General features: G+C 42.6%; 1 protein-coding gene across 2 annotated transcripts; it reads left to right on the forward strand.

The window, feature by feature from the left end:
* Window positions 1–224,755: 224,755 nt before the first annotated feature.
* adarb2 (adenosine deaminase RNA specific B2 (inactive)) lies at window positions 224,756–973,516 on the forward strand. Of its 2 annotated transcripts, XM_043690659.2 has the most exons (11): window positions 224,756–224,933; window positions 517,061–517,180; window positions 590,690–590,776; window positions 639,895–640,847; window positions 798,905–799,019; window positions 840,215–840,383; window positions 858,010–858,161; window positions 871,087–871,255; window positions 938,313–938,494; window positions 949,758–949,936; window positions 969,923–973,516. In XM_043690659.2, exons 1-11 carry the CDS (start codon window positions 224,834–224,836, stop codon window positions 970,133–970,135), a joined length of 2,439 nt encoding a protein of 812 aa, XP_043546594.2. In that variant the 5' UTR covers window positions 224,756–224,833; the 3' UTR covers window positions 970,136–973,516. The 2 variants fall into 2 exon arrangements, with proteins under 2 accessions (XP_043546594.2, XP_043546597.2); XM_043690662.2 differs by lacking the exon at window positions 517,061–517,180.
* The last annotated feature ends 98,313 nt before the right edge of the window (window positions 973,517–1,071,829 follow it).

The raw sequence follows: 1,071,829 nt of genomic DNA on the forward strand, positions 1-1,071,829 counted from the left end.
AATCTCTTCTGAACCTTCTCCAGCTCAACAATATCCTTCCTATAACTGGCTGACCAGAACAGTACACAGTATTCCAGACAAGGCCTCATCAGTGTCCTGTATAACCTTAACATGACTTCCCAACTCCTATATTCAAAGGACTGAGCAATGAAGGCAAGCATGCAAAACACCTTTCTCACCACCTTGTGCCGCAAACTTCAAAGAAATGTGTACCTGCACCCTTAGTTCCCTCTGTTCTACAACACCACCCAAGGCCCTACCATTAGTTGTATAAGCCCTATCCTTGTTTGTTGTACCAAAATTCAATATCTCGCATTTATCCAGATTGAACTCCACCTGCCATTTTTCAGCCCATTGACCCATTTCATTAAGATCCCTTCATAATCTTAGAAAACCTTCTTCATTGTCAACTCTGCCATCAATTTTGGTGCCATCTGAAAACTTACTAAACATGCTTTCTGTATTCTCACCAAATTATTTATATAAATGACAAGCAAAAGAAGGCAACCAACAGAACGTACTGTTGATTTACCAGTACTTCCAAACTAAAGTCTCTGGCACATATTTGATTCTAGTGAGTATGAACGCTTAGTTCCTCTTCATTTGAGAAGTCTTGATTCACCTCAAAATTGTGAGCTGTATCTTTGTGGAATTGCTACTTTTCATTATTGCTTTTCTGCTTTGACCTTTGCAGAGCAGAAGTGGCAATATGGCCTTTCTTTAAGCAAGTAAATTTGGCATTTCTGTTCTGACATGTAGCGTGTTGTTGCCATTAGAGGAATAACAAATCACTGAACTGCTATCAGGAGCATTATTTTGATTGAGTCTCCCATAATTAGACTTGATGGATGCCCTCTGTTAGTGGACAGAAGCTATACAGGGTAATTTGCATAGGAAAAACAGCCTGACTGTTTTTTGATGTCACCTCCACGGTAATAACAGTTTTATGCAGTATGAGTTTGCATGTTGAATTACTTTGATTGGATTTGTTTGTCCATAATCCATGCATAAACCTGACTTAGGACATAATACCAAAAGATCTAAGAACAAAAGTAGACCATTCCAGTCTGCTCTGCCATTCAATGAGATCATCACTAATCTGATGATCCTCAACTCCACGTTCTTGCCTTTTTTCCATAACCCTTGATTTCCTTACTGACTAAAAATGTATCCATCCCAGTCACGAATATACTTAATGATCCAGCCTCAACAGCCCTCGTAGTAAAGAATTTGACAGATTTACTAACCATGAAGTGAAGAAATTCCTCCTCGTCTCTGTGTTAAATGTGTGACCCCCTATTCTGAGATGACGCCCTCTAGTCCTCGACTCTTTCACAGGGGACACAAACTTTCTACATCTCCCTTATCAAATCCCCTAAGAATCTTGTACATTCAAATGCCTTGGACGCCTTATAAGGAGTTACCTTGTCATCAATAACCTTGTAAAGTGCCTTATTTTTGAATCTGCATCTCTTCACGTTCAACTTCAATTTTGAAGATGTTTATTGTGCTAATACATATGATTATTCCTTTGAGAATGGAATTATTTTTTGAGCTTACTCATATGTCCCTGGCCTCGTGATGCAGCTATGTTTTCCATTTTTAATGTAAAAGTGACATAGTTCCCTTTGTTGTGGCACTCTGTGCACATTAATAGATGTCTAAGTCTGCCAAGAATCTCGACTGTGCAGATCATGGCTATTCAGCCTATTGACTCTGCACCAATCCTTTGAAGAGCATCTCACCAAGACCCACCCTATAATGCCACATTTAGCGTGACCAATGCACGTAACCTACACATCTTTGGACAGTGGGAGGAAACCCATACAGGCACAGGAAGAACACTCAAACTTCACCCAGATAGTGCCCAAGGCTGGGATTGAACCCAAGTCCCTAGTGCTGTGAGGCAGCAGTACTACCCACTGAGCCATTGTGCTTAGACAAAGCAAGTCTACCCAAAGTCAGTCCAGTCAATAGTTGATTGAAGTAAACACTAAGGATCCTGCACAGGTCAGTTGACTGAGTGACACCATGCAATCCTAGGGTCAGTGACGCTCAGCACAATCCAATTGAAATCTCTGCAAACTGAGCAGTCATTGACAGCCAGCTGATTTCATTCAGCATAGTTCGTTATGTCATTTGCTGCCAATATGCTTGAACTCACTAAAATCTGTACATATCAGGAAGCTGTCTAGGAAAGATAGACACCAAGATTGCCAGCTTGCAAGCTCCATGACGGCATTGAATACAACACATGCTCATAGTACATGAATGCAATATAATGTCATTATCAGCAACCTTGTGATACAAATTACCTGAGCATAGATCGGCTCAACTGCGTAAATCTCATAATTTCAGGTCATGCAATAAATTTCAATTGCAAGGCTTCTGGCAAGGTTGCAATTTGTTCAGTTCATCAAAATTAAATGTGAAGCAGCTCAAATTATTCAGCAACTGGTACAGAATCAAACTCATGGAACACATTGATTTTGTTTTAATTTACTAAGAATAGCAAACAGCAAAAATTAGCCATTTCTTGGGAATGAAGGGACAGGAAGAGGCTATTCAGCCATTGAACATGTCCTGCCGTTCAATACAAAACTCTTGAAGACCCGACATGGGAAGGAAATGTTGCTTCATCTCCATTTCAGATGAGTGAGCCCTTATTTGTAAAGAGTGAGCCACAGTTACACTTTCACCTGAAAATGCTGAAACTCATTATAATGTCACCACCTTGTTCTGGTACAAGTAGAAATCCTGCTGGCTTGATTCCACATCATAAGCAGTGTCTTGCTAAGCCCCTTGTTGGGGTTCTCAGTAGTGGGCTGTAAGAGCATGAGTGACCCTTTCTGCTAACTGAACAATTCAATGCCTCTTAACCACCCCATCCCATAATCACGCATGCTACCGGTCATCAGAAATATATCTACCTTTCCCCTCAACATTCTCTCGACTGAGCCTCCACAACTCTCTGCAGAGGTGGATTCCAAATGTTCAGAACCCTCTGAATTAAAAAAATGTCTCCACACTTCTGACTGAAGCAAATCCCCCTTATTTTGAAACTGTGCTCCTGGTTTTAGAATGCCCAACCAGGGAGCACATCTCACCTGCATCTAACCTGTCTAGCTCTTCAAATGTTTTGTTGGTTTCAAAGAGAAAACTTCTGTTTGTCAAATCTCTAGGGAATACAAGTTCAGTTTGCCCAATCTCTCTCTGTAGGACAATCCTGCCATCCCAGGAACAAGTCTAGTTGTTGCATTCCTCTATGGCAATAAGATCATTCCTGAGACAAGGAGGCTATAACTGCACACAGTAGTCAAGGTGCAGTCTAACCCACTCGTATATAATTTGCAATCAAATTCTCTTTTCCCAGTAATTTCTAGATCAGTGGAACTACTTAAAAGCAACAATATTTTATTAAAATTAATTTATTGCTTTACTTTTGCTGTTTGTTATGTTTTTCACTCTTGATATGCTACCAGTACTGATTCCTAACCAGTGTCTCAATCATGCTACTCCAATTTTTATTGGCCACCAACGAATAAAGACTCCAAAATTCAGAAAAATGCAATTATCATTCCTATGTCATGCATGTGCCTACATCCATATTGACTTATGAGGAGTTGTTTCACGAAATCCATTTCAGGCAGCTCGCAGCTCACAGTCCAGCAACATTGTTAGGAATGGAAAGAGAAACAGTGATCCCTGGAAGAGTCCATTATCCCCACTAAAGTAATGTTCTGCCCTCATTCCCTAAACACGTAATCAATCTGACAATTGATTGACGCAGCATAAGCTTCCTATCCTGAGAAATATGATATAACAATAAGTGCTCAGGGACAGGGGGTGATTGTGTTCAGTTTATGACCATCAGCATTATACGCCATGTCGTCATTTTTTAAAGCATGAGTTTAAAATATAACATTAGAAGATAATGCAATTATGGGATTTATTGCAGAGATCCTTAAGACCGTGCTCACTAAACGTCATATCCACATGAGCTTTCATGTCATAGTCAGATAAAGCAGTGGGAACCCTGACTGCTACAAATATATCAATAAGGAGCAGCAGTAATTCGGGCCTCCGTACCATTCTATAAGATCATGGTTGATCTGACTGCAATCTCCAATCCATATTCCAACTACCCCGGTAACCTTTCACCTCCATCCCCCCCCACCTCCCCCCTCACTTATCAAGAAGTAAACACTTTGTTCTGAAAAATATTCAAAAACTCTGCTTCCATTGTCTTTTCAGGAAAAGAATTCCAAAATCTCAAAGAGCTTACATGGAAAGGAAATGTTTCAGATGAGTGAGCCCTTATTTGTAAAGAGTGAGCCACAGTTACACTTTCACCTGCAAATGCTGAGACTCATTATAATGTCATCACCTTGTTCTGGTACAAGTGGAAATCCTGCTGGTTTGGTTCCACATCATGAGCAGCATCTTGCTAAGCCCCCTTGCTGGGCTTCTCAGTGGCGGGCTGTAGAGGCCATGAGTGACCCTGTCTGCCTCTTTCAAAAAAGGCCCACGAAACCACCACGCATTTCAAAATTGGGATCCTTTGAAAACTGCATTTTCCTTGTAGTTATTGCGCAGCGTGGGATTTCATTTAACAGCTATTAATAGCAGTAATTAACTTTCCAAAATTCTAGCATGGGAAAACAACAAGGAGAATTACAAAGGTCACAATGCACACTGAACAAGCATCAACAATTTATCTGCTGCCAAATGCACCCTATTATCAGTGTGCTGTTTTTGGAAATAACAAGTATTTGTTCTTGGAAGGAATTAACCTTCAAATGGAGGTTGGCACAAAGGCAATGGTCATCTGATGTCATGAGTTGTTGTCCCATGGTCACTCACCAAAAGGGTTCAGACAATTGATTGACGCAGCATAAGCTGCCTACCCTGAGAAATATGATATAACAATAAGTGCTTAGGGACAAGGGGCAGACTTTGCAGGCAGAGGGGAGTTCTCTTCAGGTAGTCCTGAGAGAGCTGTCTTCTCCAGATGAATGATGGACCAGAAGAGGAGGAAGAAGAGCCAAGGACATGTCCCTAACACTTTGGTTAAAACGCAGGATACAAACTTTAACGTTTCCGACACACTCCATGCCAACAGCTTGAACATCCTCTGGTATTAGTTAGCCATCCCTAGTTGTCACATTTGTCTGCTTATTTTGTCTAATTATAAATGAATCATATATAAACTGCTGCCTCTTAACAAACTCAATAAACTGTTGGAAAGTGCCCACAAGTCATCAACTACCTTTATTAAGCAACTGTGATCACGAATCACCTAAAATCAACACACCAATCAGGCATTAGCAAGGCCACTTGAATTGAGACCCTAAGATATAAGTCTTGTCCATCAGGAGTGGCTGATATTATTAGAGGCCTCTAATTGAAGGATCCTCTCCCCATGTCTCCCCTTCCCTGGTTCTACACATACACTTCATGTAACTTGGAGGGAGGAAGTGAGGGCTGCAGATGCTGAAAATCAGAGTCGAGAGTGGGGTGCTAGAAAAGCACAGCAGGTCAGGCAGCATCCGAGGAGCAGGAGAATTGACTTTTCGGGCATAAGCCCTTCATCAGGAATGAGGCTTGTGGGTCAGAGCTGAGAGATAAATGGGAGGGGGGCGGTGGTGTTGGGGGAGGAAACTGAGAAAGCAGTTGAAATTCCTATCAGTTTTCTGAAAAGACCATTCCCTCCGGGACTCCCTCATCAGGTTCACGCCCTACACCAGCCCACACCCCATCCCGGCAACTTTCCCTGCCACCACAGGAAGTGCAAAACCTGTGCCCACACCACTCCCCTCACCTCACCTCCGTCCAAGGCCCCAGTGGGATCTTTCCACACTCCCCAATTGCTGCCGGGTTATCCCAAATAAGGCCTGATGTTCTTAGCTAGCCAGTTAAGAGCCTGAATACAGAGGAACCTCGATTATTCGAGTTGGGCGGGCAGTATTTCGTCTCTCCTCTGGGGCTCGGAGTTTTCTGAAGTTTTCTTTTTCCTCACCCTGCCTGCGTTGCTCCCTCTCTCTGTCTCAGGGTTTGTTTACAAGCAAACACACAGTTGTACCTCCCCCCACCACTCCATCAGTTCAATGGGATTGACACAGCGAGCACTTGCTAAAATTGCTCCCCCGTTCAGGAGACTAGGCAGCAACACACCGTGCACAAGCTCCCGTGCCCACGTCTAAAATCACACCCGTCCGGTGACCCCTGCCCCCCGTCCAACCTGGCCGTCCTGCCTGCCGCGGCTTGTCCAACCCGGACAACCCACTCCCCGCGCACGTCTTCCTGCTCCTGCCACTGGGGCAGCTGGACTGGACACTAACAGCAAGATTGCTGCTGCCTGTGGGAGATGAGGCTGAAAATAGCACACACACAGACACACACACATACATACAGACACACACACATATACAGACACACACAAAGACACACACAAAGACACACATACACACACACACAGGCACACACACAGACAAACGCAGAGAAAGTATATTCCTGTCAGGGTGAAAGGGAAGGCTGGTAGGTATAGGGAATGCTGGATGACTAAAGAAATTGAGGATTTGGTTAAGAAAAAGAAGGAAGCATATGTCAGATATAGACAGGATAGATCAAGTGAATCCTTAGAAGAGTATAAAGAAAGTAGGAGTATACTTAAGAGGGAAATCAGGAGGGCAAAAAGGGGACATGAGATAGCATTGGCAAATATAATTAAGGAGAATCCAAAGGGTTTTTACAAATATATTAAGGACAAAAGGGTAACTAGGGAGAGAATAGGCCCCTCAAAGATCAGCAAGGCGGCCTTTGTGTGGAGCCGCACAAAATGGGGGAGATACTAAATGAATATTTTGCATCAGTATTTACTGTGGAAAAGGATATGGAAGATATAGACTGTAGGGAAATAAATGGTGACTTCTTGCAAAATGTCCAGATTACAGAGGAGCAAATGCTGGATGACTTGAAATGGTTAAAGGTGGATAAATCCCCAGGACCTGATCAGGTGTACCCGAGAACTCTGTGGGAAGCCAGAGAAGTGATTGCTGGGCCTCTTGTATCATCGATAGTCACAGGTGAGGTGCCGGAAGACTGGAGGTTGGCAAATGTGGTGCCACTGTTTAAGAAGGGCGGTAAAGACAAGCCAGGGAACTATATACCGGTGAGCCTGACCTCGGTGGTGGGCAAGTTGTTGGAGGGAATCCTGAGGGACAAGATGTACATGTATTTGGAAAGTTAAGGACTGATTCGGGAGAGTCAACATGGCTTTGTGCGTGGGAAATCATGTCTCACAAACTTGATTGAGTTTTTTGAAGAAGTAACAAAGAAGATTGATGAAGGCAGAGCAGTAGATGTAATCTATATGGACTTCAGTAAGGCGTTCAGCAAGGTTCCCCATGGGAGACTGATTAGCAAGGTTAGATCTCATGGAATACAGGGAGAACTAGTCATTTGGATACAGAACTGGCTCAAAGGTAGAAGACAGAGGGTGGTGGTGGAGCGTTGCCTTTTAGACTGGAGGCCTGTGACCAGTGGAGTGCCACAAGGATCGGTGCTGGGCCCTCCACTTATTGTCATTTACATAAATGATTTGGATGTGAGCATAAGAGGTACAGTTAGTAAATTTGCAGATGACACCAAAATTGGAGGTGCAGTGGACAGTGAAGAGGGTTACCTCAGATTTTAACAGGATCTGGACCAGATGGACCAATGGGCTGAGAAGTGGCAGATGGAGTTTAATTCAGATAAATGCGAGGTGCTGCATTTTGGGAAAGCAAATCTTAGCACTACTTATACACTTAATAGTAAGGTCCTAGGGAGTGTTGCTGAACAAAGAGACCTTGGAGTGCAGGGTCATAGCTCCTTGAAAGTGGAGTTGCAGGTAGATAGGATAGTGAAGAAGGCGTTTGGTATGCTTTTCTTTATTGGTAAGAGCATTGAGTACAGGAGTTGGGAGGTCATGTTGCGGCTGTACAGGACCTTGGTTAGGCCACTGTTGGAATATTGTATGCAATTCTGGTCTCCTTCCTATCGGAAAGATGTTGTGAAACTTGAAAGGGTTCAGAAAAGATTGACAAGGATGTTGCCAGGGTTGGAGGATCTGAGCTACAGGGAGAGGCTGAACAGGCTGGGGCTGTTTTCCCTGGAGCGTCGGAGGCTGAGGGGTGACCTTATAGAGGTTTACAAAATTATGAGGGGCATAGATAGGATAAATAGACAATGTCTTTTCCCTGGGGTGGGGTGTCCAGAACTAGAAGGCATAGGTTTAGGGTGAGAGGGGAAAGACATAAAAGAGACCTAAGGGGCAACTTTTTCATGCAGAAGGTGGTACATGTATGGAATAAGCTGTCAGAGGGTGTGGTGGAGGCTGGTACAATTGCAACATTTAAGAGGCATTTGGATGGGTATGTGAATAGGAAGGGTTTGGAGGGATATGGGCCGGGTACTGGTAGGTGGGACTAGATTTGGTTTGGGATATTTGGTCGGCATGGACGGGTTGGACCGAAGGGTCTGTTTCCATGCTGTACATCTCTATGACTCTATGACACAGACACACACACATGCAGACACACACACACACACACACAGACACACACACAGAAACACACAGACACACACACATACATACAGACACAGACAGACACACACACATACACACATTCATAGACACACACAGACACACACACAGAGTCTCTCACACACACATATAGGTAAAACCAATGACGGCGGATGCTGGAAACCAGAGTTTAGATCAGAGTGGTGCTGGAAAAGCACAGCAGTTGAGGGCAGCATCCGAGGAGCTGGAAAATCGACGTTTCAGGCAAAAGCCCTTCATCAGGTATTCCTTGATTTTCATGCTCCTCGGATGCTGCCTCAACTGCTATGCTTTTCCTGCACCACTCTAATCCACACACACACATAAACACACACACACACACAGACACACATACACAGACACACACATACCCACACAGACACACACACACATATACACACCTACAGACACATTTACAAACACACACACATACACAGACACATTCAGACACACACAGACACATGCACACACACACACACACATATATACGCACACACATACATACAGACACACACAGACAAACACGTACACACACACACATATTGGCACACACACACAAACAAATACAGGCACACACACACAGACAGACACAAGGCACATACAAACACACTCAGACACACACACAGACAAAATTACACACAGACACACACACACTCACACAGATACACACATAAATACAGACAGACACACACACACAGACAGATACAGACACACATGCCCACACAGAGACACAGACACACAGACACACATACACACAGACACATGCCCACACAGACAGAAACACACACAGCCACACAGATGCACACATTCACACACACAGACACGCACACAGACAGAAAAACACCTACACATATAGACAGACACACACAGATAGACATGCACACGCATATAGACACATATACACATGCACACAGATACACGCACACAGACACACACCGATACACATGTACACACACATGCACACAGACACACACATGCACTCGCACACAGACACACGCACACTCACAGACACAGACACACAGATACACACACACTCATACAGACACGCACTTACAGACAGAAACACACTTGGACACACACACAGACACACACGTACACATTCACAAACAGGGACACACACACACACAGATACACACACGCACAGACCCATACACACATAGACACACACAGAGACCCACACATGCACACAGACACACACACAGGGACACACACACACAGACACTTGCACACACACACACCGATACACACGCACATGCATACACACACAGACACATATACACATGCACACAGACACAGACGTACGGATACGCACACAGGCATACACAGACACACCCACACACACAGGCACACAGACACATATGCACACACAGACACATAAACGCACACGCCCACAGACACACACACATACACACACAGTTCGGTATGGTGGTCTCTCAGTTCAACAGGGCTGTCCCTCATCCCATCACAGCGGTCTCCCAGTCCAACATGGCAGTCTCTCAGTGTGATGTAGCAGTCCCTCATCCCAGTCTGGCCTCAGCATGCATTTCCAGCCTCAAGGTGATTCCAGAGCAGTTCCCCCCATCTTGAGAGCCTCAAGGTGAAGCCCGACATCGTGTGGAGTCAGGGCCCAGTGCAGAGTGGAGGCTAGATATTGGCATGGACTGGGTTGCAAAGGTTGTTCTCCTGAACTTTATATTTCTGTATTTTCTAATTTATTCCTATGATCTCTAATGCTAGATATTTAATTGTTTTATTTTTCTAATTCCTTTTCCCTAAGAATTTGTACTTAAGAATTAATACCACAGTACCTTTGTACTTGTGCTGTAAGAGGCAATCTGTAAACTTTTCATTGCTACCATTTGAGTACATGTGGCAATAAAGCTAATTCTAATTCATTAGGAGCACATCCTACCATGAAATAGCTACTGCAATCCTTCAGAAACTAACTTTTCCATTCACATATAGTAGGAAATGAACATACTGATACAAGGAACCTCAACAAATGATACGCTGTAGCTGGGTGAGGGAACATGATTGAGCACATTACTTGTATGTGGGAACAGAGCAGCTCTTAGAATCACACAGAACAGAAGGATGCTGTTCAGCCCATCCTGCCTGTGCTAGTTCTTTCAACAAGTCATCCAATTAATCCCACATTCCATTATCCCTATAGTCCTGCCAATTCTTCTTTTCTAATTCCCTTTTCAAAGGAAATTCAGGATTCAACTTTCACGTCCATACAGGGTGTGTTTTTCATGTTGTTGCCATCATATTGAATCAGAAGGAGATGCTGCTCCACATTTCCTCAGTGAATTTGACATCCATTCATGACACCTCCCAGTAGATTTTTGGCCTTGCCCCCTAGGTGCTGATGTGCTAAAGCAGATCACTTGTCCATTGATGAGCTTGCCTGGCTTTCAATCTTTTCAATTCAAGTACAACGAAACCTGGCAGCTTTGACAAGACGCATGTGATCTATCCATCAGAGTCCTGCTCAGGCAGCACGGGCAACAACTACCTCGGTCAGTGCATGGAGAAAGCTAAGCCAAGCCATAAGCAGCATGACAGTAAAAAAAACTCAACTATTTTAAAGTGACAAAGATCATTTAATGATGCAAAGCATCTGCTGTTCATAACAGACAAATGCGTTAGCGTGACTTTCAACACCAGTTATTTTATTGGAAATATGACCCCAGATCTAATTTTAATTTCTCCTCAGTTTTACTTGAGAGGAAAGGAATGTAAGTGGTGAAACTCAACTTCAACAAGTGATAATACAGAGGAATCAATTATCCGGCATTTGATTATCCGAATATTGGATTATCCAGCAAGATTGTAAGGTCCGAATGCTTGGCTAAACTATGGTATCCGGCATTCGGTTGCCCGGAATTCGATTAACCAAACAAAATACTCCCGGTCTGTGTCCTTCGGATAATCCAGGTTCCTCTGTACATCGAATGGTAGTTTTCGATTCCAGTCAATTTCCCTGTAGGCTGTATATGGGCAGGCATTGTGCTACCATTCATTTTGTACAATGGATTTCTACAATTAAAACTGAGGAATTACTGTTTGTGAAATGACTGAAAATGCCTAATGTTTTCTTGTAACAAGCTTTTATCTTTACATTAGTGGAAACGCTGACTCATGTGGGCCAAGCGCAGGGAAATGGGATTAGCTTGGATGGACATTTTGGTCGGCATAGACCAGTTTGGGCCAAAGGGCCTGTCTCCATGCTGTAGGACTCTATGACTCTAATTGGTTTAAATAACTACATGCCTCTGATAAAACAATATACAAAGGTATAGCATACAGGAACTTTATCCGACAATTTCACTTCTAAACCCAAATTGCTATAAAGCCAAGCAAGTTACAGTACATATCAGAGTCCAAGTATTATGTTTCTTAAAAATCTTTCCCCTTATGGTCATGTTCATTTACAAGAATACTGCCTTGTTTCACGGCACATTCATTTGATGGGACACTTGAGAATATGCACACTCCATGCTTCCCTGTTAAACCATTCCTGCTTGATTAAAAAAGACCAAAGATCTGCAGATGCTGAAAATCACAAACATTAAACAAAAACTAAAATTGCTGGAAAAATCTCAGCAGGTCTGGCAGCATCTGTGCATAAAGCGCAGAACTAATGTTTCAGGTTCCCTGCCCCTTTGTCAGAATAGACCTACTTTTTCTTAGCCTTCTCAGTCATCATTAACATTTTCCCAGTTAATGCAAACTGTAATTTACATTCCAGTGCATTTAATCAAGTCTTGCATATTTTATCTTAAAATTAACATTTCTTTAAAAAAGTTATTCTTGAATTAAGATGTGAAATACTGTTGAATGATAAAAAGGGGTATTTTGTACCTAATTGTGTGCTCTAGGTGCAGCTTTACTTAGATGACATAAGAGAACATTAGACAGATAGTTCAGCAGTGCATCTTTCACCCAAAATGATATGACACTGTGACCAGCTATAATCTATTTGTACTGTGCTAATTTTGTTCCATGACAGTATGCTAAGTCTCACTGGATAAATCTGAGGCAAATAAATCACAATGATAAGACGTAGTGTTTCACAGGGTCTGCATGCCTGTTGTTCTGCTCTTGAATCAACATGCATCATTTGTCAAAAGGATGAGGGAACATCTTCCATTTTCAGCATGATAATCTTCAGCTCTTCACAGACACTCCAATGAAAATGACTGAGTGTGTTTGCAAGACATTTGTTTAGTTTCATTCTATTCCTGTCTCGCAAAAAAAACACAAATTAGCCAGCTCTTCTCAGGACCTCGCCCACCTGCAGCCTACTAAAATGCAAAATATAACCACCTGGATGTGTGAAAATGCAGCCCCTCCCCCATCCCAAATGCATGCATATTAAGAATAATGTTTTTTTTTAAAAAAAGACTTCGCTGTGTGAGAATATGTTTTCATCAAGCATCAGTTCTTCACAAGCCATGGCTAAATAATTAATTATTCTATTAAACTTTTTAAAATCTGGCTTCCTTAAATAACTGCTATTATTTGCATTCTAAATTCCTGCTGAGTGTAACGCCCTGCATTTTGTCCTGGTTTGACCTTTTAAGCATTTGTTCGGATCATTTTTGCCTGAACATTCTCTTGTGACAAAATGTAAAGCTATGCACTTTGGTATGAAAAACAGAAAGGCAGGGTGTTATTTAAATGCTATTAGTGTGGATGTGCAAGCCATCTTTGTACAAAGGTCACTGAAAGTAAATAGGCAGGTGTGGCAAGCAACGTGGGTGGCCATTGGTATGTTGATCTTCAAGGATTTGAATTGAGAAGTTGGGATCTCTTACTGCAATTATACAAGATCTCAATGATACCACACCTGGAGTATTAAGCTACCTGATAGACAGGGTATAGCAAACATTCACTAGCCTGTCTTCAGGGAAGGCAGGACTATCATATAAAGAGAGATTGGTTGACTGAGTTCAAATTTCTGTTTGATTATTCATGCAGGGTAGGAGGGGTTGCTGGCTAGGCCAGCATTTATTGCCCATCCCCAATTGCTCAGATGGCAATTAAGAGTCTACCACATTGCTGTGTATCATATGTAGGCCAGACCAGGTAAGGATGGCAGATTTCCTTCCCTAAAGGACATTTCTTTTTCCAAACAAACAACAATGAATTCACAGTCAACATTTAGACTCTTAATTTCACATTTATTTTTAATGTTCCATATTCCCATATGTGATGGGATTTGAACCCTGGTTCCCAGAATATTATTTGGGTCTTGGGATTAGCAGTCCAGTCATAACACCATTAGTCTATTACCTTCCCTGATGCACTTGAGTTTAGAAGAGTGATAGAGATTTGGACTGAAATGTATAAAATTCTAACAGGGCTAGGCAGAACAGATGCAAGGCACATGTTTCCCTTGGCTGGGGAGTAATAAAACCAGGCGTATCAGTTTCAGGATACAGTCTAGGCCATTCAGGACTGAAATGAGGAAATGTTTTTCACTCAGAGGTTGGTCAACTTATGAAATTCACTACCATAGAAGGCTGTGGAGGCTGGGTCACTACATTTTTCAAGAAAAAGATTGATAAATGTTTAGATATTCAAGATTTGGAGATGCCGGCATTGGATTGAGGTGTACAAAGTTAAAAATCACACAACACCAGGTTATAGTCCAACAGGTTTCATTGAAAGCACTAGTTTTCAGACCGCAGCTCCTTCATCAACCATTTGCTGAAGGAGCGGCGCTCTGAAAGCCAGTCCTTCCAATTAAACCTGTTGGATTATAACCTGGTGTTGTGTGATTTTTAACTTAGATATTCAAGACATCAAGGAGAAGGCAGGAAATGACATTGAGATAGAGGATCAGACATGATAATCCAGAATAATGGAAGAGACTTGAAGGCTATTGGATTTCTTCTGCTCCTAATTTCTATGGTTTTGTGCTCAATGTATGTAAAGTTTATTAGTTCCCTGATAAAACTTCAAATATTTCAAACTAAGGAACAAAATGTAGACTCCACTCAGTAATTTGCTGTCTGTGAATTCTGCTAAGTAGACTGCTGATGTGTAATATGTATATAAATTGGAATGAATTGTGTCAGGAGGCATTAGCAAGAGGTGAGGAATAAGTGATCCTTAGGGTAAAGTATTGGAACATTTTATTGAATGAGCTAAGAGCCCATGCAATTATTTATTTTTTGAAATAAAAGCTGCAAACACCTCGATTGCAGTAATCACTGATGATTGAGAGACAAAAGCCTCAGATGCCTGAAATCTGATTTGGAAAAAAGGAAAAAAGATGGTACTGCAGCAAGTTGGAAATATTAAAGTTTGGGTATGGCTCTTGGTAGCTTTGATAGATTCCATTGGAAGCTTTCCCAGCACTAGAGTAGAGGAGTCCAAAACCAGAGGGAATACACGTAGGGTGAGAGGGGAAAGATTTACATGGGACCTGAGGGGTAACTTTTTCACACAGAGGGCGGTGCGTGTATGGATTGAGCTGCCAGAGGAGGTGGTGGAGGCTGGTTCAATTACAGCATTTAAAAGGTATCGGGATGGGTATTTAAATAGGAAGGGTTTAGACGGATATAGGCCAAATGCTGGCAACTGGGACTAGATCAGTTTAGGATATCTGGTTGGCATGAATGAGTTGAACCAAAGGGTCTGTTTCTATGCATATGTAACCAACCTGGTCTACATATTACATTCAGCCATATCAATGCTGCTTCCTTATTGTGGCGCATACAATGATACTAGAGATTGAGCTTTACCATAGAATCATACATTTATAGAATCACAGAATCATAGAGTCCCTACAGTGTGGAATAGGACCATTGTCCATCAAGTCTGCACTGCCCCTCCAAAGAACAACCCACCTGGACTCAGCCACCCACATTTACCATGTAATCTTACGTTTCCCATGGCTAATCTACCTAACCTGCACATCTCTGGACACTATGGGAAATTTAGCATGGCCACTTCACCTAACCTGCATATCCTTGGACTGAGAAGGTTTATACTGAGAATGGAGGGACTTCCATTAGTTGGCTTGAAGCCAGAACCATGCCTGTCTCAACAATGAAGGACTGAGGACTCGAGGAGTCCCCAAGGGAGGTGACTTACAATGGAGTCTATATGAAAGTAAGCCCATAGCCCATAAGCTTTGTAGAGAATTAATCAAAGTTTAAATATTCATTATCATACACTAGTATTTCAAAGCTGGAGTAATTTAGCCATTGCAAGTTAACATTCGATGACAGTACAATCACTGAATACATCTCTAACAACAGCCGACTTTACCAGAAACTGAACTTGACTAATTCTGGGTTGCAAGAGTAGATCAGAGACAGAGAATGCTGCGATAAGTAACTTACCTCCTGACACCTCTAAGTCTGTCCATCATCTACAAGATCCAAGTCAGAAGTGTGATGAAATACTCCCCAGTTGTCTGGATTAGTGCAACTCCAACAGCAATCACGAAGTTTGACAATAGTATCCAGAACAAAGCAGCCCCCTGGATTTGCATCACATCCATAACCATTCATTCCCAAAAGCACCAATGCTCAGTAACAGAAATGTGTACTTTCCAAACCTATGACCACTACTGTCTAGGACAAAGACAGCAGTTATATGAGAACACCACCACCTGCAAACTCCCCTCCAAGCCATCCTGACTTGGAAGTATATGACTGCCCTTTCAGTGTTACTGTGTCAAAATCCTGGAACCCCCCCCCCCCCCCCCCCCCCCCGCCCCCCTTCTCTAACAGCATTGTGGATATTCCCACACAAAAACAACTGCAACGGTTCAAGAAAGCAGGTCATCACCGTCTGCTCAAGGGCAATGAGGGATGGACAAACACGCTGGCTCATTCAATGATGCCCATGTCCCATAAATGAAAAGAATTGTGCCATTTAATTGCATACCAAATGAATGAGAAGGATCTGTTTTAGTAAACTTTATGAGCTAATGTTGCTAATTTGTCTCACTCGGTAAAAAACCTGAAGTGGCAATATGACACAAATTGTATCCTTCACAATTTTTCACATCCTTCAGTTTCTTGTTAGTTTAAAAGGATTTGAAGCAGGAATATGTATTTTGGACAATGATGCAATTTTCCAGATTTTGAACTCCTAGATTGAATTGCCAAGGTTATAGACAATATGCAGAGCCCCCATTTAACATTGATTTCACAAATTTCTCGCTGTGATACAGAATGAGCTTTTTGTGCTCACTGGATCCATTATCTGAACATCGCTTTGGCTCTGCTTCACAATTCTCATCAGACTCCACACAGTCCAGTACTGTGGACTATCTGAGTAAAACTGATTAATACATTGGGCATTTGTCATGAATTATGGGTAATTTTGTTTGGAGTTCATTGTCCAATAACTTCCAGTTGATTCTGCCCAATAAAACATTAGTGGTGATTATGAAGATCAATTAATAATAATATCTGACAAGATGTGAAATAACTCCACAGAGGCCAGTATTCCATCATCAAGTTACCATTTATTTACATGTGGAAAATCCTTGACACTGATCCAGCTCCCTCAGTGCCAGCTTTCAGAGCCTGGCATTTCTGTGTTTTTTTATAGTCCAGCTCCCCCAGAGCCAGTGCTCAGAGTGAGAAGGATGTCTGATACTACTCTTTTGGTTTAGAACCCCGACACTCCTGTTTATTTGTTTTCTTTTTCTTTGCTTATTTTCCCCAGCACCCATGTTGTGAGTGTGCACGTGTGAGACACAGTGAAAGACACAAGGCGTACAAATCTTTATTCAATTTCCACCACCAGAAAGAAAAGAAACATCCAAGTGGCCAGTAACAAGCAGTGCCCTTCTCAGAGAGGAATGCCGTGTGATCAAACAGTGAAGGGGAGGGCAGGGACTAAATCAAAATAGGGTTGGAGGGGGAAATAATACACTCCACTCCCTGCAGTGCCCACCCCGCCCTGAGCAGCTCAAGGGTGTTGGTGGACACCGCGTGCTCTTTTTCTAGAGACACTCGGACTCTAACATAACCGCGGAAGAGGGGCAGGCAGTCGGCCCTAATGACCCACTCCACGGCCCGCTGCCTGGAAGCCGACCCATGAGGAGGTCCTCAGACCTGCCCTCCCCTCTCCATACAGAGTGGCATTCCGGTTTTTACCTGTCAGCCAGGACTTCCTGATTGGACCAAATCAACAGCCCCAATTAGGGAACTCATATTCTATGAGGTCCATCTGGCTGACCTTGTTACAATCACTACATCCCTCCCACTCTGAGTCCGAGGACATAGGTGGTCCCTTTCCTTGTAGCACCTTCTGGAACATTTTACCGCCAGGTCAGTTTCATCTGACTCTGTATCAATTACCGGCAGTGTGTAATTCATAGTAGCTCAACTCTTGCACCAGGAGCATCTCGGGAGAAATTGACTCTCTTTTTCTGACGGCAAAAGCATCGATGCAGCGAGAGTCACCAGGTTCATCTGAGGTTCAGAGGTCTCTTCAACACTTGACGGAGAGGGAGAACCCATGGGTTCCAGCAGCTTTTCCCACTGTTCCGAGGAGCAGGGCAGGTTTTGCTCCCACACCATTTGTGAGTGCATGGCTTTCATATGGTCCATTGGCTTATTCAGGATTGTCGCTCCTACCCAAACTTTATATGCCACTGGACCTTACCTCGCATCGACCATGTCCCTTGCCCATGCAGGGCCATCCCTGTAGTTCCGACACCAAACTTCATGCCCTGTAGTAAATTGTCTCTCTAGCTTGCTTGAGAGGTGCTCCTGTAATCAACTAGAATCCAGGACAGCTTGGTATCTGTGTCTTTAAGACTGCCTTCACAGTTTGGACTGCTCTTTCTGCCAGACCATTGGATGATGGATGGTATGGAGCTGTCCTTGTATGTCGAATCCCATTTGACTTCCGCAAAATACTCAAATTCCCCACTAGTAAATGATGGACCATGATCTGTGAGTAATATTCCCTGGAGTTTGTGTATTGCTAAAGATGCATGCAGTTTTTCTATCATCATCCTAGTGTTTGATGAATGAACTCTACACACGTCCAATCACTTTAAGTGGGTGTCTCCAATGACAAAGAACAATGAGCCCATGAAGAGACCTGCATAGCTGACGTGTAACTGAGTCCAGGGTTTACCTGGCCATTCCCATGAATGCGGGCGGGGCAAGCTGCTGGTGATAACTTTTGTCCTCGTTGGTACTCTGGGCACTGCCTCACCAACCCGGCTATGTCTGCATCCAATCCTGGCCGGACACAACTTCTTGCCTACATCTTCATTTTGGAAACCCCTGGATGACCCTGGTGGAGTTCAGCCAGTATCTGGTGGCAACCTTTGCTCGGGACAATCACTCTTGCTCCCTACAATAATGTGCTGTCCAAATTCTGCACTATGAAATGACTATTTAAATAGGAATTAGGGAAAACAGTCTAATTGTTGCATTTGTACCTCACAAAACAGGTAGATTTTATAAACGTCAAAAGAGATTAATTATCTCAGGCAAAGGCATTGCTGAAGAGTATTTAAATAATCTGGGCTCTCTGGGTCCAAAAAGCATTCAGTTCTGGTTGTAAGAACCCTTTGGTATCTCCCCTCACTACCAGCTTCAAATTTGCCAGGACTGGATCCTTCTGCATCCAAAGTCTGATATTGTCAGCTGTGACTGGACATGTGTCCAGAAAATTTAAAACCGTCACAGACTCTTTCAGGGGTGGTACTACCAGTGGTGTATCGGCCAGTGGGAGGCAGCTCAATACCCAAATTCTGCACTATGAAATGACTATTTAAATAGGAATTAGGGAAAACAGTCTAATTGTTGCATTTGTACCTCACAAAACAGGTAGACTTTATAAACGTCAAAAGAGATTAATTATCTCAGGCAAAGGCATTGCTGAAGAGTATTTAAGTGTCCTGCTGACTATAAGACAATAAGACAGAAAATAGGCATTCAAACCATCAAGTCTGCCATTCAAAGAGGACATGGTTGAAGCTAAGATGATTACTGGATAAATCATATCCGAGACTGAAATCCAGCCTCCTGGATCATGTTTCTTTTCTGGTTTTAAAGAAGCGTTCTCTCACTGAAATATAAGCACGTTATGCAGCACATTTGTTTTCAACAATAAAACATCACTTTATTATCCAAAATGAATAAAGATAAAATAAGGTAAATCAAACTATTTACATATAAGACACATTTAAAGATTTCAAAACACACAGTCAAAATGCAATCCCACTAATCCCAACAGCATCCTATTAGAGAACTCAAACACGAGAGAGAATATCCTTCTGTATTCTGATATAGAGCTGTGGCTTTAATTCCTAGTCATGAAAATCTGGTAGTCTCTTTTCTTATTTCCTAGCCAAGGGTGTTTCTCCTCAGCTTAATGCACTACATCGCTTAGTTTAAATTAAAACAGAAGATGCTGGAAAAACTCAATAGCTCTGGCAGCAGATGTGAAAAGAGAAAGAGTTAACATTTCAAATCCAATATAGAGTCATAGAGTCATAGCAGTGCACAGCACAGAAACAGACCCTTCGGTCCAACTTGTCCATGCCGACCGGATATCCCAACCTAAACTATTCCCACATGACCTCCCAATACTCAGACCAATAAAGGAAAGCATACCAAACGCATTCTTTACTATCCTATCTACCTATGAGTCCACTTTCAAGGAGCTATGAAACTGCACTCCAAGGTCTTTTTGTTCAACAACACTCCCTAGGCCCTTACCATTAAGTGTATAAGTCTTGCTAAGATTTGCTTTCACAAAATGCAGAACCTCACATTTATCTGAATTAAACTCCTGCCACTTCTCAGCCCATTGGCCCATCTGATCAAGATCCCGTTGTAACCTGAGATAACCTTCTTTGCTGTCCACTAAACCTCCAATTTTGGTGTCATCTGCAAACTTACTAACCATACCTCTTATACTCACGTCCAAATCATTTATATAAATGATGAAAAGTAGTGGACAAATCCATCTAGCTCTTTTTTAAGTACTTTCAGTGATCCACCCTCCACACTCACTAGAGTTGAGAACTTCAGACATTCACTCCTTCTGGAGGGGAAGAAATTCCTTCAGTTTTAAATTAGTGTCCCTTTTTCTGTAACTATATCCTCAAGTTCAAGATTACCCCACAACTAGAAACATCAAAATCTCCCTGTCAAACCCTCTCGGGATCTTGTACATTCAATAAGATTAATTCCTAATTCTTCTAAACTTAAATGAATAAAAGCCTAAGCTGTTCAGCTCTACAACTCAAAAAAAGGTTCCAATCAATCTCAAGGTATTTGTCTCCTAACTTTGCACAGTACTGTATGTAGCACAGTTGCCTTCTCTACTCTTCACTGCATGCTTACTATTTGAAATCTGTTTGTGTGTTTTCCAATCAAGGAAACACACTACAGCCTGAGAGAGGAAAGCACAAGTCAGTCACTTATATATTGCCGTCTCTATTTGTGCTACGATGTGGTCATTGAGCATTCAGGTTAGCACATCCACACAGTGTACCAGAATCTAATAGAAAAGAACAGAGCCAAATGTCATAGAGCACAGAAAAGGAAATGAAGCCAGAGGGAACAAAAATAAACCTGGGATCACACTGTATATATGAGCATTGTAACAATGGTGAAGTCAAAATGTTTACTGCTGAGCGGTGCTGCTAATCTACTCTACTGTTGTATAAGTTGGGAAAGTTATTGTCAGAAGCTGTAGGCACAGACAAGTTGCCTGAAGGTGCACTCGCTGGTTTGTGCAACAAACAGGACTGACATGTTCTCCAAAGTACTATAAAAGTAACAAACCGAAAAAAACTCATTTAGGCCCTTGATTCCAAAACACAAAGTTTTACTTTCTCAAAAACAGAAAAAAAGTTTCAGCAGAGTACAACCTTGAAAAAATAAAATTTCCCATCTCTTTGCCACAGGTGCCAGAAGATTGGAGGTTGGCAAACGTGGTGCCACTGTTTAAGAAGGGTGGTAAAGACAAGCCAGGAAACTATAGACCGGTGAGCCTAACCTCGGTGGTGGGCAAGTTGTTGGAGGGAATCCTGAGGGACAGGATGTACATGTATTTGGAAAGGCAAGGACTGATTAGGGATAGTCAACATGGCTTTGTGCGTGGGAAATCATGTCTCATAAACTTGATTGAGTCTTTTGAAGAAGTAACAAAGAGGATTGATGAGGGCAGAGCAGTAGATGTAATCTATATGGACTTCAATAAGGCATTCGACAAGGTTCCCCATGGGAGACTGATTATCAAGGTTAGATCTCATGGAATAAAGGGAGAACTTGCCATTTGGATACAGAACTGGCTCAAAGGTAGAAGACAGAGGGTGGTGGTGGAGGGTTGTTTTTCAGACTGGAGGCCTGTGGCCAGTGGAGTGCCACAAGGATTGGTGCTGGGTCCACTACTTTTTGTCATTTACATAAATGATTTGGATGCGAGCGTAAGAGGTACAGTTAGTAAGTTTGCAGATGACACCAAAATTGGAGGTGTAGTGGACAGCGAAGAGGGTTTCCTCAGACTACATCAGGATCTGGACCAGATGGGCCAATGGGCTGAGAAGTGGCAGATGGAGTTTAATTCAGATAAATGCGAGGTGCTGCATTTTGGGAAAGCAAATCTTAGCACTACATATACACTTAATGATAAGGTCCTCGGGAGTGTTGCTGAACAAAGAGACCTTGGAGTGCAGGTTCATAGCTCCTTGAAAGTGGAGTTGCAGGTAGATAGGATAGTGAAGAAGGCGTTTGGTATGCTTTCCTTTATTGGTCAGAGTATTGAGTACAGGAGTTGGGAGGTCATGTTGCGGCTGTACAGGACATTGGTTAGGCCACTGTTGGAATATTGCATGCAATTCTGGTCTCCTTCCTATCAGAAAGATGTTGTGAAACTTGAAAGGGTTCAGAGAAGATTTACAAGGATGTTGCCAGGGTTGGAGGATTCGAGCTATAGGGAGAGGCTGAACAGGCTGGGGCTGTTTTCCCTGGAGCATTGGAGGCTGAGGGATGACCTTATAGAGGTTTACAAAATTATGAGGGACATGGATAGGGTAAAGCGGCAATGTCTTTTCCTTTGGGTCAGGGAGTCCAGAACTAGAGGGCATAGGTTTAGGGTGAGAGGGGAAAGATATAAAAGAGACCTACAGGGCAACTTTTTCACGCAGAGGCTGGTACGTGTATGGAATGAGCTGCCAGAGGAAGTGGTGGAGGCTGGTACAATTGCACATTTAAGAGGCATTTGGATGTATATATGAATATAGGAAGGGTTTGGAGGAATATGGGCCGGGTGCTGGTAGGTGGGACTAGATTTGTTTGGTATGTCTGGTCAGCATGGACGGGTTGGACCGAAGGGTCTGTTTCCATGCTGTACATTTCTATGACTCTATGATTCTATTCTCTAGTCACCTGAGGTCAGCTTGTTTGATTGGCACGATTTGTAGTCTATAATTATTTCTGGTATTAAACCAATCATATTCCAATAAAAATGCACATATCTCTTTAATCTTCTGTGGGCGGGGCATGGTGGCCTGACATGGGATTCCAACGGCCCAAGATTCAGTGGCTTCCAGTGGGGAATGTGGTTCATGTGTTTTCCGCAACCATGGGAACCCAGGAGCTATGAACTGAACAAAGGTGGACTTTGTCTTAATTTTTTTAATGATTTCTATTATTAATATCGGTGCCGGAGTATGGCAAATTAAACACTTTTCACTGGACTTTTCATGAAAATACAATTGACAATAAATTGCTGTTCTATTCTAATCTCCAAACTGCCTCATCAAGAAGATACATTTTTGAAAAAATAATTGGAGCTCTTTAATTAAGTTGTTCTTATGTGAGCCAGGATTCTGTAATTCTATATGAGCATAGATCTTGATTGGTTTTAACAGAGCCCTTTAGGTGAAATTGCTTAATAATGAATTCCAATTAGGCCAAGCAAATGCAACAGTGGTGCTTCTTTAGTGGTGAGGGATGTTGGATCATCTTGCCTGGTTCACCTGCAAAATTTCAAGCCTGCTTTTTGTTTTTGCTGTGGAAAAGGTGCTTTGGCTAATGCATTAACAAGCTTTCATAAAATCAGGTCGGCCATAGCTCAGCTTAATCTCAGAATCCAAAAGTTGTCACATCACATAGACTTCATGTGGCATTGACAGCATCCACCCACTCATAGCCTTTGGGGTTGTTGAGGTAAAAAGGTGAATGTTTTTGCTGGAGTGGATAAACTAGGCAAGCGGGAGTCTGTGACATAAGCTCATTGTTCTTAACAGCATGGTGGCGAATGCTTTGTGTAACTAGCTGGTGAGAAGCAGCCATTTGAACTGCCAGTTCCTCACACATCTACACAAATTAAACAAAATGCTTAGAACAAAAGAATAATAGAAAAATATAATTCTCTTCTGAAAAGAAATAAATGATCAACTAGTATGTTTCAGATAAAATGGCCCTGTTTTGTCAAAAGTATGTTTTCCGCTTTTATATATAAAATGTGTAGTTTTGACTTTGGATGCATTGAGTTTCTTAAATGTGCATGTAATAGGAACACTTTGCATGCTGCTCTTTCCAGTTTCAGGTTAAGATAAAATGGAAAACAGCAGATCTTAAAATTGCGTCAGAGTTCAGAAGAATATAAAGGTATCACCCTGGAATACAGAAGGTTAATTTAATGTCTCTTACAGAATGAATCAAGCATTACTAATTCAACAAGGCATGGCAGAGGTATTTTAAGTGCCATCGAGGGTTGGGGATGCCACAGAGTTATGGCAGTGAGAAAGAGACTCACTCAGTGCACATATGAGGGAGACAGAGAACTTCTTCAAGGTGGGCACCCTTTGAAGAGACTTTGCAGTGGAACAAACGTGGTTAGAGACACTTGGTGAGTCCCTTTCTCATTGCAAAATAAGTGACAATACTGGAGCTTTTAAATTCACCATTTCTCCATTTAAATCTGTCTGTACCACAAATGTTGCTTACCCGTCACTTTACTGAATCCCCTCAGGTTTGTTTAACTGCTGGAAGTTTCCCAGGAGATTCAAGTTTGTTCTTGATCTTCCCTCTGGTCTCTCTAGAGAGAGAGAAAAAAGAATACTGTCCCATGTTATTCTTGCCCTGTGTGAAGAGGATTTATCTAAGTGAGTCACCAGTGTAAACAACACTAACAAATTGTTCCAAGGATTAAAGTATGCCTAATGAAGTAAACCTGGGCAGATTATCCCTCAGCAGGCTTCACTCAGCTGAAAGACTACTCTGAGCTTATCAGGATTTGCAGTATTGGCTGTTTGAATCAAAATAACCACTGGAAAATGAAATAATTCTCATGCTTAAAACTGGTAAGTCTCTCTCCTGAATGAAGAAACATTATACCACACTCAATAACAACACTCAATTGCAAGAGATATGTTGGGGAATACATCCTTCCAGGATGTGTATGAATTGGTTGTAACATGATTGATGAATAAGGAACACTGTTTCTAAAGCTTGAACTTTTAAAACATGTGTTGGCTACAATTGCATCTCCAACACTTTAAGTGTTATTTTTATTGTGTCTTTTTTATATAGCGTGGGTTCACACAAGAACTCAACCATCATGTTATCGCTGAATTACCTGTATACTGTAGTATGGTGTGCAGTTTTACATTTCCCTGTCTAAGATAAGATGCACTTGCCGTAGCAGCAATGCAGCAGAGGCTTATTAGACTAATACTATGGATGACAGGACTGTCCAATGAGGAGGGATTGGTTTGACTGGGCCTGTACTCAGTAGAGTTTAGATCTGATTGAAATATATTAGACTCTAACAGGTCTGGACAGATTAGATGCAGGGAGGATGTTTCCTCTGATTGGGGTGACTCGAAGCAGTGGAAATACTCTCAGGACACAGAGTGGGCCATTTAAGCCTGATATCTTCAAAAGCTCGTGTCTGTGGAACTCTCTACGAAAGCTGGCTTGTAGGCCAAGTCACTGAACATATATTTAAGAAAGACTTTAAAGGCATTGAAGCAGGAATATGACATTGATGTAGACTACAATCATTTTGGCAGAGCAAATGCATCCTAGTTGCTGTCTTTCTTCAGCTGAAACTTTATTGCTGGAACAGCACAGCAGGTCAGGCAGCATCTAGGGAACAGAAGATTCGACGTTTCGGGCACATGCCCTTCTTCAGGAATGAGCAGAGAGTGTTCAGCAGGAGAAGATAAAAGGTAGGGAGGAGGGACTTGGAGGAGGGGCGTTGGAAATGTGATAGGTGGAAAGAGGTCAAGGTGAAGGTGATAGGTCGGAGTAGGGTGGAGGCGGAGAGGTCAAGAAGAAGACTGCAGGTCAGGAAGGCGGTGCCGGGCTGGAGGGATTCGGCTGAGACAAGGTGGGGGGAGGGGGGATGAAGAAACTGGTGAAGTCCAAGTTCATCCCCTGTGGTTGGAGGGTTCCCAGTCGGATGATCCATACCCCCCACCAACCCAACCTCCACTCCCGGCACCTTTCCTTGCAACCGCAGGAGGTGCAACACTTGCGCCCACACCTCCCCCCTCACTTCTCTCCAAGGCCCCAAAGGAAACTTCCATATCCGCCACAGATTCACCTGCACCTCCACCCACATTATCTACTGCATCCGCTGCAGCCGGTGTGGCCTCCTCTATATTGGGGAGACAGGCCGCCTACTTGCGGAGCGATTCAGAGAGCACCTCTGGGCCACCCGGACGAACCAACCCAATCACCCTGTAGCACAGCATTTCAACTCCCCCTCCCACTCCACCGAGGATATGCAGGTCATTGGACTCATCCACCGCCAAACCACAACAACGCGACGGTCGGAGGAGGAGCGTCTTATCTTCCGACTGGGAACCCTCCAACCACAGGGGATGAACTTGGACTTCACCAGTTTCTTCATCCCCCCTCCCCCCACCTTGTCTCAGCCGAATCCCTCCAGCCCGGCACCGCCTTCCTGACCTGCAGTCTTCTTCTTGACCTCTCCGCCTCCACCCTACTCCGACCTATCACCTTCACCTTGACCTCTTTCCACCTATCACATTTCCAACGCCCCTCCTCCAAGTCCCTCCTCCCTACCTTTTATCTTCTCCTGCTGAACACTCTCTGCTCATTCCTGAAGAAGGGCATGTGCCCGAAACGTCGAATCTTCTGTTCCCTAGATGCTGCCTGACCTGCTGTGCTGTTCCAGCAATAAAGTTTCAGCTTTGATCTCCAGCGTCTGCAGACCTCACTTTCTCCTCGCTGTCTTTCTTCAGACCTGATTTTAAAAGCGGATGCATTTGGTTGCACCACAACTGTAGAAAGTGCACTCACCGCCCATGTAATCACCACCTATGTAAACCCTGTGCCACCATTGTCCAGAGGGAGCCTCCTGAACCAAAGGCCAATGGTCCAGATGCCTCTTGAGTGTCCACTTGCTGTCTCAATTGCCTCCATGCACCATCCCTCTTTTGATGCCCAGATTGACTCATTCACAACCCCTGAATCCTCAATTGCCTCAGTCACTTCCACGCTCCCTGAGTGACCTGGCAGACTGGGGAGCAAGAGATGCAGCAAGGGGGCAGTGAGTGAAGAGGGAGATGGAGAGCTGTTCAATGAGTGAAACAGAGAGTACAGTGACAAATGTGGTGGAGAGTAGGGTGCAGCAACAACAGGCACACAACAATGATGGAATTGGTATAAACTATCAAATAGTTTTTGTCTGTGCAAGCATAATGGGCCAAAGGGCCTTTTCTGTACTGTATGATTCTATGAAGTTCCTGTTCCAGTGCAGAGCGAGAGCACAATGATGAGATCATAGAATCATAGAATCCTTAATGTGGAAGCAGGCTATTCAGCCCCTTGAGTCCCCACCGATGTTCTAAAGAACAGCTCAGATGCATGCCCCTACCCTATGACTCTGCATTTCTCATGGCTTGCCCATCTAACCTGCACATCCTTGGACACTATGGGTAATTTAGTATGGTCAATCCACCTAACCTGCACATAGAGTCATAGAGGCATAGAGATGTACAGCATAGAAACAGACCTTTCGGTCTGACTCGTTCATGCTGACCAGATATCCTAACCTACTCTAGTTCCATTTGCCAGCACTTGTGATCTATATGGACATCAGTAAAGTATTCCACAAGGTTCCTCAGAGAAGACTGTAATCCCTCTAAACCCTTCTTATTCATTTACCCATTCAGATTCCTTTTAAATGTTGTAATTGTACCAGCCTCCACCACTTCCTGTGGCGGCTCATTCCATAAATATACCACCCTCTGTGTGAAAATGTTGCCCCTTGGGTCCATTTTAAATTTTTCCCCTCTCGCCCTAAACCTATGCCCTCTAGTTCTGGACTCCCTCACCCCAGGGAAAATACTTATCTGTTTATCGTGTCCACGCCCCTCATGAATTTAAAAACCTCTATAAGGTCACCCCTCACCCTCCAATGCTCCAGGGAAGACAGCCCCAGCCTATTCAGCCTCTCCCTGTAACTCAAACCCTCCAACCCTGGCAATATCCCTGTAAATCTTTTCTGAATCCTTTCAAGTTTCACAACATTCTTCTGATAGGAAAGAGACCAGAATTACACACAATATTCCAAAGGTGGCCGAACCAATGTCCTGTACAGCCAAAACATGACCTCCCAACTCCTATACTCAGTGTTCTGACCAATAAAGGAAAGCATACCAAACATCTTCATCACTACCCTATCTATCTAAGACTCCACGTTCAAGGAACTCTTTGTTCAGGATATTACCATTAAGTGCATAAGTCCCCAGGATATTACCATTAAGTGCATAAGTCCTGCTCTGATTTGCTTTTCCAAAATGCAGCACCTCACATTTATCTAAATTAAACTCCATCTGCCATTCCTCAGCCCATTGGCCCATCTGATCAAGACCCCATTGTACTCTGAGGTAATCTTTGCTGTCCACTACACCTCCAATTTTGGTGTCATCTGCAAACTTACTAACTATACCTCCTATGTTCACATCCAAATCATTTATATAAATGATGAAAAGCAGTGGGCCCAGCACCAATCCTTGTGGCACTCCACTGGTCACAGGCCTCCACTCTGAAAAGCAACCATCCACGACCACTCTCTGTCTTCTACTTTCAAGCCAGTTCTGTATTCAAATGGCTAGTTCCCCCGTATTCCATGAGATCTAACCTTGCTAAAAAGTCTACCATGAGGAACCTTGTTGAACACCTTGCTGAAGTCCATATACATCACATCTTTGGACTGTGGGAGGAAACCAGACCACCCAAAGAAAACCCACACAGACACGGGGAGAGTGTGCAAACTCTACACAGACAGTCACCTGACAGTTGAATCAAACCTGGGTCCCTGAGGCTGAGGCAGTGCTAACCACTGTGATGCCCCTATGGCACTGACTTCCTCTTCCAATGTGGCAGGTGATATGGAGCTGATTTGACCAACAATTAGCTAAATGTTAATTTCAGAGAGTTTCTTGTAGTGTTTCTGGTGTACCCCCCCATTCCGTTGTGTAGGTACCACACCCCAATGGCATTACTCTTATATCACCTTGGAAGCAAAGATACTCATGAATGCTGGGATGCTTTGGAATTCGCATCATTGAATCATATTGAAATGCCAGCTTTGCAACAGGACAAACGGCGAGACTGTCTTGCACAACATATTACTGAACAGTTTTTCATGATATGGATGAGAGAAGGAAGTTGGCAATCCATTTACCAGGGGTCCTGGTGTTTCTGGTATAGAGGATGGTCCTGCAGAGGGCCAATTCTTTCCTCAGGATCACCAGAGAACATGCCACCTGATCCTGGTCCAAAGTTGGGCCAGTGAGATATCCGCCATCTCAGGGAATGCCCAGCAATGCAGGAGGAAGTCCAATGATATTCTGTAGTCTGCAAAGACAAGTGCCAGGGTCTTCTCTGTTACCTCACACTCACTCCAACTCTGCAACCGCAAGTCTGACTTGGGGTTAATAATCTACCACTCCCAATATTGCTTGCAGTATTTCCCTCAACCAGTCTCCCCACTCCAGCTTCCCACATGACTAACCCTGCATGGCCTCGGTTCTGAGGATGGGTCACTGGACCTGAAACGTTAATTCTCATTTCTCTTCACAGATGCTGTCAGACCTGCTGAGCTTTTCCAGCAATTTCTGTTTTTGTGTATGTAATTCTGTCCTGAAATATCTTATGTTTTGAGAGGCACATTTTCTTTCCTCAGGATATTGCAAAGTGCTGTGCAACCAAAGAATAGTTTTGGAAATAATACACTTGGCATGTAGCAACCAAGTTGCTCACAGCAAAATCCCACATGGAGGAGAAAAACAAAGGATTGACTGATCTTCTGTGATGATACTGGCCAAACACTGGAAGAAAGGAGAGGTCTTGAATGAGTACTTTTCTTCAATATTTACAAACGAGAGAGACCGTATTGTTGAAGAGGAGAGTGTGAAACGGACTGGTAAGCTAGAAGAGATACTTGTTAGGAAGGAAGATGTGTTGGGCATTTTGAACAACTTGAGGATAGACAAGTCCCCTGGGCTGGACAGGATATATCCTAGGATTATGTGGGAAGCAAGAGAGGAAATTGCAGAGCCGTTGGCAATTATCTTTTTGTCTTCACTGTCAACGGGGGTGGTACCAGGGGACTGGAGAGTGGCGAATGTTGTGCCCCTGTTCAAAAAAGGGAATAGGGATAACCCCGGGAATTACAGGCCAGTTAGTCTTACTTCAGTGGAAGCTGAAAATGTTGCTGGAAAAGCGCAGCAGGTCAGGCAGCATCCAGGGAACAGGAGAATCGACGTTTCGGGCATAAGCCCTTCTTCAGGAATGAAGAAAGTTTGTCCATCAGGCTAAGATAAAAGGTAGGGAGGAGGGACTTGGGGGAGGAGCGTCGGAAATTTCCGACGCCCCTCCCCCAAGTCCCTCCTCCCTACCTTTTATCTTAGCCTGCTGGACAAACTTTCTTCATTCCTGAAGAAGGGCTTATGCCCGAAACGTCGATTCTCCTGTTCCCTGGATGCTGCCTGACCTGCTGCGCTTTTCCAGCAACACATTTTCAGCTCTGATCTCCAGCATCTGCAGACCTCACTTTCTCCTTACTTCAGTGGAAGGCAAAGTAATGGAAAGGGTACTGAGGGATAGGATTTATGAGTATCTGGAAAGCCACTGCTTGATTAGGGACAGCCAATCACGGATTTGTGAAGGGTAAGTCTTGCCTTACAAGTCTTATTGAATTCTTTGAGGATGTGACCAAGCATGTGGATGAGGGTAGAGCAGTGGATGTAGTGTACATGGATTTTAGTAAGGCATTTGATAAGGTTCCCCATGGTAGGCTGATGCGGAAAGTCAAGAGGCATGGGATAGAGAGAAATTTGGCCAGTTGGATAGAAAACTGGCTAACCGGTCGAAGTCAGAGAGATGGCAGATGGTAAATATTCAGCCTGGAGCCCAGTTACAAGTGGAGTTCCGCAGGGATCAGTTCTGGGTCCTCTGCTGTTTGTAATTTTTATTAATGACTTGGAAGAGGGAGTTGAAGGGTGGGTCAGTAAATTTGCAGATGATACGAAGATTGGTGGAGTTGTGGATAGTGAGGAGGGCTGTTGTCGGCTGCAAAGAGACTTAGATATGATGCAGAGCTGGGCTGAGGAGTGACAGATGGAGTTCAACCCTGTCAAGTGTGAGGTTGTCCATTTTGGAAGGACAAATAAGAATGCAGAATACAGGGTTAACGGTAGGGTTCTTAGTAAGGTGGAGGAGCAGAGGGATCTTGGGGTCTATGTTCATAGATCTTTGAAAGTTGCCACTCAGGTGGATAGAGCTTGTAAGAAGGCCTATGGTGTATTAACGTTCATTAGCAGAGGGATTGAATTCAAGAGTCGTGAAGTGATGTTGCAACTGTACAGGACTTTGGTTAGGCCACATTTGGAGTACTGTGTGCAGTTCTGGTCACCTCACTTTAGGAAAGATGTGGAAGCTTTGGAGAGGGTGCAGAGAAGATTTACCAGGATGTTGCCTGGAACGGAGAATAGGTCGTACGAGGATAGGTTGAGAGTGCTAGGCCTTTTCTCTTGCCTTACAAGTCTTATTGAATTCTTTGAGGATGTGACCAAGCATGTGGATGAGGGTAGAGCAGTGGATGTAGTGTACATGGATTTTAGTAAGGCATTTGATAAGGTTCCCCATGGTAGGCTGATGCGGAAAGTCAAGAGGCATGGGATAGAGAGAAATTTGGCCAGTTGGATAGAAAACTGGCTAACCGGTCGAAGTCAGAGAGATGGCAGATGGTAAATATTCAGCCTGGAGCCCAGTTACAAGTGGAGTTCCGCAGGGATCAGTTCTGGGTCCTCTGCTGTTTGTAATTTTTATTAATGACTTGGAAGAGGGAGTTGAAGGGTGGGTCAGTAAATTTGCAGATGATACGAAGATTGGTGGAGTTGTGGATAGTGAGGAGGGCTGTTGTCGGCTGCAAAGAGACTTAGATATGATGCAGAGCTGGGCTGAGGAGTGACAGATGGAGTTCAACCCTGTCAAGTGTGAGGTTGTCCATTTTGGAAGGACAAATAAGAATGCAGAATACAGGGTTAACGGTAGGGTTCTTAGTAAGGTGGAGGAGCAGAGGGATCTTGGGGTCTATGTTCATAGATCTTTGAAAGTTGCCACTCAGGTGGATAGAGCTTGTAAGAAGGCCTATGGTGTATTAACGTTCATTAGCAGAGGGATTGAATTCAAGAGTCGTGAAGTGATGTTGCAACTGTACAGGACTTTGGTTAGGCCACATTTGGAGTACTGTGTGCAGTTCTGGTCACCTCATTTTAGGAAAGATGTGGAAGCTTTGGAGAGGGTGCAGAGAAGATTTACCAGGATGTTGCCTGGAACGGAGAATAGGTCGTACGAGGATAGGTTGAGAGTGCTAGGCCTTTTCTCTTGCCTTACAAGTCTTATTGAATTCTTTGAGGATGTGACCAAGCATGTGGATGAGGGTAGAGCAGTGGATGTAGTGTACATGGATTTTAGTAAGGCATTTGATAAGGTTCCCCATGGTAGGCTGATGCGGAAAGTCAAGAGGCATGGGATAGAGAGAAATTTGGCCAGTTGGATAGAAAACTGGCTAACCGGTCGAAGTCAGAGAGATGGCAGATGGTAAATATTCAGCCTGGAGCCCAGTTACAAGTGGAGTTCCGCAGGGATCAGTTCTGGGTCCTCTGCTGTTTGTAATTTTTATTAATGACTTGGAAGAGGGAGTTGAAGGGTGGGTCAGTAAATTTGCAGATGATACGAAGATTGGTGGAGTTGTGGATAGTGAGGAGGGCTGTTGTCGGCTGCAAAGAGACTTAGATATGATGCAGAGCTGGGCTGAGGAGTGACAGATGGAGTTCAACCCTGTCAAGTGTGAGGTTGTCCACTTTGGAAGGACAAATAAGAATGCGGAATACAGGGTTAACGGTAGGGTTCTTAGTAAGGTGGAGGAGCAGAGGGATCTTGGGGTCTATGTTCATAGATCTTTGAAAGTTGCCACTCAGGTGGATAGAGCTTGTAAGAAGGCCTATGGTGTATTAACGTTCATTAGCAGAGGGATTGAATTCAAGAGTCGTGAAGTGATGTTGCAACTGTACAGGACTTTGGTTAGGCCACATTTGGAGTACGGTGTGCAGTTCTGGTCACCTCACTTTAGGAAAAATGTGGAAGCTATGGAGAGGGTGCAGAGAAGATTTACCAGGATGTTGCCTGGAACGGAGAATAGGTCGTACGAGGTTAGGTTGAGAGTGCTAGGCCTTTTCTCATTGGAACGGTGAAGGATGAGGGATGACTTGATAGAGGTTTATAAGATGATCAGAGGAATAGATAGAGTAGACAGTCAGAAACTTTTTCCCCAAGTACAACAGAGTGTTACAAGGGGACATAAATTTAAGGTGAAGGGTGGAAGGTATAGGGGGGATTCTGGATCAATGGTGCTGGAAGAGCACAGCAGTTCAGGCAGCATCCGAGGAGCTTCAGCAAAATCGACGTTTCGGGCAAAAGCCCTTCATCAGGAATAAAGCAGTTTTATTCCTGATGAAGGGCTTTTGCCCGAAACGTCGATTTTGCTGAAGCTCCTCGGATGCTGCCTGAACTGCTGTGCTCTTCCAGCACCATTGATCCAGAATCTGGTTTCCAGCATCTGCAGTCATTGTTTTTACCCGGTATAGGGGGGATGTCAGGGGTAGGTTCTTTACCCAGAGAGTGGTGGGGGCATGGAATGCGCTGCCTGTGGGAGTGGCCGAGTCAGAATCATTGGCGACCTTTAAGCGGCAATTGGATAGGTACATGGATGGGTGCTTAAGCTAGGACAAATGTTCGGCACAACATCATGGGCCGAAGGGCCTGTTCTGTGCTGTATTGTTCTATGTTCTATGTTCTATTTAAAACATTGGTGACATGGTGGCTCAGTGATTCGCACTGTGCTCGGAGGGCAAGAGACTTATGTTTGATTCCACCCTCAGGTGACTGTTTGTGTGGAGTTTGCATTTTCTTCCTGTGTCTACAGATGCTCCAGTTTCCTCCCAACATCTAAAGATGTGCAGGTTAGGTGGATGGGCTGTGCTAAATTGCCCGTAGTGTCCAGGGATGTGCAAGTTAGGTGGTTAAGCCATGGGAAATGCAGGAATACAGGGTTAAGGTAGGGGAGTAGGACCGGGTGAGATGCTTTTCAGAGGTTTAGTGTGCACTCGATGGGCTGAATGGCCTGTTCCCACACACTGTAAGGGGATACTATGATTTAAAGTCTTGGGGGTGTTCTTCAACTATTTATGCAGACAGGTAGAACTTTTCTTCACAACTCAACAGCAAGCCAACACTTCCATCTGTGTAGCACTCCAATAGTGCACTACCAAAGTATTAACCAAACCTATGCAACCATGCCATAGGTGGAACCGCACCTTGTGTGCCAGAGGCAAGAGAGCAATTTTTGAGTCAAATGCATACTTCAGATGTGTAATTGAAAGAACCAGTACATGCAAAGTAAAATCTTTATCTTACAGTTATTTTCAGTAATGAGTCTTGTTACATTTTGAAGCTATATTAGTATTTGCATTGCAAGAAATTAGAAAAATTAGTAAAATCATTGGATGCATCCAAGACCATGTAACAATCTCATGAATTGATGATAGGCAAAGAATGTGTAAAAAAGTAATGTAATAAACAGGAAGTTGATGCTAATGAAATTTGTACAGCACACACAATGGAAAATTTCTGTAAGCATCCAACTCTAGAATATTCAGAAACATTAGTCAGGATGATTTTTAAAAGTTCTTTCATGGAATTAGATTAGATTACTTACAGTATGGAAACAGACCCTTCGGCCCAACAAGTCCACACCGCCCCGCCGAAGCGCAACCCACCCATACCCCTACATTTACCCCTTATCTGACACTACGGGCAATTTAGCATGGCCAATTCACCTGACCTGCACATCTTTGGACTGTGGGAGGAAACCGGAGCACCCGGAGGAAACCCACGCAGACACGGGGAGAACGTGCAAACTCCACACAGTCAGTCACCTGAGGCGGGAATTGAACCCGGGTCTCTGGCGCTGTGAGGCAGCAGTGCTAACCACTGTGCCACCGTGCCACCCACGTAGGCAACACTGTACAGACTGATATTTATTGTCCATCTGTATTAGCCCTTATGGAACTGCTGCACTCCAAGTGATGTATGTATATGTACAGTGCTGTTCCAACAGGAGCTCCAAGTGTTGAAGAAAAAAAATACAAAAAAAATCTTTCTACCAAGGACATGGACTACAATATAGGTAGTTCTTCTAGATAGATACTTGCATTCCTGGCACCCTGCGAAATACAAAAATCATGCAATACAAACAACACATAAAGTGTTGGTGATTTAATCGTGTTATAGCCAACACATATTTTAAAAATTTACACTTTAGAAACAGTGCTTCCATTCACCCAATCGTGTTACAGTCAATTTGCGTTAACAAAAGATGCATTATAGCAGAACTGCCTGTAATGTGAAGTAAAGGTTCAATGAAAAATAGCAACAATAGTCGAAGTTCCTCTGTCTTGCCTCCGGCACATAAACTGAGGTCCAGCCAGTGTTGGCACCTGGGTTGGGTTAGCAGGATGTAAGACCAGTCGCTGAATTCATTTCAGTACAAAGACAACTCAGTCAAACCAGAAGCCAAAAAATTCAACTTTACTGTTTGTGGTTATATTGAGTCAGTGATGGAAATCTTGCCTGATGCAGAACACCATGGATACAAGTTCTAACTCACCTAACCTTCCTTTGTACTTGCTGCACACTGTTCTCTCAAATCTAACCCTTACATCTTTATTGAAATTGCTGACTTTTAGAAGACATTTTGTTTTGGTAATGCTAGAAGTGATGTACAGTCATGTGCAGAGATCCAATCTCTGGAAACAAAAGGAATATATTCAAGTCTCAGAAGTTTTGCGATGCTTATAGATAACCTCCCCTTGCTTTCCACATGGCAACCAGCACCCTTTTTTTCTCCTGCAATGTAAATTGTTGTGGTTGTGTCAAATCTGCATTCTTGCATTTGTCCTGATAAGACTTGGCATTTTGTGGCTGCAGTTACCCCAATCACAGCTGATCACACAGATATTGATGGAAAGTAGCAATTCATGTACAAATCTGAGCTGTTATTTCCAATGAAGTGTCACCTCTGCCACCTTGGTGCCCTCAGGCGTTGTTTGTTTTTGTTTCCCTCACGTCGTATCAGTGTACTGTGAAGAACTAATAGAGGTTGGCAGCAATCGATCGGTGCATATCTTAGCTTTAAATATGGCAATGATTAGAGAAGTACTGGAAGATTCTGGCAATACAGGGTGCTTCAGCTACTGTTGAATGCAAAGTAACTTGAGCGCAGCACCATAGAAATGTGCTGCATACAGAATGAGATGAGCACTGGAGAATTCTGTGATATAATTCAATCGAGTTCATTGTGAGAAACTCTCCACGCCATTCCATGCAATTGAAAGTTGACTGATGTTTGGTAAGATTCAGCCAGATATCACTGTTCTTTCACATTTGTGGAGTCATTATTGTGGATATGGTGTGTTAGCTTTTATTGGTAGAGGGATTGAGTTTCAGAACCATGAGTTCATGCTGCAGCTTTGCAAAACTCTGGTGCAGCCACATTTGGAGTAATGCATACAGTCCTGGTCACTGCATTATAGGAAGGATATGGAAGCTTTGGAAAGGGTTCAGAGGAGATTTACTAGGATGTTGCCAGGTATGGAGGGATGGTCTTACAAGGAAAGGCTGAAAGACTTGAGGCTATTTTCATTAGAGAGAAGGAGGTCAAGAGGTGACTTAATTGAGACATATATGGTAATCAGAGGGTCAGATAGGGTGGACAGTGAGAGCCATTTTCCTTGGATGGTGATGGCTAGCACGAGGGAGCATAGCTTTAAATTGAGGGGTGATAGATATAGGACAGATATCAGAGGTAGTTTCTTTAGTCAGAGAGTAGTAGGGGTGTGGAACGCACTTTCTGCAACAGTAGTAGACTCGCCAACTTTAAGGGCATTTAAGTGGTCATTAGATAGGCATATGGACAAGAATGGAATAGTGTAGGTTGGATGGTCTTCAGATTGGTTCCACAGGTCGGTGCAACATCGAGGGCCAAGGGGCCTGTACTGCGCTGTAATGTTCTATGTTCTATGTCCTATCAGAATTCCTAATAGCACCTACCCCACAAGGACTGCAGTGATTCAAGCCAGAAGTTCACCGCCACCTTCTCCAGGGCCAATAACAATGGGCAATAAACAATGGCCTTGACAGTGATGGTCACATCTTAAAAATAATTTTTTAAAGAAAATGTGCATGGCTCAATTTAAGGCAAAATGACATACTTTTGCATCTAATTCTTGTAGATTGTTTTCACACTTGTAACTCATGTTTCTCTTGCTAATCAAAAATCAACCAATATAATCAATGATCAAGCCTTTACAGCTTTCTGGGGAAGTGAATTCTGAGGTATTATAAGAGGCAAATAAAATTGCTCTTCATCTTCATCTTAAGAAGGGAGTCCTCTAACTTTTAAGCTCCTCATTCTCAACTCGAGAACTTATCGAATACAAACGTAAGCTCAAGAGGCCATATGGTCTACTCCTTGTTTATTTATTTGTATGTTAGTTTGTTGCCGCCACTATCTTCTTCAAGTGCAGGAAACCACAAGGTTTACTTGGTTTATTGTGGTACAGAACTTTGCTCACAAGTCTCTTATTGGTCACATTATCAAATATTGCCTGAAAGCCCATGTATACCAACTACATCATTGCCATATCAATGACATTATCTTCATCGACTTTGTTTGTGTCATTTTACCAGAAAATGCAAGCAAATGAATGGAAAATGATTTGCCCTTCAAGAACCATGTTACCTTTCCTTAATTAATCTGCATTCGCCTAATGACTCTTAAAATTGTCCTGAACTATCATTCTTAGAAGCTTCCATGTCACTGAACTAGTCAAGCTTTTGAGCTGATTTCACATCCCCTTTTTCTGAACAAGGGTATAACATTTGCAATTCTTTAGTTCTCTGGACTGGGGCAACCTTTTCACACAGAAGGTGGTGCATGTATTGAATGAGCTACCAGAGGAAGTGGTGGAGGCTGGTACAATTACAAGGCATCTGGATGTGTGTATGAAGAAGAAGGGTTTAGATGCATATGGGCCAAGTGCTGGCAAATTGGACTAATTAATCTAGGGTTTCTAGTTGGCATAGACGAGTTGGACTGAAAGGTCTGTTTCCATGCTGTACATCTCTTTGACTCTCTGCCTCTGTCACCATTGTAGTTATTTGAGGAGGTTTTGAAGATTATGACCAGTACCTTTACAAATTCATCTCTTTGTCTCCTTGGGTGCATCTTATCCAGTCGTGGTGACAATCGGCTTCAGGTATTGTCAGTCGATCAAACATCATCTCTTAAAAAGATTTTTAGCCATCAAGCATGTCAACCATCTTCCTTTTCCCTTTAACTTGGCAGCATCAGTTTACTTAATAAAGACAAATGTGAAGTTAGTGTTCATTTACTATCTAATTTAGCAATGCATAACCTCTTTCCTCAAACTGGGAGCTTTGGATTAGTTTCCCCTATCCAGCCTCCTCAGCGAAAGCACTACTTCATGAGTGCTGTGTTGTTTCTCCTCCCGGAGCTCGTGAATAAGGATGGAGATACTGTGGAAACAGGAAGACAGCAAGAGAAGCTTGTTGTGAGGGATGATGTTGTTTTGGGAAGCGAGACCCACGGTTACACCATTTACAGCATGTCCCTCATGGCCAAAAGCAACTTGACAGTATATAAGAAGTTGAGATGTTAAGGAGGAAGATGCCACAATCCTTATAGTTCTTAGCAACCTGGGTACAGTGAACCCAATGACAGTGAGCTCTAGGCTTCAAGGTTCATGTGCTCCCACAGATCAGGAGATAGGATTTTTTTTGTCCTCTGTCCGTTCTCTTGTAAGAAAAAGGAAAAAGAAATGTCAGTGATGGTAAAATGATGTGCTTGAAAGATGTTCCTCTCACAGGTGCATAACTGTATTTGTACCAAAGGAATGAGAGGTAGATATTAGCTGACAGTATTGGTCGATGTGTGAAGGTGAGGCAGAGTATCTGAATGTTAGGTGTGAGTCTTGAGTGCCAGGGAATGCTGCTGGAGAATTGTGAGGAGATGGTTTATTCATCAGCATGAGAGGTTGGCAGGAGGTGGGAAGGAAGCATTGCAATTCTTATGACACTATCGCTAGGTTTTAAACTTCTTTCAATGACTTGCCTGGCCATTGGCTCCCATTTCAAATGGAAGATAATTCTTGAAACGGACCTTTTCAGAAACAAGGCTTCTTCCTTTCCATTAACCCTAATGCTGGTATTACACACTTGAATCTAGGAGTCTTCTATCTATCCAAGTGTCAGTACTTTTGAATTGCAGCAATTTCATTCAGCAGTGGCCCAAATTCAATTTGAATTCCCTTGAAGAGGGACAGACTGCCTTTAAGAGGAGCAGACAGATTCTCTGCAAATATGTTCGGTCTACTCACGAGCACAAAGACTGCCAGTGGTGGACACTGTTTGGATCAATGCTATCATCAGGTCAATGGGGAGAAATAAAACAACATATTTCCATGTGGCTTGCCTCAATGGCAATGAAGATGGGCTTATTGTGAATTGGGATCCTGGGCCCAAAGGTTGTCCCAGGCTCATTTCTAGTTCATTGTTTTGCTAAACAGATCAATCATGTCCAATCAGCGGACAAGCAAATTACATTCTAACAGTTCCCTCATTATATGTGTTAATCTGCTTCCCTGGTAACATATAATTAAGTATAAGTATATCAAAATCTAAATATTTATGAGTATGTATAATCATGGAAGTTGTCTTCTTTGGCCTTTCACACCAGCATCAGTATTGTCGGTGATATTGGACATCTTTTGCATCGCTATTAAAGAGCATTGTTAACAATCCAGATAAACATGGTTTCCAATGATGTATCTAATTACCCGCTTTTTGTTTTGAAGGCATCTCCCTTCACAGACAAAGCTATTATTTTCCTCTCCAGTCAATATGCCAAGGGGCTAGGAGGAGACCGTTGTCTGATCTGGAAATTTAACAACAAATGTAATGCTTTAAAGGACAATTTTCAATCACAGGCTGATTTTAGTTTGCGTCTCGATCCGCATGAAGGGGATTAGCAATGTCAAAATTGTGTGAAACCGTGTCAGATAGGCCGGGCACACTGCCCAAAGATTGGCTTCAATGAATCCAGTCAAAATTCATATTCGCATCACATTAAATAGTGAGGTTTTTCCTAACAACACCTGTGGACGAATTCATGGCACTCTGCAAAGAATTTATATGGAACACAGGCAGAAACAGGGCAATGAAAATGATTGGATCACCAAAGTTTGAGTAAAGATGATCCTAATTAATTAACCTTGATTCTTCTAAATGGTGTTTGCTTTGTACATTTCTGTATGAGGCATATGATTGAATTGCATAAAATCACTAACTATTGCATCTCTGCCATTCTAGAAATAAGATTTCATGTTTAATTAAATACTCTGTGAAAGGCCTCCAGTACCAGCGAGAAGGAAACAATTGGATGAGAATATAAAATTAACTTAGTGCATCATTAAACATTTTAAATGTAAATTGACAGCAATGCCTCCCCAGAGAATGCAATTTAATGTGATGTCCTGTTAGCATGCAACAGAAGGCTGAAACAAATTATTTGGAGCCATTTGAACAGTAAAATGAATTAAACAGTACAGAAAATGCTACTGTACTGTGAAATTAGAAACATTTACTGCTGAATTATTAGAATCAATATTTAAAATAATTTTTATTTTCTGGGATAATGATGCCAATTGACTTAAGTATTTGCACTGTTTTGGAAGCCATGATGACACAAAAAATACTTTTACTTGCAGATCAAAATTTCCAATTCTAAATACTTACACATTTTAAATCCAGGCATTTTAAGTTTCAATATGCTTTTCTATTTTGCTCTCTCCCTTGTCTTGGCAGATACTCACTGTCAGCACAGCACTCATTTATATTATGTAAGCTGAGGGAACCTTCCTCAACTGTCAATTAATCAATTCTGCTTCTTTGAAACAAATATTTGCATGACTCCACTGTCTAGTTCCCTACCAATGAACATCAGACAGTTTTGAGTTTACTTCCTTCTGATGTTCAGATAAATCTTCTCATTAGCCAAAGGATAATTTAATTACAGTGGGTGTTTAGAGACAAGAATAAAATTAAAGCAAATCATTAGAATGACCAGCTCACAAACTGACAATTTGGATCCTGCCAGGTCCACTTGGCTCCTGACCTCATTGCAGTCTTGACTTAAATATGAACAAAAGAATAGAACTCAAGAGGCCACTTCAGAGTGACTAAACTTGACATCAAGGCAGCAGTTGACAAGGTGCGCCATCAAAGACCTAGAGTTATTGAGAATCAGGAAAACTCCCTATTGGCTGGAGTCACACCCAGAAAGCTGGTTGTGGGTTGTTGGAGGCCAATCGTCTGAGTTCTGGAACTATGATGCAGGAGTTCCTCAGGGGAGAGTTTGAGGGCAAACCATCTTCAGCTGTATCATCAATGATTGTCCTTCCACTAGGTCAGAATTTGAGGGTGTTCACCAATGTTTGCACGAGGATCAACATGACTTGTAGCTCCTCACATATTGAAGCCGACCATGTCCACATGCAGCAAGGCCTCGACAACATTCGGACTTTGGCTGATAAGTAACAAGTGACATTTTCACCACACAAGTGCCAAGCATTGAGTATCTCCAGCAAAAGAGAATCTACCCATCTACTGTTGACAATCAATAGCTTTACCGTTACTGAATCACACACCATCAACACAAGAAACTGAACTAATCCAACCATATAATTAATGTGGCAGGTTGGAGACTAGGAATCCTACATCAAGTAACTTACCTCCTTTCTCCCAAAGCCTATCCATCATCCACATGTGACATGTCAGGAATCTGATGAGCATGGGAAAACTCCCCACTTACCTGGGTGCGTGCAGCTGCATCAAGACTCAAAAAGCAGCTCACCAGATTGGCACCTTATCTAACACCTCCAACATTCACCCACTGTCACACAGCAATATGTACTGTAGTAACTAACCAAAGATCATTCAATAGAACTGTTCAATTTTGATCATCTAGAAGGTGCATGCAAGTTATCCTCTAAGCCGCTCACTATCCTGACTTTGAACTATATTGCTGTTCCTTTATTATCATTGGGTTAAATTCCTGGAATTTGCTCCCTAATAGTATTGTAGATGTACCTCCACCACACGGTCTGCAGCGGTTCAAGAAGTCTGCTCATCACCACCTACTCCAGGACAATTCCGAAAGGACAAGAAATGTTCACTGAGCCAGTGATTGGCACACCCTGTGAAAGAATTTAAAATCAACATTTGGTTGGTGCCATTGGTTCAGCCCATCGAGTCTTCTCCATTATTCAATGAGATCATCACTGATTTAATAATCCTCAACTCCGTTTTTCTGCCTTTTCCCCATAATCTTTGATTCCCTAATTGATTAAAAGTCTGTGTATCTCAGCCTTGAATGTATTCACGACCCAACCTCTACAACCCTGTGCGGTAAAGATTTCCGCAGATTCACCACCAGAGAGAAGAAATTCCTCCTCATCTCTGCCTTAACTTGGTGATCTTTTACTCTGAGATTATGCCCTCTGGGTCTAGACTTTCCCACAAGGGGAAACAACCTTTCAGTATCTACCCTGTCATGTCCTCTAAGAATTTTCAATGACGTCACCAGTCATTCTTTCAAATTCCAATGGGTACAGGCCCAACCTACTCAATGTCTACTCCTAACACAGTCCTTCCATTCCTGAAATCAGTCCCAATGAACCTTCCCTGTACTACGTCAATACTAGTTTATCTTTCCTACAGTAAGGGGCCCAATACTGTTCACAGTATTCCAACTATGGTCTGGCTAATGCCTTGTATAGTTTAGCAAGACCTCCCTGTTTTTATACTGCATTCCCTTTAAAAAAAAGGCCAGCATTCTTTTTTCCTTCCCTATTACCCACTGAATTTGTCAGCCATCTTTTTGTGATTAATACACAAAGGCCCCAAAATCGCTATGCTCTAGCTTTTTGCAGTCTTTCTCCATTTAAATAATATTCAACTCCTCTCTTCTTCCTGCCAAAGTAAAAAACTTCACATTTTTCCACATTCAGTTAACCCATAATGCATTATCTGAGTCAATTTTCATCTGAAAACCACACTAAGACAGAAATTACAGCCGTTATATTAGGCTATGAGCAATATTGTTCATTGATGATATCCCACAATGAACTAGAAATAGTTAGCTGAGGGAAACTAAAATGGTGAACCTTTGCTGCGAGAAGGTAAAGAAACAAACATGGTTTCATAACAGCTGGTGACTGGCTTCCAAGTATCCTTCAGTAACTAAGGTTGTGTGAGGATTTTGCTGATTTGACATTCTTTGAGACAAATGTGCTTACTATAAAGTGAATGAAGACTCAATGTGATTTAGACTGCAGGAGTAACAAAAAGAGTTCAGTAAATTCCTGCGTGAGCTATCTGGTTGATTTATGCAAGTGTGTCAGATTGTGCTAATGAGAAGCTTCTGGCGGACTTATGGGTTGTCAGTAATATTGTCATCACAGTGTCTCCCATCAATTGGGAGCATTGCCTCTCAAAGCTGCTTTAGAGGCTCCAAGGATGTCCTGAAGCTTGGTCATGCTAGTGGCATCTCACCTGAAAATTCCAGTGTGTTTCCCCAATCAAACAAGCACGAGATGATTGAACACAGCAGACAGTGGAAAACTCGTAACGCAAACAACACAAAAACGAAAAACACTTCAGCAGGTCAAGCAGCACCTGTGTAAAAGCTGTCACCATTTTACACTGTTGGCCTTTTCTCTGGATTTGCAACAATCTCCGCAATCCATTTTTATCCAAGATCAGTGAAGAGCAGAGATCAATACTTTCCCAGCTGCTTTGCACTATTAGCTACTGGGAGTGATACTTATTACCAAGGTTCTCAAAGTGCGGTTATACTATAAATAAAGAGTTATGAAGCTGTGACAGAAGAACTTGGAGAATAATAAATTCTCCCTTTGTCACAAGATGATTGGCTATTTTCAAAAACAATCAAACGAGAAAAGATCAAAAAATTCCAGGGAAAAATATTATCAATGAACACAGCTCATCGATCAAGCTAAGACATGGGCACATCCCACCCAAAAAGGGAGCAGTAGATAAACCTGAAAGATTTCACAGCTTATATCTAAGCTACTTCAAAAATCCTTGTTGCATACTATATAGCGTCCTGTTTAGTGCTCTCTTTCCCCTCCTTCCTCTCTGTGACCTCGGCTCTGGTTAGAAGATAACAGTGGAGTAGGACTCTTCAGCCGAAACTCGTACCTCTCTTTTCTTTTTGTTTCTGTTTTCTACTCTTGTGTTTTTTTTAATTTTCTTTCTCCACAGCGATGTCCTGAAGTCCCAGCCTTAACGCAGATTTGGAGTCTCAGCCTCAGCATTGATCTGGGGCATGGCGATGTCTCAGCTCGGTGTGCCTTCCCCTCAGCCCATCAAGGCAGCTTCTTGGCCTAGCATAGCTGTCTCCCGGCCCAGTGTGGTCTTCTCTCGGCAGCCCGGCATGGCCTCAGCGTGGACATCCAGCTTTGATATGATTCCAAAGTGGTCTCTCAACTTCGAGAGACTCAAGGTGAAACCTGGCATAATCTGGAGTCAAGGCCTGGTGTAGACTGGAGACTAGAGGCCAGTTATCCTCAAAAACTGTTATTCTCAAATTTATATTTCTCTATTTTTCTAAATTATTCCTATGATATGTAATGCTAGACTTTTTACTTCTTTATTTTTCTCATATTTTTCCTCTAAGAATTTGTACTTAAGCATCTGTACCAAGGTACTGTTGTACCTAAGATGGTGTCATAAGTGGTGACTTGTCAACTTTTCACTGCACTCTGTTGAGTACATGTGACAATAAAATTAATTCTAATTCTAATTCTCCATCTCTCTCTGATACAGTAGGCACCAGGAAATTGCAGCTCCTACTCATGTGATTACAAACAATTGGGGCAGTTGAGAATAGGCAACTGTTTCCAAAGGTCCAGCTCCATTCCTTTCTTGCTTTCTCAAATTCTGTTAACTCCCCCAATAAAAGCATTCCACTAACTAGGCCGCAACAAGTACAAAGGCAAAAGCATTCCTCTCATAACTGAACATATCAGCAATGTGTATGTGACAGAGGGTGCTCCATTCTCCCTTATCATCAAAATTAACAACACCACAGAACCAGATTTCACAGTCCATCATATGCTAGAAACCTAGGAAGCTAATATTATAGTCATGATTTGGCGATGCTAGTGTTGGACTGGGGTGTACAAAGTTAAAAATCACACCTCGATCCCCCATCACGAAGGACTCAAAGCCCTCCGCTTCTTCCTTTCCCGCCGTACCAATCAGTACCCTTCCACTGACACCCTCCTTCGACTGACTGAACTGGTCCTCACTTTGAACAACTTCTCTTTCTAATCCTCCCACTTCCTCCAAACCAAAGGAGTAACCATGGGCACCCGCATGGGCCCCAGCTATGCCTGCCTCTTCGTAGGATATGTGGAACAGTCCATCTTCTGCAGCTACACTGGCACCACCCCCCACCTTTTCCTCCGCTACATTGATGACTGTATCGGCGCTGCCTCGTGCTCCCACGAGGAAGTTGAACTATCCATTTTACTAACACCTTCCAGCCCGACCTCAAATTTACCTGGACCGTCTCAGACTCCTCCCTCCCCTTCCGAGACCTCTCCATTTCTATTTCGGGCAACCAAATCAACACGGACATTTACTATAAACCGACCGACTCTCACAGCTACCTAGACTACACCTCCTCCCACCCTGCCCCCTGTAAAAACGCCATCCCATATTCCCAATTCCTTCGTCTCCACCACATCTGCTCCCAGGATGATCAGTTCCAATACCGAACAACCCAGATGGCCTCCATCTTCAAAGACTGCAATTTCCCCCCAGGCGTGGTCGACGATGCTCTCCACCGCATCTCCTCCACTTCCCGCTCCTCTTCCCTTGAGCCCCGCCCCTCCAATCGCCACCAGGACAGAACCCCACTGGTCCTCACCTACCACCCCACCAACCTCCATGTACATCGTATCATCCGTCGTCATTTCCGCCACCTCCAAACGGACCCCAGCACCAGGGATATATTTCCCTCCTCTCCCCTATCAGCGTTCTGAAAAGACCACTCCCTCTGTGACTCCCTCATCAGGTCCACACCCCCTCCACTCCCGGCACCTTCCCCTGCAACCGCAGGAAATGCAAAACTTGTGCCCATACCTCCCCCCTTACTTCCCTCCAAGGCCCCAAGGAATCCTTCCATATCCGCCACAAATTCACCTGCATCTCCACACACATCATTTACTGCATCTGCTGCACCCGATGTGGCCTCCTCTATACTGGGGAGACAGGCCGCCTACTTGCGGAACGTTCCAGAGAACACCTCTGCGACACCCGGACCAACCAACCCAACCACCCCATGGCTCAACACTTCAACTCCCCCTCCCACTCCACCAAGGACATGCAAGTCCTTGGACTCCTCCATCACCAGACCATAGCAACACAACGGCTGGAGGAAGAGCGCCTCATCTTCCGCCTAGGAACCCTCCAACCACAAGGGATGAACTCAGATTTCTCCAGTTTCCTCATTTCCCCTCCCCCCACCTTGTCTCAGTCCCAACCCTCGAACTCAGCACCACCTTCCTAACCGGCAATCTTCTTCCTGACCTCTCCGCCCCACCCCCACTCCGGCCTATCATCCTCACCTTATCACCCTCACCTTAACCTCCTTCCACCTATTGCATTTCCAACGCCCCTCCCCCAAGTCCCTCCTCCCTACCTTTTATCTTAGCCTGCTTGGCACACTTTCCTCATTCCTGAAGAAGGGCTCATGCCCGAAACGTCGATTCTCCTTCTCCTTGGATGCTGCCTGACCTGCTGCGCTTTTCCAGCAACACATTTTCAGCTCTGATCTCCAGCATCTGCAGTCCTCACTTTCTCCTAAAAATCACACAACACCAGGTTATAGTTCAACAGGTTTACTTGGAAGCACACTAGCTTTCGGAGCGACGCTCCTTCATCAGGTGGTAGTGGAGGGCTCAATCCTAACACACAGAATTTATAGCAAAAATTTACAGTGTGATGTAACTGAAATTATACATTGAAAAATTGATTGTCTGTTAAATCTTTCATCTGTTAGAATACAGTGATAGTTTCACTTCTTTCATGTGTAAATCATAAAACCTTTTTTTAAAAAGTTGCATTCTCGGGTTAGCTGTTAACAATGGTGATAGCTAGACAATATGTTGAAGGTGTTGGCCCCCTGTGTTCTCTGTCTATGCCATGATGTCGATTGATTCTAATCTAAAAAGTGAGATAACGGAGTTTCACTTAAATTCATGCAGTTTTTGAGCTCAGAGTTCTACATGAATGCCTGCAGTTTTTGAGCAAAGTACAATGTAAACCTGCAAGTACAAATTCACCCCACAAAATATATGTGTGCATGTGGGTCTTTGTCTGTGTGTGTGTGTGTGTCTGTCTGGGTTGGGAGTTGTGAGTGTGAGAAAGTGCATATGTGCGTGTGTAGTGAGGGCAGAGTGTCTTAAGTCTGTGAGGGGGTGCATGTGTGAGTGTGGGAGTGTGTGTGTCTGTAAGGGTGTGTGTGAGTGTCTGTGTGCGTATCTGTGTGTAAGTGTGTCCATGTGTATGTGCGTATAGGAGTGCCTGTGTGTATGTGAGAGTGTGTGTGTGTGTGTGTGTAGGAATATCTGTGTGTGTGTGTAGTGCAATGGTGATCACCTGTAATGTGACATGAACCCAAGGTCCCGGTTGAGGCCCTCCCTATGGGTACCGAACTTAGCTATCAGCCTCTGCTCAGCCACTTTCCTCTGCTGCCTGTCCCGAAGTCCACCTTGGAGGATGGTCACCGGAAGATCCGAGGCTGAATGTCCTGTACCACAGAAGTGTTCCCCAACTGGGAGGGAACCCTCCTGTCTGTTGATTGTTGTGCGGTGCCCATTCATCCGTTGTCGTAGCCTTTGCTCGGTTTCCCCAATGTACCATGCCTCCAGGCATCCTTGCCTGCAGCGTATAAGATAGACAACGTTGGCTGAATCACATGAGTATCTGCCATGTACAAGGTGGGAGGTGTCCCCACGCATAATGGTGGCATCTATGTCCACACTCTGACACGTGACAGGGTTGTATGGAGTTGTCCTGTGAGCCGGGCAGCTTGTTATGAACAATGATTTGTTTGAGGTTTGGCAGTTGTTTAAAGGCAAGTAGTGGAGGTGTGGGCAAGGTCTTGGTGAGGTGCTCATCCTCATTGATAATGTGTTGCAGGTCACGAAGAACATGGCATAATTTTTCAGCTCCTGGGAACTACTGAACAACGGAGGGTACCCTGTCAGTTGCAGCCCATGTCTGTCTCCTGAGGAGGTCATTACGGTTCCTTGCTGTGGCATGTCGGAACTGGCGGTCGATGAGTTGAGCATCGTACCCCGTTCTTGTGAGGACATCCCTGAGTACTTCCAAGTGCCTGTCATGTTCCTCCTCATCTGAGCAGATCCAGTGTATGCGTAGGGCTTATCCATAGGGGATGACTGTTCTAGTATGTTTTGGGTGGAAGCTGGAGAAGTGTAGCATTGTGAGGTTGTCTGTGGGTTTGCGGTAAAGTGTGGTGCTGAGATGTCCATCCTTGATGGAGACGCACGTGTCCAAGAATGAGACAGATTGTCGAGAGTAGTCCATGGTGAGTTTGATGGTGGGATGAAACTTGTTGATGTCACTGTGTAGTTTTATCGGTGACTCCTCGCCATGGGTCCAGAGGAAGAAAATGTCCACGAGTGAATTAAAAGTAAGTAAAGAACAGATTAACTCTCCTGCTATTTTACTAAGTGCTTATCCCTTAGCCAACATCACTGGAAAAAAAGTTTACCTCGTCATTTGCCTCGTTGCTTTTTTTTGGGCACCTTCCCTGCAAAATCATAGAATTTCTACAGTCTGGAAACAGGCCCTTTGGCCCAAGAAATCCACATCGACCCCTCAAAGAGTAACCCTCCCAGACCCCATTATCCTATATTTACCCCTGACCAATACATCTAACCTGCACATCCTTGAACACAATGGGCAATTTAGCATCATTATTTAACCCAACTTACACATCTTTGGACCGTGGGAGGAAACCAGAGCACACAGAGGGAACTCACACAGACAGTCACCTGAGGCTGGAATTAAACCCAGGTCCTTGGTGCTGTGAGGCAGCAGTGCTGACCACTGAGCCACTCTGCTATCTCTATGTGAGCTATTTGGTAGGCATGTTTCTTATATTATGATATCAAGCAGAACTTTCACACTACAAGGAGCGACAGGCACAACACCACCGATACAATATGTTCAATCATCAATAACAGCACCGAATGCCAAATATACTGGAGGCATAGCAGCTTACATGAATAATGCTTGAGCAAAGAAACCGAATTGTGATGCTTTCTGAAAGAATCATAGAATCCCCGTATAGTGGAAGCTGGCCATTCAGCCCAGTGAGTCCACACTGACACTCCAAAGAGCTTCTTACTCAGACCCACCCTATCCCTGTAAACCTGCATCCACCTTGCCTGTCCATCATTGGATACTATGGGGCAATATTTCACCACCAATCCAATTAACCTGCACAGCTTTTGTCTATTGAAGGAAACTGGAGCACCCAGAGGAAACCCATGCAGACATGGGGAGAATGTGCAAACTCCACACAGCCACCCAAGGCTGGAGTTGAACATGGGTTCCCTGGTACTATGAGGGAATATGTTAACCACTGAGTCACCATGCTGCCTGAAAGGTGTTTAATTCAAGTCTAAGTGTTGATTTTTAATTTTCCATAGTTATACAAAATCTGTAAAAAAAAGAGTAATTATCAGAATGTTTCCTGAAGAAGGGCTTATGCCCGAAACGTCGATTCTCCTGCTCTTCGGATGCTGCCTGGCCTGCTGTGTTTTTCCAGCCCCACATTTTTCAACTCTGGTCTCCAGCATCTGCAGTCCTCACTTTCTCCCTGTTTTTGATTGATGTAGAGAGAGTATGGGCTTTTAACAAACCAAAGATGTTATATTGTTATTCTATTCTGAAAGAGTTCAGAACTAGTTGTTATGAGACTGAAAGTTAGCTTACTGTTCAATGTCCTTAAGTGCCAAGCAACAATATATCAATCAAGGAAAAAAAGTTTTAAAAAGTGTTAACAAACACATAGACCTGGACCCAATATACCGGCCACTACAGCGGACAGCTGAAACTGACAACCGGAAGCGGCAGGGACAGGCCACTATAAATGCCAGAGGAAACACCACAGAAGCGCTTCACAGGAGGCTCCCAAGCACTGAGGATGTCACCTAGACAGGGGACGAAACATTTGCAACAAAAACTTCCAGCTCGGCGAACAGAACCACAGCAACGAGCACCCGAGCTACAAATCTTCTCACAAACTTTGAGTGTTAACTTAGTTGTACCAATTAAGCAGCCAAGTGGAGATCTGTAAGAATTACACCCAATAAAGCTCCAACATTTTAAATTCAAATATTTGATTGTTTTGAATTCTGGGAACCAGAAGATATGAATGGGACCAAGTCTCCTGGTGAAAGGTGAGGAGAATTTACCTTAAACAGTCATTTATAATGACCTGGGATAAAGTATTCGAATGGATAATGGAAGGACACGGAATCGTAATTTTTTGATATATGCATGAAACCAAAAGTACACAGGGCAAGAACAGAGAAGTGAAACTATTTGGATAGGTTTCTCAAAGAGCCAGTGCAGGTATATTGATCCAAAAGGCCCGACGGTCGGAGGAGGAGCGTCTTATCTTCCGATGGGAACCCTCCAACCGCAGGGGATGAACTTGGACTTCACCAGTTTCTTCATCCCCTCTCCCCCCACCTTGTCTCAGCCGGATCCCTCCAGCCCGGCACCGCCTTCCTGACCTGCAGTCTTCTTCTTGACCTCTCTGCCTCCATCCTACTCCGACCTATCACCCTCACCTTGACCTCTTTCCACCTATCACATTTCCAACGCCCCTCCTCCAAGTCCCTCCTCCCTACCTTTTATCTTCTCCTGCTGAACACTCTCTGCTCATTCCTGAAGAAGGGCCTGTCCCCGAAACGTCGAATCTCCTGTTCCCTGGATGCTGCCTGACCTGCTGTGCTGTTCCAGCAATGAAGTTTCAACTATTGATCCAAAAGGCCTTGTTCTGGTTCCACATCTAATAGTGTTAGTGACAGTGTGTTTGCAATTTAATGCCAGTCTTCTCAGTTTTATGCATAGAATAGATTTGGACTGGGTGAAGTTTAAATTTGTATATCTGAGGGAGCAAGTCAGAAGGTGAATGGCTTAAGGGATGTGTTATAAATCTTCTGCATTGTTGATTGTAAACCAATTTTCTGAAGTATATACATTGGAAAATTGGAGGGTGGAGTTATATCCAATAATCGCTGGATTCCACATTGCAGTTTGCAATATTATACTTTTTACATTTGAAATTTAACATTCATTTGTGTGATTTGATGCAGTTCCAACATTAGGAAAATTGACAATCTATATTGCATTATGGCTAGGAATTTTTACGGGTAGGATTCAGTTGGCACTTCTACCAAGGGTGCTCCCAATAATGAGACTGATCACTTTGAGGCAGGGCATAGCTTACAGTGGTTTGTACATTGAGGTATTCTCTATATCATTGCTACATCAAATGAAAGTTAGAAGTAATTTAACATTTACATAAAAATCATTTAGGTTTTGATAGGTTTATGTATTCAAATTACATACTTTTTCCTAACAATTAAAGTTACACAAAGTCCTGTTTTCTCACAAACATACCAATTATGAGCGGGAGTAGTCCATTTAAACACCATTGCTGCTCTGACCCTCGTGACTGTTCAGTTTGTAGCTGTAATTCCACATTTCTATCAACTCTCGACAATGACTCTGTCTCTTGTCAGTTAAGGATATCTCTATTCACCTATCTATGGCTGCCTTTTTAAAAATTCTCCATGCTTGCTGAGGAAGGATGTTGCAAAGGCCTAAATCCTATTGGGGCCTGAACACTTTGGGTTATGGTGAAAAGTCTGGGGGAGTCTTCTGAGAAATCAGATGATGCCTTTCTCAATGTTGGGAGAAACTTGTTGCATTTTAAAAACAGAGTTCCAGGCATTAAGGTGACTTTCTCATCAGGGGTAGTGAGATGCCTATTAACGGAGATTATTGCTTGTCCTCAGCCGAATTAACTGCAGAGCCCACCTAATTAATTGGAAATCCCACCACGACCGCCCAGTGTATGAGATAGACAGGATTCCTGACTTCAAAATCTGAGTGACAGTTCCCTGCCTGTTCCTCAGATCTTATTCTTGGATATGTAGCCCCAGTATCTTGGGTGGGGGCACTGTCTGCCGCTGCAGAAACTACAGATCTATGGATCTTGGCTACATCATCATGGCCCAAGTCCGATTCACATGAACCTTGCTGCTGGAGGCCATCTTTCACATCGGCGGACACCAACAATTATCATTGCAATGCGTCTGTAGGGATGTTTCAGGTGCATGTTCAAGCACTTAGCATGTGGATTAGACCAGGTGGTATCTTAGGACAGCTGGCTTCCTCTCTTACTGCTCACCCACCTTTAGGCTACTCACAGTAGCCCTGCTTTGCCTTGTCTTCATTTTTTAAGCGCTTTTTTTAAAATCAGAAATATCAGGTTCACTGTACTTCTATCTGGCCTTGTTGGTTAGAGTAGACACAAAGCCAGGAAGGTTGCCATGGTTGTCAGCAGTTGTCAGTCAGACACCCTTCAGTCTGGGGGTCCTTACACAGTAGTTCTAGGACAGCCTTAGATACATGTTCAGGGGATTGAGCATGGTCAGTCAGTTGCTTGGGGTGGTCCAGCTCAGGATCTTGCCCTCATAAGAGCTGAGGAGCTGGATATGGGGCTGGCCTCTTTTTGTCTTGGCTCTTTCTGCTGTATTGTGGGCTGTTAAGCTACTGGAATAAGATTAAGGGAGATAACAGTGGGTGACTCAGGTGATAGCACCAGTACAGGTTGGAGAAAGGAGGTGAGTAGTCTGCGAGCATGAATAGACAGGGCAGAGACCACACAAAAGTTCGCAGTGTGGAGTTTTGGGAGGCGGAATGGAGTGAGTGAGGGTGAGTAACGGAAGCTATTGCATGTAATAGAGAGTGCAGAAAAGCATGTGCCTTGGTAAGAGTGGGAGCTGTATCAGTGAGATTGAATGAGTGTGAGGTAGCAGAGAGATCATGATGGCACCTGTCCTGGTAGAGGTGAGAGGGACATTGACCTTCATCCTACAGGGTTGGGCACTGACCCAACAGTATCTTCAGACCAGGCTGGCAGCCTTCCTCTGCATCGCTCTCTCCGCCAGGACCTCCATGTTTCTATTCATAAAGCAGGGAATAGAATTCCACTCATTTACCATGTAAGGGACAATTGTCCCAAACTATGCACAGCAGCTCCAGACTGTCAATGCTTGTCCACATGCACAACAGCTTCTTAAAGTTGATGCCAGTGCCAAGGAGCCCATTCCATTCCAGAATATCCGGACAGTGATGAGCTCTTCTGGTTGTGGCAAGTGAGAGAATCAGACTGCTCATGGACAAAAGGGAGCCACAGGACTGGGTCAGGTAGTTATTGAGACAACAGAATGAAGGAACCCATTAGGTTTTTCAAAGAGAAACTTTCCTCTCAACAATGAAACTCAATAAATTTTGACACATAACTAAGTCAGAATGAGGAAAGTAAAAGTAAAAAATTAAGATTCAGCCCAAAGGCTCATGACTCTCTCGCGAGAAAGAAATGCTCCTCATCTCCATTTTAAATAAACAGTGACTCTTAGTTGACTTTTTATTTCTCCATTTGACAACAAATAATCCTTTCTAGAGAGACAGTATTTTAATTCACCTTTACCTAGCAATGAAATTGAATCACATACAAATAAATGAAATGATATATAAAAGCTCTGGAAGAGAAAATTTCAGCAAAGACACTTACAAATATTACAACTTCTTTAATAATGTGTTACTGAATGGGAGAGCAAATGAAGACTGGGACTTTAGAATGAGATTTTGCTGCCTGATTTTTAACAATGCAAAAACTAATCTTGGTGTGCTTTATTCAGCAATAATTAGATTCCTTGCCTTTTTTATATTGCTTTAACAAGAGCAAAATGATTTTCTGTAAAACTAGATGTCCGGTCTGCAGGAACAATACAATCACTGAGTTATCATAGACATTTCTAAGCAGTTTCATATGAAAAGGACAGATTGTAGAAATATGACAAAAATAACAATGAAATTGAGATTTGCTTTTCACAAAAGTATTTTCGTGGTTAGAATCAGCAATCACTTACACTATGTAACTGACACACAACACATACAGACATTTATAATCACTTCGAAAAGATTTTTTTCAGATAAATGATTGACCACAATGAAACTATATTAATTCATTTGGCGAACCTCAAAAAGGCACAAATCAGATCTTGTGGGCTGAACAAGACAAGATATGTCAGATAATTAGCAAACTATTCAGTGCTATGGTAATATTGTTCAGCAACAACTTGCAATACCAATAGAATGTTAAAGTGCATAAACAGGTCTAGGAGCCACGGAGGAGAATTGCCTTATGCTCTCTAAACCTTCTGAAGAAGCTTCAGTGAGTGACTAGTTTAACCAATTTCAGCAGGGGTTACATTGATGGGTCAGCCTGCTGAAGTCTAATGATGATCATGAATCCACTATCAATTGTTGGGAAAATCTAGCTGGTTCACTCACGTTCTTACGGGTAGGAATTGCTGTCCTTACTTGGTCCGCACTACATGTGACTCCACAATCCACAGCAGTATGGTTGACTCTTAAATTGGCCTCTGAACAATTAGGGATGTACAATGAATGCTGGCTTAGATAGCAATGCCCTTATCCTGTGAATGAATAAAAAAGAATTCTCGTTGTGCAAGTTTACAAGAGTTAAACAGACAGTGTTGGCTCAGTGATTAACACAGCTGCCTCACAGTGTCAGGGACCTGGGTTCAATTCCAGCCTCAGGCAGCTGTCTATGTGGAGTTTGGACATTCTCCCCGCATCTGCATGGGTTTCCTCCCACAGTCCAAAGACGTGCAGTTTAGGTGGATTTGTCTTGGGAAATGCAGGGTTACAGGGATAAGGCAGGGGTTGGGATGCTGTTTAGAGGGTCGGTATGGGTTTGTTGGGCTAAGTGGCCTCTTTCTGCATTGTAGGGATTCTATGAAATAGGGTTAAGGAGAATGCAAAGGAATTCTCTAAATATATTGAGGCACTTTGGCAGGTCAGTGGTTAGCACTGTTGTCTCACAGAGCCAGGGACCTGGGTTCAATTCTAGTCTCGGGCTACTGTCTGTGTAGAGTTTGTACATTCTTCCTGTGTCTGTATGGGTCACCTAAAGGTGCTCTGGTTTCCTCCCACAGTATAAAGATGTGCAGATTAGTTGGGTTGGCCATGCTAAATTGCCCATAGTGTAGGTTCGGTGGATTAGCAGGGTTACACAGATTGGGCAGGATGTCTTTGGAGAGTCAGTGTGGATCTAATGGGCCGAATAGCTTGCTTCCACACTGTAGGAAATCTGATTTCATTGTATAAAACCTATAAGATGTTACCATGAAAGCTTCTCCATCTCCACCTTCTGCCTTGCCTGATTCCGAGGCTTAACCACCATCAGTCATCTCTCTTTCTCTATTGTGAGAGTAGCCGATAATAGCGATTTTATATTTTGTCCGAAAAGAATTGGTAATGCTACACTTAGAACATTAAGTTTACTTTTGCTGCAATTCGATGAATGGTAACACAGATGACATTTAATCATACCAATGTTAGGAAAACAGCATTTCACTACTTGAATGTAGAACATAGAACATTACAGCGCAGTTCGGCCCTCGATGTTGCGCCGACCTGTGAAACCAATCTGAAGCCCAACTAACCTACACTATTCCATGCTCTGTCAATATGCCTATCCAATGACCATTTAAATGCCCTTAAAGTTGGCGAGCCTACTACTGTTGCAGGCCCTACTACCCTCTGAGTAAAGCAGCTATCTTTGACATCTATCTGATATCCATCACCCCTCGGTTTGAAGCTATGCCCCCTCGTGCTAGCCATCACCATCCAAGGAAAAAGGCTCTCACTGTCTAACCTATCTAACCCTCTGATTATCTTATATTTCTCAATTAAGTCACCTTTCAACCTCCTTCTCTCTAATGAAAACAGCCTCAAGTCCCTCAACCTTTCCTCATAAGACTTTCCCTCCATACCAGGCAACATGCTAGTAAATCTCCTCTGAACCCTTTCCAAAACTTTTACATCCTTCCTATAATGTGGTGACCAGAACTACACGCAATACTCCAAGGGCGGCTGCATCAGAGTTTTGTACAGCTGCAGCATGACCTCATGGCTCCGAAACCCAATTCCTCTGCTAATAAAATCTAACACACTGTATGTCTTCTTAACAGCCTTATCAACCTGAGTGGCAACTTTGAGGGACTGATGTACATGGACACCGAGATCTCTCTGCTCATCTGTACTACCAAGAATCTTACCATTTGCCCAGTACACTATATTTCTATTATTCCTTCCGAAGTGAATCACCTCACACTTTCCTGCATTAAACTCCATTTGCCACCTCTCAGTCCAGCTCTGCAGCTTATTTATGTTCCTCTGTAACCTACAACATCCTTTGGCATATCCACAACTGTACCGACCTAGTGTCGTCCACAAATTTACTATCCCATCCTTCTACGCCCTCATCCAGATAGTTTATAAAAATGACAAACAGCAGCGGACCCAAAACAGATCCTAGCAGTACACCACTAGTAACTGAACTCCAGGATGAACTTTTCCCATCAACCACCACCCTCTGTCTTCTTTCAGCAAGCCAATTTCTGATCCAAACCACTAAATCACCCTCAAACCCATGCTTCGATATTTTGTGCAGGAGCCTACCATGGGGAACCTTATCACACACTTTACTGAAATCGATATACATTAAATAGATGGCTTACCCTCATCCTCAAAGAACTAAATAAAGTTTGTGAGGCATGACCTACCCTTCACAAAACCATGTTGACTATCCCTAATCAATGTATTCCTTCCAAGGTGATTATAAATCCAATCTCTTATAATCCTTTCCAACACTTTACCCACAACCGAAGAAAGACTCACTGGTCTATAATTATCAGGGTTGTCTCTACTCCCCTTCTTGAACAAGGGGACAATGCTTGCTATCCTCCAGTATTCCTGAAGACAATGATGGCATAAAAATCACAGCCAAAGGCTCCGCAATCTTCTCCTTGGCTTCCCAGAGAATCCTAGGATAAATCTCATCCTGCCCTGGGGATTTTCACACTTTCCAGAATTGCTAACACCTCCTCCTTGTGAACCTCAATCCCATCTAGTCTAGTAGCCTGTTTCTCAGTATTCTCCTCAACAACATTGTGAATGTATTCCAGTGTGAATACTGACAAACTATATTCACTTAGTGCTTCCCCTATCTCCTCTGACTCCACGTACAACTTCACACTATGTTTCTTGATTGGCACCAATCTTATTCTAGTCATTCTTTTGTCCCTTATTTACCTATAGAAAGGTTTAGGGTTTTCCCTGATCCTATCCGCCAGCAACTTCTCATGTCCCCTCCTTGCTCATCTTAGCTCTCTCTTTAGGTATTTCCTATTTGTAACTCTCAACCGTCCTAACTGAGCCTTCACATTTCATCCTAACATAAACCTTCTTCCTCCTCTTGATAAGAGAATATTGCAACAATTTAAATGTTAAACTTAGCTGTGCTAAAAAGTGGAACATTGAGCCATTTAGGCATTCACAATTTCTTTATTTTGCCTATTTATTAATTCACAAGATATGGGATGGCATGGTGGTTCAGTGATTAACACTGCTGCCTCAAAGCACAGGGACCCTGGGTTTAATTTAGAATGGTTGGGATCCGCTCCACCCTCCCCTTTGACCTATCACCTCCATTCCCATCCCCATTCACCTATTGTACTCTTTGCTACCTTCTCCCAAGCTCCCCCCCCCCCCCCCCCATTTATCTCTCCACCCTGGAGCTCCCTGCCTCTATTCCTGATTAAGTGCTTTTGCCCGAAACGTCAATTTTCCTGCTCCTCGGATGCTGCCTGACCTGTTGTGCTTTTCCAGCACCACTCTAATCTAAACCCTGAGTTTAATCCCAACCTTGGGTGACTGTCTATGTGGAGTTTGTATGTCCTCCCCGTGTCTGTGTGCGTTTCCTCTGGGTGCTCCAGTTTCCTCTCACAGACCAATGTTGTGTAGGTTAGATGGATTGTTCATGCTAAATTGCCCGTATTGTTCAGGGATGTGCAGGTTAGGTGGATTAGCCATGGCAAAGCCAGGAATAGGGTGGGGGACTGAGTATGGGTGGGATGCTCTTCAAAGGATTATAGATCTAAGCAGACTTGATGGGCTGAATGACCTCTTTCTGCACTGTAGGGTGCTGTTGGAAAGATGGACATTTATTGCCCCACCCTAATTGCCCTTGAGAAGGTCATAATGGGCAACCTTCTTGAAATGTTCACAGTGCTTTAAGAGAGATTTCCAGGACCTTTACCCAACAAGGATTAACAAACAACGGAGGTTGTGTGACTTTGAGGACAACATGTAGGTGACAATGTTCCAAAGTAACTGCAACCAGTGAAAGCCCAAGGGAAATGATTAGAATTCCTCTAGTTCGAGATGTTCATTGTCTGGCACTTGTATGGTGTTATTGCTATTGGCCAAACAAGGTAATTGCACGGATCTTGTTACATCCAGGCACAGACTGCTTCAGTATTTAAGGAACTGAAAATGGAACTAAGTATTGTACAACCATTAACAAACATCTCCATTTCTGGTCTTATGATGGGGGGGATGGTTCAATAAAAAAAAACAGCTGAAGACTAGGGACAGAGGCTAGGGACTGCCACTAATGATCCCCTGCAGAGGAACCTGTGGTTGATATGATCAGCCTCAAACAACCACAACCACCTCCATTTGAGCCAGGTATACTCCAGAGGCAACTTCAAGTATGATTCCTATTGATTTCAATTTCACTAGTTACATGTTTTGGGCTCAGCCCCAATGCTGGACAAACAGCCTTTGCTGGACAAATGTGACAACTTTCCATTTCCTGAAAAGTCATGATCGGGCTGATTTAAATGTCCATTAGTTCCAAATGAAAGCAAGTTGTTCCAGTCAATATGGGACTGAAACTGCTCAACAACATTGCCCTTAAAGCTATGGACAGTGGCAAACGTCAGTACGACAGTCTCTGCATTTGAACCGAGCTGCCAAGTAGAAGATGCAATGTCATGCTGATGGTTAACTTTCATTAGGCCATTAAAGATGTTGAAGCAAAAAATAGAAAATTTTCTTTTGCCAACCAGCTTTTCCTGTTTTCTCAATCTATCTAAGGGACTCAGTCAAGTTTTTCACCCTTTGTTGTCTTAATATCAAGCTGCCATTTTTTGAGCACTTTGAGTTAAGGGTCCATCATAAAAAATCTTAGCTGAGTTACCACTTACCATTAATTTACAATGCTTTTGAACAGCACATCTGGGTGATGAAACAGCCCCAGAAGCTACACAGATAGACATCTGAAGCTGTTTTGTTTCTGTCATCATGGTTTGCACCAAAAAGTGAGCACTCAAAATAATTTTAAATTTAAAAATTCAAGTTTCTTTAACTTACTCAGTTATATACTCACCAAGTCATTCATTGTCATTTTCCCAAAGGTAAGTCTGTGCAAAAGTAGACATTGCTTTTTTTCTTTATAGAAATCTTGCCTTTTAACCATCTCCCTGAATGTTCAGAGTCCAGTCCCCTGGTCTGGCCAACATTAAAATTACCCTGTTACATGTTAACTTCCTTTTTTTGTGTCATCTAATTAATTATCATGCCAACCACCAAAACATCCAACTTAAGGTCAACTGGTAAAATTCTGTTTAATCTTTCTGAAATAATGTTCAAGTTCCAAGTTCACAAACTTATTGCTCTGCAAGTTCTATCCTTTCATAATAAATCAGTGTGCTTGTTATGATACTAAACCACAGAAAATCAGCATAGTCATTGATTTGAAATTGTGCATATACAACAACACTGTTCAAGTATAAAAAAACAGATACCGGAGTTGAGGGATTCTGTGCTGTAGGATATGACAGAGTAGAGTCATGAGATAGTATTTTGCAGTCATGAACTCCAAGGCACCAAAGGCAGCTGCTGATCTGGGGAGGTAGTGGTGGAATGATAATGTTGAATCCAAGAAAGTCTAAAATTAAAAGCTAGCTGCCTGGCGTCCATGTAACCATTGTCAAATGCTGTGAGATGAAAAAGATCTGGTTAGCTCATGTCATTTAGAGAAGGAAATCTGGCACCCATACCTGGTCTGGCCTACATGTGACTCCAGATCCATAGTGATGTGTTAGACAGTAAGTCTGCTCAGTGTATTTAGGGGTGTAATAAATGCCCATATCCCAGGTATGAACTAAAACAGCTTTGAGGCCATCTTAAATCGTGGAGTTCTCTTGGCTGGCACAGCCTGGTGGACTGCTTTCTGAGGCCCAGTTGCTTTTGCAAGGTAAGTCTGTGCAAAAGTAGACATTGCTTTTTTTCTTTATAGAAATCTTGCCTTTTAACCATCTCCCTGAATGTTCAGAGTCCAGTCCCCTACCTCCTCCCTCTTTCTGGCACACAGCAAACTAACTCTTCCCCTGCCAACTCAACAACTCAAATCTTTCCATCCCATTGCTTCCCCAATCCCAACCTGCTCAACGCCACTCGTATCCCATTAATTTTCACTCTGGAGCCACAGGAAGTCTGAGCATCTCAGCAAGAAAAAACTTTGGGAAGTGCAGCTGTCATCTAATACCACGGTAAAAGACAGCAGGAGGTCTTGAGTGGCATTCTGAATTTTGAGAGGTTTGTTCTGCATAGTTACATTTGGAAATCCTATGCACACTGGCAGCATTTTCATTTCCTATTACTGTCATCCCATCTTAGTATCTTGCTGTTGTTTTTCAACATTCATTCACAAGAAAGCAGGGCAACCAGTGGGTTGCAACACATGCCTCAATCACAAAGTTATTGGTGTTCTGTTATTTTTCATTCTGAAATAACAGAGAGGGTGTAGGACCCAGTCATTATAAATAAGTCCGTTCCACTACAAAACAGACAGAAAACATGGTGTTCACAGTAGCGTTAAACAGCAGATGCCTCAGATGAGGTGTCCTGGAGAGAGGAAGCAATAAAAAATAAAAGAACTGCTCATGTTGCTGTGTGTGACAATCCCATAAACATGCTGATGGAAGTTTCTCCAGCTTTCATTTCTATTTACAAAATATTAAAAACACTTTAGCAAGCACAGAATATCACAAATGGACAAGTTCATAGAGCATCACAACACTGCACAAATCTTAAAAGTTACTCAGTTCTTATGTGAACATTGTTGCTGTTGGGTCTGGGTCAGGTACATGGTACATCCAAAATGAAGGATTTTTATATAACAGCAGCCATTGACATTACTCAAAACAACCCAAGGGCTGAATTTTCCCATTTGCAGTTAAAGTGTGTGGTGGATAAATTTCATGGTGTCTGGATCCCCTGTGACCTCCTGCAGTTCCCTCATGGAATCACCCACTTTCTCAAATTAATCATGCAACCAAGTCATTGGACACATTTCTCAAGAAATCGCACAATGAACGAGATAAGGTGGTGAGACCTTTAATCTTGTACTCCACTGCTGCCATAATTAAAGCTAAGCTACACATCATTTCATGCACTACAAGTCAGAGTCAGCCCTCATATTGCTGTTTCTGTCTCTCTGTCTTCATTTCTCTTCATTCCAGTTCTCCTTTTGAATTGCAGCCTTTTACCTGTATCTCAACATTCTCACCAATTTGTTAGCATGTATCCTCCATTTTCTATCATTTCACCAATTTCCCCCTTTGCGTTACAAAGGCTGTTGGAAAAGAAAGCTTTCTTAGGTTTTCTTTTATTGCTTCTGACATTTGTTCTGGCAGTGTACATTATTGATAAATTTATCTCCCAGAAAAAATACTATAGCACAGCCTAATAATTTTAATGATTTGGAGATGCCGGTGTTGGACTGGGGTGTACAAAGTTAAAAATCACACAACACTAGGTTACAGTCCAACAGGTTTAATTGGAAGCACACTAGCTTTCGGAGCGACGCTCCTTCATCACCTGGTGAAGGAGCGTCGCTCCAAAAGCTAGTGTGCTTCCAAGTAAACCTGTTGGACTATAACCTGGTGTCGTGTGATTTTTAACTTAATAATTTTAAACGCTAGCATGGTTTGGGGCAATTTCCGAATGAAATTTCTGCAGTCTGGCAAGCAATCTATTGAATTCCATTGTGTACTCTTCCATGGTACAAGCTTCAATCTTTCTCGATGTGTCAAAATCTAACCACAATTCCTAAACAGTTGATAAGTCATTGTGTTGATAAATCCTACTAACGAAAGTTAACAATGATCCCAAACCTTCATCTGTGCTCAAATCACCAAGCATCAGCTCTGAAAAAGAGCATTTATTCTTATCTTGCTTCTGTCTGAGTGATGGAAGTATTAAAGCCATACTTTGCTTCCTCGGTGGTAAAATAACAATTCGGGTCCATATGCCTATTTCAATAGACAATAGACAATAAACAATAGGTGCAGGAGTAGGCCATTCAGCCCTTCAGGCCTGCACCACCATTCAATATAATCATGGCTTATCATTCCTAATCAGTATCCTGTTCCTGCCTTATCTCCATAACCCTTGATTCCACTATCTTTGAGAGCTCTATCCAACTCTTTCTTAAATGAATCCAGAGAATGGGCCTCCACTGCCCTCTGGGGCAGAGCATTCCACACAGCCACCACTCTCTGGGTGATGACGCTTCTCCTCATCTCTGTCCTAAATGGTCTACCCCGTATTTTTAAGCTGTGTCCTCTGGTTCGGCACTCACCCATCAGTGGAAATATGTTTCCTACTGCCAGAGTGTCCAATCCTTTCATAATCTTATATGTCTCAATCAGATCCCCTCTCAGTCTTCTAAATTCAAGGGTATACAAGCCCAGTCGCTTCAGTCTTTCAGTGTAAGGTAATCCAGCCATTCCAGGAATTGACCTCGTGAACCTACGCTGCACTCCCTCAATAGCCAGAATGTCTTTTCTCAAATTTGGAGACCAGAACTGCACACACTACTCCAGGTGTGGTCTCACCAGGGCCCTGTACAGCTGCAGAAGCACCTCTTTGCTTCTATACTCAATTCCTCTTGTTATGAAGGCCAGCATGCTATTAGCCTTCTTCACTACCGCTGTACCTGCATGCTTGCCTTCATTGACTGGTGTACAAGAACACCCAGATCTCTTTGTACTGCCCCTTTACATAAATTGATTCCATTGAGGTAGTAGTCTGCCTTTCTGTTCTTGCTACCAAAGTGGATAACCATACATTTATCCACATTAAACTGCATCTGCCATGCATCTGCCCACTCACCTAACTTGTCCAGGTCACCCTGTAATCTCCTAACATCCTCATCACATTTCACCCTGCCACCCAGCTTTGTATCATCAGCAAATTTGCTAATGTTATTGCTAATACCACCTTCTATATCATTAACATATATTGTAAAAAGCTGCGGTCCCAGCACGGATCCCTGCTGTACCCCACTGGTCACTGCCTGCCATTCCGAAATGGAGCCATTTATCACTACCCTTTGTTTCCTATTAGCCAACCAATTTTCAATCCAATCTAGTACTTTGCCCCCAATACCATGCACCCTAATTTTACTCACTAACCTCCTGTGTGGGACTTTATCAAAAGCTTTCTGAAAGTCCAGGTACACTACATCTACTGGATTTCCCTCGTCCAACTTCATAGTTACATCCTCATAAAATTCCAGAAGATTAGTCAAGCATGATTTCCCCTTCATAAATCCATGCTGACTTTGTCCTATCCTGTTACTACTATCCAGGTGTGCAGTAATTTCATCCTTTATAATAGACTCCAGCATCTTTCCCACCACTGAGGTCAGACTAACTGGTCTATAATTTCCTGCTTTCTCTTGCCCACCTTTCTTAAAAAGTGGTATAACATTAGCCACCCTCCAATCCTCAGGAACCGACCCCTCAGGGAGATTGCTTGTGTCTTCCCCAGTGAACACAGATCTGAAGTACCCATTTAATTCCTCTGCCATTTCTTTGTTCCTAGTAATATATTCCCCTGTTTCTGTCTTCAAGGGCCCAATTTTTGTCCTAACCATTTTTTTGCCTTGCACATACCTAAAAAAGCTTTTACTATCCTCCTTTATATTATTGGCCAGTTTACCTTCGTACCTCATTTTTCCTCTGCGTATTTCCTTCTTAGTAATCCTCTGTTGCTCTTTAAAAGCTTCACAGTCCTCAGTTTTCCCACTTATCTTAGCTATGTTATACTTTTTCTCTTTTAACTTTATATGTTTCTTTACTTCCCTTGTCAGCCACGGCCGCCCATGCCGCCTCCTGGGATCTTTCTTCCTTTTAGGAATGAAATGATCCTGCAACTTCTGCATTATACACAGAAATATCTGCCATTGTTCCTCCACGGTCATCCCTGCTAAGGTATTGCACCATTGAACTTTGGCCAGCTCCTCCCTCATAGCTCCATAGTTCCCTTTATTCAACAGAAGTACTGTCACTTCCGACTGTACCCTCTCCCTCTCAAATTACAGATTGAAGCTTATTGTATTATGGTCACTACTTCCCAATGGCTCCTTCACTTCGAGGTCTCTGACCAATTCTGGTTCGTTACACAATACCAGATCCAGAATTGCCTTCTCCTGGTCGGCTCCAGCACCAGCTGCTCTAAGAATCCATCTCTGAGGCACTCCACAAAGTCTCTTTCTTGAGGTCCAATACCATCCTGATTCTCCCAGTCTACCTGCATGTTAAAATCCCCCATAACAACTGTAGTGACATATTTGCGATAGGCCAATTTCTGCTCTTGATTTAACTTACATCCGACATCCAGACTACTGTTTGGGGGCCTGTAGATGACTCCCAAGAGGGTCTTTTTACCCTTAGTATTTTGAAGCTCTATCCACACTGACTCTACATCCCTGACTCTAGGTCCCCCCGCGCAAGGGACTGAATATCGTCCCTTACCAACAAGGCCACCCCACCCCCTCTGCCCGTCAGTCTGTCCTTACGATAGCATGTGTATCCTTGAATATTCATTTCCCAGGCCCTGTCCACTTGAAGCCACATCTCAGTTATCCCCACAATATCGTATCTGCCAATTTCCAAAAGAGCCTCAAGCTCATCCATCTTATGTCTAATGCTTCGTGCATTCATGTATAGTATTTTTAAGTTGTTACTGCTCTCACCCTTCCCATCAACCCTTATTTCACTCAACCTTACAGCATGATGCCTTTCCGAGTTTTCTGCCTCATTGATACAGTTGTCTTTCTTGACTTCTCTTGTTCTAACTTTCCCTTCAATTTCCTTTTTAAACATCCAGCTTGTCCCCTCCCCCCCCCCATACTTGTCTGAAGATTCACCTTTAGAAAACAGGACTGTGGAATCCAATCCCAAAACTTTGAATCGACCATTCTCTGCTACCATTGGTATATGCTAGAAGATGAACATTTATCGAGAGAGCTTTATTTTAGCTAACTACACTATGTAGAGCTCACACCCAACCAATGACTAGCTCGCTATATTTCTCCAACCAATTCCTACCAATTTAATCCTTCATTAATATATCCATCATATGTTCCCTCATTCCATTAGACCTCAGGCAGCCCTTCAGACCATTTTAGACACTGATAACCTGCTCTCCTGCTCCTGCACCACCAGTAATTGCTCTGGCATCTACTTTCATCATATTTCAAACCTCCTTTTGTCTCATTGCAGGGAATCTAGCCCATTCTGGGCCCGAGCAGTCCGGCATTGCCAAGGAGTTGCCTGGATGTCATTACGGTTGTCACTCCCTACAAGGAGAAACTTCTGGATTTGACTGGAAAAGAGCAGGACTGCTCACATAGGGACAGAGGTACACCAGTCAACAGCAACTCAGTCAGCTTCATTGTGCTGTGCTACTATCAGAGAGTGGTGCTAACTCATTCTTAATCTGCAGAAGCTTCTACCCATCTCTTCGGCAGTGCAGGCATTAGAGGCACATAGTAAACCTCAACAAAGTGGCCAGTGCCCGGCACCCCCTCTGAGGAAGTAACCATTGAAGCTTCAGAGAATGCGATAGCAAGGTTTTCACCTGCACTCTCCACTTGGGATCAGCATCTGCTGAGCACATCAATGCCATGTGTCCATAGCCAATCCAGATGGAAAGGTCCCAGGACATTGGCACTTAGAGCACTGTTGGAGACCAGATGCCTCTCATCATCAAGATGGTAGCAGAGTAGGGCTCCTAAGCCAGGGCTCATCCACTTCACACAACTATTTTTTCTTTATTTTCTTTTTCTCTTTTCTTGTTTTCTTTCTCTGTTCCTTTATGTACCTCTTGTCCTGAGCTCAGACAGCATCAGTGAGGGTTTCCAGCCTGGGCTCATGGCAATGGTGTATGAACCCCATGCAGTGTGGACCCCATAGAGGTGAGGGATTCCAGCATAGGCTCATGGCAATGGTATATGAACCCAGCGCAGTGTGGACCCCGTAGAGATGAGGGATCCTAGCATGGGATCATGGCAATGGTGTATCAACCCCACACAGTGTGGACCCCATAGAGGTGAGGGATTCCAGCATAGACTCATGGCAATGGTATATGAACCCAGCGCAGTGTGGACCCTGTAGAGGTGAGGGGTTCCAGACCAGACTTGTGTGAGCCCATCAAGGACCTCATAGCAGCAGCGAGGGGGCTCAGTCAGGACTCAAGTGGGCCTATTGCTGTCAGAGACCACAGTGGACTCCATTGAGCCCTTATGTACTTTTCCGGGTAGAGCACAGGACCTGGCATTGGAATCATCGGCTGCTTCATCGGTGGAGGCAATGGCAGCGAGGTAGGCCCAGTGGCAAAAGATGGCGCCTGAGGATCAGCAAGTTCACCATTGGTTACGAGTTGCATTGGTGGCGGTGAAGCGATGGTAGAGGAGAATCAGCCCTGCAGTGAAAGATGGTGCCTGAAGAGTGGAGACTTCACCATTGGTTGGGTAGGATGTAGGTGGTGGTGAAGCAGTAGAGGGGAATGGTGGTGCTGAGCATCATTGATGCTGAGCTCAGGACTGATGATCACTCCTTAAGCAATTTCTTTTCTTTCCTCCTTTTTCTTAAACTATTCAAAATGGCACCAGATCATGGCGACAGTGGAAAAGCCTTTCACTGTATTTGACTGTTTTAATCACTGTAAAATACACATGACAATAAAATCATTGTCAAAAAGATCATCAGCCACAAATGATTGGTCATGTTTTTCCCTTGTCTGCATAGGTTTCCCCAACAGTCCAAAGCTGTTAGGTGGATAGCCATGGGAAATTGCTCTTTTGTGTCCACAGGCTAAGTGGATAAGCCATGGGAACTGCAGGGTTACACTCAGTGTCTCTGGATAGGTACTCAGATCTGCACTCCATCACTTTAGCCCTGAATGTTCAGCATCAATAGCAAAGCGAGAGGGAGAATAGGGACCTTGAGCTCACTCGAGGCCCCTCAACTTTTCAGGAAAACAGGGTGTTGCCAACATTAACCCACAGGGAGGAGGACCTACACAAAGGACATCCCAAACTGCCCGCCTCCCCTCTGCCTGTGACCCACAAGCAGAGGAGGGTGAGCTTGCTCCTCTGGTGTCATTTTCACTGCCAGCTGGTTAAGTCCCACCTTTGTGAAAGATGAGCAGCCTCTAGCCATCCCAAGGCTGCAAGAAGTTGCACTGACCATACATTACTCATATTTCCCAAGCCACAGACTCCCTGACTGAAGATAGCCTCAGATGTCAGAGATCCTTGAATTGTGACATTGAGGACTGCGGCTGCAATCATATTGTGAATAACACTGAGTATAAACACAGAGGGCAGAGAATGTGCTAGAGCCTGACCTGCTCGCATCCTTCCTCATGTTACATCTACCTTGTGAGTGACAGCGCAGAATCCATGTGGGAAACTGGGAGGTTTTGCACTTTGGCACAGAGAATAGAGGAGCTGAATTTTGCTAAAATGGGGAAAGACTTCAGAAAGCCACAGTACAGGGGGGTTTTTAACGTCCTCGTCCATAAATCACAAAAACTGATCACATCCAAGTTCAGCAGGTCATAGGGAAAGCAATGAAATGTTGATCTTTATTTCAAAGAGGATGGAATATAAAAGTCAGGAGGTTTTGCAAAAACTATGCAAAACTATAACACATCTAAATACTGTGAATAGTTTTGGGCTACTTATCTGAGAGAGAAATCTTGGCCTTAGATACAGAGAAGATTTGTTCACTTGATTCCAGGTGAGGAGGGACTGTCTTAGATTCATGAATCATACAGTACAGAAGAGGTCTTCAACCCATCGAGTCTGCACTGACTCCATTGACTCTCAATCGACACGACATCTCCTACTCGGAGAGATTGAGTCGGATGGGCCAGTACTCATTGGAGTTTAGAAGAATGAGTTGCAACCTTATCGCAGAGTGGTAGTTTCACATTGTGGGAGAGTTTAGGGCCAGAGAACATTATTTCAGAATAAGGGATCACCCATTTAAGAATGGGATAAGGAGGAATTTCTTCTCTTAGGACACGGTTGGTCTGTAGAATCCTTTACTGAAGAGGGCTGTTGAGGCTGGGTGGTTAAAGATAATCAATGCTGTGATAGACAGATTCTACATCAGTAAGTCAATTTGAGGGTTATGGGGAAGAGGCAAAAAAAGTGGAGTTCAAGATTTTCAGATTAGCCAGGATCTGATTGGCAGAGCAGGCTCAATGGGCTGAATGGCCTGTTTTGGCTTCTACATATAATGATATTATGGTTGTGGGTCCATATGTCATTGTAGGACCATGGTAAATCTAAGTATCAATTTTTCAAGATAGTTTCCTGCCATTCATGACTGAGAGATGGGCAATGGGCATCTCACACATCCACTGTGGCTCACAGTGCATTGGTCTGCGGGGAAAATCTCCACAAATTACTGCCTCCTGTCCTAGAGGATACTCAATCAAGGAACTCAATAGTCCACGTACACACCGAAACATTGAAAAAAGGGCTAAGTAGAGATTCCTTCAGATTTCCATTAACCAAGTGGCTATCATAAGGAACTTCACTACAAAACAAATGTCATCTCCTTAATATGCATTAAGAGCTATCTAACTTTAAAGGGCTCCGTTCAACCAGTACGGCTGGACAGCTGGTTTGTGATTGGGGGATACCAATAACATGAGTTCAATTCCTATACTGGAGAAATTACCATGACGGTATCTCCTTTGAAAACTCACCCTTTACCTGAGATGGAATGACCCTCAAATTTGACCACCACCAGCCACCTCCCTCCAATGAAAGCAGCATTATGGTTGACTGGAACTGTGGCAAATTTAGCACCTTGCAATGTTAGTGCACTGTTAGTACACCATTCCTGATGAAGGGCTTTTGCCCGAAATATCGACTTTTCTTCTCCTCCGGTGCTGCCTGACCTGCTGTGCTTTTCCACCACCGCTCTAATCCAGACTCTGATCTCCAGCGTCTGCAGTCCTCACTTTTGCCAATGTTAGTGCACTGTCCCAATGTCTGCTGCTTTTTTCCCTAAGGGTCACATGGGACATGTTACACATCGATACTTTCAAGAGGATATCTCAAAATATCTGTTTTGTTTTGTAAGTGCAGACTTGATGTGCCAAAATGACTCAATGACTCTCTAACTCTATGTCTATAATTGCATGGGTGACAAGACATTTACTCAGCAACAGGAAAGGTCAAGGTCTACAAGAATTGTGGGCAGCACGGTGGTACAGTGGTTAGCACGGCTGCCTCACAGCGCCAGAGACCCAGGTTCAATTCCCGCCTCAGGCGACTGACTGTGTGGAGTTTGCACATTCTCCCCGTGTCTGCATGGGTTTCCGACCACACTCCAAAAATGTGCAGGTTAGGTGAATTGGCCATGCTAAATTGCCCGTAGTGTTAGGTGAAGGGGTAAATGTAGGGGAATGGATCTGGGTGGGTTGCGCTTCAGCAGGTCAGTGTGGACTTGTTGGGCTGAAGGGCCTGTTTCCACACTGTAAGTAATGTAATCTAATGACAAGGTGTTCTCAAATAACAGGCCTACAGGAATGACAAGGTCTAATAGAATATTAAGGTCTACTAGAATAACAGGTCTACAAGAATAATATGGTCCACATGTTTCTTATACTAAGCAAGAACTGCTTGCCAAGTTAGCCACAAAATCACACACAATGAAAAGAATTCATTGCCGAGCTCATTCAACCTGGAAGGGCAATGTTATTAAATCGTCTCTGGTCTCTCGGGATCTGTGATGCATTGCTCTTTCATAGGAGAAAGTGAGGACTGCAGATGCTGGAGATCAGAGCTGAAATTGTGTTGCTGGAAAAGCGCAGCAGGTCAGGCAGCATCCAAGGAGCAGGAGAATCGACATTTCGGGCATGAGCCCTTCTTCAGGAATCTTTCATACTCAAGCATTGCTCCTGGTCACTGTCCTGGCCTCATCATTTTGCTTATCTTCATATTCAGAAGATTTGTACTGATTCTTAATTTCATCTAAATGGAAAGTGGACCCCTTTTTAACTCCAATTGGAAAGTGGACAGCAAGCCACAGTGATGCGCAACATCCCTTCTGGGCTATTAGCCAGGTATCGAAATCTCATCGTCATGAGGCCTATGCTTTGTTTCAGTAAGGTTATTGTGGAAGGATGAGTGGCATTGTATCGTCTTTCTGCACCAGTTTGAGAAAATTGGATGTTTTCACTCTCATACACAGAATTTGCTGGAAAAGCTGAGCAAGTCGGATACTTTCTGTGAAGATAAATCAAAGTAAGCATTTCAGGTCTAATCACCCTTCCTCAGAACTGATGGTAGCTAGGAAAATGTTAGTTTGTATGCAGAAGGTTGGGTGGGGGGAGGTGGGTAAGGAGTGAACAATAGTTAGGGATAGACGTAAAGAGAGAGAAGGACAGTTGGACAGAGAAAGGAGTAGATAACAATCTGTCCGGGAGGGTGAATAGCTGTTAATAGAGACTATTAGTGGCTAACAACAGCCTCCATTAACAGCTATTCACCCTCCTAACCAGATCGTAATCGACTCCTTTTTCTGTCCAACTGTCATAGAACATAGAACAATACAGCGCAGAACAGGCCCTTCGGCCCTCGATGTTGCGTCGACCTGTGAACTATTCTCAACTCATCCCCCTACACTATCCCAAAATCAACTGGGTGAAAACAAGGACTGCAGATGCTGGAAACCAGAGTCTAGATTAAAGTGGTGCTGGAAAAGCACAACAGGTCAGGCAGCATCTGAGGAGCAGGAAAATCGACATTTCAGGCAAAAGCCCTTCATCAAAATCATCCTTGTGCTTATCTAAGGATTGTTTAAATCTCCCTAATGTGGCTGAGTTGACTACATTAGCAGGTAGAGCATTCATCGCCCTTACCACTCTCTGTGTAAAGAGGGCTACCTATCGTTTACTCTTTACCTATCTTCTGCATATAAACCAACATTTTTCTAGCTACCATCAGTTCTGAGGAAGGGTCACTGGACCCGAAACATTCACTTTGATTTCTCTTCACAGATACTGCCAGACCTGCTAAGCTTTTCCAACAACTTCTGTTTTTGTTTCTGATTTATAGCCTCTCCAGTTCTTTCAGTTTTTGTTCTCAGCTTTTACTTTATTACCATACTCACCTTTGCTCTCACTACATCAGAGAGGAGAACATTCTCTCTCATTGCTGATATCTGTGAAAGTCCTTCAGTTGGCATGAAGTCTATGAACACCTGAATGAAATAGTGCAATCATTTATGGCAATTGCCTTCCCAGATAACTGCGGAGCTTCTGTTGAAGTAACAGGGGAGACCTTCTGAAAATTCGAACCCCTGCAAATCATCAGAGGCCATTTTGTCTTTTTCAGATTGAAGCATATCACTTCTGTGAATAATTAATTGTGAATTGATTGCTATCATAGTCCAGCGGAAATTGAAAGTGCTGCATTAAATATTTAGCAGGTTTCTATGAATAAGAAAAGTATTTTTTCCCTCATAACTTGAAGAAACATGCTGGATAACTGAACCAATCACCATCACCCTCATCTTAAAAATGATGTGTTTCCTGAGGCTGTCTTCTTCTGCCTGTCCAAAGCTGGAAAACAATCCCTCTCAAAACAGTGGAAATATTCTGTACCTGTTCAATGGCACAGGACAGTCAAGTAATTATAATGGAACTTGTGCCTTTCATTTATGCACTGACCAGTGAGAGATTGTCTGCTACAGATTGAATTTGACATGCCAAGGTGTTGGAAGCATGAACCTGACTTAACTACCAGCAATCGTATGGACGCTTGAGACACTGTGGTAGTGTCTCTATCTCTAAGCCAGGAGTCTCTATAGATTCTATTGATTCAGGATCAGTTCCTGCAGATTGGAGGGTGGCTAATATTGTCCCACTTTTAAGAAAGGAGGGAGAGAGAAAACAGAGAATTATAGACCAGTTAGTCTGAGCTCAGTGGTGGGAAAAATGCTGGACTCAATTATAAAGGACGAAATTACGACACGTCTGGATAGCAGTAACAGGATCGGTCAGAGTGAGCATGGATTTATGAAGGGGAAATCATGCTTGACTAATCTTCTGGAATCTTTTGAGGATGTAACTCTGAAGATGGACAAGGGAGATCCAGTGAATGTAGTATACCTGGACTTTCAGAAAGCCTTTGGTAACATCCCACATAGGAGGTTAGTGAGCAAAATTAGGGCACATGGTATTAGGGGCAAAATACTGACATGGATTGAAAAGTGGTTGGCTGACAGGAAACAAAGAGTAGTGATAAACGGCTCCCTTTTGGAATGGCAGGCGGTGACCAGTGGTGTGCCGCAGGGATCAGTGCTGGGACCGCAGCTTTTTACAATGTACATTAATGATATAGATGAAGGCATTAAAAGTAATATTAGCAAATTTGCTGATGACACAAAGCTGGGTGGCAGGGTGAAATGTGAGGAGGATGTTAGGAGAATACAGGGTGACCTGGACAGGCTAGGTGAGTGGACGGATGCATGGCAGATGCAGTTTGATGTGGACAAATGTGTGGTTATCCACTTTGGTGGCAAGAACAGGAAGGCAGATTACTACCTAAATGGAGTCAAGTTAGGTAAAGGAGCAGTACAACGAGATCTAGGTGTTCTTGGACATCAGTTAATGAAAGCAAACATGCAGGTACAGCAGGCAGTGAAGAAAGCTGATAGCATGCTGGCCTTCATAACAAGAGGAATTGAGTATAGAAGCAAAGAGGTCCTTTTGCAGCTGTACAGGCCCTGGTAAGACCGCACCTGGAGTATTGTGTGCAGTTCTGGTCTCCAAATTTGAGGATAGACATTCTGGCTATTGAGGGGTTCAGCGTAGGTTCACGAGGTCAATTCCTGGAATGGTGGGACTATCTTATGCTGAAAAGTTGGAGCAACTGGGCTTGTAAACGCTTGAGTTTAGAAGGCTGAGAGGGGATCTGATTGAGACGTATAAGATTATTGAAGGATTGGACACTCTGGAGGCAGGAAACATGTTTCCGCTGATAGGTGAGTCCCGAACCAGAGGACACAGTTTAAAAATAAGGAGTAGGCCATTTAGAACAGAGATGAGGAGAAACTTCTTCACCCAGAGAGTGGTGGGTGTATGGAATGCTCTGCCCCAGAAGGCTGTGGTGGCCAAGTCTCTGGATACTTTCAAGAAAGAGTTGGATAGAGCTCTTAAGGATAGTGGAATCAAGGGTTATGGGGATAAGGCAAGAACAGGATACTGATTAAGGATGATCAGCCATGATCATAATGAATGGTGGTGCTGGCTTGAAGGGCAGAATGGCCTGCTCCTGCACCTACTGTCTATTGCCTATTGTCTATTGTCTCGGGTTCAAGTCCCACCTAGAAGTTATAACATCTTTGAGCAGGTTGATAAGAAAATATCTCCAGCAACATCCGTTACATTGGGGTAGATAGAGAAAAGGTTGCTTTCCCCTTTCTGAGAGAGTCTTGGATCAGAGGGAAACATCTCAGAGTAAAGGGTCACTATTTAAAACAGATTGAAGGAGGAATTTTGTCTCAGAGCGCAGTGAACCTGCAGAGTTCTTCACAACATTCAAGGCTACAATAGACAAACTTTTCATCAGCAACAGAATTAAAGATTATGAGGAGAAAGCAGCAAAGTTGAGTTGAAGGTTATCAGCTCAACGATGGTCTCATTGTATGGCAGAGGACACTAATGGACTGAATGGCCTATTTCTGGTCCTATGTCTTTTTGTCATAAAGTCCTGGAATTTGTTGATGTTGAATGACTGCAGTCCTGTGAGGGCTTGAAATATGTGATGGAACAGTGAAACTCTTGCTTTTCATACCTTCAAGCATGCTCCATAGTGACTAGTATGAATTTGAGGATGGTTTCAAAGACTGATGAATAGTCTGACAGGCTATGTTCCTTACATTGTTGCAACCGCCATTTAAACTAGCCAATGAGGTGGTTCATTCAGTAGGGAGGAGGATTATGTTGACTCCAAGAATATTCAATAAGGGACAGAGAGATCATCCACATCCACCAGTCACTGAGGCAATCCAGAATTCAGAGTCAAAAGTTCTGATGTCCCCTCATGATGACTGTCTGGAGCAGGATTTCGGTCTGAAATCAGTTCAGTGTCACAGCAAGATGCACAGACCAGGTAAATTGTAGGTTTATACTGCACTTATTAATCTCTGCTTGGGCAGGTTTGTGTTCATTTCTACAAAGAGGAATCAGCCATGGATTGTGCTCGTAGTCACCATTGGTTTAACTTTACAAGAATGTGCAGAGCAGTGATTTTGAACACCTCTTTCCAGCATAGGCTGGGGGTGTGTGGAGTTAAAATGCCTTGCGTATTTCTCTGCCAAGAAACCATTCTGACACAATGCGTCCTTTTGATTCTGGATAGGCAGCTGAGCCCTATATCCGAATACAGTGGGGTCCTTCTTTTAACATGCAGATCAGGGTCCAATCCAGAGATGTCACCAGCCCTCAACTTAGGTTTCACTTGGGTCTGAGCAAGGAAATTGCTTTGTAATTTCTAAGCAGCTAAAGAGAATCAGAACTTCTTGGAATGATGAAAAAACACATAATTGTACTTTCCATCCTTTCTAACTTCCTTTGTGAGTCAGAAGGATCAAGTCTAAGAGAAGGATATGTGTAGTTCATGACAGCACTACGGAAAAGAGGGGGACAAAATCGATTGTCACAACAGATTGCTGTCCAGAGTCCTGTCAGGAATGGAACATATAGACATTTGATGAGGACAGGGTCAAGATCTGTTCTGATGCCCCTGGGATCCTATTGCCAGGGTTTCAAATATGAACCTCACCTAGGGCGAGACTTTCACTGCCAAGGTAATGAGCACGAGTCAGGCAACTTCCTATCTCGGTGGAGTGCCTGGTCACACATTATTTTCACTCTGAGGACTAAGGTGTTCAATGGAATCAGACCGGCTACCCCAGAAGCAGATCTCCTCGTGACTGGGTGAGTGCGAAGGTGCGATGCTTGGAAGGTCCAGCTGGGACTTTGTCCTCAGCCCTCAGCCTCACACCCCTTTCACCTTCCACCGCCTCATGCACATACAGTGGAGAAAGCCTCACTGTTCCTTTCTAATGTTATTATAGCTATGATCAAGATTCATCTTACCTTCTTTTAATGGCTTCAGCGGAAGGCATCGCCCAGTGACAAGGTGGCCTCTAGTATCCTGGCATGGCGGTCTCAGCTTGCCGTGGTGGTCTCCCAGTGTGGCGATCTTTTCCATGTCCTTCCTCTTGTGGAGGTCTTCTTTGGCCTAACTGTCCTGGGATTCCAGCAGACCAGGGTAGCAGTCTTGTCTCAGAATGACAGTCCCACGAGATGTTTGCTGAACTGTGATGAACTTTGTCTTATTTTCACTTTTGTTTTATTATTATGTATGACTTCTGTCACTAATGTAGGCCCCATGGTTAGCTGACTAATAAAACTTTTCAATGTATTTTCATGTAAAAGTACAAATGACAATAAACTTCTATTCTATAAATTTCTATTCTATTCCAATTCCAACCCGTGGGTGCTGCCAATCTCCTTGACAATGCAATGCCTACTCACGTCCTCCCAGCCATTCTCCATGGGGCCTCAAAACATGCATGCTAACTCAAAAGATGCCAACGCAAATATTCATGTTTCCAGTTGTCCTCACATATGTGTTTGACTGTGTACCCTAACCAATAAAAGAATGAGCTCAGCAAGGAATCTGTTTCGACAACTAAAGTGAATTGTTGACTTTGCTGATTGACATCTTTCAGTGGCTATAAGCTGTTTTCTCTCAGTTCTCTGTGTTAATAACTCTGCTTATTTAGGCACAATTAAGAGAGGAAGTGTTTGAAGCCTATTGTCGATATTTTAATTCTCTATCTGATTGACAAGTGCTGTGGAAATTGCAGCACCTTTTTTCAAAAAAATAGTTGTAAACGGGTGTGTATTTTTTTATTTTTGCAGTTCCATATTTGGAATTGCTACACTATCGCTCACTGCCAATGGACACCGTCCATATTGGGGAAAGAACATTGAGCTGCCGTGGAATATGAGGGGTCGCTGGCAGTGGCTACAGTCATGAACTAGTATTGAGGTGGCATGAAGGTGTTGAGAACATTGAAACATCTGTTTCTAAAACCAAACCTTTGCTCATGAAACCTCAGAGGGGCTATGAATCACAAATCATGAAAAGATGGCCAAAAACCACAAAGGTTCTAGGGGACTTGGAGATACTTTCCCTGCAATGAAAGTAGTCAGGCTGGGAGCACAGGCTTGACATGGGCTTCACATTCTCATTCATCCCACACTGGCAAAATTGCTGACATTGGAAATTGCAGCACGAATTCCAGAATTGGAATTTGGGATTCAAATGGCTCCAGACTTGTCTCAAATCCATGAAGGGCGGCACGGTGGCTCAGTGGTTAGCACTGCAGCCTCACAGCACAGGGTCTCAGGTTTGATTCCAGTCTCGGGCAACTGTCTGTGTGGAGTTTTCACATTCTCTCTGTGTCTGCGTGGGTTTCCTCCCACAGTCCAAAGATGTACAGGTCAGGTGAATTGGCCATGCTAAATTGCCCATAGTGTTAGGTGCATTAGTCAGAGGGAAAATGGGTCTGGGTGGGTTAGTCTTTGGCAAGTCGGTGTGGACTTGTTGGGCTGAAGAGCCTGTTTCCATACTGTAGGGAATCTAATCAAGATCTGGCTCTAGTTTTCAGGAGGGACACCATTACCCAGAAGGCCATGGTCCAAACTGCAGGAGGGAAAGAGAAGAAATATGTGTGAATTATCAACATGGAGTCTTCAAATTTCCCTGCAGAGTTACATTTGATAACAGAATTGAGGGTTTATACCTTTTAGGAAAGATTTTTTTTTCTCAAGAACAGAAAGTTGAGACGCATTTTGACAGCAGCTTTTTTTTTAATTTTGAAAGTGGAAAATGGGATAAATGCAGACAAAATGTTCTTACTTTCTGAACAATAGAAAATGGGAAGGCATCAATACAAGATAATCGTTAATTAGCTCCAATAAGAATCCATTTGAAAGATTTTCTTTTGTAAAGCAGAAGCCACTGCAGATCCTAAAAGCTTGAAATAAAAGATGACAGGTACTGATGGCAGGACTTCATCATGAAATATTAACTTGGGTTCTCTCTTCACAGAAGCTGCCTTGCTCTGCTGATGATTGGCAATGCGTTCTGTTCCTGTTTCCTCACCCAGAGTGTTAGAATTTGACATTTTCTATCACAAGTGGTTGAATAGCACAGACCTACTTAAGATAAAGCAAAATTAGAATGTGAGAGAGAAAAGGAAGGGAAGAATAAGCTGATTGAGTTTGTCTATGGGAGTAGGAGTTAAGACTCAGACAATTATAAATGCTGGCATCGACCAATTTGAATGATCTGTTTCTGTGATGTGAATTCTACGTAGACACCACAATGTCTCTTTCTCGTATAAGGATGATTTAATTCAATGAGTCCACTTGTCAGGAAATACTTTGCCAAACAATCAAACGTATGCAGTAGTTTCATAGAAGTAGACCAAGTCATTTTAATTGGATCTAAATTCCTGATTCATTTATTATAAGGAGTGCTTTTGGGTGTTTAATTCTTTGTTCTTCTGCCTAGTTCAGAGTAGTGCTATAATTGTCCTTTTCTTTAGCCACTTATCTTGTACTTGCATTCGTATGTGGTTTGCAAAAGTCTTTTCCGATTTCAAGAACAAGGAATGGTTGGGATTTCCATCAAACTTAATATAACTCTGACAGATCATTGAAGTTTGTTGAACAGCACAACCAGCAATGTAAAATCATGCACTGTTGATGCTTCAGCTTGGCACAATTTCATCCTGTATTATGTTCCAGTTTTAAAAAGATTAATTAGGAGGCTCGAAACCAAATATTTTTCATACGTTAGTCATTCTGTTGGCTTGGGCTGATTTCAGCTCACAAAGGCAACCTTCCCCTTTTCCAGATGTTGCCACTTAGTAAAGTTGGTTTTCAGAATCTTACAGGAGCGCCCTTTATCAGCAACAGATAGATGATTGGATTAGAGACTGATTTCTCTCTAATAGAGACATGGCAGCTTGTTGGTGAATGGGGATTTTTTTTGCTGCTCCTGGCATGCCCTCCTGCACTCTCCATTGAACCTGGCTTGATCTCCTCGCTTGATGGTAATGGTTGGGTGGTGGATATGCTGGGGTACAATTCTGCAGCTGTTGATGGCTCACAGTGTCCCATGGGTGATTAGTCTTGAGTTACTAGATCTGTTTGAAGTCTATCCCATTTAGCACAGTGATAGTGTCACACAGCATAATGGGGGTTAGTCTCAATGTGAAGGTGGGACTTCATCTCCACAAGGACTACATGGTGGTCGCTCTTACCAATTCCTATCATGGAAAACTGCATCTGCAGCCGGAAGATTGGTAAGGAAGAGATCAAGTATGTTTTTCCATCTTATTTCCCTCACCACTTGCTGCAGACCCAGTCTAGCAACTATGTCCTTTAGGACCTGACCAGCTCAATCAGTAGTACTACTACTGAGCCACTGCTGGTGATGAACATTAAAATCCCCCATCCAGAGTACATTCTGTGCACTTACCATCCTCAGTGCTTCCTCCAAGTGTTGGTCAACATGGAGGAGGACTGACTCATCATCTGAGGAAAAACAGTGCATGGTAAGCATCAGGAGGATTCCTTGCCCATGTTTAACCTGGAGCCATGAGACTTCATGGGGTCTGGAGTCAATGTTGAGGACTCCCAGAGTAACTCCCTCCTGACTATATACCACTGTGCCGTCACCTCTACTGGGTCTGTGGTGTATGCAATATTGTCTGTAAGGTATGATTCCATGAGTATGACTATATCAGGCTGTGGCTTGACTAGTCTGTGAGACTGCTCTACCAATTTTGGTACTAGGCCCCAGATGTTAAAGAGGAGGACTTTGCAGGGTCGACAGGGCTGTTTCTGTCACTGTCTTTTCTGGTGCCTGGGTCGATGCCTAGAAATCTGTCCAGTTTCATTTCTTTGAGATTTTGTTGCAATTGGGTACAACTGAATGGCTTGCTAGGCTGTTTCAGAGGGCAATTGAGAGTCAACCACATTGCTGTGCATTCTGGAATCACATATAAGCCAGACCAGGTGAGGATGGCAGATTTCCTTCCCTGATGGACATTAGTGAACCAGATGGGGTTTTTCTGACAATCGACATCAGTAGATTCTTCATTCCAGTTTTTTTTTATTATTGAGTTCAGATTCCACCATCTGCCATGGCAGGATTCAAACCTTGGTCCCCAGAACATTATTTGGGTCTCTGGATTAATAGTCGAGTGATAATATCACTTAGATTAGCATTTTCTTCTGTTTTAAGTAGAAAATGCAATCCCTTTATAATAGATAGGTTGATATTTACAGGATATGAGGTAGGCCATTTGGGGCTGACTTGAGCAGAAATCTCTTCACCCAGAGAATGGAGACCCTGTCACAGAAAGTGGTTGAGGCCAAACATTGAATGTTTTCAAGAACATTCTTAGGGCTAAAGGGATCAAAGATGTAGGGGAGAAAGTGGGAACAAAGTATTGAGTTGGATGATCAACCTTGATAATCTTGAATGGTTGAGCAGACTCAAAGGGCCGAATGGCCCACTCCTGCTACTAATTTCTAGAGTGATTATTGTCAGGATTATAACATAGAAATATTCATTTGGGATCAGGAGTAGACCATTTGACTCTTCAAGGCTGCTTCACCATTCATTGAGAACAAGGTTAATATAATTGTGGCTCCAACTCCATATTCCTGCCTACCATGGCCTTATAAATGTTCAATGACCCTGCTCCCACCACTGTTCAGAAACCACATGTGCTGCAAACACATGAAAGAAAGTCAATTCCATCATAAACATGTATGTTTACAAGTTTCCTACTGACAACATCGCAATGGTTCAGCAGTGAGATAGCATACCAAAAAGAAATAAACAGCTTAGTGACATGGTGTAAAGACAACAATGTGTCAGCAAAATGAAGGAGCTGGTCATTGACTTCAGGAAGTGGAGTGGAGGACATGCCCCTGTCTGTATCCAATGGTGGAAGTAGTCGAGAGTTCCAAGTTCCGAGGAGGAAATATCACCAACAATCTGTCCACATCGATGTTACAGTCAAGAAAGCACAACAAGCCCCTACTTCCTCAGAACGCTAAGGAAATTCAGCATGTCCACAATGACTCTTACCAAATTTTATAGATGCACCATAGAAAGTATCCTATATGGATGCATCACAGTTTGATATGGCAACTGCTCTGCCCAAGACCACACAAATTACAGGGAGTTGTGAACACAGCCCAGTCCAGCCTTCCTTCCATCTACACTTACAACAGCCTCAGGAAAGCAGGGTCCACAACAAAGACCCCTTCCAACCCGGTTATACTGTCTTCATACCATAACTCATTGACCCAGTAACTAATTACGTGAGCGTTCTATAAACTGCTTTGAAGCAATTATGTCTTTTCTTCAGTAAGGAGACCAAAGCTCTTGTGGTCTCATCAACATCTTGTACAACTGGAACAAAGCATTCCTATTTTCATTTTCCACTTCCCTCACAATAAGCAACAACATTCATTGTCCTTCTGAATTATTTTCTGTACCTGCTATAAACTTTTTGTGATTCTGATACCTGGACACCTAGGTACTGTTCCTGCCAAATTGACAAGTTCACATTCATCCATGTTATACTCCATTTGCCATGTTTTGACCCATTGACTTAACCAATTTATATCTCTTTATCCTCATTGCAGCTTAGTTTCCTACCTATCTTTGCTTTTTAATAGAAAGGGAGAACTGAATGTCCTTCTTTCATTGTCTGGGGGCATGTTCAAGCTAGAACTTGAGTTTGCATTCGTACTTTTTAACTTAGATTGTCATTTTAACGGTTAGAAGTTTATTAAAGCTGTGTATAGTTTTTATTCTCAATCAATTCTTAATGGAGTTCGAGTCAGCAAGTGTGAAGTGCAGAAAGCTGTGAGCAATCATTTTGCTCATTCATAGAAAAACCTCATTTGTGAAACTACCACATGGTAAGTATAACACCGACATGATAATCATAACAGAGCAGTTCAGAGTGGGTTAACACGTAGTGAATGTTCTGAAAAAGACATGAGTGAGTCATACTGAGGTCAAAGCGATCTTTCATGAGTTTCACAAGCAATATGGCAAGATGTCAATTGACTGGGATTAATGCCTTTTTAACAATATTCAAAGTCCCACCTAGCAACTTGCCAGGTACACTAGACATTGTGAAAACTGAACAAGGGACCAGAGCCCCACTGGGGGGGTTGGGGTGGTGGTGGTTGGCACAGTGGCTAAATCGTTAGTGCTGCTGCCCCACAGCACCAGAGACCTGGGTTCAATTCCAGCCATGGGCGACTGTCTGTGTGGAGTTTGCACGTTCTCCTCATGTCTGTGTGGGTTTCCTCCGGGTGCTCTGGTTTCCTCCCATAATTCAAAGATGTGCAGGTTAGATGAATTGGCCATGCTAAATTGCCCATCATGTTAAGGGATGTATAGGTTAGGTACATTAGTTAAGCGTAACTGTAGAGTAATAGGGTAGGAGAATGGGTCTGGGTGGGTTACTCTTGAAAGGGTTGGTGTGGACTTGTTGGGCTAAAGGGCCTGTTTCCATACTGCAGGAATTCTTCTGCAGTAGAGCAAGCGCTTGCGGATTTAGCTCGTTGCTTGCACCGAAAGACATTCACGTTGGAAACCAGGCACTGACAACTTATGGCATGCCCCATGGGCCCCAGCGACATACACCCTACATCCATAGACATTGGCATCTATCAAATACTGTGTGCAATTCTGGTCTCCCTGCTATCTGGATGTTGTGAAACGTGAAAGGGTTCAGAAAAGATTTGCAAGGATGTTGCCATGGTTGAAGGATTTGAGCTACAGGGAGAAGCTGAGTAGACTGGGGTTGTTTTCCCTGGAGCACTGAAGGCTGAAGGGTGACCTTATACAGGTTTATAAAATTACGAGGGGCATGGATAGGATAAATAGATAAGGTCTTTTCTCTAGAGGGCATAGGTTTAGGGTGAGAGGGGAAAGAAAAGGACCTAAGGGGCAATTTTAATGCAAACAGTGGTATATAGATGGAATGAGCTGCGAGTACAACATTTAAAAGGCATCTGGATGCATATCTGATCAACATGGACTATGATGCTACTAAGTACACTCAGGGCACATCTCTAATCCACTTACTGAACGCTTCTGCACTTCAATGCTGTACCTGAGACTGCATCAGCAACTACACTTGTGATGCAGCTGCAAGTACATTACATGCTCAGGGATATGTACCAGCTCCTGGACTGGACCAGGCTGCAACTCTGGGCTCTTCATGCAGTGTAATAGTACTCACTTCCTTTGAGCCACTTGGATGTTCTCAACATCATTATCTTTTGTTGCTTTGCTTTGTCTGATCCTAGTACAGTAGGAAAAGGGCAGCACCTGATACCGGACCAGGTCCTGCTCAGGGTGGTCAGAGCCAGGATCTTCTCACCATAAGAAGTTAGGAAACAAATGACCGGCAGCACACTGCCTGTCTTAACTTTTTTGACCCTATAGTGGGCTTTTTACTCCCGGAAAGAGTGAGGTGCTGATATTATAGGAGATGAAAATGGGTGGCAAAGATGTTATTCTTGGTGCAGGTGGGGAGATATCCCAAGTGAGTTAGGAGACCACGCAGAGGGCATGCAGGGTGCTGAGGTTTGGTGTGAATGAGAGCAGACAGGTAAGAATAAGAGTAATAAAGCATGAGCCTTGGTGAGAGGTGGGGACAGTAGAAGAGATAGAGTGAGTTTAAGTTAACAGAGAGGACATGATGGCACTTGTGCAGTGGAACTGAGCAGCACATTGATCTTCTCCTTAGTACAATGCTGTGGAGTCCTCCAGATGGCTGAGACTGTTTAAATCTGGGTGGCATTGACTGGAGTCATAGAGTCATAAGGATGTACAGTTTGGAAACAGATCCTTCAGTCCAATCCATCCACGCCGACCAGATATCCCAACCCAATCTAGTCCCACCTGCCAGCACCCGGCCTATATCCCTCCAAACCCTTCCTATTCATATACTCATCATGATGCCTTTTAAATGTTGCAATTGTACTAGCTCCACTACTTCCTCTGGCAGCTCATTCCAAACACATACCACCCTCTGCATGAAAACGTTGCCTCTTAGGTCTCTTTTATATCTTTCCCCTCTCACCCTAAACCTATGCCCTCTAGTTCTGGACTCCCTCAGCCCAGGAAAAAGACTTTATCTACTTACTCTCTCCAAGCCCCTCATGACTTTTTAAACCTTTATAAGGTCACCCCTCAGCCTCCAACGGTCCAGGGAAAACAGTCCCAGCTTGTTCAACCTCTCCCTGTAGCTCAAATCCTCCAACCCTGGCAACATCCTTATAAATCTTTTCTGAACTCTTTCAAGTTTCAAAACATCCTTCCAATAGGAAGGAGACCAGAATTGCACGCAATATTCCAAAAGTGGCTTAACCAATGTTCTGTACAACGGCATCATGCCCTCCCAACTGCTGTACTCAATACTCTGACCAATAAAGGAAAGCATACCAAACAACTTCTTCACAATCCTATCTACCTGCGATTCTACTTTCAAGGAGCTATGGACCCGCACTCCAAGGTCTCTTTGTTCAGCAATATTCCCCTGGGACCTTACGTGTATTGTCCTGCTAAGGTTTGCTTTCCCAAATTCCAGCACCTCATATTTATCTAAATTAAACTCCATCTGCCACTCCTCAGCCCATTGGCTTATCTGAGTCATGGTTTCCATTGGTGGTCTTGAAGGAAGAGGAAATCTTGCCTGAATACCCGCATCAGTGCAGGGCAACTCTGCACTGCCAATACTTGCCCGAGTACCCAATGAACGTTTGAAGATGGTGCAGGGGTAAGAGAATTCCCAGATATCCCAGCAGCAGCATGTTGTTCTAGCAGGAACATGTGGTAAGATGGGGCACAAATCAGAGACGTCCTCGGGACATGGAGGGTAATTAATGAGGTGAGTTGGATAAGATAAGGCAAGAGATCTCATTCAGTCTTGGAGTGAGAAACCCTCCAAAAAAGTCAGATTTAAGTAAAAAATGTATGATTCAGCCAATAGCTTCAGAGTTTATAGGTTTTGATACTGGATAATAGAGCAATTCCTATCCCTACCTGTTTCATGGAAGGCAGGATTTCAGTTCCCTGAGGAGATGAAAGAATTTTCAGTGAGTTAAATTGTGTTCATATTTCTTCCCATTTGTCAGGTTTCTTGCCCTGGGGGACTTGGTGAGTAAGGGGATTTGTTGCAGTGAAGAAAGCTGTTCTTGTGTTTTTGCAGAACAAGAAATAAGACTGAGAAAGGGAGTGAGAGACTCCTAACCTGAGGAGTCATGAATACGACTTAAGTTCAGGGAGATGATTGATTTGCAAGTATTTTGCTTTTCTCTAAACTTGGGCAGTAATTTAAACCAGGACTGGGAAAATATAAGTGCTATATTGCATTCATGACTTAATTTATTAAACTACTTGATCAAATTGCAAATATCATTGTTGAAAGACTTTTAGCAACTTAAATAAATAAGATGAAGTGAATCTAAGATATGGCAGAACAGATTGTTTGTCTGGAATGTAGGATGGGGAAGATTGTGAGCAATAAAGCTGTCCCAAATAAACACAGCAGCAGGAAATGTCTTCACTATGACCCACTTCAAGGGAGTGCAAGGAGTTTCTGGACATTTTATCCCACTGCATGTGGAAATACACCATTTTTGATTGGGGCAAGGAAACTTTAAACAAGACAATACTAGCCATAGTTTCTTCTATGAACCTGATGTCATTATATAATGATGTAGTTGCATTCCGTAACTAAATTAGCTCTCAGATTACTATAACAATAAGGACATGGACATTTTATAATATTAGCATTGATAGTCTGATTGGAATATCTCAATTCAATACAGGTGAAATGGAACGTAGAAATTAATCATTTTTATCATCTTCAGACTCAAATTCAAAAATGCGAATGAATACTTTCTTCAATTTTGATTGAATCAGCGACAAGCCATTTCATATCCAATCTGCTTAGGGAGCATTTCTGGATCATGATATTATTTTAAAGCTTCCCTTATAGCTTATAATAATGGAATAATGCAAAATTGTCAGGGGTCTTCTGTTTTGTTAAAATCATTGGTGGACTAGTGCTGTGAAATGAATTTTTGTTGGAAATGTTGCACAATTTTAAACTTAAAGGCTGTTAGATTCCTGGTAGATAATCCACTTTTGATATTACCATTTCCACCTCCTAGCAGATGGTAATATTAGGATGGCAAATCTGATTTCACTTTGACAAATATTAATTTTGCTTTAAAAATTCATTCAAAGCAAGTCATTATACTGGTCCATAAAGCTGTTGTTATTACAATGTTGAAGTACAATTGCTTGCCATGTATTAGACACATTACATGTTTCACAGTCATAACCACAATGAGAATTCTTTCTCCAATGGAATTGGAAAGGATAACTGAAAATAAATTTGTCTTAATTTGATTCTGAGCAATGTGCTGATGTGCTGTATGAAATCAACTGCCACGATGATCAATATAAAAATATCAATGGCAACAAAGTGGAAACACTCCAGAGATGTATTGAGTATAATTGCACTGTGCAAACTCGATGGGCTGAATGGCCACTCTGGCTTGAATTTATATGTTTGTGTTCTAATGTGATGCTGAACACTTTGAAAGCAAAATTACACAACCCGAAAAAAACTTGCATAGGGATTATACTACATACTAAGGGTGACATGCTAGCTCAGTGGGTAGCACTGCTGCCTCACAGTGCTGGGAACCTGGGTTCAGTTCCACCCTCAGGTAAATGTCGGTGTTGAGTTTGCACATTCTCCCCATATCTGTGTGAGTTTCCTCTCATCCAAAGATGTACAGGGAAATGTGAGGTTACAGGAATAGGGTGAGGGGTGTCTGGGTCTAGGTGGGATACTCTTTGGACACTTAGTGTGGATTTGATGGGCCAAATGGCCTGCTTCCACACTGAAGTGATTCTATGCATTGTCAACCTATGCCTGATGCGTCTGATGTAGACAGAATACAACAATAAAATGAGACTAAATAGTCTGGAATTGTTTTCCTTAGAGCAATGTAGAAAATAAGAGTTGGTATAGACCATTTGAGCCTGCTCTGCCATTCATATGATCATGGCTGACCATCCAATGCAATGTTCCTGCTTTTCCCATATTGATCCATTTAGCCATAAGTGCTATGTCCAATGCTAAGGCCACGGGTGAGGGAGGAACTTGATTATCTGATTGAGGTTTGTAGCTAAAAAGAACATTTTCCCTTTGGAAGATGGGTGAATAATCAGGGCACACAGTTTTAAGGGATGAGTAGGGAACCCAAGTTTGTTTCAGGCTGACACCATTTGAAGACATCCTATACAATTTAGGCATAATCAAGAGCTTGAGTTGGTTGTGGAAGAGCCCCTGAGTCAGATGAGTGAATCATGACAAAACATCAACAGAGAATATGTTTCAAGGTTCCACAACTCTCCAAGTGCAATCATTGTGATAGGGTTATGCTAAAGGTATCCCAATAGCCAGCAGGAGATAGAGGAACAGATATATAAGCAGATCATGGAAAGATGCTATTGTAGAGAGTGATTTTAACTTTGCCAATATTGATGGGTGACTTAGGCGCCAGGGGCTTCAACCAGGAACAGAATTTGTTCGGTTTAATCAGGATACAACATTCTTGAAACAATATGTAGATAGTCCAACTAGGGAGGGAGACATATTAGACCTTATATTGGGGAATACACCTAGCCAGGTGATTAAAGTTTCAGCGGGAGAGCATTTTGGGAAGAGTGATCATAATTCTGTAAGATTTTAAAGACGTTGCAGATTAGATTGGATGAAAATGCTAAATCTGGGGAAAGCTAATTGCAACAGTATTAAGCAGGGACAGGAGAAATTAGATGGTGGGGGGAATTTGTTTGAAGGTAAATCCCTATCTGACATGTGGGAATCTTTTAAGGCCAATTTCAGGACCAGCATGTTCCTGTGAGGATGAAAGATAAGGATGGCAAGTCTCGAGAAACTTGAATGACATGAGATATTGCAAGTTTAGGCAAAAAGCAAAAGGGAGCATATGTAAGATTTAGGAAACTGAAATCCAACAAGCTCCTGGAGAAGTATAAATGAAACACAAAAGAAGTTAACCAAGAGATTAGGAAGGCTAGAGGGATCCTTAAAATGTCCTTGTGTGGTAGGTTTAGGGAAAATCCCAAGGCATTTTGTATGTATATTAGGAGCAAGAGGGTCACTGGGGAAAGGGTACGTCCACTTAAAGGCAGAGGTGGGAATTTATCACATGGCTCCAGAGAAAATGAATACTTTGCATTTGTATTCACCAAGGAGAGGGACACAGATGATGGTAAGATTAGGGAAGAGTATGTTGAAATGCTAGGACATATCAGTATTCGGAAGGATGAAATCTTGGGTATCTTGAAAAACACTAAGGTAGATAGATCCCCAGGACCTGACAGGGTCTACCTGAGGATGCTGAAGAAGGAAAGGGAGGAGATTGCTGGGGTCCTGACAGAGACTTTTGTATTCTCATCAGCCAAAGGCAAGATCCAGAAAACTGAAGAATAGCCAATGTTGCCTCTTTGTTTAAGAAGAGGAACAGGGATAATCCAGGAAAGTAAAGGCCAATGAACCTTACATTAGCGGTAGGGAAGTTATCGGAGAAGAGTATTAGAGACAAGATTTACTCACTTTTGGAAAAGAATTAACTTATTATGGATAGTCAACAGGGCTTTGGGTGGGGGAGGTCTTGTCTCACAAACTTGATTGAGTTTTTTGAGGAAGTGACAAAGATGATTGATGAGGATAGGGCAGTGGATATTGTTTCCGTGGACTTTACTAAAACATTTGGCAAGATCCTTATGGTAGGTCGGTCCAGAAGATTAAGTCCATGGGATCCATGGTGATTGGAAAGTTGGATACATAACAGGCTTAGTCATAGAAGACAGGGGATGGTTGTGAAGCATTTTCCTGACTGGAGGTTATAGATTAGATTCCTTACAGTGTGGAAACAGACCCTTCGGCCCAACCAGTCCGCACCAACCCTCCGAGGACCCATTTCCCTTTTGACTAATGCACCTAGCACTATAGGCAATTTAGCATGGCCAGTTCACCTGGCCTGCACATCTTTGGACTGTGGGAGGAAACCGGAGCACCCAGAGGAAACCCACACAGACATGGGGAGAACGTGCAAACTCCACGCAGACAGTCGCCTGAGTCTGGAATTGAACCTCAGACCCTGGTGCTGTGAGGCAGCAGTGCTAACCATTGAGCCACCGTGTCACCCATTGGCTTGTAAGTAGTGGTGTTCCACAAGGATCAGTGCTGGGACCTCTGTTTTTTGTAATATATATATATATATATATATACAGGACAATATCAATTATCCAAATGAGACGGCGGGTAGTATTTTGTTCAGATAACTGATTGTTTGGATAACTGATCTGATCGTAAACAAAGGAAGCCATACTGAATATAATTACATAAAAAAGCACATTGACAAGAGTTTTTATTTCAGTCATATAAAATGTGTACAAACACTGGATGGTGCTTAAAACATTCATGATATTTTACTTAATAAAATCACTTTTTGGCTAGAGTTTGACTGAAGTCTGTGAAATTTTTCGCTGACATTTTCCTCGGTTTTATCTCTGTCCTCGACAGTACTGACATCTTTCTGTTCAGTGTCGTCCCGCCATCCAGACTAACCAAGTGCTGTCCCTCCCTCCTCAGCGACTGCCGAGCCCTCGGAGAGAGAAAGAGAGGTGCAAAATACAGAGGGAGCACGAGAGAAAGGTAGGATTTTTTCTCTGACTTCAGTTTCCATCCTCTTATCAATTCCTTTTTAGGGAGGTAATGTTTTCCTTGTGTTTCCTCCCGTCAAGTTTTCCTCCTGTTTATTTTCACTTGTACTAACTCACTACGATTTGCTCTGTAAATGCATAGGCTCACTTTGCCACAATTGCAACACCAGGGGATGAAGTGGAAATTGAACCATGGAGGGTGAGTAATTGAAAATGCATTACCAGAAATACAAGCATTTTTTTCCTCAACTTTAGGACGGGGAGATAGGGGATGTTGGAAGATTCGAGAGATAGTTTTAACGGACGTAAAAATTACAATAGCAAAACTTCACTTTTCATCATTCACCACCTGGTTTAACCAGCGACCAGACGTCTGTAAAACAAGAAGCCAAATATCTTCAGAACTAGTTGAAAATAATAATGTGGGGTGAGAGGATTGAAATAATTCAGGCATCGAGAAAAATAAACTTCATCAGAAACCTGTGTGGGCGGCTGAATATTTTACAGTCAGCCCACCATTGAAATGCTGATTCATTGCAATAGGACAGGATAGGATCTGTATTACAGGGACCTAGTTAAGATAATCCGAATTAATGTTCAGATAACCAAGGTTGTTCTGTAAATAGTTTAGTTGAAATGTAGATCATTTAAACAAATGTTCCTGGAATCGTGAATAGTGAGGAAGGTTATCAAAGGATGCAGCTGGATATGGACCAGTTGGAGTTGGGTGGAGAAATGGCAGATGAAGTTAAAATTAGTATTAGAATTGGCAGGTAATGTTTAATTTGGACAAGTCTAAGGTGGTGTATTTCAGGAGATTAAATGCTAAAGTATACAAATATATACAGTAAATGGCAGGACCCTTAGGAGCATTGATATACAGGCTTGGAGTCCAAGTCCATCACTCCCTGAAAGTGGTAACACAAGTGGACAAGGTCGTAAAGATGGTGTATGGCATGTTTGCTTTCATCAGTCAGAGCATCAAGTATAAAAGTTGTCAAGTCATGTTTCAGCTGGATCAGATTTTATTGAGGCAACATTTGGAGTATTGTGTGAAGTTCTGGTCACCACACTAAAGGAAGGATATGGATACAAAAGAGGTTTACCAGGAAGATTGGAGTGTATTAGCGATAAGGAGAGGTTGGACAAATTTGGATTGCTTTTGCTAGAGTGTCAGAGGCTGAGGGACGACCTGATGACTATATGTAAAATTATGAGCGGCATGAATAGGGTAGATAGTTGGAATCTTTCTCCTTGGGTGGAAATGTCAAATACTAGGGGGCATAGGTTTAAAGTGAGAGTGGGAAAGTTTAAAGGAATATGCGGGGCAGGTTTTTTTACACAGAGGGCAGTGGATGCCTGGAACATACTGTCAGGGGAGGTAGCAGACGCAAACATGATATCAACGTTTAAGACACATGAACAGGCAGGAAGTAGACAAATATAGACCATGTCCAGGGATTAGTTCAGAATGGCATCATAGCTGGCACAGAGCATAATGGCCAGAAGGGCTGGTGTCTGTGCTGTATGTTCTATGTGCTCTGTTCGGTTTCTATGTACATTGCTGCCCTTGATTCAGGAGTTGTAGAGGAAGAGATAGAGAACCAGAGGAAGTTAGGAGGCAAACTATATACTGCAGGGCAAGTAGTTGAAAAGTCTAGTACAGGGTACAGTGCCACAAGGCATTCAATATCTCATAGAAATCGTAAAAGTGAGTAAATTCATCTTCAAATGCCACTGCACCATGAACCCCAGCCACAACTCAATGAAACATCCTTCCCATTTCTCACTCAGCAATATTCTGGTAGGCAAGGTTAGATCTCATGGAGTACAGGGAGAATTAGCCACTTCAATACAGAACTAGCTCGAAGGTAGAAGAGGTAAAGGGTTGTTTTTTTTAGACTGGAGGCCTGAGACTATTGGAATGCCACAAGGATTGGTACTGGGTCCACTACGTTTCATCATTTATATAAATGATTTGGATATGAACATAGGAGGTATAGTTAGTAATTTTGAAGACGACATCAAAATTGGAGGTATAGTGGACAGCGAAGAAGGTTACCTCAGAGTACAATGGGATCTTGACCAGATGGGCCAATGGGCTGAGGAGTGGCAAATGGAGTTTAATTTAGATAAATGCGAGGTGCTGCATTTTGGAAAAGCAAATCAGAGCATGACTAATACATTAATGGTAAAGTCCTGGGAAGTGTTGCTGAACAAAGAGACCTTGGAATGCAGGGTCATAGCTCCTTGAAAGTGAAGTCACAAGTAGATAGGATAGTGAAGAAGGTCTTTGGTATGTTTTCCATTACTGGTCAGAGCATTGAGTGTAGGAGTTGGAGGTCATTTTGCGGCTATACAGTACATTGGTTAGACCGCTTTTGGAATATTGCTTGCAGTTCTGGTCTCCCTCTTAACGGAAGGATGTTGTGAAACTTGAAAGGTTTCAGAAAAGATTTACAAGGATGTGGCAGTTTTGGAGGATTTGAGCTGTACGGTGAGGCTGAAGAGGTTGGGGTTGTTTTCCCTGGTGCGTCAGAGACTCAGGAATGACCTTATAGAGGTTTATAAAATCAGCAGGGGCATGGATCGGGTAAATAGACAAAGTCTTTTCCTTGGGGTGGGGGATTCAAAAACTAGAGGGCATAGATTTAGGGTCAGAGGGGAAAGATATATAAGGTACCTAACTGGCAGCTTTTTCACGCGGAGGGTGGTGTGTGTATGGAATGAGCTGCCAGGGGAAGTGGTGGAGGCTGGTATGATTGCAGCATTTGAAAGGCATCTGGATGGGTATATGAATAGGAAGGGTTTAGTGGGATATGGGCCGGGTGCTGGCAAATGGGACTAGGTTAGGTTAGGATATCTGGTCAGCATGGACGAGTTGGACCAAAGGGTCTATTTTCTTGCTGTAGATCTCTATGACTCTATAACTCTATGACCACTCCTCTCACCCCTGCCCCTATTTCCAGCTCTGGCCCACAATCTCATTTCATTTACAAGCTGCAGATGGTTTAAGTATGTATCTCCTGTCTTTCCCTGCCTGCTCAGCACAGACAGCCCCTTGTGTCTTGCTCCTTTCAGATATTCAATAGCTGCCTTAACCAGACAATGATTGGGAGAAGAAGAAGAAGACTGTGATTAAGAGAAACCTCCTCACACATTCTCACACACAGCAACACCAACCTAGATATTGACACTGCATTTACTTTAGAGCTGGGAACTACATGCAGAGAGTTATCAGGGCACAAGTAGCCTATAGTTAGGGCGTGAATAAGAGTGGGCAGGAAATAGGGTTTACACAGGTGTCAGCCCTACAGAGAGTAACCTCGCAAGAGAACTTAGATGAACACTTTGTGCAGATTACTCAAGAAGGCGATGTCTGTGCATAATGGAATATTTGGTGAAAATCAGCTGGCCTGCTCAAAATCCATGTGAAGGGGTGGGTTCCAGGTCCAGAACCCGGCATGTATGGCCCATTGCACAGAGCTTGGAACTAATCATTTACAACGTAGAAATGGTGGCCAACTACATTAACACATTTGCAGACCCAACTATCATATTCCAACGATGACTGGTGGATCAGCATCCACTATCATAAAACAGAAGAAACCCAACATCTGACTGCTACAGTGAAGCTCAGGTTCCTATAATCCAAGTTCAGATTGTAGTCACTATCGCTTCAGAAACCAATGTGTCAAGGGGTTTATGAGGTGTTGTCCGGGAATGGCTGTGGTAGAGGACAAATGTATGGCCCTCTCTCACAATGACAAAACTTGCCCTCCCACTCCTGCCATACCACTGGTGTGATAGCTGGTGCCAATCAGGCAAGCAGATGCCACCCATGCCAAGTTGATGCAATCAGGCTTTCTCATCCTCGAGCTGCTCAAGGTGATCTTCCAATGATGCCTGAATTCTCCCTCAATGGATGTCAACACTGTTCCACCAGCTATCCTGTAGCCACTGGTGTGGGACTGTGGAAGAACGTAGATTCATGCAATCACTCATCTGGTCCAGGCATGAAGGAATACACAAGGCCGACTATGTATGTTTGTATGTGAGGTGGCATCCTTCATTTGTGGATTTTGTTTTGGAATATTTGTTTTATGTCAGCTATTAGTGTTGCACTATGGCCACGCAGAAGCTGTGATTGTAGCACAGAGGAAATTATGCCTTTACTCCAAGTGCAGCTGCTGAAGATTTGCAGTGAAACAATATCATCGTGATTTTGGATGGTATGGAATTGGAGGAGAAAGTGAGGACTGCGGATGCTGGAGATCAGAGCTGAAAATGTGTTGCTGGAAAAGCGCAGCAGGTCAGGTAGCATCCAAGGAGCAGGAGAATTGACGTTTCGGGCATGAGCCCTTCTTCAGAAATTGGAGCCTGACTCTGCAGCATTCCAGGTTAGAGGTTCTCACTTACCATTTCTTAAAATTCATTCAATGGTTGTAGCACCTTGGGCTGGCCAGCATGTATTGCCCATTCCCAGTTTCCCTCAAACCACTGCAGTCCATGTGCTGTAGCTAGTCTTAATGCCCTTAGGGAGGGAGTTTCAGGATTTTGAGTCAGCTCCACTGACAGAGCAGTGATATATTTCCATGACCAACTGGTGAGTGGCTTATAGGGGAACTTGTAGGTGATGGTATTCCCATGTATCAGCTGCTCTTGTTTTTCTAGATGGTGGTGATCATGGGTTTAGAAGGTGCTGTCTAGGAAGCTTTGGTGAATTTCTGCATTGTATTTTTAAATAGTGCATGATGCTGCCACTGAGCATTAGTGCTGGTGGGATTGAATGTTTGTGGATATGGAGCCAATCAGCCAGGCTGCTTTGTCTAGTTGTTCAACAAGAACAGCTGCTGTCTACTCACATGAGTGTAGATATCACTACGTGTTAACAGCAGTGAACTGACCTTCAGAACTATGGAGCAATCTGAATCCAGAGGTGGGGGAAACATTTTAAGGAGGCTCAGCAGTAGTAGGCAGAGCGAGTGACAGGTTCAATGCTCCATAAGGCACCGAACCATGGAACAGGGAAGGCTGTGCAGAAGCTAAAAAAGCACAAGAGAAGGCCAATGGCAGAGTACGTGGTGAGCAGCAGCAAAACAATCACACACTGAGGAAAGTTATCGTTCAGGTATCATCACTCCATTCAAGAAGAAAGGGAGGCAGAAAACAGGAAGTTATCTGTCAGTTAATTTGACGTCCATTGTAGGACATGTGTTAGAATCAATCTCTAAAGACATTGTAGCTGAGCACTTAGCAACTCTCAAGATAATCAGAAAGAGTCAGTATGGTTTTGTCAGAAGGATATCATGTTTAACCAATTTATTAGACTCCATAGTGAGAGGAACTGACTGGGGTTTTTGTGGCAGCAGATGGGACTTAAGGATGGTGTGTTGCCTTCCTGGTGCCAGGGTTAAAGACATCACAGACAGAGTGCAGGAAATCCTCAAGGCCGAAGGTGAAGAGCCAGAGGTGGTGGTACATGTCGGCACAAATGATGTCGGGAAGAAGAGGAGGAACATACTACAGTGGGACTTCGGAGAACTAGGAAGAAGGCGGAAAAGCAGGACATCCAGGATGGTTATCTCTGGTTTGCTTTCAGTTCCTTGGGCTGGTGAGGCCAGAAACAGGGAGATAATGAACTTGAACGTGTGGCTGGGGAACTGGTGCAGGAAGCAAGGTTTTAAATTCTTGGATCACTGGGGTATGTTTTGTGGTAAGCATAAATTCTACAAGACAGACGGTTTGCACCTTAATAGGTTAGGGACCAGCATTCTAGCAGCCAGGTTTGCTACTGCAACCCAGCTACGTTTAAACTAAGTAGCGGGGGGGGCGGGGGGGGGGGGGGGGGCAGGGCACGAACTGGATGTTTAAGAAGGAAATTGAAGGGAAAGTTAGAACAAGGGAAGTCAAGAAAGACAACTGTATCAATGAGGCAGAAAACTCAGAAAGGGATCATGCTGTAAGGTTGAGTGAAATAGGAGTTGATGGGAAGGGTGAGGGCAGTAACAAATTAAAAATACTATACATGAATGCACGAAGCATTAGAAATAAGATGGATGAGCTTGAGGCTCTTTTGGAAATTGGCAGATACGATATTGTGGGGATAACTGAGACGTGGCTTCAAGTGGACAGGGCCTGGGAAATGAATATTCAAGGATACACATGCTATCGTAAGGACAGACTGACGGGCAGAGGGGGTGGGGTGGCCTTGTTGGTAAGGGACGATATTCAGTCCCTTGCGCGGGGGGATCTAGAATCAAGGGATGTAGAGTCAGTGAGAAATACTAAGGGTAAAAAGACCCTCTTTGGAGTTATGTACAGGCCCCCAAACAGTAGTCTGGATGTCGGATGTAAGTTGAACCAGGAGCTGAAATTGGCCTGTCGCAAAGATGTTACTACAGTTGTTATGGGGAATTTCAACATGCAGGTAGACTGGGAGAATCAGGATGGTATTGGACCTCAAGAAAGAGACTTTGTGGAGTGCCTCAGAGATGGATTCTTAGAACAGCTGGTGCTGGAGCCGGCCAGGAAGAAGGCAATTCTGGATCTGGTATTGTGCAACGAACCAGAATTAATCAGGGACCTCGAAGTGAAGGAGCCATTAGGAAGTAGTGACCATAATACAATAAGCTTCAATCTGCAATTTGAGAGGGAGAATGTACAATCGGAAGTGACAATATTTCTGTTGAACAAAGGGAACTATGGAGCTATGAGGGAGGAGCTGGCTAAAGTTCAATGGCGCAATACCTTAGCAGAGATGACAGTGGAGGAACAATGGCAGATATTTCTGTGTATAATGCAGAAGTTGCAGGATCAGTTCATTCCAAAAAGGAAGAAAGATCCTAGGAGGAGGCATGGGTGGCCGTTGCTGACGAGGGAAGTTAAGAAACATATAGAGTTAAAAGAGATAAAGCATAACATATCAAAGATGAGTGGGAAAACGGAGGACTGGGAAGCTTTTAAAAAACAACAGAGGATAACTAAGAAGGAAATACGCAGAGAAAAAATGAGGTACAAAGGTAAACTGGCCAATAATATAAAGGAGGATAGTAAAAGCTTTTTTAGGTATATGAAAGGCAAAAAAATGGTTAAGACTAAAATTGAGCCCTTGAAGACAGAAACAGGGGAATATATTACGGTGAACAAAGAAATGGCATAAGAATTGAATTGGTACTTCAGATCTGTGTTCACTGGGGAAGACACAAGCAATCTCCCTGAGGTAACAGTGGCTGAAAGACCTGAACTTAAGGGAATTTATATTTGCCAGGAATTGGTGTTGGAGAGACTGTTAGGTCTGAAGGTTGATAAGTCCCCGGGGCCTGATGATCTACATCCCAGGGTATTGAAGGAGGTGGCTCGGGAAATCGTGGATGCGTTTGTGATTATTTTCCAGAGTTCGATAGATTCAAGATCAGTTCCTGTGGATTGGAGGGTGGCTAATGTTGTACCACTTTTTAAGAAAGGTGGGAGAGAGAAAGCAGTAAATTATACACCAGTTAGTCTGACCTCAGTGGTGGGAAAGATGCTGGGGTCTATTATAAAGGATGAAATTACAACACATCTGGATAGTAGTAACAGGATAGGTCAGAGTCAGCATGGATTTATGAAGGGGAAATCATGCTTGACTAATCTTCTGGAATTTTTTGAGGATGTAACTCTGAAAATGGACAAGGGAGATCCAGTGAATATAGTAGGCCTGGACTTTCAGAAAACCTTTGATATAGTTAACATAGGAGGTTAGTGAGCAAAATTAGGGCACATGGTATTAGGGGCAAAATGCTGATATGGATTGAAAATTGGTTGGCTGATAGAAAACAAAGAGTAGTGATAAACGGCTCCATTTCGGAATGACAGGCAGTTACCAGTGGGGTACCGCAGGGATCAGTGCTGGGACTGCAGCTTTTTACAATATATGTTAATGATATAGAAGATGGTATTAGCAATAACATTAACAAATTTGCTGATGATACTAAGCTGAGTAGCAGGGTGAAATGTGATGAGGATGTTAGGAGATAACAGGGTGACCTGGACAGGTTAGGTGAGTGGTCAGATGCATGGCAGATGCAGTTTAATGTGGATAAATGTATGGTTATCCACTTTGGTGGCAAGAACAGGAAGGCAGATTACTACCTAAATGGAATCAATTTATGTAAAGGGGCAGTACAGAGAGATCTGGGTGTTCTTGTACACTAGTCAATGAAGGTAAGCATGCAGGTACAGCAGGTAGTGAAGAAGGCTAATAGCATGCTGGCCTTCATAACAAGAGGGATTGAGTATAGAAGCAAAGAGGTGCTTCTGCAGCTGTACAGGGCCCTGGTGAGACCACACCTGGAGTACTGTGTGCAGTTCTGGTCTCCAAACTTGAGGGAAGACATTCTGGCTATTGAGGGAGTGCAGCATAGGTTCACGAGGTCAATTCCTGGAATGGCAGGATTACCTTACACTGAAAGACTGGAACGACTGGGCTTGTATACCCTTGAGTTTAGAAGACTGAGAGGGGATCTGATTGAGACATATAAGATTATGAAAGGATTGGACACTCTGGCAGCAGGAAACATGTTTCCGCTGATGGGTGAGTGCCGAACCAGAGGACACAGCTTAAAAATACGGGGTAGACCATTTAGGACAGAGATGAGGAGAAACGTCATCACCCAGAGAGTGGTGGCTGTGTGGAATGCTCTGCCCCAGAGGACAGTAGAGGCCCAGTCTCTGGATTCATTTAAGAAAGAGTTGGATAGAGGTCTCAAGGATTGTGGAATCAAGGGTCATGGAGATAAGGCAGGGACAGGATACTGATTAAGGGTGATCAGCCATGATCATATTGAATGGTGATGCAGGCTCGAAGGGCAGAATGGCCTACTCCTGCACCTATTGTCTATTGTCTATTGTCCTTCAAAGAAGGAAGTAGAGTGCTGTGGATAAGCTGATAGATGCACTGTACTTAGATTTCAAGAAGCATTTGAAAAGATGCCATATCAAATACTATAGCAGAAAATAAAAGCTCATGGTGTGGAGTGTAACATTGACGTGGAGAAAAGATCGGCTAGTTAGCAGAAGACAGAGAGTGTGCATAGATTAGTCAGATTGGCAAGAGGTCATAAAGTGAATCCCACAGGGGTCCATACTGAAGCGTCAAATGACTGAGATGAGGAGAGCAAAAACAATGTAACTCATTTCACAGATGATGCAAAATTAAGTAGGAGAGAAGACATGAGGAGTTTATGAATGGTTATAGATAAGTTGAATTAATGGGCGAAAAAATTTGTCAGATGGAATATAAAGTGAAAATGTGAAGTTGTTCACTTCGGGAGGAAGAATAAAAAGCATAGTATGACTTACACGGAGAGGGACTGCATATTTTGAGGTGCTGAGTGATCAAGGGTTTCATTGCAATCAGTTAGAATGCAGGTACAGCAAATGGTTAAGAAGGTGATTGTGATGCTGTGCTTTATTAGGAGAGGGTACAAATATATAAAATTGTCCATAAAAGGAAGGATGTTATGCTTCGGTCATAAAGGGAATTGGTAAGACCAAATCTTGAATAATTTGAGCAATTTTTCTCTCCTTATAAGTATTTAAATATTTTAGAGACGGTTGAAGGCACGTTTACTAGATTGATACCCGGAATGATTGCCTTATCTGATGAGGACAGATTGCGGGCTTGTTTCAGCTGATGTTTAGAAGAATGATGGGTGAGTTGATTGAAGTGTATATGGATCCTGAATGGCCCCGAAAAGGTGCATACAAAAAGTATGTTTCCAATTGTGGGTAATCCAGAACTAAGGGAGGAGAAGTATTTTCTCTGTGAGTTGAGCAACTTTGGATTCTCTGTCTCAGATGCAGTTGGGACATGGTCATTGCATATGTTTTAAGGCAGAAGTAGATAAATTCTTGCTATGGAAGGGGGTTAATGGTAATCGGGTGGATTGGAATGTCAAAACCCAAACAGTTCATCCATGATCTTATTGAATAGGGACAACTCAATGGACTGAATGGGCAACTTTTGTTCACATTTCTTATGTTCATAAGTGATTAATATAGTGATCAAAAATATTTATAGAGGTACGAAAACATTGACCAGTCACAAAAGTCACCTTTGGCAAGTACGCACAAAAACAAGGATAAATGGATCTTGATCAGATGGGCCAATGGGCTGAGAAGTGGCAGATGGAGTTTAATTCAGACAAATATGGGATGCTGCATTTTGGGAAAGCAAATCTTAGTAGGACTAATACACTTAATGATAAGGTTCTCGGGAGTGTTGCTGAACAAAGAGGCCTTGGAGTGCAGGTTCATAGCTCCTTGAAAGTAGAGTCTCAGGTAGATAGGATAGTGAAGAAGACGTTTGGTATGCTTTCCTTTATTGGTCAGAGTATTGAGTGCTGGAATTGGGAGGTCATGTTGCGGCTGTACAGGACATTGGTTAGGCCACTGTTGGAATATTGTGTGCAGTTCTGGTCTCCTTCCTATTGGAAAGATGTTGTGAAACTTGAAAGGGTTCAGAAAAGATTTATAAGGATGTTGCCAGCATTGGAGGATTTGAGCTATAGGGAGAGGTTGAATAAGCTAGGGCTGTTTTCCCTGGAGCGTTGGAGGCTGAGGGGTGACCTTATAGAGGTTTACAAAATTATGAGGGGCATGGATAGGATAAATAGGCAAAGTCTTTTCCCTGGGGTGGGGGAGTCCAGAACTAGAGGACATAGGTTTAGGGTGAGAGGGGAAGGATATAAAAGAGACCTAAGAGGCAACTTTTTCACGCAGAGGGTGCTACATGTATGGAATGAGCTGCCAGAGGAAGTGGTGGAGGCTGGTACAATTGCAACATTTAAAAGGCATCTGGATGGGTATATGAATAGGAAGGGTTTGGAGGGATATGGGCCGGGTGCTGGCAGGTCGGACTAGATTGGGTTGGGATATCTGGTCGCCATGGACAAGTTGGACTGAAGGGTCTGTTTCTGTGCTGTACATCTCTCTGACTCCATGACTCTATGACTCTAAATCCTAGGCCATGAAGGAATTCCACTGAATTGAACCCAACTCATCAAAGAAGATCTCAAGTAAAAGAGACAGATCAGGGTACAATTAGAGTGGCAGCGCAGAGAACCAGACATACAGCACAGAGCCTGAAAGAGTCCCAGCAGTGTAGGAGACAGAGGGACTGCATGAACATTTTTGGGGAGATAAGACAGCAAAGGTTTGGCTCCCCCGGTGATACCGACACATGGGGTGAACTCTGGTATACAGAGACTAAAGTAAATTACAGGCAACCTAGATTTAAATAGAATGCAGTGCTTTATTAGCTGTTCTCTCCATTTATCCTGTCTTTTTCAATGATCTGTGCGCATAAACACTTATTTCCTTCTGCTCCTGCATTGAGTTTAGAATTGTACCCTTTAATTTATATTGTCTGTCTATTTCTTCTGACCAAAATGCATCACTTCACACTTAACTGCATTAAACCTCACCTGGTACCTACCTGCCCACAATATCAGCATATCTCTATCCTTCTGGAGCTCTACACTGCCCTCCTCAAGGTTTGCAATGCTTTCAAGCTTCGTATCTTCTGCACATTTTGAAACTGTCTGCACACCAAGATCTAGATTATTAGTATATTATCAAAACAAGCCAGAATCCCAATACCTGTCCCTAGGGAATTCCATTGCAAACCTTCTGCAGCTTGAAAAATATCCATTGAGCATTACTCTGTTTCCTAACTTGTAAACATCCTGGGCACATAGGATCTCCTGTTGCGAGCCTTTCTCCTAGTTCCCTTCCTGCTCCTGGTGTGTTATGTGATATACTTTCAGCATCCTCATATTATGGCATGTGACCCAAAAGTATAAAACTCTCAGTCCCCATCTTACTGAGCTCATTTCTTCTGCAGAAGACATATTCGACTGTATATCCAACTTACTTAGCTTGGACTCGGACACACAAGTGAGATTGTGGTGTTCATACGTAAATACGAGGAACTGTGATAAAAGTTCATTGAATTCTTCAGTACCATGTAACCCATGTCTCATATTTATATATTGTGAGAGCTCAATTAAGTATCATAGTTGCAGATCATCAGATATCACCCCACTACCATCACATCACCTCCCTCTTCCAGTAGCTTATCCTGTTTTTTGTCACCTCTGATCATTCTCATTGTCATGCTGGGAAATGGCCACTATTGCAGCCATGTCGAGGAGCAATCAGATTGTGGAGAACACTTGAACTCAGGTCACAATATTTGAACATGTGTCACAACACTCCTTGTAGACATTAACAACTTCCAATAACTCTCGAAACCACTAAACACTTCCATAATAGCAGTAACAATTAATAGAAGTCGATCAGCAATCAAAATAGTTCATGGTGTCCTTTAACTTACTTTGGTGATGGTGATAAGCTCTTAAACGTTTGTTATTAAGACACAGCATTAAGTTGCAGAATTGTGCTCTCGCATGGCACCACTGGTGTAGAACCAGTGTCTCCATGTTTGTTAATGTCACAATCTGCCTTCAAAGCTCAGTGCATGCACATTCATCCCATCACGAGGGTGGCACTTGACACGGCTCACGTTGGAGGTGTGTGGGTATTCAGGAGCTAAAACTGCATGATAGTACCAAAAAAATCAGACACTCAGGATTTGTGTCAATTTACATCTTTTTGTTCCAGATTTTGCAGCGTGAGCCTGCAGTTAGGGCTAATAGAAACCGTCAGGATTGAAGAATGTATGGCAGGATGTTAAGCTGGTGTTCTTACGTTTCACCCTCTTTTGCTTCAAATATTGACAATTCCTGAATCTTCTTTTATCTGCTGTCTTTTTTCAAATTTCAAATCAGTTCTAAACCAATTATCATTCTTCACCAGCCTATTGTTTGTCACTGTTTTAAAGCCACAATACAACTGCTCTATGGAATGAAGGGAATTCTTTTAATCTCCGGTTTAGTGATAGGTTTCATTAACTGGGGTCCCTGGACAGTAATGTGTTGATAAGAGGCACCTGGAGAATTCATACAGTCATTAGATATTCTCGACTCAGGGATGTACCAGCACCTTTTCTCTGTGGCTGCTGCTAATTTCAAAAATAAATAATTTCTGCACTCTTTCTCTTGAATGTATCTATTGTCCCTGGAGGAATATCAATCTTATGGCTTTTCTAAATATGATATTTCAAAGTATTGGTTTTGTTTGAGGCCAGGCATTTTTGTCCCACAGTTGCCACCAAGGCTAGATTGAGTCTGACTAAATTTTATTTTGTGTGTGAAGACCACTAGCGTGGTAGACAGGATTATAGTCCATGTTAACTTCCAGAAGGTTCTGTACAATAGATAATTTGCAAATAGAAAGCAAATGGGGAGTTGGCAATTGATTCAAAGTCAGTAGTACCAGAATAGGAGTAATCGGAGCGTGTAAAAATTGTCAGTATGGAATGAATAATGTTTACAAGAGATTTGTATTGGAGCTTCAGATTTTCCCACTCTTGATTAAGAACATGGATGTTGCCCAAAGTTGCTGCTTAAAGCAAGTTGAGAGGCACCAGAAATTATGGAGATGGAAGAGAACATAGAACATAGAATGTTACAGTGCAGTACAGGCCCTTTGGCCCTCGATGTTGCGCCAACCTGTGAAATTAATCTGATGCCCATCGAGCCTACACCGTTTCATTATCATCCATATGTATGTCCAATGCATGTTTAAATGCACTTAATGTCAGTGAGTCTACTACTATTGCAGGCAGGCTATTCCATGCCCCTACTGCTCTCTGAGTAAAGAAACTACCCCTGATATCTGTCCTCAATCTATCACCCCTCAAATTAAAGCTATGTTCCCTTGTGTTAGTCTTCACTATCTGAGGAAAAAGGCTCTCACTGTCCACCCTATCTAACCCTCTGATTATCCTAAACATCTCAATTAAGTCACATCTCAACTTTCCTCTCTCCAACGAGAACAGCTTCAATTCCACCAGCCTTTCCTTGTAAGACCTTCTTTCCATACCAGGCAGCATCTTGGTAAATATCCTCTGAACCCTTTCCAAAGCGTCCACATCCTTCCTTTAATGCGGTGACCAGAACTGCACGCAATACTCCAGGTGCGGCCTTACCAGTGTCTTGTACAGCTGAAACATGACCTTGTGGCTCCAAAGCCCAATCTCCCTACCAACAAATGCTAACACACCATATGCCTTCTTAACAACCTATCAACCTGGGTGGCAACTTTCAGTGATTTATGCACTTGGATACTGAGACCTCTCTGTTCATCTACACTGCCAAGAACCTTACCAGTAGCCCAGTACACTGAATTCCTGTTACTTCTTCCGAAGTGAACTACCTCACACTTTTCCGCATTAAACTCCATTTGCCACTTCTCCACCAGCTCTGCATCTTATCTATGTCCCTCTGTAACCCACAACATCCTTCTGCATGATCTACAACTCTGCCTACCTTACCATCATCCGCAAATTTACTAACCCTCCTTCCACACCCACATAAAAATGACAAACAGCACTGACCACAAAACAGATTCTTGTGGCACACCACTAGTAACTGAACTCCATGACGAACATTTCCCATCAACCACTACCCTCTGTCTTCTTTCAGCTAGCCAATTTCTGATCCAAACTGCTAAATCACCTTCAATTCCAAAACTCCATATTTTTGCAATAGCCTACTGTGTGGAACCTTATCAATCACGTTACTGAAGTCCACTTACACCAAATCAACTACCTCACTTTCATCCACAGTTTTGTCACCTTCTCAAAGAACTCAATAAGTTGTGTGAGGCACAACCTACTCTTCACAAAATCATGTTGACTATCCCTAATCAAATTATTCCTTTCCAGATGATTATAAGTCCTATCTCTTACAACCTTTTCCAACACCTTACCCACAACCGAAGTAAGGCTCACTGGCCTATAATTACCAGGGTTGTCCCGACTTCCCTTCTTAAACAAAGGAACAACATTTGCTATCATCCAGTCTTCTGGCACTACTCCTGTTGACAATGATGACATAAAGATCGAAGCCAAAGGCTTTGCAATCTACTCCCTGGCTTCTCAGAGAATCCGAGGATAAATCCCATCCGGCCCCAGGGTGATATCTATTTTCAGATATTCCATAATTGCTAAAACCTCCTCTTTGTCAACCTCATTCCCATCTAATCTAGTTGACTGTATCTCCATATTCTCACTAAAATTGCCATTTTCTAATGTGAATACTGATGAAAAGTATTCATTAAGCGTTTCCCCTATGTCCTCAGAGTCCACACACAACTTCCCACTACTATCTTTGATTGACCCAAATCTTACTCTAGTCATTCTTTTATTCCTGAGATAGCAATAGAAGGCCTTATGGTTTTCATTAATCCTATCCACCAACTACTTCTCATGTCCCCTCCTGGTTCTTCTTAGCCCTCTCTTTAGACCTTTTTATGGCTAACTTATAACTCCCAAGCCCCCTAACTGAGCCTTCAGACCTCATCCACACATAAGCCTCCCTCTTTCTCTTGACAAGTGCTCAAACTTCTTTAGTAAAACATGGCTCCCTCTATCGACAACTACCTCTCCGCTTGATAGGTATATACTTATCAAGGACCCGCAGTAGCTGTTCCTTGAATGAGCTCCACATTTCAAGTGTGTCCATCCACTGCAGTTTCCTTCCCCATCCCATGAATCCTAAATCTTGCCTAATCGAATCATAATTGCCTTTCCCCCAGTTATACCTTTTTCCCTGCGGTACATAGCTATCCCTGTCCATTGCTATTGTAAACATAACCGAATTATAATCACTTTTGCCTAAGTGCAAATCTATCTCCAAATCTAACATCTGGCCAGGTTCATTCCCCAGTATCAAGTCCAATATGGCATTGCCCTTTGTTGGCCTGTTGACATACTGTGTCAGAAAACCCTCCTGCACACATTGAACAAAAACTGACCCATCTAAACTACTTGAACTATAGCATTCCCAGTCAATATTGAGGAAGTTAAAGTCCCTTAAAACAACTAACCTGTAACTCTCTCTACTATTGAGAATTATCTTTGCTATCCTTTCCTCTACATCCCTGGAACAATTTGAAGGTCTATAGAAAACTCCCAACAGGGTGACCTCTCCTTTCCTGTTTCTCACCTCAGCCCAAACTACCTCAGTGGATGAGTCCTCAAACATTCTCTCAACTGCTGTATCACTACTCTTGATTAACAATGCCATGCTCCACCGCCCCCGCCCCCACCCCCACCACTTTCTCTGCTCTTACTGAAGCATCTAAACCCTGGAATCTGCAATAACCATTCCTGTCCCTCCTCTATCCATTTCTCTGAAATGGCCACATCATCGAAATCCCAGGTACCGACCCGTGCTGCAAGTTCACCCATCTTATTCCGGATGCTCCTGGCATTGAAGTACACACATTTCAAACCAACATCCTGATTGCCAGTGCCCTCTCGTGACCTTGTAAACCTATCCCTGACCTCGCTACCCTCAGCCTCCTGTACACTGGAACTACAATTCAGGTTCCCATCCCCCTACTGCATTAGTTTAAACACCCTGAAGAGCATGAGCAAATTTCCCCCCAGGATATTGGTATCTCTCTGGTTCAGATGAAGACTATCCTTTTTGGAGAGGTCGCGTCTTCCTCAGAAAGAGGTCCAATTATTCAAGAATCCAAAACCCTCCCTCTTGCACCATCCCTGCAGCCATGTGTTCAGCTCCACTCTCTCCCTGTTCCTCACTTCACTAGCACATGACACGGGTAACAAGCCAGAGATAACTCTGTTTATTCTAGTTCTAAGCTTCCACCCTAGCACCCTGAATTTCTTAAATCCCCATCTCTTTTCCTACCTATGTCATTAGTGCTTATGTGGACCATGACTTGGGGCTCCTCCCCCTCCCCTTTAATAATCCCAAGAACACCATCAAAGACATCACGAACCCTGGCACCTGGGAGGCAACACATCTCGTTCCCACAGAACCTCCTGTGTGTTCTCCTAACTAGAGAGTCTCTAATGACGAAAGCTCTTGTCCTCTTCCCTTTCCCCTCTGAGAAACAGGGACAGACTCTCAGCATAAGAAATAAGGTGGGGTGAGTTTGAGGCTCAGTTGGAAATTGGCAGGTACGATGTTGTGGGGATAACTGAGACATGGCTTCAAGTGGACAGGGCCTGGAAAATGAATATTCAAGGCTATATGTGCTATTGAAAGGACAGACTGATGGGCAGAGGGGGTGGGGTGGCCCTGTTGGTGAGGAATGATATTCAGTCCCTTGCGAGGGGGGACATAGAATCAGGAGATGTAGAGTCAGTATGGATAGAGCTGAGAAATTCTAAGGGTAGAAAGACCTTAATGGGAGTTATCTACAGGTCCCCAAACAGTAGTCTGGATGTATGATGTAAGTTGAATAACGAGTTGAAATTGGCCTGTCACAAACATATTACTACAGTTGTCATGGGGGATTTCAACATGCAGGTAGACTGGGAGAATCAGGATGGTGCTGGACCCCAAGAAAGGGAGTTTATGGAGTGCTTCCGAGATGGATTCTTTGAACAGCTTGTACTAGAGCCTACCAGGGAGAAAGCAATTCTGGATCTGGTGCTGTGCAACAAACCGGATTTGATCAGGCACCTCGAAGCAAAGGAGCCATTAGGAGGTAGTGACCATAATATGATAAGATTTAATTTGCAATTTGAGGGGGAGAAGAGAGAATCGGAAGTGTCAGTATTGTAGTTGAACAGAGGGAACTATGGAGCTATGAAGGAGGAGCTGGCCAAAGTTCAATGGTGTAATACCCTAGCAGGGATGGCAGTGGAACAACAATGGCAGGTATTTCTGGGTATAATGCAGAAGATGCAGGATCAGTTCATTCCAAAGAGGAAGAAAGATCCTCAGGGGAGGCAGGGGCAGCTGTGGCTGATGAGGGAAATTAAGGACTGTATGAAGGTGAAAGAGAAGTATAACATAGCAAAGATGAGTGGGAAGCCGGAGGACTGGGAAACATTTAAAGAGCAACAGAGGATACCAAAAAGGCAAAACGTGGAGAGAAAAATGAGGTATGATGGCAAACTGACCAAAAATATAAAGGAGGATAATAAAAGCTTTTTTAGGTCTGTGAAAAGGAAAAAATAGTTAAAACTAAAATTGGGCCCTTGAAGTCAAAAACGAGTGCATTTATTATGGGGAATAAGGAAATGGCAGAAGAGTTGAATAGGTACTTTGGATCTGTCTTCACTGTGGAAGACACAAGCAATCTCCCAGATGTAATAGTGGCTGAAGGACCTAGGGTAATGGATGAACTAAAGGGAATTTGCATTAGGCAGGAAATAGTGTTGGATAGACTGTTAAGTCTGAAGGCTAATCAGTCCCTGGGACTCCAGGTACTTAAGGAGGTGACCCTAGAAATCGTGGACGCATTAGTGATCATTTTCCAATGTTCTATACATTCAGGATCAGTTCCTGTGGACTGGAGGTTGACTAATGTTGTCCCACTTTTCAAGAAGAGAGGCAGAGAGAAAACAGGGAATTATAGACTGGTTAGCCTGACGTCAGTGGTGGGAAAGATGCTGAAGTCAATTATAAAAGATGAAATTATGACTCATTTGGATGCCAGTAACAGGATAGGTCAGAATCAGCATGGATTTACAATGGGGAAATCGTGCTTGTTGAATCTTCTGCAATCTTTTTGAGGATGTAACTATGAAGATGGACAAGGGAGAGCTAGTGGATGTACCTGGACTTACAAAAAGCATTTGATAAAGTCCCATAGGAGATTAGTGAGCAAAGTTAGGGCGCATGGTATTGGGGGCAAAATACTGACTTGGATTGAAAATTGGCTGACTAACATGAAGCAAAGAGTAGTGATAAATGGGTCCCTTTCAGAATGGCAGGCTGTGACCAATGGGGTACCACAAGTTTAAGTGCTGGGACCACAGCTGTTTACAATATACATTAATGATATAGATGAAGGCATTAAAAGTAATATTAGCAAATTTGCTGATGATACAAAGCTGGGTGGCAGGGTGAAACGTGAGGAGGATGTTATGAGAATACAGGGTGACTTGGACAGGCTAGGTGAATGGACGGATGCATGGCAGATGCAGTTTAATGTGGGTAAATGTGTGGTTATCCACTTTGGTGGCAAGAACAGGAAGGCAGATTACTATCTAAATGGAGTCAAGTTCGGTAAAGGGGAGATCTAGGTGTTCTTGTACATCAATCAATGAAAGCAAGCATGCAGGTACAGCAGGCAGTGAAGAAGGCTAATGGCATGCTGACCTTCATAACAAGAGGAACTGAGTATAGAAGCAAAGAGGTCCTTCTGCAGCTGTACAGGACCCTGGTGAGACCGCAACTGGAGTATTGTGTGCAGTTTTGGTCTCCAAATTTGAGGAAGAACATTCTGGCTATTGAGGGAGTGCAGCGTAGGTTCACAAGGTCATTTCCAGAATGGCGGGACTATCATATGTTGAAAGATTGGAGCGACTGGGCTTGTATACACTTGAGTTTAGAAGGATGAGAGTGGATCCGATTGAGACACATAAGATTATTAAAGGATTGGACACTCTGGAGGTAGGAAGCATGTTTCCGCTGATGGGTGAGTCCAAAATCAGAGGACACAGTTTAAAAATAAAGGGCAGTCCATTTAGAACAGAGTTGAGGAGAAACTTCTTCACCCAGAGAGTGGTGGGTGTATGGAATGCTCTGCCTCAGAAGGCTGTGGAGCCAAGTCTCTGGATACTTTCATGAAAGAGATGGATAGAGCTCTTGAAGATAATAGAATCAAGGGTTATGGGGATAAGGCAGGAACAGGATACTGATTGTGGATGATCAGCCATGATCATAATGAATGGTGGTGCTGGCTCGAAGGGCCGAATGGTCTACTTCTGCACATGTTGTCTATTGTCTATTGCCAGAGACCTGTGTGCCCCATTGCTTACCCCGGTAAGTTGTTCCCCCTCCCACCAGCAGTATCCAAAACAGTATACTTGTTGTTAAGGGGAGTTGCCACAGGAGATCCCTGCACTGCCTGCCATTTCCCTTTCCTATCCCTGATGGTTACCCATCTACCTTCTTCACGTGGCTGTGGGGTAATTACCTCCCTGTAACTCCTCTCATTAACCCCCTCCACTTCCCAAACGATCCAAAGTTGATCCAGCTCCAGATCCAATTGCCTAACACGGTTCTCAAAGAGCTGGAGTTGGGTGCACTTTCCACAGATGCAGTCAGCATAGACACTAGAGGTGACCCTTACCTCCCACATTCTGCAGGAGAAACATTCAATTGCCCCAACCTCCATTCCCACTATTCTAAATTCCCAAATAAATTGCTAAAAAAATGAAACACAAAAGAAAACACTTGTCACCTACCAAACAAGGCACAGAACGTTTTTTGGTTAGAGAAGGAGAATCGGTGGGAGACACTACCTGAGTAGTGTTTCGGGTAAAGCAACCACACAAATATGTAACCTTGTGACCTCTCTGGCTGCCTCCAGGAACTGATCAACACCTGAGCTAAAGGTAAATAATTTATACCGTATGCTCATGCATGCCGACAGGCTCCACAGCTCCCTGGTGACTTCGTGACCTCTCCGATTGCCTCCAGGAATTGAACAATATGCAAGCAAAAGTAAGTAATTTATACTGTATATGAAGGATGTTAATTGACAGAAAAAGATGATGTGAGGGGGCAAAGTTCCAGCTGATGATTCAATTGGGGATGTGTGAGGTAATTAACTTCAAATCTGAGAGAAACAAGTCAAAGCTCTGATATATACCGACCTCAAACAGGATACAGCAGACAGCTGTAAATGAACAATAGCAGAGTTTAAAAGGTGAAAGATTTAAGGATCGGTTGCATAAATGTGTTTTGTATTCCCTTGAAGTTAGACATTTGAGGTGTGAACTCATCAAAATGTTCAAAATCATGTTGGGAGTCAAGGAGGTAGGAAGCTAGAGATCATAAAAAATAGGAAGAGTAGGCTATTGAGACCCTCAAGCCTGCGTCATCGTTCAACAAGATCATGGCTCATCTGCCCCGAGACCTCTATTCCTCTTTTATATCAGTTCAGCATATCCCTCAATCCCTAACACTGCAAAAATCTATCTATCTTCTGTGAAAATACTTTCAGTGATCTCGCCTTCTACTTTCAGTCAAGATGGCAGCAGAATAGGATGCTCCACCTGGAGCTCCTCTGCTCCTTCTGTTTCTTTCTCTTTTGTCGCCCTTTCCACAGTGGTCCTGGGTCTGGTCTCTCGGTGAGTTCTGGGCCTGATCTCTCAGTGGGTTCTGGGTCTGGTCTCTCAGTGGGTCTTGGGCCTGGTCTCTTGATGGGTCCTGGGTCTGGTTTCTCGGTGGGTCGTAGGCCTGGTCTCTTGGTGGATCTTGGGCCTGATCTCTTGGTGGATCCTGGGCCTGGCCTCTCGGTGGATCCTGGGCCTGGTCTCTCAGTGGGTCCTGGGCCTGGTCTCTCAGTGGGTCCTGGGCCTGGTCTCTCAGTGGGTCCTGGGCCTGGTCTTCAGTGGATGTGGGGCCTGGTCTCTCAGTGGGTCTTAAGACCATAAGACATAGGAGCAGAAGTAAGGCCATTCGGCCCATCGAGTCCACTCCGCCATTCAATCATGGCTGATGGGCATTTCAACTCCACTTACCCGCATTCTTCCCATAGCCCTTAATTCCTTGTGACATCAAGAATTTATCAATTTCTGCCTTGAAGACATTTAGCGTCCCAGCCTCCACTCCACTCTGTGGCAATGAATTCCACAGGCCCACCACTCTCTGGCTGAAGAAATGTCTCCGCATTTCTGTTCTGAATTTACCCCCTCTAATTCTAAGGCTGTGTCCACGGGTCCTAGTCTCCTCGCCTAACGGAAACAATTTCCTAGCGTCCACCCTCTCCAAGCCATGTATTATCTTGTAAGTTTCTATTAGATCTCCCCTTAATCTTCTAAACCCCAATGAATACAATCCCAGGATCCTCAGCCGTTCCTCATATGTTAGACCTACCATTCCAGGGATCATCCGTGTGAATCTCCACTGGATACGCTCCAGTGCCATATGTCCTTCCTGAGGTGTGGGGACCAAAACTGGACCCAGTACTCCAAATGGGGTCTTGGGCCCGGCCTCTTGGTGGATCCTGGGCCTGGTCTTCAGTGGGCCCTGGGCCTGGTCTCTCGGTTGGTCGAGGGCCTGGTTTCTGAGGGGGTTCTGGTCCTGGTCTCTTGATGGGTCCTGGGCCTGTCTCTCGGTGGGTTCTGGGCCTGATCTCTCGGTGGATCCTGGGCCTGGTCTCTCGGTGGATCCTGGGCCTGGTCTCCTGGTGGGTCCTGGGCCTGATCTCTCGGTGGGTCCTGAGCCTGGTCTCTCAGTGGGTTCTGGGCCTGGTCTTTCAGTGGTCCTGGACCTGGTCTCTTGGTGGATCCTGGTCCTGGTCTCTTGGTGGGCATGAGTTAGACAACGTTGGCTGAGTTGCACGAGTACTTGCCACCATGTACATGCAGGCAAGGATGCCCTGAGGCACGGTACGTTGGTGAAATTGAGCAAAGGCTACAGCAATGGATGAATGGGCACTGCGCAACAATCAACAGACAGTAGTGTCTCCTCCAGTTGGGGAACACTTTAGTGGTCCAGGACATTCGACCTCGGACCTTCGGGTGACCATCCTCCAAGGCAGACTTCGGGACCTGCAGCAGCGAAAAGTGGCTGAGTAGAGGCTGATAGCTAAGTTTGGTACCCATGGGGATGGCCTCAACCGGGACCTTGGGTTCATGTCACACTACAGGTGACCCCATTGCACTATACACACACACACACATACACACAGTCACAAAACCACACACAGGCACTCCTATACACACACACACATCACTCCTATACACAGACACACACACAGACACTCATACACACTCCTACAGACACACACACTCCCACACTCACACACGCACCCTCTCACAGACTTAGACCTCTTTACACTCACACACACGCATATACACTGTCTCTCACAGATATTCACAACCCCCCCACCACACGCACGCACACATACCCTTATACATTTGTGGGGTGAATTTGTACTTGCAGACTTACACTGTACTTTGCTCAAAAACTGCATGAATCCATGTAAGATTCGGTTCATTCATTTTTTAGATTAGAATCAGTCTAAACAGTATGGCACAGACAACAGCACACAGGAGTGCGAACACCTTCAACACATTATCTGGCTGACACCGATTGTTAAAGTTAACCTGAAAAAGTTTTGTGATTTACATATGAAAGAAGTGAAACTAACACGATCATTCTAACAGATGAGAGACTTAACAAACAATCAAGATATTTTTTATTGTATAATTTCAGTTACATCACACTGTAAACTTTTGTTATAAATTCTGTGTCTTACAATTGTATACTCCACAACTACCTGATGAAGGTGCAGTACTCCAAAAGCTAGTGCTTCCAAATAAATATGTTGGACTATAACCTGGTGTTGTGTGACTTTTAACTTTGTACACCCCAGTCCAACACCGGCATCTCCAAATCATGACTGTTTGTGAAGTTAATCTCTTCTTTCTTTCCTAAAGTAGGATAAGATTTGTTCACATGATGGATGTCTTGATATTGAGCCTGAAAGCCGAAGGTGAGCACACCTCTGCTTTTGTCATGTTTTTGAAGGTTAAGACAACTGATAGGATGCCATGGCAGTGGCCATGTGTTTAAAGGTCAGCTCCCAGGAGCAGTGGCAATAGGAAGGTTGGCCACTCATCCAAAATGGTGGCCATTGCTGCCACTGCAGCTGAAAGAAGAGGACCCCACAGAAGGTGGATCCAACCAAGTAAGTGAGATAAGAGTTCTCAAGGACAGTCAGACTGTCCCCTCTGTGCAGGGCGGTGTTATGAGAGTAGAGATTGTCACTGCAGATCTGGCCAATTTTTCTGTTGTCCTTTCTGTGGAACACAGCCTGAATAGGCAGACATCTACCACTGGGCATCACCAGGCAGTCTCTCTGAGTCAGGGAAGGTCCACCTTCTGCTGGGCAAGAGCATTTAGCCTTTGTGGCTCCATTGACTTCTGGACATCTAGTCCAATGATGGGCTGGCACCAGGAAGATGATGGTGCCCAACCTGCCTTTGTTGACCCATATGTAACCAACTACCATCTCTGAATCTGTCCCTTAATGAGTGGTAGAGGCCACCGCAAGTTTGTCCGTGTTCAAGAAGCGCAGAGCAAGAAGTCATAATCTTTAAATAAACCTAGACTATTTGAGAGAGGAATTAGGAAGAACTTTCTCATGCAAAGGCTTGTGGACATTTGGAACTTTCCCTCTCTCAAAAAGCTGTGAATATCTGTTAATGAAAATTCCCGGACTGAGTTTGATAGTTTCTTGTTGGTTAAGAGAATGAAGGGTTTGTAATGATTGAGGCTTGCTACTTTGTTAAAACATTCATGACTGGATTCATATCATCTGAAAACCCAAACACGAAACATGAGTAGGTCACTCAGCCTTAACCCCCTACTCCACCATTCAATAAGTTTAAGGCTGATCTGACTTAAACTCAACTCCACATTCCTGCATACCCTGACAATCTTTTATCCCCTTGGTCATCAAAAATCTATCAACCTCTGCCTTAAAGATATTTAAAGATTCTGCATCTGCTGCCTTTTGAAGAAGAGAATTCCAAAGACCTTCAATCCTCTGAGAGAATAAAACATTTTCTCATCTCTGAGCACCCTGTATTTTTAAACACTGACCACTAATTCTAGATTCTCCCTCAGAGGAAACATTTACCCAGTTCCCACAGGATCTTATACGTTTCACTTTGCTCTCTTATCAGCTACAGAGGACACATTCAGAAGGAAATCCACTAATTCCAGGTTAGTCTCCCGAGAGTGTTGAAATATGGCCTTCAACCCAACCAGTGCACACCCACCCTCAGAAGTGTAACCCGACCCGGAACCATTTCCCTCCGACCAATGCATCTAACACTTTAGGAAATTTAGCATTACCAATTCACCTGACCTGCACATCTTTGGACTGTGGGAGGAACCCGGAGCACCCGAAGGAAACCCATGCAGACATGGGGTGAATATGCAAACTCCACACAGACAGTCACTCAAGCCTGGAATCAAACCTGGGTCTCTGGCGTTGTGAAACTACAGTGCCAACCACTGAGCCATTGTGGCTCGCTGGTATTAGTCAAGTAAACTTTCTCTGAAATTCTGTCAATATATTAATATCCTTCCATAAGTACAGTGACCAGCACTGTACACTGTAATCCAGATAGTCTCACCAATGCCCTGTATAACTATACAACTGCATAACTGTAATGATATAAGCATAACCTCCCATACCCTTGCATTCAATTCCCCTCAAAAAAAGCAGTAACATTCTATTAGCTCCCCTGATGACTTGCTGTACCTGATTAATAAACTTCTATGGTTCATCTCCAGGACACCCAGATCTTTCTGCTTTGCAGAGCTTTGTAAGCTCTCAAAATATGTTTCTTTTCTATTCTGATTGTCAAATGTACAATTTCACACTTTTTCACATTGTACTCCATTTGCCAGTATTTTCCATTCACTTAAACTATCTATATCCCTTTTAGGGTCCTTATCTCCTCTTAACAACCCACTTTCTCACCTATCTTGGTGTCATCAGCACATTTGGCTACCATACCTTCAGCCCCTTCATCCAAATCATTTGCATCAATTATGAAGAGTCGAGATCCCAGCATTCCCCGCTGCGACTCACCACTCATGACATCTTGCCATTCTGAAAATGACACGCTTAATTATTGCTTCCTGTTAGCCAGCCAATCTTCTGTCCATACCAAAATGTTACCCATCCCAGTCATGAGCTTTTATTTTCACCAATAGCTTTCGATGTAGCACTTTATCAAATGTCTTTCAGACATCTAAACGCAGCACACGTTACATCTTCAAAGAACTCCAATAAATTTATTATCTATGATTTCCCTTTAATTTTACACAGAATAAAATGTCTCCTGTATTAGTCTCAAATGATTTCCCTTAGGCATATTATCTCACTACTACAACCAAATTAAAGAAATGGTTTATTCACAATAAAACTATCAATTTTAAAAACTACAGGACTAATAACGGCATATCGATGGAGTTGAGATGCAGGTCAATCATGATCTCATCTGACCAAATAGCAGAACAATTTTAAGGGGCTGAATAGCCACCTTCCTAATTGTATTCTTCTTGTGTGTGCTATCAGGCATTGATGAAAGTCACATCCACAGCATCATCATCAACGTGGCCCAATGCATCATCCTTTTCATCTTGATGAATGCTCTGAATAGCAATAGAACAAGCACAAGGTCACATGGGAATCTAAACTTCACAGCTTCTAGACTGTAATTACTCATGATAATTTATTACGCACTCCATTGTAAGAAGGTATAGTGTTGCCATCTAGTTAAGAACTGAAATTATTGATTTGGATATGAAAGTGATGATGATGTAAATAAAGAGGAGGCACATTATGGTCTTATTCCCTTCTTAATTTTTCTAACACTTTGTATCACTATTTCACAATTCGTGCTACCTGCACAGTTAGATTAACTCCAAATGGACTGGATTGTTTCACAGAGGCAGTGGCTGCACTGAAAAATCGGGAATTTGTCTGCCTCCACAAAGCAGGGAAATCCACAACACAATAAGGTCATCTGGCTGTAGCGTGACTAAGGTCACAGCTTCTGCCACTAACTTTTGGCTGGTTGTTCTCCAGGCCCAGCTGGTGGCCACTGCTGGGACTGCAACCATCTCCCTAACAAGGAGTTGCATGAATGCTGGGACTGCTGGGCAAACAAGATTGACCCCAGTGAAGGGAGCAGGGGAAGTTCAATGAATGGGACATGATCAAGAAATTTGTAGGCCATATAAAAACTGGCAATGTGGTTAGTAGTGAGGAGGGAAGCTGCAGACTGCAGGCAGACATTAATGGACTGGTCAAGCAGGCAGAAAAATGGCAAATTGAATTCAACCCAGAGAAGTGTGCAGGTAATGCATTTGGGACATCAAAAAATGTTAACAAATAGACAATCAATGGGAGGTCACTGACAGAAGTGGAGGTTCTGAGGGATCTTTGAGTGTATGTCGACAGGACCCTGAGGGTAGCAGGACAGAATGATAAGCCAGTTAAAAATATGTATAGAATATTTTATCAGCCACAATATGAATATATTGAATGTAACCAACTGGGGTATTATGCTGAGGATGCATCAATACCAATAAAGCCAAAGATAGTGTACATCTTGCAGTCGAAGTAACTCATTCCAGAAAGGATGTAATTGCACTAGAGATGGTGCAGAGGAAATTTATAAGGATTTTGCCAGTATTACGCATCAGTTCGCCTGTAAAAAATAGTTCAGATCCTTTGGAATAGTTCTTCCCACTGAGATATAATTGACTGTCTCTGGGATGAGTGTTATTTTAGATCTGGTACAATTCAAAAGGGGCTCATTAACACCATCTTATTGCAAAAGATGAGTGCCCACAATACGATTGAACTTTACATTATGTTTTGAAGATGAGGTAGTTCAAGGGTGTTAAATTTGAATAAGGGAAATTATAAAGGTATGAGGCATAAATTGGCTGAGGCGAATTGGGAAAATACATTAAAAGGCAATGGAAGGACTATTACATGTTTTACAATAACTATACATTTCCATCGTGGTACAAAAACTCAAAAAAGTTGTTGACCAAGGCTGACAAAGCAAGTTCAGGATTGCATGAGATTAAAAATAAAGGCTCATGAGTTGACGAGAAATAGAAATAAATCTGTTGATAGGTAAATTTTGGAATACGGTAAAGAAGAACCAAGAAACTGATAAGAAAGGGGAGAATAGAATATAAACGTATACTAGCAAAAGATGTTAAAAACAGATTGTAAAAGCTTCTGTAGGTACATAAAAAGCAAATCCTTGACTAAAACAATTCATTAAAATACAAATCATGGGGAATTTATAGTGGAGAATAGAGAAATGGCAGAGAAACAAAATTATTACTTTGTGTCTGTTTCTTTGAGGAAGATGCAAGAAATATCCCAGAAGTGGAGATCCAATTGTCTGGGGAGAATGAGGGATTGAAGGCAATTAGAATCAGTAAGAAGATTGGCCTGGAGAATTCAATAGGACTGCAAATTGATAAGTGCAGAATTTAATCATCTACATCTCAGAGTGTTGAAGGAGGTGACTATGGAGATAACTGAGTACTTGGTGATTATCTGAGAAAATTCTGCAGATCTTGGAATGATTCCTGCAGATTGGAAGGAAGTGATTATCACCTCATTAGTTAAGAAGGGAAGAGAGAGAAAAAATAAACTTGAGACCCATTAACCTGACATCAATAGTAACAGAAAATGTTAGCATCTATTATAAAGGATGATATAAACTGACACTTCAATGATAATGAAATACATGGGCATAGTCAGCATGGATTTGCAAATGTAAGGTTGTGTTTGAAGCTATTGGAGTTTTTTGAAGAAGTCACTAACAAAATTGATGAATGAGAGCTGATAGATATTGTATGCATGGATTTTCAGAATGTTTCTGATAAAGTCCCCCACGGGAGGTTGCTTAAAAATCTATAAGCACCTGAGATAGGAAGATTGGTATTATGGACTTCAGAACTTTAATAACTGTTCATGGATCGAATGAATCAACAAAGATAAACTGTTATACTCAAAAGAACCAGCAATAACTCTGTCTGGAATAATGGACCGGGTGCTGGCAGGTGGGACTATATTTGGTTTGGATTTCTGGTCGGCATGGACATGTTGGACCGAAGGGTCTGTTTCCATGCTGTTCATCTCTATGACTCTATGACAAGACAAACTTATACAGGAATTGAAAGCAATTCACCATGTCTGGGAAAATGGAAGATTAGAGGCAACATGAACAAAACTGTCTTGACACTTGCATGATAAACTGGGTGTTTTATTGCCACTAAGGAAAAGGAATGCCCTGCAGAAGAACTTAAGGAGTTAATCACAGGAAAGCTCCTAACAGACAGTTAAGGCCAACTGGAACAAGGAACAACAGAAGTTACTTCTGATGTGAAGGCAAGTTGCAGACTTGCAGTAATTCAGATGAAAGAACTTAAAGAATCATCCATAATGACCTGAAGGATGAAAATCTGTAAAAGAATCGAACACCAGAACTCCCACTACAGCAAAACTCTGAAGAACAACTTTGCATAAGTATCATGTCCTGAACAAAGGCTACTATTGGTGGGATCATGGCAAAGTTCCATCTATTAATCAAGTAAGAGCCAGGTTGGGTTGTGAGGCTTAACTTGCTTACTTGACTGGTCTTATTTTGATTGGTGCATGCAATAAAGTTGAAATCATTGTTTCAGCATCCGATTGTCTGTGAGATTTCTTAATAAGTAGCTGAATTAAAGGTAACTTGTGGGGATTTACCCACAACAGGAGGTAATGTATTGTATGAACTAATGTTTGCTGACAGTCAGAAGACAGAGAGTAGGAATATATGTGTAATTCTTACATTGGCAGCTGTGACTAATGGGGTACTGCAAGGATCTGATCTTGGTTTCCAGTTGTTCACAATTTATATCAATGGTTTGGGGGTGAGAACAAAGTATAATACTTTCAAATTTGCAGATGATACAAAGGTAAGTGGGAATGTGTATTGCAAGGAAGATATAACATGGTTCTAGGACAATTTGGTCAGGCTTACTGAATAGGCACAAACATGGCATACGGAATATAATGTGGAAAATGTGAGGAGAAATAATGTGCAGAATATTTCTTAAATGGGAAGAGGATGGAAAGTGTAGACGTACAAAGGGACCTAATTGTCCTTGTTGATAGATCACAGAAGGTTAACATGCTGATGCAGCAAGCTATTTTGAAGGTTAATAGAATGTTCTCCTTTATTGTAAGATCTTTTGAGTACAGGAGTAGGGAGAGCTTGCTTCAATTATTTGGAACTTGATTGGACCATGGCTGGTGCACTGTTGCAATTTTGGTCTCCTTACTTCAGGAATGATCTTACTGCTATAGAGGGAGTGCAATGTACGTTCATCAACCTTGCTTTTTAGAATGTGTGAGTTGGGGGCGGGGGTTCTGGCCTGTGAAGAGAGATTGAGAAAAGCAGCTCTGCATTCTCTAGAGTTTCAAAAAATGAAAGGTGATCTCCTTGACATTTACATTTCCCTAAAGAGATAGGCAGGGTTGATGCGGATAAGATATTTCCCTCAACTGAGAACTTCCTGTATAACTAAGAAACACAATTTAAAAAGAAGGGAGTTGCCACTTAGTTTTGAGATGAGAAGAAATTGTTTAATTCAGAGGATTGTGAAACTTTAGAATGCTTGATTATACAGTATATTTAAGATAGAGACTGTCAGATTTCTGATTATGAATGAGATATAGGGTTATGGGAATGGGGTGGATAAAAAGTATTGATCAGCCATGCTCACGTTGAATGGTGGGACAGGCTCAATAGGCAGAATGGCCTGTTCCTCTGTTCCTACGCTCCTTCCTAGTCATTTCTAGTTTTCTGTTTTTCTGTTCTACAGCCAAAAACAATATAACATACACAAAAACAGAAGAAAGTGAGGACTGCAGATGTTGGAGATCTGAGCTGAAAATGTGTTGCTGGAAAAGCGCAGCAGGTCAGGCAGCATCCAAGGAGCAGGAGAATCGACATTTCGGGCATAAACCCTTCTTCTGGAATGAGGAAAGTGTGCCAAGCAGGCTAAGATGCTTGGCACACTTTCCTCATTCCTGAAGAAGGGCTTATGCCCGAAATGTCGATTCTCCTGCTCCTTGGGTGCTGCCTAACCTGCTGCGCTTTTACAAAAACAGAAGATACTGGAAAAGCTCAGCAGATCCAGCAGTATTTGTAAAAAGAAATCAAAGTTAATGTTTCAGGTCCAGGGACCCTTCCTCATAACTCAGGTTGAATTCTCTTCACAGATGCTGCCAGACATGCTGAGCTTTTCCAGCAACTTCTGTTTTAATTTCTGATTTACAGCATCGACAGTTCTTTCAGTTTTAACGATATAACGTTGAGCTAGTGACTCAGGACAAAGGCTGGTGACGATGAGTGAACATCACATTTAAGCAATATGGGATTAATTTGAAGTCATGATCCAACACGGAAATTACATTTCCGAAGAAAAATTACAAAATATTGTACATGTACCACACTATTCTGAGCTGGGAATCTGGAAAATAATGTAGAAACTGAAATTACTTAAAGCTGATAAATTCTTTGACAAGCTTTGAAGCAATTGAATTGTAGCTAGACTTCAAACTTGGTGAACAAAAGTTGTTGATCCAGCAGAATTTAATTAATTTTTAAAGGCTTTCTGAAGTTTAAATGTGGAACATAATTTAAACAAAGAAGTAGAGAAAGTCATTGTATTTCCAGTTACAGATACCTCAAGCAGGGAATTAATCAAGTTAGCATGGAAGAAACAATTCATGAGATAAGCAGAATTGCTTCAGATTCACACGACAAATCATAAGTAGCACAAGGCAATAAACTGGGTGACCTTTGGCAGACCATGTTATAAACAGGCAAAAAGCTAAATAAAATGCTGAAAGATGTGATGATACACAGACATATTATGGAGAGATCAAGATTCAATACAGGAAAACCACTTCCTGGAGAACTTACTGGCAACTTCATCAATGATCTTAATGCATTGTCTGAAACTTGTGGCTATGAAGCGTGACAAAGAGAACTAAACAGGGATTTAATTGCCATCAAATTTTTTGACTCATTTCATTCAGACTTTTAACAATCAAATGAAGATCTCACAATTGGAAAAGGTTATATTAGTAGCTGAGATCTAGGAAACACTGCAGAAATATCTCAGGAACCAGAGGAAAAGGTTACACCAATTAGAAAATTAGAATCTACCAACTTCGTATATAGAAAACACTCCAAACAATCATATGAAAAAGCAATGCAAAGAATGTCCAAAATGTTTGATGTTAGAAGTCACGATAGAAACGTGAATCAAAATAGCCACATAAATAAAAACCATACTCAACTCTATCAGAAAATTTTCACTTTTGCAAGAAAGAAGGGCAGTTTCAAAAGCAGGCGCAACATTAATCACATCTGCAAAGACGTCAATACTTTATACCAAACTCATCATCAGCGTAAGTACCACCCTTTCACAGTTATTTTCTGTTCTGACAGAGTTACTGGACTTGAAAAATTAATTGCTTTTCCCTCTACAAATGCTGCCAGACATGTTGAATTTTTCCAGCACTTCCTGATTTTGTATCAGATTTCCAGAATCTGCAGTTCTTTATTTTTATACCATTGGAAATAATTCACTCTAAAGATATACTTCCATTAGAACGTGCATTCTTAAATGAAGAAATATCCAGGACAGGCAATAAATGTTGGCCAGCCAGTGACACCCATATCCCACAAACAAATAAATTTTAAAAAAAGTCAGTCCTAGGAGAAATAGACAATCCATCTGATCCAGGCATGAGAGTTCATCAATGTTAATGGACATCACAATCAATCGATGGTTGATAGAGGAGCAAGGGTCTGTGTATCATCTGGTAAAATTCCTTGATTGAAAAATATAAGGTTACAGCCTCATGAATTGATGTTACACTGAACAAGCAGATCAACCCCTGAGATTGAAGGAATATTAAAAATTAATTTAAAATTAAAGATCATCATTTCACACAACATGCATGTGTCATTCAGAACCAGAAGAATTGTCTTTTGGAGAGGTAGTTTGATTTCTCTTCACAGATGCTGCCAGCTCTACTAAGATTTTCCAGCAACTTCTGTTTTTGATTCTGTGACAATTTATCCAACAATCTTAAAATTTGAGGAAGGATTCTAGCAATCCAAGGAGACATATACCATTAACCAACTTGATGTATGTCAGCAACACGAAGACTTTTTGAAGAACACTCACTGAACCCAGGAAGAAGTACACAACAACTGAAATTAGCCGAGATTAGGGAAAGTTTAAATGAAATGTGAGGAGCAAGTGTTTTTACACAGAGCTTGGAACGAGCTGCCAGAGGAGTTAGTAGAAGCAGATACAATAGCAACATTTAAGAAGCATCGCGACAAATAGATAAATAGGCCGGGAATAGACAGGGAGCTGAGGGATACGGACCACATAGAAGCAAAAGGTTTTTCCTGTGGAAAGACATCTTGCGTTGGCACAGTTTTGGTGGGCTAAAGAGCCTGTTACTGAGCTGTACTGTTCTTTATTCTAGCTACACCAGTATTAAACAACTGCTTCACATTACCACATAGATTTCACTACCAATTTCACAAGTCTGAAAGAACTATTTGCTTACTTCTCACTTAAGAAAAATCCTTCAGGATTTGATCTGCAGAACATTCTGGAAGAACCATCACTTGAAACCATTGATTAATTTAATACAATCAGTCTAGAGAATATAACTGTTCAGAGAAGAGAATTCCTATACAGGTATTGTACAGTCAATGCCACAGACAAAGGCAAAAACAAACTAAATGATGTCATCCATGGAAGATCTTCACCTGAATTATAAAGTCAATAGTGGAAGGCTATTTCTTTCATCAACTCAATTGTTTTCCATGACACACTTTGAAGAAATGTGTGATCCTCCAGACAGGACAACAGTTCACGATCAAAGCCAACAAATATATGCCACAAAAGACATTCAAGAAACAAAGGACCCACCAGAGGCAAAAAATCAAAAAGAGTGACATCAGAATAGATCATTTTAAAGCAAGTGATGACATACTCATTCAAGTCAAAAATAATTTTTAAAGGTAGGTTTGGGGGAAAAAAGGACAGTGCTAAAGTGGAATATATTTGTTTGAGCATTTGTTGAATGGGTTAAGCAAGAGAAGAAATTTTGGCAGGAGTGAAGTTGTCCAAGGCTATTGGTCTAAAGGGTTAACTCTGAAGCATAGCTCTGCCCACTGATGTGCTAATGCCTGTCTCGAGGAGGAGATGGTGTGTTCTAAATAGTTGATTCTAGTTTGCTGTTTGTGGTTAATCTATTCTACACTTGACAGCAACGTAACACAGAAGTACGGTGGAACATTACAGAGGCATGAGAAACATGGGTTATGATTTGTGGCAGTATTGGCAAAATAGTTCAATGAGGCCTATCTCAATGGGAGGGACGTCTTTTATGCATTTTCCAGGTGGTAAAGTGAATTTCTCATGAGGCAATGCCAAGTTACCAGCTAAGGGAGGTTATAGCTTATCAAACACCTTTGAATGCTGCAACTTGCCTCATTAGAGATGCAAGGAACTGCAAAACAAAGTCTCTAAGGCGAGATCCAGGCTTTGCAGACCCGTGTGGAGGAAATGCAGTAGGTGTTATCAGGTCTTAAAGTGCAGTTTTATGCAAAGTTCAGAAGCAATATTAATCTTGAAGCTGATGACAACTGAGTTGTTTATTCTCACCAGTCACATGACACTCAATTGAATGATTTAACTTCCCAAGTTGGACAGCTATTACAGATTGTGTCAGGAAATGCAAAAACAAAACAGTCATCATTTTGTTCATGATTTTTGCATGAAATTTGAAGATTTTTGTCCTGCAGCTCCACCTATTTGATGAAAACATGAAAACATTGCCACGTCCTATCTTACCAAAGTTGCTGTGTAAAGTAAATGTTGAGAATGCTTGACACGGATGTCAGAGTGGGTACCTGGTGACTTCACCATTGGCTGCAACCTTCTCCACAATCAGCATGAAATAGCATCTCAGGGCACAGTGCCCGGGCACCAGCCACATGCGCCATACACTCACGATCATTCTGACATCTCTCTGATCCACTTACAGGTTGCCTAGGAAGCACAGAGCTGCATTGCAGGAAGTACCGGCAACTAACATTGAAAGGTTGTTGCAAGGACACATTGTGGACAGGAACAGGCAGGAGTCTGAAACTCACTGTTGTGAAGGGTAGTCAAAATAAAAACTGTCAACTCATTGAAAAAGTGTCTGGATATACATCTGAGGTCCTACAAGTTCCAGGGATATGATACACGTACTGGAGAATGGGATTAGATTTGATGGTTCATTTATTGGTAGGCATGAAAACAGTGGGCAGAGTGGTCTCCTTCCTCACTGTGCATTTTCTTGATACTTCCTAAATATCTGAAGGGGAGCTTGCGAGTGGGGATAAGGAAGGGGAGTGGCAGTGCATGGATCACTCTTTTGAGGGTCAGCCCAAGTAAGATGGTTCGAGTGGCCTTCTCCAATTCTGTAAGAATTCTATGATTCAATTAACAAAATTGAGAGGCGAGTGGAAGGAGAAGAATTGGTAATGGCCTCAGTGAGAGATCAGGTTGATCCTCTTTACTTCTCTCCCACCTGAGCCCACATCCAGATTAGGAGGCTTTAACTGGTACATGGCATGGGCATACAACTGGTTAATAAAATACCATCAGTGACAGAAAGAGATACATCCTTTACAGCGACCAGTACAACATCCATGGAAATTCCAGTTTCAGTATGTGGGTCTAGTCTGTTAAATACTGCGAGGTGCCTGATGGATTTTCAAACAAAGTACAATTTTTTAAAATAAAAATAAAGCTATAAGTATGGTATTGTCAGAGATTTAGCACTCAATCTATGTTGTAGTACTTAACTGAGGCTTTTTATTCAATGATGTGACAGTCCTCAACCTTTAGAAGCACGTTCAGTTGTCTTGCAATTATTTTTGTTCAGAATAACGAGTGGGTACAATGATGAAATTTCCACTGATGTTTCTGTAATTACACAGGGTATGCTCAAGGCAGTCTTTTCACACAGAAGGCAGACTCTACCTTGTTTAAAATAATGCTTAAATATTCACAAGGCGAGATGACTTGAGTCTTAAGTTTGATAATGTGCAGATAGTTTAAGAGCAACATGAAAGCTTACACTTCAGATAGAAAGAGTAAACAAACTGAGCATAGAGCTGCATTAAGCTTTATTCTTTGCTGGCTAAAAGTGCTATTTCCATCACACCTTGTGTTGTCTCTGTGTTATTCTGAGTTGATTAATTTACAGTTGTTGTCACATCAGTGCTGAAACGAAACAAAGTGCAAGTTTAATTTATTTGACTATCAAGCAGGATGTGAAGGTTACTGCAATCCTCTTTGTGATTGTTATGTATCCAGGTACGAAAGAGAAAACTTCTCCCATTTGTCAATTCAGAATCCAATCAAAATAAATGCATTCTGAACAAATATGTTCTCTAGGTCTGTAATGACACCATAAGTGCAGTCCATAAGACTCTTCCTGTTAGATCAGCTTGTGAAATTATAACTCCAGTCAAAATGACTTTTTATTGATATTGATCGGAATCTTTGTGAATCTTTTTTTTCCAGAATTACTTTATAATAAGTAATCAGAGCACCCATACCTTAGATTCTTTCTGCAACACAAGTTCAAATGCGAGATGTTATGTGAAAATCCATCGATGCCACTCCACTGATGGGATAAGGGTAACAGAGAGCTACTGGTAGTAGTTGCAATCAGGTGGATACAGCCAGAATGGATATGCAGCTGTATGTAGGTGGAAAGAGAAAAGAGGAAAGAAAGGAAGCAGATTTCCCTAAATAAGATGTTGATAACTGCAATAAATATTTATGGTCATCTTTAGCATGACAAAATCCTAAAAGTGTTTTTTGAGTGCATCATTAGAGAAAATCATGGCACCCAATCCCAAAAGCTTTGTCACTGAGATAGGCCTTAAAATGCATCTTAAAGGTGAAAAGTGAGGGATAGAAGTGGAGAAGTAAGGTTTTTACTTTCTTTATTAATTCATTTACAGGATGCAGGTGGACAATAAATGCTGAGCCAGCATTTACTGCCCACTGCCAATTGCTCAAAGAGCAGTTAGGTGTCAACCGCACAGCTGTGGGTTCTGGAGCCACGTCTTCACCAGACCAGGTAAGGATGGTAGTTTCCTTCCTAAGAGGACATTAGTAAACCAGATAGGTGTCTCCTAACAATTGTTTCATGCTCATCATTAGACACTTAATTCCAGACATTCATTGAATTCAAATTCTACCATCTGCTTTGGTGCGACTTGAACCCAAGTCCCCAGAACATTGTCAAAGTCTCAGGATTAGTAGTCTAGCAACAATACCACTAGGTCATCATCTCCCCTCAATAGTTTAGAAGTGGCCTTAGACCACAGAAGGCACAGCAATCAATGGTGTAACAATTAAAATGGCCTTTTAATGATCAAGAGGCCAGAATTAGATCAGCATAGATATCTCAAAGGATTGCAGGGCTGGAGATGATTGCAGAGATAAGGATGAACACAGCTATGGAGGAATTTGAGAAAGAGAACGGAAATGTTAAAATCAAGACGTTTCTTACTTGGGAGCCAGCGTAGATCACAATACACAGGGGAGATGGGTGAATGGGACTTAGCGTGAATTAAGACAAAGCAACGGTGCTTTAAAAATTCTCTTTGGAGGGTACAACATTGGAGACCATCCAGGAGCATACTGGAAAGGGAGATCGGAGGGGCTAGTTTTCAAGGGTGAGAGGGACAGTACCTAAGAAAGAGAACCATTAACAATATTGACTAACATAAGAGCCAGGAGGGGAAGTTAGGAGGTCAGCAGTTTAGTGGGAATTGGGTCAAGGGAACCGGTTATGATTCTCAAGGGCTAAATAAGTTCAGAGAATGCATGAGGGGAGATGGGAGAAACAATGGAAAAAAATAGAGTTAGGGCAGCAAAGAGCAATGGAGAGTATTTGACTATTGGGTTAATGGAAGAGAGGAACATGGCAGACGCAGATAATATGTGATCTCAAAGATAAAATCAATAGACAATAGGTGCAGGAGTAGGCCATTCTTCACTTCGAGCCAGCACCACCATTCATTATGATCATGGCTGATCATCCTCAATCAGTATCTTGTTCCTGCATTATCCCCATAACCCTTGATTCCACTATCCTTTAGAGCTCTATCCAACTCTTTCTTGAAAGTATCCAGAGACTTGGCCTCCACAGCTTTCTGGGGCAGAGCATTCCATACACCCACCACTCTCTGGGTGAAGACGTTTCTCCTCCACTCTGTTCTAAGTGGCCTACCCCTTATTTTTAAACTATGTCCTCTGGTCCGGGACTCACCCATCATCAGAAATATGCTTCCTGCCTCCAGAGTGTCCAATCCTTTAATAATCTTATACGTCTCAATGAGATCCCCTCTCAGCCTTCTAAACTCAAGCGTATACAAGCCCAATCGCTCCAATCTTTCAACGTAAGATAGTCCCGCCGTTCCGGGAATTGACCTCGTGGCCTAAGCTGCATTCCCTCAATCGCCAGAATGTCTTTCCTCAAATTTGGAGACCAAAACTGCACACAATATTCCAGGTGAGGTCTTACCAGGGCCTGTACAGCTGCAGAAGGACCTCTTTGCTTCTGTACTCAATTCCTCTTGTTATGGAGGCCAGCATGCTATTAGCTTTCTTCACTGCCTGCTGTACCTGCATGCTTGCTTTCATTGACTGGTGTACAAGAACACCTAGATCTCATTATACTGCCCCTTTAACTAACTTGACTCCATTGAGGTAGTAATCTGCCTTCCTGTTCTTGCCACCAAAGTGGATAACCATACATTTATCCACATCAAACTGCATCTGCCATGCATCTGTCCACTCACCTAGCCTGTCCAGGTCACCCTGTATTCTCCTAACATCCTCCTCACATTTCACCCTGCCACCCAGCTTTGTGTCATCAGCAAATTTGCTAATATTACTTTTAATACCTTCATCGATATCATTAATGTACATTGTAAAAAGCTGTGGTCCCAGCACTGATCCCTGCGGCACACCACTGGTCACCGCCTGCCATTCCGAAAGGGAGCCATTTATCACTACTCTTTGTTTCCTGTCAGCCAACCAATTTTCTATCCATGTCAGTATTTTGCCCCTAATACCATGTGCCCTAACGTTGCTCACTAACCTCCTATGTTAACTTTATCAAAGGTTTTCTGAAAGTCCAGGTATACTACATCCACTGGAGCTCCCTTGTCCATCTTCAGAGTTACATCCTCAAAAGATTCCAGAAGATTAGTCAAGCATGATTTCTCCTTCATAAATTCATGCTGACTCTGACCTATCCTGTTACTGCTATCCAGATGTGTCGTAATTTCGTCCTTTATAATTGAGTCCAGTATTTTTCCCACCACTGAGGTCAGACTAACTGGTCTATAATTCTCTGTTTTCTCTCTCTCTCCTTTTTTAAAAAGTGAGACAACCCGATTTCTAGAGCCACCTCCTTCTGTACCCTGGGATGCAAACCATCAGGTCCCGGGAACTTATCAGCCTTCAGACCTATCAGTCTCTCCAACACCATTTCCTGCCTAATATAAATTTCCATCAGTTCAGGTCCTTCAGCCACTGTTACCTCTGGGAGATTGCTTGTGTCTTCCCCAGTGAAGACAGATCTAAAGTACCAATTCAACTCTTCTACCATTTCTTTGTTCCCTGTAATAAATTCACCTGTTTCTGTCTCCAACAGCCCAATTTTAGTCTTAACTATTTTTTTTCTTTTTACATACCTAAAAAAGCCTTTACGATCCTCCTTTACATTTTTGGCCAGTTTACCTTCGTACCTTATTTTTTCTTTGCGTATTTCCTTTTTAGTTATCCTCTGTTGTTATTTAAAAGCTTCCCAGCCCTCCGATTTCCCACTCATCTTTGCAATGTCATACTTTTTTCCTTTTGTCTTTATATGGTCCTTAACTTCCCTCGTCAGCCACAGCCGCCCCTACCTCCCCTTAGGCTCTTTCTTCCTTTTCGGAATGAACTGATCCTGCACCTTCTGCATTATACCCAGAAATACCTGCCATTGTTGTTCCACTGCCATCCCTGCTAGGGTATTGCACCATTGAACTTTGGCCAGCTCCCTCATAGCTCTATAGTTCCCCTTATTCAGCTGAAATATTGTCACTTCCGATTCTACCCTCTCCCTTTCAAACTGCAGATTAAAATTTATTGTATTGTGGTCACTACCTCCTAATGGCTCCTTCACTTCAAGGTCCCTGATCAAATCCAGTTCGTTGCGCAACACCAGATCTAGAATTGCTTTCTCACTGGTAGGCCATGAAGTCCATGAACAACTATTGTTAATCGTTGGAGTTATGGATCATTGAGACAATGAAGAGGCATTTAAGAAGATGGCTTGCAGAAGAGAAAGTAAGTCGAGGGCTATCTTTGCATTCCTAGATGATCCTGGCCAGTTTTAGCAGACAAGTAAATGGCCCAGTCAGATCTGTTTGTGAACAGCTAAACACTTGTCTGCCACATAATTTCAAGTTTGCATTCCATGGAATTATGGACCGGACAGAGAGAAAAGTGAGGATAAAGATCACAATAGTTTGCTGAGGATTATATGAGGCATTGTCAATGTGGCATTGAAGAAATTAGTAGCTGCCAAAATGTTATTGCTGCTACTGTTGCTAATTTTAGGCGAAAGTGAGTTCTGCAGATATCAGAGTCAAGATTAGAGTGGTGCTTGAAAAGCACAGCAAGTCAGGCAGCATCTGAGGAGCAGGAGGGGCTCCTCGGCTGCTGCTAATTTTAGCCTAGTGGGACTCTGAAGAAGAGTCATTTTGGAGTCAAAGCATTAACTTTGTTTCACTGAAATGCAAAAAATTGAAATTATTGGATGCTACGAAAACATTTTATGTAATAAAGGAAAAATGCTGACAGTTTGCATTTACCTTCATACCCAATATTTAAGTCCCTCCAATGCAGGCTATGCACATGCAGACTATTAACTTCATATTACAAGACCCATATTGATGGTTAGCTGTTTAGATGTGATATAAATAAAGGCCTGTAACAAATAGCACCTGCACCCTCTGTTGTACATGATTAAACAGTCAAATTCCTGTGATAATAAATGTTTGCATTTATTTCCAGGCTCTCTGGAATATTTTGTCAAAAATGAACGAAGCAGTAGAACAGAAGAGTTTGGCATGTTGTTGCTCCAATCTGCTTCTCTCATCAGGGAGCCATCTAGTGTTCAGTTAAATATATGCATGTACCAATACAATTCAGTCCTGAGACATGTGAACCCATGCTGCCTATGTTGTGGTTCATGACTACATTAATAGCTGCAAGCTTTTCCTGGAGTTCTGACAAGGAGGCATACTGACTTGGGAAAGTGAGACAAATGAATATTGCAACAAGAATAGCCAAAAATATTCATCCATCTTGCTGCCCTTGCATGAAAGAAATCACCAGAAAGAAAACATTAATATTGATTTCTCTGCACAGATGCCACCAGACCTGCTAAGCTTTTCCAGCAACTTCCGTTTTTGTTTTTGCAAAAGAAAATTGGTATCAGTAGAGGCAGCAATCACAGTATTTTATTGTATTTGCAGACAGAGTTTAGATTAGAATACTTACAGTGTGGAAACAGGCCCTTTGGCCCAACCAGTCCACACCGACCCTCTGAAGAGTAACCCACCCAGACCCATGGCCAATTCACCTGACCTGCACATCTTTGGACTGTGGGAGGAAACTGGAGCAAATCCACGCAGACACAGGGAGAATGTGCAAACTCCACACAGACCGTCGCCTGAGGTTGGAATCGAACCTGGGACCCTGGTTCCGTGAGGCAGCAATAGTAACCACTGAGCCACCATGCCGTCCCCATGTTGTAATGTGAATGGAAGAAGGAATAGTTTATCGGCATTCTATTGACCCCAACTCAGATCCCAAAAATCTGAGCATTGCACATTGGTCATACATCGAATAAACATTGTTAGATGAGAGCATGTCAAGTATAGACACAGCACTGTTCAGTGTTCCATAATGTCACTGAACAGTGTCACAGTGTTCAGTGACATAATGTAAATACTCTTCAAATTACATTTGATATTGTACCTGCTAGACTAAATCTCAAATGAGGCCCAACAGGTTGATTGGCCTTTTCCTGTACCTATTTCATAGAATCCCTTTGAGTGTGCCCATTGAGTTCACACCGACCATCCCACCCATCTCTGTAACCCTATATTTCCCATGGCTAATCCATGTAGCCTGCACGCCCCTGGACACTATGGGTGATTTAGCATGGTCAATCCACCTAACCTGCATATCTTTGGACTATGAGAGGAAACCAGAGCATCTGAAGGAAACACAGGCACAGGGAGAATGTACAAACTCCATGCTGACAGTAACTCAAGACTGGAATTGAACTTAGGTCCCTGATAATGCAAGGCACTGTGCTAACTACTGTGCCACTCCATATTTCCTATGGCCTAAGTAAAGTGTTAGTGCCACACAACACAATGGAAGGTAGTCCCAATGTGAAGGTAGGACTTCACCTCTATAAGGACTGTGCTTTGGTCACACTTATTATCATGGATAGATGCATTCGCAGCTGGTAGATTGGTAAGGAAGAGGTCAAGTTAGTTTTTCCCTCTTATTGGTTCATTTAGGATCGGCCAGGTCAATCAGTAGTGCTACAACCAAGCCACTCTTAGTGGTGGACATTGAAATCCTCCACCCAGTGTGCATTTTGCACTCTTTCCACCCTCAGTGGCTTCCTCTACGTGTTGTTCAACATGGAGCTGTGCTGATTTGTCAGCCGAGGGAGAACGGTACATGGTAAAGAGCAGGAGATTTCCTTGCCCACGTTTAACCTTGAGCCATGGGGTCTGGAGTCAATGTTGAGGTCTCCCAGAGGAACTCCTTTCCGATTGTATAACACTGTGCCATCCATCTGCTGGGTCTGTACTGCCAGTGAGATAGGGGATATCCAGGAACGGTGAAAATGTTATCTGGGACTTTGTCTGTAAGGTTTGATTCCATGAATATAACTAAGTCAGACTGTTGCTTGACTAATCTGTGAGAAGCTCTCCCAGTTTTGACACTAGCCCCCGGATGTTAATTAGCATGACTTTGCCGGGTTCTCAGGGCTATTTCTGCAGTTGTCTTTTTGGGTGCCTAGATTGACAACACGTGGTCAGTCAGGTTTCACCTCTTCGTTGAGATTTTGTAGAATTTGATACAACTGAGTGAATTGCTAGGCCATTCCAGAGGGTAATTGAGAGTCAACAACATTTCTGTGGGTCTGAGGTTAAATGTAAGCCAAACGAGGTGAGGATGGCAGGTTTCCTTCCCAAAAGGACATTAATGAACTAGATGGGTTTTCCAAGCAATTGACTACAGTTTCAGGTTTTAATTCCCTGTTTTTTTTTAAATTGAATTCAAATTTCGCCATCTGCTGTGGTAGGATTTGAACCCAGGTCCCCAGAACAGTACCTGGGTCTTTGTAGTAATAGTCCAGCAATAATGCCACTAGGCCAAGACCTCCCCATTACAAAGGGTGCAAGCACAAAGGGTTGTGGGTGGTTGCATGAGTTGGTATCAGTTGGCATTCGGTTGGCATAGAGACTATGAAGAGATTGGTGAGTGGGTGAAAGGTCCTCGGATGGTATGGGGGATATGCGGAGCCATAAGACAAGGCAAAAGCCCATAGGTGGGCTTCAATGGTATGAAGGGCATTGATTATTTGGTTGAGGCATATGGCTATGGGTTGGTATCAATAGGGCTTGGGGAGTTTGAATGATGAGGGCTGAAGAGATTTTTAAAAACAAATTATCATTCTGTTTTCATCTGCAAAGAAGTCCCGGCCTTCCCACCAGATTCCCTGCATCTGCTGCCATACATTTTCCAGGGGAGCGAGAAAATGGATAAGCCCAGCTTTAATTATCACCTTCCACCCCCTCACCACCTCCATACAGTTGCTTTTAGGGTGCTTTCTTCCAAGTTAGCTGTAGGAAAGCAGAAGTTCATCAAACAGCACACTCTCAACTCAGGAACAAGAGATCAGGTCCGGGTCTTATTCCAGATTTATCCATGCAGAAATTGAAATTGAAATTATCCAGGTAAACTACAGGTGAAACATGCATTGAATCTGGAAGTTAGTTCTCAGAGAATAGTTTTTTGCCACACGACAGCTGTCCAGTGTGAAGTGGTTATAATCAGCAAGTTTTAAAGGTTTCTCCAATTCTGTTTTGCAACAGAATGTTAAATATTTTGGCTGCGGCAGAAAATCCCATTTATCAGCTCCCTCACTTCATTTTTAAGGGTTCTTGTTGATTGTTTACAGTCAGAGTCAAATGTAAATCTGTCGCCGGAAATTCATGTGGCAGACTCAGCTTAAAAAGCAATATGTGCAGGTGTTCCAAAAACAGTTCTAAAGGTTTTCATATATTCAGTTTGAGTGCATTTCATTAAGGAAAGATTGTGAGTGGCTTCAGATACATTGAGCAGATGTTGCTTGAAGTCAGTCCCAGTACTGAACTGGTCAGCATATTAACATCTCTTCATACACAATGATTTGTAATTCTAATATAGTTTTTAAAGCCTCATTTATCCTTTCTCACATCAGCTAAAACTTGAACTCCTATAAAACGGGAATCATTTAGTCAGTGCTTTGTTATGCTAATACTGTAAATTACTGTATCTGTTTAATTCTGTTGCAGCATATTTAGTTTGCTTGATCATCCTTGATTCAGTGCACAGTGCCAGAAATCTCAATGTAGGCGTACGACTCAATAGCCTACAACCATTCCAAGTGCTTCTGCTTCACTCAGGGCATCACTTAATTTAGGAAGATAGCAACGTAGGAACATGGGCCTTAGCAGCAGGAGTAAGCTGTTTGGCCCTTTGTGCCAGTTCCATCACTCAATAAGATTGTGGCTGACTTTGTTGCAGTCATTTTCCTGACTGTACCCCATCGCTGTCTATCAAGAATCTATCTAAGTCTAGCTGAAGTAAATTTAAAGAGCCAGCCTTTACTATCTTCCAGGGAAGAGAGTTCCCAAATGACCCTCTGATAGAAAAAGATATCTCCTTATTTCAGTCTCAAAAGGGAATTAAGAATAATGTTTTAATCTCCTCTCCCACCCCCATCGCATAAGCGGAATTCTCCTTCAGATATCTCAGTTCAAGATCTTATATCTTTCAATGCTTCTAAAATCCAGTGGATACAAGCCAAATCTGTTCATTCTTTCTTAATAACGAATCAGGAATGGAAGTGACCATTCTTTTCTCACCTCTCTTTGGCCTTGCACAATTTACCCCTTTGTCAGCGAATCTCTCTTATCCTTCACTTGATCACACACTTTCCTATTTGTTTGTGTCCTATCCCTCCTCACTTTACATTTTTCCCATCTTGATGAAAGACATGAAACATTATCTCAGTTTCTCTCTCTGCAAATGCTTCCAGGCCTATTGAGTTATTTCCACTACTTCCCGTTTTCATTTCAAATATCCACCATCTGTAGTACTGCAAACGTTTTATTAACCAGCTCCTAGGGACCAGGAGTGCGCCAGTTGGTCAAATATTCTGGATAATCAAGAGGTCCACATGATCAGTGTAAAAACACACAGTAATAGAAACATAATACAGGGGTGTACACATTACTGTTGGCACAAATCATTTCAATAATAATGCAACTTTGTCTCAAATAAGACTCATCACCTTCTCATTCGCACCTACAAGTGACCTCATAGACATCGTGGAGATCATGATAACACCATGAACTTCTGGTATTTGAGGTATATGCATTTTGCTGGTTAAGGTGCCAGTTAAAACAAAGCTTGCTGTATTTGGCTTTTGTTTGTTTCTTCTATAACTGTCTGTCAACAGAGGACTTGCAGTGCAATGGGCAAAGGGTGAGGGTGTTGGGGGAAGTGGAACCAGTCCCGTTGCTCCTCCAGAGAGCCATCATCATGACAGGCTGATCGTTTTTGTTTGGTGTAACCATTCAAATGTGAGACAGTGGATTGACATCGGGCATGAAAGTATACTGGGTGCGCTAATCCATGCAGCGGTTTTACGTTTCTGCCACAGATCGCTGTTGGCTGCCTTTAATAACCAGAATTCAAGTGTCTGAAAGGCTGGGCTGAAGTGTAACACTAGTGTCACTGTGTTTAAGAACCCACCGCAGCCATTTTGGGCCCCATATAATTGTTAGATGATACTTGATTCAGAAACGGAAGGGACTGACTAGGTAAATACTGTAACTATAAGAACAGGTCAGACGGTGCATCAAGTAACTCATCCCCTGACTGCCCGAAGCTCATCCACCATTGTCAAGCCACAAGTCAGGAATGTGATGGAATACTCCCCACTTTCCTTGATGGGTGCAGCTCCAACAACACTCAGAAAGCTTGACACCATCGAGGACAAAGTAGCTTGCTTGATTGACACAACAGCGGATAATATTGTCCACCACCGACATTTAATAGCATCAGTATGTACCAAAGCAGAGCCAGTAGATGTGATCTATTTGGATTTCCAGAAGACCTTTGACAAGATTTCATACAGAAGGCTGATAAATAAGAGCCTATAAGTGTTAGGAGCAACACACTGGAAAGGATAGAAGATTGGCTGACTGGCAGAATCATAGTATGGAAGCAGGCTAGCCAAAGACCATCCCATCCAGACCCATCCCATTTCTAAAACCCTGCATTTCCCACTGCTAATCTGTCTTCCCTGCACATCACTGGACACTTTGGACAATTTAGCATCACCAATCTACCTAACCTGTACATCTTTAGATTATGGGAGGAAGCCGGAGCAACGAAAGGAAACCCATGCAGACATGGAACGAATGTGCAAACTCCATACAGACAGTTACCCAAGACTGGAATCAAACCTGGGTCTCTGGTGCTGTGAGGCAGTAGTGCTGACCAGTGAGCCACTGTGCCACCACTATTGATTGTCAGAAAAGCCCATCTGACTCATTCATTTCCTTCAGGGAAGGAGATCCGCCAGCCTTATCAGGTCTGAACTACATGTGACTCCAGACCCATAGCAATGAGGTTGACTCTTAACTGCCTTCTGGGCAAAGAGGGATGGGCAATAAATGCTTTACCAGCCAGTGATGCCCACATCCCATGAATGAATAAAAAAAAGCTCCTGCACTGATGTCCTAGACGTGAGACAATTGACCTCCAACAATTGACCATCTTCTTTTGCACAAATTTGACACCAGCCAACAGAAGGCTATCCCCTGATTCTCATTGTCATTTGCAGAGAAACAGACAAGAACAGGCACGGATGGGAATTCATTTGTAAATCTGTGGTGTACTGAGAGTTTAAAAGAACACTTTCAACTTTGTTTGAAGTCAATTCGAAAGCTAGGGGAGTGATTGCTGGGCCTCTTGCTGAGATATTTGTATCATCGATAGTCACAGGTGAGGTGCCAGAAGGCTGGAGGTTGGCTAACGTGGTGCCACTGTTTAAGAAGGGTGGTAAGGACAAGCCAGGGAACTATAGACCAGTGAGCCTGACTTCGGTGGTGGGCAAGTTGTTGGAGGGAATCCTGAGGGATAGAATTTACATGTATTTGGAAAGGCAAGGACTGATTAGGGATATTTTGTGCGTGGGAAATCATGTCTCACAAATTTGATTGAGTTTTTTGAGGAAATAACAAAGAGGATTGATGAGGGCAGAGCGGTAGATGTGATGTATATGGACTTCAGGAAGGCGTTCGACAAGGGTTCCCATGGGAGACTGATTAGCAAGGTTAGATCTCATGGAATACAGGGAGAACTAGCCATTTGGATATAGAATTGGCTCAAAGGTAGAAGACAGAGGGTGGTGGTGGAGGGTTGTTTTTCAGACTGGAGGCCTGTGGCCCATGGAGTGCCACAAGGATTGGTGCTGGGTCCACTACTTTTTGTCATTTACATAAATGATTTTGATGCGAGCATAAGAGGTAGTTCGTAAGCTTGCAGATGACACCAAAATTGGAGGTGTAGTGGACAGTGAAAAAGGTTACCTCAGATTACAACAGGATCTGGACCAGATGGGCGAATGGGCTGAGAAGTGGCAGATGGAGTTTAATTCAGATAAATGTGAGGTGCTGCATTTTGGGAAAGCAAATCTTAGCAGGACTTATACACTTCATGGTAAAGTCCTAGGGAATGTTGTTGAACAAAGAGACCTTGGAGTGCAGGTTCATAGCTCCTTGAAAGTGGAGTTGCAGGTAGATAGGATAGTAAAGAAGGCATTTGGTATGCTTTCTTTTATTGGTCAGAATATTGAGTACAGGAGTTGAGAGGTCATGTTGCGGCTGTGCAGGACATTGATTAGGCCAATTTGGAATATTGCGTGCAATTCTGGTCTCCTTCCTATTGGAAAGATGTTGTGAAGCTTGAAAGGGTTCAGAAAAGATTTACAAGGATGTTGCCAGGGTTGGAGGATTTGAGCTACAGGGAGAGGCTGAACAGGCTGGGGTTGTTTTCCCTGGAACGTTGAAGGCTGATAAGTGACCTTATAGAGGTTTACAAAATTATGAGGGGCATGGATAGGGTAAATAGGCAATGTCTTTTCCCTAGGGTGGGGGAGTCTAGAACTAGAGGGCATAGGTTTAGGGTGAGAGTGAAAAGATATAAAAGAGACCTACGGGGCAACTTTTTCATGCAGAGGGTGGTACGTGTATGGAACGATCTGCTGGAGGAAGTGATGGGGGCTGGTATAATTGCAACATTTAAGAGATATTTGGATGCGTATGTGAATAGGAAGGGTTTGGAGGGATATGGGCCGGGTGCTGGCACGTGGGACTAGTTTGGGTTGGAATATCTGGTCGGCATGGACGGGTTGGACCAAAGGGTCTGTTTCTATGCTGTACATCTCTATGACTCTATAATTAAAAATAAAATTAGAGAGTTAAATAATAGATCTCATCTGCTGATCTGATCTTAACCATTCAAGACAGTCACCCAAGGTCCAAATTACCCCAAACAGCCTCTGTGCAATTTGATTTTATGCAGTTACACTCAATGAACATAGAACAGTACAGCACAGTTCAGGCCCTTCGGCCCTTGATGTTGTGCTAACCTTTTATCCTACTCTAAGATCAAACTAACCTGTACACCCTCCATTTTACTAATATCCATGTGCCTATCCAAGAGCTGCTTAAATGTCTCTGATGTATCTAACTCTCAAACCACGTGTATCTTTATTCACAATAATGTGTCCAATCCTTCTCATTCTGTTTCAAAGGGTTTATTGTGTAAAATATCAGTAATTACATCCTTGAAATACACGTGTGTGAAGAGAATAGCATGTTCTATGTATGAATGCCAAAGACAAGATATTTAAATACATATGTTAGAACACACACTTCCACTGAAAAGAGTAATAAAAAAAAAGAAATCCTGTTGAATTCTTAATTACATTCCAAAATTTGCTAACTCAAAGCTGCTTAAAACCTTGCACTTCATCACAGTTCACCACTCACAGTATGTACCTGCTTAATTTAAAGTCCAAAATGATTGGAGATCAGTCAGTTCACTGGTAGCTTTCAAATCAAGATCTGGAATGATTGTGACTAAGAAATTTTCATGAAATATTAGAAGAACCCTTCTCATTAACTAATGTCATTTTGGAAGGAAATCTACTGGCCTTACTTTGTCTGGTCACACATGATCCCAGATCTACAGCAATGTGGTTGACTCTTAATAAAAACTGAAAGAACTGTGGATGCTGTAAATCAGAAACAAAGACAGAAATTGTTGGACAAGCTCAGCATCTATGGAGAGAAGCCAGAGTTAACCTTTTGTGTCGAGTGGGTTCTGGTTCCGGGAGAGGTTAACTCTGGTTTCTCTTCACAGATGCCACCATTGAATTTTTCCAGTTTTGTTTTTGTTTATGGTTGACTCTTAAACGGCCCTCTGATCTAATCGGATAAACCATTCAGTTTAAGGAAGCTGGTGACATAGTTGTAATGTCACTGGATTAGATCACTTCAAGTCTTACCTTGGCAGACGGTGAAATTTGAATTCAATAATGTCTGGAATTGAAAGCTAGCATCATGATGACCATATAGCTCCTGCCAACTGTTATCAAAACCCATCTGGTTCACTAATGGCCTCTAAGGAACCTATGGATAACTGGTCTGGCCTACACGTGAATGCAGACTCACAGCAATGTGGCTGACTCTTAACAGTCCTGAAGAAGGGTTACACCTGAAATGTTGACATCTCCACCTCCTGATGCTGCTTGGCTTGCTGTGTTCTTCCAGCCTCCTGCCTGTTTGCCTTGGATTCCAGCATCTGCAATTTTTTTAAATCTCTTAACAGCCTGAGGCAGTTTAGGATGGATACCAGTTTAATCTACATACTACCAAAGAATCAGAAAGAAACTTTATTTTCTGTGCACAAACTTTGTGATTAACACAGCAATAGTCATGATGGCGTTAATCAGCTTTATCTGCTGCTTTATCAATGGTAAAATCTGTTTAAACATCATTAATGAAGCAAAGAACATATTTACACTTCATAGCTGTTTGCTCAGCGGGGGCTAATTTCAAAAATATATGAGTAGTGAGTTGAAAGAATTTTATATTCCTTTATCCACTTAGAGAAGTGAGAAAATTAAGTTGTGGCTCGCTCCAGGGCTGAAATCTCGACTGCTGCATTAATTCCTTGCTTCATTGTGAATTCTAAGGAATGATGTTTACCTTAGAAATTCATTTGAAAATTTTTAATGTTAAGGTACGGTCTTTAATCTGCCAGTACTATGGAGTGTTGTCATTTGTCAGAAGGGGTTGCTATCTTTCTTGCCTTTTCTGGTCCAGTTTTCTCCTCAACATTAAATAAACTTTATCAAGAAAAAACAAAGAATTGTGGATGCTGGCAATCAGAAACAAACACTGAAATTGCTGGAAAAGCTCAGCAAAACTGGCAACACCTGTGAAAAGAAATCGGAGTTAACATTCTGGGTCCAGTGACCCTTCCTCAGATCTAAATAAACCTTGTTTTGTTACATGTAGGTTACATTGATAACTCCATAATGATCCAGGGAATGGGTTGCAAGATGAGTTGGAAGATTGCCCATTGTTCCAGAAGTCAAGCCAAGGCTGTTTTGGCTCTTGGGCCTCAGTTAAATCCTATTGATGCTAGATGGCAAAGTAAGAGGAAGTGACAGGAAATCAAACATTCTGGAGGGCATCTCCCAGGTAACATGCCAAGATTGGGCTTCAGGAGATTTTGTGCAGATCACAAGTTCAGAAATAGATGAAATAAAACAAGTGCAAAATTAGCATCTGCCTAGCAATATTGAATATTGTTCAGCTATATCTTGTCTGAAAAAAGCAGGACTAATTCAAACTGGTAAATTACCATCCCTCCAAGATATTCTCAATCACAGCAAAGTAATGGAAGATATTCTCAACAGTGTTATAAACAGGTGCCAACACATTAATGTTCAGATCGGGTTCCACTAAGACCATTTAACCAAAATATCATTACAGCCTTGGTCCAATTATAGAAATCAGAGATGATTTATCGAGGCTTTCTGTTTATTCTTGCATGGGATATGGACATCAAGACAAGGTCAACATTTATTGCCCTTTCATTCCTTCCTTTGAATGGATTGGTTTGTAGATTGTTTCAAAGGGCAGTTACAAGTCAACCACAAGGCAGAATTTATCCAATATCTCCCTAGAAAAGAGTAACTACATTTGACCTCAATGTATTTGACCAAGGGTAACATTGAGAAGCCCTCATAAAATTGAAGTCAATGTAAATCAGGTTTCATGAGGTGGAATCATTTTCAGCCACAAAGGAAAATATCTGTGGTTTATAGAAACCACATAACACTGACTTCTGCCAGAGTGTGTGATATGTCACTGGACAAGTAAACCAGAACACCTCCAGGCTAATGCCCTGAGGACATGCGCTCAAATTTCACCATGGCAGCTGGAGAAATTTTAATCACTAATCTTGGTAGTGTAGATGAGCAGAGAGATCTCGGTGTCCAGGTACACAGATCCTTGAAAGTTGCCACCCAGGTTGTCAGGGTTGTTAAGGCATACAGTTTTAGCTTTTATTAATAGAGGGATCGAGTTCCAGAACCATGAGGTTATGCTGCAGCTGTACAAAACTCTGGCGCGGCCACACTTGGAATATTATGTACAGTTCTGGTCACTGCATTATAAGAAGGATGTGGAAGCTTTAGAAAGTGTGCAGAGGAGATTTACGAGAATGTTGCCTGGTACGGAGGGAAGGTCTTATGAGGAAAGGCTGAGGGACTTGAGGCTGTTTTCGTTGGAGAGAAGAAGGTTGAGAGATGACTGAATAGAGACATATAAGATAATCAGAGGGTTAGATCAGGTGGACAGGGAGAGCCTTTTTCCAAGTATGGTGCACGAGGGGGAATAGCTTTAAATTGAGGGATGATAGATATAGGACAGATGTCAGAGGTAGTTTCTTTACTCAGAGAATAGTAAGGATATGGAATACTTTGCCTGCAACGGTAGTAGATTCGCCAACCTTAAGTACATTTAAGTCGTCATTGGACAGGCATATGGACGTACATTGAATAGTGTAGGTGGGATGGGCTTCAGATTGGTATGACAAGTCGGCGCAACATCGAAGGCTGAAGGGCCTGTACTATGCTGTAATGTTCAATGTTCTATGTACTAAAAGAAATCCTGGAATCAAAAAGCTAGCCTAATGGCAATCATGTAACGATTATCGATGTTGGTTTTCAATAACTTGCCTGATTCATCAATATCCTTTCTGGAAGAAAATTTGCCATTCTGCATGTGACTCCAGACCACAAGCAATGTGGTTGCCATTGGGCAATTAGGGTTACTCACGACACCTACATTCAATGAATGAATCAAATAATTTCAGCCCTGGAACATGCTCACCATAAATATTTTCTGACCAACCTAAGCAAAGATACCTCCAGAGGTATTGGGACTTGAAACAAGACCTCTTGTCCAGAGATAGAGACACTACCGCTGTGCCAAAAGAGCCCTCCCTTCCTCAGCATCGATATTTTCTAAGCAACCTGTTCAGAGATTGTACTACATACCTCTGGAACAGGTGGGACTTGAACCCTGATCTTAAGAACTCCTCATCCCCCAATTTCTTCAGCATAAGGTTCTTGGCTCAACTATCTTCAGCAGATTAATCATTGCTAGTTTTTCCAGCAATGCCTACATCTTAGTGTGATGATACTGTGGCTTTAAGAGGTGTGTTTGTCCTGATTTCCTTCCAAAAGAGATTGGGGAACAGGTGCCGAACAGTTAATGAGAAGATAAACAACTTGTGGAGCACTAGGTTTTTTTTAACTTGGAATAATAGAAGCAGCCTGAGTGGGTGTGTCATGCTCTCACGGATCAAGTATTTTTAATTAGCTTTCAGCTAACTGTTGGAGTCTCAGCCAGGTTGGAAGCTGCAGTAAACGTCTGTTACTCTATCTGAGTGATCCCTTGATTTTTTTTTCTCTCTCTCTGATGCTGGGTTGCATGTGAGACAATCGAATTCTGACTTTGCCTTTTTGTCAACGGGTGTGTTTATGGGATGTTATTATATTGAAACAGTTAATTGGTAATAGTAACGCTATCTATTTTACTGTAAAGTTTTCCATCAGAACTAGGGGTTCTTCTACGTTCTTCTTTCTTTTGTTGTATTTCAACAATGACAGAAGTCACACAGCAGCAGATTATTCTCCAACAGGTCTGTTTGAAATCACAAACTTTTGGAGTGCTGCTCCTTCATCACTTCAACCAATGAAGAAGCAGCGCTCCAAAACCTTGAGATTGCAAATAAACCTGTTGGACTATACCTTGGTGTTGTGTGACTGCTGATGTTGTCAGCCTCCACATCATGTATTTTAAACATAGTATTGGAATAGATTGTGTTTTGCTCAACGTCAAGTCATTTAAACCAGTCGAATTGTATATGGAACAGGGCACTTTACATCTACCTTTAAAATAAGAAAACGTTTGGGTCTAGGCTACTTCCTTAAAATATTTTGAGGGAGTCTGGTGTGGTCCATAACATGAGTAAGAAATGAAGCAAAGAAAAACATTGAAGGAAAGACTTGTCAAACACTTAGGGGAGATAGGAACAGCAATTTACTGAGAGGGCAAGATGGGATATAGAGGGAGGATGCTGATGTGAAACATAAACACCAGTATCTACCAGTTAAGCCAAATATCCCTTTTTTTGCTACTTAAACCATGTATTTCCATAAATGAGAATGGTTTCAAGAACGTAGCCACATGGGGTTGAAGATGGTGAGTGGTAGAAAGCAGGAAGATATAGAAGTTTGGCAGGTTAGTTGAAGTTTGAAATTGGAATTGGCCAGATGAATGTGAGCAGTTCAGGTAATTTACAGAGTACAAGTTGTTGTGTGATTCTAATTTCCTTTTCTCGGTAAACAAAGATTGCCTGGAGAATTGTATCCATTTCCCTGAGAAGTTTTGACCAATGGTGAAAGAATCAAAGAAGAAAACTTTGTTGAAGGCTGCTTCAAGTTGCTTCCATTCATGACAATTGGTGACATTAAATTTGTGGCTCAGTGCCGATAATATTTTTAGTATGAGAATGGATCTACTGAGTGTATAAAATCATACAGACAGGATTTTCAAATTGGTTCATGAACTATTTTGGAGAGAACTCACAGGATTCGCACATGCAGAAACTTTTGTTGCAGATACTTCAAAATAAAAAAAGTACTCCTACAATAATTGTCCCATTAAAAACTATTGAATGCTTACGATTGGAATGGCATGCTCAATAGGAAACCACAGAAAACAAAGCATATTCCACCACCAAGAAGGACCTTGACAATTCACTGATGACTTTGTCACTTAAGTCAACCTTACTGATGGAACAGATTCTGTATTCCTCACACTTCTTTTGAATATGCATTGTTTATGTCAGTGACTATTATGTTAAAGGGGTAATGGCAATAACCTTTGGGAAATGGCTGCAGTGTATCAAACTTGAATTTTCTGAACCCATATACTTGTAGAAATGTTTTCTCTCCTTCCCAGTCCAGTTAATAATAGAGTCTTTGTTCCATTCCCTCTGTTCTCTGCCCGCTGAGACACGTAATTCTCTGTCCCTGAGTTTTCTTGATAAGCCACTGTGCTGAAGGAAGTACAATGGGACTATTGTTCCAAATTACTGAGCTGATAATGCTATATGACATCAAGATCAATGATGTTGTTTGTGAGTGGAGGATTCTGATTCAAATTGGATGGATTTCTTGCGAAGAAAAGAATCCATATTAAAAGTGTGAATTTTCACTCGGTTGCTGGTTTATCTTCTATTTCCTTAATGATGGCATGTTTTTGTTGAGGTGATTCCCATGATCCATCTTCTTCTTCTGAGTCAAAATCAATTGAAAATTGCAAAACAGATTAATAGATTTTGTTAGGCAAGGACTTAACGTGTGACAGAAGCACAGAAGTTACGTGTAGTTAAGTTACAGATAAGCCATAGTCCAATTGAATGATGGAATAAACTCAAGTGTCTGGAAGGCCTGCGCCAATTCCTAAACCTGTTTTCATGGACCCTACCTGCAACCTCCAGCCAGATAACTTGAATTACCAGGGAAAGCAACCTGCTTTAAATCAACCTTCATTTAGACCAGTGAGTCTGACATCAGTCGGAGGTAGGTTGTGGAGGGAATCCTGAGAAAGGATTTATGCACATTTGGAGAAGCGAGTAATGATTAGGGATAGTCAGCATGGCTTTGTACATGGGAAATTGTGTCTCCCAAAATTGATTTGAGCTTTTTGAGGACATAACCAAAAAGATTGATGAAGTTGTTCTCTTCATGGACTTTTGTAAAGCCTTTGACAAGGTTCTGCATGGTAGACTGTTCAATAAAGTCAGATCACATGGGATTCAGCATGAACATGCCGACTGGATACAAAATTAGCTTAACAACAGGAGCCAACTGGGGATAGTGGTGGAGAGCTCTTTGTTGGACTGGAGGCCTGTGACCAGCGGTATTCCAAAGGGTCCATTGTTGATTGTCATTTATATCATTTGCACCATTTATACAAATGATTTGCATGGTTAGTAAGTTTGCAAATGATTTTTATTAAAATTAGTGACATAGTCACCAGTGAAGAAGATTATTTAAGATTAGAATGTGATCTTGATCAACTGGGTAATGGGCTGAGGAGTGCTAGATAGAGTTTAATTTGGAGAAATGTGAGTTATTGTATTTTGATGAAACAAACACAGAAAGGACATATACAGTTAATGGTAGGGTCCTGAGTAGTAGAAGAACTAAGGGGTCAGGTAGATAGCTATTTGAAAGTTGAGGCAGGGTAGAGCCGTGGAGTCATAGAGGCATACAACTCAGAAACAGACCCTTCGGTCCAACTCATCCATGCCAACCAGATATCCTAAATTGTTCCAGTCTCATTTGCCAGCACTTGGCCTATATCCCTCTAAACCCTTTCTATTCACATACCTATCCAGATGTGTTTTAAATATTGTAATTGTACCAGCCTCCACACTTCCTCTGGCATCACATTCCATACTTGACCACCCTCTGCGTGAAAATGTTGCCCCTTAGGCCCCTTTTAAACCTTTCTCCTCTCATTCTAAACCTATGGCCTCTAGTTCTGGGTAGATAGAGTGACTAAAAAGACACCTCCCTCCCCTTGCTGGACCTCTCCATCTCCATCAAAGGTGACCGACTCAACACTGACATTTTCTACAAAGCCACCGACTCCCACAGCTATCTGGACTACACATCCTCCCACCCTGCCTCCTGTAAAATACTATCCCTTTTTCCCATTTCCTCCGCCTGTGCCGCCTCTGCTCCCAGGAGGACCAGTTCCACCACAGAACACACCAGATGGCCTCCTTCTTTAAAGACTGCAATTTTCCCCCCCACATGGTTGATGATGCCTTCCAGCACATCTCATTCACTTCCCGCACCTCTGCTCTTGCAACAAGGACAGAAACCCGTCCGGTCCTCACCTTCCACCCCACCAACCTCCATATACACCGCATCATCCTCCGCCATTTCTGCCACCTACAAACGGACCCCACCACCAGAGATATATTTCCCTCCCCACCTCTATCCGCCTTCCATAAAGACCGTTGCCTCCGCGACTCCCTCGTCAGGTCCAAGCCCCCCCACCAACCCACCCTCCTCTCCCAGCACCTTTCCCTGCCACAGCAGGAATTGCAAATCCTGCGCCAACACCTCCCCCCTCACCTCCGTCCAAGGCCCTAAAGGAGCCTTCCACATCCATCAAAGTTTCACATGCAATTCCATACATGTCATTTACTGTATCCGTTGCTCCTGATGCGGTCTCCTCTACTTTGCGGAAACAGGACAGCTACTCACAGAGCGCTTTCAGAGAACATGTCCAGGAGACCCACACCAACTAACCTCACTGCCCTGTGGGCAAACACTTCAATTCCCGCCCCCCCACTCCGCCAAGGACATGCACGTCCTGGGCCTCCTCCATTGCAACTCCCTTACCACTTGATGCCTGGAGAAAGAATGCATTGTGTTCCACCTTGGGACCCTCCAACCCCATGTCATCAATGTAGATTTCACCAGTTTCCTCATTTCCCCTCCACGCCCACCTTATCCCAATTCCAACTCTCCAACTTGGCACCGCCCTCATGACCTGTCCTATCTGTCCATCTTCCTTCCCACCTATCCGCTTCATCCTACCCTCTGGCCTATCACCTTTACCCCCCACCAGCATCTGCTCATCGCACTCTCAGCTACCTTCCCCTCAGCCCCATCCCCTCCCATTTATCTCTCCACCCCTATGCTCCCAGCCTCATTCCTGATGAAGGGCTTTTGCCTGAAACATCGACTCTCCTGCTCTTCAGATGCTGCCTGACCTGCTGTGCTTTTCCAGCACAACACTCTAACTAAAAAGGCATTTAGCATGGTTGCCTTTATACCTCAGACCATTAAGTGTAGGAGTTGGGTCATCATGTTGAGGTTTACAGGACATTGGTGAGGCTACGTGTGGAGTGCAGTCTACAGTTCTGGTTGCCTTGTTATAGGAAGGATATTAGTAAACTGGAGAGAGTTCGGAAAAGATTTACCAAGATGTTGCCAGTGGTGGAGGATTTGGGTAATAAGGCGATGTTGGATAGGCTGGGATTTTTTTTCACTGGATCATAGGAGGTTTAATGGTGACCTTATAAAGGTTTATAAATTCATGAGGAGCATAAATAAGATGAATAGCAAAGGTCTTTTTCCCAAAGATGGGAGATCAAAATTAGTGGGCATATGTTTAAGGTGAGAGGAGAAAGATTGAAAAGGGATCAGAGGGGCAACTTTTTTCTCACAGAGGGTGGTTCATATGTGGAATGACCTGCCAGAAGAAGTGACAGATGCAGTAATAGTTACAACATTTAAAAGCTATTTGGATCAGTACATGAATAGGAAAGGTTTGGAGGGACATGGACAAAATGCAGACAAGTAAGACTAGTTTAGTTTGGGAAACATGGTTGGCATGGACAAGTTGGATCGAAGGGTCTGTTTCCATGATTCTATGACTGTGCTTCTCCTGTCTCAATATTTGCTTTTGGATGGGAATTAGATTAGATCCCCTACAGTATGGAAACAGGCCCTTTGGCCCAACAAGTGCACACCGACCCTCTGAATAGAAGCCCCTCCAGATCCATCCCCCGACCTTATATTCACCCCTGACTAATGCACCTAAGAGCAATTTAGGATGGCCATTTCATCTGGCCTGCACATCTTTGGATTGTGGGAGGAAACTGGAAAAGACCCCCCACAGACACGGGGAGAATGTGCGAACTCCACACAGTCACCTGATGCACGACTCAGCATCTGGTCCCTGGCGCTGTGAGGTAGCAGTGCTAACCACTGAGCCACTGTGACGCCAAATTCAATGGGATGATTTGCTTTTATTCCTGTCTGACTCTCTCCATTCTGTTTTTTTTTCACCAGCGCTACAGCATAAAAATGATCTCAATTAAAGTCACAAATTATAACTATTGTGACCATGGTACACTCCTCATTCTCCTTGCCCTCTCTTCAACCTTTGATATCGTCAATCAAACCATTCCCCCCCAGGGCCTCCACTTAGTTACTCAGTTGAGACTGCCATTGTCTCTTTCCCTCTCCAGCTTCCAGTTGAAGATCCTTATTCCAATATATTTCCATGTTCAACCTGACTACATTGACAAATTGCATCCTCCACCATTTGTCTCCTCTAGCACATAACCAGCAACTCTGATGCATCCCACTGCCCTGAGCCAACCCTTCGAAAGAGCATCTCTCATCCTTATATGCACCTTTATCCACAGCCTGCCTCTTTTGTGACATTGCGCAAAGGCATGGAATGTAAATGTCAGATCAGTCACACTGCTGAAGAGTTGAGTGGGGTTCCAGTCACTTCTGTGTTGCCCCCTCAATTCCTCTTGCTGGGAAAGGGGCTCCCCACGTATTCCTTGCAAACTACTTGCTTGCCATTCACCAAAGAACATTTGCTCAGGTGCAAGAAAGGTGAACAGTAGGGTTCTTGAAAAGGACAGAGACCCACTTCACAGCTGAGATAGAGTCATGGAGTCATAGTGATATACAGCACGGAAACAGACCCCTCAGTCCAACTTGCCCATTTTCCAGCCCTAAGGCCACATTCCTCTAAACCCTTCTTATTCATGTACCCATCCTGGTGCCTTTTGAATGTTGTAATTGTACCAGACTCCACCACTTCCTCTGGCAGTTCATTCCAAATATGCACCACCCTCCTTATGAAAAGGTTGCCCCTTAAGTCCCTTTTAAACCTTTCCCCACTCACTTAAATCTATGTCCTCTTGTTTTGGACTCCCCTACTCTGGAGAAAAGATCTTGGCTGTTCACCCTATTCATGCCCCTCATGATTTTATAAACCTCTACAAGGTTCCCCTCAGCCTCTAATGCTCCAGGGGAAAAAAAAAAGCCCCAGCCTATTCAGCCTCTCCCTATAGCTCTGGCAACATCTAAGTGCTTTCAAGTTTCACAATTGGAATATCTTTGACACCTCCAATGTCTCTGGGAGAGCCTGAGAGGGTTTCTGGAGGTGAGTTGCTGGATTTGGCAGGGTGTTTCTCTATAACACACAGGCTGGATAGATGATTTGGTGTTGATGTGGCAGCTCTGTATGATGCCATCGGTCAAGTGGAGCCAGATTCCTCTCCATGCCCCTTGGCACTGACAGGAAGTTGTACAGCAATGCAACCAGAACAGCCGGAAGATCAGTGTGCACTATCTTTAACATTCTCTAGATGCTGCCCTGTCAAATTTCTCATTTTACTCTCCTGTGGCCACCTTGCCCACTGGATGTTGGCACGTAACTATCAGTCCCTTTCTTGCGGCTCATGCCCCATTAGCGCACCACATGTAGATTTCAATTCTGTACCAGCCTCTAAGATGTGTGCAGTCCCAGCTTCTGAAGTGGTGACTGCGAATTAAATTGATTATCCTTGTTGTGGAGTTGCACATTCTCTTCCTTCTGTCCTGCTCCAGCATGACAGCCAGTAGATTGTCGGTGTTTGAAATTAGAAAACCAGAAGGGGAAGGCAGAATAGAATCATAGTGTCCCTACAGTGTGGAAACAGGCCACTTGGCCCAACAAATCCACACTGACCCTCTGAAGAGTATCCCACCCAGACCCATTACCCTACCCCTATTACTCTACATTTACCCCTGTCTAATGCACCTAACCTGCATATCCCTGAACATTATGGGCAATTTTAACATGGCGAATTCACCTAACCTGCACATCTTCGGACTGAGGGAGGAAACCGGAGCTCCTGGAGGAAACCCACACAGACAAAGGGCGAATGTCAAATTCCACACAAGCAGTCACCTGAGGCTGGAATCAAACCCGGATTCCTGGCGCTGTGAGGCACCAGTACTAACCACTAAGCTACCGTACAGGGGTAAGAGAAGCAGTAGAAAGGGGTGCAGAAGAGGATTGGTGTTTGGGTGGATGGACCCAACACCATCTGCAGCTTGAACATCATGCCGGGTAGCCAGCTGAGAGTGAACTGAGGTAAAAAAGGGGCACAGGGCAGAGATGTATCATCTCCAGTATTCCCAGAAATGACGGATAATACAGATATTGTCACTGTTAGCCCCATGTTGCAAAAAGAAATCCCCTCCACATGGCTCAGTATATAGAAGCATCCTTATATTTCACTAGGTCCACTTTCCTGTCTCCACTTATCAACCACCAAGAAAAAGGTCAGTGTTGGTTTTACACATGGATGACCACATAGCTGACTAGCTGGAGGTATATGGAAACAGCAAGAGCTAGGTGTGAGGCTGATATCATTTGAACACGTGTGACAGTGACGTGGAGAATCCAGATCTTAGACCTGAGTGATGAGTGCAGGATTTGTTAAGTGATGTAGGTATGGTGTATTGAACAATTTGAGAGGTTGTTGGTATGAAATGCTTTCCAATGGTGCATTCACTAATGTTGATCACATTTGTGAAGATCATTGGTCTTCTTGTGGTACAGTCGGACCGAGATTCCAATGATTTTAGTCCCCTGCCTGACTGCTCTCAACCCTTCTGAGAGTGTCCCTTGAGGACCTCCTGGCCCTTCCAGTTGGACAGATTACTTTTTAATGGAGGAGGCTGGATCCTCTGTGCTCTCTGCTGAATGCTGCTCCAACTACTGTTGAGGGAGCCAGTACCATGGGCCCCACTTGGATCAATGTGATTGATAAAGAGGTAAAACCATGCATGCACGCTGTCTGGATTATGAATGCAGGCTAGTCATGACTAGAGATCCACATACCCTCGCCTTTGACCTTATCCTATCTTCTCAACCACAGGCTCATGTTGAACTGGGCAATGAACAACCTTAACAACTTATTCAATGCCAGGCTAATCTTCCAACTATGTATCTCAAAATCTTCTACATTTATTTCCGTAAAACTTCCAACCTCTGCCCTTCTGTCAGTTCAAAGCCTCATCCAAAGTTTTGTTACCGCCAACTGACTGTTATTCCTTTGGCAGTCTGGCCTTCTAGCCTTCGCCCTCTGCAAACTTTAGTTCATCTAAAATTCTCCATCCAAAATCTTATCCCACACCAAATCTCATTTACCAATCCTTCCCATTTTTATGTTACTTTAGGACCCCAAATCCTTGTGACATAAGATTCTCATCCTTGATTTTACACCAGTTTCTGGCCTTGTATTCCCTAATTCCAAAGCTTGCAGCAGCCATACAATTCCATCCTCTTCCTTTTTGTCAACTCTAACTCCTTGTACACATCGCCTCCCCTTTACTTTCCTCCAGTATTGGCCTTCAGCTATCTGAGCTCCACAGTCTGCAATTCCCTCCTTCTACTACTCTATCTTTTCACCCTAAAACCAGAGAAAACATATGGCACAAATGGAAGTTATACAACACTTTGTGCCTCTTCTGGTCCAAAAAGTCAAAAACAAAACAACTAGCTGCTCTAATTCCACCTTCCACCCCTTGGGCTATACCTTGCAAATTACAGGTCTTTCGCTGCATAAATTGACTGGGTTGAGGGTTTCTGCCTCCACCATCACCAAACTGAGCTATGAAATCCAGACACTTGGCACACTCTCGACGAAAAATCATTTCCTCATGTCCTCTTCAATCCTGCAACAGTCATCTTAAATCTGTGCTCCCTAACAAGTGACTTCTCCACTTGAGAAAACAGAACTTTCCTGCCTGCTCTTTCTCGCCCATTCATAATTTTATACACTTCAATTAAGTCAATGCTCAGCCTCCTCTGTTTTGAGTAAAACAACCCTCGCCTATCCAATTTTGCCTCATTGCTGCAATTTTAAAGGCCTATGACAGTCTTGGAAATCACTTTGTAACTTTATGTATTGCTTGTAAACTGGTGACCAGAACTGTGCACAGAATTCTAGCTGTGGCCTTACCAAAATTCTATACGGTTTCAGTCTTATGTCTCTGCTCTGTCCTCTATACCTCATACAACAGAGGAAAGCATTGCATATGATTTATCTACCTATCCTGGTATCTTCAATGACCTATGGACATACACTCACCTTCTTTTAATCCCTCCTTCTGTTTATTGTGCACTCCCCCCTTGCTTTGCTTGCAAGTCTATTGCACCCCTAGGGTTAGGATCATGGCTAGGTTTAGGGCTAGCATTATGCTGAGAGCTAGGATTAGGGTTGGGGCTACACAGACACATACAGAAATCAGTTAGTTCATTGTAATACCTACTTCATAACTTGAAATGTGCTTTGCTAGATTAAAAAAAACATGCAAGGAGTCAATAATAGACTCGTGGACATTTTACAGTATAGAAATAGGTGCTTCAGCCCATTGTGTTTGAAGAGGCCAACAAATTCTGATACACCAGTCCCATTTACAGACCTTGGCCCATAGACCTGGATGCTATGATAATGCCACTTCAATGGTTTGAAAGTTTCTGACTCAACCACCATTTGAAACAGTGGGCTCCAGACTTTTGGTCCTGTTCAGACGTAACCCAGCCAACTTGTACATATCCCCTAGACACCATACCAGTACTTCAGGAATCTAAAGCACTTCTTCCTGAACCAAATCTCCAACCATATTCTCACCACTGCATAGCAGTCAGACTAATCTGGGGATATTTACCTTTGATGTCCCATTTTTCAAATTCCTACCTAACTCCCTCAAGTCTGCTTGCAGGACCTTATTTCTCTTTCTTCCCAAATCATTGGTTCCAACAGAGACCACAATCTTTAGCTGTCCACCCACTGACTTCAGAATGTCCTGCCATTGTTCCATGGCATCTTGCTTCTGACACCCAAGAGGCAACAACCATCTTACGGCCACAGAAGTTCCTGTCTACTCCATTCACTAATGAACCTGCTACCACTTTTGCCTTTCAACACTTCTCCCATTCCAAACCCCAGCCTCCCCAAAGAACAAAAGGGCCACAGCATTGGCTGTGACTGGCCTCTTGATTTCCAAGGAAGAGTGAGTGAAATGCATTCAGGGGATTCTCTCACTGCCTGTTTAGTTTCCTCCTTCTGGCTGGCAGTCATCCATTCCCTCGCTACCTACAATTTGTTGAGCTGCAGGGTCACCATGTCCTGAAACATGCTAACCATGAACCACTCAGCTTGATGAATACTCTAAAGTGCCCCCATCTGCTGCTCAAGCTCCAATACCCAGAGTCTGAATTGCTCTTGTTGACCTACAGATGGATAAGGTGATGTCTTGGTAGGTCATGTTCCTGAATGTAAAGACTATGCATGGTCATCCAGACCACCAGAAGCATCAAGGATTTCCCACAATCATATGCCTGAGCTCGGCAAACATATCTTAACAAAATAGAATAAGGACTCTTGTTTCCCCTTAGTCTAGATTAGAGTGGTGCTGGAAAAGCTCAGTAGGTCAGGCAGCATCCGAGGAGCGGGAAAATTGACATTTCGGGCCAAAACACTTCATCAGGATGAAGGGCTTTCCTGATGAAGGACTTTTGCCCAAAATATCGATTTTCCTGCTCCTCGGGTGCTGCCTAACCTGCTGTGCTTTTCCAGCACCACTTTAATCTAGATTCTGATCTCTAGCATCTGCAGTCCTCACTTTTGTCTTGTTTCCCCTTATTCCTATATAAAAATAGACAAGAAAAATCATAGTCATGTTTGTTTCAGATAAACTACCAGAACCTGTTAACTCAAGTGAAAAAAAATGTAGTTTTGAAGTTTGACAATATTAATTATCTCTGTTAAATTTTTAAGCTGCACTGATTTTGACTTGTTCAATGTCCAGATACAAGTGAGAAATATCTGTGAGTTACTGACTTGCTTTCTTGTGATGTCAGACTTTTTGATTTTGCTGTCACACAAGTCTCTCTCCTTCTGGGATCTCTTCAAGCTCCCTCTCCTTTTAACATTTCCCAGGTCCAACATAAGTCCACCAGCTCTCCACCCTCACTGCTCCTTCTAACCTGACTACCACCTCTCTCTAGTCCCATCCCACACCAGCCTGCTGCCAGTTTGTCTGTTCCTGAGATGTCTCTGCTTTTAGTATTCCTTTTAATGTCATGGTCCCCACTCACAAGTACCACACAGTTTTGCCATTGTCCATCTGCTTCTGTCTCACCTCTCACCTCTCCTGCCCCCTTGATGTTGTTAACTGGATGTCTTGATTTTCTCATCTATCCCACTATCAATCAATCCCTGATGTGCAATTGATTATTTTGGATCATTATTGTCAATATGATGTTGCTATCTAGGGAGACTTGGTGAGTTGTTGCATCAGAACTTACCTGGAGAGCAGCCCAAACACTTCTGCAAAAAACGTGGCTGGACCTGGAGCAGCAAATTTGCAGCAACTGAAACCAGGAACTTCTCCATTGGATCCGAAGCAAACTCCCTCCGGAAAAAAAAACCACACTGTAAATTACCTGCTACACTGGGTCTTAAGCAGACCCTTTGCAAAAATACACCAAACTGCAACCTACATGCTCCCCAGGGTCTGAGGAAGGATCACTTAACTGGAAGGAGTCAGAATCCACTCCACCAGACCATTCAAATGTAAGAAACTTGTGAGGAAGCTGGGTAAGCATGCTGGCCTGCTAGTAAGATTGAGACTACGTGGTTTCAAGACCCTCCTTCCTAGCTTACACCTAGCAAATGTACAATCTCTGGAGAACAAGGTGGTCGAACTCAGATCACGGCTCAGCTTCCAGCATGAAATGCGGGACTGCTGTGCACTCTCCTTCATAGAAACGTGGCTCAATCCATCCATTCCTGACTGATAGTTTTTCTATCCATCATATGGACCGTATAGCGTCCTCAGGTAAGACAAAGGGTGGAGGGGTTTGCTTTTAAATCAACAAGCTGTGGCGCACGAACATTGCAACCCTGGGCAACCATTGCTCCCCAAACCTTGAACTCCTCACCATCAAATGCCACCCCTTCCATCTACCACAGGAATTTACCACTGCTATACTAACCGTGGGCGGCACGGTGACACAGCGGTTAGCACTGCCTCACAGCGCCAGAGACCCGGCTTCAATTCCTGCCTCAGGCAACTCTCTGTGTGGAGTTTGCACATTCTCCCCGTGTCTGCGTGGGTTTCCTCCAGGTGCTCCGGTTTCCTCCCACAATCCAAAAATGTGCAGGTTAGGTGGATTGGCCACGCTAAATTGCCCGTAGTGTTAGATGAAGGGGTAAATGGAGGGGAATGGGTCTGGGTGGGTTGCACTTCGGCGGGTCGGTGTGGACTTGTTGGGCCGAAGGGCCTGTTTCCACACTATAAGTAATCTAATCTAATCTAACTGCCGTGTACATACCGCCACAGGTAAAGGTTGAGGAAGCTCTTTACTCCACCGCTAACACCCGGAGGTCCTGTTTATTGTGACTGGCAACTTCAATCAAGCCAATCTAAGGAAGGTGTTGCCCAAGTACCACCAGAACATTACCTGCCCCACCAGAGGGCTGAATATTTTAGACAACTGGTACACCGCTGTGAAGGATGCCTATTCCTCCATTCACCGCCCTCATGTCGGGAACTCCAACCACAATGCCGTGTTTCTTCTCCCAGTTTACAGGCAAAAGGTCAAGCAGGAGACCCCCTCGCAGATACAGGTCCAGTGCTGGTTGGAGGGGGCAGCGGATCAACTCCGGCACTGTCTGGAATCGGCTGATTGGGCCATGTTTAAACAGTCCACAGGTGCCTTGGACGGGTACGCCACCAACATCACAGACTTTATCAGCAAATGTGTGGAGGACTGCATACTGAGGAAGTCAATTCGGGTGTTCCCCAACAGGAAACCGTGGATGAATCAGGGCATACAGAACCTGATTTAAAACCAGGCGTGAGGCCTTCAGATCAGGAGACCACTCAAACATAAGGAATCTAAGTATGACCTTCACAGAGCCATTAAGACAGCCAAGGACCAATACCGATCCAAACTAGAGACCCAGACAGACTCCCGGCAAGAACTGAATGACATCACAGGTTCTAAAAGAAGACAGTGTAAGATAGCAGACGATGACAAATCCCTCCCAGATCGTCTCAATGCTTTCTATGCTCGCTTTGAGCAGAATTTCGACGGAGAGGTAACACCTATTCTGACAAGTCCTGACAAACTTATCCCAACAGTCACTGCAACAGAGGTCAGATCAGTATTCCTCTGTGTGAATCCAAGGAAAACAATGGGACCAGATGGAGTACCAGGCCGTGCACTCAGAGCATGTGCAGATCAACTGGCAGAGGTCTTCTCGGACATCTTCAACCTCTCCCTGAGGCAGGCCACCGTCCCTGCCTGATTCAAGAGGGCCAACATCATCCCTTTGCCTAAGAAGGCTCATACAGCATGTATCAATGACTACCGCCCAGTGACCCTAACCTTGGTGATCATAAAGTGCTTTGAAAGGCTGGTCATGGCATTAATCATCTCCGGCCTCCCCACTACTCTTGACCTACTCCAATTTGCCTATCGGACCAACAGATCCACGCCAGATGTCATATCACTTGCCCTTCACTCCTCCCTAAAACATCTTGACATCAAGAACAGCTGTGTAAGAATTCTACTCATTGACTACAGTTCTTCAACATTGACTTCAACACTATTATCCCCTCGAGACTGATTACTAAACTTAGTGATCTCAGACTAAGCCTCACTCTCTGCAATTGGATCCTCAGTTTCCTGATCAACAGTGAAGATTAGGGACAGTATTTCATTCTCGCTAACATTCAACACCAGAGCCCTGCAGGGGTGCATACTCAGCCCCCTATTGTACTCACTGCATACCCATGACTGCGTCGGCAAATACCAGACCACTGCCATTTACAAGTTCGCTGATGACACCACCATAGTCAGTCAAATCTCAGATGGCGACAAAATAGACTCCAGATGGGATGTGGAAGAGCTGGAAAAATGATGCACTGAGAACAACCTAGCTCTCAATGCCGGCAAAACCAAGGAACTCATTATTGACTTTCGGTGAGATGTTTCTCATGCCCCCCTACACATTAACAGCACAGAGGTGGAATGAGTAGAGAGTTTCAAGCTCCTGGGAGTGGTCATCCACAACAAGCTTTCTTGGACTCTTCATATGGACGCACTGGTTACAAAGGCCCAACAACATCTCCTCTTCCTCAGGCAGCTGAGGAAATTTGGCATGACGGCAAATACCCTTGCCAACTTTTGTAGGTGTGCCATCAAGAGCATTCTGTCTGGCTGTATCACTACCTGGTATGGCAACTGTACCATTCAAGATCGGAGACAGTTACAGAGAGTGGTGAACTCGGCCCAGATAATCACAAAGGCCAACCTCCCATCTATAGAATCCATCTACCAGGCCCGCTGTCAAGGAAAGGCCACCAACATTCTCAAAGATCCTTCCCACCCTGGCAATGTTTTTCTACAACCTCTACCATCAGGGAGAAGGTACAGAAACCTGAACATACGCACCAGCTGGTTTCGTAACAGTTCCTACCCTCCTGTTGTTAGAATACTGAATGGACTCACAAACTCTTAACATTTGCCTGTACCTGTGTTTTTGTTTTTGCCACTGTTTATCTATTATTTACTATCTATGCTACTTAACTCTGTGATCGGCTTGTATAGCTCGCAAGACAAAGCTTTTCACTGTATGTATGACAATAGATTCAATTCAATTCAATCCTGTCGAAGATACACAATGTTGCCATTGGACATCAGTGATTAGTGTGGCAATGAGTAAAGGTTTTAGAGCAATTGCCAAACAAGCAGGCTGCTTTTTTATTAAATGTATCCACATTTTCTAATCAAGGTGCTCAGATATTATTACACACATCTGGAGAAAGTAGGACTTGAACCCTGGCCTCCATTCTAGGGGTACGGACACTACCACTATGCCACAAGCAGGCTGCATTATCCTGGCTGGTGTTGAGCTTCCTTAGTGTTGTTTGAGCTAAGCTCCTCCAATCAGCTGTCTTGTGTCTTTTGTTATGCAGGATTTGCAGAGTTAGGAGATGAATTATTTACCACAGAGTTCCTAGCCTCTGACCAGCTCTTGTGACCACAGTATGTACATGGGTGGTCCAGTTCAATCTCTAGGGAAAGGTAATGCACAGCTGAAGATCATTGAGTATTCAGTGATAGTAACACCATTGAATATCAGGAGACAATGTTAGATTCTCTATTATGTGGCATTTGTGTGGAGCAAAGGTTTTTCTTATCAGAATTTGTAGCAGCTGGATACAACTGAATACTTGAACATTGTACCTAGCAGTGTGCCACGGGGTGAACCAAGAAGGCTTATGTTAGGATGAGATGTGAAGGCTCAGTTAGGGTGCTTGAGAGTTGCAAGTTAGCCAGGAAAGACCTAAAGAAAGAGCGAAGAAGAACCAGGAGAGCACATGAGAAGTCATTGGCGGACAGCATCAAGGAAAACCTTAAAGCTTTTTCTCAGTACATCAGGAATAAAAGAATGACCAGTGTAAGATGAGGGCCAATCAAGCATAGTAGTGGAAAGTTGTGCATGGAGTCAGAGGAGACAGGGCAAGCGCTAAATGATATTTTTCATCAGTATTCTCACTCAAAAAAGACAACGTGGTCGAGGAGAATACTGAGATACAGGCTAGTAGACTAGATGGGATTGAGGTGCATAAGGAGGTGGTGTTAGCAATTCTGGAAAGTGTATAAATAGATAAGTCCCCTGGGCAGGAGGGGATTTATCCTAGGATTCTCTGGAAAGCCAGGGAGGAGATTGCCGAGCCTTTGGTTTTGATCTTTATGTTGTCATTGTCTACAGGAATAGTGCCAGAAGACTACAGGATAGCAAATATTGTTCCCTTATTCAGGAATTTATACACCTGAGAGCTTTACTTCAGTTGTGGGTAAAGTGTTGGAAAGGATTATAAGATATAGGATTTATAATCATCTAGAGAGGAATAAGTTGGTTAGGGATAAGCAACATGGTATTGTGAAAGGTAGGATGTGCCTCACAAATCTTATTGAGTTCTTTGAGAAGGTGTCCAAACAGGTGGATGAGGGTATGACAGTTGATGTGGTGTATATGGATTTCAGTAAGGCGTTTGATAAGGTTCCCCATGGTAAGGCTATTGCAGAAAATACGGACACATGGGTTTAAGGGCGATATATTGGTTTGGATCAGACATTGGCTAGCTGAAAGAAGACAGAGGGTGGTTGATTGGAAATAGTCATCCTTCAGTTCAGTTACTAGTGGTGCACCGAAAAGACCACTTCTGTTTGTCATTTTTATAAATGACCTGGATGAGGGGGTAGAAGGATGGGTTAGTAAATTTGTGAATAACCCTAAGGTTGGTACAATTGTGGAGAGTGACAATGGATGTTGTAGGTTACAGAGAGACATAGTTAAGCTGCAAAGCTGGGCTGAGAGGTGGCAAATGGAGTTTAATGTGGAAAAGTGTGAGGTGATTCACTTTGGATGGAGTAACAGGAATGCAGAGTACTGAGCTAATGGTAAGATTTTTGATCATGTAGATGAACAGAGAGATCTTGGTGCCCAGGTACATAGATCCATGAAAGATGCCACCCAAATTGATAAGGTTGCTAAGAAGGCATACGGTGTGTCAGCTTTTATTGGTAGAGGGCTTGAGTTTTGGAACCACGAGATCATGCTGCAGCTGTACAAAACTCTGGTGCAGCCACATTTGGAGTATTGCGTAAAGTTCTGGTCACCGCATTATTGGAAGGATGTGCAAACTTTGGAAAGGGTTCAAGGAAGATTTACTAAGATGTTGCCTGGTATGTAGGGAAGATCTTATGAGGAAAGGTTGAGGGACTTGAGGCAGTTTTTTGTTAGAGAGAAGAAGGTTGAGAGGTGACTTAATCAAGACATTTAAGATAATTAGAGGGTTAGATAGGGTGGACGGTGAGAGCCTTTTTCCTCAGATGGCAATGGCTTGCATGAGGGGACATAGCTTTAAATTGAGAGGTGATAGATATATGACAGATGTCAGAGATAGTTTCTTTACTCAGAGTAGCAGGGGCATGGAATGCCCTATCTGCAACAATAGTAGACTCGCCAACTTTAAGGGCATTTAGATGGTCATTGGATAGTCATATGGACAAGAATGGTATCGTGTAGGTTAGATGGGCTTCACAGGTTGGAGCAACATCGAGAGCCGAAGAGCCTGTACCGTGCTGTGATGTTCTTTGTTCTATGTTCTATGTTCAAAATGTTTGCTCAACTGCCTTAACATTTCTTCTTAGCTCGGTGTCAGTTAATTTCTGATTGAAGTAACTTTGAATGCTTTCCTATATTAAAGACATGACAGAAATGCAGATTCCTATGTTGAAGGTGCTACAGAAATGCTGGTTTTATAGCAGCATTGGACTTGCTGTGTTTCACTCTTAAGGCTCAAAGTTTTCTAAATCTATGGCCCCCTGAGGTGTAGAAACAAAGTGAATGCATAAGTCCCAGTCTGCATTCTGCAAGCTGAACTGAACTTATTCTAGTCCCAATGCAATCATTCAACTGCTTCTGTATATTACTACCGCCCCGTTACACAACTGAATTCACAGTCAGTTTATCAGCAACACTCTGCTAGGTACTGAGAGACATTTGTGAGAGAGACGATTTAGAGTTAACACCAAGTAACAAGTAAGGCACTCTTTTTTTTATGGATTCGGCTACAATTAGTTCAAGCTCATGAACAAGGAATCAATCTTTTTGAGGATGGTTTGATTCCTAGCTGGAGCCCGCGATGTTTGTATTGTATCCTGAGGGCAATCAGGCAATTCTTCCCATTTATAGCACTGTTTGCATCATTTGCATTCATTATACATGCATTTTCAGCTCAATAACATGATGGAGTAGCAGTGCTATGTGCACTGACACAAGGCATAAAATAGCAAATATGGAACATAAAACTAAAAGGATACACCATATGTGCCACATTTACATCAATACACATTGAAATACTAGTGCAGGAAAATGAAGGTTTTAATCTGGGCGAGAGCTTAATACAAACAGCTGTTTGGTTTTCTAAGTATATGTTAGAAGTGCAACATGCAAAGCATAAGGTTGGCACGTGACATATTTCACAAATTTGCTTCCCTAATATTATTGCTTCCATTGTTTTTTATCTCTTGTGAAATCCAGGCTGAATTGTATGATCCCAGCAGACAATGCAATTTTTTTTTTAACTTGCTTACTGGATGTGAATATTACTGATTAAGCCAAAATTTATTGCCCCTGCTTAATTGCCTTTGATAAGGTGGTGTTGAAACACCTTCTTGAATCACTTCAGTGCATGGGGGTGTAGGAATACTCACAATAATGATCAGGAGGGAGTTCCAAGATTTTGGCCAGGTATCAGTGAAGGAGCTGTATTATAAGTTAGGATGGTCTTGAGTGTTGTTAGAGCTGCAGTTATCCAGGCAAATGGAGAATATACCATTACACTTCTGGTTTGTTCGTTATGGCAGTCAGGCTTTGGGAAGTTGAGTTTTAGATCAGATTACTTACAGTGTGGAAACAGGCCCTTCATCCCAACAAGTCCACACCGACCCTCCGAAGAGCAACCCACCCAGACCCATTCCCCTACATTTACTCCTTCACCTAACACTACGGGCAATTTAGCATGGCCAATTCACCAAACCTGCATATTTTTGGACTGTAGGAGGAAACCGGAGCACCCGGTGGAAACCCATGCAGACACGGGGAGAATGTGCAAACTCCACACAGTCAGTTGCCTGAGGAGGGAATTGAACCTGGGTCTCTGGCACTGTGAGGCAGCAGTGCTAACCACTGTGCCACCGTTACACCCAAAATTGGACCTCAGAATTCCTAACCCCTGATGTCTTCCTATATCCACATTGTTTATATCATCATCATCATCATATCAGAGTCATACAGCATGGAAACAGACCCTTCGATCCAACTGGTCCACACCGATCAGGTTCCCAAACTAAACTAGTCCCACTTGCCTGCATTTAGTCCATATCCATCCAAACCTTTCCCATTCATGCACTTATCCAATTGTCATTCAAATGTTTAACTGGCAGTTCATTCCATACACGAACCACTCTCAGTGTAAAAAGAGTTGCCCATGTACTTTTTAAAATCTCTCCTCTCACCTTAAAAGATATAGCCCCTAGGTTTGAACTCCTCCACCCTAGGGAAAAGACTCTCACTATTCACCTTATCTATACTTCTCAGGATTTTATAAACTTCTATAAGGTTTCTCTTCAACCGCCTACGCTCCAGTCAAAAAAGTCCCAACCTATCCAGCCTCTCCTTATAACTCAAACTCTCCATTCCCATCAACATCCTGGTAAATCTCTTCTGAACTCCCTCCAATTTAATAATATCTTTCCTACTGCAGGGCAATCAGAACTGCACAAGTACTCCAGAAGAGGCGTCACCAATGTCCTGTACAATCTCACTATGACATCTCAACTCCTACAGTCAACGGTCTGAGCAATGAAGGCAAGCATGCTAAAATGCCTTCTTACCCACCTTGTCTACCTGTGATGCAAAATTCAAAGAATATCTACCTGAACCCCTAGGTGTCTCTGTTCTATAACACTACCCATATGGCTGGTCCTGATCAGTTTACAGGTAAAAACAATGACTGCAGATGCTGGAAACCAGATTCTGGATTAGTGGTGCTGAAAGAGCACAGCAGTTCAGTCAGCATCCGAGGAGCAGTAAAATCGATGTTTCGGGCAAAAGCCCTTCATCAGAAATAAAGGCAGAGAGCCTGAAGGGTGGAGAGATAAGCTAGAGGAGGGTGGGTGTGGGGAGAAAGTAGCATAGAGTACAATGGGTGAGTGGGGGAGGGGATGAAAGTGATAGATCAAGGAGGAGGGTGGAGTGGATAGGTGGAAAAGAAGATAGGCAGGTAGGACAAGTCATGGGGACAGTGCTGAGCTGGAAGTTTGGAACTATGGTGAGGTAGGGGAAGGGGAAATGAGGAAACTGTTGAAGTCCACATTGATGCCCTGGGGTTGAAGTGTTCCGTGGCGGAAGATGAAGCGTTCTTCCTCCAGGCGTCTGGTGGTGAGGGAGCAGTGGTGAAGGAGGCCCAGGACCTCCATGTCCTCGGCAGAGTGGGAGGGGGAGTTGAAATGTTGGGCCACAGGGCGGTGTGGTTGATTGGTGCAGGTGTCCCGGAGATGTTCCCTAAAGCGCTCTGCTAGGAGGCGTCCAGTCTCCCCAATGTAGAGGAGACCGCATCGGGAGCAACGGATACAATAAATGATATTGGTGGATGTGCAGGTAAAACTTTGATGGATGTGGAAGGCTCCTTTAGGGCCTTGGATGGAGGTGAGGCAGGAGGTGTGGGCGCAGGTTTTGCAATTCCCGCGGTGGCAGTTTATTGTCAATGCTAATGCCCAGGATGTTGACTGTGCAGAATTCAGTGATAGAACGCAATTGAATATCAAGGGAGATGTTTGGATTTTCACTTGTTGGAGATGGTCCTTACCTCCCACTTTTATGGTGTAAACATTACTTGTCATTTATTAGTCCAAGTCTGAATTATTTACACATCCAGCTGAATAGGGACAGAATGGGGCTGACCATTGGGCAATCATCAGAGATCATCCCCACGTCTGATCTTATAATGGAGGGAAGGTCATTGATGAAGCAACTGAGGAAGGTTGGGCCTAAGTGTTGGAACTCCAACACAGATGTCCTAGAATGGAGATGACTGACCTCCAACAACCACATCCATTTTCCTTTGTGCTAGGTGTAGCTCCACCTGGTGGAGATTTTCCTCCTGACTCCCATTATTTCCAGTTTTACAAGGTCTCCTTGTTGCTGCCCTCAGTCAAATACAATGGCAAAGACACTGTCACATCACCTCTGGTATTTAGCTCATTTTTCCATGTTTGAACCAAGATTATAATGACCTCCAGAATGGCAGAACCCAAACTGAGCATCAATGAGAAGCTCATTCCTTTCTAAGTGCTGCTTCATTACACTGTAAGCAGCTCACCACCACTTTCTCAAAGGCAACGAAGGATGCGCAGTAAATGCTGGCTGAGCCAGCAATGCCAACATCCCATAAATTTTAAAAATCCTGTTGATGACCCCTTTCTTCACTTCACTGGTGATTGAGAGTAGACTGACAAACCCCCAATGAGCCAAGTTATACTTGTCCTCATTTCTGTGGATAGAATTCCTTGAGAAATTTCCACATTGCCAGGTACAGTACAGTGGTAACAGCTTAGCTAACGTTGGAGCTAATTCTGGGCACAAGCCTTCGATATTTATGCTAGAATGCTGTGAGGGCCCATAACCTTTGTAATATCCAGTCCCTTCAGTCAGTTAGAGTCATAGAGTCACAGAGATGTACAGCACGAAAACAGACCCTTCAGTCCAACTTGTCCATGCCGACCAGATATCCTAAATTAGTCCCATTTGCCAGCACTTGACCCACATCCCGCTAAACCCTTCCTATTCATATACCCATTCAGGTGCCTTTTAAATGTTATAATTGTACTAGCGTCCACCACTTCCTCTTGCAGCTCATTCTACTCTTTGCATGAAAATGTTGCCCCTTAGGTCTCTTTTAAGTCTTTTCCCTCCTACCCTAAACCTGTACCCTCTAGTTCTGAACTTTCCCACCCCATGGAAGAGACTTTGCCTATTTATCCTATCCAAGCCCCTCATGATTTTATAAACCTCTATAAGGTCACCCCTCAGCCTCCGATGCTCCAGGGAAAGCAGCCCCAGCCTATTCAGCCTCTCCCTATAGCTCAAACCTTCCAACCCTGGAAGCATCCTTGTAAATCTTTTCTGAACCCTTTTAAATTTCACCACATTCTTCCGATAGGAGGGAGACCAGAAGTACACATCATATTCCCAAAGTGGCCTAAACAACATGCTGTACAGCTGCAACTGCTACAGTCAATGCTCTGACCAAATACCTTCTTCACTATCGTGTCTACCTGCAAGTCCACTTTCGAATAACTATGAACCTGCACCCCAAGGTCTCTTTGCTCAGCAACACTGCCCTGGACCTTACCATTAAGTGTACAAGTCCTGCCCCGATTTGCCTTTCCAAAATGCAATACCTCACATTTATCTAAATTAAACTCCATCTGCCACTCCTTGGCCCATTGGCCCATCTGATCAAGATCCTACTTACTAACAATACCTCCTATGTACATATTCAAATCATTTATATAAATGATGAAAAGCAGTGAACCCAACACTGATCCTTGTAGCACACCACTCTTCACAAGCCTCCAGTCTGAAAAACATGCTTTCACCACCATGCTCTGTTTTCTATCTTCAAGCCAGTTCTGGATCCAAATGGCTAGTTCTCCATCTATTCTATGTGATCCAACATTGCTCACCAGTCCCCCATGGAGTAAATCAGATTAGCTGAAGAACGGCATCTATGAATAGAATCAAATGGCCTTTACCGTCACATTCATTTGAATACATCTTAGGTAGAGAGTACCTGAGTACAGATACTTTCAGTGTTGTTACAGAGTAAAAAGAAATATAAGTTAGCATGGGAACCGAGTTTAACAAGTCCAGAATGATAATAGAAAGTGACGATAAAGTACTTAAGTTCCAGTCCCTCTCCAACATGACTCCTTGAACAATAACCTCGGAACACGAGGCCACGCTATCTCCACTTATTGGCCACCATCCAGGACTCGCTCAGCTACTGCTCCGGCTCTGGCCTGTGCCCATTCTGCAACTACTCCATCTCTGGCACACTCCACCACATTTTGGGGAATCAGCAAGCTCGCTCTGCTGCCACAGGATTCAGTCCGTGAATCGTCCCAGTCACTCCGCTGCAGCCATCGTGTGACCCAGTCCGTGAATCATCCCACTCGCTCCGCTGCAGCCATCATGTGACCCAGTCCATGAGTCGTCCCACTCGCTCCCCCATGTGACCTGGTCCCTGAATCAGCTCACTCACTCTGCCATGTGGCCTGGTCCTGAATTGGCACACTCGCTCTCCCATGTGACCTGGGCCCTGAATCGGCCCACTCACTCCGCCATGTGACCTGGTCCCTGAATCAGCCCACTCGCATCGCCATGCAACCCAGCCCTTGAACCGGCCCACTCACTCCGCCATGTGACCTGGTCCCTGAATCTGCCCACTCACTCCGTCATGTGACCTGGTCCCCGAATCGTCCCACTCACTCTGCCATGTGACCTAGTCCCTGAATTGGCCCACTCACTCCGCCATGTGACCTGGTCCCTGAATCGTCCCACTCACTCTGCCATGTGACCTGGTCCCTGAATCAGCCCACTCGCTCTCCCATGTGACCTGGGCCCTGAATCGGCCCACTCACTCCGCCATGTGACCTGGTCCCTGAATCAGCCCACTCGCTCTGCCATGTGACCTGGTCCCTGAATCGTCCCACTCACTCCGTCATGTGACCTGGTCCCTGAATCAGCCCACTCACTCTGCCATGTGACCTGGTCCCTGAATCAGCTCACTCGCTCTGCCATGTGACCTGGTCCCTGAATCGTCCCACTCACTCCGCCATGTGACATGGTCCCTGAATCAGCCCACTCACTCCGCCATGTGACCTGGTCTCTGAATCAGCCCACTCACATCGCCATGCGACCCAGTCCTTGAATTGGCCCACTCGCTCCGCCATGTGACCTGGTCCCTGAATCAGCCCACTCGCTCTGCTATGTGACCTGGTCCCTGAATCAGCCCACTCGCATCGCCATGCAACCCAGCCCTTGAACCGGCCCACTCACTCCGCCATGTGACCTGGTCCCTGAATCTGCCCACTCACTCCGCCATGTGACCTGGTCCCTGAATCGTCCCACTCATTCTGCCATGTGACCTGGTCCCTGAATTGGCCCACTCACTCCGCCATGTGACCTGGGCCCTGAATCGTCCCACTCACTCTGCCATGTGAGCTGGTCACTGAATCAGCCCACTCACTCCGCCATGTGACCTGGTCCCTGAATCGGCCCACTCACTCCGCCATGTGACATGGTCCCTGAATCGCCCCACTCGCATCGCCATGCGACCCAGTCCTTGAATCGGCCCACTCGCTCCACCATGTGATCTGGTCCCTGAATCAGCCCATTCACTCCGCCATGTGACCTGGTCTTTGACTCGGCCACTCACTCCGCCATGTGTCCTGGTCCCTGAACCGGCCCATTCACTCCACCGTGTGAGCTGGTCCCTGAGTCGGCCCACTCGCATCGCCATGTGACCTGGTCCCTGAATCAGCCCACTCGCATCGCCATGCGACCCAGCCCTTGAACCGACCCACTCGCTCCGCCATTTGACCTGTATCTGCATCTGCCCACTCACTCCGCCATGTGACCTGGTCCCTGAATCGGCCCACTCACTCCGCCATTGGACCCTGTCTCCCTCTCCTCTGCTCTCCAGGTAGAGCAGCGCAGGCAAAAGTTGAGGAGGGAAGAAAAGAAACTACAGTGAGGAGAAAAAAGTAAAGATAATGGAAAAGGAGCAGGTGAGCAAAGGAGTTCTGACTGGAGTGTCCTACTCTGCTGCCATCTTGGACTTAGAGACAAACAGGCAAGATCTCAGGGAGTCAGAGATAGATTGTCCATTCGCTGCTTCTCGCTGAAGGTTAGTATAAATGCTTTAGTCATGTCTTTTGCGCTGATGTTCTAGGCTTTGCCATCATTGAATCTGCAGATGATTGTGAAGTCTCTTTCTCCTGTTAGTTATTAATTTTCCACCATCATTCATAACTAAATATCTATGCAGTTGTTTGCATATATCATGTGGATGCATATTCATATGGAACTTGGGACTTTCTTCTGCATAAATTAAAGCAAGAACAATGATTTCCAGTAACTTAAGGATCATTATCAGGAAGACCAAGGATGCATTAAAAAATGTTAATCTCCTTTCACTAGGCCAGTGTGATCTCTCGGTGCATCTTACCAAATCTGTCTCATTAACTACTTATATCTTCCTCCCCCATAGCAACCCTCAGGTCCAATTCTTGCCCAACTTACCATCTGCCATTCCCACTTGGCCAATATCCGCCAAATGACCCTTATCTCTTGTGTCCTGCCCATCTATAAGAAGATGTTTTGCACTTGGTCAAGTCTTGGCAATTGCCATTACCTATCACCAGCTGCTACAAAGCCACACTGCCCACAGTACATAGCTGGTATGGTTGATATTGTCTCACACATGTGACATTTTTCTCTCACCCAAATGGTCATTTGACCACCAGGGCCATGCACAATCTCTCCTCAATCTGATCTCACCTGATGGCCCTCTCTGAGCCCCTGCTGCTCTTTACTCAATGCTCAGTTGTCACCCCCATTTGCTGTGTCATGTAGAACATATCAAAAAGGAAAGCATTCAGACAAGTATAAACATGACCTCTTGTTGACAACCAGCAAAAGGGAACACAAAGAAAATGAGTGCAGATTCAAATAACACTCACAATGTAAACCAAATGCTCCATCATGGTCTGCTGTATCCAGCTCACAATCTACTGGAATCTGGTGTGAATCAGGTCCTGGCAGCCTTGACCAATGGACTCGAGCTCTCTTATCCACAAGGAGAGATGCCTCCAGTTTGATGGTCTCATCCTTCTATTTAGATGACTGTTCTCAATCCCCCCAGTTCCTCAGCACCTATCACATATCGAATTGTGCAGACAACAGCAGGAACAATGTGGCATATTCTGCCTGGACTCTGGTGGAGGGGACCCCAGAACTGTCCAAGGAGTGGAACCACATCTTCAGGAGCATTTGTAGCTGTTCTCTATTAGACGTGGTCACAGCATGTGCACCAACTTGGTAGAGGAGCCACACTGACTGGGTGACTGACACATTGCATGCAAAAGGAGCTGCCAACTGCACTCTGAACCCTTTCCCTTCCCTGACCCTCACCAACCGTTCAACCTATGCAAAGAAATCCTTCTAAAACTATTATTTGTGTTAATTTTTGTACTTTTCAAAATCTTACCCCAACTCCCAGCCCATTTGTCCTGGGCTGAACGACAAGTAGAAGCACCTTCTCTAAGTCTACATCTCAAGGCATTTTTTAATCATCATTGGTATTGTGAATTATAGGATTCAATAGTGAAAGATTTTGTTATAAAGTAATATGCAAATCTCTCAGATCCCCTTTAAATGTGACAAACTTAATTACTGCATCATGGGAAAATTATTCCATTTTAAAGCCTATATTAACCTTATAGGTCTCCTGGGACATAAATATGCCATAGACGTCAATGACTTTTTCCTCCTCTGATGAGAGTTAAAGTATAATATCACGAAGATGTAAAAAAGCCCTGTTACAAACTGTGAAATGCACGAAACTAAATGTCTAAAAGCAACATTTTCTGGAGGAGGAGAAGACATGTTACAGTCACCTAGGAAACGTTATGAACCTTCAACCTTTCTATCCCACTTCAGAATTTCATGTACTTGTGATTTATTTCCACAATGCAATCTGAGTGCATAACGTTAGCTTTGCTTATGTCCCATTTTTCACAGCATTTTCAGTGTAATTATTTGTTGTCATATGACATACGCTTATCTTCAGAGTCATGGTTGAATTGTTGGCTTCTTTGGACAGCGCCAATCTCTTTGAAACCAATGTCCAGCTTTCACTAATTTTCTGTATTAACAGTAGCAGGGCTCACCTGAAGCTGAGATTAAGATACACTCAGCAGATAAAGCAATTATAGGTTGCATCTTCTTGAATTTTGTGTAACCAGGAAATGTTTGATACTGAGAGCCCAAGAAGCTTCCTAAAATAACTCCACAGAAGCCAGTGTCCTGTCACCAAATTACCATTTATTTACCATTTTTGGCAGTGATGCAGCTCCCTCAGAGCTCTCAGAGTAAACAGAATGTCTGACACTGCTTTTCTGTCAGCCTTATGATTGAACTATGTTAATTGCCCCAGTCAGGGAACTAATTCTATTAGCTCCACCTGACTGACCTTGTTACAATTACTACATTTCCCATAGTCCAGCACTAGCATCTCTCACTTTGGTGAGGGATTAATATCTAACATTGAAATTAAATACAATTCTACAGGTAACTGATAATTTGGTATATCCTCCTCGGTTTTGGAATCCTCACATGAGAGAGAATTTACAGTCCATGGATAAAGGGCAATAATGTTTCCTCAGGATGATGTATGGAGTAAAGCGACTAAATTATGAAGAGAGATTGGGCAAGATAAAAGAAAGTTCAGCATTTATATAACTCCTTTCATAATTTTCAGATACCCAAAAGTGCATTACAGTCAATGACATCTTTGAAACGCAGTCACTGCCGTGATGTAGAAAACATTGCAGGGAAGTTACATAGAACAGGTTTCTACTAAAAACAATGTGATAAAGATTTGATACTCTCTATTTAATCATAATATTGATTCAGGAATAGGTTTTGGCAAGGACTTCAGCAAGAACACACATTTTGTTCTTCCAAATAGTGCTGTAACATCTAATGCACCCATCTGACAAGAGAGAAGGAGCCTTGGTTTAGTGCCTGATCCAAATGATGGTACTCTACTGGAAGCCTCCTCAAAACTTTCAACTCGACCAGTGAGACATAATTTATCCTTCACGAATCCATATTCACACTCTATGATCAACTGATCCATGTGCAAGTTCTCAGTCACTCTGTTCCTGAAAGACTCCTGGGGTTTATACATAAAGATGTTAAAGTGAAAGGTATATAGTTAGCTGATTTCTCCCTCCAGCTCCTTACTAAATAGTGGAGTGGTATTTGCAATTTTCCAATCTAAAGACACAATTGTTAAACCTAGAGAGCTTCAGAGAATTATGACTAATGCAACTGCAATTTCCTCTCCACATCTTTTAATATGCTGAAGTAGCAACCATCAGGCCCTGGAGATTTGTCTACCTCCATTATCATTTTTTTTACTTATATCAAATCCTTTAAATTCTTCCTATTTTTAGGTTCTCTTATAGTACTGACATTTTGTCATCTTCCACTATGAAAAAGATATTGATTTAACAAGTCTTTATTATCCATTATAATCTCACCTACCTTCATCTTTAATGGGCACACAAACCTCTTTAACACTGTCTTGCTCTCAATATATTTATTAAAACTTTTGCAGTTCCCTTCATATTCCTTATAGGTTTTTTGATGCAATTTTACTTGTAGCTCTAGTTGCTTCCTTTGTATGCTAAGGAATATGTCCTTTGTTGTTTTCTATAGCTTTCACAGACTGCAGGATCACTTACCACTTCTCCATTAACTTTTGTTTTCACTTTCTTTTAGCTGCACATTGATTCATGATTGACCACAGTTGCTTACATACATATATGGAATTGTTCTTATTTAGAAGTATGCACTGAGTTTTCATGGTACAAAGTACATTTTTAGTTACTTCCCAATAGAGTTGGGTGCTAATATTTCAGCACGTTTTATTGTTCTCATTTAATTTCTCATCCCTTCAATATTGCCTCACCTCAGGTGCATACTTTGCTTGCAATTTCCCCTTTTTTTGTCTCAAATGTAACATCAAACTCAATCGTATTATAGCCAAAGTTTGCATTTGCTGTCAAATTGTTAAATAATTGCAGTTCATTGCTCATCACTAAGTCTGTCAGTTCGAAAGAATGTTGCTCTAGAAATGTATCCCAAATGCATTCCAGAAATTCATTGCCTTCACAGTGAGACCCATTCTGTTTCTTTCTGTCTATGTGAGTTTGAATCTCCCATTAGAACCATAGTGAATTTGCCATATGCATCCCTGATCTTCATTTTTATATATTTCCCTCATAACATTTGAATGTTTTGGAGGCAACACATAACAGAGATCTGTTGCCTATTAGCTCTATTCCTACATTTCTTCTCCTCAACTAACCTAATGGAGATCCCTGTTTTCTCCTTTGTTGACAGTTCCAGTATCAATATTTCCATTGCCCCATCTTTCTCATTTTTTTCTATCTTCACTGATGTTTCTATAGCCTGGAATTTGCATCTCCAAATCATGCTCAGGTTGCAATCAATCTCTGTGATGCCTATTATTACATGACTTGTCTTACTTCTTAACATATGTACATTTGAGTACAGAGTCTTTGTTCAATAACTGTCCTCACCCTGTTCTTGTATTTTCCCAGACTTTCTGTTTTATAATGTGCTGGTGACTGCTTTAGGGTGTTTTGTCATATTAAAAAGTCAATGCAAGTAGTGATTGTTCTTCAACTTCTAACATTATTAGCAGTTTGGATTTTCCCCATCCACCTCTTTAATTAGTTTAAAACTTGCCTCACTGGTCTATTTCCACAAAACAGGTGTTTTTCTGTCTTAACTGAAGGCTAGCTCATCTGTACAGTCTTCTGTGGTTCCAAAACTAGTCCCACAACAATCTGAGCCCCAGGTTCTACAAAAATTCTCATTCCAGGTGTGAGCAATGCTATCCGTGTGCCTGTTCCAGCACATTGCAATGAAAGCACTCCAGACATTTGTTTCTTAATTTAGAATTCAGCTCCTTGAAGTTCATTTTCAGACTTTCAAACCTATTTCTATTATATTATCGGTTCCCACATGAACTATGACCTCTTGCTGCCCTGCTCTGCTGATTTGAAATCTTTTGTACGCAGTCTGATGCCCAGCACCCCACAAAGCCACACATCATTTGGTTCTCTGCATCATACCTGTAAGAAGGACTCCCCAGAGCATCAAGTGCCTCAAAATCGCACATTGCTACCTGCTTTATTTACCCCACGATAACAATGTGCTGACCTGTGCCATGTGATGACTCATGGTTACCCTCCGTAGTGTTAGCTTCTTTGCCCTCATCACCACACCTGAATGACTATAAGATAAATTCCAGCTAAAAGGAAGGTAGAGATCAGGTTTGAGAGCTGGAGAATTAATTTATTTCACACAAAAACAATCCATTTATATTAAGCTCCAAAAATGTTAGATACTATCATTAAAAGCTGGAAACTAAAAGCCTGCAAATGTAGTTGACAATGCATACCTGTGTAGAGGTCAGAAGCAGCCTGTTTTCTAGGTCAAACTATATTTGCTTACATTTAGGTCAAACTTCAGCAGTGCTTTTGTATGCCTGGACATGCAATTATCTGTATTATAGCAGTGTAGCCGTTTATGCTTTGCTAATCTTTTGTACCAGCTTTTGTAACCAGAAACAGCAACATTTTCTGTTACTCATCAAGATCAGGGAACATCAGATAAAGATAAATATCAAGATAGTCTGGATCACCTTGACAAGGACAGGTGCATGGATTAATGCAGCCAGCAATAGTATAAGAGCAGTAAAAGCATAGACATAAGGCAGAAAAAGTTGGAAGAAGAAGACAGGGAGAGAGAGGTTAAACCCAACTTACTGCAGCATGTGCTCTTCAACAGAGAAGCAGCGCTTGTATTCTGGGCATTAATGCTGAGTACATGTTCATTTAGCTCTTAATAAAGGTGCAAGAACATGGCTTCCGAGCTCAAATTCATTTTTAATGCATAGCAAAGCTCTGTGACCTCTGTCGACATTATTGCAGAAATCACAGTAAAAGTCTATACATCATGAAGTGACTTCCGAATATTCAGAGATTACATTAACTGGCTTTTCCTCATCTAATTGTTAAGCTACCTCTTCAGTGCACTCCAGCAGATTTTATGGCACATAATCAGTTCAAATCTCTCCTGACTATCTCTTATAGACTATGCATATCTTGGATGAGCATTTATTGCTTCCCATACCATGATTTTGAGCGCTAATCCATTATTGATATTTAGCAAATATGGTCGACAATTTCAGATTCAGGCGTCAACATATTTTCTGAAATCCAAGATGCCGAATGATTGCTATCAGTTTGCAATCATTGCAAAATTCTGTAATCAAACTGTAAATATCATTTTTTAAAGATGTAGTTGTGTATTTCACTAAAGAAGAGCTGTTTTACACTATTTGCAGTAGCCACACAATCAGATAATTTTGTTTACAAAGGTTAAATGGTACCATTTCAGATACGAAGATTTTAAAAGATATTAATACATATAATTTCAAACCACATTGAATACTTTAACTCACCATCAATGGTGAATAATCATGAGTTCATGCAGAAATTGATACCTTTCTGGCTCTGCGCTATTGGTTTGCCGATGTCTTTTAATTGCAGTAAAAATGTTTCATTACTCACATATCAAAAAGCAAGCAGATACCACACTTGGCAAAGTAATTTTTCATTCATCATGTCCTAGTCAGGTGAATGTCACTGGCAATGTAAAACATTGCTGTTTCATATTTAAGTCTCTCCAATCAGATTTCAATGCCTGCCATAGTGAAAGATGCTGATGATATCCCGCATGACTAAATTGTCTCTCCTCATCCTTCTCAACAGGATGTGCTTTTTGACTCAATTGACTATGAAATTCTGCAGCAAACCCTCCCGATCATTATCTTGCTCAATGGGAGGGCTGTCATCTGGATTCATTCTTAGCTATCCAGTCACAGCCAGAAAATCATCCACAATCCATTCTCTTCCCACTCCTACACTATTCCAGGAGTTGTCATTGGTCCCTCCAATAATAAATTTATGTTCTGCCTCTTGGCGATGTCATTCAAAATAAACCGTAGTTTTTTGCTTGAACATTGTCTACCTCAGCATGATCTCTCCCCACTCCGCCAGTCTTTCTGGACCACTAGATTGCTTGTCTGACATCCAGTGGTGGATAAGCAGAAATTTCATCCAATTCAATATTGGGAAGATATAAGGCATTGTTTTTGGCCCCTTTCCAAAACCTTTCTCCTTGCTACAACTCTGTTGCTCTCCCTGGCTACTATCTGATGTTAAATCAGGCTATTCAATATATTTATGCTATAATTGATTCACAAGAAGAGCTACTCCCTATATTTTACCATCCTTACAATCTTGCTACTTTATTACCTCCATCACATAACCTGAGTCTTAGCACATCTGCTGTTATGACTCTCATCCATGTTTTTATATCTCTATGCCTTTCTGCATTCATGGTAGGTCTTCCTAGTTCTACCCTCACAAGTTACGAGGTAATTTAAAATTCTGCTGCCTTTGTCCCAATCACAGAAATCCTTCTTATTCAACTCCCTCCGCACTCACTGATCTGCTCTGACCTCGGATAGGCGACACCTCAATTTTAAAATTCCAAGCGTTATTTTCAAATCCCTGCATGGGTTCATTCCTCCCTGTCTCTGTAATATCCTCCACCCTTATACATATCTCCTAGGTCATGACATTTTTCAATTTGCCAGCATTCAGAATTAATATCCGTGAGTGTGCCTTCAGCCACCTGGACTCAGCCTCTTGAATTCCTTTCTTAAGTCCCTCTGTCATTTTCTACATTCCATTCTGACTTTAAGATGCTCCTTTACACCTACCTCTTTGGCCATTTTTGATCATTTAACCTGGCTCAGCGTCAAATTTTGTTCTAAAGCAGAGTGGTGAGCTTTGGGGGATATTTTATTGTATTTAAGGTGCTAAATGCAGCTCATTGTTGTTCTTTGTAGGGACTAACGTAAACACTGGATGGAGCAATGATTAAGATCACACAAGAAAGCAGAGTAGGAGAGATCTCACGGAGGTGAAATGCTTGACCAACATGTTAGCAATTGGCCTGCAAGTATGACTTGTCAATGAGCTGTTACTTTTGAATGATAATACTTCTAAAAATGTCAGAATTTGCCACAATGATAACATTCAACTCCACCTGCTAAACAACCTTGATGTTGCATTGATGACAGGTCAACATGGCAGTAAGTGCACGCTTTCTATCTTGAGTGGGCTTTCTGTTACACATCCTGTCTGTCTTCATGCAGAGATACTGCACAATCAGACACTGCTTTCCATGAAATCTCAGAATTATCTTGCACTACCATCCAATTTAGGATGTCAGATGGTAACTGCCAAAGGGAGTTCAGAATCATAAGATTAAAAGATGTATAGAGAGGTCAGAAATAGAAATTAATCTGAGGATTGGGAAGTGTTTAGCTTAAAGCAAAACAGTAAGAAAAGAAACTGATGAGGAAATGAAGAACAGAATATTGTGCAATCTAGCAAGAAACATAAAAATGGACTACAAAAGCTTCTAAACGTACGTAAAAAAGAAACATTTGCTAAGATAAGTGTGGATTTATCAAAAGCAAAGTCAGGAGAATTTATAATGCGGAAAACAGAAATGGCAGAGAAGCTAACTGACTTCAATCATTGAAGAAAATATCAGCAATCTTCTTGAATTAGTGATCCAAGTGTAATGTGGTGAAGGAGCAGTTAATGGAAAATAGTACTAATAAGAAGGTTATACTGTAGAAATTAATGTGATTGAAAGTCGATAAGATTCCCAGAGCCTGACATCCCAGAGTATTGAAGGACGGACCTATAGAGGTAATCAATACAGGCTTCGCAAGTGGGTAAGACTATGGCAGATGAAATATAATGTGGAAAAATGTGAAGTTATCCACCTTTATAGAAAGAACAGATATACAGATTATTTCTTAAATGGAGGGGAGTTGACAAGAATATAACATAGAACATAGAACATAGAACATTACAGCGTAGTATAGGCCTTTCGGCCCTCGATGGTGCACCGACTTGTCAAACCAATCTAAAGCCCATCTAACCAACACTATTCCATTTATCATCCATTTCTCTATCCAATGACCATTTAAATGCCCTTAAGGTTGATGAGTCTGCTACTGTTGCTGGCAGGCCATTCCACACTTCTAGTACTCACTGAGTAAAGAAACTACCTCTGACATCGTCTTACATCGATCACCCCTCAATTTAAAGCTCGTGCAAGCCATTACCTTCTGAAGAAAAAGGCTCTCACTGTCCATCCTATCTAGCTCTCTGATTATCTTAGATTGAAGGACAAAGAAACTTGAGAGTCACTGAAAACTCATATGCAGGTGCAGCAAACTATTATGAAGATTAATTGAATGTTATCTTTTATTCTGAGTGCAATTGAGTACAAGAGCAGTGAAGTCTTGTTTCAATTGTATGTGAACTTGGTTGGATACATCTGGAGCACCGTGTGTAGTTTTGGTCTCCATTTCTCAAGAAAACTATAATTGCCATAGAGAGACTGCAATGACGACTCACCAGACTTGTTTCCAGGATGCTGGGAATCTTTTCTGAAGAGAACTTAAGCAAACTAGGCTTGTATTCTCCATAGTTTTGAACAATGAGAGGTGATCTCATTGAAGTGTACAAGATCTTAAAGGGATGGACAGGTGATGTGCAGGTAAGATATTTCCCTTGTTTGGGGAGTCTGGAGACCAGGGTTAATATTTAAAAGTAAGGGAGATGTCATTTAGCACAAAGATGAGGATTTTTGTTATCAAATTATGACGAAGATTCATACCAGACTTGAAATGTACTATCTATCCCTGACAAGAAATTTTATTTCTAGTGGAAATAAAATAAAACTATGGACACTAGATATCAAAAACAAAGAATTCTAATGGTGACTTCTGAGTTTAAAGAGCAATTCATGTGAAAGCTGTGTAGACTTAATTAAAAATAAAGGTCGGGCACTATAAATTGATGGGCATCTTCCAAAGATTTGCAACCTATAATATAGTCTTTAATTTTTTGAATTTCTGCCTACTTTGTGAATTAATAAAACTGTGCATCATTAATTCACAATTATTTGTCCATCAAGATCCAGCTTAATATGATCTAGAAATCCACACAAAATCCAAATGTACTTCCATATGAAATGCCAAAGACACATAGGAAATCAGAGTTATTGAGGGGTACTCTCCTCTGGTTGGAATCATACCTGGCACATAGGAAAATTATTGTCTTTGTTGAAGGTCAGTCATCTCAATTCTAGGACATATCTGCAGGAGTTCCTCAGGGACAACCATTTTCAGCTGATTTGTTGATGATATTCACTCCTCGTAAGGTCAAAAGTGGGGATGTTCATTGATTACACAATGTTCAACACCATTTGCGACTCCTCAGATACTGAAGCACTTCATGTCCAAATAACCATTCCCTCAGCGACTCCCTCATCAGGTCCACACCCCCCACCAACCCACCCTCCCTTCCCAGCACCTTCCCCTGTCACCGCAGGAATTACAAAACCTGCACCCACACCTCCCCCCTCACTCTGTCCAAGGCCCCAAAAGAACCTTCCACATCTATCAAAGTTTCACCTGCACTTCCACCATGTCATTTACAGAATCTGTTGCTCCCGATACATTGTGGAGACAGGACATCTACTTGCAGAGCGCTTCAGAGAACATCTCTGGGACACCTGCACCACCAACCCCACCGCCCCATGGCCAAACACTTCAACTCCCCCTCCCACTCCGCCAAGGACATGCAGGTCCTGGGCCTCCTCCATCATCACTCCCTAACTACCCGACGCCTGGAGGAAGAACGCCTCATCTTCTGCCACGGGACCTTCCAACCCCACGGCATCAGTTTCCTCATTTCCCCTCCCCCCACCTTATCCCAGATCCAACCTTCCAACTCAGCACCGCCCTCATGACCTGTCGTACCTATCCATCTTCCTTCCCACCTATTCACTCCACCCTCCCCTCTGACCTATCACTAATATCCCCACCTCCATCCATCCATCACATTCTCAGCTACCTTACCCCCAGCCATACACCCCCTCCTGTTTATCTCTCCACCCCCTAGGCTCCCAGCCTCATTCCTGATGAAGGGCTTTTGCCTGAAACATCGATTCTCCTACTCCTCGGATGCTGCTTGACCTGCTGTGCTTTTCCAGCAACACACTCTCAACCAAAATTCTTGACGTCCCTTCCTAACAGGACCTCTGCAACAACAAGGACAGGAACAGTTCAGCAAAACACCTCACCAGCACCTTCTCAAGGACAATTAGGGATGGCCAATAAATGAAGACCCATCCAGTTGCATAAAGCAACATAAAAATAAACAAACTTTTTTTTCCCTTTTTCCTTTCTAATTGTAGATTGATCAATTATAAATTTCCAGCTGCTCCAGCATTTATTATTGTTTTCCAGTTTGTAGTTTGTTTTATTTCTCCTTACATGATATTCAATGGATATTGCTGGTTTAGATTTCCTCATGCCTTGATAAGAATGATGCCTCTCGAATAATCTTTGGCTTCAAAACTTAAAATTGAAAGTCAGGATCTTTTAATTTAGACACAATCATTCCTTCATGTATCTTCGTGACATCCCAGTAGGATTTTCCTATTATTGAGACACCATTATACAGTCCTGTCACCACCTACATACACCTATCATTATAAGGACCATCATAAGCTCAGATGCTGACTACCTATGCATCAATATCTGTTTTGCCATTGAGACAAATCACAGTTGCTGTTATGTTCCAATTGGAAATATTCATCCAGAAGCAAAGTTTTATTCTCAGTGGTAAGAACTGCAAGACACGGTTGGGAAGCTAGTTTGTCACTGTCGATGAGTCATTCAGTCTAATTGAGGCCGAGTTCTTTCAGACATCTATCGATATTCTGTGCCCTTTCTCCTTTCATTTGAGCTTTTCTGTAAACTGTGTTCCAAAGTGAAATATTAATAATTCTTTATTGTGATACAAGCAAGAAGGATCCTAAAAAGGAGATGAAGCTGGGTTTCAGACTCCCTGAAGCCCTTAGATTTTAGTTCCTATAGATTGGAAGGAAATAAATGTAATTGAGTCATTCAAGAAGGAAGGAAAATAGAAACCAGGTCTATTCTTCAGATGGCCTCGCATCAATACCAAATGACGAACATAAAATAGATTCTATAGATGGAAAAGTTATTAATGATGAGGGAACTGGGCATTTGGAAAATAATTTATTATTTGGCAGAGTCTTGGATTTAGGAAAGAGAAATTGTGTTCAACTAATCTATTAGCATAGTTTGGGGATGTAACCAATCGTACGGAAATGGGCATAACAAGTGATAATAGTGTATTCATATTTTCAAAAACATTTGATATGTGTCACACAAGGTTCCACAAAATTAAGATGTATGGGACTCGGGATTGGTTAATAATTACCTGAAAGTAGGAATATACTGACAGTTGTCAGGTTGGTTGCTTGTAAGAAGGAGGGTACCATGAGGATCATAGAGTAAGCCTCAGTTATGTACAATCTATAACATTGTCTTAGGAGTGGACACTGAGTGTAATGTATCCAAATTTGCTAATAATACTGTACACGAAATAACCAAACTAATCCAGCAATGAGGGTGTTAAATTTAAAACAGAATCGAAGTGGGATGAGAATTTGACATTTTGCCAGGAGCAAGTTCTCAGACAATATTTCAGATGGAGTTGAGATGTGAAATGGCCTTGCTCACCTTTGCTAATTCGCATCCATGAGGCCTTTTCCTTCCAAAATAATCTCTTGAAAGAAGGGTTTAAAGTCATCCTCAGGAACTGTTTTCTGCCATCAGATTTAACAATAAACAATCACAGCCTGATGGTGGGCTGCAAAGGGCCAGTTTTAACACTCAAATGAAATCTTTGAGAAAACATACATAGCAGTTGAGAGTTGAGGTTATTTCCTTGAGACTTTGGCTTATGGGTTGGGGCAAAGACATACCATCTTATTAAAAAATCATACTGGAGTGTGAGTATACTCTTCGTCACCATATAGTTGATTATCCAATTGCTTCTTACAGTGGATTTAAACATTATATGTAACTTTAAGTTACAAATATCATATTAAAACTATCTTTAATGACTATATACTCTATAATGCAATATCTATTACTACAATGTAGCCAAAATTGAATCTTGTAATAAAATATTTAAAAGTAATTGCTAAAATGTCATAGTCTCTTGGGTCTGGGTGGGTTACTGTTCAGAGGGTCGGTGTGGACTTGTTGGGCCAAAAGGCTTGTTTCCACACTGTAGGGATTCTATATTCTTCTCTTCTTCTTCTTAATCCTTATGAACCCACCAGTAGATAGCAATATCGTAGAATTGTTAAATTAGACTTCTGTGTACTGACACCTGTTCTATAGTGTACCCGTTGGTACATTCTAACCTGAGGTTAATTTGATGGTGTGAAAGCTCTTTACAGATAGGATATTCATTTCAGGACCCAGGCTATATCTGGTAACACTGACTAAACTTCTTTAATGAGCTGAAATTTCTCTTAGTTGAGGTTTAAAGCTGTCACTAAGCTTGGCTCGGCAGGTGTACCTTGCTGAGGAGTAAAGATACTATAATCATTGATAGCTGTCACCGAGTTCATGAGTAACAACAAAGCTAACTGGGAATGCATGCTATGAAAGCACAAAGAGGCTGTAAAAGGTCCAAGGCAGATGAGGGATGGGCAGAAACATGACAGATTGGGGCCCATAATGTAGGAAATGATCAAAGTGTTCCCTTGGGAAAGGAAAATAGAAAAACAAAGTATTTTTTGCAGGATGAGAGACTTTGATATGTTTGTATTGTGATGATACTATGATTTTAAGAGCTGTATTTTGACCTGCTCTGTTTTTAAGAAAGGTTTAAGAAAGTGGGCGGCACGGTGGCACAGTGGTTAGCACTGTTGCCTCACAGCGCCAGAGACCCTGGTTCAATTCCCGCCTCAGGTGACTGACTGCGTGGAGTTTGCACGTTCTCCCCGTGTCTGTGTGGGTTTTCTCCGGGTGTTCCAGTTTCCTCCCACAGTCCAAAGATGTGCAGGATCAGGTGAATTGGCCATACTAAATTGCCCGTAGTGTTCGGTAAGGGGTAAAAGTAGGGGTATGGGTGGGTTCGCTTCGGCGGGTCGGTGTGGACTTGTTGGGCCGAAGGGCCTGTTTCCATTGTAATGTAATCTGTAATCTGTAATCTGTTTTGAGACAGAGGTGGTGATTTGTCTCTTCCAAACCAATAAACAGCTACAAAAAGAGAAGTTGCTGGAAAAGCTCAGTCTGGAAGCATCTCTGAAGAGAAGTCAGAGTTAACAGCTTGTGAGATCCTGAGTTTTTTTTAAGTTGGAATAATAGAAGCAGCATGAATGGGTGCAATGAGGCTCCCACAGAACCAGGATTTTAGTTTAGCTTTCAGTAGTTGGGGTTTTGAAATTGGTTGTGGAAACTGCTAAACATCTTTCACAGCCATAGCAAAAACCTGAAGCTCTCTCTCGGCCAGAATTTTCTATTGGTGTTCTTTTCTCCTAGAGAAACATTGTTTGTAAGACCATCTATGTTACTAAATTTGCCTTTGCCAAGGGTGTGTTTATGGTATTTTGTTTGTGCTTTAACCGGGTCTAAGAATCAAATCAAGTAGCATCATAGAATCATAATGTGACCAATTGAATTACATCAGGAACACAGCACCTTATACCTGCTTTGAAATAAAATAAAGGTTACAGTGTAGGCTATCTCCTTCATATATTTGAAGGGGGTTTGAATGGGGTTTGGTCTGGCCCATAACTGTATTTCAAGATACATAGCGTCATGGAATATGAATCACAGCAATTTAACATGCAGTTACAGCAAACAATTAACAAGATAAATGCTACATTATTCTTTATTAAAATGGGTCTTCAAAGTCTAAGAGTGAAGAAATCTTACTGCGGTCATATGGGGCTTTAGTGAGAATAAACCTGTGAGCAGTTTTGTTTTCTTCAAGTAAGAAAAAACATACTTGCCCTAAGCGTTATGTGTGTTTTGTATTGTATCTTTATCTGATGCAACAAATTTTATGTGATCCCTTGCAACATAATGTGGTTAACATGGTATGCAAGATCCACTAGATCATTACTACTGCTCAGTGATACATACTGATATCACACTCACAGACCCTCATTGTCTATGCTAACATTAAGTAGTTTGTTAAAAATCACAAATATACCTATTATAGTCCAACAGGTTTATTTGGAAGCACTAATATCGGAGTGCTGCTCCTTCATCAAGTGGTTGTCCAAATCATTAAGTAATTCAGTTACAAAGTGAAGCATGCTTCTACCATTGTGACTTCCTTCAGGTTGCCCATCTCAACATGGAGTCTGAGATCTTTATATCCTCAGTTCACATGCTGTGATAAAGTGATGATAGTCAAAAGTGTGATGCTAGAAAATCACAGCAGGTCAGGCAGCATCCAAGGAGCAGGAGAATCAACGTTTCGCAAATAAGCCCTTGATTAGGAATGAGCATTCCTGATGAAGGGCTTATGCCTGAAATGTTTATTCTCCTGCTCCTCGCATGCTGCCTGACCTGCTGTGATATTCCAGCACCACACTCTCTACTCTGATCTCCAGCATCTGCTGTCCTCACTTTCTCCATACAGTGATGATCTAATGACTCTACTTCTGAAATGTATACTGACTGAAATGGAAAGCAATAAAAGGAATACATTGAAGGTTTATCAGAATTATCCCTGGAATGAGACTGTTGGTCTATGAGGAAAGATTTGGTAGACCAAGCGTATATTCTCTGCATTCTGAAGACTAAGAGAAAATCCCATTCAACAATATACAATTCATAAGAGGTTTGGTAGGCTACATGAAGGTTCTTGGGAGGAGGCTTCCTCTAAGTACAGAGTCTACAACAATGAGTCTCAGAAGGAAGGTCTTGAGGCACAGATGTAGTAATCTTTTGGATGCAAATTCTAGCTCAAATTCCACCTCAAGGTTTGTTGGTCGCAGAAGAAGTATTATGACATTGACAAACAGATTGATTATCAATTTGTAAATCGAATGAGCTGCCAGAGAAAGTGGTGGAGGCTAGTATAATTGCAACATTTAAAAGGCATCTGGATGGGTATATGAATAGGAAGGGTTTGGAGGGATATGGGCCAGGTGTTGGCAGGTGGGACTAGATTGGTTTGGGATATCTGGTTGGCATGGATGAGTTGGACCAAAGGGTTTGTTTCCGTGCTGTACATCTCTATGACTCGATGACTCTATCCAGTTGCCCTTCTACAGGAATGATGTAGTTAAATTTGAGAGGGTAGAGAAAAGATTTACAAGGATAATGCCAGGATTGGAGAGTTTGAGCTATGGGGAGAGGCCGAATAGGTTGGGGCTGTTTTCCCTGGAGTGTCTGAGGCTGAGGGAGTGAGGTCTATAAAATCATGAGGGGCATGGATAACGTGAATAGCTAAGGTCTTTTCCCCAGGGTAGGGGAGTTCAAAACTTGAGAACCTATGTTTAAGGCAAGAGGAGAAAGATTTAAAAACGACTTGAGGAGTAACCTTTTCATGTAGAGGGTGGTGTGTGTATGGAATGAGGTGCCAAAGGAAGTGGTGAAGGCCGGTACAATTACAGCATTTAAAAGGCATCTGGACGGATACATGAATAGGAAAGATTGAGAGGGATCTGAGACAAATACTGCCAAATGGGACCAGCTTAGTTGGGAAGTCTGGTCGCATGGACAAATTGGACTGAAGGGTCTGTTTCTTGCTGTAAAACTCTACGACTCGATGACTCTGTTTGGGGTAAGCAATAAGAAGGGAAGGGTTTCCTGCACAGCCAGATTCATGTGATAGCTGCAGCGAAACATCCTTTCAACGTTAAAAGATTTCAGACACAGAGTCTTACCATGAGCTAGTAGTGTTATCCTTGTTTTGAGGGACTGCCGCACACAGTGTCTCAGAATAAGAGGTCAATAATTTGAGACTATGATGAGGAGAAATTTCTTTACTAAAAGATTGTGGCTCTTTGGAAATCTTTACCCAAGAACTGTGAATGCTTTGTTGTTAAATATATTCAAAATGGAGTTGGAATGTTGACAATTAATTGAATGAAGCGATATGGGCTTGGTGCAGCAAAGTAGAAATGACTTAAATTTGTCATATTGAACACCAACCCCGTTCGAAAGGCTGAATAGCCGACTGCTTCTCTTCTGCCTTATGTTCTTAAGTTGTCACTTGATAGACAATAACTAAAATAAATAATTTACTTCATAGTAGATATTTATTTTAAATAACTAGTAGCTACAAACAGACTAAAGTTTGATGCCAGAAACTTGCATGCTCAAGATGTATTTTTGATTGGAGGTTAGTGGAAACAGCGCTATGCCATTTGATTTTCATGTGATGAAGTGGGGTAGCACAGTGGTTCCGTTGTTGGCACTGCTGCCTTACAGTACACGGAACTGGGTTGATTTAAGCCTTGGTTGACTGTGTAGAGTTTGCACATTTTCCCTGTGTCTGCGTGGGTTTCCTCTGGGTACTCAAGTTTCCTCCCACAGTCCAAAGATTGGACTGGCCATGCTAAATTGCCTGTAGTGTCCAGGAATATGTAGGCTAGGTGAATTAGCAACAGTAAGTTTGGGGTACAGAATAGTGTAGGGGTCTGAGTGGGATGCTCTTTGGATGGTCGTGCAGACTTGATGGGCTGGATGGCCTCTTTCTGCATAGTCAGGATTCTAAGCCTGCTTTCCTGTAGTGGTGATTTCTGCCTGTCTGGACAACAGCAGTGACTGCCAAAGAGCTAACACTCCTCGAACATATTTCAAAATGGCTAATTTGGCAGTCTGTGTTCAGCACCTTGGTCACAGCAAATCTCATTAAACATACTGTTAATTTATTGGCAAACACTTAAAGTGCACAAGTTCCTGATGGCTGATTTGAACTCACTGGCACTAATAGTTTCGACTTGCCAGAAAGTGCATCAAAATTACATTATTCTGTGGCTTCTAAAGCATTTTATTCTCTGTAATGAGTAATATTTTAGTCCTTTGATCCAAAGAATATTTCACAGTAGGGATACCAATTAAACTGACAGAACAATAGCACATATCTGTCCTGTTAACACATCTCTCTAGAAGGGCATCATTTATAGAGATAAGAACATTTGCAAAGGCACCATTTAATAACATGTTCAAATGGACGTGACAAACATATATAGAGAGAAAAAACACAAACACAATATTCAGTGGCATATCATGCAAAAACGTTATTTAATTCCTGTGCTAAAAAGGTACTGTGTATTGCAAGCCTGAAAAATAATTGAAACTCCGGATATTCCGGAGTGTATTAGGTGATGATGAGAAGCTTCAATAAAGCTCAGGCTTGGGCACAAGAAAAGGATGTGAATTGACCCACACTGAGAGCAACAAGAACATCCTGATCATGAATGAACACATTATTCCTGCAGGATTTGTGCCTGATGTGGAGGACAGATGTATGGACACACACACACCAGCTTAATAGTATGATGTTAACTATTTCTAAGTTGTGAAGTTTAAATTTTAAGTAATTGTACAATCTGCCCTTACATAGTAGCGAATTTTATTAAAATAAATTGACTGAGTGGCTATTTCAAGGAATTTCCAAGAGAGTGATTCCCTCTGTCAGCCTTAATGAGTTTCCTCAACAATTTTGTGTTGCTAGCTTTGTTATATATGCACCACGGCTCCGTGGGATCACTCTCACAATATCATGTGCCGGTCAGGGTAGAGGTACTGGGAGAAAGTGAGAACTGCAGATACTGGAGATAAAAGTCGAAAGTGTGGTGCTGGAAAAGCACAGCTAGTCAGGCATCCGAGGAGCAGGAGAATCGACATTTCAGGCATAAGCCCTTCATCAGGAATGTGATGAGTAGAAGTGATGGGTAGAAGTACTGGCCACTACCACAACCTTCCAGGATTCACGCTCCAGGCACCATTTTTAAACCACACTACGCTTTTCGACTATGATCTCCAGCATCTACAGTCCTCACCTTCTCCCAGTACTTCTACCCTGACAGGCACACGGTAGTCTGAGAGTGATACCATGGAGGTGTGGTGCGTTTATAACAATTCCTGATGAAGGGCTTTTGCCTGAAACGTTGATTCTCCTGCTCCTCGGATGCTGCCTAACCTGCTGAGCTTTTCTCGACCATATTTAAACCCCAACTGTGCAGCTGATCAAGCACTGTTGACCAGGGGCTGCCCTTCACGGTTTCAGTGTGGGAAGAATTGCCCAAGAGATGGTTAACAAAGGGAAGTTAGCACCACAGTTTGTCTACAGGGACCTGCTGGACAAGGTGGCAGAAAGGAGGACATCCTCTTTCCTTGGCACCATCAGCGGAGATCATGCAACCAGGCCTTGCCAGCCTGGTCACAGGCTGCAGCTTGGATAAAGTGGTGCCCGATTCCAGAGGCACACCAAGCAATGCTGCAAGAAGAGAAATAACCTTCTCTGCTCCACAGGTGGAGTTGAAGGTAGGAGGTGATGACCTAGTGGTATTATTGCTGGACTGTTAATCCAGAGACCCAGATAACATCCTGGGGACAGCAGATGGTGGAATTTAAATTCAACAAATTGTTTTAAAATTAATTTTTGTGGGATGTGGGTGTCATTGACTAATTAGCATTTATTGCCCATCCCTAGTTGCCCTTAAATGTCGTAGTGAGCTGTCTTCTTGAATCGCTGCAGTCTACCTGCTGTGGGTTGATCCACAATGCTATTAGTGAGGAAATTCCAAGATGTTGACCCAGCGAAAGTGAAAAAACAGCAACGTATTTCCAAGTCAGGATGGTGAGGGGAATTTGAAGGAGTTCACAAATCCTGGAAAAATGAGTCCAATAATGATTATGGATCCATTGCCAATTGTCAAGAAAACCCATCTGGTTCACTAATGCCCTTTAGAGAAGGAAACTACCATCGTTAACTGGTCTGGCTTACACATGACTCCAGAGCCACAGCAATGTGATTAACTCTTAAACTGTCCTTTGGGCCATTAGGGCAATAAATACTGGCCTAGCCAGTGGCTCTCTCATCTCATGAATGAACAAAAAGAAGCTAAGTGCCACTACTGTCTCTTAGCAACCACACATTCTCTATCTCTGCTACTGTATACATTCTCCATATTAACCTGTATGCCTCCTGTGTATTAACTCTGTATGTCTTCTGCATACTGACCCTGTACAGTCTGTTCTGCTAAAATGCAGTAGTTCTGTTCTCGTGCAACCCCATGTTACAAGAAAATTGTTTAATAGCAGCACCATTTAAAGCAATGAGGCCAGAATCGCATTATAACTAATATATGCTTTAAAAGGTCACGCTTTAGAAACAGTGTCCCCAATTCATCAATCGTGTTACCGTGAACTTGCATTAATGTAATGTGCACTATAGCAGAAAGACCTGTATTCCTTCTGCATTCTAACCCTGTATACCTTCCGAATACTGACTCTGCTTGCATACTGTGTACCAACATTGCTTGCCTTCTGCGCTGCCTACTCACCCATTCAGTACATCTCCACCTGCACCACCATGAACAGTTGGGCCAGCCTCTTTCATCCCACTCAATCCCTCCCTTGATCACATGACAAAACATCTCATAAACAGGCGGAAAAGGCCAAGGCAGGTGGCAAGGTGCCCACCATCCATCCCCATAACCCACTAGAGGAGGGGGTCCTAGCTCCACCCAGAGAGGACCATGACTGACTGTACAGTGATACCAATGGTAAGGTCCAGGGGAGTGTTGCTGAACAAAGAGACCTTGATGTGCAGGTTCATAGCTCCTTGAAAGTGGAGTTGCAGGTAGGTAGGATCATGAAGAATGTGTTTGATATGCTTTCCTTTATTGGTCAGAACATTGAGTATAGACTTGAGAGGTCATGTTGTGGCTGTACAGGACATTGGTTATGCTATTTTTGGAATATTGCATGGAATTTTGGTCTCCTTCCTATCAGAAGGATGTTGTGAAACTTGAAAGAGTTCAGAAAAGATTTATAAGGATGTTGCCAGGGTTGCAGGATTTGAGCTATAGGGAGAGGTTGAATAGGCTGGGGCTGTTTTCCCTGGAGCGCGGAGGCTGAGGGGTGACCTTATAGAAGCTTATAAAATTATGAGGGGCATGGATAGGGCAGATAGACAAGGTATTTTCCCTGGGTTGGGGGAGTCCAGAACTAGAGGGCATAGGTTTAGGATGAGAGGGAGAAAACATTAAAAGGGACCTAAGGGACAACTTTTTCACACAGAGGGTGGTACTTGTATGGAATAAACTGCCAGAGGAAGTGATGGAGGCTGGTACAATTACAGCATTTAAAAGGCATCTGGATGGGTATATGAATAGAAGGGGTTTAGAGGGATATGGGCCAAGTGCTGGCAAATGGGACTAGATTAAGTTAGGATATCTGGTCGGCATGGATGATTTGGACCGAAGAGTCTATTTCCATGCTGTACATCTCTATGACTCTATGTCCTAGCAGCCAAGTAAATTTATTGGCACGTACTGTGCTGTTTTCCCATTACCACCACTGCAAAAGTATACTTAACATGCCCAAGCATCTAGTTCTTTTTCACCCCTCATTCTCTCTCTCTCTCTCTCGTCTCCTGCAGGTACCAGTGGAATGTAGGAGAAAGTGAGGACTGCAGATGCTGGGGATCAGAGTCAAAACATGTGGCACTGGAAAAGCACAGCTGGTCAGGCAGCATCCGAGGAGCAGGAGAATTGGCGATGTCGACTTGCCTGATCCTCGGATGCTGCCTGACCTGTTGTGCTTTTCCAGCACCACACTTTTCAACCAGGGGGATCTACACAGTCCCTGCCCTGAAGAGAGCAGACCCTTAAGACATAATTCATTCCTCCATTTCCAAAGAAAAAGCCACAGACCCCTTATGGGAAGCAGCAGCAAGGCTAATCCATGCTCTAAGTTCATCGCTCTTATTCCTGACACTCCTTGCATTGAAACAGACACACTTTAACCCATTCCTTTGCCCTATCAACAGTGTATCCTTCATAACAGACTCTCTGCATTCTATTTCTGGCCATTCAATAACTACCCTCTCCTCTGATCTGCAGCTCTGGTTCCCATCCCGCTGCCAAGCTAGTTTGAATGCTCTCAAAGTGCTCAAAAACATCTCCGGCCCCGGACAGTGGTGCCCCTCCAGCTTGAGTGCAACCTGTCCTTCATGTACAGGTCCCACCTTCGCCAGAATGTACGTCAATGATCTACGTATCTGAAGCCTGCCCTCCTGCACCAGCCCTGTAGCTACATGTTTAGCTGCACTCGCTCCGTGTTCCTCACCTCACTAGCATGTGGCATTGTTAGTAATCCTGAGATTACGACTCTGCTTGTCCTGCTTTTTAGCTTCCGACCTAACTCCCTGAAATCACTTTTTAGATCGTCATCCCCTTTTCCTAGATGTGTCATTGGTGCCAATGTGCACCACGACTTCTGGCTGCTCACCCACCCCCTTCAGAATCTTGTGGACTCAATCAGAGACATCCGGGGCCCTGGTACCTGGGACATACCTTCCGGGATTCCTGTTGGCGATCACAAAATCTCCTGTTCGTTCCTTTAACTATTGAGTCTCCTTCCACTAGCTCTTTTCTATTGTCCCCCTTTCCCTCCTGAGCCACAGAGTCAGGCTCAGTGCCAGAGACCGGGCCACTATGTACACCCCCACAACAGTATTCAAAATGGTCCACTTATTATTGAGGGGAATGGCCACAGAGGATTCCTGCACTGTCTGCCTCTTTCTTTTCCATCCCCTGGCTGTAACCCATCCACCTTTTTCCTGTACCTGAGGTGTGACTACCTCTCTGTAACTCGTCTCTGTTACCCTTCTGCTTCCTGAATGATCCGAAGTTTATCCGGCTCCAGTTCCCTAACGTGGTTTCCGAGGAGTTGGAGTTGGGTGCACTTCCTGCAGCTGAAGTCAGTGCGGCCACTAGTGGTGACCCTTAACTCCCACATGCTACAAGAGGAGCATGTAACTGTCCTAACATCCATTCCCACTATTCTGAATTCCCAAAGAGACTATTGAAAAATGAGTAACCCCACCAAATCAGCACTCAGATGTTTTTTTTTGGTTAGAGGAGGAGAATGGGTGGGAAACACTATCTGAGTAGTGTTTCGGGTAAAGCAACCACCCAAATATGTTACCTCACTTACTCAGTAGTCCTATGTCCACTCCTGCTCAGCATGCACTCCGCCTATTCACGAGATAAGTTATTAAAGGACCCTTTGAGAGAAGTAATTTCTCCTCATTTCAGTCTTAAATCAGTGCTCCTTTATTCTGAGACTGTGCTCCCTGGTCCCAGACTTCCCCGTGAGGGAAAACATACTCTCTCTGTCAAGCCCATTAAGAATCCTATTTTGCCTTACCAAACTGATCAAGGAGATCATCAAGTGGATGGGTAAAGAGAACACTGTTGACATTACATGCCTGAATATTCAAATAATCTTTTGACAGTGTTCGACACAATCCGGCACAGTAAAATATAGAGTCCTGTGGGATTGGAGGGAAAAACCTGAGGGTAGACTACAAACTGATTACATAGGTTAGTGAGTAATTGAAGTGATTTTGCATGGAAATAAGCTATTAGTCAAGTCCCTTTGAGCAGTGATTCAATGTTACAACCATTACTCCTCGTTCACCATGTTAATGATCTAGATGAAGGCATTGGGAGAATATTCCACAAGTTTGCAGACGATGCAAACCCTTGTGCCAATGTTGGAACCTTTCTCAAGACACAGTTGCTGCATTCAGATTATTATGGAATTGAGCCCATAGCTACCAGGTGGCTTTCAGGGAAAACAAATGTAAAATGATGGTACATGGTCAAGGATATATCAGTGCGAAATTTGGAATAAAGCTTGTTGAGCAAAGAATGAAACCTAAATGTTACTGTGCACACATGTCTAAGGGTACAAGGTTGAATATCACAGCAGAAAGCAAAATCAAACAGAAAACCAGAGTCTATTATAGAGTCATGGAGTCATAAGGCATGGAAACAGACCCTTTGGTCCAATCAGTCCATGCCAAACATAATCCCAAACTAAACTACTCTCACCTACCTGCTCCTGGCCCCTATTCCTCTAAAATTTTCCTAATCATGTTTCTATCCATATGTCTTTTTAAACATTTAATTCGATATAAAATGAAAAGCCCTAAGCGCATCCTTGCACCTAGCTTTGGTTAAGCCACATTTTGGATATTGCCTGCAACATTCCAATGGCTAGAGAGTTGTTGAAGCAGCATAGACTGAAGTTACTTGTTGGAATCATGCAGAATCCCCATCTGAATTTTACAGTTCCTTGCATCTGGAACCCTCCATAAAGTGCATTAAAGTCAGAAAATCTGGAGGTTTCCCCTTATTTTAGGTTACCAGTTCCCCAGAAAGCTAGTTGAAAAATGTACAACATCAATCTCATGCTATAAGAGTGCTTGATTCGGGCTGAGAACCAAGCCCTTCCTGATGAAGGGCTTTTGCTCAAAACGTCAATTCTCCTGCTCCTCGGATACTGCCTGACCTGCTGTGCTTTTCCAGCACCACACTCTCGACTTTAATCTCCAGCATTTGCAGTCCTCACTTTTGCCTAGGGCTGAGTCATAGAATCACAAAGATGTACAGCATGAAAACAAACCCTTCAGTCCGTGTTGCCCAGATATCCTAAATTAATCTAGTCCCATTTGCCATCATGGGCGGCACGGTGGCACAGTGGTTAGCGCTGCTGCCTCACAGTGCCAGAGACCCGGGTTCAATTCCCACCTCAGGCGACTGACTGTGTGGAGTTTGCACATTCTTCCTGTGTCTGTGTGGGTTTCCTCCAGGTGCTCCAGTTTCCTCCCACAGTCCAAAAATGTGCAGGATAGGTGAATTGACTAAGCTAAATTGTCCGTAGTGTTAGGGGCAGGGGTAAATGTAGGGGAATGGGTCTGGGTGGATTGCGGGTCAATGTGGACTTGTTGGGCCGAAGGGCCTGTTTCCACACTGTAAGTAATCGAATCTAATAAATAAATTATTTGGCCCATATCCCTCTAAACCCTTCCTATTCAGATATCCATCTAGTTGTTTCTTAAATATAATTGTACCAGCCTCTACCACATCTTCTGGCAATTCATTCCATGCATGCATCACTTCTGTGTGAAAATGTTGCCCCCTCCGGTCCTTCTCACCTTAAGCTTATGCCCTCCAGGTTTGGACTCCCCTACCTGAGGGAAAAGACCTTGACTATTCACTCTATCCATAATCTTCACATTTTTATAAATCTCTATAAGTTTTGAGAATCGAGCAATAATATCTGGGACAGAGAAGCAGGTCAAATTTGAGATACTTAAATGAACAGTTATCATTTTCAAGATGAAACATGTATAGCGGGTGAGTTGAGTAGAGATCTCCATGTCCTGATGCATGAGTCACAATAGGTTGGCATGCAGGTATGACAAGCAATTAGAAAAACCAATAGAATTGAATTCAAAGATTGGGCGATTACGTTTCAGTTATACAAGTTATGGAGCGACGGCACCTGGAGTACTGTGTACAACAGGGGGAGATAGTGGTGTAATGGTCGTGTCATTGGATTAGTAATCCAGAGACTAATGGGTTCACCTCACCAATAGAGATGGTGAAATTTGAATTCAATAAAAATATGGAACTCAAAAGCTAATTTAATGGTTACCATTACTAATTGTTTCAAAAAACCATCTGGTTTATTAATGCCTCTTTAGATAAGGAAGTTTGGCCTACATGTAACTCCAGACACACTGCAATATGGTTGATTCCTAACTACCCTCTGAAATTGGCTAGAGCACCACTTCATCCAAGGGTCAGATGTCTCGATGGGGTAGATATGGAGCGGATGTTTCCTCTTCTGGGATAAAATAAAATCAGGGTCACTGTTCAGCAATTAGATTAGATACCCTACAGTATGGAAACAGGCCCTTCAGCCCAACAAGTTCACACTGACCCTCCGAAGAGTAACCTACCCAGACTCATTTCCCGACATTTACTCCTGACTAATGCACATATGGGCAATGGGCAATTGCCTATGAACAATTTAGCATGGCCAATTCACCCGACCTGCGCATCTTATTTGGATTGTGGGAGGAAACCGGAGTACCTGGAGGAAACCCACTCAGACAGGGGGAAAATGTGCAAACTCCACACAGACAGTTGCCTGATTCAGGAATCAAACCTGGGTCCCGGGCACTGTGAGGCAGCAGTGCTAATCACTGAGCCACTGCGAGTTCATTTAAAACAGAGGTGCAGTGATTTTCCTTTTCCAGTAGATGGTCCTGAGTCTTTGGAATGTTCTTTTTGAGGAGATTGTGGAAGCAGCGCACTTAAATATTTTTTAGGCAGATTTTTGTTAAGTAAAACAGTGAAAGGTCATTGGGGATAGGTTAGAATGCAGAGTTGAGGTTTTAATCAGATCAGCCATAACTTAAGTGAATGGTGAAGCAAGCTTGATGGGCTGAATGGCCTACTCTTACTCTTAATTTTATGCTCGTGTATGTAAGCATTTCTCACATTTGGCAATAAATTGGAGGACAACAAATTATTCCACTGAAAACTGCTTGTTTGTATTTTGCTGTTAAGGGAAAGAGTTAATTGCTGAATTTGGTGTTTTACACTGTGGGATCTCATTACATGAGAAAGAATGTTCATTGTCAAAGTTAGAACTGAAAGGATGTGCTTTGTTCCTATTTATTGTGGAAAAGCTCACTTGAGACATGAATCTGCCAAAACGTTTAATAGGCACTGACAGCAGAATTAACCTCATGAGTTAAAGCATCAGTGAATTATGGCACTTCCGAATGAATTCCCTAGCTTGGGTTTGGCCAGTCAAAATAACATTAACAATCAATTCTTGCTTCCCATAAAGATTTTAAATACTTGACTCTTGAAATTTCAAATGTTTTAACAATATTGCCATTCTGATAGCTTACTTGTGTGCAAATTTCAATCATTTTAAAATTTGAATGCTCCAAGTTTCTGAGATATCAATGCTCTCTCTAAACCAACACAAAAATTCACTCATAGAACGTTCTTGTATCAGCTCCTCCATTTTAACACACCTGCATGACCATGCAAAATAATTTAAAGGAGCCATGCACTTTAGTTGTTTGTGCATTCGAAAATTAAACTTCAGAGTGAAACACCAGTGAAAACATCAAGTTAAAAAGAACTTGACTATGTTTTAGCACATCGACCCACTGGCATAAAAATGAAGATATTGCTCAAATCACACACACAGGAGTAAGAGCGGAATTTTCTATTTTTGAGAGATGGGATGGCATTTTCTGGAACCATCTGCAGCTTTGAGAAAGGCAGGTGAGGAATTTAGTTGGGCAGAAGACAAAAATTCATATTCGTGATGGCAGGTTAAAGCTTTTGGTATTAAGTTCTCAGAAGCTTTCAAATGGTGGGCTCCAATGACTTTCATGATCGGGAATCTTTATTCTGCATTTTTTAGAATGTCATGAAATACTTATGCTCACAGGTGCAATCATGTTCGCCAAAAATAGGAAGTATGTGTGTTTACAAATCTGACTGTATTGGATGAGCAGGATCAGTGTGAAGGAGACTTCACCTGAGTGAAACACAAGCCAGTGAGTGAACGTAGAAACTTGGTTCAAAGTGGGACTTCAGTGCAAAGGGAGACAGGGAGGCTTAACTCAGGTTCACATCAAAAAGTAAACTCTTTAGAACAAGAAATGAGTAGGAGAGGATAAAGGCATGGATCGAGAGGCAGGGAGACGAGCAACTGAGTAACTTCACAAACCGCGGAACAATGCAAGTTCAAGGGCAGATGCCATTTAGTGATTGGGGGAATATTGGTAAATATTTCTAGTTTTTAAAGTTAACAATTAACTGCATTGCTCTATTGAAATTTGGCAGTGATTAAACAGGCCAAATTACTTCTCTCTGTGCCATAATGAATCGAAGACTCATTTCTGTAGCCTGTGCTCATAATGTAACCCTTGATCAACCCTGCTTATAATCTTAGCAAAGAACTCTGGCAAAGTTGTCTGGTGTGATTTCCCTTTCAACAAATGATGTTGACCCAGTTTGACTGCGATCATCTTTTCTAAACATCCTGCCATTTCTGCCATTACAATGGTCTCTAGCTTTTTCTTCAGATTTATGTTTCAGTCTCCAGTGCTTTTCTTCTCTCTTTTTCTTTAAAAAATATACTGACACTGCTGTTCATTTTCTCATTTAAAAAATTACAGTAAGGTGTAATGGGCATCTGGATAAATTAAGTGATTAATCGAATGAACCTTGCAAATGTGAGGTCTTGCATTTTGGTAAGGACACAGGCCAGGACTATTTTATAAATGGTGAGACAGTTCATAAAGCCAAAGTACAAAGGGATCTGGGAGTGCTTGTTCAGGATTCTCTAAAGGTTGACTTGCAGTCCGTGGTTAAGAAAGCAAATATAATGTCATTTATTTCAAGATGGTAGCAATGTAAAAGCGGTGAGGTACTACTAAGACTTTATAAAGTTCTGGTTAGGCCCCATTTAGAATACTGTGTCCAGTTTTGGGCCCCACACATCAAGAAGGACATATTGGCACTGGAGCGTGTCCAGCGGAGATTCACATGGATGATCCCTAGAATGGTAAGCCTAACATACGATGAACGGCTGAGAATCCTGGGAATGTATTCGTTAGAGTTCAGAAGTTTAAGGGGAGTTCTAATCAAAACTTACAAGATAATGCATGGCTTAGAAAGGATGGAAACTGGAAATTTGTTTCCGTCAAGCCAGGATGCTAGGACTCGTGGGCACAGCCTTAGCATTAGAGGGGGTCAATTTAGAATGGAAATGAGGAGACATTCCTTCAGCCAGAGAGTGGTGGGCCTGTGGAATTCACTGCCATAGAGTGCAGTGGAGGCTGGGACGTTAAATGTCTTCAAGGCAGAGATTGCTAAATTCTTAATCTCGCAAGGAATTAAGGGATATGGGGAGAGTGCGGGTAAGTGGCATTGAAATGCCCATCAGCCATGATTGAATGGCGGAGTGGACTCAATGGGCCGAATGGCCTTACCTCCACTTCTATTTCTTATGGTCTTATGGTCTTAAAACAATAGTGATGGCAGGATAGGTGATGCGTTGCTGCAACAGCATGTGGAAACTACTGGACAGTAATGTGATACAAAGCGAACACATCTATGGTAAGTATCTGCAGCCAGAGGAGCTTTGGATCCAAGTTGAGGAGCTGGAGTGCAAGCTGCAGACACTATATCACATCAGGGAAAGGGAATGTCACCTGAAACTTTACTGCAGGAGGTAGTCGCACCCTCTAGATTCCTATAGCGGCATGAAAATTAGGTCCATGTTATGACTCATTATTTCATTAGGAATTGTCCCAGCTGGCTCAGAATTCAGTCAGGACAGTAAGCAATATTCAAGGTTGTTGGTTAAGAAAGTCAGCAAGTGGAAGCTGAGCCAATCAAAGTATAATTTAGGAGCGAGACAAAGAGAAAAAGAAGCTGAAGGCAGGCAAGAGAAAGTCAGTGATTTCTACTTTCAATAGGTTTGGACTGCCCATTGTAGAAGTGCTGTCTAGTGGAGAGGGGTGTTTGCAATCTCAGAGAGGAGCTGTCATATTAGCTTTGTGGGGCACACAGGAGCCAAGATCTTTCGCCAATGGAACTGATCAGAGGATACCTGGCACACACTCTTGACAGTTCCCTCCAAAGAAAGTAGTGGGTCTTCCATGTACATCACAGAATTCCTTTTTTCAAATTCAAAGGAGCCTGCCGCTATAAGCATGCTAGTTGATCAGTCACCCACATGTAGACCCATTTCAAAACGGTGCAACATAAGAACATTACAACCACGAGCAGGGGAAGACAACTCAGCCCCACCAGCCTACTTTGTCTTTTAATCATCTCAGCTTCAATTCCACTTTGCTTCCAGCTTCCTGTTAACCCATTACTAATTACAAATCTGTCTATCTCCTCTTTAAATGTATTCAGTGTCCCTGTGTACACTGCACTCTTGTGCAGTAAATTCCACAGATTTGCAATCCTTTGAGAGAAGTGATTCCTCCTCATCTTAGTGATAAATCTAAGTCTAAAACTATGATTATTTTTTCTTGATCATTTCATAAGAGGAAACATCCTATCAATGTTGTCTTTGTCAATCCCATTTAACATTTTAAAAATCTTAATTAGATCTCATCTCATTTTAATAAACTCCAGAAAGCATAGGTCTAATTTGCACAATGTTTCCTCAGAGCTATAGACAGGGCAATGACTACTCCGCTCACCATTTTAACTGCACTGATTGCCTCATATGTGCCGAACTGGACAAGTTAAAAATGACAAAATGTAGCTGAGCAACACTATTCACAGCATTTTGTTTTCATCTCTACTTTCCTATGACCTCTCTGAGAAAAATTATGAAGTTCAGAAAGGTCAGCAGCCTGTCTAGTTCATGCTTCAGTGGAAACTTATGATCATTGCATCCATTTTCTTTTGAATGGCTCAAGAATTTCTGTTCCTGTGTTGTCGATTTCTGTGACTGTGCAGAACACCATTCTACACATTAATCATTCTTTCTGTAGAGAAGTGTTTCCTGACATCAGTCCTGACATTACCTTTTTATCAGTTTGAACTTGCACTTCCTTGCATAGTCATGCTTTAACTTGAAGTAGTGCTCTGAATTAGCTTTCTCTACTTCACTGTATGTCAGTCTATGTTCTAATATGCTTTGTTTTCCCAGACCTTAATGATGGTGTGTTCACTTGTCGTATCTTATCTCTAGAAATAGTGCTTGACTTTTGACAATGAGAGTGGCAACGACATGAAAAATAGACATGTAGACATTGAAAAGCTGAAAGAAAAGCAAATAAAAGGTGAAAGTACTCTATGTGTCATTCTGTATTTGAGCAGGAAACAGTAAAATAAATGCATCAAATGTGAACACAGCAGAGACTACAAACAACTTTGAAGACTATGCTCCTTGTTTAGGCTTGGTTGGGTTTGGAGAAACAAAACAGTATAGTTGTTACTGTTCAAGATATGGATTTGGAAAATATTTCCCTTCCAGTATTCAGACTGAGGCATTAACCCATTTTATTTAACATTTAATAATGTCAAAAGCAACAGTTTTTGTTAATCCTTGGTTTACACCTCCCAAATCCACAACCTCTACAGCCTAGAATAACATGGACGGTAGTCACATAGATGAACACCATCAACATGCTCCCTGGGGGATTAGTGGCTTAATAGTTAGCAGTGCTGCTTCACAGCACCAGGGATTCAACATCAATACCAGCTTCAGGTGACTGTCTCTGTGGAGTTTGCACATTCGTCTCGTGTCTGTATCTCCTCTGGGTGCTCCAGTTTTCTCCCACAATCCAAAACTATGCACATTAGGTGGATTGGACTTGCAACATTGTCCAGAATTGTGCAGGTTAGGTGGATTAGTCATGAGTCAGTGTGGACTCGCAGGGACAAATGGCCTGCTTCCACACTGTACAGATTTTATGATGATTGAAAGTCCACTATCTTACTGTTCCTTCATCATCACTAAGTCAAAATCCTGGAATTCTTCTCTTCCCATTTGTTGTATTGTTGCATGGATTACGGACCACATCTTTAAGACAGTTGCATGACATCATAATATAATTCCGATATCAATGTGCACACCAGGTACCAGTAGCAGTTCTGAGAAAGGGTCACTGGACCTGAAACATTAACTCTGTTTTCACTTCACAGATGCCTCCTGACTTGCTGAGTTTTTCCAACAATTTCTGATTATGGTTCTAATTTCCAGCATCTGCAGTTCTTTGCTTTTTTTTGTTTAGGAAGAACAAAAGAGAAGGTATGAAATAGAGTGGATACTAGGGAAGATGAATTAACAAAAGATTGCATGATGCAACAGTAAAAAAGAGCAGTCGTTTCTCCTACTGCTCTGATGAAAGGTCATCAACCTGACATGTTATCTCTCTTTTTGCCCTCTGTTGCTGCCTGACCAGTTGAAACAAAAAGCTGCACAACACTGATTGAAGAAGAGTAGTTCACCAGGTGCCCTGGCCAACATTTCCCCTTCAACAAACAACTCACAAAAAAGTCAGATTACTGGCTATTTATCTCATCAGACATGTATTGTTCATCTGAACTAGCTGTGTGCAAAAATTGGCTGCTCCATTTGCCTACATAGTGGGACGGCACATCAAGAGTAATTCACTGGCTGCAAAGCATTTTCAGACCTCATAATGTCAGGCATATAATGCAGGATTATATATATGCAAGTATTTTTCTTCCAACCATGAATGAAAGAACCAGGAATATCATTGTTAGTATTAATTAAGATTTTTCTCCCATTCCCCTCAAGTGCTGTGAATGTATATAATCACCATCACTAAAGAAAGTTAATCCACCACTTGTGTCAGAGATTAACCGCATTCTTTCCTTAAAGTGAAAAGAATAAATCTACGGCATAGGCTTAGATCTGAGTACTCTTCAAAAATTTGGCTTGTTACTATTGAATGTCCTGTAGATAAATTTAAATTGGATCTTTATGCCGCTACAACTCTGCAAATTGCAAGGTAGATCAATTTGTACTTTCTGGGCTATAATCTTTTTGTGTTTCCTGCAAGAGCTAATGCAAAAGTTTGAACTGACTGCCAAGTATTGATGTAGGAATTAGCATGTCTAATATTTTTAGGCCTGAATAGTACTTCTGCATACATTATCTGAAAATCTGAATTGTCAGTTTCAAAAGACTTTTCCACAGTACGGGCAGCAACTTTTGCAAGTTGTGCTGTACTGTTGTCAAGATAATGTGTAAGATTTGTATGCAAAACTTCATGGCCAAAGGTCCTAGTCAGACAACAAAAGTGGTGTCTTCAGTTACTATGCAGGGTCTAACAGCATGCTGTTAAGTGAAACACTAACTAAAGGGGATAACCCTTCAGAAAAGGACTCTGTCTATAACAACCTATGTTCATCACTTCACAAGGTAAGTTAGCCTCATTACAGAGATTGTCTTTTTGCCAAAACTGAGCACTTATTGATTTGTGATCTTTGTGTGCTCCACTTAACCTGCATGTTAAATATATTAAGTGGTTTCCATAGCATAGAATCTGTGGTTCAAATCATTACGTTGAATGCAACATCCATCTTGAAGTATATGATGGTTTTTAAATAAATATTGAAGACTAATTTTTTTTGGAGTTGAGAAGACACTCAGATGTCTATCCATTAATTTGTCATAACCTGCTTAATTGTCTCATGGTGTGAAAACAAGTCAATCCTCAGGACCAGACCTAGCAGATTGACAGATTAGCTATAGTGGTCTGCAACATCCCAGGGCATTTTTGAGATTGAATGCTCTGTTTTCTTCAATAGTGTGATGTGAAGCTGTATACCTGTTACATACTCTTGCATTCTTACACTCCATTCCAGACAGCTTCACAAGTCTCCTATTAGATAGGGAGATCCTAATGAGCCCTGAAAGAGAGCATGCCAGCATGCCTCGTGTTAGTAAGCTGGATTAGTCTGTCTAGTTAAACTCCTCTGCAAGTTTGAGGACTGGGACCTAGCAAGCTCTTGATAGCAAGCTCTTGTTGGATCGTTAGCACTTCAAAGGCCACAACAGTTATTTTGCCTGGGAAATGACTAACTTTTTTGTAATTTATTCACAGGATGGGGCTGTTACTGTAAGCAAAGCATTTATTGCCAATCACTAATTGCTCTAAAGAAGATGGCAGTAAGTGGCTGTCTTGAATCGCTGCATTCCACATGGTGTGGGCACACCACAGTGCTCACAGTGGTGTTGTTGGGGCATTCCAGGAGTTTTAGAAAACAACAGTGAAGAGTGCAGATAGGGGTACAAAGGGATAACCTAAGAGAGGTGTTCACAAGCTCTGCTGTAAAATCAAACCTTCATTTACATCATTTTAATGCTGTCTGGCTTCTGTCCTCCCATAATGGTGGTCTTTTCCACAGGGGTGAGTGTTTATAGAATTACAATATCAGTTCTTGTGTTTGCCGTTGTACTCCTGTTGCTTCAAAAACAAACAATGTGGTTACGTATTAGTCATACCTTTCTGCAGTCTTTCTCCATTGAAAAATTCAGGTCCTCTATTCTTCCTGCCAATGTGCAGAGAGCTGCCAGGATTTTGCTCACTAAGTTAATCAGGCTACATCCCTCTGCGGACTGTTTATGTCATCCTCATTACTTACTTTCCTACCTCTGAGCTAGCAACATCAGAAGTTCAGCATGGCAATATATTACCCACATCTTTTCACTGTGCTGGCAACATTTGCCAGAAACAGAATTGTGGTGGGAATCACAGAATTAGGTCTTACCCATTATTCTCAATGTTAATGTAACTGACTCCACAGAGGTCCAAGGTCTTGTGTCCCTCCACTGACTTTGACTCTCCTTAACTACAGCGTTCTTCGAAAGCCCTATGTTTGTCTAACTCTACACTTCTGTTAATATTTCACATCTGTTTACATTGAGGTCATGCTGTTTATGTTATAATGGACTAGGCCAGACCACTCAAAACATTCTTGAGTTGGCAACCCAGACCATAACTTTGCAATTTGTTTTGGTAAGTGTACAGTGAAAATTACCCAGAGTAAGCTAGCTAGGTTGACTACTAGGTTTTAAAACAGACAGAAATTTATTCACAAAATTACACAATGAATCTCAAAGAATAGAGTAAAGAATAGTACAGAACTCAGTCTATCCAAACTAGACTTAATTAGGCTATTCCAAATATATATAACAGTCCCAATAAGCAAATCCCCTCAAAACATAGTTTAAAAAGTGGAACAGGAGCTGACAGGTTAGGAGAACAGAAAGAGAGAGAGAGTTTCCACACAGCTCACTTTGAACTCCCAACTAGTTCTGGACTGAACTGCTCAGCTAGAGAGCTGACCACACCCCTTTCATTATACAGGTCACTTCTAAAATATGACCACTTTGGCCTGAAGTCTCATTTGTTTGCACATAACTAAAAAGGCCTCTCTGTACCCTTTAATCTCTGTAGTAAATCAGTCTATTCAGCTCCAAGAGCATTTACAACCCCTCTGAAAAACCCAAGGACACAATATCCTTGAGAAAAGGAACAGCTTTTAGGAAAAAAGGAACCAGCTTTGTGACAATATTCAGAACCCTGGTATTGATTAAACCCCTTTGTCTGTCTCCCATTCTCTCCTATAAGACCCTTCCTATAGCCTAACTAATTAACTAAGCTTTAGGTCACCCAACTCCTCTTCACCTTGGAGGGTGAGGAGTGGACTGCTCATGAGGGTAGGTCAATGGCAGCTGATTGACTCAAAAAATGCCTGCTCCACAATCCTGAAGAAGAGTCATACTGAACTGAACATGTTAACTCCACAGAAATTACCAGACCTACTGAGGCATTTTCTGTGATGTCTCTGCTCCAAAGGACTGCAGGGGAGCTAAAAACAAAGTGCAAAATGGGACTTCTGCACCTCAGATACCCCACTCTCTAGAGTTGCCAGCAGAGAGATTGGATGACAGGTCCAGCAGTTCTGACAGCACCAGAGCTGTACTAGATGCTTGTGGGATTGCAAGCAGCTCCAAATAGAAGGTCCAGTGGAGCCCTGGACCCAACTAAATTGGGGGCTTTAAGCAGGGAGAGTTTGACTACTTTAGAGAGGGAGGAAGGAGGTCAAAGAGTGTTTTAAAGTCCAAGCAGAAAGGAAAGAGAGGATGTACTATCTTCTGGAATGTGCTCCAATGTACAGAGGACAACTTCTGAAGGTAGTGTATCTTCCCCTTGTTACCCATATAAAATCTTTTTCAAAAAACAGGCTGCCCATGTCATCTCAGCTGTCCATGTCTATTGTGTTGTGTCATGGGCAGGAAAATATTGCGGTCAATTGAGCTTTTAACAAGCTCATTCATTATTAATTAATGAGTTAATTATTTAGTATTATTAATTATCATTATTTATTATCTAATTACATATGGCAGGTCTGCACACTGTATTTTCAGGCTGAGATTGGTGGTGGGTGGGATTTTGGGCTGGGCACATGCACTATTTTAAGATTTTTTTAAAAAAACACCCTGTGGGAACATGCAAAATCCAGAATTTGGAGTCAATTTTTATCTGTTGTTTTAAGTTGTGCCTTGGGACATTTTCAACTTTGACGATGCTGCATAAATGGAGATTGTTTTTTCTGACGGCAACCATCCAATGATAAATTCCAAATGGGCATGCTAACCGCCATTTTCTTAAAAGAGTATGTGCAAGTGGAACATAAAGCTGATGTCGTAAAGTTAAAAGAAACATGATACTTTATTTTCCACCTTGTCTTACTTCACCTTTTTTTATTTTAGAAGGTTTGTTAGGTTTTTATTATCCTATATGTCAATTTATTTCAGAACTTTGACTTTCACTAAACGTATTCCCTTGGTGTGGCAAACGTGTCCATAAAAATGCAAGTTATTGCTGTAAGTAAATAATAAAATGTGTGTTAGCTAGGATTTCCATCTTGCCGTATAAAAAGATGCACCAACCGATGTTATGATTGCATAATACATATATTTTTGGAGTTAAAGACATAAAAGTACATCGAAAGTAATTTGAATCGATTCTAAGAATTGCATATAATGAGTAACTTGCTACATTAAGCTAAATGAGCAGGTGGATGCATTATGCAGTTTTAAAGGGGTTTCCTGGTATTTTTAAACTCTGGAATTTTTCTGACATTGTGAACAATCTGGAGAAAATGCTTGAGAGAGAGAAAATTACGGGCATATGAGGAGAGAGCTGGTGAGTGGGACTAATTGCGCTGCTCATTTTAAAAAACCAACTCAGTCACAACAGGCCAAATGGGCTCCTCCGCTACAAGATTCAGTGATTCAACGGAGCAGCGTATAGTTTCAGGACCATGGAGAGTGGCCAGCATGCACTCCTTCCGGCATCTCTGGCAGACGCGCTATTTAAATATCAGTCTCAGGTATGAAATGAAGCCACGTGACTCACCAATCTGCATTTTAATGTAGTAAAATGTGAATGAAAAGGGTCGCTGACACCGAAGATTGGTTATTAACAGCTTCGGTAGCATTGTAATTCAGGGTGTATGAGTGCTGAATACATGCCCTCAACTTATTCAGCAGGGCTTCGCTGCCACTTACAATTACAAAGGACAAGAGCGAGAGTCACTTCAACAGCAGAGAGGCATGACCTGAGAGCTGCAGCTCATTTCACATTGCGTTTATTCAATACAGCAATGTCCTATAATTTCCCAGAGCATTGTTAGTTGTATTTTTACAGTCACACACCTTCATTATGTTCCCAGATGCTGGCATTGGCAGCTTGTCACATCTATTGATTGCTCTTGAGCTGCAATTTACATGAATCTTCTGTGACTTTCTCCCACCCTCAATCTACTAATGTCCCTTGGGTGAGACGACGGCTTGAGAGAGCCAGGCACCTCGCGGCTCAACTGGGAGAAAAAAAATGCAAAGACAGTCGAGCAGCCCTACCAGCAGCTAAGGAAAGATGCTGCTGTCAAAACAGCAACTCCATGCACAGAGCGATTCCATAATCTTAAATGTCTTGTTTGTCACAGTGATCTTTTTCGATTGCCTACGTTAACACTGAGCTGCCCAAGGTTGTTGCAAAGGTCAAGAAAATTCCACTGCTTTTGTCCACTTTACATTTTGCCAAGAAGAGTGGGATTTCAAATTGATTTCCAAATGGGTGAGTGTGTTTTCCTAGTTTCTTCGATATAAACTGCAGCTGACAACAAGATCAATTCCCATGTAATGCTGTAAAAAGAACAGGAAACACTTGCAGCCATCTCGTTTTTTTTTTCAGAGCAATGCTCTGTTGGCCCTGTTAATTCAAGCACATTGTTTAATTAACACTGATTAGTATATAATTCCTGAACAGCTACTGCAGAATTGCCAATCAGTTGCTATTATAAAACTAAGACCGACTGTGCAATTAGTGATCAGCAGTGCAAGACTCGTAAGCAAAGCAAGTGGCCCGCATTAAAACATGCAGAGACACAACTTCCAATGGACTTGTGCAGTGAATGTTCCTGAAACTAGTTCCTCTCTTTTTTTGCAGTCGTGTTAACCAATTGTTTGGCTTAAACGTCTGAACTATCTAGTGCCAGGAAACTGTTCTCAAGTTAATAAGACAGAATATTTATTTGTGTTGTAATGACAACAAACTAATAGATATGATGTGCAGTGTGAATAAAGGATTTTTTCCTGCCCCTTGCCAGAAACAGTAATCTATGTCCTTTCCTGGAGCTTATTATTTAAATAAATAGATGGAAAATCTGCCTTTTTAGTCAGGGTGCTGGTGCCAACATACCAGAGGACGAAAAGGCATTAAAGGATCCAGTGAAGTGATTATATCCCCTTGTTGCTCACAACATTTGTAACTTTGGCTTATTCTTATCACAATTTTAATTTTAAAAACCTCAAAGTGCCATTCAGCGGGTAAGAGTAACTACATTTGGCCTCAACATTTTGCAATAGTTTCCATTCACTGTTAGTCACCCTCTTAAAAAAATGTGCAGATGTGGACACAGGGCATTGATCAGCTTCAGCTTCAGCCTCCCTGGAAGTAAGCATCTTGCTGATTCATTACTTCGATGGCATTAGGAAACCAAAGCTCAGAAGTATAGAGCACCATCGAAGTTGAGAAATTTAGGACAGAGGATGAATCATAAGTACCGCGTTATTAAAGGCTATTGTAATTCAGAAGGATTGGGGGGAGCAAGGAGATCCATGAGTTTGTATTGCTTCATGTTCAAACTCAAAGTCAATGAATCTTGATAACAACCCTGAGAAGGTGCAGAGAGGGTAGAATATATGGGATGATCTATTTCAAGCTTAAAGGGACAAACATGGAACATGGAATATAATGTAGACAATTTTGTGAGGTGATCCGCTTTGGCAGGAAAAAGAGGTGAGCAGAGAATTTATTAAATGGTAAAAGGTTGAAAGTTGAAAATGTACAAAGGACCTTGTGTCCTTGTCAGTAGGTCATTGAAGGCTAACAAGCAGGTGGAACAAGCTATGAGGAAAGAAAATGGAATGTTATCTTTTAATGTGAGAGTTTTTGAGTACAACAGTAATAAATTCTTGCTTCAATTGTGGAGTTTGGTTAGACTGCACCAAGAGTACTGTGTGCAGTTTTGGTCTCCTTATCTCAGGGAAAATATTTTCTGCCAAAGACAAATTGCAATGAATTTTCACCAGGTTTTTTCCTGCTTGGACTGTTCTTTGAAGAGACATTGGAAAAACATGTTTTCTCTAGAGATTCAAAGAATGAGAAGTGATCTTATTGAAACTTACAAAATACTTAAAGAGATAGAAAGGAGAGATAGAAGATAAATATTTCCCCTGGTTGGGGAATCTAACCTCAGGCAAAGCAACTTTAATAAAAATGGGATGAGACTTAGGTCTGAGATGAGGAGAGTACTCAGAGGTTGTGAAACTTTGGAATCCTCTACCACCAGATGATGAAGAAGTTCTGTATTTAAATATGAGAGATTGATAGATTTCTGACTACTAGTGATGTGCAGGATTATGAAGATAGTGAGGATAAAGGGATTTGAAATGCCTAACCAGTCATGCTCATATTGAATGGCAGGACAGACTCAATGGGCTGAATGGCCTTCTCCTGCTCCTATGTTTCTATCAAGAAGAGTCTAGAGGGAAAAGAAAAGGACCAACTGGAACATTGGTTCTTGGCTTCAGAATGTCCAGAAGTGTCTATGACCTATCCAGGTATAGGGCTGAGTCAGCACAGCTTCATCAAGGGGAGGGCATGTCTGACAAATCTGTCAGAATTCTTTGAGGAGGTAATAAGCAAGTTGGAAAGGAGAGAAAATGAACATAATCTATCTGTATTTCTAAAGGCCTTTGACAATGTATCACACAGGAGGCTGCTAAATAAGATAAGTGCCCATGATGTTTGGGCAAGATACTCGTATGGATAGAGAATTGGCTGACTGTCAGAAGGCAGATAGTAGGGATTAAGGAGTCATTTTCAGAATGGTAGTGATGACCAGTGGAATTCCACAGGGGTCCATTTTGGGATCACAACAATTCACATTATACATTAATGATCTGAAAGAAGGAACTGATGGCAATGTTGCTAAGATTGCATATGTCATAAAGATGGGTGGAGGGACAGGCAGTGCTGAGGGAGTGGGCAAGCTGCATGGACTTGGGCGGTTAGGAGAGTGGGCAAAGAAGTGGCACAATTGGATACAATGTGGGAACATGTGAGATCATGCACTTTGGTAGGAAGAAAAGAGGTGTAGAATATTTTATAAATACAGAAAGGCTTCAGAATTCTAAAGCCAAAAGAGACTTGGGAGTCCTAGTTCAGGATTCTCTTAAGGTCAATATGCAGGTTCAGTTGGCAGTAAAGAAAACAAATACAATGCTAGCGTTCATTTCAAGAGGGCTGGAAGACATGAGCAGAAATATACTGCTGAGGCTTTATAAAGCTCTGGTCAGACAGTATTTGGAATATTATAAGCAGTTTTGGCTGCTGCATCTAAGAAAGGATGTGCTGGTATTGGAGGGGGTCTAGAGGAGGTTTACATGAAGATCTAGGGATGAAGATCTTGTCATATGAGGAGCAGTTAAAGACTCTGGGTCTGTACTCGATGGAGTTTAAAAGGATGAGGGGGGGTATCTGACTGAAACTTACAGAATAGTGAAAGGCTTGGATAGAGTGGATGTGGAGAAGATGTTTTCACTTGTAGGAGAGATCCAAGGGCACAGTCTCAGGGTGAAGAGATGGCCCTTTAGAACTGGGATGAGGAGGAATTTCTTCAGCCAGAGGATGGTTAATCTTTGAAACCTATTGCCACAGAAGGCTGTGGAGGCCAAGTCTTTGAGCATATTTAAGAAAGCGATAGGTAGGTGCTTAATTAGTAAGGGGAATCAAAGGTTATGGGGAGAAGGCAGAAGAATGAGAAACATATCAGCTATGATTGAATAGCAGAGCCACTTGATTGGCTTACTTCTGCTCCTATATCTTATAGTCTTTGGTCTTATGTATGGAAGAGATGTACTCAGAAATTAAACTTGTATTTTAAACTTTGATATCAATTTGGATAGTGTAGGGTTCGTTGTTATGGGAGAGAAAAGTTTGGGCACAGTAAAAGTTAAGTTTGTCAGAATCAGTACAACTGAGGGAGAGTTGAGTTTGGAATTAGAAAACTTGATGGGTTTTACAAAGATGATAGGAAGAGCAGAGAGTATAAGTAAAAACATTGGAGAACCTGAATGACCTTCTGAGAGAAATAAAGAAACAATATCTTTAAAGAATTGCAAGAAATAAGGTTTTCATTTTCTTATTAAAGGGCATGGATGAGATCAAATTTATTGATTCAGCCACTGTATCTGTGAAAGGAATGGAGGTTGAGGTTGCTTGAGGCGTGTATTCTGAAAGTTGTTGGTAAATGTAGAACAGATGCATCAGCAAAAAAGGAGCGTATAAGCTAGATGACAAGCAGAGAGGTCAAAGTGAAGGATGGTCACTTGGGTTACTGGCTCTTCTGGACCCATACTCTTATTAATTACTATTGCCTTCAGGAAACAAGTAAATGAGACATTTGAAACAGCATCTCAGCAAAAATTTTAGGACACCTTCGTCAAAAAATGACCTTTGTGAAACAGCAGCATCCTTTTATTATGCGACAAAAGCATATTCCAATGTTTTTTGAGAAAGAGTTAACTCACTTTTCAAATGATTAGAGGATAACTTCATAATACAGCTTCAGCTCAATGCTGAGAACAGCATTGAATGGTCCTGCAGGCAAAATTTGGTTTGATTGAGTTACATTGCTTACTGATGACTGTACACTTCTAGCACGGTTGCCTATCCTGAAGACTATAGAATGAGAAGATAACAGGTGATCATTTAAACTGATTTGATTCAAGGTCTGGTGTTGCGCATTGAAAAGTATTGCTCATTGAATGTGAATTGCTGGCTCAATGTAAAATTTTCCATTGGAACCATCGATTTTCAGCCAGTCACTGTGACATTTCAGCTAAACAGTGCCTCCTGGGTTTGTGTCACTTTTTTTTTAAAGTTAAGAGAGAAATGAACACTAGATTGCTCCCATTTAACTGTAGCTAAATTCAGGAAGGTGTAGTTATGTTAGGTTCTATCCCACACAAAGAAATCCTTTGGTTTTCCAGGGCACATTTGCTGGCCTAGCCAGGAGTGCCCATGAACCAACATAAGAAACAAAATAATCAATTATCAATTTTTTTTTAAATAGTGAGGGACAAGTAAACACAAACTGACAGACAGGAATGGAAAATGGAGGAGGAAAGCCTGTTAAGAGATAAAATAAATTGCATTGTCCTCATAGATGGAGTGAATTCTTATCTGGAGTTTGTGCTGGGCAAGTGTTTCATACATGTATACTTTATGTAGCAGAGCTTTATCAACTAAGTCATGTCAGTCACTACTTTTGGAGAATACCGTTATCATAATGGAAGGATTTTATATTATTAGTAATTATATTTCTAATAAAGACAAATGAGATTCTATACAGCAATTCTCTAAAAATAGAAAGCACAGGAAAATTCAAAACTATGTTTGCAATATTTACTAATCAGGACTTTTTTGTTGTTGATGCATTGAAGTGGAACATGTGAACAGCAGGCACAGTTGACAGTGGATATTTTCATTTAGCTCAATTTTTTTTTAAATGCGTGGTTATTCAAGTTGCTCTTGTCAAGGGGGAGGGGATATTTTGCTCAAGCAGAAAGGCAGATTGTTCTGAAGAATAGAACTTTTTTTTTACCTTTATCTCACCCAATACCTGCAGCAAAGCATAATTGGTTCAGGGTAGATTCCACAATAGTACAGGCAAGCCACAGGCTCAGCAGTACAGCACCCCCTACTGCCCTGAAGCAGCATTTTCACTCCCCAGACCATAAATATGGATATGGGCCTTTGTCTGTGAGAGTGATTCGTTAGTGGAATTAAGTTCCGAATTCTCAACAATTTCTTTTCTCAACAGTGAGCTGAGTGATTGATGTTGTTTCATTCAGTATTTTTCTTGACTGGCAGGGAGTGAACCTTCATAACCTCTTTTTCAGCAACACTTAATCTCAAATCACAGAGGTGAAAACAGGAGAGTAGCTGCATACTTGCCACATCATTGCTTTATAGTGGTGGAAATAGCATTGATGTTCACCGAAAAATGAGCATAAAAAGGCCGACTCTGTTGCTTGACATCTCTCTACCTGTATGTAAATATCAGCATTTCTCACTGCAAACAGTGGAGGAGAAGTTTCTGATTATTATTAGTTTCTGATGAGACTGCTGATTTGTTGGCAAGATTACTATAATTGGTAGAAGCGTGGATGATGCACCAGTTAATGATGATTGACAATTACTGGTTCAAATTATAAGACAGGAGGGTTGATTCGAATTAGTCAAGACTGTGTCCAGAGAAATGAATGAGCAAATGCCCCGTCATCTATTTTGTTGAATTGGAACAGACATTAGTGAGTGCACATGGTCTTTCTGATTGCAAAGGCAACACTTGTCCTTGCTAACTGATCAGCACTCTTCTGTCATATGGTATAAATTTGACTTTCCCCCTTTTAAATTGATTTTCTTGAAAATTGGTCTGATGAGTGCAAACCAAAATGCTTTGACAAACTGAGTTTTCCTCAGCATTTAATAAATGCTTTGAAATGAATATTATGTCAATTGATTTCAAAATCAGTGGATAACAATGAATAATAACAATAATGGTAGTGAGCACAAATCAAATCTGGAAATTAATACTGCTGTGAATGTAAGAGTGACTTACCTATTGGATAGATATGCCTATGTAATCCATGGTTATAGCTACAAAAAGGGGTGACTTACATTTACATAGTCTTGTCAAAACCGCTGGAAGTCTCAAAGTCCATTACAGCCAGTGAGGTACTTCTAAAGAGTAATCAGCATTGCTCTGCAGGGTTCGTGGTCAAAAATACAGATTTACAGATAATTAATTTTAAGAAAATAACAAATAGGAACAGGAGAAGACTACACATCATCAAGCCTGCTCTGTCATTCAATATGATCATGGCTGACCCCAGGCTTCCATTCCACTCCCAACCTCACTCTCCACAGTCCGTAATTCCAACAAATACCAAAGATCCATTTCTCTCAGTCTTAAATATTTTCAATGATAGCATATTCACAACATTCTGGAATACAGAATTCCAAAGCCTCACAATCTTTTCAGTGAAGGTATTTCTCCTCTAAATATTTTAAGGCAGAGGTAAATACTTTATTGTTAAGCAACAGGATGAAAGATTATCAGAGGATATGCAGGAATACAGATTGAGGATAAGATCAGATCAGCTATGATCTTATTAAATAGTGGAATGCTCTTGAAAGGCCGCATGACCTACTCTTGTTCCTTGTTCACATATTTGTATCGTCCTCATCTCAATGTTATATAATTGGTCCCTTAAGCTGATTCAATGCCCCCCAGCAAGTGGGAAACAATGAGTCGGATTTCTGCCACGAGGTAAGCAACTTGAGTTGAGAAATTTCCCAACTCAGCAGAAGTGCTTGAACTTGCAACACCTGGTCAAACACATTTTTCACTCAGGGTGATGGGTGCAGGATGACGACAGGCTCTATAACAATGTTGATCACATGGAGCAAGAGAGTGTCAGTTAGAAAAGTTTCAAACATTTCAAAACCCTTTATCTGCTCCAAATAAATATTGTGACATTGACAAAAGAGATCACAGAAAGAGCAAATTATTATAACTACTTAAATTTGTAGATTAAGCTAAGTCTACACTGCCTCACCAATGGCACTGCCAAGCAATGAAGTGTTGCCAGCCTCTGGTTGACAGCTCTTGATGGACCAGTCTTCCACACCCAACCTTGAACTCAGAGGATTAGTTAACTGTCTGATGGGCACTTAATCCAGTGGAAATTCCTGAGAAGAGGTGACGTAATGAAAAAATTAAGAGCGGGAGTAGGTCATTCAACTCTTCGAATCTACTGCCACTCAATTCCATCATGGATGCTCTTTATCTCAATGTCATCTTTTGACTTCCTCCCCATACTCCTTAATGCATTTAAGGTCTAGGTAATTATCGACCCACATCATGAATGTAGTCAGCAATTTGGCCTCCACAGCATTCCACGGTCAAGAATTCCATAGGTACATTACCTGTATCCTGAGTCTGTGATGAGGAATTCCACAACCCAGGAACACATCTTCCCTGCATCTAGTCTGTCCAGTTATATAATTAATCAAGTCTCCTGTCATCCTTCTAAACTCCAGTGAATACAAGTCCAGTGAATGAACCCACCATCTTCTATATTAACTGTGCTATATCATTCAACATAATTCATTGTCTTTGTTCTTGGGAATATTCTTGTTGATTTTCACTGTTCCCTGAAGGAAACAGCATTTCAGTAGTTAAGTAAACAGGACAAATTCCAAGTGCAATATGACCACCACAATGTTAATCTTTCAAACAGGTTTTGGTCTCCTGATGAGGTATCACAGCATACTAATCACCTTATTTTGTAATTCATTCAGTATGCTGTCTAGACATTGCAAGGGCAAATCTCTCTCTGATTCTCCATGAACTTTTTTTATTCTTTCACCCAAGTACAATTCTTTGCACATTTCAATGTTAAGTTCCAGTTCATTTATTTTCCCCATAAGCATTAATAGGATGTGGACCTTGTTGGTAAGACCAGCATTTATTGCTGCTCCCTAATTGCGCTTGAGAAGGTGAAGCTGTATACTGTATTACCAAGATACTCCCACACCCTGTTAGGGAGGAAGTGCAGAAATTTGACCCTGCAACAGTGAAGGAATGCCAATATTTTTCCAAGCCAGAATGGTGTCTGTTCTGGAGAAGAACTTACAGTTGATAGTGTTCACAAAGTGTCTGCTTCACCTATTCTTCTAGCTTGTACAGGTCATGGCTTTGGGAGGTAATGCCGAAGAAGTCTTGGTAATTCGCTGCAGTGTGTATTGTTCAGCAGTGAAGATTTAAGATGGTGGGTGAAGTGCCAATCAAGTGAGCTTCTTAGCTCATCCAGGCAAGTAGAGGGGACTCAACACAATCCTGACTTGAGCAAAGTAAATGGTGAATAGACATTGGAGAGTTAGGAGGAGATTTTCTTATTGGTCATGGTGACTCCCAGTGTCCACGGCAGAGGACTCAATGTTCATAATATCATTGAATGTCAAGGGGTGGCGGTTAGACTCTCTCCTGATCCAATTGTATTTCTGATCTAAATCCTACTGCCATCCTTTAAATGCATCTTCTCTCTCTGCTGCTTTCTTTATTTTAGTGTCATTGACAGACCTGACAAGCTTACAACTGGTTTTGACATCTATGTTATTTATGTCAATTAGAAGCAACAGGAACTCGAAGTGCTGACCTCTGCAGGAGTCCATTTACACTATCTCATTCAGCCTCATCGGCTAACTCAAGCCCAGAGTGTACAATTTCTGTGTCAATCACCTAAGCAACAGTGCCTATTATGAAATTCTGACACGATTTAGTATATGCTGAATTCACCACAAAATACGGACTGGATGTATCTCAAACAGAAACTTAAAAAAGACTACTGCTACTGTTTGCTCAACATATTCATGATCTGACCATTATGTAATCCTGTTGATTAGTCTTCACTAAGTCTGTTATGATACCCATTTCCACTGGAGCATGACATTATCTGTTATTCCAAAAATATCCTTTTCTCTCCTAATAAAAACATGAAACTTACTACTTGCATTTTAACTGGGGATTTACAGCATACTGACAGTTGGACATCAAACCTCATGGGGCTAAAATGTGCATTTTTTGGGCGAAACACAAATTGTCTCAAGTTTGGTGGAGTCAGTCTTGCTGTGAGGCCGAGCAGTTTTCCCAACAAACTTTACAGAACTCACCTCATCAACTGTCATTCTCACCCCAAGGTGTGTGCCAAATTTCCGTCGTCTCTTACAAGGCACTATGCCTGGAGTTACTCGCCACACGCAAGATATCCTGGAATTGACCACCATCTCCTTCTTCAAAGGGCCATTGTGTGCTTAGACAAACACTGTCTGTCCAGAGCTGCCCTGCACAATTCCTGATATTTGCTCTGGACAAGCCAGACAGGGGAAATTGGAATCCCATTTTGCAGGATCTTTTAGTTCCTGGTGTATGGGATAGTGCAGAGGTCCAGGATGAAGCATGGATGCCCCTGAACACCAGACCATGCTAACCTGCTCCAAGGTTGGAACCCAAGTTCTAAGCCAACTGGAGAAATGCCCAACACTATGTAAGAAGAAGGTCTATGAACTTCTTGACTCTGCCAGCATAAGTTCCACCATATTCTCTGCAGTACCTCACACTCACTCTATCTCTGCTGCTATATAGACCTCCAACCAAAACTCAAGATCAATTACTCTTACAATTGCTCGCAACGCTTTCCCTGCTTGTTTTCACCCACCCCAACCCCTAACAGCCATAAACGTGCATGCCCTCTGCATTGCCTACCCACATGTTTGGGGCATCTTCCCATCAGTACTGACGGTAATGGATGTGTCACCCACTATCGTCTCTTGTAATGCACAGCTTTCCCTCTTTCCTTCATCCTTAATAGGGCAGAAAGAGTCAAGACTGGTGGTCTGACTGCAATTCAGCTCCTCACCATTTCAGCAGAGGATCCTGACTCCTGAGGGTGTTGCATTTGTTGATAGTCTACTACCAAAAATAACTCAGTCATGCTGTATGACCACCCAGATTGTGCCATATTCTTCCAGGTCTCCACACTGCTGTCTTGTTCACCCTTTCAGTTACACTTCTGTAAGATTGTGTTCTTGCTGCACACCAGTCAAGAGGAATAGCAAATGAAGGTTGTTTCACTAAGAGTGAACTCATGCTGAGACATTACAAATAACTGCAGTGATTTTAAGATTGTAATTCAATATCAGGGTTATTTTAGCATGCACCAAACAGCTGAATTCCATTCTCTATTCTTGCATTTAACATATTAGTACTGGTTTGAATTACTAAGAGATCACCAAGCAGTTATTAATCTTTGTTTAACTCAGTAATATTATCATTTCTAGGTGCTTTGCCTGCTTGATGATGCAGTAAAGAACAATGTAATCTTTACGTGGTTAACAAAGGAAAAAGTCAGGTGAACTGATGTCACAGGACATCAATAAAGCAGCTCCTAATAAAAGGCAAAAAGATCATGAGAGAGGAAGAGGATAAAATCGGCAAATAAGGGAACTGAAAATCAAAATGACTGGAAATTTAGTGGGTCCCTCAGCACTAAGTAGAAAAAAAGGGTGGCTCTATGTTTCACTTTGATTTCATCAGCTGCTGACAGGCCTTTTCAATATTCTCTGTTCTTCTTAGAAGTATCATATGGATGTTATAAAAGTATGATGGAATTAAAAACAGAATCAAGTAGTTTAAGACAGAAAGAACTTGTATTTAATAGTGCTATTCATGTCTCAGAATTTCCCAAAGCATTTTACAGCCAATAAAATATTTGTAAGATGTTGCCAATGTTGTAACGTTGGGGATTTGGCCATTATATACTATTAGCAATTAAATAAACCAGATAATCAAGTCAAGTGTTAGTTGGAGGGAAAAATGTTGACCAAGAAAACATGAACTGATCTTTCTCCTCTAATTGCTTATGTGTTCAAGACTCTGCTGAAATGCTTAAATCTGCAACCTTCTCATTCAAAAGTGAGAATGCTATCATCAAGCCAAAGCCGACTTTTGGTGAGACTACCATTGGGCCGAGCTAGACCAGGGCTCTGGTATATGCCTTTAATATCATGGACAGGACGCAGCTCTCTTAAGCCAATGAAGTTTTAACACTTTAACAACATGGCAGACTGAAGAGCCCACATATTCAGAATGTTACAATGAATTGATTTTATATTTGCAAAGTTTTGGACTGTTCAAATTTATTAAAAAAAACTTTATTTTGAACCCAAGTTGATATTATATCTGAAGTGAAGCCAGAATTGCTTATAATTTTTCTGGCAAAATTTCTCATGACAGAATAAAATCCTTGATTTGATGGAAGTGACATTTTGCAGGAAATTTGAAATGAAAACACAAAATACTTGACGTTCAGCAGGTCTGTCAGCTTCTGTGGAAGGAGAAAAACAGAGTTAGCATTTCAGAACTTTAATATAAAACCTAAGTTATATTATCAATACTGTAAAAAAAACAATACTCTAGTTGAAGTTGAGATTGCATTTCAAATGAGCATCTACAACATAACAGAGAAATCACTGTGCTATTTCTCAAAACCAGGTCCCTATACTGTGTAGGGAACTGTTTTGCTGTGTTTCACAGTGACATTTTTTTAAAATTTGATTTACCTCTCTTTTTCTTCAGTAATTTAGGATTTGTTTGAAATGTAAGAATGAGAAATGTATATCCTTATACAAAGGTCTCAGCAATGCATTTTCCATTAAATGAGCTCAGCTTTAATGTATTGTAAATTTAAATCTTAATTGATAAACTACAAGAGCAATAACTGATCTGACAAACAAAAAAACAGCTCCTCTTCTGTGGCTAAGTAGCTCTGTCTCAGCCAGAGTATTTAACCAACATGGGAACCATTTATTGTCTTAGACAGACCTGACAAGTGCAAGTTCTCACTTTGTGTTATTATAAATCATACAAGCCACAATCTTCCTTTATGTTATAAATCACAGGTAAAAAAAGGAACGAGTTTGACAATGAGATAATGCAAAAGCAAGTAAAATATGATTCTGATGAAAAAGTAATAGCCATCTGTACTCCAGTGTTTTATTAAGCGAAAATATGACTATTAGTACAAGCATGATGGTAGAGAAGGAAACTACGAACAGTTGCAATGAAAGGTCTGTTACTTGTATTTTTTTTCATTTGCTGATCCACATACTGTGTCTCATCGCATTTTCTGCCTTTATTGCAAGCTTTTACCTTTCCATTTTAAGCAGGTCAGACATAATAGATGTCACTGGATTAAGAATGGTCATGAGCAGGGCTGTTGATTATGATGTCCAATTAAACTAAATTGCCACTTTTATTACCTGGACCTGTGAGAATACCAACAACAGTATTGGGATCAATCTCATCCAGATATCCATAAAACTAATTCAGCAGGGGGTATGGGAACCTAAATTGTAGTTCGAATATAGAGCAGGTTTCAGGATCGCAAGAGGGCACTGGTAAGCAAAAGGTTGGTTTGACTTGCGTCTATTTCAATGCCAGGAGCATCCAGAATAAGGTGGGTGAACTTGCAGCATGGATTGGTATCTGGGATTTCAATGTTGTGGCCTTTTCAGAGAACTGGGTAGAGTAGGGACATGAATAGTTATTGCAGGTTCCAGGATGTAGATGTTTCAGTAAGAACAGAAGAGATAGTGAAAGGTGTGGGGTGGAGTGGTGGGGTATTATTAGTCAAGGACAGTATTACAGTTGCAGAAAGGACGTTTGAGAACTCATCAACTGAGGTGGTATGGGCTGAGATTAGAAACACGAAAGGAGAGGTCACCCTGTTGAGAGATTTTTTTAGGCTTCCGAATAGTTCCAGAGATGTAGAGGAAAGGATAGCAAAGATGATTCTTGATAGGAATGAGACCGACAGGATAGTTGTTATGGGGGACTTCAACTTCCCAAATATTGACTGGGAATACTATAGTTTGAGTACTTTAGATGGATCAGTTTTTGACTATTGTGTGCAAGAGGGTTTTCTGACACAGTATGTAGACAGGCCAACAAGGGGCGAGGCCACATTAGATTTGGTACTGGGTAATTAACCCGGCCAGGTGTTAGGTTTGGAGTTAGATGAGCACTTTGGTGACAGTGACGACAATTTGGTTATGTTTACTTTAGCGATGAAAGGGGATAGTATATACCGCAGACCAAGAGTTATAGCTGGGGGAAAGGCAATTGTGATGCGATTAGACAAGATTTACAATGCATAGGATGGGGAAGGAAGCTGCAGGAGATGGGCACAAAAGAAATGTGGAGCTTATTCAAGGAACAGCTACTGTGTGTCCTAGATAAGTATGTACTGGTCAGTCAGGGAGGAAGTTGTCAAGCGCAGGAGCCATGGTTTACTAAGGAAATTGAATCTCTTGTCAAAAGGAAGAAGAAGGCTTATGAATGGTGAGATGTAAAGGCTCTGTTAGGGTGATTGAGAGTTACAAGGTAGTCAGGAAAGACCTAAATGGAGAGCTAAGATGAGCAAGGAGGGGACATGAGATGTTGTTGGCAGATAGGATCAGGGAAAACACTAAAGCTTTCTATAGGTATATAAGGGATAAAAGAATTACTAGATTTAGATTAGGGCCAATCAAGGACAGTAGTGGGACGTTGTGTGTGGAGTCAGAGGAGCTAGGGGAACTGCTAAATGAATATTTTTTGTCAGTATTCACACTGGAAAAAGACAATGTTGTCAAGGAGAATACTGAGAAACAGGCTACTAGACTAGATGGGATTGAGGTTCACATGGAGGAGGTGTTAGAAATTCTGAAAAGTGTGAAAATAGACAAATCCCCAGGGCAGGATGGGATTTATCTTAGGATTCTCTGTGAAGCCAGGGAGAAGATTGCTGAGACTTTGGCTTTGATCTTTATGTCGTCATTGTCTACAGGAATAGTACCAGAAGATTGGAGGATAGCAAATGTTGTTCCTTTGTTCAAGAAGAGGAGTAGAGACAATCCTGGTAATTATAGACCATGAGCCTTACTTTGGTTGTGGATAAAGTATTGGAAAGGATTATAAGAGATAGGATTGATAATCATCTAGAAATGAATAAGTTGATTAGAGATACTCAGCACGGTTTTGTGAAGGGTAGGTCATACCTCTCAAACTTTATTGAGTTCTTTGAGAAGGTAACCAAATAAGTGGATGAGGGTAGAGCCATTGATGTGGTGTATATGGATTACAGTAAGGTGTTTGATAAGGTAGGCTACTGCACAAAATACAAAGACTTGGGATTGAGGGCAATTTAGCAATTTGGATCAGAAATTGGCTAGCTGCAAGAAGACAAAGGGTGGTGGTTGATGGGAAATGTTCATCCTGGAATTCAGTCACTAGTGGTGTACTGCAAGGATCTGTTTTGGGTCCACTGCTGTTTGTCATTTTTATAAATGATGTGGATAAGGGCGTAAAATGATGGGTTAGTAAATTTGCAGATGACACTAAGGTCGGTACAGTTGTGGATAGTGCTGAAGGATGTTGTAGGTTATAGAGAGACATAGATAAGGTGCAGAGCTGGGCTGCAAGGTGACAAATGGAGTTCAATGTGGAAAATTGTGAGGTGATTCACTTTGGAAGGAGTAACAGGAATGCAGAGTACTGGGTTAATGGTCAGATTCTTGGTAGTGTAGATGAGCAGAGAGATCTCGGTGTCAATCTACATAGATCCCTCAAAGTTGCCACCCAGGTTGATTGGGCTGTTAAAAAGGCATAGGGTGTGTTCACTGGTATTAGTGGAGCTTCAGGAATAAGACGTCATGCTACAGCTGTTCAAAACTCAGGTGCAGCCGCATTTGGAGTATTGCATGCAGTTCTGGTCACTGCATTATAGAAAGAATGTGGAAGCTTTGGAAAGGGTTCAGAGAAGATTTACTAGGATGTTGCCTGGTATGGAGGTTTAGTCTTATGGGGAAGGGTTGAGGGACTTGAGGCTGTTTTCAATAAAGAGAAGAAGATTGAGAGGTGACTTAATTGAGACATACAAGATAATCAGAGGGTTAGATCAGGTGGACAGTGAAAGCCTTTTGCCTAGGTTGGTGATGACTAGCACGTGGGGGCATAGTTTCAAATTGAGGGGTGATAGATATAGGACAGATGTCAGAAGTAGTTGCTTTGCTCAGAGTAGCAGGGGCGTATAACGCACTGCCAGCAACAGTTGTAGATTCACTAACTTTAAGGGCACTTAAATGGTGATTGGATAGGTATATAAATGAGAATGGAATTCTGTAGGTGAGATGGGCTTCAGATTGGTTTCACAGGGCAGCGCAATATCGAGGGCTGCAGGGTCTGTAATGCACTGTTATGTTCTAATGTTCTATGTTCTAATAGTCTCAGTCATGAGTTTTAACTGCATTCTTCCCCACCCTACAACTTCAATACCTGAGAGTCACAAGGTACATGGCAATAGCAGTAGGCCTTTCAACCCCCTAAACCTGCCCTTCAGTTCGATTATGACCGACCTGTACCTTAACTCCATCCACTTGTCATGGTTTCATAATGTTTAGTATCCTTACAGACATGAAATGTTATGGTTGCTGGAAATCTGCATTAAAATTGGAAAGTACTGGAAACACCAAAAGGAAGGGAAAAGATGTAAATTTGTCAATGACTGAGAAGATCCAATCTGGTTTGTCCATCTTAAAAGACAACTCACCAACTATAAGACCATAAGACATACGAGCGGAAGTAAGGCCATTTGGCCCATCGAGTCCACTCCGCCATTCAATCATGGCTGATGGGCATTTCAACTAGGCAGCATCTGTGCAGAGAGAGGTATGCTTCACAGCCTTTCATCAGGCCATATACCCATTAGACAGAGGAGCAGATGTTGGCCATTCAGCCCATCTGGATGCCATTCAGTGAGATCATGACTGACCTGATATCCTCAAATCCACTTTCCTGCCTTTTCCTCATATTTCTTGATTCCTCTATTCATTAATAGTCAATTTGAATACTTTTTAAAAATACTTTTTATTCTTATTCTGGACTTTGAGGAATTTGAGTACTTTTTAAAACTTTGTATTCCTATGCGAGATTCATTTTTTACTCCTTCAATTATATAACAGACACTTAAACTATCTGTGTCATGAGTGTGGTGCTGGAAAAGCACAGCAGGTCAGGCAGCATCAGAGGAGCAGGACAGTTGACGTTTCGGACATAAGCCCTTCATCAGGAATGCTAGAAAAGCACAAGATGTCAGGCAGCATCCGAGGAGGAGGAACTCCTGTTCCTCAGATGCTGCCTGACCTGCTGTGCTTTTCCAGCGCCACACTCTCGACTCTGATCTCCAGCATCTGCAGTCCTCACTGTCTACTACTTAAAGTATCTGTACCTAGGTACCCTGTACCTAAGATGGTGTCAAAGTGGCGACATTACAAACTTTTCACTGCACTCATTACAGTGCACTTGACAATAAAGGCTATTCAATTCTAATCTGAAAATCTCAGCCTTGAATATTCTTAAAGACACAGCCTTACAGCTTTTTTGGGGTAAAGATCTCCACCACTTGAACACCCTGTGAGAACAGAAATTCCTTTTTATCTCCCTCTTAAGTGTTTGTTTTCTTTCTTTTTTTTTTGCATTTGTTGTGTTTTGGTTATTATTTATTTCATATTTAATGGTATATTAGTGTTTATATTTGTTTGCATTATTTTGTAAGTTTGTAAAAAATGTTTAAAAATTTTCCTTTTTCTTCAATAAAAGTATCTATTAAAAAATGGGTGACCCTTTACTCTAAGATCTTTTCTAAGTTTCAAAACTATACTTTATTCAGAAAAATATTGATGTACATAATCTCCAAAGCAGTTCGGTTCTGTACAATAGCACATGAAGAAACAGACATTGGAGTTTTCCTCCATCTGGTAAACAAACCGGAGGTATTTGTGCAAGACTCTGAGATTATACACTCTCATCCTAGATACATCCATAAAGGAAACCATTTCTCTGCATCTACTCTGTCAAACCCCCTAAAAATCTTCAACATTTTAGTAAGATTGTCTCTCATTTTTTGTAAACTTCAAAGTTTACAGTCTCAACCTATTCAACCTCTCCTCATAAGGAAATCCCTCCATACCCTGGATCAACCTAATGAACTTTCTCTGGACTGCCTCTGCTGCCAGCAAATCTTTCCTTAGATAGTGGGATCAAAGCTGGTCACAACACTTTAGGTATGGTTTGACAATGCCTTGTATAGATTTAGCAAGACCTCCCTAGTTTCATAATCCCTTCAAAATAATGGCCAACATTCCATTTATCTTCTCTATTATTTGCTGAGCCCAGATACTAGCTTTTTGTGATCATGCACCAAATCCCTCTGTGATGTAGATTTCTACTGTCTTTCCCCATTTAAATAATATTGAGCTGATCTATTCTTACACTTTCTCAGTGTATTCCATCAGCCAGTTTTCCCCCCACTTACTAAACCTGTCTATATCCCGCTATGGACTTTTTAGGTTATGATCATTACTTGCCTTCAATATTTTGGTGTCATTAACAAATTTGACAACAGCACACACTCCAAACCACCCCTCATTCAAATCATTTGTATATAAATGTACATTATAAGGGTTCAGTTAGCTGGATGGATGGTTGGCAATACAAAATAAAGTCAACTTTGTGGGTTCAATTTCCCACTGATGAAGGACTCTCCTTCTCAACCTCTCCTGTCACCTAACCTTCAGGTTACACCACCAGTAGTCCCCATTCTCCAATAAGGGAGCTGCCCTATTGTCCACGGGGGCTCTGGTGATGTTACCTTTCATTTTAGTAGAATGTAATCCAGGAACCAAAAAAAAAGTGGGATTTTCAAATGATCTCCAGTCTCAAAAACTTTGTTTTATTCAGTTGGAGAAGAGGGACAATCGTGTTCCAACTTTCAATTCGTAAACTTTCATCGACCATGAAAAGCCCAAGTCTTGACCACTCTGTCCACCCTGGGGTGGGGGGGGGGGGGGTATTGTGGAGAACGCTAACTCAGAGCAGGAGAAAGTGACTTGGAATACTGTACCCTGCAGCTGGATCTCCAGGAAGTTATTTCCCGCTGAACGAACAGACGGCGGGACCGAAAAGCGGTGCCCGGAGTTCGGTCTAGTTTTCTCTAACCTGTTTGGAATTTGAGGCAATGTATCTCTCGAGGTGCACAGGGTCAAAGTCAACCCTCCGAGGCGAACTAACCGCTAAAACGTTTAGAGAAATTGCTGCATCTGTGTGCAAGGAAAGTGGATCTCGGTTTTAATGACTTCAAGCCGGTTTAAAGCAGCGACGGCAATGATATACAGAGCCTGTGAAATCCTTCGCCCTTTCTGCCCTGGTATACGGTGCCTCGGGCTTGGCGTTAGCTCAGGTCCCGGGCACCCATCAGTCTAATGAGACCTGAGTTTGCAACTGAGAAAGGGAAGGGAGTTTGGGCTGGGAGGGAGGGAGCTGATGCTGAGGGTGGGAGGGAGGAATGGAGCTAGTCGCTGTTGATGTCACAGCCAAGAGACAGTCATGATTGGGTCTAATTATAATTTGAGGCAGCAAATACACTGGCTTCGCCGCACGATTGGCTTCAAAGTGGATAGTGCCGAGAGAGAGAGAGAGAGAAGCTTATAGAAAGTAAGGCTTGTTCCGTTCAAAGCCCGCCAGAGCCAAGCCGAGGTTGCAGCTTTTGAGAGGGGCTGACTGCTGGCTTGTAAATCAGTTGTAGTCAGTACGCCCTCACTCTTCTCAAGAGTTTAATGAGGGAGAGCGTAGCTTCCAGGTATAGAGAGACAGAAACTAGTGCTGTGTGAGTGGAAGTAAAAGGAAGGGGGAGGGGGGGGGTGGGGGGTGAGGGAGTCAATCCCAATAATAGACAAAAAGTGGTGGGAAGGAAAGAGAGAGAGTGAGACACCCATCAATCAAGACAGCCTGTATCCTCTAAACTGCGGCAATGGCTTCAGTGCTGGTGACCAACAGAGCTTCAGGAAGTCCAGGCAGCCAGCTGAAATGCAAGTTCAAGAGGAGGAGAAGGAGAAGGTCGAAGAGGAAAGGTAAGGGTTTGTTTGCTAACGCTGAAAGAACGGTTCTCATTTCAGATCCGAGCTGCGTTAGACGCCGGCGGCCAGGGTGAGTGAGTGAGCCCTGGGTTCCCCTCCAGGCATTTTCCCAGCCCGTCTCAACCCACCCACCCCCCTTCACACACATACACACACACACCTCGACCAGCTGCAGATTCCAATGAGACCGGCGCTAGATCAGTGCCCCTGATGGATCACTGAGGTGAGGAGGGGTGATCACTAATTGCCAGCGGGGCCATTCTGCTTGCCGCTCCTGGAGGAACACAATCCGGGCCAAGTGCCGGCTTTTCATTCATTTCCTCCCTCCCTCACTCCGAAAGGCGGTGTATGTTGTTGTCCACCAAGAGACGAAGCAGGCTGGCTGTGTGAGGGAGCCGCACGTGTGTGTATCTGTGCTGGGAGCATTCATCTGCCTGCCCTTCTCGCTGACAGGTCACATCCGAGCAGCTTTGATGGATTCTGCCCAGGTGTGACACCAAAGTTGACAAGTGCATGCCCACCCCCTTTTTGGATATTTATGAGCCTTTTATGAGGAGACTATATATATATGTGTGTGTGTGTGTGTATTCTTTATACATTTGGAATGACTAAAGCTGACACAGTTTTTAAAAGAAAGTTAAGACGTGATTTCGTGTCTGCTAAAACACACATTCGGAGTGAACCGTTGAGGCAGACCGCTACGATTGAAGTGCTGGGAGAGAAGTTGGAAAGACAGAGGAGGAAACCGCGCGTTGCAATCTGAATTCGCTCTGAGAGCATGTCCGCGGAAATGGCCTGATAACGGGCAAAGTGCTCCCCGAGCCTCAGTCAGTGTTCCCTGCACAGTCCAGTAAAACCGCATGTCACTGGAACCAACTCGTGTGTCTATTGCTGAGACCAGAACTTCGCCATAGCTGTTGTTATTTGTTTTGGTGGATTTTTTTTTTACTACACACGAATTACAAGCAAAAAAAGATCACATTGCAAAAACACGAGCTCTGAGTTGCCATGGAAGCACTACAAGCATGGAAGTGTTTTCTCCCCCAGGCGTTTTCTGGTCAAAGTTGTGGGGTTTTGTTGTCAGAATAATGATGTCAAGATTGAGTTGAAATCTCTGCATATATTAAGTTTTGAAGGAATAATGGTTCCCTTCCCGTGGCAGTGGCTGTGTATTGGTTCATGAGCTAATTGAAACAAAACTCTTGCTCTTTCTTAAAGGGCCATGAAATGAACGCAAGCCCCTGAATTGTATCCAGCAGTCTGACATTTACAAAGGTTTAAGTGAATCCCAGCACCGACTGGAATGAAATGACAGGAACTTCCCAGACTCTGTTTAAGGAACAAACACACACACACACGTCCCGGAAAGATGTGCACTCCGCTGTTTTACACTGGCTTTCAAATCCCTCAAACTTCCAACCGCTTTCCCGATAGAGCTCAGTGTGCATTCTGCCCAGAGTGGTTCTAATTCACTTCTCCCGAGTTCAATAGAATGTGGTTTGCTGTTTACGTGTGAGATTGTAACAAGGATGTGCAGCCAGGATTTTGCTTTTAAAACTGAATTGTGCAATTGTTCACAATGTTGGCTTGCGTTTCGAGCGATGTTAGAAATATATATAGGCTGTGTATAAATCACACCGCAGTTAGCCGCAGTCATTCATTCACGGTAGCCTGTTTTTTTTTCTTTATTGTTTTATTATAATTTTTCCTCAAAATGAAACAAGAAGCCGCGAGAGGCATTTACAACTTAACAGGGGGTAGGAAGCAAATCATAACGAAAAGAGAGGAAAGTGAGAGGCAGAGAGAAAACAAATAACATATCCCAGAGGGGGTCATCGGATAGGGAGAAGTAGACAACGGGTTGCTCTCTCAGAGAAATGAGGAGAACATAGAACACATGCCGGAGGGTAGGGAGACTGAGTGGTGGTGTGGAAGGAGACAGCGAGAGTTGAAATAGCAATAAAACCAGACGAAACGGTCTAGGGAGAGAGGAGACTTGGAAGTGACAGCATGTCGGAAGCGTTGAGAAATGAAGAATAATTTGGAAAAATCGCACCTCGGAGCAGAGGAGCCCCGCTTTCGCCCTGTAGCAGAGCTGGGAGATGAATGAGATTCTCTCTGTGAACTCTCCCCACTGGGGCAGCCCGGCCTGAGTTCTCGCAGACCGGCGACACCCACTCTGCAGGCGTCTGAGGAGGGCAACGGATGGGTTTGACGGTAAAATCCAATCGATTCCATCGTTATCCTCCGCCTGCTTGCTCCGAGCCCTTCCCCGAGCGCCCTTCACCCCCAGTGATCCGTGTAATGAGAGCAATTGGAGATTGCATCAGCAAGTGTCGACAGAACTCTGCAAGGGAGAGAGAGGCATAAATGCGGGTTGGAAAGATTACTCCACGCCGCCCTATTCGTTACTGATTCCAACCCAGTTTCTCCCAATCTTGATTCCTTAGCTGAGAGAACTGCATTCTCCAGCCGGGATTTCCACAGGGAACAAGGCTTTCCCTAGTACACTCACTCAGGCTCCTAATTGCCTGAGCTGAACATATCCTTTGCTGTTCCCATCATTGTCTCCATTGCTATGAAAAGACGATTCGTAATAAAGGGGAGAAGGACTCAGTGTCTGCAAGTGATGTAGTTCTTTTAAATGGATGAACCTTAACTCCTGCAACTTACTCAATAACAGTTGTGAAGGAGTAGTTTTGGTTTGAGTGACTGTCCCCCCGCCCCGGTTAGCCGTTCTGGAAAAGTAAAGCAATGTCTCAGAGGAGCAGTTAGCCCAGAGATCCTCGCCCCTTCACAAACACAATGGAAACTCCAGAGGTTTGTCCCGGATTGTGAGGGGTCTGGGTGGCCTGCTTAACGAAGGGGAAAGGACGGTGGAAACTTGTGAATGAGCAAACACACACGCACACATATGGCCATTGAGTGGAATGGCCCTAGAGAGTGCAGTAAATGCAGAGGGGTTTGGGGGTAGGAGAGGAGAGCCACATCAGACCGTGAGGCTCCAGTCCAGTTGGGGAAAGGCAAGGAGCTCCTGAAAGCTTAAAGCCCTCAGAAAGCAAGGCTGTTAGTGTGGGGGTTCCCAGGGAAGCCCTTCAGAGAGAGTCTGGGCTGGGTGAGGGGATTTTGGAATCTCAGTGGGACAGGCTGCAAGAGTAAAAGGGCCAGGGCTTGGTGAGGGGGTTTCGGAACCTCAGTAGGACAGGTGGTAGGAGTGAGAGGGCCTGGGCTGGGTGAGGGGGTTTCTGACACTCAGTGGGACAGGCAGTAGGAGTGAGAGGGCCTGGGCTGGGTGAGGGGGTTTCTGTCACTCAGTGGGACAGGCGGTAGGAGTGTGAGGGCCTGGGCTGGGTGAGGGGGTTTCTGACCCTCAGTGGGACAGGCTGCAGGAGTGAGAGGGTCTGGGCTGGGTGAGGGGGTTTCTGACACTCAGTAGGACAGGCAGTAGGAGTGAGAGGGCCTGGGCTGGGTGAGGGGGTTTCTGACCCTCAGTAGGACAGGCGGTAGGAGTGAGAGGGCCTGGGCCGGGTGAGGGGGTTTCTGACCCTCAGTGGGACAGGCGGTAGGAGTGAGAGGGTCTGACTGGTCCTGAAGAGAGCTTTAGAGACAGTGAGGTGTGAACAGTATTAGATGTGAGAGTGACACCGTTACCAAGTCAGAGAGAGTCATAGAGGTGTACAGCACGGAATCAGACCCAAGTGCCCCTGCTTCCCCAATTCCTTCTTGCCTTTATAGAGGCCGTCCTTAGGGAAAGAAAAACATTCCTCTCATTGGCTTTTTATTCTTGTGATCTGATGTTATCTTTAACAATTGTACACCCCTTGACACTGCTTAGAAGGCTTCACAAACAGAAACAAAGACAGAAATTGCTGGAAAAGCTCAGCAGGTCTGGCAGAGTTTATGGAGAGAAGTTAACGTTTCGGTTCCAGTGACCCGATTTCACAATACAGCAAAGGGCTCTATAACCCCCAAGGGCTGTGAGAAATTGAGGGTCATGCGTTCCCGCTTGCAGTTTTGGGAGCCGCCGGGGCTGCTCTGCTCTCTGGGGGAGTGGAATGAGGAAGAAGGCGGCAGTAGCCGCCCTATTCTACACAAGAACACCTCCCGCCAGCCAGGAAGGTTAATCATCATCTCCTCTCTGCTGAAGGCGAGAGGCCAGGCCGCAGCACAGAGACAGAGAGAGAAACTGGCAGGGAGGGAGGGAGGGAGAGAGAGAGAGAGAGACAGGCAGGCAGGGAGGGAGAGAGAGAGGCAGGGAGGGTGGGAGGGAGAGGCAGGGAGGGAGGGGGAGAGAGAGGCAGGGATGGAGGGAGAGAGAGAGAGGCAGGGATGGAGGGAGAGAGAGAGAGAGAGAGGCAGGGAGGGAGGGAGAGAGAGGCAGGGATGGAGAGGCAAGGGGAGAGGCAGGGAGAGAGGGAGAGGGAGAGGCAGGGATGGAGAGAGAGAGAGAGAGGCGGGGAGTGAGAGAGGGAGAGAGAGAGAGACAGGCAGGCAGGGAGGGGGAGAGAGAGTAGGCCAGGCGGATAGAACATGAGGAACAGTGAATACACTTTCACTTTGTTGAAACAAGCAGTAACCAGGTAGGACTAAGACAATGTTGTGCTTTAATGCACGAACCTGGTGCAGGATGTGTACTGGGGGAAGAAGTCAACGCGCAGTGATCTTTCTGATCCGCTCATGGTGAGTGAACACCGCTTAGACAGGAGCATTCCTGTTCAGGCCGTTCCCTGAGCTGGAAGCTTTGCCGGAGGAGCAGGGGGAAATTCCACACTCACTCCCTGTGGTATTCTGTGCAACAAGAGCTAGGGAATGGACGGTGTGAATTCTGTGCTGCCAGCGGGTAACATTCGGCGCTGATAGTGCAATCTCTTAACTGTGTTCCTACTTATCTAAGGTGCTAGATATGCCCACGTAGGGGTTTGATTTTCAAATGCACGATGTTGCATCTCTCTCCAGGACCCTGACTTTGAATATAACCTCCCTTCTCTTCTCCGTACCCATGGATTTGTGTGTACAAACTGTACAGACACACATCAGAATAGGTACAGTTCAGCAGAGTGTAATCCAACACAGGCCCGGCTGTTTGCTGTCAGCCAAGCGCTCGGTCAATCTCAATCCACAGCAGTTTGCTTTAGACTGTCCATTCGAAAATGAAGTGGGGCCGAATCTCTCTCGGGCCGATGGGGTTTTCTCCCTGAGACTCTGTGCAGTTTGCAGATCAAGTTTGCTTTCCACCGAAGTGCCTGAACCAACACTGAACAGTCCTGGAGATTCATGTCTGCGCCAAATACAACCACTCTCTCTCACTATCTCTCTCTCTCTCTCACACACACACATTTCTGACTGAAAGCAGCCAGCCTCTGTTCCACGAACACAGCAACAGAAGTATGTCAGTCGCCATTCAGTTAGACCAGGCCACATCTCCTTTCTTAAGTTAATCTGGGTAGATACTGTCACCCTGACCTTCATAAAACTCCATCAATCATCAGTTATGAATTGTTCAATGTATCCAGCCCCAATAGCTTATTGGCTAGTGCACTTCCAGATTTGCAATATCTTTTTTTTTGTAGCAACTGGTACAGACCGGGAAGTCGGGCGCTATTTTAAAGGAAGACGCTATCTGAGGATGGCGTTTGGCCCTTTCTCTCCCCCTTATCAAACGCCTCTCTATTCTATCTTTTATCCAACCTTTATAATTGTCGTTTACACATTTGCTCTTGTCGTTCAGGGTTTTCCGGGGTGGGGAGATGTAGGATATGGGACAGGAATGTAGCACTGCGATTGTGTTGTGAAATTCACACGGATGCGTTCAATTCCACTCACTCATTAGGCAGTCACAGTCCTGTTCCCGAGGGGAGGAGAGGGCTTATATGTCTCCGGCAGAAATGAAAAATCAGGCCTTCGATTGTGTCAAAATGTTACATATTTTCTTTGAATTAGAAAACATCCCCCTCTTTTTTTTCCTGTTCAGCTACAAGTACTGGTTGTAGGTGAGGATTTTCATCACGGGCAGGTATCTGTTTAAGTCCCCTTTCTGGTTCAGGCGTCAAAACTATGCTCCAAAGATGTTCCCAGGACTCTGGAGGCGAGCAGTTGGTAAGGGAGGAAAAGGCAGGCTTGGAGCGATCTCAGATTCTCAAGGGCTCCTGTTGCCAAAGGGGGACAGCATTATCATTTGTACTCTGGCTGCTAAATCAACGTGACTTTCTAGATCCCAGCCCTGTGTACCAGACGTTGTTGGAGCGGGCAGTAACATTCTTTCCGAAAGCGCGATCTCATTTTAAAATCGGTTTTAGGCCAATGTACTATAACGAACAGACTGGCTGCAACTACATCGACTCTGATATTTTGTCTGAAAAGCAACTAAAGATTCCAACTCACTTTAACTGCGAGACTTGACACCAATCCGCCGTTTGATACGAGGTGGGTGTGATGGACACAGGTCCGCGGGGATAGCGCTCCGAACTGATTGCACTCTTGCCAAGTCTGCTTTGATCAACTTCTATTACAATAATGCAGTTTAAATATTAAATCTGCATTCACGCCATTTAACTAAACGCACATTCAGTCACTTCCAGCGAGCAGCTATGTGTTAAGGTGTGTTTTAAAAAAAATACAAGGACTTATCTCCGAGAAAATGGTACGGATTAATGTGACAGGTTTGGCAGAGAGTTGTGAACGGATTCTGTGCAGATTTTCTTTCATTTTGGGGGATGACTCCTTGTCATCCATTAGAATCACCTTTGCTATTAGTTAAGGCAGTTCGGCTAGCCTGGCTGTCGATATAATTTTAAATAGATATCATTGCTTACTGTCTACCAGAAATAGTCATTCATGGGCATTCTATGATTAAGTGAGAACATCATGCTGAACCGTGATGCCCCACTCGGTCGAATTGCCCGCAAACGCTGACGTCTAGGATCACACTGAAAAACAAGATGTTAGCAATAGGCGGCGGTCCTTATCCACCGGTATAAAAACCGGGCCTTACACGTCAAAGGGAAGGAAGCTACACGCTTGACACGCCCTAACTGCACACAGTGCCTGAATACTCAGGGGGACATGGTCTGCTCCTCTCATCACCAGAAAGCCGGAGTCCTCAGGACTCAAACTCTTCAAGATCATTTCAGCTCCTCGCTGAGAAAGAGAGTTCCTAATGAGCAAAATGAAACTACATTGCCAACAGTCACTGGGCACCAAACAAAAAACTCGTCTTAAATCCTTTCGCGGTGTTTCAACAGAATTTGTGCATTCCATTTTCATGAACTGTTTAAACATTCAATCGGACTTGTGTCGATTGCATCTATCCCACCATTGCTCCTGTATAAAAGAGCTGGGAGAAAAATTGTTTCACCGCAGGGTTTGTGTAATCTTCCCCTCAGCGTGTTACATTTAAAATGAAGAGTTTAATTAAACCGGACCGAAAGGTCTGTTTCCGTGCTGTACATCTCTATGACTCTACCGGTACCATTCAAAATAAAATAGACTTTTAAAATAAATCATCATCTTGGAACGACACAAAGGTACATTACTGAAGGAGTTTAATGGGCTGACGTGAAATGTCTTAGTCACTATCCTTAATTCGTCTATTAAACAGCTCCAGTAAAACATTAGGATCTCACCCTTTGTTTTTAAGAAACAAAAACGTACGAAATATGCCACACAAGTTCAAACCCAATATGAAACGAGAAAGCGTGACATTGGCTCCGCGTGAGTTATTCCCAAATCAGTTCACTCATGGGAAAGAAATTGTGCGGAATATTCCTGGTCATTTCACTCTTTAAATCTATGCAGCAAAACTATGTCGTGAAAGTGGGCGAAGGCAGTACAATTTATGAAAGCTGAACTGACTCCTGGACCAACACACTGGAATACGGGCGTTTGGGTCCGAGATTTTTGAACTTGTTACTCATTGTTTCCTGAGCACGCGTGTGCCTATTATCTTGGAATTAAAGTTAAAGCTAAGTAACGCATGTGAGACTTATATCTAAACACGATGTATTAAATAGCAGTTTCCAAAGAAAAAATAACAACTTTTTCAAAACTATATTGCACACACCCTATTGTGACAATACACTCATTTGAGCATTGTTCGTGTCACATGAACAAACCGCATAATTAACCCAACAGCAGCTGTTTCAACGTGAAATTTAGTAGGACTAACATAAATTAATTTTCATTTTTTTCAAGAAAAGGCGCGAGAGCTGGGCGGAACGTCGGACATTTCTTATCTTTTCCTAGTTTTGAGGACTGCTGAATTGTCAAAACTGCTTGCTGCTCAGTTGACCAGCCTGCACGCAGTCAATGGCAGAGGGAAGATTAGGTATTTTCTCATCAACCTGTACAGAGGTGTTAATGCATATCTTCCGGGGCGGATGGAGCTGAACCTCCTGAATCCAGAGAGGCGATTATTCAAAGCGGGGCGGACTGGACTCACATGAAATTTTACCTCCGAAATTCCTGCAAGAAACAGCGTTTCTGAATAAAAGTCGGTTTTGCTGAAGCTTAAAAAAGGACAAGCGAGTTATTTGCCATCGAGTCAAAGAAAACAAAACCATTCCCTCCGCCATGAAGCGGAGTTGTGTGTGGTACATGATCAAATCAAATTTGGGCATATTTGCCTTACATTGTTTTGCTTTCAACCAGACATTCAGAGATTGCAGGAAAGAAGCTTTGCGTTAATAATTATTTGGAAAATGACATTTTTTTTTTTAAAAAAAGGTTGAAACCACTCCTCAGCTGCATCCAGGATTAATGTAGCCTGGGAGTCAGGAACTGACACCGGCTTGTTCACTCTGTCTCCTGCAGCTCACTGGTTCCTGAACGACACACCGAAATATCCCGGACAGACTTGTAACAGCAAGACAGAATCCCTGCTCAGGACAGGGAAGAGAGGACACACTAGTTGGTGTACACTGTACAAAACACAGACAACAGGGTGTTATTCTTTATCCGAACATTCAAACAACAGAAACAATAAAAAGAATCAGGCAGGTACCTCACAATAACGTCTGTACTGGGCGACGGCTCATTTATAATCGATTTCCACTCATTTCCCACAACGCCAGCTTTATTTTACACCATAGGTCATTAATGGGACGCAGTTTAATGGAGATTGTACAGACCATCAATTGCAAATGGAGGGAAATTCCGTTGATTAACAGCGGAATAAAGAAAACCCGCTAAATTCCGCAAACGCTCAGCGGGTCAAGCAGCAGGTATGGAGAGAACAAATTAGTTAACACTTCAGGGTGAATGAAACATCAGGGTTTCATAATGATTACCGTCGTGGTTGAGGAATCCTGTTGAGAGGATTGACCGGATCCCAATTCTTTCTCCCTCTCGCACCTTGACATATTTAATGTGGTCATTGTTCATTTCACCCAACTCCAGTTCAAATCTAGTCAATCAGCGTAAATCTAAAAGCAAAGATGCTTTCATTTTAATGTTACACAAAGAAAGGAAATGACCCTCAACGTAACACCCTTTTCTCACTTAATTGCACAAAGTTTCATTGTAAATATTTATTTCCTATTGGCCCCCAATGAACAAACTAAGTAACTAGTTCACCCCCTCAGAGTACCCTTCACTTGTTAAAGACACTTGTGGTGCAGTGGTAGTGTCCCTACGTCTGACCCTAGGGGTGGAGGGAGGGGGGGCAAGGTTCATGTCTCACCTGCTCTGGTGATGTACCTGAACAGGTTAATTAGAAATTAGATGTACACTGCACTTGCTTGATCAGACATTATGACACACCTCAGCAGCAATTGGGTTCAAATCCAGACACTAACCCCTGTGTCAAAAGAGCCCTCACACTGGTCTTGTTAACATGTGTGTTTTTTGACTTCTCTCAGATTTCCTGCAATCCTTCTTCGCACTCTCATTCAATTGAATGGACTAAACCAGATTCTAGGGTTGCATGGTGGCTAGCACTGCTACCTCACATTGCCAAGGACCAGGGCTCGATTCTGACCTTGTGTAGAGTTTGGGTCTGGGTGGAGTTTGCATGTTCTCTCTACGTGCTCTGGTTTCCTCCCACAGGCCAAAGACATACAGGCTAGGTAAAATAGCCATGCTAAATTGCCGATATGTAGGTATATTGTTTGGGAACCAGTGAGCTGCAGGAGACACAGTGATGATGAACAAGCCAGTGTCAGTTCCTGACTCTCAGCCAACATTAATCCTGGATGCAGCTGAGGAGTGGTTTCAACCTTTTTATTTTAAAGAAAGACATTTTCTAATATAATTATTAATGCAAGCTTATTTCCTGCAATCTCTGAATGTCTGGTTGAAAGTAAAACAATGCAAGGCAAAAATGCCCAAATTAGTCAGGGTAATAAGGTAGGGCAATGGGTCTGGGTGGGTTGCTCTTCAGAGGGTTGGTGTGGACTTGTTCAGCTAAATGGCCTGTTTCCACGTTCTAGGAATTTTTTGACTCATTCTTACCTACACAAAAATAGCTTCTCTTCCTGCTCCCGTACCATTATCTCTGGCATCCCTTGACGATCTATTGATGATTCCCTATCATTTTTCATCCACATGCTCTTCTTTGATGACAATATCTAAAAGCAGGGTGTAATTTTTACTTGTATGCTGATGATACCCAGTTTTACGTCATCACTGCTCCACATCATCTCTTGGTCCCTGCACTATTGCTAAATTCACAGTCATCCGTTTAGTCACACTTATCCATCATCAAGTATTGGATGAGCAGAGATTTCCTCAAGTTAATTTAGGAAAGACCCAGACATTCTCCTTGGTTCTACCTCCAAATTCCATATCAGAATTGTCAACTCTATCTCTCTCCCCCAAACAGCTGTCTGAGACTGGATCAGACTGTAAACAAATTATTTTCATCAATCACACATTTGCACCTTTACCAAGACCCCCCCCCCCCCCCCCCCCCCCCACCATTCCCACCTTTATATCATTCCTTGACTCTGGTCCTGCCTTATACAAGTTGATGCTTTATATATACTCAGCCAGGTGTTTGTTAACTCAAGACTTGACAATTTCAACACAATGCTTACAAGCCTCCCACATCCTACCATACATAGACAATGGCCTCAAACAAACTTCTGCTTCAAAGATTTACCTTTCATGTATCCCATTGATTACTGACTATATTTATTTCCTGTTAAGCAGAACCTCAATTTTAATGCTCTAGGTTTCCAAACTTCTCTACTGACTCACTCTTTTCTTTCTCTGCAATCATCACCAACACACAGGTCCCTGAGATATCAATGTTTTTCTATTCCTGTTCTCTTGAGGATCTCCAATTGTAATTCCTTCACCATTGACATGTCTGCCATCAGGTCACTATGCCATAAACTCATGAACTCCCTCCCTACAGCTGTCCACTTCCTACCTTCCCTTCTCCCTTCAAACCTATTTCTTTAAACAAGCATTTGGTCACCTGTCATAATACCTCCTCATGTGGCTAGTGTCAAAAGTTGCTTTAAAAGGCTCCTGAGAAGCATCGGTGATACTTTACCCGTTAAAGGTAATTATATACGCATTAATTGTGAGTGCGTGCTGATCGTGTTTGCATCTCACAGCAGGAATTTTAATTAATGGATTAAGTTGATGTCTAGTAAAGTGGAGGGCTAAGGTAGTGGGGGGTAGAATAGCAGTGAAATCACAAGCTTTTGAAGCGCAACCCCTTTATCAAGTGAAGTGAGACAGAAGGGCACACAGACACAGAATTTATAGGCTGAGAAATCAAGGGCAGAGAGATGAAAAGACCATACAACTGGTGTGAGTGGAGTGTTGAATAATAGTCTTTGCAGGTGACCAAGGGTGTTAGACGGTGTGAGTACATAGTCAACAGCTGAATAACAAGCAAATAATTTAAATGAGGCAGAGAGCTAATTACAAAAAAATTAAAATAAGGTGGTGCTGGAGACAAACCAAATGACTAGAATACTATGATAGGTATAAGATCTGCATGCCAAGGGTCTATCTAAAGTACAGTAATAAGTAATTCAAAACTGTACACAATAATGAAGGTAGGGAGGTCATAAGTTATCAAGGTAATGGTGTCAAAACAGTAAGGAAGATTTTACAGATACAGAAGTGTAGTGGGGTCACATGTAGTGCAACATGAACCCAAAATCACTGTTGAGACCACCTTCCTGGATAGGAACTTGGCTATCAACTGCTGCTCGATGATTCTGCATTGTTGTGTATCTCAAAGGCCACCTTGCAGGATGCTTACCTGAAGATCGGAGGCTGAATATTCTTGACTGCTGAAGTGTTCCCCAACTGGGAGAGAATATTCCTGAAGGCAATTGTTGCATGGTATCCATTCATCCATTGTCATAGTGTTTGCATAGTCTCACCAATATACCATGCCTCGCGGCATCCTTGCTTAGTGTTATGAAATAGACAGTGCTGGCTGAGTCACATGAGTATCTGTCATGTATGTGGTCGGTGGTGTTCCCACATATGATGGTAGTATCCATGTTGATGATCTGACATGTCTTGCAGAGGTTGCCATGGCAGGGTTGTTGTGGCTGGGAGTTGAAGTAGAAGGATGTATTAAATCTGCTCACAGAATTCATGTGGAAAGTACAGATCCCACAACATCACTCAAAGACAACCCTGGTCTTCCCCTAGTGCAGTGATCAACATTCCTGCTCTAAATAACTGCACCAAAATAAACTAGCTGTAATTCTTGGTTACAGGGGCTACATGTTTGTTGTATTTGCCTGTCTCGTAACAGTCATTGCACTTTAAAAGCAAATCATTATATGAAAAGCTCTAAAGCACTTTGATGCCTCTATAAAGGTAGTATTGAAATGCAAATGTTATCATTGTAGCTGTGTATCACACACTCTGAAATTTCCCAGCTAAAGGATTAGAACTCTGAAGAAACTTCGGTCCACAAGCAATCACCTTTTTGCGGAGAAGTAACATCACAATGTAAAATTGCCCAGAGAAACAGGGAACTAAATTTAGGTCTATTAACACTGTTTTGAGAGCAGAGAGAATTTGACACTGTACTATTTTTAAAGCAGGTATTTTCTAGAATTGTCAAAGAGATAAATTATTCATCTTACCTCATATATAAAATTAAATATGCAGCAGTTATGTTGTGCAAATATAACTGATTTCCTATTAAGCAAATAACATATTTGCTAACAACTTGGGTTCACTTTATCAGGATTATAAAGCATCAAAATCCTGCTTTCTGTGGTTGAAAGATAAGAATTGTAATAATTCAATCGCTTAAACTCACATTTGGGATGCATTTGGGCTTTGAAGATATTGATTTTTTTGGTGATAGATTGATATCTCACACTCGTGCTTATGTTTGAAAATGACTGTTACACCAGTCCTGTGAAACTAGATCTCAAATCTCTTTGATGGGGAGGAATCAGCAGCGAGATGCTCATCTGTAAGAATGGGTGCATATGAGAGACCGTGATGACCTTGTAAAATGCTCACAAGTATCTCAAACAACCAACTGCTTTCTAATATGATTTCCATTAAGGAAACTACACATGGGTAATAGATGACTGGCAGTGAGTTCCAAGGCAGTAATTCAATCCAGTGGTTCCTATGGATATCATAAACCTCATGATTAAATTACTGCCTCAAACTCACTGCCAGATAGGTTGCATGTGCTCTCTCTTATAGGTAACTGCTTATTTTAAAAATTATGTGCAATATTTTGCATTTTCATATTTTTCCTGACAGGCTTGATTCTGAGAGCCTTATTTGAAAAAGTGATCAAGATGATAAAATAGTGACCTTTATGGGCCTTTTAGCATATTTAACCAGTTTTTATCTCTCCAACCAATTAATGTAAAATATAAATGGGGCGGCACGGTGGCTCAGTGGTTAGCACTGCTGCCTCACAGCACCAGGGTCCTAGGTTCAAATCCAACCTCAGGCGACTGTCTGTGTGGAGTTTGCACATTCTCCCCATGTCTGCATGGGTTTCCTTCTCCCCACGTCTCCAACTTATTTCTAGCTAGGCAAATTTGTGGCTCTAATCCTTAAAGTAAAGAAACAGGAAGGTGGGTAAAGTCACACTAACACAGGTTGTGTGGTATGATTGTGAGGTCGGTGTTTAACTGGATATAAAGTGTTATTTTCTTTCTACTCTGATCTGACACCAAGTACAGTAAAAGAAGTCGGCTACATTCCCAAACTGTCTGCTCACATCCCAATGATTATAGAACAAATTCATGTTAAAAAGAGAGAAAAGGAGTGACTGACTTGATTCTTAAAGGTCTTGATAGGATTAATTCTGAGAGGATGTTTCTCGTCATGGTAGAGTCTAGGACCAGAGGGCATAGTCTCAGAATAACGTCACCAAATTAAAACTGAGATGAAGAGAAGGCTCAAGGGGGCGAATGGCCTACTCCTGTTCCTATCTCTTATGATCCTGCTTCTGATTCAAGGAGTCATCTTATTATTGATTACAGCAAGTATCATCTCCACTTCTTGCAGAGTTATCCTTTTACAGAGTAAGCTAATAAGTGTCTCTTGCTAAAATTTCAATAAAAACAATGAGATTATTTCATCTTCATTTTGATCTTTTAATTCGGCAGTGAGTGGTGAAAAATTCGGGAGAGATGGACCGCTATACTAAGTGGTATAAAAATCATATTTATGAATATATTTATACAACCTTTACAGGCAATGACCAAAGTAATCTCAATCAGCCCCTTCTACAATCCTGTAAAACACACCTCTCCCCAACAGCATTAAGGGAATCTGATGGGGAGATTAGGGAACGAAAGAAGTGTACCATTCAAATTAATATAAGGTGATGTGATACAGAAACCATAAGACCATAAGAAATGGGAACAAGACTAGGCTCTTTAGTTTCTCAAGCCTGCTCTGCCTTTCAATAGATATTGACTTTCCTGCATTTTTCACAAATCTTTGATTCCTCTACTGATCAAGGATCTAATTATCTCAGCCTTCAGCAAGTACTCTGGCTCCACAGCTCTTTTTGGCAAGGAGTTCTGAAGACTCACAACCTTCTGAGGGAAAAAAAAATTGTCATCACTCCAGCATCTCTTTAACCTGAATTGGCATCCCTTTAACCTGAAACTAAGCGCTCTGGTCATAGACTCTCCCATCCTCTCACCACCTATCCTTTAAGAATCCAATATGTTTCAAAGAAATCACATCTTAGGGGTTTAGATAGGGTTGACCGTGAGAACCTTTTTCCACGTATGGAGTCAGCTATTACGAGGGGGCATAGCTTTAAATTAAGGGGTGGTAGGTATAGGACAGATGTTAGGGGTAGGTTCTTTACTGAGCGAGTCGTGAGTTCATGGAATGCCCTGCCAGTAGCAGTGGTGGACTCTCCCTCTTTATGGGCATTTAAGCGGGCATTGGATAGGCATATGGAGGATAGTGGGTTAGTGTAGGTTAGGTGGGCTTGGATCGGCGCAACATCGAGGGCCAAAGGGCCTGTACTGTGCTGTATTCTTCTATGTTGTATGTTATTCTTCTCAACCCCAGTGAGTAGAGTCCCAATCTGTTTATCCTTTGCTCACATGACAATCCCTCCATATTCAAGATCATCTGAGTGAAACTTCTCTAAACTGCCTCCAATGAAATGATATCTTTCTTTAAATAAGGGGACCAAAACTGCTCTCAGGACTTCAAACTTGGTCTCACCAACGTCTTGTGCAGTTGCAGTAAGACTTCCCTATTCATATGCTCCAACCCACTTGATATAAGGGCCTAAATTCCATTAGCCTTTCCGATTGAATTAAAGCTGAAAATGTGTTGCTGGAAAAGCGCAGCAGGTCAGGCAGCATCCAGGGAACAGGAGAATCGACGTTTCGGGCATAAGCCCTTCTTCAGGCCGAAACGTCGATTCTCCTGTTCCCTGGATGCTGCCTGACCTGCTGCGCTTTTCCAGCAACACATTTTCAGCTCTGATCTCCAGCATCTGCAGTCCTCACTTTCTCCTCCGATTGAATTAAAGGCCAAACCATCTCTATCGCTATAAGATTGATTTCATCAAGACCATTTTGTTGATGGCGTTGTCATGTACTCATAAGGTAAAGAATAAAATCTGTGTTCTTGTCCAGTCAACTTTAACCCAAAAACAAATTCCATAATTGTTTTTAACAAAGCCATTAATGCTGTGGTGTTAGCTATAACTATGGTTGGGCGTACATTTTATTTTGCCTGCAAATGTAATGACAAGAGACCTTGTTGAAATAAATGCTCTCCCCTAAAACAAAGTCAAAACCTCTACCTGTAACAGGGTGCCCTTTCAAACAGAGCTGCCATAATTCAACGGTCCACCATTTTTATTCGAGGAAGTGACAATATTAGAAATAGACAGGGTGACTGGGTCTGAGACGTTATCCCTGCTTTCTCTCTACAGATTCTGCCAGACCTGCTGAGATTTTGCCCTGCGATTTCTGTTTTTGTTTTAAATAGATAGTAATGGAATGGCCTTTTCAATCTGATAAACGTGATAAAGGAGATTATTTTAAAACTTCACAAAAGGTTCAAACTGAAAGGAACACTGGATCGAAAATCTTTTCACTCTCGTGCACCCGTCGGTATCTCGCGCAGAATCTCTTTGACATTTTTTTTTGTGCATTGGGCGAGAGGAAGAACAACTTAACATTCATTCTGGTCATACGAGGTGTTAGTTTGATCTCTATCATCGCATTATTACTAAGAACATAGAAAATAAACTTCACTTCCGAAGAGATTCCCCTTCGTTATGTCTAAGGTATTGAAAAAGCTGCTTCGCTTCGCTGTTTTTTTTTATATATCATCCATTCCCGTCAAATGAGCCGCTCGTGTTGTAAACTGTTGTTTGTTTGAACACACAGTCTGTCACTTTCTCGAGTAATTCCAAGTTTCATTGGCCATGGAACAACATGACAGCATGTGAACGTGTTAATGCCTTTATTGGCTGTTTATCGCCCCGTTTGCAAATTAACGCCTCCTTCAAAATAACAGGCAAAAGAACTTCGGCTGAATTTATTAAACTTATGTAACCCCCATAGCAATGATGTTTGTTGCCTTCCGTTTGTAAAGTCCCGCGGTACCAATTGGCGAGTATCCAGATAACCTGATTCGCGCTACGGCTTGCGTTTTTTTTCCAACACTGGCATAGTTAAAGCAAGCTCCCGGATTAAAATGCTAACTCTTTCCTCCCTCTGTGCAGACCCGAGAAGACGCAAAGCCCCATAACTTACTGGAATTTAAGGCGGATCCGCTGCTTGAATGAGTCCTGAAACAGGTGCTTGTGTCGAAGCACAGCAGTATCACACTTGATACATGGGTTTCCCTCCCTAAATAGACCATACCCCGCCTCATTTGTAACGCCAATGGTACAAGAGCTGCACAGTCCATTTACACTATTCGATAAAATTCTGAACCAATGCCTTTAGTATTGACACCTGACGTAAAAAGTTTCTTCCCCTCCATCTACTGATCTGTACATGAGAAACGCCATAGAGCTGAAGTGAGATTAACATTCCTTCTGGTAGGTCAAAAAAAAGCACTCTGAAAGTAACTCTTCACCCCCATTATTATGTGTTCCACTACTTCTTTGGGGTACTGATACTGAGCTAACTGTATTAGATCTAGCTTTTCCTTTATGAATGTGGAAGTCCCAAACCAAGGAGAGGAAGTTTGTCTTGCATTAAATCAAAGTGGTGCGCTCCACTCATTCACTGTCTAAACTGTTGCCCTAAGTTAATTGTCACTTGGAAAATATTGACCAAAAAAATGACAGGACAGACTTGTTAAGCGCAAATCATGTTTGACTACTTAATGTGTTTTGTTGGAGAATTGGAGACAGTTGATGAAGGGAGTGAGGTTAATATTGTGTGCAAGAACTTCAAATGGTGTTTGACACAGTCCCCTCATGAACTGTTAGCGAAATTGAAGACTATGGGAGTGAAGAAGCAGTGACAATGTAAATGCAAATATAAATGTAAATGATACCAAGACCCGGGTGAACCGTTGTTTTCCATAATGGCGGGAAATTTCCGGTGATGTCTCTCACAGGGTGGTATTATCACTATTGCTGCTTTTGATATCTTTTAGTGACTTGGAGATGTGTATAAGAGGCATAACTTTGAAGGTAGCAGATGATATGAGACATAGAAATGTGTTTCTATGCTGTAAAAGCCTATAATTCTATGATACGATGCCATGAAATCACTTTCTCTCTCCCTGAAACTTTGGTTTAAATCCAATTCCTTCTGCAAGCCTAAAACAAAAATCTCAGATTGCTGTGAAGATCTGTGAATTAAGTTTGAGTTTGTTCAATTATTCCTAAAGGACTGGGGTTGACAGTACAAAATTGAATTTAATACACTGACAGTTGGCATTAAATTGGCAATCTTACTTAGAAGGTCCAGAGAATGGCTGGTGCATTTTAATTATAAGGTGATTTCATCACTTGTGACCTGGCTAGTTGACCCCTTATTAACATATGGCCTTGCCATAAATTCCAGAATCGATGGAGATATTTTTGTGGTTTGTTTGTCCACATGAGCCTGACATCTATGCGTGGTCCCAAACCAACCAGCAGCAGATATCTGTGGTGTGCACGCCTTTTAATTAAACAAAAACTTACACAGCAAACAGTATGAACAAATAGTGTTTACAATTCAGAACTTCTTGATTTAATAATACAAGCAAAGTCACCATAGTCCTGATGTCTAACTAGAGAGAGATGATTGGTGGTGGATTGACTTGATGCTTACAATATCTCAGACAAAGGGAGAGATTAAGAGGAAGGATATTCATGGTAACCTCAGCTGGTGTAGGAACCAAACTATGCAGTCAGCATCAATTTGCATTGTAAATCAGCTGTCCAACCAACTGATTCACCCCCATACCCATACAACCAATACAAACATTGTTAATCAGAATATTTTCATAAATTAATTAGCAACGTATTTACAATTTCTCTCATTTGAAATAAACACAGCACTTGCTGAAGAAATTCAGCAGGTCTGCCACATCTGAAACACTTTAACATTTGAAGTCTGGCATGACTTCTTCTCCTAGGCGAAAGTGAGTACTGCAGACACCAGAGATTAGATTCTGGATTAGTGGCGCTGGAAGAACACAGCAGTTCAGGCAGCATCCAAGGTCAGTGAAATCGACGTTTCGGGCAAAAGCCATTCATCAGGAATAAAGGCAGAGAGCCTGAAGCGTGGAGAGATAGGCTAGAGGAGTGTGGGGGTGGGGAGAAAGTAGCATGGAGTACAATAGGTGAGTGGGGGAGGGGATGAAGGTGATAGGTCAGGGAGGAGAGGGTGGAGTGGATAGGTGGAAAAGGAGATATTGGAAAAGGAGATAGGCAGGTAGGACAAGTCCGGACAAGTCATGGGGACAGTGCTGAGCTGGAAGTTTGGAACTAGGGTGAGGTGGGGGAAGGGGAAATGAGCAAACTGTTGAAGTCCACATTGATGCCCTGGGGTTGAAGTGTTCCGAGGCGGAAGATGCGGTGTTCTTCCTCCAGGCATCTGGTAGTGAGGGAGCGGCGGTGAAGGAGGCCCAGGATCTCCATGTCCTTTGCAGAGTGGGAGGGGGAGTTGAAATGTTGGGCCACGGGGTGGGTGTGGTTGATTGGTGCGGGTGTCCCGGAGATGTTCCCTAAAGCGCTCTGCTAGGAGGCGTCCAGTCTCCCCAATGTAGAGGAGACCGCATCGGGAGCAACGGATACAATAAATGATATTAGTGGATGTGCAGGTAAAACTTTGATGGATGTGGAAGGTTCCTTTAGGATGAATAGGCTAGGCCTGTTTTCCCTGGAGTGTTGGAGGCTGAGGGGTGACCTTATGGATGTTTATAAAATCATGAGGGGCATGGATAGGGTGAATAGCCAAGGTCTTACCCCCAATAGTGGGAAGTCTAAAACTACAGGGCACAGATTTCAGGTGAGAGGAGAAAGATATAAAAGAGACCTAAAGGGGAACTTTTTCATGCAGAGGGTACTACATATGCGAAATAAGCTGCCAGAGGAAGTGGTGGAGGTTGGTACAATTACAACATTTAGAAGGTATCTAAATGGGTAATTGAATAGAAAGGGTTTAGAGGGATATGGGCTAAATGCTGGCAAATGGGACTAGTCTAATTTAGGTTATTTGGTCAGCATAGATGAGTTGGACCATAGGATCTATTTCTATGATGTACTTCTCCATGACTCTACAACAAGACTTGATCTGCAGTGAGAAACTTCCATTAGGTGGATAAGTTGGAGAAGAGGAAGTTGAGATGAAGAACCATAGAAGTATTCAAAATTGAGGGATCGAGACAGAGTAAATACAGAGATTCTTCCATGTTGGAAGAGTTGAGAACTGGAAGATGTGGATTTGAAGTGATTGGCATAAAAAAGGTAACATGAAGAAATAGTCCGTTTTTTATGTATACAGTAAGAAGTTGCCATGTGAACGGCACTGCCTGAAAGTGGGATGGAAAAGGTGTGAATTGTGATGTTGAAAAGGGAATTAACAAATATCTCAAGAAAAATAAACTGCAGAGCTACGAGGAAAGGGGAGGGAGGTGGGCCTAGATAAATAGCTCCAAACAAGAAAGAGGATATACTGGACAAGTTGAATGGTCTCTTTCTTGCTGTAACAATTATATAACTCAGTTTCATAAAAGCAAAATACCACAAATGCGGAAAATTTGAAACAGACAAAGGGACCACTAGAGAAATTCAACAGGTCAGGCAGCATTTGAAACATTTATTATTTCAAGTCTGGCGTGACTTCTTCTCCACAGATCCTGAGTTTCTCCCGCCTTTTTGTCTTTAATGGATATAATTCAATATAAAATATCCAATACCAATACTCAACATAAAGTTTACAAAAAAGGATGTACTTTTTTGAACTGATTCACTGTTAGAGTCATAGAGTCATAGAGATGTACAGCATGGAAACAGACCCTTCGGTCCAACCCGTCCATGCCGACCAGCTATCCCAACCCAATCTAGTCCCACCTGCCAGCACCCGGCCCATATCCCTCCAAATCCTTCCTATTCATATACCCATCCAAATGCCACATCCTCTGGCAGCTCATTCCATACATGTACCACCCTCTGCGTGAAAATGTTGCCCCTTAGATCTCTTTTATATCTTTCCTCTCTCACCCTCAACCTATGCCCTCTAGTTCTGGACTCCCCAACCCCAGGGGAAAGACTTTGTCTATTTATCCTATCCATGCTCCTCATGATTTTGTAAACCTCTATAAGGTCACCCCTCAGCCTCTGACGCTCCAGGGAAAACAGCCCCAGCCTGTTCAGCCTCTCCCTGTAGCTCAGATCCTCCAACCCTGGCAACATCCTTGTCAATCTTTTCTGAACCCTTTCAAGTTTCACAACATCTTTCCGATAGGAAGGAGACCAGAATTGCATGCAATATTCCAACAATGGCCGAACCAATGTCCTGTATAGCCGCAACATGACCTCCCAACTCCTGTACTCAATACTCTGACCAATAAAGGAAAGCATACAAAAAGCCTTCTTCGCTATCCTATCTACCTGCGACTCCACTTTCAAGGAGCTATGAACCTGCACTTCAAGGTCTCTTTGCTCAGCAACACTCCCTAGGACCTTACCATTAAGAGTGTAAGTCCTGCTAAGATTTGCTTTCCCAAAATGCAGCACCTCACATTTATCTGAATTAAATGCCATCTGCCACTCCTCAGCCCATTGGCTCAACTGGTCCAGATCCTGTTGTAATCTGAGGTAACCCTCTTCGCTGTCCACTACACCTCCAATTTTGGTGTCATCTGCAAACTTACTAACTGTACCTCTTATGGTCACATCCAAATCATTTATGTAAATGACAAGTATTGAAATTAAGCATTGAACAGAAGACTGTTCAAGTCAATTCTTTTTGTGTTTAGTTATATAAGTTTTGTGTTCAACAAGGATGCATCTGATACATTGAGTTATACTCAATGAATCACTAGCAACAAACACTATCATTACTGTTGAGTGGGAAGAGGCAGAGCTTGCCATTTGCAAAATTAGTTATCAGCATGTCCTCCTCAATAAACCAGTAACAATGAAGGAATTGCCAGATAGTCCAGATGGCCTAGATGGTGTAGTTGATGGTGATGGTGAGGGCTGCAGATGCTGGAGATCAGAGCTGAAAATGTGTTGCTGGAAAAGCACAGCAGGTCAGGCAGCATCCAAGGAACAGGAGAATCGATGTTTCGGGCATGAGCCCTTCTTCAGGAAGGGCTGAAGAAGGGCTTATGCCCGAAACGTCGATTCTCCTGTTCCTTGGATGTTGCCTGACCTGCTGCGCTTTTCCAGCAACACATTTTCAACAGTTGATGGTGATCCCTTACATCTTCCACTTGTGTCCTTCAAGGTCTCAGAAGGCATGGGTTTGGGAGGTGCTGCTGAAGGAATCTTGGTGAGTTAATGCAGTGCGTTTGTAAATGGTGCACATTGTTGATACATTGCATTGATAACAAAAGGAGTGCATGTTGAAAGTGATGAATGGGGTGCCAATCAAGTTCGTCGCCTTATCCTTTCTCCTGAATAGTGTGAAGCTTCTTGAGTTTTGATGGAGTTACATTCATCCAGGCAAGTGGACAGTGTTCCATATCACCCCTGACTTGTATCTTGTCGATAGTGGAAAGGCAGGAAGTAAGTTGCTCATCTCACAATTCTGAGCCTCTGACATGCTGTTATAGACACAGTATTTACACAGCTGGTCTAGTTCTGTTTCTGCTCCAAAGTTCAGAGTATTAAGTACAGAAGTTGGGAGGTCATGTTGCAGCTGTACAGGACATTGGTTAGACCACTTTTGGAATATTGTGTGCAATTTTGGTCTCCTTCCTTTCAGAAGGATGTTCTGAAGCTTGAAAGGGTTCAGGAAAGATTTACAAGAATGTTGCCCTGGTTGGAGGATTTGAGCTATAGGGAGAGGCTGAACAGGCTGGGGCTGTTTTCCCTGGAGTGTCGGAGGCTGAGGGGTGACCTTATAGAGGTTTATAAAATCATGAGGGGCATGCTTAGGATAAATGGACAAAGTCTCTTCCCTGAGTTGGGGTAGTCCAGAACTAGAGGGCATAGGTTTAGGGTGAGAGGGGAAAGATATTAAAGAGACCTAAGGGGCGACATTTTCACGTAGAGGGTGGTACATTTTTGGAATGAACTGCCAGAGAAAGTGGTGGAGGTGAGTACAATTGTAACATTTAAAAGGCACCTGAATGGGTATATGAAAAGGAAGGATTTGGAGGGGTATGGGCATGCATGGACGAGTTGGGTCTGTTTCTGTGCTGTACATCTCTATAACTCTACACTCAATGGTAACCCAGACACTACTGATGGAAAATTATTCAGCAAAAGCAAGGTTATTTAATGTCCATGAGATCATAAGCCAACAAAGTGACCTGGTTGGATTTTCATGTACTGTCGATAGTCATTACCTGGCCCTTGTGTGGTGTGAATGTTACTTCTCAAGCCTCAATATTGTCAAGGTCATTGTTTTGAGCATCATCAGCGAACATCCCCACTTCTGACCTTATAATAGAGGGAAGGTCATTGATGAACCAGCCGAAAATGGTTAGGCCTAAGACACAACACTGAAGAACTCTTGCAAAGGTGCCCTGAGGGTGAGATAATTGGCTTCCAATAACCACAACCACCTTCCTTTGTGCTTGGTACAACTACAGCAAGTGGAGAGTTTCCTCTTAATTCCCATAGACTTCCGTTTTTTTAGTGTCGTGGTTGGTCAAATGTCAAGGGCAGTCACTTTCACTTCATCTCTGGCATTCAGCATCTTTCTGCATGTTTGGACCAAGCCTCCCTGGAGATCAGGATCTGAGTTGCCTTGATGGAACACAAACAGAATGTTAGTGAGCAAGTTATTCCTTTGTAAATGTTACTAGATACCATTGTTGACAACTTATTTCATCACTTTGCTGAAGATTGAGAGAGATGGAGTGATAATTGAGTGGGGTTTTTTGTGAGCAAAATATTCCTGGGCCATTTTCCATATTTTCAGGTAGATGTCAGTGTTGTACCTGTACGTTTGGAACAGCTTGGCTAGGCATCAGATAGAGCACAATGTGGTGATGAGCAGATTTTATTGCCTGTGTTTGAGCTAATGCTTTGAGATCTAATGGGATCTGGAGTCAATGCTGTAGAGTCAGAACATTATCCCCCTTGTAAGCCACTGCGCTACTACCTCTGCAGAAACCACCCTGCCAGAGGGCAGGACATGCCCGTGGCAGGGTGTTGATAGTGTCTGGGACATGGTCATACTCATGGAAATGTACCTTACAGACAATGGTAGGATGTTGCTTGAGTAGTGTATGATTTAGGTCTACCAATCTTTGGCATAAGCCCTGTACTTTTACACTCCATTGCTGCATCCCAATATCTGGAATTCACCAAGCAGTCATCCCTGGTCCACTCGTATTTTTCATCCACATGCTGTTCCTTGAGTATTATTTGAGAATACTATGTCAAGTTTCCAGTCCATGGTGATAACATTTAGTTCTGCATTACTTGAAACTTTATTGATCCTGCACCTGTCTCTGATATGTCATGCTGCTGCTCTTATAACTTGGCCAGAAATTTTGTTCAACTAAGTATTAAGGGTTCAATCACAGCCAGGCCTTCAGCTGCTGTCACTATAAACTCTGGAACCCCCTCCCCCAATGCTGCCTCCTCCCTCACACTTTCTCCTCCTTTCAGAAGTAACTTCTTAATAAAAAAACACATTTTGTTTTACTGAGCTTGCAGTAACCAGCCCCAATATCTCCTCATATGACTTGTAGTCCCACTTGTTGGAAAGCCACATTTTAAATTTGGAGTATTTTGTAATGATTTAGGTGGTATATAAATGCAAGTTTGTGCTGTTGTTATTCAATGTCCACAATACCAAAACAATGTCAACGAAGCACTGGAGTCAGTAAAATAGCAGGATTGTGCCTCACAATAAACCTGATCGGATTATAATGCTCACTGCTTATAGTAACACTTAAATTCTGTGGGCAGGTCCTTTGCTTTGTATAAATACAACACTATGTAAATAGCCATAAGCTGTGCTCCATGTAAAAAGATCTTCCATCTTACTGCCTACATTGATGAACAAATATAAATTTGCTGATAAATGATCTGGACGAAGATTGTAATGAAGTGTACCTTTGAAAGGTAATTTGCTGGTGCTACGTCACTCTATTAATCAAGATCAAATACTTATGGTCTTTGGAAGGTTATTGAAGGCCATTTGCCTCTGCTTTGCTGTGTTCATGCAGAAAGCCAGTTTCTAATTCACAGGCACAACTAGATTAGCAGTAAAATATTCCTTGGTTTAGGACTCTATGTCCTTTACCTAATGTTTAGCATAAAAGGTTATTACTGGTGAATGGTGACTACTCTCTGGAGAGTTGGAGATAAAATGACCAGGGAAGAAATAGCACAACTTTGCAAATTAGCATAATTAGTAATTATCTTCTAATAGCCCCTCTTGGATTTAGAGTCTTGGCACTTGAATTTCTGTTTAAAGTTCAGTGAGGAAAAACAAATTTCACGCTGAAATGTCTCAATAACACAGCTGAGCTACTGGGGTAATCATCTGTTTTAGGCTTTAAAAAAAAAGCTGTCCATATGAGCAAATGAAACTGTGTCTGCCTGCTTGTGTATGTGTTTGAATTAGTGAATTAGATTTTATTGTCACGTGAACTCAAATACAGTGAAAAGTGTAAACCATCATCATTCCCGGCTCCGTCTTGGGTGCAAAAGTACCTAGGCACAAAATCTTAGGTATAAAGTAGAAAATAAGTAAATTAGTTAGAAATTCAACATTACAGTCCTAACTTAAGGGCTTAGCCATGGATCTCGATTCGGGGTCTTCCACCCCTAATGCAGAGACCAACAGCAGCCCGCCAGCCTGGAGTTCCTTCACCATGGTACCGTTCTTCCTTCATAGACGTCGTCGCCGCCATAAGTCCACACTGGGTCGATCTCAGCGATGTAACTGAGCTGAAAGGTCTGAGGCTGTTGGGTCCTGCATTGGGGCCCAAACTCGATTGCCTCCACCGCTGCCAGGGAGAAACCTCCATCAGACCTGCTTGAAGACACTGAGCTCTCCACAGAAGGTAAATAAGAAATAAAAAGCAGTGAAAGAAGAAGAGAGTAAAAGCGGATGGAGCAGACGAGCCCACATGCTCTACCATTGTCTCCCAGTTGGAGTCTGCTTTTGTTTCTGTTCATATGAGAAAAAGTGGTGCTGTTGAGTTGAAAAATAAAAAAAGCTTTAAAAAGATTGACAAAATGAACAGAAAGAAACAAGAAAGGGAGAAAAGATATTCAATATTGAGACACATGGAGACACAGACACTGTCATGCAGTAGAAGAGCAAGACAAAGAAAAAAGTGATGGGGAGAGAAAGAGACCAAAGGAATGAACAAGTGGAAAATAAAGAATATGGACAGAAAGGACCATGGAACAAAGAAACCATTGGAAAACTTTCATTATGCTTAATTTTGCAATCAGTCATGAAGGATTGGTATTCACAATTCCTGCTGTTAACAGGTGCCCACAGAGCTCTTTTAGGTGGTAGTTTATGATAAATAAATTACTCTCCCCTCCACAGGGGATCGGTAGTTTGTGTGGCCATGCTATACAAAAGTGGGCTTAACTAATCATTCACATAGTAGAAAGACCACCTGAGATAGTCAGAGTAACTAGAAAGTATAAATTAAAGCATTTAATTCAAGTGGAGAAAAATCAGAAATAACAAAAAATGGGAGTCTATAGTCAAGTGTTATTATTTCTGGACTGTTAATACAAAGACCCAGTTAATGTTCTGGGGACCCAGGTTCAAATCCTGCTACGGCAGATGGCAGATGATCATAAATCATTTGTCGATTGTTGGAAAAACCCCATCTGATTCACTCGTCCGTTTAGGAAGGAAACTGCCATCCTTACCTGGTCTTATCTGCTGCCTGGGTGATTAGGAGTGGACAATGAATACTGACCCAGCCAGTGATGCCTTCATCCCTTGAACGAATAAAAAACGTTAGGAAAGAAAGAGCTTAACTTTTTCCACTTTTTTAAATAAAAAGTCTCCAAAAACAACTAAAATCTGAAGGAGTGAGACTGCACAATTGTGAAAACATGCTTTCAGTAGCGGAGGGGTTCTTTGACAATAATTAAGTCTTGTCACAGCTTTTAATATCAATTGCATGAGAATACTCCAGTTCTAGGTTTGCTATCTGTCTTGGATCACAGAATGTATCCAAGCAGTTCTTTTGGATTTGGTTAAATGTGGTTAAGACTCAATAGCAGCAATTTGCTTAAATGTGGATGTTTATTAGGTAATAGTAATAATTATAATAATAAATGGAAAAGAAAGTGAGAGAAAAGCAATAAGTCTCACCCCCTTCTGCCCATCGGAAACCTGTTGATCAACTGCCTGTCCTGGCACTGTTTGCGATATTGGTCTGAGGTGAAGTCCAACACTGATAGAAACTCTCTCTCTCTCATACAGTGTAACCAACAGCCAGAATAGAAAACCGGCTACAATAAAACAAGCTGCTGGTGCTGCCTTCGGCCCGTAAAGGAATGTTCACAGGACTCATTCATGGTTATGCAGCTGTTGAACATCATCATTAACGTTCCCAGCGTATTTTCCCATCCTATACACTATCATGTATCAAAAGCATCACATGGACAAGTCTCTCAATCTCACAAACTTTCTTCATTTAAATATCGTGTCTATCAGGGACGTACCAGCACAGTGACACATGTTGATAGGGCATTTCCTCATGTCCATGTTTGGCTGTGTATGAGCAGTTGCTGGAAATTACTGTCCAAGATGCACCATAATGATGCCGCAGATAGTTATCTTTACTGCAGAATGCAAGCCAACATTATTCTGATTACCTGGCCAGTCAAAAATAAATACTTTAATTGTGCTAATTTTATTTCTCAAATGTACATTAGTGCTAATGTCACAACACTCCTCTCCAAAACATTTGTGCAGGAACCTGATGCATTTGTTGCTTAGGAACTCTAGGTTCAATAAAAATAGATGATAATGTTCATTGAATTGTAATCTACAGTTGAATTATGGATAAGCATCTCTTTGGTTTACCTTGAGTAAATTCGAATATTGCATTCCTTCATTTCAGAGGTTTTCTTTCACACATTCTTTGCATGTTAGAAGAGTGTGTTCTTTTTAGTAATTCTCATAGAAATGAATGATTCCTGCAGATTTCTGTTGAAGAATGAATAATTCAGTTGAAATAAAAATTAAAAGATATTAAGGGGTGACGGAAGCTGAAACAACTCTGGGTATATGTTTCAATACTCAAGTAAAATTCTCTGATAAAAATTGAAACACCACACATTATGAAACATTTATGTGACTGAGAAGTAACTGAAGGGATCGCTCAGGAATCTCTTTGTCATTTGAATGTGCTCCATGTCAGTCCAAATCTTCTATTTACATAATTAGAGTTGCCATGAAAATTACGCTGTTCATCATTTTCTCATGGAACATTTATAAAGGATGTTACCAAAAGAAATAATGTTGGAGTAGCAGGGAAATGGAGACAGAATAATGCGTTTTGAGCTTTCACTGTTCCATTTTAACATTTGTAAAAGCATATTTGATATTCCTATTAATAAAACAAAATGTAGACTCACAGGCCAATTCACAGCACAAGGCACACATTAATTCACCATATCTTTGAAGGATACCAAAATAACATGGTATAATTATTATAATACAGAAATTATACAGCTGCTTGCTTTCGGCACTGGTAGAGATCACGATGCCATTTTGGATTCATAAGGTATAGCTTAAGGCATAATTCATATATCAAGATAATCATTACACCAAGTGTCTAGATCATCAAGCTATTTCACCAAGAAGTCTTGGGAACTCCGCATTTTCTGTAGCCTTTATAATAAAATGTATTTGTTCATTTCAAAATGTTCAGTTGAATGCATTGTCAGAACATTCACAATTGTTCAATTGAGCTCTGAAGAAAGGTTATATTCAATTTAAAGCAATGACTGTTCTCCCTCTACAGAGGCTGCCAGACTTGCTGAGTGTTTCCTGCATTTTTTTTTGACTCTCCAGAATTTTATTTTTGTTCAGTTGAATTATTTGTTGGAAAAAACACAATATGAAGAGCTATTTGATCACCGATTACCCTTTATCAGAGTTGTCTGCTCCCTATTTGGTCAGCTTGCTTTCATTCATTTCTGGGTGCCAACATTCCTGCAGCACTTGTTATTTTTGATCTTGTTTCAAACTTTCAATGCTTCCTCTTTTTTGTTTACTCTCATTGTTGTATGCAATAACATTTTTGATTTGATTTGTTATTATAATAATACAAAAGTTATGCAGCCGCTTGCATTAGGCACTGGTAGAGATCACAATGACACAAGGTCACATGTACCTAAGTACAATGAAAAGTAATTTTGTTTGTGTACAGTACAGCAGATCATAATATATAAAGACACAAAACTGACAGAGTGATTGAACAGAATGAGGAATACCAAGTTATGGCTGCACAAAAAGTGTACAGAAAGCAAGATTATGTTAGTGAAATTTTCATAAACTGTTTTAAAAATGCTGAAGTTCAAAAGAATTGTGTCAAAATTACTTATGTTTACTTGTACCTGTTTGGGAGAAAGCTTTGTAAAGTTTTGGTAGTTCTGACAATATCAAGGCTTTATGGATGAAGTTTTTCTAAACCTGACCAGGTCAGTTGGTAGTTAATAGGACTCTTCATGCTGGTGATATAGCCCTGCGTCCCACGTTGGATGACTTTTTTATGTCATATTTTGTGTCAGAACGTGATACAAATGAGATCAATTAGTTGAGCAAAAAACATTTGCACAACAATGCAAAAACAAAACAGCACGGATGTTGCGAAATCTGACATAGAAGCTTTCTGGGAAATCTCAGCAGGCCAGCCAGCATATGTTGAGAGAAACAGTGTTAACGTTTTTCAGGTTGAGTGACCTTTCATCAGAATCATTTGTCTTCAGTTCGAAGGAAAGATGACCTAAGCTGAAATGTAAACCTTTAGACATATTAGTTTGGGAATAGTTCAATGGCAGATATGGTTTGTCCATCCTGATATGTTGCAGGTGACATACTCATTGAAAGGCATTTGGATTGTAGCACCTAAGGAGTCAGTTATTTGTGACAGCATTGTCACGGGGTGGCACGGTGGCACAGTGGTTAGCACTGTCTGTGTGGAATTTGCACATTCTCCCCGTGTCTGCGTGGGTTTCCTCCAGGTACTTCGGTTTCTTCCCACTGTCCAAAAATATGCAGGTTAGGTGAATTGCCCATAGTGTTAGGTGAAGGGGTAAACATAGGGGAATGGGTCTGGGTGGGCTGTTCTTCACAGGGTCAGTGTAGACTTGTTGGGCCGAACTTGTTGTTCCACACTGTACGTAATCTAATCCAATCATTGCATTGCATTTCCCATGTTATTCTGGCTCAGAAAGAAACAGTTTTTAAAAAGATCTATAAAACTAGAAACTGATTGGATCTGATGACTGAATTTCACCAGTCTCATTGGGGTGGACTTGCTCCCACCACCAGGTGATCTTCCTGCAGACTAGTCATCATCAGCAGACGTAACCTGCTTGGTTATTTAGCAAAGCAAATCTAATAATTAACTGCCATTTGTGAGCTGATTCAGGGACCGATCTTTACCGAAGAGCAGCTCAGCAGGTAGGCCACAATGCCGAGAGGGAGAAACCAGTAAATAAACCAGTAATTCTTGAAAATTAAACATAGAAACAAAAAAAAATAGAAACTGCTGCAGGCCATGTGGTCCTTCAAGCCTGCTCCACCATTCAGTATGATCAAGGCTGATCACTCAACTCAATATCCTGTTCCTGCTTTCTCCCAATACTCTTTGATCCTTTTAGCCCTAAGAACTATATCCAACTCCATTTTGAGAACACGCAATGTTTTGGGCTCAAATGCTTTCTATGGCAGGAAATTTCACAGGCTCACCATTCTCTGGGTGAAGAAATCTCTCCTGATTGATGTCGTGGTCATACTGAAGCTCAGTTTTGAAGTGCACAAGAGAAGTCAGGCTAGAATATGTTATTCACCAGTTTTACTTTTGGACTCACTAGGTCTCCTATTTGTATATCTCCTCCATAGCAAAACCTCTGGGCAGCAGCTCAGAGCAATTCTGATCCATGAGCCCACAGCCTCAGGAGTCAACCCACCATTATTAATCAGACAGAGAGTCAGGAGTCCACCTCTAGGTTACTGTCGCTGTGTGTAACTGCATGTGCATGAGACTCAAGCAACCTTCAGCCCTCCTGCTCTGTGCGCCTTTGAATCCAGTAGAGATCAGATTACATCTCTGTTAACTTGCAGTATATATCTGCCTCTTTCCTCTTCAAACCATGAATTGAGATTAAAGAGAAACTTAATAAACAGCATCACAATGTACAGAGTAAAGACCAAGCACTGTAACAAGAAAGCTGTGCTGAAAGCAGCTTCTAACGCTATTAACAGCCAGCAGATAATGTTTGCCATCTGAACTTTGAAAGTAATGGAACAATAAAGGTAGCAAAAAGTGATATCGAAATAATCTGGTGAAGTGCAGGTGCCAAAGATGTTGAACTGCAGGACAAAGCATCCTCTCTTGGATTTGCTTTCTTTATTAAACTCAAAATGCTGATCCCTGGAAAGAAACAAAGCTTATAATCGAGAGCAATTGTTCCAAGGTGTAATAGAGAAGCAGCTGATGGTTGACCCTGTGCCAAACCTACATTCCATGAGAGACATTGATAAGAACTTGTAAATTCATTGCTTTTCCACAATGAAGTAACTTGGGCGGTAGATTGAATTTTTTTTCTCTCTGAACAGGATTTTGCTGTTAAACCTGAATGGAGAATATACAGGTCAAAGAGGTTGTTGATGAGAGGGGAGAGAAGGGTTGGAAAACAGTAAACACAGATTTACGTTCAAGTAACCTGATTGCTTGCTTCCTGTTAGCTGTGGCCCGTGAGCATTCTTTTTGCCTCTCAGTCACAAAGTTGTGGGTTCGGTACACCATCCCCACCATCGTCGCCAGTACTTCAAGACTTGAACATGAAATGGGGAGGATTTCCCTATGAGGAGAGGTTGAGTGTGTTGTGAAACATTACTGTTTAGAAGAATGAGAGGGAGCCTTATTGAAACACACAAGATTCCTCTGGGTGTTGAATTATGGGGTGGATGCTGAAAGGTTGTTTGTCCGGGTGATAGAATCAAGGACCAGACGGTACAATCTCAGAGTATGGAGTCACCCGTTTAAGACAAAGATGAGGAGGAATTTCTTCTGTAAGTGATTAGAGAATCTGTGGAACCTTTCACTACAGAGACCTGTAGAGTGAGGGACATAAAGTATAATCAAGGCTGAGATAGATATTTTTAATCAGTAAGGAAATCAACAATTATGGGGAAAAGACACAAAAATGGAGTTGAGGATTATCAGATCATTCAGATGTCATTGAATGACAGAGAAAATTCGATAGGCTGATAACTGAAGTTTTCCATGTGCAAATTCAACAAGATCTGGACAATATTCAGGCTTGGGCTGACAAATGTCAAGTAACATTTGTACCACACAAATGTCAGACAATAACCATCTCCAATAAGACACAATCTAACAACTGCCTTTTGACATTCATTGGTGTTACCTACACTGAATACACAATGTCAACATGCTAGGGGTTGCCAATGATGAGAAACTCAACAGGACTCTCCATATAAGCATCGTGGCTACAAAAGCAGGTCAGAGGCTAGGAATATTGTGATGGGTAACTCATCTCCGGACTTCCCAAAGCCTGTCCACCATTTAAAAGGCAACTGTCATGACTGTGATAGAATAGTCCCCAGTTGCCTGGGTGGATGTAGCTCCAACAACACTCAAAAAGCTTGACACCATCTTGGATAAAGTAGCCCATTTGATTGGTACCACATCCACTCCCTTTACCACCAACACTCAATAGCAGCAGTGTGTACTATCTACAAATTGCACTGCAGAAATTCACCAAGAATCCTTAGACAGCATCTTCCAAACCCATGCCACTTCCATTTAGAAGGACAAGGGCAGTAGTTTTGTGGGAACACTATCACCTGCAAGTTCCTCTCCAAGCCACTCCCCATCCTGACTTGGAAATATATCACCTTTCCTTCACTGTCACTGAGTCAAAATCCTGGAATTCCCTCCCTAAAGGTCAACCTATAGCACATGGACTGCAACGGTTCAAGAAGGCAGTTCACCACTACCTTTACGAGGACAAATTGAGATGGACATAAATACTTGCAACACCCATGTGCCACGAATGATTTTAAAAAATGACCTACTTCTTCTCCTATGTCTTACTGTCTCTGGCCAGCCATCTACTATATTTCTGAGGGAGTGCTACATAGTTGGACATGCTGTCTTTCAGGTGAAATGTTAAATTAAGAACCCATCTATGAACAGAACATTTAGCTCATCAAGAAATCTGAGATGAGCTGTGACAATACTCCATATGCCTGCTTTTGCCACATATTCCTTAATACCTTGGTGAACAAAGATCTGTCAATTTCAGTCTTAAAATTAATAATTGATCCATTACCAATTGCTCTTTGATGAACAGAGTTCCAAATGTCTGACACCTTTTATACGCACTGTTCCCTAATTTCACTCCTGAGAGATCTGGCTCTAAATTTGTGACAATGACACCGAGACTGGGACTTGCCAACAGAGAAATTAACTGCTCTCCTTTCATATTTTGAAACCTTTGACCAAATCACTCTTTAACCTTCAAAAATCCCGGAGAATATGTCCCAGGTTTATCTATCCTAACTTAAGCCTTGGGTTCAGATGTCATTCTAGTAAATGCTGACTGCAATACCTCGAAAGACAGTACGTCCTTCCTGAGGTGTACTGTGCAGAACTGTACGTAATGCTTCAGCTGTGCTTAACAAAGTTTGATGTAACTGAAATGTGACTTGTATTCAATTCCTTTGGATATTAAACCCAGAATTCCACAAGCCTTTTTGATTATTTTCTGTATATGTTCAAGATATTTTAATGATCTGTGTACCTGGAACCAGTCCCCTGAAGACTGTTTGGACCTCCACTATTTCTAGCTTCTTACCATTGACTAACCCAGGATGTGAAAGATTCCATGCCACTCTTCAATAAAGAGCAAGGATATTATCTGAAGTCTCTTGTTCAACATATATCCTTCACACAGCATCTAACATTGATAGGGTATTCATTTCATTCTCCAAAGTGGGAACTGGCTGTCTGCAAAGGCTAGAGACAATTCCTCAATAGGCTGTAATGCATTGTAGGACATTCTATGGGCATGAAAGGTATGACATAAAGGCAAATCTCTCTTTCTTTAGTATTATATTGTTTAAAGGTAAGATTTGGGAGCCTCATTCCTCTGAGTACTCTGTTCTATCCTAATGCCAATAAGATGAAGATTTGTGCTGGCACAGTGTTCTAACGCAACTAATCTCTAAGTGCATGTTGTTTAAGCCTCTCGAAGACCCGTTGAATGACTTCGAATATATGGCTGGTTTAAATTAGAACACTGAGCCACTTAATTATAGAAAACGAAAGGATGTTATTGCCTAGCAGAGGTATTGAATTTACAGTCCAGTACCTCTGTAGTTTAAAAGAGTCGGTTGTCAGGCAATACAGACTGCATCTCTCAATTACTCAACATAAAATCTGCACAACCTTCCTTATCAATGTTCACCAGCCTTTGCAAACATTTCAGTTTATTTTTCTTCAAATAGCATTTTCATTACTTGCTGTCAATTTCTCTAGGAATATTAATAATAATGCAAAGGGATTTTTTTTTGTAAACGTGGTTAAGAATGCCGAAAGGAACGTTGTCATATATGTCATGTCTGATTAGTCATTTTTATAAAGTCTGCATTTGCAAAAGCCAATTGGACCCCACCCCCATTCTGATGATGGGAGAGATCAGAGAGGTCTATTGACGCGTGAATTACAAACGTACTGTGTGCAGCCGATACCGATCAGTAGTTAATTTCATGCAGATTGAGCCTTATATTTAAATGGTGCTGTAATAAAGGAGATAATATTAATTAAACTTTGTTACAAGTGGCACTATTCACTTTAAGCAAAGATATGGCTGCTGGCAGATCCATTCTATGGAAAACATGTACAGAATTATTTGAGCCTTTCATTTACGGAGTAAGAAATTTTGAAATAAAATGGCAACTTTTTTAAAGCACAGATGCGAATTCTGAAAGATAAATTAGAAACACAGTAACTCTGGAAGTCTATAACATGTCTGTCAGCATCTAAATAAAGAGGAAGACAGGTCAATGCTCTCTGCAGAGGCCTATCATTCAGATGGGGAACAGATTCCAGCCAAGGTTTCCTACTTGCTCACACTCTATTCCATGTAATATCCCATCCCATTTGTTTAATGGTCAGGAATACTGCTGGCTCACTAAGCAGAGGCAAGGAAAGTCCCTGTCTTCCCTCCACAGTAGGCATGTCTGTCATGGGCAGCCTTGCATCACATGCAGCTAAACTAAACAACTTATTCATCAACTTATCCCATTCTGCATTTAATTGCTTTCTTTCAGTGACAACTGTCTTTTATTACAAACCACAAGTAAAATATGAGATGGGACCTGAAATATTCCCATCTTAGAGCAATTGTGCTGGAAGAGGGCAGGATGTGACCAGGACTGCCCATTGGAGAACACTTAGTAATCGTGTAGACCCATTATTGTTCCAATTAGCATTTTCTGGGCTATGGCCAACCATTACTAACCTCCACCACCTCTTAACCTACACCCCATCCAGCCAGTACTGAAGGCCAACCCTGCAGTTCAACTAGCTATTCGTGATGAGGTTCAATAATTGGCGGTTGATACTAATTTTAAGAGTGAGATTGACAGATTTTTGTTCACCAAGGTATCAAGGAATACAGAGGAACCTCAATTATCTGAACAACATGAACAGAGAATAGTTTGTTCAGATAATCGAATGTTTGGATAATTGAATACCAGATAACACAGTTTAGCCAAGCGTCGGAACCTTACGATCTTGTTTGGATAATCCAAAATTCAGATAATCACTGTTCAGATAATTGAGGTTCCTCTGTATATGACAAAGGCAGATAAATAGAATATGGTCACAGGTCATTTATGATTCTATTGAATGAATAGACCTGTTCCTTGAAAGTGGACTTGAAGGTAGAAAGGATAGTGAAGAGGGTGTTTGGTATGCTTACCTTTGTCAGTCAGTGCATCGAGTATAGGAGTTGGGAAGTCATGTTACGCCTGTAGAGGACATTGGTTTGACCACTTTTGGAATACTGTGTGTAGTTCTGATCACCCTCCTATCGGAAGGATGTCGTGAAATTTGAAAGGATTCAGAAAAGATTTACAAGGATGTTGCCAGGGTTGAAGGTTTGAGCTATAAGGAGAGGCTGAATAGGCAGTTTGTTTTCCCTGGAGCGTCGGAGGCTGAGGGGTGATCTTATAGAGTTTATAAAATCATGAGGGACCAGGATAGGGTAAATAGATGAGGTCTTTTCCCTGGGGGTGGGTGAGTCCAAAACTAGAGGGCATAAGTTTAAGGTGAAAGGGGAAAGATTTAAAAGGGACCTAAGGGGCAACTTTTTCATGCAGAAAGTAGTGCATGTATGGAATGAGCTGTCAGAGGAAGTGGTGAAGGCTGGGACAATTACAACATTTAAAAGACATCTGGATGGGTAAATGAATAAGAAGGGTTTAGAGGGATATGGGCCAAACGCTGACAAATGGGACTAGATTAATTTAGGCTATCTGGTCAGCTTAGACGAATTGGACTGAAGGGTCTGTTTTCATGCTGTACCTCTCTATGATTCTGTAATAGTGTTCTCCAAGTTCAGAGGCGTGGAGTGGTGTACATATTAAAAGCTCGGTCCAGGAGATGATTTGTTCTGTGCGAGGTGTTGGCCATCCACATCCACGTCTGGAAGAGTTTCCTTTTCATGCTGCCAATCTGCCTACTGCTGAGAATCACAGAATTGTTGCCTTTCTATTATGCTATATTCGGACTACTGGATCTGCACCAGCCCCTGAGCATTTCACCGAGCACCACTCCCTGCCTTCTCCACATAGTCCTACCTATTTTTCCTTTTGAGAGACTAATTTATTTCTAACCTTTTACAGTGCTTCTTTTGCCAATTACCTTAAATCCTCATTCTTCATCCTTCTATGTGTGTTGGGGGGAGGGGGGCAGACTTTTTTCCCTATGTATTCTGTGCAGAACCTTGTTATTTTGTCTTTCCTAAGCCTTCGCTTCTCCAAAGAAAACATTCCCAACTTCTTTAATCAGGACTGAAATTCTTCATCCTAATCTGGTAAACCTTCCCTGCATCCAATCTAACGCCACCTTATGTTTCGTAAAGTTTGACACCCAGGTAATCACGAGGGGCATAGATAAGGTGAACAGTCAAGTTCTTCTCCCCAGGATGGGAGAGTCATAAACAAGAGGGCAGAGGTTCAAGGTGAGAGGGGAAAGATTTAAAAGGGACCTGAGGGGCAATGTTTTCACACAAAGGGTGGTACCTGTAAGGAACAAGATGCTAGAGGAAATGGTAGAGGCTGGTTCAATTGTAACATTTAAAATACATTTGGAAGGGTACATGAATAGATGATTTGGAATTGGAGAACAAGTGTAGTGTGTCAAAGTTCACAGATGACATTACAATAAGTGTGAGGGAAAAGTGTGCAGAGGACAAAGTCTGTCAAGGGATAGAGATAGGTTACGTGAATGGGCAAGGCTCTGGCAGATGGAGTATAATATTGGTAAATGTGAGGTTATCCATTTTGGTAGGGATAACACCAAAATGGAATATTGTTAAAATGGTGAAAAATTACAGCATGCCGTAATGCAGAGGGAGCTGGGTGTTCTTGTGCATGAATCACAAATGTTGGTTTGCACGTGCAGCAGGTAATTAAGAAGACAAATGGAATATTGTTCTTCATTGTTGGAGAGGTGGAGTTTAAAAATAAAGAGGCTATTTTGCAGCTGTGTAGGGTGCTGGTGAGGCTGCACCTGGAGTACTGTGTACAGTTTTGGCCTCCTTACTTGAGAAAGGATGTATTGGCTTTGGAGGGGGTGCAGAGGAGGTTCATTAGCTTGATTCTGGAATTGAGAGAGTAGAAAGATTGAGTAGACTAGGACTATACTCATTTGAATTTAGAAAAATGAAGGGGGATCTTATAGAAACATAAAACCTTGAAGGGAATAGATAAGACAGTAGCAGGGAGGCTGTTTCCACTGGCAGATGAAGCTAGAACTAGAGGGCATTTCCTCAAAATAAGGAAGACCAGATTTAGGACTGAGTTGAGGAGGAACGTCTTCACCAAAGGGTTGTGAATCTATGGAATTCCTTGCCCAGTGAAGTAGTTGAAGCGACCTCATTGAATGTTTTTAAGGCAAAGATCGATAGATATTTGAACAGAAAAGGAATTAAGGGTTATGGTGAGGGGGTGGGTAAGTGGATCTGAATCCATGAAAAGATCAGTCATGACCTTATTGAATGGTGGAGCAGGCTTGAGGGGCCAGATGAATTACTCATGATCCTATTTCTTATGTTCTGATAAAGGTTTAGAGGGATATGGGCCGAACATAGGCAAATGGGACTAGATTAGTTTTGCGTATCTGGTCGGCATGGGCAAGTTGGAATGCAGGGTATGTTTCCGTACTTATAATTCTATGACTTAACGACCCACCACTCTGAACCAATGTTTCACATAAATTAAACATAACTTCCTTGCTCGTGTGTTTTATACCTCTATTAATAAAGTCGAGGATACTGAATACTTTATTATTTTTATTTTTAAAATCCTTTCAGGATGAAACAGCTTCATTTTGAGATTCTCTGGCAATCTCCTGTCTATGTCTGTAGCACCCAATTCTCCTGGTGGGACTGCCACCAGATGTTACTGTCCCCACTCTTATTGAGGGAGAAGTAAGAACTGCAGATGCAGGAGATCAGAATCGAAAAGTGTGGTGCTGGAAAAGCACAGCCAGATTGGCAGCATCCGTGGAGCAGGTGAGTTGACATTTCAGGCATTGAGCTTATGCTCAAAATGTCGATTCTCCTGCTCCTCAGAGGGGCCTGACCGGCTGTATTTTTCCAGCATCACACTTTTTGACTCCCCTCCTATTGAACCAACTAGTTCCTTTGTCTACTTGGTGAACTTAATTCAGTGGAAGTCTTAGAGACTGCTACTGATTGGCTACCTCCAAGTAACACACCATCATGCTCATTCCTGACTTCTTGAAGAATCCAGCCTAACTAATGTGGGCAGTGTCGCATGATTGGGAGAACAAGATAGTTCCGAACCAAGGGTATCTATCCATAGATCTTCAGCACTGGTGGTGTGTTCACCTCCTGCCTGGGTCTATTGTCAACTATAGGACGTCAGACTGAATGGACAGTTGCTATTTTCTTTGTTGAGCATTCCAATTATTCCTAGTACAATAGACAATATAAGGGCCCTTCTCAGCAATATTGACTCTAAATCCTAAATCAAAATCAACATCATCAACTCAAAATTACAGTGAAAACAAATTTAAATTTTATGTGACCCTAAGACTCCATGTAGCATATTAGGCAGCTTACAATGACAAACTGTATATCTGCTTGACTATGGGGCTGGGGCTGGACAAGAATAGGGAAAAGGAGGAGATAAGTCACCTGTCACTATGCTGAACACTGGTACAAAGAGGGGCCTCTGAACAGTTTTAATGTTACATTCAGGAAAGCGGTGACAACTGCTTGATGATATAGAGAAAGCATCTCAACCAGACTGCCAGAAGCCATGAGGAAGATAAAAGGTAAACAAAATGGCCTGCAGAATGGAACGGACTGAAAATGAAAAGGAACTGGCAGGAAAATGGAGGAGACCAAAAAGTCGAAAGCTGCACTAGTTAATATTCAGCTGAACATCTTTCTAAATGGCTGGTTCTGACCATTTCAAACCTCCTTGTTGGAACCTGCTTATATGGTTTTCTTTGGCCCCAGAATCCTTTCAGAAGCAAAAAATGTGTAAGATAAGCTTCACAAATAATAGTAGGTCTTTCCTTTTCTACAGCTGTTTAATAAGTAGCAAGAACTATTCAAAATGTGAGAGACCTTATAATTTGTTAGGAAAATACACTCTTGGTTTGGAAGCACCTTTTCTTTGTTCTGGAGAAAGGGGCTATTGCAATGAACATCATTGCCTATTACTGGTATACTTGGTTTTCAGGAGCAAAATCCACTAGAAAAAACAATATGAAGGATTGAGATCAGCTCAACAATAAGAAAAAAGACATGGGAGCAGAGAAGGCTGCAATGAGATTTTATCGAGGTGTTCCAATCTTGGAGGGTTTAAATAGAAGTATGGAAAGAGAAATCATGTTTTTTCAGTGGTTGAAAGGTCGATAACAGAGGCCAGAGGTATAATGTGATTAAAAAAGAACGAAAGGTGAGAACAGAAAAAGTGCTTTGACATAACGATTGGTTTGAATTTAAAATTCACTTAGTGATAGCAATTTGTGAATCTATTTCCATTACCCTATCAAAAATCAGTTTAATAAATATTCAAAGGAGAAACCATTACATAGGGAAAGAGTGGGTCAATGTTACCAGCAGGTTTGCTTTTTGAAAGAACTGACAGTCTTGCTGGATGGAAGGGCCTCGTTCAATTCTGAGTCTACTGCAATGTAGAGGACGCTCTGGTCCACTTTAACTACAGTAATGGTCTTCCTGGTGTTTTCTTAAATAGGGTCTTGGAATGTGAATAACGCAGACAAAGCCTCATGTGTTGCCCTTTGCATCTCCTCACGATTAATGCCACAGTGCGTCTGTTCTTTGAACCCTTCAGCAATGGTGATCCACAACTTTCATATCTCTGAAATTGTTCTTTCCTAGACTCATAGTGTTTGGGGAAAATGGCTGCTGCGGATAATGTTTTCCCATTGATTCCTGTACCAAATTCATTGCTTTATATTGGAATATTAACACTTCTGCAGCCCCTGATGAATTAGAAGGTAAGAGCAACCACAGGAAAAGCCATAGAAACCAGGAGTGGCCCAGTATTAATCCCTCACTGGCTGAATTGGCTATGTAGCTGTGGGTAGCAGTGAGGATTCTAAAATGGAACTAAGCGCCTGGGCTCCGAACGGCTGTAATTGCTGTGCGATTACCTTTGAGAGGGAATAAAATGTTCACGTATGGAAGTTGGGTGAGATTAAAATGACATTTAGCTGCAACACTCCTATTTAGCTCAACCTGTTGGCACACATTACATAGATAATGAGCACTTAAAACATGTGCTTTGCGGCTGCTGCTATCTGTCAAATTGAACTCTTGCAGGAGTCACCATCTGCAGAAGAGGAGGCCAGGAAAGGGGATAATACTGTGGAGATAAATAATTCGAATCTCTACTTTGAATACAACTGGTAATTCAGGCACAACTTGTGTCCAAAAATATGCCTGTTTGGAAAAAATGATTACTCTGTACCCACTTCAGCCAACAAACCATACCTAATTCCTCTTCACCTTGCTGAGTGTCTGCTTATGCTCCCTGCATTTTACACTGAGCCAGTGCCTTTGGACAATGTTTTAAACATCACAATTTTTTTTTGAAAATGTCATTTTAAATCTTCCTTGGTACCGAGCATTATTTAAGAGTGGTAACTTGTTAAAAATTTAATTAACACAGCTGAAAATGAGTTTCACAAAAATCAAGTGTTTTAAATCAGATTGTCAACCATCACTTGTGAATCACCTCACTTAAAATTACTTATAAAATATACGCAGCACTAGTTTCTTGCTGGAATCAATTACTGGAGTCATTTCTTTTGAATATACTTATTAGTGTCCTCATATGGAGAATTTCCGCTCAGTATTTGCAATCTCCTCAAAAGCTTACAAATGAGAGTAATTAGCAGCACCTCTCAGTGATGAATAATTCACCCTAAGGATGCAGTTGGCTTTGTATGTGGCATTGTACTTGAGTGTTAATGGCATCACCATAAGCTCGACATGGGTTAATGTTGATATTGCAGAGATCATGGATGGCGCTTCAAGCAAAAACATTTGACTTGTTTTGGTTGGGATTGCAAAGGGTTACTCTGGTATATCTCTCAACCAAGTCCAAAAAATCATTACCTACTCGACAGCAATGCAAAAGAGTAAGATAATCTCCATAAAACAGACTTGGTTGCTATAAACTGAGGGTGTGAAGAAACTTTTTTATCAGGAAAAAGATGCCAAAATCAGTCAGACATATGATAATTTTCTTGTGAACAAGAGACAGAAAGTAAACTTGTTGTTTACAAGACATGGAAAAAAAAGCTTACGTGTAGAGACTCTCCTGAGATAAAACAAGTCTTGACACACTGACTGCACTTCTGATATTCTGTATTAGTTCTCATGAATTCTGCATCTGTGGTTAAGCAAGTGAAGTTGGCAGTTGCAATGTGCTGAATCCCCAGAAAATAACTGTGGTTATTGATAGATCAGAGATGCAGTTAACAATGGTTTTTGTTGTCAGTCAGTAATTGTTAATTTGATCCATTTGATCTCCTAAACTGACATTTCTTTCTGATTAAACAAGTACTTTGGAACGGTGCTGTGTGTATTCATTAACAGCACTAAGTCTGTATGAGATTTCATAAAAATGTATTAAGTATTCACACACAAATTTCAAGGCAAAAGATTTCTTTTCAGCTACACATTTATTGTTTTAAACTCCTAGAGGTTAGGCATCATCCAATGTAACTGATCTAAATAAAGCCCATTGTTTACATTGAAGCCATGAAGTATAATCATTTGCATTATACACAAGTATGAGCTGTATCTAGATGATTAAAGGTTTGTCGTCATTTGTCCTTGGATATCGAAGTAGGTAGCTTGAATCTCATTTAATTTTTTGTAGTAAGTGTTTTGGTGACTGATGTGACTGAATATTGCTCAGAGTGTCCACAGATTGAATAGTAGATCCTGAAAACAGCAGCTCAACATTTCAACCGAGACCTTCCCAGCTGGTGTTTCCATTCCGCAGCAACAATGTGATGGGTGGCATGATAAGAAGCACTTACACAAATTGTTTCTTACCACATTTCTGTTCTCATTTACGGATAACTATTTTGAAGTCCTTTTTTTTTGCTGCCCACCATAGAATCCTCCCAGTTGCCAATGCACCGTAACGGATCTTCTTCAGGATTTCCAAATCAGATATTCACAGCGTACGACCTAACCACCTTCATGATCAAAGTATCTCTCCTTTTGAAAAATCAGCTTTCCTTTAAGAACTGCAACATCAGGGATCTTGTCTTGACATCTGAACCTTATTAGTCATCTCAGGGAACCTAGATGAAAATGATTCAGTTTTTTAATTGCTGTGAATCATGGTGATCTTATTAACTGGAAAGTGGGCATTAATGTGCGCCTACAGTGCCCACAACAAACTACATTACTGTCTGCTTACTAATGACCATAATTAACATATCACATCCTGTTCAGTACTGGAATGTAGAATCTCAAGCAGAGCTGCAGCATTCTGTTCCACTTTCCCAGTCTTTCCAAATTTTCCTGTTTTTGCTGCAGACATTGCTGGATGCCCACCAGCATTTCATGTGAATGACTACCCTGAATGGTGATTTTACCAAGTGGGTGCCACATTCAAATAGGATCCTGATTGGAGAATGAGAGCATAGGTGGTCCAGACACCCCGCAAATATTAACTACAGAATATTTTTTTAAAATGCGGATTTTCTGCAGTTATCTTGACTAGTGCAAAGCCACAGCTACAAAGCAGGGAGTGAGACTGGGAATAATCAGTCAGGATTTGGCTGGGACAGTTCATGATCACGGGAGAAAGATTGCACTGGGGAGGAAGGAGAGTGCCTTCCTCCTCACAGTTTCCCTACAATGTGCAAGGTGGGATTGGATAATCATATGGAAAGTCATGGAGTCATAGAATCATAGATGTACAGCACAGAAATAGACCCTTTGGTTCAACTTGTCCATGCTGACCAGATATCCTAAACTAACCTAGTCCTGTTTGCCAGCACTTAGCCAATATCCCTCTAAACCTTTCCTGTTCGTATGCCTTTTAAATGTTGTAATTGTACCAGCCGCCACCACTTCCTCTGGCAGCTTATTCCATACATGCACCACTCTTTGTATGAAAACGTTGCCCTCAGGTCCCTTTTAAATTTTTCCCCTCTCACTCTAAACTTCTAGTTCTGAACTACCCCACCCCAGGGAAAAGACCTTGTTTATTTACCATTTCCATGGCCCTCGTGATTTTATACACCTCTATAAGGTCACCCCTCAGCCTCCAATGCTCCAGGGAAAACAGCCCCAGTCTTTTCAGTTTCTCCCTGTAGCTCAAAACCCCCAAACCCTGGTAACATTCATGTAAATCTTTTCTGAACCCTTTCAAGTTACACAACATCCTTCTGAAAGAAAGGAGACCAGAATTGTACACAGTATTCCAAAAGTGGCCTAACCAATGTCTTGTACAGCAGCAACATGACCTCCCAACTCCCGTACTCAATGCCCGAGCCAATAAAAGAAAGCATACCAAACACCTTCTTCACTTTCCTGTCTACCTGCAACTCCACTTTCAACGAATTATGAACCTGCTCTCCAAGTTCTCTTTGTTGAGCAACACCCCCCTGGACCTTACCATGAAATATGTAGGTCCTGCCCTGATTTGCCTTTCCAAAATGCAGCACCTCATATTTATCTAAATTAAATTTCAGCAAGGCATTTGATAGGGTTCCCCATGGTAGACTCATTCATAAAGTCAGGAAGTATGAGATACAGGGAGATTTGGCTGTCTGGATTCAGAATTGGCTGGCTGACAGAAGGCAGAGAGTGGTTGTAGTTGGAAAGTATTCTGCCTGGAAGACACTGTTGAGTGGGGTCCCGACAGGATTCTTGGCAGTGTGGAAGAACAGAGGGATCTGGATGTGAAAGTACATAGATCCCTCAAAGTTGCCACCCAAGTGGATAGGGTTGTTAAGAAAGCATATGGTGTTTTGGTTTTCGTTAACAGGGATATTGAGTTTAAGAGCCGTGAGGTTTTGCTACAGCTCTACAAGTCCCTGGTGAGACCAAACTTGGAATATTGTGTCCAGTTCTGGTTGCCCTACTATAGGTAAGATACAGAGGCTTTGGAGAGGGTGCAAAGAAGGTTTACCAGAATGCTGCCTGGACTGGAGGGCTTGCCTTATGAAGAAAGGTTGAATAAGCTCGGACTTTTCTCTCTGGAGGAAGGAGGAAGAGAGGAGACCTGGTCGAGGTGTACAAAATAATGAGAGGAATAGATAGAGTCAATAGCCAGAGACTTTTCCCCAGGGCAGGATTGACTGGTACGAGAAGTCATAGTTTGAAGATATTAGGAGGAAGGTATAAAGGAGGTAGGTTCTTTACGCAGAGAGTTGTGAATGCATGGAATGCATTGCCAGCTGAGGTGGTGGAAGCAAAGTCATTGGAGACATTTAAGCGACTGCTGGACATGCACATGGATAGCAGTGAGTTGAGGGGGGTGTAGGTTAAGTGACTATATTTTACATTAGGATTAAGTCTTGGCACAACATCATGGGCCGAAGGGCCTGTTCTGTACTGTACTTTTCTATTAAACTCTATCTGCTACTCCTCAGCCCATTGGCCCATCTGATCAAGATCCCGTTGTAATCTGAGGTAACCTTCTTCGCTGTCCACTACATCTCTAATTTTGGTGTCATCTGCAAACTTACTAATGACACTAGATATGGCTCCTCCTTCTGGTCCACAAGCAGAGCTACATATGCATTTACCTCATGGATCACATACGTTTGCCTCTTTTTATCCATTGGCTTTTCTGTAATGCAGGAAGCTTGGCTGGAATGTGTTTAACAAAATACATGTGAAAATGGGAGACATAGGAGTTGGATTTAACCAAGTAACATACTGTCATTTAAAAAAAACATTGATTTTGGGGGCATGGGCACCGCTGGCTAGGCCAACATTTATTGCTCATTCCAGTTGTCATGGAGAAGGTAGTGGTGAGTTGCCTCCTGAGACTTCTGTATATCTGTTTGTTGTAGGTACGTCTACAGTGCTGTTAAGAGTGTAGTTCCAGAATTATGATCCAGTGACAGTGAAAGAATGGGAATATAATTTCAAGTCTGGATAGTGTGCAGCTTTAAGGAGGACATGGTGATGGCGTTCCCATTCGTGAGTTGCCCTTGTCTTTCTATATACTAAAGTGGCAGGATAGTAAGCTGCCGTCAAAGGGGCTTTGGTGAATTGCTGTCGTACATCATGTTGATGCTGCAAATTTCCGTCACTGTGCACCAGTAGTTAGTTTTAACTTGGTTATCAGATGGGGACATCTGAGTCAGTATTTGTTGCCCATCCTTAGTTGCTCCTTAAACTGAATAGCTTGGTAGGGCATTTCAGAGGAGGAGTTAAGAATCAAATACATTGCTGTTGGCTTGGAGTCACATGTAGGCCATTAAAGATGACAGATTTGCTTTCCTAAAGAGTATTAGTGGATCAAATGTGTTTTTGCATCATTATATGGTTCCCATTTGGCTAGCTTTTACTTTCAGATTTTTATTGAAATCCAATTTCACCACCTGCCCTGGTGGAATTCATACCCATGTCCCCAGAACATTAGTCTGGCTTTCTACGTTACTATTCCAGTCCATTACCACACCTACAGCTTCCCCTTAGGGTAGTGGTGGGAATTAATATTTAAGGTAAATGATGTTGTGCCAATCAATGGGCTGCTTTGTCCTGCATGGTGTCAAGCTTCTTGAATGTTGCTGGAGCTGCACCCATCCATCACATTCCTGACTTGTTCCCTGTAGATGGCGGACAGGCTTTGGGAAATCAGCATATGAGATAACTCACTGCAGAATTCCCAACCTCTGACCTGCTGTTTTATCCATTGTACTGTGGGTCCCCTATTTACGAACGTCTGACTTATGAATGCTCATACGTATGAACACGATCTCATATGAATGTATTTTAAGGTCCCAACTTTGAACAATCCTTACAAATGGCTCCTTTATATTGTCCTGCAGTATATTCCAACTTGGGTACAAATCAACTTTCAAGCTGACCCAAGAACAGAAATAATTTGCAACTTAGGAACTGCCTGTATTTATGTGGCTTATCCAGTTCAGTTTCTGGTCAATACTAACCCCAGGGTGGTGTTATTGGGAGATTCAGTGATGGTGATCATCATAGAATCATCATAAATTGCTTTTGGTGTGGAACAGGCCATTTGACCTAACGAGTCCACACCAACCCTTCGAACAGCATCCCCTTACCCCATCCTTGTAACCCTATATTTCCCATGGCTAAGGCACCTAACTTACAAATCACTGGATGCTACGGGGGTTATTTAACATGGCCAATCCATCTAACCTACACATCTTTGGACTGTGGGAAGAAATTGGAGCACCCAGAGGAATGCCACTGAGTGTCAAAAAGCAATGGTTGGATTCTTTTATTGGAGATAGACATTACAACCAGTTTTCCATGAGGTGAACTTGGATTGGAATTTTTCTGAAATTAACTTCTCACCTGTCCTATACTGACCTGTTTTTGTGGGTGTAAAGTACAGTTAGTTTTGCTGCAACGTATCTTTCGTTAATGCGAATTGACTGTAATGCGACTGGTGAATAGGGAATACGGTTTCTCAAATGTGAATTTGTAAAATGTGTGTTGGCTATAATGCGATTGGATCACCAACACATTCAATGTTACTTGTATTGCATGATTTTTTAATAGTGCGAGGTCGCACATGAATGCGATGATCGCGTTATAGAAGAAATAACTGTACATGAGCAATGTGCTGATCATCTGGATCAGATCCCAATCCAGTCCATAGCCAAGTGGCCCAGTTTCGCTCCTTGCTGGTCTAGGATTGGCAAGGCCAATTTTAGTGAGTCAGGTCCCTATTCCAACTCACATTTGTATGCAAGCATTCCCAGTGGTAACTGGTTCCACCTGACAAAATGATGGCTGCAAGCTGGTGGCAATATGTGTTGGAACAGACCTCGTCCTAGTAGATGATGTTCTTTGCCAGTTGTATGCGTTTTAAGGTCTTGTAGTTGAAGACTTCTTCTTCTGCAAGTTGAAAGTCTTGGTGCTTCTCATTTATGGTGAAACCACATCTGGAAAGCACATCCCATAAATGGTATCATTGAACTGGTCTAACAGAGTGGGATATAGAATATGGGAATGCCTACAGAGAAGATTCCATTCTTGGGCCTGTGCTTGAGGAAGAAAATGTATGTGATTTTTTATTACATAAAATCAGTAATCCAAATTATCATGCCAGCTATTTTATTGTACAGCTACAATAAGAAGAAGAATTCTTTAACAATCTATCCTCTCACAGTTGAAACAAATTGTGCAAAAGTAATTGAGAAAACAAAATTAGTTTGGAGGTTTGTTCCAAGACCTGAAAAAAAGCATTGCTGGCAATGTATTTGATCTGTGTGTAGTCTATCTGATAACTGTGTGTTGCATTATTAAAAATTACCCAAATGTCCGAGATTTACACTGTACCAATTGAGAATTGTAAAGCTGGTTTGCCAGTATATTAAATGGACCTCCATCTGCAAGATGTTGCTATATGTATTAGGTTAAGACCTTGCATTATCTTCATTTTACAAATACAAGATGAAACCTTGTTATCACAGTATTTTTCCAGTTTTGGTACCAAAATACAAAGGGAATAATGTTGCACTAGCACATAACTAATGGAGTCTGAGCTGTACTTTAAAGGAACTCATTGACTGGTCTCTGATAAATTACTTTTCAAAGCCAGAGATGAGTAAAGTTTACCAATCCATAATGCAGCACCCTTTGATCTACTGGACTTTCCATAGAAGCAGTACCATACCAAATCAGCAAATCCTTTCAATGAATCATGTACTTTAGAAGGAACCATGTTGACTCAAACATATACCAAATTTTATGCAATTAATATTGATCCTGCATTTGTCTGAGGTGCATGATTATTGTAGCTGCTCCTTTGCTTTTAGATTAGCAACTTTGGCCTGATAAGTATATAGAATTATTGAATGTGTTAATTTTTTTAATTATTAGACCAGATTTCATTAATGCAATTGTAAAAATATGTTCTGAACTATTTAGTGGACGTCCATTAATTGCTGGTTTTTTCAGAGTCATCCAAGTAGGAGCACGGATTATTGCCATTTTTTATGGTTTTTTAATTCATTTTTTTTAAAAAGCTTATATTCAGAAAGAGGAGATTTGAAGTGATGTGACACTTTTTATATTCTAGTGAAAGAAATGACAATTGTGAAACATTGCTGTCATCAATATCTTTATGAATTGACGCCTAGCTGTTGTAATTGCTATAAATACTCCTCTGTTTTAAGCATAAGGAGCCATGGGGTTTGTAAATAAATGCCTTTTAAGCTGGACTAACAATGAGTCTAGAGTTACAGCGAACCATTGAAAATGGTAAAAAGACCACTGAGAGGCAGCTTTTGTAAAGTCCTGGCACACTGAAATAGTGAGCATGCCACTCAAAGTGTGTTTTCTCTCTGACTACACCAGGAGTTGGATATTCATTCTAAGGGCTGCATTTTCGCATTTTGAGTTAGTGTTGTTGAATGAGCTTTACTGATCGCAGCAACTTCTCTTGTGCAAATTCTGCTCTCGATCTTATCACAGACCCACAGACACATACACACAATCGTAGAATCCCTTCTGTCAGATAGAGACCATTTGGCCCATCGAGACTTCACTGACTCTCCAAAGAGCATCTCATTCGAACCCAGCTGTCACCCTTTACCTGTAACCTTGCATTTACCATGGTTTATCTACCTAGACTGCATATCCCTAGACATTATGGGGTAATTTAGCATGAGCCAATCCACCTTAGCTGCACAGTAAGAGAGAAGGAAACAATGGTATACTGTGAGGTAATGAGTGATACAACACGCAATAATATTCAGTGATGAGGTTTTCAAATATCATCTTACAAAGTTCATAACCTCTAACATCTGGAGAGACAAAGGCATGGGAACACCACTACCAAAAGTTTCTCTCCAAACCACTCACAATCCAAACTTGGAAATACATCATTCCTTCAGTGTGGCTGGGTCAAACTCCTACAACTCACCTCTTGTGACAGCACTGTGGGTGGGATCCATAGGTCAAGAGGACCTCACCATCACCTTCCCAAGGGCAATTAGGGATGAACAATAACTGCTGGCCTGGTCAGCAATGCTAAAATTCCATAGACTAAAAAAGAAAGAGACGAAGGAATAAAAACTTTGAGTGTGTACGTATTCAGCTAATAACATGCGAAAGAATATAAGAATTGACAAAAAATTGTTATTTCCCTGCAACGTCAGAGACTGAGGAGTGACCTTATAAAGATTATAAAATCATGAGGTACATAGATAGACTGAATAGTCATGCTCTTTTTCCCAGGGTAGGGTAGTCCAAAATTAGAGGACATAGATTTAAGGTGAGAGGGGAAAGATTTAAAAAGGACCCAAGGGGTAACTTTTTCACACAGAGGGTGGTATGTGCATGGAATGAGCTGCCAGAGGATGTGGTGGAGGCTGGTACAATTACAACATTTGAAAGAAATGTGAACGGATAAGTGAATGGGAAGGGTTTAGAAGGATATGGGCCAAATGCTGGCAAAGGGACCAGATTAATTTAGGAAATCTGGTCGGCATGGATAAGCTGGGCCGAAGTGTTAATTTCCGTGTTATACAAATCTATGACTCAATGACAATATTCCCACTTTAGAAACAAAGACATTAATCTATGGCAAAGGCAAACAAAACACAGAACATACCTTGTTCATCAAATATCTGAGTTCAGATCCTGAACTGTAGAAATTAAACTCTGAAGTTTAAAAAAAGAAAAAAAAGTTGAACTCCTATCCACCAATGGATTTGTTCATGAGGAAAATCATAAAGAATAATTTGCTAAATTGTTCAAGCTGCATGATCAGTCTTCAAGGCATCTAAAAATACCTGTGAAGCACATTGTGCATTTAACCATTATCTGAAACAGTCATTGCTACCTTCCCGATACTGGAGTGTGGTTGATTGCTTAATGTAGATAATGCAGCCTAACTGACAAGAAGAGTAATTAATTAGTAGTTGTGAAAAATGAATTTCTCATCAAGAGTTCTCCTGACCAACATTCCTCCCTTGTCTAACATGGACTAACTCCTTATTCATTCATTTTTTTCAGATTTTGTTGTGTACAAATTAGCAGCAATGTTTTCCTGCATAACAACCGTTGCACTTCAGAAAGCAGTCTATTACTTTAGGTCTTCCCGAAGACAATGCAGGATATCATGTAACTGCAAGTTCTGTTTTTCTTCCATATCCATATTATCATTTACAAGTAAATATTTTAAGTCATTCGAAAGGTAGTTGCCATTTTTCCTGTGTAAATGTAATTCTAATTAAATTCCTTATTCAGCATCACACAGTCATATTAAGTCTAAAAGTGGTAAGATTCTAGTTTCTTCAGTTAAAGAGCTTGAAGAGTTAAAGCCTGGAACTGTGGGATGGAAACAGAAATTGAAACAGAATCATTACAATTCTCCACATTGTTATAGGCAGAAAGCCTGGTGAGAAACACTGAAGACTCGTTTTAACCAGAATGTGCAAATGGAATTGCTGCCACAAAATGGCTTACGTTGTTCAAGAAAAATGCTCACAACGTTGTGGGGATTAAAGTTTTATTATTTGAACTAGTGTATGCACTTGGTCTGCATATAAGGTCAGAAGTTTCAGTCAATTGCTGGATGGTGAAGAGGAAAAATGTTTGAAGCCTCTTTTTGATGAAAAAAAAATCAAGGGAAACTAAAGATGGGCAAGAGACAGCAGGCTTTACCAATGTTGCTAGTTTTCCCCAGGTTCCCCAGGACACGATAGACTGCACATTGCTGTTTCATCGATGACCTTCCCTCCATCATAAGGTGAGAAGTGAGGATCTTCACTGATGACCGCACAATGTTCACCATTCGTGACTCTCTCAGATACTGAAGCAGTCTATGTTCAAACACAACAAGATATGGACAATAGCCAGGCTTGGGTTGATAAATGGCAAGTAACATTCATGCCACACAAATGCAATGACCATCTCAAATAAGATACAGTCTAACCACTGTCCCTAGACAGTGTTACCATCACTGACTCCCCCACTATCAATGTCTTGGGGTTAGGATTAGGTTTAGCCATTGGTCAGACTTTTAACTGGATTCACCACATAAATACAGCAGCTACAAGAGCAGATCAGAGGCTAGGAATACAGTGACGAGTAATTCACTTCCTGATTCCGCAAAGCCTGTCCATCATCTAGAAGGCACAAGTCCAATGTGATGGAATACTCCCCACTTGCCTGGATGGATGCAGTTCCAACAACAATCAAAAAGTTTGACACCATCCATGACAAAATAGCTTGCTTGATTGGCGCCACATCCACAAGCATCACTCCCTCCACCACTGACATTCAGTAAACACTAGCTCCAAGATGCACTGCAGAAATTCACCAAAGATCCTTAGACAGCACTTTCAAAAAGGCCACTACCATCAGAAGGACAAGGGTAGCAGATATATTGAGAACAGCCCCACTTGCAAGTTCTCCTCCAAGCCACTCATCAGCCTGACTTGGAAATATATTGCAGTTTCTTCACAGTTGCTAGGTCTAAATCCTGGAATTCCCTCCCTAATGGCATCGTGAATCAATCAATAGCAGGTGGACTGCAGTTATTTAAGAAGGCCCCTCACCACCTCCTTCTCAAGGGCAACTAGGGATGGACATTAAGTGCTGGCCCAATCAATGATGCCCACAAATCAGAAGTGAATGAAAAAAACACATCATGTTGAGAGTACCATATGATAACGTGAATGAGTTCAGCACTAAAAAAGGACTTCATTTCATCAATGAGCTCATGATTTGTGATCAAACGGGACTTAATTGACACCTGGTTGATTCATTAACTGTAAAATACTTATTACTCGGTGCATCAGTAGCCAGGAGGGAAATGCAATGTTGTTTGTTTGATTTCTGGTCACTTTTGATTTTTGTAAGTAAAAGTAAATGTTTTGCATTGCCCACAGTGAAGCCTTCAAACAACAATTAGATCCAGTGCTGCAATGTGCATTGGGGAATTGGTAACATAGACCTGAAAGTGTGACAAGATGTGATGGGTATACAGACTGGTTAGTTATGCGGCCTGGTGGTTAAACAACAATTGGGAATAGGAATACACAGATGTACACACAAGGAAGTGTCAGTTGTGCCTCCTTTGTGTGGTGGGGAGAGCTGGTTTTATGCCAACTCTATCACCATGTCAGTAAGGAACACTGGTTCCAGTTCTTCTGGCTATAAGTTGTGGTAGAATCTAGACATAGAGACTGAACAAGCACCAGAGAGGGGTCAGGAATAGTTAAAGAGATTGGTTTGGGACAATCAAGTGAGGAAACTCATTTGGCTTCATGGAGAGAAGCCCTCTGTCAATCTTGATGAAAATGACACTTAGTCAAAAGACTAAAGACTCAGAATGTTAACAGGTTTTAACCACCAAAGGGTATCACAACTGAAAGCAACTTGCTTTCTCGTCTGGCATGCTCACACTGTTTCCAACAGGGAACCGAATAGTGAACTAATCACTGAATAATTATCTGAAGTAAAAAACCAGGGCTTGTCCCCTTTTGATTCTGGGAGTAATGAGGCTAATTTTAACCCCTCACTACATCCCGGTTTTGTAATCTCCTAACCCCTCCATCAGTGCATTCCGAAAGGCTCATATTTTGTTGACGGAATGTCTGAGCTGTAAGGAAATTGGGAGAAATGAGTTGTGTAAAAATCTACACTGTGACCAAACATGCAGGTCTGCTATAACATCTGTAATAGTGTTCCCTGTAAAAAAATTAGTTCTTTTGATCGCATGCTGAAACCTGGGAAAAATAATGGGTTACGTGGCAGAATATGGTGTCGGCCTAGGTAATTGCAGACAAATGATCATTTTGTTAGGTGGAACATGAAGCAGCCCACACTCCTACACATCTCACAGCTAAATGGTGCCTGAATAACTCAATAATTACCCAGGGCCCATGGAACTGACGAAATAAAAAATCTGCATCTTTTCAATATCCAACTCTTTCTACTGTGCGCTGAAAATGCAGGACCCATTTTCCAGTTGCTATCTTTAGACTCATCAGTTCCACTCCCAGGGATTCTCGTAATCTTAAAAACAAAATCTGTTTGTTTTTGGTGTAAGATTGTATAAAAGCTCCCAGTACCCTGCTGGCTCGGCAGAAGTGAGTCTGATTGGCGTAAAATACCCTGCAGCTAGCCACTCAAGATACACATTATAATTTATTAAGCAGGTGTTAAATTTTATTGCTCTGTTATCATGATGCAGACTTCTAGTACATTAAAGCGACTGGCTTTTAATTTATTGTACTGCTCTGCCTAAATTAGCAGCTGCACATTGATTTTTCCTTTTCTTGCAGTCCCCTTCCATATCGTCCTCACACCTGACAGCAAAACTTTATTGCTGAGCTATTATTTGAGGTTACAAACAGTATAATTAGCAATTCTTTAATTAGACTGACAATTAACTGGAGATTTACAGAACTGCTAATTTGATGTGTCTCTGTGGTGTTTTGTTAACTACTACTTAAGTGATTTTTCTCCTCGATGCCAGTTTTTGTTATTGACAGTCATCGAGCGAACCCACACTTGCTCAAAAGGGAGAGGGAGGTGAAGGAAGAGGGGTTGCACCAGCCGTTTGTAACACCAAACGTCTGAGGTTCATCTGACGGTTAAAAGACTCTCAAGGGAATCAAAGCCCAAATCAATACCTCCCTGATGTGAAATATTGACCTGGATGGTCACTCCCTATTTAGGTGCCATGTGCTGGGAAATCTCCCAGCCCACTGCACACTCCTCAAGAGAAAGTGTTGGGATGTCCTGGTCCAACTAGGGGTTAAATATGGGATAGAATCAGGCCTACTTGCCCCTGGGGCAGATGAGAGTCTGTGCTGGCCTTTTAGATGCTGACAGGAGATGTTGACGATGCCTGCCCAGTTCTCTGGAGCTTTGTCCCTTTTGTTTTAGGCCCTTTAGCCTTCACCCCATCCCCAATTATTCTGCATGCCCATGCATGGCACCTCATGCTTCCCCATCAAATCCCATGGCCATTTATAGCTCCTATGCCATCTTAATACCAATTCACAAGACCATCTATTCACACGGCTCATAGCCAACATAATGCCATATCCCATAGTACGGAATAAGGCCTTTGCTGCAGTGCAAATGGTGACTATTTGAACTCAGCATGGAATACAAATGGGCAAGCTGAACTTGTGGTTCCCACATGTGGTAATTACATCCCATCTCCTCTGCAGCCCCTGGGGAGAATGATTTCAGTCAGATGTGGGAGCGGAAACGCTGGATCTGGGGTCCATCCACCATTTTGGATGCAGACTCTGCGGGCTCTCCACAAGTCCCAGTAAATCCCAACGCGATTAGCTTTGATTCTCTTTTCCGATATCTGCAGTGATTTTGCCTCTCTCTGATCCATGTACTTTGAGTGATCTACATTTCTGAAAGTCAGCAGCTGTTCTGAAATACTTTGCAAGCTGCCTGAAGCACAGGTCAGTGCAGTTCATCCTAGACCTGATGCTATCATCCTAAGCAGAGAAAAAACAATAACATACATACACATCTCTGAAAGCACTTGACACACATTCAATCCATTTCCAGGTCATAATACTAACAGACCTCAATCCACAGTGATTTACTATTTTCAGATTTTCTGCTTTCTCCAAAGTATGTAGGTTAGCACTGAATATGTATTTCTTCCATTTTGTTTAAGAGGTTAAACCAAATGGGATCTTCAGACAGTTGTTACACAGTCACCATTAGGCTAGCTTTTTAATTCCAGACATGTTACTAAATTCACTAGCTGCCTTAGTGGGATTTGAACCCAAGTTGCCAGTTTTCTAGACAGTGTGATGTTACCACTAGACCATTGCCATAATTGCAGCCAGTGCCAGCACCGCCACCCGCGTACCAAGGCAAGTGGAGAACTTGTCACTGGAGATAATCAGGCAGGCCTAGGTCATGGGGCTGGGGAGGTGATTAGTAAGGGAGGGGATGTTACCATGATACAAGTCCCACTGCCAGATTCAACCTGCAGATCCCAAGGTGTCTGATCAGGAGGGTTCTACCTCAGGCCCGCCAAGCATACACTGCATGGTTTACCAATGTGATGAACTGCCAATGGTGGCAGGCAAAGGACCATGACTGCCCCTTAAATGACCACTTGATATGGTGCCTGGAAAGGGTCACATTTATTCCCCATCTTCATGCAAAGTCCGGGAAATGCCACATGATTTTTCTCAATCCTCCAGCCAGCATCATAGAATCCCGGCACATGTTCCACATTAGCTTTCTCCCCACCCATCTTTGTCTAACCCCTAAAGGTAAATCCTTTCCCAACCTTGTGTTTGTCTAGCTTCCTGTTGAATATATCAATATTGCAGGTCATTCTGCTATAATATGACAGTTCCTCTGCAACCTCACGCTATAGAAAATCACGCTGTAGAGGATCGCTAATAGAAAATCGCTATACCTGTTCAGTAGAAAGTTTGTGTTATACAAACTACGTCCTCAATTCCTCAATCATGTTGTAGCTAATTTGTGCTGCTGAAACACACATTATAGCAGAACAACCTGTATGAGCAGCAACTACTCCTTGTGGAAATTCTACATTTTCACTGCTTTCCATATAAAGAGAGTTCTCCTGAATTCCCTATTGCATTTATTAGTGACTATCTGATATTTCTCACCCCAGTTATGGTTTTCCTCACTGTGGAAAAACCTTTTCTATGTCCACACAGACATAATTTTGTTGATGGTAGGTTTACTTAAGAGTAAAGATCATTAATGAGTTTTGAGAAGACTTGTAGCTCAGATTCTGGATGTAAATTTGCTCGCTGAGCTGGAAGGTTCATTTTCAGATGTTTCATCACCATACTAGGTAAAATCATCAGTGAGCCTCTGGTGAAGCGCTGGTGTTATGTCCTGTTTTCTATTTAAGTGTTTAGGTTTCTATGGGTTGGTGATGTCATTTCCTGTGTTGATTTTTTTGTGTTGGTGTTGTCAGTTCCTGTTCTTTTTCTCAGCGGGTGGTGGATGGGGTCCATCTGAGCAATAAACCCAAACAAGCAAAATGCACCCAGAAACTCTAGCCACTCTCCCCTACATCAAAGATATCTCAGAAATGACTGCCAGACTACTCAGATCTCTTGGCATCATGGTAGCCCAAAAACCCACAAACACACTAAAACAGCGGCTAATTAACTCAAAAGACCCTACACAGACAAGCAAAATGAATGTCATTTACAAAATACCTTGCAAGAGCTGTAACAAATACTACATTGGACAAACAGGCAGAAAGCGAGCCACCAGGATACATGAACATCAACTAGCCACAAAAAGACATGACTTACACTCACTAGTATCCTTATGTGCCGATGAGGAAGGACAACACATCCATCCTTGGACAAGTTAAACAGAGACATGCATGGGAATTCCAAGAAACATGGCATTCCAACCAGAACTCTATCAACCAACACAATGACTTGGACCCCATCTACCACCCTCTGAGAAAAAGAACCGGAAATGGCATCACCAACACTGTAAATGATGTCAACATAGGAAATGACAACACCAACCCAACAAAACCTAAACACACAAATAGAAAGTGTGGTATAACACCAGTGCTTCACCGAGGCTCACTGATGATGTTACCTAGTCTGGTGTTGAAACATCTGAAAACGAACCTTCCAGCTCAGCGAGCAAACTTAAATCCAGTAAAGGTCATTCCCTGCAAACTATTAGAATATGATGACAATGTAGGAGGGCCAGATCCAAATGCTGCTATTGTTTTCCCAATCCATTCAAATAGTCAGCGACTGTTTAAGCTGCTTCCGGTCCATTGCTGCTCACTACCCATTGCAGTCACACATCTGCTCTGAGGTAGAAGGGTGGATATTAATCTTAAAACAGAGATGGTTGGGGAAATGTAAAAAGCATTTTGCATCTAACCCTGCCTCACTAAATTCCGCATTTATTGAATTGGGGATGGAGGCAGAATAGCCCTCTATCACCTGCACGTTCCCCTCCAAGCTGCTCACCATCCCAAGCTGGAAATATATCGCTGTTCTTTCACTGTCAAGGGCATGGGTAATAAAGGTGGCCCAAACAGCAATACCCACATCCCCCTTAATGGTTAAAAAAAAGTTTACTCCCCCTGAAAGGTTTAGTTGAATTTCCCAGGCATTGGGGGAAATCTAGCAGTTGATGTGAGGCAAGGACCACGTCCGGGTAAAGGTAGCCATCCCTACAGCACTGTTTGTGGGCCAAGGACAACAGGAAGGCTTCAGTCCTCACTCACCCATTTCCCTGAGATGATGAAACTTCTGGGTTGGGGTGCAGACCTCCAGCTGATGCTACCAGTCACAATAGCAGCATCTGTAACTCACTGAAGAGTACTTCCTGTGGAACACAGAGTGCCTGTCAGAGGCCCTAACATTCAGATTAAAGTCCTGTGAAAGGGAATAAGCATGCAGTGGAATGAAATCCCCAGGGCAATTAGGAACCACCAAACCTCCACATTTCCCAAACAAACTCTTACATTCCACATTCACAACAGCTATCACCATCAATATTACAATAGGACGAATGGAAAGGTGGATAATATAATGAAGTGCTCACATATTTAATGACTATTATCCAAACAAGGATTGCAACTATCTCTCGTTTCTGTGTAAAGCTATGGCCACCACATCCTTTAACTTTCAATGGTACATTTTTGTACTTGTCACAACAACAACTTTCAACAATTCAACACCTTTTGAAGAAGAAAAAAAACCCAAGTGTTTCACTGAAACAGGAGTGCAACTGACAAAGAGTAAGGGTTTTGAACAAGGAGCGACAAGTGGGGTGATGGGGTGTGGAAGATGGGGTGTGGGGAGGGCGGAGGAGTAAATGATAGGTGGCGATGGAGCCCAGAAAGAGAGAACAATAATTGGGCAAACAAAGGAGTGGATAAAGATCAGCCTGGTGGAATCAGTGGTTTAATATTTAATTCACTGTCACCTCTCTTCCAGGTATGTCCACTTGAAGGAATTCTGCTCCTCTGTCTGACAGAAGTTCTGTTCTCATTGTTTTCTTGTTCACCATTATTACTTTCATTGTCGCTCCTGTTGTCTGCCCCGTTAGCAGTTATTCCTTCCCCCAGGGTCACTTTTACCCCTTCCTTTGTCTATCTAATTGTCATTCTCTCTCTCTGGGCTCCTTCGCCATCCCCCAATTCCACCTTCTGCATATATACCAACCTTTTCCAAGACACAATAAGTTCTGAAGAAGGATCACTGGACCCAAAACATTCACTCTGCTTTTTCTTTATGATTGCCAAATGTGGCGTGAAATTGTACAATGGTTTCATCTGAGGCATTGTTGGAACCGGGAATCTTGGGGCAGAATTTTGATGATCTGGGCAGCACTGTTTTAGACCAAGTGATGGATGGAGACTGGGTGGTCTGCAAGGAACTGAAGCAATTGAATCTGGCAGTAGCTAAAGCCTGAATATTTTAGCAGCAGATAAGATAGGAGTCGAGGTGTGTATTGTTGATGAATGGGGAATAGGTTCACTTTGTCCAGAGGAAGAATATGGAATTGGAAGCTCAACTCAGCATTGAACAAGCTACTGGGTCTGATTCATCCTGAGACAGATTCATCCTGAGACAGTGCCCATGGATAAGGGAATGGGAAATGGAGTCAGTTACCAATGCAGGGGATTTATACTAGGCATAATAGATCCCCTCGCACCCCACCCCATGATTACAATTGTAATCCCAAACTAAAAATGATCACCTACTCAACTGAACATTCAAGCTCATTGATGATTGTGCTCAGAATACCATAACTTCAGTATAGTTACAAAAAGAAATACAACAAGAATTATCAACAGTAGATAAGGACTCAGTATGAGGTTTGCAATCCTAAATACCTGAGGTTTACACCAGAAGTAATAGCAGTTACAGTTTTTTTAATGGCCACTTTTCTTCTTTTGATGACTTCCTTTATTGCACTTTGACTTGCTTCCTGGGGAATTTGTTAATGTTTCCTTATTTCACTCTCTCAGAGATCAAAACAAATAGTGAAAGATCTCATAGGTAGAAGCTGTAGAAAATGCCTTTTATCATTCAATATGTTAATATTCAAAGCTTCTATACCAAGTTTTGCAATTCTTTAAGAATCTACCTTGTTGACCAAAACATTAACTGTTTTGGTTACCTGTCTTCATCTGCTCTCCTTTGTGTGCTTGGCAGCTACTCTTGGGACATTTTTCTGCATCAAAGATGCCCTGAAAATGTAAGTTGTTTGTTATATTGTCTTTGCATGATTTGTGGGCTCGATGTGAAGTGTGTTACAGATATGCAGAAGCTCATGTTAGCGATTTGTGAGAAGATTTGTAGCTCAGGTTGATACCACCAGCGGGGTTTCCAGCATCTGCAGTCCTTGTTTTTACCTCGTTGATTTTAACCCTACTGCAAATCCTCTTGCAAGGATGCCTGCCTTGAAGAAGTTTTCCTCCTCGCTCTACAAGAATCTCAGTGAGTCCTCTCTGACCTATCACCTCCATCCCCACCCCCATTCACCTATTGTACTCTATGCTACTTTCTCCCCACCCCACCCCCCTCTCATTTATCTCTCCACTCTGCAGGCACTCTGCCTCTATTCCTGATGAAGGGCCTTTGCCCGAAACGTCGATTTTCCTGCTCCTCAGATGCTGCCTGACCTTCTGTGCTTTTCCAGCACCACTCTAATCTAGAATCTGGTTTCCAGCATCTGCAGTCCTTGTTTTTACCATACCACAAGGGCTTCACCAGCGACTCTCACTGATGATGTTACCTAGTATAGTGACGAAACATCTGAAAACAAATCTTCAAGCTCAACGAGCTAACTTACTGACTTAAAAGTTCATGTTACTTGAGATGCTAGGGAAAACACAGGCCACACTTGTCTATTTAGATACCTATGAAACTATAGATGACAGCTTTTGACTGTGGTCGTTATCTATTGATTGAGGAGAAGTGAGGCATGACAGTTAACTCTCTTCAGGTCAATGTTACAGGTTGGTCTTCTGTACCATTAAATTAAAAAGTGATGAGGTGTTGTAGTGCCCAGTGAAACACTTCAATTTTTAACACTTTAGTCAGTATCACTGGACACATTGTGGGCATAAGGAGCTTGTGATAAGGGTCCTGGCATACACCCTATTTTGATTGAATCGCACATTTACAATGGGCATCCTTTGTTTTCCACATTAAGGAGCAGCACTGTGGCTCAGTGGTTAGCACTGCTGCCTCACTATGCCTAGACCCAAGTTTAATTCCACCCCCTCTGTGTGGAGTTTGCACATTCTCCCCGTGCCTGTGTGGGTTTCCTCCGGGTGCTCCGGGTTCCTCCCACAAAGATGTGCAGGTCAGGTAGATTGGCCATGGGAAATTGCCCCAAAGTGTTCAGGAATGCATAAACTAATGGATTCATCATAGGAAATGCAGGGATATAAGGATAGAGGGTGGGTAGGATGCTCTTCACAGGGTCAATGTGAACTTGTGCTGAATGGTCTGCTTCTGCACTGTAGGGATTCTATGACTGATATATTTGCAGGATAATTTGCAACCATAAACATGGGCTCAACATTTAGCCATTAGTGAGCTCTTAGGATTTATCTGAAGTATATCCTTGAGGTGACAGAGAAAGCATTTCAACTAAACTTTAGAATCAGTTACTAACCTAAAAATGTAATTAGTTACGTATGTAATGCAAGATTTCCCCAACTGCTTTCTATACCCTGCCAACTATTAAACTGCCTCCTAATTCACCCACATGACAAAGGGCATGAGGACCTGTGATATTTTAAGAAAAATTTCATGCTGAGGAAAAGAAAGAACATAGATCATTTTAAATACTTAAAGTGGTGTTTAAAATATGCTACACATAGTATCAAAAATACACAAAACAAATTCCTCACTGCCTCTCTCCTCTGTAATTAAACTAGTTTGCCTCCTGTCATTAAGAGGCTGCTTCTATCCCGTGCAACAATCACAAAGGGGGAGGGAGGTACGTTTGTGATAGGAAAGGGGGAGCTGTTTTGGGGGTGAAGTAGCCACTGTCTGCTCATGAGGCATCATATTTAGCAACTGTTTACTGTCACCTGCCAAGAAGGCTCAATCTACCCAGTTTATAAAAGTCCTAAACAGCTCAAACCATAATCCACTCTCTTGCCTGACTGCAATATCTGAGGTATTGCTGGGCAGTGAGCAATGTGTCTGTTGAACTCTTTAATACTATTTGGTAAACTACTGTTTTGCAGTTTATTTAAGCGCTAAGTGATTCCTAATGGAGCCATCATACCTTGCTCATTGGCTAATAGTTTAATTAGGCACATCTGGTCGGGGTTGAGAAAAAGCCTTCCCTTTTCTGATACTAGTGAGAATGTAATTTGTCATCCGGCAGTCAGATGACTGGCAAGCGAGTGACTCCAAACCAAAGAAGAGTATCAGCAATCTGTCTTACAACATAATGGCTGTATGCCATGGAAGTATTAGAGTGCATCAGCACAGCATATCAAGTAGGGAAGTTTCCTCAGCCTGTTGTATCCTTCAAACAACCTCACCAGGAAATCTGTCAATCACTTCCTTTTTAATTCACATTTGAAGACGTGTCAGATTTGCAGCAATGTTTTGTTTTGAAGGGTAATTATTTGCACAACTCAAGCCATTTTAAATTCTGATAGCAGGAGTTTCACTCAGTATCCAGTTATTTGTTTATTACTTGAAAGAAAAATATCAGGCTTTAAGTCTTTCTTTCCTGGTGTTATGCTATTCACTGGCAATTTGCACTGAGGTTCTGTCACTTCCCTAAGCTTTGAACATTCTAGGGGAGATGTCTCAATCACAGCAGTATGCATATCACTTTCTTAATTAAGGATGTAACTAGATTTAAAATGATTTGTGTTCTTTATAAGTCAAGTTCCACCAGAAATATTTGTGAAGCCATTGTTGTCAGCACTTATACATGCTGGCAATTTGGTTAACAAAAAATCATGCACATGTGGGAAAGAGAAGCAATCACACATTGAGGCCACTCTGCCCATTGAACTGTGCTCTCCCAAAGACCCATCCACTTAAACCTTTTGGCATGTACTTTCTTTTTATGCTTCTCAAATTTTACTTCTTCAGATCTTCTTCATTCAACTGTTTTTAAAAGCTATTATGGGTTTGTCCTTCTCTAACGTCTATGGTGTTATGATTCATGTGCCAACAGTATTTTACACAAAGCTAATTCTCTATCCTTTCTCCCTTAATTTATGGTGTTGAAACACAAACCCTCAAATTATTGAATGTCAAACTGTGGAAACTTGTTTACTTTCAGTTATTCCACATTACATATAAATATTATTTTTCTAAATTTATCACATTTGCTTTAAGTGTAAAGGTGACAATGAAACCTTGTATTTAGTCTTTAGGGAACATTTTCAGCATCACAGCAGACACTGGGAAAGGCAGTCGTTTGTACATGTTATTCAAACAATATTGTCAGTTCAGACCTATTGTATAGATCTATGTATTTCAAAGGGTGCAGTTAACTTATAAATGGACGAGTCTATATTATTGATTAATTCAGCTCTAATCATCCTTATGACTGTGGACAGTGTGAAACACAGACAGCATTCATAAAGGACATGAAATGTTCCATTGTCCAACAGTACAAGAATACACCAGTTTGAATAGCAAATGAACTTCCAGGGTGGTGTGGGCTTTTCTTCCAGAAGGGCTCTTGCACCTGATTCTGCAATGTTTATGTTAGCTCTTGTGTCATAAGAACCAGACCTGCGTAATGTGGTAATGAAAGATTCTACAGACATTTTTACATATGTTACAGTCAAAGTCAAAGGCATTTCAGTATTGGCCAAACATCAAGCTATTTGGTTACAAATAGTAACACGCTTCAGTTGGTTCCAGTTAATGTAGTGTGAGTCCTTTATACCCTCAGGTCACAGGCTGTGATGTGACCGTGATTTCATGAGCCCATCTCAAAATACATAGATCTATACAATAGGTCTGGACTGACAATACTGGTTGAATAACATTTACAAACGGTTGCCTTTCCCAGGACCTGCTGTGATGCTGAAATGTTCCCTAAAGACTAAATACAAGGTTTTATTGTCACCTTTACACTTAAAGCAGATTTGATAAATGTAGAAAAATAATATACATATGTAATGACGAATAAATGAAAACCTTAGGGCAGCATGGTGGCTCAGTGGTCAGCATTGCTGGCTCACAGCACCAGGTTTGATTCCACCCTTGGGTGTGGAGTTTGCACGTTCTCCGAATGTCTGCATGGGTCTCCTCTGGGTCCTCTGGTTTCCTGCCATGGTCCAAAGATGTGCAGATTATGTGGATTCTGGATTAGTGGTGCTGGAAGAGCACAGCAGTTCAGGCAACATCCAAGGAGCAGCGAAATCGACATTTCGGGCAAAAGCCCTTCATAAGGAATAAAGGCAGTGAGCCCGAAGCGTGGAGAGATAAGCTAGAGGAGGATGGGGGTGGGGAGAAAGTAGCATAGAGTACAATGGGTGAGTGGGGGAGGGGATGAAGGTGATAGGTCAGGGAGGACAGGGTGGAGTGGATAGGTGGAAAAGGAGATAGGCAGGTAGGACAAGTCCGGACAAGTCATGGGGACAGTGCTGAGCTGGAAGTTTGGAACTATGATGAGGTGGGGGAAGGGGAAATGAGGAAACTGTTGAAGTCCACATTGATGCCCTGGGGTTGAAGTGTTCCGAGGCGGAAGATGAGGTGTTCTTCCTCCAGGCGTCTGGTGGTGAGGGAGCGGTGGTGAAGGAGTCCCAGGACCTCCATGTCCTTGGCAGAGTGGGAGGGGGAGTTGAAATGTTGGGCCACGGGGCGGTGTGGTTGATTGGTGCGGGTGTCCCGGAGATGTTCCCTAAAGCGCTCTGCTAGGAGACGCCCAGTCTCCCCAATGTAGAGGAGACCGCATCGGGAGCAACGGATACAATAAATGATATTAGTGGATGTGCAGGTAAAATTTTGATGGATGTGGAAGGTTCCTTTAGGGCCTTGGATAGGGGTGAAGGAGGTGGTGTGGGTGCAGGTTTTATAGTTCCTGTGGTGGCAGGGGAAGGTGCCAGGATGGGAGGGTGGGTTGTAGGGGGTGTGGACCTGACCAGGTAGTCACGGAGGGAACGGTCTTTGCGGAAGGCGGAAAGGGGTGGGGAGGGAAATATATCCCTGGTGGTGGGGAAATGTCGGCAGATGATTTGGTTTATGCAAAGGTTGGTAGGGTGGAAGGTGAGCACCAGGGGCGTTCTGTCCTTGTTACGGTTGGAGGGGTGGGGTCTGAGGGGGGAGGTGCGGGATGTGGACGAGATGCGTTGGAGGGCATCTTTAACCACGTGGGAAGAGAAATTGCGGTCTCTAAAGAAGGAGGCCATCTGGTGTGTTCTGTGGTGGAACTGGTCCTCCTGGAAGCAGATACGGCGGAGGCGGAGGAATTGGGAATATGGGATGGCATTTTTGGAAGACGTGGGGTGGGAAGAGGTGTGTGGATTGGCAATGTTAAGTTGTTCCATAATATCCAGGAATTTGCAGATTAGGTAGATTAGCCATTGTAATTGCAGGGTTACAGGGATAGGGTAGGGGCCTGGTAGGGTAGCAGGTGGATGCTCTTTGGAGGGTTGGTGTGGACTTGATGAGCTGAATGGTCTGCCTCCACAGTGTAGGGATTCTATACTGTGTACCGTGGGACCTGGCAACAGCAAATACTGCCGAGGCAGTAGTTTAACTCAGTCGACTGGACATCTTGTTTGCAATGCCGAGTGTCACCACCAGTGTTGATTTATTTTCTGCACATGCTGGGGTTACCATGAAGGATTCCCCTTCTCAATCTCTCCCCTCACCTGAGGTATGGTGCCCATCAATCTAAGCTATCACCAGTTGTCACTCTCTAATGAAACAGCAGCCCCATGGTCTGGTAAGACTATGGCAACTTATCCTCTCTAGCACCAGAAAGGTCAATGGACAGCCACTCTCAACAGTTAGATTTTCTCCAGTCAATTGGCTTATGCTTATAAAAAGAGCTTCATCTCTCAGTACTTCCATATTAAGATATGGCTAATTTATTCCTCAAGGGCTAGATTTCCTACATACTGTGAAGATAGGAATAGATTAGAGTGATTTACTTTGTGGTTTAGAATTAGGGAATTGTCATCCATTAAAAGTCTCAGTTTTTTTTTCTTCCAGTGGTCAGTCCCGTCTCAATTCCTCACTGCAATATTCATGGTTACACTTGAGTATTTAAGTAGAAATTTACAGAGAATGCTATCCGTCCCGCTATAAATCGGAAAGCAATTTGTCGCGACAAGTGATTTGTTATTGCTAAGATCAGCTAGGAAGCCAACACTTTTATTGCCTCTGGGAACTTTTAATGCAGAATCCCTGACTTGGGCAGCAAATCATCCAACATGTGGCTAGCAAGCATTTGTAGGATGTTTGGTGGCTCCAAATGAAGTGTCCTATCCACATGAACCAAAATATTGCATGCATCTTAAACAATGTAAGGCGATTCAGAATTCTGATGTTTAATCTAGTTTTTTAAAAAATTTAAACAAAGTTTTCACATCAAAAACCTTCCTGAATGCTTTATTCAGATTTCATTCATGTATTCAACTTATTTTGAAGTAAATCTTTGTCTGTCCCACCTCTTTCTAACACTGATAGCTGGAACCAGACAGATCGATGTGGTCAGTTAATCGGTCTGTCAAGTGTATAGGATTAGACTGTCTACTTCAGGAAAGTCAAGTATGCAGCTCTGAAGACAGCATTCCTCCTTCCAACCGGGAGAAGGTGTAAAAGCTACCTTTTTAGATTTTCAATTTAAAAAAAATGCGCTTTCCCCATTTCTCTAGTTAATTAGACCGTGAACAGTTTCTCTTCTGTTTAAAATAAAATCCCTGCAGTAGTTAACTTGTCAAATCATTCATTAATGTTACAGAGGAAATGGCATGTCATAACGTGAAAGGAATGTTGACTGAACCCCAATTGCACAGATAGTCTGACAGCAAAGTTAACAATTTTTAATATTGACTGTATCTAGAGACTGTGCTGAATGACCTTTAGGGAAGGTTTTTCCAGGTAAATATTCAGCAAGGCCATAAATCAGTCTCTTTTACTCCTGTCAAACTTTGACATCAAACAGGAGCCTGCCACATGCAAGTGGCCATAGCTTGAAGCAACACACCAAGTGCAGGTTCTTTCTATATATGAGATTTCACCTTTTTGAGTGTGAACAGGTCCTTTTGAGAACAATTACTTACTGCATTTGAGAGTGCTTCGCAATACTGAGAGCATTTGAAGCAAAATGCAATGAATAGCAAACTGACTTTGGTTCAATTGTATCTCAGCAGAATTAATAGAAAGCCTATCAATCTTTCGAGGCTGAATCCCCACCTCTGCCAACACAATGTCCAACACCAAAATGGCAAAGCAAATTAAAGGCAGCAGCTCTCCCACTCCCAGTTAAATAAATGGTGCCTAGCCAAATCCACAAAGGCCTTGAAATTATGCGATGTGATTTCTTTAATATGTTTATGTGAAATTCCCTATTTTTCTTTTCCCAGCAAGAAATTAAGCTACTTACTTTGAGCAGTTTAGCATCAATATAAAATGAGCAGACAAAGAAATTTCACACAATTGCATTAAAGCCTTCTTGTGTTGATCTCATACAGGATACATCCAAAGCCTGTAGACGTCTACTTTTATTCTTGACGGTCCCAATGCATTAATCCTCAAGTTTTTCTGCAAACCATTTTTATTTTTAATTTTAATCTATTCAGCTTTTTTCGAAGAAAAATGGGATCCAGGTGCCTCCAAGAGTATGTTTGCCCTGGAAAACATAAGTGTGGCGAATGAAATTCAGCAAAAACAGACAAGGAATCATTTTATCAAGGGCAATGTGTACATCTGAAAATAAAGGTGCCAGAAACAATCCATTCAAAATCACAGGGAATGGATTTCTTTTTCAAAACATGTGTCACTTTGGTAAATGTTAAAGTGGCTGAAAGTTACAAGATATTACCTTGACAGGCATTATGAAGCTGAATAAGAAAGATAGGTAGGTATCTCTTTGTCCTGGACAGTTCCCAGGATCTGAAAGACTTGCTTTCACTCCAGGTTAAAGGTTTCTGAAGTATCTTGGAGGTGCATTATGTGATCTGCAGACTGCCACATGCAGGGTAGGTGGTGCTTAAAGAGTCAGGTGTCTGAGCTGTTTGAAAGTTTGTGCACTTGTTCTAGTGTCTTGACATGACCCGTGCATGTGTTACCGACAAAGTCTTGTGAAAGTTTTGTTTCCTTTCCCCAAAAGGTCAATCGTGGTCAGTCTCAAGTCAGGGACTCGCATAAGGGCAAGGATGACACACTTGGACAAATAGGCTTAGGGAATATATGATGAATGGTCACACCCTGAGGATGAGAGCGCCTTAGGGTGCATGTCCACCAAGGTAACAAAATGTGATCAAGGAGATATATACGTGCTCTTATTAGCCAAGACATAGAGGTTAAGAGTATGGAGATTAAGCTGGAACCAAAACAGTAATTGCTGGTGAAACTCAGAAGATCTGAAAATATCTGTGGGGAGAAAGCAGATGAACAATTTGAATCCACTGAGTCTTCATCACAAATACTTAAGATCCAGCATGCAGAAATATGCTAGAGTTGTGGGTAATTTTCACATATAGCTGCAGGTTTGTAGATGCATCACCGGTCCCCACTGCTAGGACCAAGACCAGTGGTGACTCTGTTTCCACAAGGAGCAGGGCCTTGAGCCACATTTTCCTGCAGCAGCAAGTTAACTGCCCCTCCAAGATCTGACTGATCAATCGAAGATGAGCAGCCATGTGACCTCAGCCACACTGCAACTAGTGACGGCCTTTTCTGGGATTTCGCTGTGAGGCCACTAAGCTTGAAGTGAGTGAGACTGGGTCAGGTCTTGGTGTACAGGCGTTATGTTGCTATGGAAACATCCAATGCTATTGGGAGGGTTTGGGGAGCTATTGTCTCTGTTGGTTAGAGTGCCCATAAAAGAGGACTACCCCAGCACCTGGCAGTCTCCCCATACAGAGGTAAGACCTTCTCAAACCAAGCCAAATGCTTAGGGAAGTGGGAAGTGGTCCTTCGTTGGCAATGTGGGTGGCTTGATAAGGTTAGCTCCTGGCAGTCAGCTGATCTGTCAACTTGCCCCACTGCTGGCAAAATGGTACAACAGGAGGGCCAGGCGTACAAACCCAAGTCTTCCCACACCATTTTGCTGGTATAATGGAACCATAGACAAAATACTGCTCATTTTAGCTGTCTCCAAACAATAATATTGCATGATGTTACTTCATTTCCCTTCATAATTGCACATGGCTTCACCCATCCAGTCCATTTTCAAACCAGATGAATGTCTTCTCTCCCTTTTAAATTCACTCGAGTACCCTGATGACCTCAATGTACTCACTAAAGTTACAATTCAACTATAAGTTATAACAGCAGAATTAGGCCTTTCGTCCCATCAAGTCTGTTTACCATTCGATCATGGCTGATATGCTCCTCACCACCCCCTTTTCTCCTGCCTTCTCCCCATAACCTTTGATCCTCTTACTAATCAAAAACCTATCAATCTCTGTCTTAAACACACTCAATGATGTTGCCTCTGCAGCCCTCTGCAGCAATGAGTTCCACATAGACACCATCCTCTGGCTGAAGAAACTCCTCCTCATCTCCATTCTAAAGGGTTGACCCTTCACTCTCAGGGTCTGCCCTCATACCCTAGTATCTGTTACTAGTGGAAACATTTTTCCACTTTGACTCTATCCAATGTGCTGTCAGTTTCAATGAGATCCCCCTCGTGCTTCTAAACTCCATCAAATATAGACCCACAGTCCTCAATCACTTCTCGCATGACAAACCCTTCATCCCTGGGATCATTCTTGTGAATTTCTCCTGGACGCCTTCCTGCACCTGCACATCCTTCCTTAGATATGAGTCCAAAACTGCTCACAATATTCCAAATGCAGTCTGACCAGAGCCTTATATAGCCTCAGCAGTATATTTCTGCTATTGTATTCTAACCCTCATGAAATGAATGCTAACATCACATTTGCCTCCCTAACTGCCAACTGAACCGGCCTGTTAACCTTGACAGAATCCTGAACTAGGACTCCCAAGTCCCTTTGTGCTTCAGATTTCCAAATCTTTACCCCATTTAAAAATAGAATACACTTCTATTCTTCCTACCAAAGTGCATAAACTCACACATTTCTACATTGTAATCCATCTTCCACTTATTTGCGCACTCTCCGAGTTTGTTCAAGTTCATCTGCATTCTGCCTGTTTCCTCAACAGTACCTATCCCTCCATCTAACTTTCTGTCATCTGCAAAGTTAGCAATAATACCCTCAGCAATAATAACCTCAGTTGCGGAACTCTGCTAGTCACTGGCTGCCATCCTGAAAAAGGCCCCTTTTGTCTCCACTCTCAGCCTTCTGCCAGTCAGCCAATCCTCTGTCCAGGCCAGGACCTTGCCCCTAACACCATCGGCTCTTATTTTATTTAGCAGCCTCCTGTGTAACGTGTTGTCAAAGGCCTCCTCTTATTCCAAATAGATCACGTCCACTAGCTCTCCTTTGTCTAACTTGCTCATTGCCTCCTCGAAGACTTCTAACATATTTGTCAGGCATGATCTCTCATTGATGAAGCCATATTGACTCAGCCCTATTTTACCATGCACTTCTAAGTGCTCTACATTCTTATCCTTAATAATGGACTCTCGAATCTTCTCAATGACCAAAGTCTATAATTTTCTGTCTTCTGCCTCTCTCCCTTCTTAAACAAGTATGTTACATTAGGCATTTCCAGTCCCCTGGGACCCTCGTTGACTCCAGTGATTCTCAAAAGATCATACCAATGGCTCTACAATCTTCTCAGTTGTCTCCTTCAGAACTATCCGGGTCTGGCTGATATATCCACCTTCAGATCTTTCAGCTTCCCTAGAACCTTTTTCTTGGTGATGACCTCTACACTCACCTCTGCCCCCTGACTCTTTGATATGCTAGGTACAAACAATGACTGCAGATACTGGAAACCAGATTCTGGATTAGTGGTGCTGGAAGAGCACAGCAGTTCAGGCAGTATCCAAGGAGCAGCGCTGGTGTCTTCCACTGAGAAAACTGATGCAAAGTACTTATTCAGTTTTTCTCCCATTTCTTTGTTCCCCATTACAACTTCCCCTGCCTCATTTTCCAGTGGTCCAATATCTACTCTTAGTTCTCTGTTACCTTTCAGATATCTTAAAAAAACTCTTGCAGTCTTGTTTTATATTACAACTAGCTTACCCTCATATTTCATCTTCTCTCCCCCCACTTACTGCTTTTTTAGTTGTCCTCAGCTGGTCTTTAAAGGTTTCCCAATCCTCTGGTTTCCCACTGATCTCGACCACATTCTATGCTTTGTCTTTAGCTTTTATGCTGTCTCTGACTTCCCTTGTCAGCCATGGTTGCCTCGTCCTCTCCTTGGTATGTTTCTTCTTCCTTGGGATGAATTTCTGCTGTCCTTCCCAAGTTACTCCCATAACAACCTGCCATCTTCCCTGCCTGCGTCCCCTTCCAAACAACTCTGGTCAAACTGCAGACTGAATTCTATCATTTTTTATCTTTTCCCAAGGGTGGGGGAGTACAGACCTAGAGGGCATAGGTTCAGGGTGAGAGGGGAAAGATCTAAAAGGAACCTAATGGGCAACCTTTTCCATACGTGTATGGAATGAGCTGCCAGAAGAAGTGGTGGAGGCTGGTACAATCACAGTGTTTAAAAGGTATCTGAATGGGTATATGAATAGGAAGGGTTTAAATGGATATAGGCCAAGTATTGGCAAATGGGACTAGATTAATTTAGGTTATCTGGTCGGCATGGGCGAGTTGGACTTAAGGGTTTGTTTCCATGCTGTACGTCTCTATGATTCTATGATCATGCCCCCTCAGAGTTCATTCACCTTAAGCTCCCTAATCATTCATTACACATCACTAAATCTGGAATCGCCTGTTTCCTCATGGGCTGCACATTTGGCATGCCTTCCCATCACTTGGCCAAAATCTGACACACCTTTTCCTTTTATGGAATACCAGCTATAAGCTTGGCCTCACAGTCTGAACTCGCCATTAACCGTCTCATGGGGGAATGTTGTTTCCTTGTGCTAGCCTCAAACACCGGTCAAAGGATCTGTAATTTATCTGGGCTCAGACTGAGTAAAGCATGTAAGCACATCAAGATTGGCATTGGTTCCCACCTGGGGTTTAATAAAAGATGTGCTGCCAAATAAATTAGAGATGCTTTGATAAATGGGGATTAAGCAATTCGAGGAGAGAGAAGCTTTAGTTCATGCCCAGTCTCAATATCCAGAGTCAGAAAAACAAGCCTGAGCTTCGCTAAAATCTGGATTCTCAAATACAAAACTTTCAAATCTGTTATTAGGATTCTGACCCACCATTTAGAAAATGGCCAAATGTAATATGTATCAAGCGTACATTTAAGGCCGATACTGTTGTATTGTGGACAGACTGCAGGGAAAACTCATCTCTATCTTCTGAACACATTGTTCAACATCAGGTATACTCTCTATAAAGAGATGTGGGCTGACCAACATTCGAAGGCAATTGTCTCAGTTACACCTTTGGCTCTGGAACTCTGGCAACCCAGTTCTGTAACCCCAAGCAATTAATTCTCATTTGTGCTTATATTCCCTACTTGGTGTTTCTTTACCAGGTTGTATTTTGCGGGTTTCAAGAGCTGTATTGGATAAATCTCAGATCAGAAACCCCAGATCTGTTGAGATCAGCAGATAAACTAAAATGAACATTGTTGTAAAGGTTCCTTCATGCTGCCACTGGATGCACTATAGAACTGCTTGGATGTCCTTGTCAGCATATTAGAATTAGAATTAGAACGGCAATGCAAGATTCTCAACTAGTTGAACCAAGCCTCCAATAACGTGAGGATTCTGCTGAAACATAACATTTTCTATTGATCTGAAAGTTTAGAAGTGGCAATGTTTCACAAAGTATTGTTCTCCTCCGTGGAACTGTCTGCTGTTTTGTGCGCAAGTTTACAGAAGATAGTATTTAATGGTCATCCTTAAAATAAAAGGCTTGCTAGGCCATTTCATAGAGCAGTTAAGAGTCAACTGCATTGCTTTGCATCTGGAGTCTCATGTAGGCCAGATCAGCAAAGGAAATACTTCACTAAATTGTATTTAGTGCGCCAAGTTTTTAAAAAAATATAGCAATCGTTGATAGTTTCATGGCCACCGTCACTGAGAATAGTTTTTTTAAATTGAATTACAGTTCCACCCTTGCAAAAGTGGGATTTATATCCATGTACACAGGGTATTAGCTAGGTTTACTGGGGAAATTGATATGACCACTGTGTCATCAGCTCCTCCTTCCATTACTTTATTCTACCCTGAATCTTACTAAAAGAAGAGTACATTTGTAAGATGAAGTTTAAAAATCACACACCACCTGATGAAGAAACAGTGCTTCGAAAGCTAGTGCCTGCAAATCAACCTGTTGGACTATAACCTGGTGTTGCGTGATTTTTAGCTTTGTCCAACCCAGTCCAACACTGGCACCTCCACATCATTTGTAAGATGAGTCTATCGGGGTCAACTTCACCTTCACCATGTAGTGTGTCATGTATGAAGCAGGCAATGCATTCATGCACTGAAGACAAAACATAATTCAAGACGTTAGCAAAATACTATAGATGTGAGAAATCTGAAAAAAATGTTGGAAATACCCAGCTAATTGAGCAATAATCCAGATTGACCTTTTACCAGCGGAGTAAAATGATATCGTCATTTGAGTCTGGATAGGATTGTCACCTGGAACCTGATTTCTTGTAGATAGTGTTATGAAGATGTGGGCGTACTGTGCCCTTAAGGGAGTTAAAAGTGAGCAAAACTACCTGACACAGCACCATGTGTTCTGAATAAGGTAACATTTGGTGAAAAGCTAAATTAGCTGCGTTGCCTGGAGATGCCAAAACAAGTTCAAATTTGGCCAATCAGTTTAAATAATACCCCAAAAAATACCAAACTCCAATCAAGTTTGAACTTAGGATATTAGGTTAAAATCCAATGACGCAATCCCCTGCTTTGGGCTTTTAAGACCGGGAAAACCTGAACAGTTGGGAGGAGAACTGCCAAGCCACAAGCATCTGCAGACTGCCCGGAGAATAGTTCTCTTAAAGGTACCTTTATTTAGCAGTGACCCATGAAATAGAAATCCCAAAGAAGAGGAGATTTGAAATCTGTCTGGTTTTGAAAACTTAAATTTTTCGGAAATCTTAATTGGGGGGTTTTATAAGACTAATATCATAGAAGAGGAAGCTAAAAGATAGGTTAGAGGAAGGAGTTGTAAATAGTTGTTAGTTAATTATTCTCTGTTATACCTTAAGAAATAAAGTTGTTAATTTTTACTTTAAATAGTTCTTGGCCTCTCAAATTTTCACAAATTACTGCAGGGGATAAATCTTTTCTGTGTTGCTGGTTTAAATTAAGCAGGAGGGTGTATCCTAATTCATAACAGTCCGGGGGCTCGTCGTTGGGATTTGAACAATTGAGTTAAAGAGCAAAGTTAGCTGTTGTTTTTGGCACATGCATTAGACTGAACACAAAAAAAAATCATTCAGCCAACTGAGCCTTCTCATTCCACAGGCCATGGACAATCTCTTCAAGTGTGGACTCTGAGCCCACCATATTTAATCCCCGAGATGTAAAACCTCTGAATTAAGTATTCCCTAATCCCCAAAGGTAATCAAGTGAAACATACAATTCATGTCCTGTATGGTATCAACATTTTAAAGTATGTCAAAGGTTGAAAAATGATGTAAAGCTGATTTGCAATAAATTTTAAGCTACAAGGGTTGAAGAAATTACCTTGCAATATTGCATTTTTCCTTTGGAAATCCGCCCAAAAACTTTTATGGCCTAGTTAAGTTTCTGTCCAGTTTGACTAAGTCAGCGGAGTTTGTACTGGAGCAATTATTTCTGCAGGACTTGGTCATGTACCTACGACAAATAGTAATGCCTTCTGTAATTGGCATGCAATATAATCTTTAATGTTCCTTAGTAGGATTACAGAAATCAATGCAAAACTTCAATATGTGCGCCAAGAGGAGATATTTATTAAAGGGGACATCAGAAAGCAATTCCTATTCCTTTTAGGCAGCTTCTCAGGATTGAAGATGCCTTGCCTCTACTCCATGATGGATTCTGTGATTGCTGATAAGCCCAAATTGCAATCTACAGGCTTATCACTTTCATAGCAGGTTGTGCTGCGGGGTTGGGTAGCTGGGTTTTTGGAAGGTTTGAGTGCTCTCTCCAATGCTTTGAGTTTTACATCTGTGTGTCACAGCAAACTCATTTGGTATGGTTGATGTCTTTCTGAATTAACCTTCTCAGTTTGTGTCAATCACTGGCCCGGGGGTCTTCCAAAAGTTAGTGAGGATGTTTCACTCTCTTCAGGGATTCTTTGAGTTCATCCCTTAACCATTCCTGCCTCTACCCAGTTCTAATGACAGCAACAAAAACAGACGTTGCTGGGAAAACGCAGCATCTGAGGAGAGAAAACAGAGTTAACATTTTGGGTCCAGTGACCCTTCCTCAGAACCCAATGAGAGCGAATTGCTTTCGGATTCCAGGGTCAGGCACACAAACATGTCCTGCCCAACCAAACTGATTTTGTGTGACTAAAGGCACAATGCTGGACATCTTGATTTGGAACAGGATGTGATGGTTTAACTGCATTGGATTTGGAAGATTTTGCAAGGCATCACTCATGCCAGTTTGCATTGAGATGCTTGCTGTAGGTTGCCCAATTCACCAAAACCCATTGGAACCCGGGCTCAAGCTGCGCAATAGCAGTGAGCTTTGTCTCGGCTTTGAGAGTTTGGTCCTTAAAAGACTCCATTTGGCACAGTGGAAGTGATAACAAATTCTGTTGTTTATTTCAATTCCAAATTGAAGCTCACATCTGTCTTCAGTGGCCATTTCCTAATTTGTCCTATCGGTTGCACATTTAAATCTGGCTCAGGCAAATCTGAACCTCTATTTGGACTCAAAAAGGTAGATTAGGAGCACAGTATTTTAGGAGAGCAAATCAAAGCACGACTTACACACTTAATGGTAAAGTCCTGGGGAGTGTTGCTGAACAAAGAGATGTTGGAGTGGAGGTTCATCGTTCCTTGAAAGTGGAGTCGCAGGTAGATAGAATAGTGAAGAAGATGTTTGGTATGCTTTCCTTTATTGGCCAGACCACTGAGTATAGGAGTTGGGAGGTCATGTTGCTGCTATATAGGACATTGGTTCGGCCACTTTTGGTCTATCGGAAGGATCCCATGAAACTGAAAGGTTCACAAAAAGATTTACAATGATGTTGCCAGGGTTGAAGGGTCTGAGCTATAGGGAGAGGCTGAATAGGCTGGGACTATTTTCCCTGGAGTGTCGGAGGCTAAGGGGTATCCTTATAGAGGTTTATAAAATCATGAGAGGCATGGTTAGGATAAGCAGACAAGGTATTTTCCCTGGAGTGGAGGCATTCAGAACTAGAGGCCATATGTTTATGGTGAGGGGGGAAAGATTTAGAAGGGGCAACGTTTTCATGCAGAGGGTGGTGCGTGTATGGAATGAGCTGCCAGAGGAAGTGCTGAAGGCTGGTACAGTTACAGCATTTAAGAGGAATCTGGATAGATATATGAATAGGAGGGGTTGGGAGGGATATGGGCTAGGTGCTGGCAAATTGGACTAGATTAGGTTAGGATATCTGGTCAGCATGGATGATTTGGACTGAAGGGTCTGTTTCCATGCAGTACATCTCTATGAGGTTACTTGAATAGTCATAAGTATATGAGTTTGAGGAGAGTCCTTGTGGTGCATTAATTTGTCCTTACCTTTCGGCCAGAAGACCTGGGTTCAGGCCCCATTTGCTCTAGAGGTGTATCATAACACACTTAAACAATTTGCTTAAAAAAGAGGGTTAGAACACAGAACATAGAACGTTACAGCACAGTACAGGCCTTCTGCCCTCGATGTTGCACCGATGTGTGAAACTGCTCTAACCTACACTATTCCATTTTCGTCCATATATCTATCCAATGACCATTTAAATGCCCTTAAAGTTGACAAGTCTACTACTGGTTCTTGTGGTGCATGTGGTAATGTCCAAAAATGTGCAGGTCAGGTGAATTGGCCACGCAAAATTGCCCGTAGTGTTAGGTGCAGGGGTAAATGTAGGGGAATGGGTCTGGGTGGGTTGCGCTTCGGCGGGTCGGTGTGGACTTGTTGGGCTGAAGGGCCTGTTTCCACACTGTAAGTAATCTAATCTTAAAAAAAAAATCCCCGTTTCTGAGCCAGGAGGCCAGTGTTCAAGACCCACCAGCTCCATATTTGTGTAATAGTATCTCTGAACAGTGTGAACAGAAAATATCTATAAGAGTTTGAGGTGTGATCTTAAACAGGTATTTCAGAAGTTAGAAGGTGTGGCTTGAAGTGGATAGAGAAAAGTTTTATTTTCTAATGAGGGAAGCAAGCTAGGAAAGTAGGGAACACATTTTGATGCAAAGTAATTGAAATTTAGAATTTTTTTTTCTTTAAAACATGGATGTTGAGTCAATTGAATCATTCATGGCTAAAATCAGTAGATTTTTGTTGGATAAGGATATGGACCAAAGGTGGGAAATAAGTATTGAAGTTCAGTTGATTTATGATTGAATTAAATGTTGGGGCAAGGTCAAGAGACTGAACATCCCACTCATGTCCCAGTGCTATTTTGTTAAAACCTCTCCTCTTAACAATTACTTGGACTGGCATTGCAGTTCCCTCTGACACAGAGAGCCGCTGGATCATATCCCAGAGAAAAACTGAAATCTTTAATTTGGGCTGATGATTCAGTGCAGTGAAATCAATAGAATGAAATCAGTCATGTGTTGTGAGACATGGGATCCAACTATACATGGATTTCTTTCAGGAACATTGTTGACTCCAATTTATTATTTCTTGGGATGTGGGTGTAACTGGCTGGCCGGCATTTATTGCCTATCCTTTGAGAATGCGTTAGTGAGCTGCCTTCTTGAATCGCTGCAGATCAGAAAAATAATTCATTAGCTGCATAGTTTTCAAGGAAATCCCAGGAATATGAAAGGTGCTATAGCAATGCCAGGTCATTCTCAATTAGGGGAACATTCTCAAAGTAGATTACAGGAATTTGGATTTGCATTCTCTTGGGTATGAGTCGAGTAAGATATTGCTTCTAAGCATGATTTTTTGTGAGGCCTTAGCCAAGGTGTTTGGCACCAGCACTTGTAGCTGCATCAATTAAACCTGAACTCCTCCTCAAGCTGCTCAAGCCATAAAATGGGCTTAAAGAAACTGCCCCTGATAACCAGGAAACACATGACCAAGCATGGCACCAACGAGCCCTAACAAAGCTGGAGTTGGTCGAAATTTGGGAAAACAACTAGCACAAAATAGATTGTTGCAGGTCACTCAGCTCTCCTAGAACATCAGAGCAGGAGTTTCGCAGGATAATGTCCTTGGCCCTACCACTTTCAGTTGCTTCATCATGAGGTTAGAAATGGGGCGTTCACTGACAACAGTACAATTTGTGTCTCCTCATGTGCTGAAGTAGTCTGGACATCATCCAGGCTTGGGCAAATATGTATAATATTCACACCACACAAATGCCAGGCAATGACCATCTCCAACAAGAGAGAATCTAATTATCATCCTACGACATTCAATGGCATTACCATCACTGAATATACCACGTTCAACATTACTATTTACCAGAAAATAAACTGGACTATCCATATCAATACTCTGGCTGGAAGAGCAGGTCAAAGGTGTGGAAGTCTACAGCAAGTAGCTCACCCAAAAACATTTCCAATACCTAAAAGGCAGAAATCAGGAATGTTATAGAATACTCCCAACTTGTCTGGATGGGTGCAACTCCAACAACATTCAAGAAGCTTGATTCTATCAAGGACAAAGCAGCCTGCTTGATTTGCACTGCTTCCACAAACATCCACTCCCTCCACTACCAACACTCAATAGTGGCTGTGTCTACCAACTACAAGATGAACTGTGGAAATTAACCAAAGATCTTTGGATGCAACCATCTAGAAATCTATAGGAGTGAAGATAGAGGCCATTTGGCCCATCGAGTACTGACTTTCTGAAGAGCATCCCATCCAGACCAATAATCCTACATTAACCATGGCTAGTCCATCTAGTCTGCACACTATGGAACAATTTAGCACAGCCAATCTACACACCTTTGGACTATGGAATAAACTGGAGCACACACAGAGAGAAGATGCAAACTCCACACAGTCATCCAGGTTGGAATCGGACCCAGGTCTCTGGCACTGTGCCGCAGCTTTGCTAAACACTGTGCCATCATGCTGCCCTATTAAAGTAATGATGTAAATGTTTTAGAGGCAATTCAGAGATGTTTGAGTCAGTTGTCTTACCAAAGAAAGGTTGGACTTGTTTTTACTGCATTTTAGAAGAGTCAGGATTGAAGTGTACAAAATCCTGAATTGTCTTGATAAGGTGGAAAATGATGTTTACTCTTGTGGGTGAGTCCAGAACTTTTGTGTTGAAGAATTAAGGGTTGTCTTATGAGTAGCGTGTGTGGAAAAAGTTTTTCTGTTAGCTGGTGGTGAATGAGCAATTGAATATTTTTAAAGCAGAGGGATATGAAATTATTTGTCAGAAAATGGAACGAAAGGGAATGGATGGAAACATGGATTCCGAAAACCAAACAGATCAGGCATGATTTTATTGAATGGCGGGGCAGGCTTGAGGGGCTGAATGGCCTATTTTAGCTTCTGAAGCATATGTTCACATGATTCAAAATGCAAGCTTGCTGCTCATCATGGCTCTTTAAATCTGCAATGCCCTGTCTTGGTTACTATCTACCTTTAGAAAGAAGACTGTGTCCTACTTGGTTAGTTTTTTTTTGGGAGAGGAAGATTGCAGCAATGTCTATAACAGATAAAGAATGCAGAGTGAAAGAGCTGAGGGAATGGCAGCAAGAAGAATTGCTTATGGGCTGAGGTAATCATAAACTGTCGTTTGTAGCAGCATTGTGCTGGTGGAAATGGTAGAGCTCCACTGACAGCTCTGTGATCAGGCTACATGTCTCCTTGTCAACTCCAGTGATAACCCGTGGCATTCGAAGCCTGTGTCTTCAGGGATAATGCTTTGTGTATATTTTCCTGGGCCCAGTAGCAGACTTGCCCTGATAAATTGTGGCAGCTAAAACTAGTGTGCTTTTATATATGAGCAGGTGAATAAATTGCTGCTGTAAGCAACTAGCTAACGGACACAAAAAAACCTGATAGTTGTGGCAGCTTATGAGCCAAGATGGAGTGCTGCTCCCCGCTCAGTAAATCAGAGATGGATGTGCGTGGCAGGCTTGCAAATACTGCTGCATTCAGAGTAATATACCTCAACATGTCAAACCACTCTTTGGCTGGCTATCATTTACCTGGATCATCCCGTAATTTACCCAAGAAGGTTAGGAATAAGGGGCACCATCCAGCACTGTCAATGACATTTTTACTCATGATGGATTGTTTTGGAGAGCCCTAACGTGGATGATGCTCCCACTAAGCAGCAAGGAGTTCAATCCAGTTTTGGTTGGCCCTTGAAAAGTAGTGTTGAGGTGGCAGGGGAAGGAGTCAAACAAATAGACATTCTGTGGATGTCACAAGGGGGCACATATGTGGGTGAGATCGTGGGTCCTCTCTCTTGTGTAACTCTGCCCCTTATAAAAATTCGACTAAAGTCATAGAGCCATACACACGGAACAGACCCTTCAGTCCAACAAGTCCATGCCTGCTCCTGGCCCATGTCCCTCCAAACCTTTCCTCTCCATGTACTTATCTCAATGTCTTTTAAGCGTTGCAATTGTACCCACATCCACCACTTCCTCAGGACATTCAGTCCAGACACGAACCACCCTCTATGTCTTTTTTAAACCTCTCTCCTCTCACCTAAAAAATATGCCCCCTTCTTGAAATCCTACATCCTCGGGAAAAGACAATTATCTATGGTCCTCATGATTTTGTAAACCTCTAGAAGGTTGTCTCTCAACATCCTTGTGAAAAAAGTCCTATCTATCAAGCCTTTCTTTATAACTCAAAACATCCATACCCGGCAACATCCTGGTAAAACTCTTCTGAACCTTCTCTTAGCTTCATAATATCCTTTAGCTGGGCGATAAAGCATCAGATTTTTACATGGGGAAGCCAATCGTTTTCAGAGAAGATTCTGCTTAATGGGTGCTCTCCTTTTTATGTCAAAATTTTTCTCTCAGTGCAATGTTGTGCTTTCTCATTCCAGCAGAATTAGCTGGCCCTCGCTCCCTCGGCTCCCACCCTCTAATCACCTTGTTCAGGAGGCCATTTCTCCACATGGAAGTACTATTCAGCTGTGGAAACCTTCTCAGTTTTCACCCAGCAGCCACATTAATGAGACCACTGGAGCGAAACTCTGGTCAGCAAACAAATCCAGCCCTCATGCCCCTCAACAACGTATTTCATCAGCAGATTTACTGCCCTCTACCAAAAGTAATACATTTCACCTGTATGTCAACTCCTATTGATTTTCTAAGCATTATGTAAATTCATAAATCTGCAGTTTTTTGCAGGAGAGGCTCCAGCAGATCGATTTCTTGTTGTACCAATCAGTACAATTTTTCCTGCATCTAACTGATTCTTACATATAAAAGTCACTGACAGTTTCAGATGCCTGACATTTGGATGTTAATGAAAGGACCTAAGATCTTTAAAGACATCCTGGATTCATTGTAGCATGACTTTCAGTTTTTTGCTGTTTGCTTTATTTTAATATTTATTCAAATGTCCAATGTAGAAAAGGATTGTTGAGTTTTGGAATGTGATTATTGCATTACTATTAGCTGTTCGAGTACATTATTCCGATATCAGCATCATTCACAACAGCTCAATGAACCAAATTTTAAAGCAACTCGAGTATTGTGTGTGGTTCTAGAATCTATTTTATGAGTGATGTTATTGCACAGAAGAGGGTGCAAAGGAGATCACTGTAATGTTTCCTGGACTGGAGAGTTTTAACTATGAAGTGGGATTGGGAGCAGAGGAGACTGAGGGCAGAGATGATTCAGATGTTATACAAAATATTATGAGGGACATAGACAGATTAGATAGGAAGAGATTTCTCCACTTGCTGAAGGGATTAATGACCAAGGGGCATAGATTTAAATGAAGGGGCAGGAGAGGCTTAGATTCCCTGCAGTATGGAAACAGGCCCTTCGCCCCAACAGGTCCACACTGACCCTCCAAACAGTAACCCACCCAGATCCATTCCCCTATCCTATATTTACCCATGACTAATGCACCAAACACTATGGGCAATTTAGCAAGGCCAATTCACCTGGCCTGCACGTCTTTGGAGTGTGGGAGGAAACCAGAGCACCTGGAAAAAACCCACACAGACACAGGGAGTATGTGAAAACTCCACACAGACAGCCACCTGACGCTGGAATCAAACCCAGGTCGCTGCCACTGTGAGACAGCAGTGCTAAAGACTGAGCCACTATGCTGCCCATTCAGGAGATGTGAGGAAAAGAGTTTTTCACCCAGAGGGTGGAGGGGAGGGGGTTAGGATGGTAGAGGCAGAAACCCTTATAACATTAAGAGGTACTTAGATGTGCATTTGCAATGCCAAGGCACAAAAGGCTAGGGCTCAAGAGCTGGTAAATGGATTAGAATTGACAGGTGGTTGGTTTTTGACTGACACAGACATGTTGGGCCAAAGGGCCCTTTTCTGTGCTGAAGACCTCTGACTCTTAAAAAGAGATATTTACCCCATTCCAAGATTTTGTTTCTTGCTGAGGTGCAGCATGAGAAGATTTGCCTTTTCTCCAGAATCTGATTGTCTCAATGAGCTGGGAAAATGTCAGCCAGCAAACAACTTGGTTGAGGACAAAGCTTTCTTCACACAGCATCCTACAAGCTCATCTTTTTTTAATGATGATCATTGGATACAATTCAAGAGCTAGAATCCAGGGTCACATTTGCCTCCCCTGTGTTTAGATTCCAATTGCAGTTTTATAGGCTGTTCTGAGATCAACACCAGGCACTGAACATGGTTTGCATCCTGTCTCCACCCTCCCTCATTGCTCGCTGTCCTACGTTAGTTCCTGACCTACAGACAACTCCATCTTTAAAATTCGCAGCAGTTCAAGTTGCCCTGCAGATTTGCCCTTTCCAGTCTTTGGAATCTCTTGCAGTGCCGCTACACAAAATCCAAAAATGTCCTCAATTATTACTTTTTGCTTCGCAATTGCCCAGTAGTATTGTCTGCATCTTCAGCAGGCCTAGGTCCCAATCTTTGGCATTCTCTTTTTAAACTGTTGCACCTCTCCCTCTTCAGATTAGATTCCCTACAGTGTGGAAACAGGCCCTTTGGCCCAACAAATCCACACCGACCCTCCGAAGAGTAACCCACCCAGTCCCATATCCCTCTGGCTAATGCACCTAACACTATGAGCAATTTAGCATGGCCAATTCACTTGACCTACACATCTTTGGACTGTGGGAGGAAACCAGAGCACCCGGAGAAAGCCCACACAGACACAGTGCAAACTCCACACAGACAGTTGCCTGAGGCTGGAATTGAACCTGGGACCCTGGTGCTATGAGGCAGCAGTGCTAACCACTGAGCCACTGTGCCGCCGAAAGATTAATTAAATCATATCCACTTTGACCACCCTGTCCTAGTAATTCTTTTCTTGCCTCGACATCAATGGTTATGTAACTATGCTTCCTGGAGACTCCTTGGGATAATCTGTAGCATCAAGGGTCACACATTCATGTGGCATCAAGATGTCTCAAGGTTCTTTGCTTTATTTCAATTAGAAGAGTAGTCACTGTTGTAGAAAACATGGCTGCCAATTGATGAACAATAAACGCCTACAAACACAATGAGGTAATGATAAATTATCATTTGTTTCTTGGGATGCTGTTTGAGTGGTCAAGCAATGACCAGGAGAATTGCACTGCTCTTTGTCAAGGTGCTGAGAGGGCAAACAAGGATTTGGTTTGACATCTCTGACAAAAGGAGAAAGTGAGGGTGCAGATGCTGGAGATCAGAGTCAAAAAGTGTGGTGCTGAAAAAGCACAGCCAGTCAGGGAGCAGCATCCAAGGAGCAAGAGAGTCAATGTTTCGAGCATAGGCTCTTCATCAGGAAGAGCTTATACTCGAAACATCGACTCTCCTGCTTCTCGAATGCTGCCTGGCCGACAGATCTCCTACAAAAGGAAGAGCGCCTCCAACAGTGCAGCATCCACCTAGCATTGCACTAGATTGCAGATTATGGATTCGTGTCCAGTCTCCTTCTAGCTCACTGATGAGAGCCCTATCTGACATTTAACTGCATGCTAGTAATGTTACACCATGCAGAATACTATGCTATCACTGACAACAATAATTCGATCAGCAAGGTATTTGCCTTATGTAATGTAAAATATGCTGTCACCAAGTAACATAATATTTCAACATTAGGGTTTGTTTAAATGAGAGAATAACTATTGAAAGATAACCTGTGCATCGTGTCAATTTGCCTGAGGATGTGCACCATCACTTGAGAATCCAACAAAATTAACGAACATGTTTCAAATCATCTTCTGGCGCTCCCAGATTCAAGCTGTAGTTCATACTCTGAAATATTGACTTGCCCATCCAGCCTGACAGCTGCTGTGAAAATTCGGCTGGTATGAGGGAGTTATTATTGCCATGTTGTTTCTCGCAGGGTCAATTCCACATTATTGCTAATTAAGGTGTCAGCCAGGCTCAGCTGGAGCACTCTGTCCAACTCAGAAGATTATAAGTTCAAGTCCCATTCCTGAGACTGGCACAGTACTGAGGAAGTGCTGCACTATTGGAGGTGCTCTCTTTTGGATGAGATGTTAAACTGTCTGTCTTTCAGCTGAATGTGAAAGATCACATGGCCATTTGAAGCTGAACTGGTAAATTCTTCCAGTATCTTGACCAGTAGTTAAAATAATAGACAAAATACTTTGGAAAGGAAGAAGGATAAATATGATGAATGATTAAACTTAAATAGAAGCTAGGAAAGAAATCACTTGGGATGGAGAGCAGGAAGTTATGTTGATTAATCTGTACGAAAAGACCCAAAAGATGCTCTTTTATAAACAAGGATGTAAGTAGAATAAAAGGGTGGCACAGTGGCTCAGTGGTTAGCACTTGCCTCGCAGCACCAGGGATCTGGGTTTGATTCCAGCCTTGGGTGACTGTCTGTGTGGAGTTTGCACATTCTCCCTGTGTCTGTGCGGGTTTCCTCCGGGTGCTCTGGTTTCCTACTACAGTTCAAAGATGTACAGGTCGGGTGGATTGGCCATGCTAAATTGTTCACAGTGTCTAGGGATTTGTAGGCTAAACACATTAGCCATGGGGAAATCCGAAATAGGGTAGGACAGTGGGATATACTTTGAAGGGTCAGTGAGGACTCAATGGGCTGAATGGCCTGTTTCCACACAGTAGAAATCCTAAGAATAAAGGAAGGCAAAAAGTCTGAACCTATCAGATTGATTAGATAGGCTACAGTTTAAATATTGTGTTGACCTTTGGAGATCCCATTTCAGAAAAGATATTAATGCCTTGGAGAGGGATTTCCAAAGAGATTACACTTGTGAGGAACGTTAGAGAATTAATTAGATCAAGAAAGTTAAAAAGGAGGGGATTCCAAAAAGTGATTTTTAATAAGTTTGCTAAGACAAACTGTTTTCAGACAAACAGATTTGTGATTCAGTTGCTAGAGGAAGTAAGTAGATCATCAGTTTTAAAAAAATGAAAACAGTTAAAATGCAAAATAAAGTGGAGACATATTTGAAAATGAAACAATTTAAGGTGAAAGGACTCTAGAGTGGGTCAATTTTTCCTAGAGCCTGAACCAGCAGGAATGTGGGCTGAATGGCTTCTCTCTCTAGTGCGAAATTCTACGATTTGTGTTCTGATAAAGGGTCACTGCCTACATGGAGTTATACAGATATACAGTACAGATTTGGCCCTTCAGTCCAACTCGTCCATGCTGACCAGACATACCAACCCAATCTAGTTCCATTTGCCCATTTTCCTCTAAACCCTTCCTATTCAAATACCCATCCAGATGCCTTTTAAATGCTGTAATTTTACCAGCTTTTACCACTTCCTCTGGCAGATTATTCCATACATGCACCAGCCTCTGTATGAAAATGTTGCCCCTTAGGTCCCTTTTAAATCTTTCCCTCTCATCTTAAATCTATGCCCTCTAGTTTTGGACTCCCCCACCCCAGGGAAAATACCTTGTCTATTTACCCTAGCCAAGGACCACGTGATTTTACAAACCTCTATAAGGTCACGTCCCAGCTTCTGACGCTGCAGGGAAAACAGCCCTAACCTATTTAGCCTCTCCCTATAGCTTAAACTCTCCAACTCTGGCAACATCCTTGTAAATCTTTTCTGAACCCTTTCAAGTTTCACAACATCCTTCCAGAGCAGACACAGATGCTGCCAGATCTACTGAGTCTTTCCAGCACTTTCTGTCTTTGTTCAGCTTTCCAGCATCTGCAGATCTCTGTTTTTTATTTACCAAAGATTTGTTATTTGGTTGGCTCAGGTGGCATCATTCTGATTGTTGGGTGAGAGGGTTCAAACCCCACATATTCCAGACTGTCACCTCAGTGCAATACTGAGAATGCTGCACTCATGTCAATCCTGTCCTTTGCAAAAGATATTTATATGAAAGTCCCCAGCAAGTCCCTATCAGGTTCTTATGGATATTAAAGATCCTAATGCAATTTTTTGAAAAAGAGCAGGCACCAACAGCCTAGCCACGATTACCCAACATCAACCAGAAGGGGATTGTCTGCTCAATCATCTACAGGCGGCATGGTGGCTCGGTGGTTAGCACTGCTGCCTCACAGCACCAGGGACCTGGGTTAAATTCCAGCCTCAGGCAACTGTCTGTGTAGAGTTTGCACATTCTCCCCGTGTCTTCATGGATTTCCTCCGGGTGCTCCGGTTTCCTCACACAGTCCAAAGATGTGCAAGTTAGGTGAATTGATCATACTAAATTGCCCGCAGTGTTTGGTGCACTAGTCAGAGGGAAATGGGTCTGGGTGGGTTACTCTTCTGAAGGTCACTGTGGACTTGTTGGGCCAAGTGGCCTGCTTCTACACTGTAGCGATTCTCTGGCAATTCTGTCTCATTGTTGATGATGCTCAGACCCACTTTGCAACACAGACTTAGTGGATCAATGTGATTCCATCCATCATATGGTCCATTGGGATTTACAAGCTGAGACAGAGCGAGAGCTTTGAAATGAGAAACCAGCATAGACCATTCAGCTGCTTGAACCATTCCAATACATAACAAATGCTCTATGACTCAATTCCACTTATCCAACTTCGATTGAAGACATGATTGTAATAAAGATATAGACTCAACAGTCAGAGTAGCTTTCTCTATATCTTCGCTTCCTGTTGTTTGCTCGCCATACTGATGACTTAACTACCCACACATTCATAGAACATCTTGAGCTGAAGACAGCCTCTTATTCATTTTTATAGAGTCATGTTCTTTAGGAGGAAGTAAAAGATAATCGAAGGTAAGCTGTACCAGTCATTATCATAAAGGACAGTCTTATAATGGTACTATCATAGTTCAGATTTGGACCAGGTACATGAGTGGAGTGAGACGGATGGGTGTTTGTAATGATACCTTCTCGTGGATTTAGAATCATAGAATTATTCCATGTGTTGTGGAGAATTTTAAATCAGCACTCATCACACCCTTACCTGACAAAAACGCCCAGAGATCTAATTTTTTTCAAATTTCAATTGACTTTAGCATCTGCCACCTCTTGGATGAGTGATTTACAGATCTCTTCCAGGATTTTTGTGTCACTTCTTTCCCAAAAGGCCTGGCTCCAATTTTAAAGATTTGCCCTCTTGGTAAAGATCATCCCCCTGATGAATCCTTTCACTTTAAAACACCTTGATTGGACGTAAATCCTCAAGCTGATAAGCTCAAGGGAGTGCAAGCCAGGCAGATGCAACGTGGCCTCATTGCTTATGTCTTTATTCCTTTAGTATCTGACTTACTTAAATGGGTTGTGAGGGATCCTTCTAAGAATGTACATCCAGTCCCTACCAAGACTCAACACATTTTGTTTGTACTTGAAGAACTAAATATCTCCTGCAGTTTTCTCTCAATGCTTGCATCTATGATCCTCTTGCTGGGCTGAAGGAGCAGGACTGCTGGATTTCAACTCAGGATTGTTGAGCAACAACAGTGTCCATTCAATGGCTAGTAGTCTTGTCTCTGAGTTGAAAGGCAGTGGATTTAAGTCTTGGACCAGGCACCTTGGTTACAAAAGGCAAGACTGACATTCCCGTGCTGAGCAGCTACCATGTGATATCTCTTTCAGATGGCTCATTAAACCAAGAGCCCTGTCTGTTCCCTCAGGTGGATGTCAGAGATTCCACACCAGTATTTCAAACAAGAGCAGCCAAGCTCCCTTCCTGGCCAATATTAATCTCTCAATAAGCGTCACAATCACAGATTATCCTGCCATTTTCACATTGCTGTTTCTGGAACCTGGCAGTGTGTAAAAATTGGCTGCTGTGATTCCCACGTTACCAAGATTACACTCTGCTAGCACTTCAAAAGCACATGTTGAAAGTCTGAAATGAGAACAGGATATACTGGAAATACTCAGCAGTTCTGTGGCTGAGATGATGATCTGAGTTTTTTCAAGGGAGCGGTCCTGAGCCAGCACCTGACAGCAGGAGCCAGCAATGTAATCTTCCATAAGACTGCCTCTGGACTACCCTGTTAGAGACAATGAAAAGGCTCCTAATGCTGGCAACCCAACAGAGAGAGGTCAAAGGGCACTTCAATGTTAAGCATATTATAGAGTCAAATTAAAGGTTTCAAGGCTACAGCAGTAATTCCCTTGGAGAAAATGGTTGACTACTCACTTTCACCTACAGTCGCTACTGTCCATGGAGGATATCAATATTCAAAGTATTTCTAGGAAAGGTATTCTAGAAGTTTGACCCAGCGTCAGTAAAGGAGCGATGCTATATTTTCACGTCAGGATGCTGAGTGTCTTGAAGGAGAACTTGCAGATGGCAGTGTTTCCATGTATCTGCAGCCCTTGTCCTTCTATGTGGTAGTGTTTTCAAAGGAGCCTTGGTGAGTTCATACAGTAGATGGTGCCCATCTGTCGCTACTATGTGTTGGTAGTGAAGTAGTTGGATGTTCAAGGTTCTGGATGGGTTGCCAGTCAAGTGGCCTGAATGTTGTGAATGCTATTAAGCTTCTTGAAATTCATTGGAACTGCACTTGTCCACGGAGGTGGACAGTATTCCATTCCTTACTTGTGCCTTGTTCATGGTGGATAGGCTTTGAGGAGCAAGAAGGTGAATTACTTATCACTCAGACCTGCACTTGTAGCCATAATGTTTATATGGCTGGTTTACAATGCAGTTCAGTTTAGGTCACTGATAACCACCAGGATGTTGATAGCGAGGGATTTAGTGATGGTAATGTGATTGATCATCAATGGGTGATGGTTAGATTCTCTTTTGTTGGAGCTGATCAGAGCCTGGTACATGTGTGACACTAATGTTATTTGCCCCATGTCAGTCCAAGGCTGAATGTTAGGCAGGTTTTGCCACATTTCAACCCAGACTATCTGAGGTCAAGTGAACAGTGCTGAATGTTATGCAGTCATCAGTGAACATCCCCATTCTGACTTTATGATGGAGCGAAGGTCATTGATAAAGCAACTGGAGATGGTTGGGCCTAGGACAATACCCGAAGGAATTCCTGCAGAGATGTCCTGGAGCTGAGATGTTTGACCTAAACAAAATCATCTTCCTTTTTGTTACAATGCAGAAAATAGTCATGAGAATAGTTTAAGGATTTGGGGAAATTCAGTTACATAGATAAATTGAAAATGATTTCCATTTCCAGTGAAGACTGAGAGGTGATTTAATAGATCTTCAAAAGATCATCAGGAGTATGGACAGATTAGATGGGGAAAATTGTACATATTTTTGGGAAGATCATTTACATAAATGATTTGGATGCGAGCATAAGAGGTACAGTTAGTAAGTTTGCAGATGACACCAAAATTAGAGGTGTAGTGGACAGCGAAGAGGGTTACCTCAGATTAAAACAGGATCTGGACCAGATGGGCCAATGGGCTGAGAAGTGGCAGATGGAGTTTAATTCAGATAAATGCGAGGTGCTGCATTTTGGGAAAACAAATTTTAGCAGGACTTATACACTTAATGGTAAGGTCCTAGGGAGTGTTGCTGAACAAAGAGACCTTGGAGTGCAGGTTCATAGCTCCTTGAAAGTGGAGTCACAGATAGATAGGATAGTGAAGAAGGTGTTTGGTATGCTTTCCTTTATTGGTCAGAGTATTGAGTACAGGAGTTGGGAGGTCATGTTGCGGCTGTACAGGACATTGGTTAGGCCACTGTTGGAATATTGCGTGCAATTCTGGTCTCCTTCCTAAAGGAAAGATGTTGTGAAACTAGAAAGGGTTCAGAAAAGATTTACAAGGATGTTGCCAGGGTTGGAGGATCTGAGCCTCAGGGAGAGGCTGAACAGGCTGGGGCTGTTTTCCCTGGAGCGTCGGAGGCTGAAGGGTGATCTTATAGAGGTTTATAAAATAATGAGGGGCATGGATAGGATAAATAGACAAAGTCTTTTCCCTGGGGTCGGGGAGTCCAGAACTAGAGGGCATAGGTTTAGGGTGAGAGGGGAAAGATATAAAAGAGACCTAAGGGGCAACCTTTTCACGCAGAGGGTGGTACGTGTATGGAATGAGCTGCCAGAGGATGTGGTGGAGGCTGGTACAATTGCAACATTTAAGAGGCATTTGGATAGGTATATGAATAGGAATTGGAGGGTTTGGAGGGATATGGGCCGGGTGCTGGCAGGTGGTTCTAGATTGGGTTGGAATCCTGGTCGGCATGGATGGGTTGAACCGAAGGGTCTGTTTCCATGCTGTACATCTCTATGGCTCTATGACTCTCAAATGGTTCAGTTTTAAGTGAATTAGATGAAAAGGAAGAGTGTACAGTGCTATGAGAGTGTGGCTCTAAGTAAAGTGTTCCTTTGGACAGCCAGCACAGAGAGAATGGGCTGAAGGGCCTCCTGCTGTGTGCTGTAACAATTCTGAGATTCTGTGATCTCTTTTTTGTTTCAATTTTTAATGAAAGGTGTTGATGTGAAGCATTGACTCTATTTCTCTCTCCGCAGACCCTGCCAGACACTGCTGAGTATATCCAACATTTTCTCTTTGTTGATTTCAAAAGTATCCATTGATTAAGACATAAATAAATGCAAATTTTTATTTTCTTTGTTTTTAAGTGTATAAAAGCTGTGAAATTTTATTGGCAAAAGTCTAGGAGCAGGTTAAATGCAATTCCACAGTTTATTCACTAAACATCTCATTATCTCAATTTACCTCTTTCCCTGCTTCTCTCTATGTACATTCGCAGGTACTTTAAATCTGTTTTTGTTTAATTCTCTTTTTCATCTACTGGTTTATCTTCCTTGAAATTCTCCGTTCAACTTCCTTTGTCGTGGAATATCTTAAATTCTAATGTTAATGTCTATTAAATCCTCTCTTTGTTATGGAGATTTTTGAGTATCGCTGTTAGTCTCTGATAATGGCCTTCTCTGCCACTGGTCGAAAAGCTAATGAATTCATAAAATTTTGCAAACTCTTAAAAGCTTAAATATCTGCAAAGCCCAATTTTGTTTTTGAATAAATTTTCAGCGGATTAGTGCTCAAAACTTTGTGTACACATTTATCCAGACTTCCTAAGCAAAGTATGCAGTTTTTTTCTGCTAATCCCACCATTTCTGTAAAAACCCCCAGAACTCTTTTTTTTAACAAATAATAAAAGCATAACATTTTGTCAGCAAAGTCATATGTATGTATTTGTTCATGTTTTCCTGATGGCACTTTTTCATAGCACGACTGTACAAATATTCCAAAAGCTTGCATTTATATAGCTTCTTCTCGCAAGAATCCCAAAAAACCTGCATAACTGGGAAGTGAATTTTGAATTATATAACATTCGTTCTCATGCAGGGAAGCCTGCCAGAGAGTTTTTATTTATCGTAAAATCCTATATATGGTAAATGAGAATTTTGTTTTATTCATTGATGGGATGTAAGCATCGCTGGTTAAACTAGCATTTATTGCCCACCCTAACAGCCCAGAGGACAGTTATGAGTTGACCACGTTGTTGTGGGTCTGAAGTCACACGTACGGCACACCAGATAAGGATGTTAGTTTCCCTCCCTAAAGGACATTAAATGACCAGTTAATCTCGTTATTTGGTGGTATTGGTGACTACAGAAATTTTAGCAAGTACATGGGGATAGCTGTAAGTTTGTGTATTGCATTATGAAAGAGAGGTTAAGGATACCACATATTGTTTGAATGAGAATCTAAATAGGACAGAGAAGTAAAGGGACCTTAGGTCCATTGACTGAAAAGGAAAACATGGAGCAGAAGCTTTTTGTTTTGCAGTCATCAGGACAAATGCAAGAATGCCAAATTTCAAGCAATCACAATAATTTATATTACAGGAGAATAAGTGGTTTTAATTGTTTGAGAAGTTGATGCTTAATGGCTGAAGTGTTGCCACAGAGAAAGCAAAAGAGAACTGTAGGCTCCCTATGCTTCTGGATAATCCAAAAGAGGTGCAAGACTTTGATGTATCCTTTTGTTTAAGAGAACAGGCTCCAATGATCGAATGTATGTCACTTCTAACAAGAGTAAATGAGTCATGTGACAAGCTCAGCTAATTGAAGGTGATGGCCCAGTGGTATTATTGCACTGTTAATCCAGCGACCCAGGTAATGTTCTGGAGACCAGGTTTTGAATCCACCATAGCAGATTTGAATTGAATTGAATTGAATAAACTCTAGAATTAAGAGTCTAATGATGACCATGAATCCATTGTCAATGTTTGGAAAAATCCCACTGGTTCACTAATGCCCTTTAGGGAAGGAATCTGTCATCCTTACCTGGACTGGCAAACATGTGACTCATACCCACAGCAATGTGACTAACACTTTTATTTTTCTTTCTTTTTCTCTTTTTCTTTCTTTTTTTAAGAAAAAATGCACCAAGTGGCCATTGACAAGCAGGACCCTTTGTGAATGACTCTTAACTGCCCTCTGGCAAGGATTAAACAATTTGGGGACATCTATCCAGAGGCGCCCTCATCCCATGAATGAATAAAAAAATTAAATTGATTGGTGTAAGTGTTAGCACAATCAGAATTGTTCAGCAAGTGTTGTTGAATATTCTGTCGCTGACGTAGAGAATCACTGTAACTCGCTGCTCCTCAAATACTATTAGCAGGCCTTTTACGTGGACTGTGTGATCTCATCAAAAGACAAACCTCCAACAGTGCCACAGTGCTTATTTATGGTGCTGATTTGGAGTTTCAATGTGAACAATCTAGATTTACAAACAAGCAAAATATTTTCTGGTTAATCTGATTAATATTCATATCATTGAAAACAGATTAATTGCTTCATTGTGATGGACTATCCCCTTTGAGAGCAAATCCTCCCCTAATTGGTAAACTTCTGATGTCAAGATTTGCATGTGAGATAATGGAGATGGAAGTATCAGTGTCAAAACACTTGGTACTGGAAAAGCACAGCCAGTTAGGTAGCATCCAATGGAAGGATCAGCTTCTACAGTGAATAGTTCTCCCCTTTTTCTACTCCTTGGTTGAGCTGCAAAGGAGACTCTCTAAGCTTGGTATCTGATGTCCTGCACTTCTGTCCTCGGACAGTCACCATCCACCTCAGTGAAAACTCTGATGAAACCTCAAGAGTAAATACTTAATAGATGTTTAAATAGCTATTTAAACAGATACAAAATTCTAAATATTTTGGTTTCATTTATCATATAAAGTGGGAACATGAATCCCACACTATGCTGGAATTTCCTGAATGGACTTATAAAGTCAGAAAATAAATGTAAATGGAAGGCATGCTTTACTGAGATGAACTGTCCAGCTGCAGTTACAAACCTTGCTGTAAGAATCATTGGAAAAATATTGGAACACATATTTGTGAAGTTTAGGAAGTAGAAATGGGACAAATACTTCATTCTACTTTAAAATCTGGTTGAAAATGTATCTTTTTCAAATGATCACAGTGATATGTATTTGGCAGAGAAAGTGAAAAAGATGGCAACAAGGAAAAATGTCAAAATACCAATGTTTCAAATAGACACAGAGGATGATGACAATTTAGACAACATCTGTTTTCTGGAATAAGCACACTTCTGGTAGACATCTCTTTTATATGTTTGTTCACTTGGGAGTCACTGGCTAGGCCAACATTTAGTACCCAGAAGGCAATAATTCTCCAGGTGCTCCAGCATCCTCCCATAGTCCAGAGATGTGCAGGTTAGGTGGGTAGGCCTGCCACATTGCCCAAAATATCCAGGGATGTGATGGCTATGTGGATTAGCCAAGGGAAGTGTGGGGACAGGGTAGGGGGGTGAGTCTGGTGGGATGCACTTCAAAGGGTTCATGTGAATTTGATTGGCTAAATGGCCTGTTTCCACACCATAGGGATTCTATGAATATGGGACACTTAAGAGTCAACCACACTGCTATGGGTCTCAAGTCAGAGATGGGCTAGAATATAGGCTAGACCAGTTAATTGTGGCAGTTTCCTTCTCTAAAGGGCATTAGTGAACCAGGCAGGTTTTGCCCTAACAATTGACAAAGGTTTCATTCTCATCATTCGACTTTTATTTCCAAATTTTAATTGAATTCAAATTTATATTTGAAAATTTGAATCTGGGTCTCTGAATTAATAGTCTGGCAATGTTATTGGCTAGCGATTTGTTATAAAGAATTAAAAAGAGTGCTGCTATGGGAGGGATCTGAAGAACCTTCTGTATATTTCCAGTAAAAACTTGCACTAAAAGAAAGATGTAGATAAGGCCATTTGAATTCGGAGCAAAGTCATAGCTGATTTGATTGTAACTTGAAATCTGCCCAATCTGATAACGTATTACCTCCTTGCTTAACAAGAATCTATCTCTGCCTTAAAAATATTCAGGAGTTCCATTCCTGAAAAGGTGATGAAAGTAGAGTTTTTTAAACAGCTCTTGTTCTAGAACCTAGCTGGAGATCATCCCGTAAGAAGAAGCATCCTCTCCATATCTGTCCATTCCGTTTATTTCACCACCTTTTCACAGCAATCAGAACTGAATTCAAGTACATTGGAAGGCTATATTATATCAAATAGCAAGATTCTGCAGACAGAATTGAAGTCAACCATCAGTTAATTATAAGTAATAACAAGCATAATACATAGAGTCTGCTAAATATAAAATATCCAAAAACCTCAGGATTTGTGTGACGTTATCAGTAAATGTTGATGAATTGTTCTCCATGATCCCTCTTCATGTAAGTACTTTAGGAGTATTTCAACAGCTGGGAAGGATATGTCTGGAGATCAGTCGAGTTTTGATGTGTTGGTGATCACACATGTACGCACTTAGTCACTGCACGTCTTAAAGGAAAGAAGGATCGTAAAGAACTGCTCCTCATCTTTTAAGCTGTCGCACTGAGATGACAGCGAGCAATAAAGCACATCATCCCAGGGTGACAAACGGGAGCCAGAATGCTGATTGCTGTACTCCATGAAGCTCTGGCACCAAACTACTTCAAAGCATATGCTCAGCTCTTCGGTTCAGTTTTGCATGAACTAATCACTGAAAGTAGATTGCTATTATGTGAGCTGACGTTGCTACTGTTAAGTCTATCAATATTTGCATTAGCACTTGGCAGAACACCTTAAAGTGATTAAATGAATGTAATCACAGGAATGTTAGAATGCTGCGGTTAAAATATTAGACTAGGAATAATGAGTGTCATACTATCAGCCTACCTCTAATTGCCCTTGAATTGAATGGCCTGTAAGGGCATTTCAGAGAGTGGTTAAAAATCAACCAGATTGCTGAGGGTCTTGGGTTACATGTAGTAAGACCAGAGGATCTCAAGGGCATCAGTGAAACAGATTGGAATTTTATGACAGTCAATCATAACATGGCACCATTTGGAGGAACTAGAATGTATTAATGGAATGTACATTCTAGTAGCCGCCAGGGTGGGATTTGAATCTATGTATCCAATGTGTTAGCCCGAACTTGGAAGATTACTAGCCCAGTGATGTAATCATTATGTTCAATATGTTTCCCCATTTTACTTACCTAAAAACAAATTTCCTCATATTCTTTTTGACAACTTCTCCCTATCTACTGTCCATATCTCACAAGATTTAGATTAGATTACATTACAGTGTGGAAAAAGGCCCTTCGGCCCAACAAGTCCACACTGACCCGCCGAAGTGCAACCCACCCATACCCCTTACCTAACACTACGGGCAATTTAGCATGGCCAATTCACCTGACCTGCATATCTTTGGACTGTGGGAGGAAACCGGAGCACCCGGAGGAAACCCACGCAGACACGGGGAGAACGTGCAAACTCCACACAGTCAGTCGCCTGAGGCGGGAATTGAACCCGGGTCTCAGGCGCTGTGAGGCAGCAGTGCTAACCACTGTGCCACCGTGCCACCCAAGATCTTTGAAGTCTGCTTTGAAGTCTGTTCTCAATTCTTTTTAATACACACAACCTAAGCTTCTCAAATCTGTCCATGCAACTAATCACCTTCGTCCCTTGAACCATTCTACTAATTCATATCTGCATCATCTCTAGAGACTTCACACACCTCCTAAAGTATGGTTATATGGTAAAGGGTTGGAAAAGGTTATAATCATCTGAAAAGGAATAATTTGATTAGGGATAGTCAACACAGTTTTGCAAAGGATAGGTAGTGCCTCACTAACCTTATTGAGTTCTTCGAGAACGTGAGAAAACAGATGGATGAAGGTAAGGCAGTTGATGTGGTGTATATGGACTTCAGTCAAGTGTTTAATAAGGTTCCACACAGAAGACTATTGCACAAAATAAGGAGTTTTGGGATTGAGGGTGATTTAGCAGTTTGGATCAGAAATTGGCTAGCTGAAAGAAGACAGAGGGTGGTGGTTGATGGGAAATGTTCATCCTCGAGCTCAGTTACCAGTGTTATGCCACAAGGATCTGTTTTTGGGGCCACTGCTGTTTGTCATTTTTATAAATGATCTGGATGTGGCTACAGAAGGATGGGTTCGTAAATTTGCAGATGACACTAAGGTAGGTAAAGCTGTGGATAATGTCGAAGAATGTTGTGGATTACAGAAGAACATAGATAAGATGCAGAGCTGGACTGGGAAGTAGCAAATGGAGTTTAATGCAGAAAAGTGTGAGGTAGTTCACTTCGGCAGAAATAACAGGAGTGCAGAGTACTGGGCTAATCGTAAAATTCTTGGCAATGTAGATGAACAGAGAGATCTTGGTGCCCTGGTGCATAAATCCCTGAAAGTTGCCACCCAGGTTGATAGGTTGTTAAGAAGGCAGATGGTATGTTGGCGTTTATTTGTAGGGGGATTGAGTTGGTAGGCGGAGCCACAAGGAGCTTCAGCTGTACAAGACACTGGTAAGGCTGCACCTGAAATATTGCATACAGGTCTGGTCACTGCATTATAGGAAGGATGTAGAAGCTTTGGAAAGTGTTCAGATGAGATTTACAAGGATGTTACCTGGTATGGAAGGAAAGTCTTACGAGGAAAGGCTAAGGGAACTGTTTTCATTGGAGAAAAGAAGGGTTGAGAGGTGACTTAATCGAGATGTATAAGATAATCAGAGGGTTAGATAGGGTGGACAGTGAGAGCCTTTTTCCTCGGATGGTGAAGGCTAACACAAGGGGACATAGCTTTAAATTGAGGAGTAATAGATTTAGGACAGATATTAGGGGTAGTTTCTTTACTCAGAGAGTAGTAGAGGTGTAGACCGGCCTTCCTGCAACAGTAGTAGACTCGCTGACATTAAGGGCATTTAAATGGGCATTGGACATACATATGGATATTAATTGAACGGTGTAGGTTAGATGGACGTCAGAATATTTTCACAGGTTGGCGCAACATCGAGGGTCGAAGGGCCTTTACTGTGCTGCAACGTTCCATGTTCTATGTTCTATGCTCTATATGGTGTGCAGAATCAGACAAGTTACTTGTATTAGGGCCAAACAAGTGTTTTATAAAAATTCACTGTAATTTCCTTGTTTTTAAAGTCTGTGCTTTTATTTATAAAAACCCAAGATCCTAGATGTTTTGTTAATTAATTTCTCAAACATCTCGGTCATCTTCCATGAATTTGCACTTAAATCTTTGATTATTTTAACACCTTAATTGCATTCCACTCCTCCCATCTCCATTTTTCTGTATCCTACGGAATAGACACTGAGAGTATACATTCCCTTATAATTTAACTTTTTAGCTCCAATATTCCGATGAATGCATGGGTGTTATGTCAATTCTAAGTAATATATCCTTCTTGAAGTGTAGAGCCAGAATCAAACAGTTATCCCATAATGCTTTGCGGTAGAGCTTTCCAAAACTGAAGGAAAACTTCTACTCCTTTCTGTATCAGAATAAAGGACTACAGATGTTTAAAATCTGAAACAAAAGCAGAAAGTGCTGGAGAAGCTCAACAGGTCTGGCAGCATTTGTAGAGAGAAAAACAGAGTTAATGTTCCGAGCCTGGTGACGCTTCATCAGAGTTGAAATATTAACACTGTTTCTCTCTCATTTGGAGCTGCCAGACCTATTGTGTTTCTCCAGCACTTTCTGTTTTTGTTCCACTCTTTTCTGTTCCTTAAATTAGCAGCTAATATCCCACTAGCCTTTGCATTTTGGTCCTGTCCGCCAACTTTTAGAGATTTATGTCCATGATTTGTGACCTTCTCCAAATTGTGAACATCAAGAAAAACGTGTCAGGTTCATATTAGTGGTGAGTTGGTTACTGCCTGTCCTCTCCCAGAGCAGCATTTTCATGAGATTTCCAAGGTGGTGGTAGCTGGGCAGTAAACTATGCCACAGGGAGTGGGGGATAAACCACTCAGCAGCCTATAGTACATGCTGCTGCAGTTAGTTTCCATTGAAACCACAACTGACACTAAAAATTTCAACTGGTTCCAAGAGGTATAGAAAGAATTAATGGTAGCTGTCTTCTCTCGAGGATGGGAGATTTCAAGATGAGGGGGTACATTTTTTAAGGTGAGAGGAGAGAGATTTTAAAAAAGTTAAGGGGCAAATTTATTACACAGAAGGTGGTTCACGTGTGGAATGAACTTCCTGAGTAAGTGGTGGATGCGGGTACAATTACAATATTTAAAACACATTTGGGTAAATGTATGAACAGGAAAAGTTTGGAGGGATATGGGCCAGGAGCAGCAGGTGGAACAAGTTTAGTTTGGGATTATGTTTGGCATAGATTGGTTGGACCGAGGAGTCTGTGTCTGTGCTGTATGACTCTATGACTCTGACTCTATGATTCACAAATGATCTATTTTCTGGGCAGGTAACCCATGCATGATCACCACAAGAAAAATGTATGAATTTATTTATCAGTTTAAGATTACAGTGGAGATACACATGTACACATGGGTGAATGTCATCTCCTGTAACAAGTTTGTAGTTTGAAAATGACTATGTATAAGGTGCAAAGCTTGAAAGTATGTGTTGATTTGATTAGAAATACGTTTATAATGTTAAGAGTATTTCCTAGTGTCCTATTCAATGCATATTTCTGTTACATAGATGATAAGTTTCCAATTTAGGAATATAGGGCACATGGGAACAGCAAATCTAGCCAGAGGGCAATTAGGTGGGTCTGGAGTCACATGTAGGCTAGACAAGGTGAGGACAGCATTCTTCTCTGAAGCACATTAGTGAACCAAATGTGTTTTTCCTGACAATTGACAATGCTCACCATTAGACTCTTAATTCCAGATATTTATTGAATTCAAATTCCACAATCTTTGATGGTAAAATACAAATCCTGTTTCCAGAACATTATTAGAGTCTCTGGATTAATAATCAAGTGATAATATCACTGGGCCAACATCTCTAGATTTATCTCAACATGATATTTCTGTGCTATCTCCATATCCCTTAGTTCCAGAAATCTATCAATTTCTGTCTTGGGCATGCTCAGTAATTGTGCTTTGACTGTTCTTTAGGTAAACTATTCCACAGATACACCATCCTTTGGATGCAGAAATGGCTCCTCATTCCAGTCTTAATTTCAGGAAAAGGAATAGGCCATTTATGTGCCCTGGTTCTAAACTCACCAGCGAGGGGATCTTGGAATCAACAGCAACACATTCCAGACCACACTCTAATTTACTTTGGAAATGGAACATTCCCAGGTTGAGAATTTCATGTGATTTCTCCACTATTGTCAATTACAAATCTACCTTCACTGGACAATCATAGAATCCCTTCAAATAGAGGCCACAGTGCAAATAGAGTCCATTCAGCCCATCGAGTCTGCATTGACCATTCAAAGCGTATCCCACCCAAACCCATGCTATCTCTGCAATTTAGTATGGCCAATCCACCTAACCTACGCATCTTTGGACTGTGGGAGGAAACTGGAGCACATACTTGTTCATTTTCCAAGATCAGTGCAGAATCATAGCTATTCTGTAGGACAATGATCAGGGGTTGCAGTACCTTATCCAAAATCACAAATGGTCCAAAGACTGCAGTTTTTCGGTGCCTGAGGAGTGCCCAGTCGTCTTTAACTAACCCGGCAAAGGTAAACTACCTCAGATTTGAACAACCAATTAATCAAGCTATTTTGTACTTAACACTCAGTGGTAATGTGAATGGTGTTTTCCCTTCTTAGAACCCTATCGTTTATCAGAACAATGTTCTCAGCCTGCCATATAATTGGCTAACATCAGAAATGAATTTCAATGCCAGTGTGATGCCGGGAATGTAGGCTGCACATCCCAGTGATTGACTGAATGAAAGAAACAACATGCTTCAACAGCTGTTCATAATAGGCAGAGTACAGAATACTCCGAACTGGTCTGTCCTTGCAAAACCTCTCAAAAATATTGACTATTAGATTGATTACGCAATTGGGTAGCACTTACTGAGCAATCCTGGGTAAGCTATTAGCATGCCACTAAGCAACTTCAGAGAATCAGATGAATTAAGCTGGAGAGGGATAGATTTCCTTATGTTAGCTCTGCTTCTTTTACCAATCACATTCAAGTCTGTGCCAGTTGGTTACTGACCATTCTGCCACCACAAACAATATACACTCCATCAAAACCATTCAGAATTTTGAACATCTCTATCAACATTTCCCTGTAGTAATGAAACATCTCTGTGGTAGGCCGAACAATCTGATTTCTTGCGCAGACAATGATGGATTCACCCTCTCATTTGATGCGAGACGTTAACCAGGTAATGGCATTGTGAATCTAGTAATCTAGAGCTCAGGCTGATACTCTGGTGCCCGTGGTTCACATCCAACCTTGGTAGCTGGTAGAATTTGAAACCAATTGATAAATATGGTGCATAATATGGCTTCTGCAACAATTCCTTGACAACTACAATCAATTGTTACAAAAACCACCTGGATCCCTAATGTCCTTTATCAAGAAGGAAATCTGTCACTCTTACCTGGTTTGACCTACATGGGACTCCCAAGTCTACAGCAAGTGTCCTTAACTGCCCTCTGAAATGGTTCAGCAAACCCCTCAGTTCAAGGGGAAGGCAAGGAGGACTTAGCTACAAATACTGGTCTGACCTGCAATGCCCGTGTTCCATGAAAGAATAAGAGAAAAAAAAGCTAGCTGCTGAAACGCATGACTGACACTTGTCCTTGCGCAGTCTATTTCCCACTGTTAGTACTCTGCAAAGTTTGGTAATGTTGAAGTAAAACAAAGGCAGCGAAAATGAATAGGTTCCTCAGCTCTCAGTTGAAATATGAGCTTGATCAATCAGTAATTTATCAAACTTCCAGTGCACGTCAAGCATAATTCCCTGGAGCTAGCAAAGTCAGTGACATGTTGACATCTGAGGCATTTTCACATTAAAGACATTTTTATAATTTCTTACATAAAATATGATTTTTCTTTTATCATACATTATGTGGTAAATTTATGACTTTGTGTGTTTCTTATTCATGACAGATTTTTAAGACACACTGGTATAATTTTCGGCAGAAAGCCAATCATTTAGCCCTTGCAGAGCAAGTAGTCTATCATAGTAACAAAGTCAACACAAGTTATTATTTGGCTAGTTTCCAGCATGTACTGTATGAAAAGGTCATATATTTTAATAGCTTTGTACACCATGGTAATCAAATTTGTAAGCCTGAAGAAATAAACTACTTGGATACATCAAATTCCTTCTGAATGTTTAACCTCTGGTGTGCTGCTCTCAACATTACCAATCTACAGTCTCACACTACTGAGATTTGACTGCACTCAAATTTATTCACAAACTCTTCGAAAAGGGTAAAAACTGCTCGATTAGAAGCATCATGTTAAGAGCAAAGCATGTCATGATTATTTAATTATTCAGATGGTAAGTGCCTGCAGCTGCAACTGAGTACCAAATCTACCAGCAAGGGATCAATCTGACACCATGCTCGAAGAGTTGAATACACAACAGCAAAATTACCCCTCATTTCCCTATTAGATTTGGTTTTGGTTTTCAGTTTCCTCAAGAACTAAACAACAAACAGACTTTGGCGCAGCTGATGGACCCTATCTGTGTGATTCCTTCTCCCTTTGCTCTGAAGTATGCCGTCACTAATAAAGTTGTACCCGTGGAGGTGAAATTATAATTAGTATGTAATATCAAATGAGCAATAGCAAATAGACAATAAAAGTCTTTAGGGTGTAGAACAGGCTTGAATTACCATTAGCTGAAAATGTGTTGCTGGAAAAGCGCAGCAGGTCAGGCATCATCCAGGGAACAGGAGAATCGACGTTTCGGGCATAAGCCCTTCTTCAGGAATGAGGAAAGTTTGTCCAGCAGGCTAAGATAAAAGGTAGGGAGGAGGGACTTGGGGGACAGGCATCGGAAATGTGATAGGTGGAAAGAGGTCAAGGTGAGGGTGATAGGTCAGACTGGGGTGGGGGCGGAGAGGTCAGGAAGAAGATTGCAGGTTAGGAAGGCGGTGCTGAATTCCATGGATTTGACTGAGACAAGGTGGGGGGAGGGGAAATGAGGAAACTGGTGAAATCTGAGTGTGGGAGGAAACCGGAGCACCCGGGGGAAACCCACGCAGACACGGGGAGAACGTGAAAACTCCACACAGTCAGTTGCCTGAGGCGGGAATTGAACCCGGGTCTCTGGCGCTGTGAGGCAGCAGTGCTAACCACTGTTCCACCGTGCTGCCCACGGGTATTTCTTGCCCGTCCCTAGTTGTCCTTGGGAAGGTGATGGTGAGTTGCCTTCTTGAACAGCTACAGTCCATCTGTTGTGGGTTGAGTTACAATGCCCTTAGGGAGGGAATTCCAAGATTTTGACCCAGTGGCAGTGAAGGAACAGCGATATATTTCCAACTCAGAATACTGAGTGACTTGGAAGGGAACTTGCAAGTTTTTATTTTTCCATGTATTTGCTATCCTTGTCCTTCTCGATGGAAGTGATTGTGGGTTTTGAAGGTGCTGTGTAAGGATCTTTGCTGAATTTCTGCAGTGCATCTTGCAGATAGTACACACTGCTGCTACTGAGCATCAGTGGTGGAGGGGGTGGATGCTTCTGGATGTAGTGCCAATCAAGTGGGCTGCTTTGTCCTGGATGGTATCAAGCTTCTTGAGTGTTGTTGGGGCTGCTCCCATCCCAGACGAATGAGAAGTATTCCATCATACTCCCAACTTGTGCCTTGTAGATGGTGGACAGACTTTGGGGAGTCAGGATGTGGCTTTACTCACTGCTATATTCCTAGCCTCTGACCTGCTCTCGTAGCCACTGTGAGTAGTTGAGTTTCTAATCAATGGTAACCTCCAGAATGTTGATGGTGGGAGAATTCAGTGATGGTAGTACCATTGAATGTCTAGGCGCGGTTGTTGGATTCTTTCTTATTGTAGATGGTCATTGTCTGGCATTTGTTACTTGGCACTTATCAGCCCAAGTCTAGGTATTTTCCACATCTTCTTGCATTTGAACATGCACTGCTTCAATATTTGAGGAATCATGAATAGTGCTGAATGGGTGTTGAAATGGGTTACTTTGGCCTGGATTGTGTTGAGATTCTTGTGTGTTTGGAGACATGTTCATCCGAGCAAGGGGAGAATATGCTACAACATTCCTGACATTTCCCAGTGGTCAAGCTTTGGGGATTCAGGAGGTGGGTCACTTACTACAGAATTCGTAACTTCTAACCTGCTCTTTTTGAGACAGTATTCAGTTGACTGACTGAGGTAAGTGACTTACTAACAGCAATATGTAGATGTTAATTGGGTGACTTGGTAATGGTGCAACCTAAAACCTTTCTCCCATGAAACAATACATACTTAGGAGTGGGTAGTAATGGAGATACCTTGTCAAATCTTAGACCAAGATTCACCTGATGTACTTTTCAGATGTGGCTCAAATCAATGTTTCTGCAGGAGTTTGCAAACGAACCTGGGCAGATAAGGGGTCCTTGCCAGTTGTGGAATCCTGTCTTTCAGTATCAGTCAGTGTGTGTGTTTTGCTCCTCCTATTTACATTAAATCTGAACAGCAGCATAACCAGCAGTTTTAAAAGGGACAGCCATAGACTGCTTCAAAAAATGACCAGGAATTGTTCTGGGAGCAACTTTTGTTGAGCCAGGAGCAGATAAAAAGCTGCTGTTCTGTTTTAACTGCTGGATAATCCCTAGCTTTCTGTCTCTTCTCACTTCAGCTTGACTCCCTTAAATTCACTGGATTTTTTTACTGCTCTCTCACCTTGCCAGTGTGATGAGTTAAAGACAATGGCAGGGACTAGAAATAGCAACACAATGAAAGCTCAACATTAAAGCAGTCCTTACCAAAGCTGATATTGCTAGCATTCAGGGAGTACTGCCTCGTTACAGGTGTGATTGTTTTAAAGATATGTTATACTCAAGACTAAGTGCTGAATTGCAGAGACAAGGTGAAAGTAACAGCGCTTGATGTCAAGGCTGCATGTGACTGAGCGTGACATCAAGGACCCCTTGTAAATCTGGGCATCAGTCTCCACTTGTGGGAGTCATAATTGGCACATAGGTTGTAGTTGTTGGAATTCAGTCACCTCAGCTTCAGAGCATCTCTGCATGGATTCCTCAGAGCAGTGTCCTAGGCCCAACCATCTTCAACTGCTTCATCAATGACCTCCCCTCCATCATAAGGACAGAAGTGGAGATATTTGCTGAGGATTGCACAATGTCTAGCACCATTCAGGACTCCACAGATACTGAAGCAGTCCATGTCCAAATGCAAAAAGATCTGGACAATATCCAGGCATGGGTTGACAAGTGGCAAGTAACATTTGCACTGCACAAATGCCAGGCAATGATCATCCCCAATAAGAGTCAATCTAACCACTGCCAGTTGATTTTAAAAGGTGTTACTTTCAGTGAGTCTCTCATCAATATCCTGAGGGTTACCATTGATCAGAAACCCAAGCCAATCACCATCAACAAGGCACACGTCAGCAATGTGATGGAATTCACCATCTGAGGAAAAAGGCTTTCACTGTCCACCCTATCTAACCCTCTGGTTATCCTATACACTTTGATTAAGTCACCTCTCAACCTTCTCCTTCTCCTCTCCAACGAAAACAGCCTCAGTTCCCTCAGCCTTTCCTCATAAGACCTTCCTTCCATACCAGGCAACATCCTAGTGAATCTCCTCTGAACCCTTTCCAAAACTTTCACATCCTTCCTATAATGCAGTGACCGGAACTGCAGGCAGTACTCCGGTGCAGTGTCTTGTACAACTTAAGCATGACCTCATGGCTCCAAACCTCAATCCCCCTACCCTAAACGCCAACACACCATATGCCTCCTTAACAACCCTGTCAACCTGGGTGGCAACTTTCAGGGACTCATACACCTGGACACCGAAATCTCTCTGTTCATCTACACTGCCAAGAATTTTACGATTAGCCCAGTACTCTGCATTCCTGTTACTTCTCCCGAAGTGAACTACCTCACACTTTTCAGCATTAAACTCCATTTGCCACTTCTTGGCCCAGCTCTGCATCTTATCTATGTCCCTCTGTAACCCACAACATCCTTCAGCACTATCTGCAACTCTGCCTACCTTAGTGTCATCCGCGAATTTACTAACCCATCCTTCTTGGCCCACCTTCAGATCATTTATAAAAATGACAAACAACAGTGTCCCTAAAACAGATCCTTGCAGCACACCACTGGTAACTGAGCTCCACCTTAAACATTTCCCATCAACCACCGCCCTCTGCCTTCTTTCAGCTAGCCAATTTCTGATCCAAACTGCTAAATCACCCTCAATCCCGAAACTCCTTATTTTGTGCAATAGCCTACCATGTGGAATCTTATCAAACACCTTACTGAAGTCCATATACATCACAACAACCGCCTTCCCTTCATCCACCTGTTTTGTCACCTTCTCAAAGAACTCAATAAGGTTAGTGAGGTACGACCTACCCTTCACAAAACCATGTTGACTATCCTTAATCAAATTGTTCCTTTCCAGATGATTATAAATCCTATCTCTTATAACCTTTTCCAACACTTTATCCACAATTGAAGTAAGGCTCACTGGTCTATAATTACCAGGGTTGTCCCGACTCCCCTTCTTAAACAAGGGAATAACATTTGCTATCGTCCAGTCTTCTAGCACTACTCCTGTTGACAAAGATCGAAGCTAAAGGCTTTGCAATCTCCTCCCTGGCTTCCCAGAGAATCCAAGGATAAATCCCATCCGGCCCCGGGGTCTTATCTATTTTCAGATCTTCCAAAATTGCTAAGAATTCCTCTTTGTCAACCTCATTCCCATCTAATCTAGTAGCCTGTATCTCCGTATTCTCACTAACATTGCCCTTTTCCAATGTGAATATTGATGAAAATATGTCCTCAGATTCCACACACAACTTTTTACTACCATATTTGATTGGTCCTAATCTTACTCTAGCATTCTTTTATTCCTGATATACCTGTAGAAGGCCTTAAGTTCCTTGATCCTTTCTGCCATCAATTTCTCATGTCCCCTCCCAGCTTTTCTTAGCCCTTTCTTTTGATCTTTTCTGGCTAACTTATAACACTCAAGCCCCCTAACTGAGCTGTCACATCTCATCCTCACATAAGCCTCCCTCTTCCTCTTGACACATGCTTCAACTTCTTTAATAAACCATGGCTCCCTCTCTTGATAACTACTTCCCTGCTGATAGGTATATACTTATCAAGGATCCACAGCAGCTGTTCCTTGAATAAGTTCCACATTTCAAGAGTGTCCATCCCCTGCAGTTTCCTTCCCCATCTTATGCATCCTAAATCTTGCCTAACTGCATCATAATTACCTTTCCCCCAGTTATACCTCTTTTCCTGTGGTATCCTGCCCTTTGCTATTGTAAACATAACCGAATTACGGTCACTATCGCCCAATTGCTCACCTACCTCCAAATCTAACACCTGGCTAGTTCATTCCCCACTACCAAATCCAATATTGCATCGCCCCTTTTGGCCTGTCTACATACTGTGTCAGAAAACCCTCCTGCACACATTGGACAAAAACTGACCCATTTAAACTACTTGAACTATAATATTCCCAGTCAATATTGGGGAAGTTAAAGTCCCCCATAACAACTACCCTGTTAATCTCGCTCCTATCGTGAATCATCTTTGCTATCCCTTCCTCTACATTCCTGGAACAAACTTCTAAACATTTAAGGCAACCTTTCACAGCACCTTAAACTGATGAAATTGCTTAGCTCTTTCACTGGGGTCCTCCTCCATGTATGGCGTTATTTAGTCATTATATCCTGTTTTAACTTGTCTTCACTGTGTCTTCCCAACTTCCCTTAACTTTAACAATTTTAAAAAAAAGTTCTGTGAAGATCAGATTAGTTTCACAAATAGAATGCCTGGATTCTTGATAAAAATCAAAGGGCTTTGTATTTTTTAAATAGGTTTATGGTGAGTCTGATGGCAGGATATTAACATTTTCTGATTGGCAATTGACTTAGCAGTGTATTGAATGTTGTGATTTACATAAATAATAATGGAATATAAATTCTATGCAGTTTGCAGAAACTACGGAGATAACATGTCAGTTGATGCTCAAATGCCATGAAGGATATAATGCTCTGACTGCTCAGTTTCAGATCTGCATTTAGTGGAAAGAGCTAAGCATTACTGCTCAGTAGGGTGCAAGAAAGAATGGAGCTGAGGCATACACTTGTATTGTTTGGCTCTCTGTCATTGGGTTAGAGGCGACATTAGTGGCATAACACCCACCCTTTCAACAGCAGGGGAAAAAAATGCAGGGGATATTAATATGAAAAGTACAGAGTGAATTTGCCTGAGAAATCCTGTGGAAGTAAAAAGAGCTGCTAATGCTGCAGATCTGCACTATGCTTGTTTTTGAACTAATAACTTTCCTATGCAATACTACTCACATTCAATTTTAAGAATATCACAAAACATTGTGGAATGATGTGAAAGAAAGTTCACTGAAAAGGAATGCTGTTCTTTTAATCTTTTATTTCTATCCTGCTTTTCATCCTTCCTGTGTGAAAGATGACGTTTTAATCTGTGGATATAACACTGTAGGAAGTGGAGACATCACAACCATACACATATGACAAGGATCCCTTTATCCATTCACATTTTAGCTTCAGAGTCATCCATTTCTTCTATGTATTTTCGATTATTAAAGGAAACCTGGAGAGCCAATATTTCTTGTTGAACTAGTTTATGTATGACCACATCAAAAATTCTGAAATTGAGATAAATATATTTTTTGTTACAAAGAACTCATATCAGACTCGAAGCATTAACTCTGTTCCTCTCCCAATAGATCTGCCAGACTTGCTAAGTTTCTCCAGCATTTTCTGTACTTATTATAAATGGATGCAATTTTGCCTGTTTGCAAAGGAAGGTTAAATGTGATTGAATGAAATTTGGTCCCATTATTGAAAAGTCTTCTTGCTAGCCCCTTGGATTACACCCCACAGTCTAGCCATTAAAGTGTAGCCAATCAAAAAAAATCGCCAAAACTGAGCTCTTGCTATTTTAAGCCTGGCCATTTTCACAACAGCAAATATAGCGCAGTGACATCAGTTCCTCTTCCTCTTCTCTTTATCCTATCTGAGATCAGGAACCCTCCCAGAAAGAAAAATCAAGAACCTCAATGGTATAATTGCCAGGGCAATAGTATTAATAAAAATGGTAAATTTGTATATGATTCCCCTCCATCACACTAGAGGTGATCACAATTTGAAATTCGTAATCTATGCTTGACTTAAATGTGAAGAGTGTGAAAATCAAATTTAATAGGTGCGCAAAATAAGGACCATTTGAATTGCCTGCTGAACAACCTTCCTTCTTATTACCTGCAACTGAAAGGAAAACCATGCAGGATGAATGACAATCACAACTTTGCAATCCTGCTCTCATTCCACCTTGCCCCCCTGCCAAACATATTCCTAAAAATGCAACAAAACAGAATTCTGAAATATCGATGAGTAATAGAAAGCAACCAATTATAAAGCACTTGAAACAGTCATCCTCGATCAGTATCTTGTTAATATTACATTGTACTTTACATAATATAACACTGTCCTGTTATAAAGTACAATATCCTTTGACTCAAACGATTAATGTAATGGGAGATCCTCAGTGTTAATATTAGAGACATTCTTGTATTTGTATTCACAAATATCTCTAATCTTTTAAAAGCAGCTATGAGTGCTGTGTGATAAGCAAAATAAGCTGTTTGCTCACACCAATGCAGAAATCTAATTTAAACACCATAATTAGAAACTGTAGCATGTGTTTGCTTTTCTACTGGGTAATGTGTACATATAACAACATACTTAACTAACCCTCAGGCATTTAAAATACCAAGGTAAATTCAATTAAGTTTTATCTGCCAGAAATGACATTATGAGCTACAGCCTTGTGACCTTGTGCAGTGCTCTGTGCAGCTATCCAAAGATTTTAAACACACTTATTTTAAGGCTGCAAATGAAAGAGTTAAAATCAGGGGAAGACAAAACCCACTGTGACCAGCATGTCTCTGTGCAATCATCAGAAGAACTAGCTATTATAGCCAATTTAATAGCTTGAAAATGAACTCATTAGCGGTCTTTTATCAGTGGAAAAAGTCTATTAAATCCGGATGTGTGGAGAAGCAGTACAGAGCCTCATTTCCATCCCACTTGTGACCTGAACAAATCAGAGAAATGCTTTGTAAGGAACAGGGTCAGGGATGAATGCTGAAAGATATTTTCCACACTGTGCCAAACCCTGCCTTACCTTTTGGATTCCTGATGCAGTTAATTTTAATTTATAATCAGCTTTCCATGCATTTGTTCTGCACAGAATGTCAAACGGAGCCTGGATGAAGTTAACGGTTTAAGATCTTTGGGGGAGTGGGGAAGTAAAACAGACAATAGCTCCTTTGAACTCAAAGGACGATGGCAGGAAGTAATGATGAATGAATGGGGGCTGAGGCATTTGGAGTTAGAAGAAATAGAACTCAATTCCAACTTTTTTTTATTTGAACAAAGTTATAATGTTGCAATGTGATGATGAATACACCCTACTGAAGCACAAAAGAATTGATTGATCTTTTCTGCTTTTTTATTCCATTGTGATGTCTTACCTTATCAATAAGAATTTTAAAAATTCATTTACAGATGGATATGGGGTCCCTGGCTGGGATAATATTTGTTGCCCATTCCTTGGTTCCCTCGAGAAAGTGGTGAGATGCCTTCTTGAACTATTCTAGTCCATTTGTCATAGGTAAGCCCCCTGTACTGTTAGGCAGGAAAGTTCCAGGATTTTGACCCAGTCACAGTGAAAGGACAGCAATATATTTCCAAGTCAGGATGGTGTGTGGCTTCCAGGCGAAGTTGGAGGTGGTGATGTTCCCATGTATCTGCTGCACTTGGCCTCCTAGATGGAGAAGGTCACTGTTGTAGCAGGTATTGTCAGAATGACTTTGGTGAGTTGATGCTATGCATCTTGTAGATGGTACACACTGCTGCCTGTGTGTGTGTGTGTGTGTGCGTGTGTGTGTGTCTTGAATGACATCTGGCGTGACTGCTTAATCAAAATCCTTCTCATTCCCTCAAAGGACAATTCTTCAATTGAACCAAAATCACATGAGAGCCAGGTCATGCATTGATGTTAATACAGAGTGGTCTGGAATGAATAGAAAGTGCTGTATGTATTCTGCAGATGCATCTACCTGTGACTCTACTTTCAGAGAACCATGCACTTGAACTCCAAGGTCCCTCTGTTCCACTACATTCCTTAAGGCCCTACTATTCACCATGAAACTCCTACCTTGATTTAACTTTCCAAATGCAAGACACCACACTTATCTGTACTGAACTCCATTTGCCATTTCTCAGCCTATTTCCCCAGCTGATCAAGATCCTGCTGCAATTTCTAATAACCTTCCTCACTGTCCACGATACCACCTATTTTACCATCAGCAAATTTACTCATTATGCCTTGTACATTCACATCTAAATCATTGATATGGATAACAAACAGCAATGGGCCTAATACAAACCCTAAGGCACACCACTAGTCACAGGCCTCCAGTTCAACAAGCATCCTTCCACTATTACCCTCTGCTTCCTACCATCAAACCAATTGTGCATCCAATTTACCAGCTCCCCCAGATACCATGTGATGTATTTACAGCATTTTGCTTTTACCTGTAGTGAGGTCACTGTGCCTTCAAATTTAGTTAGAAAGAAGATCTCTCAGATGTATTCTTCACACAATGAACAGATATCATTATTAATACAATATACACAAAGGAAGGAAGTCAGACTATTGCTCACTATAGCAGACCAGTATTGTGTAAAATATTGTCCTGGAGTGATTTTTTTAGGATTCCAGCTTATACTACAATACCAAACAATATATAGCACAAGCCCCCAAAAATGTCCAGTTTAAAATTTACAATAACTGGTTTCTTGATATTCCACATTATTGTAATTATCTCAGAATTAGTCATAGAGTAATACATCACAAAAGCAGACCATTTGGTCCAACCAGTCCACGTTGAACACTATTCTAAACTAAACTAATCACACCTGCCTGTGCTTGGCCCATATCCTTCCAAACATTTCTTATTCATGTACTGCAGTTCATTCCACACATGACCCACTCTCTGTCCCTAATGTATTTTCTAAATCTTTCTCCTCTTAAGAATATTCCCCCTAATCTTGAAATCACCCACTGTAGGGAAAAGATGCCCACCATTCACCTTTTAAAACCTCTATACAGTCACCCCTTAACCTCCCTACGCTTCAGAGAAAGAAGTCCCAACTTATCCAGTTGTGTTATCTCCCGATAACTCAAACCTTCCATACCCAGCAACATCCTGGTAAATGTTTTCTGAACCCTCTCCAGGTTGGTAATATCCTTCCCATAAGAGGATGACCAGAATTCCAGAAGAGGCCTCATTAGTGTCATGTACAACCTCAACATGATGTCCCAATTCCTGTATTTAAAGGTTTCAGCAATGAAGAGGGGTGTACTAAACATCTTCTTAATCACTCTGTCTACCTACCTCTGTCTAACTTCAAAGAATTATGTACTAGGGGCTATTCAGTCCATCGTACCTGCACCATTCCTATTACCCAGTATTGATCTGCCTTTTCTCCATATCCTCCACACCATTTATATACAAAGAAAATTCAGTGTTCTCTTGAATGCCTCAGCTAAATCTTCCTCCACCAAATTTCCAAGCAGTGCACTCCATAACAATTATTTCTTTATGTGCACATCACATTTAATGATCATATCATTTTTTCCGGACCTTTATTAATTAATTATCATACCCAACTAAATCCTATCATTGAACCCTTGCCCTTAGAGTAGAGCTCATTGAAATTATAGTGAAGATTAACTAGGAAGTCTAAGTAAAGTACTGGTTAGTGTGGAAACTCAATCAAACAGCAACCTCACTCCCTGCATGGATGACACCCTGCAGATTAGAGAGCACAATAGCAGATAAAATCCTCTTTTCATCACTTCTGTTTTGTGTCAGGAATTGAATAGATTGTTTTATACAGTACGTGATTCAAGGGTCTGCAGCTTGACTTACCCAAAGCCTTTCTCTCCCAATATACAGATAAAAGCACTGAGTTCAAGTTTGCCTATGCTACAGGTTAGAATAGGGAATGATTGCATCTACGTCCAATGCGTAATTAAATTGTAAACTGGAAGTACTGATTAGCGGAAATCTTCATGAGACCCTTGCAACATCACTTCAAACTTAAATTGTTCTTCGGCTTATGATTAAATGCTCTTCCTACAACCACAGAGAAAGGCTCTGTCAATATAATCAGACAGTCATGATCATTCAGAGGTAAGTTTGCTCAGGACCATATAATTTTTAGACTATTGTAGAACCAAACATAGGAAATAATTCTTCTAAGACACAGAGCGTTTTTCTTATCATGCAAACCATTGTTGTAGAATGCAATGGCAGAAAAAGGGCAGTGGAGTGCAAACCTTTTAGGGTTTAGGTTTAAGATGAAAAGGGAAAGATTTAAAAGAGACCCGAAGAGCAACTTTTTCACACACAGCATGGCGCCATATAGAACGTGCTGTCAGGGGAAGAGGTGGAGGCAGGTATAATTACAACATTTCAAAGACATTTGTACAGAGTCACAGGGATGTACAACAAGAAACAGACCCTTTGGTTCAACTCGTCCACGCTGACCAGATATCCTAAAATAATCTAGTCCCATTTGCCAGCATTTGGCCCATATCCCTCTAAACCCTTTCTGTGCATATACCCATCCAGATGCCTTTTAAATGTTGTAATTGTATCAGCCTCCACCACTTCATCTGGCAACCCATTCCATACACGAACATCCGCTGTGTGAAAACGTTGGCCCTTAGGTCCCTTTTAAATTTTTCCCCTCTTACCCTAAACCTATGCCCTTTTGGTTTGGACTCTGCCATTCCAGGGAAAAGACCTGGTCTATTTACCTTATCCATGCCTATCATGATTTTATAAACCTCTACAAGGCCACTCCATGCCTTTTCTCCTCCCTCCCATCCTTTAAGATGCTCCTTAAAACCTACTTTATTGAGCAGGCTATCCTGATATCTTTTCATATTGCTCAACACTAGATAAAGCCCCTGCTTCAGTTGCATCAATATCACACAATGACCTCCTTATTCTGACATTGTTTATTATGAATGCAATTAATAATATGATAATGATAGATAATCTATGTTTGTGATGTTTCTCAAGGGATAGATGTTGACCCAGGGCATCAAGTGCCCTTAGATCTTATACATCCATCTGAACACGTTGATGGGGTACAGTTTATCATCTCGGACTTCAGTCAATGCAATGGTCCCTGAGTACTACACTGAACTGTCATCTTGCTTGTCAAGCATGTAAATTCTAGAGTGTGACATAACTCTAGGACTTTATGGTTACCAACTATGTCAAAACGGATCAATTCAAGTACTTTGTGGAGGTTTTGCTATGTTAAAGGCACCATACCAATACAAATTATTGTATGTAGAACCTGTCAGTCATTTTATTGCACACCATCAATTTCCTTTCATTATCCAGTTTATATAGAAACCTATTTATATAGTGTGATATAAAGTGTGAGATTTATATGTATTAATATCATATATTTTAGATCTTAGATTTTGAACTAGTGGCAAAAGGGATTTAGTAATGAAGTTGTCAGTATTGTTGAAGCCATGATTTTGAATTAGTATGTGTTGGAAAGCAGGGGACTGGGCCCTCCCTTGAGAAAGAATATGAACTTGGTTGCATTGTGAGAGCTTTATGATCAAACATTGAAAAGCATTACCTGGTGTTTAGTTAATGAAAATCAAGAAGTGATTTTTGTTTAAGAAAAACTTATAGATTGGAAAGTTTTTGTGTTTAGTTTGCAGAAGAAAGGAATTAGCTCAGAATAGTTAGGCAGTAGATTATCTCAGCGTAAAAGTTTTAGTTTTGAATTTTAGGCCAGAACTGTTTGGTTAGAAACTTGAAAGGGTTTTTTTTAAAGTTAAGAAAAATTAAGCTCAGATGTGTGAAAGATCAAAGAGAAAAGTTCCAAGCTCTCAAAACCAGAAATTGAGAGGAAGAATTAAGATATAATAGAGAACTAGCATTTGAATATTATATAGTGATATTGGGATAGATGGATTTTGTTTTGCTGTGTGTTTTTAAATCTTTCAAACTGTGTAAAATGTAAATAATTTGGTTTATTCTATTTCACCTTCATTGCTTTTGTGTAATAAAGTTATGGTTTATTGTTCAAACCAAATCTGCAGAGTTTTGTCATAATATTTCAGTGAAATAAAAAAAATAAACAAAATATGATCCATCAAGCCAAATTTCAGTCTGTGATCTGACGAGTAATGACATCAGCTGGGATCATAGCAGTAGAAATACATATTCAAGTTATAATACAGCAGTAATCAGCAATGGACATAGGAAAATGGGAAGCTAATCACAACACAGCTGAAATGTATAAGAAACACCAGCTGATGGAAATAAGAGAAAGGAGGATTTAAAAGGCTGGACAATGGCTTATCAAATGACAGATAGAGTGATGTTGGTTAGGGAGACATGCAAAGTCAGTCATTTGAGGCATGATGAACAACTGCGATAAGTGTGTAAGTGTGACATTGACATTTCAATTGTACAAAATGATATTTACTAAGGTCGTGTTACAGACTTATTTGTGAATCTGAAGCCAGTCTTTGACCATTTTTTACATAGGAATGTTGGAACACTGTCAGGTCATTTAGGCCTATGAGTCTGTTCATTGTGATCACATTTGATCTGCATCTATACACCCAACTTTGTCCTATCTCCTTTAGGATGCTTGTTGTCAAAAAGAACCTATCAATCGCAATTTTAAAATTATCCAACATCCATTGCCATTTGCAGTAAAGAATTCCAAACTTCCACCATCTTCTGCATATTCCCATGAAAGGGACATGCCAGAAACAGCACCAGGAATACCCAAAAATGAGGTGTCAAGAAAACTGGCAGTATCCCTAGCTAAGATGTTCCATTGCAACCTCAATCCTGACATCAAACAACAATGTGGAAACTTTCTCAGGTTTGTTCTGTTTACAAAAAGCAGAACAAATTGAATTGAGCCAATTGTAGTCTATTCTTGATGATTAACAAAATGATCAAAGGTATGATCTATAATAGAAAGCAGTGCATCCACAGCAATAATCTACTCACTAACACTTGTTTCAGTTCTGTCAGGTCCACTCAGCTCTGGACTTAACTACAGGCCTGGCCTAAATATGGCCAAAAGAGCAACTGCCACTAATATGAAGGAGACTGAGCAAAACAGAAATCAAAGGGATTGAGGGGGAAAGCACTCCACTAGTGAGCATCAATTATGGAACAAAGGAACATTGATACAATGGTGAATGAGGATCTTTCTCACATTCAACAAAACATGGTGCATTTTCTTGCAGGCTTTTTAGAATATCCCTTGGTCAAACGTAATTTGTGTCTAATTGAGGGAGTTGGCATGGGGAAGGGAAGCTGCTGCTGAAACCACCTCCCCTTCCCAACACCAACACCCCACCCTCAGCACCTACAATCTCTAACACCTATCCTTTCATGACTCTGCCTGGGTCATTCCTTTGTGAGGATGTAGGCCATTCAGCCCATCAAGACTGCACTGCCATCAAATTTTATTTTTAATTCATTCATGAGATGGGGGCATCACTGGCTGAACTAGCATGCATTGTCCATCCCATGTTCATGTGGCTCTGGAGTTGCATGTAGTCTAGACCAGGTAAGGATCACAGGTTGGTGGAAGTAGGTACTGCAGATGCTGGAGTTTAGAGTCAAGATTAGAGTGGTGCTGGAAAAGCACAGCAGGTCAGGCAGCATCCAAGGAGCAGGAAAATCGACATTTTGGGCAGAAGCCCTTCATCAGGAATGAATCCTGATGGTCTTGATTTCTGGATTGATAGTCTAGTGATAATACCAGTAGGCCATCATCTACCCAATATGACGAGGTTGGATCAAACACTTGTATGTCCTTTACTCACTCCATTCCTATAACCTTGTATGCAGCAGGTAATCAAAAATTTACCAATCTCTATCTTAAAGTCAAAGACCAAGCTTCCATAGCTCTCTGGTCAGTTCTGAATCTTGCTATTTTGAAGATTGCTAGCTTTAAAAATAAATCAAATTATTTAAGCTATGCATGGCTCATTGTTCCCAGCTATTGAATGGAACTTGTCTTAAAAACATATTTGGATATTCATGAATATTTGCTTCATAGCCCAAGTGCTAATTTTAGCTAATCACTAATATTTGTCCAATAGATTGAAAATAATTTGAGATGTAGCATTTTCAGTGTGATGCTTTGGAAAAGTGTTGCTGTAATAGACAATGCTTATAACAGTTAAGGTTTTCAATTATCTTATTGATTTAAGAGCATTTCTGGTCACTGTACATAATGACATTTGGAAATGTTTTTGTCAAGCATTCCTCTGGTGGTTTTAGTTGACATTTTTACATTGTTTCCCTCAAAAACTTGCATGAACATATTGCGTAGTAACTAGATGAACTCTTACCAATTAGATGTTAATAATTATTGCATTTTTAAAGGCTAAATGTATTCAGATCAACGTTTAATAAGATATTGGATATTAATACATCAAAAAGATGGAATGCAATATTTGTGAAATGTGACCTTGTGCGAAAGTCAATTTTACCTATTTTTAGCAGATTTTTAATGGCATAGAAATGCATGCACGTTTCAGCATTCAACATCCAGCAGGAAATATCTCGAAGCGACAAAAACTTGGAAGTATTTTAGCATCGATTCAAAATTTATGTACTCAAAAGAATCCCCCCTGAACCATTAATATTAACCTTTTGTAATGAAAGGAAGTACTGAGCCACACGATATTTTCTGTGTGAAGAAACCTGACAGCCACAATCATACTATCAGTCTGGAGTAATTTGCCCTTATCTTTATGCATACATCTTTTCTAATCTATCGCTGAGGATTAACATTGATCATGTAGACTTGACAGGTAACATTAGATTGTACCTAGAAAATGAGAGCATATGAAGTAGTACAATCTATAAGAACAAACATAATTGGCCTAGCACTCCACTCACTTGTTGTTCCATTTTGTCAAAGTCACATGAGCATCAGTTGAATCACATTATTGGTCAGGACTTTGGCAAAGATGATGCCTCCCATCCAATGGCAAGAAAGTTGGAATTGCAAAAGGACACAGACATAAGAAATGACAGGGTGCACCTCCCAGATGTCAGCAGTGTGGCAGGTGTTGTCCTTGAGCCAAATAAAACATGAGTTGGTCCAGTGCCCAGTCATGACCCAAATTTAGATTTGCCTGAGGTCACTGCCTCTGAACACATGAGGCAGCAAGTCCCACTGCCAAGAACTGTCAGCCACTCGGGATAGTGGCCATCTTCTGAGATGGCAATCAGTCCTTGATAGGAATGACATGGGCTGGGAGGAAATGGGCAGCCTCACCATGGTCTGTCTGTCAGGCCTTGGCAAGGTGAGGGTGGCATGATTGTGGAGAGGAGGAAAGGGCATTTTGAAGTGGAGATGGCCCTTTCTGCTGGGCATTCCATTGGATGCAGGGTGCCCGAACAGGAGGCTGCCATGATGTAGCTGCCTGTCTCACTGTAGTAACTGACAGCTGAAGTATTTTTTTTTGGCTCAAGGACAACACCTGCCGCCCTGCTGACATCTGGGAGGTGCACCCTGTCATTTCTTATATTTATGTCCTTTTGCAATTCCTCCCCCTTACTCAAAATGCATACTGCATCCAGAAGAGGAAAGGGCGCAAAATTTTAACCCCTGAGTTTTCAGATCAGAAAAGGCCATTCGGTCCAATTGATCTATGATATGCTTAAGTCTCCTCCCCGTCCCGTCCCTCCTCTCCCCACTTTTCTCAACCCTCTCAACATGTTCCATGTATCTTCCTCACTTTTCTGCTGACCTTGTATATCTTTAAATGCATCTATGCCATTTGCCACAATTCCTCATTGCTCTGGTGAGTTCTATAGTCCTACTAGGAAAAAGTGAGGACTGCAGATGCTGGAGATCAGAGCTGAAAATGTGTTGCAGGAAAAGCGCAGCAGGTCAGGCAGCACCCAAGGAACGGGAGAATCGACGTTTCGGGCATGAGCCCTTCTTCAGGAAGGGCTCATGCCTGAAATGTCGATTCTCTATAATCCTACTGTCTGGGGAAAGTTTCTTATGAGATCCTTTATTGGTATTCTTAATGACCATCTGATCATTATTTATGACTGTAGGATTTAGTCTCCTCGATCAAACCCTTTCTTGATTTAGATGCCTTATTCAAGTCATTCAGCAGTCTATTATTACTACAATGAGAGTCCCAACATGGTTAATGTAACCCATTTTAAGGGGATTTAACACATTCCACTCATTTGCATTGCTCTTGCCAATTCGACATAATGCTAAACAATGACAGTGCCATTCCCAGGCCAATCTTTGATGTGTTTAATTCCCAGCAGGCTTGCTAGAATCTCTCAATATGTAAATGTAACAGTGTGCAGAAAAAACCTACAAGAACTGTGATGAGAAATCATGTTCCTCCAATGAATGACAGCAGATTTCGAATGATACGAACAATGATTTAAAATAGTTATTAATACGCTGATTTATACATTGGAGGAAGCCATGTTATCTCACAAATCTGAGCTATTTCTGAAACAAGAGAATTACTTATCCCAACAGATGATGATGTCAAATTACATCATTCATTTTGGTCATTCTTGAGACAGTTTGGTTCGTTGTTAATTCAGCTTTTGAATGGGACACAAGCCAATACAAGAAGTCCTCCCAAAACTGAATGCTTTAAAGGAGGCATTTAGGGACCCTAGACCTCCCCTGCTATCTGCAAAATGGAATCATAATATCTTTTAAAGAGGATACAAGGTTTTACATGAATGACTCACCCACCAAGGCAACATCTTTCTCTCTGACAGCACAGTACTGCTTCCATAATACACTGAAATGTCAGCCTGGAATTTTGCTCAAGCCCTTGGATAAAGGAATTTCACAAATCCTGGCAAGCCTCATCAAACTTCAGCCCTCTTCTGAACACAATAATATTTTGCCCGAATCTTTTATCCTAATCTGCATCTGCCAGCAGAAACTTTAAAGGAAGTAGTCCAGGATAGTAATGGATAAAATTGTTCTTTCAGAGTCTAATCTTGTTTCTACCTCACCTCTTACAACTGCCTCGAAGAGTCAATAACTGTGCTTGCTGCTAAAGCAACAGCTTTTCTTAGGTCCCCAGTTTGTTCTGCTGAGTTTTAGTGACTTTTTAAATGATTATTGATTCTCTGCCTTGGGTTTTTTTGGATTTCAAAATGTTGAAAAGTCTGCTTTGTATAATAATCCAAAAATTAATACTTTTAACAATCTTAAAGGAACATAGAAAATACATCGCAGGTCTGTCAACATCTAATGGCAAAGGTAAGTTATCACCCTGGATAGAATCACTCCATCAGAACACATGGAGTGTGCTCAACAATGCACTAAACATGCTGACCTTCTGTCTATCACGCAAATACATTTTGTGACATATTTTCACCATTTTCCGCTTGACTTCAGGCTTTTACAAACCACATTATTTCCTTTTATTTGTTCCTATACATAAAATGAGATAGGGCAAAGTATGATTGCATTATTTCTGTTTTTTTGAATTAGAGAAAAATAAAGATGTTCATAGAAACATAAGAACATAAGAAATAAGATCTGAAATAAGGACAAAATATTGCAGATGCTGGAATCTGTACTGAAGACAACAAATGCTGGAGATCACAGCAGGTCAGACAGCATCCATGGAGAGAGAGTAAGCTAACATTTTGAGTTTACATGACTATTCATCAGAGCTCTGAATCATTTAGACTCAAAACATTAGCTTGCTGTCTCCATGGATGCTGCCTGACCCGCTGTGATCTCCAGCATTTGTTGTCTTCAGAGCAGGAGTAAGCCATTTTTGCTCCTCAAGCTTGACCTGATTTCGATAAGATTATGGTTGGTCTGTCAAAACTCGTGCCAACTCCTCTCATAGCTCTCTGATATTTCAAAAATCTTTCTCCTCTTTCGGTGATCCAGCTTCCACAACTCTCTGGGATGGAGAATTCTAGACATTCACTACTCTCTGGGACAAGGAAATTCCTTTGCATCTCTGTTTGAAATTATATTCCCTTATTCAACACCAAAACACAAATCTCACTGGCATGAAGAGATCTCAAGTCCAGGATAAAAATATCACAAAGCCTTATTATTTCTTTAACAGCTGCACCTCCCCTAGTTCTACAAAACAATAGTTCAAATCAAGGTAAGGATACAGCAAGACTTTAAAATGCAAGGAAAAGTCGATAAGCAGTAATACATTCAGAGTGTCCTTGTCAAGAATATTTTACAATAAAATAAAACAACTGATTGATTCAAGAGAATAAGAATTATGTACATACAAAAGGGCATGATCCAACTGGTTCACCTCTAACCATTTCAGTATTTCTGCAATATAGTGATGAGAGTATGATTTCATAGTGACCAGTAATCCAGAGGGTCAGACTAATACTCTTGGAAGGTGAGTTCAAATCCAACAAGGGCTGTTTGTGAATTTGAAAACAGTTAATAAAATAAATTGCAGAATTAAAAGCAAGAATAACTAATAGCAAACATGAAGCTTGCTGAATGTCATTTTTAAAGAAAAACAAATTTTCCCTTTAGGGAAGGAAACCTGCCTGTCTTAAGCAGTCTGGGTGTAACTCCATATCTGAAGCAATGTGGTTGACTCCTACCTACCTTCTGAAATGACCAAGTGAGCCAGGCAGTTATATCAGTTGTGACTGGAAAGTATGGTAAGAATAAACCTGATGATCATCTCACCTTAACTGACGCATCAGGCTCCAATGTTACAAATGCCCACCAGCCCTGCAAAGTACTTGACGGGAACTAGAGACTTGCTTTAAATTGGGAGAGCTGCCCATAAAACCATCAAGTATCAACCCAAGTGACAGCACCATGTGATCAGGAGAGAGGGAGCGCCACCTCCCTCCTGTTAAAGAAGGCTTGGAGGGGCAGGGGCACGCCATGGAAGGAGGAGTGAGCGGACTTTTGTTCTCAGGGTACTCTGTGCCTGGTTGAGGATGGGGCTCAGGAAAGCCGTGCTCCCTGCCATCCTTGCCTTTGACCCCTCACTCTCAGCTGCCATCTGCTGTTCTGGGAACCTCACCCGGTCCCAATTACCTGACCCTGGAGGATCCATGGACTACACTCGTGTAGGATCCAGTCCAGTTACAGCCAGAGGTCACAGTTTCCAGTTGCATTGCATGACAGCAGTGCCAGCCTCTTACTGGCCAGTTGCTCTCAGTGTCGGAATTGGGATGTCTGCCATATTGAGCTTTTATGGAATCATGTCGTGCAGAAGAGGGCCTTCTGCCTATCAAGTCTGCACCGCCACTTCTTAGGGAGGTCTATTGCTGTCCAGCTGTGTCTGAATGCACTGAAACAGCTTTCAACCTTCCCTGGAAAAGTGACAATAGGCTTTCATCACTTCTCCAAACAGTGAGCAACCTATACTCCCATTACAACAACTAAACTCTGCTCAATATTAAATTCAGCAAAAGTGTCCAAATGGTTGCAGCATATTCACCTTCATTATACATCTGGGCGCTTTATGCTCCCAGTTGTTTCACTGAGTCTATTATGGGGAGATGAGGGGCCCTTTTTCCCCCACTTTCAAAGTTGACTTCTCAATTTAGCACGTCATGAAGGGGTAAAGCAATCTGTGAAATTTGGCGAAGAGCAGTGTACGTCCTTTATTAATAAATTCCCAGGCTTTTTTAAAATTTGCAATCACAGCAGGTGGGTGAAGAAAATCAATTTCGATTCCTGACTTGAATTTAACTGCTGTACAAACAAAATTAAAAGGCTGAATCGGGAAAATAATGAATGGGAATTTATTATTAGGAATTGAACACCATTTCTTAGCATGTATGTACTCCCAATCTTCCATCAGAGTGCAGAGTTCTTTAATAGGAATAATATGTCGTACATACCAATCAATTAGGCATTCCCGCTAAGCACACAATATCTCGCTAAGATGTATCAGTGTTGCAGTCTATTCTCCAGAGTTAGTCTGATTGTCATCTATTGAAGACCCACTAATAATCCCTTCATATTATAAATTCTGATAAACAGATCAGACAAAATCCCAAGCAAGTTAAAAAGGTCGAAGGTCATTTAGCCTATTGTAACTCATCTATTTATAAATAAATACCAGTTTCTCGCTTCCAACTATATCCAGCTGTTTCTTGCCTTCATTCTACATGTTGGTCCGTTCTTCAAAAATGTGGGCTGGATTTGATGTTTCTCCTCAGGGTGTGGGAGACAGAACAGACACTGATCCACTTAACCCTGCCCCAGTCACATTAGATCATCAAAATAAGTGTCAGACGGAGAACTTAGTGACTGTCTGGTGGGATGACAGCTGTCTGGTAGTGGAAAGTGGGCACCCCCTGTGCCCTATTTTGGAGTCTAGGTGGGACATTGTGTGGCATAGAGTTTATGCTTTTCGCAGGAAGTCTATTTAGGCTCAATTAAAAATGGGGCGGCACGGTGGCTCAACACCAGGGACCCAGGTTCGATTTCACCTTTGGGTGATTGTATAAAGTTTGCACATTCTCCTCATGTCTGCGTGGAATTTCCTTCAAGTGCTCTGGTTTCCTCTGCACAAAGCTGTGCAGGTTATTTGGTGGTCATTCTAAATTACCTCTAGTGTTCAAGGATGCGCAGGCTAGGTTGATGGCCAATGGGAAATGCTGGGTTGCAGTGAAAGGGTAGGGGATGGGTCTGGGTGAGATGTTCTTCAGAGGACCAGTGTGGACATGATGGGCTGAATGGCCTGCTTCCATAATGTAGGGAGTCGACGATTCTCAATCCAGTTAAAACATCAGTTTGAAACGAAACATTCACACACTGACACCTTCACTGCAGGCCCCCCAGGGATAACCCTTTAAAATGTGGGACAGTTGGTCAACTTGCATAATGGTAATATTTCTCAAAGACATGAAGGTGGTAGTTTTAACTAAACTCCATCTTGAGGGGACAGGGCAGCTTTAACACCTTACCTGATTTTACATCACACTGAAGTCAGGCAAGCAATGAATGAGACATCAGACTGGAATCTGGCACATATCCCACAAGGAGGGTTGAGGTAACAATTGCCCCACACTATCTCACCACACAGCAATAATTGGAAGATGCAGATAACCTCCAATGGCAAAAGTAAACAATCAAAAAATGACAGGACATTAAAAAATGGGAACATTTGCTGCATAATTAGTGGGCCCCTGAATCTCAAAGCAATGCCATGCAGACATCACAGGAGATGGAAATCCAGCCCATCATGTGCGTGCTCTCCCTTTGGTAAAGCTAGTCAATTCATTGCCTTCCCCGCCCTTTCCCCAATCACTATAGATTGCTGCTTTTCCTGCATTTATCCAGTACCCAATTGAAAGGCTTTATTGAATTAGATTTCACATCATTTCAGATAGTTTCTTTTAGATCAGAACTTGCTGCATAAGAGGAAATCTCATCTCCCTCCTGGCTCTTCTATCAATTACCTTTTGTTACTTTGGTCCTTTAGTTATAGGCACATCTGCCAGTGGAACTAGATTTTCCCTTAACTCTTCTACATTGTTCTTCCATGTGACCACAGTGAAGATAAAATCAAGCAAGAAGTAAAACAGACTGTTGATTCACTATCACTCACTTCGTACCACCAAACAAAATCAAAATCTATAAATAATTTAATGCATTCTGTTAGGTTGTCTAGATTATAGAAGCTTGTGCACGCAATGTTTTATTACAATTTAACCTTTCGCACAACTGACAGACAACAGGAACTCATCTGATGTCGCATGGGTAGTTCAAAACAGCTATCTTGTTGAGTTTTGAGTCACGTGTTTGATACATTTCAAACTAATCCACCTTGGAATGTGAAACATTTCCTGTTCCTGCAGATGTCTGAAGTCAAAAGATTTGTGCGAAGGCCCCAATATTTAACTCAATTCAATTCAATTTTCATTCAATTTAATGTTATTACATGAGGCGTACCAATGCCCACCTTGCCAAAGGCAATTTCAAAGGCTCAGTCAATGAGGTAAAGACAAGACAGACAAGATGAACAATACAAATAGAATTGCCAAAAGTTTTGTTGAGATTAAATTACATCTTTTAATGCTGTACGAAAATAATCCTACTAGAAATTTAGCAATTAGAGATTTTCTAGTAGTGATTGATTCCAAGGTATCTGAGGGAATTATGAATTCTTTTCTATCTGAATAGAGTATGAATTCTTTTCCATCTGAATAGGTTATTTAAAAAACTCTGTCTTTATTCTATCATGTAACATGATCTGTAGGAGTTATTAGTCAGCTATAAAAAGCCTAGCAGTTCTTTAACACCTTTCATGACCTCTCAACCTCCCAAATGCTTCACAGCCTATGAGGTACTTTTAATGTGTTGTCACTGTTATGTAAGAAATGTGGCAGTCAATCATACACCAGAAGCTCCCACAGATAGAATATAGGATTCTGATATTAAGCCAATTTTTTGTTTGTTTTCAACAGTGCTGATTGGAGAATAAATATAGGCCTGGAGATCAGGGACAAATCTCCTATCCTTCTCTAAGCTATTGTCATGGTATCTAATACCCAAGGACAGACAGTCAATACTTTACATATAGAATTGGCACTTACGACAGGGAAGTGCCAGTACCACACTGGAGTGCCTGCCTAAACTTTTAGGCTCAGGCCTCTGGAGAGGGGCTTGAATGTAGAGCCTCTGACTCCATTGTGTGTAAGTATCAAGTAAGCTATGGCTGACATCAGATGAAAGCTCTGACCCCACCGACCACTTTGAAAACCACAAATGAAATGAGCTTGGGATGAGCATGAAGATGTATGTGTAACTGCAAATAATTTGGAACTGACAGATCTTAGATTGGCAAACTAATTTATAGAAGGCATAGGATCAATGGCTGGTTGTGCATAATGGAAATTTGTTCAGGAATTCATGTCTAAATTTGAGCATAAAGCAGGGCCAGAAATTGTATTTATTATTGCCTGCAGTAACATCATAATTGAGTATAACTTTTTGAATGGAGTTGTAAAGGTATATAATATCTCAACATTCAAAGAGCAGAAATCTATTAACATGAATTGAAAATATCAGTATTTTTACTAACCCAGCTAATGTCAGTATTTTTACTAACTCCATTGTTGAAATTCAAGAGTGTGGTGCTGGAAAAGCACAGCAGGTCAGGCAGCATCTGAGGAGCAGGAAAATTGATTCATTAATAAGCATTGTCTGAGCTGAGGAATCACCTTTTTTTATAAAACTTTACATTATCTCGGGAATGAGACATGAAAGAAGTTCTGAGATTTACATATTAATGAAGTGAAACCTGCAATCCATTCTAAAAGATAACAGCACTCTCGGTTTCATGTTCGGGAAACTAGTCATTAATGTCACCATTCTTTATTCCGAGAGTAGTCAGGGTATGGAATACTTTGCCTGCAGCGGTAGTAGATTCGCCAAGTTTAAGTGTGTTTAAGTCGTCATTGGACAGGCAAATGGACGTACATGGAATAGTGTAGGTGGGATGGGCTTCAGATTAGTATGACAGGGCGGCGCAACATCGAGGGCCGAAGGGCCTGTACTGCGCTGTAATGTTCTATGTTCTATGTTGTTTGTCTATTTTAACTGCAGTGAATAGAAATTCTATTTTCCCATTGTTGTTTTCAATTTTTGGGGGATTTTGTTAGTTTATCTACAAAAACTAAGCAATTGTGACTTGGTGGCAGTTTATTGCAATTTAATCAGTTGAATCCTAAATCACCATGGGTTGGCCTTTCTGGGTAGACAGTATCCACTGAACCAAGTTATTTAACATCTACAAGAAGATTGGTTTAAAGAAATGCTGTGTCAAAATGCTTAACTGCTCAATTGTGGGATTAATGTCTGCTATTGCACAGATGAGGAACTAATATTTACAGAGAAATGGGGTTGATAAAGGAAGTGGAATGATCTGGTAGCTCTCTAATGGTGTTGATACAATTTGAATGGGCAAAATAGTCTTTCTCTGTGCTGTCTGATTCCTTGAGCAGATCAGTAACCAGCTAGCTGCTAAATTTAATTCCTCCCAGTGAAAAGATGCTGCTTTGTCATCTGAAACGTTCTGAAACAGATCCTACCAAACACCCATTCCCCTTTTGGAGAGGGCAGAAAACAGAGGGCAATGAAGAAAGGGAAAAGGTGGTAGTCAGTTGACTATACTTTTCAATCCTCTGCACATTTTAACAGTGCACTTTTTCCCTTGGAAGACACCAGCATAACTGATTCCCTCCCCCCTACCACTTTGTGTCTATGTTGGCTGTGGTCTACATTTTAATTATCAAAACTCTGACAAAAGTTGAATGTGTTTTATATACTTTGCTAAATAGTTGAGTGGATGAATAATGAAGTCACGAATTTATCGTTTCACAGAAAGAGATCTGAGTCTTCAAAAGCCCCAGGCAGGTTCATAGCCTCATGGAGACAGAGCATCTTCCCAGTGAGCACAATGTACACAGACACATATCCATTTAAGTCATCTGCAGCAGGTGTAGCACGAGAAATAACATGACTCCATTAAAGTAACTAACAGCCAGGTGAATCTACATGGACCTGAACTTCCACTGATCACTATCTCTTGCAGCACAGGCAAATCAAAACCGCCAGCTACTTAGAGGTGGCATTGTACTTAATTCAGTGAGTAATGATCTGACAGCTCTAACTTTTTACCAGCAGCTGCTGACATTTCCTTTCACGCTCCTGCTGAGTGGGCGTTATAGCTGACGTTAAAGGGCAGGCAATTTGTGAGGCCAATCATTAGATTTTGGGGCACTTAATTCATGCCTGGGAACAAGACAATGAAACAGCTATCACATTTTCTGCTATTGGGTTAATCAAGTTAAAGTTCTTGCAAAAGTCTTTGGACTTAAATATGAATTAATTCACTATCAAGTGCTGCATCTCGTTAGATTGACTTGAACAGAAAATATTTCTCACAATATGTAACTTTTGATGCCAACACCAGTAACCTTTAATCTTGGTCTTTGAAGGCTGTCCATTATTTTCTGTATGTTTTCAGATTCAACAAAAATTAAACTTAGAAACCCAGGTTATTTGAAAACTAGATTAAAACAAAGTATAAAAACAAGTCATAAGGATTTCTATAGATATTTTTAAAAATGAAGACTTAACAAAGTGAATGTTGGTTTTATTGGAAGTAGGTCTGGAAATGTTCATAAACTGGGAAAATAAAGAGTTGTCAGATGAACTGAACAAGTATTTTGCAGTGGTCCACGCTATACAGGATACACATAACATTTAAAAAATAGCTTTGAATCAGGAAATGGAAAGGAAAGCTGAATTTTGATAAAGTTAAAATTGCCAGAGAAGTGATATTGAGAAAATTGTTGGAGTCATAAGCTAACAAATCCTTGGATCCTCATGGACCTCATCCTAGGAACCTAAGAAGAACTGGCTGGTGAGATAGTTGATGTATTGGTTTACTTTTCCAAACCTCCCTAGATTCATGGAAGATTCCAACTTTGGTATTCTAATGAATACCAAATTGGAAAGGATTAGTATGCAACAACAGCAAGCAATTAGAAAAGCGAACAGAATGTTATTATTTATTGCACCTGGAACTGAATACAAACGTAGGGAGGTTATGCTTTAGCTATACAGAGAACAGGTGAGCAGGTCAGGCAGCCTCCAAAGGGCAGGAGAATCAATGTTTTGGGCAAAAGCATTTCAGATGAAGGTCTTTAGTCCAAAACGTCGATGTTCCTGCTCCTCGGATGCTGCCTGACCTGCTATGCTTTTCCAGCACCACATTCTCGACTCTAATTTCCAGCATCTGCAGTCCTTACTTTCACCTAGAGAACAGATGAGTCCACATCTGGAGTATTATGCACAGTATTGATCGCCTTATTCTAGGAGGGGTTGAAATTTATTGAAGGCAGTTCAGAGGAAGTGCACCACGCTGATAGCTGGAAGGAATGGCTTGTTTTATAAGGAAAGATTGTACAGGATAGGCTTGTATCTATTGAAATTTAGACAAGTAAGTTGTCACTTACATCCGAGATCCTGAAGGGTTGTAAGGTGCGCGTGGAAAGGGTGTTTGTTCTTGGGAGGAGAATCTCGAACCAGGAGACCTTTTAGAAATAAGGGATTGCCGATTTAAGGTAAGATTTAAGGTGGAAATGAGGAAAATATTTTTTCACAGAAGGGGAGTCTTCAGAAATCTCTTCATGGGAAACAATAGAACCCATTCTTTGATTTTTGTGAGGCAGAGATGGATACATTCAAGGGCTAAAAAATTATTTGGGACAAGCAGGAATATGCAGTATCATGATCTTTTTGATTGGTAGAATTGGCCTATTCATGTTCCTAATTTTTATGGTTGCGTTTTGATCTGGTTTCACATTTGTTTTGATAGGGAGAAATTAGAGAAGGATGCATAGTTTATTTATAGACTTCCTAAAGTGTGGAAGCAGGCACTTCAGCCCATCAAGTCCACACTGACCTTCTGAAGAGCATCCCACCCAGTTCCACTCCCCTACCCTATCAGCCCACATTTTCCATGGCCAATCTACCTAGCCTACACATCCCTGGACACTATGGGCAATTTAGCACTGCCAATCTACCTAGCCTGCACATTGTTAGACTGTGGATGGAAACTGGAATAGCCAGAGGAAACTCACAGAGACACAGGGAGAATGTGCAAACTCCACACAGTCACCTGAGGCTGGAATCGAATCTGAGTCTCTGGCGCTGTGAGGTACAAGTGCTAACCACTGAGCCACCCATGTATCAGACAGGAATACCACAGATGTATTAATTGTTTTCCAGCAGTAATTTACAGTTTAAACATTGACACTCAAAATATAAGAAGCTTTTTCTGCTTTTCAGTATGATGCTTTTCACCTTAATGCCTGTTATGATCACCTTGAGAAAACTGTGAAGAAGAAGGCAATTGAGCATGATGAAAAATCATTTGATAACACTCTCTCTCTCACACTGCTGAGTCAGAAGTTACTGGGATCAGGGCATTCTCCAGGACTTGAGCATGTAATCTCAGCTGACAACTTGGCACAGTCTGAATTGATGAGATGTTAAACTTAAGGCTTATCTGCTTGTTCCAGTTGCTTCAGGTGATATAGAAGGTTCCTGGAAGGGATCTGTTCTGCCTTCCAAACTCCAGCAAGAATTGATTATCTGGCTGTTCACCTCATTTCCTGCCTTTGGGACTTTGCCTGCATGCAAATATTCTGCTGATTGCACCCATGTGAGAATTGATTGCATTTCAAAAGCAAATTACTGGCCATTGCTACCTAACATGGACTAATCAGCAATGCAGCAAGGGAGACAAATGCATTTTATAATTCTCCCCACTGGCACAAGCCAACCAAAATGACCATCATGATCTGGCATCTCGGTTAACTGCACAAGAGAAAGGGTGGGTTGCTGGCAGTAGTATTATGCTAAGGCTCTATTATTAGGGTTCTCTTTCAACTTCCCTGAACACAAGCTGACAATTTTGTGTAGGAAGGTGCATTGGTATGCTCAGTACCCCGGACAATAAGCATTACCACTGTGCACACACTGTGTTGCTTGTAAGGAGCTGTCCTTTGAAGCCACACCGGATGCAGATTGCCATGATAGTTGGAGAGAGAGGCCAGGTGGGAAACATTGTGAGGTGATGGAGGCACCTCTTAGGCATGATGGATCAGGCTGACAGTGCAAAGATCCAAGAGAAGCAGAACCATCTGCACGACATTCCCAAGTGTTAGACCAAATGTTGCTCTTTTATGTTCTGTGCTTGGCCCTTCAAAACTAAGGTGGTCCTTGTGAAAGAAACAGGAACATGTTCCAAAAACAAGGTTTGTTTTATATGGGGTACAAATCTCGGTAAAAGACAAGTTGAGCTGAAAACATTTACCTGATGCTAAGCTTTCAGAACATCTGTAAGTAATTTAGGTATAAGTACTATAAGATGGATGTGATTGAACTGGAAGGGGTGCAGGGGCGATTAACCAGGGTGTTGCCTGGGGTGAGCATTCTAGCTATGAAGTGAGGCTGGATAAGCTGGGATGTTTTCTATGGAACAAAGAAGGTTGAGTACGTATCTGATAGAGGTATATAACATTATAAGGGGCATAGATAGGATGGATGGATGGAGAGTGGAGTGTCTCCATTGTTGAAGTGGCAAAAACAAAGCGTATACTTTTAAGGTTTAGAGGGCACTTGAGAAAAAGAATGTTTCTCACCCAGAAGGTAGTGGAAATCTGGAATGCACTGTAGTTGAATGGGTAACCTCACCACATCTAAAAAGTACTTGGACGAGTACTTGAAATGTCACAACATGCAAGGCTACTGGCCAAGTGTTGGAAAGTGGGATTAGTGCAGATTTAGTATCGTTTTGGTGATATAGACTCGATGAGGCAAAGGGCCTTTCTGTACTGCATGACACTGTGATTCTATGAAATCAACCATTTAAGAGACCACATCAATTGTACATTATATTACTGCTCTTTCTCATTGCACTTGCGAGATATTAATAGCTACTGCTTTGACCATTGTTGCAGTTTTTAATTCATTGTCAAGAGAAGAGTCTTACTGTCAAGGCCAACATTTATTAGCCAGTCTTTAGGAAGTTGAGGACATATCAGTGCAAATTATTTGAACCACTGGTAAAGCCATTTCATCCAAGACAGTGACTTCATAGGGCACTTCAAAGGGCAGCTAAGGATCAATGACATTGGTGTGGGGTTATAAAAAGACAGGAGCTTGCATTTGTATAGCGCCTTTCAAGACTTCAGGATGTCCCATTTGCAGTCAACGAATTATATGATTGAATTGTACTGTCATCATTATTGTATTATACAGTTGTAAGTGAATTTAAGGGTGTGATACACAAATTTCTGGTCTCTCTGGGATTCGAGGACATGGGGATCAAGTGGGAGAGTGGAGATAAAGCCATTTTCCATACATATCATGTGCATTCTTTTTCCCTTGGGTGAACAGCAGGCAAATGGTGGAAAACTTCACAGGCTGATGAGTCTATTGAGCCACATCATGAACGCTGCTTCCACAGCCAACATGATCCAACAGGGTCTTAAACCTGGGGGTTCTGGCCCAGAAGTAGAGATACCAACACTGCACCACAGGACACTGTAAGATCAAACTGCATGATAATATTGAGGAGCAAGCTTGATAGGCCACATGGTCGACTTCTGCTCCTATTTCTTCTGTTCTTATGTGCTCTTGAAAGACAGCAGGCAATTTTGTGCACAGCGTGAATCTGGAAATAGTGAAGAGATAACGACCAGACCCCTGTTTCAGTAATCTTGGCTGAGCATAACACAAAGGAAATAGGAGCAGTATTAGTCCATTCGACTCTTCAAACCTACTCTACTCAGCAATAAGACCATGGCTGATCTGGTGGGAAATTATTTTCAGTTTACAGACTGCTTATCTCAGCCTCAAATACATTCAATGATCCAGCATCCACCATTGGCAGGAGAAGGAAATTCCGGTTCATCTTTATCTGAAATGCGAAGTCACTTATTTTGAAACTGTGCCCCAAAGATAACTAAATATAAATCAGGCACCAGGAAGAATGCCCCACAATTCTTTTAAAGTAGTGCTGTTGGATAGTTTATGTTTAACTGAAATGAGCCCTGGGTTGAATGTTTAAACGTGAAATGTGTCATATTTAGGCAAGACCTTTGAGGCTGGCAGGAATATTTCACTAAAGGACATTATTGAAGCTGTTGTTTCTTTTTGGCAACAATTCATGGCCACTCTTACTGATACCAGCTTTTTATTTCCAGATTGGATAGTGCTCCTATCTATTGATGGCCCTTTTATCCATCCCAGTTTGCATTAATGACTTCAACAGTATCTGGACTTGTCAGATTGGCACTCATCAGCCTGGATAAATTGCACAGCAAGGATAAACTATTTTATCGGTTATCGTTCAAAATGCCACCAGCACTGATCTTTGCTCCGATTTGCTCCCATTATCAGCGAAGTGACTTTGTTTTTTTAACAAAAGACAAATGTCATCAATACAAAGCTATTTGGCTGTTCAAATGATGGTGCGTTTTATTATAGTTGATTTTTATCAGCATAATAACAGCAATAACTGCAGTTACACGTCCACAGATTTTGTCTGAGTTTCAAATCACTTTAAACCCTATCTTTATCAGAACAATTGTAATGAGTCTGGACAGTTTCCTACAATTAGCATAAATTAATCTGTGCATGAGACAATCTCCCAACTATTGTCTGTTAACTAGGCTTCGATGAATAATGATTTAAAGTCAATTAATAACATATCATTTTTCCCATAAGACAGCAGCAAATAAATTATTCTGATAATGCATTGCTGCCAAATAATCACTGCACTTACTGCTATATCAGAACATCTTTGTCATTTTTTAAACAACGAGAAAGCATTGCTGGGGCCCATCTTTTGTACTCGTCTGATGTGGGAGCATGGTGCAATTAAATAATATATATGGATCTGAGAATTCCATCTGGAGAGTTCATGATGTATGAGAAAGGAGAGCGTGAATATGTGGTTTATGTTTGACAGGGACTCGCATTCTTTCCATGTAATTGATTGATTTTGTTACGTTTTATTTTCCCCTGGCTATAATGCAATGATGGATGAATTGTATTATTTCTATTCCATGCTTTTTACTTCAGTAATATTTATCCATTAACCCATTAAATATCCTTAGTATCAACTTCCATTGCAGAGACATATTCCACTTTGGTATTTCTGCTAAACAAGCAGTTCCATATACATTTCTTCCTTTTCAAAATGGGAGGGAAATAATCCATATAGAATCAACGTTTACGAGATGTGATTTAATACAAAAACACATTTGTTTATGTTAACTTAAACAGCATCAAGCCTCTGAACAGTTTATTTTAATTCTCTATTTTGAAATGGTGTTTAATTAAATGATGCTGATTTTGATGAAGGAAGTACAGTAGCGCCTCAACTTACGAAATTAATCCTTTCCAGGACCCGGTTCGTGAACCGAAAAGTTCGCGAACTGAATCAATCTTTCCCATTGCTCGGATAGCGTAAGAATGCTTGGTCGGCTGTTCACAGCGCACGCGCCAAAGACAAACTGAATGGGCCCAAGAGCTTTTGCGTTCAACAAGCGCGTAGCAAAGCAGAACAACGAAACCACGTGGTCGCACACGGGCTTTTTGCGTTCGTACCTTCGTTCGTACCTTGAAGCAAAATTTTATGTACGATCCTGTTCGTAAACCGATTTGTTCATGAACGTGGTCGTTCGTATGTCGAGGAGCTACTGTACTAGAATTAATATTATCAATCATAGGCATCTAGGTGTAAAGGTCCATAGTTTCCTGCAAGTGGCAACACAAATGCGTAAGATGGTCAAGAATGTGCATAAAGTTAAAAGTCACATAACATCACATTATAGTCCAACAGGTTTATTTGAAAGCACTAACTTTCAGAGCACTGCTCCCTCATCAAGTGGTTGTGGAGTTGAGATCATAGATCAGAAAATTTATAGCAAACGTTTACAGTGTGATGTAACTGAAATTATATATTGAAAAAGACCTGGATTGTTTATTATGTCTCTTAACTTTTAGAATGTCCATGCTGGTTTCAGTTCTTTCATCGGTAAGTTCCCTCCTGAAACCAACATGGTCATTCTAAAAGATAAGAGACTTAACAAACAATCCAGGCCTTTTCCAATATATAATTTCAGTTACATTGCACTGTAAACCTTTGTTATAAATTCTGTGTCCTAAGATCTCATACTCCACAACCACCTGATGAAGGAGCCGCTCTCCAAAAGTTAGTGCTTTCAAATAAACCTGTTGGACTATAACGTGGTGTTGTGTGATTTTTAATTTTGTACACCCCAGTCCAATACTGGTACCTCCAAATCAAGAAGGTCCATGGCATGCTTGCCTTCATTGGTTGGGGCAAAGAATGTAAAAATGAGCAAGTAATATTGCAGCTGTATAAAACTTTAGTTAGGCCACGTATTAGAATATTGCATACAGTTCTTGTTGCTACACTACTAGAAGGATGTGGAGGCTTTGGAGAGGGAACAGAAGCAGTTTACCGGGATGTTGCCTGGTTTGAAAGGCATTAAATATATTCAACAAACTCAGTTTATTTTCACTTGAATGTCAGAGGATAAGGGGTGACATGATAAAGGTTTACAAAATTGAGAGGCATGGATAAAGTATTTTTCCCAGGGTAGAAATGTCAATTATGAGGGGACGTAGGTTTAAGGTAAAAGGAGGCAAGTCTAAAGGAGATCTGAGAGGCAAGTAATTTACACACAATGTGGTAAGTGCCTAGAATGTGATGCCAGAGGGGATGATAAATGCAGATATGAAGCAATATTGAATATAAATCCTGACAGATACATGCATAGGCAGGGATTGAAAGGATGTGAACCGTGTAGAAGCAAACGATTTTTAGTTTAGAAAGGCATCGTGGTTAGGTGGAGGCTTGGTAGGCCAAAGGCCTATTCCTGTGCTGTACTGTTCTTTGTACTGCACATTTTAGAATTTTATTACTAAATTGTCTGAGCATTAGATAGTGCAGGGCTCAGATCAGTGGTGACTGTTTTTTCTCTCTTACAGCTAATGAAAGGAAGCTGTCACTTTAGAATTTCATAAAAATGCTTTCTTAATTCTGTGCAATTTTGTTGTGAAGACAAGAGCATGGCTCTGATGTCTGAATGTGGAAAGATGATGCATTAGCAGAACAACTCAAAACATCAACTAGCCTCTTCTCTGTTTCTACTTTCAATGCTTTGTTGTAATTTAGATCGGATTCATTAGTTTACAGTTCAGATTTGATGTGGTTTCTCATCAGGCTTGATTGGATTGCCACCAATGATAAGATAATTTTTATTTTACAATACTCACTAAACTGAACACTGCAACATAATCCCACTGTCTAATGGATTCAAGATCACCAAACTCCAATTGCTATGAATTAGTATGTTGTTTAAGTGTAAGGATGATTGCTGTTGGATAGATCTTGGTATCATTTGGAAGTTAATTACTTTTTAGTTTACCATTTTTTTTCTAAGATGTTATTTATGGATCAGATTTGCTTTTAGCTGCAACTTTTGTGCATAAGGATTTAATTTTAGCCAGTCAGGTAAAAGTGTGACTGCATTCATTATATGTTCACTTTTAACCTAGAGACTATATACATGACAGAACGAAGGATCAGTTATTGTCATTGAAGTTAACTTTGCAGCCACTGTAACAGTGCTAATAAAACAGAAGAAAACCTTGTTTACATAATACTTTTCATTGCTAGAGATCCCAGGATGGTTTAAAGCCAATGAGTTGCTTTTGCAGAACGAGCCATTCAACCAATGTAGGACTTAATATTAATGTACCTGGTGGGGTTGGTGGTTTTTATGTAACTTGCTCAACCTTAACATGATATAAACAATAAATTCTACATAATTGTTGTGTGTTTGCTGCAACAGTTCATCACTATTCTCCCTACCCATGGCTTACAATGTGCTGAAATAGTCAAATTTCATCTTCCTCAGATTCTTGGCATCTATTTTTCAAACTGTGGTTGGCTCATCGTCCTAAGAAAGAAAACCACATTCAATCCCTCTGTCGCTTCCTGCACTAACTACAATCTCCCTTTTCACTCTAAGTTCCTTAAATATGTCAGCTTTATTATCACTTATCCAGTCTCACCATTTGATCCTTCTAATAGTTCGAAGGTTGTCTTGGTCAATTTCACTAGAACATTCCTTTTGTGACTGTAACCTTGTGAATGTATTTCTCCTTTTCTTAGAGGGACGTAATTTTCCCCTCCCACTTTCTCCGCCATCAAGAAATGGTCACTTTAAGGCTCTCAACATGCAAGTCATGAATTACTTGCCTCCCCCTTGCGAAGAAAAAGTGGCTAATTTCCCAACTGGAAACCATGCTAATCTACATCTGGGGAGGTGTGAGGCCTTCAGTTGTCCTAATTTGGTTACACATGGAGGCACAGATAGAGTAAAGGGTTGATCTCTGAATGTCAACGCCTGTTCTTGCCTCAGCCTCCCGATTCTCTGTCTCTGTGAGTCCCAGCCCATGAGAAGGTATAGAAATCTGATGGCCTCTGATTGACTTGCAGTTTCTGATGACCGAGAATTCCAGTGTCAAAGCCTACAATAGGTCAAGAAACTACCCAGTGCTCTGCATATCAGCTTTTAATAAGCTTATTGGATGTCTTAGTGGATGTAATAGTGCACAGCTCACGTCCCGTTTGACTCTTTTTTTTTCAAATGCTAAACCCTATCCAAAATGAATCATTATAGTTAACATCTGGTCCCAACCTATACCCTGAGCTCCTGAATCAGAAATAACCTAAAACCCTCAAACTGGTGCAAAAATAGCCTCAATGCCCATTCCTCTTATAACTCCATGTGCCAGCATGTGGCTCTATTTAGTCCCTGACCACTCCATTCCAATCTTAGATGACAGAGCCTTCATCGGCCTTGGCTCCACAGTCTGGATTTCTGTCCTTAAACCATGCGTGCTTTCACCTAACCACATCTTTTCCATGTTCCAGAATCTTTTATAAAATCTGTCACTTTAACCATTTTGATTGCTTTTCTGAATTCTTCACTCAGGCCTTGCTCAGGTCCAGTTCTGTCTTTATGAATGACTTGCGGTGTCTTACTGAATGAAAGTAGGCTGTTCTTACTCTAGAAACCTCTTAAATAATCATGCACATTAAACATGGATAATTGTTGTTGCCTTCCACAAATGGTTGATGCTAGATCAGTTGTTTGTTTTAAATCTGAGACTGATAAATTTTTGTTAAGCAAATGGATATAGGCTAAATGCAGGTATATGGAGTTAGGCCACAGATCAGCCATGATCTCATTGAATGGCAGTACAGATTCGAGGTGCTGAATGGCCTACTCCTGTTCCTATGACTATAGCCATATCTTAAATTCTTAATGGGCCATTCAGTGAATGATGTGGTAACCATTCATGAGATGCATACAAATCGATAAATGTTGAATAATGAAAAGTCCCAACCTTATGTGTGAACCAGAAGATGGCTTAGAAGTGCATCATCACCTTTCATATTCTAGAGTGCCTGCAGTACTTTCCAGTTGTTTTGAAGTCTTGTACTGCAGAAGAGTAAGGAACCAATCCTCCTCAAACAACAATGAGATGATGACATGTTCAGTTTCTGTTTTAGAGTCATAGAGTCACAGAGATGTACAGCATGGAAACAGACCCTTCAGTCCAACCCGTCCATGCCGGCCAGATATCCCAACCCAAACTAGTCCCACCTACCAGCACCCAGCCCATATCCCTCCAAACCCTTCCTATTCATATACCCATCCAAATGCCTCTTAAATGTTGCAATTGTACCAGCCTTCACCACATCCTCTGGCAGCTCATTCCATACACGTACCACTCTCTGCGTGAAAAAGTTGCCTCTTAGGTCTCTTTTATATCTTTCTCCTCTCACTCTAAACCTATGCCATCTAGTTCTGGACTCTCCGACCCCAGGGAAAAGACTTTGTCTATTTATTCTATCCATGCCCCTCATAATTTTGTAAACCTCAATAAGGTCACCCCTCAGCCTCCGACGCTCCAGAGAAAACAGCCCCAGCTGTTCAGCCTCTCCCTGTAGCTCAGATCCTCCAAATCTGGCAACATCCTTGTAAATCCTGTCTGAACCCTTTCAAATTTCACAACATCTTTCCAATAGGAAGGAGACCAGAATTGCATGCAATATTCCAACAGTGGCCTAACCAATGTCCTGTACAGCCGCAACATGACCTCCCAACTCCTGTACTCAATACTCTGACCAATAAAGGAAAGCATACCAAACGCCTTCTTCACTATCCTTTCTACCTGTGACTCCACTTTCAAGGAGAAAGGAACCTGTACTCCAAGGTCTCTTTGTTCAGCAACACTCCCTGGGACTTTACCATTAAGTGTATACGTCCTGCTAAGATTTGCTTTCCCAAAATGCAGCACCTCGCATTTATCTGAATTAAACTCCATCTGCCACTTCTCAGCCCATTGGCCCATCTGGTCAAGATCCTGTTGTAATCTGAGGTAACCCTCTTCGCTGTCCACTACACCTCCAATTTTAGTGTCATCTGCAAACTTACTAACTGTACCTCTTATACTCACATCTAAATAACTTATGTAAATGACAAAATGTAGAGGACCCAGCACTGATCCTTGTGGCATTCCACTGGTCACAGGCCTCCAGTCTGAAAAACAACCCTCCACCACCACCCTCTGTCTTCTACCTTTGAGCCAGTTCTGTATCCAAATGGCTAGTTCTCCCTGTATTCCATGAGATCTAACCTTGCTAATCAGTCTCCCATGGGGAACCTTGTCGAACGCCTTACTGAAGTCCATATAGATCACATCTACTGCTCTGCCCTCATCAATCTTCTTTGTTACTTCTTCAAAAAACTCAATCAAGTTTGTGAGACATGATTTCCCACGCACAAAACCATGTTGACTCTCCCGAATCAGTCCTTGCCTTTCCAAATACATGTGCATCCTGTCCCTCAGGATTCCCTCCAACAACTTGCCCACCACCGAGGTCAGGCTCACCGGTCTATAGTTCCCTGGTTTATCTTTACCGCCCTTCTTAAACAGTGGCACCACATTTGCCAACCTCCAGTCTTCCGGCACCTCACCTGTGACTATCAATGATATAAATATCTCAGCAAGCGGCCCAGTAATCACTTCTCTAGCTTCCCACAGAGTTCTCGGGTACACCTGATCAGGTCCTGGGGATTTATGCACCTTTAACCATTTCAAGACATCCAACACTTCCTCCTCTGTAATCTGGACATTTTGCAAGATGTCACCATCTATTTCCCTACAGTCTATATCTTCCATTTCCTTTTCCACAGTAAATACTGATTTTGATTTCAAATCTCCAGCATCCATAGTGTTTTGCATTTATTTTAATGGCCAATTAATCCCTTTCAGTGATTTTGGTTGCACAGTAGCTGCAGACATGAAACAAGGCAACTTGCCCTACTTTTCTAGAATCCTTCTCCCCGAGGTGTTTGAAAGTTCAGTCATTGTGTACTGGTCGTTCTGCTGTAACACGTGCTTCATTAACGCGAATTGGCCGCAATGCAAATGATGAATTGTGGACATTGTTTCGATAATGCAAACTTTCTACTGAATGGGTACAGCGATTTTCTATTAGCGATCTATTACTGCTGATTTTTTGTCATGGTTTTCCATAGCACAAATTTCTTTAGCAGAAAGTTGCAGAGGAACACAACTATCGCTTTATAGCAGAGTGACCTGTACAGAAGACAGAAACTGATAGGTTTATGGATACTATTGGCTTCAAGGGATATAGGGAGGGAGTGGAAATGGCATTGAGCAGGTGATGATCGAGAATGGCAGAGCCAGCTGAAGGGGCTGAATGGCCTATTCCTGCTCCTACGTTTCTGTAATGTCAGAGGTTCTTTATATTCATATGAAAGAGCAGTCAAGGCTTTACACATCACCCAAAAGTCAGCACCTTATCATAAATATGTTACTGTTGAGTTAACCTGACAGACAGATCATTCATTTGGCCTGCTGAAGTAGACAAAGGTTAAATGCTGTTATACTGATTTTCAACTGATTTTTCATTTGAAAATCTCTTCCATTCCTCAATGACTTTTCCAAGTGTTTCAGTTTCTATTCACACAAAGTATCAGGTTAGGAAAATCAGTCTTTGATCACCCAGTAATTCCTAAGTCCAGAGAATTTGCCTTCTACCATCCTGGTAGGCAATCCCATGATGCTTTGTTGGCTAATTGTAGCAATCAATCTCAAGCCATGCTCATGAGATTTTGGGAAATATATTAACTGGAGTAGAGAATTGGTTAACTGACAGAAAACAAGGAACATGAATAAATAGGTCATTTTTAGGATGGTAGGATGTGAACAGGCTCAGTGCCAGTGCCTCAGCTATTTATAGTGCCTCAGCTAGATAGATATAAGTTTGTCTCTGTGGCACAATCAGTTAGTGTATTTGGCTATTAACCAAAAGGTTGGTGATTCAAGCCCACCTAGGGTGCTCTTCATGGGATGGCTTAGTGGTTAGCACTGCTGCCTCACAGCGCCAGAGACCTGGGTTTGATTCCTGCCTCTGTGTGGAGTTTGCAAATTTTCCCCGTGTCTGCGTAGGTTTTCTCCGGGTGCTCCAGCTTCCTCCCACACTCCAAACACATACAGGCCAGGTAAATTGGCCATGCTAAATTGCCCACAGTGTAAGGTGCATTAGTCGGGTGGGTTACACTTCAGAGGCTCAGTGTGGACTTGTTGGGCCGAAGGGCCTGTTTCAATATTGTAGGGAATTATAATCTTTATCAATGACTTATTATATATCTGTATTACACCAGGTGAGAAAGAAATCTGTGAGGAAGCTGCGAGGGGATATCAACTAGTTAAGTGATTGTGATTGGGCACAGTATAACATTTAAAAGGATTTTTTAAAAAGTATGTTTAGAAGGTGAATTACTAGTAGATGTTGATATTTAATGGCATTTCCTGTCCTTTTGCATGTATCTGAGAAAATTAACACACAGGCACAGCAATCAGGTGGAAAGCAAATGCTATGTTCGGATCTATTACCTATCACCTCCATCCCCACCCCCATTCACCCATTGTACTCTTTGCTACCTTCCCCCACCCTCCTCTCTGACCTATCACCTCCATCCCCACCCCCATTCACCTATTGTACTCCATGCCACTTTCTTCCCGCCCCCAACCCCACCTCCCTCTCACTTATCTCTCCACTCTGCAGGCTTCCTGCCTCTATTCCTGATGAAGGGCTTTTGCCCGAAACGTCGATTTTCCTGCTCCTCGGATGCTGCCTGATCTGCTGTGCTTTTCCAGCACCACTCTAATCTAGACTCTGGTTTCCAGCATCTGCAGTCCTTGTTTTTACTTTATTGCATAGTATTAACTTGCAATGTAATAGTAGTGTCCCTGCCTTTTAAGTGATTTTAAGTATTTGTGTCGAGGTACCTTTGTACCTAAGATGATGCAGTAAGGCAATTACCATAAACTTTTCACTGTACTCATTTGAGTACATATGACAATAATGCTAATTCAATTCAATTTTGGGTCAGAGTGTCTGGATTCATGTTCTTCCTGCTGTGGAGGTATGTCTGAATAGATTCTGAAAAGTAATTAGATTGCAAGGTGTTGGAGATCAAGAATAAGGAAGTTTTGCTCTAATTGTTGGTGAGACCATATTGGGAGTATTGTCGAGATAAACATGACTTGGGGTGGGGGGGAAGGGGTGGTGGAGGGTGTGTGTGTGGGTGTGTGAAGTGATATGAGAGACTATCCAACATGCAGACTTTGAGTTTAATAAGTCAAATTCTCTGCAGTTTCGGAGAATGAGTCATGATCTTATTGAAATGTATGAATTCCTGAGAGCGTTTGATGGAAGTGGGTACTAAGATTCCTTTCTTCCCTGTGACTGGAGAGACTAAAGCCTATGGTTACAATTTCAGGAAAGGCTTTGGATAGTTTGAACTGAGATGATGAGAAAGTACTGCACTCAGGAGTCTGTGAATCTCTAAGTTTCTGTATAATTGAGGGCTGTGGAGGTTCACTCATGAAAAGCTTTAAGAATGAGACTGATAGGGATAGACAAAATCAAGGGATATGGGAATTAGGTGGGAGAGTGGAGTTAGTGTAGAAGTTCAGCCAGGATAAATGGGTTAAATATCCTAAGCGGACTCCTATTTCTTATCTATCAGTCTACACAGACACAGACACAGACACGCGAGAAGGTAAATGTTTTTGATCAGAGTCCAAAAATGTCAATATTTTTAGTGAAAGCTTTATTTCCGTTAACCATCTTCCACAAAACACACAAACCATTTGTCACTAGCTCCCCATGTATATGGAACCAACTCACACTGAATTAACTTATTTAATATATTCATCACCTATTCCCTCTTTCAGACTGTATTGGATGATTGCAACAGACCTGAGCCATGAACAAACTGTTATGGGGTAAACAGAAGCCTACAGCACACAAAAAAGACCCTTCAGGCCATTGTAGAAACAGCTCCCTAACTACTCTGATCCCATTTTCCGAACACTTGACCCACAGCTTAATTGGGTTGGGATATCTGGTCGGCATGGACGAGTTGGACTGAAGAGTCTGTTTCTGTGCTGTACATCTCTGTGACTGTATGTCTTGGCAACACAAGAGCATATCTAGATGCTTCCTACATGTTATGAGGGTTTCTAAATCCACTGGTCCTTACAGGCAGTGAGTTCCAGATTCCCACCATCCTCTGGGTGGAAACAAAAGTCATCACATCCCTTTTAAATCTCCTTCCCCTTCCCTTAAATCTATGCCCCCAGTCACTATTTCTTTCAAGGGAAAAAGTTCCTTCATATCTACCCTATTGATGCCCCTTAGAGTTTTATATATCTCAATCATGTCCCCCCTCAGTCTCCCCTGCTCCTTGGAAACCAATCTCAGTCTGTCCAATCTGCATGAATTTGAGTAGGCTGGGAGCTAACTTAAAAAGCAGAACCTGGGAGACAAAAAGCTGCTTCGGAATTATGGCCAGGGCTCAGGAAAGGAGCACATACCCCATGAGGGAGTGCAGGCAGCAGGAAAGAGGAACATACCAGAGTCAGACAAGCGGAGAACGTCTGCAGCGTCACAAGCTGAAGGCCGATGCTGCCAGGTCCTAGAGGACTTTGAAGGTGAGGGTAAGGATTGGAATGAGGTAAAAACAATGACTGCAGATGCTGGAAACCAGATTCTGGATCAGTGGTGCTGGAAGAGCACAGCAATTCAGGCAGCATCCAAAGACAGGCAAAATCGATGTTTCGGGCAAAAGCCCTTCATCAGGAATAAAGGCAGAGAGTCTGAAGCGTGGAGAGATAAGCTAGAGGAGGGTGGGGGTGGGGAGAGAGTGGCATAGAGTACAATAGGTCAGTGGGGAAGGAGATGAAGGTGATAGGTCAGGGAGGAGAGGGTGGAATGGATAGGTGGAAAAGGAGCTGGGCAGGTCGGACAAGTCCGGACAGGTCAGGGGATCGAGTTGCTGGAGGTTAGAAGCTAGGATGAGGTGGGGGAAGGGGAAATGAGGAAACTGTTGAAATCCACATTGATGCCCTGGGGTTGAAGTGTTCCGAGGCGGAAGATGAGGCGTTCTTCCTCCAGGCGTCTGGTGGTGAGGGAGCGGCGTGGAGGAGGCCCAGCACCTCCATATCCTCGGCAAAGTGGGAGGGGGAGTTGAAATGTTGAGCCACTGGGCGATTTGGTTGATTGGTGCGGGTGTCTCGGAGATGTTCCCTAAAGCGCTCTGCTAGGAGGCGCCCAGTCTCCCCAATGTAGAGGAGACCGCATCGGGAGCAACGGATACAATAGATGATATTAGTGGGTGTGCAGGTAAAACTTTGATGGATGTGGAAAGCTCCTTTGGGGCCTTGGATAGAGGTGAGGGAGGAGGTGTGGGCGCAGGTTTTACAGTTCCTGCGGTGGCAGGGGAAAGTGCCAGGATGGGAGGGTGGGTCATAGGGGGGCGTGGACCTGACCAGGAAGTCACGGAGGGAACGGTCTTTGCGGAAGGCGGAGAGGGGTGGGGAGGGAAATATATCCCTGGTGGTGGGGTCTGTTTGGAGATTTGACTCACCCAGGCACAGGGAATCTGAAAACTTAGTAAAGAAAGGAGTGATGGGGATGCAAGTTTTGAGCAGATCAGAGCCTTCTTGCTAAGTTGCAGTTTGTGCGGGGAGGAAGTGAGATATTAGGAGAGCATTCGAAAGGCACATTTTTGATGTGCTGAAGGCAAGGCTGAATATTGTGAACTGTCATTCCAATCTGTCCTGTTAATCAGTCTATTTTCAGAGCAGTTAGATCTTCTGATATCAAGTTAAATCATGTCCAAAATAGTCAATAACCATCAACATTTTAAAGTAAGAAAAAAATTACTGCAAATTCAATTTATCAATTTCAAATCTTCAGTTTCAAAACTGCTTTGTGTACAGTATTTCTTCCAGTGCACATTGGATTTGAAGGGAAGGGCCCTGATTTGCTGCATTATTAAAAGTTCATTTGAATATTAAAGTTGCAAAAGCGTTGTCTTCTTAAATGACAGGAAATGCACTGACAGGAAGAAACTTACAGGCACTGCAAGATCTGCTGCTCTGCACAGTTATTTCAAATCAGACCATCTATGAATTACAGTGGACTGATTAACACCATGTGCAAGGGTCTTGGGATTTCATTTTGAACAGTCAAAGTTTGAGTTCAAACATTAAATTCTTTAAAGTACATTCTATTAGTAACAGTTTTTTTTATGTGAAAACTATTTAATTATAAGGAGGATTGATCTCAGTAAAGCTGATCTTAAATGAGTATCATAGAAAGTGTACCTTGACATACCCTTACTGTACATTCACTATGATTATAATTGCTTCACTGCGATCAGGTAAGGACCAACCTACAGCTGACCTTGACTCTTTCTCAATCAAATTACACAGGTAGAGAGCAGAAATAGCTGAGCAATGACGTCAGGCTTCCACACTGCTTTCCTTTGCAGACTGAATAAAGAAGTCACAGCTGAAGATCAGTTTAACTGTAGACTGAATCTGCACTTAATAACATAATATTGCCAATTGTCTCACCATAGTAATGTGTCACACATTTATATTCAGCCACCCAGATTTTTCCAAAGCTAAACCTGTGGTATTTACATGCTGGGATAAATTTGGATACAACAAGAAATTCGCTAACAAATTATTGGCCCAAATCTGGTACCCACATCATTGGAGTCCAGACAAATCGCAATCCCTCCACCTTCTGATTCCAACCATTATGAGCTGTATTACAAGAGTCAAAAGTCCTGATGCAATGTCCACACAGGAATTACATCAAAAACTTAAGCTTCCACTCGGAAAATGCCGTGCACCTGGAACCTTTGAGAAAGGTCTCCAATGCTGAGTTATAATTGGAAACATTGGAGGATCCCAACTTGGTTACCTGAGTATTTCCCAGGGAATATTAAGATGGTTAAATCCAGTTCTAATCCCTGGCTAACTATTGACTGGCACCTGCTAATGGCCCATCTCATACTCCTGCCCAACTTCCTGATTATCGCTCCAACTGCCTTGACTAAAATCTCCAAATTCCATAAATACCCTTACTGACCTCCAAGACTAATTCCCCACACCCAATCTTCCAACTAGACCCTCTGTACTTACCCAACTATACCTGACCACCTCTTGACTTGTCCTTTCTACTGAACCCATCTATTCCCTCAGCCACTCACTGTCATGTTGCCTCCTCACTTCATTGTCAACTTATTCCTTTCCCACCTGCCCCCTACCCCTTCACCACTTGCTCCCTAACCCTTCACCCACCTACCACCCCACCTTCTCACCCAAATGCCACCTTAAACCCTCATATACCTGTTCTAACCCCTCACCCCTTGCATGTTTACCATCTCTTTTAACTCTTCAAACAGACTTTGGTCATTGAAACTCTTTTCTTATTGGAAAACAGGACTAAGTAACTTTTGCGTCACACAACTGCCAGGTCATGATAGTCTCCAGCAAGAGAGAATCTAACCAGCATTTCTTGGCATTCAATGATGCTACCACAGCTGAATTGCTGATATATAGGAAGAGCACTACCTTCATGTTTTCCTCCAAGCCACTCACAATCCTGACCAGGAAATATATTTCTTTTCCTTCTCTGTCACTGGGGTCAAAATCCTGGAACTCTCTCTCTCAGGGAATTGTGGTTGACCCACAGAAGGTGGACTGCAGTGGTTTAAAAAGGCAGCTCACCATCACCTTCTTAAGGGCAACTAGGGATGGCCAACAAATGCTGGCCAGTCAGCGATGCCCAGATCCCACAAATGAATAAATTTTAAAAATCCTCACTGTTAATATCCTGGGGTCACCATATTCTAGAACCTGAACTGGACCCATATATAAATGGTTGCAAAAGAAGGTTAGAGGCTGAGAATTCTAGCTCACATCATGATTCCCCAAAGTATCTCTACCAGAAGTCAGGAGTGTAATGGAATACTCCTCATTTGCCTTGATGAGTGCAGCTTCAACAACACTCAAGAAGCTTGATGCCATTCTCGATAAAACATACCAGTTGATTGGCATCACATCCACAAATATTCACTCTCTCCACCATTGATGCTTAGTAGCAGCAGATGCACTGCCCAAAATAACCAATGTATCTTTGGCAGCACCTTCCAAATCCATGACCATCTAGAAGGGCAAGGGCAGTAAATGCATGGGAACACCACTCCCTGCAGGTTCTCCTCCAAGCAACTCACCATCCTGACTTGGTAAATATCACCATTCCATCATTGACGCTGGATCATAGTCCTGGTATTCCCTCCCAAGAGCATTGTGGGTCTACATACAGCAAATGGTATGGATCAATTCAAGAAGGCTGCTCTCCACCACCACCTTCGAGAGGACAACTAGGGATAGGCAATAAATAACCAACCAGAAAACTTACATTACCTAAATAAGTAAAATTAAAAGCATCTAATGGCATAAAAAAGAGAGTACGGCTTCTCCAAAGGAACCCTCAGAGGGTCATGAGTCTTTGGGATTCTGTTCCTGATAAGATGATGGAAGGCGGAGCCCTGGAATATTTTTAAGGCAGAGATTGGTGGATATATGTTAAGTAAGGAGGTGAAAGGTTATTGAGATAGGAAGGAATGTGGATTATGACATTATTGTCAGATCAGCCGTGATATTATTAAACGGTGGCGTGGGCTCAATGGGCTCAAGCCATATCAGAAGATTTGGATCAATAAATATTTTGTGGCGAAAAACATTCTGTTACCGTTAGAAATTATAATTTAAGACATTCTTCTCATATTGTTGGAGGTATTATTTCTTGATCCACTTTGTCATGTTTGCTGGTAAATTACAGCAGCTAAGTATTCTTACATCCTAATTGAAAGATTGGGGGGAATAAAATAAGCATTTTTTTGAACCGTGAGGAGTAAAGCGGCAAAATGCACCTCATCAAACATTGTTTAATCTCCAACATCCACAGCTTTCTGTCAGTAAGTTCATTGTCACTGTGGAAATGACACAGAGACTAACATATTTAGAATCCTCAGCCTCTTTTACTTACAGTCTAACAATGCCACTAATGCCTTGTGACACAATCGTTCAGTGGTAATGATCACCTTTGGGGATTTTCAAGTGTGTGTCTCTTTGACCATCGGTGCCGAATTGTAATCAATAAATCTGCCAGGTTGACTTTTCATGTTGTGTCTCCTGTTGGAATTGAATGAACACAGCTATTACTGATCAGGAAATCCCTCAGGCTTTGTTTGTGTATGTGTGAATGGAAGTATGAAACAAGACTGCAATTGATAGCTGTTTCATTTGACCTGAAGGGAGCAGGCACTTTGGGAACAGCAAGATGAGAGGCACTGTTGTTACTAGATGAATTTACACTCCCTGACAGTGCACCTTAATGTTTTACAAGTCTCTCAATTTATCTGGAAGGACTAGGTCTGCCAACTCAGTTGGGTATATTCCAAGAGATTTTATCAATTCAAACAATCAGAGAATCTTTGCAGCACAGGAGATTGTGGCTGAGCTGATCATCCTCAGGATGAAATGGCCACCCACTTTAAAATTTGAGCATTTTATCATCGGAGTGCAAAGCCTTCCTTCAGCAATTGGAAAGTGAAGAGATTCTTTCTTATTTGACTTAATCTTGACTATTAGTCAAGTGAGATTATTTTCTCCACATCTCTAAAGTTTTATAAATAGTTAATTAACGTGTTCCCAGAGAACTACAAACAAAACAAGGCCCAGGAGTCAATTTTGACAATTCGCCAATAGCTAGATGTTTGTGGATTTCACTCAATTCAATCTGAGAGCTCAGAGTTGTGACTGTAAAGGGGTAGAGTCAGAGACTTGTGGTGGGTGGGGGATGTAGGATAGTAGATTAAGTCTGACTGTGTAATATCCTAAGGAGCCTGTTATATCACAGAATGTGATGCAATGTCACATGATTTTGCTCTCTGTTGCAAAATGAAAGTATTGCAAGATACCCACTACATGAAAGCTATTGGCTGAGATATTCTGATGGTCAGACAGTTGCCATTCTAGTATAGGTAGGAATTGCTCCTGGGGATTCTGTGGAATCTCCATCATAACAGACACTGAAGAAAATGAAGGTTGCTGCAAAGTAATTGCCCCAGGCCTGCACCCTCTAAAACCCAATTGAATCCGAGTAACAAAAGCAAATTACTGCGGATGCTGGAATCTGAAACCAAAAGAGAAAACGCTGGAAAATCTCAGCAGGTCTGGCAGCATCTGTAAGGAGAGAAAAGAGCTGGCGTTTCGAGTCTAACTGACCCTTTGTCCAAGTAATTATTTACTCAGGAAAGTAATACTTGTAAATACCTGGCCTTAACTCCAGAGTAACTATTCAAATGATTCTACTTATACTCCTCGCCCCTACTGCACCTTATGCCCACCAACCCTCTGGGTGTGTTGACACCTTTCCCCATTCTAGACCTGAACCTCCTTCCCCCACGGCTGGAATTGACCCAAATTGCTCCTAGATCCATCCTCCCTGCCCCTTCCACTAGTTTCAGTTTATCCCACTCTAACCATTGCAACATGACTAGGCAAAAGTAAGGTCTGCAGATGCTGGAGATTAGAGTCAAGATTAGAGTGGTGCTGGAAAAGCACAGCAGATCAGGCAGCATCCGAGGAGCAGGAAAACTGATGTTTTGGGCAGGAGCCCTTCATCCTGATAAAGGGCTCCTGCCCAAAACATTGATTTTCCTGCTCCTCGGATGCTGCCTGACCTGCTGTGCTTTTCCAGCACCACTCTAATCTTGACCCAGTGCAACATGAACCTGGTCCCGTTGCCTCCTAGCACTCTACCCACTGACACCTTTCCCCTTCACATCCTACCCACCTTACACCCAAACTGACTGTTATTCTGTCCTTTGCCTTCCTAGCCCCAAACCAGCTGACACCATTGGACCAGCTGGTCCCTGGCACACTCCCCCCAACAACACAACCTGCACCCTACCTTTCCAGCACCCTAACATCACACTCAGTTTACAGTTATTTTCTAATCAACGTGTTCAGAGATGTTAATACATGTCTCTGGAGCAGGTGGGACTTGAACAAGGGCCTCCTGGCTCAGAGATAGTGACATCACCTCTGTGTCACAGTAGCCCTTCAACACTTACTGTTTGTTAGCAGATGTCAGGCATTGGATGGGTATATGAAGAGGAAGGGTTTGGAGGGATATGGCAGGTGGGACTAGATTGGGTTGGGATACCCGGTCAGCATGGACAGGTTGGACCAAAGGGTCTGTTTCCATGCTGTACATCTCGATGACACTATGACTCTATGTCGTAATGGTAGTTAGTGTCTCTGGACTCAGAACAGGGCAGCTGACTGCTGTGAAAAGCGTGACATAGTTTTTCTTCCCCGCCAGCTCTGTATCACAAGAGAACGGTCAGAATGGAAGTATGGCTCTGCATTTTTGAAGGGATGGAGTGGGAATGAGATTGTCATTCCTCTGAAAGTGCTTTCTTTACCTCGGCAAGATGTGTAAATATTCCTCAACACCATAGCAAGGTGCAGGTCAATGTTAAACTCAAGAATGGAAATGGGTGTGATAAGGTCCGGGATTGAATAATATGCATTTGTAGCAGATTGGGATGGAACTTAACCAAGCATAGGGCTGTTTCCTCATTGGAGGGAGACTACTGATGGTAGCTTAACCTGAAGATCACCACACCTCAGACAAGGGGAGAGGTTGAGAAGGCGACTCCTTCATAGTAACTGTAGCCAGTGGAGGAATTGAAATCACACTATTCACATCACTCTGTATTGCAAACCAGCTGCCCAGCTAACTGAGCTAACCAACCCCTTTGTAATTCTTATGCAAGCTTATTGAATGAGGCAGTCTTGGTGTAAAGGTCCATGGGGAAGTTATTTCTTTAAAGAATAACTTTGGCACTTGACCAACATCTTGGCATATCTCTTTTTAATGGAAAAGGATCCTCAAGTCTTGGCCCATTTCCCAAAAATAATATATGTGCAATTGACAGGAAAAGTAGTACACTATTAAATTATAATTTTATTAGCATCTGGTTGAATTCGTTGTGAGTTATACCATCATAGAGTCAGTTTTATTTTCATTGACAACTTGAATCTCTTCCTACAAATCAAAAAAAAGTCTTTTGAGGGCAAAATATTCATGAGACTCTTGGCACCAATTGATTAGATTAGATTACATTACAGCGTGGAAACAGGCCCTTCGGCCCAACAAGTCCACACCGACCCGCCGAAGCGCAATCCACCCATGCCCCTACATTTACCCCTTACCTAACACTACGGGCAATTTAGCATGGCCAATTCACCTGACCCGTACATCTTTGGACTGTGGGAGGAAACCGGAGCACCCGGAGGAAACCCACGCAGGCACGGGGAGAATGTGCAAACTCCACACAGTCAGTCGCCTGAGGCAGGAATTGAACCCAGGTCTCAGGCGCTGTGAGGCAGCAGTGCTAACCACTGTGCCACCGTGCCGCCCACAATTGTTATTGAAATATTCCATTTGTACTCTTTTTTGGGGGGGGGTTTTAGCTCAGTTATCATTTTGTTTTGTAACTTTGTCCCTTTAGTTTCTTCTCATCCATCTGGCCTAATTTCAGTTGTTGTAGGGAAAGATGGATGATCTACTCCCAATTCAACACTAACACCCAAAATGGCTGCTAGAAAGTAAACTAGTTTTGGCTTCTCCTCAGTATTGCCTCTGCCCTACCGAAAAACAGTGTGCAATTTGGGTACACACTGAAGATAGACCTGAATAAGCACTGATCCATATCCATGCCTTTGGATAAAAGCAAATTACTGCGGATGCTGGAATCTGAAACCAAAAGAGAAAATGTTGGAAAATCTCAGCAGGTCTGGCAGCATCTATAAGGAGAGAAAAGAGCTGACGTTTCGAGTCTAACTGACCCTTTGTCAAAGCTAAAAAAAAGAGGAGAAATATGGTGGTATTTATACTTCCAAAGTGGTGCTCTTAATATGTGCTCCTGCTTCTCCAACCGTGGCTTCCCACCTACAGTTGTTGACAGGGCTCTCGACAGTGTGCCCTCCATCTCCCGCACCACTACCCTCACCCCCTCTCAGAATGAGGATAGGGTCCCTCGTGTCCTCACCTTTCACCCAACCTGCCTTCACATGCAAAGAATAATCCTCCGCCATTTTCACCAACTCCAACACGACGCCACCACTAAACACATCTTCCCTTCCCTTCCCCTGTCTGCATTCCGCAGAGATCATTCCCTCCCTCCAGGACAACCTAGTCCACCCCTCCATCACACCTAACACCTCTCCCATCGCACACAGCACCTTCCCATCACACCTAACACCTCTCCCATCACACACAGCACCTTCCCATCACACCGAACACCTCTCCCATCACACCTAACACCTCTCCCATCACACACGGCACCTTCCCATCACACCTAACACCTCTCCCATCACACACGGCACCTTCCCATCACACCTAACACCTTCCCATCACACACAGCACCTTCCCATCACATTTAACACCTCTCCCATCACACATGGCACCTTCCCATCACACCTAACACCTCTCCCATCACACACGGCACCTTCCCATCACACCTAATACCTCTCCCATCTCACATGGCACCTTCCCATCACATCTAACACCTTCCCATCACACACGGCACCTTCCCATCACATTTAACACCTCTCCCATCACACACGGCACCTTTCCATCACACCTAACACCTCTCCCATCACACATGGCACCTTCCCATGCAATCGCAGAAGGTGCAACACCTGCCCCTTTACCTCTTCCATGCTCACCATCCAAGGCCCCAGACACTCATTTCAGATTAAGCAGCATTTCACTTGTACCTCTTTCAATTTGGTCTATTGCATTCGTTGCTCCCAATGTTGTCTCCTCTATATTGGAGAGACAAAATGCCGACTGGGTGATCACTTTGCTGAGCACCTTTGGTCTGTACACAATCAGGACTCGGACCTTCCTGTGGCTTGCCACTTCAACACACAATCCTGCTCCCATGCCCACATGACTGTCCTGGGCCTGCTGCAATGTTCCAGTGAAGTTCAACGCAAACTGGAGGAACAACATCTCATCTTCCGACTAGGCACGTTACAGCCTGTCGGTCTCAACATTGAATTCAACAACTTCAGATGATTATCCCATCTCGACCCCTCTGTTTTCATTCTGCTCCATAATTTTATTTTATTTATCCTTTTTTAAATTTTTTTTCACTGTTCTGTACCTCTTATATCTTGACTGTCTCTCTTTCTCTCGCTCTCCACTCTCTCATCACCTTTTTCTCTCCTCTTCCCCCTTTGCTACCATTCTCCCTTGTTTTCCATTTTGCCTCTGCTTCACCCCTCCCCCCAATCCCCCACATATTTTGTCACACAGTACTAGCTTCAGCCTTGGTCATTCACAGCTCCTAATCTCCCTATAATCTCTCTATGCACTGTCATTATCACCTCTTTATTGCTACCTTTACTTCTGGAGCCATGACTCACCTTCTCTCAGCCTAGTATAATTATCTCCCCCTTTTTTAGCTTTGACAAAGGGTCAGTTAGATTCCAAATGTCAGCTCTTTTCTCTCCTTACAAATGCTGCCAGACCTGCTGAGATTTTCCAGCATTTTCTTTTTTGGTTCCATGCCTTTGGAGTCTTCTTTGAGGGATATTGTCCTCAAGCAAGTTGAAAGTTTGGTTATATACCACCTACATCTTCACAAATATGATTTCCTCAAAAGAAGTTATGTATTATGCTGTAGGATTACAACAGTTCATAACTCACATTTTTCAGTTTTGCATTTAGGTTATTGGCTTTGCTCAACATTCAACTGAAAAGGTCATACCACACATTAAGTACTGTGCTCAATTTGTCCTGGTTCAACTCAACTAAAGGATTATTAATGTCTATAGGCACAGAATCAAGGCTGTGAATTTAGAAAGAAAGCTCATATTTCTATGACTCTCAGAACCTGCCCTAAAGCACATCACAGCCAATAAATTGATGTGGTCAAACATAGTAGTTGTGCACCCAATAAAACACCACAAAGGACAGTGGTTTAGTGATTGTAATGAGGTCAGCCAGCTAGATGTCATAGAATGTGAGTTCCCTGATTAGGGCTGTTAATCTGGTCCAATCAGGAAGCCTTGGCTGACATAAAAGTATTGAATGTCAGGGATATTGAGGCCTGGGACTCAGTAAGAGGTAGTGCTATTGTCAAAGGGCTATACGCTTATAAATAAAGGATAATTGGTGATGGCATGCTGGTTCTTTAAGAGGTATTTCAAGTTACCAAACATAAGAGTGGTACTGCCAAGACAAACTGATATTCCGCTGTGGTCCTGCAGATGTCCAGTGGAATATGTTTGTTGGTGGTGTCAGCTTTTGGGTGAGACATTAAAGGCTGGTCTGCCTGCATTTAGGATACTGTTGTGTATAATTAGCTACTGCATATCCTATACAATTTTATTAACTGCATTTGAAAACCAGAACAAAGTTGAGCACCTTGAGGTATCCTAAGTGAAATGAGAAACACTAAGTGAACAGAGAGTATCCTCCTGAGTATTTCATTGGGTCTAAGTCCATTAGATATTCTAGGGTTGTGCAAGATGTTATATAAATTTAACTTATTTCTACCTTAAGTAATTGTGCAGCTCCTGACGTATTGGAGGGTGGTGTTATATGGGTTGGTATTACTGGTGGAACAGTCTCTTGACAGTCAATGTAAAAGTGATTTCTGGAGCATTTTCCAGTCTCCAAGTATAATTCATATGGATTGACAATTAAATATTTGTTCAAAGATCAGAGGCCACAGTCTTAAGACTATGGGGTAAGCCAATATGGCTGAAATGCGGAGACATTTCTTCACCCAGAAAGTGGTGAACTTGTGGAATTTTCTTTCCCCACAGAAAGCAATTGAGGCCAAAACATTGTTTTCAAGAAGGAGTTAATGCAGCTTTTAGAGGCAAAGGAATCAAAGGATATGGGGAGAAAGTGGGAAAAGAATACTGAGTTGGATGTTAAACCATGATCACATTGAATGACAGAACAAATTTTCTTTCTTCTGTGTTTCTTTGACCCAGTAACACATTACACAATCATACAGGTGCCGACTGACTAACACAGTGATAGTGTTCGTGGGATGCCTGCAGAGCTCATTCAGAAAACAATATTTCCTTCAGCGCCCCTGTGTCATACTTCACTCTAATGAGCAGAAAATATACCCACAGTGTAGTGTAACCATGCACTGAAATACCAAGGATCCTTGCTGATTTCCAGAACAGGAGCTGACATAACTGAGGTAATGCAGTAGGATTAAACTGTGTGTCAGCCTAAATGGTTTTAAAAAAAAGATATCTGTCAGAAAACAGGAGCAGGAGCTGGCAAAAAAAAAAGGGGAATAAAGTAAAAGATTGTGATTATTCAGTGAAAGTGACAGCTTTCTGCTGTTTGTGCAAATGATCAGTCATGAGTTTGGATCTTACAGAGAACAAAGGAAGTGATGTATATTTTGTTTAAGAGAAAGAATATATCATCAAGCAAATTTGCTGACTGCAAAGTGCAAGGTTGGACTTCAATCTGAATTCACTGATCTACACTAAAGTACATCATTTTTCTTACCAGCTGATCACTTGTGAGATTGCTCATGCTGATTTGGAGAAGCTAGGTTCAGCAGGCAACAGGGAAGGCCAATGGAATGTTGGGCCTTTTATTTCAAAGAGAATGGAGTATAAAAACCATAAGACCATAAGACCATAAGACATAGGAGTGGAAGTAAGGCCATTCGGCCCATCGAGTCCACTCCGCCATTCAATCATGGCTGATGCGCATTTCAGCTCCACTTACCCGCATTCTCCCCGTAGCCCTTAATTCCTCTAGACAACAAGAATCTATCAATCTCGGCCTTGAAGACATTTAGCGTCCCGGCTTCCACTGCACTCCGTGGCAATGAATTCCACAGGCCCACCACTCTCTGGCTGAAGAAATGTCTCCGCATTTCTGTTCTGAAATGACCCCCTCTAATTCTAAGGCTGTGTCCAAGGGTCCTAGTCTCCTCGTCTAACGGAAACAATTTCCTAGTATCCACCTTTTCCAAGCCATGTATTATTTTGTACGTCTCTATTAAGTCTCCCCTTAATCTTCTAAACTCCAACGAATACAATCCCAGTATCCTCAGCCGTTCCTCATATGTTAGACCTGTCATTCCAGGGATCATCCGTGTGACCCAGGGTGACCCAGGGTGACCTGGGAGATGAGAAAAGATATACTGGCATTGGAGGCAATCCTGTGAAGGCTCATTAGGTATGGAGGTATGGGGAGATTTTGTCATAACATGTAGTTGAGTGGTTGGGCCTGTACTCAATGGAAAAGAATGAGCGGGCACCTTACTGAAATACATCAGATTCTTTGGGGACTTGACAGGGTAGACACAGGAGGTTATTTCTTCTTGTGGTAGAGACTTGGACCAGAGGGCATTATCTCAGAGTAAGGGTTTGCCCACCTTGGGAGGAGGAATTTCTTCTCTCTGAAGATAATGAGTCTGTGGAATTCTTTAGCAGAGAGGGTGTAGTGGTTGAGTTGTTAAGTATTTTCAAGGCTGAGATGGAGAGATTTTTAATCAGAAAGGGAATTATGAGTTATGAGGAAAAGTGAAGGTGAGGATCATCAGATCTCATTGAATAGCAGTGTGGACCTGAAAGGCTGAAGTGCCTATTTCTGTTCCTATATTTTATGGACCTTGCTATAATAGGTGTGTTATATCGCAGAAATGTGTGAAGAAGCTGGCACTGCATACTAGTCTGCTTTTAAACGTGATACCTCTGTGGTTTTGACTTGCATTGAGCCCTGGGTTTATACAAATTTACTCTTTATTCAATGTAATGAATGACATTAGGACAATTGATCAACAGTCCTCAGTGAGTTAAATCTCACCTTACGAAATAGTATTTTGGAATTCTTACTGGTGCTTTGAGGATCAAATTCCATCATTTGAAAACTATAAACATGTTTCAGCCACATTTGCCATTTAAGTGCAAATGTGGCTGAGGTAATCAGCCAGCATATTTAAATCAGGGGAAAAGCCATTGGGGCAAACGCTGTTTTAACAGGCATCAGAAAGAAGTAGTTCTCTTCTCTCTACACCACTGAAACTAAAATTATTGATTACAACCCAAGCAAGGCCATATCAGGATTAACGTAGAAATTCAGAAAGAGAGGAAGGCAATGAGGTAGCTGCTTCATTCATAAATAGAGGATGTGTGCCAGTGGGACAGACAGAGATACATTAATGACAGTGGAGCTGAGACTGAGACAGAGCACAATAAACAATTAAAGCACAGACAGGACATAACATCCAAGGGAAAAATCACAGCAAGTTCGGAACTGGGGCAACACACAAAGCCTGATGTAAGAACAGAAGCAATAATAAATGTAAGAACTGATCACTATGAGGAGCCATGAAGTGGGTCAGAACATGACTAGGCTGCAATATGAAGCTCTGAATTGAAATACAAGTGAGGTACAAACCAGTAGTAGATTCCAAGGATTTGTCACATGGGTGAAACACGGCAAATAGTCTATTTCATACAAATATAGAATCCCTGCAGTGCAGAAAGAAGCCATTCAACCAATCGAGTCTGCACCGACCCTCTGAAGGTCATCCCACTTAGACTCATCCAATTCCTGTAACCCTGCATTTCCCATGATTAACCCACCTTGCCGGCACATCCCTGGAGACTATCGGCAACTTAGCATGGCCAATCCACCTAAACCGCACATCTTTGGACTGTGAGAAGAAACCTGAACATCGGGAGGAAATTCACTTAGACATGGAAAGAATGTGCAAACTCCACACAGCCAGTCACTGAAGGCTGGAATCAAACCCGAGTCCCTGGCGCTGTGGGGCAGCTGTGCTAACCACTGAGCCACTGTGCGACCCTAGTAAGATTCAATATCCCCCAGGAATCAAACTAAACAAAGGTTTGAGGGAAACAAATACATACATTTCTAAGAATAAGTTGCAACATGTGAATTAAAATGTTGTGAAAGTCGCAAAATGTCATGAGCAGGCAAGTCACAGTCTTCAGGAGAGAGTGAGGTGCATTTTTGTTCCCAGCAGGACATTTTACCTGATATGAAAATGCTTATTTTATCCCTTGTAAAGTAAAAAAAATGCAGCATAAATATGTGGTATTGAAGTATCTAACAGAGGTTTATTACAATTAGCTATTAGGTACAAACATGATATTGTCACAAATCACTGGGTGGGGTGCAATGGAAATAAAGCCCTACTATTTCTGGAGTCTTCACAAAAGATAATTTTTTAAAAAAGAAATCCACAAGCTACCTGATTTTCTGATCTAGGTTTCTATAATTAATGAAAAAAATCATTATTTTACAGGTCTTTAGATTACAGCTATGGATATACAATGAAACTAAATTACACAAACTCTACAATTTAAAAATCTAATCCACTTATAAATCACGAGTGAAGTCAAATAACTCCATGAAGGTCAGTATCCCATTACCAAGTCACCCTTTACTTACACCTGCATAGTACATGACAATGACCCTGCTAACTCAAGCCAGTTCCTAGAATGAAAAGAATCCCTGACACTCCTGTTTATTCTTTTTTTTCCCCAACACCACTGCCTGACAGCAAAGACACTCCTGTTTATATCTGCCAACCAGGGCTCCCTGATTGGACCACATTAACAGCCTCAGTCAGGACGCTCATATTCTATGGGATTCACCAGGGGTTGACACCCTTCGAATCATAAGAGAGTGAAAACTAGGGAAACAGTTCTGTAGTCTTTGATCACAAGATCAGTTGGGTTGGCTTTTGCTGATCTAAAAGTTTCTGCTTAACCATTTTCTGAATGTTTATACTGACTTGCAACAGACACAGTTGGGCTGTTTCCCTTATAAAACATCTCTCCGACTTATCCAATTCAAAGCCACAACTTGCAGCATCTGCTAAGGAAAGGTAAGCTGATTTCTTCAGATTCAAAGTGGCTTACTGTAGAGAACTGAGATAGAGTTTTTGGATGCTGTAAGTCTGCTGGTTTCTCTGCTGGTCTGAACTCGCTTTGTTCTGACTTGCTCACAGCTCAGGCTGTTCAGTTAGTTGACAACCTATCACTGTGTTGTTCACAGTCAGAGGACCTTTATCAATAATAATCAGTCCTTAGTCCACAAACCAATCAGATTCACCCATGAACAACCCCTTGGCTCCAGTTCATTCACAAATTGCTCGAATCCACAGCTACACCAACAAGTATTTACAATAGGTATCAAATTCCTTATTTTCAAAACATGCAGCAATTATTGTAAATTCCTGGGTTTCAATCAAGTTCTTTGTCACTTCAGTCCACATTTTTAAAAAGCAGCAAATTAGAAAGAAATGGTCTTTATTGTGTTAACAGGGACATTGATGTTTTGGGCTAAAATCATGCAGGACCGCACGCTTCTTGTGGGGTATCATGCTTGAAGTGATCCCTGGGGTAATATAAAGTCTGAAGATTTTATACCTTCAGGTCAGGGTCATATCATGAGCATGTCTCTTAATGGTACACTAACTGAGATAAAAACGCCACAGATTCAGAATTTCAACTCATAAGTAAAAGCTACTCGGGAGGAGTATTGTGGTCTGACTGAACAGATGGAGGCCTGAAAATATAATATCACAAGGAATTGTCAAATTGATTAAATATTTATCTTTCTTAAGATTGGATTTAAAATGTTGACATAATGGTGTTGCATAAAAACTGTGACAGAAACAAGTAAAGTGATCAGAATGCAGAATCTTCCCTGGAAGCAACATTATAATTGTAATTTTGGGAGATTCATTTTGTGCACTTTACCTTGCACTTCCTCCTCTTTGCAATTCTGTGAGCACCAGTTCCAGGGAGAGCACAAACAGGTTTTTCTGGGGATTGACATGAACGCTACTGGAAATGTACACTGTAGCTTGCACTTTCTATAACCAAGGAGGAAGCCTTTGTGCAAATTTCAGAAGTGGCTCAGATTCTCAGCAAAGTTTTTCAGTCCATGCTAAAACATTTAATTTCCAGTTGTTTAGAAAGGATTTTAGTAAATTCTGTTAGTAACAAACGAATCTGAGCCACTCACCTCTGTCCCAGCTAGTTACATTCACTGTTCATTCCACCCACACATGTAACATCAGTCAGTTTGCTTTTTGCTGTTTGTCTTGAAGAGTTTGATATTTATTCCTTGGTGCTTTACTCTTTCTTCAGTAACGTTACCTGAAATATCAACATGTGTAGTGAACAGAGAATTGTCATGAAGCATTCAGACATGGTCAAAAATCTTTTTTATACTGTAGTTTTTGGTCTCAATGGCAACATTTGCATTTGAATCCATTAAAGTTAGCAGATAGGTTTTAATAATTTTTATTTGTAAATTTACAGGCGCAAGAGTAACAATATTGTTTAGCAAAAAAGGGGGAGTTTTGGAATTCCCAGGTCTGCCTCGCTTGACTTTTCATTTGTCTGAACACTGCATTTACGTTCTCCTGAGGAAGGAGTGGCACTTACAGATAGACAATTTTAATGAGAATTTTATGGTTGAGTCATTCACTAATCAACACAGGTAAACAACTAAATTCACAGTGTAATCCCCACTTCTTTATGCATGTGTGAGGCATCTAGGCCTTTGTTCCCAGTTGGCCATTTAGTAGAGCATCGTTCCTGTTAAACTTACAATTCTCTTGACTTTGTAGGAGGAAAGCAGTGAATCACTGAGATTATTGGTGTCCTGTGGGCTGTTTATATGCAAAAAGAAGGACCCAGCGAGTGTTTTTGCAAACTGTTTCGTGACTTTGGGAAGCAGTTTAGAATTTATCCTTTGATATCAGGAGTGAAAGTTTACTAACTGTTCACAGACATTCTTAATTTTTAAAATGTGATGGATTAATAATAACATACTATGTAAAAAAACAAAAGAAAATGATCTTCCATTTGGTGTAAATTCAATGGAAAAATTTGTTGATTCATCTGACTGCCTCATGATTTTCTCACCTATAATATTTTACTTGTTCTTTTCTTCTGATCCAAAACTAAGCTTGAGAATATCTTATCCGTTGTTACACCTTCTTCAATTTGTTGATCACCACCACAATCTTGGCCCCATCTCAGCTGAAATGTTTATGCAAGTTTTTGAGAGCTGGTAACTCAGTAGGGAGTGTCTTAATACTATATCCATGATGTGGAGTTGCCAGTGTTGGACTGGCATGGACAAAGTTATAGCACTGTTCCTTCATTAGGGAACTAGCTACCTGATGAAGGAACAGTGCTCCAAAAGCTTGTACTTCCAAATTAGCTTGTTGGACGTTAACCTGGTGTTGTGTGGTTTTTAACTTAATATTATAGAATAATGTCAAGACTGCATTGGTGACACCATCATTCAATACACTTTCCCTGAATTTAACATCCATTGGCATCAAGACCGAAAATTGCCTGCATTTTTTTTCAATCCTGATAACATTCTAAATTCCCTCTTCATTATCTCCATGGCCTTGACATCCTACCCAAAAGGTGTTGACCACAAGTGGATACAATACTCCAGCTGGGGTCTAACTAATCCTCTATGAATGTCAATATAACTTCCTTGTACATGCACTCTACACTCCTATTCAGAAAACTGAAGATTCTTTATGCCTTTCAGCTTTTTCCAAAAGATTTTAAGATATAGGGTTAGAGTATATGGCCCACTGAGTCTGCTCCTCCATTAGGTCATGGCTGATATGCTTCTCAACCCTATTCTCCCACTTTCTCCTAGTAACCCTTAACCCCTTTACCAATCAAGAACCTTAATTATCTTTGTCTTAAATACACTCAATGACTTCACCTCCACAGCCCTCTGAGTTCCACAGATAACTTGCTCTCTGGCTGAAGACATTCTTCCTCATCTCAGTTTTAAGGAACAATTACCAGACTTGAAGCATAGACTCTGCTTTCCTCCCCCAGAAGCTGCCAGAACTGCTGAGTCTCCCCAACAATTTCTGCTTTCGTTTCAGATCTCCATCATCTGCAGTTCTTTGTTTTATTGCAGATTTCTCATGTCACTGTAGCCTCTTTAAAATAGTACCATTTCTTTTACATAAACCTCCTCATGCTTCCTATGCATAAAAAAATTATCAGCAAAGTGTCCAACTCCTTCACTGATCTGTCTGTGTTCTCCTGAAGTCTATTGTTACCCTCCTTAGATAACATGTCATTTGCAAATATTGAAATTATGCCTAGCATCTCCAAGTCCAAATCATTAACATAAATCATAATTTTTTTTTCATTTCTTTATTCTTTCGTGGGATTTGGGCATCATTGGCAGGGTCAGTATTCATTGCCCATATCCAGTTGACACTGAACTGAGTGGCTTGATGGACACTTCAAAGGGCAATTCAGAGTTAACTGCATCGCTATGGACCTGGAGTCACATATAGGCCAGATCAGGTGAGGATAGCAGGTATACTTCCTTGAAGGGCATTATATGGAGGTGCTAGTGTTGGACTGGGGTAGACAACGTCAGAAGTTACACTACACCAGGGGCACCTGACGAAGGAGCAGTGCTCCGAAAGCTTGTGATTTCAAATAAACCTGTTGGACTATAACCTGGTGTCATGTGACTTCTGATGTAAAGGACATGAGTGATGGGTTTTAACAACAATCATCAATAGTTTTCATGGTCATATTGTTGCATGGAAATCTCAGCTCATGACGCTACGTGAGCTGCTGCTCACAGTGAAGTTTGCCAACTCTATCCTCTTTCAGCGTGGGACACCCAGGGACTCATGGTCTAGCATGGTGGAGGAAAACCACTTCCTGGTCTAACCACGGTTAGATATAGAAGGAATCCCAGTTGAATAAAAGCTTCTCTTAAAATAAGGACCAATAAGAACTGGACAGCTGATGAGGAAAAGTCGAGTGTCATGTGACTTACAGAATTGAGTTTTCCCAACCGAGGGGTTTAGGGTGAGGGGAGCAGTGGGGGACCTTGGGAAATAGGGGCAATAGAATATCCCACCCAAGGTCAAGGCTCGGTAAAAGGTCAGCTGTCCAAAGTCAGCTGTCTGCTCTGCCAATTAGGAAAAAAGAATGCCTTAGCTGGGGATTGTTTTCCAAGCTCCTCCACCTCTCCTTCCACCCCCCCCATTCCCTCCATCCCCACCTCCCCAACGCCCTCCCCCCCCCCCGCTCCCCACCATGCCCACCCCCAATCTTCCTGGTCTAACCACAAGAGTCTAGTACTTTAACAAACTGTAGTTTATTAGGTTACATTCACATCTTGGACATTATTACAGCTACTTTGAGGAGAAGGGGATGTTCAGCCTGCTCCTTGGAGATCTGAAATTGTTCTGTCCACAACAGTGATATCAATCACAGGATGGTGCTTATGAAACTGTTCAATATTAACCTTAACACGCCCATAATCTGCACCTTTACTAAAACCAACTTCAATTTCCAGATTTATTAATAGAAGATTTTGTGAAACTTAAGAAGTGTTCAGAAAAGATTTACAAGGATGTTGCCAGGGTTGGAGGATTTGAGCTATAGGGAGAGGCTGAATAGGCTGGGTCTGTTTTCCCTGGAGCATCAGAGGCTGAAGGGTGACCTCATATGAGGGGCATGGATAGGATAAATAGACAAGGTCTTTTCGCTTAGGCAGTGGAGTCCAAAACCAGAGAGCATAGGTTTAAGGTGAGAGGGCAAAGATTTAAAAGGGACCTAAGGGGCAATCTTTTCACACAGAGGGTGATGTGCGTATGGAATGAGCTGCCAGAGGAAGTGGCAGAGGCTGGTACAATTACAACATTTAAAAGGGATCTGGATGGGTATATGAGCAAGAAGAGTTTAGAAGGATATGGGCCAAGTGTTGGCAAATGGGACTAGATTAGGTTAGAATATCTGGTCATCATGGACGAGTTGGACCAAAGGGTCTGTTTCCATGCTGCACATCTTTATGACTCTATAACTCACATTCCACCAGTTGCCATGGTAGGGTCTCAACTCGCATCTCCAGAGAATTAGCCTGGCCTGTGGATTACCAGTCCAATGGCATTACCATTGTATCACAATGTCTTAGCTCCAATCATCTCTGTATAACTCACCTCGCCTGAAACTCACTGGTTCACCATAGCTCTCTGTTTGTCTTGTCTTGCCAAATTTGTACTTGTGCTGCCACCCCTTCCTGGTTCAGTGATTTCTTGGTCTGCCATTGCAAAGTTGGTCTCTAAGTTTCTGCTGAGCTCTGAACCTAATGAGAGGGCTGGGAATGTGGGGTGGTGGTGGGGTAAGGAGGGGGATGGTGCTGGAGCTTGGCGGTTGATCCTTCACCTTTGAAAAATGATCCCTAACCAAGGCATTCGTTGTCCTAACTGGCAGAACTCACAGCTGACATTGGACAGCTGACCTTTATCCCAGTATTGACTCTTGGGGAGTGGGAGGCATGGTGAGATATTCTAATATGTATATTGCCCCTATTTTCCAGAGTGCCCCACTACACCCCCACCAAAAACCCATCAGATGAGAGAGCTCAATTCTGTAAGTCACACGACACTAGGCAATGGTAATGGCTAATTTCCTCTTCAGCTATCCAGTTCTTATTCGTCCTTATTTTAAGAAAGCTTTTGTTAAACTAGGGTTCCTTCTAATACCTAACCAGGCTTTTATGTGTGTCACTTTGACTTTTATAGTCAGTTTTATCGGGAAAATAGGAAGTCAGGGCTTCTTCTCCTTATTCTGTGTTTCATCATTAGCCTTGGCAGTAAAACTCAATACTGCCCACCCATGGGGGAACAGATCACTCAAAATCATGTCCTACTATTCTCAAAATGAATAGAGCCATTGTGACTTTGAGCCAATTGATCGTTACTGTTTGAATCCGTTTGTAAGCAGCAAATCTCTGCACACTGACCTAACTACTTTTATTATGTCTCCTGACTGCCTGTCTCATTAACAAGCAAATGTCTTTCTGTATGAATGGCTGTTTAAAAAAACGATTTTGCATTTGTGTAGACATGAGCTAATTCAATGTGTATTAAAACCCTTGCTGTGGTAAAATGGTAAAACACGACAGCTTCCCTAACCCATTCCACCCGCCTCTCCCACCCTATCTATAAAAGGGCATCTCAAAGCCTGTTGTTTTAAGCAAACTTTCAGTCACCTCTCTGGGTAATGAACCCGGCCAGGTTTTAGATTTGGAGGTAGGTGAGCTTTGGTGATAGTGACCACAATTTGGTTATGTTTACATTAGCGATGGAAAGGGATAGGTATACATTGCAGGGCAAGAGGTACAGCTGGGGAAAGGCAATTATGATCCAATTCGGCAAGATTTAGGATGCATAGGATGGGGAAGGAAACTGCAGGGGATGGGCACAATAGAAATCTGGAGCTTATTCAAAGAACAGCTAATGTGTATCCATGATAAGTATGTAACGGTTAGGCAAGGAGGAAATTGTCGAGTGCAGGAGTTTTGGTTTACTAAGGAAGATGAATCTCTTGTTAAGAGGAAGAAGAAGGCTTATGTTGAGATGTGAAGGCTCAGTTAGGGCAATTGAGAGTTACAAGGTAGCTAGGAAAGACCTAAAGAGAGAACTAAGACAGCAAGGAGGGGACATGAGGAGTTGTTGGTGAATAGGATCAGGGAAAACCCTAAAGCTTTCTATAGGGATATAAGGGATAAAAGAATAACTAGAGTAAGATTAGGGCTAATCATGGACAGCAGTTAGAAGTTGTGCGTAGAGTCAGAGGAGATAGGGGAAGCACTAAAAGAATACTTTTTGTCAGTATTCACACTGGAAAAAGACAATGTTGTCAAAGAGAATACTAAGAAACAGGCTACTAGACTAGATGGGATTGAGATGGAAATGTGTTGCTGGAAAAGCGCAGCAGGTCAGGCAGCATCTAGGGAACAGGAGAATCGACGTTTCGGGCATTAGCCCTTCTTCAGGAAGGGCTAATGCCCGATGGGATTGAGGTTCACATGGAGGAAGTGTTAGAAATTCTGGAAAGTGTAAAAATAGATAAATCCTCTGGGCTGGATGGGATTTATCCTAGGATTCTCTGGGAAGCCAGGGAGGAGATTGCCGAGCCTTTGGCTTTGATGGTTATGTCATCATTGTCTACAGGAAAAGTGCCAGAAGATTGGAGGGTAGCAAATGTTGTTCCCTTGTTCGAGAAGGGGAGTAGAGCAACCCTGGTAATTATAGATCAGGGAGCCTTACTTCGGTTGTGGGTAAAGTGTTGGAAACGTTTATAAGAGATAGGACTTATAATCACCTCGAAAGGAATAAGTTGATTAGGGATAGTCAACATGATTTTGTGAAGGGTAGGTCGTACCTCACAAACCTTATTGAGTTCTCTGAGAAGGTGACCAAACAGGTGGATGAGGGCATATGGATTTCAGTAAAGCTTTTGATAAGTTTCCCCATGGTAGGCTACTGCACAAAATATGAAGGCATGGGATTATGGGCGATTTAGCGGTTTGGATCAGAAATTAGCTAGATGAAAGAAGACAGAGGGTGGTGGTTGATGGGAAATGTTCATCTTGGAGTTCAGTTATGAGTGGTGTACCGCAAGGATCTGTTTTGGTTGGACTGCTGTTTGTCATTTTTATAAACGACCTGGATGAGGACGTAGAAGGATGGGTTAGTAAATTTGCAGATGACACAAAAGTCGGTACAGTTGTGGATAGAGATGAAGGATGTTGTAGGTTACAGAGGGACATACAGTTTCTACCCTACTGTTGTTAGAATACTGAATGGACTCGCAAACTCTTAACATCCACCTGCACCAATGTTTTTGTTTTTGCCCCTGTTTACCTATTATTTACTATCTATGCTACTTAACTATGTGATCTACATGTATTGCTCCCAAGATAAAGCTTTTCACTGTGCCTTGGTACACTTGACAATAATTCTGAATTAGTGGTGCTGGAAGAGCACAGCAGTTCAGGAAGCATCCAAGGAGCAGTAAAATCCTGCCTGAACTGCTGTGCTCTTCCAGCACCACTTATCCAGAATCTGGTTTTCAGCATCTGCAGTCATTGTTTTTACCTACACTTGACAATAATTCAATTCAATTCAGTTCAATTCAAATTCAATTCAAGATAAGTTGCAGAGCTGGGCTGAGAGGTGGCAAATGGAGTTTAATGCAGAAAAGTGTGAGGTGATTCACTTTGGAAGGAGTAACAGGAATGCAGAGTACTGGGCGAATGGCAAGATTCTTGGTAGTACAGATGAGCAAAGAGATCTTGGTGCCCAGGTACATAGATCCCTCAAAGTTGCCACCAAGATTGATAGGGCTGTTAAGAAGGCATATGGTGCGTTGGCCTTTATTAGTAAATGGATTGAGTTTTGGAAACATGAGGTCACGATGCAGCTGTACAAAACTCTGGTGCGGCTGCACTTGCAGTATTGTATGCAGTTCTGGTCACCGCATTATGGGAAGGATGTGGAAGCTTTGGAAAGGGTTCAGACGAGATTTACTAGGATGTTGCCTGATATGGAGAGAAGATCTTACATGGAAAGGTTGAGGGACTTGAGGCTGTTTTCATTCAAGAAAAGAAGGTTGAGAGGTGATTTAATTGAGACATACAAGATAACTAGAGGGTTGGATTGGGTGGACAGTGAGAGCTTTTTTCCTAGGATGATGATGGCTAGCATGAGGGGACATAGTTTCAAGTTGAGGGTGGTAGATATAGGACAGATGTCAGAGGTAGTTTCTTTACTCAGAGAGTAGCGGGGCGTGGAACGCACTGCCTGCAAAAGTTGTAGACTCACCAACTTTACAGGCATTTATATGGTCATTGGATAGGCATGTGAACGAAAATGGAATAGTGTATGTTAGATGGGCTTCGGATTGGTTTCACAGGGCGGTGCAACATTGAGGGCTGAAGAGCCTGTATTGTGCTGTAATGTTCTATGTTCTCTCCAAATTCTCTAATAAAGTGTCAAAGTAGGCCACTTCTATGTACGATATCCACATGCAACCAATTCCAGCATCTCTTAGATATCTTGCAAAGTTCACTGGTATCATTTCCTCTTTTGATTATTTTTAGAATATTGCTTCAGGAAAGCTGACTCATACTGTCCTGCACCAAGAATTAAAAGAAAGAACTTGAGTTAATAAAACACATTCAGAACCTCAGGACATGCCAAAGAAAGAGCTTTGGACCAAAGGTTCAATTGCCACTAGGATTGGGTGTGGGTGCAATGGAAGTTCACATTCCCGAGAACATCCCAGGATCATGACTCCTCAGGGAAATCAGAGACACAGTGTAGGCATCCATTGAGTCCACACCACAGACAAGCATCCCACCCAGTTATCCTATCCCTATAACTCTGCATTCCTGTCTATGACCCACCTAGCCTGCACATTACAGGCAATTTCGGGGCGGTATGGTGGCTCAGTGGTTAGCACTGTAGCCTCACAGCACCAGGGGCCCAGGTTCGATTCCAGCCTCGGGTGACTGTCTGTGTGGAGTTTGCACATTCTCCCCATGTCTGCAAGGCTTCCCTCCGGGTGATTAGATTAGATTAGATTAGATTAGATTAGATTATATTACAGTGTGGAAACAGGCCCTTCAGCCCAACAAGTCCACACCGACCCGCCGAAGCGAAACCCACCCATACCCCTACATTTACCCCTTACCTAACACTACAGGCAATTTAGCATGGCCAATTCACCTGACTCTGCACATCTTTGGACTGTGGGAGGAAACCGGGTGCTCTGGTTTCCTTCCACAGTCCAAAGATGTGCAGTTCAGGTGGAGTGGCCATGCTAAATTGCCCATAGTGTTAGGTGCATTTGTCAGAGGGTTACTCTTTGGAGGGTCGGTGTGGACTTGTTTAGCCTGTGCCAGTTGATCAAACCTGCACATCTTTGGAGAGTGGAAGGAAACGAGAGGAAATCCAGACAGACATGGGGAGAATGTGCAATCTCCACACAGACAGCCCCCTGACAGTAGAATCGAACCCAGATCCCTGGTGCTGCAAGGCAGCAGTGCTCACCACTGAGTCACCGTGCTGCCCTGAGAGATTTGCAAAGGAGGAGGAAAGAGAAACCCACTTGCCTTCAATGGTTTATTCTGCTTCTGAAAGAACTAATTGATAGGCCAGATATTTGGCAGTGGAAATTGGTGGAGTGAAGTCCAATCGAGAGCAAACTTTTCAACCTGGAATCTAGTGAGTTTGAATAGTCTGGTGCAAGTGAGTGCAAGTTCAAATTTGGGGGAACAGAAGTCTTGTTTTAATTTGATGAAATGTGTCTGTACACATGGAATCTTACTCTAGATCACATACATGACTTCACTTAGTGTTCATGGCCCCTTTTATCTTAACACGCTGACCTCTTTTTATGGCAGCAGCCGACACCATTATGGCTGACATCCGCCTTTGTCATGGCACTCTACAGGCAGCTCCCAGTAATGCCCGACATTACCAATCAGTCCCAGGCTTGTCTCCCATCCAATTATTTTGTTCTTTGAATGAGGCAGGGGTGAGCCTGGGATTGGGAGCAAGAAACTGTCTGGGTGTTGAGTACCAAGCTTGCTTTGAAAATCCAGTCCATTGTCACTGTCGTAAAAGCTGAAGCCAATTTGTTCACAGCAAGCAGCATTGAACTAAATAACCAGTTCATCTGTTTCAACCGTGTCAGTTAATGTCTGAAACATAGGCTGGGCCATTGAGCAGAGCTCCAGTGTCATTCTTTCAATAGTGCGAAGGTCGTTTAAACCCACCTGATGGAGCTTTTGAATGCCTTGGATTAAAATCTCATGCAAAACTGGATCACGCATAAAGCTCTCTGTATTATTGGATAACAGTGCCGGGTCCACTTGATTCATACAGTTGTGCCTTGGTCATAGAGTTGTATTGATGTACAGCATGGAAACAGACCCTTCGGTCCAACCCGTCCATGCTGACCAGATATTCCAACCCCATCAAGTCCCACCTGGCCCATATCCCTCCAAACCTTTCCTATTCATATACCCATCCAAATGCCTTTTAAATGTTGCAATTGTACCAGCCTCCACCACTTCCTCTGGCAGCTCATTCCATACACACACCACTCTCTGTGTGAAAAAGTTGCCCCTTAGGTCTCTTTTATATCTTACCCCTCTCACTCTAAACCTATGCCCTCTAGTTCTGGACTTCCCCACCCCAGGGAAAAGACTTTGTCTATTTATCCTATCCATGACCCTCATGATTTTATGAACTTCTATAAGGTCACCCCTCAGCCTCTGACTCTCCAGGGAAAACAGCCCCAGGCTGTTCAGCCTCTCCCTATAGTTCAAATCCTCCAACCCTGGGAACATCCTTGTAAATCTTTTTTGAACCTTTCAAATTTCAGAACATCTTTCCAATAGGAAGGAGACCAGAATTGCACACAATATTCCAACAGTGGCTTAACCAATGTCCTGTTAGCTGCAACATGACCTCCCAACTCCTGTACTCAATACTCTGACCAATAAAGGAAAGCATACCAAACGCCTTCTTCACTAACCTGTCTACCTGTGACTCCACTTTCAAGGAGCTATGAACCTGCACTCCAAGGTCTCTTTGTTCAGCAACGCTCCCTAGGACCTTATCATTAAGTGTACAAGTCCTGCTCAGATTTTCTTTCCCAAAATGCAGTACCTCACATTTATCTGAATTAAACTCCATCTGCCATGTCTCAGCCCGTTAGCCCATCTGATCAAGATCCCGTTGTACCCTGAGGTAACCTTCTTTGCTGTCCACTACACCTCCAATTTTGGTGTCATCTGCAAACTTACTAACTATACCACTTATACTCACATTCAAATCATTTATATAAATGATGAAAAGTAGTGGACACAGCACCAATCTTTGTGGCACTCAACTGGTCACAGGCCTCCAGTCAGAAACACAACTCTCCACCACCACCCTCTGTCTTCTACCTTTGAGCCAGTTCTGTATCCAAATGGCTAGTTCTCCCTGTATTCCATGAGATCTAACCTTGCTAATCAGTCTCCCATGGGAAACCTTACTGTCGAACACCTTACTGAGGTCCATATAGATCATATCTACAGCTCTGCCCTCATCAATCCTCTTTGTTACTTCTTCAAAAAACTCAATCAAGTTTGTGAGACATGATTTCCCACACACAAAGCCATATTGACTATCCCTAATCAGTCCTTGCCTTTCCAAATACATGTACATCCTGTCCCTCAGGATTCCCTCCAACAACTTGTCCACCACCGAGGTTAGGCTCACCGGTCTATAGTTCCCTGGCTTGTCCTTACCACCTTTCTTAAACAGTGGCGCCACATTTGCCAACCTCCAATCTTCCGGCACCTCATCTGTGACTATCGATGATACAAATATCTCAGCAAGGAGCCCAGCAATCACTTCCCTAGCTTCCCACAGATTTCTCGGGTACACCTGATTAAGTCTTGGGGGTTTATCCACCTTTATGCATTTCAAGACATCCATCAGTTCCTTCTCTGTAATCTGGACATTTTTCAAGGTGTCACCATCTGATTAGATTAGATTAGATTAGATTACTTAAAATGTGAAAACAGGCCCTTCGGCCCAACAAGTCCACACCGACCCGCCGAAGCGCAACCACCCAGACCCATTCCCCTACATTTACCCCTTCACCTAACACTATGGGCAATTTAGCGTGGCCAATTCACCTAACCTGCGCGTTTTTGGACTGTGGGAGGAAACATTCTGTATCTGCCATGTCCTTTTCCACAATAAATATTGATGAAAAATACTCATTTATTATCTCCCCCATTTTCTGTGGCTCCACACAAAGGCCGCCTTGCTGATCTTTGAAGGGCCCTATTCTCTCCTTAGTTACCCTTTTGTCCTTAATATAGTTGTAAAAACCCTTTGGATTCTCCTTAATGCCTTGCACTGTCACTTGTTCATTCCCTCCAAAACTGCATAGAATAATGGAAAGGTTCTTTGGCCCAACCAGATTATGCTAACCCAGGTATTTGTAGTGAGTAAAAAACTGAGGGGAAGATGTGTCAGATACCTTTTGCTGTCTGCCCACTGCACCAGTGGAGTTGCGGGAGTAATCAGTGTGCAGTGTTTATCATTAGCCCGCCAGGGGAATGAATTGTTTTCTGTTCACTGTTTATGGGGAAATAACATTACTACCAACTTAAGAAGCTTAACTATCCAACATCTCAGACATCCTTTTTAAATTTGCATGAATATAACAACAAGTTGCATTTATATAGGACCTTTTGTGTAGCAAACCACGTTGCGTGGTTTCACAGGTGAGTGTCAAGCAAACTTTGACATTGAGGTGCACTAGGACACATGACTAAATGCTGGGTCAAAGAGACACATCTTTGGAAACCTATGTTTTCGGATATTACACTTGGAAGTAACTTTATATTTTCTCCAATACCTTTGGGGAAAAATGATCCATAAAGCCTTAAAGCATGACTGACTTTAAAAACCTCTTTTGGGAAGAAGCAGTACTTCCTGATAGCAATATCCCCCTCACTCAACAACACACTGCAGCACTTTACTGCTTAAATTTACAATTGCAGACTTTTTAAAGTAAGGGGAAATACTGCCGTTGTGGACATAAAGGTGCAATCATTTGGCTGATTGTGCATGGACGAATGAAAGCAAAAAATCCAACAGGTTTCTATTGATTTCCAATGGAGTGTGTTAGAATAGTGCACAAATGGAGATGACAACATAAGGATAGAGCTGTGCTGTAGCTAGAGACAGAATATGATCCAGTTAGCACAAGTAACTGGAAAGGAGCCAAAACCTCTGTCTTATTCACCCTTTACCATGCCAGAGACACAGTGCTTCTGTCACTTGTACTGAGATGCTATTACTGAGTATCAAATGATAATCATAGAATTTCTACAGTGTGGAAGCCAGCCATTCGGCCCATTCAGTCCCTATCAACGCTCCAAACAGCATCCTTCCCAGGACCACTACCCCCACCCTATCCTCATAACCCTGCAGTTCTCATGTCCAAATCGCCTAACCTGCATATCCCTCAACACTATGGGCACTTTAGTATGGCCAATCAACCTAACCTATACATCTTTGGACTGCAGGAGGAAACTGGAGCACCCAGACAAAACTCAGGCAGACACGGGAGAATGTGCTAAATCCAAGGTGGAATCGAACCTGTGTCCCTGGCGCTATTGAATTGAATTGAATTGAATTTATTGGCACGTGTACTGAGACACAGTGAAAAGCTTTGTCTTGCGAGCAATACAGGTAGATAACATAGTTAAATAGCATAGATAAGTAAATAATAGGTAAACAGCAGCAAAAACAAAATACAGGTACAGGTGAATGTTAAGAGTTGTTGAGACCATTCAATATTCTAACAACAGCAGGGTAGAAGCTGTTTTGAAATCGGTTGGTGCGTGTGACCAGGCTTCTGTATCTTCTCCCCGATGGTAGAGGTTGTAGAAAAACATTGCTAGGTGGGATGGATCTTTGCGAATGCTGGCGGCCTTTCCTTGACAGCGGGCCTGGTAGATGGATTCTATAGATGGGAGGTTGGCCTTTGTGATTGTCTGGGCCAAGTTCACCACTCTCTGTAACTGTCTCCAATCTTGAATGGTACAGTTGCCATACCAGGTGGTGATTCATCCAGACAGAATGCTCTCGATGGCTCACCTACAAAAGTTGGCAAGGGTATTCGCTGTCAAGCCAAATTTCCTCAGCTGCCTGAGGAAGAAGAGATGTTGTTGGGCCTTTGTAACCAGTGCGTCCACATGAAGAGTCCAAGAAAGCTTGTTGTAGATGACCACTCCCAGAAACTTGACGGTCTCCACTCGTTCCACCTCTGTGCTGTTAATGTGTAAGGGGGCATGAGTAACATCCCGCCGAAAGTCAATAATGAGTTCTTTGGTTTTGCCAGCATTGAGGGCTAGGTTGTTCTCAGTGCACCATTTTTCCAGGTCTTCGACCTATGACACAGCAGGGCCTACTGCTCTTGAAGCATTGTCTGAAATAATTCAGGGAGGGAAGGAAACAAGTTTCAATGGTTTTTAACCAGGTCAGTCGGTACCGTACTTTATCGATAGAGTGCATTGCTCCATTTATTTGCCATGTTAAATAGATAAGAGAGACCTACACTGAATTTGCATCACTGAAGCAGCATTTAGTACAATATAAATATACCAGCATTTATACTCCAAATAAAAGCACTCTCTCACCTCAAGTCTTGAGGGGAGCAAGTTGAAAATGCTGCAGTTGTTCAGCTTTGTCTCTACCATTAATAATTAGAAACATTCATTAGTGTAGCACAGTCATAGAGTCATAGAGTCACAGGCAAGAAATAGATAATAACCGAATCATCAAACTTTATGTTTAACCCCTTCTATAGCATCAACACTTAATCATCAAACTTTATGTTTAACCCCTTCTATAGCATCAACACTTAATCCAATGAAATAATGAAGGATTTAGATGCTTCAGAGAATGGTCTGAAGTTATGAAAATCATTTAAATATTCAGACTGCAGGATGAAGACAGTTGATTTGTCCAGCCCTGACAGCCCTATCACACGCGGGATTGCTGTTGGAAGGAAGGCCACACTGGGTGGTTGGTGCATTTCTCTTTCAGGTGACTCTGTAAGGACTTAAATGAGCTGAGTGAATGGATTTGCAGTACAAAAGCTTAGCTGTCATTGGCATTTATTAGCACCTGAGTTCAAAAAGATCTGCGCAAAAAGGTTAATGGCAAATGGAAGTGTCATCCAGCAGCAGGGGAGGTGTTCTGTGAATGTTAGATTTCAAATGACAATCATAGTGTAATATGGAACATGGGGTAATCTTATTGTATTTCATTTCTGGCAATATCATTAAATATGTTCAAGGCTGGGATAGACAGATTCTTAATTAGTAAAGGAATCAAGGTTCTAGGGGGAAAGGCAGGACAGTGGAGTTGAGGATTATCAGATCAGTCATAATCTCAATGAATGACAGAACAGACCTGACGGGCTGAATGGCTATTGTGGGCGGCACGGTGGCACAGTGGTTAGCACTGCTGCCTCACAGCGCCTGAGACCCGGGTTCAATTCCCGACTCAGGTGACTGACTGTGTGGAGTTTGCACATTCTCCCCGCGTCTGCGTGGGTTTCCTCCGGGTGCTCCGGTTTCCTCCCAAAGTCCAAAAATGTTCAGGTCAGGTGAATTGGCCATGCTAAATTGCCCGTAGTGTTAGGTAAGGGGTAAATGTAGGGGTATGGGTGGGTTGCGTTTTGGCGGGGCGGTGTGGCCTTGTTGGGTCGAAGGGCCTGTTTCCACACTGTAAGTAATCTAATATGGTCCTACTTTTTATGGCCTTAAGGTAAACATACATTATGGTGAGATGGTAACAGTCACTGAAGACAGTGTGAAAAGGAGTCTAATTTCCCAGTGATGACATTCTCATCTTCACCCGCAAAGGGCATTGCAGCAACTCATCAAAGCTTCTTTGAAAACAGTTCTCAAATCTGTGAAGTCCACGACCAAAATGCTCCAAGTAATTAGCTTCATGGCAGCACCAACAAAATGAAGTGTCATCCCAGCCACACACCACCCTGACATGTTAGTGTTCCTTTATTGAATCAAAGTCCTGGAACTCTCTACCTAACAACACTACAGGAGAGCCTTAACCACACAGTCAGTCAGCAAGGTCTTCTCCACCATCACAAGGGCAATAAATGTTGGCTTTGACAATGATGCTTACATCCCATAAATGGATACATTTAAAATTGAATAAATAAAATCGGAAGCCAAAAGTTATGCCTCCATTCTGCCAGCTGAACCACTTATTGCCAGAAAGGATTTGCAGTCTACAATATCCACGACCTATTCATTGAATCCTTCAGCAGGATTCAGCAGCAGTATCTGTCAATCAATGATCATGCAAAACAGAAGATAAATTTAGTGAGAAAGAAACATGTGCATGCAATATAACCCTTAATCATATTTTAAATATACTTTTGTTCTCGAAAATCAATAATATTGAGAAATATTTCCAGAACCTTTGATTCCTAATGAAGGAAAGCTTTGAACCCAGGCCCTCCTGCTAACATGATGGACAGTTGACTGATATTAATTGACCAGAGAAAGAGCACAACAGGGACACCAGTGAGAAGGTTTGTCTGGGCCTGGCTTTCTGAGAAGTCATACCTCATTAGTAGGTTTGCAGGTAGTGAAGTAGACTACAACAGCAGATTCTTTTTCAGATTGACCAAAGGAGTCTGACAGATTGAATAATGTTGACAACCTCCACTCAAAGGGAAGGAGAGTGTCATCTAGGGAGAGATGAAACATATCTTGCTGTCACCCAGTGCACAGAATAAATGAATGGCCTAGAATCTTGCCATCAGCGACAATTCCATCTGGGGAGAAATGGAAGAGAAGAGTTTGATGTTATAAATCACCATAATTTGTTACAATTTCTAAAGACAAATATGACAGGCTGGAATTACTTTGCAGAGCTGAGACAGTCATTTGCAGAAGCCATAAAGTGCCTATATAAATCTTTGGATGAGATATATTTAATCTGAAGAAACAGAACAATACCATCTCAGTGTCTTCTGTTTACACAGAATTCAGGTGTAGTGTTACTTCTTGTGAGCTGCCTGTAAAAAGATTACATTTTCTTTAGCTATTCAACAATTATTGAATGATATTTGATTTCATATGAACAACTTGCAACACATTACTTCAAACTGCAGTCATTGTTATAATATGAAGGCATATTCCAAATGTTATGAGCAGTTTTATATACTTTCCAGGACTGGTATTAGGCATGAAAAATTAAACATGGAAAGTTCTGAGTTCTGCACATTAAAGATTTCCGTGTTGCAATTAGTAATATGGAGGCTTATCAAAAATCGGATTTAAAAAGGAAAATGATGTTGCAATCTTTAATGTTTGCTACTCTGCTGAGTAGGAACATGTAAAAACTTGCTAATTCTACTTTAAGATCTTAAATGTTTGTTGAATAATGTCCACCAATGTCTCTGAGAATTCACTGTTCCTTTAATGTACATCCTCAACTCTGTTACTCAAACATAAGCTGTGGAGCAAAGTAAATAGAGGACTCTGAGAGGGTTTGCAGAGGGATAGAGATAGTTTAAGTGAGTGGGTAATGGTCTGACAGATGGAGTGCAATGTTGATAAATGTGAAGTTATCCATTCTAGTTAGAATAATTGTAAAAAGGACAATTATATGAGTGGTAAATAATTGCAGCATATTGCTGTGCAGAGGGAACTGGATTTTCTTGTGCATGAATCATAGAAGGTTGGTTTGCAGGTGCAACAGGTAATTAAGAAGGCAAATATAATTTTGTCCTTCATTGCTAAAGGAATTGAGTTTAAAAGCAGGGACATTATGTTGCAGCTATACATGGTGCTGGTGAGGCCATGTCTGGAGTACTGTGTGTAGTTAGTCTCCTTATTTGAGAAAGGATGTACTGGCACTAGACAGGGTGCAGAGGAGGTTCACGAGGTTGAATCTAGAGTTGAGAGAAGGGGTTCACTTATGAGCAGAGACCAAGCAGACCCGGATGATGTTCATTGGAATTTAGAAGAATGAGGAGGGGAATCTTATAGAAACATATAGAATAATGAAGGGAATAGATAAGGTAAAAGCAGGGAGGATGTTTCCACTGGTAGATGAAATTAGAACAAGAGGGCAAAGCCTCAAAATTAAAGGGACCAGATTTAGGGCTAAATTGAGAAGGAACTTCCTCATCTAAAGGGTTGTAAATCCATGGAATTCTCTGCCCAGTGAGTAGTTGAGGCTTCCTCATAGAGTCATAGAGTCCTACAGCACAGAGACAGGCCCTTCGGCCCAAACTGGTCCATGCTGACCAAAATGTCTATCCGGGCTAACCCACTTCCCTGCACTTTGCCCAGGTACTTCTAATCCTGTCCAAATGCCTTTTAAATGTTAATGTACCTGCCTCAACCACTTCCACTGGCACCTTATTCCACATGCGTACCATCTTCTGTGTAAAAAATGTTGCCCCACAGATTCTCTTTTATTCTTTCCCTTCTAACCTTAAACTGATGCCCTCTAGACCTCGATTCCCCAACCCTGGAAAAAAACTGAGTGCATTCAGCCTATCCTCCCCTCAGTCTCCTACACTCTAAACAGCTTGTCCAACCTCTCCGTATAATTCAGACCCTTGAGTCCAAGCAACATACGTGTATGTTTTTAAAGCTAAGAATGATAATTTTTTGAACAGTAAAGGGATTATGGGTTATGGTGAGAGGATGGGTAAGTGGAGCTGAGGTCACAAAAAGATCAGCCATTAAATGGCGGAGCAGGCTCAAAGGGCCAGATGGCCTACTCCTGCTTCTGGGTCTGATGTTCATTGTCTTCAGAAACCCAAACTTGTCTTAAACCTACTTAAAAATTACTTCTTTTGTCAAGTTTGGTCACTTATCTTGATTACTCTTCCTTTGCCTCAGTATTAAGTATTAAGTTTCATCTGAGTGTTTTACTACAGTAAAGGTCCTATATAAATGTAAGTGGTAGTTCTTTACTTTCAACCACAAGTCACAGAGTATTACCCAAATCTTCTCCCGGTTGTGGACACAGTGGTAAAAGAGAACGCTTTATCCTTGTTAGAGTAAGCCATCTCATGAAGACAGAGTGACAAGTTTAAAGAAGCTTACAACATTTTGTGAGTGGTGACAGGGGTCTGGAATGCACTGTCGGGAAGGGTAGTTGAGACGGGAAACCTCACAACCTTTAAAAAGTATTTTATGTGCACTTGAAATGCCATAATATTCAAGGTTAAGGCCCAAGTGCTGGCAAGTGGGATGAGTGTAGACTTAGAGTAGTACAGACTTGATGGGCTAAAAGGCCTCTCTGGTATTGTTCAGTTCTATGATTTCTCTGTGCTTTATGGAAGCATGTAGGGAGAAGCTGTTGACTGTGACAGCAACCTCAATCATGTTAAGAGAATGCACTGCTCAAACTGATGTTGAAAAAAACCCACCAGGGCGGCGATACTCAGTTTCTCCATTCACACTGGGTCAATTCATTTTGGTCAGGCTAAGAGCTAGTGGGCAGTGTACGATGGAGGCAATGAGGACTTGTCCAGTAGCTGGAGAGCTGGCAAGAGCCCTGTGTCATCTCTTTTAGAGAAACATTCACCAGGTTTAATGCGAACTTGACAGGACAGTGGTGGTCCCTTCCTTTGATCATGGACTCCAGGAGTGATGGTTCCACCCGTCAAGACCTCCTGGCCAATTAGAGACTGCCATTGTTTGAACAGCAATGCCATTGGGTGGCAGTACTGGTGTTATTCACACTGGCAGCCTCAGGTGAACTGAGGCACACAAAGATGTGTTAAAGGCATATCTTCTTATATTTTACTATATTTTATATTGTAGAACTGAAATGGGAAATGAACCCTATTTTAATAACTGAGGATTGGTGAAGGATTGCTGTACTTTTTTAAAAGTCAGTAACCTGCCATTTATTGCAGGTACTGTACACATGGCTACTTGTTCTAGCAAGTGTGGAATCCTAGTTTGCAATTGAGCTGGAGGCATGAGGTAGATATAAATGAAGCTTTGGCTGGCACCAAGTAGTTGATTGGTTTGTGGATCAATGACAATGGACTTCGGGCTGCCAACAACAAAGTGATTGGTTCCCAGGCAGCTCATGAGTTTCTGGTTGTGAATGTTTGAAGCCACTGGACCTCTGGAGGGGAATAAATTGTTCCTGCTCTGCAGTACAATGCATCACAAGGCTAAACTGGGTGGCACAGTGGCTCAGTGGTGAGCACTGCTTCCTCACAGCACCAGGGTCCCAGGTTTGATTCCAGTCTCGGGTGACTGTCTGTGTGGAGTTTGTACAATCTCCCTGTGTCTGCGTGGGTTTCCTCCGGGTGCTCCAGTTTCCTCCCACAATCCAAAGATGTGCAGGCCAGGTGAATTGGCTATGCTAAATTGCCCATAGTGTTAGGTGCGTTAGACAAAGATAAATATAGGGTAAGGGAATGGGTCTGGGTGGGTAACTCTTCAGAGGGTCAGTGTGGACTTATTGGGCCAAAGGGCCTGTTTCCATTCTGTAGAGAATCTAATCTAAAGATAGCCAGTTCATTTCCAGTTTTCAGTTGTTTTGATTTGTGAGTTTTATTGATAATTCAAGGATTTTCTTAGTGGACTGAGTCACCCTGTGCCTACTGCAAACAAGTGAGAGTATATGGAGAAGGAAGACTAAGAAACAGTGTTCTACTCAGCAAAAAGATCATTTCAGTGAACCCTGTGAACAGGGACTACTGAACTGCCTTCTCAGTCTTTCCCATCACCCATAACACCCAGTTTTTTTTTTCCGGTTTATGTCTGTGTGTATGTTTGTGTAGAGGGGGAGTTTATAAGGAAGTTGGAGATTGAATTAGTAGTGAAATGTCAATGGTTCATAATTAATCAGCTGTACCTAGAGATTGTTTATCTGTAAAGCCTTAAGTACAGAAATCTGGTCCATGTTTTGGGGTCTAAAAGACAGATAAATTGAGGAATTTAGCACACTTTTAAAAAAATGTTTGACTTTTGTTACAACGCTGTGAATAATGGTGTTTGATTTCCAGTACACAAGTGAGTGGTAGTGGGCGGGGTATTTAGGAGGTTGTGTTCAGCAGCAAGGACAGGGAGTAAAGAAACAGAAAAACAAAAGAGAAGTACCGCACAGGAACAGGCCCTTCAGCCCTTCAAGTCTGTGCCAATCATCATGCCCCAACTAAACGAAAAAACAAAGCTTCGGCCCTTATCAGTCCGTATTCCTCTATTCTCTCCCTATTCATGTAACCATCCAGATTCCTCTTGCACGCCACCAATGGTCCTGCTTCCACCACCTCATCTGGCAGTGTGTTCCAGGCTCCTACCAATCTTTGTGTGAAAAACTCCCCTCGCACATCTCCCTTAAACTTTCCCCCTTTCACCTTGAATCTGTTCCTCCTTTGTAATTGAAACTTCAACCCTGGGAAAAAGCATTTGACTATTCACCCTATCAATGCCTCTCATAAATTTGTAGATCTCTATCAGGTCTTTCCCCAGCTGCCATCTTTCCAGTGAAAACAATCCTAGTTTTTGTTAACCTTCCCTCAGAGCCAATGCCCTCAAGACCATGCAACATCCTGGTGAACCTTCCCTGCACTGTCTTCAAAGCTTCACGTCCTTCTGGTAGCATGGCAACCAAAACTGCACACAATAGCTCCAGGCTTCTCTCAATCAACCACTGAGTGCCTTTGAACTTGCACCCAAAAACAAAGTGGTTGCTTAGTTGAAGGATGGTAACACCAAAAAGAAGCCCTACATCTGCTGACATAGAGAAAAATAGGTGGAAATGAAATCGTGTGAGAGGGAGAAAGGAAAGCCTAGCTCATCTCACCTTATTGGCTAAAGGTGAGAGTATTGGTGATATGCAAGTTGGAAGATTATTGAAAGTATGCATGAGTTAAACTGGACAAAATGACCCTGTTTATCATTAGTTTGCAAACATAGGTTATATGAATGGAGTGGATGTTTGCAATACTCCAGACAGAAGCTGTTTGCATTGATTCTCTTGTTGTCAGATGTATGACGATACCTTGGGCCATACAAATACATATTAAAACAGTTGGTAAAGTGCAGGACTTGCTGTTCTAATAACTGATGTAAAGTAGTTTACATTTGTTATGAATAGCTACACTGCTTACACTATATTCAGCCAGAATCGTTTAAACATGATCTCTATCATTTGAACATGACCTCTGAATATTCCTGTACAGAATATAACTCTTGCATAATTCCTTAAGATATGAAAGTATGCACAGTGTTTGTTGGGAAAATTCTATTGTTGAAGTGTCCTACAGTAAATCATTCTTTTAAATATAAAGGCAGGTAGTGATTTTATAAAACTGAATAGTATCATTATGTGTGGTATTTAGTAACCTTTGTGTGATTTTTCCTTTTGAAATTCTGAGGTACTCTTTCTATACTGTCAAAAGCTCAATTGTGTTCCATTGTTTGTCACAGTGCTTAGATTCCTTAGACTGTGTGTTGACAGCCCTTTATAATCTATGTTAGTATTTCATGCAACACAGTGTGTGCTGAGTGCATACCACAAAATGATACGGTCAAAACTATGTAGTCTTTTTTTCCTGTTACAATATCGTTAGATTTGTCATCAGCAGTTCAACGTTTTCGAACACATTTGTAGCTCACTTATTAACTACAGTTCTGCCTTCATCACCATAATTCCAAACAAAATCATTTCTAAACTCTGACACCTAGGTCTCGGCTCCCCTCTTTGTAACGGGATCCTCAGTGGGGTGCACAGTGACTCAGTGGTTAGCACTGCTGCTTCACAGTGCCAAGGATCTGGATTTGATTCTACCCTCAGAGGACTGTCTGCATGGAGTTTGCACATTCTCTCCATGTCTGCGTGGATTTCCTCCAGGTACTCCAATTTCCTTCCATTGTCCAAAGATGTGCAGGTTTGGTGGATAGGCTGTCTATATTGCCCTATCGTGTCCACGGATATGCAGGCTAAGGGGCGTTAGCCCTGGGAAAAACAGGGTTATAGGGATAGGGTAAGGGGCTGGATCTGGGTAGGATGCTCTTTGGTAAGGAAAGGGGTTTGGTATTGACGTGGTGGGCTTTTTTTCTGCACTGTAAGGATTTCAGGATATAAATAAGACTGGAAAGTGGTTCTTGTTCAGGGAACAATAGGAATATGTTCACAACTGGGGCAACACGGTGGCTCAGTGATTAGCACTGCTGCCTCACAGTGCCAGGGACCTGAGTTCGATTCCCGCCTCGGGTGACTGTCTGTGTGGAGTTTGCACATTCTCCCCATGCCTGCGTGGTTTTCCTCCCACAATCCAAAGCTGTGCAAGTCAGGTGAATTGGCTGTGCTAAATTGCCCATAGTGATAGGTGCATCAGTCAGGGTAAATATAGACTAGGGTAATGGGTCTGAGTGGGTTACTCTTCGGAGGATCGGTGCGGACATGTTGGGCCGAAGGGCCTGTTTCCATACTGTAGCCAATCTAATCTAATCTAAGGGGAGACTTGATCTGTAGGAAGGTCAGTGATTGGAGCTGGGTATGAATTGGCCAAAAGCTTCTGTAAGGGCCCAAGGAGGGCACTGAGAGTGCTGAAAATGGTACTTACTTTCTGGAACTAGCAACTCAGTCCTCCCTTTTACTGCTGGGATTTTTAACTCCTGAAAGACAGAGCAATGGGGCATCTCAAACCAAGTTCACAACCACCCAGACCATCTCGCAAGCCAACCTCCCACCCATGGACTCCATCTACACTTCTTGTTGCCATGGAATGGCAGCCAACATTGTCAAAGACCTGTCCCACCCCTCTTCCAACCTTTTTTGTCAGGCAGAAGATACAAAAGCTTAAACACACGTACCAACAGGTTCAAGAACAGCTTCTTCACTGCCTTTGTTAAACTGCTGATTGGACCTCTTAAATTTCAAATCTAATGTTGATCTTGCTTTTGCACACCTTCTGCACAGCTGTAACTTGGTATTCTTTGCTCTGTTCAATCACCCTATGATCTGTCCTTGGTTGCTATGATCCTCCTGTATTGCATGCCAAACACAAGTTTACACTGTTCTTAGGTACATGCGACAGCAATAAATCAAATCAAGCTAAGTCTTTTAGGAAGCCCAGTTTAAATACACCAAGGACCTCCATGGCAGGATATTAAACTCCCTGATGCTCACTGCCATAAAAAGAAAGTATCTGTGAAGTGTCAGGATCTGTTCTGGGAAAGCTAGAATTTTTGTTGACTCACAATTAAAATTTCTCCAAGTTTTTTTAAACAGAAATTACTCTTAACATAAACTTTCACTGCTGAAGAAACCATCCTTTAGCATGATGCATGTTCCAAAAGAAAGTGTTTTAATCTGAATGCAAAAATGAAGTCAGAAAAAACATGTAACTAAGGAACAAGAGCAGAATGTTCCAGTTTCAGCACTGTACACTAATGATAAATGAGTGTACAGCTGCAGTGTGGAAAGGTTATTTTTCCTTTTTGTTTTCATATCTGTCCCTGGCAAACTGAGGGGCAAACTTATTATCATTTATTAGAATTCTCTAGGTGAAGCTATCATTCAAGTTTTTTTGTCGATCCAGTGTAACTACCATTGTGTATCTATAGGAAAATTATGTAGAATTACAGAGAATCTTTAGCCCAGGAACTGGGCTAATATATACTCTAGGAACTGGATTGCACAAATCTTCTTCAATTTAGTTATGCCTTCTGGGCCTGTTCTATATCCCTTGATTCCCTCTTCCTTTATGAATCAAGCACCCCATTGTGGTTTTTAATGCATCTGTTTCAGTCATTACATGATCAGTGAATTCAAGATTCTTACATTAGATTCCCAGCTGATGGTAATAGTGGAAAAGCCAAGTACTAGATTGAAAGCAGCTTGATAGGCCATATGTTTTATTTGTTTCACATGGTGGTCAGTTACTGAACATATTCACAAGAGGCTATCAATGTGGTTTTAACAAATAGATAACAATTACACATAAAATGGGAAAAAAACTATTTTGAACTATATAAGAACCAGTTTAAACCATCCTATTATTGTCATGACTTCAGATTATATCCCTTTTAATCACATTGTATGGTTTCTTTACAAGAAGAGGATATACAGCCAACTAATGTCTATAATGTCACTTCAGTGGCTGCATGGAAAGGAACCCTGGAATGTCACATCTGAAGTTGTCAATGGAAGGTATTCAAATCTAAGGAACAGGCTGCAACTAAATTGTAATCGTCTGTGGATTATTTCAGATTGTCAGCATAAAGAAAGCAGCCTGGGAAAGAGAAATGTTTGTGTTTCCATTTTTCCAGAACATAAAACAAGGGTTAGGGAGTAACTGCAACCCCTGGTCTGTGTGTGCTAGTGGACAAAGGTAGGCATGAGTAACCAACCAACCAAGCTCTGGTGGGTTGTGGAGTTAGTGGTCAAAGAACCATCCACGAGTCACTCCTGCATTGCAGGACTCTCTTGCTCTGAATGCCTAAAGCCAGTGAATATGTCAGTCAAAAGAAAACCGGAAAAAGTAATTTAAACTGTATTATAGAGCCACGAATCTTGTAATTGGCAGCTTGAGCATTAACATCAACTCTCCCATACTACCCAATGTCATTGAACAAAGAACAAAGAACAAATACCTTTACAGCAGAGGAACAGGCCCTTCGGCCCTCCAAATCTGCACCAATCCAGATCCTCTATCTAAACCTGCTGCCTAATTTCTAAGGATCTGTATCCCTTTGCTCCCTGCCCATTCATGCATCTGTCTAGACACATCTTAGATAACACTATTGTTCCCATCCTCACCATCTCCGCTGGCAATGCATTCCAGGCGCCTACCACCCTCTGCATGAAGAACTTTCTCCGTATATCTCCCCAAAACTTTTCCCCTCTCACTTTGAAAGCATGATCCCATGTAATTGAGTCCTCCACTCTGGGAAAAGGTTTCTTGCTATCCACCCTGTCTACATCTCTCACAATTTTGTAGACCTCAATCAGGTCCCCCCTCAACCTTCTTCTTTCCAATGAAAATAATCCTAATCTACTCAGCCTTTCCTCATAATTAGCACCCTCCATACCAGGCAACATCCTGTTGAACCTCCTCTGCACCCTCTCCAAAGCATTCACATCCTTCTGGTAATATGACAACCAAAACCTGTACGTAGTATTCCAGATGTGGTCAGGACTACTACACTTCACTATCTAGTCTTCATGAATGACCCAGAGATTGATCAGTGTATCTTTTGCCTTTTTTGTTGGACTTACTTCTCATTTGTTATCTGTGTGCAAGTATATTGGATTATTATTTCTTCTCACATTTTGTAATTAATAAACTCTCTCTTTCTTAAGCTCATAGAAGCCTGGTTTAATTGGCTTCTTTTAAAACATAATGTATTTGTTCTAAGAGAAAGATGTCCCTAAGGGAGGGGGTTCTTTTGATTAACTCTGTTACAATTAACGAAGGAGTGAGATGAATAAAGAAGAGGAGTCAGTTCATCCCTACTCACAAAGGAGCTTGACAAGTTGGGACATCCCAACTGGAGCTCACAAATGGAGGAACTGCCACAGGGACTGTTCGTAACATTATGTATATCTGAAATAAAAATTCAACACTTCTACCCCAAAAGCAAACTTACAGGCATCATCTTCTCAAGGGCAACTAAGGATGGGCAATAAATACTGGACCAACCAGTGATACCCGCATCCCATGAGTGAATTTTAACACTTGTTTAAATGTTTGATCAGTTGGTACAGCTTTACTTGGTTTATTTCTGGCAAACTTTTGCATTAACTTAATTATATCTTTATTTAGTGTTTCTTCCTAAGATCCTTAAACAAATCGCTAAAACAGCTCACCTGTTCCTTAACATGTGCTCCTAAATTCATGCATTCCACAGCTTTGTAGAATGTTTTCCTCTGTGATACCTTAAAGTCTTCTATTTCTGAAACTTTTACGAATTACTGAACTACTAAAGAACACTGCTGACATTTCAAGCCTTTCTTTCTGGATGACTGAGTTGTCTCTGAAAGAAATCTGTCCATTCACTGACCTTCTGAATGGTTCTGTCTTTCTCAAAAGAATTGGTCTCTGTCTCAGCCTCCGTGTGTCATTAGAAACAGCCCAATTTCTTTTCTCTCATTTTTTTTTATATAACACTCAATTATTCACTTCAATGGTATTTTTAAAAGTCTCATTGAAATGCAATTAAATAACTAGGCCATCACCACCCTCATATGCTGTAAGTAGCCCATAATGCAAGTAATCTTCTACTGGCTACAATCGTGGAACTAGAAGTGTCTTAGAAGAATTTGTACCACATTCAACAGCTCCAAGTCCTTATGTGTGAGAGAGTAGATACTGGGCGATTGTTTTCCAGAAGACATAAAACTGAGAGACACAGTCTTGATAAGGGGCCAAACATTTCGGAACATTATGAGGAGAAACTATTTCACTCAATATCTTGAGATTGTTTGGAACTCAGTGATTTTTATACTCCATTCCCTTTGAAATTAAGGCCAGAATTTAGTGAAATCCTTGAAGTCAGGATTGGACAGGTTTTTGGTCTTTCATGGATAGTGAGAAAGAAAGCAAAGATAAACCTAAAACCAGCTGTCATCATATGAGATTAGTGGATTTGGCTTGATATGGTCTAATTGTCTTATTTCTCATATTCTTGTACATGGTCGCTATAGTTACTAGGTTAACATCATTAAACTCACCTGGTGCTAAACGCTTTGGACAGGGAACTCCAGAAACTAGAAATGGGCTCTTGTGGTGCAATGGCAATGTCCCAACCTTTTGACCGGGGAAGGCCCCAGGTTAAAGTCACATCTGCTCCAGAAGTGTGTCATAGCATCTCTGAGGAGGTTGATTAGAAAATATCTCTATTGGCCACATGAAGCCCCCAGTTGCAGGACATAAATTGAATTAGCTCCTCAAAGAGCTGATTGACTAAATAGTGATGACCATTTTGAATGGAACATGCTTCTCCCCAGAGAAGGGATATATTCATGTCAAAATACCTTTAGAGAGAAGTCAGACCAAAAATAATTATTGTGGGTGTGGCTTACAATATGAACTTGTTCAAAATTGTTCAATGTAAAATAATTAATTACAAGTAACATATTAATGGATCTAGTGGTTTTTATAGCTCAAATGTAAGGATGTGGAAGCTTATTCTTCCATTGTCCATACTATCCTCTGAATTGCACTTACAAATTCTGATTATGACACTTACCCTTTAATTTGGCTTATTATATGTTAAACTAAAATGCCTGCAGATGCTGTAAATCAGAAACAAAAGCAGAAATCAGCAGGTTCTGTCAGCATCTGCAAAGAGAAATCAAAGCTAATATTTCGGGTCCAGTGACCTTTCCTCAGGACTGGGGTTAGTTGGGATTGGAGCTGTCAGTAACCTGCAAAGTTTTTTTTTCAGTACAAATAAAGATGTGGACAGAAAATGCTGAAAGCAGTTAATCTGTGGGGTTTTGTGATGTGGATCCTAGTTTTAAAACAAATCTGCAAAATCCTCTGAGAAAATGGGAAATTATTGTGTTTTTATTTGAATAAATGGTTTTGGATAATCAGTCAAGTGCTTCCTACAGAAAAATAACAAGTAGACGCTGGGCAGTCTGTCCAGAATATTAAGAACCAGAAAGTGTTACATATAAAATCAAAAGTAACATGCTTGCCACAATTCAGATTTTTGCTTGATGTTTTTATACTGGATATCATCTCAGCATCACCAGCTTCTACTGTGAGCAGACCTCAATGGCCCCTATCATTCAGAATTGCCTTTTTCTGTCCAAAATCTAGATTAATGATCGTTTGACCACGTATTTATAATGCCGAGGTGTTGCTCCATACACTGGCTGTTGGAATGTGACAGATGCTGTCACACAGCCCCTCCCTTTTTTATAGATTCCAGATCAGTTTGGAGCTCTAGCAAGTTGAAGTGAAGGCTTTGAGCTATTAAATGATTTGTTTGTTTAATATATAGCAATGAATGACGCAAGATTTTCACAGTGTGATATGTTTCTCTGCATTCAAAGATGTGGAGAGAAATAAAGATATAATTGCTTGCTCTTTTAAACATAATTCTAGAAAAATACACAGCACCATAGGATCTTTAGAAATGAAATACAAGCAACTTCTTCCCAAATCGCAGACACCTCCTCCTACTGCCCCCTTGACCACGATCTCACCTCCCATCACCAAACCATCACCCAGACCATCCACAACCTCATCACCTCTGGGGATCTCCCATCCACAGCCTCCAACTCATTGTTTTTGAACCGCGCACTGCCCAATTCTACCTCCTACCAAAGATTCACAAACCTGACTGTTCCGGTCGACCCATTGTCTCAGCCTGCGCCTGTCCCACCGAACTCATCTCTCCCTGCCTCAACACTGTCCTCTCCCCCTTAGTCCAGGAACTCCCCACCTACATTTGTGACACCACCCATGCTCTTCACTTCCTCCAAGATTTTCATTTCCCCGGTCCCCTACACCTCCTCTTCACCACAGACATCTAGTCCCTGTACACATCCATCTGCCACGAAGAAGGTCTCCAAGCCGTCCATTTCTTCCTCCCATGCAGTCCCAACTAGTACCCTTCCACCAAAACCCTCATCCGCTTGGCTAAACTGGTCCTCACCATCTCTGGCGACCGACTAACTATGGACATCTACTACAAGCCCACTGACTCCAACAGCTTCCTAGACTGTACCTCCTCCCACTCTACCTCCTGTAAAAATGCCATCCCTTATTCCCAATTCCTTCACCTCCCCTGCATCTGTTCCCAGGATGACCAATTCCATCCCAGAAAGTCCCAGATTGCCTCCTTCTTCCACGATCATAACTTTCCTTCCCACGTGGTTGACGATGCCCTCCAGCATAACTCCTCCACTTCACACACCACTGCCTTTGAACCCCACCCTCTCAACGCAACCAGGACAGAATGACCTTCCACCCCACCAACCTCTGCATATGTCGCATCATCCTCCGTCACTTCTGCCACCTCCAAACAGACCTCACCACCAAAGATATATTACCCTCCCCACTTCTATCAGCCTTCCGGAAAGACCATTTCCCCCACGACTCCCTCCTCAGGTCCTCACGCCCCACCAGCCCACACCCCACTCCTGGCACCTTTCCCTGCCACCGCAGGAAGTGAAAAACCTGCGCCCACACCACTCCCCTCACCTGCGTCCAAGGCCCCAAGGGATCCTTCCACATCCATCAGAAATTTACCTGTTCCTCTACCAATGTCATCTACGGCATCCATTGCACCTGGTGTGGTCTCCTCTACATCGGGGAGACAGGACGCTTTCTTGTGGATCGTTTCAGAGAAAATCTCTGGGACACCCACACCCACCAACCCCACCACCCTGTGGCTGAACACTTCAGTTCCCTCTCCCACTCCGTCAAGGACATGCAGGTCCTCGGCCTCCTCCACTGCCAAACCGTTACCACTCGACACCTGGAGGAGAAACACCTCATATTCCGCCTTGGGACCCTGCAACCACACAGAATAATTATGGATTTCAACAGCTTCCTCATTTCCCCTACCCCCACATTATCCCCATCCCAAGCCTCCAACTCGGCACTGCCCTCCGCACCTGTCCATCACTCCCCCCCCCCCCCGACCTATCACCTTCTCCCTCACCTTCACCCACCTATCGTGTTCTCAGCTACCTTTCCCCCAACCCCACCCCTCTGCCAGTTATCTCTCAGCACTCCCCGGCCCACAAGCCTCATTCCTGATGAAGGGCTTATGCCCGAAACGTCAATACTCCTGCCTGACTTGCTGTGCTTTTCCAGCACCACACTCTCGACTCTGATCTCCAGTATCTGCAGTCCTCACTTTCTACTAACTTCTTCCCATTATTTACTTAACAGTACAATCCCATCATATATTCCACAAGTGGGGGCTGTACTGATGTAATATTTCTGGATTTTCAAAGGGTCTTTTTTAAGGTGCCTCATTGTATACTGACCAATCAGGTCAGAGAGTGTAGAATCAGGGGAAAAGTGGTGGAATGAATTCTGATGAAAAGACTTCAAATAGAAAGCAGAGAAGATAGTAGCAAATGGTCATTATTCTGAGTGGCAGATTGCTGGAAGTGACGTTGCACCAAGATCTGTGTTCAAAAATAGGGATGTTATGTTAAACCTGGATAGAACCTGAGATCAAACTTCGAGTACTACATATAGTTCAGATCACCATACTATAAAAAGGATATAGTGACACTGGAGAGAGAGCAGAGAAGAGTTACAAGGATTGTACCTCAAAATGAGAGGGTATACTTAGCAGAAAGAATTGACAAGTGGGTGTCTCTCCTCTCAAGTAAAAAGATTTGATGTGACTTAATAGAGCTGAAAATGTGTTGCTGGAAAAGCGCAGCAGGTCAGGCAGCATCCAAGGAACAGGAGAATCGACATTTTGGGCATAAGCCCTTCTTCGGGCTTATGCCCAAAACGTCGATTCTCCTGTTCCTTGGATGCTGCCTGACCTGCTGCGCATTTCCAGCAACACATTTTCAGCTCTGATCTCCAGCATCTGCAGCCCTCACTTTCTCCTGTGACTGAATAGAGGCCTTTAAACCAATGAAAAATTCTGATACTCTGGATCGAGAATGTTTCCTTTTGTGGAGAAGATTTCTGCCAGAGATCATCGAAGTAAGATAAACATTAAGAAATATAAAAGGCAATTCAGAGGAAGACACTTTAGCTGAAGAATGCATCTTGCTATCCCAGGCACTGGTTGTAGTGAATACATTTAAGGGGAAACTAGACAAGTGTTTGAGGATTGAAGAGAATAGACGGTTATGACAAAAGTAAGGTGAAAAAAAGATGGGGAGTATAAATGCCAGCATGTATACTTGGGCTGGTTAGGCTCCAAAGTGTATCCATCTACTGCCTCCTTCAAATCCCCTTGGTTCTGACATCCACTTTCTCTTTGACCAATGGCAATCTGTCCATTGCAATTTCAAAGTCTTCATTCAACACCTCTCCCCACCCTGCCCAGCTGCACCAATCTTTGATAGAGAGGGTTCCAGTTTACCATGACCCTGTGTGTGTCATGCCAATAGCCATGGGAATGACAGAATCTAAAGAACAGACATTGAAGAGGCTGTGAACATTTGCGGGATCCCATGTCAATTTGAGTCCATAGATACCGTAATGTGTGGGATGAGGCCATTCAGCCCATTAAATCCACAATAACCCTCTGAAGAGCATCCCAGTGTTATGAAGACCTGTGGCTGTGATACTCAATTCATCCCCTAAACAGTGGAATATTATGTTTTTTCTGTTTTCTACACTTGTCCGCCAGGATGGTCGCAGGTTTAGAAGATGCTGTCACAAGATACCTGATGAGTTACTGCATGGTATTTGTAAATATTACATATTCCTGGCACTATACAATGTGTTGAAGGGAGTCAATGTTTGCGGTATTAAATGGGGTACCAATCAATCAGGCTGTTTTGTCCTGGGCGGTGTTGAGCTTCTTGAGTGTTGTTGAAGCTACACCCATCCAGGGAAACATTCCAATACACTTCTGGCTTGTACCTTGTAGGTGGTGGACAGGCTTTAGGGAATCAGAGGGAGAATTACTCTCTACAGATTTCCCAGCTTTCAACGACATCGGTTTTCTTGCCATGTGTTAGCACAATCTTGAATGTTGTCCGATTCTTACATGTAGGTTTGAACAACAATATGAAGAGCCATCAATGAGACAGAAGATGATGCAAACATCACCAAAGACCCTCCCTTTTGCCTTTATGATGCAGGGACATTATGGACTGGTTGGACCATAGGGTCTGTTTCCATGCTGTATGACTCTATGACTCTGTGACATCAACTGGAGGTGGTAGGGCCAAGGTCACTACGTTACGGATTTCCTTCAGACATGTCCTGGAACTGAGATAATTGCAACAGTGATATCCATACTCCTTTCCATAATTCAGTTATCATCAATTCTTTTTCATTGATATTCTCAAAACCAAATACTGAATCCCTTTAGTTGATGCCTGTTTTAGTCGGATAGTATAAAAGGCCCACCTCAGTATTGTGAAAATGTTTGATGAACAGAGGCATTGGAAAGGCTGTTTTGTCCTGGATCGTACTTGGAACAGATATTGCCAAGTTAAATAAATGATTAAAAGAGATAAAGAATAAAGGAAGTAAAGATCACGACTGAAAAATAACACGTTCAAACAAGGTCAAGGAACACAAGGAGGTAATTCAATCTTCATAACTGCTCCACCATTCAGGTAGACCATACCTCCACCTACCATCTCCAAGACACTCCAAGATGTTGGTGCCAGTAAAGTAGGTAGTGTTCAGGCTCCAGAGCCCGTTCACTTCAGGCCAGCCGTGTCCTTCTTTTTCTCTTCCTTCTCATCTTTTTCTTTCTTCTTTTTGTTTCATCTTCTGATGAGGGGGCATGCCGGAGTGGTGCTTGGTGGACCCTAGGCAGCGGTGATAGCAATGGTTGGAAGAGGGATGCCAGGCCTTGCTGATGGTGGCTCACTGTGATGGAAGAAGTTCCCGGAGCAGGGACTCCTGGCTTTGCTGATGGTGGGTCACTGTGATGGAGGCAGTGTCCAGAGCAGGGACTCCTGACCTTGGTGATGGCGGGTCACTGTGATGGAGGCAGTGTCCAGAGCAGGGACTCCTGGCCTTGGTGATGGTGAGTCACTGTGATGGAGGCAGTGTCCGGAGCAGGGACTCCTGGCCTTGGTGATGGTGGGTCACTGTGATGGAGGCAGTGTCCAGAGCAGGGTCTCCTGGCCTTGATGATGGTGAGTCACTGTGATGGAGGCAGTGCCTGAAACAGGGACTCCTGGCCTTGGTAATGGTGCATCACTGTGATGGAGGCAGTGTCCGGAGCAGGGACTCCTAGCCTTGGTGATAGTGAGTCACTGTGATGGAGGGAGTGTCCGGAGCAGGGATTCCTCGCCTTGATGATGGTGGGTAACTGTGATGGAGGCAGTGTCCAGAGCAGGGACTCCTGGCCTCGGTGATGGTGGGTCACTGTGATGGAGGCAGTGTCCAGAGCAAGGACCCCTGGCCCTGGTGATGGTGGGTCACTAAGATGGAGGCAGTCCCCGGAGCAGGGACTCCTGGCCTTGGTGATGGTGGGTCACTGTGGTGGAGGCAGTGCCCGAGCAGGGACTTTTGGCCGTAATAAGCCTGAAGTGCGAGGACTCTTTGAGGCCCGGAGCATCTTACAGATATCCTGGAGCTGTGTTTGAAGACCCCTTGTACAGAACCTGAACTCTATTTATTTAACTTTTTTTATTTTCTTTGTAACTTAAAGTGGCATATTGTGGCCATAAAACACTTCTCTCTATATCTTTCTAGATTGTTGTGACAGTAAATAACTCATAATAACCTCCTTCAGAACCCCTTGATTCTGTAACCCACATTACCCTTGACTTGTGGCAATCTTTCACAGAAGTTTTGAAAATACTTCATATGTATTTTAGTATTTTGAAAGAATCCATACAGTGCAGATAGAGGGCATTCAGCCTACTGAATCTGCACTGGTCCTCCAAAAAGCATCCCACCATATTCCCATCTGTCCACATTTACCTTGGCCGATCCACCTAGCCTGCACATCTGTGGACTGTGGGAGGAAACCGGAGCATCAAGAGGAAACCCACACAGACATGGGGAGAACATGCACGTTCCACAGACAGTCACCCAAAGCTAGAATCAAACCCAAGTCCCTTGTGCTGTCAGGCCGTGGTGCTAACCTCTCGATGACACTTTCAGAATCTTCATTCAGCGCCCACCCTACCCTATCTGGCTCTACCATTCTTTGACAGGTAAGGTTCCAGTTTACTACAACCCTGTGCGTGAACTGGTTAATGGCTGTGGGAATGACTGAATCCAAAGAATGGTATCCAAAACTTGAAGAGTTTGTGAAAAATTATGGGATCCCATGCCAAGAAAATAAGTTTGAGATCATAGGATCCCAACTGTGCAAAATAAGGCCATTCAGCCCATCAAGTCCACACCAACCCTCCAAGTAGCATCCCATGCAGATCCAGCCCCTTACCCCATCCCCACGACCCCACACTTACCATGGCTAACCTATCTAGCCTGCACATTATGGGCAATTTACCACACCCAATCTGCACATTGGGTTTTGTCACCAAAGAAAAGAAACTGGTGCACCCAGTGGACCCATACACAGAGAGAACATATAAACTCTACGCAGATAGTTACCCAAGGCTGGGCTGAACCCTAAATCTTGGCACTATGAGGCAGCAGTGTTAACCACTGGGCCACCTTGGCATTCTGATGTTCCAACTGTGGAGTGGTGGCTGATTTCGAGAGTTGGTACCCTCTCCTTGTTTGTTGTTTGACCGGGCACTGGCTTCACTACCCAAGGACAGCAGCATAAGTTGACCTTGTATTTCCCATTAACCAGGATACGATCATGCCTGTGTGCTTCTGACTGATAAATTTCAATCTTCTCTCAAATAAAATAAAATCTCCGCCGGTATTAATGTCTTGTTCTGAATTTAAAGACTGTGTAACAAAACTGGTGGAATTCAGCGTTCATCTAAATAATATTTATCTGTATTGCAGCTCTAATCGTGAAGAAAACAGTAGCTGATCAGTATTTAAACCTTTGTCCCTTGGTGAATGTCTGCCTCAATATCCTGTAAAAATCCTTTGAAGTGTATTCATTTCAGACCCAGCTGCCTCAGAGGATCTAATCTGACTTAGTTAATGGCAGGAAGGTATTAGAGTACATCTTTCACTCATAGTCCTTTATGAACATCAAAAAAAATTAAAAGATGCTCTCCAAAGAATATTCCATCAGATTCATTGGCTTTGACAGTGAGGTAATAAAACATTATTTGTCACAACCTGAAGGAACCATAGAAGACTGATCTGTGTACATTTACCATTTATGTTCAGCAGAGTTTTTATTTCATATGTTGTTTATTGTCACTTATTCTTATCTTCTTTTTATTTAATCCTCCAACTTTCCAATACAGTTCTCTCACCATGCATTTCCCAGCCTTTGGGAAGATAGAAGAAAGAGCCTTGCACCTAATAGGCAATACTTACAAAGTTATACCGTCACACAGCATGGAAGTAAACCCTTTAGTCCAATTCATTCACACCGACCAAGTTTCCCAAACTAAATTAGTCCCCTTTGCCTGCATTTGGCCCATATCCTTCTCAACCTCTCCTATTCATATAACTGTCCAAATGTCTTTTAAATGTTGTAACTGTACCTGCATCTTCCACTTCTTCTGGCAGCTTGTACCATATACTTACCATCCTCTGGGGGCAAAGGTTATCCCTTGGGTCCATTTTAAATCTTAGCCCCTCTCATCTCAAATCAATGTCCTTTAGGTTTAGACTCCCCTCACCCTGGGGCGAAAACCTTTGCTATTTGTCCCATCTATGCCCCTCATGATTTTATAAACCTCTATAAGGTCACCCCTCAACCTCCTATGCTCCATGGGAAAAAGTCCCAGCCTATCCAACCTCTCCCTATAACTCAAACCCTCCAATCCTGGTAACTTCTTGACTCTTGCTTATTATACAAATGAGACAAAGTACTATTTATATTATCAGCTGGACATAAAGGATCCTTAGAGGGAATATTTTATTAATGTGAGTCAGTTCAAAAAGTCTTTGGCTACATCACTAGGTGCATCAATGAACAGGACACTAAAAGGTTCCGACAAAAATCTGTTCAGTGTATTTGACTAAATCCAGATGTACACACTGGGCAAGAACCTTTATTTTGAAGACAGTCCCCTGATGGTAGGATCATCTCTCGGTCCTGACCACACTTGGCACAGGTATGGCAAGCCCAGTAAGAGTTTTGGTGTGCTGAGCCTTAGACTGCACTTTGTGTCCAATTAAGGTTAGCTGGCAGATGATCAATATCAAGTGTATGTTCGGAGGCCCTTTAGCACTGAGCAAGCTGCAGCCTGCCAAATCTGGTGAGGGAAAGGGCACCTTAAGGATGAATATACCATCTCAACACAAGCGATCGCTGCCAGTCTCTGGCCTTGTTTCAGTCATTACTGGAAATCGTAGTGGGTGCAGGATAGGACCCTTAATATGGTAGGTAGCACGATGTGAATGGCTTGCCCTCTCAAAGATGGGCCTGAAGTTGGATTTTGATGGTTATCGAGTATGCTGGCTCGTGAGAAATTCCAGGCTCACTACCAGCTCCAATGGGCCTGTACTATTCTGCTCAGCGTTCTTGAGCAATAAGCAGAAGGACTTGCATTATACAGCAACTCCACAACCGCAGAACATTGCACTCAATGTTAAGATTCTTAATTCCAAATTAACTGCAAGAGAGTATGCCAGAAAGGCAACAGACATACCTGAAAATGAGGTGCCGACCTGGTGAAGCACCAACAGGACTACTTGCATTCCAAACAGCATAAGCAGCAAGTGATCTCACAACAACAGATAAGATCTAAGCTGTGCACTTCCGTCACATCCAGTCACAAATGTTGGTGAACAATTAAACACTGAAGGAGGAGGTTCCATAAATATCCCCATCATCTGTGATGGAAGATCCCAGCACGTCAGTGCAAAATAAAAGGCAGAAACATTCTCAGCAAACTTCAGACAGTAATACGGAGTGGATGATCCATCTCAGCCTTCTCCAGCTGTCTCCAGCATTACAAATGCCACTCTTCAGCCAATCCGATTCACTCCAAGTGATATCAAGAAATGGTTGGAGGCATTGGATACTGCAAAGGCTGCAGGGCCTGACAACATTCCAGCAATAGTACTGAAGTCCTGTGCTCCAGGCCTTACCATTCCCCTAGCCAAGCTATTCTAGTACTGTTACAAGACTGGCATCTACCTGACAAAGTGCAAAATTTCCCAGGTATGTACTGTGCTCAAAATGTCGGACAAATCCAATCTAGCCAATATCTGTTCCATCAATCTAGTCTGGGTCATCAGTAAAGTGATGGAAGGTGTCAACAACAGTGCTCTCAAGCAGCACCTGCTCAGCAATAACCTACTCAGTGATGCCCAGTTTGTGTTCTGCCAAGACCACTCAGCTCCTGACCTCATTACAGCCTTAGTTCAAACATGGACAAAAGAGCTGAATTTCAGAGGTGAGGTGAGAGTGACAGTCCTAGACATCAAGGCCACATTTGACCAAGTGTGGCACAAAGGACCAGTAGCAAAACTGGGATCAATGGGTATCAGAAGGCAAATTCTCCACTAGCTGGAATCAGACCTGACATACAGGAAGATGGTTGTCACTTTTGGAGGTCAGTCATCTCAGCTCCAGGATATCTCTGCAGGATTTCATCAGATGCTGCTTCAATGACCTTCCCTCCATCAAAAGGTCAGAAGTGGGGATGTTTGCCAATCATTGCACAATGTTCAGCATAATTCGCAACTCATTGTGAAGCAATCCACGTTAAAATGCAGTATTACCTGAACAATATCCAGGCTTGGGATGACAAGTAGTAATCAATTTTCATGGCACACAAATACTAGGCATTGACCATCTCTGAAAAGAGATAATCTAACCACCACCCCTTGACATTCAGTGGTGAATGCCCCACATCCAGTGACTAGAAACTCAACTGGACTTGCCACATAAAAATATTGGCTACAAAAGCAGGTCAGAGGGCAGGAATACTGTGGTGTGTACTCACCTCCTGACTCCCCAAAGCATGTCCACCATCTGCAAGGCACAGGTCAGGAGTGTGATGGAACACTCCCCAGTTGCCTGGATGGGTGCAGCTCCAACAACACTCAGGAAGCTTGACGCCATCCAAAATGAAACATCCCACTTGATTGGCACCAGGTCCACAAACATCCACTTCCTCCACCACTAATCCTCAGTGAAGCAGTGTGTATTGTTCACATGATGCACTGCAGAGTTTCACCAAAGATTCTTTGTCAGCACCTTCCAAACCCACGGCCACTTCAATGTAGAAGAACAACAGATAAGTGAGAATGCCATCACATGCAAGTTCCCTTCATAGCAACTCACCATGCTGACTTGCAAATCTATCCCTGTACCCTTGCTGTCACTGGGAAAAAATACTAGAATTCCCTCCCTAAGGACATTGTGGGTCAACCCACAACAGGTGCACTGCAACTGTTGAAGAAGACAGCTCACCACCACCTCTCAGGGCCGACAGGGCATTGGCAAAGAATGGTGGCCAGCTAGTAATGCCCAAATCCTGTGAGTGAATGAATAGAAAGGGACTCAAGGGTGACACTGAGCTGGCACAAAAAAGTGGAGTTTTTGCCTGATCAGCCATGATCTTTTTGAATGGTGGGGCAGTCTTGAAAGGTCAAATAAGTTTGAGTTTGGGTTTAATTTATTGTTGTCACATGTACCAAGAAAAGTGTTGTTTTGAGTGCTCTGCAGGCAGATCATGCAATACAAAGCACATCAGGGTAGCAGAACAGAGTGCAAGCTTTTGTGTCATTTGGCAGAATGCCTCATCGCCAGAACTTTCCAACAAGCACCAAGACATGGCTTGGCTGGTGATGAGAAGGGCTCTGCCTGTGAGATTCTTTATGTACCCCGGGGCTCCCTGCCACACCGCACGCTGCCCTCGATGCAGCTGCGGGGGGAACGAGACTGTTACACACCTCCTTCTGGAATGTGCCTATGCAGAAGAAGGCTGGAGAGGAATGCAATGATGTTTGTCAAGATTTGTTCCGAACAGCTCCGTGACGCGGGACTCCGTGTTCTACAGTCTGTTCCCCGGGATGCACACCGAGACGAACATCAACTGTGCCTGGAGGATTATCAACTCAGTCAAAAACGCTATTTGGTCCATCCGAAACCTGTTGATCTTCCAGCTGAAGGAGTTGACCCCGACTGAGTGTTGCAGACTGGCACATTTCAAGGTCCAGGACTTTGTGTTGGGGGACACGCTGAAGCTTGGGGCAGCTGCCACCAAGGCGCGGTGGGGAAAGACCACCGTGTAAGGTCTGCCTGCCTAAGAAGAACAGGGGCCCATGCAGTAATCGGGCCCCGCTGATGCCTCAGCTAAACATATGGATGGTCAGTGTATAGACTTGTATACACGAATGATTAATTCCGATCTCAGTATGTAAAGAAATGCAATGTGTGCATAAGAATGGCGTGACCAGTTGTATAGATATCAAAATAATTTTATGAATAAAGTATATTTTTGAAATTAAAAAAAGCTGCAGAAAAGGTGCTGAAAGGAGATCAGAATTAACATTTGGGAGGTCCATTCAGAAGTCTGATTACAAAGGGGAAGAAGCTGTTCTTGAATCTGTTAGTAAGTGTGCTTAAATGTTTATATCTTCTTCCCGACAGAAAAGAGTGGAAGAGTATAACCGAGGTGGGAGGGGTATTTGATTCTGTTGGTTGCTTTCCCCAGGCAGCACAAAGTATAGATCGAGTCAATGGATGGAAGGCGAGTTTGGGTGATGGGCTGAGCTGTGTTCATGACTCTGTAGTTTCTTACCATCTCAGGAACAGCAGTTGCCAAATCACTCTGTGATGCATCCAGATAAGGTGCTTTCTGTGGTGTATATAATGCTTTCTTGACTGTTGTGTCAATGTGGGTAACAAGGACAGATTCTTGATGATCATCACTCCCAGGAACTTGACATTCTCCATCATGCCCACCTCATCATCATTAATGCAGACAGGGGCACACTCTCTACTCTGCTTTCTGATGACCAGCTCCTTAGTTTTGTTGATATTGATGGAGAGATTGTCTTTACACCATGCCCTGAGCACTCAATCTCTTTCCTGAATACTGTCTTACTATTGTTTGAGATCTGTTGTTTGAAAATTCTGTTCTTGTTTCTTTTGTTGTTATGGTCTAAGTCATATGGTATGTTTTTTGAACAGGAACTTTCAGTTTCTATTGTTCCCATATATCTTCTTCTCGGTAATAAATGTCATAGGTTTGGAATGTGCTGTGAAAGGAACCTTGGTGAGTGTGGTGGCAATCCAGTGTGCTGTTTTATCCTGGATAGTGCCAAGCTTCTCGAGTATTGGGGGAGCTGCACTCATCCAGTCAAATGGAGTTTATTCAATTACACTCCTGACTTGTGCCTTGTAGATAGTGGGCAGGTTTTGAGGAGCCAGGACATGAGTTATTTGCTGCAATATTCTCAGTCTTAGCCACAGTATTTATACAAATAGTCCAGTTCAACTTCTGGGTCAATGGTAGCCCCCGACGTTAATGATATATAAGGATTCAGCAATGGTAATGCCATTGAATCTCAAGGGGTAATGGCTAGATTCTCTCTTGATTGAGATAGTCATTGCCTGGCACAAATGCTCTCTCACTTCCCTTCTTGAGATTAACTCATTTGCACCAACTCTGTAATAAGGAAGAGAGCTGAGTGTTTCTTGTAGAACCCAAACTGAGTATCAATGATGAGGTTATTGTTGAATACGTGCCACTTGATAGCATTGTTGACAACACCGACCATCAACTTGCCAATGTTTGAGGGTAAACTGAAGGGGTGGTGATTGTCCAGGTTGGATTTGTCCTGCCTTTTGAAAGGGCATTTAAGAGGCAACCACTTTTGCTATGGTTCTGATATAACATGTAAGCCAGTCCAGATAGATTTTCCCATCCCTTAAGAACATTAGTGAACTATAAAGGTTACAACAATTGACAGTGGTTTCAAGGTCATCATTAGGCATGTTTTAAAACCATATATATTAATCTTCAATGATGGGATTCAAATCCTTTCAAGCCCCGTAACCTTTAGTCTGGGTCTCTGGGTTACTAGTATAGATGCAATGTCACTATATCACCACCTGTTCCAATGAACAAGATCCTAGAGTTTAATGTTTTGGAACCATTGACTGCCAATCCATTTATCATCATTCTGGTCTATTATCCCAGTTCCAATAGCAAGACTGGCATGAGTGCCTACTTTCATAATGTGGTGACAGAAATAAGTCAAGAGACATGCATTGGACCTCCTGCACCTTCGCAGTAACTAAACAAGACAGTCAATTAAACTGTACTTTGACACTCTTAATCTTGAAAGCATCCAGTGCATGAAAATATTTCAACATTCCATTATTTCTAACTCCAGTACAAATCTATTCCCTATTTATTAGTAAAAGGTACCAAATGCCTTTCTCATATCTTTATATAAAGGAAGCCATTTAGTCCATTGTCATTTTGAACTCTGACGAGGTTGTACGAAAATCAAAAACATTCTGTATGTAAATAAAGGGTGATTTGGTTACAGGATACCAGCCTCTGTGGAGTTATTTCAGTGGTGGCAGGAGTAAAACACATACCTGAAAAAAATGCACTTGCAACAGTTGTCTTTGAGTTAGGGTAAGCATTTCTTGCATCCTGCCATTATTTGGGAAGCTTGACTCGTTTGACCCTGTTTTCAAAGACTGGAAAGAATGCATTATTTGTTTCCGTCCAAATGAAGAGCAATGAGTAATTCTCCTGACAACTTGTGGACCCACAGCTTTTTCAGTTATTAGGAGCCTGACTTCCCTGAGGCACCAGATACTACAACCTTTCAAGAGTTGACAGATTTAGTTAAGGAATATTACGACCACAAACCTCATTTAACTCTGAGATGCTAACATTTTTACTTGATAATTCGAGAACCAGGGGATTCCGTGTCAGGAATTTTGTCGAGTTTGAGATAGCTGACAGAGGCATGTGACTTTGATTTAACCTTTAATGAGATGCTGAAGTTGGGGGATGGGATTAATGGTGTAACCATGAAAAAGTGCCTTCTAGCTGAAGGCCAACTGGACTACAACTACAACTGGGGCTTTATCATTTGAAAATGCAACAAGTGAAGTGGAGTATATGAGTTGCAGGGTATTGCGATAGAAGTGGATATCCTTGCCAGTCTGACTGAACATGGGGAACACCCCTTGAGGGCAAGCAATTGCACAGCCTCACTCAGGAGATATCCTGACAGAGGGACTCTAGGTCAGCCCACAGCAAAACACCAAAACAAAGCCAAGCCTCGGCTAAACAGTTAAAATGTTCGTCAGGATCTAGGCTGGCAAGCCATTGCAGTTGCTGCCACTACACAGACACAATACAGGAATAGAGTCCCACGAAATTTAAACTGAGTAAGAGAACTCATAGGCCAGTATTCAGGAGAGTGCCCACTCTGGAAAGTCCACCTACAGCTGGTTTGGAAGAGTTAAATTGCTTAGCAACATCCAAATCAGAGCCAATCAAAATAAATGTCTGGTTAAATGGTCACCTGGTTCTAATGGAGGTTGAAAATGGTGCAGCCATTCGGTGATCGCAGAACCAAATTCACTCTGAACTCCAACTTTTAAGTTTGAACAAGACCTTGGCTAGACTGAGAACCTATACCAGGGAACCTTTACAGATTAAAGATAAAACTTCAGTTCCAGTCTTGTTTGAGAAGCAGCTGGTTCACTTACCACTGATTGTAGTAAAAGGTTGGGTGGCACGGTGGCTCAGTGCTTAGCACTGCTGCCTCACAGCACCAGGTTTCTAGGTTCGATTCCAGCCTTGGGTGAGTATCTGTGTGGAGTTTGCATGTTCTCCCTGTGTCTGCATGGGTTTTCTCCGGGTGCTCCAGTTTCCTCCCACAGTCCAAAGATGTGTAGGTCAGGTGAATTGGTCATGCTAAATTGCCCGTAGTGTTAGGTGCATTAGTCAGAGGGAAATGGGTCTGGGTGGCTTACTCTTTGGAGGGTCAATGTGGACTTGTTGGGTCGAAGGGCCTGTTTCCACACTGTAGGGAATCTAAAGTGGGCGGCACAGTGGTTAGCACTGCTGCCTCACAGCGCCAGAGACCCGGGTTCAATTCCCGCCTCAGGCAACTGACTGTGTGGAGTTTGCACATTCTCCCTGTGTCTGCGTGGCTTTCCTCTGGGTGCTCCGGTTTCCTCATACAGTCCAAAGATGTGCAGGTCAGGTGAATTGGCCATGCTAAATTGCCCGTAGTGTTAGGTGAAGGGGTAAATGTAGGGGTATGGGTGGGTTGCGTTTTGGCGGGTCAATGTGGACTTGTTGGGGCGAAGGGCCTGTTTCCACACTGTAAGTAATCTAACCTAATCTAAAAGGTTTACGCCCAAACTTGATGGGGTGAAATTGGTCGTGAAAGGATTAATCTGGATTGGCTCAACATGTTTTGCTTAGAAAATGGCTGCTCAAGTGAAGTCCTAGTTAAATACACAGAATTGTTTCAGGAAGGCCACGTTGCATGTTGACCAAGAAGCAATTCCACAATTCTGCAACGCCCGCTCAGTGCCCTTTGCCTTGTAATCAAAAGTAGAGTAAGAAATCAGAAAACGAAGAAATTATCTAACCAGTCCAGTTTGCCAAAAAGACAGCATCGGTCATACTAATTCCTATTTGATTTTAGCATCACCCCTCATGCAATTATAGGAATAACTCCAGCAGAGTTGCTAATGGGGAGAAGACTCCACACCAGGTTAAATTTGATCTTCCAGGACCTGGGGAGAGGGTGAAATGACTTTAGGAATGCCATTGCCAGACACAAGACTCTGCTAAGCAAGAGAGGACAGTTTACTTCAGGGGATGAAGTTTGGTGTAGGAACCATGGGATTGGCCCTGCATGGATAACAAGCACGGTCAATGTGAGGTCAGGTTCAGTGACGTACAAAGTTTATGTAGATGTGACAGTCCTGAACAAACTCGTGAATCACATGAAAGCTGTGCACTCGTAAACAGGGTGGGAGCAAAATGTGCCTGGCTTTTCTGAATAGTCAGAAAGGCTAATAGAATCCATGGGTTCTCTCTCTCTATCATGCACTGAAGAGACCTCAGAATCTGAGATGGACACAGCGGATGTCGCCACCTCGAAGCCTTTATCTCCTGAAGAAGAGAATTCATTTATTCCGAGATGTTCCTGGTACATGAGGTGAGCTTCTGTGCATTGCTCACTGCCCAAATCTGAGGCAAAGTAGGAGGAACATGAGTCAGTGCTAAAACTCTGCAAAAACAAGAACTCACACTCAGAGGAGGAGGGATACAGTGATTGTAATGAGGTCATCCAGGTGAAGCTCTTAGAATATGAGCTCCCTGATTGCACCAGGTTAACAGTCCCAATCAAGGGGCTCTGACTGACAGATATAAACAGAGAGGTCATACACCCTGCAACTGTGGGAGTTGACTCTAATGAGGCTGTACTTGAATCAAAGATTTTCCATGTGTGAGTAAAGGGTGATGGGATGCTGGCCTCTGTGAAGTTATTTCAGAAGGTGCACCGGGTCAGAATTATATTATTTCAGCATGAAGTCCCTGTTTGGATTCAATTAGATAGTATTTGAGAGTCTACTGCGTACATCGGATGTAAGGATCAGAACAGCAATAATGTTCTGCAACACCAACCCAGTTAGTCATGGCTGTGAGTTCACTGCAGTGTGGTACACAGGAGAAATGTCACTCTAATGTGGTGGCCAGCCCTGGGGCAGTGCACAAACAGAAGCCCAAACACGCTGTTGAAACAGCTCAGGGGGAAGCATTACGCTGTGTTTGATTTGTGCCCTAACCATTGCTGGGGTTGTTTGATACTGGCAATGTAAGGAGGGAAAACTGTGAGCAAAATGTATACTATTCTTGAGCAATAATATTTTAACCAGGTGACAACAACACTTGTTACTTTCTAGCACCTTTTCCTGTGACCTCAGCCATTTATAACAGGTGAGTTCTGACATGGTGTTTAAATGTTTATGGCAATCTTAGTGACAATTTCTACAGTTGCCATTTGTAAGTAAAATCTAAAGCAGTTTATCAAGAGCATGTTTATGATGTTCTTAAATTCTGAGCAAAGAAAATCCTGTATCAACAAAAGTATTGTGAAAGTGATAATTCATCTAACCCTGTTCTAATTTTGTGAATATGGATGGCCCGTAATAATGTTATTTAGACTCAATTCTCATTCCATTTAATTGAGATAGAACTGAGAAAAAAAGGAATCTGCCCAAAATTCATCATTTCCGATCAGTCAAACAACTTCTGAAATCGATGCACAAGCTAATGGACAATGTACAATCAATGCATCATTAATGGCTAAACTATGGCACCTTAACCAGTGAGCCACAAGACTCCAAAACTCATGTCGTGTTTCAGTGTTAGCTGAATCAAGGGTGAGAGAACACATACTGGTGGAGGGGCCATGTTCCAGATGAGTTGCTGAGCAGAAGGTGATGTAAAAGATCCAATGACATTAGTTTGAAGAAAAGCATTTCCGGTGTCCTGGACAACTTTTATCTTGCAAACAATAACACAAGTACATGATGATGCTTCAGAACTTATTGTGAATATATGTAGAATCAAGGAATTCCTACAGTGTAGAAGCAGGCCATTTGGCCCATTGAGTCCACACTGACCCTCCAAAAGGTATCCCACCCAGACCCACCCCCAAACCCTATCACTGCAACCCCACACTTCTCATGGCTGATCCACATCCATATTGGCTGCCACGTTATAGCAAGAACTGCTCTTCAGAAGGACTATGTATGTAAACACATAAGTTAGGGGCACTCTGAGTTGGACAGGCTTTCATTTATTCCTCCTTAAGGTCAAACTCAGACTGCACAACAACCAGGGTGTGGGACTAATGAGACAGCTCTTTTCAAGATCACAATTGACCAATGGCCTCATTCAGTGCTGTATGGCGATCTGACTCTACAACGCTATGAGTAAGGCTCTGTTTGGTGGGCTTTTCTCCAGATAGAAGACAGTTGACATCACACTAGTCATCAACACATGTTTTGTGTTAGCAATAAAAGTGCAAATTCACCCTGGATTCTGTTTAAATGCTCCCTGTAATTATCTTGTATTTTTATTCCAAGATTTGACTTTGAATGTTGTTAGTTTCAAGCTCAAAGTAGGAATCCTATCTTTGTGCTCAATACAGCAGTGCAATTTCCTGAACAACCAAGCACCTCCCTCTGTGCCTGTAAATAAGACAGATGTGTATTTACCTCAATGCTGCCAAAGATAAACACACTATGCAATAAAACCAAATGTTCTTGAACTCTAGTATTTTGCACAAGAGTGATAGCTCATGTTATCAATCAACACAAATTAAAGACTGATTGATTGTGAATTAAGCTGGGGTTTAAGCTGAGAAACAATAACAAGAAATTTCATTCATTTACAATGTCCCAAGATGCTTCATAGGAGGCATTATTAAACAAAATTTAACACAAAGCCATATGAAGTGACATTGTGGTAAGTCTTAAAAAGCATCCTAAAGGAACAGAGCAAGGGAGATGTCAAGAGGTTAATGACTAAAGTTTAATAGAATCATGAAAGTTAGTCAACAAGTAAAAATGGCAAGAGGAAACTGGATTCAGAAGTTGCATTATCATTTCTAACAGATGCCATTTTTTGTCAATGGGAAAAGGGGTTGAGTGCTGACTCTTACATGAACTCGTGCTGAGTCCATAAGATCTTGTTTTCACTGAAGCAAGGTCCTTAACCCACAGTGAGACAGTCACAGATTTTTAGAGGAGATGTAAATACCAATGAAGGTTGGTTCCATATCCATGAAGACAGCCTCAACTGTGATCTTGAATTCATGTTGTATTACATGTGACCCCACCACACTGTGCTGTAAAATCTTCCTTACTGTCCCGTTTTGACACCACCACCTATATAACTTGTTATGATCTCTCTAACTTAATTAGTTTGTACAGTTTTGGATTACTTGTTCCTTTGGTTAGACTGTCAGCATGTGACCCTTATACCTATCATGTTATTCCAGTCATTTAGTGTGTCTCCAGCACCACCTTATTTTTAAATTTTTTGTAATTGTCTCTGTGCCTCAATTGATTGGAGTATAGATCATCCCTTCACCCTTTATTCAGCTGTTGACACTTTACTCACACCGTCTGACACTCTTAATCACCTGCAGCGATCCATTATTTGGCCTGTCAACACTCCACTCACACCATTTGTATGATCTTTTGATCTCTCTGATGATAATGTCTGTGCCTGGTTGCTCTCTTCACTTCACCTGACGAAGGGGCAGTACTTTGAAAGCTTGTGATTTCAAAGTTTGTTGGACCATAACCTGATGTTGTGTGACATTTGACCATTAAGGATAGATGAAGTATTTAAAAATGTCCATCAGGAGATCATTTGTTTCCACAACCCAATGAAAATGAAGGCTGCTGGTGTCAGTGACAGTTGAAAAAGATTTGTCCCACTCAGTACAATCGCTGTTTGTCATTCTGTCAGTAATGAAGCTTAGATGTTTTCCTTAATCTCCAGTTATCGCAGAAGGGGAACTAAGTTCACAGTTTGATTGAGAGCTCAGAGATGGTGTTAAGGATTAAGTTTTTGAAAGATTTTTTTGAAAGTTTTCTATTCAGGCTTTATAAACGGGAGCATTTTTTAGCATAAGAGAAGGCTATAATAGATATTTAGACCTTTATTTTATTATATGTGGCTTCTGATAGGTACTGGGTAGTCAGAAGGTCTAAGGGTGTAGGGAGATGTGTGGATGGCATTGCCGTGACAGTAATTGGTTGAGGGCTATGAGAGGTCATGTGAGTGGGGAGTAGGGGTAGGAATGAGTTTGTAAGGTGCATGTCAGTGGCATGTGAAGAGTGAAGGGGTGCAAAGGAAACAACTGAGGCAAGTCCCAGGGAACCAAGTTAGCCTTTCAGGTAGGTAGCCTCAGCAGCCAGCACCTGTATCTGATCTGTGTCAAGTGGGCAAAGGCCCAACTCCCTTTTTCACTGCTTCCTTCCCTCCAAATTGAACATCGCGTCTGATGGGATACTTTCTCTTGAGGCTGGTTTGGCTAGCTGGGAAATTTGCTGACCTGTCCCACCTCCATCATAGAAGGAAACTCCAGCCTGAAGGCAGGAAATTGGTGTGTAATCAGCTGAAAGCTCAGTGATGAAAGTACGGACACAGGCTGGTACTTTAGAGGTCAGAATTGGAGTTATGCAGGGATCTCAGGAGCTGGGGAAAGTTATAGGGATTGAGAGGGGCCTTGGAATACTTTATCCAAGTTTGCAGTATTGTTTAATTTTGATTATCATGAATACGGCCGGTGAGGTAATGGGGAAAAGTGATGGTATCCAGCAGACGATACCAAATTGGAGGCATGTACTTAATTGGAGAATAACACAAAAAGATTTGGAGAGTGACAAATGAAATTCAATGTATTTGATTGTTGGCTGGTTCATTTTGAAAGGAGGTTAAGGTAACCACTTAAATCTTGGAAAGTAGGAAGTATAAGAGAGTAGAGAGATCAGGAAATAATGGAAGAGACGTTCCCCTCTGAGTCACATCCCAGCCTGACTTGGAACTATAGGAGCGTTCCTTCACTGTTGCTAAGTGAAAATCCTGGAACTACCTTCCTAACAGCTCAGTGGGTGCACCAAGGACTGTAGGAGGTCAAGAAGGTAGCTCACCATCACCTTCTCCAGGGCAACTAAGGACAGGTAATAAATGCTGGTTTATCTAATAAGAGCCATAACCCAGGAACCAATAATCAAGAATAAATCAAATTAATAAATCATTTAATAGGACGCATAAATGCCATTTTCTTGAGGAACATAACACAAAAGCAAAATGGAAATGTTCTACAAGATGCACTGCAGAGCCTCATCAAAGATCCTCTGACAGCATTTTCCAAAGCCATTTAGAAGAACAAGGGCAGCAGATATATTGGAACACCGCCACCTGCAAGTTCTCCTTCAAGCCACTCACCATCCTGACCTCGAAATACATCACCTTTTCCTCACTGTCACTGAGTCAAAATCCTATAAGTTCATCACCTCCCTCCGAGGGCATTGTGGGCCAATCTACAGCACCTGGACTGCAGCAGTTCAAGAAGGCAGCTCAGCATCACCTTCTCAAGGGCAACTCAAAGTAGGTAATAAATGGGCGGCACGGTGGCTCAGTGGTTAGCACTGCTGCCTCACAGCACCAGGGTCCCAGATTCAATTCTAGCCTCGGGTGACTGTCTACGTGGGGTTTGCACGTTCTCCCTCTGTCTACATGGGTTTCCTCCAGATGCTCCAGTTTCCTCCCACAGTCCAAAGATGTGCAGGTCAGGTGAATTGGCCATGCTAAGTTGCCCTTGCTAGGTGCATTAGTCAGAGGGAAATGGGTCTGGGTGGATTACTCTCCGCAGAGTCGGTGTGGACTTGTTGGGCCGAAGGGCTTGTTTCCACACTGTAGAAAATCTAATCTAATCTAAATGCTGGCCAGCCAGCGATCCCATGTCCCCTAAGTGAATAAAAAATGGTAAAGAATATTGATTAAACCACACTTTGAAACACATTGTGTTCTTCTGGCCACCTCATTCCAGAATGGCTGGTGAAGATTTGGTGAAACTGGAGAAAATAGTTTTATCCATGCAGTTTTGTGAAAAACAGCAAAGATTGAGCAGGCTGGGTCTCTTTTCCCTGTAAATCGGATGCTTAAGACTTAAAATTATGAAGAGATTTGTTAGAAAGCAAGTGTAGAAATTGTATTCTATTGTTGGTGAGTTCAGAATAAGTGGACATAAATATAAGAGAGCCACCAACAGATCAAATCACAGAACCACAGAAGTGTCACGGCACAGAAAAGCATCATTTGGCTCATTGTGCCTGCACTAGCTTGTTAAATGAGCAGTATTATCTAATGCCAATTCCTTGCTTTTCGCCCATTTATCATTCCTGACCAAGAAATAAAGGTTTATACCATAGAGAAAGGTGAGAATGTAGAACTTGCTGCCTCATTGAATGGTCGAATCAAATAACATTGTTGTACTTCGGGGAGACTTAATTTATACAGAAGGGAGAAAGGAGCAGTGGGAAGTGAGGGCAGGCTGGAAGGAAATAATCAGAGTGAAAGGACACTTGTGTGAACTAGAAAACCCAGCAGAGATCTCTTGGGCCAAATTGCCTGTTTCTGTATTGCCAGTTCTGTGCAACTCTACAAAACAGAATGGTTGGTTGTATAATAAACAGTTTGGAAACTGGCTGCATACTTTCAAATTTGTACCATCGAATTGAAGTGTGTCACTCATTAGAATATCCTAAATCAGTCACTTGAGTTTTATTGATGGTCTTTTACCAGGCTTCACAGTTCACATTAATAGTTTTTTTGCTTCCAGCTCCTAATTTAACACGAGGCTTATGGTTCCCAGGAGTACTGTTCTATACTGCAGATGAGATAGAAAATGACAACAGGGATTTGATTTTATTTACCAGCTAATGGCTGTTGGTTTGAAAGAATGTAGCCCTTGTCTAGATTGATACTGAATCTTCTGGTCTGGGAGGAAGTAATTAATACAAATACAATGACTACATTCTTCAAATCGGCACCAGATTGCACAGATTTTGCTGCGATGCTTATAGCACAACAAATCAAATATAAAGTCTCCTTTAATTCCCAATGAAATCCAGCAAATGGACCTCATTGTGTTTAATTCGTTCATCTACAGGGCCCTTCAGCTACCAGCCATTTTGCTGCTATCACTTGTGGTTGCTATTGATGGCGTTATGTATTTGAAAGAGACTTGAAAATGCTCATACTTATGAGCGGCCATTTTAGGTTGTACAATAATGCGTTCAGACTTCTATACAAATCGGCTTGCAATTGTACTCAGGAATAGAATCCATTGATATCCGAGAAACTGCCTGGAGAAATTTCTTCTGAAGATAAACTGGTTGTAAGTTGTAATATTTTCCTTTAAGATCACTCCTTGTAGCTTATGGTTTTATTTATATTTATTACTGGTATGTAGGCATCACTGATTGGCCCGAATTTATTTCCTGTCCCTAGTTGCTTTTGAGAAGGCGGTGGTGAGCTGCCATCTTGAACCTCTGCAGTCGGACTGCTGATACTGGATAAATGGATTATTTTTAGGTCGTTCACTGCCATCAATCCTCTTTTTGTCTTTATTTTGTTTTAGGTCTATCCAGTGATTAGTGGTCGAGGATACACCGCTGCAGAGTATCAACATTGCTCTGTTCTTCAAGAACAAGAAAATTAATTAAACAATTGTAATAAATACAATTACATTTGGTCAGGCATAATTCCTCGGGCCTTAGGGAGCAGGTACAGATACATTTGCTCCTTCTGAATTTCTTGTGTCCACCCAGACAATGTGTGACATCAGTAGAATGAGTGGAACCAATTGAACATAAACATTAACCTGTTCAGAACCATCACCTGATGCAACATAAAAACTGTGCATAGTTTATTCTGCCTTGGTTGACCATCCAGTGCACACTGGAAAGGTTACCGAGGAGGTTTACAAGGATGGGAGCAGGAATGCATGGACATCCATGTTATGTAAGAATTGAAGGCTGGGTCCCTTTTCTCTTGAGGAGCAAATGCTGAGTGGTAGCCTAATTGGGGTCTTTAAAATGATGAAATATTTTGACAGTGTGGAGCCAAAGAAAATGTTTGTGGGGAACAGCATTACCAAGGGCCCTCAAGACAGGCCAATTACCAAGACATCCAACAGGGAATTGAAAAGAAATCTCATGACCCACATACTGGTAGGAAGTTGAAACTCACAACCACAGGACATGGTTGAAGTCAATAGTATTGATACATTTCAGGAGTAGTATTTGAGGGCGAAGGGAATACAGTGTTGTAATGGTGGATTTAAATGAGAAATGAAGGGAGAAAGCTTGAATACAGCATAAATTTGGGCCTGTTCTTGTGTTGTGTAACCTCTGTAATTCCGACTAAGCATTGAAGGCATGTGGCATTGCTAGAGGTGCTGTCTTTCAGATAAGACATTAAATCAAATCTCCATTTTCCCTCTCGGATAATGTAAAAAATTCTCGTGGCAGTATTCTCAAGACGCGTATGTTAACCTTCATATCTTGGCCAGTAGTCATCCCTGAATCAATGAATCAGTCTTCTACAACTGGGGTTAGTGCACTTGGAGGCAGGAAAGGTGCTTAATTCAATATCCTGGTGTCATCGACAAACCCGTACCCCCTTTCTGCTTCCACCTGCATTAAACAGAGAATGGCTGCAGAAAACTACAGAACAAAGGGATTTGGGAATCCTCATCCATGAAACTCAAAATGCTGACATCCAATTTCAGCAGGTAGTAGGGAAGGCAAATAGATTGTTGGCCTTTACTTTGAAGGGAATGGGTTATAAAGGGGAAGTTTCTCTTTGATTCAATGATTTCTAATTTGGAAGGATCAGCTTTGACAAAGGGTCAGTTAGACTCGAAACGTCAGCTTTTTTCCCTCCTTACAGATGTTGCCAGACCTGCTGAGATTTTCCAGCATTTTCTATTTTGGAAGGACCTCCATTGTTCACTTTCAAATTATTGATAGCAACTTCTGATTTTCCAAGTTAATCTGCATGTATGAGAGCTGCAGAATGAGAGTGGTAACGCTGATGAAGAGTGACTGTTCTGCCACATACAGGCAATCCCAAGATTGTAAACAGGTTTCATTCTTGAGTTTGTTCATTAGTCAATTTGTACACAAGTTGGAACATCACACAGGAAAATATAAAATAGCCATTTGAAAGAACGAGTAAATGGTTGTATGTTGAATCTTTATAATTAACATTACTACACTCTTTGGTGGTCATGTTCGTATGTCAGACAGTCTGTAAATTAGGGACCCCTTCTATATACATACATATATATTAAATAAATATTAGAACTCAATCCAAAGAAACAGTGATGAGAATAAAAATCTCCCCTTACTGCTGATTCAAATATTCCTTTTCAAAGATTTTTTAAAATTCCTGCTTATGGTAACAAGTAAGTCTTGCAACATATATAGCATAATAAGTAAGGAACAGGCACTGTTCTGATTGAAAATTGAAGGTCTATAGTAAGGCTTCAACAACTGTAATAATAATAATAGCCTAGGCTGTGCTCAGCTGCTTTAAAATACGAGGTTAAATTTGCTCAAGGAAACTGCTGAGATGAGGACTCACTGCTGTACAAATGCTGATCATTGGCTTTACTGTAAATAATAGAGATCTGACACAAATGGAGCAGAACAGGATTCATCGGGTGTGGGGGATGGTCAGAAGCAGTTTACAGTAAAAAAAGAAGACACAATTAAATGTTATGTGCAGTTCACAAAAAAGCAATGTAATTTACTGAGGAAACATTAATCAGCTGTACAATGAAGCTGGCTGGGTTGTTACAATCTCCACAGTGTTCTGTTACCATCAATGCCTTCTGTGAATGTCAGATAGTGAGGGATGGATTGCATTTAACATTTTCATGATGTTGGGAAGGAAGATGTATAAGGTGCCTTGCATACGTTGGCCATTCAAATGCAAACTGCCAAGGCCCTTCCACATTTCAAACATTTTACGAAAGGTCACCTTATCGCTTTTCCAGAAACAGCATTCCTTCAAATGAGACCATTGTTCATTTTATAGCATTTTCTTCAGCCAATATTTGAATTACAGGTGTCAGTGTAATGCAAGTGATAATGCACTGGCAATGGAATATTTCTTTTGCACATATGAACACCCGGTGGTTTGTACAACACAAACTGAGTGCAGCATTAAGATCTCACTGCACTATCCTGTCAAAAAACCTAAATCACAGCATCCCCAGCTGGAGTTATACATTCATTGGCCAATTAGTGATAGCTCCAGGCAACTTTTTAATGGTGGTAGGTCTTTGCTTGGAGCTAGTACAAGTCTACCCCAGAGCTATTCAGGGTAGAGTAGTATGCTGCTTATATTACTGATCTAAGTGATGCTGAGGTCTGGAGAAACACTGGCCCAGACTTTGTTATGGATTCAGGAAAGTACAGCCTGCACAGTTTTCTTATACCTTCTGTACTTCACAATGGTGTGCTGCTTGTCTGGGATTTTTGTTTTGTTAGGCAGGATTCAGGCTGACAGGCAAGCCATAATGGAGCATGGGAAGAGTACGGAAGCAGAGTCAGGCTGGTTAGAAAACCCATCTCAGCTCTCAGCCACTTCAACATCATTTAACACAGAACATAGCACAGTGCAGCACAGGAACGGGCCCTTCGACCCATAATGTTGTGCTAAACATGACATCAAATTAAACTCATCCCTTCTGTCTACCTTGGTCCATATCCCTCCATTTCTTGCATATTATTGTGCTTATCCACATGTCTCTTAAATGCTCCTATTGTATCTGCCTGCACCAGCATCCCAGGCAACGTGTTCCAGACTCCTACTACTCTCTGTGTAAAAAAACCTGCCCATACATTTCCTTTGAAATTTCTCTTTCTCACCTTAAATGCATGCCCCCTTGTTTTAGACATTTTATGTCACTTAAAGCTCTCTCCTAAATTTTGTCACAGTTAACACCCTCTCTGCCTTCACCCAATCTCCCAAAGCTACTCCACATTTCCCCATTGATTCAAGAACAGCTTCTTCCCTGCTGTTACCAGACTTTTGAACTGACCTCGCATATATTAGAGCTGATCTTTCTCTGCCCCTTCTCTGTAGCAATAACACTATATTCTGCATTCTGTTCTATTGCCTTGATGTACTCATGCAATGTATGATTCACCTGGTTAGCACACAAAACACTATTTTTCACTGTACGTTGATACATGTGGCAATAATAAATCAAATTGAATCATTGCTCATATCACCTCCATAACCCAATCAGATCCATCGTATCACCAAGGCTTTTAGGATTGCCCTTGACCCTTTATAGCTGCTTGTCCTGTATGCACTATGTACATAGAGGCCATTCAATAGCAATGGGAATTATTCTGAATGCAGATGCAAAAACTGAAACCTGCAACAATGTAATTAAACTCTCACTTTAGTCTGGCTTTGATGCTGCAATACATGTTTTACATTGAAAGGAAGTTAATCCTTTAAATGGTCATTCAGTTGTGTCAATCTAAACAGTCATGCAGGGTCTCATGGCACAGTGGTCGTGCACTTCCTTGTAGGCCAGGAGGTCCATGTACAAGTCGCACCTCAGGATGTGATGGCTGCTGGCATATGTCATAGTGTATCCTAAGAGGTCAGCTTTTTTAAAAAAAAATCCCAAAACCGCATGAAAACCACAGGATGTCATTAACATAGAAAATAGGAGATCTGTGGTAATTCAAAGGCCACTGGCACAAAATAGAATTTGGAAATTCAGCAGTTTCCCTCAGAAATCTGTCCACAGAATTTGCAAGAGGTTTCAGAGCTGCATGACCCAAGGCAGCAGAGGCTGTGGAAATGTTACTCCACAAAGCCGCATAAAATTAGCAAGCTCAAAAAACTGTCAGTCATTCCCCTGAATAGCTGTGATAATAGAACAGAGTGTGCCTATCGTATTTAGATCACAGTCAAGCATTCATAATGACCACAGCTATCAACACGTTATTGCAACTACAAGAGTCTGAAATGGAAATAAAATAGCTGGTGTTCTTTCCGATTCAAAGCTGATTGTCTGTCAGTTAATGGATGGTGCTTACACTTCAGATTTTTTTGATTTTAGTTCACTTTCCAAAAGAAGGGAGTCTTTTTTTCCTGACGTGATACACAACTCCATTAGGCATCAAAAGCAAATCCCAACATGGGATTCAGTTGATGAAATAAATCTTGGATTTAACTTTTTTAAAACTAACATCAATAAACATGACCATGAAGCAACCAGGTTGTTGTAAAAACCTGTCTGCTTCACCAATGTCCATTAGGGAAGCATGTGTGACGTATTTACCCAGTCTGTTGTGGTTCTGTTCGCTGAGCTGGGAATTTGTGTTGCAGACGTTTTGTCCCCTGTCTAGGTGACATCCTCAGTGCTTGGGAACCTCCTGTGAAGCACTTCTGTGATTTTCCTCCAGCATTTGTAGTGGTTTGAATCTGCCGCTTCCGGTTGTCAGTTCCAGTTGTCCACTGCAGTGGTCGGTATATTGGGTCCAGGTCGATGTGCTTATTGATTGAATCTGTGGATGAGTGCCATGCCTCTAAGAATTCCCTGGCTGTTCTCTGTTTGGCTTGTCCTATAATAGTAGTGTTCTCCCAGTCGAATTCATGTTGCTTGTCATCTGCGTGTGTGGCTACTAAGGATAGCTGGTTGTGTCGTGTGAACAGCCAGGGAATTCCTAGAGGCATGGCACTCATCCACAGATTCAATCAATAAGCACATCGACCTGGACCCAATATACCGACCACTGCAGCGGACAGCTGAAACTGACAACCGGAAGCGGCAGATTTAAACCACTACAAATGCTGGAGGAAAGATCACAGAAGTGCTTCACAGGAGGCTCCCAAGCACTGAGGATGTCACCTAGACAGGGGCCGAAATGTCTGCAACACAAATTCACAGCTCGGCAAACAGAACCACAACAACGAGCACCCGAGCTACAAATCTTCTCACAGACTTTGAATTACCCAGTCTGCACTTTATATAAATCCAGACCCATGCCAATGCTTTTTCAGGGACACAGGAATAGGCCATTCAGCTCCTCAATTCTGGATTAGTGGTGCTGAAAGAGCACAGCAGTTCAGGCAGCATCCAAGGAGCAGCGAAACCGACGTTTCGGGCAAAAGCCCTTCATCAGGAATAAAGGCAAAGAGCATGAAGCATGGAGAGATAAGCTAGAGGAGGGTGGGGGTGGGGAGAATGTAGCATAGAGTACAATGGGTGAGTGGGGAAGGGGATGAAGGTGATAGGTCAGGGAGGAGAGGGTGGAGTGGATAGGTGGAAAAGGAGATAGGCAGGTAGGACAAGTCCGGACAAGTCATGGGGACAGTGCTGAGCTGGAAGTTTGGAACTAGGGTGAGGTGGGGGAAGGGGAAATGAGGAAACTGTTGAAGTCCACATTGATGCCCTGGGGTTGAAGTGTTCCGAGGCGGAAGATGAGGCGTTCTTCCTCCAGGCGTCTGGTCTTGAGGGAACAGCGGTGAAGGAGGCCCAGGACCTCCATGTCCTTGGCAGAGTGGGAGGGGGAGTTGAAATGTTGGTCCACGGGGCGGTGTGGTTGATTGGTGCGGGTGTCCCGGAGATGTTCCCTAAAGCGCTCTGCTAGGAGGCGCCCCGTCTCCCCAATGTTGAGGAGACCGCATTGGGAGCAACGGATACAATAACTGATATTAGTGGATGTGCAGGTAAAACTTTGATGGATGTGGAAGGCTCCTTTAGGGCCTTGGATAGAGGTGAGGGAGGAGGTGTGGGCGCAGATTTTGCAGTTCCTGCGGTGGCAGGGGAAGGTGCCAGGATGGGAGGGTGGGTTGTAGGGGGACGTGGACCTGACCAGGTAGTCACGGAGGGAACGGTCTTTGCGGAAGGCGGAAAGGTGTGGGGAGGGAAATATATCCCTGGTGGTGGGGCTCCTCAAGTCTGTTCTGCCATTCAACAGGATCACGCCCTATCCATGGTCTACCTCCATGATCCTTAACACCTTTGTTTAACAAAAATGTATCTATCTCAGATTTAAAACTGAGCTAGCATCCACTGCCATTTGCGGAAGAGGGTTCCAAACATCTACCACCCTTTCTATGACGAAGTGCTTCCTAATATCTCTCCTGAATGGTCTGGCCCTAATGTTTAGACCACGGCCTCTAGTCTTAGAATCCCAAACCAGTGGAAATAGTTTACCTATCTTTTCCTGTTAATATCGTGAAGTATCTTGTTGACATTTAGCTTCACTGACAAAGCATCTACTAAATTTCTTTTTTAACAGCAATAGCAATTAAAGCAATATGTGTTCACTCTGACAGTGATCCCCACATCCAATGAATGAATAAACTAAAGTGCTTGTCACAGACAAGGAACCCTCACGTTATCAGTTCAGATTGAACTGAAACTCAAGGCTGAGATGTCTGATAAATATTCAGTGGGGCACCCTAATCATCGTTTTCAATCATAATTGGCCAAAACTTTCTCTGGTTGACCTGTACCTAACTATTCAGCTTGTAAGGTTCAGCAGGGCTCGAAGTAATATAATATTCTGCACTTGCACAAGATTTCAGTAATGCTGTGTAATGCAAACGTTGAAGGTCATACACTCATACAGCCATAATTAAGGTTGTTCGCTTGCAGAAGGAGTATCAGGAGTAATACATCACACTTTGCTTGTCCAGATACAGATCATTGGATGCCCTGAGCCTGTCATGTGTTTTCAGGAAAGCATTATTTTTTTTTTGCACAGTTTTGATTGCAGGACCTTTACTGCTACTTCTGTTACTTTCTTGTGAACTCTTTTTAATACAATATTATCTTGTGACAAACATAAACCAAATCTATTTTGTTTGCAAATTACTGTTCAGTTCTTTGTTCGAATATTTCTCAGCTCTCCCCAACCAATTCACACAATCACAGAATTATTATGGTGCAGAAGTAGGTCATTCACCTTGTGTTTAGTAACTTATCATTTTCATTGTCACAGCAGAATAGGTGTGTTCCACTACCTCAAACAGATGACTATTTGGATTCCAATCAGACAACAAGTTGAGGGCTGCAGTGTTTTGCTCTTTAACTAGGTGAGCCACAGTTGGCTCGCTGCTGGTTAGCTAGACTGGCCACCATCTGATAGCACTGCACTCCATGTCCGTTGCTAACTTTAGTGCAGTACCTCTGACCCTGGAAGTTATCCTGGAACTGTGTCTGATCTATGGTCTCCAAGTATAGTCCTATCAGTCCTTGCTGGGCCAAAAGGAAAGCACTTCACTTACATGGAGCTAGCAAGTTTACACGTGACCACAGGCAGATCTTGGTCAACACCTTACATAATGGAAATCCTAATGCTTGGCCACAATTAGGGAAGCACCCATCCTCACTTCCCCAGGCCTCATGGAGCACACTCGACAACTTGAGTAGATGACAATGCTATAATTTTTAAACACAATCCTGGATCCAGATTGTTTCCATGGATTCCCCCCTCCAGTCCCTCCACCTTCCCCTCTCACCAAGCTATGATAGGCCCACTTCCACCCGGCCAACATTCTGGAAATAAGTACATTTTCTCTTGTGACATACTGGTTACCACGGGTACATTTGCCCCTTTATAGCCTGGGAAATGGGATCTCTCAGTGTTAGGAGACCTTACTCCCACTTTCACCTTCTCTGATGTGGGTGCTTCATTTCAGAAGCCGTCCTCATCATTGTACAACATCCTGCGCATAAAGTCATATTGACTACCCCAATCAGTCCTTGTCTTTCCAAATACATGTAAATCCAGTCCTTCAGAATCCCCTCCAACAACTTACTGACCACTGACGTCAGGCTCGCCAGTCTATAGTCCCTTGGATTTTCCTTACCACTTCTCTTAAATAATGGCACTACGTTAGATAACCTCCAGTCTTTCGGCACCTCCCCGTGGCTATCAATGATGTAAATATCTCAGCAAGGGGCCAGCAGCACAGAGTTGTGGGTACACTTGATCAGGTCCCAGGGATCTGTCCACCTTTATGCGTTTTAAGATGTCCACTACCTCCTCTTCTGTTGCTGACTACTTAGCCCGAAGTGGTGTGCAAGGGTATGATAAAAAGCAGGAAGTTGGCATGAGGTAATGATGCTTGTTTGAAGAGCCAGTACAGGCATGATGGGTGGAATGGCCTCCATAACAATTCTATGATTCTGTGAAAAGTATCATCAGATTAATACCATGATGATCTCTTGAGGAAGTTTGGCCCATTCTGTTCACTGAAGTGTGGAGGTTTATCTCATTCTAATGTTCAACACAAGACCCTAATGCCTTTTTGTAATGTAAAAGTTAGGTTTTTGTCAATTTTCTCATTCCCTGATTGCTCTGCCATCATGTTGTAATATTGATTCACAAGCACTAACCACTCTTTCATTGAAACAATCAATATGAACCCTGACAGTAAGTCCATTGACTATTCACAGTTAAACTTCAGCCTGTCATCAGGAGATAGTTAGACAGTACATCTCTAGGCTCCTAAATTGTGATCAGAAGTAGGAATCCTGGCCTTTTTAGGAATCCTTTCAAATCCAGAAGTATTTTGAGTTTGATACTTGATCGCAACAGAGACCAGAAGAAAAGCTAATCAGAGACATTTGTAAATCAAATAAGTAAGCTCACCAGTTCTGAGCAAGGCGTAGGGGTTTTTGGGCTTCATGAATGAAGGCATTAAGTACCAAAAGAAGGAAGTTATCCTAAACCTTCACAAAGCATCCAGTCCTGCCACCACACTTTCAGATAAGTGTGAGGTTCCTTGGCAGGGTGCAGAGGAATTGTAGCAGAATGGGTGGATACACTCAGGACGTTTAAGGGACTTTTAGATAAGCACATGAAAATCCAACGAATGTATGGATATGGACCAAGGGCATGTAGAAGGGATTAGTTTAATTTGGCATCAGGTATGGCCCACCATGGTGAGCCGAAGAGTCCATTCCTCTGTTGTATAGTTCTATGTTTTATCTATGTTCTATCCAATGGTATCAGGGATTTGGGGGGTTTTACAGTCGAAGCATTAGTGAGACAGATTTAAAGTCTCAATCAAAAGATTCTGAGAAAGGCCCTTCTTTAAGTAGCAACTGGTTGTTAGTTTGAATACACTGTCCTTAAGGGTGGTTAACATGGAATCAATCAACGATATGAAAAGGAAATTGGATGGGGACTTGAAGGAAATTTATTTTGTCAGGTTTGTGCAAGGGTGTAAGAATGCCTGGATTGCTCCACAGTGATCCATCATGGATTTAAATAAGACAGAAATTTCTGGAGAAACTCAGCAGGTCTTAGAGTATCTGCAGTTAACTCTTTGAGTCTCGTAACTCTTCCTAAAGATGAGTCAAATTGGACTCAAAACATGAAGCTGCCAGACCTTTCTGTTTATTTTTGATTCAGATCTCCAGCATCCACAGTATTTTGCTTTTATTCCAGCATAGATTTGATGGGCTAAATGGTCTTTTGCCATAACATAAATGACTCACAGCACCTTAACCTCATGAAAAAGCAACAACATTGTAGAAATGCCAACTCATCACCCACATCAACCTGTGCAAGTCATACGGGTATTTGAAATGGGATATGTATCACTATTAGATTAGATTACTTACAGTGTGGAAACAGGCCCTTTGGCCCAACAAGTCCACACCGACCCGCCGAAGCGCAACCCACCCATACCCCTACATTTACCCCTTATTACCTAACACTAAGGGGAATTTAGCATGGCCAATTCACCTAACCTACACATCTTTGGACTGTGGGAGGAAACCGGAGCACCCGGAGGAAACCCATGCAGACACGGGGAGAACATGCAAACTCCACACAGTCAGTCGCCTGAGTCGGGAATTGAACCCGGGTCTCTGGCGCTGTGAGGCAGCAGTTTTTGTTGGATTAAAAACCTAGAGATCCCAACGCAGTCCCATTTGCAGAGTGCTGTCATTGCAAGAGCTAGATGTCCTCATTATAACTCAATAGCACCTTTTGAAGACAGCTCGAGATGTGAGCATCAAATACCAACCGATCAGCATTCCCCATATCCTAAAAGTAAATGTTTCAAAATCGTATGACATACAATGTGCTTTTTAAAGAACAGTCTTCAACATAAGTGTTGCAGGTTTTGCAAAAAATGTTGCATAGATGTAAGTATTTGGGGTTAACTCTGACTCCTAAGGATAGATGGATTGGAGCAGAGTGATATTGACATTTTACAAATCTCAAACCCGACTGTGGCCAGGCTCTGATTCATCCATTGAAAGGAGATGGACCAGGGCAAATATCCAAACTACTTTCAGGAGGGAGGCTGAACCATTTAAATATAAAGTTGACTCCAGCAGACACTGATTGAAGCTGTTTTCCAGGCTTAGCAGTTGGAAGCTGGTATTCAAGGTATTGTGACGCAAGATCAACTTAGGGGTAAAAAAACAGATAAATGTACTTAATAGCACTCCATATGGGTGAAGAGGAGAATTGCTGCTTTTACTCAGCACCCCAATGCCTGCTCAGGGCTATCTGCAAATAGGGGGAGGCAGTGGACCAGTGGTATTATCGCTGGACAGTCAATCCAGAGATCTAGGTAATGTCTGGGAACCTAGGCTTAAATCCCACCACGGCAGGTGGTCAAACTTGAATTCAATAAATATCTGGAATTAAGAGTTTAGATTAGAGTGGTGCTGGAAAAGCACAGCAGTTAAGGCAGCATCCGAGGAGCAGTAAAATCGACGTTTCAGGCAAAAGGCCTTCATCAGGAATACAGCTCTTCAGGGCAGAGGAAATGACCTGGGAGTTGCAGTGAGAGAGGGACTCCCTGAGATTCTTGTAGAGAGAGAAGGAAAACTTCTTCAAGGCAGGCATCCTTACAAGAGGATTCGCAGTAGGGTTAAAATCACCTAGGTAAAAACAATGACTGCTGATGCTGGAAACCAGAGTCTAGATTAGAGTGGTGCTGGAAAAGCACAGACAGTTTAGGCAGCATCTGAGGAGCAGTAAAATCAACATTTCGGGCAAAAGTCCTTCATCAGGAATACAGCTTTATTTTGCCCGAAACGTCGATTTTACTGCTCCTCGGATGCTGCCTAAACTGCTGTGCTTTTCCAGCACCACGCTAATCTAAACTCTGGTTTCCCGCATCTGCAGTCATTGTTTTTACCAATCTGGAATTAAGAATCTAATGATGACCATGAATCCGTTGCTGATTGTCAGGAAAAACCCATCTACTTCACTAATGTCCTTTAAGAAAGGAAATTGCCATCCTTATCTGGCTGGCCTACATGTGACTCCAGACCCAGAGCAATGTGGTTGACTCTTAACTGTGCTCTGGTCTATTAAGGAACAGGCAATAAATGCTGCCTAGCCAATGATGTCGCCATCCTGCAAATGACTATTTTGAGCGGCATGGTGGCTCAGTGGTTAGCGCTGCTGCCTCACAGTACCAGGGTCCCAGGTTCGATTCTGGCCTCGGGTGACTGTCTGCGTGGAGTTTGCACATTCTCCCCGGGCCTGTGTGGGTTTACTCCGGGTTCTCTAGTTTCCTCCCACACTCCAAAAATGTGCAGGTTAGGTGAGTTGGCCATGCTAAATTGCCCATTGTATCTGGTGCATTAGTTAGCGGTAAATGTAGGGAAATAAGTCCAGATGGGTTACTCTTCAGAGTGTCAGTATGAACTTGTTGGGCTGAAGGGCCCTGTTTTCACGCTGTAGGGAATTTAATCTAAATTTTTTTTGGTTCATTCAGAGGACATGTAATCGCTAATTTCCCAGAGGATCAGATGTAGGCATAAGGATAGCAGTTCTCTTCCTTATAGGAAATGAGTGAACTAGATAGGTTTTTCCCTCAAAATTAGCGACAGTTTCATGATCATCGTTAGACTTTTAACTCCAGATTTCTATTGAATTCAAATTCTGTTATTTCAGGATTTGAGCGCAGGCTCAAATCCCAGAATATTACCTGGGTCATTGGATTAATAGTCCCACATTAATACCACTGGGCCATTGCCTAGCTGAAGAGGAGTAATTCTCTCTCCTGCTGGATATCACTTCACGCTGATACAAGGTTTCATACTTAAATCTGATGCCTTCGTGGTCTGTGCGACTCTGCTGCTTATTAAGGAATGCAAGATACCATTCCGGAGAACAGCCTGGAGTACACTTTTGCAGCTGATCTGTTAAGCAAGAGGAAATACCTCTGCTAGATTTTAGCACATACTCTGATGATATACTAGGTAACTGGGATAAATTCTCCTTCAAAAAAAATGCTGGAATGTATTTTCCAAACGGAACAAGTTTTCAGTCAGTTTCATATGAATAATTCATTACTTAAAATGCAAATACTAGTACAATTTTCCAGCACCAATGTATTTTAAGAATTGTAGGAGCTTTGAAGGGAAAGTACATTTCTAAATCTCCCTCCATGAAAGAACTGAGCTGCAAACCGTTCTGTTGATAATGTAATAAGAGTACAATATTGTCTCCACTTGATCCGACAAAACGAGAAGCAAATTCTCTCTTGTCTGGTTGCATGCGAATGAAGACTGAGGATTTCAGTGAACTACACATGCTGTGTGCTTAATATGTAGAGACACATACAACTCTAATCAGATGCTGACAAAGGAACTACTCAAGGGCAAATCTTTTGCGCTTTGCAGTTAAATGAACCGTGTCTGCTAACATACCCCGAGAACACATCTTTTAAGGTTAGAGCATTACAGAGCTATAATGAGATATTAAACGGCATTGAGAAAAATGATGAGCTCAAGAATAATGTTCCAAAGACAGATTGTTTTCCTGATTTCAAGCTTTCTGAAACACCAGGGCTGGAATGTCAAGAATGTCTGAAGGTTTTCTCTTAAGGTTGCTCTTCAGGTGCATTTGAAACCATTTAGCAATATATGCTGCTCATTCTGGGTAGTAAAATTAACAGCTATGTTCTCATTCTTTAGTGCTGATTAGATGAATGTTGTTGCAACACAACCTTAATAAAATTGCACATTTCATATCCAAGGTCCACAAACAGGAGTGAGATAAATGACCAAGCAATTGGTTTTAATGGTATTGTAAGGCTAGAGCATTAGAAAAACTCCATTTCCTTTTTTTTCAAATTACTAAGCAACCTGAGCAATAAACCAGGGTCTCTTCCAGAGGCAACACTTCTGCTAATGCAGCACTCCCTCACAATGGCACAAAATAGCAGTGAAGATCACAGTGGCACATTCGGGAGAGTAGGTTAAATTGCCAAATGGTTCTGCTTCATGGCAATAGTAGTGCCAATTGAGCCAAAAGGAAACTGATAATGGTTAGTCGTTTCAGACACATTGATGGCTCATTAGTTTAGATCAGAAGTCACATGACACCAGGTCATAGTCCAACAGGTTTATTTAAAATCACAAGCTTTGAGAGCGCTACTCCTTCGACAGGTGAAGTCATTTTACCTGAAAAAGGAGAAGTGCTCCAAAAGTGTGTGATTTCAATAAACCCTGTTGGACTATAACCTGATGCTGTGTGACTTCTGACCTTGTCAACTCCAGTCCAAAACCAACACCTCCACATCATCATTATCTTTGTGTATCCATGAGAAATTGCTGATGTTTCATTTTTGCTGATGAAATTATACTCTCAGATGTTGTTGGCTTTGAGAATATGTTTTCCCCCAACTTAATTGGAGTTCTTCATCCTCAAATGGGCAATTGTTGAGCAAGAACATTTCATCCTGAATATTTTAAATGTAAAGTGAACTTACCCAAAACAGTGAGTTCCCCACCTTAATTGCTGGTCAGAAAGAATGTTCAGGCACTAATCGTGATTCCATACAGAGGTGATAAGAATATCAAAGGGTGAAATAACTATCTTGCTCAATACACCTCTTGATAGTCACATAAACAACTTGAAATGCTTTCCTACATTAAGTAAGGTGTCACAGTGGATAGCACTGTTCCTCATAGCACCAGGGATCTGGGTTTGATTCCACCCTTGGGCGACTCTTCAAACTCCACGTAGACATTCTCCCTGTGTCTGCGTGTGTTTCACCTGGGGTCTCTGGTTTCGTCCCGCAGTCCAAAGATGTGTAAGTGAGGTGAATTGGTTGTGCTAAATTGCCCATAGTGTTCAGGAATGTGTAGGTTAGGTGCATTAGTCAGGGGTAAATGTAGGGGAATGGGTCTAGAAAGGTTACTGTTCAGAGGGTCGTTGTTGGGCCAGATGGCCGATTTCCACACTGTAGGAATTCTATGAATTGTTCTCACCTGATGCTTGAGACCCTTAATTTTTCTATTAATTGACCACCTTAGAGTCTTTTTTTTAGTTTGGCGAATCCTCTATAGGATTCTTCCCTTCATAGATCGGGAGTGCTGCAGTGTGTTCTAGCCCGTTTGAAAAGGGTCCTAATGCAGCTACTTTTGTGTGTGTTTGAGTGGCTGCTGTTGTAGTTCAGGACCTGGTTGGTGTGTGTGTGGTTTTCCTGTCCACTTTTGCAGTGTATTCACCATTATGTATTCTTTCTGCCATCACATCCAGGAATGGGAGTTGGTTGTTAGTTTCCTCCTATCTCATAAATCTGATTCCTGTGAGCATGGTGTTGATAATCCGGTGTGTGTTCTCGATTTCTGTTCTCTTAATAATAACAAAAGTGTCGTCCACATATCTGATCCAGAGTTTGGGTTAGATTTGTGGGAGGGCTGTTTTTTCCAGTCTTTGCATCACTGCTTCTGCTATGAGCCCAGAGGTGTTCCATCGATCTGTTCGTATATTTGGTTGTTGAATGTTCAGTATGTCATCAAGTGCAGGTCTAATAGATTAGATTACTTACAGTGTGGAAACAAGCCCTTCAGCCCAACAATTCTACACGACCCTCTGAAGAGCAACCCACCCAGACCCATTCCCCTACACCTAACACTATGGGCAATTTAGCATGGCCAATTCACACATCTTTGGACTGTGGGAGGAAACCAGAGCACCCGGAGGAAACCGACGCAGACACGGGGAGAACGTGCAAACTCCACACAGACAGTTGCCTAAGCCTGGGAATTGAACGCGGGTCTCTGGCACTGTGAGGCAACAGTGCTAACCACCGTGCCACCAAGCTGAATAGTTTCAGCACGTAGTCCTTGTTGATAGGCTCCTCATCGTGTTGTCTGTTCGGCTTGTCAAGGAGGTTGGCTATTGTCTCTCTGGCTGGAGTGTTGTCAACTGAATTGAACAATACCATTACATCACATGAGACTATTGCTTTGTTCTTGTCTATGTTTTTGTTCTTGATGTTGTGTCGGAATTCTTGTGTTGATTGTAAGGAGTGTTTAGATCCGCTGATAATATGTTTTAGTTTTTGTTGAAGGTTTTTTGCTAGTTTATGCAATGGAGTTCCAGGGACTTCAGAGTCTTAATTGGTGAGGGTCAAGAATATCACCCAAATAACCTTCTCGCCCAGAATAATTACTGAAGTGGTGGGAAGGGGGTCTGAAGTATCTCTGGAGGACTAACAAGCCAACTATCTGTCTTTCCCTCTCCATTTCATCACCTCCACAGAGGGGAAATCTTGGCCCAACGTACTGTTGTTGATGTACATCAGAATTTCAGGTTTTAATTTTACTTTGACATAATTCACCCCACTGAATGAGTTCTGCTGGGCATAAGAAGAATATCAGATGGAAACCCCTTCAGGGATGGCAAAGGCAAATGGAGGATCCACCCAAACCACCAAGAGATAGTCATCCATGAAACACATATACCACATAAACATCTCTTGCTAAAAATAATGATGTAATCTAGAAATGTTAGCAAAAGAAGAGGCCATTTGACTCTCTCTGAAGTTAATTTTATTAGCTCAATTTCTGCTTTCTCATAGTAATCCCCTTTTTCTCATTGGTGATATTCTTGCTTTGGTAATCCCCAAAATAATCCCATCTGATAGTGAGCCAGTTTCCAACTGAGTTGGATGGTAATCCATTGTATCTCGGTGAACAAGACCATGAAGTCCTATAAACCCAATATCTTTGACACCCCAATCACAATTAAGAATCTTAAAAAATAAAAGCCTGTCATCTGGGTTTAAAGGGGAAACTGTGTAACGTTCTTGAAGGCTTCTTTTTCCCATGGTAAGGGAGTCCAAAACTAGAGATGAGAGGGAAAGACATAAAAGAGACCTAAGGGACAACTTTTTTCATGCAGAGGGTGATGTGTGCATTGAATGAGCTGCCATAGGAAGTGGTGGAGGCTGGTACAGTTACAACATTTAAAAGGCATCTGGGTGGGTGTATGAATAGGAAGGTATATGGGCCAAGTGTTGACAAATAAGATTAGATTAATTTAGGATATCTGGTTGACATGGAGAGTTGAATTGAAGGGACTGTTTCCATGCTGCACATCTCTATGCTTCTATGAGTAAAGAAACTAACAGTAATGGCAGCAAATAAACAATGGGAGACATTAAAAGAAGTGATACAAAATGTTCAAGAAAAGTACATTTCTTTGAAAACAAATCAAAGGCTCAGTGAGAAAATCATGGCTTCCTAAGGCGTTTCTAAGAGATTAAAAGAAGAAGATTATAATGTTGCAAAGAATCATAAAACCTCTGAGGATAGGGAATGTTTTAGAAATCAGAAAAAGCCACCACAAAGATAATGAAAATTAGGGAAAAAATACAAGAGTAAACGAGCCAGGATCCAAATAAGCAGATCATTAGACCTTTTACAAGTTCGTATTAGAAAACAGAAACAAAGTGGCCAAAGTAAACCTTGGTCCCTTCAAAGTGAAGGTAAGAAAAATTATTTTCTTTTTTATTTTCCCCCACACTACCGCCTAACTGCGATAGTGCTTATATTTTCCTCAGCACCCATGTTGTGTGTGTGCAGGTGTGAGACACAGTGAGAGACACAAGGTGTACAAATCTTTATTCAATTTCCACCACCAGGAAGAAAGGAAACACCCAAGTGGTCAGTGACAAGCAGTGCCCTTCTCAGAGAGCAATGCCGTGTGATCAAACAGTGAAAGGGAGGCAGGGATTAAATCAAAATAGAGTTGGAGGCTGATTGGAAGACACCAAAAATCACAACCCTTTTCAAGAAAGGAGGGAGAGAAAATAGAGAGATATAGGGAAGTAAAACACTCCACTCCCTGCGGTGTCCACCTCTCCCAGAACAGCTTGAAGGAGTTGGTAGACACCGCGTGCTCCTTCTCCAGGGACACCTGGGCTCTAACATAACCACGGAAGAGGGGCAGGCAATCAGCCATAACGACCCTCACCACAGCCCGCTGCCCAGACCTGTTTATACCCAGAGGAGGGTGGGGATGGGGAGAAAGTAGCATAGAGTACAATGGGTGAGTGGGGAAGGGGATGAAGGTGATAGGTCAGGGAGGAGAGGGTGGAGTGGATAGGCAGGTAGAACAAGTCCGGACAAGTCATGGGGACAGTGCTGAGCTGGAAGTTTGGAACTAGGGTGAGGTGGGGGAAGGGGAAATGAGGAAACTGTTGAAGTCCACACTGATATCCTGGGGTGGAAGTGTTCCGAGGCAGAAGATGAGGCGTTCTTCCTCCAGGCGTCTGGTGGTGAGGGAGCGGCGGTGAAGGAGGCTCAGGACCTCCATCTCCTTAGCAGAGTGGGAGGGGGAGTTGAAATGTTGGGCCACGGGGCAGTGTGGTTGATTGGTGCGGGTGTCCCAGAGATGTTCCCTAAAGCGCTCTGCTAGGAGGCGCCCCGTCTCCCCAATGTAGAGGAGACTGCATCGGGAGCAACGGATGCAATAAATGATATTAGGTGGATGTGCAAGTAAACTTTTGATGCATGTGGAAGGCTCCTTTAGGGCCTTGGATAGAGGTGAGGGAGGAGGTGTGGGTGCAGGTTTTACAGTTCCTTCTATAGAAGGAGGCCATCTGGTGTGTTCTGTGGTGGAACTGGTCTTCCTGGAAGCAGATACGGCGGAGGCGGAGGAATTGGGAATATCCCGTATTCCCAATTCCTCCGCCTCCACCGTATCTGCTCCCAGGAGGACCAGTTCCACCACAGAACACACCAGATGGCCCCCTTCTATAGAGACCGCAATTTCCCTTCCCACGTGGTTAAAGATGCCCTCCAATGCATCTCGTCCACATCCCGCACCTCCGCCCTCAGACCCCACCCCTCCAACCGTAACAAGGACAGAACGCCCCTGGTACTCACCTTCCACCCTACCAACCTTCGCATAAACCAAATCATCCGCCGACATTTCCGCCACCTCCAAACAGACCCCACCACCAGGAATATATTTCCCTCCCCACCCCTTTCCGCCTTCCGCAAAGACCGTTCCCTCCGTGACTACCTGATCAGGTCCACCCGACCCTACAACCCACCCTCCCATCCTGGCACTTTCCCCTGCCACCGCAGGAACTGTAAAACCTGCGCCCACACCTCCTCCCTCACCTCTATCCAAGGCCCTAAAGGAGCCTTCCACATCCATCAAAGTTTTACTTGCACATCCACTAATATCATTTATTGTATCCGTTGCTCCCGATGCGGTCTCCTCTACATTGGGGAGACTGTGTGCCTCCTAGCAGAGTGCTTTAGGGAACATCTCCGGGACACCCGCACCAATCAACCACACCGCCCCGTGGCCCAACATTTCAACTCCCCTCCCACTCTGCTGAGGACATGGAGGTCCTGGACCTCCTTCACCGCCGCTCCCTCACCACCAGACGCCTGGAGGAAGAACGCCTCATCTTCCGCCTCGGAACACTTCAACCCCAGTGCATCAATGTGGACTTCAACAGTTTCCTCATTTCCCCTTCCCCCACCTCACCCTAGTTCTAAACTTCCACCTCAGCACTGTCCCCATGACTTGTCCGGACTTGTCCTCCCTGCCTATCTCCTTTTCCATCTATCCACTCCACCCTCTCCTCCCTGACCTATCATCTTCATCCCCTCCCCCACTCACCCATTGTACTCTATGCTACTTTCTCCCCACCCCACCCTCCTCTAGCTTATCTCTCCACACTTCAGGCTCACTGCCTTTATTCCTGATGAAGGGCTTTTACCCGAAACGTTGATTTCGAAGCTCCTTGGATGCTGCCTGAACTGCTGTGCTCTTCCAGCACCACTAATCCAGAATCTGGTTTCCAGCATCTGCAGTCATTGTTTTTACCCTGTTTATAGCCAGTTTGGCCAGGCCCAGGAGCAGACCCACGAGGAGGTCCTCTGACCTACCCTCCCCCCTCCGCACTGGGTGCCCATAGATCAGGAGCATGGGACTGAAGTGCAGCCAAAAGCAGAAGAGGAGGTTCTCTAGAAAACTAAAAAGAGAGTGCAAACACCCACACGCCATATATACATGGTCCACAGACTCCATAGCACCACAGAACAGGTAGTTGGGCTGAGAGACCATGAACCACCGCAATCTGCATTTGCAGGAGACCGCTGCTTGCAGCACCCACTACCCCAGATCCCCGAGAGACAGAGGGAGGATTCCCGCGTAGAGAGCCTTCCACTGGGGATCTCCACCACCCCATGGGGGAAAAGAGGTGAATGGTGTGCAGCAGCAGTTTGTACAGGGCCCACTGTGATACATCCCTGAAGGGGACAAAATTAAAGTTCCTGATGTGGCTCAGGTTGTGGGGCACAGGCTCCCGCCGGAAGTCTGGGACCTTGGGACCAATGTGAAATTCTGTCCGGGCAGGGGTGAACTCGGATGGGATCCCACTGCACACCTGAGCATCCTCCAACTGGTGCACTACGTCGGGTCTGAGCACCGCCGTTTTAAGACATCGGATGGCGGTAGCCACGTACCAGACATCTACTGCTGCCCTGCTCGCTACGTCCTGCGGTAGCGTCCAGTTCAGGCCCCCGGCACCCAGCACGTCCACGGCCCTGGTCACCCTCGTCGCCACGGCTCTCCCCTCCGACAGCCACTCGAACCCGCAAATACGGAGGTGCGGATTCCTGAGCAACGGCTCCCTGACGACAGCCGCTACTCCAGCCGGAGGGTAGGCGTGATGCGATTCGACCATGTTCCAGACAGTGATCAGGTCCTGGTAAAAGACAGGCAGCGTCCTGAGGGAGACCTCCAAACCGACGCGGTCGACAAACAGGAGCTGCGTGTCGAAGTTGAGGCTGCGCACCTGGCGGAAAAAATACGTCGCCAGGGCGCACCACTTAGGAGGAGGCTCGACGTAAAAGTATTGCTGCAAGGTCTGAAGGCGGAAGGTCGCGACCTGGGTGCGGACACACACCAGCGACTGACCGCCCTCCTCAACAGGGAGACTCAGAACCTGCACAGCGACCCAGTGCATCTTTTTGTCCCAGAAGAAGTCGACTAACATTCTCTGGATGTCAGCGATAAACTAGGAGGAGGGACCAAAGTGACCAGCCAGTACCACAGCATGGCAGCCATCAGCTGGTTTATGACCAGTACTCGACTCCTGTAAGATAGCACTCGGAGCAGTCCTGTCCAGCGGCCTAGGTGAGCCAACACTTTGGCCTCTAGCTACTGCCGGTTCGCCAGCCAGGATTCCTCAGCCAAACTGAGGTAGACCCCCAGGTAGAGGAGATGGGTGGTACTCCAGCTGAACCCCCGTAACTCCTCCGGCAGAGAGTCCACCTGCCACGGACCGACTAGTAGTCCGGAACATTTGGCCCAGTTGATCCTGGTGGAAGGTGCTGCCGAGTTCACGGCCTGGCACTCGCACATCCTCCCCAGGTCAGCCGGGTCGGTGAAAGTGAAGAGCACGTCATCGGCGTAAGCCGAGAGGACCACCCCCGTGCTATGCAGAACCAGCCCCAACAACCTCCTCCGCAAGAGGTGCAGGAAAGGCTCCACACACAGGGAATACAGCTGGCTAGACAGGGGGCAGCCTTCACGTACTCCTCTCCCAAAGTGAAGGGGTGCCATCAGGAACCCGTTAAATTTAACTAGACACTGTACAAATGTCGGATCTGGGCAACGAATTGTATCCTGGACCCAAACGCCAGCAGAGTCTCAAGCAGATACTCGTGATTGACCCTGTCGAACACTTTCTCCTGGTCGAGAGACAGGAAGGCACTCGGCAGACCAGCCCATCGACAGAAATGAATCATTGTCATGTGTCCTCTGGCCCAGACCCTGTAGGACTGGTTTGGGTGAATCATGTGGGTCAGCACAGAAGCCAGGCGAGAAGCCAACACCCTGGCGAAAACTTTGTTATCCGTGCCGAAGAGGGAGACCGGACACCAGTCCTTCAACGGTCCCCCTTCTTCGGCAGCAGGACGATGGATGCCCTGCACCAAGAAAGGGGCAGCTCTCTAATGTTAAGACACTCTACACGACCATTATGTAGTCACTCCCCAGGATGTCCCAAAAACGCCCCGAAGAACTCCACAGTCAAGAAAATTATTGTGATGAGTCAATAATGGGAGAGATACTGAGCAGATATTTTGTGCATGTTTAAACAGTAGAAATCACAAGATGCATTCAAGAAATATCCATTCATCTTATTCTAAACAGAATGGAGCAGACAAAAAGGTACTGGAGAAACTCAAGGATTAAAATCTGAAATGTCCCCAGGACCTGATGCCTTGCAACCTTTGGTTTTAATAGAGATAACTGCAAAGATAGTGAATGCACTGATGAGGAATTTCCAAAAATCCTTAGATTCCATGATGGTTCCAGCTGATTTGAAGACACCAAAAATCACATCGCTATTGAAGAAAGGAGGGAGAGAAAATAGAGAGATAAAGGCCAATCAGCCTGACCTCCATCATTAGGAAAGTGCTGGGATCTATTTTTATGGAAGTCGAGTCATAATTAGACCTGGTTTTATGAAAAGGCGATCCTATTTGAGACACTGTTCAAGTTTTTTTTGAGAATGTAACTTGTAACATTAATGAGGGGGACCAGGAGATGTAGAATACTTGGATTTCTAAAAAAAATTTGACACAGTCTCATAAAAAAAAGATTAATACACAAGACAACAGGATGGAGTGAAGCAGGATGATATATTGGCATGGATGAAGGATTAGTAGATAGGAAGCAGAGAGGAACGATAAATTAAATATTTGCAAGTTGACCAACATTGACTTATGCAGTGCCATGTTGGGTCCTCAGAGATGAAGAGGCAGAGAGTAACGTATGTAAGTTTGCTGACAATACAAATCTAGATGGAAAAGCAGGCTCTGAGGAGGGCACAAATAACTTGTGAAGAGATGGAGAGGTCAGTGAGTGAGCAACAAGATGGCAGACATAGTATAATGTGGGGAAGTGGGAAGTTATTCACATTGGTCATACGAATATAAAAGCTAAGTATTTTCTGAAGATGAGTGAAACTTGTAAATTATGATGGTCAGAGGGACCTGGATGTACTTGCACAAAGAACTGCAAATGTCAGTGTGCAGTACATCAAACAGTTAGGAAGAAAAATGGTCGGGCACAAATCCCATCATGTCAGCCAATGGAAATTAAATCCAGTTAATAAATCGGAAATATACAACTAATCTCAATGATGGTGAACATTGCAACTATCATTGATTGTTGTGAAAACTCTTTGGAGCCCTGATGACTTTCAGGAAAGGAAATGTGCTATCCTTACCTGGTCTGGTCTGTATGTGAGACCAGACCCACAACAATATAATGGACTCTAAGCTGCCCTCTGAAATGGCCCAGCAAGCCACTCTGTTCAATGCCACTTAGAGATGGGAAACAATTGCTGCCAATGCCAACTTCCCATGAGAAAATAAAGAAAGGAAATCATATTTAGTTGCATTTTTTCAAATTTTATCATTTCTTATGAAAGCAACATACACAGTTGCTGGAAAATTGAAATAAAAACAACAAGTCATAGAATCATAAAATCATAGAAACTCTCAGCCGGTCTGGAAGCATGAGAGAGACAGAAACAGCATTAACATTTCACAATAACACAAAAACAAAGAATTGCAGATGCTGAAGTCTGAAACCAATACAGAAAGTGCTGGAGAAACTCAGCAGGTCTGGCTAGCATCTGTAGGGGCATTATTTCTCCACAGCTGCCATCAGACCTGCTGAGTTTCTCCAGCACTTTATTGTGGTTGAACATTTCAAACTGATAGCCTTGCGTTACTGTTTCTCTTTCCAAGGTGTGCCAGATCTTCTGATTCCTCCCTCAACACCTCGCTTTACCTCTGAACGATGATCCTTCGAATCAATCTGTTTAATCAAAATAAATTGTAGAGATATCTCCTTACGTGGCTCACACTCAGATTTGATTTGAAAAGCCCCCTGCAAAATGTTAAAAGCTTTATAGAAATACAATTTGAACATTTTTATGCTAGCAAGGATTGGACTTGTGGTGTGCCCTGTGTATGACTCACTTGATCAAGTGGGTGATCTGCAGGTGGACAGGGCAAGGAAAACATAGGAGGAGGAGTTGGCAAGAGGAATAGAAAGAGGGTGGGGGAAGAAAGGATAGGAAGACGGGTTAGACAGAGGAATGGAGAGAGGGTGGGGGAAGAAACGCGAAGAAGCTGGAGAGAGGAATAGAAAGAATTAAGACAATTTGTAGCCATTCATTTTGCCCTGGGTTCTGGAGGGAGGGTGAGGAGTTGTTCATCCCCCATCTCATGGTCCCAGCTGACACTGGGAGGCTGGTTACTGTTGACCTGAACTTGTCTTATGAACAGTAAAATAGGGCAAAGTACTTTATGCTAAATAGACCTAAGTGCTGTGTGGCTTTGTTTTACATGCTATCTGTCACACCTACCTTTCGACGGTGCATTCAGACAAGGTCCCCATGGTGGCATGCATCCAGCAGCACAGATGAGCAAACATTGTCTGGATATTCAGTTCAGTTCAATGCAAACCTGACCTTAGGCCTGCAAACTTGGACCTGAGCCAGAAGACTAAAATTGTTATCAGAGTCAGTAATATTTGCGAAAATATGGCTCAGCTCCAAGTTCTTTTGTCTGTTAAGATAACACTGGAGAATACAGATGTAATAGGGAATGATCTATGGATCAGTTGTGCTGGGAGTGTTTTGCTATTCAATATATCTTTAAACCTTATTTCCTGAAAGGATCCATTGGTGGTCCTCGTTACTGTAGATGCCAATGCAATTTATACCTTAATAAAGTATATCTTTATTGTACTGGAATGGGCCACGTTATCATTTTATTTAAATGCTACTTATCTCTATATGGAATTTTAAATCTAAATCTGACCTAATAGCAACAACCTGTGATTTATGACTAATCTGGTTACTCCACCGATCTTCTTGTAAATTCTCCTGAGGATCTTGAGGAACAAGAGGAACTCAGAATCTGCTGAACAGAGTGCAGACCGTTAAATCGGAGCTGATTAAAATTCGGGTCACTAGTTGGATGCTGAGAAAGCTATAGTCCCGACAAGTTGCCCTTTGGGTGAATCTGAGCTGGAAATGTGTTGCTGGAAAAGCGCAGCAGGTCAGGCAGCATCCAGGGAACAGGAGAATCGACGTTTCGGGCATAAGCCCTTCTTCAGGAATGAAGAAGGGCTTATGCCCGAAACGTCGATTCTCCTGTTCCCTGGATGCTGCCTGACCTGCTGCGCTTTTCCAGCAACACATTTCCAGCTCTGATCTCCAGCATCTGCAGACCTCACTTTCTCCTTTGGGTGAATCTGCTTTGTATTCATTAAGATTTAGAATATCATAGAGGTGTACAGCACCGAAAAAGGCCCTTTGGCCCATTGAGTCTGCATTGGTCCAAAAACAACCACCAAGCTATTCTAATCCTATTTTCTTGTAAGCCTTGGTGACATAAGTGCATGTCAAAATACTTCTTAACTGTTGCAATGTTTTCTGCGTTTACCACTCTTTGAGAGAGCAAGTTCCCAATCCCCATCACCATCTGGGTGAAACCATCTTTCCTCACACTACCTCTAAACTTGCTGCACTTTACTTTAAGTCTAAGCCCCTGATCACTGATCAGTCCACCAAGGCGAGAAGTTCCTTCCTGTTTATCCTATCAATACCCCTCAATTGTAGACATCTCACTCAGGTCCCCCTCAGTCTCTTTTGCTCCAACTCAAGTCTATGCAATCTGTCTTCATAACTTAAACTGTCCAGCACAGGCAGGATCCAGGTGTGGCCATAAATGTGCTTGAGCCCTGTAACCATCAAGTCATGCGATACGTTGCTAATACCAAGTTGCTAAAAGTGACCAAAGTTTGGTCAGTGTGGAAAACTGAGCATCTAACATTAAATTAACAGGACAAGCAAAGCAGATCTCCTTTGCCAATCTGTAGGCTTGTGATATTAATAGTGTATGAACTAAAACTGAAATATGAATTACATTTGGTAAATTCAATATTAAATCAGAAAAAAATAATTGCATTAAGAGAGATGCAAGAGACAAAAATGTATTTTATTTTACATTTTACATGGTTAAGTTCTCCAATAACAATTAAAACTGAAAAAGATTAGATTCCAAACTTATAATAAATGATTTTCACAGGATCAGTGAGGTTGACTAGCCATACTTGAAAAATATCACATTGCGAAAGACAATTTTGTCAAAGTTTTTTTGTCTTGCATTTGTTAGGACATTTTGCAAGATGCAACAGGAAAACCAACATTTATACGGCACAAGAGGAGAGTGCTGATAAGTTAACATGCATTAGTAGCTATATACATTAGATTAGATTACCTACAGTGTGGAAACAGGCCCTTCAGCCCAACAAGTCCACACCAACCCTCCAAAGAGAAACCCACCCCCCTATACTTACCCCTGACTAATACACCTAACACTATGGGCAATTTAGCACAGCCAATTCACCTGACCTGCACATCTTTGGACTGTGGGAGGAAATCGGAGCACTCGGAGGAAACCCACACAGACACAGGGAGAATGTGCAAACTCCACACAGACCGTTGCCTGAGGTGGGAATTGAACCCCGGTCCCTGGCACTGTGAGGCAGCAGTGCTAACCACTGAGCCACTGTGTCACCCATCGGAGGGGCTTGCTCTTTGAAGACAGCAAGAACATATAGCTGCGCTGCCCCTGTTTCAACTCAACAAAGTAGGTGACAGCATTCATTAGTTCATTTCTCAGGGCAATGCCCTGGTCAATCAGAGTTAAACTACCTGGCTTAAAATTTAACAAAGCCTGCAAATCAGCATTCTCCATTACAATGCCTCAACTAACCAACCAATCTGCACTCTCCTATCATGCAGTGCAAATGTTGGTTTTTCCCCACATATTAGCATTCATGTAAATAGTTCTAATGAATGGAATATGAAAAGATTCAGGAAAATGTATCTTTTTTCAGCAACATTCAAGCAAGCAACTATAAATGTCATGTCATTAGAGGGGTACTTTAGCGAGAATGTAATCAGGAAAAAATTGCAGGGTTATGGGATAGAGCAGGGAACTTGGACTAATTGGATAGTTATTTCAAAGAACTGGTAAAGATACGGTGAACCATATAGCATTATCTGCGCAGTATTACTAATTCCCAATAGTTTTAATTGGAGTGGGGATTTAAATTCACACACTGCAGTAATGTATCCATAATGCTGACAACTCACGCAAAAATGAACCCTTCCTTCCTAACAAATGTCATTGATATTTCACCTTATTGAGCATGCACAGCACACGTTAGGAGTTCCTGATTTCTCCTTAATACTAAGTGTTCCATGATCTGAAAGTGTGTTTTATTGATAATGTACAGAGTGTGAAAGAAAACCTTTGATGTTTGCTATGCATCATGCATATTGTCAGATTCTAGAGTTAGATTTGAGAAGTAATTCTCAAATTCTGACCACTTAAATCTAATCAAAGTCCAAATGAACCCTTGTGTTTCCAGCTGAACCATGTGTTGAGTTTCAGAGATTGTCACTAATATCCTCCTTCATCAAACTCTGTGATTGGAAAAAGTGAAAAATTAAAAAAGAACAATTTTATCCCTTATCTGAAATAGCACATAAATGTCAGTTATGATTAATTGGGAATACTCCAAATATTTATGATAGCTATTTCAGAATGTGTTTACATGATAAATGCAATTCATCTTTAGAATATTTCTGGAATAAATTTTCTTTTTGAAGTAGTATTGACAACTTGGGTGTGAATCACATCCAAAATAATGGCCACTCTTGAAATGTTTTAATTCGCTTAAGTTTCTGCTTGAATTAATTTGTATATTACTAATGGCAAAATCCAAAATGAATCAAAGCATTTGAACAGAATTCTTAAAACATAATTTCTGAAAAATTGCATTTAAAATTATTTATTGATACAGTTAAGAGGGTAACTTATAAAGTTCCATTAATACAATTTAAAATGATATCATAAAGATAGATTATGGCAAAAAAAATGCAAACCTCAGTAGAAATTCAATCACTATGTGTTGTTTTTTTTTGAAGGGCTGCAATAAATAGGAATTTATGTGGCGGTTGAGTTGGTCTGCTACAGTTTGGTTTCCTTCTCATTATTTTCACTTAAAAATCTAGAATGAGCCGCCAGTGACATCTTCCACAGAGAGTTCAACAGTTCAGTTGCTCATGTTACACCAGTGATCATTGTCTGCATTCTTCTTGTTTCTGTGGCATTTTCTTTAAATAAATGATTTACAAACTATCGCAATTTCCAGCCTGAAATAAAAACACATAAATAGCAGATAAAAGCAAAAAAGGCATTTGAGTGGATCTGTGTGTTGATTTCAATTTAAATTCAAATTGCAATGTTGGTCCAGGAGGCATATTTTAAAGAGTATTGAGCACATGTGAGAGTAGATATAAATCTCGCAGTATTCCTGATCAGAGAGACTTTTGCTATTACATGTCGAGGCTTTCTATCAGTTCTATAGCTGACCTGTGACATGGAAGGAGATGAATATCCTCTTGCCATTTGGCTCACTAAGTAATGTGAGGGTTGATGAATCACTTCTCTCTATGACAGCAAAATTGGAATCATCAGGTTCAGGAGCCATAACTTAGAGGAAGAAAAGTACGCATGGACATTGTCTCGTAACTTGTTATTGAACTAAAAGATTCTTGCTCCAAATGCAGATCAAGTTGCTATGAATCTAAATCAAGCTCAATGAGTCTTTGGCTTTCTAGTGTTTTGCTGTCTTTATTATGTATGTAGAAAAATGCTTTAAAAGACAGCAATGTAAAAATGATACCAACAAATTAAGTTGTTTAATTTCAAGGAAAGCTTTAAATGTGCATTTTATTTGTATGATTATGGGTGTTCAATGGAAGAAGATGCTGTATCACTGGACTGGTCATCCAGAGGACATAGGTTAAAATGTACCATAGCAGCTGTTGCAATTTCAATTCAGTTACAAAACCTGGCATTGAACAGCTAGTTTCAGTAACAGCAACTGTGAATCTATTATCAATTCAGTAAAAACAATGACTGCAGATGCTGGAAACCAGATTCCGGATTAGTGGTGCTGGAAAAGCACAGCAGTTCAGGCAGCATCCGAGGAGCAGGAAAATCGACGTTTCGGGCAAAAGCTCCTCGGATGCTGCCTGAACTGCTGTGCTTTTCCAGCACCACTGATCCAGAATCTATTATCAATTGTTGTGCAAACCCATCTGGCCCAATAAAGGCCTTTAGGGAAGGAAATCTGCCATCCTCACCCGTCTGCCTGACATGTGACTCCAGATCGATAGCAATATGGGTGATTTTTAACTACCCTCTGAAATGGCCCAGGAAGCCAATCATGTCAAGGGCTACAAGGAATGGGCACCCAAAGCTGACCTTTCACATCCCATGAAAGAATAAAGGGGAAATAAAATCACAGATAGACTTCAAGGTTTACTGCTGTATGCACCTGAGTCCATCTTGTGTAAAAGTCACATCCATTCCATGTAGTTTTGGCTCAAGAGTCTATGACGTTTCATAGAGTGGCTCATAAAGTATTTTTCGGCTTTGCATTTCAACTGTTGGAGATAAATACACTGGTACCGCAGTTCCTTGTTTTATTCAGAACCATGGCCAGCGACCACTGCGATTCTAACCTACTCCTGGTTCACGAGGGCAGAGCCAAAATGAAACTAAAGTCGGCAAACCTGACCTGGAAAAAAGTGCTACAGAATTTGAAGATGGGTGGGGGGAGTGGGGATTAAAATGTTCCGTACAAATTAAAATTAAAGTCATGGTGGTCGATCCCAGATAGAGTGCACAGTTGCCAGGCGAGGAGATAAACTCTGCCTCGGTGCACAGGCATTTTATTTTTCAAAGAAACATCTAAAAAACAAAAGCAAGCCCTCATTCATGATACCCCCTTACACACACACACACACACACTCTCTGTGTGTGTCGTTCATGCCACCTCATTCCCTCCACCTGCTCCCACAATTGCCTGTCATACCGTATATGGCAACAATTTAACTGTCCCCACTTTTCCATGCCCCCAGGCCTTCCATGCAAACTCATTCCTTTTTACAGCCCCTAGTCTGACTTACTCTAACTCACACCACAAATCCCCGACATCTTGTAACTCGCTCTCACACCTTCTAAGTATCGACTCACTCAATATCTGTCATTGACAGACCTCAGGCCCCCACTTTATAAAACGAACACTGATAAAAACATAGGCAAAAGTGAGAACTGCAGATGCTGGAAACCAGAGTTTAGATCAGAGTGATGCTGGAAAAGCACAGCAGGTCAGGCAGCATCCGAGGAGCTTTTGCCCGAAACATCCTCGGATGCTGCCTGACCTGCTGTGCTTTTCCAGCACCACTCTGATCTAAACACTGATTAAAAACATGTTCACTACCTTTCACATCATGTTACCCCTTATAAAAACAAGCTTTTCTAATTGATAGAATCATCTCAAAATACAACCACCGAGAGCTATCAACGAAACTGGGAAATGACACCCATCTTCGATGAGATAATGTAAGTTATGAAATCACTTGCGCAATATTAATCCTCTAATAAAAGCTTTTCAGGTTATGCCAATAGATAAGTGAAATGGCAAGAACGGATGAGTTTTTAAATAGAATTTTACTCAGAAATTTAAACAGCAGGTTTTTAAATGCCTCAACAACTCTATGGACAACTCCAACTGATAGCTCTTCCTGGTAGCTTCTTTTGATGGTTCTTTTTAAGAACTTTAATGACAGTTCAGTTTGACAGTTCTCTTTGGTCATCACAATGGGTCTGATATTTCCAACAAATATACACTTTTTGGTCATATTCATGTACACACAGAAACAACCTCAAAGGGCACTTCATCCCTCCCAAACTGCAGCTTATCTTTCAGAAAAGGCAGATGACCTTTCCTAAGGTCCTGCAACCATATCCCAAAGGGTACCTTACCTTTTCACACTCTAGTTAGAGTAGAAATGGAAGAATAGGCAGGATGAATGTGTGGCATGAGAGATGGTGCAGGAGGAAGGGGTTCTAATTTTTGGGACATTGGAACCAGTTCTGAGGAGGTGGGACTATTACAAATTGGATGGTCTACACCTGGGCCAGACTGTAACTAATGTCCTTGGGGATGCTTTTGCTAATGCTGTAGTGGAAGGTTTAAACTAATGTGGTAGAGGGATGGGAACCAAATGAGGAAGTTAATGGACAGTAAAGAAGTAATTACTAAAGCGAGTAAGGAACTAGATCATGAAGTCAGCGTGACTAAGGGGAATATAGGCAGGGAGCAGATGATAAACGCAAAGGGACAGGTGGTTTGAGGTGCATTTGTTTTAATGCAAGAAGTGTAGTAGGTAAGACAGATGAACTTGGAATTGTACATGGGAGTATAATGTTATTACTATTACTGAGACTTGGTTGAGGAAAGGGCATGATTGGCAACTAAATATCCCAGGATATCGATGCTTCAGGTGGGATAGAGAAGGAGGTAAAAAGGGTGGAGGGGTTGAAGTACTGATCAAAGAGATTATCACAACTGTGCTGAAGGAGGGCACTATGAAGGCCTCGAGCAGTGAGGCAATATGGGCAGAGCTCAGAAATAGGAAGGGTGTGGTAACAATATTGGGGCTGTACTACAGGCCTCCCAACAGCGAACGGGAGATAGAGGTACAAATATGTAAACAGATTATGGAAAGATGCAGGAGCAACAGGTTTGTGGTGATAGGAGATTTTAATTTTCCCAATATTGACTGGGATTCACTTACTGTTCGAGGTCTACATGGAGCAGAATTTGTATGCAGCATTCAGGAGGGTTTTCTAGAGCAGTATGTAAATAGTCCAACTCAGGAAGGGGCCATACTGGACCTGGTGTTGGGAAATGAGCCCAGCCAGGTGATTGAAGATTCAGTAGGGAATTACTTTGGCGATAGTGATCACAATTTCGTAAATTTTAGAATACTCATAGACAAAGGTGAGAGTGGTCCTAAAGGAAGATGCTATATTGGGGGGAGGCCATCTATACCAAAACTCAGCAGGAGCTTGAGAAGGTAAACTGGGAACAGCTATTTGAAGGGAAATCCACATTTGGTATGTGGGAGGCTTTTAAAAAGAGGTTGATAAGAGTTCAGGAGAATTATGTTCCATTGAAAATGAGGGATAGAAGTGGCAAGATTAGGGAACCATGGATGAAAGGTGAAATTGTGAGGCCAGCTAAGAAGAAAAAGGATTTATCCATAAGGTCTAGGTGACTGAAGACAGAAGAACTTTTGGAAGAATATTGGCAATGTCGGACCAATCTGAGGGTTAAAATGGGGCATGAGATATCCTTAGCGAGCAGAATTAAGGAAAATCCAAAGCCTTTTATTCATACATGAAGAGCAAGAGGGTAACTAGAGAAAGGTTGGCCCACACAAGGACAAAGGAGGAAAGTTATGCATGGAGTCAGAGAAACTGGGTGAGATTCTTAATGAGGACTTTGCATCAGTATTCACTGAAGAGAGGGACATGGCAGATGTTGAGATTAGGGATAGATCTTTAATTACTCTAGGTCAAGTCAGCATAAGGAGGGAGAAATTCTAAAAGGCATGAAGGTGGACAAGTCCCCAGGTCAGGATGGGATCTATCCCAGGTTACTGAGGGAAGCGAGAGAGGAAATAGCTAGGGCCTTAACAGATATCTTTGCAGCATCTTGGACATGGGTGAGGTCCTGGAGGAATAGAAAATTGCTAATGTTGTCCCCTTGTTTAAGAAGGGCAACAGGGATAATGTAGGTAATTATAGGCCAGTGATCCTGACGTTAGTGGTAGGGAAGCTGCTGGAGAAGATACTGAGGGACAGGATCTATTCTCACTTGGAAGAAAATGGGGTTATCAGTGATAAGAAATTTGGTTTTGTGCAGGGAAGGTCATGTCTTACTAACATAATAGAATTCTTTGAGGAAGTGACAAACCTGATTGATGAGGGAAGGGCTGTAGATGTCATTTACATGGATTTTAGTCAGGCGTTTGAGAAGGTTCCCCATGGTAGGCTGATGGAGAAAGTGAAGTTGCATGGGGTCCAGGGTGTACTAACTAGATGGATAAAGAACTGGCTGAGCAGAGAGTAGTAGAAGGGAATTTCTCAAAATGGAGACCTGTGACCAGTGGTGTTCCACAGGGATTTGTGCTGGGACCATTGTTGTTTGTGATATACATAAATGATTTGGAGAAAGGTATAGGTGGTCTGATTAGCAAGTTTGCAGTTGGCACTAAGATTGGTGGAGTAGCAGATAGTGAAGGGGATTGTCAGAGAATACAGCAGAATATAGATAGATTGGAGAGTTGGGCAGAGAAATGGCAGATGGAGGTCAATCCGGGCAAATGCAAGGTGATGCATTTTGGAAGATGCAATTCAAGAGTGAATTGTATATAGTAAACAGAAAAGTCCTGGGGAAAATTGATGTATAGAGAGTTCTGGGTGTTCAGGTCCATTGTTCCCTGAAGGAGGCAATGCAGGTCAATAGAGTGGTAAAGAAGGCATACAGCATGCTTTCCTTCATCGGACAGGGGATTGAGTACAAGCGTTACAGTTGTATTGGATTTTGGCTTGACCACATTTGGAATACTGCATACAGTTCTGATTGCCGTATTAGCAAAAAGATGTGGCTGCTTTGGAGAGGGTGCAGAGGAGGTTCATCAGGATATTGCCTGGTATGGATGGTGCTAGCTATGAAGAGAGATTGAGTAGATTAGGATTATTTTCATTAGAAAGATCAAAGTCGAAGGGGGACCTGATTGTGGTCTACAAAATCATGAGCTGTATAGACAGGATGAATAGCAAGAAATTTTTTCCCAGAGTGGGGTCTCAATTACTAGGGGTCACGAGTTCAAAGTAAGAGGGGTAAGGTTTAGGGGAGATAGATGTGGAATGTTCTTTACGCAGAGGGTAATGGATGCCTGGAATGCGTTGCCAGTAGAGGTGGTAGGGTCAGGCACGATTGTGTCATTTAATATGTCTCTCGACAGATACATGAATGGACAGGGAGCAAAGGGATACAGATCCTTAGAAATTACCTGCGTGGGTTTCCTCCGGGTGCTCCGTTTCCTCCCACAGTCCAAAGATGTGCAGGTCAGGTGAATTGGACATGCTAAATTGCCCGTAGTGTTAGGTAAGGGGTAAATATAGGGGTATGGGTGGATTGCGCTTCGGCGGGGCGGTGTGGACTTGTTGGGCCGAAGGGCCTGTTTCCACACTGTAAGTAAACTAATCTAATCTAATCTAAAATTAGGCAACAGGTTTTGATAGAGGATCTGGATGGGCACAGGATTGGAGGGCCAGATGTTCCTGTGCTGTACATCTCTGACTCTATGACTTTCAGACTACCATAACTCTTAGAACGTGACTTCAACATAACTGATATGCTTAAAGTGCATGAACCTGTCTCAATATATTGTGTCTGTGATAAAGGATTGAAATAATTCTAGAAGTTACTGAAATTATAAAATTTACACAAACCTTTCCCCAAAAGTATCTGTCAAATGTTCACTTAATGGTTGTTGTCTTTTCCCTAGGATGGGGGAAATTTCAAGACCAAGGGATACATTCTTAAGGTGAAAGGAGAAAGATTTAAAAAATGACATGAGGGGCAATTTTTTTTTACATAGAGTATGGTTTATGTGTGGAATGAACTTCCAAAAGAAGTGGTGGATGTAGGTACAATTATAACATTAAAAGAAATTAAGATAATACTTGAAAAGGAAATGATTTGGAGGAGTCAATTTGGACTGGGGTTTACAAAGTTAAAAATCACACAACACCAGGATATAGTCCAACAGATTTATTTGGAAGCACTAGCTTTTGGAGCACTGCTCCTTCATCAGGTAGTTGTGGAGTAGGTTTAGAGGGATATGGGGCAGGAGCAGGCAGGTGGGGTTGGACCGACAGGTCTGTTTCCATGCTGTATGACTGTGACTCTACGACTCTATTAAATTAATTCTCAGGAGGTGAACATCACTGGCTCGGATGGTATTTCTTTAGATGTTCCAGTTGCTACACAGAGCAGTAGTCATGAATCAACTGTGTTGATATGGGATTGGAGTCACTATTAGGACAAACCGGGCAAAAGCAGCAAGTATCCCTTCCTGAGGGGCATTAATGAAACACTTAGATTGTTGCAAAAATATTAACAGGTGTTAGTTTTCATTTCCAAATGCACCTATGAATGTTTCATCTCCCATCCATAGTGTGGTTGGTCCAAAAACTTTTGTTTGATTGGTCCACATTTACTGGCAAAGTGCTGCAGTGATCAGCCATTGCTGACCAGGAAACTTTGCCATTCTTACCCCATCACTAGGAAGTACCAGGAGTTTTTAGCAGGCTGATAATCAATCTGTTTGACCATAATACAAACATACCTTCCAGGACTAACAGATTCTGGATGGGACTTGAACTTGGAGCTTCTCACCCAGAGGTAGGGACACTACCATGGCACCATAAAACTGTGTTCTATTCTCAGATACATTATTTCAATATGATTTGAAATTATCATTCTGACATTGCAGGAGTATTTGTCCAGCCTAATGGAAATACTAGTTCAGAAGCATCACCTTTACATGACTGTAACGTTTTCACACATATTAGTTATATGTCCTGATAGTCAGCTAACAGGCAGAGGTTTTGAAGAACATAAACCAATAATCATCTCTGAGGAAAGCCGAAAAGCATTTCTTTTCTGATAGATATTTGCACTGGAAGTACGCTTTTGAGTGAATCTGCATCTCATTAAATAATCAATTCCATGCTTCAGGATTTTTATAGTTTGCTGGTTCATTGATACACCTCACTAATTCTTAACTTACAATATTGACATTTAGTGCCACTGTGTAAACAGGTTGATTGAAGGACAACTGGCTAGTGGTTTAAGCTGTGCAAAATGTAATTTTACTGGAATGTTCGTCAGTCACACAGATTAACTGCTTCTACACTATCGAATAGGTTGACAATGCAGACCAGTAACAACCCAAAAGCTAACTAACTTCAGGTCATGAAAATAAACTACCCCTTAGAACGCATAAGATACACTGAGGATGGAGTTGAAAACTGGTAATCTGTTATATCTGCTCCAAAGAACTTGATTCTGTTTTTAATTGATCAAAACATCCTGGCTTAATTACAGATGTTAGTTTTCATTTCCAAATACCTCTCTGTATGTTTTTTTTTCCATCCTTGTTTCCCTCACTTCTATAGTGGCTGGTTCACAAACATAGGTTGCTGGAGCAATGATAGACCACAATGTTCAATGTTAATTGAACTACACTAAACCTGGCAATCATCAGTGTTTATCATTAATGAAAATAGTTGCATGTGTTAACAAGTGATGCTGTTCCCTTGCTGACTTTGTGTCCTCACCCTCTATGAATCTTCAAATTATTACAGTTATGCTTTCTGCATCAATTGTACAATACTTTTTGTTCATCGCACACTAACATTTATCTTCATAGAAATCTGACGCTGTATGGTTTATTCCTTTAATGTATACTTTGTGAATAGCTTCATTGGTTTCTATGTAGTCCACTTTTTTCACAATGCAATGAACCCTTTACTTGCTGAGCCCATTAAGCAAATAAACTGTACAAGATCAAGTAAATGGCTAACAGAAGCTAATAAATAGTCTGATGCAACCCAAGGGAATGGTCCACAGAAACAGGAATCAATACAACAGAGAAACCACATAGTGCAAAACCATCCACTGCAATACTCAAAGCAGAGAAGACATTGAAGTATCACAAACGACCAACAAAGCCTGGCTTTATGCAACAAGACTAATCAATACCTTTACAAAAGGAAACCAGCACAGGCAAGTGGCCTTCAGTCTAAATCCTCATCTCTGAAAAGTCGAGTATAAAGAAACATTTGTAAGATGGAAGTTGTAGAAGTAAAACTCTACTGATCTCTTTTAGCACAGAGGCAACATGTTGTTAGGTGATGGATCAATAGAATTAACTTCTCAATGGATTCATTTCAACTTAATACAGGAAGGCACTATAGAGTTAGTGAGCACAATTTAAAAGACATTTTAGTCAGACTGCATTATAGAGGACACAGGTAACAGTAGAATTTCTGAAAAGCGAAACATTTGAAAATATTGAAGATGAAAAACTATCAAACCCAGTGCTAGAGCTGGGTGTATGACATTTTATCGCTAATGATTTTCCTTGCTATTATCCAACTGTATTTCATGGACTGCAATACGTTTCAATCTGTTATATTTTACTTCCTCCATTAAAGTCAGTGTTTTTGCAGTAAGCTTTAAGGGTGAAACATTAGATACACACACTTTTATACTGACATTCTGATAATCAAGAGACCCACACCTCACAGTTCACACTGTGCTGTTACTAAAGCTAGTGTAATGCCAGAGAAAAGGAAGAGAAAAATTCTACCTTTATCTGTATATAATACTACATTATCTTGATTAATTTTAAAAATTTTAAATGGATATTTCCTTGATTTTAAAATGGCAGCCATCGAGTACTGTATGGATATGTTGGCCGTTTCAAGAGATTGCGAGCAATTGCCAAGATTAAAGGGAATGCAATACTTCCTGGAACATCACATTCCTGCATTATATAGAAATTCCAGCCAAGCCAACACAAAGGAACCATAAATAACGTGATTATGTCAGCCAGAATGGAACAAAGGAAATCATTAAAATCTGTTTATTCTTAACTTGGTGCTAATGACTTCACAGTTAACTGCTACAAAACACAACACGATACCTCACAAAAGGTTAAACCACAAGATAAGACTCTATTGGCACAGTGCGCTCAGTAGAATGCATTGCTGCCTCACACCATCAGGGACCCAGGTTCAATTCTTGCCTCAGGTGATTGTCTGTGTGGAGTTTCTATATTCTCCCCATGTCTGAATGGGTTTCCTCCAGTTTCTTCCCACAGTCCAGGTTACTTGAAATGACCATGGGAAATGCAGGGTTACAGGGATAGAGTAGGGGCAGTGGGTCTAGGTAGAATGCTCTTTGGAGGGCCAGTATGGATTCAGTGGGCTCAATGACCTGCTTCTACAGGATTGTATGGAATGGAGGCACAGTGGTTAGCACTGCTGCCTCACAGCGCCAGAGACCTGGGTTCAATTCCCACCTCGGGCAACTGTCTGTGTGGAATTTGCACATTCTCCCTGTGTCTGCATGGGTTTCTCTGAGTGCTCCGGTTTCCTCCCACAGTCCAAAAATGTGCAGGTTAGGTGATTTGGCCATGCTAAATTGCCTGTAGTGTTAGGTGAAGGGGTAAATGTAGGGGAATGGATCTGGGTGGGTTGCTCTTCGGAGGGTCGGTGTGGACTTGTTGGGCCGAAGGGCCTGTTCCACACAGTAAGTAATCTAATCTAATCTATTGGCATGCAGAGAGAATTGGCTATTGAGCAAGAAACAGTGATCGGGGACATGGGGTTCTTTTCAGATTGGCAACCTGTGACCAGTAATGATCCACAGGGATCGATGTTGGGTTCACAACTGTTTTCAATATATATGAGGGATTTGGAAGAAGAAAACAAATGTAATTTCGCCAATTTAACAGATACAACAAAAATATATAAAAAGGCACATTAGGAGAGCGTTACAAGCAGTTTACAGGAGATATTGATTGGTTAAGCAACAGAACATTTACCCTGTCAAGCCCCTTGAGAAACACAGGCCCTTAAGAATCCTATAAGTTTCACTGGGATCACCTCTCATTCTTCTAAACTCTAGTGAGTAGATTCCCAAACTGTTTACTTTTTGCTGATAAGAAAATCCCTCTATACCAGAGATCATCCAACTGAACCCTCTCTGAACTGTCTCCAATAGAATGATTTAACTCCTTAAATAAGTGGGCCAAAACTGCTCACACTATCTAGATGTGCTATCACTCGCACACTGTACCTGTCACCTTGTACCTTGTACACTCGCAGTGTACTCTGTCACCACAACTTAGGAAGGATAGATTGGCCTTGGAGAGAGTACAATATAGGTTGGCAAGAATGATACCTGAACATTAGGGGTCAAGTTGTGAGGCAAGATTATATAAATTAGGCCTATTTTCTCTCCAATTCAGAAAGTTCAAGGGTATTTGGAACTCTCTCCCACAAATGGCAGTGGATGCTCAATCAGCTGTTAATTTTGAGGTAGATATTTCTGAGATAGATAAATGTTTGTTAAACAAAGGTATTATGGAATATGGGCCAAATACAGATATTTGGAGTTAAGTCACAGGTCAACCATGGTCTCATTGAATGGTGGAACACACAAAGAGTTAAATGGCCTCTCCCTGTTCACGTGATCCTATAGGAAGGAGAAAGTGAGGACTGCAGATGCTGGAGATCAGAGCTGAAAATGTGTTGCTGGAAAAGCGCAGCAAGTCAGGCAGCATCCAAGGAGCAGGAGAATCGACGTTTCGGGCATGAGCCTTTCTTCAGGAATGATTCCTGAAGAAGGGCTCATGCCCAAAACATCGATTCTCCTGCTCTTGGATGCTGCCTGACCTGCTGCGCTTTTCCAGCAACACATTTTCAGCATATGTTCCTATAGTCAAACCCCCTTGAAACAAGAGCCACATTCATTAGCCTTCCTGATTACCTGCTAGCTTTCTGTATTTCATGTACAGTACCACCAAGTCTCCTTGTTTTGTACAGCTTTCTGCAGTCTTTCTCCATTTAAAAATCATTCTGCGTTTTCCCATTAAGTGGAAAATAATGATCAGGTTTACCCAAATAAAACCACAAGATTTGCTCTGAAAGCTTATTGAGTGCTGACTAACAGGAATCCCAACCCCAAGATCAAGTCAACTCTTTCCAAATTCCCTCAGTGCATCAGGTTTCCTATTGGGTATTCAGGGATGCCTAATTTGAATATCATATTTACTTTTCTACCCCCAAACTGTATTTTATTCATATCATTCATTTAAAAAAATCAACTTGAACTTTAGAAATTTTCAGTAGGGTGACATGGTGGCTCAGTGGTTAGCACTGCTGCCTCACAGCGCCAGGGTCCCAGGTTCAATTCCAGCCTTGGACGATTGTTTGTGTGGCATTTGCACCTTCTCCCTGTGTCTGCGTGAGTTTTCTCCAGTTTCCTCCCACAGTCCAAAGATGTGCAAGTCAGGTGAATTGGCTGTGCTAAATTGCCCATAGTGTAAGGTGCATTAGTGGAAGTGAAATGGGTCTGGGTGGGTTACTCTTCGGAGGGTTGGTGTGGACTGATTGGGCCAAAGGGCCTGTTTCCACACTGTAGGGAATCTAATCTAAACTTGTCCTCATACAGCAGGTTCCATTCAATACGATTGCAAAATACTTAAAATTTACAAAATGCATTTCATGTAAGGCATACAACTCTAAGATGAAAACGATTCAAATTGGAAATTACAGGAGCTGAAAAAAATGAATCTTGTTCTCTTTACATTGTGCTACACTCTGATTTGCCTCAAAATGTCTTGAATACTTTTTTTCACAATCATTACTTACTTTGTAAGGCACACAAGCTAAAAACTTTTATAGTTTCCAGTCCTGTGTGCCTGTGTGCAACACTAATCTGAGGACCACTCCTTGCACTATAAGACCAAGTTTCAGGCAGACCAAAGATCATCTTTCTCAATGTTGATGGTCCTCCAGGCACAGTTGATATTTGTTTAGGCGTGTGATGCTGGAAATAACCCAGAGAGAACATGGAAATGAGTGGGATGAACCTCAAGAAAAGCCACTGCATATCTCTCCATACCTTTGCTGTAAAGCCACATTCCACAAGGAAACAGACAACAGTCTCTTTGGCAAAATGCAGCAGGTATGGGATTTACTGGATTTACTTGGGAGTTCTGAGGAAGGGTCACTGGAGCATAAACGTTAGCTCTGTTAGCTCTGATTCCCCTCCACAAATGCCAGCAGACCTGCTGAGCTTTTCCAGCGATTTCTGTTTTTGTTTGTGTACAGGATTTACTGAATCTACTTTCGGGGATGAGCTTAATTTCAATCTCCCATCACCAACCAATTTGGAGCCAACTCCAATGCAAAGCAGTCACATCTAACATGTAAATATATGCTAAAATATGCTAATATATTCTTTGTTTATGAATGAAAGTCATAGAATCAGGTAAAATTAGACTTCTTAAAAAAATCTACACTTTGACGCCTTCATTGGCAGATTTCTGTTTTTAGTTCTTTGACCCAACTGAACCTAATGCTAATGAGCCTAATCATAATGCTAATAAGGCTACCTCACCCTCTCCTTGTTTGAGACAAATAGACTTTCCTTGTTGAAGGTGAGCCCAGCATTCTTAAGGAGGAGCCTTAATATTTAACAGAAGATAAATGCTTTAAGTTTTAGTAAGAGTCCAATAATAGACATCAAATTAATTTGTGGAGATACTTCTGTGTTTGCAAATGGGACACGGTAAGTGTATTCTGCATTTAATTTTCACCCATTTTTACAAATAGCCTTACACAAATTGGAGTTCAATGTAAGGGTTTTAGAGAATTTCAAGGTTAGTAAATGCTGGCAGCTCTCTGAAGTGAGTGTGTAAGGGGGATAGGGGCATAAAGCATAAAGAGGTAATGATGCTCATTTGAAAAGCTGATGCAGGCATAATGAACTGAATGGCCTTATTCTGCACAATAGCAGTTCTATGATCCTGTGAATCCTCACCATCATTTATAAGTGTTATTTACTACACGTCTATTAAAAAGGGGCACCTGCATTTAAGGTTAACTTTACTGAAAATTACCATTAGGTTTTATCATGTGCCAGACAGCATCTTTATCTGGCAGCCCACTTAGTCTGCAGCTCTGTTCCTTTAATATAATACTCCTCAACTGAGGAGTGTTGGTTAATGAACAGTACAGTTAGTGTGAAAAAGCAGGAGGATAAGATCTATAGGTGGCAGATCACCAGGGACCAATATCATGCATGAACTCTGCTGAAAGGTGCAGCTTTCAAGGTCCAGGCTACAGGAGAAGGATGATTCATTAGGAAATGCTAAATACGTGGCAGTCTGCCAGTTAAGTTATGCCCCTGTACATTCATGGTCAAGTCATAGAGTGATAGTTATACAGCAAGGAAACAGACCCTTCGCTTCAACTCATTCATGCTGACAAGACTTTTTGTAACTAAACTAGTTCCATTTGTCTGCATTTGCCCATATCCCTCTAAATATTTCCTGTTCATGTACCCATCCAAATATCTCTTCAATGTTGTAACTGTACCTGCATCAACCACTTCCTCTGGCAGTTCATTCCATACACTGACCACCCTCTGCGTGAACCCTCCCTTTCCCCTCTCACCTTAAACCTATGCCCTCTCGTTTTGAACTACGCTACCCTAGGGAAAAGACCTTTGGATTTCACCTTATCTATGCCCCTCATGATTTTATGAACCCTTTACAGCATTACCCCGCAAACTCCCACACTCTGTGGAAAGAAGTCCCAGCCTATCCTTAACTGAATCCCTGCAATTCCGGTAAAATCCTTGTCAACCTTTTCCATCACCTTTCCAATTTCTATGGAAGGGCAACCCGCACTTTGATGCCAATCCATGTGCTGTTCTTTACGAGCACCAGATCCAGTTATGCACCTTTTCAAATTCTTGACTTGGAAGAGGTAAGTCAAAGTTTTCAATGTCCAGAGTAAAAGAGGGGGACAAAAGTGCAAATGGGAAGACAAGAGATAGGTAAGTGGCTGGTGAAAGTAGCTGTAGTTTGCCATGCAGAATGTGATAGATAAGCAGGATAAAAAAAAAGAGATAAAATAAAGAACTGCAGATGCTAGAAATCTTAAACAGAAACAAAAATTGATGAAGAAGCTCAGCAGGTCTCATAGCATAGAGTCATAGAGTCATAGAGATGTACAGCATGGAAACAGACCCTTCAGTCCACCTCATCCATGCCGACCAGATATCCCAACCCAATCTAGTCCCACCTGCCAGCACCTGGCCCATATTCCTCCAAACGCTTCCTATTCATATACCCATCCAAATGCCTCTTATATGCTGCGATTGTACCAGCCTCCACCACTTCCTCTGGCAGCTCATTCCATACGCGTACCACCCTCTGTGTAAAAAAAGTTGCCCCTTAGGCTTCTTTTATATCTTTCCCCTTTCACCCGAAACCTATGCCCTCTAGTTCTGGACTCCTTGACCCCAGGGAAAAGACTTTTCTTATTTACCCTATCCATGCCCCATCTGAAGAGAGAAAGTAGAGTTAACATTTTGGGTCCAGTGACCCTTCTTCAGAACTGCATAAAAGTGAAAGTGTGAAATATCCTGCTGTGTCCACTTTCCATGGTAGCCCTGTACCCCTAGCTACTCTGCTTCCTTCCAGAGCAGAGAGAGTGTGCGGTGTGTTCGATTGTCTTCTACCAGTGTCCTCTACCCTGATAGAAACCAGGAATATCTGGCGTTAACTTTGTGAAGAGCTTTGAGAAGGTATCTGTCAGGGTCAAATTGTTTGCAATGTGGCGTGGACCTCATCAGCAGTGAGTGGAGAAGGTATGGAATTTTTATTTTATGAAGAAATGGAGGTTGAGTGAAAAAACGCAATGATTGTGGATGAATAAAGGATTCAGGGAGGTCAACAGATGGTGCTGGCATTGGAGTTGTAAGAAGAGAGTGATGAATATGAGAAGTAACCTTGACAACTCAGGTAAGGTTACTGAATTTGTACCTGCATCACAACTGTCTCCTGCTATCTGGCATTGACTTCCTCTTCTTGACAGAATGACAGAAATACTACAGCGCCGTTAGAAGCCAATTAGTCCACTCTCTGCTCTGGAAGGAAGCAAAGTGGCCAATGGTACAGTGCTGCCATGGAAAGTGGGCACAGCAGGGCATTTTCACTTTATCTCTTATTCAGTTCTGAAGAAGGGTCACTGGACCCAAAGTGTCAACTCTGCTCTCTCTCTACAGATGCTACCAGACCTACTGAACGTCTCCATCAATTTCAGATTTCTAGCATCTGCAGTTCTTTACTTTGTCTCTTTTTTTCTATCCCTGCTTGCCTGTCACACTCTGCATGACAAACTGCAGCTAATTTCATCAGCCACTTATCTATCCCCTGTCGTGCCCACACCATTTCTATTCCCTAGTGCCAATCTCCTGCCTTTTCCCCATACCCCTGCGCACTGTCTTTATCCAAATAATCTTCCAGTGCCCTCTTGAATGTATCAATTGAACCTGCCTCCAGACAGATGGAATCTGCTATGTCACAAAGCAGTGGAACAGGATTTCTTATGTAAGAATCCTACTCATTGACTACAGTTCAGCCTTCAACAGTATTATCCCTGTGAGACTGATTACTAAACTTAGTGATCTCAGACTAGGCTCCACTGTCTGCAACTGGACCCTCAGTTTCCTGACCCACAGGCCACAATCAGTGAAGACTGGTAACAATATTTCATCCTCACTATCACTCAACACTGGAGCCCCCCAGGGGTGCGTACTCAGCCCTCTAATGTTCTCATTGTATACCCATGACTGTGTCACCAAATACCAGACTAATGCCATTTACAAGTTCGCTGATGACACCACCACAGTCGATCGAATCTCAGATGGCGACGAAACAGACTACAGATGGGAGATGGAAGACCTGGAAAAATGGTGCACGGAGAACAACCTAGCTCTCAATGCCAGCAAAACCAAGGAACTCATTATTGACTTTCGGCAGGATGTTGCTCATGCCCTTCCCTACGCATTAAAAGCACAGAGTTGGAATGAGTGGAGAGTGTCAAGCTCCTGGGAGTGGTCATCCACAACAAGCTTTCTTGGACTCTTGATGTGGACGCACTGGTTACAAAGGCCCAACAACGTCTCTTCTTCCTCAGGCAGCTGAGAAAATTTGGCATGATGTCGAATACTCTTGCCAACTTTTATAGGTGAGCCATCGAGAGCATTATGTCTGGATGTATCACTACCTGGTATGGCAACTGTACCATTCAAGATCGGAGATGGTTACAGACACAGTGATGAACTCGGCCCGGACAATCACAAAGGCCAACCTCCCATCTATAGAATCCATCTACCAGGCCCGCTGTCAATGAAAGGCCACCAGCATTCTCAAAGATCCATCCCACCCTGGCAATGTTTTTCTACAACCTCTACCATCGGGGAGAAGTTACAGAAGCCTGAACACGCACCAGCCAATTTCGCAACAGTTTCTACCCTACTGTTGTTAGAATACTGAATGGACTCACAAACTCTTAGCATTCACCCGAAACCTGTGCTTTTGTTTGCCACTGTTTCCCTATTATTTACTATCTATGCTACTTAGCTATGTGATCTGCCTGTATTGCTCGCAAGACAAAGCTTTTCACTGTGCCTCAGTACTCGTGACAATAAATTCAGTTTAATTCAATTTCTAATACAAATCTGGACTAGAGCTGTCCAATGTTGTAACCAAGAAGCTCCTGTGTGTGAAATTCAGTGAATCTACCCAGAACAATTCTGCAGGATAGATTGTCTTTTTCTAAGTTGGAGAAAAAGCTATGATTCTCATTTATTTCAATTGATTATCAATAATAGACATTCAGGAAAGGAAGGCAGCAGCAATAAAAATAAAAATAAAGCCTTCTGGTGATGGTGGAAGCCATACATTAGTCCTAATTTCTCCCCTTCTCTTCTGAAGGTCTTGCTGCAATATATAACCATCGTAACTTGACTTTTAATAGCAAGACTATTACTGAATCCCCCATGATCAACATCTTGGAGGTTACCATTGACCAGAAATTGGACTGAAATAGCAATATAAACACAATGCTACAGGAGTAGGTCAGAGTATTGGAATCCTGCAGTGAGTATCTCTCCTCCTGACTCCCAAAGCCTATCCACCATGTATATCAGGTCAGAAGTTAAAGGAATGCTCCCCAGTTTCCTGGATGAGTGCAGCTTCAACAGCACTCGAGAAGCTTGACGCTATCCAGGACAAAGTTACCCATTTGATTGGCACCCCGTGCTCAAGCATCCACTCCCTCCACCATCGATGCTTCCTAACAGCAGCGTGTACTATCTACAAGATTTTCAACTTGAAAGGATGGGCAACACATACATGGAAACACCATCACTTGCAAGTTACCCTCCAAGACACTCACCATCCTGACTTGAAAAATGTATTGCCATTCCCTCAGTGTTGTTGGGTTAAAACCCTGGAACTCCCTCCCTCATGGTATTTTGGGTCTACCTCCAGCAATTGGACTACAGCAGCTCAAGGGCAATTATGGACAGGCAATAAATGCTGGACACCTGTGTCCCATAAATTAGTAAAAAATAGATTCATGGATATGCACAGCATCCCAACCAAGTGCCAGTCTTAGTTCATCCATTGAGTGCCTGTAGGCATTTTAACTTTGAAAAGCCTTGCAGCCAAGTCCAAACTCACTTTCACTGAGTATTCTCTTGTAGCAATCACAGGCACTGGTTCATTTTGTTCCTTACCCAGAGGTGCTGAGGTTGATTTGGCTCAATTGTCCCTGTAGAGAACATCATTAGAGACCGAACCAAGGATTTCCTCAGTTTCTATGGCTCTTTTACAGCTGGCCATTGAGCAAATTCAACTCAATTAGTTTATCAGATTGATCAAAGGCTTGAATAAGGTCTTAGTGGACTTAAACATGATTCTATTGTCTGTAAAATACTTTGACCTTTCATTTCTCCATGAACATTCACTTTGTCTGTTTCCATGCATTTACCCAGGTATCATCAATGAAAAGATATTACAGGCTTTAAGACTTGTGAAATAAGGGGATTTGGTGATGTAGTGGTGATGTGACCAGACTAGTAATCCAAAACTTGAGGCTCATGTTCTGGGGACAGGAGTTTGAATCTCACCATGGCCAATGGAGAAATTTGAATTAAATATCAATCTGGAAAAATGGGGTCCACTGTCAATTATCATAAAATTGGATCAATATGCCTTGAGATAGGGTGTTCTTACCTGATTGGCCACATGTTACTCCACATCCATATCTGTGTAGTTGACTCTTAACTGCCCTCTGGACACTTAGGGATGGACAATAAATCTGCCTCTATCCAGCACCATCCACATCTCGTAAACTAATTGTTAAAGAATTTTCTGGGAATGTGGACTCATATCTACAGTAGCTGGAGGAATTTAAATTCAATTCATGGACTGGAATTGAAAATTAATCTCACTAACGATGCCATGAACCTTTTTCTGATTGTCGTAAAACTCCATCTGTAGGGAGGGAAATCTGCCATCCTTACCTAGTCTGGTCTACGCAAGTTCAGATTCACAGCAATTTGGTACAATCTTAACTGATCTAAAATGACCCTAGCAAACCAACTAATGTAAGGGCAATTCAAGATGAGCTACAAATAACGTTTATTTACTTAGAGGTAAAGGGATTACAGAAAGCTATTGGCTTGTCTTGCATCTCAACATGTGATCGGTGTTTGGAGACTTTAAAATCCAAACTGTTGTCTCTCACTGAGTCTGTACATCTGGTATTTTTAGCTGGAACTCTGTTGAGTTGTGTTCCATCAAAACTGACTATTTTATTTATCGCACTATTAAATAAAGACAACGTTCACAGTTTTCAATTCTTGTTAAAGTACATCTTTCCTTGTTCACCAGTCCCTGCAGTATAAAACATTGAGTAATGAAGCTTGTAGCACAGTAGGGCAGGCAAGATAACAAACCTCGACTCTTCCAAATGTGACTACATGCCTTACCTGACATCTTCCATGAACCATCAGAGGTTGGTTTACTCACACACGCATGCTCCAAAGAGCCTGAAATGTCTGTACTGCCTCAAACACTTGCCATTCTCTCCCACACTCACCCACCAGCCCCTACAATTTGTCACTTTATTATCTTTTTCACCTGAAGATTGAGGAGTCTCTGCATCACAAGCAAATGCTTGTGAAATCTGAGTGGTTCAAGTCACCATTTCCCAAACTAGTTAACCTGGGAGTGAACAAAAGCTGACTAAAGGTTTCAAATCAACAGCTAACCACTCAAAAGTTTTACATAGAACATAGAACATAGAAGAATACAGCGCAGTACAGGCCCTTTGGCCCTCGATGTTGCGCCGATCCAAGCCCACCTAACCTATACTAACCCACTATCCTCCATATACCTATCCAATGCCCGCTTAAATGCCCATAAAGAGGGAGAGTCCACCACTGCTACTGGCAGGGCATTCCATGAACTTACGACTCGCTGAGTGAAGAACCTACCCCTAACTTCAGTCCTATATCTACCCCCCCCTTAATTTAAAGCTATGCCCCCTTGTAATACCCGACTCCATACGCGGGAAAAGGCTCACACTGTCAACCCTATCTAACCCCCTAATCATCTTGTACACCTCAATCAAGTCACCCCTAAACCTTCTTTTCTCTAATGAAAACAGCCCCAAGTGTCTCAGTCTTTCCTCATACGATCTTCCTTCCATACCAGGCAACATCCTGGTAAACCTCCTCTGCACCCGTTCCAGTGCCTCCACATCCTTCCTATAGTATGGCGACCAAAACTGCACACAATATTCCAGATGCGGCCGCACCAGAGTCTTATACAACTGCAACATGACCTCAGGACTCCGGAACTCAATTCCTCTACCAATAAAAGCCAGTACGCCATATGCCTTCCTCACCGCACTATTTACCTGGGTGGCAATTTTCAGAGATCTGTGTACATGGACACCAAGATCCCTCTGTTCATCCACACTACCAAGTATCCGACCATTAGCCCAGTACCCCATTTTTTTGTTATTCTTCCCAAAGTGAATCACCTCACACTTAGCTACATTGAATTCCATTTGCCACCTTTCTGCCCAGCTCTGCAGCTTCTCTATATCCTGCTGTAACCTGCCACATCCTTCCTCACTGTCAACAACTCCTCCGACTTTCGTATCATCCGCAAACTTGCTCACCCAACCTTCTAACCCCTCTTCCAGGTCATTTATAAAAATGACAAACAGCAATGGTCCCAAAACAGATCCTTGCGGAACACCGCTAGTGACGGCACTCCATGAAGAAACTTTGCCATCAACTACTACCCTCTGTCTTCTTCCATCCAGCCAATTCCTAATCCAAACCTCCAACTCACCCTCAATACCATATCTCCGTATTTTCTGCAGTAGCCTACCATGGGGAACCTTATCAAACGCCTTACTAAAATCCATATATACCACATCTACCGCTTTCCCCTCATCAACCTCCTTCGTCACCTTTTCAAAGAATTCAATAAGGTTTGTGAGGCACGACCTGCCCTTCACAAAACCATGCTGACTATCCTTGATCACATTATTCCTATCCAGATGTGCATAAATCCTATCCCTTACAATTCTCTCTAAGACTTTGCCCACAACAGAAGTGAGACTCACCGGCCTATAGTTACTAGAAATATAAGCTTTATACTAGGTGAAGAGAAGGAGATATTGGAAATTAGGCTTTGTATAACTTAAACTGCATCTTGTCATGGACAAGAGGGAGAGGTGAATTGAATTATTTTCACTATTACAATAAATGCTAGCTAGCCAATGATGCACACATCCCACAAATCAAAGAAATTCTCTTCTATTAGTGTCAGAGGTGGATTTTAGTTTTCTTTTTGCATTTTCCTTAACCTTTCAAAAATATGTGATAGTGCATTTCCCTAATACTCTGTTTGTGAAGTCAAATTTAAAAATGATCAACAGCAAATCCCTTGAAGTTAAAACAAAGTGTGGATTTTTAATGGCATTCAAAACGTAGCGGGGAGAATGCTTCACAACATGCACCCACACACACAGGCTACCAAAAAAGGAAAGAAAAAGCAACAATGTTAGATAATAGCCAATTATTTTGTGGCTCAGTGGTTAGCACTGCTGCCTCACAGGGCCAGGGACCCTGGTTCAATTCCTGCCTCGGTTAACTGTCTGTGTGGAGTTTGCACATTCTCCCTGTGTCTGCGTGGGTTTCCTCTGGGTGCTCTGGTTTTGTCCCACACTCCAAAGATGTGCGTGTTAGGTGAATTGGACATAATAAATTGCCCATATTGTGAGGTACATTAGTCAGGGGTAAATATAGGAAAATAGGGATGGAGAATGCGTCTGGGTGGGTTACTTTCAGAGGGTCAGTGTGAACTTGTTGGGCCAAATGGCCTGTTTGCACACTTTAGGAAATATAATCTAATCTAATCTAATCCAATTTAAAATCAAAGATATCAAAATTAGTACATGTGAATCGGTGGGTAAGTAGGTCAGTGTCAGGTGGAGGTTCTTTCAGTTGGCTGTGCACACAGTCCCATTTGCAGTCAAGTTTCAGGTGAAGCATCAGTTGTTGCAAGCTCTGAACTGGTTTTCTTTGAAAGAGGTAACTCGCCTGAAAGCAGAAATGTCATTTGACTGGTGAGGGGAGCGGGGGAGTGAAAGCAGTGATGTACCCAAACCTCAGCACCCTTCCGCCTGCACTAAGATTAGTTTTTGGGGTGAGGGGTTGGTCTACGATCAACTTGTCCACATGAGCTGCCAACTGAGGTAATTGAGTGGTCAGTCGAGGAGTACTTCAGCACCTCAGGGTGCCCCAGCTGCAGCAAACAGGCCTGTGGCTATGCAGTATACCTCATTGGTCAACCTACTGCCCATGATGGAGACAGAGGAGGGGTCCTTCATCAGAGACCATTACCAGACATATAATAAGGCAAAGTCTGCTGAGATACCGCCCCCTCCCATCTTTGCTTCTGGCCCACTCTACCCTGTTGTGTGCCCCCCAATTCCAGAAGAGCCTCCCCTATCCTTGATCCTCTATAATCTTAGACAATCTTCTGGCAGTAGCCATGGCCTGATTTAATGCCTGATCAACTGGCAGTTCTGCCCATGTGACGTTAATTCCAGGCGAAAGCCCACAGGTGGCCTTCTCAATGCCCGATTGACATTCGATTTGATGGGTCTTTTCCTTACAGAGGTGGGTCTCTCACCAGCTCTCCAGCCAGAACCATCTCCGGTAGCCTCCACAAGATTCTGCCCACTACTTGTTTTTTTATCCTTTGGGGAATATGGTAGCATGGTGGCTCAGTGATTAGCACTGGTGTCTCGAAGCACCAGGCACCTGGGTTCGGTCCCACCGTTGGGGACTGATGTGTGTGGCATTTGTACATTCTCCTTGTGTCTGTGTGGGTTTCCTCCCAAAGTCCAAAGTTGTGCAGGTTAGATGGATTGGCCGATCTAAGTTGTCTCATAGTATCCAGGGGTGTGCAGGCTAGGCGAGTTAGCCATGGGAAATGTGGGATTACAGGGATAGGGTAGGGGGTACCGAGTCTGGGCGGGTTGCTCTTTGGAGGGTTGTTATCGACTGGATGGCCTGTTTCCACACAGTAGGCATTTTGTGAATATTGCAGAGACAAGGGGAAGCTATCTGGGCTGATTATCAGTCTGTTAAACCATATTATGAACACTTTTAGGAGGCTTCCTCATCTGAGAGCATAATTGATAAAATAAATTTTACAGATCATGTGTAACACTGAGAATACTGACTCTGTTTGTCCTTGGGAAAGTGACATTGTAGTTTCTCTTTGAACCATTAATACCACAATGGCTTGAGCATGACATTCCAGGATTTCACCACAGTGACAAAGGAAAAAAGCAGCTGTGTAAATGCACTTCGGAATGGGGTAAATCAGAAGGAGATGGTGTGACAACAATTTTGCTTCTTTTTCCTTTCTCAGTGGTAGAGATCACAGGGTGAGGGATCCCAGAATTCTAAGAGTATAAGATACCGTTTGCTCCATCATGTCTGCTTCAGTAGATTATGCTGAAATAGCCTCGGTGAATTGTGCAGATGATCCAAGTAATTCATTCAGATAAATGCGAGGTGCTGCATTTTGGGAAAGCAAATCTTAGCAGGACTTATACATTTAATGGTAAGGGGCAGTAAAATCTGATGTAGGGCTTTTGCCCGAAACGTCAATTTTACTGCTCCTCGGATGCTGCCTGAACTGCTGTGCTTTTCCAGCACCACTCTAATCTAGACTCTGGTTTCCAGTATCTGCAGTCATTGTTTTTACCTACTTAATGGTAAGGTCCTAGGGAGTGTTGCTGAACAAAGAGACCTTGGAGTGCAGGTTCATAGCTCCTTGAAAGTGGAGTCGCAAGTAGATAGGATAGTGAGGAAGGGGTTTGGTATGCTTTCCTTTATTGGTCAGAGTATTGAGTACAGGAGTTGGGAGGTCATGTTGCGGCTGTACAGGACATTGGTCAGGCCACTGTTGGAATATCGCATGCAATTCTGGTCTCCTTCCTATCAGAAAGACGTTGTGAAACTTGAAAGGGTTCAGAAAAGATTTACAAGGATGTTGCCAGGGTTGGAGGATCTCAGCTACAGGGAAAGGCTGAACAGGCTGGCGCTGTTTTCCCTGGAGCATCGGGGGTTGAGGGGTGACCTTATAGAGGTTTATAAAATTATGAGGGGCATGGATAGGATAAATAGACAAAGTCTTTTCCCTGGGGTCGGGGAGTCTAGAACTAGAGGGCATAGGTTTAGGGTGAGAGGGGAAAGATATAAAAGAGACCTAAGGGGCAACTTTTTCACGCTGAGGGTGGTACGTGTATGGAATGGGCTGCCAGGGGATGTGGTGGAGGCTGGTACAATTGCAACATTTAAGAGGCATTTGGATGGGTATATGAATAGGAAGGGTTTAGAGGGATATGAGCCGGGTGCTGGCAGGTGGGACTAGATTGGGTTGGGATATCTGCTCAGCATGGACGGGTTGGACTGAAGGATCTGTTTCCATGCTGTACATCTCTATGACTCTAGTCTCAATGGGCTCGTGATGAAAGAGGTAGATATTAAATAGCTCCAGCAAGGAGATTGAACAACAGAATGACATTATTACAGCATATTTTTGCAACTACCATCTGAAAACATTCCACAGCCAATGATTAACTTTTGAGGAGCTGCCATTGTTATACAATTTGTGAGTTTGATTGAGGAAACAATTTTGGTTGGGGGACGAGGGCTATCTGGTCCGTTTTTCTTCAAAATACCACTGTGGAATTATTACAATCACGTTCAGATGAGAAAAGGGCCACAGTTGAATATCTCATCCAGCACTGGAGTGTGAACATGATTTTTGTTGCTCAGATCCTAGAGTGGGACTTGAACCCAGATACAGTGTGATTTTGTGATATGAACAGTTAGCAACTGTACTATAACTGCTCACACTGGGTGAAAGGGCAGTCAACAAAATAGAACCTTCGAGAGAACTAGATGGGCCTCAAGTTTTAACTTGTCATACAGAGACTGATGGACATGTGTTCATGTCAAATATTTTCTGTTTTTCTAAATTACGTTATAAAATTACAATTGGCACTACAATCAGACATTCATCGTATTCATCTGACATATCTCTGTTTGTCATGTGGCAGAGGGCAGAAAATAAACACCTTGTGTGTTAAAGGAGTATCATGCAAACACGTTAAGCATTCATAAGCAAGTGTAATTTCTAACCTGCACTTTTGATCATTTTGAAAAAGGCTTTTAATTTTCTGGAGATAAGATCATGATTGATGTTGAAGAAAACATGATTAGGAGAAGATGGGAGCAGAATTCTGTATCATCAGGTGGATCTGGATTGGCAGCCTCCTGTGCAGAGTGCAATACTTTTCTGATTACTAATGTTTACAAATGATAATTGACTTGGTTTGATTTGGAAGGTGCAGCCTCTCTTCCTGGTTAATGCACTGTGCCAAAATAATTTTCCAATCTGAGTGCAGAAACAAACCGAAAATAAGTTTTAAAGTTTCAGAATGTAGTGTGGCTCTGCATCTTGCTATTCATCTGCATGGAGATCAGGCCTTAACTTCCTTGCACCTATGTACAGTGGCTCAGTGGTTAGGGACCTGGGTTTGATTCCTGCCTTGGATGCCTGTCTGTGTGGAATTTGCACATTCTCCCCATGTCTGTGTGGGTTTCCTCTGAGTGCTCTAGTTTCCTCCCACAATCCAGAGATGTGTAGACTAGGTGAATTGGCCATGCTAAATTGCCCATAGGGATAGGTGCATTAGTCAGAGTGAAATAGGTCTGGGTGGATTGCCCTTCAGAGGGCCAGTGTGGACTTGTTGGGCTGAATGGCCTGTTTCCACACGGTAGATAATCTAATCACCATTCATTCAGATCATGGCTGAACTACATAGAGGAAGGTAAATAAAATGTTGCTTTATTGCACGGGGAATGGAATAGAAAAGCAAGAAAGTTTCATTGCAATTAAAAACAGAAAGCGCCAGAGAAACTGAACAGGTCTGGCAGCATCTGTGGCGAGAGAAACAGAGTTAATGTTTTGAGACAGGTATGATTCTTCTTTGGAACTGAAAGGAGCTGGAAAATAGAATTTTAGCCTCTAGGACTCATTAAGTTCCCCAACTTCTGAGTATTGCCTCTTGTGATGATGCTGCTCCTTTAACAAGGTTATGTTGTCATTGTTTATTTTTCAGGAGGTTATAAAAACACAGGTTCTGAAATGTCTGGGGTTGATCTACTTTGAAGAAGCTTTAAGTTTAAAAAAAAATCACTTGTACAATGAAAGGCGAGTGGCCAGTTCTCCCAGCTCAGTTTTACTCTGGTTTGGTTTGGTTTTAGCAGACAGCCAGCTGTGAAGCTGCTGGACCCAAAGAAGCAGGTCCATGCTGATCCTCCCTCTCTCTGACATCTCTCCTGTCAGAACCTGTGTTTGATTTTACCTTTTTTGCCAAGAGGTGTTTATGTGGATTTTTTAGATTAGATTACTTACAGTGTGGAAACAGGTCCTTCGGCCCAACAAGTCCACACTGACCCTCCGAATGGCAACCCCCCCCAGACCCATTCCCCTACACCTAACACTACGGGCAATTTAGCATGGCCAATTCACCTAACCTGCACATGTTTGGACTGTGGGAGGAAACCAGAGCACCCGGAGGAAACCCACACAGACACAGGGAGAATGTGCAAACTCCACACAGTCAGTTGCCTGAGGTGGGAATTGAACCCGGGTCTCTGGCGCTGTGAGGCAGCAGTGCTAACCACTGTGCCACCGTGCAGCCCACTTGGGAATTTGGGAACAGTATCATTAAGTTGGGAGAGTCTATTCGGTTTTCGGATAGGTGAGTTAATCTGTACTCTGTTCTCTTTTGTTTGTGTTTTATTCTGTAATCTTTCAAATAAATTGTTTTGTTTGAAATTAAGTGGTTGGGCCAGCTGCATCTCTCCTGGAATATCCACTCTACACCTGCTTAAAACAACGAGCAAAGTTAGGGTCCAGGCTACTTTCTTGAAATGTTCTGATGGTGTCTGGCCTGGTCCGTAACACTTTGTACTCCATTTTTCTGATACTCCCACCATCCCCAGGCCAAGACTTGTTCACATCTTTGATCTCGACAATGAGGAGGCAATGGCCTAGAGGTGCTATCATTCGACCCTTATTACAAAAGCGCAGTTAATGTTCTGGCGACCTGGGTTCCAATCCAGCTATGTCAATTTGAATTCAATAAAAAAATCTACAAGTAAGAGTCTAATGATGATGATTAAACCATTGTCAATTGTTGGGGGAAAGTGCCATCTGGTTCACTAGTGTCCTTCAGGGGAAGAAATCTGCCTCCTCACCTGGTCTGGCCTAAACCTGTTCAGGACAACACGGTGGTTCAGTGATTAACATTGCTTCCTCAGGTTTGATTCCAGCCTTGGGCGACTGTCTGTGTGGAGTTTGCACATCCTCTCCGTGTCTGCGTGGTTTTCCTTCAGGTGCTCCAGTTTCCTCCCACAGTCCAAAGATATGCAGGTCATGTGGATTGCCCATAGTGTCGAGGGATGTGTCGGCTAGGTGGATTAACCATGGGAAATGCAGAGTTACAGGGACAGAGTGGAAGGGTGGGCCTGGGTGGATGCTCTTCGGAGGGTTGGTGTGGACTCGATGGGCCGAATGGCAAGTTTTAACACTATAGGGATTTTCTGATTCCATGATACATGTGACTACAGACCCACAGCAATGTGGTTGACTTTAACTGTTCTCTGGGCAATAAATGCTTTCCTAGCCAGAGATGCCCATATCCCATGATTATTTTTTTTTAAAAAGGCTCATTTTCTCATTTTTACAGCTAACATTTGCACCGATACCTTGTTTAGGCATTTTTAATAGCCAATCTTTGGAAGGCATTTCAAATCTTTTTGGTGTGGCTCAAAGGTTCAGAAAAAAATTGAGATGGAGTCTGGGGCCCACATTCCATTGCAAGGCAGCAGGTAACGAGGACAGACTGTCTCTTCACACACAACCAAAATGCATTCAAAATATTAAGTGCATATTTTTTAGACTATAGAAACTCTACTCTTTTCTTCATGGAAAGCTTTTTTGACAATTGTTTTGACACAAACATTGCTTTAAAACAAATTGCTTTCATTTTATAGCATTTGTGAATGGTACTATGACATTATATTCACTAAGTAAAATTTTAATCAAATTCAATAAACACAAAGCAGTGTAGATACTGGCAACCAAAAATAAAAAGAGAGAAGCATAGTTAATATTTCAAGTCTTCTTCAGCTCAAAATGGATGGAAAAATTGTAATCTTTATGCTGTCGAAAACCAAGAAAAAGCAGGGGGAGTGTAGCAAGTGGAAATAATGGCCGAAGTGCCCAGAGCAAAAGACAAAGGCATGTTAATGGTAGTAAAGAAGTCTTATGGATGAAAAATAAGTGTTAATGGTCAGCGTTAATGTCTGAAAATAGGACAGCTCCGTTGAGAATAAGCCAATGCAACTAAGACACTGGGGAGGGAATGGGATACAATCAAAATGGAGTTCAGTGTTCATGGTCTGAGGATGTTGAACTCATTATTGAGCCCTGGACACTATAAAGTGCAACATTTGAAAATGAGCTGCTGTTCCTTCAGTTGATTGTATTGCATGCTGTATTTTCCTAGGAATTATTTTGTTTTCCTGGAAAAGGCAGTGGAATGTGTTAGGCATGGCACCAAGAGCTGGAAATATTTTCATTCAGCTTTTATAACATATAACACAACATACACATCAGGAGCCCAAGTAAGTCATTCAGCGCTTAAGCCTGCTCCACTGTTCAATAAGATCAAGGCTGATCTGATTGCAACCTCAAATCCATAATCCTACCGACTCTCAACACTTTTCACCCCTTTCCTTAACTCAAGTCCACCTGCCTCTGCAGAGGCCCAGGCTAATGTTCTGTGGACATAGGTTTGAATCGAGAGTGTGGTGTTGGACAGCAGATCAGACAGTATCTGAGGAGCAGGAGAATCAATGTTTCAGGCATTAGGCCTTCATCAAGAATCCTGATGAAAGGCTTATGCCCGAAACATTGATTCTCCCGATCCTCAGATGCTGCCTGAATTGCTGTGCTTTTCCAGCACCACACTCTTGACTTTGATCTCCAACATATGCAGTCCTCACTTTCTCCTACATAGGTTTGAATCCCAATATGGCAGATAGTGAACTTTGAATTCAGTAAAAAGATCTGGAATTAACAGACCCAGTTTCCGCATGAAACAAACTGGGGCTGAATCTGGAAAACACCCATTAAACCTCCATGGCAAGCACATTTCTCTATAGATCAGGAGATTCAGTTTTATACAGGGCTCTGATGAGACCACATCTGGAGTACTGCCGATAGTACTGGTCACTGCAAGAATGCAAATGTGTTGGAGACAGTTCAAGGACGATTGACCTTGAATGGAAGGGTTGTCTTTTGTGGAAAGATTAGACAGGCTATGATTATTTCTGATGGAGTGTGGAAGATTAAGAGATGACTCAATTGGAATATATAAAATCCTGAGGGGTCTTGACACGGTAGATGTGGAAAGAGTATTTCCTCTTTTGAGAGAATTTAAAACTCAGGGTCACACTTTAAAAATCAAAGGCTACCCATTTGAAGCAGAATGAGGTGAAGCTGTTTCTTTCAGAAGGTCATTTTGTTTTCCCTTCTGCATGAGATGCAAACATCACTGATAAAGCCAACAGCTTTTTTAATTGAATTGAGTAGCTTGCTCAGCCATTTCAGAGGGCAGTTAAGAGTTAACCACATTGTGGGTCTGGAATCATGCGTAGCTTTTAATTAGGCTAATGGCAGCCACATAACCATTGTTGATTATTTCAAAAACCCATCCAGTTCACTAATGTCCTTTAGGGAAAGAAATCTGCTATCCTTACCTGGTCTGGCCTACATGTGACTCCAGACCCACAATGTGGTTGACTCTTAACTGCCCTCTGAAATGGCTGAGCAAGCTATTCAAATCAATTAGAAAAACTGTTGGTTTTATCAGTGATGTTTGCCTCTCATAGAACATAGAATGTGGAACATTACAGCGCAGTATAGGCCCTTAGGCCCTCGATGTTGCGCCGCCCTGTGAAACCAATCCGAAGCCCATCTAACCTATTCCATTTTCGTTCATGTGTCTATCCAATGACCATTTAAATGCATTTAAGGTTGACGGGTCTACTACTGTTGCAGGCAGTGCATTCCATGCCCCAACTACTCTCTGAGTAAAGAAACTACCTCTGACATCCGTCCTAAAACTGTCACTCCTCAATTTAAAGCTATGTTCCCTTGTGCGAGTCATCACCATCCAAGAAAAAAGGGTCTCTCTATCCACTTTATCGAACTCTCTGATTATCTTACATGTCTCAATTAAGTCACCTCTCAACCTTCTTCTCTTTAACAAAAACAGCCTCAGTTCCCTTAGCCTTTCCTCATAAGATATTCCCTCCCTACCAGGCAATATCCTAGTAAATCTTCTCTGAACTCTTTCCAAAGCTTCCACATCCTTCCTATAATGTGGTGACCAGAACTATACACAATACTCTGGCCACACCAAATTTTGTGCAACTGCAGTATTTTCTATCATGTGGCATGACCAATGCAATAGCTAAACACAGTCCATCACCAAAGGATACTGCACTGTCATGTAGAAGGAAAAACAAAATAACCTTCTGAGAGAAACAATTTCACCTCACTCTGTTTCAAATGGATAGCCCTTGATTTTTAAAGTGAGTTTTAAATTCTCTCAGAAGAGGAAATATTCTTTCCACATCTTCTCGATCAAGACCCTTCAGGATTTTCTATACTCCAGTCAAATCATCTCTTAGTCTTCCACACTCCATCAGAAATAATCATAGCCTTTCTAACCCTTCCTCATAAGACAGCCCATCCATTCAAGATCAATCTTCCTTGAACTGCCTCCAACATATTTGCATTCTTGCAGTGACTAATACATCAGCAGTACTCCAGATGTGGTCTCATCAGAGCCCTGTATAAAACTGAATCTCCTGATCTATAGAGGAACGTGCTTGCCATGGAGGTTTAATGGGTGTTTTCCAGATTCAGCCCACGGGTCCCTGGATTGTTTTATGAGGAAACTTTTTCTGTATTCTCGAGGGTTTTCATGAATGAGAGTCTCATTGAAACTGAATCATAGATTTTACAGGCTGGAAGGTGACTAGGATGTTTCCCCAAGCGGTGATGTTAGAATAAAGGTAAATAAGGTCAGTATACAGAGTAAGCCTTTCAGGTGAAGATGAGGAGGGATTTCTTCACTCAGATGTTGATAAACCTTCAGAATTCTCTACTCCAGGGGACTGTGAAAGCTCAATCATTGAGCATGATTAAGACAAAAATGAGTATGGTTTTAATGACTAATGCTGTTAAGGGAGAGGATGATACTAGAATATGGAATTGAGATCGATGATCAGTCATGAACTAATTGAATGTTTTTTTTAATTTCTAAAGTATACCTTCTTCATAAAAATAGTCTTTATATACATGCATAGTTACCAGAGCATTTGATTCTGTACAGAATGGAGAAAAAACAAACTTAAGGCATTTCTCACTAGTACAAGACTCTGTTTCCATACATTTGAGGCACCAGGAGGGCTCAATACCTGAACAGGTCCCCATTTAACTTTTGCAGAAAGACTTTAGGCAGTGGTCTTTGCCCACTGCACCCTGGTGGCAGCTGCCCCAAGCTTTAGTGCGTCCCTCAGCACGTGGTCATGGATTTTGGAATGTGCCAGTCTACAACACCTGGCCGAGGTCAACTCCTTGCTCTGGAAGACCAACAAGTTTCAGGCAGATCATGGAGTGTCTTTTACTCTAATTGAATGGCAGGGCAGGCTCAATGGCCTGAATGGCCTATTGTTGTTTTCATGTTCGAATGATAAATAAATGATTCCACCACCATTTTTAGATCGCAAGTACAGTCCACCATAGCATTCCTACTTATGGAGAACAATACTTTTCACACAATTTACCAAATTCAGTGATATGGAAGACAGGAAAGGACAGAATGAGGAAAGGTTATTCACTGTTCACTGCACAAACTGAATATAAATAAAATAACTGATTAATCTATCAACATTTTAATCTCGAGAATGTGGCATCCAACTGGTAAATAAAATCTTTAAGAACATAAAGGATTGAGCAATTTTTTCCACCCACTCTGAAGAAATATTACTAAAACCATACAGATTTACTGCCGTGAGTAAATGCTGGAGGTGATGCTTACCTCATCCACACAAAATAAAAACCATCATACCCTATTGAATAATTTGACCATATTTCTCAATCTTCCACTTCATTCATCCAGTTCCGTTTTTAGAATAGTTAATCAATAGAACATTGATTGCTTTTGCTAGGAGTCTATTGAATACTGTCTAGTCCAACGAAAAGAAAATCTACAGTTGTCATACAGTTTGAGACTTGTTAATTTTCTTCTCTCAGCCTGTAATCACAGTTTAAGTTTAATAGTTTGCTTACACTTATAGAATGCACACCTCACATTATTTTAAGGGGAACATTATATGTCAATTTTTATCCCCTGATGAAAACCACTTGGTTTCGCAATCTATCCATGACTTAAAAACAAATCTAAATTCTAAAATTACACTCACCGCAGTTTGCTGACCTGTACTCTTTCGAAATTCAGGCCACAAATTGTTCATACAAACTGCTCTTACCAATGCGTTGTGAAGGGTTAAAATGATCTATCTCAATTATTAATCACTGCCCCTGAGAGGCATTGCAGTGGTTGATTATTCCTGTTGCTAACAGTTTCAACGTTGATTGGATACTTTCAGTGAGCCACACTCAAAGCCTTTTTCTTTCAGCAATCACAGTCCAAACCTTTTACTTTTGCACTTTTCTTAATGGATGCTCATTCATGGCAATGCTGCCAGATTTTTCTTTTATATAAATGCATTTTGCAATTCATGCACTAACAAGGCTTGTGCAGCAGCATGCACAAATAAGCTCTTTTCATTTACACTATTGTGTCGTTTTAGACCCATCAGCCATACTATGTCAATCACATGACAATGATGCATTCAGCAAAGCCAACTGCATCACCCCAAGTACCAAATGGAAACCGATGAGATCCCTGTTGCAGATTTTAAAATGATGAATTGTTCTCTATTTTTCCCTCTTAAATTCAAGCTAGGCTTTTTAGAAGTGAAATGAAGGAAAGCTCTATCTGGAAAAGTTAACAGAAGTTTGAAATTCACATCCACAGAAAAGTAGTTAGTCGACTATTAACTTTAGATCTCTGTTTTGTTAACCAAAAGTCTGAAGGGCTATAGTAAGTAGGAAGTTTACAAAATTATGAGGGGCATGGATAGGATAAATAGACAAAGTATTTTCCCTGGGGTCAGGGAGTCCAGAACTAGAGGGCATAGGTTTAGGGTGAGAGGGAAAGATATAAAAGAGACCTAAGGGTCAGCTTTTTCACATGGAGGGGGTACGTGTATGGAATGAGCTGCCCAGAGGAAGTGGTGGGGGCTGGTACAATTGCAACATTTAAAAGGCGTTTGGATGGGTATATGAATAGGAAGGGTTTGGAGGGATATGGGACAGGTGCTGGCAGGTTGTTTCCATGCTCTGCATCTCTATGACTCTGTGACTCGAAATAAGTTATAATCTTACTGAATGGAGGAACAGCCTTAAATACATAAATGTTTAGTCCTGTCTTTATAACCCTACTGCACCCACCTGGTGCACAGATAAGGATTGGAAGCAGATGTCGGCAATTCAGCCCCTTCACCCGCCTCAACTCACTTTCTATAATCCTTCGAACGATTACTAATGAAAGATCTGTCTCTCTCCTCCTTAAATTTACTCAGTGTCCTGGCATCCACTCTGGGACTGTGAATTCCACCTCTTCTCTGTTTTAAATCTACTACCCTTCATCCTAAAACTACAAACCTTTCATTCTTGAATACCTCACAAGGGGAAACATTTTCTCTACACCTACAGTGCTAACCTACTTCAATACCTGATATACCTCAATTAGATTTTCTCTCACTCTTCTAAACTCTCAAGAGTGTTAACCTAAACTTCATAAGAATTCCATCTCCTCTCTGAGATGGAATAGGATGCAGACACAATATACACGCATGTTGTTCAAGCAGAGGAACCATTTATTATAACAGACCCTATTACAACAGAGGAAAATACACAAAATATTACTTTATATGCAAAGGCAATGCTATGGAAAGTATTCATTACTTGAACTTCTGAAACAAGGACGATGAACGAGTCTTTTGGAAATATTCCATCAACACCTTGGAAGATATAATTTAGAGCAGAGCAGTAGATGTGATCTATATGGACTTCAGTAAGGCGTTCGACAAGGTTCCCCATGGGAGACTGATTAGCAAGGTTAGATCTCATAGAATACAAGGAGAACTAGCCATTTGGATACAGAACTGGCTCAAAGGTAGAAGACAGAGGGTGGTGGTGGAGGGTTGTTTTTCAGACTGGAGGCCTGTGACCAGTGGAGTGCCACAAGGATCGGTGCTGGGACCTCTACTTTTTGTCATTTACATAAATGATTTGGATGCGAGCATAAGAGGTACAGTTTGCAGATGACACCAAAATTGGAGGTGTAGTGGACAGCGAAGAGGGTTTTCTCAGATTACAACAGGATGGGCCAATGGGCTGAGAAGTGGCAGATGGAGTTTAATTCAGATAAATGCGAGGTGCTGCATTTTGGGAAAGCAAATCTTAGCAGGACTTATACACTTAATGGTAAGGTCCTAGGGAGTGTTGCTGAACAAAGAGACCTTGGAGTGCAGGTTCATAGCTCCTTGAAAGTGGAGTCGCAGGTAGATAGGATGCTGCCTGGCCTGCTGCGCTTTTCCAGCACCACACTTTTCCACTCCAGCATCTGCAGTCCTCACTTTCTCCCATTAGGATATTGAAGAAGGCATTTGGTATGCTTTCCTTTATTGGTCAGAGTATTGAGTACAGGAGTTGGGAGGTCATGTTGCGGCTGTACAGGACATTGGTCAGGCCACTGTTGGAATATTGCATGAAATTCTGGTCTCCTTCCTATCGGAAAGATGTTGTGAAACTTGAAAGGGTTCAGAAAAGATTTACAAGGATGTTGCCAGGGTTGGAGGATCTCAGCTACAGGGAGAGGCTGCACAGACTGGGGCTGTTTTCCCTGGAGCATCGGAGGCTGAGGGGTGACCTTATAGAGGTTTACAAAATTATGAGGGGCATGGATAGGATAAATAGACAAAGTCTTTTCCCTGGGGTCGGGGAGTCTAGAGCTAGAGGGCATAGGTTTAGGGTGAGAGAGGAAAGATATAAAAGAGACCTACGGGGCAACTTTTTCACGCAGAGGGTGGTACGTGTATGGAATGAGCTGCCAAAGGGTGTGGTGGAGGCTAGTACAATTGCAACATTTAAGAGGCATTTCTATGGGTATATGAACAAAGGGTTTGGAGGGATATGGGCCGGGTGCTGGCAGGTGGGACTAGATTGGGTTGGGATATCTGGTCAGCATGTATGGGTTGGACCGAAGGGTCTATTTCCATGCTGTACATCTTAATGACTCTATGACTAAGCGGGACTAGAATAGTTTAGGATATCTGTTCGGCATGGACGAGTTGGACTGAATGGTCTGTTTCCGTGCTGTACATCTCTATGACTCTAAAAGAGAAAGATTTTTACACTTCACTAATAACAATCACTTCCAAACTGACAACCACTAAGACTAATGGATATTTTAATTCTAGGCAGGAAGAAGAAAGACTTGTAACAGACTCTGGTTTTGAGACCATATTTAATACTGTTTCCTCCATAAACAAAAAAATGTATCACATGATGCCTAGGTATATCTGGGGCTGAACTATTTATTGTATGCTTCCAAAAAGTAGTTATGATAAATATCAAAAGCAAACTAATGAGGTGATACTTTAGTAAAGAACATGTAAAGTTAATAAAAATACACCATACAGGACAATAAGCTATCCGTGATGAATGACTATAATGAAAGTAATACTGTAACAACAAAGGAAATACCAATACTCAGAATTTACAGTGAGCAATTTGACTTAGACCCTCTCAAATTCAAAGAGACATTTTCCCTTGCTTTAAACCAGTCATGTCATCAATGTCTCCTCAGCGCGATTCCTCACTGTCTTCTCACCCTTATACTCACATTTCCCAGCACAGAATTTAACAATAGTACCATATTGTACATTCATGCCTATGCCAACTTGAAAGAGTTATTCAATTCGCCTGTTCTTTCTCTTTGACTTTGCAGTTTTCTGTTTGCATGAATAAGTCAGATTTTCTTCTGAAAGTCTTTACTGCAATTGCTTCAACTACCCTTTCAGTGTATTCCAGGTTGCGATGTTACAATATATCATTAACTGAAAGAAATTTGTTTCATATCCCCACTCATCCTTTTGCCAGTTATGTTGAATTTATGTTCTCTTTCTCACCAACCCTCGTGCCAGTTTCTCCTTGTCTATGAGAAAAACATCTCTTCAGTAAAGTTCTCCATAACTTTCTCTGCCTCGAGTAGAATTGAATTGAATTGAATTGAATTGAATTGAATTTATTGGCACATGTACTGAGGCACAGTGAAAAGCTTTATCTTGCGAGCAAAGTAGGCAGATCACATAGCTAAACAGCATAGATAAGTAAATAATAGGTAAACAGCGGAAAAAACAAAAACACAGGTACAGGCGAATGTTAAGAGTTTGTGAGTCCATTCAGTATTCTAACAACAGTAGGGTAAAAACTGTTGCAAAACCGGCTGGAGCATGTGTTCAAGCATCTGTACCTTCCCCCCGATGGTAGAGGTTGTAGAAAAACATTGCCAGGGTGGGATGGATCTTTGAGAATGCTGGCGGCCTTTCCTTGACAGCGGGCCTGGTAGATGAATTCTATAGGTGGGAGGTTGGCCTTTGTGATTATCCAGGCCAGGTTCAACGCTCTCTGTCACCGTCTCTGATCTTGAATGGTACAGTTGCCATGCTAGGTAGTGATACATCCAGACAGAATGGTCTCAATGGCACACCTATAAAAGTTAGCAAGGGTAATCGCCGTCATGCCAAATTTCCTCAGCTGCCTGAGGAAAAAGAGACATTGTTGGGCCTTTGTAACCAGTGCATCCACATGAAGAGTCCCAAAAAGCTTGTTGTAGATGACTACTCCCAGGATCTTGACACTCTCCACTAGTTCCAACTCTGTGCTGTTAATGCGTAGGGTGGGCATGAGTAACATCCCGCCAAAAGTCAATACTGAAATCCTTGGTGTTGCCGGCTGAGAGCTAGGTTGTTCTCAGTGTACCATTTTTCCAGGTCTTCCACTTCCCGTCTGTAGTCTGTTTCGTCGCCATCTGAGATTTGATTAACTATGTAGTGTCATCAGCGAACTTGTAAATGGCATTAGTCTGGTATTTGGTAACGCAGTCATAGGTATACAGTGAGTACAGTAGAGGCTGAGTATGCACCCATGGGGAGCTTCAGTACTGAGTGTTAGTGAGTGTGGGCAGGAAACTGAGGTCCAGTTGCAGATAGTGGGGCTTAATCTGAGATCACTAAGTTTAGTAATCGGTCTCTCGGGGGTAATAGTGTTGAAGGCTGAACTGTAGTCAATGAGTAGGATTCTTACGTAGCTGTTCTTGGTGTCAAGATGTTCTTGGAAACAAATGAAGGGCAAGTGAAATGGCATCTGATGTGTTGGTCCAGTAGGCAAATTGGAGTGAGTCAAGAGTAGTGGGGAGGCTGGAGTCGATTAATGCCAGGACCAGCCTTTCAAAGCACTTCATCACCACTGAGGTTAGGGACACTGGGTGGTAGTCATTGAGTTATGCTGTATAAGCTTTCTTAAGCACAGGGATGATGTTGGCCCTCTTGAAACAGGCAGGGATAGTAGCCTGCTGCAGGGAGAGGTTGAAGATATCTGAGAAGACCTCTGCCAGTAGATCTTCGCTTTCTCTGAGTGCATGGCCTGGTACTCCGTCTGATCCCATTGCTTTCCTTGGATTCACACAAAGGAAAACTGATCTGACCTCTGATGCAGCGATTGTTGGGATAGGTTCATCAGTACTTATCGGAATAGGTGTTACCTCTCCGCTGAAATTCTTCTCAAAGCGAGCATTGAGATGATCTGGGAGGGATGTGTCATCATCTTCTATCTTGCACTGTCTCTTTTTAGAACCTGTGATGCCATAGTCGCCGGATATCTGTCTAGGTCTCTAGTTTGGATTGGTATTGGTCCTTGACTGTTTAACGGCTCTGTGAAGGTCATACTTGGATCCCTTGTATTTGAGTGGGTCTCCTGATTTGAAGCACATGCACCTGGTTTTTAGCAGGTTCTGTATGTCCTGAATCATCCTGGGTTTCCTGTTGGGGAACACCCGGATTGACTTCCTTGGTATACAGCCCTCCACACACTTGCTGATAGTCTGTGATGTTGGTGGCGTACCCACCCAAAGTACCTGTGGACTGTTTGAACATGGCCCAATCAGCCGATTCTAGACAGCACCCGAGTTGATCCTCTGTCCCCTTCAAACAGCACTGGACCTGTATCTGCGAGGGGGTCTCCTGCTTGAGCTTTTGACTGTAAGCTGGGAGAAGAAACACGGCATTGTGGTCGGAGTTCCTGAAATGAGGGCAGGGGATGGAGAGATAGGCACCTTTCACAGTGATGTAGCAGTGGTCTAAAATGTTCAGGCCCCTGGTGAGGCAGGTAATGTTCTGGTGGTATTTGGGTGACACCTTCCTTAAATTGGCTTGACTGAAGTCGCCAGATACAATAAACAGAACAATCTTAATTTCTCAAGTCACTCCATATTATGAAAGCTTCTCATGCTGGCACCATTTCAGTAAATCAACTCTGAATTTTGAAAGATTGTTTCAGAAGGATAGTGCCCAATATTGAAGACAGTGCTCAAGCTAAGGCCTAGTCAGCGTTTTATAAAAAGTGTGGCACAATTTCCCTGTACTTGCCTTTGTATAAATCCAAGGATCCCCCATATGCTCCTTTACTCCTGAAAAAAATTAACAGTGGGCATACCACATATAGAAACAGATAGAAAATAGTACAGAGATGGTCTTAAAATGCTTTTGTCATTTTAATCATGCATTTGGATATAGAGTCATATAACACATAAGCAGACCCTTTGGTCCAACCATTCCATGGTGAACATAATCCCAAACTAAACTAGTTCCACCTGTCTGCTCCTGGCCAATATCTCTCTTTTACATTAGGATTAAATCTCGGCACAACATCGTGGGCCAAAGGGCCTGTTCTGTGCTGTACTTTTCTATGTCTATGTCTATATCTCCAAACCTTTCTTATTTGTGTACCTATCCAAATGTCTTTTAAATATGGTAATTGTGCCCACATCAACCATTTCCTCAGGAAGTTCATTCCACTTGCGAGCCACTCTCTGTGTAAAAAAAATGTCCCCTGTGCCTTTTTTTATCTCTCTCCCATCACCTGAAAAATGTACCCCCTAGTCTTGACATCCCCCTTCCTCAGAAAAAGACAACTACAATTATATCTATGGATACCCATCATATTTTTATAAGCTTCTCTAAAGTCACCTCTCACCCACCTATGCTCCAGCGAAAGGATAGACGCTAAAGATAAAATAAAGGTAAATATAACTAATCAAGAAGACTAAAGAGAAGATTTTATGATCAGAACATTTTACTCATTTTAAAGTGTTTAAAATGACTTCTACTTCTCCAGGTTAGAGCAATATTTAGGACCTGCCATAAAAGCAAAGTATTGTGGATATTGGAGGTCTGGAATAAAAATATAAAGAACTGAAAAAACTCAGCAGGTCCGGCAGCATCTGTGGAGAGAGAAACGGAGTTAGTGTTCAAAGAAGCATAAAGACAATAAGCCAAATAGCTGCCTGTTTTGTTAAATTTTACAATCCAAGCGAGTTGCTTGTTTAAAATGATATAGTTCTTTAATTTTCTTGAAGTCAACCTGAAGTCAATCTTTAGTTTGTTTGCCTGAAAAACATTTGTTGCAAAATCTATTTTTAACCAATCCATGAGTGAGTTTGCAGGTCTCTTTTGACTTTTGAAATTGAATCCAAAATAAAAGTACAAAGTAAAAAGGCTGGAATTTGGTACAGGCTAAACTCTTTCCTTCTTATCTCTAAAATTGCATTTGTTATCAGACATTGCTGCCCTAAAAAACTTCTGTTTCCCACTTGTTGAAGTCACACAGAGTTGAAAAGTGCTTCCATATTGAAGCAGAACTGTTATCCTAAATAGTACCATTCCATATTACACAAACCCATGTTGACATTCCTTTAAGCATTAAGCTGTGCCAATATTTACTCGCTACCGACAGAGTGTAGTGCAGAAACGACACAAAAGCTGCTGTAAAACATTGCAGCAATTTTAAACTAAAAGGTTTTTAATGTGTAAAGCCTGAAAGACTCATAAATGGAAAGTAGAAAGTTAAATCCACTCAATACACAAATAGTAATCATGGTGCCCTGAGGGAGAAGTCTACTAAATGCCATTTTAAATTCCGCACTCGATTTTTTAAAAAGACTATATATTTTCGTTCCTGTGAAGTGGTTCAATCACTACGGTAACCAGGCGTGCTGTGCAGCTCTGAGGATTGTTCAATCATTTCCTGTATTCCCTTATTGTGGAAAGGTGCTCTGCTCTCATGCTTAGAAATGCATGTTGCTGCCTGTAAAATACATTGTTTTCACTTAACAGAATATAATAATAGAACACTAGAAGGAGGCATAATTGGTATTTAATATTAATGAGCAGTGGTAGTTTGCAGCAGGAAATATGGAAGGAATTTGTGATGGTGTGGCAGTTGTCGTCTTAAGACAGCCCAATGTTTGAAAGCATCCGATATCCTTCACCCTTCGGTCAAGGGCTTGAGTTCTGATCTGCTTTATTGGCAGATATTTAAGAAGTCTTTCTACACTTGAACACAGACCAGCTCCATGCCCCTTTATGGCTGACAGCACTGTGATAAAGAGGTACAATGTGCCAGAAAACAAACTGCACAAATTACTCTGTTGTACCTTGAACCAAGGCATTTTGGAGAAGTCTAGAACACAGCACAGAGATTTCCTCTGATATCACAATGCTCAGCCATCTTGTTTTCTGGAGTTGTTGTGGTTATTGTCCCTGCTTTGGTCTTCATTTATTCTTTGACAAATGAGACCCAGTGCAAAAACTGTGCATAAATTGACCCAAGCAAATTCTAATTGCTGTGAAAACATTGGGTTTTTCATCGCCACATTTGGGTAAACCTCCTGAACAGCATCAAACTGAAAGAGGTGGAGAGAATATAATGTCATAAAAGTTTTTACAACACAAAAGATATTCTTCAGCTAACTGATTCCACACCAGTCATCAAACATCCATCTATGTGAGGCAGGCATTTGGTGCACTTGTATTTATTGGTCAGTGCATTGACTATAGGAGTTGGTTGGGGGGAGGGACATTGCAACTGTGCAGGACATTGGTTCAGCAACTTTTGGAATATTGCGTTCAGTTCTGTTCTCCCTCCTATAGGAAGGATGTTGTTAAACTTGAAAGGATTCCGAAAAGATTCACAAGGATGTTGTCAGGATTAGAGGGTTTGAGTTAGAGGAAAAATCTGAATAGGCTGCAGCTATTTTCTCTGGGTGCTGAGGAGTGACCTTACAGAGGTTTATAAAACCATGAGGATCATGGATAAGGTGAATAAGTCTTTACTCGGGGGGGGGGAGGGGGGTCCAAAACTAGAGGGCATAGGTTTAAAGTCAGAGAAGAAAGGTTTAAAAGGGATCTAAGGAGCAACTTTTTCACACAGAGCATGGTCCCTGTATGGAATGAACTGCTAGAGGAAATGGTGGAGGCTGGTACAATTACAACATCTAAAAGGCATCTTAATGGGTATATGAATAGGAAGGATTTGGAGAGTCATGGGCCAAATGCTGACAAATGCGAGTAGATTTAGGATTTCTGATTGGTATGGATGAGTTGGCCCAAATGTGGAAAGGAGATTAGATTACATTACAGTGTGGAAACAGGCCCTTCGGCCCAACAAGTCCACACCGAGCCGCTGAAGCGCAACCCACCCAAACCCCTACATTTACCCCTTACCTAACACTACGGGCAATTTAGCATGGCCAATTCACCTGACCTGCACATTTTTGGACTGTGGGAGGAAACCGGAGCACCCGGAGGAAACCCGCGCAGACACGGGGACAACGTGCAAACTCCACACAGTCAGTCGCCTGAGGCGGGAATTGAACCCGGGTCTCAGCCGCTGTGAGGCAGCAGTGCTAACCACTGTGCTACCGTGCCACCCACAGGCTGTCTCCATGTCTGTCTCCATGCTGTACAACTCTATGATTCAATTCCAATCCCATCTTTCAGCACTTTTCCCATAGCCTTATATGCTGTGGCATTTCAAACGCTCATCATCTTCAACATGGTGAGAGGTTCTGCTTCTATCACCCTTTTAAGCAGTGAATTCCAGTTATGCACAGCCTTCTGAGCGAAAAACTGTATTCCTTAAATCCCGGCTAGCCAAACGTTCCTCCCTATCTGTGCTGTCCGTGCCCCTCAGCACTGTGCCACATCATTATCAGATTCCCCCTCGCCTACCCTGCCCTGCGGAAAACAACCCCAGCCCCACAGTTTTGTCGAACTGACTACAATTCTCACCAGTCCATTGGCAAAGCATATCCATCCATTGCCTCAGCGGGTCTATGGAATAATATCATTTAACCCATTAAAGGATTTAATTCTGATTGTAGGACGCACAATCCTTGAATAAAATACGACTGTGATTTGATGAAAAATAATTACTTCAGAAAAATCTGCAAACTCAAGAGAGGAATTGAGTGAATGTACCTGATGATTCAACCGGAATGTATATAAAGCAGAATGTCAGCCACAGTGGACATCATGTAGGTGGTATCAAAATAAGCTTTGTTTGCTTTTCTTCAATGACTTAACTCACCCCAGCCTCACCCAACCCCTTCCTGATGAATGGCTCCTGCCCGAAACATCGATTTTCCTGCTCCTCAGATGCTGCCTGATCTGCTTTGCTTTTCCAGCACCACTCTAATCTTGACTCTAATCTCCACCATCTGCAGTACCCACTTCTGTCAGTCACCCCAACCTCAGGCGAGTACATCCAAATGGTACATCGAGCAGAATCTGACAGGGGTCAGAGGAATTGCAGGATCTGTGGCAAAATCAAGGCAAGGATTCCAGCAAGGCCGATCGCAATGCTGGGAGCATTTCATTCGATCTTTCATGTTGTGGCAAATGGCGTGAGGTTAGCTTTTCAATAGGCAATAGTGAATTGCCAATTCAGGGGGATTATTGCACATTAAAGGACAGCCCAGCTCATGATTTTAAGAAAACAAAGAACTGTGGATGCTGGAAATCTGAAACAAAAGCTGGAGAAGTTGCAAAATTGGAGGGGTGACTGGACTCGAAAAATTAATTCTTTTTTCCCTCTCCACAGATGCTGCCAGGCCTGCTGAGTTTCCACAGCAATTTCTGTTTATTTTCACCTCATTCATATGCTGTTTCTTCCTCACCAAGTAGAGTCATAGAGATGTGTAGCGCGGAGATGACCCTTCGGTCCAACTTGTCCATACTGACCAGATATCCCAAGCTAATCTAGCCCCATTTGTCAGCACTTGGCCCATATCCCTCTACACCCTTCCTTTTTCATATATCCATCCAGGTGACTTTTAAATGCAGTAATTGTACCAGCCTCCACCACTTCCTCTGGCAGCTCATTCCATACACGCACCATCCTCTGCGTGAAAAAGTTACCCCTTAGGTCACTTTTATATCTTTCGCCTGTCACCCTAAACCTACACCCTCTAGTTCTGCACTCCCCCACCCCCGGGAAAAGACCTTGTCTATTTACCCTCTCCATGCCCCTCATGATTTTATAAACCTCTATGAGATCACCCCTCAGTCTCTGATGCTCCAGGGAAAGCAGCCCCAGGCTATTCAACTTCTCCCTATAGCTCAAATCCTCCAACCCTGGCAACATCCTTATAAATCTTTTCTGAAACCTTTCAATTTTCACAACATCTTTCCGACAGGAAGGAGACCAGAATTGCATGCAATATTCCAACAGTGACCTAACTAATATCCTGTATAGCTGCACATGACCTCCCAACTCCTATACTTAATGCTCTGACCAATAATGGAAAGCACACCAATTCACCAAACTAGTTAGATATTAGAAATGGAAACCAGAGCAGGTAACCAGTGAATTCAGCTTGCTGCTTTCTCAGAATGATCTCCATGCTGCATATGATCAAAATGCACCTTGGTGCACGATCCCTGGGCTCCAGTCACATGTATATTAGTATCCAGCATGTGGCAATCTCTCACGGCCACTATGTCACCTCTCTGATACACGGTCCGCAGGAGGCAAAGGCAGGACATCCAGGGCCCACAGCAGGCCAAAGAGCAGCAGCAGATCCCTGAGGTGGATGAGGAGCACTCAGCTCAGGGAGAGGTCGCTAATGTTAGGGCCCTCAAGATGCATGGGGTGCACATCAAATGGGACACCATTTCCCGGGGATGAATGAGGGTCAGTGCTAAGACCGGATCTGTATGTCCCGGGGCACTGGGACAGAAGAATGCCAGGTGCTGGTGCGGGATCTGAGGGCTCCAGGATTGGGAGGCCATTCTCTCCCAGTGAAGGTGACAGCCACATAGAACTTCAGTGCAGCTGGCTCCTTCCAAGGACCTATTTGGGATCTCTGGCCCCACAAACACATTTGGACAGTGACGGATGCCAGCTGTACAGCTTCACACCAATTCACTTTGTCTCTCCCTCTATGACATTGTCAGGGCAGCAGCCTAAGCGATAGGATTCAGGAACGTGGTTGGCTTCTTCCAGGCAAAGTGTAGCATTAATTGTACACACATGCCACTGAGAGGACTGTAACACAATGCCACATAATTCGTCAACAGGAAGGGGTTCCATTTGCTTCATCTGAGATCACCATTACCACTTCCTGGAGGGGTGTGCCCACTACCCTGGCAGCTGGTAGGAATGCTGGAACATTCTCATGCACCAACTCTATCTGAGGTTCGGGGCATTACAAAGCTGGTTATTGAGAGAAGAAGGGCTACCAACTGTGACCATGGCTCATGCCATCATTGAATAACCTGCTGAATGATGCAGAGTGCAGTTTTATTACTGTCCATGGCTCAACCAGGACCATGGGGGAGGAGGCAATGGCGTTGCTGAAAATGTGTTTCTGCTTATTGGACTGGGGGTGGGGGGTTGGTGCAGAATCCTCCAATATTGTCCGGACAGAGTGTACCACATCATGTTGGTCATTGGAAAGTCATATGGATGAAAATGGAATAGTGTAGATTAGGTGGGCTTCAGATTGGTTTCACAGGTTGGCGCAACATCGAGGGCCGAAAGACTTGTACTGTCCTGTAATGTTCGATGTTCTATGTTTTAAATAGTCCCAGGACATCAGGTCAGGGTTATTCTTTCATGAGATGTGGGTAGCATTGCAAGTATTGCCCATCCCAACTTACCTTGTTCATTTTAGAAGGCAGTTAAAAGACAATCATCTTATTGTAGGGGTTCTGAGGTCACATGTAAGAAAGACCTGGTGAGGAGGGCAGATTTCCTTCCCTGAGAAACATTAGCCAACCAGATGAGTTTTTATGACAATTATTTTGAGGTCACTATTACTGAGATTTATTCACTGCCTTTAAATTCCAACCACTGCCATGGTCGGATTATGAACCCATGTTCAGAGGTCAGTATCTTCTAATCCACTGACTGAATAACTGTAACTTCTGAATGTCTGGATCAGTACGGATTGGCAAGATGCAATCTAAAGCAAAGGCACTGGCGACTGGCATGTTTCACAATCACGAGAGTCAGTGAGGATTCACATTGTCCTGGAGATTGGCTGCTGGGTGTTTTTTTGCAAGCACACTGCACGTTGGCTTGAGGGTTGTCTCTGTAGAGTGACACTTCCTGCCATTGCTCTCCCCGAGTCCATAGGAACAAGCCAGGCTTACTGCAGGTCCATTCAATGTGCCGCTCATCAAAGAGTGGGCAGTGATTCAGGCATCCAACATCACTGACTGCAGCCATAGATGGCTGTGCAGGACAGAGGTGGCGATGATGGTTGTTCTTAAAGCAGAGCACAACCCTGCAAAGAGTTCAGACAGACTGGTGGCCATTTCTCAGATTGCACAGAATCAGACATGAGCTCTCTGATGACAGCAAAGAGTAGAGCAACAGGAGGATGTTCAATCGCCTGATGGACCATCACAGAAATCCAGAGTGCCCCACAACAGAATGTTCTATCACAATACAGTTGGAACTACATCACCTATGCCATTTAAGCTCTGTCCTGCTGTGCATCAGGGTCAGTCCAGGTCAGAGCTTTTAGCTGAATATATCTCTGAGCTGAATATATCTTCTTATTGTTAGTGAATTCATGGCTTCCCCCAAGCACTAGAGGAATATGTAGTTTTCCATCATTTCCACGTGCAGGGTGCCAACAAACCTACTGATATCTCGGGACTAAAGTGGCTTAATGTAGACCTTGGCCCCTGTCCAGTTTGGGATGTATGGAAATCCAGATGTCTGAACATCCTTGTGCTTGACAGAAGCACTAAAATATTGTGTGTTCATTTCCATAGCGGTGACATATAGCCCATTGATGAATGTGTTACTGAGCATTCAGCAAGAGGCCTACATCTGCATGTGACAAGCACCAGTTAAAGCTAACCTGCAACACCTGAAGCCAGACTGCATCTCTTAAAGACAAGGTGCATTCTGGCTGCAGCAAGGAATGCAAGTGGCTGGCTAATACTGCAAGAGTCATACAGTTATACAGCACAGAAGCTGACCCTTAGGTCCAGCTCATCCATGCCAACCAGGCATCCCAATCTGACCTGGCTCCATTTGCCAGCATATTCAGCCTCTCCCTATAATTCAAACCCTCAGGTTCCAACAACATCCTTGTAATTTTTTTCTAAACCTTCCCAAGTTTAACAACATCCTTCCAATAAAAGGGCAACCAGAATTGTATGCAGTATTCCAAAAGTAGCCTCACCAATGTCCACAAGGTGACATCCCAACTCCTATCCTCCATGCACTGATCGATTGAGGCAAGCATACTATCACTTCTTCATTGCCATGACTATCTGCCACTCCACTTTCAAGGAATGATGCACCTGCACTGCAGGTCTCTCAGCAACACTCCCCAGGACCCTACCATTAAGTGTGTAAGTCCTGCCCTTTCCAAAATACAGCACCTCACATTTCTCTAAATTAAACTCCACCTGCCACTCCTCGGCCCATTGGCCCATCTGATCAAGGTCCTGTTGTACTCTGAGATAATCTTGTTCATTGTCCACTACACCACCTACATTGGTGTCATCTACAAACTTACCATATATACCCCCTATATTCACGACCAAATCATTTACATAAATAACAAAATGCACTGGACCCTGCACCAATCCTTGTGGCACACCTCTAGTCATAGGCCTCCAGTCCGAAAAACAACCCTCCACCACCACCCTCTATCACCTGCCTTCAAACCAATTTTGTATCCAATTGGCTAGCTCCCTTGGGATTTCATGTGTTCAAAGCTTACAAACCAGTCTACTCTACAGAACCTTGTTGAACACTTTGCTGAAGTCCATACAGACAACTCCACTCTGCCTTCAGCAATCTTCTTTGTCACTTCTTCAAAAACCTCAATCAAGTTATTGAGACATGACTTCCCACACCCAAAGCCATGTGGACTATCCCTAATCAGTCCTTGCCTTTCCAAATACATTCTGGATTAGTGGTGCTGGAAGAGCACAACAGTTCAGGCAGCATCCGAGGAGCAGTAAAATTAATGTTTCGGGCAAAAGCCCTTCCTTTCCAAAAACATGTAATTCCTATCTCTCTAACAACTTACCGACCACAGATGTAAGGCTTTCTGGTCGTTAGTTCCCTGACTTTTCCTTACAGCCTTTCTTAACTAACGTGAGCCACCCTCCAGTCTTCCTGAACCTCATTTGCTGAGAAGAGCTCCAGGGGAAAAACGACCTAATATGGTGCAAAAGCCAATAAACGTACCCCATTTGGTATTTTGTAACTGCAGTGAGAGCTAGGACAGAAGATGAACTGGAAGGTCTTCTGACAGAGAGGCTATGGTTAAAGTGCCGTAAAAAGTTCAGTATCCTGCCTCCATATCTGAAAGGAAGTAATGTACTCCGAGAGCTTTCAGAATCCTGCAACATCTTTCCAGAATCTTGGCATCATTCCCTGCTGCACATTCATATCTTCTCCAACAATCCGATAGTCCTTTGAACTTTGTCACAGGAAGTAGATAGTCGAAGTAACCCCACCCCCCCCGCCACAAGTTGGAAGGTCCTGCATTTAAATAGAGTTGGCAAGGGTGGAGGGTTTCCATGTTCATCTGTGCGCGGTCAAGAGAAATCGTCAACTGGAACAGCAAAAATGTTCATTCAACACTGATCAACTGGAGATGGGTGTGTTTGGACCACTACCAATCTATCAGTCTCAACAAATTTTCCAGTGCACCAGAGCAAGCAGCATGACAGCATTGAACTGTGTGGGTTTTTAGATCAGAGTGGTGCTTGAAAAGCACAGCCAGTCAGGCAGCATCCGACAAGCAGGAAAATCGACATTTCGAGCAAAAGCCCTTCATCATCAATCTTCCTGCTCCTCGGATGCTGCCTGACCTGCAGTGCTTTTCCAGCACCACTCTAATCTAGATTTTGATTTCCAGCATCTGCAGTCCTTACTCTTGCCTGTATTGGTTTTTAGTCTGAACTTCTTCAGTCAGCATAATGTGTTGGCCCAGATTGTGAAGTTATTTTTGAGTTGTCAGGAGTTTTTGTTGAGTTGTTACTGGTTGGGCTGTGGGAGTTTCTATTCTGAAGCTGCCTTTTCACCTTTAATTAGTCTTTGAGATTGGAAAGAGTACTTAACATGCTAATAGAGAAATTAATAACTAAAGATTTCACTCATTCACCAGGAGCTATCATTTTGACATTCCTTTGCACAGAAAATTTTACTAAGGATGCCTTTTATCTTTGATCTTTTTATAAAGTCCAAAGCAATAGCAGAATTGAGGCTGAAGCGATGCAATTTGTTGTGTTATTTCGTTGCGTCAAGCTTCCACTGGGAAGCCATCACGTTGGGACTACCTTTGTCCAGTTGTCATGAGGATAAATATCTCACAGATTTGACTCCAGTGGCTGTTGGCAGCCTTTTCAGATTCTAAGAATTTTCTGTAGCTCATGATATTGAGTATTTGGAAAGGCAAGGACTGATTAGGGATAGTCAACATGGCTTTGTGCATGGGAAATCATGTCTCACAAACTTGATTGAGTATTTTGAAGAAGTAACAAATAAGATTGATGAGGGCAGAGCAGTAGATGTGATCTGTATGGACTTCAGTAAGGCGTTCGACAAGGTTCCCCATGGGAGACTGATTAGCAAGGTTAGATCTCATGGAGAACAGGGAGAACTAGCCATTTGGATACAGAACTGGCTCAAAGGTAGAAGACAGAGGGTGGTGGTGGAGGGTTGCTTTTCAGCCTGGAGGCCTGTGACCAGTGGAGTGCCACAAGAATCAGTGCTGGGCCCTCTACTTTTTGTCATTTACATAAATGATTTGGATGCGAGCATAAGAGGTACAGTTAGTAAGTTTGCAGATGACACCAAAATTGGAGGTGTAGTGGACAGCGAAGAGGGTTACCTCAGATTACAACAGGATCTGGACCAGATGGGCCAATGGGCTGAGAAGTGGCAGATGGAGGTGCTGCATTTTGGGAAAGCAAATCTTAGCAGGACTTATACACTTTATGGTAAGGTCCTAGGGAGTGTTGCTGGACAAAGAGACCTTGGAGTGCAGGTTCATAGCTCCTTGAAAGTGGAGTCGCAGGTAGATAGGATAGTGAAGAAGGCGTTTGGTATGCTTTCCTTTATTGGTCAGAGTATTGAGTACAGGAGTTGGGAGGTCATATTGTGGCTGTACAGGACATTGGTTAGACCACTGTTGGAATATTGCGTGCAATTCTGGTCTTCTTCCTATCGGAAAGAAGTTGTGAAACTTGAAAGGGTTCAGAACAGATTTACAAGGATGTTGCCAGGGTTGGAGGATTTGAGCTATAGGAAGAGGCTGAACAGGCTGGGGCTGTTTTCTCTGGAGAGTCGGAGGCTGAGGGCTGACCTTATAGAGGTTTACAAAATTATGAGGGGCATGAATAGGATAAATAGACAAAGTCTTTTCCCTGGGGTTGGGGAGTCCAGAACTAGAGGGCATAGGTTTAGGGTGAGAGGGTGGTACGTGTATGGAATGAGCTGCTAGAGGATGTAGTGGAGGTTGGTACAATTGCAACATTTAAGAGGCATTTGGATGGGTATATGAACAGGAAGGGTTTGGAGGGAGCTGGGCCGTGTGCTGGCAGGTGGGACTAGATTGGTTTGGGATATCTGGTCGGCATGGACAGGTTGGACCGATGGGTCTGTTTCCATGCTGTACATCTCTATGACTCTAAGACTCTATTTATTCTAGAAATCCTACTCCAGCAAAGGATAAATAACCCTGCATTTAAACCTTGACCTACAATGGGCGTGATGTGAAAGATAGAGGGGAAGAGAAAATGAGAAAGAGAGAGGGAAGAGAGAATAAGAAAGAAAGAGAGAGAGAGAGAGAGAAGGAACTCCTACAGGTGGGAGAAGGGATGTGCCGAGATCAATTATCAGATCTGCTTATGCTCCCGGTAATGACAGATACAGCTGAGCTTTATTTGAATTGCCCCCTCGATTCATTGTGTTTTACTGTTTTCATCCTCACTTGTACTCTGGAAAATTGTTTAAATCTGACCATTCTCCACAAATTTGAGTTTTGAACACAAATTGGCTCAACTAACACTTTTCTACTGGTAAGGAATGCAGCAGCTCCCTCGACTGAATGGCAGGCTGGCCCTGGTGCCTGGAACAGGGCCCAAGTTGCACTCATTGTAACCCAGATACCCACTGGGTAATGGAAAATGAGGCACTCTCCTCTTGATGCACCAGCCATGAGATGAACGCTGGGATATTCGCTCTGAAGTTTTCAGCTCTGTTGTCATTCTTGTCCTCTCTCTCTCTTTCTCTCTGAGCAGAACCTCCTCTAATAGAGGGTGCATGGCATCAATCCCAAGTTTTCTCTTTCTACAATGCAGGAATCGCTCATTTTTGCTTTGTTCTGACCCAGTGATCTGCTTCAGAGCAGCTATTTGCATTGCCACTAACTTTGGTCGGTTTTATACTGAAGGTGTCTTTATTTGAAAGAAGCCACATCTGTAATTCCACTTCAAGCTGCAGTATGAATAATAGAATGCACAGTTAAGCATTAATACTGTTGATTGGAAGAAATGTACACATACCTGCATTTACACAGCACCTGATCGCGTCTTTCAAACTCCTCAGAAACTGGAACAGGATGAAATTACTTTGGCCACTGGAACTAAAGACTGGAGGGAGTCTTCTTACCACTGATTGTTACCCAAGCTCTGCTTATTGCGTGACTGTAGATGGCTGTGTCAGTAATGTTTCACAAACAGCAAGGGACAGATGAAATGTCTACCCAGATTCCAGAATGGGAACCCATCAACAGGGAAATGCAATCATTGACACTCCCCTGAATTTACAAACAGAATCGCAGTCTAAAGTTTGCAATGATGCTCCTGCAATGTAGCCTGTCCTTGATACCTAGCTCGCTGTGTCAATGCATGGCCTTCTGACTTTGGGAGAGGGCAGTGGTGTGGTGGAGGGAGGAGGTGACAGATTCTGCGACCAAATGAGCCAAGCTGACACATTCTCCCACTCCTTTCTCTTCCTCCAGTTTGTTCTCCTCCTCCTGTTCTGAAGACAGTGACACATGCCGGGGTATGGTTCCATTGCAGCGCCAGGCCTCCAGTCCCTCACCGAACTGAGTTCAACTCTTCACATGTGAGCCGAGACAGTAAGTGGCAATGAGTATTTCAATCATGGGGGTGTGATGGACCATCACAGATTAACCCAACATCTAAACATACATACACGAGCAAAACTCACTGAGTCACACCCTGGGTGGTTTTTGCTCTTCCGTCCATCCTTATCCCTGGATACTCCACCTTGTAATTACAATGTGTGATATCAGTACCTGTGGAATTCCGTTCCAAAATCTTTGGCCTTTTCATCTCACCATCATGTCTTTTAAGATAAACTTTAAAATCTCACTCCTTTTCGTCAGCTGTCTTAACGCCTCTTCGTTGAGGTCAGTATCAGTTCCTTTAGTCTGTTTACACTCCTGTAAAGTGCTTTGAGATAATTTACTGTGTTCAAGGTACTTTGTGAATGCATTTATTGTTGTACATGAAATTCAAATATCACTGAATGCAATAACTCTAGCAATTTAAGGGAGAAAGTTATCGATTTCATATTAACAGATTTCCTTCAAATAGCAGAAAAACAGAATAAAGCAATATCACAAAAGATACTTATTACAGTAATAAGGGTACTTCATCTTGATACCCATTTGTGTGTCCTGACCGGTCCTGCAATCTGTTAGACTTCTCTCTTTGACCATTACTTATTGAAACCACTTTTCACCGAAGAGTGCTTTCGCTGATCCTCGAGACGTTCATGTCCTTGACCTTTAGAGAGCCTGAGTAGTGAAGGGGTCTCCATATCAGGGTGAATAGGGGAGGCTGGTTGTGATTGACAGGTTCCTGAACAAAAAGCTTTAGTCTGAACCATTTATTTCAAGTCTCACATTTTAATCATTAAAATTTGAAATCTCCAGAACTTTTTCCAAAGCTTTTAAAGCAGTTTTTTTTTGTAGAGAAACACTGTTGATTAAAAAAAAGACAACTTTTTTAAATTTAGTCTTGGGGTGTGTAATTAACTGACAAGGTCAGCATCCCAGTACTATTTATCCTTTGGGAGTACTGTGCATACAATTCTGGTTTCCCAACTGTAGGAAGGATATTATTAAGTTGGAGAGGGTGCAGAAAAGATTTACAAGGATGTTAACTGGACTGGAGGGTTTGAGTTTTGAGACAGCCTGTATAGATTGGGACTTTCTTTCCCTGGAGCATAGGAGGTTGAGGGGTGACATTATCAAAGTTTATTAAATCATGAAGGACATAGATAAGGTGAATAACTAAGGTCTTTCTTTTGGATAGGGGAATTCAAAACTAAAGGAAAAAGGTTGGTGGAAATATGGAATGAACTGCCAGAGAAAGAGGTAGATGCAGGTTACAATGTTTAAAAGACATTTGGACAGGCACAAGAATAAAAAAAAGGTTCAGAGGGATATGGGCCAAATGCTGGCAAATGGAACTAGTTTAGGTTAAATCTGGTCGGCATGGACGAGTTGGAGTGAAGGTCTGTTTTTGTGCTGTATGACTCTTTGAGCTGTCCTTGAACCTTTGTTGTAAATTAGTATATATGGCTATTTCCAACATGCTGTTCGGGAGAGAGTTCCAACACTTTGATCCTGCAACAGAAAAAGGACAATGAAGTAATTTAAACAGCTTTTGCATTTATATCACATTTTGTAAGATAATTCTCATACACCTCAAAACATTTTATAGCCATGGAAGTATGTTTGAAATATAAAATGTGGATCATTCCCATATGCTGGGAACCTCTCATCAGTGAAGGCTGACATTGATGAGGCAAATCAACATTGGCTTTAGTGTGCTAGTACAGAACTTGGCAGTAACCAAACAAAGTGTTTGATGACAAAGATTTCAAACCCAACACCAAGTTCATGGTCTACAAAGTAGCAGTGTTACCAGCTCACTTGTATGCATCAGAGAATAGACAATGTACAGCAGACATTGCAAACATCTTGAGACATATCACCATGAATGCCTCTGCAAGATCGTGCAAATCCGCTAAACAGGATGAGCGCCCCATGAGCCCAGCTTTGAGTCACTGGTTATGGCCAATCAGCTGGGTTCAGTGAGCCACATCATCTGTATGCCTGACACAAAACTTCCAAAGTAAGCTGTCTCATCTGAACTTCATCATGGCAAGCAGTTACCAGAGGAAATGTTCTTCAGAGCCTCCCTGAAGGTAACTCCACCAACTCTTTGAAATCTCTAGCATACGATCACCCAAACTGGAGACCATTTTGAGTGCCTTTGACTGGCCCAGGTGAGAGAAAAACACAAACAGCAGAAGGGGACGTACGAAAACCTGAACATCCTTCTTGTCCACTCCAACAAGCACCTCTCACCGACCTGTGAGAAAGTTTACAGATCCAGCAGCCAGCTACTTTGTCACCTCAACACCCATAGCACTGGAGTGGACAAAACTCCCCCTTGATGCAAAGGAACTGCCTATGAAGAAGAAGACTTGTGCTGTAAACATTGAGAAACCAAGCAGGTCTTACAGCACCTATGGAGGGAGAAAAATAGTATTAACAATTAACATGCTGAGTCTGGTATGACTCTTCTTCAGAATTTGAGCATTTCAAAGTGTCCTCACTGCTCTGATGCAGAAAATATAATAAAGTAAAGAACTTATAAAAGAAAACTCTCAGAAGACAAAACATGAATACACATACAGAGCCTTAGCATCTTTGTCATTAAATACAGCCTGCAGATAAATGGCTTATAATAATAATTATGCAGCCTGGTGGGAACTGCATCTAAAGGGACTTGAGCCAGACTTTTATTACGATAATCATACATATAGTTTATAAAAATAAAGCAGCAGTGTTTAACAGCATATAAATAAATGATGTAGCTACTGTGTTAGTTTGCATTATTAATGAATGCCCTAAAGGAAACAATAGCCATGCCAGAGCTTGATGTTGTAGAGTGTATAGTCCTCGCAGCTGCATAAAGAATGCTGACTCGTGCTTTCATCTGCCAGCATCTGCAGTGGCCCAGAATTTGCTGTGGCTTTGGAACAGGTGGCACTTTGCACAACTGAATCCCAAGGGGGGCAACAACTGAAGCTTGTGACTTGCCATGTCTTCATAGAGCTCGGGACAACAAAAAAAATGACAAGATGACAGATAGTAGTTTCAATATACAGTGACAAACAAATTAGTGCAAAGATGCTTTCTACTGAATACCAGATGTGTTGAATTCTGTGAAATGGAACAAGCAATGAAAAATTGTCAAACTCCCATCTGTGCCTTCTGCACGCTACCAGGATGTCAAGTGCTGGCGCGTTTGGTAGTTGTATTAAATACTTCCTAATTTGGTATCACAGGGCCCATTAATAAGTACACTTAATGGTCAGCCCCTAATTCAGTGCATATGTTACGTTATGTACTGAAATGCAGGGTGTAGAATTATTTTTGTTTGACTGAGGAATGGATACCTATTTATTTTTACATTTCAGACACAAGAGCCAGGTTGTATTTTCTGCTCTTGTTTGGCTGTATCTTGTTTGTTTTCTTGTCTAAAATCCTGTTTCCCAATTTTAGAAAAATATTCCCATTGCAGCAGCATTAGTGTTTGTCCCAATCCCCCTCACTTCCCCTCCTCCTCAATTACCGATAGACATCACTTTCAGAAATCAGTGCCAATCTATTTACTGTCCGATCATTTTCTTCCATTAGCCCTCAGATGCTGGGGCAAATTTGTGAAATTGAAAGGGTTCAGAAAGGATTTACAAGGATGTAGCCAGGGTTGGAGGGTTTGAGCTATAGGGAGAGGCTGAATAAGCTTGGGCTGCTTTCCCTGGAACATTGAAGGTTAAGGGGTGACCTTACAGAAGTATATAAAATAATGAGGGGCATGGATGGGATAAAAAGACAAGGTCTTTTTCCCAGGTGAAAGTGAATACTGCAGATGCTGGAGATTAGAGTCAAGAGTGTGGTGCTGGAAAAGCACAGCAGGCGGCATCCGAGGAGCAGGAAAATCGACGTTTTGGGCAAAAGCCCTCCATCAAGGTCTTTTTCCCAGGTGTGTGTGGCGATGGTGGGGGGGGAGCAAAACTAGAAGGCATAGGTTTAAGGTGAGAGGGGAAAGATTTAAAAGGATCCTAAGGGGCAACGTTTTCACACAGAGGGTGATGTGTGTATGGAATGAGTTGCTAGAGGAAGTGGTGGAGGTGGATACAATTACAACATTTAAAAGGCATCTGGATGGGTATATGAATAGGAAGGGTTTGGAGGGATATGGGCCAAATGATGGCAAATGGGGCTAGGTTAATTTATGACAGATGGTGGGTATGGATGGGTTGGGCCGAATGGTCTGTTTGTTTGCTTTCCATCTCTATGACACTAAATTACTGATCACAAGCTATTTGGAGTGAAGTCACTTAATACTGTTCAAAACGAGGAGTACATACAAAAATAGATTTAGATTTAGATTTATTGTCACATGTATATAAAAATACAGTGAAAACTGTTCCCTCACATGTAAAACACAGAATGTCAATGCTTCAGTGCCATGTTGGAACACTGAGTATAATGTAAGATTTTGCTGCAATGGTGTTCATCTTTCCCTCTTTCTCTTGTTACCTCTTGTACTCCTCCATTCCCTGTTTGACATCAGTTGGGATCTCGGTTACGGACCACCTTCAGTGTCGCTGCCGCTCCCACAACCGCTGTGTCTGAGCTGAAGCAATGGGCCTGGTCTCACTCTGATGCTCCTCCAACTGGATTTAAACAGGGTGGAAGGAGATTGAAAATCACAATCTGGGAAGTCAGTTCAGGATCTTGACACCACCACAGAGTTCGCAATTTTCAAAGGGCTAGTGAGGATGGGGATTTCTGAGGGAATGGGAAGCATACCCACTGCCGATTAAAGTCTTTAACAAGCCTGGAGAGGCTCACAATTGAAGTTTGTAACTTCATTTCAGTGAACCATCACGGCTTAGCGCCCATTTGATTAGATTACATTACAGTGTGGAAACAGGCCCTTTCGGCCCAACAAGTCCACACCGACCCGCCGAAGCGCAACCACCCATACCCCTACATTTACCCCTTACCTAACACTACGGGCAATTTAGCATGGCCAATTCACCTGACCTGCACATCTTTTGGACTGTGGGAGGAAACCGGAGCACCCGGAGGAAACCCACGCAGACACAAGGAGAACGTGCAAACTCCACACACACACCTGAGGCGGGAATTGAACCCGGGTCTCTGGCGCTGTGAGGCAGCAGTGCTAACCACTGTGCCACCGTGCCACCCTTTTCCAATCTCTCCTTGTCCTAAAAGCCTGGGACCTACCTGGTTCCAGTCAATATAATATTCCTTCTGGAACTGCTCGCTGTCCCAGCAATACCCACTACTGGGTAATGGTGCTTCTAAGGTTCCTAGTTGCCAGTCAATCAGAATGGCCAGCAGTTCTAGCGTCTGGGACTCCCTTTCACTCAGGAACCTTGAAGTCCTTGTTAAGGCTACCTGCCCGGTGAAATCATATTATATCCCTGCACCCCACCCCCTGTAGAATTTAGCTACTGCGAAATCAGAGTGTGAAATCAATTTCTGGTATTACTGAGCATGCCCATGTGTGTCAGTAACTGGTGTCACAAAGGAACAAAAACATTATAATCACACCATTGCACCAATGGATGTAAAAACAGAGGATCTTCACAGAACAAAGTTTAATATCTTTATCTACTGGTAAATTTGCAAACTCTGAAAAATTGTAAGGAGACTCAGTGTGGGCAGTGTAGTGTCATGAACCTTGGATCCTTTTACCAAACAGCTAGCATGGAAGGGATAGACTCTTTGCAGGTCTTTAACTCTTTGTGGATCTGAAGCTTTATATGCTGGAGTCAATCATAGCTCATCAGAAGAAAATCAAGAAAACCCGAAAGAACTGTGGGGATGCTGTAAATCATAAACAAAAGCAGAAATTGCTAGAAAAGCCCAGCAGGTCTGGCAGCATCTGTGTTCTGAGGAAGGGTCACTCAACCCATAACGTTAACTCTGATTTCTCTCCACAGTGTTGACAGACCTGCTGAGCTTTTCCAGCAATTTCTGTTTTTATTTTTAATTATCTACTGTTCCTCGTGTAACTTTACTAGATTCTGGGTGTTTCATGAAGAATGGGAGGGTATTCATCTTCCATCCTAAACAGCTGAGACTGTCGTAAGGCTCTCGTCATACCACATTTCAAATATTGTGAGCAATTAGGGCCCTGCATCTAAGGAAGGATGTGCTGGCCTTGAAGGGGGTCCAGGGGAGGTTCACAAGAATGATCCTGAGACTGAAGGACTTGAAGATCAGTTGAGGACTCTGGGTCTGTATTTGATGGAGTTTAGAAGGATGAGGAGGGGATCTCATTGAAGATTACAGAATACTGAGTGGCCTAGATAGAGTAGACATGGAGAGGATGTTTCCACTAATAAAACAGACTAGGACCTGTGGGCACAGCCTCAGAGTGAAGGGATGACCCTTTAGAACTGAGATGAGGAGGAATTTCTTCAGCCAGAGGATTTTAAATCTGTAGAACTCCATTGCATCATCAGGCTGTAGAGGCCAAGTCATTTTGTGTCATTAAGACAGAAATAGATAGATTGGATTAGATTACTTGCAGTGTGGAAACAGGGCCTTCGGCCCAACAAGTCCACACCGACCCTCCAAAGAGCAACCCACCCAGATCCATTCCCCTACATTTACCCCTTCACCTAACACTGCGGGCAATTTAGCATGGCCAATTCACCTAACTTGCACATTTTTGGACTGTGGGAGGAAACCCACGCAGACATGGGCAGAATGTGCAAACTCCACACAGACAGTTGCCTGAGGTAGGAATTGAACCCGGGTCTCTGGCACTGTGAAGCAGCAGTGCACACCACTGTGCCACCCAAGATAGCTTCTTGATCAGGAAGGGGATCAAAGGTTACAGGAGAAGCCAGGAAAATGGGATTGAGAAACAAATGAGCCATTTTTGAATAGCAGAGCCGATTCGATGGGTTGAATGGTATCTGATATCTGCTCCAATATCTTATGGTCTTATGGTCTTTAATACATAGGTACCTTTTGGTTGAAGAATTTCAGATGGATTGCATCATAAAGGAGTACGTGGGCCATTTATTATCAGTGCAGGATAAAATGCTAAAGCAGAGCTGTGCGTCTGAAAATATTATAAATTGAAGCTGCAATGAGCACCTTTGAAAGGGCAATGATCTCTCTCCCCTTATCATTCATCAATGCATTTGCAACCTATGAGACACTTACAGATTGTTTACCAGATGCCTGTCCAGGAGTGATGAATGCATCACTTGAGAGCTTGCTTAACTCCAGGAAAAATGCCTCAAAAATTCACTGCTGACACCAAGTGATGGTTGTGTCAAATAGTCGAATGAAATCAGGTATATTTTATTCATTGATGGGTTGTGGGTAGCACTGGCATGGCCAGCATTTGTTGCACGTTCCATCGTAGCTTGCCAATTTTCGAGGGTAATTTAAGGTCGACCACATTATTGTTGGGGGTCTGAAGCCATTTGTAGGCTAGACCGGGTGAGGAGGGCAGATTTCTTTCCCTAAAGGACATTAGAGAACTAGAATGGTTTTTAAGTCAACTATTTTGAGGTCATCATTAAATGAAATTATTCACTGTTTTAAATTTCACTCATTGCCATGGGTAGAATTATGAACACATGTTCAGAGGTCAGAAGTTCGTAATCCAATGACATTACCAATGAAGCCACCACCTCTCCCTAGTGAAAGTAGATGACCCACCAATACTAATACCTGCCAGCAAGAACCGAGCAAGATGGAGGGGCTTCAAAGACATTGGGAGGCGTAGGCAGAGACCTTGTAAAGCTGGAAGTTATGTAATAGACTTACACTGTCTCTTGTTATCCCTTGTTTTAACTCCATCAAATCCCATGTAATGTGGCTCACTATGAGTCAGCTTCTCTTATTGCAAGTAATATTTTCAGACTGCTTGAATAACGTTAATTATGTATTAAATTGTGATTATATAATGCAATCTTATGGAACATTTAGTAGAATTCAAGTGCATCATTTGCGGAAATATGTGCATATTTGCAATGAAACTGCAAATCAGTGACCTTGATCTGTATTGACTGTGTGCTTAAGTATGGCTCTATTATTTTATCTTTGCTTTTTCAAAGCTCGTGTTACAGTGGAGAATGATAAAGCTGGAGTTACAATAGTGTAACTACAATTCATCTATCATTCAGGGGTTTCTTTTAAAACAATCGCTACAATTTCAAAGATACTGACCACAGCCTGAATTGATAATATATAAATATCGCAACAGGGGCAAAACTTCAAGAGCATTTAATTGATAGTGAAGCATTTTGGAACAATTCGAGAGCATAAAAGCTGCTTTCTAATTGTGAGTCTTTCATTCTTTTTCTAGAACATATCTAGTTAAAACATAATTGCAGATCCAGCTTAGAGAAATCTAGACCCACAATTTCCCTGTGAGCATGCCTCCCTACTGAATCATTGCTACAGATAGATGCCTTACACAAACTTTTCAGGCCAGTTTTCAGAATAAACCTTTCCTCCACAGTGTAGTACAGGGAGCATATATTGCCTCATCCCTCACTATTTCTGAGTGGTAATGTAAGAGACATACAATTGTGTAAATAAGAGTCCACATGGATCTCAATTATACAGTGAGTGAAACCACTTGTATGATGGGCCCCCTTAGATGAGGTGGGTAATGTACTGCTTTTCTCATTGTTCTTTTTAGATTAGATTACTTACAGTGTGGAAACAGGCCCTTCGGCCCAACAAGTCCACACCGACCCTGCAAAGAGCAACCCACCCATACGCATTCCCCTACATTTATCCCTCCACCTAACACTATGGGCAATTTAGCATGACCAATTCACCTAACCTGCACATCTTTGGACTGTGGGAGGAAACCGGAGCAAACTCACGCAGAGACGGGGAGAATGTGAAAACCCCACACAGACAGTTGCCTGAGGCGGGAATTGAACCCAGGTCTCTGGCGCTATGAGGCAGCAGTGCTAACCACTGTGCCACCATGCTGCCCTTACCTTGCAGCCAATGCTAGGAATTTCTCAAATGATTATATTAATGGCTTAAAATTCTATTCCTGTGATGTATTTGTTCTTCATGATTGCTTGGTGTTTCAAAAGGTAAATAACTTCTGGATCTTTTTTTTCTAATTGCTATGATTTGATAGTATGGGGTTAGGGCTAGCTTACTGTTTCCCATTATTTAGAATCCTGTTTGCTGATGGATGAAATAATTAAAGGTGACAGCATCCTTTTGCAGAGAAAGGTACAGTACTGGCTTGTTCTTTTAATTAACTGTCAGATTTACACTTTTTCACTTTGAATATAAAATCTTTTTGTTGAATTTGTGCTTATCAAGTTGAAGAATGTCAGTGCTGAGGAGAACTATTTCCTATGTTTCTCATTGTCGGCATCTTGTAGATGTTGGTAAAGTTGACTCTAATCTGCCCTGTCAGAAATGCAACGTTTTCTTTGGTTCCAACATTCACAGAATCATGTTTGGGTGACATTGTAAAGAGTGCAGGATATGTTTCTTTGCTTGCTATTTTTGGCTAAGTCTTTCAGGTCGTCACGTAATTAGAATCAGAGAATCCCTACAGTGTGGAAACAGGCCCTTCAGCTCAACAAGTTCACACCGACCCTTTGAAGAGTAATCCACCTAGACCCTTATTCTACTATACTATATTTATCCATGACTAATGCACCTAACCTACATATCCTGAACACAATGGGCAATTTAACATGGCCAATTCACCTAAACTGCACATCTTTGGATTGTGGGAGGAAACCGGAGCACCCGGAGGAAACCCACGCAGACACAGGGAGAACGTTCAAAGTCCACACAGACAGTCGCCCAAGCTGGAATCAAATCTGGGTTCCTGGTGCTATGAGGTAGCAGTGCTAACCACTGAGCCACGCTGCCGCCCTCTGGTTTGCCAGAAATTATGAACAGACAATTTCCTCATGCTGTAGTGTTCATAACACAAAGTAAACAAAGGAAATTTTCTATTGAATTCAACTCAGTCCAAATATGAAGCATTTCCATTCCACATATTTGCCTTTCTTACGACCTCTCCCAATTTTGCAACAGTTGTGGTCATGTTCAAGGGAATTTTATTCTATGACATTGTGAGGTACTGGACGAGGGATGAAATATTAATCCACAAGGATTAGTTGTGTAATTAGGCATCTCTGGGTTTTTTTCTGAGATTATAAACCATCTTATTCCTGCACATTGTTTATGTCATATATTGAGGGAAACCCACAGAGAATAAATTAGATGGTAAAAAACAAAGAACTGTGGATGCTGGAAATCAGAAACAAAATCAGAAATAGTTAGATAAATTCAGTAGGTCTGGCTGTATCTGTGGATAGAAAGCAGAATCAAAATTTTGGGTCCAGTGACTCTTCATCAGACCTGCTGAGTTTTTCTAGCGATTTCTGAATTTGTTAATAATCCAGATGATCTCATCCTAACCGACCAAAAGCATTTGATGGAGTGACCACGATACAATCCTTCTGGGCTTCAGGATGAGTACCAGCCATAACGTGTAAATTGTGGTAAATGAACAAGACTATGAGCATTGCTGAACGGGATTCTCTGCCACATTCGTGAAGGCTATTTCTCTGGCATTCACCAACCTCCATATTATGTTACAGCAGTCAATGAGGTCAAACCACATGGAAATACAGGGTCCACTATTTCCTGGAAATTTGGCACCACGAGGAACATCAACTTTAATGGATACCAGGTATTCAGCTATAAGCAATAGCTGAAATAAACTGATAAATCTTCGATGCTTCATGCTCCCATCAATTTTTAACTCTGAGCTTTTCACTGTCAGGACTCAAATTCTCACAAACCTATGAGCCATTTACTCATAGAATCCCTACAGTGTAGATAGAGGCCATTCAGCTGATTGGCTATGCAGCTACTCTCCGAAGTGCAACCCATCCAGACCCACCCCCACCACCTTATCCACGCAACCCCCCCTTTCCCGATAACAAGCATTCAGTAGAAAAAAACAAGCCCACAAAGGGGATCAAGTGGGTGAAGCATCACAGGAGTTGATCACTTCCCAATCGCAAGGATCCTCATACCTACATCCACAGTCACAATTGGCAGTATGGGGTTAGGGCTAGCCTGCTGTTCCCCATTATTTGGAATCCTGTTTACAGATGGATGAAATAATTAAAGGTGACAGCATCCTTTTGCAGAGATTTGACTAGGCTCACTGTTGGTTAATATTGTTGCATTGCATTTAATGAGAGAGAGAAGCCCTATGGTCCGCTGGGACTATGGTGACTTTATCTTTCCTTTATTGCCTATCGTTAGTTCAGAATGCATCATTTTGTGTAAGCATTCCAGAGGATGATATTTGTGGCAGCAATGAGGAGTGTAATTTATGTCTCGATCTTCTGATCAGGCAACATGACAAGTCAGAATTTAACAAAGAACTCGCGGCTTCCTGAACCTAAAGTGTGATTATTTCTAATATGTACCAACCAGAAGAGATGATTCTAAATTTAGTGGAGAGCAGTGAAGATGCTGTGCCTTTTTTCCCTTTATAACCTCTTTTACCTCTCTGTCTCTCTCTCTCTCCTCCCCACCCCACCCTCCACCAATCCCAGCACCCTCTCTCTCTCTTTCTCTCTCTCTTTCTTTCTCTCTCCTTCCCCTCTTTCTCTCTCTCTCTCTCTGGGATACCTCTAAACCTGTCTGTTCACTCCATCCCCCTCAGCTTCATCCCTCCTCACCTCATTATCATCATAAATCTTAAACTTTTGTCGCTACTTCTAGTTCTGAAGACGGGTCACAGGACTCAAAACAGTAACTCTGATTTCTCTTCACAGTTGTTGCCAGATCTGCTGGCTTTCCAAAGCAATTTCATTTGTTTCCTTGAGATCTCCAGCATCTGCAGTTCTTTTCTTTATTTCCAAGCATTATCAGCTCATTTATAATTTAGCTAAATGGGAGAGCAGACTTGATTAGAGACAAAATAAAACCTGCAGATGCTGGTAGAAAAGCAGGAGGTCAATGTTTCAGGTATAACCCTTGCTCAGACTCGAAGGTCTGAAGGGCCTACTTCAGCTCCTATGCCCTATGGGCTTATATTCTCTGGAATATAATGTGGGAAAATGAGGCTATGTTGTTGCATTTTGGTACGTAATCTTCTGAAATAGAAGAATGTGCAGGGTAAGAGGGTCAAGGTGAGGGAGTGGCACTAGGTGCATTGCTCATTTGGAGACCAGTACAGTCACAATGGTCCAAATGACCTCTTTCTTTGTTGTATTCATTCTGTGATTCTGTGAGAAGGGACCTCATTGAAATATACATCATTCTAAGTGTGTAGGGCTTGGTTCGGTACAGTGGCTCAGTGGTTAACACTGTTGCTTCACAATGTCAGGGACCCTGGGTTCGATTCCACCCTTGGATGTCTGTCTGCATATTTTCCCTGTGTCTATGTGGGTTTTTCCATCGAGTGCTCTGGCTTCTCCCACAGTCTAAAGATGTACAGGCTAAGTGGTTAGCTATGGGAAATGCGGACACATGGGGATTATAGATCTGAGTAGGATGCTCTTTGGAGTGTCGGTGCTGATGCAATGGGCTGAGTAGCCTCTTTTTGCACTGTAAGGATTCTGTATAGACCTAGTGAAGTTGTTTCTGTTAGCAAAGGAATCTAAGACATTGTCTAAACCAGAAAGTTATGGATGCTCTGTCATTAACTAAACATGTAGACTGTTCTTAGAAGGCGTAAATATAGACCTGAAGGTCTTGCATGATATTCCTCAGATCGACAGATTTTTAGTCTCTCAGGGAAACAGATGATATGGGAAGCAGGTAGAAAACTGGACTATAAGCCATGATCTCATTGAATGACAGAGCAGACTTGACTGACACAAATATGGTAAAAACAAGGACTGCAGATGCTGGAAACCAGAGTCTACATTAGAGTGGTGCTGGAAAACACAGCAGGTCAGGCAGCATCCGAGGAGCAGGAGAATCGACGTTTCGGGCAAAAGCCCTTCATCAAGAATAGGACCGAAACGTTGATTTTCCTGCTCCTCGGATGCTGCCTCACCTGCTGTGCTTTTCCAGCACTACTTCAATCTAAATCCTGACACAAATATGGTCTACCTGCTCTAGCTCATATGTTCTTAAATGCTGTCCCCAAACGAATTGAGTGTTTTGCAAAGGTTCAGCAACATTTCCGTGCATTTTCTTTTTGTTCTAATCATAATTCTAAAAATTCCATATGCATTTGTAATTGCTTTTGCAACCCGTGCTAGCACCGTTAAAGAATTGTGTACAGGTCTCTTTTCCTGCATCCCCTTTAAAGTTGTACCATTTACCTTATTGTCTCTCTGCATTCTTCCAACCAGAGCGTATCACCTCACACTTGCTTGCATTTAATTTTATCTGTCACCAGCATATGTTCTCCTGAATTCTGTTGTTATTGTCTTCGTTGCTTATTGCGTATTGGTGTTCCATGTCATTTGCAAACTTTGAAACTGTGTCACTTATAACCAAATCTAGGTCATTAATAAACATCAAAAAGAATAGTAGTATTCTTTTCCATCTGTGTTTTGTTTGACAGTAATTCCTTTACATTCAAACCCAGTACAAGAGATTTGAAAATCAGCTGCAGTTTGCAAAAAGAATGTTTTAACCAAATTTAATGCATATATTACAAGGTTGTTTCAATATGAACATGAATCTAGAGGGGAGGAACAAAGTGACTTTTGAACAAAGATTATACAATTTACCCTGTTTTGTGTGTGGCAGACAATTATTTTAGCATCGGAATGTCAGCTATGCAAATCCATTCAGGACAGAGCTTGAAAGGATATTTTGACAGCTCAATCCATCCATTGCACAGATTAAAGTGAAACAAGTTGAACAATTGGGATTTTCACAGGGGAAAGAAAAAACTGAAGTAAACTATCTGCCTCCTGCAATCAGGAAGTAATACACAGAATGTATCGATCAAGAATAGATAAAAGCTTTTTGTAAAATAATTGTTTCAAATTAGATTGCGACCTACCACCTCCTTCTGAAAGCAGCAGGATTTGGTAATGCTGTTGTTTCTTGGTCAGAATGTCCTCAGTCCAGGATCCAAACGCATAACTAAGGTTATCATTCCAGGGCAGTACTGATTCCCTTATAAGAGCTACCTTTCAATGGAGACATTAAACTGAAGTTCCTTCTTCCATCTCAGGTATATGTAAAAGATTTTGTGCAAATCTTTCAAAGAAAAATAGAGAGTTACCCCCGCCAGGCCAATATTGATCCCTCAATGTTACAGTATTTGTTTTGCTCTGTATTTGTTTAATATATTAACTTCATCATTTATTATTCAAACTGGGCTTGACGGGATGCTCTTTCAGTTTTAAATGTAAATTCCAGTAACTGAAGTTGTTAGAATGTAGGTGTCACATTTCACCCTCCTGGACGAGTTATCTAGTTCTCAAAGGCAGTTTAAGTTTAAATTAGTGCACAAATTATCTTGTACAAATTGTCTGCCTGGTGTCTTAGTGGAAAATACTGTCAGCAATTAGGAACAAAACTGTCTGCTAAAGCCAGATGTGTTTCATTCACATGGCACCTACCTTGCAGTTGATTTCACCTCTCCAGCAAAATGAGACCCCCGATCTCTCTCCAGTGACATCTCCGTAAATATTTATTCTGCATGTCCCAGGTTTGTCTTTCACAGCTTCATAATCGCATTTCATTTCATTCAACAGCCTTCTATGGCCTTTTGCTGTGTTTATTGATTTTTGTCTTTGATGGATCATTTTGAAAAGGTTTGTTAAGATCACATCACTAAAATAATTAATTTAAGGTGCGCACAGCGATGGTCAACAAACATTTTGTCCCAGTTTCTTACTTCTGAATGCTTTTCCAGCACCAAGGTTAAGTGGTCTGGTCTGTAGTTGTTGGATTTATTGTCTGTTGAGCGACATTGGTGCACTTGCAATTCTTCATTCCTCTTGCTCCACCTCAATGTTCTACTGTGGGTGTATCCACATAAACTGTGGTGATGCAAGAAGATGCTCACTAACACCTTCTGAAAAGCAATATGTGCTGGCCTTGTGGGTGATGCTCACATCTGAAGAAAGAATAAAGAAGAACAAAAAAGCAGTACACATCTTATGTCAAGAATATGAACATTGGGTAGAGCAGTAATAAACTTCAAGAAATCATAGACAAGCTGATGGAATGAGTGGGCACTTGGGAGATGAAATTTAATGCAAGTAAGTGTGAAGTAATATAATTTGGTGGAAAATCAAAAAGGTTACATAAAATAAAGGGTATAATTCTAAAGAGAGGACAGGGACAGAATGAATGGAGACTGAAGGATACATGTACATAAATCATTGAATGTTATCAAGGCATAGAGTACAAAAGAGAGAAAGGTGACGTGACCTTTTATAAAACACTGGTTTAACCTGAACTGGAGTAATGTGCCCAAGTCTAAGCATCATACACTTCAGAAGGGATGTGAAGGCATCAGAGAAGATGCAGAAAAGGTTTACATGGATGCTTTAGGACTGAAGGCTTCATCTAGTTTGATAGTTGGTTTTGTGCACCTTAAAAAGAAGATTAAGGCGATTTGGTTAAGGTGTTCAAAATAATGAGTATCGACAGAATAGATAAAGAGAATTTGTTCCAAATGGCAGAAGGGTCAGGTACCAAAGGGCACAGATTAATGTGATTTAAAATTAAAGCAAAACAATCAAAAGTGCCATAAGGAAAAAGAGTTCTAATGATTAGGATCCTGAAGACACTCGCTTCAGAATTGTTAAGGCAGTACATTCTGAAGAAGGGTTATCGGACTCAAAATGTTAACTCTGCTTTTTCTCTACCGATGCTGCTAGTCCTGCTGAGTATTTCCAGAAATTTCTGTTTTTATTTCACATTTCCAGCATCTACAATTCTTTGTTTTATATTAAAGAGTGGAACTAACTGACTAACTCCTGAATAGAGTCAGCGCTGACCTGATTTCTGCGGTGTACACATTCTACAGTTCAATTCTGCTCAGCCCTTCAAGGGCTTTTGCCCGAAATTTTCGATTTTCTTGCTACTCGGATGCTGCCTGACTTGCTGTGCTTTTCCAGCACCACTCTAATCTAGACTTTAATCTTCAGCATCTGCAGTACCCACCTCTGCCTACTTTCTTACTTGGCACACCTCGATTTACAAACTGCTCTTTATCGTGCAAATCGAGTACTTTGTATCCACTTGAGAAGGCAGACAGGGCGTCGGCTTACTTTGACATCGAATGATTTAACAAGGGGAGCTATTGCAGCTTTTTCCTCTACTCTACATATAAATTCAGCCTGATTATGTGCTGACATTTCAGATGTAAGGCTTGATCCCATAACATCCTGATTCAGATCCAGACTGCTACAACATGAGCCACAGCCAAACATATCAATTTGGTTTCAAGTAAGATAGCAGTAATTTTAGCAGCTCTTATCAAACATAATCTGACTGCTCTAAATCCATGTTGACTGATTGTTAATAATTCAGTGTTTCTTCTGCTATTTTACTATTCATTCTGTCAGGATGTTTGTTATTACTTCTATAATTCGCCCACTACCAATAACACGCTGACAAGTCAACAGTTCCCCTTGTTAAACTTGCAACCCTTTTTATAAATTGGCATCATTTTGCATGTTGCCACTTGCTTGGCACAACTCCTGCATTAAGTAATCTCCATCAATCCAAACAGATTTTGTTTGCTACCTCTTGCAAGCTCAGTTTTGATGTTTATGAGTACTGGATGCCTTGTTCTCCTTTTTTTTATGTCCTTCGACAGTCAATCACTTTTTACTGCACAATATCTCCACCTACCAGGTTTTCTTGAAATACCAATTGTGAATGTAGATTATAGTTCTCAAATCTGTTTTTAAATACTTCTACAGAAATCATCAAAGACATGTGTGAGACTGTGGTTATTAATTATCATATCCCACTAGGTTCTACTGTTGCTTCTGAGGTAAGGTTGTAGTTATCTCGTGTTTACAAAAGTCTTTTTGGGACATAAGTTCAATCCAATAGCTTTCAGATAATAGAATTTCCAATATCTCAGATTAGCATTCTCTCAAAGCTGCCATTAATGTGCAGAAGGGATCTCCAAATAGTCGAAGATTGTCTCTAACATGTAATAGAAACAAATGTTAAGAGCAATGTATGATAGCCTGTGAAAGCACTCTGTCATGAAGTTTACTTCACAGGGAGCAGGACCCTGGCTATTTTCTGTCAGTTATTCACAATGTTTGGACGAACAGAACAAAAGCGTATTGCTTTTTCAATTTCATGCTTATTTGGTTTAAGGTCAATCGCAATGTCTTTGCAATAGATATCAAGGGCAAACGTCTGTGAGGTTTTGCATATTAAGTGGCAGACAGCAAAATTTTCCCAGTTTCAGGAAGAGAGAATGACGACCACTGAGCAAACAGCAACATCAAGCTTTCATTTTCACCCAGGATATTTTAGGAGTGAATGGAAAATGTTGCACCGAATTATTAAACAGCAAATCCATGATGGTTGATGGTTGGCATGCTAATACAAGCCTATGACAGGCTAATATTCCCTTTCCTGAGATAGCATCATCATTTCATTGCTACAAAACAGTTGTCATCAGCCGCTCCACAACAAAACCTTTGCCTCCCTCATCTTTCCAAATTATTGCTCTATCTCCAATCTCTTGAAGTGTTGTTGCTTCCCTCGCTCTCCAAATTCAAAACCTATCTTACTGACAACTCCAAGTTTGAACCTTTCCAATCTGTTTCACAGCCTCTACCACAGCACTGATGAAGCACTCACTGTTTTAAAAATAAATTTAAAATGTGGGTGCCACTGACCAGATTGATTTGTGCTGCTCATCCATAATTGTCCTGAAAACTGAATGGCTTGGTGGATGCTTCAGAGGCCAATTAGGAGTTAACCACATTGGTGTGGGATTACAGCCACATATATATCAGAGTCAAAAAGATGGCAAGTTTCCAGTCCTAAAGGACATGAGTGAAGAGTTTCGGCTTTTACAACAGTCTGACTACTTCCCTTTCACTGATAGCAGATTTGTATTTCCAGATCTTTTACAAAATTCTCTTCAAGTTTTTCAAATCCCAAAGTTGGATTTGATCTCCTATTCCAGAAATATTTGTCCAATAACATAATTACTGCATAGCATACAGCCTCTGTGAATTAGGCTGTCATACTTTGTATTTTGTCTGTCTTCATTGACCATTCTGCAGTTTTTGATATGGTCAGCCACATTAGCCTCCTCTCAATGCTTTTCCTCTATTGTCAAGATGACTGGGACTATCCTCACTCTAATCTTCCACATACCATTATGGCTCTAGCAATGGCTTCTCACTCTTCACCCATTCATTATATGATTACTTCACAAGAATCTTCATCTATCTGCTGCAGCTCACCAACATCATCTTAATTCATCTTATTGGAACATAGAGGGTTTTAAAAGGACGACAGTGTAGATGCTAAGATGATGTTTCCCCTTGTGGGTGAATCCAGCACGGTTCAAAAATTAATAATTTCTCCTTAGTTATGCTGAAACAAAATTTTGTGATTTTAGGCACCTCTATCCAATCATCTTTTCACCTTGATTTAAATTATTCTAGATGTTGGAAATCTGAAATAAAAATAACGTTTTGGGTACTTCCTGATTTGTCTTTCATCTCCTGACTTCCTGTGCACTGATAAAGAACAAAGAACAATAGAGCACAGGAACAGGCCCTTCAACTCTTCAAGCGTGCATCAACACATTTTGCCCTTCCACATTAAAACTGTCTTCACTTGCAGGATCTGTATATCTTTAACCCCTTCCTATTCATGTAATCATCCAGGTGTTTCTTGAATGCTGCTATTGTATCTGCTTCCACCACTTCCTCTGGCAGCATGTTCCAAGCACTCACCACCGTTTGGGTGAAAAGCCTGCCTTTTAAACAGCTCCCCCCCCCCCCACCAACTTTGCACCTTGAACCTGTGTCTCCTAGTAAATTGACCCCTCCCCCCTGGGAAAAAAGCCTCAGACTTTCCACTCTATCCATGTCATTCACAATCTTATAGACTTCCATGAGGTCATCCCTCAACCTCTTGCGTTCCAGTGAAAGAAACCCAGTCTGTCCAACCTTTCACAATAGCTAAAATCCCCCATGCCAGGCAACATCCTGGTAAACTTTTTCTGCACCCTCTCCAAAGCATCCACATCCTTCTGGTAATGTGGTGACCAGTACTGTACACAATAAACATCAACTTGTTTAATATCCCCATATAACTGAAGTTCCTCTCCACTACTGCCATTCCAGGAAGTCTTTCCTACATGAATAAGGCACTATACAAATGCAAGTTATTGAATAAACAGAGATGACAGTAAATTATTTCATATTTCCACAGATGTTTGGAAAATATGTCTGCATGCACAGTAGGGACCACAGTCAAATCAAATTATCCCCTTGCCATGGGGAGAGGGATTTGCTCTATCATTATTGCTGTTATGATGATCCCCATCATAGTCATAGATAGACTGTAAGGAATTCCCACACAAATCAGGCACCCAGTATTGCTGAGGGAAACAGCAGCTCTGGAGGTTAAATATAGAAGGCAACACTGTCGATGTTGAAGGCACCGTGGATTGACACTTCAACTCACAAGTAATTTATTTTAAAGTGCAGCTGCCTGCCCCATCAGACTGTGGCAGCATTTTCCATTTCACGTCAACCTCCCAAAGAGAAGCTACAAAACATTTAAATCAGGGTGACACAGGAACAAAATACTGCTGCGGCTGGAAATATCAGAAAGCAAGAGGTCGAGATGACACCCAGTAGGTCTGGCAGCACTGGTGGAGAGCAGAGCAGAGTTCACAGGTCAGCTTGTTGATCTCATTCCAACTCAGTGACCCTAGAATCGGGCACACTGTGAAATATAGGTCAGTCAACATTCATCCCTCCAATTTACGACCTGTCATACTGGTGAGCAATAATTTGAGGATAGCACAGCCAAACATCTTCAAAGAAGAAAATAAAAACTTCCATTCATACCTATAACAACGTCAGGATGTACCAAAGCCAATGAGGTAGTTTTTGAAAAGATTGTTGATATGTTGGAACTACATTGGCAGTTTTGCACACATTGTGTTCCCACAAACAACAATATGATAATGTCCAAATAAGCATGTTTCAGTCATGTTGGCTAAGGGAAAGATATTGGCCGGGATCTCATGGAGAACTCCCATGTTTTTCTTCCAAACAGTGCCTGGGGATCTTTTGCATGGACCTGAGAGGTTTCCCATCTAATCTGAGAAAGGTCTATACAAACAGTGCAGCAAGTTGTCAATACTTCACTGGAGAATCAACCTGATGTTTGTGCTCAAATCTCTCCAGTGGGACTTGAACCAGAGCAAAGTGTGAATTACACTATTCGCTTACAAGTGTGAACAGTATTCCAGATCTCCTTTATGCGGAAATTTGGAGACCTGGAGTTGATTAAGGGACAAGGTGCAGATAAGCAAACCCCTTCTTTTAGTGTGAGACACATGCGATATTCATTATAGAGTCATAGAGATGTACAGCACGAAAACAGACCCTTCAGTCCACTCGCCAACTAGATATCCCAACCCAATCTAGTCCCACCTGCCAGTACTTGGCCCCTATCTCTCCAAACCCTTCCTATTCATATACCCATCCAGATGCCTTTTAAATGTTGCAATTGTACCAGCCTCCACCACATCCTCTGTCAGCTCATTCCATACACGTACCACCCTCTGAGTGAAAATGTTGCCCCTTAGGTCTCTTTTATATCTTTCCCCTCTCACCCTAAACATATGCCCTCTAGTTCTAGACTCCCCCACCCCAGGGAAAAGACTTTGTGCATTATCCTATCCATGCCCCTCATAATTTTGTAAACCTCTATAAGGTCACCCCTCAGCCTCTGACACTCCAGGGAAAACAACCCTAGCCTATTCAATCTCTCCCTATAGCTCATATCCTCCAACTCTGGCAATATCCTTGTAAATCTTTTCTGAACCCTTTCAAGTTTCACAGCATCTTTCCGATAGAAAGGAGACCAGAATTGCATGCAATATTCAAACAGTGGCCTAACCAATGTCCTGTATAGCCGCAACATGACCTCCCAACTCCTGTACTCAATACTCTGACCAATAAAGGAAAGCATACCAAACGCCTTCTTCACTAGGAGAAAGTGAGGACTGCAGATGCTGGAGATCAGAGCTTAAAAATGTGTTGCTGGAAAAGCACAGCAGGTCAGGCAGCATCAAAGGAACAGGAGAATCGACGTTTTGGGCATAAGCCCTTCTTCAGGCCCAAAACATCGATTCTCCTGTCCTGAAGAAGGGCTTATGCCTGAAACATCAATTCCTGAAGAAGGGCTTATGCCTGAAATGTCGATTCTCCTGTTCCTTTGATGCTGCCTGACCTGCTGCGCTTTTCCAGCAACACATTTTTAAGTTTCTTCACTATCCTATCTACCTGCGACTCCACATTCAAGGAGCGATGAACCTGCACTCCAAGGTCTCTTTGTTCAGCAACACTCCCTAGAATCTTACTATTAAGTGCATAAGTCCTGCTAAGATTTGCTTTCCCAAAATGCAGCACCTCGCATTTATCTGAATTAAACTCCATCTGCCACTTCTCAGTCCATTGGCCCATCTAGTCCAGATCCTGTTGTAATCTGAGATAACCCTCTTCGCTGTCCACTATACCTCCAATTTTGGTGTCATCTGCAAACTTACTAACTGTACCTCTTGTGCTCACATCCAAATCATTTATGTAAATGTCAAAATGTGGTGGACCCAGCACCAATCCTTGTGGCACTCCACTGGTCACAGGCCTCCAGTCTGAAAAACAATCCTCCACCACCATCCTCTGTCTTCTACCTTTGAGCCAGTTCTGTGTCCAAATGGCTAGTTCTCCCTGTATTCTGTGAGATCTAATCTTGCTAATCAGTGTCCCATGGGGAACCTTGTCGAATGCCTTACTGAAGTCCATACGGATCACATCTACTGCTCTGCCCTCATCAATGCTGTTTGTTACTTCTTCAAAAAACTCATTCAAGTTTGTGAGACATGATTTCCCACGCACAAAGCTATGTTGACTATCCTTAATCAGTCTTTGCTTTTTCAAATACATGTGCATCCTGTCCCTCAGGATTACCTCCAACAGCTTGACCACTACCAATGTCAGGCTCACTGGTGTATAGTTGCCTGGCTTGTCCTTACCACCCTTCTGAAACAGTGGCATCACGTTAGCCAACCTCTAGTCTTCTGGCACCTCACCTGTGACTATCAATGATACAAGTATCTCTGCAAGAGGCCGAGCAATCATTTCTCTAGGTTCCCACAGAGGTCTACGGTCCACCTGATCAGGTCCTTGGGATTTATCCACCTTTATGCGTTTCAAGACATCCAGCACTCCCTTCTCTGTAATATGGACATTTTGCAAGGTGTCACCATCTATTTCCCTACTTTCTATATCTTCCTTATCCTTCTCTGCAGTAAATACTGATGCAAAATACTCATTTAGGATCTCCCCCGTTTTCTGCGGCTCCACACAAAGGCCGCTTTGCTGATCTTTGAGGGGCCCTATTCTCTCCCTAGTTACCTTTTTGTCCTTAATGTATTTGTAAAAATTCTTTGGATTGTCCTTAATTCTATTTGCCAAAGCTGTCTCATGTCCCCTTTTTGCCCTCCTTATTTCCCTCTTAAGTATACTCCTACTTCCTTTATACTCTTCTAAGGATTCACTCGATCTATCCTGTCTATTCCTGACATATGCTTCCTTCTTTTTCTTAACCAAACCCTCAATTCCTTTAGTCATCCAGCATTCCCTATACCTACCAGCCTTTCCTTTCATCTGAACAGGAATATACTTTCTCTGGATTCTCGTTTTCTCATTCCTGAAGGCTTCCCATTTTCCAGCCGTCCATTTACCTGTGAACATCTGCCCCCAATCAGCTTTTGAAAGTTCTTGCCTAATACTATCAAAATTGGCCTTTCTCCAATTTAGAACTTCAACTTTTAGATCTGGTTTATCCTTTTCCATCACTATTTTAAATCTAATGGAATTATGGTCTCTAGCCCCAAAGTGCTCCCCCACTGACACCTCAGTCACCTGCCCTGCCTTATTTCCCAAGAGTAGGTCAAGTTTTGCACCTTCTCTAGTAGGTTCATCCACATAATGAATCAGAAAATTTTCTTGTACACACTTAACAAATTTCTCTCCATCTAAACCCTTAACACGATGGCAGCCCCTGTCTATGTTTGGAAAGTTAAAATCTCCTACCATAACCACCCTATTATTCTTACAGATAGCTATGATCTCCTTACAAGTTTCTCAATTTCCTTCTAACTATTAAGCGGTCTATAATACAATCCCAATAAGGTGATCATCCCTTTCTTATTTCTCAGTCCCACCCAAATAACTTCCCTGGATGTATTTCCAGAAATATCCTCCCTCAGTACAGTTGTAATGTTATCTCTTATCAAAAATGCTGCTCCCACACCCTCTCTTGCCTCCCTTTCTGTCCTTCCTGTAGCATTTGTATCCTGGAACGTTAAACTGCCAGTCCTGCCCATCCCTGAGCCATGTTTCTGCAATTGCTATGATATCCCAGTCCCATGTTCCTAACCATGTCCTGAGTTCATCTGCCTTCCCCATTAGGCCCCTTGCATTGAAATAAATGCAGTTTAATTTATTAGTCCTACCTTGTCCCTGCCTGCCCTGACTGTTTGACTCGCTTCTGTTCTCAACTGTACCAGTCTCAGATTGATCTCTTTCCTCACTATCTCTCTGGGTCCCACCCCCACCTTACTACTTTAAATCCTCCCGAGCAGCTCTAACAAATCTCCCTACCAGTATATTAGTCCCCTTCCAATTTAGGTGCAATCCGTCCTTCTTGTACAGGTCACATCTCCCCAAAAGAGATTCCAATGATCCAAAAATGTGAATCCTTCTCCCATACACCAGCTCCTCAGCCATGAATTCATCTGTCCTATCGTCCTATTCTTGCCCCCAATAGCTTGTAGCACAAGGAGTATTCCAGATATTACTACTCTCGAGGACCTCCTTTTTAAATTCCTGCCTAGCTCTCTGTAATCACCCTTCAGAATCTCAACCTTTTCCCTTCCTATATTGGTTCCAATGTGGACAATGACCTCCTGCTGGTCTCTCTTCCCCTTGAGAACATTCTGCACCTTCTCTGAGACATCCTTGATCCTGGCACCAGAGAAGCAACACACCATTCTGAATTTTCGCTGCTGGCCACAGAAATGTCTGTCTATACCTCGGACTATAGAATCCCCTAACACTCTTGATCTCTTGGAACCCGGCGTAGCCCTCGTTGCATTAGAGCCAGTCTCAATACCAGAAACTTGGCTGTTCACGCTACGTTCCCCTGAGAATCCATCACCCCCTACATTTCCAATACAGCATGTTGTTTGAAATTGGTATAGCCACAGAATACACCTGCACTGGTGTCTAACTCTCTTACCTTTCCTGGACTTAACCCATCTACATGACTGTATCTGAGGCTTTCCCCCCTTCCTATAACTGCCATCCATCACATACTGTTGCTGTTGCAAATTCCTCATTTCTTCTAACTGTCTCTCCAACCGATCTATTTGATCTGATAAGATTCGCAACCAACAGCATTTATTGCAGTTATAATCCACAGTAACCCTTAAACTCTTTTTAAACTCCCACATCTGACAAGAAACACATATCACTCTATTAAAGGCCATTTTTTGCTCATTCACAATCTACAGACCCAGAAAATAACACCATCGTATTCCTACAAAACACTGCCCCAGGTTAGATTAATTGTTATGGCTTAGATTTTAAGTTTAATCAAGAGACATATCTCAAAAAACATATAACCAAGAAAGAACCCACTCTACTCACTACTGCAGACTTTCTGTAGGCCACTTAAAACAATTAACTTACCTGATTCTGAGCTGTGAGCTTCACCCAAACAATTCCTCCAAGATCAGTTGTGAATTTCACTGTTTGTTAATTTTCCCAGATGCACTCCGATGTCCAGCGATACATGAATTCAAACAGCAAAGGCAGTGTCAGTTTCTTTTTCTCTCTCTCTCTCTCTCTCTCTCTCTCCTGCACTGACCTCACCATGCACTTCGTTTGTCTGTTCTTCCTTCTAAAACTGCTGTTGTTTTGATTTTTTTTTCCAAAGTTCCAAAACAATGCAACAGCATATAAAACAGTAATTGCTGCTCCTGGAATTCGAGGAAATCACCTCCAGCATCTAAAATACCTCAAAAAGTAGCAGCTGTTACAGCCAGAAATTTTTCCCATCCTCCATCTTGGATTCCCCAGAATCCTCTCAAATCCATAATCTCTAATACATCAAAGGGCAAAAGCAATAGATGTATGGGAGCACTACCAGCACCTGCAAGTTTCCCTCCAAGTCACACAGTATCCTGATTTGAAACTGTATCCCTGTTGCTTCACTGTCAATAGCATCCCTCATGCCCCTGACTTAATAAGGGACAGTTTTCTTCAATTTGGAAACCTGATACAGTTGCTGCTGCCTGAATATTGGAGGAGCTGGATCAGTGGTGCTGGAAGAGCACAGCAATTCAGGCAGCATCCGACGAGCAGCAAAATGATTTTGCTGCTCATCGGATGCTGCCTGAATTGCTGTGCTCTTCCAGCACCACTGATCCAGAATCTGGTTTCCAGCATCTGCAGTCATTGTTTTTACCTTATTGGAGGAGCTACCAATTGTGGGTTAAATGTGGGTAATATAAAATCAAAAATAGTGAGAAATAAATTTTTTAACACATTACCTGTATATAATCTTTTGTAATATAGTCTATTTACTCAGTGATGTAGAAAGTACATCAGCATTAGACTTTGTCAATATTACAAATCCTATCTCTTGTTAATCTATGTTATTTTAACACTGAGTAAGTGATTTGGATCAGGGTAGTAGTTCTCTGAAAATTGCAGCACTGACTTTAACCTCCTTATATACCACTAACCATTCCTAACCCTTAGTGATGCACTGCACAAGCTACTCCTTTTAATATCAGTTTGATCTACTTCAGGTTGATATGAAAAGGTGATAAACACTTTTGACATTGACTTTTGTAGGGCGAAGAGGAGCAGGAATCTCCCATGCAGTGCACATACATCCATCCGTCAGGCCAATTTAACAAAGGAGATACCAGTTTTGAGAACCCTCTGTCATTCTCATGCTGCTTGGTGTGCAGCCCTTTAGTATTTTATCACCATTCACTGCAGGGTGGTGAGACTTGACCATCAAAGTAGTTTGGACTTTTTACCAAGCACATCCTATGTCCTTCCAAAGCACTACCAGGTCCTGTGACATCTCCTGATATTTTAATTGTTATGTGCTTTGCTGGTTGTTGAACCTGTTGAGGAGAGGCATCATTATGACAGTGATATAGTTATAGTGATTGTAACAAGGTCAGTCAAGGGGACCTCTTAGAATATGAGTTCCCTCATTGTGGCTATTAATCTGGCCCAATCAAGGAGCCCTGGCTGACAAGTATAAACAAGAGAGCTGGCTCTGAGGGAGCTGGATCAATGTCAAGGACTCTCCACATGTAAATAAATGGTGACTTAGTGACAGGACACTGTTACTTCAGTAGTGTTGCTGAACTAGTAATCCAGAACCTTAGATTGTTGTTCTCGGGACTTGTGTATGAATCCTGCCTTAGCAGATGATGAAACCTGAATTCAGTAAAAATTTGGAATGAGCAAAGCCAGCGTAATGGTGATCATGTAACAACTTTTGTTTAAAAAAAAGTCTGGTCCACTTGCCTTTCCTTCCCTGAGGGGATGAAATCTGCCATCCTCACTTGAACTGGCCTACATGTGACTCCAGACCCACAGGAATATGGTTTCTCCTGACTATCCTCTGGGCAATTGGGAATGGGCAATGAATGCCAGCCTAGCTTGTGATGCTAACACCCCATGAACAAATAAAACAAAACTAATACGCATGGGATCTGTTCAAAGCCAGAACAAGCAGTGATATTGCAAGTCCTATATCACATTAGCCCGGTATTAAATCTGCAATCTCTGCGTACATCTCCAACTTGGCAAAGTTCAAGGGCAAGCATTTCACATCCCTACCTTGAATTCCTGTGTGCACTATTTTTAAACAGCTATCACACATTCACTGTACAGACGGTACAAGCAGAAATAGAAAGAGTACTTGAGCTTCACTAATTGGCTATTTTATCCCTCTATATGTGATCTAATTAATTCAGAGCAAATAATAGTGCCTCTTATGTATTATTTCAGGTCTGGCTTGAGGTAGCCTTCTTACCTACATGAAAATATTGAATGATAAAGCAAAAGCAGAGGATATTTGGCCCATCATGACTGTGCCACTCCTCCAATTAACCCCATTTCACTGTCTCTTAAAAAGATTACCTTCCAACAGTAATTTGTGTCATCTGCAAATTATGCAGAACAGGGGAGGCAAGGCAAAGCAAGGATGCTGCAAGTATACAGGTAAGTGCTAACTGAACAAATGCCAAAAGAGCAATTCAGTGGCCCTGAGATGCTGTCTGGTCCAAACGCTGAGCGGGATGCCTATTGGTGCCCTGTTGCAGCTTTCAAATGCTAGTTACTGGCATATCCTGAAAAGCGATTCTGTGCCCACAGAGTGCCCTGTCAGTTTATCAGAGAGGTACTATGATGGCCGTGAGGATTTGGGAATACCAGATGCTAGTAGCCATGGATGTGTAGCGCATGCAGCTGGGTCCTGTGGATCATGCCCTGAGTTGCAGTTTGTTTGTCTGAAACATGCAAGTCCTTCAGAACAAGTGATGAGCTGAATTCACCAGGTACCCTCAGAAATTTTCCGTTTTGGATTGTCTCAATATCTCACTCTATTACCTGTATTTGGTAAGATAGGAGGCTAAATGTTAATAAGGTGAGTTGGGCCATTAACAAGGTCCTTAGCAAAAAACAATCCCCTTAACTAGTGACTCGCCATGCTGCATTTTAAAACTCCTCCACATTTCTAGACTCTGTCCTGTCCCTATTGGTCCATGAATTCCCCACATACATTCAGGACACCACCCATGCCCACCACCTCCTCTATGACTTTCAATTCCCTGGCTCTCAACACCACATCTTCACATGGACATCCAGTCCATATACACGTTCATATCCCATGACCCAACCAGTCCCTCTCCACTGATGCACTCATTCGATTGACAAATCTGGTCCTCACCCTCAACAACTTCTCCTTCAAATCCTCTCATTTCCTACAGACCAGAGGAGTAGCCATGTGCACCTGCATGGGCCCCAGCTATGCCTGCATCCTGATAGGATATGTGGAACAATCCATCCTCCACAGTTACACCAGCACCGTCCCCATCTTGTGCTCCGCTAATTGATGACTATATTGGCTCCACTTCGTGCTCCCACAAGGAGGTTAAACAGTTCATCAACTTCACAAACACCATCCACCATGACCTTAAGATCACATGGACCATCTCGGACACCTCCCTCCCCTTCCTGGACTGCTCCGTCTCCATCTTAGGTGACCAACTCAACACTGACATCTACTTCAAACCTACCAATTCCCACAGTTACCTGGACCACACCTCCTCCCACCACCCTCCTGTAAAAACGGGATCCCTTATTTCCAATTCCTCTGCTTCAATTCCACTCGAGAGCATCCCAGATGGCCTCTTTCTTCAAGGACTGTAACTTCCCCACCCACGTGGTCGATGATGCCCTCCAGCTCATCTACTCCACTTCCCACACCTCATCCCTTGAACCCTGCCCCCTTCCAACTGCAACAAGGATAGAACCCCCCGTCCTTACCTTCCACCCCACCAACATCTGGATACATTGCATTATCCTCCGTAATTTCTGCCACCTACAGTCAAACCCCACCATCACAGACATATTTCCCTCCCCACCCCAATCTGCTTTCCACAGTGACTATTCCCTCCGTGACTCCCTTGTTAGGTCCATGCCCCACCCATCAACTCACAGTCCACATCCGGCACCTTCCCTTGCAACCGCACAAGATGTAAAACCTGTGCCCACACTTTCCCCCTCACCTCCATCCAAGGCCCCAAAGGATCTTTTCAAATCCAGCAGAGATTTTCCTGCACAACTACCCACCTCATCTAATGTGTCCATTGCTCTCAATGTGGTGTCCTCTACATCAGGGAGATTGGACGCCAACCCACCAAGTGTTTCAGGGAGCATCTCTGGGACACATGCACCAAACAACCCCATTGCCCTGTGGCTGACCACTTCAATGCCCCCTCCCACTCTCCCAAAGGCATGCAAGTCCTGGGCCTCCTCGAAACCCAAGCCACCTGACAACTGGAAAAAGAACGCCTCATTTTCCGCCTCGGGACCCTCCAACCATACGACATCAACATCGACTTCACTAGTTTCCAAATTTCCCCTCCCCCCACCTCATCCCAGATCCAACCCTCCAACTTGACACCACCCTCTTGATCTGTTCTACCTGTCCAGCTTACTTTCCACCTACCCCCTCCACCCTTCCCACTGACCGATCACAATCACCCCTCCACATATCACCTTTCCAGCTCCCTTTCCCCGATCCTGCTTTTTATCTCTCATTCCCCCTGCCCCCTCCACATCCCTGATGAAGGGCTTATGCCCGAAATGTTGACTCTCCTGGTCCTCGGATGTTGCCTGACCTGCTGTGCTTTTCCAGCACCACAATGTTCGACTCTGCTTATTAAGAGCATAAAAGATGGAGTGAGGTTCTCCCAATATTCAGATGGGGCTTATCCCATTGGATTCTGCAGCAAATCTTGCCGTAAACCAAGTCTTTCAAACCTGTAAAGGATTTCCTGCATAGAAATGTAATATGTTTTAGCAGCTATAAACTTGGTTTTAAAATAGGATCACTCATAGGATTCATTCCAGGAGTATTTTGACTATCAAATGCATTTCACAATAGGATATATCTGTTTCAATATACTGTAGCATACAGTCATAAAGTTGTAGAGAGGTACAGTACAAAAACAGACCCTTCGGTCCAAATTGTCCATGCTGACCAGATATCCTAAATTAATCTAGTCCCATTTGCTAACATTTGGCTCATATTCTTCTAAACCCTTCCTATTCATGTTCCCATCTAGAGGCCTTTTAAATGTTGCAATTGTACCAGCCTCCACCATGTCTTCTGGCACCTCATTTCAGGCACATACCACCCTCTCCATAAAAAAGTTGCCCGTTAGGTCCCTTTTAAATCTGTCTCCAATCATCTTAAACCTATGCCCTCTAGTTTTGGACTCCCCTACCCTAGGAAAAATACCTTGGCTACTAACCTACCCATGCCCCTAATGATTTTATAAACCTCTATCAGGTCACCCTTCAGCCTCCGACACTCCAGGAACAACAAATCTGAGTGAACCCATCTCAGCACATAATTTTTGTCTCATGGATCTTTGAAGTATAAAGTGTGGCTCTACATCTTTTCTAGTGGTTACTTGACATTATTTTATAATACGAAACAACACTGAATAACATTACAATTATGGTAACAATATGATAGAAAATAGAATGTTTACCATAAGAATTCTCTGTCTTCAAGGTGGCAGCAGAATAGGACTCCTGAGCCTGGGCTCAATCCGCTCCAAGCACTTTTCTTGTTTTTTTCTCTTCTTGGCTTATCTCTTGTCTTGAGCTCAGATGGTATTGGCGGTGGGCCCCTGAGCAGATCTCACGACAGCAGTGAGTGAGTCCTTACTTATTTATCCAGACTCAGCATGGGACCTGGCTGCTAGAGGTCAGATCAGTAAGATAGGCCCAGTAATGAACGATGGCGCCTGAGGACCAGCGATCTCGTCGTTGGTTGGGTCAGGCGCTAGCGACAACAAAATGGTATCGGAGGAGGATCGGCCCAGCAGCAAAGATGGAGCCTGATGAGTGGTGACATCATCATTGGTTGAGTCCACTGTAGATGGTGACAAGGCAGTGGAGGATGGCATCATTAATGATGAGCTGGCTCAAGACTGATGGACTCTCTTTAAGCTATATCTTTTTCTTTCTTATTCTTAAACTATTCACAATGGCACTGGATTGTGTCAACAGTGAAAAAGCTTTTCACTGCATTTAACTGTTTTTTCACTGTAAAATACACACGACAATAAAATCATCCATTCATTCATTCCATCTAGAAATAATGCAGTTATGTCTTCTTTATTGGTAAGGGATCACAGATTAATGCAGGTGAATGCAATTGAGAAACATATCAGCCATGATCAGATAATGGAGCAGATTTGATGGGCCAAATTGCCTAATTCTGCTGTTTGTCTTATGGTCTTATATGCATTCATCTGGAAAGAAATGTAATGTTTAAACTGCAAACTTATATTAATGTCCACAAAAGGAAAACTGGATAATCAAACATACATTAGACATAAATTATACTTATTATCACTGCTTAATTCTTACAATTTTGTCATGTCTGAGACTTTAAGAGGTGCTGTCTTTTGAGTCCATGTTGTGACCAAAATGGTTGATCTGCAAAGTTCGGTCACCTTGCTATGAGTCGATATTTCTGTGTCAATTTGAAAACATCAGCTACTGCCCTTTGACAGTCAAAACATACTTTTCTGTTTGCTTGGGTGCATGAAGTAGGTTTCTACAGTCGCCAGGCCTGTCTGTAGCCTCCAGTGCTTTCTGCAACTTGTTTATGAACATTGGAATGAGCAAAGAATCAGATTGTGTATTACTGATTTGGTTTGATTTATTGTTGTCACATGTACCAAGATGAAGTGAAAAGTATTGTTATGTGTGCTAACCACACAAATCATACCTTATATGAAAGAATGCAGAAAAGATTTTTTTAGGATGCTACTGGACTGGAAGGTTTGAGTTATAAGGATGAGTTGGATAGACTGGGACCTCTTTCCATGGAGCATAGGAGACTGAGGAATGATCTTATAGGGGTCCGTAAAATCATGAGAGACAGAGATAACATAGATAGTCGCTAGCTTTTCCCCATGGGCAGGTAGTCTAAATCTAGAGGGCGTAGGTTTAAGATGAGAAGGTAGAGACACAAAAGAGACCAGAGGGGCAATTTTTTCACACAGAGGGTAGTGACTTTCTGAAACAGGGGCTGCCAGAAGTATTGGTGGGAGCGAGTACAGTTTCGTCATTTAAGAAACATTTAGACAGATACAAGGATGGGATAGGTATGGACGGACATGGACCAAAAACACAGGCAAATGGGACTGGTTTCATTATGAAAACTGGACAGCATGGACAAATTGGGCTGAAGGGCCTGTGTGCATGCTATAAACCTCCATGACCCCATGACTCTGCATCAGGGTAATAGAACAGAGTGTAGAATTAATTCTTCTTTTAAAAAGTGATTCATGGGCTTTTAATGTTTGCACTCCAATCTCTTCACTAATTTGGAGATTTCCTTTGCAGAATATATGACACTAATTTACCACTTTCGCTGAATTATAGACAGATTGTGGAATTTCAATGCCTAAACCCATGAGAAAAACGTATTTTGTTTCTTCAGCTACTGTGAATCAGTGGCTCAAATGGTTGCCTACACTTATTATACGAGGTAAAAACAATGACTGCAGATGCTGGAAACCAGATTCTGGATCAGTGGTGCTGGAAGAGCACAGCAATTCAGGCAGCATCCGAGGACAGGCAAAATCGACGTTTCGGGCAAAAGCCCTTCATCAGGAATAAAGGCAGAGAGCCTGAAGCGTGGAGAGATAAGCTAGAGGAGGGTGGGGGTGGGGATAGAGTAGCATAGAGTACAATAGGTCAGTGGGGAAGGAGGTGAAGGTGATAGGTCAGGGAGGAGAGGGTGGAGTGGATAGGTGGGAAAGGAGCTGGGCAGGTTGGACAAGTCCAGACAAGTCAAGTATTCCCAATTCCTCCGCCTCCGCCGTATCTGCTCCCGGGAGTAGCAGTTCCACCATAGAACACACCAGATGGCCTCCTTCTTTAGAGACCGCAATTTCCCTTCCCACGTGGTTAAAGATGCCCTCCAACGCATCTCGTCCACATCCCGCACCTCCGCCCTCAGACCCAACCCCTCCAACCGCAACAAGGACAGAACGCCCCTGGTGCTCACCATCCACCCTACCAACCTTTGCATAAACCAAATCATCCGCCGACATTTCCGCCACCTCCAAACAGACCCCACCACCAGGGATATATTTCCCTCCCCACCCCTCTCCGCCTTCCGCAAAGACCGTTCCCTCCGTGACTACCTGGTCAGGTCCATGCCCCCCTACGACCCACCCTCCCATCCTGGCACTTTCCCCTGCCACCGCAGGAACTGTAAAACCTGTGCCCACACCTCCTCCCTCACCTCCATCCAAGGCCCTAAAGGAGCCTTCCACATCCATCAAAGTTTTACCTGCACATCCACTAATATCATTTATTGTATCCGTTGCTCCCGATGCGGTCTCCTCTACATTGGGGAGACTGGGCGCCTCCTAGCAGAACGCTTTAGGGAACATCTCCGAGACACCCGCACCAATCAACCAAATCGCCCCGTGGCTCAACATTTCAACTCCCCCTCCCACTCTGCCGAGGATATGGAGGTGCTGGGCCTCCTCCACCGCCGCTCCCTCACCACCAGACGCATGGAAGAAGAACGCCTCATCTTCCGCCTCGGAACACTTCAACCCCAGTGCATCAATGTGGACTTCAACAGTTTCCTCATTTCCCCTTCCCCCACCTCATCCTAGTTTCTAACCTCCAGCAACACGATCCCCTGACTTGTCCGGACTTGTCCGACCTGCCCAACTCCTTTTTCACCTATCCACTCCACCCTCTCCTCCCTGACCTATCACCTTCATCTCCTTCCCCACTGACCTATTGTACTCTATGCTACTCTATCCCCACCCCCACCCTCCTCTAGCTTATCTCTCCACGCTTCAGGCTCTCTGCCTTTATTCCTGATGAAGGGCTTTTGCCTGAAACGTCGATTTTGCCTGTCCTCGGATGCTGCCTGAATTGCTGTGCTCTTCCAGCACCACTGATCCAGAATACACTTATTATATCTTTACTGACATGAAATGGTATCATCTGATAGAAATTGCAGGTTGGCACATGTAAATAACCTCCGGTTATACACGTAAATGACCCACAGTGTGTTCATCATCGTGGGGGCAGCCATTCTAGATTTGCATATTTTCCCTCATGTTGTGCGTTAACCGTCACACATTTCACAGAACTATGTCAGAAAATGCAGTAAAGGGGAAAACGTGAGATAACACATTGCTGCAATAAAATGGGGAGGAGGGGAGAGGAAGCTAAAGACATTTGGGAAATTCTTGTTCTTTGCAATGGAAGCACACATCACGTAACTTGAGACTTAATAACATTTGTCCTTACCAGTGTTTGGGAGATCAAAGACTCACACCCCATAGATGTTAATGGGTTTTCTAGTTTCATTTTATTGCCTGATTTAATCTGCATTAAGCAGCTTTAAAAAAAATACAGTGTGAAGAGAATTTAATTCTTATAAGCTCATAATTTTCTTCCACAGTAACACTTCAATGGATGTGGATGTGGAGCCAATCTGGTGCCACTGCCTATCACTTCATTAACTGTAAAGTGTAGAAAGCCGTGTAACCTCATAGATATTAAATTATACATCAATCTGGAGCCTGGAACCTTCCCACTGTTTGAATCTGCACATTAATAATCTTTCAATTTCTTTTCCCATTTTAAATTGAAGCACATATGCATATCAAATTTTAAGCCATATCTACAGGTCAGGGGCTGATAGGAGTATTGACCTGACTTGCTCTTTCGAAGGCCATCCAGTCTACTGTATATTTCCAGAGCTTTTGTTTGTTGCTATTAAGATTTGCAGCCTTGGTGTTTTGATATTTGTATGTACATTTTTCATTTTTGCCCCAAGATTGCTTGAAATGTTTGAATATGGACCTGCCGAATATTACTGTCCAATAACAATTTTAAAAATGGCTTGCATTTATAAATCAGCATTCAGCAACTTGGGATGTTCCAACTTGCTGGTAAATGAAGTAATTTTGCAATCAATGCGGAAATGTAGAAAACACAGCAGTGAGCTCAAAGACATTAAGCTCACATAGAAACACAAAAATGGAAACATAGCAGCAGGAGTAGGCTAGTCAGCCCCTTGAAAATGCCGCATTATTTTTGATTGTGGCTAATCATCTATTCAATGCCATACCCCATGCTAACCCCACACCTCTTGATGTCACTAGCACCAAGAAACTCCCTGTCCTATCTTGAATATAATCAAGGATTGAACTTCCTGAGCACTTCCAGGATAAATAATTCCAAGGATTTATTATCCTCTGACCTAAGAACTTCATCCTCATGATCATCTTAAAGCCACTTCCAGCCAGGGAAAGCATCCTTCCTACATTCACCTGTCAAACCATTTAAGGATTTTCTAGATTTCATTAATAACACCTCTCATTCATCTAAGCCCAGTATTCTCAATCTTTCCTCACAGGATAGTTCCAGGAATTAATCTGGTGAATGTCCATCACACTCCCTTTCTGGAAAGTATATCCTTCTTTAGGAGATTTCACCAGGCATTTGTACAATTGAAGTAAGACATTTTTGCACCTGTACTCAAATCCTCTTGAGATATAAGCCAATATACTATTTGACTTCCTAATTGTTTGCTGCAAGTTTTACATTCTTAACCTGGGCCATGTAGATTAGATTAGATTAGATTAGATTACGTTTTTAGATTACTTACAGTGTGGAAACAGACCCTTCGGCCCAACAAGTCCACACTGATCCGCCGAAGTGCAATCCACCCAGACCCATTCCTCTACATTTACCCCTAGATTATGTATAGGCTTTGAGGAATCAAGAGGTGGTTTACTGCATAATTCCCAGCGTCTGATCCGCTGACCTCTGACCTGCCCTAATTTGTCTGGTTGGTCCAGTTCACTTTCTGATCATTGAGAAATTTCAAGATGGTAATGGTGGAGATGCAGTGACAATGCCTTTGGCCATCAAGATGGTTAGATTTTCTCTTGTTGGAGACAGTAATTATTGGCACTGGTGAGGTGGAAGTGTCAACTTCCTTGTGATAAAGGGCCAACAATAATCATGCATGAATTTAATCTACATTTAAACTGGAAAAATCAGATTGGCTTTTGAGATAATTTCTTAGAGCAACATGTTTTGCAACTGTCCAGAGAGCAGGTTATTTTAGACTTGGTATTGTTAAATGTGACAGAACTGATTAATGACATTAGAGCTAAGGCACCCCTAGGGAGCAGCAGCTACAGTGTGGTTGAATTTAAGATTGTTTGAAAGGTTGAAGGTTGGACCTAACATTAGTAATTTAATTCTAAATAAGGGCAATTATGTGGATGTGAAGATGAGCAACGTGAAGTGAACTAACACACTGGGCTAAGGACAGAAGAGCTACAGACCCAATGTTTATGGAGATATTTCAGTGTATTCAAAATAGTTATATTCCATCTATAAAGAAAAGTTCAAATGGGGAGGACCCACCATTAGTGATAACTAAAGAAGTTAAGGAAAGCAGCAAAGTAAAGAAAAAAGCATATTACTGTCTGAAAGTGAGTGGCAGGTCAGATGGAGGCAGAGTCCTTTCGTATATTTAAGATTGAGGTAGATCAATACTTGAGTAGTTTGGGGAATCAAGGTTCATGGGGAAAGGGCAGGAAAGTGAATGTTGGATCAGCCTTGATCACATTGAATGGTACAGCAGGCTTGAGAGGCCAAATGGCATAGTCCTGTTCTTATTTCTTACTGTTGGATGATTGGCAATGACTAAAACGTTAATCAGGAGGAAGAGATTCGAGTATGAGAGGAAGTTATCATGGAATGTAAAAATGAGGAACACAAGGTTCTCCAAAAGTCATTGAGAGTCTTTAAAATAGAGATAGCTAAGTTTTGATTGGTAAAAGGATGAAAGATTATGGGGAGAAGGCAGGAGACTGAGATAGATAAAGATCGATAGATAGTCAAGCAGGGGAATCGAAGTTTATCAGGAATAGATGTGGATGCCTAGTACAAGCAGAACACCCATGATCTTCTGAGTGGTGAAGCAGATTTGACGGGCCAGGAACTTTACTTCTGCTCTTAATTTGTATACTTATACGTTCGATGACTTTGTTGAATGCAGACATAAACTGACAAAGTCTCTACCTGCTCTGCATTTGTTTCTGTTTTGATTGCAATCTGAAGCTTGCGATTAGAATGTGGCTCGCAACCAAAGGAGCAATTATTGCTTCCTTATCCCTATAACCTGGCACAGTGTTTTATTTACGCCAAGTCCAGTCCTCATGAACTTTTCAGAAACAATGCAAAGAAAAGTAAACTTTCATCTTGCTGGCAAACGATATCAACTCGAAAATAAAGAATGTTTTTAATAATGTGGAAAAAGAATTTTTATTCAAAATTTAATAGACACCGTGACATGGAAAACAATCGGCATTTCCACACTCTACTGTTGCTGGAGCCTCGAGGTGACAGCAGGAAATCCCAGGTATATGAGAAATAAATCAAACAATGCAATGACACTCAGGCTGTGCAATAACTTGATATTATTTCGCTGCTGCTGAGGTGGAGGTGCCTGTGCACTGATCATTCCTCTGTCAGAGCCAATAGTTAGACTCCTGGATCTGATAGGCAAGAGTAAAGCCTGGCTCAGCAACCAAAATCAAACAGCTCAAGATTTCATTTTATTGGCATAAAGTGGACTTTTCAGTGATTTGTATGTAATCCGGTGCTCAATAAAAAATGAACCAATTTATCTGATAGCCCTAAAGTAGGAAATTTCAGTATGGCTGTTGCTTATTAATTGATCATTGTTAACATTGTATGTAAATAGTGTTCAAGCTAAATAAATAATGTTCAAGCACAATGTGATACTAGCCATCCTGATGCCTGAAACTCCTCTGTATAAGTCCTCCCATTAACTCACTTCCTTCTCTTTCAAAATATGACACCAAAATTGGAGGTGTAGTGGACAGCAAAGAAGGTTACTTTGGATTACAATGGGATTTTCATCAGATGGGCCAATGGGCTGAGAAGTGGCAGATGGAGTTTAATTTAGATAAGTGTGAGGTGCTGCATTTTGGGAAAGCAAATCTTAACAGGACTTAAACATTTAATGGTAAGGTCGGAGGGAGTGTTGCTGAACAAAGAGACCTTAGAGTGCAGGTTCATAGCTCCTAGAAAGTGGATTCACAGGTAGATAAAATAGTGAAGAAGGCATTTGGTATGCTTTCCTTTATTGGTCAGAGTATTGTGTACAGGAGTTGGGAGGTCATGTTGCGGCTCTACAGGACATTGATTAGGCCCCTTTTGGAATATTGCGTGTAATTCTGGTCTCCTTCCTATCGGAAGGATGTTGTGAAACTTGAAAGGGTTCAGAAAAGATTTATAAGGATGTTGCCAGGGTTGGAGGATTTGAGCTATAGGGGGAGGTTGAATAGGTTGGGGCTGTTTTCCCTGGAGCGTCGGAGGCTGAGGGGTGACCTTATAGAGGTGTACAAAATCATGAAGAGCATGGATAAGATAAATAGACAAAATTTCTCCTCTGGAATGGGGGAGTCCTGAACTAGAGGGCATAGGTTTAGGGTGAGAGGGCAAAGATATAAAAGAGACCAAAGGGGCAACTTTTTCACACAGATAATGATACGTGTGTGGAATGAGCTGCCAGAGGAAGTGGTGGAGAGTGGTACGATTGCAACATTTAAAAGGCATTTGGATGGGTATCTGAATAGGAAAGGTTTGGAGGGATATTGGCCGGGTACTGGCAGGTGGGACTAGATTGAGTTGGGATATTTGGTCAGCATGGACAAGTTGGACTGAAGGGTCTGTTTCCATGCTGTACATCTCTGTGACTATAAATCTTAAAAATTTTTTTCAACTCCGCAATCAGACTTGCGGCCCCTTTCCCTCTTCTGTTAAGCATCCACTCGTAACATAGAGTCATCGAGTCATATAGCATGGAAACAGACCCTTCGGTCCAACCAGTCCATGCCAAACATAATCCCAAACTAAACTAGTCCCACCTGCCTGCTCTTGACCAATATCCCTCCAAACCTTTCCGATTCCTGTATCCATCCAAATTTCTTTTCATAGAATCCATACAATGTGGAAACAGGCCATTTGTTCAACAAGTCCACACTGACCGCGGAAGAGTAACCCACCCAGACCCATTCCCCTACTCGTATTACTCTATATTTCCCCTGACTAATGCACCTAACCCACACATCTCTGAAAACTATGGGCAATTTAGCATGCCCAATTCACGTAACATACACATCTTTGGACTGTGGGAGGAAATCAGAGCACCTGGAGGAAACCCACACAGACACAGGGAGAATGTTCAAATCCACACAGCCTGAAGCTGGAATCAAACCCAGGTCCCTAGCACTGTGAGGCAGCAGTGCTAACCACTGAGCCATTGTGCTGCCCAAACTTTGTAATTGTACCCGCATCCTCAGAAAGTTAATTTCACACATGAAGCACCCTCTGTGTAAAACATTTACCTCTTATGTCTTTTTTGCACACATCAGGAACAGTGCCCCAGTCAAGAGGATTTGGCTTGAGGGAGAAAGTGACTTTTCCCTTGAAACTGACCCTGTGACCATATGACATGGGTGCAGAATTAAACCTTCCAGCCCGTCAAGGCACCTACATTATTCAATCATGGCTGATATGTTTCTCAACCCCATTCTCCTGCCTTCTCCCCATTATCCTTGGTCCTTTACAAATCAAGAACCTATCTAATTCTGTCTTAGAGACTCTCAATGACTTGGCCTCCACACCCGGCTTTGGCAATAAATTCCACAGATTAACCACCCTCTGGCTGAAGAAATTCCTTCTCATCTCAGTTCTAAAGAATCATCTTTTCATTCTGAGTCTGTGTCCTTGGCTCCAAGACTCTCCTACTAGTGGAAACATCTTCTCCACATTCTCTCTGTCCAGGCCTTACAGTATGAAGTTTGAATTATATCTCCTCTCATCCTTCTAAAATTGAGTCTACACCTCTATTCCTCCTACCAAAGTACACAACCTCACACTTCCCCACGTTGTATTCCATCTGTCACTTCTTTGCCCACTCTCCTGGCCTGTCCAAGTGCTTCTGCAGCCTCCTAGCTTCCTCAGTGCCAGCTGCCTTTCTACCTATCTTCGTGTCATCTGCAAATTCAGTGACAATACCCTCAGTTCCTTCATCCAGATTGTTGATGTATAATGTGAATAGCAATGGCCCCAACATTGATCCCAACGGAACTCCACCAGCTGCCATCCTGAAAAGCATTCTTTTATCCCTACTCTCTGCCAGTCAGCCAATCCTCTATCCTTGCCAGTACCCAGCCCACCATGGGCTCTTATCTTATTTACCATCCTCCTGTGCAGCACCTTGTCAAAGGCCTTCTGGAAATCCAAATTGGTTGTGTCCACTGGCTCTCCTTTATCTAACTTGCTTGTAATTTCCTCAAAGAAATCTCACAGATCTGACCTCCTCTTGATAAATCCATGCTGACTCAGTCTTATTTTTTCAATACACTTCCAAGTACTCTGCAATCTCATCCTTAATAATGGACTCTAAAACATTAACAAAAACCAAAGTCAGGCTAACTGGCCTATAGTTTCCAACATTCTACCTCTTTCCCTTCTTAAACAGGCGTGTTACAATCCCATCTTTCAGTCCTCTAGGACCCTTCCTAACTCCAGTGATGACTGAAGGATCACCGCCATTGCTTCTACAATCTCCTCAGCTATCTCTTTCAGAACCCTGGGGTGGCGTCCATTTAGTGTGAGTGATTTATCCACCTTCGGACCTTTAAGCTCCCTCAGCATTTTTTCCTTCGTGATGGCCCTGACCCTCTTGAAGTTCTGGCATGCTGCTGGTGTCTTCCACTGTGAGAACTGATGGAAAGTACCTATTCACTTCCTCCTCCATTTCTTTGTTCCCCATTATTACTTCTCCAACCTCATTTTACAGCAGTCCAATGTCTATTCTTGCCTCTCTGTCTTTCCTAGGCTTATTAATGGGGTTGTGAGGAGGAGAAAACTTTCAAAGAAAACCATCAACCTATCATTGGAGGTCAGACCATTCAGATTGGGGCAGATCCTAGCATTCATGGACATCAATAAGGGTACGGTAAAGAAATAGAGATGAATTGACTTTACTGGGAAGACACAAAAACAAAGTGATTGCAACCCAAGCTCCCCTATTCGTTCCTTTGCCTGCCCAGTACAGGTACAGTCAGCACAATGTAAAAAAATGAAGAATTCTCTGTTTAGAGCGCAGAAGATGCCATTTGGCCTAACATATCTGTGTCGGTTCTCTGCAAGATCTACTTGCCCCCTCCCATTCTCTTGCCTTAACCCTGCTACCTTTCAATTTTTCTTTTCTTCAGATAATCACCCAATTCCATTTTGAAAGCCATGTTTGTGCCTTCACGCTCTCATGCAATGCATCCCAAATCCTAACCCCTCACTTTGTAAAATATTTCTCCTTATGTTGGTGATGCTTCCCTTGCCTATCAAATTAAATCGGTATCCTCTGATTCTCAAGTCTTCCTCTCCAGGGAATCGTTTCTCGTGATGACTCGTGATCTTCAATATGTTTATCGAATCACTCACCCTTCTCTTTGCGGTGTTAGGCACTGCTGTTACTATGTTGTAGGAAGCACAATGCCTTGGTACCACATGGTGGCTTGTAGGGTTAAGAGTGCTACCAGCAACCTTCCTTCTCGTTCACTTTTAACTCTTGTTCCTGTGTATCCTTGAAAGAGGGAAATGCAAGTATGTCTGTAGACCAGATTAATGTCTTTTTTATATTATGTTTTCAGTCTGGTATACACCCAGGAGCTAAAAGTTCAGTTTGTACTGTATTTTCTCCCTTTAAGTCTTCTTTGATACTTCGGAGAAAGTGAGGACTGCAGATACTGGTGATCAGAGCTTAAAAATGTGTTGCTGGAAAAGCGCAGCAGGTCAGGCAGCATCAAAGGAACAGGAGAATCGACGTTTCGGGCATAAGCCCTGAAGAAGGGCTTATGCCCGAAACGTCGATTCTCCTGTTCCTTTGATGCTGCCTGACCTGCTGTGCTTTTCCAGCAACACATTTTTAAGTTCTTTGACACCTCGTCAGGTATGAGATTCCAGAGTCCCCTTATGCAGACAGTTACTGAATTTATATCTGCAGTCTATTTTCGGCCATTTTTTCTTTTCTTAAAAAAAATATTAAAATTCAATAGATCCATAGGTTTGGGGTTTTGATGTGTGGCCGTAACATAATCCTTTGTAAACATTACTCTGATAAAGCTGACATACGTGACCATCCTTCGAGTTAGAAAACCACCTCCAGGCCTTAATCCGACCCTCCCTTTCACATTTATTTTAATCCCTTAACTTGATCTATGTATTTCTATTTTTTAATCTACCAAGAATGCCCTCTGCTGCAAATAAACTGGTCACAGCTGTTCAACAGAAAGTGATTTGTTTGCAAGTAGTGACCGGAACTAAAGTTGCAAGAGTGATAATTAGTACAATGTTTACTTTTTATCTCTGTGGAATAGGTCGCTCTTATGCTTCTGTGGTCAAATAGTTTTTGCATAACTCACAATGTACAGTGCAATCCCCAGGATAAACATTATCCCTCTTGACAATTTGAATATAATCTCCCATCTCTCGTTATTTAATTCAGATTTAAACCATGTTTGAAAGCAATACATTTACGTAGTTGTGGTTGTCTCAATTTAACAATGATCACTTTCTGCCACTTAGTTTATATACTGCCTGGTCACTGTATATGCAGCCTTTTATATCACCTGAGATGAACTGAAGTAGAACTCAGTGCTAACAGTAAACACTGGGGGCAACATGTTCTACTCAGAATAGATCTAAGATGTTTGCTAGTAACAAGAACAGTAAGAAGCCCAAAACGTTTCTTGAATTGAGAACTACTATCTACTATCTCTCTCAAGAACATGTAAGAAGACTTTGACAATCTGCCAAAAAACAAAATTGAAATGCAACAAGATTGGGAAGCACAAATGTGAAAAGATGATTACAGGTGGGATATATTTATTAATAGATTATATAATGTCTATTTAGTATTTCATGCTCAAATTCTCCTCAAAGGAGGTAAAGTAAAAGATCTTTCAAGTGTACTTCAGGAGCAGAAATATTAAAGCAGCCATTTGTAATCCTCCATGATTCCTGAATGTTATGAAGAAATGTGTGCTCGCTGACAATCTTTGATGGTTCCCCTTGCTCCTAGTGTATGGGGGAACTGCCAATTAGGGGCTGCCTAAAAGCAGTCGCTGTGAATGCATGTTTCCACTAAACGACATGCTAATCTCTGCTGCAGTTACACCATGAATGGGGAGTACTACCTAGTCACATAAAGGGAATTCTGGGTAATATACTTCCTCCCAGTTGGCCTCAATCTGATGCTTCTTAAGTGTAATTCAGGATAACAAGGGAGAATTTAGTGTCATAGTAGGGGTAGCTACTTTTCAAGACAATCGGGAATACAGTGCAATTCAGTGAATATTATTATTCTTTTCTTAAATAAAACTAGCCAATGAATTAAAGCAAGAAGCAAAAGCAGGAGTGAAGTAACTAAATGATTTATATTAAGCTTGCAGAGTTCTGCAGATCTTGCGTCTCAACAACAAGTTTAAATCTACTTTCCTGATGCATTTTAGAAGCCATTTGTGTTTATGGGCGTGTTTATGTAAAATAGTGCTCAGAAATTTGGTAAATGTGAAATTCAGTGCCTCGGAAGGTTGTTGTCATCCAAGTACCGGAACACAAAATCGAACTTGACTGCAGCCCTGAAGAAGCGTTGCACCATCAGAGGTGTTGGTTTTTGGTCGAGATGTTACTGCAAGGCCCCATCTGCCGCTGAGGTGGATATACAGCCCTCTGTAGTTCTGAAAAAGAGCTGGGAAATTCTTTCCACTGTAAACATGTGTCCATTAACTGGCATAATTAACAGAATCTGGTCTTAACCATATTACCAGACCCAAATTAGCTGCTGCATTCTCCATGCACTCGAACCTCCCAATCCGGATATCCATTGTTTGAACTACCTCCCAAAGAACCCAAAGCACTACTTTTGTACGCTACTTTGAAACCAGAATTATGAAAAATACAGCTTTTGGATCAGTCAAACACTTTTTATTATTGCTCTATAAAGCGTGAGTCAAGACCCCAAGCAGCAGTCTAACTTATCATTTTGTGAGCTCCGAAGTCCCAGTGAAGAAACCCTTTCCCCCGCTTTCATAAGACCTCGCTTTCCCCACAGACTACACACTGATAATCACAACAATTTTTAAACCTCGAAATGGGGTCACGGCGGCAAAATGTTTGGGAAGCTTTTTTCAAAAATTTAATAAGGTTTAAACAGCACAGTCCCAGAGTAACATTAGTCTGCTTTCCCATCAGAGAGAAATGACTAGTGGGGTGGCTTAACCTGAGGGTCTCAGGCATGGGGAGAAGTTGAACCTTAAATGTTTGATAACTGTTTTATGTTTCTGGCAAATATTTACACCAAGCCATGTTTTCTAGTTTAACACGTGCAGTTTGATTTTTTAACGTTATTCAATAATCCAGAAAATTCCAAAACCCAGAAAGGACCTTGATACTAAGCATTTTGGACAGGACAGGTTGTCATATATTACAATTGGGGTGACTATGAATGATATATTTTGTGATATCATGGTTGCTGAGTAAGCAATCAGTGGAGAGTCAACCATAATTCTGACAATTGTTAGCTCAGAGAATGCCTGCATCTTCCATCCTCTCACCATTTCCAACAAACATGTGGCTTTGCTTTTTAATTTCCCTTGACCTGATTGGCATGAATATGTCATACCCATACATTCCCTTAACATTTGACATGCTTCAGTATCTGTCTCAGGAAAGAGGGGCAAATTTCTATGTCGGACCTCGGTTGTATTGCTACATCATCACAGTCAGTGGCACACATGATGCTTTTAGCTATGTGAAGAACATTAAGTACAAACCACAAAAAAGTCGGTACCATTTTTTTTATTATGGTAAATAGATCTTCTTACATATGTAAAGCAGCTTATAACAATCAGTTAGAGTGGATGGCTGACCCGAATGTGTAAAATGACTTATTCTGCTAGTCTGGATTGTTAGGGGCCATCTGGATGATCCGTGATGTGTATTTAGTGTGTGTAGTTTAATCGCAGTTATTAATAGCACTCATTAACTGGATGCCAAAGCAACAGACTGCAAACTTCATCTGATGATTGACTCCTGATCTAGAAAATGACAGCCATCTGCAGACACCACAATCCTCTCAGTCTCTCAGCTTTGGGGACCACACCTAACAGAATGTACATTACAGTATACAGTGCTTTCGAGGGGAGCTTATGATAAATAGGTTTAAATGGTCTTAGTAGGTGGATTCAAGTGGAGTCAGTCAAGGGTTGAGTGCTATTAGTTTCACAAACATCTTTTTCATTATTATACAAGAATGTAGGTGAATTCACTGAAATATGGAAAGTTGCACAACAAACGGTGGATCGGTGAAATAACATGAGTTTTCAAAATAAAAGAGGGCTTACTAACCCCAAACATCAATACAACTTACTAGTCCATTGCCACTGATGTTATATTAATAAATGTAACATGCATTATGAGCCATGTTACAGGCTTGGGTCTGACATAGTAGCCTGGATGACCAGCCATGGTCAGAGCAGGTTCGAAGCACTGAATGGCTTATCCTGCTCCTATGTTTCTCTGTGCCATCTACAAACATGTTTACCCACAGCTTGAACCAAACAACAATGTAAACACAACTTACATTGAGCTTCAATAACTTGCTTTTCTTTAAAGTTCAGCAACAGAAAGAGATATGGTTTTTACACACCCTTTGGCCAGTGAGAACAATGTCCCATTAAAAGTACTCTCTAAACATTTCATGATTTTAAACAAATCCATCAAAATCTCCTCACAGTCTTCTCTGCAAAGAAAAGAACTCCATCTTCTCCAGTCCTTAGGAGAGTATAAAGAAAGTAGGAGAAAGTAAGAGGGAAATCAGGAGGGCAAAAAGGGAGCATGAGATAGCTTTGACAAATAGAATTAAGGAGAACCAAAAGGGTTTTTACAAATATATTAAGGACAAAAGGGTAACTAGGGAGAGAATAGGGCCCCTCAATGATCCTGAAGAAGGGCTTATGCCCGAAACATCGATTCTCCTGTTCCCTGGATGCTGCCTGACCTGCTGCGCGGTTCCAGCAACACATTTTCAGCCCCTCAATGATCAGCAAGGCGGCCTTTGTGTGGAGCCACAGAAAATGGGGGAGATACTAAATGAATATTTTGCATCAGTATTTACTGTGGAAAAGGATATGGAAGTTATAGACTGTAGGGAAATAGATGGTAACATCTTGCAAAATGTCCAGATTACAGAGGAGGAAGTGTTAGATGCCTTGAAATGGTTAAAGGTGGATAAATCCCCAGGACTTGATCAGGTGTACCTGAGAACTCTGTGGGAAGCTAGAGAAGTGATTGCTGGGCCTCTTGCTGAGATATTTGTATCATCGATAGTCACAGGTGAGGTGCCGGAAGGCTGGAGGTGCAGCCACTGTTTAAGAAGGGCGGTAAAGACAGGCCAGGGAACTATAGACCGGTGAGCCTGACCTCGGTGATGGGGAAGTTGTTGGAGGGAATCCTGAGGGACAGGATGTATATGTATTTGGAAAGGCAAGGACTGATTAAGGATAGTCAACATGGCTTCGTGCGTGGGAAATCATGTCTCACAAACTTGATTGAGTTTTTTGAAGAATTAACAAAGAAGATTGATGAGGGCAGAGCAGTAGATGTAATCTATATGGACTTCAGTAAAGCATTTGACAAGGTTCCCCACGGGAGACTGATTAGCAAGGTTAGATCTCATGGAATACAGGGAGAACTAGCCATTTGATACAGAACTGGCTCAAAGGTAGAAGACAGAGGGTGGTGGTGGAGGGTTGTTTTTCAGACTGGAGGCCTGTGACCAGTGGAGTGCCACAAGGATCAGTGCTGGGCCCTCTAGTCTTTGTCATTTACATAAATGATTTGGATGTGAGCACAGGAGTACAGTTAGTAAGTTTGCAGATGACACCAAAATTGGAGGTGTAGTGGACAGTGAAGAAGGTTACCTCAGATTACAACAGGATCTGGACCAGATGGGCGAATGGACTCGGAAGTGGCAGATGGAGTTTAATTCAGATAAATGCGAGGTCCTGCATTTTGGGAAAGCAAATCTTAGCAGGACTTATACACTTAATGGTAAGGTCCTAGGGAGTGTTGCTGAACAAAGAGACCTTGGAGTGGAGGTTCCTTTCTCCTTGACAGTGGAGTCGCAGGTAGATAGGATAGTGAAGAAGGCGTTTGGTATGCTTTCCTTTATTGGTCAGAGTATTGAGTACAGGGGTTGAGAGGTCATGTTGCAGCTGTACAGGACATTGGTTAGGCCACTGTTGGAATATTGTGTGCAATTCTGGCCTTCTTCCTATCGGAAAGATGTTGTGAAACTTGAAAGGATTCAGAAAAGATTTACAAGGATGTTGCCAGGGTTGGAGGATCTGACCTACAGGGAGAGGCTGAACAGGCTTGGGCTATTATCCCTGGAGCATTGGAGGCTGAGGGGTGACCTTATAGGGGTTTACAAAATTATGAGGGGCATGGATAGGATAAATAGACAAAGTATTTTCCTTGGGGTGAGGGAGTCAAGAACTAGAGGGCATAGGCTTAGGATGAGAGGGGAAAAATATAATAGAGACCTAAGGGGCAACCTTTTCACACATAGGGTGGTACGTGTATGGAATGAGCTGCCAGAGGATGTAGTGGAGGCTGGTACAATTGCAACATTTAAGAGGCATTTGGATAGGTATATGAATAGGAAGGGTTTGGAGGGATATCGGCCAGGTGCTGGCAGGTGGGACTATACTGGGTTGGGATATCTGGTCGGCATGGACAGGTTGGACCGAAGGGTCTGTTTCCATGCTGTACATCTCTATGACTCTATGACTGTATGAGTCCTTTCATGTAACTGGAACCGCTCATCCCGGATTGGAGTAAATCCTTCCCTTTCCATACCCTTTCCAACTTTGCAACTTCCCTAATGTGTGATGCCTGTAATTGGGCCAATCCTGGGTCCAGGCTAGTGTTTTACGAATCTTTAGTATAACATAGAACATAGAACAGTACAGCACAGTACAGGCCCTTCGGCCTTCAATGTTGTGGCGACCTTTTATCCTACTCTAAGATCAAACTAACCTACACAGCCTTTATTTTACGACCGTACATGTGCCTATCCAAGAGTCGTTTAAGAGTCCCTAATGTATCTGACTCTACTACCACCACTAGCAGTGCATTCCATACACCCACCACTCCCTGTGTAAAGAACCTACTCTGACATCTTCCCTAAACCTTCCTCCAATCACCTTAATTTTATGCCCCCTTGTGATAGCTATTTATGCCCTGGGAAAAAGTCTCTGGCTATCCACTCTATCTGTACCTCTCATTATCTTGTACACCTCTATCAAATCACCTTTCATTCTTCTTTTCTCCAATGAGAAAAGTCCTAGCTCCCTCAACCTCTCTTCATAAGACATGCCCTCCAGTCCAGGCAGCATCTTGGTAAATTTCCTTTGCAACATCTCTAAAGCTTCTACATCTTTCTATAATGAGGTGACCAGAACTGGAGACAATATTCCAAGTGTGGTCTAACCGCAGAATAACCTCATGGCTTTCAAACTCAATCCCCCTGCAAATGAAAGCCAACGCACCATTCGTCTTCTTAATGGCCCTATCAGCTTCGGTGGCAACTTTGAGTGATCTATGGACGTGGACCCCTAGATCCCATTGTTCCTCCACACTTGCAAGAATCCTGCCTTCAACCCTGTAACCTGCATTCAAATTCAAACTTCCAAAATGAATCAGATTGAACTTTTCCAGGTTGAACTCCATCTGCCATTTCTCAGCTCAGCTCTGTATCCTGTCAACGTCCTATTGCAACCTACAACAGCCCTCCACACTATCCACAACTCCACCAACCTTTGAGTCATCGACAAACTTACTAACCCACTCTTCTACTTCCTCATCCAAGTCATTTATGACAATCACAAAGGGTAGAAGTCCCAGAACTGATCCCTGCGGAACACCACTGGTCACTGAGCTCCAGGCTAAATACTTTCCATCTACCACCACCCTCTGTCTTTTATGGGCCAGCCAATTCTGTATCCAGACAGCCAAATTTCCCTGTATCCCATGCCTCCTTACTTTCTGAATGAGCCTACCATGGAGAAGCTTGTCAAACACTTTGCTAAAATCCATATACACCTCATCTACTGCTCTACTTTCATTGATGTGTTTTTTCACATCCTCAAAGAATTCAATAAGACGTGTGAGGCATGACCTGCCCCCCACAAAGCCATGCTGACTATTTCTAATCAAGTTATGTCATTCCAAATAGTCAGAAATCCTATCTGTCAGCATCCTCTCCAATAATATGCCCACCACTGATGTAAGACTGACTGGTCTGTAATTCCCAGGATTATCCCTATTCCCTTTCTTGAACAAGGGAATAACATTTGCTGCCCTCCACTCATCTGGTATTACTCCAGTGGACAGTAAGGACGCAAAGATCATCACCAAAGACACAGCAATCTTTTTTCTCACTTCCCGTAGTAACCTTGTGTATATCCCGTCTGGCCAGGGGACTTATCTATTCTCATGTTTTTAAAATTTCCAGCACATTCTCCTTTTAACATCAACCTGTTTGAGCGTCTAAGCCTGTATCACGCTGTCCTCACAAACAACAAGGTCTCTTTCACTAGTGAATACTGAAGCAAAGTATTCATTAAGGACCTCCCCTACCTCCTCCGACTCCAGGCACAAGTTCCCTCCACTATCACTGATCGGCTCTACCCTCACTCTGGCCATCCTGTTGTTCCTCACTTAGTGTAGAATGCTTTGGGGAATTCCTTAATCCTAGTGCCAAGCCTTTTTCATGCCCCCTTCTAGCACTCCTAAGTCCATTGATCATTTCCTTCTGGCTACGTTGGAACCCTCCAGAGTCCTGCCTGATCCTTGCTTCCTCAACCTTAAGTAAGCTTCCTTCTTCCTCTTGCCTAGATGTCACCCAAGGTTCCTTCACCCCACCATCCCTTCCTTGCCTCAGTGGGACAAACTTATCCAGTACTATTAGCAAGTGCTCCCGAAACAACCTCCACATTTCTGTCATGTATTTCCTATTTTTGTTGAATGCCTCTATTCATAAAACTCACATCCTGAACCCCATTTAAAATTGAATGATTTATCAGGTATTTTCTCTCCTCATTCTTCCTATCAAACCAGGGGGCATGCTTTTAAGGTGAGGGAGGAAAACTTCAAAGGAGATGTGAAGGAGATGTTTTTTACACAGAGAGTGGTAAGGGTCTGGAATGCGCTGCCAGGGATGTTGGCGCAGGCAGATACAATAGGGGTGTTTAGATAAGTCCATGAATATGCAAGGATTAGAGGTACATGGGCAAAGGGCAAGCAGAAAGGATTACATTAATTGTGCATTTTGTCATTTATATAAATGATTTGGATGGGAACGTAAGAGGTAAGGTTAATAAGTTTGCCAATGACACCAAAATTGATGGTGTAGTGGACAGCAAAGGAGGTTACCTCAGAATACAATGGGACCTTGATCAGATGAGCCAGTGGGCCAAGGAATAGCAATGGGAGTTTAATTTAGATAAATAAGAGGTGCTGCATTTTGAAAAGGCAAATCCTGGGGAGTGTTGCTGAACAAAGAGACGTTGGAGGGCAGGTTCATAGCTCCTTGAAAGTGGTATTGTGAGTAAATAAGATAGTGGGAAAGGCATTTGGTATGCTTGCCTTTATGAGTCAGTGCATTGAGTGTATGAGTTGGGAGATCATGTTGCAGTTGTACAGCATATTAGTTCGAGCACTTTTGGAATATTGCATGCAATTCTGGTCTCCCGTCAAAGGAAGCATGTTGTAAATCTTGAAAGGACTCAGAAAAGATTTACAAGGATGTTGCCAGGGCTAGAGGGCTTGAGCTAATGGGAGAGGCTGAATAGGCTGGGGCTGTTTTCCCTGGTGCGTCAGAGGCTGATGGGTGACCTTATAGAGATTTATTAAATCATGAGGGGCATAGATAGGGTGAAGCCAAGGTCTTTTCCCCATGGTAGTGAACTCCAAGACTAGAGGGCATAGGTTTAAGGTGAGAAGGGTAAATTTAAAAGGTACCTCAGGGCTAACTTTTTCATACAGAGGATGGTGTGTATATGGAACGAGCTGGCAGAGAAGGAAGTGGAGGCTGGTACAATTACAATTTTTAAAAGACATTTGGATGGGTATATGAATAGGAAGAGTTTAGAGGGATATGGGCCAAATGCTGGCAAATGGAACTAAGTTAGTTTGGATATCTGGTCAGCATGGATGAGTTGGACTGAAGGTTCGGTATCCGTGCTATACAGTTCTATGACTCTATGACTCAACATTGTGGGCTGAAGGGCCTATTCCTGTGGTGTACTTGTTTTTTAGGTTCTAAACTGCATCATCCCACACTTTCCTACACTGAAATGTGTCTGCTCTGTGTCCTCCCGTTTCATCAACCTGTCTGTCCTCTTTATATCGATAACTATTTTCATCACTGTTTCAAAACTTGACTGAATTCTCTCTCACACATTCTCGTAGTTGCTATGTCTGCCTTTTCCATCACGCTTTCCTCACACTCTCACTGTTACCCTCTGCAACAGCAGCTGTTGTCTCCATCCTCTTACTCCTCTTTCTCTCTCCTCCTCCATACTGGTATCTCCAATCATGTCCACCTGATGGAACAGATGAGAATACAGCTCAGGATCAAAATGGTAATAAGACTTCTTATAAAGCAACGGTTGGAATAGGTTTTGAGAGATGTATCTGGTTTTGGGCAGCACATGAAAGAAAGGACTTAAAACTCTGAACAGTGTCCATTCACCAAAGAAATGTCACAGGTCAGAAGTCACATGACACCAGTTATAGTCCAACAGGTTCACTTGAAATCACAAGCTTCCAGCGCGCTGCTCCTTCATCAGGTGAGTAGAACCTGGTGTTGTGACCTTGTCCACCCTAGTCCAACCCCGGCACCCCCATGTCATAACTATCGTAGATGAGAATTATTGTTACAAAGAGAGGCTTGAGGTACTGGAATTATTTTAACTGGGCCAGAGGTTTTACAATTAATTATGTTTTAATAGAGTGAGTAAAATGTTTTACTCTGATTAGTGATTTAAAGATAGAGAGTTATCTGCACCGAGATGAGTATCTGAAAGTGGAAGTCTCCATATTCCCAGAGGACCATAGGCTGCTCCCTCATTACAGACAGACAACTGGTGCTGGGTTGAAACTGAGAGTCACTACGACTCAGGCAAAGGGTGAGGTTGAGGAGGCAGGGCCTTCACACTAACCTCAGCAGGCACAGGAGGTAGACACAAACTGTCGCTGATACTCTACATCAGAGGCCAGTCACCTCTCCAACTGAATTAATCAGTCCCACCCCCATGAATACATGTGGCTCTGATGAATAGTAGTAGATCATTTCGTCTCTGGTGTCTCTCTGCCCTGTACCTCAATTCCATCCACTTGCCTTGATTCCATACCCCTTAATAATAAATATCTTACAATCTCACGGCTTGAAACTTTTACTCAGTCTCGGGACATCATGTGGTAAATTTCAGATTACAATTACCCTTGTGTGTCCTATTTCTTATATTTTTATGTTTCTTCATATCACTTCTGAACAGTCTGGCTCCAACATTTGGATTATGTCCCCTTCTTTTAGATGGAAGAAAGAGTTTCTCTCGATTTATCTGGTATTCGTTTCAGATGAGCACTTTAATATTCCATAATCAAAGAATTATAAGCCTATTAGTGGAAAGTGATGGTCTAGTGGTATTATTGCTGGACTGTTAATCCAAAAACCGAGATAATGTTCTGGGGACCTGGATTCAAATACTGTCATGGTCAGTGGTACAATCTAAAAGAAAATCTGAAGTTAAGAGTCTAATGAGACCATGACTCAATTAGGGGAAAATCCCAACTCGTTCACTAATGCCCTTTAGGGAAGGAAACCTGCCACTCTTAACTTGTCGGGCCTACATGTGACTCCAGACCCCCAGCAATGTGGTTGGCTCTTAAATGCCCTCTGGGCAACTAGGGTTGGGCAATAAATACTGGTCAGGCCAATGATGCCTACATCCCATGAATGAATATAAAGTTAATCTGTACATTTGCTTTCTTTATAATTGTAATGTTTTTAGCTACTATATAAGTCTGAAGGGAAGGAGATGGCCTAGCATTACTATCGCTAGATTATTCATCCAAAAACTTAACTAATGTTCTGGGAACCCGGGTTCAAATCCTGCCATGGTAGATGGCGAAATTTGAATTCAATAAAATTTTGGAATTAAGAGTCTAATTATGACTATGAATCCATTGTCGATGGTCAGAAAAACTCATCTGGCCCACTAATGTCCTTTAGGGAAGGAAATTGTCATCCTTACGTGGTCTGGCCTACATGTGACTCCAGACCCACAGCAATGTAGTTGGCTCTTAACTGGCCTCTGGGCAATTAGGGACATTCAATAAATGCTGGCTTAGCCTATGGCACACGTATTCCTTGAGTGAATAAAAAGCAATCTGATGAATTTGTACAAGGCCAAAGAATCACTGAGATATGGTGCCCAAACTGAAAGACATACTCCAAAAGCAGTTTCATTGATGCTTTATACACTATAGTCAAACATCCACCCATTTCTGTTCCTGTGCTGCATCTCTCCACTAGTTGAAGGAGCAGAGATGGGGAATGGTTACAGTGTCAATGCCACAGGCTGCAGAAGAGTTCTACCTGCATCTGTAATGAACACAGATTTCCCTGTATGAGTGCCAAACGTGGTCTTTGTTGGTGGATTCATTATTTTCTGACACACTTCTTCAAACTTGTGTGGTATTAGTTAATGAATGTGTCAATCAAACACTGCTGTACTCTCCATAGAAATACACTATATACCATTTGTGGATGACTGCTCTGCTGAACCCCACTCTGCATCAGATTTGCAATCTATTCTCAATTTCTTCAATTCTGCAGGTTATAGGTATGAGCTGTCCTTCAAATTTGCCAAATGAAAATTCATGTATCAACCCAGACCTGTTTACGTAAATATTCCACATCCATATGGCATGCTGGCCTTCATAACAAGACGAATTGAGTACAGAAGCAAAGAGGTCCTTCTGCAGCTGTACAGGGCCCTGGTGAGACTGCACTTGGAGTATTGTGCGCAGTTTTGGTCTCCAAATTTGAGGAAAAACATTCTGGCTATTGAGGGAGTGCAACGTAGTTTCACGAGGTCAATTCCCGGAATGGCGGGACTATCTTACGCTGAAAGATTGGAGTGACTGGGCTTGTATACGCTTGAGTTTAGAAGGCTGAGAGGGGATCTGATTGAGATGTATATGATTATTAAAGGATTGGACACTCTGGAGGCAGGAAACATGTTTCCGCTGATGGATGAGTCCCGAACCAGATGACACAGTTTAAAAATAAGGGGTAGGCCACTTAGAACAGAGTTGAGGAGAAACTTCTTCACCCAGAGAGTGGTGGGTGTATGGAATGCTCTGCCCCAGAAGGCTGAGGAGGCCAAGTCTCTGGATACTTTCAAGAAAGAGTTGGATAGAGCTCTAAAGGATAGTGGAATCAAGGGTTATGAGGATAAGGCAGGAACAGCATACTGATTGAGGATGATCAGCCATGATCATAATGAATGGTGGTGCTGGCTTGAAGGGCTGAATGGCCTACTTCTGCACCTATTGTCTATTGTCTATTGTCTATAATATACATTGAAGGACAGACTGTGTAAATGCATTGAGTACTTTCTACGTTTTGGCTGCCAATCTCCCAAACAGCCACCTTTGACTGGATCTAACATCGCATTTGCTAGTTTAGCATTCTACAAATAAATGTTGACCCATCTGACTCTCATTCCCCCTACCCCAGCTCCCTTTCCCACCCATTTACCAATGAGCTGCCAACTTCCTTTCTAGCCTCCTCTCATGATGTCCTGTGCAACTCTACATCCTTACACCCCTCCACCTGACTCTGAACACACCTCTCCCAAAGCGAGTGTCTTCCCAAAACCCTCCCAGTCCCTGTTCTACAGATTCAACTCCAGTCTTCAGTGAGTGAAATGCAGCAGCAAATTCAGGAGAGAATCAGCCTCTCATTAGCGGAGCAGCTCCTTAAAAGGCCTTACATTTGCAAAATCAGAAATCGCTGGAAAACTCTGCTTCTACCTCCTTCCTGGGCCCACCCATTGTTTCTGCCTGCTCCTGCCCCACAGAATGACATCCACAATTCTTCTGGTGGCAATTACATCAGTTTCACAATTTCCAATTTGATGTCTCCAGGTACCTCCTCTTCAGCATGGACATGCAATTGTTTTACATGTCCATCCTTCATCAGGATGGTCTCAGAGCTCTTCGCTTCTTCCTGAGAAAAAGGTCTGAACCATCCTCATCCACCACCACCCTCCTCCACCTGGCTGAGCTTGTCCTCCTTTTGAACAATTTCCTCTTTAACCCCTCTCACTTTCTCAGATCAAAGTTGTTGTTGTGGGTACCCTCATGGATCCCTCGGTTATGCTTGTCTCTTTGTGGCATACGTGGAATGACCCATGTCCTTACCCCAATTCCCACACACTAGACCTTGACGTCATATGGGCTGCTTCTACAAAAAAACAATTATCAGCCACTAACTGTCGCCATTAGCAGCTTTTCATTAAGAAAGCAACAGAGAAATATCAATTCTGTCTGCTGTTATACATTTTGGCATGAAGGCCTAGGCAGGGATTAGCCTCAGTATTCCTGGCTGGTGAACAACCCCTCTCCCCACTTTACCCCAGTTCCAACCTTCCAGCTCAGCATTGTCCTCGTGACCTGTCCTACCTGCCAAACTCCCTTCCCACCTATCTGCTCCACCCTCCCTTCTGACCTATTACCTTCATCCCCACCCCCATTCACCTTTGTACTCTTTGCTACCTTCCCCCACCCTCCTCTCTGACCTATCACCTTCATCCCCACCCCCATTCACCTATTATACTCTTTGCTACCTTCCCCCATCCTCCTCTCTGGCCTATCACCTCCATCCCCATCCCCATTCACCTATTGTACTCTTTGCTACCTTCTCCCCAGCCCCCCACCCTCACCATTTATCTCTCCACCCTGGAGGCTCCCTTTCTCTATTCCTGACGAAGGGCTTTTGCCCAAAACATCGATTTTCCTGCTCCTTGGATGCTGCCTGACCTGCTGTGCTTTTCCAGCATCACTCTGATGTAAACACTATTCATCATCCCAGACTGACCTTTGTCTGTCCAATCGCTGTTCTCCATCTCTGGGCTACATCTCCAGTTATTGTTTACTCCTTCCCTTTCCCTCACCTCATCGTCAGCGCACATAACCGTTTCCGAGCTACATTCAGTTCTGAAAAGGGTCACTGAACCTGAAACATTAACTCTGCTTTCTCTCTACAGATGCTGCGAGACCTGCTGAGTTTTTCCAGCAATTTCTGTTTTTGCTTCTGATTTCCAGCATCCGCAGAGTTCATGGTTTTTTTTGTGTTTACAGTTGCACTTACCTGTCTCCTGACCAGCAGCGAGGTGGTCCGATGACACACTCGGTATGCTTGCTTGTTCTCTGCAAGCTGCCTCTGGACAAGCTTCTTCTTCTATATCATTAAATCTGAACGTACTACAGTAGAGAAGGAGGCCATTTGACCCATTGTGCCTGTGCTGGCTCTTTGCAAAAGATGTTCAATTAGTTCCACCCTTCTATTCTATTCCCGTGGCCCAGTAAGTGTTTCCACATCTCTTCCCAACTTTAAACAGCCATATCAATTTTTTTGCCTAACTTCCTGGCTGCATGGACCACAATCCCACTGGTTTCCAATGTTTCTTTGTAAAACTAAGGATTTTCGTCTTTGCTACCATTCTAGTAAAACTGTCTGCAGCATCTAATGTGTCTTGACACCATTCTTAAAGGGTGATGTCCAGAATTGATCACAAAATTCCAATCAGTGTGTGACCAATTTTTCATACAGTTTTAGCAAAGCTTGCTTGGCTTTGTTCCCTTTTTATAAAATCAAATATACCCAACAGTTTTTCAAGAGTTAGTCATAGAGTCATAGTGATGTACAGCAAAGAAACAGACCCTTTGGTCCAACCCGTCCATGCCGACCAGATATCCCAACCTAACCTAGTCCCACCTGCCAGCACCTGGCCCATATCCCTCCAAACTCTTCCTATTCATATTCCCATCCAGATGCCTTTTAAATGTTGCACTTGCAATAGCCTCTACCACTTCCTCTGGTAGCTCTTTCCATACATGTATCACACTCTGAGTGAAAAAGTTGCCCCTTTGGTCTCTTTTATAACTTTCCCCTCTCACCCTAAACCTATGCCCTCTAGTTCTGGACTCGCCGATCCCAGGGAAAAGACTTTGTCTATTTATTGTCTCCATGCCCCTCATGATACTACCACCTTTAAGGACTTGTTTACATGCAAATGTTGGCCTTTGTTCCCACATTTACCATTTAGTTTATTTTTGTCTCCTTCCCCCAAAATAAATAATTTCACTTTCCTCTATATTAAATTTCATTTCCAATAATCTTTCACTGTATCCACTCTTGGTAGTATGGTGGACACTTATCATTTCTTTCAGCCCTTCTCTACAAGGGGATTAGTGACTGAATTTCTATGGTATGAGTTTCAGGTTGAAAGTAGGGTCATAAAGTTCTGTATCATCACAGAACTCATCTGTTGAACCATGTATCAACCAGGAGCAGCACAACTTCTTCATCCAAAGTGCTGACTGACCCCTTTACTAATTCCACAGCTACACCACTCTCTAATACTTGCTAAGTGACAATATATGTACTGGACCTTAACACAAATGTTGAGCTGACGATTGGTGTTCTAGAGAATGTTAGCCTTTAGATTTTAGTGGAGAACTGTTCCTCTTGCTCTCTTACAGGAGCAGATGGCACATTATGAGAAAATGAGTGTACTTATCCATTTTGCTGCTGACATTAATCGCTTCATTATAAGCTTGTGCATAATCAGTGTGTGTGGAAATGTTCAGAAAGCATATAGTGCAGTTCAGGGCTTCTGAATAACACCATACCAGACATCGTATCTGTATCAAAACTTATGAAAAGATCTATGATGGCCTCCTTCTGGCAGAGCGCCACATGCTCCTGGTCAGTTTTGTCTTTGGGTAAGAGAGGTAACAAGGAATCAAAACAGCTTCCTGAAATACATTTTCTTGACCATCTTACAGTACATCAAGCAATTTGCATATTTTTGAAATTCTGTGTAGTAGGTGTGCAATTCAAGCATTGTCGTATTGGAATGGAAGTTTTAAACTGTTCTGCCTTCAGTGGGGTAGTGGCTGACCTTTACTTCAGCACTATTTAGGCCTCTTTGCTTCACATCCCCGAATATCCTTTACAAAATGTAGTTACTTCAGTCTTGAAAATTTCAATCAATCCTGCATTATCATATTTTTGGGAGAAGGGGAGTGCGAGATTTTCACTGCACTTTGGGTCTAACCGGTTTTTCCAATTCACACATGAATGGCTCAGTTTTAATATTAAGGTTGTGGCTTCTTACACAAGGATTAGGAGCAGGAGTAGGCCATTCGGCCCATTGAACCTGTTCCACCATTCCGTAAAATCATGTCTGATCTGATTTTGGTCTCAACACCTTTGTCTTCTCTGTCCTGTCTGCTTTGTCAGTTAACAATCTAACTCAGCCTTGAATAGAGTCAGGGAAACCTTCACTTCCTAAGGAAGTGAATTCCACAGACTAATAACCATCTGATAAAAAATATCCTTACCCCAGAATTAAATAGGAGACCTTTGCGTAACCTAATCCTGGATTCTTCCGCAAGGGTAAACATCTTGTCAGCATCAACCTTGTCAAGATCCCTCGGGATCTTACACATTTCAATAAGACCACCTCACATTCTTCTAAATTCTGATCAGTATCGGCCAAAACAGTTCACTATTTATTCAAATGGCACAAAATACCTGTTCAATGCTACCAGCATTTCCTTGTTACTGATGAATCATTCCTTACTCTCACCCACTAAGGAACCAATGCACATTTTAGCTATTCCTTTCCAGTTTAGATACTTTTAGAAACTCTTACTAACTTGTTCGAGAGTTCCTTATCCCTAAAGTGGTTACTCTACTGAATTCATTGTCATGTTAAACACTTTGATTAGATTACCACTCAAGGGAATACAAAGTTCTTTTTATTGTTCAAAAGACGTAGACTTCCTGACTGTGACAGTATATAGTGCTCATCCCTAATTGTCCAATAATCACATTGCTGTGGGTCTGGAGTCACATGGTAGGCCAGGTCAGGTAAGGATAACAGAGCTTCTTCCCTAAAGGACACTAGTGAATCAGATGTGTTTACAGCAATCAACAATGCTGACAAAATTTCCATCCGACTAGCTTTTTATTTAGATGGTTTCAAAGATTTCAAATTTCACCATCAGCTGCGGTGGGATTGAAGTTAATGTCCACAGAACATTGGTTTGCTGTTCTTGATTATTATTCCTTGTATTACCAGTACGCCACCACTTTCCTCAATTGAACATACTTACACCACACTTTCAGGCAGTGCATTCCATATCCTCAATATTTGTTGAGTGAAAAAGCTTTTCTTCAATTCATCCTTGCTTTTTTATTTCCAGATGACTTTATGTCTATGCCCTCTTTTGTTCCTATTACAAGTGGAAACAGTTTCTCCCCATATATTCTATCCAGTTCAGTCATGAATTTGAGAACATCTGTCAGATCTCCTCTCAGCCTTCTTCCCTCCAACAAAAACAGTCCCAGCTTCTTCAATCTATCCTCATAACTGAAGTACCTCATCCCTGAACCATTCTTGTAAACTACTTATGAAGTCTTTCCATTGCATTCATTTCCTTCCTATAATGTGGTGACCAGAGCTGTTCACAATACTCCAGCTAACTGTCTTATGTTGAGTCCATCTTAGTCAGTGTGATAAACGTACTAAACGTACTTCCAGTTATTGAGTCATAGGGTCATACAGCATGAAAACAGACCCTCAGGTCCAATTCATTAACATTGACCAAATTTCCCAAACTAAACTAGTCCTACTTGCCTGTTTCTGGCCTATATCTCTCCAAACCTTTCCTATTCATGTACTTATCCAAATATCTTTTCAATGTTGTAATTGTACCCACATCCACTAATTCCTCAGGAAGTTCATTCTACATGCGAAGCCCCACCCTCAGTGTAAAAGATTTGCCCCTTATGTCATTTATAAAATCTCTCTCCTCTCACTTCAAAAAATTTACCCTCAAGTCTTGAACTCTCCCATCCTTGGAAATGACCTTTGCATTTGCTACACATTGATGGTTGCAGGGGTGTTGTAGACTTTTGCTTTCACGGTGGAAGAAGCAATTAATGTTATATTTGTTGGTCTCTATTTCTTGAATGTTTACGTGGGTGTCTGGTGATGTACTTGCAAATCTGAGGGTTATGACTGAACTTGTAGGTTCAGATGGCCCTCCTGTCATTGAATTGTGTAAGATATTGTCTGAGAGTAATCCCTGCAAGAGTGATTGAAATGTTGTAAATGATCTAAAAGATCTGTCAGGACTCTGCCAGACAACACTGAATTAGACAAACTCTTTGGCAGTGCACAGCTTTATGGGAGGACATTACTTTCTTACATGGAGTAACTGACCCCACCACCACGCCTCTAATACATTCAGGACTCTTACACCTGCCTAATGTCACTCCTTCATATGTCCCACTTGATTACAAACATTCCCCCAGCCCACACACACTGCACCACACCACCCCAGCACCCTTTGCAGCTCCAATTTTCCACACAAAAGTCCATTCTCTTTCTCCCCTCCTGTTGAGTTGAAAGCGTTCACATATAAAGCGCTGCACGAAGACACATGCCACCAATAAATTATTATGAACCCGGTGCTGCAAGATTCCCGTGTGCTACTGACTATATCCTGGGTGTCAGACTTTATTGAAAACTGTTTCACATTTATGCATATTCATGGCATGCAAGTACAAACATACCACTATCCAATGCAATTTTCCATAAGGTGCAAACTCAGTGCACCTCAACCTGTCTGCTGTGCTCACAATTGGCTGCTACATTTCCTTCATTAAAACAGCAACCATACTTTGAATAAGCTACTTCATTGACTGGGATATCCTGATGTCATGAAAGGTATTATATAAATGTCAATCTTTCTTCACTTCATTTCCATACTTTCATTTGGAATAAGATTATTCTATTTACAGTTGAATTTGTCTGTTCGCAATGTAACTGGGGAATATTACCTGTTCTCCGCTGTCATCTGAAGTCAAAATTATCTGTCTGACCTTCTTAAAAAAGCTCAGGGACTGAAAAAGGCAAAAGCTCCTCTGCAATGTTAAGCATAAGACTGGGTGAGGTAATTTCAATATGAGCCAATTCCCTGATGATCTACCTAACGTCCCTCTCTGTGACATTCACACACACATAGAGTGGAACAGGCAATTTCAAGGACGATCATTTACATGAATGCAACAGTATCTTAAACTAATATCTAAGTGATAGTGCAGTTCAGTGCAGCAGCACCAAGGCATTGGGAGTTAATAGACTGGAGCCAAACTGGTGAGAGTTAGATTTAGCCTTCCTTTTCTATTTTCCCTTTCTAACTGGAGATAAAGAGAAAAGGATTTCTATGGTCTGCTCTTGTGTTTTGTTTTAGCATTAATAAGCAGTGTGGTACACTAAAGCAGGTCATGGTTACGAATTCTGTGGTAAGTAACTCACCTCTGACTTCCCAAATCCTGTCCACTGTCATCAAGGCACAAGTCAGGAGTGTGCTGGAATAGTCTCCACGTGCCTGGATGGGTGTAGTCAAGAACGCCCCCGAAGAAGCTTGAGACTTTCCAGGACAGTACCTTCACCACATTGACAACAGCAACTCAAGGAGATCATGATTACTATCTAAAGGATAGTTAAGGATGGGCAAGAGATACCATACTAGCTAGTAATGCCCAACTCCCCTAACTGGACAAATATGAGGGGGTGAGAAATGCAAAAAGTGAAGTGAAATCAATTTCAAGGAGATAGCAAAAGCTGAGAAGCAAAGGAGAGAAGAGACAGCCTGAATAAACCAAAAACAATTGTGGGAAAGCAAGGAAGTGCCAGAAAAAAATAAACAGACATGAGTACAATCTGAAGCAAAAGATGTATAGGAACAAAAATACTGGCTATTTCGGAATTTAATAGGATTGAAATGACAGTTGAGAACAGGAGTAATGGAGAAGTTTGTATTTCTATAATCAAAGTATATCACCTGCCTTGAAGAAGGAAGACAGAAAACATTTTACTTATGAGCAATTAATGCTAAGAACGACAATGCACCAGGTTATAATCCAACTAGCTTTTGGAAGCACTAGCTTTTGGAACGCTGCTGTTTCATCAGGTGCTCCTTCAACCATGGGATCAATGTGGATTTCACAGTTTCCTCATTTCCCCTCCCCCCACCTTATCCCAGATCTAAATTTCCAATTTAGCACTGCTCCCTTGACCGGTCCTATCTGTCCATCTTCCTGTCTCCCTATCTGCTCCACCCTTGTCTCTGACCTAACTTCACCTAACCCAACATAATCTGCCTATCACATTCTCAGCTACCATCACACCCCTCCCCCGTAACAAAACCAACCCCTGCCCTCATTTATCTCTCACTGCCCTTAGGCCACTAGCCTCATTCCTGATGAAGAGCATATGCCTGAAATATCGATTCTCCTGCTCCTCAGATGCTGCCTGACTGGCTTTTCCAGCACTGCACTCTTTGACTCACCCACCTTAACTCATGATAACACTAACCCTGCATGCCATCAGTGCTGCCCATTCACACCCAATCTGCACCAGCAGTAATACCTGTGCCACCCACTGTCACCTCCCATAATACCTACCTCTCTTTCATTCTAGGAGCAAAGCAGCACACAATATGGCAGAAAAAGTCATTTAGCTCATCATGCCTTATCAACAGAGTACTCTGACTCTAAACAGGACTTGGACTGTTACTGAAGGCTGCCCTTGAATTACTGTGCCAGGATCCCCTGGGCGAATTGCCTGAAGCCTATCAACAACTGTGGCAAGCTGTCTTTATGTCTACATTTGTTATGTCTGCACTAAAGACTGTAGACAGGATGAGGGGGCCTGCAGAAAAAGACAACTCAAAGCTGGGCAATGCACAGTAAGGATAGGCTCAGAGTGAGTGGGCACTATGTCAGACACTGTCCTATCCGCCCTAGTCCAGGAACTCCCCATATACATTCGAGACACCCTCAACCTCCTCCAAGAGTTCCGTTTCCCCAGCCCCCAATGCCTCATCTTCACCATGGACATCCAATCTCTCTACACCTCCATCTACCATGACCAAGGCCTCCAAGCCCTCCGTTTCTTCCTCAACAGTACCCTTCCACCGACACTCTCATTCATTTGGTTGAACTGGTCCTCATCCTTAACCATTTCTCCTTCGAATCCTCCCACTTCCTCCAGCCCAAAGGGGTAGCCATGGGCACTCGTATGGGCCCCAGCGATGCCTGTGTCTTTGTCAGCTATGTAGAACAATCCATCTTCGGTAGTTACACCAGCACCACTCCCCACCTCTTCCTCCGCTACATTGATGACTGCATCGGCGCCATCTCATGCTCCCGCGAGGAGGTTGAGCATTTCATCAACTTCACCAACACATTCCACCCTGACCTTAAATTCACCTGGACCATCTCTGACACCTCCCTTCCCTGCCTGGACCTCTCCATCTCCATCGATGACGACCAACTTGACACTGACATTTTTTTACAAACCCACCAACTCCCACAGCTACCTGGATTACATCTCTTCCCAAACTACCTCCTGCAAAAATGCCGTTCCGTATTCTCAACTCCTCCGCCTCCGCCGTATCTGCTCCCAGGAGGACCAGTTCCACCACAGAACACACTAGATGGCCTCCTTCTTTAAAGACCAGAAGTTCCCTTCCCATGTGGTTGAAGATGCCCTCCAACGCATCTCCTCCACATCCCGCACCTCTGCCTTCAAACCCCACTCCTCCAACCATAACAAGGACAGAACCCCCCGGTCCTCACCGTCCACCCAACCAACGTTCGCATAAACGTGGGCGGCACAGTGGCTCAGTGGTTGGCACTGCTGCCTCACAGCACCAGAGTCCCAGGTTCGATTCCAGTCTCGGGTGACTGTCTGCGTGGAGTTTGCACAATCTTCCCGTGTCTGCGTGGGTTTCCTCCGGGTGCTCCAGTTTCCTCCCATTGTCCAAAGATGTGCAGGTTAGGTGAATTGACCATGTTAAATTGCCCAAAGTGTAAGGTGCATTAGTCAGAGGGAAATGGGTCTGGATGGGTTATTCTTCGGAGGGTCGGTGTGGACTTGTTGGGCCGAAGGGACTGTTTCCATGCTGTAGGGAATCTAAACCACAGCATCTGCTGACATTTCCGCCACCTCCAAACGGACCTCGCCACCAGGAATATATTTCCCTCCACACCCCTCTCCGCAAAGACTGTTCCCTCCATGACTACCCACACCTCCTCCCTCACCTCCCTCCACCCCAAAGGAGCCTTCCACATCCATCAAAGTTTTACCTGCACATCCACCAATGTCATTTATTGTATCCGTTGCTCCCGATGTGATCTCCTCTACATTGGGGAGACTGGACGCCTTCTCGCAGAGCGCTTTAGGGAACATCTCCGGGACACCCGCACCAATCAACCCCACCGCCCCATGGCCCAACATTTCAACTCCCCCCCCGACTCTGCCAAGGACATGCAGGTCCTGGGTCTTCTCCAGTGCCGCTCCCTCACCACCCAACGCCTGTAGGAAGAACGCCTCACCTTCCGCCTCAGAACACTTCAACCCCAGAGCATTAACGTGGACTTCACCAGTTTCCTAATTTCTCCTCCCCCCACCTTACCCCATTTCCAAACTTCTAGCTCAGCACCATCCTCATGACCTGTCTTATCTGCCAATCTTCCTTCCCACCAATCTGCTCCACCCTCCTCTCTGACCTATCACCTCCATCCCACCCCCATCCACTTATTGTACTCTTTGGTACCTTCTCCCCACCCCCACCCCCCTCCCATTTATCTCTCCACCCTGGAAGCTCCCTGCCTTCAGTCCTGATGAAGGGTTTTTGCCCAAAACGTCGATTTTCCTACTCCTCGGATGCTGCCTGACCTGCTGTGTCTTTCCAGCACCACTCTAATCTAGACTATGACAGACAATGCAGCTTGGTCCAGTCCCTGAGTTGGGTGCATGTCTCTGAGCACACAATGTCCATTGCAACCAATTTGTCGGTGCAGCCCGAGATGCAGCATTGAAACGCAGAAGCATTCTGTAAATGGAATAGAGATCTGCCATGAGGGTTCATGGAAGCTGTCATAAATCAGATGCCAATGTCTGGGGATGTAGGATGCATGTGGCCAGTGCCCATGGAGTGTGCCCAATGTGTTGGTGCCTGGTGTCCAACATGGGGATGTTTTGGATCAAGCTGCGATTTGACCCATCAAGGACCCACTCTGGTTTCTGTGTCATGTTTTCTGATGGCTCGTTTGTATGGCCAGTTTGGTAAGATGGGCTGTTAACAACCCCTATCACAAGCAATTGGGAACTTGCCACTGATTCGTGACAATTTCATCACACCCATGGGACAAACATGTACAAAATGCAATGGGTTGATCTTGACGTTGGGGTGGTGTTGGTGATGGCCAAATATCTTGTCCAAGTGTATCATACATCCTACCATACCCCACGAAGCTCAGAGCCTGAGAAAATTTCATCCATTATTATATTCACTTACTTTTTGTTCATAAAGTACTTTTTCATGCAGTTTTCAGGACTTCATTAAAAGGGGGATAGAATACAAAATCAGAGATAATAATGCGTTTATACAGAAAAATAAAATTTATAAAAGGCTAGTTAGTTTGTGTAGAGTGGTGCTGGAAGAGCACAGCAGTTCAGGCAGCATCCGAGGAGCAGGAAAATCAGATGCTGCCTAAACTGCTGTGCTTTTCCAGTACCACTCTACTCCAGAATCTGGTTTCCAGCATCTGCAGTCATTGTTTTTACCTAGTTAGTTTGAGTGATCAGATTTGATGAAGCCAGCAAGTAGCTGTGAAAATGAAGGATAAGGATAGCAAGATTCAGGAACCTTGAATGACAAGAGGAATTTTTGAGCTTAGTCAAAAAGAAAAAGGAGGCATACATAAGGTTTAGGAAACTGAAAACAGACAGAACCCTTGAAGATTACAAGGATAACAAGAAAGAACGCAAACAAGGACATAGGAGGGCTAAGAGGGGCCATGAAATGTCTTTTGCATACAGGATTAAGGAAAATTCCAAGGCACTTAATACATAGAAAAGGAATAAAGACAGTAGCTGGGAAAATGGTAAGAACCCTCAAAGTCAAAAGATGGAATCTATGTATGGTGCTCGAGGAAGTAGGTGAGTTTCTTAATGGGTACTTTGCATCGATATTCACCAAGGAGAAGGACATGGTGAATGGTGAGTCTTAGGAGGAGCATGACTACAGGAGTCAGGAGGCCATGTTGTGGCTGTGTAGGACATTGGTGAGGCCACTTTTGAAATATTGTGTGTTATTGTGGTCTCCTTCCTAAAGGAAGGATGTTGTGAAAGTTGAAACAGTTCAGAAAAGGTTTACAAGGATGTCATAGAGTCATAGAGATGTACAGCATGGAAACAGACCCTTCGGTCCAACCCATCATGCCGACCAGATATCCCAATCCAATCTAGTCCCACCTACCAGCACCTGTCCCATATCCCTCCAAACCCTTCCTATTCATATACCCATCCAAATGCCTTTTAAATGGTGCAATTGTACCAGCCCCCACCACATCCTCTGGCAGCTCATTCCATACATGTACCACCCTCTGCGTGAAAAAGTTGTCCCTTAGGTCTCTTTTATATCTTTCCCCTCTCACCCTAAATCTATGCCCTCTAGTTCTGGACTCCCCAACCCCAGGGAAAAGACTTTGTCTATTTACCCTATCCATGCCCCTCATAATTTTGTAAACCTCTATAAGGTCACCCCTCAGCCTCCGACGCTCCAGGGAAAACAGCCCCAACCTGTTTAGCCTCTCCCTATAGCTCAAATCCTCCAACCCTGGCAACACTCTTGTAAATCTTTTCTGAACCCTTTCAAGTTTCACAACATCTTTTCGATAGGAAGGAGACCAGAATTGCACGCAATGTTCCAACAGTGGTCTAACCAATGTCCTGTACAGTCGCAACATGACCTCCCAACTCCTGTACTCAGTACTCTGACCAATAAAGGAAAGCATACCAAACGCCTTCTTCACTATCCTGTCTACCTGCGACTCCACTTTCAAGGAGCTATGAACCTGAACTCCAAGGTTTCTTTATTTAGCAACACTCCCCAGGACCTTGATATTAAGTGTATAAGTCCTGCTAAGATTTGCTTTCCCAAAATGCAGCACATCACACTTATCTGAATTAAACTCCATCTGCCATTTCTCAGCCTAATGGCCCATCTGGTCAAGATCCTGTTGTAATCTGTGGTAACCCTCTTCACTGTCCACTATATCTCCAATTTTGGTGTCATCTGCAAACTTACTAACTGTACCTCTTATGCTCACATCCAAATCATTTATGTAAATGACAAAAAGTAGAGGACCCAGCACCGATCCTTGTGGCACTCCACTGACCACAGGCCTCCATCTGAAAAACAACCCTCCACCACCATCCTCTGTCTTCTACCTTTGAGTCAGTTCTGTATCCAAATGGCTAGTTCTCCCTGTATTCCGTGAGAACCAACCTTGCTAATCAGTCTCCCATGGGGAACCTTGTCGAACGCCTTACTGAATTCCATATAGATTTATCGCTCTGCCCTCATCAATCTTCTTTGTTACTTCCACAAAAAAACTCGATCAAGTTTGTGAGACATGATTTTCCACGCACAAAGCCACGTTGACTATACCTAATCAGTCCTTGCCTTTCCAAATACATGTACATCCTGTCCCTCAGGATTCCCTCCAACAACTTGCCCACCACCAATGTCAAGCTCACTGGTTCTTGGAGGATTTGAGCTATAGAGAGAGGCTGAATAGGCTGGGGCTGTTTTCCCTGGAACATCGGAAGCTGAGGGGTGACCTTATAGAGGTTTATAAAATCATGAGGGACGTTGATACGGTAAATTGACTAGGTCTTTTCCCTAGGGTGGGGAAGTCCAGAACTGGAGGGCATAGGTTCAGGGTGAGAGGGGAAAACATTTTTATATAGAGGGTGGTGCATGTATGGAATGAGCTGCCAGAAGAAGTGGTGGAAGCTGGTACAGTTACAGTCTTTAAAAGGCATCTGGATGGGTATATAAATTGAAAGGGTTGAGAGGGATATGGGCCAAGTGCTGGCAAATGGGACTAGATTGGGTTGGGATACCTGGTCGGCATGGATGAGTTGGACCAAAGGATTTGGTTGTATGCTATATATCTTTATGACTCTCTGACTCTATGTTGATATTCTAGGCATGTCGATATAAAAAGGACAAAGGTGTTGGGTGTTTTGAAATGAATTAAGGTAGACAGGATCAGATGGAATCTATCCCAGAATGCTGAGGGAAGCTGGTGAGGAAATGTCTGGGGTCTTCCACAAAATTTTTGTATCCTCTTTCGTCACAGGAGAGGCTCACAGGAGTGGAGAGATACCAATGTTATTCCTTTGTTTGAGAAGGACAACAAGGGTAATCTGGAAAATTACAGGTCTGTGATCCTTACGATATTGGTTGGAAAACTTTTGGAGAAGATTCTGAGGGACAGAATTTACTCACATTTGGTAAAGTAGAGACAGGCAGCTTGGCTTTGAATGGGGGAGGCTGTGTCTCACAAACCTGATTGAGTTTTTTGAGAAAGTGACAATGATGACTGATGAGGGCAGGGCAGTGGATATTGTCTAAATGGATGTTGGTAAGGCCTTTGACAAGGTCTCTCATTGCAGACAGATTACAAAAAGTGAAGTCACATGGGATCTGCAGGGAACTTTTAAGATGGATACACAACTGGCTTGGTCATAAAAGACAGAGAGTAGCGGTGGAAGAATGTTTTACTGACTAGAGATCTGTAACCAGTGGTGTTGCGCAGGGATCAGTGCTGGAATCTCTGTTGTAGAGATGATTTAGAGAAGACTGTAGGTCCCCCAATTAGTAAGTTTGTGAATGGCCTAAAGATTGGGGAAGCTGCAGGTACTGAGGAGGATTGCCAGAGGATACAGCAGGATATAGATAGGCTGGAGACTCAGACAGAGAAATAGCAGAATGAATTTAATCAGTAGATCAAAAAATGTTCACTCAGTGTGTAGTTAGAGAACAGAATCTACTGCTTGGAAGTGTGGTCAAGGCAGATTCGATTGAGGCAGTCAAGAGGTAAGTGGATAATTTGAATGGTAAAATTGTGCAGGACTACAGGAAGAAAGCAGGCAATTAGCATTAAAACAGAATGCTCAGAAAGCTGGTGCAGACACAATGGGCAGAATGGCCTCCTTCTCGACCAATGATAAAACATCTTCAATAACTTCCTATCTATAAAGTCATACTTCCATTGCTTGCTCATATTAGCTGAAAAGTAAGGTTTTGGGGCATTTGTGTAATTGCAATGGATTATTTTATTTTAAGTGGCTTACTGTTAATGTTACAATTGAATAATGGCTTCATCCTACCACACAGAGCATTCCTATTGCTACAAAATGAATGAACAAACCTGAGAAGAAAGTGCTGGTTAAAAGTTGTTAATGAGGGTCTGTATCCAGGATCATGGAACTCAGCAGTTAAATCACATTTTGAGACATCTTAATATAGGTAAGACCTGGTATTGATGGATTGAATATTGGGAAACCTTAAGGTTGTGAAGAACAGCAGTGACTGGAATTAATACAGCTTTCAGGCAAGAGTGGAGGTGTAATGGTCATTGGTGGGTGTGTTACAATGCAGCAGGAGAGGGCATCCTTTTTCCTTTTGTTAATCCATTTTGCAGCCAGGAAGACTCTGAGAGCACTAAAGAAGAACAAATGTGTTTTATCAGTGATGCATCACTGTTTCTACAGGTCATTAATTTTGCTACAATCAGCAAACTGTGAGAGTGCAGATGGCAGAGGAGGTACATCCCTCACTGCGGGCATTACCCCAAACAATGCGGCTGCTTCAATAGAATCTGCTGCCTTGGGCATGACAGAAGAGGGTGATGTGACTGGGTTTGAGTTCAGCAGGGAAACTGCACCACCTGGCCATGAATACCTGCAGGGACAGCCATCTGTCATGTTCTGGTGGAAATAAAACTTACTAGGCCCCTTAATGCTTGTGCTGTTGGATCTTCCAGCACCTCACACTGGGAAGCCCAGGATTTAGTCAATGGATGATTTCTATTCTGGACAGTCAAACAATGAGCATCTGTAAGACATAGTGAAAGCAAAGTCACTTGATTTTATCAGTGAATTTGGTTTGTGAGTTTTGTAAGGCATCGCTGTTGCATTGTTCCCTCGTGCTTATTTGGTCCTGTGAACAAGGGAGAATCATTATTTGGTGACTGTTAATCTAACTGGCCAGTAGCAGGGGTCCCAGAAGTTCTGCATCTGTGCTTAAACCAAATGTCCATGTGTCAGTGTAACAGAACTCCTTTAGGAGCTCAGAGCTTACTGTCATTCAGTAAAACCAATCAGCTGCTCCTGCCCTTTACTTCATAATGAGCATGGAACACAGAGTCTCAAATTAGGTCTCTGAATTGATTTGTCTGCATGTGTCATCAGTGGTAGATGTCCTTTTCAAGCAGCACTATCACACTTGGAGCTTCTGGATCCAGTGACAAGGATTGGACTCTCCCTGTAGAGATAAGAAAAAGGACCAAAAGAATCCCTCCTCGAGTGTGCTCTGACCTATCAATAAACACCTGGCTGAATTCCTACATCAACTCCACTTTCCCGCTTCATTCCCCCATATCCCTAGACTTAGTTGATGGAGAGGGGAAGCTCTCAGTTGTTATTCATCAGAGATCAAAGTAAGCAGGTGGTAGGTACATAATGAGTATATGGCAGCAACACATTTATAACTAACTACCATATTATGATAAAAGGAACTGTTAGAGGTGGTATATGAACATGGACAGAGGATTAACAAACTAATAGAAGACAATGTGTTGGGATAAAGAGGGAATTTTCAGGTTGGCAGCCTGTAACTTGTGGAGTGCCACAGGGGTCAGTGCTGGGGCCACAATTATTTACGTCACAAAGTGTGGCACTGGAAAAGCACATCAGGTCAGGCAGCATCCGAGGAGCAGGAGAGTCGACGTTTCAGGCATAAACCCTTCATCAGGAATATGACTCTCCTGCTCCTCAGATGCTGACTGAGCTGCTGCACTTTTCCGTGCCACACTTTTCGATTCTGACCTCCAGCATCCGCAGTCCTCACTTTTACTCAGCCGTAATTATTTACAACATGCTTTAATAATGTGGATGAGGAAAGTAAATGGACTGTAGCCAAGTTTGTGGATGACACAAAAATAGGTGGAAAGGCAGATGTTGAGGATGACACAGTCTGCAGAGCGATATAGATAGGTTAGTCAAATAGGCAAAAGACTTGACAAATCAAATATAATATGGGGAAATGTGAAGTTATGCAGTTTAGCAGGAAGAATACAGGAACTGAGCATTGTTTAAATGGAGAAAGACTGCAGAAAGCTACATCACATAGGGATTTGGGCGTCTTCATACCTAAATCACAAAAAAGCTCACATCCAGGTTCAGATCGCAAATGGAACATTGGCCTTTATTTCAAAGGAACTGAAGTAAAAAAACCAAGGAGTTGTGAACAGTTTTCATCTACTTATCTAAGGAAAGATTTACTGCCGTTGGAAGCAGTTTGAGGAGGTTCAGTTGGCTGATACTTGGTATGAAGATACTATCTTATTAGCAAAGGGTAAGTAGGTTGGGCTTGTACTCATTGAAATATCGTTAAATGGGAGGTGACCTTATTGAAACATACTAGATTCGTAGGGAACTTGTTAGGGTTGATGCAGAGAGTTTGTTTCCCCTTGTGTGAAAGTTTAGGACCAGAGGGCATAATCCCAAAATAGGGATTCACCCTTTTAAGACAGAAATGAGGAGAAACTTCTTCTCTCTGAGTGGAGTAAATCAGTTGAAATTTTTTTACCGCAGAGGGCCACCGAGGCTGGGTCATATTCAAGGCTGAGAGAGACAGAGTTTTCATTAGTAATGGGATCAAGGGTTATGGGCAAAAGGTAGGAAAGCGGAGTTGAGGATTATCAGATCACTATTGAACTGATTGAGTGGTGGAGTGGGTTCAATGGGCTAAATGTCTACATCTGTCCTATATCTTATGGGCTTAACTAATTTATCTTCGTGTACAATCACCCAGCATGGACACACCAATATAGCAAAATGCGTGCCTCTCTGGTACCATCAAATATTCTAAGAAAGGAATTCTGTCCTTTTGTTTTACAGTGATATTCTTACCTTATGTTTGTGTTTCTTTCATTCATGGAATTTCTTCCAGACTTGATCTGTGACATTCTGCCACCTTTCTGTCCCAACTTCTCTTTACACTGTCCCTCCACTACAACAGAGATTGGTGCTGCCACAGGCTGGCTTCCACATTGGGCTTACTACATTTGGTTCAGACCCATCTATAATTTTAATAAAAACAGTGCAACTCATTCCTGGAAAAGAGACCATTGTGACCTTTGTCAGTGAGTCACATACAAGAAATGTTCCAGGATTTCTTGGGGAGGCAATGGTCTAGTGGTATTGTCATGAGACCTATTAATCCAGTAACTCAGCTAATGTTCTTGAGACTGGATTCAACTCCTGCCAAGGCAGATGGATAAATCTGAATTTAGTAAAGAATCTGGAATAATGGGCCAAATGATGACCCTAAAACCATTGTCAATTGTCAGGAAGAACCCATCTGCTTCACAAATGTCCCTTAGGGAAGCAAATCTACCATCCTTACCTGGTTTGGCCGAGATGTGACTCCAGCCCCACAGCAATGTGGTTGACTCTTAACTACTCTCTGAGCAATAAATGCTGGCCTGGCCAGTGGCACCCATTTACTGTGAGTGAATTAGAAAGTTTTCACCATCCCTGCTTAGACAAAGACACATCATGATGAATCATAAAACTATAAACCATACACACCTCTGATGTTGTTTGCTGGTTATTAACTTTATGAATATCAGGTATTTCCCTCACTTTTCTCAAAACTAAGTAAAGTACCGCCCATAATGAAAATCTAATAAAACTAATGTTCTGTTAAATGCTTCTTTTGCCAGATAAATTGAACACACTTTCTTCGTTCATTGGTCCATTCAAGTATTTCAGCCCTGGTTTGGAAAATACAGAGGATGAGGACAATCTGAGTAAGTCTGATTTCCCGTTTATTAAGTAAATTGCTGATACTGCCTCAATGAAATGAAAACAGAGTCTCATTCACAGACAAACCCTTGGCAGAATCAGTTCAAATAGTGCACTCAGGAATGTGTGATAAAACACTACACCAATCAGCTTAATTTCCAAATATTTTTGTTCATTCTTTTTTAAAAATTGTGCAAGTTGTTCTATCCAGCAAAACAACCTACGAGTCACAACAGGCAAAATCGAGCAGTTAAAAAGCTCATCCATACAAATACAGACCATCTGGTTGTGAAGGCAATACACTCAGTCGCAGTCAGCCATATGTTCGAGTTTATAAAATGAACAAAAACAGCTGCCATAAAGCGTAAAATGGAGAGTTTAGAACTGAATGCATTAACTAAGAAAATTATTATAATACCTCTTAACACAATTATTTGTGTGGCCAAGTGGGTAAATACACAGCCTTGTGTGATGACCCATTTGGAAGACCCCAGCTTTGTTTGTTAGTCAGCATGGAGTTGTTTGGGGTAACAGGTCAAGTCAACAGAGTGAAGAGGACTCCCATTGTGATCACTGTCACATGAATCCATTGCCAACATTCACATTCGAGGCAAATACACAAATTGCTGGAGGCTGTTAGCAACTGGTACACAGTGACCCTGCAAGAACCAATACCTTTAAGAGGGAAGAAAATGAGCAAATGTGAAATATAGAATCATATGTTAAGAGCATTTACAATATTTACACAACATCTAACAAATAAAAGTTGTTCAGTATGGCACTAATGCTGCCTGAAAAGGGTTTATCCATATGATTTCCTTAGCTTCACTTGTTCACTCACGGGATAATTTTTGTCTTCTGTAGATTGGCTACAACCTGATAGTTGGTTGCGTTAAACACTATTGGGCCTCTCTCTTCTCCTTTGGAACCATGCAATGTTCTGGGAGAGCGAACACAAGCTGTTTTCAAACGCAGACTGTTCTTATGAAACCTGTCTCTAGCCTGTCTCCCCTATCCTCACCTCCAACATCAAACAAAAGAAGTCTAATTAAGATCATTCATTCAGCTACCTCTGTTGCCCTTCTCCATTTCCATCATTACCAAGCCGAATCTCCTCATCAGGCTCTCTTCTGTTATAACCCTGAAGTCATGTCTCTCACTCCAGTTTCTCTTTCTCTCCCATCATTTGGTCTCCAAGCTCATCTCATCAATGAGATCCACCTCTTACTTCTTGATGCGAATGCCACTAAACCAAACTATTCTACCTTTTGTTATAACACAAAGATATAAATCCAGACCAAATCAGACTCACTGACACTGGACACAGTGAGATTAAAGCATTTGTTGACTCTCAAAATATTCAATTATTCCTAACCAGACTTTACAAATAACTGATCTGAGACACCAAGTTTATAACTTAAACAAACCTTAATAATGTAACTTGAGCAAAACACAAATGAATAACTAGGCATTCTAATTAATATCTATGATCCCCAGCACAATCTTCTTTAAATAGAGTCCAGCACTCACACACTGACAGGCAGACACGGTTAAGGTATACATTTATTAAAAATTATAAATTGTTGCTTCAATTAATTCCAGCCCTTCATGAAATCCAATGGATTACATCACAGGCTACAATCTTGCTTGAATTTTGAAGTTACTGGTCAATATAAATAGCTTCCATGGACCTCCAGAGAATTGTCCTAATTTCTCATAGGTTGTGGTTCTTTTCTCAGGATCTTCAGTTGATAACTGGAGGTCAACTAGAGACAGCAAAACCAAACAACCCAGAGGCAGTTTCCAAAGAAACTTTGCCTCCTGCCCAAAAACACAGTCAACACAGTTCTCTCTTTGTTTTCTCATTTTTTCTTCCCAATATTTCCTACGGTTGGCTTGCTGGAACCAGTTTTTTCCTGATTGACCAATTCAACATCCAACCGGCTGCCAGTCCCTGACCATAACAACATCTCAGTACCAGTTTGTCGATAGTATTCTTCAACCAGTAACTATGATACCTGTAGTATCTTTGCAGGCCAGTTCCAACAAACATCAGTGTTTTGTTCTCTCCCATTTAAAAAAGAACAGGCTCATATTCGAAGTTCAATTCTCAACTGCAACTCGCAGTTCCAAACCAAAAATGAGAAAAATAAAAGATCTATAATAATGGTCTGAAGACTTCTCTCTACTGTTCAGTTTCCTCATTTGAATCTGCTCTTGGTTATTCAATCATAGCTAAGGCAACTCCCATGCAATCTCTTGCTCACTTGCAGCATTACCTTTAGAGTCCTGTACAGACATATCCTGATCTCTTCCTAATTCTTATCTACATTTTATCATCCAAAAACATGGGTTGCATCACCTTCCATATATTTGCTAATACCACCTAGTTCTATGTATTCACCACTTTTCTTAATGTTGCCACTGAGATGCAATATTGTCGAGTTAAACACCAGGAGATCAACTTTCATCTGTGCCACAAAACGCAGATCCCTTCCACCAATTCCATTTTCCTGCCGGTCGCCTTCTCAGTTGAACCATTATATCTGATTCAACCAGAGCTGAACTTCTGATCGCACGTTCTCTTCAGTACAAAGATGGCCTCATCACTTGTCCCCAAGTAATATTGCCCATGTCTTAGGAGTACACAGTCTGAATTTCAACAGGGAGACTTGTAACTGGCAAACATTGTGGAAATCTTTGAGGAGTTAACATACAAAGGTGGACAGAGGGATGCAGTGGACATAGATTATAGAACATGAGGGAAGATTATCGATGTACCACAGAAGGAAGTCATCTGGTCTACTTAGCCTCAAACCCCATTCACAACAATTAGGTTTAGAATCCTACAGGTTAAGACAGATCATTCTCACTATCCATCTAGCCTCTTCGATAGAAGACTATTAAATTAATTGGGTTGACAGTCAGAATCTTTTGAAATGTTTAGTATTAGAGGGCATGCATTTAAGGTGAGAGGGACAAAGTTCAAAGGAAATGTGAGCGGCAAGTCTTTTACACAGAAAGGGGTAAGAATCTGGAATGTGCTGCCGAGGGTGATGGTGGAGGCGGATATGATAGGGGCATTTAAGGGACCTTTAGATAAGATGTGATTATGGAAGGAATGATGGGGTAATGGATTAAGCTATTAGCTTCTTTTGGCATCATGTTCAGCCCAACATTGTGGGCTGAAGGGCCCTTTCCTGTGCTGTATTGTTCTATGCTCCATGTTCTATCATGTACATTATAAAATATGCACCCTTTACAAATCTTCTATCTTCCTCTCTTTCATGGAATGTGGGCATCACTGGCAAGATGAACATTTGTTAACTCATCTGTAATCATCCTTAATCTAAGTGGCTAGACAGGTTCAGAGGCCAGTCAGGAGTCAAAATTGCTGTGGATCTGGATTAAATTGGAAACTGAACAAGGTGTCAAATTTCTTTTCCCTAAAGGAGATTAATGAACCAGGTTAGTTTTTACAACAAGTGATGATAATGACATGGACACCATTACTGCAACTGGCCTTCAATTCCAGATTTTATCATCGAAAAATAAATTTCACCAACTCCTGTGGTATCACCAGAGCGTTAGTCTGCCTCTGATCACTATTCCAGTTACATTGACATTATGCAAACATCTCTTTTGAGCAATAAGTTTCAAATTCCCACTGCCCTCTCAATAAAAACATTACTCCTCATGTCAGCTGATGTTATTACTGGATATGTTGAATTCCCAGACAGGAACCAAGCTTGGTAGATCATATTTTTATGTTTGATTTGGTTTTAATGAAGTGTTCTTTCACTGAACCGTAAGCACACAATATTGCAGATTTACTTTAACAACAAAACTGAAGTTTATTACAAAAGGAGCAAAGATTTTGAAGATGTAACAAAGAAGATTGATGAGGGCAGAGCAGTAGATGTGATCTATATGGAATTCAGTAAAGCGTTCGAAAAGATTCCCCACGGGAGACTGATTAGCAAGGTTGGTTCTCACGGAATACAGGGAGAACTAGCCATATGGATACAGAACTGGCTCAAAGGTAGAAGGTGGTGGTGGAGGATTGTTTTTCAGACTGGAGGCCTGTGATCAGTGGAGTGCCACAAGGATCGGTGCTGGGCCCTCTAGTTTTTGTCATTTACATAAATGATTTGGATGCGAGCATAAGAGGTACAGTTAGTAAGTTTGCAGATGACACAAAAATTGGAGGTGTAGTGGACAGCGAAGAGGGTTATCTCAGATTACAACAGGATCTGGACCAGATGGGCCAATGGGCTGAGAAGTGACAGATGGAGTTTAATTCAGATAAATGCGAGGTGCTGCATTTTGGGAAAGCAAATCTTAGCAGGACTTATACACTTAATGGTAAAGTCCTTTGTTGCTGAACAAAGAGACCTTGGAGTGCAGGTTCCTTTCTCCTTGAAAGTGGAGTTGCAGGTAGATAGGATAGTGAAGAAGGCGTTTGGTATGCTTTCCTTTATTGGTCAGAGTATTGAGTACAGGAGTTAGGAGGTCATGTTGCGGCTGTGCAGGACATTGGTAAGGCCACTGTTGGAATATCGGAAAGATGTTGTGAAACTTAAAAGTTCAGAAAAGATTTACAAGGATGTTGCCAGGGTTGGAGGATCTGAGCTACAGGGAGAGGCTGAACAGGCTGGGGCTGTTTTCCCTGGAGCGTCGGAGGCTGAGGGGTGACCTTATAGAGGTTTACAAAATTATGAGGGGCATGGATAGGATAAATAGACAAAGTCTTTTCCCTGGGGTGGGGGAGTCCAGAACTAGAGGGCGTATGTTTAGGGTGAGAGGGGAAAGAGATAAAAGAGACCTAAGGGGCAACCTTTTCACACATAGGGTGGTACGTGTATGGAATGAGCTGCCAGAGGATGTGGTGGAGGCTGGTACAATTGCAATATTTAAGAGGCATTTGGATGGGTATATGAATAGGAAGAGTTTGGAGGGATATGGGCCGGGTGCTGGCAGGTGGGACTAGATTGGGTTGGGATATCTGGTCGGCATGGACGGGTTGGACCAAAGGGTCTGTTTCCATGCGCTACATCCCTATGACTCTATGACTTTAAGAAATAGAATAATCTGAACCATCTACTTATGATAAAAATTCAAAGGTTTTAAACACACAGTAAAATGATAACTCCATTAATCCCAAAACACTCCTTTTTAAATTGAATGGAAACAAAGCAGCTTTAGTGTTGTTCTAAATACACAAGTCCTGGTACAGTTCCCAAAACACAGCCCATATAATAATCACATGAGAATTAATGAATCTTCATGTTGGTAGGTTTAAGTGACTTGCAACTTTGATTGAAAATGCAGATGGCAACTCCCAGGAACTATCATACATTTGAGTTTCAATATACCCCCTTCACTAGCCACTTTCAGGTCTTTATCCTAACACATCTGATCTGGAACTAACAGTAATTTTTAACTCCAAAGGAATCTAATTTACTGCATCTATCAGCCCCTTCACAAGAACACTGACTATATAGCCATCCTGTGCTAACCCACTCAAAATCAAAAGTGAAAGCTCAATGTCTCTCAATTATGACATTTCCCTTAAACTTAAAAATAAATTCTCAAACTCTCCAACAAATCTTTGAGGCCCTATTGTTTATCATGTCCTATTGAAAACAGTCTAGATTGAACAGAAGTCCAACGGGAAAGGCATTTGATAAGGTTCCACACGGTAGGCTATTGTACAAAATAAGGAGTTTCGGGATTGAGGGTGATTTAGCTGTTTGGATCAGAAATTGGCTAGCTGAAAGAAGACAGAGGATGGTGGTTGATGGGAAATGTTCATCCTTGAGCTCAGTTACCAGTGGTGTGCAGCAAGGATCTGTTTTGGGGTCACTGCTGTTTGTCATTTTTATAAATGATCTGGAGATGGCTGTGGAAGGATGGGTTAGTAAATTTGCAGATGACACTAAGGTAGGCAGAGTTGTGGATAGTGCTGAAGGATGTTATGGATTACAGAGGGACATAGATAAGACGCAGAGCTGGGCTGAGAAGTGACAAATGGAGTGGAATGCGAAAAAGTAAAAGGTGGTTCACTTTGGAAGAAGTAACAGGAATGCAGAGTACCGGGCTAATGGTAAAATTCTTGGCAGTGTAGATGAACAGAGAGATCTTGGTGTCTAGGTGCATAAATCCATGAAAGTTGCCAAGTAGGTTGACAGGGTTGTTGAGAAGACATATGGTGTGTTGGTGTTTATTAGTAGGGGGATTGAGTTTCAGAGCCACAGGGTCATGCTTCAGCTGTACAAGACACTGGGCCGCACTTGGAATATAGTGTGCAGTTCTGGTCACCGCATTATAGGAAGGATGTGGAAGCTTTGGAAAGGGTTCAGAGGAGATTTACTAACATGTCTGGTATGGAAGGAAAGTCTTACGAGAAAAGGCTGAGGGAACTGAGACTGTTTTCATTGGAGAGAAGAAGGTTGAGAGGTGAATTAATCGAGACGCATAAGATAATCAGAGGGTTAGATAGGATGAACAGTGAGAGCCTTTTTCCTCAGATGGTGAAGGTTAACATGAGGGGACATTGTTTTAAACTGAGGGGTGATAGATTTAGGAGAGATATCAGGGGTAGCTTCTTTACTCAGAGGGGCATGGAACGGCCTACTTGCAACAGTAGCGGACTCGCTGACGAGAGGGACCGTATTGTTGAAGAGGAGAGTGTGAAATGGACTGGTAAGCTAGAGGAGATACTTGTTAGGAAGGAAGATGTGTTGGACATTTTGAATAACTTGAGGATAGACAAGTACCCCGGGCCTGACGGGATATATCCTAGGATTATGTGGGAAGCAAGAGAGGAAATTGCAGAGCCGTTGGCAATGATCTTTTTGTCTTCACTGTCAACAGGGGTGGTACCAGGGGACTGGAGAGTGGCGAATGTTGTGCCCCTGTTCAAAAAAGGGAATAGGGATAACCCCGGGAATTACAGGCCAGTTAGTCTTACTTCAGTGGTAGGCAAAGTAATGGAAAGGGTACTGAGGGATAGGATTTATGAGTATCTGGAAAGACACTGCTTGATTAGGGACAGCCAGCACAGATTTGTGAAGGGTAGGTCTTGCCTTACAAGTCTTATTGAATTCTTTGAGGAGGTGACCAAGCATGTGGATGAGGGTAGAGCAGTGGATGTAGTGTACATGGATTTTAGTAAGGCATTTGATAAGGTTCCCCATGGTAGGCTTATGCGGAAAGTCAGGAGGCATGGGATAGAGAGAAATTTGGCCAGTTGAATAGAAAACTGGCTAACCGGTCGAAGTCAGAGTGTGGTGGTAGATGGTAAATATTCAGCCTGGAGCCCAGTTACAAGTGGAGTTCCACAGGGATCAGTTCTGGGTCCTCTGCTGTTTGTAATTTTTATTAATGACTTGGAAGAGGGAGTCGAAGGGTGGGTCAGTAAATTTGCAGATGATATGAAGATTGGTGGAGTTGTGGATAGTGAGGAGGGCTGTTGTCGGCTGCAAAGGGACTTAGATATGATGCAGAGCTGGGCTGAGGAGTGGCAGATAGAGTTCAACCCTGCCAAGTGTGAGGTTGTCCATTTTGAAAGGACAAATAAGAATGCGGAAGACAGGGTTAATGGTAGGGTTCTTAGTAAGGTGGAGGAGCAGAGGGATCTTGGGGTCTATGTTCATAGATCTTTGAAAGTTGCCACTCAGGTGGATAGAGCTTGTAAGAAGGCCTATGGTGTATTAGCGTTCATTAGCAGAGGGATTAAATCAAGAGTCGTGAAGTGATGTTACAGCTGTACAGGACTTTGGTTAGGTCACATTTGGAGTACTGTGTGCAGTTCTGGTCGCCTCACTTTAGGAAAGATGTGGAAGCTTTGGAGAGGGTGCAGAGAAGATTTACCAGGATGTTGCCTGGAATGGAGAATAGGTCGTAAGAGGATAGGTTGAGCGTGCTAGGCCTTTTCTCATTGGAACGGAGAAGGATGAGGGGTGACTTGATAGAGGCGTATAAGATGATCAGAGGAATAGATAGAGTAGACAATCAGAAACTTTTTCCCCGGGTACAACAGAGTGTTACAAGGGGACATAAATTTAAGGTGAAGGGTGGAAGGTATAGGGGAGATGTCAGGGGTAGGTTCTTTACCCAGAGAGTGGTGGGGGCATGGAATGCGCTGCCTGTGGGAGTGGCAGAGTCAGAATCATTGGTGACCTTTAAGCGGCAATTGGATAGGTACATGGATGGGTGCTTAAGCTCGGACAAATGTTCGGCACAACATCGTGGGCCGAAGGGCCTGTTCTGTGCTGTATTGTTCTATGTTCTATGTTCTATGTAAGGGGATTGAAATGGACGTTGGACATACAGATGGATAATAATGGAATAGTGTCAGTTAGATGGGCTTCAGATTAATTTCACAGGTCGGCACAACATTGAGGGCCAAAGGGCCTGTCCTGCGCTGTAACGTTCTATGTTCTATGCTCTATGGTACAAACCCACTGTACAGCCAGCCTTCAAAAATTGTTTATAAATCAAACTGCAATAGTTGCAGAAATACTTGTGTTAATAATTAACTTCAAGCACACAGAAATGTCCGTAAGTTATTAACTCAAACCAAAAATCCAAGCTTGCAGAAACTAATGTTGGTCAGCACAGTGGCTCAGTGGTTAGCACTGCTGCCTCACAGCATCAGGCACCCAGGTTTAATTCCGCCCTTCGGTGACTCTCTGCATGGAGTGTGCACATTCTCCCCAGGCCTGTGTGGGTTTTCTTCGGGTTCTCCAGTTTCCTCCTACAGTCAAAGGTGTGCAGGTCAGGTGAATTGGCCATCCTAAATTGCCCATTAGTCAGAGGGAAATGGGTCTGGGTGGGTTACTCATCGAAGGGTCAGTGTGGACTTGTTGGGCCGAAGGGCCTGTTTCCACACTGTAGGGAATCTAATCTAATCTAATCTAATCCATAATGTGCAGGTTAAGTGCGTTAACCTTGGGAAATGCTGGTTTACAGGCATAGGGTGAGGGAGGAGTGAGGTCTGAGTGGGATGCTCTTTGGAAGGTCAGTGTGGACTCAGTGAGCTGAATGGACTGCTTCCACACTTCCATTGAAAATTGAACACATAAATCACACAGTATACATCATACTCAACTCTCCTCTAATCTTTCCACCAATTACTTTAACTCTATATCTCTGGTATTAAGGTACATAGCAAAATATTAGAGATTATGTGAGAAAATTAACGATTATGAAATTATAGGGAGAATAGCAAACGGGATTTACCTAAATAGAAGGGAGGAAAACAGAGAGTAGGAATTGAAATTCACAGAGTACCCTGGATAGCAAAGGAAGAGGCATAGCTAATTCTACACAGAACCAAAGAAAGCTTGAAAAGGAGCTCAAATGGAATAAATTTACATGATAGAGGCAGAGGGAATTCAGAAATGATAAATTTGAGAGAATTAATTTTGGCACAAAAAGGCAGGAATTATACTCAGAATTAACAGTGTTGAGCAGAGAGAGTTTGGACAGAGAGACAGTATGTCAGGTTCATAAAGTCAGTAACAAGATTCTAAGTTAAAAATCAAATCCAAAGGTCGAGAGGTAATGGCAATCTCATATAAGACCTTAATAACACCTCAGTTAGAATATAGTTCTCCACAGATCACAGTACTGGGTCCAACATTAGTTGAAAGTTAATGAGGCTTTAGATAAAGTAAAGACTGACTTTTACAGCAGGCTTGGGAAACTGGAAGCATGAAAACTGAGGAAATAAAAGCAGGAGAAGATTTCTACCTTCGATCCTGCTCATCCATTCAATACAATCATGGCTGATCATCCATCCTAGTAATGTTCTGCTTTCCCTTCATACTCTTTGACCTCTTTGACCTAAGAAACAGATCGAACTATTTCTTGAAAACATTCAACAATTTGGCCTCAGAAGCTTTTTGCACACAGAGACTTCCACAGATATACCAATCTTTGGGCAAAGAAATTTCTCCTCATCTCAGTCCTAACTGACTGACCCAAGTATCCTTCCACTCTGACCTCTGGTTCTGGAAAGCAGTGGTTCGCGATCACTGATTTTGACAGTCCATAAAATCTGAATTAGCCATCAAAGAGCCAGCCATGAAATGAAGGACACTGCGGGGGAGGTGGATGCTGTAATTCATTGACTCAGGGTAAAAGGAAAATTCCCATCTGTCCCAAAGGGCAGGCTACTCCATTTGGTCGACTGATAGCACAGGGGCAGCTGTTCAGGCCCACAGGCCCTTATTCTGTGCAAGAAACCTTGAGCTACACTGCAGTCTCACTTCTCATCTCCCAACCTGCCCTCCAGGCAGCTGCAGGGAAGGTTCCCCTGCTGGCTGTGGACTGCTCCACTCACAGTAAAATAAAATCGCCCCAAGAAATCTGCCTTTAAAATATCAAATCCTGCTCTTGGAAAACTTTGCTGTTGCCAAGGCATTGCCAGGGATCCGTGACACAGTGTATCAGAGGGAGGGTCAGGAACACAGCGTATCAGAGGGAGGGTCAGGAACACAGTGTATCAGAGGGAGGGTCAGTAACACAGTATATCAGAGGGAGGGTCAGGAACACAGTGTATCAGAGGGAGGGTCAGAACACAGTGTATCAGAGGGAGGGTCAGGAACACAGCATATCAGAGGGAGAGTCAGGAACACAGTGTATCTAAGGGAGGCTCAGGGACACAGTGTATCTGAGGGAGGGACAGTGACACAGTGTATCTGAGGGAGGGTCAGGGACACAGTGTATCAGAGGGAAAGTCACAGTGTATCAGAGGGAGGGTCAGGGACACAGCGTATCAGAGGGAGGGTCAGGAACACAGTGTATCAGAGGGAGGGACAGGAACACAGTGTATCAGAGGGAGGGTCAGGGACACAGTGTATCAGAGGGAAAGTCACAGTGTATCAGAGGGAGGGTCAGGGACACAGCGTATCAGAGGGAGGGTCAGGAACACAGTGTATCTAAGGGAGGCTCAGGGACACAGTGTATATGAGGGAGGGACAGTGACTCAGTGTATCTGAGGGAGGGACAGTGACTCAGTGTATCTGAGGGAGGGTCAGGGACACGGTGTATCAGAGGGAGATCAGTGACACAGTGTATCAGAGGGAAAGTCATAGTGTATCAGAGGGAGGGTCAGTGAGACAGTGTATCAGAGGAATGTTCAGAGACACAGTGTATCAGAGGGAGGGTCAGGGACACAGTGTATCAGAGAGAGTCAGTGAGATAGAGTGTATCAGAGGGAGGGTCAGGGACACAGGGTATCAGAGGGAGGGTCAGTGAGACATGGTGTATCAGAGGGAGGGTCAGAGACACAGTGTATCAGAAGGAGGGTCAGTGAGACACGGTGTATCTGTGGGAGGGTCAGTGGCACAGTGTATCTGAGGGTGGGCAGTGAGACACAGTGTTTCAGAGTGAGGGTCAGAGACACAGTGTATCATAGGGAGGGTCAGAGACTCAGTGTATCTGTGGGAGAGTCAGTGAGACACAGTATCAGAGGGAGGGTCAGGGCACAGTGTATCAGAGGGAGGGTCAGAGACACAGTGTATCAGAGGGAAGGTCAATGAGACACAGCATATCAGAGGGAGGGTCACAGTGTATCTGATGGAGGGTAAGTGACACAATGTATCAGAGGGAGGGCATTGAGACACGGTGTACCTGTGGGAGGGTCAGTGACACAGTTTATCTCAGGGAGGGTCAGTGATTAGATTAGATTAGATTAGATTAGATTAGATTAGATTAGATTACTTACAGTGTGGAAACAGGCCCTTCGGCCCAACAAGTCCACACCGCCCCGCCGGAGCGCAACCCACCCATACCCCTACATTTACTCCTTACCTAACACTACGGGCAATTTAGCATGGCCAATTCACCTGACTTGCACATCTTTGGACTGTGGGAGGAAACCGGAGCACCCGGAGGAAACCCACGCAGACATGGGGAGAACGTGCAAACTCCACACAGTCAGTCGCCTGAGGCGGGAATTGAACCCGGGTCTCTGGCGCTGTGAGGCAGCAGCGCTAACCACTGTGCCACCGTGCCGCCCACAGTGAGACACAGTATATCAGAGGGAGGGTCAGAGACACAGTGTATTAGAGGGAGGGTCAGTGAAACACTATATCTGAGGGAGGGTCAGAGACACAGTGTATCAGAGGGAGGGTCAGTGAGACACAGTGCACCAGAGGGAGGGTCAGTGTCACAGTGTATCAGAGCGAGGGTCACAGTGTATCTGAGTGAGGGCCAGTGACACAGTGTATCAGAGGGAGGATCAGAGACACCATGTATTAGAGGGATGGTCAGTGACACAACATCTCAGAGGGAGGGTCACAGTGTATCTGAAGGAGGGTCAGTGACACAATGTATCAGAGGGAGGCTCAGTGACACAGCATATCAGAGGGAGGGACACAGTATATCTGAGGGAGGGTCAGTCAGACACAGTGCATCAGAGGGAGGGTCAGAGACACAGTGTATCAGAGGGAGGGTCAGTGAGACACAGTGTATCAAATAGAGGGTCAGAGTCACGGTGTAATGGAGGGAGGGTTGGTGAGACAATGTATCAGAGGGAGGGTGAGTGACATAATGTAACAGATGGAGGATTAGTGAGGCACAGTGTATCAGAGGGAGGGTCAGTGAGGCACAGTGTATCAGAATGAGGGTCAGTGACACAGTGTTTCAGAGGGAGGGTCAGTGAAAGACAGTGTTTCTGAGGGAAGGTCAGTGACACAGTGTATCTAAGGGAGGGTCTGTGAGACTCACTGTATTAGAGGGAGGGACAGTGAGACACAGTGTTTCAGAGGTATGGTCAGAGACACAGTGTATAGAGAGAGGGTCAGTGAGATAGACTGTGTATCAGAGAGAGGGTCAGAGACACAGTGTATCAGAGGGAGGGTCAGTAAGACAATATATCAGAGGGAGGGACACAGTGTATCAGAGGGGAGGGTCAGTGAGACACAGTGTATCTAAGGGAGGGTCAGTGAGATAGAGTGTATCAGAGGGAGGGTCAGTGAGTCACAGTGTATCAGAGGGAGGGTCAATGAGATAGACTGTTTATCAGAGGGAGGGTCAGTGAGACACCATATCAGAGGGAGGTACACAGTGTATCAGAGGGAGGGACAGTGAGTCACAGTGTATCAGAGGGAGGGTCAGAAACACAGTGTATCAGAGGGATGGTCAGTGACACAGTGTATCTCAGGGAGGGTCAGTGAGACACAGTGTATCAGACGGAGGTCAGAGTCACGGTGTATCAGAGGGAGTGTCAGACACATAGTGTATCAGAAGGAGGGTCAGGGACACAGTGTATCGAAGGGAGGGTCAGTGACACACAGTGTATCAGATGGAGGGCAGAGTCACGGTGTAACAGAGGGAGGGTTAGTGAGACAATGTATCAGAGGGAGGGTCAGTGACACAGTGTATTAGAGGGAAGTTCAGTGAGACACAGTGTATCAGAGGGAGGGTCAGTGACATAGTGTATCTAAGGGAGGGTCAGTGAGACACAGTGTTTCAGAGGGAGGGTCAGAGACCCTGTGTCAGAGAGAGGGTCAGTGACACAGTGTATTAGAGGGAGGATCCATGAGATAGACTGTGTATCAGAGGGAGGGACAGAGACACAGTGTATCAGAGGGAGGGTCAATGAGATAGACTGTGTATCGGAGGGAGGGTCAGTGAGACACTGTATCAGAGGGAGGGACACAGTGTATCAGAGGGAGGGACACAGTGTATCAAAGGGAGGGACAGTGAGACACAGTGTATCAGAGGGAGGGCCAGGGACACAGTGTATCAGAGGGAGGGTCAGTGAGACACAGTGTACCAGAGGGAGGGTCAGAGACACAGTATCAGAGGGAGGGTCAGGGACAAAGTGTATCAGAGGGAGGGTCAGTAAGACAATATATCAGAGGGAGGGACACAGTGTATCAGAGAGAGGGTCAGTGAGACACAGTGTATCTAAGGGAGGGTCAGTGAGATTGAGTGTATCAGAGGGAGGGTCAGTGAGTCACAGTGTATCAGAAGGAGGGTCAATGAGATAGACTGTTTATCAGAGGGAGGGTCAGTGAGACACCGTATCAGAGGGAGGTACACAGTGTATCAGAGGGAGGGTCAGAAACACAGTGTATCAGAGGGATGGTCAGTGACATAGTGTATCCCAGGGAGGGTCAGTGAGACACAGTGTATCAGACGGAGGTCAGAGTCACGGTGTATCAGATGGAGTGTCAGGGACACAGTGTATCAGAGGGAGGGTCTGAGACACAGTGTATCGAAGGGAGGGTCAGTGACACAGTGTATCAGATGGAGGGGCAGAGTCACGGTGTAACAGAGGGAGGGTTAGTGAGACAATGTATCAGAGGGAGGTTCAGTGACACAGTGTATCAGAGGGAAGGTCAGTGACAGTGTATCTAAGGGAGGGTCAGTGAGACACAGTGTTTCAGAGGGAGGGTCAGAGACCCTGTGTCAGAGAGAGGGTCAGTGACACAGTGTATTAGAGGGAGGATCCATGAGATAGACTGTGTATCAGAGGGAGGGACAGAGACACAGTGTATCAGAGGGAGGGTCAATGAGATAGACTGTGTATCAGAGGGAGGGTCAGTGAGACACTGTATCAGAGGGAGGGACACAGTGTATCAGAGGGAGGGACACAGTGTATCAAAGGGAGGGACAGTGAGACACAGTGTTTCAGAGGGAGGGTCAGAGACACTGTGTCAGAGAGAGGATCAGTGACACAGTGTATAAGAGGGAGGATCAATGAGATAGACTGTGTAACAGAGGGAGGGTCAGGGATACAGTGTATCAGAGGGAGGGACAGAGACTCAGTGTATCAGAGGGAGGGTCAGTGAGACACTGTATCAGAGGGAGGGACACAGTGTATCAGAGGGAGGGACACAGTGTATCAAAGGGAGGGACAGTGAGACACAGTGTATCAGAGGGAGGGCCAGGGACACAGTGTATCAGAGGGAGGGTCAGTGAGACACAGTGTACCAGAGGGAGGGTCAGAGACACAGTATCAGAGGGAGGGTCAGGGACACAGTGTATCAGAGGGAGGGTCAGAGACACAGTGTATCAGAGGGTGAGTCAATGAGATAGACTGTGTATCAGAGGGAGGGTCAGTGAGACACAGCATATCAGAGGGAGGGTCTGAGACACAGTGTATCAGAGGGAGGGTCTGAGACACAGTGTACCAGAGAGACAGTCAGTGCGACACAGTGGATCATGGGAGGGTCAGTGAGACACAGTGTATCTGAGGGAGGGTCAGTGGCACAGTGTATCAGAGGGAGAGTCAGTGAGGCACGATGTATCTGTGGGAGGGTCAGTGACACAGTGTTTCAGAGGGAGGGTCAGTGAGACACAGTATTTTGGAGGGAGGGTCAGAGACACAGTGTATCAGAGGGAGGGTCAGTGAGACAGTGCACCAGAGCGAGGGTCAGTGAGACAATATCAGAGGGAGGGTCAGTGAGTCATAGTGTATCAGAGGGAGGGTCAGAGACACAGAGCATCAGAGGGAGGATCAGTGAGACACAGTGTATCGGAGGGAGGGTGAGTGAGACACAGTGTATCATAGGGGGGTCAGTAAGACACAGTGCACCAGAGGGAGGGTCAGTGACACAGTGTATCAGAGAGAGGGTCACAGTGTATCAGAGGGAGGGTCAGAGACACAGTGTATCAGAGGGAGGGTCAGAGACACAGTGCATCAGACGGAGGGTCAGTGAGACACTGTATCAGAGGGAGGGTCAGAGACACAGTGTATCAGATGGAGGGTCAGTGAGACACTGTATCAGAGGGAGGATCAGTGAGACACAATGTTTCAGATTGGAGGTCAGTGAGCCACAGTGTATGAGAGGGAGGGTCAGAGACACACTGCATCAGACGGAGGGTCAGTGAGACACTGAATCAAAGGGAGGGTCAGTGAGTCACAGTGTATCAGAGGGAGGATCGGAGACACAGTGCATCAGAGGGAGGGTCAGTGACACAGTGTATCAGAGGGAGGGTACAGTGTATCTGAGGGAGGGTCAGTGACACAGTGTATCAGAGGGAGGATCAGAGACACAGTGTATCAGAGGGAGGGTCAGTGACACAGTGTATCAGAGGGAGGATCAGAGACACAGTGTATTAGAGGGAGGGTCAGTGACACAGTGTATCAGAGGGAGGGTCAGTGACACAGTGTGTCAGAGGGAGGGTCAGTGATACACTGTATCAGAGGGAGGGACACAGTGTATCAGAGGGAGGGACACAGTGTATCAAAGGGAGGGACAGTGAGACACAGTGTATCAGAGGGAGGGCCAGGGACACAGTGTATCAGAGGGAGGGTCAGTGAGACACAGTGTACCAGAGGGAGGGTCAGAGACACAGTATCAGAGGGAGGGTCAGGGACACAGTGTATCAGAGGGAGGGTCAGAGACACAGTGTATCAGAGGGTGAGTCACTGAGATAGACTGTGTATCAGAGGGAGGGTCAGTGAGACACACCATATCAGAGGGAGGATCTGAGACACAGTGTATCAGAGGGAGGGTCTGAGACACAGTGTACCAGACAGACAGTCAGTGCGACACAGTGGATCATGGGAGGGTCAGTGAGACACAGTGTATCTGAGGGAAGGTCAGTGGCACAGTGTATCAGAGGGAGGGTCAGTGATACACTGAATCAGAGGGAGGGACACAGTGTATCAGAGGGAGGGACACAGTGTATCAAAGGGAGGGACAGTGAGACACAGTGTATCAGAGGGAGGGCCAGGGACACAGTGTATCAGAGGGAGGGTCAGTGAGACACAGTGTACCAGAGGGAGGTTCAGAGACACAGTATCAGAGGGAGGGTCAGGGACACAGTGTATCAGAGGGAGGGTCAGAGACACAGTGTATCAGAGGGTGAGTCAATGAGATAGATTGTGTATCAGAGGGAGGGTCAGTGAGACACAGCATATCAGAGGGAGGGTCTGAGACACAGTGTATCAGAGCGAGGGTCTGAGACACAGTGTACCAGAGAGACAGTCAGTGCGACACAGTGGATCATGGGAGGGTCAGTGAGACACAGTGTATCTGAGGGAGGGTCAGTGGCACAGTGTATCAGAGGGAGAGTCAGAGACACAGTGTATTAGAGGGAGGGTCAGTGAGACACTGTATCAGAGGGAGGGACACAGTGTATCAGAGGGAGGGACACAGTGTATCAAAGGGAGGGACAGTGAGACACAGTGTATCAGAGGGAGGGCCAGGGACACAGTGTATCAGAGGGAGGGTCAGTGAGACACAGTGTACCAGAGGGAGGGTCAGAGACACAGTATCAGAGGGAGGGTCAGGGACACAGTGTATCAGAGGGAGGGTCAGAGACACAGTGTATCAGAGGGAGAGTCAATGAGATATACTGTGTATCAGAGGGAGGGTCAGTGAGACACAGTGTATCAGAGGGAGGGTCTGAGACACAGTGTATCAGAGGGAGGGTCTGAGACACAGTGTACCAGAGAGACAGTCAGTGTGACACAGTGGTCATGGGAGGGTCAGTGAGACACAGTGTATCTGAGGAGGGTCAGTGGCACAGTGTATCAGAGGGAGAGTCAGTGAGGCACGATGTATCTGTGGGAGGGTCAGTGACACAGTGTTTCAGAGGGAGGGTCAGTGAAACACAGTATTTTGGAGGGAGGGTCAGAGACACTGTCAGAGGGAGGGTCAGTGAGACACGGTGTATCTGTGGGAGGGTCAGTGACACAGTGTATCAGAGCGAGGGTCAGTGAGACAATATCAGAGGGAGGGTCAGTGAGTCATAGTGTATCAGAGGGAGGGTCAGAGACACAGAGCATCAGAGGGAGGATCAGTGAGACACAGTGTATCAGAGGGAGGGTGAGTGAGACACAGTGTATCAGAGGGAGGGTCAGTGACACAGTGTATCAGAGAGAGGGTCTCAGTGTATCTGAGGGAGGGTCAGAGACACTGTGTATCAGAGGGAGGGTCAGAGACACAGTGCATCAGACGGAGGGTCAGTGAGACACTGTATCAGAGGGAGGGTCAGAGACACAGTGTATCAGATGGAGGGTCAGTGAGACACTGTATCAGAGGGAGGATCAGTGAGACACAATGTTTCAGATTGGAGGTCAGTGAGCCAAAGTGTATGAGAGGGAGGGTCAGAGACACACTGCATCAGACGGAGGGTCAGTGAGACACTGAATCAAAGGGAGGGTCAGTGAGTCACAGTGTATCAGAGGGAGGATCGGAGACACAGTGCATCAGAGGGAGGGTCAGTGACACAGTGTATCAGAGGGAGGGTCACAGTGTATCAGAGGGAGGATCAGAGACACAGTGTATCAGAGGGAGGTTCAGTGACACAGTGTATCAGAGGGAGGGTCACAGTGTATCTGAGGGAGGGTCAGTGACACAGTGTATCAGTGGGAGGATCAGAGACACAGTGTATTAGAGGGAGGGTCAGTGAGACAGTGTATCAGAGGGAGGGTCAGTGACACAGTGTATCAGAGGGAGGGTCACAGTGTATCTGAGGGAGGGTCAGTGACACAGTGTATCAGTGGGAGGATCAGAGACACAGTGTATTAGAGGGAGGGTCAGTGACACAGTGTATCAGAGGGAGAGTCAGCGACACAGTGTATCAGAGGGAGGTTCAGGGACACAGCATATCAGAGGGAGGGTCAGTGAGACACAGTGTATCAGAGGGAGGGTCAGTGAGACACAGTGTATCAGAGGGAGGGTCAGCGAGACACAGTATATCAGAGGGAGGATCAGAGACACAGTGTATCAGAGGGAGAGTCACAGTGTATCGGAGGAAGGGTCAGAGACACAGTGTATCTGAGGGAGGGTCAGTGACACAGTGTATCTGAGGGAGGGTCAGTGACACAGTGTATATGAGGGAGGGTCAGTGAGTCATAGTGTATCACAGGGTGGGTCAGAGACACAGTGCATCATAGGGGGGGTCAGTGAGACACAGTGTATCAGAGGGAGGGTCAGTGAGACACAGTGTATCAGAGGGAGGGTCACAGTGTATCTGAGGGAGCGTCAGTGACACAGTGTATCAGAGGGAGAATCAGAGACACAGTGTATCAGAGGGACGGTCAGTGAGAAAAGGTGTATCTGTGGGAGGGTCAGAGACACAGTGTATCAGAGGAAGGGTCAGTGACACGGTGTATCTGAGTGTGGGTCAGTGCGACACAGTGTATCAGAGGGAGGGTCAGAGACACAGAGTATCAGAGGGTGGGTCAGTGAAACACTGTATCTGAGGGAGGGTCAGAGACACCGTGTATCAGAGGGTGGGTCAGTGAGACACAGTGCACCAGAGGGAGGGTCAGTGACCCAGTGTATCAGAGGGAGGATCAGAGACACAGTATATTAGAGATGGAAATGTGTTGCTGGAAAAGCGCAGCAGGTCAGGCAGCATCTAGGGAACAGGAGAATCGACGTTTCGGGCATTAGCCCTTCTTCAGGAAGAAGGGCTAATGCCCGAAACGTCGATTCTTCTGTTCCCTAGATGCTGCCTGACCTGCTGCGCTTTTCCAGCAACACATTTCCATCTCTGATCTCCAGCATCTGCAGACCTCACTTTCTCCTCACAGTATATTAGAGGGAGGGTCAGTGACACAGTGTATCAGAGGGAGGGTCACAGTGTATCTGAGGGAGAGTCAGGGACACAGTGTATCAGAGGGAGGGTCAGTGAGACACGGTGTTTCAGAGAGAGTGCCAGAGACACAGTGTATCAGTCGGAGGGTCAGTGAGACACAGTGTATCAGAGGGAGGGTTAGAGACACAGTGTATCGGAGGGAGGATCAGTGAGACATTGTATCAGAGGGAGGGTCAGTGAGACACAGTGTATCAGAGGGAGGGTCAGAGACACAGTGTATCAGAGGGAGGGTCAGAGACACAGTGCATCAGACGGAGGGTCAGTGAGACACTGTATCAGATGGCGGGTCAGTGAGACACAGTGTATCACAGGAGTTCTGGCATGCTCCTCACCCTCATTTTCCTGCCTTTTCTGCAAATCCTTTCAACCCATTGCAAATTAAAAATCTGCCTACCTCCTCCTTAAATTTACTCACTGTCCCAGCATCCACCACACTTTGGGGTAGTGAATCCCCCAGATTAACAACCCTTTGGGAGAAGTCGTTTCTCCTCAACTCTGTTTTAAATGTGTTCGCCCCATATCCTAAGACTATGACCTCTCGTCCTAGAATGCCCCACAAGAGGAAATATCCACTCCATGTCTAGTTTATCCATATATTTTATCGTCTTGAATACCCCAATTTGATCTCATCTCATTCTTCTAAATCCCAGTTTAGGCCGAAACTGTTCAATCTCTCAGAGTGACCTGATTTGTGAATGTTGGAACTCAATTTGGTGTGAAACAGTGACCACATACACAAGGAACCCTTCCCCAGTGACCAGATTTGCCTCATTCCTGATGAAGGGTTTATGCCCGAAACAACAATTCCCCTGCTCCTCGGATGCTGCCTGACCTGCTGCGCTTTTCCAGCACCACACTCTCGACTCTGATGTCCAGCATCTGCAGTCCTCACTTTCTCCTCACTTTGCCTCATACCTAATCTAGCAGCGAATAGCAGATACACCACCTTGCAGATTATGTCACATTAAATCTCACCTTAACAATCAATGCTGGCTTAATATGAGGGAAGGGGATGCTATGAACAGATTTCCAATCATTTCCATTCAGGAGTAAATTCAAGGCACTTTGTCTGATTGAAGTCCACAACAGAACCCATGGGATTTCTTTTTTCTTAACACAGAGTGCAGTGATAGAGTCAGAATCTTCCAATATAATACGGATATTCACCAGCTGTACTCAACACATGGGAATTTTAAAATAACTGTTTCCTGCATGAAAAGTGACCCCTCAGTTTACCACAGGAAGTTCAGGAATGAAATGTTTTTTTTTTCCCATTGCCTTTTCTTTTAAATGTTTAATTGAAAGTTGAATGAGAGCTCCCTGGTGCCTCAGTGATTTTATGACGCCATCAAAAATCACTTGGAAATTAATTTTTGAAGACCTCTTTGGCGTTTAGATGATTTTCGTGTCACGACATTGCAGGATGTTCTTTATCACTACAGCGCATCTTAAGAGGCCAGGAATTGCAATGTGTTTTAGTGCAGTGCACAGTTCAATAAGGTTCCTCACTGAACACAATCTTCAGTGCTAAACCTGCATGATAAAAACGTCTGCTTCAGAAGATCATGAACATTTTACTCTAGTGATGGAGAGGGATAAGTGTGCACTGCAGGGCAAGAGTTATAGCTGGGGGCAGGGAAATCATGATGCGGTGAGGCACGACCTAGGATGCCTGGCTTGGAAAAGTAGGCTTCAAGGCATGGGCGCAATTGATATGTGGAGCTTGTTCAAGGAGTAACTATTGAGTGTCCTTGATAAGTATGTACCTGTCAGGCAGGGAGGAAAGGGTCGTGTGAGGGAGCCGTGGTTTAATAAGGAATTGGAATCCCTTGTTAAATGGAAGAGGGCGGCCTATGTAAAGATGAGGCGTGAAGGTTCAATTGGGGCGATTGCGAGTTATAAGGTAGTCAGGAAGGAACTGAAGAGAGAGCTAAGAGCAGCAAGGAGGGGACATGAAAAGTCCTTAGTTGGTAGGATTAGGGAAAACCCTAGGTATGTCAGGAATAAAAGAATGACTAGGGTAGGAATAGGTCCAGTCAAGGATAATAGTGGGAAGTTGCTTGTGGAGGCTGAAGAGATTGGGGAGACACTGAATAAATACTTTTCGTCAGTATTCACTCAGGAACAGGACATTGTTGCCGATGTGAATATTGAGTCACAATTAATTAGAATGGACGGCTTTGAGGTATGTAGGGAAGAGGTGTTGGAAATTCTGGGAAGGGTGAAAATAGATAAGTCCCCTGGGCCTGATGGCATTTATCCTAGGATTCTCTGGGAAGCAAGGGAGGAGATTGCAGAGCCATTGGCATTGATTTTTAGGTCCTCGTTGTCTACAGGAATAGACTGGAGGATAGCAAATGTGGTTCCCTTGTTCAAGAAGGGGAGTAGGGATAACCCTAGTAACTATAGGCCGGTGAGTCTCACTTCTGTTGTGGGCAAAGTCTTAGAGAGAATTGTAAGGGATAGGATTTATGAACATCTGGATAGGAATAATGTGATCAAGGATAGTCAGCATGGTTTTGTGAAGGGCAAGTCGTGCCTCACAAACCTTATTGAATTCTTTGAGAAGGTGACTAAGGAGGTAGACGAGGGTAAAGCGGTAGATGTGGTGTATATGGATTTTAGTAAGGCGTTTGATAAGGTTCCCCATGGTAGGCTACTGCAAAAAATACGGAGGTATGGCATTGAGGGTGAGTTGGAGGTTTGGATTAGGAATTGGCTGGCTGGAAGAAGACAGAGGGTAGTAGTTGATGGTAAAGGTTCATCTTGGAGTGCAGTTACTAGCAGTGTTCCGCAAGGATCTGTTTTGGGACCATTGCTGTTTGTCATTTTTATAAATGACCTGGAGGAGGGGCTAGAAGGTTGGGTGAGCAAGTTTGCGGATGATACGAAAGTTGGTGGAGTTGTTGACAGTGAGGAAGGATGTGTCAGGTTACAGCAGGATATAGATAAGTTGCAGAGCTGTGCAGAAAGGTGGCAAATGGAGTTCAATGTAGGTAAGTGTGAGGTGATTCACTTTGGTAAGAGTAACAAAAAGACGGGGTACTGGGCTAATGGTCGGATACTTGGTAGTATGGATGAGCAGAGGGATCTTGGTGTCCATGTACACAGATCTCTGAAAGTTGCCACCCAGGTAAATAGTGCGGTGAAGAATGCATATGGCGTACTGGCTTTTATTGATAGAGGAATTGAGTTCCAGAGCCCTGAGGTCATGTTGCAGTTGTATAAGATTCTGGTGCAGCCACATCTGGAGTATTGTGTGCAGTTTTGGTCACCATACTATAGGAAGGATGTGGAGGCACTGGAACAGGTGCAGAGGAGGTTTACCAGGATGTTGCCTGGTATGGTAGGAAGATTGGATGAGAAAAGGCTGAGGCACTTGGGGCTGTTTTCATTGGAGAAAAGAAGGTTTAGGGGTGACTTGATAGAGGTGTACAAGATGATTAGGGGTTTAGATAGGGTTGATCATGAGAACCTTTTTCCATGTATGGAGTCAGCTATTACGAGGGGGCATAGCTTTAAATTAAGGGGTGGTAGGTATAGGACAGATGTTCGGGGTAGATTCTTTACTCAGCGAGTTGTGAGTTCATGGAATGCCCTGCCAGTAGCAGTGGTGGACTCGCCCTCTTTATGGGCATTTAAACGGGCATTGGATAGGCATATGGAGGATAGTGGGCTAGTGTAGGTTAGGTGGGCTTGGATCGGCGCAACATTGAGGGCCAAAGGGCCTGTACTGCGCTGTATTTTTCTATGTTCTATGTTCTACTTTCCCTCATAACATTTAACCAAATACTATTAGAAGCCTTACAGTCAGGCCTGCAAAATGGCAATGGAGAACTTGGGGCCATATCTACATTTATAAACATTCCATTCTGTCTGTAGTAAGGCCACAACACCTCCTCTAAGAGGTGTTGGCTGTCTTTGATGTGGCAGCATGGATATCTGATTTCTCAAGCTCCCTGAAATAACTCGACAGAGGCCAGTATCCCATCACCAAGTCACCTTTTACTTACACATGGATATTCCTTGTTTTTAGTACTTCCTCATCCATAGGCAGCTAGCAGAGTGGCAGTTCTCCAACACTCTCTGTTCTTATCTGTCAAGAATATGGTGCTGGAAAAACACAGCTGGTCAGGCAGCATCCAAGGAGCAGAAAAATCAACATTTCGGGCAAAAGCCCTTCATCAGGAATTCTGAATGTTGATTTTCCTGCTCCTCGGATGCTGCCTGACTGGCTGTGCTTTTCTAGCACCACACTCTTGGCTCTAATCTCTAGCATCTGCAGTACTCACTTTTGCCTAGTTCTTATGTGTCAGCCAGGGCTCCCTGGTTGGACCAGATTAACAGCCCCAATTAGGGATCTCATATTCTCAGAGATCCAGCTGACTGACCTCTTACAATCAGTACAGACCTAACCAGCAGCATTGTCAATAAACAGTATCCTATCTCTACACATGATAATGAGTTGTCAACACCAACTTCACCTGTCCTTGGACCCACAAGACAAGGTATGCTCAGTGCCAATGATTTGCCACACTTCAGGAATGACCAACTTTCAAAGACAATAAAATTCTCATTTTGCAGAGTCAACAGGGAACAGAAATATCACTAAATCTTTGTGGATATACCTGTTGCTTTTGATGCAAAAACCAGTAACAATGTTTCTTTATGTGTGGCAAGCATCAGTTTAAATTGGAATCCAACGTTATTATATTGCGCAGTTTTCAAATGGAATAATATTTTAAAAAGCAGCTCTTTTCTTGTCATATATTTGTTAAAAATAATGTCATCAAACTACCATTTTACATCTTTCCAGTCAGAATTTCCAATGTAACAAATATTTTCTGAAAGCCTCTTGTTCCTTGAGATAGCCAACAATTTATTTGTCACATTTCAACCCTCGGAAAGTGCATGTTGAACAGCATGAATCTGTTTAAAACAGCACTGAAGCCAATTCCTGTAGTGAAGATGCTGTTTGTAGTAAAAATAGAGGATGCTGGGAAGAATCTGCAGCTCAGATAGCATCTATGGAGAGAGAAGGAGAATTCACATTTTAAGTCATCAGAACTGGTGATCATTTGTAAACAATCATACCCCTTGGAAAACATAATGTTTGTTATCCTTGTCTTCAGCATGGATATGAAAACTCCTTGGTGTGTGAAGGTCTCAGCTGGTAACTATCCTACCTTATTTAAAACAGGTAAAATCCAATGTTTCCAGCATTAGTCTTAAGAGGGCAGAGGAAGATTTTATTATGAGGGAAGCAGCTATTTTGTACTGATTCCCAATAGCACACATTGCTGGTAACCATGATTCGGAGATGCCGGTGTTGGACTGGGGTGTACAAAGTTAAAAATCACACAACACCAGGTTATAGTCCAACAGGTTTAATTGGAAGCACACTAGCTTTCAGAGCAACGCTCCTTCACCAGGTGATTGAAGGAGCGTCGCTCCGAAAGCTACTGTGCTTCCAATTAAACCTTTTGGACTATAACCTGGTGTTGTATGATTTTTAACATTGCTGGTAAAAGCAGCAATGTGAATTTATGTTTAAAGAAGCAAAATGCCCCATGTCATTATGCAGTGGCATCATCAGAAATAAGTGAAATTGGAGCCAAAGCGGACAATCTTGGAGTGACAACCAAAAGTCAACCAAGGAAATGGGCTGCAGGCGAGCTGTAAGAAAAAGCACAGTGTTAGTTATCACATGAACACTGACAACACCCTGCTCCATCTCACCACCACCCCTCTTGACTACTTCTGAGGAGTTATCAGATTTATTTTTATCCAACATCTGCTGCTGAATGAGCTGAAGTTTCTCAAGTTAAATATTGGGAAGATTAGAATTGTTGTTATGGGCCTTGCTTCCAATTCTTTCCCTGGCAACTGACCCCATCCTTGTCCCTGGCAAAGAGAAAAAGACTGTTTGCAACCTTGGTATTGCATTTGCTTCTGACCTCACATTGTGCCATCATTGAGACTACTTTTTTCCACCTCTGTAACATGACTCAACCTTCCCTTTGTCTGAGATCACCTTCTGGTGAAATCCTGATTCATATCCTGGTTACTTCTCAACTTTAATTATTTTGGTGCACTCCTAGCTGATCTCTCATACTCATAATACTTGAGGCCATCCAAATTCCTACCATCCATATTTTAATTCACAGCAAACTCCATTCAGATTTAACACCTAGATTAGATTAGATTACTTACAGTGTGGAATCAGGCCCTTCAGCCCAACAAGTCCACATAGACCCTCCGAAGAGCAACCCACCCAGACCCATTCCCCTACATTTACCCCTTCACTTAACACTATGGGCAATTTAGCATGGCCAATTCACCTGACCTGCACATCTTTGAACTGTGGGGGGAAACCGGAGCACCCGATGGAAACCCATGCGGACACAGGGAGAATGTGCAAACTCCACATTGACAGTCACCCGAGGCTGGAATTGAACCTGGGACCCTGGTGCTGTGAGGCAGCAGTGCTAACTACTGAGCTACCATGCCCCCCTGAGACTAGATTCCCCACAGTGTGGAAACAGGCCCTTTAGCCCAACCAGTCCACACCGACCCTCCGAAGAGTAACCCACCCAGACCCACTTCCCTCTGACTAATGCACTTAACACTATGGACAATTTAGCATGGCCAATTCACCTAACCTGAACATCTTTGGACTGTGCCTCCACCACTTCCTCTGGCAGCTCATTCCATACACGTACCACCTTCTGCATGAAAATGTTGCCTCTTTAATCTCTTTTCCCTCTCACCCTAAACCTATGCCCACCAGGAGGAAACCCATGCAAACACAGGGAGAATGTACAAACTCCACACAGACAGTTGCCCGGGGCAGGAATTGAACCCTGGTCTCTGGCACTGTGAGGCAGTAGTGCTAACCACTGTGCCACCGTGCCACACCTCTTCTCACTGATCCTCATTAGCTCCCAGTAAAACAACATTGATTATCAAATTCTCATCCCTGCTTTCAAATCCCTAGCCCTTCCCAATCTCTGCAATCTCCTCCAACACAACAACCCTCTGAGATTCTGCTCTGCTATAATTCTGGCCTGTTGTGTGCTCGCGCCCCCATTAGTGGCTATACCATCAGTTCTCCTGGCCTCAAACTGCAAACATGCTTCTTTGTATCTTTCTGTGTATCTACTTTACTTTCATTTTTCAAAACACTTCTTAAAACCTGCAACTTTAACCAAGCCTTTTTATCAGATGGCCAAATTATCTCCTCATGTGGCTCAGTCTCACACTTTGCCTTATGAAGCACCTTGGAATTTTTTTTTGCTGTTAAGTTGCCATATAAACATCAGTGTTGTTGTTGTTGAAGGTAAACAAGCAGAGATGCACGCAATTTAAGAGTGCAAGTGCTTCAGTGGTTATAAGCACAGCCGTACTGATGTGGTCGAGGGAACAGTTAAAGAAATGTCTTTCATTGTAATTTCTTTTAAAAACAACATCGGAAACACCTGCAAATTTAGACTGGCGAGGGATAGTGTTGTCGAGCTAGAGAAATTGGAGAGGCAGTGGTTACACTATGATGGGATCATATGCAAGGATTGAAAGTGAATTGTTGACTCTGAGAGCACAGAAGGCAGTATTAACCAGCAAATACTTAGTCATAACATGGGCTCCGAGTTTTAAGTAAATTGAATCAACAGGCGGCAGAGAACAGGAAACTGTTCAGGAAACCATGGAATAGTCAGGTCTGTAAGTGACAGCGTTATTGCCAGTGTCAACTCAGTCATTGTCACCTCAGTATCAGCAGAGGTGAGAGAGAAGGTGGGAAATTTTAGAGAGATTGGGAAACAGGGAGTGTTTTGATTGGAGGAAATATAGCTCAGAGTTAACTGGAATGTGAAAGTTGATTTGGCAGTGAAGGTAGAATTTGGCCCCAAAGATAGGCTCTTTGGACTTCCCGAAGTTTAACTGCAGATAACTATGACTCATCCAAGACTGAATGCTGCTCCCTAATAGTACACAAGGGCAATGAAAGGTTGAGAAAGCTGGTGGAAAGGTAAGGCTGGCTGTATGCATGGGAGCTGATATAAGCCTTCATAGTGTTATAATCCCAGCTGATGTTAATACTGGATAACACTCGGGAACTAGGGGCAGCATGGTGGCACAGGGGTGGCACAGTGGTTAGCACTACTGCCTCACAACACCAGGGACCCAGGTTCGATTCCAGCCTCGGGTGACTGTCTTGTGTAGAGTTTGCACATTCTCTTCATGTCTGCGTGGGTTTCCTCCAGATGCTCTGGTTTCCTCCCACAATCCAAAAAGATGTGCAGGTCAGGTGAATTGGCCATGCTAAAATTGTCTATAGTGTTCATGGATATTAGTCAGAGGGAAATGGGTCTGGGTGGGTTACTCTCTGGAGATACGGTGTAGACTTGTTGGGCCGAAGCGCCTATTTCCACACTGTAGGGAATCTAATCTAGTCAAACAGGTTGGAATCAGAAGTGAAAACTGACTTGTTAGATTGTAACTTTGTTTTTATGTCACCACAGAAGTCAGTTACTGAAAACATTCAAAAGAGGCTGCCAGTGTATTTTTAATGCAAAGAATAAAATATTTAGTAAACAAGGGAAAATCAAGAGTTCGACTGCACTAGACACACAGGCTGGAAAGAACCTCCCTGGTGCCAGGATCAAAGATACCTCAGAGAGAGTGCAGAGTATTCTCAAATGGGAGAGCTACCAGCAGGACGTCATTGTACGCATTGGCATGAATGACACAGGAAGGGATAAAGATGAGATTCTGAAGGGAGAATATAGGAAGTTAGGCAGGAATTTAAAAAGGAGGTCCTCAAGGGTAATAATATCTGGATTACTCCCAGTGCTAAGCGCTAGTGAGGGCAGGAAGAGGAGGATGGAGCAGATGAATGCATGGCTGAGGAGCTGGTGCATGGGAGAAGGATTTACATTTTTGGATCATTAGAATCTCTTCTGGGGTAGAAGTGACCTTTACAAGAAGGATGGATTGCACCTGAATTGGAAGAGGACTATCATACTGGCAGGGAGATTTGCTTGAGCTGCTCAGGAAGATTCAGATTAGTGGGTGGGGGGTTGGGACACAAGGAGACAGTGAGGAAAGCGATCACTCTGTGACTGGTACAGTTGGGCAAAGTAGCAAGGCAAACAGTCAGGGAAGGCAGGAACAAAGCAAAGGACAAGGCAGGACTGTTAAATTAAACTGCCTATATTTCAGTGCAAGAGTCCTGATAGGGAAGGCAGATCAACTCAGGGCATGGTTAGGAATATGGGACTGAGATATCATAGCAATTACAGAAACATGGCTCAGGGATGGACAGGACTGGCAGCTTAATGTTCCAGAATACAAATGTTATAGGAAGGATAGAAAGGGAGGCAAGAGAGGAGGGAGAGTGGCGTTTTTGATAAGGGATAGCATTACAGCTGTGCTGAGGGAGGATACTCCTGGGAATACATCCAGGGAAGTTATTTGGGTGGAACTGAGAAATAAGAAAGGGATGATCAACTTACTGGGATTGTATTACAGACCTCCCAGCAGTCAGCAGGAAATTGAGAATCAAATTTGTAAGGATATTTTAGTTATCTGTAAGAATAATAGGGTGGTTATGGTAGGGAATTTTAACTTTCCAAACTGGGAATGCCATAATGTTAAGGGTTTAGATGGAGAGGAATTTGTTAAGTGTGTACAAGAAAATTTTCTGATTCAGTATGTGGATGTACCGATGAGAGAAGCTGCAAAACCTGACCTACTCTTGGGAAATAAGACAGGGCAGGTGACTGAGGTGTCAGTGGGGGGAGCACTTTGGGACCAGCGACCATAATTTCATTCGTCTTAAAATAGTGATGGAAAAGGATAGACCAAATCTAAAAGTTGAAGTTCTAAATTGGAGGAAGGCTAATTTTGATGTAATTAGGCAAGAACTTTCAAAAGCTGATTGAGGGCAGATGTTCGCAGGTAAAGAGACGGCTGGAAAATGGGAAGCCTTCAGAAATAAGACACAGAACATAGAACAGTACAGCTCAGTAGAGGCCCTTTGACAATGATGTTGTGCCAAGCATTAATCTTAATCTGAGATCAACCTAACTATCACCTGATGAAGGAGCGTCGCTCCGAAAGCTAGTGTTATTCCAATTAAACCTTTTGGACTATAACCTGGTGTTGTGTGATTGTTAACTTTGTACACCCCAGTCCAACGCCGGCATCTCCAAATCATATATACCCCTCAACTTACTGCCATCCATGTGCTTATCCAACAGTCACTTAAATGTCCCTAATGTCTCTGACTCTACCACCACAGCTGGCAGTTCATTCCACACACCCACCACTCTCAGTGTAAAGAACCTACCTCTGACATCTCCCCTATCTTCCTACAATCACTTTAAAATTATGACCACTTGTGACAGCCATTTCTGCCATGGGGGAAAGTCTCTGGCTATCTACTCCTAGCTATGCATCTCATTACCTTGTACACTTCTATCAAGTCATCTCTCTCCTTTCTTCTCTCCAGTGTGAGCTCACTCAATCTCTCTTCATAAAACAAGCCCTCCAACCCAGACAACATCCTGGTAAGTCTCCTCTGCACCCTCCCTAAAGCATTGACATCCTTCCTATAATGAGGTGGCCAGAAGTGGACATAATATTCCAAGTGTGGTCTAACCTGAGTTTCAGAGAGCTGCAGCAAAACCTTGCGATTCTTAACTCAATCCCCCTGTTAATGAAAACCAAAACACCATTTGCCTTCTGAACAACCCTATCAACTTGGGTGGCAACTTTGAGGGATCTGTGTATGTGGAAGTGAGATCCCACTGTCCCTCCACACTGCCAAGAATCCTGTCGTTAACCCTGTATTCAGCATTCAAATTTGACCTTCCAAAATGAATCACTTCACATTTAACCAGGTTGAACTCCACCTGCCATTTCTCAGCCCAATTCTGCATCCTGTCAATGTCATGTTGTAGCCTGCAACAGCCCTACAACATCAACAACCTTTGTGCCATCAGCAAACTTACTAAACCACCCTTCCACTTCTTCATTCAAGTCATTTATATAAACTACAAAGAGCAGAGCGTCAAGAACAGATCCCTGCAGGACACCACTATGCTTAATGTTTTTGTAAAAGACCTTTGGATTCTCCTTAACCTTATTTGCCAAAGCCATGTCATGTCCCCTTTTTGTCCTCCTGAATCCCCTCTTAAGTATACTCCTATTACCTTTACACCCTTCGAGAGATTCACTTGATCTCTGGAGTCTGTACCTGACAGATGCTTCCTTCTTTTTCTTGACCAAAACCTCAATTTCTCTCATCATTCAGCATTCCTGACACAAGTGTGGACTTGTTGGGCCAAAGGGCCTGTTTCCACACTGTAAGTAATCTAATCTAATCTACCAGTCTTGCCCTTCACCCTGTGAACATTCTGTCTCTGGATTCTTGTTGTCCAGAGGGAACTTGTGCCTGGAGTCTGAAGAGGCACGGGAGGCCCTAAATGAATTTTTTGCTTCAGTTTTCACAAGAGAGAGGGACCTTTTTGATAGTGAGAACACTGCGGACCAGGTTAATAGCCTTGAACAGATTGATATTAAGAAAGTGGATGCACTGGAAATTCTGGGAAGCATCAAGATAGATTATATCTTGTAAGGCTTACAATGGCAGGGGACCTCAGACTTGTGGCATGTGCCTCTTGCTTGATGTGGGAACTCAGGGACATGGTTGACATTCCTGACTCTTACACTTAGAAGAAGTGTGTCCAGCTGCAGCTCTTGTTTGACCATATGATGGCTCTGGAGCTGTGGATGGACTCACTGTGGAGCATCCGCAATGCTGAGGAGGTCGTGGATAGCATGTTTAGTGAATTGGTCACACCGCAGGCTTGAATTGGTCCACACCACAGGCTTGAATTGGTCATACCGCAGGCTGGAATTGCTGAGGGAGACAGTGAATGGGTGACCAAAAGGCAGAGAAAGAGTAGGAAGGCAGTGCAGGTTTCCCCTGCGGTCATCTCCCTCCAAAACAAGCTTACCGTTTTGGATACTGTTGGGGGGAGATGGCACACCAGGGGAATGCAGCAGTTGCCAGGATCATGGCACCGTAGCGGGCACTGCTGTTCAGAAGGGCAGGAAAAAGACTTGTAGGGCCATAGTCATAGGGGATTCTATTGTGAGGGGAGTAGATAGGCAATTCTGTGGCCAAAAACGGGACTCCCGGATGGTATGTTGCCTCCCAGGTGCTTGGACCAGGGATGTTACCGATCGGCTGCAGAGCATTCTAAAAGGGGAGGATGAACAACCAGTTGTCTTGGTGCATATAGACACCAACAATATAAGTAAAAAAAAAAACAAGATGAGGTCCTGAAAGCAGAATTCAGGGAGCTAGGAGAGGAGTTAAAAAACAGGACCTCAAAGGTAGTGATCTCGGGATTACGACCAGTGCCATGTGCTAGCCAGTGTAGTAATGAAAAACATAGGCAGGATGAACACGTGGGATAGTGTAGGAGGGAGGGGTTCAGATTTGTGGAACATTGGGACCGGTTCTGGGGAAGGTGGGACTATTACAAATTGGATGGTCTATACCTGAACCAGACTGTAACTAAGGGTGGCACAGTGGCTCAGTGGTTAGCACTGCTGCCTCACAGCACCAGAGTCCCAGGTTCGATTCCAGCCTCGGGTGACTGTCTGTGTGGAGTTTGCACATTCTCCCCGTGTCTGCGTGGGTTTCCTCCGGGTGCTCCGGTTTCCGTCCACAGTCCAAAAGATGTGCAGGACAGGTGAATTGGCCATGCTAAATTGCCCATAGTGTTAGGTGTATTAGTCAGAAGGAAATGGGTCTGGGTGGATTACTCTTCGGAGGGTCAGTGTGGACTACTTGGGCCAAAGAGCTTGTTTCCACACTGTAGGGAATCTAATCTAATCTAATGTCCTTGGGGGAGTCTTTGCTACTGCTGTTAGGGAGGGTTGAAACTAATGTGGCAGGGGGCTGGGAACCAGAAGAGAGGAGGAGTAGACAGTGAGGTGGTAACTAAATGTTGTAAGGATCATGAAGTTAGCATTACCAAGGGGAAGAGTAGACAGAGAGCAGATGAACGCAAAGGAACAGGTGGTCTGAAGTACATATACTTTAATGCAAGTGGGGTAGGCGCAAGAACGTAAGGCTTGGATTGGTGCTTGGGAGTATGATGTTATTGCAATCACAGAGACTTGGTTGAAGGAAGGGCATGATTGGCAACTAAATGTTCCAGGATATAGATGCTTCAGACAGGAAGGGAGGGAAGTAAAAGAAGAGTAATCCACCCAGACCCATTTCGCTCTGACTAATACACCTAACACTATGGGCAATTTAGCATGGTCAATTTACCTGACCTGAATTGCATTGCTGGTCAGGGATGATATCGTGGCTATGTTAAAGGACGACATTATGGAGGGCTTGAACAGTGAGGCATTATGGTTAGAGCTGAGAAATAAGAAGGGGGCAGTTACATTGTTGGGGCTGTACTTCAGGCTTCCCAATAGTGAGCTTGAGGTAGAAGAACAAATAGGTAAACAGATTATGGAAAGATGTAGAGGTAACAGGTTGGTGGTGATGGGAGATTTTAATTTTCCCAACATTGATTGGGATACATAGTGTCAGAGGTCTGGATGGGACAGAATCTGTAAGGAGCATCTTTCTACAGCAGTATGTCAATAGTCCAACTAGGAATGGGGCCATATAGGACCTGGTGTTGGGGAATGAGCCAGGCCAGGTGATCAAAGTTGCAGTGGGGGATTTCTTTGGGAATAGTAACCACAATTCTGTCAGTTTTAGAATACTCGTAGACAAAGATGAGAGTGGTCCAAAGGGAAGAGTACTAAACTGGGCCACGGCCAATTATATCAAAATTCGGCAGGAGCTGGGAAACGTGGATTGGGGACAGTTACTTGAAGGGAAGTCCATATTTGATATGTGGGAGGCTTTAAGACTCATTTAAAGATAGTGCAGGATAGGCATGTCCCTTTGAAAACAAGGGATAGGAAGGGCAAGATTCATCAACCGTGGATGACAGGAGAAATTATGCAACTAGCCAAGAGGAAAAGGGAAGCGAACCTAAGGTCCAGGCAGCTATGAACAGAACGGACCTTAGAGGAATATCGGGAGAGTAGGACCAATCTTAAGTGAGGAATCAAGTGGGCTAAAAGGGGTCATGATATAACTTTAGTGAGCAGAATTAAGGAGAATCCCAAGGCCTTTTATTCATATATAAGAAACAAGAGGGTAACTAGAGAAAGGGTTAGTCCACTAAAGGATAAGGAAGGAAGGTTATGTGTTGAACCTGAGAAAATGGGTGAAATTCTCAATGATTACTTTGCAACAGTGTTCATTGAGGAGAGGGACACGATGAATGTTGAGATTAGAGATAGAAATTTGTTTATTCTGGATTATGTTGACATGAGAAGGAAAGATGTGTTGGGTAAGCTAAAGGATATTAAGGTGGACAAATCCCCAGGACAGATGCGATCTATCCCAGGTTGCTGAGGGAGGTGAGAGAGGAAATAGCTGGGGCCATGATAGATATCTTTGTAGCATCCTTAAACACAGGTGAAATGCCAGAGGACTGGAGAGTTGCTAATGTTGTGCCCCTGCACAAGAAGGGTAATAGGGATATTCCAAGTAACTACAGACCAGTGAGCTTGACATCAGTGGTGGGAAAGTTGCTGGAGAAGGTACTGAGGAATAGAATCTATTTATATTTGGACAAGAATGGGTTTATCAGAGATAGGAAACATGGTTTTGTGCGGGGGAAATCATGCCTTACCAACTTAATAGAGTTCTTTGAGGAAGTGACCAAGTTGATAGATGAAGGAAGGGCTGTAGATGTCATATACATGGACTTTAGTAAGGTGTTTGATAGGGTTCCACATGGTAAACTAATAGAGACAGTGAAGTCATATGGTGTTCAGGGTGTTCCAGCTAGATCGATAAAGAACTGGTTGAGCAACAGGAGACAGAGAGTAGTAGTTGAAGGGACTTTATCGAAATGGAGAAAGATGACCAGTGGTGTTCCACAGGGATCAGTGTTGGGGCTACTGTTGTTTGTCATATATATAAATCAGCTGGAAGAGAGCATTGTTGGTCTGACCAGTAAGTTTGCAGATGACATGAAGATTGGTGGAGTAGCAGAAAGCATAGGGGACTGTCAAAGAATACAGGAGAATATAGATAGACTGGAGAGTTGGGCAGAGAAGTGACAGATGGAGTTCAATCCGGACAAATGTGTGGTGATGCATTTTGAGAAGTCTAATTCTAAAGCCATCTATACTGTAGACTGAAAAGTCGAGAATTCATGATGAAGTGCTTATGCCCGAAACGTCGATTCTCCTGCTCCTCGGGTGCTGCCTGACCAGCTGTGCTTTTCCAGCACCACACTCTCGACTCTGATCTCCAGCATCTGCAATCCTCACTTTCTCCCTGTAAATGGAAAACCCATGGGAAAAGTTGATGAACAGAGAGATCTGGGAGTTCAGGTCCATTGTACCCTGAGGGTGGCTGCACAGATGGATAGAGTGGTCAAGAAGGCATATGGTATGCTTGCCTTCATCGGATGGGGTATTGAGTATAAGAGCTGGCAGGTCATGTTAAAATTATACAAGACTTTGGTTCAGCCACATTTAGAATACTGTGTACAGTTATGGTTGCCACATAACCAAAAGGATGGAGAAGGTGCAGAGAAGGTTTGCGAGGATGTTGCCTGGTATGGAAGGTGCTAGCTATGAAGAGAGGTTGAGTAGGTTAGGATTGTTTTCATTAGAAAAAAGGAGATTGAGAGGGGACCTAATTGAGGTTTACAAAATCATGAAGGGTATAGAAAGGGTAGATAGAGATAAGCTTTTTCCCAGGGTGAGGGATTCTATAACAAGAGGTCACGTGTTCAAGATGAGAGGTGAAAGTTTAAGGGGATACACGGGCCAAATACTTTACACAGAGGGTGGTAGGTGCCTGGAACGTATTGCCAGCAGAGGTAGTAGAGGCAGGCACTGTAGATTCATTTAAGATGCGTCTGGACAGATACATGAGTAGGTGGGGAGCAGAGGGATACAGATCCTTAGGAATTGGGCGATAGGTTTAGGCAGTGGATTTCGATCGGCACAGGCTTGGACAGCCAAAGAACCTATTCCTAGGCTGTAAATTTTCTTTGTTCTGTTTGTTCTTTGTAGATAAGTCCCCAGGGCTGGAGCAGATACATCTGGAAGCAAGGAGTGAGATTACTGCACCTCTGGCGATGATCACTCTCCACGGGAGTAGTACTGGATGATGGAGGGAGGCAGAATCTGTTTTGGGAGGGAGGAAGGATATGTTTTGGGCCTCTGCTGTTTGTCATTTTTATAATTGACCTAGATGAAGGGGTAGAAGGATGAGTGAGTAAATTTGCAGATGACACTAAGGAGGGTGGAGTTGTTAATCGGGCTGAAGGATGTTGCAGGTTACAAAGGGACATAAATAAGCTGCAGAGCTGGGCTGAGAGATGGCAAATGGAGTTTAAAGCGGAAAAGTGTGAGGTGATTCACTTTGGAAGGAGTAACAGGAATAAAGTGTACTGGGCTAATGGTAAGATTCTTGGTAGTGTAGAAGAGCAGAGAGATCTCGATATTCGTGTACATAGATCCCTGAAAGTTTCCACCCAGGTTCATCGGGTTGTTACGAAGTCAGACCGTGTGTTAGCTTTTATTGGTAGAGGGATTGTGTTTCGGAGATCATGCTGCAGCTAGACAAAACTCTGGTGCAGCCGCACTTGGAGTATTGCATACAGTTCAGGTCACTGCATTGTAGGAAGGATGTGGAAGCTTTGGAAAGTGTTCACAGGAGATTTACTCGGATGTTGCCTGATATGGAGAGAAAGTCTTATGAGGAAAGGCTGAGGGACTTGTGGCTGTTTTCATCAGAGAGAAGAAGGTTGAGAGGTGACTTATTTGAGACATATAAGATAATTAGAGGGTTAGATGGGTGGACAGTGAGAGACATTTTCCTTGGACAGCCATGGCTAGCACGAAGGGACATAGCTATAAATTGAGGGGTGATAGATGTAAGACAGATGTCAGAGGTATCTTCTTTACCCGGAGAGTAGTAGGGGCGTGGAACGCATTGCCTACAACAGTAGTAGACTCGCCAGTTTTAAGGGCATTTAAATGATCACTGGATAAGCATATAGATGGAAATGGAATAGTGTAGGACACAAAGGCTTCAGATTTATTTCACAGGTCGGCGCAACATCAAGGGCCGAAGGGCCTGTACTGTGCTGTAATGTTCAATGTTCTATGTTCTATTAAGGACTAAAGGGTAACTAGGGAGAAAATAGGGACCCTCAAAGATCATCAAGACAGCCTATGTGAGGGACTGCAGGAGATAGGGCAGATACTATATGAGTACTTTCCATGAGTGTTTACTATGGAGAAGGATATAGAAGATACAGAATGTAGGGAAATAGATGTGACTTCTTGAAAAATGTCCATATTACAGAGGAGGAAGTGCTGGATGTCTTAAAATGCAGAAAGTGCATAAATCCCCAGGACCTGTTCAGGTGTACCATGGAACTCTGTGAGAAGCTAGGGAAGTGATTGCTGAGCCCCTTGCTGAGATATTTGTATCATTGTTAGTCACAGGTGAAGTGCCGGAAGACTGGAGGTTGGCTAACATGTTGCCACTATTTAAGAGGTGTTAAGGAAAATCCAGGGAACTATAGACCGATGAGCTCGATGTCGGTGATGGGCAAGTTGTTGGAGGGAATCCTGAGGGACAGGATGTACATGTAATTGGAAAGGCAAGGACTGATTAGGGATAGTCAACATAGCTTTGTGTGTGGGAAATCATGTCTCACAAACTTGATTGAGTTTCTTGAAAAAGTAACGAAGAGGATTGATGAGGGCAAAGCTGTGGAGGTGATCTATATGGACTTCATTAAGGCATTCGACAAGGTTCCCCATGGGAGACTGGTCAGCAAGGTGAGATCACATGGAATACAGGGAGAACTAGCCATTTGGATACAGAACTGGCTTGCCAATAGAAGACAGAGGGTGGTGGTGGAGGGTTGTTTTCAGACTGGAGGCCTGTGATCAGTGGTGTACCACAAGGATCTGTACTGGGTTCACTGCTTTTCGTCATTTATATAAATTATTTGGATGTGAACATGAGAGGTATGGTTACTAAGTTTGCAGATGACACCAAAATTGAAGAAGTGGTGGCCAGCGAAGAAGGTTACCTCAGAGTACAATGGAATCTTAATCAGATGGGCTAAGGAGTGGTAGATGGAGTTTAATTTAGATAAATATGAGATGCTGCATTTTGGGAAAGCAAATCTTAGCAGGACTTATACACATAATGGTAAGGTCCTGGGGAGTGATGCTGAACAAAGAGACCTTGGAGTGCAAATTCATAGTCCCTTGAAAATGGAGTCGCAGGTAGGTAGGATAGTGAAGAAGGCAATTGGTATGCTTTCCTTTATTGGACAAAGCATTGAGTTAAAGGAGCTGGGAGTCATGTTGCTAACTGGGATCCAGTGTCACAAGAAAAGAAAGAATGATCCAGCAAGTCAATCAGTGTGAGGTGTGCTAGGGAGTGAACGATGAAATGTTAAACTGTCTAGTAAAAAAAACTAACAAGAAAACTGGTGGAAGCTAAGCTTAGAGAATGCATGTGTTTATCTGAAGTTAAGGTAAGAGTGTTTGGTGTGCAATTGTTTAATGTGTCTTAGAGGCATACAAGAAATTGGTTCAGCCACTTTTGGAATGTTGTGTGCTGTTCTGGTCTCCCTCCTTTCAGAATGATGTTGTGAAACTTGAAAGGGTTCAGAGAAGACTTATGAGGATGTTGCCAGGATTGGAGGGGTTGAGCTATAGGGAGAGGCTGAATAGGCTGGGGCTATTTTCCCTGGAGTGTCGGAGGCTGAGGGGTGACCTTTTAGAGTTTATAAAATCATGAGGGGCATGGATAGAATAAATAGACAATGTCTTTTATCTGGGGTGGAGGAGTCCAGAACTAGATGGCATAGAGTGAGAGGGCAAAGATTTAAAAGGGATATAAGGGCCAACTTTTTCACGCAAAGCGTGGTGCGTGTGTGGAATGAGCTGCCAGAGGAAGTGGTGGAGACTGGTACAATTGCAACATTTAAAAGGCATCTGGATGGGTACATGAATTGTGGGATATGGTCCAAATGCTGGCAAATTTAATTTAGGCAAGATTAATTTAGGATGTCTGATCAGCATGGACGAATTGAACCAAACGATTTGTTTCCGTGCTGTACATCTCTAGGATTGTGTGACTTCATTACAATCATCTGACAAAATAGTCAAATTCACACAACTTCTTTCATCCCAGCACTACCCTGACAAACACCCAAACCTCAATAAAACAGTCTCTACAACCTCCATAATAAGGCATCGCGCTCAATGCAGCAAATCTGTAACCCACTCCTTTTCTCCAAATAGCATTTATTGAATGCTATTGTTCGTCAGCTGATATCTCTCTGAGACACATTAAACCAACTGCAAAGCAAACTCTATTACCTTAACTTCAGAACAAACACATGCATTCTCTAAACTTAGCCTGTCAGTTTTCTTGTCAGTTTTTTTTACTGGACGGCTTAACATTTCATCCTCCACTCTCTAGCACACCCTCACACTGACTGACTTGCTGGATCATTCTTTCTCTTTGTGTGTCACTGGACCCCGGTTGCCAAGCAACAGCTCTTATTTTTCCTCCACCTACTTTTTAATGAACTGAACTGTTTACCCCTAGCTCTTAACTTCGAGGTTGTAAAACCAAATTAAAATGCATGAAACAAAACATACTTCGAGATTTCTTGACAGCAAGCTCACAAATGAAACTCGAAAAATGATTAAACCAACGTCTTCCTCTTCTTAACACACAATATACAACAACATAAATTCAGCTTTAGGTTATATGTCATTCTTTAGAATAGATAGCATGCAAATAAATGAAGGACAATGGGTAAATTCTTGAAAGGTTCCAGAGTTAGTGGTATGGTGGCAGGAAGAAAAACCATTTGTTCTATTCTGGATATGATCAGATAGGTAAGAAAGGGAACAGGTGAGGCAATTTCACTGAGCTGGACAACAGGTGATAATGGAGACTTTGTCAGGGAGGATGACAGTATCTCAGGGGACTATTTACAGGTAGCATGGGAATAAGGAAGCAATATTGGTTGCTGAACAGGTTAGTCAAATTGGAGCCAAAGGGGTAGGAGGTGAGCCTTAACAACAAGATGATTGTGTAAGCAAAGACATGAGTGAGATTGGATACAAACCAGGAAAATATAAATGTTGGCACATGGTTTAGGGGAAGTGATGGGCGATGACCTATTTTAAGATATATTCTTCATTGCAATTTGTTGCAATGCAGTTTTACTTCTTTGTGTTAATTATGTCAGTGATATGCCCACTGCAGGTCATCTTGTCAAGTTATGTTCTATGCACCATTAGAAATTCACATTTGCCATAACTTTGGGACATGAATTATGCAACTACGGGTGAAGGTCACTTCTCTCTGACCTTGAAGGGAGCAAACCAAAAATAAAAATCCAACATTGCTCATGGCATAGACTTTCCCTTTTCCAATATCAGTTGTTGGAATCTGGCGAGGTCAAGGGGATCTCAAAGCATCCTGTAAATCATACCAACCAGCAAGATAAGCAGCCAATCAGAGTGAAGTATTCCTCGAGACAGCAGACCAGGAAGTTAAAACACTGCTAGTTATTTTACTTTTATTTTTAAGATTTTACAAATTGCAAAATAAATGATTAGGACATGTTTAGGGATTTAAGATAAATGTTAAAATACATAAAGTAATTTAAAGGAAATAAACATAATGGAAAATATTATCATAGTTCATGGAATATGTTGAGGATAATTTCTTAGAATGGCACTTACAAGAGTCAGCCAGAGAGCAGGCAATTATACAATTTATAATCATGTAATAAAGGTTCACCTAGATAACAGTAATTGTAATATGATTGAACTTTACTTCAAGTTTGATGGATAAAGGAGTGGGTCTAAAACTATTTTCTGAAATTTAAATAAGGTGGATTATGTATAAAACTGGCTAAAGTGAATTTACAAATCAGGACTGGTCAATAGACTGTGCAGACATTTGGAATATTTTACAACATATAAATTCCAAAAAGTAAGAGAAATTCTAATGAACATACTCACCATCCGTGGTCAACTAGAGATGTTAAAGCCTTAATCAAACTGAAAGGAAAAACATTTAATTATGCAAGGTCAGGTAAAAAGTCAGATTTAAAAACATCAAGTGTTGGGGACACTCAACCCTATTAAAGGGAATTTATGAATGAATTTTTTTTAACACTTATTTCACACATCTTATTGTGACTACGGAGTTTAGTTATTCTATATAGCAGTGATTTGAATGGGCTATAGAAATGTCACGGTTCGGCGAGGTGGATATGAAAGGTGGATATGAGGGTAAGTGAAGGGGCATGAGATGGCATGAATGGGACATGGGAGTGTGTGGGGGGTTAGCGGGTGTGAAGGGTCATGGCCAAAGGGTCAAATGTTTTCATTGTAACTCAGATGAGCTGGGCCTTTTGAACAGCCTGCCATAGCACATGGGAGAACCTTTGACTGTCTCTGACCTCTTTTCTGGGTCACCTGGCCCAACTGCAGCCCACAGCTGTCCCTTCACAATAAAAAATATGGTTTTGCAGACACCTTTCTCCTGAGGGTTCAGGCCAAGTCGATAATTTTCTTTGCTGTGGGTGAAGGTGGTTAGGTTTGCTCAGCATGGGACCTTTGCAGCCAGGGTAGAGAGGAGACATTTATCCCATCTGTTTTTACAGTGTTCCAGACTATGTTCCAGTGTGTTAACTACGTTAATGTGCTTCATATCCAGATCCTTCAACTGTTTTTACAACCCCAGGTTATATTTCTACAGACCACTAACTCGCCATAGCAAATGATCTTTACAATGACACCATTACTTCCAAAATCCTCACATGCCAAGGAAAATGCAAAGACTAAAGATAGGAGTGAAATCTGCTGCACTGGGCTTTGGTGTAGATGAAGAACATTAGAAAATATAAGACAAATGAGGAATAATGCACTCCATCTGCATTATTCAAACATCTCTCCAAATCGATCATCCATTAATAAGAAGGAAGAAGAGTACAAGACCAGGTTAGACTGTCGTATCTTAAACTCCAGGTTAATAGCCTGAGATGGTTACAGAAGCAAAGGATCTCAGAGTTCCATGATGGAAATTGTCAGACTTCAGGCTAAGGCATGATGGCAAATAGCTTCTGTGAAAATGTTGGTACCACGGCGATAGGAACATTGGAACAGGAGTAGAACATTCAGCCCCTCAAGCCTGTTCCCCCATCCAATGAGATCACGGCTGAATTGTGGCCTAACTCCATTTAGCCCATGTCTCTTAATATCTTTGCCTGACAAAACTTTATCTCAAATTTAAAATTAATAACTGATCCAGCATCCACTGCCATTTGTAGAAGAAAACATCTATCACCCTTTGCATGTAAAAGTGCTTCCACCATCTCTCCTGAATGGTCTGGATTCAATTCTCAGACTTGCCCCTCTAATTGCCCTGGTGAAGATGTTAGTGAGCTGCCTTCTTGAACCACTGCAAACAAATGAGGAGTGGTTGAGGACTTTGGTCGGTAGTCAATGAAGTTTAGAAGGATGTGAGGGAACATCTCATGGAAATTTACAGAATACTGGATAGAGTGAACTTGGAGAAGATGTTTGCACTAGTAGGACAGACTAGGACCCGTGAGCACAGCCTCAGAGAGAAGGGACAACCTTTCGAACTGAGGAGGAATTTCTTCAGCCAGAAGGTGGTTAATCAGTGAAACATATTGCCTCAAAGGAGTGCGCAGGCCAAGTAATTGAATGTATTTAAAATAGCAACAGATAGATTCTTGATTAGTAAGAGGATCAAAGGTCACGGGGAAAAGGCAGGAAAGTATGGTTGATTAATAGATTAAATTACTTACAGTGTGGAAACAGGCCCTGCAGCCCAACAAGTCCACACCGACCCGCTGAAGCGCACCCACCCAGACCCATTCCCCTACATTTACCCCTGCACCTAATACTACGGGCGATTTAGCATGGCCAATTCACCTAACCTGCACATTTTCGGACTGTGGGAGGAAACCGGAGCATTCGGGGAGAACGTGCAAACTCCGCACAGTCAGTCGCCTGAGGCAGGAACTGAACCCAGGTCTCTGACGCTGTGAGGCAGCAGTGCTAACCACTGTGCCACCATGCCACCCACAGCCATGATGAATGGTGGAGCAGACTTGATGGGCTGAATGGCCTAATTCTACTCCTATATCTTTTGATCTCATTGTGTGCATGGTGAAACTACAAACACCATGCTGCTGGGGAGTTCCTATGAACAAATTGATTCACTGGACTGATACCTGGACTGAGTGGATTGTTTTATGAGGAAAGATTGCCCAGGCTGGTCTTGCTTTCATTAGAGTTCAGAAGAGTGACGGGTGATTTGGTTAATTGATCTTGATCAGATGGACGTAGAAAGTATGTTCACTCTTATGGATGACTCATGAACCAGGAAGCACTGTTTCAAAATTAAGGGTCACCCTTTTAGGACAGAGAGAAAGGAAACCTTTTTTTTTCAGAGGATTGTGCAACTTTGGTGCTCTCTACCGCAGGGGCAGGATCTGGGGGATTGAATAATTTTAAGACAGAGGTGAATAGATTCATAATAGAAAGGGGAATCAAAGGTAATCATAGGCAGACGGAAATACAGAATTGGAACACCAACAGATCGGCCATGATCTTATTGAATAGTAGAGCAGTGGCCTATTCCTACTCCTAATTCAAAGGTCCTTTCATGATTGCAGTCTTTAGAGTATTGTAACACCAAAAGTACTATTAGGCAGGGAATTCCAAAATGTTGACCAAGCAACAGTGAAAGAAAGGTGATAAGAGTTCTAAGTCAGGATGGTGTGTAGCTTGGAGGGTAAGTCCCATCCATCCATAACATTGGTCTTCAGTGGTGGTAGTGGTTGTAGGTTTGGATGATGCTGCCAAATGAGTTTTGGGGAGGTATTAGATTAGATTCCCTATAGTATGGAAACAAGCCATTTGGCCCATCAAGTCCACACCGACCCTCCGAAGATCAACCCACCCATACCCATTACCTTACCCAAAGTTTATCCCTGATGTATGAACCTAACACTCTGGGCAATTTAGCATGACCAATTCACCTAACCTGCACATCTTTGGACTGTGGGAGGAAACCAGAGCACCTGGAGGAAACCCACACAGACATGGGGAGAATGTGCGAACTACACACAGTCGCCTGAGGCGGGAATCGAACCCGGGTCCCTGGCGCTGTGAAGTGCAGCTTGAAGAAAGTGCACTCTGCAGCCACTGTGCATCACTGATGGATGAAGGGAATGTTGAAGGTGGTATATAGAATGCCAATCAAGCAAAGAACAAAGAAAATTACAGCACAGGAACAGGCCTTTTGGCCCTCCAAGCCTGAGCCGATCCAGATCCTCTATCTCAACCTGCCACCTATTTTCTAAGAAGCTGTATCCCTGTGTTCCGTGCCCATTCATGTATCTGTCTGGATACATCTTAAATGATGCTAACGTACTCGCCTCTACCACCTCCGCTGGCAATGTGTTCCATGCACCCACTACCAGCTGAGTAAAGAAGCTTCTACGCATATCTCCCTTAAACGTTTTCCCTCTCACCTTGAACTCATGACCTAGTAATTGAGTCCCACACTTATTGCTATCCACCCTTTCTATACCTCTCATGATTTTGTAGAATCAGACCCTCCCCTCAACCTTCATCTTCTCATGAAAATAATCCTAATCTGCTCAACCTCTCTTCATAGCTAGCACCCTCCATACCAGGCAACATCCTGGTGAACTTCTTCTGCACCCTCTCCAAAGCATTCACATCCTTTTAGGTGTGTAATGTGGCGACCAGAACTGTACACAGTATCCAAAATGTGGCTGAACTGAAGTCCTGTACAACAGTAACATGACCTGCCAACTTTTGTACTCAATACCCCGTCCGATGAAGGAAAGCAACGCTTTGCCTTCTTGACCACTCTATTGACCTCTGTTGCCACATTCAGGGTGCAATGGACCTGAACTCTCAGATCTCTTTGTACATCAATTTTCCCCAGGGCTTTTCCAAATGTCCAAAGCTAATGTCCTAATCCAGGCAACTGATGAATATTCCATCACACTCCTGACTTGTGAATTCTGGCGGTGGAAAGATATCTATGAAACAAGAGGTGAGTTCTCCTGTGCAGAATTATAAACCTCTGACCTGCTGTTGTAGCCATATTATTTGTATGGCTGGTCCAGTCTAGTTCCTGGTTAATGGTAACTCTCAAGATATCAATAGTGAAAGACTGAGTAATGGAAATGTGATTGAATGACAGGGACAATGGTTAGATTCGCTTGACGTGGTATTTGCCTGGCACTTAGATGGCAGGAATGCGACTCTATACTTATCAGCCCAAGCCTGTATGCTCTCCTGTTTCAATGGCTGACAAGCTGTGAAAGATACTAAAGAAAGAAAGGGTGTGCATATGAGAGGTGAGAGGAAGCAAATGTGATTGAGAATCAATACGGAAAGTTCAGAAGGGAGGTGAAAAAACAAACACAAGATGCAAAAAGTGATTATAGAAAAAGACTGGCAGCGAACACAAAGTGAAGCCCACTATCCACACACAGAGAGAAAAAGAAAAACAGAAAGACAGACCAGTTAAGCTAACATCACGAGTGGGGAAATGCTAGTGTCTATTATAAAAGATGTGATAACAGAACACTCAGAAAGGATTAACAGAACTAAATTAAGTCAGCATGAGTTTATGAAAGGGAAATCATGGTTAAGTAATCTTCTGGAGTTTTTTGAAGATGTAACTAGTAGAAGAGATAAGAGAGAATCAGTGGTGCAGATATATGGATTTCAGGAAGACTTTTGATAAGGTCTCAGAGAAGGGGCTAGTGGGCAAAGTGAAAGTATATAGGTTTGCAGTAATATAGTGGCATGGATTGAAAATTTGTTGACAGATCAGGAACAGAGAATGGGACTGAATGGGTATTTTTCCAAGTAGCAGGGAGTAACTAGTAACGTACCACAAGGATCAGTGCTTGGGCCCCTGGTTTTCACGATTGTAGTGATTGGAGCCAGGTGGATTTTATTGAATACGAGATCCTTGATTAGGGTCACTAAACTGGGCCAATCAAGGAGCCCTGGTTGACCGACAGAAACAGGAAATTCAGAATCTCCTCAGTTCAGGGACTAACTCTGAGCTGGCTAGCCACAGAGAGGATACTGTGTACATATAAATAAAAGGTGACTTGGTGACAGGATACCAGCCTCTGTGCAGTTATTTCAGTAATAGATATAAAGAACTCAGATGAGGGAATGAAAAGCAATATTCCCAAATTTGCTGACCAAATGAAATTGGATGAGATTGTGTGTTGTGAGGAGGATACAAGAGGGCTTCATGGTAATCTGGGAAAGGTGAGTTTGTGAGTATGGCAGATGCAGGATAGTGTGGATAAACATAAAGTTATACATGCCAATGTGCAAAACATAAGGAAATAGTATCACTTAAATAGTGATCAATTCGGAAACAGGGATGCACAAAGAGATCTGGGTGTCCTTGTACACCAGCTAATGACAGTAAACAGACAAGTCTTCAAACGAAAGTGACAGTAGGATAGTGAATACAAAACTGGCTGAGTGATGAGAAAAAGACAGTAATGGTTAATTGTTATTATTCAGACTGGAGGCAGGTTTGAGGGAGAGTTTCCCAGGAGTTGGTTTTGAGACACTTCGTTTTCCTGATATATTTATATAATCTAGATCTCAGTAAAAAGGGGACAATTTCAAAGATTGTAGATGACACAAAGTTTTGTGAGGACAGTGCAGAACTTCAAAAAGGCATTGCCAAGTGGGTGCACTGGGTGGATAGAAGGTGGATGACGTTCCATGCAGAGAAGGATTCGGTGATATACAGTTTGCTTCAAAAAACATGTAGAAACAGTACAAAATAAAGGGTACTATTCTAAAAGGGTGTGTGGGAGCAGAGAGATCTATGCCTAAAGGTATCTGTTGAGCAAAGTTCCCACAACACTACCATCTCCCCTCCTTGAGCCCAGAGCCTTGGCTTCAATGAACCACTAGACCTCACATAACCCATCAAATGAACAAATAAATAAGTTTGTCTCAGCAAATTTTGGTTTCCCAAAAATAAGAGACAACATGGGCCACCTTGGTGAGATCACAGCAGAGGAAAGAGGAGACAAAAATGAAAATCGAAATTGCTGGAAAAATTCAGCAGAGGATTGACGAGGGTAGAGCGTGTGATCTACATGGACTTCAGTAAGGCTTTTGACAAGGTTCTCCATGGGAGACTGATTAGCAAGGTTAGATCTCATGGAATACAGGGAGAACTAGCCATTTGGATACAGAACTGGCTCAAAGGTAGAAGACAGAGGGGGGTGGTGGAGTGTTGTTTTTCAGACTGGAGGCCTGTGACCAGTGGAGTGTCACAAGGATCGGTGCTGGGTCCTCTACTTGTCGTCATTTATATAAATTATTTGGATGCGAGCATAAGAGGTATAGTTAGTAAGTTTGCAGATGACACCAAAATTGGAGATGTAGTGGACAGCGAAGAAGGTTAGCTCAGATTACAACAGGATCTTGATCAGATGGGCCAATGGGCTCAGGAGTGGAGATGGAGTTTAATTCCGATAAATGCGAGGTGCTGCATTTTGGGAAAGCAAACACTCCCTTGGGAAAGGTCCTAGGGAGTGTTGCTGAACAAAGAGACCTTGGAGTGCAGGTTCATAGCTCCTTGAAAGTGGAGTCATAAGTAGATCAGATAGTGAAGAAGGTGTTTGGTATGCTTTCCTTTATTGGTCAGAGTATTGAGTACAGGCATTGGAAAATCATGTTGCGGCTGTACAGGACATTGGTTAGGCCACTGTTGGAATATTGCATGCAATTCTGGTCTCCTTCCTATCGGAAAGATGTTGTGAAACTTGAAAGGGTTCAGAAAAGATTTACAAGGATGCTGCCAGGGTTGGAGGATTGGAGCTATAAGGAGAGGCTGAACAGGCTGGGACTGTTTTCCCTGGAGCGTCGGAGACTGAGGGGTGACTTTATAGAGGTTTACAAAATTATGAGGGGCATGGATAGGATAAATAGACAAAGTCTTTTCCCTGGAATCAGGGAGTCCAGAACGAGAGGGCATAGGTTTAGAGGTAGATCAAAGTTTGTGAGAAGATTAGTAGCTCGGGTGCTCATTGCTGTGGTTCTGTTCGCCGAGCTGGAAGTTTTTGTTGCAAACGTTTCGTCCCCTGTCTAGGTGACATCCTCAGTGCTTGGGAGCCTCCTGTGAAGCACTTCTGTGGTGTTTTCTCCGGCATTTATAGTGGCCTGTCCCTGCCGCTTCCGGTTGTCAGTTTCAGCTGTCCGCTGTAGTGGCCGGTATATTGGATCCAGGTCGATGTGTTTGTTGATGGAGTTTGTGGATGAGTGCCAAGCTTCTAGGAATTCCCTGGCTGTTCTTTGTTTGGCTTGCCCTATAATGGTAGTGTTGTCCCATCAAATTCATGTTGCTTGTCGTCTACGTGTGTGGCTACTAGTGATAGCTGGTCGTGTCGTTTCATGGCTAGTTGATGTTCATGGATGCGGATCGTTAACTGTCTTCCTGTTTGTCCTATATAGTGTTTTGTGCAGTCCTTGCATGGGATTTTGTACACTACATTAGTTTTGCTCATGCTGGGTATCGGGTCCTTCATTCTGGTGAGTTGTTGTCTGAGAGTGGCTGTTGGTTTGTGTGCTGTTATAAGTCCTAGTGGTCGCAGTAGTCTGGCAGTCATTAGAGGTAGAGGGGAAAGGTATAAAAGAGACCTAAGGGGCAACATTTTCACGCAGAGGGTGGTACGTGTATGGAATGAGCTGCCAGAGGAAGTAGTGGAGCCAGGTGCAATTGCAAAATTTAAAAGGTATTTGGATGGGTATATCAATAGGAAGGATTTAGAGGGATATGGGCCGGGTGCTGGCAGGTGGGATTAGATTGGGTTGGGATATCTAGTCGACATGGACGGGTTGGACTGAAGAGTCTGTTTCCATGCTGTACATCTCTATGACTCTATGAGGTCTGGCAGCATCTGTGGAGTGAAATCAGAGTTAAGGTTTCGGGTCCAGTGACCCTTCTTCAGAACAAGGAGCTGACAAAGGAGCGGCATTCCAAAAGCTTGTGATTTTAAATAAATCTGTTGGACTATATCTTGGTGTCATGCGATCTTTGACTTTGCAGTTCTCAGCTACACTGGACTGGGGGAGAATATTGGAGAGCTATGTATTTATATCAAAGAATTTGACATCTGAGAGAAACTGTAAAGCCATAAGACAAGATATAATTTCACCAGAAATGGAAGGAGTGTGGTGGGGTAAAGTTAAAAAGGAGGTGTTGACATCTCAGTAACTGTACCGTCTCCTTGTGTTTTAACAGGCACCAGTAGTGCAGAGGTAAAGGAGAACCGCAATGTTGGGAATTTATCTCTGGAGGATCACCCTCGAGCTGCTGGTGACCGCCAGGTCTTCCGCTGTTCCGATGTGGCTGCAGGTGGAGCGCCTGGCCTGAAAAGGAAAAGACCCCTGGAGGAAGGGAATAACGGGCACATGCACCCGAAGGTGCAGCTGAAGTGTAAGAAACTCTCCTGGTCAGTGACACCAAAGAATGCCTTAGTGCAGCTGAATGAGCTAAAGCCAGGCTTACAGTACAAGATGGTCTCCCAGACTGGACCTGTACATGCGCCCATTTTTGCCATTGCCGTCGAGGTGAATGGCTTGCTCTTCGAAGGCACGGGACCCACCAAAAAGAAAGCAAAGATGCGGGCCGCCGAGATGGCCCTGCAGTCTTTCGTGCAGTTCCCGAACGCCTCCCAGGCTCACTTCACCCTGGGGAACTGTGTCAACCCCAGCACGGATTTCACATCTGACCAGGCCGACTTCCCCAACACACTGTTTAAAGAGTTTGAGCCCTCGGCTCAGAGTGATGGCCTGCCTTGCTGCAGCCCTGCTGAAAATGAATTGCTCTACAACGGCTGCAGACATGGGCGATTACTCTGCCACACGTTGGATTTAATGGTCCAAGCCAAACAAAACAAGCACAAGGTTCCGTTCCCAGCAGCGAGCAGGAAGAATCCAGTCGAGATGTTAAATGAGCTGCGTCCGGGCCTGAGGTACGTGTGCATCTCGGAGACTGTCGAGAAGCGTGTCAAGAGCTTTGTGATGGCAGTAAGGGTGGATGGGAGAATGTTTGAAGGCTCGGGACGCAGCAAGAAGCTGGCCAAAGTCCAAACTGCACAGGCTGCTCTTCAGACTCTCTTTAACATCCAGCCTGTACCCAGTGGGAAGCCTTGTCAAGTCCCTGGCAGGAATAAATGTCCTCATTTACCACAGGTGAGAATTGCCTGCCAGCAATTGGCAGACCTTGGCCATTTCGTACCAAATTCTTGGCCGACCTTAGGTAACCTTCATTTACACAGATTGGTGGGCGGGAGAGAAATGATGGGAAGTAATGGGGAGGTGCTGAGCATGTTTGAATATATCTGTTTTTGCAGTAGCCTGGTTAATTAATGAAAGCGTCATTCTCTGCAGAAAATAAAAGTTGCAATGCAGATTTTGCAGTTTTAATCTCAATGAAACAATCATGTAAGTATACAAACCATTATTGAATGGTTAATTTCTGAGGTTAAAAAAAATCATTAAAATGATTATTATTAACAGTAATAATGCTGTTAAGACCAGTAATTAATACTGATTACTAAATTAGAATTCATAAATATTATATCTATGACCTAATTTTGTCTGTAGTATATACAAAATCACTGAAATAAGCATTGGGAAATATTAGATCATTAAAGACTAATGCAGCTTTATGGAAGAGGCCAGTAATATAAGGTTGTTCTTTTTTAAAAAAAATTAAACTAGACATTAAAATTAGTTTCCAGTTCCTCAGCAGCTGCCTGAGGACAGACAGTTATAATGAAAGTTCAACTGACCCCTGCCTGAAGTTGAATGGAAATGAGCTGGCAGGTGGGTACTGGAATTCGTAAGAGGTGTGGGTAACACTGACAATACACAGGGAAACCACTATGGGGTAAACTACGGTGGATGGGTGGGGGAGGGGTTGTAGAGAAAACACTGGCTGGGGGCAGGGAGAGGAGAGACCATGGCAGAATCAGCCCCAGAATTCCTTGCAGGTCACTGAACAGCACCCCTGCACCAATGCGTCACCAAGGAACTCTTCACAAACAAAAAGCTTCTGGCAGCACAGTGGCTTAGTGGTTAAAACTGCTACCTTGTAGCACTAAGGTCATAGAGTCATAGAGATGTACAGCATGCAAACAGACCCTTCAGTCCAACCCGTCCATGCCGACCAGATATCCCAACCCAATCTCATCCCACCTGCCAGCACCCAGCCCATATCCCTCCAAACCCTTCCTATTCATATACCCATCCAAATGCCTTTTAAATGTTGCAATTGTACCAGCCTCCACCACTTCCTCTGGCAGCTCATTCCATATGTGTACTACCCTCTGTGTGAAAACGTTGCCCCTTAGGTCTCTTTTATATCTTTCCCATCTCACCCTAAACCTATGCCCTCTAGTTCTGGACTCCCCAACCCCAGGGAAAAGACTTTGCCTATTTACCCTTCCATGCCCCTCATAATGTTGTAAATCTCTATAAGGTCATCCCTCAGCCTCCGACGCTCCAGGAAAAACAGCCCCAACCTGTTCAGCCTCTCCCTATAGTTCATATCCTCCAACCCTGGCAACATCCTTGTAAATCTTTTCTGAACCCTTTCAAGTTTCACAACATCTTTCTGATAGGAAGGAGACCAGAACTGCATGCAATAGGGACCGGGGAATATTTAGGAATATAGCAAACAATTGTAGGCTATTCACCCCCTTGTTCTGCCTTGCAATCCAATTATGACCCCAATCTCTACCTCAGTTTGATTTACCCATGTACCCTTGTTCCTCTTACCTATCAAAATTCTATTAGCTCCAGTCTTGATCCAATCATCTCAACTTTGGAGGCGAGACAACCAAATTTCCACAATGCTTTCAATTAAAGAAAATTCCCTCATTTCACTCACTCCTGGAAGACCAAGCTCTTGAATTGTACACTAAAGAAAAGTGGATTGCATGTGAAACACTTCTCAATTTCCAGCACTCAAAGAAAACCATTCCCAGTCTATGAAACCCCTACAGTGACAGTGAATTGAGGCAGTGAGTCTTTATCCACAATTGTTGAGGTGCTAAGATACCTTCTCCCATTTCCCCTGAGTCAAGGCCATCTTTTTCTCTGTGATTTTGAAAAAAACTATGTAGGTGTAAGTTATATAAATTAAAAGATCTATCAAGTTGATCTTATGATTTATGATTTATGATTTTTAACAGACTTGAATATGTAATCTGGACTAATTTTGTCCTAATATGTCAAGGAAGTTAAGATATTCAAAGAAAAACAGTCTTGAACTCCAGTAATTCTTCATTTAACACAATTTATCAGACTGAGAGATTATAGTCTTCCAAAATACCATGCCCATTTTAAATATTCCCCTCATCCCAATAAACTGAATACCAATGACATTGAAATATGGTATATATCATATTTCTCATTGTTTTGTTGGTGAAATAGAGGATATCAGTGAGACTCTGAATCCATGCAGTTGATCTACTGTAGAGCATGTATCCAGGTTCCTTTACAACCTGTGTATTTCCTAGACCGAGTGAAATGAATTGCCGAAACTTATATATTGCTCCTCATGAAGTATTGCTTTAAATGCAGACGCAAGCTGAAGCTGCTCAATAACCCTATAACTGCTTGAATAAAACAGACTTAAATCAACAGATGAGTCAATAATGACTGAGGGCAAAGAACTTGTACATTTTCTGGTCAATTATGTGTAATAAGTAATTCATCTCATTAAACCCTCAGGCTACTAGCGCAAACACAATTGGCAAAGTGTATTCAGAACACAGGCAATTATTTCCCAAGCAGCCTTCAATAAACCAGCTTTAACCATAAAGCTAATGAAGCCAATGGAAAGATCCTACCTATGTTGTATTTTACTTTATATTGTATTGAAAATTCTTGTGCAGGGACTGTTTGCCTTATAGCAAGGGAAAGGGGATCGGTGGTGAAATCTATCAACAACTGCAGTGCAAATAGGCTGATGACAAATAGACTATTTACCTTTCACACCCTGCCCAATTTCCTTTCTCAGTGAAAATTGTTGTCTCACCAGAAAGCTTTTCCACTTTCAGCGTAGGTATCATCCATCACTCGGTTCTCCTCCGCTATTCCAGCTGCAATCACAAAGCCATTTGGAAGAGCACAGTTTACACCCTAATCTCCTGCAACAGACCACCACCCACCTCCTGTATGTATACAGATAGGAGCAATCCTGCCTTGAACAAGAGTGCGAGCCATTACATTGAATGCACAGCCTCAACTTGATGAAGAATAATTATAGGTAAAAACAATGACTGCAGCGATTTTACTGCTCCTCGGATGCTGCCTGAACTGCTGTGCTCTTCCAGCTCTCAGCTGTGCTGACTTTATGGGTTTTCCTAGGACATTCTCACCTGACAGATTGATGCACTTCAGGAAGCATTTCAACAGTTGCGTAGAAAATAAATGTTTTTCTTTGTCCTTCCATTTTGCTTCCCTTTACTGAAGGTGCTGCATCTCATTGGCTACCTGCAATTTACCTACTGTTAATCCCAAAGAATAATTATAGTCCAAGAGAATCCCTACTTCACTGATGCAACACCAGCAGCATCAGAGAATCCTAAAACCACAAAGCCAAAGGACATTTATCCATCAACCCCTCTCCATTCAGCTCGAAAGTCATTGCTGGATCTGTAACTTTCACACTCACTATATTACATTATTTGGAGATGCCGGTGTTGGACTGGGGTGTACAAAGTTAACAATCACACAACACCAGGTTATAGTCCAACAGGTTTAATTGGAAGCACACTAGCTTTCGGAGCGATGCTCCTTCATCAGGTGATAGTGGAGGGCTCGATCGTAACACAGAATTTATAGCAAAAATTTGCAGTGTGATGTAACTGAAATTATACATTGAAAAATTGATTGTCTGTTAAGCCTTTCATCTGTTAGAATACAGTGATTGTTTCACTTCTTTCATGTGTAAATCACAAATCCTTTTTTTTAAAGTTGCATTCTCGGGTTAGCTGTTAACAATGGTGATAGCGAGACAATATGTTGAAGGTGTTAGCCCCCTGTGTTCTCTGTCTATGACCTGATGTTTAGATTGATTCTAATCTAAAAAGTGAGAAAACAGAGTTTTACATAAATTCATGCAGTTTTTGAGCTCAGAGTTCTACATGATTGTATGCAGTTTTTGAGCAAAGTGCAATGTAACTCTGCAAGTACAAATTCACCCCACAAAATATATGTGTGCATATGGGTCTTTGTCTGTCTGTGTGTGTGTCTGTCTGGGGTGGGGGTTGTGATTGTGGGAAAGTGTGTGTGTGTGTGTGTGTGTAGTGAGTGCAGAATGTCTTAAGTCTGTGAGGGAGTGCATGTGTGAGTGTGGGAGTGTATGCGTCTATAAGGGTGTGTGTGGGTGTCTGTGTGCGCGTCTGTGTGTACCTGTGTCCGTGTGTATGCGAGACTGTGTGTGTGTAGGAATATTTGTGTGTGTGTGTAGTGCAATGGTGATCACCTGTAATGTGACATGAACCCAAGGTCCCGGTTGAGGCCCTCCCTATGGGTACCGAACTTAGCTATCAGCCTCTGCTCAGCCACTTTCCTCTGCTGCCTGTCCCAAAGTCCACCTTGGAGGATGGTCACCCAAAGGTCCGAGGCTGAATGTCCTGGACCACAGAAGTGTTCCCCAACTGGGAGGGAACCCTCCTGTCTGTTGATTGTTGTACGATGCCCATTCATCCATTGTCGTAGCTAACCCGAGAATGCAACTTTAAAAAAAAGGTTTTGTGATTTACACATCAAAGAAGTGAAACTATCACTGTATTCTAACAGATGAAAGGCTTAACAGACAATCAATTTTTCAATGTATAATTTCAGTTACATCACACTGCAAATTTTTGCTATAAATTCTGTGTTACGATCGAGCCCTCCACTATCACCTGATGAAGGAGCGTCGCTCCGAAAGCTAGTGTGCTTCCAATTAATCCTGTTGGACTATAACCTGGTGTTGTGTGATTTTTAACTATATTACATTACTCAGCAAACTCTGCCTTAATGGGGGGGAAGCTCTCCTTATGTTGAGTACCTAGCTTACTAAGTGGCAAAGTTACCTACCGAGTTCAGAGGAAACACTGGAGAAACTTTACGTTCCCAGTATGGATAACAGATGTATGGACTGCTCTGATAAAATTGTTTCAAGGATTGGAAAGGTGAACTTTTTTTAAGAGCTACATGGTACATTTAAGTAGTTAGAACCACAGAGGCAGGCAAAGAACATTCTATCACACTCCTGACTTTTGTTTTCAATTGAGCAATGTTCATGTTATTAAGGGCTCCCTGATGATATTAAGTGGAATTACTTGCTTAAATCAGATGGGGTGCAGGTTGGGCCACCATGAATTTGTGCTGCTGCCAGAGACCAATTTCATCTTCGCTTTCTCCTGAGAATTTTCAAGAGTTAGATGTGTTGCTCCACAGGACAGAGAGACATTGCTGTCTTTAATGCTTTCCTGTGTATATTACTGGCCAGCTGCGTACTGACGTTTTTTTAATAGAATCTCTACAGTGTGGAAACAGGCCCTTCGGCCCAGCAAGTTCACACCAACCCTCTGAAGAGTATCCCACCCAAACCCATTCCTCTACACTTACCACTGACTAATGCACCTAACCTACACATCCCCAAACTCTATGGGCAATTCTACTAACCTGCGCATCCTTGGATTGTGAGAGGAAACTGGAGTGCCTGGAGGAAACCCACACAGATACGGGGAAAACGAGTAAACGCCACGCAGACAGTCACCCAAGGCTGGGATCGAACCTGGGTCCCTGGCAGTGAGGCAGCAGTGCTAACCACTGAGCCACCGTTTCCCTGCTCTCAGCTGTGCTGACCTTATGGGTTTTCCTAGGACATTCTCACCTGACAGATTGATGCACTTCAGGAAGCATTTCAACAGTTGCGTAGAAAATAAATGTTTTTCTTTGTCCTTCCATTTTGCTTCCCTTTACTGAAGGTGCTGCATCTCATTGGCTACCTGCAACTTACCTACTGTTACGAGGTTCAAGCCTATATGGTCGGGCTTTATTATTTGCAAAGAGGATACAGTGAGGGCTAGAGTGGGACACAGATTTTTTTGGGATGGATTAGAGACCACTATGCTTTACTTGTGTGTTTTATGACAACCACTTAAGAAGGAAATGTGTTAGGGACCAGTTAACTATCCCACTTATTTATCGTGAGGTGTTTAACCTTGTGAAGGAAGAAATCCCTTCCGTGAATAAAGTAATGAGTGCAGCACAGTAACAATTAATCTTGTGGATTTTGTCAACTGGTAATAGTAATATAGTCAGCAATATGACATCAAGCACGGAATACAGGGTGAATTAGCCATTTGGATACAGAACTGGCTCAAAGGTAGAAGACAGAGGGTGGTGGTGGAGGCTTGTTTTTCAGACTAGAGGCCTGTGACCAGTGGAGTGCCACAAGGATCGGTGCTGGGAACTCTACTTTTTGTCATTTACATAAATGATTTGAATGCGAGCATAAGAGGTACAGTTAGTAAGTTTGCAGATGACACTAAAATTGGAGGTGTAGTGGACAGCGAAGAGGGTTACCTCAGATTACAACAGGATCTGGACCAGATGGACCAATGGGCTGAGGAGTGGCAGATGGAGTTTAATTTAGATAAATGTGAGGTGCTGCGTTGGGAACACAAATCTTAGCAGGACTTATACACTTAATGGTCCTCGGGAGTGTTGCTGAACAAAGAGACCTTGGAGTGCAAGTTCATAGCTCCTTCAAAGTGGAGTCGCAGGTAGATAGGATAGTGAAGAAGGCGTTTGGTATGCTTTCCTTTATTGGTCAGAGTATTGAGTACAGGAGTTGGGAGGTCATGTTGTGGCTGTACAGGACATTGGTTAGGCCACTGTTGGCATATTGCGTGCAATTCTGGTCTCCTTCCTATCAGGAAGATGTTGTGAAACTTGAAAGGGTTCAGAAAAGATTTACAAGGATATTGCCAGGGTTGGAGGATCTGAGCCACAGAGAGAGGCTAAACAGGCTGGGGCTGTTTTCCCTGGAGCATTGGAGGCTGAGGGGTGACCTTATAAAAAGTTTACAAAATTATGAGGGGCATGGATAGGATAAATAGACAAAGTCTTTTCCCTGGGGTCGGGGTGTCCAGAACGAGAGGGCATAGGTTTAGGGTGAGAGGGGAAAGATATAAAAGAGACCTAAGGGGCAACTTTTTCACGCAGAAGGTGGTACATGTATGGAATGAGCTGCCAGAGGATGTGGTGGAGGCTGGTACAATTGCAAAATTTAAAAGGCATGTGGATGGGTATGTGAATAGGAAGGGTTTGGAGGGATATGGGCCGGGTGCTTGCAGGTGGGACTAGTTTGCGTTGGGATATCTGGTCGGCATGGACGGGTTGGACCGAAGGATCTGTTTCCATGCTGTACATCTCTATGACTCTATGACTCTAAGCTCAAAAATGACATGACACCAGGTTATAGTCCAACAGGTTTATTTGAAATGACAAGCTTTCAAATTGCTGCCTCATCATGAGATGAAGTGGTGGCACATCACTTACACCAAACCATAAGCCAATCAGGCATTGGCAAGGGAGACAGAGGGCCTTCCCCTGTAATCAAGTGCCTAAGGATGGAGCTCATCCTGACTGAGAGCCAATCAAAGGATGAAAACCCTTGTACTCATCAGCACCTCAATGGAGGTCGTGGTCGCTGCTGAAAGGACACCCACCCAAGGCCCAGCGGTCAACCCAATGCAGGTAAGGAAAATGAGAGGGCCTTTGCAGGTTGAAGGTCATGGGGAGAGGGACTGTCGTTAGCAAGAGCACAGGGTGACTGTCACCATCATTAAATGGACATATAATAGCCTAATTTGGTGTTGAGGTGAGGAAGTCGACCATGGAACTCCCCAAACAGAAGGCAGCAACTTTCAGACATGTTGCCATCCAGTCACATTAAATTTCCCTCCCAACTCTAAACACATCACCTGCAAGAACAGAAGATTCTGTCGCACTCCCCACATATAAACACATGCAGACACACACACATGCAGATACACACATACATATACAAACATATGCAGACACACACACACACAGATACAGACAAACATACATACATAGATAGACACACATACACAGACATGTACACATACACACAGACCCACACAAAAACGTGCATACACATACACACAAGCAAATGCAAATGCACACACACACACACAAACGTGTATCAGCATACACATAACCAAAGCAGATGCACAAACAACACACATACACATGCATATACACACACACACACACACACACATCTGTCACAGATTTTGAGGATGGGATCATGATAATAGGACTTATACACTTAATGGTAAGGTCCTAGGGAGTGTTGCTGAACAAAGAGACCTTGGAGTGCAGGTTCATAGCTCCTCGAAAGTGGAGTCGCAGGTAGATAGGATAGTGAAGAAGGCGTTTGGTATGCTTTCCTTTATTGATCAGAGTATTGAGTACAGGAGTTGGGAGGTCATGTTGCAGCTGTACAGGACATTGGTTAGGCCACTGTTGGAATATTGCATGCAATTCTGGTCTCTTTTCTATCGGAAATATGTTGTGAAACTTGAAAGGGTTCAGAAAAGATTTACAAGGATGTTGCCAGGGTTGGAGGATCTGAGCTACAGGGAGAGACTGAACAGGCTGGGGCTGTTTTCCCTGGAGCCTCGGAGGCTGAGGGGTGGCCTTATAGAGGTTTACAAAATTATGAGTGGCATGGATAGGATAAATAGACAAAGTCTTTTCCCTGGGTTCGGGGAGTCCAGAACTAGAGGGCGTAGGTTTAGGGTGAGGGGGAAAGATGTAAAAGAGACATAAGGGGCAACGTTTTCATGCAGAGGATGATACGTGTATGGAATGAGCTGCCAGAGGGTGTGATGGAGGCAGGTACAATTGCAACGTTTAAAAGGCATTTGGATGGGTATATGAATAGGAAGGGTTTGGAGGGATATGGGCTGGGTGCTGGTAGGTGGGACTAGATTGGGTTGGGATATCTGGTCGGCATGGACGGGCTGGACCGAAGGGTTTCTCTATGACTCTATGTGCTGCCTGCAAGTGTTGGGAAATGCAGTCATCTCGATTCTGTCTGAGGCCGACACTAAATATCCCCATCAGGATCAAACACAAGGTGGTGAAAAATGTCAGGAGTTAAGGGGGACCTTGGAAATGGGAATCATTTTTCTGGTTATTACATCTTCTCACAAGATCTGTAGTGTAGGCAATACCCTCTGCTTGCAGGTATGGTGTTTGCAGGCACTTTGAGAGAACAGCAGGATGGATCTGCACAGATTGGCCTGGGCGCACCCTTCAAGTTGCTGAACTGATCAGAAGAAAACAAGCACCAAAGTTTAGGATTTCCAACCCAGGCTGAATTTGCTCCCCAGATTGCAGCATCCCTGACAAACTAGCAGGGAATTTCCTCAGCTCCTGAAATTTTGATCTTATAATCCTTGCTTATAATATCATTAAAAAAACTTCAGTATCTGCTTTCTTTTCCAAACAGCAAATATGAACCTTCCAAATAAATGAACATCTTCAATCAAGCAGTGAAAGACCGCTGCTATCGCAATGAGCCACCACTTTTAATGTTAGTCTTCTCAAGCAGTGTGTCAAAACTGCTGTGAAGCTTAGTGATGGGCAAGTGTTTGAGCAAAACCTTAAAACATACAGTGATCAGCAGAGGAGCTAATGGCCTTCATTCTTTTCCACATCGTGTGTTAAGGTGCCACACAGTATATTGGAGCTTTGGCATATTATGCAACAGTGATGGGACCCACACATTTCCCATGCTGCACGACCCTGGACAGATGCAAGGAATAGTTTGATTTCCCTTTGCAGGTAGCTGCTGGACACCTTGTTTCTGTCAAATGTAATGTGGTAACCTAGGAAAGCCACATTCAAGCCACTGAGCTGTTAACCAGGGATGATGTGAGGATTGGAGGTACCAAAATAGAGTAAAGAGCGGAAAACGATTTTTATAAAGCTCATAAAAGAATAAAGCCGAAGCACAGCAGATTTAAATGTTCCTTCCTGAACTTTCTCCATATAAATCAAATCAGCAGAATTCACATTTGAGTTATCTCTCTGAATTGTATCCACAACCAAAATGTAAAATACACATTTTGGACTATCGGCTACAGATGGAAAATGATTGATATAATCAACAAGTCTGTAAAGAGAGAGCTTCATGTCTGTGACGGTTCATCTGAACTGCAGAACTCATCAGAATCTTTGAGCTTGTTCATGCGAAGATTTTCATCTGCTTTATTGCAAAGGAGAAACTCAATTCAAAATGCAGTACTGTAAAGAGAAAGCATTTGTTACATCTGTCAGGTTAGAAGAGAAATGAAAGACTTTGCATTTATGCAAATTCTTTTATAACCTCTAGATATCTGAATGTGCATTCCAGCCAAAATCGTACGGTCACAGTAGAAATGGAAGAATTGTGACAAACAATTTACACACAGTGAGGTCCCACAAACAGCAATGTGATAATGGCCTGATTATCTGTTTGATATTGATGTTGGTTGATGGATAGAGCAGGACTCTTGAGTCAGATCACAGCTGGAACATTATGAACAGTTTTGGACCCCTTATCTAAAGAAAGAAATGCTGGCATTGGAGGCAGTCCAAAGAAGTTTCACAAGGCTGACAGCTGGGACTGTCTTATAAGGAGAGTTTGACTAGATTGGACCTGTACTTATTGGAACATAGAAGAATGAGAGGTGATCTTATTGAAAAATGTAAGGTGCTTAGAGGATATGACAGGGTAAATGTAGAAAAGTTGCTTCTCATTGTGGAAACATCTAGGAACAGAAGGTGTAATCTCAGAAAGAGAGGTCACAGATTTAAAACCGAGATGAGGAGGAATTTCTTCTCAGTGGCTTGTGAATCTGTGGAATTCTTTAACACAGAGGGCTGTTGAGGAAGGGTCTCTTTGACACAAAATGTTAACTCTGATTTGTCTCCATAGATGCTGCCAGACCTGCTGGGCTTTTCCAGCAATTTCTGTTATTGTTAGGGCTGTTGAGGCTTGGTGGCTGAGATAGATTTTTCATCAGAAGGGGAATCAAGGGTTAAAGGGGGAAGGCAGGAAAGTGCCATTGAGGATTATCAGATCAGTGATGATCTCATTGAACGCTGGAGTAGACTCAATGGTCTGAATGGCCTACTTCTGCTCCTACGATCTTATGAGCTCTCCCTGTTGTTCAAAATGTTCTCTTGCAATCTTTTACATCCATTTGAGAGGGGAAATGGGGTTTTGACTTTAAGTCACATCTAAAAGATGTCACATCGAACACTCCCTCAGCTCTCTATCATCGCTGTATCAGAATGTCAAATCTCAAGCCAGAAAATGAGGTTATTGAGTCTGAAAACAATCAAATCAGAATGCTGTACATTGTGCGTAATGTTACTAACACTGACTGGGTTTAGTTATTTCAGCAAAGCCCCATCAAGAGGAAATGGTTAAGTGCAGTTCAGCAAAAAGAGAACAATAGTTGCAAGTGAGCAGAGTATTTTATAGCACCCCCATAAAACCTCAAACTGTTGTTGGCCAATACATCTCTGTGAGGAGAGGATTGGGACTGCCGTATATCCAGCTATCAGTCACTGCCAAGGCTCTAGCTCGCAAGACTGACTGCCTGCTATTGTCGCTGTTTGTCTGCCATCAGGCACAGATTAGGACTCCTGCCGGGTGTTGGCACTTGCTTGTTTTAAAACATTTGTTTGTTTGTCATTTTGTTCTGCAATACCCCATGTTGGCTTGACACAGTGAACGTGTGGAAAAAAAAAGTACAGCATAATGATGATGAAAATTCTGCTTGCTTAATGCTCCAGAAATTGGAGTAGTGCAGAATACAGTCTTCAAGTCCATTTGTGTCTGGATCTATCTCCAATAACAACAATGTTTTAATCATTATGACATTGCTATTATAAGTACACAGTCAATTTTTCTATAATGTCATGGTTGTGTTCTTGTGCAACCCCACATTATAGAAAAATCACGCCTTAGAAACAGCGCTTTGAAGTGCTGGTGATGTAATTGCGTGACAGCCAACACACGTTTTAAGGTTCGCACTTTACAAATAGTGTCCGCAATTCGTCAATCACATTACACCAAATTTGTGTTGAGGAAGTGTGCATTATAGCAGAATGACCTGTAATGCCCCTTGGCACTTCATGGGACCCTCAGAAAGCAAAACGTGGCATTGAGCCGCATCAGGATACATGAAGTCAGATGACCAACGCCTTGATCAAAGAAGTCAGTTTTAAGGAGTGTCTTAAAGGAGGAAAGTAAGGTACAAGGCAAAGAGGTGTAGGACCAAAATCACAGAGTTTGGGGCCAAATGGCCACCAAAGATGGAGCAATTATAATTCGGGATGAACAAGAGGCCAGAATGAGAGGAGTGTAGATACCTTGAAAGGTTGGAGGCTGAAGATTAAAGAGATAGGGACAGTCAAGGTTTTGGAGGGATAAATAAAAAAAGAATTTTCAAATCAAGTAATTGCTTGACTTGGAGCCAATGTGGGCCAGCAAGCCACGGAAAAACTAGGTGAACAAGACTTGGTGCAAGTTTAGATGTAGGGAACAAACCTTTGAATAATCTCAAGCTTCCAGAGGATACACCGGTAGATCATCCAGAAATGCTGATGGAAAACAATAGTGAGCTGCAGATAACAAAGGATGAAATGAGTGGCGAGGAATGAAGAGCTTGAGTAAAATCCACACAAGGTGAAAATTCCACTGGCAATTTTATCTGGTGCCACTGCAGACTCATTTGCCAAGATTCATCCTGGGCACACAGTAAAAGAAATTGTAACCTCATTCTAACGAGACAGAAGACTCATCACAAAGGAATTGTACAAATGTACAAGAGAGTGAGAGTAGTTAGACCCAGCAAATGCAGTGCAAATTCAAGTTATGCTGAATGCTGGGTGTAAGACCTTATATAATTTGGATGCAATTTATCTTTTGCCATTTGAATAATTCTGTTCAAAAGAGACACGGTTTAGACTGCTCCAGAACTGTTTTATAGAATAGAATCCCTACAGTGTTGGGGCCATTTGGCCCAATAAGTCCACACCAACCCTCTGAAGAGTAACCAACCCAGAGCCATTTTCCTACTCTACATTTACCCCGACTGGTGTACCTACTCTAGATACAATGACAATTTAGTATGGCCAATCCATCTAACCTGCACATCTTTGGATTATGGGAGGAAACTGGAGCAAACCCACGCAGACACGAAGAGAACATGCAAACTCCACACAGAGGCTGGAATCGAACCCAAGTCCCTGGTGCTCTGAGGCAGCAGCGCTAACCACTGAGCCACGGTGCCACACCATTCACTATAGGATTTCCTGTAGGCATCTGGATTGTTGCCACACATAATTCCTTAAGGTTTTGTTTTCTCTTGTATAGTTTCTTAAGGGCCTGCAAATTTCCTTTCTGCTTATCTGTCACCAAGTGTGAGCCTTGGACATGGGGGAAGAATTTGGACTTTCTCCCAATATCTCGAACAAATTACCCTAACAAAGATTGCTCCTTTTCCAGCATTAATTTCAGTTCGATGCCATCTAGAAGGGATCTCCAGGAGCAGAAAACGTCATCAACCAGTCTAAAGAGGCAAAGAGATTGAAGCATTCTCCCAGACAGTGAACCAGAAAGTAAAAAGCATCAGGTTTCATTGTTCACATCTTGATAATATTCAAGACAAAATAAGCAAGTAGGACATGCATACATGTTAAAGTAGAATCTGAAATATCATCCACATTTATCAAAATAATTGATATCATTTAAGAATCTGTGTAATTTCTATCATGGATTGTAGGGAATTATTTTGCTCATTCGTAGAATTATTTTGTTTTCAGAGTGACATCAGTGAGTGATGATTATGGTTCAAATTTAATGTTTTTCTGACTAAGTGCAAATTGCTTTGAGTTTTTGGAAGCATTCACATGGTGAAGTCCAGCGAGATTTCTCACAGCATCTTACCAAGTGCATCTCAATAACTACCAACCTAACTCCCATGGTGCTTCTCATTTCCAATTCAATCCCCATCTTTCCACACAGTATTCCTGGGAAATTCCACCACTCACCCGATAGCTCCTGAAAGATCAGCGTGCCTTGCATCTGTACCATCTTTGAAAGCCCATTGTGGGCCCAGGCTATCACGGTCAGTCAGGAGCTGCCCTGTGAGATTAATGGCATTTGTTCTGGGTATGGCAGCCGGGGAAAATTGGCAACCTGCATTGTGGGCAGGGACCTGAAGGTCCTCCTGGATGGGCTGGCACAGACACAACACCTTCTTTTCCCTAAGACCCAGAATGGAGCCCTGGACAGTAGACCATGCCAGCCTGGTCTGTAATTATTATCCAGGTCAGTGTGGTCTCAGCCATCTCAAAGAATGTGCAAAACTGTGAGAGGGAGGGTCAGTGATATTCTCCACTTCATCAGTGTAAGCACCATCATCTTCTCTCTGACACCTACATATTCACTGTATCACTGCTTCTGTTTCCACCTCCCACCAAGACTCCTGCTGTATCACTTTCACTATCGCCTGTGATATCTTCCTTCACTCATTCTCACCCATTCTAACCCCTGACAATACTAATCTTGTGTGCCGTCTGCGCTGCCTACTCATTTTCTTTTAAATTCCCTGTGGAAACAGGTCCTATGGCCCAACAAGTCCACACCGACCCTCCGAAGAGCAACCCACCCAGACCCGTCTCCCTCTGACTAATGCACCTAACACTATGGGCAATTTAGCATGGCCAATTCACTTGACCTGCACATGTTTGGACTGTGGGAGGAAACCGGAGCACCCAGAGGAAACCCACACAGACACGGGGAGAATGTGCAAACTCCACACACTGAGTTGCCTGAGGCTGGAATCAAACTTGGGATCCTAGTGTTGTGAGGCAGCAGTGCTAACCACTGAGCCACCGTGCTTGGGACATGTACCCACCTGCCCCAAAAGTAAGAGCTGTGACATCCACTTTCATCTCCTTTAATATCTGCCAGGCTCTCATTCCCAGAGGAAAATAGCCCACAACAGGGCAGGAAGAGTCAAATCGGGTGGTGGGCTGCCCATCTTTTGACTCACAGCAAGACAGAAGTAATGTGAGTTTGTTATCGCTGGGCTGAGCAATTAAAATGCAAAAAGACATGGCATTGGATGCATGCTGTGAGCATCCAGATAGGCAAGGAGTAAGTCAGCACTGTGACACCAGAAAAAACAAAGAACCTTAAAATAACAGGAGCAGGAAATAGGCCAATCAACTCTTCATGCCTGATACCCCATTTAACATGATCGTTGCTAATCATTTAACTCAGTACCCTGTCCCTGCTTGCTCCCCATACCCTTTGATCCCTTTAGCCCTGTATCCAATTCCTTCTTGCAAGCATTCCATGTTTTGGCCTCAACTGCATTCTGTAGGTTCACCGCTGCCTGAGTGAAGAAATTTCTCCTCATCTCCATCCTGAATGGCCTACCCTGTACCCTTAAAATGCAACCCCTGGTTCTGGATCCCCCCATTATTCAGGGACATCTGTCCCACATTTACCCTGACTAGTCCTGTTTTAATTTTTGTAGGTGCCTATGAATTTCCCCCTCATTTTTCTCACCTTCAGTGAATCTAGATTATCTGAGATTAGCTTCCCCACAGTGTGGAAACAGGCCCTTCAGCCCAACAAGTCCACACTGACCCTCTGAAGAGTAACTCCCCTAGATTCATTTTCCTGCATTTCCCCATACGGTATGGCCAATTCACCTGGCCTGCACATCTTTTGGAATGTGGGAGGAAATCTGAGCACCCAGAGGGAACCCACACAGACACTGGGAGAGTGTGCAAACTCCACACAGTCGCCCGAGGCGGGAATCGAACCCGGGTCCCTGGTGCTGTGAGGCAGCAATGCTAACCAATGAGCCACTGTGCCACCCTGAGAAGCCACAAACTTGCCTTCTGTGAGGACTGAATTCAGGACCTTCAGATTATGAGATTTAGTCCTAATTGATCCAGTCTCTGTTCATACTTCAGTCCTGGCCATTCCAGGAGTCAATCTGGTAAAAGCTGGCTAACAGCCAGGAGTTGTGGCCTGGTCCAGTCCATGAGCTGGGTGTCTGCCCCTGAATGCCCCGATCTTGCTGAGCTTAACAATAATTACAACACAATCACTGCATCGTGCTCCAAGGTTGCAGCATCAAAGTGCAGGAGCGTAGATTGAAAATGTATGATGAAGGTTCTTAGAGGCTGGCACATGTTGGAGGTCCATGGACATGTACTGAGGATGGTCAATGCCCACGGGCCGTGCCATGAGATGTCGGTACCCATTGTCCAATATAGAGGTCCTTCAGAGAAAGCAGATGTATACCTATGTACCCATTCTGATTTCCCTATTGGGAATTCTCAATGCCCAGCTTGCTTGGCGCATTTGGTAAGATAGGAATATTAATGAGGTGAATTGTGACATTAATAAGGTGTTTAACAAGCAATATTCCACTTAATTAGCAAGCTGCCACTGCTCAGCCATACATTTTCCTCACTGCTTGACAAATCTATAAAAGATGCAACAGATTGCTCCCAATCTCAAGATAGGCCTCACCAGATTTCTCACAAGATTCTGCTACAAATTCCACCCTATGACATAAATTATTTTCTTCCCAACCTGTTCAGAGATTTTATTATATACCTCTGGAGCAGATGGGACTTGAGCCCAGACCTCCTGGTCTAGGGATATGGACACTACCACTGCACCAGAAGAGCACCCCTGTGATTTAAAACACAATTAAAAACTGAGTGATAACTCATTCAACAATGCTTACATTTTTAAATGCCTTATGTAACAAAGGCAGTGCTTCAAAAGTTGAAGTTCATATCAAATTACTAATTCTGCAGTGACTGCATCCCTGAAGAAAGTAATAGTGCACCCTGTGAAGATGCAATAGACAATAGACAATATGTGCAGGAGTAAGCCATTCTGCCCTTCGAGCCTGCACCACCATTCATTAAGATCATGGCTGATCATCCTCAATCAGTATCCTGTTCCTGCCTTATCCCCATACCCCTTGATTCCACTATCCTTAAGACCTTTATCTAACTCTTTCTTAAAAGTATCCAGAGACTTGGCCTCCACTGCCCTCTGGGGCAGAGCATTCCATACACCCACCACTCTCTGGGTGAAGAAGTTTCTCCTCAACTCTGTTCTAAATGGCCTACCCCTTATTTTTAAACTGTGTCCTCTGGTTCAGGACTCACCCATCAGCGGAAACATGCTTCCTGTCTCCAGAGTGTCCAATCCTTTAATAATCTTATACGTCTCAATCAGATCCCCTCTCAGCCTCCTAAACTCAAGCGTATACAAGCCCAGTGGCTCCAATCTTTCAGCGTAAGAAGTCCCGCCATTCCGGGAATTGACCTCGTGAATCTACGCTGCACTCCCTCAATAGCCAGAATGTCTTTCCTCAAATTTGGAGACCAAAACTGCGCACAATATTCCAGGTGCAGTCTCACCAGGGCCCTGTACAGCTGCAGAAGGGCCTCTTTGCTTCTGTACTCAATTCCTCTTGTTATGAAGGCCAGCATGCTATCAGCTTTCTTCACTGCCTGCTGTACCTGCATGCTTGCTTTCATTGACTGATGTACAAGAACACCAAGATCTCGTTGTACTGCCCCTTTACCTAACCTGACTCCATTTAGATAGTAATCTGCCTTCCTGTTCTTGCCACCAAAGTGGATAACCAAACATTTATCCACATTAAACTGTATCTGCCATGCATCTGTCCACTCACCTAATCTGTCCCGGTCACCCTGTAATCTCCTAACATCCTCCTCACATTTCACCCTGCCACCTAGCTTTGTGTCATCAGCAAATTTGCTAATATTACTTTTAATACCTTCATCTATATTATTAATGTACATTGTAAAAAGCTGCAGTCCCAGCACTGATCCCTGCAGTATCCCACTGGTCACTGCCTGCCATTCCGAAAGGGAGCCGTTTATCACTACTCTTTGTTTCCTGTCAGCCAACCAATTTTCAATCCATGTCAGTATTTTGCCCCTAATACCATGTGCCCTAATTTTGCTCACTAACCTCCTATGTGGGACTTTATCAAAGGCTTTCTGAAAGTCCAGGCATACTAGATCCACTGGATCTCCCTTGTCCATCTTCAGAGTTACATCCTCAAAAAATTCCAGAAGATTAGTCTAGCATGATTTCCCCTTCATAAATCCATGCTGACTCTGACCTATCTGTTACCGCTATCCAGATGTGTCGTAATTTCATCCTTTATAATTGACGCCAGCACTTTTCCCACCACTGGGGTCAAACTAAATGGCCTATAATTCTCTGTTTTCTCTCCCCCTCCTTTCTTAAAACGTGGGACAACATTAGCCACCCCCCAATCCGCAGGAACTGATCCTGAATCTATAGAACATTGGAAAATGATCACCAATGCATCCACGATTTCTAGAGCCATCTCCTTCAGTACCCTGGGATGCAGACCATCAGGTCCCGGGGACTTATCAGGCTTCAGACCTAACAGTCTCTCCAACATCATTTCCTGGCAAATATAAATTCCCTTAAGTTCAGGTCCTTCAGCCATTGTTACATCTGGGTGATTGCTTGTGTCTTCCCCAGTGAAGACAGATCTAAAGTACCAATTCAACTTTTCTGCCATTTCTTTGTTCCCCTTTTCTGTCTTCAACGGCCTAATTTTAGTCTTAACCATTTTTTTCTTTTCACATACCTAAAACAGCCTTTACTATCTTCCTTTATATTTTTGGCCAGTTTACCTTCATGCCTTATTTTTTCTTTGCGTATTTCCTTTTTGGTTATCCTCTGTTGTTCTTTAAAAGCTTCCCAGTCCTCCGATTTCCCACTCATCTTTGCTATGTTATACTTCTCTTTCACCTTCATACAGTCCTTGACTTCCCTCATCAGCCACAGCCGCCCCTGCCTCCTCTTAGGATCTTTCTTCCTTTTAGGAACGAACTGATCCTGCATCTTCTGCATTATACCCAGAAATACCTGCCATTGTTGTTCCACTGACATCCCTGCTCGGGTATTGCACCATTGAACTTTGGCCAGCTCCATCATAGCTCCATAGTTCCCCTTATTCAACTGAAATATTGTCACTTCCAATTCTACCCTCTCCCTTTCAAACTGCAGATTAAAGCTTCTTGTATTGTGGTCACCACCGCCTAATGGCTCCTTTACTTCGAGGTCCCTGATCAAATCCAGTTTGTTGCACAACACCAGATCCAGGATTGCTTTCTCCCTGGTAGGCTCCATCACAAGCTGTTCTAAGAATCCATCTCGGAGGCACGCCACAAACTCCCTTTCTTGGGGTCCATTATCAACCTGATTCTCCCTGTCAACCTGCATGTTGAAATCCCTCATAACAACTGTTATGCAGCACACCATTATCGACAGCCTCCAGATTTCTATCACAAAATCAGAAATTGCTGGAAAAACTCAGCAGGTAGGGCAGCATCTGTGAAGAGAAAGCAGAGTGAATGTTTCAGATTCACTGACCTCTCTTTAGAACAGAAAAAATTCTGAAGAAGAATCACTGCACTCAAAACATTATCTCTACTTTCTCTACTTTCTCTCCACAAATGCTGCCAGCCCTGCAAAGCTTTTCCAGCAATTTCTGGTTTTGTTCTGATTTCCAGCATCTGAAGTTCTTTAGTTTTTCTCTCCCTCCAGATTTCTGTGTTTATCTGCATCTGAAGACACCAAAGGCCATTGGCAGTTGTGCTCAGTAGTAACAATAATTGTTGACAGTTCTGTCATAAATGTGATTGCATATTCCAGGTCCTGTATCATAGAGTCATAGAGATGTACAGCATGGAAAGAGACCCTTCGGTCCAACCCAGATACCCCAACCCAATCTAGTCCTACCTGCCAGCACCCAGCCCATATCCCTCCAAACCCTTCCTATTCATATACCCATCCAAATTGTACCAGCCTCCACCACATCCTCTGGCAGCTCATTCCATACACGTATCATCCTCTGCATGAAAAACTTGCCCCTTAGGTCTCTTTTATATCTTTCCCCTCTCACACTAAACCTATGCCCTCTAGTTCTGGACTCCCCGACACCAGGGAAAAGACTTTGCCTATTTATCCTATCCATGCCACTCATAATTTTGTAATCCCCTCTAAGGTCACCCCTCAGCCTCCGATGCTCCAGGGAAAACAGCCTCAGCCTGTTCAGCCTCTCCCTATAGCTCAGATCCTCCAACCCTGGCAACATCCTTGTAAATCTTTTCTGAACCCTTTCAAGTTTCACAACATCTTTCTGATAGGAAGGAGACCAGAATTGCACGCAATATGCCAACAGTGGCCTAACCAATGTCCTGTACAGCCGCAACATGACCTCCTAACTCCTGTACTCAGTACTCTGATCAATAAAGGAAAGCATACCAAACACCTTCTTCACTACCCTATCTACCTGCAACTCCACCTTCAAGGAGCTATGAGCCTGCACTCCAAGGTCTTTTTGTTCAGCAACACTCCCTAGGACCTTACCATTAAGTGTATAAGTCCTGCTAAGATTTGCTTTACCAAAATGCAGCACCTCGCATTTTTCTGAATGAAACTCCATCTGCCACTTCTCATCCCATTGGCTCATTTGGTCCAGATCCTGTTGCAATCTGAGGTAACCCTCTTTGCTGTCCATGACACTTCCAATTTTAGTGTCATCTGCAAACCTACTAACTGTACCTCTTATGCTCACATCAAAATCATTTATGTAAATGACAAAAGGTAGAGGGCCCAGTTCTGTATCCAAATGGCTAGTTCTCCCTGTATTCCATGAGATCTAACCTTGCTAATCAGTCTCTCATGGGGTACCTTGTCGAACGCCTTACTGAAGTCCATATAGATCACGTCTACTGCTCTGCCCTCATCAATCTTCTTTGTTACTTCTTCAAAAAAGTCAATCAAGTTTGTGAGACATGATTTCCCAAGCACAAAGCCATGTTGACTATCCCGAATCAGTCCTTGCCTTTCCAAATACATGTACATCCTGTCCCTCAGGATTCCCTCCAACAACTTGCCCACCACCGAGGTCAGACTCATCGGTCTATAGTTCCCTGGCTTGTCTTTACCGCCCTTCTTAAACAGTGGCACCACATTTGCCAACCTCCAGTCTTCCGGCACCTCACCTGTGACTATCGATGATACAAATATCTCAGCAAGAGGCCCAGCAATCACTTCTCTAGCTTCCCACAGCATTCTCGGGTACACCTGATCAGGTCCTGGGGATTTATGCACCTTTAACCATTTCAAGACATCCAGCACTTCCTCCTCTGTAATCTGGACTATAGACCGATGAGTCTGACCTCGGTGGTGGGCAAGTTGTTGGAGGGAATCCTGAGGGACAGGATGTACATGTATTTGGAAAGGCAAGGACTGATTCGGGATAGTCAACATGGCTTTGTGCTTGGGAAATCATGTCTCACAAACTTGATTGACTTTTTTGAAGAAGTAACAAAGAAGATTAATGAGGGCAGAGCAGTAGACGTGATCTATATGGACTTCAGTAAGGCGTTCGACAAGGTACCCCATGAGAGACTGATTAGCAAGGTTAGATCTCATGGAATACAGGGAGAACTAGCCATTTGGATACAGAACTGGGCCCTCTACCTTTTGTCATTTACATAAATGATTTTGATGTGAGCATAAGAGGTACATTTATTTCCCTACAGTCTATATCTTCCCTATCCTTTTCCACAGTAAATACTGATGCAAAATATTCATTTAGTATCTCCCCCATTTTCTGTGGCTCCACACAAAGGCCGCCTTGCTGATCTTTGAGGGGCCCTATTCTCTCCCTAGTTACCCTTTTGTCCTTAATATATTTGTAAAAACCCTTTGGATTCTCCTTAATTCTATTTGCCAAAGCTATCTCATGTCCCTGTTTTGCCATCCTGATTTCCCTCTTAAGTATACTCCTACTTTCTTTGTACTCTTCTAAGGATTCACTCGATCTATCCTGTCTATACTTGACATATGCTTCCTTCTTTTTCTGAACCAAACCCTCAATTTCTTTAGTCATCCAGCATTCCCTAAATCTACCTGCCTACCCTTTCACCCTGACAGGAATATACTTTCTCAGGATTCTTGTTATCTCATTTCTGAAGGCTTCCCATTTTCCAGCCGTCCCTTTACCTGCGAACATCTGCCTCCAATCAGCTTTCAAAAGCTCTTGCCTAATACCGTCACAATTGGCCTTTCTCCAATTTAGAACTCCAACTTTTAGATCTGGTCTATCCTTTTCCATCACTATTTTAAAACGAATAGAATTATTGTCGCTGGCCCCAAAGTGCTCCCCCACTGACACCTCAGTCACCTACCCTGCCTTATTTCCCAAGAGTAGGTCAAGTTTTGCACCTTCTCTAGTATGTACATCCACATACTAAATCAGAAAATTGTCTTGTACACACTTAACAAATTCCTCTCCATCTAAACCTTTAACACTATGGCAGTCCCAGTCGATGTTTGAAAAGTTAAAATCCCCTACCATAACTACCCTATTATTCTTACAGATAGCTGAGATCTCCTTACAAGTTTGTTTCTCAATTTCCCTCTGACTATTGGGGGGTCTATAATACAATTCCAATAAGTTGATCATCCCTTTCTTATTTCTCAGTTCCACCCAAATAACTTCCCTCGATGTATTTCCGGGAATATCCTCCCTCAGCACAGCTGCAATGCTATCCCTTATCAAAAATGCCAGTCCCCCTCCTCTCTTGCCTCCCTTTCTATCCTTCCTGTAGCATTTGTATCCTGGAACATTAAGCTGCCAGTCCTGCCCATCCCTGAGCCATGTTTCCGTAATTGCTATGATATCCCAGTCCCATGTTCCTAACCATGTCCTGTGTTCATCTGCCTTCCCTGTTAGGCCCCTTGCATTGAAATAAATGCTGTTTAATTTATTAGTCCTACCTTGTCCCTGCCTGCCCTGACTGTTTGACTCACTTCTGTTCTCAGCTGTACCTGTCTCAGATCGATCTCTTTCCTCACTATCTCCCTGGGTCCCACCCACCCCCCACCTTACTAGTTTAAATCCTCCTGAGCAGTTCTAGCAAATTTCCCTGCCAGTATATTAGTCCCCTTCCAATTTAGGTGCAATCGGTCCTTCTTGTACAAGTCACTTCTACCCCAAAAGAGATTCCAATGATCCAAAAATGTGAATCCTTCTCCCATACACAGAAAATGCTATTTCTAATGAGCTAAACTATTAAATAAGTTAATTAACAGACAGCATATGTCCATAATCAATTGTTATTCTTCAGATCACTAATGATCATGGTATTAAGGTAAGAAAGTTGAGTTGAGGAATGATAGATTGGCCATGATTTCATTGGACGGTAAAGTGTACTCAATAAGCTAAATGACCTCCTTCTGCTTCAGTCTTACGGTCTTATTGTACAATACAAATGCCCAAAGACATTTCATTGAGTGAATCAAGACATATTAGTCAGACAATTCCATTTGAATTCTTCTGACAGACTTTCAGTTATTTCTAAGTAAGAAATAAACAAGTTTGTTCCACAGTGGCAATATAAAGTGTACTTAAAAGCAAAAAAATAGTAGTCTGTGTCACCCATTTGGTCTATCAAGCCTGCTCTGATCTGCATTTTGTCTTCAGCAAGGGTATCTTTACCTAATGTGGCAATGCTTATGTTGTCCCTCACAACATATTAAACTAGAGTGTGGGTAGCATGGTATTGAAAGATCCAATAGATGTTAATCACAACTTACTACTATCTGCCAGGATTACATTTACAGGCATGTCCATGCCTGGACTAACATTGACCTATTTGGTGGCAAAGCATGCCTTGGATTCATGAGCAAATCATGTTGTAAGTGATCCAGGAGTCTGAAATCTTTAAAGCCTCATGCCACATGCTATGACTCAGCATTTCTCATTAAATCATGTTGACATATTAACCATGAGACATTGCACAACATCCCTTTTTTTTCCAAAGATGAAAAGTAATCTCAAATGGAAACACATGGTTGAATATAGGTATGTATTGCCAATTCAATCGTTATACAAACAGGTCAAACAGAGTTTATAGGATTAATTATTCAAATCTCAATATAGAATTTTTGGGATTTGACAAGTTGTCCTGATTTGGTGATCATATACCTATCTGGAGCAGTTCATGTTAGTCTAAGTTGCACGTGGTTGAGAATTTGGTTTTCTTACTGTTGATTGCTGCCGATTGTGTTAGTTGCCATGTTGCACATTGGTCTGAGCTGGCTTCTGTTCCTTCGCAGTGTAATTTTCCTGTGCATCTTGAAAAGTTCTGTGGCTGAACATTGTGTGGTCATGGGACCTCCCTCTGCTGCTAAGTTGATACATTTAGCTTGTCTGTACATTCATAAGTCTTTGGAAATCTTGATTCATTCCTTGGCAATAAACAGATTCCAAGTAATAGCCATTGTGTGTGTTCAATACCCATATGACCTTGGTATAACAAAGTCATGCTATCATGTTCTAATGATTTTGGTATTAGGATTATTTTGTCATTGAAGATGATTGTTGTTAATCACTGTATGGCTATTGAATATTCTTGGCTATTGTTTTAATACTGTCATGCCATTCCTGAATCATGATCTTTTGTAACTCTGGTAGTTGCTCATATTTGGCAGTTGTCATCTTTGGCAGCTGTTCAAACTAGCTTTGGTCAAAGTGTGACAGATAAAGCTTGACAACATCCTCAACTTCAAGTTTTTGAATCACATGTTGTCTGTTGCATGAGATGGATGTGGGTTGAACCTTATGAAGTGGGGCTACCCCAAGGTCTGCGTGGATTGGAGGTCCTGCTACTGTTAGACCATTGGAGATAGATGTCAAAGAGGAGTCTTGGGTCCTATGTTCAGTAGCACAAATCAATCTTTATTTGGAGCTCCTTATTATGCAGCATGAGAGAGGCCAGAGACTACTCTGAATCTGCCTTTCATGTGGGGCCCAGTTGGAGCCAGTTGCCCTCTTAATTACAGCTCAGATCAGAGGAGAGGTCAGTGACAATGTACCTCTTCCAGTAAAATATTGGATATTTATTCATACCATGTTACAATGGTTACATGTTACATTAGCATCAGTGCTTGCCACATTCCCTTGGATGTGCGCATCCAATCTTGGGAACACACAATCAATGATGGACAACCCTATGGACAGCCCTAGGTTCTCCCATGATCTCATGCTGATTGTAATACAGCTTCACCACAGCTTTACCTTGGGATCTTATCATGCATCTCACTCATTTGCATTCCAATCCTTCAGCTGTTACAAGAGATACAAAAATATGCTAATTCCTACTAATTGCTATAAAATTCATTATGTCAGTTCTAATTTAAAGTTAACTATTTATGAAGTTATGTAGGTTATGTAGTTACAACTAAAGTCAAAATTCTTTAGCTGGTGAGTTGTGAGCAGCTTCTTTCTCACCTGACTTTGAAATGTCTAACAAACACTGCCCCTCTATCATGTAGCTGTAACTACAACTCCTTCTATTCACATGTTGTCTGTAAATATGTTTTAGACAGGAGATTATTTCTAAAATGAAATGTACTATCTCTACACTATTTCTACACTATTTTACTTAATAAGACAACATCTATTCTCAAACCTCATTAATAAGACTGAAACTCAATCGCTTTCCCAACTCAAGAATCTTGCCTGAATTCCTAAGTATTTACATGATATCTCTGTCCTTCTCCCCTTGATCCTTGGGCATAAGAATTTATTTGAGCTGTCTTCATCATTATCTAGGTTCGCTTATTTAGTTTGGGAAACTGTCATTGTTTATTTTCTCAGATTCAAGCTGCTGCCCTTGAGAGGTCACTTGTTTAACTGTTTGTCATTCATTTCCCCTCTTGCCAATAAAATGGGAGCTATCTATAGTCCTTTATGTTAAAGGAATTCAATTAAATCTCTTCATATTAGGTAGAGATTGCATTTCTTAATTTTTCAATATTCAAGAATTTCCATTATTGTGGGATCATAATTCTAATTCTTGCTAAACTAAAATGCCAGGCTCTTTGTTCCCAAACATCTCTTATCAGACTGTCTCTTACAGATATCTGCCACTGTGAGTTTGAACAGAACTTCCTGTATTTTAATTTGTAAGATTATTTGTTCTATCTCTTACCTTGGCTCTATCTTATTGTCAAAGCTATCATTGTTCTAACTTATGATCTTACTCCAATGATGAACTACAATCTATTCCGCCATTTTTATACCAACTAAAAAATCCTTGGCCAGACATTTTGTGCCACCTCTGGTCATGGGCTGCCCCAGCAGACCAGGTCGAAAATTTCAGGAAGCTTGGGTATTGGCACTACAGTCTAATTGTGTCAATGCATGAAGTTAGTGATCTGTTTTACACTATGAAATGGTTCTTGTAAGTTGTACCGTTTAATTACACTTGGTTGATATGCATTTTTCAGGATACAAAGACATATTTTTTGTTTAATTCATTCATGGGATGAGGGTGTTGCTGGCCAGGCCAGCATTTATTGCCCATTCCTAATTGCCCAGAGGGCAGTTAAGAGTCAACCACATTGCTGTGGGCCTGGAGTCACGTGTAGGCCAGACCACGTGAGGACAATAGTTTATTTCCCGAAAGGACATTAGTGAACCAGCTGGGTTTGGCTGAAAATTAACAATGGATTCATGATCATCATTAGACTCTTAATTCCAGATTTTTAAAAATTAAATTCAAGTTCCACCATCTGCTATTGTGGGATTCGAACCCAACGTCCCAGAACATTACCTGGATCTCTGGATTAATAGTGTACAGCTAGGCCATTACTTCCCCTTACAACCATATTCATTAATTATATTAGCATTAGCCCCGATGTTGACTTTAGCTTTTAAGATGAGTTGACCTCTCTTTTCAGGATGTAGGATGTTAATGGTTGTAAAAGCATCTGATCACCTGACCATTGAAATGATATGTGAGGATAACGACATGGAAAGCTTGGTCATCTTGTGAAATTTGATTTTTTTTTGGTTGATTCTGAACCTCATGGACGTTGTTTGCATTTGCGTACCTTCTCAATGCTTTCCTTAGGGTTTGTACCACCTTCTTGGTCACCAGCAGTTTGTTCAGGGGTCTGGCCTGCCCCTTGTACCCAGATTTCCTGCACATGTTTGCCAGTGTTCTTTGGGAGCCACATAATTTACAGATCTCCAGTAAAGTGGTGAGCTCTTGGGTAGGAGTGATAAACCACATTTGTTACAGATTGTGTTGGTTTGGTGCACTTTGCTGACTGTAGCAATACTGTTGGTTGTACCTAAAGCATATAAATGTTGTTGACCTGACATTATGGCTTCATATTTATGTATATCTGTAAGTAATCCAACAACCTTTGCATTTTTAGTGAGCTGTAATAAACATTTTGAATCTTTCAAAAGCATACTACCTATGTAATAGTTTCTTATGTTATAATGGATAACATAAGCTTTGTTACAGTCAGAAAAGATGCCCTGCAAAAGGTACTTTGTACATTATGATAAGAAGTGGAAGCTATTTATGAAGTGATGATGTAGGAATTAATTTGAGGATTAAAAGACTTGAACTCATGTCATACAGACAGCAACCTCAAGAATCAATTCCTATTCTTGTCAGAAGTTACCACAATAAAGAACAAGCATGTCTTGCCATTTTCTTGCCCAGAAGGTGCTTTCGAAAGGCTTCAATTAGTGGATTAGCAGTTACTAATTTGATGACACTCTGAGTATTTGCTTTATGGAAAATGTGCAAACATGCCCTTTGTTGTGGTAATGTCTAACAAATAGGGCAATTGATTCTTGAGATTACTATCACAGGCACATGTGTGCCTTGGCTAACTTTAAGCTATGCAGAAGAAGGCCTTGCTCAGCGCTCAAGTAACCTGAGTAAAAACAGAATCTGAGACCTTTATGCCCTCAGGTCACATGCTGTGGTACAGTGATTATATCATAAGCATGGCTCTGAAAGGTATATTGATATACTAAATGTGAGAGGTAACACAGTAGCTCCATCACTCATCATTATCATGGCTGACCTTCAGTTTTAGTTCCATTTACTTGCCCATTCCCTCATCATTCCATTCTCTGAGGGTCAAAAGATCTGTATTTCTTATCATTTGATGTAATTAATGATGTGGTATCACAGCTTCAGGGGTAAGAATTGCAAAGATTGGACCTTTGAGCGAAGAAATCTCCTCATTCCAATCCTAGAGGATCATTCCTTTATCATAAGACTGTATTCCCTTGTAGTGATAAGACATTTTTGGTCATAATTCATCCTCATTTTTATGTTAAGACAAATTTAGTGCAAACACATAAAAGTTGTTTTCTCTCATAGTTCCAAGTCCTGTACATCACAGTTATTTGCAGATCAAAGCTAAACTGTTGGATGAGGGTTTTCCAACCCTGGATAATAGTTAAATCAGCAAGGTAAAACTCGTCTACATCCTGCACCTCTGCCCTCAGACCCCACCCCTCCAACCGTAACAAGGACAGAACGCCCCTGGTGCTCATCTTCCACCCTACCAACCTTCGCATAAACCAAATCATCCGCCGACATTTCCGCCACCTCCAAACAGACCCCACGACCAGGAATATATTTCCCTCCCCACCCCTTTCCACCTTCCGCAAAGACCGTTCCCTCCGTGACTACCTGGTCAGGTCCACGCCCCCCTACAACCCACCCTCCCATCTTGGCACTTTCCTCTGCCACTGCAGGAACTGTAAAACCTGTGCCCACACCTCCTCCCTCACCTCTTTCCAAGGCCCTAAAGGAGCCTTCCACATCCATCAAAGTTTTACTTGCACATCCACTAATATCATTTATTGTATCCGTTGCTCCCGATGCGGTCTCCTCTACATTGGGGAGACTGGGTGCCTCCTAGCAGAGCGCTTTAGGGAACATCTCCGGGACACCCGCACCAATCAACCACACCGCCCCGTGGCCCAACATTTCAACTCCCCCTCCCACTCTGCCGAGGACATGGAGGTCCTGGGCCTCCTTCACCGCCGCTCCCTCACCACCAGACGCCTGGAGGAAGAACACCTCATCTTCCGCCTCGGAATACTTCAACCCCAGGGCATCAATGTGGACTTCAACAGTTTCCTCATTTCCCCTTCCCCCACCTCACCCTAGTTCCAAACTTCCAGCTCAGCACTGTCCCCATGACTTGTCTGGACTTGTCCGACCTGCCTAGCTCCTTTTCCACCTATCCACTCCACCCTCTCCTCCCTGACCTATCACCTTCATCCCCTCCCCCACTCACCCATTGTACTCTATGCTACTTTCTCCCCACCCCCACCCTCCTCTAGCTTATCTCTCCACGCTCCAGGCTCACTGTCTTTATTCCTGATGAAGGGCTTTTGCCCGAAACGTCGATTTCAAAGCTCCTTGGATGCTGCCTGAACTGCTGTGCTCTTCCAGCACCACTAATCCAGAAGATAGTTCAATCAGTATCATGGAATCAAAGTTTAAACCCTGGATGTTGTTTTGCACAACAAATGGAAAAGTCGTAGCAACATCAAAATATCTTTCACCTTCTTTGAACATTTATCTTTATCACATCTTACACCACAAATTGCAGATGAAAAATAATGGCTGTTTGACTGTAGTATGTTTTTGACTAGAGGTCATGTGTCCAAACTCTGCAGATGCAATCCACAAGAATTAGCCTTCCAAAGGCTGCTCAGGCAAATGATAGCAAATAAGTTTTGAAACAAAAAGGTGTGAGAATAGCCACATCAGGTCTTTGAGTATTAACACAATCCTCTTGATTTGGGCAAATTGACGTGGGTTCAAACTGTAGAGTCAACTTATTCCATTTGCACAGAAGCAAAGCACCATCAGTTGAACAAGAGCCATCTTTCTACAATCCATCTTGTGCAAATGAGCTTGATCCCTTTCAACAGAGTGCTGTTGATATTCTGGTATTGACACCACTTCTTAACCATTCAGAATTGATTAACAGCAATAGGCAAAAATCAGCCCTGTTCTCACCAAGCAGATTTGTTAACCTTTAATAAAAGTAGGGTGGTATTTAAACCTATCTTTTTTCAGAAGGAAAGCAATAACAAGGATCAGCGTCACCGAATTAAACTCTGTTAAGTGCTGAATCACATTGTTGTCCTGCAAGATTAAGCTCAGAAATAAATCTAATTGTTTTTTACATGACAACCGTGATTACACTTCAAAAGCACTTCATTATCTGTAAAGCACCCCTGAGATAGCAAAAGGTGTTATGTAGAACATAAGAAATGGGAGCTGGAGTAGGCTATTTCGCCCATGCCTCTTCAACTATTCAACAAGATCATGGTTAATCTGACTGAGGCCTTAACTTGTCTTTTGTGCCAGCTCCTCATAATCCTCAACTCCCCTGTTAATTCGGGGATCTAACCTTTTTTAAATTAGGTATATTGTCATGTGTATTCACATTACAAAAGTACAGGAGCGCAGGGAAAAGTGTACAATGTCGCCAACACATGGCGCCATCTTAGGCACAAGGACAACAAAATACAGAAAATAAACCGAGTCTTTAAATATTTTCAGTGACGTGGCCTTCACAACTCTCTGGGTTAGAGAATTCCAGATAATCACCCTACTTTGGGAGTAGGAAATGCCTTCAAACCTCAGTTTTAAAATGGTGTTCCCTTATTCTATAGCTATGTCCCCTAGTTTGAGATTCCCCCACTTGTGGAAACATCTTTGCAATGTCTACTCTGTCAAGACCCCACAGAACCTTGTATTTAACAATAAGATCACTCCTCATTCTTCTAAATACAAATAAATAAAGGCCAAACCTCTCTGGCTATTCGTAATGAGTCAACCTCTTCATCCCAGGAATTAGTCAGGTGAGTCTCTGTCGAATTCTTCTGAAGACAATATATTCTTTAGAGCTCTTGAGAAGATTTGTAGCTCAGGTTGTGGATGAAGTTATGGATTTGTTTGCCGAGCCACTGTTTTTCTGCAAACGTTTTGTTGCCTCGCCACGTGACATCATTAGTGTGCCTTTGATAAGGTGTTGGCGATCTGTCCCACCTGGTATTTATATGTCTCTGTTTGTTGGTACTTCCAGTTCTGTACCTGAGTGATTTGTGTACGGGGTCAGTTCAATGTGTCTATTGATTGAGTACAGGTTGGACCGCCAGGCTTCAAGGAATTCTATGGTGTGACTCTGTGTTACCTCTGCTAAGATGGTTACATCATCCCAGTTGAATTTGTGTCCTTCGTTGTCTGTGTGGTTAGAAATGAGAGACTGCTGGTCATGTCTGGTTGTGGTGAGCTGATATTTGTGCACTCATATGGTCAGGGAGAAAGTGAGGACTGCAGATGCTGGAGATCAGAGTCAAAAAGTGTGGCCCTGGAAAAGCACAGCTGGTCAGGCAGAATCCAATGAGCAGGATTCCTGATGAACAACTTATGCTTGAAACATCAACTCTCCTGCTCCTCGGATGCTACCTGACCGGCTGTGCTTTTCCAGTGCCACACCATTCCACTTGTATGGTCAGTTTTCTTCCTACTTGTCCTGTGTAGTGTTTTAAAGTGAGCAAAGGAGCTGCAAACAAGACTAAAACACGTAATAGAATACTCCAACCACTCCATTCATTCATCCGAAGAGTTCTTAACATCATCAGAAATACCACAATAGAAAAGGATGAAATAATGATTTCATTTGATGTAACAGCGCTCTTCACATCTATAGACATTGACCTAGCCAAGATTACCATTGCCACATTATTGGATGAAATGGTTACTAGGACACCCATTGACACTGGCAACATCAACAAGAACAACATATTAAAATTACCAGAACTATACCTCACTTTATATCCAGTGGACAAGTATAGAGACAAGTCAACGGTACACCAATGGGGTCCCCGGTACCAGAAGCATTAATGCAATGCTTAGAACAGACAGACTTCCCCACATCCAATTCAAACTTTGGGCTTGGTTTGTAGGTGAATCCAAGATGGAGGATGGGAAAAATTTGGAGCTGCAACAGCTGCTCCTTTTTTGAGGTATTTTAGGTGTTGGTGGTGATTTCCTCGAGTTCCAGGAGCAGCAATTACTGTTGGATATGCTAATAAAATTGTTTTGGAACTTAGGAGAAAAAAAAGTCAAAACAACAGCACTTTTAAAAGGGAGGGAGACAGACAAAGGCAGCGAGCACATGGTCTGTAAGGGGGAGAGAGAGAAAGAAACCAACACTGCTAACTGACACAGCAGTGAATCTGCACAGTTACTGCCTTTGCTGTTTGAATTCATGTATCGCTGGACATTGGAGTGCGTCTAGGAAAACGTAACAAAGAGCAAAATTCACAACTGATCTTGGAGGAACCTCTTTGGGAGAGATCACAGCACAGAATCAGATAAATGAATAAGTTTAAGTACAGCCTTACTGTAAATCTGCAATAGTGAGTTGAGTGGGTTCTTTCTTGATTATATATTTTTATTGGGATCTGTCTCTTGATTAAATTTTAAAAATATAAGTATTAAGTTAGCCTTGAGCAGTGTTTTGTAGAGCAATAAGACAGTGCTATGTTCTGGGTCTGTAGATTGGAAGGAACAAAATGGCCTTTAATAGAACGATGTGTTCTTCTTGTTGGATGTGGGAGTTTCAAAAATAGTTTACAGGTTACTGAGGATTATATCTGCATAAATGTCATTGGTTGCAAATTCTATCAGATCGAATTGATTGGTTAGAGCGACAGTTAGAGGCAATGAGGAATTTACAAGAGCTGGGGGTGTGATGGATGACAATTATAGGAAGGGAGATAAGATGCAGATTCAGTCAGGAAGATGGGTTAACTCCAAGAAAGGTAGGAGAGGTAGACAGGTAGTACAGGAGTCTTCTGTGGCTTTCCCATATGGTATTTTAGAAAATGTAGGGGGTGATGGATTCTCAGGGGAATGTAGTACAAATAGCAAAGTTTCTGGTATTAAGATTGGCTTGAATGTAATGAGGGGTACGTCGGGTTCCAAGCGGTCGATTGTGTTAGGGGACTCTCTAGTCAGGGGCACAGATAGATGTTTCAGTGGCCAGCAGTGAAAAATCAGAATGATGTGTTGCCTCCCTGGTGCCAGGATCAGAGATGTCACAGAGAGGGTGCAGAATGTTCTCAAAGGGGAGAGGGACCAGCAGGAGATCATTGGACGCATTGGCACCAGCAATGTAGGAAGGGAAAAGGATGAGACTCTGAAGAGACAATATAGAATGTTAGGCAGGAATTTAAAAAGGAGGTCCTCAATGGTAGTAATATCTGGATTACTCCCCATGCTATGAGCTTGTGTGGTTAGGAATAGGAGGATAGGACAGATGAATGTGTGGCTGAGGAGCTAGTGTATGGAAGAAGGATTCACCATTTTGGATCATTGAATCTCTTCTGGGGTAAACATGACCTGTACACGAAGGACGGATTGCACCTGAATTGGAAGGGGACTTATATACTGGCAGGGAGATTTGCTGGAGCTGCTCGGGATGATTTAAACAAATAAGGTTGGGGTGGGGGGTGGGACCCAAGGAGATACTGAGAAAAGAGATCAATCTGAGGCTGGTACAGTTGAGAAAAGAAGCAGGTCAAACAGTCAGGGCAGGCAGGAACTAGGCAGAGAACAAGGTAGGACTGACAAATTAAACTGCATTTATTTCAATGCAAGCGGCCTAACAGGGAAGGCAGATAACCTCAGGGCATGGTTAGGAACATAGGACTGGATATAATAGTAATTACAGAAACATGGCTCAGGGGGACAATGTGAGCAGCTTAATGTTCCAGGATACAAATGCTACAGGAAGGATAGAAAGATGGGCAAGAGAGGAGGCGGAGTAGCTTTTTTGATAAGGGATAGCATTACAGCTGTACTTAGGGAGGATATTCCTGGAAATGCAACCAGGGAACTTATTTGGGTGCAAGTGAGAAATAAGAAAGGAATGATCACCTTATTGGGATTGTATTATAGACCCCCTAATGGTCAGACGAAAATTGAGAAACAAATTTGGAAGGAGATCTCAGTTACCTGTAAGAATAATAGGGTGGTTATGGTCAGGGATTTTAACTTTCCAAACACAGACTGGGACTGCCTTAGTGTTAAGGGGTTAGATGGAGAGGAATTTGTTAAGCATTTACAAGACAATTTTCTGAGTTAGTATGTGGATATACCTACTAAAGAAGGTGCAAAATTTGATCTACTCTTAGGAAATAAGGTAGGGCAGGTGACTGAGGTGTCAATGGGGGAGCACTTTGGGCCAGCGACCATAATTCTATTAGTTTTAAATTAGTGATGGAAAAGGATAGACCAGATCTAACAGTTGAATTTCTAAATTGGAGAAAGGCCAATTTTGACAGTATTAGGTTTGGATTTTCAAAAGTTGATTGTCAGCAGATGTTCACAAGTAAAAGGACGGCTGGAAAATGGGAAGCCTTCAGAAATGAGATAACAGGAGTGCAGAGACAATATATTCCTGTTGGGGTGAAAGGAAAGGCTGGTAGGTGTAGGAATGCTGAATGACTAGAAACAGTGACGGTTTGGTTAAGAAAAAGAAGGAAGCATATGTCAAGTATAGACTGGAGAGATCGAGTGAACCCTTAGAAGAGTATAAATGCAGTAGGAGTATACTGAAGAGGGAAATCAGGAGGGCAAAAAGTGGACGTGAGATCACTTTGGCAAATAGGGTGAAGGAGAATCCAAAGGGTTATTAGAAATGCATTAGGACAAATGCATTAGGACGGCACGGTGGCTCAGTGGTTAGCACTGCTGCCTCACAGTGCCAGGGTCCCAGGTTAAATTCCAGCCTCGGGCGACTATCTGTGTGGAGTTGGCACATTCTTCCTGTGTCTTTGTGGGTTTCCTCCAGGTACCCGGCTTCCTCCCACAATTCAAAGATGTGCAGGTGAATTGGCCATGCTAAATTGTCCATAGTTGTTAGGTGCATTAGTCAGAGGGGGTGAGTTACTCTTTGGACAGTCAGTATGGACTTGTTGGGCCGAAGGCCTGTTTCCATGCTGTAGGGAATCTAATCGAAAAGGGTAACTAGGGAGCAAATAGGGCCCTCAAAGATCAGCAAGATGGCCTTTGTGTGGAGCTGCAGGAGATGGGGTAGATACTAAACAAGTATTTTGCATCAGTATTTACTGTGAAGAAGGACATGGAAGATATAGAATGTGGAGAAATACATGGTGACATCTTGAAAACTGTCCATATTACAGAGGAGGAAGTGTTGGATGTCTTGAAATGCATAAAAGTGGACAAAGCCCCCAGGACCTGATCAGGTGTACCCGAGAACTCTGTGGAAAGCTAGGGAAGTGATTGCTGGGCCCCTTGCTGAGATATTTGTATCATCGATAGTCACAGGTGAGGTGCCAGAAGACTGGAGGTTGGCTAACATGGTGCCAATATTTCTCCCCACCCCCACACTCCTCTCATTTATTTCTCCACCCTTCAGACACTCTGCCTGTATTCCTGGTGAAGGGCTTTTGCCCGAAACGTCGATTTTACTGCTCCTCGGATGCTGTCTGAACTGCTGTGCTTTTCCAACACCACTAATCCAGAATCTGGTTTCCAGCATCTGCAGTCATTATTTTTACCACTAGTTAAGAAAGATGGTAAGGACAAGCCAGGGAACTATAGACCAGTGGTGGGCAGGTTGTTAGAGGGAATCCTGAGGGACAGGATTTACACAAATTTGGAAAGGCAAGGACTGATTAGAAATAGTCTACATGGCTTTGTGCATGGGAAATCAGGTTCACAAACTTGATTGAGTTTTTTTGAAAAGGTAACAGAGAGGATTGATGAGGGCAGAGCAATGGACGTGATCTATTTGGACTTCAGCGAGGCATTCGACAAGATTCCCCATGGGAGACTGGTGAGCAAGGTTAGATCTCATGGAATACAGGGAGAACTGGCCATTTGGATACAGAACTGGCTCAAAGGTAGAAGACAGAGGGTGGTGGTGGAGAGTTGTTTTTCAGACTGGAGGCCTGTGACCAGTGGAGTGCCACAAGAATCGGTACTGGGTCCTCTACTTGTCATCATTTATGTAAATATTTGGATGTGATCATAAGAAGTATAGTTAGTAAGTTTGCAGATGACACCAAGATTGCAAGTGTAGTAGATAGCGAAGAAGGTTACCTCAGATTACAACGGGATCTTGATCAGATGGGCCAATGGGCTGAGGAGTAGCAGATAGAGTTTAATTTAGATAAATGCAAGGTGCTGCATTTTCAAAAAGCAAATCTTAGCAAGAATTATACACTTTATGGTAAGGCCCTAGGGAGTGTTGCTGAACAAAGAGACCTTGGAGTGCGGGTTCACAGTTCCTTGAAAGTAGAGTTGCAGGTAGATAGAATAGTGCAGGTAGATACGAAGTGAAGAGGCTTCGGTATGCTTTCCTTTATTGATCAGAGCATTGAGTATAGGAGTTGGGAGGTCATGTTGCGGCTGTACAGGACATTAGTTAAGCCACTTTTGGAATATTGTGTGCAATTCTGGTCACCTTCCTATTGGAAATATGTTGTGAAACTTGAAAGGGTTCAGGAAAGATTTATAAGGATGTTGCCAAGGTTAGAGGGTTTAAGCTAGAGGCTGAGTAGACTGGGGCTGTTTTCCCTGGAGCATCAAAGACTGAGGGGTGACCTCATAGAGATTTATAAAATCATGAGGGGCATGGATAGGATAAATGGACAAAGTCTTTTCCTTGGGGTGGGTGAGTCCAGAACTAGAGGGCATAGGTTTAAGGTGAGAGGGGAAAGATATAAAAGGGACCTAAGGGGAAACTTTTTCATGCAGAGGGTAGTGCATGTATAGAATGAGCTGCCAGAGGAAGTGGTGGAGTCTGGTACAATTGCAACATTTAAAAGGCATCTGGATGGGTATATGAATAGGAAGGGTTTAGAGGGATATGGGTCAAGTGCTGGAAATGGGACTAGATTGGGTTGGGATATCTAGTCAGCATGGATGAATTGGATGGAAGGGTTTGTTTCCATGCTGTACGTCTCTGTGACTCTATGACACCTTTGTCATCATTAAACATACACAACTGGAAGAAACCCACCACCATATCAATAACATCCTCACTGAAATATAGTTCACTAAAGAAAAGGAAAACTACAAACAAGACCTCCTTCCTGGATGTAGTAGTGGAATGCACACTAACCGGGGAACCCCAGACCAGTGTCTACAGGAAGAACACCCATACTGACAGATACTGAACTATAACAGCAACCACTCCAGCACACTCAAATGGAGCTGCATTAGGGCATTAATGGGCAAGGACATGCTGCAGCAACCCAAAACTCTCGAGGACAGAACAGAAACATCTATTCAAGGGATTTAAACAAAATGGGTACTCCAAGAGCGCTATCCTCCGATACTTACAGGACAAACCCAAAGATGAAAATAGGCCATACCATATATCAAACACGTATCAGAGATAACTACCCGACCACTCAGACCCCTGGGAATTTTAGTGGCCCACAAACCAGTAAACAACTTCCACCAGCTCCTCACAAAGGTTAAAGACCCAACACTCACATCCAATAGGACCAATGTTATTTGAAAAATACCCTGCAAGGACAGTGAAAAACACCACATAGGACAAACAGGAAGAAAACTGACCATAAGAGTGCACGAACAATCATGCCAGACATGACCAGTACTCTGTCATTTCAAACCGCACAGACAACAAAGGACACAAATCCAACTGGGACGATGTAACCATCCTAGCACAGGCAAAGCAGAGACACGCCAGAGAATTCCTTGAAGCCTGTCAATCAATAGACACATTGAACTGGACCCTGTATACAAGCCATTCAGATACAGAATTGGAAGTACCAACAAACAGAGCCACATAAATATCAGGCAGGACAGACCACCAACACCTTATCAAAGATGCACTGATAATGTCACCTAGCGAGGCAAAAAAAAACATTTGCAGAAAACCATACCAGCTCGGTGAACGAATCCATAACTTCAGTATATTCTTTCTTAAATACCAAAACTGTATGTAATAGTCAAGGTCTACCCTCACCAACACCCTGCATACTTGAAAAAAAACTTTCAATTTTGAACTCCAATCCCTTTGCAATCAAGGCCAACATTCCATTTGCAGTATTCGTTGCTAAACCTTTGGTCTGAATCTTTTTTTTAGCTAAATACAAATTTCTTCAGCCCAAGACTCAGTGAATTGTCTGTCTTGCCAAACTCACCTCATCAATTACCTAGCCCTCCCCCAATGAAATCGCTCTCATTCAATTCTACTTCCAAATTACCATGTACCATTCATGGTAACAATGGAACATCATGCCACTGTTGGGATGTCCCGGATTTGATAAGCATCCCCGATGCAGCCGCCATCTTTAAGAAGCAGTTATGTACCCACTCACCACTGTCAGTCTGCAGCCGCGTTAGACAGATCTTGCTTGACATATGCCTTGGACATGGTAAATAAGGGAAATTTGGTGCTCTGTTTTACAGGCAGGGACTCAGAAACCTACTTCATGGGGTGGTGCAGGGTGGAGGCCTGTTACCCCACATCCAGCAAAGGAGGCCACAACATCAGACTGAGCCAGCCTGGCCTGAGATTGCCACTCTGATCTGTGTGGCATTGTGGAGTGGAGGAATGGCCAGCACAGTAGGAAGAAGGTCAATGACCTTTTCCACTCCGCCAGCCTAATTGCCACCATGTTCTCTCCAACATCTGACACTCTCATCTCTGCTACTATACACAGCTCCCATCAAGGTTCATACTGCACCACTCTCACTACTGTGTGCAACATCTTCCCCCCACTCGCTCTCTCTCTCTCTCCCACACACTCCAAATCCTCCCTTAACACCAACCCTCTGTATTGTTTATTCACTCAACCAGGACACCTCATCAACTGCATCATTTACCTCTCACTTAATAACTGCCCCTGCCTTGTTCCAGGAGGAGAGAAATCTCACAGTTGTACAGAAAGTGTCAAGACAGGTGAGAGGCTGCCCGACAATGGACTCCTTAACTTTAAAGAGGCCATCCTGACTTTGACTGCTCCGAGTGGCTGGCTGACCATTTCAAAGTTCTGGACTGATATTGGAGACTGTCCTTGATGCACTTTGCTGGGATCCCTCAACCCCTGTAGGTTATCTCCCTTGACTTAACCGAGGCCCACTGACAACCATGAATACTTGCTGGCTTTGTACTTGCAGAGACAAACAATTTGGGATGGATTTCTTATGGACTGTAATATTTTTAAATTGGCAAGGCAACATAGCAGTAATGTGAGTCTGGCATCTCCAGCTGATGGGTAAAAAGGTAAGGCAATGCATATCAGGAATGCCATGAACATTCAGGTAGGATCAGAGTGCTATGAACTGGCCCAGTCTATGAGCTGGGTATGTGGTTCTAAATGCACAGTGTCTTTGCATGACAATGATAGTTGCTAGTGCAGCCTGAGATGTAGAACTGAAGTACAGAAGTACACTATAAGTGGCTCTGAGATATGCCAAGAGGCTGGCATCTCTGATGCCAATGCCAATGGATGTGGGGTGCATATGGCCAGTTTCCATGGCAATTTTCAGAGATTTCAGTGCCAGTGTCCAACACTAAGGCCCCATGGAAAAAGCAGCAAGGTGAAGTCATCAGGTATCCACTCTGATTTCAAATTCTAGTCTGTGCAACTCACTTGGCAAGATAGGAAGCTGAGTATTAGTGAAGCAGGTTGTAGTATTAATAAGACTTTTAGCGAGCAAAAAAGATGCAACAACTTGCTGCTGACAGTGAGATAGACCTTGCTGGAATCCTTACATTGTACTGCAACAAATGTTGCTGTCATCCAAACCGCTCAGACACCTGTAAGAGTTTGCCCTTTGGTGTTTCAAGCACAAGAACACCCAGATCCCACTACCGTTCATATCTTTGAAGACTCTCTCTATTCCTTTTGATTCTTCTTACCAATGTGACCTTGCACTTTCTTACATTAAACTCCATTTGACAGCTCTTTTGTCCATTCACCCGATCTATCTACACCTTCTGGCAGATCCTTTGTGCCCATATCACAACGTGCTCTCCAACCAGCTTTTGTTTCATCAGCAAATTTATTTGCATTACACTCTGCCCCCTCCTCTGGTTCTCCTTGACCAACTCTGCTTGTTACATCCACAAAGAACTTTAGCAAATTTGTCAAACATAATTTCCCTTTCACAAACTCATGTGGTGTCTGTTAATTGTGCTAAGCTTTTCAAAGTTTTCTGATTTTTGTTTTAGCAACAGACACTACCATTTTCCCAATGCCAATGAAAGCTATGAGTATTTTAATGACAGTCACAAAGGATAATGGGATTTAAAATTCCACACAGATTCTCCCAAGTGTGTGCAGAAAATTCAATGATTGGATGAACATCTGCATATGTTCAGCGTCATTGTGCCGTAGTCACATACAGCTGTACCACTCTCTTCACTAGCGGAGGCCAATTCTACGTCTTTAACTGATTTCAGTCTTCAGAGGCAGCAGAGATTACATTGAAGTGGATGTCAGTGAAATCAGCATGGTCTTGGGCACCAATGTTTTCTAAAACCCAATTCACTTTTAGTTTAATAAAGGGAAGAGGCAAAAACATGGTGAAAGAATCAAATAAATTGGTAAATTGGTAAATAAATAGGACCAACTAAATTTGTAGGTAACGTAGACATGATGAGCTGAACAGCCTCTTCTCTGCTGTGAAATCCTATGATCTTAAATGAAATCTAAGATGTTCAGTCTGGTTCAATCCCCCTGAAATGAACATGTCGCTACTGGAGACCTCAGATTCCCGCAGAGTAAGGACATCTCCCCAGTCAGGCCACAAAAGGAAATGGGTGATTGCTTGCGTGACAAATGTATTCTCAGACCCCACTGCTATGCAGCAAACTGAACAGAATGAGTTGCGTGTCACAAAATTCAATGTACATGCCAGAAATGACAAGAAATTGCCTAAAAGCTAGTAATCACATGTTAGTGTTATGTCTGAATGATAGATGCCTTGTGGTTTAATGTTACTATTTCACATAAATCTCCTTGCTTTTGAAACTCAATGCAAAGTGTTCAACTGCTAACAAATGTGGGGTGGGAGGCAGTAGAATCCAAGGAGGCAGTTCCGAATGAGTTGAGATCGAGTGGGCAGAATGACGGCAGAAGAAATTTGATGCAAAGTGCGGCATGTAAGGAAAACAATGTACCTGACATATATGGGATGGAAGTTAACTTTGACAAGGGCATGGAATGAGGCATAGTGGAATCGGCTTTCCCTTTCTATCGTCCATCTGTTCTTCCTTTACACTACACTTACTGAGCTGATGTCTGTGCAGGGCAGGGAGTTAGAGAGAGAGGTTTGTTAGGATGGATCTTACAGCAGGAAGTTTTTTCAATGTCCCTTCTCTCCTCCTTTCTGGAAGGCAGTGAGTCATGCTGAGATGTGTGTGAGGCCCCCACTGCCTTATTCATATGGAGACTCCTCACATATCATACCGAGGTGTGCCCTATTTAGCTCTGTGAAGCAGCTGAACTGGGTCAAGTCCCATCCTCAACTGATATCCACATATAAGTGGTGCATCAGATATGGTTGGACAATGAACGGTGGTTGGGGGAATGGTGGAGGGTATTGGGGGAATTGTAGGGGACGGGGTTGTGGTGGGGAGGGATACATGTTTGTACAGCTTTTCCTCTCCCATGACAAAGGTCTGGCTAAGAACAACACAGGCCAAAGATAAAGCAGTGAACCTCCTCTCCTGTATGGGTAACAATAAAATTGGAAGCTTATAATAAAACTGTTACAGTGCAGAAAGCGGTCATTCAGCCCATCAAATTCTGCATCAACCCTCCCACCCACACCCCTACCCTATCCTCATGTCATTTCCCATGGCCAATTCAGCTAGCCTGCATATCTTTAGACTGTGGCTGGAAACTAGAGTACCCAGCAGAAACGAGGAGAATATGCAAACTCCACAGTCACCTGAGGGTGGAATTGAACCCGGGTCCCTGGTGCAGTGAGGGAAAGTTGTTGGAGAAGATACTGAGGGATAAAATCTATTTACATTTGGAAAAGAATTGGCTTCTCACTAATAGACAACATGGTTTTGTGCGGGGGAGATCATATCTTACCAACATAATAGAGTTCTTTGAGGAAGTGGTCAAGTTGGTAGTTGAAGGAAGGGCTGTAGATGTCACTTACATGGAGTTTAGTAAGGCATTTGATAAGGTCCCATTGTAAATGAGTGGAGAAAGTGAAGTCACATTGTGTGCAGGGTGTTCTAGCTAGGTGGATAAAGAACTGGTTGAGCAACAGGAGACAGAGAGTAGTAGTTGAAGGGAGTTTCTCAAAATGGAGAAAGGTGACCAGTGGTCATAGAGTCATAGAGTCATAGAGATGTACAGCATGGAAACAGACCCTTTGGTCCAAACTGTCCATGCCGACCAGATATCTGAACCCAATCTAGTCCCACCTCCAGCACCAGGTCCATATCCCTCCAAACCCTTCCTATTCATATACCCATCCAAATGCCTCTTAAATGTTGCAATTGTACCAGCCTCCACCACTTTCTCTGGCAGCTCATTCCATATACATACCACCCTCTGTGTGAAAAGGTTGCCCCTTAGGTCTCTTTTATATCTTTCCCCTCTCACCCTAAACCTATGCCCTCTAGTTCTGGACTCCCAGACCCCAGAGAAAAGACTTTGCCTATTTACCCTATTCATATCCCTCATAATTTTATAAACCTTTATAAGGTCACCCCTCAGCCTCCGACGCTCCAGGGAAAACAGCCTCAGCCTGTTCAGCCTCTCCCTATAGCTCAAATCATCCAACCCTGGCAACATCCTTGTAAATCTTTTCTGAACCCTTTCAAGTTTCACAACATCTTTCTGATAAGAAGGAGACCAGAATTGCATGCAATATTCCAACAATGGCCTGAACCAATGTCCTGTACTGCCGCAACATGACCTCCCAACTCCTGTACTCAATACTCTGATCAATAAAGGAAAACATACCAAATGCCTTCTTCACTATCCTATCTACCTGCGACTCCACTTTCAAGGAGCTATGAACCTGCACTCCAAGGTCTCTTTGTTCAGAAACACTTCCTCGGACCTGTTCCACAGGGATCAGTGCTGGGGCCACTGTTGTTTGTAATATACATAAATGATCTGGAAGAGGGCATTGTTGATCTGATCAGTAAGTTTGCAGATGACATGAAGATTGGTGGAGTAGCAGAAAACATAGGGGACTGTCAAAGAATACAGGAGAATATAGATAGACTGGAGAGTTGGGCGGAGAAGTGGCAGATGGAGTTCAATCTGGGCAAATGTGAGGTGGTGCATTTTGGGAAGTCTAATTCGAGAGCAAACTATACTGTAAACAGAAGAGCCTTGGGAAAAGTTGATGAGCAGAGAGTATCTGAAAAGGAAGAATGTGGAGGGTTATGGAGAGCAGGCAGGAGTGCCACTGATTGAATTGCACATTCGGAAAGACAGACAAGATGGGATGGATTTCTTCTAAACGGTAATGGTTTTGTGATTGTACAACCTCCTGCCACCCACTTTTACACCAAGATGCAAAGTCAGCATTTTCTCTTCATATTCTGACAGGCAGCATTTCAAAGCATGGCTGTGTTAGAAGTTAGTCACAGAAGTCAGCAAATGGGTTGGAATAAGCTCTCAGTACTAACATACCAATTTTTTTTATTCACTCAATGAACACGGCCATCTCTGGCTAGACCAACATTTATTGGCCATTCCTAAATGCCCAGAGGACAGTTAAATGTCAACACATTGCTGTGGGTCTGAAGTCACATGTAGGGCCAAACCACATGAGGATGACAGATTTCCTTTCCTCAAGGACATTCGTGAACCAGAGGGGTTTTTCTGACAATCGACAATGGTTTCATGGTCATCATTAGACCCTTAATTCAAGCTTCTTTTTATTGAATTCAAATTTCAACGTCTGCCATGGCGGATTTGAGCCCAGGTCCCCAGAGGGCTTTTGCCCGAAACATCGATTTCAAAGCTCCTTGGATGCTGCCTGAACTGCTGTGCTCTTCCAGCACCGCTAATCCAGAATCTGGTTTCCAGCATCTGCAGTCATTGTTTTTACCCCAGAACATTAGCTGAGTTTCTGGATTTATAGTCTAGTGATAATAGTCTAGCGATTCCCTCCCCTGATTAGAATGAACTACATGAGTTTAAGTGTTGAAAAGCTTATTGAAATGCGTTGAACCCAAAAATATCCCTCATCTGTGCACCTCACAAGAGGTAGATGTGCTTACTTATGGAGGATAATTTCACTCATTGCTGAATGTTTAATGATGGATTGCAAACTCCAACAGAGCAATATTGGGGATAAGAATGACATTTGGAGCAACACCATAAAGTATTGGAGAAGGCTTGTCATCAGAACAATTTTACCATTAAATTAAAATTGCAAAACAAAGTTTTATTTTGGTTTTATATATGAACTCTGAAAGTTATTGCCCACTCCTATCATCCAAGTAAGTGGTTTGGGGCATTGTCCTTGAAGCATACCACTGCAACTGGTCATGCACAGATGGCATTAGATAGTGAATGTTTACTAGATTAGATTATTAGATTACTTACAGTGTGGAAACAGGCCCTTCGGCCCACACCAACCCGCCGAAGCGCACCCACCAGACCCATTCCCCTACATTTACCCCTGCACCTAACACTATGGGCAACTTAGCATGGCCAATTCACCTAACCTGCACATTTTTGGACTGTGGGAGGAAACCGGAGCACCTGGAGGAAACCCACGCAGATACAGGGAGAATGTGCAAACTCCACACAGTCAGTCGCCTGAGGCGGGAATGTAAGTATTAATCCAGCAAGGAATCACTGTCCAAGTCAAGACAGTGAGATTTGTAATGGGATTGTGATGGTAATATACCCATTACATTCCTGCTGTTCTCCTCTTCTGGAGAGGCCGTCGTGGGAGTAGGCTCTTTCTGGATAACCTTGGTGAGGTGCTGCAGCATGTCCCATCGTTCATTTGTCCTGTAGTCACAGTGTCTCAGTGATGGAGCAGGTAGATACTGAATGAAGTGGCAAGGACAGTAATCCAATAATATTGCTCTATCCTGCGCACCCACCCGGGTAAGTGGAAGGTATTCTTACACACTTCTGACTGCACTTACTCGCTGTAGATGGTTGAGAAAATTCAAGAACTCCTGAAAAAATGGATCTCGGTATTCATCTATATTGTCAGGTTGGCAAATGAGCAGAAAAATTTGATCCCTGGTGTAGTTTTCTTGGGTTTTTTTGAGTGTGGAGACAACATAAATGTCAGGGCATTACCATGATTGATACCTCAGTGGTCAATACCTTGGCAAGCCTCCAATGACCAGAAGGAGAAAGTGAGGTCTGCAGATGCTGGAGATCAGAGCTGAAAATGTGTTGCTGGAAAAGCGCAGCAAGTCAGGCAGCATCCAGGGAACAGGAGAATCGACGTTTCAGGCATAAGCCCTTCTTCAGGTAGGGCCCATTGACCAGAAACATGTCTGGACAAGATATGTAAAATTGTCACATGTGACTCACATCTTGACTCCCCAAAAACTTTTTACCATCTACCAAGCAAAAGTCAGCAATGTGTCAGAATGTTTTCTGCTGTCCATATGAGAGTGGCTCCAGCAACACTCAAAAAGCCCAGCACCATCCAGGGTGATGGAGACTGCTGATTCACCATCCCAACAATCACCTGCAACATTCAATTCCTCCACCACTGATGCCCAGTGGCAGCAAAGTGTACCATCTATAGGATGCACCACAGCAACTTACCAATATTCCTTTAACAAGGCCTTCCTATACCATCCAGAAGGACAACAACACCGCCATCTGCAAGTTCCCCCTCCAAATCACTCACCACCCTGTATTTGGGAATACATTACTGTTACTTTACTATCACTGGGACCCCTTCTGCCCCTGACTTAACTGGGCACAGTTTTTCTGAATACATAAATTCTCCCTGCCACCATGCTCACTCCAATGGACTCAAATAAATTCTGTCCGTGGTGGCTGCAATTTTAAATTATTAAATTTTAAATATTTGGAAAAATTTATTGTTAGCCTGAACAGTTTCCTTTGAAAAAATGTTGAAAACACTCAGCAGGACATTCAGCAGCAGTAGAAAGAGAAATAAAGTTTAATGTTTCAATTTGTTGGCCTTTCAATTCCTAGCAACCAGTATATCTTGTTTTTGTCTTTAATGTTCTTTTCGCTGTTAATCAGTGAGGAATGACAATATAATTAGGAATAACGATTTCCAGTATTTCTGAATGACAGCATTAGACAGGCTGAAGAATGAACAAAGAGTAATCTTTTTGAAATGTATAAAATTCAGACAGGGACAGTCTGGATGTAAAGATGATGTTCCCCCGGTTTAAAACAAGAGGTCACGGGTCACAGATTAGGCCATTTAGGAATAAGGTGGTGAGAAATTTCTTCACTTAGATGGTGGTGAACCCGTGTAGTTCTCTATGACAATGGCTGTGGGTATCAATTCACTGAATTTACTGAAGAAAAACATAGATCAATTTCCAGAAGTTAAGGATGTTCATGAATGTGGAGAGAGGACATGAATTTGGTACATAGATAGAGGATCAATCATGTTCATGTTAATTGGCAGAGCAAGCTCAATGGGCTGAATGGCCTTCACTTAGTCCTATTTTCTACATTCTTATCTAAACTGAGGCTTATACAATAAATACATGATAAACAATGCTATGAAGGGCCTTTTGGAACAGGTCCTGATTGATACAGGGAGCAGTAATAATGCTCAAGATGTGGAAATAAACTCTCTTCAGATGCAAGACTTTGAAAAGTGGAGAAAATTGCAGAACACAACGTCTGCCAAGTGCTGAAAGAAGAGCTCTGTTGGAAAGAAAATTGCCATTGGAGTTCATCAGGGTTTCAGATGATAACTGCAGAAAAGCTTGTGTGAAATGCTGATTACTTTAATTATACAGCATCATATTTTCCTAGACAACCTGTTGGGAGCAAGAACATTTGCATTCAGTAGCCCTACTTGAAATAATCATGCACACACAATTAACCAGCTCACCCAGTCTGTACCCTGGGACAGATGCTGATCGATCAATTGTTACTAATGGAAGAGCAACTACAATGAAGGATATGTCAATTCCTACAAGAATTGGGAATAGAATCCAGCTTAGAATCCTGGTATTCCCATTCTCTCGTAGATGTGAGACTCATTCCAAATGGGTGATGCTCAGAAGTCCATAAAAAGCTGCTGTAGTTGTCTCAAATTTATTTCAATTGGAGAAGGGTTTCCTCTAATATTTCTGAAGATGTTGTCAACAGTTGTCTCATGCAACTATTTGCTACTTACCTGTAAATAGCACAGAGTGGAACTTTTAAACAGGCATTCCAACCACAGTTTGTCACATTGGATCCACAACACAGAAAAGAAAGGCCATTCCGTCCAATTGGTTTCTGCTGGTGTTTGCACGCGACACTGGCCTCTCCGCTCTGTCTCTCTCTCTCTCTCAAATTGTCTCTTGACACCCTGCTTCCTGTTATATCTCCTTGTACCTCCCATCTATGTAGCAAGCACAGCAATTTTGAACAGCTAGTTGAGTCAAAGATTCTCATAACATTGGAGCAGTATTTAGATATTCACAGGGCTATGGGCCAAAGCTGGAAAATGGGATTAGTGTACTTCAACCTTGTTGAAGGGCACAGCACAATGTGCTATAAACATCTTATAAGCCTCCTTTTAAATTTCTGACTACTATCTACTTCAAACATACTCTAAATAACATAATTTCTTCTCAGTTCTGTTTTGGATCTTGTTAGTACCTATTGTACATTTATGTCCTTTTGTGCTGAGCTCTCTCACAAATTAAAACATTGTCTGAAGAAACTGAAAGAACTGCAGCTGCTGAAAATCAGAAACAAAAACAGAAATTGTTGGAAAAACTCAGCAAATCTGGCAATTCTGTCAGTACTACATGACCCTCCCTCCCCACCCAGTACCCATTATTACTCAAAGCATTTACTCAATTTCCTTCCAAACACTAATTTGAATTAGAGACTAGGACCCGAGGGCATAGCCTTAGAGTAATGAGAAGACCTTTTAAAATGGAGATAAGGAGAAACTTCTTTCGTCAGAGGGTGGTGACTCTATGAAATTCATTGCTGCAGAAGGCTATGGAGGCTAGGTCATTGAGTATATTTAAGACTGAGATAGAAAGGTTCTTGAGTAATGAGGAGGTCAAAGGTTACAGGGAGAAATATCAGAGTTAATGTTTCAGGTCCAGTGACCCTTCTTCAGAACTGAAGAAACAACATTTAAAACACTTTCCACATGCCTACCCAATTGCATTCATAATTGTAAGAGTCTCTGCTGAATTTCCTCTTGGTCTTCTCTTTTCTGTGGAAGGTGGTCAATGTTTCCTGATTGTCACATCCTATCAATAGCAATGACATACGTATTCCAGTGCTTGGGTAACAAATTCTTTTCTATTTGGCTTTAACTCACATCCCCCCTATTAACTTGATCGCTTGCAACACTTCTGTCTAAAGCAATCCTTTCCCAAACCAAAGCTAGAAAGAGAGCTAGTGAGCACTAATGCTTCTTCTGCTTCTGGGACTCTAACCTCTTCCACCAATGACCCTATCCTTCCACTGCCCCAATCACCCGCCCCACACAAATCTTTTAGACATCGATCGTCCCTTCTGTCAAGTACCGCTCCAAGGAATTTTGTGTCTAGTTGAATATTGTAGCCATTCGGCCCATCAAATCTGCACTAGGTTTTGAAATTCTGTCAGTCCTACTTGTCTCTCCCTCCTCACCCACTATGTATTATTACTCAAAGTATGCACTCAATTTCCTTCCAAACACTAATTTGAATTAGGAGAGACCAAGACACGAGGGCATAGTGTTAGAGTAAAGGGAAGACCTTTTAGAACAGAGATAAGGAGAAACTTCTTTAGCCAGAGGGTGGTGGATCTATGGAATTCATTGTCACAGAAGGCTGTGGAGGCCAGGTCATTGAGTATATTTAAGACTGAGATAGATAGTTTCTTGAGTGTCAAGAGGATCAATGGTTACAGGGAGGAAATGGAAGAATGAGGTTGAGAAATTTATCAGCCATGATTAGTGGAGCAGATTTGATGGGCTGAATGGCCTAATTTCTGCTCTTCTGTCACATGGTCTTATGGAATCTATATCTAACACAGCATCAGGCAGGGAGGTACTTTATAAATCTATTTAAGAAGCCCCTCAAAAACTGAGTTTTCAGTGTAATACATATTATAACTAGAGATTTGTCAGACAATTGCACACAACATGGTCATTCATATTATTCTTTGAACCTGTCCCAATGTGAAATTATGTTTTCTTGAGGACTACTTTATAATTGTTTCCAAGCTACGTTTTGGGATTCCTTTTCTGTTGTCATTTATTAAGTGATCCACTCACAATGTAACAATACCTTTTGTGATTGAGATGACAAATGGAGTATTTGGACTCATACAGAAACAGAATTAGAAGAACTCCTCAATATTCTCAATTACCTGTCCTCCAATAAAGTCATTGATTTCCGGGACACCACATTATTTGAAGTGGTCCAATGCAACTGGCATAAATTAGCAACAAAAGCTCCTTTCAAAATAACTGACACACACAAAAAAAATCATCAGCCTAAACACAGCTTCCACAGTCTGGTAAAGTCACAGTTAATGCATTTCTATCGCCGATAAACAAAGCTGAAACATTTTAACCAGCTGGTCACAACCCTATTCACATTGAAACATAGAAAAAAGGAGCAGGAGTAGGCCATTTGGCCCATCGAGCATACTCTGCCATTGAGAATGATCATGGCTGATCATTCAAGTCTGTTCCCACTTCTTCCCAAAACACTTTGATCCCTTTACTGCAACTCAGATTGCATCCTCGGAGTTAAATTTAACAACTGAGTGTTGATTTTTGTAGCGTCCATGAAATTTTTCCCCAAGTAGTAGTTCCTGATCTTATAAAGGCTAAAGCTCGGAATTCCACAGTCATTTTCATGGAATTCATTTTCTCTGTAGTTTCAAGTTTCTTTTCTGGCACCAAGCTGGTTTGTAATCTATGGTTGATAGGCTATAAATATTCTCTTTCCTTTAGTTTCCTTTTCCACTCAGCCCATCCAAATTGCTTCTTCAGCACTCATTGTTCTCTTTTCCTTTAATTCCCTCTCCCATTTGAATTTCCATTATTTTTGTTTCCCATCCCTTGTAGCTTCTTCCTTCCCCCTTTTCACCTTCCGCCTTCCCATCCCACCCCTTCTTACCCCATCTGATTGCTATATACTGTGACCAGATGAGATGCAGCATTGATCCCTTTGACATCCATTCATCTCTGGCCAAAACAAATTTGACCCATTTATTTCTACTCTGTTTTCTATCTGCTTACTAATTCTCAATCCATGCTGGTACTTTCAAACCAATCGCATGTGCTTTGACCTTGCAGAATAATTTCTTATGTGGGACCTTATCAAAAGTTTTCTGAAAATCCAAACACACCAGATCCACTGGTTCTCTTTCATCTATTCTACTACTTACATCCTCAAAAACATTAAACATTTGTCAAACATGATTTTCCTTTCAGAAATCCATTGTGTCTTTACCTAATATTATTGACACTTTTTATGTTTTGTTGTAATGTCTTTTAAAATAGATTCCAGCAACTTCCCTATGACTGGTGTTAGGCTAACAAACCTGCAAATCACATCTGTCTCTATAATGATACCCTCCCTAATTATAATGTCCCCTACCACTGCTACATCCCTATTGCCAACTCTCACCAGAATGGCTCCTTGCACCATGTGCTGTGCTCAGTTTGCTCATCATCCTTACAAATCTCACTATCATCCACACAGCTTTCAAGAACCACGTAACTTGACCAATTGGGTCAGTGGGCTGAGGAGTAGCAGATGCAATTCAATTCAGATAAATATGATGTATTGAATTTTGGTAATACAAATAAAGACAGGAATTATGCAATTAATTGTAGGGCCTTGGGTAGTTTTGTAGAACAGAGAGACCTCAGAGTTCAAGTATAGAATTCTTTGAAATTAGCGTCACTGGTAGACAGGGCAGTTAAGAAGAGGTTTAGTACGCTTGCCTTCATTGCTGAGACCTTTGAGTATAGGAGTTGGGGCATCAGGTTGAGGTTGTACAGGACATTGGTGAGGTCTCTTCTGAAGTATTGTGTGCAGTTCTGGTCACCCTGTTATAGGTAAGATATTATAAAACTGGGGAGGGTTCAAAAAAAGATTTGCTAAGAAAGTTGCCAGGAATGGAGGGTTTGAGGTACAAAAATAGACTGGATCAGCTGAGACGTTTTTCACTGGAATGTAGGAGGTTGAGGGGTGAGCTTAATGAGGTTTATAAAATCATGAGGGGCATAGATAAAATGAATAACAAGGGTCTTTTACCTAGGATGGAGCAGTTCAAAACTTGGAGGCATATTTTTAAGGTGAGCGAAGAAAGATTTAAAATGGACATGAGGGGTAACTTTTTTACACAGGGTTGTTCATGCGCAGAATGAACTATCAGAGGAACTGGTGGATGCAGGTACAGTTACAACAGTTACAACATTGGATAAATTCATGAATCAGAAGGGATATGAGCCAAACGCAAGCAAGTAGTACTATTTAATTTGGGATCATGGTGGGAGTGGATTAGTTGGACTGAAGGGTCTGTTTCCAAGCTGTATGAATCTATGACTATGTAACTGTTGGACAGTTGCAGAGGCTGAGATTCCTTGAAGGCTGCCTCTTTAGTTCCCAAACCTGACTTGCCTACAGCCATGTGCTTCTGTCACTGATCGCAGACCAAAGTTGAATTACCTAATCTAAGGACCTTGGCTATCTCCAGGACCAAAGTGTCCAGGCACCTCTCCGCCTCCCTGATGTGACATAATATCTGCAGCTTGGATTTGAGCTCTTCAATTTGGATTTGCTGCACTTGATACTTGCTGCAGATGTGTTCACTCTGGACCTACTAGGTGTCCAACAGCTCCTACATGCTACAGCAGCACCCGACCTGTCATGTTTTATTTAATTTTATATTTAATCACTATCCCTGCTTCTGACCTGACCAGTGTCAAACTTATAACTAATGAGTTATGTTTTTAAGAAAAGAAAAAAATCTAGAGATCTAAACCCAAACTAAAGAACTTAAGTTTTTTTAAAGACTAGAAATACTGACCAATCCCATTCACCAATCAGCTGCTTTTGTTAGAAAATAGCAGGCAAACCCGTGTTTCACATTCCTCTGCTTAAGACACTCCTTTGCCTAAGGCTAGCACCTACAAAATTTAAATTGTAGATTTGAGTTTGATGCAAACCACAACTAAGTTAGGATTGTACCAATTAAAGATTTAGAGTTTCTTACCCAGCAAATGCACACACCCAGTCCTAGCTTGAACTGTTTGCAAGCTGAATTTAGATGCACCCAACCAGAAATATCATAAGTAAAATTTTAAATATATCTTAAGATGTGTGAAATGTTTTTATAGTTGGGAAATCTAACATTCACCAAATATATTCGTCTTTTAAGGTAGTTCAGCAGTAGTTTTGAACTTAGTATGCCATTAAAAATCCAGTTATGCCTCACTCAATAAGTTTTAACTTTTTCAAAGGGTTTAACTAGAAGACTAATCATATGAAAGATCAAGTTGTGCCCTGTTCTGTGTCCAATTAACTCTTTAGCAATCCATAATTGTCAAAATCACCTTTCTGCTGGTGTGGTAAGACCAATCATCTCAGCAGACAGTGGGCTGACTTGCACTGACCAACTTACCAGTTCTGACTCCTGTCCACCCGCTGCAAGAGGTAGAAATTCCCCACCATGCTCAGTTGTGAGCATGAGAAAGAATCAGGTCGTATGAATGCATCCCTGAACTTAAAACCTCTGGTCAGTGCACCCCAGGAGCCTGATGATGAGTTGCCTGCTTCGGTGCACGAACACACAGTCCCTATCCAGGTTAAAATTTACCATAGGAGTCTGGAAAAATAAATAAATTACAGTGAAAGAAACCTGTAATTGAATGATGTGGTCTTTTACAAAAGGGAAGTAAACCTGACCATTCACATATGGTTTTATCGTAAGCATTTTTTAAACGCGAAGAGCAAGTTGTGAGCGATATTAGGAGTAGTTTAAAATCTGTTATTAAATGGGATTTTCAGTCTACTGTTCTGCATTTAAGAGATACACTGATGTTGGGGTGTTCCTATGGAAACGATGCGACCAGGTCTGTTTACAACTGGTTGTTGTTTGTTCTTGGGAGGAGAAATGTGCAGCTTTGTAAGGAATGGAAAATATATCAGTGTCATATGATTATTATCATCGCAGTTGGAGACTTTGAAAAATAATAGTAATAAACAATTCCACAATAAAAAATGTGAACTATACAGAACTACCATGTCTGAATGCCATGTAACCTACAATTATTGCAGTTGACGTATCTTTGTTGGTTGTCTCACCTCTGGGTCAGGAGGTTTGAGTTTCATACTGGAATTGGAGCATATAATCTCAGCTGACATTTTCATGCAGCACTGAGAGGCATTACTTGAGTAAAAGAGTCCTCCTTGGGGGATAACGTATGAAAGAAAGGCCCTATTTGTTTGACAAGGTGTGGTGTGAGAGGTCTAATGTCAAGATCAAAAAAACGAAATAGATTGATTGATTATTCTGTGTGTATAGCTTCTTGGCATTCAGTCACAGTTTAGTTTAGCTAAATACTGGATGGATTCAAACCATTGTCTCCAGCTCCCACGACAGACTTTAGTAAAATTAGAATTGATCTAAATCCTCACCACAGTCTCAGGTTCAACGAGACTGCTTGCAGCCTCAGCCTCCTATTTGATCACAGTCGAACCTCTTACCTCACAGTTCTGAACCTTCCTGCTCTGGTGAGTTCGGTGGCAGGGAAAGGAATTTAATCGACAGGAGGCTAGTTGGTGGAGACTCACCACCTTCCAGCCTCCAACTGGTAATGTTTGATGGGGAAGGCCCAAAGATGGTCAACTGAGGCCTTTAAGTGGATAATCAATGCACACTTGAGGGCCTCATCACATTGCCATTGATCACTCAGGGTCTTGCCACACAGGACAAGCAAACACTTTCAAGTTGCTCGCAGTTTCTGGAGAGGCTGGTGGCTGTCATTCAAAGATTCTCAGTGCCAAAGGGACCCAGCACTCGGAAGGGCACGTTACCCACTGGAAGCCAATTCCCAGACCTTGCTGCCAACTTCCATCCCGCTCTCCTGCGAATGATTTGACCAGGTGACCTGGGATTCAACCATCATATTGGGCCCCAAGTGGGTATCATACTGGTAGCAGCCATCAGCTCCCAATGACACCGCTGTTTAATGGAGCTGCTGGCCGCTGACTTTCCAGATGCACCCGACAGGCAGGTCCTCACCCCTCAGTATACAGAGGAACCTCGATTACCCAAAGGACATGGGCAGGGTCTATTTAATTCAGTTAATCGAATACTGGATAATTGATGCTGGATAACATAGTTAGCCAAGCATCGGGATCTTGCAATCTTGTTCGGATCATCCAAAATTTGGTTAATCAAATGCCGGATAATTGAGGTTCCTCTGTTTTGGATACAGGGGTACAAGGCTTGCTGCTGTCCTGTCAAGTTCCTGAGTGGAATAAAAAGTGGTTGATCGTTCCCAAAAGAGGTGGCACGGGCTTGGGCCAACTCTCTAGTCAACAGCTGAGACTCCCCACCACCCTGATAAGATTGAAGACTATATCTCCTCCACACATAAAACAAATGACTAATTCCACATGCAGAAAATCACATCTGTCAGTCTGTCTGTCTTTTGAAACCTTCATCTATGCCTTATGCTGTTTCTGAACCCAACTACTTTAACACTGTCTGCAATGCGCTCAGAACATATGTAGTAACAGCCACTATCTTACAAATGTAGTTCATTATGTGAGGTATTTTGGAATGTTTTGATGTGCTTGAGTACTATCAAATGCATGATTTATGTTCACAGTTAGTGCATTGAAGTAAGGTTAAAAATCACACAACAGCAGGTTATAGTCCAAAAGATTTATTTGGAAGCACTCACTTTGAAGCAGCGCTATGAAAGCTAGTGCTTCCAAATAAACCTGTTAGTCTATAACCTGGTGTTGTGTGATTTTAACTTTGTCCACCCCAGTCCAACACCAGCACCTCCAAATCATGAATTGAGGTGCTAATTCATTGGGCTGACTTTCTTTCCCTTTCTTACATTCTGTCCCACAAGAATGTACAATCATGTAAGGCAAGGCATCCTCAGCCTTTGATTCTCACTATTGTAGCTGCACTTTGCCCATGCACCTGAACACTGAGGGGGATTTATCATCGAACAATCCACCTAAAGTTGTGTGAAATTACTTTGAAGAATGTACAGAAATACATGGGTGGTGCAATCAACCACCCCATTGTCTGTGACGTCCACCCTCTAACTATCTTTTACCAGTGCACAACTCCTCTCCACCATGTATTCCATTGGCCACACCTTCCACATCAATGGGAAGGCGAAAGGAAATGCACAACCCACTGTCACAGACAGCAGGTAGTTGTCCATTGATAGTATTCAGAAGCATCAACTGGAGCATTAATAGTGTTGAACTAATTCAGGACATGATAAAAGCATTTAAAGTTCAAGAGTGATGAAAAAGAAAAACACTGTCCTAACTGTTCCAGCTATTGCTTCACTCGTGAGAAAGACTTTTTAATAATTCACGTTCTTTCAAAAGTGAACTTTGCATTTTATACAGTGCCACTTACAAGCTGAAAAGCCTTACAGCCCAAAAGGTACTTTATGAAATAATATAACAGATGGAGCAGCCAATTTGTGCACAAAGCACCTCAAAACCGCAGTGCAAGAATAGCACAGTGACTTGCTTTAGGTGCTGGTTGAAGAACAAATGTTAGTTTCTTGCCCTTAAATGCAGATTGGGTGGCACGGTGACTCAGTGGTTAGCACTGCTGCCTCACAGCGCCAGGGACCCAGGTTCAATTCCAGCCTTGGGAGGCTGTCTGTGGAGTTTGCACATTCTGCCCGTGTCCGCATGGGTTTCCTCCAGGTGCTCCGGTTTCCTCCCAGATGTGCAGGTCAAGTGAATTGGCCATGCTAAATTGCCCATAGCGTTAGGTGTATCATTCAGAGGGAAATGGGTCTGGGTAGGTTACTCTTCAGAGGGATGTGGGCCAAAGGGCCTGTTTCCACACTGTAGGGAATCTAATCTAAAATTACACCAGCATTTGCAATGAACATGGTAACACACCTATGTGCTGTTTTCACAGACTAACGTCTTCACTGGTAACAGCAAGCAAAGAAATTGATAAGAGCACATTCACAAGAAGTGTGTAGTTCATCAGGCGAGCTAACAACACTCAATCACCCAACTCCAACAAATATCAAGCAGTAAATGTTATCCAACTATCCGACTTCCTGGATAACTCTTTCCTAAACACTCCTCTGCTTGAAACAATTAAACCTCATCTGCTATGCACTTTCCTCCTGCTAAGTTTAATCATGTACCTGCCTGATCGAGAGTTTCTGGCAGTGCTGAAATTGCTGTATGAATTCAACTTATCAATCCACTTCATGATCTTCATTATTGGAATAAATCTCCCAATGACTTATCTTCAAAGTAGACAACTCCAGGATTCTCATGCTCATTCTCATAGTTCAGGTGCTTGACGCTAGGTATAAATTGGATTGTCCTTGCCAGCACTGAAAATGAGTGAATATCCATGATTGTATGTGCTACTCCAGGCATGGCTGTACCAGTGTCTTTGATCAGCTCATTACCTCCTGGGATTGCCCTTTTTCTTTCCTGTTATATATTATACAATGTGAGTTGCTTTCTTTTCTGCTGCAATCTACTCTGCTGGGGCTAGTGAACAGTAGTGATTTTGGAGAAGCCTTTTCTTCCACAGGATCCAGTGACCTGCAGCCACTTACTTTATATTTCTTCTGTTTATTTTTATTGTCAGATCTGATAAACGTGTACTCTGATTGGAAATTGGCACTCGAGTACTCCACCTTCTCAATCAATCAAATTCCAGAGTATTTTCATTACTAATGTGCGGCGCATTGTCTACTCTATAGATAAGTTGATGGACCAGGGAATGTAGAAGAGGGAAGAACTCCCTATACCTATCAATGTTGTCAGTAACCCCATTCTACATATCAAATTTATAAACAACTGTGGAAATTGATTTTGTGATGGCTGCCATAAAATGATATAATTTTACTATCACTTACATCGCTCCAGCAACTCCCTTTTCCTGACTTGGTCAAGCATGAAAGCTTAGTCCTTAGTGCTGAAACCCATTTATAGTATTTTTTTTTGTGCCATTGTAGGTAACACAAGCCACCATCATAAGAAAAATGACACCTGTACCATGGACTCATTTGACTTGCCTTTATAAGTTAGGTGGTTCAGTGCATTATGGGGATTTTACCCTTTTTCAGCTAGCTGAATCCTGAATTGTTGTATTGAACTGCCATTGGTCAACCCCAACTTCAGTTACCTCATGTCACATCCCACTAATTCCCAAAAGTGATAACAAGTATCTGCTATTATTATTCCATTATTATTTTTTTCTCAAACTATGATGCAAAAATGAGAGCATTTCAGTGTTGAGATATCATAGCATTTTAAAATTTAACTAAGAAGGGACTATTCTGTTTTGATTGGATATTGGTAGTAACTCTGCTATTCTCCTGCATTTGGCAGTTAGGAAACTATGAGGCAGTAGGCTTACCTGCCCCGTTTTTGAAGTCTAGGACTTTAACATTTGGACGGAATGCTCATGTTTATTTCATTTTTTTTGTTATTACATGTGTAGAAAGGACTAAAGCTTGGAACAGTCTTGGGATTGAATGCAATTCTTTTAATATGAAACAGTCTTCAGCTTCAATTATTTTACTATCCGTTGCATCCCTTGAGGCATTTACGAGCAGCTCAGGTTCTCTTGTAAAAATGCTAAACTGTTAAGAGTTTCAGGTCAGAATGTTTAATTGGAATGGCTTTGAATCACCCTCCCTGCTCTTACATTAAGGATTTTGTTTAGTTGCTCATTATAACATGCGCAGTTTTTAGAGTGGTCTCAAGAACGGACACAAATAAATATTAGTTCTGTTGGTTAGAAACGTGTTTATACGCCAGTAGCTTTTGCAAGTTTCATTCTTGGTCGGTGCTGAGTCAAATGATCTCAACAGAACAGTAGTAACTGGTTTCAGTATCCCTGGACTTCAAGGGAAATGAAATCAGGCTGACTGTCTGCTCCTATTCACTGAGTTCACAAGGCTCTCTCATATCGACATTTCTCGAGGACAGAATTAGAACTGAGATATGTGAATGGTCCATGAATACCACTGTGAGTGAATCAATGATAGATTGTGCTCAGGAATGCCACTATTGCCCTTGTGTAACAATACATGGAGAGTCAGTTTTTTTTTGCTCTTTTCTCGAGAAAACTGTCTAAGTATTAGATTGATTATAGCGATTTGTTTTTCTTTTCAGCTTATAAAATCAAAATATGTGAACTCTTATTTTTCTTTCTTTCTGGTTTGGACTTTTTATTTCTTTATTTTTCTGATACTTATACTTGAGAATCTGTAGGCGAAAGTGAGGACTGCAGATGCTGGAAACCAGAGTTTAGATTAGAGTAGTGCTGGAAAAACACAGCAAATCAGGCAGCATCCAAGGAGCAAAAGCCCTTCTGACCTGCTGTGCTTTTCCAGCACCACTCTAATCTAAAAACTTGAGAATCTATACCTAGGTACCTTAGTGGTATATTGCAGTGACTTGTAAATTTTCACTATATTCATGTGAGTACATGTGACAATAAAGTTATTCTAATTCCCATTCAATGAAGTGCAAAGAGTGGGGAATCTTGAGTAATTAATTTATAAGTTAAATCAAATAGCATTGTGGTGGCCAAGTGGATGATGTGTTGCTGCTGCAGCATGTAGGAACTGCTGAACAGCAGTATGGTCCAGACCAAACACATCTATAGTGTTTGTAGCAGGAGGAACTTCAAATCTGAGTTGAGCTGCAGGGGGATGCAAAGAGTTCCCCTTGTAGCAATGTCTAGGATCAGATAGCAGGATTTCAGATTAAAGGCTCATACATTGAAGACAGAGACAAGGAGGACTTTCTGCTCTGAAAGTAGTGTATTTGTGGAATTCTTCACCACAGAGTGCTATTGACGCTGGATTGCTAAGTATATTCAAGGCTGAGACAGACGTATTTAATCAGTACCGGAATCAAGGGTTATAGAGAAATGACAGGAGAGTGATGTTAAGGATTATCATTGAATGATTAAGCATGGGCTGAATGGCTTACTTTTGTCCCAGTATCTTGTGGTCTTATGGAGTGAGGGCATCTCAGTGCTGCAGTGGTAAGCTGTTTGCTGGTTAAAACATGTGTCATCTCCCATTAAAAGTGGGCAATATAACATTTTAATATGGTATCCCCTTCCATGCTGACTTCCACTAATACCACCCTAATAGTCTGTAGGTCTCGATCCAGGAAATGACACAACCAGCAGACATATTACTCATTACTCCTCATCAAGACCAGGCAAGTTATATGTTCCATATCTCACTGAGCTATGCAAAGATGACAGTTTTTTTTCTGTGTGCTTGAACCTTATATACAATGCTCTTTACAATGCTTCAAAACCTTTATTCCAGGCTTCACTGCGAGTGTCCAGTTCTTTTTTATTGATTTGCTTACTTTTCTCTGAGTCCACACTCAGGCTTAACTTACAATGCACTGAGCATCAAAAACAGACTCATATAATCAACCACAAAATAATTGAATATTACAATAATCAACAGTATTCATGTTGCATCACTTGATCACTTCCGAAAACACCAGCTCCTGTCTTCTTGAACCTGTAGAATGGTTCTTAATGAAAGGAATTTTATACCAGATTTGTTAAGACACACATGCTACCCACATAACCGTTCATTAAGAAATATTTTCTGTTCATTTCCTCCTGAGCTTATACACCAATGTTAAATAGCAAAAGATGTGCATTGCACTCATACAGGAATGAAGGAAGTGGTGAAAAAATATGCAGGGTCCAGCTATATTAATACTTATTTCACCAACACCTAATGAGCAATAAGAATGCTTTAACCTCAGAGACATTTGTTTCAAAGTGCATTCAAAATATTTAGGCCTGAAAGTAAATTTCACAGATTACTTTCTGCTCAATTAATGGCAAATCACAAATACTTTGCCTTTAATTAACATAAGCACGAGCTTGAATGCACAGGCCAATTTAAGCCACTTGACACAGACCTGTGAATTACTTCCAGAATATGGTACATCCAGAAAAATGTATGAGTCTCCAACATTCAATTCTCAAAGCACTGGAAAAATCTAAAAGTCCTTTGTAACTATTGCAATATTTGACTTATTCTGTCATTATAAATCCTATCAGTCAGTGTTCAACAATTAGTGGAAAAACAAATGAACAGAGATATTTAATAATTCAATTGCATATAAAAAAGGTCCTTACATATAAAAATTTGAGAAAGGTTTTCCGATTCCAAATTGGACGGTAAAGGAGGCACGATGGCAAAAGATGGCTGCTGTCTGTGTGCCACAGCCAGAAATCCCCACCCCTGCTTCTATCCTCAAGGGCAGGAGGGGCAATGAGCCTAAACAGTCCTCTTCCAATTATCTGTGATATTTCCCAATGAACATTGCTGGCAACTTATGATATTTGCCACCATTACCAACATTACTGGTACTAGGAAAGTGCGCTGTAATGTAGTTTGCTCCAATGTTTCATGTTTTTTCTTTGTTTTGTCTTGGGTCTACCTAGTGAATAGTGGTACAGGATACACCACTGTACGATATCTTCAGAAGAGGCACTGTTCATGGATGTCAGAAGCTTTTAGCTTGATAGCAATCAGTACAACTTGATTTGGTTAGCTATAATTACTAATTTCTTGGGGAGTTGGTTCTGATACACCTCCATTAAAAATCTAAAGTAAACTTCCTAGGCTCCACTCACAGTATGTGTCTCATAGTGTGTAGAATGGGTGGAGCCAATGTAACATGAGTGTTAACCCCTTCAGAAACATTACCTCATACACCTTTTAATAATCTCATTTACATTGTGGTGGACTCTTGGACATCTGATCTCGGGATGTTTTGTAGATTTTGTGTGAGGTGCCCAGAGTGCAGTAATTGTCTGGTTTTACACAATCTGCATTGACATAGCACAAGAATTGGGAGTTGCCTACCAAAAGCCATAAAGCACTGGGGCAGAGGTGGGCCATTCAGTCCACTGCGCCTGCTCCGCTATGCAACGAGATCATAGCTCTCCCAAAAGGGGAAATAACTTCTCTGCATTTCTCATGTCAAGTCCCCTAAGAATCTTATATGTTTCAGTAAGGTCACCGTTCATTACTCTGTACTCCAAAAATACAAGCCCAGCCTTCTCAACAACCATCCATACGAAAATCCCTCCATAGCCAGCATCAACTTAGTGAACCTTCTCGGGACTGCCTGCGATGCCAATATGTCTTACCTTGGAAAAGGGGACCAAAACTGTTGACAGTATTCCAGGTGTGGTCTGACTAGTGCCTTGTAAAACTTTAGCAAGACCTCCCTGTTTTTAAACTCCACTCTCTTTAAAACAAAAGCTGACATTCCATTTGTCTTCCCTATTACTGGTTGAACTTGGAGGTTAACTTTTTATGATTCATTCACCCAAAGATATTTCGACTTTCAGCAATCTCTCTTCATTTAAATAGTATTCAGCTCCTCTATTCTTGCTGCCAAAAAGCAGAATCTCACATTTTCCCAATTATATTCCATCTACCAAGCTTTTGTCCATTTAGTTAACCCGTCTGTATCCCACTGCAGATTCATTGTGTCATCCCCACCACTCGCCCTTCCCATCAATGTTTGTGTCATCTGCAAACTTGGCTATTCTCTGCAGCTATTACTTTTAATATCTTTGAATATAGGCCATCAAGTCCAAAGGACCTGTTAGTCTTTAATTCATATATTTTTTCCATCGGCTTATCTTTATTATAGTGCAGCTGTCTAGCCCTTAGGATATTATTTGCTTTTTCTAAACTGCAGGCAGACAGAAAATACCATTCAATGCTTCCACTATTTTCTTGTTCACCTTTAATAATTCTTCATTCTGGCCTTCAGTCGGGCCAATGCTCATGTAAGCTACTTTTTCTTTTCATTTTGTAATGCTTGTAGAAACACTTATTATCTGTTTTATAACTAGTTGGCTTTCTCTTGTACCATAATTTCTCCTTCTTTATTATTTTTATCATTGTTTGCTGGTTTCTAGTACTGTATACTGATTTTCTCCCAATTTGATAGAATCCTTAACTTGCTTAGTTGACCATGGGTGAGGTCACTTTCATTCTTAATGGAACATATCTTTGCTAAGATATCTTTGCTAAGTGATGAAATATCTTAGAACTATAGAACCCTACAGCACGAAGACAGGCCCTTTGGCACAAACTGGTCTATGCCGACCAAAATGTCCATCCACGCTAACCCCATTTCCCTGCACTTGGCCCATATCCTTCTAATCCTTTTTTATCCATGAATTTGTCCAAATTCCATTTAAATGTTGTTAGTATATCCACCTCAACCACTTCCTCTAGCATCTCATTTCATATGCGTACTACTCTCTGTGTAAAACTTTTGCCTCTCAGATTCCCTTTTAGTCTTTCCCTTCTAACCTTAAACTGATGCTCTCTAGTCCTCAATTCCCCAACCCTGAGAAAAAGACAGAATGCATTCACCCTATCCTTGCCTTTCATGATCTTATACCCTGATAAGTTCCCTCCTCAGTCTCCTAAGCTCTAAAAGAAAGTCCTAGCTTATCCAACCTCTCCCTAGAACTCAGACCATTTAGTCCAGGCAACATCCTAATAAATTTCTTCTACACTCTTCTGTTTAATACTATCCTTCCTATAACAAGGTGACCAAAACTGAACAGAATATTCCAAGTGCAGCCTCGCCAAAGTTTGGTATAAACTGCAACATAACTACCCAACTTCGATACTCAATGCCGTGACTGATGAAGGCTAGTATGTTAAAAGCCTTCTTCTTTGCCCTGTCTACTTGTGACTCCACTTTCAAAGAACTGTTAACCTGAACTCCAAGATCCCTCTGTTCCACTACACCCCTTAAGGCCCTACGATTCACCATGGAACTCCTACCTTGATTTGACTTTTCAAAATGCATGGCCTCACATTTATCTCCATTTGCCATTTGACCCACTTCCCCAGCTGATCAAGGTCCTGCTGCAATTTCTGATAAATGTCTGTCAGTGCTCCTCGATTGTCCTGTCTTTTAAGTGACTTGCATACCCTTTAGGCAGCAGTGTCTTCATAATATCATGACTGCCTTTATTTATGTTCAACACACTAGGCTTAGATGTGTAGTTCATAGGCATCCAAATAATAACAACACATTGGGGCAGGCAATAAACAAAGAAATAACTAATGCTTGTAAAAATGATATAAGACCATAAGACATAGGAGTGGAAGTAAGGTCATTCAGCCCACCGAGTCCACTCCACCATTTAATCATGGCTGATGGGCATTTCAACTCCACTTACCCGCATTCTCCCTGTAGCCCTTAATTCTTTGTGACATCAAGAATTTATCAATCTCTGCCTTGAAGACATTTAGCGTCCCGGTCTCCACTGCACTCTGTGGCAATGAATTTCACAGGCCCACCACTCTCTGGCTGAAGAAATGTCTCCATATTTCTGTTCTGAATTGACCCCCTCTAATTCTAAGGCTGTGCGCATGGGTCCTAGTCTCTTTGCCTAACGGAAACAATTTCTTAGCGTCCACCCTTTCCAAGCCATGTATTATCTTGTAAGTTTCTATTAGATCTCCCCTTAACCTTCTAAACTCCAATGAGTACAATCCCAGGATCCTCAGCCATTCCTCGTATGTTAGACCTACCATTCCAGGGATCATCCATGTGAATCTCCGCTGGACACGCTCCAGTGCCAGTATGTCCCTCTTGAGGTGTGGAGCCCAAAACTGGACACAGTACTCCAAATGGGCCTAACCAGAGCTTTATAAAGTCTCAGTAGCACATCACTGCTTTTATATTCCAACCCTCTTGAGATAAATGACAACATTGCATTCGCTTTCGTAATCACGGATTCAGCCTGCATGTTTACCTTTAGAGAATCCTCAACTAGCACTCCCAGATCCCTTTGTACTTTGGCTTTATGAATTTTCTCACCGTTTAGAAAGTAGTCCCTGCTTGTATTCTTTTTTCCAAAGTGCAAGACCTCACATTTGCTCACATTGAACTTCATCAGCCATTTCCTGGACCACTCTTCCAAACTGTCTAGATCCTTCTGCAGCCTCCCCACTTCCTTATTACTACCTGCCTGTCCACCTATCTTCGTATCATTAGCAAAAATTTGCAGTGTAATGTAACTGAAATTATACATTGAAAAATTGATTGTCTGTTAAGCCTTTCATCTGTTAGAATACAGTGATAGTTTCACTTCTTTCATGTGTAAATCACAAAACCTTTTTTTTAAAGTTGCATTCTCGGGTTAGCTGTTAACAATGGTGATAGCTAGACAATATGTTGAAGGTGTTAGCCCCCTGTGTTCTCTGTCTATGACCTGATGTTTAGATTGATTCTAATCTAAAAAGTGAGATAACAGAGTTTTACATAAATTCATGCAGTTTTTGAGCTCAGAGTTCTACATGAATGTATGTAGTTTTTGAGCAAAGTGCAATGTAACTCTGCAAGTACAAATTCACCCCACAAAATATATGTGTGCATATGGGTCTTTGTCTGTCTGTGTGCGTCTGTCTGGGGTGGGGGTTGTGATTGTGAGAAAGTGTGTGTATGTGTGTATGTGTAGTGAGTGCAGAGTGTCTTAAGTCTGTGAGGGGGTACATGTGTAGGAGTGTGTGTGTCTATAAGGGTGTGTGTGGGTGTCTGTGTGCACGTCTGTGTGTACCTGTGTCCGTGTGTATGTGAGAGTGTGTGTGTGTGTGTGTGTGTGTGTGTGTGTGTGTGTGTGTGTGTGTGTGTGTGTGTGTGTGTGTGTGTGTAGTGCAATGGTGATCACCTGTAATGTGACATGAACCCAAGGTCCCGGTTGAGGCTCTCCCTATGGGTACCGAACTTAGCTATCAGCCACTGCTCGGCCACTTTCCTCTGCTGCCTGTCCCGAAGTCCACGTTGGAGGATGGTCACCTGAAGGTCCGAGGCTGAATGTCCTGGACCACTGAAGTGTTCCCCAACTGGGAGGGAACCCTCCTGTCTGTTGATTGTTGTGTGGTGCCCATTCATCCGTTGTCGTAGCCTTTGCTCGGTTTCCACAATGTACCATGCCTCCAGGCATCCTTGCCTGCAACGTATAAGATAGACAACGTTGGCTGAGTCACACGAGTACCTGCCATGTACAAGGTGGGAGGTGTTCCCACGCGTAATAGTGGTATCTATGTCCACTTCGTAGCAAACTGCCCGGCTCTCAGGACAACTCCATACAACCCTGTCACGGTGGACGCTGCAAGACGTGTCAGATTAGATTAGATTAGATTACATTACATTACAGTGTGGAAACAGGTCCTTCGGCCCAACACGTCCACACCGACCCGCCGAAGCGAAACCCACCCTTACCCCTACATTTACCCCTTACCTAACACTACGGGTAATTTAGTATGGCCAATTCACCTGACCCTGCACATCTTTTGGACTGTGGGAGGAAACCGGAGCACCCGGAGGAAACCCACGCAGACACGGGGAGAACGTGCAAACTCCACACAGTCAGTCGCCTGAGGCGGGAATTGAACCCGGGTCTCTGGCGCTGTGAGGCAGCAGTGCTAACCACTGTGCCACCGTGCCGCCCACCGTGCCGCGGCAGTGAGATTGTGGACATAGATATCACTATTACGCGTGGGAACACCTCCCACCCTGTACATGGCAGCTACTCATGTGATTCAGCCAACGTTGTCTATCTTATACGCTGCAGGCAAGGATGCCGGAAGGCATGGTACATTGGGGAAACCGAGCAAAGGCTACGACAACGGATGAATGGGCACCGCACAACAATCAACAGACAGGAGGATTCCCTCCCAGTTGGGGAACACTTCAGTGGTCCAGGACATTCAGACTCGGACCTTCGGGTGACCGTCCTCCAACGTGGACTTCGGGACAGGCAGCAGATAAAGTGGCCAAGCAGAGGCTGATAGCTAAGTTCGGTACCCATAGGGAGGGCCTCAACCGTGACCTTGGGTTCATGTCACATTACAGGTGATCACCATTGCACTACACACACACACACACACACACACACATTCCTACACACACACACACTTTCACATACACACGGACACAGGTACACACAGGCGCACACACAGACATCCACACACACCCTTATAGACACACACACTCCCACACATGCACCCCCTCACAGACTTAAGACACTCTGCACTCACTACACACACACACTTTCTCACAATCACAACCCCCACCCCAGATAGGCACACACACACAGACAGACAAAGACCCACATGCACATATATTTTGTGTGGTGAATTTGTACTTGCAGAGTTACATTGCACTTTGCTCAAAAGCTGCATACATTCATATAGAACTCTGAGCTCAAAAACTGCATGAATTTATATAAAACTCTGTTATCTCACTTTTTAGATTAGAATCAATCTAAACATCAGGTCATAGACAGAGAACACAGGGGGCTAACACCTTCAACATATTGCCTAGCTATCACCATTGTTAACAGCTAACCTGAGAATGCAACTTTAAAAAAAGGTTTTGTGATTTACACATGAAAGAAGTGAAACTATCACTGTATTCTAACAGATGAAAGGCTTAACAGACAATCAATTTTTCAATGTATAATTTCAGTTACATCACACTGCAAATTTTTGCTATAAATTCTGTGTTACGATCGAGCCCTCCACAATCACCTGATGAAGGAGCATCGCTCCGAAAGCTAGTGTGCTTCCAATTCAACCTGTTGGACTATAACGTGGTGTTGTGTGATTTTTAACTTACTAAATCCATGTTGACTTGTTCTAATCCAACCCTGCTCTTCCAAGAATTTAGAAACCTCATCCTTAACGATGGATTCTAGAATTTTATCAACAACCGAGGTTAGGCTAATTGGCCTATAATTTTCCATCTTTTGTCTTGATCCTTTCTTGAACAATGAGGTTATAACAGCGGTCTTCCAATCATCCAGGACTTTTCCTGACTCCAGTGACTTTTGAAAGATCTCAACCAATGCCTCCGCTATTTCCTCAGCCAACTCCCTCAGAACTCTAGGATGTAGCCCATCAGAGCCAGGAGATTTGTCAATTTTAAGACCTTTTAGCTTTCTAGCACTATCTGTTTTGTAATGGCAACCATACTCAACTCAGCCTCCTGACTCCCTTTAATTGTTAGGATATTACTCATGGCTTCCACTGTGAAGACTGACGCAAAGTACTTATTAAATTCTCCAGCTATTTCCTTATCTCCCATCACTAGCCTTCCAGCATCAGTTTGAAGTGGCCCAATGTCTACTTTTGCCTGTCGTTTGTTTCTTATGTATTGAAAGAAACTTTTACTATCATTTCTAATATTACTGGCTAGCCTACCTTTATATTTGATCCTCTCCTTCCTCAAATGGCAATTACCATGGGGGATTTTACTCTACATGTTGATTAGTCAAACCAGCTTGGATAGGGTAGCCCTAGGAGGGGTTTGCTGAGTGTATCTGTGATTAGTTTTCTTGAACAATATATAATAGAACCGACAAGGGAGCAAGCTATCCTAAGTCTGGTCCTGTGTAATGAGACAGGAATAATTAATGACCTCATAGTTAGGGATCCTCTTGGAAGGAGTGATCACAGTATGGTCGAATTTAGAATACAGAAGAAGAATGTGAAGATAAAATCCAATACCAGGGTCCTGTGCTTAAACAAGGGAGACTACAATAGGATGAGGGAGGACTTGGCTAAAGGAGACTAGAAGCAAAGACTTTATAGTGGGACAGTTGACGAGCAGTGAAGGACTTTCAAAGCAATTTTTCAAAGTGCTCAACAAAAATATATTTCAGTGAAAAGGAAGGACTGCGAGAAAAGGGTTCATCTGCCATGGGTATCTAAAGAAATAAGGGAGGCTATCAAATTGAAAGAGAATGCATACAAAGTGGCCAAAACAGCATGAAACTGGAAGATTGGGAAAACTTTAAAGGGCAACAGAAAGCCACAAAAGAGCTATAAAGAAAAGTAAGATAGAACATGAGAAAAAAACTAGCACAGAATATAGAGACAGACAGCAAAAGTTTATATATATATATATAAAACAAAAAAAGAGTGCCTAAAGTAAATGTTGGCCCTTTCGAAGATGAGAAGGAGAATTTACTTATGGGATATGATGAAATGGCCAAGGCATTGAACAGGTATTTTGTATCAGTCTTCACAGTGGAGGACAATAATAACATGCCAGTAATTAACAAAGAGACAAAGGTAGGTGAAGACATGGAAACAATCATTATTACAGAAGAGATAGTGTTGGGCAAGTTAATGGATCTAAGGGTAGATAAGTCTCCTGGCCCTTATGGAATGCATCCCAGGGTATGAAAAGAGATGGCAGGAAAAAGAACAAATGCACTGGCAGTAATTTTCCAAAGTTCGCTGGACTCTGGGGCAGTCCCAGCAAATTGGAAAACAGCAACTGTTTAAAAAGGGAGGTAGACAAAAGATGGGGAATTATAGACCAGTTAGCTTAACCTCTTTAATGGGGAAGATGTTGAGTCTATTATCAAGGAAGAAATAGCAGGGTATCTCGATAGAAATTATCCCATTGGGCAGATACAGCATGGGTTCATTAAAGGCAGGGTCATGCTTAACAAATCTTTTGGAATTCTGTGAAGACATTATAAGCAAGGTGGACAATAGGGACCCAGTGGATGTGGTGTACCTAGATTTCCAAAAGGCCTTCGACAAGGTGCCGCACAAGAGGCTGCTGCTTAAGATAAGGATGCATGGCATTATGGGTAAAGTATTAGCATGGATAGAGGATTGGTTGACTAACAGGAAGCAAAGAGTGGGGATAAATGAGTGCTATTCTGGTTGGCAATCAGTGACTAGTGGTGTGCCTCAGGGATCAGTGTTGGGACCACAATTATTCACAATTTACATAGATGATTTGGAGTTTTGGACCACTATATTGTGTCAAAGTTTGCAGATGACACTAAAATGAGTGGCAGAGCAAAGTGTGCAGACGACTGTGAAAGTTTGCAGAGGAACATAGGTACATTGAGTGAGTGGGCAAAGGTTTGGCAGATGGAATACAGTGTTCATAAATGTGAAGTCATCCACTTTGGTAGGAGTAACAGTAAAAAGGATTATTACTTGAATGGTCAAAGTTTGCAGCATGATGCTATGCAGAGGGTCCTTGTGCATGAATCGCAGAAGGTTGGTCTGGAGGTATACCAAGTAATTAGGAAGGCAATGGAATTTTCATTGCTAAAGGGATTGAGGTTAAAAGCAAAGAGGTCATGTTGCAGCTGTACAAGGTGCCGATGAGGCCACCCTGGAGTATTGTGTGCAGTTTTGGTCTCCTTACTTGAGAAAGGATGCAGTGGTGGAAATGTGTTGCTGGAAAAGTGCAGCAGGTCAGGCAGCATTCAGGGAACAGGAGAATCGACGTTTCGGGCATAAGCCCTTCGAACCCTCCAACCACAAGGGATGCATCTTCCGGCTAGGAACCCTCCAACCACAAGGGATGCATCTTCCGGCTAGGAACCCTCCAACCACAAGGGATGCATCTTCCGGCTAGGAACCCTCCAACCACAAGGGATGCATCTTCCGGCTAGGAACCCTCCAACCACAAGGGATGAACTCGGATTTCACCAGTTTCCTCATTTCTCCTCCCCCCACCCTGTCTCAGTCAAATCCATCAAATTCAGCACCGCCTTCCTAACCTGAGATCTTCTTCCCGACCTCTCCGCCCCCACCCCAGTCTGACCTATCACCCTCACCTTGACCTCTTTCCACCTATCACATTTCCAACGCCCCTCCCCCAAGTCCCTCCTCCCTACCTTTTATCTTAGCCTGATGGACAAACTTTCCTCATTCCTGAAGAAGGGCTTATGCCCGAAACGTCGATTCTCCTGTTCCCTGGATGCTGCCTGACCTGCTGCGCTTTTCCAGCAACACATTTCCAGCTCTTATCTCCAGCATCTGCAGACCTCACTTTCTCCTCAAAGGATGCAGTGGCACTGGAGGGAGTGCAGAGGAGGTTCACTATGTTGATTCCGGAGTGGAGGGGATTGACTTGTGAGGAGAGACTGAGTAGATTAGGATCATATTCATTGGAATTCAGAAGAATGAAGAGGGATTTCATAGAAACATATAAAATTATGAAGGAAATAGATATGATAGAAGTAGAAAGGATGCTTTCACTGGCTGGTGAAGCTAGGACAAGAGGGCATAGCCTCAAGATTAGAGAAAGCAGATTTAGGACTGAATTAAGAAAGAACTCCTCCACCCAGAGGGTTGTTAATCTGTGGAATTGCTTGCCCAGTGAAGCAGTTGATGCTACTTCAGTAAATGTTTTTAAAGCTAAGGTAGATTTTTTTTTGAACAATAAAGGAATTAAGGGGTACGGTGAGAGGGTGGGTAAGTGGATCTGAGTCCACGAAATGATCAGCCATGATCTTATTGCATGGCGGAGCAGGCTCGAAGGGCCAGTTAGCCGACTCCTGCTCCTGGTTCTTATGTCCTTATGTTCTCATGTTCTTACTCCCACACTTCCCACACTCGAACTGAATTATTCATTATTCTTATCATATTGGAATGAAGGCAGGAAGAGTTTAAAAAGGGTGGGAACCATTCCTAGGGTAGGAATATGTTCCTAGGGTAGAAATGTCAACTATTAGAGGACATAGGTTTCAGGTAAAAGGGGTAAAGCAGAAAAGTGATTTCAGGGACAGGTTTTTTTATTACACAGAGGTTGCTAAGTGCCTAGAATGTGCTGCCAAAGGAGATGGTGGAGGTGGATACAGTAGCAGCAATTAAGAGGCATCTTGATGATATACAAATGGGCAGGGAACCTGGGGATACAGACCATGTGGAAACAGTAGGCTTTTAGTTTAGAAAGGCATCATATGTCAATGCAATCTTCGTGGGCCAAAGGGCCTGTTCCTGTTCTTTGCAAATAATATTTTGAAAACTTGCAATTTTTTAATGCTTCTGATCTATACATCAGCTGAGATGAGCTGTTCTTAAATCACATACTTTAGTTGGGGCTGTAGGATGCAATATAACCTTTTGATATAGCTATGCGCATTTGTCAGTGTTTATGCAACTCCTCTGAAATGTCATGCTGTTTCTTTGCAGAATTTATGGTCCCTTGGAAATAATCCAACTTTTGGAATAATATGAGTGCTATCATATTTTCATACAGTAGATATGGGGCTGGGAAAGGGTGGTGGTGCAAGATTAGATTCCCTACAGTATGGAAACGGCGCAATATATCAAACTGACCCTCCGAAGAGTAACCCACTCAGACCCACTCCCCTACCCTATATTTATCCCTGACTAATGCACCTAACACTATGGACAATTTAGCATGGCCAATTCACGTGGCCTGCACATCTTTGGATTGTGGAAGGAAACTGGAGCATCCAGAAGAAACAGACACGGGGACAATGTGCAAACTCCATGCAGAAAGTCGCCCGAGGCGGGAATCAAACCTGGGTCCCTGGCACTGTGATACTGCTGATCACTGAGCCACTGTGCCCACCCCAGATGAAAGCCCTCATCCTTTCAAATTGCAAGTAGAAGATAGATAAGGAGAGTGGAGGAAAAGAGGCATGTCAAGATGTCAAGATATTTAAAGCTCATTGAACTGCCAAATTAATTAGAATTGTTAAACTCATTGAATCTGTCAAATAATCAAATGTCTTGTCCTTTAAATAAAAAAAAACTGTTTTCAGTATAAAAAGAATAGTCTTTGCTCTTTCACACTGTTGACATGTGCCTTAGGACTATCATGGGACCATAAGTCATAGAAGCAAAATTAAGCCATTTGGCTCAAGTCTACTCCACCATTTAATCATGGCTGATATTGTTTCTCAACCCCCGTTCTCCTGTCTTCTCTCCATAGCCCTTGATCCCCTTCTCAATCAAGAATCCATTTAGCAGAATTATTATCGAATTAGAGTGCATGACTGATTCCATAATGTATTATTATCACAGTGGATGCCTGTTAGTGCAAAGTTCAATTTACTGCTAGTAATACAAATGTTTATTTTATGAAAGATTAAGCTCTTCAATTAAATGTTTGCTTTTATTAGGGATTAAGGTCATTAAAGGAATTTAAATGTACAAGTTGTGGGTGTACTGTACCTTTAAGGGAGCTGAAATTTCTGCCAAGTACAAAGTGTTCTGAACAAGATAACAATGTCACATTTGGTCGAACAGCTAGCAGTAGCTGGGTTGCTATGAGACAAAAACAAATTGAAATTCAGCCAATCAGTTTAAATTATGCCCCAAGATACCTAACGCTAATCAACTTTGAATTTAGTATTTTGATTAATTTGAAACTAATGAAATGACCCGATGTTTTGGGGTATAAAACCAGACACTTTGAATAGTTAGCCAGAAGAGAGAACTGCTAAGCCACTAATAAGTACAGGCTGCCAGCAGAACTGCTCTCTGAGAGATACCTGTCTATAAGTTTGTGCAGCAAAACATCGAGGCCGACCTGGAGAGAGAATCTACAGAAGAAAATCTACAGAGGATGCTCGGCAAGCTGACTGGTTTTGAAACATGATTTTTGTTTGTAAATCATAATCGGGATTTTTTTATCTGACTAGTATTATAAAGAGGGATGTAAAAGATAGGTTTAAGAGAAAGGAGTTGTAAATAGTTCGATAATATTGTCTGTTATACTTAAAGAATAAAGTTGTTGATTTTTGCTTTAAATAGTGACCTCTGGTTTAGCCCTTTGCCTCTCGAATTTTAACACATTACAGCACGGGTGAATCTTTTTTGTGCTGCTGGTTTAAATTAGCAGACGGGTTTACCTTGTGTCAGAATACGGTGAATGTTTCTTTTAAAGAGAGCTTCTTAAATTAAATCTGCAGTAGACATTTTGGACTTTATTTCATCTTGGCATGACTCCTGACATATGCTAGTGGTGGATATTGGTTAAGTTGCCAGGTTGAAAGCTGGCACTAAATTGGCAAGAGTATATGAAAGGCGATGGGGTAGACAGCAGTGCACAGCTTGGCATGGAGGGTAGGAGGAACCATGGGGAGAATGTGAGAGGCATAGAATTGGCTAGAGAGATATATGTTGATGTAGGTGGTAAGAGAAGAAATGAACAGTGTGGGTGGACCTGAGGTGGCATGGATTGGGCTTGGGACACAGTGCCAGAGTGCCAAGACTATACTTTCACACATGCTTCCCTTCAGCCCATTGTCCCTGTGCCAGCCTCCAAACTCTTCCCTGTAGGTGGCAGTCCCAACTCAAATTGACAGCTGCGTCTCCAAAACAAGAGCCTAACCCTTTGGTTCCAATCAGGCATTTTTGTGCATCTGCTATCCTGACATGAGAATAAAAATCTAAATCATTGTGTTACCATGTTGTCTCCAATCCTTCTTTTGCAATAGAAGCATGTCCAGCAGAAACTGAGAAACTGTTAAAAAAACAGTCATAAGGCAGAAGTAGTCATGGAAACCATCAACACTAGCTGGACTGCTGCTTGCATTACTAAAGGAGGAAAGAGGAAGAGGAAATTATCTAATTAGAGATTGATATTTAACGACAATGACACACTGGAATGTCTAAAATGGTTAACGTTAAAAATACTAAAAGGAAGGCTTTTACTATAATATTCTACATAACACGTAAATTATCCTTGGTTGAGGTGGAGGAAGGGGAGGCTTAAGGGAGATGTGGTGGGGTGCAACAGGGTTGCTGGTCCCAGAAGTAGGAGTGGGGTTGGAGCATGTAATTGGAGTGCTGAGGGGCGTCAAAAGCATGCAGAGAAATGAGGTAGGTATCAGAGTGTTGGATCAAGGGTTCCAGGAGGAAAGAGTCAGAGGTTTATTGGGAAGATCCTAGAGTGTGGGGGACTTTGAGGAGGGATTCAAGGTCTGCAACTAGAATTGCAGTGGTTCACGACAGTGGTTAGGCCACGTTTGGAATAAGGCATTCAATTCTGGTCTCCCTGCTACAGGAAGAATGTTGTGAAACATAAAAGGGTTCAGAAAAGATTTCCAAGGACGTTAACAGGGTTGGAGGGTTTGTTCTATAAGGAGAGGCTGAATAAACTGGGGCTATTTTCCCTGGAGCATTGGAGGTTGAGCAGTGACCTTTGAAAGGTTTATACGATCACGAGGGGCATGGATAGGGTGAATAGTCAAAGTGCTTTCCCCAGGGTAAGGGAGTCCACAACTAGAGCGCATAGATTTAATGTGAGAGGGGGAAAGATTTGAAAGGGAAGGGACCTAAGGGCAAGTTTTTCAGGCAGAGCGTGGTGCATGTATGAAATGAGCTGCCAGAGGAAGTGGTGGAGGCTGGTACAATGGCAACATCCGGATGAGTATATGAATAGGAAGAGTTTAGAAGGATGTAAGCCAAATGCTAACAAATGGGATTAGATTAATTTAGGATATCTGGTTGGCATGAACAAGTTGGACTGAAGGGTCTGTTTCCATGTTGTACGACTCTCTGACACTAAGTTGGAAGCATTGAAAGAGCGTCGGAAGACTGGAGTGGAACACAAGGCTTTTCCAACCACATGGATGATCAGATACCTTGGGCTGGTTGGAATCAGAGGCCAAGGTAGGGGAAGTTAAGGAATAGGGGTGAAGGGGAATGTTCAATCATACAGATTGCTCACAGTATTGAGGTTTGCAGCCATGTTATAATGTTTAAAGTGCTATTCCACCTCCTTGGAGTAGAATGACCCTGATTCATCCTCAATTAGAGAGAGATGGGGGCATGTTGGAGGCAGATTTAGGTTCAGATTCTGTATCTACAGACTTTAACTTGCTACTGCAACTCTTTGGGCTCCAATTCTGATGTTTTTCAACCTGTCGACATTTAACAGTCTGAAACAACTGAAAGAAAACAAGATTTTTCCAATCCCTCAATAATGTCCATCATTAGGTTACAGAAGTATGATCAGTGTTTAATTCTGGGAGACTCCTGAACATGTGACATTTAGAAATCAAGACTTCTATAATAAAATAATGCTAAATTAGGGGTTCTTTGTCCTGGGTGTAAACACAACTAGATATTTTGTGATAATGTGGGGAACTCAGCTTAATAACTATTGGTGCAACCAGTAATGCCTATATCTCTAGAGTTTATAAAAAAACTTAAGGAACTGCTTGCAAACAGTTCTTTCTTAACCACTACCTTTTAAAAAGCTTTTATAACATATCTTTTCAAATATTAAGATTGAGACATCTCCAAAGCCTGAAGACATTTTACTGCAGAATCAACATTTTTAAGGTGCAAAAATAGACCCTGTTATGCTAAAAAGGATAAACTGTGTCCCTGAGAATCTACAGAGTTGTAAGGTGCCAGGATATAATTACTCAGTGGTTCATTATTAGAGAGAGATGATTTATTGCAAGGGAAATACCTGCTTTATATGGAGTTGCAGATCTGTCACTGATACATATTTGCAGCACTAATCATAGCTCACACAAGGATTGTATAGGAGGTGGAAGTGGCTCATTATGAAAATCAGTGCGGAAGCTGCTCTTTGAATAAAAACAATGGGGCCAATTTTTGATGTGCCTTCTTTCATTGGCAATGGGAATAATGTGCCTACCTGATAGAAGCTGTCAGAGGACTGTCTCATTGAATTAATTGCCCAAGCAGCTGAACTATCAAAAGGCAGGAAACCTGACAACTTCTCAATCAAGTCAAAACGGTTGAATTGAGTTGGGATGGTTGTATGGGGGCTGGGGGTGTTTGTGCTTCGTGGTGTGGACAGCTCTGAGAGAAGCTGTATTCTTCCTCCCGTGGCTGCAAAATATCATTGAGAACAAATCTGCAGGCTCCATTCAGCAACATCAGACTGACTTTTACCAGAGATCAGCTCAGTGTCAATGTCCAAGAGTTTCACATAGGGTTTCTGTCCGTGAGCTCTGCTGAATTACTGCACGCGATTCTCTGCAGCTCACTACGATGTACCGTGCCTCTACAGTGACACTCTTGCACCATCTTGCACTCACCAGCATCAGACATACGCACCATTGCTGGTGCCTTTCGGGATTTGCACATCGAACACCATGTTTAGAGCTCAGCTATGCACCAGATCAATCACTGAATACCCTTCACTGTCCACCTCGTGCCTGGAAAACAAAAGCAAAATAGCTTCTGAGGGCACACTGATAGTACAAGAGACACTTCACCGAGAAAGGTGCTCACATTCATAAACGTACTGCTATTTTATATCATTACCTTTCTCACTGACTGTGATTATAGCTACAGCGATGGGAGTTAAACTACACAGGCTATCCATGTTTGAGGCTGTACCATCTTAGAATCCTGAAAGTGCTACCGTTTCCCTAATGGCCAGTGGAGCATAACAGCTTCAGGACTGATTATAGCCCATGCTCCTGATTGACATGGACAAACACTCATGACTGAAGAGTGAGTAGACCCCTGACTGATCTCTACACAGCTCACTGACTGACTTACCACAAATGCCCTAACTGGTTGCACTGAACCTACAGGACTAACCACAACCCAGTCCCCAGACTAGACTGGTGTGAAACCCTTAACCATGACCATTCCAAGTGCCTGACTGACCATGTCCAAGCCCCTAAACTGATATCGATGATGCCCTTGCCTGGCTGTGCTGGAACTCCCTGCCTAACAGCACTCCCCCCACCTTGACTTGACTGAGGAGTTCCCACCTTAGATCTCAAGACATGGCCATTTGGTTGAAGCACATGCTGTGTGTTTGCCACATAAACTGCTGGGACATGCTGTAGATGTGACAATGATATAGCACAGTGCTGCACAGCAATAAGTCTTGCCCCCTTGCTGATCATAACTGGATTAAGAAGGGGCTGATAGGACTTTGTTTTGTGATCTGTTGAGGAAAGGAATGTTTGGACCAAGAAAGACTTTTGTGACCCCTCCTGGTTGATGGTTTAAGAAATAATGGCAGTTCTTATAGCTGTTTGACTTAATGTGGCAACCACAGAACCAGAAAATTGATAAACCAACAGCCATAATGTTGCTCCACTCATAATAGTTATTCACTAGGAGCTGTATAAAATGTATGCGATACCAGGGGGCCAATTACATATATTATTTTATGTGATCTTGCTGTTAGTGAAGGAGCTATAAAAATTAATGTACACTGTATTTCAATTGCTGTTTAAAATTTACTCTGGAAATCACCAGTTTACATTTTAAATGTGCAGTAAATGTTTCAGTTATAGTTAAAGTGAAGATTATTACTGGGAATGATAAAGCAAAGCATTATAAATAAGAGAAAAAGCAATAGCAGCACAGCAGGAATACGTTGAAGAAGTACAGAAACTATGGAATTCCTCTAAAAATGGACGGGTTGGATCAAGTGACATGAAAACCATCAAACATCTCAAACAAGCCTTTAGCCTGCTCTCACCAAGACAAAAGCAAAATATGGTGGATGCTGGAAATCTAGATTTTAAAATAAATTCTGAATATATGCAGCAAACTGAAGAAGTGTCATATCAGACTCAAAATATTAACATTGTCTCTCCTCACACAGATGCTGCCAGAACTGTTGAGTATTTCCAGCATTTGCTGGTTTAAATTCCAACCTGCACACTTCCGAGCTTAACAGTGCAAGAGAGCAGCCATTCCCAGGAAGAGGCGTGGCATTTAAATATAACAGTGTGGTTGGTTGTCTGAGATTTAACTGCATTGCAAGATTAGATTTGGCTGGTTGGAGACCCAAACACTCAAGGTGAACAGAGCTTCAGGCAGGAACTGTATCTTCTCACAGTATTGCTTGTGGACCAAGAGCAGCCCAAGCAAAGCTCACCTCCTTTCCTTGAGTTGGCTGTACCCCTCTGCAAACTCCCTTCTTGGACCCACTGCGATCTAAGGACATTCAACCAACCATCCCCATTCCCATTCCTCCACTTCTACATTGGTTCTCCAGGTATCCTACCTAGGCTGCTTTCTGTGTCTTTGCAAGCCAAGCCTGCCAATTAGGCTGACTTCCAGATAAGGGTCCTGTTAGGCCCTAGGTCATGGAGCATGGTAATATAGGAGCAAGAGAAAGCAATTGGCCATTGTATTTTGAATCAATGCTGCCTTTCAATAAGATCATAATTAACCTAGTTGCGGTATCAAAGCCACTTTCCTTTTGCCCCCAGTATAATTCCAAAAGCATTTCTTTACAGTACTCACATCAGAGATAATACACTTGTCTATCACCCATTTCAGGCTTGATTTAACTATGTCCTCAACTCTCTGTCTTGAAAATCTGAAAGCCTCTTTCTGGAGCCTTCATACAACTGACCTTAAGCTCTCAGCTCAAAAAAATCGCTTGAAGTTTTAACCAAATAGGGAAATGGTAGAGGAACTGGACATTTACTTTGTATCTGTCTTTATGGAATAAGGTACAGAAAATTTTTGAGAAATGCTAATCAAAGAACTTGTGAATTTGTGGATCTGAAAGAAGTTAGTATTTAGAAACGAGGTAGTACTTTTAAAGTCACCTGGATTGCTGGTATGGATTCAACATTGCTTATCACACAGAAAGCAGAGAGTAGAAATGAAGGTTATTGAGGGAGTGCAGCGTAGGTTCACGAGGTCAATTCCTGGAATGGCGGGATTACCTTACACTGAAAGACTGAAGCGACTGGGCTTGTATACCCTTGAGTTTCAAAGATTGAGAGGGGATCTGATTGAGACGTATAAGATTATGAAAGGATTGGACACTCTGGCAGTAGGAAACATATTTCCACTGATGGGTGAGTGCCGAACCAGAGGACACAGCTTAAACATACGGGGTAGACCATTTAGGACAGAGCTCAGGAGAAACTTCTTCACCTAGAGAGTGGTGGCTGTGTCGAATGCTCTGCCCCAGAGGGCAGTGGAGGCCCACTCTCTGGATTCATTTAAGAAAGAGTTGGATAGAGCTCTCAAAGATAGTGGAATCAAGGGTTATGGAGATAAGGCAGGAACAGGATACTGATTAAGAATGATCAGCCATGATTATATTGAATGGTGGTGCAGGCTCGAAGGGCTGAATGGCCTACTCCTGCACCTATTGTCTATTGTCTAAGGTTTTGTTTTTCTTGGGATGACAGGCAACTACCATTGGGAATAATGCCAGGGCCACAGTTCTTCACAATCTACAGAAATGGTTCGGGTGTGGGGGCTGTCGTAATTGTAATGAGGTCAGCCAGGTGGATACCTTAGAATATGGGTTCCCTGATCAGGGCTGTTAACCTGGTCTAATCAAGGAGCCCTGGCTGACAGGTATAAACAGGAATGTCAGAGATTCTGTTCACTCTTGAGACCTGACTCTGAGGGAGCCAGACCAGCGTCAAATACTATGCACATGTAAATAAAGGGTGACTTGGTGAATGGATACTAGCCTCTGTGGTGTGACCTCAGGGGCCAGTCGTAATATTTCCAAATTTGCTAATGATATAAAACGAGGTGTGAATTTAAGGTGTAAGGAATTTTCAGGTGGAGTAAGTGAATAGTCAAGAACATGGCAGATGAAATATAATACAAATAAGTGGGAAGGTATCCATTTTGGTAGAAAAAAATCAGAGACAGAATATTCCTTAAATTTATTTATTTGATTAATTTATTTGTTGTTGCAAAATACAGTGAGAAGTGTTGTATTTTGTTGCCACTCTCTGGCACCATCTTAAAACACAGAAAAATAAATTAAAACATAAAATGTAATGGCAGAAAAATAAAGAGGTGCTCAACTTTACAGTCCTTCTTGTTAAGTGCTCCACCAAGGGCCCACTCGGCCACATATGAGTCACCTTTGCCAACTTGACCTTTGAACAAAAGTCGCCACTCTTCGGTGCCATCTTGCCTTCACCAATGCCTTCGTCACTGTGAATCTTCGATGGATCTCACCAATGCTGGAGGCACGTCGCTGATGGAGCCGCTGCTGATGCTACTTGGTCTCGTACTGGGCCCAAACCTGCCTCCGACGCCATCGCCATTAGTCCACATGGGGCCCTCTCGAGTCCATGCCGGGTTGATTCGCTACCACTGATGCTATTACTGCGGCCGAGCTCTTCAACAAGAGTTAAGTAAAATAACAGAGAAGAGAAAGGTGAAAAATGAGAAAGGAGTCTAAAAAAAAGAAAAGGAATGAAAGGAAAAGCGAACGGAGTGGACGACACCCAGGCTTAGAAGCCCTACCCACACCACCATCTTACTGGACGTCTGAAGGAGAGGATTTGGGAAGTGTGGGTGTCCAAAGCGACCTGGGTGTTCTTTTCCATGAGTCATAAGAAGGCACAGCAATCAAAAGGAAGGCAAATGGCAGCTTGGTTTCCATCATTAAGGTATTTGATACAAACATAAAGGTGTCTTACTGCAATTGTATAGAGACTTTGTCTAACCTCACCTGGAGTACTGTGTACAGTTTGTGTCCTCTCATCCATAGAAAGAGTGCAGCAAAGGTTCATCCGTCTGCCTCCTAGGATGGTCAGCTTGTCTTATGAAAAGAGATTGAGTAAAGTGGGCCTGTATTCTTTAGAGTTCAAAGAATAAAAGCTGATATCTTTAAAACCTCTAAACTACTGTAATAGTCAATCTCACATAATAAGCAACCCCTATTTTTGGCCACAAAATCTGGAATTTTCCATATATCTCATGTAAACATTGTCCCCAGTTCTTCACAGATAACAGACCATCATTTATGAGTCAGTGTACTAGTCGTCCCGCTCCACTCCGGATCTTCAGAATGACCATAATTCGTTTTTTTTTTCTTTATTTGTTTAGAGGTCAGTTCGGCTTCTGCTTTGTAAGTTTGGTGAATCTTTTCAATGTTCTATGACAGAGAGCTGCAGAGTCTTAATCATTGAACTGTTCAAGTCGCAGAATGGTAGACTTCTTGAGACTATGGCATAAAGAGACAGGGAAATGATGTGGGTATGTGATGTTGAGACATATGATCAGCCAATGATCTAATTCAATGGCAGAATAGACTTAACTGGCTGAATGATATATTCCTATAGCTCATGAACTGAAATTCACTTCTCTCTAGCTAATACTTGAGCCATGCATTTATTTCTCTAATCATCGTTTATTTTAATTCACCTCGATTTTTAATCTTCTTTAACCAATTTGCTGTTGGCTCAGGTAAAAATCTAGAAGATTACTTCCTTGCAAGTCCTGCTTTCTAATTTAACCCTTTTCTTGGTTTTGGATACTGTTGGGGGGATGATCTTTCATGAGAAAGCAACAGCAGTAGCCAGATCAGCGGCACCACAATTGACTCTGTTACAGCAGGGAGGGTGGAACCGTAAACGAGCAGTAATGATAGGGGACTCAATAGTCGGGTACACAGATAGGGGTCTCTGTGGCCACGAGCAAGGCTCCAGGATGGTTTGTTAACTCCATGATGCCAGGGTCAAGGATACCTCTGAGCAGCATTCTGAAAGGTGAGGGTGAGCAGCCAGAGAATGTGGTCCATATTGGTGCTAATGACATAGACAGGAAGAGAGATGAGGTCCTGCAAAGGGAATTCAGTGAGTTAGATAGGAAGTTGAAAAGCAGGACCTTTAGAGTTGTAATCTCAGGATTACTCCCAGTGCCATGTGCTAGTGAGGCCAGAAGTAGGAAGGTTATGTAAATGAATGAATGGCTAAAGATCTGCTGTAGTAGTCAGATATCTGAATCTTTGGGATCTTTTCCGGGACAGGACCTGTTCAAGAAGGATGGGTTGCACCTAAACCGGAGGAGGACCAATATCCTTTCAAGTTGTTTGTCAGTGCCACTTGGGAGGGTTTAAACTACCGTGACAGAGTGAGGGCAGGACACCAGAACAGTAGGGCAGCATGTGGAGTGATTGAAGAAAAGACAGAGGTTAAGTCACATAAGTCTAATAAGAAGAACAGACAGGGCTGGGTAATAAATACATTGGGACTGACCGTCTTAAGTGTACTTATTTTAATGCAAGGTAAAACAGATACGTTTAGAGCCTGGGTGAGTACATGGTTCTACAACATGGTAACCACGATAGAAACTTGGTTGAGAGAAGGGCAGGAGGAGCTGTTCAAACTTCTGGGCTTTCGATTTTTCAGGCATGATAGAGAGGAAGATAAAAGGGGTGGAGAGATTGCATTACTGGTTGAGGAGCATGTCACACCTGGAAGGGCTCATCCAGTGAAGTCATTTGAGTAGAACTCAAGAATGGTGCAATCCCTAATATGGGTTTAAACTGTTGGTCTCCCAATAGCCAGCAGGAGTTAGAGGTCCCAGTGTAAGGTCATGGAAAGATGTAAAAACAACAGTGTTGTTGCCGTAGATAATTTTAACTTGCTCCAAATTGACTCAGACTCCCTTTGAGCCAGGAGCTTAGATGGGGCAGAATTTGTTAGTGGAATTCAAGGCGCTTTCTTGAAACAATTCATACATTGTCCAATAAAGGAAAGGGTTATAGTAGACCTTGTATTTGGGAATGAGTCTGGCTAGGTGATCAAAGTTTCAGTGGGGGAGGTTTTTGGGAACAGCAATCAAAATTCCATAAGTTTTAATATCGTCAGAGATAAGGATGAGACTAGTCCTCGGGTGAAAGTGTTAAATTGGGAGAAGGCTAATTACAACATTGTTAGGCAGGAAGTGGAAAAATTAGGTTGGAGATGGCTGTTTGAGGGTAAATCCGCAATTGACATTTTAAAGGCCAATTGATCAGAGTTCAGGACCAGCATGTTCCTGTGAGGATGAAATATAAAGATGGTAAGATTCAAGAATCCTGGATGACCAGAGTTTAGTTAAAAAGAAAAAGGCAGCAAATGTTTAGATTTAGAAAACTGAAATCAGACTGTGCCCTTGAGGAATATAAACAAAGAAGAGCTTCAACAAGGAATTAGAAGGGCTGACGGGGACATGATATGTGATAGGATTAAAGAGAATGTCAAGTCATTTTACCGGAATTTTAGGAGCAGGACAATAGCTAAGGAGAGCCAGCAAGGACAAAGGAGGGAATTTAGTCATGGAGCAAGAGGATGTAGGTGAGGTCCTTAATCAGTACTTTACATCGATTTCCACCAAGGAGAAGGACATGGATAGTGATTAGATTCGGGAAAGATATGTTGATATTCTAAAGCATATCAATATAAAGAAGGAGGAGGGTCATAAAATAAATTAAGGTAGGTAAGTACCCAGGGCCTGAAGGGATCTATCTCAGGATATTGAGGGAGGCTAGGGAGAATATTTCTGGAGCCTTGGCAGATATCTTTGGAGCTTCTTTAGCCACAGGCAAGGTCCCGGAAGACTGGAGAATAGCCAATGTGTTGTTCCTTTGTTTGCAAAGACCAACAGAGATAATCTAAAATAAATTTTAGGATAGTGAGATTTACATCAGTGTTAGGGAAATTATTGGAGAAAATTCTTAGTTACAGGATTTGCTCACAGGAAACACCTTCACACACAGGGTGTTTCCTGATGAAGGGCTTATGTCCGAAACATCGACTCTCCTGCTCCTTGGATGCTGCCTGACTTGCTGTGCTTTTCAGGCACCACACTCTCGATACAAAATTGGATTGGTCATTGAACACAGAGGGTTATGACAGACTGTTTTTCTGACTGGAGACCTGTGACCAGTGGTGTTTGCGAGGGTCAGCACTGGGACCTCTGTTGTTTGTAACATATATCAATGGTTTGAATGAAAATGTAGATGGTCTGATTAGTCAATTTGCAGATTTGTGAAACTTGAAAGGGTGCAGAAAAGATTTAAATGGATGTTGCCAGGGTTGCATGGTTTGAGCTATAGAGAGAGGCTGAATAGGCTGAGGCTGTTTTCCCTGGAGCATCGGACGATGACGGGTGACCTTATAAAATTATGTTGGGCGTGGATAAGGTGAATAGGCAAGATCTTTTCCCTGGGGTAGGGTGTCCAAACTAGAGGGCAGAGGGAAAAGATTTAAGAGGGACCTAAGGGGCAATGTTTTCACACAGACAGTGGTGCATATATGAATGAGCTGTCAAAGGAACTGGTGGAGGCTGGTGCGGTTACATTTAAAAGACACCTAGTGGCTATATGAATAGGAAGGATTCAGAGGATATGGACCAAATGCTGAAAATGGGACTAGACCAATTTAAAATATCTGCTCATTATGGATGAGTTGGATCAGAGGGTCTGTTTCCAAGCTGTACAACTCTGTGACTCTATGATATGAAAATTGGATGAGTTGTGGATAGTGAGGAAGGTTGCAAAGGATGTGGGTCAGTGGAAACATTTGATGGAGAACTGGAAACGGTGTTTAATCTGGATAAGTGTGAGGTGATGCATTTTAGGAGTTTAAATGCAAAAGGAAAGTACACAATAAATGGCAAGACCCTTCGGAGCCTTGAAAGACAGGGGTTCTTGGGTAGAAGTCAATAGCTCCTTGAAAGTAACAATGAAAGTGGATAAGGTGGTAAAGAAGGCATGTGGCATGTTTGCCTTCATTAGTTGAGGGATTGAGTACAAAGGATGCTAAATCATATTGCATCTGTATAAAACCTTCGTTCAGCCACATTTGGAATATTGTTTACAGTTCTGGTCCCTATACTTTAGGAAAAATGTGGAGGCTTTGGAGAAAGTGCAAAAGAGGTTTAGCAGGATGCTGTCTGGATGGAGTATAGGGCTCATGCCCGAAACGTCGATTCTCCTGTTCCTTGGATGCTGCCTGACCTGCTGTGCTTTTCCAGCAACACATTTTCAGCTATATTAGATCTAAGGAGAGATTGGACAAAATTGGATTGTTTTCACTGGAGCATCAGAGGCTGAGGGACGACTTGATAGAAGTATATAAAATTATGAGAGGCATGGATGGGGAGGATCGTCAGAGTCTTTTCCCAGGGTAAAAGTGTTGAATACGAGTGGTGTCATAGTTTCAACCTGAGGGGTGGGTTGTTTAAAGGAGATGTGTGAGGCAAATTATTTTACACAGAGCGTTATATGTGCTGAAACACATTGAGAGGTGGGAGAAGCAGATATGATTAGCAACGTTTAAGAGACATTTAGGCCAACACATAAACAGACAGGGAATAGAGGGACATAGAACATATGCAGGCAGATGGGATTGGTTTAGAATGGCATCATGAACAGCATGGAAGGCTGAAGGGCTTGTTCCTCTGTACTGTATTGTTCTTTATTTCTTTGTTTATCTGTTCATTAGCCTGAAGCAGAACATCTTCCTCAGTCTTACCTATGATGTTCTTTGAAATCAGGATGTCTGCAAATCCATCTAGCCATTTACTCAAACCTTCTGTGGAAACTATCAGGCCCAAGGTTCGATGAAGCTTTGCTCACTATCATCCGACCACCTTTTACCAAAAATACCAAAGAAACATTGAATGGTCATTCAGAAGAAGGGAGTTATCAAAACAATAATATTAAGGTAATACTAAATTTGGGAAAGCAGTTGCAGTGAGAGTTTGGGACTCTACTTGTTGGAACTCGGAAGCATGAGAGATGATCTCATTGAAACACGCAGGATTCTTAAGGGGCTTGATGGAATAAATGCTGATAGGATATTTCCCCTCATGGGAGAGTCGAGGACCAGGCAGTCTGGTCTCAGAACAAAGAGGTGCAATTTAAGTCTGACATAAGGAGGAATTTCTTCTCTCAGAGGGTTGAGAGTCTTTGGAGCTCCTTAGCACAGAGAAGGTGTAGGGGCAGAGTCCTGGTGTATATTGAAGGCTGAGGTGGATTGAGTCTTGATCAGAAAGGGAATCAAAGGTACAGGGAAAAGGCAGGCAAGTGGATGTGAAGAATGTTGGATTAGTCATGATCCGATCCCATTGAATGGCAAAGCAGACTCTAGGGGCCAAATGGCCTTCTCCTGTTCCTAGGTCTGAAAGATTTTCAATAAAAAGATAAGAATTCACTATTACATGAAGCTAAACCTAGGAAAGCGTGAGGTCATGTACTTGCAACGGAAGAATCAAAAGGCAGACTATTATTTAAATGGAGCAGGATTTGAATAAGTATAGCACAAAGGAATATTGGTGTTCTTGTGCATGAAACAAAACAAATTAGGTAATTAAGAAGGTAACTGGAATTTTGATCTTCATTACTAAGGGATTGGAGCTTAAGAGTTGCTGGGTGTTGATGACTGCATCTGTGTAGGACATATTGGTTTTGGAGACAGTCCAAAATACATTCATTAGGGTGGTTCCTGGGCTGAAAGGGTTGACTGATCAAGAACGACCAAACAGGCTAAGCCTTTATTCATTAGAAGAATGAGGGGTGATCTTATTGAAACTTAAAGTCATAGAGTCAACCAGCACAGACACAAACCCTTCAGTCCAACTCATCGTCGCCAACGAGACATCCCAATCTGACCTAGTCCCATTTAGAGTCATAGAGATGTACAGCAGGGAAAAGATACTTCAGTCCAACTCATCCATGCCAATCAGATATCTAACTAAATTGAGTCCCTTTTGTCATCATTTGGCTCATATCCCTCTAAACCCTTCCTACTCATAGACCCATCCAGGTGCCTTTAAAATGTTATAATTGTACCAGCCTCCACCACTTCCCCTGCAGACTCGCACGAACCTCTGCATGAAAACATTCCCCCTTTGATCCTTTTTAAATCTGTCCCCTCTCACCTTAAACCTATGTCCTATAGTTTTGGGTCTCCCCACTCCAGGAAAAAGACCTCGGTTATTCACTACATCGATGCCCCTCATGATTTTATAAACTTCAGTCTCTGATTCTCCAGGGGAGAAAAGCTGCAGCCTAATCAGCCTTTCCCTCAAGACCTCCAGTCCCACCTACATCCTTGTCAATCCTTACTATACCCTGTCTAGTTTAACAACACCCTTCCAAAGAAGAACAACCAGAATTGTATGCAGTGTTCCAAAAGTGGCCTCATCAATGGCCTGTACAGCTGCAATATAACATCCCATTCTGATTTGCTTGCCAAATAGATGGTGAGAAGATATTTTTAACAATGGAGGAATTTTGAACAAGGAGACACAGTTACAGAGTAAGGGGACACTTATTTAAAACTAAGATTTGAAGAAATCTGTTCAGTGGGGATTGTGAATTTTTGGAATTCTCTTGCCAGGAGATGTTTGGAGGATAGATCACTGAAAGTATTTGAAGAGGAGAGAGATTTTTGAAATATTGGAGTTGAGTACTAGGAGGGGGAGCTAGTACAAAAGAGGAGTTAAGGCCTGGGGCATATCAGTCGCCATTTTCGAGAATGACAGAACAGGCTTGAGGAGTTGAATGGCCTATTCCTGGCCCTATTTCTTTTGTTCTTTTATGTACAAGAGCTTCAATAATCATGTTCATTGTATTTTTTACATCTCATTCATTTTTTTCCTCTTTCAGTCCTTCTCTCTAGATCATTCAGTTTGCTGCAAGCAGCAAATGTGACCCATTTCCAGGCTCCTCCACAATTCGCCGTTCTGCCACTCCAACATCCTGTTTTTATTTCACCTTCCTCTCCAGGTGGAAAGGCTGCCCATCCCCATAGCACCGCCTACTCAAATGGAAGAGATTACTTACATCCCATAGCTTTTAACAAACATGGTAAAAACATTCTAAAAGGTATTTCCAACTTTGTAATTTTGGTTTGAGCAGTTCACAAAGCTCAAATTGAGGAAATCTAGGAATTGTCCAAGTTCAACTGCATCCCCTGACCTACAGCCCAAGTTTAATTGTTTCCCCTTGCCAGACAGTTGTTTCAAGTCAACTGGTACAATTTACTGGTTTTACTGTGAGAGACTGTCAGTGAGTGCATAAAGACAGAGACTATGGCCTAATGTATCTGGGCCTAGTCATTGTCATATACACTCCTTTACCATTTGGGTGATCATAAGTTGCAATTTATGTTATAAAGCTACACCAATAATATTTGCTATACAATTGATAAAGGAATGATAGCTAAAAACTATGCAGAATACTCAAGTTGTGGCTCAACAATCTACTTATACAGTTCTAGCTCACAGAATCCCCTCCCAGTGGGAGCAGTTATTTGGTCCATCAAGTCCATACCAACCGTCCAAAGGGGATCCCACCCAGTCCCAACCTCTACCTTGTAACTCTGCATTCCCCATGGTAAAGCCCCCAGCCTACACATCCCCAGACAGTATGGTCAATTTACCATGGCCAGTGCACTTAACCTGCACATCTTTGGACTGTGGGAGGAAACTGGAGCACCCGGAGGGAATCCATGCAGACATGGGGAGAACATACAAACTCCACATAGGCAACCACCACATAGGCTGGAATCAAACTCAGGTCCTTGACACTGCAAGGCAGCAGTACTAACCACTGAGCCACCATGCCACACTAAGTCACTGTACCGAAGCAGCATAATCTCTCTCCTCTTACATTCTACACTTGGGCTCATTGAAAGTATTCAACATTCCTTCATAACCACCTTATCAATCTGTCTGACCTTCAGGGATCATTCATTCTAATGTTCCTCCCTTCCTCTGCACTGCCTCAGTATTCTCATTTATTGTGTATTGTCCCCAAATATATTGTCTCACACTTCTTCAGATTGAGTTGCATCTGCCATTTTTCAGTCCATTGATGCCTTCCATTTTCCATATATTCTATTTGCAACTTTCCACATTGGGTTTTTGGACTCTTGGAAATAATTAATCACGAGTAAAATATTTGCTTCAATGTGCTTATAAAGCAGTTTGGAAATTCCACTTTATTTTTCAGGCTCTAACCTTCCAAGTGCAGCAGGAGAGTTGAAAATTTGCCTCCTCATTTATGCAGGACTAGAGACATTGGAACTAGGAGAAAATAAAGAGGAAGATCCTAACATACTCCCTCATTCTGATCTATAATATGGCAGGCCTGACTAACTAAATTGTCCTTTAGTTTAACATTAGTGCCAGAAAAAGAAGATTTTAGGATTCAATAGGTATGCACTTTCTGACTATTACCAAGATCAAAGATGCCATTAACATGGCTTCTGATAAAGAAGCTTCTCTCTTCGCAAATTGTAGAATTGAACAGGAGATTTTTGTTTTACAACAATGAAGTTTCTCGAATTAGTGGCTAATTAGTAACTAGTGTTCTGTTGAGAAATGAAAGATATTCCGTTGAAATTGGTTCGAGCTTGACTTAGAGCTTGCTAGGAGAATGGAAGCCATAATATCCTACATGATCTGATGTTGAGAGCTACTTGATAAATTATTTAGATATTGGTGTTGGAGAGTGCGTTATGTGTTTGTCGCTGATGTCATGATATGTGCGTGAGTCAGTGCTGTAAGGAATGCTCAACTAGCACAAGCATATCCAGACACACTGGGGGTTTGGAGTTATGACTGGAAATGGTGTTTAACTCGGAATAAAAGCAGCATTATCCATGTAGGCAAAACAATTGCTGAATATCTAAATACCCTTCAAAGAAAAGAATGAAAGCTACAATGAAATTGAAGGCTCATGAACAGTTCAATAGCTACAGTGAAGAAGGTCCAAGATAGCAAAATACAACGACAAAAACCATACAATTACATGCAAATACAGTTCTAGATCTCAGCCTCCGTTAGAATGAGAAAACCAATTTGGTCATCCCAAATGATGGATTATATTTAAGCTTTGCACAGAGTACAGACAAGGGTCACAAAGTTAGTTTCTGACATAGAGTTATTCAGAAAGACTCAGGGAGACAGGATGCCTTCTTGCAGATCATTTCAGAGAACATCTCTGGGACACCTGCAACCACCAACCCCACAGCTTCCTCATTTCCCCTCCCCTACATTATCTCAGTCCTAAGCCTCCAACTCGGAACCGTCCATCACTGCCCCTCCTGACCTATCACCTTCTTCCTCACCTTCATCCACCTATCACTTTCTCAGCTCCTCCCCCCAACCCCACCCCCCCTCCCATTTATCTCTCAGCCCCAACCCACAGGCCTCATTCGTGATGAAGGGCTTATAATGTCGATTCTCCTGCTCCTCAGATGCTGCCTGACCTGCTGTGCTTTTCCAGCACCACACTCTCGACTCTTAGCTCCAGCATCTGCGGTCCTCACTTTCTCCTCCCTGTTTCTCTTTCATCTCTAGAACATGAATCAGGCTGGAGCAGAAAAGTTCCTTTCGCTGCCCAGCCCTGAAATGGGATCAACCATCCTGGTCCTAGATCTTCAGGGCTGAGGAATCACAACACATGCCTGTACAAAGTCCAACACTGTTTTATAATCCCACAGGGAGTCGACTCAGCATGACTGGTTTGCAAAATGAGATCATTTTGAAAGCTTTGTTAAGGTAGGCATTTTGTGATTCTACATTTCTTGTCAGTGCAGTCGATAGCATTTTAATCCATATCTTACCAAGATGCATGTCATTAATGCTGGAAAATTGACCTCTTTCTATTTTAGTCACCTCACCCCATTACCACCCTGTTTTTGCCGTGCATAATACTATAGCATAAAGTGTTAGCTGTAGTTCAATTGGTATTGCTGTCCCCTCTAGGTCTTCAGGTTCAGTTTCCAGTCCAGGGCTTTAGCTCTAAAATCAAGGTCAATCCTTCAGTGCAGCACTAAGGGAGTACCACAGTGTCGGAGATGCTGTTTTTTTTTCGGATGAGACATTAAGCTGAAGCCTTTTCAGTTGATGGAAATGATCGCTTGGCATTACTTTGATGAAGGGAAGGGGAGTTATCCACAGCATCCTGGCTAATAGTTATCACCCAGTCATCTCCAAAAGCACTATCTGTTCATCATCACTTTGTTACTTTTGAAAGTTTACAAAATACAAATTGTATGCTGCGTTTCCAGCATTGCAATAGCTGGGCCGACAAAACAGTGGGTAACGATCAGTCTGGGAGAATGAATAGCTGATAATGGGAACTATTAATAGATGACAATGGACTATTTCCCTTCTGTCCCTTGTCAGTCTTCTGCAGAAACCGTTCCCTCCAGGACACCTTGGTACATTCCTTCCTGCACTCCCAACACTTCCTCACAGCCCCACACATCTTCCTATGCCAACACAGAAGGTACATAACCTGCCCATTTACTTGCTCCCTCCTCACTATCCAATGCCTCAGACACAACATCCAGGTGAAGCAGTGTCTTACCTGCACTTTCACTCAATCTAGTCTACTGTATTCGCTGCTCACTTTGGGGAATGAAGCGCAACTTGGGCAGCCACTTTGCAGAACACCTATGTTCTGTCTGCAAAACGGCCCTGAACCTGTCTGCCATTTCCACACCCCACCCTGTTCCTTGGCCAACATCTCTGTCTCAAGCTTGCTGCAGTGTTCCAGCAAAGCACAGCGCACGCTGGGAGAGCAGCACCTCATTTTCCACTTGGGAACTCTGCAAACCTTTGGACTCAATATTGAGTTCAACAATTTTAGGGCCTGATCACCTTCACCAATCTCCTTCTCCCAACCCCCACACACCAGGCCCTGTCATCGCATGGCCTGCTATTTCACATTACCCACTGTCAACCAGAAACGGTCCCCATTAGCAGCTATTCATTCTCCCAGACTGACCTTTGCCTACTCCTTTGTCTACCCAACTGTGATCTCTCTCTCTCTCTCTCTCACTCGGCTCCATCTCCACATATTGTTTACTTCAACCCTCTCCACTCCATGTATCAACATTTTCCGAGCTACAATCAGTTCCGAAAAAGGATTACTGAATCTAAAACATTAATTCTGCTTTCTGTCCACAGACCTGCTGCACATTTTCAGCAATTTCTGATTTTGTTTCAGTCTATCTTTTGTGTAACTCTAGAACTGAGATCCCAAACACACATACTGACCTATCAATTACACTCCTCACTCCACCAGCAACCATCCCCTACCAAGGCTCCCAACCGACCAACTTCATCTGCTGACACCTGACTGCTTCCCCAAACAGCAGTCCAACTAATACTCTTTGCCACACAACTAACCCCTCTGAACCACCAATTACCCAGCCCAACATCTTGTCTACCCCTGACTCTGACTCACATCTTATCCATCTGCCATGTCACCCACTGCCACCCAACATACCCATCGACACCACTTCCCTCACCTACCTGCCCATTCTGCCACCCTACTCACACAATCCATTCGGCCATTCACTAATATTCACACTGGACACTCAACATCTGGTAGCTAGTGCCATTAAAAGGAGACATTTCTATTTTCCTCCCTAACTCTGCAACACTGCAGCAAAACTCCTTGTGTTGTGCCTCTCTCTGAATTTCACCGAAAGTGAAGCTCAAAGAACAGGATAGGGAAGTTTGAGAGAAGCCAAATTTCAACACTGAAGCTGGGCCATTAACGTACAGTTTCAGACAAATTCAAGATAGGCTCAGGGTACATTATTGAGGGAAGCTATGAAACTGTGGCTTTAGGCTCTACTAATGAGAAGTCTTACCTCATATACAAGATGTAACAACAGCCATAACTGTCACCAAGACAGGCCTTTAGTTATTTTAACATGCTTTGACAAAGTTAAAAAAGCTGAGTAGTATGTTTTCCCTGTGGTCTGTATTACAGTTTGTTATCCACTCTGTGCAGAGGAACTGATTCAATAGGCGTTTCCCACTGGGAGTTAAATTAGTGCTGAGATGCATTTGCTTACTTGATTAGATATTAGCCTGCGAAATTGCTAAATGAATAGTGATGATTTTACAGATGGTGATTTGTGTTTAAGTGATTAATCACCATGTTAATGAGGAGGTATGACCACTGATCTTCCATGAAACTAAAAACTTCATGATGTTCTTAGGGTGACATTGATGCAATGGATGGTTTAGGATGTCAGAATAATGGCACCAGTTTTATTAGTTTGCCAAATCCATGCCTTTTCTGAGATTGTTTGATGATTTTCAGTTTGGTAGTTTTGCAGATGGCATATGTGATACACTACCACTACCTTGTTCAGTTTCCTTCGTCTGCATTTTGGTGAAAACTGCAGTGAGAGGAAACTGCCTTAAATGGTAAGATTCCTGGTAGAAGAATGGAACACAGGAATCTATAGATTCATGGAAACAGATCTTCAGGCACAGTGCAGATTGGGAAGGACAAAACAATTTTGTAAAGAATGGATCATAAATGCAAGGAAGTGATCTTGATTTGTATCAAATATTTGTTAGGTTACTGTGTTCAATGATGATGTGGAGGTGCCAGTGTTGGGCTAGGTTGGACAACGTCAGAAGTCACACGACACCAGGTTTGTTTGAAATTACAGGTTTTCAGAGAACTGCTCCTTCATTAGGGCATGTCTTCACCTAATGAAGGAGCAGTACTCTGAAAGCTTGTGATTTTAAATAAATCTGTTGTGCTAGAACCTGGTGTTGTGTGACTTCTGACTCTTTTCAATGACGTAGTAGTCATCCTAGATGTGAAAGGATCTGAGTCATGAATGGATACAGCAAAGATTCAGTGGAACATGACTAAGAATAAGTTATAAAGAACAAAATAGGTGAAGGGAAAATATAATAGAGGTTCCCACAAATAGGAACCGGTTCTGGAAGGGTCAACACTTAATGGTTATCTCCATAGAAACCAGAAAATACAAAGGAGTGAGGAAAGGTCAGGGAAGTATGATTAATCGAGAAGTTTCAGTTGACAGGTTAGCACTGACACGAGGGTAACAGGTGAAATGGTTGCCTTCTGTGGGATTATTTGTATGATCTTATAATTGTAACATCCCCTGGAGTACATTCATTAATGTTTGTAAAATTGGTGACAGAAATACCACCTTTTATTCTGTAAGTCAAGTATATGGTGCAATATTGTTTTGATTATATTTGTCAAATAATGTTGTCAGTTTATTCTGGCATCCATGTATCATAATCATTTTTATTTCATTTCAATTACTGTTTTCCAACTGTATCTAGATTTTATTGTGTTAAGATCTCTAAGCCATCCCATTGTTAATACAATGTTTTTCAATTTGTTAAGAGGATTTAGTTTGCTGTTTAGGCTTGAATTTTTCTGCAATAATCTTTCCTAGCATTTCAATTAAATATTCTTTTCTTTTGTTGATGGGATATGACTAATGCTGGTTCAGCAGCATTTATTGCTTTCCCATAATTGTTCTTTCAAAGGTTGGCACGGTGGCCCAGCAGTTAGCACTGCTGCCTCACAGCGGCAGCGACCTGGGTTCAATTCCAGCCTTGGGCAACTGTCTATTTGGAGTTTTCATATTCTCCCTGTGTTGGTGTTGGTTTCCTCCCACAATCCAAAGACATGCAGCTTAGGTGAATAGTCCATGCCAAATTGCCTATAGTGTTCAGGGATGTGTAAGTTAGGTGCATTTGTCAGGGGTAAATGTAGAGTGATAGGGAAATGGGTCTGGGTGGGTTACTTCTTGGAGAGTTGGTGGATCGAAGGGCCTGTTTCCACACTGTAGGGATTCTATGAACTTCAATTCCAAGATGGTGATGAACTACTGCAGTCCCTGTTAGGAATGGAATTCCAGAATATTGACAAGTGCCTGCCAAAGAACACTGAGTCAGGATGGTGTATAGCTTGGAACGATACTTGCAGGTATTGATACTGCATACAAAGGTTGGTGGAGTTGCAGTTAATGAGGAGGATTGTCAAAGGATACAGCAGGTCAATTGGAGACATGGGCAGAAAAATGGCCGATGGAGTTTAATCCGGACAAATATGAGGTGATGCATTTTGGAAGGTCATGTACATGTGGAAATTATACAGAGAATGGCAGAACCCTTAAGAGTATTGATACGCAGAGGAATCTGGGTAAGCAGGTCCACAGATCACTGAAGGTGGCAGCACAGGCAGATAAGGTAGTAAAAAAAGCCTATGGCATGCTTGCCTTCATTGGAAGGGGTATTGAGTATAAGAGTAGACAAGTTATATTGCCACTTTATAGAACTTTAGTTAGGCCACACTTGGAATATTGCATACAGTTCTGGGCACCACACTACCAGAAAGATGTGGATGTTTGGAGAGAGTACAGAAAAGGTTTAGCAGGATGTTGCCTGGTATGGGGATTTTAGCTATGAAGAACAGTTGGATAGACTGGGTTTGTTTTTACTGGAATGCAGGAGGTTGAGGTTATGATTGGCATGGATAGAGTGGAAAGTATGAGACTTTTTTCCAGGGATTGATTACTAGGGGGAGGCAGGTTCAAGGTATGGGAGGGGCAAGTTTAAAAGAGATGTACAAGGCAAGTTTTTCACATAAAGGGTGGTGAGTGCACTGCCAGAGAAGGTGGTGGAAGCAGATACAACAGCAGCGCTCAAGAAGCACCTGGATGAATACATGAATAGGAAGGGAATAGAGGGAATACGGATCCTGTAAGGGAAGAAAGTTTTATTATGAAAGGGAAAAATGTGTTGGCACAGGTTTGGAGGGCAGAAAGGCTAGCCAGCTTGGAGTCAGTTGCCTGAGCTAAGGAGATTCTAAATCTCTTGTTTCTACAGGTTAGTGAGGGCTTTCCTGATTGGCCCAGGTTAACGATCTCAATCATGGACATCACAGTCAATGAGGTCAGCTTGATTCCAATCACTGCACTTCTTTATTTCAAACATTGATCGATCTCTTATTTAAATGCTTTTAGCAATCTAGCCTCCATTATGGGCGGCACGGTGGCACAGTGGTTAGCACTGCTGCCTCACAGCGCCAGAGACCCGGGTTCAATTCCCGCCTCAGGCGACTGACTGTGTGGAGTTTGCACGTTCTCCCCGTGTCTGCGTGGGTATCCTCCGGGTGCTCCGGTTTCCTCCCACAGTCCAAAGATGTGCAGGGTCAGGTGAATTGGCCATACTAAATTGCCCATTGTGTTAGGTAAGGGGTAAATGTAGGGGTATGGGTGGGTTTCGCTTCGGCGGGTCGGTGTGGACTTATTGGGCCGAAGGGCCTGTTTCCACACTGTAATCTAATCTAATCATAAGTATCTAGTGTAGAGAATTCCAGACGTTCACTATTCTCTGGGAGAAGAAATTCTTTTGCATTTCAGTTTTAAATGGGTGCTTCCTTATTCTGTAACCATGACACCCGCCTTGCTTAAGACTCCCCAAGGAGTGAAATCAAGCCCTTTCAGAATCTTATTTAATCGATAGAAATTGATAGAAATTATTGTTCCTTGTATTTGTGAAAATACAGTAAAATGTATACAAATCGCCACAAAAAAGCACCATTTAATTACATAAATTATATATTTTTAAAAAGAGACAAGGTTAGGACAAATATCATTTTTTGTTCATTCCACGGTCCCTTGGTTTCACGAACCAGCTAGTGCCGAAGACCTGAGGACTATCAACTGCCGAGGGTCGGGAACAACTCCAACTGCTGAGGGCTGGGGGCCTCTCAAAACAGCCAAGAACTGGGGCCTGTTGGAACAATTGAGGACTCAGGGCCTATCAAAATCACCGAGGACCGGGGCCCATCGAAACTGCTGAGAATTGCAGCTTGTCGAAATTACCTGGGGCCTGCTGAAACTGCCGAGAACGGGGGCATTCCAAAACTGCCGAGGACCAGGGCCTGACAAAACTGCCAAGCACTGGGAGTCTGTTGAAACTGTGGAGGACTGGGGGCCTGAAGAAACCGCCAAGGACTAGGGGCCTGCCGAAACCACCGAGGAATGGGCAACTGCCGAAAACAGGCCTTTCAAAACCACCGAGGACTGGGGCTTCTCAAAACTGCCAAAGACTGGGAAACTGTCGACCCCACCGAGCACTAGGGGCCTGCTGAAACTGTGAAGACCTGGGGCTGCCGATACCACTGAGGCCTGGGGGCCTGCCAAAACCGCCAAAGACCGTAGCCTGTCAAAACTGCAGAAAACCTAGGGCTGTCCAACCAAAACTGTGGCATCTCAGCCACAGAAAGCAAAAAAGATGAATTTGGTACAAAAGATGAAATTAAGAAATAAAATTTTAAAAAAAGATGTGGCCAGTCAGTTAAGAGGAAGTGGTGCCCGAACACCATGCTGTCTCCGTCTCCACCATCTTGCAAGTGTGTTTCATTAAAGTGGTATTTCAGATATCAGCTTGGGCTCCAAACACAAACCTGAGGAACTGTTCCATTGATAACAGGTGGACGGGATAGAACATAGACCATAAAACATTACAGCGCAGTACAGGCCCTTCGGCCCTCGATGTTGCGCCGACCTGTCATACCAATCTGAAGCCCATCTAACCTACACCATTTCATGTATGTCCATATGCTTGTCCAATGACAACTTAAATGTACTTAAAGTTGGCGAATGTACTATCGTTGCAGGCAAAGCATTCCTACCCTTACTACTCTGAGTAAAGAAACTACCTCTGACATCTCTCCTATATCTATCACTCCTCAATTTAAAGCTATGCCCCCTCGTGCTCGCCGTCACCATATGAGGAAAAAGGCTCTCCCTGTCCACCCTATCTAACCCTCTGATTATCTTATATGTCTCTATTAAGTCACCTCTCAACCTTCTTCTCTCTAATGAAAACAGCCTCAAGTCCCTCAGCCTTTCCTCGTAAGATCTTCCCTCCATACCAGGCAACATCCTAGTAAATCTCCTCTGCAACCTTTCCAAAGCTTCCACATCCTTCTTATAATGCGGTGACCAGAACTGTACACAACACTCCAAGTGCGGCCGCACCAGAGTTTTGTACAGCTGTAGCATAACCTCATGGTTCCGGAACTCGATCCCTCTATTAATAAAAGCTAAAACACTGCATGCCTTCTTAACAACCCTGTCAACCTGGGTGGCAACTTTCAAGGATCTGTGTACCTGGACACTGAGATCTCTCTACTCATCTACACTACCAAGAATCTTACCATTAGCCCAGTACTTTGCATTCTGGTTACTCCGACCAAAGTGAATCACCTCACACTTGTCCACATTAAACTCCATTTGCCACCTCTGAGCCCAGCTCTGCAGCTTATCTATGTCTCTCTGTAACCTACAACATCCTTCTTCACTATCCACCACTCCACCGACCTTAGTGCTGTCTGCAAATTTACTAACCCACCCTTCTACGCCCTCATCCAGGTCATTTATAAAAATGATAAACAACATTAACCCTTGCGGTACACCACTGGTAACTGGACTCCAGGATGAACATTTCCCATCAACCACCACCCTTTGTATTCTTTCAGCAAATCAATTACTGATCCAAACTGCTATATCTCCCACAATCCCATTCTTCCGCATTTTGTACAATAGCCTACTGTGGGGAACCTTATCGAACGCCTTGCTGAAATCCATATACACCATATCAACCGGTTTACACTCATCTACCTGCTTGGTCATTAATTTTTGTACTGGATGTGACTCCAGTGCAGAAGTTCCTCTCTTGATTTTTACAGTCCCTTGATGCCACACTCAATGAAATGGTGCCTTGAGATCAAAGGGAGGCACTTTCTCCTCACCTCTGGCATTCAGCACTTTCTGTAACAAATCTCTAATGAGGTCAGGGGATGACGAATCCTGGCAGAACTGTGCAAGAGTGAACAGATTTATTTTCTAAATGATGCTTAATCAAACTGTTGATGAAATCTTCCATCACTTTGCAAAGACTAACGCATTGGTAATTGGCCAGCTGGATATGTCCTACTTTTTGTGGACAGGACATAACTGGGCAATTTTCCACGTCAGGTGAATGCTAGTGTTGTGGCAGCATGAACCATCTTGGCACAGCTAGTTCTGGAGCACAAATCTTTGATATTGCAGCTGGACGCTGTCAGGGAACACATTTATTCTGTCCAGTGCCCTCAACCAATCCTTGACAGCATGTGCAAACTGGCTGAACCTTTGACCCTAAGGATCTCAGGAGGACACTAAGGTGGATCATCCACTTGGCACTTGTGGCTGGAAATGGTTACAAATACCACAATCTCATCTTTAATGCTGATATGCTGGCCTTCTCCATCACTGAGGATGGTGATATTTATCAAGATACTTCTTCCCATTAGTCTGAATGGCAAATGACCCTTAGGCTATTTCAGAGAAATGTTCTGTCCAGATACTAAGACAAGAGCACAGCCAGACATAGCAACAACATTTGTATATTGATTTTTCTATTGTGACCTACCAATTATATTTTTGAATTTGACAGCATGCTATTTCTAGTGGTGGGATCGCTGTGAAACCTCTGAACCGTCATAGGAAAGTGCCATGACTGTACAGATTGGAGAAACAATCATAGACTGTTTTGATCAGAAGGAAGCCTTTTAGCCTGTTTACGTCTGTGCTGGCTCTCTCTAAGAGCAAGTCAGCTTTTTCCATTCCCCATCCCCTTCAATGGGCCTGAATATCTTTGCACTTCAGGTTCTTATCCAATTCCATTTTGAAAACCTCAATACTATTTGCCTGCACTATGTTATTTGTTGTGCTTTCCGGATCTGAATCACTCACTGTGTAGGAAGAGCTGTCTCTGTTTCACCCTCAAATCTTTTGCCGAGAGCTATAAATCAGTATCTTCTGGTACTTGGCCCTTCCACCAATAGGAACAGTTTCTTCTTTCTTTAATCACTCATGGGAAATGGGCTTGGCTGGTTGGCAATTATTACGCATTCCGAGTTGCTCTTGACTTCTCTATATCTAATCTGACCAGACTGCTCTCAATTTTGAATATTTCCACCAGTTCACCTCCCAACTTTCTCTTAAATAAGGAGGACAACCCCAACATCCAAGTCAATCTGGTAACTGAAATGCCTCAATGCTAGGCCAATTGTCAGACATCTTTTTTACAATTTCTCTGCAGCCTTTAGCTGGTTCCTCAAGTAAGGGGACTAGAATTTGATATAATACATTGGTTAAGACCTGATGCATCTTTCCATGATCTAACTGGCAGGGCAAATACACAACATCCAACATTTGCTTTCATGTCATTTCTAAACATGGAAAAATGTCTGAAGAAACCTCTCACCAGTTTGAGCATTTGGATAAGGAAAGATTTTGGTTCCGGTCACTGCATTATAGGAAGGATGTGGAAGCTTTGGGAAGGGTTCAGAGGGGATTTACTCAGAATGTTGCCTGGTATGGAAGGAAGGCCTTACGAGGAAAGGCTAAGGGACTTGTGGCTGTTTTTATTAGAGAGAAGAAGGTTGAGAGGTGACTTAATTGAGACATATAAGATAATCAGAGGGTTAAATAGGGTGGACAGTGAGAGCCTTTTTCCTCGGATGGTGATGGCTAGCACGAGGGGACATAGCTTTAAGTTGAGGGGTGATAGACATAGGACAGACCTTCAGAAGGAGTTTTTTTTACTTAGAGTAGTAAGGACATGGAACGCACTGCCTGCAACAGGTATAGACTCACTTACTTTAAGGGCATTTAAGGCCATTAAATGTAGACATATGGACGAAAATGGAACAGTGTAGGTTAGGCGGACTTTGGATTGGTTTCACAGGTCGGCGCAACATTGAGGGTCAAAGGGCCTGTACTGCACTGTAATTTTCTACGTTCTATGTTTTTTTTTATACCTTTATTATCTCATCAGATATGCGTGCCACTGACAAGGTCAATATTGTTGCCCATCCCTCCTAAACCTTTCAACTGAGTGCAGAGGGCAGCTGAGAGTCAACAGCAGGATTGTGGGTCTGGAGCCACATTAAGAAAATTCAGCAGATTTGCTTCCCTAAAGGGCACTAGTGAACCAGTTCGGCTTTTGCAGCAATTGATGATTGATTCACAGCTTCCGTTATTAATAGCTCGCTTTCAATTCCGGATTTACTGCAGCTGCCGTGGCAGGATTTGTGCCTAGTGTATTAACCTGGGTCCTGGATTACTGGTCTAGTAACCATCATCTCCCCTTGTATATTCAGAGAAGTGAAAAACAAATTGTTTTAAGAGATGGATTTTCACAAGACTCTTAAAGAAGGAACAGGGTACAGTTTACAAAAAGAAACACAGCTAGTCATGGTTAATTGAGAAATTCCCTACACTTCAAAAAGTATGTTCTTGCCCGATTAGGGCATCTTGAATTTACGAAAAGCATTATATCAATGTAAATGATTTATTTTGCAGTCCTCGTATCGATATTTATATGAAGCCTCGAGATGTTAGGGAATCTTGAATTTTTGGACCCTACACTGCTATCCCCTATTTTAGTGAAGACATAATGGAGATGTTGAAACAGTGAATAGTCGAATGTCATATGAAGTACGATATCAATTCAAGCATTGTGCTAATAATAGATTAGTGACATTGGGATGCTCTTTATTTCGGTCAGTGATGGTTTACCTGTACAAATTCCAAGTTTCATAGATGTGACATTTTTGAAGTTAAGAGGAATTTTTATTTTCCAATTTACATATGTTAATAGAAGCAATTTGCATAATTAATTTAGATGTTGTACTAATTGCACAACAATGATATTTCAGTTTCATAAAGGTAGGAAATATGGTCCTTGAATTAATGAGGCAACCCATTTTTCTAATTAACCAGATTTTTAAAATTTGCTTATTTAAATTGGGGTAATTAATGTAATGTGTTAAAGTATTGTGTCTAATATACTCATAGTTGTACTTGCCAAGTTTCATTGAGATAGGGGTTATAGGTTCTCAGTTATCAGTGCAATGCCCTTCCTGACAGAAGATGCATAAGGTCTAATTAACATTGTCACAAATTGTGAAATTTATGCTGTTTTAATTTCAGTGAAGTAGTGGATATAAAAACTCACAGCTTTTAAATTTTTAACTCAATCATGCAAGAGTCTCTGGCATGACCAACATTTATAGATTACCCTTAATGGCCGCCAATTCAGAATTAGAATTAGAATTAGCATTATTGTCAAATGCACTCGAATGAGTGCAGTGAAATATTTGCAATGTCACCACTTATGGCGCCATCTTAGGTGTGAGATACTCAGGTACAGATACCTAAGTATTTGGTACAAACTTAAAAGGATAATAAATTGAAGTCCAGCATAAGAATAAAAAAGAAAAAAAAAGCAATCAAATTCCAGTCCTTTTCACCCTGGGTTGTGCCAGCACAAAGTCTCCAAACCATGCAGGGCTTCAAAACATGAGGCCTCGCCCCAGTCCGCAAATGCCTCACCTCCCTGCTACCGCCGCCAGTCTGGGACCTATCTCCCAGACTCCGCTCCCCACGTCAGCCTTCAGTCCAGGATTTGCCTCTTGTACTCAGCTCCCCACACTGGCCTGGTCTGGGACTCCTCTCCCACACTAGCCTGGTCTGGGACTCCTCTCTCCCACACTGGCCTGGTCTGGGACTCCTCTCTCCCACACTGGCCTGGTCTGGGACTCCTCTCCCACACTGGTCTGGTCCGGGACTCCTCTCCCACACTGACCTGGTCCGGGACTCCTCTCCCACACTGGCCTGGTCTGGGACTCCTCTCCCACACTGGCCTGGTCTGGGACTCCCCTCCCACACTGGCCTGGTCTGGGACTCCTCTCCCACACTGGCCTGGTCTGGGACTCCTCTCCCACACTGGCCTGGTCTGGGACTCCTCTCCCACACTGGCCTGATCTGGGACTGCTCTCCCACACTGGCCTGGTCTGGGACTCCCCTCCCACTTTGGCCTGGTCTGGGACTGCCCTCTCACACTGACCTGGTCTGGGACTGCCCTCCCACACTGGCCTGATCTGGGACTCCCCTCCCACTTTGGCCTGGTCTGGGACTCCTCTCCCACACTGGCCTGGTCTGGGACTCCCCTCCCACACTGGCCTGGTCTGGGACTCCTCTCCCACACTGGCCTGGTCTGGGACTCCTCTCCCACACTGGCCTGGTCTGGGACTCCTCTCCCACACTGGCCTGATCTGGGACTGCTCTCCCACACTGGCCTGGTCTGGGACTCCCCTCCCACTTTGGCCTGGTCTGGGACTGCCCTCTCACACTGACCTGGTCTGGGACTGCCCTCCCACACTGGCCTGATCTGGGACTCCCCTCCCACTTTGGCCTGGTCTGGGACTCCCCTCCCACTTTGGCCTGGTCTGGGACTGCCCTCCCACACTGGCCTGGTCTGGGACTGCCCTCCCACACTGGCCTGGTCTGGGACTGCCCTCCCACACTGGCCTGGTCCGGGACTCCTCTCCCACACTGGCCCTGGTCTGGACTCCTCTCCCACACTGACCTGGTCTGGGACTCCTCTCCCACACTGACCTGGTCTGGGACTCCTCTCCCACAAAGACCTGATCTGGGACTGCCCTCCCACACTGGCCTGGTCTGGGACTCCTCCCCCACACTGGCCTGGTCTGGGACTGCCCTCCCACTCTGGCCTTGTCTGGGACTGCCCTCCCACACTGGCCTCATGTGGGATTCACTTGCAACAGCCAGTCCAGGCGTTACTTTCTCTATTCCCTTCACAAATAAGTTTAAAGTTTGAACAAACAGTAAAAAAGAAAAAGCATGAGCAGAGCAGAGGAGCTCCAACTGGAGCATTCTACTCTGCCACCATCTTGAATTAGTTCAATTAATCAATGACATTGCTCAGGTCATACTGGAAAAGGATGGCAGATTTCTTTCCCTAATGGACATTAGTGAACAAATTGGTATTTGACGACAATCTGGTGGCTTCATAATCACTCATAGAGATGCTTGTACTTAATCCAAATTTGAATACTTCATGGAATCTAAATTCCTCAGCTGCTTCAGTACGATCTGCACTCTTGCTTCTGGATCATGAGTGCAGGCTTCTAGATGTACTCCAGGAGTATAACACTTTTAACATCTATACCACTAAGATGTTGTCATTATCTGCTTCCAGATATTGCAGTGGTCCAGAGTTTAATTAAGGTGGCAGCTCCATTCCATTTATAAGCAGCAGTGCACAATCGTGGGACTTTAACTTGAACAGTAACGCAAAGTGTGTGATGGTAAATTGGTAACTCATTTTACAACCTGCACAATTTCTGTTTTCCATTGAAGTTGAAAATTTAAGGGTGTCACTGTTGTGTTATTAGTTTTGCGTAAACTTAAAGAAAGGCGCTATTAGCACGAGCATTATCCTGGATTTGAGACTTTCAGTCATGATCCATGTCCCCCAAAAGATTAGTCCTTGCCAGAAATATCTGAGCAGGACTATCACAGCCCACGGGTCACAAAAAAGAGGCAAGAAAGTGCCATTATTGTACTTCGCTCTCTTTGCCTGTACTTGTTTGATTTATATTTCTCAATCTCATTTTGGAACCCAGGAGCTTTTGTGATTTGCAAAGCTTTTCCTTTGCTTTCTCTCATATGATGCATAAGGGCTGACCCTTAAGAATCGAGCCAGTGGGATTACTGGATGACAAGCTTATCAATTCTCTGAACCCTCACCAACCAGGCGATAACATCATATTAAGCAAGAAAGAAGAAAGCAACACTTTTCAACATCACTAAAATATACTTAACAGCCAAATAAATACTATTTGAAGTGTAGTCCCCATTGTAATGTAGGAAATACAATAGTTGATGTGCACATAGCAAGCACCCATACATAGCAATGGCCAAAAATCTGTTTTTGGGATGGTTAGTAAGTTTGTGAATGACACCAAAATTGGTGGTATAGTGGACAGTAAAGAAGGTTATCTAAGATTGCAAAGAGACCTTGATCAATTTAGTCAGTGGGCTGAGGAGGGGCAGATGGAGTTTAATTTAGAACATAGAACATAGAACAATACAGCACAGAACAGGCCCTTCGGCCCACGATGTACCTATCCAATTGCCGCTTAAAGGTCGCCAATGATTCTGACTCTGCCACTCCCACAGGCAGCACATTCCATGCCCCCACCACTCTCTGGGTAAAGAACCTACCCCTGACATCCCCCCTATACCTTCCACCCTTCACCTTAAATTTATGTCCCCTTGTAACACTCTGTTGTACCCAGGGAAAAAGTTTCTACTCTATCTATTCCTCTGATCATCTTATAAACCTCTATCAAGTCACCCCTCATCCTTCGCCGTTCCAATGAGAAAAGGCCTAGCACTCTCAACCTATCCTCGTACGACCTATTCTCCATTCCAGGCAACATCCTGGTAAATCTTCTCTGCACCCTCTCCAAAGCTTCCACATCTTTCCTAAAGTGAGGCGACCAGAACTGCACACAGTACTCCAAATGTGGCCTTACCAAGGTCCTGTACAGCTGCAACATCACCTTGTGACTCTTGAATTCAATCCCTCTGCTAATGAACGTTAATATACCATAGGCCTTCTTACAAGCTCTATCCACCTGAGTGGCAACTTCAAAGATCTATGAACATAGACCCCAAGATCCCTCTGCTCCTCCACCCTACCATTAACCCTGTATTCCGCATTCTTATTTGTCCTTCCAAAGTGGACAACCTCACACTTGACAGGGTTGAACTCTATCTGCCACTCCTCAGCCCAGCTCTGCATCATATCTAAGTCTCTTTGCAGCCGACAACAGCCCTCCTCACTATCCACAACTCCACCAATCTTCGTATCATCTGCAAATTTACTGACCCACCCTTCGACTCCCTCTTCCAAGTCATTCCAAGTCAGAATTTGAATAAATATGAGGTATTGCATTTTGGTAAAACAAACAAGGGGAGGACCTGTACAATTAATGGCAGGGCCCTGGGTAGTGCTGAAAAACAGAGACCTAGGGGTTCAATTCATAATTCTTTGAAGTTTGTGTCACGTGTAGGCAAGGTATGTTTAGCACACTCGCCTTCATTGTTCAGACCTTTGAGTGTTGGAGTTGGGACATCATGCTGAATTTGTACAGGACGTTGGTGAGGCTTGACATATCCCTGCCTTCACAAAGCAGAAGATGCTGGAATTGCTTGTAGATCTAATATTAACTGGGAAGAATAAAGCAGAGTTAAAGATTCAATTCAAAGGTCCTTCAACAGAACTGTTCCATTCCTAAGCAATCCCTGTTCTGACAAAGCATTATAGAACATAAAACAGGACAGCACGGGAACAGGCCATTCTGCCTAACATGTCTGAGTCAACCATGATGCCATTCTAAACTAATCCCACCTACCTGCACATGGTCTGTATCCCTCTCTTCCCTGCCTGTTCATGTGTCTGTCTAAATGCCTCTTTTGCTAAAAATTCTGTGTCTTATGATCCTGCTTCACAACCACCTGATGAAAGATCAGCGTTCTGAAAGCTAGTCCTTCAAAATAAACCTGTTGGACAATAACCCAGTGTTGTGTGATTTTTAACTTTGTTCACCCCAATCCAACACCAGTTCCTCCACATCATAAATGCCTCTTAAATGGTGTTTTTGTATCTGCTTCTAGAATCTTCCTTAGCAGCACATTCCAGGCACCTGCCAACCTCTGCATAAAATTCTTGCCTCACATATCTCCTTTAAACTTTCTATCTCTCACCTTAAACCTATGCCCTCTATTACTTGACATTTCCACTGTGGGAAAATAACTCTGGCTATCCACCCTAACCATGCCCTTCATAATTTTACATACTTCTATCAGGTCGCCCCTCAGCCACCAATGCTCTCGTGAAGGCAATCCAAGTTTGCCTAATCTCTCCTTATATCTAATACACTACAGTCCAGCAACATCCTACTAAACCTCTTTTGCGTCCTTTCCAAAGCCTCCCTATCCATCCAAGAGTGTGGGGACCAGAACACCGCATAATACGCCAAATGTGGCACAACTAAAACGTTATACAGCTGCAACATGACTTGGCAAACTTTATACCCAATGTTCAAACCGATGAAGGCAAGCATACCATACACCTTCTTTTCCACCCTATCCACTTGTATTGCCAGTTTCAGGGAGCTATGAATTTGACTTCCAAGATCCCTCTGTATATCAGTGTTCCTAAGCATCCTGCCAATTACTGAAATACAGCCTGAAATATTAACCCCAGTTCTCTCTTTGCCGATGCTGCCCGAACTGATAAGTGTTTGCAATATTTTATGTTTTCATATCTGATTTCTAGCATTTACAATGCGGATTCGCACAGATTCATTTTCACTTTGTTCTCCCTTTCCTGTCGGGGGAAGAGAACAACAAATCGAGGAATCAATAATGTATAACGCCACGTCCAAATCTTCAGCTGGCTGGGTTTCTTTCTCTGGGATCTGGGAATGTGGGTTCAGTGAGCAAGGCCAACATTCCTTGTCCTTTCCTAATTTCCCCCAGGAAGGTGATGGTGAATTGTCTTCTTGAACTGCTGCATTCCATGTGGTGCCAAGACACCCACAGGGATGTTAGGGACAGGACATGACCATCTTTGTGAAACCTCCACCATAAACCATAGTGGTGGGCATGTCTTCTTGGGACAGGGCGAAAAAATGAAATCTCCTTGTATTTGGAGGCTGACTTCTAACAGCAGGAAGTACAGAAAGGAGCTAATTTCTGTCTCTTGACAGGGCAATCCCCAGTGCTGGAGATTTCATTTTGCATATGGTGAAACATGTCCTGAGGAGACGAGTTTACAATCGAAGCAGCTGTGATTCAGTAAGTACAAAACAGCGCTTTGAATATCATGGCACCAGTCATAGGGTCCAACGAGTATTATCTTCGCAAACTTGCAAAGTAGACCTAATGGCTACTTCACAAGTTGCATAAAAGCAGTGAACCGTTTTGTTAAAGATCATTCTCACATCCAATGGGATTTAACAAATTCATCTAAGACAGTCTGTGTCACACTTACATTTGACCACATGTTCAATTCTAATTGTATTTTGCCACAGTCTAGTTAATAATAAATTTAAGCTCCAGGATTTCCTCAATCCTGACAGTTCAGCACGAACAATGCAAAGTGACATCCGAAATACCTGATACAACTGCCTACTTTGCTTTCCGTAGGTTAAATTGATCCGTCCGATGCATTGTCTTCACTGATTGGATTCAATGTCAATCTACATTTCAGATTCTTGCCAATCACAGAGAAGCCACCAAACTCAAGAGAGGAAATGTAGAAAACACTAGAAATACACAGAGTCAGTCAGTATCAGGAAGAGTTTAAAAATACGTTACATGGAATACTTTATAAGAACAGGTTAATAATGTAGAAACTTCAAAAGTCATTAAAGTCTTGTTTCCTAACAGGACAATCTACATTAGGAATTGTGCACTTCAGGATAATGTAATTATGACCAAAGCCACATTAATGACTCATATTGATTTCTATTATTTCTGGGTTATGGGCAGCTTTTCTTTGTTAATTCTACAGTGGTGATGCACCATATGCCTGCTCACATTACTATACACTTTTCACGGCAGCTTACCTAATAAATATGAATCATTATGTCTGATTAAGTGACAAGTTTTGAACTCAGCAGTTCACAAAGTGTTTTCATTGGGCGTTAATGTGGCCTGAATGCAGAAATGATGCCTCCTGGGTTCACGGAATCAATCTTGCTCCCTGCCTGAATAACTGTCAGTACATTGAGCTGTCCATGTTGGAGTGCACTTCCACATCACTGCAGTTCATCTAGACACGAATGTGATTTTGCTGGCTTTTATTTGAAGATGGGTGGCCTCGTAACATAGAGTGCTGCCATTCCACTGCCATCTTGCACTGCCCTGAACTGTGACCCATTTTACCCTGGGTGTGGGGAATTAATGCAGCATCCAAGGAACAGGAGAATCGACATTTCGGGCATAAGCCCTTCATGCCCGAAACGTCGATTCTCCTGTTCCTTGGATGCTGCCTGACCTGCTGTGCTTTACCAGCAACACATTTTCAGCTCTGATCTCCAGCATCTGCAGACCTCACTTTCTCCTGTGGGGAATTAATGGTTACCCGAGAGCATCATTTTGCCTCTGCCACCACCACCTTAGCCGCAGCAGGGAGAGGTCCTTGCTAGGTGGATGGCTGAGCAGCCTCAATTGCACGTACAGTTGTTGACAAAGTGAATGGTGACCTTTTAAAGGTCCCCATTGCCTTTAGAGGCATCTCCAACCAAGAGTCATGTACCCTCTTGACTGTTAGCCCCATTGCCTCTCAAAGTTGAAACTTTATTGCTGGAACAGCACAGCAGGTCAGGCAGCATCCAGGGAACAGGAGATTCGACGTTTCGGGCACAGGCCCTTCTTCAGCCTGTGCCCGAAACGTCGAATCTCCTGTTCCCTGGATGCTGCCTGACCTGCTGTGCTGTTCCAGCAATAAAGTTTCAACTTTGATCTCCAGCATCTGCAGACCTCACTTTCTCCCCATTGCCTCTCAAAACCCACTAACAGCCCTGCATAAAGACCCTCACTGAGATCTGCCAACCAGACTGTGGCAATACCCCAGACAATCTTCACGCCCAGCCCCACAATTCCTCTTGTTTGGGGTGTGGATGTAGTTGCAGCAGTTGGCACTGATTGAACTTGAGCCAGCAGCTCTCCGAAGTGGAACCTCCTCACCAGTAGGGGACAGAAGTCTCATCCTCAGCCAATTGATGCCGATTTCACTGTGATACACTTCAAGGCAGTCAGAACTTGATTGTGGATTCCCATTTGGCATTTGAGTCAAAGACAGGGTCAAATGGGTAACTTGCTAAATAAAACTGAAAGAACCGCGGATGTTGTAAATCAGAAACTAAAGCAGAAGTTGCTGGGAAAGCTCAGCAGGTCCAGCGGCACCTGTGAAGAGAAATCAAACTAAACATTTCGGGTCCTGTGACCCTTCCTTAGAACTTGTTAGGTCATTTCAGAGTAGCAGTGTCAACCACATAATATGGATTGGAGTCATGAGTTGGCCGGACAGGGTTAAGTCTCCCTTCCCTTGAGAAAATTGGTGAACCTGTTAGGTTTTGAAGAACAATTTATGATGACGTTCCTCCCAGTTCTGTCTGGAAAGTTATCAAGTGGATCAGGAAACCAATCTCCAGTTCAGCCATAATGGTGGCATTGCCTTGATTCTGGCAATCCCTCCAGCTGTCCCTAGGGATTAGTGACCATAATATGATTGAGTTTTACATTTAGCTTGAGGGAGAGAGGAATGTGTCCAAGACCATTTTTGCATTTAAATTAGAGGAATGATGAGGACATGAAAGCAGAGCTGGCTAAAGTAAACTCCAAGTTAGATCAAAGGATTGTTTAACAGAAGCAGAAGTTTGAGAGAGATTTCAGAAATCACAGGATACATATAGGTGCCATACAGTAACGTAGATTTCAAGGGACAGAACCACCACCAGTTGTTATTAGAATAATTAAAGTTTGCATCAAACTGAAAGAAAAACACAATTGTGCAAAGATAGATGGGCAGAATACAAAGAAAACCCAAAAATTAGATTATGAGAGAGAGCTAGCCCAAAATATGAAATCAGATAGGGTAGAGTCTTTCTAAGCCCTGGGTCAGGTGCACTATGGAGAGGAATTGTTGATAGTCATAAGAAAGAAAGTGAGATGCGACTTGGAAGCAACAGGTCATGTTTTCCAACTGTGTTTCAGATGTCAAGATGAGATTCTCACTAGTTAGTAGCGGGAGGCCTTTTAACAGGGATTACTGCCTTCATTATTACTTAATCTCCCCTCGTTATTATGTGCTTGCCTATTCTACCACCCAACCAGTAAAAACTGGATGCCAAGAATTCCGGCATGAAACATCAGTGTGGTTACCCGGCAACCCCAGCTCACTGGTGGCTCCACCAGACCTCCATCTTAGACACCCAACACTAATATCTTAGGTATGCACCATGGACAGTAACCACATGCACACCATGTCCATAGATGTAGACATCTAACGCCACACCATCATGGTAGATCTCTGATTCATTTTCAGTGCATTTCTACACTGAAGGCTTCATCTAGAGGTACATTGGCAGCTCTCAAACTGCTGCAGGGACACTTTGTGCATAGCTGCAAGAGCTTTCCTCAAAAATTGGACCAGGCTTCATTTCAGAGCTGCTCCCTTGCTCTCTTAGCATACACTCTCACTCATTCCTGCCTTGTCTTGCCTTTTAGCAGATTGCCTCTTAGCCAGAACCAACAGGTGAACACTATTTCTGTTTTGACATGCCTTTTAGTGTATATCCAAAGACAGGAGCTTATTATAGTTGTCAGCAGTCCTCAGTCAAGGGGGTGGACATGAAACTGTATGGTACCGTGCTGCACCAACCTCACATCCGCACTATGTGCAGCAAGCTTACTGCCCATGTGTCAAGCAAATGGACATTTCTCAGAATCAAATGGGAATAATCCTCAGTCAAATCAGGAAAGAAACCCCTCAGTCAGAGGGTCCCAGGACAGTATGTGAAGGCAAATCAGGCAAAGTCAATATAGTTTTATGAAAGGGTCATCATGTTTTACCAATGCATTGGATGTGTTTGAGGTAGTAACATGTGCAGTGCATAGAGAGGAACTGATGGATATACTACACTTCGATTTCCAGGAGGCATTTGGTCATGTGTCACAAAAAAGGTTATTGCGGAGCAGTTTACAATTTATATAAATTACTTTGATGAAACATTGATGAAGCATTCGATTGACATGGTTGCTGTCGACACAAAGATGGGTAGAAAAGTCAGTTGTAAAGAGGACATAGGAAGCTACAGAAGGATATACTGCAGTTAAATGAGTGGGCACACATGTGGCAAATGTGAAATTGTTCAATATGGCAGGAAGAATAGCAAAATAGCAGATTATCTACATGGTGAAAGATTGCAGAGCTTTGAGATGCAAAAGGATCTGCATGTCCTCACACTTGAATTACACTTAGTATATAGGTTCCACAAGTTGTTCAGAAAAGTAATAGCATGTTATCATTTATCTCTAGAATTGAATATACACACAGGGAGGTGATGCTTCAGTTACACAGGACACTAATGAGGTTGCATCTGGAGTAATGTGGTAATGGTTAGCTTATTTAAGGAAGGAGATAAATTCACTGGAGGCAATTCAGAGAAGGTTTACTAGAATAAAACCGAGGATGAGGAAGTTTTCTTAGGAGGAGGAGTTGGACTGGCTCGGATTTTATCCCTTTGAATTTAGAAGAGTAAGAGTTGCCTCCACTGAAACATATAAGATCTTTCGGAGCCTTGATAGAGCAGATGTGGAGAGGGTGAATATTGGAGAATTTGGAGCTAAGATTTACTCAGGAATACAGCCATTTAAAACAGAGGTGTAGTAATTTTATTTGTCTTTCAGAGGGTCTTCCATTTTGAAATTCTCTTCCTGACAAGATGGTGGAAGCAGAGTCCCTGAATATTTTTAAGACCAAGGTGAATAGATTCTTGTGAAGCTAGGTAGTGAAGTTAATCAGAGATGAGTGAGAGTGCAGATATAAGATCAAATCAGCCATAATCCTATTGAATGGCACAGGACACTTTAGGTTCTGGACAGTCTCCTCCTATTAGTAATTCAAAGGTTCATACATACATATATTCATATGTTCTTTGGAATTGTTTAAAACAGATATTCATGTGAGTAAAAAGTAAATAAATTCAATGGGAATGTCAAATTGTCTAGGCCTTGATGTCTAGGACTGTCACTCTCACCTCACCGCACCTCTGGAATTCAGCTCTTTTGTCCATGCTTGAGCCAAGGCTGTAATGAGATCAGGAGCAGAGTGGTCCTGGTGGAACCCAAACAGGGTGTCACTGAGCAGGTTATTGCTGAGCAGGTGCTGTTTGATAGCACTGTTGATGACACCTTCCATCATTTTACTGATGATGGAGAGTAGACTATTTGTGTGGTAATTGGCCAGGTTGTTTTGTATCCAGAGCTGAAAATGTGTTGCTGGAAAAGCGCAGCAGGTCAGGCAGCATCCAGGGAACAGGAGAATCGACGTTTCGGGCATAAGCCCTTCGGAATGTTCTCAGGGACCATAGCCTTTGCAGTATCCAGTGCCTCTACAATTTCTTGATATCATGTGGAGTGAATCAAATTGATTGAAGACCGGTATCTGTGATGCTGGGGACTACTGGAGGAGGCAGGGATGGATCATCAACTCAGCACTTCTGGCTGAAGATTGCTGTGAATGCTTCAGCCTTATCTTTTGCACTGATGTGTTGGGCTCTTCCATCATTGAGGATGGGGATATTTGTAGAGACTTCTCTTCCAGTGAGTTGTTTAATTGTCCACCACCATTCATGACTGGATGTGCAGGACTGCAGAGCTTAGATCTGATCCCATGTTTCCGGATCACATTAAACGCCTCAACCTGTCTACCCACCCCCCTGCCCCCCGCTCACTCCAACATCTCACCCTCAGAAAGCGCTGCCCTCCACTCCTGCTGCTCCAATCCCAGCCTCACCATCAAACCAGCAGATAAAGGGGGTATAGTGGTAGTTTGGCGCACTGACTCTACACCGCTGAAGCCAGATGCCAACTCGAAGACACCTCCTCCTACCGCCCCCTCGACCATGAACCCACCCTCCATCACCAAACCATCAACTCCCAGACCATACAGAACCTCATCACCTCAGGAGATCTCCCACCCACAGCTTCCAACCTCGTAGTCCGGGAACCCCACACTGCCCGATTCTACCTCCTTCCCAAGGTCCACAAGCCTGACCACCCTGGCCGACCCATTGTCTCAACCTGCTTCTGCCCCACCGAACTCATCTCCACCTACCTCAATACTGTCCTATCCCTCCTAGTTCAAGACACCACCCAATCCCTCCACCTCCTCCAAGACTTCCATTTCCCCGGCCCCCAATGCCTCATCTTCCACCATGGACATCCAATCCCTCTATACCTCCACCCGCCATAATCAGGGCCTCCAAGCCATCCGTTTCTTCCTCTCCCGATGTCCCCAACAGTATCCTTCCACTGACACTCTCATTCGTTTGGCTGAACTGGTCCTCACCCTTAACAATTTCTCCTTTGAATCCTCCCACTTCCTCAAGACCAAAGGGGTAGCCATGGGCCCCAGCTATGCCTGTCTCTTTGTTGGCTATGTAGAACAGTCCATCTTCCGTAGTTACACCGGCACCACTCCCCACCTCTTCCTCCATTACATTGATGACTGCATTGGCGCCACCTCATGCTTCTGCGAGGAGGTTGAGCAGTTCATCAACTTCACTAATACATTCCACCCTGACCTTAAATTCGCTTGGACCATCTCTGACACCTCCCTCCCCTCCCTGGATGTCTCCATCTCCATCAATGATGACCGACTTGACACTGACATTTTTTACAAACCCACTGACTCCCACAGTGACCTGAATTACACCTCTCCCCACCCTACCTCATGCAAAAATGCTATCCCGTATTCCCAATTCCTCCATCTCCACCATATCTGCTCCCAAGAGGACCACTTCCACCACAGGAAACACCAGATGGCCTCCTTCTTTAAAGACCGCAATTTCCCTTCCCACGTGGTTGAAGATGCCCTCCAATGCATCTCATCCACATCCCGCACCTCTGCCCTCAAACCCCACCCCTCCAACCGTAACAAGGACAGAACCCCCCAGTCCTCACTTTCCACCCTACCAACCTTCGCAGAAGCCACATCATGCACCGACATTTCCGCCACATCCAAACAAACCCCACCACCAGGGATATATTTCCCTCCCGACCCCTTTCCACTTTCCACAAAGACCATTCCCTCCGTGACTAACTGGTCAGGTCCACACCCCCCAAGAAACCATTCTCCCATCCTGGCAACTTCCCCTGCCACCGCAGGGATTGCGAAACCTGCGCCCACACCTCCTCCCTCACCTCTATCCAAGGCCCCAAAGGAGCCTTCCACATCCATCAAAGTTTCACCTGCACATCAACCAATATCATTTATTGTATCTGTGGCTCCCGATCCGGTCTCCTCTACATTGGGGAGACATTGCGCCTTCTCGCAGAGCGCTTTACGGAACATCTCCGGGACACCTGCACCAATCAACCCCACCACCCCGTGGCCCAACATTTCAACTCCCCCTCCCACTCTGCCGAGGACATGCAGGTCCTGGGCCTCTCCACTGCCACACCCTCACCACCCGGCACTTGGAGGAAGAACGCCTCATCTTCCGCCTCGGAACACTTCACCCCAAGGCATCAATGTGGACTTCACCAGTTTCCTCATTTCCCCTCCCCACCTCAGTTCCAACCTTCCAGCTCAGCACCATTCTCATGACCTGTCCTACTTGCCAAACTTGCTTCCCACCTATCTGCTCTACCTTCCTCTTTGACCTATCACCTTCATCCCCACCCCCATCCACCTACTGTACTCTTTGCTACCTCCTCCCCAGCCCCATCCCCTCCCCTCCCATTTATCTCTCCACCCTGGAGGCTCGCTGCCTCATTCCTGATGAAGGGCTTTTGCCCGAAACGTCGATTTTCCTGTTCCTCGGATGCTGCCTGACCTGCTGTGCTTTTCCAGCGCCACTCTAACCTAGACTCTATCACTTGCTTCTTATGCTGTTTACATATGCAAGTAGTCTTGTTCATAGCTCCACCATGTTGACATCTCATTTTTAGGTATATCTGGTGCTGCTCCTGGCATGCCCTCCTCCACTATCTATTGACCCAGGGTTAATCCTCTAGCTTGCCAGGCCATGAGTTGCAGATTGTATTATTTACCGATCAGTCTTCACTGCTTTAATTGATTCCTTGATCAGCAATGCATTCTACATCCTCCTCTCTACCTCATCTAAATATCCTGCAATCAGGAATATTGAGTTGCCAATCTTATTCATCTTTCAGCCAATTCTCAGTCATAGCAATGATATTGTGCTCTTACGTGCCTATCTGTGCCCTGAGCTTATGTATCTTATTCTTCAGGCCCCCTGAATTAAATTATATTCTATTTAACCTTGCTGAACTCACTTCTTTCTTGTTTAGCATAGCTTTCCTCTGCCTTCCAAGACTCACTTACCTGCATTTTAACTTCTAATTCCATCTTACTTCTCTCCTCCCAAACAACTTGTCACGATCCCATTTCCTGGCCAATCTAATTAATTTAAATCCACCCAAAATGTACGAACAAATTTCCCTGCAAGGATATTCCAGATCTAACCCATCCAATTTGTACTCTTCCCATGTTACCCAGAAATGGTCCCAGTGCTGTGTCAGAACATAGAAAGAGAAGTAAGCCTGCAATCATTTGGCATCCGAGGAACAGGGAAATCGACATTTTGGGCAAAAGCCCTTCATCAGGAATGTAAGTTAAGTGAGGTTACTTCAGCTATGTGGAGAGATCGGACTTTGTTCGGGATTCACCTGTTTTGAGCACAGAAGATTAAGGCAAGACATCATAGAGTGATGTAAATAAAGTGAAACTTTACCAGTAGAAAAAAAGTTAGGGACCAGAGAAGTAAGTTTGGCGCAAGAAGTTATTGGCCCAAGAGTCCAGAGATAATAGAAGAAAAAGAATAAGAGTAGTGAGCATTTACACTCTGGATTGCACTGAAAGGAAGGGTAGTTGGCAGCCACACTGTAAGACCATAAGACACAGGAGAAGAAGGGGGCCATTTAGCCCATCAAATCTGTTTTGCCAATCAATGAGATCCTGGCTGATATAATAATTCATAACTCCACTTTCCCGTCCCATTACCCGTGATTCAACTACAAATTTGAAGACTATCTATCTCATTCTTGAATATACTTAATACCCCAACTTCAACAACTGCTTTCAAAATAAAATTGGATGAGGACTTGAAAAGGAAAAAGTGCAAGGCTATGGGGAAGAGCAGAGGAGCACAAGATATCTGATAGAGTCATACAGCATGGAAACAGACCCTTCGGTCCAACCAGTCCATGCCAACCACAATCCCAAACTAAACTAGTCTCATCTGCCTGCTCCTGGCTAAAATCCCTCCAAACCTTTCCTACTCATGTACTTGTCCAAGTGCCTTTTAAACCTTGTAATTATACCAAAATCTGCCACTTCCTCAGGAAGTTCATTCCATACACAAACCACTCTCTGTGTAAAAGGTTTCCCCTCATGTCTCTTTTAAATGTGTCTCCTCTCATTTTAAAATTGTGTCCCAGTCTTGAAATCCCCCATCCTGGGGAAAAGACAATTGTCATTAGCCCTGTCTGTACTCCTTTGAAGAGGCAGCATAAATACAAAGGCTTGATTGTCTTCCTGATGTGCTGTCTAAAAGTCTGTGTTACTCCCTTATACTGCCACTTGAATCACCTCTTCTCTGCAATACTATTGTATTGCTTATATGTTAAATTACTTAAGGGATCTTAATCATCTAATACCAGGTAACAAAGGGAAATAGGATTTATTATGGTTTTGGACAAGTATGCATTCAGTAGCTAACTGCAGACCTGAAATTACTCTTTGAAAATTTAACATATGAAAATTTTACTTGGAATTTTAAGTTTCCGCATTGTTCGTAAAGGCATTAATCTCTTTATCTCATAATATAATTTCAGCATGATGTCTACAGCTTAAATATAACCAAGCATTGATTCATTGGAAATAACATTGACTCAGTGACCTTCCATCTAATTGAACACAAAGCCACTGCAGTGTGTCCACAGTTTCCCAGGTTCCCTTCTCTCAAACACCACATCCCACAAGGGGCACTGATGATTACGTCTTCTCTACTGACACAGTGGAATGCCTCTAAATATTTAGATGATAGGATTGGTAATCCGGTACAGTTGAGAAAACATATACTGATAGAATCTGTTTCATATTTTAGTATAACGAAAATTCTTCGCAACCAGCGAAGTGTGGGTATTATCCCAAGAAATATTATACTCACCATAGACATAGTGCAGCATAGATTCACTTGGCTGATACTGGAGATGGCAGGACTGTCCTTTGAGGAGAGATTGTTTGAACTGGGCCTGCATTCACTAGAGTTTAGAAAGCTAGGAGGGGATCTGAATTGAATTGAATTTATTGTCATGTGTACCAAGGCATAGTGAAAAGCTTTGTCTTGCGAGCAATACAGGCAGATCACAAAGTTAAGTAGCATAGATAGTAAATAATAGGTAAACAGTGGCAAAAACAAAAACACAGGTAAAGGCGAATATTAAGAGTTTGTGAGTCAGATTCTGATTGAAACGTATAGAATTCTAATAGGACAGTACACACTAGGGAGGATGTTTTCCCTAGTTGGGAAGTCTAGAACTAGGGGACACAATCCCAGGATATGGAGTAAACCATTTAGGACTAAAACGAGGAAACATTTCTTCACTTAACTGGAAGTGAACCTTTGGAATCTCCACCACAGAAGGCTGTGGAAGTCAAGTCACTGAATATATTCATGAAAGAGATATCCAGATGTGAAAGAGGGATTTGTATGTGGAATGATTTGCCAGAGGAAGTGGCCGATGTAGGTGCAGTTGAAAGTCGTTGAGGAGTATGAGGAGAAAGTGGAATTATGACATTGAGAAAGAGGATTAGCTATGATCATATTGAATAGCAAAGCAGGTTTGACTGGAAACAGACTCTTTGATCCAACTAATCCACGCTGGCCATGTTCCCAAAGTAGACAAGCAAGAGGCTGGAAGAACGCAGCAAGCCGATGTTTCAGGTGTAACCCTTCTTCAGCACTCAAGATGAAATCTTGATTGCTGAAGAAGGGTTACAGCCGAAATGTTGACTTCTCCACCTCCTGATGCTGCCTGGCCTGCTGTGTTCTTCCAGTCTACCTTGGATTCCAGCATCTGCAGTTTTTTTAATCTCTGACCATGTTCCGAAACCATACTAATTCCACTTTCCTGTGTTCCATCCATATCCCACCAATTCTTTCCTATTCATGTACTCATCCAAATGCCTCATAAATATTGTAGCTGCTCCCCCATCCACCACTTCCTGTGGCAATTCAATCCACATATGAACTGCTCTCTGTGTAAAGAAGTTGTCCCTCATGTCCTTTTTAAATCTTTCTCTTCTTACCTTAAAAATATGACAGCTAATTTTGAATTATCTCACCTTAGAGAAAAGACCTTTGCTATTCACCTTATTTATGACCCTCATGGTTTTATAAACCTCCACAAGGTCACCCCGCAATCTCCTACATTCCAGTGAAAAATGTCCCAGTCTATCCAGTCTATCTTTATAATGCAAACCTTCCAGTCCCGACAACATCCTGGGAAATCTTTTCTCCTGGTTTTTATGTTTTCTATTATTAGAGAAATTTAGCACGCAATCTGTCAGTGGTTATACAGTGATATAACTTCCACCTCTGAATCATTAGGTTGTGCATTCAAAGTCCCACTCTTGGTCTGAGTACGTAATCATGGATAATACATCTGTGCAGTACAGAGAGCTTAGATCTGATTAGATTGACTAGATTCCCTACAGTGTGGAAACAGGCCCTTCGGCCCAACAAGTCCACACCGACCCTCCTGCTTGGCTCTGTCTCACTGGCTGCTTAAGCATTTTGACGTACAAGTAGTCCTATTTGTTAGCTTCACCATGTTGACACCTCAATTTTAAGTATTCCTGATGCTGCTCATGGCATTCCCTCCTGCACTCTCTGTTGAACCTGTGCATGTTCCTGAACAGCAACGTAGCTCAAAAGCAAAACATAATTATGCAATGTATAACTATATGACAATGGGAAGTATTTTGAACCACATGATGGCAGAAGTTTTCATTGTTTTTCAACCAATCATTAAACTTCATGGTATCCACAGTCAATGTTGAGGACTCCCAGGGCAACTCCTTCCCAACTGCATACCACTGTACCACCACTTCTGCAGGGTCTGTCCTGTTGGTGGGACAGAACTGATTTGGTGCTGTTGATGGACATTGTCCATAACGTATGATTCAGTGAGTATAACTATGTCAGACAGTTGCTTGACTCGTCTGTGGACAACTCTCCCAATTTTGGCACTAGCCCCCAGGATTTTGCAGTGTCGACAAGGCTGTTTTTGCTGTTGTTGTTTCCAGTGCCTCGGTTGATTCCAGTGGTCCGACCAGTTTCATTTCTTTGTTGAGACTTCATAGCAAGGGCCTTGCTAGGCCATTTCAGAGTGCAGTTGAGAGTCAACCACGTTGCAGTGGGTCTGGGGTCACATGTGAGCCAGACATGGAGGCCAGATAATGACGACAGTGAACCAGATGGCAGTGGTTTCATGGTCATCTTTAGACTCTTAACTCCAGATACTTAATTTGAACTCTTTCTTACCCAGCAAATGAACACATTCAGTCCTAGCCGACCTGAATGTACGAGCTGAATTTATATGCTCCCAAAATAAAGGGCATAACTTACTCATTCATTGAAAATCCAGCTTTAGCCGGTTCTCAATTAGGCTGCTCTTTCAATGCTCCTCTTGAAAATAATGCTGCGCAAAGCTCATAGCAGCAGAATTTTAAACTAGATATTTCATTTTAAAGCCAGCTGCAATTTACAAGCTAAATTCGGTTTGCACAAATTAAAGGTTTAGACAATTACTTATCCAGAAAGTGCATGCTCTCAGTCCAAAAGCACACACTCAGTCCAGTTTGTTGGTACAACAGTGGTAACGAAATTTAAATGGAAGACAGCCTCTGGTCTGGAATCCAGAAAAAAAGAGGGAATGATGCTCAAATGAGGAGCTGCCATATTGAAGGAGATCGGGAAGCACTTTCTCCCCGTAAATCGCTTGCTCTCAAAAAAGGCTGTGGATTCTGGGTCAGCCAAAATTTTCAATACTCAGGTCAATAGTTTATTTTAGGTAAGGGTATGACACAGGAAAGGTAAATGGAGTTGAGTTACAGAACAGTCTTGATCTGACTGAAAGGTGGAGCTGGCTCAAAGGCCTGAATTTTACTCAACTTCCTATAACTTACTGCTTGACTGCCATAAAATATAGATGAGCTGAAATGTTTAAAAGCTTGCATTTAATTTACTGTGAGACTTTCCAATTTCACTTTTCCATTTGCATTGTGCTGAAGAAGTACCATTTATATTGAAAATTTACTGTCCCTAAAGTAATGTGAAAAGTACTCAGGTATTACAGAATATTTTTAATTCAGCCTAGTCCAATTATTGACTGTTACACGCTTTTTGCATTCGCCGAAGATATTTCTCCTTTATTTTTCCTCTCTCCGGATATAATGAAAAGTCGTAAAGGCGTGAAAGGTGGAATGAATGCAACGCCATAGATAGTTGATATGTAAAGGTGATAAATATTTTAGGTGTGGGGCAAAGTGGAGCAGATGAACCAATAACTGGCCTTTAGCTATCATCAGGGATAAGGTAATAACCAACCAATCAAAATAAGTTGACCTCGGACACTCCTCCAGTCAGTACTCTGCTCTTGGAATGGTGCAAAATTGACATTTTGCTTTTGATATCTGCTTGACTGTTTGGAATTAAAAAGGAACACCTGAAGCTATAAATCAAATGTCAGGTGCAGCAGTCTAGTGGAACCATATCAATATTTCATGATGTATGGTTAGCCTGGAAAGCTGAAAAAAAGCAATCCTTCCAAATATGACACCCAGTATGCTTTGCATTCAACCAACCATAGCATGCTTGTTCCTGAAGTACACTAATGTAAGCATCATGTACATATTCCAAGTATCTGAAGCACTGAACTCAACAACATTACCAGCTCTAGGTATAAAGCAGCAGCATTAATTGAAGGAAGTTTTATAAAGAAGTTTTTTTGCTGTTTACTGTCAAGACATAGAGTCATAGAGTCATAGAGATGTACAGCACAGAAATAGACCCTTCGGTCCAACCCATCCATGCCGACCAGTTATCCCACCCCAATCTAGTCCCACCTGCCAGCACCCGGCCCATAACCCTGCAAACCCTTCCTATTCATATACCCATCCAGATGCCTTTTAAATGTTGCAATTGTACCAGCCTCCACCACTTCCTCTGGCAGCTTATTCCATACACGTACCACCCTCTGCGTGAGAAAGTTGCCCCTTCGGTCTCTTTTATATCTTTCCCCTCTCACCCTAAACCTATGCCCTCTAGTTCTGGACTCCCCCATCCAAGGGAAGAGACTTTGTCTATTTATCCGCATGATTTTATAAACCTCTATAAGGTCACCCCTCAGCCTCCAACGCTCCAGGGAAAACAACCCCAGCCTATTCAGCCTTTCCCTATAGCTCAAATCCTCCAACCCTGGCAACATCCTTGTAACTCTTTTCTTAATCCTTTCAAGTTTCGCAACATCTTTCTAATAGGAAGGCGACCAGATTTGCACGCAATATTCCAACAGTGGCCTAACCAGTGTCCTGCACAGCCATAACATGACTTCCCAACTCCTGTACTCAATACTCTGAACAATAAAGGAAGGCATACCAAATGCCCTCTTCACTATCCTATCTACCTTCGACTCCACTTTCAAGCAGCTATGAACCTGCACTCCAAGTTCTCTTTGTTCAGCAACACTCCCTCGGACCTTACTAATAAGTATATATAACCCAGACATGACAATATATTTTAGCCATCCCCTTTCCACAGAATACTATTGTTTGAATCATACTTGAATTATATTTCAAAGATTACTACTATGAAATGTCCAGGAAAAAGTACCAGCAGGCACTCTCAGCTTTTATAAATTGATTGATTACTATCAACTTATGGATCCTTATGAGCTTTTTACTGCAATCAGTAAATTGCATTCAAATTTAGACTACTATATTTTCCACGCTCACGTTTACGCTCACTCATTTGTACATCACCTTAACGTAAAATCTGCCATGAACTAACACCATCAGGCAGGCTTTCTCAAAGCTAATATTTAATATTAGCTTTTAAGAATAAACTTTGATACATTAAAGATTGTTAACTTGGTGCAGGTTGGTTAATAAATCTGACAAGGAGTTTATCACAAAATGAAAACATTTTAATAAGAGTATCTAGACCATAACTTATGAATAACCTGATTTGAGATCATTGCAAATTGGCATTATAAAGCATACAGAACAATTTGCTACTTATATTGGGGTTAAGTAGTTCAGTTTCTCAATAAATTAAAAAGAAAATTTTATTCAAGATCTTTTAAAACTTGCCTATTAGTGTCATTGCGCTGTTTAATTCTTACAGCCTCCTCAAAGGTCTGCAAATGAGTGTAATTAGTGGAATCTTATCATGGTGATTAATTCAATCTAGGCCATTGCTGGTATTTTGAGCAAGACTAGCATCTAATGTAATGTTTTATAAAGTAGTGCAAAGGAAATCTGATTTGCGCAAAAAGCTGCTGCAATTGGGCAAGAACACCACAACCAAATTTATTTGTTTTACTCCATGAAGCACTCACTCATTCTGTTGAATTTGAGCAGGAAGTTACTTTGTAGAGATCTGGGACAATAGTCCTAATATTTCCAGAGAAGTAAGAAAGAAACACCAGGAATAAAGGAAAAGCCAGGCCAATACGATAAAGTAATGTAAATAATCCAAAGCAGAATAAACTGAATATTACTGAAGTTAAGATACAGCTGCTCAGCTTGGTCAAGTGGATTGTGTGGTCGGTAATATGTGGGAAGTCATGGACATTTCTGGTATCCTAGATGACTAAGTGTGCAGAAGGTGCTGCCGCTTACAGAAACTTGAGCTCCAGTTTCAGAGCACTGAGTTTTCATAGCCTTAATGGAAAGCATTAAAGACAGATAGTGGTGTATATGGGCATCCAGAAGGCATTTGATGGACTTAAGAAAATTATAGTTCATGGATTAAACTAGGGAATCTAATCTAATCTAACCTGAAAAAGATACAATAGCAACATGGATACAAAATTGGCTGAGTGATAGGAAACGGGGAGTAATGATCAATGGGTGTTTCTTACGTTGGGGGAAGGTTTGTAGTGGAATTCCTCAGAGGTCAGTACCGGAAACTTGCTTTTCCTGATCTAGACTTTGGTGTACAGGGGACAATTTCAAAGTTTTAGATGACACTAAATTTATACACATTATAAACTATGAGAAGGACTTCAAAAACTTAGTGGAGTGAGTAGATGGGTAGCAACAAGTGTTCAATGTGGAGAAGTATGAGGTGATGCATTTTGATGGGAAGACTGTGGACAGACAATATAAAATAGGGAGTACAATTTTCTAAGGGATGCAGAAGCAGAGGGACCTGGGTGTGTATGGGCACAAGTCATTGAAGGATGACAGGATAAGAGGACAGTTAGTAAAATATATAGAATCCTCGGCTTGATTAATAGGGACATAGAGTACTCGGCAAGGATGATGTGGAACTTGTACAAGTCACCTCAGCTGGAGTATTATGTACAGTTCTGGGCACCACGCTGTCGGAAAGATGTGAATGCATTGGAGAGAGTGCAGAAGAATGATCATATGTAATAGCACAGAAAAGGCCCTTCAACCTATCGAGTGCATGTTGTCCTAGCTACACTAATTTCACTTTCCAGCTATTGGCCCACAGCCTTAAATGTTTTGACTTTTCAGGTGCTCATCCACATATTTTTTAAAGGCTGTGACATTTCCTGTCTCTCCTATCCTCCCAGGCGGTAGATTCAAGGCTTCCACCACCCGTTGGGTGAAACAACCTTTCCTTAAACCCTCTCGAAACCTCTTGCCCTTCACCTTAAAATGATGCCTTGTTATTGTCCCTTCAACAAAGAAGAAAAGCTGCTTCCTATTCACCCTGTCCCTGTTCCTTAAAATCTTATACACCTCAATCAGTCTATTAGGTAAAAACAATGACTGCAGATGCTGGAAACCAGATTCTGGATTAGTGGTGCTGGAAGAGCACAGCAGTTCAGGCAGCATCCAACGAGCTTCGAAATCGACGTTTCGGGCAAAAGCCCTTCAACAGGAATAAAGGCAGTGAGCCTGAAGCGTGGAGAGATAAGCTATAGGAGGGTTGGGGTGGGGGGAAAGTAGCATAGAGTAAGAGCTTCAGGGCAGAGGAAATGACCTGGGAGTTGCAGTGGGAGAGGGACTCCCTGAGATTCTTGTAGAGAGAGGAGGAAAACTTCTTCAAGGCAGGCATCCTTGAAAGAGGATTCGCAGTAGGGTTAAAATCAATGAGGTAAAAACAATGACTGTAGATGCTGGAAACCAGATTCTGGATTAGTGGTGCTGGAAGAGCACAGCAGTTCAGGCAGCATCCAAGAATCAGTCTATTCTCAGCCTTCTCTGCTCCAAAGAAAACAACCTGAGCTTATCCATCCTCTTTTCAGAGCTAAAATGCTCCATCCCAGGCAACATCCTGATGAATCTCCTCTGCACCCCCTCCAGTGCAATCATAATCTTCCTATAGTAAGGCTTCAGCTGTGGCCTAACCAAAGATTTGTACAGCTTCAACACCTCCCTGCTCATATAACCTATGTCATGACTGGTCAAGGCAAGTGTCTCATATGCCTTCCAAACTGCCTTATTAACCAATCCTGCCACCCTCTGGGATCTGTGGACAAGCAGCTAAATATCCATCAGTTCTTCTGAGTTTCCTAGTGTGCTGCCATTCATTGAGTGCACCCATGCCTTGCGACTTCTTCCAAAGTTTATCAAATAACACTTTTCAGGGTAAAATTCCATCTGCCATTGACCTGCCCATCTAACCAATCACACGTTATCATTTCATAAACTTATACTTCATGATCATACTTCCATACTCAACACCCAGCCAATCTTTGTGTCATCTGCAATTTTACTGATTCTCCCCAACCCCAAACTCCCCTCACTCTTATCTATATCATTTATATGTGAACCATGAACAGTAAGGGACCAAGTACTGATCCTTATGCCACTGGAACCAAAAAAGAGAAAATGCTGGAAAATCTCAGCAGGTCTGGCAGCATCTGCAAGGAGAGAAAAGAGCTGACGTTTCGAGTCTGACTGACCCTTTGTCAAAGCTCTGACAAAGTTTTGACAAAGGGTCAGTTAGACTCGAAACATCAGCTCTTTTCTCTCCTTACAGATGCTGCCAGACTTGCTGAGATTTTCCAGCATTTTCTCTTTTTTGGTTTCTGATTCCAGCATCCACAGTAATTTGCTTTTATCTTATGCCACTGGACACTGGCCTCCAGTCACAGCAATAGTCTTCTACCACCAGCTTCTGTCTCCTATCGCTAAGCCACTTTTGGATCCAACTTCAGTCAGGATCCCATGTTCTTAGGTCCAAGGTAAATTTTAAAAGAAAGTGGGATTTATGAGTGGTGAACACACAAAGTAACCAAAGTAGCCTCCTTGGAAAATTCTGTTAAATTTGTTAGGCATGACAGAGCCATGTTAACTATCCCTGCTCAAACCATGCCTATCTAAATAGAGATTTTCAATTTTTTCCAAAAGAAGCAAATAAGACGAGGAAAAGCTTTCTTCACACAATAAATGGTTCAGGTCTAGAGTATACTGCCTGGACATGTGATGACGCCGGTTTAGCGGAAGCCTTCAAGAAGACATTGGATGATTATTCGAGTAGAAATAGTGTGCAAACATATGCCAAAAAAGCAGGGGAACATTTCAGATGACGATGCGCATTTGGACAGCTGGTGTGGACACGACGGGCTGAGTGGCCTTCTCTGCACCAATGCATTTATGTAATTCTGATGTTTTAATAAAGCGTACAGTACACCAAGCTTTGTTAATACCACATAGAGTACAAAAGCAACCAAGTTATGTTAAACATGTATTAAGCACTGCTTTGGCTTCAGGGCATTCAGTAGAGCAGGAGCTTGGTCAAGCACTTTCAGTCACTAGGGTGTTCCAGCAAGCTGGGGCTTCAGTCGGGAGCTCAACAGGTTTTGTGTAAATGGGTTGAGGGTAGCTAAAATGGACTGCTGACGACCACTGGTTATTTTGTGTGTTCACCGCTCATCAATCCCATTTTCCTTTCAAATTTACCTTGAATCTAAGAAAATTTGCCCCTCAATGATATTAATAATTGCACACACAATATGCACAAAAATAAATCCCCACACACAGACCCACAAATCCCCATACATTTACACAGGACACACACATCCCTCCCATGGACACAAAAAGAAACCGGATATACAAGATTGTGTTCAAACAAATTGGATGTCAGGGAATGAATTGATCATTGTGGTTTATATCCAGAATAGCAATGATAAGTGGATGGTGCTAGCCTATTCTCATTTTAAGGTTGTGTCTAAATTTTACAATTAGACTACAGCTTCATATATATCCCAATAGGTTACTTACTAAATTACCTCTTAAATTCCTTTTAATCATTAAAAGATAAATCATATTGTTTCAATTATCAGTGCATTAACTTTATCACCCCTATCCACTTGTGCTAACTGCTATTCAAAGAATCCAGCCTCATATTTAAAATCAGAGCAGTATCTTGTTGGAAGCGCTGAGCTCGTCCCCATCCTTTCAGAGAGTCTGGGTAACATGTGTTAGTGTGTCATGTTGACTGCCTTCCACAAAGGCAATCTCCAAAACAGTCTGAACACAATTTGGGATTATATGTATAATTATTTCTTCAAGTATAGTTTAAGTGGTGCACTTATAATAAATATGCAGTGCAAGTTACAATGTGTGCAGCTGACTACAATAGATTCAACTTGGTTGTGAAATTGTAGATGTTTCACGAGGTATTTGCATATTTTAGGTCTGTTATTGACTTGTTTACGAGTCATTGGTTGAATCAAAGCTTCCAATACTCTTTTGCAATTGTACAAGTTGTTTGTATGCTTTCATGTGCAAATTTAAGTTATTGTTGAAGCCCCTTTGCTTTCAGCAGCAGTGTAATATCTTCCCCTGTAATCCTTTAAGATTTAAATGAAATGGGAAGGAGAGTGAGTGTTTGAGTATGATCCACCTGCAGCACTTTACAAATAAGGACAACCAAAAGCCACGATTGCTTTTGATGTCACGGCAGTAAATGCAACAGAATTAATTGGTTTGCATTTTCGGCTGGGCTTATTTCTGACAGCCTGTAGGTTTATATTGAAGCTAAGTGCAATATCAACCTAAGAGGAAGGGGTAAATTCCTCCATTCACCCCATCTGCATGGTGGACAAGCACATGAGATGAAGTCTGAACCCCACCACCACATACTCAATGTTGCTGAGGATCAAACAGAAGAACCGTGTGAGATATGACTGTCCAAATATTTCTCCATTGGATGGGGCTTGCTTGCTGTTTAAATAACTGAATGATGAGGAGCGATACCACTCCCTATCTCAATAGGGTTTGTGAGCAGCCTTCAGAATGCATGGGAAGGATGTGCTTCTTTGCACTTAATCCCTGAGCCACCACTAAATTACTGTGGCCCAGGACAATGGATGTCAAAAAGCTAATTGCCGAATTCCTAGCCACCACCTGGCGGAGGTGGCTAGGAATCATACATCAGCTACCCCACCCTCCAACTTAATCAGAGAGGCTAATGTCGTCACTGAGCAGCTAATGTGGGACCTCCACTAGGCTTAACCACTATATTTCCTACTCTGACAGGCTGCACTAAAACCAGCTCAGCACTTGAATACTGGAGAGACTATAGTCATTAACTTCAACATCAACCTCTTATAAATGTCAGAGAAAAGAACATGAGAGTTGTTTCGTTATTTGATAGTATACATTTAGTAAATATAGTTGAAGTAAGACAGTGCATATCAGTTAGAGATGCTTCATGATGATTTGCGTGTACTCTAGTTTTCAGCAAAAATGGACACCAATATGCTGCCTTCTTGAACAATTGCAGTTCATGTGATGTAGGTGGATCCACAATGCCATTAGGGAGGGAATTCCAGGATTTTGACCCACTGACAGTGGAGGAACAGTGATATATTTCCAAGTCAGGAGGAGAACTTGCAGGGGGTGTTATTCCTTTGTGTCTGCTCCTTTGTCCTTCTAGGTGGAAGTGGTCATGGGTTTTGAAGATGCTATCAAAGGATCTTTGGTGACTTACTCATGTGGTTTCTTTGATATTCGGGTTTCCAATATCCTTTCTGGTATCCCATTGCTGTAATTTATTATTCTGTCCTCTTCCTAGCTATGAATTATTTCATTCATTTCTTGATCTCCGAGTCTGCATGAAGGTGGCATTTCAACTTTATTTTCTCTGTATACATCCCAAACACCAGAAAGTGTAAGACAGTCAGGAACTAAAGGGTTAATTGACATCATGCATACAGTCCACCCATCTGAATATAAAAGACTGTTCCTTGGAGGTAATAGCCAGTCTTCAGTTTTTCTCCTGAGTCTGCATTTATTACTAATTCTGTGAGAATGTTTTAGTAGTAATAATAGTCATAGAGATGTACAGCATGGAAACATACCCTTTGGTCCATGCCGACCGGATATCCCAACCTAATCTAGTCCCACCTGCCAACACCCAGCCCATATCCCTCCAAAACCTTCCTAATCATATACCCATCCAGGTGCCTTCTAAATATTGCAATTGTACCAGCCTCCACCACATCCTCTGGCAATTCATTCCATACACATACCACCCTCTGTGTGAAAAAGTTACCCCTTAGGTCTCTTTTATATCTTGCCCCTCTCACCTTAAACCTATGTCCTTTAATTCTGGACTCCCCACCCCACAGCAAAGACTTTGTCTATTTACCCTATCCATGCCCCTCATGATTTTATAAACTTCTATAAGGTCACCCCTTAGTCTCCAACGCTCCAGGGAAAACAGTCCCAGACTATTCAACCTCCCCTTACAGCTCAAACCCTCCAACCTTGGCAACATCCTTGTAAATCTTTTCTGAGCCCTTTCAAATTTCATAACACTCTTCCAATAGGAAGGAGACCAGAATTGCATGCAATATTCCAACAGTGGCCTAACCAATGTCCTGTACAGCCATATCATGACCTCCCAACTCCTGTACTCAATACTCTGACCAATAAAGGAAAGCATACCAAATGCCTTCTTCAGTATCCTATCTACCTGCAACTCTACTTCAAGTTCTTTTTGGTCAGCAATACTCCCTAGGACCTTACCATTAAGTGTATAAGTCCTGCTAACATTTGTTTGCCCAAAATGCAACACTTTTCATTTATCTAAACTCCATCACTATAAATGATTTTTTGTCATTTATATAAATGATTTGGATGCGAGCATAAGAGGTACAATTAGAAAGTACTATAATTTTGTACACCCCAGTCCAACACTGGCATCTCCAAGTTCTGAAAGCTTGTAATTTTAAATAAACCTGTTGGATTGTAGCCTGGTATCGTGTGACCTCTGACTTTGTCCACCCCAGTCCAACATCGGCATTTACACATCAAGTCTCAGTAGATTAATATACGACCACATTTTTCTAAACTTTTTACTCACAGAAATGTGGATATGCACAATAATGAACTCACTTTGGCAGGAACTGGAAAAATTGGAGTGGGAGTGGCTGTTTGAGTATAAATCCACATCTGACATTTAGGAATCTTTTAAAGGCCAGTTGAGCAGAGTTCAGCACCAGCATTCTTCTGCAGGGATGAAAGATAAGATTGGCTAGATTCGGGAACTTTGAATGACCAGAGGTGTTGAAAATTTAGTCACAAAGGAAAAGGAAGCATACGTAAAGGCTAGGAAACTGAAATTTAACAAGTCCCATGAGGAAGTAGAAAAGCACTTCAACAAAAGATTAGAAGGGCTTGAAGGGGCTATGAAAGGTCTTTGGCAAGTAGGTTTCAGGAGAATTTTATACGTATATTAGGAGCAAGGGAGCAACTAGGGAAACAGTAGGTCCACTCAAGGACAAAGGAGGGAATTTATGCATGGAACCAGAGGAAGTGGGTGAGGTCCTCAATGAGTACTTCACCTTAGTATTCACCAAGGAGTAGGATATGGTGGGTGGCAAGTTTAGAGAAAGGTAAGTTGATTCTCTGGGGCAAATCAATCTTAAGAAGGAGGAGGTGTTGTGTGTCTTGAAAAACATTAAGGTAGGTAAATCCCCAGGAACTGATGGGATCTATTCCAGGACACTGATGGAGTTGAAGAGTGGGGTGCTGGAAAAGCACAGCTGGTCAGGCAGCATCTGAGAAGCAGGAGAGTCGACGTTTCAGACATAAACTCTTCACTAGGAATGAGGCTAATGAAGGATTTATGCCCAAACCATTGACTCCCCTGCTCCTGAGATGCTGCCTGACTGGCTGTGTTTTTCCAGCACCCCACTCTTCAACTCTGATCTCCAGCATCTGCAGTCCTCACTTTCTCTCAGGACACTGATGAAGGCAAGGAAGGAGATTGCTAGGGCCTTGACAGAGATCTGTGTATCCTCTTTAGCCACAGGTGAGGTCCCAGAAGACTGGAGAATAGCCAAAGTTACTCCATAGTTTATGAAGGGCAATAGGGATAACCAAGGACATTATAAACTGGTAAAATGTACATCAGTGTTAGGGAAATTATTAGAGAACATTCTTAGGGACAGGATTGACTTGCATTTGGAGAAAAATAAACTTATTAAGGATAGTCAGCATGGTTTTGTGCAAGGGTGATCTTGTCTCACAAGTGGTGAAGATTGATAAGGATAGGGCAGTCGATGTTATCTATATGGACTTGAACAAAAGCTTTGACAAGGTCCTTATGGTAGGCTGGTTCAGAAGATCAAGTTGTATGGAATCCATGATGAGTTGGCAAGTTGGATGCAAAATTAACTTGGTCATAGAAGACAGACAGTAGCTGTGGAGGGTTGTTTTTCTGACGCGAGGTCTGTTGTTGGGAAGATATGTAAATGATTTGGATGAAAATATAGGTGTTCTGATTTGAAAGTTTTCAGACAACATAAAAGTTGGTGGCATTATGAACAGTGAGGAAATTTCAATACCAGACGATACAGCAGGATCAGACAGAGAAATGGAAGATGGAATTTAATCCAGACAAGTGTGAAGTGATGCATTTTGGGAGGTCAAATGTAAAAGGAAAGTATACAGTAAATGCAGGACCCTTAGGTGCATTGATATACAAGGGGATCTTAGAGTCCAAGTCCATAGCTCCCTGAGAGTGGCAACAGAAGTTGATAAGGTAGTAAGGAAGACATATGGCATGCTTGCCGTCATCAGTTGAGGCACTGAGTATAAAAGTTGACAAGTCATGTTGCAGCCGTATCAGACTTTAGTCAGGCTACATCTGGAGTATTGCATGCAGTCTTGGTCACCAAACTATAGGAAAATGGGGAGGTTTTGGAGAGGGTGCAAAAGAGGTTTACCAACATGTTACCTGGATTGGAGTGTATTAGCTATAAGGAGAGGTTGGACTAACTTAGATGGCTTTTGGCTATACAGTCAGAGGGTGAGGGGCGACCTGGTAGAAATATATAAAATTCTGAGAGGCATGGATATGGTGGGTAGGCAGAGTCTTTTTCTCAGAGTGGAAATATCAAATATGTTAGTCAAGCTGAAGAGGCACTTAGATAGACACATGAACAGGCAGGGAAGATTTGGTATTAGTTTAAAATGGCATCATTATTGGTAGATGGGCCTGTTCCTGCACTCTACTGTTCTATGTTCATTCATACAACTCCTCCCACAAGTCCCCTTATTTGATTCTAAAGGTCCTGATGCAGAAACAGTGACACACAAAAACTTGGATGCCATTCCACTTTGGCAATAATACAGACTCACAGTGACTTGGTTTGCTAAGTCCCACAAGCTGGAGTTTGGCAACAGTTTTCCAAGCATGTCCTCAGAATGGCTTATCAAACTGCTCCACCCAATGCAGCAACAAGTCCTTTTCTTTCTACCTTTTTTTCTTGCTGTCACTCTGTGTCGTATAGAGTAACACCAGCTTTGTGCCATTCAATTTTTTAAAAGTTATGTCACTGTCCTGTTCAAAGCTGTACTCTCATTGGATGCCTAATCTCAAGGCTGCATTTAAACAATGAAATTGGACAGCATGGGCAAGTTGGGCCTTGCATGCTGTAGACCCCTAACAAATACAGGCTGTTGGCTGGGGTGTTATCCCACATGCTCGTCTAATTGTAAATTAAAAATTGCGGATGCTGAAGATCTGAAGTTAAAAATAGAAAGTGCTGGCGAACTTAAAAAGATCTGGCAACATCTATGGAGAGAGAAAAACACAGTGTACACTTCAAGTCCAATGTGACACTTCTTCCAAGGAAGGAAGCATTTTTATGGCCACAAACAATGAGGCCCCTTTTTTTCCAAAACACACAGTTTTAAAGAAAAACATTTTGCACACTCTTGCTGATCTTAGCAAGTCTGTGTCTTGACTGAATTTCTCATCTTGCCTTCCTGTTCTCAAAACCACAGTGCAGTTCTGCAGTTAATGTCTCATTTCTCCTTCAGCATTCCATTCCACAACTGAAACAAACTCTGCACACAGGACTCCACTGCAGTCAGTTTCCATCCATTAATGTGAAAGAAAAGAACAATTACATAATTCAAGGTGATGAATACAAGAATGAATAACATCTTGGCTCACACAACTTTTGTTCATGTGTATGAGTGAGTTATTATGCATGTGTCAATGAGCTTGACTTTGTTTGTCTGGGTGTCTGTGCTTTCGTGCATGTATGAGTGAGTTTTCGTCTTTGTGTAAGAATTGTCTTATGCGGTTCTTGATTATACTACACACTGCATCACAGAAACCTCTTTACTCCACTGGGACCAGAATTGTACAATGTACTCCAGATGCAAGGTTCTGACTAAGAGACTGTGACTTCAGTATTTCATGTTAATTGTTTGTTCATGGGATGTGGGCATTGCTGGCTGGGCCACCATTTATTGCCCATTCCTAATGTCCCAGAGGGCAGTTAAAAGCCAACCACATTGTAGTGGATCTGGAATCACAGGATCTGGAGGCCAGGTGAGGATGGCAGACTTCCTCGAGTTTTTACAATACTTGGTAGTGTTTACATCGTCACTATTGGACTCAGGTTTGACACCAGACCTTTTTTTTATTGAATTCAAATTCCCGCATTTGGCATGGCAGATTTAAACCCATGTCCTCAGAAAATTAGCCTGAAGTTCCAGATCACTTGTCCACTAATAGTTAGCATGATTTGATTGATATAGCATGACAACTTAGCATCCAGTACTTGGTTCATTTTCACTTTATGTGGTGTTCAATGTGTAAATTAACACATTTGGACTAATTAATTCATTCATTATTTCAGTGACTTTTCCCTGCCTATCAAATACAAACACTTCCTAACTCTAATCCCAGTGGGTAGTTTTGTAATTTATTCAGGCGAAAGTGGGTACTGTAGATGCTGTAGATTAGAGTCAAGAGTAGTGTGTTGCTGGAAAAGCACAGCAGGTCAGGCAACATCCAAGGAGCAGGAAAAAAGACGTTTTGGTCTGGAGCCCTTCATCAGGAATTTATACAACTTCATTTTTACCTGATCAGCCCAGATGCAAAATGTCTGGAGACGTCTGTGTGAAACTTGCACCACGCTCATGAATTCCCTCTCTACCTTTACTTCACAATAACAGAAGATCTGTGCAAGTGGAAGAGATTGAATGATGCTTTGACCCACGTCTTCTCTGATCAGTGTTTCCCTCCTATGCATTGTTATAGAAATATTCTCATCTCATCCTCATTGGAAAGAGCCATTACCTTAAAACGGATCCTGTGAAAGTATTAGTTTTGTTGAATGAAATAAGTTTAGGTGTGTTTTAATTCCAGTTCGACTTCAATAAAAATGATGAGATTCTGTCTTTTAAACATTTACAGTCAGTTATGGCATTACCCTGATGCCTGATGCTCTGAGTTGTGATGTGATCAGCAAGACATGATCACTCTTAGTTGACTCCCAAGTATAGTCTGTCTCCTTTGAAACCACCCACAGTTAGCAGTTCTGGAAAAGTTGAACATTTGTACTGTTTTGCAAAATATCACAAAAAAAGGAAAGCCTAGTGCAAGAGGAAACAATTGCCAGCATATTGGGTGGCATGGTGGCTCAGTGGTTGTCACTGTTGCCTCACAGCACCAGGGTCCCAGATTCGATTCCCGCCTCGGGCAACTGTCTGTATGGAGTTTGCACATTCTCTCCGTGTCTGCGTGGGTTTCCTCCGCATGCTCCAGTTTCCTCCCGCGTCCAAAGATGTGCAGGTCAGGTGGATTGGTCATGGCATATTGCCCATTGTGTTAGTCAGAGGGAAATGAGTCTGGGTGGGTTACTCTTTGGAGGGTTGGTGTGGACTAGTTGGGCCAAAGGACCTGTTTCCACACTGTAGAGAATCTAATCTGATGTTGACTTTAATGTAGCAGGTACCTGAGACAGCATGAAACCCAGCAGTCTCAAAATCTCTCCTTTATTCTTGTGTTCGAAGCTGACCTAATCAATACACCAAGACTGGGGAGGGGAGGATGCTTGTAATTCCTGTTCTTACTCTGTTCCTATTGATTAGCTAATTTCCCTTTCATGCAGAAATTTTACTGACTTCAGTACGCTCTTGCCTAGATAAAGTAACAACTATTCTGCAGGACAGCTGAAATATTGGCTGGAAGAAAGTGTCAAGAATTACAGAAAGACTAAGGGAACGATTTTCAATGGGTTCATTAGGAAATGGGAGCATGGGATACAAGGTGCTAGCACTTCAGATAGTGCAGGGGAAACATACCCCATCCTATTCCATATCCCATGGACACAATCCCAACAGAGGCCAGTTTTAGCAGGCAGGACCCTATATAATAAAAATTAAAGTATAATGCCTTACATAGAAAGCCACTTGTCATTTTGGAAATGTATTTCAGTGGTTCTTAAACAGTGCACTCTTCACCTCACTAAGAATTAGGCCATTTCGGACTGAAATGAGAAGGAATTTATTCACTCAAAAAGTTTTGAATCTGTGACATTCTCTACATCAGTGACAATACTGCCTCTAATTTCTTTTTTGTGTGCGGACCTCCAAGATCCATGTGTAGCATTGGACTTCTGAAACTGGAAGCAAATGCATCAGCACAACGATTGGCGCATGTGGGACCTTGGAGACACCTTGGAGATACTATACAGCTATACAGCTTAGTGGGAATATTGCCCAGTGGGTGGTGGAGACTTCATCACTGAGTATATTCAAGACAGAGATCAATGGATTTCCAGATAAGTAAAGATACCAAGGGACACAGGCGAAATGCAGGTAAAAGAGGTTGAGGCAGAAAGTCAGCTGTGATCTAGTTGAAGATAGAGCAGCCTCCATGATCCAAATGGCCAGCTCCTGCTCCTTATACCTGTGCTTCGTGCCTTTGCAATCTTAACTGGAGGCATAGCAGAAGAAACACAAGTGCTATAATTATAGAATCGTTTCTGTGAGACATGGAGTTGTAGGAGTGCTCCTGCCGCCTATACATAGTCATAGGAAGGTTCGCTGACTTTCACTTCACCCAAATCGTTCAATCTCCACTTTTGCCCCATATACCATCCATTGTCCACCCCTCCTCCCTCATCACCATCCATGCTCCGCCCTTCTCCTGAACCTCCTTCCTGATCTTCCCTTGCTGCTGATCAGATGAGCCCAGTCAACACCCAATGTTGCACCAACTCAGAGATGGCAAACCACAGCATGCCACCTATTTGGTGCCTGTAGCCCTCCAATGGCATGGTGAGGAGGCCAAACTCTCAAAGTCGACTGAGTCTTCCACTGTCCATCCCTTCTTAATCGTTAAACTCGATTTACAATAAGCATTTACTGGTATGAGATTGTTGTATAATCAGGCTCTTGAAAGGAAACAGTCAGTCCAGTGATGTGAAGATAATTGTATTCTGGCTTGCCGAGAACATGAAATATGACAGTTCCTCAAGTGGCGGTAAATAATAAAGATAGATTCCCTTTTGCATTATGGGAATCACTTGAATGTTAGCTAGAAGAATTAGATTAATAACCCAGACGAGAATAAATGATCATTCTAGATGTTCAGTTTTTCATTATTCTTCTGTTTTCTTTCACGTTATTGTGTTATTCTGAGTATGATGTTATCAACTTACTTAATTATCACATATTTTTGTCTCCACAAATTGTTGGCCACATGGGTAGTTTTATTAGCCCTCCTATTACCGAGCCTCATTTTGTGAGGGTCAGATCTTTCTTTAATTTTCATTGGCATAGGATTGGCATGTGGTTCACAGTGCTTGGATATAACCTATTCCAAGATTTTGTAATTAATAATCAAGCAGGACCTGGAAGTCTGTCAGGATCGCCCGTCCTGAATGAACTTTGCCCAAATCCCATCAGTTGGTCAAGATGGAGCAAGGGGAGTAATAAATATTCTTACCTTCATTTTGCTCACTTCCTTTCCTGTAGCTCTGCCTCATATTTGGGTTAGGGACCTTCTTCTGGGGCAGTCCCGCAAACTGAGAATAACTTCTTTCCAGTATGAAGTTGTAGGTCTTGAGGGGATGAAATAGTCCAATTCTGGATCCGCATGTCCTGCCACAGGTAGGGCAGGTGGTGTTTGAAGAAACTGAATGCTCGGATTTCTCCATGCACTTTCCACTGTTGATGCCTGGCCTCCACCTGGGCCTGTCAGAGATACTTGAGATGGTTGACATCTTCACAGATATATTTTCTCCATGGGATGGGGCTGGACCAGCATTTATTGTCCGTCCCTTATTGTCCTTCAGAAGATGGTGGTGAGTTCCTTCTTCAACCGCTGCAGTGCAGTTGGTGTAAGTACACCCGCAATGTCATTAGGGAGAGCGTTCCAGAGATGGTGAAGGAACGGCAATATATTTCCAAGTCAGGATGGTGAGTGGCTTGAAGAAAACATGCAAGTGATGGTGTTCCCATGTATCTGCTGCCCTGTCCTTCTAGATGGAAATCATTGTCATTCTGGATTGTGCTGTTGGAGGAGCTGTGGTGAATTTCTGCAGTGCAGATGGTACATATTGCTGCTATTGAGCATTGGAAAAGTGAACGGATGCTTGTGGAGGTGGTGCCAATGAAGCAGGCTGCTTTGTCCTGGGTGGTGTCAAGCTCCTTGATTGTTGTTGGGGCTACACCCATCCAAGTAAGTGGGGAGTATTCCATCACATCTTGACTTGTGCCTTGTTGATGGTGAACAGGCTTTGGGGAGTTAAGAGATGAGTCACCGTCTACAGGATTCCTAGCATCTGACCTGCTCTTTTAGCCACAGTATTAGTATGACTTGTCCAGTTCAGTTTCTGGTCAGTGGTATTGCCCAGGATGTTAGTATTGAGGATTCAACGATGAAGATGGCATTGCATGTCAAGGGGCAATGGTTCCATCTTTTGTCATCATCTGGCATTTGAGTGATGTGAACATTACTTAGCCATTGCAAATGGTGCTGAACACTGTGTAATTATCATTTAGGGTAGTCTTGGGCAAGCAATTCCCAACTGTCAGTGGGGATGTTGCTTGTGTTCAGGAAGGCTTTGAAGCTGTTCCTGAAGTGTTTTCTCATCCCCCCAGGAACTGCTTGCTGTAATGAACCTCAGAGAGAGAGACATTGCTTTGGGAGTCTTGTGGAGGGCAGGTGAATGAGGTGGCCCACCCAATGCATCTTATTGACTATAATCTGTGCCTCAATACTGGGGAGGTCAGCCTGCAAGAGGACACTGAATTGGAGTGCCAACTGTCTATGGATTTTCAGGATTTAGTGGAGGCAGTGCTGATGATATTTCTGTAGGGATTGAGATGTCTGCTGTATATTGTCTACTTCTTTATCTTTGTGCATAGATAAGGTACCACTACTGTAGAGCATGAGATTGGTGCTGTGTTTTAGGGCTTTGGCACCAAACATTCTGTTGACAATAGACAATAGACAATAGACAATAGGTGCAGGAGTAGGCCATTCAGCCCTTCGAGCCTGCACCGCCATTCAATATAATCATGGCTGATCATTCCTAATCAGTATCCTGTTCCTGCCTTATCTCCATAACCCTTGATTCCACTATCTTTGAGAGCTCTATCCAACTCTTTCTTAAATGAATCCAGAGAGTGGGCCTCCACTGCCCTCTGGGGCAGAGCATTCCACACAGCCACCACTCTCTGTTGCTCAGATGACTAAAGGCTACACTGCCATACTGGAGGCATGTTTTAGATTAGATTAGATTAGATTCCCTACAGCATGGAAACAGGCTCTTTGGCCCAACCAGTCCACACCAACCCTCCGAAGAGTAACCCACCCAGACCCACTTCCCTCTGACTAATGCACATAACACTATGGACAATTTAGCATGGCCAATTCACCTAACCTGCACATCTTTGTGACTGTGGGAGGAAACCGGAGCACCTGGCAGAAACTCACGCAGACCAAAGTTGGCTAACTTTACAACAAGGCCCTTTGTTCCTTCAACCAGATGGATAACGTGTAACATGAATACTTTTCATTACCAGGTAATGATTAGGAAAGGGAAGGGAATGTCCTCAAAAACCCATGGCATAAGGCTGTTTGCAGCTTTTTCCTTGCCCTGATTAAGATCAGCAGATGTACTTTCCCAAACGACACAACTCCATATTACACCGTGCCTTCACTCATTGTTTCTGAAAATTTGCATAAAGGGACAAACTTTCTTTTTCAAACTTGTCACCAGAAGCTGCCTAGATATGAAAATCAGAGGAAGGTGCTCAAGAAGATTGATGCACTCCCTATAGGTGAATCAATCTACCATCGTCTTGCTGATAGACAGTGCTGTCCTAAGGCAATTATAAATTGCTGCCAGTTATTTCTCTGTTCTGACTGCTAACAGCTGGTTTAAAATCAGATGGATTTGTGTTATTAGCAGTGAGCTTCTTCTTATGTTTTCGATAGTGAGGCGCCTTGTTTGTTGTATGTTCAAACAGTAATGGTATATAATGTCCAACAAAATGTGATGAAAAAGTGTGTAATGCACAGACTGCATACTGGAAAGGTTGAATTGTAGTTTTAAATGCTGACATTCATTGAAATTTACCTATTGACCACAAACCAAGCAACGTAATTGATGGAGTGTTATCAGCCACAAGGCAATAACCTAGAGATAAACAAAAGACGGAAATAGAAATCTCCTCAGGAGTTCTTGTCAGTGCTGGAATGGAAAAGCTAAAATCAGGCAATGCAGATTGAAAGACATAGCCCCAAATGCAAGAGTTTGTTTTTAAGGAGTTGGGGAGTATAAGGATTTCACTAAGCTCCTGAATGATGCCCTATCAAGCATTCATTTTTACTGCCTTTACAACTTAAATTGTAATCTTCTTGTGAACAAACAGCAGCATCCATGATGGTAGGTGCCTGGAATGTACTGCCAGGGGTAGAGGTGGAGGCAAATACGATAGGGGCATTTCAGAGGCTTTTAGATAAACAAATGAATAAGCATGAAATGGAGGGATATGGACCATGGGTAGGCAGAAAGGATAAGTTTAATTTTGCATCATGTTCAGCACAACATCATGGGCTGAAGGACCTGTTCCTGTGCTGTATTGTTCTCTGTTCTATGTTCACTGAAGTAGTCTGATGCGCAGTTGTCAGTGTTGAATGAGGTTCAGTTGATTTGACCCGCTCTGTTGTGCTGTTCAACTCTCCATTGCGATCTTAACATGGATAAGACCTCGCAGTTGAACAGCAACATGGCATTTGACCTCAACGCAGTACTCCATGGATGGGTCACGGAAGTTGCAGGGATTCTGAAGTGGGAGAGTGAGAAACTGGATTGTAAATTGGATTTGAAAAATAATCAGTCACAAGACTTCAGAGAATGGGTGAATCAAAGCCACATTAGAACAGCATTAGCAATTTGCAAAGTTAGCGACAGCTAACATGTTACAGTTATTGGCTGCAGTAATTAAAAGTAAGTGATGTTATTTATGAGATAGCAAAACATTGGGGATGCAGTAAAATTGAAATAAAAACAGAAAAGGGCAGACATATTCAGCAGATCTGGAAGCTTGTTGAGAGAAAGGAACAGAGAGCCAGACTTTGAACCCCACTGGGTCATGAAGGAGGGAGGCAGATGGGAAAAGTAATGATGCTGGCCAGTGTTTCAGGTCCAGCTCAGTCCCACTACTGAGTCATTTTCAAGAGGTGGGGGGGGGTTAGCAGTCATATCATACAGTACTGAAGAGGCCCTTTGGTCCATCGATTCTGTACTGCCAAAACTAAATCTGCATGAGTTCAACTTTCTCACACTTGGCCAAGAACCTTGAATATTTTGACCTTTCAAGTGCTTATCCAAGTAATTTTTAAAGGTTGTGATGTTGCCTACCTCAACAACCCTCCCAGGCAGATTCCTAGCACCCTCTGATTTAAAAGATCTTTCCTCAAATCCCCTCTAAAACTCAAGCCTTCCAATTTAAACGGTACCTCTCTTAAAATAGCAAAGTTAACAACTTAAACAGCCCCCAAAGGAACACCGTTACAGAAACAATAAACAGTTAATGGAACCTTATAGAATGGAAACTTGTGATGATAAACCCATCTCCTACAGTGTACAAGAGTCTCCAAAGGTCACCACCATGCCCATGGACTTTGTATGCTCCCTCTCATTGGATACCGGAGCATGGATGAAACCATGAAAGAGAAACAAACTGTCCAGCACTATGACCACCTCCACGGTCCACAGCTTAATCTATTCATGGCCACTTTGATCCAAGTCCAGGACCAGACCCATGAGAAGGCCCTTCACCCGATCCTCACAGGGGGCCCACAGATTAGGATTGCGGTGCAGAAGCACAGCCAGAAGTTTAAGACCAGCCCCCTCAAAAAGCTAAAGTGGGGCTGCAAACAAGAACATTCAGCATAAATATGGAAAACTACTTTCCCCAGACCATACAGCAGGTGTAAATGCCCATATGTGATGTGTAGTGATTGGAACAAGGATCTCATTGACTGAAATATTGATTGAAGCTGTTAACCCTGGTTAAATCAGGGATCCCTGGCTGACAGATATAAACAGGAGATTCAAACAGTCTTCCTCACTAGGGACTGGCTCTGAGCTGGCTGGTCAGAGTCCATGTACTGTGCACATGTAAATAAAGGGTGACTTGGTGATGGGATACCAGCCTCTGTACAAATATTTAGGTACTTAGTCAATTAAGGTTGTTAGCTAAGAGTAAACAGTGGCTTACTGATAAAAGCTTTTGATAATGTCCTACACAGAATGTTCATAAGCAGCATTAAAGTGCACAGGATAGGGGTTAATATACTAGCAAGGATTGGGAATTGGTTGACAGGCAGGAAACAGTAAATATAAATCAAGGATCATCTTAGTTGAGCCAGACTAATTGTCAGTCAGTTAAATAGGAAAGTTTATCTTGATTCCTTCTGTGTTTTTCGAAGTAAATTCACCATTCACCAACAAAGCTGACAATGAAAATGAAGGCGATGCGAAGACATGATTTGCATATTAACAACTTGGTTAATAACTAGAGCAGAACACAGTTGGAAATAATGCAAATTTATGGGCAGAAATTGCCTTGGAATACTATTTACTACAGACTGCATCATGTATGGAATACTCCTACAGCATTGTATAACTATAATGTATTGGTTAAGTCATTTTGTGGACCGAGAAAGTTAGCTAGTTTACACCTTGGCATGATATCTTTTCCAATTAACGTAACTATTTCTATTAACATTGATATTCTGTTCATCAAACAGCAAACTAATCACTCTATTCAGTCTTGGTTTTATCCGGGGAATTGAATTCAGTACTTAATGTCATAACAAAACTTGGATCTTCCCTAATACTGTTTCTCAATTTGGACTGGTTTGCAAAGTGAACAAATGTTTATTGAAATTTCTTCTGATTTGCTGAAAATGGTGGTGTTCAAGTCCGTGCTGGCTACTCTTTCATAGTCGCTTTCAGGTCTTGCTGCCCCATATGTTTCTGGCCTGGTAAGCACGTCACTGCAAAACTGGTTTTTAGTGCTGCTTCACCTCCCACAGATACGGCAACAATGAAAAACACAACAGAGGACAATTAACAGTCAAGGTTAATCCAGTTCATTAGCAAATAGAACAAACTAATAAAGTTAAATAGTTATATTTTATGCCAGTCAGTAGTATCTGCTAATCCTTTTGCTGAAGAGCACATATGACAGGGCAATTCAATTGAGATTCATGCCCACAAATGTACAGTTAAGTCTTCATTGTGTCCATATTTTGCACTTTTCACAACTGATTCCCTTTCCCTCCCTGTTATACATTAAGATGGAAATGGTTTGAACAGAGTTCAAGTCCAAATTTTTAGTAAGAGCTTTGCTTCAGTTAATCACATTCCATAAAATGCACACCCCACTGATTACTGGCTCCTCAGATTTATACAACCAAGTCACACCCAATTAAACCATAATTAATAATATCCATCATCTGTTCCTCATTCCGTGAGGTCTCAGGGATCTCGTCAGACCAAATTGGATGGTAACACTAACACTCCTCCAATCTGTTAGTATTCCCAACTTGGAGCAAACAGAAAGTTGATCCGGCCTTGCTTTCTCTAAGAGTTCCTCTCAGTAAAATTTGACCCCTTTTTGCATCGCGTGAGACTTTAGAATGGGTCCATTTCCCACACGTGTCCCTGACTCTAGTGAGTGGAGAAGGAGGGAGAAATCTATGTTTCACCATATGGAGGCACTTGGGACTAGCACAAAAAGTGCAATCCAGGGAAAAAAGAAGATCGCAGTCAGATGAGAAACTTAAGATGGAGGTCTAAACAGTGAACAGGATCAAATTACTCATGGATCCTGTACATTTATAAAGACTGTGTTCCCAATCTACTGATCATTACAATTATTGACATGTGTGCCTGCTTTTCCAATTCTTACTACTTTCAATTAGGTCTCTACACTGGGTACACAGCCTCAATCAATTTATCCTTTGGTTGCATCTAATTAGCCAGCTTTATTGTTTCCCATACTTGGCTATAACTTTAGCATATTACTACTGATATTTCTTTCCAGAATGATCATCAGGCACAACTGCTGCAAGGAATTAATGCTCTGCTGGGGGCAAAGTAGGTGCTACTTACAAAGAGTACAGGATAATGTTGAAAAGAAAAATAATTTCACAAAAGAATGTAGGATAATGGTGGGGAAACAAGGCTATAGAAATTCAGCTTATCAAGGGAGGCTTAAATTCAATGTGGTCAAAACATTTCCTTTGATGTTAAAATTTCTGATCTTGATAAGGCTAAAAATCACACAACAACAGGTTATAGTCCAACAGGTTCATTTGATAGGAGTAGCTATCAGAGCGCTGCTTTTTCAACCACCTGATGAAGGAACAACGCTCTGAAAGCTAGTGCTTCCGAATAAACGTGTTGGACTATAACCCGTTGTTGTGTGATTTTTAACATCGTAATAACCTGATGATACTTGTTATTCCATTGTGCATCCTTCAATTCCTAAATCCCTCATGCACTTATCCAGCCTCCCCTTAAATGTGTAATCATAGATCCAGAGTCATACAGCACAGAAGGGGCCCATCGGCCTCTATGCTAATTGCCTCAGCTACTTCATTCAGTAGCAAATTCCATATTCGAGCCTCTCCCAATGAACAGAAATAACACAAATGCTGATCATGAGTGAGGTTGAGAACTATAAAACCATCGACAGTAAAGGTCATGTTGCATCCAATCATTTAAAATCCTCGAGGCCTTTGTCTCTGACCTCAATCCATTTGGGACTTCAGTATTTGAACTGACAAATATTCTGATGAAACATCATTGGCCCAATGCACCAACTCCATCTTTCTCTCCACAGACTTTGTATGACAGAATTGTCAACAAAGCCACCAGCTGTCCACTGTCACAGTCACTTCTCAATGTCACATTAAACTAAAGCCTTTGCATTTAATCAGCCAAAAATATCTTTGTTGTCCTGTGTCAGAAGTGATTCCTTTGCCTGAAACCAACTTTACTGTTCTAGATTATTCAACCTCAGATTGTATGTTAGAAAGAAAGAGTTCTATGTTAGAAAGAAAGTGTTTGGATTAAAGAGCACTGAGGAAATTTTTTGTTGACATTTGTTAACACACGTAATGGTGACTTTGAGGACAGAGTTGTGCAAAATTGGCATTGGCTTTCCGAAGTGAACCCTGAGGGGTCATGAAACCAAAGAAACTTTGGGAACAATGAGCAAAAAGAAATCTAAATGCAGCAGCAAATGTGTTTAAAATTTGTTAGTGGTCTTTTTAATCCTCAGTTCACTAAAATGTAATTTCTGTCAACCAAAGTTAGTCTTGAGATTTGTCCTTTGCTAGCACCGAGCAGGACTGAGAATTATTTAAATTAAAATGGAAAGGATGAGCTGATCTGTAAAGAACTGCGGGGGAGGAAGCCCCATCAGCATTCACACATCATAGTTGTGAAGAATATCGTTACTATATCTCTGTCCTCCTCAATATGAAGTTCGGGTCATTCTAATCAAATGTGCTGTTGTATCACTGCCAACTTCAGTAGGCTAATGGAATTAGACCACAGTTAATTCATAACACTACCAAATGAAACAGATGGAACTAATCATCAGCCCACAAAGGAGTAATGGTCATTATTTTGTAATCAAATTCCAGCACTTTGCTGTACAACAATAATTTGCATTTATGTAGCGTCCTTAACCTGTAATAAAGCAGCAGACGCCTAATCAGACAATACTTGACTCCAAGTGAGATTCTCAGAGAAGTGACCAAAGTCCCTCAGTCAGGGACTTAAAAGTGGAGGTGGTGGGACTTAGGGCTGCAATTCAGTCATCCTGGGGCCGAAGGCATGACAACTAACAGGCAAAGGGAGCAATGCTCAAAGAAACTTAGGTTTCTCCAGTAATTGTGGAGCTGAAAGAGGCACTGAGATTGGGAGACATGAGTGGCCTAAACATGAGAATGGTCATCATTTTATTAAACAGTTTTCACCCCTTAAACTACCTCCTGCCTCACATTCTAAACTGCCAATCCCAACCCTCTCTTCAAAAAGCCATCCCTGACCCCTCTGCATGCTTCTACCCCATCAGCAATCCCTTCTACTTTACTGCCTTCCACTTGTTCATCAAGAAAATACACCTCATCTCTTGGCAAATGCTCTGGACAGTCATACAGATAGTTAACTGTTTGTCTAACGCTTGAAGCTTCCAGTTAGAGGCACACAGACAGGAAATTGCCTCTAATTTGTTTAGCCCAGCCAAATAGTCATAACAGTAAAATTATAATGCGATACCTTTGATCCATATTCCCAGAAAATTTGAAGCATTAGCTGAACAGCCTAACAGACAGGTCAGTGCAAGAAAAAGCTTTCTTCATGGCTCCCAATGCTTCTATATTTCTAACGGTTTCATTAGTTATGCCTCATAATTTTTCAGAGGTATTTATTAATGAATTATGCACTTGAGAAAACCTTCACCTATTTTCCAAAAGTTTGCTTTTTGCTGAAATCCCTCAGTGGCCCTAATAGTGTGGACAGACTGAAGTATATGGAGTGTGCAATGTGCTTGCATTTCATCAGATTGGCATTGAAAGCAAATATACCATGAACCTCTCTACCTCCACTGCATAACTTCCAGCAGATAAGTGCAAGGCACTTCTAACATGACGAGCTTTTCTTTCAGGCTATTCCTCACAGGAATGGGTGTTTAGTTTGCCTGAAAATTTGCCAACGTGTCAACAATCCCCTTTCAGCTTAAACACTTCCCTGTTGAATAAAGACCTGTCAAAGATCAAGATGTATAATATTTGCTTCAAGTTAAGAACTCTCAGTACCCCAGCTACAAGACTCATTCAGTGGGGCTCAGTTGACAAGAATTCTACAGGCTGCTGTGTTTCAAACTGCAGTCTGCCCAGGAGCAACTAAACTTCGAAACAGTAACTGTGCTCCCTGCTGCCGCATCGTCATGTTGTGGCATCCCCGACATGACTAGACTCCCAGATGCACTCTGCTTCTCCTTGCTGGTGGTCCGGCTCTTACCTGATGTGAAGCTGTCCATTTGCTTTGCGGAGCAGACTCTCTGGTGTTGGTGGTGATTTCAGGGCGGAAAGTGGCAGCTAGTCAGCTGTATGAGCTTGAGTTCAGGCAGCAGGGAGACCACCAGCTGGTGAAGGTTGGGACAGAAAAGGCCCATGTGTCCTGGGCAGACCCCAAGATAATATCCCTCCTGGCCTCATGAGGGAAGCTGAAAAGGCAAAGTGACTGCTTCTGCTCCTGAACCCTTCCTGTTCCTCCCTCCAAATCGCAGGAAGGCCATGACAGCCTCCACATTGAGATCACGCGGTTATCAGAAACCTAACCGGCATGGCTAGAGTTAGTTCAGGTGTCAGTGTTTGCCCTTGCTGAGATAAACTTGGTAATTTAGGAATGGCACAGACGAGGTTGGAATTTGGAGGGTAACTCAATGTAAATACACACAGCCCACTTTCTGCAGGTGAGTAGGATTATTGTCACTCCAATGGATGGCAGCAAAAAAAAAGTTGTTTTACCATATCGAACTGAAGCGACATAGATTGTCCAGTATGGAAATCTTACTTTTCTTGTGCTCAGGTAAAATGACATGGAGATGTATTACACCAGGCCAGCCAGCAGCCTTTCCATCTCGTGTTAACTCTGGGTTAAGCATCACCAGCTGTTGCTCAGGCACCCAGTCACCATCTCTTCTGTCTTTTGCTACACAGGAAGGTAATGGACTGAAAAGTCTTACAATTGATTTGCTGTATTCTCTGGGCTCTCTTCTTATTCAGCTGATCCTTTCATTTCTGCTTTCTTCTTCCAGAACCCTTCCAAACAGTCAGTTCCCAGACGTCATAGCCATTGGCGACTATTTCTAAGTTGCCGTGGAGGGGAGGGGGGGGGAATGTCAACATTTACCATCACCACATCTCACTTACTGGTGTCCTTGCAGTCAATGTGTGGACACCCGAGGGGTGTTGATCCAGTTCACCGTACAGAAGCTCTTTGGTTATACCACCATCATCTATTATGAACCTGGCCGAGCCATTAGCTTAGCAACGAGTGTTTGCTGATGAAATGAGGACTCTTCATGGTCTCTGCTTGTTGACTTTGCCCTGCCAAAATATACTAAGATAGTGAAGATGGGAATTGTTTCACCTTTTCTCCTGCCCAGCATATGTGACCCAGGTCTTGCCACTGTAGAGGATTGTGCTGAGTGTGTAGGCTGTGGTTCTCAGTGTGGGATGCAAGTGCAGTATTGTCAATGTTGGGCAACTCTCTGATGACGACTAGGCACTCCTTTGTTTTGGATCACAGATGAGCAAGGCTGAACAGCTTCCTGTCCCAGTCTGGTAACTATTGTAGATGGCCTGAAGACATAGGACAGCAAGAAATAGAAACATGTCAAATAGCATCAATGCCAGAACACAACTGTGTTTGATCATACTACAGATCTCAAAGAGGTCCCAATGTTGTCCAGTGATAGCTGACCTTACTCATCATATCTTCATGGAAAGAGGAGATCATATTGAGCACTTTGAGGCTAAATGTCTACATTGTCCTAGCAGATGATAGGGTTGCTCTCTCATTAGAGATGTACCAATATCACAAACATAAAATGAACAATTATTTCTTGGTTTTAAAATCCCTACCCTAACTCAATTACTGAGAGGGTTGTCAATGTTTAAGCAATAGCAGAAAAACAGCTGAGCAACCGGGCACACTATGTCGCATCAACCAAAAACAGGCAATTAATGTCATAGGAAATTATGGTTGATGTGATTATTCATGTTGAGTTTCCAAGCAAGAAGGAACAAATCTCATAAACCACCATTTCGCTCTCTGCTCCGCCCCCAGCAACTGGATCCTCAGCTTCCTGACCCACAGACTGCAAACAGTGAAGGTAGGTAACTGCACCTCTTTCATGATAACCCTCAACACTGCAGACCCCCAAGGATGCATTCTGTATTCCCTGTACATCCACGACTGTGTAGCCAAATTCTGAGTGAACACCATCTCCAAGTTTGCTGATGATACCACTGCAGCAGGATGAGTCAGAAAGGAGATCATAGTTCAATAATAACAATTTCTCTCTCAATATTAGCAAAACAAAAAGAACTGATCATTGACTTCAGAAAGAAGGGAGGAGAACACGCCCCCCCCCCCATCTACATCGATAGAGAAGGAGTTGAGAGGGTAGAGAGTGTCATGTTCCTCGAAGTGAAGATAACTGAACCTGTCCTGGACTTCCCACTGAGATGCAATGGTCAAATAGGTATATCAGTGCCTCTTCTTCCTCAAGCAGCTTAGGAACTTTGGCATGTCCATAAGGACCTCACCAACTTACAAATGCATCATTGAAAGCATGTGGTATGGGTGCATAATGGCCTGGTACGGCAACTGCATTGCCCAGGACAATAAAAAACTACAGAAGGCTGTATGCACAACCCAGACAATCACGGGAGCCAACCTCTCATCCTTGGACTCCATTTACACGGCTCGCTGCCGCAGAAAGGCTACAAACATCATCAAAGACTCCTCCCACCCCGGTAATGCTTTCCTACAACTTCTTCCATCAGGCAGAAGATACAGAAGCTTGAACACGTGCACCAACAGGTTCAAGAACAGCTTCTGCACCCTATGATCTGTATGTCCTTGTTTGCTGTCATCTGCCTGTACTGCTCGCAAAACAAAACTTCTCACTGCACTTAGGTACACGTGACTACAACAATAAATCAAATCAAATCTTCTCTCGGAAATGGCTACACATGACTTCAACAGCATCCCCTGTGTCATTCTATCATCAATTATAATTCTGCCTAGCTCTATCCTCACTGCCACCATATAGATCAGGTAATAACCCTAGAGGCAGGGTGAAGAATTGTTCATATTTGCAGGCATCACGCAAACCATGGCCAAAAAAAGGACCATATTTGTCTAAATAGTAACATGGTGTTATTGGAAATCTGAAGGTGCATTCTTGATTTAAATTTCAGAAAACATTCAAAGATTTAGAAGGCGGTGGAACTGATGCTGTCACTTACTCCAGGATGTGCACCGGGAAAAAAAAGATGATTTGACAAAAAATGGAGGTGCAAGATCTGTCTGTAAATACGCTGGGGTTTGTTTGTGTGTGGTTTTATAAAACAGTTTGAAACATGATTGCAAGACTGTAAGTACATTGCAAATCCAAAGATATGACAGAAATATATTTCTGCAGTGATGAGTGTTTGAAATGTGTCACATCTGAGTGACAGAAATGCGGTCAAACAAAGCTAGTTGCCAGAGGATGGTGTCCAAATTCTATCACTCCTGTGTTGAAGCAGACAGTCCAAGGAAGAGATTCTCAGAATGCTTTCATGAAAACCATCTTGTTCAGTTAAGAAGTCACTGTCAAAGCAGAGCAAACCAAAATAGACAAACTCTGAAATAATAAAATTCAAAACAAAATGGAGATGTTCTGCATTATTTGCTTCAGTACTTGGTTGAAATATGTTTGAAAAGAGTCCAAAAATATCTAAGGCAGATGCTAGAACCACCTCATTATACTTGGGATGAATCTGCATCATTGGTTCAAATTATTCTGTGGCACCTAACTTACGTAAATGATCTATTTCAGCAAAGGAAGCAGTCTTGTCCAGGTCTGTACTCTAAAACAAAGTCAACCCTTATGCCTTAAACAAGGCTGCTTAGTGTAGAGGAGAACTTAACACATTAATCTAAAATTATTTTACCTCTTGTTTAATAGAGAAGCTGACTGATTATTTCAAAGAGATCACTGCCTTCTTTGAAATAGCAGTCACAGGACTTCATGCAAGCAATTATATGCCAACACTAGCTGAGCCAAATTTCAAGGCACAGATGTGGTAAATCACAAACTCACTTGAGGAGAAGTTGGAAAATAACTGGGATTGATGATAGACCCAACATTTACCATATCTGAGCCAATTTCTTCAGTACGTATGCCCTTTTTTATGTCAATATGTAAAAACCTGCACTTACCTTTGCTGATTGTCATTTTCCATAGTTAAACCCAGTTATAAAAGTCCTCCTGTGGTTCTATAAGGCAATAAGACCAGAAGATATAGGAGCAGAATTAGATCATTCAGCTCATCTAGTCTACTCCGCCATTCAATCATGGCTGATAGGTTTCTCAACCCCATTTTCCTGCCTTCTCCATATAACCTTTGATCCCCTTACTCATCAAGAATCTACGTATTTCTGAAACTCGCTCAATGACTTGACCATTACAGCATTCTGTGGCAATGGGTTCCACAGATTCACCACCCACTCGCTGAAGACATTCCTCTTCATCTCAGTTCTAAAGGATTGTCCCCTCACTCTGAGGCTGTGCCTTCAGGACCAAATCTCAGTTGATCCAGGTAGGCCTAATGATCTATCACTTCATTGGATCAATTTGCATTCCAGAGCATTCATTTACACTAACAGCAACCACAAATTACACACAAATGATATCGTTCATGTAGTAAAATGCTTCAAGGTAATCATAGGAGATGAGATGTGAAGAGGCAGAGAGGTTTAGGAAGGGAATACTAGGGCTTGTGGACCTTAAATGCACTGTCAAGAGTGTTGGAGTATCTAAAGTTGGAATTACAAGTGTGCACAGGTCTCAGAGAATTGTAGAGATAACGTGGTGGGACTTGAACACTGAATAAGATTGGAGACGATAATAGTCTCAACATCTGGTCCTGGACTATCCCTCTCAGTACAAGTCTCCAGTGTACTCCTTGAACTAGTAACTGCTGACAGGTTCTCTTCCATTCAATTCCTTATTTCCCTTTTTACCTGGCATTTGCACATGTGTAATTCTGAGTATTAGTATTTCACATGGAACTTTATTGAAGGCATTCCAGAAGACTATCCGGCACAGCACTTAGAATAATAGAGTCACAGAGTTCTACGGCATGGAAACAGACTCTTCGGTTTAACTCATCCATGCTGACCAGATATCTGAAATTAATCTACTCCAATTTGCCAGCATTTGACCCACATCTATCTAAGTTCTTCCTCTTCATATGCCCATCCAGGTGCCTTTTAATTGTTATAATTGTACCAGCCTCCACCATTTCCCCTGGTAGCTCATTCCATATACACACCACACTCTGCGTGAAAATTTTGCACCTTGGGTTTCTTTTAAATCTTTTCCCTCTCACCTTCAACCTATGCCCTCTAGTTTTGGACTCACCCACCCTGGGGAAAAGATCTTGACTATTTCCGCTATCCATGCCTCTCATGATTTTATAAACCTCTATAAATTCGCCCCTCAACCTCCGACACTCCGGGGAAAATAATCCCTGTCCATTCTTCCTCTCACTATAAATGAATTCCTCCAATCCTGCCAACATCCCTGTAAATCTTTTCTGAATCCTTTCAAGTTTCACCACACCCTTCTTATCACAGGGAGACCAGAATGGCACACAGTTTACCAAAAGTGGCTGAGCCAATGTCCTGTATGGCCCAACATGACCTCCCAACTCCTGTAGTCAAAGCACTAACCAATAAAAGAAACCATACCAAACACTTTCTTCACTATCCCATCTACCTGCAACTCCACTTTCAATGAACGATGACCCTGCATTCCCCAGGACCTCACCATTAAGTGTATAAGTCCTACCCTGATTTGCCTTTCCAAAATGCAGCACTTCATATTTTTCTAAATTAAATCCCATCTGCCACTCCTCAGCCCATTGGCCCATCTGATCAAGATTATGTTGTACTGTCAGGTAACCTTCTTCGCTGTCCACTACACCTCCAATTTTGGTGTCATCTGCAAATTTACTAACTATACTCCCATGTTCACATTCAAATCATTTATATAAATGACAAAAAGCAGTGGATCCAGCATGGATCCTTGTTGCACACCACTGGTCAGGGGCCTCCAGTGTGAAAAGCAACCCTCCACCACCACCCTCTGTCTTCTACCTTTGAGCCAGTTCTGTATCCAAATGGTTAGTCTCCCTGTATTCTATGAAATCTAACCTTGCTAACCAGTCTACCATGAGGAACCTTGTCAAACATCATACTGAAGTCCACATAGATCACATCCACCGTTCTGCCCTCATCAATCCTCTTTGTTACTTCTTCAAAAATCTCAATCAAGTTAATGGCACCTCCTTCCCTGTAATATGGACATTTTTCAAGAGATTGTTAATTATTTCCACACATTCTGTCTTCCACATCCTTCTCCACAGTAAACACTAATGATTTCCCATGCAAAAAGCCATGTTGACAATCCCTAATCAGTCCTTGCCTTTCCAAATACATGCACACCCTGTCCCTCAGGATTTCCTCCAACAACTTGCCTACCACTGAGGTCAGGCTCACCAGTCTATAGTTCCCTGGCTTGTCCTTAACGCCCTTCTTAAACAGTGGCACCACGTTAGCCAACCTCCAGTTTTCCGGCACCTCATCTGTGACTATTAATGATGCAAATATCTCAGCAACTGGCTCAGCAATCACTTCCCTAGCTTCACACAGAGTTTGAGGGTGCACCTGATCAGATCCCAGGGATTTGTGCACCTTTTTGCGTTTTATGACGTCTGACACCTCCTTCCCTGTAATATGGACATTTTTCAAGAGATTGTTAATTATTTCCACACATTCTGTCTTCCACATCCTTCTCCACAGTAAACACTAATGCAAAATATTTGTTTAGTATCTCTCCCATCTCCTGCAGTTCCATGCACAAGTGGCCTTGCTGACCTTTAAGGGGTCCTATTCTGTTCCTAGTTACCCTTTTGTCCTTAATTGTTTAAATCTTTTGGATTCTCCATTACACTGTTTGCCAAAGCAACCTCATGCCACCCCCCCTCCCGCCCATCCCCAACCTGCTTTTTGCCCTCCTGATTTCCCTCTTTAGTATACTCCTACTGCCTTTATATTCTTCTAAGGATTCACTCGATCTGTGCTGTCTCTACCTGACATGTGTTTCCTTCTTTGTCTTAACCAAAACCTCAATTTCTCTTGTATTCCAGCATTCCCTACACCTATCAGCCTTTTCTTTCATCCTAACAGGAATATACAGTCTCTGGACTCTCATTATCTCATTTCTGAAGGCTTCCCATTTTCCAGCTGTCCCTTTACCCATGAACATCTGCCCCCAATCAACTTCTGAAAGTTCTTGCCTAATACCGTCAAAATTGGCCTTTCTCCAATTTAGAACTTTAACTTTTACATTTGGTCGATCGTTTTCTATCACTATTTTAAAACTAATAGAATTATGATCACTGATCCCAAAGTGCTCCCCCCCCCCCCCCCACTGACACCTCAGTCACTTGCCCTGCCTTATTTCCCAAGAGGAGGTCAAGTTTTGCACCTTCTCTCACAGGTACATCTACATACTGGATCTTGTACACACTTAAATTCCTGTCCATCTAAACCATTAACACTATGCAGGCCCAGTCTATGTTTGGAAAGTTAAAATCCCCTCCCTTAACCTCCCTATTATACTTACAGATAGCTAAGATCTCCTTACAAACTTGTTTCTCAGTTTCCCTCTGACTATTAGGGGGTCTATAGTGCAATCCCAATAAGATGATCATCCCTTTTTTATTTCTCGGTTCCACCCAAACAACTTCCTTGGACGTACGTGAGGAATAAAAGGATGATTAGGGTAGGAATAGGGCCAGTCAAAGACAGAAGTGGGAAGTTGAGTGTGGACCCTGTAGAGATCGGAGAGGTGCTAAATGAATATTTATCATCGGTGTTCACTCAGGAAAAGGAGAATATTGTGGAGGAGAAGAATGAGGTACAACATATTAGACTAGAAAGGATCGAGGTTAGTTACGAACAGGTGTTATCAATTCTAGAAGGAGTGAAAGTAGACAAGTCCCCTGGGCTGGATGGAATTTATCTGAGGATTCTCCGGGAAGCTAGGGAGTAGATAGCAGAGCCGTTGGCTTTGATATTTGAGTCGTCATTGTCTACAGGTTTAGTACCAGAGGACTGGAGGATTGTAAATGTTGTGCCCTTGTTCAAGAAGAGCAGCAGAGATGACCCAGGTAATTATAGACTAGTAAGCCTGACTCCTGTTGTAGGAAAGGTTTTGGAAAGGATAACGAGAGATAAGATTTATAATCATCTAGTAAGCAACCATTTGATTTCAGATAGTCAGCATGGTTTCGTCAAGGGCAGGTCGTGTCTCACAAACCTCATTGAGTTTTTTGAGAAGGTGACCAAGCATGTAGATGAGGGTAGGGCAGGTGACGTGGTATACATGGACTTCAGTAAAGCCTTTGATAAGGTTCCACATGGTAGGCTGATGGACAAAGTGCAGAGGCATGGAATTGAGGGTGATTTAGCAGTTTGGATTAGAAACTGGCTTTCTGGAAGAAGGCAGCAGTGGTGGTTGATGGAAAATATTCAGTCTGGAGTCCAGTTACTAGTAGTGTGCCACAAGAATCTGTTTTGGGACCACTGCTGTTTGTCATTTTTATAAATGACTTAGACACAGACATAGGTGGATGGATTAGTAAATTTACAGACGACACTAAAGTCGGTGAGTAGTGGACAGTTGGAAGAATGTTACAGGTTGCAGGGGGATTTGGATAAACTGCAGAAATGGGCTGAGAGGTGGCAAATGGAGTTCAATGCAGCTAAATGTGAGGTGATGCACTTTGAGAAGAATAACAGGAAGGCAGAGTAATGGGTCAATGGAAAGATTCTTGGTGGTGTGGATGTGCAGAGGGATCTTGGACTCCATGTGCATAGATCCCTGAAAGTTGCCACCCAGGTGGATAGTGCTGTTAAGAAGGCAAACGGTGTGTTAGGTTTCATTGGTAGAGGGATTGAATTCCGGAACCGCAATATCATGCTGCAACTATACAAAACACTAGTGCGGCCACACTTGGAATATTGTGTACAGTTCTGGTCACCCTATTGATTAGATTACTTACAATGTGGAAACAGGCCCTTCGGTCCAACAAGTCCACACCGACCTGCCGAAGTGCACCCACCCAGACCCATTCCCCTACATTTACCCCTGCACCTAACACTAGGGGAAATTTTAGTGTGGCCAATTCACCTAACCTGCACATTTTTGGACTGTGGGAGGAAACCGGAGCACCCCGAGGAAACCCACGCAGACATGGGGAGAATGTGCAAACTCCACACAGTCAGTTGCCTGAGACGGGAATTGAACCCTGGTCTCTGGCGCTGTGAGGCAGCAATGCTAACCATTGTGCCCACAGAAAGGATGTGGAAGCATTGGAAAAGGTGCAGAGGAGATTTACCAGGATGTTGCCTGGTCTGGAGAGAAGGTCTTATGAGGAAAGGCTGAGAGACTTTGGAATATTGTGTACAGTTCTGGTCACCCTATTGATTAGATTACTTACAATGTGGAAACAGGCCCTTCGGTCCAACAAGTCCACACCGACCTGCCGAAGTGCACCCACCCAGACCCATTCCCCTACATTTACCCCTGCACCTAACACTAGGGGAAATTTTAGTGTGGCCAATTCACCTAACCTGCACATTCTCATTGGAAAGAAGAAGGCTAAGGGGGATTTGATAAAGACATACAAGATGATCAGAGGATTAGACAGTGAAAGACCTTTTCCTAGGATGATGATGTCAGCTTGTACAAGAGGGCATAACTACAAATTGAGGGGTGATAGATTTAAGACAAAGGTTAGAGGCAAGTTCTTTACGCAGGGAGTGGTAAGGGCGTGGAATGCCCTACCTGCTAATGTAGTCAACTCAGCCACATTAGGGAGGTTTAAACAATCCTTAGATAAGCACATGGATAATATTGGGATAGTGTAGGGGGACGAGCTGAGAATAGTTCACAGGTCGGCGCAACATCGAGGGCCGCAGGGCCTGTTCTGCGCTGTATTGTTCTATGTTCTATTCCCAGGAATATCTTCCATAAGTACAGCTGTGATATTATCCCTCATCAAAAACCCCATTTCCCTTCCTCTCTTGCCCCCTCCCCCGCCCCCACTTTCATTCCTTCCTATAGCATTTGTATCTTGGAACATTAAGCTGCCAGTCCTATCCATCTCTGAGCCACATCTTTGTAATTGCTATGATGTCCCAGTCCCATGTTCCCAACCATGCCCTGAGTTCATCTGCTATTAGGCCTTTTGCATTGAAATAAATGCAGTTACCTTTTGCCTCTTACCTCGTCTCACAATTTCACCTGTCATCCATGGTTCCCTCATCTTGCCATTTAAAAATTAACTTTTGCTCTTAAAAATGGTTTTATTATCATTATGTTTACAGGAAAGCAATCAGGGCCCCAAGACCAGAACTTTAAAAATGCTGCATATTCTGTCAATCACGAAATTAGGTCAAATAAATTTGCTCTTTATAAAGAGGCTAGCAAGCATGTCATCTGACCTGTGATAGACAAAACACAGGACTGTACAGATTGTTATGTTCATTAAATTGTATGCACCTTATAGGATCATTTATCTTCTTGCAAATTTCAAATATTAATCCAATCATTTAAAACTGATTAATTATTTTCATCAGCATTATTAATGATAGTCAAATGACTCACAGATGAATAGCACACGTAAGTAAATATATATGCATCGTTGATATGAGATTATAAAAGGGACCAGACCAGAACAAGGTATTATAGTTGAGTAGCTCAATTAGAACAGGCAATACCTATCTGACATTCAAATGAGATTCATTCTAAATAACTGTCTTTACTGGTTTTTAGACAACTTGTGATGTTTCATGAGAGAACATTAGAAGATAATGTTGGAAATGCAGAGCAGGAGTTAGTGTTCCATATCATCACCTTCAAGATACTCCAGGGAAACTTTAAAAAGATCCCTTTTTTGGCTTGATTAATACCAAGAAATGAAGAAATCCTCCTGTTTTAATGGTTTTGGCCTTAAAGGTTTTGAAGGTCTTAAGATAACATTTCATTTTTATTTATCTGCTGAATATGACCCAAGGATGTTTCAAAATATCCACAAGCACACGCAGAAATTCATTTAAATATAAATTCATCACAAAAATCTAGGTGATTCATTTAAGTTTGTCAAAATTACTTAGACTTTATTACATACAAAACTATTACAAACTATTACTGAGTTGAATGTAATGAAAATTGCAAAATATAACTTTCTCATGTATAGTGGAAACCACAGGCTAAGAATTATTCTTCACTGCTCACTCACAGAAAGAAGAAAAAACAATTTAGTACCTTAAAATGTGCAAAGTTTATTATGCATTTACCAGTTTCAACTGTATGTATTTATAATTTAACCTGAACAAATGAATCATTAAAAGGAGTTAAAACTTTCAACTAGTATAAAAAGTGAACTGGGAAGCCGAAGGGAAGATTAGTGGCAGTTTAAAGAACGTACTGGACACAGCAGTGAAGATTTAGAAATAACAAATAAATATGGAACATATGTTTTGAATGGATCATGCCTGATGTCTTATCAAAAATCACTCATTTCTTTTTTCTTTTTATCACAACAATTGCTCAATAACAGGAGAAATCATAGAACTGGTAGCCTTCAATATGTGTTCCGGAGTGGACAACATAAGATTGTCCTGAAAACAAGCCTCACAGCAACAACATCTATCTGTATCTTTCAGGAGTTTGCGGATGCAATATTCCAGATGGTCACAGGGAAATTCAAAGAGCTGACAGACAATTTGACCTCCTCACACGCACGTCATAAGGTACTAGCAGGAATTGTAATGACAAGAGGTAAGACGAATCTAAACCTTCAAGTTTATTTTGCCTGATTACGAAAATGTTGTCTCCTGGAGGATTCTTATTTTTCATATTCATTTAGTAACTACTGCTTTTTTTTTGTCTAGCCTATTTCATAAAATATTATTCATATTTAACATATGAAATTGGCTATTTGATCCTTCGACCTTCTCCACCATTCAGTAAGATCATGGCTGATCTGTTTTTGTTCTAAAGCCCCTATTCCTATCTATCCCTGGTAACCTCTGATTCCCCTGCGTGACAAGAAGCTATCTACCTCTGCTTTAAAAATATCCTGAGAGTCCTAGCTCCACTGCCTTCTCAGACAGAAAGTTCCAAAGTCACACAACCCTCTGGCAGAGAAAAGAAAATCCCTTCATCTCTGTCAAAGCCATCCAGGATCTCATACACATCAATCAAATCATCCTTTGCTCTTTGTAACTCCAGTAAAATCAATCCCAACCTGTCCAATTATTCCTTACAAGGCAACCTGCTCATTCCAGGTATCAATCGAGCAAACTTTCTTTCAACCAATGCATTTGCATCCTTCCTTAAATAAGGAGACCAAAACAGTGCACAATATTGGAGATGTGGTTTCATCAGTGATCTACATTAGTGAAGCATAACATCCTTATATATTCAGTTCCTCTCTTAATAAAGAATAGCATCAGTTTTACTTAATTATGTGCTCCACTTGCACACAAACCCTTTGTAACTCTTATAGTAGAACACTTAGGTCCCTCTGTACCTCAAATTTCTGCAGGTGTTTCCATTTAAATAATGCTCTGCTTTGTTATTCTTCCTGCCAAAGTGAACATCATCATATTTTTCTAGATTATACTTCCATCTGTCAGACTTGTGTCCACTCACATAACTTATCTATATCAATCCTTGATATACCATCTTCATAATAAATCCTCCAACCTACCTTTGTCATATACAAATCTAGCCACCAAGCCTTTACTCCCCTCACCCAAGTCATTGTTATAAATTGTAAAGAGTCGAGAGTCAATACAGACCACTGCAGGATTCCACTAGTCACATTCTAACAATCTGAAACAGACCCAATTATTCACGATGGTAGAAAGTGAGGACTACGCATGCTGAAGATCAGAGTCAAAAAGTGTGTCACTGGAAAAGCACAGCCAGTCAGGCAGCATCTGAGGCACAGCAGAGTCGACTCTCCTGCTCCTCAGATGTTGTCTGGCCTGCTGTGCTTTTCCAGTGCTTATCCACTTTTGGACCCATTTATTCATTCTCTCTATTCTCTAGCAGCCAGCCAATTCTATATCCATGGTAGTATGCTACCTCCAAACCATGAACTCCTATTTTGCACCTTTTATCCAATAAAGGTGCAAAATAGGAGTTCATGGTAACCTTGTCAAATACTTTCTGGAAATCCAAGCATAGGGCATCAATGGGTTCTCCTTCATCCATATCAATGGGTTCTCCTTCAAAGCATTTCAATTAACTTGTTGGAACAGGATTTCCCTTTCACAAAACCATGCTGATTCTTCCAAATTATCTTGAATTTTCCAAGTGCACAAGTCCTTAATGATCAATTCTACCACCTTCCCCATGACTGACATTGAGCCAGTTGGCTTCCCGTTTCCATTTTTCCTACCTCATACCTTTCTTGATTAGGATTGTTATATTTGCTATTTTTCAGTCAAATGAAATCTTTCTAGAATTTAATAGTTACTTATTACCTCATTCGCTACTTTTTCCAAGAACATACAATGAATTCTGTCAGTACCAAGATGTTTCAACCTGTAGCTCCAACAACTTCTTCAGTATTTCTTTCCCAGCGATTTGATTTTAAACAAATTCCTCACTCCTTTATCCACCAGAATTATTGGGATGTCTTTTTGGACCTTTGAAAGTGAAGCCAGAAGCAAAACATTTATTCACGGCATCTGCCATTTCTTTATTATCAGCTATGAACTTTACACACTCTCTGAAGGGCATCCTATTTGAGAGGGATGTCACTCAATAAACCGAGTTATGACTTTAGGTGCCTTTAGATCACATCTGATAATTATTTAATTTCACAAATTACAAATGCCCTTCATCAAGAGAATGGCTTCATGTTGATGAAAGTGAAAAAGTGGCCAAGAATTTGCTGAAGAATTAATTGACAAACTATTACACATGACTTGCAGAGTTGTTACTGTGCAAAAGGAGAATACTCAGCATATCGTGTCTGCACTGACTCCCTGAGGATTTTGACTTCTTGCTAATCTCCTGCTTTTTCCAAGTAACCTTGCATATTGTTTTTATTTAGGTAGAATCATATGCCCGTTTGAGTGCTTCAATTTTATCTGCCTTCACTAGTCAGTGCATTCCAGACTCTCACTACTCACTGTCGAAGAGTGTGATGCTGGAAAAGCACAACCGGTCAGGCAGCATCCGAGGAGCAGGAGAGTCAACGTTTCAGGCATAAGCCCTTCACGAGGAATGACTGATGAAGGGCTTATGCCTGAAACGTTGACTGTCCTGCTTCTCAGATGCTGCCTGATTAGCTCTGCTTTTCCAGCACCACACTCTTGAACTCTGATCTCCAGCATCTCCAGTCCTCACTTTCTCACTACTCACTCTATGATTATTTTTTGTCACCTCACAATTGATTATTTTGCAAAATTCTTTAAAACTGTGTCCTCTGGTTCTCTATCCTTTTGAGTGGGAACAAATAGAGTCATAGAGATGTACAGCATGGAAACAGACCCTTTAGTCCAACTTGTCTATGCCTAACAGATATCCTAACTTAATCTAGTCCCATTTGCCAGTATTTGACCGATATCCCTCTAGACCCTTCCTATTTGTATACCCACCACATGCCTTTTAAATGTTGTAATTGTACCAGCCTCCACCATTTCCTCTGGCAGTTCATTCCATACAGACACCACCCTCTGTACGAAAAAGTTGCCCCTTAGGTCCCTTTTAAATCCTTCCCCTCTCACCTGAAACCTATGTCCTCTAGTTTTGGTTTCCACTACCCTGAGGAAAGGTCTTTGTCTATTTACCCTATTCATACCCCTCATGATTTTATAAACCTCTATAAGGTCACCCACAGCCTCTGAAGCACTAGGGAAAGTAGCCCCAGCCAATTCAGCCTCTCCAGCTAGCTGAAGCCCTCCAATCCTGGTAAAATCCTTGTAAATCTTTTCTAACAACATCGTTCCTCCAATAGGGAGACCAGAATTGCATGCAGTATTTCAAAAGCAGCCAAAATAATGTCATGTACAGCAGCAACATGATCTCCCAGCTGACCCATTGATCCTGATCGACTCTACAGAACCCCTCAAGATTTTGAAGATGTCATCACACTTTTTCTAAGCCTCGTCTCCTCTGCAATATACATAGTTCCAACTTCTGTTCTCAAAACTGAAGTTGTTCAACCCTGGAATCATTCTCATAGACCTCTTCCTCTCTCCCTCCATTGCAATCGCATCCATCCAAAAGTGTGTAAATATGACATTGTTAATGTGTAAATCATCCAGCAGTTTGAGGCAAGGAGTTGCCTCTATAGCCAGCAATGAGTGAGACATCAAGCAATACTGTATAGATTTTCTCCTGTTGTCCAATATCAGTCAGACATCTATAAATTCAAAAAAGTAATATACATTTGCACTGGTGAGCAATTGTCACATAATTTCCAGATTCTGGGATGACCATCTTCCAAAACATTAACACAAATATTCCAAATATTCCAAAATCTGGTGATTCTTTGCTTTTATAACATAATTATGTAAGTCAAATAGTTAAATAAGAATACTGAAGTGTGATCTGATTTAATTGTTTGTTTTTAACTTACAGTACTTTATCGGTAACTTTTATTGATAAGCTTGCAATTTGCTTTTCACTGAAAATTTCTTACGTTACTTACAGGCAATATAATTTTTGGATGAAGGTTTGCTCGCTGAGTTGTGGTGATGTTATTTCCTGTGGTGAAGTCACTTCCTGTTCCTTTCCTCAGGGGGTGGTAGATGACTGCCAGACTACTCAGACCCCTTGGCATCATGGTAACCCACAAACCCACCAACACACTAAAACAGCAGCTAATGAACTTGAAAGACCCTATACAGACAATGAGCAAAACTAACATCATTTACAAAATACATGCAAGGACTGTAACAAACACTACATTGGACAAACAGGCAGAAAACTAGCCACCAGAATACATGAACACCAACTAGCCACAAAAAGACATGACCCACTCTCACTAGTATCCTCACATACGGATGAAGAAGGACACCACTTCAACTGGGACAACACATCCATCCTAGACAAGCCAAACAAAGACACGCACAAGAATTCCTAGAAGCATAGCATTCCAACCGGAACTCTATCAACAAACGCATCGAGTTAGACCCCGTCTACCACGCCTGAGAAAAGGAACAGGAAGTGACTTCACCACAGGAAATAACATCACCACAGGAAATGACATCACCAACCCAAAGAAACACAAATACATAAATAGAAAGCAGGAATTTTCAGCATTGCTTCGCATGAGGTCCACTGAAGATGTTACCTAGTAAGGTTACGAAATGTCTGGAAATGAATCTTTCAGCTCAGCAAACAAATCTACATCCAAAACCTCAACCTGAGCTACAAATCTTCCCAAAACTCGCTAGTATAATTTTTAATCAGCTTCACAGCTTGAAGATGAAGAGTAAGGAAAACAGGTATCATGGTTGGATGGCACAATAGTGCCACATCATCATGAGCCCAATCAGAGAACAGGGAAGATCATACAAATGGATAAATATGCATGAAATTGTATTGAGCCCAAAGTAGTTAATATTTTGAATGAATGCTTTCTGCAAATATTTGCTTGAGAAGGCCAAAGCATGAAGGAGGTGATGGCATGGTGGTATTGTCACTAGGCTAGTAATCCAGATCATTCTCCAGGAAACCAAGTACAAATCCTACCATGGCACAGGAAAGAAATTTGAGATTAAAAGTCTAACGATGACCATGAAACCATAATTGATGGTTGAGAAAACCCATCTAGTTCATTGATGACCTTTAAGCAATGGAAGACTTTTTGCCTGCAGCCATGTGGTTGAATCTTATCTCTCCTTTAAAGTGGTCCAGCAAGCTATTCAGTTATGTCAACTGCTAAAGAGCTATAAAAAGAGGAAGAAAAACAGATGGCGTCACCCTAGGCATAGAAAACAACAAAAAGTAAATCTGGCCCTGTCAATCCTGCAGAGTTCTCTTTACTAACATCTGGGGGGCAAATGCCAAAATTCAGAAAGCTGTCTGTCACTTGTCTGATTTAGTGGAATCATTCTTCAAAGGCAACATCCAAGATTGCACCATTAATATCTTGTGATCCAATTGGAGGACAGAGCAGGCAGAGGTGGCAGCACAGAGGTAAACAGGTAAACAGCCAGGAAGGTGCTGCCCTGGCAGTCCACAATATTGATGCTCGATCCTATGCAGTCTCATGGCGCCAGGTCTAACATGAGGCAAGGAACCTTTGGCTGAGTACCACATACGGCCAGCCCACCCCTCAGCTGGTGAATCCATAGACCTCCTTGTTGTGCACCACTTGGAATAACTACTGAGGGTGACAAGATCACAGAGTATACTCAGGGTGGAGGAACGTCAATGTCCACCACAAGAGCATTTCAGCAGCACCGTTACTGACCAAGATGGTTGAGTCCGAAAGGACATAGCTGCTGGTCTGGGTCTATAGCAGGTGATATAGGAGGGAAAAGAGGGAAAAATATACTTGAACCTATTCCTTACTGATCAACCTGCTATGGATGTATCTGTTGATGTTTGTATTAGTAGGAATGGCCACACACTTAGGATCATCCTGCTGTTTAGTTGCAGAATCACATCAGTGTTGGACTCTGTATTGCAGGTTTCACTAGTGCAGCCTGGTTGAGCCTTGTTATTAATTTGCTCATTGCTTAGCTGAAGGGTTATGTTATTTGATGTGATTCATCGGTCTTTGGAACATACAGTCCACATACCTGGAAACGCACTGGCACTGACAGTGACTGAGTGTGTAAGGAATTACACTGACGACCAATTTAAGATTGTCAGTTGGTCTCACAGTTTGACACACTTGTGTGTAATGGAAGCTACATATATTAATATATAGGCCCATCTTAATTCCATACAGAAAGAATGCACCTGTTTCACCTCAATAAAATAGGTGATAGCATTTCACTGTTTTATTTCTCAGGGTAATGCCCTGATCAATCAGAGTCATCCTGTGGATTTAAAATTTAAACAAAGCCTGACAGTTAACTGTCAATCATTAACTGGTGAACTTTTCATGGCAATGCCATGATCAGAGTCCACTTGTCAACCAATTAGCTCTTTGCTCTCATACAGTTTATGTGTTTGTCTTTTCCCCTGAGTTGTCCTGAGGAGTGCAACATGAAAAGCTTCAATAAAATGTGCCTTTTTTCAGCAACCTCAAGTTCTATTCTACCAATTGTCTAACTTCATATATCGTTATTATCAGGATAAAGAATATTAACAAAAGCCATGTACTACAGATGCAGGAAGTGCCGGTGAAGCTCAGCATCTGTGAGAAAGAAACAAAGTTAACATTTCAACTCCAATATGACTCTTCAAAACAATGTCAAACTGAGAATCATTACATTAAGCTAAACAGTTCGGATAGAAATAGTGAGCAAAGGTTGTGATGGAGAGTTTTATATCACCAGTTTCATAATTTGGAATTTCTGTTACCTAATTATATTTCAAGAGTTTGATCAAATTTTTCCTGATTTTTTTTGTCTCCAGTTTCCCTTTAGAAGTTTATTCTGTAAAGAAGCTAATTAATGTGGGATAGGCAGGTGAATTATATTACACATGAGTGTTAAATACCAGGAGATAGCTGATTGTTTCATTATGTTGTCACTTATAGACAAAATAGAAATATGTAATCCCGATCAAATCATTGTATTGTACAGTGGCAACAAAAATTAAAGACTCTGTTAATCATAGAATCCGTACAGAGTAGAAGCAGGCCATTCAGCCCATTGAGTCCACACTGACCCTCTGAAGAGCATCCCACCTCAACTCATCCCTGTAACCCTGCATTTCGCATGGCTAACCCACTTAGCCTATGCATCCCTGGACACTGTGGGCAATTTCACGTGGCCAATCCACCTAACCTGCATTTCTTTGGACTATGGGAGGAAATCCACACAGATACGGGGAGAACGTGCAAACTCCACACAGACAGTCACCTGTGGGTGAAATTGAACCCCAAGTCCCTGGTGCTGTCCCTTAGTGCTAACCACTGAGCCACTGTACCTAAGATCCTAAGATTATGTACAAATCAACAGATTCCATTCTAGTGGCTAGAAATAAGAAAACACTATTTGTTTTTGTAGATCTTTGACAAAACATGCATTTTATTTCCCTGTTCTCGACAATGTATTTTGAACCTATATGCTTACATTTTTCCTTTGGCACAAACAATAGAAGCATATGACCACAAGATATTTATTGCGATTATTCAAAATTGTAGTTGACTAAATTGCATTTCACCCATATTCCTTGTTCCTCCATATAATAATCCACCTGGAATTTAAGGACACCATGAGGACAAGCATGTCTCCCCTGTCTCTGTTGCTAGTAATTAATCAGCCCTGTTTACCTATAGCTGTTTGCACAATTCCACAGCTTGACAGCCAGAAGAGAGCTCTGGTCCATTGAGGTCCAGTTAAATGAATGAATCTGATATGCAGTATTCTCTGGGCTGACAACAATAGTTGCCATATTAACTGATGAATGTTTTTGTTTGTTGTGCCACTATACAAAGTCGTTGTAGAGAAAATACTATAAATAGACAGACCTAGGTGATTCCAAAAGCAACAGATCAGATCAAAGCTCTGCTGTAATGTAATACCCAGTCACGATTAAGCAGAGATACAAAGAAAATAGGAGCCAATAGAAGACTGAATTGGCCATTAAACCCTTTGAGCCTAATTCAATATGATCATGGCTGATCATCCAAATTAGTATCCTGTTCCTACTTTCTCCCCATACTCTTTGATCCTTTTAGTCCTAAGAACTATACCTATGTCTTTCTTGAAAGTCTTCAATGTATTGGACTCAACAGTTTTCTGAGGCAGGGTATTCCACAGGTTCACTGCTCTCCAAATGAAGAAACCTCTCCACATCACTGTCCCAAAAGGGCTACCCCTTACCCTTTGCCTGTGACCCCTCATTCTGGACTCCTCAGTCATTGAGAACATCTTTCCTGCTTTTACCCTGTCGAATCCTGTTAGAATTTTACAAGATTTTTATGAGCTCTCCCTTCATTCTTCTAAACTCCAGTGAATATAGTCCTAATCCAGTCTCTCCCATACATCAGTCCTTCTATCCCAGGAATCAGTTTAGTCAACTTCCCTTGCACTTCCTTTATTTCTTGATTGTGATAAACAATTGACTAGAAAAGGAAGCTCAACAAATAATCTGCATGCAATGCTGATGGGCACAAAGATAAGAATCTGCAACCATTACAGTCAGAAGTGTCAAGTGGATGATCCTTTTTGCTATGCTTCAGAGGTCCCCTGCATAAAGCCATAACAACAGAAGCCCATTGAGTCTGCCCCACCATTCGATGACTGATCTGATCATTCTCAAACATTCTGTCTGCCTTTGCTTTGATTCCTTTGCTGATTATAAATTTGTCTATCTCAACCTTAAATATACCTAACGATCCAGCCTCAACTATCCTCTGCAATGAAAAATTCCATAGATTCACTATCCTCTGAGAGAAGTCATCATTTGGAGATGTCGTTGTTGGACTGGGGTGTACAAAGTTAAAAATCACACAACACCAGGTTATAGTCCAACAGGTTTAATTGGAAGTACTAGCTTTTGGAACGCTGCTCCTTCATCAGGTGGTTGAAAGCTGGTATTGTGCAATTTTTAACTCTGAGAGAAGAAATTCCTCCTCATCTCTGTGTTAAATGGGCAAGCTCTTATTCTGAGAGTATGCCCTTGAGTGCTAGACTGACATACTATGGGAAAAGGCCTCTTGACATCTACCCTGACAAGCCCTATGAACCTTATACATGTTTACAAGATAGCCTCTCATTTTTCTAAATTCTAGTGAATACAGATCCAACTTCCACAATCTTTCCTCAGAAGACATTCCCTTCATACCTGTGATCAACCTAGTGCCCATTCTCTGGGCTGCCTCCAATGCCGGGATATCATTCCCTAGCTACAGAACTAACATTGTTCACCATATTGTAGGTGTGGTATAATTGGTGCCGTGTATAGTTTTAATAAGACTTCTCTATTTTCACACTTCATCCCTTTTGAAAAAATGGCCAACGTTCCATTTGCCTTCCCTACTACCTCTTGAATTTCTATGTTAGCTTTTTGTGATTCATGCCTGATGATCCTAAATCCCTCTGAACTGTTGCTTCCTGCAGTCCTTCTCCGTTTAAATAATATTCAGCCACTCTATTCTTCCTGCCAAAGTGCATAATTTCACATTTTCCCACATCATATTCTTTCTGCCGAGATTTTGTCCAATCGTTTAACCTGCTATATCCCTCTGCTGACTCCTAACCACTTGCCCTCCCATCTATTATGACTTGGCCATAGTATTTTCATGTCCCTCCAAGTTATTTTATATATATATATATATATATATATATATATAATTCATGAATAATTGTGACCCGCACATGGATCCCAGTGGCACGCGATTGACATCCTGTTGACATCCTGAAATGCCCTTTTCCCAATTCTCTGTCTTCTATCAGTTATGCAATCCACTATCCATTCTAACATAATGCCCCTAATTCCATGACTGTTATCTCATTAAGTGAAATATCTTGCTCTTAAGATATGCTTGCCTTTATTGGTCAGTGCATTGCATATAGGAGTTGGGAAATCATGTTGCAGCTGGACAGAACATTAGTTCGGCCACTTTTGGAATACTACATGCAATTCTGGTCTCCCTGCTATAGGAAGAATGTTGTGAAATTTAACTGGGTTCAGAAAAGGTTCATGAGGATGTTGCCTGCGTTGCAGGGTTTGAGCTATAGGGAGAGGCTGAATGAGTAGTGGCTATTTTCCCTGAAGCATTTGCAGGCTGAGGGGTGACCTTAGATGTTTATAAAATCATGAGGGACATGGGTAGGGTAAACAGACAAGGTCTTTTTCCTGGGGTGGGAGAGTCCAGTACTAGAGGGCATAGGTTTAAGGTGAGAGGGGAAAGATTTAAAAGACACCTAAGGAGCAATTATTTCACACAGAGGGTGGTGCGTGTGTGGAATGAGCTGCCAGAGGAAGTAGTGGAGGCTGGTACAATTGCAACATTTAAAAGACATCTGGATGCGTCTAGGAATATGAAGGGTTTAGTGGGATATGGGCCAAATGCTGGCAAATGGGACCACATATATCTGGTCAGCATGGACGAGTTGACCGAACAGTCTGTTTCCATGCTATCTGGTGCCTTATTGAGCACCTTTAGGAAATCCAAATGCATTTTGTCTCATTGTTCCCAATTAATTATTCCATTTGTTGCCTCCAAAAAGCATTCTCATAATTTTTTTAGACAAGATTTCCCATTCATAAAGTAATGTTAACTCCGTTTGATTATATTATGGAATTCAAAATGATTTTCTATTCTCATGCATCCACTATCACTGCAGCTGCTTCCTTTAACATCCGAGGGTGTAACCATGGGCCTTATTTGCCTTAGCCCCATTAGTTTCAATAGTACATTCCTCTCATGATAGATATTGTACTTATTTCTGCTCCTCCCTTTTGCCCATTATTTATTTAGTAGTTTTGGTATGTTATTAGTATACTCTATTACGAAGACTGATGCAAAATATTTATTCAACTCCTCTGTCATTTCCTGGTTCTCTATTAATATTTCCCCAGCCTCATTCTCTAAGGTACCTGCGTACACTTTGGCCTCTCTGTTTCCTTTAATATTTTTAAGGCAGCTTTTACTGTTTGCTTTTATATTACATGTTAGTTTAACCTCAAACCATGTGTTCTCCCTCTTTATTACAATTTTCATTATCTTTTGATGATTATTAAAACTTTCTCAATACTCTGGCTTACTGCTAAAATTTGCCATATTGTACGACTTTTCTTCCAATTAGATACCCTGCTTCCTTGGTTAATCTGGTCAGTTTATCCCCTTCTTAAAATCCTTTATACTGACTAGGTATTTTTTTCTTGTGAGTCATTAACTACTAAATGTCTGCCATTGTTCATTAATCATCTTTTCCGCTAAACCCCTTTCCCAGTCCACTTCAGCCAACTCTGCCTTCATTCCTTTCTAATTACCCTTATTCGAATTGTTTCAGACCAATTTTATAACCCTAAAAACTGTCTGCTAAATGCTACCATGTTATGTTCACTTCTTGGATTTTTTTGTTCTGAGCTTGTTTATTGAACCTGCCTCATTGTACATTTCTGGATCCAAAACTGCCTCATCAACAACATGTTGTTCTTGGAACCTGTCCCAAAAACACTTTGTGAATTCTTCCTTGTGGCTACCTCTGCTAATTTGTTTCCCAAATCACATGAAGATTAATGTTACCCATGATTAATATACTGCCTTTTCTACACGCCCTCATCGTTGCATGATTTATTCTCTGTATTCTCTATAACTACTGTAGTAGGATACATTGACCAAACTCCTCTTCCCCAGTTATTTCTTACCTTCTCTAATATACATTCTACACTTTCCAATCCAAGATCATTTCTTGCTACCCACCATATTCTATCTCATACTAATAAAGCTACCCCACCTTCTTGCCTTCCTTTCAAAAAGTCACATACCGCTGAATAACTAGTTCCCAGCTTTGACCTCTTTATAACCATGTCTCCGTAGTAACTATGAGGTCATTAACCTCTGTTTGTGCTGTTAATTCATCTGTTTTCATCTGACCACCTGACATTCTTCTGTCAACTCAATTCACTCCACAAGATATTATGAAATGGTTCAAGGTGTTAAGTACAGGAAAGGTTGTGGACCCTAATTAAAAGCCCAGCAATGTGACTGAAGACTTGTTGTCCAGAATAAGCCATGCTCTGAGCTAAGCTGTTTCAGGGCAACTACAACACCAGTGTCTACCCAACAATGTGTTAAATTACCCAGGTATGTCCTGTTTACAAACAGAAGGACAATGCAATCCAGCCAATTATCACCACATCAAGCAACTTTCCGGCACTTGCTGAGCAATCCTAAGTTTGCCAGTATCTCCATTAAAAACCAACTTGAGAAAATCAATCGAGTTCATTATATGGCGCAGTTACACAGGCTGGGAATGATATACGTTCAAGCACAGGAACCTGTACTCTACAAGCAAGGGGAATATAGAAACATGGAGTATTACAGTGTGGAGAGAAGGCCCTCGGCGCCTTATGTCCATGCTGGTCCTCAAGCACGTGCCTATGCTAATCCTATTTCCTAGCATTTAGCCCATCACCTTTTATGCTATCATGTGACTCTCCAAATACTCCTTAAATGTTGTAATAGATCCTGCCTCTACCATGCTTTCAGGCAATGAATTCTAGCTATCCCAAATATTGTTTTAAATTCCCTTTAAATCTTCTGCCCCAAATTTTGTATCCACACCCCTGGTTATTGACTTCTCCATGAAAAGGAAAAGCTCTTTTCTATCTATCTTAACCAAATCAGGGTGTACCTCAGCTCTCTGTTTCAAAACGAAAGCAATCCTAGCCGATTTATTCTCTCTCCTTAGCTTAAACCATCCAGCTAGGGCGAGATCGTGGTGAAACTCCTCTGCCTTCTGTAATGTAATCACATCCTTCCTGTAGTTATGATCAAGCCTTGCACCCTTGTTGAATTACCTGCAAGCTTAAGGAACCCCCATTACTGTCTCCCTGCCAAGGCTTCCAATGTTTAGTCACCCCACCAATCAGAAATCTTCTTCTTTCGATATAATTGTATTAATTTGAAACCTAGAATTTGTGCCTTTGACCTGAGTACAAAAAAAAACCCTTCTACAGCATATATTTCTTTTCAGCAATATTTCAGTTCTGAATCAACAGTTTATCAAACATTTTGTCTATCTAATACAGCAGAATTTTGGTCAATTTAATTAAAATAAAGCCATTAAGTTAAATTTAGCTTGCAAGATATTAAATCTACAGCATTTCCCAATGCTGCAAGAAGTTTATATATCTAGTATACCACATGAATTTGAGGCATTTATATCTTCCAGGGAGGATATTGAATGGCAAGTGTAGGAATGCAATCATGCAATGTTTGGGAATTGATTGTGATATGGTCTCCCAACTATTCCAGCGTTAATTATTCATCACATCTGCCAGAGGCAATGTGGCAGCATTTGTCCCATGTTCATTTACATTTTTATATACTATTATGACCCTGTAGGGGACCATCAACAAGGAACAAAGAAGTTAAAACATCGATCAATTAAATAATACTACTACATCAAAGATTTTATATATTTAAGTAAAAACAAATTCTATAAAATGAAACTAAATAAAGAAAACGCAATTAACTTAATAATATAGCTGTGAAAAATATATGTCATCAAGTCAGATCTACTTTCTGCCACCCACAACTCCCAGGAGTGCCCTTACCTTATGAAACCTTAAATGATAGAAGTGTGATGGAATACTCCCCACCTGTCTGGGTGAGTGCAGCCCCAACAACACTCAAGAAGCTTGAAACCATCCAGGACAAAGCAGCCCACTTGATTGGCACTGCATCCACAAGCATCAACTCCCTCCACCACCAATGCTCAGTAGCAGCAGTGTATACTATCCACAAGATGCGCTGCAGAAATTCACCAAACATTCTTTCAAACCCATGGCCACTTCCATCTAGAAGGGCAAGGACAGTAAATAAATGGGAAGATCACTACCTTCAAGTTCCCCTCCAAGCCACTCACCATCCTGACTTGGAAATATATTGCCATTCCTTCACTGTTGCTGGGTCAAAATTCTGGAATTCCCTCCCGAATGTTGGTAAACCCCCAGCAGATGGACTATAGTAGTTCATGCTGGCAACTCACCACCATATTCTTAAGGAAAACTAGCAATGGGCAATAAATGCTGGTTAAAACAATGACTGCAGATGCTGGAAACCAGATTCTGGATCAGTGGTGCTGGAAGAGCACAGCAGTTCAGGCACCATCCAACAAGCAGTGAAATCGACGTTTCGGGCAAAAGCCCTTCATCAGGAATGAAGGCAGTGAGCCTGAAGCGTGAAGAGATAAGCTAGGGGAGGGTGGGGGTGGGGAGAGAGTAGCATAGCGTACAATGGGTGAGTGGGGGAGGAGATGAAAGTGATAGGTCAGGGAGGAGAGGGTGGAGTGGATAGGTGGAAAAGGAGCTAGGCAGGTCGGACAAGTCTGGACAAGTCATGGGGACAGTGCTGAGCTGGAAGTTTGGAACTAGGATGAGGTGGGGGAAGAGGAAATGAGGAAGCTATTGAAGTCCACATTGATGCCCTGGGGTTGAAGTGTTCCGAGGTGGAAGATGAGGCGTTCTTCCTCCAGGCGTCTGGTGGTGAAGGAGGCCCAGGACCTCCATGTCCTCGGCAGAGTGGGAGGGGGAGTTGAAATGTTGGGCCACGGGGCGGTGTGGTTGATTGGTGCGGGTGTCTCGGAGATGTTCCCTAAAGCGCTCTGCTAGGAGGCGCCCAGTCTCCCCAATGTTGTGGAGACCGCATCGGGAGCAACGCATACAATAAATGATATTAGTGGATGTGCAGGTAAAACTTTGATGGATGTGGAAGGCTCCTTTAGGGCCTTGGATAGAGGTGAGAGGCTGACATTTCCGCCACCTCCAAACAGACCCCACCATCAGGGATATATTTCCCTCCCCACCCTTTCCGCAAAGATCTTTCCCTCCGTGACCACCTGGTCAGGTCCAGGCCCCCCTATGACCCACCCTCCCTTCCTGGCACTTTCCCCTGCCACCGCAGGAACTGTAAAACCTGCGACCACACCTCCTCCCTCACCTCCATCCAAGGCCCTAAAGAAGCCTTCCACATCCATAAAGTTTACCTGCACATCCACTAATTTCATTTATTGTATGCGTTGCTCCCGATGCGGTCTCCTCTACATTGGGGAGACTGGGCGCCTCCTAGCAGAGCGCTTTAGGGAACATCACCGAGACACCCGCACCAATCAACCACACTGCCCCGTGGCCCAACATTTCAACTCCCCCTCCCACTCTGCCGAGGACATGGAGGTCCTGGGCCTCCTTCACCGCCGCACCCTCACCACCAGACGCCTGGAGGAAGAACGCCTCATCTTCCACCTCGGAACACTTCAACTCCAGGGCATCAATGTGGACTTCAACAGATTCCTCATTTCCCCTTCCCCCACCTCATCCTAGTTTCAAACTTCCAGCTCAGCACTGTCCCCATGACTTGTCCGGACTTGTCCGACCTGCCTAGCTCCTTTTCCACCTATCCACTCCACCCTCTCCTCCCTGACCTATCACCTTCATCTCCTCCCCCACTCACCCATTGTACTCTATGCTACTTTCTCCCCACCCCCACCCTCCTCTAGCTTATCTCTCCATGCTCCAGGCTCACTGCCTTCATTCCTGATGAAGGGCTTTTGCCCGAAACGTCGATTTCGCTGCTCGTTGGATGGTGCCTGAATTGCTGTGCTCTTCCAGCACCACTGATCCAGAATAAATGCTGGTTATTCAGTGATAACTGCATCCCACAAATGAATAAAGAGGAAAAAAAAACTTTTCCATAGACCAATCCAAAGGTATGCCATAGCCCTCCATAAATTATTTTAACATTCCTTGGTGTCCCAGGTAGATGTAAGCTTCATGGTGAAACTTCCTTTTGTGTCGAGCTAAGTAATCCTTCAATTTTTATTTGTGGTTTTCACATTTGTGGACTCCAGTTTCTTGCTCTCATTAAAATATCCATAGACTGCATTTTCCCAGTTAGCTCCAACAGCTTCTATACAGATCTTTCCAGGTTATCAATTCAGGCTACTTATGTTTTACCACAAGTCTCTATGAGGCCCATTATAATCCTTCCACTAGCTTCAAGCTATAGCAAACCTTTTAGCTGCTTTTCCCTCATGAAACCCAAGTTCAACAGTGCGTTTCTGTAAGCAAACATGCATACTTCTGAATGGACCTTTGAAATTTCAAATCTAATGTTGATCATGCTTTTTGTGCACCTTCTTTGCACCTGCAACTTTGTATTCCTTGCTGTGTTCAATCACCCAATAATCTTTTTTATGTTATGATCGTCCTGTACTGCAAACAAAACAATACTTTTCATTGTACCTAAGTACATGTGACAATAATAAATCAAATCAAGTCAAATCAAATAGGTAAATTAAATGAAAAAATCTTCTAATCTAGATACCTGAATCACTTCCTCCATGGCAATGTAGCAAGATTTGGAATGAATCAACCAGAAATGCAAACAAATTATTTTACCTTCAACATAATTTTTTGATTCTGCTACACAAATTATTATTTTTTAATTGTTCATTCATACGCTGAATAGTTTACCATAGGCCTTGTCTGCTAGAATGTTTATAAATTCAGTAAGTAGGTGAAACAAACTTGAGAGTGTATGTGACCCTCTTGCCCAGATTTGCAGGGTTTGAGCTTTTTCAATGACTTAATGAACGACAACTTGACTATATCAAACATCCAGAGAAAGGTTGTCCATTGTTTAAATTTTCTTTTACTGTCAAATCTGACCTTGTAAGATAAACACATATTAAAGTGTTAATAACTCCAAGCTTGTTTGAATTACTTTTACTTTAACATTATTTTTAAGTTTCCCAACCAGATGTCCCAGTTTTCTATACTTAAAAGTTTTATGCCTAAAATGAAATGTTACATTCTAATAAATATAAACCATGCAACAATTCATATGCTGATTAGTTTACCATAGGCTTTGTCTAACTGGAGTGTTTATAAGTTCAGTAAGTAGGTGAAACAAACTTGAGAATGCGGTGAGATTACTGTATATAGGTTACACAAAATGGGGATTTAATTGATAAAGCCGACAAGGCACATTAACAGTTAAATATTGAGGAAATTCCCGATCATAGTGGTGCAAGGTCTAGTTATGGGTTGATTGATGACTCTAAACCAAATAGAGTATCTTGTGCAAACCCAGAATTTATAACAGCTTGCAGAGAGAGGTACAGACAGTTAGGAAGTAGTGGACCCACTCAGCTGCATATGTATTTGATGATGGATCAGTTAAAGGGTTTGAACAACATCGAGTTTACTGTTGTTGTTCCCCTAAGTGGTTCAATGTTACTCTTAGTGAGAGAGTACAGACTCCATTGGTGAACAAGTACCCAGCTTAGTAAAACATTGACTGTGAAGTCCACTGTTGCACAGCACTCAATAACACTTCAATCAGTTGAACAGATGTACTTGCAGCTATTTTTTAAATATATCAACAGTAAGTTGTTGAAAGAAAATATGGTGTTCACTCCTATATTACATAGGTTTACAAATGGCAGCAAAACAGATCATTTAGCACATCCCTCTCTCCTTTTCTAATCCATTGCCATATCTCACTATTCCCTATGCACTCGTGTGCTTGCCTAGCTACTCCTTAAATGCACCTTTACTGTTCGCTGCAGCTGCTATGGTCAGAAATTCCACATTCTTACCACTCTTAGTGTGAAGACGTATCTTTCAAAATCTCTTTTGGATTAATTGGTGACCGTCTTACATTAATGGCCTCTAGTTATGCTCTTCCCCATAAAAGAAAACAATCTCTCTGGGTGTAGTCATGATTCGGAGATGCCGGTGTTGAACTGGGGTGTACAAAGTTAAAAATCACACAACACCAGGTTATAGTCCAACAGGTTTAATTGGAGTGACACTCCTTCTTCAGGTGATACAATCGAGCCCTCCACTATCACCTGATGAAGGAGCGTCGCTCCGAAAGCTAGTGTGCTTCCAATTAAACCTGTTGGACTATAACCTGGTGTTGTGTGATTTTTATCTCTGGGTGTAGTCTTATATAGGTCTGAATGACATGGGTCCTGGAGAGATTGTGGCAGTATCAGTCAAGGACCCAGTGAGGTCTGTTAATATTGGAAGCAACATATCGCATTTTTTTAATGCATTTGCCGGGCAGTGAGGTACATTTCTCATTAGGCAGCAGCAATTTGCCAATCCTTCATTGCTCAGTCCATTAAGTATAGGAGGTGGAACACAATGTTGAGGTTGTGTAGGGCATTGAGGAGGCCTCTTCTGGAGTACTGTGTCCAGTTCTGGTTGCCCAGTGACAGGAAGGTTATTATTAAGGTAGAGAGGGTTCAGAAGAGATTTACCAAAGTGTTGCCAGGTATGGAGGTTTGAAGTATAATGAAAGGCTAAATAGATTAGGACTTCTTTCACTGGAGTGTAGGAGGTTAAGGGATGACATTACAGAGGGTTATAAAACCATGAGAGGTATAGATAGGGTTAACGGTAAGTGTTTTTTTCCCTTGAATGGGGGCTTTCAAGAGTGTGCGGCATATTTTCAAGGTGAGAGGAGAGAGATTTTAAAAAAAACATGAGAGGCATTTTTTTTTACACAGCGGATGATTAGTGGGCGGCACGGTGGCACAGTGGTTAGCACTGCTGCCTCACAGCGCCAGAGACCCGGGTTCAATTCCCGACTCAGGCGACTGACTGTGTGGAGTTTGCACATTCTCCCCGTGTCTGCGTGGGTTTTCTCCAGGTGCTCCAGTTTCCTCCCACAGTCCAAAGATGTGCAGGTCAGGTGAATTGGCCATGCTAAATTGCCTGTAGTGTTAGGTAAAAGGGTAAATGTACGGGAATGGGTGGGTTACGCTTCAGCGGGTCGGTGTGGACTTGTTGGGCCGAAGGGCCTGTTTCCACACTGTAAATAATCTAATCTAATCTAATCTAATTTGCATTTGGAATAGACTTCCTGAAGATTTGGTGGAGAGGTCAAGAACATTAGGGCATGAACACCTCCTTCCATGTCCTTTACCCACTGCCACACTCCAGGCCCTGCTTTGAGCACAGCCAACCCATTTTCACTTACCCATTCTCCCCATTATCAATTCTTCTTCTTCCCAGGCTTATCATCAGCCAGTCCTTTGACTGTCTTTGTCTCCCTCTGGGCTCCATTTCCACCTATCCGCGCATTTTTATACACCCTGTCATCAACGTAAGCACTGTCTTTTCCGAGATTCTATCAGTTCTGAAGAAGGATCACGAGACTCAAAACAGTAATCTGCTTTCTCTCCACAGATGCTGTCAGACCTGCTGAGTTTCTCCAGCACTTTCTATTTTTGCCTCAGATTTCCAGCATCCTCAGTTCTTTGCTTCCTGTGAAGAATGACAGTGTTAATTTGCTGGGTGAAGCATGGGATCTATATCTGCTGGATATTCAGACATTGAAAGGCAAATACACGAAGCAGACACTCCAGTGACATTTTATTTGCAATCATTTCTTCATCCATTTGCACTTCATGCAGAATGAAAGGTCCTTCAGCCTCAAATGCTATTCGAAGGCAAATTGCACTAGACCATTGGTGCTTATACATCTCACATTGTCAGCTCAGTGATGCACAACGTAAGGGCAATAACATAAAAGAAGGCTAGCCAAAGGTGTCCCTCATATTTGAAACTTGCAAGGGTGCTGTAAAACAGGAGAACATAGCTGCAGCATATGTCATGTAAGTATGACGATGAACTGCACTGAATCCAATGATAAGTTGAATGGTTGGTTTGGGTCTGGGAGGGGTACGGACTGTAACATGCACTCCTTTTTAGATCTTGCGTATTGATTGCTCAGTAAATGCTCCCCCTTTGTGGTTGGTGAACATATGGGAGCAGGCTGTGGTGAAACAGATGGAAATGCAGTTCTGCTGTTTGGAGCAGTCTGAGGGGGCCCTCAGGTGTACTGCAGACAGACCATGCTGCATCTTCCTGGCAAGCTGGGCTCTGCACAATTGGAGCAGGCAACAAGGTGATGTGCTGGATGCTGAGCAATTGGGAGAACAGGAACTGTTTTGTGAGGTGAAGGTGAGGGCTTTGAGGAGGAGGAAGCTCTCCTTGTCTATGACAGAGTTCAGTTGCATTGTGTGCTACAGGTCAGACAGGACCTGATTGACCACGGTTCTAGCCGAGGAGAGCTGGGTGCAGCTGACCATCGTGAAGAATGTAAAATAGCCATTGGTCATCATTGCCAGCATTTGGTTGACGTTATTGGACAGGGCATTCTATTTGTTCTGTTTGTGTTTGCTTTTGCTGGTTGTAACTAAAAGCTCTGGTTTGGATTTGTCTGGTTGCTTCCCTGTATGTGAGGTTCACCTACTGAGTAATGACAAGATCCAGTGGGCATTGGAGACAGAGGAGTGGTGATTTAGAGATGTTTCAGACAGGATGTAGCAAAGGGCAGGTAAACTGTGTGGATTGGTGGTTAAACAGTGACTAATATGAGAGAATGGAGATGTATGTGCAAGGGGGTAGCAGCCATGACAGTGATGTGCTGTGACCATCATGGCTGCTGTGCCAAGAAGTGGCCAGTGAGGGACAACACCAAGTTGCCAGTGGGTACACAGTGGTCTTTAAAGGTTTTGGGAGTACAATGATGCTGGTCTTGCAGGGGATATCCAGTGAATAATGAGCTGTTCCTGGAAAGATGGAGGTAGAATTGGATAAGAGATATGCCATAAGGGCAAGGTCAGTGGTTTAATCATCTTAAGCACCTCTATTCGTCCATTCAGGATCTTTTTTCAAGAGACTAGAGATCCAGTCTGTCAATCTCTTTCTGATATGTACATGCTCCACACTTCTGGTTTCATCCTTGTCAATCTTTTTTGTACCCTCTCTGGTGCCTCTGTATTCTTGTTAAAACATGGAAACTAGAATCGCACATGGTAATCTAAGTGCTTAACCTCCCTTCTTTTCAACTCTATTCTTCTTGAAATAAAGTCTAATGCTTGGCTTGCTTAGTTCGGGCCTTGCTAACTTGTGCCACAACTGATGGTGATTAGTGTCATTTTACTCCAAGATCCTCTTGTCCCTGTAGCCCACCTTGACTCACCCCTTCTGAGTAATAAGTTACCTCCCAATTCTCCTTCACATTACACACTACTACAAATTTATCTATGTCAAACTTAACACGATGATTATTTGTCCAATCTGCAAGTTTAAACCATAAGACCTGAAGACTTAAGAGTAGAAATTAGGCCATTCAGCCCATTGAGTCTGCTCCACCATTCAATCGTGTCTAATAAGTTTCTCAACCCATTCTCCCACTGTCTCCCTGTAACCCTTGATCCTCATGATAATCAAGAACCTATCTATCTCAGTCTTAAATATACTCAATGACCTGGCCTCCACGGCCTTCTCTGGCAATGAATTCCATAGATTCACCACTCTCTGGCTGAGGAAGATTCTCCTCATCTCCATTCTAAAAGGTCTTCCCTTTACTCTGAGGCTGTGCCTTTGGATCCTGGTCTCTACTACCAATGGAAACATCTTCCCAACATCCATTCTGTCCAGGCCATTCAGTATTCTGTAAATTTCAATTAGATCCCCCCTCATCCTTCTAAATTCCATTGAGTATAGACCCAGAGATCTCAAACGTTCCTCATATGTTAAGGCTCTTTTCATTCCTGGAACCATTCTCATGAACCTCCTCTGAATCCGCTCCAAGGCCAGTGCATACTTCCTGAGATATGGGGCCCAAACCTGCGCACAATACTCCAAATGTGGTCTGACCAGAGCCTTACAAAGCTTCAGAAGTACATCCCTGCTTTTATAATCAAGTCCTCTCAAAATAAATGCCATAATTGCATTTGCCTTCCTAACTACTGAGTCAGCCTGCAAGTTTATCTTGAACTCTCAAATCTCTTTGCACTTTATTAACATCCTCCTGTAATTTGATGGAATCCTCCTTGGTCTTGGCTTTTGACCCACACCAAATTTGGTGTCTTCCATAAATTTAGCAATTTTTTTTGATTCCTAAGTCCTTCCATATATTATATTTCCTACATGAGATCAAATAAATCTCAACTTCCACTCTCTGGATCCAGCCTTCACTTGACTAGTTTTGTGCCTCTTGTACCACTGGAGAGGCACAAAATGAGCATTGGCTTCAGAAATTGTATAGACTTTAATCACTCACTGCACAGATATGCCATTAGCACTTCTATTTTATCCTAATAAAATTAACAAAATATAGCACTATTAATATGCTGCCTTCTAAAAATGGAATATATCCCTGAATGTTTAACAAATCCCTTAACTTAATATTATGAGCATTAATTTTGATATTAACTGCATTGTTAATATAATCAGTGCCCTCAGGTCATTTATGAGCTCAACCACCTCATTACTAATTGTCATGATGACAGCTAATAAGCAGATCAGCATTGGTTAGCTCAACAATTAAAACATCAAACATTGATGGATCTGCACTGTACCTTACATTAATAATGAATTGGTTTTCAATTGTCACAGTAATCCTGAAACTTTTTTTTCACCACGTATCCTTTCATTAGAATGATCAAAATACTTAAAATAGACCCACCATGGTAAAGCTAGAGCATAGATTAACATGGCAGAGCATTTCAGCTTTACGCTTGTCTAATTGTTAAGTAGAAGTTAGCTTTATCTTACAAGCGATTAGATTTGTTATTTAGATTTGTAGATTCATACAGCGCAGAAAAGGCCTTTGTCCCATTGAATCTGCACCAACATAACAACACTACAAATGCAATCATCCAAGTTTCCTGCATTTGTCCCATATCCTTGAATGTCATGATGTTTGAAGTGCTCATCAAATATCTTTTAAAGGTTGTAAGGTTTCCAGCCTCCATTACCTTCCCAAGCAGTGCATTCCAGATTCCCATCACCCACTGAATGGAAACATTCTTTCCCAAATCCCTGTCCCTTACCCTAATATTATGTCTCTCATAATTGACCCCTCAACCAAGGGAACAGCTGCTCCCTATTCACACTGTCTATACCCCTCATAATCTTATTCACTTCAATCATGTCCCCCTCAATCCAAGTCTATCTAGTGTTTCCTTATAGCTCATTATCTCCATCCCAGGCAAACTTCCTCTGTACCCCGTCCAGTGCTATCACATCATTTCGGTAGTGAGGCACCCAAAACTGCACACAGTGCTCCAGCTGTGCCCTAGCCAATGCTCTGCACAACTCCAACATTACTTCCTTGCTCTTATACTTTGTGCCACAGAAGTGGCATGGTGACTCAGTGGTTAGCACTGCTGCCTCACAGTGCCAGGGACTTGGGTTCAATTCCAACCTCTGGTGACTGTCAGTGTGGAGTTTGCACATTCTCCTCATGTCTGCGTGGATTTTCTCAGGGTGCTCCAGTTTCTTCCCACAATCCAAAGATGTGCAGGTTAGGTGAACTTGCCTTGCTAAATTGCCTAATGTGTTCAGGGATGTGTACGTTAGGTGCTTTAGTCAGGGTAAATATAGGATAGGAGGAATGGGTGTGGGTAGGTTACTCTTCGGAGGGTCAGTGTGCACTTGTGGGGCCAAAGGGCCTGTTTCCACACTGTAGGGATTCTATTCTATAACTGATGTAAGCAAGTTTTGAAAAGTTAAAACTGATGCCTTTGAATGTAGTAGCGTAGTGACTATGTCACTTGGCTAAAATCCAGACAACTCAGCCAGTGATTCAAGAATCATGAATACAGGGGAATCTCGATTATCCGAATATCGGATTATCCAAAGGAGATCTCGAGGTCCCGATAGAAACATTACATGAAAGAGCTGTTTCAACTCTGATCGCGTCTTTTGTTTACACTGATTAAAGACAATCTCTGCTGAGAACATTCCTGGACATAGATGAGAGCCCAGGCACCATCTCCAAATGACCTCTCCCTCTCTCCCCCCACACTTTCCCTGGAACCCTAAACCCCCTTTCCCCAGATATTCTCTCTAACATTGTCCCGTCCAGGACAGAGGTGGAACTTGTCAAAAAGTTGCTGTTAAAAAGTTGTGCGTGTGTGTGCTATTTGGAGACTTACCCCAGAAAGGTAGCAGCAGTCTTACTGTTGGTGTCCAGTCCGGATGCCCTGAAGGGGGAAAGGTCAGTTCGAGGTGAGAGCACGAACGGAGGTCGGACAGTGGTTGGGGGCAGTATTGGGGGGTGGTGTTGGACAGAATATTGGGGATGGGGGGCAGTGTTGGACAGGGAATTGGGGGCGGGGGCGGTGTTGGACGGGGTTTTGTGGGTGGGCGGTGGGCAGTGTTGGGGGCAGGTGTGGGGCAGTGTTGTCGGCGGTGTTGATCATGGTTTTGGGGGCGGGGGGACGGTGTTAAACAGGGTATTGGGGGTGGTGTTGGACGGGGTTTTGTGGTCGGGGGGGGCGGTGTTGGACAGGGTTTTGGGGACGGGGCAGTGTTGGGGGGGCGGGTGGATGCTGGTGTTGGCAGGGGTTTTGTGGGCAGGTGGGGGCGGTGCTGAACAGGGTTTTGGGGTCGGGGTGGTTTTGGACGGGGTGTTGGGGACAGGGGGCGGTGTTGGTGGGCAGGCGTGGGATGGTGTTGGCGGGGGTTTTATGGGCAGGCGGGGGGGGGCGGTTTTGGACGGGGTTTGGGAGCCAAGCAGTGGGCAGAAGGGGTTTTGGGGGCGGAGCCTCACACGCAGTGTGCTGCCATCTCCGGAACAGGGAGCAGACTCAATAGAAAACTCCCGAGCCCCAGAGAAAAGGCATTGAATTGATTCACCGAATAATCAATTATACGAACAAAATAGTGCCCACCCATCTCGTTCGGATAATCGAGGTTCCTCTGTATATAACATCAGAACACAAAAACTCGGAGCAGGAATAGGCCTGCAATAGGATCATGGCTGATCTTTCCATGGTCTCAGCTCCACTTACCCGCCCTCTCACCGTATCCATTAATTCCTTTATTGTTCTTTATGGGCATTTAAGCGGGCATTGGATAGGTATATGGAGGATAGTGGGTTAGTATAGGTTAGGTGGGCTTGGATCGGCGCAACATCGAGGGCCAAAGGGCCTGTACTGCGCTGTATTCTTCTATGTTCTATGTTCTATGTTCTATAAAATCTATTTTAGCTTTAAAAGCATTTACTGAAATAGAGTCAACTACTTCAATGGCAAGGAATTCCATAGATTTACAACCCACTGGGTGAAGAACTTCTTTCTCAATTCAGTCCTAAATCTGCTACCCCTAAATTTTGAGGCTATACCCTCTTGTCCTAGTTTCACTGGTCGGTGGAAACATCTTCTCTACATCTATCTTATCTAATCCCTTCATAGTTTTAAATATTTCTGTCAGATCCCCCTTCATAAGATCTATTCCCTTCATAGTTTTATGTTTCTATAAGATCCCCCTCATTCCTCTAAATTCCAATGAATATAATCCCAGTCTACACAGTCTCTCCTCATAAGCCAACCTCCTCAACTCCAAAATCAACTAGTGAACCTCCTCTGCACTCCCTCCAGTGCCAGTACATCCTTTCTCAAGTAAGAAGACCAAAACTGTACACAGTACTCCAGGTGTAGCCTCTCATGGCCAATCCACCTAACCTGTCCACCCCTGGACACTATGGGCAAGTTAGCATGATCCAGTCCACCTAACCTGCCCATCCCTGGACCATGGGCAAGTTAGCGTGACCCAGTCCACCTAACCTGCACCTCTTTGGACATCTTTCTGCTCCAGTATGAAAGTGATAAAATCATGGTTCGCCACAGAACTGGTAAGGGGCTTCTTTATCCCTTGTATGTTAACAATTATTTGTTCATTAACTGCTTCATATGAAGGCCTACCCACAACTAATATAGAAAGTTGTAGCCAAATGTTGACCATGTACTTTACTCCACTTGGGTGGTGTAACTTGCTGACTGCCATTCTTTCCTTCTCCAAAAGCAATGTGGTCAAGGTCGGTACGGTAACACAGTGGTTAGCACTGCTGCCTCACAGCACCAGGGATCTGGTTTCAATTCCTGCCTCAGGCAATTGTCTGTGTGGAGTTTGCACATTCTCCCCGTGCCTGCACGGATTTCCTCTGGGTGCTCCAGTTTCCTCCCACAGTCCAAAAACAAAATGTGCAGGTGAGCTGAATTGGCCATGCTAAATTGCCCGTAGTATTAGGTGAAGGGGTAAATGTAGGGGAATGGGTCTGGGTGGGTTGCGCTTCGGAGGGTCGGTGTGGACTTGTTGGGCCGATGGGCCTGTTTCCACACTAAAAAAAAGTGATCAAGTTCTGCAGCGATCCAAATGGGTACCAAGGACGTTAACAACTGAGGACAGAAATGATCTTCCATACTACAGCTAATGCTCGGCAGATGATTGCTGTCCCTGTCAGTCCACTTGGACCAAGTTTGGGTAATTCACTCATGTCTACCCACGTAAGCCTGGGCCTAAACATTGGTCCTCCCCCATGACCATGCCCCTGATTTTGAGGTAGTAAACAAGCCTGTCTACTCTCTCTGATTCTGGATCAGTGGTGCTGGAAGAACACAGCAATTCAGGCAGCATCCAACGAGCAGCGAAATCGACGTTTCGGGCAAAAGCCCTTCATCAGGAATAAAGGCAGAGAGCCTGAAGCATGGAGAGATAAGCTAGGGGAGGGTGGGGTGGGGAGAGAGTAGCATAGAGTACAATGGGTGAGTGGGGGAGGAGATGGAGGTGATAGGTCAGGGAGGAGAGGGTGGAGTGGATAGGTGGAAAAGGAGATAGACAGGTAGGACAAGTCCGGACAAGTCAAGGGCACCCTCCCCTAGCTTATCTCTCCACGCTTCAGGCTCTCTGCCTTTATTCCTGATGAAGGGCTTTTGCCCGAAACGTCGATTTCGCTGCTCGTTGGATTGCTGTGCTCTTCCAGCACCACTGATCCAGAATCTGGTTTCCAGCATCTGCAGTTATTGTTTTTACTCTCTCTGATTCTCAGATGTTCTATCTTCCTCAGTTACAGGCAAATGTGCACTGCTGGTCAACTACCATGACTTTGAACAGAAGAATCCTCTGCATGATTCATTTGTATGACTGCTGCATTGACATTTTGAAAAATGTGAGATATTCCACAAGCAGCACTTAGTACCTGGGCATTTCACTTTCATGTTAGAGTGGAATAATGAGGATAGGGAATGGAGACAGTAATGTCAAAAGTTGCCTATGACACCAACTAATCAAGAGGAAACCTATCAGGTGCAGAGAGATCCAGATGGAGTGGGAAACCGAGTTAAGAAGTTAGATTCGTTGTTAGCAGCATTAAATGTTGGAACCAAGGAAAGCAAATAAAACAGAGAAATAGTAAACCACATGATGTTAGCTTTCAGGAAATGCCACAGAAGAAGCTCAGAATGAGACTGATCAGATATAATTATTCAACATGGACTGTGGTTAATGTTTAGAATGGCGTGCTTAGGAAACCTGTTGAGTCTGAACATATCAATAGCTTTGACAGAGAATGAGACAGCATTTGGTATGAAATGGGTTCAGGAGTACTGGTTGTGAACAATATTTTGTCTTCAAACTCTGAGGGAAACCAGAACTGGAAATGGACTGCAGCAATTCAAGAAGGCAGCTCACTACCATCTTCTCAAGGGCAACTAGGAATGGGTAACAGCGAAGGTCTCTTTATGAGTGAATTTAAAAAACTGAAATCACAATTTTCTCTGGTTTTGCACCATATCTTGCCTTTTTTTAAATAGTCATTATCCACAAGTTGAACTTGCAATCAAATATAACTTCTTGATTCAATGATACAACCTTGGGATTCTGCAAATATTCATCATGATTGACCTTGAGTAAAGGCTCAACTGGCAAAAGTCAAAGTTTTATTTTTCACAAACTTTTAACTCCAATAATGTGAATATCACTTCTGAAAGTGAATTATGCACAAATTAGCTGCTGGTCAGTCCTGCACTTTTCACTCTCAACAATTTTCAATAAAAATTAGCAAAGCATTAGCAACTCATACTGGTGGCAGTATAACTGATGTTTTGCATATTTAAGTCGAATACATGGTTCTTCAGGCACAGAACAAGTACTTATGCATCAAAGAAGGAAAGTAGTGAACATGTGTTTATTCCATACTGGAACAAGCTGCTCAATATATCAAGGAAGGCACTAAATGAGGGGTCTGAGCACAGATTCAAATAGATGTTAAATCTTTTAAATGAATCATGATCTGAATTTTTTTTTATTCATTCATGGAATTAAGGCGTCACTGGCTAGCTAGCACTTATTGCCCATCCCTAACTGCCTAGCTAAGAGTCAACCACATTGCTGAAGATCTGGAGTCACATGTAGACTAGACCAAGTAGGATGGCAGTTTCCTTCCCTAAAGGACATTAGTGAACCAGATGAGTTTTTCTGGCAATCAACAACAGTCATCATTAGATACATAATTCCAGATTTTTATTGAAATCAAATTCCACCATTTGCCATGGCAGGATTTGAACCCGGGTCCCTGGAACATTATCTGGGTCTCTGGATTAACAGTCCAGCAATAATACCATTAGGCCATCACACCCCCATCTATCGCCTTTCTGTAAATGTCTGAATGCAGCCACACTGTTGGAGGCCTAAAAGGTCTGTATTTAAATATGTATCTATCTAAATGTGGAGCTTGAGCTGCAGCAGTGCTCTTCCTAATTCTGTCCCATTGCTGAATACCATTGTTAGCCTCATCTTAGTGAATCCCTTGAATGTTTCCTGAAGAAGGGCTCATGCCCGAAACGTCGATTCTCCTGCTCCTTGGATGCTGCTGACCTGCTGCGCTTTTCCAGCAACACATTTTCAGCTCTGATCTCCAGCATCTGCAGTCCTCACTTTCTCCTTGTTTTCTCAACATTCCAATGTACCATTGTTGTCAACAATGCTGCAGAAGGACATTGGAAGCCACTTTGCTGTTCAACTGCCTGGGGATGTCTGACAAAAACCTGCAGCTCACTACCGAGTCTCAGTATTGGGTGCAGTCAGGACTATTCAGTTCAAGACCAGTCTGAATTGATTCCAGTGGAGCTGAACAGGTCAATAAAGGATGAAGACAGGATATCTTACTGCAGTAATACAGGGCCTTGATGCGACCACACCGAGAATATTGCATACAGGTTTGGTCTCCCTACCTAAGAAAGGATACATTTGCCATAAAGGAAGTGCAGTGGAGGTTCACTTGGCTTATGTAGAGAATGGCAGAACTGACCTATGAGGAGACTGGGTCTGATTTGACTGGGTCTGATTTGACTGGGTCTGGTTTGACTGGGTCTGCATACATTAGCGTTTAGAGGGATAAGAGTGAATCTGATTGAAATATATACAATTTTAACTGCACTGGAAAGATTAGGTGCAGGGAGGCTGTTTTCCCCAGGGGACACCAGTCTCATGATCTGGGCGGACCACTTGGGACTGAGATGAAGGAAATCTTCTTCACTCAAAGAGCAGTGAACCTTTAGAATTCTCCACCACAAAAGACTGTGAAGACCAGGTCTGTATGTATAACCACAAAAACAAAGGTCATTTCTATTGGATCTTTAAGGCATCAAGGAGTATGGGGTGAAAGTGGGAATTTGCCATTGAGATAAAAGATCTGCCATGATCCTATTCTATGATGGAGTGGCTCCAAGGTCTCGATTACCTTACTCTTGCTCCCAGTTTCTGTGATGCGCCAGAAACTGCAAATACAACTGTGAAAACACAGTTTTACACTACTTTCTGGACACTTCCAAAGTTACAACCAAAGTTATGGTGGACAAGAAGAAAATGCACTGCCAAATAAATTGAGAATAGGATGTGCTTACTCTCAAAGCAATGAAGTTTAACTTGGGAGCTGATAACTCCATATCCTACTCTTCAGCTTTCAGTCTCAGATCAGCAGAAACACATTGTCACCACCGTCTAAGTGGCTGGATTAGTTATTAGAGAGAGAGCTGCCAGTAGATATCGGCTGTTCAGCAATAAATCTTTGTCACTTGACGTCTAAATGATAAAACCAGCGTGGGCTTGCTTTTCATTCTTTCTGTCATTGAGCGGTAATGACCATCAGCAAAATCTTGAAAATTTAATTTTACTCACATGAAGTATGAAATGAGTTGGGATGATTATTGCCTTGCACGTCTCTGATAACAAGCCCAAATTAAACCCTGCTCGTCAGTGTAACTCATGGTCACAAAATGATATGTTACAAGAAGATTTTCATCAGGGAAAACCCAGATTACTACAACTGTAAATAACTCACCAGTTTTGCATGATACATGTGGAATAGGTCACTAGACTGCTACGCAACAAGCATTCAAACAAAATGATCAAGTGGCAGACAAAACTTCGTGCAAAAAAATGCAAAATGATGCATTTTGGTGGAAAGAATGTTGAGAGACAATATGAACTAAAAGGCATGGTTCTAAAGGGCATGCAGGACTGGAGGGATCTAGGTGTATATGTGCAGAAATCGCTGACAGTGGCATGCCAGGTTGACGGAGCGATGATTAATGAATACATAATGTAGGCTTTCCTAATAGGGGAATAGAATATAAAAGTCAAGAAGTTATCCTGAAATTGTATCAATCCCTGGCTTAGTCTCAACTGGAGCATTGCCTCCAGTTCTAAGGGCCATGCTTTGGGAAGGATGTGAAGACACAGGAGAGAGAATGCTGAAAAGATTCACAAGAATAGTCACAGGGATAAGGATCTCGATGAGGTGAAAGTGAGGTCTGCAGATGCTGGAGATCAGAGCTGAAAATGTGTTGCTGGAAAAGCGCAGCAGGTCAGGCAGCATCCAGGGAACAGGAGAATCGACGTTTCGGGCATAAGCCCTTCTTCAGGAATGAGGAAAGTTTGTCCAGCAGGCTAAGATAAAAGGTAGGGAGGAGGGACTTGGGGGAGGGGCGTCGGAAATGCGATAGGTGGAAGGAGATCAAGGTGAGGGTGATAGGTCAGACTATGGTGGGGGCGGAGAGGTCAGGAAGAAGATTGCAGGTTAGGAAGGCGGTGCTGAAGAAGGGCTTATGCCCGAAACGTCGATTCTCCTGTTCCCTGGATGCTGCCTGACCTGCTGCGCTTTTCCAGCAACACATTTTCAGCTAAGGATCTCTAGTCATGCAGCTAGATTGAAGAGATTGAGGAAGTCACAACTGTTTTTTCTTGGAGATGTGAAAGTGAAGAGGAGATGAGATAGAGTTACCCAAAACCTTGACAAAAAACATGAGTACCATTAGTTGAAAGATTGAGAATAAGGGGGCATAGCTTTAAAGCCATTGGCAAAAGCTACAGTGATGATTAAAAAAAAACGTTTTCACATGTCTAGTGGTTAGGATCTGAAGTGCACTGCCTGAGACCGTGATTGAAGCAGATTCGACTGATGCACTGAAGAGAATTGATTATTGGCTGAAAAGGGAGGCAATGTAGGACAACAGGGAGAATATTGGGGAGACACAGTCAATCAATTGCTCCTATGGGGAGCCTGCATTGACATGATGGGCTAAATGGCCTCTTTTAGCATCCATACAACTCTGTGGGTGATTCTGGGATCCTGCGACAAGTTCAAGTTTATATTAGAAATAACTTCACACAGCTTCAAAGGACTGGTGACTTCTTTTTCACATTCCATTTCAGAATTAGAATCCTTAACCTCCCTCCCCTTAGGCAGCCAAAGTTGTATCCTATAAATAACATTCTTCCACACTTTGCTGTGAACAGACATGTGGCCACTTATTTTGTCCCCTTTCTGGGTTTGTTTGATAATTCTTGACAGGTTTAATTACATGCAAGTTATTTTTAAAATCTCATTTCGAAAGGAAGGCTTTTGAAAGTCCATCTCCCTCAAGTGCATTTTGCCATTTAGCTTTGTGTGAATCTGTCACAGTTAAGCTCTATTTTTTTCTCTTCTCTTTGTTGGAAGTGACAATCACCCTCATTGTGAAAGTGAATAGGAAGACTGGACCTGCTATTCTGCAAAACAGGCTGGACAAAGAGAGCTGTCCTTTACATGATCGTATAATGCAACACAGCAGTTTCACTATTTCTCTGCAAAGAGAAATGAAAGGAGAGAATTACTTTGACAAGTTGCAAATCAGTGCAGACATGGGAAGCATTGCTGCATGACTGACTCTCGCAGGTAGAACAGTGTGAAATGACTAACTTTTTATTTTGAATGACAAGCGCACTGTTATAACTTCAGTCACTTAATTAAGACAACTCAAACAAGTATTGTTTTCATCATTTATATCCTGTGAACAGCTGCCAGCAATAATCCCTCATTCATTCAATGGGATTCACATTCCATTTATATGAAAACATCTTATTTTTATCTTTATTTCCTTCACTGCTATTGATAAGCTGGGTTTGTGGAACCCTGCTGAGTCGAGTGTCATAGAGATGTACAGCACAGTAAAAAGCTCTTTGGCCCATCAAGCCTGCTCCATCAAAAACAGCCACCTAACTCTTCTAATCCCATTTCCCCAGTACTCGACCCACAGCCTTGCATGCCTTGATATCACAAGTGGAGAAAGTGAGGTCTGCAGATGCTGGAGATCAGAGCTGGAAATGTGTTGCTGGAAAAGCGCAGCAGGTCAGGCAGCATCCAGGGAACAGGAGAATCGACGTTTCGGGCATAAGCCCTTCTTCAGGAATGGGGAAAGTTTGTCCAGCAGGCTAAGATAAAAGGTAGGGAGGAGGGACTTGGGAGAGGGGCGTCGGAAATGTGATAGGTGGAAAGAGGTCAAGGTGAGGGTGATAGGTCAGACTGGGGTGGGGGCGGAGAGGTCGGGAAGAAGATCTCAGGTTAGGAAGGCGGTGCTGAATTTGATGGATTTGACTGAGACAGGGTGGGGGGAGGGGAAATGAGGAAACTGGTGAAATCCGAGTTCATCCCTTGTGGTTGGAGGGTTCCTAGCCGGAAGATGAGGCGTTCTTCCTCCAACCGTCGTTTTGTTGTGGTCTGACGATGGAGGAGTCCAAAGACCTGCATATCCTTGGTGGAGTGGGAGGGGGAATTGAAATGTTGAGCTACAGGGTGGTTGGGTTGGTTGGTCCGGGTGTCCCAGAGGTGTTCTCTGAAACGCAAGTAGCCGGCCTGTCTCCCCAATATAGAGGAGGCCACATCGGGTGCAGAGGATGCAATAGATGATATGTGTGGAGGTGCAGGTGAATCTGTGGCGGATATGGAAGTTTCCTTTGGGGCCTTGGAGGGAGGTGAGGGGGGAGGTGTGGGCGTAAGTGCACATCTAAAAATGTTTTAAACGTTATGAGGGTTTCAGCCTATTTCACATTTACAGGCATTGAGTTCCAGGTTCCCACCATCCTCTGGGTGAGAACATTTTTCCTCATATCTCCTGTAAACCTCCTACTCATTAGCTTAAATCTATGACCCCAGGTCATTCATCCTTCCACCAAGGGGATTTTTCTTTCTGTTTACCCTGTCTATACTCCTCATTCTTTTATACATCTCAATCATGCCCCACTCAGTCTCTTCTCTTCCAAGGAAAACAATCCCAGTCTGTCCAATCAGTAGGGGAGGTGATGGTGTAATAGTATTATTGCTGGACTGTTAATCCAGAGACGGAGATGTGTTGCTGGAAAAGCGCAGCAGGTCAGGCAGCATCCAGGGAACAGGAGAATCGACGTTTCGGGCATAAGCCCTTCTTCAGTCTGGCCTACATGTGACTGCAGACCCACAGCAATGTGATTGACTCTTACATGGACCCTTGGCAATTAGGGATGGGATTAAATGCTGGCCTAGCCAGGGTCACCCTCATCCTGTGAATGAATTTTAAACAAAAACTCTCTTCCTAACTTAGACTCTCTGCTCCTGGTGAATCTGATAGCACCTGTGAAGAGAAATCAGAGTTAACATATCGGGTCCAGTGACCCTTAGGTCTGAAGAAGGGTCACTGGACACCAAACATTGATTTTGTGTGAAAGTTGGTGGGTGGTAAATAGTGACGAAGATAGCCTTAAATTACAGGAGGATATAGTCGGACTGGTCAGCCAGGCTGATAAGTGGCAAATGGAATTCAATCTCGAGAATTGTGAGGCAGGACAAACAAGGGAAGTAATAATATGATGAAAAGTCAGACCCTGGGGAAGCAATGGGATTCAGAGGAACCTCGCTGTACGTGTCCACTGGTCCCTTAAGGTAGTAGGTTCCCACTACCTGATTTCTCTCCACAGATGCTGCCAGACCTGCTGAGTTTTTCCAGCACTTTCTGTTTTGTTTCTGATTTCCAGCATCCACAGTTCTTCATTTTTTAAAAATCCTGATGAATCTCCTCTGCACCATCACCACTGCTACCACACCCTTCCTCTGATCTGAATTTCAGAACTGTACACAATATCCTTGTTGTGGCCTAAATTACTTTTTATACAGCTCCAGCATAACGTCTCTGCTCTTGAACTCAGCTAATAAAGATGAGTATACTATACACCTTCTTAACCATTTCATCTACCTCACCTACTACCTTAAGAGACCAGTGGACACATACAGCGAGGTTCCTCTGAATCCCATTGCTTCCCCAGGGTCCGACTTTTCATCATATTATCACTTCCCTTGTTTGTCCAGCCTCACAATTCTCAAGATTGAATTCCATTTGCCACTTATCAGCCTGGCTGACCAGTCCGACTATATCCTCCTGTAACCTATGGCTAGCTTCGTCACTATTTACCACCCACCAACTTTCACATAATTTGTAAAATTACTGAGCAACCTCACCTTACAGAGTCACAGAGCACGGAAACAGACCCTTCAGTCCAACCCATCCATGCCGACCAGGTTTCCCAAGCTAAACTAGTCCCATTTTCCTGCATTTGGTATCCCTCTATATCTTTCCTGTTCATATACCTGTCCAAATGTATTTCAAATGTTGTAACTGTACCTGCACCTATCACTTCCTCTGGTTGGTCATTCCAGATATGTGCCATGCTCTGTGTGAAACAGTTGCCTCTCAGGACCTTTTAAATCTTTCTCCTCTCACCTTAATCCTCGACCATAATGATTTAATCCCATTGAAGGGGACATTGGCAACATGGATGCAAAATTAGCTCTCAGAGGCAGAAAGCACAATAATGGTGAATGGTTGTTTCCTGTCTGGAGAGACCTACACAGTGGTGTTTCTCAAGGGTCAGCATCAGGGCTATTACTGTTTTTATATTAATGATCTAGACATCAGCCAATAAGGGGCATAATTTTAAATTTGCAAGATAGCACAAAACTTCAAAATGTCATAAACACTGAGAGCCATGGCCGAACCAGAGGACACAGCTTAAAAATAAGGGGTAGGCCATTTAGGAGAGAGATGAGGAGAAACTTCTTCACCCAGAGAGTGGTGAGTGTGTGGAATGCTCTGCCCCAGAAGGCAGTGGAGGCCCAGTCTCTGGATTCGTTTAAGAAAGAGTTGGATAGAGCTCTCAAGGATAGTGGAATCAAGGGTTATGGAGAGAAGGCAGGAACAGGATACTGATTGAGGATGATCAGCCATGATCATAATGAATGGTGGTGCAGGCTCGAAGGGCAGAATGGCTTACTCCTGCACCTATTGTCTATTGTCTATATATAAGAAGTGGAGGTGCCGGTGTTGGGCAAGATTACAAGTCAGAGGACACCAGGTTATAGTCTTGTGTGCTTTTCTCTCACTTCGCCTGACAAAGGGGCAACAGCCCAAAAGGTTGTGATTTCAAATAAATCTATTGGACTATAACCTGGTGTCGACTGACTTCTGACCATATTTAAGGAGAACATAGATTGATGAGCAAGGAAGTGCAGTTCATTGGATAACTGTTTAAAAGAGTTGGAACAGGCATAATGGGCTGAATGGCCTCCTTCAGTGCTGTAAGATTCTATCATTTCTCTAATTTTGCATCCCATTAGACTAAAGGCTTTTATGTCCTCTGCACCACTTAACAACCCAACAGGGAATCTGACAGTCAACACAGTTAATAGATTGTGGGTCTGTCATTAACTGGATGGTGAGCTTTGATATGATCTCTGGTTTGGAATATGACTGTGATGGCTATCTCAAGTGCTGGACTGTTTAGTACTTAGATATAAACCAGATCTTAATTACCTAGTTCAAATGAAAATGGTTGATTGTTGAAGATCAATCATCTCAGCCTCAGGACACATGTACGGGAGTTCTTCAGGATATTGTATTTTCTAATCAATATATTCAATTATGTTATTACATACCTCTGGAGCAATTGCATCATGAACCTGGATCTCCTGGCTCTGAAGGAGGGACACTATTACTGTACTACAAGAGCTACTGATTCCTCAGGGTAGTGTCCTAGGCCTCACCATCTTTAGCTGCTTCATCAATGACCTCCCCTCCATCATGAGGTCAGAAGTGGGGATGTTCACTGATTATTGTTCAACACCATTCGTGACTCCTCAGAAAAAGAAGCAGTCCATGTCCAAATGCAGCAAGACCTGGTTGATGACCAGGCTTGGGCTGAGAAGTGAAAAGTAACATTTACACCACACAAGTATCAGGGAATGGCCATCCCCAACAAAAGAAAAGCTAATCATCTTCCTTTGACCTTCAATGGCATTACTCTCACTGTATTCCCTCACTAACAACATTCTTGGGGATATTATAGACCATACACTCAGCTGGAATAGCCATACAAATTGTATGGCTGCACAGAGGCAAGAAATCTATTGGGAAGTAATTCACCTTCTGACTCCCCAAAGCCTGTACACAACCTATAAGTTATAAGTTAGGAATATGAGTCTGCACTTGCCTGGACGGGTGCAGCTGCAAAAACACACAGGGGGTCGACACCATCCAGAGTAAAGTAGCCTGCTTGAATGTCAGCCTCTCTACCATGTTCAACATTCACTCCCATCACCACTGATGCAGAGTGGCAGCATAGTGTATCAACTACAAAATGCACTGCACTAACATACTCAGCCTCCATTGACAGCACCCTCCAAGCCCATGTCATCAGAAGGACAAGGGCACCAGATACGCAAGAACAACTTCCCCTCCATGTCACACTCCATCAGGATTTGGAAATATTTTACTGTTTCTTTACTGTTGCGAGGGCACAATCTTGGAATTCCCTTCCTAACAACAGGGTGGGTGTCCTTCCCTCAAATGTCTGCAATGGTTGAAGATGGCTCACCACCAATTTCTTCAAGGCAATTAGGGCTGAGCAGTAAGTGCTGGCTTAGTGAGTGGCACCCACATTGCATAAACAAAGAACAAAATATTCTACTGCACCAACATCCTGGAGTGAAATAGGGAAAGTAGACTTGATGTCCATCGTTGTGCTTTCAGCTGAACGTCTGAATAGTGCTGAATCGGTACCAAAAAAGGACAGACTGCCATCTATAGGACTCAATCTTCAACTGTAATTCAAACCCACTGGGAGAAATCTTACCGGGGTGGAAGCAAAGTGGGCAACAGCAGGATCAGTCTAGCGGGGCCTATCTCGACATCGGGAGTGTTTCAATCAGTCTTTAATGCATTTTAACAAACAGTGAGGCCAGCTTCTCGCTAGGCAGTAGCAAGTTGTCAATTATGGGGCATTAATGTTCGTTAAATGCCTTATTAATTGTCCAGCTTGCCTTATTAATGTTCAACTTCCTCTCTTACCAAACATGCCAAACAAGCCAGGCATGGAGCAATTGCAACCCAGAAATCAGAATGGAGGGTGCAGCTCACCACTAGCTGTTCATCCACATTACTGAGAACTGAAAAGCATGTCGCGTTGAAAGCTGCAGCCAAAACAATTTGCACACGGGAACAGGCACCCAGCTCAAGGGTTCGAGCAGACTGCATCCCGGGCTTGCTCGCTTCTTTGCTCAGCACCTTCCTGAATGATCTCGGCATCCATGCTTTGCTTTGCCTTGCCATGCTTTGCCAGTTAGTACGTTAGTGATCCCACCAGAGCCAAAGGTTATCACCACTCTTTTGGGTATGCTGTTTTGTGCCCACACTCAGACAGGCTGTTTTTAATGTTTGTCAGTAGGTATGCGTTGTGGTGGCCGGGGTTGGAACAGAGCACAGCAAGACTTCAGTTTAATACCTAAAGTGTGTGCCAGGTGCCTGCGTGGCAAACACACGCTGTATATTCATATTCAATTGAATGGCCATGTAGGAGCACTCCCTGCCATTCTTGTCATTCTCTAGGTCTGTGATGCAGCAAAACTATGGCTTAGACAATGCCATGGGTGAGTGGAGTCAGTGCCACCTTGATGGACAAAAGTGTGACATCCATCTCTGCTAGATGTTAAACATTGAAGGTGCAAATACATAAAGCATAGGTTGCAAACTCGAACAAGATTTCATTTGCAAACATTTCTTTGCACATATGCAATTCTAAGCGAATGTGCTGATGCATCAAATGCTCGTCAAGGTGAATTACACCATGCCATTGGTTCCAGTCAAACTGATAATGCTGGCCATGTGCTGGTGACTCAGCCAGTGCAGTACCTTTACCAAGTTGGTGTATATGCTGCATCCAGTGCTATGGTGGAACAGATGATGAGGGTGCTGAAGGCCCGGTTCCACAGCTTTGAGGTTCTGGGGAATCCTTCCAGTATAGTCCAGATAGAGCATGCCAAATCATCCTGGTGTGCTGCGGACTGCAACAAGGCGATGTGACCGATATTCAAGAGCAAGGAGAACCGAGGGCAATCATCCCAGGAGAAGGATGAGGACATGGAGCTGGAGGAAGCTCTCCTTGTGGATGACAGAGCTCGGGTGCATTGGTCCTGACAAGGCAGTCAGGGCCTGACTGGCTCCAGGTTCCAGTAGATGTGAGCTGGAAACAGCAGATATTGATGGAGAGTCATGGTCAGGATGCCAGCATTTGGTTCACAAATGAACTGCAGCCTATATTATTCCTCATGTTCCCTTTTACTGGCTGTTATTAAAAGCTCACATTTGGACTTGTCTTAATGCTTGCCTGTCTGTGATGTTCCCACACTGGACGATGAGAAGATGCAGGTATCCAATGAGTTTTGGGAAAAGAGTTTCAGGCACGCAGAGACAGTCTTCAGACAGGATGTATCTGAGCAGATAAGGTGTGACCTCGTGGTTCAGTGACACATAGGATGAGAGAATGGGATGTAAGTGAGAGAGAGTGTTGGTTATGTGCCATGGGCAGTATGGCTTTGAGGCTGCTGTGCCAATATCTTGCCAGTGAGAGGCAATGTTAATTGCCAATGCTGTCCTCTTCAAGCAGCCTCTCAAAGATGGTGTGGCCTCAAAGAATGCCAGATTTTCAGCAGATAATCACTGTGGTGAGTTGATCCAGAAACGGCATGTGGGAAGAAAGGGTGAGGATTGAATGGGAAGGAAGCCATAGGGTTGGTGTTGGTAGTTAATAAGTTACATTTGGTAAGGTAGAGCAAGAAATCTTGCTGTACCTCACGGCAAGAATTCCTCCAAAAGATCCAACACAGCTCACACTTAGCCAAAAAGTGTAAGATGCAGCCCGCTATCTTTCTTTTAATCAGCCAGGGAGATTAGCACTCTAAGTGAAAGACAAGAGAAAGATAATGGTAACACAAGTCCATAAAGATAAAGTCATACAAAACTCTCCATGGCTTGACTTGCATCAAGTCCTGATCCTCTTTAATCCTGATTTACAATGGCCCTACGGTGTGGAATATCTTCCCTACAGCCCTCTACTTGTCTCCTTTCCCTCTTTAAAACACTGTTTGAAACCTATTCCTTTTAACTGAACTGTTTGTTATCTAACATAATGTCTCCCTACATTGGTGTTATGCTTTATTCTATAAAACTCCTTTGGGATGTTTGATTACATCAAAGATGCAATATGAATATAATTTGTTGTTGTTGGTAAACTATCAAATCAAATGACATAACCCTGCCTTGAAAGAACTTCAGTGATGCGGTACTGAGTCTTTCATAGGATCCATTGCCTCGGCATCTCAGAATATCCATAGAGATGATTGCGCTGCCTGTTCTGATGCTGGAGATTTGAACGTGTTCAAATTCGTGACTGTGATGATGCACATTAAGACCAGGGCAAAGCAAGGAATTGGAATCAGAAGCTTAGGAGTGCAAATCCTAAAAGCTTTGCAATCTCAGCAGAAAATGTTGCAAATAGTCCACGTACTTTACCACAGCCATTGAAATTGCCTCTCTGCTAATGTCTGTAACCAGACATCTCTGATATTTTGATGGATTTAGAAATTATCCATGAGAACTTATCCACCCACCCTTTCAGGTGTGATGTGATATCAAGATACAAACCTTGATATTCCATTGCAGTTAAGAATCTAGCTAGCTTGAAACATTTTGTAATGCTGAACCTGCATGCCTGTTACCCTGTTTGAGAATCTCCTCTTGCTAATAATTTTAGCAAAAAGGTCAATGTAGGCACAAAGTGGCTTTTTTAACACAAATTACTGAGGAGTCAGATAATCACTTTCTAAATTCTATGGGCAGAGAAAAGCCAAAAGTTGGATCTCTTCTGTTAGAATGTTATTAAGACAGATCGAAAAAAAAACTTGGGCATTTCATGCTGGGAAAGTGGTCTTCAAGCAGTGATTGGATACGCAAATGTAAGATAGGTAACATGGGAAAAAATATCTACTTTCAAATAACTTGAATGGGGGGAGGTTGGGGGGACATATGTTAACTGAGTTGAAAATGTGTTGCTGGAAAAGCGCAGCAGGTCAGGCAGCATCCAAGGAGCAGGAGAATCGACGTTTCGGGCATAAGCCCTTCTTCAGGAATTCAGGGACATATGTTAAAACCAGAAAAAAAGAAAATTTACATCTGATAATAGGAAGTACTTCACACACTGAGTGTCCAGTGTCCTTCCGGAAACAGCAGTGGAGGGAAAAGGTATGTAATCATTTCATTACCAACTGGATACTACAACGGGGGCCTTTCATACATTTTTGGATGGATGAACTTAGAATGGCCTCTCTTATCTGTAATTGTCTTGTGATTAGAAGCTACGGTACACAGAGGAAAGGATTCCAGCTGCAATGTGTAGTGATATCTTAAATGCATTGAAGAAGAACATTTACGTGTAGCAAGGAATACCAAGCAGACAGAAACCTTTATCACTGTACTCAACAAGTCTCTCTGCATAGTGACCAAAAAGATCATTCCTGGACCCTGTACTGAGCTCTGAATCAAAAAGAAGCACTTTTTGTCTGTTGCTAACCTTTGGTCACCAGTTGGTTTGTGATTAAGGATAACCTTTTCTAGTTTTATCAGTTTAAAAAAAAACGTTTTTTCTGCTGTTTCCTTTTACAGGTCTAAACATGAAGGAGGCACAAGTTGTTGCTCTGTCAACAGGGACAAAATGTATAAATGGTGAATATATTAGTAACCAGGGTCTAACGCTTAATGATTGCCACGCTGAAATTGTGGCACGGAGATCCTTTCTTCGTTTCCTTTACTCTCAACTGGAGCTACATTTAAGGTAAACAAAGAACAACTTTCTGCTGATCGTTCACCTTAACTCTTCATTCTACTGTGAAGCGCAGATTCGGTTTTTCTGTAGCAAGGCCAGCATTTATTGCACTAACTGTCCTTGAAGTGACTCAGCCATTTCAGAGGGCAGTTAAAAGTCAACAACATTACTGTGGATCTAGAGTCAGATGCAGGTCAGGCCAGATAAGGACAGCAGATTTCTTTCCCTAAAGGACATTAGTAATCCAGATGGAATTTAATGACAATCATTGATCATTTTATACTCACCATTACTAAGACTGGCTTTCAGCTCCAGAATTACGAGTTAATTGAATTTAAATTTCACCAGCTGCAATGGTATGATTTGAACCGGGACTTCAGGGTTATTAACCAAAACAGAAATTGCTGGAACATTCAGCGACCAGAAACATTAACTGATTTCTCTCCACAGATGCTGCCAGACCTGCTGAGCTTCTCCAGCAATTTCTGTTTGTGTTTCTGATTTACAGAATCCAAAGTTATTTTGGCTTTCCTTCAGGATTATTCAATTAATTTAGTTTAGTTTACAACCAAGTTGACCATCTCTTTAAAGACCCAGCATTATTGACTTCCCCATTGAAAGGCTTGCCCTCAGGTTTTTAAACTTTCATCGCTGTTCTCAATTCCCTGCCTGGTTTCATCCCTCCCTGTCTCCGTCTCTGACATCAGTGATGTGTGTATTGTTAGAGAGGATTCTGAAGCATAGGAATTACATGCATTTGGAAAGGCAAGGACTGATTAGGGATAGTCAAAATGTCTTTGTGCATGGGAAATTGTGTGTCACTAACTTAATTGAGCTTTTTGAAGAGGTGATGAAGAAGATTGATGAAGGCAGAATGGTAGACGTTGTCTGTATGGACTTCAGCAAACCATTCAACAAGTTCCACAAGGTAGACTGGTTGGCAAGGTTAATCACAGGGAATCCAGGAGAGCTTGCCAATTGGATACAAAACTGGCTTGAAGGTGAAGACAGAGGGTGGGGTTACAGGGCTGTTTATCAAACTGGAGGCCTGTGACTAGCAGTGTGCCACTGCTTTTCGACATTTATCCAAATGACTTATTTGTGAATATAAAAGTTAAAAATCACACAACACCAGGTTATAGTCCAACAGGTTTATTTGGAAGCACTAGTTTTCTAAGCGCTGCCTCTTCATCAGGTAGTTGTCCTGTTGGACTATAACCTGGTGTGTGATTTTTAACTTTGTCCACCACAGTCCAATACCGACTCCTCCACATCGTGAATATAGAAGGTATGGTTGGTAATTTGCAAATGACACCAAAATTAGTGGTGTAGCAGACAGTGAAGAATGTTCTGTCAGAGTACAACAGGACTGTAGAGATTTTGATGAAGTCAGCCAGGTGGACCTCATAAAATATGAGTTCCCTGACTGGGGCTGTTAATCTAGTCCCATTTGACAGATAAAAAGGCTAACGGGCCAAGGAGCAGCAAATGGAGTTTAATTTAGATAAATATAAGGTTTTGCATTTTGGTAAGGCAAACCAGGACAGTACTAATACAGTTAATGGTGAGGCTCTGTGGAGTGTTGCTGAAAAAAGAGACCGGGGGGTACAGGTGCATAGTTTCTTGAAAGCAGAGTCACAGGTAGGCAGGGTGGCATGTTTGTTTTTATTGGGCAGTGCATTGAGTATCAGAGATAGGACATCATGTTGTGGCTGTACAGGATATTAGTTAGGCCACTTGTAGATTACTGTATTCAATCCTGGTCTCCGTGCTATAGGAAAGACATTGTTAAACTTGAAAGGGTTCAGAAAAATTTTAAATGGATGTTGCTAGGTTTGGAGGGTTTGAGCAATAGGGAGAGACCGAATAGGCTGGAGCCGATTTTTCCTAGGAGCATTGGAGGCTGAGGGGTGACCTTACATAGAACATAGAACATAGAAGAATACAGCGCAGTACAGGCCCTTCAGCCCTCGATGTTGCGCCGATCCAAGCCCACCTAACCTACACTAGCCCACTATCCTCCATATGCCTATCCAATGCCCGCTTAAATGCCCATAATGAGGGAGAGTCCACCACTGCTACTGGCAGGGCATTCCATGAACTCACGACTCGCTGAGTAAAGAACCTACACCTAACATCTGTCCTATACCTACCCCCCCTTAATTTAAAGCTATGCCCCCTTGTAATAGCTGAATCCATACGTGGAAAAAGATTCTCACTGTCGACCCTATCTAAACCCCTAATCATCTTATACACCTCTATCAAGCTTTATACCTTATTGAGCTTTATAAAATCATGAGGGACATGGATAGGGTGGAAGGCTAAGGTCTTTTCCCAAGAGTAGGGGAGTCCGAAACTAGAAGGCATAGGTTTAAGGTGAGAGGGAAAAGATTTAAAAGGGACCGAAGGTACACCTTTTTCTCATGAAGGGTGGTGCTTGTTGGAATGAGCTGCCAGAGGAAGTGGTGAAGGCTGGTACAATTACAACATTTAATAGCCATCTGGATGGGTATCTGAATAGGAAGGGTTTGGAGGGATATGGGCCAAATGCAGGCAAGTGGGACTAGCTTAGGTTAGAATATCTGATCAGCATGGACGAGTTGGAGCAAAGATATCAGCCCGAAGTTAATACTGGCTCCCTGAACAACCACAATTTTCATTGCTTCACCATTGGGCAGTTATGTCTTGGGCTGTATAAGCTTTAAGCTCCAATATTGCTTCTCTGAACCTCTCCATCTCTCAATCTCACATTCGCCCTTCAGGCACTCTTCAAAACCAAGCTGTTTTTAACCAAGCTTTTGGCCATGTGACCTAGTATTAGCCTATACAGTACAATGTGGCTTTTAACACATGTAACCATGGTACATTTTATTATGTTAAGGATTCTATCTAAATACAAGTTTTTTTTATTGTTTTATACTGCATAATCTTTTTATTAGGTGTGATGATTGGTTGATCCTTGAAAGATTCATATCTCAGGCCTTTCTTCTTAAAGAACTAAGCAGCCCTCCTCCACTCTCCATCCACCCTAACCCCTCTGGATTATGTTTCTGTGGATTCAGCCGCCTCACCTCCACCCTTTTCTCATCAGCATCTGTGCTTGTGGATTGCACTTGCCGGCCATAAAACCATCCTTCCGCTTTTTACAGTGGTTAAAATACAGTTTTTGAAGTAACCCTTTTACTTGCCTTGTCATGGAATCGGGAGGTCCATATCCAGTCCTTTTGATCCATGTTAACACTGAAGGCCATTGCCAACCTCTACTTGGTCCCACTCCAACAAGTTGCATTTCTGCCCAAACCCCCTTACCCTTCCCATGCTAATTCCACTAGAATAACCCCAAACTACCTGCTCATTTCCCCTTTTCTCTCTAAAAGTATTATTCTCTGCTGTATTTTCTGCATAAAGAAATGAATCGAAACTCCCTCTAATTCATCGATTATCAGCCTCCTCACTTCCAGTGGAAATAGTCCCGGTGTCTCACATTCCATCATCATTATGGGGCAGACCTAGATACAGAAAGGAAGACATTCAAGTTTACAAAGGCTAAGTTGTCATTTAGGTGCCTGTCAGTGTTAAATTGCAGGAAATCGTTTGTGGTATTCCAGCCCAACTCAAAACCATCCATTTCCAGTTTGTAACAGAGTACAAGGTGAGCAGCAAGGAGCCAATCTAGTGTGATTTGGTCTTTTAAATATTATGATGAGGCGGTGTGCCTTCCCTTTAACAGCCATTTTATTTTCAGCCTGAGGCAGCCATACCTCAGGAAAATTGGTAGCTTCAAGAGGATGAACAAGCCTGAATCCATGAGGTAAGTAACTCGACAGCACTGCCTTTGAGCGAGGAGGATCAAAACTTATAAGCTACCCAGTAAATCCAACCATTCCCAACACATTCCTCCGCACACCATGAGCAGGCTGCTACCCCCAACCATTAGCAGAGCACCAGATCACCAATTGCTTCCTCTGACCATCTTTGAAATCTGTTGATCATCAATGAACCTCTATTCCAGACCACAAACGGACCCCTCAGCCCTCACTACCATCTGGACCCCTGTATGATCTCAACCCCCACTGCAATCTGAACCCCACCTTCATGTAATCACCCTCATTCTCATGTAGTTGCTCTTATAGGCTTTGTCCCTGAGGAACAGGCTTCCTGTCTGAAAGGCGTGATGATCTGGATGTCTCCTGTCCTGGAACCCCCCCGTAAAGGCATTCAGCAGTTGTATTTTGTCATTCTGTTTCTCTGGCATTCCCAACTCACGACAATCACTATCACCCACCGTCAGCAAACATCAATCCCACACCCACCTACACCTTTGACAGAATTGATCTTCAGCTTAACATTCAAAAATGTCAAAAAGGAAAAGAGAGAGTCATAAAAGGGAAGCACTTAAGGGGCACACTCAAAGTGAGGAAAGTTGTTCAAACACACAATAAATCACGAATAGCATAGAATTTGCAATAAGTGGTGAAACCATTTTGTTCTCACACTTCAAAATCTTGGATTGAAGTTGCAAGCACCTTCGAGTGAACAGCTCAATGGCTTCCCATGCGTTCCAGTTGGATGGGAAATGGCTCATGGGTTGAGGTGATCAGGAGAGACTGGAAAGAGACCGCAAGACAGCAAAATTGACTTTTTTTTGCTACTCATTAGAGCAACATGAAGAAGATACTCTGAGAATAAACTGGTTGCCTTGGTAACATTTCCAAGGCTCACAAAGGCAGTTTTCCAGCTTCCTACTTTTCTCATAAATGTATATCTAATTTCACAATCAGGAACACACTCGTTTGCACATCAGCGCTTTATCGGACAAATAATTTTGGTGACAGAGGTTTTTATGGTTCTGCTTGCTCAGTTTGGAGGGAAAATGAACTTTAACTAAAATGAGATACATTTAATTTTCGTGAACTGAGACTAATGTATGAAATCTTCGTACTGAATAGTCTGTAAATACAACACTCCATCTTTAAATGGGATGTCGATAGCTAATGCTCTTTTCAGATAGATTGCCCTTTAATCAGAAGATCTACGACAGAAGAATGAAAACATATTTTGTTACAACATTGGGAGAATTAATAATTTACAAAATATTTTGCCTTCTTTTGAATCCAATCAATTAGTGTACAACTCACATTTGAACTACTGACGATAATAGGAAGACCTGAATGTAATTGTGCTATCATTAATTGGCAAGAATCGACTGACAGGTTAAAATCTGGGTTTGCAGAGGGACTGTATTCCATGGGAACAGCAAGCACCAACTTCAAATATGAACAATTTAAAGTATTCATTTTTTAACCGTGGGCGGCACGGTGGCACAGTGGTTAGCACTGCTGCCTCACAGCGTCAGAGACCCGGGTTCAATTCCCGCCTCAGGCGACTGACTGTGTGGAGTTTGCACGTTCTCCCCGTGTCTGCGTGGGTTTCCTCCGGGTGCTCCGGTTTCCTCCCACAGTCCAAAGATGTGCAGGTCAGGTGAATTGGCCATGCTAAATTGCCCGTAGTGTTAGCTAAGGGGTAAATGTAGGGGTATGGGTGGGTTGCGCTTCGGCGGGGCGGTGTGGACTTGTTGGGCTGAAGGGCCTATTTCCACACTGTAAGTAATCTAATCTAATCTAATCTAATCTAAACCTTCATTCTCAAATATGTCATCCACATTCATGTAAAGTCCGAGAGTCAAACAGCACGGAAACAGACCCTTCGGACCAACCAATCCATGTCGAACATAATCCCAAGCTAAACTCATGCCACCTGCCTGCTCCTGGCCCATATCCCTCCAAACCTTTCCTATTCATGTACTTTCCCATGTGCCTTTTAAATGTGACTCTGCCCACATTCACCACTTCCTTAGAAGGTTCATTCCACACACGAGCCACCCTCTGTGTAAAAAATATACCCCTCATGTCTTTTTTAAATCTCTCTCCTGTCACCTTAAAAGTGTTCCCCATCATCTTGAAATCTCCTATTCTAGGGAAAGGATACCTAGCGTTAACCCTATCTTTCCCTCTCATGATTTTATAAACTTCTGAAAGGTCACCTCCCAATCTCCTACGCTCCCATGTAAAAAGCCCCTGCCTATCCATCCTTTCTTTATAACATAAATCTTCCATACCCAGCAACATCCTGGTAAAGGCAGAATGGATCAACACATTGTTACCTACATCAGGGCCAATGTATGCTAATGTTTGCAGATGACACTAAAGTCGGTGGAGTAGTGGACAGTGTGAAAGAATGTTACAGATTGCAGGGGAACTTGGATAAACTGCAGAATTGGGTTGAGAGGTGGCAAATGGAGTTCAATGCAGCTAATGTGAGGTGATGCACTTTGGGAAGAATAACAGGGAGGCAGAATACTGGGTCAATGGAAAGATTCTTGGTATTGTGAATGTGCAGAGAGATCTTGGAGTCCATGTACACAGATCCCTGAAAGTCACCACCCAGGTTGATAGTGCTGTTAAGGCAGCATATGGTGTGTTAGGTTTCATTGGTAGAGGGGTTGAGTTCCAGAACCGCAATATCATGCTGCAATTATACAGAACGCTGGTACAGTCACACTTGGAATATTGCGTACAGTTTGGTCACCATATTTCAGGAAGGATGTGAAAGGATTGGAAAAGGTGCAGAGGAGATTTACCAGGACGTTGCCTGGTCTGGAGGGAAGGTCTTATGGGGAAAGGCTGAGAGACTTGGGTCTGCTCTCATTGGAAAGAAGGCCAATAGGCGATTTGATAGAGACATACAAGATGATCAGAGGATTAAATAGGGTAGACAGTGAAAGTCTTTTTCCTCGGATGATGATGTCAGCTTGTACGAGGGGGCATATCTACAAATTGTGGGGTGATAAATTTAAGGCAGGTGTCAGAGGCAGGTTCTTTACTCAGAGAGTGGTAAGGGTGTGGAATGCCCTACTTGCTAATGTAGTCAACTCAGCCATATTTGGGAGATTTAAACAATTCTTGGATAAGCACATGGATGATGATGGGATTGTGTAGGGGGACAAACTGAGAATAGTTCACAGGTCGGCGCAACATCGAGGGCTGAAGGGCCTGTTCTGCGCTGTATTGTTCTATTAACAAAAATGACAGACTGAAGAATAAAATGCTGATCACTGTCAAAGTTGTTCCTCAGTCAACCCAATAGTTGTCAATTGTAAATTTTGGGCACGGATCCTATCGTTGGGGCAGTTTTTCCCCTCCATCCCACAGGTGGCCAAGCAACATAGACCAAATGGGAGTCAGCCCCAGCGCAAATGTTGTTTTTCCACATGGAAGCAGAATGTTCTAAAACATTCCGTTGTAAAACTATGGACCACATACAAGCCCCAGATGCTAACTGTTGCAGGCTAGGGATCTCAGTCCTATTGGTTCTAAAGGGATGGAAACTGATCATCCTTTTGTTAGTTATTTCCCTTCATGCCCCATGAACAGTGAGAAACATTTAACACTGTTCTTGCATGGGATGATACTCCATCATTGGTATAACCAACCTATCCTCGCTTCAGGTCCCTCAGGCAGGCTACGGGTTGCATTTCTCCAGCTAGATTCTGGATCAGTGGTGTTGGAAGAGCATAGCAATTCAGGCAGCATCCGACGAGCAGCAAAATCGACGTTTCGGTCAAAAGCCCTTCATCAGGAATAAAGGCAGAGAGCCTGAAGCGTGGAGAGATAAGCTAGAGGATTTTCTACAAGAATCTCAGGGAGTCCCTCTCCCACTGCAACTCCCAGGTCATTTCCTCTGATGCTACTTTCTCCCCACCCCACCCTCCCCTAGCTTATCTCTTCACGCTTCAGGCTCTCTGCCTTTATTCCTGATGAAGGGCTTTTGCCCGAAACGTCGATTTTGCTGCTCGTCGGATGCTGCCTGAATTGCTGTGCTCTTCCAACACCACTAATCCAGAATCTGGTTTCCAGCATCTGCAGTCATTGTTTTTACCTCTTTCTCCAGCTAGAGCCCATTGTCCTCCTGCATCTGACTGTGGCCGTTTGCAAAGCCAACTAATCGAGACAGGCAGGAGGCTGGAAGAACACAGCAAGTCAGGCAGCATCAGGAACGTTTTTGGCTCTAACCAAGTTTGTTCCACTGCGAAGTCTCTTCAAAGGATGCCCGTTTTGAAGAAGTTCTCTGGAAACCTCCTGGTGCTGCCCAGCTTGCTGTGTTCTTCCAGCCTCCTGCCTGTCTACTTTGCAAAGCCAACTAACTGTTTCTCAGTGCTGATCACTTGAAACTGCTGTCTTTGATTTGCAGGGAAGTTGATGTAACCTGAGCTCAAAACTAGATTCCTTAGTCCCCGTTCCCATGGTAACATGAAAAACATTCACATTGCATCCAATGCCGACCAGTCACTCTTGACTCAAATTTGCTTTCCTTTTAAAAGTAACTGAATAGTTTACAAACCAAATTCTTCGCCACCTTTCCGGGACTCAGGCCTGGATTTTATGCTCTTTCACTTGGGGGGGGGGTGGGATTTGAAGGGAGGGGGCTCATACAGTTCAGTGCATGGCATTCCAGCTGCCTGCCTGCCTGCCCACTCTATCATGAACCTGTCTGGTGTCAGGCAAGGGGGAGTGGGATCTTCCTTTCTGTGTCTGAAAAAGCAAGGGCAGATGAACATTCCGTGGTCAGCTCCTGTGGTTCTGTTGGAAGGTCATTGACCTGACGTGTTAGCTCTGTTTCTCCATCCACAGATGCTACCAGACCCATTGAGTATTTCCAACATTATTTGTTCTAACTTTATACTTCTAATGTCTGCAGTGTTTTGCTTTTGTATTAATCTCTGGTATAATTGTTTACTGCAATCTGCTTTTCTAATAAAGCCATTGTCTTGCTGCCAAGTCATATATTTTCCCTGCAGGACCTCTGCAATTTTAACACGCAAAGTGCAGTCTGGAAAGTCCACTGGCCAACTGGAGGGGCGTAATTGGTTGCAGTCATTCTCTCTCATAGCTCAAAGCAACAGGGCTGTTAAGTTGTAATGTGTGAATTTGCAGCTGTTGTCAATATTCCTTGAGTGTTTCAATGTTAAGGAACTGTGCTGGATTGGGAAATGTTGGTGCCTGGCAACCTTTGCTTGCATGTTTCATTCTGGATCCAATAAGGCAATCTTAATGAGTGATTTCAGAATCGCAGCTGAAGTGGGGGAAGGGTCAGTAATTTCAAAGGGAGAGGGAGCAACCCTAAATCAAAACTCCTGTTCAAACTCAGAGGTAGTGCAGTGATCGTCATGAAGTAGGACCAGTTTGGTTCAGTTAGTTTCGGAAGAGAGTTGTACAGCATGGCAAGAGACCCTTTGGTCCAACTTGTCCAAGCCGACTAGATATCCTAAATTAATTTAGTCCCATTTGCCAGCATTTAGCCCATATCCCTGTAAACACTTCATATTCATGTACCCAGCCAGATGCCTTTTAAATGTTGTAATTGTACCAGCCTCCATCACTTCCTCTGGCAGCTCATTCTATACATGCACCACCCTTTGCATGAAAAAGTTGCCCCTTAGGTCCCTTTTAAATCTTTCCCCTCTCACCATAACCCTAAGCACTCTAGTTTTGGACTCCCCCACCCCAAGGGAAATGCCTGATCCATTCACCCTATCTATACCCCTCATGATTTTATAAACCTCTATGAGGTCACTCCTCAGCCTCTGACGCTCCAGTCTATTCCGCCTCTCCATAACTCACACTCTCAAACCCTGACAACATTCTTATAAATCTTTTCTGAACCTTTTCAAGTTTCACAACATCCTTCCAGTAGGAGGGAGAGCAGAATTGCTTACAATATTTCAAAAATGGCCTAACTAATGTCCCGTACAGCCACAACATGACCACCCAGCTCCTCTACCCAATGCACTGACCAATAAAGGCAAGCATACCAAAGCTTCCATCACTGTCCTGTCTACCTGTGACTCTCCTTTCAAGAACAATGAACCTGCACTCCAAGATCTCTTTATTTAGTAACACTCCTGAGGACCTTGCCATTAAGTGTATAAGCCCTGGACCAATGTGCTTTTCCAAAATACAGTACCTGAGTGCACTGTTGTATCCACATAACAAGACTAATTATGAACTGTTTGCAATGTATTTAGCCTAGCTTGCCCAGAGGCAACATCTCAGTACAATGATCTTGCTCTTCAGGGATTTCCATAGTTGCTCATGCAAAGGCACAGCTTCAGTCTTGGCAACCATCTCGTTGGGAGATCAGCTGCCAGTGACAGGGTCATCTCACACACTCACTGCATGGAAACGTCAGCACTCAGGGGACGATCCAGCAACAAAGTCAGGTGGTTCAGCAACTATCACGCCTGGCTGGCCAAATTGACACCGACCATTCGTGCTTTGAAATATCCAGCAGCAGCAATGGATTGCATTTTGATAGCTGGATAACTGGGGTGGCTCAGTGGTCAGTACTGCTGCCTCATTGCACCAGGGAGCCAGGTTCAATTCCAATCTCAGGTGACTGCCAGTGTGAAGTTTGCACGTTCTCCCCTGTGTCTGCACGAGTTTCCTCTGGGTGTTCCAGTTTCCTTCCACAAACCAAAGATGCACAGGTTAGGGTGGATTGGCCATGCTACAATGTACATAATGTGCAGGCAAGGCAGATTAGCCATGGGAAGTGCAGGGATAGTGTAGGAGGTGTGGGATTCTCTTCAGAGAGTTGGGGTGGACTTGATGGGATGAATAGTCTGCTTCCACACTGTAGGGATTCTATGAAACATTTTGCTGGAATTTTCATCCCATGATTTGCCTCATGCTTCAACAATTAGTTTGCTGACAAGTCCATCCTTGTGACACGCTGCCTTCCTGTACCAATTGCATGATGTTTAATTGCTCACTGACACTCAGTTTGGGCTCCCCCAAGCTCCTGAGCTCATTCCAGCCTTGCTCGAAATATGGACAAAAGAGCAGAGGTGAGTGACAGCCCTTAGAACTCCCGTTGTCTACCTTCTCCAGCATTCTGTCAGTTGCTGTGAACTGTCTGCAGTTTTCTCCTGAAGGAATTGGCTTGTAATTGGGTGTGGTTCCGTAATTACCATTCACTGATCCATCGGAGTGTAGGGGAAAGGAAGGCAGCAGAAGACCCCCTCAGCCTGTCCTGTCCAACATCTGGTTGTTTTTCTATCTCGCCAACCTACAGTACAGTGCTGGTCACCCTGCTTTCGGGAAGGATATTAATAAATTGGAGAGGATCCAGAAAAAATTTACCAAGATGTTGACAAGAGTGGAGGATTTGAGTTATAAGAAGAGACTGGGACTTTTTTCACTGGACTGTAGGAAGTTGAGGGGTGACCTTCTAAAGGTTTACAAAATCATCAGGTGAAACATAAGATGAATAGTAAATGTCTTTCACCTAAGGTTGGGGAGTTCAAAACTGGAGGGCGTAACTTTTAGATGAGAGGAGAAAGATTTAAAAGGGACCTGAGGGACAATGTTTTCGCGCAGAAGGTGTGCTTACATGGAACGAGGAAATGCTAGATGTAGGTACAGTTACTACATTCAAAAAAATATTTGGGCAGGTGCATGAATAGAAAATGTTTATAGGATGTGGGCCAATCGCAGGCAGATGGGACTAGTTTAGTTTGGGCAACTTGGTTGGCATGGATAAATAGGATGGAAAGGTCTATTTCCATGCTCTACAACTCTATGACTCTTTAAATGAGCCAACTGAGTTTTTACAGCATCTCATAGCTGCTACTGAGCCTAGTTTTGAATTCTTCATTAACTAAATGAATTCCAATCCCTTGAGCAGCTGAGATGAGATTTGAACCCATATCCCCTGAGTGTTAGCCTAGGACTCTAGCTTTCTAGACTTGTGACATTACCATGGGGCTACTATCTTCTCATGTCTTCATTATGCGAAGTAATACCACCCCTTATTAAATGGCAAAGCAGGCTTGAGGGGCTGAACTACCAAGTGCTCAAACTCATCTTTGTATGTTTGCAGGTAAATAGGGTCTCCACCAAATAGAAAAGTCAGTTTTGGTTGAAAATAGATTTGGTACTTTTCAAACTATACAAGTTGTAAAAATGGAAGTCTCTCCACACCACCACAAATAGCAAGTATTAATGGATTAACACAGGGGTGGTGTTTCTTAACGGAGTAATGCGGAATATGGAGAGATTCATCGCTCCCCTTACTCCATGCGTTTAGTCAAGAAATGACATTAATCATGACCTGATTTTGTCATTCACACCAAGAGGATGCATGAGTGGTTGCGAAATCAGCTCCTTAGTGGTTTCTTTCAGGCAGCAATGGAAGCTGTAATGACAATGAAGTCCGACAAATGTTTAAACCTCTATAGTAGCACCAATACTGTGCTGGATGGTCACAATTTGAAATATCCTAATAAGAGTTTCATAGCATGATACAGCACAGCAGGAGGCCAAACAGTCAATTGTCCCTAAGCTAGTGTTTTGAAAGAATCACCCAAACAAAATTAGGTGACATTGTTGAGAGTATAGCATAAACTTTCAAAGGAATATTGACAGACTAAGTGAATGGGACAAATGCAGTTCATTGTAAACAAGTGTGAGGTTACCCATTCTGGCCTGAAAAGGGATAGGTCAAGATACTTTTGAGATTGATTGAAGTTAAATAAAGTGAATTTCCAAAGAGACTTGGGCGTTGAGGTGCATAGACCTTTAAATGTCACGAAAAGGTGCAGAAAATAATCGTGAAAACTAATGGATTGCTGACCTTTATATCTAAGGGACTAGGTATAAGGTACAAGGATGCAGAAACCATGCAGCAGTTACACAAAATCCTGGTTAGACCACACTTGGAGTACTGTGAGCAGATCTGGGCAGCACACCTTAGGAAGGATATATTAGCCTTGGAGGGAATACAATGTAAGTTTACCAGAATGATATCTGTTTTCTCAAGAATTTAGAAGGTTAAAGCGTATTAACAGGAAAAGACAGGGTCAATAAAGATAAACTATTTCCACTGGTTAGGAATGGCAGAATTTGGGGGCATAGTCAGGGAATTAGGACCAGACCATTCAGGAGAGATGTTAGAAAGCACTTCTGGACAAAAAGTAGTGGATGTTTGGAATCTTTATTCCACAAATGACAGTGGATGCTAGATTTTTGTTAGTTTTAAACATGAAGTAGATACACTTTGTCAAGTACAGATATTATGTGATAAGTGTCCAAACGTAGGTCTCTGTCGGTCTCTGTCCCAGCCATGATCTCATTGAATGGTGGAACAATCTCAAAGGGCTAAATAGCCTGATCCTGTTCCTATGTTTTGTTGTTCCGATCTTCCTATGATCCCAATATTCTGTCATTGTTGTGGAATGGTTAAACAATAGCACCCAGAAAGAATAAATATATATATTTTTAAACTGGGTCCATTACATCCATCGTGCGTTTTCAGGCTTTAAATAAACAAAGCAGCAAGATCATGAATGGAACGACAACATCAAAGGTTAAATATATGGAAAGGAAAACAAGTGACAAGCCTGATAGTCTTCAAACATTTTGATCTAATAAGGTTATTTTTGTGTGTGACACTGTCATAGAAACTGCTATGTATCATTAATCTTACCAAAGAAAGCAGTGAGAAGTGTGATCTAATACTGTAGAGTCTTAAGGGATGCTGAACAGGTTTGAATTTTCTGCACTTGTTGCCTGTCCATCTCATCAATGTGGTATTGTTCCCATTATACCAGTGCCCCTTTCTGTAGAAATGAAACAGCATAATGCTCTAAGTCTTTGTGTTCACTGAGGAATGTGATACCATTCCTAATCTATACTTTAAAATTATATATGAGTAGATAGAGTCATTGAGTCCTACAGCATGGAGACAGGCCTTTTGGCCCAAACTGGTCCATGCCGACCAAAATGTCCGCCCATTTCCCATAACCCCATTTCCCTGCACTTGGCCCATATCTCTGCTAACCACTGAGCCACTGTGCCACCCCACTGTATTAAGTTTTCAGAGAATTCAGACTTCACAAGCCATCCCATGCCGCACTTATGCCAAAAAGTGCAAAAAACATTTGGCTGATCAATATATTGATTATAGTCCGAAGAAAGTTTATGAAAGTAGTACATGGAATAAGCAAATTGTTTTATGAGGAAAGGTTGGACTGACTGAGTCCTACTCTGCAGGTGTTCAGAGCAGTAAGAAGTAACTTGCTTAAAATAGATAAGATCCCAAAGGGGTTGACAAGGTGGATGTGGAGAGAATGATTCCTCTTGTGGGAAAATCTAGAACGGGGGCCACTGTTTGAAAGTAAGTGCTCTCGCATGTAAAATAGACAGCAATTATTTTCCTCTCTGAAGATCAAGTCTTTCACCCTTCCTGAAAACGTGGTGCAAGCAGAGTTTTTAAGTATTCTGAGGTGGCATGGTGGCTCAGTGGCTAGCACAGCTGCCTCACTCCAGTCTCGGGTGATTGTGTGGAGTTTGCATGTTCTCCCCGTTTCTGTGTGGATTTCTACTGGGTGCTCCAGTTTCCTCCTACAGTCCAGTAATGTGCAGGTTAGATGGATTGGCCATGCTAAATTGCCCATGGTGTCCATGGATGTGCATGTTAGGTGGGTTAGCCATGGTAAATGCAGGGATATGGCGATCAGTTAGTGGTGGGTCCACGTCTAGGTGGAATGCTCTTTAGAGAATTGATGCAGACGTGATGGGCCAAATGGCAGTTGACAGGGGCCAGCCGCTTTGAATCCTCATGGCATATCTCCAATCCACTTACAGGATGCTTCTCCACTTCAACGCTGCACCTTGGGTTGCACCAGAAGCCATCATTGTGATGTTGCAGCAAGGATACACTGAGCTGACGAGCATGCACCCAGCTCATGGAGTGGACCAGGCTGCATTTGTCAGCACTTCACTTACTCCTACAGCACACACTGACTCTGAGCTCACCTAGAAGGTCACAGCATCCCTGACTTGCATTGTCTTACCCTTTTTGTTTGCACTTTGAGCTCAGCCAGAGATGCCAGGCTAATGTTACTGCTGTATTGCCCTAATGTCTAGCACAGCCACAAAGCCAGGAAGCTTATCATACTTGTTGGCAGGCATCAGTCAACTCAAGGGAGATGGCCTTCACTTGGGGGAATCCCAGCAGTGTAATTCATTGGCAGCCATCGATTAAAATTGCAACATTTAAAAGGCATTTGTATGGGTATATGAATAGGAAGGGTTTGGAGGGATATGGGCCGGGTGCTGGCAGGGGTAGGACTAGATTGGGTTGGGATATCTGGAAGGCATGGACGGGTTGGACCGAAGGGTCTGTTTCCATGCTGTACATCTCTATGGCTATGAGTCATGATATCAGTCCAAACCCCGATAAAGGCAGTCAACATTCCACGTAAGGGGTGAGGAGTCAAATAAAAGGCAGAACATCACACAGCTTGAGCCTTTCTGTGTAATGGCGCAGCAGTTCAGGCAGCATCCAAGGAACTCCTTGGATGCTGCCTGAACTGCTGTGCTCTTCCAGCAACACTCTAATCCAGAATCTGGTTTCCAGCATCTGCAGTCATTGTTTTTACCTTTCTGTGTAATGTCAGGCTGTTTGCCTTCTGGAATTAGAGAGAGGCAGATATTGCAGGAAATGGAAGTGGATGGTACAGCTGTTACAGTTTGTGTAGATGGGGACTTGTCCCAATGAGTGAGTTGGCAGGGAAGAAGCTGAAGGGAGGAAACAAAACAAAAAAAACCTACATTTTGCAAATTAGGCTTTTATTAACCTCTGTAAATTACTCTCCATCAGGTTCTGCAAAAGAGACTCCCACACCGTCCAACATCTGTCCCATACGTACGAAGAAATATCAACCTTCATACGCCTGTTATCCATTCTTTCCATTTCATTCCTGTGTAATAAAAATGAAGCGTAAATCCTAGGTCATTCTCTTATCCTGCCCACAGCAATCTGTTTATACAGTCTACTCTGCTTCCAAGCTGATACAAGCCTGAGGATGTGCAAGGTTCCTCTCTCTCTCTCTCTCTCTCTCCATTTCTACTGACATGGACCTTTAGGGTGTTAAAGGTTCACACCTGCTAAAATGTACCTAATTGGTTTAAAAGGTGTCATCTTAGTCCTGTTGCAACCACTTTTTATAAAATCTTATTCAAGTTCCACTTTTGTATTCTTGCTGTCAAAATGGGCAAATTCACATTTTCCAACATTATGTTCCATTTGGCATAGTTTTGCACACACATTTAAACTATCAATAACTTCAGGAGAATGTGAGGACTGCAGATGCTGGAGGTCAGAGTCAAGACTGTGGTGCTGAAAAAGCACAGCAGGTCAGGAAGCATCTGAGGAGCAGGAGAATCACATTTCGGGCATAAGCCTTTCAGCAGGAATGAGAATGAGCCCATTCCTGATGAAGGGCTTATGCCTGAAACGTTGAATCTCCTACTTCTTGGATGCTGCCTGACCTGCTGTGCTTTTCCAACACCGCACACTCAACTATCAATAACTTTATGCAATTTTCTTGTGTCCTTCTCACAACTGACTTCCCTACCTGTCTTTATGTTGTCAGCAAATTTAGCAACCATTTTCATTTAAGTCACTTATCAAAATTATAAGACATTTAAACTGATCCGTGGCACACTACTCACTATATCTTGCCAATCTGAAACAGAGCCATTTATGCCTACTTTGAGCTTTCTGTTAGCCAGCCAATGTTCTATCAATGCCATTATGCTACACCCCTACTCCATAACCTTTTACTTTCTGCAATAATCTGTAATTATTTGCACCTTATCATAAGCCTTCTGGAAATCTAAGAGTACATTAACCGGTTTTCCTGTTACCCACTACACATGTTACTTCCACAATGAACTCCAATAGTTCAGTCAAACATGATTTCCCTTTTTCAAATCATGTTATGTTAATTAGCCTGTATTTTCTTCCTTTCTCTCTCACTCTCTTTTTGAATAAAGGAATCACAGAAGCTAACTTTTGATCTGATATGACAATCCACACAACAAGAGAATTTTGGATAATTAAGACTTAAGTTGGGTGTTAATATAACTATCAGCGTGCCCAGGATTATTCAGCAAATGTTGTCCAAATGCAGAATCTAACAGCAGATAATTTGCATTAGATTTTGACATTTTTTCGTTACTCCAATGGACAAAACATTTTAACAACATGTCGCCTTTTAAAGCAATAATCAACTTCTGTGCTACCAAGGACGTACGAGTTGAATGAGTCCGAATTGTTTCGTGAAAACATATTAATATATGTAAACAAAATAAATTTTAATTTCAAATGAAAAATTGCGCTGTTAGCATCATCCATTTTAAAAACTGAATGCATGAAATCCAATCCCCTGCTCTTTCATTTTACTAATAATTTGTGTTATGGCACTTACAAATGGCATTGCATTCATGTCTGGAGAAAGGATTGTGAGCAACTAAAGGGTTAAATGCTCAGAGAAAATGCTGAATGGTTTTCTTTTTAAAAAATATGGGTTATAGATAAATGCAATGACATTCACTTTCCAAAACACAGATTGTACCTATATTGGCATTATTTCCGAGCTGTGCAAAGATTACACAACCGTAAGTGAAACAATTTAGATAACTGCTGGTCACTGAGAACTGAATGAAGTTTGCTAGTGCAGAATTCACTAAATTAATGAACTGATTTAATCTCTTTCTGTTTCCAAAAGTAAACAGCCTGATGACTGGGAACAATCAATTTTTACTCGTCAGAAGGAGGGAGGCTACAAGCTGAAAGATAGCATCCTTTTCCATCTGTACATAAGCACACCCCCATGCGGAGATGCACGCCTCAACTCTCATCGAGAAGAAAGGGCTGAATGTAAGTGGTAACCTACGCATGGCTTTTATTGGTGCAGAATATCCATGGTCATTGTGCATTTCAGAAACAAATACACAACACTCAACAGTGGAAAGACTGAGATTTTGCAGTATCCAAATGTAATGATACAAACTACGAGCTTTTGGAACTAGCAGTCAGGTGTTCAATTCTGTGCTTGAACTTGCTCACACATATAAAAACATGCCAATTTCATTTTTTTAAAATCACCACACAAGGCTTTGCAAGTTCACTCTGTTCAGGTGCTGAAAGATCTAGTAAGCAGAGGAATACCTTGCAATGTACCTCACAAGGAAAGGTTTTGGGAACATCTCAGAATTTGTCAGTGCTGACAGAGAGAACACCAAAAATGGCAACTTGCATTTGTATCTAAGGTAAACATATAGAGCCGTTCATTGTCTCATGCCATCACAAATCAGATCACAGCTAATGAAATACTTTTGAATTACAGTCAAAGAGAAGCACTTCCATTCTTCTACTTCCATTCATAATATCAGGATGTTCCCAGTCACTTTACAGCTAATTGAGTACTCTTGAAACGGAGTCATTGTTGTGAAGTAGAATATAATTCATGATTGTACATTGGCACCTCAAAAGATCCTATTAAAGGTTATTGAATTGAATGGAATTGAATTAGTTTTATTGTTACACGTACTTACATGAGTACAGTGAAAAGTTTACGAGTCACCACTTACAGTGCCAACTCAGGTACAAAGGTACCTTGGCACAGATTCTTGAGTAAAAATTCTCAGGGAAAAATATTTAAAAATAAATAAAAAGTCCAGTATTACAGAAATTCAAAAGTACAAAATCATTGTAATGAATTTGAAAAATACCAAAATAAAAAGTTCAGAGTAATATTGAAGTGATAGTGACCAGATGATCTATTCTTGTTCTTGTCATGTTGACTAAGAAATAAATATTGGACATTACTCTACTTTGTGAAAAAAGGAAAGATATATGTTGAGATAGTTATCTTTCACAACCTTCGGACAAAGACGAGAGTGGTCCTAAAGGGAGATGCTAAACTGGGGGAAGGCCAACTATACCAAATTTGACAGGAGCTGAGGAATGTAGATTAGGAGCAGCTGTTTGAAGGGAAATCCACATTCAATATATGAGAAGCTTTTAAAGAGAGGTTGATAAGAGTTCAGGAGGGATATGTTCCTGTGAAACTGAAGGATAGATATGGCAACATTAGGGAATCATGGATGGCAGGTGTAATTGTGAGATGGGCTAAGAGGAAAAAAGATGTGGTTAAGACAAAGAAGGAAGCATATGTCAGGTATAGACAGGATAGATCGAGTGAATCCTTAGAAGAGTAAAAAGAAAGTAGGCGTATACTTAAGAGGGAAATCAGGAGGGCAAAAAGGGGACATGAGACAGCTTTGGCAAATAGAATTAAGGAGAATCCAAAGGGTTTTTACAAATATATTAAGGACAAAAGGGTAACTAGGGAGAGAATAGGGCCCCTCAATGATCAGCAAGGCGGCCTTTGTGTGGAGCCACAGAAAATGGGGGAGATACTAAATGAATATTTTGCATCAGTATTTACTGTGGAAAAGGATATGGAAGATATAGACTGTAGGGAAATAGATGGTGACATCTTGCAAAATGTCCAGATTACAGAGGAGGAAGTGCTGGATGTCTTGAAACGGTTAAAAGTGGATAAATCCCCAGACCTGATCAGGTGTACCCGAGAACTCTGTGGGAAGCTCAAGAAGTGATTGCTGGGCCTCTTGCTGAGATATTTGTATCATCGATAGTCACAAGTGAGGTGCCGGAAGACTGGAGGTTGGTAAACGTGGTGCCACTGTTTAAGAAGGGCTGTAAGGACACACCAGGGAACTATAGACCGGTGAGCCTGATCTCGGTGGTGGGCAAGTTGTTGAAGGGAATCCTGAGGGACAGGATGTACATGTGTTTGGAAAGGCAAGGACTGATTCGGGATAGTCAACATGGCTTTATGCATGGGAAATCATGTCTCACAAACTTGATTGACTTTTTTGAAGAAGTAACAAAGAAGATTGATGAGGGCAGAGCAGTAGATGTGATCTATATGCACTTCAGTAAGGCGTTCGACAAGGTTCCCCATGGGAGACTGATTAGCAAAGTTAGATCTCATGGAATACAGGGAGAACTAGCCATTTGGATACAGAACTGGCTCAAAGGTAGAAGACAGAGGGTGGTGGTAGAGGGTTGTTTTTTCAGACTGGAGGCCTGTGACCAGTGGAGTGCCACAAGGATCGGTGCTGGGCCCTCTACTTTTTGTCATTTACATAAATGATTTGAATGCGAGCATAAGAGGTACAGTTAGTAAGTTTGCAGATGACACCAAAATTGGAGGTGTAGTAGACAGCGAAGAGGGTTACCTCAGATTACAACAGGATCTGGACCAGATGGGCCAATGGGCTGAGAAATGGCAGATGGAGTTTAATTCAGATAAATGCGAGGTGCTGCATTTTGGGAAAGCAAATCTTAGCATGACTTATACACTTAATGGTAAGGTCCCAGGGAGTGTTGCTGAACAAAGAGACCTTGGAGTGCAGGTTCGTAGCTCCTTGAAAGTGGAGTCACAGGTAGATAGGATAGTGAAGAAGGCGTTTGGTATGCTTTCCTTTATTGGTCAGAGTATTGAGTACAGGAGTTGGGAGGTCATGTTGCGGCTGTACAGGACATTGGTTAGGCCACTGTTGGAATATTGCGTGCAATTCTGGTCTCCTTCCTATTGGAAAGATGTTGTGAAACTTGAAAGGGTTCAGAAAAGATTTACAAGGATGTTGCCAGGGTTGAAGGATTTGAGCTGTAGGGAGAGACTAAACAGGCTGGGGCTGTTTTCCCTGTAGTGTCGGAGGCTGAGGGGTGACCTTATAGAGTTTACAAAATTATAAGGGGCATGGATAGGATAAATAGATAACGTCTTTTCCCTGGGGTCGGGGTGTCCAGAACTAGAGGGCATAGGTTTAGGGTGAGAGGGGAAGATATAAAAGAGACTTAAGGGACAACGTTTTCACACAGAGGGTGGTACGTGTATGGAATGAGCTGCCAGAGGATGTGGTGGAGGCTGGTACAATTGCAACATTTAAGAGGCATTTGGATGGGTAAATGAATAGGAAGGGTTTGGAGGGATATGGGCCGGGTGCTGGCAGGTGGGACTAGATTGGGTTGGGATATTTGGTCGGCATGGGCGGGTTGTACCGAAGTGTCTGTTTCCATGCTGTACATCTCTACGACTCTTTGACTCTATAAGGTCTAGTCGAGTGAAGACAGATAAAGGTTTGGAAGAATATCGGGAATGTAGGACCAATCTGAAATGAAGAATTAAGAAGGCTAAAAGGGGTCATAAGATATCCTTAACGAACAGGGTTAGGGAAAACCCCAAAACCATTTATTCTTAAATAAGGAACAAGAGTGTAACGAGGGAAAGGGTTGGCCCACTCACGAACAAAGGAGGAAAGATATGATTGGAGTCAGAAAAAATGGATGAGATTCATGAGTACTTTGCATCAATATTCACCAAGGAGAAGGACATGGCGGATGTTGAAGTTTGGATAGATCTTTGATTACTCTAGGTCAAGTCAGCATAAGGAGGGAGGAAGTGTTGGGTATTCTAAAAGTACTGAAGTGGACAAGTCCCCAGGTCCAGATGGGATCTACCCCAGGTGACTGAAGGAAGCAAGAGAGGAAGTAGCTGAGGCTATAACAGATATCTTTGCAGCATCCTTGAAAACGGGGGAGCGCCCAGAGGACTGGAGAATTGCTAATGTTGTCTCCTTGTTTAAGAAGGGTAACAGGGATAATCCACATAATTACAGACCTCTGAGGCTGATGTCAGTGGTAGAGAAGCTGCTGGAGAAGATACTGATGGATAGGATATATGCCCTTTTGGAAGAAAATGGGCTTATCAGTGATAGGTGGCATGGTTCCGTGCAGGGAAGGTCATGTCTTACAAACCTAATACAACTCTTTGAAGAGGTGACAAAGTTGATTAATGAGGGAAGGGATGTAGATGTCATATATATGGACTCTAGTAAGGCATTTGATTAGGTTCCCCATAGTAAGCTGATGAAGAAGATGAAGTTGCATGGGGTCTAGCTAGATGGATAGAGAGCTGTTTGGACAACAGGAGACAGAATAGTAGTGGAATGGAGCTTCTCAAAGTGGAGACCTGTGACCAGTGGTGTCCCACAGGGATTCGTGCTGGGACCACTGTTGTTTGTGATATACACCAATGATTTGGAGGAAAGTGTAGGTTGCCTCATTAGCAAGTTTGTAGATGACACTAAGATTGGTGGAATAGCAGATAGTGAAGGGGACAGTCAGAGAATACAGTAGAATATAGATAGATTGGAGAGTTGGGCAGAAGAATGGCAGATGGAGGTCAATCCAGACAAATGCGAGGTGATGCATTTTGGAAAATCCAATTCAAGAGCAAACTATACAGTAAATGGAAAAGTCCTGGGGAAAATTGATGGACAGAGAGATCTGGGTGTTCAGGTCCATTGTTCCTTGAAGGTGGCAATGCAGATCAGTAGAGTGGTCAAGAAGGCATACGGCAAGATTTCCTTCATTGGACAGGGGATTGAGTACAAGCGTTGGCCGGTCATGTTACAGTTTTATAAGACTTCAGTTCGGCCACATTTGGAATACTGTGTACAGTTCTGGTCGCCACATTACCAGAAGGATGTGAACGCTTTGGAGAAGGTGCAGAGGAGGTTCACCAGGATGTTGCCTGGTATGGAGGGTGCTAGCTATGAGGAGAGGTTGAGTAGATTAGGATTATTTTCATTGGAAAGAAAGCGGTTGAGGGTGGACCTGATTGAGGCCTACAAAATCATGAGAGGTGTAGCCAGGGTAGATAGCAAGAAACTTTTTTCCCCAGAGTGGAGGACTCAATTACTAAGGGTCATGAGTTCAAAGTGAGAGGGTAAACATTTAGGGAAGATATGTGGGGAAAGTTCTTCATGCAAAGGGTGGTGGATGCCCAGAACGCATTGCCAGCAGAGGTGGTCGGGGCGGGAACGATAGCATGATTTAAGATGTATCTAGACAGATAAATGAATGGGCAGGGAGCAAAGGGATACAGATCCTTAGGAAATAGGCTGCAGGTTTAGATAGAGGATCTGGATCGGCGCAGGCTTGGAGGGCCGAAGGGCCTGATACTGTGCTGTAATGTTCTTTGTTCTTTCTTTGTTCTTTGATGTTCCAGAGCACTTCCAATACAATGCTTCTGAAATGTAGTAATGGTGTCCTGTGGAGAACAGTCAATGCCTGATTGTGCACCATTTTTGAGTAAGCACTTTCAGTGAATGAGAAAACAGACAGTGACAAATGACTCCCAATGGCAGAAGAGTAAAAAAACCAGGGAACACAGGTTTAAATTAATTTGCAAGAGAGTAATGGTAAACTGATGGAAATCTGACAAGTTCGATTGCAGTTTGAAAAAAAGGGATTGGTTAATTGAGGAACAAGAAAGTCTCTGGAAAATTTCAGATGAGAGAACCTAGGGAGGGGAACGAGCTAAATTGTGAAGAGATAGCACAGACTAAGTTGGCCAAATGTCCTCTTTCTGCATTGAAATGGTTCTAAGGGCTCTCTCTGGTGATGAGTCTGGAGGAGGGAAGGGCATTTCATCAGGTGGGATGATGGTCTTTCTGACCCCACCCCCACCCCCTTCTTCCCAACTCCACCTGAGTTCGTTCTGGATGGGAGAACTCATGGTCAATCTTCATACCCTGTCCCCGGTGCTAAACCAGCCACATTTCACCGCTGCTGGTTTAGCACCGTCCGGTCAATCAAAGGACCGGACATAAGATGGGCTGATGGCTCAGAGCCAAACCCCTGCCCTTCCTGCCAAATCTCCCTGAATCTCATTCCCTATGACACTGCCCTGCAAGTCCCCTAGCCCCTCACTCACATTACGTGCCTGTGGTCTGAGTCATTCTGTCACCCTGGGATTCCAAAGGGGAAAATATCTTCTGCAGCAACTGTGTCCTGCCCTGTGGCACTGCTGAGCACAGGCATGCCTGCCCCTGATTGGCCAACAGCACTCAGTATGCAAGACTATCTGTCACCGGGTCTTGAGAAGACCCATCGTCTGTCTCGCTGTTGTTTGATTGGCTTGTGATTCAGTGGAGCTTTCCCCATAAAGAGACAGCATTCGACTCTTGTGAGTTCTCTCACTGGCAGGCAAAACCCCTGCCACCTCAAGATATTACTCTGAAAGTGTGCATCAGTAATTCACTACTACGTAAGAATAGGCACTGTAATGAATATGTTGCATACCATTTGATTTCAGCAGCTATCCAAAATGCGACACGAAAGCCTTTCATAATCTTCATCCTACACAGAAAATAGGAGCAGGATTAGGTCATTCAAGATTTAATACTTAGAAATTTGTCTGTAGGATACTTTGTTTTTCAGTTATGTATGTAACATGACCTGAATAACTTTAACTGTTTACTGTGCTACCTTACTTACGATACAATTGCAAACATTTCTCTGTGCAAGTACAAAATTTATGTATCCTGAGAAATCCTTTCCCAGCTCTATAACATAATTGAGCTAGTTCTGGAAAACCATCATGCAACCCTAGGTATATTTAAACCAACTGCTCCCCATTCCCATGGATCCCAAATTCCCCAAGACCAAAGGAGCACATTACTTAAAACAGTAAGACATGGAGAGTTCCATCCCTCAGGATCACTTCCTAAGCTCACAGTTTTCCAGTTTCCATCCTGCTTCTTATGCTCCTTCAATAATGCTGTATTTTGAAATTGTTCCCTGTGGAAAGTTGCCCAATGTTTGAAAAAAATAGTCTTTCTAAACTCAGAAATTTTTGCAAAAATATTGCACCATTCTCAGTCAAATTATCAATTGTCTGTCATTACTTACGGCTAATTAACTGCTTGATTATTATTCTATGTACTCAGTAATTGGCTCTTTGCCTTTGTTCCCACTAATTAAATTTCACTTAAATCAGAAACTTCAAGACAGTGTGTTTTGTCGTGTGTCAAGAATTTGTAAGTCATGAAAATAGCCACTTCACCCTTTATTGCGAAAAGACAACAACTGATTGACGCTCCTGTGATATAAATGCAAATGCTTCATAGGAAAATAAACAATAAAATTAAATGCAATTCCATGAGTTAATAGCTATCATATAAATAGGCAGAGATGTCAAGTCACATAGAATTAGGATCTAATGGATGAAGTTCTTCTGGAGTCGTGCTGAACCGTTGAAAATAGTGTATTTAGTTAATAAATGTTCATTGGTCTATGTTAGCATGTTTTGCAGTTTTCATCTGTCATAGAATCCAGTGTGGAAGCAGGCCATCAAGTCCACACCAACTGTCAAAACAAATCCACCCAGACCCACCCAGTCACCCTATTTCCCACAGCTAATCCATCCAGCCTGCACATTATGGGCAACCCACCTCACCTAACCTACGCATCTTTGAGTGTGGGTGAAAACCGAACCACCTGAAGGAAGTGCACAACAAACACAGAGAGAACGTGCAAACTCCACTCAGACAGTCGCCTAAGGGTGGAACCAAACCAAGATCCTGAGCACTGTGATGCAGCAGTGCTGACCACTGAGCCACCATGCCACTCTAAGTGCCCTAACCCATCAGAAGCATCAAGAACCCACTTCCTAAATTTGTTATGTACAAGCATTCAAAAGCAGAAAGTTGAAATACGAGGAAGTATAGCATTTCTGACTGCATACATATTAACAAGTAATGACTTTGCGAAGTTCAAACATATGAAAATTTACCCATGCTAATAAATTACTTTGAATTTCTGTTTGTTAGATTTTGCAGTGGAGCTCAGAGGGTCACTCTTATTAACTGTTCTGTTTAAACTTTTCAAACTGATTCTGGATATTGTGATTTAAACTAATCCCATCCAACTACATTAAGCTGATTCAAAATGCACTGAATGTTAGACCATAAGACAGACCAGCAGAAATGAGGCCATTCAGCCCATCGGGTCTACTCCACCATGGCTCAACCCTCTCTCCTACTGGCACCCTGTTACCCTTGAACCCCATGATAATTAAGAATCCATTTATCTCAGTCTTAAACTTATGACCTGGCCTCCACAATCTCTGTAGCAATGAATTCCATAGATTCACCACTCTCTGACTGAAGAAGTTTCATCTTATCTCCATTCTAAAAGGTCTTTAATGTAAGGCTGTGCCCTTGGGTCCTAGTCTCTCCTACCAATGGAAACATCTTCCCCACATCCACTCTGTACAGGCCATTCAGTATTCTGTATGTTTCAATTAGATCACCCCTCATGCTTCTAAACTCCAAGGAATAATTTGATTAGGGATAGGCAACATGGTTTGTGAAGGGACGGTTGTGCCTCACAAACCTTATTGAGTTTTTTGAGAAGGTGACCAAACAGGTGAATGAGGGTAAAGCAGTTGATGTGGTGTATATGGATTTCAGTAAAGCGTTTCATAAGGTTTCCCCCAGTAGGCTACTGCACAAAATACAGAGGCATGGGATTGAGGGTGATTCAGCGATTTGGATAAGAAATCAGCTAGATGAAAGAATACAGAGGGTGGTAGTTGATGGGAAATGTTCATCCTGGAGTTCAGTTACTAGTGGTGTACCACAAGGATCCATTTTAGGGCCACTGCTATTTGTCATTTTTATAAATGACCTAGATGAGGGCGTAGAAGGATGGGTTAGTAAATTTGCGAGGTAAAAACAATGACTGCAGATGCTGGAAACCAGATTCTGGATCAGTAGTGCTGGAAGAGCACAGCAATTCAGGCAGCATCCGACGAGCAGCACCAAATCGCTGAATCACCCTCAATCCCATGCCTCTGTATTTTGTGCAGTATTTGTGGACAACACGAAGGTCGGTAGAATTGTGGATATTGCCGAAGGATGTTGTAGATTACAGAAGGACATATATAAGCTGCAGAGCTGGTCTGAGTGGTGGCAAATGGAGTTTAATGTGGAAAAGCATGAGAGATTCACTTTGGAACGAGTAACAGGAATGCAGAGTACTGGGCTAATGGTAAAATCCTTGGTAGTGTAGATGAATAGAGAGATCTCAGTGTCCATGTACATAGATCCCTGAAAGTTGTCCGCCAGATTGATAGGGTTGCTAAGAAGGCATAGGGTGTGTTAGCTTTATTAATAGAGGGATTGAGTTCAGAGCCACGAGGTCATGCTACAGCTGTACAAAACTCTGGTACGGCCTCACTTGGAGTATTGCGTACAGTTCTGGTCACTGCATTATAGGAACGATGTGGAAGCTTTGGAAAGGGTTCAGAGGAGATTTACTAGGATGTTGCTGGTATGGAGGGAAGATCTTATGAGGAAAGGTTGAGGGACTTGAGGATGCCTTTGTTAGAGAATAGAAGGTTGAGAGGTGACTTAATTGAGACATATAAGATAATCAGAGGGTTAGATAGGGTTGACAGTGAGAGCCTTTTCACTTGGATGGTGATGGTGAGCATGAGGGGACATCGCTTTAAATTGCGGGGTAATAGATATAGGACAGATATCAGAGGTAGTTTCTTTACTCAGAGTAGTAGAGGCTTTGTACAGCCTGCCTGCAACAGTAGTAGACTCGCCAACTTTAAGGACATTTAAATGGTCATTGGATAGACATATGGATGATAATGGAGTAGTGTAGGTTAGATGGGCTTCAGATTATTTTCACAGTTTGGCGTAACATTGAGGGCCGAAGGGCCTGTACTGCGCTGTAATATTCTATGTTCTATGTTCTATAGACCCAGAATCCTCAAACATTCCTCATGTATTAAGCTTTTCATTCCTGGGACCATACTTATGAACCTTCTCTGAACCCACTCCAGGACCAGTATATCCTTCCTGAGATATGGGGACCAAAACTGCGCACAATACTCCACGTTTGGCCTGACCAGAGCCGTATAACGCCTCAGAAGTACACCCCTGATCTTATATTCAAAATAAATGCCATCATTTCATTTGCTTTCTGCTCCTCGGATGCTGCCTGAACTGCTGTGCTCTTCCAGCACCACTAATCCAAAAAATATTGAATCAACCTGCAAGTTTACCTTGAGAGAATCCTGGACAGAACTCCCAAGTCTCTTTGCACTTCAGATTTTGAATTTTTTCCCCATTTAGAAAATAGTCCATGCCTCTATTCTTCCTATCAAGGTGCATGACCTCATACTTTCCACATTGTACTCCATCTGCCACTTCTTTGCCCACTCTTCCAAATTACCCAAATTCTTGGCAGCTTCCCCGCCTCCTCAATGCTACCTATCCCTCTATTTTTGTATTGTCTGCAAACGTAGCCAGAATGCCCTCAGTTCCTACATCTAGATCATTTATGTACAAACTAAAAGGTTGTGGTCCAAATACTGACCTTTGCGGACCACCACTTGCCATCCTGAGAAAGATGTCACCCAATCTTACCCAAAACGGCACGGTGGCACAGTGGTTAGCACTGCTGCCTCACAGCGCCTGAGACCCGGGTTCAATTCCCGCCTCAGGCGACTGACTGTGTGGAGTTTGCACGTTCTCCCCGTGTCTGCGTGGGTTTCCTCCGGGTGCTCCGGTTTCCTCCCACAGTCCAAAAGATGTGCAGGGTCAGGTGAATTGGCCATGCTAAATTGCCCGTAGTGTTAGGTAAGGGGTAAATGTAGGGGTATGGGTGGGTTTCACTTCGGCGGGTCGGTGTGGACTTGTTGGGCCGAAGGGCCTGTTTCCACACTGTAATGTAATCTAATCTAATCTAAAAAAACAGAGGTTAGGCTAATCAGTCTGTAATTTTCTGTCTTTTAGCTTACTCCCTTTTTAAACAAGGGTGTCATGTTAGCAATTTTCCAGTCTTCTGGGACCCTTCCTGATTCTAGCGATTGCTGAAAGATCAACACTAATGCCTCCACCATCTCTTCAGCTATCTCCCTTAGAACTCTGGGGTGTAGTCCATCCACTCCAGATGATTTATTCCCCTTCAGGCCATTCAGTTTTTCTAATACCTTCTTCTTGGTGATGGCCACCACACTCTGCTCTGCCCCCTCACTCTCTTGAATTTTTGGGATATTACTCGTATCTTCCACCATGAAGACTGACGTGAAGTAATGATTCAGTTCCTCGGCCATTTCCTTGTTCCCCACTACCACCTCTCCAGCGTCATTTTCCAGCAGCCCAATATACACTTTTGCCCTTTATATATATCAAAATAAATTTTTACAGTCTTCCTTTAGCTAGCTTACCCTCATATTCAATCTTCTCTCTCCTTATTTATTTTTTGTTTTTTGTATGCTTCCCAATCCTCTGCCTTCCCACTATCCTTCACCACATTATATGCTTTCTCTTTTGCTTTTATGCTATCCCTGACTTCCCTAGTCAGCCATGGTTGCCTCACCCTCCTTGTACCTTGCTTTTTTTCCTCAGGATGAATCTCTGCTGTGTCTCCTGAATTACTCCCAGAAACTCTTGTCATTGCGGTTCCGCTGTCTTTCCTGCTAGGCTCCTCTCCCAGTCAGTTCTACCCAGCTTCTCCCTCATGCCTCTGTAGTTGCCTTTATGCAGCTGTAATACCGTTACCTTTGATTCTATCTTTTCCGTCTCAAATTGCAGCATAAATTCAATCATATTATGATCTCTGCCTCTTAAGATTCCTTCATCTTATGCTCCCTTATCAAGTCTGCCTCGTAGCACAACACTGAACCCAGTATTGCCTGTTCCCCAGTGAGCTCCATCACAAGCTGCTCCAAACAGCCATCTCGCAGACATTCCACAAATTCCTTTTCTTGCAAACCATTACCAAGGACTTTCCCAGTCCACCTGCATATTGAAATCTCCCATGATCACTGTAACTTTGCCTTTCCTGCACATCTTTTCTACCTCCTGGTGTATCTTGCACCCCAGCTCCTGACTACTGGAGAACCAGTCTCAAAGCCATGTGTCTAGAATCACATTTAGGCCATGAGAATTGTAGATTTATCGCTGAAGGATACCAGTGAACTGGGCACGTTTATAACAATGATCAATGATAGTGTTGTGGTCACCATTACTGAACTTAAAAATGTGTTGCTGGAAAAGCGCAGCAGGTCAGGCAGCATCAAAGAAGCAGGAGAATCGACGTTTCGGGCATAAGCCCTTCCCATTACTGAGACCAACTTTGTATGCTGGTTTTATCAGCTGAATTTAAATTCCAGCAGCTGCTGTGGTGCAATTTGAACCTGTGCCCCAGAGCTTAAGCCCAAGCCTCTGGTTCAGAAACATGACGATGATTGTCTTTTTCTTCCCTCAACCTTTGGGTTCAGGCACGTGAGAAATTCCCATCAGAAGATGTTTCTCAGTGCCCCATTCTTCCGTGTTTGTCCCTGAAAGGAGTGGGGTGGGAGCTACTTCAATCTGGGAGTGACATAAGAATGCCACTAGCTCCCCTTCCTTTGCCTGATACTCTAACAGGGCCCACATGTGGTCTACACTCAGAGGTGGGGCTCACAATGCTGACCTCTTTAAAGGCAGTCGATGGCTGAGCAATCACTACACATTAAGAATCCAGCTCGTGGATGCCCAATGGATCTTGATCTTGATTCAAAGTCTGACCATCTCCAACCAAAATGTCTGCCCTCATGAGTGGCAGCAGTACTGTATGTCCGTAAAGTTCCTGACACTCTATCCTACCCACACCCGAACTCTTAAAAACAATTCCTATCAAGTGTTTTTAGTAGTGTGGTCACCTTTCATGAAATTGCCTCATGTTCAACATTTGGGACGATTGAGCACAGAGTGGATTGTTGGACATCTCGGGAACAGAGGGGCTGAGCCTTGGTTTCTGCCAGTTCCTTTTCACCTGTGATCATTCATTTTATGGAAGTCTAAAGACTGCGACAAATTCCAGAAAGCAGAGACTGAAGGCAGTACCTTCTGTTTTCCAGTGCAGCACAGTAAACCATTGAACAGGAAAGTCCGGGGGCATCTAAGAACGAAGATTGAATCTGGAGAAGGCACCATTCCAATCCGATCCTGCCACTCCATCCAGACCTGGGACGGAGTATTACAGGGAGAACATCTACTCACAATGTCCTGCACTGACAAGATTAACAGGTACAGCAGAAACATTTACATTTTGTGTAAAAGTCAAGTCTTTTGAGACCAAACGTTTAATTAAAAAGGGCTTTCACACACTTTTTCTGGGTTAAAATCCATACCAGACCTGTGGAACTGTCAGTATTGATACTACCACTAGTGGATGACCATGGTGATGAGTTCAACAGGAAACAGCTGTCCCAGTATTTCTGCAAGTATTTCTGACAGTTAAATGTGAAAATAGAAATTGTACTGAAGTTTCACAAAGTTATTTCCTCTAATCCTGCTCACAAAACTGGCACAATGAATAAGAAAAGGTGAACTGGCCATGTTAAATTGCCCATAGTGTTCAGGGATGTGTAGGTTAGGTGCATCAGTCAGGTGTAAATATAGGGGAATGGGTCTGGGTGGGTTAGTCTTCGGAGGGTCAGTATGGACTCGTTGGGCTGAAAGGCCTATTTCCATACTGTAGGTATTCTAAAAGTGAAGAATTTTGGGGCCAGCAGTTGAGAGTTTGCTTACACATGTACATGCAATATATGAAAATTTAAAGATTTTGGGGCCAGAGGTCAGGGTCAACACTTGTAGAAGACCAACTATAGAGTATATATGGTCCACATGGATTGGATACTGAAAGGCTTCATACAATTGCTTGAATATTGACCTCTCCTGTGATATCTGGTTCATTGCACTAACGCACTTCCTCATTTCATCTACACAGCACAAAAAAAACACACAGTGAACTTTTAGCAAGTGTTTTTCACTTAGCCTGGCTGTCAGGTATACTGCAGAAATTCAGCATCTTTTACAATCAGGTGATGGTGCCACAATTGAAGACTATCAAGGTCAATATTGGAGGGGCAGCTTTATCCATGAGACTGTCATTGTGAAGACGCTTAATGTGTGAACATACTGTACAGATTTAAGTGACTAAAATGTCAAAATGGGGCTGAAGATCTTCACCTTCACCACTTGGATTGTCCATACTAAATGTCCAAACAATATTGAAGTAACCTAATTTCCATTTTCACCTCAAGTGACAAAGGTGAAAACCATCCTCAAAAATTTCCCAGCATAGGTGTGAAAGCAGCATTCCTGCATCATTGCAAAAATATTGGGATACTGCAGGAAGGAAGACAATCATAAACAAGTCCTCCAAGGATAAACCAAGATGGGCTGAATGGTCTTCCACGTCCGTATCAATCTAGATGTAATTTTGTAAAATTTAAGAGGGAGATCTCACTTCCCATTCTCTCTGTTCTCAGTATTACAAAATTGCCAAGCAATCTGACCACAGAAAATTCAATGGCAATACCATCACCGAATTCCCCACTGTCAGCATCCTGGGGGTTGCCATTGATTGAAACTGTGTTTGACTAGCCATGCAAGTACTGTGGCTCTAGGATCATGTCAGGGGCTAGGAATACTACAGTGAGTAATTCACTTCCTGATTCTCCAAAGCCTGTCCATAATTTACTAGGCACAAGTCATGAGTACAACTCCAACAGCACTCAAGGAATTGGAACTACTCATAGAGTCATAAAGTCATAGAGATGTCCAGCACAGAAACAGACCATTTGGTCCAACTCGTCCATGCCAACCAGATATCCCAACCATTTGCCAGCACTTGGCTCATATCCTCCTCAGCCCTTCCTATTCATATACCTATCCACATGCTTTTTAAATGTGGTAATTACACCAGTCTCCACCACTTCCTCTGGCAGCTCATTCTATACACATATCATCCTCTGCATGAAAAAATTGCCCCTTAGATCCCTTTCAAATCTTTCCCCTCTCACCTTAAACCATGCCCTCTAATTTTGGACTCACCTACCCTGAGGAACCTTATCTATTTATCCTATCCTTGCCTCTCATGATTTTTTAAATTTCTCTGAGATCACCCCTCAGTCCCTGATGATCCAGGAAAAATGGCACCAGTCTATTCAGCCTCTCTCTATAACTCAAATCTTACAACCCTGGCAACATCCTTGTAAATATTTTCTGAACCCTTTCAAGTTTCACAAAATCCTTCCTATAGGAGGGAGACCAGAATTGCATGCAGTATTCCAGTAGTGGACAACCACAACATGACCCCCCAACTCCTATACTCAATGCTCTGACCAATAAAGGCAATCATACCAAACGCCTTTTCACTATCCTGTCTACCTGCAATTCCACTTTCAAGGAACTATGAACCAGCACTCCAAGGTCTTATTGTTCAGCAGAGCTCCCCAGGACCTTACCAGTAAGTGTATGAGACATCCCTGATTTGCCTTTCCAAAATGCAGTACCTCATCTTTGTCTAGATTGAACTCCATTTGCCACTCCTCAGCCCATTGACCCATCTGATCAAGATCCCATTGAGCTCTGAGATAACCTTCTTCACTGTCCACTACATGTCCAGTTTACGAACTATATCTTTTATGCTCACATCCAAATCATTTATCTTAATGACAAAAAGCAGTGGACCCAGCACCAATACTTGTGGCACTCCACTGATCACAGGCCTCCAGTCTGAAAAGCAACCCTCCATCACCACCCTCTGTTTTCTACATTTAAGCCAGTTCAGTATGCAAATAGTTATTTCTCCCTGTATCCCATGTGTTCTAACCAGTCTACCATGAGGAACCTTGACAAATTCCTCTCCGCCCAAGTCCTTAACACTATGGCAATCCCATTGTATGTTTGGAAAATTAAAATCCCCTATCATAACCACCCAATTATTCTTACAGATAACTGAGATCTCCTTACAAATTTGTTCCTCAATTTCCTGCTGACAATTCCTGAGGTGGTAAAAACAATGACTGCAGATGCTGGAAACCAGATTCTGGATCAGTGGTGCTGGAAGAGCACAGCAATTCAGGCAGCATCCGAGGAGCTTCGAAATCGATGTTTCGGGCAAAAGCTCTTCATCAGGAATAAAGGCAGAGAGCCTGAAGCTTGGAGAGATAAGCTAGAGGAGGGTGGGGGTGGGGATAGAGTAGCATAGAGAAATCCCAGTCAGATGATCATCCCTTTCTTATTTCTCAGTTCCATACAAATAACTTCCCTGGGGTTCCCAGGAATATCCTCCCTCAATGTAGCTATAATGTTGTCCTTAATCAAAAACACTACTCTCCCTCCTTTCTTGCGCCTCCCTCACTTTTTGGTCTTACCTGTAGCATTTGTAGCCTGGAACATTAAACTGGCAGTCTTGTCCATTCCTGAATCACATCTCTGTAGTTGCTATGAGATCCCAGTCCCATGTTTCAAACCATGCCCTGAGTTCATCTGCCTTACCTGCCTTATCTTATCTTGCATTGAAATAAATGCAGTTTAATTTATCAATCCTACCATGTTCAATACTTTGTTCCTGTCTGCCCTGTATGTTTGAATTATTTCTTTTCCCAACTTTGCCAGTCTCAGACCGATGTCTTTCCTCACTATCTCCCTCGGTTCCCCCACCCCAATTAGTTTAAATCCTCCTGAGCAGCTCTAGAAAATCTCTCTGTGAGTATATTAGACGCCTTCCAATTCAGGTGCAGTCTGTCCTTCTTATACAGGTTACTTCTACCCCTGAAGAGATTCCAATGATCCAAAAACGTGAATCCTTCTCCCATATACCAGCTCCTCAGCCATGCATTCATCTGTTCTATCCTCTTATTCCTATCCTCACTAGCTCATAACACCGGGAGTAATCCAGATATTATTACCCTTGATGGCCTCCTTTTTAAATTCCTGTCTATATTCCTATATTCACTCATCAGAATCTTGTCCTTTTCTCTTCCTACATAGTTAGTTCCAATGTGTACAATGATCTCCTACTGGCCCCACTCCCCTTTGAGAATATTCTGCACCCTCTCCAAGATATTTTTGATCCTGTCTCCAGGGAGGCAACACACCATTCTGATGTCTCACTGTCAGCCACAGAAATGTCTGTCTGTGCCTCTGACTAGAGAGTCCCCTATCATAATCGATAGCTTGGAACCTGGCATACGCCTCATTACATTAGAGCCATTCTCAGTACCAGAAACCTTGCTGTTCATGCTACATTCCCCTGAGAGTCCATCACCCCCTACGTTTTCCATACAAATAACTTCCCTGGGGTTCCCAGGAATATCCTCCCAGGAATATCCCAGGAATTGTTTGAGGTGGGGATAGCCACAGGAGACTCCTGCACTACCTGCCTACCTCTCCTTCTTTTCCTGAAGGTCACCCATCTTTCTGACTTTGTCTGCAGTTTATTTCCCACCTTGCAACAGCCAACCATTGCATCCCCTGGCTCCTGTAAATTTCTCAATGCCTCGAACTGCCACTCCAACCGATCCATGTGATCTGATAGGATTCTCAACCAAACACACTTCATGTAGCCATATTCATCAGTAACATGGAAACTCTCCCTAATCTCCCACATCTGACAAGAATGCACATCACTCAATTAAAGGTCATTTTTGCACCTTAGATCAGTTGGCTGGAAGGCTAATTCACAATGCAGACTGATGTCAGAGGTATAGGTTAAATTCCCACACTGGCTGAGGTTACCATCAAGGACGTTTCTTCTCAACTTCGCCCTTCACCTGAGACATGGTGACCCTCCAGTTAAACTACCACCAGTCATCGCTCTCTAATAAAACAGCAGCCCTATGGTTCAGTTGTGATGCTCCACCTTTACTTTCCATCCATTCTGGGTGAACTACTGACATGAGGGTATCGATTTGCTCCAGGGCTAAATCCGAAGTTGACAAGTGTGGTTTGCCACACAGAATTCCCAGACCCTGCTAGGGTTTACTGGGAAGGGGGCTGTGTTTAAAACCAACTCCAACGATTTGAACATTTGACCCACAACGATGAATATCATATTGATCAGCTCAGCAGACCTGTAGTCACAAAGTGTTAAAGGTTTCCATTTTGTGTTCCAATCCTATGTAGGCCATTCATTTTCTGCTTAAAAGTGACTGCAGTGGTTTCTTTAGCAGTGATAGTTCTCCTGCTGCATCAGACCACATCACAGAGCTCGAATCAAGTGGTCGAATTTAAATTTATTTATTTTTTATTTTTTCATAATAAAATAAAAATATATTAAGAAAAAATAGATTTTTAAAATATTACAACAAATACAAAACAATGCAATTCAAAACAGTACAAAAATAGTACAAAACTAAACCCAAATAATAAAATAAATTCCCCAACTCACCCTCCTATACGAATGTATAAGCATATATAGAGAAGTATAAAATTTAAAAAAAATGTAAACTAGCTATTTAACTAACTAAATAAATACCTAACAACAAACAAATAAATAGTAATAACTCAGCCCAGCCAAACAAAACACTCATACATTAAATGGATATTGGACTCATGAAACACAATTGTTACGGCTATATAAAAGCCCTTGTTAGTGTGGCAGATAAACCTGTGTCCAAGTATTTCAAAAAGGGTTGCCATGTCTTGTAAAAATTCTCAGTTTTGTGGTGTACCATATTTGTGAGAAAATCCAGGGGAATATGCTCCATAACAATCTTCCGCTAACCCAACAGGCCTGGGGGGGTTTTCTGATATCCAACCGAGCAAGATATTCTTCCTTGCACAGAATGTAAGAATATTGAAAAGTTTTTCCTTATGCAAGTCTGCAGGAAATGCAATGGGTAGGCCCAAAAGAAGCGAAATAGGGTCCTTCTCCACCCCTACACCTAAAATCCTCTCCATTGCACCCACCACAGTGCTCCAATATGTTTGAAGCCTGTCACAAAACCAAAGACAATGGGTAAGAGTACCCATACAGACCTTGCACTTGGGACATGCTGAAGATACCCCGGTTTAAATTGGGGCTAAGTGGACCCTGTGGAGAATCTTCAACTGTAAAGCATTGGTCCTATTGCAAATTGATATCTTCCTTGCACTCATCCAAATATCCTCCCATGCCTCTGAAGAAACTTCAACACCCAGCTCTCTTTCCCACATCTTGCAGAGTCAATCAGACTCATCTGAGGTGGCAGCCCCGAATTGATGATATAGAGTACTGACAGAGAGTGTACTCTTAGCCCTTAGTACCCCTTTTTCTATGTCAGATTTGCAGGGATCAGTCAAAAGTGTGGTCTTTTTTTGAATAAAATCCTTAACTTGAAAAAAACGAAAGAGGTCTCCATTAGGTAACTCGTACTTCCATACTAACTGATCGAAGGACATCATTACATCTCCTTCAAATAAATCACCCCTGCAAGATATACCCCTAGCTGCCCAACATTTAAATCCTGAATCTATCATACCTGCTTAAAAACTCGGCATACCCACTAAAAGTGTAAACAAAGATGTTTTGCCAATATTACCTTCCCTCTGCCGAATTGCCCTCCATGCTTTAACAGTATTGATGACTATTGGGTTATGGCAATATTCCCGAACTGTCCTCACTTTGTCCGAAAACAGCAAACTGGTAAGGGGGCACCTTGCCTGGGAGACTTCGATATCTAGCCATATTGAAAGAGGGTCCCCACAAACCCAATCACTTACGTAGGTCAAAAGCGAGCTTAATTGGTAATTTTTAATATCCGGAAGGTCTACTCTCCCCAATCTGTGAGGCAACTGCAGTTTGGCTAATTTAATGAGGGGCCGTTTACAGTGCCAGATAAAGGAGCTAAACCAACTGTTCAGTCTCCTGAGTGTTTGTTTATTGAAAATCAGGGGGAGCATCCGTATAGGGTATAGCAAACGAGGGAGAATATTCGTCTTAATAAGCGCTATCCGACCCAACCATGAGGCTGGAAGTGCCTCCCATCTTTGGAGATCTTGTTTAATTTTTTCAAATAATTGAGTAAAATTGGCTTTGAACAGCCAATCCAGAAATGGAGTAATGAATATGCCCAAATACTCAAAACCCCGCTATGACCACCTAAATGGGAATCTATAGTCACTCTCAAGAGCTAACTCTTTCATAAGACCATCCATAGACATAACCTCTGATTTAGCAAAATTAATCTTATACCCTGAAAAAGCACCAAACGCGTGAATGCATTGTATCAGGCAAGGCACTGAGACTGCTAGATTTGTCAAGAAAATTAGAACATCATCTGCATACAGCGAGATCTTATGTAATTTTGACCCCACTTCTGGAGCTGATATATTGAGATCCCCACGAATGGCCTCTGCCAACCGTTCAATCACCGACGTAAAAAGTATTGGTGAAAGGGGACAGCCCTGCTGGCTGCCCCTAGAAATATTGAAATTGCTTGATCTTACCCTGTTGGTAATGACCGCAGCGAGAGATACACTGTAGAGAACTTTATCCATCTTATGAAAACTTTGTCCAGACCAAACCGGTCTAGAATATAGAAAAGGTACGGCCACTCAACTCGGTCAAATGCCTTCTCTGCATCTAAAGAAATCACTAATCCCTGTATTGACTGCTATTGGCTTGCTTGAATTACGTTAAGCAGCCTCCTAATGTTATTGGAGAATCTGCGACCCTTTATGAAGCCCGTCTGATCCTCTTTAATAATAGAGGATAACACAGTCTCCAGCCTTAACGCAAGAGCCTTAGAGAGGATCTTAAAGTCCACATTTAAGAGTGAGATGGGCCTGTATGAAGCACAGTCTTCCGGATCCTTCCTTTTTCTAAGGATAAGTGAAATATTGGCCTCTCTCAGAGATGGTGGGAGACAAACATGACTGTATGAATCTTTAAACATATTCAGCATCCGGCCTGACAGTATACTTATAAATTCCTTATAGAATTCACTGGGAAGTCCATCAGGACCGGGCGCCTTTCCACTCTGAAGCTGCCTTACAGCTTCCTGCACTTCTTGCTCTGAGAATGGCGCATTGTTGTTTGGGAGTCACACCCGGGAGCTTCAGATCTCTAAAAAAAGGATTCCATTTTGGCCTGCCCCTCCTCACAATTCTCAGACTGATATAACTTAGAGTAGAATCTCTGGAATGCCACATTGATCTTTTTAGAATCACATGTTAGGTTCCCAGACCCTTCCTTAATCGCTGTAATGGTTTGTGGGGCACTTCTCTTTCTGGCAAGGTATGCTAACTATTTGAGGAGAAAGTGAGGTCTGCAGATGCTGGAGATCAGAGCTGGAAATGTGTTGCTGGAAAAGCGCAGCAGGTCAGACAGCATCCAGGGAACAGGAGAATCGACGTTTCAGGCATAAGCCTGAAGAAGGGCTTATGCCCGAAACGTCGATTCTCCTGTTCCCTGGACGCTGTCTGACCTGCTGCGCTTTTCCAGCAACACATTTCCATGCTAAGTATTTGCCTGGCTTGTCACCATGCTCGTATAACCTTTGCTTTGCAAAAGCCAGCTCCTTCTTTGCCATCTGCGTGAACATGGAATTTAGCGTAGACCGCAGTGCCGTAATCCTCTGTAGTTTGACCAACGAGGGTCTGTCAAAATAGGCCTTCTCGGCTGCCTTCAACCGTGCTTCAAGGAGGCGTTGTTGCTCATCCTTCTGCCACTTCCTACTGGTAGAATATGAAATAACTAACCCTCTGGCATAAGCTTTGGCAGTTTCCCAGAGAACAGATGAGCTATCAACCGAGCCTATGTTGATGTCTAGAAATGTCCGAAATTCCCTTGAGACATACTCCACAAACTTGCTGTCCATGAGAATAAAGGGGTCCATTCGCCAGTACCTTGAATCCACTGTAACATCCTTAATTTTAACCACGAGGTACGCTGGAGCATGATGAGAGATGGTAATATTACCAATCGTACAGGATGCCACCAGATCCAGGGTTACCGCAGGGGTCAGAAAAAATTCAATCCTCGTGTGACATCTATGCGGATTGGAGAAAAACGTGAAATCCCTACCTGTAGGGTGGAGGCACCTCCAGACATCCATCAACCCTAATTCCCCACACAAACCCAATAACTGTTTAGTTTGTGCAGAGGGTATCGAGGGACCTTTAGGCAACCTGTCTACTGTGGGGTCCATGAGGCAGTTAAAATCTCCCCCTATAATGATGTGCCGAGACTTGAGACTTATCAGTTTAGAAAAAGCATCTACCAAGAATTTAAGAGGACGAGCTGGGGGACAATAAACATTTAAAATGCCATATTCTTCCCCATTTATCAAGGCTTTAAGAATTACAAGCCTCCCGTATGTGTCTTTAACACATTCCAACAATTTAAATGAAAGATTTTTCCTTACCAATATAGCCACTCCCCTACTTCTGGTATTAAATGATGAAAAATAAACTCGGTCAAAGCCATTCTGCTGTAATTTCAGATGCTCCTTGTCATCCAAATGTGTCTCCTGTAACAAAGCAATGTCTACCTTCGCCTTTCTAAGACTCACGAGTACCTTCTTCCTCTTAATTGGTGAGTGACTTCCCTTGATATTCCAGGTACACCATTTAATCAAATCATTATCCATAATCTTCTGCAATTACATTTAGATTCCAGAGAGGATGAATCTGAACCACAAATTGCTGAGCCTTAGGGTTGTATGGTCCACCAAATATAAAAACTACATAAACTATAACCACTACATTTAACAAACATACGAAATTATTAAAAATAAAAAACAACAAAAACCAGAAAACAAACTAACATATAAAGCGCCAATAGAGCTGAGTAGGGGAACTCACTCCCTGCTCAGAGGGGGCAACTACCCTTCCCGAACTGCCCATTAAACAAAAAGTAGGCATCTAACCATCTCAACCACCTTCACTTCTCCCAGCTAGAGCCGAATCGCAAGCACAAGCTAAAAAGAATATACACCCCATAGAATTTCAATATGAATAAAAAAACATTCTTTCATAAAAAAAAGGGAATAAATACCCCACCCATCCTTTGGTATGTCCTAACTTAGAAATTTAAAATGTACATCTTAACCACGACCCGACATAGTTTGAACCAAATTATTATCTATAGAGGAAAAAAAAGGGGAAAAACAAAGCTCCAACAATATTTATACATACTACAATTGTTTAAATTAGGTTAGTTTGTCCACAAAGTCTCTTGCCTTCTCCGATGTGTCAAAGAGATGCATGGATCCATCTAAGGTGATCCGAAGCACTGCCGGACATCTCAGGGAGTACTGAATCCCAAGCTCCTTCAATCTTCTCTTGACACTATGATTTTCGTTTCTGGATCACCGCTGCTGAAAAGTCCTGAAAAAACATGATCTTAGACCCCTCGTAAATTAGGGCCTTTGGATCCTTCCCCTGGAGTCGGGAAGCTCCATGACTCTCTCCTTATCCCAGTAATGATGGAACCGCACCAGAAAAGGACGAGGGCATTGACCCAGACCCGACATCCATGCTGCGACCCGGTGAGCCCTCTCTATCTTCAATCCTCTCATGCCAGTCTCCAAGTCAAGGAATTTCGGAAGCCAATCTTCAACAAATTCCGCAGGCCGCTCACCTTCCTTACCCTCAGGCAGACCGATGATCCGAATGTTTTTTCTCCTGCCCTTGTTTTCAAGATCATCCACTTGGTCACGCAAATTATGAACCTGCATCTTCAGGGCTTGGATCTCTTCCTTGAATGAACTGGCATCAGCTTCCACCACTGTGACCCTGTGCTCCACCTCATCTGTCCTCTTCTCCAGGTCTCCCAGCTGCTGTTCATGCTTCTGCAGCATGAGAGAGACTGGAGCCAGCTTCTCTTCAATCTCGCGAGATTTCGAGAGCTGGTTCACCAGGTTCTGGAGAGTAATGAGCTCTGAGGCTGCTGCAGGCTGAGCTGCAGGCCCGGCCTCAGATGTTCCTCCTCCCTTTTTAGGCATTTCTGGACAGCTGAAAATACAGGTAAGTCAATTTTTAAATGTTTCTTGGGGCTCCATAATCTTTCCAAAGCCCCAAGAAATCCTGATGACCTGGGTTGGGTGGGTTAAAGGACTGTCCTGCTCCTGCTGCTATGCGAAGCTCTGCAGTGTGATCTTCTCAGATTGCCACCATCATAGATCCCCCGATTTTAAATTTATTAAAGGGATCTGAATCCAGCAGGAAGAGGACTTGGAAAGGAATACTGGTGCTTGAGATACTGTGCAACTGATTACAGCTTCAACTTCAATTCAAATTCAAATCATTAAAATCCAAAAGAAGGATAGGCTGTACCATTAGCAGAAATACCTTCAGCAAAGGAACAGTTACTTTACAAATAAATTCCCCTGGTTCCTCTGTGTTCATTTGTCAACTTAACCCATTGTCTAACCACAAAATAATTGTAACCTCCATCACTGTGAACAAAGCAAAAGCATTTGGAGCAATATGGAATAGGATAATGTGTTATAGTGATCTGGCTCAGGTTTGGATTAGATTGAGAGTGTATTGGCTTGATTTAGTGATATGCAGTGAAGGAACAGCACTCACAATGACCTTGGAAAAAGTAGGTACATGGGACTTCGGAACTACAGATCTTTAAGTCTGCTCCACCATTCCATTAGATCATGTGTAATGTGGTTGAGGTCTCAATTCCAATTTTTTCTCTCTCCCCCACCATACCACTGATTGGCAAATATCTATCTAGTTCAGTCTTGTATTTTGACATGGAGACAGCAGAAACAAATCAGCCTTTCCATGTCTACATTCACAAACAGTAAAATTTAAACCTTCAACGACCCTCAAAATTGATCTCAATAGTTCCCAACCAGACTTTTGAATAGCCAATCCCAGACTCTGCAGATAATTAATTCCAGACACTGGTTTAAGGCTTAAACAAAACACTTAGCTATTTATTAGCAATACAGTAACCTCAGCAGAGTAAAATTGAATAACAAGGTAATCTAATTTATGTCTATATTTAAACCTAGAAACCTTTGTTTTCAGTCCCATTCACACAAAAGACAGACAAACAAACATAGTTAATGGATAAATGAAAGAAAAGAACAAAACTCACCAAATTACTAAAGTGATTATCATGATACATTGTTCCACAAGGTTAGATTATTGTTTCTTGGGTGATTTTCTGAAGAGGTCATTCAGGGCCACCTTCTCAGTTCACTCAGAGAAAGTCAGTAATACATAGCTTCAATTTATGGAACTTCCAAAAGCTGAAAACAGGAGGTTAGACAGGGAGCTTTCAAAGCTTCATACTGTAGCATCAACAGCCAAACTCCTTCTCACAGAAAACACAATCCAAAATCAAAACACTACATATCATGTCCCAAAGAGATCCCAGTTCCCATTCAACATCTACCATTTGCTGGAGCATCAGATCTCTCCCAGAATTCTTGGAACCAATTCCCCAGTACTGACCTTGTTAATGGCTCACATATTCTATTGGTGTAATCCTGATGTCGAAGTGCCGATGGATCCTTTTGATCAAGATCTAACCTGCAACTAAATTCCAGGCTTTGTTTGTTTTGATTTTGTAAACTCAAGTGGCTCCCCATAGATCAAAGGTCATTTCCAGCTCACAGTTCTCAGTTCACAGCTCCAAAATAAAATTGATAAAATAAGTACACTAAAACATAATTGAATAAATTCAATGACCCACGCTCTACTATCTGATGGGGAAGAGAATTCAACACACTAAAGAGTTTATGATATTTGAAATTTCTCCTCATCTTCATTTTAAAAGGACCTCCTTTTCTTAATCTGAGTCAGCTAGGTCTAGATTCATCCACAAGAGGAAGTATCCTCCTTGCAGCCATCCTACTGAGTCCTCTCACAATATCATGGCTCATTAAGATCAGTAGGAGAAAGTGAGGACTGCAGTTGCTGGATAAAAGTTGAAATGTGGTGCTGGAAAAGTACAGCAGGTCAGGTAGCATCCAAGGAGCAGGACAATCGATGTTTCGCACCTAATACCTTTATGAGGATTGAGGCTTGTGGGTCAGGGGCTGAGAGATAAATAGGAAGGGGGTGGGGTTGGGGGGGAGGGAGCTGAGAATGCGATAGGTAAATGAACATGAGGGAGAAGGTGATAGGTTGGAGAGGAGGGTGGAGCGGGTAGATGGGAAAGGTGATGGACAGGTCAAGAGGGCAGTGCCAAGTTGGAAGCTTGGGACTGAGATAATGTAGGGGGAGGGGAAATGAAGAAACTGGTGAAGTCCACATTAATCCCATGTGGTTGTAGGGTCCCAATGTGGAAGATGAGGCATTCTTCCTCCAGGCATCAGGTGGTTAGGAGGAGGCCCAGGACCTGCATGTCCTCGACAGAGTGGGAGGGGGTGTTGAAGTGTTCAGCCACGGGGAAGTGGGGTTGGTTGGTGTGGGTGTCCCAGAGATGTTCTCTGAAATGATCCACAAGCTGGCGTCCTATGTCCCCGATGTAGAGCTGGACTACACCTCCTCCCACCCTACCTCCAGTAAAAATGCCATCCCCTATTCCCAATTCCTCTGCCTCGGCCACACCTGTTCCTAGGATGACCAATTCCACCTTAAAAAAGGTTGGATTACAATTCTCAGTGTGTTTTGCTGCATTAAGGACACAACTTAAATGCAAGTTGCTTTTTCTCATTTTGACCATCATGCCAGTGGAAATGGTTTCTCTTTATTTATTCTATAGAGTCAGAGTCAGAGGGATGTACAGCACGGAAACAGACCCTTCGGTCCAACCCATCCGTGCCGACCAGAAATCCCAACCTAATCTAATCCCATTAGCCAGCACTTGGCCCGTATCCCTCCAAACCCTTCCTATTCATATACTCATCCAATGCCTTTAAAATGCTGTAATTCAAAATGTTTAAACATTTAAACACCTCTAGTAAGTCTCCCTTGATCTAAGGATGCTCACGTTAGAACAGTGACTGCTCATCACAAGCATCTTATTGGTGGAAGAATGCTTTGTGACATCCTGAGATTATAATAGACACTCTATGTTTACAAATCTGTCTTTTACTTGTAGCCCCTACACCAATATCTGACAAAAACTTCCTCTGTGGAATTCTTTTCTGCTATTGTTGTGGTGATCATTCAAAATGCTATCAGTTTTTCCCATGTCTGGTTGGAATTACACATAAGATATTACTTTTCAATTTGACTACAGCAACAGAAAGCTTTCTGAGTTTCTCATCAATAGTATTTAGCACAGCCTGAACAAGAGTCCTTTTGTTGCATGTTTCAATGCCGTTCCTTAATCTAAGTTTCCATAGTTATAGATCTTCAGATTTCTGCGAAAAGTTGGCAAATATTCTATCAGTGCTTCATATTCACAATTGTCACTTAAATAAAAATTGCCAGAGGAAAATAGCATCATATCATACAGCAAAATCATACTCAATTTTTTTTGAGAGGCTCTAAGCACTACATTCAGTACCGAAGTCAGTGATTATTCAGCTGAAGGTGATTGATAATTTTCTATTCTTTTCGTTAGTAAAGTTGAACTTATGCTTAAGTATTTCAAAGGAAAAGTTAGATACATAGATGAGGGGCAAAGGAGTAAAAGGATATACAATTACAGGGCAAAATTAAGGAAATAGTGTGGGAGAAGATCTGTGTGGAGGGAGTATTGATTTTTCTACATTTTATAACACGAAAATACTCCATTCAGTCCCACAGATTCAAGCACATTACCAAAGCTGGTCTTTCATTACTGAGGGAGTGCAGCATGGTCAAAAGTGCCACTTCACAAATGAAATGTTAATCCGAAACCCTATCAACCCTCTCGGGTGGACGTAGAAGGTGGTATTTAAAGAAGAGCAGATTGGTTCTCCTCATGTCCTGGCCATCAGTTATTCCTCAATCACCAGCATCACTAAAAATCATTCTGGGCTGATTATCTCGTTGGTGTTGGTGGGATGGTACTGTTCACAGACTAGCTGCTTTTTTCCTCAAAATTACATCAGTCATTACAGTTCAGAAGTGCTCAGATGTTTCCAAAGAGATTTGAAGCATCTCGATGTCGCACGGGCACTGTTCAGTTGTGAGTTCTTCCCTTGATTATGAGCAGGGACTCCTGACATGAGCATGGCAGTGGCAGCAGTGTATTATACCTGGAACAGAGACTCCTGGCTTCATTGATGCAGCTGCAGAGCAAGTAGCTCCTGGTTGCTGTTGCGATAGGAATGGAGCAGAGACTCCTGGTTACAGGGTGAGTGTAGGTTTCAACAACAAGCTAGGGACTCCTGGTTACTGGGTGAGTGTGGGTTCAGCAACAAGCTGGGGACTCCTGGTTACTGGGTGAATGTGGGTTCAGCAGCAAGCTGGGGACTCCTGGTTACTGGGTGAATGTGGGGTCACCAGCAAGCTGGGGACTCCTGGTTACTGGGTGAGTGTGGGTTCAGCAGCAAGCTGGGGACTCCTGGTTACTGGGTGAATGTCGGTTCAGCAGCAAGCTGGGGGCTCCTGGTTACTGGGTGAATGTGGGGTCACCAGCAAGCTGGGGACTCCTGGTTATTGGGTGAGTGTGGGTTCAGCAGCAAGCTGGGGACTCCTGGTTACTGGGTGAATGTAGGGTCACCAGCAAGCTGGGGACTCCTGGTTATTGGGTGAGTGTGGGATCACCAGCAAGCTGGGGACTCCTGGTTACTGGGTGAGCGTGGGTTCAGCAGCAAGCTGGGGACTCCTGGTTACTGGGTGAATGTGGGATCACCAGCAAGCTGGGGACTCCTGGTTATTGGGTGAGTGTGGGTTCAGCAGCAAGCTGGGGACTCCTGGTTATTGGGTGAGTGTGGGGTCACCAGTAAGCTGGGGACTCCTGGTTACTGGGTGAGTGTGGGTTCAGCAGTGAGCTGGAGACTCCTGGTTATTGGGTGAGTGTAGGTTCAGCAGCGAGTTGGGGTATCCTGGTGATTAGGTGAGTGTGGGGTCACCAGCAAGCTGGGGTCTCCTGGTTACAGGGTGAGTGTGGGGTCAGCAGCTAGCTGGGGACTCCTGTTTACACAGTGAGTGTGGGGTCAGCAATGAGCTGGGGACTCCCAGTTACTGGGTGAGTGTGGGGTCAGCAGCGAGCTGGGGACTCCTGGATACTGGGTGAGTGGGGGTCATCAGCAAAGTGGGCCGAGCGGCAAAGAGATGGTGCCTAATGTGTTGCAACTCCTACGTTGGTGGGTCTGGCACAGATGGCGCTGAGGCAGTGAAGATCTGTCTTTATTGATGCCTAGCTACTGGCGCAGACTGAGTTGGAAGGACTGTTATTCTGAACTTCTTATTTATTGTACTAATTTATTCCAATTATCTTGACTTTTTATTTCTTCACTTTTCTCGGATTTTGTTTTCCTAAGAATTAGTTCTTAAGAATTTTTGTATCTAAGATGGCGCCGTAATGTGGCGACTTGAAACTTTTCAATGTAATCAATGTGACAATAAAGCTAATTCAATTCAACTCAACTTCCGGCATTCATAAAGGCATTCACATGGAAAGCATTTTAAAGTAGGAGCCACTGGTTAATAATCAGGCACAGGAACTTCAGCCTTCAGTCCAAGCACAGGGAGGCTAATGATAGTGACCCTACTACTGCCAGTCAAAACTAATTCAACACTACTTAATCTCAGAGCCTTGCTGATCTTGTGGCTCAGTACCACAGTGGGTGGCGTATCTACTCTGTGCATCATAGGGGCACTACATTTTGTTTTAAGAGTGTTTGGACAGAAACAATTAGCATTCATGGCATATTCAGGGAAACAATTTTAATGCCTCAGAACACATGCTGAATTGACGTAACTTCATTGAAGTGACAAGATTAATGAGTGCACCCTGCTCATATACAGTCAGTTCCCTGGTTTCCTGGGGTTCAGTAACCCTGTCAAATGATCCCTCATGTTTTACACGCAAGCTAACATCATAGGAAACAGAAACAAACCAATCGACCATTGGGAACTGTTCTATTTAAGCGTGTTTCTAATATTGATTTATATTCTTGAAGAATTATTAGTGTATATATAAATTGCCCAACCTATACACTCAAAAATCTGACAAGGTATCCAACAGGCAGGCTGCAAGTATCAGAAGCTCTGTCTGCAATTGACAATTTTCCAACTACAACATCCTATGGGAGAATGAGAGTGCCTACCTATATAATGTATTTTTAATATCTTTGCAACATCCTAAAGTGGGTCACAGCCAGTGAAATACTTGCAAACTCCAGTCATTATTATTACAAGTAGGCAAATAGGTCCCTAATATGCACGCAACAAGATTTCATAAATATCAACAAGCTATGTTCAGTGAATTAGATTGGCTGTTGGGTACATTTTGGCCACACTCCTCCCCCATTTCTGCTTGATTCAATCCCTCTAAATAGACAGGCAGGGCCTCAATGCAATATATTGCCTGAATGCTCGTATCTTTGAGCATACAGCTCTCTGTTAGTAACCACTTTGAGGTGTCAGCCAGAATCTGACATTGTGGAGCAGAATTTGAACGTGCAACCCATTAACTGAAAAGTAAGAGTGATTCCATCTGAGTTAAAACTTAAAGCTGGAATAACAATGGTAAATATCTTAACCAGCTCATCTCCAGGGTCATTCAGCTGGGTGGTATTGTACAGGGCTGCTCCCATGCTTATCTATTCCATACTTATCCACCTAGTCCTAGCCAGAGAATTACTTGCTTATCTCAGGAAAGGGAAAACAAAATTAAGTTGGTCCTTTTTGAATTGAGAACCTCAAAGACCACACTTAAGTTACAGATGACAGTAAATTAAGAAGTGTTACACTGTTGTCTGGAACTGTTGTCTGGAAGGATCCATTTGGATAGATGTTCATCACCTCAGTTGTCTTCATGGCCACTTGCATGCAGTCTTCACCCTGCTTTGAGGTTATGACTTACCCTAACCCTAGCCCTATTGCAGCACATGGCAGATTTCAGTGAGAGTATCCTTATAGTGAAACAGTCTCATGCAATATTTGTCACTGAAATTGAGATTGGAGAATTGCTCTTAGAAGGCTCTGGGATGGTCTGTTCTCTTGCTGAGAGTCCTACCCCTCCCACATCTTCCTCCTTGGTCTTCCAGAAACTTGTCCTCCTCTGTGTGGTGTCTGCTAATTCTCCACGTCTTGTTGTATCCTATGGGGAAAATCCATTAGGTCATCGTGGTTGGGAGCAGGTTCTGTTGCAGAAATCTTAAAGTCAAAAAGAAGTCTTACAGTATTAGGCAGACAATTCGCTGTCCATTTCACTGACTTGAAACAACTATCGTAAGAAACCACAGCCACAAAAAATCAATTAACAAGAAATCTATAAATGGATGGTGATCTCTTTATACAGAGTTGGAGAAAATCAGTCCTGCTTAATATGTTCAATGCTGGGAAGGTAGGCAGGACATTGGCTGCAGTGTTGAGATCCAAATACTAGCACTGGTGTCAAATCAGCAATAAACATTATGATCTGTCCGTTCTGAGTACTCTTGGCAGACATTGCCTGAGTTAATATGAGCAGCTTCACCAAGATGCAGGCTGGTGCACATTTCTTCAGAAGGGTGTGAGTCCAGAGCCAACACCATTGGAGTTCCCTAATAGTACTCGTAGCACAGAGCAGAGGGGCTACAACTGAAACCAATTGTTTGCCTACCATCTTCAGCATTTACTCATTAGAAATAGCCTGATTAGTATTCACTAAGTATTGCAGTTTTCATGTTTAAACTCTGAAGAGATTAATTATTACTAAATCTGTCATTTCTCTCATGTTCTCATTTAATTAAGGATCCCATTTTTTTTTACACAGAACTTAGTTGCTTACTGGGTTGCTTCAGTAATTAACAGTCAAAAATATTTGAATAAAATTTGCAGATTGTCACACCTCTATGGCTTGCCTTACACCATCTGACAAAAGCAAAACTGTTTAAAATTCATGTTTGACAGTATTTCAAATCAACTGTAAATAATAGAGTAGACGCTGGTTATTACGTGCCCCTTTCTTTTAATCTTAATTTGATTTTCTTAATCTTGGTAAAAGAAACAGTTAATAAACACAGGACACGGACATCTTTCAAACTAATGGCCACAATTTCACAGAGCACCTCTCAGAGGTTACCATTCCAAAACAGTGCCTTGCTGCTTTATCAATACAACATTAAACCTATCTATTGAATTTAGGTAAGATTAATTCTGGGTTTTTTTTTTCCAAATCACTTTTTTGTTTAAATAGTGAATCAATTTGCTGCTTGCAGACAATCATAAACATATCTACGCTGTCCAGAAAACATAGAATTTTTGGGTTTTTTTTCCCAGTGCACTGATTGTCTATTACCTAGAGGATGCTGTATTTGGTTGCATTCTGTAGGTTACACCAATGCAGTTTCTTTGGTGTGAATGCTCGTGAGACAGGAGTCACATACAGACAATGAAACATTGGCTGGTTCCATCTCTAAAGGACATTAGCGAGTCAATTGGATCTTTACGACAGGGCATCTTTTTTTGGTACTAGCCCACCTTATCCAGAATATTTCTCAGTTCAGTTGAAAAACGTAGAAAATAAGAGCAGGAATAGACCATTCGGCTCTTTGGGTCTGCTCCGTCATTCAGTATGATTATGGCCGATTCCCTCTTTCTCTTCATACCTTTCGACCCCTTTAGCCCTAAGAACTATATCTAACTCCTTCTTGAAAGCATTCAATGTTTTGGCCGCATTGCTTTCAATATTAGAGAATTCCGCAGGTTTTCTCACAACTTGTCATGGTGGGATGTGAAGAGTAGTGCTAGCCCACAAATTTCACCACCCCCATCCCATTTTTTCAACAGTGTCTGCTTACTGCTTACTTCACCTCTGCCACAGCTCTCCATATTTCCGTCATGCTGCTGACCAGCCTACACTCAGTAGTGTGTTGGAGGCAGTGTCGAGGGTGTGGTGCTGGAAAAGCACTGCAGGACAGGCAGCATGTGATGAGCCGGAGAATCGACATTTCTGACAAGAGCTCTTCACCAGGAAACCCTTCCTGATGAAGGGTTCTTGTCCAAAATGCCGATTCTCCTGCTCCTTTGCTGCTGCCTGACCTGCTGTCCTTTTCCAGCACTGATCTCCAGTATCTGCAGTCCTCACTTTCTCCTAGTGTGTTGGAGGCAGTCAGTAACTCATTAAGTGGCACCAACACAAAAATCTCGCTTCAGCCTTCTACATTCCAAACAAAATGACCTTGGCCTATCCAATCTTTCTTCATAGCTAAAACTCTCTATTCCTGGCAACATGGGTGGCACTGTGGTTAGCACTGCTGCCTCACAGCGCCAGAGACCCGGGTTCAATTCCCACCTCAGGGGACTGACTACATGGAGTTTGCACATTCTCCCAGTGTCTGTGTGGGTGTGCTCCGGTTTCCTCTCACCGTCCAAAAATGTGCAGGTTAGGTGAATTGGCCATGCTAAATTGCCCATAGTGTAAGGTGAAAGGGTATATGTGTGGAATGGGTCTGGGTGGATTGCGCTTCAGTGGGTCGGTGTGGACTTGTTGGGCCGAAGGGCCTGTTTCCACACTATAAGTAATTTAATTTAATTTAATCCTCAGAAATCTCCTTTTTACCCTCTCTGGTGTGATCACATTTAACCGGTGATGTGAGGCCAGAACTGTACACAGTACTCTGGTTGTAGGGTAACTCTTTCCTTACACAGTTCTAGTATAACTTCCCTTATACTCTAGGCCTCAGCCAGAAAGTAAAGGATCATGTATAATTTCTCATCCGCCTTATCCATTTGTTATGTTACCCGCACAGAGCTGCGGACAGGCACAAGTCTCTGTTCCTCTACAGGGTTTAGAATCCTACCAATGATTGTCTATTCCTTTGACTTATTTGTCCAAATGCATTACCACATTCTTCTCTGTTTTGAATTTCATTTGTCACTTTTCTGCCCACCTGACCAGTCCATCAACATTCTCCCACAGTCTTAACGTTTCTTCTGCTTTGGCTAAGTGGTCAATTTGCATACTATTGCAAATTTTTTAATCATACCTGCTATATTTAAGTCAATCAGTGAAATATATGACAAAACACAAGGAACCTAATATAGACCCAGAACCCAACCAGAAACAGCCTCTCAGTCATAGGAACACACAGCGATGAAATCAGGTGCTCTATCCTCGTAACATGCAAACATATGAATTAGAAGCAAGAGTAGGCCATTTCTGGGCTTCTAGCCTGTTCTGCTACTTAATAAGATCATGGTTAATCTGATTGATACTTCAAATCTGCATTCTGGCCTACCCTTCCTTTGGGGTGGCGCGGTGGCTCATGGTTAGCACTGCAGCCTCACAGCGCCAAGGACCCAGGTTTGATTCCAGCCTTGAGCGACTGTCTGTGTGGAGTTTGCACATTCTCCCTGTGTCTGCGTGTGTTTCCTCCGGGTGCTCCAGTTTCATCCTACAGTTCAAAGATGTGCAGGTCAGGTGGATTGGCCATGCAAAAATGCCCATCATGTTAGGTGCATCACTCAGAGGGTAATGGGGTTTGGGTGGGTTACTCTTTAGAGGGTTGGTGTGGACTTGTTGAGCCAAAGGGTCAGTTTCAATACTGTACAGAATCTAATCTAATGTTCATTATGTCCTCAAAGCAGTCAATCAAGTTAATCGCACACAATGGTACCATAACAAATCCATGTTAACTGTCCTCGATTAATCCATGTTTTTTTAAATGATGAGTAATATTGTCCCTCTCAGTAATTGTTGCACCAACCAGGGTTGGGCTGACTAGCCTGGAATTGCTCAATCTGTCTCTTCTTCCCTTTTTATACAACAGTGCAACCTTCATAGACCTCCAGTAACACATCTACAACTGGAGAGAATTGGAAAATGATGGCCCGAACCTTCACTATTCCTTCCCATGCCTCTGTTTACATCTGGGGATGTATTTCATCCAGGTGATTTAAATATTTCAAGGATGCTAAAGAACTTAATTTTTCCTCCCTCACTATGTTAATCTCATTCAATATTTCATATTCTTAAGGTAGTATTCTTGCCCATTATCATTTTCTCTACATCCAACATCTGGAACAGCATATGTAGGAGCATCTGACAGCACAGACTATACTAGACACAACACAAATCCTCCAGGAAATCTTCTGCAAGAATCCGACAAACACACTATATGTTCCATAATGGATTCTACTGTCGAATTCCCTGCTGATCAGCTACATTTTATTTCACATTCGATATACAGAAATGACAGATAGCTTAGCTATTTAACCTTTCAGCCTGTACGTCATCAACAGCATGGAAGCTGCACCTAAAGAGAGTCCTGGAATGGAAATCGAGAAGATGCTTAACATTAGCAGCTTTTCGTACCCAAAAATAAGAGATACCATGGAGTGATTTCACACAGCAATCTAATCTCCGTGTTCAGGAGCCATTTGAACTTCAGCCATCATACGAACACCTTGATGAGATTCCTGTCTTGCAATCATTTCTATTATTGTGTGCTTACTCTTGAGTTCACAACCCTCTGGTTTTTAGCTCCATTAAATTGTTGCAAGGCTAGTATTAGTTTTTAATAATAATTTCAGGTTTATTTTATTCCAGTTATTAAATTATTTCAGCTTTATCATTTCAGTTCAAGGGGATTATTTCCTTTTTGTGACCAGTAATTTTTATTTTTGATGAAACGTTGTCTCAGTTGGTATTTGGTATGGGGCTGACACCACATCTGTAATTAAAGACGTGAAATTGTCCTTTCTCATCATCCAGTACAACTAACTAAGCATACTATTTTTGTGAAACCACTGTGTTTTTGTAATGCAGACTTTTGACTATGATGGATGTACTGCAGGTTTCAGACTGCTTGTTTGATTGATTGCTATTGCTATAAACTTAGAAAAATTGGTCATTGGGCAGTTTTTTTTGTATTTGCTCCTAGGGGGTGAAGGTGCCACAGGCAAAGTTGTGTTTGGTGCTCAGAGCAGGTGTGGGCCTTCTCTGCAAAATGTTACCGTCTTTATGATAATGTTGTTTGCGATATAGTCTTAGTCAGGGAATTCCAAAATGATAAAGGAATGATGATATTTGTCCACTGGTGATGTATGGCTTCAAGAGAACCTTGGAGCTGACAGTGTTCCCATGATATTGCTACCCTTGTCCTGCCTGTTCCATAAAGGTCACAGGAGGGGGAGCTGCTGTTGAAATAACCTTGCTGAATTGCCAAAGTGAATTTTGTAAATTGTACGTACTGCAACTGCAGTGCGACGGTGTTAGAACTAATGAATTCAGTGGTAGGTTAACACTTGTGTGAACTCTTTTGTCCTCAATACTGTTGATTGTTGCAGTGTTGTTCTCCTCATGAGGGTGATGAGTGTTGCATTTCACTCCTGACCTGAGCCTTGTGAACATGGGAGATGTTTTGATGGGTCTTGGGTGAGCCATTTCCTGTGGAATGTCTAGCTTCAGTCATGTTTTTGTCGTTACATTGTGGCCGGTTGATTCAGCTGCTAGTCAGTACCACTGTCAATGGTATTAAAGGTGAGAGATGTTTGTCCCCTAAAAATCAATGGGAAACGCCTGGTCTTTCTCTCATAGCAGATGATCTTGAACTGATGTTTATGTGTTGTGTGAATTCCTGGTACTTCTCACTCCCTGCTCGGATGCTGTCCGGATCGGGCACATAGCTGGGCATAGGCTGCTTCATTATCTGAGCAATTGCAAATAAAACTGAACACTGTGCATTCATCAATGAACAGCTTACTTAATAATGGAGGGAAGGTCATTGATTTAAGACACTGAAGCTGGTTGGGTGAGAATGCTGCCTTAAGAATGTGAAATATTGAATTAGATAAAAATAGTGAGTAAAAATAAAATTCAGGTATTAACATCATTAAAATACTTCGATCCTTACATCACGTGGATGAAATATAACCCCAGTGTTAAGAGAAGGAAGGGAAGAAATAATGAAGGCTATGGCTATCATTTTCCAAACCTCTCCAGTTGTAGATACGTCACTGGAGGATTAAGACCCTGAAATGGAGGGGCAAAATTAGGCCGTTCAGCCCATTTAATCATGGCTGATATGTTTTCTCAACACTATTCTCCTGCCCTCACCCTCTAACCCTTGATTCCCTTTACTAATCAAGAACCTATCTCCCTCTGTCTTAAATACATTGTATCACTTGGCCTCCACTGCCTTCTGCAGCAACATATTCTACAAGTTCATCACCCTCTGGCTGAAGAAACTCCTCTTACATTAGAACATAAGAAATAGCAGCAGGATTAGGCCATCTGGTCCCTTGAGCCTGCTCCGCCATTCAATAAGATCATGGCTGGTCTTTTTTGTGGACTCAGTTCACCATAACCTTTAATCTTCTCAAGAACTCTAAAAACCCTTAATGTCTTTACTGTTCAAATATCTTTGCCTTAAAAAAATCCAACAAGGTAGCCTCAACTGCCTCACTGGGCAAGGAATTCCATAGATCTTCATCTCAGTTCTAACGAGTCGCTCATTCACTCTGAAGTTGTGCCCTCGGGTCCTAATCTTTCTTACCAATGGAAACATCTCCATGTCCACTCTGTTGAGGCGTCTCAGTTTTCCATAGGTTTCAATTAGATTCTTTCCTCATCCTTCTAAACTCCATCGAGTACAGACACAGAGTGCTAGCCTGCTCCTCATATAACAAGCCTTTCATTCCCAAGATGATTCTTGATGACAGGGAGAAAGTTTAAAGGAGAAAAGCGATGCAGGTTTTTTACACAGAGGGTGGTAGGTGCCTGCAAAGTGGAAGGAGCAGATACGATAGCAAAGTTTAAGAGGCATTTAGACAGACACATGAGCAGACAGAGAATAAAAGTTTCTGGACCAGGTGCAGGCTAATAGGGATTAGTTTAGAATGGCATCATGGTCGGTGCAGATATGGTGGGCCAAAAGGCCTGTTCCTGTGTTGTACTGTTCTGTGTTCTATATAGCTATTCCAGCATTTGTTCCTTCCCAAGATGGCGACATTGGCAAGGCAGAGTTTCTGCTCCTGAGCCCATCTGCTCCAGGTCAGCCACATCCTTCTTTCTCGTTCCTCTTAGTCTTCATTCGTCGTCATCTTCTTGGTGACGGAGGAGGTGTAATCGCAGAGGAGGCTGTAGTGGGACTCCTAGCAATGTCAGGAGGAGGAAGTGAGGACTGCAATTGCTGGAGATCAGAGCCAAGAGTGCGGTGCTGGAAAAGCACAGCAGGTTAGGTAGCATCAGAGAAGCAGGAGAAATGACGTTTCGGGCATAGGCCCTTCATCAGGGAACTTTCCTGATAAAGGACTTGTGCCCAAAATGTCGATTCTCCTGCTCCTTGGTTGCTGCCTGACCTGCTGTGCTTTTCTAGCACCACACTCTCACCTCCTAGCGAAGTCAGCGAGGCAGTAGCAGCGGAGCAGGGGAATCCTGGGGCATCGACTAATCCCAGACCAGGGACTCATTGTGGCCCGGAATCGAAAGTCCTTACAGAAACACTGGAGACATTAAGAAAACCCCAGCCGTGCTTGACAAGAAGGATTGTAAAGTTGAACATTCTTTCTTGTTCATCTGCGTTTAAAATTTCTCTCTCAGTTGAACAGAAGGTGAAGCTCTATTTCAGTCATTTATTTTTATTCATTTTGTAATACAAAAGGGGACACATTTTGAAGGTGAGAGGAGAGAGATTTTAAAAAAGACAAAAAGAGGCAAATTTTTTACTAAGGGGATGTTTCAAGTGTGGAATGAACTCCCTGAGGAATGTGGGAACAATTACAATGTTTAAAAGACAACTGGATGGATACATGAATGGGAAATGTTTGGAGGGATGTGGGCCAGGAGCAGGCAGGTAAGTCTAGTATAGTTTGGGGTTATGTTCGGCATGGATTGGTTGGACCAAAGGTCCATTTCCATGCGTGTGTGACTCTTTAAAATGGCAGTGGATTGTGGCAACAAAACACTTATCACTATATTTTCCCAAATACACGTGGCAATGAACTCATTAATTCATTCCATAAATCATTCATATTGTAACTAGCTTGAAAACGTGTCAGTTGTGGATATGTCATACCAGTCCTGTTAATTCAGTGTCAATGATATTCTCCCAGTTTCTTAATTTGTACTGATTAGGTAATTTTTACAAGGTGCCAACATCTTACACTGGCTGATGGGGGTGTGGTGTACTCAAGGAGTACTCTTAATAGGCTAGGCCTTTCCTGGTATTAGATTAGAGTGGTGCTGGAAAAGCACAACAGGTCAGGCAGCATCCGAGGAGCAGGAAAATCAATGTTTCGGGCAAAAGCCCTTCATCAGGAATAGAGCTCTATTCCCGATGAAGGGCTTTTGCCCGAAACATCAATTTTCCTGCTCCTCGGATGCTGCCTGACCTGCTGTGCTTTCCCAGCACCACTCTAACCTAGACTCTGGTTTCCAGCATCTGCAGTCTTTGTTTATACCTTTCCTGGTATCACCTGCTTTCCCTGGAACTTGGGGATCTGAGGTGTGACAATATAGAGGTTTATAAAATAATGAGGGGCATGCAGAGGGTAAATACACAAGGTCTTTTCCCTTGGGTGGGGCAGTCCAGAACTAGAGAGTATAGGTTCAGGGTGAGAGGAGAAAATTTTAAAAGGGACCTGAGGGGCAACTTTTTGACACAGAGAATGGTATATGTATGGAATGAGCTGCCAGAGGAAGTGGTTGAGGCTGGTACAATTACAACATCTGGATGGGTATATGAATAGGAAGGGTTTAGAGGGATATGGGCCAAGTGCTGGTAAATGGGACAAGATTAATTTAGGATATCTGGTCAACATGGACGAGTTGGACCGAAGAGTCTGTTTCCATACATCTGTACTCACTCACAAGAAAAATGAGCAAAAGAGCCATAAGGGTCACTATAATATTTTCTAATCACTCTGTTCAGAGATGTTATTACATACCTCTGGAGGAAGCAGGTCTTGAACCTGGGCCTCCTAGCCCAGAGATAGAAACATTACTACTGTACCACAAGAACCCTGACAAGGGTCATGTATTGATACATCCATCAAAGCATTAGGTTCTACTGAATTTTTGTAATTTTGTAATCAATTTGTTCAGATACGTAATGTCACACTCTGGAGAAGGTGGGATTTGGACACTGATCTTCTAGCTCAAAGGAAGGGACACTACCACGTGCCACAAGGACTATCCCATAAAGTTCACTATAGTTTGTTTCATTTAACCTACTTTTCCGATCAACACTTAGGAAATGTTATTACTCACCTCTGGAGCAGGTGGGACTTGAATCTGGGCCTCCCGGTCCAGGAATAGAGACACCACAACTCCGCTCCAAGGGGTGACCCATCGAGATCACTAAAAACAGACTGGAAACAGGCGGGACCAAATTAATTGCATTTTCTGTACCCTGACTGAAATTACTTTCCATTGATTAGGGCAGAGTGTAAACAAGATGATGATTCTAATACTCCTGAAGGATGAGTTGGATTAAAGTCAGCTTAGATCAAACCTCCCTAGTTTCTCTCATTTTCCCTTACAATTTAAGCTACTGGCACAAGGATCAGTATTGTGGATGTTCTCATCACTGTCTTTAGGCTCTCAAAAGTTCCCTTTTGGTATCAGCAGGCAAACCTTGATGTAGTACTCAAAATTCAAAATGGCTACTGCAATCCACAATTTCGACATAAAATACTCAAGTTTATAATCCACTGATTTAGGAATGATTGCAGCACTTGGTTTATTTGTATAACTGCTACTCCATAATGATTTATGGGGAGTACGAAATTAAGAATTACTCTCAGTTTTCTTTCAAGACTACCTTTCACGAGTTCAACACCATTATTAGATGAGATTCGTTCCCATTTTATTTTCTTCCAATGCTCAACACATTATATTTGGATTGAATTTCATCTGCTATTGTTATGCCCCATTTACAGAATTTAGCTAAATGACATCTGACCTAAAGTTTATCCTGCCTCCCCTCCACCTCTTCTAGATGAGCATCATTCATGAGCACAACCTTTTTCAAATGGGTTTCTGAATCTGAGTCACAAATCAAAGTTTTCGGAAAGGTAAGAGGGAGATGGGGGCTAATTTTGATTGCCAATGAAAACGTTCTGAATCTTCTGTTCTTACCTAACATAAACAGATGGCTAAACTTTAACATTATTATCGAGTCAAGATCAAAATAATTTCTTGATTTTTCATTTCATCTATTCCTTTGATATTTCAATGACACATAGCAATTCATTACAAGAGTTATCATTAGATCGTAGACATGAATCTGATGGCAAAAGATCAATTTATAATGGAACACCTAGCTATTCAAGATGGTAGCACCAGCACGGTAGGCCTGTCCACTCCAGACCAGCTGCATTTTATTTCTCTCTCCTTTTGTTCTTTTTCTTCTTTTCTTCACCTTCATAATGTCACACCGAGGCCAGAGCAGGGTCAGCGGTGACCGGAACCGGGATTCCTGGCTTCATAGGCCTGATGTGTGGACTCCTGGAATTGGTGCAAGGGAGTCAGCTGCAACAATAGCAGAACGGGGACTCCTGACTGCGGTAGGCTCAGTCCTTGCAGAGGTCTCCTGGAACCATATTTGGGATCCCAGCCAATCAAGATGAACTTTATTTAAGTGCTTTCTTTTTATTCTCTTATACCCCAAAATGGCACCAGATTGTGGCGACAGAATATTTTTTACTGTATGTCCCAAGATACTTGTTTATTTCAAACATATACTTTATTCATAAAAAACTTTTTACATCTACATAGTCACAAATGCATTTCCATTCTGTCCAGTTGCATACTAGGTAAACAAACAAAACATTGAACTTTGACTATTCAAAAAACCAAAGACCTCTCTCATACATACAATAGTTAAAAATCACACAACACCAGGTTATAGTTCAACAGGTTTATTTGGAAGTACAAACTTTCAGAGCATTGCTCCTTCATGAGGTAGCAGCGCTCCAAAAGCTTATACTTCCAAATACACCTGATGGACTATAATCTTGTGTTTTAACTTTGTCCACCTCAGTCCAACTCTGGCACCTCCACATCATATGTACAATACTAATATTTACATATATTTGAGACACAGGGAGGGTCCGATAACTGAACAGATCCCCACTTACCTTCAACAGGAAGCCATCAGACATTGGTCTTTCCCAACAGCACCTTAGCAGCAGCTGCCCCAAGTTTTAATGTGTCCCTCAGCACGTAGTCCACCCTAGATATATGTGACAAGAAATCATTCGTTCATAACACCACTTTGTTTATTCCTTTTATTAAATATGCAGATGCCAACTGCAAAAAAAAACTCTTTAGTTATTCTGGTTGCCACATTATAATTAGCAAATCTTTCTAACACAGCCATGAATATATTCTTTACGGTATTTCAATCAGCAAAAGATTTTCACAGTTTGTGACATATTGAAACATCATTAATTTGAATAAATGCAATTTAAACATTCAGATCATGTGTACGTTAACATAAATGATGAATTTATCACCAGAAAGGGTGGCTTGTTATTTAGGGAACAGTAAACAGGAGTGTTGTTATTGGACTAGTCTGTTATTAGACTAGAGACCTGAACTGACCCAGGGACGTGTGCCACGATTTTAGCGGTCCCAGGTCGCCTCAGTTCTCTGATGTGGTTCTACCATTGGAGTAATTTACCAGATGCAGAGAGGCTCCCTGCTCCAAACAGATTCAGATAATTAAGAGGCAAAATAGAGGCCATGTCACGTTGCCATCAGACAGTAGGATGGCCTCTGTCATGTGCAGAGGTCACCACCTAAATGGAGGTGGCATCCAAGTGGCATCCCAGTGAATAGTTTTCTGAACAAAGGTTGTGGGTTAGAAAGCCAACAGCTGTGGTGCCAATGACATTCAGAGGGAGTTTTCCCTCCAATTCCCAGTCCAGTGATTTCTTAAATTTTTATTATTTGCTTACCTCTCAGAGGGTTCTAGATCTGGAGGGCAACTTGCTCATCCTCATTGGACATTAATTAGGATTCTGGCTGAAATTAAATTGCCAGACAGATCCTCCTGCTGCAAGTACGGAGTATGGTTGCACACTAGGGTCCCGACACCACTGGCAATATTCCACCCAATGACAGCTCAGGAATCTAAACATACTTACAGAAATGAACATGGAATGAAAACACATCTGCACCACTGATGTCCTTTAGGGAAGAACCTGTCTGCAATTCCAGACCTTTAGAAGTGGCTTAATGCTTAATTGCTTCTTGAATTGACCAATCAAACCACTCAGTTTTCAAAATGAATCATCACCACTTTCCCAGTAGTGGGCATTAAGTAACACCTTGCTAGCATTGCCCACATCAGGTAAATTAATTAAAGATTTATAAGCAAAGATGGCATTCTGTGCATACAGGGCCATTGTATAATGCAACGAGTTTTAGATACTATCCACAAAAGTGACAAAGGAACCATTGGGTTTGTGTTTAACTCCAGCCCCCATCTTTGGTTTAGGGGAAATCTATTTTCTAATTGTACTGATTAATAAGTGTTAAAGTGGATCTAATTAGCATAATCTATTTCTCTTGATAACATAATGAATACATCTTTCAACTTTTGCTGTAAGGATGAGGTTTGTGAATACTGAGTTGTAAAGGATTTTTTAAAATTGACTTAATTAGCCTGTGCAACATAAATCAAATTACCATAATTGATCGCATTTTTTCGAATGTTTATGTCAGAAATTGTACACAGAGTTAAAAATAGAGCCCCAATTGGCTTGATCCAATATCTCACTATGAAATTAGTGTTTAATCATGTTGAATTAGTGTTGTCAAAGCCCGTCACAGACTGTTTGATACACAGCTACAACTAGTTTGTTTTCTTAAATTTGAAAACCAAGATGGTTCCCTCCAAGTTCCAGATCTTACAGGGAGGGCATTCAGGACACCACACCACAGGACACCAGCCCAATTTTACACTTCACAACCATTTAATTGATGGTATAATATTGTTTAATATAATTAAGGTAAAAAAGAGAGGATGTTTCACTGATAACAGAACTAGATGGAGAGTTACCATCCCAAAGAGGCAGGAGGGTTGGTAACCATGGTTCACTGAATCAGGAGGTTGTGGGATCAAGTCCTACTCCAGATACTCAATGCAAAAATCAAATCCAGTTCAGTACTATTGAAGTGCAACACTGTCAGAGACACCATATAGTAGACAGGACAATGAACTCAATCTCCACCTGCCTTCCATTGTGGATCGAAAAGATTGCTTTAAAGGAAAGTCTGAGAGTTTTCCCAGGAATTCTGGGTAATACCTTACCCTAACTCAACAGATCAAAAGTAAATTATCTGATCATTATCATGTCACTCTCTGTGGTACATTGCTGAGTGAAAATCGGCTGCTAAATTCCTTACCTTACAGCAGTCATCACATTTAAAAAATACTTCATTGGCTATAACATGCTTTAGTACGGTTGTTTTGTGGCTCATTGTCTGGTCACTATCAATATGCTATTACTGTTGCAGTAACATAGAAATAGTATGAAATAATTTTTGTTGGGTAATGAAAATGCCTCTTAAAGATACACTTTCATTTCTTTCTGCAACACACTTAGCATCATGTCACGATCCCAGTCGATGTTATCACTGAACAAATCAGGACTTGGATTGAAATCAGTCTGGATCGATTTTTTTAAATACATGATATGTTGTAGATTTGGTTTTAACAATTAAACACTTGTATTAGGCAAAAGAAATGAGAATAAAATAGAATAATGAAGCTATTTACATATATCACAATTTAAAAGACTTCAAAATTCACGTTAAAATACAATCCCACCAATACAAAACAAAACAAAACATTGCTCAACAGTATGTAAGTGCCATCTATGACTTATCTATAACTTTCAATTTCTGGTCTTGAGAGTTTCCTATTATCACTCAGAAAATTCTCTTTCTCATACTGACTTAGAAAATATTGTGACTACAGAAATACTGGCAATTTAACAATTAAACCCCTTCATTCAAAAGACCAAAACCCCACATGCCATTTGTTCAAACCCCAAAATCTAAAGTAACTGAAATTATAATTTCTATAAATTACATCAGACCTCTCCCCAGAAAGGAATGAAAGTGTATCTTGAAGAGGCATTTTCATTACCCAACAAAAATTACTTCATACTATTTCTATGTTACTGCAACAGTAATAACATATTGATAGTGACCAGACAATGAGTCACAAAACAACCGTACTTTACTTAAATTCATGGACCCCACAGCAGTTGGCTTTCATTATAAAGCGTCCAATCTAACAGTTTCTTTCCCAGGCACATGAACAATTTTCAAATGATACAGTTGGAGACTTAAACTCTACCAAAATAACTGTAAGTTCTTGTCTCAAAGTTTTTCCAAGAAAGGCAAAGGATTGAGAAGGTGACCAAACAGGTGAATGAGGGTAAAACAGTTGAGAGTGTATATGGATTTCAGAAAAGCATTTGATAAGGTCCCCCACGGTAGGCTATTGTAGAAAATACAGAGGTATGGAATTGAGGGTGATTTAGCACTTTGGATCAGAAATTGGCTAGCTGAAAGAAGACAGAGGGTGGTGATTGATGGGAAATGTTCATCCTGATGTTCAGTTACTAGTGGCATATCACAAGGATCTGTTTTGGAGCCACTGCTGTTTGTCATTTTTATAAATGACCTGGATGAGGGCATAGAAGGATGGGTTAGTAAATTTGCAAATGACACGAATGTTGATGGAGTTGTGGACATGCAGAAGGATGTTGCAGGTTACAGAGGGACATAGATAAGCTGCCGAGCTGTACTGAGAAGTGGCAAATGGAGTTTAGTGCGAAAAAGTGTGAGTTCATTCACTTTGGAAGGAGTAAGAGGAATGGCAAGATTCTTGGCAGTGTGGATGAGCAGAGGGATCTCAGTGTCCAGGTACATAGATCCTTGAAAGTTGCCACCCAGGTTGATAAGGGTTGTTAAGAAGGCATATCCTGTGTTAGTTTTTATTAGTAGAGGGATTGATTTTTGGACCCATGAGGTCATGTTGCAGCTGTACAAATCTCTGGAGTATTGCACACAGTTCTGGTCGTCACATTACAGGAAGGATGTGGAAGCATTGGAGAGGAGATTTACCAGGATGTTGCTTGGTATGGATTGAAGGTCTTATGAGGAAAGGTTGAGGGACTTGAGGCTGTTTTCGTTAGAAAGAAGAAGGTTGAGAGGTGACTTAAGATTAGATTCCCTACAGTGTGGAAACAAGCCCTTCTCCCCAACAAGTCCACACCAACCCTCCGAAGAGTAACCCATCCAGACCCATTTCCCTCTGACAAATGCACCTAACATTATGGGCAATTTAGCATGGCCAATTCACCTGATCTGCATATCTTTGGACTGTGGGAGGAAACTGGAGCAAACCCGCATAGACATGGGGAGAACGCGCAATCTCCACACAGACAGTCGCCTGAGGCTGGGATCAAATCTGTGACCCTGGTGCTGTAAGGCAGCAGTACTAACCACTGAGCCACTATTCCACCCCAGTGAGAGTCATCTTCTAAGAGGACATATAAGATGATCAGAGGATTAGATAGGGTGGACAGTGAGAGCCTTTTTCCTCAGACGGTGATAGTGAGCATGAGGGGGACATAGTTTTAAATTGAAGGCTGATAAATAAAGAACAGATGTCAGAGGTAGTTTCTTTATTCAGAGAGTAGTAAAGGTGTGGAATGCCCTGCCTGCCACAGCAGTACACTCGCTAACTTCAAGGACATTTAAATGGTCATTGGATAAGCATATGGATGAGAATGGAATTGTGTAGGTTAGATGGGCTTCAGATTGATTTCACAGCTTGGCACAACATCAAGGGCTGTAATGTTCTATGTTCTATTGTGGTTCATATAGACAACACTTCCTTCTAAATTGTTGGTGCTTCATGTTTAAAAATGGTGTGGAGCCAACAAAAGACTCAATGTCTCCTTCTTGACTGACGAATATTTTCACAGCCATTGAATCCGTATCTTTGAAAAACAATTCAGGCTGTTTGATCCAATCCCCCCATCTTGCAGTAAAGCATCCCCCACCAATAAGTCGCTGTCATCAACAATTACTTTGAACTAGGCATGGCTATTACCTATAAAGATCAGATTTTCCAAGCCTCTCAGATACCCTTGCCACATTCTTTCTAATGATTCATTGTGCAGTATATGGGAACTTATCCTCAACTCCAGGTTCATGCTCACTGCAATCAGGCTCAGATTGGGAACTCAACAAAGTGGGCCAGTGACTAACAGACAGGAATGGAAATAAAAATGAGAGATTCTATTGTATAAAGGTAAGGGTTCTGAAAGGGGTAATGTTGGAAACTGCATTATTCTCCATGCAATGTTTTACTAGCTTTGGTTGGAAATATCTTAAGATCTTGTGGAATGCAGAATTATATCCATAGTCTCCTCATAGTCTTAGTCACCATGTCTGACAAAATATTGCAATGTAAAGAATGGCTATCATTGCAACAAAATTACATGAATGCAATAAACAAGAGCCTATTCTTGATTGGAGTCAGTAGTAGGTGCTTCTCTGCCACTGTAAACCAAATAGACCCTTAGACCCAGTAAAAGGAAAAAGGATTGGTGGCACCATCCTTTTACCCATTTTGGTGGTTGGCAGAAGGGAGTACCTTGGCATGCTTGTCCATAGATCCATGAACGTAGCAAGACAGGTACATAAGGGGATGAAGAAGCCATATGGATGCTCTTCTTTATTGAGCAAGGTATTGACTACAAAAGCAAAGATGTAAAGCATGTGAAATTAGCATGAAAAATTAAAGCGCATAGGACTGAGGGTAGTGTACTGACATGGATAGAGAACTGGTTTTCTGAGTGGAAGCCAGCGATTAGTGGGATACCACAGGCATCAATGCTCAGAGCCCAGCTATTCACAATATCTCTGAATGATTTAGTTGAGGAAATTAAATGTAATATCACCAGTTTTGCAGATGACACAAAGCCAGGATAATCTGTGAGGTGGATGCAGCAATGCTTTGGTGCAATTTGGAGAAGTTGAGTGAGTGTACAATTTAACAAAAAATGAAATATAATATGGAAAATGTGAGATTATCTAGTTTGGTAGGAAGATAAGTTATTACCTGACTGGCAATAGATTGAGACAAGACCTGGAAGAAGACCTGTATGTCTTTGTACATCAGTCATTGAAGGTAAGCATGTAGGTGCAACTGGTGGTGAAGAAAGCAAATGGCATGTTGGCCTTCATTGCAAGGAAGGTTCGAGTACAGGAGCAGGGATGTCTGTCTGCACTTGTACAGGGCCTTAGTGAAACCACACCTGGAGTACTGTGTGCAGTTTTGGTCAAAGGAAGAATGTTCCAGCTATGGAAGGAATGCAGCAAAGGTTTATCAGGCTCATTCGTGGGATGGCAGGACTGACATATAAAGATGAATGGAATGGGTTACGCCTATATTCACTTAAAAGAATGAGGAGAGGATCTCGTAGAAACCTATAAAATCCGAACTCGACAGGATAAATGCAGGAAGAATATTCCCAATGTTCCCAATGACCAGGGAGCTCCAAACCAGGAATCACTGTCTAACGATATAGAGTAGGCCATTTACAACCGATATAGAGGAAATTGTTTTCACCCTGAGACTGCTGAGCCTCGGAAATTACAATCCTGGTTACCACAAAACAGGAGGCTTTTGCTCTCAAGAATTACGGAGGAGATTTACAAAAATGGTGTCATGGCATGGAAATTGCAGCTGAGAGAAAAGATTGGATAATTTAGGATTGTTTTCATCAGAACAGTAGGCCAAGGGGTGAGTCAAGGTATACAAAAAAAATTAAGGACTTGTAAAATGGACAAGGAAGATCAGACTCCCCCCGTGAGGTGGTCATTAAGTAGGAAGCACAGATTTAAGGTGAATGACAGAGGATTAGAGGAGATATAAGGAGAATTATTTTCACTCAGAGCACCAGGGGTGTCTGGAATTTGCTGCCCAGTTTTTGGTTGAGTGGAAATACTCAATCAATTCAAAGGGAACCTGCATCTGTGCCTTAAGTGCCAGAATTCATAAGTCTATGGATGAGGTGCTGGTAGATGTGATTATAATGGGCAAACAATACAGACATGATGGGCTGAATGGCGTTTTTCCTCTGCTGTAACTTTTCTTACCTATTAATGCCACAGGTTCAAGAAATAACTAACTGAAGACTCAAGTAGAAGTAAAGAAAAGGCAGAAAAAAATAAATCAAAACAGTGTCCTAGAAACTTTTTTTTTGAAACTGGAGTCAATGAAATGCAAATTTCAGCAGGAGGGAAAGAATGGAGACGGGGTGTGCATAACTTGAAGTAGTTATACCATCAACCTGCCCTTTTTACACTAATCCTTTAAACTCTGATTGGAATGTACACGGGTGCATCTTCCCCTTGCTTTCCCCAGGGTGGGGGAGTTCCATTGCACTCCCTGATAGGCCCGATGTAACCTCCATCTGCTGAGGCCAGGAGTAACACTTCTGTTTGACATAATTTCTTCAAATAATTAGTCACTCTGGTGCTTCACTCAGTGGGAGTTGACAAATAGTTCCTTCCTGGTCCCGGTTTGTTGATAGTCAGGCTGTCATGACTGAGGTGTACATGGAAGTTGCACATGGGAACTCTGCAAAATCCCCATCACAGCTGGCCCCAAAAGAATTTACCATGGAATTGAAGATATCTCTGAGTAATTTTGCAATGCTTGAAATTCTCCAAACGTCCCCATATAAATCAGTGAATATGGAGGGTTCTAATAAAATTACTTAAATATTTACTCAGGAAAAGTTGGACTGTTATGTACAGAGTCAAGAAGTGTGGCACTGGAAAAGCACAGTCAGTCAGGCAGCATCCGAGGAGCAGGAGAGTCGATGTTTCCAGCATAAGCTGTTCATTAGAAATGCTCGCAATATTGACTCTCCTGCTCCTTAGATGCTGCCTGACCTGCTGTGCTTTTCCAGCACCACCCTTTTTGACTCTGATCTCCAGCATCTGCCATCCTCATTTTCTCCTATTATATACATAGTCTAACTCCTCAATAACTATTAAGCAGAGCCCATACTGCGTGCGCGCACACACACCCATAAGTAGAACCCCACCACATCATTTACACCACCCAGCCCCTGACCCAACAACAAACCTCTCCCCACCCTTCCGGGACTGAGAGCCCCTACCCTTGCTCTGCACCCAATGCCCCATCCCCTGACAGTAGACATGACTAACCTGGCCAACCCATTGTCTCAGCCTGCTTCTGCCCCACTAAACTCATCTCCACATACCTCCCCTGATCCAGGAACTCCCCACATACATTCGGGACACTGCCCATGTCCTCCACTTCCTCCAAGACTTTTGTTTCCCTGGCCCCCATGCCTCATCTTCACCATGGAAATCAAGTCCCTCTACACTTCCATCCGCCATGACCAGGGCCTCCAAGCCCTCCATTTCTTCCTCTTCCGATGTCCCCACCAGTACCCTTCCACTGATCCTCTCATTCATTTGGTTGAACTGGTCCTCACCCTCAATAATTTCTCCTTTGAATCTTCTCACTTCTTTCAGACAAAAGAGGTAGCCATGGGCACCTGCATGGGCCCCAGCTATGCCTGTATCTTGTCAGTTATGAGGAACAGTCTATCTTCCGTAGTTACACCAGCAGCATTCCCCATGTCTTATTCCGCTACATTGATGACTGCATCGGCGTCGCCTCATGCTCACACAAGGAGGTTGAGCAGTTCATCAATTTCACCAACACATTCCACCCTGACCTAAAATTCACCTGGACCATCTCAGATACCCCCATCCCCTTCCTAGACCTCTCCATCTCCTCGACAAAGGATAATCACATTTTCCTCAATCTGTAACTGACACCTCTTCCCCAGCCACCTAGCTGTGCTCCTGAAGCTCCCACTAACCCAACTCTGCAAACCTACCCCCAACCATGCCACTGGACCTGGCATTCCTGCTTCCCCACCCTCCTACAGCAATACCCTTAACCCAGCGATATTGAATGGAGCGAATCTGATGGGAATTCTGCTTTGTTTTCCAACTTTGGCCTCAATGCCCTGGGAATAAGAATGTAGAAAAGAGTGAGATGTTAGTTTTATTCATTCACCCTCAGCTTGCAATGATTGTGGATGCGACTAGAATGAGTTGTGTTCTCCCTTCGAGTGGTGGTGTGAGTGCAATAGATAAAGTCACAGCATGGTCACAGAATTTGGAGTTTTGTAAATAAGGACATACAGATATCAGTCTGGTTTAGTAATAGTACGTATGCCTTGGAAAAGAGCAGTATATAAAATATTTAGCAATAATAATGAGAAAAACTGCAATAAGACCGTAAGTAATAGGAACAAGGGTAGTCTATTCAGTCCCTCGAGCCTGCTTCGCCATTCAACAGAACCATGGCTGATCTGACATTCCTCATGTCCACTCTCCTGTCTTTTCCCCTTCATTCCCCAGATGGTCCAGAATATATACACAAAAAAAGATTGATAAATCTCCCGAATCTGAAAGTTTGCAATGGTTTCGACATGATAAGGAAATGATAGATGGGTGTAGATCATTATTGCCCATTAGGCCTGCTCCATCAGTCAATGCAATTATGACCGACCTTCAACTCAGATTTCCACTTACTCCCCATATCCATCCAATTGCAGAGAGACCAGAAATATCTCTATCTCAGCCTACATATATTCAAAAGAATGATCTTCTGAAACTCTCTCAATTCAGGAATTGTCCACTTGGATTGAAAAATTGTTAATGTCAATCCACTATTTATGAAGGGTAAGAGAGATAAATTAGAAAATTATATGCCTATTAGTCTAACGTCTGCCATGGTGAAGGTACTGGAATAAATTATTGAGGACAGAGTGGAGAACATTTGGACAAAGATAAACGAATCAGACAGAGCCAGTATGGAACTGTAATAGGTAAGTTACGTCTGACAAATTTAGTAGACTTTTTTCAGGAGTTGATCAGCCTGGGAGTTTAGATTTTTTAGATTAGATATCTACAGTGTGGAAACAGGCCCTTCAGCCCAACAAGTCCACACCGACCCTCCGAAGAGAAACCCACCCCCTTTATTTACCCCTGACTAATCCACCTAACACTACGGGCAATTTAGCATAGCCAATTCACCTAACCAGCACATCTTTGGACTGTGGGAGGAAACCAGAGCACCTGGAGGAAACCCACACAGACACGGGGAGAATGTGCCAACTCCACACAGACAGTTGCCTGAGGCGGAAATTGAACACAGGTCTTTGGTGCTGTGAGGCAGCAGTGCTAACCACTGAGCCACCGTGCCGCCCAAAATGTAATGTTTCTTGTCATAGGTTCGCCAGTTGGGTATTTCCAACATTTTCTGTCTTGATTAGATTAGATTCCCTACAATGTGGAAACAGGCCCTTCGGCCCAACAAGTCCATACTGACCCTTCAAAGAGCAACCCATCCCCCTCTGATTAATGCACCTAACACTACAGGCAATTTAACATGGCCAATTCACCTGACCTGCACATCTTTGGACTGTGGGAGGAAACAGAAGTACCCAAAGGAAACCCACGCAGACACGGGGAGAATGTGCAAACTCCACACAGACAGCCACCCGAGGCTGGGATTGAACCTGGGACCCTGGTGCTGTGAGGCTCACCACTAAGAGTTAAGGGAATATGTATAACATTTACACACACAAACAGAAGTTGCTGGTAAGGCTCAGCAGGTCTGGCAGAACCTGTGAAGAGAAATCAGAGTTAACGTTTTGGGTCCAGTGACCCTTCCTCATAATTTTTTTTTTGTTTCTGATTTACAGCATCTGCAGTTCTTCCAGTGGACTTCCAAAAAAACATTCAATAAGGTTTCAAGAGACTGTTGATAAAAATGAAAGCAAGGGCTGTTGTGGCAAAGTGATAGTGTCACTACCTCTGAGCCAGAAGCTCTGAGTTCAGTCCTACCTACCCCAATGGTCTGCCTTAGCATGACTGTTGTTTAAAATAACCAAAACCTGAATGCACATGGGATTTGAGGCAGCATAGAATCCCAACAGTGTGGAAGCAGACCATTCAGCCCATTGAGTTCGCACTGCCTCTCCAAAGAGTATCCCACCCAAGCCCAACCCCACTTCCTGTAACTCTGCAATTCCCATAGTTAGGAGAAAGTGAGGCCTGCAGATGCTGGAGATCAGAGTCAGAGTGTGGTGCTGGAAAAGCACAGCCAGTCAGGCAGCATCCGAGGAGCAGGAGAATCGACGTTTCGGGCATAAGCCCTTCATCAGGAATGAGGTTTGGGGCTAAGAGATAAATAGGAGGTGGCTGGGGCTGGGGATAAGGTAGCTGAGAATATGATAGGTAGATGAAAGCGGGGGACAAGGTGATAGAACAGAGAGGAGGGTGGAGCAGACAGGTGGGAAGGAAGATGGACAGGTGAGAGACAGGTCAAGAGGACGGTGCCGAGTTGGAAGATTGGATCTGGAATATGGTGGGGGGAGGGGAAATAGGAAAACTGGTGAAATCCACATTGATCCTGTGTAATTGGCGGGTTGCAAGGCGGAAGATGAGGCGTTCTTCCTCCAGGTGTCAGTGGTTAGGGTCTGGCAGTGGAAGAGGCCCAGGACTTGCATGTCCTTGGTGGAGTGGGAGGGGGAATTAAAGTGTTTGGCCATGGGGCAGTGGGGTTGTTTCGTGCATTTGTCTGGAGATGTTCTCTGAAAAGTTCTGCAATTTGGTGTCCTGTCTCCCCATTAAAGGACACCACATTGGGAGCAACGGACACAGTACATAACATGTGTGGAAGCGCAGGTAAATCTCTGACAAATGTGGAAGAATCCTTTCGGGCCGTGGACGGAGGTGAGGAGTAGGTGTGGGCACAGGTTTTGCAATTCTTGCAGTGGCAGGGGAAGGTGCTGGGAGTGCAGGGTGGGTTTATGGGGTCCTGGACCTAGCAAGGGAGTCACAGAGGGAACGGTCTTTACAGAACACAGACAGGGGCAGGGAGAGAAATATATCCCTGATGGTGGGATCTGTTTGTAGGTGGCAGAGATGGGAGAGGATAATCCACCTAGCCAGTACATCCCTGGACATTACAGGGCAATTTAGCATGGCCAATCCACCCAACCTGCACATCTTTGTATTCTGGGAGGAAACTGGAGCACCCAGAGGAAGCCCATATAAAGACACGGGGAGAATGTGCAAACCCCAGACAGACAGTTGCGCAAGGGTGGAATCGAACCAGAGTCCCTGGTGCTGTGAGACAGCATTGCTAACCATTGATTCCTATGTGTTACTCATTGTTCAGTTTATAGCATTCATGCTCCTGATACATAATTTATATATTCAAGTTAGAATCCCTACAGTGCAGAAAAAGGTCACTCAGCCCATCATGTCTGTACTGGCCTTCAGAAGAGCATCCCACCCGGCCCCAACCACTGCAAACCACTGTGCCACCAACAAGATCCAGGTAAATTTAAAAGATCACACAGAACCACTTCCAACAAGAAATTGTCCTTGGTGTTCTGGCTAATATTTACTGCTCAGAACACATAATAGGGAAAAAAAACAAATCTTTATCACGGTGCTGTTCATGTGAATTTGCTGTGTGGAAAATTAGCTGCGGTGTTTTCTGCTCTACAAGCAGCGAATACACTTCAAAAGTAATTGGCTGTAAAACGCTTTAAGACATCCTGAGGTCAGAAAGATGGTGTGTTTAAATGCAGTGATTTTTCTTTTATGAGTCAGGAATTGCTAAGGAAGTAAGAGATGGAGGTAAGGGATATGTATTTCAGTTGTCAGGATGTGATTAGTGGGGTCCCCAGGTTTGGTACTGTAAATTCAGCTTTTCACTACATTTAGAAATGATTTAGAGAAATTAACAGAGACTCATATGTTCAAGGTTATTGATGTTACAATCAGCCTCCAGGCATGATTCTCCAAGTTATTATAGTTCCATTTGGGTTACCCCAAGTCATCAAGTACCTGTGTGAAGGCTGATGAATCAGCTACACTTCTTTATTGACCCAGCCTCTCAATTAGTCACACAAAGTTAATTTACGAAGGAACCCTTCCCTTGTGGATACCTTTGTTCCAGCCCAAATTAGCTTATGTTTTAAAAGGAGCCAATTTAAGCAGGCTTTCTTGAGTTAACAATAGAATGAATTTATTAGTTACTGAACACGAGAAGAAATAATAACTCAGTACACACACATACTCTGGTTAGAATGAGATGGGAGTCCAAAACAAAGAAGTTAAAAGATAGACAAATTGATCCCCAAGTCATCTGTACAAAGTAAATGGACAAATGTTGTGACCATTGCATTAAAGTTGGTGGTCTTGAGATACTTGGCTTTGTATGTTGATTGAAATTCCCTTGTCCTAATTCTTTTGGATAACAGCTCAGAGCAAGAATCTTTCCCCTTCTTTACCTGTAGTTTAAGGGTGTGTAATGGCTGTTCCCAAAGCTATGACCTTCACAGCACACTGGTCCATGAACCCTGTGTACTCTTGATAGGGAAAAAGCCACATACATCTGTCTCAGTATTGCTTATTAGTTCTACCATCATGTCCGATGCTGTGAGATACTCACAGGGGTTTACTTTCAGTTTGTAGTGCACTTTTCCCTTTGAAAATGTTTTTGACACCTGCAAGAGAGACACTCTATCTCTTCAGACACTCACTGGGTTTACACTGTTGGAATATTGCGTGCAGTTCTGGTCTCCTTCCTATCGGAAAGATATTGTGAAACTTAAAAGGGTCCAGAAAAGATTTACAAGGATGTTGTCAGGGTTGGAGGATTTGAGCTAAATGAAGAGACTGAACAGGCTGGAGCTGTTTTCCCTGGAGCGTTGGAGGCTGAGGGGTGACCTTACAGAGGTATACAAAATTATGAGCGGCATGGATAGGGTAAATAGGCAAAGTCTTTTCCCTGGGGTGGGGAATCCAGAACTAGAGGGCATAGGTTTAGAGTGAGAGGGGAAAGATATAAAAGAGACCTAAGCGGCAACGTTTTCACACAGAGAGTGTACGTGTATGGAATGAGCTGCCAGAGAAAGTGGTGGAGGCTGATACAATTGCAATATTTAAGAGGCATTTGGATGGCTATATGAATAGGAAGGGTTTGGAGCGATATGGGCTCGGTGCTGGCAGGTGGGACTAGATTGGGTTGGGATATCTGGTCGGCATGGATAGGTTGGACCGAAGGGTCTGTTTCCATGCTGTATATCTCTATGACTCCATGACATCCACAGCTGTTATGGTTGCATCAGTACTCTTAAAACAAAAACACATATTGCAATTAAATGTTCAATATGTCCTTAGTTGATCCATGGTTATGATCTGTGACTGTGACACTGATGACAGATGAATGACAGCAGCAAGATCGATCAGAGTATTTTCCGGATGGCATGAAGTTAGGAATTACAGAGGGGAATCTATGGATGCATAGAACTGTACCCCAGTGGGTGTAACATTAAACCCAGAGTATGTAGCACTGTACCCCAGTGGGCGTGAAACTATATCTCCAGGGTCCGTAGAGCCGTAACTATTGATATGTAACACAGTGATGGTAGAGCTATACACTTATGTGTATAAAACTGTCCAACCAATAGAGATGGAACTGTACTCCAAGGTATGTAGGACTACATTGTAGAGGGAGAAAAGGAAACAAATAATTTGTAATTTTTATCCTTTCCTGGACATACCATTCTATCTCAAATCACTCTTGGTTCTTGCTGTGGTACTGCCAATGTTGTGGCATTGTTAATAACAGTCACTGCACCTCAATGTAATCACACTGAACATGAAATACTTTTCAGATGTTTCCTAAAGACATCAATGCAATATTTATTAACTTCTCTCCTTTTTCATTGCAATTCAGGATGAAGCAAACTGAGCAATGAGTAGGACTGCATGCAATGTTAAATTTGTGTTACCCATTGTGTGAACTGTATCAGAACTGTCGGAATGTTCACCTAAGAAAAATCACTAGTAGCATCTTTGGCCATATTAGCCCAGCATTAATAGGGGCAGGGGTGTTCAAGGCTATTGTGGTAGCAGGGAATGCAATATGAGATCCACGGTGATGTTGATATGTTATCAACACAGCAGTCAGCTATCCAAAGAGCCCACCTCTTACAGGGAATAGACCATTATTAATGTTGATACTGGAATCCTATGGCATAAATAAGATGCCAGTTGCTACTTTGCTAGCTTGGAATGATCCATATCATTGAAGAAAAATGACTGACTACAGATCATTGAATCATAGAATCCCTACAGTGTGGAACTAGGCTATTTGGTGCAACTCCCTGAAGAGTAACCTTCCCACACCCATTCCCCTACCCTATTACTCTACATTTACTCCTGACTAATGCACCTGACCTACACATCCCTGAATACTATGGGCAATTTAGCATGGCCAATCCACCTAACCTGCACATCTTTGGACTGTGGGACCGGAGCATCTGGAGGAAACCCATGCAGACACAGGGAGAACGTGCAAACTCCACACAGACAGTCACCCGTGGCTAGAATCGAACCCGGGTCCCTGGTGCTGTCAGGCAGAAGTATGGCCCAGTGTTGAGGAAGTTTAAGAATTGCACACTTTTTAGGCTACACTTCTGTTGTTAGTGGTGCTGACTACAGACTACAGCCACAATAAGGGAGTGGCACATGACACAGATGGCAAAATTGTCACGCAGGTACAAATATAGCAACTATAATGACATAGCCACAAGATGTGGAACATAGTGTATCATCGAATGTAGAACACAGGGACAGTCCTTTAGCCCATGATGTTGTGCTGAATAGGAGGCCAAATTAAACTGATCCCTTCTGCCTGCCCATGGTCCATATCCCTCCATCTCTTGCTTATTGATATGTTTCTCTAAAACCTCTTAAATGCCCCTTTCATATCTGCCTCCACCATTAACCCTTACAGCGCTTTCAAGGCACATACCATTCTGTGAATAACTTGCCCTCACATCTCCTTTGAATTTTCACCCTCTCAACTTAAATGCATGACCCCTAGTATGAGACATTTCAAATCTAAAAAAGATCCTGACTGCCAAATCTATCAATGCCTCTCATAATTTTACGAACTCCTATAAGGTCTCCCCTCAACTTCCACCTCTCCAGAAAAAATAACCCTACTTTGTCCAGCCTCTCCTTACAACTCATATCCTCTAATATGGGCAGCATCCTGGTAAATCTCTTCTGCCTCTCCAAAACCTCCACATCCTTCCTGTAATATGGCGACGAGAATTAAACAGAATACTCTAAGTGCAGCCTAACTAAAGTTTTATTAAGCTGCAATATTATTTTCTGACTCTTGTACACAACCCTGACCAATGAAGGCAAGTGTTGCATACACCTTCTTTACCACCCTATCTACTTGTGGGGCAACTTTCAGGGAGCTATGGGCTAGGACTCCAAGATCTCTCTGTACATCAATGCTGTTAAGGATCCTGCAATTAACTGTATACAATCCCTTAAGATTTGATTTTTCAAAGTGCAACACCTCACACTTGCCTGGATTAAAATCCATCTGTAATTTCTTCACCCAGATCTGCAATTGATTTATATCCCGCTATATCCTTTGACAATCGTCTACACTATCCACAACTCCCCCAATCTTTATATTGTCTGCAAACTTATTAACCCACCCATCTATGTTTTCATCCAAGTCATTTATATATATGACAGTCAGCAGAGGTCCCAGTACAGATCCCTGCAGAATACCAATCATCACAGACCTCCAGCAAGAAAAGCAGCCTTTCCTCACTACCCTCTGTCTTCTATGAGCAAGCCAATTCTGAATCCAAATGGCCATGTCAACATGGATCCCATGCATCTTAATCTTTTGGATCAGCCTACCTGGAGGACCTTGTCGAAAGCCTTACTAAAATCCATGTAAACAACATCTACTACTCTAACCTCATCAATTACCTTTGTCACGTCCTCAAAACAAAATCAAGTTAGTAAGACATAACTTGCCCCGCACAAAGCCATGCTGACTGTTCCTAATTAGATCCTTGACAAAATCTTTATCAAGGCCCCAGCAATCTCCTCTCTTGCCTCTTTCAATAACCTGGGGTAGATACATCAGGCCCAGGGGATTTATCCACCTCAATGCTTGTCAAGAGACCCAATATAACTTCTTTCTTGACCTTATATATAAGTATTATGCCTTAGCATATAAATATGCTCCGCACTAATCTCACTACAATCCATATCCTTCTCCTGGGTGACTACCAACACAAAGTGCTCATTTAGGATCTCACCCTTATCCTCTTCTTCCAAGCACAAGTTCCATCCTTTATCCTTGAGTGGTCCTACCCTTTCTCTAGTTATCCTTTTGTTTTTAATGTATGTCTAGAATACTTTAGGATTCTCTTTAACCATAATTCCCAAGGATATTTCACAGCCTATCCTTGCTCTCCTAATTTCCTGCTTGAGTTTTTTCCTGCTTCCTTTTCCTTTTTGACTAAATTCACACCCTTCCTTGTCATCCAAGGGACCCACACTTTTCCATCCTTGTCCTTCTTCCTTATTGGAACATGCCAGTCCTGCACTCTGATCAACATGTCTTTAAACAACTCACACAGGTCAAATGTGGACTTGCCCGATAACAACAACTCCCAATTAATTTGGTTGAGCTGCTGCCTAATATTGTCAAAATATTCCTTTCCCCTAATTAGTACCTACCCTAAGGTTCTGACTTATCCTTATTCATAGTTATCCTAAAACGTAAGGAGTTGCGATCACTGTTTCTAAAATGCTGTCCCACTGTAAGATCAATCACCTGGTCAAGTCTATTTAACAATCGCCCCTCCTCTAGTTGGACTATCCACATATTGTTTCAAGAGACCCTCTAGGATGCACCTAACAAATTCTGCCCCATTTAAGCCTCTTGCTCTAAGGACGTTCCAATCAATATTGGGGAATTTAAAGTCACCCACTATGACAACCCTGTTGTTTTTGCACCTGTCCACAATCTTCCTACGTATTTGTTCCTCATTGTTCCAGTAGCTTTTGGGGAATGCGTAGTATAATCTATCACTGGAATTGAGGTCACACCGGAGAGAATTAGAGAATTTTCTGTAATGTTTTCATTTTGATTTGCATATTTCCTTTTAAGAAACAAATATTTTCACTTACATAGCATTTTTTATGGCTTCAGGTCTTGAAATTAATGTCTGTAGTTTTAATGTGGTATGTTAATTCTCTTCTGTAATACTGATCATTACAGTAGGTTCAAATGGCTCACTCTACAGCAGAGATTTCCACTGGCTTGCCCAAGTCTGTAATTGTATTCAGCTGCTGAACAACAATTGATAAATGTCCTGTTCAAATTGATGTCCATTTCTGTCAGACTTGTCTAACAATATTTGTGAGCTACTTGACTCTGTGTCACTGTATGTTCTCGCAGCTTGCTGTTTTCCTGTCACATCTGAGTAACTTTTAACATGATAAGTGTTCAGCAGGTGAATCTTCTGACTAACTGAGAGTTTGATTTGAAGGCAAACATAAATGTTATTATTTGTACTTCAACCAATTTTAGTCTTCTACAATATTAAACAATCTAGATACATGATGGTCTAAACATATTTTCTTAACTGAATGTTAATTTTATTACTATGTGACGAGGAAGCCTCGACATTGTGTGACAGGATTCCAGCAGAACAGCAAGGGTAGCAGGGATTGTAGATACCTCCCCATTATGTTTTCTAACCCACGTATTGCTCAAATAACGTTGCAATTACCCCACATCAGGAGAACTTCTAACCTGAAAGCAAAAAACGCAAACTACTACAGCTGCTGTTGATTTGGAATGCAAAGAGGTATTGCTCGAAACACTCAGCAGGTCAGGTCGCATCTGTAGACAGAGAGAGAGAGAGAAGCAAAAGCATATGGACTGTAGCCATTGAAGAAAGTAGGTCACCATCAACTTCTCAAATGCAGTTTGAGACAGGCAGTAAATACCGGCCCAGCCTGCAATGTCCATATCGAATAAGTGAATTTTTTTAAAAGTCCAACTATTTACAGGCAACCAAGGAGGGAGCGGGAAACCCCAGCAACCTGGATAGAGTCAGGCAGAAAATCTGTCAACTTTGTGTTCAATTTTCTGCCAGGCTGTCAGTCAGATGCAAAAAAATATCTGGAATAAGCAGCTAGTCTAATGGCGTCCACTGTTGATTGTCATAAAGTCCCATCTGGTTCAGTAGGGCTCTTAAGGAAGGAAATCTGCCATCCTTACCTGATCTGGCCTACATGTGACACCAGACCCACAGCAATGTGGTTGACCTTTAACTGCCCATTGGGCAATTAGGAGGGAATAATAAATGCTGGGCTAGCCAGTGAAACCCATATCCTATGATTAGTTTGTTTAAAAATAGCTATTCCAGTAATTAACATGAGATTCTTGAACATGGTGGATGGGTATATGAATAGGAAGGGTTTGGAGGGATATGGACCGGGTGCTGGCAGGTGGGACTAGATTGGGTGGGATATCTGGTCGGCATGGACAGGTTGGACCGAAGGGTCTGTTTCCAAGCTGTACATCTCTATAACTCTATGACTCTATGACAGGTTTAAGCTCCTGCTTCTGAAATCCAGCACCTCATAGAACATAGATCATAGAACATTACAGCGCAGTACAGGCCTTTCGGCCCTCGATGTTGCGCTGACCTGTCATACCAATCTGAAGCCTATCTAACCTACACCATTCCATGTACATCCATATGCTTGTCCAATGACAACTTAAATGTACTTAAAGTTGGCGAATCCATTACCGTTGCAGGCAAAGCATTCCATACCCTTTCTACTCTCCGAGTAAAGAAACTACCTCTGACATCTGTCCTATATCTATCACCCCTCAATTTAAAGCTATGCCCCCTCGTGCTCGCTGTCACCATACTTGGAAAAAGGCTCTCCCTGTCCACCCTATCTAACCCTCTGATTATCTTATATGTCCCTATTAAGTCTCCTCTCAACCTTCTTCTGTCTAACGAAAACAGCCTCAAGTCCCTCAGCCTTTCCTCATAAGACCTTCCCTCCATACCAGGCAATGTGTGAGACTGTGCTGGATCTTGGATTACCTGTTATCCACAATCATGACCTGTGCTTAAATCACACATTTTAAATCAGAGAAGCTTTTTTAAATTCATTAATGGGATGTGGGTGTCTCTGGAGTGACATGTAGGCTGCACAAGGTAAAGATGGCAGGTTCTCTCTGTAAAGGGCATTAGTGAACCAGATAGGTTTTACTTGAGTGTCTGGATTAATATTCCAGCAATAAGACCACTAGGCCATCACTTCCCCTTGTAAGAAAGGGGAAGAAACTAAAAAATACACTGAAAAATGAGAAATAAGGGATCTGAAAACACTACAAATTGATCAGTTCAGCTCTGAACTGTTCAAACACTTGCCCCTCAAATCCAGCTATAAGCAAGTGTTTCCATCTTTGATCTTAGTCTTTGGCAAGAACAGTATTCCACAACCCAAAAGCAGGTTGGCAATCATACGGAATGAAAGGGCCACACCATCAATTGCCATGGACAGGACAGCTACTGAGTACTGACACTTGAGGTGCATGTTCATTGATGTGATACAAGTGGACAGGATAAATTATACAAATGTTGCAAATGTTAAGTGATGCCTAGAGTAAAGTTGAAGTTAATAGCACAATTCCATTTGTCGCACTGTCAGAATTGAAGTCTACTGTGTATATGGATACAGTCAAGATATCCAGACTTAGAAACATAAAAACAGAGAAAATACAAACAGGAGACAGCTATTTGGCTAGTCAAGCCTGCTCTGTCATTCAATATCATCAACTCAGTACCCTGTATCCATTTTCTCCCCATATCCTTTGATCCCTTTAGCCATAAGAATTATACTTATCTCCTTGAAAACATTCATATTTTGGCCTCAACTGCTTTCTGTGTTAGAGAATTCGACAAGCTCACTACTTTCTTGGCGAAATGAAAACATTTCTCCTCATCTCAGCCTTAAACGGCCTACCCCATACCCTTAGACACTGACCTCTGGTTCTGGACTCCTGGCCACCGGAAACACCCTTCCTGCATTTATTTATCCTGTCCAGTCCTGTTGGAATGTTGTAGGTTTCTATGAAATTCCCCCTCATTGTTTTAATATAGTCCTAACCAATCCAATTCATACATCAGTGTGGCCAAACTTTGTAGAAAAATACTATAATAAGATTAAAAAAAACTTATCAGGAGAGGCAATGTTTGTGGAGGGAAATGGAGTTAATAGTACAGCTTGACAACCTCTCTCATCAGAGTTGATGAAAATGCCATAAACCTGAAACCCAAATCTTCCAGTCTACATTGTGTTTCCAACCCAGATTAGACAAAAAAATGTGTCCACTTACCTTGATGGAGGCTTTCCTAGTAAGATTTCTGGGCCAGCACCCTTCTCAGCTGAAGCAGCGCTCCCTTGTCTTACTGTGTGTACAGGCAGCAACAGAGAGGAGAGGAACTGGAGTGTCAGTCTGCAGTAGGAGCTGCTGGGTTTGTGGGGCGTAGTGGGGATAGGGGTGGTGAGATCTGGGGGTGAGGGGCTTGTTGGGCATGGTTGTGGATTGATGCATCAAGGGGAGTTGGATGTCAGGGCCGGAGAAGTATATGTCAGGGGTCTGTGAAGGGCTGTAGGGCAGTCGGAGCTCAGGTCGGACTGTGGGGGCTGCTGCTGTTGATGGAAGTTGGCACTCAGGTGTAAGAAAGGAGTCGGGGGAAGAGAGTGGGGTTATGGACAATGGTGAGTCATGGGGTCAGTTTAACTTTTAACAGGAAATGGGAGTAAGTTTCAATTGCTAAAGATAAATAATTCCCTCCCTAAGAGTATTGTGGGTCTACCACCAACTCACGGACTGCAGAGGTTCATGAAGGCAGTTCACCACCACCTTCTAAAGGGCAATTCGGGACAGCCAGGAAAAGCTGGCCCAGCCAGCAACGTCCTCATCCCACCAGTGAATTATAAAAAAGCCTCCCGTCTTCCAGAATACCTCACAGTTGTCGATTTTCTCGGAAGATACCCAGTAATCGCTCATCGGGAAGTCTCAACTTCCTGGGCAATTCTGATGGAGTTGACTACATTTCTAGCTTTGTTAGCTCTTCATTTACATTTCCAGCATTCAACATTGGCTTCTGTCAGAGGAAATCCATGAGCTTGACCAATGTGTTAACCTTGTTCGTTATTGAAGTCTTCTAAATCACAGTAACCCCTGACTGGAAAGACTTCATGAACAGTCGAATGTGAGCTTCAGTGCGCAACACAATCTAATTAAAATAATGTGGTGGTCCACCACTGTCTGAAGTGGAACACAAGCAAACTGTGCTGACCTGCCACTAAAAATAGCAACAAGTGCTCAAGCAGCACACTGACATTATACTTCCATATACACAAACATATGATGGTGTGGACCATTTGATCCCTTAAGCTTGTTCTGCCATTTAATAGCATCATTGCCAACCTGTTGTAGCCTCAACACCACATTCCCACCTACCAGCATTACCCTTTCGTCCTTGTTCGTCAACAATCTATTTACCTGTGCCTGAAAAATAATCAATGAACTCTGCCTCCATTGCTTTCTGGGAGAGAGAAGTCCAAACACTCACAACCGTCTGAGAGAACCGTTCTTCTCATTTCCATCTTAAACAAAAGACCCTTTATTTTTAAACAGTGTCCCCTGGTCCTTCTCTCTCCATCAAGGGGAAACATTCTTTGAACATCCACCCTGTCAAGTTCCCTCAGAATCTTGTATGCTCCAATAACACCACTTCTCATCCTTCTAAACTCTATTGGATATGGTCTGTCCAACCTTTCATCATGATAATTAACTTATAATTCTTCTTACCACTGCCAACTCACCCCTCCCTCAGCATGAAATCCCATTGAGAGTTGTAAATATCAGCCTGATATTTCAGGTTAATAACCTAACTTGGATGGACAGGTAGTGTTCTGGGTTTAATTGCTCACTTCTGGAGCTATGTCGCTGGAAACCTCTGCAGAATTTCCTAGTTTCAACAGGCGCAAGTGACTTACGTTGCCTGCTTGACGTTGCGCAGATCATTGCTGAGCTCCAAGCATATACAGGGCAAACCTGTTGCGACTCAAATGCATTATTAATTGTAATGTTATACAACAGTACCCTCTACTGAGAAGATGCAGTAACAGCCAAATGCACCATATGTCACTGAATGACTGTGACATTAGGTGGTGACTGAAGAAATATCGTCAGGTGACAAATCATAAAGGTGAAGCACAAGAAGCAGAAGTAGATATAACAAGGGAAACTTTCTAACGAGAAATTAATCTGGGCAACACTATTGCTTACATCAGTATGGTCTGTGTGGATTTAAATTCCAACCATGCTGATGGGACAGAAGCCTTCTCCCTCTGTTGCCATTTAAGTGTGCTTAGTCTGGTATGTCTTGGGCCAGTTTTCATTGTGTACAACATAAAACTGCTCATAACTAGAAGAGTAAATTATTGTTTGCAAGGGAAAGTAATGTCCCTATTGAAAGAGTAAATAGTGCTTTTCTGAGTTCCCCGAGGAAGCAACAGGAATATTTGAAGTGACGCAGGAAATCTATAAGCTGCGACCTATTCACGTCAACAGATCAGCCATGATCTCATTGAATTGTGGAGCAGACTCAATGGGCCAAAGGGCCAATTTCTGGTCCTGCCTTGAAGTACCTGGACAGGCTTGGGCTGAAAAATGTTAAGCAATCTTTGTGTCACACAAGTGCCAGGCAATGACCATTTACAGCAAAAGAGAATCTAATCATCGCTCTTGATCTTCAGTGGCGTTACCATTGATTAAATCCCTACTATCAGCGTCCTAGGTGTTACCATTCATCACAGGTTAAACTGGACAAGCCAAATAATATAATATAGCCATAGAGCGGCATGGTAGCTCAAGGTCGGCACTATGGCTCAGTGGTTAGCAGGTTCAATTTCAACCTCAGGCAACTGGCTATGTGGGGTTTGCACATTCTCCCCGTGTCTGTGTGGGTTTCCTTCGGGTGATCTGGTTTCTTCCCACAATCCAAAGATATGCTGGTTAGGTGAGTTGGTCATGCTAAATTGCCCATAGTGTTCAGGGATGTGTAGGTTAGGTGCGTTAGTCAGGGTAAATGTAGAGTAATAGGGTAGAGGAATGGGTCTGGGTGGGTTGCTCTTCGGAGGGTCAGTGTGGACTTGTTGGACCAAATGACCTGTTTCCACACTAGGAATTCTATGATTTCTGTGATGTAAAAATAGTGGCTACTAGAGCAGGTGACAGGATAGGAATCCTGCAATGAGTAACTCACCTCCAAAGTTTCTCCACCACCTGCAAGGCACAAATCAGGAGTGTGATGGAATGCTCCCCATTTGCCTGGATGGGTCCAGCTTCAACAACACTCAAGAAACTTGACACCATTCAGGACAAAATGGTATCATGTGCACAAGCAGCCACTCCCTCTACCATCAACATTCAGCCGCAGCAGTGTGTACTATTTACAATTTGCGCTGCAAAAGAGTCCTTAGACAGTGTTTTCCAAACCCACAAGCACTACCATCTAGAAGGACAAGAGCAGCAAATTCATGGGAACACCACCATCTGAAAGTTCTGCCTCCAAGCCGATCACCATTCTGACTTGGAAATATGTCAACCAGTCCCTCAGAGTTGCTGAGAAAAAATCATGTAACTCCCTTCCCAATGGTGTTGTGAGTGTGCCTACATCAAATGGACTGCAGTGTTTTATGTTGTCAGCTTGCCATCACTTTCTCAAGCAAAACTAGGGATGAGCAACAGAGGTTGGCCACCATCCACAAGTGACTTAAAAAGACTATATTCCCAAACTGAGCTCATTATCCCTGCACCATGCCCCATGCTACTGGCAGTATCATTGTGTGACCAGGTATACATGTACATGTGAAGGCTGGCAATTGGAAGACTCCGTTGAGTCTGGCACCAGTGATACAATGGCAATCCATACAAGAAATCAACATACGCAAGGAAAATTGGTATTCATCTTGTTTCTGCAGCCAAATATAGTCACGTCCCACTGAAATATTCAGTTCCTGCCATAACTACTGAAATACCTCTACTAAAATTTTGTGAATTGCAACATCTGGTGGTATTAACCATAATTCAGATGTGCACAGGATGAATGTTCCAAGTTGAAATTGTCACTAACAGCACAAGTTGTAAAAACTCATACTACTCCATGCAAGTATCTAGAAGTGTCAAGCAGTGAGTTATGTTCCTGACCTTGTCCAAGCATCTAGGGTCAGAAAGAGATCATCTATTTCAAACATTCCTGCACCAGTAGAGGATATCTTGAACACCCAACAGATCAAGACAGTTGGGAAATTGCAGCACTGGGCAGCCATAGAGGAAGCTACCAGAACTGGTTACCAATTTTTATTGGTGAATTATAGAGAAAAATAATCATAGAATCCCTACATTGTGGATTCTACATGTCATGTGGCTGATCAAGTCCACTCCGACCCTTCAAACAGCATTCGAGCCAGACCCAGCCTCTACCCATAACTCTGCACTCCCCATGGCCAATCCACCTAACCTTCACATCTTTGGACTATGGGAGGAAATTGGAGCACCGTGCAGATACAGGTAGAATGCACAAATTGAACATAGACAGTCGCCCCAGGATGGAATCGAACCCAGGTCCTTGGTACTGTGAGTAGCGGTATGAACCACTGAGCCACCATGCCATTGGTGTGTATTATTTTGGAGTGGACCGTATTCATATGAGGCCAAGGAGCTGTCAGCTGACTGTTCATTGTAACTGAAGCCAGGGAAATGGGGGGGTGTAATTGAAGCTGTTCCAGCTGGGAAAGTCCCATAACGTCTCAGCCGAACACCCCTCCTCACCTTCTGATGGAAAGGAGAGTGTTTGCAAAGGATGAAGATCTTTCATTGGGTGTAATCTGGCATAGAAGCCAGGACCTAGCATATCAGATCTCTCTCAATGTCAAGTTTCTCCATCACAGTTCAGCCAGACTTACTACTCTCTGGGATACAGAATCAGAGGTAGATCATGTCACACCACAACCATATTAGATCCTCAGTGAAATAAATCCAAAATATCAAATACCACTATCAAAGAAATGCTACAGTAATGAACTTCACCATTATTTATATTTCAAATGAAGAGCAGATACAAAATTGAACACAGAATTGTAATATTGCTGTTGAAGATGCACTAATCCACTAGCCATGATTTAGAGATGCTGGTGTTGGACTGGGATGTACAAAGTTAAAAATCACACAACACCAGGTTATAGTCCAACAGGTTTAATTGGAAGCACACTAACTTTAAAAAAGAGTTTTGTGATTTACACATGAAAGAATTGAAATTATACATTGAAAAATACCTTGATTGATCACACTGTAACCTTTTGCTATAAATTCTGTGCCTGACAATTGTGTCCTCCATTATCACCTGATGAAGGAGTGTCGCTCCGAAAGTTAGTGTGCTTCCAGTTAAACCTGTTGGACTATAACCTGGTGTTGTGTGATTTTTAACTTTGTACACCCCAGTCCAACACCGGCATCTCCAAATCATGACTCTTTTTTAAAAGTTGCATTCTCTGGTTATCTGTAACAATGGTGTTAGCTAGACAATATGTTGAAGGTGTTAGCCCCCTGTGTTCTCTGTCTCTGCCATGATGTTTAGATTGATTCTAATCTAAAAAGTGAGATAACAGAGTTTTACATGAATTCATGCAGTTTTTGAGCAAAGTACCATGTAACTTTGCAAGTACAAATTCACCCCACAAACATATATGTATATGTGTGCATGTGGGTCTTTGTGTGTGTGTTTGTGTGTGTGTGTGTGTGTCTGTCTGTCAGGGTTGGGGGTTGTGAGTGTGAGAGAGTGTATGTGTGTGTGCGTGAGTGTAGAATGTCTTAAGTCTGTGAGGGGGTGCATGTGTGAGTGTGGGAGTGTGTGTGTGTCTGGGGTGGGGGGTTGTAAGTGTGAGAGAGAGTGTATATGTGTGTGCGTGAGTGTAGAGTGGTCTAAGTCTCTGAAAGGATGCATGTGTGAGTGTGTGTGTGCGTGTCTGTGAATATGTGTGTCCGTGTGTGTATAGGAGTGCCTCTGTGTGTGTGTGTGTGTGTGTGTGGATGTAGGAGTGTCTGTGTGTGTATAGTGCTATGGGCGGTCACCTGTAATGTGACATGAACCCAAGGTCCCGGTTGAGGCCCTCTCTATGGGTATGGAACTTAGCCAGCAGCCTCTGCTCAGCCACTTTTCGCTGCTGCCTGTCCCGAAGTCCACCTTGGAGGATGGTCACCCAAAGGTCCGAGGTCGAATGTCCTGGACTGCTGAAGTGTTCCGTGGGGCGGCAAGGTGGCACAGTGGTTAGCACTGCTGCCTCACAGCACCAGAGACCCGGGTTCAATTCCCGACTCAGGCGACTGACTGTGTGGAGTTTGCACATTCTCCCCGTGTCTGCGTGGGTTTCCTCCGGGTGCTCCGGTTTCCTCCCACAGTCACAAAGATGTGCGGGTTAGGTGAATTGGCCATGCTAAATTGCCCGTAGTGTTAGGTAAGGGATAAATGTAGGGGTATGGGTGGGTTGCGCTTCGGCGGGTCGGTGTGGACTTGTTGGGCCGAAGGGCCTGTTTCCACACTGTAAGTAATCTAATCTAAAAAAAACTGGGAGGGAAGTTCCCTCCCAGTTGGGGAACCCTTCAGCGGTCCAGGATTCCCTCCCAATTGGGGAACACTTCAGTGGTCCAGGACATTCAACCTCGGACCTTCGGGTGACCATCCTCCAAGGCGGACTTTGGGACAGGCAGCAGAGAAAAGTGGCTGAGCAGAGGCTGATAGTTAAGTTCCATACCCATAGGGAGGGCCTCAACCGGGACCTTGGGTTTATGTCACATTACAAGTGACCACCATTGCACTATACACACACACAGACACTCCTACACACACAGACACACACACACACACTCCTATACACACAGACACACGTATACACAGACACGCACACAGACACTCACACACACCCTTACAGACACACACACTCCCATACTCACACATGCATCCTCTCAGAGACTTAGACCACTCTGGGTGCGTTGCTCTTTGGAGGGTCGGTGTGGACATGTTGGGCCGAAGGGCCTGTTTCCACACTGTCAGTAATCTAATCTAATGTTACAATCTGTAAAAGAACCCCTTACTCCCACTCACTGTTTCCTGCCTGTGAGCCAATTCTATAACCACGCCAATATACTACCTCCAACAGCATTGGCTGTTATGACTATTATCTTTCTACTCAGGGCACAGATGCCCTGGAGAGAGAGGCAGAATGCTTCTGCCTCTCATACCCAGCAGTTTGCTGCACAAAATGGAGTCAGGATTAATCGGCAATAGCAAGAACTTGAGCCATTCATTGCCCTGCTGTAAGATATGTTGGACCATTTTGTCTAAGGCCTGAAAGACTGCAGCATTGCTAAAGGAGAAAGTGCTTGAGCAATGTAAAACAGTGCATATTAACTGAATGGCAACTTTTCACCCAGTAAAGGTTTGGTTTGTTTGCTATTGGCCATATTACACTGACTTGGGATTAAATAAAACTATATCATGGATTAAGTACAATTATGCAAATTATGTTGACAGAGAGCAGCTAATGTTTCCTGGAGGCAACAAAATGGACTCATTGTTTTCGTATGAATATCATCTGCAATGTTATTTGCGCTTTCAGCCTCGAATTTATGTAGATGAATAGGTTACCTTAACGACCCACACCAACAGAGATCATCTTCCCTTAATCATTTATCCCAGATGGCTGCTTTTTCTCGCATGATATTAAAAGATGGCTTTAATTCACAGTGTTGATTCTGCTGGTGAGTTAATATAGAGGAAAGAATTGTTTCTGTTTCTGGAAATTATTGAAGGAACTTTTTTTATGGCGATATGTGTCGCCGGTTCCAGAAAAGCAGATTGCTCTCCAGGTACAGAACATTGCCTTTAACAGTCTGTAATTATCACAAAGTATTCTCTGTTAATTGACTGATTCAGAAAGCTAAATATAATGACTACTTATTAATCATGGAAGGAGGTGTACAGTGGCAAGGCAACTGCAATAATTGCACTAACGATGGAGAAACGTTAATTAATGAAAAGAACAATGATGTAAAAAATTAGGTACATAATGTTTAGCCACTGATTTAATATGCTTTGGGAACTCATTAGTGTGCATGGCAGCAATGGAGCTTTGGAGATTGTTACAGCACCCATACTGTGAACCTCTTGCTCAGAGACGAACATCAGCCTCTGGTGTTGTGGCTCACTCTGTTGAAAGTGTGATAATGGTGGGACTTTCATTATCATTTCATGGATGGAATTGTCAGCATGGACCGGAGCTTTTCAGTTACCGTGTGCAGTGGGTTCATCAGCTCAGCCGGCCAGGCTAACGCAGGCAGACTGATATCAACAGCGTGACTGACATCAGCTGAGATTACTATGAAGGTCTCTCCTTCTCGGCTTCTCCCTTCACCTGAGGCATGATGACCCTCAGGTTAAACCACCACCCTTTGTTTTATTTCAAAAATATACTTTATTCATCAAAAAATCTTTATATACATCCATAGTCACTAGAGCAATTTGATTTTGTACAGTCTTTATATATGGAAAACAAACAAACCCAAGGCATTTCTTACATGTACAAGACTATATTTACATACATCTGAGGCACTAGGAGGGCCCAGTCACTGAATGGAGCTACCTGGGACGAAACTCAACAAAAACCATTGCATCTTCCTCCAGACTTCCTTTGCTAAGGCACTTTCTAGAAAGAGATATGTGACAGTCTCTTACCCCACTGCTTCAAGGGCAGCGTGTGGTGGCACAGATTGATCGTGCATATATGAAGGATCTCACAGATGGTGCCCTTCTCACCACCACCTTTTGGAACCTTTCTGATTCCCATCCATTCATTGAAACTGCACTAATGATGTTGGTGTAGTGCTGTCAGATCCAATTACAGATTCCCTCTCCGAAGCCCATTTTGGAGAGCACATCCCTGATGTAAGGTGCAATATCCTGTCGAAGGCCTTCTCCTGGTCCAGGCTGATGAAGCAGGATCCACCCTCCAGTCCTGCACATAGACAATCATATCCATGAAGAGTGCAAGGGTCTCAGAGATCGTCCAGCCTGGTACAGCACAGATTTGGTCTGGGTGAATCACCGACCCCAGAGCAGAGCTGAAAGGATTTTATAGTCTACATTCAGCGGTGAAAGGGTCACCAATTTCTAATTTCCTGCCTCTCCCCCTTGTGGATGAGAGTGTTGATACCTCTCCTCATGGATTCACACATGCTACCTGACAGAAGCATACTGTCATACACCTACAGTAGGTCCTGGCCAATCAAGTCCCAAAGAGCTGAATACAACTCGTCAGTATGTCAGAAAGAGATTACGCAACCAAGCCATCTTCTGCCTTCAGGCTGCTGAATACAGAGCTCCCCTGTGCACCTTCTGGAAAAAGAAATGTGAGCACATCTCATCGTGCTACACGATGCAGATTCTGGACTGGAAGATTATCTTGGAGGCTTCAGAGGCAAATAGCGAGACCCCATCGTCTGCACCAGAGTGGGTTCTGCAGGCTTGCCTGGAGTTTTGACAGTTCCCTCTCTCTCCTGCCTTCTGAACACCTTTGAGGATGAAGAATTTCTTCACATTCCCCTTGACTATATCCCACCAGTCCACTGGAGACTCAAAGAGGAGTTTCATGTATCTCCAACCTGTGTCATCCCTTTTGAGATCCTCAATGTTTTCTGGGGTCAACAGTTTCACATTCAGCTTCCACGTTCCCTTGCAGGCCCACTGGTCATCCTGTTGGTGACAGTCAGGCAAAAGGGGGCAGTGATCAGAGAACACTAGCTTGACGTCAGTGGATCTGACTAAGAATGCTCAAGACCCAAACAAGAAATCTATTTTTGAGTAGGTAGACCTAGGTGGCTATGGCCAGGCATATCTACGCTCTGCTCTGTCTGCAGGGATGCTGAAATCATCGTGCAACTTGGCAAGATTAACCATTCCCATCAGGAATCTGGACATGGCGTCTGGATCGCCCATCAGCATCGATGATATAGTTGAATTCTCCAATCAGAATGACGGGCCTGGACTTTGCCAGCAGTGGGATCTGCTACAGGATGGCCAGCCACTCACTCTTTACCACAGGGGTGTACATGTTAATAAGATTCATGGCAGTGTTTCCATACATAATGTTTGCTACAAGGAGTCACCCACTCACTCCCTCCTTAATCTCGGAGATGGCGAAGTTGCCTCCTCGCAGCAGAATCCCCAGGCCATAAAAATGGAGACTGATTCCGCCCCACCCCCAACACTGCAGCAACTCAAAGGTTTATGGACCCATTAGCTTGACTATCTTCTGTAGCTGCTGAGCTGTGGTATTCCACACTCCTGCAGAAACAGACAGTCCACGTGGAAACAGATTGCGTGGTAGATTTAACACCACACACATTAATGCTGGCAATTTTAAAACCCATTTTGAGAGTTTATACTTACCCATAAACCCAATGTTCATTCATCTACAGTCTTGTCACTGGGAAAGTCCCAGCATCCCCGTGGGGTGGGCGAACTGTTGGACACTCTCTGCGCTGCAGTAGCCATCCTATTCCTCCCTGGGGGCAGTGCTGTGATCCAGTACCATCAGGGCAAGAGGAAACCAGCAAGGTCTGGGTCTGAGTTTGACAGAGGGGCTGTCGTGCTCTGCTCCTTATTTGGGGTGTTGCTGCTCCTGGTTGCCTGTAGCTGTGGTGTGTTGCTTTCCCCTTGGTTCCCAATGGCTGGAGGTTGGGTTTCACCGAACCTCTCACACCATCCGGAGTTTCTGGGTTGGAGGGGTGCTCCTCTCCTTCTCCCCCATGGTGCTGTGCCTCTTTGTCTGTTGGTGGCCATTCCTCCACATGTCGTCATTGTCAGAGGAGCTGCCGGTATAGCCATCATGCCTCTTTCCAATTTGCCGTGGAGCTGACGCATTTTCCCTTTGTGGTTGTTCCTCACTGATATCCACTCCCCTGCCTCTTCCGTTTCCTCCTCCTACTCCATTGACTCTGTCTGTAGAGGTGAAGATTGGGTCCATTGCTGTCGCTCTGCACTGGCACCTTCTGGCCATTTGAGCAGGTGTGGTACCCTGCCATCCTGGACAGGCCTTGTACAGGTGATCTGCTTTCCTACACTGGTTGCAGCTCTTGAACTGTTTGCAGTCCTTAGTCAGGCGGCCCTCCCATTTGCGCCTCCTGCAGATGGTCACTTTGCAGTCCACTGCCGTGTACGCTGATGTCCCATAGAGTTCAATACATTTTGGGCTGCCCCTCATAGGTTAGGTAGCCTTGGCTCTCTCTGATCATGAAGCTGTGAGTGGCTGGACGATGTTCCCACTGGCATCCACTTCAGGGTCACTGTGACCTGCAACTTGCTGGTCCAGATTCTGAAGGAGCCCACTACATCAGTGCTGCCTCCTTCCAACTGGACGTACCTTCCCAGGAGTAAACAATCGGTGGTTATAGGGCCCAGAGAGAGCGTAGGACAATTGGACGATCAAAGAACTGGGGTCAAGATTAGAGTGGTGATGGAAAAGCACAGCAGGTCAGGCAGTATCCGAGGAACAGGAAAATCGATGTTTCGGGCAAAAGCCCTTCATCATGCTCCTCGGATGCTGCCTGACCTGCTGTGCTTTTCCAGCACCACTCTAATCTTCACTCTAATCTCCAGCATCTGCAGTACCCAGTTTTGCCTGGTCAAAGAACTGGATAACGATCAGCCTAGGAGAATGAATAGCTACTAATGGGGATTATTAGTGGCTAACAATGAGTTGTATATAATATCATTTGCTCCATTCCTCCTCCCCTACCCTACCTTCCGCATAAAACCTTTTTCTAGATACCATAGGTTCTAAGGATGGGTTACTGGATGCAAAACATTAACTTTGATTTCTCTCCACAGATGCTGCCAGACCTGTTGAGCTTTTCCAGCAATTACTGCTTCATTTCCTAAATCTAGATTTAAGTTTTGTGGCAGAATATAACAATATCCACAGAGACAAAATTAACTTTTAAGTCGTGATAGAGTGATGTAACTTTCAGCATCTGCTTTTGCGTAAAAGGCAGAAATTCATTAGAAGCATTAAGTACTCAAGAAGCAGCACTTTGTCACAGCAGGTTTTCAGGCAGGCATTAGGAGGGAAATCAGAAACCACTTCATTTCAGCCGTCTGCTGAAACGATAATTTTAACGGCCTTCTAATTACTTAGCTTGCGCAATCTTTGAATCAAAGTCAGAGGCAGGCTGCACAGCAGATTTTTTATCTCCTCACTTTGCTGTATTCTGGCCTTTGCTGTCGCCAGGTGCACTGTCAACAGGAGGGAAACCACGGGCAAAAAATAAAATAATACAAGGGCCCCTGCCGTGTCACTGTCAGAGGGCAGGTTATAGGGTTCTCAGTGAAGGCTACGAAATGAGCCACCTGCTCATCCAGGTGGGCACAGGCTGGAGAGACAGAGGGGAAACTGGGACATGGTTTCCTGCTTCCAGCCCAAATTTGCTTCGTAAAGCTGGACGGATCTTTCAACTATTTCACAGACCATTTCTGTTCAACACACTAAGTGATCAGTTTCCTTAAATGTACTGAGATATCCATTAAATCGAAGGCACTGAAATAAATAAGTGACCCTGTAAGCACTGCTTTAAACTAGAATATAATAAATCCATACTGCTTCCTCTATGATAAAGTATATGCAATGTAAATATGCTGTTTGTGTTTACCTCCCAAAATATTACAATCCGAATATAAACATGAAACTATTTACATCATTTATAAAGATTTTCATTTCTAATAAACTTTAGCTACAGTAAGTAAAAGCATCCAGTGTTTACATTGGTTGTGAGCAAGGCTGGAGAAGAAACTCTCAACATTTCTTTGTTCATTTGCAGCTTCCCCCATTCCCTGAGTCCCATTGTAATTTGTCCTGTGATTTCAGTCATGGTTCAACTGCTAGAAATCATGACTTTTTAAAGTCACAAGGTTGTGGATTCGAGTCTCAATCTCGGGGATATTCCAGTGTAGGGCTGACCGCATGCTTCACTGCCAGAAATGAGACATTAAGCCCAACCCTATCCGCTCCCTTCGTGAATATTGAAGATCCACTTTTGTGTTTACCAATATTCATCCATCACTTCACATCATTAATGCATTGCAGTTTCCTGCACACCAACTGCCTTGTGTCTACAATTCAAAGGTACTTCATTGGCTGTGGCTCAGTGGTTAGCACTGCTGCCTCACAGTGCCAGGGACCCAGGTTCAATTCCCGGCTCAGGCAACTATCTGTGTGGAGTTTGCACATTCTCCCAGTGTTTGCGTGGGTTTCCTCTGGGTGCTCCAGTTTCCTCCCACAGTCCAAAAATGTGCAGGTAGGTGAATTGGCCATGTTAAATTGCCCATAGTGTTAGGTGAAGGGGTAAATGTCGGGGAATGGGTGTGGGTGGGTTGTTCTTCGGAGGGTCAGTGTGAACTTGTTGGGCCGAAGGGCCTGTTTCCACACTGTAAGTAATCTAATCTAATCTTATATAAATGTAATTCTTTATGGGACCATGTGTTATGTGAAAGATACTGTAAAAGGGCAGGTTGCTTTTTTTCACAAGGGCTTGGCTTAATGTATGCATATTATTTTTCCCACGAGGAATATAAAACTATATTTAAACAAAATATATGAACTATTGTCGGAGTGCTGAAATTAAATGTAATTTCACAGCAATTGAGAGGAATACATTTGTAAATGTGTCATAACGAATGTTTATTATAAATTAATAACCCATGTTACTCAACATTACTAAATTTACACATTAATTGCACTTGGTAGCTTAACAAAAATATTGTAAATGATTCCAGTGATATTACAATAGTTTTACCAAAAGATGTTAATCATCTATTGTCATAGCCTATCTGCATTATTAACAATAATGATATTAGCACTCAATTAAAAAGAAAATGAAATTTATGCATATATGTACTCATTTAGAGTACAGTATCAATTTTTACTGTTTGTGATGGTGGCCACTAATTCTAGCCTTATTTACTGCCATTAAGTAATGTTTAGGTGTGTGTAAAGAGAAAGATAGAATTGTACCATAATAGGCATAATGGTGCAATGTGTTAATTGTATAGTTTCCTCATCAACCCCGTTCAGAGATGTTGTGACATAGTCCTGGATCAGATGGGATTCAAACCCTGGCTTCCTGGTACAGAGATTTGGGCACTACTGAATATTGGTAATTATTTTCAGGCAGTGGTCTTTATTCGGGTACTCACCTTTGCTTACAGCCATAGAGGCAACAGGAATGTGTCAGATTTCAGATTAAAAGGTTGCATGTTCAAATTACACCAGACTCATGAAGTCCTACTGGAAGTCTTGTTTAAGGAGTCTTATGGCACAGTGGTGTTGACCCTTGCTTTGTAGGAAAAGATCTGTAATTCAAGTCCTGCCTGCTCTGAAGGTGCATTATAACATGTCTGGCCAAGTTGATTAGGAAACTACCTTCTACAATTACCACACAAAAAATAATTATAGATACAGGAGGATGGAAAGATTTTGTGAGGTACTGGTATTGTCCCCACCTCTGGAGCAGAAGGTCTGGGTTCACGACATACCTACCACATGTCCAAACAGATTGATTTAAAAATATTATTTACCTACAGGGCGGACTGAAAGTATCCTTAAGCCTGGAAATCAGAAATTAAAACAGAAATTGCTGGAAAAACTCAGCAGGTTTAGCAGCATCTGTGGAGCTAAATCAGCATTAACGTTATCTTTGAAAGTGTCCTTGTTGGCTATTTAAAAACATCTGGAAACTAAAAGGTAGCATCAACAACAAAACAAAATCAAAAAGCTGTCAGATTGTCAGAAGAAACTAAATGGTTTGATAATATCCTGCAGAGAGGGATTCGTGTCTTTGCAACTCCTGCATGTCACACCAGGCTTACACCAGTCTGGTTGATTTCTACCTGCCCACTGAAGTGATCTAATCAGCTTTTCCATTGTATGAGATCACTGCACATAGGATCAATGAAGGAGCACAGGAACACTGCACAGTTTATTCAGATTAAAATTTCAAAAATATGAAAACCAAACACAACTTGTCACAAATGTCCTTCAAGGATTCACCAAAACTTCCATCTACAAGATACTGACAAAGGAGACTTGGTGAATCATTGTTTAATATTCTTTAATTCAATAGTGGTTGTGTTACTAGGAGGTAGATCAAAGAGAGTGACTGTATCTCCACAATAGATGTAACAGTAAAGCTGTTGCCCATGGCATGTGGATTTACAGTTGACCTGTATACCTGTCTCTCTCTCTCTCTCTCTCTCTCTCTCTCAAGTCATGATTTGGAGATGCCAGTGTTGGACTGGGGTGTACATAGTTAAAAATCACACAACACCAGGTTATAGTCCAACAGGTTTAATTGGAAGAACACTAGCTTTTGGAGCGCTGCTCCTTCATCAAGTGGTCGTGGAGGGCTCAATCCTAACACACAGAATTTATAGCAAACATTTACAGTGTGGTAATGCCCCAACCCAGACAGACAGACACACACACACACAGACAAAGACCCACATGCACACATATATTTTGTGGGGTGAATTTGTACTTGTAGGGTTACATTGTACTCTGCTCAAACACTGCATGCATTCATCTGCTATGTGGGTCTTTGTCTGTCTGTGTGTGTGTGTGTGTCTGTCTGTCTGGGTTGGGGCATCACCACACTGTAAATTTTTGCTATAAATTCTGTGTGTTAGGATTGAGCCCTCCACTACCACCTGATGAAGGAGCGTCGCTCTGAAAGCTTGTGTGCTTCCAATTAAACCTGTTGGACTATAACCTGGTGTTGTGTGATTTTTAACTCTCTCTCAAGTGTTTATTAGCCTCAGTGGAGTCGATTACAATGCTCAGATATGAACATAGATCAGATTTGACAAGGAAGACAAAGGAGCTTTACATTTGCTTCAATTTCATGAGGTTTGAGTTGTAAAATTAGGTTACGGTATTTAACCCTTACTTGCATTTGACAGTATAGAACGTTTCCCCATAGCATTATGAATCTACCAGTTGTAAATCCTTTTCCAATAATTTGGTTGTTGTTCACTCTCAGGATGTCAGATCTTCAGTTTCTTATACCTTCGCTGAGCACCCATCTCCCCATCCCAAACAAATATTTTATTTTCCTCATTCAAGGCATAAGAGCAGCGTTTATTGACCATCCATAACTGCCGTGGAGGAGATGGTGGTGAGTTGCCTCCCTGAACCACTGCAGTCCTTGGAGTTGCAGGGATATCCAGAGATAGAGTGGAAGAGAATGAAATAGGGTGATCCAGGGTGGAGTGGAGGAGAGTGGAGCAGGATAGACTGAGGTGGTAATCAACAGGCCATGTGGTCTTCACATAGGAGCAGTGTGCCCTAATCCATCCCATACCTGCTACACCTCCTCACAACCAAAAACCTGCAAATCAGAGGGAGTTTCCCCCTAACCTGGGAACTGACATTCACACCCTTGACTCAAGATGAGCAATGAAATATTTAGAGCTAAGATTAGAAGCTTTCTCACTCAAAGGGTTGTGAATCTTCAGTGCTATTTACACTCAGTTGTAAGGAATATTCAAGACAGAGCTTAGTAGTTTTTTGAGCACTAAGGGTATGGAGGAATTTAGGGAGTGGGCAGAAAAATGGAGTTCAGCTGGATTAGTCAATGTTATATTGAATGACTGTTCAGTCTCAAAGGGCCAAATGGCTTCACTCCTGTTATTATCAATGTTTTTATATTGTCATGACTCACAATTTGGTAAGAGGGAGAATGGTAGTTGATAATAATCATGAATTCTGACTACATATCTAAATTTCTGACTTGTGACCCCACTACATTAACACCAAAACATTCATAATCTTACTACTCCTTTGTTTGTCCCTTAAATATAAATGCAGGTCACAAATTTATCAGACACGTGTGTACAAGCCATCTGTACTAAATTGTCATTAGCCAAACTGCCCATTCAACACTTAATTGCAGTGTAGCGCAATTAGCAAACGAGAAGCTGGTTACGCCAAATTAACTACAAGTTCAAATGAAAAGTGCTCAGCTGGGAGCAATCTGGTTTAGCTAGACTCCTGTATAGAACAAACACAACCTGATGCAGTGAAATGATTCAGCATGAGACTTCTTAACCAGCGCATTTTATTTTTGCTAACTCCTGAACCTTTCCCATATTTCAGGTGGAATATTCTGGGTGCTCAAGGATCTCTCCTGAGCCATTTCATTGAACCAATCTACCTGCAAAGCATTGTGTTGGGAAGCACGCACCGTGTTGGTCATCTTTCCCGTGCGTTGTGCCAGCGGCTGGAGGATGTTGTTCACCTGCCACCACCTTATCGATACAACCAGCCCCTCCTCAGTGGTATGTTATCAGTCTTATAACAGTTAGTGACTGTCTGGCCTTGTTGCAGCCTGTGATGTGCAGCCTCTCTGTGCATTGATTTTGTCCTCCTTTAAAAAAAATCTAGGCATCCAACGAAATAAAGATTAAGGAGAATACTGTGTGCAATTCTGGTCTCCCTGCTATAAGAAGGATGTTGTGAAACTTGAAAGGGTTCAGAAAAGATTTACAAGGATGTTGCCAGGGTTGGACGGTTTGAGCTATAGGGAGAGGTTGAATAAACTGGGGCTATTTTCCCTAGCGCGTCAGAGGTTGAGGAGTGACCATATAGAGGTTTATAAAATCGTGGAGGGCATTGACAGGGTAAATAGACAAAGTCTTTTCCCCATGATAGGGTAAATAGTTAAGGTCTTTTCCCCATGATAGGAGAGTCTAAAACTAGAGTGCATAGGTTTAAGATAAAAGGGGGAAGATTTAAAAGGAACCTGATAGGCAACTCTTGCAGGGGATGGTGCATGTCAGAGGAAGTGGTATAATTACAACATTTAAAAGGCATCTGGATGAGTATCTGAATAAGGGGGGTTTGGAGGGATATGGGCCAAATGCTGGCAAATGGATCTAGATTAGGTTAGGATATCTGGTTGGCAAGGACAAGTTGGACCGAAGGTTTGTTTCCGTGCTGTACATCTCAATGACTCTATGAGCTGTGTTTGCACTGTGTTAGATCAGTATAACCCATATGGAATCAGGGAATATTAAGGATTGAGGTATTATAAACCTAAATGAATTGCATCTAAAACAAACACAGAATATACTGGAGAAACTCAGCAGGTCTGGCAACATCTGCCGTGAGAGAAACAAAATTAACATTTACTTCACAACTGAAGAATGAGCCAAAGAATGGCGGGTAGAGTTCCATCCTGATAAATATGAGGTGTTATATTTTGGTAAGACAAACCAGGGCAGCACTTACACAATTAATAATAGGGCTTTAAGGACTGTTGTCGAACAGAGAGACCTAGCAATGTAGGTATATAGTTCTTTGAAAGTGACTTCACACGTAATCAGGGTGGCGAAGAAGGCACACTTGTCTTCATATGTCAGAGCACTGAGTATTGGATTTGGGATATGATGTTGTGGCTGGAAGGCCTCGTTTGGAGAGGTGCATTCAATTCCTGTTGCCCTACTATAGGAAGGATATAACTAAACTTGGAAAGAGTGCAAAAAAGAGTTACAAGATGTAACTGAGACTGGAGGTTTAAGTTATAAAGAGAGGCTGGATAGTCTGGGAAACTTTTCCCTGGGGCATAGGAGGCTAAAGGCGATCATGTAGAAGTTTATAAAATCATGAGGAGCATGGATAAGCTGAATAGCTAAGGCCTATTGCCCAAGGTAGGGGAGTCAAAAACTCGAGGGTTTAGGTTTAGGGTGAGAGGGGGAAGATTTAAAAGGGAACTGAGGAATGACCTTTGCACATAGAGGGTGGTGCGTGTATGGAACAAATTGTCAGAGGAAGTGGTAGAAGTGAGTACAGTAACAACATTTAAAAGACATTTAAACTGATATATGGATAGTGAAGGTTTCAAGGCATATGGGCCAAGTGCAAGAAAATGGGACTAGTTCAGTTGTGGAAACCTGGTCGGCATGGACAAAATTGGACACAAGGGTCTGCTTCTGTGCTGTATGACTCCATAACTTCAGTTCTGAAAAACTCGAACCAGACTTAAAATCGTAACTCTCTTTTTCTCCCTGCAGATGCTGAGTTTCTCCAGCATTTCCTGTGTTTGTTTCCAATGTTCAGCCGCCACAATATTTTGCTTTAGCATGAATACCATCTAAAGACGTGTCAGTTCATGTGTTCTGCAATGTTTTGGACTGGTTCAAGACATTAATTCACCTGGTTTTGGTGCTGTCCACTTACACCAGCCATAAGGAGAAAGTGAGGACTGCAGGTGCTGGAGACCAGAGCTGAAAAATGTGTTGCTGGAAAAGCGCAGCAGGTCAGGCAGCATCAAAGGAGCTGAAGAAGGGCTTATGCCCGAAACTTTGATTCTCCTGCTCCTTGGATGCTGCCTGACCTGCTGCGCTTATCCAGCAACACATTTTTCAGCCCTTACACCAGCCATAGCCTGGTTTGAAGATACAAGGTTTAAACTTGTGCACTTGTTTGCAGAGGCTTTTCAGATGATGCTCATTTTTTAAAGCTTGCCAGCAGCTTTAGGGACATCTTAAAACAATAGAGTAGAAACACTACCCCTGTAATTTTAATTTAAGAATAGATGCCAGATAGATATTATCTGCAAGTGCAATGTATTTGGAGCTGTTCTAACCAAGTGCCATATATTTATAGGTTCTACTGACCTCATGCAACTGCATAGTTTATTGAACAAATGTGAATTGACCTTATTGTCGCTCAATGTTCACCCAAATTTAGAATGGAAAGACATTTTAAAACCATTGTTCTGAATTGTTTCTGCCACTACGAAACATGACATGTTATTCCCTTTTCATATAAAATTGTCATGTCGTGTTACTAGCCCACTAAGCTTTCCCAGCTTCCAGCCCATCATAGGAATACTCAAGGATGAGGAATTGGATGGCCCCAAGGAGATGAGAAATCTGGCACCTCAGGGATTGGATCTCCATGGGAATTAGTGGCTGCCCACAACAACCCTTCCCCACCCTGACACTATCACTATCCCAGCAGCAACCTCTTCTGGAGTATCATTGCTCAGAGGGGAATCTGCCTTGTCAATCAGACTAGTCGCAGGATGGGAGTCCTGTGTCATTAAAACTCTACAGCGTGCATGGAAAACAGGATTTCCAAACTTCCAGAATGTAACTCCTTCCCTCCATTCACAGGACCCATGCTGGTAAATGACAGAGTTGTCAAGTCAGTTAAATGTCCTTGCATTCATATTTTATGATCATCAAATCTTCATGGTAATGACTGACATATTAAAGATAATAGAAAAAAAATGCTCTTCAGCAACAGTGTGCACAGTCTGGCAGCTAAAAGCATAAAAATGAAATTCTAACTTGTGTATTGATTCTGTTTGGTAACATAGCCAATTCTTTCTCTTTCCCTCAATATTGAAGAACTTGACCTGGAGATTAATTTTCACACACTTACTTGCATTCTTGTCATCTAAAGTTGTTCTCTTTCAGATGTTGCATATTCCTTAAATTAATAATCAGTTTGATTATCTAACATGTTCCCTGATTTTGCAATATAAGTTGAAGCACAGAGTAAGAGTTCTATTTTTATTCTCAATCTCTCCCAGTTCTTAAAGTTCCTTGGTCCCGAAGACCTCATCCACATCCCTCATGGTGTGCTCTGAAGCACAACTCGAAACCTAGACAGGAGACACCTTCTTACATTTGTACATATTTCTGGCCAGCAACTTAACTGAGAACTGAAGTAAGTCATCCAACAGTGGCAAATTCAAGTCAACCTCCAATTCAAAACTTAGAATAAAGGAACTCAACTGCATAAACTGCACCAAGTTACCATACCCTCTACTGACTTTTCTCTGTGTGAGATGTAATAACTTGGCAATTTTCATCCACCTGAGGAATTAACACTGCATACAGGTAGATAATGACTATTATACAGGTAGACAACCCTTTATCCGAAATCTTGAAATCTGAAAAGCTCCAAAGTCCGAAGGTTTTTTGTGAAGTATTTTTCTCATTAACAAGGTTGTTTGGCGTGCAAACAGTTAACCCAAGTCAACACCCACTCAATGCGTGTCACTCAGATGCGATGTAGGGAGGGGGGAGGCATGGCCCAGCATGGCAGGCCTCAATTCTGTCTCAAGGCCTGTTTTACTCAGTGAGTCTGCTCCTCTGGTAAGATTTTTAAAAATTTCACCATCAAACTGTCTCTTATTCTGAAATCCGAAAAATTCTGAATTCTGAAAACCAGCTGATCCCGAGCATTTCGGATAAAGGATTGTGCACCTGTATAACTAAACTCTGGAAACTCTGTGTTAAAAGTAAAATAAACACAAGGCTGAAATTTAGAATTTCACTTTTATGCTTTTAGCTGCCAGATCGTGCGCACTGTTGCTGAACGGCATAATTTTTTTCTATTATTTTTAAAATGTCAGTCATTAACTTCTTAATTTAAGTTTAATTTGCATTTTAGAGATAATTGCTTACTTAGACAGAAGCCAATTTAATGAAGCATTGGTACTTGGGTAAAGAACACAATTTGGAAATATTAGGCACATGGTTTCTTAATGTTGTGGTGAACCAGTGAAACGACAGGATTGTTGAATGGTTACTGAGTATGTTAATTTCATAAAACAGGCTTTCATTTTAATCTGTTTCCTTTTGTGTGTTTTATTAACAGCAAATTTTGTCAGAACCCTTTGAAATATTTAATTCTAACAAAGCTTGACACTGTGTTTCCCAGCATTCAGCATCATGATAATCTCTGAATAGAGACAGGTGACTTGTCATTGCAACACAGTTATGTTGGCAGTCACTGCCATCAAAATAGAACAGGTCGACACAAAGGGAAATAGCATACCCTGTCAGCAGAATCTGATATAGCATAGGAAGCCTGTCCAGTTTTTAAATATATCACCTAATTTATTTCTATGAATAAGGTATATATTGAAATTTAAAAAAATATATCACCTAATCTTGTCAGCATTTATTCCCAATTCCTTGTGGGCGGCACGGTGGCACAGTGGTTAGCACTGCTGCCTCGCAGCGCCAGAGACCCGGGTTCAATTCCCGACTCAGGCGACTGACTGTGCGGAGTTTGCACGTTCTCCCCGTGTCTGCGTGGGTTTCCTCCGGGGGCTCCGGTTTCCTCCCACAGTCCAAAGATGTGCAAGTCAGGTGAATTGGCCATGCTAAATTGCCCGTAGTGTTAGGTAAAGGGGTAAATGTAGGGGTATGGGTGGGTTACGCTTCGGCGGGTCGGTGTGGACTTGTTGGGCCGAAGGGCCTGTTTCCACACTGTAAGTAATCTAATCTAATCTAATCTAATTACCCTGAGTACCACAGAATGGTTTACAAAGGCATTAACGCATGGAATGTGTTGCCAGTGGTGGTGGTTGGGGACATTTAAGCGACTGCTGGGCATGCACATGGATAGCAGTGAGTTGAGGGTGCATAGGTTAAGTTATTATATTTTACATTAGGATTAAACCTGGGCACGACATTGTGGGCCAAAGGGCCTGTTCTGTGCTGTACTTTTCTATGTTCTAAAGAGCAGTCAAGAGTCAACCAAGAATGTAGCATGAGCCAAACAAGAGGATGGGTTTCCTTCCCTAAAGTGTGTCAGTGAGTCAGTGAGGTTTCTATCAGAATCCAATAATGTCATGATCATTTTTAATGACATTTGCATGTTACAATCCGAGGAGGGTGGGTTCTAGGTTGTTTGGCTTTAGGTTTCTGAATTTTTATCTTTTTTTTTAATCTCTAGGGTGGGGGAGTTCAAAATGAGGGGGCAAATTTTTAAAGTGAGAGGAGAGAATTTTAAAAAGGACAATTAGGGGCAACGTTTTTTACACAGAATGGCTCGTGTGTGGAATGAACTTCCAGAGGAAGTGGAGGATGCAGGTACGGTTGCAACATTTAAAGAACATTTGGATAAGTACATGAATAGGAAAGGTTTGGAGGGATATGGGCAAGTGGGACTAGTTCAGTTTGGGAACATGGTTGATGTGAACTAGTTGCACTGAAGGGTCTGTTCCCATGCTGTATGACTTTATTCCCACCCAAATCAAAACCCTCCAGCTTTGGAGACTTAAGATTAACCACAAAGGAGTGGATCCTTACTTGATTTATTTTTTAGAAGGCAGAGTTTAAAGAGTGATCTTTGATTTTTTTTTTTACAAAAAGATGGTTAAAACTTCTCTCTTTTTGACTGATTTCCTTTTGATTTCTTTTTCCCCTTCGTGACAACGCCATGGGTTTTGAAGAGTGCTCTTTGATACTAAACTGGGAGGAATAACTGATTCTGACAATTTGACAGGATGAAGGAGCTGAATTAACATCAGTCATTACCCAAGCCTTTTATTAAAACTTACAGTCATGTTAATTCAGCTTAGTCTCACTGTCAGCCTCAGTAATTCCTCAGAGTCAGTCTCTACCAAAACCATTCAAGAAGCCACTTACCTGGCATTTTTTTACAGTTTTGACGAGCTAATGTGCATTTTACATTTAAATTGTGCACTTGGCTCCTTCCCCATCAGCTGCAACTAACATATTATCTTCACGATCGACTCTGGTCTGACAGCAACAAAGGTTTGACAGCTCCTCTCCTGGCCTGCTCCTGATGCATAGTAGCACTGGGTGGCTTACAAGAATGAGCATAGGAATATTGACTGACCCGTAATGATCCCCAGATATATACAGCATGTCCCAAACAATTGGCATTCCTTGTTTAGCACAATGCATACACTTTCCACACACCCCGGCCCTGATCCCCCAAACCGGACCATATCATCTCCCCAGAAAATGGAAAAAATAGATTTTTTTTCCAAATCTGAGGATTCCTCCCTTACTTAACGAGACAATCAAATGGATTACTCATGCCATGGGTCACCTACAGTGTCTACCATTTACAAGAGCTGAGGTGTGCCCTCACCAAAAGCAGATTGAGTTTCAAGGAATTCAATTGTACAAGCCTTTCCCAGAGGTCCACCATTCTCCAGGGAAATGAATAGAACATAGAACAGTACAGCACAGTGCAGGCCCTTCGGCCTTCAATGTTGTGCCTACCTTTTTTTCTATTCTAAAATCAAACTAAACTACATATCCTACATTTTACTATCGTCTATGTGCCTCTCCATGTGTCATTTAAATGTCCCTCATGTATCTGACTCTACTACCACCACTGACAGTGCATTCCACGCACCCACCACTCTCTGCGTAAAGAACATTTTCCCTAAACCTTCCTCCAATCATCTTAAAATTATGTCCCCTCGTGAGGGAAAGTAAATCTCTGGCTATCCACTTTATCTGTGCCTCTCATCATCTTTTACACCTCTATCTAGTCACCTTTTATCCTTCTTAGCTCTGTCAACTCTGTCCATAAGACATGCCCTCCAGTCCAGGCAGCATCCTGGTAAATCTCCTCTGCACCCACTTTAAAGCTTCCGCATCCTTCCTATAATGAGGCAACCAAAACTGAAGGCAATATTCCAAGTGTGGTCTAACCAAAGTTTTATAGAGCTGCAACATAACCTCACAACTCTTAAACTAAATCCCCCTGCTAATGAAAACCAGTGCACCATAAGCCTTCTTAACGATCCTATCAACTTGGATGACAACTTTGAGGGATCTATGGACATAGACTCCAAGATCCCTCTGTTCCTCCACACTGTCAAGAATCCTGCCTTTAACCCGGTAATCTGCATTCAAATTCAACCTTCCAAAATGAATTGCTTCACACTTTTCTAGGTTGAACTCCATCTGCCAGTTCTCAGCCCAGCTCTGCATCCTATCAATATACTATTGCAACCTACAACAGCCATCCACACTATCCAGAGCTCCACCAAATTTATGTCATCAGCAACTTACTAACCCATCCTTCCACTTCCTCATCTGAGTCATTTATAAAAATCACAAAGAGCAGAGGTCGAAGAAGAGGTCCCTGTGGAACACATCTGGTCACCAAGCTCCAGGTTGAATACTTTCCATCAGCTACCATGCTCTATCTTCGAAGGGCCAACCAATTCTGTATCTAGACAGCCAAATTTCCCTGTATCCCATGCCTCCTTACTTTCTGAACGAGCCTACCTTTGGGAACCTTATCAAACGCTTTGCTAAAATCCATGCACACCACATCCACTGCTCTACTTTCATCTGTATGTTTTGTCACATCCCCAAACAATTCCACAAGGCTTGTGAGGCACGACCTGCCACTCACAAAGCCATGCTGACTATTTCTAATCAAACTATGCTTTTCAACTGATCGTAAATCCTGTCACACAGAATCCTCTCCAATAATTTGCCCACCACTGATATAAGACTGATTGTTGTATGATTCTCAGGGTCAAGTCTATTCCCTTTCTTGAACAAGGGAATAACATTTGCCACCCTCCAATCATCAGGTACTACTCCAGTGAACAGTGAGGACACAAAGGTCAGAATAGAGGAGAGTAACAATGGAAAATCTGTGTTGAGAACCACGCATTTCTGTGGTTGATGAATTATGTGAACACAGAGATAACAACATCAGAAAACAACATTGTAGTTCGTCCAGCTGATCTCATAGCTTAAGAAAAGCCACATTATATCCTATTACTCTTCCATCTAGTCTTCCATTAAAATATTGCCAAACTCTCTTTTCAATTTGCAACAAAGTCTATCTCCACTATTTCCTGGGAAAATCCATTTCATGCATTCAGCATCGTCTATTTATATACTGAGAAGGTCAACCTCAAGAGAGGCTAGACAATTTTTTTATGCCTTTTAACCTCGGTAATGATTAAAATCACTGACATTCTGCAGGTCACCAACGTGGTAGAGGAAACAAAGAGAAAAAGAGACGTACATGAACAGAGAGAAATCAGGAATTTGTAATAGTTTACATGGAATTTAGCCGTCTATCATCAAATTGCGATGGATCACATCAAACTCTACTCTATTCTCCTCTGTTGTTTAATAATGCAGAATTGGCCTAGAGGGCAAATATAACTTCTGCCTTTATTCAGAACCATCACCTTCCCATTGTCAGTCATCATATGCCTCACTCTCCTTACCCCTGAATGAATGGAGGGAGTTAAAGCCAAGACCAAAGTATGGCTGGGACCAGAAAGCTAAGTTAAAGTGGGCATGATGTGGAGGTGGGCAGCGTGCTCCCACTTCCTCCTCATTGTTTGCCAGTCCCTAAATAGAATACGTCTAGATTAGAAACTGAATTTTATTTCAAGCCTTATTTTTCTCCAGTAACTAGCAGAGACATTGAAATATGCCAACATTCTTGTTTAAAGAATAATAAGGTTCAATGCCTTCTTCCAGTCCAACTTTTCATATTCATATCATTTTAACAGAACTTGCACTCAAATATGGTAGGACTGATGTGACAGGCTACTGTAAACGGGAGATGCAGCAGATCGAGGGAATGGAGATCAGATGCGTGCAGAAATGAAAGCAGCTGATCAGGGCAACATTTGGAGGTGGCATCTGCAATGGAGGGCTAAAGTCACATTTCTGGGGTTAAAAGAGGCCATGAAAAACTAATTCTGAGTTTTCTGACTCGAAGCCAGACGGGTGCCAACAATACACTGAATTTCTCTTTGCACAGTTAAACACTTTTTAGTCATCCCATTGATTTTAATTACAAATCATTCAAGATGTAATCTCAAGTTATATTCTACATCACAAATTGAACTGAAAAACCACTGAATGTTCCAGCAGCACCAGTGAAAGGAAGAGTTAAGAGCGACTGAGAGATCTCTCCTCGTTAGAATCCTTTTTAAGTGATATTTGCCTTTCTCAATGTTTTAAAAGGCCAACTGCATTCCTTCAAGATGCATTCACTCTAGTAAAATGTTTCCAAACAAATTATAACATGAGTGAGGCTCATGAGAAGCTGGTTTGGGTTGCACGTTCCAGTGGTCGCTGTGATCCAAGGATTGTCAAACTGCTCTGTTAACACATAGTTCACGCACAGCCCATAACTCTCTTTTCAATTTGTAACATCATCTATCTCCAGTATTTCCTAGGAAAATCCATGCATATACTGAGGAGGTCAACAGACAGGACGCCTGTGACCAGTGGAGTGCCACAAGGATCGGTGCTGGGTCCTCTACTTTTCATCATTTATATAAGTGATTTGGATGTGAGCATAAGAGGTATAGTTAGTAAGTTTGCTGATGACACCAAAATTGGAGGTGTAGTGGACAGCGAAGAAGGTTACCTCAGATTACAATGGGATCTTGATCAGATGGGCCTATGTGCTGAGAAGTGGCAGATGGGCAGCACGGTGGCATAGTGGTTAGCACTGCTGCCTCGCAGCGCCAGAGACCTGGGTTCATTTCCCGCCTCAGGCGACTGTCTGAGTGGAGTTTGCCCATTCTCCCCATGTCTGCGTGGGTTTCCTCCAGTTTCCTCCCACAGTCCAAAAATGTGCAGGTTAAGTGAATTGGCCATGCTAAATTGCCCATAGTGCTAGGTGAAGGGGAATGGGTTTGGGTGGGTTGCGCTTTGGTGGGTCAGCGTGGACTTGCTGGGCCGAAGGGCATGTTTCCACACTGTAAGTAATCTAATCTAATCTAATCTAAAATGTGAGGTGCTGCATTTTGGGAAAGCAAATCTTAACAGGACTTATATACTTAAGGGTAAGGTCCTAGGGAGTGTTGTTGAACAAAGAGACCTTGGAGTGCAGGTTCATAGCTCCTTGAAAGTGGAGTTGCAGGTAGATAGGATAGTGAAGAAGGTATTTGGTATGTTTTCCTTTATTGGTCAGAGTATCGAGTACAGGAGTTGGGAGGTTATGTTGCAGCTGTACAGGACATTGATTAGGCCACTGTTGGAATATTGCGTGCAATTCTGGTTTCCTTCCCATTGGAAAGATATTGTGAAACTTGAAAGGGTTCAAAAAAGATTTACAAAGATGTTGTTAGGGTTGGAGGATTTGAGCTATATCATTGAATAGGCTGCAGCATCGGAGGCTGAGGGAGTGATCTTATAGAGGTTTATAAAATCATGAGGGGCGTGGATAGGATAAATAGATAAAGTCTTTTCCCTGGGGTGGGGAAGTGCAGAACTAGAGGATATAGGTTTAGGGTGAGGGGAAAAGTATAAAAAAGACCTAAGGGGCAACTTTTTCACTCAGAGGGTGGTACACATATGGAATGAGCTGCCAGAGGAAGTGGTGGAGGCTGGTACAATTACAACATTTAAAAGGCATCCGGATGGGTATATCAATAGGAAGGGTTTAGAGGGATATGGGCCGGGTGCTGGCAGGTGGGACTAGATTGGGTTGGGATATCTGGTCAGTATGGACAGGTTGGACTGAAGGGTCTGTTTCCATGCTGTATATCTCTATGACTCTAACATCAAGAGAGGCCAGTCAACAGCTCATCCTTTTATACCTTTTAAATTCGGTAATGATAAAAATCACTGACATTCTGAAATAATGTGTGAGAGAAAATGTGTGTTTGGGGATTACACATACTTCACAATGATCCTTTCTACAAAGGCTTTTAACATTTTCTTACCAGGAGAAAGGCTCTGCACCTCTTTCCTCTGTCGGTTCACCACAGAGGCCTTTGCCTCTGTTCTAATTTCACTTGCTTTCATTTCTCTGCAGGCATCAGTAGCACTGGATTTCGTCAGCAGGGGAAGTCTCCAAGCTTCAGTGTAAACTGGACATTGGGTGACTCTGACCTGGAGGTCATTAATGCCACAACTGGAAAGGGAGACTTGGGTCACTCGTCCAGACTCTGCAAACGTGCACTTTATACCCAGTGGACCAAGCTTTATGGCAAGGTAAAGATATTTAGTGATCCAGCAATGCATGCTTTTTGTGCTACAGCAGCAATCAGTACTCATTTATTAGTGCACCCTATTATACGGAGGACAACTGTGTCCAAGAGCGCATCAGAAAGTCAATATCCCATGAACTTCAATGTTTCTACACTAAGTGATCTGGCCTATTGGCACTGATTCTGAAGTATTTTTCTACATTGTTCACTCACCCAACCTGGCATTTCCCACCCCTATCATACCAGCATCTCCTTCACTTTCCTCCACTGATTATACTCACATGCTTCTCTGTTGCTCTCTCATCCCTCAAAATGCTTCTTAAATAGGAGCTATTTTTGCAAACATTTGGTCAGTTGCCCCCATAGGGTCCTTCTGCCAATGTTAGAATTTATTCTGTAAGGCTCCAGCAAAGTTACTCAGGTCATTTTTCTCACAACATTTAAGTCCCTGTGAAAGTGAATATGTAGGTTGTTATTTCTCCTTCATATCCTCAATTCACAGAAACAGAGAGTGGTTTCAGTGGAGAAGGAGTTTATTTGGTTATCTGCATGCCATCTGTCTGCAACAGTAATTCAGTTAGTTCTACATGCCTATCCTGTCCCGTTTGTATCTCAGATTCTTTTCTTTCCTCATCCAGTGCTTGGCAAATTCCCTCTCAAAAGCCACAACTGATTCACTGTCAGACAGTGCAGTCCAGATCCTAACCTCTTGCTTCATAAACATCTTCTCCCTCATGTCATCCTTATTCCTTTGCCAATCACTTTTAGACTGGTAACTTCTGATTAACAATCCTTCCACCAATGGAAACAGTTTTTCTCTTCACCACTCCAACTAGATCCTCATGATTTTGAATGCCTCAATTGAATCTCTTCTCAATGCTCACTTTATAAGGAGAATCAAAAAAATCAATGATTAGCTTTTCCAACCTCATGCGCAAGTTAAGACAATGCTCAAGTCATTAGCTCTGAATTCATCTTCTCCCCTTGCCCCACGAATCATGTGGAGAGTATCCTCCTCTCAATGATGTCACAGAATCACAGAATCATTATGGTGCAGAATCAGGCCATTCAGCCCAGCTTGCCTCCACCGGCTCTTCAAATGAGCATCGTTACCTAAAGCCCTGCTTTCACCACATACCCTTGGCATATAATTCCTATCCTAAAATTCCCCCAATGCCCTTTTGATTGCCTCAGTTTAACTCGCCTCTACCACATTCCCAGGCAATGCGCTCTGTAACAATGTCTCACTGTGTGAAAATGTTTTTGCTCACATCAGCCTTGCTTCATTTGCCCATCACTTTCGATTGTGCAGCTCCAGAGACTTACACTATGCTCCATTCCAACAACAGGAATTCTTGAATCATGAGGCAAGATCAGGAATTTCTATCTACAACATGCAACACAATTTCCATAAGGCCATAAGATTTAGGAGCAGAACTGCTCTGCCACTCAACCCCATTCTCCTGCCTTATCCCCGCAACCATTGATCTCCTTACTAATCAACAATCTATTCATTTCTGTCTTAAATACACTCAAAGACTTGGCCTCATTGCACATCACTGACTCCAAAATTGTCTGTTCCCTGATGGGCTCTACTACAAGCTGTTCCAAATAAACCATCTTGTAGACATTCCACAAATTCCTTTTTATGAGATCTATTACTGACCTGATTTTCTTAATCTACCCACATATTGAAGTGTCCCATGGTTATTGTAATAGTGCCCTATCCCTCAGGGCCAGGAGACAGAGTATCAGTTGAGGGATCGAAACTGGTGGTGACGCTGATTTTTATCCGAACTACGGGTAGGCAAGCACAGACTTCAACTTCACAAACTACTCTCTATATATGCTTCTGGTATGTTTATTGCCTTCCACAGTGATAGAACATAGAACTTACAACATTACAGCATAGTATAGGTCCTTCGGCCCTCTGTTGCACTGACCTGTAAAATTAATCTGATGCCCATCTAACCTAGACGGTTCCATTATTATCCATATGTATGTCCAAAGCCTGTTTAAATGCCCTTAACGTTGACAAGTCCATTACTGTTACAGGCAGGTGTTTCCACGCCCCTACTACTCTGAGTAAAGAAACTATCCCTAATATCTGTCCTAAATCTATAACCCCTTAATTTAAAGCTATGTCCCCTCATGTTAGCTTTCACCATTTGAGGAAAAAAGCTCTCACTGTCCACTCTATCTAACCCTCTGATTATCTTATACATCTCGATTAAGTCACCTCTCAACTTCCTTCTCTCCAATGAAAACAGCCTCAGTTCCCTCAGCCTTTCCTCGTAAGACCTTCTTTCCATGCCAAGCAACATCCTAATAAATCTCCTCTGAACCCTTACCAAAACGTCCGCATCCTTCCTATAATGCGGTGACCAAAACTGCACATAATACGCCAGGTGCGGCCTTACCAGTGTCTTGCACAGCTGAAACATGACCTCGTGGCTCCAAAATCCAATCTCCCTACCAATAAATGCCAACACACCATATGCCTTCTTAACAACCCTATAAACCTGAGTGGCAACTTTCAGGGATTTATGCACCTGGACACTGAGATCTCTCTGTTCATCTACACTGCCAAGAATTTTACCATTAGCCCAGTACACTGAATTCCTGTTAGTTCTCCCGAAGTGAACTACCTCTCACTTTTCTACATTAAACTCCATTTCCCACTTCCAGCCCAGCTCTGCATTTTATCTATGTCCCTCTGTAACCCACTTTGACACTATCTGCAACTCTGCCTACCTTAGTGTCATCCGCAAATTTACCAACCCATCCCTCTACACCCACATACAGTTCATTTATAAAAATGACAAAGAGCAGTGACCCCAAAACAGATCCTTGCGGCATACCACTGGTAACTGAGCTCCAGGATGAACATTTTCCATCAACCACCATCCTCTGTCTTCTTTCAGCTCGCCAATTTCTGATCCAAACCGCTAAATCAGCCTTAATCCCAAAATTCTGTATTTTGTTACATAGCCTGCCGTGTGGAACCTTACCAAATGCCTTACTGAACTGATATTGCTTCCCATTGCAGCCCCAAGCACACAAAGCATATTTGACATCCACAAGTTAATTAGAGAGTCATATCGTGATACAACACGGAAACATACCCTTCAGTCGAACCAGTCCTCGCCAACCATGTTTTCAAACTAAACTGGTCCCAACTGCCTGCACTTTGGCCCATTTGCCTCCAAATCTTTCCTATTTGTGAATTTATCCAAATGTCTTTTAAACGTTGTAACTGTACCCACATCCACTACTTCCTCTGGCAGTTCATTCCACACACTCTGTGTAAAAGAATTGCTCCTCATGTGCTCCTCTCATCCTAAAAATATGCCAGCCCTAGTTTTTAACTCCCCCAACCTAGGGAAAGCACATTTACCATTCATCTTGTCTGTACCCCTCATGGCTTTATAAACCTCAAAAAGGTCACCTCTCAACCCCCTACGCTCTAGTGATAAAAGACCCAGCCTTTCCATTCTATTTTTATGTCTCAAACCCTCCATTCCTGATAATTCTTTTCTGATTTACTAACATTCTTCCTATAACAGGGTGACCAGAACTGCACATAGTACTCCAGAACAGGCCTTGCCAATATCCTGTTAACAGCTTAACAACCACAGAGAACAACCCTGAGGGTGGGAGAGACTGATGGTTATTGGTGAATGGTCATTGTCATATTGACATCCTCAATTACTTCAATTGTATTGCTTCTCGCAGGAATTGTTTGGAGTGAACTAAAGTTGGCAATGGATAGTTCACATTGATTGTGCTAAGTAAGAGAGGAGATTCACAGCTCAGTACTCCAGTGTAAACAAGCTTTTAGCACAGCTTGGAATTTGCCATCAGCAGTTGGCAACATGGTGTAAGCCTGTCAGAATTGCTGTTGACCATATGATTGAACAAGGACATAGGAAGGACTTTCTCCAGCTACCAAGTGGTGGGCTAGGAGATGGGGAGGGATGAGAATATGGCAGGCAACTGCATTCTGTTGGTCACTTGAGTCATCCTGCCAGTGGACAACTTTCTGAGTGTGAGGAATGGCAGAGGTTTGGCAGTGGTTAACATAATACGGAAGAGACTAGATAGGGACAAACTCTTTCTACTTGAAAGAACAAGAGAACTCAGGTTTAACATAATTTGCAAAAGAAGCACTTGTAATGTGAGAGGAAACTTTTTCACACAATGAGTGCTTTGGGTCTGGAATGCACTGCCTGGAAGAGTGGTGTTTGAGGTTCAATTGAGGCATTCAAGAGGTCTTTGGAAGGTTATTTAAATAGAAATTCTGTACAGGCGAAGACCAAGAGTATGATACTAAGTTATACTTCTCATCCGCAGGGCCAGTGCAGGCACAATGGCTTTATTCTGCAACACAACATTTCTGTGACTCTGTGATTCAGAGACAACGGGCCAGTTTGGATAGCTTGCGTAGGGCAAGTTTCCTGGGCTGCAGCAATGGAGACTTCAATGTTTCCCAGCCCCCATGGGGAGGCTTCAGCCAAGCCAGCATCCCAAGAAATGGGGGTGGGGAGATGGGGTGAAATGCCAATCTAAGCCAGATTATTCATGACACAAGGAAGAGTCTCACCAGTGACAAAAAACACCTCCACGCACTGGGTCCCCTGCCAGAGGGGGTGTAGTTCCCTCTGATTATCAGGGCCTTCCTGCCTGGGCTGGGAAGGAAAATGGATTGCGAACAATTCCGAAGTTCCTCCATGACTTATTACTTTCTGAATGACCTGTGCATAGTGATGTTCATGGATTCAATCCCTCTTAAAGGAAGACACACTTGCATTGATACAGCTCCTTTCAGATCTCTCAGGGGCTGTTAAGGAAAGGCAACATCTTCTGGCTTTGGCAGAAATGCCACACCCCATGAAAGAATAAATGAAATGTTGTATGCGGTGACTGATTCAAAGCCTGTTGATATTTTCAAGTCTTATAGACTATTCATATAATGTTTCCCATTCAAAATTCATCATCCTCAATAATGTATGGGTTGTTAGATTTACACTTTATCAGTTACTAAGATACATCCCTGAGGGGCTTGATCAGTAATGTAATAAATGTCATGAATGAGGTTTCCTTGTGCTAGGAATTTCCTCTATGTAGTCAGATTTAGTGAAAATTATTTCTGGCAGCTTATAAGTGGTCTGTATCCAGTAACCCCAATGATATAAAATCTGTATTATCCACACGACGTTTTATTAATATTAGGAAATTTCAAAACTAGGAGCCTGAAGCTCTTCAACTCAATGGAAATCCTTTTCAATTTATTTCCATGTCTTCCTTAGTTAAATGCTATACTAATACTCCTGTCAGTAATGAGTTGGTGTAATTTCAGATGTTACTTTGGCTATATAATTAGGCTACTCAGTCTTATGTTGTTGGAACATAAATTCTTTTACTGTTTAATTTATATTGTAAGTGAAAAACAGATATTTTTAAAAATCTAATATTCTTTTAAACTTTGACTTTGCATTTGTATCCCAGAGGAATTAGTTGTGAGAGCAATTTTCTTTTGTTCATAAATTATTGATCTGACATTTTGAACGATTCTCCTGCACATGCCATTTTCTTGAAGCAAGCTTTCCTTACGTTTGGAGACAAGTTAAAGGATTATATCTCTCTTACATTGTATCTAGAACAATAATGTTGTGTAAAGCTTTCAGCACAACAAGTGTTCAGTCTTCAATTAATTCAGCATTACCATATCATCTGAAAGACTATCAATAAATCAAGCCTTAATATTGAGACTGTGTGGCACAGTCAGTTAGTGTTGAGTCAATATTCCAAGGGTCTAGTTTGAATTCAACAGACACCAGTAGAAGAATGTCTTTAAGGGTGTTTTAAAAAATTCTCAAGGTCAGGTTCGTAGGAGAGTAGTCTGACACAGAACAAACGACCAAGAGGTGAGACTGCTAGAATATGGGCATTTTATTCCCCGCAGCGTCGCACAACGGGTCTGGCTTATACTCACTCTACATGTTACAAAAACTGGGAGCCGTCAGTTCTCGTAGAGCGGTTGCCAACAACCCACGCTCGGCGGTTAAACGTAACCCCGGAGCAGACTCACCGAACTGGAGACTTTTCCAGCTGATATACTCTTTTCCAGATATAAACATTCATGTGAACAGCAGAGCAAGGCTAAAAAACACATTCCATTCTGGTTACATACAGATAAGAAGATTCACACGGGACTAAGCAACACCTCCATTCCGGTTAGATTCACACATGTATTGGGACATAATTTTTAACCGTTTCACCACATTCCACTGCTTGGAATTTTACACCACATTCCACTGCTTGGCCCAATACATGTGTTACATTATGATTCACACATGTATTGGGACATAATTTTACACCACAAAGGGTTAGTGTTCCTGATTCCTCATTGAACTGAGTACAGTACGGGGTTTGCTTCCATAATACTTCAAAGCAGTTTATTGAAACATTGTGTGAGGGTGTCTGTGTTTTCAGCAATCATCTTTGGGACAAATAAGTGGGGTTGAGCAGAAGGTTGGGCTGAATTGAGTGGTTATAACAATATGTGGTACAGGTATCAAAGGTTATACAATTTGAAGGTGAGGAGTAGAGGTGAAGGAGAAATGTAGAAAGTAAGGTTTAAAGTTAGGAGAGGGGGTTGGGATGGCAAGAAGTTAGTGGTCACACTAGGTGTAACAAGCTCATCTTGCTGGTTAGCAAGCTGAGGGTGAAGCAGGATTTGAAAAGGGCAGTAAGGCAGGAATATATCATCAATCAGTCAGCAATGCTTGATGCAACCATCTGTGTCACAGTTGGCCCTAGGTGATGCAGGTTTACCTGGATCTTTTCCAGTTCTGCTTGGTTACCTGTGATTATGAGATGCTATGCCCTGCAAGGAGGAATGTCACCAAGTGCATTGCAATGTGCCTGCCATCGCTGAATATTTGGGGAAATGTGGAGCCTGTCAAATTGGGTATGAGGCTGGCTTCAGTGGCAGGTCTTTGTTAGTGAGGTGGAACTTCAGAAGTCTGGATTAAGTTCTCACTAGGAGAAAGTGAGGACTACAGATGCTGGAGACCAGAGTTGAAAAATGTGGTGCTGGAAAAACACAGCAGGCCAGGCAACATCCGAGGAGCAGGAGAATCAACGTTTTGGGCATAAGCGCTTTAAGTTCTCACGGCCAAGTAATGCTGATGGTTGAGTGCATTGTGAAGTCTGAGAGGTTAGTGGTGTGCTGGATGGAAGATGTGATGATGTACTCACTGACCTTGACCACCCTCTTGAGGTCATTGAGCATTTTGTGGCACTCTAGCCAAGTTCTTAGGGTCAGGCTCTGGGAAACTATCTCTCTGGCCCCATGCTCCCATTCCCTTTGGGTAACATGGACTATCTCTTCCTATCAACCTACTAGGGTCACATCTGAGAACCGTATAACCTACTGTCTTGTCCATTGCTCCACATGGTGTTCTTCTCTGACAATCACGTGAACTATAGGCAGTTAGGACTAGTTCCTGGGTAATGTGTACAGCTCCCTGTTTAAGGGGTAGACTTAAGTGAATACAGTTGGGATCCCATGTTGAGCATTCAGCCAGCCAGCAGGATGCATCACACTGGCTGAATATTACAATCATTCAAAACAAGGAGGTAGCATGAAGTTTTTGCAATGCCTCCCTCAAGGGATTGACACAAGCTAAGCAGCGCTCAAAAACAGAAGCAAAAAAAATTTTTATCCTTATAGTTCTTACTAAGTATACACTGTATATGACTTTAAAAAGGACAGGTTGCTTATGATAGAAAATCAATTGAGCTTTCAATGGGAAAGAATTCTGATGGAAAATCAATAAAATCTCATTAAAAAGTATTGAGTGTAACAGCTGACCAAGTATACACCCAGCTATATATTGCTGCAGCATGCCCTGGAGCACTCCCTTCAGAAGGAAATGGGAGCAGCTGGCCAGAGAAATCGATGTCCAGAGTCTGACCCCGAGGACTGCAGACCCAACAGAGGTTCTGTGACCGAATGTGAGAAATCAAGATCAGCAACTGCATTTCCAACTAAATCTCCTATCCTCCAGTCTCCACTAATATAATGCTGATATCCTGCACTGTGCATGCAAACACACACAAACATACCCCACCAATATATACACACCCCACCAACATACATGCACACACCAACATATGCACCCACCAACATATACACACACCAACACATACATACAAACACCAACATACACACACATCGACATATACATACACACACCAACATACACACACACCAACATACACACACATCCCACCAACGTACAAACACACCAACATGCACACACATCTCACCAACATATACACTCCCTACCAACATGCACACATACCAACATACATACAGAGCCTACCAACACACACACTACCAACATACACAAACCCCATCAATATACACACACACACCAACATACACACACACCCTACCAATATGCACACATACCAACATACAAACACAGCCTACCAACACACACACTACCAACATACACAAACCCCATCAATACACATACACATCAACATACACACACACCCTACCAACATGCACACACACCAACATACATACACACCCCACCAAAATACACACACACACCAACATACACACATATCAACATACACAGCCCACTAACATGCACACACCAACATACACACACGCTCCACCAACATAGACACACACGAACGTACACACACGCCAACACACACACCAACATATATACACACCCCACCAACATACACACACTCCACCAACATATACGCACACACTGCCAACATGTATACACACACACCAACATACACGCACACCCCATCAACATACACACACACCAACATGCACACACCAATATACATACACACACCACCAACATATGCACACACACCACTAACATATTCACACACACCACCATGTACACACAAGCCAACATACCACACACCAACATACATACATCACCAACTTACACACACTAACATACCACACACCAATGTATGTACACATACACCCCCACCAACAGAAATGCACACAGCAACATACACACACAAGCATGCATACACACCAAAATACACGCACACACCAGCATACACATACAAAAAACCCCAGCAACATACACATACACCCACCAACAAACAAATATCAATATGCACACACAAGCACACCAATATACACATAGATCCCACCAACAAACACACACCAACATACATACACACCCCACCAACATAAACGCACATAGCAACATATGCACACACCACCAACACATGCACACACACACCAACATACACATACCCCTCACCAACATACACACATACCAATACTCAAACGCAAACACACCAACATGCACATCAACATACACACGCCCCACCAATATACACACACCCCACCAACATATACACACACCAGCATACATACACATCAACATACACAGACACCATCAACATACACACACAACCAACACACACACACATACCAACATATATACATACCCCACCAACATATGCACACCAATATAGACACACAAATACACCAACATACACACAGACACCAATGTACACACACCAACACACACACAAATAACCCACTAACATACACACGCAAACACACCAACATACCCACACCGACATGCACACACAGACACACCATACACACATACCCCATCAACATACATACACACCCCACCAACATACATACACACTAACATACACACATACATACACCAACATGCACATACACCCTCACCAACATTCACACACAACATATGCACTCACACAGACACATCAACATACATACACCACAAACAGACACACACAAACACACCAACATATACACACACCCCACCAACATAGGCACACACAAACACACCAACATATGCACACACTCCACCACTCCACCAACATACACACACCCTACCAATATACACACACCAACATACATAAACACCCCACAAACATACACACACATCAGCATATACACACCCCACCACCATACACACACTGCAACATACATGTACACACACCACCAACATACACACATGCCAAAATACACACGCATCCTACAAACATATGCACACATACAACATTAACATATGCATACAACCTGCCAACATACACGCCCCACCACCATATACACATATACAATCACACGAACATACACACACATCAGCCGACACACCCACCAGCATACACCCATCAATGTATACACACCAACAGACACACAAACACATCAACATACACACACCACCAACATACACACATGGGCGGCACAGTCGCTAGCACTGCTGCCTCACAGCGCCAGAGACCGGGTTCAATTCCCACCTCAGGCGACTGACTGTGTGGAGTTTGCACTTTCTCCCCGTGTCTGCGTGGGTTTCCTCTGGGTGCTCCGGTTTCCTCCCACAGTCCAAAAGTGTACAGGTTAGGTGAATTGACCATGCTAAATTGCCCGTAGTGTTAGGGGCAGGGGTAAGTGTAGGGGAATGGGTCTGGGTGGGTTGCGCTTCAGCGAGTCGGTGTGGACTTGTTGTTTCCACACTGTAAGTAATCTAAGTAATCTAATCGAAGTAACACACCAACATACACACCAGCAACATATGCATACACACACAAACACATCAACATATGCACACAAACACACCTACATATTCACACACCCCAACAATATATACACACACCCCACCAACATACACGCATGCCAATATTCACACACACCCTACCAACAAACACCCACCACCAACATATATACACATACAAACACGTCAACATACAAACACGTCAACATACAAACACACCAGCACACACGCCCCACCAACATATACACACCAGCACATACACATCAACGTACACACACCACCAATACACACACGCAAACGCACCAACATATACACACACACCAACATACACATACACCCAACCAACATACACACAGATGCCACCAACATATACACACACAAACACATCGTCATACACACCCCACCAACATACACACACACCCCACCAACATACACACACGCAAACATACACACACCACATTAATATAGAACATAGAACATAGAAGAATACAGCGCAGTACAGGCCCTTTGGCCCTCGATGTTGCGCCGATCCAAGCCCACCTAACCTATACTAACCCACTATCCTCCATATACCTATCCAATGCCCGCTTAAATGCCCATAAAGAGGGAGAGTCCACCACTGCTACTGGCAAGGCATTCCATGAACTTACGACTCGCTGAGTGAAGAACCTACCCCTAACTTCAGTCCTATATCTACCCCCCCTTAATTTAAAGCTATGCCCCCTTGTAATACCCGACTCCATATGCGGGAAAAGGTTCACACTGTCAACCCTATCTAACCCCCTAATCATCTTGTACACCTCAATCAAGTCACCCCTAAACCTTCTTTTCTCTAATGAAAACAGCCCCAAGTGTCTCAGTCTTTCCTCATACGATCTTCCTTCCATACCAAGCAACATCCTGGTAAACCTCCTCTGCACCCGTTCCAGTGCCTCCACATCCTTCCTATAGTATGGCGACCAAAACTGCACACAATATTCCAGATGCGGCCGCACCAGAGTCTTATACAACTGCATCATGACCTCAGGACTCCGGAACTCAATTCCTCTACCAATAAAAGCCAGTACGCCATATGCCTTCCTCACCGCACTATTTACCTGGGTGGCAACTTTCAGAGATCTGTGTACATGGACACCAAGATCCCTCTGCTCATCCACACTACCAAGTATCCGACCATTAGCCCAGTACCCCATCTTTTTGTTATTCTTCCCAAAGTGAATCACCTCACACTTAGCTACATTGAATTCCATTTGCCACCTTTCTGCCCAGCTCTGCAGCTTCTCTATATCCTGCTGTAACCTGCCACATCCTTCCTCACTGTCAACAACTCCTCCGACTTTCGTATCATCCGCAAACTTGCTCACCCAACCTTCTAACCCCTCTTCCAGGTCATTTATAAAAATGACAAACAGCAATGGTCCCAAAATAGATCCTTGCGGAACACCTCTAGTAACTGCACTCCAAGATGAACCTTTACCATCAACTACTACCCTCTGTCTTCTTCCATCCAGCCAATTCCTAATCCAAACCTCCAACTCGCCCTCAATGCCATACCTCCGTATTTTTTGAAGTAGCCTACCATGGGGAACCTTATCAAACGCCTTACTAAAATCCATATATACCACATCTACCGCTTTCCCCTCATCAACCTCCTTCGTCACCTTTTCAAAGAATTCAATAAGGTTTGTGAGGCACGACCTGCCCTTCACAAAACCATGCTGACTATCCTTGATCACATTATTCCTATCCAGATGTGCATAAATCCTATCCCTTACAATTCTCTCTAAGACTTTGCCCACAACAGAAGTGAGACTCACCGGCCTATAGTTACTAGGGTTATCCCTACTCCCCTTTTTGAACAAGGGAACCACATTTGCTATCCTCCAGTCTTCTGGCACTACTCCTGTAGACAAAGAGGACATAAAAATCAAGGCCAATGGCTCTGCAATCTCCTCCCTTGCTTCCCAGAGAATCCTAGGATAAATGCCATCAGGCCCAGGGGACTTATCTATTTTCACCTTTTCCAGGATTTCCAACACCTCTTCTCTACATACCTCAAAGCCATCCATTCTACTTATTTGTGACTCAGTAGTCACATCGACGACAATGCCCTGTTCCTGAGTAAATACTGAAGAAAAGTATTCATTCAGTGTCTCCCCAATCTCTTCCGCCTCCACACGCAACTTCCCACTACTATCCTTGACTGGACCTATTCCTACCCTAGTCATTCTTTTATTCCTAACATACCTATAGAAAGCCTTAGGGTTTTCCCTAATCCTACCGACTAAGGACCTTTCATGTCCCCTCCTTGCTGCTCTTAGCTCTCTCTTCAGGTCCTTCCTGGCTACCCTATAACTCTCAATCGCCCCAATTGAACCTTCACGTCTCATCTTGAGATAGGCCGCCCTCTTCCATTTAACAAGGGATTCCAATTCCTTATTAAACCACAGCTCCCTCGCATGACCCTTTCCTCCCTGCCTGACAGGTACATATTTATCAAGGACACTCAATAGTTGCTCCTTGAACAAGCTCCACATATCATTTACACTCTTGCCTTGGAGTCTACTTTTCCAAGCCACACATCCTAAGTCATGCCTCACCGCATCATAATTTCCCTGACCCCAGCTATAACTCTTGCCCTGTAGTACACACTTATCCCTCTCCATCACGAGAGTAAAAATCACCGAATTATGGTCACTATCCCCAAAGTGCTCACCTACCTCTAATTCTAACACCTGGCCTGGTTCGTTACCCACGAATATACACACGAACACATCAACACACACACAAACATACACACACACCGCACCAGCATACACACACACCCCATCAATATACACACAAACCAACATACACACTCTCACAAATTCCCCACTAACATACACCCACAACACACCAACATACACACACACATGCCAACATACATGCACACAGGCACACCATGCAAACATATCCCTTCAACATACACACACTCCCCATCAACATACATACACACCAACATACACAGACCCACAATATACACACGCTCCCCACCAACATATACACCCCACCAACACACACACCAACATATACACACCCCACCAACATATACACAGTCCCCGCCAACATACACACACGCCAACATACACACACACCAACATGCACACACCCCACCAACATACATACACATCGACATTCACACACCCCACCAACATACTCACATACCAACATACACATACACCTCACTAACAGAAACACACACCCCACCAACATATACACACACCCACATATGCATGCACCCCACTAACAGACACACACACCAACATATGCACACTCCTCACCAACATACACACCCACCAGCATACACAAATGCCAGCTCCAGACACAGACCATTAACATATACATGCGCCAACACACACACAAACACACCAACATACACACACCGCAGTAACATACACGTACACACCACCAACATGCACACAGGCGCACTCACCCACACGCTGACATATACACACGCACACTATCACCATACACCCACAGACCCCAATGATTTTCACATACAAACACACACACATGCACATGCACTCACATTTACACACATATGCACACATGCAAACACATGACACAGATACCTGAGACACCTAGCCATACAGGAATGTAACAGATTATCTATTGATTTACTTGTTGACTGTGGGATGAATATTGGCTTGAACATCAGATGGGACTCAAATATTCTTTTTCACTTTGGGAGAATTTATATCTGTTTTATATTTATTTATTTTGACATTTAGTTTTATCTCTATTTATATTTATCCAAATGTTTATAGTTATATTTATGTTGAGTCATTGGTTTAACATCCCATCTGAGACACAGCATCTCTAGCAGTTTAACAGGACAGTACTGGGAGATTAGCTTAGATTTTGTGTACACAGGTGCTGCGGGTAATCAGGAAGATTAATGGAACATTGGTCCTTATTTCAAAGGGCTTGGAATAAAAGAGAAGGAATGTCTTACTACAAATATGCAAGTTGTTGGTGAGACCACATCTGGACTACTGTGAGCGGTTTTTGTTCCCTTACTTAGGGCAAGATATCATTTCATTGGAGGCAGTTCAGAGGAGGTTCACTAGGATAATCCCTGATATGGATGGATTGTCTTATGAATAAAGGCCAAACAGGTTGGGACTCTGCTCACTGGAGTTCAGAAGAATGAGACATAATCTCATTGAAACAGATAGGATTCTTGATGGTCTTGACAGGGTAAACACTAAGAGAATGTTTCCACTCATAGGAGAGTCTAGGATAAGAGAGCATGGTCTCAAAATAAATGAGCATCAATTTACGACTGAGATGAGGAGGAATTTCTTCACTCAGAGGGTTGTGGGTCTTTGGAATTCCTTGCCACAGAGAGCTGTGGGGCAGAGTCCTTGTACATACTTAAGGATGGGATAGATAGATTCTTGATCAGTCGGGGAAATCAAGGGTTATGGGGAAAATGCAGCAAAATTCATGTGAGGAATGTTGGATGAGACATGATCCTACTGAATGGTGAATCAGGATGGGGGAGGGAGCCAAATGGCCTACTTCCTGCTTCTAATTCTTATGGTCATATAATCTTAAGTCAGGTCGAAGGGTGAGGCTGGATCAATAGTCAGTATGTTTTATTTTTATCAGGCTGTTACAATGGTGTTCAGTCACGACCACAAGACTGCATTGGTTTACCATACGAAAAAAGATAAAACTACATTTGGTGAAATAATTTGAAAATATCTCATCATAAGTAGCAAAAGGAAAGGTTCAGCCCTTCCTCCAGGGAGTATACTGACAGACATCAACACGAGTGAGGTATCATTCCCAGCTTCACTTTAAAATTTCTTTCTCAACTGACAAAGTCATATTTTCAATTGATGAATTTATGCACTTTCACCAAATGTGATTCTCTCATTGGTGGTGATTTTTCAGGAATCACTGGAGTCAGGGAAGTTCCCAAAGGATGAGAAAATGACTAAGGTAACAACCCTATTTAACAAGGGAGAGAGTTAGAAGACAGAAAGCTACAAGCTGGTTAGCCTGACCTTGGTTATTACCAAGATTTTAGAGTCCCTTACTTAGGATGAATTTGCAGAGTACTTAGACGAGCATGATAAAATAAGATTGGGTCAGCACAGCTTTGACAAGTGGAGGTCATGCCTGACAAATCTGTTAAAATTCTTCGAGGTGTTAACAAGCAAGTTAAACAAAGGAGAGCCAATGGATGTAAACTGTTTGGATTTTCAGAAGGCCTTTGACAAGTTGCTGCACAGGAGGCTGCTAAATATGATCAGACCGCATGGTATTAGGGGCAAGGTTAGATTAGATTAGATTAGATTACAGTGTGGAAACAGGCCCTTCGGCTCAACAAGATCACACCGACCCGCCGAAGCGCAACCCACCCATACCCCTACATTTACCCCTTACCTAACACTACGGGCAATTTAGCACGGCCAATTCACCTGACCTGCACATCTTTGGACTGTGGGAGGAAACCGGAGCACCCGGAGGAAACCCACGCAGACACGGGGAGAACATGCAAACTCCACACAGTCAGTCGCCTGAGTCGGGAATTGATCCCGGGTCTCAGGCGCTGTGAGGCAACAGTGCTAACCACTGTGCCACCATGCCGCCCACATGTGCTGGCATGGACAGAGGATTGGCTAACTGGCAAGCATCAGAGAGTCGGGACAAAGGGGTCTTTTTCAGGATGGCATCTGATGACTAGTGGAGTTCCGCAGAGGTCAATGTTGGGAGTACGATTATACACTTATTCATTAACAATCTGGAAACTGGAACTGAGGGCACTGTTGCAGAGTTTGCAGATGGCACAAAGGTAGTTGGAGGGACAGGTACTGGTGAGGAAGCAGAGAGGCTGCAAAATGACTTGCACAGGCTCAGAGAGTGGGCAAAGAAGTAGCAGATAGAATACAATGTGGGAAGGTATGAGGTTTGCATTATTGTGGGAAGAATAGATGTGTCAACTATGTTCTAAATGGGGAAAGGCTTCTGAAAACTGAAGCACAAAGGGACTTGGGAATCCTAGTTCAGGATTCTCTTAAGGTTAATATGCAGGCTCAGTTGGCCATTAGGAAGGAAAGTGAAATGTTAGTATTCATTTCAAAAGGGCGAGAGTACAAGAGCAGGACGTACTGCTGAGGCTGTATAAGGCTCTGGTCAGACTGCGTTTGGAATATTGTGAGCAATTTTGGGCCCTGTATGTAAGGAAGGATGCACTGGCATTGGAGGGGTTCCAGAGGAGGTTTACAAGAATGATCCTGGGGACGAAGAGCTTGTCATACAAGGAGTGGATGAGGACTCCATATCTGTACTCGATGGAGTTTAGAAAGATAAATAGGGATCTCATTGCAACTTACATAACACTGAGACACTTGGATAGCGTGGATGTGGAGAAGATATTTCCACCAATAGGAGAGACTAGGACCCGAGGGCATAGCCTCAGAAAGAAAGAATGACTCTTTAGAACTGAGCTAAGGAGACATTTCTTCAACTAGAGGGTGGTGAATCTGTGGAATTCACTGCTGCAGAGGGCTGTGGATGCCAAGTCATTGAGTTAATTTAAGACAAAGATAGATAGGTTCCTGATTAGTAAGCGGATCAAGAGTAAGTTCAAGAAGGTGGGAGAATGGAGTTGAGAAGCCAATCAGTCATGATCAAATGGTGGAGCTGATCTGATGGGCTGAATGGCCTAATTATCCTCCCATATTTTCTGGTCTTATGGTCTTTCAATTAGTGTTTGCCCCAGAACACAGGGGCATTCATTAATATTTCTTCACTGAACTCTAAGTAATCCTCACAGTTTCTCCAGTTCTGACTACAATACTCGGACAGGTGAAACAGCCTAAGGTTTTCTTCCAACTCTCATGGCTTGGACTTTGCTGAAAATAAACTGCTCTGTTGTTGGTCTGAATCTTTCTCTTCTGCTGAACCTGCTTTGGGGCTCTGACATTTCAATTCTATAGGTCATCAACTTAAAGAGTCATAGAGTCATTACATCATGGAAACAGACCCTTCTGAGCAACTCATCCATGCTGACCATGCTTCACAAACTAAACTAGTTCCACCTGCCTTGCTTGGCCTATATCCCTCTAAACCTGGCCGATTCATGCACCTGTGCAAAAGTCTTTTAACTATTGTAACTGTTCCTGCAACTACTACTTCCTCTGGCTGTTCATTCCACAGAGAGCCAAACCAGCCTCTGAGTGAGAAATTTGCCCCTTAAGACTCTTTTTAATCTTTCTCTTCGACATCTTAAAAATATGTCCTCTAGTTTTGAACTCCCCTATTTGAAGGGAAAAAAACTTTGCTATTCACCTTATCTATACCCCTCATGGTGTTATAAACCTCTATGAAGTCACCATTCAACCTCCTACAGTCCAGTGAAAAAAATCCCAGCCAATACTGCTTCTCCTTATAACTCAAAACTTCCAATCCCAGCAATATCTTTTCTGAATCCTCTCCAACTTAAAAATATTCTTCCTACAGTTGGGCGACCAGAACTGCGGACAGTATTCCAGAAGTGTTCTCACCAACATCCTGTACAACCTCAAGATGACATCCCAACTCCAATACTCAATAGTTTGAGCAATGAAGGCACGCATGCTAAATGCCTTCTTATCCACTCTTGTCAACCGGTTACACAACTTTCAAAGTAACTGAACCCCTGGTCTCTCTGTTCAACAGCACTACCCAGGGCCTTACCATTGACTGTATACATCCGGCCCTTGTTCGTTTTACCAAAATGCGATGCCTTACATTTATCCAAATTAAACTCCATCTGCCATTTCTCATCCTATTGGCCCAATTGATCAAGATCCCAGATGGAGTTTTAATCTTTATATGCAAATGCCTGATAACATTTCATTGCATCAGCAGTATAACCTTCTTCACTGTCCATTATGCCACAAATTTTGGTGTCATCCTCAAACTTACCAACCATGCCTTCTAAATTCTCATCCAAATCATTTATATAAATGACAAACAACAGTGGCCTCATCACCTATCCCTGCAGAACATTGCTGGTCACATGCCTCCAGTCTGAAAAACCAACCCTTTACCACCTCCTACTGTTAAGTCAATTTTGTATCCAATTGGCAATCTCCCCCTGAATCCCATGTGATTTAACTTTACTAACCAATTTACAATGTGGAACCTGATCAAATGTTCTTTGTCCATGTAGATAACGTCTACTGCTCTGCCCTCATCTATCTGTTTCGTCACATCCTCAAAATCTCAATCAAGTTTGTGAGACATGATTTCCCACACACAAAACGATGCTGACTATTCCTAATCAACCCTTGCCTCTCCAAATGCACGTAAATCCTACCTCTTAAAATCACCTGCAACAACTTACCCACCACTGATGTCAGTCTCATTGGTCTGTAGTTCCCAGGCTTCTCCTTACAACTTTTCGGAAATAAAGGCACAACATTAGCCACCCTCCAGTCCTCCAGCACTTCATTTGTGGCTATACATGATGCAAATATGTCTGCTAGAGGGCTCAAACTTTCTTCCCTCATTTCCCACAGCATCCTGTGATATACTTGATAAGGTCCTGGACATTTATCCACCTTTATATTTTTTTAAAGACTGCCAGAACCTCCTCTTCTGTAATGTGGGCTGTTTTCAAGTTAATAAAACATCAGCAATGATTTCACCCATTAGCTTGTCTATTCATTTATCTTCATCTCACGAATTCTTGAATCATTGCTAAAAAAAAAGTTTCTGATCCTTAAAAAGAAGCCAGGCACCTTCACAGAACAAAGACCCAAACCTACCTATCTCTACTTTATAACCAATAATAGTAATAACATATTATAAACTTCTATTACAACATCAAAGTCCAGCATGGTAGACATTGCCAGACTCTAGCTTGTCAATGACTAAAATCTGATTAAACCAGTGACAAATGATTTGGTACTGGGCTCTGTGAAGTGATTATAACTTCACCTTATAAGTCAAACCCTCGAATCCTGGACAATCCTGCCGACAACTAAACCAGACCTACCTAATAGTGAAGAAGCCTTTCATTAAACATTACAATGACAAAGGAGCATATTTTTGGAAGTGCTTCAGCCTACGTTGTAATTTATTTGAAATCATTTCAATTTTTGCACAGATGGAGTTTTAGTCTTTATATGCAAATGCCTTATAACATTTCATTGCACCTGCACCAGCACCAGCAGCAGCAGTGACCAGACCCGTATCGTTATTTTAATGCTCTTATTTTTATATAAAACCCTTCATGGGAAGTAGACAAGGTGTGCAAGCCGGGAAACTGCTTGGAGAAACTAAATGTGGAAATTGCACATCTGTTTGAGTCTCCTGCCTGCACCGGCTCACTCGTTCTGTTTTCTTCCTTTCCACAGCTGAGTACACGAGGCTCAAACCTTCAGGGAGCGCCATCCATGTACTGCGAAGCCAAACTGGCAGCCGAGCCATACCAGGTGGCCAAGCAGCAGCTGTTTAAGGCATTGCGGAAAGCCGACCTGGGCACCTGGGTAAAGAAACCACCGGAGCAAGATCAGTTTCTGCCAACTGCGGAGGGACAGCAGGCACAGGCACTGGCTTGTGATTTTTAATATGGACTTCAACAAAAGAACGTGAAAAGCTAACCTCCAAAACTCCCCCGTTTCTTCAGAAGACAGCTTCACGCCGTCGCCTCACCGCAACCCTCTACTGCCCCCATCACGACCAGTCTCAAAAACTGTTCACAGTATTACGGAGCTCCATTGCCCCATCGACAATGAATTGCCTGACAGAATCACACAATCCTCCGTTTCTTACACTGCAGCTCAAAATTAACAAAATTCAACAACATTGAATCGGAAACGCAAACTGTTGGCCCAACAACTGACGTGACAAGCACTTTAGGGGGAGAGATAAAATCCTTCTTTCATCAAGTTTTCTGATAGGGTGCTTTCCTTCCAAATGCTCATTTGCTGAGCCCGTTAAATATAATTTAAGAATTAATTTCTTAATAATCTGAAATTTATGCACAGTCTCCCAATGCACAAATCTTTTCCAATTAATGTCCAAACATTGATTGGTTTAAAGTGATTATTCAATTTTGGTGAAAAGCAAACTTAAATTGAGCTATCACCGCAAAAAGCAGCCTTAGCTCCACCCGAATCAGTCCAGTTTATTGCTGAGATAAATATCACCATATCACAAGTTAGACATGAATGAATTAACGCCAAGCAATGAGCTGTTCAGAGAAGCACAACAATCTCTTTTTGAGTCAAGACAGCCAACTCTCTAGGAAATGGGGGTAGAACCCGAGTGAAACCTAACTAAGGATTCTGGCCTGTTCGAGAATCATACTTCCACAATTAGGTTTTCAGTTTAAGGGTTGATCAAACGTTTTATAGAAAACAGGAGAAAAAAAACCCCATGAAACCAGAGCTGAGAGAATGAACTCACGGCTACACCAGAAAACAACCAGCAGCTAGATGTTGTAAAGTGGGGGATAGGGAGAATTGCCCCATTGACACACATGACCCATGAAACTTACAGAATACTGAGAGGCCTGGATAGAGTGGACCTGGAGAAAATGTTTCCACCTGTAGGTAAGACTGGGACACAAAGACATAACTTCAAAGTGAAGGGACGACCCTTTAGAACTGAGATGGGTTCTTTCAGCCAGAGGGTGGTGAATCTGTGGAACACATTGCCACAGAAGGCTGTGGAGACCAAGTCATTGACTGAGATAGGTAGATTCTTTGTCGGTGAAGGGATCAAGGGTTACAGGGAGAATGGAGTTGAGAAACATACCAGCCATGATTGAATAGGGCAGCTTCTTGGCTCAGTGATTCACACTGCTGCCTTACCAGGCCAGGGACCCCAGGTTGGATTCCAACCTCGGGTGACTGCCTGTGTGGAGTTTTACATTCTCCCCGTGTCTATGTGGGTTTCCTCCAGGTGCTCCAGTTTCATTCCACAGTCTAAAGATTTGCAGGTTAGGAGGGTTGACCATGCTAAATTGTGCATGATGTGCAGATGGATTAGACATGTTAAATACGGGGTTATAGGGATAGAGTGGGGGCTGGGTCAGAGTGGGATGCTCTTCGGAAGGTCCGTGTGGAATCAATGGGCCGAATGGCCCAATTCTGCTCCTATATATCTCATGGTGACCCAAACCGATGCCACACTCAGCTGGACTTGCAAGTGGATGAGCAATCTGCCTGCCCCTCCCAACACAGGCACGAGGCCGTTCAACTATGCAAATGGAGTTCAACAGCAATTATAGAATCCTGAAGCAACACTCAGACACAAGTCTCTTATTTAGGTCTTGCCTGGGATCTTTGAAAGGCCTCTTGACAAACACTGCAAAACTTATACCATTTGTCAAGCCAGAAGGAGAGGTATCACTCACAAAAATATCATTTGTCGCTGACAACTCAGACTCACTCTCCTGCATATGTGGCTATCGGCTTCAGTTTACTTCAGTGAGGCAGAAAATGAAAAACTGCTAATAATTGTGAAAAACAGTCCATTTCTAAGTATTACTCTGTTTTTCTAACTTTTTTTCCACTCTGTGATATGATCACCCACACTTACAACAGAGCAGTAATGTTATCAACACATGTCCGCAGTACAATTTTGGAAAGACTTTTTAAAAGATGCAGGTTTTATTTTCGAATTCAGATTTGAAATAGATTGGATTACATGCTTGGCTGAAGCAGCATGTTCCAAAAAATATGACCACGTCAGCGAGAAAATTAGCCCTGAACCATCTGAAATGCACACGTCTTCACACCGAAAGCTGTTATTCGAGAACATTTCCCTGTTCACCCCAACCAAATAAAATTCCTGAGGTCATTTATTCGTAGCAGCCTCCAGCCATCTCTTTAGAAACTGCTGGTTAGGCCTTTAACTAAAGACTAGTCTGCATGGTGCATGCTCCCTCCCTCTGCCCCACCATCACCTCCCCGATTTGTACATGAAGATGTCTGTCGGAGCTCTATTACATATTGAACATGAATTTTCCTGCTGCCGAGGTATCCCAATTTGGACAGGAGTGCTGCTTATCCAATTAAAAACCTGCTTCATGATTGGATCAGAGGACCTGTGTTTTTCAAAGGGTTGATGTCCAAACCAATATGCAGTCTTCGAGTCTCCCGGTGGCTGGCTTCCACTTGAATATGGAGCCCCATGTGAATTGAGTGCCAACCCACTGATCTCTGGCTGGGTCAGCACTAGAGGGAAGCAGTGAACAGGGATCTGGTAAATCCATTGTGAGCTTGGTCTGTGGACCTTCAGGCCCCTCACCCTGAGCCCTTTAGCCTCTGCTCGGGGCAATATTTCTTTCGCATGCTGTGCATCCACGTTTGGTTTTCTGTTTTAAGTGAAGGCTCATACAGCGGATTAGTTTTAAACAGGCATTGCAAAGATCTTTCTGCAGATTCTGGAAATAGGCAGAACAGTTCATTAAAAAATCTCGCACTGACAGCGTTACGGGGTAGTTTCCCATTAACGACTTGGTCTTATTTGTGAATGATTAGAATCGGATTTAGGGACAGAGAGAGACTCTGGAGAGCTCAGGTAATACAGAAAGTAAAAAGGCAGCTTTTCCTTTCAGAATTTCCGTTCCGATTAATACATGTGGTACAGAGTACATTTTTGCTTTCAACTCTGCACCAATAACAGAAAGACATTTCTGTCCAATTTTAGTGTCTGGAATTTGTTTTGTGGTCTTTAAGTCATGATGACAAGAAACAGTGTTACTCATAACAAATTGACTGTACATTTCCTGATATTTTTGCTGTCTTAATTTTTAAATTTCATATTTAACAAATGTAAAAAGATTAATATTCTGTGTCATGCGACACGATATGTAAGAAGATTGGGTACTTTTGTTCGGCTCCGTTAGCAACTGAGAACATACGAGCCTTTTTTGAGGATGTAAAAAGTGTGTAATGCAATTGGTGCCATGTATATACAATAAAATCTTGAACATGGAACTTAAACTAGAACTGTTCTGTTGCAATTTGCAATTTGCACAAAGCAGTGGCAATGAAACTACTTCCTTCACATAAAGTCAACACAATAGAATACAAGTCAGAGGAGATAATTACTGAAACAAAATAACCAAAAGAACTGCGGATGCTGGGAATCAGACATAAAAGCAAAAATTGCTGGAAATACTCAGCAGGTCTGGCAGCATCTGTGGAGACAAAGCAGAGTTAATGTTTTGGGTCAAGAAACCCTTCTTCAGAACTGTTTATTGCTTTAGCTAGATCTCACTTGCACATGACAGGTCATGTGAATTGGCCATGCTAAATTGCCCATAGTGTTAGGTGCATTAGTCAGAGGGAAATGGTCTGGGTGGGTTACTCTTCGGAGGGTCGGTGTGGACTTGTTGGGACCGAAGGGCCTGTTCCCACACTGTAGGGAATCTAATCTAATCTATGACATTTAGTACTCTGTCTACAGGGGACTCGGTATGATGACAAGCTCGATCATATTGAATGGCACATGCTTGAGGGGCCAAATGGCCTACTCTCAATCCTATTTTCCACATTTCTACGTCATTGGCCTACTAATCCAGAGACTCAGGCTAATTTGCTGGAAACATGGGTAAAAATACCATTGTGACAACTCACCTTAAGTTAATAAAACCTACAATTGAAAGTTAGTCACTGTAATGGTGACTATGACTATCATCAATTGTCATAAAACCATCTGGTTCACTCATGTCCTTTAAGGAAGGAAATTGACCACTTCTTACTAGTTTGGCTCAGACCCACAGCAACATGGTTGACACGATTAGAATGGTGCTGGAAAAGCAAAGCAGGTCAGGCAGCATCCGAAGAGCAGGAAAATCGACATTTCGGGCAAAAGGCCTTAATTTCTGAAAAATGTTAAAGCCTTCCTTCTCTCTTTAGAGATACTGACTGACCTGTTGTGCATTACCAATGTATTCTGTTCTTATTTTAGAGTTTCAGCATTTGTGTTCCTGCCACTTTATTTTAGTATAATATTAAAGTTTGTTTTCAACTAGCCAGGGGCAAAACTGGGCTGTGAACGGGCAAAACTGGGCTGTGTACAATGGAAATAAATGGATCAAAACAATGACCGCATGAGATCTGAATAAATATATACATGTGGGCAGTCAGACTAATTAGCGCTATTCACAGATTTAATGGCTGCACTCGAGGGATCTTCAGATCTCTGTTAATATGATAATGTAATTAGATGTCCATTAAATGGTCTGGTTAAGTGTGAAAATAATGAGGCATGTTTGTGATTGTGAGCAGTTTAAATGCCTTAATGTGGATAGGTTGACGAAAATATTTTAAGTATTTCACAACTCACGCCAGTGCTTTTGTTTAGAATTGGACAGCATAAGAGAGAGAGAGAGAGAGCCTTGCAATCACTGAATTGGTCCTGTGCTAATGTTGCTATTGTCCAGGGAAGTTATTTGCAATTACCAGTGTGATCCTGAGAACTTGCAAATACTGGAATGCTCCAAGCACCCAACCTTTAAACTGTCAAATGGCTGTATCAGCTGCTCGGTAGAAAGCGTGACTGTAAATATTGTTTATTAACTGAAAAATAATGAAACATCAAGTCAGCTAACAGAGTACACATAAACTCTAACAACAATGTTCTTGTGAACTCAGAAGAAGGGCAGAAAACCATTGAACTCACAGACGCGCTGGAAATGCTTGCTGAGAAAATGGGGGATGGACAAACCAAGCGACTGTCAGCTAGTTGCACTTAACGAAACCTAAAACCTACCATTAGAGGCGAGACAAACATGCTGGCAGTTCCAGTTTCCCTGCTAGCTTCTTGGCACTTCAGCAAACATTGTTTTCCTGAGACAATGAGATAACTTCAGTCAGCAGTTGATGCCAAGCCTCTGGAGAAATGGAATGAAAGGCAATCCTCTTGGAGCTCAGATCAGGCCATTAGGCATCAACTGAAGGATTTAAAGGTGTTCAGAGTTCAGGACCATCATGTTCCTGTGATGATGAAAGGTAAGATGGCAAGATTCAGGAACCCTGGATAACAAGAAATATTGCAAGCTTATTCAAAACGAAAAAGGAGGTGTATGTAAGGTTTAGGGAACTGAAATCAAACAATGCTCCTGAGGAATGTAAAGGAAGCAGAAAAGGACTGAAACAAGGAATTAGGAGGGTGGAGAGGGACCACGAAATGGCCATGGAAACTAGGATTCAGGAAAATCCCAAGGTATTGTGCACAAATGTTAGGAGCAAGAGGGTAACTAGGGAAAGGGTAGGTCCACTCAAGGACAAGGAAGGGAATTTATGCATGGAGCCAGATTGAGGTTCTTAATGAGTACTTTACATCGGTATTCACCAAGGAGAAGCACATGGATGATGGTTAAAATATGGAGTGGTTTGTTGATATTCTATGGCATGTTGATATTAAGAAGCTGGAGGTGTTAACTGTCTTGAGAAGCAGTAAAGTAGATAGGTCCCCAGGGTCTGACAGGATCTATCTGATATTCCCTGATGAAGGGCTTTTGCCCGAAATGTTGATTCTCCTGCTCCTCAGATGCTAGGCAAAAGTGAGGACTGCAGATGCTGGAAACCAGAGTTTAGACCAGAGCCGTGCTGGAAAAGCACAGCAGGTCAGGCAGCATCCGAGGAGCAGGAAAATCGACGTTTCGGGCAAAAGCCCTTAATCAGGAATGGAGACAGGAAGCCTCCAAGGTAGAGAGATAAATAGGGGGGGCAGCTGGGGAGAAGATGGCAAAGAGTAAGTAGGTGAATGGGGGTGGGGATGGAGGTGATAGATCAGAGGGGAGGCTAGAGCGGATAGGTGGGAAGGGAGATTGGCAGGTAGGACAGATCATGGGGACAGTGCTGAGCTGGAAGTTTGGAACTGAGGTAAGATGGGGGAAGCAGAAATGAGGAAACTGGTGAAGTCCACTGCTTCCTGACCTGCTGCGCTTTTCCAGCGCCATACTCTCGACTCTAATCTCCAGCATCTTTCCCCAAGGATCTATCTGAGGATGCTGAAGTAGGCTCAGGGTCAGGAAATTGCTGGGGCCTGGAGACCTTTGATCTTTAGCCAAAGGCAAGGCCCCAGAAGACTGGAGAACAGCCAATGTGGTTTCTTTGTTTCAGAAGAGCAACAGAGATAATCCAGGAAATAATAGGCTGGTGAGCCTTACATCACTGGGACGGAAATTATGAGAGAAGATTCTTAGAGACAGGATTTACTTGGAGGGTTTTTTTCCTAAGGGGAGGTCTGTGAGTTGTGGTATTCTGCAAGGATCAGTGCTGGGACTTCTGTTGTTTGTATTATATACAAATGATTTAGATAAAAAGTGGTCTGATCAGTAAGCTTGCAGATGACATAAAAATTGGTGGAGTTGTGGATAGTGAGGAAGGGTATCAAAGGATAGCACAAGATATCGGTCAGTTAGAAACTTAGGGGGAGAAATGGCAGATGGAGTTTAACCTCAACAAGTGTGAGCTGATTCATTTTGGGCATTCAATTGCAAAAGGAAAGCATAAATTAATTGCCAAGACCTTTAAGAGCATTGATATACAGAGAGATCTTGGGGTACAAGTCCATAGCTCCCTGAAAATGGCAATGCAAGTGGATAAGGTGGGAAAGAAAGCATATGGCAAAGTTCCATCAGTCATTGCCTTCATCAGTTGGGGCAGTGACTATAAAAGTTAGCAAGTCATGTTGCAGCCATAGGAAACTTTCATTGGGAGTTCAGTTTTGGTCAGCACACTATAGAAAAGATAGGGAGGTTTTGATAGGGTGCAAAAGAGGTTTACCAGGATGTTGCCTGGATTGGAGTGCAGTTGAGAGGTTGAACAAGCTGACATTGGTTTCATTAGACCATCAGAGGCTGTGGGGTGACCTAACAGAAGTATAGTAAATTATGAGAGGTATGGATAGGGTGGACTACGTAGGGGGTGGTAGGTGCCTAGAACACAATGCATATATGATAGCAAAGAGACATTCAGACCGATACATGAACAGGCAGGGAATGAGATCATAAAACCATAAGACACAGGAGCAGATTTCGGACATTGGCTCATTGAGTCTGTTCCATAATTCGATCATGGCTGATATGTTTCTCAACCCCATTCTCCTGCTTTCTCCCTGTGACCCTTGATCCTCTTACCAAGCAATGTATCTAACTCTGTCTTAAACACACCAAATGACCTGTGGAAATAAGGTCCACAGAGTCACCACCCTCTGGCTGAAGAAGTTCCTCCTCATCTCAGTTCTAAAGGGTCACCCCTTCATTTTGAGGTTGTGCCTTCAGGGGTCCTAGTCTGTACTACAAATGGAAACATCTTCTCCATATCCACTCTATCCAGACCTTTCAGTATTCTGTAAGTTTTGTTGAGATACCCCCTCATCCTACTAAACTCCATCTAGACCCAGAATCCTCAACTGCTCCTATTTTGACAAATCCTTCATCCACGAGATTATTCTTGTCAACTTCCTCTGGACTTCCTCCAATGGCAGCACATCCTTCCTTATATATGGGGCCCAAAACACTTCATAATATTCATAATGCGATCTGACCAAAGCCTTATACAGTACAGCCTCAGCTAATATTGCAGTTGCCTTCCTAACTGCCGACTAAACCTGCATATTAACCTTAAGAGTGTACCGAAGTACAACTCCCAAGTCTCTTTGTGCTTCAGATTTCTGAACCTGTTAAGGATTCCTTCACCTTAAGATCCTCATTGCCTCATTACACATCATCTAAACCAGAACTGTCTATTTACTATTGGGCTGTACCACAAACTGCTCTGAAAAACCATCTCGTAGACCATTCCAGGAATTCCTTTTCGTGAGATCCACCACTAACTGGATTTTCCCAGTCCACCTCCAAGGTCTCTTTGTTCAGCAACACTCCCGAGGACCTTACCATTAACTGTATAAGTCCTGCTCAGATTTACGTTCCCAATGCAGCACCTCACATTTATCTAAATGAAACTCCATCTGCCACTCCTCAGCCCATAGGCCCATCTGATCAAGATCCCGTTGTAATCTGAGATAACCCTCTTCGCTATCCACTACACCTCCAATTTTGGTGTCATCTGCAACTTACTAACTATACCTCTTATGCTCACATCCAAATCATTTAGATAAATGATGAAAAGTAGAGGACCCAGCACCGACACTTGTGGCACTCGGCTGGTCACAGGCCTCCAGTCTGAAAAACAACCCTCCACCACCATCCTCTGTCTTCTACCTTTGAGCCAGTTCTGTATCCAAATTGCTAATTCTCCCTGTATTCCATGAGATCTAACCTTGCTAACCAGTCTCCCATAGGGAACCTTGTTGAATGCCTTACTGAAGTCCATATAGATCACGTCCACCATTCTGCCCACATCAATCCTCTTTGTTACTTCTTCAAAAAACTCAATCAAGTTTGTGAGACATGATTTCCCATGCACAAAATGTAGGTTCATGGCTCCTTGAAAGTGGAGTCGCAGGTAGATAGGATAGTGAAGAAGGTGTTTGGTATGCTTTCCTTTATTGGTCAGAGTATTGAGTACAGGAGTTGGGAGGTCATATGCGGCTGTACAGGACATTGGTTAGACCACTGTTGGAATATTGCGTGCAATTCTGGTCTCCTTCCTATTGAAAAGATGTTGTAAAACTTGAAAGGGTTCAGAAAAGATTTACAAGGACGTTGCCAGGGTTGGAGGATTATAGGGAGAGGTTGAATAAGCTAGGACTGTTTTCCCTGGAGCATCGGAGGTTGAGGGGTGACCAACATTTAAAAGGCATTTGGATGGGTATATGAATAGGAAGGTTTGGAGGGATATGGGACAGGTGCTGGCAGGTAGGACTAGATTGGGTTGGGATATCTGGTTGGCATTGACTAGTTGGAACGAATGGTCTGCTTCCGTGTTGTACATCTCTATGACCTGCATATTGAAGACCACCATGATTATTCAACACCAGGTTATAGTCCAACAGGTTTAAATGGAAGCATACTAGCTTTTGGGGCACTGCCCCTTCATCAGGTGGTTGTACAACTGATGAAAGAGTGGCACTCTGAAAACTAGTGTGCTTCCAATTAAACCTGTTGGACTATAACTTGGTGTTATGTGATTTTTAACTTTGTACACCCCAGTCCAACACCGGCATCTCCAAATCATGATCATGATTATTGTAACAGTTCCTCTCTTAGATGCCATTTCTCTCGCTTGATTTATTTTCTTCCCACATCCTGACCACTGCTAGGATGCCTGAACACAACTCCCATCAAGGTATTTTCTCATTGAGGTTCTTAACGCTACACAGACAGATGCTGTACCTTCTGACTCTATATCACTTCTTGCTATTGATTTAATCTCAATTCTTACTAATAAGACAATCCTGCTCCCTCTGCCTGCCTTTTTGATAGGATATGTGTGCTTGGATAGTTCCCAGTCCTTATCCCCTTGCAGCCACATCTCTGTGATCAGTCCTACACTGGCTGCCCCCTTTCTCATTGTTTCGTGACCCTTTCTATACTTTCTGTCCTAGTACTTGTTCTGGAAGCTTTCATAATCTCTGCTGAACACCCCCTCCCCTTTAAGTTTTACCATAATTTTACATCAAACTAAGCACCACCCCACACCACCTCCGCCCCACCCCGATTTAGTTTAAAGCCCTATCCACAGCCCTAGTACATGATTTGCCAGGACTCTGGTCCCAACACAATCCATGGGAACAGCTCCTTCCTTCCCGAGAACTGGTGTCAATGGCCCATGAATTCAAACCCGTTTCTCCAACACTGAGTTTTGAGCCATATGTTTGACCTTGTGCCAATTGGCTCATGGCTCAGGTAGTAATCCAGAGATGATTTCCTTTTTGGTTCTGCATTTTAATTTAACCCCCACTGTATTGTTAGACCACAACAACTGAATCTTTCCCCTCTCACCCCAAGTTCCTCAGCAGCCTGGATGGGATATCCTGAACCTGGGCACCAGGGGCAGGCAACACAGCCTTCGGGACTCTCAATCATGCCCTAGAGAATAGTGTCTATTCTTCTGACTATACCATCCCAGATTACAAATACATTTCTCTTTTCTCCCCCTCTTGAATGGCTCCCTGTACCACGGTGCTGTGGGCAGTTTGCTCATCCTCCTGACAGCCCCCACTCTCAATCACAGGGATCAAGAATCTCAGACCTGTTAGACAAATGCAAGGGCTGAGCTTCCTTCAGCAATACCCTCGGATTGCTGTACTTGCCTTGCTTGTAGTCGAAGTCTCCTGTCCCCGACCAAGGTAGTTAATTTAAGCGGTGTTGACTGCCTTCTGGAACACTACATCCAGGTAACTAGTCCCCTCCCTGATTTGTTGCAGTGTTCGAAGCTTAGACTCCAGTTCAACAACTCTGAGCCAGAGTTTCTCAAGCAACCAACACTTGCTCCAGGTGTGGCCACAATGAACCGCAATGGGGTCCACCAGCTCCTACATCATGCAGTTACAACACATCATCTGGCCCAGCATCTCTATTTTAATTACTTCATACTTAATTTGATTTTTAAAGCTTTTATACTGGTGTTTTAGTTTGTAGCCTGCAAATATTTCCAATATTTACCTTCAATCTGAAAGTAACTTATAATCCATAGTCAAATTAGTAGCTATCACCAACCAATGAACTTATGGTTTGCCTGTGATGTCACTCTCTATGATAGAGTCATAGAGTCATCAAATTTTACAGCACGGAATCAGGCCCTTCAGCCCAACTTGTCCATGCCCACCAGGTTTCCTAAACTGAACCATTTGGCACATATCCTTCTAAACCTTTGCTATCCATGTACCTATCTAAATGTCTTTTAAATGTTGTCATTGTACTCACCTCTACCACTTCCTCTGGCAGCTCATTCCATATATGCACCAGCCTCTGTGTGAAAAAGCTGTCCCTCAGGTCCCTTTTAAATCTTCCCCCTCTCACTTTATACTGATGACCTTTAGCTTTGGACTCCTCTGCCCTGGGAAAAAGACCTTGGCTATTCACTTTATGTAAGCCCCCCATGATTTTATAAACCTTGGAAAAGATCACCCTTCAACCTCCTATGTTCCAGGTAAAAAAAAGTCCCAGTCTATTCAGCCTCTCCTAATAACTCAAGCCCTCCAGTCTCAGTAGCATCCTTGCAAATCTTTTTTGCGCCCTTTCCAGTTCAATAACATTCTTCCTAAAGGAGGTCCATGATAATTGTAGTCAATACTTCAAACGTAGCCTATCAATGTCTTGTACAGCCATAACATGATTGTCCAACTCCTGTACTCAATATTTTAAGCAATGAAGCCAAGCATGCCAAATGCCTTCTTCACCACCCTGTGATGCCACTTTCCAGGAACTATATAACTGCACCCTAACATCTGTCTGTCCAACAACACTCCCCAGAACCTTACGTTTCAATTTAACATGTTAAAAAAATTAGAAGGATATGGACCATGTGTAGGCGCATAACCTCCCTGCTTTTAAACTCAATGCCTTCCACAATGAATGACAAAATTTCATTTGCCTTCTTAGATTACTTACAGTATGGAAACAGGCCCTTCGGCCCAACAAGTCCACACCGACCCGCCGAAGAGCAACCCACCCATACCCCTACATTTACCCCTTACCTAACACGACAGGCAATTTAGCATGGTCAATTCACCTGACCTGCACATCTTTGGACTGTGGGAGGAAACCAGAGCACCCGGAGGAAACCCACGCAGACACGGGGAGAACGTGCAAACTCCACACAGTCAGTCGCCTGAGACGGGAATTGAACCTGGGTCTCTGGCGCTGTGAGGCAGCAGTGCTAATCACTGTGCCACCGTGCTGCTTAATTACCTGTTGTACCTGCAGACCAATCTTCTGTGATTCATGCACAAGGACACACAAGTCCCTCTGCACAACAGCATGCTGCAATTTTTTACCATTCAAATAAGTCCTTTTTACTGTTATTCCTACCAAAATGGATAACTTCAAATTTACCAACATTATACTCCATCTGCCAGACCTTTACCACTCACTTAAACAATCTATTTTCCTCTGCAAATTTCAAAGCCCTCTGAACACTTTGTTCTACCTCTCATCTTAGTGTCATCCATAAACTTTGACACACTACATGTGGTCCCAACCCCAAATCATCTGTGTAAATTGTAAATTATTGCAGTCCCAACACTGATCCCTGAGGCATACCACTAGTCACTGATCGCTAACCAGAGAAACACTCATTCATCCTCACCCTTTGCTTCCTGTTAGTTAACTAATCCTCTACCCATGCTAATACATTGCCCGTAATGCTGTGCACCTTTATGTTATGCAGCAGCCTTTTGTGTGGCACCTTGTCAAAATCCTTTTGGAAATCCAGATATACCGCATCTACTGGGTCCCCATTGCCAACTGCACTCATAATATCTTCATACAATTCCAGTAGATTAGCTAAGGCTGACCTGCCTTTCATGAACCCATGCTGCATCTGTCCAATGAGACAATTTCTATCTAAGTGTGTTGCTATTTTTTCCTCGATAATAGACTCAAGCATTTTTCCCACTACAAAAGTTAAGCTAACTGGTCTATAATTCCCATCTTTTGTCCACCTCCTTTTTTAGACATTGGCATCACATTTGCTGTTTTCCATTCTGCTTGAACTACCCAAAGTCCAATGAAATTTGAAAAATTACCACAAGCGCATTTATCATTTTCCTGCCATCTCTTTTCACATCCTGGGATGCATTTCATCAGAGCCATGAGACTTGCCTACCATTAGCTCATCCAACGCTACCTCTTTTGTGATAATGACTGTTTCTAGAACCTCACCTACCTTAGTCTCCTTATCATCAATTATTAGCATGTTATTCATGTCCTCCACTGTGAAGACCTACACAAAATACCTATTCACTGCCTCGGCCATTTCCTCATATCCCATTACTAAATCTTCCTTCTCATCCTCTAAATAACCGATGGTTCTCGTTTTATATATTTATAGAAGCTTTTGCTGTCTGTCTTAATATCCTGAGCTAGTTTACTCTCATAATCTATCTTACTTTTCTTTATGGCACTTTTTGTGGCTTTCTGTTGACCTTTAAAGTTTTCCCAATCTTTTAGTTTCCCACTGGTCTTTGTCAATTTGATAGCCTCCCTTATTTCACCTATCACTACCTCACCACCTCTATCTGTGTTCACCTACCACTACCTCACCACTCCACCTCTCTCCCCACCCAAAACCCTCCCTCAATGCCCCCCCTTTATCTGAAGCTTCCCTCACCCCCACCCCCAGCTCTGAAGAAGGATTATACCCAAAATGTTGACTTCTTTACCTCATGATACTGCCTGGCTTTCTGTGTTCTTTCAACCTCCTGCTTGTCTCCCTATTTCCTTAGACATCCATGGCTGATTACCCCTTATTCTTCAGTCCTTCCTTTTCACTGGTATTTATTCTTGATGAGTACTGTAAAAAATTGTTTTGAAATTTCTCCAGTGTTCGACAACTCTCCCACCATAAAGTCTATGCTTCCAATCTACTTTAGCCAACCTCTCCCTCATCATATTGTAGTTTCCTTTGTTTAAAAGAACAGGACTCTGGTGTTGGATTTTATCATTCTAGTGTATTCTAAATTCAACTATACTATGACCGCTCCTTCCAAGAGAATCCCTAACTATGAGGACATTAATTATTCCTGGACCAGTTCAAGGATAACTTGCACCATCTTCAGTTCCATTACAAGGTTTTGAAGAAAACTATTGTGGATACATTCAATGAACTCCTCCTCAAGGGGACCCTGACCAATCTGGTTTGACCAACTGACATGCAGATTAAAATCCCCCATGATAATTGCCGTACCATTTTTAAAGGCATTAGTTATTTCTTTGTTCACTGCCCATCCAAATGTGATGTTATTATCTTGTGACCTATAGACTATGCCAATCAGTGACTTTTCTTCTTAGAATTTCTAATTTCCACCTTACTTTCCATAGAATGTAGATCATCTGTCACCACCACCCTGATCTCATCCTTAAATATCAGAGCTGCTCCACCTCCCTTATTGTCTTGTCTGTCCTTCCAAACAGCCTAATACCCCTGGATATTTAACTCCCAGTCATAGAGATGTACAGCTATGGAAACTGACCCTTTGGTCCAACCCATCCATGCCGACCAGATAACCCAACCCAATCTAGTCCCACCTGCCAGCACTCGGTCCATATCCCTCCAAACCCTTCCTATTCATATACCCATCCAACTGCCTCTTAAACGTTGCAATTGTACCAGCCTCCACTACTCCCTCTGGTAGCTCATTCCATACACGTACCACCCTCTGCATGAAAAAGTTGCCCCTTAGGTCTCTTTTATATCTTTCCCCTCTCAAACTAAACCTATGCCCTCTAGTTCTGGACTCTCCAGCCCCAGGGAAAAGACTTTGTCTATTTACCCTATCCATGCCCCTCATAATTTTATAAACCTCTATAAGGTCAACCCTCAGCCTCCAATGCTCCAGGGAAAAAAGCCCCAGCCTGTTCAGCCTCTCCTTATAACTCAAATCCTCCAACCCTGGCAACATTCTTATAAATCTCTTCTGAATTCTTTCAAGTTTCACAACATCTTTCCGATAGGAAGGAGACCAGAATTGCATGCAATATTCCAACAGTGGCCTAACCAATGTCCTGTACAGCCGCAACATGACCTCCAAACTCCTGTATTCAATACGCTGACCAATAAAAGAAAGCATACCAAACGCCTTCTTCACTATCCTATCTACCTGTGACTCCACTTTCTAGGAGCTATGAACCTTCTCTCCAAGGTCTCTTTGTTCAGCAACACTCCCTAGGACCTTCCCATTTAGTGTATAAGTCCTGCTAAGATTTGCTTTCCCAAAATGCAGCACCTCGCATTTATCTGAATTAAACTCCATCTGCCACTTCTCAGCCCATTGGCCCATCTGGTCCAGATCCTGTTGTAATCTGAGGTAACCTTCTTCACTGTCCACTACACCTCCAATTTTGGTGTCATCTGCAAACTTACTAACTGTACCTCTTATGCTCGCATCCAAATCATTTATATAAATGACAAAAAGTAGAGGGTCCAGCACCAATCCTTGTGGCACTCCACTGGTCACAGGCCTCCAATCTGAAAAACAACACTCCACCACCACCCTGTGTCTTCTACCTTTGAGCCAGTTCTGTATCCAAATGGCTAGTTCTCCTTGTATTCCAAGAGATCTAACCTTGCTAAGCAGTCTCCTGTGGGGAACCTTGTCGAACGTCTTACTGAAGTCCATATAGATCACATCTACCGCTCTGCCCTCATCAATTCTCCTTGTTACTTCTTCAAAAACCTCACCATTCTGCAACCATATCTCTGTATTGGCAACTAAATCATTCTCACTCATGCTGATGAGATTAGATTAGATTACCTTCAGTCCAACAAGTGCACACCCATCCTCCGAAGAGAAATGCACCCCCCTATATTTACCCCTGACTAATCCACCTAACATTACAGGCAATTTAGCATGGCCAATTCACCTAGCCTGCACTTCTTTGGACCGTTGGAGGAAACCGGAGCACCCTGAGAAACCCACGCAGACACGGGGAGAATGTGCAAACTCCACACAGGCAGTTGTCCAAGGCGGGAATTGAACCCGGGTCCTTGGCGCTGTGAGGCAGCAGTGCTAACCACTGAGCCAGCATGCTGCCCCTTTTATAGATAGATTCCCTACAGTGTGAAAACAGGCCCTTTGGCCCAACAAGTCCACACTGACCCTCCGAAGAGCAACCCACCCAGACCCATTCCCCTACATTTGCCCCTGACTAATGCACCTAACACTACGGGCAATTTACATGGCCAGTTCACCTAACCTGCACATCTTTGGACTGTGGGAGGAAACTGGAGCACCCAGAGGAAACCCGCACAGACACGGGGAGAATGTGCAAACTCCATACAGACAGTTGCCCGGGGCGGGAATTGAACCCGGATCCCTGGCGCTGTGAGGCAGCAGTGCTAACCACTGACCCACTGTGCCGCCCACGTTGGTTGGTTGGTGCCATTAACTCATCTACTTTGTTTTGAATGCTATGAGCATTCAGGTAAAGTTCTTTTATACTAGTTTTTATACCTTGGTTTTGAATTCTAACGTCTCCATTAATAATGTCTCCTAAGTTATCCTTCCTTTTAACATCTTCCATAGTCTGCCTTGTCGTTAAACCCTCCTGCACACATGCTAACCTGTTGCTTTCCTTTTACATCATACTTCCTGTCGCTTTCCCCTTCCCTTCTCCCCCACCCCGACTTGTTTGTTTCAAGACCTAGTGACCACCCTATTTATCCTTTTCACTCGAACACTGGTTCTAGATTGGTTCACGTGCAGACCATCCCATCAGTGCAGATCCCCCCAATTCCAAAACTGATATCAATGCCCCATGGAATGGAACCCACTTACCCACACCACTCCTCAAAATTCTCTTATTTTCCTTTCCATAAGCCAATTTACATGTGGCTCGGATAGTAATCTGGAGATTATAAGCCTTGATGACCTGTTTCTTAATTTTGTTCCTTGTGCTTGTTAATCCCCAAAAAGGTCCTGCCTAGCCTTGTCTATGTTATTTGTTCAAAAGTGGACTACAACAACTTGGTCCTCACCCCTCCCCCCCTCCAATATTGTTTCAAACTGGTCAGCAATGTCCCTCAGTATTAGAGTGGTGCTGGAAAAGCACAGCAGGTCAGGCAGCATCTGAGGAGCAAGAAAATCGACGTTTCAGGCAAAAGCCCTTCATCAGGAATCCTTCAGAGATGTCCCTCACCCTGGCACTGGGCAGGCAACATACCATGCGGGAATTTCGATCCTGCTTACAAAGGATACTGCTATCTATTCCACTAATTATAGAGTCTCCTGCAACTACCACTTGTCTTCTTGCTCCCCCCCTTTAGTAGCCTCCTATACCAGATTCTAAAGTTGTTTAAAACTCATCGATGCCTTTACACTTTTCAGAACAAAAGAAAACATAAAATGGCTGCAGACTAGTGCCCTGTACCTTATCACTAGTTGAGGATATAATGGATAAGAAAATAACAGATGCATGCTATTCTCTGGGACCAGAGAAGAAACACAAGGGAACCTATTGGGGCTGAAGGTTTATAAGTTCCCTGGACCTAATGGAGGGCATGCTAGAACATTAAAAAGAGGGAGCTACAGAGTTAATGGATGCATAGGTAATAATCTTCCAAGGATTCTTAGATTCTGGAAAAGTCGCTGAATATTGAAAAACTTCCAATGTAACACGTTTATTTAAAAAGGAAAAGAAGCAAAGTTCAGGTAACGATAGGCCAGTTAGTTTAAAGTCCGTTAGAAGGGCATGTATAGAAGGAAGGTTAGCTCGATTAATTCCTGATATGAAAGAGCTCGCTTATGAGATAATATTGAGCAGTTTAGGCACATACTCGCTAGAATCTGGAAGAATGAGGTGAGATCTATTAAAGTATATAAGATGTTAAAGGGGATTGACAAAGTAGACATAGACCAGATGATTCCCCTTTGGATTAGTGGTGATGGAAGAGCACAGCAGTTCAGGCAGCATCCAAGGAGCAGTAAAATCGACATTTCGGGCAAAAGCCCTTCATCAGGAATAAAAGGATGATTCCCCTTTGGGACAATCTAGAATGAGAGTTCAGTGAGAAATGGCAGATTTAAAACAGAGATGAGGAGAAAGTATTTCTCTCAAAGGGTCACGAACGTGTGGAATTCACTGCTCAAGACTGTGGTGGATGCTGGGACACTGAATAAATTTAAGATGGAGCTAGATAGATGTTTAATCAGTAACTAAAGGGTTGGGGAGCATGCAGGAATGTGAACTAGAGGCTGAGATGAGATCAGCCTTCATCCTAGTAAATAGTCAGTCGGTTCAGTTGGCTGGACAGCTGGTTTCTGAGCAATGCTCGATTTAGGTCACAGTTTCAGAATAATACACTAACATTTTATAAAAGGAAACTTTCACAGCACTCACCCACATCCATTTACTGATATTTTAAAAAATGATCAATATTCCAAAAAGTTATAATAATAATATATATTACACAGCTTTACCAAACCTTGTTTATATTAAATCTGTTGCAGCCAATTTTATCTTCTACTTGGGAACAGATAAAGGTTGCACCTGAAACCATGCTTTTCCCCCTGAGGTACAGTCACCTTCCTCTATTGCCCAATGTGTTCTTGTGCAGCAAGATTCAGTCTTGGAGGAGAAAGTGAGGTCTGCAGATGCTGGAGATCAGAGCTGGAAATGTGTTGCTGGAAAAGCGCATCAGGTCAGGCAGCATCCAGGGAACAGGAGAATCGACGTTTCGGGCATAAGCCCTTCTTCAGGAATGAGGAAAGTTTGTCCAGCAGGCTAAGATAAAAGGTAGGGAGGAGGGACTTGGGGGAGGGGCGTTGGAAATGTGATAGGTGGAAAGAGGTCAAGATGAGGGTGATAGGTCAGACTGGGGTGGGGGCGGAGAGGTCGGGAAGAAGATCGCAGGTTAGGAAGGCGGTGCTGAATTCGATGGATTTGACTGAGACAGGGTGGGGGGAGGGGAAATGAGGAAACTGGTGAAATCCGAGTTCATCCCTTGTGGTTGGAGGGTTCCTAGACGGAAGATGAGGCGTTCTTCCTCCAACCGTCGTTTTGTTGTGGTCTGACGATGGAGGAGTCCAAAGACCTGCATATCCTTGGTGGAGTGGGAGGGGGAATTGAAATGTTGAGCTACAGGGTGGTTGGGTTGGTTGGTCCGGGTGTCCCAGAGGTGTTCTCTGAAACGCTGCGCAAGTAGGCGGCCTGTCTCCCCAATATAGAGGAGGCCACATCGGGTGCAGAGGATGCAATAGATGATGTGTGTGGAGGTGCAGGTGAATCTGTGGCAGATATGGAAGTTTCCTTTGGGGCCTTGGAGGGAGGTGAGGGGGGAGGTGTGGGCGCAAGTCTTGCACCTCCTGCGGTTGCAGGGGAAGGTGCCGGGAGTGGAGGTTGGGTTGGTGGGGGGTGTGGACCTGACGAGGGAGTCACGGAGGGAGTGGTCTTTACGGAATGCTGATAGGGGAGGGGAGGGAAATATATCCTTGGTGGTGGGGTCCGTTTGGAGGTAGCGGAAATGACGGCGGATGATGCGCTGTACATGGAGATTGGTGGGGTGGTAGGTGAGGACCAGTGGGGTTCTGTCCTGGTGGCGGTTGGAGGGGCGGGGCTCAAGGGCGGAGGAGCGGGAAGTGGAAGAGATGCGGTGGAGGGCATCGTCGACCACGTCGGGGGGGAAATTGCGGTCCTTGAAGAAGGAGGCCATCTGGGTTGTGCGTTTTTGGAACTGGTCCTCCTGGGAGCAGATGCGGCGAAGACGAAGGAATTGGGAGAATGGGATGGCGTTTTTACAGGGGGCAGGATGGGAGGAGGTGTAGTCCGGGTAGCTGTGGTAGTCGGTCGGTTTGTAGTAGATGTCCGTGTTGATTCGGTCGCCTGAGATAGAAATAGAAAGGTCGAGGAAGGGGAGGGAGGAATCTGAGACTGTCCAGGTGAATTTGAGGTCGGGGTGGAAGGTGTTAGTGAAGTGGATGAACTGTTCAAGACAGAACCCCACTGGTCCTCACCTACCACCCCACCAATCTCCATGTACAGCGCATCATCCGCCGTCATTTCCGCCACCTCCAAACGGACCCCACCACACAAGGATATATTACCCTCCCCTCCCCTATCAGCATTTCGTAAAGACCACTCCCTCTGTGACTCCCTCGTCAGGTCCACACCCCCCACCAACCCAACCTCCACTCCCGGCACCTTCCCCTGCAACCGCAGGAGGTGCAAGACTTGCACCCACACCTCCCCCCTCACCTCCCTCCAAGGCCCCAAAGGAAACTTCCATATCCGCCACAGATTCACCTGCACCTCCACACACATCATCTATCGCATCCTCTGCACCCAATGTGGCCTCCTCTATATTGGGGAGACAGGCCGCGTACTTGCCTCTGGGACACCCGGACCAACCAACCCAACCACCCTGTGGCTCAACATTTCAATTCCCCCTCCCACTCCACCAAGGATATGCAGGTCTTTGGACTCCTCCATCGTCAGACCACAACAAAACGACGGTTGGAGGAAGAACGCCTCATCTTCCGCCTAGGAACCCTCCAACCACAAGGGATGAACTCGGATTTCACCAGTTTCCTCATTTCCCCTCCCCCCACCCTGTCTCAGTCAAATCCATCGAATTCAGCACCGCCTTCCTAACCTGCGATCTTCTTCCCGACCTCTCCGCCCCCACCCCAGTCTGACCTATCACCCTCACCTTGACCTCTTTCCACCTATCGCATTTCCGACGCCCCTCCCCCAAGTCCCTCCTCCCTACCTTTTATCTTAGCCTGCTGGACAAACTTTCCTCATTCCTGAAGAAGGGCTTATGCCCGAAACGTCGATTCTCCTGTTCCCTGGATGCTGCCTGACCTGCTGCGCTTTTCCAGCAACACATTTCCAGCCAAGATTCAGTCTTGCCCAAGCAGGGTTTTATCAATGACACATGGAAGAAAAGCTTAACAAGAACCAGCAGAAGCTGCATAATGATTAAGTGATATCTTAGGAGCTTATAAAACTAGCCAACTTAGTATGACCTAGCACATGAGAGTGACTTAAAACAGAGCATCAGAGTTAAACAATTAAGAGAGTAAAGGGGATGAAGGAAATGAAAAGTTCTGATGACTTTATATTTCCTAAACTTTCTCAACATCCAGGAATTAAGTTTTAATCTGCTACAGAAGAAGCAGCTGGTTATCTAGTGAGCATCTGGCAAGTGACAAAGATCTATTTTACTTCAAAACTTCAACATGGTAAAGCAACTTGTGGTAACGTTAATAAAATACATAAATACATAGCCAAATATAAAACTGAATAAAATAATTAAGTCGTTCTTTGAACACATTGACAAAGGCAGGTCAGGTGCTGTGTCAAAGTTGCAGCATGTGGGACTTCCTGGATGTGAGTTCGGTCTAAAGCAAACACGTCTGACAAGTGTTTGAAGGTTGAGCAGCTTTGACTCAGAGTTTATGAGCTGGGGCTGAATTACAAACACTGCAATTCATCAGGGAATAGGGGAGAATTGATCGGAATTCTCTGTACCGGGACGCTGTTGTACATCTTAAGATAAGTTCTTCTGATTTGGTTCCAGGACAGGAGAGTATGATTCTGAGTAAGGAAGATAAGCAGTTCCAGATGTCACAAAGCTAGTCCCTTTTATTTCTAAAAGCTGTTCCTTGGCTAAGGAGACTCTGTCCTTGATTTGTTTCAGAGGGGTAATAAACCAGGCCAGGCTTTGATCAGTCTGGTTTGGTACAGAGATGAAAAGGATTTTGAGAGGCCTTTTGTTTATATATAAGCAGGCCAAAGTGGTCTTTGAAGCGACCTGTATAAAGAAAGGGGAGCGGTCAGCTCTCTAGCTGAGCTGGGCAGTTCTAGTTCAGTCTTGAACTGATTGGAAGTTCAACAGGGAGCTGTGTAGAAACTCTCTCTCTCTCTTTTCTGCCCATCAACTTCAACCTGTAAGCATGTGTTCCATTTATTCTGGTTTTTAAAGGGAGTTTGCTTATTGGGACTGTTGTGTATATTCGGAACAGCATAATTAGGTCTAGTTGATAGGTTGAGTTTTCTAAGGTTCTTTATTCTGTTCTTTGTGTTTCATTGTGTAATTTTGTGAATAAATTTTTGTCTGTTTTAAAATCTATTAATCAACTTAGCTAACTTAATCCAGGTAATTTTCACTGTACACTTACCGAATCAAATTGCAAAGTTATGGTCTGTGCTGCCTGCTTAAGAATGTTTTGAGTGGTCTGGCTTAGTCCATAACAGATTGGGGGCTCGTCTGCGATTCCAAACAATGAGTGGTAGGTGCTAGTGTCTTTATTTCAGGTGTTGGTTTGGTTGGGTAGACAAAACTTGAGATAGCAATGGGTCTTTCAGCCACCAGAAGGTTTCTGGATATGGATGCAGTGACTTTGGAAGTTTTGCAAAAAGTGAATAAGACCAAGTTACAAGAATTAGCAGAGAAGCTGGAATTGGAGCTGCCTGCTACTGTGAGGAAAGGAGTGATAATTACAGCAGTAGCCCAGCATTTAAACTTGCTGAGAAACCATCAGAATCTATAGCAATGGCAAGAATTCAATTGCAAATGAAGCAGCCTGAGTTAGAGGCGAGAGATAAGGAAAGGGCAGCAGAAATAAAACAGTTTGAGTTACGATTAAAAGCAGAAGAGAGGGGAAAAGAGAGAGCAGAGAAAGAAAAAGAGAGAGTGTTTGAACTTCAAAAACTGATACTTGAAAAGGAAAGTCAGCTTAAAAGACTGGAGATAAAGGCTGAGGGTAGGCTCTGTGAGGAAGTAGTGCAAACTCATATGGAAGAGCAGCGAGTTAAAACAGCAAAGTTAGCGGCTGAAGTGGCTGATGATTCTGAGCTGGTCCATAAAACACAGTTTGGCTTCCAGAATCAATTTCAGTCCATGAGGGATAGAAACTGGGGCAAAGAGAAATCCTCACATGGAAAGGGAAAGGTAGCTCTCAGCGAAGATCATAAGGATAACTTACCACAGGGTAAAAAAGAAACCCTTGAGGGGGACAAAAAAGTTAAAAAGCTCCAGTGATTTTGTTGTAATAAAGTGCGCCACACAAAATCAGTGTTGGTGGGCTAAGAGAAAGCCAGATGTAGGAAAACCACACAAGCCTGGTTAGACTAGTAACAAAAAGCACAAGGGAAGTTAGACAACTACCTCAGAGTATACAAGGTGATCAGAGGTTTATTAAGGAGAAAGTGCCAGATCTGCTTAAAAAATATACACGCAAGGATAAAGTTTATTCACATAGGCCAGGAGTAATAGGTGAGGAGGTTACAATATGAAGGGGCAAAGGATCCTCTCAGTCTGTAATGCTGAAGGATGAGGAGATATGCACTCCCGAGGGTCTATTGCCAGAAAAGGTACTGGTAACAGGAATTCATGCTGACAAAAGTGCTCAATTATGTAAAGTGAGGCTAGAGAGTCCAGAGAAGAATGGAGACTTTGTGGTAGGAGTACTGGACAAACTCTCAGCTGCAGGAATACAATTTGTCCTTGTAAATGATATAGCTGATTCACCAGTAGGCGTGCTGCCTACTGTAGTTGAAAGGTCAGTGGAGACACAGGCAACTGAAGACATGAAGAATGTTTATCCAGGAATTTTCCCTGATTGTGTGATCACAAGATCACAGAGGCACAAGTTGAAGGAGGAGAGATCAAAAGGCACAGATAAGGAAGTTAACATAGCGTTATCTGAAACTTTCTTTGATCAAATAAGTGGAACAGAGAAGGGGCAAATAGGTAAACATGCCACTATTTTTAGCTCCGCTAAGATGATTGAATTACAGCAGAAAGATGAGGAGTTAAAACAGTTGTATCAAAGGCATACACAGAGATCGAACATGAATGCATTCCTGTGTGTTATAACTTAACAAATGATGTCTTAATGAGGAAATGGAGACCGTTACACATTCAAGCAGATGAGAAATGGACAGAGATTCATCAAATTGTTTTGCCAGTTGAGTATAAAAAGGAGGTACTGCGAGTGACACATGAGCTACCACTTGGAGGTCATTTAGTGAGGAAAACACAGGCTAAAATACAAAGACATTTTTACTGGCCTGGACTACACAAAGGTGTAGTTGAATGTTGCTAGATGTGTCTTTCATGTCAGCTAATCGTAAAACCATGGGCAATAATACAACTTGTCATTTTAATTCCAATTCCTATGAGGCAGCAGGGTGGCTCAGTGGTTAACACTGCTGCCTCAAATCACCAGGGACTCAGGTTTGATTCTCATCTTGGGCAACTGCCTGTGTGGAGTTTGCACACTTGGCCTGTGTCTGGGTGGGTTTCCTTCGGGTGCTCCAGTTTCCTCCCACAATCAGATGAATTGGCATTGCGAAATTACCCACAGTGTCAGGTACACTAGTCAGGGGTAAATGTCGGAGAATGGGTCTGGGTGGGTTACTTTTCGGAGGGTCGGTGTGGACTTGTTGGGCCAAAAGGCCTGTGTCCATACTGTGGGGAATCTAATCTAATTCCAGCATTTGAGGAACCTTTCACAAAGAGGTTCACAAGATTACCTCAAACAAAAAGTGGGAATAAGTATTTATGGATGTGCCAACTAGATTTCCGGAGGCAATTCCGTTAAGCAACATCACAACTAAAAGGGTTGTAGAATAACTACTTAAATCTTTTACTAGATAAAGACTACCAATAGAGATCCAGTCAGATCAAGGATCAAACTTCACATCCAAACTTTTCAAGGAGGTTATAGAGTCATAGAGTCATAGAGATGTACAGCATGGAAACAGACCCTTCAATCCAAGCCGTCTATGCCGACCAGATATCCCAACCCAATCTAGTCCCACCTGCCAGCACACAACCCATATCCCTCCAAACCCTTCCTATTCATATACCCATCCAGATGCCTCTTAAATGTTGCTATTGTACCAGCCTCCACCTCATCCTCTGGCAGCTCATTCCATACACGTACCACCCTCTGCATGAAACAGTTGCCCCTTTGGTCTCTTTTATATCTTTTCCCTCTCACCCTAAACCTATGCCCTCTAGTTCTGGATTCCCCGAACCCAGGGAAAAGACTTTGTCTATTTACCCTATCCATGTCCCTCATAATTTTGTAAACCTCTATAAGGTCCCCCCTCAGCCTCTGACGCTCCAGGGAAAACAGCCCCAGCCTGTTCAGCCTCTCCCTAAAACTCAAATCCTCCAACCCTGGCAACATCCTTGTAAATCTCTTCTGAATTCTTTCAAGTTTCATAACATCTTTCCGATAGGAAGGAGACCAGAATTGCATGCAATATTCCAACAGTGGCCTAACCATTATCCTGTACAGCCGCAACATGACCTCCCAACTCCTGTACTCAAAACTCTGACCAATAAAGGAAAGCATACCAAACGCCTTCTTCACTATCCTATCTACCTGCGACTCCACTTTCAAGGAGATATGAACCTGCACTCCAAGGTCTCTTTGTTCAGCAACACTCCCTAGGACCTTACCATTAAGTGTACAAGTCCTGTTAAGATTTACTTTCCCAAAATGCAGCACTTCACATTTATCGATAACTTGGGAATAAAGCAATTCAAATCTATTGCGTACGATCCGGAATCACAGGGAGCGTGAGAGAGATGGCATCAAATACTAAAGACCATGTTGAGGGCCTATGGTCAGGATTATCCAGATGATTGGGATAAAGGAGTTCCGTTTGTACTTCTTACGAATGAATCAACAAAGTTCAGTCCATTTGAATTAATTTTTGGGCATGAAATGTGAAACCATTAAAATTGATTAAGGAGAAATTAATAATTCAGAATTCAGAGACCACCCATTTGGACTATGTGTCAAATTTTGGAGAAAGATTAAATAGAGCTGGAGAGTTGGCTCGACAGCATTTAAAAGTATCATACCACATAATGAAACAGGAAGCGGATAAGGAATCACAAATTTGCAATTTTGCAATTGGGGATAAGGTAGCATTGTTACTTCGAGTGACAGCAAGGTTTAGTGAACCTTATCAAATTGGGAAAAAATTGAGTGAGGTGAACTACTTGATTAGGACTCCAGCCAGGAAGAAATCTCACAGAGTGTGTCATGTGAATATGCTCAAAAGGTATTTTGATAAGAAAAGTAAGCAAGAGGAGAAGGTGTTCATGATTACAGCACAGAAGGAAGAACCAATTTCAGAGGATTCTGAATTGGACATTCCTCAAATCAAATTGGAGAATGAGGAAGTTGTAAAAAATTGGTTTAAATTATTGAGTTACCTTCCACAAGAAAATCGAAATGACCTGAAAGACATTACTATCACATGGGGAGATATGCGGAAATAAACTGGGAAGTACTAACCTAATTGTGCATGATGTAGGTATAGGAGATGGTGTTACAATTAAGCATAACCCTCTAAAGTTGGCACAGGTTCAGAAGGAGATAGAGCGCATGCTCCAAGATGGCATGATCAAAGTGGGTTACAGTGACTGGAGCTCACCCATAGTCATGGTGCTAAAGCCAGATGGTACCCAACAATTATGTGTGGACTATCGCAAAGTCAATGCTGTTACAAAGACTGATGCATATCCAATTCCACAGTTGGAGGACTGTGTCGAAAAAGTGGGAGAAGCAACTTACATTTCTCAGTTGCACTTGCTCAGAGGCTGCTGGCAAGTACCTCTGTCAGTGACAACAAAGGTAATTTCGGCTTTCGTAACGCCAAATGGACTTTGTCAGTTCAACGTCATGCCACTTGATATGGAAAACGCTCCAGCCACATTTCAGAGACTGACTAATAAGGCCATTGCCGGATTACCTAACTGTGTGGTGTATATTGATGACCTGGTATTTTCTAGTCACTCATGGAAGGAACATTTACAGCGTTTATCGGATTTGTTTGGTTGACTTCGGATGGCAGGCTTGGTGGTAAACCTAGCAAAAAGTGAGTTTGCCAAAGCCCAAGTCACCTTCCTTGGGCCATGTTATTGTTCATAGACAAATGGTCCCACGGGATGCGAAAACGAAAGTAATTGGGGAATTTCCAACGCCGTCAACAAAAAAAAAGTAGTACTACGGTTGAATGGATTTACCACAAGTTTGTGCCGAACTTTAGCAGTGTGGCTGCTCCCCTCACCGAATTGTAAAAAAGGGCAAGAGGTCTCAGTGGACAGCGGCCTGTCAAAAGGCATTTCACGGCTTAAAAACTGTGTTAACTACTGCCCCGGTATTAGCCACACCGGACTACACAAAGCCTCGATGTGGTGTCGGTGCAGTGCTCCTGCAGGAGGATGACGAGGGAATAGAAAGACTCATCGGGTATTTTTTTCAGGACGTTGAATGTTCATCAACAGAAATATTCAATGGTGGAGAAAGAGACTTTAAGCTTGGTGTTGGCATTACAACATTTCAGTGTTTGTATTACCAGCAACGCATCTGAGACAATCGTATACACCGATCACAATCCATTGACATTTGTGGAAAAATTTAAGGACAAAAATGCCAGACTGTTTAGATGGAGCTTGTTGTTGCAGCCATTCAATTTGACAATTGTGCACGTGGCAGGTCGCGAAAATATGATTGCTGATGCATTATCAAAAGTCGAATGAGATACGGCAGTGTTCGGTGGTGGGTGTACCGTGGCCTAAATTTGCATGTGCTTATGGATGTTTGCATGTTTATTGTTGATATAGTGTGTATGTGTGTTTAGACTACTAACCGGGCTTTGAAGGGTTAAAAATGAAGCCATCTTTTGGTATTGATGGTTCATTTGTTTAAGGTGGGAGGTGTCACAAAGCTAGTCCCTTTCATTTCTAAAAGCTGTTCCTTGTCTCAGTCAAGTTTGGCACAGAGATGAAAAAGATTTTGGGGGGCCTTTCGTTTATATATAAACAGATGAGACTTCAGGCCAAAGTGGTCATGTTTTTGAAGTGATTTGTATAAAGAAAGAGGAGTGGTCAGCTCTCTAGCTGAGCTGGGCAGTTTTAGTTCAGTCTTGAACAGTTGAGAAGTTCAACAGGGAGCTGTGTAGAAACTCTCTCTCTCTCTCTCTTTTCTGCCCATCACTTCAACCTGTAAGCATGCATTCCATTTATTCTGGTTTTTAAAGGGAGTTTGCTTATTGGGACTGTTGTGTATGTTCGGAACAGCATAATTAGGTCTAGTTGATAGGTTGAGTTCTGTAGAGGTTCTTTATTCTGTTCTTTGTGTTTCATTGTGTAATTTTTTGAATACATTTTTGTCTGTTTTAAAATCTAGTAGTCAACCTAGCTAACTTAATCCGGGTAATTTTCACTGTACACTTACCAAATCAAATTGCAAAGTTGTGGTCTGAGCTGCCTGCTTAAGAATGTTTTGAGTGGTCTGGCTTAGTCCATAACACAGATGGCAAAAGTGCAGAAGCCTCAGCCTTTGCAATTCTCCAAAAGGTTTGAAATTCTTTCAGTTTGTCTGCATGAGAGTGAGGGCTGCAGAAGGAATGAACTAAATGACAATTGCAGCATAGAGAGGAAGCAATTCAAGAGGGCTCCAACCAGTGGAGAGTCTGTCCCCAATTCCCATTATTGACAGTTCTACAAGGTCTCCTTGATGTCACACTCAGTCAAGTGCTGCCTTGATGTTAAAGGCAGACGCTCTGACCTTTTGTCCATGTTTGAACCAAGGCTTTAGTGAGGTCAGGAGCTGTGTAGACCTTATGGAACCCAAACTGGGCATCAGTGAGCAGATTATTGCCTAAAAGGTACTGCTTGATAGTACTGTTGATGGCACCTTCCAACATATTATTGATGGTCGAAAGTAGACTGGTGTGATAACTGGCTAGCTGTATTTTGTCACTTTTTTGTGTACAGGATGTACCTGGGTCAGTTTCCACATTACTGGGTTGTTGCAGTACCTGAACACCTTGGTGCGGGCGATAACATTAATAATGATGGCCATTTTCATGACTGTTTCTCTGTCTGATTTCCACTGGTCTAGCAACGATCTTCATTTCTTTCAGAATGTTTTCTGAATTATTTCCACTCTCTGAAGCTTAAATAAATGCACCCCATCTTTACTGCACTTTTAATGAATTATTTCCTGAATTTTTTTGCTCCCTTAAGTAAAATCTCCAAACTTTCTTCTTCCAATAAATGTCTGCTTTATCACTATGCTCCTTATTGCTTTGATTCTGGCTTTGTGGTGACCTATGTTTATGACCCTGGTTTGAATTGCTTCTGTGGTCATTGCTTCCCTTCACTGTATCCATGTCTCTTGGTACTCACTCAGTTCAGTAGCAATGCTTGTTCTGAGCTGTAAGTACTCTACATACAACTTTCACACTCTGTATTTCTGCACCTTTTAAAATGTTCTCCCCCAATTGTCCACTAGGGAGTTTAATTTTACTAGCAGAGCAACTATGGTCTGTTCACTCTCAGACTGAATCACAACACACAACTGCTCCTATTGAGCACCAGCTCCTGGTGAAATAGAACATAGAACATAGAACATTACAGTGCAGTACAGGCCCTTCAGCCCTCGATGTTGCTTCAACCTGTGGAACAAATCTGAAGTCCATCTATCCTACACTATTCCATTGTCATCCATATGTTTATCCAATGACCATTTAAATGCACTTAAAATTGGCGGGTCTACTATTGTTGCAGGCAGTGTGTTCCACGTCCTTACTACTCCCTGAGTAAAGAATCTCCTCTGACATCTGTCCTATATCTATCATCCCTCAATTTAAAGCTATGTGCCCTCGTACTAGCCATCACCATCCAAGGTGTCCTATCTAACCCTCTGATTATCATGTATGTCTCAATTAAGTCATCTGTCAACCTTTTGTCTCTAACGAAAACAGCCTCAAATCTCTCAGCCTTTCCTCATAAGACCTTCCCTCCATGCCAGGCAACATCCTAGTAAATCTCCTCTGAACTCTTTCCAATGTTTCCACATCCTTCCTATAATTCAGTGACCAGAACTCAATATAATACTCCAAGTGCGGACGCACTAGAGTTTTGTCCAGATGCAGCATGACCTCGTGGCTCCAAAACTCAACCCCTCTACCAATAAAAGCTAACACACCGTATGCTTTCTTAACAACCCTATCAACCTAGGTGGCAACTTTCAGAGATCTATGTACATGGACAACGAGATCTCTCTGCTCATCTGCACTACCAATAATCTTACCATTAGCCCAGTACTGTGTATTCCTGTTGCTCCTTCCAAAGTGAATCACCTCACACTTTTCCACATTAAACTCCATTTGCCACTGCTCAGCCCAGCTCTGCAGCTTATTTATGTCCCTCTGTAACCTGCAACATCCTTCAGCACTATCCACAACTCCACCAACCTTAGTGTCATCCGCAAATTTACTAACCTACCCTTCTACACCCTCATCCAGGTCATTTAAAAAAATGACAAACAGCAGTGGCCAAAACAGATCCTTGCCCCAAACCTGTAACTGCCTTGGAGTGCCTTGCCAAACAGAGTTCCTAACTCTCCTGCTGCTGCACATCTCTTAAAAGGCTCTGAGCTACCTTTTCTTCTGCCTGCAGATTTGGCCTTGTTGTGTCTTCGGTCCTTCTGTAGAATCCTTGCTCATTCAGCTCCCCCTGCTGCTTACTGTCTGAACGAACTTTCCTGAAGCTATGCCTGAAGAAGGAGTCTTCAGAATGCCAATACTGCCAGCATGTGCTCATGAGCCAGATGAATGGAATCTACACTGCTGCCCACCATGATGTAGGAGCAATCCTAACCTCTGTCCACCAGGCTATACAAGGCTGTCTGCTGCACTGCATACCATGGTGTAGCTTTGCTACCATCATCCTCTCTTAGGGTCTACAGGGCCCACTTGAAAGCCACTTGCTAGTTCACAAGAAGAGACTGTTCTCTTAAACAAGGTGTAGCTTATTCCAAAATAGCACTAAATAGAAGTCACACTGATTTAATAGGTATTGCTACAGAGATAATGAGAAGGATCCAGATGGTTGGTATCAGCCCTTTAAGATCCTTAGCTGTTCCTCAGGCTTATGCTGGAAACATCGATTCTCCTGCTCCTCAGATGCTGCCTGACCTGTGATTTTCCAGCAAGACACTCTCAACTCTGATCTCCAACATCTGCAGTCCTCACTGTCTCTTGTTCCCCCCCCCCCCCCCCCCCCCCCTTAAGTCCACTTGACATTATAAAAGTGGATAGTGCTTAAGGCACTGCTGAGTATTAAATTTCTAGATATATATATCCTTACAGGGGCTTGGTTGTTAGCACTGCTGCCTCACAGCGCCAGGGACCCAGGTTCAATTCCACCCTCAGGAGACACTGTATATGGAGTGTGTACATTCTCCCCTTGTCAGTGTGGGACCCCTCTTGCAATCCAAAGGTGTGCAGGTTAGGTGGATTGGCCATGGGAAATGCAGGGTTACAGGGATGGGGGGGGGGGGGGGGGGGAGGGGGAGGGGGGATGCGGGCAGAAATGGGTGGGTCTGGGTGGGATGCTCTTCGGAGGATCGGTGTGGACTCAATGGGCCGAAAGGCCTGTTTCCATACTGTAGGGATTCTATGATTCTTACACAACACTCAGATATAGCAGAAGAACTAAAATTGACCTCAAAATCGCTTGGGGTGGGTGGGGAAAAAGAATAATCCCTTTTCTTGTCCAATGAGCGTCACTGGTAAGTGCACACAAAGACAAGATAGCACTGTGGCACTCACTCTGTGGCTGACACCTGCTGGAGAGGAGTCAGATGTGGGACAGGCAGAATAATAGGGTATTCAAATGTCAGCAAAGCACTCAGCTGGAACCCTGATTTGCAGAGGACATCAGTCTGAAGGAGAAACTATACCATAAAAGTCATGACTGTTGACATGGTTTCCTCATCTATTTTTTGTGGACACTGCAGCAGCTTTTACAATATTAATTAATGTGCCAATTAACAGCAACCCAGTAAACTAATAATAGCGTCTGACCAGTTCTGACCAGTTTTAAGTCTAATAAAACTAATTTTAAAAATGTGAGTCTTGACATACCTAGATGCTTGTTAACTTATAATGGCACCCCCTTGATTCAGTCACATATCCCCTTCCAGAGAAGCTGCAGTTAAGAGGTAACTAAATATATTTACAGTTCTGAATCGAGCTGATATGGGCTGACAGCACTAAGTAAAGACCATTGTGAATCTGATCCCAGAAAGAGTGGACAAAGGCTACTGAGACATCACCTCCTCAATGTATAAGGATAGCGATGGGTGAGTTGCAAAGAGCCAGACCAAATGGGGACGCGAGTGATCAGCAGAGTTTGGGCAGGAGTGACAGAATGAACTTTTCATGAAATATAGTTTGATGCTTGTTAAAGTATCCTGAAAATCTCTTGACCATTCAGAGGAACAACAACATGCCCTAAATGTCCTAGACACCACCATCACCATCTCACTGGCAAAACATACCCATGGCAGTACAATGGTGTACAAATCAGGAGGGAGTTGTGCTGAGAGGTTTCAACATTATTTCCAGACCTCATGAAATTTCATGGCATCAGGTCAAACATGGAAAGGAAATCCTGTGATAACTGGTACCTAACACACCCACAGCTGATGAATCAGTACTCCCCCATATTGAAAACTACCTGGAGGCAAAACTGAGAATGGTGAAGGCACAAAATGTACACTGGGTGGGGGACTTTAATGTCTATCATCAAGTCGAGCTCATTAACATAACTCTCCATTTTGATGGTCATATCCTGAAGGATATAAGTGCTAGACTAGGTCTGCTAAGGGAACCACATAAGGGAAAAACATACTTACCTTTGTCCTCACCAATCTCTTTGCAAAGGATGCAGCTGTCCATGATAGTTTGGATAAGAGTGACCGCCATACAACCCTTGTGGAGACAAAGTTCCATCTTCATGTTGAAAATACCCTCCATTGTGTTGGGTAGCACTACCACCGTGCTGAACGGGATAGACTTCAAATCAATACCGAATCAAATCTGGGTATCCATTAGGCACGATAGGTCATCAGCAACATCAACACGAATCAGTGTAAGTGAAGACAAAGGCAACAGAGCTTTACACTGCTTCAAGGTTACAGAGAATAGAACATGAGCATAAGTCCACAGGATATTATTATTGTTGTGGTTATTATTAATAATAACTTACTATTAACTTACTATTAGTATTATTATTATTATAAGCTGGAAAATGTTCAGAAGAGATTTGCCAGGATGTTACTGGGAATGGAGGGTTTGGGTTATAAGGAGAGGCTGGAAAGGCTGGGGCCATTTTTACCAGAGCATAGGACATTGAGGGGTGACCTTATAGAGGTTTATAAAATCATGAGGGGTATAGTTAGGGTGAATGGTAGTTATTTTTTACTTAGGCTGGAGGATTTCATGACTAAAAGACATATGTTTAAGGTGAAAGGAGAAAGATTTTAAAAAGACATGAGGGGCAACTTTCTTTACACAGAGTCATGAACTTCCAGACGAAGTGACAGATGTGGGTACAGTTACAACGTTTAAAAGACATTTAGGTAAGTTCATAAATAAGAAAGGTTTGGAGGGATATGGGCCAAGCACAGACAAGTGGGATTACTTTAGTTTGGGAAAAATATTGGCATGGATTGGTTGGACGGAAAGGTCCGTTTCAATGCTGTATGAGTCTATGGCTGTATGATATTGGGATGGTCAAGTCTGGAGATAACAAAAGCATGATTGAGAGTTCTAACAGTAAATGAACCAAGATATGAGGGAAGTTGGGCAATGTTATGGAGGTGGCAACAAACATTCTTAATGTGGGTGATTATGTGCTTGGATGCACATCTCAAGACCAAAAGCCACACCAAGATTGTAAACATACATGTTCAACCTCAGACTGTTACCAGGGAGAGCAATGGAGCTGGGACACAGAGTTTGGAGGTATTCCTAAGCATCTAACCTTCTTTTTTGAAAGGGTCAAAACCATCTGGTTCAGCATTGATCAGTATCTGTCCCTACATCAAAGTCAGTGTTATTTTTTCATTTTGCTAATTGCTGAATGTTGCTCGTCATGTGACTCAGTGGGAGCACATTCACATCAGACTCAAAAGGCTATAGGTTCAAATCCCACTCCAGAAGCATCAGCACAAAATCAAGGCTGAAACATCCACAACAGATCTGAGGGAGTGCTGCACAGTCAGAGGTGCTGCTTTTCACATGAAATACTAAATCTAAAATCTCTCTATACTTAAAGCTGAACAGGAATGATCCCATGTTATTATTTCAAAGTCAGGCAGCAGCATTATTCCTGGACAATATTTAGTCTGAATGACATCATAGAAACACATGATTTGATTATCAACATATTAATGTTTGTGGGACCATGCTGTGCAGTCAAATCTACTACATTACAACAGCTACTCCAATTCAAAAGTATTTATTTGGCTGTAAAGTGCTTTTGGATGGCCTGAGATTGTAAAAGGCACTATATAAATGCAAGTCATTTTGCGCAAGTTTCCATATATTTTGCACATACCATCTCACTTGGATTATGAAACAATATTGTCCATGTTTGACCCTCTTTCTTTGAAAGCCTTAACTCTCATTGACTTTGAGTTCTGACTCTGAGCATTCTCCTTGTCCTGACTGTTGCCCTGTGCAAAAGGGTGCCACCATTGCAGTAAAACTATGTGCCAGCAACAGAAAGATTTGACCTGTACATCAGGAAATAACTTTACTCTTCTTCATCTGTGAGATTGGACAATGAGAGGCTAATGAGAGAGGCTATGGTCCTCTGGGACTGTGGAGACCTCAGCACTGCAGGTCTACCCACACCACACAGACTGCAATGGTTCAAGAAGGCAATTCATTGCCATCTTCTCAAGGGCAATTAAATATGGGCAATGAATGTTGGCTGAGCTAGTAACACCCCCATCTTGTGAATAAGTAGAGAAATCTTTATGTACTTGTAGTACTCATGGTTTCTTAATTGTACTATCTCAGGATGGACTGTGAGCTTCTAGTTCCTATGCTTCAGTTATACAGCAAGCAATGCACTTGTCTGCTCAAATAATAATGTTTCCTTTTGCCAGTTACTTAATTTCAAAATAAAGCTATGTATATTCGACAGAAATGATGGCTTACACTTATCTGGAGAGGAAGTCATTCAAACTTAAATATAAGTTAGTGCAGCTTAAGGTGTTAATGAGGGATGAAGTTAATAATATATCACAGTCAGGAATTCAAGAAACTTATCAATGATAAATTAAAATAAGAAAGAGTTTTACTTCATTATGTCAGCGCCCGTCAAACAATTTAAGGAATGCATCATCACCACAAAACAACATTCTGGGCAAATGTGTGAACAGCAAAGTTAGATTTGGGGAAGTGAATCATAAAAAAATGAAAATCCAGACATTCAAAGACATTGATGTGAACTGCTTACTTCACCTTACTGAGGAGAGAGCTGACAGACACTGTTCCCTTGGATGGAACACACCAGAAATGAAAAGAGCTGGAGTTGCTCAGCAAGTCAGACAGCCTTGATGGGGAGAGTTAACTTTCCCAGGTAGATAATCTTCATCAAGATCTAAAACATTAGGCTTCTTTCTTTCTCTGTCTCTCCCACCCACACTCTCTCGGTCTTTCTCTCCACAGATGCAACTGGTACAGAAACGTTGTTTTAACCAGTACCTTATAAACCAGCACTCTTGATGAACCGGCAACAATTATATTCCTCAAATACCGCAAAGTTGCTGTTTATTCTGTCCAATTATTATAGTTTTCTAATTTATTACTTCAGTGTAAATATACTTGTTGTTCAATAAAATGATAACACGAAATATCAACATTGATTCAATCTTAAGTCAATTTCTCCTCAAATGCAGCAATCTACCATAATGTCTGAGTAGTTGATTGAGGGTGCGAGTGAGAAGGCTCTCTGCTGGTAATTTTTACTTAAAGCAAAGTAGCACTACTATTTAAGTGATTTTCACTGTAAATAAAGTATAACAGTGATGTGTAGACCCCTTGTGTTATGTTTCTATCACTTACTGTGTGTTTTTACATTGATTGATTCTGTGGACCACTTGATCAACCAGAATATTTGATCAGCAAGTAAACTCCTGGTCCCATAGGTGTTAGTTAAGAAGAAAGTTTGCTGTATTTCCATTGTTAATTATATGTGGTGCAGATTTCTAGTACCTGCAGTATTTTGCCTTCGTCCACAAAAAAAGAGCATCGGTAGGTGTCAGAGTTTGCCTTGCCAAAAACTTCTTTAGCTATTGATATTCTTGAACCTACAACCCTTGAAAATCTTGGCAAAACTCTGTCTTTTTTTTAGCTTCACGGGATTTTAATTCTAGGCCAAACAGATGGAGTTGGGAAATTTCCATCTCTTTTAAAAGGCCCCAGAATTCACACTTTTTCAATCCAGGAAGGAAGTGCAGGGAGGGCTGGGAGAATTAATCCCAATAGCAGATCCCAGCTGGCCATGAGGATGGGCGTTTGTTGATGAGAATGTGGCCTGTCTCAGTTTATCCCAGTTATAACAAAAGCAGCTAGGACTTTGTGCCACACCACACCAACTGAACATCATCTCATTCCCCTTCCATGTTATTTAACCGAGTGTGTATGATACACATTACCAATGAGTTGTATAATATCAGTGACAAAGCAAGGATCCAGTGGAGGAATGGGATCTACTGAATTCCCCTTCAGAATCTCAATATGGACCTAGTGGACTGAATGGCATGCTCTGTGTAGTAAATAACTCTATGGCACTTGTGCTTTTATTCTGAATGGAAATACAGAATACAGAATCTTTCTAGTGTCCTGTCTCTCAGCTCTTGGCCCTTCTTCTTGAGAATCTTGTATAAAACAAGATTTATGAAAGTGCTGGTGACACCCCATGGTCATTAACAGCAGCTAATATTTTTCATTTTGTATTCCAATGTAGAGATTCTTGATCAATTTTACAGAGTTGCGTTGGCCTGTCAACCATCCATTGGATAGACCGCTCCCTATGGAGGATCTAACACTACTGCACAGTAACCAATGGGATCATGGTGTGTAAATGAAATCAAAGGAACTTCCATCACGTGACTATGAATAAGGCTGTGCAGATCTTCTATCATGTGAGTATGAGTAAGGCTGTGCACCAGAGATGATGTGGGTCCAATTGTCAAATCTCTCGGAGTTTTGGAAAGGAATAGTGAGGGGATATTAAGGAGTATGAACATAAAGTGAGAAATTAAGAAATTATGCTTCTGACCAAATGTTATGATTTTAAAGTAATGAGGGATATGTACAGCCACTGGTCTACATGAAAAGCTGATCACAAGTAGACACCATAGGGTTGTACAATTGCTCTTTTTGCAGCTCATCATAAATTTATGCAAACCTTAAGACTCTCCTCTTGAGCTGATCTATTGTTTTTTTCAAGCAAGAACCACACATCATTTCTACAAAGCACAGGGACTGTAGATAAAAAAGCAAGATAATTTCAAATAACTTAAACATTGCCACAGCAATGTGACTGCTTTGACTGCATTTCTTATGAACCTATCATAAACCCCAGCTTGTAAACAATGTCACCTGTCTTAATAGTTTGTTCAATGTGTGTCTACTGAACACTACACCTTTTGTCATGAAGATGCCAACCTTACCTGGAGATTTATCTTTTTCTCGGTTGTCTGTGTGGTTAGATCTAGCTTATGAAAAGTTAAAGGGTTTTCATTAGGATTTAAAAAATAACTATTACATGTTGAGGAGCTATACGTAAGTGTGTTGAACTCTGTCAATGCCATTTTCGTTCTCTTCTCAAGTCATTATTTCAGGTGATCTCTTACATCACCACAACTGAAGCTACAATCCACAGTGAAAAGAAATTAAATCCTTGAAACTCTTATACCACATCTCCCACTAAGTCTGTGTCCATATATTTTTTCATTCATTTTTACATAAGATTCGATCCCCCAAGACTCTGACATCACAGATTCATTCTGTCAGGATGCTTCACAATTCTCCCCGATTATGTGCCTGCCATACTCAAAAAGGTGGCATTGTAGCTCAGTGGTCAGCACTGCTGCCTCACAGTGCCAGGGACCTGGGCTCGATTCTAGCCTTAGGCAACTGTCTATGTGGAGTTTGCATGTTCTCCCCGTTTCTGCATGGGTTTCTGTTGGGTGCTCTGGTTTCCTCCCACAGTCCAAAGATGTGTAGGTTAGGTAGATTGGCCATGATGAAATTAGGGTTTAGTGATATATAGGTTAGTTGTGTTATCCATGGGGAATGCTGTGTTACAGGGATGGGTCTGTGTGGGATGCTTTTCAGTGTAGGGATTCAATGGAAGATCAGTGATCCTTCCCTGGTCATCTGTTTCCTGAATTGGATGGCTTTCATTGAGGTTTGTAATGTCTGATTCTTCATGAAGTTCGGCATAGAAACAGACCCTTCGGTCCTGTTGGTCCATGCTGGCCATAATCCCAAAGCAAACTAGTCCCACATGCCTGTGGTTGGTCCATATCCATCCAAACATTCCTTATTCATTACTGTACTTTCCTAAATGTTTTTTAAATGTTGTAACTGTACCCACATCCATCACATCCCCTTGAAGTTCATTCCCACACGTACCACCCTCCGTGTAAAAAGGATTGCCCTTGTGTCTTTTCTAAATCTTTCTCCTCTCACCTTAAAAATATGCCCCCTAGTCTTGAAATCCCCATCCTAAGGGAAAAAAAACACCCGACATTCACCTTATCCAAACACCTCATTATTTTACATATCTGTTGTGGTTCTGTTCGTCGAGCTGGGAATTTGTGTTGCAGACGTTTCGTCTCCTGTCTAGGTGACATCCTCAGTGCTTGGGAGCCTCCTGTGAAGTGTTTCTGTGATGTTTCCTCCAGCATTTATAGTGGTTTGTCTCTGCCGCTTCCGGTTGCCAATTCCAGCTGTCCGCTGCAGTGGCCGGTATGTGTTTGTTGATAGAATCTGTGGATGAGTGCCATGCCTCTAGGAATTCCCTAGAATCCGCCACCCCCCCCACACCAACACATTACCTTTTATTTAAATAATTGTTCAACGCTCCCTTGAATGCTTCAATTGAACCAGCCTCCACCACATTTATTGATTTCAATAAGACAAAGATCAGTCTGAATTCTCCAATAAAGTTAGGCTACCAACCTGGAATATTGGGTGGCATGAAAAGTTATTTGGAAAATTCCTACTCATTATATTATGCCAATGGGGTAGCATGGTGACTCACTTGTAAGCACTGCTGCCTCGCAGCACCAGGAACCGAGTTTGATTCCGGCCTCAGGTAACTGTCTGTGTGGAGTTTGCACATTCTCTCCGTGTCTGCATGGGTTTCCTCCAGGTGCTCCAGTTTTCTCCCACAATCCAAAGATGTGCAAGTCAGGTGAATTGGCTTAAGTAAATTGCCCATAGTGTTCAGGGATGTGTAGGTTAGGTGCATTAGTCAGGGGTATATGTAAACTAATGGGGAATGGGTTTAGGTGGGATACTCTTCGAAGGTCGGTGTGGACTTGTTGGGCTGAAGGGCTTGTTTCCACACTGTAGGGATTCTAATTCTGGAAATAGAATCTTGTGAACTGCGGAATGAATGTTGTCAGTAATTTTGATATCACATCCATAGGAATTTGCCAAAAGTTGCTGTTTGCATCCAGTTTTCTGAAAAATAATACTTTTGGACCACTTTCCAGAGTTGTATTTACAGAGGACATCAGTTCAATCCATCTTACTGCATCCTTATTAAATTGAGTCAAATCTACACAACTGCTAAGAGTATCACTAGGTTTAGGAAGTGGAACTATTCCACAGCACCACTGAGGCTTAATAACAGGAGAAGTGTGTTCCATCTTTCAGCTGAAGTTGGAATTACTTCATTAGTGGGTACGATACCTTCCGAAGCATGAAAAGAGACACAGGTTTAGCATCTTTACACCAAGTAATATGACATTAAATCTCAAGTTTCCTAAGACCTGTAAATAAGTTCTCAACATTTTTTGCAGTGGCTCCTGAAATCCTGCTGCTTAAGTTCTTCCCAATAGGATTAAGGTTTATACAAGCACTTCTACTTAAATTTTTAAAAATCTGGTTTCTGTGGAATATACAGTGCTTCCAATATCTACTTTCCCTTGTACAGGAATATTGCTTGCAGTATTCACTTGACTCTTAATTCCTCCTGGACCATGTAACTGGATTTCTATTGGTTACTGGCAAAGCATCAATAACCATGGTTCTCTATCTGATAAAAACAATTACACTTACTCCAGTGTCTAATTTAAAGTTGGTTAAATGTCTGTTGACATATACATTCGCTGCATTACTGGGGCCATTGATCTCTAACCGGGAGTTTTACAGTTTCTCTTCTGGTGAAGATTGTTCAACATCATTAATAACTCTATATGTGAAGATGTTTCCTTGGAGCCCGTGGAAGTAGAGATCTTTTTTCTCTGAGACATCTTCCCAAAATGGCTGAGAGACTTGCAGTGAAAAGAGTTTCTGCTTCATTTGCAGCAGAAAATTAAATGTTGTTTCACTAGTTTGGGTGGCACAGTGGCTCAGTGGTTAGCACTGCAGCCTCACAGCACCAGAGACCTGCGTTCAATTCTAGCCTCGGGCAACTGTCTTTGCGGAGTTTGCACATTCTCCCCGTGTCTGTGTGCTCTGGTTTCCTCCCACAGATCCAAAGATGTGCAGGTTATGTAGATTGGCCATGCTAAATTGCCCATAGTGTTAGGTGCGTTAGTCAGAGGGAAATGGGTCTGGGTGGGTTACCCTTTGGAGGATCGGTGTGGATTTGTTGGGACGAAGGGCATGTTTCCACATTGTAGGGAATATAATCTTGTAACATTGTAGCAAGTCTACAATCAAAATGTCCTACTCCCTTTGCCTTTCACTTTGGCACTTTTCCCAACTGTTCCTCCTCCTTGCACCTTGTTCCCCAACCCACCATCCCCCCCACCTTCCTTCACCTTTCCTACGGCATACAAAGCATTATTTTCCAACCAGTTCAGTTTCAATGAAGACTCTTATCGCACTTGGGATATTAACTCTATTTCTTTCCCACGTGCTGCCAGGCCAGATAAGATTCTCCAGCATTTTCTCTTTTTATTTCAGCTCTCCAACATATGCAGTACTTTATTTTTATTATAATGGTTGAATTGGGCTTAATGTAAACTAGTATAAAGGCAGGAGAGTTCTGGATGAACTAAGGTTTACGGACAATAAAGTCATAGGAATGTACAGCACGGAAACAGACCCTTTGGTCCCACTGACCACATATCCTAAATTAATCTAGTCCCATTTCATTATTTGCCCCATATCCCTCTAAACCCTTCCTACTTGTATACCCATCCTTTTAAATGTTGTAATTGCACCAGCTCCTTCACTTCCTCTGGCAGCTCATTCCATACACACACCACCCTCTACATGTAAATGACGCCCCTAAAGTCTCTTTTAAATCATTCCCCTCTCATCTTAAACCTATGCCCTCTAATTTTGGACCCCCCTACTCTGGAGAAAAGACCATGTCTATTCACCCTATCCACGTCCGTCAAGATTTTATAAATCTCTATAAGGTCACCCCTCAGCCTCTGAACCTCCAGAGAAAATAGCCCGAGCCTATTTGGCCTCTCCCTATAGTTTAATCTCTCCAACCCTGGTAACATCTGTCGTGGAGAAAATGTAGAGAATCACCAGGAGACACAGAGAGTTCTTCAAGAAGTAGGTCTTTTATTTGCAAACAAAAAACCATGATATTAAGAAAACAGATTCTCGAATGTCCCTGAACCTCAGGGTCTGTGATTTTTAATATTTTTTTATCATGTTTCAGTTAGCTTATCAGCATGTCCGATTATATTAATCAAAGTACCTCACTCTAGCTACACAATAAACCAGTGATGTTAGTTCCCATTATCTCTCTAGTTGTACATTCTACTTAATGTTACTCTAATGTCATGGTTAGATATTTTGTGTCAGCTTTTGCAACAATGGTCATTCATTCCAGACCCTACTTAATATTTTCCTAACATCATGATTAGATATTTATTGTCAATAGTCTCAAGCAGGCTGACTCCACTACTGTTAATTAAATATTCAATATCATGTTATGTCCCAAATATTTATGGTCCCAACCTTGTCATAATGATACTTATCAGGGAGGCTACCTTTACTGATTGTGTTATCTCATCTCACCATAGTGACCTTTCAGTCTCAACCTTACTCTGCTAATTGGTGTAAGAGCATTCTATTATTCTTATCCCATCCTGCATTCTACAGACCCTTTGCAACAAATCATCAGTGGTCTTCATGTTTTAATCCTTCCCTTGCTTTCATGCTCTTTATTTTCCAAATTCCCCCCCTTTGAGACCTACTGGTCTTACCTAGAGAAAGAAGACAATAAGTTCAGCCCCTTTTGTGCCCAACACAAACAATGTAGGTCCCAACATGGACTAAATAATTTTTGGAGTCTGAGACTTAAAGGGTTCTTCCTCCGTTCCTGGGGTCCCTTGGGCCAAAAACCTGTCCTCCAATAACCAGAATAGGAAAAAAGACCCAAGATCCCTCACAATCTAGTACATGCGCATTCCTCAGAAGTCTCATCAATGTCCCCATGAGGACATATTCCTTGCACCATGGCAGTTGTCAGATCATAATAGTAGAGTAATGTGGCTACGTCAGAGGAGGAAGGACTTCCTGGGATAGCTGAAATGACCACAAGTTGCCGTGTAGTGACACAAACTAAAAAAAGACTTAATAAAAGGTAAAGCACAACAAAAGACAAAGGCGACAACAAGTAAAACCGCACTACAATAAGACCAATCTTGACAAACCATGCTCCTCAAGACCCTAATATATCATTCAACCAATCAAAAGCCTGATGACCAAACCCCACATTGTCTTTTAGCTCCTGCTTAGATTCTTTAGTTTAGCCATCGCTTTAGTAAAAGATCCCCCAGGGCTAGTGTTGTTGGGTATAAAGGTACAGCAATGCTCCCCAAACATCACACAAACCCTGCCTTTTTCTGTCAGTATCCAATCTAAGGCCTGTCTGTTTTGCCATGTCATTTTGGTAGTAGCATCCAATTGTTCTCCCAAGGGCATCGTCAGTATAATTAATAAATCTCTGCTGGTTGTAATAAATGTAATTAACCAATTCAGCATTCTTGCTAACCCCTAACACTGATATGAGAGCCTCCCAGCCTGTGGCATTCTCATTGCGGGCTTTAAACTCAGTAGGAATACCTCTTGGCTGTCCTATGCTATCAATCCGAATCGTTGGATCAGGGACATACCGTCACTTAGTTCGACGCAAAGCTGACTGTGACTGTAACTACCTCGTGTAGGAGCATTACATGGGCACAGCTGCCACTCCAGTCAGCAGGCAGCGTTGGGCGCAACCCTCTTTTCTTGCCACACAGCCACCAAGTATCTGCCAGTGGGATGCATTGAGAATTTAAAACAGCCCCAGATGTGATGTCCACCTCAAGTTCAGTCGTATTCCCGCAAAAACCCTTAAAATAGCCTACTGGTGTGGAACCGTTTTACTTAAAGCATTCAAAACTCAACCCTTCCCATATTCTGAAAGCAGCCACAGGGAACGTGTAATTAGTCTTGCTGGTGGACCATGGGATACTATAGCTACACCACTGTTGGAATTGCTGCCTGCCCACGTCATCCTGCCGATAGAGGCCAGAAGTAGGAGGCATCAAAAGGGGTAATGGGAATGCATGTAAGTTGATGAATCATCCAGATTCAGAGGTCAGCTAGAGTGCTGCAAACATCATCGAGTACAGGTGGTCGAGTTATAAGGCATAGGGGCAACATAGTATGAGGGGGTAGCCTTTGTACACAAGAAACAATCCTGTCTGACCATCATTATGGCCGTGTAGTTTGCCCATTGATACCAGTGATTGTCACGGGCGCGTACCCATGTAAAGGCAGCAAGGTCTGCACTTCTAATATGATTTTGCCTCTTAGCCTGAGTGACCCTGACATCACCAGTCCAGGTCTGCCAGGTTAATGGTTTCCAAGTCTGAGTATGCAGGCCTCACATCAAAGAGGGGGTTATCAGGGGCGTCCCCCATGTCTTCCCCATCCCCACTGCCAGGAGAACTATGCTCCACATCTCCATCTGGAATGATCAGTGTCCCCAAGAACTTCACCTATACCTTGTTCAGAACCCTGCTGAGGGGTACTAGCTTCCTGTGTGCCCTGCCCGTGTCCAAGGTCCTCAGCCTCAACTCAACTTACCTCAGAGTTAGATGTTAGGTTGTGCAGGTGGAAGAGCTTTAGTACAATGATTAAGGTTATCCTTCCACTTGGATGGCAGTAAGTGATGCCTTAGTCACTACGAAAGGTCCCTCTCTCCTCGGCTCATTCCAGCGTCTTCGAAAAATCCGCATATACACCCAATCCCCGGGCTTAATAGGTCCTTCCTCATTGACAGGTGTAAGTTCGCTTTGTGTTTCCTGCAGGTGAATAGTCTCATGTATCATAGTTAGCTGCTGCATATATTGCTTAAGTTCTAAGCTTAACTGCTCCAAGCTAGGCCCTTTGTATGGGTCTCTCCACCTAGGCACTGACATCGGTCTACCTGTGAGCATCTCATGCGGTGCAAGATTGGTCATGCAATTAGTCTGCATGCGATAACTCATTAGTGCCAGGGGCGATGCATCAACCCAATTAAGGTTGGTGCTTACACAGATCTTGTCTAATTTGGCTTTCAATGTCCCATTAATTATTTCCACCATACCCTGTGACTGGGGATGACAAAATGCACCCAAACCTCTGTTTGATTCTCAAAGACTGCAGCACCAACTTAACTACTTTCTGAATGAAGGCAGGCCCATTGTCTGAACTGATTTCCGATGGTATACAAAACCTTGGGATAACTTCATTCGTCAGAAATTTTACTACTATCCCAGCTCCTGCATCTATGGAATGGACAGCTTCTACCCATTGGCTATACCTATCAATCACCACGAACATTTACCTTTTCCCTCTCACCTTTTTTATCATGTCCACAATTACTAAATGCTTAAATGGCCCTTAAGGCACTGGTATTTGTCCTATAGGGGTCATTATCCCCTTCCTAATATTTAACTATGCACACACCTCACATTGTGACAATAAATAGTCCACTGAAGCCTGCAGGTATGGTGACCAGAAACCATCCCACTTTATCTTCCTCAGCACTTCCCCTCGTGCTCCAATCCATGCGCCTCTGAAATAAGAATTGTCAACATGGGTGGGTGCTACCCATAAACCTTCCTCTGTGGTCCATAAATCTTCTTGATTCTGCTTCCATAGTGTTTGCTCAGCCAGGGTAACCCTCCCCTGTATTTCAATAAGGTCCTCTATCATCGGTTCTGGATCTATCCGCACCTGAGGCGCAATAACAGATGAAGAACAACCCGAAGCCATCTTAGCTTCTTCATCTGCTGCCTGATTACCCCTTATCACCATATCACTGCCTTTTCTGTGTGCTTGGCACTTAATGATAGCTAGTGCATTTGGCTTCATCATTGCAGTTGTCAACTCTATAACTGCTGGCAGTGTTGTATGGGATCCCCATTACTCTTCTTAAAGCCTCTTTGCTTCCACACTGCCCCAAACAGGTGGCATACCCCATGTGCATAGGTTGAATCAGTATAAATGTCAGCTTTCTTACCCTCCATCATTTCACAGCCTGCCGTCAATGCCATAAGTTTAGCCAACTGAGCTGAACACGGCTGTGGGCAAATTTCCAATTTAATTGTCCTATATTGGGACTGGTCCTGCTTTACAACCAAGTACCCTGCACGATTCCTGTCATAATGCCTACAACAAGAACCTTCCACAAATAGAACTTCCTTCTCTGCATCAGGCAGTGGCTCGGACTGTAAATCTGCCCTCAGTTTGGCAAATGCAGTCACTTGCCTTATGCAATCATGGGGCTCTCCCTCGTACTCAAGTGGGACACAGTACACTATGTTCCTTGTAGTACACCTCTGTATTGTCATGTCAGGAAATATCAGCAGCATCCGATATGCTAGTATTCTAGCTGGCGTCAGGACAAATTTCCCTTTCTCCAATAATTGTGCCACCTTATGATGAGTATATAGGAAGACGGAGTTTTTTCATACGCAAAATAGGCAGCCGCCAATCCCTGATAGCATGGTGGATAGCCCTGAGCTACTTCATCTAGTCGGGTGCTATAGTAAGCAATCAGCTGCATTGTTCTCCCTACACTCACCTCCTGCATTATTACTGCTGCTGCGTATCCTGTCTGCTGTTTGGCACATAAAGGTGAAAAGTTTTGTCATAATCAGGCAAGGCCAAAGCTGAGGCTGACAGAAAGGCTTGTTTAAGGGTATTGAAAGCTGTCAAAGCCCCTTCATTCCACTGCAAAGCACCCCTTAAACATGACTGTCTGAGATCCTTCATCATCTTCCTTAAGGGTGCCATAATCTCAGCATACTCCTCAATCTAATCTGCGCTAAATCCTGTCATGCCCAAAAATGTCATCGTTTGCCCTACTGTCTCTGACCTAGGAATTTTAACAATTGCTTCAATGTGACTTGGCGCAATTGCCTTCGTGCCCTTAGCAACCAGCCCACCCAAATACTCAACCTGCGTTTGCAAAGCTGCAGCTTTTTCCTAGAGACCCTATTCCCGCCCCCCCCACCCCCACCATCCGCCAGTTTGTTCAAGAGGAAAAGGGTATCTCGCTCACACTATTTCTGACTATCTGAACAGACAAGCAAATCATCAACATGCTGTATCAGTGTACTTTCTAAAGACAGACCCTCCAGTTCTGATTTCAACACCTGGTTGAATACATGCGGTGAGTGCTTATACAAGAATGCCCCAGGGGTTTAAGTGTATCGCTGACCTTTATATGTAAAAGCAAACAGATACTGGCAGTGCTCTGCTAGGGGGAATGCTAAAAAATGCAGAACATAAATCCACCACCAAGAGCCAAGCTGCCTGTGGGGGCACATTAGTTAGCAATATGTGCGGATTAGGAACAACAGCTGGCCAATCCTCCACTACCTCATTTACTGCTCTTAAATCATGTACAAGTCTCCATTTTGACCTATCTGCCTTTAAGATTGGTAACAAAGGGGTGTTGCAGGGACTATAAGTTTCGCTAAGTAGGCCTGCCTTCAGCAATCCCTGTATTGTTGCTGCTATTCCCTCTACTGCCTCTGGTTTTAAAGGATACTGCGGTCTCCAAGATAGACTAGCTTCTAGTTTCAACCTTATTTCCACTGGGCTAACTGATTTCACTCTCCTCACATCTAAATCATGCTGTGACCACAAAGTGGCTGATAATATATCCAATTGGTCATTACCATATTGATAATCTTCCTCCACTGTCACTGGCTCCGCTGGGATGTTACCTTGACTTCCTTCAGATTCCCTATCAGGTTTCAGCATGCTAGGATTTTAATATAGCTGTCATCCCCGGATTCCCAAACCCCTGTCGTGAATATATGCCATTCCCTAACTGTTTCAACATGCCTGGCCATAGGTCCTAGGTCTTTAGATTAACCTTATTTACCAGTAAGGTTACATTTGGTGCGGCGCCTGGTACACTATACCACTTTTCCAGGAACACATTTCTCTCTATTTGCAGGATCACTTCCTGCTCCCCGAATACTATTGCTTCACTTCTCAAATGTTGTGGAGCAGTGATTTCCTGCTGCCACTGCCTCTCTAACACCTCATCCTGAGACCCATCAAATATCACTGTACAGTGCAGCTCAGACATGGGTGGTCTTGCTTTAGTCAACATCGTCAACACTTCTGCTTCCCACATCCCCTAAATGTCTTGAATATCACTTGCTATATCCACTATCCAATAAACCTTAAAATCTTAAACTTTTTGCATCACTAATTTTGTATTGGCTTTTTCTACAACCAATCCCTGCTGTGTGCACTCCAATCTTACCTCTAACTGTAGTAAAGCATCCCTACCTAACAAGTTAATTGGCGTCTCTTTCGACACTAATATTGGCAGAACTATCTCCCTACCTTCCATTTCTAATCTTACTGGAGCTGTAAATCGAGTTAGCTGTGATTTCCCTGAGAATCCTACAGTTTTAACAAATTTACTTGACATGGGAAGGTGAGAGGCATGCCGTGGCTGTACACAAGTGTATATAGCTCCAGTATCTATCATCACCGGTGTCTGCCGCCCTTCTATATTAACTTGTACTACTGGTTTTTGATCAGCCTCCCATGCTACTACAGGGTAGTGCCCCTTCCCACCCAGGTTCTCAGGGCATCCCTAGCACATCCCATACAGGTTAACAGATCCTGCTGGGCCTGTAGGTGTCTGGGAAGTGGCCACTGGGGATTCCTGCTGTCTCGGTCTGCTGTGGGACAGAGAGGGCATGGTCCAATAAGGGCAATTCCTCCTAAAGTGGCCTAGTTGATAGCATCCCTAGCACATCATTTCTGGCCCCCCTTGAGCCTGATTATTTATCATGTACCATAGGCCCCCATTCCTGCATCCCTGTCCTTGGGGACCCCAGTTTTGTTTAGGCTGTTGTTTAAATCTGCCCTGCCTCGGATATGTCATCTGCTGGAAAGCTTCTCTAAAAACCTCCATTGCTGGCATGGGACTTTCTGACCCCCCCCATCTGGTGACCTGATAGGACCCCCCCCTTGCACCGGCACTTGGTTCACGCCAGTGTTGATTACTGTGTCGGTTCTTAATGGCAACACCTTTTTAGCCTTCTCTTTCTCGTTTTAAGCTCTTCGAGCTGCACTTGCGCCAGCTTCCTTTGCACCTCCTCCTGCTGTTCAGACAGATCTCTTTGTCTTTTTGAAACCTTTCAACTCCATGAGCTACATGATCTCTAAATTCCTGGTGGTTCATTGATGTCAGGCCCACCACCTCCTCCAGCCTTGACCCGACTTGGGAGGGCATTGCCTCAATGACGGAATTTCGGAACATTGTGATCAGCAACTGATTAGTCTCTATGTCTTACATAGAACATAGAACATAGAAGAATACAGCGCAGTACAGGCCCTTTGGCCCTCGATGTTGCGCCGATCCAAGCCCACTTAACCTACACTAGCCCACTATCCTCCATATGCCTATCCAATGACCGTTTAAATGCCCATAAAGAGGGAGAGTCCACCACTGCTACTGGCAGGGCATTCCATGAACTCACGACTCGCTGAGTAAAGAATCTACCCCTAACATCTGTCCTATACCTACCACCCCTTAATTTAAAGCTATGCCCCCTCGTAATAGCTGACTCCATACATGGAAAAAGGTTCTCACGGTCAACCCTATCTAAACCCCTAATCATCTTGTACATCTCTATCAAGTCACCCCTAAACCTTCTTTTCTCCAATGAAAACAACCCCAAGTGCCTCAGCCTTTCCTCATACGATCTTCCTACCATACCAGGCAACATCCTGGTAAACCTCCTCTGCACCCATTCCAGTGCCTCCACATCCTTCCTATAGTATGGCGACCAAAACTGCACACAATACTCCAGGTGCGGCCGCACCAGAGTCTTATACAACTGCATCATGATCTCAGGACTCCGGAACTCAATTCCTCTACCAATAAAAGCCAGTACGCCATATGCCTTCTTCACCGCACTATTTACCTGGGTGGCAACTTTCAAAGATCTGTGTATGTGGACACCAAGATCCCTCTGCTCATCCACACTACCAAGTATCTGACCATTAGCGCAGTACCCCATCTTTTTGTTACTCTTGCTCTGTTTCCAGCCTCCACTTTTTGAACTGTTTCTCCAAGTAGGCAACCGGGTTTTCACTTTCTCCCAGTGGATCCCCTCTCAGAGTCTGGGGGTCCATTTTGGGTGGATAACAGTCTCTTAAGGCCTGCCATACATTCTGTCTCACCCGATCAAACCTGACCCCATCAATCATTGGATTGTCTGCCACATTTTTCAAATGGGCTCAGACCATTATTTCCTTTATCTTTGGGAGCCCTACCAACCTCACCAGCAGTGCCTTCAAGTCTTCTATAGCCAGCAATCGCCCTGTGGTTTCATCTTCAAAAGTCCTGATCCACTTTCCCGCTCCCTCATGTAAACTGGACAACATATTCTTCGGCCCTTCCAGATCCTGAGTTCCCCAAGGAATGTATTGTAGGTTTCTCCCGTCTTTTATAAGCAGTCCTTCCCTGGTGGCCCTTTTTCCCTTTACCTGCGCAACTTCTCAATAGTTCCCCCTCAGTCTCTGAGTCCAATGCTATTTCTAATTCCTCTCATCCTTTAGCTACTGGAGCCTTTTACTTTCCTTGTCTCTCATCATCCCTTTCTGCTTCCTCTGCGTCACCTTCACTGCTTTTCTCTTCAGCCCTTCTTTCATATCACAATGAGTATTCCTCAATTGCTTTATGTTCCCTTAACCCATGCAGCACACTAATCTCATGTTTCAGCTTTACTTGCTCTCATTGTATAGCTTCTATTTGCTCCCTTTTCTCTCTTTCTCTTCTTTCCCTCAGTTCATTGTTGTCTTCTGCACTTCCATCCCATTCTAACTGTCCGTCTATTTTTACTGTTCCCTTAATTACTGGACACTGCTTCAATGCCTCTTCATTTGAGTAGGGAGGAGGTCTATTCAACTCCTCCACATCTGGGTATGGAGTAGGGGGGTGGGGGGGGGCAGATGCCTGCTTTTCTGTTTCCCGTAACTGCTCAGCTTGTTCTTTTGCAGCTTTCCTAGTCTCCACAGGTGCCTGACAAGCTACCTTCAGTCCCTCACCTTCTTTCCTGAAAAGTTTCAGTATTTCCATTTCCTGATCCCTCTTTTGGTTCCTATTTTTAATTTATCTTTCCGCTTATAGTTCTTAAATAGTTCTTCCATCTCATTGCACATATGTATATCAAAGGTACCTTCTTTTGGCCATTTAATCAATAAATCCTTAGTTCTTTTTTCCCAATTCTCAGAAATTTTTAAAATATCATTTCTTGCCACTGGAAATTTCTTACTCAGTATCTCAACTGCAATCCCTTTATCCATCCTAACATATATTTCAGTCCAGCTAATGTATTATCTCTGCTCTCACATATCACTTCTTCATGCCACTCAAGTTTGGTAGGGCTTTGTCAAAAGTATAAACAATCCCTAACTTTATAACTTGCAATTATCCCTTACTAATCTATCAATTCCTAAATGTCCTCAGTTGCAGCTGGTTAATACAAACAATCTATTCTCATTCATTCAGCCTAAATCAATCTCGCACTGCATTTTCAAAATGCACCAATCACTAATGGTTTCTTGAAAAATCTCTCTCCCAAAAAAACTATCTTAAATTCTTTCCGTGCAAAATAAAATCAAAATACCCCTAGATGTCAAGTTCCAGGGAAACAAAACACAAACATTCAACCACCAACAAACAATTATGCATACAAATCAGATCACAATGATTAAACTATAAAGTCTCTCACTCTCACTCTCTCTCACACACACACAGAAACATTCTGCAAACTACAGCTGCTCATACTCTTTCCCTCTCTCTTTTTCTCTCTCTCTCTCTCTCTCTCTCTCTCTCTCATTGAGAGCCTTGCTGCGAACAGCCAAGAACTCGGCCGTAAATCAATCTCTCTCTTTTTCTCTTTCTCTCTCAGCCAGAGCCTTACTTAAACAGACCCTTTGTTAATTCCAAAAGTACAGTCTAATGATCCTACAGGTCTTATTTAAAACATTCAACAGTCTAGTAACATTTTAACACTATGACTATTCTCTGCTATTTTATTTTTAATCATCTACTACCCATCTGCCGGCTTTTTAAACATGTCTATCAGTGCTTTTAGTAAAACAATTTCCCCTTATTTATTCTGCCCTATCTGTTCAGGCCCTCATTTCCTGTGAGGCAATATCTATACGGTCTTAATTCACCACGTAGAATTTTAATATCACCACGTGGAATTTTTATTACCACCACGTGGACTTTTATTAACACCATGTAGAATTTTCACTACCAATACGTGGGCTTTTATTACCACCACGTGGAATTTTTACTCACACCATGTAGACTTTTATTATCACCACGTGGAATTTTTATTACTACCACATGGACTTTTATTATCACCACGTGAAATTTTTACGCAGGCAATTACTACGTTCTATTCTTACTCACCGCTTATCCCACTGCGCAGTTTTCTTAACCAATTCTCCACGTCTCCTTCAGCCGCAATTTACCCCTCGCATTTGGATCTTGGATCGGAGAGACCCTCCAGCAAGTTCCCACAACTCCGAGTAGCCAAGGACCACTCCAAGCCAACAGAATATAGTCCGATTTCACAGCAAAAATGCTAACATTTTTTGTTGTTGGGTGCCCTTATTCTGTCAGTCTCGGGAGTGCCCCCTGGTGGATCCAGAAGCACCCTGTTACTGCCGCCCTATTTTCAGGTGGGTCTTTGCACGACCCTGCTCACAGCGTCAAATTTATCGTGGAGCAAATGTAGAGAATCACCAGGAGACACAGAGAGTTCTTCAAGAAGTAGGTCTTTTATTTGCAAACAAAAAACCGTGACACTGAGAAAGCAGATTCTCGAATGCCCCTGAACCTCAGGGTCTGTGATTTTTAATTTTTATCATGTTTCAGTTAGCTTATCAGCATGTCCGACTATATTAATCAAAGTATCTCACTCTAGCTACACAATAAACCAGTGATGTTCGTTCCCATTATCTCTCTAGTTGTACATTCTACTTAATGTTACTCTAATGTCATGATTAGATATTTCGTATCAGCGTTTGCAACAATGGTCTTTCATTCCAGACCCTACTTAATATTTTCCTGACATCATGATTAGATATTTATTGTCAATAGTCTCAAGCAGGCTGACTCTACTAACTATTAATTAGATATTTCATGTCATGTCCCAAATATTTATGGTCCCAATCTTGTCATAATGATACTTAACAGGGAGGCTAACTTTGCCAATTGTGTTATCTCATCTCACCATCGTGACCTTTCAGCCTCAACTTTACTCTGCTAATTGGTGTAAGAGCATTCCATTATTCTTATTCCCATCCTGCATTCCACAGACCCCTTGCAACAAATCACCAGTGGTCTTCATGGTTTAACCCTTCCCTTGCTTTCATGCTCTTTATTTTCCATATATCCTCGTAAATCTTTTCTGAACCCTTTCAAGTTTCACAACATCCTTCCTATAGTAGTGTGACCAGAATTGAACACAGTATTCCAAAAGTGGCCTAACGAATGTCCTGTTCAGCTGCAATTCCTATACTCAATGGATAGATGAGAAGAAAGTCAGGAGAGCATTGGAATTGACAAGTCAAGTGGTTAAAAAGACACAAATGAGAGTTTTAGCAGCAGATGAGCTGAATCTGGGGCAGTATTACTATAATAATGTAGGCAATACAATGTAAGATTATACTGTATAGAGATTTTTCAATAGAACTGGAATCAAGTGTGTCCTCAATTTGCCATTTATCTCTAATAGGGTACAATAATTTTCATGCACCACTTGCTCTCTTGCAATAATATTGTTCATCCATCATCATGTTTGGTTTTGTGAAGAGGATCGCTCTTTAATAAGACCCACTTGTATTTTACCATCCTTTCTGATATTGAATTCTTTCACCGAATCAATGGGTTGTGTCCTCTGACAGCATGAAAGCAGAGCAATGAGCACGATGATGACTGTATGAAATTACCATTACAGGGAAATGTAGTGTTGCCCTAGTTTTGTTTCTTAAGGATGTTCCCCACTTAGGAATTGGAAGAGCAGCAATGAGTTAGAAGCACTCATGAATCAAACATACTCCTATGTCTCTGGAAAGTCTCTGGATAAAGCACAGAGGGATCAATTATAATGTCAATTCACCAGCATTCAGGTACAAATCAGCCATTGAGGAGCAGGGGTTTGCAATGCAAATTAATTGCTCTCCTCAAACCTTGGTGACTCCCTCATAATAATTTCAGAATTGCAAATGTATTCATTGGGGACTCAGTAAATTATATTGAATACAATTTAGGTTTCGAGCAAGCACTTTCAGAATATGAGGGTCAGAGATGAACTCTAAACTTCTTCATAATCTGATCATTTTCCATTTTTATTCGTTTTTTACTCCAGACTTCAGCATTATAAATTTGGATCACCACATCTGTTCTATCCTTTAGCATTTTATAGAGTTTCTTCTATTTCTCCCTTCTTTTCTTGAAAATGCTCCACATTGAAGTGCAGTTCCACACAACTCTGTGTCAATATTCAATATGGATCCAATCAGTATAAAGTGTTACTATCCCTTTCTATCATGCCCCCAAATCTGAACAGGGATTATTTATTATGTTTATTTATCCATCAACTTACATTGCAGCCAAGATGCATTTTACAATCAATCATTCCAAGTATAAAAGTCTAAATATTGATAGAAAAAAGCAGAATAAGGTAATGATCACTAGATTAAAGTTTTTACATTATCAAGATTGAAACTCTGATAGCCATTGGAGTGTCTTCATTGTGTGCCTGAAATAGGGCTTTGGTCTATTCACAAATCTTACTGGTTTACATAGTGATTCATTTTGTTGTTTTTGAGTTCTGGAGCTGTTAGCTACAATGAAATCTGTTTGAAGGGAACAAAGAGTGAAGTTTGGAGTTTGCAAAAGCATAGCCATATTCTATTCCTAAATATCTCTCAGCTGGAATCTTGTAAACAGTAACAAAGGTAATTAGAGTCACACTATTAACATCATGATCAGGGACTGTAATTCCCAGTCTTGGACCTGCTCCTATCAGCACTGTATTTCTGTGGCTGGTCCAGTTCAGCTTCTAGTTAATGACAAGCCTTCCCCCACATCCTGGGGAATGTTAACGAGGGTTGAATTTGAGGAGAAAGTGAGGACTGCAGATGCTGGAGATCAGAGTCGAGACTGTGGTGCTGGAAAAGCACAGTAGACCAGCAGGTCTAAACCCTTCCGATTCGAAATGCATCCAGATGCCTTTTAAATGTTGCAATTTACCAGCCTCCACCAGTTCCTCTGGCAGCTCATTCCATACACTAACCACCCTCTGTGTGAAAAAGTTACCCTTTAGGTCTCTTTTATATCTTTCCCCTCTCACCCTAAACCTATGCCCTCAAGTTTTGAATTCCCCTACTCTGGAGAAAAGACCTTATCTATTCACCCTATCCATGTCCCTCAAGATTCTACAAATCTCTATAGGGTCATTCTTCAGCCTCTGACCCTCCAAGGAAAATAGCCCCAGCCTATTCGGCCTCTCCCTAGAGCTTAATCCCTCTCCAACCCTGGTAACATCCTCGTAAATCTTTTCTGAACCCTTTCAAGTTTCATAACATCCTTCCTAGAGTATGTGCGACCAGAATTGCGCACAATATTCCAGAAGTGGCCTAACCAATGTCCTGTACAGCTGTAACATGACCTCCCAATTCCTATACTCTATGGACAGATGGGAAAAAAAGTCAGGAGAGCATTGGAATTGTCAAGTCAAGTGGTAAAAAGGCACAGATGAGAGTTTTAGCAGCTGATGAGCTGAATCTCAGGCAGTATTAGTAATGTAGACAATATAATGTAAGATTATACTGTGTAGAGACTTTTCAATGGGACTGGAATCAAGTTTGTCTTCAATTTGCCATCTGCCTCAAGCAGCATCTAAGGAGCAGGAGAATCAACGTTTCAGGCATAAGCCTTTCATCAGGAATGAGGGTTGAATTTGACTACAGTAATTTCATTGAATGCCAAGAGAGGGTATTTCAGCTTGCTCTTGTTGAAGATAGTCATTGGCTGGAATGTGCTTGGAACGAGGTTGACTTGTCGTTCATCAACCTAAACTGGAAAGTTATCCAAGGTTTACTGCATGTGAGTACAGACTGCTTCAAGGTCAGGGATCGTGAAAGGTGCTGAATATTGTACAGTCATCAGTGAACGTCCCCACTTCTCACCTTATCATGGCAGGAAGGTCATTGATGAAGCAACTGAAGATGATTGGGCATTGGACACTGTGGGATATAAATGAATTAATGTTATTTCTGCAACTATAAATTCTGATACAGAACAGGAATGAGAAAATATATATTCAGCAAAAAGAAAGGATATGTTAGCATGAGATGTGATTACAGAACAATGGTGGATGTATGGGCAAACAGGAAAAACATCTGTTTTCCCCACTTGCACGGAGACACAGGAACAAACCCTAATTAAAGAGGTCAAAGTGGCCTCTGGATAGAAATAGATGCTGATAGAAGAAAAGATATGCCTAATCAATGACCTACAGTAGACTGACGTCGAACACCCTTATGGGAGTCAGAGATAAGAGTTTGTCACGGACAAGACAGGATAAACAGAAGTTGTGGGATAAGTCTTAAGGAAATGAGTGACGTAAGCGAAGCAGGGAACAAACAATGGAATAAGGAAAACATATGGGAAAAAAACTGTATAAATTGCAAGAGTTTGTTGGGGTTGACTGTGCATTTGTAATTGCCGTACCTGGCAATTAGACAAGGCACCCACTTGCAAATGTACAAATAAACGACTCGGATTCAGATTTTTGGTCTTGGACTGAAATTATTAAAGTGAGTGAGCTTTTGTTTCTCACAGACACTATCCTAAAGAACTCCTGAAAACGTATCCTGGAGCTGAGATGACTGACCTCCAACAACCACGATAATTTTTCTTTGTTTGTTTTTTGTTTGACTCCAGGCAACAAAGAGGTTTCCCATTGACTTCCCTTTTTCATCAGTGCTCCATGATGACACACTCACTCAAATGCTGGACAGTCACTCAACAATTCAACTCTTTTGTTCATATTTGGACCAATTCAACTGTGAGGACTGTGCTTTTTTAAATTATTAATTCATGAGATGGGGGTGTCACTGGCTGGGCCAGTATAATATATCTTTAGTATGATGTGATGCCAGGGTACCATTGTATGTTTATGGCACAGTATTGCCACCAAACTCCTTCCCATACCAGTCTTTGTGGATGTTCAAGGGTCTGCAGTGGAGATTGACCATGACTACATCTCAGCAGAAGAGGCTATTATCTTTTAGAACGAGATGTAATTCATTACATACTGGAACTATGCACAGGTGCCATTATTCTTGAGCATAATCACATCTACTAACAAAACATAGAGAAGATAGTATACAAAAGCAAAACACTGCAGACACTGGAAATCAAAACAAACAGAAAGAATGATGGAACATCTCAGCAGTCTGTTGTGGAGGTAGAGAGAGAGAGAAAGAGATTTTGTATATGTGGAGCCAAACAGACAGCAAGTGTGTGGGATGAAGGAAGGGAATGGGTGTCTGTGTGTGTGGAGGAGATAGTGATGGAATGAGAGTGAGTGTGTCTGTGTCTGTGTCTTTGTGTGTGTTTTTGCATGTATGTGTGTGTCTCTGTGTGTGTGTGTGAATGTGGTGCTGGAAAAGCACAACAGGCCAGGCAGCATCCAAGGAGCAGGAGAATTGATGTTTCGAACATAAGCCCTTCATCAGGAATAAGGGCTTATGCCCGAAACGTCGATGCTGCCTACCTGTTGTGATTTTTAAGCACCACACGCTCAACTCTGATCTCCAGCATCTGTAGTCCTCACTTTCTCCCGGTGTGTGTGTGTTCCCGAGTGTGTGTGAGTGTATGTCTATGTGTGTGTGTGTGTACGTGTCTGTGTGTATGCATGTCTGTGTGTGTGTGTGTGTGTGTTTTTGGGAAGGAGTACGTCAGACTCTCCCACCTTCTTCCTGCTTTCCCAAAACCTACCCAACAAGGCAGGCGGCAGAGGAGGAAAACTGAAAGACAATCTGTTTCCAACCAACCCCCACTTTTATGTGAATTCTACCAAGGCCAGCCCAGAATGTGTGCCACCAGAAGCGAACACAAATTTAAGCTTTAGTTAATGCTAGTTAAACTCTTTGGCTTAGCGCGAGTCCCCGATCATTAGGACCTGGAGCCTAAGCTGTCTGTCTGGTGCTCTCTCTAGCTCTGCTTCTTAATGCAAATAGCAAAAAACAACATTCATCAGATCTGTTATTTGGAAACTTTTAATGACCATTTTTATTAATTACCAAGTTAGATTATCAACTTGATGTTTTAGAATTGTTCAATTTCTGTAATTCATTCTTGCTGCTGTGGAAAACCTCATACTTCTGAAATTTGCTCACCTGCCCCTCCCCCACTCACACCCCTCCACCTAAGAGAAAAATTGAAATATGCTTTCCTCCCACCTCAGCATGTGTAAAGTTGGACAAGCTCCCTGTAGAGTCATGTAGGTTAAATAAATACCATAACTTATTCCTAGGCCCAGGAACTAACATTTCATTATGAACCAATGACAATGGCTTGGTGGCTCAGTGGTTAGCACTGCTGCCTCACAGCATTAGGAACCTGAGTTTGATTCCACCCATGGGCAACAGTCTGTGTGGAGTTTGCCAGTGTCTGCATGGGTTTCGTCTCGGTGTTCCGGTTTCCTCCTATGGTCCACAGTTGTGCAGGTTAGAAGAATTGGCCATAATAAATTGCACGTAGTGTTCAGGGATGTGTAGGTTGGGTGGGATAGCCATGAGGAATGCAAGGTTACAGGAATAGACTATGGGGTTGGATGTGGGTGGGATGCTCTTAGGAGGGTCAGTGTGAACTCAATAGGCCGAATGGCCTGTTTCCACATAGTAGGGATTCTATGATTTTTAGATATGGATACAATCCACCAACCAATGTGACATTTATCATAAAAACTTTCACCTAATATTCCCAGGAAGACCAAAACTTTAAGAACAAATGCTTCCAGCAGACCATCAGTGTGTCCTTCTAAACAGTATTGATGTTGTGTTTTACAGAAACAAAATATCAAAGCAATTAATGAACTGTCACCAATTAAACTATGTGGTTCTTGAGAAAAGATAAAGTGTCATACTGAAATCAAGCTGTTAGGTACAAACTTTTACTCATTTGAAGCTGACAAACAAATCTTCTCTTGTATCCCGTGTAATTGAAATGAATAGCATTGCTGAAGCTAGACTCTTCAGCCTCTTTTAGATCATCAGCACAAGGAGGTGGTTTCCTTATAAATAGCTGCTTTAGGTAACTGTATCACGAACAGAAATGAAACTGTTCAAAACCTATTTGATAAGGTAGCTAAGGCTAAATCCATAAAAGGTTACTGCAAACCAATGTAGTAATCTAAAAAACGTTAGCAGTGTTAACAAAACTTTACAAATTGTATTAAATGTTGAACCTTAGCAGGTCTTCTAAAGATTGTATTACAATTCTTTCATTCCTGATAATAAAGATGAATTGCTAACTACGTTTTCACCACAGAGAGTTTTGTTTTTATGATTTGGTGATGCCGGTGTTGGACTGGGGCGTACAAAGTTAAAAATCACACAACACCAGGTTATAGTCCAACAGGTTCAATTGGAAGCACTAGCTTTCGGAGCGTCGCTCCTTCATCATGTAAATTTGCAATATAAAAGAAGTGAAACTATCATGGTATTTGAACAGATGAAAGACTCAACAAACAATCAAGGTATTTTTCAATGTATAATTTCAGTTACATAACACTGTAAACTTTTGTAATAAATTCTGTGTCTTACAGCTATGTCCTCCATAACCACCTGAAGGTGTGACACTCTGAAAGCTAGTGTGCTTCCAATTAAACCTGTTGGACTATAACCTGGTGTTGTCTGATTTTTAAACTTGGTTTTTATGAAGATTTTTAACTTTTTTTTTCATTATTTTCAGAAATTTCTCTTAAATTTTGTTAAAGTTGAAATTGCTTTTGGTGTACCTTCTTAAAATGTTTTCAGGGGGTCTGGCCTGGTCTGCAACAAGATGAAAAAAAGGAAAAGAAAAAGACAAGAAAGGGTAGAGAGAGAAAGGACAGAGCCAGCCTGAAGCAGACTGCCTCAGGAGCTCCAACACCATCTACTGGGCTACTACCTGTTGTATTTTTATATTTTCTCCCCACTGAGGATGAAAAAATTCCATTTCACATCACTGATCCCTTATTCTTCATGATGTTCCATAACCTTTTTCATCTTGCGAGGAATGTGCAGTGAGTCAGTATCACTGTGAAACCGACTGGGAGGAGTGTGCAGTGGGTCAGTATCACTGTAAAACAGACTGGGAGGAGGGTGCAGTGGGTCAGTATCACTGTAAAACAGACTGGGAGGAGGGTGCAGTGAGTCAGTATCACTGTGAAATAGACTGGGAGGAGGGTGCAGTGGGTCAGTATCACTGTAAAACAGACTGGGAGGAGGGTGCAGTAAGTCAGTATCACTGTGAAACCGACTGGGAGGAGTGTGCAGTGGGTCAGTATCACTGTAAAACAGACTGGGAGGAGGGTGCAGTGAGTCAGTATCATTGTGAAACAGACTGGGAGGAGGGTGCAATGGGTCAGTATCACTGTTAAACAGACTGGGAGGAGGGTGCAGTCAGTCAGTATCACTGTAAAGCAGACTGGGAGGAGGGTGCAGTGGGTCAGTATCACTGTAAAACAGACTGGGAGGAGGGTGCAGTGAGTCAGTATCACTGTGAAATAGACTGGGAGGAGGGTGCAGTGAGTCAGTATCACTGTGAAACAGACTGGGAGGAGGGTGCAATGGGTCAGTATCACTGTAAAACAGACTGGGAGGAGGGTGCAGTGAGTCAGTATCACTGTGAAACAGACTGGGAGGAGTGTGCAGTGAGTCAGTATCACTGTGAAACAGACTGGGAGGAGGGTGCAGTGGGTCAGTATCACTGTGAAACAGACTGGGAGGAGTGTGCAGTGGGTCAGTATCACTGTGAAACAGACTGGGAGGAGGGTGCAGTGGGTCAGTATCACTGTGAAACAGACTGGGAGGAGGGTGCAGTGGGTCAGTATCACTGTGAAACAGACTGGGAGGAGGGTGCAGTGGGTCAGTATCAATGTGTAACACACGGGGAGGAGTGTGCAGTGGGTCAGTATCAATGTGTAACAGACTGGGAGGAGTGTGCAGTGGGTCAGTGTCACTGCGAAACAGACTAGGAGGAGTGGGTCAGTATCACTGTGAAACAGACAGGGAGGAGTGTGCAGTGGGTCAGAATCACTGGAACAGACTGGCAGGACTGTGCAATGAGTCAGTATCACTGTGTAATACATTGGGAGGAGTGTGCAGTGAGTCAGTGTCACTGTGAAACAGACTGGGAGGAGTGTGCAGTGGGTCAGTATCACTGAACCAGACTGGGAGGATGGTGCAATGGGTCAATGTCACTGTGAAACAGACTGTGAGGAGGGAGCAGCGGGTCAGTATCACTTTGTAACAGACTGGGAGGAGTGTGCATCGAGGTAGTATCACTGTGAATCTGATTGGGAGGAGTGTGCAGTGGGTCAGTATCACTGTGAAACAGCCTGGGAGGAGGGTGCAGTGGGTAAGTACAACTCTGTAACAGACAGGGCAGAGTGTGCACTGGGTTAGTTTCACTGTGAAACAGACTGGGAGGAGTGTGCAGTGGGTCAGTGTCACTGAAACAGACTGGGAGGAGTGTGCACTTGGTCAGTGTCACTGTGAAACAGATTGGGAGGGGCGTGCAGTGGGTCAGTATCACTGTGAAGCAGACTGTGAGGAGGATGCAGTGGGTCAGTATCACTGTGAAACAGACTGGGAGGAGGGTGCAGTGGGTCAGTATCACTGTGAAACAGACTGGGAGGAGGGTGCGGTGGGTCAGTATCACTGTGAAACAGACTGGGAGGAGTGTGCAGTGGGTCAGTGTCACTGTGAAACAGAATTGGAGGAGTGTGCAGTGGGTCAGCATCACTGTGAAACAGACTGGGAGGAGTGTGCAGTGGGTCAGTGTCACTGTGAAACAGTGAGGAGGGAGCAGCGGGTCAGTATCACTGTGAAACACACAGGGAGGAGGGTGCAGTGGGTCAGTGTCACTGTAATAACAGACTGGGAGGAGTGTGCACTTGGTCAGTGTCACTGTGAAACAGATTGGGAGAGGCACACAGTGGGTCAGTATCACTGTGAAGCAGACTGTGAGGAGTCTGCAGTGGGTCAGTATCAATGTGTAACACACTGGGAGGAGTGTGCAGTGGGTCAGTGTCACTGTGAAACAGACTGGGAGGAGTGTGCAGTGGGTCAGTGTCAATGTGTAACAGGCTGGGAGGAGTGTGCAGTGGGTCAGTATCACTGTGAAACAGACAATGAAGAGTGTGCAGTGGGTCAGAATCACAAAGGGTCAGTTAGACTTGAAAGGTCAGTTCTTTTCTCTCCTTACAGATGCTGTCAGACCTGCTGTGATTTTCCAGCATTTTCCCTTTTGGTCACTGTGAAACAGACTGGGAGGAATGTACAGTGAGTCAGTATCAAGGTCTAACAGACTGGGAGGAGTGTGCAGTGAGTCAGTATCACTGTGAAATAGACTGGGAGGAGTGTGCAGTGAATCAGCATCACTGTGAAACAGACTGGGAGGAGTGTGCAGTGAGTCAGTATCACTGTGAAATAGACTGGGAGGAGTGTGCAGTGAGTCAGCATCACTGTGAAACAGACTGGCAGGACTGTGCAATGAGTCAGTACCACTGTGTAACACATTGGGAGGAGTGTGCAGTGAGTCAGTGTCACTGTGAAACAGACTGGGAGGAGTGTGCAGTGGGTCAGTATCACTGAACCAGACTGGGAGGATGATGCAGTGGGTCAATGTCACTGTGAAACAGACTGTGAGGAGGGAGCAGCGGGTCAGTATCACTTTGTGACAGACTGGGAGGAGTGTGCATCGAGGTAGTATCACTGTGAATCTGACTGGGAGGAGCGTGCAGTGGGTCAGTATCACTGTGAAACAGCCTGGGAGGAGGGTGCAGTGGGTAAGTACAACTCTGTAACAGACAGGGAGGACTGTGCACTGGGTTAGTTTCACTGTGAAACAGACTGGGAGGAGTGTGCAGTGGGTCAGTGTCACTGAAACAGACTGGGGGGAGGGTGCAGTGGGTCAGTATCACTTTGAAGCAGACTGTGAGGAGGGTGCAGTGGGTCAGTATCACTGTGAAACAGACAGGGAGGAGGGTGCAGTGGGTCAGTGTCACTGTGAAACAGATTGGGAGGTGTGCGCAGTGGGTCAATATCACTGTGAAACCGGTGCAGTGGGTCGGTATCATTGTGAAACAGACGGGCAGGAGGGTGCAGTGGTCCAATATCACTGTGAAACCGATTGGGAGGAGTGTGTAGTGGGTCAGTATCACTGTGAAACAGCAATGGCTTCAGCCTTGGTCATTCACAACTCCTAATCTCCCTATAGTCTCTCTATGCACTGTCATTATCACATCTTCAGTGCTACCTTTGCTTCTTGAGCCATGACTCTCCTTCTCTCAGCCTCATATAAATACATCCCTATTTTCCCTTTTTTTAGCTTTGACAAAGGGTCAGTTAGACTTGAAAGGACAGTTCTTTTCTCTCCTTACAGATGCTGTCAGACCTGCTGTGATTTTCCAGCATTTTCCCTTTTGGTCACTGTGAAACAGACTGGGAGGAGTGTACAGTGAGTCAGTATCAAGGTGTAACAGACTGGGAGGAGTGTGCAGTGAGTCAGTATCACTGTGAAATAGACTGGGAGGAGTGTGCAGTGAGTCAGCATCACTGTGAAACAGATTGGGAGGAGTGTGCAGTGAGTCAGTATCACTGTGAAATAGACTGGGAGGAGTGTGCAGTGAGTCAGCATCACTGTGAAACAGACTGGCAGGACTGTGCAATGAGTCAGTACCACTGTGTAATACATTGGGAGGAGTGTGCAGTGAGTCAGTGTCACTGTGAAACAGACTGGGAGGAGTGTGCAGTGGGCCAGTATCATTGAACCAGACTGGGAGGATGGTGCAGTGGGTCAATGTCACTGTGAAACAGACTGTGAGGAGGGAGCAGCGGGTCAGTATCACTTTGTGACAGACTGGGAGGAGTGTGCATCGAGGTAGTATCACTGAATCTGACTGGGAGGAGCGTGCAGTGGGTCAGTATCACTGTGAAACAGACAGGGAGGAGGGTGCAGTGGGTCAGTGTCACTGTGAAACAGATTGGGAGGGGTGCGCAGTGGGTCAATATCACTGTGAAACCGTTGCAGTGGGTCGGTATCATTGTGAAACAGACGGGCAGGAGTGTGCAGTGGTCCAATATCACTGTGAAACCGATTGGGAGGAGTGTGTAGTGGGTCAGTATCACTGTGAAACAGCAATGGCTTCAGCCTTGGTCATTCACAACTCCTAATCACCCTATAGTCTCTCTATGCACTGTCATTATCACATCTTCAGTGCTACCTTTGCTTCTTGAGCCATGACTCTCCTTCTCTCAGCCTCATATAAATACATCCCTATTTTCCCTTTTTTTAGCTTTGACAAAGGGTCAGTTAGACTTGAAAGGTCAGTTCTTTTCTCTCCTTACAGATGCTGTCAGACCTGCTGTGATTTTCCAGCATTTTCCCTTTTGGTCACTGTGAAACAGACTGGGAGGAGTGTGCAGTGAGTCAGTATCACTGTGAAATAGACTGGGAGGAGTGTGCAGTGAGTCAGCATCACTGTGAAACAGACTGGCAGGACTGTGCAATGAGTCAGTACCACTGTGTAACACATTGGGAGGAGTGTGCAGTGAGTCAGTGTCACTGTGAAACAGACTGGGAGGAGTGTGCAGTGGGTCAGTATCACTGAACCAGACTGGGAGGATGGTGCAGTGGGTCAATGTCACTGTGAAACAGACTGTGAGGAGGGAGCAGCGGGTCAGTATCACTTTGTGACAGACTGGGAGGAGTGTGCATCGAGGTAGTATCACTGAATCTGACTGGGAGGAGCGTGCAGTGGGTCAGTATCACTGTGAAACAGCCTGGGAGGAGGGTGCAGTGGGTAAGTATAACTCTGTAACAGACAGGGAGGACTGTGCACTGGGTTTGTTTCACTGTGAAACAGACTGGGAGGATGGTGCAGTGGGTCAGTGTCACTGAAACAGACTGGGGGGAGGGTGCAGTGGGTCAGTGACACTGTGAAACAGACTGGGAGGAGTGTGCAGTGGGTAAGTACAACTCTGTAACAGACAGGGAGGACTGTGCACTGGGTTAGTTTCACTGTGAAACAGACTGGGAGGATGGTGCAGTGGGTCAGTGTCACTGAAACAGACTGTGAGGAGGGTGCAGTGGGTCAGTATCACTTTGAAGCAGACTGTGAGGAGGGTGCAGTGGGTCAGTATCACTGTGAAACAGACAGGGAGGAGGGTGCAGTGGGTCAGTGTCACTGTGAAACAGATTGGGAGGTGTGCGCAGTGGGTCAATATCACTGTGAAACCGGTGCAGTGGGTCGGTATCATTGTGAAACAGACGGGCAGGATGGTGCAGTGGTCCAATATCACTGTGAAACCGATTGGGAGGGGTGCGCAGTGGGTCAATATCACTGTGAAACCGGTGCAGTGGGTCGGTATCATTGTGAAACAGACGGGCAGGAGGGTGCAGTGGTCCAATATCACTGTGAAACCGATTGGGAGGAGTGTGTAGTGGGTCAGTATCACTGTGAAACAGCAATGGCTTCAGCCTTGGTCATTCACAACTCCTAATCTCCCTATAGTCTCTCTATGCACTGTCATTATCACATCTTCAGTGCTACCTTTGCTTCTTGAGCCATGACTCTCCTTCTCTCAGCCTCATATAAATACATCCCTATTTTCCCTTTTTTTAGCTTTGACAAAGGGTCAGTTAGACTTGAAAGGACAGTTCTTTTCTCTCCTTACAGATGCTGTCAGACCTGCTGTGATTTTCCAGCATTTTCCCTTTTGGTCACTGTGAAACAGACTGGGAGGAGTGTACAGTGAGTCAGTATCAAGGTGTAACAGACTGGGAGGAGTGTGCAGTGAGTCAGTATCACTGTGAAATAGACTGGGAGGAGTGTGCAGTGAGTCAGCATCACTGTGAAACAGATTGGGAGGAGTGTGCAGTGAGTCAGTATCACTGTGAAATAGACTGGGAGGAGTGTGCAGTGAGTCAGCATCACTGTGAAACAGACTGGCAGGACTGTGCAATGAGTCAGTACCACTGTGTAACACATTGGGAGGAGTGTGCAGTGAGTCAGTGTCACTGTGAAACAGACTGGGAGGAGTGTGCAGTGGGTCAGTATCATTGAACCAGACTGGGAGGATGGTGCAGTGGGTCAATGTCACTGTGAAACAGACTGTGAGGAGGGAGCAGCGGGTCAGTATCACTTTGTGACAGACTGGGAGGAGTGTGCATCGAGGTAGTATCACTGAATCTGACTGGGAGGAGCGTGCAGTGGGTCAGTATCACTGTGAAACAGACAGGGAGGAGGGTGCAGTGGGTCAGTGTCACTGTGAAACAGATTGGGAGGTGTGCGCAGTGGGTCAATATCACTGTGAAACCGTTGCAGTGGGTCGGTATCATTGTGAAACAGACGGGCAGGAGTGTGCAGTGGTCCAATATCACTGTGAAACCGATTGGGAGGAGTGTGTAGTGGGTCAGTATCACTGTGAAACAGCAATGGCTTCAGCCTTGGTCATTCACAACTCCTAATCACCCTATAGTCTCTCTATGCACTGTCATTATCACATCTTCAGTGCTACCTTTGCTTCTTGAGCCATGACTCTCCTTCTCTCAGCCTCATATAAATACATCCCTATTTTCCCTTTTTTTAGCTTTGACAAAGGGTCAGTTAGACTTGAAAGGTCAGTTCTTTTCTCTCCTTACAGATGCTGTCAGACCTGCTGTGATTTTCCAGCATTTTCCCTTTTGGTCACTGTGAAACAGACTGGGAGGAGTGTGCAGTGAGTCAGTATCACTGTGAAATAGACTGGGAGGAGTGTGCAGTGAGTCAGCATCACTGTGAAACAGACTGGCAGGACTGTGCAATGAGTCAGTACCACTGTGTAACACATTGGGAGGAGTGTGCAGTGAGTCAGTGTCACTGTGAAACAGACTGGGAGGAGTGTGCAGTGGGTCAGTATCACTGAACCAGACTGGGAGAATGGTGCAGTGGGTCAATGTCACTGTGAAACAGACTGTGAGGAGGGAGCAGCGGGTCAGTATCACTTTGTGACAGACTGGGAGGAGTGTGCATCGAGGTAGTATCACTGAATCTGACTGGGAGGAGCGTGCAGTGGGTCAGTATCACTGTGAAACAGCCTGGGAGGAGGGTGCAGTGGGTAAGTATAACTCTGTAACAGACAGGGAGGACTGTGCACTGGGTTTGTTTCACTGTGAAACAGACTGGGAGGATGGTGCAGTGGGTCAGTGTCACTGAAACAGACTGGGGGGAGGGTGCAGTGGGTCAGTGACACTGTGAAACAGACTGGGAGGAGTGTGCAGTGAGTCAGCATCACTGTGAAACAGACTGGCAGGACTGTGCAATGAGTCAGTACCACTGTGTAACACATTGGGAGGAGTGTGCAGTGAGTCAGTGTCACTGTGAAACAGACTGGGAGGAGTGTGCAGTGGGTCAGTATCACTGAACCAGACTGGGAGGATGGTGCAGTGGGTCAATGTCACTGTGAAACAGATTGTGAGGAGGGAGCAGCGGGTCAGTATCACTTTGTGACAGACTGGGAGGAGTGTGCATCGAGGTAGTATCACTGTGAATCTGACTGGGAGGAGCGTGCAGTGGGTCAGTATCACTGTGAAACAGCCTGGGAGGAGGGTGCAGTGGGTAAGTATAACTCTGTAACAGACAGGGAGGACTGTGCACTGGGTTTGTTTCACTGTGAAACAGACTGGGAGGATGGTGCAGTGGGTCAGTGTCACTGAAACAGACTGGGGGGAGGGTGCAGTGGGTCAGTGACACTGTGAAACAGACTGGATGGAGTGTGCAGTGAGTCAGCATCACTGTGAAACAGACTGGCAGGACTGTGCAATGAGTCAGTACCACTGTGTAACACATTGGGAGGAGTGTGCAGTGAGTCAGTGTCACTGTTAAACAGACTGGGAGGAGTGTGCAGTGGGTCAGTATCACTGAACCAGACTGGGAGGATGGTGCAGTGGGTCAATGTCACTGTGAAACAGACTGTGAGGAGGGAGCAGCGGGTCAGTATCACTTTGTGATAGACTGGGAGGAGTGTGCATCGAGGTAGTATCACTGTGAATCTGACTGGGAGGAGCGTGCAGTGGGTCAGTATCACTGTGAAACAGCCTGGGAGGAGGGTGCAGTGGGTAAGTATAACTCTGTAACAGACAGGGAGGACTGTGCACTGGGTTAGTTTCACTGTGAAACAGACTGGGAGGATGGTGCAGTGGGTCAGTGTCACTGAAACAGACTGGGGGGAGGGTGCAGTGGGTCAGTATCACTGAACCAGACTGGGAGGATGATGCAGTGGGTCAATGTCACTGTGAAACAGACTGTGAGGAGGGAGCAGCGAGTCAGTATCACTTTGTGACAGACTGGGAGGAGTGTGCATCGAGGTAGTATCACTGTGAATCTGACTGGGAGGAGCGTGCAGTGGGTCAGTATCACTGTGAAACAGCCTGGGAGGAGGGTGCAGTGGGTAAGTACAACTCTGTAACAGACAGGGAGGACTGTGCACTGGGTTAGTTTCACTGTGAAACAGACTGGGAGGATGGTGCAGTGGGTCAGTGTCACTGAAACAGACTGGGGGGAGGGTGCAGTGGGTCAGTGACACTGTGAAACAGACTGGGAGGAGGGTGCAGTGGGTAAGTACAACTCTGTAACAGACAGGGAGGACTGTGCACTGGGTTAGTTTCACTGTGAAACAGACTGGGAGGAGTGTGCAGTCGGTCAGTAACACTGTGAAACAGTCTGGGAGAAGTGTGTAGTGGGTAAGTATCACTGTAAACAGACTGGGAGGAGTGTGCAGTGAGTCAGTATCTCTGAAACAGTCTGGGAGGAGGGTGTAGTGAGTCAGTGTCACCCTGAAACAGACTGGGAGGAGGGTGCAGTGGGTCAGTATCACTGTGAAACAGTTTGGGAGGAGTGTGCAGTGGGTCAGTGTCATTGTGGAACTGACTGGGAGGAGTGTGCAGTGAGTCAGCATCACTGTGAAACAGACTGGGAGGAGTGTGCAGTGAGTCAGCATCACTGTGAAACAGACTGGGAGGAGTGTGCAGTGAGTCAGCATCACTGTGAAACAGACTGGGAGGAGTGTGCAGTGAGTCAGCATCACTGTGAAACACTTTGGGAGAAGGGTGCAGTGGATCAGTGTCACTGTGAAACAGTCTGTGAGGAAGGTGCAATGTCACTGTGGAACTGACTGGGAGGAGTGTGCAGTGAGTCAGCATCACTTTTCAGCAGACTGGGAGGAGTGTGTAGTGAGTCAGTGTCACCCTAAAACAGACTGGGAGGAGTGTGCAGTGGGTCAGTGTCACTGTGAAACAGACTGGGAGGAGTGTGCATCACTGTGAGTATCACTGTGAAACAGTAATGGGTCAGTATCATTGTGTAACAGACTGTGAGGAGGTTGCAGTGGGTCAGTATCACTGTGAAACAGCAATGGCTTCAGCCTTGGTCATTCACAACTCCTAATCTCCCTATAATCTCTCTACGCACTGTTATTATCACATTTTCATTGCTACCTTTGCTTCTTGAGGCATGACTCACCTTCTCTCAGCCTCGTAAAAATTCTTCCTATTTCTCCCTTTTTTTAGCTTTGACAAAGGGTCAGTTAGACTCGAAAGATCAGCTCTTTCTCTCCTTACAGATGCTGTCAGACCTGCTGAGATTTTCCAGCATTTTCTCTTTTGGTCACTGTGAAACAGTCTGGGAGGGCTGGGCAGTGAGTCAGTATCACTGTGTAACAGTCTGGGAGGAGGGTGCATTGGGTCAGTGTCACTGTGTTACAGACTGGGAGGAGTGTGCAGTGAGTCAGTATCACTGTGAAACACTTTGGCAGAAGGGTGCAGTCGGTCAGTAACACTGTGAAACAGTCTGGGAGAAGTGTGTAGTGGGTAAGTATCACTGTAAACAGACTGGGAGGAGTGTGCAGTAAGTCAGTATCATTGAAACAGTCTGGGAGGAGGGTGTAGTGAGTCAGTGTCACCCTGAAACAGACTGGGAGGAGGGTGCAGTGGGTCAGTATCACTGTGAAACAGTTTGGGAGGAGTGTGCAGTGGGTCAGTGTCATTGTGAAACAGACTGGGAGGAGTGTGCAGTGAGTCAGTATCACTGTGTAACAGACTGGGAGGAGTGTGCAGTGAGTCAGTGTCACTTTACCTGAATGCTCGTAGCATACATAACAAAGCCGATGAACTAATGGCACAGATAATAGTGAATGATTATGATGTAGTAGGCATCACAGAGACTTGGTTACAGGGGGGTCAGGACTGGCAGTTAAACCTCCATGGTTTTTCAACTTATCGAAAAGACAGAGAGGTGGGCAGAGGGGGTGGGGTTGCCTTGTTAGTTAAGAACAAAATTAAATCTATGGTATTGAATGACATAGCGTCGGATGATGTGGAGTCTGTGTGGGTGGAATTGAGGAACCACAAAGGCAAAAAAATCATAATTGGAGTTGTGTATAGACCTCCTAACAGTGGTCAGGACCAGGGACGCAACATGTACCGGGAAATAGAGAAGGCATGTCAGAAAGGCAAGGTTACATTGATCATGGGAGACTTCAATATGCAGGTGGACTGGGTAAATAATGTTGTTAGTGGATCTAAAGAAAGGGAATTCATGGAATGCTTACAGGATGGCTTTTTGGAACAGCTTGTCATGGAGCCCACAAGAGAGCAGGCTATTCTGGACCTAGTGCTTTGCAATGAACCAGACTCTATAAAAGATCTTAAAGTAAGGGAACCCTTAGGAAGTAGCGACCATAATATGATAGAGTTCAGTCTGGAGTTTGAAAGGGAGAAGGCAAAATCGGATGTAATGGTGTTACAGTTGAATAAAGGTAATTATGAGGGCATGAGAGAGGAACTGACTAAAATAGACTGGAAGCAGAGGCTAACCGGGAAGACAGTAGAGCAAAAATGGCAGGAGTTTGTAGGTATAATTGAGGACACTGTACAGAGGTTCATTCCCAAGAAAAGAAAGATTAACCGGGGAGGGATTAGACAACCATGGCTGACAAAGGAAGTCAGGAAATGTATTAAAGAAAAAGAGAGATCCTATAAAGTGGCTAAGAACAGTGGGAAATCAGAAGATTGGGAAGGATACAAAAGCAAACAGAGGATAACAAAGAGTGTAATAAGAAAGGAGAGGATCAAATATGAAGGTAGGCTAGCCAGTAATATTAGAAATAATAGTAAAAGTTTCTTTCAGTACATAAGAAACAAACGACAGGCAAAAGTAGACATTGGGCCACTTCAAACTGATGCAGGAAGCCTAGTGATGGGAGATAAGGAAATAGCAGGAGAACTTAACAAGTACTTTGCGTCAGTCTTCACAGTGGAAGACATGAGTAATATCCCAAAAATTAAAGGGTGTCACGGGGCTGAGTTGAGTATGGTTGCCATTACGAAAGAGATAGTGCTAGAAAAGTTAAAAAGTCTTAAAATTGATAAATCTCCTGGCCCCGATGGGATACACCCTAGAGTTCTGAGAGAGGTGGCTGAGGAAATAGCAGAGGCATTGGTTGAGATCTTTCAAGAGTCACTGGAGTCAGGAAAGGTCCCGGATGATTGGAAGATGGCTGTTGTAACCCCCTTGTTCAAGAAAGGATCAAGGCAAAAGATGGAAAATTATAGGCCAATCAGCTTAACCTCGGTTGTTGGTAAAATTCTAGAATCCATCATTAAGGATGAGGTTTCTAAATTCTTGGAAGAGCAGAGTCTGATTAGAACAAGTCAACATGGATTTAGTAAAGGGAGGTCATGCCTGACAAACCTGTTGGAATTTTTTGAAGAGGTAACAAGTAGGTTAGACCAGGGAAACCCAGTGGATGTGGTCTATCTAGACTTTCAAAAGGCTTTTGATAAGGTGCCACACGGGAGGCTGCTGAGCAAGGTGAGGGCCCATGGTGTTCGAGGTGAGCTGCTGGGATGGATTGAGGATTGGCTGTCTAACAGAAGGCAGAGAGTTGGGATAAAAGGTTCTTTTTCAGAATGGCAGCCGGTGACGAGCGGTGTCCCGCAGGGTTCGGTGCTGGGGCCACAGCTGTTCGCATTATATATTAACGATTTGGATGAGGGAACCGGGGGCATTCTAGCGAAGTTTGCCGATGATACGAAGTTAGGTGGACAGGCAGGTAGTACTGAGGAAGTGGGGAGGCTACAGAAGGATCTTGACAGGTTTGGAGAGTGGTCCAGGAAATGGCTGATGGAATTTAACGTGAGCAAGTGCGAGGTCTTGCACTTTGGCAAAAAGAATAAAAGCATAGACTACTTTCTAAATGGTGAGAAAATTAATAAAGCCAAAGCACAAAGGGATCTGGGAGTGCTAGTCGAGGATTCTCTAAAGGTAAACATGCAGGTTGAGTCCGTGATTAAGAAAGCGAATGCAATGTTGTCTCTTATCTCAAGAGGGTTGGAATATAAAAGCAGAGAAGTACTACTAAGACTTTATAAAGCTCTGTGTCCAGTTTTGGTCCCCACACCTCAGGAAGGACATACTGGCACTGGAACGTGTCCAGCGGAGATTCACACGGATGATCCATGGAATGACAGGTCTAACATATGTGGAACGGCTGAGGATACTGGGATTGTATTCGTTGGAGTTTAGAAGATTAAGGGGAGACTTAATAGAGACGTACAAAATAATACATGGCTTGGAAAAGGTGGATGCTAGGAAATTGTTTCAGTTAAACGAGGAGACTAGGACCCGTGGACACAGCCTTAGAATTAGAGGGGGTCATTTCAGAACAGAAATGCGGAGACATTTCTTCAGCCAGAGAGTGGTGGGCCTGTGGAATTCATTGCCATGGAGTGCAGTGAAAGCCGGGACGCTAAATGTCTTCAAGGCCGAGATTGATAGATTCTTGTTGTCTCGAGGAATTAAGGGCTAAGGGGAGAACGCTGGTAAGTGGAGCTGAAATGCGCATCAGCCATGATTGAATGGCGGAGTGGACTCGATGGGCCGAATGGCCTTACTTCCACTCCTATGTCTTATGGTCTTATGGTCACTGTGAAACAGACTGAGAGGAGTGTGCAGTGAGTCAGTATCACTGTGTAACAGACTGGGAGGAGTGTGCAGTGAGTCAGTATCACTGAACCAGACTGGGAGGAGTGTGCAGTGAGTCAGTATCACTGTGAAACAGACTGGGAGGAGTGTGCAGTGAGTCAGTATCACTGTGAAACAGACTGGGAGGTGTAGTGATCAAAACAAGGTAAGCCACGTGGATTTTGTAGAATGAGTTCCCTGATTAGGGCTGTTAAGAATATGAGTGTGAACATCCTGTTCACTCTCAGTGCTAGTTCTAGATCCATGTCATGGTCTCTCCACTGGTAAATAAAGGGTAATTTGGTGACAAGTGCAGGCTTCTGTGGAATTATTTCAGTGGCAATGATACAAAAGCATGATCCTGAACAAATTTGCTCACAACAATTGTCTTTGAGTAGGGGTAAGCATTTCTGACATCATGCCTTTATCTGGGAAGAGTGACTTGGCCAATCCTGCCATCAAAGACAACGCCCAGTATGTGGAAATAATGTGTTATCTTTTTCAAGGCAAATGAGACTGGGAAAGTTGAAGCGGAACAAGTAATTCTCCTGACAGCCTGTGGATCCAAAGCTTTTTTGGTTATTAGGAGCCTAACCTTTCCTGAGACAACAGATACTAAAACTTTTCAAGAAATGATGGACCTAGTCGAGGGATATTACCACCCCAAGCCTCCTCTAATTCTTAGACATGATTGGTTTTACTCAGCAATTCAAGAACCTGAAGAATCCATATCGGGATTTTTGACAAGCTTAAGACAATTGGCAGAGGCTTGTGATTTTGGCTTAACCCTTACTGAGATGCTGAGAGACCATTTGATGTGTGGGATTAATGACGTAACCATGCAAAAACGCCTAACAGCCAAATCCTAACACGACTTCAACAGGCACTGCAACCGGCTTTCTCATTGGAAAATGCGACAAGTGGAGCAGAGGAGTGGTAGGGTATTCCAATGAAAGCAGACACCCTTGTCAGACTGACTGAGCTTAGGGAACACCACTTGAGTGAAGGCAATTGCACAGCCTCAGTCAGGACATATCCTGAACAGAAGGTCTTGAGGTCAGACCCACAGCAAAACACCAAAAAACACACGGGAGCCTCGGCCAAAATTTTTCAGGATCAAGGTTGGCAAGTCATTATAGTTGCTGCCAGTATACGGACTTGAGGCAGCAAAATAGTCCCACCAGACCTAAACTGAGTTATGGAACTCAAAGGCCAGTATCCAGGAGATTCTATACCCTGGAATGTCCATAGTACATAGAAAAGTACAGCACAGTATAGGCCCTTCGGCCCACAATATTATGCAGTGAATTAATCCTAATCTAAAATAAAATAACCTAAACTACGCACCCCTCAATTCACTGCTGTGTATGTGCATGTCCAGCAGTTGCTTAAATGTCCCTAATGACTGTACTTCCATGTATTCACAACTCTCTGTGGAAAGAACCTTCCACTGATGTCTCCTCTATACCTTCCTCCTAACACCTTAAAAATATGACCCCTCATGCCAGTCAGTCCTGCCCTGGGGGAAAAGTCTCTGGCTATTGACTTTATCCATGCCTCTCATTACCTTATACACCTCAATCAGGCCACCTCTCTTCCTCTTTTGCTCCAGAAAGAAAAGTCCAAGCTCAGTCAACCTCTCCTCATAAGACAAGCCCTCCAGTCCAAGCAGTATCCTGGGAAACCTCTTTTGTATCCTCTCCAAAGCCTCCACATCTTTACGATAATAGGGCGACCAGAACTGGATACCATATTCCAAGTGTGGTCTTACCAGGGTTTTGTAGAGCTGTAGCAAAGCCTCTTAAACTTGATCCCCCTGTTAATGAAAGCCAAAACACTATGTGCTTTCTTAACAACCCTATTCACTTGAATGGTAACTTTGAGGGATCTATGAACACCAAAATTGTGCTGTTTCTCCACACTGTCAAGAATCCTGTCTTCAATCCTATATTCAGCATTCAAGTTCAACCTTCCAAAATGCACTACTTTGCATTTATCCAGGTTGAACTCCACCTGCCATTTCTCAGCCCAGTTCTGCATCCTGTCTATGTCGCGCTGCAGCCTGCAATAGCCCTCGATACAATCAACGGCACCTCCAGCCATTGTGTGATCTGCAAACTTACTAACCCACCCCTTAACCTCCTCATCCAAGTTATTTATAAAAACTACAAAGAGGCCCAGGAACAGAGCCCTACAGGACCCCACTCAACACTGACCTCCAGGCAGAATACTTTCCATCTACAACTACTCTCTGCCTTCTGTCAGCCAACCAATTCTGAATCCAGAGAGCCAAATCTCCCTGTATCCCATATCTCCTGATGTAATGAATGGGTCTACCATGGGGAACTTTATAAATGCCTTGCTGAAGTCCATGTACACCATATCAACTGCTCGACCTTTGTCAACCTGTCTCATCACATCCTCAAAGAACCCAATAAGACTTTTGATGCATGACCTGCCCCTCACAAAGTTATGCTGACTGCCTTTAATTACACTATGCTTTTCCAAATAGTTATAAATCCTATCCCTCAGAATTCTTTCCAAAAACTTGCTGCAAACAGACGCAAGACTGACTGGTCTGTAATTGCCAGGGATTTCCCTATTCCCCTTCTTGAAAAGAGGAACAACATTTCCCTCCCTCCAATCCTCTGGTACGACTCCCGTGGAGAATGAGGAAGCAAAGATCTTTGCCAGCAGCTTAGCAACCTCCTTTCTCATTTCCCAGAGCAACCTAGGATAAATCTGGTCTGGCCCCAGGGACTTATCAATCTTAATGTTTTTCAAAATTTCCAGCGCATCAACTTCATCAATCTTGATCTATTCAAGCCTGTTTCCCAGCTCCTCAAAGTTGTCATTCACAACAAGGTCCATTTCCTTAGTGAAAACCGAAGCAAAAACTCATTTAGAGCTTCCCTTATCTGCTTGAACTGCACGCACAAGTTCCCTCCGCTATCCCTGATCGGCCCTACCTTCTCCCTGAGCATTCTCTTATTCCTCACGTAACAGTAAAATGCCTTTGGGTTCTTCCTAATCCTTCCTGCCAAGCCTTTTTCGTGCCTCCTCCTGGCTCTCCTCAGTCCATTTTTGAGCTCCTTCCTACATCTGATTTGATTAAATTGGCTCTGATTTGGATTTTGCTAAGCAATCAAATTAGACGTCTGGTTAAATGGTCACCTACTCCTAATGGAGGTTGATACAGGCATGGCTGTTTCAGTGATCACAGAATCAGTCTTTAACAAAACACACTAAGTTGTGCAAAACCTCGGCTAGACTGAGAAGCTCTGTGAGGGAATGTTTACAGATTAAGGGCATAACTTCAGTTCCAGTTTCTTATGAGAAGCAGCTAGTTCAGTTACTACTGATTGTAGTAAAAGATCAGGCCCAAGCTGGATGGGTTGAATTTGGTTGAGAAAGATTGACCTATGGGCTCTACATTTTCAATTAGAAAATGGTTGCTTGAGTGAAGTCCTAATTATATACCCACAGGTTTTTCTGGAAGGTCTAGGGACTATCAAAGAGCCAAGGCCACATTGCATGTTGACCAGGAAGCAAGTCCACAATTCTGCAAGGTTTACCAGTGCCTTGTGGGCAAAAGTAGAAAACCAGTGCAGTTTGAAGAATGGGCAGCACCAGTCATACAGCTTGTGAAGCCTGATGAGATAGATTTGCCTTTGTGGGGATTTTAAACAAATGGTAAACCACTTTACACCAATTTATATAGACAATTTATACACAAAGTGGCAGGGAGCATTATCCTTCACAAAGCTGGACACGAGCTAAGCATACTTGCAATTGCAGTTAGATGAGGGTTACCAGAAGTACGCTACAATTAATACCTGTAAGGTTTTGTACCAATATAAGAGACTGCTATTTGAGGTATCGTTAGCATGTTCAATTTTTCATCGGATGATGGAAAATATTTTGCAAGGTCGAACCCTGATTTCCATTTATCTGGATGATGTGCTAGTGTCACGGAAGACCATTAAGGAGCACATAGAGAACTTGGACATAGTCCTTTGATGTTTCTCCAAGGCAGGTGTATGCCTTAGAAGAGAAAAATGTCTGTTCCAGGTACCACAAGTGACCTACTTGAGTTCCAGAGTCAATAAGACCAAGTTACACCTGTTGGAAGAAAATGTGAGGGCGATCAAAGGTACCCCAAGTCTCACTCTGTACCGAAGCTTCAATCTTTCCTTGGGCTAGTGAATTATTATGGAAAGTTCATACATAACCAGACTTCCATCTGGCATCTTTCCATCAACGCTTAAAAAAGAGTCAGCCTTAGAAATGGTTGCATAGCCAAACCAGAGCTGTGAGGGAAGTGAAGAAACAGTTAGCATCCTTTAAGGTGCTGGCACACTACGATCCCAAGAAAGATCCGGTATTGACATGCGATGACTCCCTATATGATATCAGGTAGTATTAGCTCATAGTTGGCCCAATGGAAAGGAATGCCCAATACCCTACAGATTGAGGACTTTGCATAATGCAGAGTGTAAATACGCCCAGATAGAGAAGGATGGTTTGGCAGTCATATTTGGAGTCAAAACGTTCCATCAATACTTTTACAGACATACATTTATAATAATGACAGAGTACAAACCCCTATTAGATGGACTTAAAGAGCACAAGACAGTGCTGCCCATCGCTTCACGACGAATTCAGCAGTGGGCTCTAATATTAAATGCGTATAATTAGCAATTGGAGCACCATCTGGGAGGCCAAGTAGCAAATATGGATGCTGGCAGATACACCATCAGTGGTACCACTACTGAATGGCTTTAAATTTTCTGGACATAATTCCAGTCATAGCCGAAAGTATCAAGCTTTGGGTGCAGAAAGATCCAGTCCTGGCAAAACTGAAACAGTTGGTGGCAATGGGGAAAACCAAAGGGCCATCAGAACCAGAACAGAAACCTTGTTGGACCCAGAGAAACCAGATCACAGTAGAAGACGGCATATTAATATGGGGAGCAAGAGCAAGATTATCCTAAGCAAAGGTCACTGTCAGGTATTGGCTGATCTCCAACGGGATCATCCGGGGTTTTCAAAATGCAGATGGTTCTGTCTGGTGGCCAGGATTGGATGCAGAGAAAACCATGTTGATAGAGTGTCCAGAGTGCCAAAGACAAAAAATACCACCAGCAGCTCCCTGACATTTATGGGAATAGCTGAGTAAACCTTGGACTCGGGTACACGTCGACTATGCAGGTCCTTTCTTGGGCTCACTGTCCTTTGTCTTTGTGGACACCCACTTAAAGTGGCTGGACATGCATCGAGTTCATTTGTCAAACATGGAGACAATGATAGAAAAACTGCACACATCTTCTGGAATGCACAGACTCTCAGCAGTGTTGATTACAGATTAAGGACCATCGTTTACCAGCAGGGAATTCGAGTATTTCCTCAATAGTATTTGACATATAAATACAGCTCGATACCAGCTTCAATGTTCTGGCAGAAAGAGCAGTACAAACTTTGAAGGCAGACTTAAAGAAACAGCCTACAGCTTCACTAGGTACCAAACTGTCCCTGATCCTGTTTGGTTATTGGACCACCCCTCCTGCAACCACAGGAATACCTCCAGCAGAGTTACTAAACAGGAGAAGACTCCACACCAGATTAAATCTGACCATCCCAGACTGACTTTGGGAGGGGTGGAAGTGGAATGTGTTTATGTGAAATGGCATCAGGAATGCCAATGCCAGACCCCAACAAAACTCCATGAAGCAAGAGAGACAGTTTGCTCAGGGACTGAAGTTTGACATAGGAACCCCTCTCACCCACTCCAACCCCTCACCCTCGGAATGTGCAGCCCTCCACTCCCTCCGTTCCAACCCCAACCTCACTATCAAACCGGCAGACAAGGGAGGCGTGGTAGTAGCTTGGTGCACCAACCTTTACACCGCTGAGGCTAAACGCCAGCTCGCGGACACCTCCTCCTACTGCCCCCTTGACCATGACCCCACCTCCCACCACCAAACCATCATCTCCCAGACCATCCATAACCTCATCACCTCAGGGGATCTCCCATCCACCGCCTCCAACCTCATAGTCCCACAACCCCACACTGCCCGTTTCTACCTCCTGCCCAAAATCCACAAACCTGACTGTCCCAGCCGACCCATTGTCTCAGCCTTCATTTGCCCCACCGAACTCATCTCTGCATACCTCGACACGGTCTCCAAGAACTCCCCACCTACGTTCGGGACACCACCCACGCCCTCCACCTCCTCCATGATTTTCACTTCCCCGATCCCCAACGCCTTATCTTCACCATGGACATCCAGTCCCTGTACACCTCCATCCCCCATCACAAAGGCCTCAAAGCCCTCTGCTTCTTCCTTTCCCGCCATACTAACCAGTACCCTTCCACTGACACCCTCCTTTGACTGACTGAACTGGTCCTCACTCTGAACAACTTTTCTTTCCAATCCTCCCACTTCCTCCAAACCAAAGGAGTAGTAATGGGCACCCGCATGGGCCCCAGCTATGCCTGCCTCTTCGTCGGATATGTGGAACAGTCCATCTTCCGCAGCTACCTGGCACCACCCCCCACCTTTTCCTCCACTACATTGATGACTATATCAGCGCTGCCTTGTGCTCCCACCAGGAGGTTGAACAGTTCATCCACTTTACCAACACCTTCCACCCCAACCTCAAATTGACCTGGACCGTCTCAGACTCCTTCCTCCCCTTCCAAGACCTCTCCATTTCTATCTCGGGCGACCGAATCAACACGGACATTTACTATAAACCGACCGACTCTCACAGGTACCTAAACTACACCTCTTCCCACCCTGCCCCCTGTAAAAACGCCATCCCATATCCCCAATTCCTTTGTCTCCGCCGCATCTGCTCCCAGGAGGACCAGTTCCAATACTGTACGACCCAAATGGCCTCCTTCTTCAAAGACCGCAATTTCTCCCCAGACGTGATCGACGATGCTCTCCACCGCATCTCCTCCATTTCCTGCTCCCACGCCTTGAGCCCCGCCCCTCCAATCGCCACCAGGACAGAACCCCACTCACCTCCATATACATCGTATCATCCGTCGTCATTTCCGCCACCTCCAAACGGACCCCACCACCAGGGATATATTTCCCTCCCCTCCCCTATCAGCGTTCTGAAAAGACCACTCCCTCCGTGACTCCCTCGTCAGGTCCACACCTCCCACTAACCCAACCTCCACTCCCGGCACCTTCCACTGCAACCACAAGAAATGCAAAAATTGCGCCCACCCCTTCCCCCCCCCCCCACTTCCCTCCAAGGCCCCAATGGATCCTTCCATATCTGCCACAAATTCACCTGCACCTCCACACACATCATTTACTGCATCCGCTGCACCCGATGTGGCCTCCTCTATATTGGAGAGACAGGCCGCCCACTTGAGGAACGTTTCAGAGAACACCTCTGGGACACCTGGACCAACCAACCCAACCACCCCGTGGCTCAACACTTCAACTCCCCCTCCCACTCCACCAAGGGCATGCAGGTCCTTGGATTCCTCCATCGCCAGACCATAGCAACATGACGGCTGGAGGAAGAGAGCCTCATCTTCCGCCTAGGAACCCTCCAACCACAAGGGATAAACTCAGACTTCTCCAGTTTCCTCATTTCCCCTCCCCCGACCTTGTCTCAGTCCCAACCCTCGAACTCAGCACCACCTTCCTAACCTGCAATCTTCTTCCTGACCTCTCCGGCCTATCACCCTCACCTTAACCTCCTTCCATCTATCACATTTCCAACGCCCCTCCCCCATGTCCCCCCTCCCTACCTTTTATCTTAGCCCGCTTGGCACACTTTGCTCATTCATGAAGAAGGGCTCATGCCCGAAACATCGATTCTCCTGCTCCTTGGATGCTGCCTGACCTGCTGCACTTTTCCAGCAACACATTTTCAGCTCTGATCTCCAGCATCTGCAGTCCTCACTTTCTCCTAGAACCACAGGAATGGCCCTGCATGTGGAAGAGGGAAATAAACTGCAGATGCTGGAATCCAAAGCAGACAGGCACGAGGCTGGAAGAATACAGCTGCCTGACTTGTCATGTTTTACCAGCTCCTGCCTGTCTGTATAGGTAAGAGACATGATTAACGCAAAGTCAGGTCTGGTGCTGTACAAAGTTCGGGTCGGTGCAACAGTCCCGAACAAGGACATGGACCATATGAATGATGCAAACTCAACAAAAAGTGCAACAGAAAAATATGCCCAGCTCCTCGACAGCCTTTCCGACATCCAGAACGTGGGTTCTCCCTCTCCTTCAAGCGCTGAAGAGAACTTGGAATCTGAGATGGACACACCAGATGTCACCGCCTCAATGGCTTTGCTACCTGAAGAGGAGAATGAATTTCTTCTGAGATGCTCCGGGTACAAGAGACGAGGTACTGTGTATTACACACTACCCGTATCTGAGGCAATGTCAGAGGAACTTGACTTAGTGCTAAAATGCCCCAGGAGTAGCTACAAAAAAAAAGCCTTATGTCTTCAGACTCCAGATGGGAGGAATACCTTGATTTTCACAAGGTCTGCCAGGTGAACCTCATAGAATGTGAGTTCCCTGATTGGGGCTGTTCATCCAGTCCAGGCAGGGAGCCCTCACTGACAGATATAAACAGGAGGGTCAGAGGTTCTGTTCACACTGAGAGCTGGCTCTGAGGGAGCTGGATCAGTGTCAAGGACTCTCCATGGGTAAATAAAGGGTGACTTGGTGACAGGATACTGGCCTCTGTGGAGTTATTTCAGGAGGAGGTTACAGTGAGTCAGATTCACTGTGAAATGGGCTGGGCAGAACTCAGCATGAAGCAATCTGTGAGCAGTGTGGGGAACTCAGTGTAGTGGAGAGTGGTGAACATTGTGAAATAGAGCTGATTGGGCTGAGATCACGCTCATCATGTGCATCTTTAAATTGGAAAGAATTTAGAGTAGAATCAGATTAATTAAGGAGAGTTACAACACAAAAAAAGGCCCTTTGGCCCATCTCATCCATGCTGATCACAATCAACACTACCTTAATTTATATAGCATCGTTAAACAACCAATGAATTATTCAAATCTCATTTTCCAACACTTGGGTCCATTGGCTTGTATGCCTTGGTATTACAAGCCCACATCTAAACACTATTTAAATATTTTAAGGATTTCTGCTTCTCGTCTACATCTTTACTACTTTTTCTTCATAAGTAAACTACATCAGTCCATTGGATTAATCAAAATAAGGTTCTGGACTTTAGACTGTATTGAAAGTGCTTGGAGAGGAGAAAGGTCCCTAACATACCTCGTGCTCTATAAAGGAAGCAATTAACAAGCTTCATCTACAGGGAAGTCAAGGCAGCAGAGCACGTACTCGTGATGTGCTCCTCCTGTGCTATGTGGAAAGTCAGTGATGTTTCCAATATCCCTGGCCACCACATTTGTAGGAAGTGTGTCTAGCTACAGATACTGGCTAACCACATTTCAGAGCTGGAGCTGCAAGTGTGGTCACTGTGGATCATCCCAAACCCTCAGATTATTGCGAAAGCATTGTTCTTGTTCAACTTCACCATCCCATGATGTGCACCACAGTATTATAAATACTTGAGAGCTTTAGAGAGGGTAAAAAGTAGTTAATTAATGCTTGATGAGCACCTTGGGACATTTTTGTGTGTTAACGATGCTACATAAATTAAGGTAGTGTTGATTGTGATTTCTGTTATATTGACAAAACACAGAATGTAGTCATTAAATTGAAAACCAGTACTAGCGTTTCTGACAGGCATGAGTTGTTACATTGACAGTGTTCACAGAAATTTCCTGTCTAGGTAAATGGCATAAAAATTCTATTGCATGTAAAATGGGCAAGAATGACTTGTTGCATTTTCCCAACCACCATAAAATATATTGGGAAGAACCAACATTATTGAATTCACATAGAAACAATGATAAATGGGTGTCTTTAAAAAAATTATTTAATTTTGTGACTCTTTTTTGACATTTTGAAGTTTCGTTTGACTCTTTAAAAGAACAGGCTGCATGGCGGCTTAGCAGTTAGCACTGCTGCCTCCCAGCTCCAGGGACCTGGGGACAATCCTAGCCTTTGGTGACTGTGTGGCGCTTGTACATTCTCCCTGTCTATGTGGGTTTCCTTCAGGTGTTCCGGTTTCCTCCCAGAGTCCAAAGTTGTGCAGATTAGGTGGGTTAGCCATGGGAAATTGCCTATAGTGTCCAGGGAAATGCAGGATGATGGGTAGATCTGGGTGGGGTGCTCTTTGGAGGGTCTGTGACAGCTGAATGGTTGCAGGAATTCTTTGATTCTTCTACTCTATGAACATATGTCCAGAAGATGTTTAAGCCTATTACAAACCTGAGGCTTCTAACTTTAATGTTCATGTACACAGGCAAACATCAACAATTATTTCACTGTGAATAGAGTATGAAGTAACAAAGGAAGGATTTCCATTTGTTATTACTGTTACAAAATAAGATCCATTCATTTCTGCTTGTTATTTCATACGTGCACAAAAAAACTATCTTTTCACAATTATCTCCATGCTGTAAAATTAACTTACCAACCTGTTGATAAAGTCAACTTGACTGCACTTGCCAGATTTTTGCAAACCAGTACGTTTGCATATGTGACTTTTGTTACAATTTGTTGATCTCCAATGAAATTACTTGGCTAATTACAGAGTTATGGCTATAAATTTGTCTTACATTAGTTGTTTTCCATAATTTAAAGAAGTGAAAGCTTCAGGCTCTTTGTAGCTATGTTATTACAAAATAGTTCATCTGGGAATTTAAATGTGAGAGTTTTTTTTCTCTACAGGAACTGTGAACCTGAAAGCTGGTGATTGTAGGGAACGCATTTGGTTTGTGTGCCCCCTACTGGTTTTATCTATCCAGTGGCTGTTCACGGCTTCTTTGACATTTTACAGAGGATGGTGGAGGTTGTAATCATAGAGCCATACGGCACTGAAACAGGCCCTTTGGCCCACCATGCCTATGTCAACCAACAGACAAAAACTACGTTAACCTTTTATTTTCAACACAGCACAGGAACAGGTCCTTCAGTCCACCAAGACTGTCATGATTCTATCTTTATTTAGACCCACTACTTATTGCCCATGCATGGTTCCTATCTCTCTGTTCACTTCCTATTCATGCGTCTTTTATAAAGACTGAGTCAGTAATAGTAATTGAATTTATCCACACAGATGGATGTAAGAGCAGTGGCATTCTATTTAATTGTTACAGTCAAATAAAACTTGCAATAGAACATCTGCTTCAGTGTTCATGACCACTCGGAGCTACAGGCTGCTGAATTCCTTAAGGTGATGCATATGCTTTAACTATTGATGAGCCTGAAACAGTAAGCCCACTGTCTAAGTAAACACATAGGTTTGCTACTGGACAGTCATCAGGTTTTCCCTAACTAAACAGACATACATTTTCTTTCTTTCACAGAATAGTTACTCATCCCTCATTGCCCTTGAGCTGAGTGGTTCGCAAGGCCATTTCAATCATATTGCTGTGGGGATGGAGTCACATGTAGGCCAGACCAGGCAAGAATGGCAGATTCCCTTCCCTAAAGGCCATTAATGAACCAGATGGAATTTATCAGCAGTTGAAGATAGTTTCCTGCTAACCATCCAGGTCACAAATTGTACGTATTAACATTAAATGAATTGCATATATTTCATGCCATTAATTATGGCAGATAATTTATACTAGCAATTATTACTATCATATTAACTTTCACGTTCTGCTGTGTAGACTATAAACTAGAGTAAATAGCTGCCTACATAAGAATACATCCAAGGTAACTAGATTAAGAGAATACACAAGGGGTTTTGTGAAATGTATACAACGGGCCCTGTGGAATAGAAGCAGGTGTCGCTGCTTTTGTAGAGAGAGTTAGATGAAGTACAGTCTTGAGGAATGCTGATAGAAACCTCTGTGCCAGGCTGGTCCAAAGTCTGGTATCCACCATGGGATAGAAGGGAAAAGTCTGACCATGCACTGATCACCCATTCACATGATGTTAAAACCTACAGGTAATTGGATGATGATAGCCATTCAAAATGAACAGAGTAACTGTATTTAAACTGCGTATATTCCGTTACTCAGTAGAGAAGTCCCTGGACCTCCCAAGGGGCTTTCTCCACATTGCTGTAAAACAACAAACTCTTTGATGCTTGAAGATTCCAACCAACTCGAGTGGAAAGCTTCAAATTTCTCCACATCATACTGCATCAGACAAACATTTATTGCTCCCCCTCACCCCGACCTCACCATGTACTTGTTTAAAAGTACCCTGAAGCTTCTTTACATCCTCCTAATCACTTCCACTTTCATCCAGTTCAGAGTTGTCAGCATATTTAGAAATACCATCTTTGATTTCAGCATCCATATGATTGATCTCTGTTGTGAACATAATAATATATTATTGAATGTAATACTTGTGCCTAAACACTGATCCCTGAGGTATCCCACCTGTTACTATCACCAACTCTGAAAATTATCCATTTATTTTATTTTCTGTTTCCTATCTGCTAAGTAATTCTCAGTCCATATTGATATATTACACCAAGTCCATGTATTTTGACTTTACACAATAACATCTTATGTGGGACATTATCACAAATTTTCTGAAAACCCAAATAATGACATTCACTAGTTCACTCTCATCTATTCTACTAGATACATCATCCAAAAATAACTCCAGTAGGTTTGTTAAACATGATTTCCATTTCACATAAACTTTGTGTGATCTTGTTGGTATTTTCTAAAGTCTTGTATTACATCCTTTATTATAGACGCCAGCATCTTCCCTAAAGAAAGGTGTTCAGCTAATTAGTCTGTAATTTCCCATTTCCTCATTTCCCATGGCTAACCTACGTAACCTGCACATTCCTGGACAATTTAGCATGGCCAATCAACATAACCTACACAGCTTTGGACTGTTGGAGGATACTGGAGCATCTAGATGAAACTCACACAGACACAGAGACAATGTGCAAACTCCACATAGACAGTTACCCAAGAGTGGATGAAACACAGGATTCTGGTTCTGTGAGGCAGTAGTGCTGACCACTGAACCAACATTCAGCGCACATATCACAGTCACTGTTTCCTGAAGGAGCTTTCACAACAAGATTATTAACTAAACACTTCCCTTTGGAGTTACAAAATATTTTATCTAGACTAATGTTGGTCTCAAAGACTATCTTGTATACACTTTAAAAATTAATCTGCTGCAGAATTATTGCTAATCTGTTTTGTCCAGTCAAATGTAGATTAAAATTACCCATGATTACTTTAATACCCTTGTTACATGCCTCTTTAATGCCACCCCTTACCTCACTGTTACTGTTTAGACACCTAATAGAGACAATTCCCATGAATGTTCTCTGCACTGTGTTTCTTCATCGCTCCAACCAGACTGATTCCACATCAAGATTTCCTGCACCACATCCTCTGTTACTATTGTACCAGTTTCATCTTGCATCAACTGATACTAAGATTAGTGGAGTAGCAGATAGTGAAGGGGTCTGTCAGAGAATGCAGCAGAATATAGATAGATTGGAGAGTTGGGCAGAGAAATGGTAGTGGAGTTCAATCTGTGCAAATGCGAGGTGATGCATTTTGGAAGATCCAATTCAAGAGTGTACTATAAGTTAAATGGAAAAGCACTGAGGAAAATTGATGTACAGAGAGATCTGGGTGTTCAGGTCCCTGAAGGTGGCAATGCAGATCAATAGAGTTGTCATGAAAGCATACCGTATCCTTTCCCTCATCGGACAGGGTATTGAGTACAAGAGTTGGCAGTCATGTTACAGTTGTTTGGACTTTGGTTCGACCACATTTGGAAGACTGTGTACAGTTCTGGTCGCCACATTACCAAAAGCATGAGGATGCTTTGGAGAGGATGCAGAGGAGGTTCACCAGGATGTTGCCTGTAATGGAGGGTGTTAGCTATGAAGAGACGTTGAATAGATTAGGATTATCTTCATTAGAAAGATGGAGGTTGAGAGGGGATCTGATTGAGGTCTACCAAATCATGAGAGGCATAGACAGGATGGATAGCAAGAAGTTTTTCCCCAGAGTGGGGCACTCAATTACTAGGGGTGACGAGTTCAAAGTGAAGAGGGGAAAAGTTTAGGGGAGATATGCGTGGGAAGTTCTTGTGCCTGGAACATGTGGCCAGCGGAGGTGGTAGAGGCAGGCATGATAGCGTCATTTAATGTGTGTCGAGACAGATACGTGAATGGGCCAGGAGCAGAGGGATACGGATCCTTAGAAAATAGGTGACAGGTTTAGATAGAGGATCTGGATTGGCGCAGGCTTGGAGGGCTGAAGGACCTGTTGCTGTGCTGTAATTTTCCTTGTTCTTACAATCTCCTTTTACATTGTCCCTGCGCTCCCTAAAGATTGAATACCCATCAATGTTCAGTTCCCAGCCTTGGTCACCCCATAGCCATGTCTCCATAATTGCAATCAAGGCAGACTCATTGACAACTAATTTCGCTGTTACTTTGTCTACCTTATTGCAAATGCTCATCATATTCAGGTATAATATTTTCAGATTATATTCAACATTTTTACGCAATTGTTTATGTAATCCAGCCCAATTTGCTGCTAACTCTTGTTTCTTCTGATTTCTACATCAGCATTCTGCTTTTATCTCTTTCATTTCCCTCTTTGCTTCCCTCAGTATTGACTCCCGCTCAGGTTCCTATCTGTTTTCCACTGCAGTGTAAACCTTCCTCCACAGTCCTGATTAATGTCCCTGTGAAGATAATGGTCCTGAGCTTAGTGGAATGCAACCCTTCCTACTTGCATATATCCTGACTTCTCCAGAATCAGTCTCAATGCCCCAAGTCTCAAAATGCATACCTCCTGAACCATCCCTCCAGCCATGCATTAATTCTGTCCATTTTCTATTTCTTTTCTCACCGGATCTGGGCAGTGGGGAGCAATCCTGAGATTACTGTCTTTGAAATTCTACTTTTTATTTCCTAGCTCCCTATATTCTACTTACATCCCTCTTTTTACCTTTGTCATTGGTTCCAATATGGATCACGGTCTCTGGCTGGTCTTGCTCCCTCTTCAGAATGTCCTGCAACTGCTCAGTGACATCTCTGACCCTGACACCAGGGCATCAGCATACCATTCTGGTGTCACATCTGTGGCCACAGAAGCAACGGTTTCCTTTATAATGAAATCCCCTGCCACTATTGGTCCGCCATTCCCTTTCGCCTCCTCTCTGCAACTGGTCTATTCCTGGTGCCATGGGCTTGGCTCTTGCTGCATTCTCCTGAATATCCATCTCCCCAAAAATATCTAGAACAGAAAATCCACAGAGCGATAGAGTGCCCAAGGGGACTCCTGCACCACCTGCCTGGTGCTTTTCCTCTGTCTGACAGTCACGCTTCTCTTTCTGCCTGTGCACTATTTTTCTGCAGTGTGACCACCACAAAGATTTCAGCTTTACAGAGATTCCACAGTGACTCCAGCAACAGCTCCAGATTTCCAGGAGCTGCAGTTGGAGACACTTCCTGCACATGTGGTCCTCCTGGAAGTTGGAAATATCCTGACTTCCCATACCACAGAGGAAAAGCATACTAGCAGACTGAGTTCCACTGCCATGACTTATCCTTAAATTACTCTTTCCATTTATTTCCTCTGGTTTCAGAAATTTAAATATATACCAGGGACCTTACACTATCCCTTATATTTTAAATGCTCTTAAAATAAAGACCAATATTTTGCTTTAAACACTGGTCAGTATTAATTCTTAACTGATCTTGTCAGGGTCACCACTCATCCTGTGTTGGCTTCTGGTCCCCCTTCATGAGCCTAAGGTTTTGTTGTGAAATTGTTCTTGAAATTCAGTCACCTTCTGTAGTTTATCAAATCCTGGTCTCCTTGAGGTTGTTTCCCAGTGAAATCACACTTCTGATTTATTATGGACTGTCAAACGTGACCTCTTGGCCACTCTCTCATGTTGTTTTAACCCTTGCCACTTTGATGTTGTACCTAAAACTATTATGCAATAAACAACCTTGTTATGGAAGGAAAGTGCCTCTTCTATTCCAATACATCAGTGGTCTATCCTCCACCCTCCTCCATGGAGGTGGTGATGACCTAGTGGTATTATCACTGCACTGTTAATCTAGAGAGCCAGATAATGTTCTGGAGACCTGGGTTCAAATCCCACCATGGCAGATAGTGAAATTTGCATTCAATAAAGTTAACTTGGAATTAAGAGTGGTGACCCTGTCCAGTTCACTAATGCCCTTTCGGGAAGGAAACTGCCATCCTTACCTGGTCTGGCCTATGTGTGATTCTAAACTCTTAACTCCCCTCCCCAGGCAATTAGGAATGGGCAATTCATTCACCCAGTGAATGAATAAAGGAAAAAATATACCGATAATTAGACAAGCTGTAGACTCAGCATAGAGAGTGGAGGATTGGTGGCAGGAAACTCCCTAAATTATAGGCTGGTGATGTTTCTGAAACTGCAACATGGTGCCAACAGTGATATCATAAGGAATACTAACGTCCCACATTACATCAACTACTGACCATTGTGATAAAACCCCAACTGTTTTGTGCCCTGGAGGACAGGAGACCTGCTCTCCTTGCCTGGTCTGTCCTATATGGAACTCCGGATCCACACCAGTGCAGGCGCTGCCCTGTGCCATGGCTCCAGCAAAGCCAAACTGTTCAGGGCTGGCTCTGGATGGACACAAATGCTGGCTTTGCTAGTGACACCCACATCACATTGAAGAATAAACATCTAAAACCACTGCATCACCTATTTATTAATGTAACATCATACTAGGCAAGTATCAAGACTGACCAAGGATGTTCAAAAACACTTCGAGCTGAAAGACTATGGAACCAGCTGACTATTTAACAGAGGCTTGCAGATCCCAACTATTACATCAAGACCAATTTGCTCAGCAGTATCAGAGTAGCTCTCCTGTCTTTCCTTTGTTGTGGGGAAGAACACCAGTCTCGGTGTCAGAATCAGGGTTCAATGACAGAGTTTATTGCACAAGAAAACACTGGAGCTAGGGAGAGAGAAAGACACCAACAGCAGTGGTCAGCTGGGAGTCTTCTCTTGACCAGGAGCAGAAACTTTTTTACATCTTGTGATCCAATAGGTCAGTGATGAGATTATTATCTTTGTAACATGGTCTGTTTATGGCAATAATTGCAGTATCATTGATAGTTTTGATACAGTCTTCATCAGTTCCAGCACAGCTTTTGTTAATTCCAGTGTGGTCACTATTAGTTTCAGTGTAGACATTGTCTGTTTCAATGTCTGCAGGAAGTCCATTGCTGTAGTAATGGGTGCTAATCACTCTTCCTGAGAAGGACGATTACTGCAGCCTTGGCTATTAGTATTTCACATTGAGTCTGTATCAAGCTGTTAGCATTTCTATAAGAGGTATTGGTTGGACCCAGACACTTCGGTGGGCAGTGTTCATTACTCATTTGTATTCTCTCCCCCACCTGCCTAAACTAATCAACTGGGTTGTAAGTGCATTGTACTGGCATTCTGGTAGCCCCAGGCAGTGTCTGTATCTGCTCTGCTCTCTCTTTCTCTCCATATTGTGATCCTACAGCCATCTTGTGTGCCAAGTTGGCCAACTGATGGCTTTGCAGCCATCTTGTGTGTCCATGTGCCTAGTGTCTTCTCCATTTTCACTGTTGTAAATTTTTTTATTCAACCATGGGAAGTGGGCCAAGCATTTTGGAAAGGCAAATCAGGGAGGACTTATACACTGAATGGTAAGATTCTAGGGAATATTGCTGAAAAGAGAAATCTTGGAGTGCAGGTTTGTAGCTCCTTGAAAGTAGAGTCGCAGGAGGATATAATAGTGAAAAAGGCAGATGGTATGCTTTCCTTTATTGGTCAGAGTATTGAGTGCAGGAGTTGGGAGGTCATGATGAGGCTGTACAGGACATTGATTAGGCCACTTTTGGAATATAGCATGCATTTCTGGTCTCCTTCCTATCGAAAGGATGTTGTGAAACTTGAAAGGGTTCACAAAAGATTTACAAAGATGTTGCCAGGGTTGGAGGATTTGAGCTACAGGGAGAGGTTGAATAGGCTAGGGTTGTTTTTTCCTTGAGTATCGGAAGCTGATGGGTTAGAGTTTTATAAAATCATGATGGGCATGGATAAGGTAAATAGACAAGGTCTTTTCCCTGGGTTGGGGGGAGTCCAGAACTAGAAGGCATAGGCTTGGGGTGAGAGGGGAAAGATATAAAAGAGACCTAAGGGGCAACTTTTTCATGCAGAGGGAGGTGCATGTGTGGAATGAGCTGCCAGCGGAATTGGAGGCGGCTGGTACAATTACAACATTTAAAAGGCATCTGGATAGGTGTATGAATAGGAAGGGTTTGGAGGGATATGGGCCAGGTGCTAGCAGATGGGACTAGATTGGGTTGGGATATCTGGGTTGGCATGGATGAGTTGGACTGAAGGTCTGTTTCCATGCTGTACATTTCTGTGACTCTATGAGCAACCAAATACACACTTTGGTTTTGTCTTCACAAAAGACAACACAATCAAGTATCAGAAATGTTGGAGAAAGCAAAATTTAGTGAGAGGGAAAAACTGAGGAAGATCAGTATTAGTAGAGAAATGGTGTTGGGAAAATTGAGGAGATTGAAGATGGATAAATCCCCAGGGCCTGATAATCTACTAAAGTACACAAGGAAGTGGCTCTAGAAATAATGGATGCATTGGTGGTCATCTTCCAGGATTCTATAGACTCTGGAAGAGCTCCTGCAGATTGGAGGGTAGCTAATGTTTATCTAATATTCAAAAAGGGAAGTAGAGAGAGTCCAGGGAGTTATAGACCAGTAAGCCTAACATCAGTAATGGGGAAAATTCTCAAATCCATTATCAGGGACTTTATAGTGGAGCATTTAGAGAGCAGTAGCAGAATCAGACAGAGTCAGCATGGATTTATGAAGGGGGAATAATGCTTGACAAATCTGTTGGGAATCCAAGAAGATGTAACTAGTTGAGTTGACAAGGGGAGCCAGTTGACGTGGTATATTTGGACTTTCAGAAAGCTAAATCTCGCATAAGAGATTATTGTGCAAGATTAAAGCGCAAGGGACGGGGTAAGTGTATTGAGATGGATAGAATACTGGTTGGCAGGGAGGAAACAAAGAGCAGGAATTAATAGGTCCTTTTCAAATTGGCAGGCAGTAACTAGTGGGGTGTCACAGGGATCAGTGGATGAGAGTACAAAATGTAATATCTCAAGTTTGGAGGTGACACCAAGTTGTGTGGGAGGGTGAACTGTGACGAGGATGCAGAGATCATTCAGCATGATCTGGACAGATTGGGTAAGGGGGCAAATCGAAGGCAGATGCAGTACAATTTGGATAAATGCGAAGTTATTCACTTTGGAAGCAAAAACAAGGAGGCAGATTACTAACTGAATGGCTGTAAACTGGTAGAGGGGAGTATGCAGCAGGACCTGGGTGTCGTTGTGCACCAGTCGTTGAAGGTACAAGTGCATGCAGGTGGTAAAGAAGGTCTGTTGGCCTTCATTGCAAGAGCTTTCAAGTTCAGGAGCAAGGATGTGTTGTTGAGGTTATACAGGGCCTTGGTGAGGCCACACTTAGAATATTGTGTGCAGTTTTGGTCTCCTTTTCTGAGGAAGGATGCTCTTGCTCTTGAGGGAGTGCAGCGAAGGTTTACCAGGCTGATTCCAGGGATGGCAGGACTGGCATATGAGGAGAGATTTGATTAGGTTAGGATTGTTTTCGCTGGAGTTCAGTTGAATGACAGGGGGGTGGGGGGGACTCACACAGACTTACAAAATTCTAACAGCTCTAGACAGGCTAGGTGCAGGGAGGCTGTTCCCAATGGTGGGTGGATCCAGAACCCCACAGTCTGAGGATTCGGGATGGACCATTTAGGATAGAGATGAGGAAACATTTCTTCGCTCAATGAGTGGTGGGCCTGTGGAATTCATTACCACAGGAAGTATTTGATTCCAAAACATTGAATGTATTCAAGATGCAGTTAGATATAGCACTTGGGGTGAATGGGTTCAAAGGTTAAGGGGAGAAAGCAAGATTAGGCTGTTGATTTGGATAATTGGCCAGGATTGTGATGAATGGTGGAGCACGTTCGTAGGGCCAACTCATCTCCTCCTGCTCCTATCTTCTGCATTTCTATGTTTCTATGAAAGACAGAATCTGATCACTCATCAAAAACTACTCTTGAGGTGGAGCTGGTGAGCTCCCACCTTGAAACACTGCAGTCCATGTGCTGTAGGTAAACCCATTGCACTTTTGGGGAGAAAGTTTTAGGATTTGGATCAAGAAACAGTGAAGAAATGGTGATATACTTACCAGTCAGGATGATGAGTGGATGGGAGGGAAGCTTGCATTTACTGTCCTCTTCCTCCGAGATGGTAGAGGGCACAGATTCAGAAGCTGTTGAGTTCCTGCAGTGCTTTGCAATGGTATACACATCTGCCACTGTGCACTAGGTGGTGAAGGGAGTCAATGTTGAAGGTAGTGCCAATCAAGCGGCCCGGTAGTTCAGTGGTTAGCACTGCTGCCTCACAGCACCAGGGATCCAGGTTCAATTCTAGCCTCGGGCGACTGTGTGGAGTTTGCACATTCTCCCAGTGTCTGTGTGGGTTTCCTGCAGGTGCTTCAATTTCCTCCCACAATCCAAATCCAAAGATCCGCAGGTTAGGTGAACTGGCCTTGCTAAATTGCCCATAGTATTAGTAATGTGTAGACTAGGTGCATTAGTCAGGGGTAAATATAGGGCAGGTTACTCTTTAGAGGGTCGAACTTTTAGGGCCGATATGCCTGTTTCCATACTGTAGGGATTTTATGATTCTATGAAGTGGGCTGCTTTGTCTGAATGGTGTTAAGCTTCATGAATGTTGTTGGAGTTGTGCTCCTCCAGGCAAATAGAGAATATTCCATCCCACTACTAACTTCTAAATGATGGACAAGTTGAGACAGAATGGTGAGTTAGCAGGTGAGTTACACAGCAGAATGTTTTTGAACATTAACTTATGGGAAGTGTGTATTGCTAGCTAAGGCAGCGTTTATTACTTATTCCTAATTGCCCTTGACGTGATGATGGCGAGCTGTCTTCATGACCTGTTCCAGTTTATTTTCCATTTGTACAACCACAGTGTGGTTAGTGAGGATTTTGACCCAGTGATGGTGAACAACCTATGATACAGTTCCAAGATGGCTTGGAGAGTATTGACAGGTGGTAGCATTCCCATGCACCTGCTGCCCTGTCCTTCTTTGTAGCTGAGGTCACAAGTGTGGAAGATGCTGTCAAAGAACTCCAGCCTCTGACTAGCTCTTGCTGCCAGTGTCTTTATGTTGCTGGCCCAGTTCAGTTTCTGGTCAACAGCAAACTCTGGGATGTTGAGAGAGGGTGATTCAATGATGGTGATGCATTGAAAGTTAAAGAGAAATTGTTACAATCTTGTTCATTGGAGATGGCCATTGCCTGGCACTTGTATGGTGCAAATCATATTTGCACTTACTAGTACAAGCTAGCATGTAGTCAGGGTCTTGTTGCATGTGGGCACAGGCTGCTTCTGTTTCTGAAGTGTATTGGAGGTGAGTATGGGATTAATTTGACAAGTTAATCCCACACAACAGCAATGAGATATCAATGAATTGCTTTCTTGAGTGACATTGACTGAGAAACAAATATTTTCCATGACACTGGGATCCACCTTTACTCTTCTTCAAAATAGTGCCAAGAGTATGCTTTGGAAGGCAGAAGAGATTGGAGTTTAACATTCCATCCAACAGTCCTGCTTTTCCTCAGTATTGTGCTGGCACATCTACCTTGACATTCATGCTCAAGTCCTGAGATGGGGATTTACCCCACAATCTTCTCCATCTCAGGTAAAAGTGGTCCCTACTGAAGCACGATTCAGTCGCTATTTGCTTCAGGAGTCCCGGAACCTGGAAGCCAGTCCATATTAATGTGTTTTGAAAAGACTACTTGTCCATGATAGGACAAATAAATAACCGGTGTTCTTGTCAGTGCTCCTTTGTCACTGACAAAGGAGCAGCCCAGCTCAAACAACACACCGCCTCCTCTCATCAGATACTTTATACTGGAGCAGGAAGAGTTAGATCTGGTTCTCATTCCCAACATGCTTACCCTCTGCCAAGGCTATGTTTGTGCCTGGGTATCCTTGAAGAGGGGCACGCAATGTCCTCCGACACCCCTGATCCTTTAGAGAGAGGTTGGTATCACAGATGGTGGAATGCCTTATTTTTCCATCTGCTCGCTCCCTACTTTTCCCTCACTTTTGTTGTCATTGCACTGGACTAACCACATATACATACTGCAACTACAAGAGCAGGTCAGAGATAGGAATACCATAGCAAGTAACTCACCACCTGACTCCCCAAAACCAGTCCAGCGTCGAGGGCACGTCAGGAGTGTGGTGGAATACTCCCACTTGCCTGCAAAGGTGAAGCTCCAACGACATTCAAGCAGCTTGACACCACCCAGGACAAAGCAGTCTGTAGCTGTTCCTTCTGTGCCACTGGATCAAAATCCTGAAACTCCCTCCCTGACAGCTGTTTAGGTCTACAGCACATGCAATGCAGTGGATCAAGAAGCCAGTTCACCATTAACTTATCAAGGGCCAGTAGGGGTCAGCTAGCATTCCATGAGAGAATGAAAAATAAATTTATCCCTCAAATTTCGTTGTTAAAACTGTTTATCTGATCCTTTGCTTCATTGCAGCTTGTGGGACTACCCGGTGGGTAAATTGGGTTGCCACATTTACCCTTGACAGCGCAATTAATTGGCTGTGAAGTGCTTTTTGATGTCCGGAGGTCTATTTAGATGCGATTTGTTCACTTCTGTTTCTTCAGTGCGATAAAAATCCAAGTTCACCTAGCGGGTAGAAGTAATTAATGCAGAAAATGGGGATTCTAATCTCCCTTAATTTGCCGTCTATTTCACTTACTATTGTACCAAGCCTTCAAAAGGTCACAGGCTGTGATTGCTTTCTCAAGCGAGAGCCTTCGTTATCAGCAATAAGGCTTGCTGTGGTCCCTGCTCTGAAGGGAGGATTGCAAAGAGCTTGTGGAGTTTTGTTTGAAGGCATTTTTGATTGACAGCTGTAGACATAGGCATGGCAACTCTTCCGCAGTACACTGGCATTTTTCATTCTATCCCCTATTGTCATAAATAGATCATTTTATAATGTTACCTCCTACAAAAATGAATAATAATGGACAGAAGCTGCTTAGAAAATGGCAAAGAACTACTAAAGTACTCTTGATTTTATCGTTTTGAAGCAGCCATTCAGGCTATGCTAACTCCAAAAAAAAAAACTGATGTATGTATAACTCTGATTCATAGTTTACAGCTGGAAATATGGAATATTACTCATCTATAAAATAGACCACCAAATGAGAGGCATCTTGTACAGATTTCCATTATATTGATCAGCAGCATATTTTACCTTCAGTGAGTAGGAAGCTTGCCTGTGAAAATCGTCTTTAGCACTAAATATGGGGAAAAAAGTACCTGCAGTGTGTCTGATTTGTATCAGCACAATCTTGTCTTTGAAGATATCATAAATGGACTGTGTTGACTGAATAACTAATCTGGATGAGGAGGCAAATAAAGCAGAAATCACAGATCAAATCCAAATTGCTCATCAGAATTCTGCTGTAGAAGCTAGTTTCATTAAAGGATGAAAGCAGCCAGTTTGTATTTTAATAGCAGATTAATTGGTTGCCAGATCAAACATTCCATATTTTTAACTGAATCCAGTCAGTTCTAAAGATATAAGGAAGGCCAATTTGATTCTGCAACATAACCATTACACAGCAACTCATTACTAGATAAATACAATGTTATAACTTTAGATGAACAATGCTCTTCAGTCCATTTGGCTTAATTCATTCAGCCATTAATTAGCTTCTGTGTAAAGAAATACTTAAACACCCACCCTAAGATTGCTCTTCACAGCTGTAGTCTTATTTGGTTTTGTTGCATGTCTGTCAACTGCGGCTTAATTGATGGGATTCACCTCCAAGGTAGAACATTGTGACCTCAAACCCACTTCAGAGGTGGCATGGTTGTTAGCTCTGCTGTCTCACAGCACCGGGGGCCTGGTTTTGATTCCAGCCTTGGGTGACTGAGTGTGTGGGGTTTGTATGTTCTTTCCTGTATCTGCATGGGTTTCCTTTGGGTGGTCTAGTTTCCTCCCACAGTCCAAAGTTGTGCAGGTTAGGTGGATTGGCCAAGGGGAATGCAAGTTTACAGGGATGGAGTGCATCTGCTTGGGATGCTCTTGGGAGGGATGGTGTGGACTCAATGGGCTGAAATGGCTTCTTTATGAACCATAAGAATTCTATAATTCAGAGATTTCAGCACAAAAATGTAAAGCTCATATTCCAGTACAATGCTAAGCGTAAACTCTCAAGTAGATACAAATAATCCCACGGTGCTCTTTCAAATAAGAAACAGAGTTATGCACAGCAAGTTTATATTTATCCCTCCATTAATTTTGCAAATAACCTGGTCAGGCATTTGACAAGGTACCCCATAAAAGATTAAATCATACGAGCCCATGGTGTTGGAGGAAGTATATTGGCCTGGATAGAGAATTGCCTCATGGTGGGGGGAAACAGTGATAAGGGAATCTTTTTCAGCTTGGCAATGCATGACAAGTGGGGTTCCATAGCAACCAGTGTTGGGACCACAATGTTTACAACATATATTAATGACGTGGAAAAAGGAATGAAAGCATTGTAGCCAGATTTACAGACAACACTAAAATAGGTGGAAAGGCAGATTGTAGGAGGGGTACAAGCAGTTTACAGACATACTGATAGGTTAGGTAGGTGGGAAAAGTGATGGCAAATGAAGCAATGTGGAAAAAAATGTGCAGTTGTTCATTTTGGAAGACATAATAAAGTTGAGTATCATTTAAATGGAGAAAAGTTACAGAAGCTGCAATACAAAGGGTTTTGGTCGTGGGGGAGCTTGTTCACAAATACAAAATTAGCATACAGATAATCAGGAAGGCTAATTCAATGTTGGCCCTTTTTTCAAGGAGGTTGAAGTATAAGTGTAGGGAAGTCTTACCAGAACTGCACAGGGTGTTGGTGAGACCACATTTGGACTACTACAAGCAGTTTTGACCCCCTTAATTAAGAAAATATATTATTTCCTTGGAGGCAGTTCAGAGAAGGTTCACTACGATGATTCCTGGTTTTGAGCGATTGCCTTATGAACAAAGGATAAACAAGTTGTGACTCTACTCACAAGTTTGGAAGAATGAGAGGTGATCTCATTGAAACATATAGGACTCTAAAGGGACTTGACAGGTTAAAAGCTGAGAGGATGTTTCCCTTCATGGGCGAGGCTAGAACTAGAGGTAATAATCTCAGAATAAAGGGGTGCCTTTTGAATCTGAGATGAGGAGGAATTTCTTCTCTCAGAGGGTTGAGTGTCATTGGAACTCCTTGCTAAAGATATCTGTGGGGAAGAGTCCTGTATACATTTAAGGCTGTGATAGATTCTTGATCAGTAGTGGAATCAAAGGTTATGGGGAAAGTTCAGGAATGTTGGAGTGTTGGATAAGGAATGTTGGAGTGTTGGATGAAGAATGTTGGAGCAGCCATGATCCTCTTCAATGGTTGAGAAGGCTAGACTGGCTGAGGGGTCTAGAATCCTTACAGAATGGAAGCAGACCCTTCGTCAAACGTACTTCAACCCTCCAAACATCATCCCACCCGGATACCCCATCACGGTAACCCTGCATTTCCAATGGCTAATCCACCTAGTCTGCACATTCCTGGACACTATGGGCAATTTAGCACAGCCAATCAATTTAAGCTGCACATCTTTGGACTGTGGGAGGAAACCCATACAGACATGGGGAGAATGTGCAAACTCCACACAGTCCATCACCCGAGGGTAGAATCGAACCCAAGTCCCTGGCACTGTGAGGTAGATGTGTTAACCACTAAGTCATCGTGCTGCCATACCATATGGTCTTATCATAATAGTGTTATTTGTGGTAATTTGCTGTAGCATAACAGTTGCCCAACCACCCCCTTTTCTCTTACCCCACATCCCTCCTCACCCTGAGGGGTTGGCAGGAACAGACAATAATTATATTGAACGGCAGATCAGGCTTGAGGGGATAATAAAGACTTCATGGCAAAGTTCTACAAATGTGACTGGACTCTGATGTCAATGTCCAGGCTCCTGATAGATGATGGTACATCTCCAATACACCTTTAACCTTCCCCAACCACCGGGGAGTGGACATTATAGAAGTACAGAACACACTATAACACCCTCTCCACACTGCAGAGGCATCCCGACTGCACATCTACCAGTAGCCAATCCCCAGGTGTGGTACTGAACGCAGTGCTTGACTTACTGTGTAGGTCCTCTTGTCTGGAGGGCACCTCCACAGACTTTGGTGAGCACTACACCCTTATGACATTGAGACATGATTACTTGCTTGCTGGCTGCACATGCAGTGTGCTTGGGTGATGCAGGTCTGGGTTTGATACTGCACACTCCTGGACAAGCCATACATGCCTTTGACACCAGACTGCTGTGCAGCAAGGAAATATGCCAGGCTGTGTGACTATACTAATTGGCATTGAGGCAACACACTGATGTTTTGAGCACTGAGCTGAGTGAGCACTAAGAAAGAAAGCAAGCAGCCCTGAGATGTGGCCTGGTCCAATCCAAGAAGTGGCACCTTTCCTTGTGGGCACAGTGTCCTTGCAGCAGCCTTTCAATGCTACTTGCCACTGCTCCCTTCAATATAAGTCTGTGCTTCTTAAGTGGATCAGTGATAAGCCATGATGATTGTGAGGAGCTGGCAAATGTCAGATATCAACCCCCATGGAGAGAGATGTGCCTGACATGTTGCTTGGTCCTGAGTAACATGGAGGCTTCTTCCAGCCAGCACAAACTAAATTCACTAGGTACCCACTCTGACCTCCATGTTGAGAATTGTCAAAACTGGCTTCTTCGGTATTTTTGGTAAGATAGGGAGCTATATATTGAGGCCAGTAGCAGCATTAATAAGGTGTTTAACAAGGTATAATCCCCTTCAACTAGTGATGCACCACTGCCTTGTGAGAAATGTGCTTTGCGTGCCGGTAAATACATTAAAAGATGCAGCGAGTTGGTCCTGACATTGAGATATGCCTCGCCAGACTTCTTGCTAGATACTTCCACAAATCACACCATAGTCCACATTGCTGAAATCCACATTGATTCTGCCCAATTAAGTATTTTTGAAGTTTCCAGATATGGTTTAAAAGTCATAGAATCATAGAGATGTACAGCAGGGAAATGTTGCCACATTTTGAATAACATGATATGCATCATTTAAAATACAAATTTCATGCATCAGTTGGCATTACAGATGGCTTGACTTGAAGTCAACGCGAATGAATATCAGGTAATAAAGTTAAAAATCAATCCCATTACTCCATCATAATACTCCAGAGTCACTATTCAATATTGATTCAAAAACAATTGCTTTTAACAATAAACTAGCCATTCTTTTAATGTTGAGCTCTTTGGCCTTGATTCTGAAATTTCCAAAATATTTACAAGCTATAAAATTGCTCTGATTTGGTCTTTCAGAACATTTCCCCATTAGGAATACTTACAGAGGCAGACCAAACATACAGCAGAGTTCTGCCACAGTAAATAAAAACTCCAACTATTCACCAAACCCCAGAGAAAATAATGACAGATATCTGGCAGTGTTCCAAAAGGCTTTGGCAATCTGGAGTGTTGCAGATAAACACCAAAGTTATACATTAATAAACCACATTTTACAGAACTGATTAGAGAATTAATTAGGTATCAACTCTTTTAAACTGACTAAACTTCTCAAATCATATTTCAGTCAGAAGTAGTGCTGTTAAGTATTTTACCTGAAATAACTTTTCCAATTTTGTAGGTGACCTTAAAGAATTTATTTCTGTGAAGAGCTTTATTCATTTCTAATCTCAGAGAATGATTACAACACAGTTATGTCCATATTGGCATTCTGGAGGAGCTATTCACCTCATGTCAATTCCCCCGCCTTTACCCTGTAACCCTTCAAAGTTCTTTTGCTTCAGATAATCCATTATTTTCATTGTACAGGAACATTTTGTACATCACATTAATAAATTGTAAAGAGAAACTTGAAAAAACAAATTGGACCAGGAAAACGGAAGTTCAGTTGAAAGAAAAATCTTGTTCAAAGTGCTATAATAAAAGCAGAAAATGCTTGAGAAACTCAAATTCCAAAGATGAACCTTTGGATTGAAATATTAACCCCAATTCTCTCGCCACGAAAGCTGTTGGACCAGCTAAGTTTCTGCTGAACTTGGTTTTCCTTTCAATTCTCCAGCATCTCTGACATTGTGATTTTATCTGTTAACAGTGCTGCTGTATATGGCCAAATGAATGGATATTTTTCAGGCTGAAGGAAGGTTTGTAGTGGAGATCCCCAGGGGTCGGTATGGGGACTCTGGCTTTTCCTGATACATATTAATGATCTGGATCTTGATGAGCAGGGGACAATTTCAAAGTGTGCAGATGACACAAAACTTGAAAGAATTGTAACATGTGGGGAGGATAGTGTGGAACTCGAACAGGACATTGACACATTGGTGGCAGGTGAAGTTCAATGTAGAAATGTGAGGTGATGCACTTTGGACAGAAACTGAAAGATAACATAAAATATGGGGTACAATTCTAAAGAGGGTGCAAGAACAGTAACTT

This window comes from Chiloscyllium plagiosum, unplaced genomic scaffold (genome assembly GCF_037043375.1).
Source record: "Chiloscyllium plagiosum isolate Xiang-an unplaced genomic scaffold, Cpla_swu_hap1 HiC_scaffold_5, whole genome shotgun sequence".
NCBI lineage: Eukaryota > Metazoa > Chordata > Chondrichthyes > Orectolobiformes > Hemiscylliidae > Chiloscyllium > Chiloscyllium plagiosum.

Coding starts and splice junctions, on each gene's coding strand:
- adarb2 (XM_043690659.2), top strand. CDS start 224,834: ATGGCTTCAGTGCTGGTGACCAACAGAGCTTCAGGAAGTCCAGGCAGC. Junction 640,848..798,904: donor AATGTCCTCATTTACCACAG/GTGAGAATTGCC, acceptor TGTATCTTTCAG/GAGTTTGCGGATGCAATATT. Junction 840,384..858,009: donor CAACTGGAGCTACATTTAAG/GTAAACAAAGAA, acceptor TGTTTCCAAAAG/TAAACAGCCTGATGACTGGG.